This window comes from Schistocerca serialis, chromosome 7 (assembly GCF_023864345.2).
Source record: "Schistocerca serialis cubense isolate TAMUIC-IGC-003099 chromosome 7, iqSchSeri2.2, whole genome shotgun sequence".
NCBI lineage: Eukaryota > Metazoa > Arthropoda > Insecta > Orthoptera > Acrididae > Schistocerca > Schistocerca serialis.
In genome coordinates this window covers 346,308,948-347,462,380 of record NC_064644.1, presented here as the reverse complement: position 1 = coordinate 347,462,380, position 1,153,433 = coordinate 346,308,948, and the positions used below count along the sequence as shown (strand labels likewise).

General features: G+C 42.1%; 4 protein-coding genes and 3 non-coding genes across 7 annotated transcripts; 2 read left to right on the top strand and 5 right to left on the bottom strand.

Annotated features, from left to right (window-relative positions):
* Positions 1–256,006: 256,006 nt before the first annotated feature.
* On the top strand, positions 256,007–675,592 carry LOC126412292 (tryptophan 2,3-dioxygenase). Its single transcript, XM_050081805.1, has 9 exons — positions 256,007–256,124; positions 425,481–425,653; positions 437,213–437,280; positions 508,418–508,489; positions 586,543–586,680; positions 600,278–600,499; positions 610,088–610,337; positions 660,205–660,298; positions 673,499–675,592. The coding sequence occupies exons 1-9, from the start codon at positions 256,096–256,098 to the stop codon at positions 673,695–673,697; spliced, it is 1,245 nt and encodes a 414-aa protein (XP_049937762.1). The 5' UTR covers positions 256,007–256,095; the 3' UTR covers positions 673,698–675,592.
* Positions 675,593–682,954: 7,362 nt separating this feature from the next.
* Positions 682,955–776,285, bottom strand: LOC126412323 (cathepsin O-like). Its single transcript, XM_050081844.1, has 7 exons — positions 776,044–776,285; positions 740,166–740,401; positions 723,216–723,351; positions 708,233–708,381; positions 694,012–694,056; positions 683,715–683,983; positions 682,955–683,540 (listed from the first exon to the last, which is right to left on the bottom strand). Exons 1-7 carry the CDS (start codon positions 776,233–776,235, stop codon positions 683,503–683,505), a joined length of 1,065 nt encoding a protein of 354 aa, XP_049937801.1. The 5' UTR covers positions 776,236–776,285; the 3' UTR covers positions 682,955–683,502.
* A 53,855-nt stretch (positions 776,286–830,140) lies between these two features.
* Positions 830,141–877,793, bottom strand: LOC126412619 (peroxisomal membrane protein PEX16). Its single transcript, XM_050082289.1, has 6 exons — positions 877,565–877,793; positions 877,246–877,486; positions 851,939–852,123; positions 832,279–832,397; positions 831,289–831,392; positions 830,141–830,771 (listed from the first exon to the last, which is right to left on the bottom strand). Exons 1-6 carry the CDS (start codon positions 877,686–877,688, stop codon positions 830,522–830,524), a joined length of 1,023 nt encoding a protein of 340 aa, XP_049938246.1. The 5' UTR covers positions 877,689–877,793; the 3' UTR covers positions 830,141–830,521.
* Positions 877,794–982,454: 104,661 nt separating this feature from the next.
* LOC126412173 (patatin-like phospholipase domain-containing protein 2) lies at positions 982,455–1,014,058 on the bottom strand. The gene is made up of 12 exons (XM_050081654.1): positions 1,013,811–1,014,058; positions 995,238–995,350; positions 994,592–994,711; positions 993,464–993,652; positions 993,263–993,346; positions 992,952–993,128; positions 992,690–992,865; positions 990,137–990,291; positions 989,973–990,054; positions 986,656–986,812; positions 986,387–986,543; positions 982,455–983,458 (listed from the first exon to the last, which is right to left on the bottom strand). Exons 1-12 carry the CDS (start codon positions 1,013,986–1,013,988, stop codon positions 983,205–983,207), a joined length of 1,842 nt encoding a protein of 613 aa, XP_049937611.1. The 5' UTR covers positions 1,013,989–1,014,058; the 3' UTR covers positions 982,455–983,204.
* Positions 1,014,059–1,032,611: 18,553 nt separating this feature from the next.
* On the bottom strand, positions 1,032,612–1,032,686 carry Trnas-uga (transfer RNA serine (anticodon UGA)). Its single transcript has one exon. It is a non-coding gene; the product is annotated as a tRNA-Ser (tRNA).
* A 254-nt stretch (positions 1,032,687–1,032,940) lies between these two features.
* Positions 1,032,941–1,033,015, top strand: Trnas-uga (transfer RNA serine (anticodon UGA)). The gene has a single exon. It is a non-coding gene; the product is annotated as a tRNA-Ser (tRNA).
* Positions 1,033,016–1,069,205: 36,190 nt separating this feature from the next.
* Trnas-cga (transfer RNA serine (anticodon CGA)) lies at positions 1,069,206–1,069,280 on the bottom strand. Its single transcript has one exon. It is a non-coding gene; the product is annotated as a tRNA-Ser (tRNA).
* Positions 1,069,281–1,153,433: the final 84,153 nt, after the last annotated feature.

Below are 1,153,433 nucleotides of genomic sequence, written 5' to 3'. Positions count from 1 at the left end.
TGCGTCGTCAGTTTCATACTTGCGTTTCGTGGCTGCCAGCGGTATGAGTCATTACCTATTGTCTCTTTGTTGGCGCGCGTCGTTATTGGGATTTGGAGACCTAACTTCTACAAATTCACCTTTTCGAGAGGGCCCCGCTCTGTTTGAATCCCGCCAGTTCTGATGCAATTCAGGTCTGTCGTTACGATCACATCGTCTGTCGTCATGTCGGTAGTTCCTGTAGTTTCTTTCTTGTCGGTTAAGTGGTGGAGAATTTCTCCCTGAATCGTAACTGCGCGCTGGACCGTTGCGTCTAAAGTTATTCTGTCTCCCTTGATAATGATTATTTTGGTTCCCAAATTGTCTGTTTCTCTGATTGTCTCTGTGATAGTCACTACCGCGGAGAGGTGATCTTTCCCTGTAATTATTACTACTCTGCCAACGGTTGTCATACGGGTGGTGTCTGTTATGGTCACGATATGTGTTGTGAGAATAGCCTTGTCGTGTCCAGTTATTATTTCTTTCATCGCGGAATTGTGACAGATGTGACCTGTAATTGTTGTGCTCCTGTTTCCGCGTTCCCCGATTGTCAGTGTCAATTTCCAGTTCTTGTAACAGTCCCTGAAAAGCCTCAATGTCTTCTTTGCAACGTCCTGCTAAAATAATATGTCGTAAATGTTCAGGTAATTTGATTAAGCAAATGCGGATGAGTTCTGAGGGGCTGTATGGGTTTGACAGGTACTGATTCTTGTGCAACATGTCTTCAAAATATTTCACAAGACTGGAGAATTCAGATTGTTCGAAATGTTTCATCATTATGATGCCATGTTTTACTCGGTCTTGTGTGGCTTGAGACCAATATGCTGAGAGGAAGGCATGGTAAAATACTCCTTCACTGTGGCAATCGTGAATGACCGATCGCATTCTTACAGCTGGTTCATTCTCTAAGTAGCCACACATAAACTCTAATCTGTGTTCTAACGACCAGTTGGGAGGAAAACAATGAGAGAATTGATGGAGCCATGCTTGTGGATGAATGTCGTTGCCAGAATTCTTAAATGTTTTGTATTTACGTGTAGTAATGATCAGCTTATAGTCAAAATCATCATGTCGGCGAGTCGCATATTGGTCATTGTTACGTCGTGTCGCCAGTTCCATCTCAAAATCCATTGCGCATTGCCAATTTATTTCATAATTTCCAAAGTGTCCTGTGTTATTATTTTGTGGTTGTTCCGTATTTCTATGTCCCTCTTCCCGTACTGGAGCGCGAGTGTCCTCTGATATATGTAATTCTTGTATTACCTACGTCAACTGATCTTGTACTTCCCGGATTTCTCTTTTGTACAGTGTATTGATTTTGATTTTAATTTTGTTTGAATTTTCTAATTTGTTTGTACTCTTCTGTGTCAGTGAAGGCTACAGGTCTTGTGTCATTCAGATCATTATCTACCTTTGTAGATATGTTAGTGACCTGATCCGAAAGTTCGGCTACTTTCTCCGATAGTGAACGCATTTCCTCAGTGTGTTTTTCTGAACCAAGTTTCAGAGTGTCCATTTGTGTTGAAATCGAATCTACTGTGTCCTTCAAGATTTCCTGAGTTTTTGCAAGTTGCGTAACCAAATCGGTAGATGCAACTGAGTCAATTTTAGCCCACAAGGTCTCATGATTTTCATGAACAATGGTTTGCAGTTCTTTTATGGCTGCTTCGTGATTCTGTAATGCATTTTCATGCTGCGAAAAAATATGTTGAAAATGCTCACAAATTTGTGTTTTTACGTCATTACAGACTTTTTGACATTTCGATTCAATGTTATGTAACTCAGTAGTTAAATCTTCACGTGTTTGTTCAAGTGTGATGTCTAACTTTTGAAGATTTTGTTCCATTGTGTCTAACTTTTTAAGATTTTGTTCCACTGTGTCTAACTTTTTGAGATTTTGTTCCACTGTGTCTAACTTTTTGAGATTTTGTTCCACTGTGTCTAACTTTTTGAGATTTTGTTCCACTGTGTCTAACTGTTGCTGTGTTTGTCTCTGGTGTTGTTCCATTGTGTCTAACTTTTGAAGATTTTGTTCCATTGTGTCTAATTTTTGTAGCCTTTGTCCCATTTGTTACATTAACTGTAATAACAATGGACTGGTGTCTGAAACATGTTCCTCAGTGCTTTTCGGCAGTGAAGTTGCACCGGCAACATTCACATTTTGACAAGCAGAAAATGTTTCTTGACTCATTTGAGAAAACGCTGAGAACCCAAAACCTGAGTCTACAGTATTTGCAATATTGTGTTCTGTCATTCCCGATTCCTGAGGCGAGTTGTTGCCGACCGATCGATCGATAATGCTTCCCTGTTCACTACCTGTTTCACTGTCTACACCATTATTTGACGCCCGCTCCATTTCCCTATGCACAGTTACCAAATTACTACTTTGAATGTCTGTTAATTCATTACACAGCGGTGCTGGTAAGCTACACTCGTCATCACTATTATTTCTCAGTTTACTATGGAGCCTAGTGTTACGTTTTTCACACGCCATTATTGTCACAATATTTCACACGATAACACAGAAAAGCACAATTTGAAGAGCAACAATAAGAGAACACATTAACATAGCACTGAAAATAATATCTCGTTAATTGCAAGCGCAGCTGCGAAATACTTGGTGCAAATCTACATGCATGCCACAACTGTTTTACTGTACAACAATGAAAGACTGCAACTACAAAAGAGATTCTCTCTACAACTATGAGCTAGCAATAAACAATAGCTACACTAATTACACAAACTACAAGAAAAAAATCAGCAGATTCCAGTGAGGTATCCTGGCAGGGTCGCCATATGAAACACAATCTGACTTTGAAAAATCCCTACAAAAAAAATGGCCCTGACTAACATTAACCTATGTGTTTCGGAAATCGGTTACCTCGCAAAAATCTTGGTTACTCGAACTACTGCAATACAGCAAGCGCCACTACTACCAGCTAAATAAAAGATTCAAACTATGGAAGGCACTAACTACTGATAGGGATAGTTAGCAAATGAAAGATATTAATAGAGAACAAACAATGTATTTACCTTAATATCATATATATATATATATATATATATATATATATATATATATATATATATATATATATATATATATAGCAGTTCATGACAAATATCAAAACTCCGCCATCTCTCTCCCTACATCCACCACTGCTGGCGGCTCACCTCCAACTGCGCAACGCTATGCGCTGTTCACATCCTGCTGCCGCTGCCCAACACTACAATGGCAGACAACAATGCAAACTAGCCACAGACTGCACACAGCACAGCCAGTGATTTTCAGCGCTATGTAACGTTGCCAATAAGAAAACATAAACAGCCTACTTACAGTTTTCACTATGAAACTATCATCCGATAAAATAGAAAGGCAAGATATATTATGTGCTGTGTTGGTAGAGATCAGACTATAGCCCCGATTCAGTCAGTAAGCAAATTATGTGAGGTGTGTAAAAACTGAATAGTTGTTGTATACAGATTTTGTATTACGCTAGGATATAAACGCTGTATATTACGTAAAGTCATGTCATCGAGTAATCATGGAATAATTATCGTAAGAGCATCACGAAACATTAGATTCAGTGTAAATGATAGAATCGCTGGCACAGGGCTGTTGAGCTTCAGGTCATGTCAGATGATTCTGAAGTGATCGGTTATAAACCATGTATGATATTAAAGTGTAGACAGTAAATTTAATTTGTAGTGTATGTGGATAAGTATCAGCATGACTGAAATACTGGAGAATACCAAAATGGTGGAATCTTCATGGGGCTTTTGTATGTCTGCAGCTAAATGAAGTAGCATATAGTAATTTTAATTAGTAGTCCCTGTCATTTTATGTTAGAAACAGATTTAGTTTCAAATTTGTTTTTTATGATTTTTTGGTGTCTAATGTTGGAGTAACTGTGGAAGAATCATGATTGCTTTGCTATTGTTCATACAGAGAGAGTTTAGTCATTGTTTTTCCACTAACATTTGTGTTCGTAGTAAAATAAGGAAATTAGTTGTGGTAGTTATGAACGGGCCTTTACCAAAAGTTCAGGAAATTTTGCTTCTATTTCAGTGTTAGCGGAAATCTTTTAAAATTAAAAACGTTACGTCATTTGAGACAGTCATATGGGCTACCTTCTTTCATAAAACATCCACACATGATAGCCGATGTGGATGTGGATGTGGATGTGGGTGTGGATGTGCAGTGTGCCCACCTGGCACTGAGTGATCGTGTGGGTAACAGAGAGCTGTTATTCGAGGTATTTGCCATGTGATATAATGGAAGATGTAAAACCTATGTGTAGGGATCTTAGCGACACAAAATTATTAGAGAAGTGTTTACACGATAGGATTTAAAACCCAAAAGAGAATTTCAACAATACTATATTGATATTGGTACTAGAAACTTTTTTGGTTAAATACTTTGAAAATAGGTTTGCTGGATGCTCTCCTATGTTTCAGTGATAGTGCAGAGCCAACATAAAAGGTTATGTAACTGACTGGAGTGTCTTATGGACTATGTATGCGAAAAGGTGCAATTGTCTTTTTTGCAGGAGATTCATCAAAGCAGAGAAATAAGTGTTTGGAAGCACAAAAAAGTGGGAATAAGGATAAGAATTCCGTAAAAGGAAAGGACGAAGAACAGCATCAGAAATAATATGAACCTAGTATGTATTAGTGTTATGCAGATTAGATATGGAACTTGAATTTCCCAATTGTTCACTTTTCGAAGTTCTGACAGAAGTTGGGTAAAAACTATAAAAGGTAGACGTACTTAACACTTTGCCGTCCGCACAGCTCTTACAAATTTATTCGCTTGGCGCCGGCAGCGCTAATTCGGATTACTTGGCTCGTCGCCGACCGTTCTTGACATTATCGGGAGATAATAAATTGTCACGTTTTACTAATCTCATCGTTAGTTCTCATAAGTTCTCAACCCTGTTCCCCTGCTTTCATGAAATTTCGAAGATATACTTACGTAAATAAATAGCTGGCCGTTGTGGCCGTGCGGTTCTAGGCGCTTGAGTCCGGAACCGTGCTGCTGCTACGGTCCCAGGTTCGAATCCTGCCTCGGTCATGGATGTGTGTGCTGTTCTTAGGTTAGTTAGGTTTAAGTAGTTCTAAGTATAGGGGACTGATGACCTCAGATGTTATGTCCCATAGTGCTCAAAGCCATTTGAACCGTTTGAACGTAAATAAATACAAAAATTGTTTGTTTAGTATATTTGTTTATTTGCATTGTCTTTGGTACTTGGTATTTCTCTTTCATATGATATGCAGCAAAACAGTCTCCGCGACGTAACGCAACTCCACAAGACTTGCACATTAACTTTGTCGTTCCTTTCTTTTGTTTTTGAAACATAAATGGCAGTTTATTCGTTTCCGTTAATTCGTTTCGGAAATACGTAGGCCTGTTAGTTGGTATTGCTTTATGTGACAGGAAAGTCTGTCAACCGGATCATGATGAGACGTACGCGATGTAGTGGCGACCTCCAAGTTTTGGTCCGCGCATTCGTCGTAAATAATCGTATCGTCTCTTTCGCCTGCCATGATGAAAGGGCACAAGTACTTATAAAAACAAAAAAAACTTGATGACATGTGTAACTTACTGATACCTAAACAAAACTCCAACAGAATGCAAAAGATACTAAAGTGCTGTCGCTGGCCATGCGCTATACTATGCTCACGACACCACCGTGGTGTCGCCGGACGGCACAGTGTTAATTAAACAGAAGACCAATCTTATGACTTAAATTCGAAAATTGAGGATTTTTAAAAGAAAAACTATGAGTTAATTACTAAAATTTTTGATAAGCATCATTCAGTTTTTCTGAAACATAATGTATAACAGAATTTCCTTTAAAGATAGTAGCGGTAGGATAGTATCTTCCAGAAAAAAATCAAGCTTCTACTTTGTCTTTATTTCGCAAAATGTGTACCTACGCCGTATTTACATAGTTATCGTGCTTTATTTTACTTGCAACGCAAAATACAATTCAGAGGAAACTGCGTGACTAAAAGTTATGGTTCATACAACAAACTGTTCCCAACAAATTTGTTAAGAGACGGTAAGCATTACATACGCTTAGAACTCTTATTCTTTGAGCTGCAGTGTTCCGAAAGGAGAAATTTTTCAAGATTTCTTCTCTTGTTCACGTAACAGTCCTCTTAACCCCTACACTATCTCGCCTCCTCCCCCCCCTTCCCCCCCCCCCCCCACCCACTGTGTCTCAGCAGCAGAATGATTTACTGTACATGTTAAATTGTCTTAAAAAAGGTCTACCAGCCGAGCTCAGAACAGAGTAGGGTAGCACTGGGCTGATGTGCCAGTTTGTATGTGTACAAGGCGTACCGCCAATGCGGCATACCTGAATGTGGTAGACGGAAATGCAAGCGTTGGTGTGCAACTTAACAAGGTACTGTGAGGTAACGGTACATAACTTAATCAGCCAATCGCCACTACAAAATCGAACGTAGATAGAAAGAACTGAACTCAGCGACCCAGATTAATTATTGAACTACTACAGTGAGGCAAAGAGCTCTGACAGGTCCGAGAAACGAGGGAAAACGTGCTGATACACCTAGAACCGCCGCATCACAGGCGCGGGATTGGCCTTTTCAATAACGAAGCTTTCGAAGTTCAAGAACACATCCTGTCATACTGCCATTCTGTCAGTGTCACTATGTCGCTAGAACCAGAAAGAACGACAGTCTGTTGAGTTTAAGTGAAACCACGACAAGCTGGTTGATGATGGAGCCTTTTACCTGCTCGCTGACTTCAACACCAAGATGCAGCCAACATGATGGATACAACAGTCGGGGGTCTGTTGTTGCTGGTTACGAGGTTATCGCGGATGAGAAGATTAGTGTGGAGCCACGAATCATCACGGATTATCTGAAAGCTGTTATCTTCACACCGACCAGGCATGGCACACCATCACAGTTTCCCGACCGACTCGTGAGCATCTGCAGCTGTCTTTATCGATCCTTGCTGGATGACTAGGGCGTAGTCTTCACGACAGCCGACAACCTGGGCCACAGCCAGCAGCCTCCGCCAGAGTGCGCGGCCCGCTGTCTTCGAGAGCGTTGATATGGTAGCCGCATTGTGTCATCAAAGAGCATCTGGGCGGGCAGCGCCTTCCTCGCCCCTACACCATTGCCAGCACAGCAGGCAGCCATGGCACTCACCTGCAGGAGAGAAATCATGACTAGCTTATGAGATGTCAGCACTTCTTCACGATACACGCAGTTACGCCCAGCGACCGACTGCAGCTCTGAAGACAGAACTCTGTACACACTGCACGATAAATAAATTTTATTACAGTTTCCACTGTGTGACTGAAGCCTCTGGGTACCATCTGGACCATTCACATTCACTCTACAGTCAACCTTCTGTCAACAACACGACTCCAGCTCCCCAGACTGCTACAGTACATCATCACGTAACTTAAAAGACCGTTTAACCATTTAACTGTTTAAACATTATCCGTTTACCGTTTTCCATTTAACCATTTACCATTTCCCATTTAACTATTTACTGTTTACTGTTTACACATTGACATCCAGCTGGAGAAACACCTGCCCCAGTAGCTGGCGCCCCCAGTAGCAAACACCTTGTAGCAAGAGTTAGTAAATAATAGAAACTTTCCAGAGCGAGTGTGATGTATAAAAATCCTGGAAAATATCAATTTCAAAGACAGTAGTTTCCACTCTGTGACTGCGATTTAGCCTTATCAGCAGAACGTAGCAAACGTATTCTGCTGCATAATACGAGTCAAGTTAATACCCTAACACGTTGTAGTTGACATAAATATTAAGAATGAAACCAAGGTAGAGACGAAATATAAAGGTACAAAATTACATAATGTGTGTGTGTGTGTGTGTGTGTGTTTGTGTGTGTGTGTGTGTGTGCTTGAGTGTGTGTGTGCCTGTGTGTGTGTGTGTGTGCCTGTGTGTGTGTGTGTGTGTGTGTGTGTGTGTGTGTGTGAGAGTGAGTGTGTGTGTGTGCGTGAGTGTGTGTGTGCGTGAGTGAGTGTGTGTTTGCGTGAGTTTGTGTGTGCGTGCGTGAGTGTGTGTGTGCGTGAGTGTGTGTGTGCGTGAGTGTGTGTGTGCGTGAGTGTGTGTGTGTGTGTGTGTGCATGAGTGTGTGTGTGTGTGTGAAGAGAGTACAGTATTGGCGGGCACGCAATTCAGACGCAAATATGGGGTGTTAGGGGTATTAGTACAGATGTTGTGATTACACTAGACAACAGATTTAAACTGTTTTCTACATCTGATTTACAAATGGGTGCTTTTACCTAATTTTGTGGTTGAGAATTCGCTAGTAAAATCAGTTTTTCTCTTTCACGTCACGTTTTCTACATACACAGGACAACTAAAAACAGTATGGACCGTTGCTCGATCGACAGGTCTCTAGTGGAACATTTTTGTCTTAGGAAGACGTGGTGTCGGCCGCTGTGGCCGAGCGGTTCTAGGCGCTTCAGTCCGAAACCGCGCTGCTGCTACTGTCGCAGGTTCGAATCCTGTCTCGGGCATGGATTTGTGTGATGTCATTAAGTTAGTTAGGTTTAATTACTTCTAAGTTCTCGGGGACTAATGACCTCAGAAGTTAGGTCCCATAGTGCTCAGAGCCATTTGGACCATTTGAAGGCGTGGTTCGCACGGGGTCAGAGATGAGGTGCTCGTTATGGTGGGGCCTCTTAATCTCACCAGGAAGGTGGAACAGTTCGCTCGGGGTGAGGGGCGCAGTTGGAACCTGGTGGTGAGGCAGTTAACAGTTGCCGGTTTTGAGCGTAGCAGGAAGAGACACTCAGGTGGCTTCCTGGATTGCGAACCACTTTTTCCCTGGTTACTGCCGGCTGCAAACCTTTGGTCGTGTCGGACGCGTACCGAGAGAAGGAGCGTGTTGTGTGCTTCAGCGACCGACCGAACCTGGAGGTGGACGGCGGACCGCCGTTGTGTTGAAGTTGTGTGTCGGCTCCTAGCTTTCCTTCCTGGATCGTTGTACGGATATGTCTGGTGAGCTTCCAGTTTGGTTTATCGGATACGAGTGAGTCGAGCGTCGGCCTAACAATAGATATAATTGCTATTCTCTGTATCAGTATTGTGACTGTCTAGTACGGTAGGTTTTTGGTCATTTCTAGAGATTCACGTCCAGTTCCATATCATATTTTTGGTTATTGATCCCGTTTCTGCCTCTAGGCAGGAAAGTTATGTGTGCACTCCTATGAAACAACTGAAATTGTTTCTTTGTTTAATGCTCCAATCTGAGTGTTATTTGCCAAGGTCGGTCGCAACATCCTATTTGGCTGTTGTAAGGCGTCGGATTTTTGGCGGCGCGCATTGATATATTAAGTGGGTCATTTCATATGCCATGTCCTGCATGTTCTATTACTAGATTAGCACAATTTCATCTGTTGTCTTATTGTGTGTTTATACCAGCAAGTTTGACTGTGGCTTTCTTTATTGTTTGCAAATGTGGGGCCCCTTAATCTTAATTATTAAGTCTTTATCATTGAGTATTTTGCATTTGTTTCTACTACCTTAGACGTGGTTGTAATGTTATTCCAAAGTCTATGTTCTATCTTCTGCTACTCAGGGATTCGTTTGGCAACCGAACGCTTTAGGTTGGGGTTTAGCGTTCCGCTCTGCGTGGCAGTTACTTCTTTACCTTTCACCCACGTGGCGCGAATTTGGTACAATTTGTGGTGAGCAGTTGAACTCAGCGCCCTGTAACTATACTAGGAAATGTGTTTAGATTTTGGCCGCCTTACAAGTTTCATTGATTTGACTCCGTTTAACTGCCTGAAAAAATTTACTTATTTTTCTTGTACTGGAATTTCGACTGTTGCGGGGGGGCGTAGGTCTGTATTAGAGACCCGGACCAATTCCTATACTAAATTCTGTATTTCTCTGTTAGTTGGGTTACCATTTTTGTTTCTTCTGGATCGACTTGAGTGAAATCTGCAGCTTGATAGAGCAGGCGCAACTTACGATAGCGGAGCCAAGGCCGCCCTCGATCGAAAGGCCAGCTGGGTGCAGGTAGTCCTGCACCACTACGCCTTGCCAAGACAGGGTTGTGCAGAGCATCCATGTATTTATTTGTGTCTTAATCATTGCGCGCCTACTACCGCTCTCCGTTTAATTTTTCCTTCTTTCTAGCTGATGTAAATTGTTGAAGTGTTAACTGGCTAATTTGCCAAACAGTAATTACTAGATTTATCTATTTAAATGTGTTTATGCAGGTGTGGTTCGGCCAGCTGAATGGCTACTAATCTAACTCCTTGTATGCACTGTTGGTTTTTGATCTGGCCAAACACTAGGAGAATCAAGACCTGTTAATTTCATGAAGGTTCTCACTGACTGTTTGTGCCGTCCAGGACGCAGTATTTAACATCAGTTTTGTCTCGTTATTTCTCTTGTGTGCTTTCGCACCTCCGCTCTCTGACGGCATAGAAATTTTCTTGCATTATACCTATATTCTGGATTGTAAATCTTAAAGTTTCATTGCGAGAAAGAATTTTTCTTTCTTTCTATTGTACTGCTACAGTGTTTATTATTTTTTTAATCTGTTTGTTGTTAATCTGGTACAGTTTTATGATTGTAACTTACTCTGTTTCTTGGTATACAGTACCACTAGAGGTCTTTTTCCAATACATGTTTAATAAATCAATATTAGTGTGTTCTGTTAAAGTAAAGTTCAATCACCCTTTGGCTCTATCCTTTTTACCACAGACAGCGTGACGCAGGTACTACGTTCCACGGTACTGGCGAACATTGACAGAATTAAAACAAACAAGAAGTACGTATTAAGAAATTTAGAAGTCAACATTATTTGTGTGTATGGACATGACGCCAACATAAGGTCTAAATTAGTTCACAACATATTTTGAAATTTAACGCTCTTTGGTATTCAAAAAATACAACGGTGTTCTTATTTTGGCTGCCATTTCATCAGTCTCGCTAACAAGACCGTAGCAGTAGCCGCCGCTAATTATCTAAGGGCTCCAGTGACTCTGATAATGGTGTTCCATCGTATGGACGTCTTGGTGGAAACCTTGACCCTGCTCACCGGTGGAAAAGTAAAAAAGTGAATTTTTAGCGGCATTCCACACCCCCACGTTCTCGCAGCTCTCGAACAGACAGGTACCATCTCTTTTGTTGCCCGAAATGTCCTTCACAAGTGCTTTGAAAGAAGACCAGCAGCTAATTCGATATTTTTGGGTTAGGTATCAAAGGTTGGGTTCATCAATTTTCTGATTTATGACCCTGCAAGTATACCTTCTTTCAGGTTTGCTACGTTCAGCTTAGGAAACTTTTCTGACAAATGAAGGCCTGACAGTAAAAAACCCTTAAAAACTAAAAAATTTTACGTGCTAGAACATTTTGAAAGGTAGATTCAGATTCTACACACCAAAATAAATGCTGATTAATACCACTTCCCAGATGAATAATGGCTGTCGAGTAATGTTATTCGTAACTTGGCATGTATCCACTTCAATGTATTGGTTGCTTTTTCTCTGTCTAAAATTCTTCCCACTAACGCACCACATAAATTACTACCTAAGGCTTTCTGCACAGTCATAATTGCACCTCAAAATGGACTACACCTGTCAGAATAGACTAACAATTTTGAGTCCACAAAATTGTTAAGGCTTTCGTGGCCACTTTGTTGACAAACTGGCTATCGGCTTCTGTCTCGGGTTCTTCGGCCGTCCTTCATCTATTGATTTTACTGACCTTTCGCCAGCACGCGTGGCTGGAATTGTTAAAGCTTCACCCTCCATTGTCGGTGGTGAACTGTAGCCGAGCTCGCGGCTGCCGTCTATATGTTCCTGGCGCACAGTCATAATTGCACCTCAAAATGGACTACACCTGTCAGAATAGACTAACAATTTTGAGTCCACAAAATTGTTAAGGCTTTCGTGGCCACTTTGTTGACAAACTGGCTATCGGCTTCTGTCTCGGGTTCTTCGGCCGTCCTTCATCTATTGATTTTACTGACCTTTCGCCAGCACGAGTGGCTGGAATTGTTAAAGCTTCACCCTCCATTGTCGGTGGTGAACTGTAGCCGAGCTCGCGGCTGCCGTCTATATGTTCCTGGCGCACCAACGTCCAAGGGCTTCTCCGCGGTCATTTCCGGTGCGATTCTCGTCTTTGAGAGTCCACACATTTGATCATCTGATCTGCTGACCATGGGAAAATAACCTTTAATGGCTTACGTGTGCCATGTGTAGTTGGAGGTGCCAGCCAACTCAAGAACTTACTACTCGTAATAGCTATAATTATTAGTCTACAGGTGAAGTGACTCGTGGTCTAAAGGGCAGTCGGCCTTCGGCACTGTAGCGTCTCGGACGTCCCTAGTGAACCGGTCGCGCCCCGTTCAGCGCGAGCTTTGTTTACATCCGTGAGGCTTCATAGCGGTGCATTGATTACTATAGATCACGATGGCTCTTTCTTACAGGAAGGCAACTATCAAGTTCACGTTCGACGCACAATAAACAAGACCAAAAACCGACGAAATCGAACGTTCCATGCGCGAAGTGGTGAAACTAGATCCACGGGAGCTGATAGGAGTTCACCTATCAATAGTGGTCAGCGCCGTGTACGTAAAACTCACAGACGAGGTAGCTTGCGACAGACTCATTCGTCGATCCACCGACGGTTACCGTTTTTGCTTCGCCGACCAGAACATGGGTTTGGTTTCTGTTGATCATGCCGGCCTCGGAGCGAGAACGGTACGCGTCTTCGAACTTCCTTTCGAAGTTCCTGCGGACATGGTTATCGCAGCATTTCGCCCCTATGGGACGGTCCTTAATCGTGCTTCGGGTAAATGGACTAGCTTCGAGACGTATCCCGTACTCAACGGAGTGCGCCAAATAAGAACTGAACTCCAGAAGCACATACCATCTCATGTGACAACAGGTGGCCGTCAAGCCATCGTCATATACGATGGTCAACCTAAAACATGCTCTGGGCGTGGGAAGGAAGGCCATGTCTGAAATGACTGTCTTCAGCGACGTCTCTTACAGCTACCTCGGAGCACCCAGCAGCCGCCACAGCAGACATTGCTGCCTGTTACGTACGTTGAAGCGCTACAGAGCGACGTGGGCGACGCGCGTGAGAAGCCGTTGCCCATAGAGCCTGTGAGTATCCCCCCCGATCCCACGTCACTGGCTGCACAAATGACCTTGTAACTCCATCAGCCAGGTGTCCCACAACAGCTGCCGAGCTACAGTCCTACTTCGCTCCAGTCGAACCGTAGACGGCTGATTCCTAGATGCGTAACTTCCCAGCAGTGCACAATCGATAAGATGTGACGCGTCTACCGTATTAGTACAGTTAACATCAGTTATGGAAGCGGATCCGCAAGAGGATCACACTGAACAGCATCCCTCAGCAGACTTGGAAGCTCCGCCACGAAAACAGCGGTCGAAGAAGCGAGAAAGAAGCGGCTGTCCAGAGAAGACGAGCACCACAATCGAGGCGATGAACAAGACAGTGGGAACGATCATGATTCGTTTTCACCGACTGGCCAGGACGACGTCACACCCACAGCTACGGAGCGCGGAGAAGCCGCCACATGAAAGAGACGCGATGGATAAAGTTATGCAACAGGATGACGATCCACATGCAGATGAATGTCCGTTAACAGCGAGAGCCTTCACCAACGCGTTAGGAGATTAGGCACAAGAAATGGAACAATCTAATGAGATGCAGGAGGTCGACGTTGAGTTGTTGGCTCCCACCGACAACGATTCGGGAGGGAACCTTGTCCATGGTGGCCAAGTTTGTGATAATTGTAGTCAGTTTTTAACATCTTCTTATTGTAGTAGCGGAACTTAGATGAAGTTGTTTTCTTGTTTCAATAATTGTAAAATTTTACCATGAGTGAGAAGTGTGGGCTTTGCCGTAGGTTCGTGAGTAGTGGATTGCGGTGTGAGACTTGTTCGAAGTATTTTCACTGGGGGGAATGCAGTGGGGAAGCCAGTGGGCATTCTGGTGAGATCCTCTTCTGGAACTGCTGGTTATGTAGCAAGATTAAGTTGATAGAGGAGCAGGAGCGTAAGATCTGTGCCCTTCAGGTGCAGTTGAAAAACGCACAGGAGGAGCTAGATAGGATGAGGAGGGAGAAGGGGGTTGGGGAATGGGAGCTGGCTGTTGGCAAGAGATCTGCTAGGAGAAGGAGATTTTCAGATAGTTTTACTATTGGTGTTTGTAATAGATATGACCAGCTGTCAGAGTCTAGTGGAGAGGAATCTCTAGTAGCTGTAGATGTAGGAAGTATGCAGCAGACCTCAGCAGTTACGGTGGCTAGGACAGCTGCAAAGTCTAAGAGAAAGAAGAAGGTTCTGCTGTTAGGTAGTTCTCATGGTAGAGGTGTAGGCCAGCAGTTGCAGGAAGTTTTGGGGAGTGAGTACCAGGTCACCAGCATTGTGAAGCCTAATGCAGGATTGGCTCAGGTGACTTTTAACATAGGGGGGTTATGTAGGGATTTTACTAAAGAGGATCAGGTAGTGATTGTGGGTGGGGCTGGTAATAGTATTGATTGGGATGGGGAGTATGACATAGATGGTGACCTGGAAAAGATAGCCACTCAGACTGGCAACACGAATGTGCATTTCGTGGAACTGTTTCAGCGTCACGATCGGCCTCATCTTAATACAGCCGTCAGGCGTAATAACATGAGACTTGGGGGGTGCGCTGATGACAGAAGGCATGAGTCACATTTCAGTGGTGTCGGTGGAGTCTATCAGTAGGACGGGTTTCACTAGACATGGCCTGCACCTCAACAGGTATGGGAAGGGGAGGTTGGCAAAACTTATAGGTGACAGCATAGGTGGGGGTGGTGGGATCACTCATGGGAAAATTCCGGTAGTTGTGGGTGTTAGAGCTGTACCTTTTTTAGATTGAAGTCAGCTGATAGGTATTCCTGCTTAAGGGAAGTCTCTCTAACAAAGAAACCACTTTCTACAAAGCTTGGGTATCCGATTAATGAGGGAATTAGTATATTTCATCAAAATATACAAGGTATTAGAGATAAAGTTAGTGAACTGCTTATAGATGTTGACTCTGAAATTATTGGTATATCTGAACACTTCTTAAATAAGGAGATAATTCAGAGGCTTCCTTTACCAGGATACAGGTTGGCTGGCAGCTTTTCTAGGAGCTCTTTGCGGTGCGGGGGAGTAGCCATGTATGTGAAAAACGGTATCCCATTTGAATCAATTGATGTTTCAAAGTACTGCACTGAAAAGGTGTTTGAATGTTGTGCAGGTGTGGTTAAATTTAGTGGAGCTAAACTTCTTACTGTTGTTGTTTATAGATCCCCAGACTCCGATTTCACAACATTTTTGCTAAAGCTAGAGGAGGTTCTTGGTTCACTTTATAGGAAATACAAAAAGTTAGTTATATGTGGCGACTTCAATATTAATTGTATAAGTGATTGTGCAAGGAAAAGGATGCTGGTAGACCTCCTTAATTCATATAATCTTATGCAAACCGTATTCTTTCCAACGAGAGTGCAAGGGAACAGTAGAACAACCATAGACAATATTTTTGTTCATTCGTCATTATTAGAAGGGCATTCTGTTAGCAAAAAGGTGAATGGCCTTTCAGATCATGATGCACAAATTTTAAGTCTAAAAGATTTTTGTGCTGCAACACATGTTAAATATAGTTACCAACTTTTTAGGAAAGCTGATCCAGTTGCTGTACAGACTTTTGTAAACCTTATCAAGGAACAAGAGTGGCAAGATGTTTATAGTGCTGATACAGTAGACGATAAATATAATGGTTTCCTCAAGACTTTTCTCGTGCTCTTTGAAAGTTGCTTTCCGTTAGAACGTTCAAAACAGGGTACTAGCACAAACAGGCAGCCTGGGTGGCTGACTAAAGGGATAAGAATATCTTGTAGAACAAAGTGGCAATTATATCAAAACGTTAGAATCGGTCAAAATCTAAATGCAGCAGCCCATTACAAACAGTATTGTAAGGTGCTTAAAAAAGTTATTAGGAAGGCAAAAAGTATGTGGTATGCAGATAGAATAGCTAAGTCTCAGGATAAAATTAAAACCATATGGTCAGTCGTAAAGGAAGTGGCTGGTCTGCAGAGACAGGTCGAGAATATAGAATAAGTGCGTAGTGGGAATGTCCGTGTTACTGATAAGTCGCATATATGTACAGTACTTAATAATCACTTTCTGAATATAGCAGGTGAACTAAATAGAAACCTAGTCCCAACAGGGAATCATATAGCGCTCTTAGAAAAAAGTGTTCCGAGACTGTTACCTGAAATGCTCCTCCATGATACTGACAAGAGGGAGATTGAGTTAATAATTAAATCACTAAAGACCAAGAACTCTCATGGATATGACGGGGTATCTAGCAGAATACTGAAGTATTGTTCCACGTATGTTAGCTCAGTACGTAGCCATATCTGTAACTTTTCCTTTAGGAGTGGTCGGTTTCCTGACCGATTAAAGTACTCGGTAGTGAAGCCACTTTATAAAAAGGGAGACAGGTATAATGTTGACAATTATAGACCTATTTCTATGCCATCGGTGTTTGCTAAAGTTATCGAGAGGGTTGTATATACAAGGTTACTGCAGCATTTAAATTCACATAATTTGCTGTCAAATGTACAGTTTGGTTTTAGAAATGGCTTAACAACTGAAAATGCTATAGTCTCTTTTCTCTGTGAGGTTTTGGACGGATTAAATAAAAGGTTGCGAACGTTAGGTGTTTTCTTTGATTTAACGAAGGCTTTTGACTGTGTTGACCACAAAATATTACTGCAGAAGTTGGAACATTATGGAGTAGGGGGAGTAGCTTACAATTGGTTCGCCTCCTACTTTAAGAACAGAAAGCAGAAGGTAATCCTCCGCAATATTGAGAGTGGTAATGATGTTCAGTCCCAATGGGGCACTGTTAAATGGGGCGTTCCCCAAGGGTCGGTGCTGGGGCCACTGCTGTTTCTTATTTATGTAAATGATATGCCTTCTAGTATTACAGGTGATTCAAAAATATTTCTGTTTGCTGATGACACCACCTTGGTAGTGAAGGATCTTGTGTGTAATATTGAAACATTACCAAATAATGTAGTTCATGATATAAGTTCGTGTCTTGTGGAAAATAATTTGATGCTAAATCACAGTAAGACTCAGTTTTTACAGTTTCTAACCCACAATTCAACAAGAACTGACATTTTAATCAGGCAGAATGGGCATGTTATAAGCGAGACGGACCAGTTCAAGTTCCTAGGCGTACGGATAGATCGTAAGCTGTTGTGGAAAGCCCATGTTCAGGATCTTGTTCAGAAACTAAATGCCGCTTTATTTACCATTCGAACAGTATCTGAAATAAGTGACATTTCAACACGAAAAGTAATATACTTCGTATATTTTCATACGCTTATGTCATATGGTATTATTTTTTGGGGTAATTCTTCTGATTCAAAAAGGGTATTTTTGGCTCAAAAACTGGCTGTTCGAGCTATGTATGGTGTAAGTTCGAAAACCTCTTGTCGTCCCCTATTCAATAGTCTGGGAATTTTGACATTGCCCTCACAGTATGTATTTTCTTTAATGTCGTTTGTTGTTAGCAATATTAGCTTATTCCCAAGAGTTAGCAGCTTTCACTCAGTTAATACTAGGCAGAAATCAAATCTGCATGTGGAATGCACTTCCTTGACTCTTGTGCAGAAAGGAGTGCAGTATTCTGCTGCATCCATTTTCAATAAGCTACCACAAGAACTCAAAAATCTTAGCAGTAGCCCAAACACTTTTAAGTCTAAACTGAAGCGTTTCCTCATGGCTCACTCCTTCTATTCTGTCGAGGAGCTCCTGGAAGAGCTAAAAAATTAAGCAAATTCCAGTGTTATATTCTTGATTTTCTTTATTTAAACTAACGACTTGTCGCCTGAATATGTTCCTTATAATTTCATTTTTCTGTTTCTACAATCGTGTTATAATTTCATGTATTGACTCGTTCCATGACCATGGAGACTTCTCCTAAATGTGGTCCCACGGAACAATGAATAAGTAAATAAATAAATAAAAATGAGACCGCGTCGTGTGGTCCCGGTCCAGGAAGAATGCTCCGTAGGCGGCCGATTTCTAGGTGCGTAACTTCCCAGCAGCGCACAACTTATAAGATGTGACCCGTCTACCGTGTTGGTACAGTTAATATCAATGGTATTCGCACCCAAGTAAAAATCCAAATGCTACAAGATATGCTGCGGGTAGTTTTTCTGGAGGCGATACGAAGCGATGCCCCAGTTGAGTGTTATGGTTATGACGTCTATCGTTAAATAGGTTACGACGGTAGCAGTGGCATAGCCGTACTATTACGAGAGAACTAATGGCGGAAGATGTGGAATACTTACCATCGACTTGTGGTGATGCCCTGACTGTACAGGATGTCCTCTTAATGAATGTTTACGCACCATCTGGCTCGACGAAGAGACAATGACGAACGATCTTTTACATAGACGAAGTGTCACCGTCGAGGACGTCAGGAGAATTGTATTGTCAGTGGCGACTGCATTACACGGACTCCGACGACTCGTTGAAGGCGTCCAACTACTGACCGCGTCGTTCCAATGCCGCGCATACGGCGACGACGTCGTTCTTTTGGTCAAGTCAGGAGACGAAATCCAGGCGGCGCTGGAATGGCTTCAGCAGTATGGATCGGTGGCAGGAAGTATCATAAAACTATGAAAGACCCGATGTATGGAAGTGGGCAGAGGGCTGCTACTAGTGACAGCAGTGCCCATCACCAGGGTCCCCGCTCTCCAGTGTTTTGGAATGGTATTCCATAGAAACCTAAGACGTACAACGGCGGATAATTATCGACGGCTACTGCGATGGATTCGCGCGTTAGTACGGCAACAAAGACTGCGCGCCACAGATCTAGCGCGCACGTTATGTCAACGTCTGTTTGGCACCAAAAATAAGTTACTTGGCACACATGCCTTTGCCCACCACGATCGCGTCAAGACTACAGTCGGCCTTCGGTTATTACGTAAGTCTTGAACTCCTCTTCAGAATCCGCTACGATACCTTGACGCTGCCACCGAGAGAGGGAGGCATCGGACTCGTAAACGTGAGGAATAGGACGCGTGCACTATTTCTTAGTACGATGCAACGCTATTGGAGAACCGAGAACGTCACGTTAATGGGCGCTGTGATCAACGAAGTGACTCCCCAATGATGGCCACATCGTGGCATCGCTCACTTATCTTCGGGACTCACAGTTACGTTCAGGGACGTTGCCGGAGACCAGGTTGCCCACAGTGAAAGAATTATATCGAAGCTTCCTTCAGCAACAACCTCACAATGTGGCCGAACAGAAGTACTCGACGATACAGTGGCAGAGAATATGGAGAGCGGTCCATCTTCCCTCTCTCCCTACAGAGGTGCGTGCATTGTGGTATGTAGTGGTGAACGGCAAATTCCCGAACCGTCAACGACTGCGCTCTGTTCACCTGGTTGGCACGCCGATATGCCCCCACTGCGCGGTCGTCGACACTGAAGAGCCCCGTTTGGTACGTTGCGCGGCAATCGACTGTTGGCTTCTAACGAGGAAAATTCTGGCCCTTTTAATGCGTACGGCGCACACAGCAATCAAAACTGACGACCCTGGACAAAGTATACGCGTACTTTCCCACCGCCAGGACAAACGCCGTATACTGGATAAACGGGATGGCGACACGTTTTCTCTATCGGACCGATGACAAGAACGCCATAGACTTCTGGTACATACTGCAAGAGCAATATGAGATCTTGCGGCGATACGTGAAATATACAAGATGTTTTTCCAGTTACTTGAGTTCGTAATTCACGGACCCTCCGACTAGTTGGTGTATCCCGGGTATGAGCAGTAAAATGAGAAGATAGCTCAACTTTCAGGAAATAACGTTCATGCCTGATGCATTCAAGGGACCATATATCGTTTTTAAGTTAGCGAGAAGCCGACCTGAATACACGAAAAAAAAGGCTGATGCAAGGTCCCGTTTTCATTTCTTTTCTTTTTTTAGTAAACTCCTTAAATCTAGACTGCGATAGGAGCCGTTTATACCTTTGGATGTGTTGAATGGCTCCTTTAGATTCTGTATGTTGCGTTTAGCGCCTATAAAAGGCAAAAAAAAAAAAAAAAAAAATCAATATCCACAAAAAGCAACGCAAATAAAAATTTAAAAAAATTACAAAAATTATAAAAAAGGGGTCGCATCTTTGTTTAGCAATTAAAACGTCATCGGCCCCGAGTTCGAAACCCGCCACTGCTTAAATTTTGATTGTTAATCAGCATTGGCGACCGACAACTTCCGACATAAGAAGTCATCCTCATTCTGCCAATGGCATTGTCAAAGAAGACGGAAGAGTGGACAGGGGTTCAGGGCGCTCCCTCGTCCTTGGGGGTGGGAAACTGTCCCAAAAGGCTGAAGAATCAGCAGTGACCAACGGCATCAGGATACAGAAGACAATGGAAATTGAGGATACAGAGGAAATGGAAACCACTGCATTAAGGACGCAACGTGTATTCACAGAATATGTGGCCTGTAACTGAAAAAGTGTCATGATGATCTCTCAATTGGCAAAAGATTCCGTAATAGTCCCCCATTCGAATCTCCGGGAGGGGACTGCCAAGGAGGTGGTGACCATGAGAGAAAGCATCTATAACCAACGAAACGATAACGTTCTACGGGCAGTCACAGGAGTCGGAAAGAACAGCATTGGTACAAAGAAGGTAACTGCGAAGAAACCATGGGCAACAGAAGAAATACTTCAATTGATCGATGAAAGAAGAAAGAACGGAAATATTCAGGGAAATTCCGGAAAACAGATATACAAGTCGCTGTGGAATGAAATAAATCGGAAGTGCAGGGAAGGTAAGACGAAATGATTGCATGAAAAACGTAAAGAAACTCTAAAAGAAATGAATGTCGGAAGGACTGACTCTGCATATAGGAAAGTCAAAACAATGATCCGTGAATTTAAAAGAAAGGGTGGTAACATTATGAGTGCAAGGGCAATTCTACTGTTAAATGCAGAGGAGAGAGCGTATAGGTGGAAAGACCACACTGAAGGTCTCTAAGAGGGGGAAGATTTGTCTGATTCGATAGAAGAAGAAACAGGAGTCGATTTAGAAGAGATAGGGAATCCAGTTTTAGAATCAGAATTTAAGAGAGCTTTGGAGGACTTAAGATCGAATAAGCTGAAGGTATAGATAACATTTCATCATAATTTCTAAAATGATTGGAGAAATGGCAACAAAACGACTATTAACGTTGGTGTGTAGAATGTATGAGTCTGACGACATACCACTGACTTTCGGAAAAATATCATCCACAAAATTCCGCAGACTGCAAGACCCAAAGCCGGCTGGGTGCCTGACGGTTCTAGGCGCTACAATCTGGAACTGCGCGACCGCTACACTCGCAAGTTCGAATCCTGCCTCGGGCGTGGATGTGTGTGATGTCCTTAGGTTAGTTAGGTTTAAGTAGTTCTAAGTTATAGGGGACTGATGACCTCAGAAGTTAAGTTCCATAGTGCTCAGAGCCATTTGAACCATATGCTAGACCCGACAGGTGCGAAAATTATCGCACAATTAGCTTAACAGCTCATGCATCCAAGTTGCTTACAGGAATAAAATTCAGAAGAATGGAAAAGAAAATTGAAGATGTGCTAGGTGATAATCAGTTTGGCTTTAGGAAAAGTAAAGGCACCAGAGAGACAATTCTGACGTTGCGGTTGATAATGGAAACAAGATTAACGAAAAATCATGCCACGTTCATAGGATTGTTTGACCTGGGAAAAACATTCGACAGTGTGAAGTGGTGCAAGATGTTTGAAATTCTGAGAAAAATAGGGATAACTATATGGAGAGACGGGAAATATATAATATGTACAAGAGCTAGAGGAAATAATAAGAGTGGACGACCAGGAACGAAGTGCTTCGATTAGAAAGGGTGTGAGACAGGGATACAATCTTTCCCTCCTACTGTTCAATCTGTACATCGAAGAAGCAATGATGGAAATAAAAGAAAGATTCAGGAGTGGAATTAAAATTCAAGAGGAAAGGATATCGGTCATACGATTCGCTGATTACATTGCTATCCTGGGTGAAAGTGAAGTAGGATTCCATGATCTGCTGAATGGAATTAACAGTCTAATGAGTACAGAATATGGAATGAGAGTAAATTGAAGAAAGACGAAAGTAATGAGAAGCAGCAGAAATGAGAACAGCGAGAAACTTAATATCAGGATTGATGGTCACGAAGCAGATGAAGTTAAGGAATTCTGCTACCTAGGCAGCAAAATAACTAATGAGGAACGAAGCAAGGAGGTCATCAAAAGCAGACTAGCACTAGCAAAAAGGGCATTTCTGACCAAGAGAAGTCTGCTAGTATCAAACAAGGAATTCCTAAGAATGTACGTCTGGAGTATAGCATTGTATGGTAGTGAAACATGGACTGTGGGAAAACTGGAACAGAAGAGAATCGAAACATTTGAGATAGGAGTACTGATGAGACGAGGAGTGAGCGGGTTCTGCGCAGAATCGGAGAGGAAAGGAATATGTGGAAAACACTGACAAGGAGAAGGGACGGGATGATAGGACACCTGTTAAGACATCAGGGAATGACTTCCATGGTACTAGAGAAAGCCGTAGAGAATAAAAACTGTAGAGGAATACAGAGATAGGAATACATCCAGCAAATAATGAAGGATGTATGTTGCAAGTGCTACTCTGGAATGAAAATGTTGGCACAGGATAGGAATGCGTGGGCAGAATCAAACCAGCCTGGAGACTGATGAATCAAAAAACAAAAACAAAAACAAAAAATTGATGACTGAAGTGCAGGACACTGTCTTTAGTCATCAGTAGACACATCTGCACTTGTACCCCTAACACCCTGTCTGTTCGAAAATGAAGCCATTTTACGTAACTGACCTTGTCATGTGTGAAGCTTACATAATTTTTTCCGCACCTTTTTGAATCTGATGCCATTTTTACGCTACATTTTGTTTGGCTGGAGAGGGGAGTGCGGAGAGGGAGGGAAGCGGGGAATGGGGAGTGGAGAGGGAGAGGGGTTGCGTTTTTCACGTGATGACATCATTGATAATCAGGGGGTGGCGGGGGGCGTGGCTTCGTCGCAAAATGTAAACAAAGTGGTGCAGAACAGATAATGTAAACAAGTTGATAGTATGTAGGTTATACTAACGCCATGTAATAATGTGCAAAAACAGAGATACCATACCTGTTTTCTTTTGATTCGGAGATGCATTCAGTTTTGCATTTTACGGCCTTATCTATACGCCGCGTGTACTTTACGGTGTTTGGCAGAGGGTATTTATGGTTTATCAACGTTTCTTCCCTTACGTGTTCCATTTGGAACAGTGCTTGTGAAGAACGACTGTCGATAAAGTTCCGTATGAGCGCTGACTTTTCTGATCTTCTGGTTCTGGCCATTTCGCGAGACATATATGGGAGTGGGTAATGCGCTTCCCAACTCCTGTTGGAATATACGGTTTCGGAATATCAGCAATAAGTAATTGCTCCTGCCGCTGGAGTCTGTCGAGCATCTTCATACAGCTCTTGTGCTTCCTAAACGATCCTTTAAGAAACGTGCTGTTCATCGTTGGACCTTCTCTAGCCCTTCTATGAATCAATTTTGGTAAGGATCCCAGACATAAAAAATAGTCAAGAATCGTGTGTACAAGTGCTTCGTAAGCCACCTCTGTCGTGGATGAATTACGTTTCTTCAAGATTGTCTCAAAGAATCACAGTCTTGCAACTGCTTTTCCTACAATTAGTTTTGTATGGCCATTTTAGTTTAGGTCACTCAGGACAGATACTCCTAGATGTTTTACGGCAGTTACGGCTTAAACTGATTTTTCGCCAACAATATAAACGACCAGTAAGTGATCTGTTCACATATTTAGGAGGAAAAGCTTACATTTATTGACGTTAGAGATGTATTGCCAGTCAGTGCACAATCCTTCATTCCTGTGCAGGGTTTTTTGTATTTTGTTACAGTCTTACAGGGTTGCAACTTTCCTGAGCAAAGCATGTGCTAACATCCTCATGGAGCTTCCGACGTCATCCTGCAGAGCAGTTATGTATAGGATGCTTATAATTAAACTTTCGCTACTTGACAGGACCTCCATGAAAAACATGTGATCGTAGCACAATCAGACTTTGTGGAAAATTTGTAAGAACATGAGGAAAAAAAAGGATAAACTATTGAAAGAAACACATTTTAATTTCCACGTGAGAGGGTTGAAATCTGGTGGTTGCGCAGTTTAGAACGATCGGCCCGTAATTCGATTGCCCCTGGGAGAGGTCGACGGCCAATCGGCCCATAAATTGCAATGGCTGAGAATGCTGGACGCAATGTGCGATCTACAAGCAGTGGCCGGCCGCTGTGACCGAGCGGCTCTAGGCCCTTCAGACTGGAACCGCGCGAATGCTGTGGTCGCAGGTTCGAATCCTTCATCGGGCTCGGATGTGTGTGATGCCCTTAGGTTTGTTAGGTTTAAGTAGTTCTAAGTGTTAGGGGACTGATGACCTCAGATGTTAAGTCCCATAGTGCTCAGAGCCATTTGAACCAATTTTCAAGCAGTGCGCGAGCTGTGTCACTGCAGTTAAACATTCCATGCCTCACCATTCGAAAAGGGCTGCTAATAATTGGGAAACAGTATCAGTACAAGCTTCACATTACTAACCAACTTTTGCCACGTAAAGCAGATATTCGAGTAAACTTAGCTCTTGCGTTTCTTGCAAGAGTAAAGTTGGTTTTGCTACTACTAATGAAGTGGCGAAGCAGACTTCACACTCACTGGGACAGTGAAGACTCATAATTGTCGGATTTGGGGACTGTCATCACCAACAAACGTTCATGAAGTTCCCCTGCATAGCGAACGCGTCACTGTCTGGTGTGGCTTCATGAGTGGTCCATTTTTCTTTCAGGAATTCGGACCCCAAGGACCAAGGCCATGCAGCGTGAACGGCACACTTTATCGTGATCTGCTTCCACAACACGTAATCCCTGCTGTACGGGAGAGAGGTACTTTGGACCCAGCTATTTTGAGGCACCATGGAACTCCACCTCGCACTTCTCGTGAGGTCACTCGGCTACTCCGAAACACATTTGGAGAAATCCGAATCATTGTTCGAGCGTTCCGAACTGCGAAACCACGAGGACTGCCGGATTTGAATCCTCACATATGGAAATTAAAATATTTCTGTCATTGCTTTATTCGTTATTTCTCTTCCGCATCTCCTTACAAACGTTTCGAGGGCTGCCGGATTTGAATCCTCGCATATGGAAATTAAAATATTTCTGTCATTGCTTTATTCGTTATTTCTCTTCCGCATCTCCTTGCAAACGTTTCGAGGACTGCCGGATTTGAATCCTCGCATATGGAAATTAAAATATTTCTGTCATTGCTTTATTCGTTATTTCTCTTCCGCATCTCCTTACAAACGTTTCGAGGACTGCCGGATTTGAATCCTCGCATATGGAAATTAAATTATTTCTGTCATTGCTTTATTCGTTATTTCTCTTCCGCATCTCCTTACAAACGTTTCGAGGACTGCCGGATTTGAATCCTCGCAAATGGAAATTAAAATATTGCTGTCATTGCTTTATTCGTTATTTCTCTTCCGCATCTCCTTGCAAACGTTTCCACAACGTTTCATTGTACCACGATCACTCGTTTTTCGTGGGAAACCTCTCAAGTAGTGAAAATTTGATATTCACACCAGTGGGGTATTACTGGAATTGTTGTTACAGCTGTTGAATTTGTGCTGTTAAATGAGTTGAGTAAAAAAAAGCTAAATAAAGTCATATGGCATGAATGGCTGGGAGACCCCGAAGGGCAGATTCAGTCGCCTAATTCGAAAGGTTTTTCCTGTCTTCCGCGCCCGCAAGCAGATTTCTCTCTCGAAGTATGAGAGCTGTGTGTAGAGGTGTATCCGATAGCTGTAGGTGACTGTAATGGGTGAGTTTGTAGTGTAGTGTTATGTACGTGTTGGAGATGATGAGAGAAGAGGATGGTGAAACCTGTTCCGACACGTAGCCTCCTCCTGTGAAAGAGTACCAATGGGGGCCGCCGAATTTAATTTCCACATTCGATGGGTTGATCGCTATCAACAATGTCATACGCCCTCACTTCATGAGACATGAGCAGAGGTTTGGAACTGAATCCTGGACACTGGCGCAATAACTGGACGTCAGTATTTTACGCCAACACCCCTCCTATTGAAATGGCTCTAAGCACTATGGGACTTAACATCTGATGTCATCAGTCCCCTAAACTTAGAACTACTTACAACTAACTAACCTAAGGACACACATCCATTAACGAGGCAGAATTCGAACCTGCGACTGTAGCAGCAGCGCGGTTCCGGACTAAAGGGCCTAGAACCGTTTGGCCTCAGCGGCCGGCTAACACCCCTCCTGTCCCCTCTGCCATAAAGGCAGACCTCAGTTGCGCACATTGAGTACGTTTCCCCAATTCTACTTACGCGTAGTTCGATTCGTCACTGAAGACGACACGATCCAGAATATCTTCATCGTCATGCAGCAACATTTCGTTTGCAAGGTTGGCACGTAACCTTAGTCTGTAGGCTTTAGAACTTGTAAGAACTGAAAACGATAAGAACGTAATTTAAGTGTCTCGTTATAAATTTCCAAACGTACTCACTGGAATTGCTAATCTTCGACTAGCCTTCCGAAGGGGTTTGTTGGGTCTCTGCGTGAAAGACTCTCACTCGTTCAACGTGTTCTTCAGTTACTCTTGATTATTACATACACTTCCCTTTGCGCAAGGATACACAATCAAAACAGTTTGAGTTGCTTTTTCATTTGACGTACAATTTATAGTTGTATGTTGAATATAATAAATGCTACAAAGCAATGAAACCCGTATATCCATTTTGAAACACCCTGAAGAATCAGAGTCAGCTCCGTATCACAACGTTTCTGTCTACAGAATCCATGTTGAGTCTGATAGAGAACATTTTAATTCTTCAAGAACGTCGTAATTCGTGAGCATGAAATATGTTCAGCAGTTGTACGACACATTGAAGTTAGTGATACAAGCATATAATTGTGTTCGGTTTGTAAATAAAAACAGTCTTTTCCTTGCTGCAATGTACTTTATTTGTTCCAGACGTGTTTCACCTTTTTCTTTAAGGCATCTTCAGTAGAATCTAGAATGATACAGTTTTGTTTTGATATGCAGTAATTGCAAATTATAGAACACTTCACGTCTTGTTTTTTTATGTAAATATGTGATTACTCAGTTATTTAAGTTTTAGTCTGGAATCTGCTATTCCTCTCATCTGGTCACATGCTGGAGATCGCAAAATAATTTAATTTACGGAACATAAGCACATTTTCGCTTTACGAACTTTTTTCATCACAATTTTCATTTTCTTTGCGCTAACTGCTATGGAGTACTGTTAGTATACTGCCACCAGTTGTAGATATTTTAGCGATACTGTGATTTACAGTCGTAACTACTGTGTGTTCACTGTAAGTGTCTTCTTGTTTGGTTTGTTTACGTACCTGTTGCCAACCTAACAAAGTATATGCTGAAAACTAGCGTCTGCTCATTTTCTTGCCACCAAGTATAAGTATTATAGGAGCTGAAAAGTTTGTGGGACTAAAGTTGCATGGGGAAAAGGAGACGATAATATGGCGTTCGTTTTTTGTTGCTAGGTGGGGTGGCTTCCGAGATATGAAGGTATGCTTTTTTTTTTTTTAATGGGATGCTATTGTTTGGTACTAATTTTCTGATAGCGGCTATCGAGACGAATCCAATGATATGTGACAGGGAGCTCAACAGTAAGATCAACGAAGGTCAAAAAGGAGGCATGAACGCCCATTTACAGGAAGTGTTCGAAGTGATAACCATTGGTATCAATGCAGTGCTGCAATCTTGTTATCGTGGATTGAGTGGTATTCCTTATCACATCGGCTCTTATCGAAGCACATGCTCTGACAATTATCTCTCGCATGTCTTCAGTTGTAGTTGGAACGTCTTTATAAACAATGTCTTTTACAAATCCCCACAAGATAAAATCCAGAGGCGTCAAGTCTGGCGAACGAGCCGGCCACCACACATCTCCTCCATGTCCAATCCAACGATTTGGGAATTGCCTCTGCAACTCATTTCTAGCCATCAGCGAAAAATGAGCCAGACATCCATCCTGTTGATACCACATTTTGTTTGTTGTTCCAAAAGGTATTTCTTCCAATGACATGATGTTTCTTGCAGGAATGTCGTGTACTTCCTGCCATTAAGATTTCCTTCGATGAAATAGGGGCCTATGATTTTGTCCTCCAGAATCCCACACCATACATTCACCAATCATGGTTTTCGGTGTGCAGCTTGCCGCAGCCAACATGGATTTTCAGTTGGCCAATAATGCATGTTATGCAAATTAACATTTCCATGGTTCGTGAATGTAGCCTCCTCAGTAAATAAAATCAACTTAATAAATGTGTCATTCCTCTGAATCTGAAATTGAACCCATCGGCAGAATTCAATGCACGCATACAATCCGTACAAGTTAATACGTGGTGGAGACTGATATTGTGAGGATGATATTTATGGTGATGCAGAACACGAACAACACTACTATGGCTCATGCCAGGTTCCATTGCGATTTGACGCGAATTAACACAAGGATCTCGAACCACAGTGGCAAGAGTACCAATTTCTGTTTCCTCGTTAGTAACTTTCCTTTGCCGGATATGTTTCCGATGCGTTAAAGATCCAGTTGTTCTCAGTTTATCATACACATATTTAAATGTACGACGTGTAGGGTGAGAACGATGAGCATATCTTTCAGCGTATAAGTTTCTAGCTCTGAATTTCGTTGGCACTCTCTGTAAATGAGTAGCATATCGACTTGTTCTTCGAAGGAATACATCATTCACATTCCCTTGATTCGACTATACTAGTCTTACCGTTCTCATTAGTATTGTATTGCGAAACCGTCGAATGGTCTTTACATGTCAATGGCACGTTAGATGGATACGCCGTATTCGGCGAATATTTACCATTTGCACCATATACGAGAGAGCATGTGCATGTGCTTCGATAAGTGCCGAAGTGATAAGGAATATCACTCAATCCATGATAAGAAGATTGCAGCAGTGCATTGATACCAATGGTCATCACTTCGAACACCTTCTGTAAATGGACGTTCATGCCACCTTTTTGACCTTCGTTGACCTTACTCTTGACCTTACTGTTAGACATCGTTGGATTCGTCTCGATAACCGCTATCAGAAAGTAAGTAGCAAACTATAGCATCCTTTTAAAAAAAAAAAAAAAACAAAGGTGACTCTCATAACTCTGACGCGACCCCACCTAGCAACAAAAAACTAACGTCATATTATGGCCCCCGTTGTCCCATGGAACGTTTGTCCCACAAACTTTTCAGTTACTATCATACTTTAGGAGTTATTCTAGGTGCCAATAGCCATTGACTCACCCTGTATATATATATATACTTATTTTAGAGTGTGTGGGTGTGTGTGTGTTTATTCTCTTGAATGTGAATGTAATGGCTATCAGAGAGTGGTTTATAGTTTTGACGTTCAGCTGATTTGAGTTGTGGTTTAAATGCTTTTTGGAGGGGTTAATGGACGAGCGAGTGGAATGATCTTGTTGTTGCTGGTGTGGTCTTCAGTTCAGAGACTGGTTTGATGCAGCTCTCCATGCTACTCTACCCTGTGCCAGCTTCTTCATCTCCCAGTACCTACTGCAACCTACATCTACATCTACATCTACATCTACATTGATACTCCGCAAGCCACCCAACGGTGTGTGGCGGAGGGCACTTTACGTGCCACTGTCATTACCTCCCTTTCCTGTTCCAGTCGCGTATGGTTCGCGGGAAGAACGACTGTCTGAAAGCCTCCGTGCGCGCTCTAATCTCTCTAATTTTACATTCGTGATCTCCTCGGGAGGTATAAGTAGGGGGAAGCAATATATTCGATACCTCATCCAGAAACGCACCCTCTCGAAACCTGGCGAGCTAGCTACACCGCGATGCAGAGCGCCTCTCTTGCAGAGTCTGCCACTTGAGTTTGTTAAACATCTCCGTAACGCTATCACGGTTACCAAATAACCCTGTGACGAAACGCGCCGCTCTTCTTTGGATCTTTTCTATCTCCTCTGTCAACCCGATCTGGTACGGATCCCACACTGATGAGCAATACTCAAGTATAGGCCGAACGAGTGCTTTGTAAGCCACCTCCTTTGTTGATGGACTACATTTTCTAAGGACTCTCCCAATGAATCTCAATCTGGTACAAGTATAGGCCGAACGAGTGCTTTGTAAGCCACCTCCTTTGTTGATGGACTACATTTTCTAAGGACTCTCCCAATGAATCTCAATCTGGTACCCGCCTTACCAACAATTAATTTTATATGATCATTCCACTTCAAATCGTTCCGCACGCGTACTCCCAGATATTTTACAGAAGTAACTGCTACCAGTGTTTGTTCCGCTATCATATAATCATACAATAAAGGATCCTTCTGTCTATGTATTCGCAATACATTACATTTGTCTATGTTAAGGATCAGTTGCCACTCCCTGCACCAAGTGCCTATCCGCTGCAGATCTTCCTGCATTTCGCTACAATTTTCTAATGCTGCAACTTCTCTGTATACTACAGCATCATCCGCGAAAAGCCGCATGGAACTTCCGACACTATCTACTAAGTCATTTATATATATTGTGAAAAGCAATGGTCCCATAACACTCCCCTGTGGCACGCCAGAGGTTACTTTAACGTCTGTAGACGTCTCTCCATTGATAACAACATGCTGTGTTCTGTTTGCTAAAAACTCTTCAATCCAGCCACACAGCTGGTCTGATATTCCGTAGGCTCTTACTTTGTTTACCAGGCGACAGTGCGGAACTGAACATCCTTCTGAATCTGCTTAGTGTATTCATCTCTTGGTCTCCCTCTACGATTTTTACCCTCCAGTACTAAAGTGGTGATACCTTGATGCCTCAGAACACGTCCTACCAACAGATCCTTCTTCTAGTCAACTTGTGTCACGAATTTCTCTTCTCCCCAATTCTGTTAGTTATGTGATCTACCCATCTAATCTTCAGCATTCTTCTGTAGCACCACATTTTGAAAGCTTCTATTTTTACTATGATAATAATCCTCTGTTGGATTGTTACTCTGTTATTTTATCTGTTAATGTAGACAGTGAGTTGCTTGTCACATGTACTTAATCATTCAGCAGGGTTTCCTTTTCTGGTTTGGTATCTCATATGTGGTAATTTTCTTGCAGGTTTAGCAGGTGTTTCGTTTTTTTTTTTTTTTTTTTTTTTTTTTGTTGATCCTACCTATTTTCAAGTCTTCTTTTCTAGAGGTTGGATTGTGAGTGTGCTCTCTAAGGTTTCCTGCAATTTGGTGTGGTTTGTCTCATACTTCCATGCCCTCCCGTGTTGTTTGTATCTGACAACTATCATTCTGCGTGTCTGTCCTAGGCATCTGCCATCATAAGCGTTAAACTGTCATTGATATACATCTGTTTTCTGATACATGTCTAAAGTTTTCTCTTACATTTTCCTGTTTATTCGGTGTTGTTGTTACGGTACTGAATGTTTGCGTTTGTGTTTGATTCTGTTGTGTTGTTGTCTGTGGTTATGGTGTATGTGGTCACGTGCATGTTTTCGACGGCCGTTTTTGGAAACGGGAATTCCATGTTGTTTTTTTCCAATCGCTTATTGCACGTCGTAGCTCCACCGTCCTACGATAAACTACAACTAAAAGGGTAATAAATTCTTTCTCACAACCTCTGAAGAAACTCGCAGATGTTTTCTCCGGTCTTAAGGCTTTCTACTATAGAGCGATATTACTTGATTTTTAGTTTCGTCTCATGATCTATCGTATCGGCGTTCACTCGATTAGCTCTTCCATGGTAAAACAGTCCCGGAAAACTGAATTCGGTATTTGGGCGTTTTCTCTGTAATCTTCCGTTTTGCTATCGCTATGTTCACTGAACGACTAACTTGCTTAGTGTCAGATCGACTGGCATGATTTTAGTTTCGAATTAATTGAAGGCTTTTCGCACTGCTCTCTTTACGCTCACTTTGGCTTCGTTCAGTATTTGTCTACTAGACAAATACATGTGTGAACTAGATAAACACATTCGAGACGACGTTCCAAGTGGCACTCCATGTGGAGTCTCGAAAGGGTTAACTATGCAGTAAGTACATGAAAGCAATAATATTTGATACACGAATGGCGTAAACGTCGAAATATACGAAGCAGTTTAAATATGTTACGGCAGCTGACATCTGTAGGCAGCGTGTAGAAACCACGACATCAGCCCGTAACGGATGGCATGGTGCGCGAAACACAAGAAACTTCAGGATCCGTACGCAATGTTTTAAACTTTGATAGCCTTTGATTTTGTAGCAACTTTGTAACGCGATTACTGGACCACAGCCTAAGGGACATAGTAGTTGTGATTATTCTCTTGAGTTTCCCAGTCGATATTTATTACAGTTAAGATTATACATACAAGTATTAGATTATTTGTAAATCTCAGCTATTGAAAAAAAAAAAGAAAAATTGTGTTAAAAGTAAAGGCAAAAACTAAAATTAACTGACAGCTGCTGCTTCAGAAGGTATTACTACCTGATTTCCTTCTGAGGCATGTGTAAGAGATGAGGCAACGAATGAAAGAATGAGCAGACCATATCTGTGTGCGATACGTAGTGTAAAAACTGGGAAATAAACGAACCTGGTCTGCTGTGACGGTATGTTTATTGTCCAGTACGTCTGTTACGTTGTTATGAGGGACTGTTGTTCCTTCGGTCGTTCTTGCGTAGTTTGACAGGGACTCAGAATCATGACTTCTTGAAAAATCTATATTTCAATGCTGATGGAGAAGAAATCAAGCATGGCAAGGCCGCGTTATTGAAGACATGTCAGCAGAAATAAATCCACCTACAGTGGTACCATTCATAACGAGAAGCTGACAGTTCACAGTCGCTGCCTTCCTTTTTTGTACTGTACATAGGTACGTCTGTCTAGGCACTGGAGGAAATAAGTCTGGAATATAGCTTGACACATTCCTTATCTGATATTTACATCATCCTGTTATTCAGAAGGCGTTGAACTGGCATGGCTCCAACAGCATTGTTGACGGGACATGACACGAGCATTAATAATCAGTACTGTGAGCGATTACTTATAGTCTTCCTGCTGAGCAACGCAAGCAATGTCTTCGTCGGTAAAAACCTCGGAATTTATTGTTGACTTGTGTTTTTTTTGTCCTCAGCGGTAAATTCCATCCACGCAGCAACAGTGTCTTTCTTCACCACTGAAGGGATAGCACTAGGTAAATTCGGACTACGCAACACAAACCGAGGGAGGTGACACAGTTGTGAATGTCACGATAGTTCCTTTGAAAGTATAGTGCTTATTTTCTTCCCCATCCTTAACCAGCCCGCGCTTGTTCTGCATCTCTAATGACCTAGTTAAGAGTTAGTCTTTTTGCCTTCCTTGCTCCACAAGAAAGCGATAGCGTTTGGGAGCCGTCCTGATACACGAATGGTTAACCGGCTCCTACAGTCACAGAGATTTATATAGGTGGCCTGCTAGGGCGTACAAACAGTCTCATGATGGTTGTATGTACTTGGAATCATTGTGAGACAAATCGGAGCAATTAGGATGTGCGCTGTCTAGGTGAAGAGGCAAGTCGCGTGATGAATATTGTTAGCGAAGTGACAGATGCACAGTTCGTGTATCATCCGGCACTAAGAGACGATGACAGGCTATCAGGTGCCTCGTATCATCTCATGTAAATATCTTGCACCCAAGAACACCTCATACTTGATTGGCCTTTGGCGTTTGCACAGTCCCGATGCTACAGTGTATGAGGTTTTGCGCGACTAATCTGCTCCTTGTTTTCAGGGTATTTAGTATATGCCAGCGAGTGTTAAATCACCGCTATTTTTCACAGTGACTGTGTTCTAGCGCTCGCATGACCACTATGCCCTGTAACATGCGGTGCACAGAGGTACAAGTGTTGCAAGCTGGTGCATGTACCTAATTGCGAAAATGTGCTTCTTTACTACGTTATTGTTGCCCAACCTGTAAATAATATGCGATCTGCTGCCCCGTTGCCGTCTATACGCTCTCAAATTTGCCCACACCCCCAGTGAAAAAATCCGAAGCCGTACACGTCCCTCCGGGAAAGTAGTGATGACCTTTTATTTTAATGCAAGTGCCCGCAGCTCGTTCAGTTTGTGGAACACAGCGCCCAATTAAGACACAGCGGTACTCAAAAACCGAAACGCGCCATCACGTCCAAACGCCCAGGAAGTCGGAGGAGAGCATCATTGTGTTGCAGGATACTGTCCGGACACATGTTTCCAAGATTGTTTCAGTGACGCTGCAGAAGTTTTGCTGGGAAGCCCTTACACATCCTCCAGAGTTGCCATCTCTCCTCAAGCGATTTTATTTTATTTTATTTATTTATTTATTTTTTTGAGCTCTGAAGAAAAACATTCGTGGACGTTGATTTGCTTCGGACTAAGAGTTGTACGCCTCGGTAGCCACAACCATGGCTCCATAGGCAACCGAAAATATTTTCCCATAAAAGCATTGAGCGTCTTGCCTCACAGCTACAGAGACTGCTTTTGAAATAATAAACAGTGTACTTTCTTTTTCCCAGCTGTCTCGTTTTCATTCGACAACCCCTTCTATAGTAAAACGTGAGTATGCAATACACATACGGGGCATCTCAAGGGGAATGGTAAATATTGAAACAAATGACTGGAACGACCATTTGAAGCAAAAACCTCGATTGTAGGCATACTCACTATTCTGAATGGTTTCCGAGGTAGAATACACTAATGTAAATTATTATTTATTCTGTGCATTGTTCAATACATTGTCAGGTATGCAGATGTACCCGCATAGATCTGGTAGTTAACTTTACACCATGAATTTTACAAAGTGACAGTTGAAAAATTCGTATTTCTAATAAATTAACCTCTAAGCTTTATCGACACGTTACATTACTGCTGTGGTGAAGTTCACAACAAAAGTTCAAATACACTATAGTCAATTTCAGTGCATTAGTGAACTCTTGGGAGAACATGTTGTGACAAGCCTCTCTGGGTGCCTCTTCACGTTCCCTAATGACGCCACCAAGCAGTTCATCTCGCGAATTCCCCTTTTGTTTGTACACCTCAGACTTCATCGAACCACATAAACAAAAATGTAATGGGGCAGGGTCTGGCGAAAATGGTGGCTAGTTGACTGTACTACCACGAGTAATCCAGCGATTAGGGTAAGTGCGAGTGAGACGTTGCCTCACACTCCTGGTAAAATGTGGAGGGTTCTCGTCATGCTGCAAGTACAATGCAGTCCGCGTGGCCAAAGGAACGTCCTCAGCGTTTTCAACAAATGAGTTTTCTAACAAATGCAAGTAATTCTGACATGTTATTCACTCTTTTAAATTGACTGGATCTATCAACATGTACATTAAATGTGTCTTGTCGCGGAAACCATTCGAATAGTACGTATGTCCATAAAAGATTTTCTGCTTCAAACGAACGTTCCTCTTATATCCCTGAATACTGAGGATTCCTCCTGGAATACCCTGTATATTGCGGATAATGAATGAGAAACAGGAGGAGGATGAAAGAGAACAACAATATAAATAGCTTAAGGGATACAGCTGCAGTATGTGACACAGGGAACAGTTTAATGAATGACGGCAACTAAACGATTTTCAGGATTTTCGAATTACCATAATCAGTAACCACGAACGTGTAAATTTTCTCGGATTTCAAAGCATATAATTTTTTAGTCAAAACGAGATTTCGAAGATTTTTGCCGCCTTCATCGTCGTGTGCATGTAAGATTTAACTCAAGATGACGAGGCTTCAATATCGAGAAAATTTGACTAATTTATTTAGTCGCCGATAACTCGGAAGCCTGTTTATATGAATGAATCATTGCGTTTGTTATGACGTGAACCTGTAAATGTGAGGTTCTATTGCATATTTTCTTGTACGATGTTGATACTGTAAACAAACGGACAAGCGTTGTAGCTGGGGTGGGGGGGGGGGGGGGGGGTAGGAGCCTCTTTTATGCTCTGCAAACGAGGGAGAATATTTACTCCGTGTTGTTCGAAAGACAAAACTGGAAGTCGTTTACACCCAGCGAGGCAGATAAATCATTCCAACAAGCACACGCGCGGCTAGAAAATAAATCCAGTACTGGAATTTACAGCCCACGAGTAGCAACGGAAAACAACTTGCTTATATAAAAGACAAAACAAACGACTGGCACTAGACGACACGTGTATAACTGTGTTATCTACTGTAGTGACTTCACTACTGCACAAGTAAATGAATAGAAGAAATCGCATTTTGTCATTGAAGAGTGATGGACAGACTGTTGACGTCCTTCTCAGCGAGTTGAGATCACACCGTTAAGACATTCGACTCTGCTATTACTGTAGGATTAACGAGGTCTTTTTTTAATAACTACTAGAATTGCTAGAAACAGAAAGTTATTTGTTTTCGAAGCTGTGGCTCCCTATAAGAATTAGTTGTGGCTCTACGTCATGTTGCTGATGAAGATTCAGGTGCAAGCTTGCTACTTGTTGCGAATTTCCCGACCAGGGATTTGCCAGATAATATCAATGTGGTTGCGAAGATCTAATGTAGCAGTCACACACTCGATCTTAAACCGCATTTCATTATTTAAGAACAAAATTTTTGATATCGGATGAACATGTCACATTCAGTTCCTGTTGGTGAAAAAACAGAAAATGTAGTAAACAGCGATGTTGATGTTTGTAGCAGTAAGGATGGAAGCAACAAAGTTAACTACCTGATGATTTCTGAATTTGTAGGTATACTTGTAAGTATGGAAGAAAAGAGAGAATGGATGCAGTACGCATTGTTGCCAAATTTATTCAAGCTGTTGAAAAAAATGGTTCAAATGGCTCTGAGCACTATGGGACTCAACTGCTGAGGTCATCAGTCCCCTAGAACTTAGAACTAGTTAAACCTAACTAACCTAAGGACATCACACATATCCATGCCCGAGGCAGGATTCGAACCTGCGACCGTAGCGGTCTCGCGGTTCCAGACTGCAGCGCCAGAACCGAGCGGCCACTTCGGCCGGCCAAGCTGTTGAACTCTGCCCTCAATACCAAATGTGGCAACATTGCCTTTTTCATATCAAATTAGATAAATTGACCTATTAATTACGCCCTCCCCATCCCACATTATAATATTGGGAAATTAAAAATCGTTGGGAAATTCAAAACCGGCAGGAAATACAAATTTTCGTGTTAAGTCCGAACTTTTGCAGTAAATTCAAAAGATGACTGCATTGCACTGCAGCGTACTTAATGATAATAACAATATATTAATTATTTATGGAAATTCAATATTTTGGATGTAGGGTACTCTATTTCATTATCTTCCATTACTGGCACAGTCTCACCACTATCTCACAATCCAAGACGGCTGACCCAGAAAATTGATGCAGTCTAACTCCCCTTCTCCTGTTACTAGAAAATTAAAAAATTGGTGGCAAATTCAAAAATCAGTTAGAAAATTCAAATTTTTTTCTCTGGCTGTGAAGCATGGGAGATGAAGAGGGCTAGTTGCCACTGATCGAGCGCTAGAGAGTAGCTCTAGCCAGTTTCGTCAATAACGGCTGTATGTAGAGAGGATATTTTCGTTGTTAGCCTAGTGCAAGAGAGTTGTTCCATCCAGAGTAGCCAGCAGCCCTATGTGGGAAGTATGGGTATTAATAATAATTACTGTTATCACTCAAGTGCAAGGGAATAGCTGCTGGGAGGGACATAAGGATGGATAATAATACAAGGAGAGCGATCTATTGTCCCACACTTCTACGAATTTACGAGTCGCAAAGTCGCATACTAGCCAACAGAAACGTGTGAAATACATTGTACGATATTTTTTACGAGTGTAGTGATCATTATCTTACACGAAGAAGTCATCTCAAGGCGAAAACTGGGCAGTCACCTCCAATGTAGTCCAGCTCCGTCTACCGAGTATATTGTGTACCGAAAGAGACGGCCGGCCAGTGTGTTTCTTTGCGCCTGGCTGGTCGCGACAGGCAAAGCTGTGGCTTCTGGCTTCTGGCCACCTTGGTGGCGTTGGCTGAACCGTCGTTACCATTCCTGCCGCTGGCTCGCTAAGTCCAAGCACTCTGCGGGGCAAGCAGGTGTGTCTTGGACGTAGAGTTCATTTGCGATTCCGCCCCCGGCATAGGCTCTCACTTTAAAAAATCGACTTTGACCAATTCGAGACAGAGGTGGTGGTGTTCATTCACCTCGAATTTTTCACGCGATATGTAAATTTCTCTGTTTTATCCACAGACAGAAGAAACTGGAGCATACACGCGTTTTCAGATCACTAAAGTATCTACGATAAAGATCGAAGCAGACGAAATGAATTAAAATTTGTACTCCGACGGGGACTCGAACGCGGACGTTCTTACTTGCTAGGCAAAAGTCCGAACCATTACACCACAGCAGTACGATGGCCAAAGTTGCTCAAGAACTACCAGAGCTGAGTGCCTCCCCAACACAAACTTCAATTCATTTTTCCCTTACATATTTTCACAACTGTCAGGGCTCTGCGATATTCGCAAACACCCCAGCACTGAACGCAATGGGACGTCCTTGTACCATTGGTGATCTTAAAGATCTCTTAATTAATAACTTGATAGCACTCTTGATTATTCTACTGCGGTGGTGTAATGGTTAGCTTTTCCTGGCCAACAACTAAGAAGACCCGGGTTCGAGTCCCGGCCGCAGTACAAATTTTAATTCACTTCGTCTGCTTCGATCATTACCCTAGATAATAAAAAGAGACTTAAATGTCTCAGGGAAACATTTAATGATAAGCACTGAAGTGTCGTTACTTGTTGATTATTAGTGTCAAAATCCTGTAAAACTGTGTGCGAAGGCTATATTTCCTCTTAGGTATTCTCTCATCCAGTAAAGAAAACAGTTCATATCAGCTTAATATGTGCTACGTCCTGCATTACAGCACTAGAATAATAAACTCATTGTTGGACCTCACTGGATGTCTCCTCACTTTCTAATTCTCTTAGGGTAGTCAACTGGCTCGTCAGCTACGAACTCTCTTGAGGTAGCACACTGCGACACGTCATTGATATCAAATTGATTGACCAATTAATGAAATTGCTCATTAGAGTCTCTCTGCATGGTGAGTAATTTTTTCCTGCAGTCGGATTACACTCGGCAGGTAAATGAAGTAGGAATCCCTGGAGGGGTGGTGATGATGTTTTCGAGATTCACTATTGAGAAAATATGTGGTTCAAATGGCTCTGAACACTATGGGACTCAACTTCTGAGGTCATTAGTCCCCTAGAACTTAGAACTAGTTAAACCTAACTAACCTAAGGACATCACACACATCCGTGCCCGAGGCAGGATTCGAACCTGCGGCTAGAAAATATATAGCACTGACGTTTGGCCATTATTCATTTCACGTAAGGACCACGAAGATAAGACACGAGAAAGATAGTCTTTTTTGTTTATTTATTTGCAAGTGGACTAGGAAAGAAAATGCCTAGTAGTGGTACAGGGTACGCTCCACCATGAACCGTACGATGCCTTAAGAAGTATGCATTAGGAACTATGTTCAGATTTTGGTCGCCGCACGATTTTCATTGATTCGACTCCGTTCAATCGTTGAATAATTATTTAGTTGTTTTGCTTGTTGCTAGAGATTTAACCGTTCTGCGGGAGTGTTCGCTCTCCAATAGAGGTATAGCCCAATTCCAGTACTAAATTCTGTATTACTCTGTTAAATAGGCTGCCATTTGTGTTTCTTTTGGGTCGACTTGAGTGAAATCTGCCTGCTTGATAGAGCGGAAAGCGGAACCAAGTCCACCCTCGACCGAAGGCCAGCTGGGTGCAGGTGTCGCTGCACCACCTAATTTTTCTGAGCCCCCTATGACTCGCCAGGACAGGGTTGTATAGAACGACAATGTATTTGTGTCTCAATCACTGGCGTGCCTAATGCAGCTCTCCTTTCAATTTTGTTGTCTCTAGCTCATGTCATTTGTTGAAATGTTAACTGGCTAATTTGTCAATTGAGTAATTACCAGATTTATTTACCTGAATGTGTTCATGCGAGAACGCATGGTTCAGCCAACTGAATGGTTACTAATATTAGTCCTTGTATGCACCGTTGTTTGTTGAACTGGCCAAACACAAATGGATATAAGAGCTATTAATTTCATGAAGGTTCTCATTTACTATCTGTACCATTCAGGGCCAAATATCTAACATCAGTTTTGTCTGGTTATTTCTTTGCTTGCCTTGCGCCCCTCTGCTATACGGCTTTATAGTAATTTTCGAATGTGGTGCTTATTTGCGGAGTATACTTCTGGTTTGGATTGTAAGCTTAGTTCCTGTCGAGAAAGAACTTTTTAGCTCTTATTTTACTGCTAAAGATTTTATGACTGTATTTAATATCTTTGTTATTAATCAATTTGGTGCAGTTCTATGATTGTCAATTACTCTGTTTCCTAACAGTCAGTACCTCTGAAGATGTTTTCCAATAGATGTTTAATAACTCAGACTTAATGTGTTCTGTTCAACAAAGATAAAATTCACAACCTGACTGATGTTCGATGTCCCTTTGGTTCAGTCCTTGCTACCACTGGCAGCCAGAGGCAGGTACTGCCTACCATGCATATAGATGTAGTTGTAAATTTAGTCTACCTATTAATACGCTGCTCCATCCATTTATAAACTCACATAACTAACTGAAGAACTTTCTCTTATTTATTGAGAAAACAAAGGAGAAATTTCTGCTGCTGTCTGTCTCTCAGTAAAAACCTTCGTATTAGCCACTAGTTTTCTCATTGCAGTCACTTCGTGAAACATACACTATCTGATCAAAAGTATCCGTACACCTGGCTGGAAATGACAAGTTCGTGGCGCACACCTTCGGTGATGCCGGAATTCAATATGGTGTTGCCCCACCCTTAGCCTTGGTGACAACTTCCACTCTCGCAGGCATGCGTGGAAGGTTTCTTGGGGAATGGCAGCTCTTTCTTCACAGAGTGCTGCACTGGGGAGAGGTATCTATGTCCGTCGGTGAGGCCTGGCACGAGTCGGCGTTCCGAAATATCCCAAAGGTGTTCTATAGGATTCAGGTCAGGACTCTGCAGGCCAGCACATTACAGGGACATTATTGTCGTGTGACCACTCCGCCACAGGCCGTGCATTATGAACAGGTACTCGATCATGTTGAAAGATGGAGTCGCCATCCCCGAATTGCTCTTCAACAGTGGGAAGCAAGAAGGGCCGGCCGAAGTGGCCGTGCGGTTAAAGGCGCTGCAGTCTGGAACCGCAGGACCGCTACGGTCGCAGGTTCGAATCCTGCTTCGGGCATGGATGTTTGTGATGTCCTTAGGTTAGTTAGGTTTAACTAGTTCTAAGTTCTAGGGGACTAATGACCTCAACAGTTTAGTCCCATAGTGCTCAGAGCCATTTGAACCATTTTTGAAGCAAGAAGGTGCTTAAAACATCAATGTAGGCCTGTGCTCTGATAGTGCCACGCAAAACAATCAGGGGTGCAACCCCCTCCACGAAAAACACGACCACCACACCCTAACACCACGGCCTCCGAATTTGGCACTACACACGCTGGGAGATGACGTTCACCGGGCGTTCGCCATACCCACACTCTGCCATCGCCACATTTTGTAACGTGATTCGTCGCTCCACACAAAATTATTCCGCTGTTCAGTCGTCTAATGTTTACGCTCCTAACACCAAGCGAGATGTCATTTGGCATTTACCGGCGTGATGTGTGGCTTATGAGCAGCCGCTCGACCATGAAATCCATTTTGGAGTTCCTGTGTGATGGTCTGGATAGATGTCTGCCTATGACACATTACGACCCTCTTCAACTGTCGGCGGTCTCCGTCAGTCAGCAGACGAGGTTGGCTTGTACGCCTTTGTGCTGTACGTGTCCCTTCACGTTTCCATTTCACTATCACATCGGAAACAGCGATGTTTAGGAGTGTGGAAATCTCGCGTAGAGGCGTATGACACAAGTGACACCCAGTCACCTGACCACGTTCGAAGTCCGTGAGTTCCGCGGAGAGCCCCATTCTGCTCTCTCACGATGTCTAATGACTACTGAGGTACTGGAGTACGTGACAGTAGGTGGCAGCACAATGCACCTAATATTAAAAGCTTATGTTTTTGGCGGTGTCCTAATACTTTTGATCACATAGCGTATGTAAGAAAGAGTAATATGTTTCCACACAACACTTAGGAGAAGCGGTACAGAACTAACCTCTCAAGTTCTATTTTTCCAAAGTACCGCTTACCGTTCATATTCTCACGAATCTTCTAATCTTTGGTATATAGCATTTGAATCCACGTGATTTTGACGAGTAAGAGATGTCCCACGTCAAGTCACACACACCTGCTAATTCTAATTCTCTCGAAATCGCACAACGTTCCGACAGCACTGTTCCATTAGTAATAAGGCTGTCTAGTCCCCCAACTGTTACTCACTAGGTAGAGTGCTATCAACGAGAAAAATAGCACACCACAATTTTTTTCTTCAGCCATATCAGGTAGCCTTATTGTCGTCTTTCTGTAAACCGTTAATTTTCTCACTACAGTCACTTCACGAGGCGTATGTGGGAGGTAGTAATATGTTTTCTCACAACGATTCGAAGAAGCGGCAAAGGATGGTCTATCAGCCTTCCTTTCGTCAGAATATCGCTTAACCTCCCCCCCCCCCCCCCCCCCCGGTCATATTCACACGAATCTACCAGTCTCCTATATATAGCGATGTATACACTCAGTCAAGTCGCAGATCCCTGCTAGTTCTCTCGAAGTCGCATCACGTTGGAACAGCACTGTTCTATTAAATATAAGGCTGTCTAGCCCTCTGCCCGTCAGTGGCTAAGTAGAGAGCTATCACAACGAGGAAAAAGTAGCACGCCAGCGTTCAGGCAGTAATTCACTACCAGGCGGATGCTCGCGTCCAGACATTTTTTTCGACTGGTACTGCTTCTAGTGATTTGTAGGCAATGACATAATAGAACAGTAGCATGTCTCTTCGGCCATTTAAGATTCAATAGTTACATTTATCTACGTTCAGCTCCAACTCCCACCAATCCTCAGTTGTCTGCAAATCGCTGTAGCTTACTGGTGTCGCAATCTTGCTGCAGACAGGAGTCTACGTCTAAGTACGTATTCTACAAACCACTGCAGAGTGAGTCCTATGTCGTAACAGTATAGTTGATTTCATCGTTCCTTTTCCAGTCACATGCATAAAGATCGTGTAAAAATAAATGGCTCTATGCTTCTCTAAATACCCTAGCCTCCTCTATGGTCGTTACGCCAGATATAGACTTTTTATTGTCATGGAAACCTTACTGCTGCACCTTTGCTGTACGAGGACTGCACAAAGAAAACCTGATAAGATATAGACTTTTTATTGTCATGGAAACCTTACTGCTGCACCTTTGCTGTACGAGGACTGCACAAAGAAAACCTGATACATCTGCAATTCGTCGATATCGAATGTTTGTATGTAAATACCATGCCCTTGTACATGTTCTAATCTCCTTTATCGTATTCCAATGATCATAATACACGATGGCATAATGGTGTCAGAGTCTACGTTGACTGTATAGTGTTCCATGAGAAATATCACCAGTTTTTCAATTGGGATATACCTCCATAATAGGTTTCTAACAATATCACAGAACTACCAACAAGCACACTATCTACTGTATCAGTTAGATTGATGTAACAGCCTCGCAACTTCGCGCTCAATTCAGAGCTACTGCAAGAGTAGGGAAAAATTCTGGGTTCAATCATAGCTTTGTTCATATTTCCCCACGCGCTCTTCGGGAGTGGACCGACCATGATACCGTATTCCGTCTAGAGCAGAGTTTATCCAACGGTAGTACACATGTGAGAAGTGTAGGTATTTATATAGAAGCAAACTCAGTAACTACACGCTATGCATTCTTCTTCAGTTCTCTCCTGATTTTTTCTGCAAGGCATGTTACTGCGGTTAACGCTTCCGATGACAGTGTACGGGATATGTAGCCCTATTAATGTGCAGCAGATTTAGTCACGTTCAGGTCAAGTACAAGCCCCGCCACAGATTTTCCCGCCTGGTTGTAGACTACTAAATCCGGTGCAAACATCCTACACAAGAGTGTAATTCGGAAAGTAAGTTCCGTTTCTATGTTTCTCTGCAGCACTGTTACGATCGCAGTTCCGCTCATGCACAGCAGTCTCTGATTCAGTCACAACGAAATGATGCCATTTCGAGCTCGCTCTCTGTTGATTCAAATGGCTCTGAGCACTATGGGACGTCTGAGGTCATCAGTCCCCTAGACTTAGAACTGCTTAAACCAGGGTTCGAGTGGTGATGCAGAACCCACAAAGCTATGGACAAGACACGATGCAAGCTGGAGGTGGCTCCATAACTGTGTGTGCTGTTTTCCCATGGTATGGACTGGGTCTTCTGTTCAAACTGAAGCGATCATTGATTGGAAATGGTTTTGTTCGACTACTTGGAGGCCATTTGTAGCCATTTGTGGACATCTACATCTACATTTATACTCTGCAAGCCACCCAACGGTAGGTGGCGGAGGGAACTTTACGTGCCACTGTCATTACCTCCCTTTCCTGTTCCAGTCGCGTATGGTTCGCGGGAAGAACCACTGCCGGAAAGCCTCCGTGCGCGCTCGAATCTCTCTAATTTTACATTCGTGATCTCCTTGGGGGGTATAAGTAGGGGGAAGCAATATATTCGATACCTCATCCAGAAACGCACCCTCTCGAAACCTAGACAGCAAGCTACACCGCGATACAGAGCGCCTCTCTTGCACAGTCTGCCACTTGAGTTTGCTAAACATCTCCGTAACGCTATCACGTAACGCTATCACGCTCTTCTTTGGATCTTCTCTATCTCCTCCGTCAACCCGACCTGGTACGGATCCCACACTGATGAGCAATACTCAAGTATAGGTCGAACGAGTGTTTTGTAAGCCACCTCCTTTGTTGATGGACTACATTTTCTAAGGACTCTCCCAGTGAATCTCAACCTGGCACCCGCCTTATATGATCATTCCACTTCAAATCGTTCCGCACGCATACTCCCAGATATTTTACAGAAGTAACTGCTACCAGTGTTTGTTCCGCTATCATATAATCATACAATAAAGGATCCTTCTTTCTATGTATTCGCAATACATTACATTTGTCTATGTTAAGGGTCAGTTGCCACTCCCTTCACCAAGTGCCTATCCGCTGCAGACCTACCTGCATTTCGCCGCAATTTTCTAATGCTGCAACTTCTCTGTATACTACAGTATCATCCGCGAAAAGCCGAATGGAACTTCCGACACTATCTACTAGGTTATTTATATATATTGTGAAAAGCAATGGTCCCATAACACTCCCCTGTGGCACGCCAGAGGTTACTTTAACGTCTGTAGACGTCCCTCCATTGAGAACAACATGCTGTGTTCTGTTTGCTAAAAACTCTTCAATCCAGCCACACAGCTGGTCTGATATTCCATAGGCTCTTATTTTGTTTATCAGGCGACGGTGCGGAACTGTAGCGAACGCCTTCCGGAAGTCAAGGAAAATGGCATCTACCTGGGCTCCTGTATCTAATATTTTCTGGGTCTCATAAACAAATAAAGCGAGTTGGGTCTCACACGATCGCTGTTTCTGGAATCCATGTTGATTCCTACAGAGTAGATTCTGGGTTTCTCGAAATGACATGATATGCGAGCAAAAAACATGTTCTAAAATTCTACAACAGATCGATGTCAGAGATATAGGTCTATAGTTTTGCGCACCTGCTCGACGACCCTTCTTGAATACTGGGACTACCTGAGCTCTTTTCCAATCATTTGGAACCTTCCGTTCCTCTAGAGACTTGTGGTACACGGTTGTTAGAAGGGGGGCAAGTTCTTTCGCGTACTCTATGTAGAATCGAATTGGTATCCCGTCAGGTCCAGTGGACTTTCCTCTGTTGAGTGATTTCAGTTGCTTTTCTATTCCTTGGACACTTATTTCGATGTCAGCCATTTTTTCGTTCGTGCGAGGATTTAGTGAAGGAACTTCAGTGCGGTCTTCCTCTGTGAAACACCTTTGGAAAAGGGTGTTTAGTATTTCAGCTTTACGCGTGTCATCCTCTGTTTCAATGCCATCATCATCCCAGAGTGTCTGGATATACTGTTTCGAGCCACTTACTGATTTAACATAAGACCAGAATTTCCTAGGATTTCCTGTCAAGTCGTTACATAGAATTGTACTTTCGAATCCACTGAACGCTTCACGCATAGCCCTCCTTACGCTAACTTTGACATCGTTTAGCTTCTGTTTGTCTGAGAGGTTTTGGCTGCGTTTAAACTTGCAGTGAAGCTCTCTTTGCTTTCGCAGTAGTTTTCTGGCTTTGTTGTTGAACCACGGTGGGTTTTTCCTGTCCCTCACAGTTTTATTCGGCACGTACCTGTCTAAAACGCATTTTACGGTTACCTTGAACTTTTTCCGTAAACACTCAACATTGTCAGTGTCGGATCATAAATTTTCGTTTTGATCTGTTAGGTAGTCTTCATGTTCCCAAACAACAAAGGGTTTTTACGGATGACAATGTGTCATGTCACTGGGCCACAGTTGTTCGCTATTCGTTTGGAGAACATTTTGGTCAGTTCGAATGGACGATTTTGCAACCCAGATCGCCCGACACGAATCCCATCGAACATTTATGGGACATAATCGAGAAGCCAGATGGCGCACAAAATCCTGCACTGGCAACAATTCCGCAATTACCGACGGCTAGAAAGGCGGCGTGGCTCAGTATTTCTGCAGGGAACTTCTAGCGACTTGTTGAGTCGTTGCCATGTCGAGCTGCTTCACTACGCCGGACAGAGCGACGTCCGACACGATATTAGTAGGTAACCAGTGTATAACGGTTCTGAACAGTGCCAGATGCCAGGTAATCTGTGTGAGGGCGACAGAGACCCCATGTAGCTATGTGAGACAGCGTTATGAACATTTGGCAGAGTTTGAAAGGGGCCTCATTGTGGGTCTTCATTTTGACAGCTGATCGAATCGTACAATATCCAGATTTTTGGGTTATTCTGATGTGGCAGTGGCTTCATGTTGGACTGCATGAAAACGCAAGGGCAGGCACAGTCGTCGTCACGATTCCGTTTAGTCACATCTGATCACCACAGGGGAGGATGACTGTGTTGTGAACCAAGCACATCGTAGCCCCTTCACATCTACGCTTGTCATCGGAGAACAAGTAATGGATTCCCTGCAACATTCTGTGTTGTACCACACTGGATTAGAGAGTTACTGTCCCATAAGAAAGCAGGCGTTAACAATACAACGCAAAAGGCTGCTTTTGTAGCAGTGCCGAACATGAAGCATGAACGCTGATGAATGACGTACCATTGAGTTCACTAATTAACTGTGGCTCTGGACTACACCGAATGATCATCGTCGACGACCTGGAGAGAGTTTATATTCTTCCAGTGTTTTGAAGCACAGTGGTGTTACTACTGGAGGGGGGGGGGGCATCGTGATTGACTTCAGGTCTCGCTTGGTTGTGATTGTGGAAACAGTGGCAGCACAACGGCACGTCACAGACAACCTGCACTCTCTTCTATTACCAATATCGTCATGGCGTTTTCCATCAGAACAATGCTCGTCTATGGTCTGTCTGTGTGATGTTGAGGTACTCGTGTGGCCACCAAGATCTTCAGATCTGTACCTGATAGAACATGTTTGGGATCAACTCGGGTGTCAACTACGTCCCGGAACCAGTACCCAGGATATTAAGAATCTGTTTCAACAATGTTGTGTGCCATATTGTCTCACGAAGGATAGAAGACTTTATGAAACCCTTCCCAACAAAATAAGTGCATTCATGATGGAAAGAGCAGTCGCAACGTCATATTGGTAAGTGTACTTATACTGTGAAGTTCTTTGCAAATTTGGCTCGATTTTGTAATCCCTGGAACAACATTACATACTCACTCAACATACGAATTTTCACTTCGTTCCTTCGTAGGCAGTGTAGAACATCATTGCACTTCACTGAAAATATTGAATAAGAAACAAATAAGGTAGTTTGCCGAAGTTTCTAGTTTTATTAACAAACTTTCATTATCAACTAAATTCTTTTGGGTATTAGGCAGCGTAGTCCTTCGAAACTTCGCAGGGGCTAAGAAACGGAAATCGACACTTTAACTGAGATACTACGGTCCTCCGAACAATCTTTCTTCCCGCTTACCATACTGAATCCAGCGAAGGAAACAAACCATGTACCCATCGAGCGTCACAAGGCTTACGGAGTGCAGATGTAAATGCATCTTATAAATCGAACGTCGGCAGGGCACAACACACCGACTGTACATAGTTTTCGCTGTTTATTCTAGGACTCACACTTTTGTCAAAGTATGTCACTCAAAGAAAAGTCATAGTCATACACATTGAAACTTAAAAGAAAATCTTGGTCTGAAGATGAAAACATAAGACTTCTAAATGCGTCATAATAACAAATTATTGTAAAAGCACAGAGACGTCTTTCAGATACCTCTCATATCTTTGTACTTTTCTAAACTCTTCATTGGTTCTTACCACTTGCAAAATGTTTGCGAACTAACCAACCTCACAAAGAAAGCAATGTGCCAATGTTTTTTATTTTTTTTTATTTTGCATGTTTGATAAATGTTAATCTGGGTCCGCATTCCTCGCTTCGTTCCTAATCCAACTAAGGCGACAATCCAATCTGAAAAAAACCCACAAAGAGATAGATTAATATGAGGAATATGAAAAGATGCTGGTGTCTGCCACACTACTTGCATTTTGACCGAAATATCCGCCTGCTGTGATCAAAAGCCAGTTAAGATTTGTTTTTACCAGTAGTTTCAATGTGAACAAGGCAGAATCAATTGCAGCGACCCTCGAAATTAACACCTTTTAATAGAATCTAGACAGACCATTTGATATTATCCTTAACAGTTCAAGGAACAAGCAAGTGAAATCTTATTTCAATAATAGTTTTCCGTTCGTGTGAGAAAGTGTTAAGGTGGTCGAGTTTCGCACATGTGCCACGTTACCTTTCTGGCAGGACAGTTTTCCTTGTTTTCCGCAGATAATGCGGAGCCTTCCAGTGTTACATTCAAAGGAACAGCTGTCCAGGACAGTCGCTTTACAACCCCTACACCGATTCGTTTTGACCCGTTCCCAGAGGAATGCACCAGGGAGAACATTCCAGTAATTAACGGTGGAGACATGCCTCTTGCAGATACGATGGCTCCAGCCCCAAAAAGACAGTTCAGAAACTGATGACCATGTACGCCCCGAGGTACAGTATAAAATCGACAGCACGCTAATTTAGCAGGAAATTACGACCCCAGAAGATGTACCGACGCCAAAAGTGTTTGCCAAGAGTGTTTACCAAAACTGTGGAAAGAGTTAAGATGCTTTTGCAAAATATTCAGGATAGTAGGGGGATAAACTAGCATTTTTATGTGTCTCATAGGCTAACACCAATGCTATAGTGACCTCCATTATGTGACTTAGGTCTCTCTCAGGCTGATACGACGAGAGGAGGGGATTCGCACGGAAATTTTTTCTTTTCTGATAAGTCCTGGTTGGTTGACACCAGTTTTGCCGCAATTAATTTTGTCGAGATGCCACATTTAGAGCCGGCCGAAGTGGCCGTGCGGTTCTAGGCGCTGCAGTCTGGAACCGCGAGACCGCTGCGGTCACAGGTTCGAATTCTGCCTCGGGCATGGATGTGTGTGCTGTCTTTACGTTAGTTAGGTTTAAGTAGTTCTAAGTTCTAGGGGACTAACGACCTGAGAAGTTGAGTCCCATAGTGCTCAGAGCCACTTGAACCATTTTTGAACCACATTTAGAGAAACGAAATAGTCAGACAATACTCGTTTCCAGAGGGAGCACGAGAACATTAGGTTTCGTAGAGCATCACGGAGAACATTATGTTCTGGAGAGCGGCAGAGTGAAGACTCTGGTCTGAGATGGCGGGAGAGCAATAGTTCTTCTTCGAGATCCGCTTCAGCAGAATGGTGAGTATTCTCACTGCGGTCTTATGATCTGAGATAAGCATTGTGTGTTGTTTAGGAACCTTGCGGCCAAGTTAGTGTGGTTTCACAGCCGTAGTCATGATTTTTAATTTTTCAATTACATTCTTTCACGTTTCAGGACACATCGTTTGTTAGAGTGAATTGTGAGTTACTACTGACTTGCTCATTAACTGACCTGGTGCATGTATTAATTGTGATGCACGTCTAACCTCGCCTTCATGCCATTATCTCAATACCATTATTGCTGTCACATCAGTTAAAACCTCAGTCGCGATCTCTGGAAGTAACGATTCTTTTACACTGCATTTCTCAGTACCTCGCCCACCCACTACATATGGACTACTTGTAAATGAGGCGGTTTAATACTTAATGTATTTATATTTTTTAAATTAAACCCTTCGTCATGTTTAGCTTTTCCCATGTGTGTAGTTCTTTGTACAATAAATGTGAGGTAATCAAATTCTTCTTGATATCATTTCGGTATTTGGTTCAAAATGGTTCAAATGGCTCTGAGCACTATGGGACTTAACTGCTGTGGTCATCAGTCTCCTAGAACTTAGAACTACTTAAACCTAACTAACCTAAAGACATCACAAACATCCATGCCCGAGGCAGGATTCGAACCTGCGACCGTAGCGGTCTTGCGGTTCCAGACTGCAGCGCCTTTAACCGCACGGCCACTTCGGCCGGCTTTCGGTATTTGATTTCATGTCATTTTTACATACTGACCAAGGCGATCAGCCATACATACATGCGCACGACGTTGTTTCTATGACAATTCTGTGATTCAAATCTTTTTTTAAATAACAGACAGCTGCAGATTAGCGTATAGGGCATAGGATATATTACTTTATTTTGTGTTAATTATTGATGCTGAGGCATCTCCGACCCTTGTATTGGCTCATTAGTGGAATGAAACGGCAACAGGACACTTAGTACCCCCGCACATATTCAAAAATAGTCGACACCTTTCATTTAGCTCACCCTACAAGGATACATAGTACCCCAAATAGATATCTTTCAATTACTTCACCCTGCCAGGAAGGTATCCACGTACATGTTAATAATAGACTTCTTTTATTTAGTTCACACTGCCAGGATATCCACACAGCAGTAGTGGGTCAGTGGGCAAGCTAGCCAACCTCGACCTCAAGAGGCCATTCTGGCTCAGGCAATTGTGCTTATTATATGTCGCTGACATCGGCATCAGTGCTTTCTTATTGGCACTGACATAGTGGTGTCATATTACTGCTGACACAATTGCATATGTCATAAACAAGACACTTATCAACGATAGGGAAGGCAGGCCCAGCTTATGCGGTTCAGAGGCAATTCTAATGGCTCAAATAGCTCTATGCACTATGGGACTTAACATCTGAGGTCATCAGTCCCCTAGATGTAGAACTACTTAGACCTAACTAACCTAAGTACATCACACACATCCATGCCCGAGGTAGGATTCGAACCTGCGACCGTAGCAGCAGCGTGGTTCCGGACTGAAGCGTCTAGAACCGCTCGGCCACAGCGGCCTGCAGAGGCAGTTGTGTTTATTATATTTCACTGACATCAGCAATTATGTTGACACATGTCTAGGCCATGTAGCGGGAGGGGGAGAATCCTCTGCACCCCAACCCCTCATACTGAGCTCATCTACACATCTGGCCATGCGCACCATGATCATGACAACAGCATCAGCACTTCCTTACCTTCAATGTCTTGACGTCTTGTTCTCAGACAACAGTGCTTGTTATATTTTCCTGACACTAGCACCAGCGCTTTCTCATCGTCATGGCGACTCCCGCCTCACACCTACCTCAAGAGTCCCCACTACCCCCGACCACCCATGCTCAGACTCTAATATTTAGCCAACACTGGACAGCGGGGAAGTTCACACTTTTGTGTGTATCTAATACAGTTATGGAGTAGTTTCTGCATTTACACTTTTGTGGACACTTTTCTGCGCACGCCACTATGTTCGTGCTTTCATACATGCATGTGCAACCCAAAACTCGCTCTGAATCCAACTTTCCCTTGCCTCCATCCAGAGCACCCCCCTCCCCGCCCCCGCCCCCCCCCCCCCCACCCCAGCAGCCAATTGCATGGAATTTCAGCTGAACACTTTTAGTTTTATTGCTGTATGTACGTTGAGAATGAAGGGATTCCCACTACTAGAAGTAGCATTATGCTCTCCATTTTAGCTCAGAGCTGAGTTATTTGCTATGACAAATTAATTTATTACTGTTCAAAATTATCCAAACCATCTGACAACATCGCATGTCTCACGATGACGTAGCATAAGTGTCTCACATGTGTCTCACACACACACACAAACTGGCGTAAAGTCACATCAATGTTCATAATTGCACGGTGCTTGGGTATTTGTTATAACAAACTAAATTATTGGCCTGAATGACATCACATCTTATGATGTATAATGGGGAGTATATTCCAATCCGCCATTCACATGGAAAGGATGATCAATAACTTCATAGCATAGTTTGCAAAATATTAGTCGAGAGGCACGAAATCTGGAAATTTATAATATTGGTAATATGGGAGAACTTCAGACTTGGAGATTGGTAAACTACACTACTGCCATTAAAAAACGCAGATGATAAACAGGTATTCATTGGACTAATACATTATACTAGAACTGACATGCGATTACATTTTCACGCAATTTGGGTGCATAGATCCTCAGAAATTAGTACCCAGAACAACCACCTCTAGCAGTACTAACGGCCTTGATACGCCTGGGCATTGAGTCAAACAGAGCTTGGATGGCGTGTACAAGTACTGCTGCCCATAAAGCTTCAACACGATACCACAGTTCATCAAGAGTAGTGACTGGTGTATTGTGACGAGCCAGTTGCTCGGTCACCAGACGTTTTCAATTAGTGAGAGATCTGGCCAGGGCAGCAGTCGAACATTTTCTGTATCCAGAAAGGCCCGTACAGGATCTGCAACATGTGGTCGTGCATTATCCTACTGAAATGTAGGGTTTCGCAGGGATTGAATGAAGGGTAGAGGCACGGGTCGTAACACATCTGAAATGTGGCGTCCACTGTTCAAAGTGCCGTCAATGCGAACAAGAAGTGACCGAGACGTGTAACCAATGGTATCCCATACCACCACGTCGGGTGATACGCCAGTATGGCGATACCGAATACACGCTTCCAATGTGCGTTCACCGCGATGTCGTCAAACACGGATGCGACCATCATGATGCTGTAAACAGAACCTGTGTTCATCCGAAAAAATGAGTTTTGCCATTAGTGCACCATGGTTCGTCGTTGAGTACACCATCGCAGGCGCTCCTGCGTCAAGGGCAACCGCAGCCATGCTGCTGCAAACGTCGTCGAACTGTTCGTGCAGATGCTTGGTGTCTTGCAAACGACCCCATCTGTTGACTCAGGGATCGAGACATGGCTGCACGATCCATTACCGCCATGCGGATAAGATGCCTGTCATCTCGACTGCTAGTGATGCGAGGCCGTTGGGATCCAGCACGGCGTTCCGTATTACCCTCCCGAACCCACCGATTCCATATTCTGCTAACAGTCATTGGATCTCGACCAACGCGAGCAGCAATGTCGCCATAGGATAAACCGCAATCGCGATAGGCTACAATCCGACCTTTATCAAAGTCGGAAACGTGATGGTACGCATTTCTCCTCCTTACACGAGGCATCACAACAACGTTCACCAGGCAACGCCGGACAACTGGTGTGTGTGTATGAGAAATCGTTTGGAAACTTTCCTCATGTCAGCACGTTGTAGGTGTCGTCACCGGCGCCAACCTTGTGTGAATGCTCTGAAAAGCTAATCATTTGCATATCACAGCATCTTCTTCCTGTCGGTTAAATTTCGCGCCTGTAGCATGTCATCTTCGTGGTGTAGCAATTTTAATGGCCAGTAGTGTAGCTGTAAGTCGGTAACTGGTGTCGACCATGTGATGTGTCATTGAACATTTCAGCCTTATCCTATTGACACATTCATTCTCCATACACACACCATTCATACGTTCCACGTATGTATATTCGACAGTATAAAAGAAAAGAAAGATGTCATAGCATAGTCTGTGTAACAAATTGCTGGTCAAGTGGTGCCAGATATGAAAACAAAATCGTAAAATTGACGATTTGGTAGTTTACTGAATCAGAAATTGGTAAAATTACTAGAAAAAGAGCAAAAAATGCTGATGGCCTAGGTAAAAGAATGTATTGACTAATGTGTAAATACATCCATTACCAGGAAACTTAAAATCTTATTACAACATCATAAACATAGACCAAGTAGAACATTGCATCAGTGCCTATAAACCCCCTTCCCCATCCCATCTACGCTGATTTTAAAAGCTTATAGAAGACAGCTGTTTCGCAAAATACTGTGCTACAGTGCAATGACTGTAGATAAAAACGGTTCAAATGGGACTAAACATCTGAGGTCGTCAGTCCCCTTGACTTAAAACTAAGTAAACCTAACTAACCTAAGGACATCACACACACATCCATGCCGGATGCAGGATTAGAACCGGCGACCGTAGCAGCCGCATAGTTCCGGACTGAAGCGCCTAGAACCGCTCGGCTACCAGCGCCGGCGTCAGTAGATAAACCATTGTTATTTCCCCTACATTCTATCCAGACCATATATACATCCTACATATAACGTACATACACCCTACACGTAAGTTACATAAGCTGCACATATACCATCCATACATGGCACATATGCTCTAGTAAGTTACTTCAACAGTATAAAAAAATGACGCCATAGCTTAGTCCGCGAAACCTTAGTCGGGTTGAACTAAATCTGATAATTGATAAAGTTGGTAAATTGGTAGGATGCCAAATACGGAAACAGGTAAAACAATGCAAATATACCAGCCAAAAAGTAAATAAATAAAAATTCAGTACTTTTTGCAGATCGAAACCATCAGAATAATCTATATGTTGCTCACGTCAATAGTTGTAGGGCCCTACTGCTCTTATGTAAATAGCGATCCATTCTAGGTCTATTCTCTGTGGTTGAGAGGAGGGAAGAAGCTATAAGAAATCCATTCTAGGGATTCATCGAAAATGACGTAAGCATTTCTACATGTCACCCTTGTTAAGCGTGACCAGCTGTAAACACGTGGTGCAATAGGTCAAAATGGAAGCGTAAAAATTAGTTGAGAGTGTGAAGATAACACATCTCCTTCTGAGTAACTGCATGACTGCCTTCACTATCAAGAAAAAACAAACGGTGTACTACCCACCATGAGTCAACAGATTTTCTGTAAACACGACCGATGCCCGTCTTCTTGCATCCACAAACAGAAAAAAAAAAATAGTTCACTCACTCAGATTCACTTAGTTCCAGCATAACGCAACGTATTGAGGACACAGCGTTACCAGCCCTACACATGTTAGTGGTACGTTATATAAAAGAGCCTGCAACCGTTATTTTAGACATTGCCTCCTTAGTTGAGTGGTCAGCACAACAGAATGACATGTAAGAGACCTGGGTTCGCCAGGTCAGAGATTTTCTCTGCTCAGGGAATGGGCGTTGTGTTGTCTTCACCATCATGTCATCCTCACTGACAAGTCGCTGAAGTGGTGTCACCTAAAAAGGCTTTCACCAGGTGACCAGGCTCCCCTGAGGTGGGGCTCCTGACCTAGCCACAAGCATTATCATCATCATCATCATCAGAGGTTACTATCAATCAAGAACCATATGTCTATTACAAGTCCAGAACGTGACTTACGTTGAAGCAGGTATTTTAATGTACGTACACTATCATATCCCCATGTCAGGCCACCAATACACATTATGACTGGCAGCCTACAGAAAATATGAGAGTGAGACCGTCAGCTTTTGATAGTTAACACAGTGCAAATAACAGTGTAAAACGCATAACAAGAGAGAATTGTTTAAATATGTGCCAGAAAGAATTTTATAACCCAGTCCTGTGAAGCAATGGCATGAGATTGAGCCCTCCACCCATACACATAGCACGCATGCATGCTCGTTGGGAGCCAGCCAGCCAGCCAGCTCTGAGCAGATACGAAATGTAGCTGGGAAAGTAGCCTTCAACTCTGCGGCAATATCACTGTCCCAACAATCACTTTTAAATTTGCCAGGCGTATTCTAAACTACTCCGAGAATTTCAAAGGCAGCTTCATGGATTGCTTTCACAATTGTCTGACACCCTACTTCCACTGTTGTATCTTCAGTCTGATGTAGCTTCTCACTTAATCAAAACTTGTGTAGGAAGGCAAGTGAAGCATGCTGCAGCAGACCTAACTTATACTGTGGTTCTCCAGTTTCTCTCCATCCTCGTTATAATTGTTTTGGCACCTACAAAATTTTTGGAAGGGGAACCAAAGTGCGCACTGAAGGAGGAAACGGTCAGATCCACATTCTGCTTCCCTGTAGACTCTGCGGTCCTCCATCTTTATACGATTACTTGCTTTCCCTACAGCATAATCAATTACAGACTGTAACTTCCTTGTGGGCTGTGTCCACGGATATTTATGGACTTTTTTGTACTGAAAAACGTCATTCCATATATTAAGACTGTATTGACCACACACATCTACCAACCTCTCCTTTCCATCCAAAATATACCCCGAAAATTTGCCTACAAATCCACTAGCCCATTAAATTTTCCCAAAAAAGTACATCTCCCGCCTATTGCGAGAGCCGTCTAGGATATGCTACTGATGCTGAGAAGAATAATTTCTTTAATGTTTTGACAAATCACCTAGAAAATGAAATCAATTTGATAATTCCAACCACAGATTCGAGTTGCCTTCAAAAATTTGATCTCATGGATAATACACTCCTGGAAATGGAAAAAAGAACACATTGACACCGGTGTGTCAGACCCACCATACTTGCTCCGGACACTGCGAGAGGGCTGTACAAGCAATGATCACACGCACGGCACAGCAGACACACCAGGAACCGCGGTGTTGGCCGTCGAATGGCGCTAGCTGCGCAGCATTTGTGCACCGCCGCCGTCAGTGTCAGCCAGTTTGCCGTGGCATACGGAGCTCCATCGCAGTCTTTAACACTGGTAGCATGCCGCGACAGCGTGGACGTGAACCGTATGTGCAGTTGACGGACTTTGAGCGAGGGCGTATAGTGGGCATGCGGGAGGCCGGGTGGACGTACCGCCGAATTGCTCAACACGTGGGGCGTGAGGTCTCCACAGTACATCGATGTTGTCGCCAGTGGTCGGCAGAAGGTGCACGTGCCCGTCGACCTGGGACCGGACCGCAGCGACGCACGGATGCACGCCAAGACCGTAGGATCCTACGCAGTGCCGTAGGGGACCGCACCGCCACTTCCCAGCAAATTAGGGACACTGTTGCTCCTGGGGTATCGGCGAGGACCTTTCGCAACCGTCTCCATGAAGCTGGGCTACGGTCCCGCACACCGTTAGGCCGTCTTCCGCTCACGCCCCAACATCGTGCAGCCCGCCTCCAGTGGTGTCGCGACAGGCGTGAATGGAGGGACGAATGGAGACGTGTCGTCTTCAGCGATGAGAGTCGCTTCTGCCTTGGTGCCAATGATGGTCGTATGCGTGTTTGGCGCCGTGCAGGTGAGCGCCACAATCAGGACTGCATACGACCGAGGCACACAGGGCCAACACCCGGCATCATGGTGTGGGGAGCGATCTCCTACACTGGCCGTACACCACTGGTGATCGTCGAGGGGACACTGAATAGTGCACGGTACATCCAAACCGTCATCGAACCCATCGTTCTACCATTTCTAGACCGGCAAGGGAACTTGCTGTTACAACAGGACAATGCACGTCCGCATGTATCCCGTGCCACCCAACGTGCTCTAGAAGGTGTAAGTCAACTACCTTGGCCAGCAAGATCTCCGGATCTGTCCCCCATTGAGCATGTTTGGGACTGGATGAAGCGTCGTCTCACGCGGTCTGCACGTCCAGCACGAACGCTGGTCCAACTGAGGCGCCAGGTGGAAATGGCATGGCTAGCCGTTCCACAGGACTACATCCAGCATCTCTACGATCGTCTCCATGGGAGAATAGCAGCCTGCATTGCTGCGAAAGGTGGATATACACTGTACTAGTGCCGACATTGTGCATGCTCTGTTGCCTGTGTCTATGTGCCTGTGGTTCTGTCAGTGTGATCATGTGATGTATCTGACCCCAGGAGTGTGTCAATAAAGTTTCCCCTTCCTGGAACAATGAATTCACGGTGTTCTTATTTCAATTTCCAGGAGTGTAGTACCGTTATTGTTCTATACACACAGTAATGACTTGGTGGACAGGGTGCGCAGCAATCTGCGGTTGTTTGCTGATGATGCTGTGGCATATGGTAAGTTGTCGAACTTGAATGACTGTAGGAAGATAAAAGCCGACTCACACAAAATTTCTAATTGGTGTTATGAATGGCAGCTAGCTCTAAAAGTGGAAAAATGTAAGTTAATGCGGATGAGTAGGAAGACCAAATCTCTAATGTTCCAACACAGTAACACTAGTGTAGTGCTTGACACAGTCACGCCGTTTAAATATCTGGGTTTAACGTTGCAAATCGATATGAAATAGAACAACGTAGGTGCGCTCTGCTAGGTTGGCACTACGACACCGCCCTCTAGCCGGCGCTGTGCAGCTCTACGAGGGCTGCTCCAGATTCTGCCCATTTGTTCGCGGCTGACGACCAACCAACATTGTTTCATCTTCGTAGTGGGCGAGCCACGACAGATTTCCTTTTAGCTTCGATACGTCCGACTTCGCATCTATGCGCTTATCTTTACCAAAAGTTACGTATATGTCATTGACTAATATTCTCTATTAAAGGTACTTTTACGTTAAAAGCAGTACAGAGATTTTTACCTCAGCTGCTCCTACTCGCTTCCTACATTCGGCCTGCCCCTCAGTTTACAGGAGCAGACCCACGCGCCGCATTCCAGGCGGGATACAAAAGAACGAGCATGTGTTAGGGAAGGAGAATGGTCGACTTCGGTTTACTGGGAGAATTTTAGGAAAGTGTGGTTCACCTGTTAGGGAGACCACGTATAGGACGCTAGTGCGACCTATTCTTGAGTACTGCTCGAGTGTTTAGCATCAGTACCAGGTCGGATTAGAGGAAGACATCGAAGCAGTTCAGAGGTGGGTTTCTAGATTTGTTACCTGTATATTCGAACAACACGTAAGTGTTACGGAGATGCTTCGGGAACTCAAATGGGAATACCTGGAGGGAACGCGACGTTCTTTTCGATAAATACCATTGAGAAAATTTAGAGCACCTGCATTTATGGCTGGCTGCCGAACGATTCTATGCCTCCAGCATACGCTGCGCATGAGGACCGAGAAGATAAGATACGAGAAATGAGGGCTCATGCGGAGGCATATGAAGAGTCACTTTTCCCTTGCTCTATTTGCGAATGGAACAGGGGAGGGAATACCTAGTAGTGGTACATGGTACCCTCCGCCACGCACCGTACGGTTCCTTGCGGAGTATCTATGTAGATGTAGATGTAGAAATTAAAAGTAAGTGTGGCAACATTAAAGGTGCAATGGGGATTCAACTGTTAAAAGCAGAGAAGAGAACAGGTAAGTGGGCCGGCCGGAGTGGCCGTGCGGTTCTAGGCGCTACAGTCTGGAGCCGAGCGACCGCTCCAGTCGCAGGTTCGAATCCTGGCTCGGGCATGGATGTGTGTGATGTCCTTAGGTTAGTTAGGTGTAATTAGTTCTAAGTTCTAGGCGACTGATGACCTCAGAAGTTAAGTCGCATAGTGCTCTGAGCCATTTGAGCCATTTGAACCAGGTAAGTGGAAAGATTTCATTGAAGGCTTCTATGAGGGCGAACATTTATATGATGACGTGATAGAAGAAGAAAAAGGAGTCGGTGTAGAAGAAATAGGGCATCCAATATTAGAATCAGAATATACAGGGTGTTTCAAAAATGACCGGTATATTTGAAACGGCAATAAAAACTAAACGAGCAGCGATAGAAATACACCGTTTGTTGCAATATGCTTGGGACAACAGTACATTTTCAGGCAGACAAACTTTCGAAATTACAGTAGTTACAATTTTCAACAACAGATGGCGCTGCGGTCTGGGAAACTTTATAGTACGATATTTTCCACATATCCACCATGCGTAGCAATAATATGGCGTAGTCTCTGAATGAAATTACCCGAAACCTTTGACAACGTGTCTGGGGGAATGGCTTCACATGCAGATGAGATGTACTGCTTCAGCTGTTCAATTGTTTCTGGATTCTGGCGGTACACCTGGTCTTTCAAGTGTCCCCACAGAAAGAAGTCACAGGGGTTCATGTCTGGCGAATAGGGAGGGCAATCCACGCCGCCTCCTGTATGTTTCGGATAGCCCAAAGCAATCACACGATCATCGAAATACTCATTCAGGAAATTAAAGACGTCGGCCGTGCGATGTGGCCGGGCACCATCTTGCATAAACCAAGAGGTGTTCGCAGTGTCATCTAAGGCAGTTTGTACCACCACAAATTCACGAAGAATGTCTAGATAGCGTGATGCAGTAATCGTTTCGGATCTGAAAAATGGGCCAATGATTCCTTTGGAAGAAATGGCGGCCCAGATCAGTACTTTTTGAGGATGCAGGGACGATGGGATTGCAACATGGGGCTTTTCGGTTCCCCATATGCGCCAGTTCTGTTTATCGACGAAGCCGTCCAGGTAAAAATAAGCTTCGTCAGTAAACCAAATGCTGCCCACATGCATGTCGCCGTCATCAATCCTGTGCACTATATTTTTAGCGAATGTCTCTCGTGCAGCAATGGTAGCGGCGCTGAGGGGTTGCCGCGTTTGAATTTTGTATGGATAGAGGTGTAAACTCTGGCACATAAGACGATACGTGGACGTTGGCGTCATTTGGACCGCAGCTGCAACAGGGCGAACGGAAACCCGAGGCCGCTGTTGGATCACCTGCTGCACTAGCTGCGCGTTGTCCTCTGTGGTTGCCGTACGCGGTCGCCCTACCTTTCCAGCACGTTCATCCGTCACGTTCCCAGTCCGTTGAAATTTTTCAAACAGATCCTTTATTGTATCGCTTTTCGGTTCTTTGGTTACATTAAACCTCCGTTGAAAACTTCGTCTTGTTGCAACAACACTGTGTGCTAGGCGGTGGAATTCCAACACTAGAAAAATCCTCTGTTCTAAGGAATAAACCATGTTGTCTACAGCACACTTGCACGTTGTGAACAGCACACGCTTACAGCAGAAAGACGACGTACAGAATGGCGCACCCACAGACTGCGTTGTCTTCTATATCTTTCACATCACTTGCAGCGCCATCTGTTGTTGAAAATTGTAACTACTGTAATTTCGAAAGTTTGTCCGCCTGAAAATGTACTGTTGTCCCAAGCATATTGCAACAAACGGTGTATTTCTATCGCTGCTCGTTTAGTTTTTATTGCCGTTTCAAATATACCGGTCATTTTTGAAACACCCTGTATAAGAGCACACAATTCCCAAGATTGCCGGAGACGACAAGTCCGAGAAATTTCGCTCAGCTAGCTTGACAGCTCATACATCCAAGTTGCTGACAAGAATAATGTACAGACCGTGCCGCGAATCGATTAGTTGCGTCCGACTCGCAAGCAGACTGATCTTTGGCCAGAGAGGGCGCGGGTACTGTACTGTTGTACTCTTTCTCTCTGTGTGTCTCTCTCTCTCGTGTGTCAGGACTCTGATACGTTGCATGGGTTGTGTGGGCCGTTTCGGGAAGTCCTGAATTTGTCGCTGTGCTAGGCCTTCGGATACGCGGGGCGTGTCTTGGCGGGAGATGTAAAACAGCGAGTTAACACGGAGCCGGGAGACGACAGCTGGCATCAGGCAAACGTTTGCTGGCCGAGGAGCGCATTTTGCTGTTGCCTTCTAGCTCCAGGTACTATAGAACCAATAAATTATACCCACAAGGAGCCTTCCCGCGAGCCTTCATTTAAAAAACCGGGTGGGCAGCTGACTTAACGTTACGCTAGAGTTCAGTTCTCATGTGACACTTCCTAGCGTGGTTTTCACGCAATCCTCCTCGAGCGTCTCCGTCTATGTGCGAGCTTGCTACTGTTTGATGTTTGGAAAGTGAGCTTTTCTGACGGCAAGCCCTTATTATTGCGACTGGATCCTGTCGTCGCGTTTTCCCGTGAGGGAAATCCTCCTAGTGTGTTTATTCTATATTTCTGGACTGTTTTCTTTCGTTGTATCTATGTTATTAACGTTTTGCTATTTTATAAATTTAAAGTTTCTTATTCGATGTATTAGCACCAGCGGGAGCTGTTTTCTCATTATTAAATAATCTGTTGCTCGTTTCGTCTGTGAGAAGCGTTCTGTCGGCCATGAATCAGTAACTACACTTTGTCACATGTTTTGGATACTCTCATAGCTGTTGAATTCTTGCTCAAGAATGGGTGTGTCGAAGTGTACACATTGTGTTAATATGCGTATAAGCTTTTCTTTCTGAACTGTAGAGAGAAAAATAAATGGCTTGGCTTAACCTGAGGTCAGAGTATTGCTGCAGTGTTGTTATACGTATCTGCTCTTTGTTTTAAAATTTGTGCTTTGTGTGTTTCACAAGCCGCTAATTTGGGAGTCTAGGCCACACTTTTGTGAGGCGTGCTGATCCCCGCTGATGCCAGGACCAATCTTACTATTCGGGAGGACGACAGTTCAGTCCCGCGTTCGGCCATCCCGATTTAAGTTTTCCGTGATTTCCCTAAATCGCTCCAGGCAAATGCCAGGATAGTTCCTTTGAAAGGCAACGGCCGACTTCTTCCACATCCTTGCCTAATCCAATGAGACCGATAACCTCGCTGTTTGGTCTCCTCCTCCCAAACAACCCATCCCTCTATCTGCAGACCATCTCATTCCAAACATGTCTGAGCCGGCAGACCTCGATATTCCCCACGATACTGTTCTGTAGAAGAACTGCCATCGGTTCCTGCCAAATCAGTGGGCAGAGTTTGAGTGTATATAAACTCAACTCCCCCTTCACCCCCTCCACACATACACATTTTCATCCTTATTCTGCAGTTACGGTACCTCAGTGTTCAGGCTTTTACTAAGCATCAAGAACATATTGTAGCAGAACTGCTACTAGACAGCGCCATTTAGGAGAGATAACACAAGTTCGTCGCTAGCTGATTCAAAGCATCTAATGGGAGATGACCCTTAATCATAGCAAGCTAGCCAGATGTGTCGCTGCTCACATACAACGCTTCCTCTCCTACGGCCCCCTACAAATCAGCGTGCTTATACACACATTGTATCAGAAGTCCCCATAGGATTCAAAGCAAGTGTGTGGTTGAATTAATCGTGTCTGCTAAACCTCTGGGAAAGACTTGATTCCAAGGCGCAGACAGCACCATCAGACAGCATTTCTGCTACAAAGCGTCACACTATAGATCAGAAAGCCATGGTACTGGTCAATCAATCAGGATTTTGTACATGAAATCTACCGTTTCTTTCAACCTCAATCTAATATCCAAGCTAGCACTGCAGTGACTCCTCTCATAGGATCACAACAGGCCAATACCTCCAGAGGGGAGTGTAACAGAGATGCTTTGAGAACTTAAATGTTCAAGGATGTACATCTGAAACTGCCAGAAGATGCTCTAGGACACTTCAGTTTGTGTCTAAAGAAGCAAACTCACTCGCCAGATGCAGACTTATGCATTTTTAAAACGAATATTTTACCCACAAAAATGAATTTAATGTTGTTAACAGAGAATATAATACCAACATCAATGAATTATCATCCAACATTAAGGAAAACATGCTATTTGCTAAGAAATAATCACGTATATCTACAAAATGACTGTACAATTCTCACTCAAGCCCCAGGCAGAGGATTTATCGAACCATTTTCACACTAGTTCACGACCATTCCACACTGAAACAGCGTGCAGGATCGAAACGAACACTTAAATCTCACCATGTGAGGTCTGATTTTCTTATGACGGTAATTTCTCCCTATGTAGGTGGCTGTCAACAAAATATTTTCTCATTGAGGTTAAAGCCGACGGTTGAAATTCTTTACAGAACATGTCACTTTCCGAGAAAGCACGCCTCACAGGAAATCTGTTTTCCATCCAGTTGTTTTGTTATGTGTGTAGTAGGGCAGGAACACAATCTCTCTTTTCTCTCTCTCTCTCTCTTTGTGTGTGTGTGTGTGTGTGTGTGTGTGTGTGTGTGTGTGTGTATGTGTGAGTGTGTGTGTGTTTTACAAACACACACACAAACGATAACTACAGGCAAATGGCCGGAGAAACATGTGCAGAATAGACAGAACCACACCAAACTATATGTTTCACTTTGTCTATAGGACATCCAACATACACTATGTGATCAAAAGTATCTGGACAGCACACGAAAACATACGTTTTTCATATTAAGTGCATTGTGCTGCCGCGTACTACCAGGTACTCCACATCAACGACCTTAGTAGTCATTAGACATCGTCAGAGGGCAGAAAGGGGCACTCTGCTGAACTCACGGACTTCGAACATGGCCAGGTGATTGTCACTTGTGTCATAAGTCTGTACGCGAGATTTTCACACTCCTAAACATCCTTAGGTCCACTGCTTCCGATGTGACAGTGAAGTGGAAACGTGAAAGTACACATACAGCACAAAAGCGTACAGGCCGACCTCGTCTGTTGACTGACGGAGGCCGCCGACAATTGAAGAGGGTCATAATGTGTAATTGGCAGACATCTAACCAGACCATCACACAGGAATTCAAAAGAACAAGTACTATGACAGGCGGGAGGTGAGAAAAGTTGGATTTCATGGCCGAGCGGCTGCTCATAAGCCACACATTACGCCGGTAAATGCCAAACGACGCCTCGCTTGGCGTAGGAGCGTAAACATTGGACGACTGAACAATGGAAAAACGTTGTGCGGAGTGACGAATCACGGTACCCAATGTGGTGATCCGATGGCAGGGTGTGGGTATGGCGAATTCACGGTGAACGTCATCTGCCAGCGTATGTAGTGCCAACAGTAAAATTCGGAGGCGGTGGTGTTATGGTGCGCTCGTGTTTTTCATGGAAGGGGCTTGCACCCCTTGTTGTTTTGCCTGACACAATCACAGCACAGGTCTATATTGATGTTTTAAGCACCTTCTTTCTTCCCACTGTTGAAGAGCAGTTCGGAAATCTTTCAACACGATCGAGCACCAGTTCATAATGCACGGCCTGTGGCAGAGTGGTCACACGACAATAACATCCCTGTAATGGACTGGCCTGCACAGAGTCCTGACCTGAATTCTACAGAAGACCTTTGCGATGTTTTGGAACGCCAACTTCGTGCCAGGCCTCATCGACCTACGTCGATACCTCTCCTCAGCGCAGCACTCTCTGAAGATCGGGCTGCCATTCCCCAAGAAACCTTCCACCACCTGACTGAACGCATGCCTGCGAGAGTGGAAGCTGTCATCAAGGCTAAGGGTGGGCCAACACCATTTTGAATTCCAGCATTATCGATTGAGGGTGCCACGAACTTTTAAGTCATTTTCAGCCAGGTGTCCGGATACTTTCGATCACAAAGTGTATTTAGAGGATTTATTATGATGCTATGTTCAGGGTGCGAATGTGCTGATGATTTAACGCCACCCAAAAGTCCTTAGGTCCCTATATCAAAGTAAAAATCCATAGCGCAGCAATTCATTGGTCTGTAGGACACACTCCGAAAACTTCAATCATCTGTCGCTTTTCAGCGTATTAGAAGCAGCGTGAAAGTCTTGTGCTTACAAATATTCTAAACAGTTCCAGACATGACAGAGTTGCCCGTTTGATTTGCACTGCCAATGTCCTACATATCAGTATACATAAAAAATCTTTCTCTCTCTCTGTGCCACACACAATAACTGTCAAGGACAGTGCAAACTCCCCAGTAGAATCTCACCATTCCCCGACAAATTCAGAATCGACGCAGTTACAAAATGTAACTATCCGATTTTCATCCAAACTGACTGTAAGCATATGTACCACAGACACCCATCCTGCAGGAAGGCGGCACACAATTCGTTATACTGGACTGCAAATGTACCATATTACAATGTATATGATCGACAGGCATAGACATCAAAAACTTCCACAAGACTTATAAACCATTTCTGATGAACATGGGTGTGAATATTTTAACGACAAGCTAGTGTTGGAAGTCTTTTTACTATCCGTGTGTAAGGTTATCGTTAGGTAGTTTCTTATTTTATGACTGAACACAGGTGTGTAAGTTGTAATGACATTGTTTAACACTGCAATTTTTTCACGGAAATATACGATTTTACACAGTGTACAATGTGACAATGTTAAGACAGTTGTCAAAATGACGCATCTCGGCCTCTGAAAGTGAACTAATCCTAAACACAACAGTATTAAATTATAACTCCCAGAAATTTAAATAATCGTAAACCCAACAGTATTACATTTTAATTAGAAGTTTCTTTACAAAATTATTCTTACGATTACGTTACGATGTTGGCCAGTACTACGATAAATCATCTGATCCAGTTGAAAGTTCGGTACTACTTTTAGGATGGCAATCAAGTCCACGTAGGATGCTTAGTTTTGTGACAAGTCGAGCAAAATATTATCGAAGGTCGCTCGAGTTTACAGTGGGCGCAAGCTGGTGAACCAACAAGTTTACACGTCTGCATGCGGTATTTACCTTAGCTGCTATGAGTTGTCATCTGCCTGGCTCCTCTCGCCCTCTGAAATTCCTATAAAACTAATTAAACCTTCGCTGAATTTTCCAGCAGAAACTCTCCCTATGTTTCTCGATATGTGAGAAAACATGAACTCATCCCTAGTCTCAGACGATGGCGATATACACGCATATTATAATGCCCTCTCAGTTCTAGCAAGAACCATTAACTAACTGGCTGGTTCATTTCTCCACAGTTGGAACTCAACGGCGCTATAGCTAATTTCTAGTTGGAGGTCAGCTGCTGTGAACGCAGCGTTCACATAAATTTATCCTCTGTGTCATACAGAGCGTTATGTTCTACTTTCTGCACTTGACGCCAGATTAAAGAAGAGCCCCCAAATATTTCGCTCTCGATTTTTCTCGTAGCCGAAATTTCTCCCCACCTGGGTTCTTTCGTTCTAAACATCACGGCTTTTTTCGACCAATCGGAGCATTCTTCTTATTTTGTGAAAACTCTCTCTACCAATCGCAAGGGTCCTACCATTTAACTGCGTCTAAATCTCAGCACTTTGCTCCTTCCCGGTGCGTTCCCGCCAATCCGACGATTTGTGCCCACTCCCGACACCTAAAAAGTTACATGTGTTTATCACATGTGTACCACTTGTAGTTCAAGTGATCAAATGCGTCACTGGTTTTATGCGTATCCCTTTGGCACTCCGACATGCAGCTTTCTTAAGCTTCTCTCTGTCCTACTTCTGGTGGCCCCATTACTCTCCCTCGGGGTGTGGCCTCTGCGCCTGCCCACACTGGCTTCCACACAAAATGTTTCCTCTCGCTGCCCAGAATAATGCACGCCATTCAGCACAAGAGTCAAGGAAGTATGATCCTAATGCAGATTGGATTTATGCCTAGAAGTGACTGCGGGAAAGCTGCTAATTCTCGGGAACAAGCTGGTATTGTCAACAAGAAACGACAGTGAAGAATATATATATTGAGAGGACAGTGTTAAACGACCCGCACTAATGAACAGGGGTCGACAAGGGGTTCACAAAGTTACACTACTTGTTACCCGAACCGCCTGTTTCTGAGCCCAAAACACCGATAGATAATGAGAAGAGTTACCCCAAAATATAATACCATACATCATAAGCGAATGAAAATAAGCACAGTAGGTTATTTTCCTTGTCGAGCTATCACTTTCTTCAGATACTGTTATAATAATAAAAATGAAAGTCTTTGAACATGATCCTGAATATGGGTTTTCCACGACAGTTTGCTATCTATCTGAACACCTAGAAATTGGAGCTGTTCAGTCTCACTAATCATATGCCCATTCTGCGTAATTAAAACGTCAGGTTTGGTTGAATTATCTGTTAGAAACTGTAAAAACTGAGTCTTGCTGTGATTTAGCGTGAGTTTATTTTCTACAAGTCATGAACTTACGTTTTCAACTTCACTATCTGAAACAGTGTCAATGTTGCACACAACATCCTTTATTATCAAGCTAGTGTCATCAGCAAACAGAAACAGTTTAGAAACACCTTTAACACTAGAAGGCATATCATTTATATAAATAAGGAACAGTGACCCCAGCACTGATCCCTAGGGCACCCACTACCCCCATTTAACCATGCCCTAATCGGACCCCACGTCATAGCCATTCTAAGCACTGTGGACAATGACCTTTTGCTGTTTATTCGTAAAGTAAGAGGTGAACCAACTGTGACCTAGTCCCCATATTCCATAATAGTCAAACGTCTGAAAAGATATATTGTGATTGACATAATGATACGCTTTAGTTAAATCAAATAAGATGCCTATCTTTCTAAACCTTTTGTTTAATCCATCCAGTACCTCACAGAGGAAAGAGAATATAGAACTTTCAGTTGTTAAACCACTTCTGCAACCAGACTGTACGTTTGACAGCAAATTATGTAAAATGAAGTGATTAATTATCCTTATATACACAGCCTTTTCAATAACTTTAGCAAACATTTATGGCGTAGAAATAGATCTAAAACTGTCCTTTCTCTCTTTTTATAAAACGGCATTACTACTCAGTACTTTAATCGTTCAGGAAGCTGACCATGCCTAAAGGAAAAATTACTAATAGGGTCAAGTACAGCGCAAACATGTGCAGCACAGTACTTTAGTATTCTGCTAAATCAGTGGTTCCCAATGTGAGGGTAATTGCTCCCTGAGAGGTAAAATGAAATTTTCTGAGGAGTAAAAACTAAACGATTCGATCATGTTTCAGTCACAAAAGTAAACTATTTTCAAAGATCATTTCCATTACCACTGTTTTAATGACGTGAATACTGATTACATAAGTTATCAATAATTACTTTTTCTCAATTAGCAGCATTAATGGGTTGGAGGTTACAGGTTCCTCACATAATCCACCCACTACACACATTTTTTGTGCTTTGTCCCGTACATCGCTGATGATAAAGATGAGACATAAACATGACATGCTAAACATCTCAAGAAGTTGTAGGTAGTATCCCGCAGCAGTCCAGAAATTGCTTCATTATTAAATGTATTAATTGACAGCACAACACAACAGTAACTGCATAAGAGCTACTATCGTGCTTTACACAGGATTATTATTATTATTATTATTATTACTATTACTGTTAGTGGCTGTGGTCAGACACAAAGCTTTAACAGCCTGAAATCGTACAATTTCTGCCAGTCCAGAGGTAAGGAGTGCAGCAATCAATGATTTATGAACAGTAAATATAGTGCTCACATTTTAACTTGCTTGATTTTAAATGAGGTTGCAGTATGCAGGTGAAGCAAGTGCTGCAATGGAGAGGAGTAATGCAGGGGAATTATGTTTTGTAGCAAGTGTCTACCATCACAGCGAATAATTAGCTTTCTTATCTGAGAAGTACTTATGACTAGCACTTGCTAAGTACCACGAATTCCTTCATCATTCATTCTAACACTCCACACCTTCCCTCCCCCCACCCCCACCCCCTCACCCAAACACACACATTCTCCCAAACAATATATCATTTATCTTTCATAATTTTAAAAACAAAAGTGTTCCAAGGAAAGTCTTTCATTCTATAGTTTAGTCAGGTGCTAAGGTTGGTGATAATGTGAGGGAGAGGGAGTGGGCGGGGGTACTAGCTAATGTCTGATTCCACTCAGGGGTAATGGTCTAAGAAAGACTGGGAACCACTCTGGTAGATACACCACCATATCCATGAGAGTACTTCGGCTTTTAGTGATTTTATTGTTGACCTAGTCTCACCCTTGTCAGTATCACAGGGGAGTATTTCAGATTTCAGTCTCAGAAAGGCATTTTCGAAGAGAGTTATATGATTCCCTGTAAAAACTACGTTTTTATTTAATTCACCAGCTATGTCCAGAAAGTGACTGTTAAATACTGTACATATATCTGACTTATCAGCAACAGAAACATTGTTACTAGGTACTGACTTTATATCCTCGACCTTGTGCTGCTGACGAGACACTTCCTTCACGACTGACCAAATGGTGTTAATTTTATCCTGTGAATTAGCTATTCTACTTATGTACCACATACTCTTTGTCTTCCTAATAAAATTTTTAAGCATCTTACAGTACTGTTTGTAATGGGCTATTGTAGCTCGATTGTGACTGCTTCTAACATTTTGATATAATTCCCGCTTCATTCTACATGACATCCTTATCCCACTAGTCAGCCACCCAGGCTGCCTATTACTGCTAGTACCCTGTTTAGAGCGTTCTAATGGAAAGCAACTTTCAATGAGCGAAAGAAATGTGTTAAGGAAAACATTATATTTGTCATGTATATTATCAGCACTATAAACATCCTGTCACTCTTGTTCATTAACAAGGTTTAAAAAACGCTGTATTGCAGTTTGATTAGTTTATCTACATTGTTTGAGATTATACATAACATTTGCTTGAGTAAAAAACCTCTTAGTGATAAAATTTTTGCATAATGGTCTGAAAGGTCATTCACCCTTTTACTAACGGAATGACCATCTAGTAATGGATAATAAATAAAAATATTATCTATGGTTGTGCTAATGTTGCCCTGCATCCTGCTTGGATAAAATATAGTCTGCATCAGACCATAGGAATTTAGGAAATCGTCTAACATCCTTTTTCTAGCACAACCACATACAAAATTAATATTGAAGTCACCATGTACAATTAATTTTTGGTACTTCCTATAAACTGAACCGCAAACACTCTCTAGCTTGAGCAGACATGCTCTGATGTCAGAGTTAGAGGACCTATAAATGATAACTAGAAGTCTTCACTAAATTCGACTGCTCTGTGCAACATTCAAATAGCTGTTCAGTGAAGTGATTTCATACATCTATGGACTCAAATGGAATACTATTTTTCACGTTCATGGCCACTCCCCCATTCCACGAAGAACTCCTTGAAAAACAGCCAGCTAATCTGTGTACTGGTAAATGAAGGCTTTGAATTTTCACAGTATTTAAGTGGTGCTCTGATATACCAATACTGTCAGAGTTAACATCTATAAGTAGTTCATATCTGTAATACCTCTTATATTTTGATGAAATATGCTAATTCCTTCACTGTCTGGTTCCTGACCTTCTTTGAATGTGGGTCCTCTGTTAGGAAGACTTCCCTTAAGCAGGGATACCTATCAGCTGACTTGCAGGTCCAATACCAACCATTGCAGGAATTATCCCATGAGTGATCTCATCACCGGCCACTACAGTGTCGCCTATTAGCTTTGCCAGCCTCCTCTTCCCATACTTATGCCCCCTGCAGGTCTGGGGGTTAGAATAGGCCTGAGGTAGCCCTGTCTAAGAGGCGACTAAAAGGAGTCTCACACTTTTCGGCCCTGGAAGCTGAGTTACACCGTGGTCTAGGGGTAGCGTCTTTGATTCATAATCAAAACTCTTCGGTCCCAGGTTCGATCCTCGCCACTGCCTACATTTTGATAAATAATCTGCATTGGCGGCCGAAGACTTCCGGCATAAGAAGTCAGCCTCATTCTGCCAACGGCCTTGTCAAAGAGGAAGGAGGAGTGGATAGAGGTTCGGGGCACTCTCTTGTCCTAGGGGTGGGAAATTGCCCCTGAAGGCGGAAGAATCAGCAATGATCAACGTCATGAGGATGCAGAAGGCAATGGAAACCACTGCATTAAAGACACGTAACGTGTATCCACAGGACATATGGCCTGTAATTGAAGAAGTGTCATGATGATCTCTCCATTGGCAAAAGATTCCGGAATAGTCCCCCATTCGGATCTGCGGGAGGGGACTGCCAAGGGGGAGGTTACCATGAGAAAAAGATCGAATAATCAACGAAAGGATAACGTTCTACGAGTGGGGGCGTGGAATGTCAGAAGCTTGAACATGGTAGGGAAACTAGAAAATCTGAAATGGGAAATGCAAAGGCTCAATCTAGATATAGTAGGGGTCAGTGAAGTGAAGTGGAAGGAAGACAAGGATTTCTGGTCAGATGAGTATCGGGTAATATCAACAGCAGCAGAAAATGGTATAACAGGTGTAGGATTCGTCATGAATAGGAAGGTAGGGCAGAGGGTGTGTTCCTGTGAACAGTTCAGTGACAGGGTTGTTCTAATCAGAATCGACAGCAGACCAACACCGACAACGATAGTTCAAGTATACATGCCGACGTCGCAAGTTGAAGATGAACAGATAGAGAAAGTGTATGAGGATGTTGAAAGGGTAAAGCAGTATGTAAAGGGGGACGAAAATCTAATAGTCATGGGCGACTGGAATGCAGTTGTAGGGGAAGGAGTAGAAGAAAAGGTTACAGGAGAATATGGGCTTGGGACAAGAAATGAAAGAGGAGAAAGACTAATAGAGTTCTGTAACAAGTTTCAGCTAGTAATAGCGAATACCCTGTTCAAGAATCACAAGAGGAGGAGGTATACTTGGAAAAGGCCGGGAGATACGGGAAGATTTCAATTAGATTACATCATGGTCAGACAGAGATTCCGCAATCAGATACCGGATTGTAAGGCGTACCCAGGAGCAGATATAGACTCAGATCACAATATAGTAGCGATGAAGAGTAGGCTGAAGTTCAAGACATTAGTCAGGAAGAATCAATACGCACAAAAGTGGGATACGGAAGTACCAAGGAATGACGAGATATGTTTGAAGTTCTCTAACGCTATAGATACAGCAATAAGGAATAGCGCAGTAGGCAGTACAGTTGAAGAGGAATGGACATCTCTAAAAAGGGCCATCACAGAAGTTGGGAAGGAAAACGTAGGTACAAAGAAGGTAGCTACGAAGAAACCATGGGTAACAGAAGAAATACTTCAGTTAATTGATGAAAGGAGGAAGTACAAACATGTTCCGGGAAAATCAGGAATACAGAAATACAAGTCGCTGAGGAATGAAATAAATAGGCAGTGCAGGGAATCTAAGACGAAATGGCTGCAGGAGAAATGTGAAGACATCGAAAAAGATATGATTGTCAGAAGGACAAACTCAGCATACAGGAAAGTCAAAACAACCTTTGGTGACATTAAAAGCAACGGTGGTCACATTAAGAGTGCAACGGGAATTCCACTGTTAAATGCAGAGGAGAGAGCAGATAGGTGGAAAGAATACATTGAAAGCCTCTATGAGGGTGAAGATTTGTCTGATGTGATAGAAGAAGAAACAGGAGTCGATTTAGAAGAGATAGGGGATCCAGTATTAGAATCGGAATTTAAAAGAGCTTTGGAGGACTTACGGTCAAATAAGGCAGAAGGGATAGATAACATTCCATCAGAATTTCTAAAATCATTGGGGGAAGTGGCAACAAAACGACTATTCACGTTGGTGTGTAGAATATATGAGTCTGGCGACATACCATCTGACTTTCGGAAAAGCATCATCCACGCAATTCCGAAGACGACAAGAGCTGATAAGTGCGAGAATTATCGCACAATCAGCTTAACAGTTCAGGCATCGAAGCTGCTTACAAGAATAATATACAGAAGAATGGAAAAGAAAATTGAGAATGCGTTAGGTGACGATCAGTTTGGCTTTAGGAAAAGTAAAGGGACGAGAGAGGCAATTCTGACTTTACGGCTAATAATGGAAGCAATGCTAAAGAAAAATCAAGACACTTTCATAGGATTTGTCAACCTGGAAAAAGCGTTCGACAATATAAAATGGTGCAAGCTGTTCGAGATTCTGGAAAAAGTAGGGGTAAGCTATAGGGAGAGACGGGTCATATACAATATATACAACAACCAAGAGGGAATAATAAGAGTGGACGATCAAGAACGAAGTGCTCGTAGCCTTTCGCCCCTACTCTTCAATCTGTACATCGAGGAAGCAATGATGGAAATAAAAGAAAGGTTAAGGAGTGGAATTAAAATACAAGGTGAAAGGATATCAATGATACGATTCGCTGATGCCATTGCTATCCTGAGTGAAAGTGAAGAAGAATTAAATGATCTGCTGAACGGAATGAACAGTCTAATGAGTACGCAGTATGGTTTGAGAGTAAATCGGAGAAAGACGAAGGTAATGAGAAGTGGTAGAAATGAGAACACCGAGAAACTTAACATCAGGATTGATGGTCACGAAGTCAATGAAGTTAAGGAATTCAGCTACCTAGGCAGTAAAATAACCAATGACGGACGGTACAAGGAGGACATCAAAAGCAGACTGGCTATGGCAAAAAAGGCATTCCTGGCCAAGAGAAGTCTACTAATATCAAATACCGGCCGTAATTTGAGGAAGAAATTTCTGAGGATGTACGTCTGGAGTACAGCACTGTATGGTAGTGAAACATGGACTGTGGGAAAACCGGAACAGAAGAGAATCGAAGCATTTGAGATGTGGTGCTATAGACGAATGTTGAAAATTAGGTGGACTGATAAGGTAAGGAATGAGGAGGTTCTACGCAGAATCGGAGAGGAAAGGAATATGTGGAAAGCACTGATAAGGAGAAGGGACAGGATGATAGGACATCTGCTAAGACATGAGGGAATGACTTCCATGGTACTAGAGGGAGCTGTAGAGGGCAAAAACTGTAGAGGAAGACAGAGATTGGAATACGTCAAGCAAATAATTGAGGACGTAGGTTGCAAGTGCTACTATGAGATGAAGAGGTTAGCACAGGAAAGGAATTCGTGGCGGGCCGCATCAAACCATTCAGAAGACTGATGACCAAAAAAAAAAAAAGTTGAGGTCCCATTTTATGATTTGACCTGCCACTTTCCAAATTCTACAGAAGTGCGGGCCATATGGGGAAGGGCGCCTTACGTGGTGCATGGGTTATCCATAGTGCCCTTAGATTTGATCTTCTGAACCTCTTGTCATGGCTTTGCATCTCCACCTGCAATTCAACTGCTTGAGTGAGGACACTTTCTGGGGTATAACATCTTCTTCCGTTGTCTCCTGTCTTCTTTCGTCCCCATAACAATATTGGATTTCTCTGCATCCAGTATCCTGCACAGTAGCCAGTCCATTGTGGTGGGGTCGTCATGTACCCATTTGGTGGTTGCCCCTTCACAACAAAGGGGTTGCGCTGCTAATGCCTGAGCTGTAAACTCCCCACGTATGTCAAGGAGTAGATGCCTGTCTTCCTCGGGCATCGGGACTCCCAGCAACGGCCATCATGCCAGGTGGCCTTTGCTGTGGCTGGGTGGCGCCGGTGGGGAGAGCCCCTGATCGGAGTGGGAGGCATTAGGGCGGATGATCCACAATGATGCAGACTAAGTCATCTCTTGCCATACGGCGCCAGCAGTCTCTAAGAAGGGCAAGATCGAGTACAGTACTGACAGATATGACCCTAAATCGTTTCCCTCCCTCGCTACACCATGGGAGAAACGTAGGGCTATAGAACGAAGAGAGCCATATTTGCTGTGGTATTTAGTCTTTAGCAGAATGGAAAGGGGCTCCTTTCTACCTAAGAATCCTCAGCTTTTTGTTGAACATCTTGAGGATAAGTTTGGGGAAGTGACAACGCAGTCCAAGATGAGAAGCGGTGCAGTATTGATTCAGAGAGCATCCCCAACCCAATCCTGGGCGTTATTTTCTTGTGGCCAGCTGAGTGTGATTCCTGTTTCCATCACTCCCCATAAAAGCCTCAGCATGGTCCAGGGGATTATTTTCCATCGCGACCTCCTTTTGCAGTCTGATGAGGAGCTTTGTGCCAATCTAGAATGGTGGGGTGTTCATTTCATCTGGCGCGTTTACAGGAGACAAAGACAACAGGGTTGCTACCAGTGCCTTCATCTTTGCCTTTGAGGGTGATTCGTTGCCTGAAAAGTTCAGGGTGATGATGTACCACTGTGACGTTAAACCCTACGTCCCTCCCCCTATGCAGTGCTTTAAGTGCTGGAAATTCGGACACAAGTCTTCTTGCTGCACTTCCAGCGCCACAAGTCAAGACTGCAGGGGTCCACTGCATCCAAATAATCTACATCTACATCTACATCCATACTCCGCAAGCCACCTGACGGTGTGTGGCGGAGGGTACCTTGAGTACCTCTGTCGGTTCTCCCTTCTATTCCAGCCTCGTATTGTTCGTGGAAAGAAGGATTGTCGGTATGCCTCTGTGTGGGCTCTAATCTCTCTGATTTTATCCTCATGGTCTCTTCGCGAGATATATGTAGGAGGGAGCAATATACTGCTTGACTCATCGGTGAAGGTATGTTGTCGAAACTTCAACAAAAGCCCGTACCAAGTTACTGAGCGTCTCTCCTGCAGAGTCTTCCACTGGAGTTTATCTATCATCTCCGTACCGCTTTCGCCATTACTAAATGATCCTATAACGAAGTGCACTGCTCTCCGTTGGATCTTCTCTATCTATTCTATCAACCCTATCTGGTACGGATCCCACACTGCTGAGCAGTATTCAAGCAGTGGGCGAACAAGCCTACTGTAACCTACTTCCTTTGTTTTCGGATTGCATTTCCTTAGGGTTCTTCCAATGAATCTCAGTCTGGCATCTGCTTTACCGACGATCAACTTTATATGATCATTCCATTTTAAATCACTTCTAATGCGTACTCTCAGATAATTTATGGCATTAACTGTTTCCAGTTGCTGACCTGCTATATTGTAGCTAAATGATAAGGGATCTATCTTTCTATGTATTCGCAGCACATTACACTTGTCTACATTGAGATTCAATTGCCATTCCCTGCACCACGCGTCAATTCGCTGCAGATCCTCCTGCATTTCAGTACAATTTTCCATTGTTATAACCTCTCGATATACCACAGCATCATCCGCAAAAAGCCTCAGTGAACTTCCGAAGTCATCCACAAGGTCATTTCTGTATATTGTGAATAGCAACGGTCCCACGACACTCCCCTGCGGCACACCAGAAATCACTCTTACTTCGGAAGACTTCTCTCCATTGAGAATGACATGCTGCGTTCTGTTATTTAGGAACTCTTCAATCCAATCACACAATTGATCTGATAGTCCATATGCTCTTACTTTGATCACTAAACGACTGTGGGGAACTGTATCGAATGCCTTGCGTAAGTCAAGAAACACGGCATCTACCTGGGAACCCGTGTCTATGGCCCTCTGAGTCTCGTGGACGAATAGCGCGAGCTGGATTTCACACGACCGTCTTTTTCGAAACCCATGGTGATTCGTACAGAGTAGATTTCTAGTCTCCAGAAAAGTCATTATACTCGAACATAATACGTGTTCCAAAATTCTACAACTGATCGACGTTAGAGATATAGGTCTATAGGTCTGCACATCTGATCGACGTCCCTTCTTGAAAACGGGGATGACCTGTGCCCTTTTTCAATCTTTTGGAACGCTACGCTCTTCTAGAGACCTACGGTACACCGCTGCAAAAGGGGGGCAAGTTCCTTCGCGTGCTCTGTGTAAAATCGAACTGGTATCCCATCAGGTCCAGCGGCCTTTCCTCTTTTGATCGATTTTAATTGTTTCTCCATCCCTCTGTCGTCTATTTCGATATGTACGATTTTGTCATCTGTGCGACAATCTAGAGAAGGAACTACAGTGCAGTCTTCCTCTGTGAAACAGCTTTGGAAAAAGACATTAAGTATTTCTCCCCCCACTTGTATCAACTGTGGAGAGTAGCACTCACTCTGCCCAGCAGACTGGAGTACAAGACACTGGACCAGCTGACTTACCAAGAGGCTAAAAGTAAATTTGAAACAGTACACCCCATTTGGTTGACATCCACATATGCTGCAGCTGTCACAAGTACCAGTTGTACCACATTCTGTGCTACCAACAGTGGGCCCTCCAGACCTCCAGAATACATCTGCCACCTTGGTGGTAGGGAAAAAATCTCCTTCCATGGCTCCCAAAGTACCTACTTTAGGAGCGAAGCCTCCCAAATGCAGGAGACATCAGTCCCCTCCCCTCAGCTGGAGAAGCAACAGCCTCCTCTGGCTCCTCCCATGCGGAACGTGTCCCTTGGCATCCTCTCTCCCAAGGTCTCCACTAAAGCCACAGCAGACACTCACCACCAGCTGAGGAGAGAGGGCAAGCAAACAAAATAGTCTACTAACAAAAATAATCCACTGGTGGCCCCAACACCACCACTCCCTACCAATTCTGCATCTGCAGATGAGTTGGAGATCTCAGTACCCCCTGAGAACCTGGATTTCGCTGATGCCTCATCCACAATAGGAATGGATACAAATACTAAGTCGGTGGCAGCAGGTGATCCTGAAGTTTAACCTGCCTCCTTGCATGCTTCATGACTTCCCAGCCTCACGATAATGTCATCCTCCAGAGGAACTGCTGCGGTTTTTTCCACCACCTGCTTGAGCTACAGCAACTGTTAAGCTTTACACCTGCTTTCTGCATTGCCCTCCAGGAAACCTGGTTCCTGGCAATGCGGACTCCTGCCCTTTATGGCTACAGGGGATACTACAAGAACCGTAGCGACTACAATAGAGTGTTAGGTGGAGTTTGTGTCTATGTCCTCAACTCAGTTTGCAGTGGACCTGTGCCCATTCAGTCCCCCCTGTTACTTTCAGGATAAGGATGACGCAGGAGATAACTGTCTGCAACGTATATCTTCCTCCAGATGGTGCCGTACCCCTGAATGCATTGGCTGCACTAATTCATCAACTCCCTAAACCTTTCCTAATTTTGGGAGATTTTAATGTCCATAACTGCTTGTGGGGTGGCATCGTGCTTACTGGCCAAGGTAGAGATGTCGAAACTTTCCTGTCTCAACTCAGCCTCTGCCTCTTAAATACTGGGGCCCCTACACATTTCAATGTGGCTCATGGCACTTACTCGGCCATGATTTATCCCTCTGGAGCCCAAGACTTCTCCCATCTCTCCGCTGGAGAGCCCACAAGACTTGTGTAGTAGTGTACACTTTCCCATCTTCCCGTCACTCTCACAGCGCCATTCTCCAGGACGTCTATCAAGATGGGCTTTAAACAAGGCAGACTGGGAAGCTTTCACCTCTGCTGTCACGGTTTAATCTCCCCCCACATGGTACCATCGATGTGGTAGTTGAGCGGATCACTAGAACAATCGTTTCTGCGGCAGAAAACACGATCCCTTGTTCTTTAGGGTGCTCCTGGCGAAAGTCAGTCCCTTGGTGGTCGCCAGAAGTCGCTGAGACCATTAAAGAGCGTCGGTGAGCTCTACAGCGACATAAACGCACCCTTCCCTAGAGCATCTCATAGCTTTTAAACGGCTCCGTGTCCGCTTTCGCCAGCTTATAAAAATACGGAAACATGAATGTTGGGAGAGGTACGTCTGGACCATTTGGTGCCATACGTCACCTTCCCAAGTCTGGACGAAGATCAGACGTGTTTGTGGGTACCAGAGCCTGAAAGGTGTCATTGGCATTAACATCAAAGGAATGTTATCTATAAACACAAATGCAATTGCCTAGCACTTTGCTGAGCACTGTGCTCGAGCCTCCATTTTGGAGAATTATCCCCCTGCATTTCGCACCCTCAAACGGCGGATGGAAAGAAAAGCCCTCTCGTTCACTGAGCGTCACAGTGCACCCTATAGTGCTCCATTTACAGAGTGGGAGCTCCTCAGCGTCCCTGCACATTGTCCCAACACAGCTCCTGGGTCAGATCGGATCCACAGTCAGATGATCAAACATCTGTCGTCATCTTCAGCTGGAGCTGGTGCAATGGCGTCTTTCCATTGCAATGGCGAGAGAGCATCATCATTACAGTGCTCAAACCTGGCAAATATCCACTTGATGTGGATAGCTATCGGCCCATCAGCCTCACCAACGTTCTTCGTAAGCTGCTAGAATGTATGGTAAGTCGGCAGTTGTGTTGGGTCCTGGAGTCACGTGGCCTACTGGCTCCACGTCAGGGCGGTCCGCCGGGGTCGCTCTACCATTGATAAGCTAGTTTCCCTCGAGTCTGCCATCTGAATACCCTTCTCCAGACGCCAACACCTGGTTGCTTTCTTTTTTTTTTTTTTTTTTTTTTTCGAAAGTTTACGACATGACCTAGTGACATAATATCCTTGCCACATTATATGAGAGGTGTCTCTGGGGCGAGCTTCCGATTTTCATCCAAAATTTCCTATCGATTCGTACTTTCCGTGTCCAACTTGGTGCCTCCCATAGTTCCCCCCATATCCAAGAGAATGGGGTCCCGCAGGGCTCCGTATTGTATCTCTACTTTTAGTGGCCATTAAGGGTCTAGCGGCAGCGGTCGGGCCGTCGGTCGCACCTTCTTTGTATGCAGACTACTTCTGCGTTTCATACTGCTCCTCCAGTACTGTTGTTGCTGAGCGGCGCCTACAGTGAGCCTTCCAGCAGGTGCGGTCATGGGCTCCAGCCAACGGCTTCCAGTTTGCGGTTCGCGTTCGATGTCTTCTGTCTGAATTGGAATCCTTGCCCTTGCCACCTATCCTCGAGGACCATTCACGTACACCTCCGTGCTGTATACCTAGGCCGAAGCTTCGCCTCGACCTTTCCTAAGGACTCAGTTAACCCCGCAGCTCTCCGCTGTCACTTCCTCTCGATTGTTGACATGTACTGGGACCATGAAGTAGTTTATTACACCGACAGCTCGATGACTGATGGTCACATTGGCTTCGAGTATGTTCATGGAGGGCATATTGAACAGCACTCCTTGCCAGATGGCTGCAGTGATTTCACTGCAGAGCTGGCGGCCATTTCTTGTGCTCTTGAACACATCTGCTCATGCCCTGACAAGTCGTTTCTTCTCTGAACTTACTCTTTGAGCAGCCTACAAGCTATCGACCAGTGCTACCCACGCCATCCTTTGGTAGCGACCATCCAAGAGTCCATCTATGCTCTGGAATGGTCCAGTCGTTCCGTGATGTTTTCGTGGACCCCAGGCCACGTGGGAATCCCAGGAAATGAACTTGCCGACAGGCGGGCCAAAAAGGCTACACTGAAACCGCTTCTGGAGATCGGCATCCCCGTAACTGACCTTTGATCGTTACTACTCCGCAAGGTTTTTCACCTTTGGGAGACGGAATAACATAATCTCAGTACGCACAACAAACTGCCTGCCATTAAGCAGACTACGAATAAGCAGACTACGAATGTGTGGAAGTCCTCCAGGTGAGATTTTCACAGGGATCTTGTGGTTCTCTGCAGTTCCGCACTGGCCATATGTGGTTAACACATGGCTACCTCCTCTGTCGCGAGGACCCACTTCGGTGTCACTGTGGCTCACATATGACTGTCGTCCACATCTTATTGGACTGCCCACTTTCAGCCCCTCTGCGGCGGACTTTTAACCTTCCCAGCACGCTGCTTTCGGTGCTGGACGACAATGCCTCAATAGCAGATTTAGTTTTACGTTTTATTCATGAGGGAGGTTTTTACCGTATCATATAAGGCTGGGCATTTAGCCTTCTCTCCGAGGTCACCACCCTCCCTCCATTTTGACTCTGTCGTACTTTCTTTGCATTTGTTTGTCTTGGTGATCGTCTTTTCCCTACGTGTGTTCATCTCGCCTTGTCTTTTTGGGGTGGACATTTTAATGTGTTGCAGAGTGGGTGGCTCATCCTCGTTTGTTATTGTGATCAGCCAGCCAGACCATCTGTTTTATGGCCCCAACACCATCACTCCCTACCAATTCTGCATCTGCAGATGAGTTGGAGATCTCAGTATCCCCTGAGAACCTGGATTTCTCTGATGCCTCATCCACAATAGGAATGGATACAAATACTAAGTCGGTGGCAGCAGGTGATCCCCATTTTTTGTTCATTCCATTCATTTTCGTTTCAGGTGTGGTTACCCATTCCTTTTCCAACTTTTACTTTCTCAAACGTACTTTGGGCGTTTTTGTACCTTGAGCCTGCTTGCGTCAGGAAAAAGGGACTGATGACCCTGCAGTTTGCTCCCTTTATACCCCAAACCAACCAACCAACCAACCTATACCTACTGAGGTGCACCCAATCTACTGATAGACGCAACTAGCACTACTGCAGTGTGAGCCACGCCCTCCGCCCTCCGCCCTCAGTACCTCCTCATGCCCCCTGTTAACACGCCTAAGAGCAGCATTATGATGAGGCTGATCATGACGCTGAAACAGATGCATGAAGTACACACTTGTGCCACCAGTTTGAGTAGCTATCTCTTCCCGATCGCCACCTACATCATACTTCCCATCCCTATCCCTATTAAGACTATTCCCAGCCCCTCCCAAAATAATTACCTAGTTCTCTTTCGTGAAATTTCCACATGACTCCCTTATGTCAACAGTCACCTGAGCCAATCATGCACTAGGCTTCACAACGCTAGCGACATGGTACTCACTTCCCAACATTTTCTGCAACTGCTCGCATGCACCTCTGCCATGTGAACTACCTAGCAGCAGAACCTTTCTCTTTCTATTTGGAACTGCAGCTGTCTAATGGTCCTTACCTACTGAGGTATGATGCATGTTTCTTACACCTACATCTATGTTTAGGTAAAACTACCGTAAATTACAGGTGTAGACATGTCATCCAACAGCGTTCCAGATGCATTCAGGTCAAACGAATTCTGTAGTTAAGACACCGAAACAACACTCAGTTACAAGGGTGCTTGTGCAGGAAAGAGCATTATACTAGTTCTTAAAATCGTATGATCAGTGTGGCCCCATGGCTAGAGCATGTGAACTACATTCCGTCTATAGATACAAATAGTAGGTCCCAGGGTGAATTCAGTAAGAGATTGCAATATCTCGTAATTCATAACCTTAGATTCTCATCCAGCTGTATCATACTGTCCACACACTTGTTGATGGATGATGGTATTATTCTTAAACTAACACTAATTTCTTGCTTTAGGTACGTCATGGTATGATGGAAATTTGATATTGGTGTAGACGGGAGTTTCAATTAGCATGAGCGCTTATACTGTCTAAATCAGAAGCACACACTATGCTAGGAGTATGGAACGGGCAGGCGCCACGTCATCAGTTTGAAATGCGGCAGACATTTGTCAGTATCCTCATTTTATAACAGAACAACAGCTATGGCAAAGTCAATCAACACATTATGAAAGCTCTCGTCAACTTCTTCAGTGATGACTGTCCCCTATCAATCTTACTTGTGGCCCCCATGCAAGTTCACACTGCAATGTGATGAGAACACACACAGTCTCTCTAGATGCATGCATGCTATGTTGTTATTACTTACGAGGAAGTCAGTACTCTTTACAGGTATACAGCAGCTAAGAACCTGTAACAGTTCAGTCTGGTGGTGATATAATAGACGGTTAAGAAGAAACATACGATTTATGCATGATGGAGCTCCAGACGGAAGGAGTTTGAAACATTTTACTTTAATCACTTACAGAACATTTGTTCTATCAATTCTGGAGTTTTTTCCAGTGTTTGGATGAATACTAAGAAGGTATGATAACATACACTGAATACAGAGACGTGGTAATAGGATCTTAACAGTTCAAAACAATCCCATTTGAAAGTGTAAGAGATAAATGATAGTACAACTGGAGAACATAAATACGTGGCTAAGTCTGTATGGTTCTGCAGTTAAACACGCTGTAATGTTAGAGCTGCACGATTCCTGACATCTTAGTCATGTGGAATGCAATGCCGTTAATATTCCAATGTAGGCAACATATATCCAGCGCCTTACATACATTCACCCTGCAAGTTTATTTCATACAGAATCGCACATGCTATGGTAACAAATTTTAACATAATGTTTATTTTGGCTGGAGCCACAGTCATACCAGTCTGAAGCCTTCTAGCACATAAATAAGTTTTTGTACTTGAAAATGACCTTCAGTCGAAATATGAACTTTACAACAATAAAATAGAAATATCACAGTCAAATGGCGGCAATGTCATCCAAAAAAACTTTAAGGTGATAAAAATACTACCTTCTACACAATGAAAACATCGATTCTTCATGACACAAACACTGTATAGGCTTCCAGAGTTGTATGGGGGCCGTAGTTTATGAAGCTCAAGTCTGATTATATTTCGGAAATTATGGTATGTTCCCATCAGTCCCATAAAATGATAGTCAGCAACGGAGAAATTCATGTAATGAAACTACATCTTATTAGGAAATAGACAAATGCAAGGCAACAGCGTCTGACATGCGAAATTACACTGCATGCTGCACTAACTTTTTGATGTAGAGCTAAAGAGAACACTAGATGAACTGTGTCTTGCACACATTACTGTCAAGTAAACGTATACGTAGAGCTTGCAGTACCCTACAACCTCCTGTCACAGACTTGGAATCGCTACAGTTATGAAACTGAAGACACGGTTAATGTCCAAGACGTGACAGGGAATTGGTGCAGTTCGTATCAGCCCACGTGCATCTTTGATCATCTAGAGGAGGGTACCGAAATAGGTTTTCCAGTGATTTTATGGACGTGATTCATTACACAACACGCTTATGTTGGAAGTCATCTGCTAGCTGCAGTAGAGATAAGTTTGCTGTTAACGACTGCAGGCAGATCACGCTCCATGTAATCATTTCTTGTTACAATATAGGTGTCTTCCTAAAGTTACCATACTGCAAAACAAAGTTAACAGCCTAGCATTACAGCCACTGTAATGTCCATATGGCTTTCAATGCTGCAGAATGCGAGTAGCTGGAATGTGGATAGCTGAGAAGCATGACTGCTATCACGTCCTACCTATACAAAAGTGAGTTACTTGTGTTCTCTAAGAAATCTATCTTCATATTGAAAAAGGTTACAGTCCTATTACGTTGTATAGAAGACGAATCAAGAGCCATTGTGATGTTCCAGACAGTGGTAGCATCACAACGCTTATTCTGCCGTACGTGTTATAATCCACAGGGGTATTAGATGATTCCTTAGCGAATTTTACCCAATACACTTACTGTTATCACATTGCTGTCCCAACAGAGGTGAAATTGTTTCCACAATGACGTTGTCTCTGACAGAGATGAACTTTGCGACTTTATATCACATAGTCAGCAGTTAAATGGCACATACACACTTCCTCAGTTACATGACAGACAAATCCTTCTTTGATTTTTTTATCCATGACACGCCACTTGATAATAGATTTTTACGGTTCTTTGATAGGCATTTAAATTCTTTATGCTGAAAAGCACACTATTTCCAGTGTGATCTATGCTATTATCGTCAGTAAGAAGACTATGTTCTTTAACAATAAACGTAAACCAAAGCTTCTATCAGCTGAAACCATATTCCCACAAAGATGTTTAGAGCAGTTGTGAGCTGGTGAACCATGGAAGACGTCATCATCAGCACATTTGAACCTGGAGCATAGTACCATAAGAAATCATACAGAGTGTTTCAAAAATGACCGGTATATTTGAAACGGCAATAAAAACTAAACAAGCAGCGATAGAAATACACCGTTTGTTGCAATATGCTTGGGGCAACAGTACATTTTCAGGCAGACAAACTTTCGAAATTACAGTAGTTACAATTTTCAACAACAGATGGAGCTGCAAGTGATGTGAAAGATATAGAAGACAACGCAGTCTGTGGGTGCGCCATTCTGTACGTCGTCTTTCTGCTGTAAGCGTGTGCTGTTCACAACGTGCAAGTGTGCTGTAGACAACATGGTTTATTCCTTAGAACAGAGGATTTTTCTGGTGTTGGAATTCCACCGCCTAGAACACAGTGTTGTTGCAACAAGACGAAGTTTTCAACGGAGGTTTAATGTAACCAAAGGACCGAAAAGCGATACAATAAAGGACCTGTTTGAAAAATTTCAACGGACTGAGAACGTGATGGATGAACGTGCTGCAAAGGTAGGGCGACCGCGTACGGCAACCACAGAGGGCAACGCGCAGCTAGTGCAGCAGGTGATCCAACAGCGGCCTCGGGTTTCCGTTCGCCGTGTTGCAGCTGCGGTCCAAATGACGCCAATGTCATGTACAAGGTACAACACTATTACTTTTGGTGTGCTTCTGTCTGCTCTGCATACGTTTCTCTGGTCATTTGCTTGAAAGTTATTTTTGTGCGTGTGTGTGTGTGTGTGTGTGTGTGTGTGTGTGTGTGGTGGTGGGGGGTACAAAATCCTATGACTGACTGACCAATAACATGGCTTTCCGATCTATAGTGTGACACTTTATGGCAGAAATGTGATCTAGTGGCACTGTCTGCAACTTGGAATGACGTCTTTCCCGGTCATTTGACAGACTTGATCAATTCAGTTGCATTGGATCCCATGGAAAGTGCTGATGTTATGGTGTGCAAGCACATTGATTTGCAGGAGGCCGTTTCAGACACAGGGCTGTGTATGTGAATGCATGGTAGATCCAACAGGCTTATTGTAGTTAAGCACAGGCCTTACCATGCATGAATCACAAATTTCTCTATGCAAGGGTGTCATCTCCTGTTTGATGCTTCTAGGCAGTTAACAAGTATGTTGTATCTCTCCCGGTAGCAGTTCTGTTATATTACATTCTTGATGCTTAGTAAAATCCTGGACACTGAGGCACTGTAACTGCAGACTAGAGCAGAATGAGGAACAATATGTGGTGGGGGTGGGATGGTTGGGTTTATATATACCCAAGCTCTTCCCACTAATTTGACATAAACCGATGGCAATGCTTCTACAGGACGGGATCCTGGGGAAACCGAGGTCAGCAGGCTCAGACAGATTTGGGATGTGTTGGTCTGCAAACAGGTATTTTGCTATTGTTCACAGGAGAAGAGCTTCCTTCGGCCTTCCCAGATATGTTTCGAAAACATATCTTTAAGACCACACCTAGAACGTTTAGTTCTGGGAAATATGCTTCATGATTTGCAGTTGATCTTCATGTGAAGACAGGAAGCGCTTTGTTCATTGTCGGTGCTTCAGGTGGTCAGCAGCACTTGAGAGTGCACCTGTCCTTCCAGGAATCATTTTGTTCATTATCAGTGAAACATACAGGTTTAGGTAGTCAGTGAGATATGTCTAAGAAAATTATGAGCTACCTGCAAAAACCTTCCTGGAGGTACAGACTGCGGTTATGCAGACCAGCAAAGCAGGTTGCTAGGGTGGCCCAGTGGTCAGTGCAGAACAAAGCAAGTTGCCGCCATTGCATGTCTCCAGAGAACTATGACACTCAGCGAGGACTGCAGCTCGCTGTTGGGTCAACTCACACCGAAACAATAGATGGCCTGTGCATGGCTCCCCAAAGTTCAATCAGTCACACCCATCTGTTGAGGGGGCGGGGGGGTGGGTGGGTGAGGTACAGATGACTGCCACTAGAAGGCTTGGGTGTGAAGAGTGGCACACGATCTAAAGCCGTAGTTCACCATGCTACCATGTGGAGATGTGGAGTGCCTGCGGCAGTTCCAAGACAGTACATGGAGCACCTGCACAATTAGGTTAATGACGCCAGAAGTCAGCAGATGGTCTGGCTACGTGCTCCGCATTGCTGCCTCCCATAGAAGGTATGAGTCTGCCATGATATATTCATGCATTTATAGCAGCTGTACAATTATTTATTCGAAATTTTGGCTTCTTGTTGTAGGTCGATATTATTTATGAAATTTTTCGAAATTTTGACACAATATTTACTGCAAAATTTTCCAAAGCTTGCAATGCAATGTGTATTGAATCTTTATATGCTCAGTAGCTGTGGGTTTAGATTTTTATGAGTCTTTAACTGATAAAGATTGATGATATGTAGCAGTGTAATTATGTAATTAGGGTGGAGGGGAGACTGCTTTTCCCTGCACTCTACGGTGGTTGTACAGCAAACTTGACTAGTCAGTCTCCACACACCAAAATCAACACACAAGAAAATTTTAGGAAGCACTTTGCAACAGGATAACTTCTCCACATCCTAAACAATGATGAAATAAAGATATCATTCCATACAAACAGCTCAGCACTGACTGGGCATTTCCCACCAGTTCCCAGATGGGGGACAGCAGGTGAGGGGAATATGGTGGAGGGGAGTTGATGGTGGTCAGGGAGGGGAGGTGAGAGAGTAGGGTGGATTTCCCACAGTGAATTTCCCAGTGGGGAGGGGGAGGGGAATGAATTTAAATAATTAGTTACTCAATTTGATATGAGATGTACTTGTTCACTTTTTGCCCCACTACTTGTATATGTACATTAACGTTTTGCTGCGTTACAAAATTAATGTTTCTCATTGGATGCCTTACCACCTAGTGCTGAAATTTAAGTGTTCCTTCCTAGTGCTCATGTGGGAATTGTTTATTGATTGTTAAATAACCTTTTATTTGCTTTCTATGCGAGAAGTATTCAGTTAGTCATGAACCAGTAACTGCACATTCTGTCATATGTTTTGGTTACTCTAATAGTTGTTGAGTTCCTACTCCAGAGTGGGAGTGTCGATTGACGTGTGGACATTGTATTTAGTATACACACTGGCTTTTAATTCTGATCTGTAGAGAGAAAAATAAATGGCTTGGCTTAGCCTGTGGGACACTGACGTCAGAGTATTGCTGCAGTATTATTATATGTATCTGCTCTTTGTTTCAAAATTTGTACTTTGTGTGTTTTAGAAGCCACTAATTTGGGAATCTAGGCCAGACATTTGTGAGGCGTGCTGGCCCCCAATGACGTCAGGACCAATCTTATTTACACCCCTCGGCTGCGGAATCGATCTGAGGTTTCAGTAACTGATTTTGGGAAATATATTAAGCTTCCTTAATATGTTTGGCGTTTATTGTTTAATACAGGGTAAAGTACATTCTGCTCTGTTGAAACTTGGCTGCTTGCATTGCTGTTTGAAAGGCAATATGAGCCTACATTTTTTATTGTGCTGCAATTTTCCCATTTAATACATCACAATTGATTTACAGATTAGCCATAGTCAGTTTAAAATTTAAAATTTAACTGATCAATATTAAACTAGACTTTGTTTCTTGGTATTTAAATATTCACTATTCAGTTTTAAGTTTAACTGGCTGTTCTCGTAACGTTAAAGAAAATTACTCTGTTGGTTCTAGTCTGCGTTTGTTGTAAAGTTTAATTTTGTTATTAATAAATGCTGTTCAGTCTTCTAGTCTGTAAAATGACTCAATTCCCCACTCGTAAAGTCCTTCCGCGTCCCGTCCTATTCTACAAGCGCGCTGGCATCATGCACGATACAGGGATAAGCTGCAGGGAAAGACAGGTAACGTACACTACTTACAAGAACAAAGAGGGAGCGCTGAGAGTGGAAGACCAAGAGCGGAGTGCTTGGATTAAAAAGGATGTAATACATGGATGTGGTCTTTCACCCATATTGCTTAATCCATGCACTGAAGAAGCAATGAAAGAAATAAATGGAAGATTCAAGAATGGAATTAAAATTCCGGTTGAAAGGATATCAATTATAAGATTCATTGATGACATTGCTATCCTCAGTGAAAATGAAAAAAGATTGGAGGATCTGTTGAATGGAATGAATAGCTTTATGAGCTATATGGGCTGCGTATAAATCGAAGAAAGACGAAAGTAATGAGAAGTAGCAGAAATGAGAACATCGAGAAACTTAACATCAGAATTGGGGATCACGAAGCAGACGAAGAAATATTGCTATGTATATAGCAAAATAGCCCATGATGGACGGAGCAAGGACATAAAGAACAGACTATCACTGGCAGAAAGTGCATTCCTGGTCAAGAGAAGTACACTAGCGCCAAACATAGGCCTTAATTTGATGAAGAAATTTCTGAGAATGTACGTTTCGAGCACAACACTGTGTGCTACTGAAACATGAACTATGGGAAAACCTTAGCAGACAAGAATCAAAAAATTTGAGATGTGGTGCTACAGAAGAAAGTTGAAAATTAGGTGGACTGATAAGGCATGAATGAGGGGGATCTCTGGAGCATCGTCGAGGAAAAGAGTATATGGAAAACAGAAGAAGGGACATTACAGAATAGCTCCCATGGCACTAGAGGGAGCTGTAGATCGTAAAAACTGCAGGGGAAGGCAGAGAGTGGAATACATCCAGCAAACAGCTGAGGACGTAGGTTGAAAGTGTTGCTCTGAGAAGAAGAGGCTGGCACTAGAGAGGAATTCGTGGCAGTCAGCATCAACCCAGTCAGAAGACTGACGACTCAAAAAAACCTTGACGTGGTAGTGACGTCTTCCTGCTCCTAGCCTCAGTTAAGCACCGCCAGAGCTCTCCAATGTGGTGCTGGTGATTGTTGTTAACAAATTAATTTTATTATTATAGAAATAACTCGTCGATGTCTGTACGGCGTAGTGAGAAGACGATTAGTAGCAGACTTTAAAAGAAAAGGGTGTGTATATTAACGTTAGGTACTTCGATAATGCAGTGTATGTATGTGTCTGATGTAATGGTCAATTAAGCAGAATGGTGGACATAAGGATGTTGGTCCTCTTGGCGAACTGCGTGTGACAATGTGTCAAAATCGCTGTGGACAGACAGTGCGACTGGAGTTATTGTGGAGAACAATGCTTTTCCTGCTTTCCAATTACACGTCAGTACCTCTGCAGAGTAGTGATAAGAAATTAGCAGAAGACTTTAAAAAATTTCTGTAAATAATAACGTAACGTACTTCGATAGTGCAATGTGTGCATGTGTCTGAAGTAATAGTAAATTCAGCAACCACATACTTGCAGTCTTTCCTTTAAATTTTTTATAAAGAGGTTGTATTGACTGACAGGCAGACACACGGCGCCATGCTCCTGATAATGTAATTACAGGAAACTTCAGTGTATGTACCGAGCATGATGAGCTGTGGTTAAGCGCTAATGAGCCTTGCAGTGTGATATTCAGCACTCAGGGTACGCTAACACAACAGTCACAGCTCCAGCTCTTCACAGTTCACGCAGTCACTTAGATGTTCTTTACACAATCGTGTATAGATAAGGAAACAGTATTAGCGTTGACAACATACATAGAGAAGGGCTTCGAAGACCTGAAGAAAACAATGGCCGTGTTTATTGACCTAACATCAGCATATGATACCGTGTGGCGGAAAGGCATGCTTCTTAAGTTCTTAAGAATAATTTCATGTAAAAGAATTGCACAACTACTCAATAACATGCTGTCCAACAGGAAATTCCAAGTTCACCTAAAAGGTCAAGTAAGCAAGGTATACAATTTAAATGACGGACTACCACAAGGATCAGTATTGGCCCCCCTACTTTTCAATTTATACACTCCTGGAAATGGAAAAAAGAACACATTGACACCGGTGTGTCAGATCCACCATACTTGCTCCGGACACTGCGAGAGGGCTGTACAAGCAATGATCACACGCACGGCACAGCGGACACACCAGGAACCGCGGTGTTGGCCGTCGAATGGCGCTAGCCGCGCAGCATTTGTGCACCACCGCCGTCAGTGTCAGCCAGTTTGCCGTGGCATACGGAGCTCCATCGCAGTCTTTAACACTGGTAGCATGCCGCGACAGCGTGGACGTGAACCGTATGTGCAGTTGGCGGACTTTGAGCGAGGGCGTATAGTGGGCATGCGGGAGGCCGGGTGGACGTACCGCCGAATTGCTCAACACGTGGGGCGTGAGGTCTCCACAGTACATCGATGTTATCGCCAGTGGTCGGCGGAAGGTGCACGTGCCCGTCGACCTGGGACCGGACTGCAGCGACGCACGGATGCACGCCAAGACCGTAGGATCCTGCGCAGTGCCGTAGGGGACCGCACCGCCACTTCCCAGCAAATTAGGGACACTGTTGCTCCTGGGGTATCGGCGAGGACCTTTCGCAACCGTCTCCATGAAGCTGGGCTACGGTCCCGCACACCGTTAGGCCGTCTTCCGCTCACGCCCCAACATCGTGCAGCCCGCCTCCAGTGGTGTCGCGACAGGCGTGAATGGAGGGACGAATGGAGACGTGTCGTCTTCAGCGATGAGAGTCGCTTCTGCCTTGGTGCCAATGATGGTCGTATGCGTGTTTGGCGCCGTGCAGGTGAGCGCCACAATCAGGACTGCATACGACCGAGGCACACAGGGCCAACACCCGGCATCATGGTGTGGGGAGCGATATCCTACACTGGCCGTACACCACTGGTGATCGTCGAGGGGACACTGAATAGTGCACAGTACATCCAAACCGTCATCGAACCCATCGTCCTACCATTCCTAGACCGGCAAGGGAACTTGCTGTTCCAACAGGACAATGCACGTCCGCATGTATCCCGTGCCACCCAACGTGCTCTAGAAGGTGTAAGTCAACTACCCTGGCCAGCAAGATCTCCGGATCTGTCCCCCATTGAGTATGTTTGGGACTGGATGAAGCGTCGTCTCACGCGGTCTGCACGTCCAGCACGAACGCTGGTCCAACTGAGGCGCCAGGTGGAAATGGCATGGCAAGCCGTTCCACAGGACTACATCCAGCATCTCTACGATCGTCTCCATGGGAGAATAGCAGCCTGCATTGCTGCGAAAGGTGGATATACACTGTACTAGTGCCGACATTGTGCATGCTCTGTTGCCTGTGTCTATGTGCCTGTGGTTCTGTCATTGTGATCATGTGATGTATCTGACCCCAGGAATGTGTCAATAAAGTTTCCCCTTCCTGGGACAATGAATTCACGGTGTTCTTATTTCAATTTCCAGGAGTGTATGTCGCTGACTTGCCAGAAACGAAAGCAAGAACATTTATCTATGCTGATGACATAGCCTTGGTGACGCAGGCTAACGATTTTACAACTTCAGAAATGACCCTCACTCAGGATCTGCGAATTCTAGATGAATTTTTTAATGGATGGCGACTCAAAGTAAACAGAAATAAAACTGAATCCTCCACCTTCCATCTGAGTAATAGGCATGCTCGCTATAAACCGCAAACTTCCTTTAGAAATCAGTTGCTGTTATATAACCCATTCCCAAAACATCTCGGCGTGACCTTGGATCGTTCGCTAACATATAGAAAACACCTAACTGAAACAGATTTAAAAATGAGAACCAGAAACAATATATTACACAAACTCTCCGGAACAAGCTGGGGAGCTAAGGCATCAGTACTCAAAGGAACTGCCCTCTCACTTGTATACTCTGTTGGGGAATACTGCAGCCCAGTATGGCTGAACAGCGCTCATACAGCCATGGTAGACACGCAACTGAATGTCGCCATGAGAAGCGTATCCGGGACAATAAAATCCACAACCACAGAATGGCTACCTGTTCTGTCTAATATTGCACCACCGAAGTTACGACGTCAAGCAGCGTTGAAAAGGGAATGGGAGAAATGCTCCAAGAATCCCGAGTTACCGGTACACCAGGGCTGTGATGCCACTCAAAGGCAACGTCTTAAGTCCAGGAAACCCTCCTGGAGACTTGGAAAAAGGCTTACTTCTGAAGGATTCCAAACAGAAACAGCACGGCGAGAAGAATGGTTCGCAGCCAATCCCGATTCTGCAGGTCTCATTGCCGATCCTACACGAGTCCCTCCTGGATTCCACCTACCTAGGAGGTGTTGGACCACCCTAAATCGCATAGGCACGAAGTACGGAAGATGCCAGGACTTGAAGCATAAGTGGGAAATCGCTGAAAGTGCCAAGTGTGACTGCGGACACCAATGACAAACAATAGCCGGCCGCGGTGGTCTAGCGGTTCTAGGCGCTCAGTCCGGAACCGCGCGACTGCTACGGTCGCAGGTTCGAATCCTGCCTCGGGCGTGGATGTGTGTGATGTCCTTAGGTTAGTTAGGTTTAAGTAGTTCTAAGTTCTAGGGGACTGATGGCCACAGATGTTAAGTCCCATAGTGCTCAGAGCCATTTGAACCATTTTGACAAACAATACGCCACATAGTCACGGAGTGTCCTCTACGGAAATATGCTGGAACTCTGACCAGCATGCATGAGGTCTCTGAGGAAGCAATTTCCTGGCTGGATACTTTAGATATTAACCTATAGTTTTAATTACAACTTGAAGCTCTGTTTGTCAGTATTACTGTTTATGAAAACCACATTTTCTCTTTTACATGTAACTCATCCCAGTGTTTTTATCCATATGTATATTATTTATTTATCGATCTAATCTAAGACTTTTATTACCATAAATGTATGTAATCTATTTCATTTGTAATATATGCATATTGTGTTACCAGTAACATCATTGCTGTTCAATTCAAGTAATGTATCCTTGATGCCAAACGAAATAAAAAAAAGCGGTGAATCATAATCTGCTATATAAAATTTGCTTCTTACAGTGAAGAGAGAAATCATGGGCTAGCGGTATGCACATATACAGATGGCGGTAGTATCGCGTACACAAGGTATAAAAAAAAATGTGATTTGGTGGAACCGTCATTTGCACTCAGGTAATTCACGTGAAAAGCTTTCCGACGTGATTATGGCCGCACGACGGGAATTAACAGACTTTGAATGCGGAATGGAAGCTGGAGCTACACGCATGGGACATTCCATTTCGGAAATCCTTAAGGAATTCAATATTCCGAGATTCACAGTGTCAAGAGCGTGTCGAGAATAACGAATTTCACTTATCTCGCACAACAGACAACGCATTGGCCGACGGCCTTCGCCGAGAGTTTGCCAAGAGTTGTCAATGCTAACAGACAAGCAACACTGTGTGAAATAATCGTAGAAATAAATGTTGGACGTACGACGAACGTAGCCATCAGGACAGTGCAGCTTATTGTGGGGTTAATGGGCTATGACAGCGGACGACCGACGCGAGTGCCTTTGCCAACAGCACGACACCGTCTGCAGCGCCTCTCCTGAACTCGTGACCATATTGGTTGGACCCTAGACGACTGGAAAACCGTGGCCTGGTCAGGTGAGTCCCGATATTAGTTGGTAAGAACTGATGGTAGGGTTAGAGTGTGGTTCAGACCACATGGACCCAAGTTGTCAACAAGGTACTGTGCAAACTGGATGTAGCTTCATAATGGTTTGGGTTCCGTTTACACGGAGTGGACTGGGTCCTCTCGTCATATCGAACCGATTATTGACTGGGAAAATGGTTATTTTTGGCCACGTGGAGACCATCTGCAGTCACTGATGGACTTCGTGTTGCCAGACAACGTTGAAATTTTTATGGACGACAATGCGCCATGTCACCTGGCCACAATTGTTCGTGATTGATTTGAAGAGCGTTTTGGAGAGTTCGAGTTAATGATTTGCCTGCTCAGATCACCCAACACGAATCCCATGGAAATTTGATGGGACATGATCGAGAGGTACGTTTGTGCATAAAATTATACGGCAACACTTTCGCAGTTATGGTCAGCTATACGAGTTGCCGCACTTCCGGGCAAAAGGATTCTGTCACCTTCGTGTAAGTTTTTAATTAGAAGTTGAGATGTGTATGTAATGAGAATGGGACGGGAAGAAGCCGTTGTATGTAGTAGAATGGGAAGCACCCTCTGCCACGCAATTAAAAATTGATTCGCAAACTATGGATGTTGATGTAGATATGTACGTGTTCCTAAGCCAAACACCAAATAATTTTTGCTATACCACACAAGTACGGACGTCATTTACGATAATTTTATCACTCTGAATTTACAGAATGCTAATGTTCTCTCATATGTCTAAAGAGCAGAGTAAAGCTGCCAATGCTACAAAAGAAGATCAACCGTTATCATTCCTGACAATGGAGGCATTGTGAGTGTTTTCTCCAATCTTTTTAATAGAATAAATGAAACACACGAGTTAGCCGTCTAGTTGCTCGATGCTACGCAGAATTACCGGTGCTATTAGCGCCAAATTCCAGCGTGTGAAAGTGCAGGTGCAGACAGGGTATAGTTTTGGAAACGGTGAAAAGCACACCACTATTGAAATTCCATGTTGTAAGTGCAACGAGGTGTGCTGAAAGTACGCATTCGGCTGCATGTATTGAGAACACATAGAATGAAGGATACTTTATTGCATGATTATACGATAGCGGAACAAACACTGGTAGCAGTTACTTATGTAAAATATCTGGGAGTATGTGTACGGAACGATTTGAAGTGAAATGATCATATAAAATTAATTGTTGGTAAGGCGGGTGCCAGGTTGAGATTCATTGGGAGAGTCCTTAGAAAATGTAGTCCATCAACAAAGGAGGTGGCTTACAAAACACTCGTTCGACCTATACTTGAGTATTACTCATCAGTGTGGGATCCGTACCAGGTCGGGTTGACGGAGGAGATAGAGAAGATCCAAAGAAGAGCTGCGCGTTTCGTCACAGGGTTATTTGGTAAGCGTGATAGCGTTACGGAGATGTTTTAGCAAACTCAAGTGGCAGACTCTACAAGAAAGGCGCTCTGCATCGCGGTGTAGCTTGCTGTCCAGGTTTCGAGAGGGTGTGCTTCTGGATGAGGTATCGAATATACTGCTTCCCTCTACTTAAACCTCCCGAGGAGATCACGAATGTGAAATTAGAGAGATTCGAGCGCGCACGGAGGCTTTCCCGGGAACCATACGCGACTGGAACAGGAAAGGGAGGTAACGACAGTGGCACGTAAAGTGCCCTCCGCCACACACCGCTGGGTGGCTTGCGGTGTATAAATGTAGATGTAGATGTAGATGTAGAAACATATATTCGCGATGGTCTAAATAAAACTTGACTTTCTCGATGCAGATAGATTAGCGAGGGCCTCAAGTTCTTACTTTGAATATTTACTTGCAGTGAGCGTCAAATAATGGGATGCGTAGTTTCCATGCATACAGTGAGGCTCTGAGACCGGCCTGAACAAAAGTCAGTACTATCACTGTTCAAATACACGTCCCTGCTTGAATCTGCACTCTCCCTCTCAATTTCTCTCGCCCATCCTGACGTGTAGCTGCCCAGAATAGACCGAGTTTCACGAGTTGGAAGAGTTCGTCTACAAGTGGAGCACCCTTTCCTTCACCAGGACAATGCTAGATCACGCTCGAGCACTACATCTGCAACAGTTCGACACCTTGGGTTCACTGTCATCAATCGTCCTTCATACAGTCCCGACTTGGCTCCATCGGATTTTCAACTGACCTTAAATGTTGCCGGCCGCTGTGGGCGAGCGGTTCTAGGCGCTTCAGTCCGGAACCGCGCTGCTGCTACGGTCGCAGGTTCGAATCCTGCCTCGGGCATGGATGTGTGTCCTTAGGTTAGTTAGGTTTAAGTAGTTCTGAGTTCTAGGGGACTGATGACCTCAGATGTTAAGTCCCATAGTGCTCAGAGAATTTGAACCATTTTTTTTCTTTCGTCAACCAACTAACGTCAAGTATGTAGTTAAATTGTTTCTCTGCGTAGGTGTTCGTTGCCATAGAATATCAGGCTGCATACAGACAGACGGTAGACGCATGCTCGTACTTACAGGTCACTGATTGCGGATCATCTATATCTCAAACGCTGCAAATGGACGGGTTCTGCTTTACTGGAGCAATGATGTAGTGCGTTCTGTAAATGCTGGTCTGTTATTTGAACTGGATAACTAATGCAATATGATGTTCTGCTGCCTGCCACCTTTCCTTCTCAGACAGGAAGTTATGCTCACCTGCTGATCTGCGGCCCATGGACTGCAAAACTGTCGGACTACTTCTCTCGGCAGGTGATTCTTAGCCTAACTGATAGCTTCATATAATGACAAAGGGACAGTGGGAAAGTTACAGACTATGATAGTAAGTGCGGTAACAATTGGCAGGCCGGCCGCGGTGGTCTAGCGGTTCTAGGCGCTCAGTCCGGAGCCGCGCGACTGCTACGGTCGCAGGTTCGAATCCTGCCTCGGGCATGGATGTGTGTGATGTCATTAGGTTAGTTAGGTTTAAATAGTTCTAAGTCTAGGGGACTGATGACTTCAGATATTAAGTCCCATACTGCTCAGAGCCATTTGAACCATTTGAAACTTAAATGTTTTCCTAGCAATTGAATGCATTTGTGTCCCTACGCCATGGTCACCGGCGAAGTGAAATTTCTGTATTCTTAAACAGTACTTAAATGTAACACGTTTTCCACTGTCAAGAAAATCTATGGCATAGTAACTGATGATTCCAATTATTTCAACTTTGGATTATAGCAGTTACTGTATTATTTTAAATTTGGAAACGACTACAATATCATCACAACTCCAGCCTTAGACTAGCTTCATTCCTGGCAGTGACTTTTCTGACCCCACGGAAACGGCAACACACTAAGTTTATTCCTTCCCATGTCCTCATTACTCACAGCCACAGTGCGTCATGTGATATCACTGAACAAGCGATACAGTGCTAGCACTTGCCACACGCTGCTGTAAGTTTGTGATATGCGCAGGAGTGAAATGTCGTATCAAAGGGAGAAATTTGGGACAAACTAAAACACTTAACAATGATAAATTATTTATGATATTCGAGACTGGAGCTGCAGTGCGTTTCTTGAACGATTGTGAGAAAGCATTAAACTCAGTAGCTACGACTAATGTATGCGGTGTCTGTTAGAAAAATACAGCATACAGGGAAAATAAACAACTTGCTAGGAAGTGTAATTATCGCAGATCACTCATCCAGGACAATTCTATCCACTTACGACTGCAAATATAAAAAAAAATCTAATAAGCGCAGAGTCGGTTGAGGGCGCCATTTATATTTCATAATTACTTCACGAGACCTGTTACACCGTACTCTAAAACACCGAGAAAAAATGGTCTTGTTCAAGTCTGTAATCACGTAATTTGGATCCTTACAACTAATTACAGTAGATACCTAATATCAGTTCTGAGTTCTGCTACATAAATTATGGTTCAAATGGCTCTGAGCACTATGCGACTTAACTTCTGAGGTCATCAGTCGCCTAGAACTTAGAACTAATTAAACCTAACTAACCTAAGGACATCACACACATCTATGCCCGAGGCAGGATTCGAACCTGCGACCGGAGCGGTCGCTCGGCTCCAGACTGTAGCGCCTAGAACCGCACGGCCACTCCGACCGGCCATAAATTATGGATCGTGCAATTTACTTGTAGATGTCTAGAGAGAAGTAACTGCTGAACGACACTAATGGGCAAGGTCTCTATCGTCTTATTGATCTCGAATTAGAATAATACTTTTTTAAAGGCAGTCTGCCTTTTCTTTGTCTACTGTTTATAAAACAAGAAAAGGAGTAACCAGTTTACTGCGATATCTTTCTGCGTCCTTCGAAATGATTCTTCCATTGGCAGAAATCTATTATATAAGATCAGTAAAACAAAAAGGTCATTCTGTTGTCTGTGCAAGAAGTCTCTACTTCTGTCCTGCTCTAGGTAATTCCAAGTATGTAACGGTTCTCGAGAGCATCGATAAAAGTTTTCTGTGAAAGCAAAAATTTAAATATCGAATGGTATTGTATCTCGGAGGTCACCTAGGGATTCAACAGGCTAATTTTGGAAGTTTTCTTTATTTTGCTCGTTGGGAATCTCTCTTTTACAATAAGTACTGTATCTTAACTGTAGCTGTCTAGCGTAGGTGGTCGACGAGTGGGTGGGATGTTGTTCATGAGAATTAAAACGAAACAGCAGGGTGTGACATCTGGTGTCAACTCAGATTACACTTCTCGATTATCAGAAAGAGGATGTAATGTTACTCGTAGTTGTACACAATTAGATGAGAAGTGACTGTTTTATGAAGAAAGTACAGCAGAAAAAGACAATTTGCTTCTTAAGTTATTAATATTGGTACTTCAGATTTGAATATAATGCGAATGGAACAGGAAGACAATGTTACAGGTAGTACAATCGGAAGTACCTTCTGCCATACAGTTAAGAACGTGGTTTGCAAATTATGGATGTGGGTGTAGAATTTTGTGTATTCCTAAGCCGACCACAAAAGGACAGTTATTAAACCACACAAATGCCGACATAATTTACGATACTTTTATCGCTCTGTATTTACAGAATACTAATGTTCTCCGTTATAATGCATTACCGCTAAAACTATTCCTTTGAAAGAAGGAGATCTTCCTTGTACACAGGGATACTTAAGTGGGGAGGCTTTCAGAGGTTTAGCTAAGAAAGTATTGGCAACCTGAGATTCTACACCCGCTGCTTCTGGAATGTTTCACGACACCCTTTATTATTTTAGTAATATATTTTTTGGCTGGCCACAGATTATGGAGTCAGTTTGCACCATATTTTGTTTTAGTGGCGGATCCCAGACTTTAGGGTACCCAAATTGAGCACTCACTCTCTATGTGTATCAGAAGATAGGAGTCGTCCTTGTTGGTCTAGTATGAGATCAGGCACAATGGGTCTCCATTTAGGCACAAAGTTAGTTGGAGTTAAATTGTGGGGGTTTACCAGTGAGCTCAAATTGTGGCTGGAGAAATTATTCACGTTGTTGCCAAGAAAAGTGTGAAGGTTCCCAACCCGTTTGAACGGAATTGGAGGAAGCACAAAACTTTAAAACGCGTGTGGCTAGAGGAGTATCAGGGACTTTCATTTAAAACGGATCATTCAGTGGCGGAATCATCACTAGTACTGCCACCCCCTCACTACAAGACGTACTGTGTCACATTTTAGTATTTAGTCGAGTATTTGGTGGCAAAGCTAGGTCATCAAGAACTTTCTCCCGCCACTTTTACCTTTCCGCGCCAATACAACGATGAACACTTCTAATAGCTGTTTTCGATCCAGCTATCGCTAGGTCGAAGGATGCCACCCCTCCCCTCCCACTCCCGGATGCTATATTCCTTGACTTCCGGAAAGCGTTTGCCTCGGTGCCCCACTGCAGACTCCTAACTAAGGTACGAGCATGTGGGATTGATTTCCAAGTATGTGAGTGGCTCGAAGACTTCTTAAGTAATAGAACCCAGTACGTTGTCTTCGATAGTGAGCGTTCATCGGAGGTGGGGGTATCATCTGGAGTGCCCCAGGGAAGTGTGGTAGGTCCGCTGTTGTTTTCTGTCTACATAAATGATCTTATGGATAGGGTGGATAGCAATGTCCGGCTGTTTGCTGATGATGCTGTGGTGTACGGGAAGGTGTCGTCGTTGAGTGACTGTAGGAGGATACAAGATGACTTGGACAGGATTTGTGATTGGTGTAAAGAATGGCACCTAACTCTAAATATAGGTAAACGTAAATTAATGCAGATGAATAGGAAAAAGAATCCTGTAATGTTTGAATACTCCATTAGTAGTGTAGCGCTTGACATAGTCACGTCGATTAAATATTTGGGCGTAACGTTGCAGAGCGATATGAAGTGGGACAAGCATGTAATGGCAGTTGTGGGGAAGGCGGATAGTCGTCTTCGGTTCATTGGTAGAATTTTGGGAAGATGTGGTTCATCTGTAAAGGAGACCGCTTATAAAACACTAATACGACCTATTCTTGAGTACTGCTCTAGCGTTTGGAATCCCTATCAGGTCGGATTGAGGTAGGACATAGAGGTAATTCAGAGGCGGGTTGCTAGATTTGTTACTGGTAGGTTTGATCATCACGCGAGTGTTACGGAAATGCTTCAGGAACTCGGGTGGGAGTCTCTAGAGGAAAGGAGGCGTTCTTTTCGTGAATCGCTATTGAGGATATTTAGTGAACCAGCATTTGAGGCTGACTGCAGTACAATTTTACTGCCGCCAACTTACATTTCGCGTAAAGACCACAAATATAAGATAAGAGAGATTAGGGCTTGAACAGAGGCATATAGGTAGTCATTTTTGGGAGTGGAACAGGGAGAGAAGATGCTAGTTGTGGTACGAGGTACCCTCCGCCATGCACCGTATGGTGGATTGCGCAGTATGTATGTAGATGTAGATTTCATCACCTGCTTGTCGCCTCCGTCTCTGCCCTCATTCAACGATGTATCAACCTACAAATACGACGTCTGCGAACATCTACTCGCAACTGTACTCCACTCCCCCCCACCACTACTCCTTTACCCCCAACTTACGGTCCTCTCCTACTCGACCCTCCTCTCCCTCCTTCCCCACTACTCGAATGACTCCATTCGCCTTTGCATTCCCAGACTTAATTTATCCTCATCTGCAGATGTCAACACTCCAGTGTGCACTGATACTCCACTACCAACGCAGCTGCCATGACACCAACACCCCCACTGCCATTGTCAGAACTGCACCAGTCAGCAGCGACATCAATTCCTGCTGCTGCCCCATTGCATAAACTTTTCTTTACAGTAAAAAACACCGGGATTACTGTTAAGATTTGGTACTTATGATTTAAGACAAAATTGGTCAGATACATCACATAAAAATTGGTGATCCTAAAATCCATAAAATAAGAGACTAGACACATTGCAAGTGGTAGCGGATATGAAACTTCACAGTTACTAATATAATTTTGAAGTATTCACGTAAATTCTTTTTATAAAACCTCGTTTACACGCTTGTCTATACAAAATGTCAGGGTGGCAAACTCCCATCAGGTGTCAAAGGTATTGCGTCCGTAAGCCATTTTACAATCTGTCGTTTGTACATAAAATGGACTGGAAATTATCTAAAAATCTTTTATTTTTTAAATCGGTTTGATCATTAAGTAGGTCACTAGTACGATGTTTAATACAGTTGTAAATCTCTATGTTTATGTCGATGATATACTAATCACTAACGGATTGCGGAAGTAGCACAATGTGCTGCTGGGGGACGTACTGAGCGGGCTAAGGGAATATGGGGTGACTGACAACACTACAAAATCCTACTTCAGAAGCTGCTGAGTAAATTTCTTAGGGCACCTCATATCTGCAGAATGCATCAGTCCCTAACTTGAAACGATGGACGCAGTTGCGAAATATGCGATACCAACCAACAGGAAGCTGTTGACAGGATTTCTTGGAGTAGTGAATGTCTACAAAAAAATTCACATACATAACTACCTTACATCTCTGTGAACTAATGGGAAAAAAAGCATCACGGGTGCGGGACGGTTGTGTAGATCGCGAGTTCAACACTCCAAAGTCAGCACTTGTAATGTCATCCATTCTGTCGCACGCTGAATTATCCCAAGACTTTTATAAGGCCTCAGACTGTGCAAAATCTGTTTTGGGAGTTATGAGTTTCCAATAATATGAGCAGAATGGATAAAAGATACATAAAACGATCGCATATTGGTGCTGAGTGTCATCCAAAGCCGAAAAGAAATACTCCATACCGAGTTGGAAGCACTGGCAGTTGTATGATACTTCAGGAAATTAAGATATTTCTCGTTTGGTTGGAAGACGAGGGTCTACATGGACCACAAAGCCTTGGGGTACCTACTAAATGTGACACTGACACAGCAATGAATGTCACAGTGGGTCACTTCCCTTCAGGAGCACGATTTTGCAACTGATTCCACGACCAGTCCAATCAACGTCATGACAGATGCCCTATCTCGTTCACCGATCATTATAACAGAAAACGCAGTAAATTAACTAGAGGGAGATCATTTTTCATTGTTTTATCTGCAAAAAGTTTCATTCGAGAACTTTATAACTTTGACCATGCAGAACATTTGGAGTGAGCGGGATAAACATACCAATTCACTCAAATTGAAAGGGAAATGGAAGGACCATACGGAAATTAATGAGCAATACCTACTGAGAAAAGGAATTCTTTTCCGCAGAACGGAATTGTACGGTTCATTGTGGATTGTGTGTGTACCAAAAGAAGTTGTGATCAAATTAATATGGTATACGCACCTGAGCTATGCTCACTTTGGGACTCGAAAACATGGTAAGATGGGTCTGGAGGGTGCTGACCATTTACAAAATGTTCCAGAAGGATAAGACTACAACTTTGGCAACGCAAGCTCTTGCTTTATCCTGTTATCCCATAAAAATTGTGACAAACAGCAACCACTGATTTAATGGGTTCATTACCGACCACACAGCGAGGTTCGACTACATAATGGTTGTAGTTGAACTCACATCGAAGGTGGCCACTCTGATGCCGCTTCGAAGAACTACCGGTTTGACCATTAGCAGTTTTCTCTGGAAAGACTTCCTAGCTGAGGTAGGACTGGTGGACGGTATGGACTGTATGGACCAAAGCACAGATCTGAGATATGGAAAAAGGCTTGAACCCTTTCTAAGTTTGTGGTCGATATTTTAACCACACCACGTAAGGTTAAAAATATCTGTAATATGATGCCCCTAAATAACCCTACCGCATTCATATACAGCATGGCAAGTCTGTGGCCAACGAATCAACTACAATTAACTTATATCGTTTTGTCAACAAATGGTAGCACTCATTCTGCTTTATGGTTGATAAAGTAACCATAAAGAAGTCTCCGCCTTCAATGCAAGCAATGCGTAGTAATTTTGCTGGTTAATCTTTACATTTGGAAAAATTTTGACAATTTATTATGATTTTACGGTGTGATATAGATATATTGACAATAATCTTCCTCAAGTTTCACTTAATCTAGTTGAAATAGCTGTGAAATGAACTTTTTTGCCTCATGTGTGCAGGAAGACCTACATAATCTCAATTTTCCTTGAGTTTACGTAATATTTCAGTTGTAAACAAATATTACAGCACACATTATATTTGGCTACTATCGTATGTCAGTATGTGTTTAATACTTTCATCAAACAGCTTCTAAAATGTAGCATTGTGCTCAGATGTTATAGGAAGTTTTACAGAAGCTGACTCCTACGTTAGTACAAGAAGGTCGACTTTTTGTGAGGGGTGAGCTGGATAGAGCACGGGAAACCGAAGGAGAAGTTTTCAGTGGACGGACTGCGTCGAAGTTTGCTGGTAAGTCTTTACATTTACAAAATGAAATCGATTTATTACGAGACTGTAGTGTAATATACATTCGCTAATGACAATCTGCCTCCAGTTTCACTGCACCTAGTGCAAATCACTGTGAAACGTGACCTTTTTCTCGTGTCGGCAGATACACCAACATAATGTTAATTTCCCACGAATTTAAGATAATATTTCAGTTACAAACAAATACATCTGCACAAGTTATTTTGTGTTATTATGCTATCTCATTACCGACTTGACATTTTAGCAAATAGTTTCAAAATTATAGTATTGCTGTTAGTAAATAGTTCGAATCTGCATTTTGGCTTCTATATCGTATTTACACATACTTGTACGAAAATTACAGCGTCTTAACATAAACAATAGTTTTTACAATTTAGGTCACAAAACCTCGGGGAAAACCAGGCTTGAGCACTTCTGAGAAAGAACAGCTTCACTTGGGAGATGTGTTTGACAACATCGGCTCCAGTTCTGAGCATGAAGGAGACACAAATGAAGAGAATGTTCTAGGAGGAACTTAAAGAAGATGAAGTTCACTCAAACAGTGATGAAGTATTAAAATATATTTCTAATTCAGAATTGGATTCTAAAATTTCTAATATGTCCGTCCATATCAGCTAAGGTTTTCTGAACAGAGAATGAACTAATATTTCCGTGAGTTTGCATTCCCTTCTAGGTGAGGAAGGACGAAAATGCACCAAAAGTAAGTGTAAATGTACGAGGTGTGGCTAGAAAAAACCGGACTAGTACTGGTGAAACAATGAAACGAATGCAATAAAGCTGAAAGTCACGTGGCCTGTCACGTGACTCTCGCTCCGCCTACTGCTTGAGTTTCATCTGCCTCCTGCACTCAGTCTGCCCGTGGCGTCTGTTTTAAGTAGTTGACGTTTTGTCTGTGCGTCGGAAAATGTTGAGTGTACAGAAAGAACAGCGTGTTAACATCAAATTTTGTTTCAAACTAGGAAAATCTGCAAGTGAAACGTTTGTAATGTTACAACAAGTGTACGGCGATGTTTGTTTATCGCGAACACAAGTGTTTGAGTGGTTTAAATGATTTAAAGATGGCCGCGAAGACACCAGTGATGACACTCGCACTGGCAGACCATTGTCAGCAAAAACTGATGCAAACATTGAAAAAATCGGTAAACTTGTTCGACAAGATCGCCGTTTAACAATCAGAGCAGTGTCTGAGTTAACAGGAGTTGACAAGGAAAGTGTTAGGCAGATTCTTCATGAAAGTTTCAACATGAACAAAGTGTGTTCAAAAATGGTTCCAAAGTGTCTCACAATTGAGCAGAAGGAACGCCGAAGAATGATTTGTTCTGACATCCTGGAAAACATTGAAAGTGATCCCACCTTCTTACAAAATGTTATTACTTGCGATGAATCGTGGTTTTTTACTTACGATCCCGAAACTAAACGCCAATCGATGCATTGGAAAACTGCTGGTTCTCCACGACAAAAAAAAGCACGAATGTCAAAATCGAAATTCAAGGCAATGATGATTGTTTTTTTTTTTTTGACATCAAAGGGATTGTGCACATTGATTGGGTACCAGAGGGACAAACAGTGAATCAGCATTACTACATTAGCGTCCTGGCTACCCTACGTGAGCGAGTACGGAGAAAACGGAATGATTTGTGGAGAAAAAAGTCATGGACCCTTCACCAAGACAATGCCCCAGCTCACAGTGCGTTGTCAGTGAAGACGTTTTTGGCAAAACACATTCCCATCTTAGATCATCCACCCTACTCACCTGATTTGGCCCCCTGTGACTATTTTCTTTTCCCTAAAGTCAAGTCAGCTTTGAAAGGAACTAGATTTGCGACTGTTGAAGCAGTAAAAGAAAAAGCGACGGAAGTAACGTATGGACTTACCGAAAATGATCTGCAGTATTGCTATGAACAGTGGAAAATTCGTATGGAGCGGTGTAGAGACCGAGGAGGAGAGTACATTGAAGGAGATAACATGAAATTGTAAATAATTGTAAATAAATGTTTTTTCCAGCATCAGTCCGGTTTTTTTCTAGCCGCACCTCGTACTTTAGGAAGAGATTAGCTTTCTTAGGAGAAGAGAAACTTCTTAGTCAAGAACTCAATAAAATACTGTATTGTGGATGAACATCATCAGATCTCCGTGCAGGCTGTTATAAACATATTGTGCCAGATGCAATAACCTGTACGAAGATCTGTTTATGGTAACATAGTTTTATCGAAACCGGTCATCCACAATATAATGTTTCATTGCGATCTTGGCTAAGAAGTTTTTCTTATGCTAAGAAAGCAAATACAGATCGCCCCTTCGTACTCAGTATGAGTAAACTTAAAGATATTAGCTTTCTCGTTGGGAATGCTAAACCTCTGTCACATCTAAAATTTATAAATTTCTGACAATGAGCGAACTCGGAATTTCTGTTCAAAACCGAAAATGGGATCAACACACAGCCCAAAAATAGTAATTAGTAGGTCAAAATTTCAGAAAATGGATGCAGTTCAGGAATTCGACTGTACATATGTTTACAGCAGGTACATCAGGAATTTATGCAATTTTTAATGCACAAAGGACATCTAAACGTAGTACGTTCTCATGCACTACTTGTAATGTAGCTTTGAGCAAACAACGCTTTGTACCCTTCCACCTCCAGAAAAAATATCCTTTATGATTTATGATTTTATGTGTTACATTCTGTATTTATTTTTATGCATGTATATAAAATAACAAAAGATAACAACAAATAAATTTCTGGTTTCTTCTGTTAACTGCTATTTTAACAAGAGACCCCATATTCACAATCAGGTTAAATTACCAACCAAAAACATAGTACTTCCAGAGAATGGATTGTTGTCGATATTTTGCCAAGTATAAGAATTTATAGGAATTACTACCACAAGTTTTTTTTAAAATCTTTGTATGATAAGTAAAGTATTAAATTACATTTCGAAGCTCTCTTTTAAAAAGAAAGTTTTGCCCTATAAAAGGTTAAAAAGGCACAATGTAAAGCCAGTCTTTATCTCATATTATCATCCCAGTTCGATTTCCTCAGCAAGGATGATGCTTTGTTGCCACCTATAACTGATCTAAAAACAAAAATCCACCTGTCTTTGTGGACATGCTTCCAAGGATGTGTGAACAGCGTATAGCCACTGTGAGAGAGGTAATACAGAACATTCGGCTCACGGATAAAACGTTAAAAAGGCACAATGTAAAGCCAGTCTTTATCTCATATTATCATCCCAGTTCGATTTCCTCAGCGTGGATGATACTTTGTTTTCACCTTTAACTGATCGAAAAACAAAAATCCACCATTCTTAGTGGATATGCTTCCAAGGATGTGTGAACTGCGTAGGGCCACTGTGAGAGAGGTAATACAGAACATTCGGCTCACGGATAAAAGGTTAAAAAGGCACAATGTAAAGCCAGTCTTTATCTCATATTATCATCCTATTTCGATTTCCTCAGCAAGGGTGGTGCTTTGTTGCGACCTATAACTGATCTAAAAAGAAAAATCCATCTGTCTTAGTGGACATGCTTCCAAGGATGTGTGAACAGCGTAGAGCCACTGTGAGAGAGGTAATACAGAACATTCGGCTCACGGATAAAACGTTAAAAAGGCACAATGTAAAGCCAGTCTTTATCTCATATTATCATCCCAGTTCGATTTCCTCAGCGTGGATGATACTTTGTTTTCACCTTTAACTGATCGAAAAACAAAAATCCACCATTCTTAGTGGATATGCTTCCAAGGATGTGTGAACTGCGTAGGGCCACTGTGAGAGAGGTAATACAGAACATTCGGCTCACGGATAAAAGGTTAAAAAGGCACAATGTAAAGCCAGTCTTTATCTCATATTATCATCCTATTTCGATTTCCTCAGCAAGGGTGGTGCTTTGTTGCGACCTATAACTGATCTAAAAAGAAAAATCCATCTGTCTTAGTGGACATGCTTCCAAGGATGTAAGAACAGCGTAGAGCCACTGTGAGAGAGGTAATACAGAACATTCGGCTCACGGATAAAACGTTAAAAAGGCACAATGTAAAGCCAGTCTTTATCTCATATTATCATCCTATTTCGATTTCCTCAGCAAGGGTGGTGCTTTGTTGCGACCTATAACTGATCTAAAAAGAAAAATCCATCTGTCTTAGTGGACATGCTTCCAAGGATGTGTGAACTGCGTAGGGCCACTGTGAGAGAGGTAATACAGAACATTCTGCTCACGGATAAAAGGTTCAAAAGGCACAATGTAAAGCCAGTCTTCATCTCATATTATCATCCCAGTTCGATTTCCTCAGCAAGGATGATGCTTTGTTGCCACCTATAACTGATCTAAAAACAAAAATCCACCTGTCTTAGTGGACATGCTTCCAAGGATGTGTGAACAGCGTAGAGCCACTGTGAGAGAGGTAATACAGAACATTCGGCTCACGGATAAAACGTTAAAAAGGCACAATGTAAAGCCAGTCTTTATCTCATATTATCATCCCAGTTCGATTTCCTCAACGAGGATGATACTTTGTTTTCACCTATAACTGATCGAAAAACAAAAATCCACCATTCTTAGTGGACATGCTTTCAAGGATGTGTGAACTGCGTAGGGCCACTGTGAGAGAGGTAATACAGAACATTCGGCTCACGGATAAAAGGTTAAAAAGGCACAATGTAAAGCCAGTCTTTATCTCATATTATAATCCCAGTTCGATTTCCTCAGCGAGGATGATACTTTGTTTTCACCTATAACTGATCTAAAAACAAAAATCCACCTGTCTTAGTGGACATGCTTCCAAGGATGTGTGAACAGCATAGAGCCACTGTGGGAGAGTATGATGTATCATGCAGCGTAACTTGCTGTGACAGTGCGAGAGAGAGAGACAAAGATGTTGTTTATTACTCTGTGGCGGTCAGCGCTCACATAATTATTCTTAGGATATAGTTTTTGTTTGTTCTTGTTAAGAGTAATTTTAGGTGAGGGGAGCCATTCTTGTGATGTAAAAAATCGACACCATTGCGAGTTTTTGATTCACATTGTAAAATATAAGTGCATATGGAAGGAAATCACTTAATAGAATAATAAAATATTGTTCATTTCAAAAAGGTACGTCTTATTATACACTCAGCGATATACTGCTATTTTGATTTACTAATAAACACCAGCTGAGAACAGTTCCGACGGGAGCGTTCAGTTCTAGTGAAATAGTTCGATGTTTTCTTCGGAGAAGAAGTCACTTCATGGATCATTCAAATCCACAATAGTAACTGGACATTTCTCAGAACTGAAAGCAATCTGATTGCTATGCAACAGAGCCCCGAAGAATATTTCTTCGTACTTTGGTTACCACTTACAGCTCAACACGGTATCTGCAGAATCTGGAGCAGATTTCTACAACAGCGGAAGAGTGTAATCGCTATCAGTTTCACACACCGCCCTGTGTACGCTGTATGTATTTACCCACAACAGTGAACATACAGTTACTCACACACATGGAAAGAGAATACTAGGTGGTGTGGGGAACCATTTCAGTATAAAGGCCCTGTAAATCTAAATAGTAATTAGCCTAGTAATAAAAAGGGAGATTTTATAGATGTCTACCGTTAGACAGGACACGATCCTGATACAACGCTCATGGTGAACATGAAATATAACCATGTTAGTAATTTAGTAATTAATGTTTCATCGTGTGTATATATGTCTAGTTTTATAGAGTAACTACATTATGGTCCTTTGTATGTTTCATACTAACTGAACGTGCGGGAGTATCTTGTGAAGAGAACGAGTACGCCGTCCCAGCAGCCGAGCAGAAACTTCAAAAAGGCCAGAACATTTGAATTACTAGCTTTCTGGAGCATTTATGCATTTAGTGACCTTTCATCTATTAATTTTCTAAGTATAAATAGTATTGCTATATTACTTTTACTAGAATTCCAGTATTTCAGTAGATATAGTAAGACAATATTTTATGTGTTATCTATGTACTGTGTTTGTGTCACATTGTAAAGTGTACATTAACAGCATTAGGACATTAACGTTTTTTGCGTGTGTAAAAATTCAATAGTCACTTTTGTAGGACTTATTTAGAGGAGAAACTGTCAATTGCTCATTTACATGGTGATAACTAGATCTATGTTCAAAGCCAGTAAGCAAGCACGCATCACAATGCCACAAAATGAATTAAATAGTGTGAATGCATCGTCAACTAGTGCCACAGAATTTAATACCGCCGTAGTTAGCGATATGTCGATTACGGCTGAGCAACCAGCAATAATTAATGCGCTCACGCCGTCGACACAAACGGTTGCTAGTTCCGACGTTCATATGTCGAAAGAAGTCCAGAGAAATATGCAACAACCAACAAACAACATGAATTTCATCTCTGACACAGACGCGTGCGAAAACGAAATGACTGTACCGAAAATTGTGTCGGTACAATCCTCATTAAGCCCAGTGCAATCGCCAATTGCTGAGAATACCGATTTGTTATCCCAGCTGATGTCAAGTTTGACTGTCATAACACAAGGGATTAAGGCATTGGAAACATCGCAATCTAATCTTGCAACGGCACAATCCACGTTTGCAAACGACATGAATCGTAGATTCCAGGCATTGGAAACTACGCAGTCCACTTTTGCAAATGACATTAATCGTAGATTCCAAGTATTGGAGAGTGCGCAATTTAATTTGGTTCAGGAGCAATCTAATAAACTAAAAGAAATAAATGATAAGATTACTGAAAAATTCCAGAGTTTGTAAACAAAGCAGAGTCACTTGATTGCCAGTCAGGCACAACTCATAGTTACACAAGAACAACAGTATCAGGAATTAACAAACAAATACAAAGACATCTTATGTCGTCAAGATACACTAAATCATCAAGTGCAAGAATTTATTCATGTACAGAACAATATTGCGCAAGACGTGAATACAATTAAGCACGACAACGAGCAAGCTGTCATTGAGCTTACTCGGAGGATAGACACTCTCAGTCTGGAATGCGAGAAACACATAGAGAAACTTTTCAATGAACATAAGATCGCATTCTCTAAGGACATTGAAGATTGGGCGAAAGAGCAAACCGAGACAGTGCGAAATTATGTTGACAAAACCTTGAAAGAAACGGTTTCTAACGTGCAAGTTAACAACGAAGCTGCACAAGAACAACTTAAAGCAGAAGTTAAAGAGATTAAGGAGAATATAGGAGATGAATTTCCTGCTTGGAAAGCAAAGATAGAAAATACATTAAAAGCATGCCAGAAAGGTCTAGTTAATACTAGAGGGGCACATACTACTTGCAGTTTATCAAAAGCAGATATTATTCCTGATGAAACCAGTGAAACCGAATCCATGCAACAATATCCATGTATTGGTGCATATTTACGTAATCAACCAGAAACAAATTATCGAGATTATCATTCGCCGCGAAGTAGCCACCAGAATACACCTGTGACTATGAATGAAGAAAAAATGCTTAAATATCGTCAATTCCAGATATTTATTCGCGAAAGGAAGTCGATCAATCCCGTGGTATCTATCAAGCAATTTAAAGGGATATTGCCGCGAATGTGGACTGAGCAACAAAAAATTATGTACGTTGCAGGATTCATACATGGAGATGGATCGATGTGGGCGTCAGAAGCATCCGATTGGTGTCAAGATTATGACCAATTTGAACGCGCTTTCTTGCACAAATACTGGAATAAGGGAGTACAAGAAAGACTACGTAAGGAAGTTTTTGACCCACAACCTTTTTCTTTCAAAAATGGATCTTTAAGAAAGTATTTCGAGAAGTATATAAATAAAAGCAAATACTGGAATGAACCAATCCTGACGCAGGATATCATTCGAATATTAAAGGGCAAACTTCCACTTGAAGTTAAGGAAAAACTTCTACATGTGCCTGAACAACATGTGGAAGATTTTCTAGCCACATTGGATTCAATAGCCATTCTGTTCGAAGAACAACGTGTGCGCTATAACCAACCAAGTTACCAACCTAACAAATACAATAGTAACAACAAACAGTATGGAAACAAACCCTTTGCACACAATTCACCAAACCCACAGGTGAATTATTTCCAGAAAAACGTGAAATTTGGTAACGAAAATCCCGACCAGTGTAATCTTGACCAACAATGTGAACAAACATATAAACGGAAATGGAGGAAGAATAATAAGGAGAGGAAAGGATACTATCAAGAAGGGAATTATCAGCAAAAACGCCGATATCAGCAACCAACCCAAGAATATCACAACCAACCACAAACTTCAGGTTGGGTACCAAATGATAATGCAAATTAATGGAGAAATCAACCACCAATAATAACCGACGTAACGGAGCAGACATCTACTAATAATGGACAATCGTCAAACTAAACTCGACTGTCAGAAGCCCCGACGGTGCAGTCGAGGAACTTTTCAGGGGCGAAAATTCAAGCGTCATTTTCTTTCGGTACAATGATGGCAAAATATTAATAGAAGAACTTCAGCAGGATATGATGCCTTGTCAAGAGGAACATATCACTGAACCTGTTGCGAAAATTCAGGCGGCAATTGAAGGCATTACTGTGCAAGTTACTTTAGATACAGGAGCAGCAGTAAATGTCGTTTCTGAGAAAGAATACTTCAGAAAGCAAATCCACCGATTTTTCCTGTTCAATGTTGTAGAATTGTAGGTCCTACTGGTCATAAGTCTTCTCAGGTTAAAGTGCAGACTCAACTCCAGTTAGATATAGGAAATGTAGCTGTAAATTGCACGTTCCTTGTAATAGAAAAATTGGTTGAGGACTGTATCCTGGGTATAGATGAATTTAGAGAGAGAAATTGGCATATCGATTTTTCTCTAGGCCGTGCCAGTTTTACAATAATGGATCAGAAACATCAAGTGAATCTTCTGAGGGAATATAGTACCCATGGAAAGCATTGTCAGGGACGAAAGCTGCAAATAAAGTGGATACATAGCAAACCTGTACGGTATTACCAAATTAATTACTTGCAACCAGTTTTAAACCCTGAAGATATGGTATATGAAAAGGTACAAGAACCTGAATATTTGCAACAACACCAAAGAAAGCAATTATATGATCTTCTACAGGAATATCATGAAGTCTTTCAAGAAAGACCTGGTGTAATCAAGGGATACACATGCCATTTAGATGTGATACCACATCAAGTTTTCTGCCGTAATTTTTATCCAGTACCGTGGCACCAACGAAAGGCAGTTGATGCGGAAATCCACCAGATGCTTGAATGTGATCTGATCGAACCTTCGACGAGTCCATACTGTAGTCCGCTTCATGTTGTCTCGAAAAAGGGAGGAAAAGTTCGTCTCGTGCTAGACGCACGGCAGATAAATAAGATTATCGTGCCCATGCGAACTCACCCGGAAAATATCGATGAGCTAATTCAAAAGTTCGAGGGGATGAAATACTTAACAAATATTGATTTGAGAAGTTCATTTTGGCAGGTGGCTCTAGACGAACCATCAAAAAAGTACACCGCATTTGTACATGCAGGTAGAAGCTATCAATTTAAGGTTTTACCTTTCGGGCTAAACGTGAGCTCAGGAGTTTTTATAAATGCTCTAGATTATGCATTGGGACCTGCACTTCGAAGCAATTTAACTTTATTTGTGGACGACATGCTCATAGCTACGACCACATGGGAGGAGCACGTTGATTTATTGAGAAGAGTGTTAGAATGTTTCAAGGAAGCAGGCATAACCGCAAATCTGCAAAAGTCCCATTTTGCTCGAGATAAAATCAAATTTTTGGGTCATCTTATAAATGGAAAAGGCATCTTACCGGACTCCGAGAAACTAAAGGCAATCAAAAACTTTGCAGTTCCAACAACAAAAAGACAGTTAAAGGGCTTCCTCGGAGTTGTCTCTTTTTTCAGGCGTTTCATTCACGACCACTCTATTAATGCAGAACCGTTGTACAGCTTGTTGCGCAAAAATACTCCGTGGGTGTGGACGCAACAATGTCAGAATGCATTTGAAGCAATAAAACATGCCTTAGTCAATTCACAAATATTATATCATCCAGATATGAGCCAAGAATTCGGTTTAATGGCAGATGCTTCGGAAATTGGAATAGGTTCATGCCTCTTCCAAGTAAAGATGATAGATAGAAAATCAACTTTCTGTGCAATAGCTTTTGCTAGCCGACTCTTAACTGCTTGTGAAAGAACATTTACGACTACCGAAAGGGAAGCATTAAAACATCCCTTAGTCAATTCACAAATATTATATCATCCAGATATGAGCCAAGAATTCGGTTTAATGGCAGATGCTTCGGAAATTGGAATAGGTTCATGCCTCTTCCAAGTAAAGATGATAGATAGAAAATCAACTTTCTGTCCAATAGCTTTTGCTAGCCGACTTTTAACTGCTTGTGAAAGAACATATACGACTACCGAAAGGGAAGCATTACCATTTAAGAAATTTTACTATTACTTATATGGAGCGAAGACAACAGTATACTGTGACCACAAAGCGTTAAGTTTTTTGCAAATGTGTAAATTATTACATCCAGGATTAGCAAGATGGACGCTCTCACTCCAAGAGTTTCAATTTGAAATTAAATACCTAAGCGGACAGGATAATTTCATTGCTGATGCACTGTCTAGAATGCCAGATGGACATTTGTCAACTATCAACATCACGGACAATCCGTCCGAATTTAATGTTCTTATAATGACTGATGGAATATATAGGAAACATTTTCTTGACATGTGTAAGAACATGGAAAAACTTCAGAATGAAGATCCTCGTTGGCATTCAATAAAGGAAACTTTAGCAAAGCCTGGAAACGATGATCTGAAGAGACTGTACAAAGTTGAGGACGACGTCTTATTTTTCAAAGGGCATATTGATTCAGATAATTGGAAGGTGTGTATTCCCAAGAAGAATGAGAATGACTTAATTTTGCACACGCACATCACTTGGGGACATTTTGGAGTATTAAAGTGTGCTCGGAAGATTCAAGCATATTGCTACTTCCCAAACATTCGCAGGAAAGTGCACAGACAGTTAAGGAAATGTAAAATTTGTCAGCTTGCCAAACCAGGAAATTTTCGTGTGAAAGATTTCCTACATCCTATTATACCCACTAAACCGCTGTCAATCATTTCGGTCGACGTCCTTGGTCCTCTACCATCATCAAGGGGAGGATGCAAATATACTGTAGCTTTTCTTGATATATTCACTAAGTATGTCAAACTTTATCCATTAAAATCACCTACTGCTGCATCCATAGCCAAGAAGCTGGTCAAGGATTATATAGTCAAGGTAGGCAAACCAGAGGCTATTCTTTCTGACAATGGGTCAATGTTCACTGGATTTCGTTAGAGGCAAACATTAGCCAGTTGTCATATAAAACAAATTCTAACATCAGTGTACCACCCATCGGCGAATCCCATGGAACGAATTTTTCGTGAATTAAACCGGCTCATGAGAACATATTTCCACAACCAGCAACCCAAATGGATCGATTATCTTCACGATTTTCAGGAAATTGTAAATAATATGCCACATACTACGACAGAATACACCCCATACGAACTGATGGTTGGAAAACAGGAACAGAATGACTCGATTCGACCAATTCCTAAAGTAGCTATTAACAAAATAGACCTACAAAATAAAGTACGACAATCCTTACTTAATATAATGGACAAGGCAAGAAAAAGGAAAATATATTTTGACAATCGACTTGGAAAAATAAAAACATATAAAGTGAAAGACCAAGTTTTAGTAAAAACTCATCCTAAGGCTTCACTTATACAGAGGAAGAACACAAAATGGCAATTATTGTATCAAGGACCATTTGTGATTACCAACATACCCCATCCAGGAGCTTGTGTTTTGAAGGATGTGAAGAATGGAAAGGTGAAAGGAATGTATCCTCATCACTTGTTAAAGCAATTTCATGATGACTGAAGATTCTGAAGATTGAAAATACTATTCTTATCAAATAATATTGATTAGAGAATTTTCATTAAACCTATGAATCATACTTAGGATAGTTTCTTTCTCTTTGCAATTTAGTAGTTAGTTTTTCTTTTCAGGCATAATGTACGAGAGATATGCAGACATTATGTATTTGTTTTCCACTGTAAAGATAAGTTTTCTTTTCAGTATGCAGAGAATTTAGCTATAGTATGAATGATTATTTTAAAATTTTTTTATTTAGTTGATAGTAACTTCAATCAGGTTTCACAATGCATAATGACCATGGGTTAGTGACTCAAATGAATCTGGTATATGGCAAGATATTTTTTCTTATGACAATTTAACAATCTCAATGTATGTCTGTATTTGCTTTTTTACTCGCTGAGCTGAAGTCATGCTGTTCGGAAGGGGTAACCCGTTCTCAGGTTTAAAAGAACGCCTATTACTTTGTTTCAATCTTTTGTGATGAACATTGTCTTTAGAATTGTACTATTGTTGTAACATACCTGTGTATGTAAATTATGTTATATCAATTGTTGCTCGCGAAGTTACCAACTGAGTGAATGCCTTTCAGTTATAAGCACATCAAAAAGTGTTAAAGTCCATCTGAAAGATGACGAGCATAAGTTGACACGGCAGCACCAGTTTGATTTGTGTATAGTGCATTCTAGGGTTGTTGATAGAAATAAAAAACACCTTACGACTTCCAAATATTTCGAATTCAGGACAGAGAATTAGAAAGAACTATAGATTAGATTCTATTTCAGCTCAGCATAGATCAAACACCTTTTCCATGGAACTCTTATTTTCATGTTAACCATATGCGGAAACCCATAATACCCACGAGGAGACGGTGAAATGGAAATAGAATTCAATCAGTTACCCGGAGATCACTGATAGAAGGGAATCGTAGATGGACATAAAACCAATGCGTCGACGGTTCACCTCAAGACACAGAAGGTTAACAGTGTTGTGTTTCTTTTGTGAACAGTGTTTAAACTCATTCAAAAAAATCCATATTGTAAATTTTTTTATTTTCCATTGTAATTCAATTAATTATCTTTGCAAATGAGAAATACGAGGATGGTAAATCTACCCCGAGGTTTTCCTTGGTTTTCCTTTGTGGGGCTTGGCCGAATGGCTAGATTATCCGTTTGAGACATCCCAAGGCGAGTGACAGAAGCTTTGAGTGATGATGAAAAAGGTTTCTGATCACATCTCATGCCATCCTCGACAAATGAATAAAAGCAAGCATGTAAGCTATGCATAAAAGCTGCATCAGGAATTCAGCACAGGTTTTGTCAGCAGAATATGCACCCAAATCAATAATTTACGTTTAGATAGTCATTCACTAATACCAAAATATCATAAGAAATACAGAATACTCTAGTGGACTTTAATACACCATCATAAACAATCACCGATATAGTGTTGTGTGAACGCTCGAGTTTGTTTTTGCCCAAAAACGTTCGTCCACAAGAGGGGCATATATGATGTATCATGCAGCGTAACTTCCTGTGACAGTGCGAGAGAGAGACAAAGATGTTGTTTACTACTCTGTGGCGGTCAGCGCTCACATAATTATTCTTAGGATATAGTTTTTGTTTGTTCTTGTTAAGAGTAATTTTAGGTGAGGGGAGCCATTCTTGTGATGTAAAAAATCGACACCATTGCGAGTTTTTGATTCACATTGTAAAATATAAGTGCATATGGAAGGAAATCAGTAAATAGAACAATAAAATATTGTTCATTTCAAGAAGGTACGTCTTATTATACACCCAGCGATATACTGCTATTGTGATTTACTAATAAACACCAGCTGAGAACAGTTCCGACGGGAGCGTTCAGTTCTAGTGAAATAGTTCGATGTTTTCTTCGGAAAAGAAGTCACTTCATGGATCATTCAAATCCACAATAGTAACTGGATAATTCTCAGAACTGAAAACAATCTGATTGCTATGCAACAGAGCCCCGAAGAGTATTTCTCCGTACCTTGGTTACCACTTTCAGCTCAACACGGTATCTGCAGAATCTGGAGCAGATTTCTACAACAGCATAAGAGTGTAATCGCTATCAGTTTCACACGCCGCCCTGTGTACACTGTATGTATGTATGTATTTACCCACAACAGTGAAAATACAGTTACTCACACACATAGAAAGACAATACTAGGTGGTGCGGGGAACCATATAAAGGCCCTGTAGATCTAAATAGTAACTAGCCTAGTAATAAAAAGGAGTCTTTATAAGAGGTAATACAGAACATTCGGCTCACGGATAAAAGGCTAAAAAGGCACAATGTAAGGCCAGTCTCTATCTCATATTATCATCCCAGTTCGATTTCCTCAGCAAGGATGATACTTTGTTGATACCTATAACTGATCTAAAAACAAAAATCCACCTGTCTTAGTGGACATGCTTCCAATAATGTGTGAACTGCGTAGAGCCACTGTGAGAGAGGTAATACAGAACATTCGGCTCACGGATAAAACGTTAAAAAGGCACAATGTAAAGCCAGCCTTTATCTCATATTATCATCACAGTTCGATTTCCTCAGCAAGGATGATGCTTTGTTGTCACCTATAACTGATCTAAAAACAAAAATCCACCTGTCTTAGTGGACATGCTTCCAAGCATGTGTGAACAGCATAGAGCCACTGAGAGAGAGGTAATACAGAACATTCGGCACACGGATAAAAGGTTAAAAAGTCACAATGTAAAGCCAGCCTTTATCTCATATTATCATCCCAGTTCGATTTCCTCAGCAAGGATGATGCTTTGTTGTCACCTATAACTGATCTAAAAACAAAAATCCACCTGTCTTTGTGGAAATGCTTCCAAGGATGTGTGAACAGCGTAAAGCCACTGTGAGAGAGGTATTACAGAAAATTTGGTTCACGGATAAAAGGTTAAAGAGGCACAATGTAAAGCCAGTCTTTATTTCATATTATCATCCCAGTTCGATTTCCTCAGCAAGGGTGATGATTTGTTGTCACCTATAACTGATCTAAAGACAAAAATCCACTATGTCTTAGTGTACATGCCTCCAAGCGTGTGTGAACAGCGTAGAGCCACTGTGAGAGAGGTCATACGGAACATTCGGCTCACGGATGAAAGGTTAAAAAGGCTCAATGAACCCAGTCTTTATCTCATATTATCATCCCAGTTCGATTTGCTCAGCAAGTATGATGCTTTGTTGTCACCTATAACTGATCTAAAAACAAGAGTCCACTCAGTCTTAGTGGACATGCTTCCAAGCGTGTGTTAACAGCGTAGAGCCACTGTGAGAGAGGTAATACAGAACACTCGGCTCACGGATAAAAGGTTGAAAAGGTACAATGTAAAGCCAGTCTCTGTCTCATAATATCATCCCAGTTCGATTTCCTCAGCAAGGACGATGCTTTGTTACCACCTATAACTGATCTAAAAACAAAAATCCACCTGTCTTTGTGGACATGCTTCCAAGCATGTGTGAACAGCGTAGAGCCACTGTGAGAGAGGTAATACAGAACATTCGGCTCACGGATAAAAGGTTAAAAAGGCACAATGTAAAGCCAGTCTTTACCTCATATTACCATCCCAGTTTGATTTCCCCGGCAAGAATGATGCTTTGTTGCCACCTATAACTGATCTAAAAACAAAAGTGCACCTGTCATAGTGGACATCCTCCAAGGATGTGTGAACAGCGTAGAGCCACTGTGAGAGAGGTAATACAGAACATTCGGCTCATGGATAAAACGTTAAAAAGGTACAATGTAAAGCCAGTCTTTATCTCATATTATCATCCCAGTTCGACTTCCTCAGCAAGGAGGATGCTTTGTTGTCACCTACAACTGATCTGAAAACAAAAATCCACCTGTCTTAGTGGACATGCTTCCAAGCATGTGTGAACAGCGTAGAGCCACTGTTGGATTGGTAATACAGAACATTCGGCTCATGGATAAAAGATTAAAAAAATCACAATGTAAAGCCAGTCTCTATCTCATATTATCATCCCAGTTCGATTTCCTCAGCAAGGATGATGCTTTGTTACCACCTATAACTGATCTAAAACAAAAATCCACCTGTCTTAGTGGACATGCTTCCAAGCATGTGTGAACAGCGTAGAGCCACTGTGAGAGAGGTAATACAGCACATTCGGCTCACGGATAAAAGGTTAAAGAGGCACAATGTAAAGCCAGTCTTTACGTCATATTACCATCCCAGTTTGATTTCCCCGGCAAGAATGATGCTTTGTTACCACCTATAACTGATCTAAAAACAAAAGTGCACCTGTCATAGTGGACATCCTCCAAGGATGTGTGAACAGCGTAGAGCCACTGTGAGAGAGGTAATACAGAACATTCGGCTCACGGATAAAACGTTAAAAAGGTACAATGTAAAGCCAGTCTTTATCTCATATTATCATCCCAGTTCGACTTCCTCAGCAAGGAGGATGCTTTGTGGTCACCTATAACTGATCTAAAAACAAAAATCCACCTGTCTTAGTGGACATGCTTCCAAGCATGTGTGAACAGCGTAGAGCCACTGTGAGAGAGGTAATACAGAACATTCGGCTCACGGATAAAAGGTTAAAGAGGCACAATGTAAAGCCAGTCTTTACCTCATATTACCATCCCAGTTTGATTTCCCCGGCAAGAATGATGCTTTGTTGCCACCTATAACTGATCTAAAAACAAAAGTGCACCTGTCATAGTGGACATCCTCCAAGGATGTGTGAACAGCGTAGAGCCACTGTGAGAGAGGTAATACAGAACATTCGGCTCACGGATAAAACGTTAAAAAGGTACAATGTAAAGCCAGTCTTTATCTCATATTATCATCCCAGTTCGACTTCCTCAGCAAGGAGGATGCTTTGTTGTCACCTATAACTGATCTAAAAACAAAAATCCACCTGTCTTAGTGGACATGCTTCCAAGCATGTGTGAACAGCGTAGAGCCACTGTTGGATTGGTAATACAGAACATTCGGCTCATGGATAAAAGATTAAAAAAATCACAATGGAAAGACAGTCTTTATCTCATATTATCATCCCAGTTAGATTTCCTCAGCAAGGACGATGCTTTGTTACCACCTATAACTGATCTAAAAACAAAAATCCACCTTTCTTTGTGGACATGTTTCCAAGGATGTATGAACAGCGTAGAGCCACTGTGAGAGAGGTAATACAGAACATTCGGCTCACGGATAAAAGGTTGAAAAGGTACAATGTAAAGCCAGTCTCTATCTCATATTAACATCCCAGTTCGATTTCCTCAGCAAGGATGATGCTTTGTTGTCACCTATAACTGATCTAAAACAAAAATCCACCTGTCTTAGTGAACATGCTTCCAAGCATGTGTGAACAGCGTAGAGCCACTGTGAGAGAGGTAATACACAACATTCGGCTCACGGATAAAAGGTTAAAAAGGCACCATGTAAAGCCAGCCTTTACCTCATATTACCATTCCAGTTTGATTTCCCCAGCGAGAATGATGCTCTGTTGCCACCTATAACTGATCTAAAAACAAAAATGCACCTGTCTTCGTGGACATGCTCCAAGGATGTGTGAACAGCGTAGAGCCACTGTGAAAGAGGTAATACAGAACATTCGGCTCACGGATAAAACGTTAAAAAGGTACAATGTAAAGCCAGTCTTTATCTCATATTATCATCCCAGTTCGACTTCCTCAGCAAGGAGGATGCTTTGTTGTCACCTATAAATGATCTAAAAACAAAAATCCACCTGGCTTAGTGGACATGCTTCCAAGGATGTGTGAACAGCGTAAAGCCACTGTGAGAGAGGTATTACAGAAAATTTGGTTCACGGATAAAAGGTTAAAAAGGCACAATGTAAAGCCAGTCTCTATCTCATATTATCATCCCAGTTCGATTTCCTCAGCAAGGATGATGCTTTGTTGTCACCTATAACTGATCTAAAACAAAAATCCACCTGTCTTAGTGGACATGCTTCCAAGCATGTGTTAACAGCGTAGAGCCACTGTTGGATTGGTAATACAGAACATTCGGTTCATGGATAAAAGATTAAAAAAATCACAATGTAAAGCCAGTCTTTATCTCATATTATCATCCCAGTTAGATTTCCTCAGCAAGGACGATGCTTTGTTACCTCCTATAACTGATCTAAAAACAAAAATCCACCTTTCTTTGTGGACATGTTTCCAAGGATGTGTGAACAGCGTAGAGCCACTGTGAGAGAGGTAATACAGAACATTCGGCTCACGGATAAAATGTTGAAAAGGTACAATGTAAAACCAGTCTCTATCTCATATTATCATCCCAGTTCGATTTCCTCAGCAAGGATGATGCTTTGTTGTCACCTATAACTGATCTAAAACAAAAATCCACCTGTCTTAGTGGACATGCTTCCAAGCATGTGTGAACAGCGTAGAGCCACTGTTGGATTGGTAATACAGAACATTCGGCTCATGGATAAAAGATTAAAAAAATCACAATGTAAAGCCAGTCTTTATCTCATATTATCATCCCAGTTAGATTTCCTCAGCAAGGATGATGCTTTGTTACCACCTATAACTGATCTAAAAACAAAAATCCACCTGTCTTTGTGGACATGCTTCCAAGCATGTGTGAACAGCGTAGAGCCACTGTGAGAGAGGTAATACAGAACATTCGGCTCACGGATAAAAGGTTAAAAAGGCACAATGTAAAGCCAGTCTTTACCTCATATTACCATCCCAGTTTGATTTCCCCGGCAAGAATGATGCTTTGTTGCCACCTATAACTGATCTAAAAACAAAAGTGCACCTGTCATAGTGGACATCCTCCAAGGATGTGTGAACAGCGTAGAGCCACTGTGAGAGAGGTAATACAGAACATTCGGCTCACGGATAAAACGTTAAAAAGGTACAATGTAAAGCCAGTCTTTATCTCATATTATCATCCCAGTTCGACTTCCTCAGCAAGGAGGATGCTTTGTGGTCACCTATAACTGATCTAAAAACAAAAATCCACCTGTCTTAGTGGACATGCTTCCAAGCATGTGTGAACAGCGTAGAGCCACTGTGAGAGAGGTAATACAGAACATTCGGCTCACGGATAAAAGGTTAAAGAGGCACAATGTAAAGCCAGTCTTTACCTCATATTACCATCCCAGTTTGATTTCCCCGGCAAGAATGATGCTTTGTTGCCACCTATAACTGATCTAAAAACAAAAGTGCACCTGTCATAGTGGACATCCTCCAAGGATGTGTGAACAGCGTAGAGCCACTGTGAGAGAGGTAATACAGAACATTCGGCTCACGGATAAAACGTTAAAAAGGTACAATGTAAAGCCAGTCTTTATCTCATATTATCATCCCAGTTCGACTTCCTCAGCAAGGAGGATGCTTTGTTGTCACCTATAACTGATCTAAAAACAAAAATCCACCTGTCTTAGTGGACATGCTTCCAAGCATGTGTGAACAGCGTAGAGCCACTGTTGGATTGGTAATACAGAACATTCGGCTCATGGATAAAAGATTAAAAAAATTACAATGGAAAGACAGTCTTTATCTCATATTATCATCCCAGTTAGATTTCCTCAGCAAGGACGATGCTTTGTTACCACCTATAACTGATCTAAAAACAAAAATCCACCTTTCTTTGTGGACATGTTTCCAAGGATGTATGAACAGCGTAGAGCCACTGTGAGAGAGGTAATACAGAACATTCGGCTCACGGATAAAAGGTTGAAAAGGTACAATGTAAAGCCAGTCTCTATCTCATATTAACATCCCAGTTCGATTTCCTCAGCAAGGATGATGCTTTGTTGTCACCTATAACTGATCTAAAACAAAAATCCACCTGTCTTAGTGAACATGCTTCCAAGCATGTGTGAACAGCGTAGAGCCACTGTGAGAGAGGTAATACACAACATTCGGCTCACGGATAAAAGGTTAAAAAGGCACCATGTAAAGCCAGCCTTTACCTCATATTACCATCCCAGTTTGATTTCCCCAGCGAGAATGATGCTCTGTTGCCACCTATAACTGATCTAAAAACAAAAATGCACCTGTCTTCATGGACATGCTCCAAGGATGTGTGAACAGCGTAGAGCCACTGTGAAAGAGGTAATACAGAACATTCGGCTCACGGATAAAACGTTAAAAAGGTACAATGTAAAGCCAGTCTTTATCTCATATTATCATCCCAGTTCGACTTCCTCAGCAAGGAGGATGCTTTGTTGTCACCTATAAATGAACTAAAAACAAAAATCCACCTGTCTTAGTGGACATGCTTCCAAGGATGTGTGAACAGCGTAAAGCCACTGTGAGAGAGGTATTACAGAAAATTTGGTTCACGGATAAAAGGTTAAAAAGGCACAATGTAAAGCCAGTCTTTATCTCATATTATTATCCCAGTGCGATTGCCTCAGCAAGGGTGATACTTTGTTGTCACCTATAACTGATCTAAAAACAAAAATCCACTCAGTCTTAGTGGACATGCTTCCAAGCGTGTGTTAACAGCGTAGAGCCACTGTGAGAGAGGTAATGCAGAACATTAGGCTCACCGATGAAAGGTTAAAAAGGCACAATGAAAAGCCAGACTTTATCTCATATTATCATCCCAGTTCGATTTGCTCAGGAAGGATGATGCTTTGTTGTCACCTATAATTGATCTAAAAACAAAAATCCACCTTTCTTTGTGGACATGTTTCCAAGGATGTGTGAACAGCGTAGAGCTACTGTGAGAGAGGTAATACAGAACATTCGGCTCACGGATAAAAGGTTGAAAAGGTACAATGTAAAGCCAGTCTCTATCTCATATTAACATCCCAGTTCGATTTCCTCAGCAAGGATGATGCTTTGTTGTCACCTATAACTGATCTAAAACAAAAATCCACCTGTCTTAGTGAACATGCTTCCAAGCATGTGTGAACAGCGTAGAGCCACTGTGAGAGAGGTAATACACAACATTCGGCTCACGGATAAAAGGTTAAAAAGGCACAATGTAAAGCCAGCCTTTACCTCATATTACCATCCCAGTTTGATTTCCCCAGCGAGAATGATGCTCTGTTGCCACCTATAACTGATCTAAAAACAAAAATGCACCTGTCTTCGTGGACATGCTCCAAGGATGTGTGAACAGCGTAGAGCCACTGTGAAAGAGGTAATACAGAACGTTCGGCTCACGGATAAAACGTTAAAAAGGTACAATGTAAAGCCAGTCTTTATCTCATATTATCATCCCAGTTCGACTTCCTCAGCAAGGAGGATTATTTGTTGTCACCTATAAATGATCTAAAAACAAAAATCCACCTGTCTTAGTGGACATGCTTCCAAGGATGTGTGAACAGCGTAAAGCCACTGTGAGAGAGGTATTACAGAAAATTTGGTTCATGGATAAAAGGTTAAAAAGGCACAATGTAAAGCCAGTCTTTATCTCATATTATTATCCCAGTGCGATTGCCTCAGCAAGGGTGATACTTTGTTGTCACCTATAACTGATCTAAAAACAAAAATCCACTCAGTCTTAGTGGACATGCTTCCAAGCGTGTGTTAACAGCTTAGAGCCACTGTGAGAGAGGTAATACAGAACATTAGGCTCACCGATGAAAGGTTAAAAAGGCACAATGAAAAGCCAGTCTTTATCTCATATTATCATCCCAGTTCGATTTGCTCAGGAAGGATGATGCTTTGTTGTCACCTATAATTGATCTAAAAACAAAAACCCACCTGTCTTAGTGGACATGCTTCCAAGGATGTGTGAACGGCGTAGAGCCACTGTGAGAGAGGTAATACAGAACATTCGGCTCACGGATGAAAGGTTAAAAAGGCACAATGTAAAGCCAGTCTTTATCTCATATTATCATCCCAGTTCGATTTCCTCAGCAAGGATGATGCTTTGTTACCACCTATAACTGATCTAAAAGCAAAAATCCACCTGCCTTAGTGGACATGCTTCGAAGCATGTGCGAACAGCGTAGAGCCACTGTTGGATTGGTAATACAGAACATTCGGATCATGGATAAAAGATTAAAAAAATCATAATGTAAAGCCAGTCTTTATCTCATATTATCATCCCAGTTCGATTTCCTCAGCAAGGATGATGCTTTGCTGTCACCTATAACTGATCTAAAAACAGAAATCCACCTGTCTTAGTGGACATGCTTCCAAGGATGTGTGAACAGCATAGAGCCACTGTGAGAGAGGTAATACAGAACATTCGGCTCGCGGATGAATGGTTAAAAAGGCACAATGTAAAGCCAGTCTTTATCTCATATTATCATCCCAGTTAGATTTCCTCAGCAAGGACGATGCTTTGTTACCACCTATAACTGATCCAAAAACAAAAATCCACCTTTCTTTGTGGACATGTTTCCAAGGATATGTGAACAGCGTAGAGCCACTGTGAGAGAGGTAATACAGAACATTCGGCTCACGGATAAAAGGTTGAAAAGGTACAATGTAAAGCCAGTCTCTATCTCATATTAACATCCCAGTTCGATTTCCTCAGCAAGGATGATGCTTTGTTGTCACCTATAACTGATCTAAAACAAAAATCCACCTGTCTTAGTGAACATGCTTCCAAGCATGTGTGAACAGCGTAGAGCCACTGTGAGAGAGGTAATACACAACATTCGGCTCACGGATAAAAGGTTAAAAAGGCACAATGTAAAGCCAGCCTTTACCTCATATTACCATCCCAGTTTGATTTCCCCAGCGAGAATGATGCTCTGTTGCCACCTATAACTGATCTAAAAACAAAAATGCACCTGTCTTCGTGGACATGCTCCAAGGATGTGTGAACAGCGTAGAGCCACTGTGAAAGAGGTAATACAGAACATTCGGCTCACGGATAAAACGTTAAAAAGGTACAATGTAAAGCCAGTCTTTATCTCATATTATCATCCCAGTTCGACTTCCTCAGCAAGGAGGATGCTTTGTTGTCACCTATAAATGATCTAAAAACAAAAATCCACCTGTCTTAGTGGACATGCTTCCAAGGATGTGTGAACAGCGTAAAGCCACTGTGAGAGAGGTATTACAGAAAATTTGGTTCACGGATAAAAGTTTAAAAAGGCACAATGTAAAGCCAGTCTTTATCTCATATTATTATCCCAGTGCGATTGCCTCAGCAAGGGTGATACTTTGTTGTCACCTATAACTGATCTAAAAACAAAAATCCACACAGTCTTAGTGGACATGCTTCCAAGCGTGTGTTAACAGCGTAGAGCCACTGTGAGAGAGGTAATACAGAACATTAGGCTCACCGATGAAAGGTTAAAAAGGCACAATGAAAAGCCAGTCTTTATCTCATATTATCATCCCAGTTCGATTTGCTCAGGAAGGATGATGCTCTGTTGCCACCTATAACTGATCTAAAAACAAAAATGCACCTGTCTTCGTGGACATGCTCCAAGGATGTGTGAACAGCGTAGAGCCACTGTGAAAGAGGTAATACAGAACATTCGGCTCACGGATAAAACGTTAAAAAGGTACAATGTAAAGCCAGTCTTTATCTCGTATTATCATCCCAGTTCGACTTCCTCAGCAAGGAGGATTATTTGTTGTCACCTATAAATGATCTAAAAACAAAAATCCACCTGTCTTAGTGGACATGCTTCCAAGGATGTGTGAACAGCGTAAAGCCACTGTGAGAGAGGTATTACAGAAAATTTGGTTCACGGATAAAAGGTTAAAAAGGCACAATGTAAAGCCAGTCTTTATCTCATATTATTATCCCAGTGCGATTGCCTCAGCAAGGGTGATACTTTGTTGTCACCTATAACTGATCTAAAAACAAAAATCCACTCAGTCTTAGTGGACATGCTTCCAAGCGTGTGTTAACAGCGTAGAGCCACTGTGAGAGAGGTAATACAGAACATTAGGCTCACCGATGAAAGGTTAAAAAGGCACAATGAAAAGCCAGTCTTTATCTCATATTATCATCCCAGTTCGATTTGCTCAGGAAGGATGATGCTTTGTTGTCACCTATAATTGATCTAAAAACAAAAACCCACCTGTCTTAGTGGACATGCTTCCAAGGATGTGTGAACGGCGTAGAGCCACTGTGAGAGAGGTAATACAGAACATTCGGCTCACGGATGAAAGGTTAAAAAGGCACAATGTAAAGCCAGTCTTTATCTCATATTATCATCCCAGTTCGATTTCCTCAGCAAGGATGATGCTTTGTTACCACCTATAACTGATCTAAAAGCAAAAATCCACCTGCCTTAGTGGACATGCTTCGAAGCATGTGCGAACAGCGTAGAGCCACTGTTGGATTGGTAATACAGAACATTCGGATCATGGATAAGAGATTAAAAAAATCACAATGTAAAGCCAGTCTTTATCTCATATTATCATCCCAGTTCGATTTCCTCAGCAAGGATGATGCTTTGCTGTCACCTATAACTGATCTAAAAACAGAAATCCACCTGTCTTAGTGGACATGCTTCCAAGGATGTGTGAACAGCGTAGAGCCACTGTGAGAGAGGTAATACAGAACATTCGGCTCGCGGATGAATGGTTAAAAAGGCACAATGTAAAGGCAGTCTTTATCACATATTATCATCCCAGTTAGATTTCCTCAGCAAGGACGATGCTTTGTTACCACCTATAACTGATCTAAAAACAAAAATCCACCTGTCTTTGTGGACATGCTTCCAAGCATGTGTGAACAGCGTAGAGCCACTGTTGGATTGGTAATATAGAACATTCGGCTCATCTATAAAAGATTAAAAAAATCACAATGTAAAGCCAGTCTTTATCTCATATTATCATCCCAGTTCGATTTCTCAGCAAGGAGGATGCTTTGTTGTCACCTATAAATGATCTAAAAACAGAAATCCACCTGTCTTAGTGGACATGCTTCCAAGGATGTGTGAACAGCGTAGAGCCACTGTGAGAGAGGTAATACAGAACATTCGGCTCACGGATAAAACGTTAAAAAGGTACAATGTAAAGCCAGTCTTTATCTCATATTATCATCCCAGTTCGACTTCCTCAGCAAGGAGGATGCTTTGTTGTCACCTATAACTGATCTAAAAACAAAAATCCACCTGTCTTAGTGGACATGCTTCCAAAGATGTGTGAACAGCGTAGAGCCACTGTGAGAGAGGTAATATAGAACATTCGGCTCACGGATAAAAGGTTAAAAAGGCACAATGTAAAGCCAGTCTTTACCTCATATTACCATCCCAGTTTGATTTCCCCAGCAAGAATGATGCTCTGTTGCCACCTATAACTGATCTAAAAACAAAAATGCACCTGTCTTAGTGTACATGCTCCAAGGATGTGTGAACAGCGTAGAGCCACTGTGAGAGAGGTAATACAGAACATTCGGCTCACGGATAAAACGTTAAAAAGGTACAATGTAAAGCCAGTCTTTATCTCATATTATCATCCCAGTTCGATTTCCTCAGCAAGGAGGATGCTTTGTTGTCACCTATAACTGATCTAAAAACAAAAATCCACCTGTCTTAGTGGACATGCTTCCAAGCATGTGTGAACAGCGTAGAGCCACTGTTGGATTGGTAATATAGAACATTCGGCTCATCTATAAAAGATTAAAAAAATCACAATGTAAAGCCAGTGTTTATCTCATATTATCATCCCAGTTCGATTTCTCAGCAAGGATGATGCTTTGTTGTCACCTATAAGTGATCTAAAAACAAAAATCCACCTGGCTTAGTGGACATGCTTCCAAGCATGTGTGAACTGCATAGAGCCACTGAGAGAGAGGTAATACAGAACATTCGGCTCACAGATAAAAGGTTAAAAAGTCACAATGGAAGGCCAGCCTTTATCTCGTATTATCATCCCAGTTCGATTTCCTCAGCAAGGATGATGCTTTGTTGTCACCTATAACTGATCTAAAAACAAAAATCCACCTGTCTTAGTGGACATGCTTCCAAGGATGTGTGAACAGCGTAAAGCCACTGTGAGAGAGGTATTACAGAGAATTTGGTTCACGGATAAAAGGTTAAAAAGGCACAATGTAAAGCCAGTCTTTATCTCATATTATTATCCCAGTGCGATTGCCTCAGCAAGGGTGATACTTTGTTGTCACCTATAACTGATCTAAAAACAAGAGTCCACTCAGTCTTAGTGGACATGCTTCCAAGCGTGTGTTAACAGCGTAGAGCCACTGTGAGAGAGGTAATACAGAACATTCGGCTCACGGATGAAAGGTTAAAAAGGCACAATGAAAAGCCAGTCTTTATCTCATATTATCATCCCATTTCGGTTTCCTCAGCAAGGATGTTGCTTTGTTACCACCTATAACTGATCTAAAAACAAAAATCCACCTGTCTTAGTGGACATGCTTCCAAGCATGTGTGAACAGCGTAGAGCCACTGTGAGAGAGGTAATACAGAACATTCGGCTCACAGATGAAAGGTTAAAAAGGCACAATGTAAAGCCAGTCTTTATCTCATATTATCATCCCATTTCGATTTCCTCAGCAAGGATGTTGCTTTGTTACCACCTATAACTGATCTAAAAACAAAAATCCACTCAGTCTTAGTGGACATGCTTCCAAGCATGTGTGAACAGCGTAGAGCCACTGTGAGAGAGGTAATACAGAACATTCGGCTCACGGATGAAAGGTTAAAAAGGCACAATGTAAAGCCAGTCTTTATCTCATAGTATCATCCCATTTCGATTTCCTCAGCAAGGATGTTGCTTTGTTACCACCTATAACTGATCTAAAAACAAAAATCCACCTGTCTTAGTGGACATGCTTCCAAGTATGTGTGAACAGCGTAGAGGCAGTGTGAGAGAGGTAATACAGAACATTCGGCTCACGGATTAAAAAATGCGAGTCACCGAAAGACGAGAAGGCGTATGTGTGGGAATTCATAGTCAGGCAAAAGGTGTTGATCAAATCCTACTGTTTGTCTTACAAACAAACAAAAATGTACAAAGGAATGTGCATGCAAACGCTGTCTAAAGTAAATCAATAAAGACAGGAAGTCGCTAGGAGTTAACCACATGAGCCACCGCAAGCCACTTGTAGAATCAGTTGAGATGCTTAACGGGTATGTGGCGTGCAGAGACTGAAAATACTATGTATAGATTCTCAGTAAGTTAGAGATAGGATTAAGTGATAAAATTTGGGTGCTATTCACTACGTGAGAGTTTGAAAGAAGAGGCAAGACCTGTGACGAACCATAAATGGGTAAGGCGAGGATTATCTTGCTTGTGAATGTTTAATCGCATATCGAATTGTTTCTTTTGTTCAATGCCAAGGAATACAGGACATAGATAGCACGAAATTCGCTTTAGAATCTATCTGGTGCACACAAATGCAGTATTTTAGACTGATGTCAGACCACTGGAAAGCGGGAGACTGCTTAGTGCCTCAATAATCTTTAGATGACAATATATTGGCACCAAATCCAGTTGAAAAATAACGGTACCCAAGGTGCAGGGTACTCTTAAAAGGTGCGAATTATGACATAATTGTCACGGAACAAGTTATGTGAAGGTCCTGTGTTATGGTAGACTGGTTTTGGAACAGCACTTGAAAAGGGGAACACGAAACAATTTTGCGTGTTGTATTTGGCCTCACCAGCAAGTGACTTGCTATTGTGTTGTGCTCTCATGGCAGTGTGTCTCACCGCTGTTTTATGGTCTCTTTTGGAAGGGACGAGAGACGTTATGGGGTGACGTGCAAAGACATACAAACGCACTACTATATCATGGCTGTATTGTGGATAAAGATGTGATTTTATTCTGTCGGCATTGGAAATGACGGGGGACTTTGTGGGGTGGCTGGCTCGGCATGAAGACGTACAAGCGCACCGTTAAATTACAGATGAAAATGTGACTACAGGAAAGGACGTTAAGTGGAAATTATGCTGTTGACACTTAGGAGATTATTGAAGTGAGAGCGATTATGTTCTCACAATCGATGAGCGGAAGTAATTTCTGAGTAGATGTAAAACCTGAGTACATGAAGTAGATGTAATGTATATTGTGACAACTTCAGTCATGTTAATGTGCAGTAACTGTAAAACAGTGTGTTGAGATATTTCTGCTAAAATGATTATATTTTCTAGACACCACCTTTTAAATAAAATTAAGTCGTTTTGATTACCAAAAGGAAATCATTGTGGACAAATAGACGTGACAGAAACAACGTCATAGACAAGGATAATATTATTAAAAATGTATCGTAAGGACAAGACTGAACAGAAAAATAATGAGGAAGATATTAAAGAGGCAGATTAAAGAACGGTACTTATTAAACTACACTACAATTTCTTGTTGTTCTGTGTCGTTATGTTGATCTTATGAACTTTTCAAGGACGAAAAGCAGAAAGGGGTGCCCACAAATATACCTTTTATATACTATGCATTGCCACGTATTTGGTCCTGTTAACAGATGCTGTCATCACAATATCCACAGTCAATGGAGAAGTCGTGACATCGGTCAACCTAGAGAGTACGTTCAACGGCAGTCAACCTTCGGTAATAAATGTCCATACTGCGAGAACTAACTCTACTTCAGGTCGGAATATGCTGTTGCCAATCCTAAATACAACGCACAGGTGATGGACATTATAATAAGGTAAGTACTGACAGGGATACTGCATGTGAGGTGTAGGGATTATATGAAAATATACGTGCCTAATCAACGTGTTTTCCTTTACTTTTTGTAAATCTTCATGTACAGTTTTGTATTGTATTGTATGTTAACCGGGGGCCTAGAAACGACGGAGAGGCTCCGTCCCCGCCGCAGCCGCAGTGGTCCACAATCCCACGATGACTACCGCAAACCACATCACCCCTCCGTTGCCCCACAACAAACCACTCTTTCATGGTTATTGTGTGGTGTGGCCTCCGGTGGACCCCCCCCCCCCCCCCACCCCACCCCAGGGAATGTCTCACACCAGACGAGTGTAACCCCTATGTTTGCGAGTTAGAGTAATGGTGGTGTACGCGTACGTGGAGTACTTGTTTGTGCAGCAATCGCCGACATAGTGTAGTTGAGGCGGAAGAAGGGGAACCAGCCTGCATTCGCCGAGGTAGATGGAAATCCTCCTAAAATCATTCACAGACTAGCTGGCTCGCCAAATCTTAACACAAGTCCGCCAGGGACCAGGCATTCCTTCCCAATCTGGAACGATGTGCGTTAGACCGCACGGCTAACTAGGCGGTCTCATGTAGAGTAAATAGGGATTAAGCTAATGATGAGGTCCCATACTCCTTGACAGAGTGTAGAGGAATGATGCAGGAGACCCGCACCGCCGTACTAGGCAAGGTCCTAGTGGAGGTGATTTGCCATTGCCTTCCTCCGACCATAATGGGGATGAATGATGATGATGTAGACGACACAACAGCACACAGTCATCTCAAGGCAGGTGAAAATCCCTGACCCCACTGGGAATCGAACCTAGGACCCCTTGCTCAGGAAGGGAGAATGCTACCTCGAGACCACGAGCTGCGGACTGATAAAGCTAAGGATAGTATCAATTTACCTCATCAAAATATCAGGGGGGATAAAAAATAAAGTAGATGAGCTGTTAGTGTGTTTAGATGATCTCAAAAAGAACAATGAGATTGACATACTTTGTCTATCAGAACACCATGTAACTGTGGAGATGGAAAATTTCAGTATAAATGGGTATAATTTAGTATCTCACACTTGCAGATCTAACATGGATAAAGGAGGAGTTGCCATTTACACAAAACAATGGTATATGTACAAAATTGTAGAAGTAACAAAATTTTCTGTCGATCAGCACTTTGAAGTTTGTGCATGTGAACTACAGCTAGATAATGTAGTGTTGACATTAGCAACAGTGTGCAGGACCCCATTAGGAGATGGAAATGAGTGTTTGGCGTCATTGGCCGGGAGGCCCCTAACGGGGCAGGTCCAGCCGCCTTGGGCCAGATCTTATTACATTCGACGCCACATTGAGCGAGCTGCGCACCGGATGGGAATGAAGTGATGATGAAGACAACACCCAGTCCCTGAGCGGATATAATCCCCGACCCAGCCGGAAATCTTGAGAGCTATTCATAAAACAGCTTGACTCTCTATTATGCTGTCTGTCAGACGAAAAGGAGGAGTTATTAATGTGTGGTGATTTCAATGTAAACTTTCTAAGAAAGTCTGATAGGACAAGTGAACTAGAAGTGTTATTAATGACATACAACTTAGAATGAATGGTCAGATTCCCTACACATATAGCTCAAGAGAGGAGCACTCTGATAGATAACGTATTAGCGCAGCAAGAGGATGTAAAACTAACACATGCTTTACCTCTGATAAATGGATTATCAGACAATGATGCACAACTGATTACTTCCAAAACTTAGCAGGCTGCACAGTTCAGAAACCATTAAGTAAAAGTTTAAGGCTGGTCAACCTGGTATCTACAAAGCACTTCAGAGAAAGTTTGAGAAACGTTAATTGGGGAGACATATACAATGAGCTAAATGACAATGGTAAATGCAACATATTTCTGGATAAGCATCCCTTTTTGAACGCTGCTGCCCCAGAAAAAATTACTAAATGTAACACCGTACAGTTTTCAAAGAAACCTTGGATCACTACAGATATTAAAGTGTCTTAAGAAAGGAAGAGAAAATTGTATGAGGCAGCAAGAATTAGTAAAGACCCAGAAGTAATTTTACACTGTAAAAATTATTGTAACATACTCAGACAAGCTGTCAGAAAATCGGAAAATATGTATTTAGAGATGAAATTAACAACTTGGCCAACAAAATCAAATCAGTATGGAATGTTGTTAGAAGATAGACAGGAAAAGTAACCACTGGGGTAGGTAGTTTCACTATTAAAGGAAATTAGACCATATTAATAAACAGTAAACAAGTAGCTAATGTATTTAACAACATTTCTTAAGTGTAGGTTAAAAAATTGGTGAGAATAGTAAAAAAAAAAGTGCTAAGCAGCACATCGAAGAGTCAGTTTTAAGAAATACTAGTCACATTAATTTTCATTTGACAATCTCTTGTGAAATAAGGAAAATCATTAAATCTTTGAAAAATAAATGTTCTGTTGCAGTAGATGACATCTCTAACAAGACATTAAAACAATGTGGAGCAGTTGCAGCTGATGATCTGAGTCATATCCATCATGCATCACTAATTCAAGGTATTTTACCAGACAGGTTAAATATGCCACTGTCAAGCTTCTCTACAAAAACGGGGACACCACAGATGTCAATAATTACTGGCCAGTATCCTTGTTCACAGCATTATCAAAAACTGCCGAGAAAGTAATGTACTCAAGAGCGATTAGCCATCTCAGCAGTACTGGGATACTTAGTAAATCATAGTTTGGATTTCAAAAATGCTGTTCCACTGAGGCAGCAATATACAATTTCACAGCTGCGTAATAGAGTCTTTAAAAAATAAAATGTCACCAATAGAAATTTTCTGTGATTTATCTGAAGCATTTGATTGTGTGAACCATGGCATTATGTTACAGAAATTACAATTCTATGGTATAAATGGAACAGCATAAGATTGGCTTAAGTCATACCAACAGAACAGGAAGCAAAAAGTTTCTTTATATGATTTAAGTGATTTAAGGAAGTTTCCCATTTCTGGGGTGAAAGTCCATTAGGTGTTTGACAGGGTTCAATCATGGATCCCCTTCTGCTCTTGATATATGTAAATGACCTCCCTTCTTATCTGAAACAAGAAGGTGAACTGACACTGTTTGCTGATGATACAAGTATCATTATTAATCCAGTAAAAGAAACTTCAACAGAAAATGATATAAATAATATCTTTGGAAAAGTTATTGACTGGTTCACTGCAAGTAGGCTTGTTCTGAAGTTTGAAAAAACACAGTACATTCAATTTTCTACTGCAAGGAGTACAGTTCCTTCAGTAAATATAACACATCAACAGAAGTCAGTAGCCAGGGTACAGCATAGTAAGTTTTAGGGTGTACATATAGATGAAAATCTTAATAAATCAGAAAATTCATATTTTGGATCTCCTAAAGTGACTAGGTTCATCTACTGTAGCAAACATAATAAATGCTAATTTTGAGGATATAGAAATTAGCAAGCTAACATACTTTGCATACTTTGACTCTCTGATGTCATATGGAATAATATTTTGGGTTAACTCAACACTTAGGCAAAAAGTATTCACTGCTGAAAAGAAAGTGATAAGAATAATGTGTGGTGCTCATAGTCGCAGATCTTGTAGGCATCTCTTTAAAAGGTTAGGAATTCTTAGAACAGCCTCACAGTACATTCACTCAGCAATGAAATTTTTTCTCAACAACATGGACCAGTTTAAAAACAACAGTGACTTTCATGATTATAATACCAGAAGAAAGGACTTACACTATACTCTACTTAACCAATTTTGGCACAGAGAGGAGTAAAATATGCTGCTGTAAAATTTTCCAATAAATTGCCAGATGAAATAAAATATCTGACAGAAAGCAGGAACAGTTTTAAAAATAAATTGAAATTATATCTCCCTGACAACTCCTTCTATACTTGCTTAAATAGGAATACATATATCTATAAGTATAATACACGCATTTTGTGCCATTTAAGGGAATGGGGTAGGTAATAAAAAATTTAACCTTTTTTTTTAAAAAAATACACTTAATTTATGTGAGCATTTCTTATGCACTTCACACATTCCACATCATAGCGGTTACCCTGAGACTGATCAATGGAAGTTACTAACTAATGCAAACAGGTTGTTATAGCACATTAGGCGATGTTGAGGAATCAGAACATTTTAAGTGTTTTTATACATGCTACCACGTTGTGGCTATTCATTATGTTAAGATTTTGTAAATAATTTGCTTTGTTAAACTTAAATATAAGTGAGAGTCCTGAGTAACTTTTGTAATATTGAGCAGCAGTTCGTTGCTATGTAGATAAATCTTTAAGGACCTCACTGTTACTTGGACATTAAACTTTGTAAATTCAGTCAGGAGAATGTTGTAGGGGCTCAAATTTTATTTCATTCCGTATGCATGTATCTTTGTCTTGTTTTTTTAAGGGTTTTGTTGATCTCTAAAATTTCACATTTTATTGAGTCTAGATGGAGGATGATGGTGCTTATGGCCATCACAGGCATGTGATCCATCGCTGGGACATGCACGAATACGCAAACAGAATGGAGTGCAGTGAGCCGAGCAGCAACGGTGAATGGCGACAGGGCAGCCATTGAGGGTGAAAGTGAAGACCAGAGTGTGCTGCAGGCTGCTCCCACATGTCGACAGGCGGCACGGTACCACTCGCTGATCCCCTGAGGATTACAAACGGGGCTTCTGACCGACGTGTAGCCGTTAACAGCACGCAACCTTCGTGGGTTAACACGATCTGGGCTTGTTGAGACGCCAGGAAAGTGGGTGGAAACTGCAATTAAAAATCCGTCTCAACACCTGTATCGAAGTACCTAGACAGGAAAACGTTATTTGTACTACTAAGCGTAATTAGTAAACGAATCACAGCTAGGCTGGTCATACTTGTGTGAAGAATAGGACAGCTCTCGTCTTCTTCATAGAGATTGTTAGGTGGAGTGACATCACAGTCACTATCTGTACCCTCTATTCTTAGCTAGCACCTCTTCCGAGAGATCATTAGCTGTACAGAGAGTGACATCATAGTCACTGTTGTTAGCTAGCACCAAATCCAGAGAACAGCAGCCACACACAATAGCTCACGTTCTGAAAATAATCTGATCACACAGCAAACAAACCGGCCATATGATAATTGCCCATTTATCCCTAACAAACGCAGAAAAATTGTAGATGCACCAAAGTCATACCAGACTGTCATCCACCTTAACACTATGTGCAGTCCCAACATGGACACACATATGAATTGTTCCGGAAAGTACAAAGATGGTAACTGAGATCGTTGGAAGCCCATTATGCCGACTGACCTGCATACCCTGAGGGCTATGATACAAACTCTGAGGGTCACTGTACAAGCTGAGGGTCCTTGTTGAGTTGCCAGCGAGATGACGGTCCATGAATCGTTCTTCCCAGATTCCTCCTCATTTGAACTATTCAGTTGCGTCTCCGACTACAAACTACTTCCAGAAAAGTGAGTGGAATGTGTAAGTGGCTTAGTGGCTTTCATGTAGAGTGAAAAAATTTATGACATGTCCTTTATCGAACATAATAAATTCATCACTAAAGTGAATACTTTATGTTGTGTGAGCCAGCTCATAAAAGACAAATCAGCTCACAAATCAGATTCATGTACCAATATCATAACGTGTTCTTTAGCCCAGACTGCCATAAATAATTCGATTTCATGTCACCTGATACACTAATTATTTTAGAACCTATTATTATGTTTGGTTTCTGTATATGATAATTATGTATGTTATTTCTTGTTCACAGAATGTTTCAGCAGTCTTTTATGTTGTTTATATTTATCCATTTACAGATTATTTTTTCACTAATATTCAGCTACTCTTTTGTTTAAGTAAACGTAAAAGGTAGTAAAAATTTAATTGTTGCTTCCAATTTTCATTTAATGTCATCTGTCGAAGTTCATAATTTTAAATGTACATGCAGTTTGCCACAGCAGCTAATGTTTTTAACTAAATTTAGCGTACATGGAATATTTACATATTGTACATCATATACGGGCCCTCGACATATACACACAGTTACGGAAATGTTGTATTTTGTCCACTCACATAACAGAAAAAAGGAAACTTTCAGACACTACTACACTGCAATTTTTGAATGAAATTTAGGTAATGTATAGTAACAAATGCCTTGTTTGAATGTAAGATGGCGAATCTGCTTGCTTTGCCTTTTAAGATGAGTCACTAACTAAATAGCTTGATAGTCGACCACTCTGGAAGCATTTTTCTCTCCAGATTACATTATGTCCTCTTACAGTTCACAGTGACACATATTACACAGAATTTATGCTTACATATAACGTTATTGTGTTACATTATTGTGCCGGCCGCGGTGGTCTCGCGGTTCTAGGCGCGCAGTCCGGAACCGTGCGACTGCTACGGTCGCAGGTTCGAATCCTGCCTCGGGCATGGATGTGTGTGATGTCCTTAGGTTAGTTAGGTTTAAGTAGTTCTAAGTTCTAGGGGACTGATGACCACAGCAGTTGAGTCCCATAGTGCTCAGAGCCATTTGAACCATTTTTTACATTATTGTAGACATGATATTCCTCTATATTGCCCTTGTCAAAATAAGTTATGGTTCGGGACCATTGAATGAAGACCCTACATGCACCTTAAGTCTGAATATGGGAGCGGCTATCTGCTCATTATACATTGTACTGTTTCTTTTAACTTTTATTTTACTGAAGTGAGTTATTTTACCTCTAATTATGTATGGTCAAGTCTGAGAATAATAATTTATACATCTAAGCAGCCGACTAATGTAATGTAAATAATAACCATTGAGGCAGCAACCCACAGGAGAATGGGTGAATGAGTGTGGATAGATACACTGATCAGCCAGGGCATTATGACACCCTACTTAATAGCTGGTATGTCCACCTTTTGCAAGGATAACAACGGCGACACGTTTGGCATGGAAGCAATGAGGTCGCTGGTGGGTCGGTGGTGGAAGTTGGCACCGCATCTGCACACACACAAGTCACCAAGTCCCGTAAATTCCAGGGAGGGAGGCGACACATTGAATCACATCCCAGATGTATTCGATCAAGGTCAGATCTGGCAAGTTGAGGGCCCAGGACATCAAGTGGAACTCGTCACTGTGTACCACGAACCACTCCATCACACTCTTAGCCTTGTGACACGTCGCATTATCTTGTTGAAAAGTGCCGCTGCCACCGGGAAACATGATCACCATGAAGGAGTGTATGATACGTCTTGGCTATGGTGGTGCCTTGCACGAGCTCCAGTCAATCAATGGATGCCCAAGTGAATATTTCCCAGAGCATAATAGAGCAGCCCCAGCTTGTCTCCTCCCCACAGTACAGGCGTCAAGGAGCTGTTCCCCTGAAAGACGACGGATTCGTGTCCTCCCGTCGGCATGATGAAGAAGGTATCGGAACTCATCAGACCAAGCAAAGCTCTGCCATTGTGCCAACATCCGGAGGCGATGGTCACGTGCCCATCTCAGTCGTAGTTTCCGATGTCGTAGTGTTAACATTGGCACATGCATGGGTCGTCGGCTGCAAAGGCCCATTGTTATGTGTGTTCGGTGCACTGTGTGTTCAGACACTCGTGTACTCTGCCCAGCAGTAAATTATGACGTTACTTCCTCTACAGTTTGTCGCCTGTCCTGTTTTAGCAGTCTACCCAGCCTATGACGTCCGTCATCTGTAATCATGGTTGACCGTCCAACCTCAAGACGTATGGACGTAGTTTGACCTAGGTTCCGCCACGTGTTGAAGACACTTACCACAGCACTCCTCGAACACCCGACAACTCGTGCATTTTCGGAAATGCTCGTGCCAAGCCTTCAGATCATCACAATCTGTCCTCGGTCAAACTCGGATAGACCATATGCCTTCCCCAGTCTACAGGGTGTTACAAAAAGGTACGGCCAAACTTTCAGGAAACATTCCTCACACACAAATAAAGAAAATATTTTATGTGGACATGAGTCCGGAAACGCTTACTTTCCATGTTAGAGCTCATTTTATTACTTCTCTTCAAATCACATTAATCATGGAATGGAAACACACAGCAACAGAACGTACCAGCGTGACTTCAAACACTTTGTTACAGGAAATGTTCAAAATGTCCTCCGTTAGCGAGGATACATGCATCTACCCTCGGTCGCATGGAATCCCTGATGCGCTGATGTAGCCCTGGAGAATGGCGTATTGTATCACAGCCGTCCACAATACGAGCACGAAGAGTCTCTACATTTGGTACCGGGGTTGCGTAGACAAGAGCTTTCAAATGCCCCCATAAATGAAAGTCAAGAGGGTTGAGGTCAGGAGAGCGCGGAGGCCAAGGAATTGGCCCGCCTCTACCAATCCATCGGTAACCGAATCTGTTGTTGAGAAGCGTACGAACACTTCGACTGAAATGGGCAGGAGCTCCATCGTGCATGAACCACATGTTGTGTCGTACTTGTAAAGGCACATGTTCTAGCAGCAGAGGTAGAGTATCCCGTATGAAATCATGGCGGTGAATCGAGGAAGTACAGTACATACTGACGAAACTAAAATGAGCTCTAACATGGAATGTTGTGTGTGAGGAATGTTTCCTGAAAGTTTGGCCGTACCTTTTTGTAACACCCTGTATACATGGACAGCACGCTGACTGATACTACTTGCATTGATTGTCTGTCTGACTACAGTCATTCCTCGCCAGGTGACGCTGCTTTCGCCTGGACGGTTTTATATCGATAGCTGGTCAATGGTCAAAATGATCTGGCTGCTCAGTGCACACTGGCCCTCGGCTGTCCTCCGGCTCTCGATTATTGGTAGTAGATTTGTCGTGATAAGTAAATGAAGTTTCTGATGTTTGGATCATTTTGTACTGCATGTGATATCACCATGAGAGTCAGCCCATGCTAGTACGAAATTGCCTAATTTTTTTTCTGGAGGGGGGGGGGGGGGGGAATATTAGGTCGCAAGATTTTGCACCCCACAGTGCTTTTGACCTACACGGTCACATGTACTTAGATTGTTTTTTGATATCATTTGACAGGAATGGTGCCATTTTATTATGAAAATAGAATAAAACTGACCTCATGAAGTACACCTTGTTACTAAATATTGGGCATCACTTCTATGTTGGGTGATCGGATTTAACGTTGCGTGGCCGTGTCGCACTAAGTGGAGAGAAGCGACACTGGTTTCTCAGTCGCTGTGCAGTCAGGAGTCAGAGCAACAGGGAGCACAGTAGGGTCAGGGCCCTCAAACGCCGCTTCTGAGGAGGAACGCTACCCCAGTGACCTCTAGGGGCACGCAGTGGCATAGCGCTGTTGAGGGTGGGCGGTCGCCGTTCCAAGTCACACTGAAGGCGCCAAGTTTCACAAGGATACGACCGTAAAGAAATGCGAGGACTGGAGCCACACAATGACTGGCGGTGGTCAGGTAACGCCAAGTTGGCGGGACTGAGAATCATTTAAACATTGTAGAACCAGCCTGGAATGTAATAGTAGATAGCGAAAGGTTAGCTTAAAACGTACCGTTGTTTGACCTTCGCACAGAGGCCCATATGGACGGCATAGTAATAGGCTTCCCGAGCATAGAGAAGCAACTGTAAGAGTTGAAAACATATAAGTCGCCACTCCGGGAGCAGCCCCAGTTCTGTTTTACAGAGAGTACTCTACGGCACTACCCGCTTACTTAGCTTATTTTTATCTCGAATCTCTGGCCAGGCCAAAGACCCAAGTGACTGGAGATAAGCGCAAGTGACTCCTGTGTGTAAGAAGGGTAAAAGAACTGACCTACAACATTACAAACCAATATCCTTAACCGGTTTGCTGCAGAAATCTTGAACATATTCTCAGTTCAAATATCATGAATTTCCTTGAGACCGAAAAGTGTTCGTCCACAAATCAGCATGGATTTAGGAAGCATCGCTTGCGCAAATCTCAGCTTGACCTTTCTCAAATGATATCCTGCGAGGCATGGATGAATGGCAGCAGGCTTACAGATGAATGGTAGATAGCTCTAAATATAGAAAAACGTAAGCTAACGCACATAAGTAGGAAAAACAGTCCCGTAATGTTCGAATACTGTATTAGTAATGTACTGCTTAACACAGTCATGTCGATAACATATCTAAGCGTAACGTTGCAAAATGATTTGAAATAGAACGAGCATATCAGGACTATAGTAGGGAAGAGGATAGGTCGACTTTGGTTTATTGAGAGAATTTTAGGAATGCGTGGATAATCTGTAAAGGAGACCGTGGATTGTTCAGTATTGCTCGAATGTCTGGGTTCCACAATGGGTCGCATTAAAGGAAGATATCGAAGCATTTCAGAAGTGGTCTGCTATATCTGTTACTGGTAGTTCACACAAGTATTACGGAAATTCTTTGGGATCTCAAATGGGAATCCCTGGAAGGAAGGTGACGTTCTTCTCGAGGAATAGTGTTGAGAAAAGTCAGAGAACTAGCATTTGAAGCTGACTGATTCTACTGCTGCCAGTGTACTTTTACTGTAGGGAGCACAAAGATAGGATAAGAAAAAGAAGGTCTCGTATGAAGGCATATATACGTTACCGGCCAAACCAGACTTTAGGATGAACTAGCTTCACCTAGGTCAAACTCGTTCATCCTGTTACCGATAGGATAAAACAGTTTAGCCTGAGTCGAATCGGTTTATCCTAGTTAGAATTTACATGCTTTAGGGTAAATTGGTACGTCCTAGTCCGAACTAATTTCGCTTAGTTTGTATCTTCCATAAGCTTTTTAAGGTAAACTGAATGAAGGAATAGAAATAAAATAGTCAATATGATTCATTAAAGTTATTTATCAACTAATCAGTAATTTCACCTTTTATCACTAGATCAACTTACGTATATCCATCCACAGAAATCACCTTATCTGCAATTTACTTATTTGCTTATTTTTGTAAGGTTTTATTTGGTGGCACTTAGAATTACAGAGTACTTTGTTTTTCTTACAATTGCATTTTTTGTTGTACAATTTTCCATGCAACTGGATTTCACGAAGTCTTGCCCTGATCCAGCAGAATGTTTTGTAGCTGCATTCCTTAAAGATATTTCAATATCCTGGTTAATATCTCCCACATCTAAAAACTTCTGAATGCAGATGTCGAAATCAGCTCTAAAAAATAAAAAAGAACTTAAAACAAATATTTTTTAATATTTTATTACAAAAAATTATGGAAAATTTTAATGAAATTATACCTGTAATAATGGTTTTGAAGTACGCCATGTTTGGCGCCAAATTTATAGAGGCCCTCATCAATCTTTTGACGTATTAATCCAATTATGTTTCGAAGGTCACCTCTGCATTTATCTACGTCTGGTTACGTTGTCTTCAATGTGAGCTGGTGGATGGGATTTGTCAGAGGAAGCTTTCATTCTTTTAGCTTGTTTTTTTTTTGTTTTTTTGTTGTTTTTTTTTTAAATTTTCTGTCGCAATTATTCTAATATTTTGAATGTCTTTTGTGTCAATTTTCACAATGTTATCACCATCACTGTCTTCATACAGTTCAGTATTGCTGTCATCTTCGATTGCCTTCTTTAGGTAATCTTCATCCTGACTATCATTTATGATTCTTGAGTCAACGAGGAAGTGGAAAGTCCTACTCTAGGTTCGATTCCGAATAATGCTTTGTAAGGTGATTGTTTTATGCCAGAGTGGTAAGCTCGATTTTTCATAAATTGGACGTACCTTAGTCCTTCCGACCACTTCGTCGAATTGTTGTCCTTTAACTAAAAACCTATCATATTTTCAATGTCTTGGTTGGCTCGTTCAACAGAACACTGACTTTGACTGTGCCTTGGTTTTCCATGCACAATTTTCAGTTCTGACCAAAGATTTGCGAGTTCACTTATAACATTATTGACAAATTCACTGCCATTATCAGCTTGAAGAATGTGCGGCGTCCCTACAGTTAGGAATACGTCATTCAAATGATAGGCCACTTCTTCAGCCCTCTTTGATGTTAACACACGAAGGAGAACAAATTTTGTGAGATGGTCTTGGTAAACTAGAATGAATTTTAAATTCCCGTCTGGTTGTGTTCGGGAATGAATCAAATCATCACCAATTTTCAAAACAGCAAATCGTTTCAGACTTCTTTTTTGTAGTGATGTTCGTATGTCCAACTGCGTCTTCTACTTGTTTAACCTATTCGTCTACTGATAACACATTATAATGAGAAGACATTTGTTTTCACTCTACAGAATTTCCTCCAGAAACTTTTCTCTCCACAGCTTTTGATTGGCTTGTCTACTACGCGAAGGCTCATCTAGGTTCAAACGCCTCACAATAATTGTACTAGGATTATAATAAAATCTTTTAAACGCATCAGTAACTTAACACTCGCACTTGTCGATGCAAAATGCTGCTCAAAACACAGAAAAGTGCGAGCGAAGAGCGGTTGAGAGTCGCGAGGGGCGAGTCAGAGATGATTCGGGGATTCCCCTTTCATACAGGCAGCGACATGCGTTCCGACTAAGCAAAATTAGTTCAGACTAGGACGTACCAGTTTATCCTAAAGCATGTAAATTCTAACTAGGATAAACTGATTCGACCTAGGCTAAACTGTTATATCCTATCGGTAACAAGATGAACGAGTTTGACGTAGACGAAACTAGTTCATCCTAAAATCGGGTTTGGTCGGTAACATATACACTTGTTTTCCCCCTCGCTCTATTTGCGAATGGAACAGGGGAGGAACTGACTAGTAGTGGTGCAAATTACCCACCGCTATGCACCATACGATGGCTTGCGGAATAGGTATGTAGATGTAAACATTAATTCATTAGGTGTCCACCTTGTAGAGGTGTAAAGCAAATTATTAACTGTTTCTTCAATCACATGTAACTAGCTTATCCATTTAGATTGTTAGGTGGAACAGCACGTTCTAATACAAGGGACAGAATGGTAGTTACGGCAGCAGATGAAATTTGGTAGAACAGTTAGGTGGCATTTGCATCTTCTTCAAATACTTTGGCGTATTTTAGCAAAATACTAGTCAAGCTTGTGCCCTGCTCTTGATTTAACGATGCAGACTGCTCTGTTTTTCTACAATCTGCTCCCGTATCTCAGTCCTTAGTACTAAATACCAGCAGCTGTAAATTTGCACAAGTGGTCTCGCTGCTTATCATACTGACCTTCAGGCTCCGGCAATATTTACCATACCTACATCGGACTTTAACAACTCTATCTCTACCCTGCTTCCATTGATAACTGATTTTGTGACAGTTTTGTCAAATCAGATAACATTCCCATATTAATTAATGACATAGCTTCTACATTTTGCCTAAGTATGACGGTTTGAACCTGTCAATGAGTATTCATGTGACCTGGATTCCTCCACTGCAAATCCCACTTCGACGATATTAATCACACATGGTTCCATGTCATTCTCACGAGAGATCGAATTTTTTACCATAGCCTACAATTAATACCAGCCTCTTAATTAAATTATTTTGCTGACAATCTGAATATTATTGGTAGTATCGTTCTATGATCTAAATGACGCAAAAATATCACTTTTTCAAAACCATGTAATTGTTTCCCATTGCGTCGCATAAGTTTGAAATTTGGCTCAAAGGTGCCGACAACCTTCTTCTGTAACGATGCACAAGCGTGGCGCCCTCCGATGTCACCCTCGATCTCGGCGACGCTGCAAACTGTCGATAGATGCGAAAAAAGGCCATAGCTCAGAAGTCCATTTATGTCTACGGTGGGTTGCTGATATCACATTGGCACCAAATTTCAGCACCACCGGGGACGTGTCACACGATCGGAAAGTCGGCTTATCTCCGTATTACCCACATTTCACTCTTTCTATGGACGCCTCTGCAATGGAGATCAGAACCGCGACACTAATCGTTGAAGCCACGCTGTTTTATTATGGGCGGCCGATGAAAACATATCATACACACCGCCACTGAGAATTATGCCACCTCAAGACGTAGCACACGAATCAACCTAAGAAGATGCTGGGATCCAACCCTATTGAATGTGATCTGACCACTTTGGAGTGTTGTGCGACCGGTAGTGTTTGCTCTGGTATAGGGGAGTGATGGACTAGCGATCCTTCAAAACCATTCGAAGAAATTTGAGCGTGATGTGAACCTGTAAAGAAAGTTTATTCTTTTTGAGCTTTCCTGCTCCGCGGCCCGCTGTAGCGTTATCGGAGGAGGGGTGCAACATTGACATTGGATGTGAACAAAACGGCAACCCTGTGAGTGGCTCCTACGCACATTTGTTGAGAACGTTACAAATGTACCTGTCAGAGACTTTGACACCGATTCAGCTGAGTGATGCCTCACTGCTGCTGTAGCGCCTGAGGACAGGCAACCCTTTGACAACATGTAGCTGGAAAGGGCGGCTAATTCCATTGTACAAATGTTAGTTTTATCAATCAGCTTTCACACTATCAACTTACTTTAAAAATAAAGTAAGGGAAAAAATAATTTTACTTTCTCAGTACATGTTTGGTTTACTTGTGCCTGTACCATTTGAAAATCCCTTGTTTACCACCAGCGTTACGCGTACCAGCTGTGTTGAACAACATTACATTGACGCTAGCTGGAAGGAACTGTTTCACGCCTTTACATAATTTGCCCTGATCTGACATTTGAGTAAAAATTACAAGCGTATTACTGCTAGTTGTACTGTTATGGACATTACTGTAGACCTTGGTATATTGAAGATCGATATAGCTTGCGATTGTTATTATCTCTGATTTTCGCGCTGCTTTCTTACACGATCTGTCATCTCTTGTTTACTTGCTACTGCCATAATTTTGATTTGTACCCGAAAACTATTGTCTTACGAGACAGTTTCGAGAACATACCTTCACCAAGGAATCAAGCAGTATATTGCTCCTTCCTACGTATATCTCGCGAAGAGACCATGAGGATAAAATCAGAGAGATTAGAGTCCACACAGAGGCATACCGACAATCTTTCTTTCCACGAACAATACGAGACTTGAATAGAAGGGAGAACCGACAGACATACTCAAGGTACCCTCCGCCACACACCGTCAGGTGGCTTGCGGAGTATGGATGTAGATGTAGACCACTAAGAAGATCATAAAATTCTGACAGTACCTAGAGAGACATGATGCTGTTGTGGTCTTCAGTCCAGAGACTCTCCATGCTACTCTATCCTGTGCAAGCTTCTTCATCTCCCAATACCTATTGCAACCTACATCCTTCTGAATCTGCTTAGTGTATTCATCTCTTTGTCTCCCTCTTCCATTTTTACTCTCCACGCTGCTCTGCAATACTAAATTGGTGATCCATTGATGCCTCAGAACATGTCCTACCAACCGATACCTTCTTCTAGTCAAGTTGTGCCACAAACTTCTCTTCTCCCCAATGCTATTCAATACCTCCTCATTACTTACGTGATCCACCCATCTGATCGTCAGCATTCTTCTGTAGCACCACATTTCGAAAGCTTCTATTCCCTTCTTGTCTAACTATTTATCGTTCATGTTTCACTTTCATACATGGCTACATTCCATACAAATACTTTCAGAAACGACTTCCTGACACTTAAATCTATACGCGATGTTAACAAATTTCTCTCCTTTAGAAACGCTTTCCTTGCCATTGCCAGTCTAGATTTTATATCCTCTCTACTTCGACCATCATCAGTTACTTTGATCCACAAACAGCAATCCTCGTCTACTACTTTAAGTGTCTCATTTCCTAATCTAATTCCCTCAGCATCACCCGATTTAATTCGACTACATTCCATTATCCTCGTTTTGCTTTTGTTGGTGTTCATCTTACTTCCTCCTTTCGAGACACTGTCCATTACGTTCAACTGCTCTTCCAGGCCCTTTGCTCTCTCTGGCAGAATTACGATCTCATCGGCAAACGTCAAATTTTTATTTCTTCTCCATGGATTTTAATTCCTACTTCGAATTTTAGAGAGACATGTCGACGTAAAAACTAAATATTCTGAAACGAAAGCGGCCTCACCAAAGATCGAATATTACTCGATACGTCACCACGATCGGAGAATTCTCATCTGAGACACTGCTCTCCGAATCTGACTCTACAAGTCGTGTTTGCAGGGCAGAGGACACTCTGTCAATCGTTGTACGGTTGGAAAGCCAAGTAGACGATCTTTTGTTACAGGAGGATTACAATAGCGATGCAAATCTGCGTGAGAATTATATTTATGGATCGAAGCGCGGCATGCCAAATTGTACTGGCGGTACAGGAGCGTCTGAAGGTATTGAAGTCGTGTAATCCCTGTTATCTTTGCCTCAAGAAAGGCCATACTTTTAAAAATTGCATGAAGAAAGCCAAAAATTTCTGCTCGTTCTGTAAAGGCAACCATCGCAAATCTATTTGTAACCGTGTACCATTAAGTTTTCCAGAGCGCAAACGAGCTCTAGTTCAGTGGGAAATGTACAGGATGACTGGAATTAAACTTTCGCTACATGGGTGAGTGTAGTCGGAAAACTATTTACCGTATGGTTTCCCAGATTTATAGGAACGGTGTACAGACGGTCCGCTGCCGGATTTGTGTTATCAGTAATGCTAGTGTAGTGACTTTAGCTCAGGCGCCGGTACTGGTACGGCGATATAAGGTTGAAACATGAGCATCAGTGTGCATTACATTTGCAGACAGTCAACATGGGTTCAGTCAACGTGAGCAGAACTATATTCATATAGGAGTTTAATCAAGACAACAGGAACATTGTCCCCGCTTTTCGGCGCATCAAAGGAATACGGAGAGTTCCTCTTTCCCCAATTGTGAAATTGTATCGTATCCGTATGAACTTCACATTACTCTTGGATACCGAAAGCGGCCTCCTAAGCCACGTTTTAACCTAGAATGTAAACATGTTACGCAACTAACAAATGTGATCCTCCTTATGTGGAATTAAAAATGTATTCCTTTCAATGGTTTATTGGTTATTTATTTTCCGCATGTCCGTACAAATGTTTCCACAAAGTTCCAATGTTCTACGATCACTTATTTTTCACGGGGGTTCTCTCGAGTAACGAAAGTTTAATCATAATTAGCCTCTAAGTAAACACATAAAGTCTCAGCTTCACGCACCTGCAGACAGCACGTGTTTATATAACAGGATTCACAGGTGAGGAAAAACTTACAAGTTGTAATCTGGTCGCTGGCAGCCAGTCAAACTGTGTTAACAGATCTTTGATTGCTAGTCTGAATTTACAAGTGATTGACTCTCAGGCCACGACGTTCGCTGCATCTGAGTCCACTGTTGCTGCATCTGAATCAGGCAGACTCGTCCTTCTAAATTTAAGAAATATATGGAACAACGAGCACATTAATATTAACTCCTTTCAGTGTTCGTATTCCTTCAGCAGACACCCGTCTTTACCACTAGACGTCACAATCATGCATATGCATGTAATCTATCACTGGCAGATCCTATTGACAAACATACAGACGTTCTCATTAATCTAGTTATAAGGCCTTACCAATACTGGTAAATTCTTCGTGATACATCGACAGTATGGATATATGCCTGCCTACATTTTTGCAGCACCAGTTGCCTAGGGGTAGCGTCTTTGACTAGTACTCAAAACGTCCTCGACCCTGCGTTAGAACCTCGCCACTCTTCGATTTTTCAATAAAAATCATCAGCAATGGCGGCCGAAGACTTCCGTCTGCCAACGTCCTTTTCGAAGTGGGCTTAGGAGCGGCAAAAGATTCGGGATACTCTCTTGCCCTTGAGATGGGAAATTGCCCTAAAAGGCGAAAAAATCAGCAATGATCAAAGGGATAAGGACGCACAAGGCAACGGAAACCACTGCATCAAAGACTAACAATGTGTACCACAGGACATGAGACCAGGCAACTGAAAAACTGCCATGACGATCTCCCCATTGGCAAAAGATTCCAGAATAGGCCCCCATTCGGATCTCCTGAAGGAGAATGTCAAGGGGGAGGTGACTGTCAGAAAAGTATTGAATAACAAAGGATAACGTTCTACGAGTCGGGGCCTGGAATGTTACAAGCTTGAATAGTAGGGAAGCTAGAAAATCCGGAAACGGAAATGCAAAGGCTCAGTCTACATATAGTGGGGGTCAGTGAAGTGAAATGGGAAGAAGCCAGGGATTTCTGGTCGGTTGAGTATAGGTTAATATCAACAGCGCAGAAAATGGTATAACAGGAACAGGATTCGTCATGGACAGGAAGGTAGTGCAGAGAGTGAGATACCGTGAACAGTTCAGTGATAGGGTTGTTCTCATCGGAATCGACAGAAAACCAGCACCGACAGCTATAGTTCAGGTGTACATGCCGACGTCGCAAGCTGAAGAAGAGGCAGGGGAAGTATACGTGGATACTAAACGGGTAGTTCAGATGAAAAACCCAATAGTTGTGGGGGCCAGGGATGAGGCTGTAGGGAAGGAGAAGAAGAAGTGGTTCCGGGAGAATATGGCTTGACAGTAGGAATGAGAGAGGAGAAAGACTGGTTGAGTTCTGCAATTCATTTCTGTTAGTAATAGCGAATACTCTCTTCAAGAATCACAAAGGGAATATGTATACTTGGAAACGGCCGGAAGATACCAGTCAGCTTACATCATGATGAGGCAGAGCTTGCGAAATCGGATATTGGATTGTAAGGCGTACCCAGGACCAGATGCAGATGGCGAAGAGTAGGCTGAAGTTTAAGAGAGTAGTCAGGAAGAATTAAACCCAAAGAAATGGGATGTGGAAGTAACGAGGAATGAACAGAAACGCTTGAAGTTCACTGAAGCTATAGATGTATGTATGTATGTATATTAACCGGGGACCTAGAAACGATGGAGAGGCTCCGTCCCCGCCGCAGTCGCAGTGGTCGACAACCCCACGACGACTACCGCAGTCCACTTCACCCCTCGGCACCGCCCCCCCTCCCCCCCACACCGAACCCAGGGTTATTGTGCGATTCGGTCCCAGGTGGACCCTCCAGGGAACGTTTCACACCAGACGAGTGTAACCTCTATGTTTGCGTGGTAGAGTAATGGTGGTGTACGCGTACGTGGAGAACTTGTTTGCGCAGCAATCGCCAACATAGTGTAGCTGAGGCGTAATAAGGGGAACCAGTCTGCATTCACCGAGGCAGATGGAAAACCGCCTAAAAACCATCCACAGACTGGCCGGCTCACCGGACCTCGACACAAATCCGCCGGGCTGATTCGTGCCGGGTGACCAGGCGCTCCTTCCCACTCCGGAAAGCCTTGCCTTAGACCGCTCGGATAACCGGGCGGGCTCAGGCTATATATACTGCAATAAGGAATAGCTCGTTGGCAGTTCAGGTGGAGAGGATTGGACGCCTGTAAATACGGCAGCACGGAAGTTGGAAAGAAAATCATAGGTACAAAGAAGGTAACTGCGAATAAACCATGGATAAGAGAAGAAATACTTCGATTGGTCGTCGAAAGAATGAAGTACAGAAATGTTCAGGGAAATTCACAAAAACACAAAGACAAGTCACTTAAAAATGAAATAAACAGGAAGTGCAGGGAAGCTAAGGCAAAACGGTTACACGAAAAATGTGTAGAAATCTAAAAATAAATGATTGTCGGAAGGACTGACTCAGCATACAAACAAGTCAAAACAACCTTCGATGAAATTAAAAGCAAGGGTGGCAACATTAAGAGTGCAATGGGAATTCCACTGTTAAATGCACAAGAGAGAGCGGATAGGTGGAAAGAATACCTCGAAGGCTTCTATGAGCTGGAAAACTTGTGTGATGACGTGATGGAAGAAACAGAAATCGAAAGAGAAGAGAGAGGGGATCCAATACTAAATTCGGAACTTAAAAGAGTTGTGAAATATTTGATATCAAGTTAGGCAGAAGAGAGAGGTAATATTGCATCAGAATTTCTAAAAATTACTGGGGGTAGTGCCAACAAAAAAATATGCTCACGTTGGTGTGTAGACTATATGAGACTGAAACTTCCTGGTAGATTAAAACTGTGTGCTCGACCGAGACTCGAACTCGGGATCTTTGCCTTTCGCGGGCAAGTGCTCTACCATCTGAGCTACCGAAGCACGACTCACGCCCGGTCTCACAGCTGTACTTCTGCCAGTATCTCGTCTCCTACCTTCCAAAGCTATGAGACCGGGCGTGAGTCGTGCTTCGTTAGCTCAGATGGTAGAGCACTTGCCCGCGAAAGGCAAAGGTCCCGAGTTCGAGTCTCGGTCGGGCACACAGTTTTAATCTGCCAGGAAGTTTCATATCTGCGCACGCTCCGCTGCAGAGTGAAAATCTCATTCTGGATATATGAGACTGGTTATATACCATCAAACTTCAGGAGAAACATCATCCTAACAATTCGGAAGATAACAAGAGCCGACAATGTGAGTACGGTCGCACAATCAGTTTAACAGTTCATGCATCCAATTTGTTGACACGAGTAATATATAGAAGAATGAGAGAGAAAATTGGTGATCTGTCAGATGATGATCACTTTGGCTTTAGGAACGGTAAAGGCACCAAAATGTAGTTCTGACGTTGCGGTTGATAATGGAAGCAAGGCTGAAGAAAAATCGAAACACGTTTATTGGATCTGTCGACCTGAAAAAAGCATCCGACTTTGTAGAATGGTTAAAGATGTTCGAAATTCCGATAAAAATAGGGATAAGCTGGAGGGAAACATACAAATTGTACAAGAACCAAGTGAGAAGAATAAAGCTGCAACATCATGATCGAAGAAGTAATGATGGAAATAAAAGAAAGGTTCAAGAGTGGAATTAGAATTCAAGGTGATTGGATATCAATAACAACAAGATTCACTAATGACATTGCTATCTTCAGTGAAAGTGAAGAAGAACTATAGGATGTGTTGAATGGAACGAACAGTTTAATGAATACAAAACATAGACTGAGAGTAAAACGAAGAAAAACGGAAGTAATGAGTGAGCCGGATCGCTGATCGCCATCAACAACTGGCTAGTTTATCTTTCCTATTTACGGCTAGTGATCTTTGTCAGCCGGCCAGTGTGGCCGAACGGTTCTCGTCGCTTCAGTCTGGAGCCGCGCGACCGCTACGGTCGCAGGTTCGAATCCTGCCTCGGGCAGAATGGGCGGAGCAAAGAGAACAAAAAAGCAGACTAGCCCTGGCTAAAATGGCACTCGTTGCCAAGAGATGTCTACTAGTATCAAACACAGAATTTGGCGAAGAAATTTCGAGAATGTACGTTTGGAGCACAGCGTTTGATGGCAATTGGACTGTGGGAAAACCGGAACAGAAGAGAATCGAAGTATTTGAGATGTGGTGCTACAGAAGAGTGTTAAAAATTAAGTGGACAGACAAGAAGTGAGATTCTCCTCAGAATCGCCGAGGAAAGGAAAATTGACAAGAAGGGACAGGGTGGTAGAAACGCGTTAAGACATCAAGGAATAACTTCTATGGTACTAGACGGAGCTGTGGAGCTGTAGAGGGTAAAAAAACTGTAGAGGAGTGCAGAGATTGGAATATATCCAGACTAACAAAAAAGTTTGAATATCCTCAAAGCGAAGTTTGGTTGGATACTCATTGAAATCCGACTAGGCGTTTCTGCTATCGACACCACTGTTAATCTTAAGCTTCTACTATCCTCTGGGTTTAGTGTCACCAGTATCCGTCATGGTAAAAATTTGGCTCAAGACTCTTGGCTACTAGGATCGAGTTGAAATCCTGTCTCCTCAGCTTCCCTCGAAAGGCATATGTGACTATCGTCCCTTCCGCACTTCTCTAATGTATCTGCACCCACGTGGATCCCAACTTCCGAGTACAGAGATTTGGACGTTCACGGTATTTGCGACGCTTCTGACAGAGTCTATTGTGCCGTCTGGTACGTCACTTGTGAGAAAAAGGGGAATATTTATGCGCGACTGATGTGCCCATCAAGAGAATAACCTGTAGTCTCGTATTGCTAGCTACATTGTTGGGATGCGGACTTCTGCGTTATTACTGCAACATAACAAACTGTGACAATGGGACTGCTACGCTTTGTACTGATTGCTTCTTATCTCAAAGCAGTATCACCTATAACTTCATTGCTCAACATGTGGCTTGTTGGGGAGGCTGGAAGGAGAGAATGGTTGGTCCAGTAAAACGTTGCCTTCGTAAAATTCTCGGGTGAACGTGTCTGTACGAAGAGACTTCAAAACATTCTTATAAGCCGCGCGGAATGGCCGCGCGGTTTGAAGCGCCATGTCACGGATTGCGCAACCCCTCCCGCCGGAGGTTCGAGTCCTCCCTCGGCCGTGGGTGTGTGTGTTGTTCTTAGCATAAGATAGTTTAAGCAGTTTGGTCCCTTAGGAATTCACACACATCTGAACATTTGAACAGTCATAAACATCTCAACTCAATTGTAGACGTGGCTCCCGGGCATGTGACAAAGTGAATACACCGGCACAATTCCTGGTAGGAGGAAGACTTACTAAAGTTGCCATTTCAGAAAGCTATAGAAAGAGAATCATTGTTCAGAATGACGTCAAATTTGAACAGTATATTATTGATGCAGGGGAAAATGTAATGGCAGAAAAAAAATTAACGAAAATTTTAGCAATAGATGGTGCTGTATGCGTCAGTATACGCACACCAACAGACGAGGGGCACGCGGCTGTTCCTCAGTTTGAGTCCGGGACGCCGAACGTGACTGCTCGAAGGATCGCGCGCTGCTGGTAAAACTTTTTTTCGAGAAAGGTGACAGTGCACCATCTGCTCTGCAGAATATCTGGACACTCAAGGGTACGAAAAAAGGCATTGGTCCGATGTTTGCTAAGTGTCTGGAGAAAATGGTTAAAAAATTCAAAAAGTCAGGTTCTTTTGGCAGGGGAGGAAATAAGTTAACCAACGTCTGTCGAACATGTGGCCACAGCATTACAAGAGGGTCGAGCGGTGGTGTGGAAACACTCAGTGCACGGGGAAACAACCAGAGCGATGGACATGCCGGCAACAACGGTGCATAAAATCATGGTCGGGAATTGCTACCTGTCGACCTGCCAGTAAGACAAACGTTCGCTCTGTAATTTTTTTTTTTTTTTTTTTTTTTTTTTTTTTTTTTTTTGGCCGGCCATGGTGGCCAAGCGGTTCTAGGCGCTTCAGTCCGGAACTGCGCAACTGCTACGGTCGCGGGTTCGAATCCTGCCTCGGGCATGGATGTGTGTGATGTCCTTAGGTTAGTTAGGTTTAAGTAATTCTAAGTTCTTGGGGACTGATGACCTCAGATGTTAAGTCCCATAGCGCTCAGGGCCATTTGAACCATTTTTGTAATTTTTTGCTCACATAACAGCGGTCAATGAATGGTCATGAATCGTTCTGTGGACAGACGAAGACTATTTCCGTCTCCAACACTTCATTCGCGCAAATATGATTATGTGATGCGGGTTGACGGCGTCCTTCATCATACGGCCGTATTTTCTCGAGGAGATGAGTCCTACGGGTCCTATTAACTGTAGCGTCACTGGTAGGCGCTATGAGAGTCTTGCGCAGCAACGTCATTCCAACCCTTTCACAGCGTGGATGCGTGGATAGGATCAGTTTTATGCGAGATGGTGCTCCTCTACACATTGCACAGCCATTGAAGCCTCATAATAATTAATAACAGGTTTTTCCTATCCGATGTGTGTTACGACATTCCCTTTCGGTGGGCTTACCTAATTAACAGTGCTGCAGAGGCATTTCGGAAATGCTAGAATTATCAACCATCATTTCTCTATAGCCTGATCACCTGATTTTAATGCTTATGACTTTTCGCTGTGGTATTAAATGAAAGATGTCTTCACTCCTCCAATTACGAACGTAAAACTGAATTGAAGGCACGCATTGCGCAACGCATTCTGAACGTGACCTCCGAGACACTTCGAACTGTTGTGAAACATGCTGTTTCTCGATTACAACTTGGGGCACAAAACGGTGGAAAACACGTTGAACATGTCTTGCACCAGTCTCACGATAGTTATAAATCGATGTCATTTTTGCTTTTTATGCGGTTTCCGGCACCAGGTCAATTAAAAAGCGATGGCATTTTGCGTTTTGTGCTGTTTTTGGCCTCATAACAATTAAAAACAGGTTTTTCCTATCCGATGTGGTACGACATTCCCTTTCCGTGGGCTTACCTAATTAACAGTGCCGCAATTGTTGACTGCCGAACTAATGCAGTGATGTACATTGAACAGTACGGATAGCATAATGTGCAGCTCAAACCATAGCCGATGTATTGCATTCATCCGTCGTTTCTAGCCGACCCCGTCGTTTACGTTAAGACGCCCACAGCCTGACGTCATTCTGAGCAGAAGTTCTCTTTGCACAGAGTTTCGAAACTGGAACTTTAATTGTGAACACAGTGTGGTTTAGCGAGTGGATAAGAGCCCTCAGTCAGCTTAGTAAAATAATTCAAGCTCCAGCAGAAACTAACAGAACACTTCTGGAACCGTTGGAGCAAGGACTACTTAGGGCGACTCAGGTGCCATCGTCAAGTTCAGAACGTCTGTAGAAGCCGGAAGATCAAAATCGGCGATATCATCGTTATTCAAGAAGACTCTTATGGCGACATATGTGGAAAAGTGCGAGGGTAAAGAAGTTACCGATTGTCCGAGACGGAGTTAATCGACTTATTTGCACTGCTCCGAAGCTAAGAGAGATAACCAGGCAAAACTAAATGGATGTATCGTTGTAGTTTGTCCAGGGTGAGGAGGATGTCGCGGTAAATTAAGTAGAAATATGTTTTATAATACACTCCTGGAAATGGAAAAAAGAACACATTGACACCGGTGTGTCAGACCCACCATACTTACTCCGGACACTGCGAGAGGGCTGTACAAGCAATGATCACACGCACGGCACAGCGGACACACCAGGAACCGCGGTGTTGGCCGCCGAATGGCGCTAGCTGCGCAGCATTTGTGCACCGCCGCCGTCAGTGTCAGCCAGTTTGCCGTGGCATACGGAGCTCCATCGCAGCCTTTACACTGGTAGCATGCCGCGACAGCGTGGACGTGAACCGTACGTGCAGTTGACGGACTTTGAGCGAGGGCGTGTAGTGGGCATGCGGGAGGCCGGGTGGACGTACCGCCGAATTGCTCAACACGTGGGGCGTGAGGTCTCCACAGTACATCGATGTTGTCGCCAGTGGTCGGCGGAAGGTGCACGTGCCCGTCGACCTGGGACCGGACCGCAGCGACGCACGGATGCACGCCAAGACCGTAGGATCCTACGCAGTGCCGTAGGGGACCGCACCGCCACTTCCCAGCAAATTAGGGACACTGTTGCTCCTGGGGTATCGGTGAGGACCATTCGCAACCGTCTCCATGAAGCTGGGCTACGGTCCCGCACACCGTTAGGCCGTCTTCCGCTCACGCCCCAACATCGTGCAGCCCGCCTCCAGTGGTGTCGCGACAGGCGTGAATGGAGGGACGAATGGAGACGTGTCGTCTTTAACGATTAGAGTCGCTTCTGCCTTGGTGCCAATGATGGTCGTATGCGTGTTTGGCGCCGTGCAGGTGAGCGCCACAATGAGGACTGCATACGACCGAGGCACACAGGGCCAACAGCCGGCATCATGGTGTGGGGAGCGATCTCCTACACAGGCCGTACACCACTGGTGATCGTCGAGGGGACACTGAATAGTGCACGGTACATCCAAACCGTCATCGAACCCATCGTTCTACCATTCCTAGACCGGCAAGGGAACTTGCTGTTCCAACAGGACAATGCACGTCCGCATGTATCCCGTGCCACCCAACGTGCTCTAGAAGGTGTAAGTCAACTACCCTGGCCAGCAAGATCTCCGGATCTGTCCCCCATTGAGCATGTTTGGGACTGGATGAAGCGTCGTCTCACGCGGTCTGCACGTCCAGCACGAACGCTGGTCCAACTGAGGCGCCAGGTGGAAATGGCATGGCAAGCCGTTCCACAGGACTACATCCAGCATCTCTACGATCGTCTCCATGGGAGAATAGCAGCCTGCATTGCTGCGAAAGGTGGATATACACTGTACTAGTGCCGGCATTGTGCATGCTCTGTTGCCTGTGTCTATGTGCCTGTGGTTCTGTCAGTGTGATCATGTGATGTATCTGACCCCAGGAATGTGTCAATAAAGTTTCCCCTTCCTGGGACAATGAATTCACGGTGTTCTTATTTCAATTTCCAGGAGTGTATCTCCTTGGAACAAATAAATGATGTTGCTGTTGTCGTTGTTGTTGTGAAGGCGAGCGACGCGTCTTGCTTCTTTAACTTTGAGCTACCCCGATTAAGTGTAACGCGAGACCGTTGCCTGGTAAGCGCCGCCACCAGAAGCGCCGGGTCGCCCCATTGAGAGCAGTTGTAAGGTTTCCGCGGGTCCGGGATCTGAGAGGGCTCGACGCTGTGCAGCTTACGCCCCAGCTTTGTTTAGATTCATCCTCGTAGGTTAGACTCCGTAGTAGAAAGACAGTTACAACAAGTCATACAATGATGATGATGATGATGATGATTGGTTTGTGGGGCTCTCAACTGCGCAGTCATCAGCACTCGCAAGTCATACGAGACTTCCTGCACCTTGAACTTGCAAATGTGGTGGTTAGTTCATGTATTTCGCTGAAGTAGAAGGGCATATAACTCAGAAAAGTACAAATAGCAGAAAATTAAGAAAGAAAACGACGAAAATAAGAAATAAAAAGCAGTTGTAGGCGTCGACCTCAGGTGCATCCCGTGTTCGTTGAGTTCAGTAAGTCATTTCATGCCTTTCCGTAGAGCCGTTTAGAAAAAAATAATAAATAAAACACGAAATTACCGGGCAAAGAAGAAGACTTGTCACTGGATTCAAGACGTCCTTGCAAATAGAACTGAAAACGAGGTTCTTAAGGGGAAAAAAATAAATATGTGTAAAGGTAAGTTCAGCAGCACCCCAAGGAAGTGTGTCAGGACCATTAGTGATTGCAAAATACGTAAAATCCTTTTTTTTTTTTACTGTAGAAATTATTTCACTGCTGCAATTTCGGCCTTTGGGCCATTTACATGTGGTAGTATTGTAACGTGGGTTTTTGCTTATTCTAGAATTGAGAACAACTGTGTAAGGTGAAATGACACGTTTAATGTCGCAATTTTTCTCACAAAATTACACGCTTTTACACAGTTTTCAACTCGACAACATAAAAACAGCGCAATGGATAACGAACGCATCTTGTCAACATCAAAAAGTGAAATAATTTCGCCGGCCGGATTGGCCGTGCGGTTCTAGGCGCTACAGCCTGGAACCGAGCGACCGCTACGGTCGCAGGTTCGAATCCTGCCTCGGGCGTGGATGTGTGTGATGTCCTTAGGTTTGTTGGGTTTAATTAGTTCTAAGTTCTAGGCGACTGATGACCTCAGAAGTTAAGTCGCATAGTGCTCAGAGCCATTTTTTTGAAATAATTTCATGCACAACATTGTTAAATATTAACTCTCTGAAAGAATATTAATCCTAAAAACAATATTATCAAAGTTTAATTGGAAGTTTCTTTACAAAGTTGCTCCTACACATACGTTATGATGTCAGTCAGTACTACGAAAATCGTCCGATTCTGGTTCAAAGTTCGGTACTATTTAGGATGACAATCAAGTCGACGGTGGATGGTTAGTTATGTGACAAATTTGAGCGCAAGATTACCCAACGCCGCTCGAGTTTATAGTGGACGCAAGCTGGTGAACCAACAAAGTTTACGCCTCTTTACGCGGTCTTTGCCGGCCGCGGTGTCGTGCGGTTCTAGGCGCTCCAGTCCGGAGCCGCGCTGCTGCTACGGTCGCAGGTTCGAATCCTGCCTCGGGCATGGATGTGTGTGATGTCCTTAGGTTAGTTAGGTTTAATTAGTTCTAAGTTCTAGGAGACTGATGACCACAGCAGTTGAGTCCCATAGTGCTCAGAGCCATTTGAACCATTTGAACCATATGCGGTCTTTACCTTAAGCTGCGACGCGCTGGCGACTGCAAGGCCGCTCTCTCCCACTGAAATTCCTATAAAATTAATCTGGCCTTTGCTGTACTTTCCAGCAGAAACTTTCCCTATGTTTCTCGACAATGGAGTCTTATTATGTGGCGATATACACGTGCATGGTTGGAGCGGTGTGCATATTATAGTGCTCTCTCAGTTCTCACAAGAACAATTAACTACTTTGTCTGGTTTGTTTCACCACAGTTGGAGCTAAACGTTGCTAAAGCTAATTTCTAGCTGGAATGCAGCCTCTGTGAATGCAGTGTTCACACAACTTTCTTCTCTTCATCGTACAGAGCGTTAAGTGCTCCGTTCTGCACCTGACGCCAGTTTAGAGAAGAGTCCTCGAAAATTTCTCTTTTGTCCTACTCATGACAGAACTGCCACCCCCCACTTGGGTTCATTCGTTTTTCACATCATGCCACTTTTCGACCAAAAGGAGCGTTCCTCTTACTTTGTAGAAAGTCTCTCTACAAATCGCAATGTCCCTTCTATCAAACTGCGTCGAAACTTCCGTATTTTTCTCCTTCCCAGTGCGTTTACTCCAATCAGACGTTTCGTGCCCGTTCTAGACGCCTAAAGTACATTGACCTTTCCATGTGTCACACTCACTTGACTAAATGCGTCACTAGCTCTTGTTCGTATCCCGTTGGAATTCCGAAACACAGCTTTCTAAACCTTTTTCTCCATCCTTTGTGCAGATGTGCCACTACACACGATTCTCTGGCCCGAATCACCTGACCCAGGGTCGCTGACCTTCCTCCTGCCACCCCTTTAAGTGGTTTCCGTCGTAACGGCCGGAGTGCGCCTTTGCTGTGCCATTGTACAGCTGGCTTTTCAAAACTAAAAGGGACTCGCATTGCCTGTTCGACCTTCTGCTCAAAGACATGCATTATATAGGAATGGTGCATTAATTACCGTCGACTGTCTGTCATCCCTTTTTGCATTCCATACTTATAGACAAACGTTCTCATAACCACCAAATTACGTTAGGTATCTTCACCTTCTCATTGCGATGTATAAAGGTCTCATGTAAGGTGCGAATCTGACCATTTATTCTGCCACCTTACAGTAAAAGATTTTGCTTAAGCGCATGTCAGACTTTAAAACCTAGTGGATAATGTCAGAAACCCCATGAGGTTGTTCACAGATAATGCGATGTTCTATAAGTACGTAGAAACACTAGAAGACAATAGCGAATCACGGCAAGACCTGCAGAGGACACCAGATTGTTGCTAGGACTGGTAGTTGACCCTGAAAGAAATCCACTATCCAGTCCCATTAAACTGAAACCTCTGAGGAGCCTGAATAACATCGTTTCGCAGCGCAGATGTGCAGGAAGAGAGATAGATTATGGAATGTACCGATAGGGCCGTGGAGCAATACCGACTCCAGTTCAGTGACCAGCTATGTTAGATTTCTCGGTTGAGGATCTGTGACGCTAACAACCTGATCGAGATGGTTCCACAGATCCTCTATTGGGTTTAAATACGGGGAGTTTGGTGGCCAAGGGAGTACAGTAAAGTCATCCTTGTGTTCTCCGAACCAAACACGTACTCTGCGAGCTGTGTGACACATTGCATTGTCCTGCTGGTAGAGGCCATCGTGTCGAGGGGAAAACAAACAGCATGTATGGGTGGAAATGACTCCCAAGGACAGATGTATACTTACGTTGCTTCACTCTGCCTTCCAGAATGAGGAGGTCACGCAGGGACTGCTACTCTGACCTGAACCCTTCCGACGATTGCTGAAGGGTGTTTGCTTTCAGTTCGACGGAGCATGAAACGTCCATTCCGTGGACGTGCAGTTGTGGTACTGGCGTACGAATTAAGATTTCGTCGCGCATGAATCAGGCGTCTGGTGTGGGTGCCCATACACAGAAAGTTCGCTGCATGGTAGATGAAGAGGCACTGTTGGTAGCCTCTTGGTTCATCTAGGCGGTCAGTTGCTGAACAATTGCACGTCTATTTACCCACACACTTCACTGCAGCCGTTGTTCACCCCCGTCACCTGTTGCCTCGGCACCGGTTTACGGTAGTACCATTTTGCCATACACGGTATACTTCAACTATAGTGACAGGCGAACAGTATACAAACTTAGCCCTTTCAAACCTGCTTCCATCCTTGAAACGAAAGTGAAAGATATTGTTCTTATGGACGTCAGATAAAAAGCTCCGTTTCCGCAATCCGGCAACGATTGCACTTTATTCAGCGCCTCTCCGACACGCTCTATATACCATCCATTGCTAGTGCTGCCATCTGGTGACTGTGAGTGGTTATTGAATGTTTCGTCGAACATAGCCGGTGGTCACATTAATGTGAATGGACCGTGTAAATGCAACGTACTGTGCATAAAAAGCAAAGAAATCCACTACTGCATGGTTTCGCTATTAGCGACAAATCAGTGGAAAGAGTAAATAGTGTAAAATACCCAGGAGTAACCTACTCAGAGCGACCTCAAGCGGAATGTCGACATAAAACAAACAGTAGGAGAAGCAGGTGCCAAGCTGAGATTCACAGCAAGAATCTTTGGAAATGTAACTCACTAACAGAAGAAGTGGCTTGCAAAACACTTGTTCGGCCGATTCTTTAGTATCGCTCATCAGTCTGGGACCCTTACGACGTAGGATTAATAGAACAGATAGACAAGATCCATCGAAGAGCGGTGTCTTTCGTGACGGGATCGTGTAGTCGGCGCAAGTGTGTTGATGAAATGTTCAACAAACTCTAGCGGCAGACGATACAAGAGATCCTTGTGAATAACAGGAGGCTTGCTATTGAAATTTTGAGAGACTTCGCTCAGGAAAGAGTCGGGCAACGTATTAATTTCTTCCACATTCGTCTCGCGAAATGGTAACAACGAAAAAATCCGAGAAATTAGAGTTTATGTGGTGGTTTACAGAACGTAAGTTTTCCTACGTGAATGAACAGAGAAAGACACGGGTGGTGGGGGGGGGGGGGGGGATGGGGGAAGGGGGCTCTTGACATAGTAGTCGAAGGAGTACCCTCTATCGCATGCTACAAGGTGCCTTACGGAGTGTACTTGTAGAGGTAGAGTCTATGATTTGCTCTTTGAGGATTAGCAGCAGCAGCAGCTACAAACAATAACTTTGATTCCTAGATAATCTACATTGGTTATGGAGTCTTAGGGGCGACTTACGCATTAAATATTTAAAAAAAATGAAGTTGTGAGTGGGAGAAGGGGGAAAAAGGATTTACACCTTGAAGAATTCATGGTACCCCAAAGTTTTGATGCAGACGATACAGTATCCTAGACAGTGAACTATGAAATGAGAAACTTATTGGTTGGAACACGTATTTAGTTCTTTGTTGGCTTAAGTAACACACTATAGCTGCAACTTAAGTTCGTAGTGGCGGCCGCCAGCTTCAATTGTGCACTGTCTGTCACCTTTCGCTTTGTGATTTTGTTTCAGCTCTGTCACAATTACGCGATACTTACATGTGTAAGCTTGGTACATTTTCCTGGGAATGGCAAGTAGCCTATTGTGTTTTTGCCAGAACGGCTAGGTATTTCCGTAAGATCAGAAGGCTTTTCAAGGCGTGTCAATAGCTGAGAACGAGAGCCCTCTGGGTGGCCACCAATTTTTTCCGGAATCAGCCCTGCTTCCCTAAATGATCATTGTAGAAAGATGCCGGCGCTAATCCGGTTGGCATAGGCATGGATACCGCTACACGCCACAAATCTTCCCCAGAAGTTACCTGAGCGTGAAATTGGCCCCTCTATCAGAGTATCACAGGGGACGCTGCCTCCCGAAACTTCCCCGAAGTGAGATAGTTCATTGCTTCCCTCCAAAAGTTACGGAATACCCATGCAAAATGACGCCCCACCACCAGGCCAATGGAAAGAGATTGTTCAAAAGAACAACTACCTCACGATTCGTAAACATGTTTTTTGCAAGGTTTGAGGGTGAGTTTTCTGTTTTACCCAGCTTTTACCCAATAAAAGGCACATTTTAGTTAGATTGGCAGCAACATTTAAGATTCCCCTGAAGTGTAGCTTGGGTATGGTGAAAGTTGTGGTGAGAACTTTTCTGAAGAGAAAGGATTCGCTTCCCGGCTCTTATATAGTCCCGACCAGTACGTTCTCTTGCTGCACTTGAAGAATGTAAGTTTCACTAAGGCAGTAGCACAATTCGTCTTCTGAGCAGCTCATATTTATCTCGTATAGTTATCCATCTTCCCTGCTCAGTTATCAAATGGTTCAAATGGCTCTGAGCACTATGGGACTTAACATCAGTGGTCATCTGTCCCCTAGAACTTAGAACTACTTAAACCTAACTAACCTAAGGACATCACACACATCCATGCCCGAGGCAGGATTCGAACCTGCGACCGTAGCGGTCACGCAGTTCCAGACTGAAGCGCCTTTATCCGCACGGTCACACCGGCCGGCCGCTCAGTTATCTAAGTTGAACATTTATCTCGTTAATCTTGCTTTTGTGAACTGTCCAAATGTGTAAGTCTTGTAAATTTCGCTTCCTGCAGTCTATCAATTATAGTAAGTGGGTCCCACAGAGCTTAGGATCTTTTTGTTTTAGTGTACAACAATTTTCGGAACATTGCTATGTACTATTCTTTCTCAGTTACTCAGCTGATTAGCTTAAATAAGTTTTGTAACCTAACTTTGACCTACATTTTGAGGTTCCATACGTCCTACAACTACTCTATAGCTAGACGATCTTCGTATCATAGATGTAACCAGCTGCATTTCTGGGATGTTTGCATCATTGTGACGAGTTTGTTGTGTGTAGTGGCCAAGCACTATTCTTAAAAATCTGTAGAGGTGTTAAGGAGCATCGAACTCTTACAGGTTTTTATTGCAGGGGTAGTTGGTGCACAAGGTATTCAGCCTTATTTCCACCTCATGCATAGGTTGTATTTGTGACTACTCTTGTTTGTGTCATGCGTTCAACGTAAACATTAAAACGTCTGGTAACTTTCTCATTACATGCAATAAAACACAATCTACTTACAGAACAGGTCTCTGACAAAGCGACATCACGTACTGGCTCTCTCCGACTTTTTCATACTTACGGTATTTGAAGATGAGTGTCCTGACATTTCCTAAAGAATTACCATGCAGTTATCAAAAAATCTCGAAAAATCATCTTTGAAGGATAAGAATTTCCATGATCTGTTAACCACAAAACATTTCTAGTTCAATAACGCTCTAGTCGGTAGCTGAGTGCATAGCGTAGAGACTTTGTAATCGCCAGGTCGCTCTACCTATTCTCATTAATAGCAACTTTTTTTTTGCTTTATCGAAAGTCCATATTTACTAACAAATCGAATTGTTAAGAAATATCGAATCATAATTTTTTAATAAAAATAAGATATTTTAGTTTTTAATTTCTAGATGTAAGAAAACAAGTTAAAATTTCATACAACATAAGAAATACCTTTTCGTTAAATTAAAGAAAAATACACTGCTGGCCATTAAAATTGCTACACCACGAAGAAATTTAACCGACAGGAAGAAGATGCTGTGTTTTGCAAATGATTAGCTTTTCACAGCATTCACACAAGGTTGGCGCCGGTGGCGACACCTACAACGTGCTGACATGAGGAAAGTTTGCAACCGATTTCTCATACACAAACAGCAGTTGACCGGCGTTGCCTGGTGATACGTTGTTGTGATGCCTCGTGTAAGGAGGAGAAATGCGTACCATCACGTTTCCGACTTCGATAAAGGTCGAATTGTAGCCTATCGCGATAGCGGTTTATCGTATCGCACATTGCTGCTCGCGTTGGTTGGGATCCAATGATTGTTAGCAGAATATGGAATCGGTGGGTTCAGGAGGGTAATACGGAGCGCCGTGCTGGATGCCAACGGCCTCGTATCACTAGCAGTCGAGATGACAGGCATCTTATCCGCATGGCTGTAACGGATCGTGCAGCCACGTCTCGATCCCTGAGTCAACAGTGGGGATGTTTGCAAGACGACAACCGTCTTCGCGAACAGTTCGACGACGTTTGCAGCAGCATGGACTACAGCTCGGAGACCATGGCTGCGGTTACCCTTGACGCTGCATTACAGACAGGAGCGCCTGCGATGGTGTACTAAACGGCGAACCTGGGTGCACGAATGGCAAAACTTCATTTTTTCGGATGAATCCAGGTTCTGTTTACAGCATCATGATGGTCGCATCCGTGTTTGGCGACGTCGCGCTGAACGCACATTGGAAGCGTGTATTCGTCATCGCCAAACTGGCGTATCACCCGGCGCGATGGTATGGGGTGCCATTGGTTACAAGTCTCGGTCACCACTTGTTCGCATTGAGGGCACTTTCAACGGTGGACGTTACATTTCAGATGAGTTATGACCTGTGGCTCTACCCTTCATTCGATCCCTGCGAAACCCTACATTTCAGCAGGACAATGGACGACCGCATGTTGCAGGTCCTGTACGGCCCTTTCTGAATACAGAAAATGTTCGACTGCTGCCCCGGCCAGCACATTCTCCAGATCTCTCACCAACTGAAAAGGTCTGGTCAATGGTGGCTCGCCACAATACGCCAGTCACTACTCTTGATCAACTGTGATATCGTGTTGAAGCTGCATGGGTAGCTGTACCTGTGCACGCCATCCAAGCTCTGTTTGACTCAATGCCCAGGCGTATCAACGCCGTTATTACGGCCAGAGGTGGTTGTTCTGGGTACTGATTTCTCAGGATCTATGCACCCAAATTGCGCGAAAATGTAACCACATGTTAGTTCTAGTATAATATATTTGTCCAATGAAAACCCGTTTATCATCTGCATTTCTTCTTGGTGTAGCAATTTTAATGTCCAGTAGTGTATATGCATCAGTAATATTGTTCAGTCCTCATCTTGAGTTTTGTGGTTCCTGGCTGGATAAGGAGAGGGTGGTATGATTGGTGGATGGCCGCTTTCCTCTCACCACAACGCAAAATGCACGCGTGGTTACAACACACTATAACAGGAACCAGTTGACAACTAACAGCAATCTAATAACATGTACTAATTCTTGAACCTTGTCCCTGTCCATTTAAGTATTTACAAATACAATTACATCCCCCCCCCCCCCGGACCATGCCATTGGTGGGGAGGCTTGCGTGCCTCAGCGATGTAGATAGCCTTACCGTAGATGCAACCAGCAACCACAACGGAGGAGTATCTGTTGAGAGACCAGTCAAAGGTCTGCTTTCTCAAGACGGGCAGCAGCCTTCTCAGTAGTAACAGGGGCAACAGTCTGGACGATTCACTGATCTGGCCTTGTAGCATCAACCAAAACGGCCTTGCTGTTCTGGTACTACGAACGATTGACAGCATGGGGAAACTACAGCCATAATTTTTCCCGAGGACATGCAGATTTAGTGTATGGTTAAATGATGATGGTTTCCTCTTGTGTAAAATGTTCCGGAGGTAAAATAGTCCCCCATTCGGATCTCCGGGCGGGGACTACTTAGGACGATGTTGTTATCAGGAGAAAAGAAACTGGCGTTGTACGGATCGGAGCGTGGACTGTCAGATCCCTTAATCGCGCAGTTAGGTTGGAAAATTTAAAATGGAAAATGTACAGGTTAAAGTTAGATACAGTGGAAATTACTGAAGTTCGGTGGCAGGAGGAACAGGACTTCTGGTCAGGTGAGTACAGAGTGGTAAATACAGAATAAAATTTGGGTAATGCAGGAGTAGGTTTAATAATGAATAAAAGTTAGCATAGTGAACATGTTATTGCAGCCAAGATAGACACGAAGGTCATGCCTACCACAGTTGTACAAGTTTATTTGCCAACTAGCACCGCACATGAAGAGACTGAAGAAATGTATGATGAGATAAAAGAAATTATTCAAATAGTTAAGGGAGGCGAAAACTTAAGTCATGGGGGGCTGAAATTTGATAGTAGGAAAAGGAAGAGAAAGGAAAGTAATAGGTGAATGTGGAATGGGGGTAACGAATGAAAGAGGAAACCGCTAGGCGGAGACCATTCCGCCTAATTTCGTGATTTCAGCGGAAAAGAGTCGTCGGATTACAGTGAATGTCTCTGCGCGGATGGTTGAAAATAAAATCTACAACACGACATAAGAATTAATTCAACCCTGCAGTTTTGTTGTGATGAAATTTTTTCACCGTACAGACAGGATTTGCAAGTTTAGTAGCGGGAACCCGTGATATAAAATTACTGTAATGTGCTGTTGTGGACTCCCAGTGAGTGCAACAGTGGTTTGACAGAGACACGTTTAATAGCGACTACATTCTTGCCACACGTGTGGTAAGTCCGTCGGCGAAGCAGGCGGCCATCGTCCTCAGCGCCGCCGGCGTTGCGTGGCAGTTGCTGCTTCAGTACCACTTGTTCAGAGAAAGCAGCAGGATAGTACCACAGATCTTACGAATACAATGCAGTGTGGAACCAACATCGAGCAAAGATCTTTACAGCAGAGTGGGGCAGAGGACGACAACCATTCACGGTCTGAAGGTTGTTCTAGCGCTCCTGATGATCTTGTAGATGTCGTCACAGAATTGTACAGGAAAAAATCCAGCAAAACTACTTCCAAACAAGTCAGTGAGTGATCTTAAACATAATCTGTTTGAATGGGCTTTGTTTCAAGCGAAACTTATGGGTAGACTTGAGAAGCTGCGTGATGGACTCTCAAAAACTACCACTCGGGTGTTATAAGCCATTTTAAGCAATTAGAAAAAGTAAATTATGATTTAAAGAATGAGTTAACAATGAGACGCTCTCTTTTACAACAATAGTCACATCGCAAAAGCCGCTGTCCAGAACCGCCGTTAAAATCCAACAGGCGCTCAAACAAACACTATTCATTAGATACGTTGGCAAAGATGTCAGAGAGATAAACACGATTAACATATGATATAATGAACTGCACGATGGACAAAATGAGATTTAAAATTATTATGACAGCTAACAGCTGCGCTTTCGTTGAAACAGAAGATGAATAAAACTGCAAGAAATTACACGAAAAGGCAAAAAATATCAAGTACGAGCTTCCAAAAAAGTGCAGACCCCCGTCAGTATAATTTGGTTGCCAACAGACAGCAATAATGAAGACCTTATAGAGTTTTTTGCGGGGAGCGGGGGGGAGGGGGGGGGGGGCATTAGTCTTCTGACTGGTTTGACGCGGGCCGCTGCGAATTCCTCTCCTGTGTCAACCTCTTGCAACGTACGTGCTCAAATATTTGCTGGATGTATTCCAATCTCTGTCTTCCTCTACAGGTTTTGCCCTCTTCAGCTCCCTCTGGTATCATGAAAGTCATTCACTGACGTCTTAACAGATGTCATACCATTCTGCCCCTTCTCCTTGTCAGTGTTTTCCACATATTCCTTTCCTCTCCGATTCTACGCAGAACCTCCTCATCCTTACCTTATCAGTCCACCTAATTTTCAACATTCGCTTATAGCACCACATCTCAGATGCTTCGAATAACTTCTGTTCCGGTTTTCCCACAATTCATGTTTCACTACCATATAATGCTGTTCTCCAGACGTGCATTCTCAGGTATTTCTTTCTCAAATGAGGGCCTATGTTTGATACTAGTAGACTTTTCATAGCCGAAATGCCCTTTTCACCAGGGCTAGTCTGCTTTTGATGTCCTCCTTGCTCCATCCGTCATTGGTTATTTTGCAGCCTATATTAGCAGAATTCCTTAACTTCATCTACTTTGTGATCATCAGTCCTGATAAGTTTTTCGCTGTTCTCCTTTCTGCGACTTCTCATTACTCTCGTCTTTTTTCGATTTACTCTCAATCCACATTCTGTACTCATTGGATTGTTCATTCCATACTGGATATCGTAATTCTTCTTCACTTTCACTCAGGTTAGCAATGTCACCAGCGAATCGTGTCATTGATATCCTTTCACCTTGAATTTTAATTCCACTCCTGAACCTTTCTTTTATTTCCATCATTGCTTCTTTGATGTACAGATTAAACAGTTTTAATCCGAGCACATTGTTCTTATTCGTCTACTATTACTATTCCCTATTAGATATTACCGGTTTCCCTTTATAGTTTACCCCTATTTTTCTCAGAATTTCGAACTTGTTGCACTATTTACATCGTCGAGCGCTTTTTATCGATCGACAAATCCTATGAACGTGTCTTGATTTTTCTTTAGTCTTGCTTCCGTTATCAGCCGAAACGTCAGAACTGCCTCTCTGGTGCCTTTACCTTTCCTGAAGCCAAACTGATCGTCATCTAACACATCCTCAATTTTCTTTTCCATTCTGCTGTATATTATTCTTGTAAGGAACTTGGATGCATGAGCTTTTAAGCTGATTGTGCTGTAATTCTCGCACTTGTCAGCCCTTGCAGTCTTCGTAAATGTGCGGAAGATGTTTTTCCGAAAGTCGGACGGTGTACTGCCAGACTCACACATTCTACACACCAATGTGAATAATCGCTTTGTTGCCATTTTCCCTAATGATTTTAGAAAGCCGGCCGGAGTGGCCGTGCGGTTCTAGGCGCTACAGTCTGGAACCGCGAGACCGCTACGGTCGCAGGTTCGAATCCTGCCTCGGGCATGGATGTGTGTGATGTCCTTAGGTTAGTTAGGTTTAAGTAGTTCTAAGTTCTAGGGGACTGATGACCTCCGAAGTTGAGTCCTATACTGCTCAGAGCCATTTGAACCATTTGATTTTAGAAATTCTGATGGAATGTTATTGACCCCTTCCGCCTTATTTGATCGCTTAAATTGTGATTCTAATACTGGACCCCCATTTCTTCTAAATCGACTGCTGTTTCTTCTTCTATCATATCAGACAAATCTTCCTTCTCACAGAGTCCTTCAGTTCCCTCTTTCCACCTACCCTCTCACTCCTCTGCATTTGACAGTGGAATTCCCGTTGCACTCTTAATGTTACCACCCTTGGTTTTAATTTCACCGCAGGTTGCTTTGAGTTTACTGTATGCTGCGTCAGTGCTTCCGACTATATGTCTTTTTTCGATTTCTTCGCATTTTTCATGCAGTCATTTCGTCTTAGCTTCCCTGAACTTCATTTCATTCCTCAGCCACCTGCATTTCTGTATTCCTGAATTTCCCTGAACATTTCTGTATTTCCTTCTTTCATCAATCAACTGAAGTACTTCTTCTGCTACCCATGATTTCTTCGCAGTTAACTTCTTTGTACCTATGCTTTTCTTTCCAACTTCTGTGATTGCCCTTTTTAGAGATGTCCATTCCCCTTCAACTATGCGGCCTACTGATCTATTCCTTCCTGCTTAATCTATAGCCTTAGAGAACTTCAAGCATGTCTGAATCTATAGCCTTAGAGAACTTCAGTCTCGTCATCTGTTGATACTTCTGTATCCAACTTATTTGCGTATTGATTGTTCCTGACTTATCTCTTCAACTTCAGCCTACTCTTCATCACTACTACATTGTGATCTGAGTCTATATCTGCTCCTGGGTACGCATTACAGTGCAGTATCTGAAATCTTCCCATACACGCGGTCTTTTCCAAGTACACCTCCACCTCTTTTGATTCTTGAACAAAATATTCGCTATTACTATCTAAAATTTATTACATAACTCAATTACTCTTTCTCCTCTCTCATTCCTTGTTCCAAGCCCGTATTCTCCTATAACATTTTCTTCTACTTCTTCCCCTACAACTGCATTCCAGTCCCCCATGACTATCAGATTTTCATCTCCCTTTGCGTACTGTATTACCCTTTCAATATATTCATATACTTTGTCTATCTCTTCATCTTCAGCTTGTGACGTCTCTATGCATACCTGATTCATCATTGTTGGTGTTGGTTTGCTGTCGACTCTAATAGGTAGAGCCCTACCACTGAACTGTTGACAGTAACACACTTTCTATCCTACCTTCCTGTCCACAATAACGCCTACTCCCTTTTTACCATTTTCTGCTGCTGTTGATGTTACCCTATACTCAGCCGACCAGAAATCCCTGTATTCTTCCCATTTCACGTCACTGACCCCCACTCTATGTAGACTGAGCCTCTGCATTTCCATTTTCAGATTTTCTAGCTTCCCTACTATTCAAGCTTCTGAATTTCCATGCCCCGACTCGTTGAACGTTATCCTTTCGTTAGTTATTCCATATTTTTCGGACGGTCACCTCTCCCTTGACAGTCCCTTCCAGGAGATGCGAATGTGGGACTATTCCGGAATCTTTTACCAATGGAAAGATTTTCATGACACTTTTTCAATTACAGGCCACATGTTCTGTGGATATACATTATATGCCTTTTATGCAGTGGTTTCCATTGCCTTCTGCATTCTCATGCCGTTGATCATTGCTGATTCTTCCCTCTTTAGAGGCAATTTCCCACCCCTAGGACAGGAAAGTGCCATGAACCTCAGTCCGCTCCTCCGCCCTCTTTCACAAGGCCATACGAGGGTGACTTCTAATGCCAGAAGTGTTCGGCCGCTAATTGCTGATTATTAATAAAAATTTAAGTGATAGGGAGTGGTGGGGGCAAAGTGAGCAGGGGTCGCAAACAGAGGCCTGACCACCAAGTTCCGTTCCCACCCTCCAGAAACCAAGGAATGTATAGGGAACGCGGAATAGAGGTACAATGAAAATCACTTATTTATTTATTTATTTTTGTTCTTTTTGTATTTTAATTCATCTATTTTTGCCATTAATACTACCGGGAATATCAGGAAACCGGCGTCACGCGAGGAGGAGGGCGCAGCAAGACGTCTAAGTAATTGAGACCATCAACGTTTAGTTTTTCCGAGAAGAACATTCCAATTACTGGTGAATATATCGGTTCTAAGTGTAGAAGAGGCGGGGATCAACTCTTCATGACAGGAATACACGAGCTCTGGGGTGGGCTAAGGAAGACACTGCAGAGGAAATTGGAGTAAAATTGTCTGTATTTTGTATGGCGGGCAACTACACAATGGCGTTCATTAACGAACTGCCAAAAGTCAAGGATACCTTTCTCGCCATCAGCAAACAAGTAGTGTACTGCTTGTCCACAAACCCACCTCACAGAGGTCCTCTTTGCTTGCGGGAAGTATCCTGCGTCGGAAAGGTGAGCAATTGATTGGATATCTGATGAGGAGTCCTACGGGTAATTAGGGACAACGTCTGCGCACCAAGAAGCAGACATCTCTCTCTGGTGGCCGTCTGTATACATAACATCGCAATCGACATAACGGGGTGTCTGCGAAGTGAATCCCGGGAAGGCGTGACCAGCATACTTGCTTCCCATTGACAGTAAGGCACCATGCAGACTGGACGTCACTGTTAAGATGAGGAGCACACACCGATCGCCAAACGGCACGCCAGTCGATGTGAGGCAACTTCTCCAACCACATTTGGTGACCTGTGCTTATGAAAGAAACCACAGATCGCCTTCGTGGATGTCAATTTCGCCGGCAGTATCACAGTACAGACGTAGCTCAGTTCAAGGAAAAAGTGGCGGAAGTAAAAGTAGGGCGGCGGGACTTCCGAAAACTGGATAGGTGCTGAAAGAGAGTGTGGTGCAAGGGCCTCCAGCAATAGGCTGGTAAGACACGTAAGACTAAGGCACCACACTGTCATGTGAGAACCAATGAAAAGGGCTACCGCTCTGTCAGGCACATGATAAGAGACCGCGGGAGGTGAGGGTTTCGTACCTTATCTTGAAAAAGCCGTAGTAAACAAAAGAACCCCTCCGGCTAGCATGCGACTGGCCATGGATGGCGGAATAAGGAGTGTCTGTGCCACAAGGGGGGATATGTGACGCCAAATATACATTTACGTATTCTGTGCGTTGCAGAAGATCGAGTGCTCGTAAACGGTGATCTAAGAAACTAGCTCGCAGTTGGTAAAGTAGACATCGGCAGTTAAGGGCAATTGTTCGCTGCAGATCACTTGCGAAATCGAGTCCTAAGCTTCGGAGAGTATAAGCTACACGCAAAGGAACAGCACTGTCCGCAGGAAGTCCCGCACCTATGGCCGTGGCGCCCGATTTGCGGACGTTAAGGCAGCTACCACAAGCTCCGCCGCAGTGGTAACCCATGTCAGTGACTCCCTGACCTCAGCACTGCTACGAAGAACGATGACGAGATCATCTGCATATGCTGTGCAGCTGAATACATGATCACCGAGTGACATCCCAGAGAGGCGTTGACGAAGGTCGCATAGCAACAGCTCCATGGCGAATGCATACAACAATGCAGAGAGCGGGCAGCCTTGAAGCACTGATCGGCGGATCGAGATGGGGGTAGTAAGACGGCCATTGTAGAGTGGACGAGACGTAGCTCCACGATGGGGGCACATTACCACGTAGACGGTAGTGTCAGGGTAACCCATACTGCTTAGCACCCCTTCCATGAAGTCGTGATCGAATCGATCGAACGCCTGGCTGAACTCAAGAGCTGCCAAAAGCCCAGGCATTCGACGAGCGTGAGCAAGAGCGATTATTTAACGATAGCAGCAGAGGGCAGTGCGGATGTTATTGGTACCTACGAAAGAAGTTTGATCGGGGGAAACCACGTACCGAGCTGTCCGTTTAAGCCGCGCAGCCAACAGCTGGGTAAATATCAATGTATCGCTGTTGAGTAATGTCAAGGGAGGTAATCGAATATCCGTGAGGTACACCGAGACTTGTGGATGGGAATGAGCAAACCATGAAGAAACAGTCTGGAATCGGCACGAAAAGTGACATAAGGTCCTGACAAATTTCAGTCCACACTGGCGCCAGAAGGGGACGAAATTTCCGATAAAACTCCAGTGGGAGGCCATTAGGGCCAGGCTAGCTGCTCGTAGAACCCACCTGGATAGCATCATGGACTTCTCCTCCGTGAAGTTAGCAATCAGATCCATCGTCGCATACACGGGAACCGAGCCAAAGGAGAGTGGGGAGACCGCCGTAATGCTGTTGGCAGGGCGGTGACGTTGTTCAGAGTACAGTGTAACACAGTGAGCATAGAGAGGAGACCCGATATCAGGTTAGGTATTCAGCCCATCACTAGTCGTAAGAACATTAATCAAATTCCTCCAACGGTGGCGCCATTCTGCTATGACATGATACATAGATGGACGCTCTTGCACTAACCCATCATGTGTGCGCGCCCTGACCACAGCTCCTTCAAGGCGGCGGCGAGCGAGAGACGTGAGCAGTGCCTTGACACGATTCGCCATTTCCTGGCGCTCTAGTTAATACGTCATCATAGTATATTCCCGGAGAATGATGGAACAGAATTCCTGAGTCCGTCGCTGCCACTCCGCAACCTCCCTTCCATAACCAATCAAGGCCTTGCGGACAGCAGACTTTGCACAGAGCACCCACCCACCACGACAGGGCAGACTGATAGGCATCACGGCGTCAACGACAAGTTGCCCACATGGTCTCGATGAACTGCCGGCAGTCGGGTGAAGCAAGGTGGATCGTGTTCAGTTTCCACGGTCCACGGCCGCGTCACACAATTTGGAGGCAGAGATTGATGGCGCAGATATAAGCTTGATGAACAGAGAACGCTGTTGGCCAGGCTTCATCAGCCTGCACCCCACTGACAATATCGCAGGAGATGTAAACACGATCGAGTCGGCTGGAAGAATGGCTTGTGAAATGCGTAAACCCCAGACGATCACCATGAACATAATCCCAAAATCACTAGGCTGATGTGTTGGAGAATCGTCGCTAGGGCCGCTCACGGAGATTGGCGTGGTAGTTGGTCTTTGGGTGCCTGGGTGCAAGGGTCTCTCAAGATCAATGCATCCTGTAGACCAAGGAAAAGAGGTGTGACAGTTTCTGAGAAGAAGGTGGAGCGTTCACGGTGGCGACCCAAACCAGATGGCGCATAGGCATTGACGATCCTGACGCCACTAAACCTGAGAGCCATACCTCTGGCATCAGCTGGGATAGGCAACTGTATCAGCGAGGATACCGTCACGTTAGAGGATCCCCACCCCACTACCAGTAGGGCAAGCATGAGAGACATGTGCTGTGAAACCATGAGGACCACAAAAGTTGCAACATGCACCTCCTGAAAGCACGTTTACTTCCACAGAGCCGGCCACTGTGGCCGAGCGGTTCTAGGCGCTTCAGTCCGGAACAGCGCTGCTGCTATGGTTGCAGGATCGAATCCTGCCTTCGGCGTGGATGTGTGTGATGACCTTAGGTTAGTTAGGTTAAAGTAGTTCTAAGTCTACGGGACTGATGACCTCAGATGTTAAGTCCCATAGTGCTTAGAGCCATTTGAACCATTTAGAGCCAACATCCACAGCATACAGCACGTCGTGGGGTAAAGCCAGTTTGTGGCATACGTGAATAGTGTTGACCTTGACTGTGGCTATGCGATAAGTTTGGAAAGCTGCTGTCGCCAGGAGGACAGAGATAGCATCTGACAGTCTGCTGCAGGAAGGCTTTGGCATTGAGGGTATTATCAGGTTGAAACTTCCTGTTTACTGGACCGAGAGTCGAACTCGGGACCTTTGCCTTTCACAGACAAGTGCTCTTCCATCTGAGCTACCCAAGCATGACTCACGCCCCATCTTCATAGCTCTGCTTCTGCTGTTACCTCATCTCCTACCATCCAAATTCACAGAAGCTCTCCTGCAAACCTTGCAGAACTAATACTCTTGGAATAAACGATATTGCAGAAACATGGCTTAGCCACAGCCTGGGGGATTTTCCAGAATGAGATATTATCAGGTTTCTGGAAGGTTAGAGGATGGTTTACTATCTGGATATCTCTAGATTCCTGGTAGGCATTCCAGCTGGCATAGGAGTAGCCATGGACAACTTTTGGATGGAGATGGGCCACCTGAGGGTGGGGTAGTGTGTAGGATACAGTGAGATGACAGGTAGCTGGTCACTTCCAGTTGGGTCAAGGACTTCTGCAGTGAGGCGTCCAAGGAGATTGGGAGATGCTAGGATGACATCTGTGGTGATGTTGCTTTCAGGACAGGTGTACTGTAGGATGGGGATAGTGTTACCTTGGAGAAAGTCTGTAAACTAACACTATTGCTGGAGCTCCTCAGGGATCTACTATTGATGTTGAGGTCAGTGATAATAGTATAGAGGGAAAAGGTGTGGTCAATGTAGGTGAGAAAATCATAGGGGACATGGTTGTTATGTTGGAGGAAGACAGTAGCACACGTAACTGTTAATGTTTTGAGTAACGAGTGTGGCTGAGCAGTGATGTTTTTGTGATGACCAGTTACAGCTCCACCTCTAGCAAGGGGTACAATGGAGTACATAGGGAGAAATTCAGATGGGTGTGACATGGTTGGAGAAATGTTTCATTAAGTGAAAGAATCGACGGTTTGTTGGGACAGGCTGTTCATGAAAAGGGGCTTGCTCGTGGGTAGGGAGCTTATGTTGTGATGTAGGTTGCTGCATTGTTGTAGTACCATGGTGGGAGCTTAGGGAGTTGCATGGGTGAGGGGTGGAGAGGTTTCAACGAGGGTACTGAGGCAGATGAAAACAAAGTAGACTTGGTTTGAGGAGTAGATGGCCTGTGTGTTGAGGTAGAAATCAGGTAAGAAAAATTTGTTGTAGCGAATGCTGTCACTGGATGGTTGGATATTTTGGAGGCCTTTGGTGATGAATCTCACATACCTTCGGCTGTGAGGTTTGAGCGGAGTGAATTATTGGGATGGATAGGATGATCAGTAAGACAGATGGGTATTGTTAATTTTGGTTTGACAAGTGGGTGTTTAACCTTGCACCTGATGGAGCAGGTAGGGTGCGCATAACTGTAGGTGTTGCAAATGGGGGAAGAAATGAGACTGGGACAGTGTTTGATGAAATAGGCGCCTTCACAGTGAGGACAGGTTGGGGCTATTTTACGATTAGTAGTAAGATGGTCATTACAAACAAGGCATTTTTGGCAACAGTAGGATTGGGGGGGGGGGGGGGAGAGCCGATTTAGATTATTCGACTTTATGCCAGCGGTTCTAAATCAGGGGTCCCTCTGTGAGGAGGTGATCGATGGAGGGAGCAGACTCTGTGAAAACTCGCATGAGGTAGGTTGGACCTGAGTCACTGTAGATACTGCTGGCTGTACACATGCCTAAAGTGAGAATGGAATTGAGTTATTGAGTTTGGAAACCACTTCCTCCACCTTGATCTCAGGGCCAATCTTTGTTATTGTAGTGAAGATGGGGCGATGGTGAGGAGGATGGGGTTGGATGTAGAAGTGGTGCTGAAGGGAGTGAGGGAGACATGAGGGTCAAAGGTTACATGTGTGATTTTCAGAAGGAGGTGAGAGTAAAAGTTGAATTCACGGATTTGAAGAAGACAGAATCTTTACTGGGGATGAGGTGAGTAATCGGAATATACAGCAGCATGATACACTTCGTTTTAATGGATGACTGCAGTGTACAGCGCTTCTGTGTAATTTTGCAGTGCAATACTATTTTTGATAGTGCGTCCTTTTCTCGCTACATCTTATAAGCACAGTCATTTGCGTTTTGAGATTTATTTGAGCAGGAAAGATTATGTACATTTTATTAAAAAGACTGTTTCTCTTGAAGTGTGTGAACTGACGTGCACCAACGACATGTAGCGAGCCAGAATGCAGGCACATCACTCATCGCTACATGGCAGTATACCTCATATCTTTGAAGTGCCAACATATATGACACATTGAATTTTTAAATTTTTGACGAAACTTGTATGCCTAATAATTTTATGGTTCCATCAAAATGAGTAATGAAACGAATTGTGTAATATACTGCATTTACTCACTTACAGAAATGTTGTACTTGCTTATAGTAATTACTGATTCTGTATGTTGTGGATCCCCTCCTTCGAAGGCAACAGATTCCAGAGCCTGGGCTACCCTCAGGGTGAAATCTACGTTTTCGAAGGGCTTGTTGCTGTTGCGTTTGCTGTCCATGTGTCCATCTGTCTCTCTGCCTGTCTGTCTGCCTGCCTGTGTGTTTCGTCTGCTGGCTGCTGTCGTCCGTCTGCCATCGCCGCCGCCCACCGTCCGTCCACCGCCGTCCATCGTCGCTGCTGTCCGTCCGTCGCCGTCCGTCCGCCACCAACCACCGTCCATCGTCGCGGCCGCCGCCTGCTGTCCTCCCGTCGCCGTCCATCCGACACTGTCCATCGCCACCGTCTATCGTCTCCACTGCCTGCTGTCCATCCATGGCCGTTCATCCACCAAGAGCCTTCCCACCTGCCAATCCTGTCCCCACCCTCACATACACCTCCATTGCTGCCTCTGCTGCCACCCCTCAGGTGGTTAGCTTCCCCTTCCTCAGCCCCCCCCTTCATCATGTGTCCCCCACATACATCATGTCACCGTAGGCCACCATCGCCACCACTGAACCAGCTGCTTCTCTCGGCACCTCCACCACGCCACTAGGATCTGCCACCTGCCACCTGCCACCTCCCTCTCCGCCCCATCCCTCGCCCCTCCTCCCAGCCTACAGTCTCCAAAAAACCTACAAACCGCGTCATTGCCGACTCTGCTCCCTCCACATCCCACAAAAAGTCACTACCTCCTCCCATCATCACCATGGACACCACCCCTCCTCCAGCCCCCCCTACCCCAGCCCCCACCCTCCACACCTTTGTCCCGTCAACTCCATACCCTAAGTTCCTTGACGCCCATACCCTCACCACGGACATACAAAAGTATCTACCTGGTGCTCCCCACAGGGACTCAGTCCTTAACAAGTCACTCTCCCCCTCCTTTCACACATACCTCCTCTGTAATCTCCCACGTGTTATGTTTGGCCCCCATGTGTCCCTGACACCCTTCCCCTCCTCTTCCTAGCCCCATCAGCCCCAGCCTCCCCATCACTCCTCAACCTACACCGCCATGATTACCAAGTTCAGCCTGGTGATCATGGCAGATGAAGTGTTGGCGGAACTGAACTCCCACCTGGAATGGAAATCCGCTCTGACCACCATATCCACTATGCCTCCAGTCTCGCCTACCGCATGTGGGTCTTTTTGGAGTCCACCCACTCCACTGACCATCTCCTCACCCAGGATGCACTGATTTACTACTGTCACCACCCTGGTGAATCCTCCAAATCCCCTCCCCAATCCTACCACTGCCAGCGATGCCTCATTCACAACAACCACCTGACCCCAAACTGCAAAAACCCCCCACCTGTCCCCCATTGCAAGGCCTCTCATTTTCTTGAACACTGCCCCAACCTCGCTGCTTCCTGTAACACCTGCAATGGCCCCCATCCCACCTACTCCCACAAGTGTAAACCTAAGTCCCCTCCTGCCACCCTCAAGCTTTCAGTCCCTGTCTGTCCCATTGATTCCCCCATCCACCCCAACAATTCCCTCCGTCTACCCCCCCCCCCCCCCCCCGATGGTCGAGGCCATCATCCAGCAGTTTCTCACCATTGTCCTGCAAAACATTCACCCTTTTCAGCGTCCCCACACCTTCCAACAAATCTCCCTTGCTGCCCCCTCTGTCTTTCACCTGAACACCTTTGCCACTTACTCCCACAAAATCTCCCTTGCTCCCCACTCTGTCTTTCACCTGAACATCTTTGCCACTTACTCCCACAACCAAGTCCATTTCACCTTCACCCACCTCGACACCCTAATTTAAGCCTCTTCCCTTTCCTCTCTTTCCCCCCTCTCTTCCCATCATGGTGCGGCATGAGTGTCACATCCTCTTCCAGAACATCCGCTCCTTCTGCACCAACAAATACCTACTCACGAACACCCTCTACCATCACCAGGTCGACACCTTCCTATTGAACAAAACCTTTCTCCAGCCACACCATTCTATCTGCACCTCTCCCTATATCCTCCATCACACTGATGCTCCTTGTCCTCGAGCCCAGGGTGGAGTCACGATTGGCCACCTTAAGCATATCCCCGTCTGGCCACAACCCCTCTTCAATCATCCCACTGAACACCTCCTCCTCAGTGTCTTCTTCCCCTCCCTCACCATTATCTGTGCCACCATCTATGTTCACTCCACTGCTCCTCTTTCTTATGACTTCATCTCCCACATTGGCCACACCTTCTCCACCTATGTGATTGCTGATGACATCAACATCCATAGCTGCTCCCCTGCTGCCCTGTGGCGGTGGCATAAGTTCCTCTCCACGATCCAAGGTGACCTTGTTCCCCTGCTCCAGCACACCCATCCCCCAAAGCGACACCACCCCTGATGTTGTCATTGCCTCTGCCAACCTCCTTGGGCATATCGCCATTGATATCCTTGACCCCACAGGTAGCGACCACCTCCCTGTCCTTCTCACCATAAAGTCTGCTCACCACCCCCCACCAGCTCCCCACCCTGCACCCCGTCCAGAGGTCATCCATGACTACCAACTGGATGCCTACTGGGAATCCATTGCCACCCAGGTCGACAGCCACCCTCTTACCTACCACCATCCAGATGACATCATCCACGCCTTGTCCTTCCTTCAGAAGGTAATTACTGATACCATGGAGGCCCATGTTCCTACTAAAACCCTCCATCCCCACCGTCCCACTCTCCCTCCATGGGCCATCCTCGTCCTCCACGAATCCTGCCGCCTCTATCGCTCCTTCCTGCGCACTCATGACAGGGATACACTCCAAAGCCACCAGCAAATACAGCGACATGTACAGAACCTTATTACCACAAAGAAATGCCCCGACTGTCATCAGACCTGTACATAACTCAACACCACCCTCCTTATCAACTCCTCCAAGTACTAGTCCACCTTCCATCGCCTTACTGGTTCCCATTCTGCACCCCATTACCCCCTTCTCTGTAACGACCGCCCCCTTCTTGGCAACCTCAATAAGGCCAACCACTTCACTTCCAACCTTTCTGAGGTCTTCTCCATCCCTGATGATCCCCACTTTGATTATCCTCTATTGCACAGCGTCATGGAACACGCTGATACCTCAGTCACTCTACTTGCTCCCAGTCTCCAGTACTTGGGGCAGTTGTCGCCCTCTGACATCAACACTCCAATCACAGCACAAGACATTCAACTTATCCTCCAGTCCAAATGCAACACGGCCCCTGGTCACAACTGTGTCACCTACCACTACCTTAAGGAAAACCCCTTCTCCTTCCTGACTGTCCTTGCCCATCTCTATAATGTCTTCCTCTCTACTGGCTTCGACCCTGACCTGTGGAAGACATCCAGCATCCACTTATTCCTCAAACCCAACAAACCCCCTTCCATTGCCTCTTCCTATTGTCCCATCTGCCTCACCTCCATCTTCAATAAAGTCTTCAAATGCATCCTCTCCTGTTGTATCCATCAGCACCTTAATCAACAGCACCTCCTCCCCCTTACCCAGTTTGGCTTCCGGTCCTCCTTCTCTGCTGAAGACCAACTCCTTAACGTCATTCACCTTCTCTCCCTCCGGCTTAACTCCTGTTGCTCTGCCATTTTTGTTTCCCTCAACCTCCAAAATGCATATGACTGTGTATGGAATCCCAGTCTTCTCTTGGACTCCAGACCTACGCCCTACCTATCAATTTTGTCTGTCTGGTCGCTTCCTTCCTCTGACACTGTCCTTCCTATGTCACCATCCACAACACCAACTCCCGCATCTTCTATTCCACTGCTGGCATCCCCCAGGGCTCCATCCTCTCTCCTCTCCTCTATCTCCTGTACACCATTGATATACCTAGGCCATCCCCAACTGTCCACTTTCTCCAATATGCTGATGACACCACCTTCCTTGCTCTCTATCCTACTCTTTAACAGTCCCATCACACCCTCAAAACCCACCTTGATCAGTTCACCACTCAGTGTAACCAGTGGTTCCTTCATCTTAACCCCTCCAAAACCGAGGCAATCATCATAGGCCACACCACCTGCTCCTTCTGTCACTGTGACTTCTACCTCACCGTTTATGGTTATCCCATCCAGCTCACCCCCACCCTGAGATACCTTGACCTCACCCTCGACCGTCACCTCACCTTGACCCCTCACCTCCTGACCATCCAGCAAAAAGCCCATTCCCACCTTCATGAAACTCCTGTCTGGCTGGACATGGGGATTACATCCTCCCCCCCTTCTCCACATCTACAAATCCCTCATCCATCCAATCCTCTGTTATGCCAGTGTTGCCTGATCTCTGCACCCACCCACTATTACAAGGCCCTCCAAATCCCCGAACGCCATGTGCTCTGCCTTGCTTCCGTATCCGCCTTCCTTCCCCCACACAGCACCTGTACGACCTCATCCCCTTTCCCCACCTCCTCCTTTTCATCCAATATCTCTGCATCCTTTACACTGTCTGCAGGCTTGATCCCCCCACCCCCTGGTTTCCTCCTTCCTCTCCACTCCCCCCCCCCTCCCCGCCTGTTGCCGCGCCTCTATCGCTGTATCCCTCCCTCTCCCTTTCAATAAAGAAAAAAACTGTATTTTGTATAGTTTGGAAACACTGTATGGTGATTAGTGACTGTTGACAGGAATTAACAACTTCATTAATAAATGTTTGTGATCCATGAGTGAATTTAGACTAAAGTAAATTATATGGTGTAGGGAAACAGTTGGTATTGAAAATGGCTTCCACTCTTCTCAGAATGAATAAATATAGTTCCCATACATTTTTAAGGGAATCTTATACCATTCCTAATGCAAAATAGTGGCTAGTTTAAATAACGATGATGGAGATGGATAGCGATCATGCGTCTTTCTCACCAAAATAGACCACAAACAATCAATAACATTGAAATGTGGTAAGTTGGTTCAAAAGGCTCTGAGCACTATGGGACTTAACATCTTAGGTCATCAGTCCCCTAGAACTTAGAACTACTTAACCCTAACTAACCGAAGGACATCATACACATCCATGCCCGAGGCAGGATTCGAACCTGCGACCGTAGCAGTCCCACAGTTCCGGGCTGCAGCGCCTAGAACCGCACGGCCACCGCGGCCGGCAAATGTGGTAAGTGTGATGGCCAAGCTAGATGTAACATTTTATCTTCGTGCTCACAAAACCAGTGCAGGACGATGCGAGTTGTGCAAACAGTGGTCCTGTCGTCTTGGAACACAGCATCACCACTGGGGAACAAACATTGAACCAATGAAGGACCCGATCAGCCACAATGGTCACGCAATCCTTGGTGGTAATGCAGCCTTGCGGAATAAGCATGGGGCTTATGGAATACCACGATATGACTGCCCAAATCGCCACCGAGCACCCATCATGTTTTAATTTTGAAACGTCAACTCGGCTAGGTGTTGGAAACAGTGTGAACAATCACCTTCTTCCACTGCTCCATAGTCCATGTTTTGTGGCTTTGGCACCATCTTTTCCGTTTACGGGCATTTTCGTCACTGATGAGTGGTTTTAGAATTTCAGCACGTCCTGCAGTCTCTGTTCATGGAGGTCCGTTCGTGTTGCTTTGGTGCTGACGGCATCCGCGAGTACGACAATCAGTTCGGTAGTGACTTTTGCAAAAGTTGTCTAATTTTTCGCCACAATCCTCTTCAATGGCCGTGTGACAAGATCACTCAACACACGCTTTAGCCTGTATTGTGTGTAGCAGATGATGTTGTTCCAGTTTCCGCGCCTGTAATATAAATCGGCGATAAAGTGCCTCTTGAAACACCAAACACTTCAGTTTCATTGGTTACGGAAGCACCCACCGTACGAACACCAACAATTTGCCGACGTACGAATTTGCTTAACTTCGACATAATGCGCTCACAACCACATTGTTCTGACACTTGTAACATATTGAGAACAATACACAGGTATCGTTCTGTTATAAACAGGAATAAAATAATAAATGCACTCACAACCATACAGTACTCTGTTCTAACACTTGCAATGCATTCAGAACACTGGACAGGTATCGTTCTATTATAAATGGGAATAACACAATAAATATATCACCGTTCTACGGTTTATTGACACACCACTGATATAGACAATTCTGTTACCAAACGCCAAGTTGTAGATGAACGCTTTGTGGAAAGTTATATAAATTGATGGTGGTTATACCAATGTCCAGGAAGTGCAAGTGAAATGCAGAATTCCGGCGGAAATCACTAGTCCGTTGACATACTAGGCCTAGTGAACGTTTAAGTCCAAGTTCCAGTATGGCATTCGCATGCTATTATAGTCCATAGCGCAGCCGAATCAACATCGAACAGCACGTATACCGCAGCGTAGCAATTCCGAGTCGTGGAGTAGAAACATAGCACGATGAGAACTGGCTTGTAGACGTCAGGAGCGGCGTCGAGTAAGTTAATGGAGCCGGCGGCTGGGGTCCTGTACATTTTGGCCGGCCAATCGCTGATTGTTACGGGTGGCCAATCGCTGTGTTTTGAAGCGCGCAGAGGGCCGCGCACGGAGAAATGAAACCAACGATGCATTTCTGGCCGCGAGCAATGGAGCGCGCCGCTGCTCGGTGCAGAGATTTAATAGTGGTGGATACCACACGTTCGTGGTCAAATAAAACAGCGCAACGTTCAGGCTTGGCTATCATTTGCATTCATGTTCAAGCTTGTCTCTCTCGCGGTGCTTCCAAATTTTTGTCCAATCCCCGCATACTGCTTGATGACAGACATTAGACTGATGTCACCCTTTTAGATGCGTATAAGGTCCGAAGTATAGGAATATTAGGCCTTCCAAGACCCAGGCGATCATTGTAGGCAAAACCACCCCTTCCTTCCGTCTCCTCGACTTCTATCTCACCATTTATGGCCGCCCTATCGCTCTCACCCCCACCTTTAAGTACCTTGGCGTCACCCTTGACCGTCGCCCCCATCTCCGGACAATCCAAGCCAAGACACGCTCACGACTCCATCTCCTCAAGCTCCTTTCTGGCCGCACATGGGGTCTGGACCTCTCCAGCATCCTCCACACCTATAAATCCCTTATCCGCCCTATCCTCTGCTACGCTCATCTCGCCTGGATCTCTGCCCCTCCTACCTTTTACAAATCCGTTCAAATCCTAGAACTCCACGTGCTCTGCCTCCCCTATCGCATCCGTCTCCCCTCCCCCACGCAGATCCTCTATGACCTTCTTCCGTTCCCGCACCTCCTTCTTTTCCTCAAACGGATGCAGATCCTCTACACCTCCTGCAAACTTGATCCCCCTCACCCACTTGTCTCTCCCATCCTCTCACACCCCCGACCGCTGCCACACCTTCATTCCCACATCCCACCTGCTCTCCATCTCTCCACTCTCCATGCCCTTGGCCAAGGTGGCTTCCACCAACTCCCCCTCTCTGATGATGCCGTCATCCCCTCCATCAACCCCTCCTACCAACTTTGATCCTCCTCTACCGCACCCTGTGTCTTCTCCCGAGGGCATCCTCTCTCCCTTCTCTCCCTCCTCCCTTCCTCCCTCCCTCCTCCCCCGATCTTCCCCTACCCCCTACCTTCTTTCCTCCCCCTCCCATCTCCTCTGCCACTGGCATCTACACACTCCCCTCTCCCTCCTCCCCCCTTTTTTCCCCTTTTGGCAGGTTCCCGGACTCTCACACATATAGTGAACTTCCGCCCACCGGAGATCATCGTCTAGTGTTTGTGTGTGTCGTCGTGTTCGTGTTCAAGTGTTCCAGTGTTACTCGTTTGTGCTCCAACGTTCGCGTGTGCCATCTGTCATCTCTGTGCGTGTCCACGTGTCTGAACATTTTTATTTTGGACTCTGCGCCCGTGAACGGCTCCGTGTGTTTTAATTTTGTGTGTCTACGCTTGTATATCTACCCTGTCTGTTCTGCGATTGTCTACTTTTGTACCATTAGTTTATCTGTGGCCGAAGAGCGGCGTAATATGCCACACCTGTATCAGGTGTGAAATTAACAATAAAGAAAAAAAAGGAATATTAGGGAAAAGTTGACAGAAGCACGTGACGTGCTGTTCGGTCGTGATATTCCATCTGCACATAGGACGTTACTAAAGGTTGTGACGATTTCTGTACACTCAACGTATTTGTCTTGGAAATTTTACAAATGGTTTCTTTTTTTTGTGTTGGTACACAAGTCTTCGGACATTGCATGACGAAGTCTGTTTACATCTGTACCACCTCATTGGTGCTTTATGAATCACCATTAAGTGCGTAGCATACTGTGTTTTCTGTCATGGATGGAACATGGGAAAAAACTTCTCTGTATGCAATCTGTGATTACTGTGTTTTTATCGTCACTGTCTCTGTGAATGCGATGTGTAATCTTCTTAGACCTATTTCCTCCAAAAAGTGTAGTCTTTTTGGATATATACTAGGCGTCTTTACCCAAGGCCTTGTCAGGTGACATGTTTCAGCATTTTTGATGAAACCATCTCATAATCATGCTTGTGAGATACCTTTGTTTGTATATGAACTTCGACCCCAAACTTAGGCATCACTCCACTAAATGATGTGCGAATTCCTAGTACTCATTCGCTTTTCAAGATGCATTGAAATTTCCACCCTCTGTTGCTATTTACTACGTCTTCAACTGAGCTTCTGCGACTGTTTTGCGTCGCATCTCCACCCTACATTAGTCAGTGGCATCTGTACACCATGCTTTTTCTTATCAGCTGTGACACACTAATCATTTGATGAAAGATATACTCAGGTTTTGACAAAGACAGATTTACATTTCTCCACGCGTTTCGTTGTAATATGCCACAAGACTCTTATTTAATTATAAGCTCTCTTAACCCAATCACAAAATATCTGACGGAATGACCACGGTTCTTTTAATTCTAATACTTTATGCAGTTGATGCGCAGGGAACTTCAGACAACGTTTGTTCGTCACCCTGAGGCTGATAACATGTCTTCAACTACACCTTTCAGGACGGATGTTAAGTGCCTTGCGCAGGGGAGAAAGGGGGGAGGGATGCACTTGCTATCACGTTAGCTATGACCCTGAGATGGAACTCACCTGACAACAACTCGCTATGCGTATCTTGCGAATACATACAAGGATGGTCGTCCGCAGAAATTTTTCCAAGGCGTGAGCAAGATTCTAAAATTTTCATTTTTTAAGTTAGTTGATTATATTAGAGACATGTCACGCCGTAAGAACCGCATTTTATAGGTGAGACAAATACCTTTTTATATTACAGAGAATTGATAACTATCCAGTCAGTCATACATATTATAAAAATAGATGTACATGTGTGTGTATGTATGTATGTATGTATGTATGTGTGTGTGTGTGTGTGTGTGTGTGTGTCTGTTCTACATTACCTCCTAAAGCATAGGATCGATCTCAAGTAAACTTGGTGCACATATCACTTACTGTCTGCAAAGAATCGCTGTGGCAATTAGGATCACCTACCTATCAGATGGATGAGGGTGGAAAAGCAGTATAGCCAACAACTCGCGTATACCCATACTCTGATTAAGCAGTTTTTGAGAATGAGAGCACTTAGAGACTTCTAACGAATTTAGCGTATAATTTCAAGCCTTTAAGAACCTTTTTTGGGTTGACGACCCCCGCAGTCTTACTGCGTGAACAGCGAAATTGTAGAAAGCTATAAAGTTTTTTCTTTCATCAAATTGGAACGATTTTAAACAAATTTGGTACACATATTAATTACAATCTGGAAAGAAATACTGTGGGGATAAGAACAACCCGCCTCGTATCGGGGTGGACGTGGTAACGTGAAGACAGAAGGGGGAAGAGCAGATGGCCTGAGAGAGGGCAAGCGGGAAGTGGACAGAGGGAGGGGAGAGGAGGAGATGGACAGAGACAGAAGAAGGAAGAGATAGACAGAGAGAGCGGCAAGAGAAGATAAACAAAGATGGAGGAGGTAACGCGCAGAGAGTCAGAAGGGAGATGAAAGCTTGACAGAGAGATTGGGGAGAAGACAGACAGTGAAGGCTGAAGGCGCGGACGCCTATGAGTACAAACATTGTACATGTGAACGAAAGCTTTAATCCACGCAAAAAAAAAAAAAAAAAAAAAAATAATGATTCTATCAATTTAGGCCCATAAATCTGTCCCAGTTTTTTTCTCTTAGTAAAGGGCAGAAAGTCTGAGTCTTATGGCGCTATTTGACTACTGATTGCTTAGAAACTCTTGTAATAAGACACAATCATTTGATGGCGAATGACGTAGTGCACTGTCTCTGTAGAATACGTGGTATTTTAGTAATTCCTGGTAAGTAATGTGAACCTGAGCTCCACCGCCAAAATACCGTAAGTTATTTAAGAGTGTGTGCTAGTATTTTGACAAAGGAACCTGTGGTCTTCGTTGGTTCGTTATAGAGTAGCTGCGTTTCGTTTCATTTCATATCCCATTATATTTGAAACTGTACTGCATTGACAATATCTGTAACTGCGTTTCGTTTCACTTCACATCCCATTACATTTGAAACTGTACTGCACTAACAATATCTGTACAACAGTGCAAATGTCGGAAGTATGTGCCGTGTTTCTTGTCTGGAATACATTAGTGCAATTTCTGTATTTGACAGCGTCTGTAAAGTTCGTTGTAACGTTCCTCCACACATTAACGCACGTTCAAAAGGAACAGACACTGCCGACTATTTACACTGAGGTGACAAAAGTCATGGGATACCTCCTAACGACGTGTCGGACCTCACTTTCCCCGGGGTAGTGCACCAACTCGATGCAGCATAACTCATCATGTCTTTTGAAGTTGGTTCAAATGGCTGTGAGCACTATGGGACTTAACGTCTGAGGTCATCAGTCCCCTAGAAATTAGAACTACTTAAACCTAACTAACCTAAGGACATCACACACACCCATGCCCGAGGCAGGGTTCGAACCTACGACTGTAGCGGTCACGCGGTTCCAGACTGTAGCGCCTAGAACCTTTAGGCCACCCCGGCCGGCTCTTTTGAAGTCCTCTGTAGAAATATTAAGCCATACTGCCCCTGTAGCTGTCCCTAACTGCGAAATTGTTGCCGGTGCAGGATTTTGTACACGAACTGACCTCTTGATTTGTCCATAAATGTTCAATGGGATTTATGTCGGGTGATCTGGGTGACCAAATCATGCGCTTCTTCAATCCAATCGCGACGAATTGTGGCTCGATGACATGACAACATTGTTTGGGAACCTAAAGTCCATGAAGCCCAACATAATCATTTCCAATCAATGATCGGTTCAGTTGGACCAGACGACCCATTCCATTCCGTGTAAACACAGCCCACGCCATTGTTAAGCCACCATCTGCTTGCATAGTGCCTTGTTGACAACCTGAGCCCATGGCATCGTGGGGTCTGCTCCACATTCGAGCCCTACCATCTACAAACTAAAATCTGGACTCATCTGACCAGGACACGGTTTTCCAGTCATCTAGGGTCCAACCGATACAGTCACGTTCTTTCGGCCTGGCTGTGCGTAATGTGAAGCCTTTCTTCGCCATGGTACCAACAGGGGGAGGATGGCGGGCTCTTGATTTCAGTCACCTTATACTCTAGGGTAAAATCACTGTTGCTAATTTGATAGCTGGCTGAGTGGACCTGGGGCTGTCCTGGAAGGACTGAAACGATGGAAAGTCCCCACTCCTATTCGAGATTAACCCGCAGTTTCCAGGGCAGGAGTATAGCAATCTGGCAGCTAGACCATCACGGCCACATATTACTGGGTATTATACAAGGGGCATTCAATAAACAATGCAATGCATGTTGTTTCTGGCCAGTTAAAAAAATGTGGCACTTGTTGTGGGACGTCGTGGAACATTCCTGCTTCAGCCCCTACAGTTTTATTAAGTTCAGATAGGTGTTGGCGCTGTACGCAGCCTTCAAAATTGCGTCTGTAATGGAGGCGCGTTACAAGCAGAGCTGTCATTGAGCTTCTTTCGGCGGAAAAACAGAGCGTAGCAAATGTTAATAGGCGCTTGCAGAACATCAATGGAAACCTGGCAGTGAACACAAGCTATGTGAGTAGCTGGGCGAGGCGTCTGTCATCATCCGAACAAGGTCGCGCAAACCTGTCTGATCTCCGGCGTGCCAGCCGGCTGCACACAGCTATGACTCCTGCAATGTTGTCATTCTTTGACAGTCACCTGTAACCTTGTCAAGGTGGTTCAAATGGCTCTGAGCACAATGGGACACAACATCTGAGGTCATCAGTCCCCTAGACTTAGAACTAGTTAAACCTAACATAAGGACAGCACACACATCCATTCCCGGGGCAGGATTCGAACCTGCGACCGTAGCAGCAGCGCCGTTCCGGACTGAAGTGCCCAGAACCGCTCGGCCACAGCGGCCGGCTTCTTGTCAAGAGATTTCAGTAGTTTGCTCATGTGATCCTTTGTCCGCTATGAATGTAATCTGTTAATGCGGTATCGATAGCATTATCGTCAGCCGCACTCAGCAAGCCGACCGCCGCCCACAGCTGTGAGAGAGACGGCACTTCTAATTCTCTCACCAGTGCTTCGCCGGGCAGTTATCATTCTTCCATTGTTTGCTGTTGCAAGCGCCACGCCTATACGACAGCAGAGGATGCTTAATTCACATAACCTCACTGCACGAACTCTGATTGGGCATTGGGTGGCGCAACCTCTTAAGCAACCACAATTCAGGGCACTTCCAGATCCGGTGCATCTATTGACTTGTCAAAAACGGTGTGGAAAACTGCAGTGAAGGCAATACAGTGAATGTGGCACGAAAATACTGAACACTACTAATATTCAGAGAATTATATAGGCGTGTCAGTATTCAAGATTATTTGGCTCTGTCAATAATGTTACTACTACTTCTATATAAATGTAATGCAGAAGATTTTTCCACCATATGCTAATATTCTTTTAGATTCATATTTATATTAGATCACTGTTTACGATGCATAATCAGATTATTATTCATTCCATTGATTGATACTGGCTAGCAGCACGTACTAAAGATTTCTGTAATACTGCATGTCTGGAAGTTAACTAAAGCTAAGCACTGACAAAGGGTGACCGGGTCACGTGTTCCTCAGAAGCTGCTATCGGCTAAATAGGGGCTGGGAAGAGACTCGTCGTGTTCTGCGCTGAGAGAGAGCAGACTGTGGAGGTGGCAGTTTACAACCGTGGAGGCAGCAGAACCCCTGTAGTGTGGACAGAGCGGGCAGGAGGTTGATCTCTGTTCAGATAGAAAAAATTTCTGAACAATGTATCAGGAGAAAGAGCGTCAGGAATGAAAGAAGGTGGAAAGGCATTTTTTAAAGCAAAGGAATGTGTATGACCGCAAACGAGAGTCATGAGCTGACCTCCAAGGAATCTCCTCGCAGAATACGGTGAGGGACATTTCCCGCGAAAAAGCAGAGATGCCTTACTTATTGACAGAGTATTAAGGATGTAGGAGGGGAAATGGAAAATCCAGAAAATCTTCTGAAAAATATATGAGCTTCAGCGGATAGGCTGGTATCTTCATCACCCATTTAGTGGGAGGTAAATTTTTTTGTAATGGCCACCGGGATTCATCGCTTGGGTGCAAACATATATGCCGTGTGTCCTGGTGGGAGTGAGGTAACGCGTGGAGAGGTAGACTTGCCTCCAGGGACCGATCCAGCGTACTTGCCTGTTGGGGTCAATCAGTTCCCTCGATCCACAGACTTTCCTGGCGAAAGCTACAAAGGAGAATCTGGCGGTTAGACTTCGAGAAGTGTTGCTTTCGAAACATGGTGTGCATGAAGTAGTTTTTCTATGACAGAGTTATTCTGTTTACTTGTGTGACGATTCTTTCTCCCTCTCTCTCTTTCTCTCTCTCTCTCTCTCTCTCTCTCTCTCTCTCTCTCTCTCTCTCTCTCTCTCTCTGGAGTTCGATACACAATAAAGTGCTTCATTATGGGAGAATACTTAAGTCGAATTTCTGTTCCTGATTAATGAGCAAACAGAAGTCTTGACTCATGTTCTGTTGAAAGATGCACATATATAGGTGTACTGGACATTCATTTTCGGATGGTATCAGAATGAGTGGAAATTTCGTGTTATGGAAGCGAAGCAGTTGCGTGTGACATCTGTGGAATCGTCGACTTCCAGCAGTGACAGAGGCGTCTCTGGACTTGTATACCTTTGGGTCAGTTGTAGAGCAAAAGCAGTAGAGTGTTGGACATGGAGTAAACTGGCAGAACTTTTAGAGTTGTGCATATTGGAGGAAGATTTTGCTAATGAAAATTGTTAGGAATGATTAATCTGATGGAAGGACTTAGACTCAGTATTAATGGAACAGAGAGAATGAATTTGCATTATGGATATGTTTTTAAGGTAATAATTTTTGCTAGCACATACTGATTACGTAGCGATTTTTGCAACAGAACAGTCCATCTCCTCACCTCAGTTTACCTTATTTTAGGGCATTTCAGTGTAATGTATTTCAATGTAAAAGCATTGCCTTGTAACACTTTTGTAAAGAAAGTCAAGTTTTCAGTTTTCTGTGAGTTTTATGTTCTTATGAAACATAAGATTAAAATACAGCATTGTCTTTATAACGAACCAATAACTTTTTTCATTTCAAGTAATAAATCTTTTCTAGTATGAGAAAATTATCTCAATCTTTCTCCTAGTAGTTTAGTTTTATTTTAGCACATTATAGCTGTCGCGATTTCTTCATGCAGTGCTGTTGCTGCTGATTATGCCGTAATTTTTCAGGTGAGGTTCTTTTCATGTTTTGTCGTTTCTTTCGTTTCTCATACCACGTTTCCATTGTGCAAATTCTAAGCAATTTCTTTGTCATTCATATATTTTATGGCCCAGTGAACAGTGTATTTTTGATGGCACTGCTATGTAATTCCAGTGTTTCGATTTTTTCCAGCAGTGTGCAGTTCGACTTTAGTATTCGTTTCTAAGCAACAGTTTCGATCTAATTTTCTGCACAGTGAATGCCAGTTAGATTTGTCTTCATGTAAATATGTGCACTGAGACACATTGTTTGCAAAGACTTTCAATAAACTGTAATTTCAGTTCAACCTTTTTATAAAAGAGGACAGAACATTCCGTTTAGAGTAAAGAGCAGCCAAACATATTTATGCTCATGAATGAATGGGCAATCGAGTCAGAGCAAATAAGTTTCACTTTTCTACTGCTGCTTTGGATTATCCATTGGCACTTTTGAAAAGCAGAGACTTTCTTTTCTTTCTTTTGCTACAGCACACAACACAGCGCAAGGTTTATATACTAATAATTTCATGTTTCTTTCCTTAGAGCTACTTTTGTGTAACTGTTACATGTGGGATTTTCTATGTTTTCATGTACTTGGTGTGTGACAAATCTTCTTTATCCATGAAAGATATTCAGTACGTATGATGAAGTTTCATTACGTGTATAAATTTGTCTATAGAACTGCATTATTTTAGAAACTTATTCTGAATGATAAAAAAGTTATAATTTTAACATTTTTGGTAACAGTTATCAATCTCATTTTGTTACAACAATGAATAACAGACAAATTCAGCACACTGACAAACAGCAACAGAACCTGACGCAACACAGTGACAGCATGTCATTTAACTCATTTAATAATGAACAGTTACCATTTAACACTAATACAGTAACCAACATGGAATGTAATCTGATTACACAAGTACAGGGAGATGTACTTATATCTGATATATGAACAATTGTTGCAAAGAGACAAAAACCACTAGGAGACAAATTGCCAATATGTAACACACAAACTGGACCACATACAGATAATTAGTTGAATCACATACTCGGGCTTTGCATCATTTGTTTCTGGTAGATCTGACTCTATCACTATGACAAATAATACGAATTCCGATCAAAACATAACATTGATTCAACTATGCTCAAGAATGACAAATTTGTCCACCAAGAATGATCGAGATTCTGATGATATAGTGACCATTCTCTTGATGGAGACAGCTGAATAATAATATTTGAAAAATTTCAAGGAAATCAGTTATAAGCCAATAAACAACAAAAGAATAACATTGCAACTCTATAGCTACAACTTCCACATATTGAAAAAAATTTGAAAAATAGTAACCATACACATGAGTTTCTACCTACTAACATAAGTCTACACTATGAAAACCCAGACAATAGTAGTAACTTGTGGCATTTGGGAGATTAGTAGTATAATTATACCGATTCTGGCTCAAAGAAAATTTCGATTAAAAATTCCAGGGTAGAAACCAAAATTCTAATTTTCAGTGTCTCCCAACCAAATTATATATAATACAATCAAAACAAAAAATTAACAATAAAGTTCAGTAACTTAAAAAATTGAGAAAATTATAGTGAAATAAATTTTTAATTTAATTAAAAACAATACATATATTTTGAAAACTTTCTTCAAATTTAATAACATAAGTCGATCTCTATTATTTTATCATGATAAGTAAATTGTAATCCTACAATACTACCTTATTTACCACGATTTGTAAGGATTTTAGTATAATGATCTGGTACGGTAATTTGTATTCATTATCTAATAGTAATATAATTTTATCTCCAAATTTAGATGGTAAAATTTCAGCTTTTGAAATGATATAGGATTTGTGTCTTTTAAGTCTGATAATTCAGTGAGCACTTGCGAACAACCATTACTAGAATTGTTAAGTTCAGTTAACAGAATTTCAATGCTGACATTCATACACATTTTCATTTATGTAGAAAAAATATAACAAATCAAAAATTAAAATGTTTTTCAAACATTTCGAAAACTTTTTAATTTCTAAAATCTATACTTCTCTGTTTTTGTCTTTTCTAGTTTTACAAAAATATTTCAAATGGAAATGAAACATTAAGTTAACAGATGTTTAATTTTTTTCTAATTTTTTATTCATTTATCTAGTTAGAAATTTTCAGTAAGCATTATGTGTAGTGAATCATACATTAAAATCAGTTTACCATACATAATAACATATGCAACTCTATCATTTGGAATATTTTCTTTAAAGAATGTACATAATTACATTGGTGTTTCTTGAGTAGCTAGAACATTTATTCTTCAGGATGTATTAATTACATCAACATGATAATTTTGAATAAAACTGAAAGGACTTACATTTAAATCATTATTTAATTGGGATATTCTCTTAAAATAACTAATGGAATTGTCAGCCTTTAAGACATTGTTTGGAGGGAAACATTTACTTCTTCCAATTTAACATAAACATTTTGTAATATAACATGTTCGAATAATGAAGAATTATTTACTGATTATTTTTTAGATTAGTTTGGAAATCAACAAACATAAAGTAAAACATCTCAGATTTAGTAATATCTAATTCAAAAATTCTTTTTCCTTGTAATTCAGCATATTCAATTGTTTGGGGTTCAAAGTAAGATACAGAATTTTTGGATTGTTTACACTGTCTTGTTGTAGATTAAGGTAATATTCTGATTCATATTCAACAACAGGAACACGAATTTCCATCCTTTGTGCAATAATTTTACCTTATTTTGGAAGTATATAATTACCATTTTCAGTTGTTCAATGAAGAATAGAATCTTCTTGATCTTTTCTAGAACTTAAAGTAAAAATTACAGTTAAATCTTCTTCCCACATTATTTCTTTGAAATCTTTAAAAATTCCACCAAATAATTATAATGGATAAAGGACTTCATTTTGTTTAGTTTTAATTTTATCATTGATTATCCTTTCATGTCTAATTCATTTCATAGTGATGAAGTTAATTGAATAAGAGTTGAAGAAGAAACTGAAGGATTGTCGATTGTATGTAAAATATTATTTCCATTTTAATTTTAATATCATCAATTTTCAAACATAATTATCAATTAGTTTAACATTTGATTTACCATCATATGCAGAAAAATCAGTTCTATCTGTGTGAGTAAGATCAGAAGTCATTTAAAGTTGGAACAATCAGGATGAACCCAACATCACCAATATTAATATTAATTTCTGGTAGCTTCTTAGGAGGATTTAAATATTTTTTTTGTTTCCTCATTTACAGGAAATGAGTAAAATCCATAACTTTCTATTTGGTTCATGACTTATTAAGAGAAAAATTATTAATTCACTTTTAAAACAACAGTTACAAAAGCAGTGTCAAATTGGAATATTTGTAGGATGATTTGGTTCATAAATTACTCAACCACCAAATTCAGCATTTGGTTTAAATGAAGGAATACTATTAGTTTCTCTATGGAAATCATTGTCACATTTAACAAATATCCCATCAGACAAACCAAAATTTACATTAATTATTTCAAATAGAATAATTATAGCAACATCTTTAGCAACAGTTGTAATATTTTCGTTTATATAGATACAAACATTTCTTTTAAAATTCTATCTCCTTTTATTTGGATGGTTGAATTTTTTGAATGAATAAATTTTTCTGAATTTTTCAAATTACATTGACCAATAGGAATTCCTATTGCTTCTCCATCACAGTAAAGTTTGTTATTTTTCAGTGTAAAATTTGGAATTACAAAAGTTCAGATAGAAGCAACTAGTGAGACACCTTTGTAAACTTCTCTTATTGGAACAGATGAATTGCCACTAAATTGAAATAATCTATTAATTTATGTTAGTAAAAATTATTTAAATAAATGATGGATTGGGAACCAAAACTAAAAAATCATGAAAAGAAATTAAAGATAAACATCGGAAACATTTACAGAATTCTATTCGATGTGTGATTATAGGATCAAGTAGTTGTGGAAAAACAACATCAATGATGTACGATTATATTTCATTAATTGGATGGATAAACTGACTAAAATTAATCATTTGTAATTTATTCTAAAAGTATAGATCAACCAAAATATCAAGAAATTATAAATTGACACGAAAAAATTGAAGATAAAATTGATGAACCAATTTGTACTTTCACTGAAAACAATAACGAAATAATTCCATTAGATGAAAGTGAATTTAATTCTGTTATTTTTGATGATATCATTCTTGAAAATCAAGATATTGTTACAGATTATTTTACCAGAGGAAGAAGTAAAAGACTAGATTGTTTTTATTTGAGTCAAACTAATTCAAAAAAATTAAAGATAATTTTGATTTTATTAATATTTGTAGATAAGATGATTTAAATTATACTTATCACGAATTTGTTGGTGGAGATTTAATGTTTGAGGATCTTCAAGAAATATGATATAAATTTCGGGATGAAGATAAATTTGGTTTTACTGCAACATATATGACAAGAAGGATTAATGAAGGTAAATACAGAGAAAAAATTAAGCATTTTTTAAAAATTCGACATAAAAGTTAAATGTAAATGTAAATTGTATATATTGAATGTAAATGTGGATATAAATGTTAAACATAAATATTGAATATAAGCCATAAATATAATATTTTGAATTTAAATAATAAACATTAACATTAAATGAAAAATAAAGTAAGGACATCGCATTTTTTTCCTTAATAAATATGACCAAGAAAATACTAAAAGAGCCAAACAAAATAAAAGAGTAAATGAACAATTGAAAGAAGAGTTTAAGAAATGGAAAAAACAGCCAAAAACAGAATATGAAAAATTTATAAAAGGTCAACCAATTATCCATACAATGCAAAAAGTTAACCTGGGAATTCAATTTTTAGGTGAAAATGTTTTAAACTCAACTGAAACAAAACAGAAGTTGAAAAACAAATGGTTCCTTATAACCAACACTGTTACAAAGAATTTAATGATATTCAGTTAATTAATCAATATGATAGTGATAATTCATTATGAATAAAACTACAAAAAAACAAAAAGGAAAGAAGACGTTTTTAAAAAATAAATGTAAGTGAAAGAAGAATTTGTCAACCATAGTGATGACAATAGTTTTGGATTAGACCTGTTCCACAATTTACAAATGTTAGAAAATTACCAGCAGAATTCAATGGTGGTAAATTAAAAATTGGTGAAAAAGAATATGAAACAACATATGGATTAATGAAACTTTTGACTAAGAGAACAAACAATTATAGATGATTTCGGTATAGAATTCGATTATCTTGATTCATAATATTAAGCTAGAAATTTATTTGACTCGAATGCTGTATATAATAAATGTAATCCAGATAAAATGAAACCAAATAAAGCAAAAAAAAAATATACTAATTTTAAAAATAATTTTTAAAGAATATGTGCCTACTTTTTCAGAAAGAAATCTTTGAAAGTCACTTGAAAATGTGAAGGTTTAGTATAAAAATTTTCAAGAAACCAAACGAATGTGTTTTGATAAATGATTTTCATCAAACAGTTGATATATTAGCAGTTATTCACACAGAAGAATTAGTTGGAAATAAAAATTATCATAACAAAAACGATGGAATAATGCAAATGTTAATTAATAAATTCAATGATTTCATTATTAATGAACCAAAGGAAGATCCTTATTAAATCAGATTTTTGCATAATTTACAACACATATTTTGGAAAAGCCGATAATATGGAAAAGCATTTGTTAATGCTTTAATTTACAAAGTACTGGATATAATTATTGTAGTCCTGGAACAAAATGAGAACAATGATTTTCTATAGGTGATAAAGGAATTAATCCACGTCCAAAAAATAAAAGAGAAAAACTGGAGGATATTTGGTTGTTACATTAGCTATTTAGGTTGTGAAAATGATTATTGAATATTTAACGAACAAAAAAGATACAAAACATAAAGGTGGATTTTTACCACTATTATTAGCTGCATTACCATATTTAGCAAATGTTTGTTCACTTGCTGGTGGTTCTGCAGCAATTGTGAATGCTTTTATAAATATGAAAAAGATAATAAATGATTAGATTAGCAAAAAAGACATAATTTACCAAAGGAAATTAAAGAAAAAGAGGTAAAAGAATTTCTATGAAATAATAGAAAAATTAATAATCCTTTATCTACTTTTGACATAGAACAATTATTTGAACAATCAAAAATTAAATATTTTTGTTGTATTTTTATGAATGATAAATTACCTAATGAGCAAAAAAAATAGAATGTTGAAAATTTAAATTATCTACTTGTGACATAACGGTATTCATTGCATTGCTTATTTTAAAAAAATACACGAAATTTGTTTTTGATTCATCTGGAGGAAATATATCAAAAAACCAGTTAACTATCTGGTAGAAAATAATTTATACTGTAATATCGAAAGATCACAAAACTTTGATGAAAGAACTTGTGTACATTTGTCTATGTTTGTTTAAAACTAATATAAATGAATTAAAAGATTAATGGTATTTTAAATAACCTAAATGTATATTTTTGAAAATAGACTTACTAATTGTGTAGAAAAAATTTAAACTCTCAATAATAGAACCAATAATTAATAATAAAATCAAAATATGAAGATTTTCAATTAAAAATCAAAGATATTCAATCAACAGTAGATTCAAAAATTAACAAGAATAAATAAAACCGTCATTACAGACATTTGAATCAAAAATCAAAGATTTTTAGTCATCAATAGATCCAAAAATAATGTAAATAAACAATTTCAGAAGCAACTAAATGTCATAATTAAAGCAACTATTCTCAAAGGCCTAATAATTGTGAATGTAAATAATCCAATAGATCCAAAGATGCAGTTACAAACGTTATTTAAAGTATGAGATATCAAATCTTGTTACAATACCTGAATACACAAGTATTCTAACATAACTGAATAATTATATTAATAAACACGAACTAAATAAATACTTGACAAAAAAGGAAAAAATTAAAAAAGTTGTTTCAGATATTGATTCAACTACATACTTAAATGATTTAAATAACTTGGTTATAAAGTACTTGAAAAGTAAATAATTCAATTTACTTTTATGACTGCATGTGAACAGAAACACACCATTTCAATTAATTTAATAAGATTTTATTCTCATAAAGTTATTGTTGGCGCTGAAATCATAAACAAAGTTTTAACATTTAATGGTTTTGGTCTTGGAAGAGTGTTCAGGGCAAACTTTATAAAACAACTCCTGAAGTACTTGGAATCAAAATATCCAGAAAACAAATTTTCTAACTGTTTACATTAAAAGATTCTGTTAAAACTTGTTACAATTGAGGTCCTTTTATTTGGTGAAATAATTAAATTATTTTTCATTCTATATAAATAAATGATCATAATCAGATTTATTGTATGAGTGTAAAACGTTTACTAATATGCACTCTCCTCACAGATTGACAACTAAAAATTGTAAAAATAGAATTGAAGGTTTTGTGTAGTGTGTAGAAGTAAAAACAATAAATTCGTTAAAAAATTTATATAGACAATTGATTAAATATTCGTTCACAAATTATTAACAAATTTCATAAGTCAATTAGAAAATTTTAAAGGAAATAACGTAATTTCGTTCGATTCTTAATCTATGGCAAGCTCATATAGTCAAAATTGATTCAGGTAACATAAAAGGAAATTCGAAACTAAATAAAAGATATAAATAATTCTTAACTGTTGTAAATGTTTCTTCAAAATTTAAACAACTCCTGTTAAAGAAGAAACAGTTAAAAATATAGTCGATTCTTTCGAAAAAATATTGAATTCGAACAAATCAAATAATTTGGAAACATATAATGGTAAGGAATTTGTAATAAGGAATTTCTAGAATTAATGAAGAATTTCAACATTAATCATTATTCAATATTTAGTGAATTTAAAGCAACTGTTTCTGAACAATTTAATAGAACATTGAAAGAAAGATGAAGAAGAAATTTGCTCCTCAAGGATGTTATAAATGGGTTGACTTAGTTTCAAAACTAGTTAATTAATACAATAACATAAAACTTTCAACAATAAATGTGCAAACAACAAATTTAAACAAATAAACTGAAAAGAAATGTTTGTGCAACAAGTTTGTTAAATACCAAACCTAAATATAAATTGGTAATCAATTAAGAATAATTAAACTTAAAGGAAGTTTAGAAAAAGATATGTTCCCAGTTGGTCAACAAAAATTTTCGAAGTTGAAGATGTTAGTCATTCTAGTCCAATCACATAAAATTGAAAGATTTAAACAGTGAACTAATAAAAGGAAATTTTTATGTACAATAATTACTGAAATCGTAATTTCCAGCTGTTTCACTTGTAGAATAAGTTTTAAATAGAAAAGATAATATGGTATATGTTATGTAGTTTGGATCTAATAATTTATATATGCTAGTTGCGTAAATAAAACCAATGTAATATTTTTAAAATCAAATTGAAAAAAATTACATATGGCAATGAAGTTAGTAATTAAAACATCATTCTTATTGTTTCATTAAAGAAGATGGAGTTAATTTTGACATTCAAATAAAAATTAACAAAAACGTATTTGTCTCAACATCATACAATGATTTTAAATTTGAAGTAATGGAATCAAATCGTTTTCAAGAAGTTTGTTTATTAGATGTTCATAAAAACCTTCATAAATTGAAATTTGATTATGAAAAATGTACTTGGAAATTTTGTTTTATATACTAAGAAACATTTGCTAGTATATTTATTTCATAACAGAGTTGTTCTCATGAAAAACCATCCAAACTACTGAAATAATTTCGAATGCAAGCAATTCTTAAATTTTTCTTTTATTCCCTGATATAAATTTACTGTATTTTGTACATAATTAATTCTTAAAGATTCTTCACAATTTAGTTGTCTATTTCTGATATCTAATCGATTGTGTGGACTTTTAAATTCTGTTTGGATAACATATTATTCATAATTAAAATTTTTGAATCTTAAAATATCAAAAGTTGGCTTACATTTCAATCACTTTATTCAGGAACAGTAAATAATACATATTATATAATAATATAATAATATAATAATATATATAATAATATAATTTACTTACTCCTTCTGGTGCCAATTGTAAAGCTTTATATAAACCTTGGAATTTCTTTGAGTAGTCAAATTAATCTTCAAAAAAATATCAATACAGATAACATATGACATTTTAAGTGTTTTTTCAGCATAAACATTCTGGTTCTAGCCAACTGTAATTTTTAAAAAGGTAAATTCAGACATTACCCAACAATAAAAATTATTTGCATCAATATGCTATATAACAGAAGAATTATGCTATATTGGGTAACAGAAGAAATATTGAATTTAATTGATGAAAGGAGAAAATATAAAAATGCAGTAAATGAAGCAGGCAAAAAGGAGTACAAACGTCTCAAAAATGAGATCAACAGGAAGTGCAAAATGGCTAAGCAGCGATGGCTAGAGGACAAATGTAAGGATGTAGAGGCTTATCTCACTAGGGGTAAGATAGGTACTGCCTACAGGAAAATTAAAGAGACCTTTGGAGATAAGAGAACCACTTGTATGAACATCAAGAGCTCAGATGGAAACCCAGTTCTAAGCAAAGAAGGGAAAGCAGAAAGGTGGAAGGAGTATATAGAGGGTCTATACAAGGGCGATGCACTTGAGGACAATATTATGGAAATGGAAGAGGATGTAGATGAAGATGAAATGGGAGATAACATACTGCGTGAAGAGTTTGACAGAGCACTGAAAGACCTGAGTCGAAACAAGGCCCCCAGAGTAGACAACATTCCATTGGAACTACTGACGGCCTTGGGAGAGCCAGTCCTGACAAAACTCTACCATCTGGTGAGCAAGATGTATGAGACAGGCGAAATACCTTCAGACTTCAAGAAGAATATAATAATTCCAATCCCAAAGAAAGCAGGTGTTGACAGATGTGAAAATTACCGAACAATCAGTTTAATAAGTCACAGCTGCAAAATACTAACTCGAATTCTTTACAGACGAATGGAAAAACTAGTAGAAGCCGACCTTGGGGAAGATCAGTTTGGATTCCGTAGAAATACAGGAACACGTGAGGCAATACCGACCTTACGACTTATCTTAGAAGAAAGATTAAGGAAAGGCAAACCTACGTTTCTAGCATTTGTAGACTTAGTGAAAGCTTTTGACAATGTTGACTGGAATACTCTCTTTCAAATTCTAAAGGTGGCAGGGGTAAAATACAGGGAGCGAAAGGCTATTTACAATTTGTACAGAAACCATATGGCAGTTATAAGAGTCGAGGGACAAGAAAGGGAAGCAGTGGTTGGGAAGGGAGTAAGATAGGGTTGTAGCCTCTCCCTGATGTTATTCAATCTTTATATTGAGCAAGCAGTAAAGGAAACAAAGGAAAAATTCGGAGTAGGTATTAAAATCCAAGGAGAAAAATAAAAATGTTGAGGTTCGCCGATGACATTGTAATTCTGTCAGAGACAGCAAAGGACTTGGAAGAGCAGTTGAACGGAATGGATGGTGTCTTGAAGGGAGGATATAAGATGAACATCAACAAAAGCAAAACGAGGATAATGGAATGTAGTCGAAGTCGGGTGATGTTGAGGGTATTAGATTAGGAAATGAGACACTTAAAGTAGTAAAGGAGTTTTGCTATTTGGGGAGCAAAATAACTGATGGTGGTCGAAGTAGAGAGGATATAAAATGTAGACTGGCAATGGCAAGGAAAGCGTTTCTGAAGAAGAGAAATTTGTTAACATCGAGTATAGATTTAAGTGTCAGTAAGTCATTTCTGAAAGTATTTGTATGGAGTGTAGCCATGTATGGAAGTGAAACATGGATGGTAAATAGTTTGGACAAGAAGAGAATAGAAGCTTTCGAAATGTGGTGCTACAGAAGAATGCTGAAAATTAGATGGGTACATCACATAACTAATGAGGAAGTATTGAATAGGATTGGGGAGAAGAGAAGTTTGTGGCACAACTTGACCAGAAGAAGGGATCGGTTGGTAGGACATGTTCTGAGACATCAAGGGATCACCAATTTAGTATTGGAAGGCAGCGTGGAGGGTAAAAATCGTAGGGGGAGACCAAGAGATGAATACACTAAGCAGATTCAGAAGGATGTAGGTTGCAGCAGGTACTGGGAGATCAAGAAGCTTGCACAGGATAGAGTAGCATGGAGAGCTGCATCAAACCAGTCTCAGGACTGAAGACCACAACAACAACAACAACAATGCTATATAATCTGATGGTTTTGTTGGTTCAAATTTTCGTATATTTGTTACGTGATTTAGCATATCAGTTTAATAAGTTGAGAAATTCTACCTCAAAATCCTGGCCCCAGAAATTAAAATCATACCATAATCATGAAATAAATGTAAATCAACATTTGTCCTTCTTAAAATAGAATATCAAAATAAATGTGATGCAATAAAATACCAAGATCGATCAAGTTTATAAGACTTAATTCATGTATCTCTAATATTTTCAAAAATATCTGCTAAAAAAACATCAGATTTATTATTTAACTTTATATATTCATCACAAATTATAATATTGTATTTATTTCCAACTGTTAATTAATCTACATATATAATGTGAAATATTAGCATCTCAAATTGAAAGAAGATTAATATTTTTGTTTTTATTCTGTGTATGGTAAACAGAATATACCATAGTTCTTCTACTTCATTGCTTTGTTTTGCATCAACATCAATTGAAATATTGTATCAATTTTCAAATTTTGTAATATCTGTTAACTCAACATGAAAATTAAGGTTCTGTTTTCAAAAATATCATCAAATTGTAAACCGATATTTTTATATAACTATTAACACTTTCTGAATTTTTCTCTACAGGATATAATGCAGATTTTATAGTCCACAAAAACATTTTTGACCTGTGCTTTTCACATTAACTATAGCTTTTTATCTTTAATTTCTTTTGGAAAATCGATATAAGGAGAACAAAAAATGTGATTGTCTTTATTGATATTAAATTCTTAACTATATATATAAAATAAAGAACAACCACATATTTTCCTTTCCATTTCTCTCATTTCAGTTAATAGTTTATACATTGATTTTTGATAATAAACTTCTGAATCAGTTGATCTTAATAAAGCTTGATTAGCTGTTTTAAATTTAAATTCCTGTTTTTAAACTTGTCTTCTAAAATAATAATGAAATTTTTATTAACTTTAATTGCTCTTCTTAGCATTAAAATATTCCTTAGATTGGCGATTATTTCTTCTTTAATTTGATTAAAATATTGTTGTGGTTAACAATATTATCATTATTATTAATTACATAACACATTATTCTTCATATGAAAGCTGAACCTTTTCTTTAAATTCGTTTTGGTGATTTGAAATTATCTTCATCATCTAGAAAACTGAGACCTGGTAAATTTTTCTAATAAATTTTTTTGCTCAAGTTCTACTTAGCTAATAGGTAATATGAGTTCTGCAAAAAAGATTAGAATTTTTTTTAAAATTTGCATTCTACAGATATTACAGAGATCACTTAAAGATTTTTTACTCATTATCGTTATCATTATTGAATTTACCTTCAGCTTGTTTGATAAGATCAATTAATTGACTTTCTTTAAATCTAGAATACTATTTACTTTTTCGTTTTACAGATTTGATAAAGTTCTTATAAAGATTTTTTATTCAATTCATTATTGTTATCATTGTTATTAATATTTCCAACAGGATTTACAGTAAGATTGATTAATTTTTCTTTATTAAGTTTGGAATTATTCTTCAAATTTTCCATTTCAGGAACTGATCAAAGTTCTTTTATATTTTCATATTTCAATTCTTCCTCCTTCATCTATTTGTTCATTTCTTTCTGATTGAGATAATCAATAAATTCCAACAGGTCTTGTCTAGCTATATTTAAATAACCAATTGCTGTACAATAATTTTCTAAACCTCTTTAATTCAATCCATACTTTGTTTTACTATAATTTTCTAAGATTTAACTATTTCAGGTCTGTTTTTTATTTTATTTTTATTGTATTCATATAGGATGCAATTTTATTTTTATTTTTATGAAAACGTTTACAGTTAAAATGTACCTTTGAGATTTTAGGTTTGTAATATTGTAATAGTTTTCTGCAGAAATTTTTACACCTTCCCTGGCCAAAAACAGTATATTCAATAGCAACTATATACATCGTTCAGTTGAATTCTAACAAAGTAAAAAAAATAATTTTCTATCTTTCTCAAAACTGATCTTTATCATCATTGAAAGCAATGAATTGACAAATTGTTTTAAAGTTGTTGTTTCACTTTGGAACAGTTTCCAACCACCCATAATTTCGAGATATACATTTGAAAGCAATTTTGCATTTTCGTTTAAACACTATTCTTGAAACCTCCATGATCTCATATTGTTTAAAACAAATTAGACTCCTAAATAAGAAGCAAAATAGGGCCTAAAATTTAATAAATCTATGTAAATAGTACATACTACTCCACTGGTTACATTTGACACCACTCATTAAAGCAGTAGTACAGACTCGAATTTACTTGATAGTAACTTGAGACATACATACTTCCACTTTCAATGATCTCCAGTGGTGTGATCACTATAAAAAATGAAATGTCTTGCACAATTTCGATGCCAACTGTTGCTTTCAAGCTTGTAAATGCACTACATTCGTAGAAGTACCTCAGTTACCACTAGATGTCTCTCTCTTAAAGTACTATTGGTAGTTTCACATGAAAGGCACAGGTACATAAAAAAGTTGATAAGGGCAGAAACCACTGATATTCAAAGGATTACCAGATATGCAGGACAAGAGGATAAGTGGGCCAAGTTCTACAGCAGTGAAACTTGACCTACTGAGAGGTTCTGAAAGTTTGTTGAGAGTACCTGTGTTCGCTGTAGGATCAACAACCTTGGAATGTGTACAATAATATAGTGCAAAATCTACCTAGTAGTTTGTAGATCTAATACAGGACAAGACCTGATTGAAATCTGGTTTCGCAGGACAGAGCGAATCAGTTTATAGTTGTGGAAAGGGGCCAAAATCAGTTACTGTCAGTTGCAAAAAACTTTGTTTTCCTAAAACACTTAATCACAACGCTGAAGGCCTGAACACAGGTTATTAAAAGTGCCTTAAGGAATACACATGGCTGATGTCCTTAGTTACAGAATTTTACATAAAAACTGAGCTGAAGGCTGATAGAAGAAGGGTGATAGAAGAACTGAGGGTTTAAGACCTAGATAACAAGAATTTCAGATAGAGAAGAAAATTTTAAAAGGTTTTAAACGAGTGACTTTTCAAATTACATTATATATATTTCATGTAAAGTTCGGTTGAAGGCCACATACTGAATAAAGAACAACTCAAGGCTTAAGGTCTGGATAATAATAAGAATATCCAATGGGCAAAATCCCCTTATTTAAAAAATTGTTTAAGCCAGAATCTTCAAAGTTTTAATTTACGATGGCTGAAGGGCTTATCTTACCATTAAAACAAACTAAATTAATAGACGGCTGAAGGCCTTGCACAGTACTTGAGACTAAAAGGAAAACACAATCTAAAAGAACAGAACAGTGGTGCTCAGAAGTGCTGCAAGTGTCGGCCTTCTGAGGTACCTCTAACATAAGTTTAGGTGAGACAGGCAGCCAAGCATAATACTAAATAATCGGATAGCAATCCGACCCAGGGACGGCTGAAGGACCGACCAACAAGCTAATCGATTTCCTTCAGCCCAACTGACAGCACGACAACCGAAAAATCAGTGAGGACGAAGATACCACAGCACTACATCTTGAAAATTGGCGTCTAAATAAAGTCAAGACACAATTACCACTCAAATATATCAACAACACCAAAGGCTGTCGAACTACACGCCGTGCCGGACAACATCAACACGGCGAGGAAAAACACACTGCTGGAATACTACGCTAACGACCAGGGCAGGTAATTGGAACGTTAACGGCCACAAGGCAGAAGACACTGCTGGTGCACTTCTCGAATAAGTATCAACCAATTCAGTAGTTAAACACAATACAGGAAGATGGCTGTAAAATTCGCTGACTCCAACACACTATACATTGCTGCTTGTGGGAATGGCCCAGAAAGCAACAACCAGCAATGAACGAAGAGAAGTCACAGCAGTTGAGGTTTCATAACAGGTTAACTGATCACTCAACTTCGGTGTCCAGGTTCGGTAGGCGACGAACTTTGTAGTTCTTGCAGCTAGTGCCTCACAAATCCGACCCCGCGTGCACGCCGCAAGTGGCCCCGGCCTGACCTCTCGCCATGGAGACTTCCTTGCTGCTCTGTCCCAACCAACCGACTGCCACACACACTACGCTTGGAAATATAGCGTTTACACCAAAGATGGTACAGCAGTTCTAGTATCGATAAGCGCTGCTGCTGCCACAGATGAAGGCAAGTCAGTAACTTGTTATGACAGTACCTCAGGGAGAAATAAGACGCCACTCGTTTGTGACAAATGCCAAAGAACAAGGCATCAACGTGAGCCGACCAAGGCTCACCGATATACGCAATACTGACACCCAGAAACCTCCGGTCATGCCAATTTCATATGTATGTTCGATCACTAATAAGAATATCGTGTATGATGAAATAGTTTACAGGAATGCAGCAAGTTGGTGTCTTAGACGACCGCCAATGTTTCGTCTGGTGCCACCCTGTCACTTTCAATGCAAAACGGCAGCAAAGAAAGCGCTGTCCAAAGGAATTTAAAATCTCGGTCTTCAGTGGAGCATTGGAAAGATAACACACACTCACTCTGTAAACAATTGCATCATCACTGAACCAATGATGGCCGACGTCGTGAGATACCCATACTGCAGATTAATAACGAATGGGTGAGGTTGCACTAATTCTTGTTTCTCTGTTCTTTGACAAGGAAGAGAGCAAGATTCCACACAAAATTTAAACAGAAACCTCCATCTCTATTTATAAGGTTTTGTCGAGAGTCCTACACTTTGAAACTTTCTAGCTGTCACTTATGGTATGAAACTCTGCACTTTGAAATTTCTCATTGTGAAACAGCATGCTGTGAATTACACATACGGAACTCATACACTGGAACTTGTAATGTGAAACTGCAATGATTTCCTTGATTTAATAGTTAGTGATTCTGTCTTTCTTAACTATCATCTCTGTAATTCGTTAATGTGAAACTTACCTTTGAACAGTAATGAGTTGTGTGGAATTTCGCATCTCAAACCTTTGTTGTTAACAGTTACTGATACTGTTTGGAAAGAATGTAGAAGTCGGTACAGGTTTTATGGCAGCAGAATGCCTTAGCTGACTGTACGACATCGCGTGGAGCGTCTCTCCTGGGCTCGTGACCAAATCGGTTGGACCCTAGACGAGGAGGAGGAGGAGGAGGAGAAGGAGATTAGTGCTTAACGTCCCGTCGACATCGAGGTCATTAGTGACGGAGCACAAACTCGGATCAGGGAGCGGTGGAGAAGGAAAGGGGTTGTCCCCTTTCAAAGGAAGCGTCCTGGCACTTGCGTTAAGCCATTTAGGGAAATCACGGAAAAACCTAAATCAGGACAGGCGGACGCATGTTTGAACCATCGTCCTCCTGAAGGTCCTAGACGAATTGAAAACCGTGGGTCAGATGAGTCTCGATTTAAGTCGGTAAGAGACGACAGTAGGTTACAAGTGTGGCGCAGATACCACAAAACCTTGGACCCAAGTAGTCAACGAGGCATTGTGCAAGCTGGTGGTGGCGCCATTATAGTATGAGCGGTTCAAAATTAGCTCTGAGCACTACGGGACTTAACTTCTGAGGTCATCAGTCCCCTAGAACATAGAACTACTTAAACCTAACTAACCTAAGGACATCACACACATCCATGCCCAAGGCAGGATTCGAACCTGCGACCATAGTGGTAGCGCGGTTTCAGACTGTAGCGCCTAGAATCATTCGGCCACTCCGGTCGGCGTATGAGCTGTGTTTGCATGTAATGGGCTGAGTCCTCTGGTCCAACTGAACCTATCATTTACTGGAAATGGTCATGTTCGGTAACCTGGAGAACATTTGCAACCATTTATGGACTTCATGTACCCAAACAATGATGGAATTTTTATGAATGACAATGGGCCAGGACACATGGCCACCATTGTTCGCGATTGGCTTGAAGAACATTATGGGCAGTTCAAGCGAATGATATGATCATCAATCGAACATTTATGGGACATAATTGGGATGTCAGTTCGTTCACAATATCTTCCAGCAGCAACACATTTGCAATTATGGACGGCAATAGAGACAGCGTTGCTCAATATTTCTGCAGAGAACTTCCAACGCCTTATTGAGTCCACGCCACATCGAGTTGTTGCAGTATGTCGGGCAAAAGGATGTCCTACACTATATGAGGAAGTATCCCATGATTTTTGTCACCTCAGTGTAGATCTATCGATAAATAGAGACAGATAATTATATTGTAGCTATTCTGCATCTTCTTTGTAATAGTGTCATTATCTGACGTAAACTATGCTGCAGGCCCAAATGAACAAAAAGCTATTGTGTTTTAGAATCCCTGTGTAGACATTATATGCAATCCCTACCAACATTAAGCATGTGACTTTCTACATGTGGTTGCATTATCGCATAAACTTTCAATCTCAAGCTTTGCAACCACGCGGGATTAGCCGAGCGGTCTAGGACGCTGCAGTCATGGACTGTGCGGCTGGTCCCGGCGGAGGTTCGAGTCCTCCCTCGGGCATGGGTGTGTGTGTTTGTCCTTAGGATAATTTAGGTTAAGTAGTGTGTAAGCTTAGGGACTGATGACCTTAACAGTTAAGTCCCATAAGATTTCACACATTTTCTTTTCAGTCTTTGGATTTATAATGCAAAACATTTACACAACTTTTGAAGTCAAAAATGCCGGCCGCAGTGGCCGTGCGGTTAAAGGCGCTGCAGTGTGGAACCGCAAGACCGCTACGGTCGCAGGTTCGAATCCTGCCTCGGGCATGGATGTTTGTGATGTCCTTAGGTTAGTTAGGTTTAACTAGTTCTAAGTTCTAGGGGACTAATGACCTTAGCAGTTGAGTCCCATAGTGCTCAGAGCCATTTGAACCATTTTTTTGAAGTCAATAGTATCGGTATGTGTGTTAACCAGATTAGTATTTCACTGAATATACACTCCATGCTCATAAATTAAGGATAACTGTAGATTGTGGTGCCACACAACGTGGCACTGCACAAAACTGGCGCTAATAGCATAGGAACATAGGGAACACTGACAACACAGATCTGTAAGTCCACGGTATTGGTGATAAGTTGAGAAAACCGTCCCGAAACACATGTGCTACAAAACGCCACTGTTTCCTGCGCATGTACCCCGACATATGATTACCAAGCACAAGTATACAGGCCACACAACGGGTTGGCATACTCTGGATCTGGTGGTTGAGCAGCTGCTGGGATATAGCCTTCCATTCTTGCACCAGTGCCTGTCGGATCTCCTGAAGTGTCCTAGGTGTTTGAAGACGTGCACCAATGCGTCGGCCGAGAGCATCCCAAACGTGATCGATGGGTTTTAGGTCTAGAGAACAGGCAGACCACTCCATTCGCCTGATATCTTCTGTTTCAAGGTACTCCTCCACGATGGCAGTTCGGTGGGGGCTGGACATACTGATGCAAAAGGAAGTCCCGATACACGTGAACTGTTACAGTTTCTCTGTCAAAGACATGCAGGGGTGTATGCCAATCATAATCCCACCCCACACCATCAAACTACGACCTCCATATAGGTCCCTTTCAAGGACATTAAAGGGTTGGTATCTGGTTCCTAGTTCACGCCAGATGAAAACCCGGCGAGAATCACTGTTCAGACTATACCTGGACTCGTCCGTGAACATAACCTGGGACCACTGTTCCAATGACCATATATTGTGTTCTTGACACCAGGCTTTACGGGCTCTCTTGTGACCAGGGGTCAGTGGAATGCACCTTGCAGGTCTCCAGGCGAATAAGCCATGTCTGTTCAGTCGTCTGTAGACTGTGTGTCTGGAGACAACTGTTCCAATGGCTGTGGTAAGGTCCCGAGCAAGGCTACCTGCAGTACTCCGTGTCCGTCTGCGGGCACTAATGGTGAGATATCGGTCCTCTTGTGATGTTGTACACTGTGGACGTCCAGTACTGTAGCGCCTGGACACGTTTCCTGTCTGCTGGAATCGTTGCCATAATCTTGAGATCATACTTTGTGGCACACGGAGGCCCCGTGCTACGACCTGCTGTGTTTGACCAGCCTCCAGTCGCCCTAGTATTCTACCCCTCATAACATCATCAATATGTGTTCTTTGAGCCATTTTCAACACACAGTCACCATTAGCATGTCTGAGAACGTGTGCACACTTACTCGCTGCACCGTACTCTGACGTGCACCAACACGCCTTTGCGTAAGTGGACTGCTGACAGTGCCACCGTGCGACGACCGCAGGTCAAATGCACCGTACGGTCATACCCCGAGGTGATTTAAACCCGCAAACCGCCTACAAGAGCGTTGTACCATCATGTACCAGCATTATCCTTAATTTATGAGCATCAGTGTAATATGACGTGCAAAAAGAATAAACAGCTACTGCTCCCTAATGCACTAAACAATGTCTGAACGTGACGCTAAAGGATCAATTTAACGTTTCAAAACCAGGAACCGACTAACGCAATGACAATGGAGTTCCTTTCTCACTACCTGTATTACGACGCGTAGGTGAATATACAGATGAGTCCACATCTATTGACAGTGTTTGTGGTACCTACTGGATGCCCCAAAGCATACGATAAGGCCTATACAAGCTGGATCCACGTTCCACGATTGTGACAGCAGAGCTGATTGCCGTTTTGGAAGCCCTGATATTCGCACAGACGACCACAGGAGACACAGCAGACGTAATCTCGGGTAGTACGTCAGCCCTACAGCTGATTAGAAACCATCATCACAGCCATACCAACACACAGTTTCTGCAGTTATCGACGTTGCGTTTCGGATGTAGAGAAATTATCGCAACATCGTGATGGTATGAATGAAAAAGCCTCCGTGGGGTACCTGGACATGAACAAGTAGATGTTCTGCAAAGGAAGCATCGCTACACGGAGCTATTAAATACGACAAGCTCCCTCTCACAGATATGATACCCACGCTCAGAAAGCGTTTGTCACCGGACTAACAAGACGATTGGTCGAGGACAGTGAAAAGTGCAAGACAGTCACGACCCACTAATTCATTCCACGATTCCAAAACAACCACTATATAATAAAGCACAAACATCGAGGAGTTTCACGACAGCTATAACATGACTGAAATTTGATCACTGGAAGTTCAACAAACACCTCTATTCACTCAGCCTTGGTGCCACCGCACTGTGTGTTTGCGGAAAGAAATAAGATCGAAACCATGTATTCCCACAATGTCCACGGAAAAAGTAGTACATGAACGACTCTACAAGCAGTCGTTGGGCACTTGGTCATCAGTTCCCAAGCAGCCTCCAAACCTTGTTAGCCTCCAACGATGTAACAACGTATAAAACACAGTAAGTGTTCGTTAACAGTGCCAATATCTAGATATAGCGCCCTGCGCTGCTAATCTAATGCTCTTGGTAATTAGAACGTCAGGAGAAGACTAAAGCGATATTAACTATTCTCACATGTGCTATTCAGCAGGATGCGGAATGCTCAGCTTGTAAATGTATATCACTATGTTCCTCCTATATCAATATATCTGAATACTATCAATACGTATGACTATTATAACCTAATCTAGTTATTGTATAGTATTCCCATGTTCTGATTAGATGGTGCTTATAGACGTGCACAAATATTCAATTACACTACTGGCCATTAAAATACTACACCACGAAGATGACGTGCTACAGACGCGAAATTTAACCGACAGAAAGAAGATGCTGTCATACGAAAATGATTAACTTTTCGGAGCATTCACACAAGGTTGGCGCCGGTGGCGACACCTACAACTTGCTGAGATGAGGAAAGTTTCCAACCGATTTCTCATACATAAACAGCAGTTGACTGGCGCTGCCTGGTGAAGCGTTGTTGTGATGCCTCGTGTAAGGAGGAGAAATGCGTACCATCATGTTTCCTACTTTGATAAAGGTCGGATTGTAGCCTATCGCGATTGCGGTTTATCGTATCGCGACATTGCTGCTCGCGTTGGTCGAGATCCAATTACTGTTAGCAGAAAATGGAATCGGTGGGTTCAGGATGGTAATACGGAACGCCGTGCTGGATTCCAACGGCCTCGTATCTCTTCTAGCAGTCGAGATGACAGGGATATTATCCGCATGGCTGTAACGGATCGTGCAGCCACGTCTCGATCCCTCAGTCAACAGATGGGGACGTATGCAAGACAACAACCATCTGCACGAACAGTTCGACGAAGTTTTCAGCAGCATGGACTATCAACTCCGAGACCATGGCTGCGGTTACCCTTGACGGTGCATCACAGACAGGAGCGCCTGCGAAGGTGTACTCAACGACAAACCTGGGTGCACGAATGGCAAAACGTCATTTTTTCGGATGAATCCAGGTTGTGGTTACAGCATCATGATGGTCGCATCCGTGTTTGGCGACATCGCGGTGAACACCCTGGGTGCCATTGGTTACACGTCTCGGTCACCTCTTGTTCGCATTGACGGCACTTTGAACAGTAGAATTTACATTTAAGATGTGTTACGACCCGTGGCTCTATCCTTCATTCGATCCCTGTGAAAACCTACATTTTGCAGGATAATGCACGACCGCAGGTTGCAGGTCCTGTACGGGCCTTTCTGGATACAGAAAATGTTCGACTGCTGCCCTGGCCAGCACATTCTCCAGATCTCTCACCAACTGAAAACGCCTGGTCAATGGTGGCCGAGCAACTGGGTCGTCACAATACGCCAGTCACTATTCTTGATGAACTGTAGTATCGTGTTGAAGCTGCATGGACAGCTGTACCTGTACATGCCACCCAAGCTCTGCTTGACTCAATGCCCTCTCGTATCAAGGCCGTTATTACGCCCAGAGGTGGTTGTTCTGGGTACTGATTTCTCAGGATCTATGCACCCAAACTGCGTGAAAATTTAATCACATATCAGTTCTAGTATAATATATTTGTCCAATGAATACCTGTTTATCATCTGCATTTCTTCTTGGTGTAGCAATTTTAATAGCCAGTAGTGTATCTATCAGCGGATTTTGAACCAATTTTTATATGACATACAAAAGAATATTACATTGTTAATTTAGAGCCATAGTGATTAATATTCATTGAATTTAGAATGTCCCAAAAGTGTACCAACGGCGTTATTTATTTTCCTTTCCTTAATATCCTTCACCATTTACATATTACAGTAGTAGACAATCTCCCACGGAATAGGAGGAGTTATCAATGAGAAACGTTTTCAGCTTAATGTCAAATTTTGCTTTGCTGTGTGTCAAGCATTTTATATCAAAGGGGAAATGATCAAAACATTTGGTTTCAGCATTGTGAACACCTTAATGTAGCATAATGAATGTCATTTTTCTTCCAGTAATGTAATTATATACTTTGTTGTTCCTGTTGAATTGCAGTGGATTATTTACAACAAACTTGGATGGAATAATAAAACATGATGGAATAACTGTATTTTGAAACGGGTAGATTGCTATTTATATGCCGAGCACAAGGCAGGCACGACGAAAAGTGTGTTCACATAAATTTTCTGCCAACGCCTTTTTCAGAAAGGAAGCACACCACACGTACATATTCATACACTCATACACACGTAACTCACGCACATTTTACCGCTGTCTACGGATGTTCTAGCTAGAAATTGAACAATGAATAATAATTATAGGCGAGAGGAATTTAGGATATCAGATGCTGCCCCAATAATAAACGCGGTTACGCAGCCATGTGTTGTACGGGGACGAGACCGTTGATACATTGTGGCTCGGATGTCGGAGCGATTGTGACTTGGAAGGCAGTGAAAAACACAGGAAAGGAGAGAAAGGACAGACACTGATTAAAGTGAGACACGCCTAAAGTTCATATTTACAAAAGTTCATGTGTACAAAAGAAAATATTGTTTGAATTGCTCCTTTAAACTTTAAATTACGATCGGATCGATTAGTACACCGTAAACAACGCAAGCTGGCATTTTTTATGAAGCAGCTGGGTCTTCACACAATCAAAGCGGCCAACATGAAACTGCGCATAGGCACGTCATAGTGATGTCACGGGGAAGTATTACCACCATGAACCTAGTGTTTTGGGCTGGTTAAGGTGGTGGACATCGGCTTCAAGTTTGTGACGTAATGATACATTCTTTTTTTACATCCATGGTTGAATCAAGGGAAATCAAGACGACCAATTATGAGCCAGATGTTGTTAGACAATGAGAATGTCGTTCTTCATTTCTTTCGCTTCGTAAAAGAGCTTAGCTTGTATTTTGTTTGTCGTAGGAATTTAAAATTTCAGTTTTCATATTAGTAATATGCGGAGTGACCAAAACCTAAAAAATGATGACATGTTAGGAGTTAGTAGCCAAATGTACCGGAGAACCAACAAGCTAAATGCGAGCAGCCGTAATACATTTTTCGACAGCCGTGAAGTGTTGCTGTGTCACCGGCTTTCTCGAAGCATGACAATGTGTGACATTCCATGTATAGTTTTACATAAATATTACGGCTCTGCCAAGCAATGCAATTACAGTATGCTGCAACACGATGAGCTGAAAGAAATCACACTGCTAGTAGTGCTATATAAATAAATCTTGCACAGTTCAATGCAAGAGTGTTAAGCGCCAGCAAATCTCATAACACTCGAACCTCGCAGAGCTGAAATGTGACTCCAAACAGTGTTATTTTAGACACTTCTGAATATCAAAAGAGATATGGAGGCTCAATGTCGATTAATTTGAAATCTTTTTTATCTCATTTCAAAATTAATTAATTGGATGAGACAAACTGAGCAAACGTACGTTATTAATCTTGTTTACGAACAAACGCAATGACTTTAAATACCGAACATAAATTTTTTACCGACATTAAGATTTACGTGATTAGTTTAAAAGAAAAGTGGGTAAACAATTATATGATTCTTTTCAGAGTCCATGCATTTAATGGCACTCTTGAAATAACGTTGTCTCAACCGTCAAAAAAGGCAAGTTGCAAAAAATTTACAACCTAAAACTGAAAATATTCCTTAAACACGACACTTCGTATTCTGCAAGAGTGCACTCGAGTGCATAGCGTGATATTACATAAAAGGCAAGTCCCAACTGACTGACTCACTTGTCGACTCATCATAGGCCAGCCCAAACCGCTAAGGATAGAAACTTGAAATTTGGAGAGGGTGTTGATTTTGCACTGTAGGTATTGTTTAAGACGAGATTTTTCTAAATTCCATCCCTAAGGTGATAAAATAGGGTCTGAAAGATTTTTTGACAATATTTCGGCAGTAAGACAATTTTAAAACTAGACGTACGAAAATTGGTAGTTGGTTTCTCAGTCAGAAATAAAGAAATACGTGTTTCAAAATTTTTTGCAGATTTAACCCTATGGGCGTGAAATATTGGGTGAAAGCTGTTTTGCAAATATATCTTTATGAAAGAACTACAAAAGTATTTATAAAGCTACATCTATGAAAATTGGTATTTGACTTCTCAGTTCATCATCATCAGTTCTCTGCTATATTAGCAGGTCCTATGTCTCTCCATTTTCTGCGGTCCATTGCTTCCTTCTTAAGGCTGGTGTATGTTGTTCCGTCCATCACGTCATCCAGTATCTGAAATCTCTTCCTTCCTCGCTTTATTTTTCCTTCTACATAACCTTCTAAAGCTGTTTCTTTCAGTCCGCCATTCTTTCTTAATATATACCCAATGCAATTTCTTTTTCTTGGTTTTATTACATCTAGTAACTGTCTTTTCTCTCCCACTCTTCTCAGTACCTCTTCATTTCTTACTCTGTACATCAAACTTATTCTTTCCATCCACCGCCATGTCCACACCTCAAGAGCCTCCAGCCTTTCTCTGTCTTTCTTCCTCAAAGTCCATGTTTCAGCGCCATACAGAAGAACACTACATACAAAACATTTTATGAGTCTTTTCCTCAGTTCTCTGTCCAGACTACTGCAGAAAATTCTCTTTTCCTTATGAAATGCCTCTCTTGTCATTCAATGGTGTTCACTAAATCCTGTAATTCTTTTTCCCCTGTGGCTAGAAGGACCACGTCATCAGCAAATCTCAATTTATACTCCTTTGTCATCTAATGAGCATTGGCCAATCATATTTTCCAAGCAGAGGTTGAAAAGGGTAGGTTATAGACAGCATCCTTGTGTTACTCCTTTTCCTAGTCCGATCCAGTTTATACTTTCTCCTCTCACACTAACTGAGGCTTTTTGATTCACCTATAATGAGTTTGCAAGTCTTCTGGTTTTCCAGTCCACTCTCTTTTCCCTCATTATAGTCGCCAGCTTGTCCCAAGCCACATTTTCAAATGCCTTTTCTAGATCGATGAAGCACATATAGATGTCTCTTCCATTTTCAAAAAACCTTTCTCGCAAGATTCGTAGGAGCCCTATTGCATCTCTGGTGCTCGTATTCCGTCTGAAGCCAAACTGCTCCTCGCCAGGATTCTGCTCCATTACTTTTTCACGTCTCCTCGCAGTTTCAAAAGTAAAAAATACGAGTTTCCGTGATTTTGGAAACTCAGCACCTGAGAAGGTAGTCTTTAAGCCAAATTTATGAAAATTTTATTTTGGATCTTCGGTGGTGAATATTTTTGGAAATTCAACCCCTATGTGTGTGAAATAAGCCATGAAAGTTTTTACAGAAATATTTCATTATGCAAGCTTTGTTCAAGCTAAATGTATAAAAATTTGTATTTGGCTTCTCTGTTTCAAATTAAAAAATACGCATTTCACTATTTTTGGAAATTCATTCTCTACGGGGGTGAAATAGGGGTGAAACATTCTATGAAGGAATTTTCCTGTGAAGGAATTTTCAAAGCTAACTCTTTGAAAACTGGTATTTAGCTTCTCGGTTAGAAATGAAAAAAATGCATTTCACTGTTTTTGGAAATTCAATCCCTAAAGAGATGAAGTAGGGGTATATATATATATATATATGTATATATATATATATATATATATATATATATATGTATATATATATATATATATATATATATATATCATGGAATAAAGTTTCTATATAAATATCTCCACAAAATCGCAAAAGGCATGATTAATAAACCCTCGGACTCCGGCTATTAGAATCGCTTTTTAATCAGAAGTATGTTCGAAAATGACCATGCTTCCATAGCCTTAACTAGCGTGAAAAGTTTAGAAAGTGTCGCAGTTTGTGAATAACATAGAAATTCGATTAAAGGAAAAGAAATATATGCAGGCCATCTGTCCGGCATCAACCAGTTTTCAGAGCCTATAATGATTTCTGTTCCAATGCTTTCTATGACAATACCCCACTCGGATCTCCAGGCGGGGATGACTCAGAAAGATGTCATCATCAAGAAAAACAAAACTGATGTTCTACGGATTGGAGAGGAGAATGTTAGATCCCTTAACATGGAAGGTAGGTTAGACAATTTAAAAAGAGGCATGGATAGGTTGAAGTTAGATATAGTGGTAGTTAGTGAAGTTCTGTGGCAGGAGGAACAGAGCTTTTGGTCAGGTGAATGAAGAGTTATAAATACAGAATCAAATAGGGGTAATGCAAGAGTGCGTTTATTAATGAATAAGACAACAGGAATCTGGGTTAGCTACAATGAACAGCATAGTGAAGGCATTATTGTAGGCAAGATAGACACGAAGACTACGCCTACTGGAGTAGTACAAGTTTATATGCCAACTAACTCCGCCGATGAGCAAGAGATTGAAGAAATGTATGATGAGGCAACAGAAATTTTTCTGATAGTTAAAGGAGAAGAAAATTTAATTGTGACGGGGGCTGGAATTTAATAGCAGGAAAAGGAAGACAGGGAAAAACAGTATATGAATATGGATTTGGAGAAAGGAATGAAAGAAGAAGTTGCCTGGTAGAATTTTACACAGAGCTTAATTTAATCATCGATGACACTTGGTTTAAGAATCATAAAAGAAGCTCGTATATGTGGAAGAGACCTGTAGACAGCAGAACTTTTCAAATTGATTATATAATGGTAAGAAAGACATTTAGGAACCAGACATTAAATTGCAGTATATTCCTAGGGGCAGATGTGGACTCCGACAACAATTTTTTGGTTGTGAACTGTAGATTAAAACTAAAGAAATTGGAAAAGGCAATAAATTAAGAAGATGGGAACTGGATAAGTTGAAAGAAGTTTTTGGGAGCCTCAAAGGTAGCATTAGGCAAAGGTTGACTAGAACAGGGCAAAGGAATATAGTAGGGGAGGAATGGGTAGTTTCAAGAGACGAAATAGTAAAGCAAGCAGAGGAACAAATAGGTAAAAAGACAAGGCCTAGTTAAAATACTTGGATAACACAAAAGATACTGAATGTAATTGATGAAAGGAGAAAAAATATAGCAAAAGAAGCAAGCGAAAGGGAATACAGACGTTTAAAAAATGAGATTGACAGGAACTGCAAGATGGCTAAACAGGAAAGGCTAGAGGAAAAACTTAAGGATTTAGAAACATATTTCAAGTGGATAACGCCAACAGGAAAATTAAAGAGGCTTTTGGGGAAAATAGAAGCGGCTGTATGAATATCAAGAGCTCAGATGGAAGACCAATCATAACTAAAGAGGGGAAAGTTGAAAGTTGGAAGGAGTATATAGAGGGTCTATACAAGTGAGATAAACTTAAGGTAAATTTATAGGAAAGGATGTGGACGTAGATGAAGATGGAGATATGATCCTACGAGAAGGATTTGACAGACCTCTGAAAGATCTAAGTCGAAACAAGCCCCGCGGGTATACGATATTCCGTCAGAACTACTGATAGCCTTCGGAGACCCAGCCATGACAAAACTCTTCCATCTGATGGGCAAGATGTACGAGACAGGCGAAATACCCTCAGACTTCAAGAAGAACGCTTCAATTACAATTACAAAGAAAGCAGTTGCTGGCAAGTGTGAAAACTATAGAACTATCAGTTTAATAAGTCATTATTGCAAAATACTAAAACGAATTCTTTACAGAAGAATGGAAAAACTGGTAGAAGCTGACCTCTGGGAAAATGAGTTTGGATTCCGGATAAACGTAGGAACACACGAGGCAATACTGACCCTACGACTGAACTTAGAAAATAGGTTAAAGACAGTCAAATCTACGTTTATAACATCCGCAGACTTACAGAAAGCTTTTGACAATGCTGACTGGAATACTCCCTTTGAAATTCTGAAGGTAGCAGTGGTAAAATACAGGGAGGGAAAGCTTATTTACAGCTTGTACAGAAACCAGATGGCAGTTATAAGAGCCGAGGTGCATAAAAGGGAAGCAGTGGTTGAGAAGGGAGTGAGACAGGGTTGTAGCCTATCCCCGATGGTATTCAATCTGTTCCCTGAATTAGCAGAAAAGGATATATAAGAAAAATTTGGAGGAGCAATTAAAGTCAGGGAAGAGAAATAAAAACTTTGAGGTTTGCACATGACATTGTAATTCTATCAGAGACAGCAATTGAAGGGAATGTTTGAAAGGAGGACACAAGATGAACATCAATGAAAGTAAAACTTGTGTAATGGAATGCGGTCGAATTAAATCAGGTAATCTAAGGGAACTAGATTAGGAAACGAGACACTTAAAGCAGAAGGTGAGTTTTGCTATTTGGGCAGTAAAATAACTGATGACGGCCGAAGTAGAGAGGATATAAATGTATACTGGCAATGGCAAGAAAAGCCTTTCTGAAGAAGAGAAGTTACTTTATATCGAATATAGATCTAAGTGTTAGGAAACCTTTTCTGAAAGTATTTGTCTGGAGTGTAGCCATGTATGGTAGTGAAACATGGACGATGTACAGTCTGGACAAAAAGAGAGTAGACGCTTTCGCAATGTGGGGCTACAGAAGAATGTTGGAGATTAGATGGATAGATCATGTAACTAACGAGGAGGTACCGAATAGAACTTGGGAGACAGACTTGACCAAGAGAAGGAATCGGTTGATAGGACACATTCTGAGACGTCAAGGGATCACCAGTTTAGTATTGTGGGGGGTAAAAATCGTAGAGGGAGACCAAGAGATGAATACAGTAAGTAGATTCAGAAGGATGTAGTTATTCGGAGATGAAGAGGCTCGAAAAAGATAGAGTAGCAGGGACATCTGCATTAAACCAGTCTTCGGACTGAAGACCACAACAACAACACTGGCGTAAAAAATCTCCCAGTCCATTCTACGAAGCCTCTGTCACTCGTGTAACCGCCTCCTGTATCTATTAGATTCTTGATCTATTAAACGGATGCCAATAACTCTCCGCCATATGACATAAGTCGAGGTATCTACAGCCTCTGATTCGTGCCAAAAATGCACAGTCGCTATTGTCAACGATGCTACAGATGGTGAGTCCTGCCTTCATTTTTTAAGTGAGACTGACGCAATTTACCACCTCAGAAACCATTTGAAAGGAGATAATCTTTTCTGATTCAGGGTGACAGAAGTCTTTCTTGCCAACAACAGCTACCACGTTCAGCTGACTGTGACCTCTACTCTTCATGGCATGTGGAACGATCCGTTCCTTATGTGGAACGAATTGTCTAGGTATTCACACAGAGTTCCCTGGATTTGTTGCCTTCTCTGGCAGCCATATACCAAAGGAGCCCAATCAGGCGCCTAACATTGCGCTCCCAGCCACGAAAAGTCTCACCCTCTGTGAATTCTCGGACTTGGCAAACCGAAAATCATCCGCTGAAACAAAGCAGACGACTGCAGATGGTTCGGGATCATTATCAAAAAATGGTTCAAATGGCTCTGAACACTATGGAACTTAACTGCTGAGGTCATCAGTCACCTAGAACTTAGAACTACTTAAACCTAACTAACCTAAGGACATCACACACATCCATGCCCAAGGCAGGATTCGAACCTGCGACCGTAGCGGTCGCTCGGTTCCAAACTATAGCGCCTAGAACCGCTCGGCCACTCCGGCTGGCGATCATTATCAGCTGCAGGTAGTACGTGATACGTATCATTCAGACTGGGGAGGACTTTCTACCGGTTTCTGGGAAAGTCTTTCGCTGCCTGTGATACCATGAAAGCAACTCCTACACAACCCCATGTGAGGGGTTAACCTGACTGTGGAGCAGTAACCGGGTCGACCACAGCGGTGAACCGATTGTGGGACACATAGGACGTGCTGGACTTGCCTTGGATCCCCACGTCTGGCCCCACGAAGAGACGCAAGTTGGCAAGCTATCTCCTGTTGCGTGAGCTACGCAGTCACTGCATGGAGTCGTGTGCAGAGGTATTCCAAGTATGTCAGCATGCGAGCACAGCATTTACAGTCCCTGTGATTATTAAGCAATTTTGCGTCAACTGTCCTAAAAACGGCGTAAATTTTAACCGTAGAATTAACACACCCGAGTCTATGCGTACTAAATTCATAAACTCACAAGAAAACTACGGAAGCACACAAATTAATCTCAATAATCCATACATACATACTTACTAGCCGATAATGTCATAAATAATACACATACAGCAGGAGCCGGGGACCCCTTAGGGAACCTTATTAGTTACCGGGCGACTATCAAGGACGTTACGCTGATAACCAAAATCCTAGACTATTGCAGCTCGCGTCAGTGGTCGCTGTTGAGTTTACTGGCATATTCATCATCCAGCATCGACCTACCTGCCCAGTGGCGATCCAAACTATCATGTCACGCTGTTCTTCAGAATGTCACTGACGGTGGGTACTCCCAGCTATGGCGTTCCATTTCATTTCTTCTGACATGTACTAAACTGCTACAATAGCCGAGACTCAAGACAGACTCTCCTACAAAGACGAATTCTTGTCAGTACTCACATTGTGGCTAGATCATTCGTTTTTATGGTTCCGCACCTCAATCGGTAAAAACAGAAACCTTACAGGATCACTTCGTTGTCATCTGTCTGCTTGTCTGTCTGTTTGTCTGTCTGCCCGACTGTTAAGACCCTTTTTCCTCTGGAAAGGGCACAGGCATCAAGCTGAAGTTTGTGTCATACAATACGGCCTATGGTCCCCTGATACGTAAAAAATTTAACGTTATAAGTCAAAGCAATAAAAAGATACTGCCTTTTTTTGATAGTCTTACACTCATTCATCAAAACCTGAGGGGTACTTCCCGTTGACCTACAATCACGAAATTTGACAAGAAGCAAGACTTCGCAGTAAAAGTAAGGGAAAAAATCAGAAAAATGTTAATTTGTAACTATATCACATAAAAGACCTTTTTTGCGCCTCTGATCACTATGGGACTTAACATCTGAGGTCATTAGTCCCCTAGAACTTAGAACTACTTAAACCTAGCTAGCCTAAGGACATCACACACATCCATGCCCCCGGCAGGATTCGAACCTGCGACCGTAGCGGTCGCGCGGTTCCAGACTGAAGCGCCTAGAACCGCTCGGCCACACTGGCCGGCACCTTTTTTCCGCTTATAAACTTACGTTACGTTTGTAATCTGTCAGAGATCTCAGAAAGTACTGTAGGTATTTTGATCTGGTTTTCAGTAAAAGGTGGAGTGAGTCACGAGGAAGCTTTTTGTGTATAATTTACAAATATTTCTTACCAAATGGCTGAGCTGCGATGAAGTGAAGTCTTGTGCCTATGTGAAAACGATCCCTTTTCGACCTGGCGACGAGAGGCGTAAGGACGCCCGACTTCCGCACCACGCCGGCTCATTCTACTTACAAACATTCCCTGACAGTTTATCTATGCAGTATCTGTACTGTTTCAGAGCAAAGCAATACTCGTAACTGATGCACAAATGGACTTTATCTGTTTGGAATAAGGTTACAATACCCCATAAAATATCCGATGAAGTGTTCAACAGAACAATTCGACCCTATGGCCCGGCCTTACCGTTTTCTTCTCTGGAGACTTTCCGCCAGATATTATCAGTAATCGCAAAAGGGACAAGAACAGATGAATTCAAAGCATCTGCAACTGCCAGCTATGTCACAATATTAATATAACTCCAAAATTAATAAAATCGGTAACAGGGAAAATTCGTCGGCAAGATTCTCGATTCTTGGTATGGATTAACTATCTACGTCAATAATTAAGTTTGCATGCAACCTTCGGAAGGCGTCCTACGAGCACTTTATATGTAAATCGAGGGTGGAAAAGGGAAGAAAGGAAAGGACTGGTGTCAGCTGCACTGGGACATTACGCGGAATTAGTGGCGACGAGTGAAAATGTGTACCGGACGGGGAGTCGAACCCGAGGTTTCCTGTTTACTAGGCATGTGCGTTAATAACTGCCGCAGCCGGGACACAGCGTTATTGTAACTGCACGGACTATCTCGTGGCGTCTTACGGTCGATCCACACTCACATAGAGCGCCACCTATTCACAGTCCCTGTCCATTTCCTCCATGTTCGCTCTCTGAGATTCCAGCAGGAGGTCGGAAGTATTTGTGCATTTTCACTGAAGATGGTGCCCAGATAGGCCTATCAGATTGTATAAACGTGTGGTGTCTGTTCCATCGGACATGCACGAATACGTCCGATCTCCTCCTGGAATCTGAGAGAGCGAACGTGGAGGAGATGGACAGGGACTGCGAATAGGTGGCACCCGATGGGAATGTGGATCGGTCATGAAGCGTGCCGAGATAGTCCGCGCAGTTGCGATAACGGTGTGTCCTGGATTGTGCATGCAGGAGACCTCCGGTTCGAATCCCGTCCCGCGCAGATTTTTCATTCGTCGCCGCTGATTCCGAGTAATGTCCCACGGCAGCTGTCTGCATTGATCCGCTCCCTTACCTTTCCTTTCTTCCCCTTTCCACCTTCAATTTACATATAATGTATAACAACTGCAGATTCTACGTGGAGTCTGCTCTTTCGGAGATATCCGAAAAGGCAAACACCACGCATTCATATGATCTACTAGCATATGTCCAGTATTTTTATATATTGCACATTTTGTTTTGGGGCTGTGGATCTGCACAGCCGAGTAGTCGCGAACAGTTTAATGCGCAGCACGTTCCGGCGAAATGTAAGGGCAGAGAGAGACGCAACTATAGTTATGCTCCAACTTTGGAGCTCTACAGCTCACCAGGGCCACCTAAATGCGATGTCTGTCACTTTTGTGACAGTTCACTACCAGGTATACGATACATCTGTGCCTCTTCTACTCAAATTTATACACAAGCGTACCTATGTTACCATTACGCTCTTTTCTATCTACAGTTTCTCCAAATTTCAACCACACTGCATTTTAACACAGTACTAATATCGTAAGTTTTGACTGCAACCCAATTACGAGTATGTCCATTTTTGTGATTGTACTAAACACTTGAAAATTGCTACACAGACGAAACCACGTAATAGTAAAGACCACAGTGCTGTTGGAGTGGTCTTCAATACAAAGACTGGACTGATGCACCTCTCCAGGCTAGTCCGTCCTGTGAAAGCCTCTTGATTTCTGAATGGCTGCCGAGACCACATCCATTTGGACTCTCTTACTGCAGTCTCGATGCCCAGTTTGTATCTCCCAACAGTCCCCTCCACTACGACACTGACAATTTCTTGATACATCAGGACGTGTCCTATAAACTGACGCGTTCTTTTAATCGAGTTGTACCATGAATTTCCTTTCTCGCCAGTACGATTCAGTACATCCTCATTATTTGTTCACCCTACTCGTCTAATCTTCAGTATACTTCTGTGGCACCGCGTTTCAATAGCTTCTTTACACTTCTTGTCTGGATTGTTTTTCTTCCTCATTTCATTTCCGTACGAGGCTACCATCCAGAGAAATATTTTTCGGGAAAGATAAAGGATATTATAATCCAACTAACGACAGCAAGTGAGATAGACAATTATCATTCCGACCATTCATTGATACTAGCCATTAGAGCCTTTTCGAATTCTGTAAATAAGCCATTACTCATTCATTGTCTTCTTTTGCAGACAACGCAAAGATTGTTTTTCTTAGTATTTTCATTCACTGTCAGAAATGAATGTAAGTGCTTGTCGGAAACTCCCGTCCTGAGCTGTGATTGGAGGAGCAACGTAATCGTAAGGAAGTTAGTAAAGACACTCAACAGGGTTAGTAGGAATCAGAGTGATTGTAAACCGCCGACTCTTATTTTCCTGTTGGGGTAATATTGCAACAAGGATAAATTCGTAAGTCTTCAGCAAAATATGGGTGTATTTTTCACACTGCCACCATTCCAGCACAGATTTTTTCCTTCTGTAAACCGCCAGCAGACAAAAACTTTCAGCCAACAAAGTGAGTAACGCAATATTGTGTGTAAGGAAGCTCCTTATGGCCGAGGGTTCTAGGCGCTTCAGTCCGGAAACGCGCCGCTCCTATGGTCGCAGGTTTGAATCCTGCCTCGGGCATGGATGTGTGTGCTGTCCTTCGATTAGTTAGGTTTAAGTAGTTCTAAGTCTAGGGGACTGATGACCTCAGATGTTAAGTCCCATAGTTCTCAGAGCCATTTGAACCATTTGAAGCTCGATATAAGAAATAATCGTTGATGTGCCTCGCTGGCAAAGCTAGGATCTGCTGAGAAGTGTGGATAGTAGGTAGCGACGTAACAACTGAAATTTTGACGTCATGGGCCACTTTTTATCTAAGAGGTGTGTGCACGATCCGTTCAGTAACTCTGACACCACAAAGCAAAATCAGTCGAGCTATTCTTCCTATGTATATCGAGATTAAACGGTTCACTGCGGATGCCTAAACAAACAAAAATATAGCGCCAGAAGCGATGTTTGATATCACGCTACGAAATTTCCAGTCAGTGCTGCAGAGTATCTAAGTTTCATAGGTTGAGAGAACTCCGAGACCCCAAGAAGCAGGCCTGTTAGCAAAACCGGTGACTGAGAATTTTGAAATATTGATGGCCACTATTCGGAACACTCACGGTAGCGTCCCAGAACTCATGCCTCTACTAGAAAGCAGTCGTCGCCTCATCATTTGAGGAAGTGAGAATTGGAGTATAAAAATTTTCGTCATTGCGTGGACTGCGAATTTACGGACCCGCTGCTAGGATCATAACAAGCTGACGAAGCCCATACTACAGTGAGAGATGCACGCTGAACTTACACTCTCACGAAACCTTGTTTGATAAATTTGTGGAAGCAGCATATAAGCAAAACCTGTGTAATATTTTTGCTGCCACCATCGTGCATCTCTTGTAATAATCACTAGAGCAAGATAAGACAAATTAGGGCACATACAGAGTAGATAGTAAATTTGCCATGGTTGAGTACATGAATGGGACAGGACTGCAAAATGTTAATATTGGTACGATTTATACTCCATAATGCAATGTTCAGTTGCTTCGCAGCATGCATGTAGAAATAAAACAAAAATTCAAATGCTTCCTTTAAATTTTTATTTGTTTATGGTCGCTGCAGAAAAATTTAGTCACTTGATGTTCAGCAACTCAACTTTATTTACGCGCTTCTGGTAAACTCATCTTCAGTGTATCAAAGGATGTGGAGCTTCACACACACAGTATGAACACATGTGAACCGCCGTTCTCTAAAAGTTGGTTACTTGTACATGACGCCACACCGTGTGTATGAAGTCCCTTACCTCCTTTGATACTGTTAAGAGGAGTTTACTCTAAATGCGTAAATGAAGTTGAGATGCTGAACGTCAAGTGACTATTACTCCAAGAATCAAAACAGCAGTGCATAAACAAAAAGAAATTCAAATTTATAAAGCTGTCGCATGCCTCTTATATCACACCTCAAATTTTAATTTGTGGGGGTAGTTTAAAAGACTGATGACAGGCAAAGAGAAAATAAAATGTGAATCATAAATGATACGTACAGTTGACAGTGGAATACGTTTATACTGCTAACAGAAATATTCAGAAATTAACGTAACTCTCTCATGGCAGTTGTGTTATTATGCCTCATGGGATCAGATCACGTTCGAGATTTACTATCTTATTCCTACATTACGAAAATAGTAAAGCAAAAAGTATTAAACCAGTTAGTCAAGGGAGAACTGCGAGGGTATATACGTTTTTGGCAGAAGTGATAAACAGTGACTAACATCCTAGTTAAAAGACGAACTGACAACATTTATATCAAATTCTACAAACGTAGAACGCGAACACATTATAAATCGCTCCGACGTGTAAAGTGAAGTAATACGCTAATGATCGACCTTGCATTAATGGTACTGTGAGGAACCAGTCTTTTTCCCTCGCATTTCTGCTTTTGCTTACAATGTCACGAATGTTGCTGAAGACATTTCTGTGCTAAGCAGCTATGGTCGTCAGACAGAATTTTAAATGAAGAACCTTTATATATCACGTTTCGTTGACTTTTGGTCATTTGCAATAAATAGCCTGTAATAAGACTAGTCAATCGCATAAATACAGCTTATTTAATCAAAACTGGACATATTCGTTACAAGAAAGTTATCCACGATCCTTATTTATACGCTGGCCGCCGGTGGCCCAGCGGTTCTAGGCGCTTCAGTCTGGAACGCTTCGGTCGCAGGTTCGAATCCTGTCTCGGGCATGAATGTGTGTGATGTCCTTACGTTAGTTAGGTTTAAGTAGATCTAAGTTCTAGGGGACTGATGACCTGAGATGTTAAGTCCCATAGTGCTGAGAGCCATTTGAACCTTATTTATACAAAGTAGGTTTCTTTTCCTGTCTGTTGATCGCTGTTTTTTATTTCAAAATTACCAGTTTCCGGCATTGTCGTCACCCTCTTCATAAATTTTAAACAACAAAATAAATTACAATTAGGTTCTAATCCTGTGTAAACATAGCTTAAAATTTTGTTATCTAATTGTAATACAAAAGTTATGTAACATAACATACGTCATAGTTACAGAGTAACCTGTCGTAATGGAACTATCAGTTGATTGTCATATACTAAAACCAGCTCTCATGCTGTCGCTATTTATTATGATTTTAAAAGGAATCTGATTGACAGAAACACCTGCAGCGTTAAAGAGTGTCTTCTATTCATACTAACCGGTTTAAAATACTGTACTGAAATAATTAACATATAAAAACGTTTCCAAGTATTATACAACAGAAACAGGTATGGAAGTTTGACGAACCACCATATTATAAAAGAGTGATTCGAAACAGAACGAAACTCTCCACACCAATCAGAGGAGAACTAAACCATATGCTTTAGATTATAAAGACAAACTTTACGAAATATGGAAAGATGTGCAGGAGAAGAGCGTCAGAGTAGAGTACTGTTTCTGTTGTGGAACTACTCCAGACTGGTTATGAAAACTGTCTACACCCCATCTGTCTATCAATCGACTACGAGCCTCCTAAAGTCCATCGCAACGCAGTCTGTAGTCTGACACATTATTTGACAGCACCATCCCGCACCGAGCGAGGTGGCGCAGTGGTTAGCACACTGGAATCGCTTTCGGGAGGGCGACGATTCAATCCCGCGTCCGGCCATCCTGATTTCCCTAAATCGCTTCAGGCAAATCCCGGGATGGTTCCTTTGAATGGGCACGGCCGACTTCCTTCCCCATCCTTCCCTAACCTGGTGAGACCGATGACCTCGCAGTTTGGTCTCTTCCCCCAAATCAACCCAACCCAACCATCATCCCGCGAATGGTAACAGACGCGAATTGCTCTCAACAGACTGCATGACTGGTGTCCCCAGCAGTCATCAGCAACACACACTGTTGGACCATCGTCCATTTTGAGTGGACATTCTGTAAATAATAGTGTTTTCAGTGAGTTACAGTTTAGCAAATCACCAATATATAGAGATAAAGCAGATAATGTTTTAAAAGCAAGCCACTGTGATCTGGGCAGGAGACCTTACATGCCAGGAATGGCAATAAATTATGAATTGTTTAAAACTCGCTGCAACTTACAAATTGCAGGTATTGAAATATTAAAGGCAAGTGGCCACAAACACAGCAGAAAGCATGAGATACCAGGAATGGCAGTAAATAAGGTTTTAAGGCTTACTGCTAAAATACTAATACCAAATTAGAATTTTAAGGCAAATAACCACAATCACGGCTGTAGGCCTTACATGTCAGGAACGGCAATAATATAAAAAAAATTTAGAAATCTGCTGTAAAACAGCAAACACAATAGCAAAGGCTCATTAAAAAACAAGCAACTCATCACCAAACGTGTGAAATAAGATGATGGTAAACTCTGTAACACAACCCTTAACGTCCACTGAACACTACACTGCTAGATTTATTCCAGGAGGTGATCATAACTATTAACTAGACATATATAACCTTTAATGTAGGCATTACAAAGTACTGCAATAAATAATACAATAATAAAACACAATGACCAGTACATAAGTTCCTTAAAGGGTACTGAGGCAGATTATACCCGCAGAAGGCGTGGGCTGAAGGAGCGTTAAACTGAACTACTGGCCATCAGACTTACTTTTAGAACACACATGTCTTACAAGAACCATGGGGCCACAGACGGTGCTCCAGGAATCGACATCTGAGAAGGTCCGGCAACGAACACTTTCGCGACCTATGAGATAGGCAGCAAAGAGTTGCATTCACTTCACAAGATGGTAACTCAGACTAATGGCAGTCTAACGAATGACTAATGATACTCTTGCTGAAGATACCTGACGTCCGATAACCAAAATGCAACGATGGAACAACATGCCAAAGCCGGAACCCGCGGCCTGCACTACGCCCCCAGAATATTGTGTTTAGAGCGCCTGGAACGAGAAAGGGTTTAATACCACGAGAGTAGAAGAATCACCAACCGGCCTACAATCAAGAAAGCTGTCAAAACTACACGCCTTACCGGACAGCAGCGGCAAGGCGAGGAAACATACACTGCCGTTACATACACTAACCCCCATGGCAGGTAACTGGGGCGTTAGCGGCCACCAGCCAAGAAAAATTACCGCTGGTTGAACTTAATAAATTGTAGCAACTTGAACTCAGTAAATAGAAATAAGAAATCAAGGAAAATTAACCAGATCCGCCTTCCCCAAGCACTCCACTCGCTGCTCGTCGCCTCGGCGACACTGCGAGCAGCAACACGAACCCAAGTCACTGGAGAATCGCGAGATATCACAATGGTGGAGGTTTCTCTACTTGGATTGAAATGCACTCATCTTAAAGCTTGCTGGATCTGGTTTGCGACGAGGTCGTTCACCGTCATGACAACAGCCCTTCCATTCGGCAGTCAATGCATGCCGCCAGAGGTCCTGGCGTTTTCTGGCACTGCGAGGACCTGGCTCCTCCTGAGTCCCCAACCGAACTGGCCCACTCACACGACCCGGAAAAACAACCACGCCGCCCCAAAGATAGGGCAATAGTTACTACATATCGATAAACGCCGCTGCTGCCACTAGGGGACAGGCAACGCTTGCGAAACCGAATGGCGCCAGTCAACTCGAGAAGAAGATAAACAGCCACAACCATGCCAACTGAACGATACCGTGTGGCCTCCAACAGCGGGCGGAAACCTACAAACAGCACCAACGCAAGCCGCAGCACGGCTCACGGCTGCACCGGAAAAACATTGTTCTCGCTTTAATAGTAGTCCAGTCAAATTGCAGAAATACCTTGCAAAAGGTGGGGTAGAAGAGTTTATTTTTTCAACTCGTTCATATGGTTGGAAATATTTAAAAACCGAGTTTTGCCAACAAAATTTCGCTTGGGAAAACTTTCTGCAGTCAAAAAACTTGGAAAATTTCGGCCTTTTTTCCGTTTTTCCAAAATATCTCAGTTTCATTTGCTCCTATCGCTTTAACGTCTACTTTCTTTTTTAAAGACCACAAAATTCTCTACAAATTTGATTCTTGCCATTTTTTTCTACTCCGAATGTCTAAGGCGCTACAGCGCCTCAAAAAATACCAATTTTTCAAATTTTGAGCATAGTGGCAAGATACCTTATTTTTGAACACTATTTTTTAGTTTCTGTTTGTGTAGTATAAATACATCATACATCATGTTATACGCTGGAATTTACCACCTCACTTTCAAGTATTCAATTTCTCTGTATGCAATATGAGGATTGCTGGGCACCCAACTATTGTGATTCTTACGACCTCAGCCCTGGTATTTGTAAAACTATAAATATCAAAATAAATCATTAAGAGACATAGACACACACACACACACACAGAGAGAGAGAGAGAGAGATACACACGCACACAAAATAAATTGTCTCAGGAAACTGAACTATTATTAGCTGCAATAGGCAACCTAATTAGGTAGGTAATTATTCTTGTGTATAAAAGCCACAAAGTTGACATTAAAAATAAGTAGCTTTATTACAATTAAAATGCATTGTCAGTTACTAAAAAATGTTGACAGTTCTGGGTGTGTAATAATTGTAACATCGCACATTAGCGCACTTGAGACAGATATGAGCATCACTTCCAACGTTTTGATGGGCCAGGTTCCTCAGTGTCACCAGAAATACCTTGGGTTACGGATTCAGGGTCTGTACCTAGAGTTGGTCCCAGATTGACCTCTTCTTTAAAGAGCGAGCCAGCCTCAGCAAGTTCATTGATTTCGTCAGCGGTTTCCTCAACATCCTCCATAACATCTTCTTCACAGTCTTCATATAAAAATTTTTGCACGTTTTCACAGTTGACCCCAATACATTTCTTGCAAATTGAAGAACATTTCAAACCCGCTTTTTTGCAGGAGCACGTTCCGCCACAGTTCAGCTTGCATGAGCATGAAACAATGTGAAGAAGTGCTTCAGGTGCTGGATCTTGGCCCATTATGACGGGAATTGGACCGTGGTCACTGTGATTCCAGCCCCATTTCTCAGGAGGTTTCCAGTTTCCCATCCAACTTTGGACTTGTTGGTAAGTCCGCAACGAATGATGTTGTGCAGCATCTAGTGTAGGTGGCGACCGTGCAAGATTCAGTTTGCTTGTGGCAGACTTGGCAAATAGCTGGTACCGCAAATGGTCTAGTGTGGGGGAACTGCTGATACCCCCACTATACAATGCGATAGTAACCTGTTTTGTTGCTGTTATTATTTCTTCACGGGTAGCATGTAGTTTATTGAACGCGCAAAGTAATGAGGTTAGGTGTTCATTTTTCGCAACAATATTGCAGCACTTAATTTTTCCTTGACCAAAAAAAGCGGATGGTTGTATCACATCCGCTAAAGGCGTGAGTGAACAGAATATATTCACTGTCAAACTTGTAAGATGCAGTGGAAAACCACTTGTCTTCTGCATTTCCTCTTCCTGGCTTTAAGAAAAATAAGTTTTCAATGCCTTGCCCCAAACCGGTCATGAGTACAAGCAGGTCAACATCTTCTCCTACAATGACAACACTTACAAAATCTTTGGTTCTTGAAATGACAGATGTTACAATCATAACGACAGCATCTTCTTGTGGCTGGTGCACTTCAACGCTACACTCCAGAAATTCCTTTTTAAGAAGTGTGATCAAACGCATCTTGTTTCGTTCGTTGTACAAGAACTTGTCCTGAGGGACTTGGTTCACCATCTCTGATTCAACCACAACGTCAACCGAGGAATGTTTTTGGGACCTACGAATCCTCTCAGCACTCTTTGTGCTACATTTGTCTCCCTCACATGGATACCCATCAAATACAATAGCAAATTAAGATCCAAATTGACTTTGCAGGTAAGAAACATAGCTTTGGGCTATTGACTTGAAGCAAACAAAAATGGTTCAGATGGCTCTGAGCACTATGGGACTTAACATCTGAGGTCATCAGTCCCCTAGAACTTAGAACTACTTAAACCTAACTAACCTAAGGACATCACACACATCCTTGCCCGAGGCAGGATTCGAACCTGCGACCGTAGCAGTCGCGCGGTTCCGGACTGAGCGCCTAGAACCGCTAGACCAACGCGGCCGGCTTGAAGCAAACATTTCGAGTCCAAGTCACTTTGTGGATAAGGTACCCTCCATCAAAATTTAGTTTGGCATATGACAGTCTTAACTGCTTGGTTAAAAAGTCATCAGAATTCCCTTTTGCACATAAGAAGCATTTCTCTTTGAACTTCAACTGACCTTTTTCCTGCGACCGACGTAGCACGCCTGTTGGTTCCTGAGAATGTCGAAGTCTAGCTGCTATCATTCTCTCATTAATGTACTTCTTGTAGCATGCTTCATGCACCATCACTTCACTGAGCGTTTTCAAAAAACGGGTGTGAGCAGACTCCCTGCATTTAGCACTACAATCGATAAGTGTGCTCAGTCCTTTCTTTTTCACATTGCATCCACCACTCACCACCGTTTTTTCGCAAATGAAACACAAATTCATGTCAGACATTCTCATTTTCAGCACCACAACATATACTGAATGGAATCGACTCCAAACTGTAGGACCCTTATTGTTGTGTGCTAATAGCTGTCAGCGCGCTGTGAACAATCACCAGAGATAATCGCCTTCCGCCCGCCAAAGGATAAATACGCTTTTGTCCGCTAAAGAACAATTCCTACATACTTTTTCTTTTAACTGATCATTAATGTCAATCAACTGTAGAAAATGTACGGCACCTGCATGCAATCGTATTACATATTGTAACACAAATAAACTTCACGCAATCCGACGTGAATGTGTTCGTAGTTACTGAATATGATGCTGTTTGTCCTGGCCCTGCAGCAGAGTGAGATGGTAAATTCCAATGAATAACATGATGAGTAATATGTTTATACTACACAAATAGAAACTGAAATAACAGTGTTCAAAAATTAGGTAATTTGCCACTTTGCTCGAAATGTGAAAGATTGGTATTTTTTGACGCGCTGTAGCGCCTAAGATATTGGGAGTAGAGAAAAATGGTAAAAATCAAATTTGTAGAGAGTTTTGTACTCTTTAAAAAAGAAAATAGACGTCAAAGCGATAGGATTAAATGAAACTGAGATATTTTGAAAAAACTGAAAAAAGTCCGAAATTTTCGAAGTTTTTTGACTGCAGAAAGTTTTCCCAATAGAAATTTTGTTGGCAAAACTTGGTTTTCTAACCTTTCAAACAATATGAACGAGTTAAAAAAATAAAATCTTCTACCCCACCTTTTGCAAGGTACAGGCTTTTTTTCTGACTGTTTCACTGGACTATAGTCCCTTCACACTGTTTCGGATTGCAACGTGTCCCACCCAAGCCAAGTGAAAATACGTGCAAATTTAATCTCTGGAGTTAAAATGATTCATCTCCCACAAGACGTTTCAGCTTAAGGTATCAAACTGATCCTCCCAATGGATCGAACATTCGCATATGGTATCTACAGTTTGTAAACACAGGATTTGTGTGTGTGAAATCTTATGGCACTTAACTGCTAAGGTCATCAGTCCCTAAGCTTACACACAACTTAACCTAAATTATCCTAAGGACAAAGACACACACCCATGCCCGAGGGAGGACTGGAATCTCCGCCGGGACCAGCCGCACTGTCCATGACTGCAGCGCTTAGACCGCTCGGCTAATCCCGCGCGGCAAACAAGAATTTGTATGTAAAGCAAAGAGTACTGGCCTCCCTCTGTTCCCACGAATATGTCGGATAAATTAAAACCTGTTTCCATCATAATTACACAAAACTAGGTCTCCATGCCACTCGGGAGTTACAACCGCCTGCAACAAAAAAATGGTTCAAATGGCTCTGAGCACTATGGGACTCAACTGCTGTGTCATAAGTCCCCTAGAACTTAGAACTACTTAAACCTAACTAACCTAAGGACATCGCACACATCCATGCCCGAGGCAGGATTCGAACCTGCGACCGTAGCGGTCGTGCGGTTCCAGACTGTAGCGCCTTTAACCGCTCGGCCACTCCGGCCGGCCTGCCTGCAACAGTTTAGCTTGATTTGAATCATCGGCTGATTATGAAGCCATACAAGTTACAGCTGTTACAGGGTCTACATCATGATGACGAACGCAAACGTGTGGCATTTTCTGACGAGCTTCAGAATGCTATTGATAATAATAACACTTTCGCACAACGCATCGTGTTCGGTGATGAAGCAACTTTCCACCTTAAGGGAAAGTAATCAAACACAGTGTTCGAATTTGGGGCCTACAAAACCCACTTGCAGCCTTTGAATATATACGAGACTCACCCAAGGTCAATGTGTTCTCTGTGATATTCCACTCATTTGCTTACGACGCATGGTCAGCAGTATCTTGCCATGTTAAAAAACCGGTTGTTTCCAAGGCTGAACAAGGACAGCTTCCTTTTTCAACAAGATGGGGCATCCTCTCACTGGAGTCACCAAGTGTGTAAATATCTGAATGTATCTCTACCGAGCCGTTCGATTGGTCGCCAAACAGCCAGCGACTTAACGCTTCTCAGCTGGCCTCTAGGGTCACCGGATTTGGCACTGTGACTTCTCCTTGTGGGATTTCATTGCCCATACTCCTACTGACTGTTTCCTCCTCGCTGGAATCATTTCCATATTCGTTATTTTTAGTAGCATAGGCGACACTCAACTCCACGGCCACATCTTGCTGATGTGGAAGGCTCCAGTCAGCCAGTGAAGTAACCATATATAATGTCGTCCAATTACATCGGCTGCCTCCACAAAATATGAGCCCAAACAAGTCTAATACGACGTCTTACTTATTGAATACTTGTGTCCTGTGAAGAATATTATGATAATATTGGCTACTTCATCCTCTTGGCAAGGTCCTGCTGGAGCTGCAGATGATTTTCCGGTTTGTAACTGAATCACGTGATTTAATGCGATGAAGTCATTCGTGTGTGTGATGACGAAATGATGGGATACAGAGGGTGAAAGAACTCGGTGCCTGCACATAGCATGTTCCGCCTGAACAGAAGTAAGGTAACACTAAAGGGATTTCGAACTCAATGTCGGCATCAAACTGTAGAGTGTGTTGGTTGTGTGAAGAGCTGCGGCTGAGTCTGAATTGATACAAATTACCGAAAGATGGAAGAAACGCCTTCGGAGATTTGACAAGTATCATTGTCCCCTAGTAGAACACTCGCCTGTTAATCTTCTGTCTCAGGCGTGGGACTTCGTTTCTTACAGCAGGTGTTTGGTCGCCTAGTAAAGAGCAGTTTAACAAAAAAGAACAGTACGGTAGCTACAGGCCAATGAAAATCAGCATAGTCTGGCAGTGTATCTATTCAGAAACGGACACATAAATGAGAGGTAGCTTTGTCACAAGTTTCCTCACGTGATACAATAAAGCAGCCGCCAGACAAGCAATGGCCTTGCTATAGAAGAATTCAAAAGACCAAAGGTTCACACACGCAGTAACGTGTTCAGAATAAAGATCAGTGCCTAGAGAGTGCGAAGAAGTTAATTAACATTAATGAAAGCAGCTAGCCTTGGGTCAAGGAAGCGGGAACAGTTTAACGGGGGCTTATCACGCTACATGTTCAGCGCTGATATCTCGCGCTCCAAACGTAAACGCAGCACAGACGTAACCATCGTAGTTACGGCGTGCTTCGTAATTCTAAACATCAGCATCACATTTAATTTGAAAGTGTGAAAACTAATAATATCTTTCGCTCGACTATGGAGAGAATCATTTTCGCGTCTATGTTTCACTCAATGAAAGTATAAAGACGAAAATTAATGCTGTGCCGTTGTAAAACTTTAATTATATAAACGAAGCAAAGCTGTATCCCAAGGTATGTTTTACTTTATGCATGTTGTTGTTGTTGTTGTTGTGGTCTTCAGTCCTGAGACTGGTTTGATGCAGCTCTCCATGCTACTCTATCCTGTGCAAGCTTCTTCATCTCCCAGGACCTACTGCAACCTACATCCTTCTGAATCTGTTTAGCGTATTCATCTCTTGGTCTCCCTCTACGATTTTTACCCTCCACGCTGCCCTCCCATACTAAATTTGTGATCCCTTGATGCCTCAGAACATGTCCTACCAACCGATCCCTTCTTCTAGTTAAGTTGTGCCACAAACGTCTCTTCTCCCCAATCCTATTCAATACCTCCTCATTAGTTATATGATCTACCCATCTAACCTTCAGCATTCTTCTGTAGCACCACATTTCGAAAGCTTCTATTCTCTTCTTGTGTAAACAAGTTATCGTCCATGTTTCACTTCCATACAGGGCTACGCTCCATACAAATACTTTCAGAAACGTCTTCCTGACACTTAAATCAATACTCGATGTTAACAAATTTCTCTTCTTCAGAAACGCTTTCCTTGCCATTGCCAGTCTACATTTTATATACTCTCTACTTCGACCATCATCAGTTATTCTGCTCCCTAAATAGCAAAACTCCTTTACTACTTTAAGTGTCTCATTTCCTAACCTAATTCCCTCAGCATCACCCGACTTAATTCGACTACATTCCATTATCCTCATTTTGCTTTTGTTGATGTTCATCTTATACCCTCCTTTCATGACACTCTCCATTCCGTTCAACTGCTCTTCCAAGTCCTTTGCTGTCTCTGACAGAATTACAATGTCATCGGCGAACCTCAAAGTTTTTGTTTCTTCTCCATGGATTTTAATACCTACTCCGAATTTTTCTTTTGTTTCCTTCACTGCTTGCTCCATATACAGATTGAATAACATCGGGGATAGGCTACAACCCTGTCTCACTCCCTTCTCAACCACTGCTTCCCTTTCATGCCCCTCGACTCTTATAACTGCCATCTGGTTTCTGTACAAATTGTAAATAGCCTTTCGCTCCCTGTATTTTACCCCTGCCACCTTCAGAATTTGAAAGAGAGTATTCCAGTCAGCATTGTCAAAAGCTTTCTCTAAGTCTACAAATGCTAGAAACGTAGGTTTGCCTTTCCTTAATCTAGCTTCTAAGATAAGTCGTAGGGTCAGTATTGCCTCACGTTTTCCAATATTTCTACGGAATCCAAACTGATCTTCCCCGAGGTCAGCTTCTACCAGCTTATGCATAAAGAACTGAATATCAGAGGTTTCAGATTATCGTGGTTTTTTTTTCGCTATGCAGTTGTCCTGAAACGACTGCACTCATTTGGATGTCACTAACTAGTTATCCAACAGCGAAAAGGGGAACTACAGCGTAACGTGGAATCCTGGCAACGTCTCGTTTCTGATGAATCTCCACATTATTGGGAAATGAGTGGTAGGTTAAAAGACGGAGTAAGAGAAAGTGACCTATCTAGGATTCTGTCCCACAACCAATCGTTTCCTAGACAGACGTTCTACCGCCAGACCGGCACACTAGATGCGAGATTTTTTATGCTCCCTACTATCCCAAGGCACTACGCTCTATCCAGTTACGGCAGTTGTTCGCTAAGTGGCACTGGCGTCGTTTGCACAAATTTAATTTGTCATAACTCAGAAAATTTGTACGAAATATTTGTAAATTATAAACAAAAATCTTCCTCGTGAATTAGTATATCTGTTAGTCAAAACCGTATAAAAATGCTACAGTAGCTCCTGAGATTAGCCTACATATAAGACGGACGCGCGCAGGCGACTTCAATTTATTTATATAGAGAACAGAAAAATGATACGACGTGCGACAACAAAGTAATGAGACTGATTTTCTTTGCAAGATGTGGCAACCCTGCAGGCTTGCTTAGGCACAATGTCTTTGACCTTGGTCTATAAGCTGCTTCTAGTCCAAGTCTCACATGGATGAAACTGCTCAGTCGTGCGTTGTACTGTAAAGTTAACACGTGTTTGTGTCTCTCGTCAAGGAAATGGAACCACATAATATTGTGCAACGGTATGCCATTTCTTTTTGCGTTAAATTGGGTGAAAACGCGACGACGACTTACGGTAAGCTTCAGAAGGCTTTTAGAGAGGAGGTTATGTCAAGAGCTCAAGTTTTTCATTGGCATAAAATTTTTAGTGAAGGCAGAACGAATGTTGAAGATGAAAACCGCAGTGGACGACCATCAACCTTACGGACGAATGTCAGCTTGGCCAGGGTGCGTGAACTCGTACGATCTGATCGAAGATTATCCGTGAAAATGATTGCAGAAGAACTGAACATCAATCGAGAAACGGTTCGTCTAATAATAACTGAAGAGCTTGGTGTGAGAAAGATTTGTGCAAAAATTGTCCCCAAAAATCTCACACCACAACAGCGAGAAACACGGAAAAATGTGGCAGCCGATCTGTTAGAGCAAACTGAAATCAATCCAGAATTGTTGAGCCGTGTTATCACTGGTGATGAAAGTTGGTTTTTTCAATACGATTCAGAGACAAAACAACAAAGTTCGCAATGGTGCTCAAAGGAATCACCCAGACCAAAAAAAAGCTCGCATGTCAAAGTCAAAAGTGTGATGCATGCTTGTGTGCTTCTTTGATTCCAAGGGAATTGTTCATAAAGAGCGTGTGCCTCCTGGACAAACAGTTAACCAATATTACTACAAAGAAATTTTAGAAAGACTTCGTAAAAGAGTTCTTCGTGTCCGTGCCAATATTGCTGATAATCGGATTCTGCATCACGATAATGCGCCATCCCATACTGCTCTGTCAGTACAGCAATTTTTAACCTCGAAACAATTTTCAGTACTACCACAGCCACCTTATTCACCAGACATCGCTCCGTGCGACTTTTTTCTATTTGCAAGAGTCAAAACGGCGGTCAAGGCACACCATTTTCAAACAACACAAGATGTCCAAGAAGCTGTGACGAAGGTCTTGGAGGGTATTACAGAAGATGAGTTCCAGAAGTGTTACCATCAAAGGCAGAAGCGCTGGAAAAAGTGTGTGCAATCAGAAGGGAACTACTTTGAAGGAGACAACACTAAACTTGACTAAAACGGTAAGCAACATTGTTTTTAACATCAGTCTCATTACATTATTGTCGCACCTCGTATACTAGCACTGGCGAAGTTTTCTGTAAAGGAATCGAGGTTCGGATTATTATCTTAACAGACTGATCACATAAAACATAGCCACAAGTGAATACACAGTGACTGTAGGATCGTACCGATCGGAGAACAGAAAATAGCACGCAGCTACCCTGTTCCTCTGATCGTGATGAACCCGCAGGATTTTCACTAAGTGTCGCTAAAGGCCTAACTTCGATTCGTCCTAACCAGCCGTTGCCGCCGGATTATCTCACCACAGTCGTTGTGAAGGAACGCGAGCTGTGTACGGTGGAGGTGGCTCCCTCTGCTACTCATCAGACAACGCGCAGGCTCCCTCTAAGAGCAGAAGTTCCGCTTGACACTGCATCCCCTTCTGGAGGTCTGAAGCCTCTAATGTTAACCCTGGATGTGTGTACCGCCTCGCGTCTCTTCCCAGAGTCCCTTTTGTCTGCGTCTCCTGTAACTCCACAAAAATAGCCCTCCAAACCTGGCCAACGAGGAAACTGTTACGCCACTGTCTGTTCTCCCATAAAAAACTTGTGTAAAAAGTACTTCAGTCAGCCAGCTTTGCACCGACACCTTTCCTCGCACATTCTGTGTCGCTTCCCTATGCCACTTCCTATAGTCCGCCAGCCAGCGGATTTCCTCCGTGCAAATTTTTCAGAACGTCTGTTCTTAGTATGCCACTCTAGTATTTTTCAAGAACGCCCAATGAGAACATCCTCTGTCCTGTAGTGGAAGAATTCCTCATGCCACCGAGATTGGCACCTAGTTGAGAGACAAAGCACTAAACAAATCGTCTACAAGAAATTAGCAACGCCAGAAGGCAATATTGATTTGCAGAACGACCTGCAGAGGATTGATTATCGGTGCAAGGCATGTCAGGTGACTCTGAACGTAAATAAATAGAAAATATAGCGCATATATAGGAAAAGAAATCCACTACTGCGCAAATACGCTATTGATGACGAATTACTGGAATCAGTATCTACCATAATACATCTAGGATAAACTATCCAGAGCCACCTTAAGACGAGTGACCACATAAATCAAATAGTAGGAAAAGCAGGTGCCAGACAGATTTATACGAGGGCTTTTAAGGAAACGCAATTCACCCACGAGAGAAGTGGCATACAAGGCGTTTGTTTAACCAATTCTTGAATACTGTTCATATATCTGGGATCCATACCAGCTAGGAATGATCGAAGAGATGGAGGAGATCCGACAAAGAGCGGCGCGATTCGTCACGGGATCGTTAAGTTGGCGCGAGAGCGTTGCAGAGATGCACAACAAACTACAGTTGCAGACGTAACAAGAGAAGTGTTGTGCATCACGGAGAAGTTTAATATTGAAATTTCAAATGAGAACTTTCTGGGATGAGTCTGACAACACATTACTTCCTCCCACATACATATCGCGAAGTAGCCACGACGAGAATATTCGAGAAATTGGAGCTAACGCAGAGGCTTACCGGAGACCTTCCTTTCCACGCGCTATTCACGAGTGTAACATAGAATGGGGATTAGTTAGTGGTGCCTGAAGTACCCTGCGCCATACACCGTTAGGGGCCTCGCGGAGTACGATGTAGATGTAAATGTGGTTGTCAGTCCCTGTCCTCTAGAAAGTATCTTTGCCGTGATCTCGGTCCGCAGCCGTACGCTTCACAAGCGAAATTTACTATTCCACATGCAAAATCTTTCCGTCAGAATGCTGGCCGTTGTGGCCGAGCTGTTCTAAGCGCTTCAGTCCGTAACCGCGCTGTTGCTATGGTCGCAGGTTCGAATCCTGCCTCGGGCATGGATGTGTGTGATGTCCATAGGTTAGTTAGGTTTAAGTAGTTTTAAGTCTAGGGGCTTGATGACCTCAGATGTTAAGTCCCATAGTGCTTACAGCCATCTGAACTTTTTTTTCAGTCAGAATAAAAATGTTTAATAAACATGAAAATATAGTTTGAACCTTACAGTCACTGTTATCATTACCGTAATTAACAACAGGCATAAATCCATTGTTAGAGACATGACAGTAACTGTCATTAATGAAATTCACGGTATAAAATGAGACGAGTCAGACCGGGAACGGACTGAGGCCTCTCAGTGTTTGCTGGAGGTGGACCGTACCTCAGGTCAGCAGGACTAAAAAGCAGTGATGAAGGAGCAAAGCAGGTAGTAGAAACATGTGGATTCACAAGCGCTGAAGAAGGTGAAGTCCGAACCATCATCTGGCAAAGTATGTTGGGTGTTTTTTGAGTCTGTAATTGCGTGGTGCTTACAGATTATGCGCCCCTTAGGGCTGACTGTTCTAGGAGCGTACTACCAAAATCTCCTGACGAGTTCACAGGAGGCTGAAAAAACAAACCACCACAGAAATCTGACCAAGGAAAAATTTTTGCTCTTCTACAACACTCAACCACTTTGGGTACAGGAGATAATCACACATGCTGAAGCTTTCGAGTATAAAATTTTTCCTCAAATAGCACCCAGTGAGTTCTTCGTTTTCCTCAGATGAACTAGCGGTTGCATCACAAGCAAGGCGTGAGGTGATTCTCGAAAAGGAATGTTTCCCTAACAGTCAAGGTGTAAACTTCTAAACTCAAGATCTCGGCCAAGTTGTCCATTTTTGGGAAAAATGTGTCTTGTTGAGGGGTGAATATGTAGAGAATGACTGAAATTATCACCAAGTTTCAAGGATGAAGTCAGGTTTTTCGGTGTTATTTTGAAAGGTGTACATATCAGGAGAATGGTTATGAAAGATGCACATGTCATGAAATGACAGTTTGCTTAGTACATTTGATAGTTCATTAGGAATTTTTACCATTATGAGCGTCTTTGAATGACTGAACACGAGGGTGACAAGTATTCTGTAGCTCCCCGAGGTTGTAGTATTGTTGAGCAGAGCTCGGGTGAGCAAGGGATTCAGTGGCAACTTTCGGCCAGAGAGGGAGAGAGATTGTCAAGTAGTGACAGAATGAGGAGTTTGGATGGTGGGCGTGCCGCACAGAAAATGGAATTTTATCTGAGATGATGCCTGATGTGTAATTGAGGATTAAAGATAAAGGGTAATTTGAGATGGCCAGCTGCTGTGGCCGAGCGGATCTAGGCGCTTCAGTCCGGAACCACGCGACTGCTTCGGTTGCAGGTTCTAATCCTGCCTCGGGCATGGATGTGTGTGATGTCCTTAGGTTAGTTAGGTTTAAGTAGTTCTAAGTTCTAGGGGACTGATGACCTCAGATGTTAAGTCCCATAGAGCTCAGAGCCATTTGAACCATTTGATTTGAGATGATTTTATTAAAGAGACGACACTTTTGGAGAAAGGTAATATACATTTAGTTTATTTTGCTGCAGTTGCTATCCAAGTAATTATTGTAGTTAAAGATTTTATTGTGTTTTATAATATCTGTGTTGGTATCCAGGGTGAGTTACGTCGTATGCTTTGTATACTAATTTGTTTGTTCCTGCCATCGCTAGTTGAAAGTACATTTCAAGATAGAGAAAAGACGTACCACGATGGCGCTTTACAAATTGGTCACAATTTTATATTCATACAAGTATCAACAGAAAATGCAAAATTGTAAACTTTGGCTCCGATGGAAGAATGTGCAACGCCGCAGTGAAATTTCACCGTGCAGCTGGCAAGGATACCAAACAGGCGACATGTAGCTACCAGAGCACAAAGTTTTTGCGAATTTCAGTCCGCGTACTCAAGTGGAAAGCAACTATGCCTCGCAGACAGGCGCGTAAACAGTATACGCAGAAGCCAGTAGTCGAGGGACGACCTATAGTTGGGCTCAAAGAATCCGGTTGGAGTAATCAGCGAATGACTCGACATTTGAATAGAAGTGATGCCCCTATTCGACGATGTTGTCAGGAAATGGGTGAACCATGGCCGAACACAGCGTCAAGAAGGAAGCGATCGACCCAGAGAGACGACAGGAAGAGAGGACCGAGCAACTGTTAGAGGGGCAGTCAGAGCCCAGGGTTCATCTTTATCATCGATCCGACGTGCTACTGGTACTTCAGTGAACCACTAGGAGCAGAAACAGGAGACTTACAGTAAGGGGGCTTTACGTACATCTCTCTTTGCGCCGACTACCACTGACCTCCGTACGTAAACAATATCGTTTACAGTGGTGTCAGGCGCATCCGACCTGGAATCTCGGTGATTGGAGTAGAATTGTGTACAGTGGTGACTCCCGCTTCGAATTAAGCCCGTCGACCAGCGAAGACGTGTCTGAAGACACACCAAATAGTGGTGGGATACCAACCTGACTGTCGCCAGCCATACATCCAGACAACTAGGAGTTATTATCTGGGGTGCTATTTAACCTCATAGCAAACCTCTTTGGTTCTCATCCGCAGCACCCTTACAGCACAGCGGTACGTCGAAGATATTCTACGCCACATTTTGTTGTACTTCATGGCTTACACTTCAGCACGGTAATGCCCACCTTTTTGTCTTCGTGCTTACGAAATCCTACTGTGTCCAGCAAGGTCGCCAGGTCTCTCCCCAATAGAGAACTTGTCGGGCATTATCGGAGGGCCCTCCTACCAGCTCGGGATTTCGACAATCTAAGGGGCCAATTGGACAGAATATGGCACGTACATCCAACAATTCTGTCCATCGGATCTACGCCGAATAACGGGTTGTATAACGGCCAGAGGCGGACTAAGACGTTCCTGACTTGCTCAATTTGCAAAGCTCTTTCTCTTGAACGAATCACCGAATTTTTCTGAAATTACGGTCATTTGCTTGTCTCTGCACGTATGTCATATCCATCCGGATAATTCTTTCGTGAGCGTCAGTCTTTGTCTTATAGTATATTTCGTTTAAAAAGACAAAGAGTAAAATTTTACGTAAATATTGTATATAAAAGTAATTTTATAATGATGTGAAAATGCTAGGAGAAGGTTATCGTTCACGATGATTGGAGTAATTTTTGTTTCATTGAAAGGATTGGATATACAGTTGAGCCCCGGTAATTTGAGCTAATTGCGGCTGAGGCTACCTCGAATTACGAAAAACTCGGATAATATTAGAAATATCACTAAATCAATGGGTATATGTAAATAAATATTTAATGAGCACAATACTGAATAAAAAATAAATAAAGATAATAAAGTACACAACTGTGTTATTTGTACACTACTGCCCATTAAAATTGTTACACCAAGAAGAAATGCAGATGATAAATGGGTATTCATTTGACAAATATATTATACTAGAACTGACATATGATTACATTTTCACGCAATTTGGGTGCATAGATCTTGAGAAATCAGTACCCAGAACAACCACCTCTGGCGGTAATAACGGCCTTGATACTGCTGGAAATTGAGTCAAACAGAGCTTGGTGGCATGTACAGGTACAGCTACTCATGCAGGTTCAACACGATACCACAGTTCATCAAGAGTAGTGACTGGCTATTGTGACGAGCCAGTTGCTCGGCCACCATTGACCGGACGTTTTCAATTAGGGACAGATCTGGAGAATGTGCTGGCCAGGGCAGCAGTCAAACATTTTCTGTATCCAGAAAGGCCCGCACAGGACCTGCAACATGCGGTCGTGCATTATCCTGCTGAAATGTAGGGCTTCGCAGGGATTGAATGAAGGGTACAGCCACGGGTCGTAACACACCTGAAATGTAACGTCCACTATTCAAAGTGCCGTTAGTGCGAACAAGAGGTGACCGAGACGTGTAACCAGTGGCACCCCATACCATCACGCCGGGTGACACGCCAGTATGGCGATGACGAATACACGCTTCCAATATGCGTTCACCGCGATGTCGCCAAACACGGATGCGATCATCATGATGCTGTAAGCAGAACCTGGATTCATCCGAAAAAATGACGTTATGCCATTCGTGCACTAAGGTTCCTCGTTGAGTACATCATCGCAGGCGCTCCTGTCTGTGATGCAGCGTCAAGGGTAACCGCAGCCGTCGTCTCCGAGCTGATAGTCCATGCTGCTGCAAACGTCGTCGAACTGTTCGTGCAGATGGTTGTTGTCTTGCAAACGTCCCCATCTGTTGACTCAGGGATCGAGACGTGGCTTCACGATCCGTTACAGCCATGCGGGTAAGATGCCTGTCATCTCGACTGAAGTGATACGAGGCCGTTGCGATCCAGCACGACGTTCCGTATTACCCTCCTGAACCCACCGATTCCATATTCTAACAGTCATGGATCTCGACCAACTCGAGCAGCAATGTCGCGATACCATAAACCGCAATCGCGATAGGCTACAATCCGACCTTTATCAAAGTCGGAAACGTGATGGTACGCATTTCTCCTCCTTGTACGAGGCATCACAACAACGTTTCACCAGGCAACGCCGGTCAACTGCTGTTTGTGTATGAGAAATCGGTTGGAAACTTTCCTCATGTCAGCACGTTGTAGGTGTCGCCACGGGCGCGAACCTTGTGTGAATGCTCTGAAAAGCTAATCATTTGCATATCACAGCATCTTCTTCCTGTCGGTTAAATGTCGCGTCTGTAGCACGTCATCTTCGTGGTGTTGCAATTTTAATGGCCAGTAGCGTATATAAATGGGCACAAAGTTCCAAGTTGCGGAAATATAAGTTACATCTTCAAGAAATTATCCGTAGTCCTTTGTTTTAAAATAAGATCTCGTTTTTTAGCAGCAATGTCGCGCTATTTTCTTAGATGCATGGTTTCAGTTGGAGTAGCTTCCGCTTGCTGCTCGATATAACGCAATGCTATATCTAGCGCTGCCAAGTCCTAGGTATGAGTCATCACTGGCACAATTCCTTCAGCTATTTCCTCGTCCTCACTGTCTTCAGCGGGATCAACCAACCATTTCAACAACTTCAACAGTTCAAACTGTTCATCCATTCTGAAGTATCACTCGCATTCGCATTTTCACATCCAGCAAGCTTTACCATTAGTTCTGTCAACGGCAGGTCATCTGCCTCTGTACTGTAGGTAAACGTTTCATTCCGTAAAATGTGGTTCCGAGACGTTTTTAGTGTCTCCGCCTTTATTTCAGACCATGCTTAACTATCCAGTAAACTACGTCTTTTATCTTACTTTTTTTTTAGAAATTTTTTGTTTGTTTCTTCACATTCTGTTGGTTGTAGATGCGTCTAAAGCAAATGACGTCAATACCCGTTTTCCAAGCATTGTAAAACGTCTTGGTTTGTAGGGTGTACTAAATTTGTCACGTTAGCGGGTAAGAACAGTGCGCGAATACCGGCACATTGTAATTGTTCCTCATCAGGATGTGAATTAGTGGGGTCAAGCATTAAGATTTGGAAGGCAAGCACTTTTAGTTGTATTTTGATCTCTGGAACAAAATCTTCGAAACACTATTTCGTAAAAATATTTTTGTCCATCCAGGCAAATTTTTGGTGGACATACGTAACAGAGAGTGCACAAAACAGTGATATTTTTTAAAGCTCGAGGCTTAGCAGACTTCTCTGTTGCTGGCAGATTCAGTTTATGGTCTCTTCCTGCATTCGATTCAGCATGACTGCTAACCTCTCTTTACTTTTTTTTGTGGTGCTTGGCAGTCTTTTCTTCTTTTGAAGATAGAGTTTTAGTGCGAAGCATTTTATAATTTATCCTTGTTTCATCAGTTATATGGCTGAGCAGGAGTACGATCTTCTTCTTGTATAATTTTTCTTAATTTCTCACAAAATTATGTAACGCTTTAAGAATCCATAGAAAGTTTTTCACCCAAATTTCAAGCTGCCATGCGCCGTATCGCTTCTTCCATTTATCCAACCGTCCTGACCCTGTGTTATAATCGACCTGTCCTTCCTTTAACTCATTTTAAAAAATACGCTTTTTCTTGCAGAATAGGCCATGAAACTGGATTTCCTTTTTGTCTTTGTTGAGTAAACCAAACGAACAAAGCTTTACTCGTTTTTTTCGTACTCAGATTCTTCAAATGAGGAAATAGAACATTTGTTTGATGAAAACCTCTCAAATTTGTCTCTGTTTCTACGCCAATATCGTCTCCATACTCGGCAGCAAGTTTTTCGTAATGTTTCTCCTTTGTGTAGTCTTGTCAAAGCCTCCAGTTTCACATTCAAAAACATATTTTGTCCCACTCCTACCACTCACTGTTTGGCTTTTCAGATTGTCTCCTAACAGTAGAGGGTCTACAACACTGTCTTGGGGAACGCCAGAAACCCCTTCTATTTCACTGGATGACTTTCCGTCAACTACTATGAACTGTGACCTCTCTGACAGGAAATCACGAATCCAGTCAAATAACTAAGACGATATTCCATAAGCACGCAATTTCACTACAAGCCACTTGTGTGGTACATTGTCAAAAGCCTTTTTGAAATCTAGAAATATGGAATAAATTTGAAATTCCTTGTCAATAGCACTCAACGCTTCGTGTGTGTAAAGAGATAGTTGTGTTTCACAAGAACGATGTTTTCTAAACCCGTGTTGACTGTGTGTTCTCTTAGAGGTAACTCATAATGTTCGAACACAATATATGTTCTAAAATCTTGCTGCACATCAGCGTTAACGATATGGGCCTGTAATTTACCAGTCTTTGGGTACGGATAAAATTTTTAAGAATGGAGGTATTGCATCAGCATACTCTGAAACGAAACTAATTGGTATACAGTCTGGACCAGACGACATCAACGATTCAGGTGATAGAGAGTGGAAATCCGTCTAAAGGCAGTCGGCGCTGTGCTGTGTTAAGACTGTATGTGCCTTTACTACAGACAGGAAACAGGCAACGTTAGTAACAATGAGTGTTGTGCATATAAAACAAGATTGTGACAGCGCCTTGTGTAAAACAAGTATCGTGTGATGAAAAAGAAAAAGTTCGGACCATACAAGGAAATAAGACTGTATAATCTGTACATCACCAAATAAGCTGAATCGTTCAAGTACAGTGATAATTTCGTCAGATTCGGCGCACGATGTGGACAGAACGGAAAATATGGACAAAGTATAAAATTATCTGAGCCATCGAAACTGTTACTTTTGCACTAAGCAAGAGAACAAACTGGAATGACCCTCAACTTGTTGCTGATTTACAGTTGTCAGTAACTGTCAGATGTGTACGACAAATTTTATCAAATCACAAATATTTTGCATTCAAGAACAGACTGCAGAAACCTGCTCTAACACCCAAACATAATCAGGCTAGACTGGAGTTTGCTAAGAAACATATGTCATGGACTTCAGAATGTAATAAAGAGGCCTTCAGTGATGAGAAAAAGCTTAATTTAGATGGTCCGGACGAATTTCAATGTTGTTGACATGATATGAGAATAGAGAAGCAGTTAGGAATGAGCAGAAATTTTCATGGTGAAAGTTTTGTGATTTGGGCGCCACCTGCGCTAAAGGTACATCACGCATTGCTTGGCCGGACCTAGAATGAACTCAGACATGTACACATAGATGCTAGAGACAGAACTGAGTAGAATGTATGAGGACCTAGAGGACGGAAGTCTAATGTTTCAATAAGTCATCTGTGCATGTTTCTGTTACAACCAAAAGTGGTTTGAAGATAAAGATATCGATGTCTTACCCTGGCCTGCACGTAGTCTGGATTTGAACCCCGTGGAAAACCTTTGTGGAATACATGCAAGACGTGTTTATCACAACTGAAGGCAATGTGAGGCTGTTTGTGAGTTGAAAAGAGCGACACGAGAAGACTGGGTAAAAATTTCATTACAAGCATTACAGACCCTAGTAAAATCAATGGCGAAGAGAATTTTGAGGTAATTACGAAGAAACGAGTTTAGCCAGTTAGTTCGAGCCTGTACACCGTGGAGTTCCGGCGTGTCACCGAGGCAGAGCCGCAGACTTAGCCTCCAGCACAGAGACAGGCAGCACATAGCAACCTTATAGTGAACACAGCGGACTTCTACTTCAACAGCATTGAGGCTACGTGGACTATACAGAAGAGAGCTTGTACCACAGCACATGGAAACTTAATGTTAAGTAGCTCTTTTTCTATGCATAAAGAACCCAGTTATTAATTGCGTGCAATTTCAGTTACAGAACGAGGATACCGGTCACTGACCAACATCTTCTCCTAGCTTCCCAAGGTACAGCTCTACAGAGACGACGAGACGAAATAAAAGCGGTTACAGAGAATACAACATTATATTTATTTACTACTTTCATGATGAACTCGATATATGAAGGCTTCGGACACTGTAAAATTGCTTTCGTAGGAACCCTGCCTTTATATTGACATCCGGTACTGTAGTTGCTCCACTTTCATTCTGTTACAGTAGTGGAATCTTGTGTAGAAAGTTTTGTGGTGTCGCCCGAAGAGGGAAGTGCTAAAGCAAGGTTGGTGCCTCGCAACGCTACTGCAAGGTAAGACAGTCGCTGCAAGCCGCATCAACGAATAAGCGACACCGGCATAGCCATGCCCACAAACGTTTCGCTACGCCGCCGCCACATCCGATCGTCTGCTTACGAGAGAGCACAGGATCTCTCTGCCCAGCCCTCGATCATCGAGTAAGACGACAGCACCTTCTTCTAATAGGTTCAGCTACGCGACCAATGTATTATGCTGAACTCAACCAGAGTGTTATTGTTAAATATACTGTGAGAGACTTGTAATTTGTATCACGTGATACGCGTATGTTCAGAGGCAGTTGTAAATACTCATAACATTCCTGTGTCAATGGTTTGTACAATGTTAAGTAATTCTTCTTATGTATGTTCTCATAAAATGAACTAATATTTTATGTGTTCTAGTATCTTATCTTAAAAATAGATTAAGGAAAGGCAAACCTACGTTTCTAGCATTTGTAGACTTAGAGAAAGCTTTTGACAACGTTGACTGAGATACACTCTTTCAAATTCTGAAGGTGGCAGGGATAAAATACAGGGAATGAAAGGCTATTTACAATTTGTACAGAAACCAGATGGCAGTTATAAGAGTCGAGGGGCATGAAAGGGAAGCAGTGGTTGAGAAGGGAGTGAGACAGGGTTGTAGCTTATCCCCGATGTTAATCAGTCTGTATATTGAGTAAGCAGTAAAGGAAAAAAAAAGGAATTAAAATCCCTGGAGGAGAAATTAAAACTTTGAGGTTCACCGATGACATTGTAATTCTGTCAGAGGCAGCAAAGAACCTGGAAAAGCAGCTGAACAGAATGGACAGTGTCTTGAAAGGAGGGTATAAGATGAACATCAACAAACGCAAAACGAGGATAATGGAATGTAGTCGAATTAAATCGGGTGATGCTGAGGGAATTAGATTAGTAAATGAGACGCTTAAAGTAGTAAAAGAGTTTTGCTATTTGAGGAGCAAATTAACTGATGATGGTCGAAATAGAGAGTATATAAAATGTAGACTGGCAATGGCAAGGAAAGCGTTTCTGAAGAAGAGAAATTTGTTAACATCGAGTACAGATTTAAGTTGGTTCAAATGGCTCTGAGCACCATGCCACTTAACTTCTGAGGTCATCAGTCCCCTAGAACTTAGAACTAATTAAACCTAACTAAACTAAGGACATCACACACATCCATGCCCGAGGCAGGACTCGAACCTGCGACCGCAGCGGTCACGCGGTTCCAGACTGAAGCACCCAGAACCGCACGGCCACACCGGCCGGCAAAGATTTAAGTGTCAGAAAGTTGTTTCTGAAAGTATTTGTGCGGTGTGTAGCCTTGTATGGAGGTGAAACGTGGACGATAAATAGTTTAGACAAGAAGAGAATAGAAGCTTTCGAAATGTGCTGCTACAGAAGAACGCTGAAGATTTGATGGGTAGATCACATTACTAATGAGGAGGTACTGAATAGAATTGGAGAGAAGAGAAATTTGTGGCACAACTTAACTAGAAGAAGGGATTGGTTGATAGGGCATATTCTGAGACATCAAGGGATCACCAATTTAGTATTGGAGGGCAGCGTGGAGGGTAAAAATTGTAGAGGGAGACCAAGAGATGAATACACTAAACAGATTCAGAAGGATGTAGGTTGTAGTAGGTCCTGGTAGATGAAGAAGCTTGCACAGGATAGAGTAGCATGGAGAGCTGCATCAAACCAGTCTCTGGACTGAAGACCACAACAACAACAACAACATTCTAGTATCTAAAAACCCCATCGTTGTACCGACGAGTGTATTTCTATCCGGCACAATTTCCATGCAGATTAAAATCTTATGGCTCTCCCTTGGTACCTTTGTCCATTTCTTACACTCGCCTGGTTTATAACTCTTTTCTTTGACACTTCAGTGTCGCTCTCGGTGTGCGCTCGAAAGTTTCACAACGCTGTTGGCACCTAGTAAGTTAATATCTGTGTCCAGTTGATTGTTTGTACTTGTAACGTCGGAAACATCGGTCGGCGAGGTCATCGCCGGTGATTTGTGAGCTGTCTCCGCGTTCGAGAACAGTGAATGCAATCTGGCGTCACGTAACGAGCGGAGGGTCGTGGGTGCGAGAATACGCTCGTGTCTGGAAGCGGGCCGCGGCCAACAGGTCGTCCACGCGAGCCGCGGCGCGTGTGGAGTGGATGGTGACGTAGCGCGCTCCCGCCAGCGGATCTGCACCGCGCGCCCGCAAGCCGTTTCAGTCGTTCGCCGACGACCGTCTGGGCAGCACCGCGAACATGAGCGCCTCCTGTGTCTATGCCAACGGGTGAGTCCGCCGCGCTGCCATCCCTAACAGTGCTCGCGAAAACACTCGCGCTACAGCGCAAGGCACTTCTTTAGCGGGGGGAAATAACACTTCAATGTCTTACTACCCAAAAACTTCGCGACACAAACTCAGCACACGCTTTCCTGCTTTTTCGGTATTTTGTCAGAATCGGGTATTGAACACGGGTTATTTTGCGTGTGGCTACCAGTGATTTGTACGTTGAAGAGAAATTGAATGTCAAACACCGAACTTTATAGTAACTAACGTGCACTTTAACTTTCAAAAGAAACGCTTACCGGCATTAAATCAACATCTCCAAACAATAAAGACGTCTGCGGTTCGTTCTGTAGCGACAACAAGGCTGTATCAAGCTCTTATGTAACAACACTTGTTGTGAGACCTGTTCTGTTTATTTACACTTATTTGTTTTGTTGTGCTTATAGGATGCCAAGTAGATACAATGACAGATTTTATTGTTATACCATCAAATTATTCATCTTAATATACTTGAAAGAACGTTCATTTACTATACAAGAACAACATTTATGTGATTTTTCATTTATTCCACGTGGAACGGTTTCCCATGTTGCAAAAGAAATTAAAAAACCAACGTAGAAGTACTCTTGGAGAAAATCTGTCAGGGATTGCGAATATTCTGGAAAATTGCGTAAGAGGAAAGTTTTCATCAGCATATTAATCAGCATTTCGTTGAACGCTTGTGTTATGTAAGAAACTCCGTAGTGCAGGCATCGCGGAAAGCCAGAGCAGCCTTCGCAATTTGGATTAAGCTCCAAGCGATCGTATTTAAATAAGTAGAGGAAGCGAGCAAACACCATACGATTTCTAAACTTTTCCTAGATGCAGGGAAAGAGTACCTTTCAGATCTTAACTGTATCCTTTGAAGTTACAAGTAAAATTGTGACCACGTTAAAATGGTAAAATATAGAAAATTATGGATTTATTGGAACTGCTTGATGCGTTTCTAAACCTGAAGTATTACTCGGATATTTTACTTACGTTAACTGTTACATAAAATGGTTGCTTCTGACCTTTCTTGATTGTATTAAACTGCGTTGTTACAGCAAGGAGTTGAGACCTTGTTTCGGTGTATGGGTCACCGTAAATTGATACTGTACTTTATTGCAGAAGTCTTAGGCTTATGTTTGAAGATGACAAGAACCGAAACATGTTACATGGAATAGCATAACAAAAAGAAAAAATCCTTAAGCAATTTAGGCTGCAATTTCCGAAAAGCCCCATTCTGCTCGATAGCTCGCACAAGGAATTTATTTCCGGTATTAATAATTCTTAATATTGCTGAAATTGCGTCTAGACGTCTTTTTCCAAATGCTCCCTCCCGGTTCTTGCAACAGTCACAAATATTTGAAACCCATATAATTTACAGGAGTGTTAAACTCAGTTGGTAATTTACTTTGACTTCAACGACAAGATAAAAAGTGCTACTACTGTGGACATTGTAAAAAACATAAACACTCCCAAGTGCAAAAACGAATACACGTCGAAGAGTAACTGCCGAATCCACAGCGAATGGTACCTGCTACATATTTCGGCTGTTGTCTGCTCACTGCCGTGCGGCGACCATCGAGGAAGCGCAATGCTTAAAACACATTTGGGAAAGTCGCGTTTTAAATTCCAGTCTGCCACTACGGAATAAAATTTCCTCTGATTTACTACGTCATTTCAGGCGAATACCAGGGTAGTTTCTCGAACAAGGCTACCGCTGTTTACCTCTTTCACTTTTGACCATCTGCGCTGGTGCTGCTCCTGATGACGACTTTAACGTAATCTGTAACCACACCTTCTTTAAACTCTGCAAAGACAATGTGAATAGCATACTACTTCCATAAGAGGTATACCCAGATTTGTCATCTGAGTCTTCGAAAAATTACAGATACGTCTCCTCTTTTCTTTTTTAATTTAAGATGCCAGTTTCTGAGATTGAGCTACTAAAACATGACGCGATAGTGTCAGATGGACGTAGCGAATGTAAAGCTGAAGCACAGCAGGTGATGAATGTTACAATGCGCTCTTTTGCTTGCATCCACCCACACGACGAGTGAAAAAGATGAGGAGATGTGGAAAATTTTGTATTTGGCAGCTTTCAGGTAAAAATGTATTCGGTTTTCGTAAAATAACAGACGTAAATTACGTCTTTGATGGAGTAGGCGTCCTTCTATATTCGCGTCAAAAGCATCAGATGTCGCTGCTAAAAGTGAATAGATGCCTTTTTTCACGTGTAATCTATATCATCACTAATTTTAGTTTTGTAGTCTGTAGGTTTATTCTGATAAACTACGATTGCTCATGCATGAACTGATTCGGTTGGTAAGGGTGTCACAAAGCCGTTGTAGCCTCTCCCGAGACAAACTGGACCACGACTGTTGTAAGTGGTCCTTGATATCCTGGATATGGCACTGGGAAGATTGCCGTCTGGACTGCTCCACAAATGTTTTATCGGGGCTAGATATGGGGATCTTACTGGTCACGGCAATACCTCAGCATTTCAAAGACATTTCGTAGAGACACGCACCACGTGTGAGCGAGCATAATTCTGTTGCAGAATGGCATCACGAGAGTGACGCATGCGAGGTAGCACGTGGGGGCCAGGCTGTCCGTGACGTTCCTTCGTGGCGTCCCTGACCTGCAGTCATAACCGATGGCTTCCCATACCATGGCACCAGGAGTAACACTGTTTGCCTCTCCAATACGTTGGAAGAATATGATATCTCCCCACTTCTCTACCATGCTCACCGCCGGTGTCTCGTCGCTGAACACACTGAGATGCCATTCATCCCGATCACAACTCCATTCTAAACAAGGCCGTTTGTTTTGCGGTGTTAACGGCAGCCTACGCGTGGGACCGTAATTTCCTAGTCCGGCTGCTGGCAATATTATACATTGGTGCATGGTGACACAGAATTTGCGCGGTGTCCATTACAGGTTCTCGGATGCAGCCGCAGATGTGAAAGCGCTACGATGCACTTGACGCACAATACAACGATTCTCCCTTGTGGGCGTCAGACGTGGTCGACCGCAAATCTGACGTTGAGTATTCCTGCCCTCACGTCCCCAAGCAGACCAAATGGCTCAAATGGCTCTAAGCACTATGGGACTTAATTTCTTAGGTCATCAGTCCCCTATAACTTAGAACTACTTAAACCTCACTAACCTAAGAACATCACACACATCCATGTCCGAGGCAGGATTCGAACCTGCGACCGTAGCGGTCGCACGGTTCCAGACTGTAGCACCTAGAACCTCTCGGCCACAACGGCCAGCAAGCAGACCAACATAGGGCAACTGTCACAAGTTTGGATATTGCGTGATTCGACCAGCTGTCCGCACGGAGACCCACAATGAGCTCCTTTTCAAACTGTGTCAAGCACCGATAAATCTGTCTCACACGAGTACACGGCACCTCCATGTCCCCTAGATTGGTCACTCAACACCTGACGCTGTTCGCGCTATCCTACCTGGGCTGTTAGCAACACTAAATACGAACACCACTAGTGCACCATAGTGGCCGTTCTACCTATCACAGAAAATTGTAACTCTAATCATTTACATATACTCCGATAGTGGGTGAGTGTGCAAAGCTTACTAACATTCGGCATATTTTTCGATGCTTCACTTTCCTTTGTCAGACAGTTCATATTGAAGCTGACAGAAAAACGTGGAGATCAATCAGTGTGTAGAAGTCACTGAGCAAGACACATGAAGCACAATTCTGTCTTCATTCTACCATCACACAGCGACAATACTCAGTTGCTCTTGGAAATACTGATCACTTTATCACCGCCGCTGATAAACCGATTTGAAAATAACATCGCTAAAAATTAATATGATGTTATTATATTGATTGCGTACGTAAAAGTCAAATGGTTCAAATGGCTCTGAGCACTATGGGACTTAACATCTATGGTCATCAGTCCCCTAGAACTTAGAACTACTTAAACCTAACTAACCTAAGGACATCACACAACACCCAGCCATCACGAAGCAGAGAAAATCCCTGACCCCGCCGGGAATCGAACCCGGGAATCCGGGCGTGGGAAGCGAGAACGCTACCGTACGACCACGAGATGCGGGCAAAAGTCACTATAAGCAATATTTTCTATGTAATGAAACCAGAACTAGCGTTTTCCGTTTTCATTAAACGTCGAATCAAACAAATTATGCTTGTGCAGTTACGGAGACGTAGATATACGCTGAATGCACGTATTTACAGCAAGAAATGGAACCAATTTTACTATCACAAAGGTTACATCTTTTTGGACCACGAGTAAAGAAATGTTCGTACTTCTGTTATGGCTATCAGATTTTCCAGTACCTATCATTTTACGAATGCACAAAATTGAGGAACACTTCAAAATAAATGAAATAGGATTTAAAGTGAATTAACGTTTAATTAAATTATCGTTACTTTATTTCTTGCGACTGCTTGTATGTGTTCTTCGGATTTACCTGGCTTGAAGACATTCTATCAGAGAAAGATTTCAAACTCACTGACGTCGGCAGGCGTTTATTTATTTACGTATTTTTGGCTTTGGGCTGCATAGCAAACATTAGCTACAAAAATGTCATCTTAACGTAATTGTGATTTTCACAGTAGCACAGCAATATGAGTCTAACGTACAAATGTAAGTTCTTAATGTAAAATAAAAACACTAAGAGACGAACGCCATACAGTCAGCAGTAGGTACAACAATACAATGTAATTTTTAAAATATAACAATGATAAGACCATGAAATACAAAAGTAAGTTTGTGATATACACTAGAAACACAAAATCACAACCCAGGTTGCGATCCCAGTCGATTTAATACGAGAATGATATCCAGAGCAACTTATAATAGAAAGCTGGTCAATAGTGTCATTTATAAAAACAGGTTCTCAATGCAAAGTAAAGACACAAACAGACGTCCCAGCTTCCCAACAGGGCTGGTTCCGGGGTGGACAAGATCCACATTTATAGGTCGAAGCTGAATACCGGTGTATTTTAAACACTTCGCGAACAAATGATACAGATGTCAAAGAGGTGATATAAGCAGTTACATTTGGGGGGAGGAGGTAACACCCCCCCCCTCCAAAAAAAAACAATTTCTTGTACAGGACAGCTTGTGCGTCCGAGTAGTTGGCACGCGCCAGTATGACGTGGTTCACATCCACCGCCGCCGTTGGGTCTTGATTACAGCGGCCAGAAGCAATGATTTTCAGTTGGTATAGGTGGGTTGTGGTGACGCCCGTGTCCCAGCCTCATGCGATGAGAGAGGTCACATAACGTTTACTAAGCTCCACCGAAATGAACCATGGCTGAGAAGAGACGTTCGATTGTAAGGCTGCCCCTGCACTGCTTGGATACCTGTCGTTCACAATTCTCGTCGTGTTGAAACCCGTATGAGGGATCGGTGTCCCTCCATAATGCTCCTCTTACCGAGGCGGCCAACAGCTTCATCGTGGAGAATGCCCTGATGCCCTTTTATCCAAAGTAAGCGGACGTCTATGCCCAATGGTCGCACGTCTGTTATGGCCTCCAAGACATTTCTACAGACGTTTACTACACGTCAAGTTACACCAGCTGTTGAGGCAGCGATAGCAAATCTCCATCACAACGGCCTGGAATCGAATATCTATCTGTCAACAAATTCAAAATGATCGTCGTATGTAAGGTGTAGGTCTTCTATTTTACAGGGACACAATTAATCCTCGAGCTACGCGCTTAAGAGAGGTTATGTTAAACTTTTAATTATCACCTCGAAAGAGAAAGTTGCCCAATTAATCTTCAGATGTCCAGAGTGCAGGTACTCATTGATATCCTAGTGCTGCAGTACCGCAGCACGTTGCTAGAGCAGTCAAAAGAAAAATTGCACAGCCCATTGATAAAATGGAGGTGGGCTCCGACATTTTGTTATGGTCCCTCTAGTGACGTGCTACGGTACTATGGCGCTGGGATTTCACTGCGAATCAGGACATCAGACATGTACCTTCAAACAAGCAGAACATTAATTACGTAATTTTGTATTTTCGAGGTGATAACTGAAACTTCATGGATTACCCATCGCACTTTTAAATCTTTTCTGTTTTGATAAACCTAGCCGTTCCCAAACAATTGTCTGGTACACTGGAGTACACCATTTTTTTTCATATTCCGATAGGTTTAAGGTGTATTAACGTAATACTAACACTGCAGTAAAAGAAGAAGGGTCGTTCTATGTTAGATCGACTAATTTCGGAACATTTTCCTGCTCGATCCTCAAGGATTTCGACGAAATTTTATTTGAATATTCACAGATGTCCCCGATAAACAATGGTAAAGTTTAAAGTTCGTCGAAAGAATAGTGGTCGAGACATAGTTGCCTGTTTGTCTCCATGCTCGACTTTGGGCACAGCGAGCGTGATTTTTCGCATCTTTGAACTGATCTCGGGCAATATTTCATTGAAGGAAATGAAATTTGACCATCTTGTACAACTGTAAGTGGTCTCTCAAGAATATTAATGAAAAGAATTTTACGAGCAACATTCAGCCAGAAAATTTTAGATAAAGTTTCCAGAAAAATTTCTAAGTTTGCCTTCTTACATCTCAGGTACTAAAGGTATCACGAACATCAAACTTGGCATTTAGTAACATAACAGTACAAGGTTGTCAAATATAAAGTTTCATTTATTTAGCACTTTCCAGTACTGAATAAAATAAGTGCGAAGTTGGAGATTCTGTAAAAACGTAAAAAATGACCTATTTTCGACCTGATTTTGCAAAAAACCATGTTCTATAATACTCACCAAGCTGGGCTCACTAGAAAGACCATGGCGTTAACCGCCTAAGAAAGGTTACTAGCTTATTAAACGACGATTAACAATGTTAGATAATTTGAATCAAAGTTGAGTGCGAAAACAGTGGCATGAAAAAATGTAAACATTGGATTCTTGTACCTCGTACAGTAAACGCATACTGAACATAAAATTTAATAAGCAATAGCTCGGTGGCACAAGGATATGGAATACAAAATTTCATTCATCATCTATTTTTCAATATTCTTCAAATTTTTCGAGAAGATGACGATTTCTCTGAGAAGGTGAAAACAGTGTAAGCCTATATTCGACACTTCTTTTACAAGTACCATTTACTATTAAAGCTTCAAAACGAGTCTCATTCGAAAAGTACTGCATGGTGTCAAGCAAGTGAACATATCTCGGCCAATATTGCTTCGACGATCGTTAAACTTTTCCAGTGTTCATCGAGGACATGTGCGGGTGGTGATAGAAAATTTCGTGGAAGTCTGTGATGGTTAAGTGAGTTGATATGGAATGATCCAAAAGCAAAATTTTTGCAGTTTGTTGCAAGTGTAGGTAGAATTTCTGTAATGTGCAACAACATTCCCTCTCAGACAAACAACAAGGCAGATTTAAGGGAAAGTGGGTCGCGGTTACTGACCCATCTGTCGTTTCTGTTTATATCCAACAAACATCTGCCTGGGATCTATCCGACTGGTTGACTAGCTTGAGCCTTTCTTTTTCCACACAAGAAAATTGTTGCAAAGTAACTTTTGCGCCAGCTCATTTCGATTCCTCATTTGCAAGAATACCTTTATCAAAATTTACGATTGAATCACATCAGAGTCATTATGTATTTCCCCAGCGAATCAGAGCTCATTCCTCTGGTGAAGATACGGGTCCTCTAGGACTTTTTACATTTTACTTTGCTTGGATTCAGGCAGAGCCTGTTTCACCAGATACAATTACTGCACATAATAACACAGACAGGACATTGGTCCGATTCCATTATAAAATACGAAAGCAGTCACAATAAAAGCCACGACATTTTATCATAATATTCAGTTTTAGACATACTTAATTAATCATTATAGATATCCTCAAATTTTGAAGTTCCCTTTTACAAAATCGAATGAAATGGCAGGTACATTTGGCAATGGATCTATTCCTAGCGCTTCTACAACCACCTCCTTGCTCTCCATGAGAAATGACCACAAAAGCATTTTACCCAATATTCAATACAACATTCTATCATCACAAACGTAATACAAATGAAAAGATAAGTAAACGGTTTATTATTTCAAAGATGATCACCACAATAGTTAATACATTTATCCCACTGTGAGAGGAGACGGTCAGTGTCTTCATGGACAATGTTTGTAGTTGCCTGCGGAACCATCACTGTACCGAGGTGTGCTCCTCTTCGTCCAAAGCAAATCGACGACCACGAATGTCTTTCTTTTGGGCTGCCAATTGCATGGGGAGGTATCGGGGCTGTAAGGAGGACGTGTAAGGGCTTCACAGCGAAATTTCTGCTACATAGTCGAAACAACCTTGGCAACATGTGGGCGGGTCCAAACCAGGTGCAATTATTATTCCGAAGGCAACCGCAAACATTTCTCCATGAAGGCATACAGTGGGGGAAATATATTAACAGTTATGGTGATTACGCCGGCCGCGGTGGCCTAGCGGTTCTAGGCGCTCAGTCCGGAACCGCGCGACTGCTACGGTCGCAGGTTCGAATCTTGCCTCGGGCATGGATGTGTGTGATGTCCTTAGGTTAGTTAGGTTTAAGTAGTTCTAAGTTCTTGGGGACTGATGACCACAGATGTTAAGTCCCATAGTGCTCAGAGCCATTTTTTTATGGTGATTACATTTGAAATAAATAACAAACATGTTAGTTGTTTTTTTCCATCTGTCTTGTTTTCATTTGACTGCCCCTTGTGTTACTAAGCCGGTCGCAGTGGCCGAGCGGTTCTAGGCGCTTCAGTCTGGAACCGCGCGATCGCTACGGTCACAGGTTCGAATCCTGCCTCGGGCATGGATGTGTGTGATGTCCTTAGATTAGTTAGGTTTAAGTAGTTCTAAGTTCTAGGGGACTGATGACCTCAGATGTTAAGTCCCATAGTGCTAAGAGCCATTTTGTGTTCTTAATCTTGGATAGGGCAAAATAGTTGATGAGGAAATAAAATAGTTCCACTAATAGCCAACTTCTACAAGTACAATTTGTTTGGCAACATTTGGGCGGGTCCAACCCAGGTCCAATTATTATTCCGTAGGCAGCCGCAAACATTTGTCCATGAAGGCATACAGTGACGGAAATATATTAACAGTTATGGTGTACCTTTGAAATAACAAACAGGTTGTGGCTTTTTTCCATCAGCCTTCATTTGACTTCCCCTTGTGTTATTAATCTTGGATAGGGCAAAATAGTTGATGAGGAAATAAAAGAGTTCCACTAATAGCCACCGTCCAAAAGTACAATCTGTTAGAGGCACGAATTAGTGGTAACCGTGACTGCGGAGGTTAATATCTCTATTGCAGCCAGCAACTCCAGTGTCAAGTCTTTTAGAAAATCTCAGTATAATCCTCGTTGTGTTGAAGTCAGGTGGAAAGTAGCAGTCAGCAAGTCTTAACCTACAGATCAGGGGTCCAGCTTTAGTTTTCCAGGCTGACAGCCTGTACCTACTCAAGATGCTATATGTCGATCGAAGTCCGATTATTCTGGACGGAAGGAGTTCAAAAGATGATTGTCAAATGTTTATACTTTTTATTTTTATCCGTGTATTGTCAGGAGATTGAGAAGTAGCGGCTCCGGCCTCCTAAACTGACATACGGCCGGGAGAGCGGTGTGCTGACCACATGGCCCTCCATATCCGCAACCAGTGACGCCTGTGAGCTTAGGACGACACGGCGGCCGGTCAGTACCGTTGGGTCTTCACAGCCTGTTCGGGTGGAGTTTAGTTTTTTAATGTGAGGAGCAATGGTCCCAGACATCCATTAATAATTCCGTAAAGCTGCCTGTAATGTACGAGCTGATCCATTTCTAACACTACTTGTGTATTCTACCATCTTGTAAGAAACGACCGTAGCAGATTCTCGGAATACCGGAGGATCTGTGTCGCTTATTATTAAATTTAAGAAATAGTATGAATTGATAACATACTATTTGTTAAATATTTGTCGTAAAAAGAGTCACAGTTTGAGCTTTCAATTCTATAAATAAGCATTTTCCCCGTACTATAACATATTCTAAGTAAACATATGTTTTCGATGGATAACAGAGTACGAACTTTGGAGGCCGAATGAAACAAAACAAACGAAGCCTGAGGCTCTGCATTACAGTTGGATTCTGTGATCTCGTTTAGCGTGACCCGCCTGGGACATGTTTTCAGTGTGGCGAGACACCGGACTTAAAATACGACTCACGCATGAAAAGTCAGTATACGGCTCGCTGTGTAGGCGAAGCTCAAATATAAAATGCGATGTAGTCACAGAGCTTCATTAGTAACTGGCAAGGCTCGCAGCGAAGGTGAAGCTGCGATTGTCCTTCGCAAACGACACATGTCGCGCCACACGGCTCCAGCCTTCGTTAACGTAACAGACCGGTCTTGGACGTCACAGCTTTTAGGTTACATACTGACCTCGGCCGCAAATTTATGTTCACTCTCAGATGCTAATATCTTATTTCGCCTACCACTCCCACAGCCTTGCAAATATTCATACCAGTTACATGAAAGGACGCTAGAGCTATCAACAGCATCTATTCGTTTCGAAGTGTTTACATTTGAAAGAAGCTTTTGTTCTCCTGTGTTTCGTCATCCCATTGTCGATAGTAAAACGTCTAAAATTTTGGTCACATTTTTCGAAGTGAAACACAAAGCAAACAGGTGCAGTTAAATTTAACACTCTAGAGGGTTTATCATGCTCTTTGTGAGACTAAAGGGAGGCTGATACGCTCAGCCTCCGTTCTATGTTAGATTTGTAATATTACCTGTAAAGGTTTTCCTTTGGCCATACTCAAACCTTCTAAGTCTACACAATGCGAGTGGCATAACGATAACACTCAGTAACTTCTGCGAATGGAACAACAGAAAACCTTGAATCATAAATATAACTTTTGATGTTATATGACCGGACTGTTAAACAACAGGCCGTACTCACTACTCCAAAAGATGACTGTATCACCCGTATGAGAAGCAAACAGGAACACGCACCGAATTTGATTTGGAAGTCTATGTGCTTCAATTTTTAGTAGCCTTTTTAACAGTATCACTAAATCGAGGAGAATATTGTACAAAGAGGAAACTCTGGAGAAAATACATTCTGGAAAAAGAAAGAACATTAGGTAAAGTTAACCCAACAAAACGGACGAGAGTGCTGAGTCTCGTAGTGACTGGTCCAGAACTTTGAACAGCTTGAAGACGTATCTTGAAGCGGCTCAAACAATACTGTGGTAGCCTATTAATGTCTAGCAATGAGATCCTAGACTCGAGCAACTTTGCGGGAAGTTCTGTTTATTGATATCGCTTGTGTATTATTATATAATTTTCTAGGAAAAGAAAGTAGGAATTCGTAGCATAAAAGCAACAAGAGGAAATAATACACGTTTTTCATCCACCAGCACGTTGCAAACGCCTCTTCAAGGAGTCAAATATACCAAACCCCTTTTTCAGAACTTGTATATATTCGATAATGAATTCATCGTCATCCTAAACCATCCTTAAAGATTTTAAAAGAACAGTGATGTTGACAGGTACAGGCCAAGGATCAAAGACAACCTTGATTAGCTAACATTATAGCTGTCAGTGGCTCCAAATTGGTATTCAGCGTACTGCAGCAAAAATAACATAAAATATCAAACACGGAGAAAAAAACGATTAAAATAACCAGTGGTATATAGAGGTGCAAACACAACGCTGGGGTAGCTGTGGAGAAGCCAGACAAACGTGTGATTCCTGAAGAGGGGCAGCTGCTTTTCCAGTAGCTACAGGGACAACAGTCTGTATGATTGACTGATTTTGCCTTGTAACATCAAGCAAAACGGCCATCCTGTGTTGGTACAGCGAGCGGCTGAAAGCAAGGGGAAACTGTTGTGGACTGGCAAGACAGCCAATCCACAGTGACGGGTAACCGAAAGGCACGCGCTTAAACTCACGCAGGCTGGCGTGAGGTCTGAAACAGGATACGTAATGAATGCTATAAAGAAAAGTACGTAGCTGCTGGAATACTTAACTTTAATCCACAATTGGTGAACAGTGGTCTTGTTGATACAATATATGCGTCAATAGATACATAGCAAAGGATAATTGGCGCCTTGCTAGGTCGTAGCAATTGACTTAGCTGAAGGCTATGCTAACTATCGTCCCGGCAAATGAGAGCGTAATTCTCAGTGAACCTTTCCTAGCAACGTCGGCTGTACAACTGGGGCGAGTGCCAGGACGTCTCTCTAGACCTGCCGTGTGGCGGCGCTCGGTCTGCAATCACAGATAGTGGCGACACGCGGGTCCGTCGTACTAGCGGACCGCGGCCGATTTAAAAGGCTACCACCTAGCAAGTTTGGCGGTGACACCACAGAAACTACAGCCGTAATTTTCCCCGAGGGCAGGCACCTTTACTGTACAGTTAAATAATGATTGCATCCTCTTGCATAAAATATTCTGGAGGTAATTTAGTCCCTTATTCTGATCTCCTGGTGAGACAACTCAAGAAGATGTCGTCATAAGTAAAACAAAACTGACAGTCTACGGGTCGGAGCGTGGAATGTTAGGTCCCTTAATCGGGCGAGTAGGTTAGAAAATTTGAAAAGGCAAGTGGATAGGATGAAGTTAGATGTGGAGATTAGTGAAGTTCGGTGGCATGATAAGCAGGCTTCTCATCTGGTGAGAACAAGGTTATAAATACAAAGTCAAATAGCGGTAACAGATCTAATAATAGGTCTAATAATGAATGAAGAAAATAGAAATGCGAGTAAGCTACTATAAACAACGTAGAGAACGCATTGTCGTAGCCAACATAGACACGAAACCAACACGTGCCACAGTAGTACAAGCTTATATGCCAACAAGCTCGGCAGATAGTCAAGTGATCGCAAAAATATCTGTCGAGATAAAAGAGATTATTCAGATAGATAAAAGAGAGGACAATTTAGTTCTGACGGAGGATTGGAATTCGACAGTACTAAAAAGAAGATAATGAGAAATAGTAGATGAATATGGACTGGGGACAAGGAATGAAAGAGGAAGTCGCCTAGTACAATTCTGCACAGAGCGTAATTTAATAATTGCTAACACTTGGTTTAAGAATCACGAAAAAGGTTTTAGACGTGGAAGAAACGTGTGGACACAGGAAGACTTCAAGTTGATTATGTAATGGTAGGAGAGAGATTTCGGAACCATGTTTCAATTTGTAAGTCATTTACATGGGCGGATATGAACACTGACCACTATTTATCGTTATGAACTGCATAAAACTGGAGGAACTGTAAAAAGGCAGGAATTAAGGAGATGGGACCTGGGTGTGTTGAAAGAACCAGGAGACATGGGATTTAACTGCTGAAAGGAGAATATATAAGAATTCAGCAAATGAAGCAGGCGACAGGGAACAGAAACGTCTAAAAAATGGGACTGACAGGAAGTGCAAAATTGCTAGGCAGGAATGGCCATAGAACAAATGTATAGATGTGGAAGCATATACAACTAGAGGAAAGATAGATACCGTCTGTACGAAACTAAAAGAAAATAGAAAAGCAGCTGTGTGAATATCAAGAACTCAGATGGAAAACCGGTACTAATCAAAGAAGGGAAATTTGTAAGGTGGAAGGAGTATAAAGATGAGCTCTACAAGGGATACAGAAAGAGAAGGGAACGTAGATGAAAATGAGAGATAAAATGCAATACTATGAGAAGAATCTGACAGAGCACTGAAAGACCTAAATCAAAACAAGACCCTGGAGTAGATGACATGCCGTCAGAACTACTGGTACCTCTGGGAGAGTCAGTCATGAGAATACTATTCCACCTGGTACGCAAGACGTACGAGACAGGCAAAATATCCTCAAATTTCAATCTACGCAAGATGTATGAGACAGGATAAATATTCTCAGACTTCAATAAGGATGTAATAATTCCAGTTCCAAAGAAAGTAGGTACTGACAGGTGTAATTTACCAAACTAAATGTAATAAGTCATGGTTGCCATACTCTGGCGCGAATTACTTACGGGATAATGGAAAAACTGGTAGAAACAGACGTCGGGGAAGACTGGTTTGGGTTCCGGAGAAATGCAAGTACACTTGAGGCAATATTGGTCCTATGACTTGTAACAGATGATAAGTTAAAGAAAGGCAAATCTACATTTATCGCATTTGTAGACTTAGAGAAAGCCTTTGACAGTGTCGGCTGGAATACACTCTTTAAAATTCTGAAGGTAGTAAGCTTCAAATACAGAGCGAAAGGTTATTTACAGGTTGTAAGGAAATTGGAGACCAGTTACAAGAGTCGAGGAAAGCACTGTTTAAGAAGGGAGTGAGACGGGGCTGTAGCGTATACCCGATGTCATCTATCTGTACATTTGAGCAAGCGGCAAAAAAAAATTAAAAATTGAAGAACAAATTAAATTTGAGGGAGCAAAAATAAAAAATTTGATTTTGCCGATGACACTGTAATTCTGTCAGCGACAGCAAAGGACTTGGAAGTGGAACTAAAGGGAATGTCTTGAAAGGAGGATATAAGATGAACATCAACAACTAGGATAATGGAATGTAGTCAAATTAAATCAGGTGATGCTGGTGGTATTAGATTAGGAAAGGAGACTCCAGAGGTAGGAGGTGAGTTTTGCTATTTGGGCCCTAAAATAAGTGCTGGTGACCGAAGCAGAGAGGATATAAAATGTGTATTGGCAATGGCAAGAAAAGTATTTTTGAAGAAGAGAAATTTGTTAACATCGAATATGGACTTAAGTGTCAGAAAGTCTTTTCTGAAGTTTTGTCGGGAGTGTAGCCTTGTATGGAAGTGATAGATGGATGATAAACATGTCAGACAGTAATAGAATAAAAGCTTTTGAACTATTGTGCTACATAACAATGCTGAAGATTAGATGAGTAGAACTTGTAACCAAAAAGGAAGTGCCGAAAAGCACTGAGGATAAAAGAAATTTGTGGAATAGCTAGACTAAAAAAGAAGGGACCTGTTGATAGGACGCATTCTGAGACATCAAGTGATGACGACCACTTTAGCACTGGAGGGAAGTGTGGAAGGTTAAAAGCGTAGCGGGAGACCAAGAGATGAATACAGTGAGCAGATTCAAGCATCTAGGTTGCAGTAGTTATTTAGAGATGATGAGGGTTGCACAGGATAGAGTAGCATGGAGAGCTGCATCAAACCAGTCTTTGGACTGAAGATCATCACAACAACAACATATGATACAGAAGCGACAGATGTTTAGTCTTGTTGTTAAATTCAAACAAATGTTGTCGGTAATGCAAGTAATGTCAAAAACTGGCATGTAGTACGATGCTTTTTAATAATCAATAAATGTCCGAAATTTAGCGATATATACCAAAAAGGAACATTTAAAATGATTCTTTGTACATTATTTCGATAGAAATAGTATCATTCAACCATAAAATATAAAATTAACTAACTAATTTTCTAAACCGCGCGACTGCTACGGTCTCAGGTTCGAATCCTGTCTCGGGCATGGATGTGTGTGATGTCCTTAGGTTAGTTAGGTTTAAGTAGTTCTAAGTTCTAGGGGACTGATGACCTCAGATGTTAAGTCCCATAGTGCTCAGAGCCATTTTTAATTTTCTAATTCTGGCATCTTAGTCATTTTCCCAAAACGTTCTTCGAGCTTCGTCCTGCTATCCTGCTCCACCTTGAGGTCCCCACTCCATTCCTTCCGCCCCATCTTCTCCCATCTCCCCCTCTCTCTATCTTAACTTCCCCTCTGGTCTCTCCTCTCTCTGTCTTATCCTCCCCTTCACTCTCTCTCTCTCTCTCTCTTTTTCACGGACGCATTGTTCGGCTTCTTTGACGGTACCCTCCGCTCCGACTAATCCGCCTAACGACTCACGCCACACACTAGGTCTAGGTCGAACTCCCAGCCTGTAGTGAGTGCCAGACAGCCGAACCGGATACGTTCGACCGTCGCTGTAGACTCTTAGGATTCAATGAGTCCTGCAGGCCCAAAACATGTTCCTTTACGCTTTTCAATGTTGACTTTGTCCGCTTAGCGTCATACATTTCTGCCGACTCCCTGGTAGCGAATGGAATCCACATCGAAGCTAGCTATCTAAGTATTCGTCGAATTGATACCTTCATTAGACGAAGAAATCAGATAAACAGCTGCTTCAATCATAATGGCATAAATCTATATGAGTTTGCGAAAATAAGAAATTTTCTTAGGCTAAACAAGCATTTGGAGATTTGAAAAGAAAGCAGCCAGTCAGGAGCACATACGGGTATTTATAACATTTACTCTTTTGGCATCTATGTTAAGAAAGTTTTTTCCAGTTTTCTCAAAATGTTATATTGTTTCTGGAACTTATGTCTCAGCAATGCTGGCAGTAACGTACTGTGCCGCCGAAGTGGCCGTGAGGTTCTAGGCGCTGCAGTCTGGAACCGCGAGACCGCTACGGTCGCAGGTTCGAATCCTGCCTCGGGCATGGATGTGTGTGATGTCCATGGGTTAGTTAGCTTTAAGTAGTTCTAAATTCTAGGGGACTAATGACCTCAGAAGTTGAGTCCCATAGTGCTCAGAGCCATTTTTAGCAACGTACTTTCAATATGCGTTGGTTACGAGAATCTATTATGGGACCTCTGAAGTTTTCTTGTCATGATTGGTACACAGTCCAATCACATGTTCGACGTCAACGTGCAGTAATCACTCAGATAAGGTAGGTGGCAGCACTAGCAGTGGAGGGTATATAAAACATGTCGTGGATGTGGAAAACAGTGCAGTCGTTGTCATAATAAGGAGACGTAGCAGTTTATCTGATGTCCTAAAGGGTATGGTCATTGGCTTTCGGGCTTAGGGCAGAAGCATTCCCGCAACGGCAAAGCTAGTAAACTGTAAAAGCAATATGTTGCTAACCTAAAACGGTGCCGAGGAGACAATTGTGCACCACGTGGCATAGATGACAGGGGTGAACGACGGCTGCTCTGCAGTGTATGAGGGAATATACGTGCAAATGTTGAGCAACGGACCACCCATATAAACCAAGGGACTATCAACAGTATCTCCTCAACGATCGTTCAGCGAACGTTGTTGCGTATGGGACTCCACAGCAGGCACCTGGTTCATGCATCTATACTGGATGATGTTCATCGGCGACGAAAGATGGAATTTGAACACCAATACCGCGACTGGACGACCATTGAGTGGCGACAGGCGGCCTTTTCATGGGAATCAAGTTTTATGCTCCGTCGAACAGATGGCCGTTGGCCTGTGTCCTACAACAGTTGTCGGAAGTGTCCAGGCATGATGAGGGAGCGTTATGGTTTGGGTAATGTTTTCGTGGCATTCCCTGGATGATTTCGTCATTCTAGAAGGCACAATAGATCTAGTATGCATATACAGGGTGTTACAAAAAGGTACGGCCAAACTTTCAGGAAACATTCCCCACACACAAATAAAGTAAAGATGTTATGTGGACATGTGTCCGGAAACGTTTAATTTCCATGTTAGAGCTCATTTTACTTATGTCAGTATGTACTGTACTTCCTCGATTCACCGCCAGTTGGCACAATTGAAGGAAGGTAATGTTGACATCGGTGCTTGTGTTGACATGCGACTCATTGCTCTACAGTACTAGCATCAAGCACATCAGTACGTAGCATCAACAGGTTAGTGTTCATCACGAACGTGGTTTTGCAGTCAGTGCAATGTTTACAAATGCGGAGTTGGCAGATGCCCATTTGATGTATGGATTAGCACGGGGCAATAGCCGTGGCGCAGTACGTTTGTATCGAGACAGATTTCCAGAACGAAGGTATCCCGACAGGAAGACGTTCGAAGCAATTGATCGGCGTCTTAGGGAGCACGGAACATTCCAGCCTAAGACTCGCGACTGGGGAAGACATAGAACGACGAGGACACCTGCAATGGACGAGGCAATTCTTCGTGCAGTTGACGATAACCCTAGTGTCAGTGTCAGAGATGTTGCTGCTGTACAAGGTAACGTTGACCACGTCACTGTATGGAGAGTGCTACGGGAGAACCAGTTGTTTCCGTACCATGTGCCCCTCTTCTTGCAGCGGTGTACCGTAGGTCTCTAGAAGAGCGTAGCGTTCCAAAGGATTGGAAAAGGGCACAGGTCATCCTCGTTTTCAAGAAGGGACGTCGAGCAGATGTGCAGAACTATAGACCTATATCTCTAACGTCGATCAGTTGTAGAATATTGGAACACGTATTGTGTTCGAGTATAATGACTTTTCTGGATACTTGAAATCTACTCTGTAGGAATCAGCATGGGTTTCGAAAAAGACGGTCATGTGAAACCCAGCTCGCGCTATTCGTCCACAAGACTCAGGGGGCCATAGACATGGGTTCACAGGTAGATGCCGTGTTTCTTGACTTCCGCAAGGCGTTCGATACAGTTCCCCACAGTCGTTTAATGAACAAAGTAAGAGCATATGGACTATCAGACCAATTCTGTGATTGGATTGAGGAGTTCCTAGATAACAGGACGCAGCATGTCATTCTCAATGGAGAGAAGTCTTCCGAAGTAAGAGTGATTCCAGGTGTGCCGCAGGGGAGTGTCATAGGACCGTTGCTATTCACAATATACATAAATGACCTTGTAGATGACATCGGAAGTTCACTGAGGCTTTTTGCGGATGATGCTGTGGTGTATCGAGAGGTTGTAACAATGGAAAATTGTACTGAAATGCAGGAGGATCTGCAGCGAATTGACGCATGGTGCAGGGAATGGCAATTGAATCTCAATGTAGACAAGTGTAATGTGCTGCAAATGCACAGAAAGATAGATCCTTTATCATTTAGCTACAAAATAGCAGGTCAGCAACTGGAAGCAGTTAATACCATAAATTATCTGGGAGTACGCATTAGGAGTGATTTAAAATGGAATGATCATATAATGTTGATCGTCGGTAAAGCAGATGCAAGACTGAGATTCATTGGAAGAATCCTAAGCAAATGCAATCCGAAAACAAAGGAAGTAGGTTACAGTACGCTTGTTCCCCACTGCTTGAATACTGCTCAGCAGTGTGGGATCCGTACCAGATAGGGTTGATAGAAGATACAGAGAAGATCCAACGGAGAGCAGCGTGCTTCGTTACAGGTTCATTTAGTAATCGCGAAAGCGTTACGGAGATGATAGATAAACTCCAGTGGAAGACTCTGCAGGAGAGACGCTCAGTAGCTCGGTACGGGCTTTTGTCAAAGTTTCGAGAACATACCTTCACCGAAGAGTCAAGCAGTATATTGCTCCCTCCTACGTATATCTCGCGAAGAGACCATGAGGATAAAATCAGAGAGATTAGAGCCCACACAGAGGCATACCGACAATCCTTCTTTCCACGAACAATACGAGACTGGAATAGAAGGGAGAACCGATAGAGGTACTCAAGGTACCCTCCGCCACACACCGTCAGGTGGCTTGCGGAGTATGGATGTAGATGTAGATGTAGATGTACAGGGTGTGCAGGCACTATCAGCAGCTGATTGGCCTCCAAGGGTACACTTCTGCGAATGGTTCATCCAACAATGTGTCAATCCTCAATTCAGTGCAAATGTTCTCTTTACGGATGAGGCTTCATTCCAACGTGATGAAATTGTAAATTTTCACAATCAACATGTGTGGGCTGACGAGAATCCGCACGCAATTGTGCAATCACGTCATCAACACAGATTTTCTGTGAACGTTTGGGCAGGCATTGTTGGTGATGTCTTGATTGGACACCATGTTCTTCCACCTACGCTCAATGGAGCACGTTATCATGATTTCATACGGGATACTCTACGTGTGCTGCTAGAACATGTGCCTTTACAAGTACGACACAACATGTGGTTCATGCACGATGGAGCTCCTGCACATTTCAGTCGAAGTGTTCGTACGCTTCTCAACAACAGATTCGGTGACCGATGGATTGGTAGAGGCGGGCCAATTTCCATGGCCTCCACGCTCTCCTGACCTCAACCCTCTTGACTTTCATTTATGGGGGCATTTGACAGCTCTTGTCTACGCAACCCCGGTACCAGATGTAGAGACTCTTCGTGCTCGTATTGTGGACGGCTGTGATACAATACGCCATCAGCGCATCAGGGATTCCATGCGACGGAGGGTGGATGCATGTATCCTCGCTAACGGAGGACATTTTGAACATTTCCTGTAACATAGTGTTTGAAGTCACGCTGGTACGTTCTGTTGCTGTGTGTTTCCATTCCATGATTAATGTGATTTGAAGAGAAGTAATAAAATGAGCTCTAACATGGAAAGTAAGCGTTTCCGGACACATGTCCACATAACATATTTTCCTTCTTTGTGTGTGAGGAATGTTTCCTGAAATTTTGGCCGTACCTTTTTGTAACACCCTGTATATTTGGGGACCATGCCCACTCGTACGTGTAGAGTGTGTTCTCCTTGGCATTATGGAATCTACAGGACAATGTACCATGTTACAAAGCTCACAGTGTACGTGTGTTGTTCTAGGAGCACCTGAATGAGTTTATCGTACTCCCCTGGCCGCAAGCTCCCCGAATTCCCAATCGAGAATCTGCGGGACCAGCTCGATCGGGCTGTCCGCGCCATGGATGCTCAACTGAGACACGTAGCGAAGCTGGCCACCGCACTGGAGTCGGCGTGCCCCCACATCCTCGTCGCTACCTTCCAGTACCTCACTGACTGTCTTCCTGCACGTCTCGTAGCGGTTATTAGCATTCTGGCAGGTGGTCACGTCGTGTGCCTGGACGGTGCAGTTAGTACATTTTCGTTTGACGATTTATTTTGACATAAAATTTCAACGACTGATCCAGTCTTCTTCTGTAGGCGTGCTAAAGTGTTCTCTCAGCCTCTCCTGGGACTAAAGAGAAGCAGGTAGAGGACATCCGATAAAGATTTACTGAGATATGGTACAGCTATCTACAGGGAGTGGACAAAAATATGGAAACATCGACACATTACCAAGCCTCATACGGTGTAGGAAAACGGTTGGAACTCAAAACGGCTTCCAGTCGTCTCAGGTTCTGTACAGTTTTCAAAGGAATGTTATACCATTCTTCCTGTAAAGCAGTGGCACTTTCAGGTAACAATAAAGGAATAAACGAAGTTTGTAACAAGAACCTTCAACATCGCAGTGCATCAGCAATCGTTGGTTAATATATTAAAAAACTAAAAACCCGCCACTATTGCGAAAAAAGCACCTAGTGTTAAGTGTTAACCCAGATTTCGGCGTAGATAACTACACCTTCTTCAGAACAACAATAAAACCCACAAGTGCTCTAAGAAGACCTTTGTTAAAGATTAAAAGAACACCATACCTATATATTTATAAAACGAAAAAGAAAAGGAAAACACAAACAGTACATATGTACAAAGTCAGAACCACTACTTAACTTAATGGTGTACGCTCCACCTCACACCGGCCTATGTTCGATGGGCCATGACCCGCCATAAACTGCAGCTACAAACGGTCCCTCACTTACAAGCCTGACCCGCTATCTATGCACATGCTCAAGACAAGGGAAGTTACTTGAATGCGCATGCACATACGAATACGAGAAAGTTTATACATGGGTCGGGGCTAAATAGCCCGTATATTCCCAACCGTGGATCAACGTATATCAAAAAATGAAATGGATAGAACAAGAGACGAGCTAAATAGGAGATGAAACCTAATAATAACCGCACACGGTTGCTTATGCTAGTAAAGAAGCTTATATATGAAGCTACCTATGACAACAGGAGGAACTCTTAAAAACTATACCTGAAGCCAGTGGGTAGCCTAGGGGGGGGGGGGGGGGGGGCTGAGGGGACGTAATCTAAAGACGTCGTGGTAACAAATATATAGGGATAAAAGGTGAGGCACTTGTGGGTTTTATTGTTGTTCTGAAGAAAATGTAGTTATCTACTCCGAAACCTGGGTTAACACTTAACACTAGGTGCTTTTTTCACAATCGAGGCGGGTTTTTAGTCTTTTAATAGAAGTTTGTAACGGTTACGCACTCTTCTCTCCAAAGTAGACCACAGTATCTCAATAATAGTGAGATCTAGTGACTGGTGGCCAGAGGAGATGTGACAATTAATTCTTCTGCTCACAAAACCAGTTCTTGACGATGCGAGCCGTATGAACAGGGGCCCCGTCATCTTGAAACAAACTTTGTACCTCTGGATGGCCCTGATCAACCAAAATATTTACATAATCCTTTGCATTAACGCGGCCTTCGCGACTAACCATGGGGCCTACGGCCTGGCCAAATCGTCGAACCCCCGCCATGTTCCACTCTTGTAACGTCAACTGCGCCAGAGGCTGGAATGTGACACAAGACTTTCTTCCATTTCTCCATAGACCAGGTTTTATGGTACAACGTTTTCCTCTTGCGCGCATTTGCATCTCTGATGAATGGTGTTGAAATTCCAGCCCGACCTGCAATTCCCTACTTAAGGAGCTCCCTTTGTGTTGTTTTGGTGCCAATGAGGTTCGCGAGTGCGACATTCAGTTCTACAGTAGCTTTTGCAGCTGTCATATTCTCTTTTTTGTCTCAGTGGTCTATAATAATCATCTGTCTCTCTCAACACAATTTTGTTCCCGTTGTGACCTACTGGGTGACGCTTTTTCCGCTTTCCCTGTATGGATGTGAATCTTCGTTATAGTTCCTCTTGAAGCTCCAAACACTTAAGCTTGATTACGGTATACCCAATATACGACCATCAACAATTTGCCCAAACTCACTTAGCTGTGACCTAATGCACTCGTAACTACACAGAATACTGTTTTGAGCGCGACTGAAACTTGCGAAGTTTCAGTCAAACATAACAGCGCAACGTGCAGGCTTGGCCAGTATCTGCGTGTATATTCAAGCATGCATTTCTTGCGGTGTTTCCATATTTTTGTCGAACCTCTGTAAAACTACATCAATATTCCACAAATCACTGTGAAATGCATGATCGAGGTTACTTACCACTATAAAATACGTTAGTACTTCTTCCCGCCGGCCTGAGTGACCGAGCGGTTCTAGGCACTACAGTCTGGAACCGCGCGACCGCTACGGTCGCAGGTTCGAATCCTGCCTCGGGCATGGATGTGTGTGATGTCCTTAGGTTAGTTAGGTTTAAGTAGTTCTAAGTTCTAGGGGACTGATGACTTTAAAAGTTAAGTCCCATAGTGCTCAGAGCCATTTGAGCCATTTTTGAAGCTCTTCCCGACGCTATGGTGTACGGAACGCGAGAAGAATGACAGCTCACACAACACTGTATCCGCTAGTATTACTCTAATCTTGTAAGTATGCTCCTGTGGGATAGTTAGCATCTAGGACTTATTGTCTACCAAATCAGGTTTTTTAACATTACCTCCTACATCTTCACATTCAAACATGTGACCATTCGTGCTGGTGTCCTTCTTTATATATTTTCAGTAGTTTAATTACGTGTGGCAGGTGTACAGGGCTGCAAGAGTCATGTGTCTGAATCTCACATTCCACCAAAAGGAATAAATCTGGCTACAGGTCCGTACAAGCCCAGCCCCATACGCAACCAGTGTTTTGAGGCTGATGAGATATCGCCTTCCATCCGCCCATAGGTCATGGTGGTGTGTCGAGCATATAGGCAGTCAAACACCATTATTCCACCAGACTGAGCGCTGAACTATCGAGATAGGTGTCTTTAACCTCCTGAGATAAGACGAGGCCTTTTACGCCTACGAAATTCCTCAGCTCCCGTGTTCCTGTAAGAGCGCTATAAGTCATACAGGGCCTATATGCAAAAGCGGAGCTTTTCCTCTCCACTTGGTACAGCAGTGGGAAGGAGGTGATATTCCGCTTGGGTGTTAAGGCATATGGGAATTGTAGGGCAACAGAATGGAGGATGGGTCAAGAGATAGCAAAGGTTTAAATACCAAACCTTTCCGCAGTGTCCATTGAAGTGAGAGCAGGTGACGCTGTTGATGGTGAACCGTCCTTCGGATGGGGACGTTAAGCTTGACAGCTTCCTTGGTGCTATTCGCGAGGAGTAGGCTACATGCTGACACCGGGTTTTACCATCTCCCTTCTCTCATCATCATCAGCAGTAGCATCGCCAACGCCGCCACCACACAACGCAAACATTACACTCCACACACACACACACACACACACACACACACACACACTCACTAAACACAGACACACAATACATACGAGCAGTTACAAATATTGTAATGGATCACGTTGTAAATAAATAAAGAAAAGAAAAAAATCACCTACTGCGTCTCAGTGAAACGTCTACTTATTTGCAGGGTCTTCATGATCTCATTGTGAAGACAGTTTGATACATAAAAGGGAAGAGGATTATCGTTCTTACAATGGATGGGTCAACAGCAGCATTAATCTCCTTGAGCCGGCCGAAGTGGCCGTGCGGTTAAAGGCGCTGCAGTCTGGAACCGCAAGACCGCTACGGACGCAGGTTCGAATCCTGCCTCGGGCATGGATGTTTGTGATGTCCTTAGGTTAGTTAGGTTTAACTAGTTCTAAGTTATAGGGGACTAATGACCTCAGCAGTTGAGTCCCATAGTGCTCAGAGCCATTAATCTCCTTGAAAGAAATATTTTTTCGTGCATGAAGACGTTTTGTATGTGAAACAGACCATTTAATTTGCAGTTAGCTAACACATCGAGAAATATCACACAAAAATGCAAGCTTCAGTTTGTCAGCATGTTATGAACCACGTAGTGGGTGGAATACATAATACTTCAGATGTAACGTGCATGTGTTTTTTCTCGTAATCGATGTCTTCGATGTTTTTCGGGTAAAATGTGTTTTAAGTGAACCGATAAGGGCGAGAAGAATGGTGAACCTTACGTTTCCTGGATGACGCTCGAAAATGAAAAAAACTAATTCAATGCTGAATTGCAAATGGAAATATGAGAAAAAGGTATCAGAGACAAAAACAGCTCTAAAACCTAAACATTTTTGTGTAGAAAAAGTTGTATATTGCTCCGTTTCGTGTGGTATCATCGAAATAATCTTTCTGGAACCGACTAATTGAGCATCGCTTAAGGAAAGCAAAAGTAAGTATAGAGGGTTACATATATACTTTTCAATGTGGATTCAAAGGTTTTCTTGGACTTAACTTCCAAAATAGTTATAAAAAGTTTACACTGTCATCAAGCCATGCTGACCAACATACACATTCTTTCAATGAGGGGTACACGAAAGAACAAGACAAAACAAGACTCTTTATTTTCACAGTTCCTAATCAAAAACCTTGTAGATCCCTGATCTTCTTTAAATCCGTCATTTTTGCTCGGCCTCCCAGATATTCCAGCCCATACTTAACTCCTATTATAAGAAAACAATAAGTAAAACTCAACAAACATTGAATTAAATTGTCTTCGTAAAGGAGACTGTGGTATAGGGATGTAGACATGTGACATATGGAAGACTGGGTCGGTGTGGGAGGCGTCGCGGATAGCGTAATGGTTTCGGTGACGGCTTGTGATAAGTGGGAAATCGAGGTTCGAGTATCAGTCCGCTACAAATACTCATATATCGCCAATAGATTGAACGTTTATACCTAACACAGCTGAGGCCAAGCTACTAGCTTTCAGCGAATTTATTTAGAATTATTTATCATCACCATCATCATCACCATCATCGTCACCTTCGCGTTGTTCTGAGTTTTCAGAGACGTCTATCTCATTATCGTCATCACTGGAGAATTTAAATTCACTAGATGGGTTTTCAGAATCAGAAGACTGCTCCAAAAATTCACTTTTCTCCTCATCTGATAGTCCCCTTCTTTATAACATTTTCACTTCGTAGAACAGACGTATGTTATGAAACAATGCACCAAAATAAACCTGTGAGTATCACAAGGAGAACTGTTGAACATTGAAAGAACAACAACAGCAAACGACGTAACTGACACTGCACAGACTGACATCCGGTTGTCCATAAGCCGCTTCTAACACCACTGGCCTCTTAGGCCCGTACGGGAGGAAACGTGAACCAACACTTCCACACAAAGTTATAAGTAAAGTTTTACGATTATTATCCAAAAATTATGACTAACAAGACAAATTAGAAAAAGTCCTAAAACTTCATTAAAATAAAATATGTAGTCGCTAATAGAGTAGATAATAAAAATTACAGACAGGATCTCTGAGGCCCGTTGGTAGCTGAAGTGTTAACATGGAAGCCAAACCACGTGTCTCCGAGGCCCGATAGTAGTTAAAGGGTTAACGTGGAATCCGAACCACGTCTCGTTTCTGCCAAATCTTAGCATCATTGAGAGATGATGACTCGATTAATGGGGGTGTGTCTATAACTGGTCAAAAATGTTGATTTTTTTTGCCATCAGATAGTTATTTCTGTAGCACGTTAGAAATCCCCAATTTCAGAGTTTAATTCGGGCTACAGATAAGGTAAAAGCCATCCTGTTTCAGACAATTCGCTGTGACATCCACCCTCCCCCCCCCCCTTTTCTACACGACACTGTCCTTAATTGCTATTGTTTATTGGTTCCTGTCATCAGAAAAGACATGTAGAGTACATAACAGCGGTTCCCTACCTGATGGGTACAATGAAATTTTCTGAGGGGTAAAACCTAAAGGTTCAATTCTGTTTGTCACAAAACTAAATTATTTTCAAATGATTATTACTATTATCACAATTTTGTAAGACTCTAATACTGATTATATGAATTATCAATAATTACGTTTTCTCAATTAGAACCTTAAACGCGTTGGAGGTTACAGGTTCCCCATACAGTTCACCCACTACATACATATGTTTTGCTTTATCCCGTACCTCGCTGACGATAAAAGTGCGACATATATGTAACGAATGTTAAACATCTCAAGAAAATGCCTTCTCCAAGTTGTAGAGAGTACCTGCAGTAGTCCATAAATTGCCTCATTCCTCGCTTCAAACCAGATAAATAAATTGGCATTACGACTCAGCGCTAACTACGTAAGGGCTACTACAGTTCTGTACACAATATTATTATTATTATTATTATTATTGGTCATCAGTCTACTGACTGGTTTGATGCGGCCCGCCACGAATTCCTTTCCTGTGCTAACCTCTTCATCTCAGAGTAGCACTTGCAACCTACGTCCTCAATTATTTGCTTGACGTATTCCAATCTCTGTCTTCCTCTACAGTTTTTGCCCTCTACAGCTCCCTCTAGTACCATGGAAGTCATTCCCTCATGTCTTAGCAGATGTCCTATCATCCTGTCCCTTCTCCTTATCAGTGTTTTTCACATATTAATTTCCTCTCCGATTCTGCGCAGAACCTCCTCATTCCTTACCTTACCTGTCCACCTAAGTTTCAACATTCGTCTATAGCACCATATCTCAAATGCTTCGATTCTCTTCTGTTCCGGTTTTCCCACAGTTCATGTTTCACTGCCATACAATGCTGTACTCCAGACGTACATCCTCAGAAATTTCTTCCTCAAATTAAGGCCAGTATTTGATATTAGTAGACTTCTCTTGGCCAGAAATGCCTTTTTTGCCATAGCGAGTCTGCTTTTGATGTTCTCCTTGCTCCGTCCGTCATTGGTTATTTTACTGCCTAGGTAGCAGAATTCCTTAACTCCATTGACTTCGTGACCATCAATCCTGATGTTAAGTTCCTCGCTGTTCTCATTTCTACTACTTCTCATTACCTTCGTCTTTCTCCGATTTACTCTCAAACCATACTGTGTACTCATTAGACTGTTCATTCCGTTCAGCAGATCATTTAATTCTTCTTCACTTTCACTCAGGATAGCAATGTCATCAGCGAATCGTATCATTGATATCCTTTCACCTTGTATTTTAATTCCACTCCTTAACCTTTCTTTTATTTCCATCATTGCTTCCTCGATGTACAGATTGAAGAGTAGGTTCGAAAGGCTACAGCCTTGCCTTACACCCTTCTTAATACGAGCACTTCGTTCTTGATCGTCCACTATCATTATTCCCTCTTGGTTGTTGTACATATTGTATATGACCCGTCTCTCCCTATAGCTTACCCCTACTTTTTTCAGAATCTCGAACAGCTTGCACCATTTTATACTGTCGAACGCTTTTTCCAGGTCGAGAAATCCTATGAAAGTGTCTTGATTTTTCTTTAGCCTTGCTTCCATTATTAGCCGTAACGTCAGAATTGCCTCTCTCGTCCCTTTACTTTTCCTAAAGCCAAACTGATCGTCACCTAGCGCATTCTCAATTTTCTTTTCCATTCTTCTGTATATTATTCTTGTAAGCAGCTTCGATGCATGAACTGTTAAGCTGATTGTCCGATGATTCTCGCACTTATCTGCTCCTGCCGTCTTCGGAATTGTGTGGATGATGCTTTTCCGAAAGTCAGATGGTATATCGCCAGACTCATATATTCTACACACCAACGTGAATAGTCGTTTTGTTGCCACTTCCCCCAATGATTTTAGAAATTCTGATGGAATGTTATCTATCCCTTCTGCCTTATTTGACCGTAAGTCCTCCAAAGCTCTTTTAAATTCCGATTCTAATACTGGATCCCCTATCTCTTCTAAATCGACTCCTGTTTCTTCTTCTATCACATCAGACAAATCTTCACCCTCATAGAGGCTTTCAATGTATTCTTTCCACCTATCTGCTCTCTCCTCTGCATTTAACAGTGGAATTCCCGTTGCACTCTTAATGTTACCACCGTTGCTTTTAATGTCACCAAAGGTTGTTTTGACTTTCCTGTATGCTGAGTCTGTCCTTCCGACAATCATATCTTTTTCGATGTCTTCACATTTTTCCTGCAGCCATTTCGTCTTAGCTTCCCTGCAATTCCTATTTATTACATTCCTCAGCGACTTGTACTTCTGTATTCCTGATTTTCCCGAACATGTTTGTACTTCCTCCTTTCATCAATCAACTGAAGTATTTCTTCTGTTACCCATGGTTTCTTCGCAGCTACCTTCTTTGTACCTATGTTTTCCTTCCCAACTTCTGTGATGGCCCTTTTTAGAGATGTCCATTCCTCTTCAACTGTACTGCTTACTGCGCTATTCCTTATTGCTGTATCTATAGCCTAGAGAACTTCAAACGTATCTCGTCATTCCTTAGTACTTCCGTATCCCACTTTTTTGCGTATTGATTCTTCCTGACCAATGTCTTGAACTCAAGCCTACTCTTCATCACTACTATATTGTGATCTGAGTCTATATCTGCTCCTGGGTACACCTTACAATCCAGTTTCTGATTTCGGAATCTCTGTCTGACTATGATGTAATCTAATTGAAATCTTCCCGTATCTCCCGGCCTTTTCCAAGTATACCTCCTCCTCTTGTGATTCTTGAACAGGGTATTCGCTATTACTAGCTGAAACTTTATTAGTCTTTCTCCTCTTTCATTTCTTGTCCCAAGCCCATATTCTCCTGTAACCTTTTCTTCTACTCCTTCCCCTACAACTGCATTCCAGTCGCCCACGACTATTAGATTTTCGTCCCCCTTTACATACTGCATTACCCTTTCAATATCCTCATACACTTTCTCTATCTGTTCATCTTCAGCTTGCGACGTAGGCATGTATACCTGAACTATCGTTGTCGGTGTTGGTCTGCTGTCGATTCTGATTAGAACAACCCGGTCACTGAACTGTTCACAATAGCACACCCTCTGCCCTACCTTCCTATTCATAACGAATCCTACACCTGTTATACCATTTTCTGCTGCTGTTGATATTACCCGATACTCATCTGACCAGAGATCCTTGTCTTCCTTCCACTTCACTTCACCGACCCCTACTATATCTAGATTGAGCCTTTGCATTTCCCTTTTCAGATTTTCTAGTTTCCCTACCACGTTCAAGCTTCTGACATTCCACGCCCCGACTCGTAGAACGTTATCCTTTCGTAGATTATTCAATCTTTTTCTCATAGTAACCTCCCCCTTATTATTAAAGTGGTTAAACACAAAGCATTAACAGTCTTCCAGACTGCAAGTTCAGAAGTAAAGAGTGCAGCAATCAAGTGAGTTACACATCTGAACTTATGTCTTACTGCACTCAGGGGTAATGTCTAAGGAAGCTTGGGAACCACTTCTACTGAGGGACGTGAGCCCATTCATGGTGCGATTAATTTCGATTTATTAAAGAAATGCACACTTCGTAGGACACAGCATCCAAAGCTTTAATAACCTCTTTTGGAAGATATGCCCAAAGTCAACATTTTCTTATATACCATTGCCAAAATTTCTTCAGATGACGCTTCTCTGGTGTTCAGTGGTGCCAATACTGGAATAATCAGGACCCTTACAAGACTAGGATTTCATGCAGGTTACATCACTGAAAACATATTGAAGAAAAATTAATGGTAAGCATATTCCTAGCTCTGGAATGTCGGTGACAGACATTGCCCAAAGGACACCAAACAGACCGTCTGTATGGCTCTGGCCAACATTAAGATACTTGAAGATCGTAAAAAAACAGTCTCGATCGCACAGTCAAATGGTTCAAATGGCTCTGAGCACTATGGGACTCAACTTCTGAGGTCATCAGTCCCCTATAACTTAGAACTACTTAAACCTAACCAACCTAAGGACATCACACACATCCATGCCCGAGGCAGGATTCGAACCTGCGACCGTAGCGGTCGCCCGGTTCCAGACTGAAGAGCCTAGGACCGCTCAGCCAACCCGGCTGGCGCACGGTCACTTATGAAAATTATGACCGGTTTCGGCTTCTAGTAGTAGGCCATCTTCATATAATGCATCGTCCAACAGACTATGATTACGCTTGGAACAGCTGTGATGGCCTTAGTCGCAAACCTGGGCTGCTGGAGCTTATATGTACCCCTGTATTTTCCTGTAGATTACCCCTTAGTTGGAATATGAACCCCGTATCGGTTCTGAAAAATCTTCACATCACTAAGAGAAGAAGACTAGGTTAAAGGTAGACCAAAGAAATCCATGGTCCGATTGGGATTCGATCACGAGACGGTTGGGTTTCCAGGCACGCGCTTTACTACTTATAATGAGGGAAAAGAGTGAAACTTGGTGCCGGTATATGACCTACACCTCTCGAATGGCATCAAGGAACCGGCGAGCTTTTTTTATCGCTTTTTTTCTTTTTTTATTAATCTCATTTTGTTCGTTTCGTTCGTTGCATCTGCTCGGGGCGGACGTCGTAAGACACCCATTTAAGTTCGTCGTTGATCGGTTTACTCAGTTTTTTTATTACAGAAGGCATCTAACCCTCTCACCGAACACGCTGAGCTACCGTGCCGGCAGCTTAAAGGCCCCATCCTACGGACGAGCAGAGAATGTCGCATGAGTGCATAGCTTTGATCACTGAAGCGTTCTGGTCCTGCCGTGCTAGTCGAGAGGGACAGCAAATATGTTTCTCCGACGGTTGCAGCAGTCCAGATATGACATTTCTGAGTCGCTCTCGGTCAGAGACCCATAAACCATTACCATGACGACTTGATTTTGTTTACGCTGGCTTCCAGCAGAGGCGGATAAACGTCTACGCGTGGTAGAATGCCAGCACGTAGACCAGCCGACCAATCGCAGTCGGCGTCCTCCACCATGTGGCCTCCTACGCCGGTTACAAGTCAGACCTTGCGGAACCTGCTGTGCGGTGTTCGCGAAGGAGTCTGATGGGAGGGGGGGGGGGGGGGGGTCGGGGACTCCCGCCTTGTTATTGCCGACTTCTCGCTGACGTTCATCAGGTACGCCCCGACTTGTTATCGATCTATTGGCTCGGGTCCCACTGTACGTTCCTGCTTGTGCGGAATAAACTCGAGAGAGCACAAATAAAGACATTAAATCTACAGCCAATCCAGAGAAATATCATGGGGCTGTGAAAGGAGTGGCGCACGCTGCTCTCCGAACTACCTTATATCGGATTATACCGCGTGCACAGCCTCTGAATGATTCCTCCCTCTTCCACTCCTCTTCCCTCACCCCCCCCCCCCCCGACACACACACACACACACACACACACACACACACACACACACATAAACAAACACACCATCTGCAAAATTTCTTCGAAATAACGATTTCACACAGTAAAGGTCTCAAGTATGATTGTCCGGAAAACTGCAGTCCCGAAATGCTACCACATTAAAAAGAAACTGCAGCGTTGGATGCCTTGAACTGCTGTAATTTATAGGTCCAAAGCAAATATGTAGCATTTTAATTTCGCTCATCTTAATCGATATTTTTGGTAAGCCTGCAGCCTTGTCATTCATATAATGAAAAACTGTACGCGTTACATATTTTTTCACACTTAGTGCAACGCGCTTAGAGAATTTATTCTCATTTCAATTGCATTTGTTTACAAAAATATTTGTTATGGCTGCATGTGTGATTTTATGCCTCTCGTACATTGCCGTCATACTGCAATCAGATAATCTGACAAATGAATTCTGAAATGTTTTTATATGCTAGTGTTATGGCCTGGAAGAGCAGCTGAACGGAATGGACAGTGTCTTGAAAGGAGGGTATAAGATGAACATCGACAAAAGCAAAATGAGAATAATGGAATGTAGTCGAATTAAATCGGGTGATGCTGCGGGAATTAGATTAGGATGGCTGGTTCAAATGGCTCTGGGCACTATGGGACTCAACTGCTGTGGTCATCAGTCCCCTAGAACTTAGAACTACTTAAACCTAACTAACCTAAGGACATCACACACATCCATGCCCGAGGCAGGATTCGAACCTGCGACCGTAGCAGTCGCACGGTTCCGGACTGCGCGCCTAGAACCGCGAGACCACCGCGGCCGGCTTTAGATTAGGAAATGAGACGCTTAAAGTAGTAAAGGAGTTTTGCTATTTGGGGAGCAAAATAACTGATGATGGTCGAAGTAGAGAGGATATAAAATGTAGACTGGCAATGGCAAGGAAAGCGTTTCTGAAGAAGAGAAATTTGTTAACATCGAGTATAGATTTAAGTGTCGGGAAGTCGTTTCTGAAAGTATTTGTATGGAGTGTAGCCTTGTACGGAAGTGAAACGTGGATGATAAACAGATTAGACAAGAAGAGAATAGAAGCTTTCGAAATGTGGTGCTACGGAAGAATGCTGAAGATTAGATGGGTAGATCACATAACTAATGAGGAGGTATTGAATAGAATTGAAGAGAAGAGAAATTTGTGGCACAACTTGACTAGAAGAAGGGATCGGTTGATTGGGCATATTCTGAGACATCAAGGTATCACCAATTTACTATTGGAGGGCAGTGTGGAAGATAAAAATGGCAGAGGGAGACCAAGAGGTGAATACACTAAACAGATTCAGAAGCATGTAGGTTGCAGTAGGTCCTGGGAGATGAAGCTTGCACAGGGTAGAGTAGCATGGAGAGCTGCGTCAAACCAGTCTCTGGACTGAAGACCACAACAACAACATGCTAATGTTAGCGACAATATTTTTCTTTTTTTACTTACACCTATTGTGTCTCCTCCAATTCAAAGAATATCACACAGACACAAATCATCACTTACACTGCTTGTTGCTTTAATCACAACGTCCTGCAGAGATATTACTACAATATGGTTTCGCAAAGAGTTTGTACACAGAGGTGTTACATTTTCTGTGAATTAATTATGAAGCGGAAACGATGACACTGAGACAAGATATTTAATATAAGACACATGGGGCCGCAAATGTCGTGAAATATCCCAAAAATGGATGACAAATGTTCAGTATATGACGTCTACGCATATTATTATAAAATACGACCGAGAAGCGCAGACCACAAATACTTGAGTCGGACCGCGGGCTGCAATTTGACTACCACTGCTTTAGAAGGAAAAATGATATAACGAAAATTTTTTACTAGCGCCACAACTTGGTCCATGTAAATGACCGAAACTGTTAGTAACTTAATAAACTTTTTAACAGCAGCTGATGGTGTAACCTCTCACATATGTCATTTATGATAAATAAAAGAACTGTCGATTTTAAGTGTGTTACACTAGTTTTCACTCTTCACTTTCTCTGTCTCTTGCTGCACGTTTCGAAGTGCTGTCATATAAGATTCGTGCATACTGATCGGTTTCCACGAAACTACTGAGCGAGGTGGCGCTATGGTAAGATGCTGAACTCCCATTCGGAAGGACGACGGCTCAAATCCCCTTCAGTCCACCCAGACTTAGATTTCTCCATGGTTTCCCGATATCGCTAAAGGCAAATGCTGAGATGGTTCATTTCAAGAGAATACGGCCAGATTCTTGCTTTCCCTTCCCATCCTGTCTTCCTTTTCTACGAAAGTAATACTCATTATTTTCTTTCCTAGCCCATTCGCGCTTCAGAAGTTTTATATCACTTTAGCCAATCTTAGAACCACTACTTCTTTACACTGGAAGGTCTGACAAGAGGTTTTTCGTTGTAATAGTCAACTCACATTATAAATTCATATCAACAGCATTATCATCACATATTCTGTTTCGCGTTTAAAAATTGAGTTCATAGTTTTAGGACATGGATAAATATGCAGGAACGCCCTGATGTAACAATCAAAGACGGTTAAAATTTATTTTTAGAGTCAATAATTCAGTCGCTATAAACGGAACCCTTGTAGGATCACTTGCTCTTTGTCTGTCCGCTCGACTGACTAATTCTTGAAAACCCTTCCCCTCAGAAACGTGAAGACGTATCACGTTGAAATTTATTCTTCGTACTAAGGTCTCTGGTCTATTGGCAGTGTAAAAATCTGAATCTTCTACGTCAATGCAGTCAAAAGATACGGCTATTTATGTCACATATTTTGAGACTGGCAAGCACACTCATTAGAATCTACGTGTTACTTCCCATTGTCGTAGTATCATGAAATTTGACAGGAAATATGGTTTCACAGTACAGCAAAGCAAAAATCAAAAAATGTTTATTTTTAAATCACAAAAAAATTCTTTGTCATTTGTTATTAGGCTTTTGACTTAAATTTAAACATTCTCCCAAGTCTTGGAATACCCCAACACCTATGTCAAGATCCTCGATTCCAGGGATCTATGAATTGTCTACTTACATAATCAAATTTTTACAGAACCCTCCCCTCTGTGGGTGAGTGCTACTCGCACTTGGCCAATTTGTTTGATAATTTTCTAACGTTTTTAGTTCCCGATAACACAGGTAACTAGTTTTGTTAGTTTGTGGCACTTTCCTGCAGGCTGTCTTGCACTTTAACAAAGTTTTTCTCTGACGTTTGGATCGGTTTCGGATAGTCTCCAATTGTCTCTTTGTCGGTTACGTTGCCTCGCAATGCCGAAAACCCTTCTCGGGCCAGTTTCTCATTTGGAACCGTGTGCATGGAACAGCAACCAGTACTGACTCTAGGCACTTTCCAGAGTAAATAGCTTACAAAGGAAGAATTTTGTTTTTCGCCAGGCGTTTCTCGAGTGTTTTCCTGCTGCAAATACGGCAACGGACGCCCACTGACACTTTTTTTTCTCCAAATATTGATGGATATTAGCTTAAGATGCCCAACTCCGGAGCTAAGCGGCCAGGTTGTTTGACTGCCGTGCAGAGGGCTAACGTTCTTGAACGAGAAGTAGTGGCTCCAAGGTTAGGAGATCTCACAACCACTACGTGACCTCGGTGCTCCATTCAGACGACGCAGTTGGCGGAGGATGACACGGCGTGTGGGCAGCATCACGCAATCCCGGAATTCCACAGCGTAAGGTAGCTATGAGGCTGGCGATCGTAGCGAAAAAGTCGCCCATACAACTGGTGATAATCGTAAGACGTCCCTAGAGGAACATACGTTGGAAAAGTGCGAATTATTATTGTACTGAGAATGACCTTGCAACTTGCGAAGAAGCTGGGAAAATATCTACAGTAAAGATGGTGGAAAAGGAAAAATCGTTCCAACAAAACAGTAAGGCATGTACGGGGGCGAAATGGAAACCACAGTGAAAGTCAAACCTTTCAGCTACTTCACTACATAGTCGTAGCGTTGTACCAACATTCCAACACCCTCGTCGTCGAAGGCAGCTGTCTGCGCTTTCCAAACATTCGCTACGCTGGCCTGCAGCTTGATGACTGTGCCAAAATGTTATCTTCATAGCCAGTGGTTCATCTGAGCAGAAATGAAACTCAGAGGATTCCAAATCCGAACTGTATCATGGGTGATCAAACATTTCCCATAACGCCACAGGGGCGTCTTCATTACACTGCAGTGTGCGGCCGAGAACTGTCATGAAGAAGGAAATGCACGATAGTTACGCTATGCAGGATGCATGAAATCAGGCGAAATCTCTCAGCAGGTACTCGTACTTGGCGGGAGACTTAGAGTTGCGCTTTGCCAAAACTATAGTTCGTTAGTTTTTGTGCAGTACATAAATAACGTAGTAAATGGTAGGAAAACCGGTGGTGTTGGTGGCATTGGTGGGGAAAGAGACATAAATGAATGTGTAGGAGGGAAACTGGGAGCTGACGACTTATGTTTGTTTTTCGTTAGTTTGTTTGTTTATTTTGCATATAATTAGTACTGTGCATCATTCTGTGTTAGTCCACTCTGTATTTTATGTCCTTATAAAATATAACTTACATCTTACAAATAACAAAAATTAATTGATCACGTAAATTATGCACTTTCTTGTAATCAAATAAATTACTTTTGATGCAAGTACAGTTTACATACAAAAACGGTTCGTTAATTTCAGAAAATTGTGTTTTCTGACGCTGTATGATAAATATGTACTGTTGTTTTTTCTTTATTTTTACTACGACATACATCTTTTTCAGGCCGGCCGAAGTGGCCGTGCGGTTAAAGGCGCTGCAGTCTGGAACCGCAAGACCGCTACGGTCGCAGGTTCGAATCCTGCCTCGGGCATGGATGTTTGTGATGTCCTTAGGTTAGTTAGGTTTAACTAGTTCTAAGTTCTAGGGGACTAATGACCTCAGCAGTTGAGTCCCATAGTGCTCAGAGCCATTTGAACCATTTGAACCATCTTTTTCACATTACAGGTCAACAATTTTGGAACAAATCATAAATTAAACATTGGCAGTTACAATTCTGCTTTAAATATTGTTTATTTTTAAGTGAGAGATAGGAGAATAACCATGTAGAACAAAAAGAGTACATAAGTTATGTGGTCTTTATGTATCCTCACTCAGTTTATAGATGAGTCACAGCTTCCAACATCTAGGGGAATCTGGCAAGACACCAATGACATACGCAAACAAAGGGATCGAAATGAGGTAATGCCCGACAGGTATGCAACACACCTAACCTACAAGCAACATGGTTACGATCTTGATTAAGACTACTAGGACAACAACTGAAATCTAAGATTACTTATGATAGTCTGTGGTAGCCTACAGTAGTTTCACAACTCCAGGGGAAACAGTATTTTCTAGGCAGTTTTACATGCTCACTGTGAGCTCAGAACTGAAAAGAGCGACGTTACGCATCGACGGGCATACTACACATGCTATCCAAAACATCTAAGCAAAATTTCGTCGGATTTTCACTGTGGTTTGCATTTCGGGACCTATCGGACCTTAATAAACGAATAGCCCTCGTAAAATTATTTGCTGGAAAAGCCTTTACCGGTTCACTTACGTAAATATTGCAGTGCTTCTTTATTGGTGCTCATTTGGCAACTTTCCTCGAAGTATGAAAGCTGTGCGTTATATAAGTTGGTTCCGTATACGAATGCATTTAGTGCTGTGTTTGGGCCAGTTCTCCCACACAGACTACTCCGTTCCAATGGTCTCAAGGGACTCCTGGAACCTCACGTCACCATTCAGCCACTGAACCACGATCAACAGCTTACAATGCTTATGTTTATTGTGCATATTTCGAGATGTGCTGCCAATGGTAATATCATTGGAGAGGAGACACAGCAATGAGACAAACCACTAAGACCACCTCCTTAACAGTGTGGTTGATCCACATTTGCAGCGCAGTAAATCAGTGATTCTGAGTAGAATGGATTGGAAAAGTGCTTGCTATGTTTCCTGGCGTACGTGGCACCAGATATTTACGCACAGGTCACGCAATTTCCGTAAATTACGAAACGGTGGTTTGTGGGAGCTGAGCGGTGGCCTGGGAGTATCCTATATGCGTTTCGTGCGGTGCGGTTAAACATCAGAGGAATTTGACGGCCAAGACTTCAGTGTGAGTTCAAAAATCCCGCTCCTCATACCACTGTAACACGACTGGCCTTGTGACTCGAACAGCTATCCTGCTGGAGAACGCCGTCGCCGTCAGCGAAGATGTCAAGCATGAAGCGATGAAGGTGGTCCACAGTAATGACAACGTAGTCTGCGACTGCAATGCTGCATTCGATTACCACCACTGGTCCATTGGGAACCTACATCAGTGTCACCTGTAGCATAATACTGATCAATAGGTCTGAATCTGTGGCGCGGTACATGCTGGGAGCATCTATTCGCCTGGATGACGACGTATCCAGACACGACCACTGACCAATGCAACATGTGTTGTCCTACCACGCCACCAATTTCCATTGATCCACGATCCAGTTTCGGCGATCGCGTGCCAGCTGCAGCTATAATTGGTGACGTTGTTGGATCAGCATGAGGACACGTAGGATTCATCTGTCTGGGAGCCCCGTGTTCAGCAATGTACGCTGAGCAGTGTGCTCCGAAACATTTGTCCCTCTTCCAGCACTGTACTTTGTCAGCAGATCTGTCACAGATGCCACCTATAAAGCTTTACAGGGATGAAAAGCCTCCGACCTCCGCGGACTGCGAGGAGGTGGGCGTCCAACACCTAGCCGGCCACTCGTGGTTTCGTCTTCATTCAACAACTTTCCATAGATGTTCATGATAGTGGCACGCAAACAGCAGACCAGCTTCGCTGTTTCCGAGATCCTCGTTGCCAGACGCCGGGCCATAACAATTCGCCCTTTGTAGAAGTCGCTTTTGTCGCTAAAATGATTCCCCGGCTCCGCTTATATATCACGAGGCCGCGACGCCCTAAGGCGGCGTTTAGTCTAGCATGGGCAGTAGTCGTAATGTTATTGCTTATCAGCGTGTGTTACTCTGGAAAGTGAATATACACTAAGATCCACACTGGCCTACCCAGACTGGGAACAATGTGATCTGTAATGCAAACGATTAAAATGTATCATAACTTTTTGCATTGATTTCAAGGGAAATTTTACTGTCCGTATGTAGCTAATATTTTTAATTGACGCCATTTCTAACCTTTGGCAAGAGATTAAGGCAGGTAATAACGATGAAATCTTCCCTGGCTTCAAACGATCAAAAACGCTTGAAAATGACGCTTCGTCCTCGAAACTAGTAGTGACCAGTTAAATATCCTTGATGGATCAACAGAGACCGAAATAAATAAATCGTGTAGCTGTGTGGCATAACCCGCCGGGGTAGCCGTGCATGTTAAAGCGCCGCTTCCTGTATGGTGAAGTGCGCCAGGTCCGGAATCGGATTAATGACCCGGAACGGTGTGCCCTCAAGCCTGGATGTGGTCGTTTCCACGTATCACTAGGTGAATACGAGGCTGTTCCCCAAGTCCCGCCTCTGTTACCCCGATTCACAAGCATTTAGAAACTTTCGCTTACTTTCACATGAATAACACTAAATACACACAGTTTGCCGCACGTATTCCGTGCTAAGGGATAACAGGGTGGAGTCCGGAAGGGCATTGGCCCATCCTTTAAAATAACCATGCCAAATTCGTTAGTGACCATGCCGATTCTGAGCCGATGCAGGACAAAGGCAGAAGAAAGAGAAGAATAAGGTGATGGTTGAGACATATTTTTACGAAAAAAGTAATTTTACATATGACAAACTGTTATATTTCCACTTCAGTATATGGTGACATGTTTTAGGGACAAAGGATAATATTAATTTAACATCTGACAAACTATTACATTTCCACTTCAGTTCGTTATACAAAAACTCTCATAAAACAATCCTGCTTCAATTGCATAAGAAACAGTACAATCTAACCCTCACAATTCTCGAACACCACCAAGAACATGTCATTTCCCTTCGGAATACATCGACCAAGTGGTAGAATTAGCCCAGTTCCAAAGGCCTTTCTCCCTAGACCTCAACAAGATGCTTAAACTTGACAATCAGGAAATATTATCGCCACTACCACCACCATCACCACCACCACCACCACCACCACCACGACCACTACCCAGTCTTGTCTTACCATTATTTAACTGTAGCGGATGGGTTGTGGAATTACCGCTACTGGCTGATGGGAGCCGTATTGTTTTTTGTCAGGACGAACTCGACTCCTGTGTAGAGCGTTCTTGGTTCGTATGATGGCGGGGACGACAGAAGAAAGCTGTAGCTGGCTGCAGAGAAGTGAAATAGTTCTTGGTTGTTCCATCTGATGTCGACAATTATATGGGTGTGCCCTCATCTTCTGTGCAGGTTGACCTTGTCCTATAACACACTCTAAGAAAAAAAAAGGCACACCACTATGGGATTATACATATGGTACGGAAATCCGTACATGTGAAGGCATTCCTGGCCAAGAGGAAACTGCTGGTATCAAACACAGACTTTAATTTGGGGAACAAATTCCTGAGAACGTACGTTTGGTGTTGCATTGTGAATTGTGGGGAAACTGATACAGAAGGGAATCGAATCATTTGGAATGTGATGCAACAGAAGAATGCTGAAAATTAGGTAGCCTGATTAAATAAGGAATGAGGCGATTCTCCGCAGAATCTGTTAACGAAGGAAAGTATGAAAAACACTGACAAGAAGAAGAGACACGTTGACAGGACATGTGTTAAGGCTTCAGAGAATAATCTCCATGGTAGTAGAGGGAACTGTAGATAAAGACAGACTTGAATACATCCAACAAATAACTGAAGACATTGGGTACAAGTGCTACTCTGAGATGAAGATGTAAGGAGAGGAGAGGAATTCGTGGCGGGCCTCATCAAACCGAAAAACTGATGATTAAAAAATGTTAAATTTATATATGTTACTGTTTTAGAACTTTGATTTTAGACGACAACCTTCACAAGGGAGTAGAGCTCTAAGTGGACGCCACATATTATATCTACTAGGTGTTTCTGTGCTGCAAACCATTTTCTCTTCACTGAAGGAAAATTTATTGCAATGTTCACTGGAATACACGCTCTGAAATTTTGAATGTAGCATGGATAAAACAGTGGGATTGAAAAACTAGCAACAACTTGTACGTAAATCAGATTGCAGCTATTGAAGGAATTAAAGTTCAAGAAGCTAAGGTTTTCCGATGACGTTATAACTCTACATAGACGGTAAAGGACTTGGAAGATCAGTTGAATAGGATGAACATTGTTATGAAAAAATATAAGGTGAACCCGATAAAATAATACAAGAGAACAGAGCGTAATCGTAATATGTCAGGGAATGCTGATGGCATTAGATTATGAAATGAGACACCGAAAGTAGTAGATGAGCTTTGATATTTGGCCACTAAAATAGCAGATGATGGCCTAAGTAAAGAGGATATAAAATGCAGACTGGCTGTAAAGAGAAAAATGTTTGGAGTAACAGGAAGTACTTAACGTCGGATTTACTGAGTGGTTATAATTAAGCTGACAGTGTTCCAAGTGCTGCACTGTAGGCTGTATACTTCGCAGGAGTCCAAGGTCGTAGATATGTTCATTAATCGGTCCGCTCTTGGAATATGCTGAACAATAAAAGTTCCACTTTCTGCCACCAGGTGAAAATATGGCACTGTAAGCAGTCAGAATGTGAATTGTTTCCTGTTTTGACGCCAGTATGCTTTTCGTCACCTGGCGACATGTGTTGACTTCTTTTGTGAAGTGACTTTTGATGTGAAGAGTTAATAAGGTTGAAGTTTTCCGTACGAAGCACAACGGCTATAGAAGAATGATGGTGCAACACTGGTAAAGTCGTTTTATCGGAATGACAGAAGTAGCAGAGCTGTTCTGCGGGAATATTGCCGACAAAAGTAGCTACGAAGAGGCCCCATCTCAGTAAATGGGCTAAAGAATGTCATCAAGAAATTTGAAGAAACAGGTGAATTAGGTGGTGCAGCAGAATGAGAGAGAGAGGTGGGGGGAGGGGGGAGGGAGAGGGAGAGAGAAGCAGCCCATTCCCAAGGTATTCGTTAGCGCCGACCGTGCAGCACGTATCTCAGATTCTGCAACCAGTGCTGGAATTGTGTCACGGGAATTGTCGCACCCCTGGTCAACAGTTCAAAATATTTTGCAGCGCATTTTACTCTGCTATTCCTGCAAGATTCAGAATGTTTATCATTCGGATCTCCAAGGTGGGCTACAACGCCATAACTTTGACACGCATGGAAATGGACGACATCTGACCGGGGAATATTCGTCGGACAGACGAGGCACAGGAACATCCACTGCAATCAGCTTACGTGACTGTGTGGTGTTGTTTCACAAGCTCCTTCATTCTCGGTCCATCTTGCTTCGATGAGATTACACCTTTTAAGTTTACAGTGACATATGGACATTATAAGGCCTCCCTCGTGTAACACGTGGTTCCAGATTTTCGAGAACGAAGTTGTGTCCACACCACTATTTTCATGCAAGATGTCGCTGGCCAGGTGAAAGATTTGCTTCGAGAATCCGCATCATCTGAAGGCGATTTCAAGATGTGTGATCTTCCAGACACCCGACCTACATCCATGTGACCTCTGATAGGGGAGTCATCTGAAGGATCTTCTGCATCAGGGATTATCCTGACTCTTTCTGAGCTGAAGGCTAGCATACAATGACATATCACTCTGACTGCATCGGATATGCTGCCGTGTTACGGATGGAGCATGTTACTGAGTCTAGAGACCATACTGAACACATTATAACTGGTGACCATATCATAATATACCAGAATCGCCGTTATCATGTGTGTGATCGTTCCTCGCTTTTTCCTGCTCCAACAGCCGCGCGGGGTAGCCGCGTGGTCTAAGGCCGCCTTGTCACGGTCCGCGCTGCTCCCCCTGTCAGACGTTAGAGTCCTACCTCGGGCATGAGTGTGTGTGTTGGCCTTAGCGTAAGTTAGTTTAGGTTAGATTAAATAGTGCACAAGCTTAGGGACGATGACCTCAGCATTTTGGTCCCATAAGAATTTACCACAAATTTCCAATTTCCTGCACCAACGCAATAATCTGACTGCTTACAGCGCCATTTACTCACCTGGTAGCAGAAAGTGGAACTATTATTTTTCAGTATACAACGAAAGGGCGCCGATTAATGAACATAACCTACGATGTTTCAGCGTCTTGGGACGTAAGAGGATTAGCCCACACTGCAGCACTCGGAATAGTGTCAGTTTAATTATAATCACCCGTTATAGGCAAAAGCTAGAAAATATTTTGCGAATGCACTTGCTTGGAGTATTGTCTTAACTGAAAGTAAAACGTTCGGTAAAAATTTTGCAATGTAGTAGGAAGGAAGAATATTTAAGATTAGATGAGTAGATCTAGTAACTAAAGCAGAGATACTGAATCGAATTTCACAGAAAAGAGGTTTATGGTAGAACTTGAATAAAAGAGATGGTAGGTTGATAGGACGTATCCCGAGGTTTCGAGGAATAGTTAATTTAGTTGTAGAGAGAAATGTGGGAGATAAATGGTTCAAATGGCTCTGAGCACTATGCGACTTAACTTCTGAGGTCATCAGTCGCCTAGAACTTAGAACTAATTAAACCTAACTAACCTAAGGACATCACACACATCCATGCCCGAGGCAGGATTCGAACCTGCGACCGTAGCGGTCACGCGGTTCCAGACTGAAGCGCCTTTAACCGCACGGCCACACCGGCCGGCTGTGGGAGATAAAAATTGTAAACTGGAGCCTAGGACGGATTACAGCATGCAGGTTCAAGTGCATGTAGACTGCAGTAATTACGCAAGAGATGAAGAGACTTGCATAGAATACAAAAAAACAGGTGACTAAAATGAGGCAGCTACAACCGGCGTTCGGGTCGACTCACGTGACGTCCCTTGTTTGCTACTTTGGAGATGCCATTTTGGATTTCATTGTTTCCGTATTATAACTTGTGTGTTATGGCAACATGCTGTTTGAAGGCAACGGTGCAACGTTGCACATGTCACTGTTGATACGATATGTTACAATTAAGTATCAGTTAACGACACATAGGCGACAAAAGACTTTAGGAGAACCGAATTTAACTGATAATAATGACTGGAATTGTATGTGTTTCCCGTGGTCTTGAGGTTTTCGTGTTTGTATCTGATTCTGGTTTTTTTCTTATTCATGTAACAGAAGCATGTTCTGCAAAATTCGATGTTATTTACATACATGTGCGCATTCTCCGGAATAAGTTTCTTCGACTTTGTGACTTTAGTCTCATTAACGAACGAGACATGAAATTCCTGTGAGTTAAACGACCAGCAGAGACAGTTGCATTCTCGTTTATCACAAATATTTGGCCGTTTTTTTCCGAATATGTCGCGATTTCCGTGGGTGTGGTTATTCAGAGTACAGCTTAAATTGCTGCAAGTGAAACGAGAAACAATGTCATTTATATTCTATCTTTCTTGTCACAACATTTAGCTGCGATCGAATCGTTAACAGCGCTTGCAGAAATTCAGCCAGACAGCCACCCGAACATCCGCTGTAGCTTCCCCATATTAGTCACTCGTGGATATACATTGCTGATCAGAATTATCGAGACAGCTCTATGTAATACGGAATAGACCCCTAGGTGTCACGAAAGGCGGATGCGCCAGTATAGAAGGAGGTGGAGAGTATCGCGCTGTTAGTAGAAAAAGACTATGTCGTGTCCTGACATAGGTGGGAGAGGCAGAAAAGGAGTTACTGGTCAGTCTGCGCTCCCGAGCGGTACAGAGCAGAAGGCACAAGGACAGTTCACAGCGAAGGTATTTGATTGTTTTCTTCTATCTGAGCCAACACTGGTGCTGGCATTTACTAAAAATGCAGATGGTGACACTTGGTAGGAACTCGTTGTGGAGACTCTTGGACAAACAGGGTTTTGAAATAGTTGTTTATTCCAGACAGGACTAATTAATACACTGGAGGCTAGTTCTAGGGTTGGAAAAAGCATGAATAACACTGTACAACAGAACCCAGTGTAGAAGTCCCAGGAGTGGATGCCAACCACAGTAGCAAACACTAGCAGCATCTTAAGGCAACAACTTAGTTGCAAAACAAAACATACTGAATGTGACACTGTTCACTGAGACACTCCAAGTGAGAGAGCAGACTTACGCGGAGCTGGACCGAGGCTGGAGTCGACGGACGCGGATTCGGAGTCCAGATCGTCTGACTGAGAACTCCGCCAAAATGTAGAATCTAGGGGTTTTAAAAAGTCGCGTGGGGGCACTGTTTTTCCCACTTAAAACCACCCAGCCAATCCCGCAGGTCTCTTGCAGGCGCCTGCCAATCACGGTTTAGTTAGGTCCCCTCTACTGTTCCTAAGTCCGTATTTGGTATCAACATTGTTCAGCTGAAAGCTAAACGTTAACTGCTCTGCCAAATAAGGCTTGCATCATTATTGTTGTACGTCATTTAGCCCCGCCCCTCATGCTCCCCGGATTAGGGACTGCTAGGTCAACAGTTTGTTGGCGTTTTCGCTCTCTTTCTAACCCTTGTGAGCCTACTGACGTTGCTGTTCTCAGGGCTGGTATCAAGCTGGCTTTATACGCTAAATCGTACCTGTTGGTTACAAAGTTCTACGGTGGTAACCTACCACAGCGTCTAGACGACTTATGAAGTTACATGTTAATTCCTTGAAGAGTAACTAACCCCTTGGGACCGAGTCTGGGGGCGACTGCATTTTCGCAAGGCTCTCCTCTTACGGTTTGCTTCATGTAACAATATCTCTCCTAGTTTCGTCTGCCCTCAGCATCGTCTCTGCTTCCACACCTTGGAGCGCTTGTCCTCCTTTCTCAGCTTCACGACAGCACTACAGTAGCATGGAATAATCAATATATTACAACTAGCAGCAGAATGAATCACTCAACAGAATTCTATTGACTTCAAACGCGTGCTAGTTGCTGGATAACCAGTGAGTAAGAAATCCATCACGGACATTTCAACCCTTGCCCATGTCGGCAGTTGGTTAAGTGCTTGTAAAGTGGAAACACGAAGGAAAGGCCTCAGCTAAACCAGTACTAGGCAAACCTCAAATATTGACGGACAGGGACCGTCGATCATTGCAAAGGGTGGCTGTAAAAAACTTTTGAAATCAGCAGCAGGAATCACTCTTTAGTTCCCAAGTGCTACCAGAAGTCAAGCTAGACCAATACCTGTTCTTAGGAACTTAGAAACTATGGGGTACAATGGCTGAGAAGCTTCTCATAAGCCACACATTCCTGTGGTCAGTGATAAGGAACGTTTGTGATGGTGAAAAGAGCGGCACCATTGGCAGTGGATAGACTGATGCATCATGTGTTGTCCTGTAGCAATCCAATTGACAGGTTTGGGTTTGGCGAATGTCTCCAGAACGTTACCTGCTGTCATATGTAGTGTTAACAGTGAAGTACGGAGGAGGTATTGCCACTGTTTGGAGCCTTTTTTCGTGGTTAGGGTGTGGTCCCCCTTTTTTCACTTATGAAAACGCTAATTGCGGAAGGGTATGAACAAGTTGTACAATATTCTGCACTACGTACAGTAGATGAACAGTTCGGAGACGGTGATTGCTTGTATCAGCATGATAATGCACGCAGTCGTAAAGCAGCATCTGCGAGGCAATGGTCTGTGGACAATGACTTTCCTGAAATGGATTGGCATACCCAGAGTCCCGACCTGAACCCAATGGAACACCTTTGGAATGAGTTACAACGTCGACTCCACTCCAGACCCCAGCATCCAATATCAGAATCTTCTCTGCTTTCGGTTCTTGAAGAAGAATTGGTTTCCATTGCTCTACACATATTCAGACACCTCACTGAAATTCTCTCCGGCAGAGGTGAAGCCATGATAAAGGCCAACCCCATATTAATATACAGTAATACGTGTTCAGATACTTTTCAATGGATAGTGTATTAGCACGGACAACTGCATCAAACCCGTCTTCGGACTGAAGCCCATTACAACATTATTAACTGTATTACTGTAAATTGGTTTAAATACTCTATCTATAACCGCTGCTAATAAAGAAGGCAACTGTGCGGTGCAGAGGGAGGTTTTGCATCTCTTAGATGCTAAAAGTGAGCTCTTTTCACACGATAGGCGTACAAACATTTAACAGCTGCTTCGAGCACTGAAGTACATCTGAACCGTACTGCAGTCGTTGGAACAAAATATTATTCGTATTTCTCATCCGGGTACATAATTAAAAGCGCCACATGCCGTCATCTCACGAAACACGACATAGAGATTTCAGAATTCAAACTGGTCAAGGGCGCAGAGTGTGATAAGCAGGTCACAGGCACACCGTGTGCTGACCGTGGCCTGTACATCAGCATATCTCCTTTGTCACCTTTGCCTCTACTCCTTAAAGTAACAATCCGATTGTCATTACTCTACACAGCAAAGGATTATCGGCACGGATCATTACAAATAATGACAGCGTACTTTTATCTGAGAACGTCAATAGGAAGGGTCCGAGATGCCTCACAATTTCATTGATATTGAATGTGACAGACAAAAGGTAAACACTTCTCTGCAATGTCCATTGTGTTGTGTTCCGACTTATTTTTCCATGTCAAGTAAATTGTTACGAAACATATTTATTTCGTCTTCTAGCACATAAATTCAGTGGTACAACTAACGGTGGACGAAAAGGAACTACTGTTCTTTTTCCACCAGGCCCACCACAAGAGAATACAAATATCACGGACGACCTAAGCCTGTGAGGTTGTGTATCGGCCGCAGACCGCATTTTCCACGCATAATCACCCTGGGAGCCGGATCACACAGTTTTATTAATATTGAGTTTCACCAGGAACAGATTTCACTTTTGGCGGCGTTGCCAGAGTTGAGAAGCAGTCAAGAGCATAACACAGCATCGCTTTTAAGAGAGCTGGCCCGCAGGTAGTAGTCTGCCAGATCCATATCTCTCGTGGATAATAGCTATTTTATGGTCGTCAGTTTGTCCCAAGTTGCACGTCCACGACTTCATTTGATTTTTGAGATGATATTGAGGACTGACAAACAAACAAAAACATTGTCTCAATTTTTTTTGTTGTCACTCAGCGCAAAACAAAAACACATTGCTTCACTTCAATATCGTAGTCGTCACTGTTACCACGATACTACTTACCAAAACTCGACGGTGTCCAGTGAGATCTGAAGCCGTCACTCCACATTTCCGTCACTCACTAAAAAATTTGTCAGAAGCGAGCAGGACTCGCGCTGAGGTATACAGATAGTTACAAAAGAAATATTTTTTTGGTGTGATATAATTAAAAATTAGCCGTTTCCTTTTTTTTTCTTTACTTTTAGTTTACGTCTTGCCAAATTTCATGAGTCTACATCAACTGCAGAAGTACCCTATAGGTTTTAATCAGTGAATTTGCGAGTGTCAAAATATGTGACGTCAATGGTCTCATCTTTGGACTGCACTGACTTACAAACTTCAATTTTTCACACAGCCAAATGTCCATAGACCTCAATATTTCACATACGTTTCACCTTCATGCATCTATCCACTCCTGCGAAAAATTAGTCTTAACAGTCGGAGGATCATACAGAGAGTCGGATAACATTTTCATGTGACATAATTACAAATTAACAACTTCGGATTTTGCACTTCGCTTGTACTATGAAACCTTTCTTCTTAGAAAATTTTATGATTCAATACCAGCGGGAAGTAGCCTATAAGTTTTGAAGACTGAGTAACCGAGCATTAAAATATATAAAATAATTAGCTGTATGTTTTTATTGCATTGACTTAGAAACTAACGTTTATTGATCCGCAAAGAGACCGTAGATCTTAGTATGTGTCACAAATTTCAACATGAGAATTTCCTGAGAAAACGTATTCTTAACAGACAGACGAAACGACAGAGAATCAGGTAAGGAATGACAAGAAAACTTTTCATTCGGGCGATATAATTACAAATTAACGATATTCGGATTTTTTTGCCTTTGGTTGTTCTATGAAACAATGTTTTTTTTCCATTTCCATGATTCTAGGCCAACGGGAAGGTTTTGATGAGTGAGTTTACGAATATGAAAATATGTGACAAATAACCGAAATATAGACCTAGAAGCTACAGTTTTTAAAACTGCCAGGTGACCGTAGGCCTTAGATTTGACATAAATTCAACCTGATACATCTACCCGTTCCTGAGAAAAAGGGTCTTAACAGCTGGCCAGGCACACTGACAACATAGTGATCCTGTAACGGTTCCATTTTTACCTATTGAGGTACGGAAACCCAAAGTACCCGCTTTCACTTGAGCAGCATTTTTTTACGTGGCTTGTGACGTCATTATTATTACGTCAACCAAACGCTACTTAAGAATAATATTACAGACTCTTTTATAAATCAAATTATTTCTGCAGTTTCAAATGACACTTACGGCTAATTTCATTATGATTCAATGAATTAAAACAAAATTCGGGGACATCCACATACTGCCGGTTTTATTCACATGCAGTTCATGTTTATAGTATATTGAGCGAATCGGCCTGGAATGGAAATGGACATCGATGTTAATGTAGTGACATACTCATGGAAAGGGCGTCGGGGTGTGAATCGTAGTTCAGGGCAAGGTTCTGAGAACGGGGGTTGCTACTGCGTTCCTCCGAACTGTTATGAAGTGCGTATCTGTGTCGTGTGGGCAACTGCTATGAGTGTAAGCGATTGCAGTCTTTCTCGGCGTGTTCCACTGATAAGTTCTGCTTGGGTGATCAGGCGATTGGTGGCGTCGTCTTGTCGCAAAGTTTCCTCTGATCACCCGAGAAGCATTCATCAACTGCTGTGAGTTTTGTGGACTGGCAAGACAGCCAATCCACTAGGAGGAAGCCGAAAGGCACGCGTTTAAGCTCACGCAGGCTGGCGTGAGGTCTGGAACAGGACAAGGGAATTATACTAACAAAAAACGTACGTAGCTGCTGGAATACTTAACTTTCATCCATAATTGGTGAACACCGCTCTTGACGGTACATGTTTTACAGCATCAATCGTAACTGGTAATGGCGCCTTGCTAGGTCGTAGCAAATGACGTAGCTGGAGGCTATGCTAACTATCGTCTCGGCAAATGAGAGCGTAATTTGTCAGTGAACCATCGCTAACAAAATCGGCTGTACAACTGGGGCGAGTGCTAGGAAGTCTCTCTAGACCTGCCGTGTGGCGGCGCTCGGTCTGCAATCACTGACAGTGGCGACACGCGGGTCCGACGTATACTGACGGACCGCGGCCGATTTAAAGGCTACCATCTAGCAAGTGTGGTGTCTGGCGGTGACACCACAGTGAGTGTTTGTGCAGTGTATTGTTGGGTTTGTTTTGCAACTAACGGAAGGGAGACTGTGAAAGCCGGTGCCGGCATGTAGCCTGCTCCTCTCGAATGGCACCAAGCGAGTCACAGAGCATATCGCCCCAATCCGACGGACGGATCACCATCAACAGTGTACATGCGCACTCTTCGTGAGACACAGTGAATATTTTTGGAATTTAAACCAAGTCATTAGCGCGAATATTGGCGATCAGGAACTTCACGTCCCCACCACTCCCCCCTTAACCATCCAGATACTGGCAGTGAAAATTTTCCACCATCGGAATACAAACCGGCTTACATCAGAGTCGAGCGCTGCCGCACAGGCATACATAAGCTGGTGCTACAAACATGCAAAAATGAAAAGTACCTCAAAAATGTCAAAATACCAATTAAACTATCGAAATATTGCATTTGATACACAGACTGCTAATCGGGACTCGGATTTTTCCAAGAGTTATTGATGCATTTGTATCGTACCGATATTTAAATTAACTAACATTAACTTAAACATCATGTTTTCTTTGTAACAAATTACGTGTATCGACGTATTTCGACATCGACTCATTGATTGTGATAAGTGCTTCAGAACTCCTTTTTAGAGAAAGTGTCAAAAGCAGGTTAAGTAGTGATCTGATATCAGGTTTTTTAGGATCAGTTGATGAAAGTTATGCCCATAGTCTGCGTCACTGGGAAATGGAGGTAGCTCTGACTTCCAAGAACTTCCTTAAGGTAGTTTCTAAAATGGAATCCGAATGCGAAAACTTGTTTACACGAAGAAATTTGATAAAGCAGATACGACGGTTCTTCAATAAATAGTGCCTTTAATACACAGAGGCTGCACGAGAACACAACACATTACCATGCCTAATACGTTGTATGAAACCTCTTACAGTGACCTCAGAATGCATAAAAACAGGTGCTGCATGGTTTTCAAGAAAATCTTATACCACTCTTCCTGCAAAAGAGAAGTAAGTTCAGGTAGTGATTATGAAGATGGACAACGATCACGGACCCTTTCCTCCAAAGTAGGCCATAATGGCTTAATAATATTGAGATCTGTTGACTGTGGTGGTCATGGGAGACGCAACAACTCGACCTCGTGCTCACAGAACCAGTTCTGAGTGACGTCATCTGCGCGAACACCGGCCCTGTCCTCTTGGAACCCAACATCAGGGACAAATATTGCACCATGGGATGGACCTAGCCAGCCTAAGTGTTCACAGAATCAAATGGTTCAAATGGCTCTGAGCACTATGCGACTTAACTTCTGAGGTCATCAGTCGCCTAGAACATAGAACTAATTAAACCTAACTAACCTAAGGACATCACACACATCCATGCCCGGGGCAGGTATCGAACCTGCGACCGTAGCGGTCGCTCGGTTCCAGACTGTAGCGCCTAGAACCGCACGGCCACTCCGGCCGGCCTGTTCACAGAATCCTTAGCAGTAGTGCGACCTCGCAGAGTAATCATGGGGCCCACGGAATACCACAATATCGCTTCCCAAATCATCATCGAACCTCCGCCGTGTTTCACTCTTGGGGCGTAAGAGCGGCCAGAAGTTTGAAACAGTGCGATATTAGACTCATCCGGTTAAATGACTTTCTTCCTCTGTCCATAGTCCAGGTTTTATAACTTCGGCACCCTGTTGCCTTGCTACGGGCATTTGCACCGCTGATGAGTGGTTTTGGAATTCCAGCTCGCCCTGCAGTCCCCAGCCAATGTTTTGGTGCTGACAGGGTTTATACACTACTGGCCATTAAAATTGCTACACCAAGAAGAAATGCAGATGATAAACGGGTATTCATTCGGCAAATATATTATACTAGAACTGACATGTGATTACATTTTCACGTAATTTGGGTGCATAGATCCTGAGAAATCAGTACCCAGAACAATTACCTCTGGCCGTAGTAACGGCCTTGATACGCCTGGGCATTGAGTCAAACAGAGCTTGGATGGCGTGTACAGGTACAGCTGCCCATGCAGCTTCAACGATACCACAGTTCATCAAGAGAAGTGACTGGCGTATTGCGCGAGCCAGTTGCTCGGCCACCATTGACCAGACGTTTTCAATGGGTGAGAGATCTGGAGAATGTACTGGCCAGGCAGCATTAGAACATTTTCTGTATCCAGAAAGGCCCGTACAGGACCTGCAACATGCGGTCGTGCATTATCCTGCTGAAATGTAGGGTTTCGCAGGAATCGAATGAAGGGTAGAGCCACGGGTCGTAACACATCTGAAATGTAACGTCCACTGTTCAAAGTGCCGTCAATGCGAACACGAGTTGATCGAGACGTGTAAGCAATGGCATCCCATACCATCGCGCCGGGTGATACGCCAGTATGGCGATGACGAAGACACGCTTCCAATGTGCGTTCACCGCGATGTCGCCAAACACGGATGCGACCATCATGATGCTGACGTGGCTGCACGATCCGATACAGCCATGCGGATAAGATGCCTGTCATCTCGACTGTTAGTGATACGAGGCCGTTGGGATGCAGCTCGGCGTTCCGTATTACCCTCCTGAACCCACCGATTCCATATTCTGCTAACAGTCATTAGATCTCGACCAACGCGAGCAGCAATGTCGCGATACGATAAACCACAATCGCGATAGGCTACAATCCGACCTTTATCAAAGTCGGAAACGTGATGGTACGCATTTCTCCTCCTTACACGAGGCATCACAATAACGTTTCACCAGGCAACGCCGGTCAACTGCTGTTTGTTTATGAGAAATCGGTTGGAAACTTTCCTCATGTCATCATGTTGTAGGTGTCGCCACCGGCGCCGACCTTGAGTGAATGCTCTGAAAAGCTAATCGTTTGCATATCACAGCATCTTCATCCTGTCGGTTAAATTTCGCGTCTGCAGCACGTTATGTTCGTGGTGTAGCAATTTTAACGGCCAGTAGTGTAGTTCTCCAGTGACCTTTACAACTGTTGTCTTGTTTTTGTCAGAATCCTCTTCAATGGCCTTCTGTAGCGACGATTCAACACATATTTTCGATTGCGCTGTCATTTAGCGGATGATGTTTTTCCACTTTCCCTGTACGCAGTAAAAAATTTCACGGTGCCTGTTGAGACACCAAACACTTCGGCTCTCATGGTTACAGAAGCGCTCACCATACGAGCACCAACAATTTTCCCATGTTTGAATTCACTTAGCTTCGACATAATTCATTTGCAACTGCGCAGGTACCGTCCTTAGTCAAATACATCAGCGCAAAATGCAGGCTTGAGGCTTGAATAGTATTGCATTTATGTTTAAGCACGTATTTCCAGCTCTCTCTCCATATTTCTGTCCATCCCATATATGCAGGATAACGCCCTTACAGTAGCTTCGAGTTTCATATTTCTTCTGTACATGTGAGAATTTTCGAACAATTCCAACAGATGTCAGAGTCGTAGTGAATCATCAAAATGGGAGCCTACACAAGACACGTCGTAAGCAATGTACTATGGTTGAATTATTGATTACGTAGAAAAAGAAACACTGGTGTACATCCATAAACGTTTGTGTGCAGTGTATGGTAATGATGCAGTTGGTAAGAGTACTGTTGGGCGGTGAACAGAGACAGCTAAGCGTCTGGAATTGGAAGAAACATTGAGGTCGTCCTGTCACAACCATCGCTCCCGGCGTGGTGAGTTGCGCAGATGCCATTATTCATCCAGAGTGGCATTATGGCTATCGGTGTGTAAGCAATGATTGAGATTCTTATATATTCAAAGGTGAGCTCAGGCTGGGTCTAACGAATGCACACAACAGACCACAAGATTCAAAGAATTTATATTGTTGGAACAGTCTGAGGTCAATGGCGTCGCCTTTCTGTGACGGATCTTTACAGGTCACGAAACCTGGATGCATCATTTTGAGCCGGAAGGGAAAAGGTACTCATTTGTGCGGCACCACCAGCAATCACCAAAAAAAGAGGAAATTCAAGGCACCTTCCTCTGCTGGCAAAGTCATGGTGACAGTTTTTTGGCAAAGTGATGGTAACATTCACGTGGATGTGTTGCGAAAATAGTTGACCATTACATGAGAAGCATACGTGAAGACGCGACAATCTCAAGAACCATTTTCGACGTGTTCGGTCTTACAAGAATAAAAAAAAAATCGTGCTGCAGCACGGGCCCACACCCAAGTCCCTCGAGTTGGGAATGTGGCATGGCCTGAGTGACCCTACAGCCCAGACGTCGTGCAATCTGACATCCATCTGTTTGAGCCGCTTAAGGATTCTCTATGTGGGGCAAACTTTGAAGATGATGTGACGTAATTCATGCTGTGGAAACACGGCTACGGGCACAGTACAAGAGCTTTGACCAACAGTGAGCATATGCTCTTACATAACACTGGCGTAAGGCCATACGACGTGAAGGAGATCATTCAGGAAAATAGTACATCCGAAAGAAACGCTGATGGGTATTTTCACTAAATTCGACCGAATAAGAAAAAAAATGTTCTGAGAAAAAAAAAATCTGGTGTATCAGAAACTGAACGACCCTCATATAAGTAAAAAGACTGATTAGAAAGTAGAAGGGAAATTTAAAGCATTTTTATGTTTTAGCCGAAGTGTCTTTATGTTACATAAGAACCAACTTTTATTATGCGAATATTAAGGCTGAGATATTTAGAGTCTTCCATCACAAGCAGTCGATCAGGTTTGATCGAGTTTCCGAAGTCGGTCTTTAATTTACAAAAAGAGCACGGAATTTGGTAGTGTTACACTACTCTGCGAAACGTAAGGACGAGTTAGATAAAGTAACGTAACATATTTTGGTGAAAACGAGTGAAAGTGGGGGAGCATTTTGCCAAAGATCTTCCAGTCGTGCGCAGAAAGTTGGACGCCATATGGTGTGAGGTCAACATGACAATAGTGTCAAATTGGGCTGGCGCTGCAACACGAGGCAGTTGAAGGAAGGGGAAAAGACTATATTTGGAGGACTACACACTGGGAACAGTCATCGTAAAACTGGAAGAAGGACGAAGTGTGACGAGTGTAGTCCAGAAGCTTGGTATTGCTCACAGCATTGTTTCACGTGCGTGGAAAGCGTTCCGAACAATAAGCATTGCTGCCCAAAGGACGGAAGGTGGTCGACCACGGTCAACTACAGCAGTAGGTGATCGCAAAAGGCAACAAGGGAACCACATCAAAAGCGGGTGGAACTGCAGCCACATTTAACAGGACTGCACGCACGCAACCCCGCACCCCACAGCGGTGCTGTTACTGCATTGGGATGTCCTCTTTGTCCGAAATTGTGTTCCGCTGGCAGCACCACTTGCGATGCGAGCCTCATCGATGACTCAGGTCACGTGCTGTCCTCTAATGAGAGCAGATACAGTCTGAGCAATGACTCTACATGTGCGCTCATATGGTGACACGTGGGAACACGTAATGCACCCAGGAATATTGTCGAGCATGATCGTTTTGATGGACCAGGTGTTATGGTGTGGCCTATTGACCTTCAAACCTTTCTACGTGGTACAGTCACCGGCCAACATTATTGTGTGTACTCCTTCCCCATATGCGTCTTTTCAGGGGTGCATTGCGCCTTGACTTCATATTTATAGATGAAAATGCACGATGGCTTCGAACAGGGCAGTTGGAGGAGCTCTTGCAACGAGACAATATTCGGTGAATGGGCTGTCCTGCCCGTTCCTCCCGCTTAAATCCCGTCGAGCTCGTGTGGGATGCAGTGGGGAGATATATTACAGCACGTCCACAAGCACCAGCGAGACCATCCAGCGGCTGTTAAGCGCGCTGGTGGAAAATGGAACTTCATCACACGAGAACTCCTTACCAACTTTGTGGCTAGCATGGTAGTACGTTGCAGAGCATGCACTGCTGCCCGTGGTGATCTCTCGCCCTCTTAAGCCCATCTCCTGCCATCTGCAATGTTCAGGGGACCATCATAAATCGCCTTGCAATTATTGCCTGTGTCCTTTCTGTTCGTCTAGTTGCGTATTTCTTTGTTAGCAGTTCTTTCTATACATCACACTGGTGCATAAGTTCGTAGCGTTTTTCCATAACAGTAATACATAACAGAGACTTTACTCAACAGTAGTATATTCTCCTTCATTATTTACAACGGTCTGTCAACGCCAGGGTAATTTTTCGACTCCGCACTTATAAAAATCACGTGGTTTTAAGGCGAGGAACTCGTCGTGCCATGTTCGTAGCGCATTTTCATTCGCAAAGGAAATTCCTTGAAGGTTGTTCGATATAGAGCTGAAAATGTGAAAAACTGATGGCACAACATCCGGTACATAAGGTGGGGCGGAATAACGTCGCAGCCCAACTCCTGCATAATGTTTTTTGACAATCTAGCACAGTGGTTCCCAAACTTTCTCAGACCATTACCCCTGAGTGCAGATAGACATTAGCTAGTACCCCCCTCCTGCCGTCCGTTGCCACCCCCCCCCCCCCTCCCACCACCACCGCATTATCATCAAGTTTAGCACCTACCTAAACTGTAGAACGAAAGACTTTTCTTGGAACACTTAGTTTTAAAATGATGAGAGATAAATGACATTTAGTTTGTGTGTGTGCGTGTGTGTGTGTGTGTGTGTGTGTGTGTGTGTGTGTGTGTGTGTGTGTTTGTGTTAGAATGAATGACTAAGGAATTCGAGGTACATTGCTAGTGCTACCCACAACTCCTTCTCAGATAAGAAAGCTGACTACCCACAGTGAGAGTAGACACTTGTTACAAAACGCATTTTCCCTGCATGACTCCTCTCCATTGCGGCAGTTGCTTGACCTGCACGTTGCAGCCCCATTTAAAATCAACCAAGTTAAAATTTGTGCACTATACTTACTGTTCGCAAATCGCTTGATTGCTGCACTCCTTACTTCTGAACCGCCAGAAATTGGAAGACTTAAAGCTATTAATGCTTTGTGGCTGACAAAGCCACTAATAGTAATAATAATAATACTACTGTGTACAGCAGTATAGTAGTAGCCCTTATGTAGTTAATGCTGTGTACTGCTGTCAAGTAATTCATTTTTCGAAGCAAGTAATGAAGCAATTTCTGGATTACTACAGAAACTATCCACAAGTTGGAGAAGAAATTTTTTCGAGATATTTAACATTTGCCACGTACATGTCTCACTTTTATCATCAGCGATGTATAGAACAATGCACTGCATATGTGTGTAGTGCGTGAACTACGTGAGGAACCTGTAACCTCCACGGCATTAAAGCTACTAATTGAGAAAAGTAGTTATTGATAAATTATGTAATCAGTATTACAATCTTTCAAAATTGTGATAATAGTGCTGATCCTCCGGAAATAATTTAGTATCGTGACTGAAACAGAATCGAATTGTTGAGTTTTTACCCCTCAGAAAATTTCATTTTACCCCTCAGGGATTACCCCCACGTTGGGAACCACTGGTCTAGCAGAATACGGGCGGGAGTTACCGTGGGGCAGCGTCTCTTCACGCAGTCTTCCTGGTCGTTGTTCTAGGTTTGCGTTTGCAAGACGCCTCAGTTGTTGACAGAAAATATCAGCAGTGATGTTAGCATGTCGGGGAAGCAATTCACCGTTGCTGTTCCATCGGAAGCACAACATTATCTTTTGCAGATGGGCGCACTTCTGTGTACTCGGAGTTGTGGCTTTGTTAGGGCTCTGTCACTGCTTTCTTTTCCTTATGTTAGAAGAAACCCTTTCTTGTCACCGGTAAAGATACAGAATAGGAATGTTTGGTGTTGTTCACGAGCGAGACGGCTGACGAGCAAGCAGAATGGCACATACCGCCGCCCTTTGATTTTTGTGGGTTTGACGTAGAACATGCGGTACCCGTATACCCGATTTTTGGACCTTCTCCGTTGCCCGCAAATGTGGCACGATGATGGAATATCACTGTTCATTACGTGTGCTAGTTCTCGAGTATACTGTGTGGATCATTGTGGATGTATGCGTTTAAACAATCTTCATCAAACTCCGAAGGCCTTATAGAACGTGGAGAGTCACTAATGCCAAAACAGTCCTCCTTAAAATGATAAAACCGTTTTCTTTCAGTGTTCTATCCAATGGCATTATCCTCATACACGGTGCAAATATTTCTGGCTGTCTCCGCTGCTGTCACACCTCTATTGAACTGAAACAGAACAATATGTCAGAAACGTTCCGATTTCTCCACTTTGCACTCCATTTTCTAGTGTCCACAACTTCACTCTATCTCCAAATGACAAAATGACAATATGTAAACTCGTATAGCAACAGTAACTACAAATAAAAAATGGCAGTCGATGAATAAACCCACAGCAATCGGGATACCAACATGCAAAACAAAAACGCTTTGAACTTATGCACCAACCTAATATGATAAAAGTTTCATAGAACTATGTTAATTGACAGTGACACAGAAAAGTAAAGTTGCTTTTGTCTTCAAATTTTGCACGCCAGTTTATACTACACCTGGACGCCAGGCATACCGTACATGACATACACACTGAGTGCTTCTGAACTCGCTGTATGAACTTCAAAATTATCTCTTGGAGATGAAAATGCGGTGTTATAAAATTGTCAGCAGTCCACGATCAGTAAAATTTGCTAGCAATAACATTTGAAGGTATTCACGCGAGGAGTGATTCCAGATTCGAGATCCAGTCTTTTAATCATCTCATAGCAGAACACGCCACCTGCATTATAAGCGGGAGCGCCATGCGTCATTGGCAGCCACTGCTAACTCGTTCCTGCTCTCTGATTGGCGCTCCCCGTCTCGACCCAGCATCGCAGCGCGGTTGTTCCTGGTTCCGTAACCTGCCTTTCTCCACAAGGCCAACGGCTTGCCCGACGATACAGTAAAGCCAAGCCCCCATCTCAGACAGAAACGACGCCGTCACGACGTGTTTACACAGAGCGACAAACATTTTTACTTAGGTGTACAGTTCTCACGTGTAATAACTGTCATCTCCGACGGCTTTTTTTGTCCACGGTCCGATCGGTCGCAGAATGGAAATCACAGTGAAAATCAAAAACGATTCATTTGCAACATTTAGCTACTAGTTCCACCTACTTTCCTACATAGTCGACACTCCGACTTAGATATTATTCGTATTAGTGTACGAACTTTCAAATACCCTCCTCGTAGAAGGCAGCCGCCTGTGCTCTCCGCCAATTCTCTACGCTGTTCTGCAGATCGTTGTCCGTGTCAAAGTGCTGTCCCTACTGCCAGTAGTTCATGTGAGGAAAGAGACGGGAGCCATGTTCGGGCTGTGTGGTGGGTGACACTACACTTCCCATCTAAAACACTGTAGGGATATCTTTCTTCGTGCAGCAGTGTGCGGCCAAGCATTGTCATGAAGAAGGACAACGCTTGATAACAAAATTGCTCTTCGATTGTTCTGAATTACCCTTGCAGAAGATTTTCTCGAATCGCCACTCGCTGATCAAATGGTTCAAATGTCTCTGAGCACTATGGGACTTAACTTCTGAGGTCATCAGTCCCCTAGAACTTAGAATTACTTAAACCTAACTACCCTAAGGACATCACACACATCCATGACCGAGGCAGGATTCGAACCTGCGACCGTAGCGGTCGCGCGGTTCCAGACTGTAGCGCCTAGAACCGCTCGGCCACCCCGGCCGGCGCTCGCAGATCAAGATCATCGGTTGACACTAGCTTCCTTTCCTGTACGCGTGCATCATGGATACGTAGTACAATATTGTAGTGCCTGTTATTCCGAACTACGATGGAACAGGCACTGTGGAGACTGCAGCCCTCATGAAATACATGAAATGTATAAGTAATTGAGAATATGAACAACCGTCAGCTGTATAATGGAATAAGGACAATGAAAATTTGGGGCTGTAACAGAGCTCTAATAGGGTTTCCCGCTAATTGCGAGCGGCGCTTTACCATTAGGCTATCCGAATCACGGCCCAACCCAAACTTCCCTACGTCGTCAATCATGTTTCTATTGGCTGCACTCGTACATTCGTTATGTGTATTCCTATACAGGGGAGATAATTTAATTGAATTTCGCTTGCCCTGTTTTGGCGGATAAATACGATGTTGCAGTGCATACGTTGTTCAGAATTAGAATGCAATGTTCCTTCAGACATGCGTGCATGTAGTTCTCGCATTAGACTAATGGTTGACGACAATTGGAGGTTTGGGTCTGGCCGTGAGTCAAGCTCGGGCAACCTAATGACAGTGTCGCCTTTCGCGTCGAGCGAGCAGGTCGTAGTTAACTTCCGCCTGTGCCGCAGCGCCGCTTGTGTCAAAGCTACTCAGTCTTGTTAGAGTATCGGCCGGAGTCACATCGTAGCTGTGTAGCAGAGTTTGTTGTCGTTTCCTTTTGGCGGCGGTGTTTTCTGCCCGCGCCATGGTGTCTGTCGAGTCTCGTAAGTCTGTTCCTCGTCGAGCTACCGTTCGTTTCAGTTTTGACAAGAGAACGCGTCGTGTTCAACCTGGCTCTATAGAAACTCACGATTGGTTGGCTGTTATCCGTTCAAATGGTTCTGAGCACTATGGGACTTAACTTCTGAGGTCATTAGTCCCCTAGAACTTAGAACTACTTAAACCTAACTAACCTAAGGACACCACACACATCCATGCCCGAGGCAGGATTCGAACCTGCGACCGTAGGGGTCGCGCGGTTCCAGACTTTAGCGCCGAGAACCGCTCGGCCACCACGACCGGCGCTGTTATCCGTGTTACACCTGATCAGGTAGATACTGCGTACTTTGATTCTGATTTGTATGCCTTCTTTGTGAAGGTTCATGATCCCGTTCAAGTAGAACGGCTTCTCTCTCGGGTTGGTTCTAAAGTGTTGTTTACACATCGAGATGGTTCCGTTAGTCGAGTCCTCCTTGAAAATACGGCTCTCGAGTATACACCGGTTAGAATTTATAACCTTCCTCCTGAAGTGGACGATTCATTTCTTAAAACAGCGTTGCTTCCGTTTGGAGTAATACGGCATATCCGATGGGAACGCTGGTCAGCACAACATCGCTTCCAGTGTTATAATGGTATCCTGACTGTGGACACGTGCGTTATAAAGAATATTACTTCCCACTTAACTGTTTGTGGTTACCGAATCCATGTTACGTATGCAGGGCAAGAAGGAACTTGTTTTCTCGGAAACGAAAGCGGTCATCTCAGATCTGATTGCCCTCGCCGTACTACTGTTCAGACGCCGTCTTATCAACATTAGCAGAAATGGTGACATCGCAGTCAGCTGTCAGTCAATCTACAGCTTTAAGCGAAGTAGGGGCAACATTCCCCCTACTCCTCGCGAATTTCCACCGTTACCGGCGCGTCCCAGTGCGGCCTCTGTCCATGACGGGACGACGGCTCCTGCAGCGCAAGTCAAAAGCCGGCGGATTGAGGACGGTACAGATTTCGAAGACGCCCACTCCAGTCTCGTTCTTCTCATACGGCGTTGACAGAGGGTGCACCTTCCGGCAATAATGAGTTGTGTATTGACGTCACTTGTGATTCCAGTATTACCAGAGATGATGCAGCTGCTTCTGTTGATGTTGAAATGTGGTTCCCGCAGAGACGTTGCCTCCTGGCCAGTCTTTACAGTGTACCAGTGAAATACCACCCCTCCTCCACGTTGAGACGGTGGAGCAACAGAATTCTACGGGTTCTCTTCCTGATGATCGGGAGATCCCATCCGACATCGGCACTGCATTACCTGTCTCTTCTGTACCTGATGTTGCTGTTAGTCGTTCTGAGTTGTGCTCTCCGATTTCCGATGAGTGAAGTGGCGATGGCTCCTCTATAAAATCGGAGCTTGACGTGCCCCCAACCCTTCCACATCAAGAGTGTGTGTTTTCACGGAGTGGTGTGAAACAGCGTTTTCGACCTGCACGTGCAGCGACGCGTCATAAAAAGAACCACGAGGATTCCTCAGCTTCCGGTGGGGAGGATTACAATTATACCTTATTTTTCCCGCCTCCGGACGTTGAGGAGAGAAGAACGTGATGAGTGTTTTTTCCTTAGTGTTGCTTCATTGACCTTACATGTGCTAACGGATGCAGGCATATACATTTATAACCCTCAATGTTAATAGGATTGTTTCCCAATTACGGCTTGTTGCGTTACGCCAGTGTATTTATGATTCCCAAGCTGATATCGTGTGTTTACAAGAGGTATTATTTGACGTGTTTTGTCTTCCTGGATACTCTATGTCTATGTCGCGCCTGAAAATTCTACCGGTATAGCTTTGCTTTGTCGAGACGGAATCCCGCTGACGGACTTCGAAATGCTAGGTGATGGTCGCGGTACAGGCTGTAGTTTTTATGACCTCACCTTAATTTTCCTTTACACTCCGTCTGGATCCGGTCGTTCATCCGATCGCGTGCGGTTTTATAAGGAAGAAGTTGTTTGTTTACTCCCACGGAACGCGCGCAAGGATTTGTTGGGGGGCGATTTTAACTGCGTCTTACGTCGTGTAGATCAGATCCCCAACTATACATTTTATCGTGAACTTAATGATATGGTAACGTCCTTGCATCTCCAAGATGCTTTGGTTTGCAGATATCATACATTGGTGCGGTTTACGTCTTTTATAGCTACTTCAAGTAGTCGATTGGACCGCTTTTATTTATCTACCCCCAAATGTAGTCAGCTTCTATCGATTGATGTAATTCCTGCCAGTTTCACTGATCACTGTGCTGTTTAAATGACCTTTAACCAGGTCCCGTAGCGGGTCCATATTTCGCGCCCTTTATGGAAGCTAAACACTCTGCATCTCACGGACCCCTTTCTAGAAGGCACCATCGCAGTCGTATGGTAGTGGACAACCCAGTCCCAGGCGCATTATTCCTCGCTTCTAGAATGGTGGGTTACCTTAGCTAAACCCCGAATTCGAAATACACTCAAGCATTTTAGCGTTGAAAAAGCGGCTGAAATAAGGCGACTAGGGAAGTTTACTATGCTGCCCTTCGCGATCTTTACGATAATGGTCGCGATGCGCCCTTGAGAGTCGTCGACGTCCACCGTCCGAAGGCAAAACATCTACAACTCTAACGTAAGCAAATGGATGGTGTCCGGTTGCGTTCCCAGCCGCATTCAGTCGTACAGGATGAGCTGACCTCTCTCTATCATCTTCTCCGGCTTCACAAGCGATCTCAAAGGACGTGTCTTTCTACCAATCGTTCTCTGGATGGGCGTGAGTGGTCCTCCCAATCTGATATCATGCGTAAATTTTACCAGTACTTTTGCGAACTTTATACTGAAGCGGATTCAGACGGTCCATCGTCTGCTGATTTTACCTCCCTCCTTGACAGTGTTGTTACGCCAGCTCTCCAGTAAGAGTTTTTCTCTGTGTTCCATCACGATGATATACTTGATATTGTGGCTCGTTCTCCCTCCCACAAATCGCCTGGCTTCGATGGTCTTACCAAAGAATTTTATATTCGATTTTCGCCCCTGATAGGAGATACGATAACGTCTATGGTGAATGACGTATTCCACGGAGGCCTTCTCCCGCACAGCTTTAAAGTTGCTAAAATTGTCTTGAGCCCCAAAAAGCCTGGACGTTTGCTTCTGGATCAGGTCCGCCCCATAACCCTCTTCAACTATGATAATAAAATAGTGGAGCGGGCGTAAATAGCCGACTATCGGTATTGTTGACTACCATCAGCGCGAGCCATCAAAGTTGTCTTCCGGATCGTACTCTCCTGACTCCCGTTGCTGCATGTCGTGATCGAATTTCGATTGCTTCCACCATTCCCATGCCAAGCGCTTTGCTTTTTATTGATTTTCACCAAGCGTTCGACCGCGTTAATCATGGATTCCTTTCGCGGGTATTGACGACCGTTGGTTTTAATGATGCTGTACGACGGCTGTTTAACTCTCTAATTACTGGTATTCCGGCGTCCATTAACATAAATGGCCGTCTTACTTCTCCCCCACTGCGGTGTGTCAGGGCGTCCTTCAAGGGAGTCCATTATCTATATCGCTCTACGTGCCGTTTCTGGAACCCTTATTGCGATCTATAGCTGCTCGTTTGGGTGGCTGGTCGCTGTTGGGAGAAAGGTTAACGTTCATGCATATGCTGATGACGTTATGGTTCTTCTCCGTACCCATGATGATATACCACTGCTTAAGAAAGTTTTGGATGCCTATTGTCGTCTTACGGGAGCGCGGGTTAATGACGAGAAATGTCGCTTACTCAGTTTGCGAGAATTTGACGCTGTTAAAATTCCATGGGCTTTGAAGGTCACCCGATATCGATCGTTAGGTGTTATAATTGACAGATGTCCTCTAAAGACGGCTACGATAAAATGGAAGTCTGTCACGGATAAGATTCAGCGAGCCATCACTGAACACGAGCGTCGCTCCCTCTCACGTCTTCATAAGGTCCGGGCCATGGAAACGTATGAGTTAATTAAGGATTATTTTATTGCACAAATCTTTCCATTTCCTGCGATGATGTGCCGCAAGTTGCAAAGTTAAACTGGCAGCTTTATCTGGTGCAACTCTATATTTCGCGTGCGTTATGGGGTCATGGCGCGCCCCCGTCTGCCCGGGCCTCCTTGGCATTCGGGTTAAGGCTTCTGCCTTATTCATCCGTCGCACCGTTTTAACATGTCTCCGCGCCCCCCATTCTCTCCCAGCTCGCCTTCATGACTGTATCCGACCGGCGAATTTAACACCTTCAGTGGATATTGGTAGGATTAGTTACAAACTACGGCACGTTAAGGAATTTTTCTTGAAGTCAGTTATTTAGGAGTAAATATCCTTTCCCAAGCGAATCTCTCCCTAAAAATGCTATTAAGCCGCTGTCCAATTCCTCATAGTATTCCCTCTGTGGAAGTTCTGTCGCCAGAAACGAACTGGAGGATTGTTTGGTCTAACGTTAGCCTCAGGATTTTCCCGATGGAAGTGGCGTCCTCGTGGTACCAAGTTGTTCACGATATTGTACCTACCAACATGTGACTTTTTCGTATTGGTCTCAATGTGACGGATCGTTGCAATCGTTGCCATGAAATTAATACATTATATCATCGGTTGATCTCCTGCGTTCATGGCCATTGGGGCTGGCTTCGCCGACAACTGGCTTTTCTCCTCAGGACGTCTGAGGCGGCTATTTCGGGGGAGATTCTCGTGCGTCCCGATTCAACCTTCTTTCCCCGATCGCAGAACAATGCTATCATGTGGCTTGTTGGACATTATGTCCACTACGTGATGGTGAGTACATATGACGCAGATCCGTGTGCCTTTTCCTAATATATGGCCACAGCCCATTGGACGTGGCTCAGGATGCCACGTTATCGTGAGTTTTTTTCTAATATGCTGTATCTTGTTTTTCATCGACAACGAGTTGGATGAGTTGAAATCCCCCTTTTTTTTTGTACACTCTTGTTTGGATTTTAAGTTTTCCACGATGTAGAAGTGAAGGAGGAAAGAATGTGTGGCCACGTTAAAATTAACGCCATATTCCCTCACATAACTTTTCTGATTTAACCCTTTTGTTTTTGTCGAAATGACTTCTTTTGTTTTATTTTAGTTGACTACCTTAAATAAGTGTTTTGGAGGGAAAAAAAGCGGTGGCGTCTTTGATTATTAAAAAAAAAAAAATTGTCCTAGTACCCGGGTCCGAAACGTGCCCCTGCTTAAATTTTGATTTTAAAAAAAAAATAGTAAGGCGACCGCTCGCGATAAGTGAGAATTCCGGGTTCGAGTCCCGATCAGGCAAAAATTTTCATTGAAAAAAAAAAAAGGTATGGTGGTAGAGCACCTACCCGCGAAAGGAAAAGATCCCGAGTAAAAAAAGAAAAAAAGTGGTTGGCGTTCGGGTCCCGTGGTCACTGGAGCCCTGGATCAGGTCCGGTTCGTCAGTTTTTTTTTCCAGCACAGTCATATTCTTTACTATTTGTATTGCAATTGACATGATGGGAAGGGTGCGTGTAGTCGGATGAACTTTTATTGGATTTGCAATGTTATTTGGCAGTCTGCAGATCTTTGTTGTCACAAGTAATAGTATTTTAAAAAAAGGTATGGCAACCTCTTGCGATAAGCGGGAAATCCGTGTTCGAATCCTGGTACTGCACAAATTGTCATTGTCGTCATTCCATTTTGCAACTGATGGCAGTCCACAGTCTTAATTGCGAATATATTTCATACATTATGGATGTCTGTAACTCCTGCTTCAAAGTTCCTGCAGCATTGGCGCAGTTTGCTGTTATGCACGACAGTTGCGTCACATAGGCTGCATTAAGTCAGGCAGAACCCTCTGGCATGAAGAAATCGAAGGACAGCATGTACTTCACACTACTTAGCAGGAGATTTTATTGTTCTAGGCACTTTTACATGCTCACTTTGCGCGCAGAACTAAGAAGTGCAATGTGACGCAATATGCGGGCATACTTGAGACAGTGCACATCTGTGCAAAGCTTCATGGGATTTTCGCTGTGGTTTTAATTTCGCGGCCGAACGCGCCTTGGAAAAAAAAGAGAAACGTGTACACGGTGGCCAAATTTGGAAAAATTAAACGACTATCCAAGATGACAATGTATTCGATAGGAGGAAAATCAAAGAGAATAATTATTTAAATAAATCTGGGTTGTTAATATACCACGTTTTTAAACACGACTAAAAAGTACAAAATAGTTTCTCATAGTCCATACAGATTCCTAATCCCTCACAGACGGTCCTGAACATTTGTGATTGTGAATTTGTAATAGCTATGAAAATACTTGCAAGATTTAAAACGAAAGACATAGGGTGCATGCCACAGATAATAGTAGGGAAGTGAACTCATGCATAAACTATTAAATAATGTAATACTGAGGAAGTGAACTATTCACGCTCAGTTATGTATTGGTGCCTCGCGTTTTTCGCTTCAAATTTTACAAGCATTTTCATAGTTTTAAAAAGTCACAATCACAATTTTCAGGAGTATCTACGTGGAGTAAAGAATTCGTACGGGACTAGGAGAAATTATCTTTACTTTTTAGTTCGATTTACAAACGTGATATATTAAAAATACATTTTTATTTAAATTATTATTTTTCTGATTTTTAGTTTCGTGTGCGTTAAATTTTTGAGTCGATATTCGTTAGACGAGATTAGAGCAGAGAGATGTAAATTTCAGGTTTACTTCAATTTCTCTTCACCTCACTCCAACGTATATATCGCGAAAATATCTGAAAGGTAAAGGAGAGCATCAATCATTCATTCCGCGAACCATTTGCGACTAGAGCAGGAAAAGGAGAAAACAGCAGTGGTACACAGACTACACTCCACCACACAACACAAGAAGGCCAGATAATACTGCTTCGCCATCCAGTTCTTCGCTATGTTTAGAATTTTAAGTCTGTAGCTCATAGGGAAGTTATATTAAAACCAACTGCAAAATATGTATAGGACAGACAGACAGATGAAAAGCAATATCCGTCTCTTTATACCCCCCCCCCCCCCCAGCCCCTCCCTCTCTGCTCAGCCGTGCATGTCCGCTCGTACACTGTTCGGAACGCATACTGATATGATCCACACAACACGTCGGTCCTTGAGATCAGCCATGGCGAAACTTTTTCTCGCTCACCTCCACCCCTACCAAACACGCCAACAAGAAAGCGAGTTAATATGGTGTTGTCATCCATTTTTGAGCTAGGCTTAAAAATTCAAGTCTGTCGATCATCGGAGAGTTAGTTTAAAATCAACTTCAAAAATTATAACGAACAGACAAACAGACAGGAAAGCGGCCTGATAAAAACGTGGTAATAAACACGTCAAGAACGACAATAATGCCATACTGAATGTGAAACAACGTATTTACAGCAGAAAAATTTCCACACAGTAAGAAAACATGATCGGTGTTTAAGGCAGCGGCCAAAAATTCGTGTTACATCACCTTCGGATTGTACAGAGACAGCCCTCAGGTATGTGTGGCATATCACGAGGATGTGAACTGGCCACCACTGTAGAATTGTGGTACAAAAACAGCATGCACAGTGGGACCTCGATTTTCTCTGAGTCCATCAACTTAATTCCGACGTGTCTCGTCGGTAGCTGTACCATGTCGTCCACCCCGAGCTCTCTGTCTGTCACGTAGCTGTTAATATCACCGTTTCCTTCATTGCGAGCACTACAACCCAATGGTTACATTACTGATGTCAGTACAATCGGCACCACGCACAGCTTCCATTCTTCTATGAATTTCAATTGGGGACACGTTTTTTGCTGCAAGAAGCTCGATTACAGCTCGCTGTTTCTCACACGCCAACATAGTTAATTTAAACACCACTATACTGAACGCTACAATTCGGAGCCCTCTAGCGGCAGAGGGTTGCAACTTGCTTCAGCGAAACGGGAAAGTTGTCCGAGCAATATGCATGATACGCAATACCTCAACCGATAAACTGCAAACAAAATAAAAAAATTCGGAGGCGTCATTTTTCAGCAGCCCTCGTATACATACAATGTCCTTTTCAACGATGCAGGATCACAACTTGGAAATGGTATTAAATTTAATAAAACGTCTAGTTTCATCAGTATTCATACGATCTGTGTAGCCTGCTGTATATTAAAAGTAAAAAATTCTTTTCTCGTGAGAACCTAATTGAGAAAGCAAGGGTGGCATGTAATCTGGTGCTGGATCGCCCAATATAACAAGCTCTATGAACACAAGTTCTACGAACAAGGATGTTAGCTTGATAGTGGCCACAGAATACACACCATGAAGTTTAATTTTTACTTCATTTTTCCCGCAACGCTATCTATGTGATCGTTCCAACAGAACTTAATCGTAATTATAATTCCCAAGTATTTAGTTTAATTCACAGCCTTTATATTTGTGTGACTTAAAGCATAACCGAAATTCAGCGCGTTCCTTTCAGTATTCATGTAGTTGACTTCACATTTTACATTATTTAGAATCAATTGAGACTTTTCGCACCATACAGATATCTTGTCCAAATCATTTTTCAATTGATTTTGATCTTCTGATGACGAGAAGGTGAATGACAGCATCATTTGTAAACAATCTAAGAGGGCTACTGAGATTGTCTCTTAAATCACTTATATAGTTTGTATTCTTTGTGGAAAAGCAGACATCATTTCTGTTTTGCTCGATGACTTTTCATCTGCAGCTACGAACTGTGATCTTTCCGACAGGTAATTACGAATCCAGTCGCACAACTGAGACGATACTCTATAGGCACGCAACTTGATTGTAAGCTGCTTCTATGAACGTTGTCAAAAGCCTTCTGGAAGTCTAGAAATGTAGACTCAATCTGAGAGGCCCTGTCGATAGCACTCAATACTTCGTATGAATAAACAGTAACGATATTTTCTGAATCTGTGTTGACAATTCATCAATAAGTAGTTTTCTTCGAAGTAATTCATGAAGTTAGAATATAGAATATGTTACACAGTACTACTACGAACCGATGTTAGTGATATGGGTTTATAATTCATCGGATTACTCCTGCTTCCTTTCTTGAGTATTGTTGTAACCTGTGCAACTTTTCCGTCTTTAGGTATGGACATTTCGCCGAGCAAAACTACGCTTACTCAGAATAGAGGTCATTAATGAAATATCTTGACACACAAACCTCATTACATACGTCCTTCAGGGTCGGCTTAAGGTCACGCGGGGCCAGTAGCACTGTTGAACTGCTGGGCCCGTTTCCAGCAACATATTCTGATGCCTTTCTTTAAACGAACTGAAATGTTCCATTAGTTGCTTGGCACGTCCGACTAAGTGAATACCGAGTTGTTACCTGCCTTAATTACACGGGATAACACACAACATACAGGATTGGGAGCACAAAAATTCCGTCGCGGTGAAGGAGGGGTGGGGGGGGGGGGGCGACATCGCCAAATCTAGATTAACACGCCAACCCCATGAGGACAAAGGACTGAAGCCAGGAGGAAGAAGAAGAATGAAGAAGAGGAAACATTCCTTTCGTTCACGCCTCTGGCGTTCCGCAGCGTTGGCGAAACCACCAGCGGCAACTATCATAAGCCACGTGCTCTTGGCGTGTGCGACAGAATTAAAGTATCTCTTTTCTGAAACCCTATAACTGTCAAACGTTGCGATGTAGAATTTTCTCCTCTGTAATGTTGCAAAGCCTTTCACTTCGCCCTCGGTCGTCTCGGCGTCGCTTCAAACAGGAACGTGTCGATACATGCCAAAAAAAGGCCGGAGTTCAGAAGTACACGTCACGTGTAGTGTGAGTTAATGTTGTCACATTGCCACTAAATTTCGTGAAAATTCTGCCCAACACCACTGTGGAAGTGTCAACCAATGGAAGGTCGTCACACTCTTTTACATTTCACCCCTTCTTTTAACGCTTCCGCGATGGTGGCCAGAACCGCGATACCCAGTGCTCAAATCATGCGGTTTTCTTATGAGTGCCCTAGGAAAATATTTCAGACAGACCGCCGCTCAGAATCTGCACGAAAGCCTCCTCACGAGGGGGCATAAAGGGCATCAATGAAACCACTCCTTTCCTTGGGGCGCTGCCGTCCGGTGTGGCCGAGCGGTTCTAGGCGCTTCAATCTGGACACGCGCGACCACTACGGTCGCAGGTTCGAATCCTGCCTCGGGCATGGATGTGTGTTACGTCCTTAGGTTAGTTAGGTTTAAGTAGTTCTAAGTTCTAGGGGACTGATGACCTCAGATGTTAAGTCTCATAGTGCTCAGAGCCATTTGAACCATTCTTTCCTTGGGGCGCTGATTCCCACAGATTTCGCGGTTGAAAACGACAGTTCGCAGTTTTATAAGCAACAAGACGACGTTTGTGACCGCTTCTCTGAGCACATTGTGGAGCTGTAACCTCATGGAACGGTGATCACATCTGTTTGGAGGGCAATTTTCACTCTTGTATTCCATGTGGAACTTCTAGTGACCGTTCAAAACCAATCGACGAAATCTGAACATTATCCAAAGCAGTAAAAGGCGGTTATGCTGTTTCAGCCGTCATATTTTGTGTTCGCCTGTGGCGTGACCACAGGGGGTGTGACATTGACACATGCTTGAATAAAACGGCAAACGCTCCCTCTAGTGCCCGCGATTTTGCGAAACCCTCGGTGGTACCTGCCAAATTTTAAAGATGAACCTGTGCAGAGACAACCTACCAAGTGGTCCTAGCCGCCTGCAAGCATGCAACCCCGTAACACCCCTCCGTTTCCAGCTGCCTGCCTGCAGGCGCCCATGACTACTTTGCAGTTTCATTTGTAAAATTCTCAAAAAGGGTGGACGTGTCACAGAGACGCTTTTGCCGGACGCGTTGGTCTTAGAGGGTTTCTTTCCCGTTTTATTCACGCATGTGTCAATGTCGCATCTTATTTGACCACGCCACAAGGAGGGCTGAAAAACCACAACACCCTTTGCTGTTTGGCACCACGCTCAAATTTCGTCGAATGGTTTTGAACAGTCACCTGACTCCATCCTGTAAACGATAGCAAACATTGTGATCGAGCCCAAAACCTTTGCGATCTCGTTTAATAGGGATGCAGCCTCACAGCGTTCTTGGGGAAGGGTTGGAACGCCTGAGGTGTCAGCAGTGTCAAAGGTTGCGAAGAACGTCTTCCTGTTGCTCATCCCGCACCTGCGAACTGTCGCTTTCGACCGCGAAGCGTTTGGGAATCAACGCTCCAGGGAAAGGAATGATTTCAGTTACGCTCTTTATGCCACTCCCTGAGGGCTTTTCTGTCTGATGTCTGCCTCGGCCACTCTTTTTTTTTTTTTTTTTTTCACCTACTGTGATGCCTCTACCTATTGAGACGGTGCACTTTCGGCAACATGCAGAATGACTCAACCAAAATGCAGGCTCGCTTCCGTGAACTCAGTTTCGGATTTTCACACAATCCCGTACCGCAAGAAGTAACGTGGCTAATCCCAAAGCGATCACGTTCTCCCAACTACGGGAACACCGTCTCCTCGCCAGATGGCACGCGACGTCTACAGACCATGAGGACTGCCGGTCGATTCCTCGATTTTGTGAGTTGCAAACCGCTCCAAGAAGTTATTTAACATTTGGTCCTTCCAGCCAATCAGGACCAGGAATAGAATATAGGCAGTGTCATTGGCCGTTTCCTGCTCCCACCTCTAGCGCTTCTAAATGGTCTAGTCATATTAATGCTGGCCTCTGTGAAAAGCCTGAATAACCTCCATTTGCAGCGCGGACCGCTTAGAGAGGTGTAGGAAGAGAGCCAGTGAGGTTTTGAGAGATACCGAGAATGATATGAAGCCATGTCGACTCGTGCCATCGCCAACTGCACTAGGTTTCTCCGTTGAGGATTCATGGCGGGAAAAACCTGATCGAGTTGGCCCAACAGATTACTGCGTTTACATCCGGTGTGTCTGGTGGCCAGGGGAGTTCGGTAAATTTATCCTGACGCTCTTCCAGCCACTCATGTTCTGCGACCTGTGTTACACGTTGCCTTGTCGTATCATCACGCCGAGGAAAAATAAACTGTGCATAGGAGTAGAAATGGTACCTGAGGATAGACGCACCATGTATAGATCCACTGTGTCCTCATGAGCGACGAATCCCCCAGGGAATATCCTCCAGCCTGGACCTTTCCGACGATTGTTCCAGAGAGTTTGCTTTCAGGCGTTTCATGTCGTACATGCCAACGGCCGTCTGTCCGATTGAGGATAAAAAGGTGAGTCATCTGAAACGGTCACCTGTCGCCACCCAGTGGACTTCCAGTTGCGGCACTGACATTCAAATTGCAGTTTCCGTCACCGATCAACAGCAGTCACCATGGGCGCAGAAACCAGGCGCCTGCTCCGGAGGCCCATACGTATCAACGTTCGCTGAACGCTCGTTGTGGAGACACAGTTGGTAGTCCCCTCGCTCATCCAGGTATTCAGCTGCTCAACAATTGCACATCAATTCGCCCGTAGACATCTCCAAAGCAGTTGTTAACCCACGGCCCGTGGTGCACCACAGTTACCTCGGCGCCGGTTTTGGATACCGCCACTTGGCCGTGCACGATATGCGTCAACCTTGGCAGCAAGCTAACATGTTACAAATTCAGCGCTTTCGGAAATGCTTCCATGCTCGGCCAAAAACCCTATGATCATGCTCTTTTGGACGTCAACTAAATCACTTTGTTTCCACAGTGTTTTCTGCATTCCTGTAACACGCTTCATATACACTCCACTGCTAATGCAGCCACCTGCTGCCTTTGAGTGGTTACTGCACGTTGGGGTTGAGCAAAGGCTGTGGTCACATTAACGTGAGTGGACCGCGAATAAGCTGCTGCTTCCTGCCAGAACTCAAGTTACCGTAATTAATGTTGGAAAACACTGGCCGTCATGAGGAAAACACTCCACCTTGTACCGCCGACCCTCTGTGACCAGTCCACCACCTATTCCGGGGAGGTTAATGAAAGATCTGACCATCGACTCCAGGCTGGAGAAAGCCTCTTTCCTCCAGAAACCGACCCTGACATTCACAGGAAGAACACACAGGCTCGGTCAGCAAACGGTATTTTACGGTACTATTTTACTTCCGTAAAAAATGTGAAGGTGCATTTAACAAAATTTTATTTCACTTATCTAGGACCGACAGACACTGCGTACAAGATTTGGTTCGTAGGAGCTCCGCAACTGAGAGGCATGATAATTATTTTAGAGAGATGCGCTTCCTTTGTACTAATATTTATTCAAACCACGATCGGTTTCGGAATTTTAATGTCCCATCTTCAAGAAAATGTAACATACAAAGGAGAGGAGGGAAGAAATATGCAACGTATTTATAAAAAACCAACAGAGCAGACGGCCGAAACGAGGCGACTCACTTATTGTATTTCGTAACACAATTGTGTCGGGCCAGTCAGCGCATATCGGAGGAACTAGATAAAAGGAGATGGCCCAATAATCAAACTGACCGAAAAATGTAACGTCCGGACAGGTGGGACAAAGTAAACAGAACCCGAGAAAAAACGCAGTACTCACACTGTCCGACGACGGGAAGTGTGAGTATTGTGTTTGTTCTAGGCTTCTGTTTACTTTCAGGAGCGCTTTCTACCGTGACTTCTTTTTTATGAACGTCTATGCGCGACTGTCTCGAACAACGCAGCTGGAGAAACTCTTGGGACGGCAGGACGTACGGCGAATGGACCGGCCTGCCCGCTCACCAGGCTTCAGTCAAATCGAGCTGCGTTGGGATGCATTGGGAAGGCGTAATGAAGCACGTCCGCATGCATCAATGTCCATCCAGCAGTTCCCAACCTCTCTGATAAAGGAATGGAACGCTCTTCCACAACAACTCTTTACCAACGTTGTGGCCAGCATGGGAGCCTGTTCCGGAGCGTGCACTGCCGTCTGTGGCGATCACACACACACACACACGCAATTAAGAATCAAGTACCGCCTTCTGCAATGTGCAGTGGACTATCATAAATCGCGTTGACTTCCCTGTAATCACTGTCTCTCATAAAAGTGCCATATCTGTTCGTCTTGTACTGTATTTCTTTCAGTTACCTTCTGTACTATACTACAGTATGACCCAAGATTCATCGACTATGTTGCTTGGCATGCGAAAGTTACTTTCGTCCATCAGATATGTCACTCATGTGTTTTGTGTCTCATCCCAATAAAAAAAGTTATTAACATGTTGAGCTCGGTATGCAGTAACATACACTACTGGCCATTAAAATTGCTACACCACGAAGATGACTTGCTACAGACGCGAAATTTAACCGACAGGAAGAAGATGCTGTGATATGCAAATGATTAGCTTTTCAGAGCATTCACACAAGGTTGGAGCCGGTGACGACACCTACAAACTGCTGACATGGGGAAAGTTTCCAACCGATTTCTCATACACAAACAGCAGCTGACCGGAGTGGCCTGGTGAAACGTTGTTGTGATGCCTCGTCTAAAGAGGGGAAACGCGTACCATCACGTTTCCGACTTTGATAAAGGTCGGATTGTAGCCTATCGCGATTGCGGTTTATCGTATCGCGACATTGCTGCTCGCGTTGGTCGAGATCCAATGACTGTTAGCAGAATATGGAATCGGTGGGTTCAGGAGGGTAATACGGAACGCCGTGCTGGATTCCAACGGCCTCGTATCACTAGCAGTCGAGATGACAGGCATCTTATCCGCATGGCTGTAACGGATCGTGCAGCCACGTCTCGATCCCTGAGTCAACAATGGGGACGTTTGCAAGACACCAACCATCTGCACGAACAGTTCGACGACGTTTGCAGCAGCATGGACTAACAGGTCGGAGACCATGGGCCCGCATCTCGTGGTCGTGCGGTAGCGTTCTCGCTTCCCACGCCCGGGTTCCCGGGTTCGATTCCCGGCGGGGTCAGGGATTTTCTCTGCCTCGTGATGGCTGGGTGTTGTGTGCTGTCCTTAGGTTAGTTAGGTTTAATTAGTTCTAAGTTCTAGGCGACTGATGACCTCAGCAGTTGAGTCGCATAGTGCTCAGAGCCATTTGAACCATTTTTTGGAGACCATGGCTGCGGTTACCCTTGACGCTGCATCGGAGACAGGAGCTCCTGCGATGGTGTACTCAACGACGAACCCGGGTGCACGAATGGCAAAACGTCATTTTTTCGGGTGAATCCAGGTTCTGTTTCCAGCATCAGCATGGTCGCATCCGTGTTTGGCGACATCGCGGTGAATGCATATTGGAAGCGTGTATTCGTCATCACCGTACTGGCGAATCACCCGGCGTCATGGTATGGGGTGCCATTGGTTACACGTCTCGGTCACCTCTTGTTCACACTGACGGTACTTTGAACAGTGGACGTTACATTTCTGATGTGTTACGACCCGTGGCTGTACCCTTCATTCAATCCCTGCGAAACCCTACATTTCAGCAGGATAATGCACGAGCGCATGTTGAGATCCTGTACGGGCCTTTCTGGATACAGAAAATGTTCGACTGCTGCCCTGGCCAGCACATTCTCCAGATCTCTCACCAATTTAAAACGTCTGGTCAATGGTGGCCGAGCAACTGGCTCGTCACAATACGCCAGTCACTACTCTTGATGAACTGTGGTATCGTGTTGAAGCTGCATGGGCAGCTGTACCTGTACACTCCATCCAAGATCTGTTTCACTCAATGCCCAGGCGTATCAAGGCCGTTATTATGGCCAGAGGTGGTTGTTCTTGGTACTGATTTCTCTGGATCTATGCACCCAAACTGCGTGAAAATGTAATCACATGTGAGTTCTAGTATAATATATTTGTCCAATGAATACCCGTTTATCATCTGCATTTCTTCTTGGTGTAGCAATTTTAATGGCCAGTAGTGTATAATGACTGTCAGATAGTGAAGGGGTATTCAAGTGATTACCCACACTGATCTAAGCACTGGTAGGCTGAATAATCGGTTCTGTCTTAGTTACATCCTCCACAAACTCGAAGAGCAAAAGACAAATCTTTTACAGAACACTGATACGTGGACATATTTCAAGATTCTTCCATCCACCTGTATATTTAACCATAACGCATACTGTTCAGACAAAACATACACAGAGGGAAATTTATACAAACAATGGTCATATCGCGAATGTTCCGCAGTATATGCACAAGACACAGCATGTCCTCGTTAATGATGAAGAGACCAAAAATTTTCGCTCACGTTATTTGTAGCTGGAATAGCGTTGCCTAAAACTTTATTCAGCTTGCCTTATACGCTGAAGACATCTCTACCTTAAATGTTTGAACTAATAACTAGTCACGTCGTGTATGCACTGAAAGAAGCTAAGTAACCAAGGTGTTCTTAGTCATGTTGTTGGTAATCACTGTCCCAGGTTTCTACCATCAATAGAGTTACCGACGAACAGAACTGACAGGTGCTGACTTGTACAGACTCTAGAAATATCGGAGGTACGTAACAGCACGAGGCCTGTAGGATGTGCCGCATTTTCTACATTGATAAACCTTCATTGACTCAAACTGATGTGTAGTTCACGCAGTAACTAGTGGATACTGTGTACTCTCCATAAAGGTGCCGAATGTTTCTCCTTGTCCTGCCTGTGAAATCAGCGAGACAGTAAACATACTCCCGGACTTCGCTTATTGTTGCATTGTAAGCCAAAGCCAGGCACATAACCAAGCGATTGTTCCAGGACACAACGCAGGAAACTCAAGTAGCTGCTCTGGACGAAGTCTACGGAAGGTGGTTTGCTGATGTTTTCCTCCTACTTGTTATAAGGCATAAGAATTATGTACTTGACTGCGTAGATCACTCTGATGAGTTTTTGCACGGTGCAGTGTTTGTGTTGTTGTGGATGAGTATGGACGAATGGATGAGATGAATGAACCCCAGTAGCACACAACAGTGGGGCCATCGAAAATAATGTCATCCACTGGCGAACCCGCCAGCGTTTTCCGCCCTACATGTTCATAGTTGATTTCTTCGAGATCAATTTTTTTTCTTGCTGCCTTTAGACGACTGAATCTTCACATCCCCATACTTGATCAATAAGAGACTTGTTCAACTGAAAGAAATGGGTTTCGCCTATTTTTATGGTGAAATTCTCGTAATAATTCAGCAATTTTTACCGTCCTTCACAACTACAAAACCATATCTGACTCAGCTTTACCTTTCTAGCTTTTCCTGGATACCTCCTCCACCCAAAAATTAGGACTCCATGCAAGAAATTTGAATGCTAAATTCTTTGTCTCGCATTCCGCATCCATATACTCTCACCCACACCAATCATTTACCATATAATTACTCCTCAAATTACTACAACACCAAATCATAAATGTTCCGTAAACCTGATCAGCAAAGTCCAATGTGTCCCAAGTCTCCAGTCGTCACTCAAAATGACCTGCTACTGCAACTTTATCCGCGCATACCTCCCTCTACACCTCTTTCAAGTTTGGTCACAATCACAGAAAATGATTACCGCCGTTTCCGGTTTCGACCATACGATGGTCATCTTCATATCACCTCTTCTTACCCTTCAGACACTCTGTCCCAACGCAACTTTAAAGTTAACCTTACTACTTAAGAGACGCCGCGCGGGATTGGCCGAGCGGTCTTAGGCGCTGCAGTCATGGACTGTGCGGCTGATCCCGGCGGAGATTCGAGTCCTCTCTCGGGCATGGGTGTGTGTGTTTGTCCTTAGGATAATTTAGGTTAAGTAGTGTGTAAGCTTAAGGACTGATGACCTTAGCAGTTAAGTCCCATAAGATTTCACACACATTTGAACATTTGAACTTAAGAGATCCTAGCAAACAGAACACAGAATGTCGTTCCGCACGGAAAGAAGTCTTCAGACGTAGAAGTTCAAATGGCTCTGAGCACTATGGGACTTAACATCTATGGTCATCAGTCCCATAGAACTTAGAACTACTTAAACCTAACTAACCTAAAGACATCACACAACACCCAGCCATCACGAGGCAGAGAAAATCCCTGACCCCGCCGGGAATCGAACCCGGGAACCCGGGCGTGGGAAGCGAGAACGCTACCGCACGACCACGAGATGCGGGCGACGTAGAAGTAGCTTCGGGCGTGCCTCATGGATCATTACTTTTCACAACATATATAAATGACATAGTAGATAATCCCGAAAGTTCCATAAGGCTTTTCGCGGATGATACTGTTGTATTCAGAGAAGTCACGACTAGAGGATCGACGATTCGGGCAGGGAGTGGCAATTGATTCTCAACATAAACAAGTGTAACATATTGCGAATACATTGACAGAACGACCCTGTATTGTACGATTACACAATAATTGCAGAAAAATCAATGGAAGCAGTTACTTCCATAAAATATCTAGAAGTGTGTGTACGGAGCGATTTGAAATGGAACAACAACATAAAATTAATCGCGAGTAAGGCAGATGTCAGACTGAGATTCATTGGAAGTATACTAAGGAAAAGTAGTTCATCAACAGTCGTTCGACCAATACCTGAATACTGTTCGTCAATATGGGATCCGTACCAGGACTGACAGAAGAAATAGAGAGGATCCAAAGAAGAGCGGCGCGTTTCGTTACAGGTTCATTTAGTAATCGCGAAAGCGTCACACAGGTGATCAACCAGCTCCTGTCGCAGACGCTGCAAGAGAGGCGATCCACAGCACGTTGTTGTTTATTGTTGAAGTTCCGAGAGCGCACATTCCTAGAGGAGTCAACCAATGTATTGCTTCCTCCTACGTATATCTCGCGAAAAGGTCATGAAGACAAAATTAGCGATATTAGAACCCACACGAGGATTAACGGCAACAGTTCTTCCCGTGAACTATTCGTGATTGAAATAGGAAAGCGCGGAAGTGATAGTGATGCACAAAGTACCCTGCGCCACACACCGCTAGGTGGCTTTCGGAGTGCAGATGTAGATGAAGCAGTAGCTGAAGCTATGGTAATATCTTTTATATCACGACGTGGCCCCATAATCATAAAAAAGGAACTTCTGTTTCTATTAAAGCAGTCATACTTAAATCTTTTCATATATCGTCCAACCCTCTTGTCACATGTGTTGGGCAGTGACAATCTGGTTACTGGCGTAAAAAGGCCAATGACGATGGAGAGAGCAGCTTTTGTTTCTCTTCGGTTGGAATTGTTTTTAATTTTTTTCCATTCAATAACTCCTGTGCTCGGTCATTCAAAAATTTTGCCACTGCAACTCACACAATGTCATAATTTCATATACTGTATTATGCAATGTTGAAACTTTCTACATGCAATTCTTCTATTGTAACTACATGAACGTGGTGCAAAGACTACGTTTTACTTAGGAACGTGTTGCTTTTAAATTCCGATTACAATTCCCCTCTCGTATTCTGATCTTTTAAACAAGAGCGCATTTGTGAAGATAACTTTTGGTGAGTGTAACATCAATATTAATCTAAACTGCATCTGACTATTTGTAAATGAAATTGAATATCAAGGACATTCATCAATAATACGCATAATGGCTTCCTCAGCAAACAATCACACACAATGGCTAACAGTTAGGGGTTAAAAATATTCCCTGTCAGAAAAACTTATCTTTCGCCTTTAAACGAACATTTTGCAGATGGAAACTGTTTCTCATTTCTTCTCAGAAGTTCGTTCAGGCCCTCCAACTGTTTCTTACCTTGCGACAGATGACTCGGCTCTACTCTGCCTCCACACTGCAAAAATTTGAAAAGTTGAACTGAGTTTTCTTGAACTGCGCTACAAACTGCCTTATTTTATTTTACTTTCGTAAATTAAACTTTTTTTCTTTTTCTGAGAATATGATTTACTGCCCACGCAGTAGTGCAAGGCGTGACAGTACACATTTTACCTAATCTCTCTTTCACTTAATTTGGAAGGATAAGCTTCACGAAATATTTATAAATGGCAAAAGGTAGTATTTGAAAATTATATACAGTCCTTTTAATGATACAAAACCGACTCCAACTAAAATGAACAATCTTTTCTTAGCATTGTCATACAATCATAAAAGTTACTTTCACACACAATATTTAAATTACGTTATTATTGCGTTTTTAAATTAAATACCTTTATCTAATGATGATACGAGGAAACTAATTAGTATACTGAACATATCACTCATAATTCACCCTGGATACCAACACGTAGATATTATCAAATGCAATGAAATCATTACAATATAATAATTACTCGGCTAGCGCATGCAGCAAAATAAAATCAATGCAAATTACCTTTTTCAGGAAGTGCCGCTTGTCCATAAAAATTATCCCACATCAACCTTTATCATTTGGCCTCAATGACAGGTCAGGGAGCGCCTCAACTAAAATTTCATTCTCAGTGCGGTTCGTTCGGCATCCAGGATCCTCACTAGGCCGTGATACAACACTACCTCTCCCTCTCTGGTCGACAGCTGCCACCCAGTCCCTCGGTCGCCCGAGATTTACTCAGTAATACTACAACCTTTTGTAGCTAAAGAATGCGTATCAGTCATGTGTTCAGACACGCAAAGATGCTCATAGTGGCAAATGTTCCAAATAAACTGTCAAATGTACCAAACAATCTATCATTTCTCCGGATGCATATAATCTTCCACAGTCATTTCTCCTAATATGTACACTTTTCGATGTGATCCTACAAAACGAAACTGTATCTGCCACTTGAAGTATTAGTTTTGTGTTTGTACCAAGCCTTCTAAAATAATTACCAGCAGACGTGTGCGTCCTTGGAAAGTAACTGGTTAACGACACTACAATAGTGCATGAGAAGTACCTTAACAGACAAAGCATTGTTGTAATGCATCACTAAGAATTAAGAGGATCCCTTCAGCAAGAAATAGATCCAAACAGAAATGAGCCGAATGATACAGAGGTTTGAACACAATTTCAGCAAGCTTCCTCGTTATATTTTCCCATCTAAGGCTAGGAGTGTCGAGAAGAGAATACCATGCGGTTTTATTTGCTGGGGTGCGGGAAGCCCGGTAAGCGTTGTATTGCAGGCAGGTGCTCCGAAAGAGACAGTGGCCGCACTTCCAAATCGTGGAGGCTTTCCCAGAGAGATTTCCCCCAAAGAGCTCACTGACAGAGAGGTTCCTCGCCCACCTGTCATTAGATGATGGAAATACGTATGTGGCCCCAAATCGTCATTGCAAATTTTTATTAGCGTATGGCTAGGTCCCACCGTCGGGCAGACCGTTCGCCGGGAGCCGGTCTTTCAATTTGACGCCACTTCGGCGACCTGCAGTCGATGAGGATGATAGGATGATGATGAGCACAGCACAACTCCCAGTCCCTGGGCGGAGAAAATTCCCCGACGTAGCTGGGAATCGAACCCGGGCCTAGAGGATTGACAATCCGTCACGCTGACGATTCAGCTACCAGGGGCGGACGTCATTGGAAATAAAATGGCAATGATTCCGTCAGTCGGTAGATGATGGTTGAAGGTATCGCTTTAGCAAGCAGAAATCTACTAATACCAGTACTGCTGACCCGTGTTTTTATCACAACCGAGGGGGAATCTTCCTACACGTCGGTCAGGGGCCTGAAGACGGTGTGGTAAGTCAGCGGAACTGGTAGCCAAATAAAATAATTTTGGAAACTGGACGGCTGAAAGGTGTTTAATTGGTTGTTCACTTACCTCTTGCTTCCTCTCTGTCAATTTCTGTCGCCAAATATATTATTTCTTGATAATATTGGTACCATCAATGGAACTATAGGGTTCCACAGACCTTTTAAAGTCTCAAATATCTATGATGTAAATATGCAGACGGAAGCGAAAAATGAAAATTTGTACCAAGGTTGGGATTTGAACCCTGGTCTCCTGCCCACCAGGCAGACGTGATAATCACTACGCCACCCTGCCACAGAGGCCCACCACTGCAGGCCTTCTCCTCAATCCAACTTTCCATCCACTCCCCGAAACTCGAGCAGCATTGCAGAGGCTCTCCAACTGTATTGGAGCAGCAGCTCAGCATCAAACGTAAGAGGGGATCCTGCCTGAAACCCAGGCATAGGTACTTTAATCAGTGGAACTATGTGCTTCCAGAGACATTTTCAAGTCTCGAATATCTATGATGTATGTATGCAGACTGAAGCGACGAATGAAAATTTGCACCAGGGCCGGTCTCCTGCTTCGTTGGTGCTACAAAACAAATCAGCTGTCCGAACAGCTCAGTTCGAGTTATTCCATAAAGATGCATTCAGAAATAACCGAGCCTCAGGCTGTTCACACATGTTCACATGTGTGTGAAATCTTATGGGACTTAACTGATAAGGTCATCAGTCCCTAAGCTTACACACTACTTAATCTAAATTATCCTAAGACAAACACACACACTCATGCCCGAGGGAGGACTCGAACCTCCGCCGGGACCAGCCGCACAATCCACGACTGCAGCGTCTGGACCGCTCGGTTAATCCCGCGCGGCTCAGGCTGTAAAATAACTTTCAAAAGGAATTGTAATGCCATTACCTAAAGAAGAACTTGTGGTCTCTATAAGCGCGCTGAGGCCCCAAACTCAAGGGTCAGAGCGTGACACTAAAGATTTAAGAAAGTATGGATGTCACTGGTCAATGAAAAATGATGTAACGCCACGCCGTGTTACTGATACCACTGTCCAACAAGTGGATGCTTTCATTAATGAAGACCGGTGATTTTAGGTGGCAACCATTTCTTCAGAAATCGGATTGAGCGCCGGAACTGCAACAGACATGCAGTACGCTTGTGTCATTCATCAACGATTTTCCGGTGAAAGGAAACGCACTACACCGCTTTGCTCTTCTTTTGAAGCCGCCATTTCTCTGTTTTTAGCGCTACTGACTGCAGTGGGCGGTCTACGCGTGAACGTGCTCGCTTTTTTTCACGTAGGAGTGCGCCATTACGGTCCCTACAGCGCATTTCTTTTTACAGCCACCAACTCGCTTCTTTTGAATGGCCCTTATATACGAATAATGATCTCTTTCGTTGATGCAGCTAGACTTATTCATTTAAAAATAAGATTCTTAGTTTCCTTTGCGCAATGCAACTCACATGGCAATTAGAGTCAAGGTTAATTTTTCCTCTTGTCTAGTACTGCTCTGTAAGAATTCTACGGTTCTAGGCGCTGCAGTCCGGAACCGCGCGGCTGCTACGGTCCCAGGTTTGAATCATGACTCGGGCATGGATGTGTGTAATGTCCTTAGGTCAGTTAGGTTTAAGTAGTTCAAAGTCTAGGGGACTGATGACCTCAGATGTTAAGTCCCATAGTGCGTAGAGCCATTTGAACCACTAAGAATTCTGCTTTATTATTGCTTGTTCGACTATCTCATGTGAACCAACAGCACTGCTGCAGTTTTAATGCACCCCTCTCCGAAACCCGCTAAAGCTACGCTTTCTTAACTGCGAGAATATGTCGCAGCGTGCTGCGGAATACGTCTGCGTCTTCCGCTGTGCGATGCAGGTCGCAGGGAGCTGCGAGAAAGATTTCTTTAGCTGCGCAGCGGTGCGCGTCAGAACCTAAAAAATTAATTTTTTTTTTAGAATATGGCAACTGCACCTTATAGAGTGATACGAGATCTACCTCCTGATACCTTATTTTTAACTCAATGAAAATTTTGTGCTATTGAAATAGATAAATATTTAAGATTTTAAGAAAAGTTCATTTTTCTTGCTACTCGACATTTATCACGCAATATCTCCTAAACTAAGTGTCGTACCACAACATAACTTTATACTTGCCTTCAGTAGTACATGCCGATAACGCCTGCAAAAGTTCTGGTCAATAGAGTCGGTAATAGGAAAGTAATAAATTAAAATGTAGCGTCTGACGTGGAACTTTCACCAAACTAACATCCAAAGTGCAGTAAGCGACCACCTTTTCCTCGTTACATTTTTTTTTTTTTTTTGGGGGGGGGGGGGTGAAAGCGAGAAAAAGTTTCTGAAACCTTTGAAATAATTGTTACAGTTTGTTGGAAGTCAGTGGGTGCTATAGTTTCTCCTAGACGAGGGCAGTTGCGTGCGGTCCATTGGCGCAACGCTATTTCCTGCGCGCTGCGAGGAGCATTCTGCTAGCCCCGCGGCGATGCAACGTAACATTAGCAGCGGACACAGTGGAGGCCAAACATGGAGCGCGGTGCTCGAGCTGAAAAACTGTTAATTCTGGCACTCCGAAAGCATGTGAACGTTAGGAAAGAGGACAAGGACTGTATGTTATTGGAAAGAGTACTCAGGAAGAACATTTGTCTCACTGCTTTTTCGTAGAAAAAGAGTGCGTCCTTTCCTCGTGCTCTTACTCGTTTCCAAATGCTGTTGCTATAAACCTGAAGTTTACGAAAGTTATACATTGTGACAGTGCTGAGTTAAGCGACAGTTCGATAACTTCTCCCGTGTTTCGAAACACGCTTCTTGTTATATAAACAACAACAAGGACGTTGATATAGGACGTTTCGCGACCGCTGAAGTTGTTCTTTTTCCTCTGAACACAAAACTTTATTTCTCACATTGATAAGCAGAGTCGTCCTTTCAATTAAGTTGTGAAAACTAAAAGCTGCGCAGCTGAGTCACGTTATTTTCTAGAGTACGTTCAACTCCCTAATACCTGGGAATGCAGAGTGCAGTTAGCTCTCGAAGGCTAGTCTTATGTTACGATATATATATATATATATATATATATATATATATTGTTCCATGTTACTCTATCTCTCACTAGGGGAATGGAAGTAAAGAAAAGGATGCTAACTTCAATTAACTTCGTATTTGTTGGTTAACCTCTGATCTTACCTAAAGTTCTTTGCATGGAAAAATTCAATTATATTAAAGGACATAAGACTTTTGGAAAAAACTTGCGTAACACCCTTTTCTTCTTGAGACTAGTACACTGAATGTTGAGAAACTCCTCTAACTTAAATTCACTACTCTCTCGCTGCAGATCGACTGTAATGTCGATGTGCCATGACAGCGTCTAATGAAAACCGCATAGTAGGTCTGTAAGTAGGGTTCGTTAACTGCTTTTGATAAAAACAATAGTCTTCCTCCAAATATGCTTGACCGTGCGTGCTGGTTCCAGGTACCAATCCAGTTTACATTACCCGGACAATTTGTTGGACGCCATAGTACTTCTTATTAAGAAGTGCGGGTTTCAATGAAAATAGTCACGAACACGAACCTTTTATATCCATACCTATTATAAAAGTGCACGTACGTGCGGAGGGTGAATCACCTAAAACTTGCTCCGCAGTAATACGTAAATGGAAAGTGCTAGTGATGTGCGGTTTTCACACAATGAATTGGTAATTGGGGGCTCGTAATGTTAGCCAATAAACAGATTGTAATAACACTTAGAAAGTGTATTTTTGTGCCAACATACGCTTTTTTCAATTAAATGATGCCTATTGTCATTAACACCTAAAAGTATGGTAAATTAGTGTGATTACATATTCCTTGAGTGCACTGCGACTTACTAGTCCGCTGCGACTTAAAAGTCAGTTACTGTGGGACATTCCAAGCAGTAGGTCGTGAGTGAATGATGGGATTTACCAATGCAGAAAATGCCGACATGCTCATGATGTGTGGAGACGTATGAAGAATGAAGTTGTACTGTGTATGCGCCAAGGACTCCCAACAGCCGCCAACTACGTCAGCAATTACTTATCAACTTCTTCAACGAGTTACGTAAAATGGTAGTGTAACACCTAGACACGTAACAGAAGGAAGCAAGTGACGACAGAATAGAGGGATATTAATGTTCTTGCTGCTGTTGCAGTTTATCCGTACATTAGCTCTCGCGCAATCGTACGAGGAAGTGGCATGGGTCAGGCAACTGTCCTTCGCCTTATCCACCGACATACGTTAAATCCCTATCACATCTCACTCCATCAAGAGCTGCGTGCAAACAATAATGAGAAACACGTTAACTTCTGTACACGAGAATTAAGACGGGATAGATTGACTGATTGATTGATATGGGGGGAGGGGACCAAACAGCGAGATCTTCGGCCCCATCGGATTAGGTAAGGAAGGGGAAGGAAGTCGGCCGTGCCCTTACAAAGGAACCATCCCGGCATTAGCCTGATGCGATTTAGGAAAATCACGGAAAACCTAAACGAGGATGGCCGGACGCAGGTTTGAATCGTCGCCCTCCCGAATACGAGTCCAGCTTGTTAACCACAGCGCCACCTCCCTCGTGAAACAGAATACTCCAGATGTATCGTGTATATTGTTTAATGACGACACCGAATTCCTTAATCGTCCGCCCCTGGTAGTTGTGTGGTCAGCGCGAGGGAATGTCATACCTAACGGCCCGGGTTCGATTCCCGGCTGGGTCGGAGATTTTCTCCACTCAGGGATTGGGGGTTGTGTTGTCCTTATCATCATCATTTCATCCCCATCGACACGCAAGTCGCCGAAGTGGCGTCAACTGGAAAGACTTGCACCAGGCGAACGGGCTACGCGACGGGAGGCCCCAGCCACATGGCATTTCCATTTATTAATCATGGCTAGGTAAACTACCGAAATACGCACCATTTGTCTGTTGATAATCATCGTTGTTTTCGTCAGGTGGGACGTCAGCATCCATGGAATGTAAATGTGTAGTGCAGGATTGCTCATAGGCCCGTTTCTCATAGACGGAACACTGCACGCTCTCAAGTATCGCGGCCTCCTAACAGACCTTCCACGGATGCTAGCAGACGTTCCTTTCCACATTAGGAGGAAGCTGTGGTACCAATATGATGGTTGTCCAGCCTGCAGTGCGCGAAGTACTACGGCATGTCTTAACAAATTGTTTCCAAATCGTTGGACTGGACGCAGAGGACCTGTACCTAGGGCCTACGGGATACCCAGAGTTGACGCCTGTAGACTTTCGTCTGTGGAGAAAGCTGAAAGATGCTGTCTAGAAGGACATACCAACTACATCCGATGATAAACAACGACGTGTTTCCGCAGCCTTCTCGGACATCTCCGCTGGAATGCTAACACGTGTGCAGCACCCAACTAGAAGCGCGTATTGCCGCTGCCGGTGGCCATTTTGAACACAACCCGTGACAGTCAGCTGTCTCGTTACTGGTCAGAATCCATACTACTAGTGTATGCACTTGTGTTGGTCTTTAGTGTCTGCTACCGCAAATATTGTACAAGTGTCCGTGTGGGAAAATTTTAAAATGCGATACCTCGTAAACGACTAGAACTAGAATCCTGCAACAAATACCACTGACATTCTAATTTACCCTACTTTTAGTTTGTTAATGTCAATAAGCGTTGTTTCATTGTAAGGTTCTCCCACGTTGTCTACTATTGTGAATAATTCACCTTGACTGTGCTGAGACAAAGGTGAATAGTCTCAGTGTAAGTGTAGTGAATAAAATCCTTTACTCTGTGTTTTTAGTTTTATCTGTGGTCGACCTGGTGGTCAGTCTGTTGTGCAGCGCTGTACATTACGCGAGCAGTTGAGTTATTCCGAGAAAGACGTCCGTATCTATGTATCTGGGAGAAACCATCTGGAATATTTTATTATGGAGAGGAAAACGGATATATAATATATTCTTTCTTTGTTTTGATGAAGATTTTGGAGAAATTGTAAAGATATGTGTGTAATTTTTGTAATGGGATAATTTTGTAATTGTTAGAGGCTTCTTATGTTGCTGTCTTTTTCTCAATACTCAGAGTATGATTTCTCAAAAACTATTTTCTTAAAGTAAATCCAGCCTCCATAATTCATAGTAAAATTTTGAATTTTTAACGTGTGTACATTGCACCTTTAGCCACACGAGCCGGCAGAATTTAGAATAGATAATTTGTCTTCAACTGCTGCATCTGCTGATTTGCATTTGCTTTCGATAAAGCCAGTATTACAGACACAAATAAAACGGCTTGCTGAACATTTATTTCTGGGCTGATCTCACCTTGCATTCTTGTGCAGACATTGTGTAGTCAGGATTGTCAGCTGTCGAGCTAGGAAGTACATTAATTTTAGGTGAACAGTGTTGGTAATTTCAAAAAATTGTCTTCTTCCGAGCACGAGCAGTGTAGTAATTTATTTTTGTGGATATTTTTAGTATAACTTTGCACATCATACACCGTGATCAAAAGTATCCGGACACCTGGCTGAAAATGGCTTACAAGTTCGTGGCGCCCTCCATCGGTAATGCTGGAATTCAATATGATGTTGGCCCACCCTAAGCCTTGATGACAGCTTCCACTCTCGCAGGCATACGTTCAGTCACGTGTTGGAAGGTTCCATGGGGAATGGCAGCCCGATCTTCACGGAGTGGTGCACTGAGGAGAGGTATCGACGTCGGTCGGTGAGTCCTGGCACGACGTCGGCGTTCCAAAACATCACAAAGGTCTTCTGTAGGATTCAGGTCAGGACTTTGTGCAGACCAGTCCATTACAGGGATGTTATTGTCGTGTAACCACTCCGCCGCAAACCGTGCATTATGAACAGGTACTCGATCGTGTTGAAATATGCAATCGTCATCCCCAAAGTACTCTTCAACAGTGGGAAGCAAGAAAGTGCTCAAAACGTCAATGTAGGTCTGTCCTGTGATAGTGCCACCCAAGAAAACAAGGGGTGCAAGCCCCCTCCATTAAAAACACGACCACACTATAACATCACCGCCTCCACATTTTACTGTTGGCACTACACACGGTGGTAGATGACGTTGAGCGAGCATTCGTCATACCCACACCCTGCCATCGGATCGCCACATTGTGTACCGTGAGTCATTACTCGACACAACGTTTTTCCACTTTTCAGTAGTCCAATGCTTACGTTCCTTACACCAAGCGAGGCGTCGTTTTTGGCATTTATCAGCGTGATGTGTTGCTTATGAGCAGTCGCTCGAGCATGAAATCCAAGTTTTCTCACCTCCTGCATAACTGTCATAGTACTTGCAGTGGATCCTGATGCAGCTTGGAATTCCTGTGTGATGGTCTGGATAGATGTCTGCCTGTTACACATTACGACCCTCTTCAACTGTCGGCGGTCTCTGTCAGTCAATAGACGAGGTCGGCCTGTACGCTTTTGTGCTGTACGTGCCCCTTCACGTTTCCACTTCACTATCACATCGGAAGCAGTGGACCTAGGGATGTTTAGGAGTGTGGAAACCTCGCGTACAGTCGTATGACACAAGTGACACCCCATCACCTGACCATGTCCGAAGACCATGAGTTCCGCGGGGCGCCCCATTGTACTCTCTCGCGATGTCTAAAGACTACTGTGGTCGCTGATATGGAGTACCTGGCAGCAGGTGGCAGCAAAATACACCTAATATGAAAAACGTATGTTTTTAGGGGTGTCCGGATACTTTTGATCACATAGTGTATGACGCATCGTTCATAACGTTCGCCGATACTGTGTTTTAGTTATACAGTATTCACTGAGCACACCATTAGTCTCTTTTGGCATCTAATTAGAGTCGTTTTCTTTATTTCTAATTTTGGATATGATGAATTTAAAGTTATATTTCACGACACTCTTCACATGTGAAACACAGGGCCAACCAACAGGCAGTTTTGCTCAGCAACTGAATACGTTATCTGCATGTTACATAAGGAGAAAGTTTCCGAAATCAATGCATTCAGTTTTCTCTTAGACAATATTTTATAAAAAGCTTACATCATTTTAAAAAAGTGAATGTTTGCACAAAATGTACACATTCTAAGTATTATTACAATCCGTTGACTGGCTAAAAATGTGAGCCCCTGACTACCAAACCATTCTTTCAAAGCCGCACATCAAAAGCACTTTCCATTTCTGCAATATTTGCGGTGCAAGTTTTAGGTGATTCACCCTGTATATGTATGAATGTATTATTGTATGTATGTCCCGCATCTGCTTCTAAACCACTGTAACGATTTCAACGAAAATGATACGGTGCGCATATCGCTTGTTGCCTGGGAATTATCGCTGTGTGATAAGAACCATGTACCTATAGAAGGGTTGGATATGAATAAAACAGCATTTCGCACGACTCGCTAATGCCCATACTTCAGTCATACGGTATTAGATAGTGAAAGCACTTACAACAAACTTCACACATAATTTCGAACCTTTACTAACCTTTTTCTCGCTACCGACTCCCACAAAATGATGAAAGGAAAGGAAAGGAAATTTCTCGCTTAATAAATTTTCGTTGTTCATGCGCTAACCTTTTGACTATAAAGTTCATTTCAAAAACATTAACGTATGCTTATTTTAATCACTGTCTTAGAAATAAGAATATGAAAAGAATATTTTGCGGCCTTTCGTTTTCCTAGGGGTTGGGAGGCGGTGGGGGAGGTAGGACATACAGAATTATTCGTAAGTACCTGGAAGGTTTCATAAGTTGACAGCGCAGAAACTATAAGACGTACTGAAAAAAGACATATGTCAGTGGTCAGAGTATCTCTCGAAGTTTGTAACTCACACTACAGACTCTCAATACGGGCTTCGTTTATGATGTGGCAAGCGTCAATTCGTGGATGTAAGTCGTTGGGTGATGTTTCCGGGAAGGCACGCAGGCTTTGCGAATCTAGTAGTTGGGTTGTCTTTACGTAGGCGCCAACTAATTTGATATGACAAACCGTGACGAGGGTTAACAATGAAATTTGAGGACAGGTGTAGTCTGTAATTATAAAAATATTGCTGACCATTAGTACACCAGTGGGACACTGATACATAGCAATAATAAGCAACAAATTCCAATTGGTTCTGGAATAACATATAGTGGGACACTTGCATGCCGTTGGTAGTCAAAGGGTTAAAAATGCCTTATGAAGCATGACGCAGGAGAGCTTCTGTAAAGTTTGGAAGGTAGGAGACGAGGTACTGGCGGAAGTAAAGCTGTGAGGACGGGGCGTGAGTCGTGCTTGGGTTGCTCAGACGGACGCCGGCACGGTAGCTCAGAGTGTTCGGTCAGAGAGCTGGTTGGCCTCTGTAATAAAAAAACCGAGTGAAAGGATCAACAACGAACTTGAACGGATGTCATGCGACGTCCGCAATGACCAAACACAACGATCAACAGCGAACAAAATGAAAAAAAAAAAGATGGTAGAGCGCTTGCCCGCGAAAGGCAAAGGTCCCGAGTTTGAGTCTCGGTCCGGCACACAGTTTTAATCTACCAGGAAGTTTCGTATCAGTGAACACTCCGCTGCAGAGTGAAAAATCTCATTCTCATGACATTTTAATTTAATACTTCTTTACTACTAAATTCGTTCCTGTCGTATTTTGCAGACAGTATTCGCGTATACCACTGAATGTCCCAGCAAATTTATGTCATTGTAAGTCACATTGTTCAGGAGATAAGACGTCATAAACACTGAGAAGCGCGAAAAACTGCCTCATAGTGCATGACGTATTAATTTATTACTTCTTTACTACTAACTCCATTCACCATGTATTTCGTAGTCATTAGCCGCATGTACCACTGGATGTACCCTCAAATTTATATTATTGTTCAGCACATAGTTCAGGAGATACGACATCATAAACATTCAGCTGCGTGAAAATGAAACTGTAGGGCGAAATTCGCTAGAGATACATGTAAAAAAATGAAATGATCGTATGGCAGTGTTGGCCGGGAGGCCCCATGCGGGGAAGTTCGGCCGCCGTATTGCAAGTCCTTTTTAGTTGACGCCACTTCGGCGACTTGCGAGTCAATGATGATGAAGAACACACAACATCCAGTCATCACGTGGCAGAGAAAATCCCTGACCCCTCCGGGAATCGAACCCGGGACCCGTGAAATATGTGCAGAAATACGTGTCAAATATGTTAAATACACTGCTGGAAAAAAATTAGTACACCTGGAAAGAAGACGTCGATTTTGATCCTATAACGGCATATGCCGCCTGAGGGATAATAGATGCAATCTGTGTCTACCCTATAACAGAGAATGCTCACAGTCAGAAGGCTCAACGTGGTGTAAATGTGTGGAGCAAACGGGAAACCATGCCACGGAGACGCGCTCGTACTTCCTATAGCAAACGAAGCGAGCTTGGAAGTGAACAAAATGTAGCCTTCCGAGTGGCGGAACGGTCATTTTGGAGAAGTGCCACACGTTGGACGTGCCGCGTCAGATGTGCAACGATCCTGCTATCAGTGACCATGTGAACATTCTCACACCCATAGCCGAAATTCTGGACGTCCACGCAGCATAGGTGACCTCCAGGATCGTCGTACTGTGAGAACAGCAGTGGCAGATCGTCCAGCTACCGCAGCACAGATAAGATGGCCTGTGAGCCCAGACATATCAACACGAACTGTTGCGAATCGGTTATTAGCAGTGGGATTACAGGCACGCACAGCTCTAGTCCACCTTCCACTCACGCCACAGCATCGACGTACATCGGTCGACTGTCGCCGTCAAAGTATTACTTGGAAGATGGAATGACGTGCCGCGGTCTTCAGTGATGAAAGCAGGTTCTGCATGCACGCAATTGATGGTCGGATTCGTGCACGGCGTAGAGTTGGTGAGCACTGTCTCGTAGAGTGCATGTGTCCAACACGCACTGGCCCACCACCAGGCCCTTGGCCTTAGGTGCCTCTGGAGGGGACGCTAAACAGTGCTCGATACATGTAGAATGTTGTTAGACCCATTCTTTTGCCATTCTTGCAACAGGAAGGTGATGCGTCGTTCCAACAGGATAAGTTCGCTCGCAAACTGCTCATGAAGCTCAACGTGCTCTGCAACATGTGCAGTGATCTCCAGGCCAGCATCATCTCTGGACTTGCCTCCAGTCGACCACGTGTGCAGTATGTTGGGACAAGAAGTGACTCTGCGACTCGTCAAGCAGCAACTCTTACAGAACTACTTCAAGAGGTCGAACAGGTCGGCATAACGTGTCCCAGGACACTCTTCGCCATCTGTGCAATCGACTGGATCCCAGAGTCAACGCCTGCATTGCCGCCCTTGGAGGCTACACCACGTACTAATAAAGGTGTTTCAACTTGGTACCTCAGAGCTGCTTGTGATATTTATCTGTAAATGTAGTCATTTCGTGTATTCTTTATACATTGTTGCAACAATAAATCCTGATTGAATTTAATACCTCTAAAAGGGTATACTAATTTTTTTCCAGCCATGTATATGTGAAATATATCAGGCATGTGTCTACACAAGCAAAGACACAGTTATAAAGCTCATCCTACACCCCTTGAATGATTTCAACCAAAGTTGGTACATACATTAGTTACAATCTGGAAAGAAATACTGTGGGGTTCCAAGCACCAGCCCCCTGTTGGGGTGAGGTTTGATAACATGGAGAGAGAAAGGAGGAGGAGGAAATGGACAGAGAGAGATGGGAGAGGAAGATATGGACAGCAAAACGAAAGAGGAGGAGATGGGCAGATACAGGTGGAGGTAGAGAGATACGCAGAAAAAGGAAGGGGAGCATATGAATGGACAGAGGAGCAGGAAGTGGACAGAAAAAGGGGAGTAGAGGAGACAGGGGGAGGAGGAATGAACAAAGGAAGGGGAGATGAAAATAGGGGAGAGAGGGAGAAGGAAGAGATGGACATAGAGAGACAGAGGAGGAGGCGGTGGACAAAGAGAGGGGGGGAGATATAGGAGAAGGAGAAGGTGGACAGAGGGGAACAAGAAGATGGAGAGAGGGGAGTGTATCAGATTGACAGACTGGGGAGGAGGACGCGGACAGAGAGTCTAGGTGGAGAAGATGGAGAGAGTGGGGTGCAGAAGGGAGATGGAAGAACGGGGTGGAGGAGATGGACATAGCGAGGGGACAGGAGGAGATAGAAAAGGCGTCTAAGGGGTTGCCTAACTCTCAGGCACTAGAGCGGCCACCAGGCTGAAATGGTACCCAAGTTTCTAAAGACACAGTTGTAACATGCTCAACGAAGATGCGTGGGTGACACCGAGAGTGTTTCGCAACTAGGGTGTCTTAGAGGGACCCTTCACTGTTTTACTCACGCACATGTTAACCTTGCACTCTCGCGTGATCACGCCACATGAGGGCGGAAAACAGGAAGGCCGAAAGAAACGTAAGTACCGTGTAGTGTTTAGGATCAGCTTCAAAAATCGTTGAATGGTTTTGAACGGACCGTAATAGTGCCATCTTGTATACCAGAGCAAAAATTGCGGTTGCGCTGCAATCCATGGAGGTGTGGTCACGTCCAGTTAGAATACAGTCCAACAGTGTCCTTAAAGAAGAGCTGAAACGTCCGAAGGTGCCAGCAGTGTCGAACTTTGTCAAAAACGTCTTCCTGTTGCCCATTGCGCACTGCGAACTGTCGTTTTCGACCGCGAAACATTTGGGAATCAACGCCTGAAGGAAAGGGGTGGTTTCACTTACACCCTGCAGTCCACCCCCTGAGGCCTTTTGGGTGGATTCTGAGCGGCGATGTGTCTGAAATGTTTTCCTCGGACACCTATAAGAAAAACCGCATGATTTCAACGCTGGGTGTCACGGACTTCCATCGCGGAGACGGTAAAAGAAGTGGCGAAATGTAGGTAAGAAGGGCCTTCTCATCTTGTGACACGTCCCCGGTGGCATTGGCAAGAAATATGGTGAAATTTGGTGCCAATGTGATGTTTTTAACCCACTTTACAGCTCACATGAACTTCTGGAGCTGCGGCATTATTTTCGCATGTCTGGACACCTTGCTGTTTGAAGCGTCCCTGTGCTCGCGAGTGAGGTCGTGTGGTGGCACGCTTTTGCACCATTATAGAGGAAGATCGTAGTCACCTTCGAGCCAAATCTCAAACTGATGCGTCGCAGTGGGAGCCAGTTATGGGTTTTAGAAAAGAGATCCTTTAGTTTAGTTGCGCAATGTAAAACCCAGATAGCCATGCAGCCGGAACAAACACAGGTGGGAGCCGACGGAACACTGAACGCATGGGGGTAAGGAGCCGACCGGATAGCCCAGCGCGCGCAGACTGGGTAATTGGGAATTTGTGGTAAGATCTTATGGGACCAAACTGCTGAGGTCATCGACCCCTAAGCCTACCCACTACTTAATCTAACTTAAACTAACTTACGCTATGGACAACACACACGCCCCTGCTCGAGGGAGGACTCGAACCTCCGACGGGGCGCCACAGACCGCGCACTACACCGCGCATACTGGGTAATAGGCGACACCACGCGAGCGTATCAAAAACAGTGAGTGCTACGATATAACGGGACAGAGAAAGTTGGGTAGCGTCCTTACATAGCTGACTAATACAATAATGGCAAAATACGTCGTAGCAGTTATTGCTTCTGACACGCTCGTGTGGTGTCGCCTATTACCCAGTCTCCGCGCTAGCCTATCCGGTCGGCTCCTTCCACCTTCGCGCCCATTGTTCCGTTGGGTCTCACCTGCGTTTGTTCCGGCTACGTGCCGATCTGTGTTTCACGTCCTGGTAAGTTTTCAATTTCTTTTGGTCAATCTGTGTCTCTATATCTACTTACCCTCCCCAACCTGCCTTTATTGGCTATTAATGTTCTATTTTTATATTTTGTGTTTCTTTTTTTATTGTGGTTGTTATCTGATATGTTTTTTCTGCCCGTGTACCACCGTATGCTACTGCTGCACGAGTCTATTCCGCATTACGCTGCTATCCTAACGATGAGTTTATCTAGTTGTGTTTCCGTCTGATTATTTACCTTCATTTTAATGCCACAATTTCAAACTTTGAATTTTGGACCACATGAGTTCTTTAGGTTTAAACTACAGGATCCCTTACAATTTGAGGTGGTCGACCACATTGATCTGCCCATTTTATTACCTTACTACCGTTCTTTCCATGCACGTTTTATTTTGATTTGCTTGAGAATGTTGGATGCCAACGACCTTGCCTCAGTAGTAACATCGGTTCCCGTCAGTTAAGAGCTGTCGGGCTCCCTAGCACTTGGATGGGTGACCTTCCGGTCTGCCGAGCGCTGTTGCCAAGCGGGGTGCATTCAGCCCTTGATAGGAAAACTCAGGAGCGACTTGATTGAGAAGCAGCGGCTCAGGTCTTGTAAACTGACATACGGCCGAAGTTCGGACGGTGTTTAGTTTGAGAATGTTGAATCGTCCATTTAATCCCAGTCTGGATTTTATATGAACTGACTGTATTTTAACTGTTATTTACTACACCATTTTTTGTCTTGTTTATTGCATTTTCCCCAATTTTAGGGCTCCGTAACTCACCCGGTAAAAACGGAATACTTGTAGGAACACTTTGTTGTCCGTCTGTCTATCTGTTCGACTGCTGAGACCCCACTTTCTCAGAAAGGGCTCGGTGTGTCAAGTTGAAATTTATGGCACATACTAGGATCTCCGGTCTCTTGTTGGTGCAAAAAAATTAAGCTTCTAAGTTCATGTATTCAAAAGATACAGCCATTTATGTTACCTATTTTGATACTCGCAAAGACACTCAGCAAAACCTTTAAGGTAGTTTTCCTCGACCTAGAATCATGAAATTCGGCCAGAAGCAAGATTTCATAGCAGAAGTAAGTGAAAATTCCCAAAATTGTTAATTTGTAATTTAAACACACGAAAAAAAGTTTTTGTCATTTGTTATCCGACTGTCTGTGTGTCCATCCGTTAAGAAAAAAAATTGGTTCAAATGGTTCTGAGCACTATGCGACTTAACTTCTGAGGTCATCAGTCGCCTAGAACTTAGAACTAATTAAACCTAACTAACCTAAGGGCATCACACACATCCATGCCCGAGGCAGGATTCGAACCTGCGACCGTAGCAGCAGCGCGGTTCCAGACTGAAGCGCCTTTAACCGCACGGCCACACCGGCCGGCTCCATCCGTTAAGACCCCCTTTTCTCAGGAATGGGTAGACGCACCAAGTAGAAATTTATTTTACACACAAAGGTCTACCGTGCATTTAAGCTTCTACGTCAAGTCCTAGGGCATCTCTTTTGGGACAATTTTGATACTCGCAAACTCATTCACCAAAAATTATGGGATACATCCTGTTGATTTAGAATCATCAAATTTGGCAAGACGCCATGTTTCACGGTACAATTAACGGCAAAAATTCTAAAACTCTTAAATTTTAATTATAGCACTTAAAAACACCTTTTCGTCATTAGAACAGTCATTGTATTCATTATACATCAAATGCTTACTATGAAAGTATTACTGTATGTGTACATATAGTGTAAGTTATCGTCGTGTTTGGTAAATAATTAAAAATATTTTATTAAACTTTCTCTCTTTACATGTAGGCCTGTACGCTGAAATTCCCTGCTCGCTTCTTGTTGTGTGTCTGGGCTAGTCTCAGATTCCCGGACTGGGTTAACTACAGATACTAATGAGCCAAAATATTATGACCACCGGCTTATAAACTTGTTTGTCCGTCACTGGAACAAAATACATAACTGATTCTGCGTATCACGGACCCGAGAGTTTTCTGGTAGGTTGGTAGAGATATGTCGCATTAGATGTCTACGCACATGTCACGTAATTCGCGTAAATAGCGGATCACCGATTTACGTGCACGGTGACGGAGCCCAATAGCGTCACAGATGGGTTCCATAGGATTTGAATCAGGCGAATTGATCACCGTCAATGTGAGTTTACTATAATCCTCATCAAACCACTATAGCACGGTTCTGGCTGCGAGATACGGACAATTAAACTGCTGAAAATACACATCAGCTGTCAGTGTGTCTTCGATTACTACGACAGATCTCATGCAAGGGCCGGAGAATGTCTCCTACAGTAGAATACTGCTCCCTCCAGTCTGCGTCAGTGGCGAGTTGCACGATTCGAGCGGCCGTTCACTTGGGTGACGGCGTTTGTGGAGACGGCCGTCGACCTAGTATAGCAAAAATGTGATTCACCCCAAGAGCCGACGCGGTTCCATTGATCGACGGTCGAATCCCGACGGTCCTGCGCCCACTCCAGTCGTAATTGGCGATGTCATTGGTTCAACGTGTGAACGCATAAGGGTGATCTGCTGCGGAGCTCCATGTTCAGCAATGTCTTAGGAGTTATTGTGAAGACAGGGAGGTCTGGCTATCGGCATCTAGCGGCTAAGTCAGCAAGAAAATAACCAAAGGATGTCCTTAGGGCTCTGTCCTAGGGCATCTCTTTTGGGACATTAATATGGAACCACTTCTGGAAGACCTAAAGAGCAGTGACGATTTGCTAGAGGTCATAGCCTACGCTGACGACCTCATCCTGCTGGTTGGCGGTCGAAGCCGCGAGGACTTATAAAAAAATGGTTCAAGTGGCTCTGAGCACTATGGGACTTAACTTCTGAGGTCATCAGTCCCATAGAACTTAGAACTACTTAAATCTAACTAACCTAAGGACATCACACACATCCATGCCCGAGGCAGGATTCGAACCAGCGACCGTAGCGGTCGCTCGGTTCCTGACTGTAGCGCCTAGAACTGCTCTGCCACCCCGGCCGGCGAGGACTTAGAACCCAAAGTAGAGAGAGCTATAACTATTTTGTCCACATGGTGCCGCAAAGCAAAAATGACAATCGCGCCTCGTAAGTCTACATACTTGTTAGTAAAAGGTCAACTTGTTAGAAATCCAACCGTAAGAATTAACGGCTCACCAGTTCTTCGGCGCCGTGAGACCCGTTATCTAGGTGTAGCCATCGACGAGGGGTGGAACTATACGTCACACATTGATACCGTATCACAAATATCCCTGGTAATGCTAAATAACCTTATCGGACTTGGTCACAAACGTTTCCATCTCCCACCTGACCTAATCAAACTATACCACAACAGCATCCTAACATCAATAGTAGGATTCGGATCGGGGGTCTGGGCACAAAGGCTCACGAGGGTTATGCCTGCCATGGCCGTACGAAGGGTGCAGCGAAATATGCTCCTGCGTTCAGTAGGAGCATGCAGAACAACTCCTGGGGGGGGGGGGGGGGGGGGGGCGCTCCTAGTACCAATGGGGATCTCTCCACTGGACATCAAAATTAGGGAACAGGCTGCCTGGTATTGGGTGAAGAAGGAGAGAAGCGATAAAATAATGGAAATAATGGGGGTTTATTTTCCGGACAAGCTTGGAATAAAAGGAAGAGGGATAGAACTATGGCAGGATCAATGGTATAATGAGGAAACGGGGCGTAGAATTATGAGCTGCTGCCGAACATAGAGAAACTTTTAAAACTCACATATTTCAAAACAACCAGAGGACTGCTGCACTTCCTTACTGGACATGGGCCCTACCCGACGTACTTATGTCGGTTTGGGAAGCGGGCTGCACCAACGTGAGACTGTGGTGCTGCGCAGGGCACTCCAGACCATGTGGTGTATGAGTGACCCCTCTTAGACGATGTTGCAAATCAGCTTAGACAACAACTCCCTAAAAACGACACGCACCACCTGCTCAGGCAAGCCGGCCGGAGTGGCTGAGCGGTTCTAGGCGCTACAGTCAGGAACCGCGCGACCGCTGCGGTCGCAGGTTTGAATCCTGCCTCGGGCATGGATGTGTGTGTTGTCCTTAGGTTAGTTAGGTTTAAGTAGTTCTAAGTTCTATGGGACTGATGACCTCAGAAGTTAAGTCCCATAGTACTCAGAGCCACTCGAACCATTTTGCTCAGGTAAGAAGACAGATTCAACGTCCTAAACAAACTTTCGGATGAGATCTCTAGAAAAGTCCTTAGGGAATTTTTGAGGAACAACTAGTAAATCATCACACGGACTTAGATTCCGCGCATCTTCCTCGTTCCGCCGGAACCTGAACTTGGCCAGCCGCTTCACGACTGGGATCCGCCTTGCCTTGGATTAGGGGGGAGGGTGTTCACCACCGCTGATTACGACACGCGCCAATTATGACGATAGATATTAGAAATAGGTTAGTTGTAGAAAGGATAAACTAAATTAGCTTAGTACTGCAGCGAAACTACGTCTTTGGCCAGCCCAGTGCGAGGGGCACGCCCACTGGGGTTAGCTCGGTGGACAAGGCCAACAATAACTAGGTTTATAGATTACTGGCACACCTGTAACGCTGCAAGTAGTGTAGTTAGTAGGATAAAGGTAGCTGTAATTTAATAATAATAAAGTTCAGAAAGCGATAAAGAAACAACAACCAGCACTTAGCCATATGTAGAAATAGAGTAACAGCAGATTAGAGTTCCCTGTAGTGGTGAAGGAATAAAAGTATTTACCTGTAGCGTAGAAATAATAGCTGCAGAAATTTAAAATATAAAATTACGACCCACTAATGTACTTAGATAGTGGGTTAATATGGATAATTATAATAATTTGAATAAAGAATGTACTACTAACGGTGTGCCCCGAAACACTTACGCGTGCATCAGCAGTGTGCGCTTTCGGCAGATATGTCACAAGTCACCATCTATCCCACAATACAGAGCAGACAAGCCTCCGAACCCCACGTTCTGTTACGGATCATGGACGTCAAACCGTTTACCACCTGATGGTAGTTTCACTGTCCTCCTCTTTTTCTGTAGAGTCTCACGACAGTAGCACGTGAACATTCGACCAGCTTTGCCGTTGTCGAGATTCTCGTTCACTGGCTCTCGGCAATAACAATCTGACCCTTGTAAAAGTCGTTCATCCCAATAGATTTCCCCATTTGAAGCCCATATCTTCGCTCTGCTCCGATTACATACTTTCATTGCCGCGTCACGTGCCGGCAACGCCACAAGGCGACATCCAACTTCGCAGTCGGCAGTGGTCATAATGTTTTGGCTTATCAGTGGATAAACATAATTTAGTTTGTACGGAACCCTCCGAGCGCAAGTCCTACACGCACTTAGTTTTTTGTACATAAGGATGCGGCTACAAGCTGCGAAACCGGTCCTTGTAATAAAGAATCTTTTAACAGCTGTTGCGCTTCTTTGTTCATGAAAACAGCAACAGTACTGTGTTCTTGGAGGGTATCGACACACTGAAGGAATACGGAGAGGACCTCTTTCCTCATCGGAGTGAAGAACATGATTCGGAAGTTCGAATTAGCTGGCGATTTGGAAATTGCTTCTAGGGTAGCTAACTGCCAACTGCACCACGAAATGGAGAAGTTACCGTTGACGTCGCTAACAATGCTGGACGCAATTTGCGATCTTCAAGTAGCGCACGTGCTGTGTCACGATGGCTGAACATTCCATGGTCCACCTTTCGAAACGTGCTGCGAACAATTGTGAAATACTATTTCTAGTGCGGTTCCAGACTGTCAGGTTTGCAGATGGTAGTCACATTGAGTGACGTTTGTAGCCCGGAACGTAAACGTGGTATGCAATTAATAAATGTTACTCTCTCCTGTGGAAATTAAAATACATTTCTTTCAATGGTTTATTAGTTACGTCTCCTCCGCATGTCTTTACAGATGCTTCCACAAAGTTTCATGGCCCTAAGATCATTCGATCGTTTTTGACAGGGTCCGCCTGAAGCAGCGAAAGTTTAATTATAATCAACCTGTACCTTTGTCAAAAGCCGGCCGGTGTGGCCGAGCGGTTCTAGGCGCTTCAGTCTGGAACCGCGCGACCGCTACGGTCGCAGGTTCGAATCCTGCCTCGGGCATGGATGTGTGTGATGTCCTTAGGTTAGTTATGTTTAAGTAGTTCTAAGTTCTAGGGTACTGATGACTTCAGATGTTAAGTCCCATAGTGCTCAGAGCCATTTGAACCATTTCTTTCTTTTTTTTTTTTTTTTTCAAAAACCAATTTCAGAATTGAAGTAGTTACGTTTATATACAAAAGAGAAGAAATGTTTCACATGCACTCAGCAGATGGCTGATTCATAAAATAATCGCTGCGTGTGAAGGACGTAATGTTCTGCAAAACTACTTCAGCCCCCTTTGCAGAATGAGACCTTGGACGATACAGAACTTACTCAACGACTCGGCTTCGATATGTTGTACCAAATGTCTGAGAATTTCCCATATGGAAGGTTTCCCGCATCTGTCTAGATTCAGTCTCCTTTTTTTACATTTATGTCGAGAAATCTCAGTCGTGTGTAACCAGTCCCCACCATCGCTCTCATCGTTGCAATTAACCTGTTCTGTTATGGCGGACGGCAAATTCCCATTCAGCATCACGTGAGATGTATCACTGAGACAGATACTTTCAATTTCTTCCACAGCGAAATGAAGGGGCGTTTGTCTCGTAACGTTCAAGAGCCAAAACGATGTGCGTGAGACTCGGCTGAAGACGATTTTAGCGTCCCTCTCACAGCGCTGCGGAAAACGGAACTGGTTTCACAGCCGTCGCAAATCGCCGGATTTGGCTACCTGTCACTTCTAGGCAGAAGAGATGAATGAGAAACCGCTCAATATGCGAAGCAATTTTTATGGAAAGAAGCACTCGACGTAACCGATGACACGTGGTCAGTTGATTCGAACCAGTGTCTAGTACGTAAACCTAGAAAGAAACTGGTTCTAGTTACTTTTAGATCCACTTTCGCGTACACCCTTGACACTTAAAAACACCTCATAATAATGCAATACCAGATCAGCTACACACATACATTCCAGAACAGAAATCCGGGATCGTGACTTGTCCACAGTGCTAATTGTCTAAATAGACAGATACTTATTTACGACACGCTTCTATCACTATAGTGTTTTTGCACTGCTATCCACTGACGGTTCACATAGCCGTGAGCTATCCACATCTGCAAAATGTCACGCTTCTTACAGTCGATAAACTCTCGTGTTATGTAAGCCACGCTAGTAAATTTGAAAATGTACATCGGTGTTTTTTGTGTTCTCTATTTCCTGATAATCAGAGCTGATTTAGGATCTCTGCTTTCCACCTGCTAATGTCCTACATAAATCCTTTTGGATTATTCACCTTATCTTCGTACGCACACCTTGTTACTGACGTCAAAGAGGAGCGGCCAGTGAGTTTACTACCGGCGATCGGCGAGGTGCAGTACAAGGGCGAATTTCTCGGCGACCACTTGTTGCTGGTCCCGGCAAGTGCCAATGTCCGCAGAGCCAGTTGACCTTGATGCGCTTATATAACGCGTTTCCCCTGTCAGTGCGCATTCTTGACGCACAGCTACAACTTCCAGACATGAAATCCTGTTAGCCATAGTTGGGAGGCCGGGCGGGATGGAGTGTGCCAGACACTAACCCTGTACTGGTAACAGAGTAAGGCAGGGAAAATTAGCCCGAGCGTGAACTTCGAGATATCTGCGTGGAAATTGCGAAGTGTCCATTAACGAACGCTATGGATGTCACACAAATATTTGACCACCGACGTCTTTATCCGGCACTCCATAGACAATCGGACCATTTGGAGCACAAATCTTGGCAGCGTATACCTACAATAGCTACATGTGCAACCTTTCTAATTGAGCCGGCCGGAGTGGCCGAGCAGTTCTAGACGCTACAGTCTGGATCCGCGCAACCGCTACGGTCGCAGATTCGAATCCTTTCTCGGACATGGATGTGTGTGGTGTCCCTAGGTTAGTTAGGTTTAAGTAGTTGTAAGTTCTAGGGGACTGATGACCTCAGAAGTTAAGTCCCATAGTGCTCGGAGCCACTTGAACCATTTTTTTCTAATTGACATCCATGGGGCCGTCACTTCAAACAGCTCGAAGGTTAGCCAGACTCGCCTATCGCAGGTCAAAATTTTGAGTAATAGGTATCTGAATGCTCGAAAGGCCACCAGTTTCCGCATTACTTGCTATGTTCATTTACTTATTTAACCTGTTCTGCTAAGGTCCATCAAACCCTCTTTTCATCGGCCCAGGTTTTCAAACATACAAAACCTTTTTACATGACAGGTACCTAAGAAATAACAATTTCATTATGGCAAAAAGTAACAATGTAACTAAACAATACCGACTCTGAAGTAATAAAGTTAACACTGCTGTTGCCTCTAGTATTGACAATAGTAATAATAACAATGAAAATAAGAACTATAATGATTGTGGCACTTTTAAAAAGAATTCATGGACGTAAAAAATAGATATTTTCCGATATAGCGAATTCTGGGGAAGAAATTTAAAGAGAATGCACCAGCTAAGAATTTGGAAAATGAGGAGGACTTAGTTGGAAAACAGGATGTACAAGGGTAACGCGTGCGTACAGGAACAATCGCAATCCACGTTGTTGCTTTATAGATATTACACTGAAGTGGCAAAGAAACTGGTTTAGGCATTCGTATTCAAATACAGAGATATGTAAACAGGCAGAATAAGGCGTTGCGGTCGTCCACGCGTATATAAGGCAACAAATGTCTGGCGCAGTTATTAGATCGGTACTGCTACTACAGTGGCAGGTTATCTAGATTTAGATGAGTTTGAACGTGTTGTTATAATCGGCGCACGAGAGATGGGACACAGCATCTCCGAAGTAGCGATGAAGTGGGGATTTTCCCGTACGACCATTTCACGAGTACGTGGATATCAGGTATCCGGTAAAACATGAAAATTTCGACATCGCTGCAGCCGGAGAAAGATCCTGCAAGAACGTGCCCAACGACGACTGAAGAGAATCGTTCAGTGTGACAGAAATGCAATCCTTCCGCAAATTGCTGCAGGTTACAGTGCTGGGCGATCAACAAGTGTCAGCGTGCGAACCATTCAACGAAACATCATCGATGTGGGCTTTCGGAATCCAGGACAAACTCGTATACCCTTGATGACTGCACGACAAAGCTTTACGCCTCGCCTGGGCCCGTCAACCCCGACACTGGACTGTCGGTGACTGGGAACATGTTGCCTGGTTGGACGAGTCTCGTTTCAAATTGTATCGAGCGGATGGACTTTTACAGGTATGAGACAACATCACGAATCCATGACCCTGCATGTTAGCATGGGACTGTTTTTGCTGGTGGAGCCTCTATAATGGTGTAGGGCGCGTGCAGTTGGCGTGACGTGGGACCGCAGATACGTCTAGATACGATTCTGACAGGAGACAGTACGTAAGCATCCTGTCTGATCACCTGCGTCCATTCATGTCCATCGTGGATGCTGACGAACTTGGGCAATTCTAACAGGACAATGCAACACCCCATATGTCCAGAATTGCTGAAAAGTGGCTCCAGGAACACTCTTCTTGGTTTAAACACTTCCACTGGCCACCAAACTCCCCAGACATGAACAGTATGGAGCATATCTGGGATGCCTTGCAACGTGCTGTTCAGAAGAGATCTCCACCTCCTCGTACTCGTACGGATTTATGGACAGCCCTGCAGGATTCATGGTGGCAATCCCCTCCAGCAATAATTCATACACTAGTCGAGTCCATGTCACGTCGTATTGCGGTACTTCTGCGTGCTCGCGGGGGCCCTACAGATATTAGGCAGGTGTACCAGTTTCTTTGGCTCTTCAGTGTATGTCGTCAACCGTCTTTGAAGCCGGAGATGTTATTCGGTTCTCTAATATAACGCGGGCGGTTATTCCAGAGTCGGGTTTCTGCTACGGAGGGCGACTTCGTGAAAGTGCCTGAAAGATGGAGTGCTTCAGAAAGGATTTTCCTCTTATGGAAATGAGTGTTTCTGCCATATTGTTCAGACAAGAATGTTAAGGTCGAGGAGAGAGATGGGGGACAGTGTACGTTGATAAGACAGTAGAGAAGACAAGGGGTGTGGAAATATCTACACTTGTCTGCAGTCAGGATAGCTGTGCATATGATGGTGAAATGTGGTCGAAGAGTTGAACGTCGCAGATGTAACGAACACAGACATTCATAACCAGTTCCAGACGCCGTGAGCTTTTCTGAGAAAGGCCTTGCAGGATAACATCGCTGTAGTCGATACCTGGAAGTATAACTGTTTCAGAAGTTACTTTTTGAGGTCAAGAAAAAAGATCTTTTTATAATTTTGTAGGGCATGGAGAGATGCTGATGCTATCTTGCACGTTTTAGTTACGTGCTCATTCCAATTTAGATATTCATCTATTATTACTCCTAGATTCTTTGCTGAAGGAGAGAAATTGATATTTGTCCCATTTAGAATTAAAGATGGTATAGATTCCCGATATTTTTGGGTAATGAGCCTAGAATGACCAACCAGTTCCATTTGTGTTTTGGAGAGACTGGGCTTTACATTCACTAAATAACTGAATGATTTGCAACAGTTGACCATACTTGTTCGCTGAATGAGGGAATGGCCTCCAGCTTCTGGGTCCCCGGGTATAATCAGCAAAGGGTAGGAAGGTGTTGAGTATTTAGTCGTGTTCGTTCACTCAATGTCGCACTAGCCAGCAACTTCCGTGATACCAGCTATACTCACTGACTAACAGGCGATCTTCAGCACTTATTCTTATTATTCTTATTCATTCGCTGAGTGCGGGAATGACTAACAACTTTCACATCACCTGCTTTGTTCACTGAATAATACGGTAAAACCAAGGCCAGATTTTACGGAAGGTGTATCCTTTCACATCGTTGTATGGGACTCTGAGCCTGACGCAAGACGATTGACGTCGCAATAGTCGGTAAAAGTCTTACCCTGAACGTTTAGAAATGCCTTTTCATGTTAACCGAAACGTTCCTTTACAGCTGTTGACCTTGCACATAAGAATAACCATGACTCATCTTTTGCAACAAAATTTATTTCTGTTTTTAACTTGCAGAATGTCGTTAATTTTTCTAATCATCCGTTGTAATAGGAGGTGACTTCAACTTGCCAGTTACAGTTTAGGAGAGTGATGCTGTCAAAACTGCTGCCAGAGACAAGATGACATTATTCTGAATGCCTTATCGGAAAATTACTTCTAGCAGATAATTAGAGATCCCACTCGATAGACTAACGTCTTAGATATCCTAGCCACTAATAGACCTGGGCATGGATGTATGTGATGTCCTTAGGTTACTTAGGTTTAAATAGTTCTAAGTTCTAGGGGACTGATGACCTCAGAAGTTAAGTCCCATAGTGTTCATAGCCATTTGAACTAATAGACCTGAACTTGCCGAATCAGTTAACGTGGAGGAAGCTGTAAGTGATCATAAGGTTGTGATAGCAAGTATGGTTACGTCTATTATAAGGAACGTTAAGAAAGGTAGGAAAATATTTTTGCGTGGCAAGAGTGACAGAAAAGTAAGTCAGCATCAAATATTCAGAGCTGGGAACGAAGATAAGGGGCACAAATGGAAAGAAAAATCCAAAGCGTCCAGCAATATTCATTTGACAAGTATGTTCCGAGCAAGGTTTTAAAGGAAGGGAAAGCCCTACCGTGGTTTCATAGCCGTGTTAGAAAACTGCTACGTTAACAAAGAAGTCGAAACCTGCCTGACAAACGAAAGCTGAACGAAGCAAAAATGAGCATAAGGAGAGCAATGACAGAAGCGTTCGATGACTTCAAAAGAAAAATTTTGTCAAACGACCTGAGTAAAAACTCGAAGAGGTTTTGGTATTACGTAAAATCAGTAAACGGGTCGAAAGCATCTGTTCATTCACTCAGTAACCATACTAGCATCGAAACGGAAGGTAAGAGAAAGGAGTCCGAAACACTGAACTCGGTCTTCCGAAATTGTTTCACCTCGGAAGATCCTAACGCGGCATCTCCTGTCAATCATCGTATGAATGCCGAAATGACAGATACTGACGTAACCGATCGCGGAATAGAAAAACAACTCTTATTGCTTGGTAGTGGAAACGCATCAGGAAAAGATGAGATACCTATAATATTCTATATATATTATCAGAAAGAACTTGCTCCCCATCCATCAGCTGTTTACCTTAGAACACTGGAGTAAAGAAGTGTACCCAGCGGCTGCAAAAAAGCGCAGGTTATCCCTGTTCACAAGAAAAGTCGTAGGACAGATGCACATAATTATAGGCCTATGTCGTTGACTCACTCTGTTGTGGAATTGTGAAACATGTTTTATGCTCTAGAATTGTGACTTTTCTGGAGATCGAAAATCTCCTCCATAAAAATCAACATGGATTCCACAAGCAGAGGTCTTCCGCAACTCAGCTCGCCTTGTTCCTAAATGAGATCCACAGCGCTGTAGACAACGGCACTTTGGTTGATTCAAGACTACTTTGCAGACAGAACTCAACAAGTCGCTCTCAACGGAAAAAATCGACAGATGTTACGGTAATTTCAGTAGTACCCCAAGGAAGTGTCATAAGACTGTTACTGATTACAATGTGTAGAAATAATCTATTAGGAAGCGAAAGAAGCTAAGACTGCTCACAGATAATGCGGCTGTCCATAAGAAAGTACCAATGTCAGAAGACAGAATGACCTGTAGAGGATTGATGAATGGTGCAGGTTCTGACAGTTGACCCTGAACTAAAATAAATACAACATACTGCACATGCATAGGGAACGAAATCCACTATTCTACAACTACACTCTTGACGAAAAATGGCAAGGAACAGCATCTGCCGTAAAATGTCTAGGAGTAACAATCCAGAGCTACCTTAAATGGAACGACCGCATAGAACAAACAGCAGGAAAAGCAGGTGCCAGAGTGAGATTAATAGGAAGAATCTTATCGAAATGTAACACACCCACGAAGGAAGTGGCTTACAACGCACTTTTCCAGCCGAATCTTGAGTATTGTTCATCCATCTGCCACCATCACCAGCTAGGACTGGTGAGAGAGATAGATAAGATCCAAAGAAGAGCGACACTTTTCGTCACGGGTTCGTTTAGTGTGCACGAGACTTACAGAAGTCGTCAAAATAGTGGCAGACGCTACAAGAGAGGCGCCGAGCATCACGGAGAGTTTTACTATTGAAATTACGAGTGAGCACTTTCCGGGAAGAGCCGGACAACCTATTACTTACCCCTCCCCCCTCTCGAATTTCGTGAAATGACCGCGACGAGAAAATTCGAGGAATTAGAGCTAATACATAAGCTTTCCGCCAATAAATCTTCCCACGGGATGGGTGGATCAGTTAGGGGTGCCGGAAGTACCCACCGTCACAAAAGGTGTGTATGTACAGACAAACAAATGAATACAATTTCAGAAAAATTGGCTGATTTATTCAAGAGAAAACTTCACGAATTGGGCAAGACAGTAACGCATTGGTCCATCTGCGACCCTTAATCAAGCAGTTATTCGGCTTGGCATTGATTGACAGAGTTGTTGGATGTGGTCCTGAGGAATATCGTGCCAAATTATGGCCATTTGACACAAGAGAACAACAAAACACCGAGCTAGATGGATGTCGCTGCCCACAGTGCTACAGTACTTCTCAATTGGGACAGATCCGGCGACTTGCTGGCCAAGGTAGTGTTTGTCCAGCACGAAGACAAGCAGTAGGAACTGTTGCCGCGTGCGGGCGAGCATTATCTTGCTGAAATGCAAGCCTAGGATAGCTTGCCATGAAGCGCAACAAAAGAGGGTGTACAATATCGTCGACGTACCTATGTGCTGAAAGGCTGCCGCGGATGACAATCAAAGGGATCCTGCTATGAAAAGGAATGGCACCCCAGACCACTTGTTGTCGGACCATCTGAAGGGTGACACTCAGCTTTGATATCCCACCGCTGTCTGGGGCTGCTACAGATACTTCTTAGTTGCCTCAGTTCGAAGCAGAGCTCATCACTGAAGACAATTCTACTCCAATCAGTGAGGTTCCAGGCCAAAGACGAGTGTAGAACATCCCGGACGCGGTGGACTGTCTTAAGTTTGTTCTTAGAGGTCAGAATTATACGCAGTGAACAAAACCAGCGTGATTAAATTTCGGCCGCAGGTTTATGACCACTGTTTTCTCGGACATATCGCACATCAAGCGGTTGTGGGTAGCTTAAGACACGAGTGTAAACTCAGGGCTACAAAACGCGTCGTCTCCCGCAGTGCAGTCGATGATCACTTAAAATCAGTTGTGGACAGAGCATCCGGCGTTGCCGCCGTACCTGATGGCAGCCACTTCCAACATCGCTTCGCGTTACACGAATTGCACGTCAGCACTTGTTAAGTGATCTTCCTGTTTGCGTGTCGCCTTTAACTGAGCGGCAGCCGATGTGGCAACACTGTAGCGGCATGTGGCAGACGTCAACCGTTAAGTAGGTATAGGACTACATTATGCAATCTGGTCGGTTTGTTTTTGAGTCGTCAGTCTTCTGACTGCTTTTGATGCTTCCCACCACGAACTCCTCTTCTGTGCCAATCCCTTTATCTCAGAGAACCACTTGTAACCTACGTCCCCAATTATTTGCTGGATTTATTCCAATCTCTATCAGAAAACCACTTGTAACCTACGTCCCCAATTAGTTGCTGTATGTATTCCAATATCTGTCTTTCTCTACAGGTTTTACCCTCTACAGCTCCCTCTAGTACCAACGAAGGTATTCCATGATGTTTCAACAGGCGCCCTACCATCCTGTCCCCCCTCCCCCACTTTTCAGTCTTTTCCACGTATTCCTTGAGTCCCAGATTCTTCCTCATTCCTTACCTTATAAGTCCACCTAATTTTCAACATTCTTCTGTAGCACCAAATCTCAAATGCTTCGATTCTTTTCTTTTCTGGTTTTCCTACAGTCCATCTTTCACTGCCATACAAAGCTGCTTTCCAAACGTACTTTCTCAGAAATTTCTTCCTCAAATTAAGGCCTATGTTTGACACTTGTACACACCTCTTGGCTAGTAATACTTTTTTGCCAGTACTAAACTGTTTTATGGTTTCTCTGGTCCGTCTGTCATGGGTTATTTTGCTGCCTGGGTAGCAGAATTCCTTAACTTCACCACCAATTCTGATTAGTTTCTTGCTGTTCTCATTTCTGCTACTTCTCATTATTTTCGCCTTTCTTCGATTTACTTTCAATCTGTATTCTGTGTTCATTTTACTCTCAATCTGTATTCTGCGCTCGTTAGATTGTTCATTTCATTCAGAAAATCCTGTAATTCCTCTTCACTTTCACTGGGGATAGCATCATTATCAGCGAATCTTATCGTTGGTATCCTTTCACCTTGAATTTTGTTCCACTGTTGAACGTATCTTTTATTTCTGTCATTGCTACTTCCATGTATAGAATGAACAGTAGGGGTGAAAGACTACTTCCCTGTCTTACCCTCTTTTCAATCCGAGCACTTCGTTCTTGGTCTTCCGTTCTTATTTTTCCCTCTTAGCTCCTGTGCATATTGTACATTACCTGTCTTTCCCTATAGCTTAACCCTATTTTTCTCATAATTTCGAACACCTTGCACCATTTGACATTGTCGAACGCTATTTCCAGGTCGACGAATCCTACAAAGTGTCTTGATTTATTTTCTTTAGACTTGTTTTCATTATTAACTGCAACGTCAGAGTTGCGTCTCTCGTGCCTTTACCTTTCCCAAAGCCAAACTGATCGTCATCTAGCGCATCCTCAGCTTTCTTTTCCGTTCTTCTGTATATTATTCTTGTCAGCCATTTGAATGCATGAGCTGTTAAGCTGGTTGTGCGATACTTACCGCACATGTCGTTTCTTGCAATCTCCAGAATTGTGTGGATGATTTTTTTCTGAAAGTCGGATGGTATATTGCCAGACTCATACACTCTACACACCAACGTGAATAGTAGTCTTGTTGCCACTTCCCCCAGTGATTTCAGGAATTCTGCCTTAGTCCACCCAGAGCTCTTTTAAATACTGATTTTAATACTGGGTCCCCAATATCTTCTATATCGACTTCTGTTTCTTCTTCTATCACGTCATCACACAAATCTTCCCGCTCGTAGAGGCCTTCAGTGTACTCTTTCCACCTGTCCTCTCTCTCCTCTGCATTTAACAATGGAATTTAGATTGCACTCTTAATGTTACCAATCTTGCTTTAATTTCACTGAAGGTTGTTTTGAGTTTTCTATGTGCTGACTTAGTCTTTCAGATCATGGTTCTTTTCCGATATCTACAAAGCGTTTCTTTTTCGATTTCTACAAACTTTTGACTCAGCCATTTCGCCTTAGCTTCCCTGCACTTCCTGTTTATTTCATTCCTAAGTTACTTGTATTTCTGTATTCCTGAATTACAATCTATTATCTGATTTCCGAATCTTTGCTTGACCACTCCGGCCTTTACCAAGTCTACACCCTTCTTTTGTGATGAGAGTATTCGCTATTACTAGTTGAAATTTACTGCAGAATTCTATTAGACTTTCACCTCTCTCGTTCCTAGCACCAAGCCCATATTCCCTCGTAACGCTTTCTTCTAGTCCTTCCCCTACAACCGTATTCCAATCCCCCATGACTATTAAATTTTCTATCAGGTCACTGATTTTAGAATCGCGTGATGGACTGCGCACTACAAACCGCCATAGGGAGTGTCAGGCATTTTGTAGTGGTTTTATTGTTGTGAGACATGAGGTTTTGTTTTGTGCAGCGTTTGTAAATATTAACAGTTCTGAGTGTTTAGGTTGTGTATAATATATTACAGCTATTTGGAGAATACTGTTAATTCTTCAGTCAGGCAGTTATATAGTGAGTAAAATTTCATACATTTTAAGAGTAGTTACATAACTTATGGACGGCTACGCTATGTTTCGTAGGTCGTGCATCATCTTGTACCTTGAAACGGAAGAAGATCATCTACGATGGAACACGTGATATTTGCAAATGAACTAAGTTTAACGTCTTACTAATTTTCCTTGTCAAAGAAACTGGAAATTTGTGTTAGCTCCCAACAACTTCAATTTCAAACTATTTTTCACTTGTTACTGGATTTAATAATACTTCTTGTTAGTCTGATTTCGCTTGCTAATTACTGATGTGTGGTAGAATAATAATGTTACATACAGACTATTAAATACAGTTCTGACAAGACTTTTCTCGATTGCAACAGTTTTAAATTTGAATAGAATGTTTTTTCCTTGGTACATGACCACGTTGTGTCTTGAAACATTTGAAAGAAAAAAAAGAACTTACTTCTACAGAGTAATGTTTGTAATTTCAGGAAAAAAAACTGCAGCACATATAAAGAGAATAGAGTAAAAATATATTAAGCTTCTAGTACATGGTGTCAAATGACAATCAGTTTGGCCTTAGTAAAGGTAAAGGTACCTGACAGGCTATTTCAATCTGCGTTCACCCTGTCATCGGATCGCCACATTGTGTACCGTTATTCGTCACTCCACACATCTTTTTTCTAATGTTCAATCGTCCAATGTTTGCGCTCCTTGTACAAAGCGAGGCATCGTTTGGCATTTACCGGCGTGATGTGTGGCTTGTGAGCAGCCGCTCGACCATGATATCCAAGTTTTCTCACCTCCTACCTAACTGTCATAGTGCTTGTAGTGGATCCTGATGCAGTTAGGAATTCCTGTGTGATGGTCTGGATAGATGTCTGCCTATTACACTTTACGATCCTCTTCAACTGTCGGCGGTCTCTGTCAGTCAACAGATAAGGTCGGCCTGCACGCTTTTATGCTGTATGTGTGCCTTCACGTTACCACTTTACTATCACATCGGAAACAGTTGACCTAGGGATGTTTAGGAGTGTGGAAATCTCGCGTACAGACTTATGACACAAGTGACACTCAATCACCTGACCACGTTCGAAGTCCGTGAGTTCCGCGGGGCTCCCCATTCTACTCTCTCACTATGTCTAATGACTACTGAGATCGCTGATATGGAGTACCTAGCACTAAGTGGCAGCACAATGTACCTAATATGAAAAACGTATGTTTTTGGGGGTGTCCGGATACTTTTGATCATACAGTGTAGCTGCAACACCAGCCACCAGTATCACCCTTGCTATTCTCAAGTGCAAATCCAAACTCCATCTCCAAAAGCCTGAATTCGTAGACCCCATATGCACAGTTGATAAACCACTCCACACAAATAATTCACTCCGTCCTCCACTTCACTCCGTCCTCCACTCGCAATTGAATAAATAATCTACTTCGTAACTTTGTTATTGTTTTTCTTATTGTTGTCTTCAGTCCGAAAGCCGATTTGTTGCAGCTCTACATGCTACTCTATCTTGTGCAAGCCTCTTCATCTTCGAATAACTACTGTAACTTACATCGTTTTGAACCTGCGTACTATATTCATCTCTTGATTTCACCCTACACTTTTTGCCCGTCCCCCTCCTCCTTCGCAAACTTCCTTCCATTGCTAAATTGTTGATCCCTTGATGTTTCAGAATGTGTTCACGTGTCCTAACAACTGATCTCTTTTTTTTTTTTTTTTTTTTTTTTTGTTATGCAACAAGTTTATTTTTTCTCCAATTCTATTCAGTACCTCCTCATGGGTTACGTGATCTACCTTTCTAATCTTCAGCACTCTTCTATAGTACCACATCTCAAAAGCTTTTATCTTTTTCCTACCTGAACTGTTTGTCGTCCACGTTTCATATCCATACAAGGCCACACTTCAGACATACAGCTTCAGAAAAGATTTTCTAAAACTTAAATCTATATTCAATACTAAGTATCTTCCCTTCTTCAGCAACGCTTTTCTTACCATTGCCAGTTTTAGTTTACATCCTTTCTACTTCGGCAATAATCAGTTGTTTTGCTGTTCTAATAGCAAAACTCATTCACTATTTTTAGTGTCTCGTTTCCTAATCTAGAACCCTCAGCATCGCCTGATTTAATTCGACGATATTTCTTTACCTTAGTTTTGCTTTTATTGACGTTCGTCTTGTATCCTCCTTCCAAGGCACTGTGCATTCCGTTCAAATGTCTTCGAAGTCCTTTGCTGTTTTCAACAACATCGACGTCATCGGAAAACCACAAAGTTTTTATTTCTACTCCCTGAACTTTAATTCCTTCTGCGAATTTTTCTTAATTTGTTTTACTGCATGCTTCTATATCTTTACATTTGTCCTCTCCCCATTCCAGTTTAGCCATTTTGCATTTACTGTCAATCTCATCTTTTAGACGTTTGCATTCACTTTCGTCCGATTGTTTTGTTGCATTTTTATATTTTCTCTTTTCACAGTTAAATCCAATATCTCCTGTGATATCCAAGGATTTCATCTTTCAAAGCTTCCTATTCGTCTTTTACTGTAGTCCTTTTCCAGTCTGTCGTTGCCTAATGCTCCCTCTGAAACTCTCAACAACCTCTGGTTCTTTCAACTTTTCCAGGTTCCATCTGCTTAATATCCTACTTTTTTACAATTTCTTCAGTTTTAATCCACAGTTCACAACCAACAGATTGTGGACACAGTGCACAAGCGTCACTGGATATTTATTGTAGTTTAAAAACTGGCTCTGAAATAGTCTCTATCTTACTGTTATATAATCAGTCTGAAACCTTCCAGTGTTTCAATGTCTCTTCCTCATACACAACTTTCTTTCATGAGTCTTAAACCAAGTCTCAGGCATGATCAAATTACATTGCATGCAGAATTCTACTGCGATGATTACTTTTTCAGTCCTATCCCACAATTCATATTCACCCTCTATATTTCGTTCTCTTCCTCTTATCTCATCACACATTATGTCCATCTCTTAATTAACTGGGGAGCCAGTTGGCATATAAACTTGTAGTACTGTGGTAGGTGTTGACTTCGTATCTATCTTTGCTATGATAATACTTTTACTCCCTGCTATTCATAATAGCTTACCCGCATTCCTCTTTTCTTATTCATTATTAGACCCACTCCTGTATTACCTATATTTAACTTTGTATTCATAACCCAGTAATCACCTGACCAGAAGGCCTGTTCATCCTCCCACCGGACTTCACTAATCCCCCCATATCTCAATTCAACCCATCCGTTTCCCTTTTTTAAAATATTCTAACCTACCTGTCCGATCAAAGAACCTAACATTGCACACTCCGATCTAGGTTGCCATCTTTGTTTTTCCTTATGACGACATTCTCCTGAGTAGTCCCCGTCCAGAGATCCGAAAGGGGACCTGATTTACTTCTGGAATATTTCACCCCAAGAGTTTGTCATCATCATCATCATCATCATCATCGTCGTCGTCATTTAACCATACAGTAGAGCTGCGTGGCCTCGGACAAAGTGACGGCTGTAGCTTCCCCTTGCTTTCAGCCATTCGTAGTTCTAGCACAGCTAGGCCATATTGGTTGACATTACAAGGCCAGGTCCGTCAATCATACAGACTGTTGCCTTCAACTATTGAAAAGGCTGCTGTCCCTCTTTGTAGCCTTAATACTCCAAAATTTCTATCCTTGCTTCCTACACCAAATAACTCTCGACACACCACCACCTTCCATCTCTGTGTATACGTCACATATCCCCAAATCGAAGCCCCTTTCATCTTTGATTGGCTCGAAACACTCGTTTAAACCAAACCCACAACAACCTCCGTATCTTACTAAAAATAGCTTGGAAGACATATTACATCCTATACAAAAATATCCATTTCCTCCACTCCAGTAAACATTTTCTCACTCATACTCGCCGACAACACCAAATCCATGCCCTTCTTCTAAACGAAACCTTCTTCCAACCTCACTATTCCATGCAAATATCTCCTTATCGAACTGATAAACCAATCCCAATCCTATTGCATGTGTATTTATACCACTGCTAAATAATTCAGCTGAGTGCCTCATCCTCATCATCTTTCTCCAAAAGCTCACATTAACCTTTGGGACTGTTTACATTGGCCCTAAGAATCCCATCCCTTGGTTTTTTAACACATGTAGACCACATATACAATAACTGCCGAAATTAACCAGTTCTGCTGCACGACTGCAAAAGAGAGCGGTGGCGTCAATTTATCAACATCCTCTGTGGCCACGAAATGCACATTCCTGCCCACACCCAGCCTGACACACATACTGTACCTGATGTCGTTATTGCCTAGCCCAACCTCCATAGGCGCGCCATAGTAGAGGTCGTAGATCCATCTGGAAGTGATCACCTACTTGTCTTTCCCCAGGTCTCATATCATGCACCAAATGTAGATAAACCCACTCATAATCATCCACCCCAACAAGTCCAGGATTATTCTTGTGCAGACTGGAATACGTACAGTACTAAAATCCGTAGTGTAGTCGAAAGTCGTGACTCCAACCTTCCAAATCTTGAAGATGTCTAGTATGTGGCAGATTTCCTTCATCACAACATCTCAGACCCAATTTTCAATCATATCCCACCACGAACAACCTACTATGACCTTCCTACTGCCGCTCTACGTGCTCTCACCCTGATCAAAAATCCCGTCACGTCTACAGAGAATTCCTTGGTCTCATGACTGGGACATGCTCACCCGCCACTGAAGTCTCCAATACATGTACGTAGTTACATACAAGCTAAACGGCGTCGGTCCTGGCACACGACTTATAGTAATCGAAATGAAACACCCGTAAACTCTACAAAGTATTGGGAAGCATTCCACAGGCTATCTGGAAACAATCGCAACAGTCACATATCCCGTATTACAACCGACCTCTTCCTAACGACTTCATCAAAGCTAACCACTCACATCCTGCCTGGAAGACACATTCATCATCACACACATCCCAACTTCGATTACTTGATGGATCCCTATGTATATGAACATATGAAGGTAGCTCTCCCACCACTCAAACCAAACTTCAAGTTCTTACTCAGTACTCCATAAACAGGATTAAACGCTCCAATTACAGCTGGACGAATTACTCAAACACTCGACAAAAAGAGAAACACTTCACCTGCTTACGATGTCATGACCTACTGCCACCTCAAAGAATGTCCGATAATCTATCACGAAACCCTTGCCATTCTTTACAATATCATCCTCTAGACAGGAAAGTCATAACAAGCAGTGGAAAACATCCAGGGACTTCCTCGTCCAGAAACTTGATAAACCATCCTCATAGTTCTCATCCCATCTACTTATCAGTCTCACATCAGTTTTCTGCAAAATCCTTGAAACCATCCCCAACCAACAAATTCGTCAGCACCTTGCAATACACTTAACCATTCCTAACACCCATCTTGGCTTTCGTCCCAACTATTCAATCGATGACCAACTTCTTTACCTTTCCCAATTTACCTCTCATCAATTAAATAAATCGAAATCCGCCATAAATGTCTCCCTTATCTCTCCTTTTGAGTGGATATGGCATTCTGGATTGCTCTTCAAGCTACAAACCTATACACTCCGTTAAATATGTCTGCCTTACAGTATCCTTCCTTCATTATCTTCCTACATGCGTAACAATCAACCACACCTGTTCCCACATATTTCACTCCACTGCAATTGTGCCTCAAGGCTCTATCCTTTCACCCCTGCTTTGTATCCTCTTCACCGCATACATTCCCAAACCACTACCCCCACTACGCTTCCTACAACATGCTGACGCCACCAACAACCTAGCCACACACCACACCCTCTAAATCTCCACCTCCTCCCTCCATCGCCACTTGAGTCTCCTGGTCGAGGTGTGTAAGACATGCAAACTACAAGTAAATCCATAGAACAGCCAAGCTACCATCTTTGGTCGCACCACTCGGCGATTCCATCGCCCAGATCTCCACCTTTGCTTAGCAACAAACCCATCCCACTGAGTAAAACAGTAAAGCGTTCAGGACTAGCCCTCAGCTAGTTACATCCAGCCGACTATAACTATTAACAACCCATGGCTGGGGTTTACATCCTTCCACCATTATCTTCACCAAAAAATCCCTCACATACTCCATCCTCACCTACACCAATATTGCATGGATCTCTGCCCCTCCTAATTCTAAAAGTCCCTTGAAATCCAGCAAATACAAGCATTCCACCTCAAGTTCCGTGTCTGTCTATCTTCCCAACTCGAATTCAATACCAGCTTATCCACTATCCAAACCCTCTTCTCTTCCTAAAGCACTTTCTGATCCAATACATTAATCGCAAATTGCAGTCACAAAACCCAATATCTCACCCACTGATCACCAATCTAGATGCCCTGCCTGCACTCCTACATTCATATTCCACCTTCAATTATCTGCATGCCCTATCCACCGTCTCCTGCCAGAATTAGAACCAACTCCCATTCCCCAATGATGAAATTTGTCCCGAGATACACTCTGTTTAATCCTATTCCCAAAGCTCTATCTTACACATAATTCCATTTCACCCCTCGCTGTTCCTCCACTTTCTTGACTTTTAGTCGTTACCAGCAGTTCTACAGGGTCCCACAATCACACTCATCGTTCCATCTTTGTACGACCAGTTTCATTTTCATAGGTCTAGAAAGAACATCTGATTATGGACAATGGAAACAGATATTCATTATAAAATTGCATTTTATTTTTTCTAAATGTTTATTAATTTCAGACAATACATAGGTAATAGCAACTAATAAAACTTAGATTCCTCAAAACAACCACTCTTCGCTTTAGTCACTGCTATGCATGGTCATGGCATGCCAGGGTTTCAGACTGAATTAGTCTCCACTCCTGCTCCAGCACCTCCCACAAGTGTGTTCCACTCATGATTCCCCATTTTCTGATCCTCTTGTCCAATTCATCCCATTTAGCTCTACTGGGTTTCAATCAGGGAACTGGGGAGGCCATTCCATGTTTATTAAAATTTTTCTAAACCTCTAGAGATCTCACGTTGATCAGACGCAAGTGGGATGTATGTTTCGGGTCGTTGTCTTGCTGCAAGACAAACCCTTTCCCAACCAGACACAAACCAGATGTCTTGAAATGTCTGTGGAGAATGGCACAATAATCCTTTTGTTTCATTTTTCCATCTACTTTCATGAAATCTCTGACTTTATTCCCTCCAAAAGATCCCATACCATTACAGCAATCCTTCCATGCTTCACAGTTGGAATTATGCATTGGGGATGCAATCGTTCAAGGGGTAAACAGCATATGGATTGATCGCATTTACTTCCAGATATTTCAGACTTGTATTCATCAGTGAATAAGACTCTTGTCCAGTCCCTGCTGTCCAATGTTGGTGTGCCACAGCCCACTGAAGTCTGTTTTCCTTGTTAACAGGGCACTTGCTATTTGTTGGAAGCTATTGCCTTGATGGCGCAAAGTGATTGTAGTTACACGTGAATCATAAGGAATCTGGCACTTTGGGGCATTCTGAGTTACTTTCACTGTCTGTATTATCTTCTTTTGCGGAGTGTAACTGTAAACAATGTACCTCTACACAGTCAAGCCTTCTGCTGGCGCCACCTGGACATGTAAACTCAGTTTATATAAAACCTGCCAATACCAATATATTTACCAAAATATGTTTGTACATACACAATAATTATCTGTATATTACTGTGTCATTATTAACTTTTATTTGAGCAATTATTGTGTCATCTAACCAATAACTCACGTAGATCCCTCCCATCTGGCTCCATTGTAATACGCAGCATGGTGTTTCCAAACTTATGGAGGGCAGTGTATGACCAGAATGGTCATAACAACACGGCATCATTCACGTTATCATCAGTGGCTATATTTTAACTGTTATATAAAATCGTCAGTTAGGTTTTAAAACCTTCAATATTTTTCATCAATGTGGTTTTTTTTTAAGATTTTCATTTATTATTGTTGTTGTTATGGTCTTCAGTCCAGAGACTGGTTTGATGCAGCTCTCCATGCCACTTTATCCTGTGGAAACTTCGTCATCTTCCAGTACCTTCTGCAACCTACATCCTTCTGAATCTGCTTAGTGTATTCATCTCTTGGTCTGCCTCTACGCTTTTTACCCTCCAAGCTGCCATCCAATACTAAATTGGTGATCCCTTGATGCCTCAGAACATGTCCTACCAACCGATCCCTTCTTCCAGTAAAATTGTGACACAAACTTCTCTTCTCCCCAATTCTATTCAATAGCTCCTCATTAGTAAAGTGGTCTACCCATCTAATCTTCAGCGTTCTTCTGTAGCACCACATTTCAAAAGCTTCTATTCTCTTTTTGTCTAAAATATTTATCGTCCATGTTTCACTTCCATACATGGCTACACTCCACACAAACACTTTTAGAAACGACTTCCTGACATTTAAATCTATACTCGATGTTAACAAATTTCTCTTCTTCAGAAATGCTTTCCTTGCCACTGCCAATCTGCATTTTATATACTCTCTACTTCGACCATCATCAGTTATTTTGCTCCCCAAATAGCAAAATTCATCTACTACTTTAAGAGTCTCATTTCCTAATCTAATTCCCTCAGCATCACCCGCTTTAATTCGACTACATTCCATTATCCTCGTTTTCTTTTGTTGATGTTCATCTTATATCCTCCTTTCAAGACTCTGTCCTTTCCGTTCAACTGCTGTTCCAGGTCTTGTGCTGTGTCGGACAGAATACAACGTCATCGGCGAACCTCAAAGATTTCATTTCTTCTCCGTGGATTTTAATTCCTACTTCGAATTTTTCTTTTGTTTCTTTTACTGCTTGCTCAATATACATGTTGAATAACATCGAGGATAGGCTACAACCCTGTCTCACTCACTTCTCAACCACGGCTTCCCTTTCATGCCTCTCGATTCTTATAACTGCCACCTGTTTCTGTACAAACTGTAAATAGCCTTTCGCTCCCTGTATGTTACCCCCGCCACCTTCAGAATTTGAAAGAGAGCATTCCAGTCAACATTGTTAAAAGCTTTCTCTAAGTCTACGTAAGCTGTCGGCTTCTGCCATTTTTTCCATACGTCTGTAAAGAATTCATGTTAGTATTTTGCAGCCGAGACTTATTAAACTGATAGTTGGGTAATTTTCACATCTGTCAACACCTACTTTCTTTGGGATTGGAATTATTATATTCTTCTTGAAGTCTGAGGGTATTTCGCCTGTCTTATATATCTTGCTCACCAGATGGTAGAGTTTTGACAGGGCTGGCCCTCCCAAGGCTCTCAGTAGTTCTAATGGAATGTTGCCTACTCCCGGGGCCTTGTTTCGACTTAGGTCTTTCAGTGCTCTGTCAAACCCTTCATGTAGTATCATATCTCCATTTCATCTTCATCTACATGTTAAACTTCCTGGCAGATTAAAACTGTGTGCCAGACCGAGACTCGACCTCGGGACCTTTGCCTTTCGCGGGCAAGTGCTCTACCAACTGAACTACCCACGCACGACTCATGCCCCGTCCTCACAGCTTTACTTCTGCCAGTACCTCGTCTCCTACCTTCCAAACTTTACAGAAGCTCTACTGCGAACCTGGCAGAACTAGCACTCCTGAAAGAAAGGATATTGCGGAGGCATGGCTTAGCCACAGCCTGGGGGATGTTTCTAGAATGAAATTTTCACTCTACAGCGGAGTGTGCGCTGATATGAAACTGGTAGAGCACTCGCCCGCGAAAGGCAAAGGTCCCGAGTTCGAGTCTCGGTCCGGCACACAGTTTTAATCTGCCAGGAAGTTTCATATCAGCGCACACTCCGCTGGAGAGTGAAAATTTCATTCTAGAAACATCTACATGTTCTTCCATTGTCCTCAAGTACATCGCCCTTGTACGTAAAAATCGTAAATATTGTCTGCTAAAGTGTTTTCAACAAATCATCATTTATTGTACTCTGTTTTACGTATTTTAAGCATGTCTTAAGTATTTGTGGCAGAAGAGCGGGCTTTTATCCGCTGCCAGCTCGGCCCCTTGTCGGGACTAAAATAACATGTAGTGGCAGTGACAGGACCTGCAGCTTCCACACAGCCCAGTCCCACCGACTGCAGCGCCAGTTCAGCACGAGCTACGACCACCTCATGGTCACCCGACTCCAACGCCAGTGCGGAGCACGCTGCATTGTCTGTGTGAACTTTTCCCCTCATTTCCCCTCACACCTATTAAACATTAGCTCTATACCCAAAAACTGTTCTTATCAGCTTAATATCTGACGTCCTGCATCCCGAGTCATTTAGGAAGTCGGCAGAAGTTCGTGAGATAAGCGATAACATATAGCCAGGAAATGCAGCGGAGTGGTGGCCGGGGGGGGGGGGGGGGGGGGGCCTCCGTATGTAGGTGGGCGTGAACAAAATAATTTCGCTTATGGACGAGAACTTTGGATATTGAAATTTCGTGGAAATATCTCGTTGCAACGGAAAACGCATTTGTTTTTATGATCGCCATCCCAACTCGCGTATCATACCCATGACACTCATCCCCTACTTCGCGATTATACAAAACGTCCTAACGTTCTTTGAACTTCTTTTACGTCCTCTGTCAACACAATACGGTAATAATCCCATAGCGCACAGCAGTATTCTAGCAAAGGATGCTCATGCGTGGTGTAGACAGTCTCTGTGATAGACCTGTTGTATCTTCTAACTATTCTGTCAATAAAATGGAATCTTCGGTTTGCTTTCCCACAACATTATTTATGTAATCGTTCCAATCGGAGTTATTTTTTTTTTTTTATAAAATGGCTCTGAGCACTATGGGACTTAACTTCTGAGGTCACCAGTCCCCTAGAACTTAGAACTACTTAAACCTAACTAACCTAAGGACATCACACACATCCATGCCCGAGGCAGGATTCGAACCTGCGACCGTAGCGGTCACGCGGTTCCAGACTGTAGCGCCTAGAACCGCTCGGCCACTCCGGCCGGCTAGTAACAATGTGGACGGCCTTAAAATGTTCGTTACTTAGGGTCAAACGCCGCTGTTCGCATCATACAGATATCTCGTCTAAATCATTTTGCAATTGGTTTTGATCTTCTGATGATTTCAGTGGACGGTAAATGACAGCATCATCTGCAAAAAATGTAAGAGGGCTGTCCAGACTGTCTTCCAAATTGTTTATATAGATCAGGAACCGCAGAGGGCCTATAAAACTGCCAAGAAACTTTATCCAGGTGGCTAACTCACCATCGAAAACATCAGGCCAGTATTGTGCGCGTTTGGATGTCACGTTTTGAGAGAGGATCTCTAAAGAAAAACAGATCATCGTTCTGTTTTACGCGACTGCTTTACGTCAATTACTGCGAACTCTGATCTTTCCGACAGGAAATCACGAATCCAGCGCCACAACCGAGACGATACTCCGTACGCACGCAATATTACTAGGAGTCGCTTGTGAGGAGCGGTGTCAAAAGCCTTCTGGAAACATTAGAAATATGGAATCAATCTGAGATCTCGTCGGTAACACTCATTACTTCTCGAGAATAAAGAGCTAGTTCTATTTCAAGAGAGTCTGTGCTGGCTGTGTGTCAATATTTATGGCTTGGTTCAAATGGCTCTGAGCACTATGGGACTTAACATCTAAGGTCATCAGTCCCCTAGAACTTAGAACTACTTAAACCTAACTAACCCAAGGACATCACACATATCCATGCCCGAGGCAGGATTCGAACCTGCGACCGTAGCGGTCGCTCGGTTTCAGACTGAAGCGCCTAGAACCGCTTGGCCACTCCGACCGGCGTCAACGTTTATCTCGAGATGATTCATGATGTTACAAAACAGTAAATGTTCAAAAATCCTACTGCCAAACGACATCAGTGATACTGGTCTATAATTCGTCGGATTACTCTTACTTCCTTTTTAATGTATTGGTGCGACATATGCAACTTTCCCGTCTTTAAGTACGGATCTTTCTTCGAACGAGCCTTTGTATATGATTGCTAAGTATGGAGCTATTATATCAGTATACTCTGAAACAAATCTAACTGGTATATAATCAGGACTGGAGGACTTGCCTTTATTAAGTGACCTGAGCTCCTTTGCTACACTAGGATATCTAGTTCTGAGTTACTCATACCGGCAGCAGATTTTGATTCGAATTCTGGAATATTTACTTCGTCTTCTTTGGTGAAGGAGTTTCCGGTAAACTAAGTTTAGTAGCTCTGCTTTAGTGTCACTGTCGTCAGTGACGTCACGATAGTTATCGTGCAGTGAAGGTACTGATTGTGTCTTGCCGGGTGGCCGAGCGGTTCTAGGCGTTACAGTATGGAACCGCGCGACCGCTACGGTCGCAGGTTCGAATCCTGCCTCGGGCATAGGCGTGTGTGATGTCCTTAGGTTAGTTAGGTTTAAGTAGTTCTAAGTTCTAGAGGTCTGATGACCTGAGAAGTGAAGTCCCATAGTGCTCAGAGCCATTTTTTGTGTCTTGCCACTGGTGTACTCGACATACGACTAGACTCTCTTTGGATTTTCTGCCAGCTTTCGAGACAGAGTTTCGTTTTCGCAACTACTAAAAGCATCTCGCATTGAAATTGCGTGCTTGTGTGTGAGCATTTACCTGACGGTGAGTGTAAAGGAATAACAAACGTCTCTCTTCTTAGCCGGCCGTCTCCGTAACTGATGGTAGTGTGTGTTCGGGTATATGGGAGAAATTACTATACGAGTGAAGAAAGGTTCGATGTGACGGTATTTTATGAATCGGAGTTAGCAAAGAAGTTTGTCAACCTCAACGGCGAACAGCTAAGCATAGAAACCTTATCCAGATGGCTAATTCACCATCGAAAACATCATGCAAGTATTGTGCGCGTTTGGTTATAACTTTTTGAGAGAGGTTGCCCAAAGAAAAAGATTGTGTACATGTATCTCGCAAATAACATTATTCAGAGAAGTAGAAGAAAAGGTCCTGAATGTGGCCAATCATTTGAAAGAGCTCTAAGAAAAGCTTTGAAAAACTGTCATTACTACAATTTGATGAAGACACACGGAACACAATTACAGGTTATTGAAGATATGGGAAGACAGAAATGTTTACCACGAAACTGTAATTAATGATTTTCGGAACGTATTCGAAAAAAGGAGCCGTCTATCTCCACCGTTATCTGCTGCTTCTCAGTCGCAGACAAAGCGGCAGCCTATTGCTTATGAGCCAACATCTGTAATCCCCTCATGGATGGAAAAATAAATCGTGTTAACTGTTTTATCATAACACAAGATAGTTCAGCTTGATTCGGCATTATTAAGAAATTAATGTGTTTGTATCTTAACACAAGGGCGCAAACTGTCAAAGATCATGTTATATTGTTGACAGAATTGTGATTAAATTTGGCGGTATCAATCATTTGTAATTAGTAATTGTTTAAATATTATGAAGATCCTATTTAAATTGTGTAATTTTAGTTATTGAATTGTAATGCACCAACGTATTCCAAGCTTAGTTCCTTTTTTGCATAACCATTTATCATATTACTCAGGTTTAAAAAGACTTCTTCTGAAAGTGGTGCTTAAAAACTATATTTTAGTCGCCACAGGCTTCATTGTGCATAAAGTAATTTGACCATGACTTCGAGTGGCTTGTCATGTATTTAATCAATAATATTCCTGCTATGTAAGATGTGAAGCTTCGCACAAATGGCAAATATCTTTTTGTACATGTTAAGTCTTCCAGAGTGAAACATTTACAACAGTTTCTTTGAAATAAACAATTATGCTTACGTAAAATAAAAAAATGGTGAGCGCAGCTGACTGACATATGGAGGACCTGAGTTCGATTCTCAATACTGTCAGGAATTTTTTTCTTGGTGGGAGAACTGGTACGGTTTGAACTATGCCAAGTTAAGGCCAACGGAGGAGCTACTCGGACGATTATTAGTGGTTCCAAAGTCAAGAAACCCGACAACAACCGAGGGAGGGGTATGCTGACCACGTACTCTCCATACCACATCCAGTGACACCACTAACAGCGGCTGGTACGGCGGTCGGTCTGGTGTGATTCGTCCGTCTACTGCCAGAACGCGGAACTTTATTTTTATGCTATCTCTTCTTAGCCAACCGCAAAACTGTGTTCCTCTGGGGTGGCAGTGAGCTCCGCTGTAATAACAGAGTGTTGCAGAGGAGATGTGTGCTTTCATCGTAATATAGGCTGCCATCAGAAGCACGCAAACCCTTACGGGCACTAGTGCAGAGCAGGAAAATGAGCTACGTCCGTAATAGTATGATAATAGCACAAGCATTATCCTGGCAACCGGAAGATTCTCTGCCCGTTCTCTGATATACGTGATGCAGATGCACTTTCTCAACTTCAGAATTGATGAGCGAATGGCGCTTTGGCCACGTCTAATAGGTATATTACTCCCAGCTTCTGCTGTGTTCGCCACATACTTATGTAAGACACCGGCTTTTCCTGTTACCCAGACACGTTCGCCTCTGTAGTGTTGGTGATTTTATTTTGTTTTCAATGCTCTGCAATGTGTGTGGTTTTCTGGCTCTGCGCGTAAATGGAAAACCGTGGTCTGAAGGCATGAAGTTCAGTCCCTCCATATCTGATAACACAAGAGAACTTCTCAAACCAAGATCACTAATAAACGTTTTATTGGGTGACTGGTTTCGACAGCATTATGCTGTCATAATTGGATCTTACACTTTAAAATATGTCCTAGAATTTCTTCACAGTTGATAGATGTTCCAGGTAGTAACCCGACTATATTTAATATTCCATGCTGTTCATAATCATTCCGCAACGCACTACAGGTTAGGATAGTTTATGAATGAGAAGAAGACGAGAGGTTACCAGTCCACTATGACTAAATCTTGTGACGCATTGTCGTGATCAAGAAAACTCTTATGTGGATACCATCTTAACTTTACAGCGCAACGATAAAATCTTTTGCTGAATAGATGAGTGACATTTGCATTTTACCTAACATCTGGCTTCTATGTCCACACATTAAAATTATTATCTTCCCATTTCTACATTAACAGATACAACAAACCTCCAACAAATATGAATGCCGTGTTGCGGCATCTCTCAGTCAGTTACACAGAATGCTATAGTTTGATACTATCGCTACAGACTAAAAAGTCATTGGTTTCGCTATTGTCCATGTACACTACTGGCCATTAAAATAGCTACACCAAGAAGAAATGCTGATGATAAACGGCTATTCATTGGACAAATATATTATACTAGAAGTGACATGTGATTACATTACTGAGAAATCAGTACCCAGAACAACCACCTCTGGCCGTAATAACGCCCTTGATACGCCTGGGCATTGAGTCAAACAGAGCTTGGATGGCGTGTACAGGTACAGCTTCCCATGCAGCTTCAACACGATACCACACTTCATCAAGACTAGTGACTGGCGTATTGTGACGAGCCAGTTGCTCGGCCACCATTGACCAGACGTATTCAATTGGTGAGATACCTGGAGAAAGTGCTGGCCCAGGCAGCAGTCGAACATTTTCTGTATCCAAAAAAGCCCGTACAGGACCTGCAACATGCGGTCGTGCATTATCCTGCTGAAATGTAGGGTTTCGCAGGAATCGAATGAAGGGTAGAACCAAGGGTCGTAACACATCTGAAATGTAACGTCCACTGTTCAAAGTGCCGTCAATCCGAACAAGAGGTGACCGAGACGTGTAACCAATGGCACCCCATACCATCAGGCCGAGTGATACGCCAGTATGGCGATGACAAATACACGCTTCCAACGTGCGTTCACCGCGATGTCGCCAAACACGGATGCGACCATCATGAAAACAGAACCTGGATTCATCCGTAAAACTGACGTTTTGCCGTTCTTGCACCCAGGTTTGTCGTTGAGTAGACCATCGTAGGCGCTTCTGTCTGTGATGCAGCGTCAAGGGTAACCGCAGCCATGGTCTCCGAGCTGCAAACGTCGTCGAACTGTTCGTGCAGATGGTTGTTGTCTTGCAAATGTCCCCATCTGTTGACTTAGGGATCAAGATGTGGCTGCACGATCCGTTACAGCCATGCGTATAAGATGCCTGTCATCTCGACTGCTAGTGATACGAGGCCGTTGGGATCCAGCACGGCGTTCCGTATTACTCTCCTGAACCCATCGATTCCATATTCTGCTAACAGTTATTGGATCTAGACCAACGCGAGCAACAATGTCGCGATACGATAAATCGCAATCGCGATAGGCTACAATCCGACCTTTAACAAAGTCGGAAACGTGATGGTACGCATTTCTCCTCCTTACACGAGGCACCACAACAACGTTTCACCAGGCAACGTAGGTCGACTGCTGTTTGTGTATGAGAAATCGGTTGGAAACTTTCCTCATGTCAGCACGTTGTAGGTGTCGCCACCGGCGCCAACCTTGTGTGAATGCTCTGAAAAGCTAATCATTTGCATATCACAGCATCTTCTTCCTGTCGGTTAAATTTCGCGTCTGTAGCACGTCATCTTCGTGGTGTAGCAATTTTAATAGCCAGTAGTGTATATATGTAGACTGAAGAGGCGAATGAATATTTCTACAAAGGCCGGGATTCGAACCTAGGTCTACTGCTCGCTAAGCAAATGAGCCAATCACTATGCCACCCGGGCACAGTGACTTTGCACCCCTCCCTCCTCAGTCCAAGTTGCCATTCCCATCCCAGCCCACTTGATATTCCCCCTAAATTCTAACACCTATGGTAGTCTGTGCAGCTATGCAAAGCTACTGTGCCAGGGTTTACGTTGTACACAAATTATAGTACCTTTCTAAACTTTTCACACTAATTAAAGCCATAGAAATATAGTCCTTTCCGAATGTACTTCTGACAGAAGTGATTCTGGTAGTGGCAGAAGTGAAATCCAATTTTTATAGATTTACCTTTAAAGTTTTTTTGATCTACTGAAATATTTTCTTAATAATTTTCATCCGCTATTTCACACTTTTAAATGTTGAATTTCTGAAGGCAGTGAAACACGAAAGTTTTTTAATTTCTAACAGTGTTCATGGCTTTAGCTTTGAAAATACCTTCATAATGAAATAATTTCATAAAACTTTTCATCTCTTAAGGTAGTTGAATTTCCAAAACCATCGAAACATGTATTCTTTAATTTCTAGGCGAGAAGCGAAATACCAATTCTCATAGGTGTAGTTTTAAAAATGCTTCAGCAGTTCCACAACAATAATTTATTTCCAAAAACCTTTCACCATTTCTTTTCCCCCCTTAGGGGTTGAATTTCCAAAAATGCTGAAACAATTATTTTTATTTCTGATTAAGAGAGCAAATACCAGTTTTCCTATTTCTGGCTTCAAAACTGCCTAAATAGCGGTATCTTTTCAAAATGCCTTTCATCCCCTAGGAGTGGAGTTTCGAACAATCCCTTCTTAAACGATGCCTACAGGATAAGATTCACACCCTCGCCAGATTTCAAGTGCACTGAGCACTATGGGACTTAACATCTGAGGTCATCAGTCCCCTAGAACTTAGAACTACTTAAACCTAACTAACCTAAGGATATCACACACATCCATGCCCGAGGCAGGATTCGAACCTGCGACCGTAGCGGTCGCTTGGTTCCAGACTGAAGCGCCTAGAACCGCAAGTTTATATCCTAAGCGGTTTGGGCTGGGCGATGATCAGTCAGTGGATCAGCCTGGGCCTATTTTACCCCCTTAGAGGTTGAACTTCCAAAACAGCGAAATGGGTGTATTTATTTCTAACGGAGAAGCCAAATTTAAATCTTCATCTTAAAAACGCTTTCATAATGAAATATTTTCATAAAATACTTCATCCCCTGTTTCATGCCGACAGGGGTTGAATTCGTAAAAACACTGAAACGCGTATTTTTTATTTGTAACCGAGAAGTGAAATACCAATTTTTATACTTAAGTAGTTCTTTAATATGGGTTTATTTAAAAACTTTCACCCACTATTTCTCCCCCATAAGGAATAAAATTTCTAAAAATGCTGAAACACGTGTTTCTTTTTTTCTGACCAGGAAACCAAATACCAAATTTCGTAGCTCAAGCTTCAAAATTGCATTATTCCCGACTTTTTGAAAAAATAAACATTCATTCCCTGTTTCACCACATTGGGAATGGAATTTCGAAAAATCCTGCAGTATAAGATCAACACCTTCTGCAAATTTCATGTTTCTGTCCTTAGTGGTTTTGGCTGGCTGATGATGAGGCACTGAGTAAGTCAGCCGGGACATTGCCTTTTATGTAGAGAGACAGACGTCTTGCGATACTCGTAAGCATTTCTCTGCATGTCCAGTGCGGAACCAGTGTTGCTCCCCATGGGCCAAGGAAAGTGCACATGCTTGTAGACCTGATCTCAGACGGAAGCAGCACAAAGGATCATCTCTCAGACAAGCAATGACTGCCGATCCTACAGTACCCTCAGCGCAGAGCTAAGGATCAGTTCAAATGGCTCTGAGCACTATGGGGACTTAACTTCTGAGGTCATCAGTCCCATAGAACTTAGAACTACTTAAACCTAACTAACCTAAGGACATCAAACACATCCATGCCAGAGGCACGATTCGAACCTGCGACCGTAGCGGTCGCGCGGTTCCAGACTGTAGCGCCTAGATCCGCGCGGCCACTCCCGCCGGCGCTAAGGATCAGTATTGTACCCCGTATGTCATGTAGGTCCACCAGGATCCATCTACTTGAAAGCCGAGCTGTTAGAAAGGACACTGTTTACAAGACTTGGTACTACATCTCATTACTGAGCAGCTCGCCTTGGTGTCCGAGAAGGCCGTTTTGCAAGTGCAGCGTTAACCAAGACAGCCGTTCACGGAACAGTCGTGGGATGACGTATCACTGGACGCCTTCTGAACAGTCTCGTGAACAGGTGCTAGGAGCGTGTAAGACTGTCTCTCAAGATGACACACGACCCTTTATGGCAAAAGCCGTAATCTGGCATCGAAATAAATTGAATGGCGACAAGTGAAAACCCATGTAGTGCCGGTACTCGAACCCCGATTTCCCGCCTTACGCGAGCAGTTGCCTTAATCCCTTCTGCTATTCGAGTATGCTTCCTACCTTACCCAAATTCCCAACACATCGCACGCTACTTACTTAGTGTCCCCGGTCCATTATCCTCACTGCACGCAGCCTCACGCTGATTCCCGCAAAAGGCCAGACGAAGAGTGGAACTGCACACTGAATGACCATTTATTGCCATCAAGGCCCTTATATTTATAAATGGATGATAAATTCAAGGCGAGCGTTCACCTAAAATGGGAAATCTGGGTTCGAGTACCGGCAAGTCACGGATTTCCACTTATCGCCATTGAATTTATTTCGATGCCCGATGACGGCTTATGTCGGCATTTCAATTTCGTCATCCTTTACGAGCGTTTCAGTAGATGACTAGAGAACTCCATTGTGGCTAGACGAGGCTCCAACCACTGTCCGAGACTCTGTCGATTAACGTGTAACCACGTGGTAATTTGTACACATATCCTGACCAACGTATACAATAGGAGGAGATATCCCAAATTTCCGAAATTCATTGATTACAAGTATTACACCTAGGTCAGATCTCATTTTGCATCTCCACTTTCAAAGTAGTCCTCTTGGGAGCGAACACACCTCGAAACCGGAAAGCTCTGGAGCTTCACAAATAGCAAAAGACAAGTGGATTTGATGAAATACTTATTTGCGTTGTTGGGACCTCGTAAGACATACGGAACCACTTAATTAGAAAATAAACGTACGTAAACAGCATGCTGCAAAATGCTGATTTGCAACTAGTGTGTTACAATATTAAGGCTGGAACATTTTTTTTCTTCCCTCTGTTTTCAGTTTTTATGTTGCGTATATTGCAAATAAACTGATATAATGCTCTGTATATAGTATTTATTAATATTTTCATTACAGGCACGAAAAACAAGAGCAAAGGATAATATGTGATACGTGTCCAGAAAGGAATTTAAGGCCTTTACGAGAACTTCGTATATAAAAATAAATCTGTTTATTATTTTACAGTTGACAGTTTCGACGTGCTGGGGTGATATCGCAAAGGGCTATTACTCGTGTGCAGCTGCAGGGACAGTTCGAAGATCAAAATGGAACTAACGGAATATGAAATCATGGACGCTTTAATTACTAGCCCTTCTCGGAAAGTTATTTGCATAATCCACGTTGACGTTGTAATTATTTTTTGGAAACTGTTTGTAATCCCAAATTTTCTTTTTCCTTTCCTTTTCATGCCTTTTATAACGATATTAAAATATACAATATGTTGAGCATTATTTCGGTCTATTTGCATTGCAAATAAAGTAAAAACTGATAACAAAAACGTTTCCACATAGGGACGGAGCCCACAACTCTCGGATTACCGTTTTGAAATCTTTCAGCTGAGGCAACGGATGACTTAGCGGAAAGATGCCTGGGAACGATGTAACGTAAATGGCTGATGCCTCACCCGATCGGCGCCGTAAATACAACTGGATTCGCATATTGCGAATAAGCATCCATGTCAGCTGTTTGCGGCACATGAAAATCTGTGGCGCTTCGGCACTCGAACCCGGGTTTCCCTCTTATTGGTAGCCGTTATCCTTGCCACTTCGGCTATCCGAGAACGCCTCCGCGACCGATTCAAACTTCATCTCACGTTGTCCATATTCCCAATGCTCGCACTTTGTGATTCCCGCTCAGGTAGCAAGAAATAACTTTTATTTTCGTCACGTTCATCCCATCGAGGCATTTATATCACTAACTGTTGCAATGTCCATGTTTATGCATTGCCTGTACCTTACATTAGAATGTCAATAGATACACATGTCTGAAGGACATTGTAATGTAAGGAAAAGGGCAATGTATAATCACAGACATCGTAACAACAAATAAATTCTATTTTTTCGAAGCGTTTGGTCACCCGAAGCTACTGTCACTCTCATTTCTGGCCAAGCGCTGCAATAACGCAAATCTGGACGAAAGCGGTTATCACGAGTGAGGCGGCCTCTTGCAAGGAGTCGGGTTACTTTAACAGTGTAATAAGCATAAAGTCCGGTTCCGAGACCCTGGTCACAAGCTGGTTGCGTTCAGCTCACGAACCACTTCCCTTCTAGCCTTGAGTAACGTGTCATGCAGGCTGGTGCTTGCATTATTTCTTATTCCAGCTTAAAATAGTTATAGCACTAGCAAAGCAACGAATTAACATATCTCTACTCAGCTCTCCCACATTAATCTACAGAGAAAGGTACTGCATCCTTCCGGCAATAAAACTGTTTAGTGTGTGACTTTTTACCCATTGGTTGCATAATTTATTAAAGCTGGTCACATTGCAATGTAACAATGACAGAACGCTTCCTGTAAAACCCAAGTAGAAGGCAGAAATTACTAGAGCCTGACGGAGAATATAAGGTCACCATCAGCAGCAACTTGTCATCGCTGCCTGCACAAAGGCTGTTTCCAGGTTTCTCCGTACGTAACGATCTTTAGTGTTGAGTATTCCAGTCCCTCTTCGATTGTTTTTTCATTCTGCCAATCCATCTTCATTGTGTCGATACCTTTAACGAAGGTCGCAGGTTCGAATCCATCCTCCGGCATGGATGTGTGTGACATCCTTAGATAAGTTAGGTTTAAGTAGTTCTAAGTCTAGGGAACTGATGACCTCAGATATTAAGTCCCATAGTGCTTAGAGCCATTTCAACGACAAAAAAAAAAAAAGAAAAAAAAAAAAAGAAAAAAGAGAGAGAGAGAGAGAGTTTTCTTAGTCAATTTTCTTGAATCCAGGTTGCTGCCATATCAGTTTCACAATAGATCCTATTATATCAACAATTCCTTTCTTATTACGTGTTTGCTTTTCTTTCCATTCTGACATTATTTCTAACATGTGTCTTTCCTTGCACCCTTGGGAGACTTTACTCTTTTTGCTAGTTCACACAGTTAAGATCCGTACCTTACTTCCGTGTTCTAGAACTGTCAGTGTCATCATAAGTCATTTTCATAAGTTCTTTAAGACCCAAGGAACGTGAAGCACGGCCATAATGTGCGCAGTAAAAGCCGGCCGCGGTGGTCTCGCGGTTCTAGGCGCTCAGTCCGGAACCGCGCGACTGCTACGGTCGCAGGTTCGAATCCTGCCTCGGGCATGGATGTGTGTGATGTCCTTAGGTTAGTTAGGTTTAAGTAGTTCTAAGTTCTAGGGGACTGATGACCTCAGATGTTAAGTCCCATAGTGCTTAGAGCCATTTGAACCATTTGGTGTCTTGGGCTTTTCAACCGTGAGGTTTGCGACATATAACGGCAGCGTAGTGGTTCAAATGGTTCAAATGGCTCTGAGCACTATGGGACTTAACTTCTGAGGTCATCAGTCCCCTAGAACTTAGAACTACTTGAACCTAAGTAACCTAAGGACATCACACACATCCATGCCCGAGGTAGGATTCGAACCTGCGACTGTAGCGGTCGCGGGGTTCCAGACTGCAGCGCCTAGAACCGCTCGGCCACCCAAGTCGGCCGTCAGCGTAGTGTTTCCGGCCACAAATATTTATATCTGGGTTTTGCAGCCGTCTAAGGAAGTGGCAAAAGTGGGAAACTCTGCCGACTATTTTGTAATAAGAACATCTAGGCTCAGGATTGGTTACGCACATAGGACATGGACACGTTTAAACATTTTTTTTAATTATTACCTTTTTATTATTTTATTTTTACTTTATTTTCCTTCTACAACATTACTGCAATAAAGGATTGAACTACATGTCTTATTTTATGAATTTTGAGTTCACACTTAATTTTTAGTAAGAAAACCAGAGGTCTACCCCTGAGCGTTATATAGTGTATAACGGACATAAATGCAGATTTTTTATATGTGGTTCCTTAATATGTTCACACATTAGTGTCGTGATTGTGCTTTCTCTGCGTCGAACAGCATTCCCACGAACACGACACATATTTTACCATCTGATGTTTTCTGCACGTCCATAACTGTATCAGTAAGTGGCCTACGCCGTAGGTTTAGACTAACCGTTTTGCTTCCATGTGCTCACAATTCAACTCTTGACCTATGGCCCAGGAGAAAATAACTATTAATGGCTTGCTCTCGCCACATGAACTTGGAGGTACTAACTAACCTACAAACATATAACTTTTAATAGCTACATTTATTAGTCTGCAAATGGCGTAAATAAATGTAATGTTGTTCAGTACACCGCCCTCAGTCACCAACAGAAATATCTGTATTTATACCCGTTGTACCCTGTATTTGGTTAAAAACAAAAATAATTTTTTTATACCAGATAAATCATGGTTATTTTTACCTACAATATAAACAGCATTACAGCACAAGTTAAAATTTTAGACAGCAAATAGAGCACTTCTAAACGTTCAGAGTAAGACTTTTCCCGACTCTTGCGACGTCTTGTGCTTTTAACCTTTTATCAAGATTTCGTCTTTTTTGAGGAGGCTAGTCAATGGAATTTTTTTTTTAAATTTCGAATATAGCATTTACTGCTTCCTCCTTCAGCTTACCTATCACAAAGTATACGTTAGTTTGTTTTTTATTTACTAAGTAGTTTAGTTTCCTATGCCAAACTTCGACAATATTCGTGGCCCTGTTGCCCAGGTTAAAAGCATTTCACATTTCAAATGGTATACAAAGATTTTCCATCCATTTATTGACCACATATTCTGCGGATTTTATGACTTTTTCTCCACTGGACATTTTCTCCTTTACTAGCATCCACGATTCATCAACACTGTTTGCTGAAAGATGTGCCACTGCAACACACCTGCAGCAAAACAATCAGATTTCTTCTCTATCTCTATAGGCCTCAGTTGACCCCAGTTATCTTCCACGGACATTTCTTGAAATGACAAATGCAACCGGGAAGGGATGTTTCGGGGAAACTGTTTTCATTGCTTTAATTGTAACCATTTCAAAGTCTATCGCTGCAGTTTTCAGTTTACCACCCAGGCACGTTATTTTTCAGTCCAGAAAAAAGTCTTTGATGTGTATTTTGACTTTTGTCTGGGAGAAAAGCCAATAAAACTGGAAACAGGTTCGTTTCTTCTAATGTACTTCCGATGTCAACATGTGTGGTGTAGCTGCTTGAATTGCTATGAACAATAGTCGAATGCCGCGCCCGTAAAAACAGTTCCATGTTCATTCCGAATTTTCTTCGCTCCTTTACAAGCGAATATCGAGAGTCTTTTGTTAGCAACAGACTCATCGTCAGTTTTCAAAAAATTGGCCAGGCAAACTTAATTATATGTATACAGTTTACACATTCCTGAAATCGAGCATTTCGAAGATTTTAGCCTCTTATCGACAGTGATACTAATAAAATATCGGTTCCAGGGATTGTAAGGTCATCGAGAATGTTTTAATTTCAAGTTCGAAGTCGCATAACAAATGACAAAAGAAAAATTTTGTGTGTGATATAGTTACAAAGAAATCGAATTCTTTTACTTTGACTGTAGTGTGAAACCTTGCTTCTTACCAAATTTCATGATTCTAGACCTATTGCACCGTATAGGTTTTAATGAGTGAGTTTGTGTGTATCAATGTGACATAAATGGCCACGTCTTTTTTTATTGCTTTGACGTTTACAGTACCGCCAAGGAATAAGGGAGAACAGACCTTAGTATGTGATAAATTTCAACAATTTCACGTTGATACATGAGCCCGTTTCTGAGAAAAGGGGACTTAACACATGGGTTGAAAGACAGACAGTCTGGTAATAAATGACAAAAAAAATGTTTTTGGCTTGATATAATTATAAATGTTCTGAATGTTTCCTTTGGTTCTAGTGTAAACCTTGCTTGTTGCCAAATTTCATGATTCTAGACCTATTGCACTGTAAAGGTTTTGATGAGTGAGTGGTGAGTATCTATGTACGTGACATAAATCGCCGCGTCTTTTTTGGCTGCGTTGAGTTAGACGCAAACGTTTATTGTACCGCCAAGGAATAAGGGAGAATAGACCTTAGTATGTGATAAATTTCAACTTGGTACGCTGTGCCTGTTCCTGAGAAAGAAAGGCAGACAGAGAGACGAATAACGAAGTGACACTACAAGGGTTCCGTTTTTACCGATTGAGATTCGAAACCTTAAGAACTACTACTTACAGTTAATTTCAAAAGGTCTTCTCTCAATTGAATCTACCAACTAGTGCCCGGGTTTTGGATCGTCTCAATAGCTCTCCTTCTTGCTTTACGGGATAGTCTTAGCGTTCTCATAATTTGGCATACTTGCGACGAAATTTAGATCTTTGCCTTTCAGGCCTCGAAACTTCTCTTTTAATATTTGGTAAACAGGTACTGTCTTTCCTTCGTGGACTCTTTTTCTGCAGTTATGCATTATTTTCTTAATCCGCACATCTGCTTAGTCAGGTGAACAAGTACGTCGCTTTTCAGCCCCCATTCTACCATTCGCGATTTCTAAACAGCGTCGGCACTTACTCTATTGGGAATTAACGCACAACCAGTTAGTATACACCTGCCTTATATAGCGTGGAGTCCCCGCGAGCACGCAGAGATGCCGTAACACGAAGTAGTGCTGGACGGAATTAACACCACGAATCCTGCAAGGCTCTCCATAAATCCGTAAGAGTAAGAGGGTATGGAGATCTCTTCTGAGTTGCAAGGGATCCCAGGTATGCTCAGTAATGTTCATTTCTGGGGAGTTTGGTGGCCAGCGGAAATGTTTAAACTCAGAAGAGTGTTCCTGGAATAACTCTGTAGCAATTAGGGACGTGTAGGTGTCACATTGTCCTGTTGCAATTGCCCAAGTCCATCGTAATGCTCAATGGACATGAATGGATGCAGGTGATCAGACAAGATACTTACGTACGTGTCACCTGTCAGAGTCGTATCTAGTCGTATCAGGGGTCCCATATCACTCCACCCGCTCACACCCCACACCATTACAGATCCTCCATCAGCTTGAGCAGCCCCCAATGACACGCACTGTCCATGGATTCATGAGGTTGTCTCCATACCGCAACCGCTCGATACAATTTGAAACGAGACTCGTCCGACCAGGCAACATGTTTCCAGTCATCAACAGTGCAATGTCGGTGTTGACGGTCCCAGGCGAAACTTAAAGCTTTGTGTCGTGCAGCCATCAAAGGTAAATGAGTGGGCCTTCGGCTCCGAAAGCCCATATCGCTGATGTTTCGTTGAATGGTTCGCACGCTGACACTTGTTGGTCCAGCATTGAAATCTGCAGCAATTTGCGAAGAGTTTCACTTCTGTCACACTGCAAGGTTCTCTTCAGACGTCGTTGGTCCCGTTGCTGCAGGATCTCTTTTCGGACGCAGCGATGTCAGAGGTTTGATGTTTTAGCGGATTCCTGGTATTCACGGTACACTCATGAAATCGTCGTACGGGAAAATCCCCACTTCATCGCTACCTCGAAGGTGCTGTGTCCCACCGCTCGTGCGAAGACTATAACTCCACGTTCAATCCCACTTAAACCTTGATAACCTACCACTGTAGCAGCAGCAACCGATCGTGCAACTGCGCTAGACACGTGTTGTCTCATATAGACGTCGCCGACCGCAGCGCCGTCTTCTGCATGTTTACATAACTCAGTATTTGAATACGCATGCCTATACCAGTTTCTTTGACGCTTCAGTGTATTTTCTGGCCGGCCGTGGTGGCCGAGCGGTTCTAGGCGCTTCAGTCCGGAACCGCGCGACTGCTGCGGTCGCAGGTTCGAATCCTGCCTGGAGCATGGATGTGTGTGATGTCCTTAGGTTAGTTAGGTTTAAGTAGTTCTAAGTTCTAGGGGACTGACGACCTCAGATGTTAAGTCCCATAGTGCTCAGAGCCATCTGTATTTTCTGTGCAGCAGTAACCATACTCGAAGACACGCCTCCCTTCCGTTCTTTTAATTATTTCCATTACTTGCTGTGTATGGAACTCAAGTAGCTTAGGCCTACACTACTATACGGAAACGAAGACTTTCGGCGAGGACACTGCCTGACTGCCGGCGACAGAACATCCGCTGCTGGTCGACGACTGCGTAAATCAGCTCTGGGGAAGGCTCCGGTCGGAAAACCGACGGGCCAAAACTGCTTGGTCGGAAATTTCAAAGTACCTGCGGCACCTACAAAACATTCGAAAATGCCACGGTCGGAAAGTACAGGTAGACACACTGGCCAAGCTTCTCACTGCTGTGCTGTGCTTCAATCCGCTCTCAGGTTAAGTCAAGAGACAGCCGGGCTCGTAAACTCACAAGAGTACGCTGCATCTACCCTCCGTGCTCCACGGCCGTAAACACGAGAGTGCTGCCATACGTTCCAAATCTTCAGTTCGCTTTGTTGGCTAACGTTTGTTCTTCATTACTGTTATTGTTGCTTCCTGGCATTCGACTTCCCATAACATCTTCTCTAATTCTTTAGTTTACATTTTTCTATATTTGTTCTCTCTCTTTGACAGTACTGAATTCTCGTTTTTGTCTACTTCACTCAACAGGAATGATTCAGGTATTGTCCGCTCCTGGTAGCTGAGTGGTGAGCGCGACGGTTCGCGTTCGATTCCCGGCTGTGTCGGAGTTTTTTCTCCGCTCGGAGACTGGGTGTTGTGTTGTCCTTATCATCATCATTTCATCCCCATCGACACACACATCGCCTAAGTGGCGTCACCTCGAAAGACTTGCACCAGGCGAACGGTCTACCCGACGGGAGGCCCTAGCCACACGGCATTTTCATTTCCATTGAGGTATTCCAGCATCTGTGTGTTACCTATCCCTTTAATTTCCATATTGTCTTTTATAATGATATTCAGCTAGCTCATACGCAATTTTTAACTCTAAATTCGCTCCTTCTACTATAAAATCTCCTTTTCCTCTCCTCTCTCTCTCTCTCTATATAAAGTCTCCTTCTATATCAAGTCGCCTTCTCGCATCCGTCTCTGTGTGCAGGCGAATCTCAGGAATTGCTGTAGGAATATTGATCTGGTTTTCACTCATAGATACACTGATTCACGAAGAAACTTTCTGGTACGTAATTTATAAATATTTCCTACAAATTGTGAGAATTATGATGAATTAAAGTTAAGCTGTGAAAACGATGCCTCTGCCACCTAGCGATGGCGCCCCGCAACTCGAGAGAGCAGCAGTGCCTTGGCACAGCGAAAGTGTGACATAACGATGGTAGGCAATGAAAACCTTGTAACTCAATTTTGCTAAATTGTACAGTTGAAGCGAAAACGGTTTGTTAAAAAATATATAAATTGATACAGAGTGACTTTAATTTACCCTCGATATGTTGGCAAAAATACATGTTTCATTCCGGAAGTATGCACAAAACATCTTCCGAAATTGTGCTAAACGCATTCTCTGAAAATTATTTCCAGCATGTGCCCACGCGAATAGTAAACAGTTGTGAAAACACACCTGACCTCTTAGCAACAAATAATCCTGAGTTAACAACGAGCATCAAAACGGAGCTACTGATTAGTGAACACAACGATGTCGTAGCGAGATTGAATATTGCATCCCCCAAATCCTACAAAAATGAAACGAAAAATATACATATTCAAAAAAGCAGATAAAAATTCACTTAACGTCCTCCTGAGAGACAATCTCCAATTCTTCCAAATTAACAATATATGTATAGATATGTATAGATGTTGCTTGAATTCAAAGAAATAATATCGGTAGCAATCGAGAGATTTGTACCAAATAAATTAACAAACGACGGAGGTGATCCTCCTTGGCGCTCAAAACGGGTCAGAACACTGTTGCAGAAACAACGAAAAAAACGTGCCAATTTCAAACAGACGGAAAATCTTCAAGATTGGTGATTTTTTACAGAAACTCGAAATTTTGCGCGGATTCTTATAATAGTTTCCACAACGAAACTTTGTCTCGAAACCTGGCAGAAAATCCAAAGAGATTCTGGTCGTACGTGAAGTATGCTAGCGGCAAGACACGATCAATGCCTTCTCTGCGCGATAGCAATGGAGATACTATCGAAGACAGTGCTGCGAAAGCAGAGTTACAAAACACAGCGTTCCGAAATGCCTTCACAAAAGAAGACGAAGTAAATATTTCAGAATTCGAATGAAGAACAGCAGCCAACATGAGTAACGTAGAAGTAGATATCCTCCGAGTAGTGAAGCAACTTATATCACTTAATAAAAGCAAGTCTTCTGGTCCAGACTGTATGCCAATTAGGTTCCTTTCAGAGTATGATGATGCAATAGCTCCATACTTAACAATCATATACAACCGTTCGCTGGACGAAAGATCCGTACCCAAAGACTGGAAATTTGCACAGGTCACACCAATATTCAAGAAAGGTAGTAGGAGTAATCCACTAAATTACAGGTCCATATCATTAACGTCGATATGCAGCAGGATTTTGGAACATATATTGTGTTCGAACATTATGAATTATCTCGAAGAAAACGGTTTACTGACATAGAGCCAACACGGATTTATAAAACATCGTGCTTCTGAAACACACTCGCACGAAGTGTTGAGCTCTATTTACATGGGATTTCAAATGGACTTCGTATTTCTGAATTTAGAGGAGGCTTTTGACACTGCACCACACAAGCGGCTTGTAGTGAAATTGTGTGTTTACGGAATATCGTCTCAGTTATGTGTCTGGATTCGTGATTTCCTGTCAGAGAGGTCACAGTTCGTAGTAACTGACGGAAAGTCATCGAGTAAAACAGAAGAACAGAAGTAATTTCTGGCGTTCCTCAAGGTAGTGTTATAGGCCCTTTGTTGTTCCTTATCTGTATAAACGATTTGGGAGATAATCTGAGCAGCCGTCTTAGGCTGTTTGCGGATGACGCTGTCGTTTATCGACTAATAAAGTCATCAGAAGATCAAAACAAATTGCATAACGATTTAGAAAAGATATCTGTATGGTGCGAAAATTGGCAATTGACCCTCAATAACGAAAAGTGTGAGGTCATCCACATGGCTGCTAAAAGGAATCCGTTAAACTTCGGTTGCACCATAAATCAGTCAAATCTAAAGTCCGTAAATTCAACTAAATACCTTGGCATTACAATTACGAACAATATAAATTGGAAGGAACACATAGAAAATGTTGTGGGGAAGGCCAACCAAAGACTGTGTTTTATTGGCAGGACACTTAGAAAATGTAACAGATCTACTAAGGAGGCTGCCTACACTACGCTTGTCCGTCCTCTTGTACAATACTGCTGCACGGTGAGGGATCCTTACCAGATAGGATTGACGGAGTACATCGAAAAAGTTCAAAGAAGGGCAGCACGTTTTATATTATCGCAAAATAGGGCAGAGAATGTCACTGACATAATGCAGGATTTGGGATGGACATAATTAAAACAAAGGCTTATTTCGTTGCGAAGGAATCTTCTCACGAAATTCCAGTCACCAACTTTCTCCTCCGAATGCGAAAATCTTTTGTTGACGTCAACCTACATAGGGAGAAACGATCACTATGATAAAATAAGGGGAATCAGAGCTCGTACGGAAAGATATAGGTGTTCGTTCTTTCCGCGCGCTATACGAGATTGGAATAATAGAGAATTGTGAAGGTGGTTCTATGAACCCTCTGCCAGGCACTTACATGTGATTTGCAGAGTATCCATATAGATGTAGATGTATATAATATTGCTACATCTGTAACTAAATAGTAGAAGCGTAGCTAATGACAGATTAGAGAAATTCATGCACTTTCAAATATCTCTTTGATAAAGGATATGCTAGTTACTGGAATTAAGGGTTTTCACAGACAGGTGGAGTTACGAGGTTTTCATTGTCTACCATCGATAATTCGCTCTTTATGTGATAGTCTAATGGTAGAGCATTTGGCTGGAAACTGATAGACTGTAGGTCCTAATCCCAGCTGGGTAATTTTTTTCTCTCTACGCCCTAACCTAGCGCTCACCTCTCGATAACGGGGAGATTCGATAGAAACAGGACGTGGATCGGATTCCATATTATACTGTTGCTACCCTTTCCCGGTTGCATAACTGCTTAGGAACGTACAAGCCATCTAAGACAGTGCAGTCGTTTCAGAACAAATGCTTAGAGAAAAAACATGTGCGTCCAAAACTTTTTTTTTTTTTAATTATTCGTGCATGGAATAAATCAGGGCATTGGATGCAGCTTTACTTCGTGGATATAAAGTAAGTTTCGCAGCAGCGCAACAGATGACTTACCTTTCAGCTTTCTGCTTTCCTTGAGCAAACATACATGTGAATATGTTTCTCCGTGTCCTGAGGCGAAATATATCATTTGTTTGGACACTTTAAAATTATACAGAAGACTGGCGAGGAAGAGATTTAGGCCTTTCAAATATCATAGAGATGTGGCCACAATCTTCTTGCATAGGATTCTGGAATTTCTTGCGAATGAATACCTGAGACTTAGCAATACTTCTACAGATGGCTGAGGGACTCATTTCGAAATATGACGACAGTCTCAGACTGGCAGTTTGTGCTTCCCTGAGATTACCAGTTGCTATTCACACTCTTAATGCATTGCAGTTTATTCGAACAATGGGCAGTGAGTTACTCAACTTCGAAGTATCGTAGCAAATATGACCAACAACGAAGAGATAACTACCTCATCATCAGACTGTGATGCGAGACAATTTGAAATAATCAAATATTTTTAACCAATAGTTTACATGCAATCGTTCAAGAACACCTACATAGCGAAAAAACATGTGTACCCAAAATATGATGTTTTATGTTTAATGCTTCAAGTAAAACGTTTTCCAAAAATGTACTTGAGTTACTTTGCTTCGTTTACATACATGCGTTCTTTCAGCAGCGTAGCAGGTGAATCAACCTTCAGTTTTCTGCTTTTCTTGTATAAAACCGATATGTGAACACGATTCTTTCCGTACTACAGCGAAGATGTCTGCCATAAAGTGTCCAAGACAAAGAATTGCATCAATGAGTCTCAACAATGCATCACTGCGCGTACTAAGCTTCACAAGAAGTGTGCTATAACACGAGCTAAACATGTACGTCATGCGTGTTTCTTTCTTATTTTTTCTTTTATTTGTACCACCTTAGCCAGCCTCGAACACATATTGAATCACTCCCACACACATACACCCATGATTCGCGTACAATATTTACATAGGATGTAAATATATTGCTTATATCAAGACGTGGTCCCATCACTTCCATGAAATTTCATTCAAAACGCCAGTCCAATGTGGAGCGCATAACATTCATGCCTCCAGACAACTTACCTGGTATGTGCTGCTTATATAGCGTGAGTTATATAAAAGTGAAGATATACGCTTACTTAAAGTTGTTCTCTGAATTTTAATCGTGGCCCCCAAACGAAATACGCTAGCTAATCAAGACGTCTGGACGTGGATACTTAATGCTACCCGTGCGAAGCCGGACCTGGTAGTTACTACCTTATAATTTTATCTGCCACTTTTTTATGTTAGTACTTTAAACATACATCTCTCTTGGCTGTCGTTTTCAAACCACTGCACCCTTTTTTTTTTAGTTGGGTCAACAACTTTCTGCATTCATCTCTGTTTTCCGCGATTTTCTTTTTAGACATTTCTGGTACACTGGCTGCCCTCCTGCTTTAACATGTTTTTCCGTGGCGTCATTACATATCTGTACTTCGTTTACTTTCTTCGAACTCTACACCCAGTAGATTTTTAATTGATAATTTTGACATTCTTCCACTTTTATTTTATGTGCTAATTCCCCCTTATTTCGTTGTAGTGGCCATATATCATCATCATAAAACTTTCTTTCAATAATAGATTTTCTAGTTACTTGAAAAATTATTTGTTATGTACTGGTAACACCACCATGTGATGCTCTTCACATGTATTCGCTCTTATTTTCGTAAATGTACAGCCTGCCTTTTAACTCAAAAAAGACTCCAAGAATGCAGTCAGCCCTAGCCACAAGTTATTGAGTATATTCCTTTATTTCATACGTATATTGTAATGACGCACTGAAAGACCGTTAACTCCCTCTTATAGATGTATCTTGTCGTGGATGAGTTAAATACAGTTTTTTTCTAAATGAACTTCGATTTATTCACCATTCAGTGCAGCATTTAGTGCCGTTATCGAAAATTCGTACAGCATTGTATGCTCTCAAACCCAACACGTATTCCTCGTAATATCCGAGTAGGATTAGGAGGCAAGTGTTCACTCTCTCCAGCCAAATCGACCGATCCAAAAATAATCGAGTATAAGTACTGCGTAATTCACACTCCAGTCAAACCACTCCTCAAAAGAAGAGGCGTCGACTCATGCATTGTCGACCTTGGAGAAGAAATTCATGTTACTATGTTCATAGCACGATGTGTTGATCGTGTAACCCACAAAATCCTTATTCTTAGAGTGGATCCGCATAAAACTTATTGATCAAAGGCACAAGCTAACGCAGTCATTTTTCTTAACGGTACGAAGTAAGTAGCTCGACAGATAAGCTTCAGCCGTAACAGGAAGGTCTGCACACCACCCTTAGGCGTTGCAGGTGGTCGGCACCTCTCTATTGCTAGGTTAACGCTGAAAATTGAGATGACTATGCGTCGTATGGTAGAAACACCTGTAATGGTCTCAGACAGTTGAATAAATCTTTGGGAAAAGAGAAATCCCAAGGAACCAACACTAAAGTTCAGTAGTCAAGTATTTTCTGTCTTTGAGCATAAGCAACTATACAAGAAGAAGGAAGGTGGTGCAGAGGGATTTCACAAAAAATTCTAGTCCTACGAGACAAATAGTACTGGCAACGCTAAATGAGAAGAGGTGAGACACGAAAATGTGAAGTTTGACATTACTGGTCGGAAATCGACCATCACAGCTTCAGCGCATCTATGACTAATACCGAGAGACCGATCCGTTCAAAAAAAAATGTTTTGTAGGCTAGGATCTCCACGTTAACACTGGCGATTGTTTTCAAGGATCGAGACAATTCGTCAGGTGACCTCTGTAGGTAATAACATCACAACATGTCATCGGACCATACCAGTATCTTTAATCTGTAAGGTGTCAGGCAAATCCAATACCTTCCATGAAAACCCTGACATGATAAGCAAATCCAGTAGTATGTCACATAGCTCCGAATAAATCGTGACATTAAATTATCCAAAGTAATACGAGTAACGAGTGAGCAAATGGAATACCACAGACTAACACAAGAATGCCTAAATGCATGTCATACCTTCCCATCGTGAGACAGACGCAGTTCCGAGGGGAGAAACGAGAACAGAAGCCGAGAGCAGAACCGTGTTAAGCTGAAGGCCCTACGATAAGGGACGGACACCCACCGTGCCAGCTAACCGCTAGGACCACCCCCCAGCTCATGTTAAAAGCTAGAGCCCTCCAGAAGAACAGAATAGATCTTACGATAACACTAAAAGGACCACACCAGCTGCAAGTTTTAGCGTGAGACTTTTTCGCGTCTCTGTTACGTTGCAAACTTTAAAAACATTGCCCCACCATGAAAAGTATAACGTTTCTCATTGGATAGACAGAATTTTTGTAGGCAGAGCTTAAGGTTAACATTGAGACCCTGATTGGTCAGATGAAAACACAGACAGATAGTTTTTTTAAACCAACTTCGGTAAATTGTAGTAAGGAGAAGTTAGGAGAGAGTTGCTTCCGAGACGGCGAGGTGAGCAGAGGGGTGCTGCCCGCTGCCCCCTGACGAACACCGACAAGGTAATGAACGCACGCGATGCCGCATAACAGCGCATAAAGCTTCACTCAGAACTGCAGAAGTCTCATCTGTTACACCCCCTTTTTGCGTAATACTAGTGTCGATCGTCATGGTGTTCACATTTGCCACTTGAAGTAAAAATCTGAAACGTGATGATTTTCTGTTATATAGTTATTGAGAAGCCACATCAGCCACTGTAATTTACGACAAATTAGATAAGTAATTAAAGGTAATTGAAGGTCACTGTAGACCATTTTGATAGTTTCCTCTTTTGTGAAACTTAATTTAAACCTATATTATAGATGTGATATGGCATAGGTCATCCTTCAATCCATTGTAGAACTTGGAAACCCATTCAGGGAGTATTCGTTCACATTTTTGTTGAACGCAGTTGGTTTTTACCATCCTGTATTAAAACATTTCCTTTTATCAATAGTGCAATTTATAAACAATGTTTTGTGAGTAGAATAAAATTTCCAATGGTAAACTTAACTGCTTTTTCGACGTTATTTTACCAGCTAACTAAAAATAGGAAAGCCTTGAAACTCTTCCACTAAATTTAGTTAGTATTAAGATTCTTTTACAGGGAGTGCAGTGGAGCTGACGCTTAAATCATTAAGTATTTGGTTATATCATCGCTAGTCTCACTGAACTCTTCTGAACTCTACACGTCATGTGTAGTCTGGCGTCTCCTTACCAGCAACAGGTCCCAGGTTCAAACTAGTCAATTCCCTAATAAACACGCTCAGAGCGTCGTTGCGCGAAAGTGGTAGGGAGACACGATATAGAACAGACACCACGCAGAATGTTAGAAATCCATTATTGATCCGTCTTTCATTATCTTGGCACCAGGTTGCTTACGTTCCGTTTGTGCAGCTCGCGACGAATTATGGATGCAGCGACAGGTTGCATGAGACGATGGTCGACTTCTGACGTTACAAGTGCTGTATATGCCAACAGGACGTCAAGATCTTCTGCATTTCAAACATCTTACCTTCTTTACTTGAAGTTGTATCTAGCACCAGTTTTCTTCACATTTCGATAATCGGTATGTACAACACTGTCAGTCTTGTTGGAATCTCTGTAATTAGCTGCGATCTACCCCCGCTGAAAGTCACACAAGAACGAATACGTGTTGGCGAACAGTTCCCGCGGCTATGTCCAGGGTCAAGCCAGAGCCCATTTCACGGTACCTCTCGGAATGAATAAAAGTGACAATATCAACTGTGACCTCCCGTCGAATGAAGACACTAAGCGCCGCGCTCGCCTTGGCTTAACACTCCCACTAGTCTGTCATTGTCACTATAAGTATTTTCTTTAGCGAAATATGAGTGCTGTATTCATATTATGTGTGTTCACTGCTGATTATTAGACATGTTCAGTGTAGATGGAAAACTAGACCAGTGTGTTCTTATTTGGATGTATCACTGGTCTGTCATAAAGATCTAATTTTTTAATAACTGTGTTGGGGCTGGAAGTGACCTCCAACAGTGATGGAGGATATGACTACACAAATATATCAGGATAAAGTACCATCTCCTTCATCTGGACGTGGGTTAAGACTGCTGGTGGTGATCGGAATCGAGCGGTAGACAGCTAGTAAGATATCCGTGAATGAAGTAGACTGTTATTCATATTAGGTACAGAGGTGTGGTTCCGAGTGGATCCATTGGTCCTGAATAGACGTATCGAACTGCAGAAACTCAGAGAGCTGCCTTCATCAGGACCTGCTTGGCAACGGCATGGGTTGACAGTGTGTCCCTCTGCTATCAGTAAGACAGCAGCGATTGACAGGACCAGACGGCACTGCCGTTAAATGCCAGCCACGTCCAGGCTGCATGCCTACCTCAGGCCGTGGAATACAGCACAAAGAAGGATGGTACTCAAACCATAGCACCCAACACAACCGACGTTGAAGGCGGGTGCCCAGCCTGTGCTTTCGTCAGCGATAAGGTGGTCCACTGGGATCAGCGTGCAGTGACTCAGTAACCAGGCAGCTACCAGTCCGGAGTTGAGCACGCGTCCCACCGGGGACGTGGACGTCCTCAGGAGGTAGTCATCAAAGAGGTAACTCGGCGGTGTGAAGAAGCCAGGTAGCCCGCATACAGTCTTCTGCTACGGTGTATGCCCGTCGCTTCTGGAACCTAAGTCCAGAGTAGACGACTGGTTCCCTCACTCTGTACTGAGGGAGATCTTCGTCTCTAAGTTAGAGGCTGGCGGTGGCGGCGTAGCTCGGCATCACGTACACACCCAGACACTGTCTGAGACATCTGGCCACACAGAGAGAGAGAGGGCCTGATTCGAGTAGTATTTACATGAGGATACCTCCTAATATCGTGTCGGAACTCCTTTCGCCCGGCCTAATGCAGCAACTCGGCGTAGCATAGCCGCAACAAGTCGTTGGAAGTCCCCTGCAGAAATATTGAGCCATTTTTCCTCTGTATCTGTCTATAATTGTGAAAGTGTTACCTTTCCAGCACGAACTGATCTCTCCATTTGTTCCATACATGTTCAGTGGGGTTCACGTCGGGCAGTCTTGGTGGACAAATTATTCGTGCGAATTGCCCAGGATGTTCTTCATACTAATCGCGAACAATTGCGGTTCAATGACAGGGTGCAATATCATCCTTACAAATTCCATCGTTGCTTGGTTACATGAAGTCCACGAATTGCAAATGGTCTCCAAGTAGCCGAACACAATTTCCAATCTATGATCGGTTGAGTTGGGCAAGAATATCTAGTACATTCCATGTAAACACAGCCCACACCATTATGGAGCCGCTGCCAGCTTGCATAGTACCTAGTTGACGACTTGGCTCCATGGCTTCGCGGGGTCAGCGCCACACTCGGATCCTAACATCAGCTCTTACCGACTGAAATCGGGATTCATCTGACCAGGCCACGGTTTCCCAGTCGTCTAGGGTCCAACCGATATGGTTACGAACCCAGGAGAGGCGTTGCAGACGATGTCATGCCCGTCGGTCGTCTGCTGCCATAGCCCATGAACGCCAAATTTCGCCGTACTGTCCTAACGGATACGTTCGTCGTACTCCCCACATTGATTTCTGCGGTTATTTCACGCAGTGTTGCTTGTCTGTTAGCACTAACAACTCCACGCAATAGCCGCTGCTCTCGGCCGTTAAGTGATGGTCCTCGGGCACTGCCTTGTCATTGGTGATAGGTAATACCTGGAATCTGGTATTCTCGGCACAATCTTGACATTAGCCAGCGGAAATGTTTAAACTGAGAAGAGTGTTCCTCTGTAGCAATCCTGGACGTGTGGAGTGTCGAATTGTTGTATCGCAGTTGCCGAAGTCCGTCAAAAAACACAATGTACATGAATGGATGCAGGTAATCAGGCAGGATATTCAATTCCCTAACAATCTCATGGGCCTAGCTGCAACTACTGTTCAGCGTTCAGAGTACGTAAAGTCCCGTCGTGTGGCCATAATGACGTCGGCAACGTTTTCGCATGCTTGACCTGAGAACATATGACAGCTCCGTCAATGCAGTACACTTTTATACCTTGTCTACGCGATACTACCGGCATCTGGGTAGATGCATATTGTTATCCTACGACTTTTCTCACCTCATTGTATGTAAACCAGGCTGGCTACTTTTGCTCTCGCCAGCACTGCAGCTCGGAAAACAAAACGAGTTAGGGCGTATGTTCGTCTCCGTGAAACAATAGTGACTTCACTTGTCATGCTTTTCTATTTTCATCAGCTTTTCTGAATGCCCTGTCGTATATGAAAGGTGCCTCAACTCCGCTTTTCAGAAGCAGTGGCGAGTGTTTTCTGCAGCGTCGGCGTACTGAATAGGTGCTCTTGCACTCTGAGTATGTCTTCTTATTTCATAGTGCATAGTCACCATAATGACTGCACCTCGATCTCTATGAAGTCCTTTTGCTGCACTGGCGCTAGGCACTTCAGTGTTCGAGACTAGGTTGTGGCGTAAGAGATGCACGCAGAGTAACGGTGAGACGCACGTACAATAGTTGAGGATTTTATAATTATGTTACTGAGAAGCCTCAGACGAGTTACGAAATAAACCAAGACAAATTATATAACAAATCTTAGTCCGGCTGAACATCCTACGGCAACCATAAATTGTAAATTATTAATGAGAAGGTTAATTAATGATGGCAGTAAACTTCAGTGACGAGAGCTACAGATGACATGCTGTGTTATGAAACACATCATTGTAAGAGGTCGGTGACAAGTTAGCAAGAAAAGCAAAGGGTATTGAAGCATACCTCCAAAATCACCCAGCGCCAGTCACTGCTTCTTACGTCTGGTGCTACCCTTCGTTCCCGATTGTCACTATCGTGGTTGTGTGGTAGTACCAGTTGCGATTGTGTGGATATGAGTGTTTCAAGTGGTCGCCATCACATTGTGGTGGTCAACACGACGTCTACTCAATCTTTTGCATCACTGTATTTTTAAACGACAGAAATTCAAAATGTTCTGTAATGTTCACTTGCTTTTACGAATATCCTCAAAAGATAACGTAAGCTTTCGAATGCTCTAGAATATTCCAGAATGTTCTGAAATACAATTTGGGAACGACACACCGCAAGATCCTTAATCCGACAAAATCATCTTAACCGATGAACTGTGCAACGTAAGAAAGACACAGGACAACTCATCGAAAAGTGTCCCTCATAGAAAGAAACTGCGGAAACATAATATTGTTGCGTGGGCGAACATTTGGCAACAAAAAATGAGGTCCCCTTCAACAAAAGAAAAAAAATCAACGGATGCACAGTATGGTAGGAGGGGAAGAAATTTTATCCAAATATACTGATATAACCAAAAACCAAGGCGAAAGAATTAACTTGCCAAACGAATTTCTAAATTCGGCAAATATTCCCGATATGCCCTCGCAAATAAGTTTCTAAACAACATCGTAGCAGTGGAAACAATGACCAGAAAAGTAAAAGGCAAGTCCAGTATTCATATCACGAATTGCATTCATTTCAGATAACGTATTATTATCGTTAGAAAGTCTCCAATTTCCGTTAAGATTATGTCACGGCATGACTATAATTCTAGTGTTACGGAGTGAATTTGAAAGAGTAGTCTTTCTTATACAATCCACTGAATGTATCATGTTCGCGTATTGGTCAATCTCGTAACTTCTTTTTGTAAATACCGTTATACCACATGATAATGGCCGGGCGGCCGAAATTGTGATAAACCAAATGCATACTACAATGTCTTTTAAAAAATTTTACGTGGCCATCAACCCCCACCACGAGAAGTTAATAACAAAACTTATTCGTATTTGTACCCGTATTGTATCAAATGTAGTTTATAGCAATATATTTTGATTTAGTTTGATTCTCCACAAATGACAGCTGATCCTAAAGCGCAGCTCGAAGCGCATTAGCTTGCAAGACAGGGAGCTGAGCCAGTTCCTGATCGAATCCACGCGACAGGGTTTTCCACTCTCGTTTAGCTAAATGCTTGGCTGTGCCCTAATTTCTGCCTTTGAGTGTACAACACACAAACAGTTAAAATACGATAACACACAGAACGAAGTTGGCACGATTTACAGACAGATGGCGCATAACATTTCTCTTCCTTAGGTTACGCTGACGACTGTGCAGTCAGGTAGTGCTTCTGGTCAAAAATTTAAATCAATATACGGGATGTTACCCTAAGAGCGTGCAAAACTTTAACGGGATATAGAGGGTGCTCCACTGAACAATTTCAGGTAGTGAACCCGGGTCGGAGAAGCCACCTTAAGGAGATGATAGGAATAAAACCATGTTACTGTGTGCTTTTTATTTGCATTATTTATAGTTAACTGCAAATACCATTACTGCATGATGAACGAACCATTCGTACTGTATCTTCCAAAATGTGCTGAAACTGACGGACATAAGCCTCAATGCGAGCATGACCCCGGCAAACAAGATTCTGAGGCACCCTGACAAATATCCCTGGTCTGTTACGAATCACATCATAGACGGCTACAATTCTGACAACTAAATCCATCTGCGTATCCACTAGGGTCTCATACACAAGTGGCTTTACATATCCCCATAAGAAATAATCAAGGGGATTCAGGTCAGATGGCCTCGCAGGCCATGGAATAGGACTTCCCCTTCTAATCCAGCCACCAGGAAATACAGCACTGAGAAGGTTGCGGACATCAACACTGAGTGAGGCGGTGCACCGATACGTTGTATCCACGAACAGACAACGGCACGTTCTCCAACAACTCCGGTAGAACTCTTTGCACGAACTTCGAGTACAGGTGGCCTTGCAGACGGCCATGGAGATATGGTCCAATGAGATTGTCACCCACAATGTGGCCCAGATATTCACAGCAAAACGTGCTTGATGGTGTGACTCTACTACAGCGTGAGGGTTTTGCTCATCCCACACATGGCTTTCGAAATACCATCACGATCAAATGAGGCCTCGTCAGGAAACAGCACGATCTGGAGGAAATCCGGTCGACCAGTCCATTGTTGGAACAACCACTGACACAATGCGACTCTCGGTGCAGAGTCAGTCATAAACATTGCATGGAATCGTTGTGGGTGTAATTGTTGCTCCTGGAGTACTCGCCACACACTAGTACTCGTACGTGCAGCGCCTATTTCACGTACAATACGACGAGTACTTGTAGTGAGGCCTGCTGCAACACCTTCTAGCAACTCCTCTTGAAAATCGGATGAGCGAGTGCTCCTCATGTTCCCGGGTTCTATTCCCGGCGGGGTCAGGGATTTTCTCTGCCTCGTGATGGCTGGGTGTTGTGTGCTGTCCTTAGGTTAGTTAGGTTTAAGTAGTTCTAAGTTCTAGGGGACTGATGACCATAGATGTTAGGTCCCATAGTGCTCAGTGCCATTTGAACCATTTTTTTTGCTCCTCATGTTGCCAGGTTCCTCGTTTCTTCTTTGCTGTGACCAGTCTCCCGCATTCGTCGCTCGAGAGAAATAAACGCTTGTCGTGACGAATGATGCTTGTTAGGAAGTCGTTCCCTGTACAGCCTTTCAGCATTGCAACGTACCTCCCATACACAAGGTGCATGTCAGCGAGTTCTGCGAAACTGTACCGGCACTTCTCTGTCGTATTCTACTGTACGTCTCTGAATACCACTGAGTAATGAATGGGTCTGTCGTTGATTCATGGGACGTTCTGTCATAGAAAAATGTAAATACGATGCAACAGAGTCACCTTATACACAAGTAAAGTAAACAAAACCTGCATCATGAATTCCTAGTTTATTTAATCGTATGGCTATGGCCCCCCATCGGGCAAACCGTTCGCTGGGTGCCGGCCTTTCAATGTGACGCCACTTCGGCGACCTGCAGTTGATGAGGATGATAGGATGATGATGAGGACAGAACACCCAGTTCCTGGGCGGAGAAAATTCCCTGACCCAACCGCGAATCGAACCCGGGTCCAGAGGATTGACAATCCGTCACGCTGACAATTCAGCCACCGGGGGCGGACATGACTTCCTAGTAATCAGGCTCCTCGTCCTTGTTTCCTTGCAGGAAATAAAGAATTTACATGTAAATAAACAGCACAGTACGCGTAAACAACACATGTTAGTTGTAAATAATCTGGAAAACAGTAATGCTAAGACAAAGTTCACTTCCATATCTCGTTAAGCTGGCTTGTCCAATCCCAGGCTCCCTACCTCAAACTGTTCAGTGGATCATTCTCTATGTCCTGTTACAGTTTTGTACGCTCTTACGGAAACATTCCGTATATAATAAAAGTAGGTGTGGTATTTCTGTGCGTGCTGCCAAAACTTTCTAACCGAATTTTGCATCCCCATTGGTGTTACAGAGTGTGGTAACCCTCCACCCTCCGTCAATATAGAAGGTTTTGTTTTAGAACTGATGAAAATGTGGCTGTCTAAAGAGGAAATTTGTTCACGGATACCTATAACTGTAAGCTTGGTTTGTCCGTGCATGCCGCTACAGCTCCCCACGCAGGCTACATAGGACGCTAGGCCTCCATCCCCCATCCATGAAAAATGTTTGGAATTGCAGGCGTTGGGTTGGAAGATATGGGTAACGGACATGTTTTGGGAAGACGGTGAAGTAGTTTGGAACCCAGTGCCTAACTGGCCGAGACTGTGATGTTTCAGAATGTTGTAAATTGTTCCAAAATGTTATAGAATATTCCAGAAGTTTCGAGAATGTTCTAGATCTCCGAGGAAATCCGGTATCAGTGAGAGGTGCATTACTTACACATTCTGGACATTTTCGGCAAACGCTTCCAGTTATCCCAAAATAAACCCCAGGGGATGAAATCAATGCATGTCTGATGAAACCCTTTTTTTGTCTTGAGTGAGAAATATACAAAAAAAGAACAAATACGAAAGTTCAAATCTCCAGTGATGAATATGTGGAACATTTTGTCGAAAAATTCTTGTAAATTAGTGAAGGCAAACATTTTATTGCGTATATATTTCGTCAAATTGGACTTACAAATGATTTATGTAACGTTGTCAACGGTTCAAATGAATTTGTACTCAAAGTTTTTCCGAAAATTGTTCAAAATTACTCAAGCCGGTTATTTGAAAGAGAGCAGTAAGAAGTGAAGTAGTTGACGACATTAATTTAAAAATTCCAAACAAGAAATGCTCGTGACAAGTTATCAAGATAAAGCAAAAACAACATTTATTCCAAGGATTCTTCTCGTATCTACCGAAATACCATTTCAGTTTAAAAGATTGCAATTTCCAGTAGGATTAGCATTTAGTGTCACTATAAATAAGGCACGAAGAGAAATGTTGTGGTATTAATTTGAAAGGTTTATGATTTTCTCACTGTTAGTCATATATAGCTTGCTCTATGGATGCAAAACCCAAAGAACTGGTGTATCTACTCACCAAATAACAAGATGAAAAATTTAATTCAAAAGCAAGTACTGTAATAGAATAAGTTAATTAAATATGAAATAACAGTGAGGACAAAGCAAAATTTTCTTTCACTAAGTTAAATCCAGTGGTATTTACAGTATGATGACTTAGTACGGCTTTACAACTTCTGTATTTAAATTTTGATTCTTTTAGCACATAACACCCAGCTTCAATCTCAGGTTTTTGTATCATTTGCTACCCTTGGTTCTCCTGTTGTGTAGTACAGTGATTTTGCGGTAATAGCTGCTACGTTCCTGGGGATGTGAGTGTTTGAAGTAGTCGCTACAACATTGTGCTGGCCACCGCGACATTCTTCGTCTCTTTCGCACCAACGTATGTTCGAAAAAGTTCGAGATTTATCAATTTTGTCCAGTTTCTCGAATATATTTGACTCTTAACACACGTCTTCAGATGGTCTAAAATATTCTCGAATGATCAAGATTTCAGAATATTCTACAAAATCCCTGAATTTTTGTAACGTTCTCGAATGTTTTGGAACGTTCTCGGTGATATACAAAGATGAAATTGGCGGATTACTTTATTTCAAATTAGTGTAGTCTTGAATACTTTAGTGGATTTAAGAATACTGGACAATATTAAACGTAGCATACTACACCTTTACGACTTTTTGAATGTTCATTTTTACTTTGTTGTCGAGTGTTCTCGAGTGCTCTGGAACGTTCGCAGAAAACAAACTAAAATAAGAACCGTACGAAGCAAGTCTTCTTCGGCTAGTAATAAAATGAAATTTGGCAAATCCGGAAAAAGCCTATTAGACGACATAACTGCTAAGGAAAAAGAGGACAAAAAAGGCGCTGTCGCACAAACGAGATTATTAATTGCACTTTTTTCGAATTCTGGAAAACTTGTCAATAAAATGACCTTGTCCTTGAGAGTGTTGCAATTGTTTTTTTCTGCACAGTAGCTAGGCTTTCTAATACAGACAGCAGACGAGGATGACGTAAACACAGACGCTACGGGCCAGGGTACGCGACGAAGGTCAGAGCGCGGCCAGGTTTCGGTTAGCGGACCCTGAACTGTCCCTCCCTCCTCCTTTCCCCCTCACCTTGCTAGTGGATCGACTTACTAGAGCAGGAGGGCACTCTTTCCGCACGTGTGGGCTGGAATTAAGAGCCTCAGAAACAGATCCGCGCCGCGCACGTTGTTTGCGGGAGTGCTGCATGACCGCTGCAGACTCGCAGAATGCAGAGGACCTTGAAGGACAGTACGCCGTGGAGGGGAGCGCCGCTATTGTGCGTCTGACGCTCTCCAGCTACGAGTGGGCACTGTCTGTCGCCGTGGCGTTGTCGATGGTGGAGGGGATTTCATGCTTTGATCCAAGGGTAGGCACTTCAGTCGCGTCCCAACGCGGAGATATCCAATCCCGGTAGCAACTAGCTTGTTCCAATGGGATTTTCCATAATAAATCTATTCGTTGTAATGAATATGTTGCAAAAACTAAAATATTTGTTCCTGAAATTCAATTGTAATAATTATAGACGTTACGACAGAAGCGACATACGAAAATTTGCACCGGACTGGGTCCCTGACCCGGATCTATCGCCTATCTTGAGCGGTCGCCTTACCACTTAGGCTGTCCGAGCACATCTCGTGATTCCCGCGCAGGTTTTCGTATCAGGAGAACGAGTCGTCATTTTCATCACAGGCCTGTCTTTGCTTTATATATATATTTATATTTCATACCGAACTACAGTTTCAGAGGGCCGGCTGGGGTGGCCGAGCGGTTCCAGGCGCTATTGTCTGGAACCGCGTGACCGCTACGGTCGCAGGTTCGAATCTTGCCTCGGGCATGGATGTGTGTGATGTCCTTAGGTTAGTTAGGTTTAAGTAGTTTTAAGTTCTAGGGGACTGATGACCTCAGAAGTTAAGTCCCATAGTGCTCAGAGCCATTTGAACAATTTTTTACAGTTTAGAAGAAATAGGTAGGTGTGAGACATATGGATGTTTGGGTCGATCCGGGTAGCGTGCTTGAATAGCCTAAGTAGTGAGGCGACCGTGCGCGATAAGTGGGAAATCCGGGTTCGAGTCACGATTCACCACAAATTTTCGTACGTCGCTTTGGGCACTACATCTTTGTCTGTTACAGTTGAGTTTAAGTACATTTCAATATTTGAGACAGAAGTTTCTCATCAAACATATATAAGGCGAAGACAGATCTCTGACATAATGACAATGACAGTCTATAACTAGTCGTTGTATTGATTCTGAAATCTGCATGGATATCAAGAAACGTGCGTGTAAATGAATTAATAACCAATGAAAAGAAACAGATAGGTGTGTTATACATACATCAAAAAAGTTTTGCATCACCCTGGTTCCCAGAACTCCTGAAGATAATCATTGACTGTGGATATTGTATCACAGACACAGTCCCTTTGACTGTCCAGGGATTTCACTAAATCCGCCCAAAGATGTAAACAACCATACAAGAGCAGCTCCAATTAGACGGAGGGGGTCCGACAGCATATCAGTTCCAGTCATTCCACCAGGAAAGAGGTACACGGCTTGTGTTGTCTGTACTTCAACCATGCCTAGACGGTCAATACCGCGGTTCGTTCGCGTCCGCATTGTTACTTTGTCCCAGGAATGGCTCTCAATAAGGGAAGTGTCCAGGCGTCTCGGTGTGAACCAAAGCGATGTTGTTCGGACATAAGAAGGAGATACAGACAGACAGGAACTGTCGATGACAAGCCTCGCTCAGGCCGCCCAAGGGCTACTACTGCAGTGGATGACCGCTACCTACGGATTATGGCTCGGAGGAACACTGACAGCAACGCCACCATGTTGAATAATGCTTTTCGTGCAGTCACAGGACGTCGAGTTACTACTCAAACTGTGCGCAATAGGCTGCATGATGCGCAACTTCACTCCCGACGTCCATAGCAAGGTCCATCTTTTCAGCCACGGTGCCATGCAGCGCGGTACAGATGGTCCCAACAACATGCCGAATGGACCGCTCAGGATTGGCGTCACGTTCTTTTCGCCAATGAATGTCGCATATGCCGTCAACCAGACAATCGTCGGAGACGTGTTTAGAGGCAACCCGGTGAGGCTGAACGCCTTACACACACTGTCCAGCGAGTGCAGCAAGGTGGAGGTTCCCTGCTGTTTTGCGGTAGCATTATGTGGGGCCTACGTACGCCGCTGGTAGTCATGGAAGGCGCCGTAACGACTGTACAATACGTGAATGCCATCCTCCGACCGATAGTGCAACTATATCGGCAGCAAATTGGCGAGGCCTTCGTCTTCATGGACGACAATTTGCGCCCCCATCGTGCACATCTTGTGAATTGTATTGTAACTGGGGACCTAGAAACAACGGAGAGGCTCCGTCCCCGCTTCAGCCACAGTGGTCCACAACCCCACGACGACTGCCGCAGTCCACTTCACCCCTCCGCCGCCCCACACCAAACCCAGGGCTATTCTGCGGTTCGGCCCCGGGAGGACCCCCCAGGGAACGTCTCACACCAGACGAGTGCAACCCCTATGTTTGCGTGGTAGAGTAATGGAGGTGTACGCGTACATGGAGAACTTGTTTGCGCCGACATAGTGTAACTGAGGCGGAATAAGGGGAACCAGCCCGCATTCGTCGAGGCAGATGGAAAACCGCCTAAAAAACATCCACAGACTGGCCGGTTCACCAGACCTCGACACAAATCCGCCGAGCGGATTAGTGCCGGGGACCAGGTGCTCCTTCCCGCCCGGAAAGCCGTGCGTTAGGCCGCACGGCCAACTGGGCGGGCATCTCGTGAATGACTTCCTTGAGGATAACGACATCGCTCGACTAGGGTGGTCAGCATGTTCTCCAGACATGAACCCTATCGAACATCCCTGGGATAGATTTAAAAGGTCTGTTTATGGACGACGTGACCCACCAACCACTCTGAAGGATCTACGCCGAATCGCCACTGAGGAGTGGGACAATCTTGACCAACAGTGCCTTGATGAACTTTTGGATAGTATGCCACGGCGAATATAGGCAAGCACCAATGCAAGAGGACTTGCTACTGGGTATTAGAGATACCGGTGTGTACAGCAATCTGGACCACCACCTCTGAAGGTCTCGCTGTATGGTGGTACAACATGCAATGTTTGATTTTCATGAGCAATAAAAAGGACGAAAATAATGTTTATGTTGATCTCTGTTCCAATTTTCTGTGCAGGTTCCGGAACTCTCGGAAACGAGCTGATGTAAAACTTTTTTTGATGTGTGTATATGGTAGTTTGGATTGGTTGAGGGTGCAAGCTCGCGATAAGCGAAACGCATTTTAGTACTGCAGCGAACTGTCTTCGTTGAGATCTTTATTTTTTTGGCATGTCTTATTCCCTCCTTTTAGACAGGAGGGCGGGCTCACAAAGAGGTCTTTTCGAAGGGTCTTAGCAGCCACTCACTTTCGTATCTTCAGTATTTGTGAGAGATGATGTTAGCTGTTTGTGAAGGGGGGTGGAGCAGTTTGGGGGGGGGGGGGGGGGGGGGGTGGAGCAGTTTCTGATGTCTCCCAATTGAGAACTGCTACATAGCGCTCTGAGCGCAGCGGTGACTGAGGCTGATAGTGAGTGGCGTGGGATTTGCGGGAGATGGGGGGTGGGGAGAGGAACTGAAAGGCTGCAACCGAGCGCTGCTAGAGCGATGCAGTCGCGCTGTTACACGCCAAGCAATTTGCTAGCAGTACCAGCTGGGTTAGATTTACGTTCTGGTTTAGTACTATAATGTCTACACACATGTCCAAAAAAAGAAAAGATGGAGTAGCATATCATTCAAGGCGAAATGCGCATCTCTCTACTTTTCGTATCGTTTGAAGGCCATGCAAAGTGCTTAATATGCCATCGCACTACAATGAGCTAGAAAAACACTCATTCCAATTTCATTAAAACGTTTACTACTAACTAACAAACGTTAATGAATACTGGCTGAACAGAAGGCAGCCTTAAGGAGAAAAACAAAAGATAAATAAAGCAGAGAAAAAATCTTTTAAGGTCGACATCACTAGTTGTTTGAATTCATTTAGTCTCTTAACGCAAGAGGAGACTCATTTGGTGACGGATTTGGCGGACAAGATTGATGCTTTCAAACAAAAATTAAATCTACGTAAAAATCAACTTCAAGTTCATGACTTAGAGCATGTCTTGGAACTCAAAGTGAGACAGACTACTTTTCAGTAACTGAAACATTTCAACATTAGTTCTCAAAGAGATTCCAAGCTTTTGCACAACTGAAAATTGGTTTCGATTTATTCGTCGGACCGTTCTCGCTTTTGGCTGCTGATGTATCTCATTACTTCCAACTCGAGCTGATAGGCGTGTAGCGCCTGATTCAAGTGCAACTTAGCTGCGACTGGTTTCTCCAATCCAGGACTTTACAAGAACCTTATAACACGTTACTCCAAGAGCAACGTTCTTGACGACACAGACAAGCTGCTAAAGTTATTTCAGTATTTGGTTCAAAAGTGTGTACTAACCTTTTTTGTGTTCTGAAGTCCTGCCAACGAACGGGTTTTACACAATTTTGGTAAACATTTTTGGAAAGCAGTGATCAATTAACAGTTATATTTTGACTAAAGTTCAGTCTTGATCACATCATGTATGTTTTAATGATATAGGCAACCGGTTTCGGTTCTTTCTACAAAACCATCATCAGACCCATGGCTCCCTTAGGATGGTAGGCGGAGCTCTCCTCGCAGTCCAGTTGACTGCGTAGCAGCAAGGAGAGCTCCGCCTACCATCCTAAGGGAGCCATGGGTCTGATGATGGTTTTGTAGAAAGAACCGAAACCGGTTACCTATATCATTAAAACATACATGATGTGATCAAGACTGAACTTTAGTCAAAATAGAACGGGTTTTAAATATTTTAACTTGTGTAACAGCAAGATTTTGACCGTATCACGAACCCTACGAACCCTAGTTCAGGATTTATTACACATTCCAAAATCTAAATGTGTGTGAATTGTTAATTGCCTGTATGTAAAGCTTTTTGTTTGATAAAAAGAGTGTGTAGCTCTTATCGTGGTGTTAACATTTAACATATTTACTTAGTTAACTAACAAATTTATTGATTTGGAAGATAATAAAAAGGTGGAAGAAAACACCAGTGAAAACATGAGAATATGCTGCAGTAGTCGCCTCTTAGAAGTAGTACGACTCTGATGCAAACAAGTATTCGTGAGTTTACCACTTGTGTGGCCTTCATCATGTAGCCTTCTCACCCACACACCTTCTGGGAATAGCGCAGTAATAGAGAAGCCAGATCCCTTCGCAGATTCGCTTGCTCTCCTGTACGCCAGATCTGATCTATGCAGTCCGATGTTGATTCCCTCGTCACTACTTCTGATCAGCAGGAATATAATACCTTAACCGGTGCGGATGTGTCTGAATGACCAATACATCATGAGTAGCTATAGTTATCGAGTAGAGAGGGAAAAGATCCATGTACCAAATATATGACGATTCGCTATCCACTTACATTAATATGAACACCTGTCAGAAGCCTAAATAACCACCTTCCCCAGGCTATCCGTGCACGATTGCCGTACCAACCCAAACCTCCATTATGTCGCACTGTCTACATCCTTGTATCGCAGTCCACTAAATTCACCCGGGTTCGAGTTCCCGTCTGTAAAGCTTGTCCACATTTTAATATAAGGTTATGCCTCTTAATGAGAAGATAATGAAAACATTTAAAACTATTAATTTCGGTCACTGTTGCATGAAATAGTGAAAATCAAATTTCTGCCTCCCTGTATAGCCCAGGTTTATCGAAGCAGTTTAAATCACTTAATAACGGCCAGACCTCCGGTTCAGATTGTATACCAGTTAGATTTCTTTCAGAGTATGCTGATACAATAGCGCCATACTTAGTAACCATATACAACCACTCACTGGCCGAAATATCGGCACCCAAATTTGGAAAGTTGCACAAGTCATAGCAGTACCCAAGTAAGGAAACAGGATCCATCTGCTGAATTACAGACCCCTACAGCTAATGCCGATTTTCAGTAGGATTTTGGAACATGTAATGTGTTCGAAGATTATGAATTACCTCGAGAAAAAAAAACCGGTTTATTGACAAACAGCCAACATGGATTCTGAAAATATCGTTTTACGAAACACAACTGCATCTTTAATCTCACGGAGTAATGAGTGCTACCGACAGGGGATATCAAATTGATTCCATGTTTTTAGATTTCCAGAAGGGTTTTGACGCCGCCCCTCGAAAGCGACTTCTAATCAAGTTGTGTGCCTACGCACTATAGTCTCCGTAGTGCGACTGGATTCCGTGATATCTTGTCAGAAACTGATTGAAAATCATCGTGTAAAATAGAATTAATATCTGGCGTTCTCCAAGGAAGTGCTATAGGCCCTCTTTTGTTCCTGATCCAAATAAACGATTTAGGGGACAGTTTGAGCAGCTCTTTAAGGTTGTTTGCAGATGATGCTGTCATTTACCTTCTTCTAAAGTCATCACGGGATCAAAACCAATAGCAAAATGGTTTAGACAAGATATCCGTATAATGCGAAAAATGGCATTGACTCTAAATAACGTAAAGTGTGAAGTCAACCACATGTGTACTAAAAGGAATCCGATAAATTTCGACTACACGATAAATCTCACAAATCTAAAGACTGTATATTCAACTAAATGATTAGGGATTACGGTTACGAAAAACTTAAACTGGAATGATCACATAGATAATGCAGTGGGGAAAGCAAACCGAAGACTGGTATTTACTCGCAGAACACTTAGAAAATGCAACAAGTCTACAAAGAGACTACCTACATTAGGCTTTTTACTGGAGTATTCCTGAGCGGTGTGGGATCTTCTCATGAAATTTCAGTCAGCAGCTTCCTCCTCAATTTGAAAATATTTTGTTGGCGCCCACCTTCAATAGGGAGAAATCATAATCATAAAACCAGAGTAATAAGAGTTCAAGCGGATAGATTGTATGTTGGTTTTTCCCGCGCGCTGTTCGAGAGTGGAACAGTAGAGAAATAGCTTGAAGGCAGTTCGATGAACCCTCTGCCAGGCACTTAACTGTGAATTGCAGAGTAATCATGTAAATAGGCATGTAGATAGAAGCCGCTAGATAGTCAGCCTGCAACTCGTTGCGTGGTCCATGCCCCAGGATAGTTGCTTACAAGTGGGACAGTACGAACTTCCCCTCACCGATTCCATTCGTATTAGAGTGTTCAGGGTACGGCTGGGATTACAACACTGGTAAACAGAAAGACACAATTCTCAACCGTTTCTGAGAAAATCGAGTTTGAAAATTGTAGGCGTTCTAATGCTGTGCGCTTTGTAGGGCCGCTAGTGTTCACGCAGTCCGAGCGAGTAAGCGCTTAGTCCCGTAAGAGCTAGGTCTATCGATCGAATCTCGCTGCAGGTATTACTTCTTTTTGTAACTTTCAAATGCTAGAGCACAGCAATCAGTCGGTCTTTTGTTGCAGGTTTTATTTGGCAAGTCTAGATTTCAGCTATTGCCTAGCCATTATCAATGCACCACTTCATAGTGTCAATGCATATTCTAGTACTTCAGTTCCCTGTTGCTCGGGCAGCTGTCACAATTCTTCCAAGACTACTGTATATATATATACATAAACAGCGATTGTATTATCATTATACAGTAGTCTTGAAAGAACTGTCACAGAAGCCAGAACAACAGGGAACTTACGTACTAGAATATGCAGTGACACTATGAAATGGTGCTTTGATAATGGCTAGGCAATAGCCGAAATCTACATTTGCCGAATAAAACCTGCAAGAAAAGGACGACTGACTGCTGTCCTCTATCATTTGATAGTCATACAACAGTTTTTGAGTGCACCCACGTTCCTAATGGAAGGTAACCTGATTCTTTTTGTGAGTTGCCTGCACCAATACTAGTGACAGGCTTCGTTACTGTGTGACGATCGAGAACCGTTTATGATTCTAAAGCAAGTTTATTTTGCAAGAGACATTGAAAAATCTAAGGACACGCTAAAACTGGGCGTTGATTACATCAGTATGTCGCGATAACTATTGTTCTCTATGTTTCTGCGATCAGTCTTATCTTGATTCGTGCAATGCTGCGTATGTTACACATTATACTTGTCACAAATGTAGATACATTAATATAAATAAAATGACAACAGTGACTTGATTGAAAATTCTCGTTTGTCCTTTCCATGCTCCTTAAGAAAAATAAACTGTCCCCCTTTCTCCATGTTAAAGATTAGGAATACAGTTAGCGAGTTATTAATTATTTGTACTTTGCACTATCGCAATAAATCTGTTGTTGGAAATACATGGGAATGACAAGAAAATGAGATTCTGCCCAGAGACCTTGTGCTTATGCAACAAGACGCTTACTTGCTCAGCGGCGGACTCCGTTAACTCTAGCGACGCTACAAAGCATACAGCATGAGTACGCTTATAAGGTTCGCTCCTGGTTTTTTTTTTCCATAAACGGTTGAGAGTTGAGTCTTCCTGTTCACATATGTTAAAGTCTTAGTCGTGTTCTACACATACTTTCAACACAAATCAAATCGATGAGGAGAAGCTCGTACGGTTCCCTTAATAGTAATATACAGCGTGTATCAAAAAGAATCATCCGATTTCTGAAACTGATAAACATACGCAATGAATTTTTTTTTATGAACGCGAAACTCAAAAAAAAAAAAAAAAAAAAATTACATACCTTTTCATAGGTGTTTAATATTCACCTCTAGAGACGCACGGCATACGTCAATTCAAATTGTTCTCACACTGCAGCGAGCATGTCGTAAGTTACAGCTTCCAAAGCTGCTGTTATAAGATGTCTCAGTGCATTCACTATTGTTGGTAATTAAGGCACATAAACGGAGTCGTTTATAAACCCGCACTTGAAATAATCACATACAGTCAGGTCCGGTGACCCTGGAGGCCAGTAATGTAGAGCTGAAACATTTGGTCCAGTACGACCGATCCATCGTTTCGTAATCCTTTGATTTAAAAATTCCCGCACTTCCAGAATTTTCCTGTTGGTAAATGAAGTCGTTCGAATCAGTCTCAAGCTGTGGGATAAGAAAGTTCTCAAGCATATCGAGATATGTGCTTCATGTAACAGCGTTCTCGGCAAAGAAAAAGGGACCACACATATTTTCCCGTGAAACTACACAAAATTTTGGAGAGTCCCTCTCATGTTGTCCGACTTCATGTGGTTGTTCGATAGCACGTATTCTCACATTATGACGGTTCACCTTTCCACTTAAATGGAATGTTGCATCGTCACTAAACACTAAGAGTGGAAGGAAACTGTCATCCTCCACCTTGCCAACAACGAAATTACAGAGCTCCACACGTTGTTGTTTGTCACCTTCACGAAGAGCTTGCAGTAGCTGAACTTTGTATGGTTTCACGTGTAAACGTCGACGCAACCCATGCCAGACGGGCATCGGGAACACGCTGACTGTCGAGCTGCATGGCGAACGGATTTCTGCGGACTCCTTGTGAAACTAAGGCGATGCGTTCGACATCTGTGTCAGACACTCGGGGAGGACCCGGCGAATTATCTTTATGCAAACAACATTTTTCTCGCAACTGTTCATGACATCGTCAAATGCTTTATACTCTATGAAGATCCACACCATACCTAGTACGAAAGTCATGCTGAACCGTTATTACTGATCCCCATTTGCGCAAAATGTAGTACACAAAACTATTTCTGTTGTCCCGATACCATTTTTACTAGAACTGAAATGGGCGCACACTGCTGCTACCTAGCAGGAACCATATAAAACTCGAAAGTTTGCTGTTTCCAACAGTACAATATTCACACACATATCTCAAATAACATAACAGTTATGATTTTTTTAAATCGGATGATTCTTTTTTATACATCCTGTACATAGCATTTAAAAATGTTTTCCTTGATAATTTATACGTAGAAGAATTACGGAATTCAGTATGTAACTCACAAGAAACCGGCAGTGGTACATACGTTTTCCTTTTTTGCTGTTTTTTTTCCAAACGATAATATTATTCTATAGATCGTTAATCTTACAATGTCCTTTTATTTGTTCTTAGTGACATTTTAGGTCGTTAAGTCATTATCAGACAGGATAAACGGAGGTAATTTTTTTTTAAATAATTCGAGTAAACAGGTTCCCTCCTGACAGATCTTTGTGAAAACTACACAACTGTGTCACGATAGAATTTGTTTATTTATAATTCATGTAAGCGATATACAACTCTACACCATGCTTGCTAACTATTAATTTTTAAAAAACATTACTCTTGTTTCTAGTATTCATTTTACACTACTGGCCATTAAAATTGCTACACCAAGAAGAAATGCACATAATAAACGGGTATTCATAGGACAAATATATTATACTAGGAGTGACATCTGAGCACATTTTCACGCAATTTGGGTGCATAGATTCTGAGAAATCAGTACCCACAACAACCACCTCTGGCCGTAATAACGGCCTTGATACGCCTGGCCATTGAGTCAAACAGAGCTTGGATGGCGTGTACAGGTACAGCTGCCCATGCAGCTTCAACACGATACCACAGGTCATGAATCAGGTGACGAGCCAGTTGCTCGGCCACCATTGACCAGACGTTTTCAGTTGGTGAGAGATCTGGAGAATGTGCTGGCCAGGGCAGCAGTCGAACATTTTCTGTATCCAGAAAGGCCCGTACAGGACCTGCAACATGCGGTCGTGTATTATTCTCCTGAAATGTAGGGTTTCGCAGGGATCGAATGAAGGGTAGAGCCACGGTTCGTAACACATCTGAAATGTAACGTCCACTGTTCAAAGTGCCGTCAATGCGAACAAGAGGTGACCGAGACGTGTAAGCAATGGCACCCCATAACATAACGCCAGGTGATAAGCCAGTATGGCGATGATGAATACACGCTTCCAATGTGCGTTCACCGCGATGTCGCCAAACACGGATGCGACCATCATGATGCTGTAAACAGAACCCGGATTCATCCGAAAAAATGACGTTTTGCCATTCGTGCACACAAGTACGTCGTTGAGTACACCATCGCAGGCGCTTCTGTCTGTGATGCAGCGTCAAGGGTAACCGCAACCATGATCTCCAAGCTGATATTCCATGCTGCTGCAAACGTCGTCGAACTGTTCGTGGAAATGGTTGTTGTCTTGCAAACGACCCCATCTGTTCACTCAGGGATCGAGACGTGGCTGCACGATCCAATACAGCCATGCGGATAAGATGCCTGTCATCTCGACTGCTAGTGATGTGAGGCGGTTGGGATCCAGCACGGCGTTCCGTATTACCCTCGTCAACCCACCGATTCCATATTCTGCTAACAGTCATTGGATCTCGATCAACGCGAGCAGCAATGTTGCGATACGATTAACCGCAATCGCGATAGGCTACAATCCGACCTTTATCAAAGTCGGAAAAGTGATGGTACACATTTCTCCTCCTTACACGAGGCATCACAACAACGTTTCACCAGGCAACGCCGGTCAACTGCTGTTTGTGTATGAGAAACCAGTTGGAAACTTTCCTCATGTCAGCACGTTGTAGGTGTCGTCACCGGCGCCAACCTTGTGTGAATGCTCTGAAAAGCTAATCATTTGCATATGACAGCATCTTCTTCCTGTCGGTTAAATTTCGCGTCTGTAGCGCGTCATCTTCGTGGTGCAGCAATTTTACTGGCCAGTAGTGTAGTTGTTGTATAGCGGATTATCAAAATCAAATGGCTCTGAGCACTATGGGACTCAACTGCTGAGGTCATTAGTCCCCTAGAACTTAGAACTAGTTAAACCTAACTAACCTAAGGACATCACAAACATCCATGCCCGAGGCAGGATTCGAACCTGCGACCGTAGCGGTCTTGCGGTTCCAGACTGCAGCGCCTTTAACCGCACGGCCACTTCGGTCGGCAGCGGATTATCGATGTAAACTGTCAAGAACAATAAAGAGTTAGACACAAGACCAGCTAATAGCGGGATTTTACTGGGTTGCTCTAGTGACGGCCTGATTATTTATTGCAGTGACCGCGTGTGCTTTCAGGATGGATGGGGGTGGCGGCAGCGGGCAGGAGGGTCTGGTGCTGGACTCCCAGGCCGGCATGCTGTACGGCGAGTACCTGCAGCTGGACAAGGTGCTTAACGCCCAGCGGCCTCTCAGCGAGCAGAATGGCGTCGTCGTGCACGACGAACACCTCTTCATCGTCACCCACCAAGGTAGGGCTGTGCTGCTGCCTCATAGGCACAACTCTGCCGCATGGGTGCATTGGAAGCGGCAATATGATGCACGCATGTGTGTTAGTGTTTGTGTGTGTGTGTGTGTGTGTGTGTGTGTGTGTGTGTGCGCGCGCGTGCGCTTAGCTAAGCTTCAGTATCTGATCAATTACGTCAGCGAGCTTTGGAGGAGATTGGACAATCTTGCTTTCCTGTCCTGGACCAGATACTGGTTGTTGTTCCCTTGCCACGACCTATTATGGCTTGTCAAAAGTGTGTGCCTTATGCTTCGGAAGCGGAAATCCCCTCCACACGGATTATGCTTTCTAAGGCCGGTATCTTTTGATGTAGTGTAAAAAGAAACAATTGTCAAATGTTGCCTTTCGTCAAATTTATTTGACCAAATCTAGCGCCTCGCCTTACTTTTGATCAAAGAAACAGATCGTCTTCTGTTTACTCGCACAAGCGGCTGGCATGTATTTTGTAATATGAGCTGATACAGAATGTTTTTCCTTCTTTTAGACAGCAAAACGAGAGTCTATTCTCATCTTCAAAGCGAATTACAGTAGTATGCACTGACAAATTTGTATGAGAAGTCAAAACCAGGAAAAATGGAAAGCAAAGTTCATTGGAGAGGGATTTAAAGAACTATTGTTTGTCTAGGACAGAAAATTAGCACAATGCTATTCACTGATGATGTAGAAGTGGTAGCTGCAGCTGAATATTGCAACAAACGTAATGGAATATGTGCTACCTGTAGGTTAAGATAGGCGCATAAGGAAGAAAGCGTTACAGGCAGCCATGATAAAGTACTACATGTTGTAGCCGGGAAAGATAAATGTGATGGATACACGCGAGGCATAGAAGTAAGGACAAGATCAAAAGGTCTTTTATCAGAATAAAATGCAATTAACGTCCAAGAAAGTAAAAGTTAGGCCTAGTTTTGAACATATTAAAATGAGTCTGAAATCCGTAAATAAATTCGCGAAACAAACTACAAAGAGCGTAAAGAATCACGAAGTACTTAGCAAGCACATAGATGTACTACTAATCAGTTCCGTTTGAACTTAAACACATCAGGTCGTAAGTCATTTCTCATGTTAAAGGCTTTTTGATGATACATTTACAACTCAGTTAATGTGAAGTGTATTCTTTAAATTGTACTAGCTGACAAGCCCGGCATAGCCCGAGTATCCATTTTGCCAGTCTTCTATTAGGAATGAGAACAAAAAAGAGAACTGTGTTTGTTGCGTAATAATGAAAAAATTTTATTTCTGTGTATTGATAAAAACAGCTCTGACGTGATGAAATAGTCATACAAAGAAATATGCATAATGTACAGAGGTATTACTTGTAATGGTGACATAAAGTACGCAGGAATAATGCAGCCATACTACAAATCACACCTGCTGTATTGATCTTTAGTGACCAGTACAGCAATTGTGCAGCACCAATTTGCATGAAAATGCTATGAGACGGACTGGCCATTTAGATGCACTTTAATAACTTTTCTTATGTCTTGACCACACTTTCTTTTATTTCCAAAAACACCTTAATCGTTTCGACATTCCGTCATTTTCAAATGGTACAAAATACAATACAAAACTGATATAAAAAGATATGAAAATATGTTACATTTCACCATTGGTATGAGACATAGTACGACGACTGCTCTATAGCTTTCTAGCTTAGCAGTGTTATGTTAATCATATAAAATTGTTCAAGAGATACATTGTATCACGTCAACATTCTCAGTCACACGATGAGTGCAAATAGCTACCAAGGTAAAGTTTTGGAAAACAAGAGGACTAAACTGCTAGGTGGTACTGGAATACATAGTACATGCTGCATTTTGTTTTGTTAACAACCACAATTTCCATCATTATATCATGTGAAATAATGTAATCAGTAAACATGGAAATCACTTTACAATGTTTTACAAAAAGGTATTTCTTTACAGAACAATGGTTAACAAATCTTTTGAGTGGTCTAAATTAATACATTGGATGAATGCGTTGATTGTTGCTGGGGCAAGCTGTTTATTAACAAACAATTTACAGCAAACAAATTACTAGCATCAGTAGTAGTTCATAAACATCACTTTTATAAGAATTTACAAAGTCTAGAAATACCAGCTGAGGCATGTGGCATACACTTATGAGGAACAGCTGACGTTGCTATTTCCACCAATGGGAACAAATGCCCCTGGTACAAAGCCCTTATAGTTCTGCAGCCATCCTGGGGCCTCATTAGAGGCGATTCATTACAGCTCACTTACTGATCTGCATGTAAATTTTCTGTCACCAACCAGATCACCATTCACAACAGGACATTCTTGAGTTGTAGTTTCGTAAGGAATGTGGACATCACAGAACAGCCTGATTCATGCAATTTACTCACATGTCGGTAAAAACACTGTCATTTCTAGGTTTCTCAGTGAGCTATAATTCAAGTGGTGGCTACTTTATAATTAGAGACTATGAAGTATGAAATAACACAGGACTAGCAGTGATATATATTTTTAAACACACAATCGTTACTATAATAATAAAAGCAGTCATGATTCCATATTCTGCGTTTTCAAATTACAAACTGTCACGCACGAGGGCATTACACTCATTTCAGACATTTTATATCACTCCTCATCAGTTTTTTGTAACATCCGGAGTAGATGAAAAACTACAAACTATATGCATCAAGACTTTAACCAGTCCTTGTAATAGAAACTCCTAACATTTCCCTATAATATTTTACTGTGTCTCACTCTTCAAATACGTCCAAAAACGCCTGTACAGGTGCAAGGCCCTAACCCACAAACTATCAATCACAAGAGAGGGCTCCTGTGTTGTTCTTTCATAAGCAGTGTGATACATCATGTTTCAGCTGTAACACATCCAAGCAGTGTATGGCTACGGCTTTGTACACTGCCATACATTTTGTTTTTCTACCATGATTTCGAGGTCTGTGTCAGGTTCCAAAGTGACATTAACATATTTTTATCCATTAGTTCTCACAGAAAGCTGGAAATCACATGGTGTAAACTATGCTGCTCCCACAGCACACACTACAGTAGAAATAAAACACAGAGGCAATGTTTCTGATTGACAAAAATGTAGAATACATCAAACTGAAAGGGTTTGCGGCGTTGTGGGGCATTTAAAACAGCTGTCTGAAGATGATGACCTATGCAGTTAATATCATCTCCCACACTGATGAGGCAGCAGATGTCTTGGTGTTCCATTTCAAAGAGACCAAGAGAATTGTTTCCTCATTTTGCAGTACGTTGCGGATGGATCCCATGACCCATGGTAGGCCTGAGCTAGTGTTCCAATGTGGATCCACCCCTCATTATATCTGTAATGGTGCCTATAGTTGGATCCACAATGCCTTACATGCGGGACATGGTTCGAAAGTGGATCCACCAAACATTATATCTGGAATGGTTTCTAGAGTAAGATCCGCAATACGATACATCTGGGACAAGGTTTGGAGGTGGACCCACCAGCGAGAGGACAGCGTCAGGTTTGAGAGAGCCATCCATGACACTCGCATAGATATAGACATACAGAAAGACAGACAGAAAGTAGAGCAAATGTACTGCATCTGTAGAATATATGGTTGTGAGTGACTGGGTGCATTTGAGTACAGTGTTATACAATGCCATCTGACTGATGTTTTATTCTATCTTGAACAGGATAATACTCACAAAGGACCATCTCCCTCCATCCAACAGACATGTAGTTCACAAAATAGGGAATTGAGATGATCATGATCCGTCATCGTGGATATTTAAGAGTATAAAAGGAGTTGTGATAGGTGCAGCAGGATGTCTTCAAACGTTGTTATACTGGATAATTTAGACAATATTGTCACAAAATCCTGGTAATATAACTTGCATTGGAGATGTTATGCTCTTAGTAGGAGGAATTTAAATGTGCTTACATCCCCTAAACAACAATAAGTGGTTGAAATCGAGACTTCGCAATTGGTAATATGTGTGCATAGTTTCTATATGTATGCGTGTCGAGTTGACAGTGGTGGATGGTTGCAGTCCAAATGCATAACTTGCTAACTGTTCGTCTATAAATTACGCTGCAAGGAGACACACTCTATAGGTAAGAAGAAGGGAAAATCTTACGGTCCAGGATGCTAAGTGCAGTCAGCACACACCAATTAACGAATAAATTGTTACTAGGATAAAAAAATCCCGAAATCTACAGTTATGTCTTGATATAGCATAAACAAAAGTAGCAAAACTTATCTGGTGGGCAATAAGAGCATATCCTTATGGGAAAAATATAAGAGCAGCATCAGAAATCAATCCCGTACAGATGTCAACTCCCTGTTTCAGATCTCTACACAGTAGAATGGAAGGCAAATGAACACATACAACTTTCCAGACTTTGAGTTTCCATCAAGTGCATCGCTACATGGGTCTGCAGTCAAGTTCTCTGACGTCTTGTAGCAGTACATGGAATTGTTTCCAGGCTTCAAGTTTCAAATCTGCACCACTTTTTGACACTCATCTAGGTATGAAGCGAGTTAAACTATACTTTTCATGATCGTCCTACCCAAAATGCATGCATGTAGACCATAGGGAAGAGGGGAATTCTTAGTTTTATTATTATGCTGAAGCAAAAGTCACGCAAATTTCCTCGTATCACATCAAACAACGTATAGGTATGCCAGCAAGCATAACACCAGTTGTATGACATCGTCAATTTTTGTGCTGCATTGCGATTTTAGGTGCTTCTTGTGTAGCACCATGCATATAGTTGTGTAATTATATAATTTGGACCGATCTTTAATTCAGTTTCCCAACCAAAATAAATAAAATACACTAAAATAACCTTCCTCTCCTGCATCTGGACAGTTTTCATGTGTTGGGGGATGCACTTAGGCTTTTTGTCCAAAAGGACCAGGATTTGAGTCCCAGAAAGGGCACTGTCATTTTGAATTTCCCGCAATTTCTGTAGGAGGTGGTGGGGGTGGGACATCGGCACAGCCCTGGGACAAAGAAATTATCACCATTTTTGAAATGCCCATTATTCTTTGAATTTCCCTCCAAAATTCGAATTTCCCACTAAAATTCGAAATTTCCGCCAACAGACGTTAGTCGAGTCCATGCCGCATCGTGTTGCGGCACTTCTGCTTACTCGTGGGGGCCCTACACGATATTAGGCGGGTGTACCAATTTCTTTGGCTCTTCAGCGTAAAAAGCTAATGACGTCTAGGATGATAAACCGGCAGTTCAAAATGACTATAGGTAAGGCTATGATTAGGCCACTGGATACATATAGATGTGAAACATGGGCGCTATCCAGCACTGATGAACAACGTCTCAGAATATTTGAACGAAGAATGCTAAGGAAAATTTATGAAGGGATTCGAAATACAGACGGTACCTGGAGAGCAAGAACCAATTATGAGTTGGTTCGTCTCATACAGGGAGCTGATATTATAAGGCTAATTGAAAGATTAGCCTGACTGGGGCACTTGCTTAAGATGCGTTTACACCTGTGCACCTTGCGATTGGTTCAAAAATGGCTCTGAGCACTATGGGACTAACTTCTGAGGTCATCAGTCCCCTAGAACTTAGAACTACTTAAACCTAACTAACAGAAGGACATCACACACACCCATGCCTGAGGCAGGATTCGAACCTGCGACCGTATCGGTCGCGCGGTTCCAGACTGTAGCGCCTACCACCGCTCGGCCACCGCGGCGGCCTTTGCGATTGGTCGCCATTCTACTGTGCTTGGCCAACATGCAAGCAGAATCACGCTTGTCGGTTACATGCATCTTCTTCAACATGTGCGTGCGAATGAGTTCATTCACACCTGTCGGAGAGCATTTAAATGGCAGTGTAGTTGCACTGCATAAAATTTGGTTTCATGTCTCACATTTCTTAACAACATAGATCACAAACAAAACAAATTTTCAATACTATTTAATTATTTTTGGATCGCTGAAGACGTAAAAGTTACATTATCTGGTACAGACTGTTAACATACGGACGGACGCAGACCATTTCTCATAGTTTAACTGTCGGGTTGCGACGTATTCGTGACTTGTTTAGTTTCATAATCGATAAAAGAGCTTTCTGCCAAATATGTCGATCGGAATATTGCACTCTTTTGTAACAGCACTATGGAGACGTGAAAACTCTTCTTGAGGAAAGTAATGTAGACACTCTGGGCAGTTTTGACTTAAAAGGATTTGTCATTGAACTAGGAATTACCTTGCAGGTCAATCAATTATTTCTGCACATGTAATGGGACGCTTTCAACTGAAATGGCAAACTGAAATTCTTTCAGGCCCACAATGTTTTCTTCAGACGTCGCGTTTTATTCAACAGCAGTGAGCTTAAGGAAGTGGACTGTGTTTTTGTCACAATGTGTCCTTTCCATAACGCGAATTGCTTTTTAGATGCGTCTCCATCAAATCGGAAAAAAGTTGTTTTTGCTCATCTTGCGATACCTCACTGTGAGCAGTGTGCAAGTCAGATCCACTTAGAATGCGAGGACTGCAGTCCATTCCAGATGTTCTAGTCTCCCTTCCTGCACTTATTTTTCGTTCATAAATTCAACAATAGTGTGTTTTAAATCAAAAAATCGTTCCAGGCATTCCCCTTGACTTACCTAACGTACTTGGTAGTGATATATAAAGTCTCCATACTCTTCGTTCAGTTCCATCGAGAACTGTTGCAGCTGACAGCTTAATAATGCGTGTAACTTAAGAAATTTTGCTGTTCATACGACCAGTTTCTTCACGCGCTGCATGCTTGGAAATTTAGCACCAAGTGCTAATTGACGTATTGAACAATGAATCCCATCTGCCGATCGTTGTGATTTTCTGCTCTTTGATTGTCAACCAAATCTTTAAATTCTTTCTGCTCTGTTTTGCAACGTCGTTTCATAAAAAATATGCAGGACCCGTCGCTTATGCGACTGTATAAATATTCAGAATTCTCATCCCTCTTCTGCCATTTACATTCATTTTTAAAGGCTTGTGACGACATATCGGTAGACTGCCCCTTTTTTGTGCAAACATCCACTGAACCTGTGAACGTCCTTCATACCACCAACAAATAGCGAAGTTTAAACAGCGCTGATACCACGATTCTGCCGAACTGAAGAGAGTTGTGCCGACCGAAAAACGCCGCACCGCAATACTAAATCGAATGTAGCGCTGTACTGGGTACTTCGAAGAAGGACTGAACAAAGCCGAGACACGCCGAGAGGGAGCAACAAGCCCGGCGCGTGAGAAGCACTAGCCGGCCCTGCCCTAAAGCAAACTGCGCCCGACGTACCGTATCACAACCGTTCGGCCAGCTCACGCTTGTAAATGCCAGCCCACTCGACCACGGCCTTCTCGGGCGGTGTTCCCAGGTTCCTTGTTGATATTTCTCTTTCGGGCGACTTCACCGTCCTCTCTACACTTTCGGTAGCTGGTCTCTCACCCGGCGCTTCGCAGTGGCACTCGTGTCCCGGCGCGACTACCAGAAGAGGCTCCGAGAAGTCGCTCAGCAGCGGTTTATGAATAGCTGCGGCTCAGTGACAGCCTACGACTGCACAGTTCTTTAATAGAATTGCAAGCACTGTATAAGCTCCCAACTACACTCCTGGAAATGGAAAAAAGAACACATTGACACCGGTGTGTCAGACCCACCATACTTGCTCCCGACACTGCGAGAGGGCTGTACAAGCAACGATCACACGCACGGCACAGCGGACACACCAGGAACCGCGGTGTTGGCCGTCGAATGGCGCTAGCTACGCAGCATTTGTGCACCGCCGCCGTCAGTGTCAGCCAGTTTGCCGTGGCAGACGGAGCTCCATCGCAGTCTTTAACACTGGTAGCATGCCGCGACAGCGTGGACGTGAACCGTATGTGCAGTTGACGGACTTTGAGCGAGGGCGTATAGTGGGCATGCGGGAGGCCGGGTGGACGTACCGCCGAATTGCTCAACACGTGGGGCGTGAGGTCTCCACAGTACATCGATGTTGTCGCCAGTGGTCGGCGGAAGGTGCACGTGCCCGTCGACCTGGGACCGGACCGCAGCGACGCACGGATGCACGCCAAGACCGTAGGATCCTACGCAGTGCCGTAGGGGACCGCACCGCCACTTCCCAGCAAATTAGGGACACTGTTGCTCCTGGGGTATCGGCGAGGACCATTCGCAACCGTCTCCATGAAGCTGGGCTACGGTCCCGCACACCGTTAGGCCGTCTTCCGCTCACGCCCCAACATCGTGCAGCCCGCCTCCAGTGGTGTCGCGACAGGCGTGAATGGAGGGACGAATGGAGACGTGTCGTCTTCAGCGATGAGAGTCGCTTCTGCCTTGGTGCCAATGATGGTCGTATGCGTGTTTGGCGCCGTGCAGGTGAGCGCCACAATCAGGACTGCATACGACCGAGGCACACAGGGCCAACACCCGGCATCATGGTGTGGGGAGCGATCTCCTACACTGGCCGTACACCACTGGTGATCGTCGAGGGGACACTGAATAGTGCACGGTACATCCAAACCGTCATCGTACCCATCGTTCTACCATTCCTAGACCGGCAAGGGAACTTGCTGTTCCAACAGGACAATGCACGTCCGCATGTATCCCGTGCCACCCAACGTGCTCTAGAAGGTGTAAGTCAACTACCCTGGCCAGCAAGATCTCCGGATCTGTCCCCCATTGAGCATGTTTGGGACTGGATGAAGCGTCGTCTCACGCGGTCTGCACGTCCAGCACGAACGCTGGTCCAACTGAGGCACCAGGTGGAAATGGCATGGCAAGCCATTCCACAGGACTACATCCAGCATCTCTACGATCGTCTCCATGGGAGAATAGGAGCCTGCATTGCTGCGAAAGGTGGATATACACTGTACTAGTGCCGACATTGTGCATGCTCTGTTGCCTGTGTCTATGTGCCTGTGGTTCTGTCAGTGTGATCATGTGATGTATCTGACCCCAGGAATGTGTCAATAAAGTTTCCCCTTCCAGGGACAATGAATTCACGGTGTTCTTATTTCAATTTCCAGGAATGTATATGTTTCTGTATGAAATACAGTCAAAATTTACCTCCCACTCCATAAAAATTCTACGTGTTACCAAACCCATGTACCTACAAAGGAGCACCTGGTCCCCGGCACGAATCCGCCCTGCGGACTTGAGTCGAGGTCCGGTGAGCCGGCCAGCCTGTGGATGGTTTTTTGGTTTTTAGGCGGTTCTCCATCTGCCTCGGCGAATGCGGGCTGGTTCCCCTTATTCCGCCTCAGTTACACTGTGTCGGCGATTGCTGCGCAAACAAGTTCTACACGTACGCGTACAGCACCATTACTCTACCACGCAAACATAGGGGTTACACTCATCTGGTGTGAGACGTTCCCTGCGGGGTCCACCGGGGGCCGAACCGCACAATAACCCTGGGTTCGGTGTGGGGCGGCGGAGGGATGAAGTGGACTGCGGTAGTCGTAATGGGGTTGTGGACCACTGCGGCTGCGGCGGGGACGAAGCCTCTCCGTCGTTTCTAGGTCCCCGGTCAACAGACAATACAATACAATGTACCTACAAATTGTTATCCAACTTAAATTCGTTTGCTAAACTTTAACTAAACAGAACCTAATTTGAACTGAACTGTAACTAGTCTGAGTGCAGCTTGTCTTTATATCAAATCGCAGCTGAAGTAAACAATTATCCGGCCCTAATCAAGAAGTCCACATCCCTCACGTCTTGACAATATTGTTGCAGATTTCTCGAAGGCACAATATCAAACAGCATGCATCCAGCGGCAAAGTTAGATTTATATTTTTAAATAAAATTTCCAAACAATATTGAAACTGTTGCATACCGTATGGTGCAATGTGTTAGTGCTTAATGATAAACCTTCTTTAAACAGTGGGATGGGGAGTGTAACTATTCCTATGAAATGATATTCCGAGACAACGGTTTTAGAATGAAGTACGTATTCAAAAAGACAGAGTAAAATTTCGCCTGATCTTCACACATAATACTGGCCTGAACAGTACTATGCTTAAGAAAGTGGACAATAATTTGAAACGCGTACAGAGATAACCGAAAATTTCTATAAAAACCAAACAGCTTAATCACTTGATATCTTGACGTATGTCTCAGGGAAGTGGTTCAAATGGCTCTGAGCACTATAGAACTTAACATCTGAGGTCATCAGTCCCGTAGACTTAGAACTACTTAAACCTAACTAACCTAAGGACATCACACACATCCATGTCCATGGCAGGATTCAAACCTGCGACCGTAGCAGCAGCGCGGTTCCGGCTGAAGCGCCCAGGGAAGTGGGGTGGTCTTTCTCTCAGCTCTGAGCAAGTTAACGTTATTCAAAATTTATATTCTTTTCGCCTTCCAGTACAAACATCATATTCATCCTTCCTGTCCTTCGCAATAAATCTTTCTTCATATAGCAGATAGAATCAAAAGCCTACACAGATTACTGAATACCACACTTCAACTAAGAATGTATCAGACTGCGCAGAGGCGAAGAGTGTGCCACAACAAGATCCAAGATCGCTTATCAGTAACATAACTTGCTTCCTCTCTGACGTGCACATCGAAAACCTACAAAAATCAAAATGACTTGCCTATCTTACAACTATTAGAACGACTGGAGCTGCAGATTCATGAAATTTGGCCTTTCACCGAAAATAACCAAATTCACAACGATGACAATTGATAGTGATGTTGCAAAAAATATCCTTGATCATAAATGTTTTTGAAATGGATTCATGTACTGTGCCGTTACAGTACCAACACAGGCACGGTCACCATCAATGGCATGAAATATTTGTTTCCCAGACTTTCATACGAGGGAGCGTAGCAGAAATGTTCGAAACACAAAATAAATTATAACTGTTTAACAAATTCCACAAAGAAAACTCGGGATGTGGAAGCTCAATTATTGCTACAGGTATTCTATTTATACGCGATACAAATAAAAATAAACTGAAGGTAGAAGAATATATGCGAAACATGACTGCATTTGCGATTTTTAAAACATCTACATCTGAAGCTTGTAGAGGTCATTGAAACTTCGACTAAAATTCATTATTGGTGATGAGAACCATACGTGGTGTCAAGAGCTCAGAAACTGGTGCGGGAAAGACTTACGCAATAAGTAGTATTCTGTCGACTATACAAACGGTTTTCCTGTGGATTATATGGTAAATGAAACTAAATAATACCGAAGACAATGTTGTCATTGCTTTCCGAGCTTGCCGTCCTTACTGGTGTTTTCAGATTACCCGCGTTCTGTGATCATTTCTTTCGAAACAATTAGCTTAAAAAAATTTTACAAAGCGAAAATGTGAACCTGTCTTCAGTCTTTGACACATTATCCGTTCAAAATTCCTTCATGCAGATTGAGAGATTGTCGTTCAAACAACACGAAACATAACAAAAGCAGATAATGCAGAAAGTACACTACTAATCGTGATGTGTGTGTTGTCTCGTTTGTCCAGTTGTTGTCCTCGTGTTCTCTGTGTGTGTATGTATTCCGATTATTACTCTCTGAAGTATTTCTATCTTTGTTTCAGCTTACGAGCTATGGTTCAAGCAGATTATATACGAGCTGGATTCTGTCAGAGCGAAATTCAACACAGAAGTAAGTGGCTTATTTGAAACGCAGGATTAATATCCATATACTTGTGACATTGTGGTTGACTTATTTCCGAACGACTTTATTTTAGACACTCAGTCTAGAAAATACATGCCTTCGAAACACCTTTGTTTTCTGAATAATGGCGAAAGTAACGTGTCTACACATGCGCCTAACACTTGCAAAAGAACTGTGAATTTTTTTCCAGCAACTATCGTGTTTAGAATTACAACTTTAATTCTACTACTACTACGCAAAATGACGAAAAACAAAGTTGAAGAAGAGGGTTCTTTTACTAGAAATAATTTGCTTGTGATTTCAGCACCAAAAAGAACCACAAAGAGTAACTCAATAGTACGACACTTTCTGATGGCAACTACTCTTCGTTCCGAAATAGACTCTTAATGATGTTTTACGTTGTCATTCGCAACTAATTTCAGGACGCCGATAGTGGAGGCTGTTTTGTAGCATTTTAGCAATGGAAAAATTGGAAATGAGTGTTTGGCGTCATTGGCCGGGAGGCCCCTTACAGGGCAGATCCGGCCGCTTAGGTGCAGGTCTTACTGCATTCGACGCCAGATTGGGCGACCTGCACGCCGCATGGGGATGAAATGATAATGAAGACAACACAACACCCACTCCCTGCTCGGAGAAAAGCCCAGATCCAGCCGGGAATCGAACCCGGGCATCTTAGGACGGCAGTCCGTCACGCTGACCATTCAGCTTTTTTTTTTAATGCAGTAATCTTTATTGAACAAACTAACAGTACATATATACACAATGCAACAGTTCTTCAAGGTACAATTTAAACATACACAAATGATTGTTAGTTCTTACAAAAATATTAGAAAAACATTAAACACAGCAAAATATTTTTTGTCTTTTTTTGTCAATGCATGAGAACGTGGATAAAGGTGTTGCATCATGTGACGGGTAGGCATGGTACACCCCAACTTTGAGAGGGGGGGGGGGCTCATGGAAGACGCTGCGGAGATAACCAGCATAAGTTTGTCGGTAAGATGGTTTTCGGGTGAGGGTGCTATGTGTGGTCACAACTTTGTACCAGAAGTGGAGGACTATATGCAGACCACTCTGAAAGATGTATTCAAAAGACTCTCCTCGAAACCAGATGAGTGTGTGGTACTTAGCAAGAGGGTAGTGAAATGTCTGGGGCAACAACAAGAAATCTGGGGTTACCGTCGTTGGCGGGGCACGGAGGTGAAAGCCCACGATTCGTTGGATGAGGAGCCAAACGTTTCGTTTCAGGGGGCACGTAAGACGGTGCTCGTCGGTGTCTTCGAGCTGACAGTCAGGGCAAAGTGGGGAGATGGCCAGTCCTATGCGATAAAGCCGACTATTGGTCGGGAATTTGTCATAGACTAAAACATACCAGAGTGCAGGTACAGACGACGGTAAAAAGGGTGCATGCACACACCCCCAAACCGTGCGCCAGTTAATGTCAGGGTGCTGTAGCACCATGGGGTCGCAAGGGTTGGACAGCATAAACAAACGATAATAGTCTTTTGTACGGGGAGGACGGGTGACTGGAAGATTGGCCCGAACGTAGCTGAGTTCTATGAAACAATTAGCGGCATGGTACAATAATGAAGAAATAGGTCCCACATTGATCGGTGGATCGAGAGAAGCTGGTCGGAGGATATCTAAGAGACTGCGAGTTAAGGACGGGACCGCTATCGGGGCGGACATTTTAACAATACGATAGCATTTAGTAAGGTTACTACAGTTTGGGTGAAGTGTTAAAAGTGCATCAAACATTGTCATCGGATGCTGTTATAGCCCCCGCTTAAGGAGCGGTAGTGGCGGAAAATTCTAAAGGAAACTTGGAGAAGCTTTAGCGTAAATTTCCTTGTCAGGTTATAATACTGAAGGAAATTTCTCTGCCGGCCGCGGTGGTCTAGCGGTTCTAGGCGCTCAGTCCGGAACCGCGCGACTGCTATCGTCGCAGGTTCGAATCCTGCCTCGGGCATGGATGTGTGTGATGTCCTTAGGTTAGTTAGGTTTAAGTAGTTCTAAGTTCTAGGGGACTGACGACCACAGATGTTAAGTCCCATAGTGGTCAGAGCCATTTGAACCATTTTTGAAATTTCTCTCGAGTTATTAAGGCAGGAAGTGGAGTGTAGCTGTCATGTGAAACTGTTCTAAATGCCGTACCCAAAAAATATCTTAAGCAGCTAATCAGCGAATTGACTAGTGAAAGTAAGATTTTAGATCTCCTGGTCATCAACAGGCTCGAACTTTTCGACTGAGTGTATTTCATGGAATCAGTGATCACAAGGCCGTTACATCATAACTCAATACGACTGTATATAGGGATGAAAATAATTGTAGGAAGATATACCTGCTTATCGAGAGCGACAAGAGCAAATCATTAATTGTCAACATGAAATATCTTGTTGCAAGACCGAAAACATCGATAGACATACTTCAAGAGCATTCTATAGTACGCCTTAAACATATATGCGCCGAGCAAAAGTTGTGAGGGACGAAAAGACACGCTGTGATTCGATAGCCATTTTACAAAGTTCCTGCGAAAGCAAAGAGAACTTCACTGTAGATTTAAATGTGGCCAAAGCCTCACAGAAAAACAAAACCTGAGCGAAGCAAAAATCAGCACATGGAAAGCCACGCGTGAAGCGTTCAACGAATTCGAAAGAAAACTTCTAACGACTTGATAAAAATCCTAGGAAATTTTTCTCTTACATTAAATTAGTAAACTGATCGAATCTGTCTATCCAGACATTCTGTGACGACACAGGCATCGAAACGAAGGCTGACGGAGAGAATCTCAAAGTCGTGCTTCGCTGAGGAAGATCGTACTGTGGTTCCTCCTTTAAATCGGTGCACTAACTTGAGAATGATAGATATCGAAGTAAGTGATCGTGGGATGCAAAAGCAAAAAACTGCCCAACACAGGAAAGGTACTAGACCTGACGATATACCCGATTCTGCTAAGAGTACGCGAAAGAACTTCCTCCTCTTCTAGCAGCTGTGTACCGTAGATCGCTGGAGGAGCGAAGCGTTCCTGGTGATGGGAATAAAGCATACGTCATTCCCATTTTCAAAAAAAATGGTTCAAATGGCTCTGAGCACTATGGGACTTAACATCTTAGGTCATCAGTCCCCTAGAACTTAGAACTACTTAAACCTAACTAACCTAAGGACATCACACAACACCCAGCCATCACGAGGCAGAGAAAATCCCTGACCCCGCCGGGAATCGAACCCGGGAACCCGGGCGTGGGAAGCGAGAACGCTACCGCACGACCACGAGATGCGGGCTCCCCCATTTTCAAGCAGGGTCGTCGAAGAGATGCACGTGTGGTGTCACCGCCAGACACCACACTTGCTAGGTGGTAGTTTTAAATCGGCCGCGGTCCATTAGTACACGTCGGACCCGCGTGTCGCCACTGTGTGATCGCAGACCGAGCGCCACCACAAGGCAGGTCTCGAGATACGGACGAGCACTCGCCCCAGTTGTACGACGACTTTGCTAGCGACTACACGGACGAAGCCTTTCTCTCATTTGCCGAGAGACAGTTAGAATAGCCTTCAGCTAAGTTCATGGCTACGACCTAGCAAGGCGCTATTAGTAACATTGCATGTATCTAAAGAGTCTCACTTGTATCGCCACAATCTCCAGATGTACCAAAAGGATGGATTAAAGTTAAGTATTCCAGAAGCTACGTACTTTTCTTTATAGCATTCATTACGTATCCTGTTTCAGACCTCACGCACCCTGCTTTGGCTTAGCGCGTGCCTTTAGGCTTCCTCTCATTGTGTCTAGGCTGTCTTGTCTAGACACAACAGCACGAAACTGTATTTCTGGTGTCGGTCCGTTTTTGGAACATGTTTATGCTTGCGTACTACGACTTTTGCGGAGACAGAAAATGGAGTCAGCATAGGTTCCGAAAATAACGGTCGATCTTTTCGTCCACACGACCCATAGATCAGTAGATACCTGCGCACCAGTTGATGATGTGTTCCTTGACTTCCAGAAGATGTTCGATACAATTCGGCACTGCTGCCTAATCAACAAAATTCGAGAACATCAGACTAGCTGTGAAGACGGAGTGAAGAGTTTCTAGGAAACAGAACACAATATGTCATTCTCAACGGAGATAAATCTTCATTCCTAAAAGTAACTTCCAGCGTACCCCAAAAGAATGTTATAGGAGAAGTACTTTTCACAATACAGCAGTAGTAAATAACCCATTGAGTTCCACGAGGCTTTTCTCGGGTGACGTTGTTATACACAGAGAAGTTGCAACGCTAGTAACGAAATACACGAAGACCTGCAGAGGAGCGGAACTTTTTCCTGGGATCAGCGGTTGACCCTCAACAAAAATAAATGTAACTTATTGTGCATAAATAGCAGAATGACGCATTACTGTACGATCACACGATTTCAGAATAATCACTGGAATCAGACACCTCCACAAAATACATACATGTATGTATAAGGAGTGATTTAAAGTGGAACGACCGCATAAAATTAATCATAGATAAGGAAGATGCTAGACTTTTTATCTTTGGAAGGATTCTCAGGAGGTGCAGTTCATCCACAAAGGAGATAGCTTGCAAAAACCTTTGTTCGACCTATTCTTGAATATTGTTCGTCAGTCTGGGATCCGGACGAGATAGGACTGATAGAGACTATAGAGAACATTCAAAGTAGAACGGCGCGTTTCATTACAGATCTATTTAGTAAGTGCGTCGTCACGGAGATTCTCACCCAACTCCGGTGGCAAACGCTACAAGAGGTTCTTTCTGAATCAAGGCGTGGTTTCCTATTATATTTCCGAGACCGTAGTTCCTAGAAGAGTCATCAGATAAACAGAAATGACAAAAGTCATGGGATACCTCGGTAATATCGGGTCGGTTTTCCTCTTCCCGGAGTAGTGAAGCAGCTCGACGTGGCATGATCTCAACATGTCTTTTGAAGTCCCCTGCAGAAATATTGAGTCTTGCTGCCTCTACAGCCGTCCGAAATTGCAAAAGTGTTGCCGCTGCAGGACATTGTGCGTGAACTAACCTCTCGATTATGTCCCATAAATGTTCGATGGAATTCTTGTCGACCGATCTCTGTGGCCAAATGATTCGTTCGAATTGTCCAGAATGTTCTTCAAACCAACTGCGAACAATTGTGGCCAGGTGATTTAATATCGTTGTTTAGGAATACGACGCCCATAAATGGCTGAAGATTGTCTCCAGGTAACACAGCACAGCTCTTTGCAGTCAGTGATCGGTTCAGTTGGACCAGAGGACCCAGTCCCCATGTAAACACAACCCACGTCATTGTGGATCCATCACCAGCTTGCACAACGCCTTGTGGACAATTTCTGTCCATGGCTTCGTGGAGTCTGCGCCGTACTCGAATCCTACACTAATGGCCATTAAAATTGCTACAACACGAAGATGACGCGAAATTTAACCGACAGGAAGAAGATGCAGTGATATGCAAATGATTAGCATTTCAGAGCATTCACACAACGTGCTGACATGAGGAACGTTTCCAACCGATTTCTCATACACAAACAGCAGTTGACCAGCGTTGCCTGGTGGAACGTTGTTGTGATGCCTCGTGTAAGGAGGAGAAATGCGTACCATCACGTTTCCGACTTTGATAAAGGTCGGATTGTATCCTATCGCGATTGCGGTTTATCGTATCGCGACATTGCTGCTCGCGTTGGTCGAGAATCAATGACTGTTAGCAGAATATGGAATCGGTGGGTTCAGGAGCGTAATACGGAACGCCGTGCTGGATCCCAACGGCCTCGTATCACTAGCAGTCGAGGGGACAGGCATCTTATCCGCATGCCTGTAACGGATTGTGCAGCCACGTCTCGATCCCTGAGTGAACAGATGGGGACGTTTGCAAGACAACAACCATCTGCACGAACAGTTCGACGACTTTTGCAGCAGCATGGACTATCAGCTCGGAGACCGTGTCTGCGGTTACCATTGACGCTGCATCACAGGCAGGGGCGCCTGCGATGGTGTACTCAACGACGAAATTGGGTGCACGAATGGAAAACGTCATTTTCTCGGATGAATCCAGGTTCTGTTTACAGCATCATGATGGTCGCATCCGTATTTGGCGACATCGCGGTTAATGCACATTGGAAGCGTGTATTCGTCATCGCCATACTGGCATATCACCCGGCGTGATGGTATGGGGTGCCATTGGTTACACGTGTCGTCCACCTCTTGTTCGCATTGACGGCACTTTGAACAGTGGACGTTACATTTCAGATGTGTTACGACCCGTGGCTCTACCCTTCATTCGATCCCTGAGAAACCCTACATTTAAGCAGGATAATGCACGACTGCATGTTGCAGGTCCTGTACGGGCCTTTCTGGATACAGAAAATGTTCGACTGCTGCCCTGGCTAGCACATTCTCCAGATCTCTCACCAACTGAAAACGTCTGGTCAATGGTGGCCGAGCAACTGGCTCGTCACAATACGCCAGTCACTACTCTTGATGAACTGTGGTATCGTGTTGAAGCTGCGTGGGCAGCTGTACCTGTACACGCCATCCAAGCTCTGTTTGACTCAATGCCCAAGCGCATCAAGGCCGTTATTACGGTCAGAGGTGGTTGTTCTGGGTACTGATTTCTCAGGATCTATGCACCCAAATCGCGTGAAAATGTAATCACATGTCAGTTCTAGTATAATATATTTGTCCAATGGATACATGTTTATCATCTGCATTTCTTCTTGGTGTAGCAATTTTAATTGCCAGTAGTGTATCATCAGCTCTTACCAGTGAAAATCTGGACTCATCAGACTAGGCCACGGTTTTCCAGTCGTGTGGGGTCCAACTGATACGGTCACGAGTCCACGAGAGGCGCTGGAGGCGATGTCGTGCTGTTAGCAAAAGCACTCGCGTCGGTCATCTGCTGGCACAGCCTATTGACGCCAAATTTCACAGTACTGTCCTGACGGTTGTGTTCGTCGTTCTGCGCTTGTTTCATGCTGTGTTGCTTACAACTCTATGCAAACACCGCTTCTCTGGGTCATTAAGTGAAGGCCGTCGGTCACTGCGTTGTTCGTGGTCAGAAGTACCGCCTGAAATTTGGTTATCTTGGCACACTCTTGACACTATGGATCTCGGAATACTGAATTCCTTAACGATTTCTGAACTAGTATGTTCTGTGCGTCTAGCTCCAACTACCATTCCGGATTCAGAGTCTAGTAATTCTAGTCGAGCGGCCATAATCACGTGGGACACTTTTTACATGATACACTTCAGTACAATTGACAGCTCCGCCAATACACAGCTCTTTTATACCTTTCGTATGCGATATTACTGTCCTCTGTATATTTTCATATCGCTAACCCATGACTTTTGTCACGTTGGTGTTTATTGCATCTTCTCACGAGTATCTCGCGAAAAGAACATGAATGTAAAATCAGAGACAACCGAGCTCCCACGGATGCCTGCCAACAATCGCTCTTCCCGCGTAACTTTCGCGACTGGAATACGAAAGGCGGAAGTAGCAGTGGTACGTAAATTACCATTCACCACCCACTGTAAGGTGGCTTGCGATGTGTAGATAATTGTGTCCGTGATTTCTTTTGCGTTGACTACATGCCCAGATTTTCTTAGAGATAAATATTCTTATGCACCATGGACCTTGACAAGGTGGTGTTGCTTGCGCATGTCCAAGATACGTGCTGCCATACCGTACGTGCAACGACTTCGAAAGAGTATTGGTGGAAAGGTCAGACAAACATCTAGTTTCTCAAAAGGGGTAACTGCCTTTTCAGTTATTGCAGGGTCAATAATCTGGATGATTCACTGATCTGGCCTAGTAAAACTAGTCAATATTGCATCCCAATGCTGGTACTGCGAACTTTCCGGCGGCGGGGGGGTGGGGGGGGGGGGGAGGGGAGGCATGCAGCTTTACTAATTATGTGGGCACTTTCTTGGATAAAATGTTGTGTTGGTAAAATAGTCGTCATCCCCCCCCCCCCCCCCCCCCCCGGATCTCCTAAAACTTGTCAAGAGCATGTCTTCATCAAGATGAATAATAATTCTATGGGTCAGAGGTGGAATGTTAGATCGCTTAATCTGGTAGGTAGATTAGAGAATTTAAAAAGCGAAATGGATGTGATGAAGTTGGATAGAGTTGGAAGTAGTGAAGTGAGGTGCCAGGATGAACTGTACTTCTGGTCAGGTGACTACAGGATTATAAATATAAAATAAAAGATGGGTAATGCATGAGTAGGCCCTACAATGAACTAGAAAATAGGCACGCGATTAGCTACTATGGGCAGTATATCGAAGACAAACACATAGCTCATTTAGACACGAAGCCAACACCCACCACAGTAGTACTAGTTTATATGCCAACTAGCTCCACAGTGATGAAGTGATTCAAAGAATGTTGTTGTTATTGTTGTTGTTGTTTTTGTTGTGGCCTTCAGTCCTGAGACTGGTTTGATGCAGCTCTCCATGCTACTCTATCCTGTGCAAGCTTCTTCATCTCCCAGTACCTACTGCAACCTACATCCTTCTGAATCTGCTTAGTGTATTCATATCTTGGTCTCCTTCTACGACTTTTACCCTCCACGCTGCCCTCCAATACTAAATTGGTGATCCCTTGATGCCTCAGAACATTTCCTACCAACCGATACCTTCTTCTAGTCAAAGAATGTATATGAGATGTATATGAGATAAAAGAATGTGTATGAGATGAAATAAATTATTCAGATAGTTAAGGGAGATGAAAATTCAATCGTGATGGGGAACTGGAATTCGATAGCAGGAACAAAAAGAGAAGAGAAAGTAGAACGAGAACATCGACTGGGGAAAAAGAATGAAATTGGAAGTCACCTGGTAGAATTTTGCGCAGAGTATAATATAATAATCGCTAATACTTGGTTTGAAAATGAAGAAGGAAAGTTGTATGCGTGGATAATACCTGTAGACACTGAAAAGTTTCAATTAGATTACCTAATTGTGAAATAGATATTTAGAAGTCAGATTTTAAACTGCACACTATTTCCAGTGGGCAGATGTGGGGTAAGGAACTCAACAGAAGCCAAATGGGTAGCCTTGAGAGATGAAATAGTGGAAGCAATAAATAATCAAAAAGACAGAAAAACACTACACATTCAATGCGCAATCGTATTTCACATCAAAATAATTCACATTCAGACTGTGAAACTAATTTTTGGAATGAAAACCCAGCAGTGCATATTTGCTTTGTCAGGCGCAGTTTCAGTAATGTCCCACAAAACCAACAACTACTGCGGCAAGAAACGAGGACGTGGTGTTAGGCGACTGACACAAATTATGCAGTAGACTACTTTCTTAAACCCTCCCTTGAGAATACGCGGCAGTGTGATGCTAAATAAAATTTCGCAGAACCGTTCTGATCCCAGTTTCCTGCTACTGCCGGTTCACACTTAAATGCTACTGTGTGACACTGTACATGGGATTTGCGTTTCTGAGCGAATCCGTCAACTCATCAGCTCTCTTTCCCTGTAGTACTGCCAATGTGAGTAGCATCCGATCAGCTGTTTACGCGAGCCTCATTGCTTTCGAGTAAACGAACAACATGTACTTAAACTCGCGGAAACTGAGTCCAGTAAAAGTTTGCGGACAGCATGATCCGCAGTTCCGCTTACGACCAGCAGTTACATTTATTTTTCTGCTCTTCTTTGGAGAAAGCGAGAGGAAATACTGAAGTCACTGACAAGGGAACCTCCCCATCGCACCCCCCTCAGATTTAGAGTTGGCACATTGGATAGGCCTTGAAAACCTGAACACAGATCAATCGAGAAAACAGGAAGAAGTTGTGTGGAACTATGAAAAAAATAAGCAACCGAATTTCCCTCATTCTTTCAGCATTTCTCTGTTAGCAAAAAGGCTCACCATCTCTGTACAGTAAGATGTACACTCCTGGAAATTGAAATAAGAACACCGTGAATTCATTGTCCCAGGAAGGGGAAACTTTATTGACACATTCCTGGGGTCAGATACATCACATGATCACACTGACAGAACCACAGGCACATAGACACAGGCAACAGAGCATGCACAATGTCGGCACTAGTACAGTGTATATCCACCTTTCGCAGCAATGCAGGCTGCTATTCTCCCATGGAGACGATCGTAGAGATGCTGGATGTAGTCCTGTGGAACGGCTTGCCATGCCATTTCCACCTGGCGCCTCAGTTGGACCAGCGTTCGTGCTGGACGTGCAGACCGCGTGAGACGACGCTTCATCCAGTCCCAAACATGCTCAATGGGGGACAGATCCGGAGATCTTGCTGGCCAGGGTAGTTGACTTACACCTTCTAGAGCACGTTGGGTGGCACGGGATACATGCGGACGTGCATTGTCCTGTTGGAACAGCAAGTTCCCTTGCCGGTCTAGGAATGGTAGAACGATGGGTTTGATGACGGTTTGGATGTACCGTGCACTATTCAGTGTCCCCTCGACGATCACCAGTGGTGTACGGCCAGTGTAGGAGATCGCTCCCCACACCATGATGCCGCGTGTTGTCCCTGTGTGCCTCGGTCGTATGCACTCCTGAATGTGGCGCTCACCTGCACGGCGCCAAACACGCATACGACCATCATTGGCACCAAGGCAGAAGCGACTCTCATCGCTGAAGACGACGCGTCTCCATTCGTCCCTCCATTCACGCCTGTCGCGACACCACTGGAGGCGGGCTCCACGATGTTGGGGCGTGAGCGGAAGACGGCCTAACGGTGTGCGGGACCGTAGCCCAGCTTCATGGAGACGGTTGCGAATGGTCCTCGCCGATACCCCAGGAGCAACAGTGTCCCTAATTTGCTGGGAAGTGGCGGTGCGGTCCCCTACGGCACTGCGTAGGATCCTACGGTCTTGGCGTGCATCCGTGCGTCGCTGCGGTCCGGTCCCAGGTCGACGGGCACGTGCACCTTCCGCCGACCACTGGCGACAACATCGATGTACTGTGGAGACCTCACGCCCCACGTGTTGAGCAATTCGGCGGTACGTCCACCCGGCCTCCCGCATGCCCACTATACGCCCTCGCTCAAAGTCCGTCAACTGCACATACGGTTCACGTCCACGCTGTCGCGGCATGCTGCCAGTGTTAAAGACTGCGATGGAGCTCCGTATGCCACGGCAAACTGGCTGACACTGTCGGCGGCGGTGCACAAATGCTGCGCAGCTAGCGCCATTCGACGGCCAACACCGCGGTTCCTGGTGTGTCCGCTGTGCCGTGCGTGTGATCATTGCTTGTACAGCCCTCTCGCAGTGTCCGGAGCAAGTATGGTGGGTCTGACACACCGGTGTCAATGTGTTCTTTTTTCCATTTCCAGGAGTGTATATTGAACAAACAGTCAAGAAGTTTACAAAAAGCTGAGTGCAAGGATAAAGGTTTCCAAGTTATCTAGCTGTTCTGGTCCACATTAACAAGATTAGAAAGCAATGAGCTTTAAGTATGAACGAAACGAAGTGGGGAGTGGTGAACAATAGACGAAAGGAGATTCTGCTTAACATCAAGCAACAAAAAGGAACTAAAGTCAAAGAGAAGAATTTCTTCTCTCAAGGCAGCAACATTTCATAATAATTTCATATTTGAGAGATCAAAAACAGATGAAGACCATGTTTTGCATTACTGATACACCATCAGTGAACATCAATTAGTATGGAGTGTGTCTACCCTTCGCTTTTACGACAGCTTCAACTTTCCTGGGGTCACTTTCAATGAGGTACCTGAGTCTCTGTGGAGGAATGGCAGTCTATTATCCCTCAGGAGCCGAAAACAGTGGAGACAGTGGTGTCGGACGCTCGATCTGGTTGGAATTCCACGTTCTAACTCCTCCCAAAGATATTTTATTAGGTCTCAAGACACGTCTTTAGCCTAGAATCTCACTGACTCTTGTAAAATTGTCTTGAGCGAGAGATCTGCTTCGAGTTCAGCCATAATGACTGGCGAAGCCGTGTCTGGAGACTTCCTGGGGTGCCATTTCAGCGCAGCGGTACATGTACGATATTCTACGCCTTATTTTGTTGCTCTTCATGGCAAGCCTTAGGGGCTTACATTTCAGCAAGATAACGCCCGTTCGCACACGTCGAGAGTTAGCGCCCGTTCGCACACGTCGAGAGTTTTTGCCGCTTGTTTCCATCCTGGCCGAACTCTACTTTGGCCAGCAATGTCGCGGGATCTCTTCCCAATTGAAAACGTCTGAAGAATTATGGCCAGGACCACCAACCAGCTCGGGATTCTGGCAATTTAAGGCGCCAATTGGACAGAATTTGGCACTATATCCCTCAGGAGGTCATTTAACAACTCTATCAATCAATGCTAAGCAGAATAACTGCTTGTGCAAGGGCCAGAGGCGGACCAACGCGTTTCTAACTCGCTCAATTTGTGATGCTCTTTCTTTTTTTTCTGAAACAGAAATCATTTGTTTCCCTGTACCTATAAATCACGTCTAACAATTTCCGTCCAATTTGGATACTTCCTTCGTGATGCGTATTTTTCTTTGTGTTAGTAGATTATTGCCCACAAACCATTACCTTACAGATGCTGCTTTATGACACGGGGCGTTTTCATTCTAACACAATCGTCGTCTCCGAACTCCGCAGTACACAGTGTTGCGAAGTACGTTCATGTTGTTATGACCCAAGGAAATGGGGTGCTTTGTGTGCAGGAGGCCGAGAAAGGAGTGCGAGAGAGTCGTCCAGAATATGCCCAGAGGTGTTAACGACAGCAGTATCTGTAATTACATCTATTTACCAGGATTAGTTTACACAATTATGAAGTGACTCGATGTGTAGGACGGCGGTGGGACATAAGCACAAGATACGATGAAGAGCTTGTACACCACGTCAGCAAGTTGTGACGTCGAAGTCACAGGTCAGTGAACTGTTGCTGTGTGTTGACGTGCAGGCGACCGCGTGGAGACAGGCAGGCGCCGCTAGCTACGAACAATTCTGCTGCACGTTACGGTCCATATCTCATTGCTCTTGTAGACACCCGTTCGTGTGCGTAGGTGAGGATAGCCGATTTTGTGATCCAGGATGTCAGTTTTCGTGAAGGCTAGGGTCTGGTCATCCACTGTGGATCTACCAAGACTGCAGCAGCAGATTGTTCACGAGTCGGCCAGCGGGCTAACGTGCCACGCCTGGATGATGTGGAGTCGACAGCTTGCATATAATCCATGATTGACACTCTCTGGAGGAGGTTTGACATCACACCAGTCTTCACCTGATCCGCCGTGTCCCAGTAGACAGCAACGTGGCATCAGGTTGATTGCTTCTCGGCGTTGTAGTCAGCAAGTGGGTAGCAGGCAGACAACCATTGGTCAGCTTCTGGTTTCACTGAAACTCACTGACCGTCACTCTCTCTCTCTGGTTCTAGCGACACAGTCAGAATGGCGGGACTACTGCATATGTCACTAAGCTTTGAAAGTCTCGTTATTTGAAGAGCAGAGCCTGTGCCTATGACGCAGTGGCTCTGAGTGCACGATCGAATTCACCCTTGTTTCTCGGTCTCGTCAGTGCTCCTAGCCTCTCTGTGGTAATTCAGTAATTATTCTGGATCGCCGAGCTCGGATCGTTCTGCAACGTTCGACTATTGGCTTGACGCCCTGGTGCTGAAGCTATAGTGTTGCTTCACACTGCTCTATTACATGGTACTGTAGCGTTTATGCTTCTGCTTCCCTCGCCTCGGACGTAGTGCCGCAAGACTTACCTGGTGCCCTGCCGCCCGCCTTGCTGAAATTCCCATTGGCATGGTCTCCTCGGCTCTGAGTTCACCAGGTAGAACTTCAAAACATTTAAGCTCATACAATGAAATTGTTTCACGGTGTAACAATATCTTCTGCATTTAGCATTTTCTTAAGCCCCATAAAAGGACCACACACAACCACGAAAAATACCGTAACACCATCTCTTCTGTACTTCAATTTTGGCAGTACATATAATGGCATTCGGCAAACTGCCTTCGCCTTTGCACTATAATGGGAGCTTTTTAACAGACAGTTCTCCGCTATATTTATGTGGAGTAGCACAACGAGAAAGTGAGACAGGTCCGTGTCACCTATCGTGAAGTGATGATGACTGGTTCACGCTTTGAGCACAGACTGTTCCCAAATAAATTTGTAATCCATGACGGGCGATGAAAAAGGTGCCGTTCGAACGTCACACTAAACCCTTGCCTGCATGCCGCGGAGTCGCGCTGGGTTGCATACACGCGGCAGCAAGCCCTCAAACGGAAACGTTTTGATCAGCCTTTATAAATTAAATATAATCGTAATACGACGGATGTACGACACCCCTGAAGTACATCCAGCTGTTAGCACCCAAAATACCAGTATTCATTGCGCGTTATTCTGTATGACAGTGTCAAAATTCTAGCGTCAACTTCATCACTCTGGGAGTTGTTGATATAAAAAGCAGTGAAAATTCGATTGTTGAAGGATTTAATTACTAGGGACAGTGGTTTCAGCCTGGAAAAAGCATGGAACCCTGCATTTTCTTTGACCATTTCGCAAAGACAATGCGTCAATATGCCAGCATGGACCAAGCACATAGCCAAAGATTCAGTTTACACGCAGTTATTTGGCGTCTAACAATATCTCTGGACCTTGTGTATTCTCTGGCTATCGTGTTTAAAGTGACAGATGTGAGTCACTGGAAAATGGACGAAAAGTATAAGGCCGAAATATCTGTTGAAAAAATAGATTTTCTACGGCTGCACACTCGAAATCTAATTGATTAACCAGTTTGTTAAATGATTATGTCGCAACCTACTGATTCTCACAGACTGACACGATAAGATCGCACTGTAGGTCGCTGATGTGGAATGACCATCTCGCAGGCAAAATTCAATTCGGTTTCCATCTGAGATATATGACTTGCTATGTAGGCTACCTTTTCTTCTTGCTTTTTACGTGTATATGCTGCCGTCTATAGAAAATTTAATTACTGGAATACATTGTACTAACAGTTTCTGAGTGCGAACCCCGTTTAAAACGTGAAGTGGAGAGTCTCCATGCGCCACGTTGCGTGAGCTCTATGCGCATTTTCTTTGATACATAGCAAGCGGTTTTATATTTATCGTTGAATATACGTCAAAGTGCTATCCTTTCATGGCAACTAGCTCTCTCAAAAATACCGTTAGACCATATGCACTGAAGACCAAAGACACTGGTACACCTGCCTAATATCGTGTAGGGGCCCGCGAGCACGCAGAAAAGCCGCGACACGACATGGCATGGACTCGACTAATGTCTGAAGTAGAGCTGGAGGGAATTAACACCATGAATCCTGCAGGGTTGTCCATAAATCTGTAAGAGTATGAGAGGGTGGAGATCTCTTCTGAACAGCACGTTGCAAGGCATCCCAAATATCATCAATAATGTTCATGTCTGGGGAATTTGGTGGATAGCGGAAGTGTTTAACCTCAAAAGAGTGTTTCTGGAGCCACTCTGTAGCAATTCTGGACGTGTGGGGTGTCGCATTGTCCTGCTGGAATTCCCCAAGTCCATCGGATCACTGCAGGTGATCAGACAGGATGCTTACGTACATGTCACCTGTCAGAGTCATATCTAGACGTATCAAAGGTCCCATATCACTCCGACTCCAAACGCCTCACACCATTACAGAGCCTCCACCAACTTGAACAGTCCCCAGCTGACATGCAGGGTCCATGGCTTCATGAGGTTGTCTCTATATTCGTACACGTCCATCCGCTCGACACAATTTGAAACGAGACTCGTGTGGCCAGGTAACATGTTTCCAGTCATCAACAGTCCAATGTCAATATTGACGGGACCAGGCGAAACGTAAAGCTTTGTGATGTGCAGTTGTCAAGGGTACACGAGTGAGCCTTCGGCTCCCACACTGACATTTGTTGATGGCCCAGCACTGAAATCTGCAGCAATTTGCGGAAGGGTTGTACTTCTTTCGCGCTGAACGATTCTCTTCTGTCGTCGTTGGTCCCGTTCTTGCAGGATCCTTTTCAGGCAGCAGCGATGTCGGAGATCTGACGTTATACCGGATTACTGATATTCACGGTACACTCGTGAAATATTCGTACAGAAAAATCCCCCTTCATCGCTACCTCGGAGATGCTGCGTCCCATCGTTCGTGCGCCGACTATAACACTACGTTCAAACTCACTTAAATATATGCGATGCGAGAGGCGTTCAATTAATCCGAAAGTAAAGTTCTATGTACTGACTTGGCAGAAAATCCTAAGAAATTTTGCTCTTATGTCAAAGCGGTAGGTGGATCAAAAAAAAATGTCCAGACATTCTGTGACCAAAATGGTACTGAAACAGAGGATGACAGACTAAAGGCCGAAATACTAAATGTCTTTTTCCAAAGCTGTTTCACAGAGGAAGACTGCACTGTAGTTCCTTCTCTAGATTGTCGCACAGATGACAAAATGGTAGACATCGAAATAGACGACAGAGGGATAGAGAAACAATTAACATCGCTCAAAAGAGAAAAGGCCGCTGGACCTGATGGGATACTAGTTCGATTTTACACAGAGTACGCGAAAGAACTTGGCCCCCTTCTTGCTGCGGTGTACCGTAGGTCTCTAGAAAAGCGTAGCGTTCCAAAGGATTGGAAAAGGGCACAAGTCATCCCCGTTTTCAAGAAGGGACGTCGAACAGATGTGCAGAACTATAGACCTATATATCTAACGTCTACCAGTTGTAGAATTTTGGAACACATATTATGTTCGAGTATAATGACTTTTCTGGAGACTAGATATCTACTCTGTAGGAATCAGCAGGGGTTTCGAAAAAGACGGTCGTATGAAACCCGTCTCGCGCTATTCGTCCACGAGACTCAGAGGGCCATAGACACGGGTTCACAGGTAGCTGCCGTGTTTCTTGACTTCCGCAAGGCGTTCGATACAGTTCCCCGCAGTCGTTTAATGAACAAAGTAAGAGCATATGGACTATCAGACCAATTGTGTGATTGGATTGAAGAGTTCCTAGATAACAGAACGCAGCATGTTATTCTCAATGGAGAGAAGTCTTCAGAAGTAAGAGTGGTTTCAGTTGTGCCTCAGGGGAGTGTCGTAGGACCGTTGCTTTCACAATATACATAAATGAGCTTGTGGATGATATCGGAAGTTCACTGAGGCTTTTTGCAGATGATGCTGTGGTGTATCGAGAGGTTGTAACTGTAGTGGACTGGCAAGAGCGCCAATCCACTATGAGAGGAAGCCGAAAGGCACGCGTTTAAGCTCACGCAGGCTGGCGTGAGGTCCGAAAATTGACAAGGAATTGAGACTAGCAAAAAAGGTACGTAGCTTCTGGAATGCTTAACTTTAATCCATAATTGGTGGACACCGGTCTGACGGTACATGCATCACAAGATAAATAGCAAATGATAATGGCGCTTTGCTAGGTCGTAGCAAATAACGTAGCTGAAGGCTATGCTAACTATCGTCTCGCCAAATGAGAGCGTAATTTGTCAGTGAACTATCGCTAGCAAAGTCGGCTGTACAACTGGGGCGAGTGCTAGGAAGTCTCTCTAGACCTGCCGTGTGGCGGCGCTCGGTCTGCAATCACTGATAGTGGCGACACGCGGGTCCGACGTATACTAACGGACCGCGGCCGATTTAAAGGCTACCACCTAGCAAGTGTGATGTCTGGCGGTGACACCACATTCCTCCCCCGCAAATCGGCGGACGATTGTGGCATAAGGCTTCCGCCCGCCGTGGGGAGGACCCCATGTGGACGTATGCGACGAGGTGGGGAGCCTAACAACAGGCGATGCTGTGCCACCCGCACCCTGCCATTCGGTCCGAGGGGAGCTAGGAAACGCCTGAAAACCAGCTCCAGAGGTCACGCCAACATGCGGTGTATGCGCCCGTAGAGAGACAGGAGGGGCCGAAGGGTCGACCTCCATCGGGCCGGGGCACCCGACGGGCGAAGACGACATATGGTCCGGAGCGGGCAAGAGTTCCATGTCGGAGGACAACTGGTCACAGGAAGCGATCGGCGGCGCGTGACCCAGGGAGGCGCCCGGCGGGTGCAGCGACGCGTCCACTGCGGGCGTCGCCGGCGGGAGAACAGGCGGCGGCGGCGGCGGCGGTGGCAGCGGTAGCGCGTTGCCGTGGGGCCAAATGGAAGGCAGCGTCGGTAACACCTGGGGCTGAGGCGAGCCAGTAGATGGGTCCCCAGGGCGCTGACCGGACGGCACCGTCGCTGAAAGCAGACTGGGAGCGGCAGAACCCAGGCGACGACAGAGGCGCAGCTGATTGAGATGCCGACGCACCTCACCAGAGGCCCCCAAAACCAGATACATAGCGCAGCCGAGGCAGCGAACAATGCGCCCTTCGAGCCAACGCCGTGAACCTCGATAGTTGCGGTAGTAGACAACGTCGCCTGGGGCAAAAGCAGGTGTCTGCCGCTGCACAGGAACCTGATGCGGCGGATGTAGCAAAGACATCAAGGTTCGATGAGAGCGACCGTGGAGCAACTCAGCCAGCGAGCGACCATCTCGGGGCTGAGAGCGATACGAGGACAGAAAGGGCAATAACGCGTCCTCCCGAGAATGCGACTCTTTCAACTACCACATCTGTAACTTGAAAGTCCGGACCAATCGTTCAGTGGCACCGTTTGACTGAGGCGAAAACGGCGCGGACGTCAGATGTTGAAAACCATTGGCCTTGCAGAATGACTGAAATTCTGCGGACATGAATTGTGGGCCATTGTCGGAAACAATAGTCTGTGGAAGACCTTCAATGCAAAAGATAGCGGATAACGCTTGGATGGTGGCAGATGACGTCGTGGAAGACATCTGGACAACAAAAGGAAAATTACTGAATGAATCGACCAGAACCAACCATCGAGCATTCCAGAATGGACCATCAAAATCGATGTGTAAGCGTTGCCAAGGGGAAGTGGCTTTTGGCCATGCAAAGAATTTCCGCGGTGGTGCGGATTGTTGTTCGGCACACGCCATGCAAGAAGAGCACATATTCGGAATCGCGGCATCGATTCCGAACCAAGTACAGTGCTGACGAGCAAGTTGTTTCGTTCTCACTATACCCCAATGTCCTTGGTGGAGAAGCCGTAAGACAGAGGACTGTAACGAACGTGGGACCACGACCCTGGACTGATCATTATCAGAACGCAACAGCAAAACACAACGTCGTACAGAAAGTCTCTCCTTGTGAGCAAAAAATCGGCGAACCAACGGATCCCCGATCCGTGACTTTGGCAAAGGGCCATTGAGTAGCATCGAAACGCAGAACGGTAGCAAGGACAGGGTCGGCAGCTGTGGCTGTAGCTACACGACGAAAATCAATCGGATACGATTCGACCACGTCATCGGTTTCCGAATCAATGAACATGCAAGCAAGTTCGGAAGAATCGAATGCTCTGTCCTCAGCAACAGGCAAACGGGACAACGCATCGGCGTTTCCGTGCTTAGCAGTGGACCGATACAAGATATCGTAGCGGTACTGCGAGAGGAAAATAGACCAGCGAATGAATTTCTGCGCTGTACGTGGAGGTACAGGCTTGGTCGGATGAAAAAGCGATGTCAAAGGTTTGTGGTCTGTGATGATGGTAAAGTGACGACCACACAAGAAATCATGAAACTTTGTAACACCAAATACGAGAGCCAATGCTTCTTTCTCGATCTGTGAATAATTTCTTTGTGCAGACGAGAGCAATTTGGATGCAAAGGCAATAGGGCGATCGTGCGAACCATCTTTGTGAGCAAGCACAGCACCGATCCCGAAATCCGATGCAGCCACCATCAACAAAAGGGGCTTCCGGGGATCGAATGGCGTAAGGCAAGTATTGGAAAGCAACGCCGATTTCAACTGGCGAAAGGCGCGTTCGCATTCCGTCGTCCAGACGAACGGAACACCTTTACGGCGTAAGCGATGAAGCGGAGCTGAAATGGAAGAGGCGTGGCGCACATAGCGATAATAATAATTGATTTTTCCCAGCTCACTCTGTAGCTGCTGCAAATTCTGCGGCCAAGGCAAGTCTTGTATGGCACGGAGGTGCTCTGGACTGTCATGTATGCCTTGGGCATTGAGTACATGGTCCAGGTAGGGTAAGTCCCGAGCAAAAAACACACATTTGTCCTTCCGCAAGCAAAGACCATTTTGTCGCAAGACCTGAAATAATGTTCTGAGATTGGCTAAATGTTCTTCTTCCATCTTTCCGGAGATCACAATGTCGTCCATATAGTTTGCTGCAGTAGGGACCGACGCACAAACAGTTTGTAGATATTGCTGAAACAATGCAGGGGCGGATGCACACCCGAATGACAGTCGTTGGAATCGGTACAAACCAAGATGCGTGTTAACCACCAAGACGCGCTGGGATTCCACCAAGACGCGCTGGGATTCTTCGTCCACTGGTATTTGCAAGCACGCATCTGCTAGGTCCAACTTCGAAAAATATTTACCCGGGCACAGTTTGTCAAAAAGATCTTCCGGGCGGGGTAAAGGAAAAGTTGCAGTCACTAGTTGTGGATTCACTGTTGCCTTGAAGTCCACACAAAGTCTCAATTTTCCGGAAGGTTTTTGCAAAATTACTAAGGGTGATGCCCAGAGAGAAGCCTGCACATGTTCAATTACACCTTGTGATTCCAAATCGTGTAATGATCTCGCGACCTCATTACGCAATGCATGGGGAACATTGCGCACTCTGAAAAATTTCGGTTGCGCATTTACTTTCAGTTCCAAATGTGCTTTATAGTTCTTAGTGCAACCGAGGCCCGGTGCAAAAATGTCTGCAAATTCTTCACATAGACGAGAAACCTTGGCTGAAGGCACAGTCTGGTTCACTGATAGGACCTGATTTACTATAGACAAGTTAAACAACTGAAATAAATCGAAACCAAACAAGTTCACTGCAGAAGAAAAACGAAGGACGTAAAATGACACAAGTTTTGTTTGTCCCTTGTATGTTGCAAGAAGGCTGTACTGTCCTAACACAGGGAGTCCGTGACCTGAATATGTAGTTAGCTTAACATTTGCGGCACGCAACAGAGGTGTGCCCAGCTGTTTGTACGTGTCGTGATTGATCAATGAAACTGCAGCTCCGGTATCGAGCTGGAATGGTATCACTTTGCCGTTAATGTCCAAGTCCACAAAAAGTTTATTGTCCTGCTGACTACAAGAGCGACTGTCTCGTGCAACGTGAACTGACACTGGTACAGAATCACTTGCGACTTGACGCGATTTCCGGCGATGTCGACGCACACTACTTGTGGGACAAACACATTCACTGTGAGAGAGAATAGCACTGGGCGGAGTGGAATAAACTACATGAATTTCCATGGGCGAAGTGTCGCGAGCCTGAATATCCTTGGTTCGATTCCGATTCCGGCGCGAAGCAAAGGGCCGTGAACGGTTTTGAGCTTCCGATCGGAGCTTTTTCTGGCAAACACTTTGAACATGTCCTTTTTTATTACAGGAAAAGCACATAGCCTGGCGTGACGGGCAATTCTCACGCGAATGTCTAGTAGCACACCGCGGGCATGATTTCACTGCATTTGCTTGCTGGCACGGTACACATGGCTGAGAGCCAGGTGGCTTTGGCGCGGCTGGGCGCGAGGACTGTTTACTGTTCCATGCAGCTCGCCCGGCGGGCCGGTTAACCTGACACAGGGGAGGCGAAGTTTCAAATGATTCCTGAGCAAAGTCAAGTGTGTCCTGCCGATCCAATATGTCCATCACTTGTTAAAGGGAGGGATTGACTAGTTTCAAAATCCGTTCCCGTATACGAACATCAGAAACGTTCTGTGCAATTGCATCACGTACCATAGTATCTGAATAAGGGAGTCCACATTCGTACTCAAAAGCACAATCCCTAGTAAGGCCTTGCAAGGTTGCAACGCACTCCCGATTAGTCTGACCTGCCGTACGTTTTGTACGAAAGAAGGTATACCTTTTTGCAACGACATTGACTGATTCTTTGAAATATGCATCTAATGCAGACAAAATTTCGTGGTAGGAGAGAGTTGCTACATCGCGTCGGGGAAATAATTTGACTATCACACGGTACGTGTGGACGCCGATGGACGAAAGGAGAAAAGGCTGCCGCTCATTACCTTGAATTCTGTAGGCGGCGAGATCGAATCCAAATTGGCGTGACCACTACGTTCAGCTTTCCAGTGCCGCATCAAAAGGACGAAAAGGTGGTGCAACAGCGTGTTGTGGCTGCGGGAGCGGTGGAGCGGCGGCCGCCGCATCGTTTTGTATCGCACGTTGACCCTGGACGAGCTGTCCAAGGGCATCCAGTAAGGCCTTCGTCTGCTGATTCTGCAAGCGATAAAATTCGGACAGTACATCTGGAGATTGTGGCGAAGCCATGACACAAGTAAATCAGGGCAATATCAATACGAACGCCGGGTCCTCGTCGTCAAATGTAGTGGGCTGGCAAGAGCGCCAATCCACTATGAGAGGAAGCCGAAAGGAACGCATTTAAGCTCACGCAGGCTGGCGTGAGGTCTGGAAAATGACAAGGAATTAAGACTAGCAAAAAAGGTACGTAGCTTCTGGAATACTTAACTTTAATCCATAATTGGTGAACACCGGTCTGACGGTACATGCATCACAAGATAAATAGCAAATGATAATGGCGCCTTGCTAGGTCGTAGCAAATGTAGCTGAAGGCTATGCTAACTATCGTCTCGGCAAATGAGAGCGTAATTTGTCAGTGAACCATCGCTAGCAAAGTCGGCTGTACAACTGGGGCGAGTGCTAGGAAGTCTCTCTAGACCTGCCGTGTGGCGGCGCTCGGTCTGCAATCACTGATAGTGGCGACACGCGGGTCCGACGTATACTAACGGACCGCGGCCGATTTAAAGGCTACCACCTAGCAAGTGTGGTGTCTGGCGGTGACACCACAGTAACAATGGAAAATTGTACTAAAATGCAGGAGGATCTGCAGCGAATGACGCATGGTACAGGGAATAGCAATTCAATCTCACTGTAGACAAGTGTAATGTGTTGCGAATACATAGAAAGATAGATCCCTTATCATTTAGCTACAAAAAAGCAGGTCAGCAACTGGAAGCAGTTAATTCCATAAATTATCTGGGAGTACGCATTACGAGTGCTTTAAAATGGAATGATCATATAAAGTTGATCGTCGGTAAAGCAGATGCCAGACTGAGATTCATTGGAAGAATCCTGAAATGCAATCCGAAAACAAAGGAAGTAGTTTACAGTACGCTTGTTCGCCCACTGCTTGAATACTGCTCAGCAGTGTGGGATCCATACCAGATAGGGTTGACAGAAGAGATAGAGACGATCCAACGGAGAGCAGCGCGCTTCGTTACAGGATCATTTAGTAATCGCGAAAGCGTTACGGAGATGATAGATAAACTCCAGTGGAAGAGTCTGCAGGAGACACGCTCAGTAGCTCGGTACGGGCTTTTGTTAAAGTTTCGAGAACATACCTTCACCGAAGAGTCAAGCAGTATATTGCTCCCTCCTACGTATATCTTACGAAGAGACCATGAGGATAAAATCAGAGATATTAGAGCCCACACAGAAGCATACCGACAATCCTTCTTTCCACGAACAATATGAGACTGGAATAGAAGGTAGAACCGATAGAGGTACTCAGGGTACCCTCCGCCACACACCGTCAGGTGGCTTGCGGAATATAGATGTAGATGTAGAATCTTGATAACCTGTCATTGTAGCAGCGGTAGCCGATCTAACAGCCGCGCCAGACACTTGACGTCTTATATAGGAGTTGCCAAACGCAGCGCCGTATTCTGCCTGTTTACAATTCTCTGTATTTGAATACGCATACCTATACCAGTTTCATGGGAGCTTGAGTGTACTTCCGTATTTATTTGTCCTAGAATATTAGGGAATACACCACCTGACAACTTCGGACTGTCGCAGTTCTCTGTGACAGGTAGAACGGCAACTGATGTGCGTTAGTGTTGCTCGTGTTTAGTATTGTTACCACGTCTGTAGGGCGTGAACGGCGTCAGATTTTAAGCGATCACTGTGAAGAACACGGAAGCATACTCTACGGAGACATCATTATCAGCACCTGACAGAGTTTGTAAGAGGTCTTATTGTGGGTCTCCATTTGACCGTTTGGTCGAATCGTGCTATATCCAGATTTGTGGGGCATTCGGATGTGATAGTAGCCCTATACTGGACGTCATGGGAACGTGAGAGCAAGCATGGTCGATGTCAAGGTTCCAATTGACCACGTCTGCTAATTACAAGCAAGGATCACCGTATTGTGAATCATGTTCATCGTACCCCTTCACGTCTGCGTCTGTCATCCTAAAACAGATATGGACTTGCTTCAACATATCGTGTCATCCCACAGCGTTGATCAGAGGTTAGCAGCCGCCGGACTAGAGAAATGCCGTCCCATGCGTAGGCTGCGGTTCACACAACAACACAAACAGCTGTGTCTGGAGTGGTGCCTAAGTGGGAAGTATAAACTGCTGATGAATGGCGTCGCCTTGTGTTCAGCAACGAATCGCGATTCTGCGCGACCCCGGATAACCGTCGTCGCCCGAGTATAGCGGCGACCTGGGCAGAGGCCCTATTTTTCGAATGGTTTGGAAATGCGCAGCGACATGGGGACGGATATGACTTCAGGTCACGGCTGGCAGTGATTGAGGGAACTCTGATGGCACAACACTACGTCTCAGGCATTCTACGTCCTCATTTGTTACCTCTCAAGCGACAGTATTGTGACGCCATTTTTCAACATGACAATGCTCGTCCACATGTGGCATATGTCTCGATGAACTGTCTGTGTGATCCTGACGTACCCCTATGGCCAGCAAGATCCCCAAACGGAGATCCGAACTGTAAAATAATTTGGGTGAAGGTCACGCTTAAAGCAGGCTCAGACATGGTAATTGGATGTCTCTATAGGCCCCCTGGCTCAGCAGCTGTTGTGGCTGAGCACCTGAAAGATAATTTGGAAAATATTTCGTGTAGATTTCCCCACCATGTTATAGTTCTGGGTGGAGATTTTAATTTGCCGGATATAGACTGGGAGACTCAAATGTTCATAACGGGTGGCAGCGACAAAGAATCCAGCGATATTTTATTAAATACTTTATCTGAAAACTACCTTGAGTAGTTAAGCAGAGAACCGACTCGTGGCGATAACATATTAGACCTTCTGGTGACAAACAGACCCGAACTATTTGAAACAGTTAACGCAGAACAGGGAATCAGCGATCATAAAGCGGTTACTGCATCGATGATTTCAGCCGTAAATAGAAATATTAAAAAAGGTAGGAAGATTTTTTCTGTTTAGCAAAAGTGACAAAAAGCTGATTTCAGAGTACCTGACGGCTCAACACACAAGTTTTGTCTCAAGTACAGGTAGTGTTGAGGATCAGTTGAAAACCATCGTACAATATGCGTTAGATGAGTATGTGCCACCAAGATCGTAAGAGATGGAAAAGAGCCACCGTGGTACAACAACCGAGTTACAAAACTGCTGCGGAAGCAAAGGGAACTTCACAGCAAACATAAACATAGCCAAAGCCTTGCAGACAAACGAAAATTACGCGAAGCGAAATGTAGTGTGAGGAGGGCTATGCGAGAGGCGTTCAATGAATTCGAAAGTAAAGTTCTATGTACTGACTTGGCAGAAAATCCTAAGAAATTTTGCTCTTATTTCAAAGCGGTAGGTGGACCAAAACAAAACGTCCAGACACTCTGTGACCAAAGTGGTACTGAAACAGAGGATGACAGACTAAAGGCCGAAATACTAAATGTCTTTTTCCAAAGCTGTTTCACTGAGGAAGACTGCACTGTAGTTCCTTCTCTAGATTGTCGCACAGATGACAAAATGGTAGACATCGAAATAGACGACAGAGGGATAGAGAAACAATTAACATCGCTCAAAAGAGAAAAGGCCGCTGGACCTGATGGGATACCAGTTCGATTTTACACAGAGTACGCGAAAGAACTTGCCCCCCTTCTTGATGCGGTGTACCGTAGGTCTCTAGAAGAGCGTAGCGTTCCAAAGGATTGGAAAAGGGCACAGGTCATCCCCGTTTTCAAGAAGGGACGTCGAATGGATGTGCAGAACTATAGACCTATATCTCTAATGTCTATCAGTTGTAGAATTTTGGAACACATATTATGATCGAGTATAATGACTTTTCTGGAGACTAGAAATCTACTCTGTAGGAATCAGCAGGGGTTTCGAAAAAGACGGTCGTGTGAAACCCGTCTCGCGCTATTCGTTCACGAGACTCAGAGGGCCATAGACACAGGTTCACAGGTAGATGCCAAGTTTCTTGACTTCCGCAAGGCGTTCGATACAGTTCCCCATAGTCGTTTGATGATCAAAGTAAGAGCATATGGACTATCAGACCAAGTGTGTGATTGGATTGAAGAGTTCCTAGATAACAGAACGCAGCATGTCATTCTCAATGGAGAGAAGTCTTCCGAAGTAAGAGTGATTTCAGGTGTGCCTCAGGGAAGTGTCGTAGGACCGTTGCTTTCACAATTTACATAAATGACCTTGTGGATGACATCGGAAGTTCACTGAGGCTTTTTGCGGATGATGCTGTGGTATATCGAGAGATTGTAACAATGGAAAATTGTACTGTAATGCAGGAGGATCTGCAGCGAATTGACGCATGGTGCAGGGAATGGCAATTCAATCTCAATGTAGACAAGTGTAATGTGCTGTGAATACATAGAAAGAAAGATACCTTATCATTTAGCTACAATATAGCAGATCAGAAACTGGAAGCAGTTAATGCCATAAATTATCTGGGAGTACGCATTAGGAGTGATTTAAAATGGAATGATCATATAAAGTTGATCGTCGTTAAAGCAGATGCCAGACTGAGATTCATTGGAAGAATCCTAAGGAAATGCAATCCGAAAACAAACGAAGTAGGTTACAGTACGCTTGTTCGCCCGCTGCTTGAATACTGCTCAGCAGTGTGGGATCCGTACCAGATAGGGTTGATAGAAGAGACAGAGAAGATCCTACGGAGAGCAGCGCGCTTCGTTACAGGATCATTTAGTAATCGCGAAAGCGTTACGGAGATGATAGATAAAGTCCAGTGGACGACTGCAGGAGAGACGCTCAGTAGCTCGCTACGTGCTTTTGTTAAAGTTTCGAGAACATACCTTCACCGAAGAGTCAAGCGGTATATTGCTCCCTCCTACGTATATGTCGCGAAGAGACCATGAGGGTAAAATCAGAGATATTAGAGCCCACACAGAAGCATACCGACAATCCTTCTTTCCACGAACAATACGAGACTGGAATAGAAGGGAGAACCGATAGAGATACTCAAGGTACCCTCCGCCACACACCGTCAGGTGGCTTGCGGAGTATGGATGTAGATGTAGATGTAGAACCTGATAGACATGTGTGGCACAAGCTCGGATGTCAGCTCTGTCCTTGTGCCAGTGTCCACAATATCAAGGACTAGTTACAACAGCTCTGAGCTAGTTTGCCTCGGGACAATATAAAATGGTTTTACTACACACTTCCCAAGCGAATCACTGTATGCAGTGCAGACCAAAGCGGTTGCAATGTTATACTGATAAGTGAACTCATACTGCCAAGCTCTATGTAAATTTGCTTCGATTTTGTAAACAAGGAAATGACATCACACACCCTTTGAAGGCGTGAAGTTTCGTTTCGTTCCTCCTCCCCTTCTGGATGCGTCACTGTTTTGGTCGGTCATTGTAATAAAGAAACAGTTCGTACAAAAAGTAGCAGTTGTTGAGTGACAGACGATGGCCGCTTTAACGCAGTGACAGGATCTACCACTGATTCAGCGACTCACTAGTCCATTGGCGAGGGACGTTTGACGTTGCGGCCAGTTGTTGCAACTGTTCCCGGGCTCCTTCACTACCTATTTTTCACGTGGCTCAACTGCAAAGGGGTTGGCTGTGAACGGTTGCATTTGCGCCCCTACTATTGAGTCGTTTAGTGGCTAGTTTTTGAACAGCAGTGAATTGAACTATACACGTTCAGACTGAAATTTATTTATTCAAACGAAACACTTTAACCTTGTGGCCATGCATTTCCAAGTTCACAAATAAATACGACCTGTATAAATTATAATAATCGGTGCAATTCGTACACTGTTTATTGTCTCGCACCTAGACACTTTCACGTCGTTCCTTCACATACATTGGCGTCCATGCTTACACTCGCGGCACTTTGCCGCCAACTTACCACCACAACGGACAACAACCAAAGACCCGATTTTCCCGCTCATATCCACAGTCCTGAGTCGGGTCACGTGACACCACATTAGTCAAAATAATCCCTAAACATGGCCACAACTCGTTTACAATTTTTATAAAATTTAAATAATTAAACCTAAGTACATTATATAATTTCACACACATTTACCACCACAATTTTATAATTCACTGCAAATAAAAGAAAAACAAAACACTATGCAACAGAACTACAACGCTCATCAAAACACAGAACAAGTATTTTCCGGTCTATTTTGCCCAACATATTGTTCCTGCTGCTGTGCTTTAAATTTAAATCACGAACTACTTGAAAGAGCTCCGTATTATCTCCTGTTACCTTACACTGTGGATAGCTGGGCCCTACCGCTGCGTAAAAGGGGCCTATGCTGTCGTTAAACAATTACGTTCCGTTATGAAAGAAACTCCAGAAATACTGTCCAAATTTAATCCTCATACCATTGGTAAGACGAGCGAAAGAAGTGTTAGTGTTAATAGCGTTGAGAAACAGCTGAAATAGTTAAAACTGAACAAACCTCCAGGCTCGATGGAATTCCTAACAGATTCTATACCGAATTTGTGGCTGAGTTAGCCCTGCTTTCAGACACGGTGTGCTGCACATCCCTCGAAGGAAAAACCGTGCTCAGTGGCTGGAAGACAGCACAGGTCACACCTGTCCAAAAGAATGGGAACGAAAGTGATCCACGAAACTCCCGTCCAGTATCCTCGGCATTCATTTATTGTCGAATCTTAGAACATTTCTAATCTCAACTCTAATGAGTTATCTCGAACAGAATGGCCTCCAAGCCAACCAGAATGGATTCCGAAAACGTCAATCACATGATCAAGGCAGTCAGGTAGATGCAGCATTAACGCATTTCCGAAAAGCATTTGACTCAATAGCATACATACGCATTCTGTCAATAGCACGATGTAATGGTGTTTAAAGCGAATTTTATACTGGATTGAGGATTTTTTAGTAAGGATGATGCAGCATATTACCGTGGATGGAGAGTCATCGACAGATGTGGAAGTATCTTCGGATGTGTGAAGAGAGTTGGAACTCTTGCTGTTCATGTTATACAGAGCGCTTACAATTAAACTTTCGCTACTTGAGAGGACCCATAATAAAAACGAGTGATTGTAGGACAATGAAACTTTGTGGAAACATTTGTATGGACAAGCGGAAGAGAAAACGAATAAAGCATTGAAACGAACCCATTTAAAATTCCGCATGAGAAGGATTTACGTTCCAGATTACAAACGTTGCTAAGTGTGACGGCCATCTGCATTCACAACGGCCTGAGACCGCACTAAAGGCACCACTTCACAACTGTTCGCAACACTTCTCGGACGGTGGACTATGGAATGTTCAGCTGTTCAGACTTAGCTCGTGCCCTGCTTGAAGATAACGCATTCCGTCCACCAATCTCATCCATGACAACAGTAACTTCTTCAACTACTTGCAGCGCAATTGGCCTTCGCCCTCTCCCAAGAGCAATTCCCAAATCGCCAGTTAATTCGAACTTGTGAATCACTTTCTTCAATCCCGGTGCGGAAGAGGACCTCTCCGTATCCCTTTAATCCGTAGATGCTAGCAAAGAGAAGCATCATTGTTGCTGTTGTTTTGATGACACAGCTTTAAGAGTGAAATCCTACTCTCCTTGTCCAGACCCATGTTGCCTGTCTGAACCTGTAATGCACAATGACTGTGTTTCAACCCTACGCCGCTGTACCACCACCAGCGCCTGACGGCAAGTCATGAAAGAACGCCACTAATTACGAAAATCCCGCAGCACACAGTCTGAACATTATTGCTATAAGTTTGAGTACCCATACAGTAAACTGATTTCCTTCTACACTCCCTGAAGTAACGAACATTTAATTATTACCATCCTGTACGTTAATGACCTTGCAGATAATATTGTTAGCAACCTCAGATTGTTGCACATGATGCAATGCTGTGAATGAAATGCTGTCTGAAAAATGCTGCACAAATATCACATCTTCGTAAGATTTAAAAGTGTGCAAAGTTTGGCAACTTGATATATAAATGAAATCTGGTTTCGCAGGATAGAGCGGATCAGATTATGGTTGTGGAGGGGGCCGTAATCAGTTACTGTCAGTTGCACAAAACACACGAACTTTTATTTTCCTAAGAACCACTTAATTACACATTGCCTTGAAAGGATCACAATAAAACAATATGGCTGAAGGCCTAGTAAAGAAAACTTGATAGCCCCCCCCTCGAAAAAAAACTCGACTCCTTCCGCTCAGGCCATAAAGGCCCAAAAGTACCGACTGGCCGCCGTGTCATCTTCAGCCCACAGGCGTCACTGGTGCGGATATGGAGGGGCATGTGGTCAGCACACCACTCTCGCGCCTGTATGTCAGTTTCCGAGACTGGGGCCCCTACTTCTCAATCAAGTAGCTCCTCAGTTGGCTCACAAGGGCTGAGTGCACCCCGCTTGCCAACAGCGCTCGGCAGACCGGATGGTCCACCCACCCAATTGCTAGCCCAGCCCGACAGCGCTTAACTTCAGTGATCTGACGGCAACCGGTGTTACCACTGCGGCAAGGCCGTTGGCTGAAGGCCCAAAACCACACCAAAAACAAGAACGACTGAAGGCCTGAACACAAGTTGTAAAATATTGCTTTAAAGAATAAATGTGGCTGAAGGCCTTAATTAAAAAATATTTCACGTAAATACTCGGCTGAAGGCCACACACTGGACATTGAACAACTCAGGGCTTAAGAATCTCAGAACAAACTTTCAAAATTTTGTTTTTAAACAAATCAATATTCAAATTTTAGTTTAAGTCGGCTGAAGGCCTTATCTTAGAATAAAACAAACTAAATTAATAAACGGCTGAAGGCCTCGCACAGTATTTCTGACTAAAATGAAAATCACGCTCAAACACTAACAGAAGAGTGTTGTTCAGAAGTGTCCAAGGGTCGGCCTGAGGAGGTAGCTCTAGCGTAAGGTGAGGTGAGGTGAGACAGGCAGCGAAGAGTATGGTTAAATAATCAGATGGCAACCCGACGGCTGAAGGACCGGCGTAAGGACGGCTGAAGGACGGCTGAAGGATGGCTGAAGGACGGCTGGAGGACGGCTGGAGGACGGCTGAAGGACCGACCAACGACCTAATCAATTCCCTTTCACCCAACCAAGCATTACAATGGAAAGTATCAGCTGAGGACGAAGGTTCCAGCAGACTACGTCTTCAAAACTGGCGTCTAGAAACAGCCATGGCCTAGAAACAGCCAAGGCACAATAACCACTCTAAGAAAAAAATATGAACAAACAACTAAAAGGTTCTCGAGCTACACGCCGTGCCGGACAGCATCATCACGGCGAGGAAAACACACTGATGGAAAACTACGCTAACGACCAGGGCAGGTAACTGGGGCGTTAACGGCCACAAAGCAGAAAATACCGTTGGTGCTCTGCATTGATAAGTAACAACCAATTTAATAGTTAAAGACCATACAGGAAGACGGCTGCAAAATTTTGCCGACTCCAACACATCACACCTTGCTAATAGCCAGAACGAAGAGATGTCACAGCAGTTGAGGTTTCATAACAGGTTAACTGATCACTCAACTTCAGTGTCCAGGTTCGGTGGACAACGACCTTTGTAGCTCCCGCAGCTAGGACCTCACAATCCGAATGTGCATGCAGGCCGCCAGAGGTCCCAGCCTGACCCCGCGCCGCGGAGACTTCCTTGCTGCTCTGTCCCAACTGTCAGACTGCCACACACACCACCACACCGAAATATAGTGGTTACACCAAAGATGGTACAGGAGTACTAGTATCGATAAGTGCTGCTCTGCTACTGACGGAGGCAAGTCAGCAACTCGTTATGGTAGTAACTCAGGGAGAAATAGGACACCACTCGATCGTGTCAAACTCGCCAAAGAACTAACAGCATCAACGCGAGCCGGCCACGGCTAAGAAAACTTGTGTACTACACAAAAAAAAAATCGTGTTATCTTATGGCAACAATATCAATGAGTCTCAATTGTAATTGGTCCTCTCACACAAATAGTTGATCGTAACAATAGAATGGAACGATCACATAGGGTCAGTAGTAGGTAAAGCACGTGACAGATTTCGGTTAATTTGTTGAATATTAGGATAACGCAAGCAGTCTACAAAGGAGATTGCTTATAAAAACTCGTGCTATCTACCTTAGAATATTGCTTAAGATTATAGGTCCCCTATCATATAGTACTGACAGAGGATATTGAACGTATACAGAGAAGGGCGGCATGATTGGTCACTGGTTTATTTGACCCATGGGCAAGCATCACAGAGATGCTAAAAGAATTGAATAGGCAAACTTTAGAAGACAGACGCAAACTATCCCATGACAGCTTGCTTATTGTTGTGACTGAAAATTCGCAATTTTTCACACACACAACTTTTACTTATGTAAGTTTACACGGTTAATGACTGAACAATAAAAGAAAAGTAACAATAACGATGCCAGTAAAAGTATCCTAACTGAGGCAAACAAAAGTTCACTTCTAATTTTCCTCAAAGGTTCGTGGTAACACACACACACACACACACACACACACACACACACACACACACACACACACACACACACACTAGTAAAAGTCCAATTCAGAGATGAAGACGTAATCTTCAGTGATCGAAGTCCACGAGGTCAGTAGCTGGCGTGAACTGATCTTCAGGGCTGGTTCTAGCCCCTAAATAGCTGTCTCAAGCCAATCAGGTTTTCGCATAGTGATACTTCCTGCAGGCTGTGGCTCGAGCTCCCCCTGCAGAAAGTAATGCTCGGAATGTCTGTTTCCATTATCTCGTATGTAAATAGCTGGTGTTTACCACGGTGCTTTTGGTACGCCTTGGACATAGACAACCCCATCCTCTGTGCTGTAATATGGGTTGCCAGTCCTCAGGGGCTACGTTGGCCCCGGCATAACACCCTTCCCCCCATGGAAAAGCTGTTGCAGCATGGGCGACCACAGGGGAGAGAGTACCAATATAGCCCAGTGCTGTAGGCTGATCTGCAGCTAAGTGCTCCTGAAGGAGGCGGTGAAACCTGGCCACCGGAGAGTAGGGCACCGCCTTCCGTGTGAGGCGGCTGGAAAGCCGAAGTAGTTGTGGTTGTGAGCCGATGTCGGGCTGGGCAAGTGGCATGGGGAAGTCTACGTCATCCAACCAAGGCAGCGCCGAAGAGGGGCTGGGAAGTGGGTTCAGGGGAAGGTCCCGGAGCTGCCCTGGGTCCGGAGTATGCAGCGGCGTTGGGCTAGCAGCCAGTGTCTGCTGGCTATCTCTGAGAAGATCATCCACCAACTGAGGAAAGGGCATCAACATAGGCCCCAAGGAAGGGGCAGGCGATGGGAGAGAGAGAGGAGACGGCGTTTGCGGCTGCGGCTCCTAAAGGAAACAAGGATGCAGTTGGTTGCAGTGACACGAAACCACCCTGACATCCAGGCATACGTTGAACAGTTGTTGACCGTGGGGACAGATAACGACCCCCAGAAGCCAGCCGGGCCAGGGCCCAAAACTGCGAGCCCACACCTTGGAGCCAGATGAATATTGGGAAGCGCCAGGTAGGGTGCAAGGTCCAACCTGCGGCAGGAGGAGATGGAGTAGGGTCCAAGGCTGGCGCCCTTGAAGGAGTTTGGCTGGACTCTTGTCACCCACTGGCGTGACCCTGTAGGTACTGAGAAATAACATAAGAGCTTCTTCTGGAGAACGGTTCTCTGTAAACTTCTCCATCTGAGTTTCTAAAGTGCAAACAAGGCGCTCTACCTCTCCATTGGATTGGGGATGAAAAGGAGGGGTAAAGACGTGGTGGATACCATTATTGTGGCAGAATTTGGCGAACTCTTGACTGCGAAATTGCAGGCCACTGTCAGATACCAAGGTGACGGGAAGGCCTTCAATGGAAAATATTTTTGACAGGGCTATAATGGTATTCTCAGTGGTGATAGAGGAGCATTGGATAATCAAAGGGAAGTTCGAGTAGGCATCCGTGAAGAGTAACCAGTAAGCGCCGAGGAAGGATCCCGCGAAATCCACATGGATGCATTCCCATAGGAGGGAAGTGGCCAACCAGGATTGGAAGGACCATCACAGTGTTGGAAGGGCCTGAGTACACTGCTGACAACCCCAGACCATGTTCTCCACGTCCACTGTCATGCCTACCCAGAAGACATGGCGATGTATGAGGGTTTCGTCTGAGCCATACCTCAGAGACTTTGATGTAAGACGTGGAGAATCTGGGACCACAGGGAAGTTTGTACGATGACCCTTGGATTGGCATCATTTTCCGCATGGAGGAGCACCCCGTTGATGGCCACCAGTTGATGGCAGATGGAGAAGAAGAACGTGAGGTCAGCCTGGGCACGAGGTGGAGGAAGCATCGGCCAGCCACGGATAACTGAGCGGTGCACCAGTTGCAGGAGCAGATCTGCGGTTGTCGCTGAGGCCACCCTCTCAGCTGTGATTGGGAATGCAGCTAACGCATCCTGTATGTCGTTGACCTGAAAAATTAGGTGGTCCGATGAATCGAATGCCGGAGGGGAGCCAAAACAATGCATCAGCGTTGGCATGCAGGAAGGTGGGCCGGAAATGTATGGTGTACCTAAAACATGAAAGGAATAGGGCCCATCTCTGCAGGCGGTGGGAAATCTTCGTGGGTAACTGGGCTGACGGGGAAAATAAGGACATGAGGGGCTTATGGTCAGTGATTAAGTGAAAAGATGTACCATAGAGGTATGGAAGGAATTTGGTACAGGCAAACATGATGGCTAGAACTCCCTTCTCAATTTGGGAATATTTGCATTGAGCATCTGTAAGGGATTTAGATATGTACGCCACCGGGGATTCCAATCCATCTGGTAGATGGTGCGAAAGGACAGCCCCAACACCATAGTCTGATGTGTCCATTGCCAAGAGGAGAGGAAGAGAGGGGTTATGTGGCATGAGACGCTCTGCAGAGTGGAACCTCCACTTTAAGGTTTGGAAAGCCGATTCACAAGCTGTGGAACAATGAAAAGGTACATTCTTTCGGCGTAGGTGATGGAGGGGCGCCGTAATGTGGGCGGCAGAGGGAATGAACTTTTGATAGTAAGCAATTTTACCCACGAAAGACCGCAATTGGTGGACATCACGAGTACGAGGAACGGCCGCTATAGAGGCGATGTGGGAGGAGGTAGGTGATATGCCATCGTGGGAAATGATGTAACCCAGGTAGGAGATAGCAGCTTGAAAAAAAGGAGCATTTACCAAGGTTGCATTTTAGGCCCGCAGTCTGCAGGTGCAGGAACAATTGTCACAGATGACGGAGATGTTCATCCGTGGCATGGCTGAAGATGACAATGTCGTCGAGGTAGTTGATACAACCTAGAACAAGAGCTGTTCCAAGTAACACTGAAAGATGGCCGGTACACTAGCGATGCCATACGTGAGGCGGTTCAACCGGAACAGCCCATACGGTGTGTTGACGACAGCTAAGTGAGTAGAAGGCTCAGTGAAAGGTATTTGGAGGTAGGCCTCGGCAAGACAGATCTCTGAAAAAAAGTGCCCCCCTCCGAGCTTGGAGAACAGGTCCTCGGGACACGGGAGGGATAGCCTTCAACCTGTAGCTGAGGGTTAAGCGTAGCTTTGAAGTCGCCACAAACTCAAAGACGCCCATCTGTTCTCTTGAGTACGACCAAGGGTGTCCCCCACGAATTGTAACGGACCAAAGTGACGACTCCTACCATGGTGAGATGATCCATTTCTTGTTGAAGAGGCTGCAGGAGGGCGTGAGAAACCTGCTGGGCTGGAAGTATGTCTGGCGCACAGATGGTTTCAGCTGGAGCAACACATGGAAATCTTGAGCGCAGTTGATGCCCAGCGAGAAGAGGTCCTGGAATTCAATGCACAAGGTATCGACTGCCAGAGATGTGGGAAGACACCAGATGCCTGGAAGGAATCCAACCCGAAGAGATTTGCAGTGGCCACATTGTTGACCACAAGGAAGGTAACTTCCTGACGAATCGATTTATACAGGACAGAAGCCATCAACTGACCCAAGAGGGCGATTGCTTGCTTATTATAAGTAAGGAGGCGCCGAGGTTGAACCCCAGGGGTGGGCATCCCAATCTTTGCATACAAGGAATAGTTGATCAGTGAGACTGCTGCTCCGGTATCCACCTACATCTGCAGTGACCGCCCGTTGACCTGAACGTCGATCATCAGCTTGGTTCAAATGGTTCAAATGGCTCTGAGCACTATGGGACTCAACTGCTGAGGTCATTAGTCCCCTAGAACTTAGAACGAGTTAAACCTAACTAACCTAAGGACATCACAAACATCCATGCCCGAGGCAGGATTCGAACCTGCGACCGTAGCGGTCTTGCGGTTCCAGACTGCAGCGCCTTTAACCGCACGGCCACTTCGGCCGGCATCAGCTTGGAAAATCCCGAAGACTGCCCGTAGACATATCTATGGGTATAGGCCCCCGACGGTCATTAGCCAGATGAGGAGGGGGCTGCTTTATTTATTTCGAGTCAAAAACATTACAACAATATTTACAATATATACAATATAACAAATCAGGTCAAATCATAAAAGAACAAACTAAACGGTATTAGCCCAAAATTGTGCAACGGCAGCAGCATTGTCTGAAACATCAACAAGCTCTTGTGTGGAACATGATACAGGACATGGGGCTGCTGAGATCGGCAGACCGAACTGACATGTCCATTATGGGTACACACTGCACAGTACGCCCACCTGTCGGGGCAGTCTTTCTGTGCATGGTTCTTAAAGCATTCCGGGCAGGACGGCAGCCGGTGGGGCTGGCGGCGCTGGCGAGTGTGCTGGGGCCTCCGATCACCAACGGTCTGCACCGGACCCGTGGAGCTTTCCGAGGGCGCGAAGTCCTGGACAGGGCGGCTGACCTGTCAATGCTGTGCAGAACAGGATGGTCGATGCCAGTCATCGGAACAGACAGCAGCAACATCTTCGAACTCCGACAGTGTTGTGATGGGCTCCAAGGCATCGTGCTCGCGGAGGGCTGGGATTCCAAACGCTTGTCGGCCACCACAGAGACTTCGTGCTTGAATGCTAGATCAATGGTCTGGTCCAGAGTAGGATCTTCGAGTCTGAGGGCGCCGTACCAGAAAGCCGCATCAGGGGCGGCCTGGATGAAATTTTCTTGGACCATCTCATCTGTGTAGGAATCTTTGGAGACTCGTGTGTTGAAGTGACGTTTCCGGCTAAGACCTTGCAGTTCCGCTGCCCACTGGCGATAGGATTCGACAGCCTTCTTGAGACACTGGTAAAATTCGACACGGGCAGCGAACATGTTGAACCGTTGTCAGTAGTAAGCTGCGAGAACCTCAAAAACCTGGGAGACAGTCAAAGAATCTGGAGGTCGAGGTTGGAGTTTCGTCAAGACAACAAACACTTTGGACTAGTTCCAGGACAAAAAGTAGGAACGAGGAGCAGCATCTTGGACAACCTGGTGGATTTGAAAATGCTGCTGGTGCTGCTTCTCGTATGTTTCCCAGCCTTCAGCATCCTCGTTGAAAGTGAGAAATGGCGGGGGCGGCGGAACCGGGCGGTTTTGCAAGAGTTCCGTAAATAAACGTTACTGTGTACCCTGAGATTTCTTGCAAAACTGTTGAAAACCGTGTAGTTAGTCATGCACACTTTGGACCAGCTGCTGGAGTACACCTTCCGCCATGAGGAAGACACACGCAGGCACCAACTCGTCGCCACTTGTGTTATGACTAAAAATTCGCAATTTTTCACAAACACAACTTTTATTTGTGTAAATTTACACGGTTGATGGCTGAACAACAAAAGAAAGGTAACAATAACGATGCCAGTAAAAGTCTCGTAATTGAGGCAAACGAAAGTTCACTTCTAATTTTCCACAAAGGTACGTGGTAACACACACACACATACACACACACATTCAGAGACGAAGACATAATCTTCAGCAGTCGAGGTCCACAAGGTCAGCATCTGGAGTCAACTGAACTTCAGGGCTGGTTCTAGTCACTAAATAGCAGTCTCCAGCCAATCAGGTTTTGGCACAGTGATACTTCCTGCACGCCGTGGTTCGAGCTCCCCCTGCAGGAAGTAGTGCTCGGAGTGTGTTTCCATTATATTGTATGTAAATAGCTGGTGTTTACCGTTGTGCATTTCGTACGCCTTGGACATAGACAACCCCATCCTCTATGGTATAATATGGGTTGCCGGACATCAGGGGCTACCGTGGCTCCAGTTTCGAGAACCAATTTTAAGTAACGAATCAAGGAAGAAGGTACAGCCCTCTACTATCGCATAAGCAGAGGTCATGAAAACAAGATCAGACTACTTATAACGCGTACAGAAGCTTTGAATCAAAACATTCTTTCCAGGCTCCATACGTCAGTCGATCAGGAGAAAGCGCTAATAAATGGTACAATGAGAAGTAAGTCTGAAATTGACTTCGCAGTAGTTTACAGAGTATAGACGTAGTTGTAGACATACCAATGAGCTGCTGGAAATGTCAGAGGCCCAAAGTGGAAAATAGATGATTCTTATCTATCCCACAAGCTGTCAACCAATAAAACCTAATGTGGTCAACATGGCGAGTTCCTTAGTAAGCAAATGACAGTCAAGCATTCAAACGACAATATATCGAGTGGTTATAATTAAACTGACTGTTCCGCGAGCCGCAGCAAGGGCTGTATACATCGCAGGACGCTGTAACTTCGTAGATATGTTCATTAATCGGTGTGCTGGTAGAACATGCCGAAAAAATAGCAGTTTCATTTTATGCTCCTGTAAGCAATCAGAATGCGGTGTGGTTTGAGAAAAAGGGTAGGAACTATAAAACACTTGATAACGATGGTTCTGGCACGTTTATTAGGGTATGGCCACAAGCTACAGCTTGTGTTCAGTGTGGTTTCCTGACAAGCAACATTCTACATCCAGCGTAATATGAGCGATATGTCACCGTATGTTATCCGTCAGGTCAGGAAGAGTCAGGATACATCCCTGATAGACCTATCTTTGAGATATCGTCACAACCAGAAGTCACGTGGATTTAGGTTGGGGAATCTGGAAGGCTACACATGTAGAAATTGCCTAGAAATGCTGCGGTCGTTACCGAAGGTTTCTCGAAGCAAATCTTTCTCCTAGCAAGTGACGTCTGGTGTCGCCCCATCTTGCTTGAAAATATTGGTGTACACACAGTTGCGTTCTTGCAAAGCTGGAATCACGTGTTATACAAGGAGGTCCTTACAAAGTGCAGCTGTCAATATACACCTAATACGCCCACGAGGTGTTACCGCCTAGAGAGAAAAAAATGAAAAAAAGACTGAGAATAAAGGAGCTTGTGAAACCACACCACACAGACATGTAAGCTGAGTGCAGAGTGTAGTATACTGTTCACTCGTCTAACATAGGGTGCCTAGGAAGCTGTTTTCTCGGATCGCTGGTCAACAATTCAAGAAAATCGTATTAATGGAGTTTATTACAGCAAATGACAATATTTCAATTTGTATATTCACAAAGAGGTGTCGCAAGCAAATGTCGACATGCAAATAAACAATGTCCTTTGGTATATACAATTTCAATGCAAGCAAAATAACACAGTTCATAAGTCACTGCTGTGGCATTTGTAGGACGGCTCGTCATCCACTGCGGCCGCGGTTATGTGGCGCAGCGCTTATATTCTCTTCGTGCAGATGCCGCTCCTGTCCAAGTGTCGTCCTAATCAGCGTACTATTGGCTAACCTCGTCTCACAGCTCTCTCTGCTGTAACGTTCCAGGTCGGCGCTTAACGTTACGCCGGAACACAGAGCATGTTCCTGCGCAACATGTGGTGGAGTAGAGTGCCGATGCGACAGTTCTGTCCACTCACGGCACCGTGCAGGGCAAAATGTGCCTCGTCAGTCCAAAGAATATTCACCGGCCACGTTTCAACCGTTTCCGCATGCCACGAAACGAAGGGCCTTGTGGCCTATATTCGGGCTTCATCTGGTGCACTTGCTGATTTTTGTATGGATACCAGTGTAAACTGCGCCACATAATCCTTTGAACTATTGACTAGGGGGGAGGCAATACCCATGACCCAGCTCGAGCACAGGCTGCAGAATTTGAGGCAAGTGCTGCACGGTCGGTTATGCAGTAGCTACATCTACTTCAACAACAATGGCCAAGGGAATGGGCCGCCTCCCTCTCCATGTTGCACCACTAATTCACCTGTTTCTTCAGATTTCTTGATCATATTCCTTAGCCGATTTATATCAGAGAGGTCACAGCTCGTAGTAATCGTCGGAAAGTTATCGAGTGAAACAAAAGCGATTTCGGGCGTTCCTCAAGGTAGTGTCTTAAGCCCTCTGCTGTTCCCTTATCTGTATAAACGAGACAATATGAGCAGCCGCCTTAAATTGTTAGTAGATAACGCTGTCGTTTATCGTCTAGTAAACTCATCCGAAGTTCAAAAGGTATCTAATGGCGCGAAAATTGGCAAGTGACCCTAAATAATGAAAAGTGCGAGGTCATCCACATGAGTGTTAAAACTTCGGTTGCACGATGAATCAGTCTAATTTAAAGGACGTAAATTCAATTAAATACTTAGGAATTGCAATTATGAACAATTTAAATTGGAAAAAACACATAGAAAATGTTGTGGCGAAGGCAAACCAAATACTGCGTTTTATTGACAGAACACATAGACAATGTAACAGATCTACTAAAGAGACGGCATACACCACGCTTGTCCGTCCTCTTTCGGAGTACTGCTGCGAAATCTGAGATATTTACCATATAGGATTTACGGAGTACATCGAGAATGTTCAAAGAAGAGCAGCACGTTTTGTATTATCGAAAAATAGGGGACAGAGTGTCACGGACATTATACAGGATTTGGGATGGACACCATTAAAACAAAGGTGCTTATCGTTGCCGCAGAATCTTCTCACGAAATTTGAATCACCAACTTTCTCCTCCGAATGCGAAAATATTTTAGTGGCACGATCATCACATCACAATAAAATAACGGAAATTAGAGCTCTCACGGAAACATACAGGAATTCGTTCCTTCGCCGCCCTGTTCGAAAGTGGAATAATAGAGAATTAATGTAAAGGTGGTTCGATGAACCCTCTGCCAGGCACTTAAGTGTGACTTGCAGAGTATCCATGTAGACGTAGATGTAGACTCATATTGGGCCTCTTCGCAGCTGTTTCTGTCGGCGATACTCCCGCAATACAGCGCTCCTATTACTGCCGGACTGATATAACTTTATCACCAGAGAGCGAACTTTCTTCTCAATAGCCATTGGGTTTCACACGGAAAACTTCAACCTTCTTAATCCTTTACACGAACAGTTACTTCAAAAAAGAAATCAACATGCATTGCCAAGTGACAAAGAGCGTACTGACTTCAAAACAGGAAATATTTCATATTCTAATTGCTTCTAGCGCCATATTGTCACCTCGTGGCAGAAAGTGAAACTTTTAATTTTTCAGCACACTCCGCGAGAGCACCGATTAATGAACATACCTTCAATGTTTCAACGTCCTGCAATGTATACAGCCCGCATTGCACCACTCGGAACACTGTCAGTTTAATTATCACCACCTAGGTGCACTATGCCAGAAAATTGTAGTTACTGCAAGGAAGGTATTTTACCCCACCAGTCCGAGAAACTGATGTGGATTCTGCAGCCAGCATAGATTCTCCACATCTATCGATTTGCACGATTAGTATTCGTTCAAATGGTTCAAATGGCTCTGATCACTATGGGACTTAACAGCTGAGGTCATCAGTCCCCTAGAACTTAGAACTACTTAAACCTAACTAACCTAAGGACATCACACACATCCATGCCCAAGGCAGGATTCGAACCTGCGACCGTAGCGGTCACGCGGTTCCAGACTGAAGCGCCTAGAACCGCACGGCCACACCGGCCAGCTAATTAGTATTCGTCATATCCCTACCACCCACCAGGACTGTAACAGGCGAGCGAAATTGCCATCTCTCTAAATATCTGGCCACCACGCTAGTAAGTTCAGAGTCTGCCGTTTATAAAGCTGAACAGTTCCCTCCATTACTGTCTAGTGATAACAACTCTGCTTGTGCATTTGTATTTTGCGTCGGATATTACTGGAGTGTTTATGACAGCCCGCAACAATCTGGGAATTCTCACACTTTCTTTGAAAGTTCGAGATACGGAGTTGGTTGCAGCCCCGCTACTGGCTCATATGTCGTTCGCTAAGCACAATGTTTTGGTGTATCTGCACAAAAGAAGGTGCTATTCATAAGGTTGAAGGCACTTTGCAAAATTCAGGGTAATGAGAAGGGAGACAAGTAGCAAAACAAGCAACTTGTGAAGGGAAAGGCATAATTATCCCTGCATTCGATTTTACGTAAAATTTAAAACAAAAACTCAAAGTGAAATGGTCAGACACACACTCTAGAAAAAATGACAGCACTATTGAAACATGTAAGCACGTATCCGTCGACATCAGTGTTAGGGGTACAGGTGGTATCGTGGGCCCCTGCTAATAATTCGGGCCTCCTCAATAACTAGTAAACATAACAGCACATTCTGGTGGTGACTGTACTAATAAAGTACTAGATCTTATTTACACCAGTAAAGTGCAATGATCGAGTAGCTATACGAGCAGGCAGTGACGTTTTCCTGTTTTCACCACCGCCCAAAATTTTAGACATTATTTTTAGATATTATTATTATTACAGCTATTCCTATAAAAATACTCATTATGATACTTACATCGTATTGTGCATGTATCAAGCGTTATGTTCCAGTGTTAATATTTCGTTTTATACTTTACGTTTTTTTCCCAAAATAGGTGGTGTTGGTATTATGGGCCTTCTTCTTGCTGTTAATATAAGCCCCCAACATCAAAGGCCGCAAATTATAATCACTACAGTACTTCTGTACAGATTTGTGTTGCAGAAGTTTTGTAAAAAGTTAACGCCAAGGAGAAAATAAAAAACTTGGAATAAACGAGACGTGATAAAAGCACTGAAGGCGCTATCGAGCAAAGAATGGGCCTTAAATGCAGCAAAATATGGGGACGGTCTTCAAGAAACTGTTCTACACTATACAATCTTATAACAATATTTGACTTAATATAGCTGTCTTTCTTGTAATTTTTTCTTAAATTTTTAGAATGTATCACATAGAGGACATATTACAAACACAATTTCTTCTTTGCCCGTAGTGTAAGGTTCCATGAAACAAAATATTTCTTTCTGTTATGCATAATACTTCAAAAATTGTACGATAAACAAGTGAAAAACATGTCACAATATATGCTCAGCACGTTTTAAGTAGATAGAAAAGGAACTGTGACAGCAAGGACGAGGAAAGAAAATGGGGGCCTATTACACCATCTCTTTCTATTCCAGGCAACTAAATGTTCGACAACCTACAATTTAAGGTCCAAACTTTTCATCGTGGATGTTATAAGAAACTTTTATTCACAATAGGCGGCGTACTAGGTACGCCAAATTACTCCTGTGCCGACAAATTTAATATAAATAACGTCAAATATGGGTGTAAAAAATTGACAACCGATTTCACAAAATTCATTAGAACATTTGTGAACTTGAATTTTGAAATACCATCTTGCCTGAGGAAACTGTTCCCTTTCAGAATCATGAACCTGTACGCAGAAATATACAATCGTTTAAGTAATATTGCAGTTAACGTAATATGGAGAACGTCTATGTGCCGGCCGGAGTGGCCGTGCGGTTCTGGGCGCTACAGTCTGGAGCCGAGCGACCGCTAGGGTCGCAGGTTCGAACCCTGCCTCGGGCATGGATGTGTGTGATGTCCTTACGTTAGTTAGGTTTAATTAGTTCTAAGTTCTAGGCGACTGATGACCTCAGAAGTTAAGTCGCATAGTGCTCAGGGCCATTTTTTCGTCTATGTGTTATTAAATAATAATGAATGTAATCTGACTGAAAGCTAAAACAAAATGACGTATGATGTTGCTTAACACACACAGTTCAACCTTAGGAAGCGCACATTCGCGCGCGCGCGCGCGCGTATGCATGCGTGTGTGTGTGTGGGGGGGGGGGGGGGGGGGGAGTGGGTTGGGAGCTCTTAGAAGTATTAACAGTAACTGTTGTAAACAAGTGCCTGTAAGAACTTGTTTTCTCATGATTAACAAAGACAGTACAAAAACGTTTGTAGTAGATGCTACAAAAAATCGAACTTTGGAGACGGAACTAGTATTTTACCCTCAACGTAAACAAATGAACGTATTGCGCATAAACTTTCGAAAATACCACATATCTGTTATTTGCATAGAGATGATTCAAACAAGAGCAGCTTTTTCGTACTGGGTTTGTTCAGTAAGCCTGACAGCGTAACGAAAATACTCATCAAATACCAGTTCCTAATGTTTCTCACGTGCATCACACAGATCGTGCTTTCCGAAAGAGTTTCTCAAAATATTAATTCCTACCACAAAAATCTCGCGAAATTACCACGGCGCTAAGGTCAGACTAATTCGATCTGATGCGGCGTCGCCGATAGTCATTATTTCTTCGCAACGCGCTGCATTCGCAATCTGGACAGGAAATAAAGGAAATGATAATGGTGTATGAAGTACCTGCCGCGACGCACCGTACTGTGGCTTGCGAAGTATGCTGTATGTAGATGTAGCGGAAGGTGTAATTGCACATGTAGACGTAACCGAAGGTCTAATTGCACATGTTATTCGTGTTTTTGTCGTTTTGCTGCCGGTTTACCCAACTGCAGCCCACCTATTGTTATAACACTAAGCCGAGAGCGGCTGACTCGCGTAATCACTCGGGTCTATTATCCTATTAAGTATAATCGACTCCCACCAGCCCCGGAAGACACACGGAGGAAACAAACTCCAGAGGCGGAAGAGAGCAGTTGACTGCTTTACCAGTAACTTGATGATACGGCCATCCTGTCAACAGAGGCCGCCAGACCGTTTACTAGAGAAATTATTGAAAATGTTGACCACATCGCCCAACTGAAAGCGTGACGGACCTTTCAAAATTTATAGTGAAATTGCATAAAACAACGCATTGTCAGCTTCACGAAACAGTTATGCCCGACAGCCGTTGCAGCAAGAATAAGTTACAGCTCTAAAGACAAGAAAATTAATAAAATGACTCTCATGGTTTTCATCCAGTGATGTCACTTGGCGCAATTTGTATGGTAACTCGCGCATTCGACAGAAAGAACTTGCTTTACAAAGAAAATTAGCGTGAATAATAAGTCGCACTGTCACATAGAACTCTAAAAAGAAGTATTTTTCTCAAACGTCTGGAACGGAAACAAGAATCCCTGGAAATCACGCAATATATTTTTGTCCAAATTTTGATTGCCCAACAGAGTGTGAAATGGACGAATGAAGTATAAAATTTACCAGCATGGGGTCTAGTTCTACAAAAAAAAATAGTTGTTTGTAAGTAACCAGAGGAATAAGGAAAAATTTAATTAGTGATTTGAGCTATCTACATATCCTGTGGAATAGTCCATGTCTTTAAGGCCTAGCTATTTTGCACTTAACAAGTTACATTGGCGTGATATTCAATTATCAAAAAGCTTGAAAATGAAAAATTAAAAAAGTCAAATGTTTTGTAAAATGATTTTACTAAAAGCAGGGAATAAAACATTTCACGCACATTTCAATGATGCTCGAAATAATGTGTAGCAAATGCGGTGCCGACTGAGTATTTAAGTTTAATGTTTAACTCAAAACTTTAAAGAGCACTAGAGAATATTTGTCTGTGGATTAGGCTGACCATACAGTCTGTAAATGAAGCTTTGAGATACTATTGCTATGCGAAGTCAAACATTGAACTTTAAATTCTCAGTCGGCACCTTCTTTCCTGTGCGTGATTTCGAGCATCATTCAAAGGCATGTCAAATATTTCTCTAATTTGTTTTATTTTGTTTTTAGATCACTTCACAAAACGTTTCACCATGCATTTTTTAAATTTTTTTAAAATTCTGTTTACAAGCACTGGTTGCGTCACAACTCAACTTATAAACTCTCACTCTGATCAGAGTTGTTTGCTGATTTTTGATATGAAGTACCCTTGGTAACCGGAGGATAATTAACGAGGTTTGTAGTACCAATTACTGTTATGACTGACCTGCATCTACACACCGGAGTAAATGAGCACAACGTGAAATGTGTGTCGCATCTTCGGAGGAAACGTTTCCACTGTGACCTGGTACACTCTGTTCACAACATGTATTCACCTCCAGATTTGATTTGTGACAATGACATGATCCTTTAATGTGTACTTAATTAAACTGAGAAAAGTTACACAACAATAATGCAACAACCCCGTTACTCTGCGGTACAGTACAGAACAGTAAAGAAATGTTAGAAATGTCTCTTTATTGGCACATGCACAAAATATTTCGTACCAGCCATCTTAAGATCTTCAATAGCTAAATAAAATAGTTGTATAATCGTTTTGGTGTCTCAAGACGAAACATCGAAACATCCTTAATATTTTACAAATAAATCAGATATGCAAGGAAGTCATGCCACTTTGAGAAAAAGCGGCACAGTTTAATGTTAAAAGCAAGAAACCAAGATGGAAAATATTTGAAAGATAAGAACATCTTACATTCGTAGAATCACTGGCGCATTCTAGTGGCTACAGCGTAAATTCTTCAAGGTTTGCGGAGTTCAAAACAACGATGTCCTAAGACAACCGCTTGGAAAATCTTCAATGCAAAGTAGAAAAAGAAAGGAAAAAGAAGAGAAAAAAATGGAGACGGACCGTATACGTATTTTTTGCTGTAAACTGAAAGACGTAAGCTGTACTCATTACACCAATGTTCGAAACTAAACATTTACAGTGAGATACAGTTTTCATCTACGTCACACTATGATTAAAATCTTTAAAAAATTATGCGATTTGGTTACTTACGACACCAGAAGAAACGATACTAAAATTCCCCCCCCCCCTTCCAAATCGTAATTACCTTTCCTACCTAGCATGCATACTAAGTATTAAAGATGACAGTTACTGATGTGTGTTCTATTCACTCTAAATATATAGCAAACGCTACTTCAATATTTTATTCAAAATAGAAAAAAAATTTTAATGTAACATAACGATACCTTCGCAGAATTGTGAGAAATATCTCGTGGAAATCTATCGCAAACGTTAAAACGAAAACAGCGTAATGTATGGCTAAGATAAGAAATGCACGTTAATTTATCCTTTACGTAAGGAAGGAGATAAAACTGATGTCAAGAACTACAGAGCAATGTCACTGTCACCAGTTACATACAAATCCTTTCTAAGCTCTACGTAATACGCTAGAAAAGCAGGTAGACGACAAATCGGGGAGTGTCAAGGTGGACTTCGAAAGCGTAGGTCATGTGTGGAGCAAACCCGGAGTCTAAGCTCATAATCCAAGACAGAATAGCAACATGAGGGCCTTATGTCACTGTGTTTGTGGACTTTAAAAAATAGTATGACTCAGTTAACATAACACCTCTGTCTCAAGTATTAGAGAATTTTGGTGTGGATGACAAAACAAGATACATACCGTAATTCATCAAGTACTAATAAACACGTACGGTATGGGGTGGCGAGGTTTAGCTTGCTAGACCTAAGGCAGCTCGTGCGACACACCATGATTCTAGCAGACCGAGAGCACAGATCTTGTGCGTCGAAGAAAATGATTCAAATGGCTCTGAACACTATAGAACTTAACATCTGAAGTCATCAGTCCCCTAGAACTTAGAACTACGTAAACCTAACTAACCTATGGACATCACCCACATCCATGCCCGAGGCAGGATTCGAACCTGCGACCGTAGCAGTCGTGCGGTTCCGGACTGAAGCGCCTAGAACCGCTCGGCCTCAGCGGCCGGCCACTCCTGATTTGGTTGTGTTTTTAAGTGGACCATGGTGCCAGATAATTATTGTGGAAAATTGGTCTTTTTTCATAATAAATATTGGAAAGAAAACCCACGTATTCAACTCAGTCCTTCCATTTACCTGTCAGTCCAGAGTGTTGTCACGATCCATGGACCTCCAGGTTACGGGCCTGTCACGCTTCCCACATCAGTGTCGGCTTTCTATATGTGAACTGGTGTTAGACATTGGGATGATCTGTACCCTAATTTGTTCGATTGTATTCTTGAGTAGCTGGTCGAAGAAAGGAAGAACAAGAACTCACAAAATATGGAGTGAACAATCAAATGCAACTAGGCTATAGAAACAAAAATCTTTTACAAGTCAGTGTTTGCCTTTTGTCGACGTTCTTGCAGTAATGTCTGGAGACATTGCAATGGCAATAAGAAAAACCCACATTACGGAAAAATGGAAATAAAAAACAGACCTTCAAAAATATCACGTAAAACAAGCTATGTTACAAATATAACTGATGGTCTAAAATTCTTGACCACAGGTTACTGAAAAATTGAAGGAATCAGTAAATTCAAATATCTTGGTAAGGTAATAAGAAAGAAAGGTCGTGACGGGGTGACTAACAAACTCAGAGAAAGGAAGATGGAGCCGGCCGGAGTGGCCGTGAGGTTCTAGGCGCTACAGTCTGGAGCCGAGCGACCGCTACGCTCGCAGGTTCGAATCCTGCATCGGACATGGATGTGTTTGATGTCCTTAGGTTAGTTAGGTTTAAGTAGTTCTAAGTTCTAGGGGACTGATGACCTCAGAAGTTAAGTCCCATAGTGCTCAGAGCCATTTGAACCATTTTTTAATTAAAACCAGAAAGCTTATACGCAGCCGAATTCCTGGATTCGACAAAAAATAAGACAGGAGAAACGGAAAACAAGGAAAATAGAGGAAGATACTAAGAAAAATACTGGGGAAATAAAACACAATGATAAATACAGGACAGCAGTATATACAAAAAATTTGAAAAACTAAATGTAACGATGAAAAAACGTAACATAATGTTTTAGGGCCATCTTATTCCTATCAATGAAGATAGGTTACGTAACAGAATTGTTGAACATGTCAAGGACAAGAAATCCAAGAAATCAGAAGTGGCCTGAGAGAAAAGAAGGTTGCAGAATATGGAATTCTGAACAGAGATACATTCCGAAAGAAGGTTTTATATTCCCATCTCCAGAGAAAACCATAATAGCAAGTTGGAGCAAAGTGAAGTTCGTAAACCGCAGCACTCTGATCGAATAAAAAATTATTGGAAAAACAAGAAGTTAAATCAGAAATAGTTCTTTATTTGATACATTGGAGGCTGAAATGAAGTGAGAAAAAACAATATCTTCATAGTATTGGCTTCCGAATCGGTAGACAATGTTGTCAACCGCTCTCCAATTAAGAAGTCGCTTGTTAGCAGTGCATCAGCATCAACGTGCACGATTGGGCACTAGGTGAGGGCAGCTTCCATTTCCACCAGTTTCTTAATGTTTCCTCGTCTGCTAGTGACTTTCCCCAAAACTTCTCTCAGGCGGCATTTCGTTATTCCTACCATATGCTCCCGCCAGTGTCCCCCCCAAGACCGTTCGTGGTGCAATGAACTTTAGCGAGACTCGTTGGTGAGCTAAGTGTTGGTCAAATATGTATGTCCTCGAGAAACTGAAAGAGGTCTTTAAGCTCCGCCGGCCATGTAATCCAAACAGCGGCGGTTTGAAGACGGCGTGGAGTGAGACAACTGCAAGTCAGTCTCGCCACGTGACATGAGGTCCCTCTCCAATTTTCTTGATATTTCTATGTTTTGAAGTTCAGCGCTCTGACAGAAAGCAGTACGACACACTTAGAAAATCTTCAAAAACCGCTTTTGGAGATCTGGAGGTTTTCGACAAATTAAAATGTCGTGAATTTTCATCAGACCCACAGATAGTTGAATGAGTTGTGTACAAGTCTTGGAATCGCAAGGTCATTGATTCTACTCTCACTAGTAGTAACAATTTTTATTCCTTTTATTTTAATTCTGTATTTATTATCAAATGGAAATTTTAATTAACAAATACTGAATCGCAATTTTCAAAAAAGTGACATTTTTGACGTGAAAATGTCTATACGCTCATTACAGTAGCAATCGGCCGAACTTTCTTGAGTAAAAAAATGTCGTCAGATACAACTAAGAGACTAATAATGCGTAAACAATGGTTTAGTCCAAAGCGGATGGATCATACTGTATGCGTTTGTCGTACAGTATTTGTTTTATCTATGACGTCATCGTAGCAGTGTAGGCGCATCAAAATGGCTCTGAGCACTATGGGATTTAACATCTGAGGTCATCAGTCCCCTCGAAATTAGAACTACTGAAACCTTACTAACCTACGGATATCACACACATCCATGCCCGAGGCAGGATTCGAACCCGCGACCGGAGCGGTCACGCGGTTCCAGACTGAAGCGCCTAGAACCACTCGGCGTAGGCACATCCGCGTAAATGTTACGAATTAACTTTATGTAAAGTTGTAAATTGGTGTGGCACGGAAATACGTTTAACTACGACACTGATCCGGGTGTCATTGTCATAAGCTTGCGAAATACTATTGGGACTCCAAGCGGGACAATAATAGCATTCACTGGAATATAAGTGAAAATCAGCATTGAACTGAAAATTGCTAAATAACTTAAGATGTCGCCTCACATGACTCGTAAAAAGACACTATTCAGCGAAAAGCTTACTTCCAAAGAATTCCATAAAGTTTAAAAACTCTAGTGCTCTAGTGACGAGTAAATTCGAGAGTTACCACAGCAAGTAAGTAGCCAAAGGGGTGGGTAAGGGATCCGGGTACCCCTACCAACTAAATGAAATTACACACGACCTAGTTACTGTGTAGTCAGACTGAAAGATATAAGGGGTGATAGTAAAGTTCCCGTTTGAGGGCGTTACTGCAGCGTGTATGCAACGTAGTGCGACACCGGCACGGTTATACAGACTGGTCCATTGATCGTGGCCGGGCCAAATATCTCACGAAATAAGCGTCAAACAAAAAAACTACGAAGAACGAAACTCGTCTAGCTTGAAGGGGGAAACCAGATGACGCTATGGTTGGCCCGCTAGATGGCGCTGCCATAGGCAAACGGATATCAACTGCGTTTTTTTAAGTAGGAACCCCCATTTTTATTACATATTCGTGTAGTACGTAAAGAAATATGTATGTTTTAGTTGGACCACTTTTTTCGCTTTGCGATAGAGGGCGCTGTAATAGTCACAAACATATGGCTCACAATTTTAGACGAACAGTTGGTAACAGGTAGGTTTTTTAAATTAAAATACAGAACGTAGGTACGTTTGAACATTTTACGAGGCCTGTTCAGAAAGTAAGCTCCGATTGATTGCCAAATTGAAACCACAGTGAACATCAGAAATGTTTTACTTGTAACAATTAGCTACACCTTTCAGCTACTTCTTTACGTAGTCGCCGTTCTGACTTAGACTTTTGTCATAGCGTTGTACCAACTTTTCAATAGCCTCATCATAGAAGGCAGCCGCCAGTGCTTTCCGCCAATTCTCCACGCTGGCCTACACCTCGTTGTCTGTGTAAAAATGTTGTTTTCAAAGACAGCGGTTCATGTGACCAGAGATGAAACTCAGGGGGAGACAATTGCGGACTGTATTGTGGGTAATCTAACATTTCCATTTGAAAACGATGCAGGAGCATCTTCATTGCCCCTGCAGAATGCGGCTGAGAATTGTCGTGAAGACGAAACAGCACGACAGTTATGTAATGTTAGCTGCATAGCTTCAGGCGAAATTTCTCACCAGGCCCTCGTACTTGGCGGCAGATACTATTTTCTACACATCTTTACGCACTCACTGCGAGCTCAGAAATGAGAAGAGCGACGTGATGCTAACTGGAGTTATACTAGAGACACTACCCAACACATCTGTGCAAAGCTTTATCGGATTTACATAGTCGTTTCCATTTCGCGACCGATCGGAGCTTACTTTCTGAACGCCCCTCATATTTCGGTTGTTCCAATGTGACACATGTACCTTTGTGAACTTATCATTTCTGAGAACGGATGCTGTTACAGCGTGGTTACCTGTAGATACCACATTAATGCAGTAAATACTCAAAATTATATCCGTCAACCTCAATGCATTTGGCAATATGTGTAACGACATTCCTCTCAACAACGAGTAGTTCTCCTTCCGTAATGTTCACACACGCATTGACAATGCGCTGACGCATGTTGTCAGGCGTTCTCGGTGGATCACGATAGCAAATATTCTTCAACTTTCCTCACAGAAAGAAATCCGGGGACGTCAGATCCGGTGAACGTGCGGGCCATGGTATGAAGCTTCGGCGACCAATCCACCTGTCATAAAATATGCTATTCAATACCGCTTCAGCCGCACGCGAGCTATGTGCCGGACATCCATCATCTTGGAACTACATCGCCACTCTGTCATGCAGTGAAACATCTTGTAGTAACATCGGTAGAACATTACGTAGGAAATCAGAATACATTGCACCATTTAGATTGCCATCGATAAAATGGGGGCCAATTATCCTTCCTCCCATAATGCCGCACCATACATTAACCCGCCAAGGTCGCTGATGTTCCACTTGTCGCAGCCATCGTGGATTTTCCGTTGCCCAATAGAGCATATTATGCTGTTGGAGAATGACGCTTCGTCGCTAAATATAACGCGTGCAAAAAATCTGTCATCGTCCCGTAATTTCTCTTGTGCCCAGTGGCAGAACTGTTCACGACGTTCAAAGTCGTCGCCATGCAATTCCTGGTGCATAGAAATATGGTACGGGTGCAATACATATTGATGTAGCATTCTCAACACCGACGTTTTTGAGATTCCCGATTCTCGCGCAATTTGTCTGCTACTGATGTGCGGATTAGCCACGACAGCAGCTAAAACACATACTTGGGCATCATCATTTGTTGTAGGTCGTGACTGACGTTTCACATGTGGCTGAACACTTCCTGTTTCATTAAATAGCGTAACTACCCGGCGAACGGTCCGGACACTTGGATGATGTCGTCCAGGATACGGAGCAGCACACACAGCACACGCCCGTTGGGCATTTTGATCACAATAGCCATACATCAACACGATATCGACCTTTTCCGCAATTGGTAAACGGTCCATTTTAACACTGGTAATGTATCACGAAGGAAATACCGTCCGCATTGGCGGAATGTTACGTGATATCACGTACTTACACGTTTGTGACTATTACAGTGCCATCTATCACAAAGCGAAAAAAGTGGTCCAACTAAAACATTCATATTTGTTTACGTACTACACGAATATGTAATAAAAAATGGGGGCTCCTACTTAAAAAAACGCAGTTGATATCCGTTTGACCTATGGCAGCGCCATCTAGCGGGCCAACCATAGCGTCATCTGGTTTCCCCCTTCAAGCTAGACGAGTTTCGTTCTTTGTAGTTTTTTCGTTTGATGTTTATTTCGTGAGATATTTGGCCTGGTCACCATCAGTGGACCATCCTGTATAAGGACGACATGAAGGCAAGGGATTAGTGCGGCATTCGTGACGTGTCTTTCAGACGTGTGTGCGTTAAACGCGGAAACGTGAACTATGATGACGTTATTACCAAATGCGTCCAAACACGACAAAAGTGTTGTTATTCCTTTCTTGACCGCCAAAGGGCAAACACCGGTTGACACCCATCGGAGAATGAAGAATGTGTATGGGGCAGCATGTCTGTTGAAAACCTCCGTTGTGAAATGCTGGGACAAGGGGTGCTGCTACTTCATGAAAACGCAAGTCCCCAAGTCGCAAATGTCGTAATGTAAGAGCTGCACCAACTTCAGTTGGAGACACTGGAGCACCTGCCCTGCAGTCCTGATCTCGCGCGATGTGATTAGCACGCCTGTGGCCTCTTAAAAAAGGCCTTGAATAATCGACGATTCCTGTTGGACTTGGCCGTGCAACAGGCAGTTACAGACTTCTTCACGCAGCAGGACTAAATGTTTTACAAACGGGTATTTCCAACCTCGTGCGTCGGTGAGATGATTGCATCAATGCCCACGACGATTTTGCCTGATTAGCATACTGATTCCGGATTGTACGACCTTCGAATGGAAACCTTTTGATCGCTCCTTATATTCTGATTTTCAGTCATACGTCGAAAACGGGATACGCACTGTCCGTAGTGAACATTGCTGTCGATAACTATAAACCGTCGCCTGTATCAGCCATCGCCTGTACCTATACTTTTATTAGGAGACTGAGCTCTGTTTTGTTAGCAAAGAATATTAATTCGTTTGGCAAAGGAGTGAAGCTATCATATCGCCAAATATAGAAATAAAATGGTTCAAATGGCTCTGAGCACTATGGGACTTAACATCTATGGTCATCAGTCCCCTAGAACTTAGAACTACCTAAACCTAACTAACCTAAGGACAACACACAACACCCAGCCATCACGAGGCAGAGAAAATCCCTGACCCCGCCGGGAATCGAACCCGGGAACCTGGGCGCGGGAAGCGAGAACGCTACCGCACGACCACGAGATGCGGGCTCAAATATAGAAATATTTAATTATGCATCTGGGTATTTCTTATGTATGCGCTGTTGAGAACATATGTTATAATTTCTTAAGAAAAGCTTTATTGCTTAATTCTATAGGCCAAGTACTATCTGTATGAAGGCTTCCCAAAAGCCAATTACATACATAGATTTAATTAATAAATAAACGTGTTTTCATAATAGAATGAAAAACATGAGTCCATTTAAGATGCTCTATAACAAATCGGAACTCCCCACCCCCCACCCACACCCATGGACAAAATTCTGGCCATTTCCTTGACAGCAGCGACAAAAAGGGAACGAAAAAATGGCGCAAAGCAATTACATAGCTGACCCATCGGACATACAGCGCACAGCCTGTTACACAAGCTTCCAAACTTTGGGTGGGTATGGCAGACTGTAAGAAGGGTCATAAGCTATTGTGAACAAATTACAGAGGACAAAATCTCTATATCTTTTTACAAAACTGTACTCCTAAATAATTAATAATAGATTAGTCCCTGTTACCGATGCACAATTTCAGATTCCCAACGTGGCTTCAGAAAGTGAAAGTCATGTTCAAAAGTTTGTCAAAGTCAATAAAATTCTTCTGAGTTTAGGACCTCATCGTCAACTATAAAATTCCGACGTTTCGGTGACTATTGCAAGACGCCTTGCTCAGGGTGTATTGCTAAGTGCTGAATTTCTTATATACTATGGAGGAGTGCTGTTATTGGATAGGAGAGTGAGGAGGAAAGGTATTAGGAGTTTTTTGTTGGTCTTTGCACTGCGTGTTGTCATTGGCGGAAATAGGCGTTTTCCACTAGAGTTTCCTTTAGTGCTTGCCATGAGTGTAAATCAGAGAATACGCTACCGGCCATTAAAGTTGCTACACCGAGAATAAATGCAGTTGATAAATGGGTATTCATTGGACAAATATACTATACTAAAACTGACATGTGGTTACATTTTCACGTAATTTGGGTGCATAGATCCTGATAAATCAGTACCCAGAACAACCACCTCTGACCGTAATAACGGCCTTGATACGCCTAGGCATTGAGACAAACAGAGCTTGGATGGCATGTACAAGTACAGCTGTCCATGAAGCTTCAACACGATACCACAGTTCTTCAAGAGTAGTGACTGGCGTATTGCGATGAGCCAGTTGCTCGGCCACCATTGACCAGTCGTTTTCAGTTGGTGAGAGATCTGGAGAATGTGCTGGCCAGGGCAGCAGTCGAACATTTTCTGTATCCAGAAAGGCCCGTACAGGACCTGCAACATGCGGTCGTGCATTATCCTGCTAAACGTAGGGTTTCGCAGGGATCGAGTGAAGGGTGGCGCCACGGGTCGTAACACATCTGAAATGTAACGTCCACTGTTCAAAGTGCCGTCAGTGCGAACAAGAGGTGACCGAGACGTGTAATCAGTGGCACCCCGTACCATCACGCCTGGTGATACGCCAGAACGGCAATGGCGAATACACGCTTCCAATGTGCGCTCACCTCAATGTCGGCAAACACGGATGCGACCATCATGATGCTTTAAACAGAACCTGGATTCATCCGAAAAAAATGACGTTTTGCCATTCGTGCACCTAGGTTCGTCGTTGAGTACACCATCGCAGGCGCTCCTGTCTGTGATGCAGCGTCAAGGGTAACCGCATCCACGGTCTCCGAGCTGATAGTCCATGCTGCTGCAAACGTCGTCGAACTGTTCGTGCAGATGGTTGTTGTCTTGCAAGCGTCCCCATCTGCTGACTCAGGGATCGAGACGTGGCTGCACGATCCGTTACAGCCATGCAGATAATATGCCTGTCATCTCGACTGCTAGTGATACGAGGCCGTTGGGATCCAGCACGGCGTTCCGTATTACCCTCCTGAACCCACCGATTCCACATTCTGCTAACAGTCATTGGATCTCGACCAACACGAGCAGCAATGTCGCGATACGATAAACCGCAATCGCGATAGGCTACAATCCGACCTTAATCAAAGTCGGAAACGTGATGGTACGCATTTCTCCTCCTTACACGAGGCATCACAACAACGTTTCACCAGACAACGTCGGTCAACTGCTGTTTGTGTATGAGAAATCGGTTGGAAACCTTCCTCATGTCAGCACGTTGTAGGTGTTGCCACTGGCGCCCACCTTGTGTGAATGCTCTGAAAAGCTAATCATTTGCGTATCATTGCATCTTCTTCCTGTCGGTTAAATTTCGCGTCTGTAGCACGTCATCTTCGTGGTGTACCAATTTTAGTGGCCAGTAGTGTATGAAACAGCGGCGGCTGCAGCGTAGCGTTGTTTACTAACTGCCTAGTATCGACTAGGGCGCGCCAGCATTATGTGTGCCGTCCACCGCTGTGGCCTGCCGCGCGCATGTTGATTTGCGAGAGCTGTCCTTGTGAAAAGGTGTCCCTGCTGGCGGCCAAGACGCTGGGAGTCGGTACACGTCTCCTCCGTTCATGTCGTCGGGTCGCTTGGCTATTTCTATAGCCTCTCTGATCTTCCTCCTCAAACTAAACGGCTGTATCGCCAGTACGGGGGCCTCTGGAAATTCGATCTTCATCCTAGTGCTGATGCAGGCAGTTAGTAAACAGCGCTACGCTGCAGTCGCCGCTCAATTTCCTATTCGCCGATTTCCACTAATGGCAAGCAATAAACGAAAGTCTAGTGGAAATCGTCTATGGCAACACGCAATGCAAACACCAATAAAAGAACATCTAATACCCTTCCTCCTCACCCTCATATCCAGTGACAGCACTCCACCATAGTATATAACCAAATTAGCGCCCATTCAGCTGTTAGCAATAAATCCTGAGGAAAGCGTCTTGAAATAGTCATCGAATTTTATAGCTACAATGCGATCCCAAACGCAGAAGAATTTTATTGACTGTGAAAATGGCCGTGGGAGCCTACGTTTACATTCAAAAGTTTGTATTTCTGTATTTTTAAACTTACATAAATAGCCGAAAAGAAGAAAGTTTAATTTATTCATTTAGTATGTGTTCACAGACTACGAGAAGACATTTGACTGGGAGAAGTGAAATATATTCTAGGCAGCACCAGAAAATGTAGGAATCCCGTTGCACATAATATCCACTGTTCAATGGCTGTAGATAAAGATTCGTCTTCTGAAGCGTGAATCAATCTCACCAAACATTACCCAAGGTGTCATTCAAGGTTGACCACATTCACCCACACTTTTAATACTGTGTTGACGTGGTTATGATAAAAATGACTTAAACCAGTAAACGAAATTTCTATTAGTAACAACGTTAATTTTATAAGTTGGCTATTCAGAGGGCCAAGCCTAGACACCCATATGTTGTCAGGATGGCTGAGGCGAACCTGTGAAGTGTCTTCGACGCTATTATAACGGTGCCGGAGTTTAATCATATTATTCACTACGTTTACAACTCTTTACTTTCCACATCAGCCTCGACTGACGTCTCGTTCAGCTACTCGTAGGATTCCTACTGACGACCGGTCGGTCAGCACAATTTCTGCACGCCCAGGCTGCCCTGTTAGCAGTCTCGGTGTCATACCAGCTTATATCTGGCAGGCTGTGGTCGTTGCCAAAGCGTGAATATTTCGTTTCGCACTGGTTATTTTAGAGTATTCTATCTCTCCGAAGTCTACGGCTGTCCCTGATGACCCATCGGCGATGTACCAGGTGTCGGTAGTCGTGTCGTCGTTTGATCGCCTCCATACTGGTCTGGTAGGTCTTACCACCCGGGGGCGCTTGGGTGATGAATAAGAACGAGGACCCCGAGAAGTCAGAGAGAGAGAGAGACCAGCGCTTGGAGGCGTGGTGTTGACAGAGGAAGAAAGTGAATCTCTCCATCAGCACATGGTACACAGCGAGCATCGTGAAGATCACCTTAGTGTAGGCCAGCATCTAGAGAACACCTTCGGCTAGTTCATGGGAGATGCTGGAACATCTAGAATATAAAACTTCCTGGCAGATTAAAACTGTGTGCCGGACCGAGACTCGAACTCGGGACCTTTGCCTTTCGCGGGCAGTTGCTCTACCGACTGAGCTACCCAAGCACGACTCACGCCCCATCCTCACAGCTTTAATTCCGCCAGTACCTCGTCTCCTACCTTCCAAACTTCACAGAAGCTCCCCTGCGAACCTTTCAGAACTAGCACTCCTGGAAGAAAGCATATTGCGGAGACATGGCTTAGCCACAGCCTGGGGGATGTTTCTGGAGTGAAATTTTCACTCTACAGCGGAGTGTGCGCTGATATGAAACTTCCTGGCAGATTAAAACTGTGTGCCGGACCGAGACTCGAACTCGGGACCTTTGCCTTTCAAGGGCAGTTGCTCCACCGACTGAGCTACCCAAGCACGATTCACGCCTCATTGATGCCAGACTTCTTATCTTTGGAAGGATTCTCAGGAGGTGTAGTCCATCCACAAAGGAGATAGCTTGCAAAAACCTTTGTTCGACCTATTCTTGAATATTGTTCGTCCGTTTGAGATCCGGACGAGATAGGACAGATAGAGACTATAGAGACTGGATTGGTGAGTTCCTGATAGAAAGATCACAGTTCGTAGTACCTGACGGAAAATCATCGACTAAACAAAAGTAATAGTTGGCCTTCTCTCTCAGCTTTGATTTTCTGTCTCCGTCCTCTCTCTGTTGAGTGTGTACTCGGCGCTTGGCAGCTGGTAACGGTGTTGGTTGCGTCTAGGTCCGACCCACTTGTGACATTACTGTAACCAAGAGTTATAGGCCCTCTGCTATTCCTGGTCTACATAAAAGACATAGGAGACAATCTGGGCAACCCTCTTAGATTGTTTGCAGTTGATACTGTCAGTTATTGTCTTGTAAAGACATCAGAAGATCACAACGGTAGAGAAATAGCTTGAAGATGGTTCGTTGAAACCTATGCCAGTCACTTAATTGTGAATTACAGAGTAATCATGTAAATAGATGTAGATGTTCTAATCACGGAACCGAGTGCTATTACTGTGAATGTCGTCGATCCCAACGATCAACTCAAAAACTTAGAGCTGGAAAACTGAGGTATTTAAAGGGACTAGGGTGGGGATTTTATGTGAAGTTCGGTTCGTCATGACCGAATGTGTCCCGCTTTTTCTCTACCGTCGGCGATCCTCGTTCTGCTACCTTCAATTAACAACCCATAACAGCCTATTAACTACTGCATCAGGTCTGGCGTAGGACGTATTACTTGTTTTTCTTGTGTCACGTCTTACGCGCTAACGAACAGATCTTTCTGTCTCAGCTTTGGTTTTCTGTCTCCGTCACCTTTCTGCTGAGTTTGTATTCGGCGCTTGGCAGTTGGAAGCGGTGTTGGAATTGGCGTCTAGGTCTGACCCACTTGTGACATTACTGGTTCGTTTCCTCTTCAGACTCTGTCTTAACTGTGCTTCACATTGCCTATAGCAATGCAGACGATTTTTTAACAAAAAAATTCTAATTCCTTTCCCTTACTATTCTGCGCCACGATGGCTGTTTGATGACGATGACGTTATAGTACGCAATTCCGAAAATGAAATCAAAAGTCATAGCAATTCGAGTATTAGAACCAATGTGAGTAAAATTTGTGATTACTCGACAAATAAGTGAATTTAAATATCTGAGGTCAATTATATACAAAGTATACAAAATGAGACTATGCTGAAGTGAAGCTTCAAAAATTTAGGCATTCCCGTGGTACAATGCGACGAATACTAGAACGTATCGCTCGAAGGAAACCCCCACCCAAACAATACAAAATTGTGGCTCCCCCTTTATTATTGCACGAATGCGAAGGCTGGACTTCTGACCAAATAAGAAAAACTTAATCGTGTGAAATGATGTTCCTCCGATATGTAGCTACATGACAAGAAGAATATTGAAATTACACAGTGATTAAGTATGGACTCGCTCACTTGTGTAAAAAAAAATACACAATAAAGTGGAGACATCATGTTCTGCGTACAGAAGACCGGACCCACGAAAATTCCTCTGCAGTATAATCCCAGAGGAAAACAAACTATTAACTATCCTTTGCCCATTTCTGAGGCGCAACAGGCCAATAGGTCAAATTCTTGATGCCTATGATGATGATCATCATCGTCATTATCATGCCTGTCGCCTTCCGAGTTGCCTTTTTGTGGATGTTGATATATTCTTGACATTTTATGACTTCAGCGTCATACTACGGTTCGGAAGAAAATTCCTGGATTGCGGGGTCAAAAGCTCGCAAAAGAACCCAACGGATCTTTTAGTCTCGTCATAGACTGTTTCTGAACTGCTTTCGTCTGTTGATGTAATAAATGTAGATACTAAGATCCTTTCATTCTTCCGCATACTTTGTAATTTTTGCAGTCGCATCTTTGTCAGTAATTACAACTTTAACTACTATAGGGCGCGAGTAATCACGTAATGCTGTAATATAAGCAGTCAACACAAGCAGCTTCTAGAATTAAAGCGGCCCCTAGACTGTCAATATTATTGTACGTATACGATAGGGTTGAAGTTTGTATATTGTACAATATATTGACAGATCTACTGAGATTAGATTTTTACTGGGCGAACTGGTTCGAGTTCATTTTTTCCGGGTAATATTACGTATCTTTGTCAGCTCAGTCCCGTATGCCAAACTGTTTATTTTTGTGTGCAGTTTTGGTGACGACGGCTCTTTTGCTGCGTGCTGCTGTTGGAAATTCTTTCCCGTTGGTTGCAGCCAATCGGGTGATGGTATACAGCAGCCAATGAGAATCGCTGAATCTAATAACTTGTTAGGGTGGAAGATTGATTACTTTTGTTTTCGACATGGATTGTGTGAGACTGATGGTCACTTATCTGGCTATTACGGATTACAAAGTTTACCACTGGTTTTCGTATGTATTCCTTGCATTGTTATTGTTGTTGTTGTTGTTGTGGTCTTCAGTCCAGAGACTGATTTGATGCAACTCTCCATGCTACTCTATCCTGTGCAAGCTTCTTCACCTCTAAGTAACTACTGCACCCTACACCTTTCTCAATCTGTTTAGTGTATTAATCTCTTGGTCTCCCTCTACGACTTTTACCCTCCACGCTGCCCTCCAGTACTAAATTTCTGATCCCTTGATGCCTCAGAACATGTCCTACCAACCGATCCCTTTTTCTAGTCAAGTTGTGCCACAAATTCCTCTTCTCCCCAATTCTATTCAGTACCTCGTCATTAGTTACCTGATCTACCCATCTAATCTTCAGCATTCTTCTGTAGCACCACATTTCGAAAGCTTCTATTCTCCTCTTGTCTAAAATACTTGTCCATGTTTCACATCCATACATCGCTACACTTCATACAAATACTTTTAGAACAGACTTCCCGGCGTTTTAATCTATACTAGATGTTAACAAATTTCTCTTCTTCAGAAACGCTTTTCTTACCATTCCCAGTCTACATTTTATGTCATCTCTGCTTCGGCCATCATCAGTTATTTTGCTCGCCAAATAGCAAAACTCACCTATTACTTTAAGTGTCTCATTTCCTAATCAAACTCCCATGCGAGGTAGCCTTGCGCGGTCCCCCCCCCCCCCCCCCCCCCCTATGTCCCATAAGACCTAAACACAAATTTCCTATTTTTCTAATCTAATTCCCTCAGCATCACCTGTTTTCCGTTCAACTGCTCTTTCAGGTCTTTTGCTGTCTCTGACAGAATTACATTGTCATCGGCAAACCTCAAAGTTTATAATTCTTCTCCATGGATTATAATTCATACTCCAGATTTTTCTGTTGTTTCCTTCACCGCTTGCTCAGTATACAGATTCAATAACATCGGAGATTGGCTCCAACCCTGTCCCACTCCCTTCCCAACCACTGCTTCCCTTTCATTCCACTCTACTCTCATAACTGCCATCTGGTTTCTGTACAAATTATAAATAGCCTTTCGCTCCCTGTATTTGACCCCTACCACCTTCAAAATTTGAAAGAGAGTATTCCAGTCAACGCTGTCAAAAGCTTTCTCTAAGTCCACCAATGTTAGAAACGTAGGTTTGCCTTTCCTTAATCTATCCTCTAAGATATGTCGTAGCGTTAGCATTGTCTCACGTGTTCCAACCTTTCTACGGAATACGAACTGATCTTCCCCAATGTCGACTTCTACCAGTTTTTTCATTCTTCTGTAAAGAATTCGTGTCAGTGTTTTGCAGCCGTGATTTATTAAACTGATAGTTCCATAATTTTCACACCTGTCAACGCCTGCTTTCTTTCGGATTGGAATTATTATATTCTTCTTGAAATTTGATGATATTTCGCCAATCACATACATCTCGCTCACCACATGGAAGAGTTTTGTCGGGGCTGGCTCTCCCAGGGCTATCAATAGTTCTAATGGAATATTGTCTGCTCCCGGGGCCTTACTTCGACTCAGGTCTTTCAGTGCTCTGTGAAATTCTTCACGCAGTATCATATCTCCCATTTCATCTTCACCTACGTCCTCTTCCATTTCCATAATATTGCTCTCAAGTACATCGCCCTTGTATAGGCCCTCTATATACTCCTTCCACCTTTCTGCTTTCCCTTCTTTGCTTAGAACTGGTTTTCCATCTGAGCTCTTGATATTCATAGAAGTGGTTCACTTCTATCGAAGAGTCTCTTTAGTTTTCCTGTAGACAGTGTCTATCTTACCCCTCGTGACAGAAGCCTCTACATCCTTACATTTGTTCTCTAGCCATCCCCGCTTAGCCATTTTGCGTTTCCTGTCGATCTCATTTTTGAGACGTTTGTATTCCTTTTTGCCTACTTCATTTACTGCATTTTTATATTATCTCTTCTGTTAGCCAATGATTTCTACTAATCCGCGTCTTTTTACCTATTTGATCCCCTGCTGATTTCACTATTTCATCTCTCAAAGCTACCCATTCTTCTTCTACTGTATTTCTTTCCCCTGTTCCTGTCAACCGTTCCCTGATGCTCTCTCTGATACTCTCTACAACTTCTGGTTCTTTCAGTTTATCCAGGTCCCGTCTCCTTAAATTCCCACCTTTTTGCAGTTTCTTCAGTTTTAATCTACTGTTCATAACCAATAGATTATGGTCAGAGTCCACATCTGCCCCTGGAAATATCTTACAATTTAAAAACTGGTTCGTAAATCTCTGTCTTACCATTATATAGGGTGGAGAAAAATTGTGTCACGAAATTTTAACTCTGGATAGCTGATGCCAGTAGGATCAAAATTACTAATGTTGTGTAGGTCGACAACGTACAATTTTTTAACTACAGAAACTTGGTGCCACGCACTCCGGTTGGTCTCTGACGTGACCTATTCGACACGTGTGAGTATCACGTTGGGACAGTGACGGGGCAGGGGACGTTTGTTTGTGTGATGCAACAACCATAGTGCTGCCCGTCATCCAACGAACGGCAACAGGGCAATCCCACGGCCAATCAGAGCGCGTGGCGCCAAGTTTCCGTAGTTTAAAAATGGTGCGTTGTCGACTTACACAACGCTAGTCATTTTGGTTCCTACTGACATCAGCTATCCAGGGTTAAAATTGTATGACATAATTTTTCTCCACCCGGTAAAATGTATCTGAAACCTTTCAGTGTCTCCTGGTCTCTTCCACGTATACAACCATCTTTCATGATTCTTAAACCAAGTGTTAGTTATGATTAAATTATGCTCTGTGCAAAATTCTACCAGGCGGCTTCCTCTTTCATTCCTTACCCCCATTCCATATTCACCTACTACTTTTCGTTTTCTTCCTTTTGCTACTATCGAATTCCAGTTCCCCATGACTATTAAATTTTCGTCTCCCCTCACTATCTGAGTAATTTCTTTTATCTTATCATACATTTCTTCAAGCCCTTTGCCATCTGCGGAGGTAGTTAGCATATAAACTTTTACTACTGTGGTAGGCGGGGGCTTCGTGTCTATCTTCGCTACAATAATGCGTTCACTATGCTGTTCGTAGTAGCTGACCCGCACTCCTATTTTTTTTATTCATTATTAAACCTACTCCTGCATTGCCCCTATTTTATTTTGTATTTATAACCCTGTATTCACCTGACTAGAAGTCCTGTTCCTCCTGCCACCGAACTTCACTAATTCCCACTATATCTAACTTTAACCTATCCCTTTCCCTTTTCAATTTTTTTAACCCGCCTGCCCGATTAAGGGATCTGACATTCCACGCTCAGATTCGCAGAACGCCAATTTTCTTTCTCCTGATAACGACGTCCTCCTGAGTAGTCCCCACCCGGAGATCCGAATGGGGGAGTATTTTACCTCCAGAATATTTTACCCAAGAGGACGCCATTATCATTTAACCATACAGTAAAGCTACACGCCCTCTGGAAAAATTACGGCTGCAGTATCCCCTTGCTTTCAGCCGTTCGCAGTACCAGCACACCAAGGCCGTTTTGGTTAATGTTACAAGGCCAGATCAGTCAATCATCCAGACTGTTGCCTCTGCAACTACTGAAAAGGCTGCTGCCCCTCTTCAGGAACCACACGTTTGTCTGGCCTCTCAACAGACACCCCTCTGCCGTGGGTGCGCCTATAGTACGGCTACCTTATCGCCGAGGCAGCCAAGCCTCCCCACCAACGGCAAGGTCCATGGTTCCCGGGGGAGGGTCTTCTACTTTATGTTCCTCGAAATATGACAGGCTTTCTTGGACTGTTCGAAACCGTTTTTTTTTATGGGACATTTTCGAAATGTCCCGATTTAGTCCAATCAGTGATGGATAATTGGGGGAGAAGAATTGTGTAGTCGTAAATTCTTGCACAATGCTGGGAGGGAGTCCCATGAACAACATACTAAAAACTCTGAACGGTGAAGTGTGAGTCTTGGGGACGGGGCGGGAGGGGAATTGTTTAAAGGTCACTTTTTTTTATTTTACTCGAATAACCCCGAAACTGCGGCTTCTAGCGACAATATTTCCCAGTAGAAAATTAAACTAAATTAAAGTTCCTGAAAAGGCCATATTAATTTTTTCTAGGACTAATAGTTTCCACAATGCACAGGCTAGAAAATTGCAGATTATTAAAAATATTTTTTAAATGTATAAAATTAATGTTCATCGTTAAATGAAGTGGGTTAAAAACAAGTATTAAATATGTGAACCACGTCTAAGTGCAGCAGTGCCATATTAAGGTAGGTTACTGGATTCTTTCATGTACTTCTGCACTTACTGCTGCATAGGTCTGCAAACGGAAGATCCAGCAGGTGATTCCCTACTCTACATACACAACTATGTTGCAAGAAAAAACTACAGGGTTTTTCACCAAGTTGTGCCTACCCTCCAGAATGTGTCTTATGCATCATTGGCTACGTGTCCGGGGGAAGGGGAGAGGGCACGTTTGTAGAGAGGGCTGCACTGAGTTGATACACTTACCACACATCCACAGTATATCTTACAAGATGGGTGTGAATATATTCGATGGAATGGGACTGATCATGTTAAAATTTAGAAGAACCATCTGCTGTAGCCCATTACCTGACCTATACTGAAATATCTGAAGTTCTATGGCACCTACGTGACCTATTTCTGTTATAGAGGGATGTAATTTAAGCCTCTGGGTCTTTTCAGATGTTGGAAGAACTGAGACTGGGGCATGCATTAGATATCCCTCATGCTGTGAAAAGTATTCCAGTCAGTGACAAATATCGCCATTTTCGAACACATGTCGATAGCATGTTACACTTGGGACAGGCTCGCCGGTGCGGTAGACATTTGACAGCTCCAGCTGTTAAGCTTTTTTACATAATAATTCACTTAACAACCCACAAATAAGTGCTCAGTCAACTGAAAATAATTCCACTAAATAAACACGAGCTCAGTAAAGTTATCTTGTCTAGTCAGAAAAGAGAACTGGAGGGCAAATGCCGGGGAGGTGTAGTCTGTCTGTAAATTGAAAAGCGAGCAGCGCTCATCGTGGGAGAAGTTGCATTTCCAAGAGACCACTACAGTTGCTGTACAGGCTGATTCAGACTAAATATCTCTTCTAGCAGTGTAGGACAGTGTGCAGAGATTCACGTAAGTTCTGACCACACGCATTACCTGCGTTAGTGTTATTAGTAACTCATATCTGCATTCCATGTTGTGTTAACGCATTTTGTACAACATAAACACTCCCCGGACATGTGTGCGCATTGCGTCGCCAGTAACTCATAAGGCGCGCCGTGGAGGACCCGTATAACTTTGTGAAGCATTCTGTTGTTGTTTCTTGTTACGTAGTGGGGTAGACTGAGTAAGGAATTACTTGCTCCACCTCCAGTTTGCAAGCCTGTGAGAGGGAAACGCATGAAAGTAACCCAGCGACTCTTCCCACACATGTGCCCCCCCCCCTGCTCCACCCTATCATATCCCTGGAAATTTGTGGTATGGTAAGTATCTATGGGACCAAACTTCTGAGGTCATCGGTCCCTAGAATTACACACTACTTAATCTAACTTAAACTAACTCATGCTAAGGACAACACGCACACTCATGCCCGAGGGAGGACTCGAACCTCCGACGGGGAGAGCCGCGCGAACCAACCACGGCGAGGCGCCCTAGACCACCATGGAACACAATTTATCCCTTAATACGACTCCACTGCACTTATGTGTGATACACACATTAATTGTGTTAACTCGCTTCGTTTAAAGATTAATATTAATTTTATAGCGTTAGAACAATATTTTTTAATATCTTGCGATTTTTGCATCACCTGAAAGTGGGAACTGTTAATCCCAGAGAAAAAAAAGATACGATATTTTTCGTAGGGAACTTAAATTACTTTAAATTTGTATAGGGAAACAGTTTCGCTAGAAGCCGCGTTTTTCGAGTTATTTGAGAAAAAAATAAAAAAGTTACCTTCAAATCCATCCTTATCCCAACGCTCACACCCCACCAGTCAGGATTTTTAATATGTTGTTCTTGACACTCGGTCCTACCAATGTGCAAAAATTTGTAACAACACGATCTTTCCCCTAATAAATATTTTTTTTATCTTTGTTGATATGTTGTAGTTACGCAAGAACCTAAGTGTACAAATGGTTCAAATGGCTCTGAGCACTATGGGACTTAACTTCTGAGGTCATCAGTCCCCTAGGACTTAGAACTACTTAAACCTAACTAACCTAAGGACATCACACACATCCATGCCCTAGGCAGGATTCGAACCTGCGACCGTAGCGGTCGCGCGACTCCAGACTGTAGCGCCTAGAACCACTCGGCCACTCTCGCCGGCTCCTAAGTGTACAGTTTAGATTCACAATATATTCCATTACTCCGCCACGTAATTTCATACACTCCAACTGATGATGCCGTTTATCGAAAACTGTTTTCTCATCAGTTTCACCACCTTGTCTAAACGTCCGACTCATCGTGTTCACTTCCCTACATCCCATTAATATTGACCGTACAAACAGTTACCAACAGCAGCACACAGCGCAAATGCCGCCGACATCATAAGTGTATTTCTACCTGAATTAGCTTCGAACGCACGTTGATTTTAGAATTATTGGAAGTATATGGATGTTCGCAAGCCGTATTGTACGTAAAATCAAACGAGGAACAATCGCGCAAACTAAGCTGACAATCAGCGCGGTGGCTGATGGAAGAGATTTTCCATTTACAGTCGCTACCATCAGCCACCGCGCTGAGTGTCAGCTTAGTTTGCGCGAATAACATAGTAACCTTCAGAGGAAATGCGAGCAGTACGATCAGTTGTTGTCCAAGTATAGAGGAATTTATCCGGAAGAAGGTACACTTCAATTAGGAAAGAAGTTAAATTCATTGCGGACAAATTGTAGGAAGGCGGACTCGAACCTCCGCCTGGATCAGCCGCACAGTCCATGGCTGCAGCGCCCTAGACCGCTCGGCTAATCCCACGGTCTCACAAGTGACCGTCCTTTGAACACCTGCAAAATTACGTCAGCCAAGTGAGTGTCCTTTAAACATCTGCAAAATTACGTCAACCAGTCCTCATTTAGTAGCAGATTTTCATGCGTCAGTTTTCTTCTCTTCTCATACCTCTCCTGCACTCATCTAAGTTTCGTCTTTTCTCCGCGAACGCAAAGGCAGCCCAGACTCCAAACAACAACTGGCCTCCATATCCGCCATGTTTGCAACTCTTGAATTTTGATGCGAAGTTTGCGTAATATCAGTGTACTGCCTGGAGCCAACCCTCAATATACTGAACAGTATTCTTGCCCACTATAATTGTTGGTCTAGGGGCCGCTACGCGACGCACAAAAGCGACTAAAGATAGAAACATTTGGATCAAACGAATGAAGGCGCGGCATTGCTGCCTGTTGTATTGTATTGTATTGTATTGTATTGTATTGTATGTTAACCGGGGACCTAGAACCGACGGAGAGGCTCCCTGTTACTTGTGCCCTTACCTCAGTTCAAGCATGTCAAACGCGAAAATCATCCTTCATCTTCCAGCTGCGTCTTCAGTGTATTATGTCTCTGATTCCTGTTTTTTGACGCCATATTACACATGGTACTGTGTCGTGGATTAGCACATAATGCACCATTTACATCGTAACTCCATATTACAACCAAAGATACTTGCTTAGGGCAAAAATATAACGATTCAGAGTCCAGAGATTAACCACATATTATCTATTTACAACCCTCTACTATGGCCGTGCTTGAACACGACTCGAAATGTTCGAACAGTTTATGTCAACTTTCGGGAATCTCGGGTTCTATTCGATCTTTTGATAATACTGTCACAACGACCTGTCTTAGCGTTTATACCGCACTATGGATTTTAACAATAAAAATAACTGTGAAACACGGACCGAAATATCTTCTACAACACAGATCACGCGTAACAACGGCAACTAATAAATAAATAAATAAATGATTGCAATAACAGTCTGTGTAATTCTCGAGCTTTCGCTCGTCCCGCGATCTAGTGAGGTCTGATGGAACTATCTTCAAGACGGGTCATTCCACTGTATTTACTCCCACGATAAAAACTACCATCACTTTATTACGATACAGTTCGTTTATACGACATTTAATTCCTGATTAGTCGTCTTAATTATTTCATCTGAATGCTGTCGTCTTGTTTTCAAACTGATTAAAATTTCGTGAAGGTTTCAATCTGTAATTCAAATATGTGAGCAGGGATTGAACTGCTCATTTGCAACCTACTTAGTAAATCATTAAAGCCTCTCATAATCAACTAATGTTATATTGGGTTCCGTCAAGCAATTTTTTTGGAGGAAAATATTTTCGTCTTTGTCTGTTGCCTTAACTTAAAAGGTACAAATGTTTATATATCCATGCACACTGTATAAGAACTCGTATTGTAAATTTGTTCAAATAGAATAGGAGTTTGCGAAGTGATAGGATTTAATACTGTTTCATCCACTGTTTCACGAAATTGTGAAATTTATGCAGAGCCATAGCTTACTGATGTGGCTAGTTCGTAGTTTCTTGCGTATACCTTGCACTTGAGCCGCCCAAGTCAAATGTCACGAGATTGTTGGAACAAGGTCAATACTGTATCGAACGCTAAAGTCTATCGGGGAATCTCGAGCTCGTTCGAACGCGAGTATTCAGCCTTATCCTCAACAGTTACGAATCTCTCCAAAATGACACAGTAATCCTGAAAAAAAAATCCCATTTCATTTGTATCTAGTTACCATGAAATTTTACTATGTTAGTAAAATGAAACCGTATCGCTTAAAGAGCGTCGATGCGAAGACTCCTAGGCAGTTTTCCTGACTGTTGTGCACATGGTGTAGTCCTATTAGAGACAGCATGAGGTTTTTCACTCGCATGCACGATGCTCTGTGTTTTGGGTTACACTTCAATACCTAACACTGTAAGAATTAAAACAGGCATCCCAGGCAAATTCATTCTGTACAGAGAAGGACCCCCTGGAAGTGTAGTCCACGCACGGACGAGGTGGCTTACAAAGCTCTTATTAGACCAATACTTGAAGATCGCTCATCAATACGTGATCCGTACCAGGAAGGAAATCAATAAATTCTAGAGAACAGCAGCGCTTGCGATTACAGTTTTATCATCGGCGACAGGTAGGTCGCGTAACCGGAGGCGAAGCCGCCACACGACATAGGAGAGGGAGAGAGAGTGAGTGTAGTCTCATTCCTTGACACAATTTCCCAAATGACAGGTATTTTGACGGCTAGACTGCTGCCCTGAAATCCTACTTATTGTGGTATTTTACTGTCACCTGCTGCGACAGCAATTTCTAGAGCTGAGAATTACTGCCACACAAACGTTCATCTCGGTGTTTATTTCAGCAACGAACATAAAACCCTGTTGATTAAACACCAAATGTGGGTAGGTTACTACATTCCACAGAAATCAGCATTATGATTATCAAGAGAGTGTTTATACGAAAATTCATCTCTAAGTTATCCAGTTGTTAGTTCAGCAAATAATTTTATTATCTTGTGTCACATTTTGTATCACTGCGCGAATTCTTACGTCTGTTTGTTGTATAATCTTCTGCACAGTGCATTTATGACTTTTCTCTCCTTTTTCAGGACTTGGTGCTTGACGAAACGCAGTCTTTAGAAATTCTAAAGCGAATGAGTCGGATTGTCCTCATTCTAAAGGTATGAATACTCATTCTTCTGTATGATTCGAGAAAGTAATTTATTACTTACAATAATTATTCACGCTATTAGCCACATAGATTTTCCTATTCCACATCCATGCATATTCATACTGAAGTCATTGTTGAAGCAATTACGTAGCATGCTCAGTAATGTCACATATTTTATGTTCAAAAATCAACATGGAATCCGCAAACAGATGTTTGCGAAACTGTTCCTCCGTGAGACATACAGCGCTGTAGACAGATTGAGGCCATGTTCCTTGACTTCAGAAACGCATTTGACACTTTCTCCCGCACTGCCGTTTAATGGAAAGAAATATGAGCTTATCGATTATAGGAGCAGATTTGCGACTAGATTCAAGACAGGCAAACAGAACTCAACTCGTCGCTCTTAACGGAACAAAATCGACAGATGGGAAGGTAATTTCCAAAGTACCCCATGGAAGTGTGACAGGGTCGTCACTGGTTACAATGTATATAAATGATCCAGTAGAAAGCGTCGAAGGCTTCTTAAGACTTATTGCCGATGATACAGTTGTCTGTAAGGAAGTAGCAACAACAGAAGCCAGCATCGATTTACAAAACGACCTGCAGAAGATTGATGAATGGTGCAGGCTTTGGCAGTTGACCCTAAACGTAAATAAATGTAACATATTGCGCTTGCATAGGAAAAAGAAATCAACTAAAGTACAACTTCACTGTTGATGGCAGATAGCTTGTAACAGTGTGCAGCGTAAAATATCTTGGAGTAACCATTCAGAGCAATCAAAGTGGAGTGAGCACGTAAAACAAACAGCAGGGAAAGCAGATGCCATGCTGAGATTCATAGGAACAATCTTAACGAAACGTAACTCATCCACGAAGGAAGAGGCTTACAAGCATTAAACGTTATCGTAGCGAGTTCCTTAGTGAATTTCTATTCCATTTGTTGTGAATTGTCATCGCTGATGGTGGCTGTTGTAACCTGTAGTGACCACGACCGGAACGGTCGCGGGGTGGCCGAGAAAGCGCGGCGGGACCGAACGGAGAGCGACCCGCGAACAAACAAACGAACGGAAAGGACCGACATGAAACAACGACGGACGATGGAGAGAGACCTTACGAAGACAACACGCAAGAAGCAACGGAGTGACAAAGACAACCAAACGAATCCAAAACGTCCACTACTAATGAAAACAAAGAACGATAAACACACGATGTGTCAAGACTCACGCAACGATTAGACTCGCTGGCTGAGCTTTCTTTTTCCTTTATTGTTATTTTAACACCTTTACAGAAGGTGGGCTTGCAGCAGCATCCTACGCCGCTCTTCAGCCACAGGTTTGACAATGAAAAAATATAAAGAAGACACGGAAAAGTCTGAACAAAGTGGCGGGCAAAAATCAGTAGACACAGAAAACAAAAAAACAAGAAGCCGTTCACACTCGACGAAAAACACACTAAAAACTGTCGGCACGGCGCACAAACACTGACGACTTCGACGGCACAGGTAAACGTAGGAGCGTGACGGCGAAGAACACTAAACACAAACACGATGGCACACACACGAGAAACTGATGGCGATGATCTCCGGCGCGCGAATGTCCACGTAACTTGTACGAGTCCGGGGACCTGCCAAGAGGTGAAGAAGGGGGTGGGGGAGTGAGAGGGGAGAGCAAAGATGCCAATGGCAGAGGAGATGGTAGGAGGAATGGAGGTATGGGGGTAGGGGAAGCCCGGAGGAGAAGTGGGGAGGAGGTAGGGAAGGGGGAGAGAAGGGAGAGAGGGTGCCCATAGGAAAAAACACAGGAAGAGGGAGGGAGGATCAAATTTGGTAGAAGGGGTAGATGGAGGGGAGGAGGGCATCATCAGGGAAGGGTAGCTGGCGGAAGCCACCTTGGGAGAGGGTATGGAGAGTGGAGAGATGAAGAGCAGGTGGGATGTGGGAATACAGGTGCGGCAGCGGATGGGGGCGGGAGAGGATGGGGAGACCAGCAGGTGAGGAGGATCGAGTTTACAGGAGGTGTAGAGGATCCGCATCCTTTCGAGGAATAGGAGGAGGTGGGGGAACGAAATAAGGTCATACAGGATCCGCGTGGGGGAGGGGAGACGGATGTGATAGGCGAGGCGAAGAGCATGGCGTTCTAGGATCTGAAGGGATTTGTAAAAGGTAGCCGGCCGGAGTGGCCATGCGGTTCTAGGCGCTACAGTCTGGAACCGAGCGACCGCTACGGTCGCAGGTTCGAATCCTGCCTCAGGCATGGATGTGTGTGATGTCCTTAGGGTAGTTAGGTTTAATTAGTTCTAAGTTCTAGACGAATGATGACCTCAGAAGTTAAGTCGCATAGTGCTCAGAGCCATTTGAACCATTTTTTGTAAAAAGTAGGGGGAGTGGAGATCCAGGCATGGTGGGTGTAGCAAAGGATAGGGCGAATGAGGGATTTATAGATATGGAGGATGGTGGAGGGATCCAGACCCCACGTACGGCCAGAAAGGAGCTTGAGGAGACAGAGTCGGCAGCGTGCCTAGGTTTGGATTGTCCGGAGGTGGGGGTTCAGGAGAGGCGACGGTCGAGGGTGACGCCAAGGTAATTAAGGGTGGGGGTGAGGGCGATAGGACAGCCACAGATGGTGATGTAGAAATCGAGGAGGCAGAAGGAAGGGTTGGTTTTGCCTACAATGATCGCTTGGGTTTTGGAAGGATTGACCTTAAGCAACCACTGGTTGCACCAAGCGGTGAACCAGTCAAGATGGGATTGGAGAAGGTGTTGGGAGCGCTGCAGGGTGGGGGCAAGGGCAAGGAAGGCAGTGTCATCGGAGTACAGGAGAAGGTGGATGGGGGGGGTGAAGGCAGCGGCATGTCCGCCGTATCCAAAAGGTACAGAAGAGGAGAGAGGACAGAACCTTGGGGCACACCGACAGAGGGGAGAAAGGTGTAGGAATCTGTGGTATGGATGGTGATGTAGGAAGGATGTTGGGAAAGAAAGGAGCCGATCAGACAGACGTAGTTAATAGGAAGGGCGAAGGTTTGGAGTTTGAAGAGGTGAGCGGAATGCCACATGTGATCATAGGCTCGTTCAAGGTCAAGGGAGAGGAAGATGGTGGAGCGACGGGAATTGAGCTGTTCGGAGAGGAGATGAGTGAGGTGAAGGAGAAGATCAGAAGAGAAGGATGGCCAGAAGCCACACTGGACAACGGGAAGAAGGCAGTGCTGGCGGAGATGCTGGTGGATGCGGTGGGCTAGGATGGATTCCAGGACCTTGCTGAAGACTGAGATAAGGCTGATGGGATGGTAGGAGGAGACAGCGGACGGCGGTTTACCGGGCTTAAGGAACATCAGGATACGGGAGGTTTTCCACAGGTTGGGGTAGTAGCCGTGGACAGGACTACATTATAAAGCCTGGCCAGGGTGGAAAGGAAGAGGCAGGAGCTTCACGAAGGTGGCGATAGGTGACACAATCGTGACCAGGAATGGTGTTGCGTTTTGTGCAGAGTGTGGCGATGAGATACTGTGTAGTGATAGGAGCATTTAGTTTGGGGTGTGCAATGCTGTCCAAGTACTGGAAACCAGGTGCAAGGGGATGGACAGAGGTGTACGTTCGATCGCAGACATCCAGGAAGAGGGAGTAATCGATCTGGGGATCGTCGGGGATGGTAAAGACATCGGAGAGGTAAGAGGTAAAGTGATTGGCCTTACCAAGGTTGTCAGGGAAGGGTTGATTATCATGAAGGAGAGGATAGTAGGGGGGTATTTAGATCCGGTAAGGTGGTGGAAAGCTGACCAGAACTTGGACGAGTTTATAGGAAGTGTGGCATTTAAATGGGTGCATGTCTGTCGCCAGTCCCATCATTTCTTAGCCGTGAGCAAGTTTCGGATGTGTCGCTGGAGTTGCCAGTGGCGTCGTAGTGTGTCCAGGTCACGCGTGTGGAGGAAGGCACGGTAGAGACGGCGGGATTTACGGAGGAGGAGGACAGCCTGTGGAGGTGAGGTAGGACAGTGAGGGTGGATCGCGACGAGGTCTGCTGGAGAAAGGAGGCGGCATGGGTAACATCATCAGGGTGGTGGTAGGTGAAGGGGTGGCCATCGACCTGGGTAGATAGGGTATCCCAGTAGGCATTCCAGTCAGCACGGGAATAATCATGGATGTACTTTGGGGGAGGTTCATTACGGGGGTCAGTGTGGGGGCGACGACCGTCTGAAATGGTGAGGGCAGGGAGATGATCACTACCAATGGGGTCCAGGACATCCACCGTTATGCGGCCAAGGAGGTTAGGGGAGGAGAGGATGACATCAGGAGTGGAGTTGGATTAGGGGTGGGTGTGCTGGGGAATGGGGACAAGGTCGCCATGGAGGGAGGAGAGGAACCGATGCCACCACCGTAACTGGGTGGTGGAACGACTATGGATGTTGAGGTCGGCGGCAATCACATAGGAGGAGAAGGTATGGTCAATGTGGGAGAGAAAGTCAAACGGAATAGGGGCGTTAGGGCAGACATAGATGGTGGTGCAGGTGATGGTAAGGCCAGGGAAGAAGAGACTAAGGATCAGATGTTCAGTGGGGTCAGGAAGTAGAGGTTGGAGCCGAACTGGGATCTGGCGGTGGTGACCAATGGCAACTCCGCCATGCGCTATCAGGAAGGGATTATCGGAGCGGTGAAGGAGGTAGGGCGAGGTATGTATGGTGTGGTCGGGCTGAAGAAAGGTTTCATTGAGGAGGAAGGCAACCACATGGTGGGTGGTGAGGGTGTGCATGAAGAGGTTCTTGTTGGTGGGAAGGGAACAGATGTTGTTGAACAGGATATGGTGCTGTCGCGCATGACAGGGATTCAGACGAGGGAGTCGAGACGGGAGAAGGTAAAATGGGCCTGGTTGTGGGAGTAGGTGGTATACATTTTGAGGTGGAAGACGGAACGGGTGACGAGGGATATCTCCTGGAGGGTGTGAGGACGCTGGAAAGGGTGAACATTTTGGAGGATGATGGTGAGGAACCTGATGATATCCTCAGTGGGGGGGGGGGGGACGAAGGGAATTGCCAGGAGGGGTGGGGGCGTCCAGAGGGCGGACAGGGATGGTGAGTTCAGGAGTGGTGGGAGGGGGTCGGGCTTTACATTTTTGGGAGTACGTGGGATGTGGGAGATTACAGGTACTACAGGAGGGAGGGGACTGAAGAGGAAATGCGCTTGCTTACAGTGAGGGCAGGTGGGGGCCTCGCGGCACTCAGATGTTGTATGTGCATTATAATGCAGACACCTCTGGCAGCGGAGGGACTGAGGAGGGGAACGGGAGGGGTCGACTTTGTATCGTCGGTTGAAGAGGAGGGCACCCTCCTTCAGGAGACGGTCTATGGAGGGGGCGTGTCTGGAAAAGAGCCGCATAAGGCGGGTGGGGCCGGCGGAGCTGGCTGAGCGAGAGACAGGCGCTTAAATACTCTATCGGGGGCTCCGCTATTGCCCGCTGGAACCACGTGTTCCACTGTGGCGCCCTCACACTAAATACGGGCCAGGAGGCGCGTGCCGCCAGACCTAGCGAGAGACATAATTTGCAGGACATACACATTCTTCAAGAGGAAAGAATGCTTATTCGTGTACTGCAACTGTCGCTTGGAATCGTTAGCGCCGTGCAGTGTCTTACATTCAGGAAATATCGCGATAACTACGAACATTAACTAAATGATGGGCACAACATCATGAACCTGACATATAAGTAAAGCAAAAATGCATTTTTTTACCGAATACTTCCTGTAAAATCATTTGAGAAAAGCCGGCCGGAGTGGCCGAGCGGTTCTAGGCGCTTCAGTCAGGAACCGCGCGACCGCCACGGTCGCAGGTTCGAATCCTGCCTCGGGCATGGATGTGTGTGATGTCCTTAGGTTAGTTAGGTTTAAGTAGTTCTAAGTTCTAGGGGACTGATGACCTCAGAAGTTAAGTCCCATAGTGCTCAGAGCCATTTGAGCCATTTGAGAAAAATCCGTGCCTCGACATGTGTAAACCGTCATCGTTCGTGGATCGGACTGTGCGCAAGTGGGAGGAATGGAATGAAAACATTCCTGCCAGTTGGTTGCAGGTTTACTTGTCAAATGGTTCAAATGGCTCTGATCACTATGGGACTTAACAGCTGAGGTCATCAGTCCCTTAGAACTTAGAACTACTTAAACCTAACAACCTAAGGACATCACACACATCCATGCCTGAGGCAGGATTCGGACCTGCGACCGTAGCGGTCGCGCGGTTCCAGACTGAAGTGCCTACAACCGCTCGGCCATACCGACCGGCTGGTTTACTTGTCGGTTGGGTTATTATTCATTTATTTTTTTTAGAGTGAAAGCAGTCAGCGGAAACAGTCGAATCGAATGATTCGACACCGTTGTACCTCTGAAATATTCATTCTTTCTTTTCCAGTGAAAACAGTCAGTAATTTTTGTGTCAGTTGAACCATGTATTCATTCTTCTCACTGAAACTGCTCTTTAGTGTTTTAGCTGACCGAGCTAACCATTCATTCTACAGAGTGAAACCAGCTTGCAATACTTAATTTATCTGAACTAAAGCAGTGGTCGTTACACTGGCAGAGGCTGGTCCTAAGTGAAGTATCTCAGGGGTATACCAAAGTTAACAAAAGCAGTATACATGATCATTTAATTTTGAACTGAATGGAGTAATTTTTCTATTCATCATTGAAAACTCATTCATATGCTGTTTTGGATTAAATTGTTCAAATGGTTCAAATGGCTCTGAATACTATGGGACTTAACATCTGAGGTCATCAGTCCCCTAGAACTTAGAACTACTTAAACCTATCTAACCTAAGGACATCACACACATCCACGCCCCAGGCCGGATTCGAACTTGGACCGTAGCAGTCGCGCGGTTCCGGACTGAAGCGCCTAGAACCCCTGAGCCACCACTGCCGGCATTAAATTGTTCCAGACACCATTAACGCATAACTAATCAACCTGGGGTTGGCCTGCCATCACTTCAGTTGCCGACCCCAGACAAAAACTTTGAAGACCCCGGACGTGTGGGTCAAATCGGATTACTTTCCCGGCCACAAACAGTCTGTAGACAATAAGTTGTCCGATGGGCACGATGTTCCGCGGTGGGCGGGAAAAAGATGGGAGGAATGTTTCCTCGCTTGCGTTTCAGTGCAGTGGGCGCGCGCCTTCTACCGATCAGCAGTTATAAATTACACATGAGAGTAAAAAGGAACTGTGAAAGCGCATTATAGAGACGTTCATATTCAGACGTAGTACTAACCTGCAGCAAGGAAAATGAGCGTCCCTAGTCTTACACACTACTTAATCTAACTTAAACTAACTTACGCCAAGGACAACACACACACCACACACACCCATGCCCGAGGGAGGACTCGAACCTCCAACGGGAGGAGCCGCGTGAACCGTGACAAGGCGCCCAAGACCGCACGGCTACCCCGCTCGGATTATGAGTAGAAGGCAAATGACATTTAAGACATTCAGTTATCTGGCGGGCGGGGCGATGTCGGAGTCTATGCTATCGCCCGTTGTCGGCGGCTTCTCATTGTCTCAATGAAGAAGTATGGAAAATACAGGATGTTCGAAAATTTTCTTTGCGACTTTGATCACATGTATTTCAGAAATTGGGATGGTAGAAAAGAGCGGCTTACGACATAATGTTCATATACACCTAAGGTTCTAGTAGCCGCTTAACACAGTTCAATGTGTTACGCTGATCATATTTTCTAGAGCTATTATTCGGAACACATTAAAAATTTTGATAATACAAAAAAAGTCTGAATCTAACGTTAAAAATGCAAACTATCACTTTAATTTTTTTCAAAAAGTACAATAATTTAAATTCTGTTAACACCTTCAAACATGAAGGATTGTGAGCAGGCATACAGTACTTACCAGTGCTGTAAATTTTCTTCGCCATGTCTGTATTCTTCAACAGCTTTATGAAAACATTCAACTCAAGTTTCATAATAGTTCACTCTAGTCACTAACATTGCTTTCGTAGTTTCTACAACAAACTGCGTTTTGTCACTGCTCCATACATTAGTCATTTGGGAAAATGCCCTTTCAGTTACAGCAACCCAATACATGTGAAATGAACATACAATTTGGAATAAATCGTTTCGTAATTATTAAATCCGGAACAAATAGGTGTCCCGAATACTTTTGAAACAATTCGAGGCTGAGCTAGAAAAATTGTGACTATCACGAAAAAGGGGGGACGGAGGGGCGGATGGTCATCTTAAATACGAGCACCGTTTGTATCACACAAGTTATCTAAGCGATATTTTAGTTCCATTTCCGGCCAAGGACGTCCTCATAAAAGTGCGCTATTGCTGCTCAAATGCGAGCTCACAGCTCGTGCAAGTACCGCCAGAAGAAAAAAAAATGCAGTGGTGTTCGGCAGGACATGGGTGCCGGACCTGGTCTGTACAAATCATTCCACACACCGTGCCAGCTCCTAGAGGGTGGTCAGTCAATAACTAACATGGGAAACATAAAAAAAACAGCTTTAGAAGTGTGTGAACATTATGCTGCAAACCGGACCTTTCTACCTATTCCTATTTCTAAAACATACGTGATCAAAGTTGTAAAGATAATTTTGGAACATAGTGCATACGTATAGGAGAGCGGCTAAGCGTACAGCCGTTGCATTTTTAAGAGACTAAAACGAAGAAACTATCTATAGTTAAGTCCTCCTCTAATGAATTTTATCTAATGTTTATTACAATCTATTTCCAATCAATCTAACTTCCACAGGCACGAAAGAAGGTCCAGGTTTACCCCTGAAAATCCCTCCAGCACGCCTCTGTACACACTCAAAATTAGGACCAAACCGGGGAAATCCGGGCGTACTGCAGCCGTAGCTAAGTTTGCAAAGGTGAGCGCACTGATTTCCTTAAGGGTATAAGAACAAGAAAGGAACCTTGCCTCGTTTTAATGACACTTTGCATTCCGTTTTATAGGCAGTATGTGATGATGTCCACAAACACAAAATCATTTTAATATTCAGCCATTTATTTATGTGGACGGTAAATCTTTTGTACAGAAAAATACGTCACCAGCTACCACGTTTTCAGTTTTACAGGTAGTGTCATAACCATTAAAAATTCACAAGCACAAATTTTCAGGACTATCTGTAAGGCTTTGAGAATATGTATGGTGCTAGAAGAGACTATTTAATACTTATTAGTCTGTTTTAAAAACGCGTTATATTAAAAAGTTTTTCTATTTAAATAGTTATTTTCTGCTTTTTAGTCTTGTGTGTGTGAAATTTTTCAGTTGATTTCAAATATTTTGGTGAGATTACAGCAGGACATGTGGTAAACTTCAGGTTTATTTCAGTTTCTCTTCAAATGGGTCAACCAGTATATTGCTTTCTCATAGGCATATCTTGCGAGAAGACCGCGATTGGAAAAATTAGAGAGAATCAAGAAGCTTAGTAGCAATTGTTCTTAAGTGGGGAATATTCGCGACTGGGACAAGAAAACAGGGAAATAGAAGTGGTACATCAAGTACCTACTGTCCATCACGTACGAGGGAAGAAAGCGAGTTAATATTGCATTGCCATCCAGTTGTGAGCTAAGTTGAAAGTTTCAAGTCTATTGATTATCGGGAAGTTAGTTTAAAATTAGTTGCAAAATTTATACCGAACGGGCAGACAGACCGAAAAACAAAGTGCCCTCCGCCACACACCAGACTCTAAAGCGATTTAATATTACAGTATCATCCAGTTCTGAGCTGTGCTGAAAGTTTGAAATCTCTAGCTCATCGGGAAATTAGTTTAAAATCAACTGCAAAATTTGTACCGAAAAAAACACACAAGAAACCGACCTAATGAAAAAGTGTTAAATATGGAATATTCATTTATATATACACAAATTTACAGTGCAGCACCAATTATTAAACTTTTAAAACCAACCAAAATTTGATATTTAATGCCACAAGTACGAAAATTCGTACATTTTGAATGTACCTTATTTTTTTTAAAAATGGTTCAAATGGCTCTGAGCACTATGGGACTTAACTTCTGAGGTCATCAGTCCCCTAGAACTTAGCACTACTTAAACCTAACTAACCTAAGGACATCACACACATCCATGCCCGAGGCAGGATTCGAACCTGCGACCGTAACGGTCGCGCGGTTCCAGACTGTAGCGCCTAGAACCGCTCGGCCACCCCGGCCAGCTCCTTATTTTTAGAAATATACTTTTTATTCACAACTCTTTGAAGTAAAATACATAATTTGTCTCTAAAAAAGTGATCAACCGTAGTCATGGTTCATGTATAATCGAAAACGCTGAAAAAGTATGTAAATAAAATCACTCAAACCCAGTGAGTGAGAAAACCATCATATAACACCCGAAAACGACGGAGACTTGTTTCTGTCGGTTGTCTCACACTGAATGAAACCAGAAGATATTCATGTAGCTGACATGACCGCGTAGACTAGTTTCATTTGGTTGTTTCATTCTACTGAAGAAACCACCTGAACGAAAAAACAATCGACTTACCAATCGATTTTTTAAAAAAGTCGATTGTTCCATCATTAATTGCAGGTTGCCTATCTAACGGCCTGTAGACACAACAAAATATTTTCACTATTTCATATATTTTCTGCCCGAATTTAAAAATTTAAAATGCTGTCATAATCCACTCACTAAGAGAGACAATCTTGCGTTGAAGTGGTAACAATGTAAGTCAAGTATTGCCTGAAAATGAGTGCACTTAGCGACCTCCAACAAACTTTACACATTATTTCAAAGCTTTGCGGTTTTTTATCTCTTTGATACCCACGCAAAATGATGAAAGTAAAAAGGTTTAAAGCTTACTGCCACATTTACGATGTTCATCTAGGAAAACTTCAGCATCAGATTTTATGTTTTAACTTATAACGTCTTTACTATTAATTGTATTCGCAACACATTCGCAGGAAGAATCCACATATACCACTGAACGTACCTACACAGTTCAGGAGATATGAGTCATAAGCATTTACACACGTGAAAAACTAGCGTTTGCGTAAAATAGAGCTCAAATTACCGCAGGCTATACTCATTCAATGTTTGGTTATGAGAGCACTTAGCGATTTGCAACAAAACTCAAACATAATTTCAAATCGTTTCTGAACTTTGTCTTCCTTACCTGCGTAACGTCAAATAGTCAAGGTATTAACTCAGACTTTTAAGCTGTTTTATACATGGGAGTTTGATTTTTTAAAGGGTTGGTGGCGGCGTAGTTACTGATTTCCTACTAAGTACTAATTAAAGTAAACTTTGGTACGTAATCCCACTATTCCACATTGATATTGGTAAATACTGTTTTCTTACGTAGTATGATCTATATCGTTCATCGACTGGCCCGCCTCATGTGTACCAAACCGCATCCAAAACGTCGCATAATATCTCAAACATAAACTGTTCAGTGGGTTATTACGACGAATTTCAGCCACTGGTTCATTCACAGAAAGGACAATGGTTCGCACAGACCACATGCCGTATATGGAGTATAGCGTGTTGCAAATGTTTTCCGATAAATCTCATGTTACAAGATTACCATGCCAGATAACATACTGTTAAAGGCTTCTAAAAATATGTGCTGCTGATCGGTATATTAGGTTCGTTTTAGTATAAGTGTGTGGACAGGAATAATGGGTGACAGACTCATGGGACACCACACGTAGCCGGATTATTTAATAACGAATGGAACACTCAACGGCCACTCAGTTCACATGCATTAACCTTTTGGATTTATCAGTATGAGGACATATAAAGCCATTGCTGAACGCCGCATCCATCATCAACGTGCATACGCTACAAAAGCTCTTGTCCCGTGCATATATTCACAAACGAAGACAGCAAGGTGTGTTCGTACGAGTGACTGAGAAGGAGGGCTGAAGGATATGTAACAACTGTTCTTAACTACGTGGAGAATCTCCTCTGTGCCAACACGCAGATGGTTAACACAGGATACAATGGCATTCATTTCAACAAATTTTTGTTCTGGGAATACGTTTATCGTCCGTTTCTTTTGGTGGTGCCCAGTACTGTCCCTTAAACAATATTTAATACTTTGCCTTACTACCTTGTGTCTGGAATAGTTGCTGGGAATGTAAAGGAATCGCTAATCTGAGTCCATGTTCAATGTTTGAAACGAACAGCGGTCTGGTTAGTATGATGGCGAATTCATGAGCCTCGTATTTGCTTATTATCGAAGCTAAAAGATTACATTTCAATGTCACGGAGCCACATCTTATCCCCTCGTAGTCATCTCTTTGTAAACTTTAGAACTGTTTGCTCCGTACATGGATATGTTGCGCATATATGGACAGCAACTAATCAGTGTGTTGTGGTATCCATGTGACTGCGATCTGCAGCTTTTGGGAACGACGTTGATAATAATTTAGTATTTTGCGGAATAAGCTGATAATAATTTAGTATATTGTGAAATAAGCTGATTGTAAAAAACTAGGGTGTTTTGGAAATCAGCCTTATGCAAACACAATTAGTTTATTTTATATTTCCCAGTCATGTTTCTACGCCAATCTGTCATCTTCTGTGGGTTAAATTTTTCTGTAAAGTACAATATCACATTTGTAATAATTTAACTACTGTACGCCTAAGAAATACAATATCTGCAATTTGCTTCGTTTTGTTTGGACACTCACCTTAAAATTACATCGCTAATTGAACTGTATTATTGTACATCGATTTTAGTGCTCGTTTTCGTCTGCAAACTAGCCATGAAGAAAATTATTGCGTATTTGTGGAGAGCTGTTTCGAGGTTAGAGGTTATGTACGTTTCTGTACTTACATTTTCCGTCCTGTTTCGTGTCCCTGATTGGTGTTTCAATGAGCTACTATTTAGTGCATTGCTTTCACTCAGTTCTTCAAAAATTTCCGCTCACTACTTCACCTCACATGCACTTACACAAATAGCACTGATAATAATTTAGTATAATCTATTTTAAAGATGTGAGGTAAAGGGTGTAGTGTTTTAACAGTAGCAGTTCGTAGCATGCAACCGTATCCCTATGCCAAATACAGCTAAACAACGCGTTTCAAGAAACAATGCTCTCATCATCAATTTGTAAAACTTAGCCCACGACGCGAAAGCGCTAAAATACCTGCCCCAACACCAACGCCTCGATTGTGCTGATAGACTCATGAGCTAGGTTTCAGAATCTGATGATGACAGCGTTGTCTCCTGAAACGTGTAGTTTGGCAGGACTAAATTACAGTTGAATGCTGCCAGTAATTACTGCTGAGCTGATAGCCTGGTGCTCGTAATGTTTTAGAGGATGACTCACATGCTTTAACAGTGATTTTGTTTGAGAAGAAGTCGAAGTTAAATGGTCTTTCGTATTAGAAGATGGTATGGGATAACAAGGAAAGTCATTTTTAATTACATTTTGTCATTTGAGCGACAAGAGAAAGAGTGAAAATGTGTCAGTAGGTCATACGCGGAAGTAGCTTCAAACAAACAGCCAATGGGACAGTGCGATTCATATCTGGGTGAGTAGGTCAGGAACTATGGAAGGGGAGCGGCAGCTCACGTCTTGCATCAGCTGATCGCAACTACGGTGCTAAGAGGAAATATCGATATGTGTGACCACTCAGTGACGAAGAAGGAAAAGAAAGGAAATGGAGCTCCTAGTTGAACCAGAAAGCAGTCGCTCGCGGAATCCTGATGGTATTCCAAACCCGCCATTAGCGATGATAAGCTAAATGCGATGTAATCGTCTTGAAAAGTGGCGATGAAAACAGATGCGGCGCAACTGTTCTGCTTGGAGGTAACCACTTGCCGAAATTCTGCAGGACCTGCCTTGCACAGTAAGTACGGGTGGCCGAGTGTTTTCTCCCTGGTGAATGTCGACGAATACGTGGCTGGACGTAAACATACGAGTAATCACAACACTGTGACTTGCCCACTGATCATCTGCAAATCAGCGATTGTACTTAACTGCGTTTCTGCTGTAGTGCAGGTACTGCACGTCAAAATAGCGTAGCACAGTATGTCTCGAAATGACGTTCGTTCGCGGTGTAATCGGCTCAATGAACGAATGCAATATTACATAGCAACTGGGGGACGCTACCACGATACGTAAAATAGATTAGATTAGATATACGGTTCGTTCTGTTGACCCTTACTGAGTAGATCCTTGAGGATATGGTACACGATAGTTAGGCGAAACTAAGTAATACATATTATAAGAAGAACTGATACGCAAATGTTTCCTCTACAAAAGCTAAATTAAGTGGTACCGAAGCATTTGGAAATGTTATAACTTTCCAAATTATTCATTAATATGTTAATTGTAAAAAGTATAAGTCATAGGCTATCATAGCCTATTGCAAATAAAGCATTGTCAAAGCAGCAGGTTTCAAGGCTTATCTACATACGCAACATTTTATATAGGCCCTGCAGACCACGCGTTGTTTCCACAAACTGCCTCCACTTGTGTATGTATTGTGCTCGGTTAGTCCTCAGGGCTCGCAGGTCCTTCGCCAAGTCGTCCATCCAGCGCTGCCTTGGTCATCCTATGGGGCGTCTGGTGTTTGGTTTCCCCTCAAATGCTTTCTTCACCTGCATCTCTTCTGGCATGTCGACTTCACGGCCAGCCCACTGGATTCTTTTGCTCTTCAGCTTCTGTAGTATTATTGGTTGTTGCATCAAGAGATAGATTTCATCATTCTTCCTTCTCGATTCTTCTTTAATATCGAGCATATGGACTATCAGACCAGTTGTGTGATTGGATTGAAGAATTCCAGATAACAGAACGCATCATGTCATTCTCAATGGAGAGAAGTCTTCCGGAGTAAGAGTGATTTCAGGTGTGCCGCAGGGGAGTGTCGTAGGACCGTTGCTATTTACAAAATATACATAAATGACCTTGTGTATAACATCGGAGGTTCACTGAGGCTTTTTGCGGATAATGCTGTAGTATATATCGAGAGGTTGTAACAATGGAAAATTGTACTGAAATGCAGGAGGATCTGTAACGAATTGACGCATGGTGCAGGAAATGGCAATTGAATCTCAATGTAGACAAGTGTAATGTGCTGCGAATACATAGAAAGAAAGATCCTTTATCATTTAGCTACAATATAGCAGACCAGCAACTGGAAGCAGTTAATTCCACAAATTATCTGGGAGTAGGCATTAGGAGTGATTTAAAATGGAATGATCATATAAAGTTGATCGTCGGTAAAGTAGATGCCAGACTGAGTTTCATTGGAAGAATCCTAAGGAAATGCAATCCGAAAACAAAGGAAGTAGGTTACAGTACACTTGTTCGCCCACTGCTTGAATATTGCTCACCAGTGTGGGATCCATACCATATAGGGTTGATAGAGGAGATAGAGAAGGTCCAACGGAGAGCAGCGCGCTTCGTTACAGAATCATTTAGTAATTGCGAAAGCGTTACGGAGATGATAGATAAACTCCAGTGGATGTCTCTGCAGGAGAGACGCTCAGTAGCTCGGTACGGGTTTTTGTTGAAGTTTCGGGAACATACCTTCACCAAGGAGACAAGCAGTATATTGCTTCCTCCTAAGTATATCTCGCGAAGAGACCATGAGGATAAACTCAGAGCGATTAGAGACCCACAGAGGCATACCGACAATCTTTCTTTCCACGAACAATACGAGACTGGAATAGAAGGGAGAACCGATAGAGGTACTCAAAGTACACTCCGCCACACACCGTCAGGTGGCTTGCGAAGTATGGATGTAGATGTACATGGAGATATCGTCCTCATTACTCTCCTTTCAATTATTAATAGTTTTTCCGTTTATCGTTTAGTCATGTTCCAGGTTTATGAACTGTACTTGACGGCTAGGCATATCGTATATCGTATCATATATTCTCATCTCATTATTCGCTGATATTGGTTCTGAGCTGAGCGTCTCCCTTAGGGAATACATGCACTTCATTCCCGCTGTTGTTTTTTTTTCCGTTGATATCCATTCCATTGATGTCCATTTCTATGGTATTGCTCCCGGTATACGAAGGTCCCAAGCAGTTGAAGTGGTGTAATCTCCTGAACCCCGTGCTATCTACCTCATAAGATTCTTGCTGCTCTTGCCTTCTTCCTAACTGCGTGAACTCTGTTTGTCTTGATTCATCTTTAGTCCAACATTCTGTGTGCAGTTGTCCATTTTCTAGTGCATTTCTTTCAGCTCATGGTTTGATTCACGCAGCAGTACTATATCATATGCGTATGCGAAACAATTCAAATTGCCATCCATCTGTACTCCAGCCCATTCATGTTTTCTATTTTCCCTTATTGCTTTCTCTGAGACGACGTTGAACAGAACTCAAGGCAGAGAATTTCCCTGTCTGAGATCTGTCTTAAACTCGAACGTTCCTGTCGTGAGCCCTCGGAAACGCACTGCTGTCCTTGACCCGTCCATACAAGTCTGCACCATTCTCACTAGCTTCTCTGGGATTATGAAGTCAAGCAGAGCATTGTGTAGGCTATATCGGTGTATGCTTTCATATGCAAAAACCGGCGAACAGACTATAGATTTCATATTCCCAGCGTTTTTCAAACAGTTATCTTAGGACTGAAATGTGATCTTCTGTCTATGGGTTTGATCGAAAGCAAGCTTAGTGTTCCTGTGAATTCTCTGTGAATGTTTGTAATTTTCTGCAGATAATGATAAACATTACCTTGCAGGTTCCATTCTTCTGACAATTACTCAATCTTCCGTATCATCTGAATGAGTTTATATATGTCTGAATGCAAGCTCTCACCTTCCTCTCTGATTAATTTTTCCGTTATTCTGTCCTCCTGTTGGGCCTTGCTGTTTCTCACTCTTTTGATTGCAATCTTCACATCTTCTTCAATCATTTCCCATTTTTCTTCATCTTTCCTTTCCTTCGTTGTGTCTGCAGGTAGCATTTCATCAGGGTCTGGACAATTCAAGTGATTTGAGAAGTAGTCTCTCCATCTTTCTACAATTCTTCCCTTGTCATTTATGAAGTCGCCGTTCTTATCCCTAATGAAAATGGTTAGGCTCTGAAATCCACGATTCCGATTTTTTATGCTTTTGAAAAAGTGTCTTGAATACAATATCACCGATCTGAACCGGTTCCGAAGTCGGGTATTTTGTACAAGGCATATTATGTGATGTAATTAATAACAAACACATCAACTGAGCTGTTGGTTTTAAAGTTTCACTAGCTATGACAAATTTAAGGAAAAAGCTACACACAACCCATAGCTGGTAAACGGAAAATCTAAAATTATTCAAAGCACAAAGGAATTAAAGATAGAGCTGTCAGTGGACTTTTTTTTATGCCAGCAGAGTTAGTTGAAAATTTCTGCTGGACTGAGTTTCGAACCCGGCACAAATTTTCAACTTGCTCCATTGATATAAATCAGTGCCCACTGGTAGCTATTGTCTTTTTTTCTTTTTTGGACTAGTAATAAATAAATTGAAGGCCGCTGTAACCGTGGCCGAAACTTTGGTATTCTCCAGAATTAGTTTTACACAATATGACGCGGAACCATACCCAGAAAACTTTTATGTCGACTGACTGGGCGCGGAAGCCTACGCAGTTATAAATGGTTTTAATTGGCTGACCCATTGTCGGTTATTAATCTCGCCGCGAACCGAATTAAAGAACTCTGCACGTGTAGCCAACCTCATCAAACTGAAGAACCATACAAGATTATTTTTTTCGGTAAGACATGCGGCTAAAAAAGAACTCGAAGATCAAATAACCAGCTCATCGTCTCTTAATATTCTAGGAGGAAAAGGACTCTATGTGCATGTTAAGATTCTTTGCTGTTTTTTTTTCTGTAGCAGAGTAGGTATATGTTACTCTCTAATATTTTTCCCGCATTAAATTAAAATATGTTTTACAGAACGCTAGTGAACTGTGGGGAAGCAAGGGAAGGGAGTATGCCAGAAGAGAACATCATTTTTCATGGGTGATAAGATCCGCCACAGTTGTAAAAGTTTTTAATTCCTAAAAGAAAAGCACAAACTGCTTTCGGGAACTGCGTCCCTTCTTCAGGTGCCTCTGAAAAGAGTACATAACAGTCGAATAACAGAGGGTCAATTAGATTAAAGTAGTGCATCCCCGGCCTAGGCCTGTCGGAAAGCATCTCACAGATCCCAAACACAGATACGCATAAAGTTAGATAGACCTCTTTGAAACGCAGTGCTACATGCGCACCTATAAGGCCCATGCCAAGCACACAGCAAAGCTGAAATGCCGACTGGAGAAGCCATGCAGCCGTAACGTAAGCGAGTACACTCCTCGTGCCAACTATAGTACGTTGGAGTTCATTGTATTTCAGCATAATAAAAGAATTTTAGAAAAAAGAATCCACAAAATGATCATGCTATGATCGGTACAGACCAACAAATAACCTCTGTTATGCGACTTTTATGGACCCACATTTTATATACACCTGAAGATGGGACACAGTTCCCGAAATCGGGTTGTGTTTTCCTTTCAGAAAATTAAAAAAAATATCATTGACGATGAATGTCAACAGTTGTGGATGTCCCGTCAAGAGACACCTATCATTTGTTGCTGGAGGTTGCGTCTCTTGTTGTCCGTGAGAGTATAAGGTTTCAACAAACCGGTGCTCCACCCCACTTTGATATTAATCTCTGTGACCACCTGAACAACAGATAGCCTTATCGCTGGATTGGTAGAGAAGGCCCTGCCTGCCCAATAGTCAGTTTGAGGACATTAATATTTGTGTAATTATGACGCGGAAGGTCCGAAATGCCCTGGATGCTGTCGCAGGGAGATGAGTGGTGGAACTGGACTAATACCCAAGTGCATCACGCAATGCTAGCGCTCTGTGACTCCTAGCGAGCGTCTACGAATCAGAAGTGCTACACGGAGTTCAAATACGACAAACCATTTTGTTCAAAAATGTTCAAATGTGTGTGAAATCTTATGGGACTTAACTGCTAAGGTCATCAGTCCCTAAGCTTACACACTACTTAACCTAAATTATCCTAAGGATAAACATACACACCCATGCCCGAGGGAGGACTCTAACCTCCGCCGGGACCAGCCGCACAGTCCATGACTCGCTCGGCTAATCCCGCGCGGCAAACCATTTTGTGTAGATACAACTGAAACTCAAATCGCCTCAGCGAACAGGTTAGTAATAATTGTACAGTTACCATATTTAGTGCTACAGATTGCGTTCCTGCATTCAACAGTGGAACTGTGGACTGTTGCAGCAGGCTTTTGGCATCGTCGTCAATGAAGGGCCCAGAAGTAAGCAATACCAAATACTCCGCCTTCTCGCACCTTCGCTTAAGTAATAATACCAACTTGAGATCGAATTTGTACTTCTTAAAGCAAACACTGATGACCAAGGGCTACGACGACGTTTTCTTATACAGGGCCTTCAAACGAAGTTTTTTAAGGGTGCAAACAAGGACAACGAGGAACCTCTTTCTCACCTTGCAAAATTACCATGCATTACTATAGAAACCGACAGCGTAAGTAAAATCCTTCGGAAAAATTGTGTAAAGTCTACATTTTTCAGGCAGCAAAAAATAAAGAAGTTTTTCCGACCTACAACACAGGTGCTTAATCGCCTAAACACGGCTGGAGCCCATAAAGTGACGTGTGTTTTTGGAAAAGTATATAAAGGCGGAGCTGACAGCAAAAATTTAAAGAAACACATTAAATGACACGAAAGTCATCTCACCATTCATAATCATTCCATTCATCTTACTAACCCACTATAACATCTTGGAATAACCATCAACCGCAAAGTAAGACGGCGCCCCAGTCTGCTAACCAACTAACCAAAAAGTCCACAGTGGACTAATATTCTTAAAACTATTAAGAGGCCAGTACAATAGGGAATGCACCTTTGCACAATCCAACAAAAACTTTATCCGACGCATCCTCACCTCTGGCGACCTTGTCTGGATCTCTGCAGCTCCAAAGTTTTATCTCTCCGCTCATGTCCTTGAACCCCACACACTCCGCCTCGTCTGCAGAATCCGTTTTCACTGTCCAACACATATCATCTACACAGGACGCTCTATTTCCTACAACATTTTCGCAAATCCTATAAATCCTCACCGATACTGGGCTGCTGCCTCACCTATGCTGAAACATACCCTCTCCCTCCACCTCCACACCCTCCATATTCTATCCCATGTGAGCTTTAACACGCTCCCTCGTCCTGACCCAGAAATGCGTCACAAGCTGTAGCTCTAGTCCCACACTCCTCCTTAGACCAAAGCTTGTAGCTCTACCAGCCTCCTCAAGCACCCTAGCTCTCTCCGGTTCTGGCCTCTTTTTATACATCCCACTTCCCAGTTAAACATCATCCCCTTCCTTCCCGCCCTTCCCTCTCACTCCACTCCCAGACAAAACCAGCCATTTATTCTGTATTGCCCGTCATCCCTCCATCCTTCCTACCCACGCGGCACCTATTGAGAGATGACCACGAGGCACTTACCAGATATGTCATCATCATCATCATCATCATCATCATCACCACCACCACCATCACCTTCATCAACGTCATCATGAACATCATCGCAGTCGTTGTCATTTTAGCTTCAGCCACACCACGCCATTGGTATTTTATAACAAATCATCAGCAGGGATTATTTTTATTGTGTTTAAAGCTATCATTGTAATCAACTGTACAAAAACATTCTATGTACACTACCTGTTAAAAAAGTGAAGCATCCAAAAGTCGGGGAAGCAACGAAATGAAATTTCACGGTCGGGTAGGGTATATGATATTATTTCGGTGATTACGAAATCTATTCTAATTTACAAAGGACTTGGCATTATGAGCGCAATTACCAGTATGGTGTTGAACCACTTCTGGCATGGATGTACGAATGCATGATAAAGCCGTTATAGCTTCTCCTGCTCCGTCACCCGTGGTGTAGAGGTAGCGTCTTTGATTAGAAATCAAAACGTGTTGGGTTTCGCTTTCGAACCCAGAGACCACTTAAATTTTAACTAAAAATCATCTGCAATGGCGGTGGAAGACTTTCGGCATAAGAAGTCACCCTCATTCTGCCAACGACCTTGTCAAAGAGGAGCAGAAAGAGGTTCAGGGTACTCCTTTGCCCTTAGGGCGGGAAACTGCTCCTAAGGGCGGAAGCATCAGCAATGGTCAACCGCATGAGCACGCAGGAGGCAATGGAAACCATTGCATTGAAGACACGTAATGTTTATCTACAAGAGATGTGACATGTAATTCAAAAAATGTGATGATGATGTCTCCATTGGCAAAAGATTCCAGAATAGTCCCCTATTCAGATCTCCGGGAGCAAACTGCTAAGGGGGAGGTGATCATGAGAAAAAGATTGAATAACCAACGAAAGAAGAACGTTCTATGAGTCGGGGTATGGAATGTCAGAAGTCTAAATGTGACAAGGAAGTAGGAAAATTTGAAAAGCGAATTGCTAAGACTCAAACTAGATACACTGTGGGTGAATGAAGTGAAATGGAAATAAGACAAGGACTTCTGGTCAGATTGATAAAGAATAATATCAATAGCACCAGAAAATGGAATAATGGGATTAGAACGTTATTTTTTCGTTGGTTATTCATTTTCTCATAATCACCTCCCCCTTGGCAGTCTGCTCCCGGAGATCTGGATAGAGGACTATTCCGGAATCTCATAAGAATCGACAGCAAACCAACACCGACAACGATATTTCATGTATACATGCCAACGTTGCAAGCTGAAGATGAAAACACAGAGAAAGTACACGAGGATATTGATCGGGTAGTCAAGTAACTAAAGGGAGATGAAAATCTAATACTCATGGGGACTGAAATGTCGTTTAGGGGAGTAAGTAGAAGAATGGGTTACCGAAGAATATGGGCTTGATACTAGGAATGAGAGAGGAGAAAGACTAATTGAGTTCTGCAATAATCTTCAGCTGGCAACAGCGAATACCCTGTTCAAGAGTCGCCAGAGGAGCATATATACAGGGTGTCCAGAAAAGGACTCCCTGATTTCAAAATTAAATATCTCGAAAACAAAGATCGATAGAGGAATGCAGTAAACGCTATATTTATTGTGAAAGCTGTAAGAAGTTTATACAGCAGTTTGAAATAATAGTTACAAAAGCTGCTAACAGATGGCGCTGTAATCTCCATACGTAATGCCTAGTATAAATAGTGATCCGAAGCCCAGAGCGATCAGTTCCACTAATGAAACGTGAAAGGAGATTAGCGTACCGAAGGAAGAAATTAAAACCATGTACTCCATTGAACAACGCGTTTTTCTGGTGCTAGAGTACCACAGGTTAGAAGAAAGTCCTACGGCAACAAGGCGAAGTTTTCAAGCACGATTTTTCCAAAAGGACCCGATGCGAAAACCATTCGTACGCTGTTCGCAAAATTTCAACGAACAGGCTGCGTAACATGATCTAGTGAGGCATGTTGGCCCGAAGCAAACCGCAGTTACGCCTGAAAATATCGCCACAGTTTCTGGAATTATTCAGCGAAATCAAATGTCATCCGTCCGTAAAATTGCATCTGAGACTGGTTTGAACGTTCCAGCACACAGAAAATACTGAGAAAGAGCCTACACATGTTTCCATTCAAAATTCAAACGCACGAGGCCATACCCGTACGAACTGTGCAACAAAGGGTTGCCTTTGCTAATCAGATGCTCACAATGATTTATAGTGAAGGATTTGATGTTGGCTGCATCTGGTGTACAGATGAAGCACACTTCCATCTGAATGGATACGTGAATAAGAAGAACTGGCGATTTTGGGGTTCCGAAAAGCCATATTGGTGTGAAGCGAAACCCCTGTATTCTCCTAAAGTTACTGTGTGGGCTGCAGTATGCAGCAGAGGCATTATTGGCCCTTTTTGCATTCGAGAAACGGTCACTGGTGCACGCTACGTTGCAATTTTGGAACAATTTGTCGCCACACAGCAAGCGTTAGAGGATCGACCAGGTACTGAATGGTTTATGCAAGATGGAGCCAGACCACATCGGACCGAACAAGTGTTTCGCTTTCTTGAGGAATACTTCGGGAATCGAGTCATTGCTTTGGAATATCCCAAATTTACTGGTGCAGGCATGGATTGGCCTCCATATTCGCCGGATTTGACTCCCTGTGACTTTTTTTTGTGGTGCACAGTGAAAGACATGGTCTACCCGAAGCATCCCGCCACGCTGGACGAGCTTGAATCGGCGATCTCTGTGGCATGTGAATCCATTTCGGTTGAGACACTACGAAATGTGATGGCGAATTTCATTCTTCGTTTGCGCCACCTCTGTAGTGCCAATGGTGAACATTTTGAAAACATTGTGATGCGATTGTTTGCAAAGATTGTTTTCATACGATTATTTCACTTATGTATGCTGATATGAGCTGTACAGCGTACAGCGCCATCTGTTAGCAGCTTTTGTAACTATTATTTCAAACTGCTGTATAAACTTCTTACAGCTTTCACAATAAACATACCGTTTACTGCATTCCTCTATCGATCTTTGTTTTCGAGATATTTAATTTTGAAATCAGGGAGCCCTTTTCTAGACACCCTGTACTTGGAAAAAGCCGTGAGGTACGGGAAGATTTCAGTTCGATCACTTCAGGGTGAGGTAGAGATTCCGAAATCAGATGCTGGAGTGTAAGGCGTGCCCAGGAGCAGATAGAGGCTCAGACCACAACTTAGTAGTGATGAAAAGCAGGCTGAAGTTTAAGAGACTAGACAAAAAGAATCAATCCTCAAATAAGTGGGGCATGGAGGTACTACCAAATGAAGAGATACACTTGAAGTTCTCTAATGCTACAGAAACTGTGATAATGAATAGCTCACTAGATAGTTCAGTTGAAGAGGAATGGTCATCTCCAAAAAGAGCAATCGCGGAAGTTGGAAAGAAAAACATACATACAAAGAAGGTAAATGCGAAGCAGCTACGGTAACACAAGAAATACTTGAGTTGATAGATGAAATAAGGAAGTACAAAACTGTTCAGGGAAAGTTGGAATACATGAATCCAAGTAACTTAGGAACGAAATTAAAACGAAGTGCAGGGAAACTAAGATGGCTGCATGAAAGATATGAAGAAATCGAAAAAGAAATGTTTGTCGATAGAACTGTCTCAGCATACAGGAAATTTAAGACAACCTTTGGCTAAATTAAAAGCAAGAATGATAACAGTAAGAAACTGGACATCAGGACTGGTGATCAAGAAGCAGATGAAGTTAAGGAGTTCTGCTACCCAGGCAGCTAAATAACCCATGACGGACGAAGCAAGCAAAAGATAAAAAGCAGACTTGCACTGTCAAAGAGAACATTCTTGGCCAAGAGAAATGTACTAGCATCAACCACAGGCCTTAACTTGAGGAGGATATTTCAGAGAATGCACGTTTGAAGCACAGCATTGTATCGTAGTGAAACATGGACTGAGGAGAAACTGGGACTAAAGAGTATCGAGGCATATGAGATGTGGTGATACGGAAGAATGTTGAAAATTAGATGAGCTAGTAAAATAAGGCATGAGAAGGCTATCCGCAGAATCTACTAGAAAATAAATACAAGGAAAACACTGACAAGAAAAAGGGAGAGGATGATAGGATATCTGTTAAGACATCTATAGGAACATGTAGAGGGTAAAACGATAGAAGAAGACAGAGATTGGAATACATACAGCAAATTATTGAGGACATATGTTGTAGATGGTACTCTGAAATAAAACGGCTGGCACAGGAGAGGAATTCGTGGCGGGATGCATGAAACCAAGCAGAAGACTGGTGACTCAAAAAAAAAGTCTTTCCTGAGGCGATCCGGACCACATCTGTTGTAAATGGTCCTTGATATCCCGGATGATATTGACCATCTTTGGTCGGAATTTAAAGGTATTGTCCACCACGTGCTAGAGAAGTATGTGCCTAGCAAAAATATAGGTGAGGGAAAGGATCCACCTTGATACAACAAACATATTAGGAAGTTGCTGAGAAAGCAGAGAATTTTGCACAGTCGTTTTAAACGTAGTCACTGTCCCGCTGACAAACAGAAATTATGCGAAATAAAAGCAGCTGTCAAAAGGTCAATGACAGATTCTGTTAACGAATTTGAAAGCAATATTTTATCTGCAGATTCTAATAATAACCCCAAAATATATTGGTCGTACGTGAAATCTATGAACGCTACAAATAATTCAATGCCTTCTCTTGCTGACAGTGTGGATAATGTAACAGATGATGATAAACAGAAGGCCGAAATTCTAAACCTATCCTTCAAAAACTCGTTTACGGTAGAGGACTGCAGTGCCATTCCCCCTTTCATTTATCGAACAAACGAAAGGATGGCTGACATAGTGTTTAGTGTATCTGGGTTTGTAAAACAGTTAAGATCCTCAGTCGCCAGGACGGCATCTGGCCCAGACGGTATCCCTGTAAGATTACATGTTGACTGTACTACAAATGTAGCACCATTCTTATCCATCTTCTATCAGAGATCATTGGAACAGCGGAAAGCTCCACTGGACTGGAAGAAGGCCCAGGTCATAGCAATCTATAAAAAGGGGGGGAAATCGGATGCACATATTTACCGGCCAATTTCACTGACGCAGATATGTTGTAGATTCATGGAACATACTTTGTGTTCAGACATAATGACCTTTCTAGACTCTGAGAAGCTCATCTGGAGAAACCAGCACAGCTTTAGGAAACAGCGGTCATGCGAGACACAGCTGGCCCTCTTTGTGCATGATATACAACAAGCTCTAGATACCGTCTCCCAGGTTGATGCCAATTTCTCGTCTTTGGAAAGGCATTCGACTCAGTTCCGCACTGTCGCTTGCTCCAAAAGGTGTGCGCTTACAGTCTATCCGATGACATATGCGGTTGGATAGCTAACAGACAGGGAGCAGTATGTCGTCCGGAATGGGGTGACTTCAACAGCAACAAGCGTAACTTAAGGTGTGCCCCAGAGCAGCGTAATAGGTCAGCTGCTTTTTACGGTTTACGTAAACGATCTGGTTGATGGTATTGACAGCGGCATTAGACTGTTTGCCGATGATGCTGTAGTCTACAGGAAAGTAGTATCACGCGAAAGTTGTGAACCAATCAATGAGGATTTGCAGAAAATAAATGCGTGATGTAATGGCTGGCAGTTGTCTCTCAATATTAGTAAGTGTAACCTACTGCGTATAACAATGCGCAAAACCCCATTGATGTATGAGTACAAAATAAATGCCCAGTCTTTGGAAGCGGTAACATCCGTCAAGTATCTGGGTGTGATTATTCGAAATGATCCCAAATGGAATGATCAGATTACACAAGTAACGGGCAAGGCGAACTCTAGACTGCGGTTTATTGGTAGAATCCTGAAGCTATGCAGTCCTTCAACAAAGGAAATTGCTTACAATACGTTAGTTCGTCCAGTCTTAGAGTACTAATCGTCTGTATGAGACCCTTACCAGTTGGGTCTGATTCAAGAGATTGAGAAGGTCCAAAGAAGAGCGTCGAGATTCGTGACTGGTACATGTAGCCATCGCGAGAGCGTTACAAATCTCATAGAAAGTTTGAAGTGGTATACACTTGCAGATTGACGAAGCGCTAAACGGAAGCGGCTGCTCACTAAATTCCGAAATCTGATCTTCGCCGGGGATGTAGAGCATATATTATAATTACCCCCAACTTTCAAATCGCACAATGATCACCATTCAACGATAAGGGAAATTAGAGCTCGTACTGAGGCATTGAGATAGTCTCTTTTCCCTCGCGCGATCCGCGAGTGGAACTGAGGAGGGGGGGGGGGGGGGGTTGGGGGGGATATGACTTTGGTTCAAATGGCTCTGAGCACTATGCGACTTAACTTCTGAGGTCATCAGTTGCCTAGAACTTAGAACTAATTAAACCTAACTAACCTAAGGACATCACACACATCCATGTCCGAGACAGGATTCGAAAGAACCGCACGGCCACTCCGGCCGGCGGAGAGTATCTCACCATCACGCAAACTGTTCATAGAAACACGTGCCATGAGTGGACGAGCATTGTCCTGTTGAGAAACGGCACCCTTGTACTACCACATGAGAGGTAACACTTAGGGACACAGGATGTCCGAGACGTACCATTGTGCCATCAGAGTTCACTCAGTCACTACCAGCTGTGGTTTGTATCCACACCCATTGGCCCCTCACACCATGACGCCAGGAATAACACTGCTGCACCTTTCCAAAGCACTGGACGAATGGGACTTTTCCCCAGTTCGCCCACACTCGCTGACGATGGTCATCCAGGATAGTGCAGAACCGCGATTCATCACTGAATGCAATGCCACGCCGTTCATCAGCAGTCCATGCTACCTAGTCAGGCACCACTCCAGAGACAGTCGTTTGTTTTGTTGTGTTAACAGCTGCCTACGTATGGGACGGCAATTCTCTAGTATGGCGGCTGCTAATCTCAGACCAGTACTGTGGGATGACACGATATGTTGAAGGGAGTCCATTATTTGTTTCCGGATGGAAAGGGATGTTGAGGAAGTACAGTGTGCTTGGTGCATGATGCGGCTATTCTCGTTCCTGGTGGTCAGGCGTGGTCGACCGGAACCTCGACACGATTTTGCTTGCCCTCATGTTCCCATACAGCCCAACATAGGTCCACTGTCACATCCTAAGGCCCCACAAATCTGGGTACTGCACGATTCGACCAGCCAATCAAATGGAGACCCACAATGAGCCCCTTTTGAGCACTGTAAGATGCCGATAATGAAGTCTCACACGAGTACGCGTCATCTCCTTGTCCTTCACAGAATCACTCAACATCTGACGCTCTTAACGTCTCGCTGATGAACGTTCTCCTTCTCACGGAGGATTGCAACTCTAATTATTTTCATACCTATCGCTGGTGTGTAGCTGTACGAAGTTACGTTGACATATACCAATCCTTCAGGGTCCTTCACCTTTTATGTCAGGGGTATATCTTAACATCATTTGGTTTAAGAGCGACAACATCGCTGCTTCTAGTCGGCTTCCCCATTTAGGGCTAATTAAATGATCTATAAAGAAAAAAATTGTTTTAGGTGGTAATCAGCTACCCATGAATACTAAAAAACTCCTGGGGAATATCCAAGCAGAGGGTAGAAATTTTGAGTTTTGGAGAAGTTGTGGACTAATCATGCAGCAGATTCTGCCTTCAATGAAGCCAGTAATATTCAAAATTCAGGCTTTGCAATGATCGGACACATAACAGTTCCGAAAGCTTCTGGCTTGTAACGATTCAAAAATATTGAAACTACAGGCCTAATTGGAAAGCATGTACAGTACGAGAAAATTCTGAGTTCCTCGAGCTAGATCGGGAGAGCGTCTTCCTTAAGCCACCAACTACTGTCAGCCGCTGATCGTTGGCCGGGTGACGTGCAGTTTCCGCCCATGGAGTGTGCGATCCATGGCGTCAACGTCGTGTACCATCACAGATACAGGGTGTAATAAAATTGTATCCTCGCATGAGGAAAAAATATGTTATATAGACAGTGGTTCGAAAAAACTTTATTCCCTAGTTAGAGCACAATTTCTACAGCTCTTCAATCATTAATCATCTACTTTGAAACGAAGCTTCATCCGTGCAAAGAACATTTGCACTAAAATGTAGGGTGACACTAATCATTCGCAGAACCTTACGGTGCAGGAAAGTCATTATGTAACAGATTTTGATCTTCTGATGACTTTAATAACCGAAAAATGACACATCATGTGCAAACAATCTAAGATTGCTACTCAAATAGTCTTCTAAATCGTTTACACAGATTAGGAAGAGCAGAGGGTCTATAACACTTCCTTGGGGACACCAGATACCACTTTTACTTGCCGCGCGGGGTAGCCGTGCGGCCTTAGGCGTCTTGTCACGGTTCGCGCGGCTCCCCCCCGTCGGAGGTTCGAGTCGTCCCTTGGACATGGGTGTGTGTATTGTCCTTAGCATAAGTTATATTAAGTAGTGCGTAAGCCTAGGGACCGATGACCTTAGCAGTTTGTTCCCATTGTCCTTACCACAAATTTCATTTTTGTTTTACTCGATGACTTCCTGTCAGATACTACTAACAGTGTCCTTTCCGACAGCAAATCACGAATCCAGTGTCACGACTGAGATGATACTCCATAGGTACGCAACTTGGTTACAAGCCACTTGTGAGAAACTGTGTGGAAAGCCTTCTGGAAGTCTAGACATATGGAATCGATCTGAGATCCCCTGTCAATAGCACTCATTGCTTCTCGAGGATAAAAAGCTAGTTGTGTTTCACAAGAACGATATTTTCTGAATCTGTGCTGACTGTGTGTCAACAGATTGTTTACGTAGAGGCAATTCATAAAGTTTGAACACAGTATAATGTTCCAGAACCCTGCTGCATATCGACATAGGTGATGTGAGTCTATAATTCATCGGATTACTCGTACTTCATTTTTTGAGTATTGGTGTGACCTGTGCAAATTTCCGGCCTTCAGATATGGAATTCTTGTCGATCGAGCGGTTGCATATGATTGTTAAGTGTGGAGCTATTATATCCGCATACTCAGAATGGAATGTAACTGGTATACAATCTGCAGTGGGGAGTCTGCCTTTATGTACTGATTTAAGATGCTTTGCTGCATAAAGGATATCAGCTGGGGAATAAAGCCAAAGTGATACCACTCTGCATTGTTGCCAAATTTATTGAAGATAGTGGCTCTTCCTGCATGGTTCCTGCACCTCTTCTCTGTGGGGCCAGATGTGGCAACATCACATTGTTGATGTCACCACCTGCACTCCACCCCCATTCCCAAATCCTCTCCCTTCACCCACTTCCACCCCACCCCTCCTCCACTTCCCCTCCCCACCCCCACTTGTAAATTGGTGGCAAAAAGACTCATACTGTACCGAGTTGCTGGAGAGAAAGGAATAAGGTACTGTTATGGGAACTACGTTCTTTTTTATGTGTGTACTATTTTGCTGAAAGAATTTCCAGAAATTGTGGTGGGGAAATCGAATTGGCAATTCCATTACAGCCTTGTCTGCTTGAACTTCAAATTAACACTACTGCTTGAAATCAGTGGGACAATAGAAAAAAGCTCTTGTGAAGAAACGTATCTAATGGCACAAAGCGGGCAGAATTTCGAGCAACATATTGTTTGAAACTTCCTGCAGATTAAAACTGTGTGCCGGACCGAGACTCGAACTCGGGACCTTTGCCTTTCGCGGGCAGGTGCTCTACTAGCTGAGCTACCCAAGGACGACTGACGCCCCGTCCTCACAGCTTCACTTCCGCCAGTACCTCGTATCCTACTTTCCAAACTGGCGGAAGTGAAGCTGTGAGAAGGGGCTGTGAGTCGTGCTTGGGTAGCTCAGTTGGTAGAGCACTTGCCCGCGAAAGGCAAAGATCCCCACTTCGAGTCTCAGTCCGGCACACAGTTTTAATCTGACAGGAAGTTTCACATCAGCGCACACTCCGCTGCAGAGTGAAGAACTCATTCTGAATATATTGTTTATTTATTTAAACATTAATTTAATAAATTAATTAATTAAATTGCTAGGAAACGTGTTAAACTTATGAGATCTTGGTGTTGGACAGAGAGCAGTGTAAAAGTATATTACCTGTAAAAATACAGCTAAGGACTGCTTCTATAGCCTCCATCATGAAGAATGGAAGGAGATGATAATGGATGAATATGGCGAGAATACTTTTCACCAGATAATGGTCATGCAGCAGGATGGACTGAGGATGCATATTGCAACTCATAGGGACTATTTCCTCTGCTGGATCTGTTCTTGCTTTTTGAAATGGCCAGTCAATCCACAATGCAAGAGACAACTTCGTCCTATTCCACTACCCCCTACATAATGAACCAGATCTCCTCGCCTTGGTGTATGGGGCTCGACTGAGGACGCTGAAAACGGGTTTTGTTCTCCTTTCCGATCGCATGTGTGTATATATTCACTTTGCTGTGCACCCTAGTCGACAGTGCCACTCGAAATTGGCAGGAAACTGACCTACGACCGTTACCGGAAGAATTGCATTCTGCTGATCTATAAGTATATAGCTGCAGCGGAACTTGTACACAGCTACATGATAAGAAGGGGTAGGACAGCAAACTATCACTGAAGTGTAGGGAGAATAGCCTCCTACCGATTTACAAATGAAATAGCTGCTGAGGAATTTGTACACTCAAATACATACAGGACAAGAAGGGACAGGACAGCAAACTATCACTGAACTGTAGGAACAGATGCCTCCTATCAATCTACAAGTGTGTAGCTGCTAAGGAACTTGTGCACATACATACATTCATAATAAGAAGGGATATGGCAGCAAACTATCCCTGAAATGTGGGAAAGTCAATATATACAACCACAACTAATGGAAAATGCTTCACTGCTCTAATTACACATCGAAACTGTCATGAAAAAACCACCACTAGTAAACAATGGGCCATAATGCAATAAACACACTGGTAATTTGGAAAAATCATTGTAATAAAACTATCACAAAAATCGAGCTCAAAAGATCTCACTAGCAGACAGTGCTGGCAGTTGCATGTGTGTCCACCTCGATGAGCGGATACAGACTAAGCTACTTAATCAGTCTTACTTTGCCTTCTACCCCACTCCTCCTTACCTCACCTCTGCGTAGCTAGGAGACTGGTTTTCCAGGCTTGTTCTAACTTGACACTCATGGTACATTAGGAGATCCACCTGCTGGCTGTGATATACTGTTTCCAATCTGCAGAAATCAGACACAGATGGACGAAAGAGTCAAGAACAGGACGCTACCTGCAAGCTGTCAAACGTATTTCTCGGGAAGACTTCCCCCCCTGTAACAATAGCGAAAACCTGACTATTCGCCATGGCCGAAGACCTGAATGGTCAACAGCGTTACCTCTTCCCTAACCCACTTCCCCTCCCCACCACCACTTCCCCCTCCTCTCGCCCATATCTCCTCCCCTCCCCCACTTGGGAATTGGCGGAAAGAAGACTCAATACTGGTTTTCCAGGCCCATTCAGTCCTGTCGCTGATGGTACAGAAAGAGCTCCGTCCACTGCAGGTGCTCTGCTTTGGTCGGGATCAGGCTGACAATGATATTCTGTTTCTAGTCTAAAGCTGAATCTTCCAGAAGATAGTGCTCCTATTTCCCCAGGGATGTTCTAACATTCAGCTGATGTCAAACAAAGAGGTCCATCTGCTGGCAAACTCTGTTTTGGTCAGTGTCGAATTGACAACAACATACCGTTTCAGGTCTGCTGAAATCAACCGTATTTTTAGGAAATGTCAGTCCCTGGAAGATAGCGAAATACTTAACTTTTCGTCGTGGATGGAGCAAAGACAAATCCCTAGGAGAAGCCTAGCCAAAAGCATGCTATAGCCTTTGGTTAGTTCTCGCAACGGGAAAAGGCAGCTCTGGGGATGCACTCGCCAGAAGGACTGGCATAGTGACCAGTGGCCATTGAGGTCCTTGGGGAAAGTCGCTATTCAATACAGCGGCGCCAGCCACCCCCTCCCGTAGCCTGCAAGCTCTTCTAGCTTCCGAGCACTCAAAACTAGTGTCTGAGGAAATCTTGTAAATAAATTGTTATGCATGTCGCTGTTACGTACATCTCAGATGTATAAATATCAGTAGAGTACAGCAGCGCCCGCATCTCGTGGTCGTGCGGTGGCGTTCTCGCTTCCCACGCCCGGGTTCCCGGGTTGGATTCCCGGCGGGGTCAGGGATTTTCTCTGCCTCGTGATGGGTGGGTGTTGTGTGATGTCCTTAGGTTAGTTAGGTTTAAGTAGTTCTAAGTTCTAGGGGACTGATGACCATAGATGTTAAGTCCCATAGTGCTCAGAGCCATTGAGAACAGCAGCTTTCACGCTATCTATTCACATGTCAGAAAAAAACGAAGTCATTTTTACACCCAGTAGCAAGCTACTATTCGCATCACATCCCCCCTTGTTATTTCGTAACATCCAACTGAGTAAAACCGCGAACTCGCCATACGATACTGTTGTCGGTGGCAGATAAGCTAACTCAAGATGTCAGAGTTCTGTAACAATCATTTATGTCGTACTTACCTAATTTTTACGTATTGTCCATTAATTTTCGCAATTTTACCAGGTTTTCCGTAATTTCAATGCATTTTACCCAATTACTTCAGCTCCAAACCACTGCTGTCGACAACTTGTCACGCCCACAAAACTTCTCATTTTGTCGATCTCGTGATTGCTATCAGCCAATTACATTGTAGCATGGTTCTGAATTTCTGTATCATTGCTGTACCAACCCCTCCATTACTTTGCGAGTGCTATATATATATCTGGGCATATCGTGAATCCTGTTACAAGGCCTACATCACATGACATAAATACTGTTTTTTAGTGTGAAAAATAGCCAGCAGCAGAGAGGACTTCGAAAAACTATGTTCCTTAGCCAAAACACACTGTAAATTCAGCAAAATGTTATTTCGATTGGCCATCTCTCCGTATGTAGGATAAATTTGGAGATTGAAAGCTCTCGCCAATACCTTTGACATTACCACGTCAACAAACGAATCGTATCCACAGCAGTACTTGTCGGCTATTTCGAGACGAGCTGCCCTTTATTGAATATATTGGCTAAGGAGCATGAGCAAAACTGTAGATTATCTCTGTCTATCCATCTTGAAACACTTCTTCTGTCTTTAACCAACCCTCCATGCAACAATGTCTCCTATTTAATTTGGAATAGACCAGGAATAGGAGGGCAATATACCTGCTACATTCAATGTCTCATAAGGAACAGAACGAGCTGAGTTCCATATAATTAATATACTTTAATATGTTGCTTTTGGAAAGAGCATTACACGTGTTCCAAACTTCCACAACTGACAGACGCTAGTGATACAGATGGTGTTCTCATTCCGACACCATAACAGCGAAGACTGTTCTGTAACAATCTTACGTCACCCACATCAGTACATGCGATCTGTTTAGATGCGTACGTGTTGAAAAGGTTGTCACTCCTTATTGATGTACAATAGATACGTGCCTGAAACATTGCGACTATTGTGGTCATAGGACAGTCTGTCAAGCAGAAAAAGAAAAGTATGATTTATGCATGACAGAGCACCAGGCAGAAGGAGTTTGGAACATTTTATGTAAATCACTTGTGCTATCAGCTGTGGAGTATTGTCTGGTGTTTGGAGTCCATACCCCCTTATTGGAAAGATAGAAATGGTTGTAGAACATAAACACACACTCCTAAGTCTACACAGTTCTGTACTTAAACATGCTTTAATATTAAATCAGTGTAGTTTCTGATATATTAGTCGTGGAATGCGCTCTTTTTTATACCCCAGTGCAGGAAATATATCTCCAACACCTAACGTACATTCACCCTGCAAGTTTGCTACCCCACTCACTATGGTGACAAACTTTAAGATGACAAAACAGCTACCTTCTCCAACAAAGAAAACAAAAGCATAGATTCTTTGTCATACATGCACTGTATAGTTTTCCAGAGGTGTATAGCGCCCACTGTTCACTTATGATTATGGTTCGGAAATTATGCTATGCTCGCATCATACCTATAAAATTATAATCAGGAACAGAAAACACATGAAACCGCGACATCTTATGAGTAAAAAGACAAATGTATAGCAGCGGTGTTTAATAGGTTAAATTAACACGCCATGCTGCACTAACTCCATGAACAGAGCGCAGTCTCTTCCACCCACAACAGTTGTGAAGCAAATGTGTACAAAGGGTTTGCAGTACAGTACAAACCCATGCACTGGCTTAGAATCACTGCAGGTATGAAACTGAAGACTCGATTTTTGTCCAAGACATAGCAGGGAAATGGATTACTTTGTATATATCTTCGTTCAACTAGTGGAGGGTGCTGAAATAAGTTTTCCATCAGTTTGGTGGACACGATTCCTCACATTTGCGTTGGAAGTCCTCTGCTGACTGTGGCAAGGAGAGGTTTTCTGTTGATAATCGCAGGTAAGTAGCGCTCCAAGTCAGAGCGACAACAAGCAACTGTATATGAGTCATCATTGCAGTCGTGAAACTCAAGACTTGATGCATGTCAAAGATGTGGCAGAGAAACGGTGCATATATCTTCATTCATATAAGGGAACATGCTAAAATATGTTTTCCATTAGTTTGGCAAACATAGTTCATCACACATACGTTGGATCTCCTCTGCTGGAATTGGTGTGGGGAAGTTTGCTGTTAACGATCCAGGCAGGTAGCGCTCTAAGTCACAACCAGAACAAACAATTGTATATGAGTCAAATACAGGTTATACCTCACAACTGATATTGCCCAAGAGAACAATTGAAAAAAATGAGTAAATGTGCGATAAATGACCTACCACTACATCTCCCTCTCTCTAGAATGCATCATCAAAAATGTTCAAATGTATGTGAAATCTTAAGGGACTTCACTGCTAAGGTCATCAGTCCCTAAGCTTACACACTATTTAACCTAAATTATCCTAAGGACAAACACACATACCCATGCCCGAGGGAGGACTCGAACCTCCACCGGGACAAGCAGCACAGTCCATGACTGCAGCGCCTCGGACCGCTCGGCTAATCCCGTGCGGCAAATGCATCATCAGTCTACCTTGTTACAAACCCTCTCAGCCGATTACTCCGTCTACTTGCTATCATCCTTTATGCAGATCCGTATCAATTCAGAAGCAGATGGTTCTCTTTTCTAGGAAAGCATCCAAGGGAGCAGTTAACTTGCATGTACTCCTATTACCTCTGTAGGCATACTGTAGAATGTTGTTGAAAACCATGCAGCAGCTGTTCTGTAAGGTATTTGTTAGCTAACACCACGTGGTTGTGGTTGGCAGGGAGTACAGAGAAGCACATTGTAAATACTATTTGTTAGGATTTAGCACACTGAAACAGTCTTACATGAGGTGAAACGCGTGATCGATTCTGTATTAGTATACTGCAAACCCCTAAGCTAGTAGTACAACGCCCTTTAGCTAAGGAGGACATATAGTTTAATGTAGTTATGTGTCTGGACACTACAAAAATCTGTAAGGTGTTTGCTGATAAGTTTGGAGTCCCATCTGGGCATATGATCAGTCGTATATAAATTTATTACGCTACACTTGGTGGTAACATACGTTAAACAGTCTACTCCAGCCATCTTAGCACTGTCCACGATAAGTAACTGCTTCCTCCTCCCCAGTGCTTCCACGCCGACTTTTTCTCGTATTCCTCTTGGTGTCACATACTCGTTCCCATGCACAAGATTTTCCCTGCACCATGCACCAAGCAGACATGTAAGTACTCTCTCAATCTCCCTCAATTTTCCCACATTTTGTCGTAATTTCGATCAATTTTTGTAATTTTGTCGATTTATGTCTTTTTTCCGCAATTTTTGGATGTTTATATACCCATATTATTAACATAACCAGGTATGGCTTGATTTTATACGAGTAATATTTGTCAAATGGTTCAAATGGCTCTGAGCACTATGGGACTTAACTTCTATGGTCTGCAGTCCCCTAGAACTTAGAATTACTTAAACCTAACTAACCAAAGGACACCACACACATCCATGCCCGAGGCAGGATTCGAACCTGCGACCGTAGCGGTCACACGGTTCCAGACTGTAGCGCCTAGAACCGCACGGCCACTCCGGCCGGCTAATATTTGTCAACCTTCTAAAAACTCCTGAGAATTTCCCTCTTTCTGATGATCTACGTGCATACAATTCGGATGGGACAAGCATGAAAGTAATCGAACTAGATAACTGAAAGTATAGTAACCTCGCCCGCCCGGATAGCCATGCGGTCATGAGCGCCTGGTCCCCGGCACGAATCTGCCCAGCGGACTTGTGTCGAGATCCCGTGAGTCGGCCAGTCTGTGGATGGTTTTTAGGCGGTTTCCATCTGCCTCGGCGAATGCGAGCTGGTTCCCCTTATTCCGCCTCAGCTACACTATGTCAGCAACTGCTGCACAAACAAGTTCTCCACGCACGCGTACACCACCATTACCCCACCATGCAAACATAGGGGTTCCACTCATCTGGTGCGAGACGTTCCCTGTGGGGGTCCACCGGGGGCCGAACTGCACAATAACCATGAAAGAGGGGTTCGGTGTGGGACGGCGGTTGGGTGAAGTGGATTGTGGTAGTCGTCGTGGGGTTGTGGACCACGGCGGCTGCGGCGGGGATGGAGCCTCTCCGTCGTTTCTAGGTCCCTGGTTAACATACAATACAATACAACAGTAACCTCGTTTTGTAGCTACATGTGACTTTACAAGTGCAGCACGTGTTGGATCCAGCAACCGGTAACATTTTTTTTTTGGGGTGGATCCATTCACGCAAAGGCCGGAGTAGCGGTTTTCGTGGATACATCTCCATAATAATTCCCTGATAACGTTTAGTATGGATCCACGCCACAATATAGTCTGTAAGTTAGATTATCCTACGTCAAATTCGACGCTACCACCACAGGCGACGCATTCGATGCTGTTGAAGTGAGGGAGAGTGGCGCGGGGCCCCCACCTGAGACCCCAGCATATGAAATAGAGTAAATCTGCGACTTTATCCTACGAATGCGAATATACTTTGTGACTCCCATCCACTTAGGGAGAAATGGCCAATCGTAATAACATCTTACAGAATTTATAATTTGGTTTGCCTAAGGAACATATTTTTTGCACCTCCCACACTACAAAACAGTATTTTTGTCGTGTGATGCAGGCCGTGTAACATGATTTATGATATGCTCAGATGTTTACAGCAATCGCAAAGTAATGAGGAGGTGGTATAGCAATGATACAGAAATTGAGAACCACGATGCAATGTCATTGGCTGATAGCATCACGAGATCGACACGACGATTTGCTTGTTTTGTTGGCATGACAAGTCTTCGAAAGCATTGGTTTGAAGCTCAAGTAATTGGGTAAAATGAGTCGAAATTATGAAAAAACCTGATAAAATTGCGACAATGACGGCAAATACGTAAAATTGAGGAAAATACGACGAAAATGTTTGTTATAGAGCTCCAGTCCCAGAGAAAGCAGGTGCTGACAGATGTGAAAATTACCGAACTATCAGCTTAATAAGTCACGGCTGCAAAATACTAACGGGAATTCCTTACAGACAAATGGGAAAATTGGTAGAAGCCGACCTCGGGGAAGATCACTTTGGATTCCGTAGAAATATTGGAACGCGTGAGGCAATACTGGCCCGACGACTTATCTTAGAAGCTAGATTAAGAAAAGGCAAACCTACGTTTCTAGCATTTGTAGACTTAGAGAAAGCTTTTGACAATGTTGACTGGAATACTCTCTTTCAAATTCTGAAGGTGGCATGGGTAAAAATACAGGGAGCGAAAGGCTATTTAAAATTTGTACAGAATCCAGATGACAGCTATAAGAGTCGAGGGACATGAAAGGGAAGTAGTGGTTGGGGAAGGGAGTGAGACAGGGCTGTAGCCTATCCCCGATGTTATTCAATCTGTGTATGGAGCAAGCACTAAAGGAAACAAAAGAAAAATTCGGAGTAGGTATTAAAAGCCATGGAGAAGAAATAAAAACTTTGAGGTTCGCCGATGACATTGTAATTCTGTCAGAGACAGCAAAGGATGTGGAAGAGCAGTTGAACGCAATGGATAGTGTCTTGAAAGGAGGATATAAGATGAACATCAACAAAAGCACAACGAGGATAATGGAATGTAGTCGAGTTAACTCGGGTGATGCTGAGGGAATTAGATTAGGAAATGAGACACTTAAAGTAGTAAAGGAGTTTTGCTATTTGGGGAGCAAAATAACTAGTGATGGTCGAAGTAGAGAGGATATAAAACGCAGACTGGCAGTGGCAAGGAAAACATTTCTGAAGAACACAACGACCTTGTGTCATTAATCCCTGTATCCGTCACAATGCCCCCTTCCTGCTCTGGTTATTTGTTGCTACGGGGTCGAGCAACTTTTCTCCACCATTTACACTTCTGCATTTTGTGAGAGGCTGACGTAAATCGACAGTGGAAATACCGCGGTGCAGAAGCGATAGGTCGGAAGAGCCACGGTTCCTGTGGCACCCGCAGTAGGCTCGAAACGGTACGGGAGAGACGTCTTCGTAGCCGTTCTCGGCGCGCTGCACAGTGTGTGACCGCCCCGCGCATTTTGGACATGGCGAATGTGGGCGGTTACGTAACGGGAGGCTACGCAGCGGCGGCGGACCGGTCGAAGGCTCGAGTGACGAGACGCGTGGAAGCCGCAGTGGGCCGGTGAACGACCTCTGAGCAGCAAGGCCGGCCCGGCCGCCTCGCCCCTGCCCGCCACCACGCCCGCTACCCGCCGCCTCACGTCCCACCCGTCTACCTCTGGCGTCCGTCTGCTAACGGCTGTACGACCTTTCCCTGTGGTGCGATACGAATGCCGGACATTTGCCACACCGGACGTTTGCCACACTTGCCCCTTCGCCAGGTAGCTTGAGTAGCGATCCCTCAGGTAAGGGACGCCCTTCCTCGTGCTTCTTCTGTCCGCTTTCAAACCGCCGTCTCCACATCTTACTCGAAACGACCAGTACGTAAGGGACCTTCTTCTTCGTCATCTTGGCGAAATACAGAGCTTCTTCTCCGAAATCGAAATATTTATAACTTTTGGGAAACGAAAGCAATACCGACGATTATGTCAGTATGTAATTAGTTCTGCCAAGTATAAATATAGATTTCTCTGTCTGTACAGTAGCTTCCTTTCACGCTTACTGATTGCGATAGAAACAGTCCACTGGCATGGGAGCAACAAGAAAGGAAAGATGTAACGAGAATGCGAATGTACGCTAACCATTTCTTTTTGATCACTACATTTGTACCTGCTTTAATTACTACAACTGCATACCCAAAAGACAATAGGGAAAGAATAAATGGGTTTGTGAATGTTTGAAAAGAAGAACGACATACTCCATATTAATATACTCTCTAAAAACATTAGTTAATAAAGTGCAGCGGGACAATGTTCAAAACATAACTGAAAACACGTTCACTAAATAGAGATAAGAACATCTATGATTGAAATGTCATCTAAAGTCGACGTACAATTTTAAAATGTTAGAAATAAGGAAATGAAGTAATACAGAATGCTACGCTTGTAACGTACGTTGTTGTTCTACATTGTTTAGCTCTGGTATTTACAGGGTCACAGAGAAAGCATCTTAGGTTCTGGAGGGAAAAGCCGTAATTGTAATTATCTGCACCACAACAGAAACAAGGACAACTTAAGGAAAAATAATGTAAGCTCACAATCGACTTTGAAGCAGATAGTTCCTGTGACTTAGTATGGGCAGAGGTTATATTCGACAACCGGAATGAATTAATAACTGGCTTCTTTTACCGACCCCCTGTCTCAGATGAAACAGTTGCTGAACAGTGCAAGGAAAACTTGAGTCTCATCACCCTACTCATACAATTATAGTTGGCAGTTACTTCAATCTACGTTCCGCATGTTCACAAAAATACATTTTCATACCATATTGTAAATAGAAAACAACTTCCGTAATTGTTCTAAATGCTTTTTTAAAATTATTTTTAACAGTTAGTTGAGACCATTCAAATTGTAAATGGTTACGAAAACACACTTGACCTCTTAGCCATAAATAATCCTGAGCATCACGACAGATACAGGGATTAGTGAACACGCATTCGTAGCGAGGCTCACTTCCGTAACAAAGAAATTCACCAAAACTAAACGCGAAATATATCTATTTATAAGAGCAGCTAAAAATTCGGGTGACGTCTTTCTAAGAGATAGTCTCCAATCCTTCCAAACTATGTAAATGAAGACCATATGTCGCTTTAAGTTCAAAGAAATAGTATCAACAGCACTCGAGATATTCATACCAAATAAATTAATAAGAGACGGAACTGATCCCCCATGCTACACAAAACACGACAGAAAGCTGTTGCAGGAGCACCGCGAAAGGCACGTATAATTTAGACGAACGCAAAATCTCCAAGATTGGTGAAGTTTCGCTGAGGCTCGAAATTTGGTGCGGTTTTCAATGCGAGATGCATTTAATAGTTTCCACAACGAAACTCGCTCTATAAATGTGGCGGAAAATCCAAAGAGATACTGGCCCCATGTTAAGTAAACCAGCGGACAGGCTCAGTAAGTACCTTTACTGCGCGACAGCGACGGTAATGTTACTGATGACAGTGCCACTAAAGTCTTCACCAAAGAAGACGAAGCAAATATTCCAGAATTCGAAATGAGAACAGCTGCAAACATAATTTAGAAGTAGATATCCCTGGTGTTGCAAAGCAACTGAAATTACACTGTCAGTAATAGAGGAAATGATCAAATATCTTTTCAAAAAGTCTGTAATGTATAAGAAAAGTAGGTCTAATACAATTGTTTCTGATGTTTTTTAGTAACAATGAATTTTCAGTAGTAAGCTCCTTGCTTTTAATGACCTGTTTAAAGATAATCAACAATTTAGTAAGAAATTTTAATTTTTAAAGGGCTATATCTAAATGTACTTAAGTAGATTTACATCTACTATAAATGTTTGCAGCTAAATTAAAATAAAAAGCACTTGAGGTGCCAAAATTGTCAACCTTAGGATCATATCAGTTTTGGGATGTCAATTTTAGGTGCAATTCGAAGGTTCACTTCCCATTTTCTTTTACAAAAGCGTATTCTATCAGTTTAACAAACCATGATATTTTAGATGATAGTTGCGATTCTGAAGCTTCAGAAAATTATTTTAGAACTCACAATTATTTAATAGTATGGCCGTAATAATGGAAGGTAGAAAAAAGTTATCTTAACGGGACAACAATAGGGATACTTTCGTGAGGCTTGAAACACTTTTTAATTTTTACGTTTAAGGGTGATTCGCATAACAATTTGCACAGGCTTTGGACCTTGAAAACGGAAAATGACCATCTACCATTCTGGCGGGTGTAAAATCAGCCTAAACACGCTGAACTAATGTACACTCTGTTTACAATTACAACTTAATATTAGCTCCTATAATGATGCTTCAATGTTTTAATAATTTTATCTCAGTAATCTGCGAGAACTCAGTGGTCTTCACAGTTTTTTAATACATTATTTTTAACGTATTTTAGTCCAGTTTCTGAATATGGGCAATGGCTTTCAAGCAAGGCCTAATGTTGCCAGTCTCTTCATAATTCTTTACGATTCTCTCTATCCGGTCGTCCAGCTTCAAGTACTTCTTCTTCCTCTTCTTACCTTCAAGGTTCATTTCCAATTTCATGTACACACAGTTCGTGAGCTCTGCTTCCTTTTTCAAGCACTTCACCAAATAGTTGATTATAGGGTGAGGGGTTCCAATAACACTATTTATTTTGTTGTGCCACCCTTCAACAGCATTCGTCGTTCGGTGCCTTTTTCCGTAACAGTCCCACATTTCTATTGCGATATCCTCATTCTCTAGCCAGTTATCCACAAAGTAGTCAAAAAATTGAGAGAACCTTCCGTTATCAGGAGCTTCTGCATGAATCTCAATCCATCCATTGCTTACGTCCTCCGGTTTTACAACTGCCAGCTCTGCACACATGCTGACGTGAAGTCTTAAATCCTCGTTCTAGCGGTACTCCTCAGTTACACCGAGAACTCGAATTCTTCTCCATAAACTCTTCTTCATATGGAAATAGAATCCATGTATTTCAGTTGTGGGAAAATCTTGACGAATGGCCAGTATCGCAGCTGCCTCAAAGTCCACCTTTACTTGTTTAGGACTCCACTCTGAGACTGCCTGTTTTATTAGACAAAACAGACGAACATATGTGTCTTTCTTCTTATTAGGGAGCAGTGCAAATACGGTAGAAAGAATGTTTGTTTCTTTAATATGGCCTCCTAAGTCTACGTGTATGGTGTAGATCTTTGCAAAGTGCTTGCTGCATCCCTTAAATGTTCCATCCATAAAAAAAAACAGGAACATGTTTTTAAACTTTCTTTTCCTCTGCTTCCACTAAAAATCATTATTCTCACCTCTAATCTATCGTCTTCCAGAAGAAAACTACTGCAATCTCCCATTTTTAATAGATCTTCATGAAGATCGATTTCATAAGAGTTCTTAGGCTCGTGTTGTTTCCCCCGCTCTTGACTCCATCGACGACGCATGGTTCTCTTCATAGATTCTGAATTAGGCATCACTGTAACAAAGTCATAAACTTTACTATATAGATTTCCCATTTCATCCGCGTACATCTCCGATAACTGTGTAGTTTCTTCTCCAGACCTTCTCTTCGCCATTTCCACTTGCTTTCTCACTTTCAGAGCCGCATCGTCAGGTGGTCCACAAAGATGTTCTAATACATTCAGCACTTCTCCATTCCTCGAAAGCAGCTTTCCCTTGTAATGATCCGCTTTTCGGCGTAAGCACATCCAAGTAACAACACCTTCTTTAGATTCCCACTGTGTAAGATACGCGTAACCTTTGCAATGATCTGAAGGCCTGCCGTTGTTCATTGTAATAACTTCCATACTGACCGTCACGTTAGGAACTTCGAAAGCAAACTGGACAGGCAGGTGAGGAGAAGGAGGAGGAGGGGGGGGGGGGGGGGGGGGGGGAGACAAGGCACCGAACCACCGAACCCTTCGGAGCAGGTAAAACCGTGGCAAACGTCCGGCGTGGCAAATGTCCAGACACCGTGCGATACATCGGTGTGCGGACATTTGCGACGGCACACATTTGCCATGCCGGACGTTTGCCACGATTTTATCTGCTCCGAAGGGTTGGGTCCCTTGTCTCCCCCTCCTCCTCCTCATCGCTGTCATGCAGTAAAGGTACTTACTGAGCCTCTCCGCTGGTTTACTTAACATAGGACCAGAATCTCTTTGGATTTTCCGCAATACTTTCGTTGTGTAAACTATTAAATGCATCTCGCATTGAAATCCGCACCAAATTTCGAGCCTCAGTATAACTTCGCCAGTCTTGCAGATTTTGCCTTTTTCGGTGCTGCTGCAGCAGCTTTCTGTCGTATTTTGTGTACCATAGGGGATCAGTTCCGTCTCTTATTAATTTATTTGGTATGAATCTCTCGAGTGCTGTTGATACTATTTCTTTGAACTTAAGCCACATATGGTCTTCACTTACATAGTTTGGAAGGATTGGAGACTGTCTCTTGGAAAGACGTCAACCGAATTTTTAGCTGATTTTATAAATAAATATATTTCGCGTTTAGTTTTGGTGAATATCTTTGTCACTGAATTGAGCCTCGCTAGACTGTGTGTTCACTAATCCCTGTATCCGTCGTGATGCTCGCGATTATTTATGGTTAAGAGGTCAAGTGTGTTTTCGTAACCATTTACAATTTCAATGGTCTAATGAAGTAATTGTTCAAAATAATTTTAAAAAAGCATTTAGAACAATTACGGAAGTTGTTTTCTGTTTACAATGGGGTCTGAACATGTATTTTTGACAACATACAGAAGGTAGCTTGAAGTCACTGCCAACTATAATTGTGTGAGTAGTGTACCTTTTTGTGATGAGACGAAAGTTTTCTTTGAACTGTTCAGCAACTGTTTCATGTGAGGCCGGGGCTTCGTAAAAGGAGCCAGTTATTAATTTATTCCGGTTGTCGAATATAACCTCTGCCGATACTAAGTCACAGGAACTATCTGCTTCAATGTTGCTTGTGAGCTGAAATACAAAAATGGTTCAAATGGCTCTGAGCACTATGGGACTTAACACCTATGGTCATCAGTCCCCTAGAACTTAGAACTACTTAAACGCAACTAATCTAAGGACATCACACAACACCAAGACATCACGAGGCAGAGAAATCTGAAATACAGATTACATTATTTTTCCTTAAGTAGTGCTTCTTGTTTCTGTTGTAGTGCAGATCATTACAATTACGGCTTTTCCCTCCAAAACCTAGGGTGCTTTCTCTGTGACCCTGTAAATACCACAGTTAAACAATGTAGAACAACAACGTACGTTACAAGCATAGCGTTCTGTGTTACTTCATTTCCTTATTTCCAACATTTTAAAATTGTACGTCGACTTTAGATGACATGACAATCATAGATGTTCTTATCTCTATTTGGTGAACGTATTTTCAGTCATATTTTGAACATTGTTCCGCTACACTTTATGAACTAATGTTTCGCCACAAGGGATATAGGATTTTAGAGAGTAAATTAATATCGAGTACGTCGTTCTTCTTTTCAAACATTCACATTTCCATTTCTTCTTTCCTTATTGTCTTTTGACCATGCAGTTGTAGTAATTAAACTGCGCACAAATGCAGTGACGAAAAAGAAATGATTAGCGTACATTCGAAGTCTCTGTACATCGTCCCTTTCTTGTTGCTCCCCTGCCGATGGACTGTTTCCATCGCAATCAGTAAGCGTGACAGGAAGCTACCGTACAGACAGAGGGATCTATATTTATACTTGCCAGAGCTAATTACATAGCCGGCCGGTGTGGCCGTGCGGTTAAAGGCGCTTCAGTCTGGAACCGCGTGACCGCTCCGGTCGCAGGTTCGAATCCTGCCTCGGGCATGGATGTGTGTGATGTCCTTAGGTTAGTTAGCTTTAAGTAGTTCTAAGTTCTAGGGGACTGATGACCACAGATGTTAAGTCCCATAGTGCTCAGAGCCATGTGAACCATGCCATGCTAATTACATACTGACATAATCGTCGGTATTGCTTTCGTTTCCAAAAAGTTATAAATATTTCGATTTCGGAAAAGAAGCTCTGTATTTCGCCAAGAAGTCGAAGAAGAAGGTCCCTTACGCACTGGTTGCAGCGAGTAAGATGTGGAGACGGCGGTTTGAAAGCGGACAGAAGAAGCACGAGGAAGGGCGTCCCTTACCTAAGGGATCGCTACCTGGCGAAGGGGCAAGCGTGGCAAATGTCCGGCGTGGCAAATGTCTGGCATTCGATACATCTGTAGCGCCTTTGGCTGGCCTTTGGATTTCTCCCTCGGGTCCACAGCAGAGGACACGCTACACCGTCCTGATGCCTGACGCAGGCCGCCTTCGCAACTATACCTGCACCAGAAAAACAAATTGGCAGGCAGTAAAGAGCGGTTGAGCGTGGAATGGGGCGACGCTATCTCTTCACCGTTACTCGCACGTGCAGCGTGGCCGTTGCTGCAGCAGCAGTTGAGCATACTGTACACGCACTGGTTACATTTAGCGACTTCCCTGTACCAGTCTCGATCGCACATTTGACTCGCTTATTTCTAAAAGGTGATAATTCACGATCGATAATTTACACAGGAGGGGAAAAAAAACATTCCACACCCTTGTTTATTAATTTAACTCTATCGTGAGCCGTGGGAAACATGCTTCCCACTACAATGAACTCGCTCCTAGTCCCGTGGGATTCACAGTTCCCACCTCTGTACGGTGTTACCACCTAGTGAACAGTATAGGGTACTACTTCCAATCGGAAGTTCCCGCCGTTTTTGCTGTACCTTCGCGCAGAGGCATTGTATAGCTGAGTGTTGCTCTGTAGAGAAGCCTTTCAGTGATGTTTGCGTGACATTTTGTGATTTTTTTCCTCAAAACTATAGTATAAGGTAAATACTTTTGATTTACCCAAATTTATGAAGGAGCACTTAAAATTGGAACGAGGAGAATTCCAGTTTGAAACAAAAGGAGCCATTTCTGCAGTAAAATGGATGGATAACCATCCAGTCACTTTCCTATCCTCAATTCATGACCCATGACAAACAGCCACAGTGAAAAGGAAAAACAAGAATGGTACTAGTACAGAGATTTCTTGTCCTGAAGTTGTGGCAGAATACAGCAAAATAATGGGTGGTGTCGATAAGTTTGATCAATTACGAGAAAGATATACTGTTGGCAGACGTTCTGTAAAATGGAGGCACGGAATATTTTATTTCCTGGTGGACGTTGCTGCAGTGAACAGTTTTATCCTGTGGTAAATAAGTGAAAGAGAAAGTGGACAGCATGATCAGCTCACATACAGGATCCATCTAGCCAGACAATTGATTGCTGGCTTCTCATCCCAAAAAAGGCGTGGACAAAAACCTGTCTTTCTGGCAAAAAGGGGTAAAGTACCTGAAGATTTTCGTCATGTGGCTGCAGGGGAGCATCAACCCATTTTAGGAGAAACCTACTGGACGTGCCTTCATTGTAGTACCAAAGCTGCAGAAAAGAGCACTCGCTGTGTTTGTACATATTGTCAAATACCACTTTGCATAGACCCATGTTTCAGAAAATGTCATGGCAAGTAATTGTGAACAATCATTGTGACAAGAGAATAAAATTTATCAAATAAATATGACACAAATTGAAAAAGTTGTTTTTGTCATTTAACTCTAAGGAAGGGCAGTGGGAAGAATACTTCCCACCTTGTTGTGTAACCTCACTTTCACAGTTGGAGCAAATTTGATATTTTGTATGATAAATATACCTATCTGTTAACTACTATCTGATCTCCATTCATTAAAAAAACTGCTCAATAATTTTGCCCACGAAAGGGTTAAAGGCGAATTTCTTTTTTCTGTTGTGTGAAACAATCATTTTTCGGAATGTGTAAGGCTAATATTACCTGGTTTGAAAAAAATTGTAGCTGCTCAGGTGATTTTTATCAGATGCAGTTATCCCAGTTGAATAAGTCAGCCCTACTACCCTGGTAGGCTCTTAATTCACAGTCCTGTATTGTTTGATTAGGTGCCCCACAGTCACAGCTAGGGCTGGGAAGCTTTTCCCACTTGTGTACATTGTGTGCACATAGTCCATGTCCTGTTCGGATTCTGTTTAGGCTTTTCCATAGCTGTCGTGGAAGTTCAAAGCCCTTAGGTTTCTCTGATGGACAGATAAGTTCATGGTTGTCAGGAGAGGCACTATCATTCCAGCTCTCGTGCCATTTAGTATCCATGCTGAAGTTGGCAGCTGACAGTTGTTGGGCCAGTCTTAAAAGGGGATTTCTTGAGCGGAGTCGTGTTCTTTCCAAAGTTGGGACGTCTTCATGGATAGGAAGTAGTGGGGTATATTGAAGCAGGTTTTCAAAAACAAAACAAAATAAAAATTGCGGTAGCTTTCATAGACCTAACAGCTGCCAATGACACTGTATGGAAGGAAGGACTTCTACACAAACTGATAAAAGTAATCTCCTGCTGTATGACACTGAGATTTATCAACAACATGCTTTCGGATAGATACTTCCAGGTGATACAGTGTAATGACATAAGCAAACAAAGGAAGCTGAACAATGGACTGCCTCAACGATCAGTTTTAGCACCAATGCTCTCTAATCTTTACATCTCTGACCTGCCTGAAACCATCTCAAGGAAGTTCAGCTATGCTGATGATATGGCCCTAGCTATCCAAAGCAAGCAGTTTGAAGACACTGAAAACATCCTCACAACTGACCTCAACAAAATGCATGAGTGATTCACCAAATGGAGGCTAATACCAAATCCCACCAAGACTGAAGTCAGCTGTTTTCATTTGAACAACAGAATGACGGGATCTGAACTGAAGGTTCATATTAATAACAGTCAACTTCGATATCAGCCATATCCAAAGTACCTGGGGGTCACTCTAGATAGGACATTATCCTTCAAAAGACACCTGGAAAATGTATCCAATAAAATAAGCTCACAGAACAGCCTCATTCAGAGGCTCTGCAGCACTAACTGGGGAGCAGCAGCAGACACACTACGACCTCTGCACTCGCCTTAGTGTACTCTGCAGCCGAGTACTGTGCACCAGAGTGGTTAACCAGCAAGCATGTAAACAAGGTGGACACCCAGCTCAACGCTGCTATGAGAACCATAACTGGATGCATAAAGACTACCCCACTATATTGGTATCCAACATTTAGTCATATAGCTCCACCCTCCCTGCGAAGACAGGAAGCTCTGATGAAGGAAATTACACGAAAAGAAAACTTACATTAGTTTGGTGTATAAGTTCGTAGAATTTTTGTTTTACATGTTGGTATTCTGGATATTAAGCGTTTATTTATCGATCGTCATTTTTTGTTTGTAGTTCACTGTTGCTATTTGAGTTTACATATTGTCATTACGTCATTTGGAGATAGTGGAGCTGTGCACGCCACAAAATGAAGTGCCAAGTGGAGAAATCGGAATACTTCCGACATACTCCTCTGTTTGAGTTCAGTAGAGGGCAGCCAGAGGGCAGCCAGAAACATTTGCGCTGGGTATGGGGATAACATCATTGGACAGAACACGGGAAGAAAATGGTTTTCTCGTTTTAAAGAGGTTCGGTTTGATATTAGTGACTTCGCGTTCATGAAGACCTCCGGGGTTTCATGGAGATCTTTTAAATGTCTTAGCCCACAATGATACCCGTTAGTGTAGTCGAGAACTGGCAAAAGTCATGAACTGTAATCATTCGACCATCATGCAGCATTTGCATGCAGTGGGGAAGGTTCAAAAGTAGGGTGTATGGATACTGCATGCTCTAAGCCAAAATCACGAAAATCAGCGGGTGACCATATGTAAACCTCTGTTTGTTGTCACCAATCGACTCGGGAATAATAACAACCATTGCTATTCTATATCGTTGCTGGTAACAAGAAATGGTGCCTTTATGCTTACATAAAGAAAAGAAAGGAATAGGTGGGCCCACACAAAACAGCAACCCCCCCTTGCAAAGATGTGTGCGTCCACTAAATATAGTGTTGTACACTATGTGGTACGTTTTTCATGTTACGTACATTGTGCTGCCACCTGCTGCCAGGTACTCCGTGTCAGCGACCTCAGTAGTCATTAGACATCGTGAGAGAGCAGAATGAGGCGCTCCGCGGGACTCACGGACTTCGACCGTGGTCGGGTGATTCGGTCTCACTCGTGTCATACGTCTGTACGCGAGATTTCCACACTCGCAAACATTCCTAGGTCCACTTCTTCCGATGTGATAGTGAAGTGGAAACGTGAAGGGATACGTACAGCACAAAACCGTACAGGCCGACCTCGTCTGTTGACTGACAGAGACCGCCGACAGTTGAAGAGGGTCGTAAAGTGTAATAGGCAGACATCTATCCAGACGATCACATAGGAACTCCTAACTGCATCAGGGTCCACTGCAAGTACTATGACAGTTAGGCGGCAGGTGAGAAAACTTGGATTTCATGGTAGAGCGGCTGCTAATAAGCCTCACATCACGCCGGTAAATGCCAAACGATGCCTCGCTTGGTGTAAGGAGCGTAAACATTGGACGATTGAACCGTGGAAAAACGTTGTGTGGAGTGATTAATCGCGGTACACAATGTGGCGATCCGATGCCAGGGTGTGGGTATGGCGAATGCCCTGGTGAACGTCATCTGCCAGTGTGTGTAGTGCCAACAGTAAAATTCGGAGGCTGTGGTGTTATGGTGTGGTCGTGTTTTTCATGGAAGGGGCTTGCATCCCTTGTTGTTTTGCGTGGCACTGTCACAGAACAGGCCTACATTGATGTTTTAAGCACCTTCTTGCTTTCCACTGCTGAAGAGCAATAGAGCAATTCAGGCATGGAGATTGCATCTTTCAACACGATCGAGCACCTGTTCATAATGTACGACTTTAGCATCCCTTTAAGGGAATCGCCTGCACAAAGTCCTCACCTGAATCCTATAGAACACCTTTGGGATGTTTTGTAACGCCGACTTCGTGCCAGGCCTCACTGACCGACATCGATACCTCTTCTCAGTGCTGCACTCCATGAAGAATGGGCTGCCGTTCCTCAAGAAACCTTCCAGCACCTGGCTGAACGTAAGCCTGCAAGAGTGGAAGCTGTCATCAAGGCTAACGGTGGGCCAACACCATACTGAATTCCAGCATTACCAAGGGAGGGAGCCACGAACTTATAAGTCATTTTCAGCTAGTCGTCCGGATACTTTTGATCACATAGTGTTCATCTGGTGAAACAGCGACGGCGCACTACGAATTGCCTCCCTAGGTGTAACGATCACTGCTGACATTTATTGTCAATAACTGAGACGTCCTGTAGGCACAGTCAAAGAACAACGACCAGGAAAAAAAAAAAAAAACTATTCTATAGAACAATGTTCAAGGAACATCCTTACCTTCAAGGAACGTCCTTTCCGCACGAAAATATCCTCCGAACACGGCTCGACAAGTCCTTCGCCCAAAAACCCATGTGATTTCTACAGTAGCGAAATCGAAAAGTTATCGCAGCGCTGACAGACCGTTGTAAATATTGAAAGAAAATATATTATCAGTGACTACAGTTTCTGCTAAGTGTATCTGTTGCGTTTATTAAAATTATGCAAGAACGCTACGAACTTAAGCACCGATCCAATATTTAATGAATGGTAGTATTTCTAGTGCAATAAATGTAATGTGAAGTATGTATGTCTGTCTGAAGTGTAGTATTACACAGAAAACTTGCCGTCAATGTTCATGATATCAAATACTTTTAAATGATAAGCAAATGATTTAATATATCTCAATGCTTTTGAACTTAAACCACTGAATATGTTTAACATTATCTTTATAACTCTAAGAGCTCATATAAGTGCCCTAAGTTCATAGAAAAATGAATACAAAATATTTTACAAATGATGACCGATCACTTGTTCACGAAACTGTATTAAGTTTATACAAAAATGAATACGAAACATGTTACAAAGAATTATTGGTTCTAATCACTGTTCAGTCATTTCTTTCCTCTTTCGTTGAAGCCAATATGTGTAGTTGATTATGAACGCTTGATGCTGCCGATTGTAACTCACTTCAGTACTTTTTCAATATCATTTTCGTTTTCTTGTTTATGGGAAACTTCCCATCACATGCTTCTGTCTAGGAAGCCTAATGCTCTTGTTCGGAAAGTATCTCCTGGCTTTCACTAACGTGATTGTATGGATTTCGAGTCCTCCTGTATAGAGCTTAGCAACTACGTTCCTTTCCTTTTCTGAACTGTACTCATAGTACAGAAACTAATTGGGAACAAATGATACTTTTGTCCTGTTTTCAAGTGCCTCTTCCAATTGCTTCAGCTAAAATAACGACCTTTTTGTATAAAGGGATCCATCACATTTTACGATTCACTAATTCGCGTGTTTTTGCTGCATAAACTTCAAAGCGATCAAAGCGGATGGATTATGCGATAAGTGACATATATTGATATGGTCGCAATTCGTAACTTCCTTTTCACGATCTCTAAATCGTGGTGAGATAGTAGACAAGAGTGCCCTCCAACGGCGAAATAGTGGCAGATTTTGTCGATTCTGTAGATTCTGTCAAATCTGTCATCGTCTGTTAATAACAATAACATTCTTATAACAGTATGATTGCGATTCTGAGCTGTGCGCGCATTGCTGAAGACTTAGAGATCTCCAGGCTAGCTGTATAGAAAGGCACACACTTCATTGGGACCTTTCTTGCCTTCACCATCGTTACAATAGTTAAACGTACCTCCATCTTTTTTCATGTAGTGTATCTCAAAAACCCATAGTATACTAAAAAGTAATGAAGTTTAGCTTTCCTTCGTTTTCTTTTTTTTTTTCTTTGTTAAATTGAAACTTCAAACTCAGAGATGCTCATCTTAATATTATGAGTCCAGGCCTGCCACAAATTTATTGCTAAAACGTGACAGCTCCTGGAGTCGTCTCCTATCAGAAAGATTGTTGCTGATTTAAATCTGGTATCTGCAAGCAGTAAGGCAATGGACCTACCACTTCAATTCCAGTCGATGCATCTTTGTCTCAAGAAACTGAAACCGACAAAATTTTCATTGCCAATTTTTGAGGAGTTGTCCCCTTACAGTGAAAAGCGACTCACTTGGTACCGATACCAATAATTAAAACTGTATCGATACCATCATAATATCTGATATCGCCAGCATCGAAAGGAAATGACTGCTTGAGCTGTTTGAGCTGTTCTTGGACAGAAATTGGTTTATTTAGAATACAGTGCGAAATATGGATGTTAACCTATGTTTCATGAACAAAATAATGTCTCAAATAGTTGTGTTCACTAAATGCACTTGGCGTCAAACAGGTAAATAGGTGGTAGGTAAAGAACCTTTCGCAACCGAAAGTACATCTACATCTACATCCATACTCCTCAAGCAACCTGACGGTGTGTGGCGGAGGGTACCTTGAGTACCTCTGTCGGTTCTCCCTTCTATTCCAGTCTCGTATTGTTCGTGGAAAGAAAGATTGTCGGTATCCCTCTGTGTGGGCTCTAATCTCTCTGATTTTATCCTCATGGTCTCTTCGCGAGATAAACGTAGGAGGGAGCAATATATTGCTTGAATCCTCGGTGAAGGTATATTCTCGAAACTTCAACAAAAGCCCGTACCGAGCTACTGAGCGTCTCTCCTGGAGAGTCTTCCACTGGAGTTTATCTATCATCTCCGTAACGCTTTCGCGATTACTAAATGATACTGTAACGAAGCGCGCTGCTCTCCGTTGGATCTTCTCTATCTCTTCTATCAACCCTATCTGGTACGGATCCCACACTGGTGAGCAATATCCAAGCAGTGGGCGAACAAGTGTACTGTAACCTACTTCCTTTGTTTTCGGATTGCATTTTCTTAGGATTCTTCCAATGAATCTCAGTCTGGCATCTGCTTTACCGACGATCAACTTTATATGATCATTCCATTTCAAATCACTCCTAATCCCTACTCCCAGAAAATTATTGAATCAACTGCTTCCAGTTGCTGACCTGCTATATTGTAGCTAAATGATAAAGGATCTTTCTTTCTATGTATTCGCAGCACATTACACTTGTCTATATTGAGATTCAGTTGCCATTCCCTGCACCATGCGTCAATTCGTTGCAGATCCTCCTGCATTTCAGTACAATTTTCCATTGTTACAACCTCTCGATATACCCCAGCATCATCCGCAAAAGGCCTCAGTGAACTTCCGATGTCATCCACAAGGTCATTTATGTATATTGTGAATAGCAGAGGTCCTACGACACTCCCCTGCGGCACACCTGAAATCACTCTACTTCGGAAGACTTCTCTCCATTGAGAATGACATGCTGCGTTCTGTCATCTAGGAACTCTTCAATCCAATCACACAGTTGGTATGATAGTCCATATGCTCTTACTTTGTTCATTAAATGACTGTGGTGAACTGCATCGAACGCCTTGCGGAAGTCAAGAAACACGGCATCCACCTGGGAACACGGGTCTATGGCCCTCTGAGTCTCGTGGACGAATAGAGCGAGCTGGGTTTCACACGATCGTCTTTTTCGAAACCCATGCTGATTCCTACAGATTAGATTTCTAGTCTCCAAAGAAGTCATTATACTCGAACATAATACGTGTTCCAAAATTCTACAAATGAGCGACATTAGCGATTCAGGTCTATAGTTCTGCACACCTGTTCGACGTCCCTTGTTGAAAACGGGGATTACCTGTGCCCCTTTCCAATCCTTTGGAACGCTACGCTCTTCTAGAGACCTACGGTACACCGCTGCAACAAGGGGGGCAAGTTCCTTCGCGTACTCTGTGTAAAATCGAACTGGTATCCCATCAGGTCCAGCGGCCTTTCCTCTTTAGAGCGATTTGAATTGTTTTTCTATCCCTCTGTCATCTATTTCGTCATCTACCATTTTGTCATCTGTGCGACAATATAGAGAAGGAACTACAGTGCAATCTTCCTCTGTGAAACAGCTTTGGAAATTGGTTTATGCTGTTGCTGTTATGAGGTGGATCGCTTGCACGCAGCAATTACACGGCTTCCTCACAGGTTCAAATAAGGTTAGGCTACAGCTAAACAAAAATGTCTCTCAACATAGGTTAGCACATTGATCACAACTTTAGTATGAAGTTCATGTGTGCCATTAGCTCATTTGCACTGATCTAGCTTTAATTCTGGTCTAGTCCTGAATCCATTTACCGAAAACTACCATCAGTTATCGAATATCCAGTTTAGCCCTTCTTGGCGGCGACTGCAGACGCGGTCCTGATGCAGTGCAGAGATGCTATTGTTACACCAGGTGCTGTCGCTAATATTGTGGATGATACTTGCCGAGAGGAACCGTGTGTGTATCCGCGTTTGGCAGTTACATGTCGACTTGGGAACTTTTTGAGTCACGTAAGGTGGTTGCATAAAACAGTCCTTGCCGTGTGTTGCCGTCCCTGGACCGTAACCTTAACTCAGTGCTGTCTGGCTTGCAGACAGCTCGGCCATTGCCTTCGTGAACTCAAGGACGTAGCAAAGCTTTGCTGACGTCACGCTTTGAGTCGGCAATGAGACGGCAGATTCGAAAGCAAACGTAAATGAAATTCAACTCGTATGGTTTTACAAGATTTGGTACGGAGGAGATCCGTAACCGATAGGCATGATAATTAATTTAGAGAGACCCGCTTCAGTTCTTCAGTTGTACAAATGGTTTTCCTGTCGTGCGACTGCCCGACGGCTGGACTATCTTCGCCATCATGCAATGATTGGAACTCTTGCACTGACTGGACCGACCTCATGTTATCTATTACCAAATATTAAAATTCCATACACCTGAAGATGGGATTTTAAAATTTCGCAACCGGTCGTGGTTCGAATAAATATTAGTACAACTGTAGCGGATCTCTCTAAATTAATTATCGTGTAATTGTATTTTCTGATATAAAGTGTAAAACTAACGACGTTCACACGGTTTTATATTCGCAGTATTTTAAAATACTTTTGAATGATTGGAAATTAACAACACAGACATATTATGACAGACACTACACAACGCTCTGTTTGTCATATATAGGATACATGCATTCTACACCGTAATTAGTGTTCGCGTTAGTATACGATTTAATATTGCATGCATATACATACACATGTGCATACATTAAAAATAAATGGTAAAATGCACATGGCAAATTATGGTACACAATTTACAGAACAGTAAGTAGGGCGTCAGGTAAAAGACGAATAACTCAAACACGCAGTTTTCAGGAGAGGCTGATAAGCAAATAGCTTACTAACAGGGTTCAGTACATCTCGATAATACATGTACTCCCCTGATTCCTTATAAGGCGTTGGGCAACGAATGTTTTGGGTTGCGTTTTAACATAAATAAAATTCAAAAGACACATGACATGTACAGAGATGTAACCGCCGTGAACTAACATAAAGTAAACGCAAATTAAATTCCATTAGTAAGCTACAGTAAACATTTGAACCTTATCTTCGGACTTCTGGGTGTGTGCAGTGAAAAACAACCGGAGAGAACAAATACGTAGGTAAATTTGGGAATAAACATGGAAGATCATCACTTTGAAAATACAGAATCTTACGAAGATTACTAGCACAGAACATAAAAAAGGATAAGGTTATTTTCAATACCAATATCCTTGCTTGTCGTAGCCTATAAAACATTCTGTAGGCTATTAATAATTATTTACCAACAGGTCGAGTTGCTCTGATTTCCCAAATAATTTAATTTTTAGGAAAATGTAGGATGAAAAACTCGTGTACTCTTTGTAACTACCATACCTTCCCTCGAAGCCTTTTTTTATTCACATCTTCCTGTTTCCTTCATCAGAAGGAAAAGAAAAATCTGGCACATATTCCCCTTTATATCAATTAGATTTGCAGCCAGGGACAAAACAGCTTCAAGGCACTATACCAGCAGAAAAGAACACGAAACTTTATAGGAAGACACGCTCGTTTGTACAACTCACATACTCACTGAAGCAGCTGATTGTGTTCCCGCCAGTTCTTCACTAAGGCCTTAATTTACCACGATGGCAGTGGCTCTGCACTCTTCCGTCTATGACTATCTCTCCTAACTCTGGAGGACACAGCAAAGATCAATACTCGAACTACTTTTCCATAGTAGTGGTTAGATACTAAATATTCTTCTTCTTTTTCCTGGTGCTGTCCCCTCTCTTCAAGGGGTCGGCACCTTAATCAGGATTTAGTAATGTTCATCGAAAGGGGTGGCCGGATGCTCTTCTATTGTCAATCGAATGCAGATGTGGTCACAGTGAAATATTTATTACATTAAGTCAGCAACTTTGCTTCCGCCGTTTTGCGACAGATGGCAGTAGTGGCAAGTGGTGGGTAGGTGGTAGGTCGTTTCATGCAATAATCTTAGCATCAGTAAACGTAAAGCCATCGATTTGTGATTACATCATGAAGTTATTCTCGACTGAATTTGTCAACTTACGAGCCAAATTATCGTCATTTGCGGGAAGTTTTAATTTTCTGCTTTAATCTGCCGTTGAGGCTTATTAAGTTCTGGGTAAGTGAGGTATCTATTAGTGAAAGAACGTGCACAGAATGGTTTCAAAGCTTCAGCAACGGTGATTTTGACGTCGAAGACCGGCATGCCGGTGGAAGAGAGAAGGTTTTCGAAACTACTGAAAACGACGAAAACAATCACGGCAGATCGTAGCAAAAGCAGCTGATGCGTCTGAGTCGCGCACTATAGCGATAGACATGAAAAGGTGATCGTGCAGCATGAAAATGTTCGAGGCTAAATCGCAAAACCCGTCAAAACATAACTGGAAACGTTTAAATGGGAAGCCCTACCCCATCCGCCGTATTCTCCAGTTATTACTCCCTCCGACTACCAACTTTTTCTGGCAATGCCGCACATCTTGGCTGACCGGCACTACCGGTCGTATGAACAAGTGCAAAATTGTACGGACTCATGGATCTCCTCAAATGACGTCCAGTTATTCCGCCGAGGGATCCGTACGCTGCCTGAAAGGTGGGGGAACATAGTAGGCAGCGATGGCCTATACTCTGAATTGTAAATTTTTTGTAAGTTTTTTTACAATAAATCCTCGAACTTCCAGAAAAAATGGCAGAAGCAAGTTGCAGACCTAATAGTATTCTTATAGACGTCAAAAAAACCGTTTTCCATACAAATAAATAATAGGTAATTTGATTTCTTTGTAAAACCAATTTTTTAATTTGATTAGCATTAATTTTTTCGATGTTCTATTATTATTAGAAACATACACTGATGAAAAACATTATGACCACTGCCCACCGTGACGATGGGTGCCACCTGGCGGCGTTGCGAGCACATGACGCAGTAACAAAAGTATGTATGCGGAGCTGACATGGACGGATGATCTCCCTAGCGAAGATATGGGCTGCAAATCAACTGAGAGAAGCGACTTTGACAAAAGGCATATTATTACGCAGAGCATGTGAACGAGTGTCGCGAAAACTGCGAAGCTGGTCGAATGTTCACATACTACTGCCGTGAGCATCTATGGAAAGAGGTAGAATGACAGTGAAACTATCACTAGGCGCTAAATAGTTGGACGTCCACAACTCTTCACAGAACAAGGGTTCAAAATGGCTCTGAGCACTATGGGACTTAACAGCTGAGGTCATCAGTCCCCTAGAACTTAGAACTACTTAAACCTTACTAACCTAAGGACATCACACACAACCATACCCGAGGCAGGATTCGAACCTGCGACCGTAGCGGTCGCCCGGTTCCAGATTGAAGCGCCAGAACGAGGGGTTCGGAGGCTTGTCTGCCCTGTGAAGTAGCATCTCTGCCGAAAGAGCAAAATGCTGGTGCACGCAAAAGTGTTTCGGAGCACACCGTTCATCGTAGATTGTTGAACATGGAGTTCCGCAGCGGACCATCCGTATGTGGTCACGCGTCGAGCCAACGTCATCGTGAATTACGATTGCAGTGAGCACGGGATCATCTGTATTCGAGCGTCGATCAATGGAAACGTGTCGGCTCTTCGGGTGAATCACATTTTTGCTACACTATGACGATATTGATCTCCACAAACGCCGTTATCAAAACTTGCAGCACGCAACGGACGCAGACTGGTGGGTGCAGTGCTACACTATGAGAGACATTCTCCTGCGCTTGCATGGGACCTGTGGTAGTAGCCTAAGACTTGCTGACAATTACGAACCACCTGCATTCCTTCATGCTTGATGTCTTCCCTGACTGCGATGTCATCTTTCACTAGTACAACTGTCCTTGTCTCGGAGCCGGAACCGCGCTACAATGATTTGAGGAGTATTATAATGCACTCACGTTGATATCCCGGCGACTACACTACTGGCCATTAAAATTGTTACACCAAGAAGAAATGCAGATGATAAACGGGTATTCATTGGACAAATACATTATACGAGAACTGACATGTGATTACATTTTCACGCAACATGGGTACATAGATCCTGAGAAATCAGTACCCAGAACAACCACCTCTGGCCGTAATAACGGCCTTGATACCCCTGGGCATTGAGTCAAACAGAGCTTGGATGGCGTGTACATGTACAGCTGCTAATGCAGCTTCAAGACGACAACACAGTTCATCAAGAACAGTGACTGGCGTATTGTGACGAGCCAGTTGCTCGGCCACCATTGACCAGACGTTTTCAGTTGGTGGGATACATGGAGAATGTGCTGGCCAGGGCAGCAGATGAACATTTTCTGTATCCTGAAAAGCCCGCAAAGTCCTGCAACATGCGGTCGTGCATTATCCTGCTGAAATGTAGGGTTTCGCAGGGATCGAAAGAAGGGTAGAGCCACGGGTCGTAACACATCTTAAATGTAACGTCCACTGTTCAAAGTGCTGTCAATGCGAACAAGAGGTGACCGAGATGTGTAACCATTGGTACCCCATACCATCACGCCGGCTGATACGCCAGTATGGCGATGACGAATACGCGCTTCCAATGTGCGTTCACCGCGATGTCGCCAAACACGGATGCGACCATCATGATGCTGTAAACAGAACCTGGATTCATCCGAAAAAATGACGTTTTGCCATTCGTGCACCTAGGTTCGTCGTTGAGTACACCATCGCAGGCGCTCCTGTCTGTGATGCAGCGGCAAGGGTAAGCGCAGCCATGGTCATCGAGCTGATAGCCCATGCTGCTGCAAACGACGTCGAACTGTTCGTGCAGATGGTTGTTGTCTTGCAAACACCCCCATTTGTTGACTCAGGGATCGAGACGTGGCTGCACGATCCGTTACAGTCATGCGGATAAGATGCCTGTCATCTCGACTGCTAGTGATACGAGGCCGTTCTGATCCAGCACGGCGTTCCGTATTACCCTTCTGAACCCACTGATTTAATATTCTGCTAACAGTCACTGGATCTCGACCAACGCGAACAGCAATGTCGCGATACGATAAACCGCAATCGCGATAGGCTACAATCCGACCTTCATCAAAGTCGGAAACGGGATGGTACGCATTTCTCCTCCTTACACGAGGCGTCACAACAACGTTTCACCAAGCAACGCTGGTCAACTGCTGTTTGTGTATGAGAAATCGGTTGGAAACTTTCCTCATGTCAGCACGTTGTAGGTGTCGCCACCGGTGCCGACCTTGTGTGAATGCTCTGAAAAGCTAATCATTTGCATATCACAGTATCTTCTTCCTGTCGGTTAAATTTCGCGTCTGTAGCACGTCATCTTCGTGGTGTAGCAATTTTAATGGCCAGTAGTGCAAATTCGCCTGATGTAAATACTATGGAACCCACCTGGGTCGCTATCGGGCGCCATCGCCACGTACGCAAATCGGCCTGTGCGTAGATTCTAGTGACACATACCTCTACAAACCTACCAACAAACTGTCGAATTCCTGATACGCAAGATCACTGTATACCGTTCCAAAGACGCACAAACAAGCTATTAAGCACCTGTTCACAATGTTTTGGCTCATCAGAGTTGGGAACCTTTGCATTGGATGCAGTATGTCATGGATAGTACACAAAATTTTCATCTAGATATATGGCACGGCGTCTTTAAAAGGCGATGAGTTACCGATCTTCGCCAGGTGGCCATTTTGAACCGGTTCTAGTGACCTTATACGACAACCCGGTTAAGGAGGTGAGCAACATATTGCCTCCTACCTCCAAACTGCCCAGGAAAATTTATTAAAAACTCGAAGTACTTGCAAATGTAGTGACGGAAAAACGCAAGACGCCTAATCGGCCTCATCCGATGCCCGTTTCAGGAACTTCGGTCCAGAAGACGCCTGAGATGCTGCGGACTAGTTCCAGGAAGGTTGAAGGTTGACCAGCAGTACCGTCAGTTACTATAACGACGAGTGAAGCGTGGGTAGTAAGCGTGTACGCGGCTTTTGTCGGCGGACGCTGGTGACGCAGCTGTAGACGACGTAGTGCCGCTGTAGTAGCGGCCGTGAAACGTAATCCCGGCGGGCGGCGCGTGACACATTCTTGCGGTTTCTGTATCGGATGGAGGTGGGCGCCTAACGTTATGCAACCTCCCCTTCCCCCACAAACTCCGATTGTGTAATTCCGGGCCCCTGACGCCACGAACCACTCCGTTCACTTCCCACGATGAAGAATACTCCGGCCGTAAGCTTTCACTCTTTCGCGAAGTGGTACACGCGATTAATGTGCTTACCCGCACGGCTTATGAACACACGTAAACACGCCCAAGAAGTGGCTGTAACCGGATGACATCTGTACCGTAACCAGAACAGATGTGTTTACGTAGCCTACGGAGACATGGAGGTAGTCTGGTGGTCGCCTAATCGTCGGGACATTTTCGGTAGATCGCGGTAACTCTCATGTTGGCTAACCTGGATTGCACCACTGTGCTCACTCGTTAGACCACGCTCACGATAACAACTGCTTGTTTCTCCGACCCAATTGCCAGTCAGGAATACTACACTGTCTATTCATAGGCGTGAGTCTATGCACGTTATCCACGTTATGTTTTTTGTGTGTACATCCGACTTTTACTAACGTGAAAAAACTTTTCGCTTTCATTCAGAATGGAAACGGATCACTTCTTTACCCAGGTAAAGGACAAATACAGGGTATTCGGAAATTCCCTTTACAAACTTCTGGCCCAGGCGGTATCCCCGTAAGATTAGATGTTGACTATGTGTTGTGTACATAGTTCCGCGTAGTCAGCGCGTACACAACTTTCCCACTAGAGCGCGCCCCACTAAGCACAACAGCGCAGGCGCAGCGCTCGTCCGTCTCCGCACTACGAGATGGCGCTATCTTAGAGACGGACCAAATTCTGCTTCCGCCGATCCGCGTATTAATATGTAACGCAGCCAATGAGATTGCTGCTAACGTAGAACCTTTTCTCGTCGCGATCACACTCGCGCAGTCGTACCTGAACGCGCGAGGTATTATAACGAGTGTACAGACCCCCGATTAGTCAGTCTGCATCAGTCTGTAGTCAAGTTTCAGTCTGTGCCTAACAAGATTACCATATTCCTGTACATAGCCGTGACGAGAAATGTATACACACTTTGTCAAGTATCAGAAATTTGTGAGAATAAGATTAACGTACCAAGACCAAAGGAACTTCAGACTGTCCATTGTAAATAGCATCCAGAATCAAGTTAAGTAAGGTTTATGATTTTTATTATTCAAATAAATGTGTGTGAAAATTAATCAAGTTCTGTTTAAAGATGGTCACCGTCAATCTGCTACTCTAAGCGTGCAAGTGGCATTTTTATCGTCTGACCTAACGGCAGAAGATAAACACGCCACGATAAGACCACGAGACATATTGCTGACACTCGTCTACTTCGTTACAGCGACAAGTCAAATAATCTGATGGCGTCTGTACCGAAGGTCTTACAGTATGCACACCACATTATGCTACAAATATAGCACCATTCTTATCCATCGTTTATCGGAGATCATTGGAACAGCGGAAAGTTCCACGGGACTGGAAGAAGGCCCAGGTCATAGCAATCTACAAGAAGGGTGGAAAATCAGATGCACATAATTACCTGCCAATTTCACTGACATCGATTTGTTGTAGAGTCATGGAACATATTTTGTGTTCATACATAATGACCTTTCTAGACTCTGAGAAGCTCATCTGCGGAAACCAGCACGGTTTTAGGAAACAGCGGTCGTGCGAGACATAGCTGGCCCTCTTTGTGCATAATATACAACAGGCTCTAGATACTGGCTCTCAGGTTGACGCCGTATTCCTCGACTTTCGAAAGGCGTTCGACTCAGTTCTGCACTGTCGCTTGCTCCAAAAAGTGCGCGCTTACCGACTATCCGATGACGCATGCGGTTGGATAAAAAGTTTTCTAACAGACAGAGAGCAGTATGTCGTCCTGAATGGGATGACTTCAACAGAAACAAGCGTAACTTCAGGTGTAATAGGTCCGCTGCTTTTTACGATTTACGTAAACGATCTGGTTGGTGGTATTGACAGCGGCATTAGACTGTTTGCCGATGATGCAGTAGAGTACAGGAAAGTTGTGAACAAATCAATGATGATTTGCAGAAAATAAATGCGTGGTGTAATGACTGGCAGTTATCTCTCAATATTAGTAAGTGTAACCTACTGCGTATAACAAGGCGAAAATCATCATTGATGTACGAATACAAAATAAATGCCCAGTGTTTGAAAGCGGTAACCTCCGTCAAGTATCTGGGTGTGACTATTCGAAATGATCTCAAATGGAATGATCGGATTAACAAATAACGGGCAAGGCGAACTCTAGATTGTGGTTTATTGGTAGAATCCCGAAGCGATGCACTTCAGCAAAGGAAATTGCTTACTATACGTTAGTTCGTCCAGTCTTAGAGTATTGATCGTCTGTAGTTGGGTCTGATTCAAGAGATTGAGAAGGTCCAAAGAAGAACGTCAAGATTCGTGACTGATACATTCAGCCATCGCGAGAGCGTTACAAATCTCATAGAAAGTTTGAAGAGGGACACACATGCAGATAGACGACGCGCTAAACGGAAGGGGCTTCTCACTAATTTGCGAAATCCGATCTTCGCTGAGGATGTTCAAAATGGGTCAAATGGCTCTGAGCACTATGGGACTCAACTGCTGTGGTCATAAGTCCCCTAGAACTTAGAACTACTTAAACCTAACTAACCTAAGGACATCACACACATCCATGCCCAAGGCAGGATTCGAACCTGCGACCGTAGCGGTCGTGCGGTTCCAGACTGTAGCGCCTTTAACCGCTCGGCCACTCCGGCCGGCTGAGGATGTAGAGCATATATTATTACCACCAACTCTCAGATCGCGCAATGATCACCATTCAAAGATAAGAGAAATTAGGCGTTCGTTTTCCCCATGCGCGATCCGCGACTGGAACAGGAAGTGGGAAATATGAATTTGGCGCGAAATGTGCCTTCCGCCACACACCACTTGGTGGCCAGCGGAGTATATATGTAGATGTAGAACTTGTAAAGCGGAATGAGTGCATAATAATCTAAGTAGGAACCCTTGTCCAGAAATGTACCGCTCCCATTCTATGACGGTTTCAATTCATATTTGTAAAGCGTCCACATCTACTGAGGGAAAGAGGCAAGTCCCAGAGTTGCTAGTTATGGTATGCAGTAGGATAAGCAGGATGATGTATATTACAACGGTCGCTTGATGTCACACAACGTCGTATGCAAAGCTGGATTTATGAGACTCCTATAGAGACAGAGGAAAATCTAACGGCACGAGTTCTGGCCGCTGCACGAGAAACTGAAGAGACGCCAGGTGGCATGGTGAGTGTGTACCAGAACATGCTTCCCAGGTACAATGTCTGTAACAACACACTGAGTGACTGTTTAATGCATCGGTGCTTTTCTGTACGTATAATGTGCTGGGTTCTTTTTTTGTTTCGGAATAATGTAAACACGTAATGTTCAAGTGTTGTTACAAACAAATGTACCTAAGTGATAAGTGAATGTTTCGTTATGCTTCCTTTCGAATTTGTTAACTAATAACTGTACTGAATCACCCCTAATTCAGTTCCTCAAACAGAAGTGGATGAGTTAAACATCTCAATTGAACTGAAACAGCAGTAGAACGGAAATGGTACGTTTCTGGACATGGGTTCCTATAAAAAATATTATGGGCTCGATCCGTTCTACAAGTCCTAGAAGTTCGTGACGGAAATTTCCGAACACCCTGTACGTGTGTTTACCGTTCTATTCATGTGAATCAGTTGGGAGGAAAGGGAACGTCGAAACACACTTCAAAACCTTTCACTCAGGGACTGAAAGGGATTTTCGCTGGATTCTCAACTAAGGAAAGAAAAGGTAAGACAGCTAAAATCCAAAACTTAATATTCAACAACCAACTTTTTTTCAAACCATTAGGCAAGGACAAAGCAGTAACTGATATGCCATTCCGGGTTTCATTTATTATTGCACAGAATTTGCCGATTTATTATTTGGAAGTCTTAAAAAAACGTTTCATCTACATCTACATGGATATTCTACAAATCACATTTAAGTGCCTGGCAGAGGGTTCATCGAACCACCTTCACGATTCTCTATTATTCCAATCTCGTACAGCGCGCGGAAAGGACGAACACCTATACCTTTCCGTGCGAACTCTGATTCCTCTTACTTTATCATGGTGATCGTTTCTCCCTATGCAGGTCGGTGTCAATAAAATATTTTCGCATTCGAAGGAGAAAATTGATGATTGGAATTTCGTGAGAGGATTCCACCGCAACGAAAAATGCCTTTGTTTTAATAACGTCCACCCCAAATCCTGTATCATTTCAATGACACTCTCTCCCCTATATCGTAACAGTACAAAACGTGCTGCCCTTCTTTGAACTTTTTCGATGTACTCCGTCAATCCTGTCTGGTAAGGATCCCCCATCGTGCAGCAGTATTCTAAAAGAGGACGGACAAGCGTAGTGTAGGCAGTCTCCTTAAAGTCTCCTACCAATAAAACACAGTCTTCGGTTAGCCTTCCCCACAAGATTTTCTTTGTGTTCCTTCCAATTTAACTTGTTCGTAATTGTATTTCCTAGGTATTTAGTTGAGTTTAGGGCCTTTAGATTTGACTGATTTATCGTGTAACCGAAGTTTACCGGATTCCTTTTACCACTCATGTGGATAACCTCACGCTTTTCGTTATTTAGGGTCAACTGCCAATTTTCATACCATACAGATATCTTTTCTCAATCGTTTTTAACTTTGTTTTGATCTTCTGATGACTTTATTAGTCGATAAACGACAGCGTCATTTGCAAACAACCTAAAACGGCTGCTCAGATTGTCTCCCTTATTCGTTTATATAGATAAGGAACAGCAAAAGGCCTATAACACTGCCTCGGGGAACGCCAGAAATCACTTCTGTTTTACTCGATGACTTTCCGTCAGTTACTACGAACTGTGACCTCTCTCACAGAAAATCACAAATCCAGTCACATAACAGAGATGATATTACATAAGCACGCAACTCCACTATAAGCCGATTGTGTGGTACAGTGTCAAAAGCCTTCCGTAAATCCAGAAATAAGGAATCAATCTGAAATCCCTTCTCAAGAGCACTCGACACTTCATGCAGATAAAGAGGTAGATGTGTTTCACAAGAGCGATGTTTTCTAAATTCATGTAGACTGTGCCAATAGGCCGTTTTCTTCGAGGTAGTTCATAATGTTCGGACACAATACATGTTCCAAAATCCCGCTGCATATCGACATTAATGATATGGGCCTGTAATTTAGTGTATTACTCCTATGACTTCTCTTGAATATTGGTGTGACCTGTGCAACTTTTCAGTCTTTGGTTACGGATATTTCGTCGAGCGAACGGTTGTATATGATTGTTAAGTATGGAGGTTTTGCATCAGTATACTCTGAAAGGAACGTAATTGGTATGCAGTCTGGACCAGAAGACTTGCTTTATTAAGTTATTTAAGTTGCTTCACTACTCCGAGGATATTTACTTCTACGTTACTCATGTTGGCAACTGTTTTTGATTCGAATTCTGGAATTTTTACTTCGTCTTCTGTTGTGAAGGCATTTTGGAAGGCTGTGTTTAGTAACTCTGCTTTGGCAGCACTGTCTTCGATAGTATCTCCATTGCTATCGCGCAGAGAAGGCATTGATTGTGTCTTGTCGCAAGCATACTTCATATACGACCAGAATCTCTTTGGATTGTCTGCCAGGTTTCGAGGCAAAGTTTCGTTGTGGAAACTATTATAAGCATCTTGCATTGAAGTCCGCCATAAATTTCGAAATTCTGTAAAAGATTTACAATCTGGGGGATTTTGCGTGTGTTTAAATTTGGCTTGTTTGTTTCGCTGTTTCTGCAACAATGTTCTGATGCGTTTTGTGTACCAAGGAGGATCAGCTCCGTCGTATGTTAATTTATTTGGTATAAATCTCTCAACTGCTGCAGATACTATTTCTTTGAATTCAAGGCACATCTGGTCTACACTTATATTGTTAATTTGAAAGGAGTGGAGGTTGTCTCTCAGGAAGGCGTCAACTAAATTTTTATCTGCTTTTTTGAATAGATATATTTTTCGTTTATTTTTGGACGATTTGGGAGATACAATATTCAGTCTCGCTACGACAACCCTGTGTTCACTAATCCCTGTATCCGTTTTTATGCTCGTTATTAACTGAGGATTATTTGTTACCAAGAGGTCAAGTGTGTTTCCACAACCGTTACTATTCGCGTGGGCTGATAAACTAACTGCTCGAAATAATTTTCAGACAATGCGTTTAGAACAATTTCAGATTATGTTTTATGCGTACCTCCGGAATTGAACATGTATTTTCGCCAACACATCGAGGGTAAATTAAAGTCACTACCAACTATAATCGTATGAGTCGGGTACGTGTTTGAAATCAACCTTTCATGAATTGTGTCATCTCAATTGGGAGGTCGGTAAAAGGACATAATTATTATTTTATTCCGTTGACCAACAATGACTTCTGCCCATACTAACTCACAGGAACTATCTACTTCAATTTTGCGACAAGATAAATTACTTGTGAGGTAGCCGCGCGGAATTAGCCGTGCGGTCTAGGGCGCTCCAGTCATGGACTATGCGGCTGGTCCCGGCGGAGGTTCAAGTCCTCCCTCGGGCATGGCTGTGTGTGTTTGTCCTTTGCATAATTTAGGTTAAGTAGTGTGTAAGCTTGGGGACTGATGACCTTAGCAGTTAAGTCCCATAAGATTTCACACACACACACACACACACACACACACACACACACACACACACACACACATACTTGTGAGGTAACGCGAGTTGTGGCGCCCTGAAAATATTCAAAGTTCGGAGTTGGTTTGGCCGCACGGGCCGCTCGGCAAGCCGGGGTTCGTCAGCAACCGCATAGTGCCGAACATTAGCCAGAGCAAGAGGGGTAGCCCCAGTGCGTGGTCCAGGTCAACCGCATGGCTGAGAAGTCCATGTTGACACTGTGTCAAGGACTGTGCATTGTGTCGATGAAGGAGATTTGTGTGCCGGGAGTGCCAAAGATGGCGGACTTCGTGAAACCATAATGACAGACATTTCACAATTCATGTAGAAATTAATAATAGCCAGAGGAATCATGATACCTTAAAAAGAAACATGTACATTACCATTATTTACAGGAAGATTCTGATGGTGTAATCAGATTTTCAATATCTTTGTTAGTTTAACTGACTGCAAATTACACAAGTAACACCCAGCAACGAATTTCCAAAATCTGAACGGTTCATCCGATTTTGTCGATCGACGCGTCTTTAGAAATTTATTAGTGTAAACCTAAATTGGTACGAATTATGGGCATATAACTAGAATAGTGCATGAATTATTGGAGGTCAAAGTGGCCGATTACTATTGACCTCAGTTACACGAAAAAACGGTAGCAACATGCTTATAAATATATTTATTCGTCTATGTGTTTGTTTATATCCGATATATATATTATTTATGAAGAAATTGGTCAAATATTTACTGTGTTTTAGAAAGCACAGAGACATTAGGCTACTGGCCTACTTTTGTTTCTGTTCCTTTGATATATGTTTATTTGATTTCTTTATGTATTTGATAATGTGTGTTAGAGCGTGTTTATGGTCCAGACATAGGGATATTATATTAGTTTCAAGTTATTTAAATGTAAATCCAGTATTTCGTATGTGTTTCAGTATGTTTGTGAGTGTGCATTGGCTCGGAGACATGGCAGGAGCCCTCTAGCCAATCACAGCGCTCGTTACTATGCTAGACGACTACGGAAGTCAATGGGGAGACTGTATGGGTGGGGGAGGAGCATTGGGTCACAGAGGACACGGGGGAGTGGTAGACGGGAAGGCGCAACGGACAGCCGCAGAGCTGGAGAGTGGTGAGCACTTTGCGCATGGTCGCGGGAGATAGAAATATTTCACATCTACATCTACATCCACATTTATACTCCGCAAGCCACCTGACGGTGTGTGCCGACTTGTGCACTTGTGAGATTTCTATGGCTTCTGCAGTGAAGACATAGTATGCATTCAGAAGTGAAAATCTTGCGAGCTATGTTGTTGTTTATAACTAATTATGAGAAGTAGAAATCTATTGTTTCTGTGTTATTCAACTTATATTGTATTTAATTGCTGGACCATCGACACCAATAAGCGTTTTGCAGAAATAAACGGCATTCTTAAAAGTACTTCTGCTATCGTACTCATCATTTAAAGTCGTTAAGACAGTACCTGCAGATTTTATTTAATTGCAATCTTTCATTTATAAATTTCTATGTTACATTCAAAATTCGCAATTGCTGAGTGATAGGAACCTTCGACAATTTAATTCATGTGTGTATTCAGTTTGTATACTGTAGACTCAGCACTATTTGGCATGTAATGCGGCAACTACGTATCCCACCCCCTAGACAACGAAATCAGCCATAACTTTATATATTTCAACTCTGAGTATGAAGGTATGTAGTTGGGGGTCACATTTTTATTTGAAAGCCCTCATACTTGTAACAGCGACAAACACGCCACTGCCAACGGTGCTTAGCTTATCCTCTCGAAAACGCATTAGGATCTTCACAAAAATTTCGGCTGAGCTTCTCTCTCTTTTAGCCGGCTTTCAGCGCCTATAACGATTTGAGCCTCAGTGTTTCCTATTAGCGCTTGGAGCACAGCCACGACAATTTACAACTGTTATACCAATGGTTCCTGTATCTACGTTCTTCCTGTGTTCTGCCGCTCCCTTTGTGACTAAAGCCGTTTTTGGTGTTTTCCCGAGACCCTCTAACCTAAAAAAAAAACGCCCAGTCCACGCCACACAGCCCCTGCTACCCGTATAGTCGCCTCCTACATATAGTGGACTCCTGACCTATTCAGCGAAACCCGAAACCCAACCACTCTTTGGCGCAAGTCGAGAAATCTGCAGCCTACACGGTCGCAGAACCGTCTGGGCCTCTGATTCAGAGCATCCTGTCGGCTATGCTGCAAATGGTCAGCTCTGCTTTGATCTCGCAAACAACAGTGGCAGCCTTTACAACTTCTGTTAGCTGTTCGAAACCAGAGAGAATCTCTTCTGATCCAAAGTGACACACATCATTGGTACCATTGTGAGTTGGATAGGGATCCTGTGCTCTTCATGGAATCCAGGAGGACCTGTTGCAGGTCTGGAATGACTCCACCCAGTACGTAGACAGAGTGCACACTGGCTTCCTTCCCCTTCTAGGCAGCCATGCCACTAAAGGGCCCCATGATGCGCCTAACGTTGGAGCTCCCAACTATCAATAGTCCCAGCCTCTGTGATTGTCCAGATTTCGCAGGCTGAGAGGTTTCCTCTGTAACAGGACAGGTGACGGATCTGGCTCAGCGACAGTATCAGCCACTTACAACACCTGGAACACCAGGAAGGCCTTACGTGTGGCCCCTTGAGAAGTCTTTCGCCACCTGCTATGCCCCCAAGCGACCTCCCACTCGATCGCCAGTGAGAGGGCAACCTCAGTGTGGGCAGTAATGGCTGGCTACCAGTGGGGACCAATCGGAGCACTCGGATGTGCTGGGCGTCCATTGGATCCCCACTGCCAGCCCAGAACAGTGGTGCCCATCCACTGCAGCCTCAAGCTGTGTAACCAAAGCCATCACAGCCTGGAGCTGAGAGCGAAGTGTCACCAACTCGGCTCCCATCAGTACAGAACAATCATAGTCCCTATCCACACTAAAGACTGTGGAAAACTAAACCACCCAGATAAATGGACTATCGGCACATGCTGCGGAACTCTACTGTAGATATTGACGGAAATGCAGGAACTGTGTCTAATAAATTGGATTAATACGCAGAGATTCAAACTTGTAATATATGACAAAATTGCAAACGAAAACGTGAGAATTCTGGCTATTCTATATTAAATTAACATCCAGAAACTTAAGAAACTAAACTATTAAATCAAACAGATGATATTATAACATTTGCTCCTGGTTATAATGTCTGCTATTAAATCAGTACAGCTTTCTGCAAATATAATAAACGGGAGGTTTGAGGTTATCAGTTGTGACATTACTTCGATTGCTGCAGCTGTTTTCCCCTATAATTTAACGTATCGGCAGATATAGTTGATAAAGCTAAGTTGGCAGTCTTTGCAAGAATGGCTTTTGATAATTTCGAAAAAAGAGAGGAGCCGGTAAGGATTATACCACGCACAGGACACACCGCAGGAAAGGACATATTTTTAGCATTTAAAGATGTTCAAAATGGTTCAAATGGCCCTGAGCACTATGGGACTTAACTTCTGAGGTCATCAGTCCCCTAGAACTTAGAACTACTTAAACCTAAGTAACCTAAGGACATCACACACATCCATGCCCGAGGCAGGATTCCAACCTGCGACCATAGCGGTCGCGCGGTTCGAGACTGTAGCGCCTAGAACCGCTCGGCCACCCCGGCCGGCTTTAAAGATGTTATCAGCTCTGAAAATACTCATATAAAAAATCCTGCAACTGATGAAGCTCCTGCGATGAAAAGCGAGAGGAGGGATTCACAGCCTTGTGTCGTAAAGACGACAGCGTTCCGGATTTTCTGTCTTATCCCTGTGTAAAGCACCAGCAGTCACTCTGTGGAAGGATTTTTAATATGAACAGCATAAGGAAAACAGTCATTAAAGTGGTGAACAAAGTTAGATCCAAGCAATTCAGAGACATTTGTTCAGAGCACTGACTGATGAAGTAAACTCCAGTGTGGTGATCTCCAGTCTCTCACGTAAATTCGTGGCTTAGCAGAGGCAGAGTTTTACAACGTTTTCAAGAGTTGCTTGCTGCCTTAGTAGAATTTTTGAAAGAAAGAGATTAATCTTCCGTGAAACAGAAGATAAGGTTTTGCTTTTCTCTCAAGCATCACCAAAAAGTTAAATAACCATAACTCGGAGCAGAAAAATTTCAGGTGTTGCTTCATTCTCAAAAAAGCTTGAACTGTAGGAAGAAAATCTCATCCAATATGAAGATGAACATTGCCTGTTTGAAACAAAGTCTTGACAAGCAAGGTACTTCTACGCCACTGTACAACAGGATTAACATTGAACATCTTTCAGATTTGAGAAGGTAATTCAATACACGCTTCCAAGATTTCAGATGCATTTATGTTGTTGCACAGTTTGCCAAATTGTTTTTTATGGTGATTGATGCTGAAGAATTCTCCACTTTTGTCACGGTTCGTTTTGATTTTTAAAGAAGACAGTACTGCCATGGTGTTGAAACTGATTGATTTTTAAAATGATTTATCTTTAAAAGCGCTTTCTTGAAGCTCTGAGAATATTTGGTCTCTTGTTCTATGGAAAAATGTCTGTTATGGTTCAAGTTGTTCTTAGAAGTGTAGATAATGTACAGCTTATAAATTTTATTTTTACGCTATGACATTAATAAAAAAACTAGTACAGAAACGGACCGACAGATGAACACTTGTACAACTGTATTCTAATGGCAGCCGCTACCTGCTCTCCCAACATAAAAAAGTGCCATCCTTCTCGTTAAAGTTTATAAGTGATAAAAAATTACGTTCTTACATTTGTAAATAATTACTAGCAACATTTCAGTTTATTTCTTATTTACAACTGAATTTCAATTTATTTTTCTAATATAAAATTTAATTGAAATTCATTTCATACATATTAGAAATTTAACTGTCAACAAAATTCTTCAGGGTGTGTGACAGCATGCCAATACGCAAAATTCTCCGACGTTTCAGCCGCTGTTGCAAAGGGCCTTTTGCTAACTGCCGAATGAGGAAAACTTGTTTATTATTTAGCAGTGCAAGAAGCTGCTTTCGCAATCTGATAGGATATTGAGGATGAGGAGGATGGCTATTGTAGTCCTTTACTGGCTTTTGTTTTATTTCTTGTTATTGGTCGCAATTGACATCCTTGACTGGTGTTTGCTTTATTTCGTAACATTGGTGGAAATAGGCGAACGATAAACGAGCGGCAGTTATGACGCAGCGCTGTTCACTTGCTGCCTAGTGGCGGCTGAGGTGTGCCAGTACTCTGTGACCTGCGGCCATTGTGGTCTCCTGCGGGACTGCGTGTGTTAATTTGCGAGAGTAGGCAAAACACCCTGAGGAAGGCAATTTGCAATAATGGATTTTACTTAATGACTATGCTGTCACTTTCCAATAAGAATTTTATTGTCAATGATAACGGCCGTAAAAGCCTACGCTTACATCTAGAACTGTAAATTTAAACTGAGGTGACAAAGCCGTGCGATGGCGGTATGCACATAAACAGATGGCAGTAGTTTCGTGTACACGAGATATAAAAGGGCAGTGCATTGCGAAACTGTCATTTGTATTCAGGTGAGGTACGTGAACAGGTGTCCGACGTGATTATGGCCGCACGACGCGAATTAAGACTTTGAATGCGGAATGGTAGTTGGAGCTAGACGCGTGGGATATTTCATTTTTGAGATCGTTAGGGAACTCAATATTCCGCGAAGCATAGTGTCAAGAGTATGCCGAGGATACCAAATTTCAGGCATTACCTCTCAACACAGACAACTCAGAAATCAACGTGGGACGTACGACAAAAGTATTTGTTAAGACAGTGCGACATAATTTCACGTTAATAGGCTATGGTAGCATACGACCGAAGCGAGTGTTTTCCAACAACACGACATCGCCCGTGATGCCTCTCGTCAGCTCGTGACCACATTGGTTGCACTCTAGACGACTAGAAAAATATGACCTGGTCAGATGAGTCCCGATTTTTAGTTGGTAAAAGTTGATGGTAGTGCTCGATTGTGGCGCAGAGCCCACGAAACCATGGACCCAAGTTATCATTAAGGTACTGTGCAAGCTGGTAGTTGCTCCATAATGGTGTGGGCTGTGTTCAGATGGAATGGACTGGGTTCTCCGGTCCAACTGAACTGATTCTTGACTGTAAATGGTTATGTTCGGATGCTTGGAGACCGTTTGCAGCCATTCATGGACTTCATGTTCCCGAACAGTGATGTAATTTATATGAATTATAATCCGCCATGTCACTGGGCCACAATTGTCCATGATTGGTTTGAAGAACATTCTGGACAATTCGAGTAAATGGTTTGGTCACCCTGAATCCCCTCCCCCCCCACCCCCCCCCCCCCCAACTGAATCCATCAAACATTTATTGGACGTAATTGGGAGGTCAGTTTGTGAACAAAATCGTGCATCGCCAACAATTTCGCAATTATGAACGGCTATAGAGGTAGCTCGGCTCAATATTTCTGTGGGGACTTCAAAAATGACTCTGAGCACTATGGGACTTAACATCTGATGTCATCATTCCCCGTGGGGACTTCTTCACCGATTTTCTGCGCTACGCCAGGCAAGAGATGGTCCGACACGAAATTAGTAGATATCCTATGACTTTTGTGTCAATGTATAGGTAGTAAACAAATGTAAGTTTTATTTTAAAATGTTCTTACATCTGCCCTAGTTTCTTTTACTCGCCACAGTAGGATTTAAAGACGGTACAGTAGCTTAAAAGCTTCATATATTTGGTGACAACTAATGTAGTCGATTCAAATGCTCCTCGTGGAAGAAATGACTGCTACCACTCTGTGATCGGGAAATGTAGTGGTACGAGATGAGTACCGTTTTCTGATCACCATGTTAAAAATCTCAATTGTTTCATTGCTCATCCCCCCGAAATGCCTGATAGTTCGGAGGAATAACACACTATACTCATCCGTTGTCAGGGAGCTTCAAGTTCACACCTCCGTCCGTGCTCCAAGTGTTTCTTAACAGGAGCAAACTACATTCCGGCGTTCCAGCCTAACTCTTACGTCATCATCTGTATTTCATTTACTATTATTTTGCTGAAGGGGGGCGGGCGTACGAAGTGCCAGATTGGGGAGGTTGCCTTCTTCTCCCACCACAAAATAGAAAAATAATTATCTTCACAAACCAAACTCTCCTCCTGTCTGCTACACAGATAGATGTATTAGCTCTGTATCAGTTTGAGATTTTACGACAGTCCTGGCTTGTTTCAAACTGTCTCGCCGTACTCCGCTATTCCCCTTGCTACATAATCAGGTAGCGCACTAAACTCACGTTGCTTTATCTACGTGCAGGACACAAGCTGACGCTCCACCGCCTGTATTTAGCTTCTCCTGTAACATTTTGTGAAAATGTCGCAGTGTGCCCTTCAATAAGGCCACGGATAAGCTCCTGTCTTGTCCATTTCCAATAATATTTTAGTTTTGGTTCCTTTCTTGCTTCTTTCCTCCACAAGAGTAATGATGAAGCGAGCACTGAGCTCAAAACATCATAACTCGCAGGTCATCACTTTCAACTTCATCAGATACTCTTTCTTTGAAATGTTACTGAAGTAGGAACGAATAACGTATGGGTGGTATGGGATGACTCAAAACGAGATGAATCTAATATCTTCAGTGTCATAGGTTAACACATATTGAACTGTGTGTTTAGGGACAACATTCGCAATGTTGTCATTGTTAGCAACAGAACTCTGCCATTATACAAGTATACAGGATCATATTCAATACAACATTACATTCAACAATGAAACCAGTTCGGCTGAGCTATATTAAACAATGTTTTGACCCGAGTGTATCTCTTGTCATTTTGCAGCAGGACAAGTGATTTGTATGCTCAGTCGTAAGGTGAAAGTTTGTGGTTCACCCCGTAGTATATTCTAAGACAAAAAAGAAAAACGACGCACCACGAGGGAATTATCTGAATGGGGAGAAAGTCGGTAAATGTGATGTACTTGTACAGACAAACTAGTACTTACAATTACAGAAAATTTGGATGTTTCATTCAAGAGAAAGAGCTTCACAAATTGAGCTTGCCAATTAAGCGTTGGTCCACCTCTGGGCTTATGAGAGCAGTTATTCGGCTTGGTACTGACTGACAGAGTTGTTGGATGTACTCTAACGGATATCGTGCCAAGTTATGTCCAGTTGGTGCGTTATAACCCAAAAACCCGAGCTGGTTGGAGGCCCTGCCCGTAATGCTCTAACTACTCTCAACATGCAACCTTGCTGGCCAAGGTAGGGTTTCGTAAGCACGAAGACAAGCGGTAGAAACTCTCGCCGTGTGCGGGTGGACATTATCTTGCTGAAATATAATCTCAGGTTGGCTTGCCATTTAGGGCGTAGAATGTCGTCGACGTACCGCTGTTCAGTGACGTTGGCGCGGATGACAACCAAAGGGGTCCTGCTGTGAAAGAAACGGCACCCCAAACAAATTACTCCTAGTTGTTGGGCCGAATGGTGGGCGAAAGTCAGGTTGGTTCGGTGCGTCTCTAGGCATGTCTTCAGCCTGGAATCTCATTGACTAGAGTAGAATTGTCTTCGGTGATGAGTCCCACTTCGATCTGAGCTCCGAACACCAACGAACAGCTGTCTGGAGACGCCCAGGACAGTGGGGGGATACCAATCTGTATTCAAATATGTGGATGGGACACTGGGACAAGAGGTGTATAGAAGAGCCATGTATACTGAAAGAAGAACGTTTATTCTAACAATGAGATGGATAACTCTCTGCACTATGGAAGGAATCAGGATCAACGAGGAACAATGACTGGCCTACTAGTGAGTCTTTCTTTCGTCAATACTAAGATTACAGACCGCACTGGGAAAGTGTTGGGCGAGTATGAAGTTGGAACTATTTTCAGATCGACCAGGAGGATTAAAGGCTATTTAAGAATGGCAAAAGATATACGACGTTCTTTGGCTACCCATATATAAAATTTCTTGAGGACTTGTGGACTAGTAGTATATATTGGTACCACGAAAAGAAGTGTTAACACTTGTTTAGTTAAACATTAGAAGACACGGATAAATGGGCAATAGCGGAACATGTATACCAAGTGGGTAATCATGAAATGAAATTCAGTGAGACAAGTGTCATACCGAAAACATCACTCTGTCTTGCACACATGTATATAGAGGCTATTGAGATTTATAAACACCGTAATAATTCTAACAGAAAAGTATAAAGTGTCAAATTAGATAAAATATGGATGTCGACTCTGCACCGTCAGAATGACGATCGATCACTTTCAGTAGTGAATGTTGGCACTACCAGAGATAATCTCGTAGCCGACGTCACTTGGTGGGCTGTGGTAACCCCTATACTGCCTATTCAGTTGGCGCTCCCTCGAGTTCTGATTGTAGTTTGCCGCTTCACTTCTGAGGATGTCTCCCGTAGCCGGAGACGAAACGTTAGCGGAAAGTTTTACACATTGACCACGGCGTGTCAGCCCGGAACTTTTTAAGTAGAGTTAACACCGGTTGTGAAATCCTACACTGTTTGAACAACTTGGAACTTCGATTTGGTCCGTCACTCATGCTCCAACTACAAAACTGGTAGCACATCGTCTTTCATTATTAAAGGTAAACTGAACGTAGGATAGCAACGACTATTTCTGGCATATTAGTATGGCTCTAGGTAATAGACTATTATTCCGACAACAACATTTTTCTATGGTATTTTATTCAAAATTAATTGTTATTAGCATTATGGATGCTAGAATCAAGAGCATATAAGTCATTAATAGTTATTCGCCGCATGATTCGAAAAAGTCTGCAGCTATACTTCACAGGGTCTCTACCACCATCCCCACCAAGGCTTCCTCCCCAAGTCTGAAGCAACGGCAGAACCTGCTGTCATTTCACTTATAGGGTGCAAACAGTTTTACATTCCCACCATACGTGAGCTTATGTATTTTCTAGCGAAAACATAATCGCGCCACTGCGAGAAAATAACTGCACGTTGCAAAAAAGGAGGATTGTGGCCCATCCAACAGTGACATCATAAACGATTATGGAATCGGCATAAAACTAAGTCTGGGATTGAACCAAGTAGCCACTGCCGCAAAACACTGTATCCAATGAACTGTATCCAGTCAGTATGAAGTTCTGTCTTCTTCGAAAAGGTCTGGAATGTACGAGAGACATCCGACAATTAACTCAGCAGACGGCTAGGAGGAAAAAATCAATTTATTCAGTACCCTTGAAACCTAGGATACGTTTACTCATGTGAATTAGAATAAATAAATTTGAGAGACAGTACATTATACTTCTTATGCTTCATTTGGTTGCAGCTTCTTGTGGACCAGGTGATGATTCTGGAGACAATGACGCCTCTGGATTTCATGGAATTCCGTAATTACCTGTCACCTGCCTCCGGCTTCCAGAGCTTGCAGTTCAGACTTCTGGAGAATAAACTTGGCGTCAAACAGGTCGGTACATTTGGAATTGTATTTTAGTCAACAAATTTATAAAATTTATGGAACCAGTGTTCGTCAATGCAGGTATTTTCGTTTAAAAATTCATTTCTGTGCATAAAAATCGATCTACGACTTGTAACTGACCATTATTCATCAATAGCGAACTCTTATCGAACTACACACTCAACTTTAGTCTAACTGCAGAGAATAGACAAAAAGATGTGTTTGTTTCTGTGCCCTCTGCTAAATAAATTGACAAATAAATGTCAATCATATAGTTGTAGGCAGTGTTTGTGTATCACAGTTTATATAAACGAGTTAACGATTCTATTTTTGTGCACAATTTTTTTTCTGTTCTGTGACTCAGTTATGTATGACGTTGTAACCTAAGAATCCTGTGCTTCCCCACCGACTGGACCGATGTGTTTGTGATGTGCAGAGAAACATTCTCACTCACAACTACCTCCACCCATCTTCCTAAATTCTAATATTAACACAAACACAGGGTTACAGTCAACTTTGACTGGATTAAAGAATATGGCTTAGGTTATTTAAAAAGTGAGGTCAGAGAAGTGCACTGAGTTCAGACAATGTTTCATAGCCCACGTGTAAATGTAAAATCGTGTCGTAATAGTGTCTCTGTCGTTGCCCCATGCCCAAGAAGATTTTCAGCATAATCTGATGGGTGCGCGGCAGAAAGTAGTCATAATGTTCTCCCGCAGACTCACCTAATGCAGAAAACCGCTTTGAAATTTGCTCCAGTTTCACATGTTGAGGCGATTTTATTATTCCGATAAACCAGTATTCGTCTTAAATGAAGAAGTACTTGATTCGTGTATTTGTTACTTCGCTTATTATGCGCTCGCACAGGAAACTAGTGCAGTATGTGACCTTCTCCTGTGATCCTGAAAATCACAGCAAGGCCAAAGACATAGGCTGTTGAAAGAGCTGTTCTTCTACTGTGTACCACACATATGAATTCAGGAAAGTGATACACTTGTGAGGAAACTTCAGACAACAATATGGTCCATATTGTGGAGCAACATTCTATCCACATTCATTCTGTGGCCTGTTTGTGATAGCACATTTATTTTCTTTGGGAATTAAGCTGTAAACTAATATAAAAATATTCATGCCTCTCAATTTTCTGTGTGTCCCCGAATCGAGAGTGAGATGAAAATTGCTCAACATCGTGCCCTCTTCAAGGGAGTAATTTTGGGCCAGATTAATTTTTCGGCAACGCTTTTCAAACTGTAATTATTGGTGGTCATCAAGATGGCAGTGAGCGTTAGAGAAGTTTCTAGGTTCGAAGAAGAATGCCAGGAGCATAGGGATACATTCCTTGGAGGTAGTTGGCGGTTACGAGCAACCAGGTAATGCCAACCTAACATACCTGGAGGGTTCCCTCAGAACTCGCTGGCAAGACAGACATAAGCTTTTTGTAGGCACGGTCGTTTAGGGACAGGATTTGTGATTGGTGTAAAGAATGGCAGCTAACTCTAAATATACATAAATGTAAATTAATGCAGATGAATAGGAAAAAGAATCCTGTAATGTTTGAATACTCCATTAGTAGTGTAGCGCTTGACACAGTCACGTCGATTAAATATTTGGGCGTAACATTGCAGAGCGACATGAAGTGGGACAAGCATGTAATGGCAGTTGTGGGGAAGGCGGATTGTCGTCTTCGGTTCATTGGTAGAATTTTGGGAAGATGTGGTTCATCTGTAAAGGAGACCGCTTATAAAACACTAATACGACCTATTCTAGAGTACTACTCGAGCGTTTGGGATCCCTATCAGGTCGGATTGAGGGAGGACATAGAAGCAATTCAGAGGTGTGCTGCTAGATTTGTTATTGATAGGTTTGATCATCATCCGAGTGTTACGGAAATGCTTCAGGAACTCGGGTGGGAGTCTCTAGAGGAAAGGAGGTGTTCTTTTCGTGAATCGCTACTGAGGAAATTTAGAGAACCAGCATTTGAGGCTGACTGCAGTACAATTTTACTGCCGCCAACTTACATTTCGCGGAAAGACCACAAAGATAAGATAAGAGAGATTAGGGGTCGTGCAGAGGTATATAGGCAGTCATTTTTCCCTCGTTCTGTTTGAGAGTGGAACAGGGAGAGAAGATGCTAGTTGTGGTACGAGGTACCCTCCGCCACGCACCGTATGGTGGATTGCGGAGTGAAATAGAAAATAATGCCTACCCTGATACAGTCCGCTGTTTTCTTGGCAGGGCTGCGTTTTTAAATAGGATTCACCAGATTTACTTAGCCTCATTTTTGTCGGTGTTCTAGCGTTGTCATGTAGCGTCCATGTCCATCACAGAGTGAGACGTCATGAACAACCGCCAGCCGCGACTGGCACAATATGGCGAGATGTCATGGCCTACAGGCTAGGTAACACCTGTCATGCTCCAATTTTGCTCCTCGTTGCTAGCATTACTCTCTCTTATACGGCAGGGTCGGCCACAGCATGCCACACTGCAAGCGAGCTCAATGTGTGGACTGCGAGGTGGCTCGTCCTCCCTCGGCTTTGCTTGGTACTTCTCAGAAATACTCGATACTGTGTGTGGTGTCTATTCTTTCTGAGACATCTGAAAGAACAGACACCGCACATTCATATAAATTATCGGCCTCAATGGGCAATTCATCCACCTTCTCCAGTGAGGATTCAAAAGTACGTCCGACCTACTGCGGGAATCTCAGAGTAGCGAACATTGAGGCAATGGACAGGGATTGCGGATAGGTGGTCTTCGGTGGGAATGTGGATCGGCCGCTGAGATAGTCCGCGCAGATGGCACACTGGTTAACGCACCTGCCCAGTAAGCAGGAGATCCCAGGTTCGAATCTCGATCCGGTACACATTTTCGCTCATCGCCACTGATTACGCGTAACATTCCGCTGCAGCTGACACCTGTGATCCCCCTTTAATTTACATGCAATTTCATTTAGCATTGCTAGGCGCCATTTTTCAGTCGGCGCGACTTTTTTGAGTTCGGCAGAATCGCGGTGTCAGCGCTGTATACCCCTCACTATTTGTCCATGGTATAAAAGAAGTTCATAGGTCCAGTGGCTGTTCGCACAAAAAGAGGTAGCCTAGCTATCTATCGTCATATCCTTTAAAAGGGAAAGAGATTCTGGTCGTACATAAAGCACACCAGTGGCAAGACACAATCAATACCTTCACTGCGCGATACAACGGTGAGGTCACTGATGACAACAACGGTGACGTCACTGATGACAGTGCCACTAAAGCAGAGTTATTAAACACGGATTTCAGAAACTCCTTCACCAAAGAAGACAAAGTAAATATTCCTGAATTCCAATCAAGAACAACTGCCAAGATGAGAAACATAGAAGTAGATACCCTCGGTGTAACAAAGCAGCTTAAATCACTTAATAAAGGGAAGGTCTCCGGTCCAGATTGTATACCAGTCAGGTTCCTCTCAGAGTATGCTGATAAAATAGCTCCATATTTAGCAATTATATACAACCACTCGCTCACAAAAAGATACGTACCTAAAGACTGGAAAATTACTCAAGTCACACCAATACCCAAAAAGGGAAGTAGGAGTAATCCGCTGCATTACAGGCCTATACCACTAACGTCGATTTGCAGTAGGGTTTTAGAACATATACTGTACTCGAACACTATGAAGTACCTCGAAGAAAACGATTTATTGACATATAGTCAGCACGGATTCAGAAAATATCGTTCCTGTGAAACACAACTAGCTCTTTATACTCATGAAGTAATAAGTGCTATCGACAGGGGATGTCAAATTGATTCCATAGTTTTAGATTTCCAGAAGGCTTTCGACACAGTTCCTCACAAGCGTCTTCTAATCAAACTGCTTGCCTACGGAGTATCGCCTCAGTTGTGCGACTGGATTCGTGATTTCCTGTCAGAAAGGTCACAGTTCGTAGTAATAGACGGAAAGTCATCGAGTAAAACAGAAGTAATATCCGGCGTTCCCCAAGGAAGTGTTACAGGCCCTCTATTGTTCCTGATCTATATTACCGACATAGGAGACAATCTGAGTAGCAGTCTTAGATTGTTTGCAGATGATGCTGTCATTTACCATCTTGTAAAGTCATCAGATGATCAAAACGAATTGCAAAATTATTTAGATAAGATATCCGTAGGTGCGAAAAGTGGCAATTGACCCTGAATAAAGAAAAGTGCGAAGTTATTCACATAAGTACTAAAAGAAATCAGATAAATTTCGATTACGCAGTAAGTCACACAAATCTGACGGCTGTAAATTCAACTAAATACATGGGGATTACAGTTACAAATAACCTAAATTGGAACGATCGCATAGATAATATTGTGGGTAGAGCAAACCAAAGACTGCGATTCATTGGCAGAACACTTAGAAGGTGCAACAGGTCTACCTACGAGACTGCTTACACTACGCTTGTCCGCCCTATTCTGGAGTACTGCTGTGCGGTGTGGGATCCGCATCAGGTGCGACTGACGGATGACATCGAAAAAGTACAAAGAAGGGCAGCTCGTTTTGTATCATCGCGAAATAGGGGAGATAGTGTCACACACATGATACGTGAACTGGACTGGCAATCATTTTTCGTTACGACGGGATCTTCTCATGAAATTTCAATTACCAGTCTTCTCCTCCGATTGCGAAAACATTGTTGGCAGCCACCTACATGGGGAGAAATGATCATCACTTGCAGACATGGAGCACATTATAAAATTAGTGGTATGATTAATAAATTTTTTAAGTCTCACGCTTTATAACACTGTCAGTTTCAACAATTTTCGATGGAACTGGACAAAGAGCATGGAGACTTTATATATTACTACGACGAACCGTTGGTGAAGTTAAGGGACATGCCTGGAATGGGTTTTTTGTTTGCTGAAAGAAAAAGAAGAGCAGAAACGTAATTTAGAACACACAGGTTGAACTACAGAGCTCACATTTTAAGTGCACTTGACTGCACACTGCCTACAGTAAGATACTGCAAGGTGAGAAAGAAACAACATATTTATGATATGATGGGAATGCATTTAAAAAGAAAATCGCGTTGTGGAAGGAACAAATTCCTACACAAAATACCGTCCATTTCCCTAAGCTCACTGGAGTCAAACAAATCGTGAGTCATTGCGGCCTTGAAAGAATTGCAAGGATAATTTCCTGACCGTTTTGAGGACACTGCCAATCTTAGTCTGCTTTCCAGTTGTTTTCAGACTGTTTGCCGTTTCAATTAAAAATGGCCTTGTGCAGGTGCAGATGGAACTGATCGGTCTGCGTTGTAATTCTCATTTAAAAGACAATGTTTTTTCTTAGAAACTGTCCAGGAGGTCTATATTGTTTTCCTCCGGAAGAGTTTCCACGTCTTCATAATGAGGTTCCAAACCAGATAAAACATTTCTATCAATATATGTGTGTGAAAGGCTTTTCCTGATTATGAACCTAAGCAAGCCGCGAATATGGGGCAACCTGGGTGCAAAAACCTTTGAAGTTATCTGTGTCTGACCGTACGTCGAAAGTATGAACAATATAAAAATTATATCATGTATTCATTGTGACAAAAATAACTAAATAATACTGAAAATTTGTTTCGTTTGTGATCTATGTTTTTTTTAAATACGAAATATGAAACCAAACCATATGCTGTGTGACTGCATTACCATTTAAAATCGGTGCATTTATTGTACGCGCCCTTCCCCTACACCCACTCAGGCAGTGTGATGGGGTGGTGTGGAAGTGTGCAGTCAGGCTGAGTGCTACAGAACTCATGCCAGAGCACGACTTGCATGCTGAATTCATTGCCGTGCCTGGTGTACACTTAACTTTTTCGTCTTCTGGATTCCTGATTGATAGAACTGAACTGAGTTACAGCAAGTGAATCTTTGCAGAAGCACTTACAGTTAAAAGTGTTAATGCTTCGATACTGATTCTATCACTGAACGTACAACTTACCCGGCCCCAACAACAGTGTGTGAAGCGTATCGCTACTGCGGATGATTAACTTTTACAGTCGTTTTCTACCCAGAGCTGCTGAAGCGCAGGTGCCAGGTTCCACGTCTGTAACTTGGATGAATGACTTGCAGACAGCATATGAAACCTGTCACACAAGCCACAAGCTAGCTATCCTCCTTGCACATCTGACCTTTGACGCCCACTAACGATTTTATCAGATGCCTCATCCCACACTGTTCGTGCTGTGCTGCAACATAATATACACTCATGCTGAAACAACGCTCTGGTCGACGGTTTGCGGGTTTCAATCACCTCGGGGTATGACCATGCGGTGCATTTGACCGGCTGTCGTCGCACGGTGGCGCTGACAGCAGTCCACATACGCAGACGTGTGTGTTGGTGCATGTCAGAGTACGGTGCAGCGAGTAAGTGTGCAGACGTTTTCAGACGTGCTAATGGTGACTGTGTGTTGCATGTGGCTCAGAGAACACACATTGATGACATTATGAGGGGTAGAATACCAGGGCGACTGGAGGCTGGTCAAACACAGCATGTCGTAGCACGGGCCCTCCGTGTTCCACTGTGATATCAAGATTATGACAACGACTCCAGCAGACATGAAACGTGTCCAGGCGCTACAGTACGCGATGTCCACAGTGTACAACACCACAAGAATACGGATATCTCACCATCAGTGCCCGCTGACGGCCACGGAGTACTGCAGGTAGCCTTGCTCGGGACCTTACCGCAGCCACTGGAACAATTGTCTCCAGACACACAGTCTACAGACGACTGAACAGACATGGTTTATTCGCCCGGAGACGTTCAAGGTGCATTCCCCTGAAACCTGGCCACAGGAGAGCCCGTAAAGCCTGGTGTCAAGAACACAGTAAATGCTCATTGGAAACAGTGGTCCCAGGTATGTTCACGGACGATCTAGGTATAGTCTGAACAGTGATTCTCTTTGTTTTCATCTGGCGTGAAGCAAAAACCAGATACTAACCCCTTAATGTCCTTGAAAGGTACCTGTATCGAGGTCGTGGTTTGATGGTGTGGGGTGGGATTATGACTGGTGCACGGACACCCCTGCGTGTCTTTGACAGAGGTCAGGTGTATTGGGACGTCTTTTTGCACCAGTGCGTCCGCCTTTTCAGGGGTACAGTGGGTCCCACCTTCCACCTCATGGATGATAACGCACGGCCACACCGAGCTGCCATCGTGGAGGAGTACCTTGAAACAGAATATATCAGGCGAATGGAGGGGCCTGCCTGTTCTGCAAATCTAAGCCCCATCGAGCTCTCGGTCGACGTATCGCTGCACGTCTTCAAACCCCTAGGACACTACAGGAGCTCCGACAGGCACTGGTATAAGAATGGGAGGCTATACCCCAGCAACTGCTAGACCTCCTGATCCAGAGTATGCCAACCTGTTGTGCGGCCTGTGCACGTGTGCATGGTGATCATATCCCATACTGATGTCGGGGTACATGCGCAGGAAACAGTGGCGTTGTGTAGCACATGTGTTTCGGGGCGGTTTTCTCTACTTACCACAAATACTGTGGACTTATAGATCTGTGTCTTGTGTGTTCCCTATGTGCCTACGCTATTGGCGCCAGTTTTGTGCAGTGCTACATTGTGTGGCACCACATTCTGCAATTATCCTTAATTTATGAAAATGAGTAGGTAGTGATAGCCTTTGGGTTTCTTCTACAGGAAGATTACAGAGAAGCAGCGCTTTTGAGCAGTACTTTACGCAGAATTGTTAGCAGCCTATGAAGCAGTTTTATACTTCAGATTCATGCTGGGAGGACATGCATTCATTATCCAGGGTGTTACAAAAAGGTACCGCCAAACTTTCAGGAAACATTTCTCACACACAAAGAAAGAAAATATGTTATGTGGACATGTGTCCGGGAACGCTTACTTTCCATGTTAGAGCTCATTTTATTACTTCTCTTCAAATCACATTAATCATGGCATGGAAACACACAGTAACAGAACGTACCAGCGTGACTTCAAACACTTTGTTACAGGAAATGTTCAAAATGTCCTCCGTTAGCGAGGATACATGCATTCACCCTCCGTCGCATGGAATCCCTGATGCGCTGATGCAGCCCTGAAGAATGGCGTACTGTATCACAGCCGTCCACAATACGAGCACGAAGAGTTCTCTACATTTGGTACCGGGGTTGCGTAGACAAGAGCTTTCAAATGCCCCCATAAATGAAAGTCAAGAGGGTTGAGGTCAGGAGAGCGTGGAGGCTATGGAATTGGTCCGCCTCTACCAATCCATTGGTCCCCGAATCTGTTGTTGAGAAGCGTACGAACACTTCGACGGAAATGTGCAGGAGCTCCATCGTGCATGAACCACATGTTGTGTCGTACTTGTAAAAGCACATGTTCTAGCAGCACAGGTAGAGTATCCCGTATGAACTCATGATAACGTGCCCCATTGAGCGTAGATGGAAGAACATACTGACGAAACTAAAATGAGCTCTAACATGGAAATTAAGCGTTTCCGGACACATGTCCACATAACATCTTTTCTTTATTTGTCTGTATGGAATGTTTCCTGAAAGTTTGGCTGTACCTTTTTGTAACACCCTGTATACATAGACCATCGGTCAGTGACTTTGTCGTTTTTGCAGCCGCGAAATAACAATCTCCCAATGCAAATCAATCAACTGAATTTTATTTTTATTAGACATTAGGCATGTAAGTGGTTAGAAAAATGTCACTACTGACGCCTTGTCTGGAATGGAGAGTATTACCGCACCTGTGAATTTCACCGAGCTGTCGGCAGCACAAAATTACGATGAGGAGTTAAGAGATCTGCTGAAAAGCCAGATGGCTCTGCACTTGTGTCACGTATCACTGTCAGGCACTGAGGAGCTGATGTACTGTGATGAGTCAGCAGGAAGACAGAAACGATGCATAACTGCTCTTCTATGATGACATGGCTTCGATTCCTTCCATAAACTCAGCCATCTATGGATCTCTGCTATGAGGACACCAGTAATGCAATGTTTTGGAGGAGGAGGAGATTAGTGTTTAACGTCCCGTCGACAACGAGGTCATTAGAGACGGAGCACAAGCTCGGGTGAGGGAAGGATGGGGAAGGAAATCGGCCGTGCCCTTTCAAAGGAACCATCCCGGCATTTGCCTGGAGCGATTTAGGGAAATCACGGAAAACCTAAATCAGGATGGCCGGAGACGGGATTGAACCGTCGTCCTCCCGAATGCGAGTCCAGTGTGCTAACCACTGCGCCACCTCGCTCGGTCAATGTTTTGTGAGACCCCTTATACGGAAGGACTATTGTACATGGTCTCACACCTGCATGTCCTGCCAGAAATCCAAAGTAAATAGGCACTTGCAAGCTTCGCTCGGAAGTTTTGATATCCCAGAGGCACGATTGTCACACATAGATCTGGACCTGGTAGGACCACTACCACTCGCATGTAACGACCGGTACTGCCTCACAGCGATCGACAGATACATCAGGTGGCTGGAGGTACTCCCACAAACCACTGAGAATATTGCGTGCTCATTCATCTGTGGTTGGGTTTCACGTTTTGGCTGTCCCTAACAAGTAGAAATCTTTCTTACAATAGCCCAGCTGTATGGGATACACTTGTCAAGGACTTCGCCGTAATCAGACAGCCGCATGTGGCACTGTGGAGCACTTACACCATTCCTTGAAGGCTGCTGTAATGTGCCACACGACAGATTTGTGGACTGACGTAGTTCCAGTAGTGCTATTAGGGTTGTGCAGCGCATTAAAAGATGATCTGCAGGCCTCCCAAGCAGAGTTGATGTATGCCGAAACACAATGTCCACTAGGAGAGTTTTTCAAACGATAGCCCAGTCTCCTGCTCTCTATTTAAGATTTCCTCACGGAACTCCAGAAGCAGATACAGGCCATGCTACTGAGTGGAATTATATGGCAAGGATAACAGACTACCTTTGCTTTCAAAGACCTAGCAATGAAGAAGCACGTTTTCCTCCTACATGGCCACTGTGCCCCATATATTATCTACCATGCAACCACAATATTGGTTGCTAATGTCAACAGGAAGCGGGACTGGAGGTAACCGATGGTGACCACAGTATGAAGCTACGGAGTGTAGTTGAACTGTTTCGTCGACGAGTAACTCAAAATAGTGTTGCAGTGCTAGTGGTGTTGATACAAAGCAAAGCAATGGCAACGTTAAAATAAGCATATATTGCATTATATCTACAGTTGCCGAAGTTGATATTTCGTCACAAAGGAACCCAAGGAATTTCGCAGAGTGAGAAAGAAGTGGTGGATGAAATGTTGTTGTTGTTGTTGTTGTCTTCAGTCCTGAGACTGATTTGATGCAGCTCTCCATGCTACTCTATCCTGTGCAAGCTTCTTCATCACCCAGTACTTACTGCAACCTACATCCTTCTGAATCTGCTTAGTGTATTCATCTCTTGGTCTCCATCTGCGATTTTTATCCTCCACGCTCCCCTCCAATGCTAAATTTGTGATCCCTTGATGCCTCAGAACATGTCCTACCAACCGGTTTCTTCTTCTAGTCAAGTTGTGCCACAAACTTCTCTTCTCCCCAATCCTATTCAATACTTCCTCATTAGTTATGTGATCTACCCATCTAATCTTCAGCATTCTTCTGTAGCACCACATTTCGAAAGCTTCAATTCTCTTCTTGTACAAATTATTTATTGTCCAAGTTTCACTTCCATACATGGCTACACTCCTTAAAAATGCTTTCAGAAAAGACATCCTGACACTTAAATCAATACTCGATGTTAACAAATTTCTCTTCTTCAGAAACGCTTTCCTTGCCATTACCAGTCTCCATTTTATATGCTCTCTACCTCGACCATCATCAGTTATTTTGCTCCCCAAATAGCAAAACTCCTTTACTAATTTAAGTGTCTCATTTCCTAACCTAATTCCCGCAGCATCACCCGACTTAATTCGACTACATTCCATTACCCTCGTTTTGCCTTTGTTGGTGTTCATCTTATATCCTCCTTTCAAGACACTGTCCATTCCGTTAAAACTGCTCTTCCAAGTCCTTTGCTGTCTCTGACAGAATTACAATGTCATCGGCGAACCTCTAAGTTTTTATTTCTTCTCCATGGATTTTAATACCGACTCCGAACTTTTCTTTTGTTTCCTTTACTGCTTCCTCAATATACATATTGAATAGCAACGGGGAGAGGCTACAACCCTGTCTCACTCCCTTCACAACCACTGCTTCCCCTTCATGTCCCTCGACTCTTATAACTGCCATCTGGTTTCTGTACAAATTGTAAATAGCCCTTCGTTCCCTGTATTTTACCCCTGCCACCTTTAAAATTTGAAAGAGAGTATTCCAATCAACATTGTCAAAAGCTTTCTCTAAGTCTACAAATGCTAGAAACGTAGGTTTGCCTTTCCTTGATCTTTCTTCTAAGATAAGTCGTAGGGTCAGTGTTGCCTCACGTGTTCCAACATTTCTACGGAATCCAAACTGATCTTCCCCGAGGTCAGCTTCTACCAGTTTTTCCATTCGTCTGTAAAGAATTAGCGTTACTATTTTGCAGCTGTGACTTATTAAACTGATAGTTCGGTAATTTTCACATCTGTCAACGCCTGCTTTCTTTGGGATTGGAATTATTATATTCTTCTTGAAGTCTGATGGAATAGCGCCTGTCTCATACATCTTGCTCACCAGATGGTAGAGTATTGTCAGGACTGGCTCTCCAAGGCTTTCAGTAGTTCTAATGGAATGTTGTCTACTCCCGGGGCCTTGTTTCGACTTAGGTCTTTCAGTGCTCTGTCAAACTCTTCACGCAGCATCATATCTCCCATTTCATCTTCATCTACCTCCTCTTCCATTTCCATAATATTGCCCTCAAGAACGTCGCCCTTGTATAGACCCTCTGTATACTCCTTTCACGTTTCTGCTTTCCTTTCTTTGCTTAAAACTGGGTTTCCATCTGAGCTCTTGGTATTCATGCAAGTGGTTCTCTTTAATTTTCCTGTAGGCATTATCTATCTTACTCCTCATGAGATAAGCCTCTACATCCTTACATTTGTCCTCTAGCCATCCCTGCTTAGCCATTTTGCACTTCCTGTCGATCTTATTTTTGAGACGTATGAATTCCTTTTTGCCTGTTTCACTTACTGCATTTTTGTATTTTCTCCTTTCATCAATTAAATTCAGTATCTCCTCTGTTACCCAAGGATTTCTACTAGCCCTCGTCTTTTTACCTACTTGATCCTCTGCTGCGTTCACTATTTCATTCCTCAAAGCTACCCATTCTTCTTCTACTGTATTTCTTTCCCCCATTCCTGTCAATTGTTCCCTTATGCTCTGCCAGAAACTCTGTACAACCTCTGGTACTTTCAGTGGGGAAAAGGAGCATAAGATAACAACAAATATGGTATGACCACTGCTTTTGGCCGATAGATGGTTAAAATAACTTGCTTTTGCCTGATTTCTGGTCTGCATATAAAAATCTTACACCCCTACAGCAAACTATAGATCCTGCAAAGTGTGTGACACGGAAGTTCATACCATCTTGAACCACTGGACAAATTCAGCCTCTGGATGTGTTTTTTCCGTTCTTAGAATAACATATTATCGCACTATCTCCAGCTAAGACACTTAAAGTAGTAAAGGAGTTTTGCTATTAGGGGAGCAAAATAACTGATGATGGTCGAAATAGAGAGGATATAAAATGTAGACTAGCAATGACAAGAAAAGCGTTTCTGAAGAAGAGAAATTTGTTAACATCGAGTATAGATTTAAGTATCAGGAAGTCGTTTCTGAAAGTATTTGTATGGAGTGTAGCCATGTATGGAAGTGAAACGTGGACGATAAATAGTTTAGACAAAAAGAGAATAGAAGCTTTCGAAATGTGGTGCTACAGAAGAATGCTGAAGATTAGGTGGGTACTTCACATAACTAATGAGGAGGTATTGAATAGAATTGGGGAGAAGAGAAATTTGTGGCACAACTTGACTAGAAGAAGGGATCGCTTGGTAGGACATATTCTGAGGCATCAAGGGATCACCAATTTAGTATTGGAGGGCAGTGCGGAGGATAAAAATCGTAGAGGGAGACCAAGAGATGAATACACTAAACAGATTCAGAAGGATGTAGGTTACAGTAGGTACTGGGAGATGAAGAAGCTTGCACAAGATAGAGTAGCACGGAGAGCTGCATCAAACCAGTCTCTGGACTGAAGACCACAACAACAACAACAACAACAACAACAATATCCAGCTAAGCCTTACAGGGTAACCAGTTTCACGATAAGCTCCACGACAGACTGTTTCTCATTCGGTTGCATGCTATCACGTTCCATCAGTTCCTTTCTCCCCGTTACACAAATATGATTCTATATGCATTCTTTAAGAGTGAACACATTGCTGAACGTCCTGCATTGTTTGTAACTTCCAAGGAGTTCGCCTTCGATCTTAATGGTGTGAACTTTTGCGATCACTGTGGTGCGCCATTTTTCATGGTGCTAGTTAATGGTTTGTTCTGATCATTTCTTGACTGTCGACGATGTCCATTTTGTGAAGTGTAATACATGCACCCCATAGAGGGTTGATCTCTGCACATAAAGTCGCTCCTTACGCTAGAGATATCAATGGCAATCAATGGCTATGTTGCAGGAACACAGAGTGAAATACAACCAGAAGTACTCCAGGGTGTTCGGACACGACCCAGAAGCCATCAAGGCCATCGAGAAGTCAGAGAAGGAACCCTCACTTGCGCAGCTGGTCCAGCGCTGGCTGGAACGCACTCCCGGTCTGGAGGCAGAGGGCTTCAACTTCTGGGGAAAGTACAGGAGAACCGTCGAGATACTACTGGAGCAGCAGCGGAAAGCAGCAGAGGTAATACTGATAGAAGATCGCAATCCTCACATTGATCCTTAATTCGTCTCGGTACGGAGGGTAAATACACCGAACGACATGCATGCAGTAACTAGCTGACAGTATTTTAGCCTGACGGAAAGATGTCTGAAGAATTATCGGAATCTGCCAAAAGCAATCCAAAAGGTAGTACAGCTCGTTTACGTCTATGTCAATTAGTTTAACTCGACCAAAAAATCAGTCACCTCAAAAGTCTTAACACCAATAACGTATAACTCGACCTCTAAGCTTGATAACGGCCTCAATTCAGCTAAGTGTCGAGTCCACAAGGTTCTTCAGGTATCCAGCTCAAGTCACATACTGATGATTAGATACCATAGAGCTACGAAACTACATAGATGTCGATTGGTCCATTTCACCTTATGTTCCGCATAGTTACAGTCATTTTCTATGTCATTAAGATTCGATTATTTAGCTAGTCAGTTGATGTAGCCTACTGTATAATAGAGGCCTGATTTTCTTTAAGCCAGGGTCGGATGCCTGTAGCCCGTTGAACACAGCTGTTATCATCTTAAAAGACGGGAGTGCCTACAGCACATTCATTATGAGGATTCAGAAGATACGGAAACATTTGATTATCAAGACTGTTGAAAATAAACATCCTACAGTATTATATGGTATTGTATGAGAACCGGGGGCCTAGAAACAACAGAGAGGCTCCGTCTCCGCCGCAGCCGCACTGGTCCACAACCCCACTACGACTAACGCAGTCCACTTCACACCTCCGCCGCCCCACACCGAAACCAGCGTTATTGTGCGGTTCGGGAACGTCTCACACCAGACGATTGTAACCCCTATGTTTGCGTGGTAGAATAATGGTGGTGTACGCATACGAGGATAACTTGTTTCACCGACATAGTGTAGCTGAGTCGGAATAAGAGGAACCAGCCCGCATTCGCCGTGGCAGATGGAAAACCGCCTGAAAACCATCCACACACTGGCCGGCTCACCGGACCTCGACTCAAGTCCGCCGGGCGGATTCGTGCCTGGGACCAGGTGCTCCTTACCGCCCGGAAAACCGTGCGTTAGACCGCACGGCTAACCGGGCGGGCCAACATCCTACAGCACTTCATACTCAAGCTAAACTGAATGAGTGGGGCCACGTCAGGACACGAAAAGTACCACTGCAACCTTACAGAACCACCTCTAGCCTGAACTACACTCTCGCTCACACTGTGGGCTAAACACATCAATGAGCCATTGGTGCACTTGACACTTTGCGTCATTGAAAAGAGACAAACTCGCAACTCGTCGGATCAAAGTATATTTGTCCATTCAACTACTGCCAAGTGTCTGTGTTGTTTGGCCTACTGATAACGTGTAGCTTTACGTGCCGCCACGAGTAATGGTCTTTGGCGAGGTACCCGACTCCAAGTGTCCATCGCACACAGTTCCCTTCAAATTGTTCGCTCAGAAACTGGTCAGATGGACCGGCGTTAACAGACAGCAAATATTCCTGTTGAGTCTCATTGGCAAGGCGTGTCACTCATCTCCAGATCCTGTCGGTTAGGGGCTTTTTACTTCTCTTCTTATTATGCTGTTTCACATAACTGAGAGCTGTGCATCACTCTTTGTAGAAATGTTGGAAAGTTCGCGCTGAAAAATATTTTTGACGATGTTGAGTGGAATGCACTCTTTGAAAATCTAAACTTTTTGTTGTTGTGGTATTCAGTCCGCAGACTGGTTTGATGCAGCTCTCCACGCTACTCTATCCTGTGCAAGCCTCTTTAAGTCTGTATAACTACTGCAACATACATTCTTCTGAATCTGTTTACTGTACCGAGCGAGGTGGCGCAGTGGTTAGCACACTGGACTCGCATTCGGGAGGACGACGGTTCAATCCCGTCTCCGGCCATCCTGATTTAGGTTTTCCGTGATTTCCCTAAATCGTTTCAGGCAAATGCCGGGATGGTTCCTTTGAAAGGGCACGGCCGATTTCCTTCCCAATCCTTCCCTAACCCGAGCTTGCGCTCCGTCTCTAATGACCTCGTTGTCGACGGGACGTTAAACACTAACCACCACCACCACCATCTGTTTACTGTATTCACTTCTTGGTCTCCCTCTACGATTTTTACCCTCCACACTCCCTCCAATACTAATTTGGCGATCCCTTGTGTGTCCTATCAACTGATCCCTTCTTTTGGTCAAGTTGTGCCACAAATTTCTTTTCTTCACAGTTCTGTTCAGTACTTCCTCATTAGTTACATGATCGATTCATCTAATCTTCAGCATTCTGTTCCCAGAACTCCTGAAGATAGATGTTGACTGTGGATATTGCATGACAGACAAAGTCCCGTTGACTGTTCAGAGATGTCAGTAAACCTGCCCAAAGATGTAAACAACCATGCATGAGCAGCGCCTATTAGACGGACGGGGTCCGACAGTCGATTAGTTCCAGTCATTCCACCAGGAAGGAGGTAGACGGCTCGTGTTGACTGTAGTTCAACCATGCCTGGACGGTCAAAACCGCGGTTCGTTTTGCGTCCGCATTGCTACTTTGTACCAGAAAGGGCTCTCAACAAGGGAAACGTCCAGGCGTTCCGGAGTGAACCAAAGCGATGTTGTTCGGACATGGAGAAGATACAGATGGACAGGAACTGTCGGTGACAAGCCTCGCTCAGACCACCCAAGGGCTACTACTGCAGTGGATGACCGCTACCTGTGGATTATGGCTCGGAAGAGCCCCGACAACAACGCCACCATGCTGAATAATGCTTTTCGTGCAGCCACAGGACGTCATGTTACGGCTCAAACTGTGCGCAATAAGCTGCATGATGCGCAATTTCACTCCCGACGTCCGTGGCGAGGTCCATCTTTGCAACCACGACACTATGCAGCGCGGTACAGATGGGCCAACAACAAACCGAATGGACCACCCAGGATTGGCATCACACCGATGAGTGTCGCATATGCCTTCAACCGCGCAGTCGTCGGAGACGTGTTTTGAGGCAACCCGGTCAGGCTGAACGCCTTAGACACACTGTCCAGTGAGAGCAGCAAGGTGGAGGTCCCTGCTGTTTTGGGGTGGCATAATGTGCGGCCGACGTACGCCGCTGGTGGTCATGGAAGGCGTCGTAACGGCTATACGATACGTGAATGCCATCCTCCGACCGATAGTGCAACCACATCGGCAGCATATTGGCGAGGCATTCGTCTTCATGGACGACAATTCGCGCCCCCATCGTGCACATCTTGTGAACGACTTCCTTCAGGATAACGACATCGCTCCATTAGAGCGGCCAGCATGTTCTCCAGACATGAACCCTATCTAACATGCCTGGGATAGATTGAAAAGGGCTGTTTATGGACGACGTGACACACCAACCACTCTGAGGGATCCACGCCGAATCGCCGTTGAGGAGTAGGACAATATGGACCCACAGTGCCTTGATGAACTTGTGGATAGTATGCCACGGCGAATATAGGCATGCATCAATGCAAGAGGACATGCAACTGGGTATTAGAGGTACCGATGTATGCACATCTGAAGGTCTCGCTGTATGGTGGTACAACATGCAATGTGTGGTTTTCACGAGCAATAAAAAGGGCGAAAATGATGTTTATGTTGATCTCTATTCCAATTTTCTGTTCCGGAACTCTCGGAAACGAGCTGATGCAAAACTATTTTTGATGTATGTATATTCGATGGTAGCAAATTTCTCTTCTTGCGCCGTCTACATTTTATATCCTCTCTGCTTCGGCCATCATCAGTTATTTTGCTGTCCAGATACCAAAACCCATCTACTACTTTAAGGTTTCGTTTCCTACTCTAATTTCCTTAGCATCACCTCATTTAATTCGACTACATTCCATTATCCTTGCTTTGCTTTTTTTGATGTTCGTCTTATATCCTCCTTTCAAGACACTGCCCATTCCGTTCAACTGCTCTTCCAAGTACTTTGCTGTCCCTGACAGAATTACAATGTCATCGGCAAATCTCAAGGTTTTTCTTTCTTCCCATGAACTTTAATTCCATTCCAAATTTTCCATTGGTTTCCTTTGCTACTTGTTCAATGCACAGATTGAATAACATCGGGGATAGGCTACAACCCTGTCTCACTCTCTTTTCAGCCACTGCTTCCCTTTCATGCCCTTCGACTCATAACTGCCATCTGGTTTCGGTACAAGTTGTAAATAACCTTTCACTGCATGTATTTTACCTCTTCTACCTTCAGAGTTTCAACGTTGTCACAAGCTTTCTCTAAGTCTACAAATCAGTGTGCGATTTGCAGGTGGGGATGGGGGGGGGGGGGGGATTTCCCCCCCTCTGCATCAGACCATCCCCTTCTCTGGTTTTAGTTTATGCATCTCAACCTGGGATGTTTATTTCCCAAGCACAAGACGACGCACGCCACATTTCCGTAGCATGCCACAATGTTGCAAGACGTCGCCCCAGCGAAACGAGGCTTTAGAGCCAGGTCTGTATTGTATGGTGGATGTGATGTGTTACGTACGAAACTAAAACCTGCAATCAGATCCAAACGTCGTGGAAAACTCTGAAGAGGTGTGATCCTGCAACAAGATAACGCTCGCTCACATTCTCCCAAACGGACAGCTGACGCAATACAGGAGTTGAGATTCGAGTTTCTGGAACATCCACCATACAGTCCAGACCTGGTTCCAAGCGATTTTCACATGTTTGGACCCTTAACGGAAGCACTACAGGGAAGAAGATTTGAAAGTGATGAAGACGTCATGCGGTTCAAAATTGGTTACAGATGCTACCGATAAACGTATTTTCTGATGAAATAAAAAAACTCGTAAAACGTCGGGAAAACTGCATTTAAGTCCAGGGAGGTTACGTAGAAAAATAACGCATGTTTCAGTTTTCTATATTCAGAATAAGTACAGCTTTTCACAAATGTGCCTTTACTTTTTGAATACCCCTCGTATACATGTATGTAGATGATTTTGTAAATAAGCTTTAACTATAATTATACTAACCCCGTAAGACATCCCCCCCACTGGTAAAAGCACAAATCGCACATTGCTACAAATGCTATAAATGTGGGTTTGAATGCTATAAACGTAGGTTTGCTTTCCTTAGCCTTAGTCGTAGGGTCAGTATTGCCTCGCTTGTTCCACATTTCTCCGGAATGCAAAATGATCTCCGCTGATGTCGGCTTCTACCAGTTCTTCCATTCTTCTGTACATAATTCGTGTTAGTACTCGTATTTTGCAACCAAGTCTTATTAATCTAATAGTTCGGTTATTTTCACACCTGTCAGCACCTGCTTTCATTGAAATTGGAATTACGAGTAAAAAAATGGTTCAAATGGCTCTGAGCACTATGGGACTTAACATCTGTGGTCATCAGTCCCCTAGAACTTAGAACTACTTAAACCTAACTAACCTAAGGACATCACACACATCCATGCCCGAGGCAGGATTCTAACCTGCGACCGTAGCGGTCACGCGGTTCCAGACTGAAGCACCTAGAACCGCACGGCAACACCGGCCGTCAATTACGAGTACACACGTACTTTAAAATGTGAGTTGTTCATTACTCCTTTCTGGTTATTAGTACCTTATTGTAGAATACTGTTGGCTCGGAAGTAAACCAGTTCGTATCCTGCTATGGAACATTTTCTGTGCCAATATTTAGCCCACAAGGGGAGGAGAGATGGGGGCGTAAAGTTCCTGATCACGTCTTAACGACAGTGTCCTGGATTAAATTCAAAACCCCTCTGCTGTGAGGTCATATGACACTGTTGATGATGATCGACCGTCGGCTTTGGACATCAAGCATGGAGGCGCCCTTGGTGCTATTCGAGAGGAGTAGGTTATAAACCAGCTCTGGGTTTCACCGTCTCTCTACCCTTTACCTACAACAGATTCAACCCTGTGCCGTAAAAGCACTCATCACTGTCATCCATAAGACACAGACACACACTTGGCACTTCGTAACAGATCGAAGGGGGACGGTGGCAAACTTCCACTGGGACTTTTTTTATTAGCGGCTGTGCAGGATTCCTGGATCTGCTCCCCTACCCTCATTCCCTGAGTAAGGGACTGCTTTGACCTGACATAGAATGCTGAATTTAGGCTCCTCTAGTATTTTTGTAGTTTTGACCCTAAAGAATTTCAACTAAAAGCTGACAAGAACGACTGGCGAACCAGGCATCCTGCTGTGGAATACTTCTCACCGCCGGTAACGAAAGTGTTTCGATCTGATTTCATGGCATTTCCTGTGTATAGGTACCGTTATCCATATCCTTACCAATTGACAGACATTTCAGCGCCATCCCGGTGGTTGTGGCTTAAAGAGTTGCAATCATGCCGTGTAGTAGGGGATTTCCTGTATTTAAGGGTTAAAAACATTATACTGTTTGGTCCTTGTACAGTTGGCTAAAATCTTGTAGCCTATTTAATACTATTCCGCTAATTTTTGTTTTTCGTGTAACTCAGTTGTCGAAATCGTATCAATGTGAAACATCCCCTTAGAAATTTATAGACTACTGTGCTGAAAAACCTCTACGTTATTTGATTTTCAAACAGCTGAGCAAAACTGAACGTGCTCAGACATTTCTTTCTTTCCTTATTCTGAACAACACTAAACTGACACACAATATTTTTAGCGCAACGCAATCTCACTTTCAATAATCCCTACAAAAGAATGGCCCTGACTAACAATACGACAAGACAAAGACAAACTCCCGTGCAGAAGAAGGTACGAACCCTCACTAGCAATAATAATCTCAGAAACAGGTATACACTCCTGGAAATGGAAAAAAGAACACATTGACACCGGTGTGTCAGACCCACCATACTTGCTCCGGACACTGCGAGAGGGCTGTACAAGCAGTGATCACACGCACGGCACAGCGGACACACCAGGAACCGCGGTGTTGGCCGTCGAATGGCGCTAGCTGCGCAGCATTTGTGCACCACCGCCGGCAGTGTCAGCCAGTTTGCCGTGGCATACGGAGCTCCATCGCAGTCTTTAACACTGGTAGCATGCCGCGACAGCGTGGACGTGAACCGTATGTGCAGTTGACGGACTTTGAGCGAGGGCGTATAGTGGGCATGCGGGAGGCCGCGTGGACGTACCGCCGAATTGCTCAACACGTGGGGCGTGAGGTCTCCACAGTACATCGATGTTGTCGCCAGTGGTCGGCGGAAGGTGCACGTGCCCGTCGACCTGGGACCGGACCGCAGCGACGCACGGATGCACGCCAAGACCGTAGGATCCTACGCAGTGCCGTAGGGGACCGCACCACCACTTCCCAGCAAATTAGGGACACTGTTGCTCCTGGGGTATCGGCGAGGACCATTCGCAACCGTCTCCATGAAGCTGGGCTACGGTCCCGCACACCGTTAGGCCGTCTTCCGCTCACGCCCCAACATCGTGCAGCCCGCCTCCAGTGGTGTCGCGACAGGCATGAATGGAGGGACGAATGGAGACGTGTCGTCTTCAGCGATGAGAGTCGCTTCTGCCTTGGTGCCAATGATGGTCGTATGCGTGTTTGGCGCCGTGCAGGTGAGCGCCACAATCAGGACTGCATACGACCGAGGCACACAGGGCCAACACCCGGCATCATGGTGTGGGGAGCGATCTCCTACACTGGCCGTACACCACTGGTGATCGTCGAGGGGACACTGAATAGTGCACGGTACATCCAAACCGTCATCGAACCCATCGTTCTAACATTCCTAGACCGGCAAGGGAACTTGCTGTTCCAACAGGACAATGCACGTCCGCATGTATCCCGCGCCACCCAACGTGCTCTAGAAGGTGTAAGTCAACTACCCTGGCCAGCAAGATCTCCGGATCTGTCCCCCATTGAGCATGTTTGGGACTGGATGAAGCGTCGTCTCACGCGGTCTGCACGTCCAGCACGAACGCTGGTCCAACTGAGGCGCCAGGTGGAAATGGCATGGCAAGCCGTTCCACAGGACTACATCCAGCATCTCTACGATCGTCTCCATGGGAGAATAGCAGCCTGCATTGCTGAGAAAGGTGGATATACATTGTACTAGTGCCGACATTGTGCATGCTCTGTTGCCTGTGTCTATGTGCCTGTGGTTCTGTCAGTGTGATCATGTGATGTATCTGACCCCAGGAATGTGTCAATAAAGTTTCCCCTTCCTGGGACAATGAATTCACGGTGTTCTTATTTCAATTTCCAGGAGTGTAGTACGGTAAGCCAAGATTTCACAAGTTTCAAAGGATTCCAAACCGGCTCTCCCTGCATTGTTACAAGCAACGAAAGCAACTGTTATCCATCCGTTACCCAAACTGGAAGAAGAAGGAACTTTCATTAAAGAAAAATTTTACTTCGCACCACAAAATAAAGTAGGTCCATGAATGAGAACAAATTGAGTAGTTTTACCTACTCCCCTTACTTCGTTCTTTTTACCGTTACCAGAAGATGTCGAAGCACCAAGAGTGCCGTCCACATTGACAAGTGATTTGTAAACCAGCATTCGCCGGCGACGACGTAAACAACACTTACCTCGCAAAAATCTTCGTTACTCGAACTACTGCAATACAGCGAGCGCCAATACTGCCAGCTAAATAAAGATTCTAAACTACTGAAGGCACTAACTACTGAAATATATATCGTCCGCTCTCAAAATTCTGCCATCTCTCTCCCCACATTCACCACTGCTGGCGGCTCACCTCCAACTGCGCAACGCTACGCGCTGTTCACATCCAACTGCTCAACACTACTAATAGCAAATATTCCAACAATGCAAATCAGCCACAGACTGCACACAGCACAGTCAGTGATTTTCATACAGAGCGCTACGTGGCCTTACCAACATAAAAACCTAAACAGCCTACTTACAACTGTTAGGCTTCTATGTCGATGATCAGTATATTTAAGTATAAATTTGTTTTATTACATATTTGTCCGAATCACGGTATAGTACATCACATTACTTCTGTATTATTAGACAACGCATTTAAGTTTAACTTATTTAAACTGTAGTCTGTCAGTTGTCAAAGTAACTTAAATAGTGTTGTCTATTTATCACTAAACAATACCTTGAAGTTGAAATGATGCGACAGCAACGAACGTTGTTTTATTTACACGAGCCAATACTTTCTGTAAAATCGTTTGACAAAGATTGCAGGGCGTGCTCCTCGATTCTATCATCGTTGTCCAGCCGAAAGGTGGAAAACACTTATCGGTCTCCCCTGCCGAACAAACGAATGAACTAGCCCAGCGCTTTGGACGAAAACAGGTCACTGCGCATGGGGTGCCCCCTCTATGTGCCACCGCACTAGTATAAATATCGCAGCATCCTCATATCTCGACACTCCGCCAGAAGATGACGAGTGTGACACTTGTCGAAACGTCGCGGTGTTCTAACACTGCCATCTGGTTTGAAACCCTAGAGCTTTTCACCAACAGCTTACACCGAGAGAACCTACATTCATATTAGAATTCATGTTTTCTTAAATGACTTCATGTGAGCACCTACGTAGTTTCCTAGCGTGTCTAATTACTAAGAAGTCTACGAGAAATTAAATTCTAATCTTCCCCCTTTCGTTTTCTAGAACTGTCACTTTTACAATGCTTGTATGTTTAACCATTGCAGGAAGAAGAAGTTGACGTCATCCGGAACCAGCGCCTCCTCGATTACGAACGGCGAAAAGATGTGTTCGAGTCAATCTTCGACCCTGCTATGCATGCTGCCCTAGTCGCACGGGGAGAAAGGCGATTCTCCCACAAAGCCCTACAAGGCGCCATCATGATTACCTTCTACAGAGACGAGCCACGCTTCAGTCAACCTCATCAGCTGCTTATGCTCCTCATGGACATCGATTCCCTCATCACCAAATGGAGATGTGAGAATTACGTCGAGAAACATATTCATTCTAGCAGAAATACTTCTTTTAACTTTAAAAATTCTTATCTTTGAAACCTGAGCCACGTCAAGAATCTGTGCCAGTCTAAATACGCGTACCAGTTGCTGTAAGATTTATAGTACTTTGCACTTAAGACTATATTACAAAAAGGGTACTTTACGAAAGATATGATCGTCTTATATGCATTCCATTGCGAAGGTGAAGCAGATAATGGTGATGCTATTTTTTTAGCAGGAAAGGTTAAGTGACACAGCGTCAACAACAAGATCACTCCACCAACATGGGATACTGAACCAGCAATACATCACGTTATTAAGAGAAATCAGGACTTAACCGCTTACAAGCATTGAAATAAATCGGTGGTGAACGTTGAAAATTTGTGATGGACCAGGACTCGAACTCGCGAGGTTGCGCTTCTCTAGAACGATTGCCTAAACCATCTCGGCCATACCGACACGCTTCCTGTACTACTCAAATTATCAACCTGTCACGCGCAAGTAGCGCCCCCATCCATCAACCCCACTGCTCGTAGCAGACATGATGCATCCGCACTGAAAGTATCTAGAGCCGTCCTCACTGATATCCACATACAGGATGAATCACCTAAAACTTGCACCGCCAATATTGCGGAAATGGAAACTGCAGTCTATTTGCGGTTTTCACAGATGGGATTGTCAGCCACTCAACAGATTGTAATAATACTCAGTAAGTATATTTTTGGTGCAAACATACACTTTTTTAATAGGACAATGCCTACTGACATTAACAAACTACAAATAGGGTGAATTAGAAATAAGTGGTGGTTATTGCAGGATTCTAGTAGGAGTCGTTTACGAGATATTGTATTTTGAAAAGTTTCCTCACAGACATTTGTTCGTGCCGTTCAACCTGCGTAGTTACTGGGTACGATGTTCTTATGTTTGCTTACAATGTGCTTGTGTGCACTGCGACTTGCTAGTCAGTTGGTGTGTGACAGTCCAAGCAGTAGGTCGTGAGTGGACGATGGGATTTACCAATGCAGAAAACGTCGACATGTTCATGTTGATTGGCTAGCAATACAAGCCCCTGAATACCAATCCATTCTGTGAAAACCGCACATCAACAGCAGTTTGCATTTCAGCAACATTTGCGATCCAAGTTTTAGTCGATTCAATCTATATCTGATACGGTGCATACGCACTGAAAGTATCTAGAGTCATTTTATGCATATGTTAAAAGCGAGGATCTAGAAACTTCCCGTGCGGATGCCACCACATCTTCGAACCACTGCGGTACTTAGCAAATCCTACGAGTCCTGGACTATTGGAGAGGGCGCTACTTGCGCGTGACAGGTTGAGAATTTAGGTCGGACGGGATGCGTGTCCAGATGGCCGAGACGGTTAGGGCAACTCTTCTAGAGAAGTGGAACATTTGAGTTCGAGTCCCGCTCCGACACAAATTTCCATCTTTCACAACTGATTTATTTCAATGCCTACAGTCGGATGAAGTCCTGACTTCTCGTAATAACGTATTCTAGATGGCCGCTGTACCACCAGTGGTGTCTGCTTTGTCGACACGTCCGATAGCAATACATCAGGACGATGATGTAAATTTCTGCCTTTGTCCAGAATTCCACATAATGACCTTTCTGTTTTATGCTCATATCATTACATCATCAACACTCTGCGCCTTGCACTGCCTAATTTTCCATTTGCCTTAGAACAACCTGATGGAGTTTTGTGGAAATATTCCACCCTTAGTTTCGTTTGTTGTTTCGTTTTGATGTGGAACATACGTGGTATCATCGGTTAAAACTTTTTGTGTGAGGCTGAACGAGTTTTGAAGTAGATGTGACTAACCTGTTTTTAAAATTTCGTTTAGTATAATTTTGCGGCTTTAGCTCTCTGAGTAAATGATCAAATTAAAGCACAGCAGTCATACTAACTCTGAGCAACGAATTTATACGTCCAGTTTCCTTATTGCATTTTCTATGAAATTTAAACGCCGTTTTTGAACAGTAACTGATTTCTGAAAACTGTGTCCATAATGGAGTAAATATTCTACGTCATCAAGAGTAACTGTAGAAATAGCTACCTACAAGAATTCTAGTAGTAGGCACCTCATGTTACCATTCTGTGTTCCTTTCTTGATTGAATCAAAAATGGCTCTGAGCACTATGGGACTCAACTGCTGAAGTCATTAGTCCCCTAGAACTTAGAACTAGTTAAACCTAACTAGCCTAAGGACATCACAAACATCCATGCCCGAGGCAGGATTCGAACCTGCGACCGTAGCGGTCTTCCGGTTCCAGACTGCAGCGCCTTTAACCGCACGGCCACTTCGGCCGGCTCTTGATTGAATCATCTATAAAATACCATGCTATGAAACGTTTAGGAATGAAGACAGGCAATCTGAGATAATTTCTTGATATTTCCATCTCTATAAACAGAGTAAGATGGTGCATTGGTAAGATATTGCTTTCGGGAAGACGGTGGTTCAGTTCCCTGTCTGGCCATCCGAATTTAGGTTTTCCGTGGTTTCTTTAAACGGCTTATGGCATATCCGGAATGGTTTTTTTGAAAATGATACAGCGGATTTCCTTCCTAATCCCTCCCTAATCCGAGCTTGTGCTCCGTCCCTAATGAACTTGTCGTCGACGGGATGTCCTAATTTTTACCTCCCAGCTCTACGAGGCCTCTCTAAGGCAGAAATTGAAAATTTAAATGCTTCAGAAGATCGATCATATGGTATGTGACGTCCAGTAACATGAACCCACGCCACTTGTGCTTAATTTGTCCAGTCTTCGTGAACTGTTCGAATATTTTGTGTTGTACATCTTCCAAAGAACGGATAATCTCCAAAACCCAGGAATGAAATAGAAACGAATAGTCCAGTTAAACTATATTTCCGAATGCTACTTGACACTATACTACAGTATCGAGTTTAGCAACACTACAGTCATACAAAAAAACCTATGAAATTATGCGTCTGACTAGAAGACTGTTAGCGTGCCGATACGGTCAAAGTATACCGTGCATCCAAAACCAGCACCGTGCCAACTGTGGTGCACCACGGGTCATAGATAAATGGGGTGAACAATGGCTACGGATATGTGCTTGGGTTAATAGACGTACAACTTTTGAGAAGCTAACAGCCGAGATGAACCAAGGGGCTACCAACAGTGTATCGTCAATGTCGGTTCAGCAAACGTTGCTGCGTGTGGGCCGCTGCAGCAGCCGCCTGGTTCATGCACCCATCCTGATTGCTGCTCATTGACGACGAAGGCTGGAATTCGCACGCCGTTACAGCAGCTGGACGTCCACTGAGTGGCGACAGGTGGCTTTTTCAAATGAATCAAGTTTCATCCTCCGTCGACTTAAAACATCTGAAAGCGAACACCCTGCAACAATCGTCGGAAGGATCCAGGCTGTAAGAAGGAGCCTTATGGTCTGGGAAATGCTGTTGTGGCATACCCTTGGGGTTCTCGTCATTCTGGAAGCACAATGGATCAACACAAGAATGTATCCATGTCCGTCCCTAAATGTACACTACTGGCCATTAAAATTGCTACACCACGAAGATGACGTGCTGCAGACGCGAAATTTAACCGACAGGAAGAAGATGCTGTGATATGCAAATGATTAGCTTTTCAGAGCATTCACAGAAGGTTGGCGCCGGTGGCGACACCTACAACGTGCTGACATGAGGAAAGTTTCCAACCGATTTCTCATACACAAACAGCAGTTGACCGGCGTTGCCTGGTGGAACGTTGTTGTGATGCCTCGTGTAAGGATGAGAAATGCGTACCATCACGTTTCCGACTTTGATAAAGGTCGGATTGTGGCCTATCGCGATTGCGGTTTATCGCATCGTGACATTGTTGCTCGCATTGGTCTAGAGCCAATGACTGTTACCAGAATATGGAATCGGTGGGTTCAGGAGGGTAATACGGAACGCCGTGCTGGATCCCAACGGCCTGTAACCTCCCACTCACTTATCGACCTTAATGACAGTGAAAAATTAAACCGCGTGTACCTAATGGAAATTTGGGAAAAGCAATCACCACCGAAGTTAATCTGTCGGTGAAGAGGGAGGAAAGGGTTACATCTAAATGAAAGGAAAAATGCCAATGAAACTGGTGGAAATTAATTTTGAAGAGGGGTAAAGTTAATAAAGAAAGTAAATGTGCGGTCGTTACGTTAACTAGCGGTAATTAGATATTTGAGATTTGGGGGAAATTACGGTCGCCATTCCTAAGGACAATTACTATAGTAACTGAAAAAGAAAGGTTATTACACATATAATTAGTACTAGAAGCGTGGCAACTGAAGGTTGACACGTGTAGTGTGAAAACTGAAAGTTTGTCAGAAGTAATAAGTTTCACTACACTCCGACTTAATTTAGCAAAAGAATTAATAAACCCGGAAAATTGAAAGTTAATTTAGTGACTGAAGTTAATAGTGAGCTTTCTTTCTGAAGCACATCGAAATTCAGTAAAATACGGTTAGTCTTGGACTACCTCAACAATCATTTCAAAAGCTACTTGAATCTACGCAATTTAGAAACAAGAGATTTAACTTTGATCTTGAATTAAATGATTCTGAACAATTAACAACAGTAAAATTTAGTACGTACCAAGCTGAGCTGCAGTCACAGGTAAGCCAAAATACGGTAACAAAACTCGCACTCTTAATTTGTGCTTGTGTAATCTAAATATTGTAGCCAGCTATGAATACCTTAACTGAACTTTGAAATTAAAGCAGTGAAATCGAATGATGCTGGCGTTTGAATTTCAACGACACTCGGGTTCATTCCGGAAAAGGAAGGGACCCTGCTTGGTAATGCAATTGGGACAATGAGCAACAAAGGTTCATGCTACGTTGCTGTAATTTTGTGATTTGAACAGTTTGAAAAGCTGAGGTCTGCCATACAGTTCTAAAACTTTACGTGCTTCCAGTCTTCCTTGTTGGTTGATTGAAGGTTTGAAGCCGTCGATCGAGGAGGTGGCGACAGTCACTCATTGTCGGCCGTCGCTGTTACAGAAGCTGGATGTTGGCGCGCCTTCTTCTCGACACGGTCACCAGGTGAAACGGGCTCTTGATGTGCGCCAGCTAATGCTTCCCGTCCGCGACACCGCGTCAGAAACTATCATAGCAAGTCGAGCGCAATTACATGCTGCCCAACCCGAAAGCGCGGCAACTCGCGGGAGCGTCACACAACACACCTGCTCCACTGCACTACTCCAGACAGACCCTCTCTGCCCGCGCTCCATGCGGCAGAGTTAACACTACCAAAGATCCTAAACACTTTGGTTCTCCACATGACCTATCGATGTATTCGTTCGATAGCATAGTTTTCCCTAGGCCAGACCCAGCATATAAATACAAATAATATTCACAAAACAAACCAATTATACATCGACATAAATGCATATATATACAAATAGTAAAACAATTACAATATACAAAGACACAGAAATGTTATATCTTCAGGTAACAAAATAAGGAAAAATCTATAGTACAATAGATGAGAATAGGAGGATATTCATTTCCGGCGTTGCAGGCCTCGTATCACTAGCAGTCGAGATGATAGGCATCTTATCCTCATGGCTGTAACGGATCGTGCAGCCACGTCTCGACCCCTGAGTCAAGACAACAACCATCTGCACGAACAGTTCGACGACGTTTGCAGCAGCATGGACCATCAGCTCGGAGACCGTGGCTGCGGTTACCATTGACGCTGCATCACAGACAGGGGCACCTGCGATGGTGTACTCAACGACGAAACTGGGTGCACGAATGGCAAAACGTCTTTTTTTTCGGATGAATCCAGGTTCTGTTTACAGCATCATGATGGTCGCATCCGTATTTGGCGACATCGTGGTTAACGCACATTCGAAGCGTGTATTCGTCATCGCCATACTGGCATATCATCCGGCGTGATTGTATGGGGTGCCATTGGTTACGCGTCTCGGTCACCTCTTGTTCGCACTGACGGCACTTTGAACAGTGGACGTTACATTTAAGATGTGTTACGACCCGTGGCTCTACTCTTCATTCGATTCCTGAGAAACCCTACATTTCAGCAGGATAATGCACGACCGCATGTTGCAGGACTTTACCGGCTTTTCTGGATACAGAAAATGTTCGACTGCTGCCTTGGCCAGCACATTCTCCAGATCTCTCACCAATTGAAAACGTCTGGTCAATGGTGGCCGAGCAACTGGCTCGTCACAATACGCCAGTCACTGTTCTTGATGAACTGTGTTGTCGTCTTGAAGCTGCGTGGGCAGCTGTACCTGTACACGCCATCCAAGCTCTGTTTGACTCAATGCCCATGCGTATCAAGGCCGTTATTAAGGCCAGAGGTGGTTGTTCTGGGTAATGATTTCTCAGCATCTATGCACCTATACTGCGTGAAAATGTAATCACATGTCAGTTCTAGTATAATATATTTGTCCAATGAATATCCGTTTATCATCTGCATTTGTTCTTGGTGTAGCAATTTTAATGGCGAGTAGTGTAGTTTGTTTTTCCTCGGCACAATGGCATCTACCAGCAGCACAATGCAACGTGTCACACAACTCTCAGTGTACGTACATGGTTTGAAGAACACCAGGATGAGTTTACCGTATCCCCCCAGCCAATAAACTCCCCGAATTTAAACTCAATGGGGAATCTGTAGGACCATCTTGATAGGGCTGTTCACGCCGTGAACCCTCAATCGAGAAGCTTGTCGCTGTTGGCTGTCGGCACAGATCCACATCTCTGTCGGTACCTTCTAGAACTTCACGAACACTCTTCCTGCATCTCCCACAATAGTCTGCATTCCAAAAGTCTGCTTTTGACAGATGGTCACATTAACTATAATGGACAGCATGTAAACTGCTTATCAGGACTAGAGAACATAACGTTCAGATCTTTTGCTGACAATGATACTGTCTATAAGAAAGTAAGAATAGCAGATAATAAATTAGTCACCCTTCGAAGACATCATGCTAACGCCATATATCACCACTTCTCGCTTGGACAATTGCCTCAAAGAAAGAGAGTAGCCACGTTTCTTCAGGAATATCATCTGAATCAACTTGTCGATGATTAGATCAAACATAACTACCAAACTGCTTGGATGCTATTTGACATCCACCCACTGCCCAAACAGTCCCAGAGTTTTTGTTTGGCATTAAGAGAGGATTGGTTAGACTGTCAGATGAGATTCAACAGCATGCCTGGATGATGATCCTACCTGGAACGTATGCATGTAGCCACATGAATATGACTATTGTCATCTTGGAAGACTGGAGAGTCCACAGCATACTCACCATGAAGATGTAGCAGAAAGGGCAGCACCTGGTCACCTAGAATGATGAATCAAACGTCCTGAGTCCTGTTCACTGAAACTTGAATGAATAGGCCCAAGTCATGATGCGGAAAACACGCCTGAAACACACGGAATCAGTATTTATTGTATACTTAGTCCTGCAGCACGAAACATGTCGTAATATGCCATTTTAAATCGAATCTCCCAAGTTAGCTGCTAATAGTGTTATTACGTAGGTTGGTGGCAACACTGCTGTGGAGACACTATGCAATGGAATCTACTATTGTCGCTGATGGTTCAAATGGGTCTACGCACTATAGAACTTAACATCTGAGGTCATCAGTCCCCTAGACCTAGAACTACTTAAACCTAACTAACCTAAGGACATCACACACAACCGTGCCCGAGGCAGGATTCGAACCTGCGACCGCAACAGCAGCGCGGTTCCGGACTGAAGCGCCTAGAACCGCTCGGCTACAGTGGCCTGCTTGTCGCTCATAGCACATGTTCACATACCTACCTTACCTCCGAGCAAATGGACTCGTCCGTCCCACGTCACCGGCGTGCGCACAATCGAGGGAAACACAGTCACTTGAGAGCGAGCGGTCTAACGTAACGGTGTCTCTATGTTTTCGAAACGGGAACAACGAAGTTGGATCAAGACTGAATGTGCCAGAGATCGTACAGCACGACAGTGTCATCAAGGTCTTCAAGAGGGGTGAGGGGAATCGGCATTGCCGTACAGAACAGTGGCACGTTGGGTAAAAGCCTTCAACGAAGGTCGGCAAACTGTGGCAGACATGCATTGGGCAGGTCGTACTAGCGTCTCTAGAAGAAGTAGTGCATGCTGTTGCCGCGGTAGTGGACATTGATCGATGCCATACTATTCGTGAGCTCGCTCACGAAACCGGATTAGCGCACACGACTGCGCTTCGCATCCTGAACGAACGCCTGGGCATGCGAAAAACTGCATCACGATGGGTTCCGCATGACTTGACGGAAATGCAGAAATGGATTCGTTACGACGCTGCTCAGACGCAATTGGAGCGCTATGAGCGCGAAGGAGAGGCTTTCTTACGCCATATCGTAACACTGGATGAGAGTTGGGCCACATCGTACGAGCCAAAACTGAGACACCAATCCAACGAACGGCGTTATTATGGGTCGCCGCGAAAGTCGAAAGTGCGTCAGACCCCAGTATGGTGAAAGTTATGGTGATTATCGTGTGCGACTGTGATGGTGTTGTCCTAACACATTACGTTACTCCACGGCAGACCGTCAATGCACAGTATTACTGTTCGTTTTTGGAGCATCACCTGCGACCAGCTTTGCGAAAGAAGCGGCGACACTTTCTGCGCAATCCACCCAACATTTTGCACGACAATATGTGGGCGCATACAGCGCAAGTTGTGGCTGCTCTGTCCGGTCGATGGGACTGGAAAGTATTGAACCATCCACCATACTCCCCGGACTTCAGTCCTTGTGACTTTGATTTGATTCCGAAGATGAAGGAACCACTTCGTGGTATTCGCTTCAGAACTGTTCCAGAGATTCGACAGGCAGTAGACCGCTCAATTCGCACCATCAACAGAACTGGTTCTGCTAACGGTATGCCTAAGTCTTCCACATCGCTGGCACCGGGTTCCCCACAACACTGGTGACTACTTTGAACGACAGTAACAGGTACAAACATGTAATTCTTTTGTATCGGTTGTGGATAAATAGTTGCCACTATTTACGTTCCAACCCTAGTATATTCCCTACAATAGGACTACTCCGTCAGTACACCTGCGAAAATTACAGCTGGTAAATTTAACTTACTTTTGCGATATTTGTATATGGCGTTAATTCTACACGTGTACCTACGTCTATCTGGGCCACACATACATATCGTATCATTGATGAATCCTTATGTAAATTGCCGCTGTTTTTATAATGGTAAAATAAAGTCATGTAGTTATTTGACAGGTGGTTAATAGTTCTGAACGATCTTGTATGTTTACAAAATGGTTATAGCTAGTCAATGGTTTTGTTTGAATTAAAGGTAGTTTAGTTATTTGAGCAATCTTAGGTTGTTTATATTTTTATCCTTTGACATGTTCCAGAATTGGAACATGCAAAATTACCCGCATGAACGGAAAGACTTCAGCCGTAAATATTATCTAGAAAATTTTATTGACATTCTGATACATGAGAAGGGGTAAAAACTAAACAACCAAAGTTTTCATAAACAACTAAATTATCTGTAACGCAAGCAAAACTGCCGACTATAGCTATAGAGTAGAAATAACCAGTTAACCACTTTGCAAAACAAACAGCATCTTTGTGAACTGTCAACTAGCTACCATATTACTATGTGACTTTATTTTACCATCATAAAAACAGCGACAACTGACAAAAGATTCCAACAGTGATACAATATGTATGTCTCGCCCACCTAGACGTAAGTGTACATGTACAATGTATTCCTTATACACTGAATTTTTCCCGAGGGCATGCAGCTTTACTGTATGATTAAATGATGATGGCGTCCTCTTGGGTAAAATATTCCGGAGGTAAAATAATCCCCCATTCGGATCTCCGGGCGGGGACTACTCAAGAGGACGTCGTTACCAGGAGAAAGAAAACTGGCATTCTACGGATCGGAGCGTGGAATGTCAGATCCCTTAATCGGGCAGGTAGGTCAGAAAATTTAAAAAGAGAAATGGATAGGTTAAAGTTAGATATAGTGGAAATTAGTGAAGTTCGGTGGCAGGATGAACAAGACTTTTGGTCACGTGAATACAGGGTTATAAATACAAAATCAAATAGGGGTAATGCAGGAGTAGCTTTAATAATGAATAGGAAAATAGGAGGGCGGGTAAGCTACTACAAACAGCATAGTGAACGCATTATTGTGGCCAAGATAGACACGAAGCCCACGCCTACTACAGTAGTACAAGTTTATATGCCAACTAGCTCTGCAGATGATGAAGAAATTGATGAAATATATGATGAGATAAAAGAAATTATTCAGGTAGTGAAGGGAGACGAAAATTTAATAATCATGGGTGACTGGAATTCGACAGTAGGAAAAGGAAGAGAAGGAAACGTAGTAGGTGAATATGGATTGGGGCTAAGAAATGAAAGAGGAAGCTGCCTGGTAGAATTTTGCGCAAAGCATAACTTAATCATACCTAACACTTGGTTCAAGAATCATGAAAGAAAGTTGTATACATGGAAGAACCCTGGAGATACTAGACGGTTTCAGATAGGTTATATAATGGTAAGACAGAGATTTAGGAACCAGGTTTTAAATTGTAAGACATTTCCAGGGGAAGATTTGGACTCTGACCACAATCTATTGGTTATGAACTATAGATTAAAACTGAAGAAACTGCAAAAAGGTGAGAATTTAAGGAGATGGGACCTGGATAGACTGACTAAACCAGAGGTTGTACAGAGTTTCAGGGAGAGCATAAGGAAACAATTGACAGCAATGGGGGAAAGAAGTGCAGAAGAAGAAGAGTGGGTAGCTCTGAGGGATGAAGTAGTGAAGGCACCAGAGGATCAAGTAGGTAAAAAGACGAGGGCTAGTAGAAATCTTTGGGTAACAGAAAAAATATTGAATTTAATTGATGAAAGGAGAAAATATAAAAAAATGCAGTAAATGAAGCAGGCAAAAAGGAATACAAACGTCTCAAAAATGAGATCGACAGGAAGTGCAAAATGGCTGAGCAGGGATGGCTAGAGGACAAATGTAAGGCTGTAGAGGCTTATCTCACTAGGGGTAAGATAGATACTGCCTATAGGAAAATTAAAGAGACTTTTGGAGAAAAGATGAAATGGAACATATGATACTGCGCGACGAGTTTGACAGAGAACTGAAAGACCTAAGTCGAAACAAGGCCCCGGGAGTAGACAACATTCCATTAGAACTACTGAAAGCCTTGGGAGAACCAGCCCTGACAAAACTCTACCATCTGGTGAGCAAGATGTATGAGACAGGCGCTATTCCATCAGACTTCAAGAAGAATATAATAATTCCAATCCCAAAGAAAGCAGGAGTTGACAGATGTGAAAATTACCCAACTATCAGTTTAATAAGTCACAGCTGCAAAATACTAACACGAATTCCTTACAGACGAATGGAAAAACTGAGAGAAGCCGACCTTGGGGAACATCACTTTGGATTCCGTAGAAATGTTGGAACACGTAAGGCAATACTGACCCTACAACTTATCTTAGAAGGAAGATTAAGGAAAGGCAAACCTACGTTTCTAGCATTTGTAGACTTAGAGAAAGCTTTTGACAACGTTCACTGGAATGTTCTCTTTCAAATTCTGAAGGTGGCAGGGGTAAAATACAGGGAACGAAAGGCTATTTACAATTTGTACAGAAACCAGATGGCAGTTATAAGAGTCGAGGGACATGAAAGGGAAGCAGTGGTTGGGAAGGGAGTGAGACAGGGCTGTAGCCTCTCCCCGATGCTATTCGATGTGTATATTGAGCAAGCAGTAAAGGAAACAAAAGAAAAGTTCGGAGTAGGTATTAAAATCCATAGAGAAGAAATATAAACTTTTAGGTTCGCCGATGACATTGTAATTCTGTCAGAGACAGCAAAGGACTTGGAAGAGCAGTTGAACGGAATGGACAGTGTGTTGAAAGGAGGATATAAGATGAACATCAACAAAGGCAAAACGAGGATAATGGAATGTAGTCGAATTAAGTCGGGTGAAGCTGAGGGAATTAGATTAGGAAATGAGACACTTAAAGTAGTAAAGGAGTTTTGCTAATTGGGGAGCAAAATAACTGATGATGGTCGAAGTAGAGAGGATATAAAATGTAGACTGGCAATGACCAGGAAAGCGTTTCTGAAGAAGAGAAATTTGTTAACATCGAGTATTGATTTAAGTGGCAGAAAGTCGGTTCTGAAGGTTTTTGTCTGGAGTGTAGCCATGTACGGAAGTGAAACATGGACGATAAATAGTTTAGACAAGAAGAGAATAGAAGCTTTCGAAATGTAGTGTTACAGAAGAATGCTGAAGATTAGATGGGTAGATCACATAACTAATGAGGAGGTATTGAATAGAATTGGGGAGAAGAGAAGTTTGTGGCTCAACTTGACTATAAGAAGGGACCGGTTGGTAGGACATGTTCTGAGGCATCAATGGATCTCCAATTTAGTACTGGAGGGCAGGGTGGAGGTTAAAAATCGTAGAGGGAGACCAAGAGATGAATACACTAAGCAGATTCAGAAGGAGGTAGGCTGCAGTAGGTACTGGGAGATGAAAAAGCTTGCACAGGATAGAGTAGCATGGAGAGCTGCATCAAACCAGTCTCAGGAATGAAGACTACAACAACAACAACAACATACATTGAAGAGCCAAAGAAACTAGCACATCTGCCTAACATCATGTAGGGGCCCCGCGAGTACGCAGAAGTACCGCAACGCGACGTGGCATGGACTCGACTAACGTCTGAAGTAGTGCTGGAGTGAACTGACGCCTTGAATCCTGCAGGGCTATCCATGAATACGTTAGGGTACGAGGGGGTGGGTACCTATTCTGAACTGCAAGTTGCAAGGCATCACAGATACGCTCAATAGGGTTCACGTCTGGAGAGTTTGGTGGCCAGCGAAAGTGTGTAAACTCAGAAGAATGTTTCTCGAGCCAATCTGTAGCAATTCTGGACGTCGGGGATGTCGCATTGTCCTGCTGCAATTGCCCAGGTCCGTCGGAATTCACAATGGACGTGAATGGATGCAGGTGATCAGACAGGATGCTTACGTGCGTGTCACGCGTCAGAGTCGTATCTAGACGCATCGAGGGTCCCACATCACTCCAGCTGCACACGTCCCACACCATTGCAAAACGTCCACTAGTTTGAACAGTTCCCTACTGACATGCAGGGTCCATGGATTCATGAGGTTGTCTCCATACCCGTACACGTCGATCCGCTCGATACAATTTGAAACGAGACTCGCCCTACCAGACATGTTTCCAGTCATCAACAGTCCAATGTGAGTGTTGACGGGCTAGGCGAGGCGTAAAGCTTTGTGTCGTGCAGTCATCAAGGTTACATGAGCGTGCCTTACGCTCTGCAAGCCCACATCGATGACGTTTCGTTGAATGGTTCGCACGTTGACACTTTTTGATGGCCCAGCATTAAATCTGCAGCAATTTACGGAAGGGTTGTACATCCGACACGTTGAACGATACTCTTCAGTCGTCGTTGGTCCCGTTCTTGCAGGATCTTTTTCCGACCGCAGCGATGTCGGAGATGCGATGTTTTACCGGATTGCTTATATTCACGGTACACTCGAGAAATGGTCTTACGGGAAAATCCCACTTTATCGCTACCTCGACGATGCTGTGTCCCATCGCTCGTGCGCCGAGTATAACACCACGTTCAGACTCACTTAAATCTTGATAACCTGCCATTGTAGCAGCAGTAACCAATCTAAAAACTGCGCCAGACACGTGTTGTCTTATACAGGCGTTGCCAACCGCAGCGCCGTATTCTGCCTGTTTACAATTCTCTGTATTTGAATACCAGTTTCTTTGGCGCTTCAGTGTACAAATATCGCGAAAGTAAATGAAAGTTACCAACTGTAATATTCGCAGATGTACTTGTCTGTGGCAATGCTGTCGAAGTACAATGGAACTATTAGCAGCTAACTTCCAAGATTCAATTTAAAATAACGGTATCACCTCCAGCCCGAACTACACCTTGTAGAGAATGCGCGTTAAATGCGCCATCACCACAATCGTGACTAGCCGCATTGCATCACTCGAAAATAGACAGAATTAAGATTCTTTGGCCCACCGTACATACCTTCACTCAGCTCTGTCCATTGTGTGTGTTGTTTGGGCAATTTGAAGACGTGCAAGTTAATGAGCCGCTGTAAGGTACGAGACTCCAAATGTCCATTGCATTCAGTTCTCTTTGAAATGTTCGCTCGGGAACTAGGTGAAATGAACCTGCATTCGCGGTCAGAAACAATCCTTGTCGAGTTTGAAACCATTTCACTGACAAGTGGTGACAATTGTCTCTCATCCCTGTTGGTTAGAATCATTTTACGACCATCGTACTTCTGCCGCATGACTGCGAGCTGTACACCATGCATCAACAAATCAGGTAACTTCATTCATGGTGTGGTCATGGGCACGTCCAAAGATGAAAGCTCCTTGCTGCCATTCTGTCACGCCACCACGTCAGTCCATCTTACTGCACCGATTACATACAATAGGCTGGCTCATACACGGGACTTCAGTGTCATTCCTTACGTCAGTGATAGAGAGTCACACGACCGCTTGGTACCAGTTCTACGCAGTCTACAACGCTTCAAACGACCAGTGCCCTTTTATGGGGAGGGGGGGGGGGACTAATACCGTGTGTTTCAATATTAACATCGATGTTTTAAGGCATCGTAGCATCATTATATCCAACTTACAGTAATAAATAACACGTCAAATGAAAGAGCAACTCAAACAGTTTTGTTTGTGTAACTGTGGGCATGTACTGTTAGCGGTAGTAGCAAAGATGGCGACTGTTGAACGGAAAGCTTTTTGTGTTCTACAGTTTGCAAGGACTGAATCTGTTGTTACAGAGCAACGAGTATTCCACATAAGTTCCAATGTAATCCTCCAAGTGGTGATAACATCCGTAGATGGTATCATTAATTTGAAGACACCAGCCGTCTTTGCAAAGAGAAGAGTACGAGACAACCAAGAGTGACTGAGAAACATGTTGAACGAGTGCAGCAGTTCCAGTGACATCTGTGTGAAGACTTTTAAGGAGATGTTTACTACTAAATCCCCATCGTTTGCAATTTTTACAAGCCCTAAGGCAGACAGACTACTGTTTACGTACCATCTTTGCAGGCGAAATGGTTCAAATGGCTCTGAGCACTATGGCACTTAACTTCTGAGGTCATCAGTCCCCTAGAACTTAGAACTACTTAAACCTAACTAACCTGAGGACATCACACACATCCATGCCCGAGGCAGGATTCGAACCTGCGACCGTAGCGGTCGCGCGGTTCCAGACTGAAGCGCCTAGAACCGCTCGGCCACACTGGCCGGCGCAGACGAAATGTTCACCAACTTTGTCTCCATATGGAACCGTTGCGCACAGCGATTGTATATTATTGTAAGGAAGGATAGGAATACAGCCATCAGTCGCAAATCACATTTTTAAAATTATTCTTGCACATCCAAATTTCATCTATAAATAGCATTTGGTGAGCTATAATCCAACATACTCCCAGCAGTACATGTCACCATATGTCTTTATTGGCGCACACCAATAAAGTCTTTCCAGGTGTACTAACTCTTACATTAACGCTTAGTACGTCCGCCTCCGCAGCTAAGTGGTCAGCATGTCCCTATCATGCCGGGTACACAGGCTCAGTTCCCGGTATTGCCAGGACTCTTTCCTTGGCGGGATGACTGGAGTGGTGTCTTCTCAGCCACCTCTTGTCCATTGAGGAGCTGCTAGAATGAGTAGTAGTGGCTGCATGGTCTGGAAAGCTGACAACGACCGGGAGAGCAATGTGCTTACCCTCCATACCGCATCAAATGAAACCGTATAGCAGAGGATGCAACAGTGGCTGGTCAGCATTGCGCAGTCATTTGGACCCGATCATGTAGTTAGTTACCCTAGTTGGTACACTGCTTTAGCATACCTTAAAAAAAAAGTTCATCACTGATTTTCATAATTACTGTGTTTATGCAATGTCTATAAGCTACTTTCCAACGCCCTTCACAGAAACAAGCATCTCTGGAGGACACTGTAATGTTGCACACAGACTCAGTTTAAACAAAGTTATTGTGAAAATCAATGGCATATATGCCTCGACAGATTAAAATGACGATACTAAAAAGTTACCTCTCCCTGTGTGGAAATCACAAAGTGCGACCATAGGGGACGACATGGCACATCGAAGTTTGTGTCGGTTTGGGAGGCGTGCATGGATAGATGAAATGGTTAAGAAGACTGCTCACGGTAACCGAGAGATCCGGATTCGTATCGTGTTCCATCACAAATTTCTCATTTGTCAGTAATAAAATGTACAGCTGATTTCAAAACTTATTTGCAATTTGTGAATCCATTTCATAACAATAATTTACATGATATAAAGTCCTAAGTGTGAACTCACCAATACTAGTACTTCACTTAGCACTATGATTGTGAGCTTGTAAGTGACAGGAGTGATGTTTCTTTCAGTCGCTTCCACCTGCGGCCAAGAGAGTCAGTGCTTTTTTACTTTTTTCCTGTACCTTTCTGTCTTGCCTTACTTTGTGATTTGCTGATCGTGCCTGTAGACGGTGTATGTTACGGCAGAATTATACTAGTTCAGTTTAGGGCCAGAGACAGTTATTGCTTATCCACGATAACTTGACGATTTTCCTGGTGCTGCCACAAGCAGAGTAAACTGGCGCTAGTTTAAAGATAAATGTATATCTCCGAGCGCCGCCAATGTTAAATTGCCCCTAGACGCGAGGTATTACAGGACACATTGTTAACGGCAACTGTGCCACCACGGTGGCAAGCAGCCGATAGTGCCCTCCGCTCACAGCTCCTCTCCACTGGCGGTATAAAAGCGAGGGCAACACGCACCTGCTACCATAACCCACAAGTCAAGATATGGGCAAGCAGTACACGTCCTGGTACTGTCTTTGACTCGATTCGGAAGACACCATAACCATTTCGACATGTTTATCACAAGGACGTCGTCCTTATCATTAAGTATCAGATAATGACACATCATCCTTGGCGGGATGACTGGAGTGGTGTCTTCTCAGCCACCTCTTGTCCATTGAGGAGCTGCTAGAATGAGTAGTAGTGGCTGCATGGTCTGGAAAGCTGACAACGACCGGGAGAGCAATGTGCTTACCCTCCATACCGCATCAAATGAAACCGTATAGCAGAGGATACAAACTTCAAGAGACACTATGATAACAGACACAAAAGGCGAAAACCTGATGACGTTTGTGTAGCATAATATTAACACATTCTAAGACTTTCTTATGTACGTAACACAACTTGTTGTTGTTGTTGTTGTTGTTGTGCTCTTCAGTCCTGAGACTGGTTTGATACAGCTCTCCATGCTACTCTATCCTGTGCAAACTTCTTCATCTCACAGTACCTACTGCAACCTACATCCTTCTGAATCTGTTTAGTGTATTCATCTCTTGGTCGCCCTCTACAATTTTTACCCTCCACGCTGCCCTCCAATGCTAAATTTGTGATCCCTTGATGCACAGGACATGTCCTACCAACCTGTCTCTTCTGCTTGTAAAGTTGTGCCACAAACTCCTCTTCTCCCCAATTCTATTCAATACCTCCTCATTAGTTATGTGATCTACCCATCTAATCTTCAGCATTCTTCTGTAGCACCACATTTCGAAAGCTTCTATTCTCTTCATGTCCAAACTGGTTATCGTCCATGTTTCACTTCCATACATGGCTACACTCCATACAAATACTTTGAGAAACGACTACCTGACACTTAAATCTATACTCGATGTTAACAAATTTCCCTTCTTCAGAAACGCTTTCCTTGTCATTGCCAGTCTACATTTTATATCCTCTCTACTTCGACCATCATCAGTTATTTTGCTCCCCAAATAGCAAAACTCCTTTACTACTTTAAGTGTCTCATTTCCTAGTCTAATTCCCTCAGCATCACCCGACTTAATTCGACTACATTCCATTATCCTCGTTTAGCTTTTGTTGATGTTCATCTTATACCCTCCTTTCAAGATACTGTCCATTGCGTTCAACTATCCTTCCAAGTCCTTTGCTGTCTCTGACAGAATTACAATGTCATTGGCGAACCTCAAATTTTTTATTTCTTCTCCATGAATTTTAATACCTACTCCGAATTTTTCTTTTGTTTCCTTTAGTGCTTGCTCAATATACAAATTGAATAACATCGGGGAGAGGCTACAACCGTGTCCCACTCCCTTCCCAACCACTGCTTCCCTTTCATGCCCCCTCTACTCTTGTAACTGCCATCTGGTTTCTGTACAAATTGTAAATAGCCTTTCGCTCCCTGTATTTTACCCCTGCCACCTTTCGAATTTGAAACAGAGTATTCCAGTCAACATTGTCAAAAGCTTTCTCTAAGTCTACAAAAGCTAGAAACGTAGGTTTGCCTTTCCTTACTCTTTCTTCTAAGATAAGTCGTAAGGTCAATGTTGCCTCACGTGTTCCAATATTTCTGCGGAATCCAAACTGATCTTCCCCGAGGTCGGTTTCTACCAGTTTTTCCATTCGTCTGTACAGAATTCGCGTTAGTATTTTGCAGCTGTGACTTATTAAACTGATAATTCGGTAATTTTCACATCTGTCAACACCTACTTTTTTTGGGATTGGAATTATTATATTCTTCTTGAAATCTGAGGGTATTTCGCCTGTCTCATACATCTTGCTCACCAGATGGTAGAGTTTTGTCAGGACTGGCTCTCCCAATGCCGTCCTGCAATATAAGTTATTACATTTCCGTCTGATGAGAATATGTGGTGATTTTAGAGTGTGTGGTTAGCCAGGAACCTAAGAGCACAGCTCAAATTTCCGCAAGTGAAACGAAGAGCAATAACATTCACATTCTTCATTGTCACGGATATCTGGCTGTTAATTGTCTAGCATACACAAAGAACATGAAGAGACAAATACTTCACACGTTACAACGGATGCCAGTTGGTACATTTTTGCCACTAACAAAATGTCCTTTAGACTCTAGCATGTCCAGTTTTTTTATAATAGCATGTATGACCAGCCTCTTTATCTGGTTCAAATGCTCTCTTGAGGTGGCCAGGTCGCAAGCGCACCCATGTGGGTCATAGAGTGAGTATGCGTCCCCTGCATTTGAAGCAAATTGAATTCCAGTCTGCCATTTTTTCTGTAGTAACGGGTGTCGTCTGCTTTGTCATGCCCCCTTGAAATTGTCTTTAACCAATTTCAAACAGCTCATGCTAGGTTTATTTTTTTCTCAAAAAACCGTAAACAGCTGCAGCTAGTGTGGAAACTGGCAGCAACAAGGAAAGATTTGGTGGCAATATTAATAAACTTTTCAGCGCAGAGTAAATTGCTAGACGACTCAAAACACGTTCATCCATCCACAATAACTTTTGTTGCTCGCAAACTGAACATAAATCTGACCAACTACCGAGAACTGGTTTAAGGGACAAGTGGCCCATCCACCACTTGGATCATAAAGCTGAGAGGGACACTGGAGACGCCGCAACTGTCATATTTCTGTATAGGACGTATCATAATTAATAGTGGTTGCTTGCTGCACCAAGCTGAGAGGGTCCCCAGGAGAATCATTTGTGTTCAGTGCGCATCAAAATTAGTTGTGAAAATTGACATTGGTGAAAGTATGCGAGGGGTCAGGGGAGAGGCATCAAACGATAAGTTGCTTTTGTGGAAATTGCAAGCAGCACCTGAAGTTTATATAATTCAAGGCACGTTGAGCTCAATTAATGGGAATGGTGACTGACACAGAAATTCTGTATTTTTTTCTGTTTTAAGCGCACCAGAACCTCAAAAACCAGCCCACTACCAATGAAAATATTTTAAGGGAAGCGTGGGTAAAAGTGTCTTGCCGTGTGCCTGGCTCTTACCTTGTGTGCTGCAGTTGGTGACTGTGTAATGAATGTTGGGTATGAACACAACAAATCGTGAGTCAGTAATTGGGTTTCAATCAGAATCCTCATTTGTAATAACCCTACGGTCCCTATATAAAGTTAGCTGTTATTTTATTCTATCATGTTAAAATTTAACCACATGGTCAGAATTTACAAAATTATATCTCGGACTACGCTATGCATCAGTCTATTATGTTGTTGTGGTCTTCAGTCCTGAGACTGGTTTGATGCAGCTCTCCATGCTACTCTATCCTGTGCAAGCTTCTTCATCTCCCAGTACCTACTGCAACCTACATCCTTCTGAATCTGCTTAGTGTATTCATCTCTTGGTCTCCCTCTACGATTTTTACCCTCCACGCTGCACTCCAATACTAAGTTGGTGATCCCTTGATGCCTCAGAACATGTCCTACCAACCGATCCCTTCTTCTGGTCAAATTGTGCCACAAACTTCTCTTCTCCCCAATCCTATTCAATACTTCCTCATTAGTTATGTGATCTACCCATCTAATCTTCAGCATTCTTCTGTAGCACCACATTTCGAAAGCTTCTATTCTCTTCTTGTCCAAACTAATTATCGTCCATGTTTCACTTCCATACATGGCTACACTCCATACAAATACTTTCAGAAACGACTTCCTGACACTTAAATCAATACTGGATGTTAACAAATTTCTCTTCTTCAGAAACGCTTTCCTTGCCATTGCCAGTCTACATTTTATATCCTCTCTACTTCGACCATCATCAGTTATTTTGCTCCCCAAATAGCAAAACTCCTTTACTACTTTAAGTGTCTCATTTCCTAGTCTAATTCCCTCAGCATCACCCGACTTAATTCGACTACATTCCATTATCCTCGTTTAGCTTTTGTTGATGTTCATCTTATACCCTCCTTTCAAGATACTGTCCATTGCGTTCAACTATCCTTCCAAGTCCTTTGCTGTCTCTGACAGAATTACAATGTCATTGGCGAACCTCAAATTTTTTATTTCTTCTCCATGAATTTTAATACCTACTCCGAATTTTTCTTTTGTTTCCTTTAGTGCTTGCTCAATATACAAATTGAATAACATCGGGGAGAGGCTACAACCGTGTCCCACTCCCTTCCCAACCACTGCTTCCCTTTCATGCCCCCTCTACTCTTGTAACTGCCATCTGGTTTCTGTACAAATTGTAAATAGCCTTTCGCTCCCTGTATTTTACCCCTGCCACCTTTCGAATTTGAAACAGAGTATTCCAGTCAACATTGTCAAAAGCTTTCTCTAAGTCTACAAAAGCTAGAAACGTAGGTTTGCCTTTCCTTACTCTTTCTTCTAAGATAAGTCGTAAGGTCAATGTTGCCTCACGTGTTCCAATATTTCTGCGGAATCCAAACTGATCTTCCCCGAGGTCGGTTTCTACCAGTTTTTCCATTCGTCTGTACAGAATTCGCGTTAGTATTTTGCAGCTGTGACTTATTAAACTGATAATTCGGTAATTTTCACATCTGTCAACACCTACTTTTTTTGGGATTGGAATTATTATATTCTTCTTGAAATCTGAGGGTATTTCGCCTGTCTCATACATCTTGCTCACCAGATGGTAGAGTTTTGTCAGGACTGGCTCTCCCAATGCCGTCCTGCAATATAAGTTATTACATTTCCGTCTGATGAGAATATGTGGTGATTTTAGAGTGTGTGGTTAGCCAGGAACCTAAGAGCACAGCTCAAATTTCCGCAAGTGAAACGAAGAGCAATAACATTCACATTCTTCATTGTCACGGATATCTGGCTGTTAATTGTCTAGCATACACAAAGAACATGAAGAGACAAATACTTCACACGTTACAACGGATGCCAGTTGGTACATTTTTGCCACTAACAAAATGTCCTTTAGACTCTAGCATGTCCAGTTTTTTTATAATAGCATGTATGACCAGCCTCTTTATCTGGTTCAAATGCTCTCTTGAGGTGGCCAGGTCGCAAGCGCACCCATGTGGGTCATAGAGTGAGTATGCGTCCCCTGCATTTGAAGCAAATTGAATTCCAGTCTGCCATTTTTTCTGTAGTAACGGGTGTCGTCTGCTTTGTCATGCCCCCTTGAAATTGTCTTTAACCAATTTCAAACAGCTCATGCTAGGTTTATTTTTTTCTCAAAAAACCGTAAACAGCTGCAGCTAGTGTGGAAACTGGCAGCAACAAGGAAAGATTTGGTGGCAATATTAATAAACTTTTCAGCGCAGAGTAAATTGCTAGACGACTCAAAACACGTTCATCCATCCACAATAACTTTTGTTGCTCGCAAACTGAACATAAATCTGACCAACTACCGAGAACTGGTTTAAGGGACAAGTGGCCCATCCACCACTTGGATCATAAAGCTGAGAGGGACACTGGAGACGCCGCAACTGTCATATTTCTGTATAGGACGTATCATAATTAATAGTGGTTGCTTGCTGCACCAAGCTGAGAGGGTCCCCAGGAGAATCATTTGTGTTCAGTGCGCATCAAAATTAGTTGTGAAAATTGACATTGGTGAAAGTATGCGAGGGGTCAGGGGAGAGGCATCAAACGATAAGTTGCTTTTGTGGAAATTGCAAGCAGCACCTGAAGTTTATATAATTCAAGGCACGTTGAGCTCAATTAATGGGAATGGTGACTGACACAGAAATTCTGTATTTTTTTCTGTTTTAAGCGCACCAGAACCTCAAAAACCAGCCCACTACCAATGAAAATATTTTAAGGGAAGCGTGGGTAAAAGTGTCTTGCCGTGTGCCTGGCTCTTACCTTGTGTGCTGCAGTTGGTGACTGTGTAATGAATGTTGGGTATGAACACAACAAATCGTGAGTCAGTAATTGGGTTTCAATCAGAATCCTCATTTGTAATAACCCTACGGTCCCTATATAAAGTTAGCTGTTATTTTATTCTATCATGTTAAAATTTAACCACATGGTCAGAATTTACAAAATTATATCTCGGACTACGCTATGCATCAGTCTATTATGTTGTTGTGGTCTTCAGTCCTGAGACTGGTTTGATGCAGCTCTCCATGCTACTCTATCCTGTGCAAGCTTCTTCATCTCCCAGTACCTACTGCAACCTACATCCTTCTGAATCTGCTTAGTGTATTCATCTCTTGGTCTCCCTCTACGATTTTTACCCTCCACGCTGCACTCCAATACTAAGTTGGTGATCCCTTGATGCCTCAGAACATGTCCTACCAACCGATCCCTTCTTCTGGTCAAATTGTGCCACAAACTTCTCTTCTCCCCAATCCTATTCAATACTTCCTCATTAGTTATGTGATCTACCCATCTAATCTTCAGCATTCTTCTGTAGCACCACATTTCGAAAGCTTCTATTCTCTTCTTGTCCAAACTAATTATCGTCCATGTTTCACTTCCATACATGGCTACACTCCATACAAATACTTTCAGAAACGACTTCCTGACACTTAAATCAATACTGGATGTTAACAAATTTCTCTTCTTCAGAAACGCTTTCCTTGCCATTGCCAGTCTACATTTTATATCCTCTCTACTTCGACCATCATCAGTTATTTTGCTCCCCAAATAGCAAAACTCCTTTACTACTTTAAGTGTCTCATTTCCTAGTCTAATTCCCTCAGCATCACCCGACTTAATTCGACTACATTCCATTATCCTCGTTTAGCTTTTGTTGATGTTCATCTTATACCCTCCTTTCAAGATACTGTCCATTGCGTTCAACTATCCTTCCAAGTCCTTTGCTGTCTCTGACAGAATTACAATGTCATTGGCGAACCTCAAATTTTTTATTTCTTCTCCATGAATTTTAATACCTACTCCGAATTTTTCTTTTGTTTCCTTTAGTGCTTGCTCAATATACAAATTGAATAACATCGGGGAGAGGCTACAACCGTGTCCCACTCCCTTCCCAACCACTGCTTCCCTTTCATGCCCCCTCTACTCTTGTAACTGCCATCTGGTTTCTGTACAAATTGTAAATAGCCTTTCGCTCCCTGTATTTTACCCCTGCCACCTTTCGAATTTGAAACAGAGTATTCCAGTCAACATTGTCAAAAGCTTTCTCTAAGTCTACAAAAGCTAGAAACGTAGGTTTGCCTTTCCTTACTCTTTCTTCTAAGATAAGTCGTAAGGTCAATGTTGCCTCACGTGTTCCAATATTTCTGCGGAATCCAAACTGATCTTCCCCGAGGTCGGTTTCTACCAGTTTTTCCATTCGTCTGTACAGAATTCGCGTTAGTATTTTGCAGCTGTGACTTATTAAACTGATAATTCGGTAATTTTCACATCTGTCAACACCTACTTTTTTTGGGATTGGAATTATTATATTCTTCTTGAAATCTGAGGGTATTTCGCCTGTCTCATACATCTTGCTCACCAGATGGTAGAGTTTTGTCAGGACTGGCTCTCCCAATGCCGTCCTGCAATATAAGTTATTACATTTCCGTCTGATGAGAATATGTGGTGATTTTAGAGTGTGTGGTTAGCCAGGAACCTAAGAGCACAGCTCAAATTTCCGCAAGTGAAACGAAGAGCAATAACATTCACATTCTTCATTGTCACGGATATCTGGCTGTTAATTGTCTAGCATACACAAAGAACATGAAGAGACAAATACTTCACACGTTACAACGGATGCCAGTTGGTACATTTTTGCCACTAACAAAATGTCCTTTAGACTCTAGCATGTCCAGTTTTTTTATAATAGCATGTATGACCAGCCTCTTTATCTGGTTCAAATGCTCTCTTGAGGTGGCCAGGTCGCAAGCGCACCCATGTGGGTCATAGAGTGAGTATGCGTCCCCTGCATTTGAAGCAAATTGAATTCCAGTCTGCCATTTTTTCTGTAGTAACGGGTGTCGTCTGCTTTGTCATGCCCCCTTGAAATTGTCTTTAACCAATTTCAAACAGCTCATGCTAGGTTTATTTTTTTCTCAAAAAACCGTAAACAGCTGCAGCTAGTGTGGAAACTGGCAGCAACAAGGAAAGATTTGGTGGCAATATTAATAAACTTTTCAGCGCAGAGTAAATTGCTAGACGACTCAAAACACGTTCATCCATCCACAATAACTTTTGTTGCTCGCAAACTGAACATAAATCTGACCAACTACCGAGAACTGGTTTAAGGGACAAGTGGCCCATCCACCACTTGGATCATAAAGCTGAGAGGGACACTGGAGACGCCGCAACTGTCATATTTCTGTATAGGACGTATCATAATTAATAGTGGTTGCTTGCTGCACCAAGCTGAGAGGGTCCCCAGGAGAATCATTTGTGTTCAGTGCGCATCAAAATTAGTTGTGAAAATTGACATTGGTGAAAGTATGCGAGGGGTCAGGGGAGAGGCATCAAACGATAAGTTGCTTTTGTGGAAATTGCAAGCAGCACCTGAAGTTTATATAATTCAAGGCACGTTGAGCTCAATTAATGGGAATGGTGACTGACACAGAAATTCTGTATTTTTTTCTGTTTTAAGCGCACCAGAACCTCAAAAACCAGCCCACTACCAATGAAAATATTTTAAGGGAAGCGTGGGTAAAAGTGTCTTGCCGTGTGCCTGGCTCTTACCTTGTGTGCTGCAGTTGGTGACTGTGTAATGAATGTTGGGTATGAACACAACAAATCGTGAGTCAGTAATTGGGTTTCAATCAGAATCCTCATTTGTAATAACCCTACGGTCCCTATATAAAGTTAGCTGTTATTTTATTCTATCATGTTAAAATTTAACCACATGGTCAGAATTTACAAAATTATATCTCGGACTACGCTATGCATCAGTCTATTATGTTGTTGTGGTCTTCAGTCCTGAGACTGGTTTGATGCAGCTCTCCATGCTACTCTATCCTGTGCAAGCTTCTTCATCTCCCAGTACCTACTGCAACCTACATCCTTCTGAATCTGCTTAGTGTATTCATCTCTTGGTCTCCCTCTACGATTTTTACCCTCCACGCTGCACTCCAATACTAAGTTGGTGATCCCTTGATGCCTCAGAACATGTCCTACCAACCGATCCCTTCTTCTGGTCAAATTGTGCCACAAACTTCTCTTCTCCCCAATCCTATTCAATACTTCCTCATTAGTTATGTGATCTACCCATCTAATCTTCAGCATTCTTCTGTAGCACCACATTTCGAAAGCTTCTATTCTCTTCTTGTCCAAACTAATTATCGTCCATGTTTCACTTCCATACATGGCTACACTCCATACAAATACTTTCAGAAACGACTTCCTGACACTTAAATCAATACTGGATGTTAACAAATTTCTCTTCTTCAGAAACGCTTTCCTTGCCATTGCCAGTCTACATTTTATATCCTCTCTACTTCGACCATCATCAGTTATTTTGCTCCCCAAATAGCAAAACTCCTTTACTACTTTAAGTGTCTCATTTCCTAGTCTAATTCCCTCAGCATCACCCGACTTAATTCGACTACATTCCATTATCCTCGTTTAGCTTTTGTTGATGTTCATCTTATACCCTCCTTTCAAGATACTGTCCATTGCGTTCAACTATCCTTCCAAGTCCTTTGCTGTCTCTGACAGAATTACAATGTCATTGGCGAACCTCAAATTTTTTATTTCTTCTCCATGAATTTTAATACCTACTCCGAATTTTTCTTTTGTTTCCTTTAGTGCTTGCTCAATATACAAATTGAATAACATCGGGGAGAGGCTACAACCGTGTCCCACTCCCTTCCCAACCACTGCTTCCCTTTCATGCCCCCTCTACTCTTGTAACTGCCATCTGGTTTCTGTACAAATTGTAAATAGCCTTTCGCTCCCTGTATTTTACCCCTGCCACCTTTCGAATTTGAAACAGAGTATTCCAGTCAACATTGTCAAAAGCTTTCTCTAAGTCTACAAAAGCTAGAAACGTAGGTTTGCCTTTCCTTACTCTTTCTTCTAAGATAAGTCGTAAGGTCAATGTTGCCTCACGTGTTCCAATATTTCTGCGGAATCCAAACTGATCTTCCCCGAGGTCGGTTTCTACCAGTTTTTCCATTCGTCTGTACAGAATTCGCGTTAGTATTTTGCAGCTGTGACTTATTAAACTGATAATTCGGTAATTTTCACATCTGTCAACACCTACTTTTTTTGGGATTGGAATTATTATATTCTTCTTGAAATCTGAGGGTATTTCGCCTGTCTCATACATCTTGCTCACCAGATGGTAGAGTTTTGTCAGGACTGGCTCTCCCAATGCCGTCCTGCAATATAAGTTATTACATTTCCGTCTGATGAGAATATGTGGTGATTTTAGAGTGTGTGGTTAGCCAGGAACCTAAGAGCACAGCTCAAATTTCCGCAAGTGAAACGAAGAGCAATAACATTCACATTCTTCATTGTCACGGATATCTGGCTGTTAATTGTCTAGCATACACAAAGAACATGAAGAGACAAATACTTCACACGTTACAACGGATGCCAGTTGGTACATTTTTGCCACTAACAAAATGTCCTTTAGACTCTAGCATGTCCAGTTTTTTTATAATAGCATGTATGACCAGCCTCTTTATCTGGTTCAAATGCTCTCTTGAGGTGGCCAGGTCGCAAGCGCACCCATGTGGGTCATAGAGTGAGTATGCGTCCCCTGCATTTGAAGCAAATTGAATTCCAGTCTGCCATTTTTTCTGTAGTAACGGGTGTCGTCTGCTTTGTCATGCCCCCTTGAAATTGTCTTTAACCAATTTCAAACAGCTCATGCTAGGTTTATTTTTTTCTCAAAAAACCGTAAACAGCTGCAGCTAGTGTGGAAACTGGCAGCAACAAGGAAAGATTTGGTGGCAATATTAATAAACTTTTCAGCGCAGAGTAAATTGCTAGACGACTCAAAACACGTTCATCCATCCACAATAACTTTTGTTGCTCGCAAACTGAACATAAATCTGACCAACTACCGAGAACTGGTTTAAGGGACAAGTGGCCCATCCACCACTTGGATCATAAAGCTGAGAGGGACACTGGAGACGCCGCAACTGTCATATTTCTGTATAGGACGTATCATAATTAATAGTGGTTGCTTGCTGCACCAAGCTGAGAGGGTCCCCAGGAGAATCATTTGTGTTCAGTGCGCATCAAAATTAGTTGTGAAAATTGACATTGGTGAAAGTATGCGAGGGGTCAGGGGAGAGGCATCAAACGATAAGTTGCTTTTGTGGAAATTGCAAGCAGCACCTGAAGTTTATATAATTCAAGGCACGTTGAGCTCAATTAATGGGAATGGTGACTGACACAGAAATTCTGTATTTTTTTCTGTTTTAAGCGCACCAGAACCTCAAAAACCAGCCCACTACCAATGAAAATATTTTAAGGGAAGCGTGGGTAAAAGTGTCTTGCCGTGTGCCTGGCTCTTACCTTGTGTGCTGCAGTTGGTGACTGTGTAATGAATGTTGGGTATGAACACAACAAATCGTGAGTCAGTAATTGGGTTTCAATCAGAATCCTCATTTGTAATAACCCTACGGTCCCTATATAAAGTTAGCTGTTATTTTATTCTATCATGTTAAAATTTAACCACATGGTCAGAATTTACAAAATTATATCTCGGACTACGCTATGCATCAGTCTAGTATGTTGTTGTGGTCTTCAGTCCTGAGACTGGTTTGATGCAGCTCTCCATGCTACTCTATCCTGTGCAAGCTTCTTCATCTCCCAGTACCTACTGCAACCTACATCCTTCTGAATCTGCTTAGTGTATTCATCTCTTGGTCTCCCTCTACGATTTTTACCCTCCACGCTGCACTCCAATACTAAGTTGGTGATCCCTTGATGCCTCAGAACATGTCCTACCAACCGATCCCTTCTTCTGGTCAAATTGTGCCACAAACTTCTCTTCTCCCCAATCCTATTCAATACTTCCTCATTAGTTATGTGATCTACCCATCTAATCTTCAGCATTCTTCTGTAGCACCACATTTCGAAAGCTTCTATTCTCTTCTTGTCCAAACTAATTATCGTCCATGTTTCACTTCCATACATGGCTACACTCCATACAAATACTTTCAGAAACGACTTCCTGACACTTAAATCAATACTGGATGTTAACAAATTTCTCTTCTTCAGAAACGCTTTCCTTGCCATTGCCAGCCTACATTTTATATCCTCTCTACTTCGACCATCATCAGTTATTTTGCTCCCCAAATAGCAAAACTCCTTTACTACGTTAAGTGTCTCATTTCCTAATCTAATTCCCTCAGCATCACCCGACTTAATTAGACTACATTCCATTATCCTTGTTTTGCTTTTGTTGATGTTCATCTTATATCCTCCTTTCAAGACACTGTCCATTCCATTCAACTGCTCTTCCAAGTCCTTTGCTGTCTCTGACAGAATTACAATGTCATCGGCGAACCTCAAAGTTTTTATTTCTTCTCCATGAATTTTAATACCTACTCCGAATTTTTCTTTTGTTTCCTTTAGTGCTTGCTCAATATACAAATTGAATAACATCGGGGAGAGGCTACAACCGTGTCCCACTCCCTTCCCAACCACTGCTTCCCTTTCATGCCCCCTCTACTCTTGTAACTGCCATCTGGTTTCTGTACAAATTGTAAATAGCCTTTCGCTCCCTGTATTTTACCCCTGCCACCTTTAGAATTTGAAAGAGAGTATTCCAGTCAACATTGTCAAAAGCTTTCTCTAAGTCTACAAATGCTAGAAACGTAGGTTTGCCTTTCCTTAATCTTTCTTCTAAGATAAGTCGTAAAGTCAGTATTGCCTCACGTGTTCCAGTGTTTCTACGGAATCCAAACTGATCTTCCCCGAGGTTGGCTTCTACTAGTTTTTCCATTCGTCTGTAAAGAATTCGTGTTAGTATTTTGCAGCTGTGACTTATTAAACTGATAGTTCGGTAATTTTCACATCTGTCAACACCTGCTTTCTTTGGGATTGGAATTATTATATTCATCTTGAAGTCTGAGGGTATTTCGCCTGTCTCATACATCTCACTCATCAGATGGTAGAGTTTTGTCAGGACTGGCTCTCCCACGGCCGTCAGTAGTTCCAATGGAATATTGTCTACTCCGGGGGCCTTGTTTCGACTCAGGTCTTTCAGTGCTTTGTCAAACTCTTCACGCAGTATCATATCTCCCATTTCATCTTCATCTATATCCTCTTCCATTTCCATAATATTGTCCTCAAGTACATCGCCCTTGTATAGACCCTCTATATACTCCTTCCACCCTTCTGCTTTCCCTTCTTTGCTTAGAACTGGGTTTCCATCTGAGCTCTTGATATTCATACAAGTCGTTCTCTTATCTCCAAAGGTCTCTTTAATTTTCCTGTAGGCGGTATCTATCTTACCTCTAGTGAGATAGGCCTCTACATCCTTACATTTGTCCTCTAGCCATCCCTGCTTAGCCATTTTGCACTTCCTGTCGATCTCATTTTTGAGACGTTTGTATTCCTTTTTGCCTGTTTCACTTACTGCATTTTTATATTTTCTCCTTTCATCAATTAAATTCAATATTTCTTCTGTTACCCAAGGATTTCTACTAGCCCTCGTCTTTTTACCTACGTGGTCCTCTGCTGCCTTCACTACTTCATCCCTCAAAGCTACCCATTCTTCTTCTACTGTATTTATTTCCCCCATTCCTGTCAATTGCTCCCTTATGCTCTCCCTGAATCTCTGTACAACCTCTGGTTCTTTTAGTTTATCCAGGTCCCATCTCCTTAAATTCCCACCTTTTTGCAGTTTCTTCAGTTTCAATCTACAGGTCATAACCAATAGATTGTGGTCAGAGTCCACATCTGCCCCTGGAAATGTCTTACAATTTAAAACCTGGTTCCTAAATCTCTGTCTTACCATTATATAATCTATCTGATACCTTTTAGTATCTCCAGGGTTCTTCCATGTATACAACCTTCTTTCATGATTCTTAAACCAAGTGTTAGTTATGATTATGTTGTGCTCTGTGCAAAATTCTACCAGGCGGCTTCCTCTTTCATTTCTGTCCCCCAATCCGTATTCACCTACTATGTTTCCTTCTCTCCCTTTTCCTACACTCGAATTCCAGTCACCCATGACTATTAAATTTTCGTCTCCCTTCACAATCTGAATAATTTCTTTTATTTCATCATACATTTCTTCAATTTCTTCGTCATCTGCAGAGCTAGTTGGCATATAAACTTGTACTACTGTAGTAGGTGTGGGCTTCGTATCTATCTTGGCCACAATAATGCGTTCACTATGCTGTTTGTAGTAGCTTACTCGCATTCCTATTTTCCTATTCATTATTAAACCTACTCCTGCATTACCCCTATTTGATTTTGTGTTTATAACCCTGTAGTCACCTGACCAGAAGTCTTGTTCCTCCTGCCACCGAACTTCACTAATTCCCACTATATCTAACTTCAACCTATCCATTTCCCTTTTTAAATTTTCTAACCTACCTGCCCGATTAAGGGATCTGACATTCCACGCTCCGATCCGTAGAACGCCAGTTTTCTTTCTCCTGATAACGACATCCTCTTGAGTAGTCCCCGCCCAGAGATCCGAATGGGGGACTATTTTACCTCTGGAATATTTTACCCAAGAGGACGCCATCATCATGTAATCATACAGTAAAGCTGCATGCCCTCGGGAAAAATTACGGCTGTAGTTTCCCCTTGCTTTCAGCCGTTCGCAGTACCAGCACAGCAAGGCCGTTTTGGGTATTGTTACAAGGCCAGATCAGTCAATCATCCAGACTGTTGCCCTTGCAACTACTGAAAAGGCTGCTGCCCCTCTTCAAGAACCACACGTTTGTCTGGCCTCTCAACAGATACCCCTCCGTTGTGGTTGCACCTACGGTACGGCTATCTGTATCGCTGAGGCACGCAAGCCTCCCCACCAACGGCAAGGTCCATGGTTCATGGGGGGGGCAGTCTATTATAGCAATCGTATTCTTGTGTTGACATTAATTGCTTTCACCAACTAAAATCTAAATTCCCACATTCCCACCTAACCTAGGCCTCGTGCTTCACTACATGTTAGTTTGTCAGCACATCAAGTTTTCTTACATTCACATTTGTTGGTTTTGCCAATTCACAATCAAATTGTCACATACCAACCTAACCTTAGCCTCTGGCTTTGTTACAGATCAGTCCATCTAGTTTTCTTCCTGCTCTTCCTATCAAAAACAAATGTAATCAATTCACATGTTGCACCAAAAGAAACCATTACATTCATTGATACTCACTGACCACTTACAACCATCTCATGATCCATCATGTTCACTTCCCATCATTCATCACTCAGTTACCAACTGTAGCACACAATGGAAGAAACAGGTGCACTGTAACTGCAGTTAGTCAGTTTCTTCCCCAAATTCAGCTTCTGTAAAAAGATGGTCACTGTTTACAAATAAGGAACTTCTCAACAATTACAGTGAGGTGTTTTCGGGTGACATGATTTCAAAAATTTTTATAAGTAGCCACGTGCTTAGTAGAATAAAAGAGTCGGAGGAAATTTCCTTATCTGCTGAGAATGTTGTGATACTTTACCACGAGCTCAAAGTTCCAAAAGCTGCTTCTACAGATCCATTAAATTTTCACTATTTAACATATGAGAAATTGAATTACATACTCTTTTTTTCAAACCAATGACTAAAGTTTCTAACTGTACTATTGTTCTTTTGTGTTAAACATGGAGTTGCTTTGTATGCTTCTCCAGTAGCAAATTCTCTCTTTGTATTCTGTCTTATTGTGTTTTCAGCTTTTCTGGACTTGAAAAAGAATATCTGTGGTCATCGTAGAGAGATGTAGTAGGCATCGAAACAATGATTATCCAACATAAGATTAGAATAATAATTTTACTGCATAAAAAATATAAATTGTTGACATCAGTACAATAATATGATGGAGTAAAATTAAATTTTAGGCTTAATAAGTGCTGCTGATACCTCACTAATAGCACTGTCTTGCAAATTGGTGAAAGCTCACTTTCTGGGTAGTAGTTGTAAGATTTTATTTTTATTTCTAAATATATTGAAAAAGTAAAGAGTGTTGGTACTATATTGCCTATGACAAAAAGTGTTGCTGGTCATTTGCTTGACACATGTATTTCTCTTCGTTATGAGTTGAGCTGAGGTAATCCGCATAGTTGGAAACCAGTTTTGTTTCTCATTTGCAATCCATCTTTTTGATACTGTATCTCCTTGTATTCTAAAGGAAACCTGTCTTTACTGAGAAACAAAGTGATTTTCTGAATTTATCTTAAGCACAAATACAATACTGTCATTGACTCTTTAATAATGTTAAAAATGTATTATGTATTTTAGTCATACTTGTAATATGAAATATTTGTTGTTTTATCAGGTGGTAGATCACCATTTATAAGCAGGCAGACACACTTATAATGTAGGTGACACGGTTATGATTAATAACTCTTTATTCCGATCAAGTACAATACAGCATGAATACACAGCATAATCTTCTAAACTAGGTCATTCCATCTTCATCTCGTAGATATCGCACTCTGTGGCTGAGGTTCCTCAGTCAGCAATACCAGTAATGTCACCAAAGTGATCACCAAAGTCATTTTGATTTGTGTACTGAAGACTCTGCAGGCATGTTTAATTTATATTTTTTCACACAAACCTTCCAAAAAAGTTACGTATTTCACTAATAACAGAACAGCTAAAACTTAGTACACAAGCTGCAGACTGGCTTCTCGTAATGAAAAACATGGCATCCAAGTTGGCATTGGTTGCTGCAAGCAGGGCTGTAACTAGCGTCTGAGCCTTTCTATGAAATTTTAAATAGTTGGGGCTAGCCCTAAAGGGTGCAACTGAAAAGTTTCCTTGTAAAACACGGTTCCAATTTTCTAAAACTTCATAGTAATTTTAAACTTTCATGTTATTTCCCCAAAATAGCCCAAGAAACTTGTAAATTGATTATATATATATATATAAAAAAACACTTTTAGTAAAATGATCATTCTTCATCTAACCTCTAACCACCTCCCCCCCCCCCCCCCCCTACTGGATTCCCCTTGGATCTGCCATTGAATCTGCACTGAGTTAGTTGAAGTGTGCTGCAACAACTCATCATTGTATGAGACACTAGATAGGCGACACAGATGCTTCCAGCGTCATCAAACAAGTCTGAATGATGAAGAACAAAGTGGCAAATCATCTCAAACTGGAATTACAAGACAAATGCTCTAAGACTGGGATATAGTAATCGAGGTGATGGAAAAAGTGAAAATCAGTCATGCATCAGTTTTCAACATCTAGCATGAAATTGTGAACATGACTTCCTTAGCTGCATAATCACCATGGATGAGTGCTGAGACAAAGGAAAAAAGTAAGTAGTGGATAGATGGAATCACCACTGCTGAAAAGGTGAGACCAAAACATCATCACATAAGATGATACTAGAGTGTCATTGAGAAATGCTGTGCTGTGGTGCTGGTGCTAACAGCTCATGCTCATAAGCAACAAACCACCACAGGGGCTTACTAACGAAATCTTCCGAGGAGGTTATCAGAGAGCGCAATGACAAAACGTCATGAGTAGCTGCCATAGGGTGTGTTTTTACCCATGGCAACACCCCAGCACACAGTCACACATGCATCTCCTGTGCAGTACCAAATGCATCCTCCCTCCCCTCCTTTTTGAATGCTTTTGACCTGGCACATAGTGATTTCTTCTGGTTTCCTCAGGTGAAAACGCAGGCATTTTTATAATGATGATGAGGTAGCTTTCAAGGTGGAACATCTCTTGAAGAGCCAAAATGCACTTTTCTACGACCAAAGTCTCCAACGAGTCACCCAATATTAGATAAGAATGTTTTGCATTGATGAGTAAATATGTAGAGAAGAAACATCACTATCACCAAGTTTAATGATCACCACTTGATTATTTCAAGTTGATAATTGAAATGGTTTTAAAAAATATGATAATTTTTCTGTTTTTAACTGATGTTTCATCAGGGGTTGTCTGCAACTGTAGGTTATACACTACATGATCAAAAGGATCCGGACACCCCCCAGAAACAAATGTTTTTTCATATTAGTGCATTGTGCTGCCACCTACTGCCACGTACTCCATATCAGCAACCTCAGTAGTCTTTAGACATCATGAGAGAGCAGAATGGAGCACTCCGCAGAACTCACAGACTTCGAATATGGTCAGGTGATTGGGTGTCACTTGTGTCATATGTCTGTATGCTAGATTTCTGCTAAGTCCACTGTTTCTGATGTGATAGTGAAGTGGAATCATGAAGGGACACATACAGCACAAAAGCGTACAGGCTGACCTCGTCTGTTGACTGACAGAGACCGCCGACAGTTGAAGAGGGTCATAATGTTTAATAGGCAGATGTCTATCCAGACCATCACACAGGAATTCCAAATTTCATCAGGATCCACTGCAAGTGCTGTGACAGTTAGGCGGGAGGTGAGAAAATTTGGATTTCATGGTCAAACGGTTGTTTGTAAACCACACATCACACCAGTAAATGCAAATGATGCCTCACTTGGTGTAAGGAGCATAAACATTGCACGATTGAACAGTGGAGAAAGGCTGTGTGGAGTGATGAATCACAGTACACAATGTGACCATCTGATGGCAGGGTTTGGGTATGGTGAATACCCGGTGAATGTCATCTGCCAGCGTGTGTAGTCCCAACAGTAAAATTTGGAGGCAGTGTTGTTATGGTGTGGTCATGTTTTTCATGAAGGGGGCTTGCACCCCTTGTTGTTTTGTGTGACACGATCACAGCACAAGCCTACATTGATGTTTTAAGTACCTTCTTGCTTCCCACTGTTGAAGAGCAATTTAGGGGTGGCAATTGCATCTTTCAACATGATCGAGCACCTGTTCATAATGCACGGCCTGTGGCGGAGTGATTACATGACAATAACATCCATGTGAGGGATTAGCCTGCACAGAATCCTCACCTGAATCCTATAGAACACCTTTGGGATATTTTGGAACACCGACTTCGTGCCAGACCTCACCAACCAACATCTATGCCTCTCCTCACTGCAGCACTCCATGAAGAATGGGCTACCATTCCCCAAGAAACCTTCCAGCACCTGATTGAATGTATACCTGAGAGAGTGGAAGCTGTCATCAAGGCTAAGGGTTGGTCAACACCATATTGAATTCCAGCATTACCAATGGGGGGTGCCACGACTTTTAAGTCACTTACAGCCAGGTGTCTGGATACTTTTGATCACATAGTGTATGTTAGGTATATTTTTGCTAGGAAGACACAATCAACAGTCACAGTATTATATTTCCCCATCCAATGCATTGTCACTTTCTGGCACATGTCCTATCAACAGCTTTGGATGAAGGCGTGGCCTGCATAGCACATTCCAGACTTGATGAAAGTGTTGCTGTCTAGTAAGTCACCTTTAATGAAGTGAGAGGGAGAATGTCTCCTAAAACACTCAGCACAGGTGATTTTGAAATGGAGAGGAGAAGTTGTTGGCTTCATAGGAAGTGAATAAGGATGCAAACACTTAAGGATTCAATTTAAGAACAACTTATTTCCCAATAGTTCAACTTTGAATAGAGAGGTGTCTTTGCAAATCAGTGAATACACCCTACTACTCTATATGTTAGTACTTTCTAGTAACTCACAGTTCCTGGCCTCTACAGATGAGTGATCTGCTTGCAACTCATTCCAACATCACACAGTCATATGCTTTAATGACAATGGAAGACAAGGGCGAGATAGTGCCTGCACTCTTTAGACTCTAATACACAAAAAATCTCAACTACTACCCATTGGTACTACGAGAGACATACTCAACAGATCTTGTTATTTATCAATAGGTAGAAAACTTAAGATAATAACTATTGCTGGATATTTACCAGAAACTCAATTCTCCTCCCTCAAATGTGTAAAGACTTCTCATAGTTTTTTCATAATCGAAGTGTCACTCTGTAGTGACTGCCCCAGTGATTTGGCTGCTGTTTTACTCCTAGCTGCATTCTTGTGATCACTATCTTTGTCCTCTGCACTCTCATAGGGATGTCTATCCTGAAGGTGTTCCTAAACATTTTTCCAGGAGGTTATCAAACATTCTGGCTGTATGCTAGCATCTGTTAGTCACCTTGGTGCCCAAGGATGTTGTCTTGGCCAAGCCATTACAGCATCAGCGTGTCTTCAACAGGTCAACGTCATATGGAGCACTGGCTCATTTCCTGATGTCCAGCTGACACCACACCTTGTGCACTGTCTTAAATACACGGTGGTTACAATTAAACTTTCAGTACTTGTGAGGGCCTATGGGAGGCTATCATTTTTTAATTAAATGCCATGTTTCTGTTCCAGGCTACAAATGTTGCTCAGTGTAATGACCATCTCCTTCATAACAGCCTGGAAGTTTGTATGATCACAATTTCACAACTATTCACAGCACTTTTCAAATGGTGGGCCAAGGAATGTTCAGCAGTCGTGACACAGCTTATGCACTGTTTCAGGATCACACATTGTGTCCAGCATTCTCAGCCAAGGCAACACTAACTACTTCTTCAATCTGTGGTGCAACTGGCCATTGGCCTCTCCCAGGAGCAGTTTCCAAACCAACAGTTAATTCGAACTTCCAAATCATGTTCTTGAAACCCAGTACGAAAAGAGGACCTCTTTGTATTCCTTTAATGCATTGATACTCATGGAGAGCAGCAGGACTATTTTTGTTCTTTTGATAAGACATCTTTACCCATAAAGTGCTGCTCATCTTATCCAGACCCATGATGACTGTTAGCAGCTGTAATGCACAGTGATGTTTGAATTTCAACCCTAAATCACCATATCTTTACTGGTGCCTAATGACAAGTTGTGATACTAACACTACTAACAAAGCAAATCTTGCAGTTCATGGTCTGAAATTCATTCCCAAAAAGTTTAGTAGCCATATGATTAATATTTTTCCCTCCACATTGGCTCAAAAAGTAATAGTTTAATAATAATGGCCCTGTATTACTCTTAGTAAAATTTCCCTCCTTTCCTTGCAACCATCCCAGTTCTTGAATGAAATTTTCATTCTGCAGTGGAGTTTGGAAGGTAGGAGGTGAGGTACTGGCAGAATTAAAGCTGTGAGGATGGGGCATGAGTTGTGCTTGGGTAGCTCAGTTGGCAGAGCGCTTGCCTGTGAAAGGCAAAGGTGCCAAGTTCGAGTCTCGGTCCGGCACACAGTTTTAATCTGCCAGGAAGTTTCATCCCAGTTCTTATTTAACCAAATTTGGTAGCTATGACACTTCCCCACCTAAAATAATTCATAAGCACTTACACAGTGTCCCATTAATTCCCTTAAATCTATAAATACATTTGTTTTTACTTGATATTTCGTATAACCTAGTTACATGATATCCATATTTCTTTTCTACCTTCTATTCCTTAAGTACACTTTATCTTCCAGACAAGTTGCAGGAGAGCCCAGCAGAGGAAGAAATATTAGTGTAATGAACTACAGGGGAAACCACCAAAACTACAGCATCATCAACACAAAGAGTTCAGGCAAGCGACAACAGCAATAGTTTTATGACTCTCTGTATAACGTTATATTAACATACAATGACTTCAGCTACTAGCTCAGCTGTTAGAGGCATCAATGCAAATGATGCTCTTGTATTAGGAAATAAGTCATTTAGTGGGGCTATGACCAGATCTAAGGAGTGCACCGAGAAGGAAATGTGGTGTTCGAAGTAGTCCAAACAGTGCACCGAGAAGGAAATGTGGTGTTCGAAGTAGTCCAAACAGTTTATTTCAATACACCAAGTCTAAAATTATGGAAGGAGCTAGGGAAAAATTGACTATTTTGGATGTAGCTAATAATGGGGATCAAATGCAGGTAATCTTGGGAAAAAAATTATTCAGAAAGGGCACCACAGACTATTACATCTATATGATATTTTAAGCCAGGTGACGCCAAGGGGAGGGGGGTGAGGGGGGGGGCAAATCAAATAGATGAATAACCAAAATCATTCAAATATCCAATCCCTAGAGTGTCCAACAATAAGGGGTATTAGAACTGGTATGTGCACTAGAATGGGCTTCCTTCATACAGAGCACAGTAAGTAGCAGAATTCAGACAATTGTATGAAGCCATAATGCACAAAGTAGCTTAGTTGATGCAGTGGAATTAACGTTGCAAGAGGAAAGCACATTATTGTCCATGAATGAAAAGGATCAATTCCTAAGAGCAGCTCATAACATTCAAAGTAACATGGGAGGAAGATGTTATAATTGTGGACAGATGAGTCACATGGCTAGAGACTGTGGGAAGTCAAAGAGGATTACAAAGGTAAGATGGATAGCAATACCCACAAAGAAGGAAGAAGTACACAGCTTCCAGAATTTTTGTTGTTACAGCAACAGACAAGTGGACACTGTTGTTGAATGTAAAAGAATACATAAAGTGCAGGCATCAAGCACAGAATTGTAAGACAGCTGGGTGTTACAGGTGCAACTGATATGGTCACATTAGACTCCAATGCAACGAGAAATTAGTGGCCATATCCACAAGTAAAAAGGAAAACTAAGTGTGTGGAACATGAAGCAGTCACATCTTACCACAAAAAGAATAAAATTATGGTGGCATATTGCTATGAATTGGAAGCCAGTTATGGCTATAATAGATATCAGGGCACATAGAAGCCTTATAAAGGAAGAGAGGCTCACAAAGGACAGTAATTAGCAGGGAAGATAGCCATAGACTGAAGGGTGTGACACAAGGTACAGTTTCTATGTTGGGAATCACGGAACTGCAATTGCTAATAACAGAGAAGGTTTCAGCAAAGTAAAAGTTCTATATTATAGTGAGAGGATCGAATATTCCTTGTTATGATGTAGTAGAAAACTACTTTCTGAGAAAGCAAAAGTTTGTGATTAATTATTGTGAGAAGGTGATCAGAATACAGGGTTGAAGTATTCTGCTGCTAACAGTGCCAGAGATGGAAGCAGCACCACAAGTTTTTAGGAAATACATGGGTCGGGTAGCAACCATGGTTAATGGAAAACAAATTAACAGGCAACCTGAAAAAGTGATATGTAATGAAAGAAGGCTTGATTTTAGAAGGTCCGCAAATCAGACTGCAAAAGAAATGGCAATGAATGGAAATAGCAGATGGCAAAAAGGATCTACGAATAAGAGGGTATGTCCCACACAAAATAGAATGGTGAAGGAAAAAGTAAAATATGCAAATCAAAGGCAAGTCATGAGATGAAAAGTAATGAGTTACGTTTACGGCAAAATAGAATGACACCAGAAAGTCATATGAGAAGAAGTCCTACGGAAGAAAAAATCTTAAGGATACATGTAGAAACAGGATTGAATCCCTGTAATAAAAAAGAAGTTATTAGTTCCAGACAGGAAGTAATATCAGGCCTGTATATTGCTGAGTTTAGGTACAATTACAGTGAGGGAAATGTACTCTCAATGTATTGTATACAAGTGAGCTGAGTGAAAGTATCACACAAACTGATAGAGAAAGTGACATCAATATGGACAGTACATGAGGTAACAAATGTCTGGATACACACAGAAATCACATCTCTGTGATTAGAGAAACAATCCAAACTGATCATTTGAATAAAGAGGAGCAATATGAATTGCAGAAACTTCATAGTGCCACTGCGATTTACTTTACCTAAAAGATGACAAATTATCATACCCTGAAACGTTATGGCATGCACTCCCAATTTTTGCAGAACACAAAGAAAAGGTTGTGAATGTACATCCTTCCAGGATATCACAAGTGCAAAAGGACTATTACAGGAACAAACTAAGAAAATGGTTAATGAGGATATAATTGTTGAAAGTCAGAGTCCATGGAATCCACCTCTACTGCTAGTACTGAGAAAATGAGATGCCAATGGAATAGTGGAGTATAGGTTCATAACAGAATATAGAAAGTTGAATGATATTTCAGTGGGGGAAGTCTTTCAAATCTGCTACATAAGTGGGATGTTGGACCAACTAGAGAAAGCCAAGTATTTCTCCATTTTGATTTGGACTGTCAGATTATAAAGGAACCAGCAGACAGAGAAAAGACAGCTTTCAGTGCAAATTACCAGCACTATGAGTACAAAACGATGCTCACAGAGCTAAAGAATTCACCAAGTACATTTCGGAGACAGATGAATGTTGCTTTGCCAGGATTGCAAGGGGCCAAGTGTTTCTTGTATTTGGGTGACCAGATTTGCTACAGAAGTTTATTAAAGGAACATAAAGAGAAGCTACAGGAAATCCTGGATAGATTAAGAACATGCAGGCCTAAGTCACAACCTGGTTAAGTGCAAATTCTCAAGAAAGAAGGAAATATTTTTAGGGCATAAGTGAAGAACTTTCCAGTTCTGAAATCCATCAAGGAATTAAAAAGGAATTTAGGGCTTGCTGGATACTACTGTCAATTTATATCAAAGTTAAGTAAAACTGCAAATCTATTACATAAATTGCTGAAGGCCAAAGTGCCACATGAAGCAGCTTTCGAGGAAATTAAAGAGAGATTGTTAGATCCTCCCATACTGAGCTACCCAGATTTTGATTAACTATTTATAATGACTACTGTTGCCAGCAGAGAAGCACTGGGAGCAGTTTTGTCACAAAGGAAGATAGGTGCAGATTTGCCAGTCACCTATGCTTCATAGTCATTGAATATTACTCAAAAGAAACTAATCTGCAACTGAGAGAATGCTTAGCAATTGTATGGGCCACAAAGCAGTTTAGGTCATATATCTATGGAAGAAGTTTTATGACAACAACATATCACAAGCCACTGACATGGATTTTCATTGTCAGAGATCTATTGTCAAAGTTACTAAAATGGAAGTTGAAATTAGAATAATATTCTTATGACATTGTGTATAAACCCAGAAATCTCAATGCAAATATGGAAGCACTAAGTCAGATACGGTATGCTTATGTAGAGAATATAAATTAAAATATGTGACACATAAGTGTGGTTAGGTAAAATGAGGAACAGGGAGAAGAAAATGAGGTACTTAGCACAGAGGAAAAGGCCAAAATCATTAAGGAAATGCACGATTAAGTTCACACAGAGCAAGACAAAAATGCCTCTGTTAATTACAGACATGATGACAAGAATATTCAATAAATGTAAGATGGACGTTGTAGGTCCATTAGACAACAACTGGCAATTGACACAGCCTGACATTCCAAGATGACCTGAGCAAGTTCACAGTAGCAGTACCAAACAAGAGACAGGAAGCCAAAACATTAGTGCAGAAATATGTAGCAGAAATTGTGTTGAGGTATGAAATCCAGCCAGTGCTCTTGTCTGACTATGGACTGAATTTTTTAAGTGAAGTGTTCCAGACGGTATGTAAACTAATAAGGATCCAGAAGATCCAGATGTCAGCATTTCACCCACAGGCAAATAGGGCACACAGTATGCTGGTGGAATATTTATGACACTTCATTAGAGAGGACCACAGTAATTGCGATTTGTGGGTACCACATAGTATTTTGTATTTAAAACAACACCTCATTGTAGTATTGACTTAATATTTAGAAGAAAAGTAAACATTCCAGGAGTCTTAAATAAAGAGGAAAAAACTGTTGGATATAATTATGATGATTGTATATATATTGTTTGCCAACTAGAATGCAAGAAGCCCACAGAGTAGCACAAGAAAGGGTAACAGAAGTGAATGAAATCAGTGATGTTCACTATGAAAAGATGGAGAATCTAAGAATATTTAGGACAGGGGATATGATTCTTTTGAATAATGAGACCTTAAGGAGGGGTCATCATATGAAGCTAAATGCATAATTATGAGGACCATATAAAGTGTCTGCAGTAAACCTACCCAATGTGACACTTCGTGAAGATGCATTGAAACAAGCAGATAAATGTAAATGCAATGAGACTGATGGTAATATAGCCAGATGAGAACAAACCAAAGACCTAGTTCAGCAATTAACCAAACACAGCTCCAGGTCCAGGACGGCAATTTTCAATTTTGTAGGAAAATTCAGTAATGTTGATTCAGAGCTCTGGATGTAGCGGATACTTAATTTTATACAACATTGTCTGGGCTGAATCACATGGTATACTATATAGTAACTAAAGCACAAATATTAAAAAATGATATGAACAAGTTGGAACAATTCATTCTACACTCACTACAGACAACGGATGCAGGACTAAAGAAAATAGCCACTTTCGTCACCATCAATGAACAGATGATACAGTTAGCATCACTATTTACAGAATAAAGCACTGAGTATGGGGTGTTAATAAGTGCAATCATGCACGCACAAAAAGAGATCCTAGCACCACATATCATGAATCCAACACAGCAAGTAAAATATTTAAGGTCAACTCAAAATAATCTTAGAAATATATTACTCCTCTTACCCTTATCAGAAGCATGTGGTTATGTGCTTCTAAAAATAACAGAGTTAGATGTCTTTGTATTAGATAATGTATTAGGGTATGACATCGGTATTCCATGGTAGAAAACAAAGAGTTCAGTTTATATACAATGTTGACGTTGCAACAAGAGATGATAAAGGGAAATACATTTATGTACATCCAGAGAAAGAATATTTCATATCAGATACTTCTAAGATGATTTATGTTAAACTCTAGCCAGATCAATTAGAATGCAAAGAGACTATTATGGGAACAAAGAGATGTAAACAAATCTTTGTAATGTTTCCCATATCTGACCAGAATGAGTGTGAAGTGCTATTATTGCAAAGCAGGGCATTCCAAAGAATTGTGCCTGAAAGTTAATTACCTTAGAAAAAGGTTTGTGGACATATCTTAAATAATGAATGGTTATACATAAGCCCGAAGGGAAAAAGTTTGACCATTTTGTGTGAAGGGCAGGCTTCTATGGATACTCACTTACAAGACATGGTATTGTTAACATTCCATACAAACTGCAAAGGTGTACAGAATAATGCAGACCAATGTGGCTAGAAAGGACATTGGCCCCAGTTTTGCAATGGAAATCAATAGTTGTGAAGAACTGGACAGGAGGTTAAACATATTGGAGGTACCATAATAATTACCATTAAGACATTTAGTGGCTAGGTTAGACGATCTACAGGATTGAAGGATATGGAGCAGCTAATAGATAAACAGCAAAGAGAAATGGACTGTGAGAGAAGGGTCCAACACTATTCTAAACCTTTATCTTGTATAGCTTAAACTTAACTACAGTCATAGTTATAGGATGCTGTTGCTCGTATTGCCCATGTTGTAGATCCATATATAAGTTTTTTTATAGGCTGTTTTGGTGGTAAAATTGTTGCCAGTCAGCATGTGTTAAAACTACTCTACTTAACACAACTGAGTCTACTCAGCTGAGAAGGGCAGGGGACATTGTCATCTATGAGAGACATCCTCATGAAGAAGAAGATAAAGTGTACTTAAAGAATAGAAGGTAGAAAAGAAATATGGATATTACATAACTATATTACAAGAAAAATCATGTAAAACAAATGTATTTGTGAATTTAAAGGAATTGATGTTACATTGTATAAGTGCATTTGAAATATTTTAGGTGGGAATGTGTCACGGCTATCAAATTTAATTTATGTAAGAAGTGGCACGCCTTGCTAGGAAAGGAGACAAACTTTATTAAGAGTAATATTCAAGACAATGCACAAGACGTAGTTTCTGGACATTGGAAAGTGGGCCAATGCCCCATATGAATTCAGACTTGTTGACAACCTGTTGAAGAAGTGCCACTGCTGTAATGGTCAGGCGAGGACAGTACACTTGACACCCAGGTGACCTGCAGATGTTGGCATACAGCCAGAAATTCACCAAGTTTCTGGTGGGCTCTCAGGATGGCTTCTGCTTTTTTTGACCTGTTCCACAGGCCTGGTCATTGATCTACTTGCTGTACACAGTTTGAGGGGCTGATGACAATATTATTCCTACTTCTCCTCCCATATTCTGTCACCTGATTCCTCATTTTGGAATGGCTCTACATAACACATCCCACACACCCGCACCACAAATATTATGTCAAGTCCCAGCACACATCCTGTCACCAGCTTTGGATGAAAGAGTGGCCCACGTGGTGCAAACAGGACACTGACAACAATGTTTTAGATTTTCAAATTGTCTTTAGCAGAGTGAGAGGCGGAAAGTCTCCTAGAATACTTATGGTTCAAATGGCTCTGAGCACTGCGGGATTTACCATCTGATGCCATCAGTCCCCTAGAACTTAGAACTACTTAAGCCTAACCAACCTAAGGACATCACACACATCCATGCCCGAGGCAGGATTCAAACTTGCAATGGTAGCAGTTAGAATACTTAAGCACAGGTGATTTTGGAATGGAGGGGAAAAGTTGTTGCCTTCATAGAAACTGAATAAAGGTGCACACACTTAAGGATTCAGTTTCAAAACAATTTACTTCCCACTAGTTATTCAGAGAGATGTCTCTGCAAATCAATCACTACACCCTAGCACTCTATACATTAGTCCTTTCCAGCAGCTCCCAGTTCCTGAGTTCATCTGTTCGCTATCAGAGATGAGCAGTCTGCTTGCGACTCATACACAATCAAATACTTTAACCATAATGTGATACAAGTGCAAAATAACACTTATTCTTCTTTATACTCTTACACACAGAAGATATTAACTATTAATATTAACTATTAGTCACTGTGACTATATGCAATCATTCCCAACAGGAGATAAGGGCTAGACAGTGCTTGTTCCTCTTTATATTCTGACACACAGAAAGTATCAACTATTATTCATTTCTACTACTAAGGACAACTTCTGCAGGGCTTGTTCTTTCCTAACAGGCAGAAAATGCAATACATTAATTGTTACTGGATGCTTATGAAAAACTTAGTTGTCCTCCCTCAAATGTGTACAGACTTTTTACAATTTTTACTGCATCAGCATCAAAGTGTCTCTCTTTAGTGACAGCTGCTGATCACTTGGCTATTGCACTGCTCCTAGCTGCTTCCTGGTAATCACTCTCTTGGCCTCTCTTCACTGGCCATTTATATAACAGTTTTTCAGGGGACTTTGTGTGGGTATCTCCCATAGGAATATTTTCCCTGACTTCTCTGCAGGTCTTCCTTAAGCTTCTTCCAGAACCTTCCAAAAGGTTCTCAAACATCCTGACTGTATGCCAGCATCTGCTAGTCATCTTGGTGCTTCATGGTGTTGTCCTTGCCCAGCCATCACAGCATCACCTCTTCCTCTGTAGGTTGTGACCAAGTCTGACTTCATACAGAGTACTGTCATATTTTCTGATATCTGCCTGCCACCATGCCTTGTCCATTGTCTTGCTATTATTCTTAATACAGCTTTCCTCCTTTCCTCACAGCCATGCCACTTCTTACATTAATAAAATTTGATAGCCATGACAGCATCTCAGAGTTATAGTTCCATTTTCAAGGATTACATTGACATTTTCTATGTTACTTTTGCTTCAGTTTATCACTTTCACTTTACAATGAAATGTTTATCTTCTGCAACAGTGCAAAACTTCCACAATGGCAAAAGAAGATAGCACTTCACAGGTACTGCTAACCGGTATTACACCAAAACAAAACACTTATATTTATATCAGACAACACCAAACTCGTCTCTTTTATGAAACACCACCTCCTACTAGCTAATGGTTCCTCAATCTGGTACACAGCCTCTACCTACTGATCACATACACCAGGGACAGCTATGGCGTGCCAAACCACATGCAAGCCAGATGCGCAGGCTGAGATTCAGCATGTCTCAGCTTTGCTCAGCCCTTCCTCGATGTACCTAGTACAGTGCGACATTTCATTTAGTATTGCGGTTTGATATCATTCAGTGAGCACTTCTCTTCAGTTCACCAGAATCATGGTGTCACCGCAGTTAATTCTTCACTATTTGTTCATGGTAAGAAGGATGGTAACAGGTTCATTAGCAGTTTCACAAAAGAGGCAGTCTAGTGACCTATTGTCACAAGTCACATAAAGACTTAATGACAAAAGACAGGGCTGGGAATTCTTGATGTCTATTACACAGTCACATAACTGACAGGTACTGCAAATTTGCTTTGAAATTACATCACAGTGCCGTGAGAAAGAATTTAAAGATTTAGTTGACAATGAAACAGCAAAAAACTGCAACAACTGACAGATGGGATTCAGTGTTCCACTGACACTTAAAGCTCACTATTGTTGAATCTATGGAGGTAAAAGGAGTGCAGGATTGAAAATTAGAATTGTCAGAAAGGCTTACGCATCTCATGTTTTTAGTGGACTAGGCTGCACACTGCCCACAAAATAGCATTACAAGGTGAGAAACAACTTATTACTGGTTTAAAGTGGGTGCATTCAAAAATCAAATTGCATTGTAGAAGGTACAGATTGTGATAAACACAGTCCAATCGCCTAAGCTCACAGGCATTAAAGAAAATGGGAAGTTTGAAGAGTTCATTGTCACCTTCAAAGAACTATAAGGATAGTTTTTAAATGTTTTGAGGACACTGCCAATCTTACTTCTGTTTTTGAACTATTTTCAAAACTGTTTGCCATTTGAGTTGAAAGTGCTCATGTGCATGTGCAAGATGTAACTGACTGACCTGCAGTGTATTTTAAAAATAAATCCTTTTATATTAAAATTGTCCCAAATGTCTACATTGTCTTCCTCAGGTAGATTTTTCAAGTCTCCATAATGAGATTGCAAAATTGCTACAATATTTTGATCAACATGTGTGTGAGAAAGGTCTTTTTCCGATTATGAAACTAAATACACCGTCGTTATGGCAACCTAAGTGCGAAAATCTGGGAAATAGTCTGTGTCTGTCCATATGCTGGCAGTCTGGACCAGATAAAAATTATATTATGTCTTCAGTCTTAATTATTTAATTAAATAATACTGAAAATTTGTTTCATTTGTGATCTGTGTTGTGGCAGTGAGAGATGTATGTAGCCAGCCTGAGTACTATGACATATGAGCCAGGGCATAGCTTGTGAGCTGAATTCTTTGCAACTCCTAACATATAGGGAACAGAAAATCACTGGTTAGAGTATCATGGCTGTACACAGATATTCTTCTAAACTTTCTGTGCTGGCAAATAAATTTACAATCTCAGAGGATCACTAACTCCTGAAATCATAAATGTGAAACACTTCTAAACATCACCTCTGTCGCAGATGGTCCAATGTTTTGCCTCCTGCACCCAGGAGGGCTGCCAGCCGGCACCAAGGTTCTGGAAGCAAACAACATTCAGACCTTTCAGCTAATGAGCCTGGGAAGTACAAGGATGTTCTCATTAGTCATCTTATTTACCTGGTAACAGCCTTCTTGTGATAACAGTTGCCTCCAGCTAAGACTTCTTGCCAGTTAATTTCCAACTTAAGTGGTGCTGGAAAGTCTCTAGCACAACATTTAACTCCCCATGTGAATCTTTCCTGTAGTTCACTCACTTTAGGAAGATTAGTGAAACTTATCCCATCATATCCAGCCAGCAGACCAAGAAAAACCTGCTGACGGGGTCCAAGTATGCCTGATGTGGGCTCTTATGTTACAAACAAGTAATATCACATTTCCATGGCATGGCTATATGCCAGGACAGTCTCAGAAGCACCCTGCCTCAATTAAAATTGAAATCTCATAACAATTATTGCCCCTCTGAACCCTCATCTCAATATATTTCACAAGGGCTTCAGTTTTCAAAACATACTCGCCATAATGTACACAATTTGTGATGATAACTTTGTTTTGACTGCATCATACTGCAAAGCATGAGTGTGGCACTCTATAGTCCTTTTCCATTGCTAAAATAGTGCCATTACCTCCAAGCACCAAAAATATTTCTCTTGCTAAAATATTTAGCTAAGCAAGCAGTTTTCTAACAATATGGTCCTCAAAGATTTCTTGTTAGTAGTCCGATGAAATGAAAATGTATTGCTTTATATGTAGACTGCACTGTGGGTATCCATAGTCTAACCAGATGCACACACGTGAGATGCAGGACTTTTTTGAATGTCTAAGAGCTTCTTACATAGAGCCTGATCCAGGTGAGCTCCTTGATCTCTACCTTTGGTAATTGTAAATCAATTTGATTTGTTAGTCATCGTATAATATGGTCAAGGGTTAAACTGTTTGTTGTGAACTAGTTGTAAGCTTGTTCCATTAATCTCTTGGGTGGTGAGGGTGTATTTGGGCTCTTCATCAGTATACTAATTTCATTACCAAACCTCACAGTTTTTATGAGTTCTCCCAATATCCTTTGTAAATCATTTCTGTAAGTCAAGAACAGAAGGAGACCAAGGACTGTTTTCTCACTCTGAACTTACTTTCATTCCTGCATTCCTGTCATACAGTTTGTTAATGTGACTTTCTGCTTTCTGTTGTTCTATTGTTAAGGTATGACTCCATCCATGCAAGGTGAATGCCTTTAAAGCCAACCATTTTATTTTCCTCTGAAGAAGTTGAATGCCTTGTTAAGACCACAAAATAAAATCAACATTAGTTTTTCTTTTCCTACCAGAAATGAGTTCTTATAATGCTTTCTCAGTAGAGAAACCTTTATGGAAGCCTGAGCAGTTGTTAAAATGTTATTCTTAGACAAGTGGTTCAATATTCTGTTGTAAGCTACCTTCACAAAACTTTATAACAACATGGGAAGGAGGGAGATGAGTCTGCAATTAAGAGTTCAACTGAATACCTTCACTTTTATAAATAGATGTTATTGTGACATACTTTAAGGAAACTCTTGACTCACTGGCTGTTTACAAATTCAGTATTACAACATCACAGTTAAAAACATTTGTCAGTGACCCGATGGTTTTTGTAATCTCTGCAACAGATGATGGCAAAACATGTTCGATGGAGGAGTAATCATGAAACTAATGATTTTTCACCCTTATAGTTACATGAATTCTGTTTCACTTAAATATTGAAAACCTGTTCCTTCTTGTGACAATTTATCCATAGTTTTCTGCCATTATATCACAACTCTCCCGCTAATGACAATACTTCATTCTCAGATAACCATGTCATAATGGTGCAACGGATGATTGGATCTGCACAGCTTGGTACAGGTGGTTCCTCAGGTTATCAGTATCTCCGATCTACTCTCAGGTGAGTAAAATACTTAAGGCTGAATTTTGTTACAGAATTTTTGTGGCTACTGAGAGAAATTTAGAATGAAATGAAAGCTACACAATTAAATTGTCAGTAATAAGAAAACATGGATGTATAATTTTGAGAAAAATGAGATGTTGAGTGCCATTAAACTGACAAAAGTATATGTGGTGGGATGAGTGGAAGATTGGAGGGAGAAATAGTAAACATATGAAATAATAAATTTAATTATAAATAAACATGGAAACTAAACATTCATTAATAAATACACTGATATAACATTTAAATCTACAACATAAGAAACTGAAATGTAAATAAAGTGAAAGTGTTATAACCTTTAATCACCAATAATTGCGTGGATATTCAAACACACTCACTTAGAAACAATAGCTCGTTACATGATAACAACTCAGTATCTCTTATTCGACTGCCATGCCGTGACATGCGGCCGGCGCCGTTCGTAGCTAGGTGGCGCTCCCGCGTTCAGCCGAGTTTGCCCGTACTGTCGTGGCGGCACTGTTAAATGTCGTGGCACTGTCACAACACTTTTCCCCCCTTGAAAAAAAAAACACTCACTTCCTTGGAGACATGGACAGTGCGGAGACATCCATGGCCTCTTGTGAGGCCCCGAGAAGATCCCGCGGAGAGACACGAGAGTATGGTCGAAAATGTCCAGGACGGAAGCTTGTGCGTGGAACATGCCTCCTGGACAAGATGATGGGTGAAAACTCCGGAGCAGCATCCATAGGTGTCGTGGACCTGGGGGTGTGCTCCAGGGAGATGGGTCCCAGAGAAGGCGGCGTCGCGACTGGGGCCGGTTCCAGCGTACTCGGAAGCGGTAGCGACGTTGGCTGCATCAACATGTACGGTAGATCGGCAGCAGCGACAGGACTGGCTTCTCGGGCTGGTGGAGGCGTGGCCACCACTCGTGGGCGCATCTGGTCATAATGGCGCGAAGAGCCTTGGCCACCCCTGGAATCCATTTAGGGCGAGATCCATACCCTCATGCCCACACATCGGTGCCCACTGAGTATTTTCCCGCACTAGGGGACACAGGCCTGACAGGGTGAAGCAGGTGCAGTAGAGTGCGCGGTTGGCGGCCATGCAAGAGTTCAGCAGGGCTGCGATCACCCAGAGGCGTGAAGCGATAAGAACTCAGAAATTGCAGCAGAGCGTCATCTGTGGAAAAATCACTAAGGAATTTTTTCATCTGGCTTTTGAAAGTGCGGACAAGGCGCTCAACCTCCCTGTTCGATTGCGGATGGAAGGGCAGTGCTGTAACATGATGAATCCCTTGTCCAGTACAAAAATCATGGAAGGCCTGCGAAGAGAACTGAGGGCCATTGTCCGTGACAATCGTGGATGGAAGACCTTCTAGCGCAAAGATTTTGGACAAAGCCAGCGTCGTCGCCGCAGTAGTGGGCGACGAACATCAAACAACAAACAGAAACTTCAAGAAGGCGTCAATCAACAGTAGCCAATAAGTACCGAGGAAGGGGCCGGCAAAGTCAGTGTGCACCCATCCCCATGGCTGCGCCAGATCAGGCCACGGAGAGGGCATTGTATGAGGTGCAGCCAGTTGTTGAGCACACTGACAACACGCAGCAACCATTTGGGCGATGTCCGAATCAATACCGGGCCAATAAACATGCCTGTGGGCCAGGGACTTAGTCCAAGAAATACCCCAATGGCCTTCATGCAACAGTTTGGGAACATCTTTGCGAAGAGAGGCTGGCACCATGACCCGTGGAGATGCGCCATCCGTGGCCAGAAGAACAACACCATCAGGAACAGACAGACGAAGGCGCAAGGCATGGTAGTTGCGAAGGGGATCCGATGCCCGGCCCTTGGTCCTGTCCGGCCAACCCCGTTGAACAAAACCGATCACCTGACGCAGGACCAGGTCCCACGCAGTAGCTGACGCGACCTGCGAACCTGTAAGTGGAAAACCCTCAAACCGCACGACATTCTTCCTCGTCAATGTGGAAACAGAGTAGTTCATCACGATTGAAAACTGGGTCAGGGTCCATCGGCAATCGCGACAATGCATCAGCGTTGGCTTGCTGGGCTGTGGGGCAATAGTGAATCTCATAGTGAAAACGAGACAAGTATAAGGCCCAATGTTGCAGGCGGTGAGCTGCCTTATCCGGAAGCGATGCCAATGGGCTGAACAGAGAGACCAGCGGCTTGTGGTCGGTGATGAGGTGAAACTTAGAACCATACAAAAAAACGCTGAACTTTTTTAGAGCATAAATGATAGCGAGCGCCTCCTTTTTGATTTGAGAGTAACGCCGTTGTGCATTGTTGAGGGTCTTGGAAGCATAGGTGATGGGTCGTTCTGACCCATCCTCATATCAATGGGCGAGAACAGCCCCTAGGCCATACTGTGACGCGTCAGTCGCCAGAACCAAGTGCTGACCCGGACAGAATGTGGCAAGACAAGGCACCGACTGCAAATGAGCCTTCAGGCGGACAAAAGCCTGCTCACACTCGTCGGACCAACAGAAAGGGACGTTTTTGCGTAACAGCTGATGCAGAGATGAGCTACCGCCGCTGCAGATGGAATGAATTTGTGATAATAAGCAATCTTGCCTAGAAATGCCTGAAGTTCTTTGACCGTAGACGGCCGGGGTAGAGCGTTAATGGCTGCAATGTGCTGACGTAGAGGACGTATACCCTTACGGGACAAGCGGAAACCAAGATACATAATGGAGGGTTGGAAGAACTGTGACTTGTCCAGATTGCACCTCAACCCAGCCGAATGTAAAACCCAAAAAGAGTGAACGGAAATTGCGAAGGTGCTCCTCAGTGGAGGCCCCCGTGACAACAATGTCATCCAGATAGTTTATGCAGCCGGGAATGGAAGCCGTAAGCTGTTCCAAAAACCGCTGAAAAATGGCCGGCGCACTAGCGATGCCAAAGGGTAACCGCTGGTACTGATAAAACCCACAAGGAGTGCTGATGACGAGAAATTCCTTGGAAGAAGCATCCAACAGCAACTGATGGTACGCCTCCGATAAGTCAAGTTTGGAAAAGAACTGGCCCCCAGCGAGCTTGGTAAATAACTCCTCAGGACGGGGAAGAGGATAAGTGTCAATGAGGCTCTGAGCGTTGACAGTGGCTTTAAAATCACCATACAATCGCCGACTCCCGTTTCGTTTAGAAACCACCACGATTGGCGATGCCCATTCACTGGAGGTAACAGGAAGGAGAATCCCTGAAGCTGTTAACCTGTCTATCTCAGCCTTGACAGGTGCACGCAACGCCACCGGAATAGGGCGTGCCCGGAAAAACTTAGGGCGAGCTGTAGGTTTAAGAGTAATGTGGGCTTCAAAATCCTTGGCACGACCCAGACCAACAGAGAACACGGACGAAAATTCAGAACACAATCCATCCAGCTGTTGATACGGAATATCCTCAGATATGAGGTGCATATCATCATCAATGGAGAACCCGAACAACTGGAGAGCATCATAACCGAACAGGTTTTCAGTGCCCGCATGATCCACCACATAAAACGTGAGGGGCCTAACAACAGACTTGTAGGCAGTGGAAGCATCAAACTGGCCAATGATAGGAATTTTCTGTTTATTATAAGTTGTCAGATTTCGCGTGACTGGAGACAAGGGAGGGGATCCCAACTCCAAATAAGTGCGAGAATTAATGAGAGTTACTGCAGAGCAAGTGTCCACTTGCATGCGAATGTCTTTATCCAGAACACGAACAGTAACAAACAACTTATTTGTTTGAGAAAGCACGCAGTTAACATCCATGTCCGATGCCTCGTCCTCGTCGACAGGAACTTTAGGGGACTGACACACAGAAGCAATGTGGCCTTTTTTCCTACATTAATTACACGTGGCCCAACGTTTTGGACACGCGGCCCTGTCATGCTGTACGAAACAACGTGGACAAGAAGGAAGTGCGGAACGAACCTGCTTCTGTGGTTGCTGTTTTCGCTGCGAGCGTTGCAGCCCAACGCGACGTTGTTTACGCGAGTGAACCGCCACCACATCTTCATTCTCCTGTGAAACAGGCAAATTGTCTGTGTCGAAAGTTGACTGTACAGCGCCTACATCACACCACACGTCTATTTGCACGCCAGCAGCGTGAGACACTTCAAAGGATTGAGCGATGCTTAGAACTTCCGACAATGACGGGTTTGGCAGTTGTAGGGCACGTCGCCGAACTTCTTTATCAGGAGCAAACCGTAGAATAGCATCCCTAACCATTGAATCAGCATAAGACTCATGATGAGTGTCCGTGACAAACTGACATTTCCTACTCAGACCATGTAGTTCCGCCACCCAAGACTGGTAAGATTGATGGGGCTGTTTACGACACTGGTAGAACGCCACGCGGGCGGCAACAATGGTGTTTTTTCGGTAATAGTTAGACAATAAATCACACATTTCTTGGAAGGACAGAGAGGCAGGTTCCCGCAGAGGGGCTAACTGATATAGCAGCTCATAGATCCATGGGGAAATCCAAGATAGAAATAATGACTTACACATAGGAGCGTCGACAACACCGAAAGCCAAGAAGTGTTGCCGCAAACGCTTCTCATAATCCTTCCAGTCTTCAACGGCCTCGTCGTAAGGAGGGAATGGAGGCAGAGAAGAGGAAGACAGACGATGAGTAAGCGACGTCGACAACGCCTGAATAGCAGCCGTCAGCTGTGTTTGTTGTTCAATGAGCGCTTGCATAAGCTGTTCCATGTCTGCCCCGTCATGAACACACAAATCCACAATGCAGTGAAAATATCCCATCCTCGTCGCCAAAAAGTGTTATAACCTTTAATCACCAATAATTGCGTGGATATTCAAACACACTCACTTAGAAACAATAGCTCGTTACATGACAACCACTCAGTATCTCTTATTCGACTGCCGTGCCGTGACATGCGGCCGGCGCCGTTCGTAGCTAGGTGGCGCTCCCGCGCTCAGCCGAGTTGCGGAGCGCCTCTATCGCCGTTTGCGCGTACTGTCGTGGCGGCACTGTTAAATGTCGAGGCACTGTCACAACAGAAAGTACCAATGAAAAAATCACTAACAGTAAATATAAGTATTACAGTCAAAACTGCTAGAGCAAAAGTCACACGAACATGCAACAATTATAGATGAAAGGATTTTGTTCCTTGATAACTACAGAGCTGTACCACAAGTGATAGAAAGAAGGGGTAAATGAGACAGTGTGTCAAGCGTGTGAGTGGCCTTGATCAGATGAGAGAGAGAAAGGTACAATGCAGGTACAATGAAACAGTTCATTCAAACCCATACTACAGACTAGTTAAGAACCTGCTATTTCTGATTTTACCTGTGTCTGTTACTAATTCGTAAGTAATGATAAAGGAGAGGAGAATCATGAGAAAGGGTACCTTCTGCAGTTATCTTCTAGAGCTTCAACCAAAGAATTTTGTAAATACTTTGAGTAACTAACATGCTGTGAACTGACAGTTTCTACACAACATTCATTGATACATTTATTTACAATTATCAAATGCAGCTTTTGTTGTCCAACGTATGATGTGCATATACCTTATGATTATCAGGAAAGCCTTCTCAACACAGAGTTTAGATTAAGGACAAACAAAACCAAGACAAGTGTAATGAAGAAATCAACATAGTTATATAAAAAAACAGAAAACATTATACTATCTGAGAAACAAGCCTGCAAATGATGGCTATGGCTGAAGGGAAGGAGGTGCCACATAGTGCCATTAAGGGAGATGTTTTTGAAATAAACTACTGTAACAGGGCAGTTTACGGAAATGAAACATTTGCCATGGGAAAATAGGAGCATTTGAAATGCCATGCTACAGAAGTTTATGATAAATAAACAAGACAGAAAAAAATTTAATGAAGAGATACCAAAAGAAAAGAATCATAGGACGAAAGCTGTTGGAAGCTCCTAACTGTACAAGGTTCACATTAGTGCAATTTAAAAAAAAACGGGATTATTGTCATGGGACTGAAGTACTATGAAGAGACAACTAGTGTTGTTAGTGTTGTGAAGTTAAGCGTCCTAAAAACATGAGATCATATTTCCTGAACAAGATGATGTAAAGTTACAACCAAAATTCAGCTTAATCACGACAGTTAACATACAGCACTATTCAGGATGCCTAATATAAAGGCTCTGAAGCTGTAGAAATATATAAAAGCTAAAGTACAACCGTAAAATATGTAAAATAAAATGATTAAAAGAGTGTGCGGTGACATCTGGTTGGCAAGCCATGTGGGATACTCCCATTCCTGAGAAAGATCTAGTCTGAAAGAGTGCTTGTTGGTGGCTGACAGGCTGTAATTATCTCTAAATATATTACATGAATGACCTCAGTGCGTATTTCGAAAAGCCTTGCTGGACAGTGATATCTTCACCACCTGGATATCTTCACCTCCTGGAAATTCATCCATGAGATCATTGTGAAGAAGGCTGATGTTATCATCCATGAAGTGGAAGTCAAGAGCAGCTGCAGCTTTGAAAAATGTTAACTATGTTGTTATATCTCTCTATATCCAGAATGAATTTTCACTCTGCAGCGCAATGTGCACTGCTAGGAAACTTCCTGGGATATTAAAACTGTGTACTGGACTGGAACTCAAACTTGGAACCTTTTGCAGGCAAATTCTCTACCAGCTGATCTATCCCAGCATTAGTCACAACCCATCCTCATGCCTTTATTTCCATCAGTACTTCATCTCTTACAGTCAAAACTTCATACAAGTTCTCTTATGCGACTGCAGGACTAGCACTCCTGGAAGAAAGGGTGTTTTTAGAGACACGGCTAAGCCACAACCTGCAGGATTGTTTCCAGAATTACTTTTCACCCTGCAGCAGAGTGTTTACTGACACGAAACATATGCAAGAGAACTTCTGTGAAGTTTGGAAGGTAGGAGATGAGATACCGGTGGAAGTAAAGCTGTGACGGCAGGTCATGAGTCACGCTTGGGTAGCTCAGTTGGACACACAGTCAGTCGTCTTTCGGCACGCTAGCGGCACGGATGTCTTTTTTAAGTCCTCGCCGCGCAGCTCGCTCGCGGAGTTGTTTACGTGATTCTGCCGTCTTAGTGCGCTATATTTTGTTCGACAGAAAATGGCTTATGCCCACAGAAAATAGACGCTGAAGATTAGCTTTGCACCTGAATATGCCCGAGTCATGGTCAAGTAGCTCAGTTATAGAGAATTTTTCCACAAAAGGCTAAGGGTTCCAGGTTCGAGTCCCGCTCCAGCACACAGTTTTAATCTATCGGGAAGTTTCACCTCTCTGCATATAAACAGTATTCCTCCAGCCACAATGAAAATGTGAAACTTCTTACACCAATCCAACAAGATGCAATCCTACACCAAGACCTCGCCACCACCATACTCATCCCATTACTCATCACAACCCTAAAAACGTATGGCATGACTAAGACAATGTAAGCAAAGTAGTCTGCCTGACACATGAAACACAATTTTCTGTTCTTAGACGTAGAATGCCACAGCATGCCATAAATTATTTTCCAGATAGTTTAATATCTTCACCCCATTTTACTCGAAAGTCAACATATACAGAATTCTTCAATTTAGTATTCATCACCATTTGGAAACTGCAATCAAAGTATTATTGCAAATTTTAAAAGTGTTGAAAGTGTCAGATGGATAATCTTAGCAGAACTCTGCATTTAACTGATATAAAGAATGATTTTCATATATTGTCAGCTCAGTAAAGTCACTTGAATATGTTATTTGAGAAAAAAGCTCTTTTATCACCTATGCCATAGTTATCATGTTCACAGGAATGAAATGAGAAGTTTAGTATTAGATGTGACCAATAATTTCCCTGATACCTCATGGCAATTAATTCAGATTTTGACCTGACTTTCTCCTTGGTGAGACTGAAAATCTCAGAAGGGTGTTTGAAGGTCAGATTCAATAATAATTACCAACAAACTACTACAACAACATCTGACACCAATATGTGTAATTAGTTGACAATATGGAGGGTATTTGTCAAATGAAGCTTTGGCATTAGTCATTTCAGTCTTTAATTTTAACAACTGAATCATTTCTGAAAGTACCTAATTCCCTACATGTGTCATGTTTAACATGGACACCATACCATGCTACTACTTGACAACAATTTTTACATTGGAAAAAAAAGTTGCAGGTTCACATTTCCAAAGAAAATAAGAGACATCAATAGCTTCCAAAATTGCTATGAATATACTAATTGAAAATATAATGATCTGCTGCTTTAATTTGTCTGAAAAATGACTACCACAGTTTAGAGTCTCAAATGATCACAAAAATCAATACACAGTCTCTGTCATCGTCGATATAGTGTGTACACATCATAATGACATCACGCATGACTTACAACCAGACTCACCTGCAGGAAGAAAGCTGTTGCATCAGGGCTTACAACGTAAATTTCGTGACAATCATCTGCTATGGTAAAAATGCCATGCAGAAGTTACAAAGTTTTATAAAAGCTCATTGAATAAAGACATTCATGCTCATATGTGGTACTTATTTGCAGTAATGAATATGAAATTAAATTGAACACGCCTACCCTTCAATCACACAGACTGGCAGTCGTGAGAAGTGACGTGACACCTATAGAACTCTTTCAACATCTTCTGAATAGAATAAGGGCAGCTAAGCTCAGTAAAATGCAGTAAATGAAGTAAATGAAGCAGGCAAAAAGGAATACAAACGTCTCAAAAACGAGATCGACAGGAAGTGCAAAATGGCTAAGCAGGGATGGCTAGAGGACAAATGTAAGGATGTAGAGGCTTATCTCACTAGGGGTAAGATACATACTGCCTACAGGAAAATTAAAGAGACCTTTGGAGATAAGAGAACCACTTGTATGAACATCAAGAGTTCAGATGGAAACCCAGTTCTAAGCAAAGAAGGGAAAGCAGAAAGGTAGAAGGAGTATATAGAGCATCTATACAAGGGCGATGTACTTGAGGACAATATTATGGAAATGAAAGAGGATGTAGATGAAGATGAAATGGGAGATACGATACTGCGTGAAGAGTTTGACAGAGCACTGAAAGACCTGAGTCGAAACAAGGCCCCGGGAGTAGACAACATTCCATTAGAACTACTGACAGCCTTGGGAGAGCCAGGTATGACAAAACTCTACCATCTGGTGAGCAAGATGTATGAAACAGGCGAAATACCCTCAGACTTCAAGAAGAATATAATGATACCAATCCAAAAGAAAGCAGGTGTTGACAGATGTGAAAATTACTGAACAATCAGTTTAATAAGCCACAGCTGCAAAATACTAACACGAATTCTTTACAGACGAATGGAAAAACTAGTAGAAGCCGACCTCGGGGAAGATCAGTTTGGATTCCGTAGAAATACTGGAACACGTGAGGCAATACTGACCTTACGACTTATCTTAGAAGAAAGATTAAGGAAAGGCAAACCTACGTTTCTAGCATTTGTAGACTTAGAGAAAGCTTTTGACAATGTTGATTGGAATACTCTCTTTCAAATTCTAAAGGTGGCAGGGGTAAAATACAGGGAGCGAAAGGCTATTTACAATTTGTACAGAAACCAGATGGCAGTTATAAGAGTCGAGGGACATGAAAGGGAAGCAGTGGTTGGGAAGGGAGTAAGACAGGGTTGTAGCCTCTCCCCGGTGTTATTCAATCTCTATATTGAGCAAGCAGTAAAGGAAACAAAAGAAAAATTCGGAGTAGGTATTAAAATCCATGGAAGAGAAATAAAAACTTTGAGGTTCGCCGATGACATTGTAATTCTGTCAGAGACAGCAAAGGACTTGGAAGAGCAGTTGAACGGAATGGACAGTGTCTTGAAGGGAGGATATAAGATGAACATCAACAAAAGCAAAACGAGGATAATGGAATGTAGTCGAATTAAGTCGGGTGATGTTGAGGGTATTAGATTAGGAAATGAGACACTTAAAATAGTAAAGGAGTTTTGCTATTTGGGGAGCAAAATAACTGATGATGGTCGAAGTAGAGAGGATATAAAATGTAGACTGGCAATGGCAAGGAAAGCGTTTCTGAAGAAGAGAAATTTGTTAACTTCGAGTATAGATTTAAGTGTCAGGAAGTCATTTCTGAAAGTATTTGTATGGAGTGTAGCCATGTATGGAAGTGAAACATGGACGGTAAATAGTTTGGACAAGAAGAGAATAGAAGCTTTCGAAATGTGGTGCTACAGAAGAATGCTGAAGATTAGATGGGTAGATCACATAACTAATGAGGAAGTATTGAATAGGATTGGGGAGAAGAGAAGCTTGTGGCACAACTTGACCAGTAGAAGGGATCGGTTGGTAGGACATGTTCTGAGGCATCAAGGGATCACCAATTTAGTACTGGAGGGCAGTGTGGAGGGTAAAAATCGTAGGGGGACACCAAGAGATGAATACACTAAGCAGATTCAGAAGGAGGTAGGTTGCAGTAGGTACTGGGAGATGAAGAAGCTTGCACAGGATAGAGTAGCATGGAGAGCTGCATGAAACCAGTCTCAGGACTGAAGACCACAACAACAACAACAACCAGCTCACTAAAAGTTCTACAGAGTACAGATTGTACATTTGTCATGCATTGGTCCCAAAAGCAATATGCACATTTTCTTGGACATTTAAAACAAATTCTTTTCCCACCTTGAGAAAATATAAACACTACCTTACTGCAATCACAGTTTTTTTATGGAAATTCACTTCATTAAATTTATGCAAAATAATCAAGTTATTACAATGACTGAAATGAGACAATCAAGAATCAGAATGTAAGACCAAATTAAGCAAATAAAAATAAGAACCTCAATCACTTTCATACAGACTGGAAAAAAAAAAAAAAAAAAAGAATAGCACTCTATAAGTATTCAACATGCGACCTTTAGTTCACAAGTCTAGAGCCTTAACCATTGTGGTGCATAGCTGCTGGGTAAACTAGTATAATTTTTAATGGTTTAGTGTCTCAAGAGAAATTATTTTCGCCACATTTTCACAAACAAGGTTCCACCAGGGTGGACAGCTGCACAGTGTGTGAAACCTGGCACCCAATCCTACACCACTGTATGGGTGGTTTCAAAAGGTCAGTCCCACCCCTGGTGTCTCAGTGGCAAAGAAATCTTTACTATATTTGGAAGTAACTGAGTCACAATGCTAACATTTTAATCAGACCAAACAGTGACAGTTCATACCTACATGCTGTATATGGTGCACAAACAACCTACTTTTTTTAAAACTTCTGCTGTTATTAATCTGTAGTATTGTACCATTAGCCCACAGCAACAGGCAAGGAAACAACGACAGAAAAGAAACACAGGAATTGCAAAATGACACCACATTACATATAGTTCAGCAACAAGAAAGCAACCTTCACTCTAAACAACTTATATCAAAAGTACTGTATGAAAAGTAAATGCACTGTAGAAGCAATGAACAACTGTAATAGCACATTTATAAAAATAAATAATGGTATCCATCAATTACTTACTTATCTGTGAGCAACAGAACCAGATTCTAATTGATTGGATTATACTGACTAGCTCGGTTAACATTAGGAAATTCCGCTGCAAGTTTTGCAAAGAACCTATGGTGAGGCCAACACTCACTTTTAGGAATGAGCAAAAATTGTTGCTGTAGATATGGAGATGACCATCTTTCGACTGGATGGTAAGCAGAATGTAACTCACATCTAACTTGACAGTTTTTTTTACACCCAGACATGGGGCCCCATAACATCTGCTAACTCTGCTACATGGCTAATCCGACACTACTCAGGATACCATGCCTTGGATCCAAGTACAATCTATGTCCAAGACTTGTGTGCAGAGGTTCAGTGATCGTGGATCAGGATAACACGATAATGTGTTTAGAATTGCCTGGAGTCCACAGCAAGATGCACTACCATCATAACTGCAGCAAAAGAGGTTGCTACACCACTATGTAAGAGTCTTCACTTCAATTGCTCATGAGTATTTGGGAGTCATTACTTTAAGTCTGATGCACTCAAACAACATAATGAGTAAAGAACTAGTGTGCAAGGTAGGAACGTGATGTAAACCTTACTGTAAAACGTGTGAGTTCTTTATTGAAACTTCCTGGACGATTAAAACTGCAAGGTCAGGATTCAAAACCAACAACATATTATGTTCGTTATTAGTGTCAATTGATCTATTACAACAATGGACCTGTGTTTAACTTTTTACACCTTCCTTCTTCATCTTATGTGAAGGTGAAGTGGTGACATCTAAACATACACCCAACGGTAGAACAATTGCCAAATTCAATGTAAACCATTACCCACCATGTTTTGTACCTCTTTAACGTACTCACCATAATAAACCACATGGTTGTCTTGGGGAAAATGACTACAGGTGTATTATAGATCTTGATCATGCTTAGAAAAGAATGTTAGTTGTTTCAAGAATTGTAATTTCATTACTATAAAAAATGACGAATTTAAACTGTTGCATATCACCATTCATCCTTGTACCCTTAAGAGTTGTGAAACAAGGAAAGTTATTCATTAACAGAAATGATACATTAAATAACATGCAAATGTATTAAGATTCCAAATGAAACAGTTTTATAAGCTTTGTTAGCAATGGCTATAAACAATGGGACCTGAATTAAATTCTCATAACAGGAACAGTACAATTTTGGCCAACAGTGAAGAAAAGGACAGAAAAAATAGTATTAACTTCTGCATTAAATTATGAAAAGATACAAAATCTCTGCACAGATCATAATTTGGTGATTACTTGAAGAACATGATAATGATTACAAAATGTCTGCTTTTAATACCTAATTAATAACTTTTTCAGTGCTGAAGTGTGACACACATTGACAGTTATGCAGAGGAATGTATCTGTCCCTCTATTAATTTACCATAGCTATTTGAAAAAGTGAAGAAAATAGTTATAGAGCTAATAACAATAAATATAATTTATCTCAGTCCCAGACTAAAATTATATGTTTTCACTGCAACAGTTCCAAACAAAGAACAATTTTAAAATCTATGCCAATGATTAAGAGATTGCAGATAATGAACTTTCCAAGTATTATAAATTACTACTAATTAAATGGTAAAAGGGCACATGAGCAGTTTCTAAATATCTTACGTAAAAGAGATGAACATTATCTTTTTGCTAAAATAATTACAATGTTGTGTTTCCTTTTTAAGGATTATCCTCTTTCTGTTCTCTCAACAGTGATCGCTACAAGGTCTTCCTGGATCTATTCAATCTGTCTACATTTCTTATACCTCGAGCCTATATACCACCACTTACAAGACACATGAAAAGCAAGTTATCCGTTTCCTTAGAACGCCAGCAGCATGAAAAAGAAGATTATATTGATGGTGAAGATTTGAATATATTCAATAAACAATTTGCAGAAGCTTCTTTATGATTACCATTTGTAATACAATTTCCTGTATAACCAAAATATATTTATGGTGTTCATGATGTATGAAGTGTCACAACTGCACAAAATAGCATTTCCACCAGGCTAACTTACAGATACAGCCTATTTTGTTCTGAAAATGGTGTTCATTTTTTAAATGATAAAATTCTTCTTGACTTTATCACTTCAAGAAAATATAAGAAAAAAAATGTTTTATTGTGTAACTGAAGAAATATCCAAGAGTGAGTTTCAAATGCTATAAGGGTAATACTGTATTTGTGTGTACCTGCATCACTTTGTTAAAGAATAGATTAGCTCTTCTAAGTTTCCTATGTTATTAGAGTCACTGTGTTTCATATTTTGTAAATTATGTTTTGCTCTCTTAAGCACTAGAGTACATTTCACAATTATTATCAATTTTAAGATTCTACCAGAATATTACTTTATTATGTTTTTGTACCAATTAGGAGATGAGAAGTAAACAGAGATAAACATTACACACTGGACAACATTTTAATAGCCATGTGAGTAGTAAACTCAGTTATCTGAATACACGACACTGATAATTTTCCCAGTTACCAAGTTACTTAGATAGTAAATACACCAACGAAGTTGAAAATCAGAAGATTTTATATGCTGAAGAATAACTACATCCCAAAGACTTTTCAGTTTCCTAAACTAAAAGTACGTTCCACAGTGTCGTCCACTATAATGTAATATACAGCACATGTGATATGCAGCTGTTGGAAACATTTTATTGTAATACGTATAGAAGGAACTGTAAATGATAAATGGGTATACTTTGAAAGTAAACACAAAGACGTATTAACTAATCAACATTTTATATCAAAAACACAAAACAAAAGAAGTGAACTTATACATATTTCATAGTTGCAACTACGCATTAATGTTCCAGACACAGAAAGAGTATGCTCCAAGTTAAATAACTTTTGTTCTACAGTTAGACAATGGTTACTAGCAAGAACAACATACATACTTAATATTATTTTGCTTTTTCAAAATGCCCAACTTGCTTATAAACATCTCAACATAACAAAAATTTGGTAACTTCTCTTCATGGACTATAAAAAAAATGTTGTAATGCACTCTCATCGGCAGTGTGTGTAAGATTATTGCAAATTTGATATTTTCTGTGTAGTGTTATGTAATCTACAGAATTGGAATGCTGTATATTTACAGTGACAATTCCTGATCTTTTGTGGGAAATGTCACCACATTCTTGTCAAAGTTTGAATTTAATGTTTGTTTTATGGCTAACTGCGTTTAATGCAGAGAATTTAACACTGTCATTTTCTGTTTGAAGTAAATGCAGTTTTACTTACACATGTTATAGAAATAAGAACTTTATTATTTCATATCTCAAAAGAATTGTGTTCAATTAGTTTAGTTATTTTTTCATAGTAAAACAAATAAGTATTTCCTCCGAAAAATCAAAGTGGAATAAGAACACTAAACTGTAACTGTACGATATGTTCCTCAAGTTATTAGTCATGAGGATCACACACTCACATTGTACACACTGTTTTTAATTTTTGATGAATGTTTTCTCTGCTTTGAAAATGCTACAAACAAATCAAAGAACAAAAAAAAAATGTTTAAAAACATTCTAAGTCGGTATTATGATAAACAGGTGAAAGAGGTCTTGCATATTTTTTTGTTTTGTTTTGTTTTTATATTTTTTGTGGTCTGCATACAGTCAGCTGTAAATATTATGTAATTAGTCATAATTACACAATAAGAGCTGAAACACAAAACAAAGAATTTTTTCTATTTATCAAACATGACCTGAATGTATACCGTCTCCTTCAGTAGCCAAGATAGTCCAAAAAAATTTTATTTGTATGTTTGGGTCCTCAAACAGTGAATGGAAAAAAGATATCCTTGTGAACTTTGGAACTGTCACATCATCTTCTGTTGTGTTGGTAATTATTAATGAAGTAGACAGAGTTCAGTACAATATATACAAAACAAACATTTAATGCAAAATACAGCTTCATTTTATATCTTTACAGCAACTGATAGAATAAGGTACTGTTACAAAGATGACACCTTTGTCCTGAAAGGTAATCTAGTACTGTTTCTGCAGTAGAGCACATTAAATTATTTCAACAGTGAAAACTCACTGCCAGCTCTTCAGACCTTGTTGGTAGCCAGAACATAATGGACGGGAACATGACCTAACAGGACAGTGGTACTCTATACTAGACATGGAAGTTAAAACAAATGGGACTCTTTAACACACTTTTTACAGTAGTGTATTGGCTAGCAAGAAATATGAAGTTCAAACAATGGAAAACCCAGGATAGAATAATGACAAAATTATGAAAAGGATAGATTGCTACTCACCATATAGCACAGATAAGTCACAGATAGGCACAACACAGAGAGTGTCAAACAAGTAAGCTTTCAGATAAAAAGGCCTTCATACGAATATCTCTCTATCTCTCTCTCTCTCTCTCTCTCTCTCTCTCTCTCTCTCTCTCTCACACACACACACACACACACACACACACACGACCACTGTCTCTGGCTGCTGAGGCTGGACTGCGAGCAGCAGAGCACGATGGGAGAAGCAGTCTGGGTGGTGGGGATAAGGAGGAGGCTGGGGAAGGGAGGGGGACAGATAACAGGGTAGCATGGGGTACAATAAAATGCTGCTTGTGAGAGCATACAGGGATGAGGTGGAGAGAGGTTAGGGCAGCTAGGTGCAGTCGTGAGATAAGACGAAGTTCGATTTGGAGGGGGGGGGGGGGGCAAGCTGAATAGGAGAAAAGTAAAGCAATTGTGGGTGCACTTGTGAAACAGAAGGCTATGTAGAGGGAACAGGGAAGAGGATAGGTGGGTGAAGGACAATGACTGACTAATATTGAGGCCAGGAGGGCTGTGGGGACCTAGGATATGTAGCAGGGAGAGTTCCCACCTGTGAAATCAGTCATGTGATCAACAAGGTAAACTTCAACCACTGTGCTTCACTCTATGCACGCATGACAACCAACAAGCTGTCTTCCCACACGGATAGTCACAGACAAACTGTGGTCAAGAAACAGCTGGACCACCCTGTTGCTGAGCACACTACGCAACATGAGATTCTTCATTTTAATAACTGCTTCACCACCTGTACCATCTGGATGATTTCTACCAACACCAGCTCTTCTGAACTGTGCTGCTGGGAACTCTCCCAGCAATACATCCTATGTTCCCGTAACCCTCCTGGCCTCAACCTTCATTAATTATTGTGATACACTCACCTATTCCGTTTCCTGTTCCCACCCCAGCATGCACAGCTTTCTATTCCACTAGCCGACCAATCGGACCAACAATCTTTTTACTTCTCTCCTATTCCATGCCCCCCCCCCCTTCCCCAGGCCTCCTGACTGTAGCTGGCTGCCCTACCCTCTTTCCACCTCATCCCAGTATGCTATCACAAGCAGCACTTTACCTTCCCCCACTCCTACCTCACTGTCCTTCCAGCCCCCCCCCCCCCCCCCCCCCCAGCCTCCTCCTTACCCCCACCAACTGGACTGCTTCTCTCATCACACGCTGCTGCTCGGAGACTGGCTTCAGCAGCCTGAGACTGTGGTTGTCTGTGTATGTTGTCTAATTCAGAAGAAGCCTTTTTGACCAAAAGCTTACTTTGTTTACCATCTTTTTGTTGTTCCTGTCTGTAATTCGACACTTCCGCTATATGGTGAGTAATAGTCTATCTTCTCATAAGCTTAAGTTGGGTTGTCATCTTATTTTTCTGTACAAAACAGCAGCCTTCTAGATGACCTTTAACTTAAGCAGGATATATCAGCAAAAACAATGCCCTACATCACAACAAGTAATGTATGAATAAGGGCACAGCAAAAAACTTGAGTCCTCAAACAGAAAAAATTATTGTTGCAGGATACACAATCAAATGGAACTGTTATATCTACCACTTCACAACTGCCCAAAAAAATTTATATACCTTTCTATATTCATATCCTTCCCTCAGACTACAACTGTCCTACATGAAGCATTCTGCATCACTGATTTTCCAATATCTGATAGCATGCATCTAAGGAAGTCACAGATTTTGCATTAACTTTGATCTAAAATTTTATTTTGTAAATGATTGTTTATAATTTACATATTTCATATTTTACAAAATATGACAGCTGATACAGACTGTTAATGTTAGACAATAAATAAATAATTTCACATGTACAAACTATTATATTATGAAACGTACAAAATATTAACACATATTGATAAAAGTTACAGGAAACATCGTTCCACAAAATTCAATACTAAATTATCAAAAAATGGTCCTTTCAGGAGTAGGATACAGCTAATTAACAAAAGTAAGTACTTTATGCAACAATAACATTGACATGGTTTAGTTTCACACCCATAAAAAATACTAAAAATATTTTGCCATCTTTCACATTTAAACACGTCCTAATATGCCTTATTGATGTTTATGTTGTTTTCCTGAGAAGTATCACAGAACTGGTAAATTACTAGTTACCTTCCATTGCTCTTTGGTGTTTTGCACACAAAGAAGCACTGTCTAGTAACAAAAAGGAAATGACATTCTCATTCCACAATATATTTGTTTTGGAAAACTGTTTAACACAATTAAAGCCTCACAAACGAAGTCATCAGCATTTTTCTGAAATTAAATTTCTTTACCAGTAGCAGGTGAAAGAGTAATTCATCAAACCATATTATTGCTTAAATTCACTTTTGATAATGCAACTCACTCACACTCAATCTCTGTTTTGTAGATCACAGTGCAACTGAAAAAGCCGGAAAGTAAAGTACTAGATCTGTTATAAACTGGCTTTGGCTATAAGCTATACTAGTATCAGCAATAAAGGACTTTAGCATACATATGTAAACAATTGTTGTAAATTGACATAATTAGCAGAAAAAATAATTCTCACAAATCTTCATATTCTGTTCATAGTAGTGTCAGAAGATTGATGGTCATTACCACAATGTTGTTCTTAACTTACTTTTTCACTAACTGAGAGAAATTTCCTCTCTGAATGTGGCATCTCATCAACACAAACAAAAACAAAAGATAAACACTCTCCCCAGGCAGCCTAAATGCTGTACTTTTGTCTCTGCTAAAATTGTCTCATACTGTAACATTTTTAATTCCTGACACACATATATTAAGCCCAAACATGTAAGGCACAGAAAGAGCAGCGAAGGAAATGCTAGTCACAAAATGCACACCATCAAATTTTCTCTTACTTTTTCCAAAAATAGAGGAAATTTAAATCCACACTTTAACAGAGGTTGTCAGAACAGCAATAACCTTCAGTAAAAAAAAAATTCAGCCAGTTCTGAAATAGGTGGTTAAAAAACAAATAAAAATGCAAAAAAATAATCGAACAGATGGATAGGCTTACAGCCCTTATGGTCTATTCAATATAATGTGTTCTTCAATCCTCGTAAAATAATGGAGTCTTTTCAAGAATACTTATTTTTCATGTCACATACAAAGTTTTCAGAAAAGTTCTGCAGTCATGTATCAGCCAAAATTCCAATCTCATATGTATTAACAAATGATATTGAAATTAAAATGTTATGCAACATGAATTTCTCTAATTTCGGCCAGATGAAGTCATCAAAAACGTGACACACAGTATGATGAGAGACACTCATCAAAAATGCTGTACATTTTCAGTGAGCTCTTCCGCCTGAAAAATAAAATGTTATACTAGCTCATCACTGGGGAAGGCAGAGAAAGTGACGTTTCGTTTTGTGAAAAAAATCCATTTCAAAATATGTTTCATGATGGAGGTACAGTTCTCACTAAAACCACTTTTTCCACAAAAAATTTCGGGAATGTTTAACAGTATTTTTTTGAAAGTCATGAGCATTTGTTGATTAGAATTTCTACTATATGTAAAGCATTTTGCAAATCAAACAGCAGAGAGAAAAGGGAAAGAGAAGTGGGGATGGGGTGGGAGTGTTGGCACTTCATTACATTGGTTTTGGGTTCCAGTTGATCACTAAAGTCAAAGAAAGAAGTTGAAACTTTGTGCCAAATAAAACAAATGGCCCCAGAACAATGCTTGCTGAGAAAGTGGAGATTTACTATCTTTATTATTGATTACTGTCCACTGCCTTCCCCTCTTACCTTGTGGAAGATAGCACTTTTAGTACCGTGTATTTCGCATATGGCACAAGTAGGTACTATGTTTGGGAATGGGCAATATGCATGAAGAAATAAGGGATGAGTGTGGGGCGGGGGGACAGAGGACAGGCTTCAATCGTCACCATTCATCAAATTTTGGCATGTCGATTCTTTGCTCTAGCAAAACTAGACCAGTTAAGAACAGCCATGGAGAGAGGCCCAAGAAAACTGTTGCGAAACACAGCACTTCAGACTGGCATCTCAGCATTTGCTCAAAAGCAGTTCACAAACTTGAACTGATGCTTTTCACAAACTTGAACTAAAGCTTTAGAAAGAAACGGTACTGCTTTGACTGATTCAGATATCCCTGCTTGACATTAGCAATGCAACTGGCTACTGTAGTCTGTGCATGATGGAGAAGCTGATCCTGAAATAATCTCTTTCTCTGATGAAGCATTTATTGGGGTGAGTGAATTCACGAACATCGACATCCTCAACCCAATGTAACATTTTTCCAGAGACCTTTGGTTATTTCATGGAGGACAGTACATGACTAAACAACATCAAGGATCTATGACAATATTACCAGCTGTTTTTATGATAGGAACTATTCTTTATACGCATCCTGCCAAGTCTGAGAAATGGGTAGTATGTAGAAAAGAAATCTGAGCCTGGTCCCTCCCTTCCCCCCCCCCCCTCCTATTACCTAGTATAGGTTCCCACACAATACCAGAAAGAGAGCCTGCATTATACCCGAAACAACCCTGTCTTTTGACGCTACTGCCAGCTCAGTTAAAAAATATTTCAGTATCGATGCTCTTCACCCAAATGCACATATCTTACTTTTATTATTCTGTAGACTTCACAACAACACAAACACTCATTTCTTTACCATTCTGGAGTGATTAGAGAGCAGATTTAGTTTAGTGACAAAAATTAAGAATATTAAAGAAGCTTAAGTAGCATATGGAGATAATGAAAAATGGGTGATACTTAAGAAGTGATTTCTGCTTTTCACTACAAAAGATGTGATATGTTGCAAACCTGGAACACTATACACACTCACAGAAAGAAAACATCTGGAGAAAGAAAGAGAAAGAGAGAGAGAGAGAGAGAGAGAGAGAGAGAGAGAGAGAGAGAGAGAGAGAGACTGCAAGCTAGGTCTAAGTGCAAGACACTTTAAGACAACATCTACTCCTTCATTTTAATGACAGTAGAGAAAAACAATGTGCTTCAATTTTTACAGTTATGAATGACATTTCTTTCACAAAAATTATACAAGCACACATTATAACTCTTTACTAAACTGACCATGCTGTGCCATTTCTGAATCTTTCATGTTCACAAGCTAATTTTATCAGACCAGAATTGATTTAACAAAACAAATGAAACTGAGATGTTAAAATGTATGGCATTTTACATGTAAAGATGGATGAAAAAATTCAACAGGCTGTGATGTATCAACTCTCCTGTTAAATAAATTCCATAAAAATGGCTGGATAAGTCATTTTGTAGGTTGGAAGAAAGCAAGGCACCCTGCTTTCAGGAGGACCATGCTTAGTACAGCACTGCAGTCTTGAACCACCAACCTTCTGATTGAGGACAACTTTACATTAATCTCTCCCCCAGTTACAGGATGACTCTGAACATATTCTAATTGTTGTTTCCATGCAAGATCAATCAAGACGTTGAACAAAATGTACAATATTTACCTGACCCTTTTATTTTCTGAAAGATGCACTGTGTTCCACATATGGAGATTCACTAACATATACTTTCTATTATCTTGTACATGAATTCACACACTTCCATTTCCTTAAAACTCTTGTGTGACTCCATCAATTTTGGAATTTGTACATGACTCAAAGGAAAGACTGATAATGCCACAACACAATTGTCAAAAGCACCAATTTTGGTTGAGAAGCCAAGTATCACAACTTAATACTAAAAAAGTGTCCCACAGTCAGAAGCATAACAATAATGTTCATTCAGCAATCAAAACACCTGCTACTGACAACAAATGGCCTTAAACCAACTATACCTAAAGCACATTATTTAATCTGTACAAATATAACCTTGTTCTGAAACAAGCAAACTCACTTGTTTGCAATATATTGCTGAGAGGGGACATCATAAATTTTTATTTACACTCTCCTGGTGACACTGAGTTACATAAACTTGTGTCAGGTAGACACTCCGTTCCACGTTTATGAGGAAGGTTTTATATTACATCAAATCTTACACTATCAGACACACAAGAAACACATCAGCCATTATTATGAATGTCATATTGTTTTACTAATATTGTTTTATTTTGCATTCCAGTAAGCTGGGATTGAATGGCTTGACAGACAACAGATAAAAAAATACTTATTTCCCACTACCCTGCTTCATAAAAATGACTGGTTTATTTGCACTGTTTCTTCTTCGATATTATAAACAAGTTCTTAGAGTGAATGGTAGATCTCTAAGTAACAACAAATAAACTGAAATGAATTTGAAATATTATAAAAAGATTATTTACAAACTGTATCCATAAAAAACAAAAACTCTAGCAATAATAACAACTAATAAAGTTTTCTAATCCACAAACAGATTAAACTTCACTTAATGCCTCACACAAGCTGTTCTCATTGCCATTCCACTGTCTAAAAATGGTACACAAAAAGGTATCAAATGATGCCAAAGTTTCAGTTTTATGAAATCACATTTCCTTAACTTCGGCTAAAAACTAAGTGGATTACGGACAACCCGGCGATGCTGCATAGATCATTGTTTCCAAATGTTAGAAACATTATATGCACAATCTACAAGCTGAAGTTATATGACTCTTGTACACAAGTAACAGTCTTCTTTCAACACATTTTACAGTCTGAAAATATGCAGCACATTATTTTAAAATATCTGCTAATATAACATGTAGAAATGTTTTTATTTAGATGCTATAAAATTTAAAAAATACTAGATATTTAAAATATTCCTTTTATATGGCACTTTGGGCAGCACATTACCCCCGTTATATCAGAACTATCTGATTATCCATTTAGTGTTAATCAAAACAATTAACACATTCAGGATTCTCCGCACTTGACTCCCAAGATCAAGTTTTGCAAAAAAAAAAAAAAAAAAAAAAAAAAAAACACCTTATAAAATAGATTGAATACTTTTCCATGTGTTTGCACACGAAAATCTGAATCACATGAGAAGCCAAGTAAAAAATTCTGTGCTGGATGTTGCTAACTACACTTTTCTTTCAAAATGTATGCTAAAAAATTAAAATATTATCATCAGCAGTGGACAGATTATTCATTACACATTCACCCAGTCATGGTAACACTGGCACCACAAAAAGGTCATACAGCCTTATTCTATGGAATAAAAGATGCCCTAGGTTTTAAATGTTATACGTAAAAGTACTGGATGGATTGCATGCTGCCCATGTGTTCTGTGTAGGGCACTTTTACAGTAAGATAAAAGTTAAATGCTCTGCTCATAAAACAAACAAAACAGAATCCTCATTTTTCTACACTATGCTATTGTCTCCTACTGTAAAATCGTCTAAAATATAGTATCTTACAGCTCACATTTACTCTAGAAATCTAAAAAATTCCTTTTTTTTTTTACTTTTATGACATGGAAGAGAACAATGTGAAGTGTATCTCAGAAGGACGTTCATAATACATCTAGTGATGAAACTTCCGTTGCTAATCCTGAAAAAATGAAAAATGTATTTAGTGCAATGTGCTAAGCTAAATTTATATGTATCTAAAGATACACAGAATATCTATTCTGTCCAATAGTCAGGTACAAAATGACAATACAAAAACCAAAAACTTTTCTTTGAAGGGTAACAATTTAATGTTATATGGATATAAATTACTCACCACAAAGATTTTCACCAATAGCAATATACAAATATCCTTTATCACCAAATTCTGGCCCCCAAGAATTCCGAAGAATATAATGTGGCACAGCAGAAGATTTATCATATCCCACTATCTGCACTGCATGGTTTATGTGTACAGGACTGCCATCACAGTGAAACTGAATAATTCCACCTAAATAATTCTGCCAATTTAGGGCATTAATTGCAACAATAAGAGGCCCATGATTCGCTAGCATTAATAGAATTTCTTCTTCATTTCCAACTAAGCTGAAACAGATAAACAGATTATAAACATGACGTCATTATTATGCAAGGAATCAAACCCCACCCCCATCCCCCGCACCCATACACTTTTATATTTTATTTTGTGATCAAGTGCTCTTCCTGACACTAGAGTCATTAGTTAACCTAAGGGAGGGAAGCTCTGCAATTTGTCAGTGAAATGCGTAAACTTCATTCTATGTGTTATTGTATTTTAACTGCTTGTGTATTATATTTTCTGATGTGGAAATTGGGAATCAGCACACACTGCCTACATTGCCTAAATGAATGGAAAACCACCTAAAAGTGACACTCAGATATGCTAGTATAACAAATCAACAGCCATTAATCATCCACATGGATCTGATCCTACTCTGCTAACCACTCTATCTCACAAGATAAGGTGCTGTGACTTAAGCTATATGAGCAAGTTGTCTTGCTGCAGGGCTCATTTTTATAAAATCATATCTCAAGAGAAGTACTACTTCATTAACTAAATGGCTCAAATGTATGCTGACACTTCCCTTCCACTATCTGTGGAAACACCTATCTCTGAGAATTGCAGCTTAATTACCTGTTTCTGGACATTTAACACCAAGTTTTTTGACTTATCAAATGTCAGTTCATAGTACAGTAATTACAATGTAACCACATATGTATGCAAGTTCCATTAAACATTACAGAAAACTTGCAAACTCCATACAATTATTTGAAAGTATATATTGAAGTGTAATATTTTGTTAGCTAGCTTTGTGTTCCATGGATCATTTTTATGATTTATCAGAATGATGTCAGCTGAATCATTTTACATTCAGATAGAAACACGGCTATGTCACAACCACTACCAAGCTCTTAATTAGTAGTAACCAACTCGTACCTACCACCACTTACATATGACATAAATATAAATTTGAAGATAATTGGCAAAGCCATTCTTGTCAAATATTGCTAGCGATGTGACTGACAGTAGAAGAATGGAACATTACAAGATGGCAGTCATCAAAATCTAGTCCATTGTTCACATATTCCAGAAACTTATTCCATTTTCTCACTCCATATCTCCTTTTTCCCTTAAATTGCACACAGGGAAACTTTTCTCCCATGTTTCTAATTACTCCTTCTTAGCTTATTTACATTATGCTGCAATGTTGTCACTGCTCTTCCTTGGACCCTGTGCTCCCTGAAATTTTGAACCAATTCTTCCAAGTTCCTCCCTCATCAAACTAACTATTTCAATAAATCAATTACTTGTCTCTTAAGTAATTATTTTGCTCTGCATTTTAGCTGTCTGCCATCCAAGATGGGCTTTTCTGCAGGATATGAGTGTATTTCTTCATCTACATCTACACTCTGGAAATCACCGTGAGGTGCATGGCAGAGGGTATGTCCCACTGTACCAGTTATTAGGATTTCTTCCAGTTCCATTCACATATGGAGTGCAGGAAGAACAACAGATTGAATGCCTCTGTATGTGCAGAAATTATTCTGATCTTATCCTCAAGATCCCTATGTGAGTGATACATAGGGGGTTTTAGTATATTCCTAGTGTAATCATTTAAAACCGATTCTTGAAACTTCATTAATAGACTTTCTCGGGATAATTTATGTCTATCTTCAAGAGTCTTCCAGTTCAGTTTTTTTTCAGTATCTCTGTGGCACTCTCCTATGAATTAAACAAACCAGTGACCATTCGTGCTGCCCTTCTGTGTATACATTAAATATCCCCCATTAGTTCTGTTTGGTACAGGTCCCACACACTTGATCAATATTCTAGAATCAGTCAAAAAGTGATTTGTAAGCAGTCTCCTTTATAGACTGATTGCACTTCCCCAATATTCTACCAATTAACCGAAGTCTACAACCTGCTTTAACCACAACTGAGGCTATGTAATCATTCCATACCATATCCCTATGAAATGTTACATCTAGGTATTGGCTGGTTGGTTGGATTAAAAGAGGGGTAAAGGGACCAAACTACGAGGTCATCAGTCCCTTGTTCCGAATAAAACAATGCCACAAGTGTAAGAATAAAACAAACGAGACTGACAACTCAAAACGGAATGAAAGGAAAAATCACAAGAACGATGAAGGGCAATAAACATGTAAATGGACAAAATGGGTCAAGAAAACCATATAAATGCAAGAAACGGGATGAAGAAGCACTACAAGCACTAGGATGGAGGACACCAAGGGACAAAGGACATGTGCTAAAACTTAGATCAAATGATAAAACCCACCCTCACGAATAAAACGTAAAACTAAATCAGCCGATGAGCCGTTGTCAGATAAAATTAGCGACAACAAGTCTGATAATCCAAGATTTCGTCGCTGGGCAGTCAAATTGGGACAGTGAACCAGAATATGGGCCACTGTCAACCGGAAACCACACCGACACTCAGGCGGGTCTTCACGGCACAAGAGGTAACTGCGGGGTTGCCCAAGAGTGGCAAATGCAGAGCCTGCAGAGGACAACTGATTTCATCTGAGAGGCAAGCACAGAAGACTTCCACACATTCGTAGTCCCATTAATGACAGTTTGTTGTGTATACTGTTATGCCATTCCGTCTCCCAAAGCCAAAAAACCCTACGGCATAAGTCAGAACACATGTCAGGTTCATAGGTGCCAATCTCCAGAAGCAGTTCCCACATAGCCTGTTTGGCCAGCCTGTCAGCAAGTTCATTGCCTGGGATGCCGATGTGTCCTGGGCTCCGCATAAACACCACTGAATGACAGGACCAGTCCAGGGCATAGATGGACTACTGGATGGACGCTACAAAAGTATGGCGAGGGTAGCACTGGTAGATAGCTTGTAGGCTGGTCAAGGAGACAGTACACAGAAGAAATGATTCCCCAGGATATGAACGGATATACTGAAGTGCACGAGAGATGGCCAACAGCTCCGCAGTGAATACACTGCAGCCATTGGGCAAGGAATGCTGCTCAAAATGGCCTCTGTGGATGTAGGCGAAGCCACCATGACCATCACCCATCGAGCCGTCAGTGTAAACCACTTCACAGGCCCGGAACATATCAAGAATCAAGAGGAAATGACAGCGGAGAGCAGCAGGAGTAACTGAGTCCTTAGGGTCATGTGAAAGGTCCAGATGAATCTGCAGCCTAGATGTATGTGGATGGACCTGAATGGGAGGTGGTAAAGGCAAAGACTCCAGTTCGGACAGAAGGCATTGCATGTGAACTGCAATCTTTAACCCTGACCCGGGCCGCCAATGCGGGAGATGAACTGCTGTGGGTGGAAAAAGGAGACGGTAGTTCAGATGATCAGGAGAACTATGAATGTGTGTCATACGCTTTGCGTAGATCAAAAAAGATGGCAACAAGGTGTTGGCATCTAGAAAAGGCTGTTCGGGTGGCAGACTCCAGGGACACAAGATTATCAGTGGTAGTGCAACCCTGGCGGAAGCTGCCCTGACGTGGAGCCAGTAGGCCACATGACTCCAGGACCCAACCTAACTGCCAACACACCATACAATCCTGCAGCTTACAAACAACATTGGTGAGGCTGACAGAACAGTTTTTGCTGGGTTTGAGCACTGGAACGATGGTGCTCTCCCAACATTGCAATGGAAAGACACCATTGCACCACATCCGGTTGAAGACAACAAAGAGATGGCGCTTTTAGTCAGACCTGAGATGTTCAATCATCTGACTGTGGATCCGGTCTGGCCCAGGAGCTGTCGGGACAATGTGCAAGTGCGCTGAGGAGCTCCCACTCTGTAAATGGGGCGTTACAGGGTTCACTGTGGCGTGTAGTGAACAAGAGGACTTTCCTTTCCATCCACTGTCTATGGCTGTGAAAGGTTGGGGGGTAGTTCTCTGACACAGAGGCTCAAGCATAGTGATCAGTGAAGTGCTCGGCAATTGTGTTTGCATCGGTACATATCCTGCCATTGATGGTAATGCCAGGGACACCTGTAGGGGTCTGGTATCCAAAAAGATGTTTGATCTTTGTCCAGATTTGGGAAGGTGATGTATGGGACCCAATGGTCAACACCTACCTCTCCCAACACAACTGTTTCCATTGTTTTATAAGCTGGCGTACATGGCATGGAGCCACTTAAAGGCTATCAGATGCTCTAGGAAAGGGTGTCAGTTATGTCCTATACAGCTCGTCGACACTCTGTAATTGCCTCAGTGACTTCCGGCAACCACAAAGGGCCTGTCTTCCATCAGGAGCACCCTAAAGAGTGAGGGATCGAGTTTTCTGCCACAGAAACGACTGTGGTAGTCATCTGCTCAACCATCACATCAATGTTACCATGTGGGGCGGAGTCAATGGTGACATCAGAGGCGAAAGTTTCCCAGTCCGGCTTGTTTAAAGCCCATCTGGCAGGCATCCGTGGGCCTGACGGTAGGGCAGTGACAGGAAGATGGGAAGTGGTCACTACCACACAGGTCGACATGCACTCTCCAGTGGACAGATGGGATAAGTCCTGGGCTGCAAATTGATAAATCAATCACTGAGTAACTACCTCGAGTCACAATTAAATGTGTGGTGACCCCAGTATTTAAGTGGCAGAGGTCGAACTGAGACAGTAAAATTTCACCTTTTCCTCGGCCAGTAAGCACAGTGTCACCCCACAAGGGATTACGGGCGTTAAAATATCCCTAAAGTACTAAAGGTTTAGGGAGTTGATCAATCAGTGCAGCTAATACATTCAGGGGTATTGCACCACCTGGAGTAAGATATACGTTGCAGGCGGTTATTTCCTGCATCATCCATATGCTGACAGACACAGCTTCAAGAGGGGTTTGAAGGGGTACAGGTTCACTACACATTGACTTTAGGACATAAATGCAAACTCCACCTGACACACTATTATAGTCACTAAGGTTCCTGTAATATCCCTTATAGCCACGGAGAGCAGAGATCCGCGTTGCCGTGAACAAGGTTTCCTGAAGGGCAATGCAGAAAGCGGGTGTAAAGCTTAACAGTTGCCGTAGCTCAGCCAGGCGGTGGAAAAAACTGCTGCAATTCTGCTGGAGGATGACATCATCATAAGACTGGGAAGCCATTCAATGAGGCAGTTTACGCCTCAGGGTCACCTGCTGCCACCGACTCTTTGCCTGAGCAGTCTATGTCCATTGTGTCTGAGGGTCCCGCAAGATCCTGGCCCTCAGCAGATGCCAGAATCTCCACCCCATCCTCAGACGCAGAGCTTTTAGGTAGTGGTGGTGTGGGTACCACTGCAAGTTCCTTGTTCTTGGGGGTCTTCTTTTTCGATTTCTCGCACTTTTCCTTGGGTTTCCTTGGCTGGGAGGACTTCACTGAATCAGTCTCCAGGACTGAGGATGAGTGTGAAGCCCTACGACCACCTGCTTTTGGGCTCTTCAGCCGCTGGCAGTTGTCATCTTTCCCACTAGCAGAAACCTGGGAAGGGAGTGACCCAAGGGCCCCTATCTAGTGAGAGGAGCCGAAGAAGACTTGTGCTTCTCTGACTCAGAAGTGGGGACAAATCAACGATGGTTGGGGGAGGGGGGGGGTTGTTGCTCCCATAGTAGGTGGTGTGGGAGCAACAGGGAGGGAAGCGCCTCCCACCATCAGGTGCCCCAGGTGTAGTCTCCCGGTTATGAGAGGTGACAGGAATTCGAGGAACTGATTGGGCGAGAACTGTTCTCGTAGCGGCAGCCACAGGATGTAGGCGCTCAAATTTCCTCTTAGCCTCAGTGTAGGTCAGTCGGTCAAGGGTCTTATATTACATGATTTTCCTCTCTTTCTGTAAAATCCTGCAGTCTGGCGAGCAAGGTGAATGATGCTCTCTGCAGTTGACACAGATGGGAGGCGGGGTGCATGGAGTACGGGGATGTAATGGATGTCCACAATCTCGACAGGTGGAGCTGGAAGTACAGCAGGAAGACATATGGCTGAACTTATAGCACTTAAAGCTCCGCATCAGGGGAGGGATATATGGCTTGACATCACAGCGGTGGACCATCACCTTGACCTTCTCGGGTGATATGTCACCCTTGAAGGCCAAGATGAAGGCACTGGTGGCAACCTGGTTATCCCTCAGACCCTGAAGGACGCACCGGTGAAATGAGCACCTCGTCACTCTAAATTGGCGCACAGCTCATCATCAGACTGCAAAAGAAGGTCCCTGTGGAATATAATACCCTGGACCATATTTAAGCTCTCACGAGATGCAATGCTAACAGAAACATCTCCCAACCTGCCACAAGCGAGTAATGCCCGTGACTGGGCAGAGGATGCCGTTTCTATCAAAACTGACCCAGAGCGCATTTTGGACAAGCCCTCCACCTCCCCAAACTTGTCCTCCAAATGCTCCACAAAAAACTGAGGCTTCATGGACATGAAAGATTCCACATCAACTCTCGTACATACCAGGTACCGGGGCGAATAAGCTTCACTGCCATCCTTAGCCTGGCGTTCCTCTAATAGTGTGGCCAGGGAGGAGAATGACTTGGGGTAATATTTCTTAGCATTGAAGTTAGACTTTGCCCAATTAGAGACTGCTGGCAGCAGACCACCAGCAAGAGATGATGTACTACACTTCATGATGTGTCATCCACCCTGATGCCACCCACTCCGACCAGGGGCCCTCCCTACGGGTGCCACCCAGCCACAGCAAAGGCCACCTGGCAGAATGGCCATTGCTGCGAGTCCCGTTCCACCAGGGTAACGGGCATCTACTCCTTGGCATACACAGGTAGTTAGTGGCACGGGCATCAGCAGAGAGATTCCTGTATTATCAGTGAGCTACAACCAACAGTGTAAATGGTGGCCCCACCACAACGGACTGGTTATCGTGCTGGATAAGAGGTACAAAGAAGTCGATGGTCATCGTCGGCACAGAAAGTGAAGCTGCATAGTGCATGGTGGAAAACGTACCCAGGAAAGTGTCCTTGCCCAAGAGATGGAGAATGGGTGGGACTGCAATGCAACAACAAGAAAGTGGGCTAAATATCTCAATGCACAATGGACACAATGCACCATGTAAGGCACCCTTCGCCAATTGGCTCACTCTTCGGAAAAATTTTGAAAAATGGAGGTCAAACCCTACAGGGGACCATCACAAAGGCCAAAACGTGTGAGACTCCTGTTAGTCACCTCTTACAATAGGCAGGACAACCTTGGGCCTATTCTAACCCCCGGACCCACAGGGGGGTCTAGGTATTTGTATAAGTTTGACGATTCCAACAGTGACTCATTGATATTACAGCTATAGGATAATATGTTTTTGCATTTTGTGAAGTGCAAAATTTCACATTTCTGAACATTTAGAGGAAGTTGCCAATTTCAGCAGCATGATGAAATCTTATCAAAATATGACTGAATATTTATGCAGCTTCTTTCAGGTAGTACTTCATTATAGGTAACTGCATCATCTGCAAAAAGCCCGATTTTACTATTAATATTGACTGCAAGGTCATTAATATACAAAATGAACAGCAAGGGTCCCAACACATTTCCCTGGGGCACACCCACAGTTACTTCTCAACTGCTGATGACACTCCATCCCAGATAACATGCTGTGTCCTCCCTACCAAAAAGTCCTCAATCCACTCACAAATTTTACCTGATTTCCCATATGATCATACTTTTGACAATAAGCATAGGTCTTGTACTGAGTCAAATGCTTTTCAGAAATCAGGAAACTGGATCAACCTGGTTGCCCTGATCCAAAGTTTTCAGTATGTCATGTGAGAGAAGTGCAAGTTGTGTTTCAAATGATCGATGTTTTTGAAATCCATGCTGGTTGACACTGAAGAGGTCATTCTGTTCAAGACATCTCATTATGTTTGAGCTCAGAACATATTCTAAGATTCTACAACAACAAATCAATGTCAAGGATATTGGACAGTAGTTTTGTGGATCACTTCTACTACTCTTCTTGTAGACGGACACAACCCATGCCTTTTTCCAAGAACTGGGCACATTTTTTTTGTTTGAGCGATCTACAATAGATTATAGTTAGAAGAGGAGCTAACTCAGCTGCAAATTCAGTATAGAATCTGACTGGGACTTCATTGGGCACTGGAGCTTTGTTCAATTTTAACTATTTCAACTGTTTCTCAACACCACTGACACTAATACTTCTTTCATTCATCCTTTCAGTGGTACAAGGATTAAATTGGGGCAATTATCCTAGGTTTTCTTTTGTAAAGGAACATTTGAAAATGGAGTTAAGCATTTCAGCTTTTGCTTTGCTACCCTTAATTTCAGTTCCTATCTCATTCACTAGGGACTGGACACCAACTTTAGTGCCACTAACAGCCTTTACATATGACCAGAATTTCTTTGGATTTTGTGAAATGTCATTTGCAATATTCTGCTATGGTAGTCAGCCAAATGGGTTTCATTAAGCATCTCTCTGTCTATAGCCCTATGCTTTGTTTTGCACCTATTATTCATTAATCTGTTTCTTCAGAAGTTTCTTTACAGTGACTGTATGCCATGGAGGTTCCCTCCCATTATGAAGTGTTCCACTGGATACATATCTATCCAGACCATGGTCAACTATTCTTTTAAACTTGAGCCAGAGCTCCTTTACATGCTCCTGCCTTATGCTGAAAGTTTCAAGTTCCTCATTGAGATACAACACTACCGATTTTTTATATAGCTTACTGAACATGTATATCTTTCTGCTTGTTTTAGTTGTTCTTTGTGCTTTGGTAATCATTGTTGCCACGAACACATCTTGGTCACTGATACCAGTTTCGCTGTGGACATCCCCAAAGGCTTCAGGTCTATTTGTTGCCATCAGATCCAAAATATTTCCATCATGAGTGGGGTTCCTAACTATCTGTTCTAGGTAATTTTCAGACTAGGTATTTAGTAATGTTTCACAGGATGTCTTATGGCACCCACCACTAACAAAACTGTAATTTTCCAAATTAATTGTTGGATGATTAAGGTCTGCACCAATGATTACAGTATGATTGGGGAACTTATGTACAAGTGAACTGAGGTTTTCTCTAAAGTTTTTGGTTACATCAGGAGATGAGTCTAGTGGGTGACAGAAGGATCCATGATACTGAGTCTTTTCCAAACAATCTCACACACAGCTTCACTTTCTATCTCTGAGAATTTGAGTTTCTTGTCTGCTGTGACAAATAAACCACCTCCATTGCCCATTTGCTTCTCCTTTTCATATACATTCAAATTTTCCCCAAAGATCTCACTGCTATCAGTTCCAGGTTTCAACCTGATATCTGTACATAGTATTATGTGTCTTTACTGCTTTTCATGAATGCTTCAAACTCTAGCACTTTGTTGCAAATGCTTTGGCAGAGTTACCATTAGGATTTTAATACTCTCACCTGTGGAAGGCATTTCTTTCAATTTTACACTGATACTTGTGCATTTCCTACTGCTATCATTATATGGATTGGATGGAGAATTGCCTGATGTAAAAAAACCCTTGGGTGCACCTCACACAGTCAGCTAACTGAATAGCAGCCTCTGATGTGTAGTACACACCTGACCTATTTAGGGGGAGCCTATTTCTGACCTTGCTGTCTTTCCTGTACAGTTTAACCAATACAGAGTTCTGTGGTACCAACCAGGTGAGTTGTCAAAATTTTGCTCTGTTTTGACAAGTTACTCAGGCAAGAAAAACAAGAACTTTATATTAAAACTGTGTATTTCCTGTCTGGGTTCTAGCTAAACGTAAGGTGTTGTTGGAAATGTACTACTAATTACAGACACTTTTGACTTATGACACCACCCCTGTCTCTTCTTGCATGTTTCTTTCCCAAAGCTTCTGCTTGCATCTGTGACATATCCATTTGCTCAGCATTCTTGACAAACACATCTCATGGCTTTCAAAATCATAATGAATTGATAACTGGCTTGCACATCTAACTTAAAGCCTCCATCTTAGTTTATTACATAATTTCTCATTGTAATACCACAACAATTTGGCAGACAAGTTATGTAGATAATGATAATGATAACAACAACAACAACAACAACAACAACAATAATAATAATAATAATAAATTGTTGTCCTGATAAGTTGGTTATTATATAACAGGAGAAAATTGTACTTACTAGTCACATGTAAAATTTGGGGCAATATGGACACCATTACCAGACCTGTAAAGTGAAGAATGGTGCATAATTCTACATATAATGCTCAAATTCTGCTAGTCATATTACTATAATATCAGCATGTTTCAAAACAAACCAACCCCCCCCCCCCCACACACACACACAATGAACCTTTGAATCATGCACTAACACATTGTTCAATCATTTTCATGCAGACATTCAACTAAAAATATGATCACTGTCATAGCTTAAGAGAGTCTAAAACAGAGAACTGCTAACTGAATATAAATTTACAATACAAAGGCACAATATTTACATAGCTGATGTACTCTATGCACATTAAACATTCTTCTAGAGTTTTGTTAACAATACTGACAAACAAAAATAAGCCTTGTATTCATTTTATAGTTAGATTATCTGTAACATTCACAAGCAGATAAATCTGAAGCAATCTTTTCATAATCGAATACAGCACAACATTGTTAATATGTAGCATGTACATATCATACAAAAAAAGTAACACATAACTCTACTGATAATTATATGTAAAGAAATTTCTTTCATTTGGGGGCTATATCAAATAATCTAACCAGTGAAATTAGTACATTTCACTTTCAAAGTGAGGAGAAGACATATGATGCTGACTTCCAAGTATCCAGCCTGCTCCCATCAACTGCTGGTACTGCTTCAACAAGATGAAAGATTGAAGCAGAACAGGATAATAGCAATGAAGTTTATTAGTTAGCTCCTCTATCTGATGTTCCTGCTAGTTAACATGGCATAGTTCCTGACACACAGACATATAGTATATCTTCCCCATCACTGTAGGAGAAGAAAGCATCACTGTAGGAGAAGAAAGACTTCCCAATGTCTGGACTACAGTATCTCATGGTTACTGAATGAAAATAGTCTTTAAAACTGAGGGAAGAGAAGAAGAAAAAATAGCTCCACAACTGAATGAACTTATCTCATGCAGTTCCTCGAATCATTCACAGTTTTGTAGTGGCATAATTATTTCCCCAAAATACAAAGTACACTATTTTCATACCTTCTAAGCACCATATATAATTTGAATTACTTTGGGAAAAAAGGAAAATTTTTGTACAGTGTTTGACAATGTTCATCTCCTGTATCAAACTCAATCAAGTCAACCTCCATGAAGGAAGGAAGAACAAAGTTTAGAGGTACACTGACATTATTAGAGTGATTTAAGAAAACTACAGATATTTTAAATGTGCTTGGCTGGACAAGGATTTGAGCTTCACTTCTCCTGAGAGATAGGTCAATGATTTGACCATTTCACAGTCTCCAGGTTGCTTCTAAAGCAATTCTCATAAGAATTTCAAACAAAGTGCACTTCATGATTGTTGAAGTGAAGTGAAGTTCAATAAGATTTTTCTGAACCATATGAAAAACAGCAATAAATAACCCACTAGTTAATAATTCCATGTAATTCACTTTATTTTGCAATATGGCACTTAGGGGATTCACATTACAGAAGAAATATAGTGCCAAAGTATTTTTATAAATTTCTGTTGGGAAAGTAGGGTCAAGTGTTTCGCACAGCCCTTGGGCTAGGGAGCATTTGTATCCAAAAAGAAGGATCATCTTACTGTAACTATCCTGCAGTAAAGGGTCAAAGTTTGAATATTACACTTTCTCCAGCTTAGGCAAGTGGAGCAATTCAGTTGGTTCTTTTTGCATTGATGTGGTCTACAGTGCACCTTAAGAAGGTTATGTAGTCAAATGGCTGAAATCTTTCTAATATAGTTCTAAGATCCTGATCTTTAACAACCTTGAAACTTTCCTTGATATCTGTAGCCGTTTCCGAGGTACAGCCATTCAAAGTTACCCTACCTGTACACATAAAATACACATGTAAAATCTGGTGCAAGGTGAAAATGTAGTTCATAAAGCAACGTAGCACGTAGAAATGTGTTTCTTCAGTATCATCAGAAGGGTTGCCTGCTGCTGCTAAGCAACCTTCCTGCTCAAGGCATGGTTCTACTATCTCCTTCATTTTAACTATGGTAGTACATGGTTTAGCATGCTCTTGGTTTAAAACTTGACATGAATGATGGGGAGTGACTCTAAGGCAGTTACCTTTGCACTATGAATCTGAGGATGCATATTCAATTGACACAAAATCTGTCATGACTTAATGGAAAGTATATTACAGTCAGTTCAAATCATTTCACTTAAAATGTGGAAATTTGGCTGCAGTTGCTCACAGTTTAAAACAACATGATCACAACTCATTAGGACAGTTTGTGTCGTCATACTCATTGGTAATGTGTGCTGTATCGCTGACTTGTATTAAATAAATAGAGGGCTGTTCATTAGCTGTTAGTGTTCTGAAAAAGGTTGCAATAAATTTTCCACATACCAATCAGAAATAATAGTTGGTTGGTTGACTTGGGGAAGGGGACCCACAGCAAGATCATCAGTCCCATCAGATTAGGGAAGGATGGGGAAGGAAATTCGCCGTGCCCTTTCAAAGGAACCATCCCAGCATTTGCCTGAAGCAATTTAGGGAAATCATGGAAAACCTAAATCAGGAAGGCAGGATGTGGGTTTGAACTGTCGTCCTACTGAATGTAAGTCCAGTGTGCTAACCACTGCACCACCTCACTTGAGAGTAATAGTTTGGTGGAAAAATATCTGTACAATAATCCATGTTTCACTAATTGCTAACTATACTCATGTTTTCACGTCATGTAGACACTCTTGATGTAACTCTTGAGGATTTTCAGAAATGAAATATTATTGATCTAAAAGTTTGCATACACTACAAATGCACATGTTTTACCAAAAGGTAAAAAAAGAGATTTTTAGTATCTACCTCTCCATTATGCACAGGTCGTGATAACCAGCTGCAGTATTATTATCAAGCAAGAGAGCATTTACCTCAAATGTGAAACACCCTGTGTTTATTATGAATATTAAAATTTTTTATGATAGTCTGCCAACTATTCATGAACTATGTATCTTGTTGCTTTAGGTACTGCACATAATATGCTGATCAGCTTCACTGCATGGTGATTTTGGGTCATCACACTTGGGATTGGTTGAATGAAGCTTCAATCCCAATCATCAGATTATGTATTACTGATGAGAGACAGTATTTAGTCAGATCTTGATAAAATTTGAAAGTGGTGTAAAGAATGGCAGCTTGCTTTAAACGTTCATAAATGTAAAATTCTGAATTTTACAAAATGAAAAACTTGCAGTTACACTATCAATGAGTCACAATTAGAATGAGTCAACTCATACAAATGCCAAGATATAACAATTTGTTGTGATACAAAACTGAACAATCACAGAGTTCATAGTAGGCAGAAATTTAAAAATATGTTTAATGCTGTTGAACTAATAAGCATGTTGCTTTAAACCATTTAAAACACTCTAAGAAAGGTGGGAATGGTTCTTTTCATCCCTGCTGTCATGTAACCTGCTATAGCATACAGCTGCATGCATTGCATATGCAGCAGGGGCTATTCATACTGGAATGAATGGACTGAGTCTGGAAACACACAAAAATTAGGGTCTCAGGTCACAGGTCTGTATAAAGCCAGACAATGCTGACAAGCCTCATTCGACATTATGCCAAACTATCTTACACAATCAAATCAGAAAGTTTAGTTTGCGGAATGCGTACTCAATCAAAGGTGCGGAATCTCTTCGATGTAAGTCAAGTTGACGGTAAGACAGGGGCAACATGTAAATATTGTAAAATTAAATTTCATAGTGCCCTGGCATCATGATTAAAAGGACATCTTATCAGATGTGATATTTGCCCAAACATCATTAGACGGATAAACACTGAAGTATTACATTACACTATTGTCAGTGCCTTCTGGTTCTTCTCACTGTAAACAACTTACGACAGATTAACCACAATATTCTTCATCCAGGCATAAGGATACGTATCAAGCAAGTAATGGTGATACTGGCCAAATTGTTACTAGGGCTATATATGCTTTGGCTGCTCCACTACCTATGCTGAATTCCAGATATCAGTGGGATATGAAAGTGGTGACATTCGACAATGTTTTCTTATAATGTATTTTCTGTACCGAATATTTCAAGTATAGTTTACCCACAAGTTGAAGTTATGTGTCAAATCCTACTGTATTTCTATGTTTTGGACTATGGACTGTATCTAAGGCATAAAATACCTGATGCACCATTTTTGATGTGTTATTTTTCTTTATGCACACTGAAATTGGCAATCTAACCAATTGTACTAATTATACTTGCTATTAGACAGTTTAAAACCAAGGTTAAAATATTTTATCGAACATACCTTACTAGTTTTAAACATTGTCGCAGCTCTAGTAGTATATTACGCAGGTGACAGACTTCATTACCAGAATACTAGGAAAATATACTTCTTTGGTAGGTTTCTATGACAATACAGTCACTTTACAAGAGAGAGATTGCCTACACGATACTTGTGTGACACATCCTACAATGTTGCTCAAGAGTGTGGGACCCACACAAAATGGAAGTAATAGGGAATACAGAATGTGTACAAAGACAGGCAGCACAACTGGTCACAAGTTTTTTTGAACCGTCGAGGTGCTTGAACATAGACACAAAATGTCCTGAACAAGGCTAGTTACAAGTTTCTTGAAACAGCTCTAAGTGAGGCATACATGACTATACTACGACCCCATGTACTGGTCCCATAGGGATCGCAAAGATGTGATTAACTAATTACAGTGTGCACAGAATTAGGTCACTTGACATGGAGGATATTAATACCTTTCCTGAACTAAAACACACACACACACACACACACACACACACACACACACACACACAAAATCCTATTTCCTATTTGATCAACTTAACCCATTGTCATACAATTTTTTTATCAGGGGGTATACGAAGACAAGGAAAAAAAATTCCCAGATATCTCTGTTAAAAAAAAAAACTTTTTCCCGGGTGAAAATACACTTTTTCCAAAAACTTATCAATCCTTTGTTGAATGGTTAATGTTTTATACACTGGCGTAGAACTTCCCAGTACTTTAGGGCGGGGGGGGGGGGGGGGGGGGGGGGGGAGAGAAGTTTATGGAAAGACCTTTGATGTGCAGCAACATATACACTGCATATTTTTGTATTACGAAAGTATCAATTGGAATTGCACCAAACACAGCATGTTAGTTTCCGGAGTGTTGAAACCGAGATTGCTATGTCCTTTTGTAAGCCAATCATATCTCATGCCACGTCATCTTGCCGGAGGATGACAGCAGATATTCAGAGCATAGGACACTTGTTTAGTCAGCCAACAGCAGAAACACTGTTACGTAGCGCGAACACACAAAGAGGAAAAAGTTAACGGTTTACATTAATATACATACTGTAGCAACAAAAAAAGCTAAGCTTTCACATATAATGTGGATCTCTAAGATTACTAACCTATGAGAAGCTAAGCTTTCGAATGTAATATTGATCTTTTTTGCGTGTGTTATACTATAAGATATATCACACAAAAGTGCCAGTAAATTTAAAATAATGACACAAATGTTCAGTCTTTTGTGCTCGAAATTCTTCTAAATGGCTGGTCCTCAAAGTGTTCAGTTTTAAACGAGACTCAAACGCTCTGTGATTTAAGAAATTCATCCCACTTTCTCACACGTAACATAATTCATCTTGCTCAAAAGGAAATTTACTTTGAAAGTAATGCCTTTCAAAACATCATTCACAATACTATCCTGAGACTGTTAGAAATAGATTCGTTTTAGCAGTTGCCAGAGAGTGCCAGAAAAGAGGCACTATTGTGCGTGCGTAGTTGCAGTGATGTAGGAAGCCCGCGTGTTCATATGAATAAAGCATTAACAGATCTTACATTACACCATAAAAGAAACAGGACATCAGAGGATACTCCAAGAGCATTGGAATTTCGTAAACAATACTAAAATGCATAATTCGGCTAGAAGTGCACATCGGTTTGCCCAGATTCACAATGAAGTAGGTCCCATCTGATATAAAGCTTTTCAGTGTGGTTTTTGGGATGTATATTTTCTTGGAGTACCAGTACTGCACTATCTCATGTTTGGTTCTATATTATGGCATAATGCCATACGTGACAGAAGATGATAATGTGCACTTGAAATTCAGCGAACAATTGGAACTAGCCAATACTGTGGAATGAAACACTTCGTTTCAAATAAATTTATTGCCTCAGCAGAAAAGATTAACAAAGCCAAATTTCTTTAGCAACCTGACAAAAATAACTTCATTGTTTTGCAAGGCAATTACTGGTTGACTGCTCAAGACTTGGAAATAAAATCAGAAAATTGAAATTAAGAATATATTTTTGCCTTCTGCACTTATGTGAATTATTTTAATTCACTTGACAGCTGCCAGCCACAGAAAGCAGTTTTGTTTTCATTTGACATGGGAGCTGTAAATGAAGAGAAGCAGCGAAATCACTTAATGCAAACACGGGTCAGGTGGAGACTAAGCCCCTTCTCACTACAACCCATAAAACTCTGCGCATGCACAAATCTGGCAGCTAGGGTGTGCGAGAAAAAATTTTCACATTATCATCTGCCTACTTGCTGCTACTGCCGATACAGCTACACTTTAAGTAACCGGAGGCAGGAGGTGGTACTGCTCATACGCATAAGCCTGCTGGCAACTGTTCAAATGAATCTAATGTAAACAGCTGTGAAGTCACACTCATAGAAAGCAGTTTATTGTTACGAAGTCTTCACCCTAATGCCTCTGACATATTTTTCTGTTTGCAGACACTTGCGCGTACACAGTGTTTTGTTGTTGTAAATGGCGCATTTCCTTTGCAACTAAAGTTTTATTTTCTTTCTCTCTCGTTTGTGTAGCAGTATTATTCTCGAGTAGCAAGATACAGTAACATTTTTTGCTCGAGTATCAATTCTTGCCAGTCAAAATTACAAAACTTTAACAGAAAAGTAAAACAAAGAAAAATTCCCGGGTTTTCTCCCGGATGAAAAAATTCCCTGGTTTCTTCTGGATTTCCCAGTTGTCCCATGTTGTATACACCCTGTTTATTGACGTTGTGACACAGTAGTACACATATTTTTCAGCCGTTTTCCTGTCAGCCTCTGTAGCTCATACGCCAACTTCCTCAGAAGAACCATCATGTGAACTCCAATTTTCGATGATGCGATTCAGAACATGGAGAAACAAGAGACAACCTGATCTTTGAAAAACATGCATGACCAAATGACGAGCATCACTTTCTGGTCTAGACTTGGGTTTCTTCTAAAATGTCAAGGAACCTGCAATTAATTTTAGTTTGTTTTATTACTTTTAAATGTCAGTCGAAAATTATGTACTACTGTAGAACGTTATGACCAATAAATTGAACATGTTACTGCGTACTATGCTAGGGGGCATGGGTTCGATTCCCGGGAGGGGACTGGGTGTTGTGTGTCCATCATCATTTTCATCTTCATTGACACACAAGTCGTCGAAGTGGCATCAACTGAAAAGACTTGCAATAAGGCAGTTGAACCCCAAAGGGGATATCCCAGCCAATAAATGCCATACAATCATTTTATTTCATTTTAGAGCATTTGTGGAGCAACATACTATAAGCTATATTAGAGCCATCTAGCAGTCTATTTATTGTGTTTCTCTATTACACTATGAAATATAATCATACATAGTCTGTCCGAGTGTGATAAAGCTTAAAACTCTTATCTTCACACTCAAAGCAGGATTCTCCACAGTGTCTTCTGTTGTAACAGACCTTACAACTTGTAGATGGTGCTGCATCTCTGTCTGATCGAGGTATTGGGTGGGTAAATGTCCCCAGTATATTCCTTGTTGTATTAATGGATTTGTTTCTTGGCTTAAGCGTCTAAATCCTGTAATCAGGAAGTCTAAACATTTTTCAAAATTTGTTCTGTCAGGTTGAGACAAAAATCTGTGAACCACATTCTTCTTTACTGGTGTTCATCATATAGTGTACTACACTTGCACTGAGAATTGCCATGTCTAACATATAAAAATATATTTTTTTATATCCCTTCACATATCTTTTCACAAGAGGATACGATGCTAAGGTCGTGTGCATCAACTCCGTCCATTCCTCGGTTACAATCAATGATGCAATTAGATTTCAGCTTAGTCTTCCCTTTTTATGTTAACTTTATTCATTGATGCAAAAGTCAGTTTGCCTTTTTTCAGCACAGTTCTTTAACTCTGATGGCATGTACTTTCTGTTTGGTTGCATATGCCTTCCTCTCCAACAGCCTTAGAAAGAAGGTGTGAGAACTATACCAATTATCCATGTATATTGTTGTCCGTTCATCCGGTAAAGTCTCACACAAATCCAAAACAACTTCCTCACTGGCCAGGCTGCTGAATACTTTTTCTGCCTCAAGACCTGTAGAAATTTTGAAACTGTAACAGTATCGAATTTCAAATGGGCAATATTTATATATTTTTGAACTAAATATTGCCATCTTTGAAGGGTTGTATTGTACATATGACAATCTGCCCCTGAACTTCATCAGGCTCTCATCAATACAAAAATTTTTCCAGGCTTGTACACCCTCTGAAATCTGTCAATAAGAAGATATTACTCTTCTTCTTGAAAGATCTGCTGGTCTGACCTTTCTCATTTTGTCACGCTACGTATCTGCAGAATAAGTAGCAAAATGAAGATACTTTGAGATGGCTTCGAATCTCCTAAAAGGCATGGTTTTACCGACAATAGAGGTCGGCACTATTTTCTCTTCACCCAGTTATCTTCTACAGATCATTTCTGTCTTTTGGACATAAGTAGGCAGAGTGCAAAGTGGGCCTTCATCTCTTCTACTGTCACAGGAAACCAATGTGCTTTGCCAATTGTTGTTCTTTGCTCTGCATGTTTCAGCTGCAAATAAATTTATTTCCTTGACCACTGACTCCCAGAACTATGGCGTCAAAAAACTGTAGAGCTACAAGCAGTTCTGAAAGGTTTTGGCCTAGGGATCTGCAAATAACAATGTCTACCTCGCCTTCATTGGTGCTCTTGGTAATGTAATTGTTTCTCAATTGTCGAGGGAAAAATCATCTTTGTCAGCACAACCACTGTTGTCACTCACTTCTGATTCTGTGCTTTCACTTACTTCTGATTCTGTGTTTTCATTGTTTTCAGGATCTATTTCTCCATCAATCTCTCACAAATCATTTCTTCAAGAAATCAAGATATTCTTTCAGCTTGGATTTCATACGGATCAGGCCAAGAGGCACTACTGAATGTATAAAAAAAAGTGTCAACTTTGCACTGTAATATTTCGCTGCAATTGAACATTTCTAGCAGATTTAAAGGTGCTATCTTTTAACAAGCAGCCTGAACTAAAAATATAGCTGACAGTAATGCAGTACATGCCTAAGCACTGCACAACAAGGTGACTGCACAGTGGCAGCTGTACCTGTCTCTGTACATACAATGATGGGTAAATCCATCATTGTACACTAATAGGTTAATCGCAATCAATCACACCCTATTAAAACAGTAAACATAGTACCTGTTCCGAAATCTGCTAAATCCATGGACAGTGCAGAATAACAATGGCTAAAGTAAGGCATCACGGAAGTGTGATGCAGTGATCACTTAAAAAGGAGGATCAGCCAGTCACCATGGCATTAAAATCTCCTTACCATATTAGGATGCAGATCAGACATCTTACAAAAGCCCACTCCCAAGCACAATCATATTGAAATCTGCACATTATAGGCACTGCACACTGATAGGTCTTCTTGTTGAAACAGATTGTGCCTTGTTTACACAAGTGTGAATGCCCAGAAGGACTCGATCTTGGTGTCACTAGGCCACAGCTAACTGCACGACTTCCTGTCACTCTTCTTACCAGCAATTCTATTCAAATAGCAAGCAAAACGCATGAAGGGAATCACACAATGAATCACTGGATTTGCAGTGCATACTACCTGGGTTACTGTATCCTGGAATACTTACGTGCCTCTGTGCCAGCAGCAGGGCACCTCATTATTCAAACTTTGAAACCTTAGAACATAGTCATTGATATTTGTGATTTTTTTATCTACTGCATACATGCACTGTATAGCTTGAATCGCATGCAGAAAACTGGAGCAGATGAGGAAGTACTCAAACATGCCATTTCCCTCCCAACTGCACAAAAAAACCTATAAATTCCGTTAGCAAAACAAAGCTTGGGGATATCTTAACGAAAACACATAGCAGCACAGAAAGTCACCTTGTAAGGAGTACAGCTGTCTTTGACGTTAAGACTTAGCGATATTGTCCTCTTTGCCTATGGCTGGCTTCTGGAATTTTCACAGCTGAGTGTGTCTTTTCTCTGGAGGGAGCATTTTCTTGTATTTAACATCAACAATCCCCCAGTGGTACTGGTCATATGGGAAGTCAGTGTGCACAGAGTCGTCGTCGGGCTTAAGTATAGAGCGGCTGAGGTATACCAGACAAACAGCATGAAGAATCTGCTAAGAGTTGAAAGTGTTATATTGGTTTGTAGGAAAAAAGTGTTTGAGTAATTCAGTTATTTTGAGGAAAGGCACAAGGGGCTAGTTGGAAGAATTATGGCTGAAAGAGTAGTGCATTTGTTAATCAGTAACTCCGTGATCAGGTCATATTATGATTAACATAAGAAAGGCTTATCGGCAGTTTACCTGTCTGATTAATGTGGAAACACAATATGGCATTGGTTATATCAGTATGAATGTGAAACAAGCTTAACTATTAACACAAGACTGGATGAGTTTAGGCATTGTTAGTGTAAGTGGATTATGTGCTGAAACGGCAATAAAAACAAGTAATTTGACTTATACTGTTATCATCTTGAAGTGGCATTTTCCGTCCTTTAATTAACAAACTAACATCTGCAAAGTATAGGAGACATTTGTGCACATGGTCAGCGTTATTTTGTGACTTATCACATTCTCTCAGTAAAGCCACCACACAAGTCCAGTAGCCACAAAAACATATGTTACCAAACCAGAGACACAGGGGCAGACATATTAAACTTATCTCTGCGACAAGACACATTTAATATTTTATCATTGTAACATTACAGCCATATTACAACCTGCTTAAATGCACTGGTGAACACAGGTATATAACTGCAACACTCTTAAAATGTTATAAAAAGTTAAGGGAAAAACTTGTGCAGGACCACATTCTTTGTTCTAGTTCAGTAAATTTAAAGTAACTCTAGACCTCCTCAGCAAACAGCAAGCAATCTCAGTTCTTCCAAATGTGCTGAACTCTAAGTGCCATTCAAGTATGGTTGTCATTCCATCAAACATGTTTACCTACAGCTACACTTTTTTAAATGTGAATATTTTAGCCACATAGAAGCTGAAGGTTCCAGGCAGCTAACTGTTGGATGCTTCTAGCAAACTTAGCCCACTGCTTCTGTTGATAGGTTCTCTTTGAGCTTGAACAAAGCTACTCTATACATCTTGAATTGTAATTGCTAGATTATAATTAATAACAAAGTTCGTGAAATCTTTGTGGTTGTAGGGGGCAAGGTTCATCAATAGTGTTGGTATTAACCCCCTTACCAAAACATTCCTAGACAACAAACTGAAAAGATTGCTCCAGCAACCACAGAGGAAGTAGGGTGGAACTAACTGCAGATTGTGGCATTTGTTGGAATAAATTATGCCTGTCATCTGGGCTCCAAGAACATACTTTGATCACTCCAGCAACAGGTAGAGAAGGCTGAGAAGATTAGCCTCTCACAGAGCTTCAACGCTGTTCACAATTTGTAGCATTGTCTCTGGAACTGATCAATCTCCCTTTGCTTTTGAATTGAGTGAAAGGGTTGAATGAGAGAATTTGAAGGTGCTGTGACAAGCTAGACTGCAACTTCCTACTTTTGGGTCACATAACTGGAGGGTCTTCCTAAACGGATCAGAGATGAACTACCCAAAAGCTAGGTAAATAACTGTACATGAAGTGCACGAAGATCCAAATAACTGGCTCCCCTTCCCCCTGCATGCCACAGACAAGACAATTAAGATATTAGTGAATCTCTGCCAAGACATTCACAACAAACTGCCAAGGTTTGAAGCAGTCCTGATACACAGTAGAGCTCACAGAATACTAGGCACAGAAAGCTCCGGTGAATCTATGTCTATATCAAAAGGGTAGGCTAATGGGAAATGGTAGTGATGTATCTGTCCCAATAGACAAGAAACTTAAAACCACCAAGATAGAAATTGAAGCAGTGTGTGACATTATTTGGGAAAGACTTAGTTGAAGGGTGTGCATAAACTTAAAATTATGTCCTTTTATCAATTACCAGTTTCACCCCCAGATATAGGCAAAAACATCAGCTCGATAGCACATATTTAAGCTATCCTTCTCTCTTCCCTAAGGAAGGAACTATTAGCTCTGTAAGCTAGAATAGTGCTTGTACTTTTATGAGTGTTTGTTAGCAATACTGAAATTTTGCATCCTGAAGGTAAGTATTTGCCATCAATTCAGTCTCTCAGTTTTAGTTTTCTCAAGTGAATCAAAAAGTAATTTGTGTATAGTGGCAAGCTGATCTCTCAAATAAACAATCTATCAACCAGGAAACCTGAGAACACCCTAAAATCTCCTGCATATCAAATTACATGGAAGGTCATATACCACGCATAACCTCAAATTTTATTCCACATTTGTCTCATTGTTGCTCAAAATAGCTGACAGATCAGCTGGAAAACCAGTTGCTGCCCTCTCATGATAGAAAATAAATTCAATTAAAATACAGCATACTGAAACTTCTACATCACAAGCTTGACACAATGGTTGGTCCTCTTCCTACACAAGGAACACATGCATCAGTGAACTATGTCCAATCCTGACACAAATACGCAACACTTCATCATGCCTCTGTGGTTAGAAGGAATTGCACAATGGGGCTGGATGGTTAAGTTCGGTGACAAAATCTTTTTGTCTGACACTACCACCTCCCATAACCACATGGCCCAGTATTTCGTCAGCGAGTTCACTGCATATAGGAGGTATTCACAAAATCCCACTGTAGACATCATGGAGGTGTCCTTTGCTGCTGCATCTGCTAATTTATCTCCAAATTCTTACATGCCCTGGTACCCAGGGAAAAGTTACCTTCTTCCTTACATGAACTAAGTAAGGAGAGTATTCTGGACAACGTGAATGGATATGCACACTGGATAACTTTAATTGGACTCATGGAGTCTGAGCAGATGAACTTTGTAGCTCTAATGTGTCTCACCTGTGCTAATGTGTTGAAGATGTAATGTATCTCTGCATTGGAGATAGTGAATTCACTCCAGAAGTGAAAGACTGGGACTTAACATTCTATCATCAACTGAGCGAGAGCTGATATCATGCAAATCAAGATTTCAATCTCTATAAATATTTTGATCTCAATGTTATTTTTTGAACAAGTACCCCTATTTAAAAAAGAAAGAAAGAAAGAGTTGTTGGAGCTTCAGAATCACAGAGGTGGTAGCACACAGTGCAGAGAATGTGCCAACATAACTGTTGAATTGGGAGGATGGCTATGTTGTTGGCAAGTCTTCCAGACTCCTGAATGTTAAACAACATCACACACAGAATAAATGAATGAATAAATGTAACACACACGATAAACAAAGGTATAGCTTTTCCCTTTATGTTCAAATGTCTTATTGACAGCAAACTTTGAAGACGATGTGAAGCTCAAAATAATTCATGTACTAAAACATATATGTTCATTTATGCTCATGGAAACCAAAAACTTAAAGGGGTTATACTTTGCATTAAGTGCAAAAATAAATAAAAACTGGCATTTAACCTCAATGTGGATGCCTGGAAGGAGATTTGAAACCCAGTTTTCCAACACAAAGGTCCAATGTCTTATCCACACCACCACTTCTCTTGAAGCTGTTGTAACAGTATATTTGCCTCCAGCTGAGTTTTTAGTGTGGTTTGTTTCCTACAGTGCCAGGCTACATATGACTTCAATGAATTACCCTTTCAGAATCCCTTTTATGTCTCAATTAAATTTGTCTGTCATGGGAACTACCGTATATACTGTAAACTTTCACACAATGAGCAGTAATCTTCTTTTGTGGTAGCTAAAATACTCCAATAAATGTTACACAAAAAGTTCATCAGTGATCATAATGATTTTCAGTAACAAAGGTTCAGGGATAACATGTACTAAAAACTCTTCCAAACAGAAAAACTACATGTCAGTATCTTTAATATTTCTTGAGAAACATACCCTTTTAATTTACATGTCTGTGTCTCCAGAGTTAATGGATACTGTTTTTCTAACGCAATAGAAATATTTTTTGCAACAATCCATTCAAGAAGACTACATGTATCACCACCAGCACACCCTATGTTCCCATTCTGAGCACAATCAATCATCTGAAACATGTTGAAAAAAATAATATAACCTTGAAAATAAATTTTGCAAAAGTTTAAAAACAAATAGTCATTAAAATATAAATATGATATTTCAAAAACATAAAAAAATAACATATCTACTTCAACAGAAAAAATGAGAAGTTAATCAACCAACTACACTAAAATTCTCACATCTACACAAAATTTTAAAATGGGGAGGAATAAAAGGTCAGCAGTGTCTTCTGGCTTGCATCTAAAATCAACAACATATTTACAAATGTGACAAAAATTCCAGGCTTCTGTTTGTACAGAGAGAAAATATTGTTGTAAGCATGTTTGGCAAAAACAGTGAATACAAAGAATTTAGAAATATGTTAAGTGTTGCTCTGTACAAGAATGTGATGGCATGGTCATACACCAGGGTACGTTTTGTTGAAGGTCATTTGGCTCGTTATGGAAGCGTGTATGATTTTCAAGGCAACTGTACAATTGAATCACAAAGCTATGCATCTCTGTTACCATTGTCAGTTCACTGTAGATATATACAACACGTCTGATGCTCTAATACATAAACTCCTCTAATAACAAACTCTTCTGCAGACTCATCAAGAATGTTTGATACATTAAAAAAAATTGATTTCACTTTTTATTCACAATGTCCAGAAACTTTAGCCAATGGCAGTCAAATCAGTGTTTGGGGAATTTACTTGTATAGTGTAATGTGAAATTACTGTTTAATAATGTATTACGCTAGAGCATATTTAATCAAAATTGAGGCTGGACAAACAATTTCTTGTCAGGTAAGCACTATTATGCAATTACAGAAGGAGTATCATAAGACCTGTTTTATTTATTTAATGTATGGTGTATGACAGCACATGAGTTAGTTGTATACTAATGGTCTAAAACACAAACATTAAGTGTGCATACAAAAGAAAGTCCTACAAAAAGAGAAAAAGGATGGATATAAAAATACATAAAATTTATAAAACCACAAAATACACAGAACCATAACTGAAGCCAGATGTTCATACTACAGGAATATTCGACCACCTTTTCAGTTGCACACAGGGATTTGGAGTGTTCACCACTGAAAGCTGTTAATGGGCACTCTTCGGTTAAAAGTTTTACCTCCACTATAACACTCTGGAGAAATTATTTTTTTCCTCTCTATATAACAAGTTAAAATATTTACCAGTGTCTGTTCATATTATATTTAGGGTAAAAAAGATTTTGCAAGGCTCACTGAATCTCGGTGATGTGGTGGTGATGCAAGGCACATTAAGAAAAGCAGGTGGTTCCTGTTTGATTTGCACCTCTTTCCAGCGAATAATTAGGCTGAATCCATTTTCATCCCACATTGTTGCATTCTTTAGAGTATCAGAGTGAACAGAAAATCAGCTGTGCCTGTATTAAAGTACTGCTGCTGCTCTTAATGTGTATGAATAACTTAGTGAATGATGTCAAAAGCTCTCTACAATTGTTTACAGGTTATGCTTTCACTTACAGAAAAAAGTGTGTTGATACATTCTGCGTGAGTTGTACAAATTCAGAACTTAGTAATACAGGGTTGTTATAAGTAAACTTTCATTACTTGAAGGGTCCCCATGAACAACTTGTGATCTTAGGAAAATGAGACTTTGCTGAAAAATTGTAATGACATGCAGAAAAGAAATAATTAATAAATCACTGAAAGAAATACATCTGAATTTCCATCCAAGAGGGTAACATTTGATAACTGAGTACCACATTTATGTTCCAGGTTACAGTCATTGCTCAGTGTGACTACCATCTGCATCCACAATGGCAAGGAACTATACTAGAGACTGCAAGACAATTGTTCACAGCATTTTTTGAATGGCGGATCACACAAAGTTCAGTTGTCCTGACACAGCTTACGCACTGCTTGCAGATTGCACATTGCATCCATCATTCTCAGGTGTGGCAACAGTAACTTCTTCGACAATCTGTTGAGCAATTGGCCATTTGTCTCTCCCAGGAGCAATTCCCACATCACCAGTTAATCAAACTTCACATTCTTTAGCCATATATTCCTTTAATGTGTCTATACTCATAAAAAGCAGCAGCACTATTGCTCTTGTTTTGAAAAAAGAGCTTTACAAGTAAAACCCTTCTCATTTGATTCTCTGCAAGTGCAATGCACACTGATGCTTGTGTTTAAACCCTGCATCATTGTTCCAGTATCGACACCTAACAGCAAGTCATGACACACACACACACACACACACACACACACACACACACACACACACACACACACACACAACATAAATCCTGCAGCATGCAGTCTGAACATCATTCCTATAAAGCTGAGTATCCAAACAATAAATAGTTTTCCATCTATACTGGCTCAAGTAGCTGAAGTTTAACTTTAACCACCCTGTATATTAAGAAAAAATGGAAAATCCAGAATGGAATGTAACAATATTATGAAAAGGAAAGTTGCCACTCACCGTATAAGAGAGGTGATGAAGCACAACAAAAATACTGTCACAAATAAAGCTTTCGGCCAGTAAGGCCTTCGTCAAAAATAGACGAGACACACACACACACACACACACACACACACACACACTCACTCACTCACTCACGCGTGAAAACACAACTCACACACAACTGCAGTGTCAAGCAATCGAGACCAACCTGCAAGCAGCAGCTCCAGTGCATGATGGGAGTGGCGACTGGGTGGGGGTAAGGAGGAGGCTGGGGCAGGGAGGGGGAGGGATATTAGGGTAGGGGTGGTGGACAACGAAGTGCTCCAGGTTAGACAGAGGCCAGTGGAGAGGTGGGGAGCAGAGGGGGCAGGGTAGCAGAAATGGAGGGCAGTGAAAAGACTGAGTGTGATGGTTGAATGAGTGCTGTGTAGTGCTGGAATGGAACCAGAGAAGGGGCTGGATGGGAGAGGGCAATGACTAACAAAGGTTGAGGTCAGGAGGGTTGCGGGAACATAGGATATAATGCAGAGAAAGTTCCCACCTGTGCAATTCAGAAAAGCTGGTGCTGGTGTGAAGAATCCATATGGTACGGACTGTGAAGCAGTCACTGAAATGTAGGATTCATGGTTGGCAGCATGCTCAGCAACTGGGTGGTCCACTTTTTTCTTGGCCACAGTTTGTTGGTAGCCATTCATGAAGGCAGGTTGTCATGCCCACATAGAATGCAGCACAGTGGTTGCAGCGTAGCTTGTAGATCACATGACTGGCTTCACACATAGCCCTGCATTTTATGGGATGCGTGAGGTTTGTGACCGGACTGGAGTAGGCATTGGTGGTGGTGGTGGTGGTGGTGGTGGTGGTCGTGGGAGGATGTATGAGACAGGTATTACATCTAGGTCTATTACAGGGGTATGAGCCATGAGGTAAGGGGTTGGGAGCAGGTATTACCTACAAACAAATCCAGGATATGGTTATGGGCACCCGCATGGCACCATCCTATGCCAACCCATTCATGGCCATCTAGAGGAATCCTTCCTAAAAACCCAGAATCCTAAACCCCTCACCTGGTTCAGATTCACTGATGACATCTTTGCGATATGGATCGAGGGTGAGGACACCCGACCACATTCCTCCATAACCTTAACAACTTCTGCCCATTTGCTTCACCTGGTCCTACTCACCACAACAAGTCACCTTCCTAGATGTTGACCTCCAGCTCAAAGATGTCTACATCAGTACCTCCATCCATATCAAACCTACTAACCACCAGCAATACCTCCACTTCAACAGCAGCCTCCCGTTCCATACCAAGAAATTCCTTCCATAAAGCCTAGCCACCCATGGTCGTCGCATCTGCAGTGGTGAGTGGTCCCTCTCAAAATATACAGAGGGTCTCGCTGAAGCCTTCACAGACCTTAATTATCCTCCCAAGCTTGTACAAAAACAAATCTCCCGTGCCTTGTCTTTCCAGTGTCCCACCACTTCCCAAAGTCCCACTGCCCGGCCACAGAGGAGCATTCCCCTCGTAACTAAGAACCAACCAGGACTGGAGCAATTGAGTTACATTCTCAATCATGGTTTTGAGTTCCTCTCGTCGTGCTCTGAAATCAGTAATGTCCCGTCCACTATACTTCCCACCCCTCCTACACTAACTGAAGCACTGTTTTGGCAGTTCTACTAACCACACCACAGAAACATTTTAAAGTTTTAACCACTGGATAAGTAAGATTGCCACGTGATTGACATTTCATCCTGCAAAAGCCATATGTCACTTTCTGACTGCAAAACATCACAGAAATTAACAATTACATCATGACGCCCATATACCATACAGGTATGTATGCCCTGGCTTTCCTGTATACATAGGAGAGCATGTACTGCCCGAGGGTTGTTCAGTGGGTTGCCGATGCAAGTTCTTCTCGTAATGTGGGAACAGTTCATTGTTCTGTTGCAAGAAGAGTGCACTCACCAGATCTCTCATTCTTATAATGATTTAGACAACTACAAAGAGTGTCCATTGTGGTGCATACAAAGAGAGAAATGGTGAATAACAATCTGCTAGAACTGGAAATGTTGGATATTGTGTACAGAGATCTAGGATCAGAAATAGAAGAAACAGACAATGAAGAGTTGTGCTTTCAAGATGACTCACATTTATTTCCAAGTGAAAGAAAACTTGGCAGACACATGGACATCAGAATGAAACTATTGTCTTTCCACAAAGCATAAGATGACTAGCATTGAAATTCTACTGAGAATCATGGGAGGAACAGTAGCAGAAATCATAAAGCTAGACTGTCATTAATTACAATAGAAAAAAAACTGGTGTTGACAGAGTGCATCAATTCTCCATCCATTAGTCGAAAGAATGAAGAGGAAGGACAAATTATCTGTCCTCTTATGTATTACGTCAACAGTCAACAGTTTTATTTTATAAAAAGAAAAGACTGGGAGGAACATTTGCCCACTAGACTACCTAAACACAGGAGGGAAGAAACTGGATGATAAGGGAGGAGATTTTATCAGCAACAAGCAATTTCAGCCACAAAAATTGGCAGTAGTATTCCACATCATTTTCCAGAGAAGACTCTACCCTACTGCAAACACAAACTACTTGCTAGTAAAAATTTTGTTCAGACAGAAGGTAATTTGAAAAGGAAGGTCATCAAATGGTTGTGCTAGCACTCAAACAATGACTTTTGTGCCTCACTGTGTTTTAAGCACCACCATACCGAAACGCATTAGACTTTAACCACAGAAAATATGCTCACTTTCAGATACATAGTTTCCAACATTCCTGTACTGTTTTTCACTGACACCCACATTTACATCTACACTCTGTGACCCAATGTGAAGTGCACAGCCGACGTTACATCCCACTGTACCAGTTACTAGGGCTTTTTCCCATGTCATTCACATATGGAGTGCAGGAAGAATGTCTTTGTACATGCTGTAATTAATCTAATCTTGTATTCACGATCCCTATGATAGCGAGTGGTATGTAGTGGGTTGTAGTATATACCTAGAATCTTAATTTAAAGCCAGTTCTTGAAACGTTGTTAGTAAATTTTCTCAAGATACATTTAAACTATCTCCAAGAGCCTGCCTGTTCCGTTCTTTTAACATCTCCGAGACTCTGTCCCGCAAGTCAAACAAACTTGTGATCATTTGTGCTGTCCTCCTCTGTATAGGTTCAGTCTCACCAGCTAGTACTATTTGGTATAGGATGATGTGAATGCAGACAAAACAATAATTTCACCACTCAAAGGAAGGAGCACATAAAACATTCTCATGTGTTTTTCCTGAAGATATAAACCATTTATATTTTATACATTAAAATAAACTCAATGCTGTAACACACTTAGGTTTCACTTTTAGAGAGTGCAGCAACTGTTTCGTATCATATTTCTGTATTTTGCAACCTAATTAAAAACCAACCCTCAATCATGTTAGTTCACAGTCATGTGAGTAAATGGCAGTGCCAAGAATGTTCAGTCTCTGAAGGGCTGTTTTAGTGTTCCCAAATGAAATGCCAATTCAAAGTCTTCAGTGTGTCATCAAAAGGACTTAGGCAACTGTTTCAATAGGGTAAAGATGTCATGGTGAGAGTAAATGATGGTGATGTATGGGATCTTTGTTTCAATGTAATTAAAATATTTTCTGAAAACAATGCTCCAAAGCCTATAAGGATCACAAAAATTTCATTATGAACAACTCAAAAGATGAACTGGCTCTGATACCATGCGACAGTAAATATAAAAAGTTTATGTGTCTGTATAGGATATTCAGAACAAAATCAAAGTATTCTAGTGATTGGATGTCTGTGGTGATTGGATGTCTGTCTACACTAAATAATACAGAAACTAATAAAGGCTCATTATATCCATTGGGGTGAAAGCCTTTCTTGTGTGTGTGTGTGTGTGTGTGTGTGTGTGTGTGTGTGTGTGTGTGTGTGTGTGTGCGCGCGCGCGCGCGCGCGCGCGCGCGGGTGAGTTCATTTTCAAGTCTGGCCATCTTAGGCTGCACTGACAGTGCCTGATCTTAATAATAAACACCAAAGTGGCAACACATGTTTTATAAATGTTTGCAGAATGGATGTCACAATTGAAACTTGCCTCTAACCAAGCCAAAATCAAACACTATTGATACTGACTTGGTAAGAGGTACATGTGGATTGTGGCACTCATTCTGCAAACATTAATAATGCATGTGTTGCCACTTTTCAGGCACTGTCAGTGCAACCTCAGTAAGCCAAGCTTCAAAATGAACCTTACAGTTTGAAACTAGTTGCCTAATATAAATACTGCAACTGATGACAGACTCGTTAATAAATGCTTTAAGTATCTGTATTTGATGCTGAGAGATTTCCTGTGTGGATAATGCAATATCTGCAAGATGGAGCCCATAGAAAAGGATAGTGTTTCACTCTCATCAAAAATGGAAAAAGCGAACAGTTCATTGTGTAAAGAACATAAAAAGAAAGAGATAAAAGGAGCCCTATATGTTAAGTGCAACCACTGGTTGCACAAAAAATGTGCAAAAATAAACTTAAAATACAGCACTGGTGATTTTTTATGGGCTTGTCCAAACTTGGAAAAGCAGTGAATACAAAAAGTGAAATTATCAAGATACTGCTAAGTGATGTCAAGGTACTAAAAAATGAAATCTCAATTTTAAAGTAAGGAAATGATAAATTATTACAAGAAAGAGTTCCGTGTGTCCAAAAGCTGTAAAACAGAAACAATACAACATTGCATTATAGCTCCATGTAAAGAAAATAATACGTTAGTAAGAGAAAAACAGTCCAGTGAGTGTGAAAGCCTGGTAACAGAAACAAAACAATACCATGAGAACTTGCATGCATGTATTAGCAGTACTAATGATCAAAACTTTAGGTCTAATATACTAGATGTGCCCAATGAATCACTGACACACATTAATAAGCCAAAATTCAGTATATAAATATAATGGGAAGTAGGTAACACACACTAAAAAGAAAGGTAGTCACTAAAGTGTACAAAGAAATGAAAATAAATTTCCATTGATAGGCGATTCGTTAACTGAAAAATGTCATCATCCCAGGATGCAAAATAGATGTGCAACCTGAAATTAAAATATAACAGCTTAACAAGCATTATAAAAATGTGGAAACTCAAAACAGACTACTGCAGAAAATTAACTTGAGCATAAATAGTGGTGTATACTATTACATTTTGGGACAAAGTTGATAAAAAGTAACAATGAAGAAGAAATCACCAATGAGACAAGAAACTTGATTCGCTCAGTGAGAAGTGTCCATGCAGGTTCCTGGCTCATAACCAGTGGAATAATTATAATAAGATCCGTAAGTGATAAATATACCTGCAAAATAAACTGTGTCACAAAATAACAATGTGATAGGTTTGGAGCAGTGTTCACAGATCCAAATAAATTCTGAAATGGAAACTGCCTAGGAAAGGACGATCTGCATCTAAATAGAATGGTGTCTCTAACGTTAAGCAGGATGTTTACAGATGTTTGCAAAATAATAATAATAAAAAAAGAAACTAAAATGGCCTGATGAGAGTGAAAAACTGGATAAACCAGCAAAAAAAATCCAAAAATAAGTGTCATCCAAAAAAAATGATGAAGAGTAGAATATAGATCTAAAAATTGATTTTTTAAGCATCAAAGAATTGAAAAATAAGGAACTGGTATTGAATGGCTTTTCATCAGAGAATAAATTTGACCTCTCAAATTTAACTGAACACTGGCCACCGAAGACGAACTTCCAGTTTGTAACAATATTATGAGAAGGAAAATTGCCACTCACTATATAGTGGAGATGCTGAGCAGCAGATAGGCACAACAAAAAGACTCAATATCTCTGCTATATGGTGAGTGGCAACTTTCCTTCTCATAATATTGTTACATTCCATCCTGGATCTTCCAGTTTGTAAGTTAGAAAACTGTATAATCCATTAAATTTTGGGCATGCAGCCGCGCAAAAAAACAAAAAGCGCGGCTGCATGCCCGAAATTTAATGGATTATTCATTACGCCACAAGAAGTTGAAAATGCACATAGAAAACTGTAGTTTATTAAACAGTTATTGCAGAAGAGTTCGAAATAGTGATGTAGCTATCTATATTAGCAGACCAGTTGATGGTTAAGTTATGTCTAGATTATCTGAGTGAAGAATTGAATTCTGAAGCTACTGGTATTGTTATGAGCAGTATGAAGCTCATAGTCTTATCACTTCTCCCAGTGATGTTTATAGTCTATTCTTAGAAAAAAATGGACATCCTTCTATACGTGGTCACTGCGAACAGGTTTACCAACTATGACATCATAATAGGTTGTGATCTTAATTCTGATTTTGACATGCCAGCTGATACGCGCAATGTTAGTGATCTGAAAAACCTATTATGACTGTTATGACTGTTCAATCTACAGTGTGTCAACTATAGACCCACTATAGAACTAGCACACTTAGACAATGTATTTGCTAATTACAAGTGTGCCCAAGATCAATGTGATGTAACAATGTTCCCCTTTTCTGACCACAAATTAGTGTCATTAAGATATGTTAATAGGATCAAGCTCGGTCAATCTCAGTGGTGCCTTGGGCAGCTAAAAAATGGTGATCACTAGGTCAATGAGCAGTGGAAAACTTGGAAAGTTCAGGAAATCCCTTGCAGACAGAGATTAAATCTCCCAAAGAAATTATGGTAATCATTGCCTATCAAACAATGAGACAGTTAAGGTGAAGTTTGAATATTTGTTAACTCATTTCTGCAAACATTTAATGATAGTATTCCAATTAGAAGACGTAAAGTACCAGACAGAGGCTGTAAAAAGGTGTCAAGAAAGAAAAATTCTTGGTACACTAAAACACATCATGTAATGAAGATGTCAAATACACACAATAATACTAAGTCTGAAAATGCAATATTCTTGTATGTATGACAAAGAAACAATTATAAAAAAGCCGTTATTGAAGCAAAAAGTCACACAATGCCTAGTGCATTGCGAGTTCTAACAATAAATGCAGAGCTGTTTGGAATCTCGAACAGTGTTGCCAAGGAATCACATATGGTCATAATCAATCTCTCTCCACTAGAGTTTATTGATTATTTTATTAATTATGTGAAGAAAGTAAGCAAAAGCATCAGTAAACCCAATACAAGTCCTTCAGAATTCTTAGAAAAAATCATCATGGAGCAACATACAGTGAAATTCTTAATCCTAGTTCACACGACGACACTAAGTTGCACACAACTGCACTACCGGCCACTGCGCACGGGCACCGCACGTTTGCGCAACTAAGCACTTTTGGCGTGTTCCAACTTTGGCGACACTAGCTGCACTAGTTTTGAGGTTATGTGTGTGTGTAGAGTGAAGACAAACTGAACTATGCAGTGAGGAAAGGAGAATAATGTTCGCTTTTTGGATTCTATGCTTTGCATAAGTGTTTGTGGGATTTCAGTGATGCTGATTCCAAAAATAAGCAATATATTGTGGGTCCTGAGACCTTCATGTGCAATCAGAATACAGAAAGTTTGACAATATCTGAGCGGCAGGGTAAAATTTATTGAATTAGAAGCAGATATACAACTGAATTAATAAAAATACAAGCAAATATAATTCTAGCTGTGGAAATGGTCTCATCTACAAGACTAAAATCCCATTGTTCGAGTTGGCAGACTTTTTTTTAAGGCATCTGTTGACATGGGAGAAGACTACACAAATCAAGAAGCTGCATTCTTGATTCAATATTCATCTATTTAAAATGTCACAGCAATGCCCCCATTCACACGTTTGAATTTTGAAATATTGCCACTGCACAGATCTATCTTTAAGACAGTAGTTTGCAAACCATTCTCTTCTTAATGTGGCCTGTTCTAATAATTACTGCTGTTAATGTTAATAATTACTATTGTTAATGTTAATAATTATTGGTGTTAATGAAAAAGTGTCATCACCAACTAAATCCGCATCTTATAGCAAGGCGAGTGTTCTCGATTGTAATGCACGCAATGTGATATGTAATTTCAGTTTTGGCGAAGTACTTCATGCATTACAGTATCTTTATTCCTTATCGCAAAATTAACTCTATTTAGAAGAAACTTTAACAGTTTTGGAGACATTCTAAGATAATTAAAAGATGTTCTTGTGTGAACATTATCTCAGCTGTTTAACTAAACTAATTTCATATGATTTCATGTCCGATGTATTATATTTCAGGCTGAAATGTATAAAAAGAAATTAATGTGTTACAATCGATATGTACTAACAGTTAAAATTACTCTTCTCTTAGAAATATTTGAAACTATGAAGTATCTTAGCAACAGATAGTACTTCATCAATTATTTAGTCTTCTGGAAATCATATGTATATGAATATAATAGAGGGAAACATTCCACGTGGGAAAAATATATCTAAAAACAAAGATGATGTGACTTACCAAACGAAAGAGCTGGCAGGTCGATACACACACAAACAAACACAAACACACACAAAATTCAAGCTTTTGCAACAAACGGTTGCTTCATCAGGAAAGAGGGAAGGAGAGGGAAAGACGAAAGGATGTGGGTTTTAAGGGAGAGGGTAAGGAGTCATTCCAATCCCGGGAGTGGAAAGACTTACCTTAGGGGGGAAAAAGGACAGGTATACACTTGCACACACACACACATATGTTATTCTTTTGTACATCTTATGCCTCTTGAAACTTTCAGAGAAAAGAGTACTTTAATGGCGATGTGTGGAAAGGTAAGATTACAAGTGGGGGCGCATCCTGGATCTGTTGACTGTTCAAAGTTTTGTCTATTGCAGAAGAAGAAGAAGAAGAAGAAGAAGAAGAAGAAAAGATTTGTATCATTTGCAGTTTATATATTAATGAAGTCCCAATCACGCGACACAAGAAGACCCAAGGACTGCCCAACAAAGTCGTATCAACAGTAATGAGATACTATCAACAATGATGGACCAGATCAATTGAAAGAGGACTTTACAACTATGACGACGGACATCAATAAGAAAAAAAAATAAGTACAAACCATTTGTGAAATTAATTTTTTTCGGTGGACTTGTGTGATTGCTAGGAAAATGGATAGAGACGAGGGTAGCAGTGATGAAGTGAAAGCTGTAGGACCCAACCAGAACATGTTTGAACCAGGTGAAAGTGTAGTCAGCAAAGAAACAGTGAAAACCGATGTTTTGCAGTTGATTTTAGCAAAATTAGAGGAAATGAAGACGGATAACTATAACAAATTTAGTGCAGTTAATGATAAGTTAAATTAAAGAAAAACAGATAATAGCAAATTTCGTGCAGTTAATGATCAGTTAACCAAAGAATTTACTTCACTACAAGGACAATAAAATGAGCTGAAAACTGGAACCAATGGTAAAATGGACAGTTTACAATACCAAATGGGGCAACTTAGTAATCAGGTTTCGGAGCTAAAAAATGGGTTGTCAGATGGATTAAAAAGTGTGAACGAAAAAGTTGATGTCTTAGAAAATAAATTTATTGTTTTGGAAACCAAGTTAGTTGCCCAATCTGCAAATCAGGAGAACAATGTTAATGACTTCAAAGTTCAACAGGTCATAGAGGAAAAAATGGAAGAGAGCTTTAGTAGTTTGTATCAAAAAATTTTAAACGTTGAGAACAATATACTAACTAATGTAAATGTTTTGGATCAAAGAATTTTGGTAGTTCAGGAAAACTGCATTCACAACAATCTGTATTCAAATAATGGTATTGCATGGCCCAACATTCCAATCAGACGATTTACATACAGTAGATTTTCTTTTTCTGCACCACTGTAGAGACAGTTTTGTGTCAGGCATGGGTGACTATCAAAAAATTTAATTTGTTAAAATATGTCTTGAAGGCGAAGCTCTGTCTTGGATAAATCCAAATTTAAGTCAGTGGGTTACATATCAAAGTTTCAAAAAAAGTTTTTAAATAAACTTTGGTCAGGAGCTGAACAAGGGAGAATTGAAAGTGAATTTCTGAATGGTCCTAATTAAAGGAATAGAGACAGTGCTCTGAAAGAATTTTGTAAGAATCAGCTTAAGAAGTTAACACACCTTGACACAGCATTTGACGAAATGACATTGATTGATGCACTAAAAAGAAGATTATCAGAGGGATTGCAGTGGGATTTAGTACATGGAGCTGACAATTGCCTTAAACAATTTTTACGGTATACTGACAGGCTGAATAGGGCAGTAGAAAAAAGCCTGTACCGTAACCATTGAAATTATAGGGATCACAATGGTGGTAATTACAGAAACACAGACAGTGATAACTTCTATCAGGGTTGAAATGGTAATAGACAGGAATTTTGAACATCAGCAGAATGGGAACAATCAGAATAACTATGTGCAATACAATAGGAAAACCAATCATAGAGGTAACTATTTGGGAAACAGCAGTACGCCTCAATGTAGGTCCACAGTTTTGGGGTGAGGAAATAGAAGTATAGGACCCCCAATTTACACTCTCAATTAGACAATAATAACAGTATTAATAATGTGGCACAGGTATCTGAAATTGAACAGAAGGAATACCAGATTTCTCATTTATGTTTTGATCAAAAGTTTTAGAATAATATGTTTACTTATAGTGATGTAGGTACTAATCACAAACCAGAATATGAGAGTAATGAGAATTTTGATGTAGTATGTACTGATGGTTTCTTCTCTTGGTCAGAAAACAGTGTTATTGATGTATGTAAAACAGGTGATGACTGTATTGGATCTGAATTAGGTGGTATTTTTTAAGTAGATGTGAATGAGACCTGTGAATGAAAAGTCTGAGAGTGGTAGCTTATTGCAAATGAATGTAAGCAAGGAGTTTGACTTTGATAGTGATGAGACTTGTGTTGTTAATGATGTTGATGAAGTAATTTTTGAAGAATATGATGATGATGATGAATATGAAGTATTTGTGGAGTTTAAGAATATGAAATTTCAGAGTTATTTGTGAATACAAGTAAGGTAAGTGATGTTTGTGATAGTCACGGAATACCAGTCCAATAAAAGCAGTTTTTCATTAATGTCATGCAGAGTTATGATCAAAAAAGTAAAGGTGAGTTATCTGTAAGCCTAGAGAATAAAGGTGAAAACTTTTTGAAATCTGTTTGGGACCAGATTGATGATAACATAGATAAATGTGTGTTCTGGAATAGGTTAGTTGCGGTTAATCAAAATTTGTATCCAACTTAGTGGAATGAAGTAACAGAAGATCTAAGTAGGAAATGTAATTGTGACAGTAACATATTTTGTATTCCTTCTGTAATAAGTGATGTTAGTTGGCTTTGGCTCTGAGCACTATGGGACTTAACTTCTGAGGTCATCAATCCCCTAATGTTAGTTGTGCTATGGAATCCATTCATTGTGTTCAATCTTAGCTGACAACATGAGTAACCAAAGTAATGCTATGATACCAGTAAAGGTAATAAAACTCTGCAAAAACAGTGTAGATATAGCATTTGACAAAACTGAAAGTGATCTTTTACATGAGGTGTCTAATAACAGAGACAATGATTCAGGTTTTGGATGTCCTTACATTAAGATTAAGATTGATCAGTGGGAAGGGAAGTGTTCGACTGATGCAGGTAGCCCAATTTGTGGTATATCTGAACAATTTAGAGACAAAATCAGTATAGTAAGAATTTTGTGGAAATGCCCATTGTAGGTTTAAAGATAAGAGGAGCTACAGGTAAGCAAAGCAAACTGGTAAAATCTCAGGAACTTTTAACATTTAGTATAGAAGGCAAAAGCTTTGAACACAGATGCTTAGTTATCCCTAGTCTGGAAGAAAATATAATTCTCAATATGGATTGGATAGTGTAAGATGAGGCTTGTTTTGGATGGAATGCTAAAGAATTGTTTATTTTTGAACCTAAAAGTAATACTTACGTGGAAAGTAATTTCTGTATTTTAAAATGTGGGAAAAGTTTTAACTCTTTGCAAAACATTGTGAACCAAGGTGAGTACCAGGTGTTTGATGATGATATGGAGTTTGATGAGACTGAGGATCAGGATTTTGAAATTGTAGTAGATTCTAAAGTAAGGGAAGCTATGACTCTTAGTGACATACAAAAGGAACAACTTAAGAACTTGTAATTGGAATTTAGAAATGTGTTTATTGAAAAACCAGGGAAAGTGAAAGGCTATCCGTGCATAGTTTACCTTAGATATCATCAACCTTTCTTTCTCAAGCCATATAATATACCATTTTCAAAAAGGAAAGATGTAGAGAAAGAAATTCAGAAAATGGAAACATGGGGTGTAATTCAGAGAAGCAGGAGTGCTTACAATAATCCTTTAGTTGTTATAAATAAGATAATTATAAATATATACTATTATTATATATATAATGATATAATAGATATTATACATGCTGTACCTCTTGAACACTTAATTCTTCAAGAACTCCTGTTTTCAATGCGTACATTGCTTCTGCAGTTTCAACTGTGCTAAAGGCCCAGCAAGCACCACATGTCTTTTGATTTCTGATTTTCCCAATAACATTTTTCTCACGCCTGGAAAGAGATGAAAAGGTTGTGATGGTATGGAACAGAACAAACAGATGCTGCAATAGTTGAAGAAATAAAAGCATTCTCAGAAATGAATTAAATTTAGTTTATACAGTATACCTGTACAGAAACAAAGAAGTGAATCAAACAACATATTAATGAGGCAATATTACAACCCTAATATAATTTTTCAGCCTTTGAATTTTTGTACAATAATATGGACAAGTCACTTTCTAATGGTGTGTACAGCCTGGCACACAGGACACGAATATTCATATTCAAATATATATATATACACACACACACACACACACACACACACACACACACTTGCAGTAGTTCTTAAGAGAGAACATTTGTTCAGTAATTCAACACCTCCCCCTCCCCCCCCCCCCCCCTCCTAACACACGGTGCATAGAAAATACTTGAACATAATTTTATCGAAACTACAACCACATTTGAAAGAAATCATTGATGATGCACAAGCTTGTTTTAGGAGCAACAGATCAACGGTAGATGATAAAATTTTCACTTTACAGATCCTACTTGAGAAGACATTTGAATATACTCAGACTGCACACATGCTTTTGACGGACTATAAGAAAGCATCTGATAGCATTAACAGTAACTACCTATTGGTGAGTATGAAAAATTTCGAATCCGAGGCAAACCAACGCTGGAAGTAAAAAAGTGCATTCAAAACTAAAATTTCAGAGTTAAAAAACAAAATCTTTGTCACCATCGCTTTTCAACCTCATTATCGAGTAAATCATCACAAAAATAAAATTATCTCAACTTGCAACAAAACTACAGCACAGTTTCAACATACACACATACACAGATGACAACATAATCTTAGGAGAAAATGAGCACTAAATTAATTTGTTCACCACAATATTGAATACAACAGCTTACTTAGAATGGGATTAAAAATTAGTACCAGTAAAACCAAATATTCTGCCTCATGGCAAACTAAAGCAGATCATACCTTAAAAATTGGTGCAGAGGGAATGAAAGAGTGACTCAAGTCACTTACCTTGGAACCTTGTTAACTACAGACAACAATGTAAAAGAAAAAGAAAGAAATAGCAGAATCTAAAAAGCCAACACATGTTATTTCACATTACTGGACATAATAAAAAGCAAAATTATTTCAGAAATGGAAAGTTTTGCACACATAAAACTCTTATAATACCTATTCTGGCATACACTTATGAGACATGGACATTAACAAAATCAGAAGCAGCAAAATGAGAAGCTTTGAAATGAAAATTTTGTATGTGACCTATACTGAGAACCAGAAATTAAAGCCGGGAGACTTAAATTAAAGCTAGGAGACTTAAATTAAACCTAGAAGACTTAAATTAAAGCTAGAAGATTTCACTGGATTGGGCATGCACTTTGAGCTACAGAAGAAACATAAATCTGTCAAGTATGTACAGAACATCCTCAAGAAAGATGAGCTGTTGGAAAACAAAGAGTGCACTACTTCAAGAACATGAGAGAAGATATAGAAATCATATGTGCTGAACTGAAAAATTAAATATCAAGATAAAATTACCTAGCAAAGCATTGCGACATCAGCACTGAAGAGCTTTCATACTTTGTGCAGTTTAATAATATTAATCTAACCATACTCGTAAAAACTTTGTGCAAGAATATTGATCACTGTTACAGCCCCTCACTATATGATAATTCTGCTTTTAACCTTCGTTCTTTTATTTCCAAAGCCCACCCACACTGTCTTATTTTCACAACAAACTTCCTGCTATTTGCTATCACACACATCTTTTACTGTAGATTTCCTTCTTTGTGTCCTTTAATATTAAAATACTGACTCTGTTGCTGACAAGTGGTATGGTACATAATTCACAAAAATAAAGAACAAAGAACATGATACAAAGTCATGAGATACGCAAAAACTAAACCGCCTGTATCCTGCAAAGTGATTTCTATTTTCAAGATCTATTACCTTCTATCACCAGCCGGACAAATGAAACAAAGCATCTAGAAGCAATTCCAATCAGAACCTATCTGTATAATCTCCTAAACAGAAAACTATGATTGATGAGATCAAATGCTTTAGATAAGTCTAGAACAGCCCACAGTTTAATTAATATCTTTCTAGTTGATTAAAGACTTGCTTCATGAAATCACAGATTTTTGTTTCAGTAGACTATATTAAACACACACACACACACACACACACACACACACACACACAAAAGCAAGCACACCTTATGCACACATGACTGGTATATCTCCAGCCACTCCAGCATCTGTATTCTGGCTAGAGCGGCCAAAGATAACGTTCGTTTGTGTATGTGTGTGTTCTCCTTTCTGAGTAAGGTTTTGGCCTAAAGCTCAATGTGTAACAATCCTTTTATTGTGCCTCTCTGCAAATCAATTTCATCCCTATGGTGAGAAGCGAATCTACCCTTTTCATGTTATTGTTCAATTCCCACCTGGACTTTTCATTATATAATGCACGTACAGTGACAATTTAAAATCTTTGTCAGAACCAGACTCAAACTTGTATTTTTTGCTTAATTTGAGCAACTACCTTAACCATTAAGCCATCTGAGTACATATCTACACTCATGCTCATAAATTAAGGATAGTTGCAGAATTGTTTTTTTTTTTTTTTTTTTGTTTTGTTTTGGTTTTTAGGGCGCAAAACTGCTATGGTCATTAGCGCCCGGTCAGTGACTTAGGAAACAGTAAAAAACCGAAAATGGAAACCAGCAGCAATGGGAACGAAACTCAAAAAATTGGAGAACCTAAAAGCAGAAGGAAGGCTTTAACATCCACTACAGAAAGGGGTTGGTTGTCCCCAAAAAAAGCTTCAAATGACTGACGTCATTTCACTGGCACTAATAAACTCAAGAACGCGATTGGCCGAGCACGTGTCATCTGCTACAATTGACGATATATCAGGCGACAGCTGTAGACGGGCGCGTAACGGAGTAAAATAGGGGCACTCCATTAAAAGGTGTCTTACCGTCCACAGCTGAGAGCAGTGGGGACAGAGTGGGGGAGGATCGCCGCTTAAAAGATGTCGATGGCTAAAAAGACAGTGCCCTATCTGGAGTCTAGTTAAAATTACCTCCTCCCAACGACGCGTTCGGGAGGAAGAGGTCCAAGCACAAGGAAGAGCTTTCACGTCCCGCAATTTATTATGGGGAAGTGTCGACCAATGTGCGTGCCGTAAAAGAACAACACGACAACATAAAATGCTCCGTAGATCGGCGAAGGGAATCGATTGAATAGCTGGCCGAAGAAGAGAGACTGCAGCCTTGGCCGCTATATTGGCCGCCTCATTTCCACAGATACCAACGTGTCCCGGGAGCCAGAGGAACGCCACTGAGACGCCCCCCAGGTGGAGCAAGCGCAGACAGTCCCGAATCCGGTGGACCAGAGGGTGGACAGGGTAAAGAGCTTGGAGACTGAGGAGAGAGCTGAGAGAATCTGAACAGATAACATACTGTATCCGCTGATGGCCCGGATGTAGTGGACAGCCTGGAGAACAGCGTAAAGCTCCGCAGTATAAACTGAACACTGGTCGGGAAGCCAAAATTGATTTGGGGTGTCACCAACAATATAGGCACTCCCTACAACAAACGATGTTCTTGAGCCATCAGTGTAAATAAATGTGGCTTCCTTCATTTGTGCACATAGAGCAGAAAATGCCCGACGATAAACAAGTGAAGGGGTACCATCCTTGGGAAACTGACAAAGGTCATGGAGCAGGCAGATCCGGGGACAGAGCCAAGGCGGTGCTGTACCCCAAGTTGTCAAGAAGGTTTTAGGAAAGCGGAAGGAAAGAGAATGGAGCAGTTGACGGAAGCGGACTCCCGGTGGTAGTAGGGAGGAGGGGCGGCCTGCATACCCTACATCAAAGGAGGCGTCGAAAAAAATGTCATGGACTGGATTAGCAGGCATGGAAGACAGAAGGCTAGCATAACGACTCAGAAGGACTGCTCGCCGATTGGACAGCGGAGGTTCAGCAGTCTCAGCGTAAAGGCTTTCCACAGGGCTGGTGTAAAAAGCTCCAGACACTAAACGTAATCCACGGTGGTGGATAGAGTCGAGACGCAGAAGAATAGACGGCCGAGCAGAGGAGTAGACTATGCTTCCATAGTCCAATTTCGAGCGCACTAAGGCACGACAGAGGCAGAGAAGGACCACTCGGTCCGCTCCCCAGGAGGTACCATTCAGGATACGGAGGATGTTGAGGGATCGCAGACAGCGAGCCGAAAGATAGGAAACGTGGGAGGACCAGCACAGTTTTCTGTCAAACATAAGACCCAAGAATTTAGCGACGTCCGAAAACGGAAGGTTGACAGGTCCTAGATGTAAGGAGGGTGGAAGAAACTCCTTACGTCGCCAAAAATTAACACAAACGGTCTTACTGGGAGAAAAACGGAAGCCGGTTTCAATGCTCCAAGAGTGGAGGCGATCGAGACATCCTTGAAGACGTCGTTCAAGAAGGCTGGTCCGTTGAGAGCTGTAGTAGATCGCAAAATCATCCACAAAGAGGGAGCCCAAGACATCAGGAAGGAGACAATCCATAATTGGATTTATGGCAATGGCAAACAGTACAACACTCAGCATGGAGCCCTGGGGTATCCCGTTTTCTTGGGAGAAAATACGGGAGAGAGTAGTGTTCGCCCACACTCTAAATGTGCGCTCTGCCATAAATTCGCGAAGAAAAAGGGGTAGCCGACCTCGAAAGCCCCAAGAGAACAGTTTGCGGAGGATGCCTGTCCTCCAACAGGTATCGTATGCTCTCTCCAGATCAAAAAATATTGCTACTGTTTGGCGTTTCCAGAGAAAATTGTTCATGATATAAGTGGAGAGAGCAACAAGATGGTCAACTGCAGAACGATGCTTTTGGAATCCGCATTGGGCAGGTGTTAAAAGACTGCGGGACTCCAGCCACCAAGCTAAACGGCAATTCACCATACGCTCCAAAACCTTACATACACTACTCGTCAGAGAAATGGGGCGATAGCTAGAGGGGAGATGTTTGTCCTTTCCAGGTTTCGGAACAGGAACGACGATAGCTTCCTGCCATCGTCTGGGAAAAGTACTGTCGGTCCAAATTCGATTATAAAGGCGAAGGAGGTAACGCAGACTATGGGTTGATAAATGCAGCAACATTTGGACGTGGATACCATCCGGTCCTGGGGCGGAGGAGCGAGAAGAAGAGAGTGCATGTTGGAGTTCCCGCATGGAGAAAAATAGTATTGTAGCTTTCGCGATTTTGAGAGGAGAAAGCAAGACGTCGGACTTCCGCTGAACGTTTCTTCGGGAGAAACGCTGGCGGGTAATTTGAAGAGCTCGAAATCTCAGCAAAGTGCTGACCCAATGAGTTAGAAATTGCGACAGGGTCCAATAATGTATCATGCGCGACAGTGAGTCCAGAGACCGGGGAGAAACTAGGCGTGCGTGAGAACTGTCGAAGCCGACTCCAAACTTCCGAGGAGGAAGTGAAGGTGTTAAATGAGCTAATAAGGAATTTCCAGCTTGCCTTCTTGCTATCGCGGATGACGCGACGGCATCGCGCACGGAACTGCTTATAGCGGATACAGCTGGCCAAAGTAGGATGGTGGCGGAAAACGCGAAGAGCACGTCGCCGCGCACGTATTGTGTCACGGCACGTCTCGTTCCACCAAGGAACTGGGGGGCGCCGGGGCAATTCGGAGGTGCGTGGTATTGAACGTTCCGCAGCTGTAAGAATAACGTCGGTAATATGTGTGACCTCATCGTCAACGCTGGGAAAGTGACGGTCATCGAATGTCGCTAGAGACGAAAAAAGAGTCCAATCGGCTTGGGCAAACTTCCAGTGTCGCGGGCGCATATATGGCAGCTGAGGCTGCAGTCAAAGGACACATGGAAAGTGGTCACTCGAGTGTGTATCATCAAGGACGAACCATTCGAAGCGCCGAGCTAGCGGAACAGTACCGACCGAAAGGTCCAAATGAGAGAAATTTGTCGTGGAGGCAGACAAAAATGTAGGGACCCCAGTGTTGAGGCTAACTAGATCTGCTTGGTGGAAGACGTCTAGCAATAGTGAGCCACGTGGACAAGGATGTGGAGATCCCCAAAGCGGGTGGTGGGCATTGAAGTCCCCAACCAGCAAATAGGGGGGTGGAAGCTGACCAAGAAGATGAAGGAGATCAACTCATGCCATTGGTGTAGACGATGTAATGTATACAGTACAAAGAGAAAAGGTATATCCAGAAAGGGAAAGACGGACAGCGACAGCTTGGAAGGAAGTGCGTAAGTGGATTGGGTGATAATGGAGAGTATCATGGAGAAGAATCATGAGTCCTCCATGGGCTGGAGTGCCTTCAACAGAGGGGAGATCAAATCGGACGGACTGAAAATGGTGGAGAACAAAGCGGTCATGGGGACGCAGCTTTGTTTCCTGAAGACAGAAGATGACCGGCGAGTAGGATCGTAAGAGGATCGACAATTCATCCCCATTGGCTCAAATGCCGCGGATATTCCAGTGGATAATGGACATAGGGTGAACAGAAAATGGAGGAATGTGACCAAGGTTGCCGTCAACTCAACGACTGCTCAGAGCTTGCGACCGACAGCATGGAACGGCATTCAGCTGAACGCAGAAGATCCTGATCCATAGGTTGTTCAGGAGCAGCTCCTGCCACCAGCGATCAGCCGATTGATCGGCCGCCAGCAGTGCGCCTCGGCGACACAGAAGACGGCCGAGGGCGATTTCCGCCAGGTGGTGCTGTAGATGGGACACGCCTTGGTGGAGAAGGAGATGAACTGGGTTTCTTAGTAGCCTTCTTGGAAATATGATGTTTAGATAAAGGAGGAACCGATGGTTGTGAAGTTGGGGTACGTAAAAAATCTTCACGAGTATGCTCTTTTTTCGAAATCTTGGTGTCTGACTTTTGGGCTCGAGATTTAGCAGAACCCGATGAAGGGTGAGCCATAGAGTGGGCAGGCAAAAGTGGTGAGGTTGAACGGGCGACCTTTGCGCTGGCCGATCTGACGACCGTGGCACTAAAGGTGAGGTCGCAAGTCTGCGTGGCCGCCTCCTTTGTTGGCCGAGGAGAAGCAAGGACAGTGCTGTATTTTCCTGTCTGAGGCACGGTGGGTTGTCGACTGGCGAATAATTTCCGAGCAGCAAAGGTCGACACCTTTTCCCTCACTCTGATTTCCTAGATGAGCTTTTCGTCTTTAAAAACGGGGCAATCTTGAGAGGAAGCAGCGTGGTCACCCATACAGTTGATGCAGCGAGGGGATGGAGGTGGACAAGCACCCTCATGAGCATCCTTGCCACACGTAACACATTTGGCCGGATTGGAACAGGACTGGCTGGTGTGATTGAACCGTTGACACCGATAGCAACGCATAGGGTTTGGGACATAAGGGCGAACAGAAATTATATCATAGCCTGCTTTGATTTTGGATGGGAGTTGAACTTTGTCAAATGTCAAGAAGACAGTGCGGGTTGGAATGATGTTCGTGTCAACCCTTTTCATAACTCTATGAACAGCCGTTACGCCCTGGTCAGACAGGTAGTGCTGAATTTCTTCGTCAGACAATCCATCGAGGGAGCGTGTATAAACGACTCCACGCGAGGAATTTGCGGGGCACTTCAACCCGGACAGGGAAGGTGAGGAGCAGTGAAGTACGCAGCAATTTTTGTGCCTTGAGGGCACTGACTGTTTCTAACAACAAGGTGCCATTCCGTAATCTGGAACAAGACTTTACAGGACCTGCAATTGCGTCGACACCTTTCTGAATAATGAAAGGGTTAACCGTGGAGAAGTCATGACCTTCGTCAGACCGAGAAACAACAAGGAACTGTGGCAACGATGGAAGAACTGTCTGTGGCTGAGACTCAGTGAACTTACGCTTGTGAGCAGACATAGTGGAAGGTGCGGAAACCATTGCGGAAGAATCCCCCATGATTACCGGCATCTCCGATGGCGCGCTCCTCCCTTGTGGGGGCCCTCTCTGAGGGCACTCCCGCCTTAGGTGATTGTTCACACTTCAGGTCACACCTCCCGACAAACGGACGGAGGGACCAATCGGCACTTTCGGAAGGTATCAGCTCAGGTAATCACCCCTCCCTGGGCCTGGCCGTTACCAGGGGGTACGTACGCGTCCTACCTGTCTACCTGGGGCGGGGAATTATGCGTTACCCCATCACCAGCTACGCAGAAAAATGAGTGGGTCGGCCTTCAGACACGCACAGGGAGAAAGAAAGATAAAGGGAAAAACAAAGAAAGGGAAAGGAAAGAAGAGAGGTCTCAAACGCCGCAGCGGAGAAAAGGGGAAAGAGAAGAGGTAAGGAAAAAAGAAGGATGAAGACATACAAGCAGAGAAGGTGAAGAATGCGTTACATTTACGAGCGTCCGTCTCCGGACGTAGGCACAAACCATACTCCCAGAGGGGGAGAAAGGGAAGGAAAGAGCCAGAGGTGAGGGGAGGGGGGGCGAAGACGGGGAATAGGGAAGGATGCGGAAAAGGAAGGTATGCAGCCCGGAAAGGAAGGAGGGCCACATTAGCTCGGGGTCCCGTGCTCGCTACACGCGTATCCACAAAAGAGTTGTGGACCCCCTGGGGGGTAGTTGCAGAATGTGGTGCCACACAACGTGGCACTACACAAAACTGGCACTAATAGCATAGGCACATAGGGAACACACATGACATAGATCTGTAAGTCCACAGTATTGGTGATAAGTTGAGAAAACCATCTCGAAACACATGTGCTACAAAACACCACTGTTTCCTGTGCATATACACTGACATCAATATGGGATATGATAACCATGCACACGTACACAGGCCGCACAATGGATTGGCATACTCTGGATCAGGTGGTCGAGCAGCTGCTGGGGTATAGCCTCCCATTCTTGCACCAGTGCCTGTCGAAGCTCCAGAAGTGTCCTAGGGATTTGAAGACGTGCAGCGATACGTCAACTGGGAGCATCCCAGATGTGCTCGATGGGGTTTAGGTCTGGAGAACAGACAGGCCACTCGATTCGCCTGATATCTTCTGTTTGAAGGTACTCCTCCACGATGGCAGCTCGGTGGGGCCGTGCATTATCATCCATCAGGAGGAAGGTGGGACCCACTGCACCTCTGAAAAGGTGGACATACTGGTGCAAAATGACGTCCCGGTACACCTGATCTGTTACAGTTCCTTTGTCAAAGACACGCAGGGGTGTACGTGCACCAATCGTAATCCAGCCCCACACCATCAAACCACGACCTTTATAGAGGTCCCTTTCAAGGACATTAAGGAGTTGGTGTCTGGTTCCTGGTTCACGCCAGATGAAAACCCGGTGAGAATCACTCTTCAGACTATACCTGGATCGTCTGTGAACATAACCTGGGACCACTGTTCCAATGACCATGTTCTTGACACCAGGCTTTACGGGCTCTCCTGTGACCAGGGGTCAGTGGAATGCACCTTGCAGGTCTCCAGGCAAATAAACTACGTCTGTTCAGTCATCTGTAGACTGAGTGTCTGGAGAAAACTGTTCCAGTGGCTGTGCATACGGCCCTGGGAAAGGCTACCTGCAATACTCTGTGGCCGTCTGCGGGCACTGATGGTGAGATATCGGTCTTCTGGTGGTGTTGTACATTGTAGATGTCCCATACTGTAGCACCTGGACACGTTTTCTGTCTGCTGGAATCATTGCCATAATATTGAGATCACGCTTTGTGGCACACAGAGGGCCTGTGCTACAACCTGCTTGTGTTTGACCAGCCTCCAGTCGCCCTAGTATTCTACCCCTCATAATGTCATCAATATGTGTTCTCTGAGCCATTTTCAACACACAGTCACCATTAGCACGTCTGAAAATGTCTGCACCCTTACTCACTGCACGGTACTCTGACATGCACCAACACACTTCTGCATCTGTGGACTACTGCCAGCACCACCGTGCGACGACCGCAGGTCAAATGCACCGCACGGTCATACCCCGAGGTGATTTAAACCCCAGAGCATTGTTTCACCATGTATCAGCATTATCCTTAATTGCTGAGCATGTGTGTAGCTGCCCCCATTCAAACTTTTGTTGCAACTATTTCCACCTCTGATTCTCGACTGCAACTACCAGATATTCTCCCATGTGATACGTGGGAATAGCACGTCACTGATTTAATGTCTACTGGTCCATTCATTTCATTGTGTTTAATTCATGTCATTGCTTTATCTTTACCTTGTAGCAAGGTAAATTACACATTCAAACATTCAGCCATTGTCGTGAGACAAAAAGCCCTTAAGATCTGCCTCATAATGTTTGGTCACAGTCAACACCAACTTATAGCTACTTCCTACAAATTATGACTCTTACATACCTTGAGAAGAATGTAAAAGATCTGTGCATTGCACTTTTGGAAGCAACTTTGTGGTTTAGTTGAACCAGTTATCCTCTAACTTCAGTTACAAACAACAATACAAACCCTAGCCAGTAATGTGGAGCATGAACAATGTGGAGAATGGAACACCTGGAATGGGACATGAATCAGTGGTGTTTGGGTCTCTTTAAATTGACACCTAATGAACATGACAGAAGTTTTTGGAGGTTTTCAAGTACCAATGCTTGCTTCAGGTATGCCAATCCATAGGTTCCGCAGGGATAGGAATCAGTTCTGAGCTGGTGTCACATGAGGATGATAGACACATCTCATCACTTTTGAGGGAAATTTGAGAATTGTGCAGAACCAGGACTGGACCCTCCAACCTGCTGTACAACCCTACAGTCAAATTTCTGTGACACATTCATCTTTCAAGACCATAAAGCACAAGGACACTGTGCCCAACTAATTAACACCTCATAGAGAAGGAAGGTATCAACTGAATGGAATTGCCTGTGTAGTATCTGCTGCTATGAACCCTACTGAGCATGCTTGGGACCAACTGAACCCATGTTCAGTTGGTCCCAAGCATGCTAAGTAGGGCTTAATCACAGGAACTGTTCCCACACACCCGATGATCTCAAGAGGGCTGCAATCTAAGGATCTGACAGGTATGAATACTGACGTGTGTGTATCACCCTGTGAACTGCATGCCAAAGAGAATACAAACATGCTAAAATGCTCAGATTGGACACAGTACTGAATATTACCCAGCAGCAGATTCTGATTTCACAGATATGGAAATATTTGCAGTACCAAACACCTTTATTTTGGTCATTGCTTTATCTTTAGCTTTTGCAGTAAAATTAATATTTTTGAGCTTATTCATTTCTTGCTTCCCTTGAATCTAAGCCTATGCATGGAAAGATATCCCAATGGTGCAATTTTTTTGAAATTAACTCAATATGAATTCACAAAAACTGGAAGGGTAGTTAAGGAGAGGATGACATCTGCAGTAAGCATACCGCGATGGTCTTAATTTCCTCACTGTCATGCAGGCATGTTATCTGTATTTCAGGTACTTCTACAACAAGAAACGTCAACAACCATGTCACACCTCTAAGCTGATCTGTAGATGGGCACGATAGTTGCAAAAATCTTTACATGTTCTGCAAATTTCACATAAAATATTTTGATTGTTTACTTTTTCCAACTTATGTCCAAATTTTCATTTCTCGCCATCAACTTGTTTTTTGTTATCCATCTTTCCTCCTAGGTCAGGACGAGGAACTGCATAACTAGCTTGCTATATTTTGTCAAAAAAATAATAAACTCATACGACACAGTTTGTAGATATATCCTAATTGTCTTTTTATGTTCCAATAATGTTGTTACAGAGCAAAACTTCTGAACTGCATTCTTGTGTTGATCTTTACAATATATAAGACAGTACCAAAAATTCCCTGAACAGTCCTGAGCATAGTTTGCATTTTTCTCTCAAGAGATGTTTTGTAAAACTCGCTGCAAGTACAGTACTGTCTCTGGTGTTGCCCAAGAAGGTTTTGTCTGTCCCATGATAATTTTTTTTACTACAGATATTTTGCTCTCCTCATTTTTTACAATGGCAGGTGTAACTGAACTATGCACAACACTGAAATTTTGCTTCCTGCTTGGGAGGAACAACGCAGAAACTGCTGTGATGTTGACAACAGCTTACAAAGACAACGATAAAGGAAAAATTCCAGGGTACAAGAAGTTTTCTTGTTTTAAAAAAGGTGATATATATCAAAAGAAAAGCTCCAAACTGATGCTTTTTTTCCTTGCAAAAATCATTACTGGTGTCAGTTATGGTGCTATGGTTATGACCACGAAACCAAACAATCCGAAGGAAGATATTGTCATCTCGCATAAAAACAGCTCTTCAAATGAATTCAAACATCCAGATGTTGCTCATTTGTTTAGTGCAGGGTTAATGCAGGCAGACTTCCTTCCACCAAGTCATAGTGTTGCTCAAGCTCTGTACGGGAGGATCTAAGGATATTGTGTAATAGTCTGTATTGTAAAAAAGGCCTGACTTGTGGCTATTTTTCCACCAAGACATTGCTTCTGCATGTAAAAGGGAAGTTTGGAAAGTAATCTCCATTTGGCTGTAAATAAGAAACTTGCAAAGCAAAAAAAAAAATTATGAGATACATCTTCAACCTAGGCTTTTTGCTATTTCTCAACGATCATTATTTGTCATTTCATTTTACTAATTTACAAATTCTGCGGCCCTAGGCATACAGACAGTCTTCCACAGCATTTTCATGTCCCTCATTGTCACATAAAGTGCTGTGATGCAAGCCACTTCTTCATGTGAGCGAAGAGAGACGTCACTTGGCATCGAGTCTGGGCTGTAGGGGGGATGATACACATAGTCCCATTTGAATTGCTTCAAAATGTCTAGAGTTTTCTGGGCACAAGAGAAGGCCTACCATTTCTCTCTTCATCATGAATATTTATTCTACCAGTTTTAAGATACCACACTCATTGTCGCACAATACCTTCACTTATAACATTCCCAAACCACCCTCATGCATACATTTCAGTGCCAGTTTTTTGGCCAAAAATTGGCATGACTTTTCAGTCCCACTTTTGCCAGCTGACCATGCTCTGTGCAATTTCTTCTTGTTTTCACATGTGTGTTGGGACATGAAAGGATGCCGATTTGGTGACAAAGTCAAGATAAATATGAGATAGGAGCTGTCAACCATACTGCAAATGCGTATAAAAACAGAGTCCCAAACATAACATAAACATATGGTGTCACAAAGGAAAATAGAAAATATCATAACAGAAACTGAACACATCATAAAGCAACAAGAAAAACTAAACACACCTGGATACAATGCAAGTCTAGCAAGAGAACTAGTTTCTGAGGAAATAAGAAACATAATCAAAGAGAATAAAACCACCATAAAAGAAAATACAAGGACTGCTGAAGAAAAAACCTACAGAAAACTACAAAAACAAATTAACACAAGAAAATGCCATTATCACAAAATCCGACAAGGGTAATTCGATTGTGGCCTTAAACAAACAGGAATACACTGACAAAACATTAGAATTCATCCAAAGCAACAAGGTCACAGAATTAAGAAGTGATCCAACAAACCAATACCAAAGTAAATTACAGAAAACCCTGAGAAACATAGAAACAATTTTCACATAAACACAGATTAAAAGAATAATACAGAAAAATCCCAAGGCCCCCACCCTAAAATCATTGCCTAAAGATACAAACCTGAAATACCGAAATGTCCATTGATAAACTTTACCAAAGCACCAACACACTACTTAGCCAAACATATACACACTCTACTACAGACAATATACAAATACACTGAAAACAGAAGTCTAAAGAACTCAAGTGACTTAATAGAAAAAATAAGAAATGAAAGCATACCAAACACAGCAACATTAATTTCATTTGATATAATTTCCATGTACACACACAGCCCAACAGAAGTAACCATTAACATCATAGAAAGAAACCTCCAACTACAAGGAAACATACCCACAAGAAACATACAAGAAATATCAGCCACACTCAGGCTCATCACAGAGCACAACTACTTCACACTCAAAAACAAATTTTACTCTCAACAAGATGGACTACCCATGGGATCCCCAATCTGTGGACGCCTAGCTGACATTTTCTTCAATCAGATAGAAAAACAAATCTTTGACAAAATAGTAATACCAAAACAGTAAAATAATACATTGGTACAGATGCGTAGATGACATAATTTGCTTAAGAGGTGAACCACAGCCTCGCATAAAAGAACTTCATGACAACAAAGTCCATCCACCCACAAATAAAGTTCACCATTGGATCACAAACAGATGGAAAACTTAATTTCTTAGATCTCGCCATACATAAGAGACACAACATACATGAATTTACAATCTACAGGAAACTAACAATCACCAGCACCATTACTCATAACCAATCCTATCACCTCATAACTCACAAAGAAGCCAGCTTCACATATTTACAACACAGATTGAACAAAACACCCATGAACAAAAATGATTACACACCAGAACTGAACACAATAAAACAAATTGCACAGGAGAATGCATATGATCCAAAGAGAGTAGATAAAATAACACACACGCGCACACACACAAACGCCAAACACACTTCAAACTTGCGCTTCTCACCCAGACAAACACACCACGAAACAAATGAATACTACACAGCAACAACAACGCTTAATGGTGGCGAAAACTCTACCCATGTTTTGAAAATTCACAGAAAGTGCATTGTCAAATGACCACAGGTCACAAAAATCAATGTCTTCACCTCGTCAAAAGATATGAGAAAACACTACGACATCAAAGCCATAAGTTACACAAAAAAAAACAATAAATGCTCATTCCTGTTTGTAAATGCATAACGAACAGGAAAATAGAAATTATGTTTTGCTGTGTGCAGATGACAAGTTGTAGATTGTGTAGCAGACTAGCTACCAACATAAATACCCAATAGCTTCATGTAAGGTATGTAAACTAATGCATACATCCACTCTTTTGCCAATTAAGATCTAACTAGAACTTTAGACATAATGTAATACCTCACCTGTGAACTGTAAACAAATGACGTATAATATTTTACAACAATTATTCATTCACAATCATAAATATTTAGTACCAAAAGTTCCACTAAATGTTAATTTATAACAATAATTTTACACTAAGAAAATAAAATAACCCACTGAAGATAGCACAAAAAGTGCTGAAACATGTCTGGGTAAAATGAAACTGAAAAGGTGTCTTGCATAAGGTTGAATTCCTCGCCCTATTTTCAGAGCAAGCACGGAAATAAGAAGAACTGTAATACCACAAGATGATTATGTGTATAAAAACATCAACAACAATGGAGCCTCCAATGAGACAAATGTATCATGTATAAATGAGAGTAGCTACTCATCTTTCAAAAAACTTTCTTTTGTTCTATGTCCTAGTAGTATCACATTCCATTTTTAAACCTATATTTAATAGTATTCATTATGATTTTTAAATGTTTAAGTAATATGTTTCATAGTATTTTAATTGTGAAGTCATTAACACAATAGTCTACCTAAACCAGACTTCTTCAAATACTCATTACTGATGCCTCCCTCGGAGATAGTTCTGAAACTGCGGATGAGCCACACTCATATCAACTGTGAGCAGCATTTGGAGCTAAGGTTATTTCTACGCACTTAGGCAATAATTTTAAATTAAAAACAAATTCAAACTCTAAATTACAATGGGATTTTTGTGAGTGTTTTAAGCATATACATAATGGAAATTAATGAATAATATGAAAAAAATATTGAAGGTTTAACAATTCACACTAATTTTCTACTTACAGTAAGATGATATGAAAGCATATTTGTGTTGTGACCTATATTGATGCAAGCCAACATGATCCTGTTATGCAACTTAACAATGCTACTATCAGAGAAGGGACTTCATTGGCAGACCCAAATGAACTCTTTGCACTGCTATATTACTGAAATCACTTTCAATAATGGCTGCCAACCTCTCCTGAAAACACGGAACAAAGTTAAATGGTCGCATCTTTTACACAACTGATCACAGCCATGCAACAATCCAAATGCATATTTATGAATTCCACTGACTATTGGCTTGGAACCATAAAAAGCTAACAATCTCCATTTAACCTCCATCTGGTCCTTTTCAACATCCTCTGAAGTCTCAGCAATGAAAAAGCCTTTAGATAAATGTTCAAAGCTAAGATTGTCAGATGGACACACCAAAAACAAACACTCAAGTTTCCACTGAAAAAATTCCCACTTCAATAAATCTCATCAAATCTACTTCTTTCAGCAATTCCTTCTCTAGCTAACTATTAGCTCTCTTAACTATGACAAAGCTCCACCAAAATATATAAGTTATGATACATTCCTGTACAATTGACTTTGAAGTTCACGACTGCTGTTTTGCTATTACTGCAGCAAAAGCTACCAAGGTAAAATCATGTGCACCTCCATGTGACAACTTGTCTACATTCTGTTGGGTATACCTTCTTTCTTCTTTGAAGATCAGACAGAAAATGGCAAATTTCATCGGTTCAGAGAAACTCCCAAAACGGATTAACGATTTCGGGATTTTGGCAAATCAGGCACCGTTGCTGCAGAATGCTCGAGTTTATCACCCATGGGCACTCTTATTGGTTGAGAAATTCAATCTTTCCTGGACGAGTGATTATATCAATATTTATGTAAACATTTTTGTGTTTTTGAGGTATCAATACATACATACCTATGTCATCATTGTTCAATAGAAGCCCCAACCCTCAAGTTAAAAAAAAGTCAGATTCAAGAAGTCACAGAATTTGCGAATCCTTTTTGATGTTTCAACTAAATATAGCTTATCTGTACATATACAGTAAAAAAGAAATGTTATTTTACCAGTCAACACGTTCTGGTAGAGATACAGGCTTTATTGCTCTCTCCTTACGCTCATGAGAATGATGTGTCCTATTCCTCCAATGATTGCATTTCATCAAGTGACTTTGAAGGCCAACATACAGATGATGATGCAAAAATTCATCAGGTGACATGTCAGAAAATTTTGTTAGTCCATAATGAGCACTGGCTTCTGATTTCCTCTCACTGTTCAACTTCTGAATCATTTCCAAGGATTCCTGAAACAAAAGTAAATAAAAGACAAATAATTAGTGGTGTTTTCACACAATGGTTAAAGAAGTGACAATTAACTGCTTTCTCTGAAACAGATGTCACTGCACATACTGAAGTAAAGAGGGTGGAGAAGTGGTAAACTGTTATGTGGACAGTAAAATAAGTAATGGTGGAGGGAATGAAGAGGAACTTTGGCTCTCATTTAGAAAAGTAGTTGACTAAGCATTGGACAGATACGTATGTAGTAGAACAGTTAATAATGGGAGGGGTGCTCCACAATCTAAAGCCACTGTAAAGAAACTGCAAAAGGAAAAGTGACTGTTGTACAACAGGCATAAAACAAAGCATAAAGTTAACTAAAGATAAATACTGAAAAACACTCATTTGGCTGTCAGATTGATTGATTAATTAATTGGGAGGGTTTATGGGACCAAACGGCGAGGTCATCAGTCCTGCGATTCCGAGGTTACTCACAGAAGAAAGAGGGTCTGCTAAAAGTGGACAGGTCCAGTCAAGGGAGTCAAATTATAAAATAATGAAGTTAAAAAACACACAGTAAAAGGCTTGAAAGATGAGAACAAATCTAAAAACTGGAAAAAAGGGGCAGTCTTTCCATGGGGGATTCGTCATGGGGTCCCAGACCGAGAAGATATGAACAGAGGTCCCAACAACAACCAACCTGCCTCTGCTCCAGGAGTAAAGTAAAACCTTATATCTGGAAATAAAAACCACTTTCACAGAGTAAACTGAGGACCAGTTCAACCATCTGTGCATTGTCTGCTAATATTAAAATTAAGGAATCAGGAAGACTATACTTAGCACAAAGGGCCAAAAGAACAGGACATTCCACCAATGTGGTATACTGACAATGTGGCTCTGCAACCACATTGTGGGGCTGGTTCAAAATGCAGGAGAAAAGAATGGGTTGAGCCTGGTATCACCAATGCATAGACGGCATAAAATAGTGGACTCCTTCTGAGAGCAGCAGAAGGAAGAGTGCCAAATTGCAGTAGACTCCTTGATTGTCCAGAGTTTATTACTATGAGCAGTAGCACACCACATGACATACCACTTTTGGACAAAGAGAGATCTGACGTAGATCCACAAATCCGCAGCTGAAGTCATGAAAGGGAAAGGGGGGAGGGGGGAAGGGGGGCAGTATCTGCTTCTCGAGCCAATGGTCAGCCAGCTCATTCCCTGGGATGCCCATATGACTTGGGACCCAGATGAAGACAACTAAGCAGGTGGCATGGCCAAGGGCAGAGAGGAGGTCATGGATAGCAGAGACCAAAGGGTGACAAGAGTAGCATCAGTCGACAGCCTGCAGGCTCCTCATTGAGTCCAAAAAAAATTAAAACAATGAGGAGGGAGGCCTGAGAAACAAATTGGAGGGCTGTGCTGTGAACACACTACATGATCTTGGCAATAATGGTGTTCTAAGCAAGTAAGAGACGTGAAAGCATATCCCACCTTATCGATTGTCTTAGAAACATCAGTGAAGAAGATGGTAGCACCCTGGAACTCTGTGAGAATGGCACATAGAAGGTGCCAGGAAAACGTAGGGGCAACAGAGACCTCAAGACCCTGGAACAGGTCAGTCCTAATCCGTGGTCTAGGCACCGTCCAACAGGGGTATGGGAGGAAATACATGGGGTGCATTCCATTGAGAGGAGATGGAGATCCCAACAGAGGCAAGTGAGACGCATGCCAACCGGCAATCCCACCCATGGGCAGTTGTCAGGAGGGAGACATCCCTCATTTGCAAAGAGGACAGTGTACACAGTAAGGTCAGGGAATTAACAAATGGCGATTGCATAAGAAACCAGGAGTTGGCACCATCGTATTTGTAGAGGGGGAGTCCTCACTTCTGTGAGCAGACTGTCAACAGAACTAGTGCAAAAGGCACCAATAGCCAGATGCATCCCACAATAGTGAACAGGGTCAAGTAGTTGATAGAGTTGAGAAGCCACTTAGCCATAAACCTGACAACCATAATCTATTCTGGATAAGACCGGAGCACAGTAAAGATGGAGAAGACTGGTATAGTCTGCATCCCAAGATGTGAAGGCCAGGAGGCGGATAGCATTAAGCTTCTGCATGCATGTAGTCTTTATGTGGCAATTATGTGGCAGCCATGTCAGCTTTTCATCAAAAACAATGCCCAAGAAATGGCACTGTGCTACAACATTGAGGAGCTGATCACCTAAATAAAGTTCTGGATCGGGGTGTACTGTGAGTCGACGACAAAAATGTATAGCCTGCGTTTTGGAGGGAGAAAACTGGAAGCCATGGAAGAGGTCCCATGCAGAAGCCTGTCAGATTCTGCTTAGGAGCCAGTGCTCTGCAGATTCTACCAAATGGTAGCCACACCAGATTCAAAAATCATCAATGTACAACGCCGGGGTAACCAGAGGCCCAACAGAGGTCACAAGCCCATTTGTGGCAATGAGGAAGAGTGTGACACTTAGCACAGATAAATATTATGATGATTCTACAACTATGACAGTCCAGTAAGAAGTCTTTGGTGTTACAAACCAAAATGTTTTGGACATAGCACTGATATAATCCACACAGGCAGCTCATGGAGTCACTACAAAGCAAAAAGTTCTTCATTTTGAGTTTTGATGTATTCTAAGGCTCAATAAAGACTACCATACCACCTTCGCTAAATTTGGGTGTTATAAAATTGAAGCACACCACGGTAGCCTTTTGTGAGGCAAGCAGTTTAGCACAGAGGTGCCTGATATGTATCTCACAAGTAAGCCTGTTTGTAAACTTCGAGGTGGCAATGTTAAGCCACACAATTGTGGTGGCATCACAGAAAGACTGGAACAGCAGACTGACCTGTTCTATATTTCTTCATCATTGGGACACTGATGTGTTGATCTGTACATGCCTGATAGCAGAGTAATGCCAAAATAAGTGTGCTACTAATCACTATAAATACCATGTGATTCTACAACAGTTACGTGCAGTCTGGCAGCACCCTCCACAACATCAGTCCATGTCGGCTTCCAGCACACTATGTGCTAGCCAGCAGCCATATCGGTCTGGCAGTCAGCTCCACCAGACTACCTCACAACTAACTCCACCAACATAGACTTGGGTGGCAATGGGGAGTCATCCCTCAGTGGCCACAGCAGCACTGAACTTCTGCCTTTGAGTGCAGTGGTTCCCAACCAGGGCAGTACAGTCATCATCCCTCCATGCTGAGGCAAGCTCCTTACCTAGTAACCATGACCACCTACTACAATTCAGTGGACATACGCATAACTTACACTGCTCACGCTTAGTGCTAACCCAGATACACAATGCCGAGTAAAGTTAACAGTGTCAGCAAAGCTGGATACAGGTATTAATCAGCCATCAGACAGCAGTGGCTTTCTGACACCACCTGTGGACCACATGCCTGCAGAGAGCATATCCAGGGGCAGCACAAAATTTTGACAGTGTAATCCAAAACGAAAAAAATATGTTTTATCTGGCACCAAAGTTTTCCTAGCCACCCCTGACCAGCACTCCCACCTCACCAACTCACCACTCCACTACCTCTGCACTGTTGGTTGGTTGGTTGCTTTGTTTAAAAGAGGGTGGGGGGTGATGGGGGGAGGGGGGGGGGGACAAAACTGCTAGGTCATTGGTCATCGGTCCCTCATTCCAATTAAAATAATTCCACAAGGGTGAGAGTAAAATAATAAAGACATGCAAAACACAGCTGGAAGAAAGGAGAAAGTCACAAGAATGACAGAAGGGCAACAAACACTAAAATGGACAAAATCCAATGCAAGAAACATGTAGAAGAGATCAGAACAAGAGAGCAGATTGCCTTGGCTGGCTGACCATGAAAACAAAAAGGAGAAGCCAGCCATTCTGCAACACATTAAAACGTCCACCATTAAAGACTAGGGTGGAGGACACAGCAGGACAAAGGACATGCGCTAAAACTTAGACCAAATGATAAAACCAACCCTCACGAATAAAACGTAAAACTAAAGCTGCTGTTGAGGCACTGTCGCCCAACACTGAAGGTAGGGTGCTGGGAAACTCCACAGAGCAGCTAAAAGTGGGCAGTCTGGCATGGGGCAGACAACCATCATTTGTGAGCCACAGTGACACTGAGGTGGGTCCTTGCGATGGAGGAGGTAGCCGTGCATTCACCACATATAGCCAATGCAGAGCCGGCAGAGGACAACTGATTCCCTGTGAGAGAACCGCATGGAAGACTCCCACACATTCGTAGTCTCCTTAATGACACGCAGTTTGTTGTGTGTACTGTTACGCCATTCCGTCTCCCAAAGCCGAAAAACCCTGCGGAGTAAAACAGAATGCAGGACAGTTTCAGAGCAGCCCAACTCCGGAAGCAGTTTCCCCATAGCCTGTTTGGCCAGCTGGTCGGCAAGTTCATTGCCCGGGATTCTGACGTGTCCTGGGGTCCACACAAACACTGCTGAACGACAGGACCATTCACAGGCACAGATGGACTCCTGAATGGACGCTACCAAAGTATGGCGAGAGCAGCACTGGTTGATAGCTTGTAGGCTGGTCAAGGAATCAGTACACAGGAGAAATTACTCACCAGGGCATGAGAGGATGTGCTCAAGAGCACAAGATATGGTTGCCAGCTCTGCAGTGAAAACACTGCAGCCATCTGGCAAGGAGTACTGTTCAGTATGTCCTTGATGAACATATACAAAGCCTACGTGACCATCAGCCATCGAGCCATCTGTCTAAATCACTTCATTGCCCTGGTACATGTTGAGAATCGAGAGGAAGTGATAGCGGAGAGCTGCAGGGTTAACGGACTCGTGAGGGTCATGTGAAAGGTCCAGAAGAATCTGCGGCCTAGGTATACACCATGGAGGTGTACGTGAATGGAGAGGTGGTAACGGGAAGCACTCCAGTTCAGACAGAAGGGACCAGACAAGAACTTCAATCGTAAGCCCTGACCTGGGCCGCTGATGCTGGAGATGAACCGCCGTGTTTGGGAAAAGGAGACAGTCATTCGGATACGCTGGAGAACTGTGAACATGTGCAGCATAACTGGCGAGCAGTTGTGCATGCCTAACCTTGAATGGAGGTATTCCAGCCTCCACAAGGACACTGGTCACCGGACTCTTTCTGAAAGCTCCTGTCGGAAGGCGAACACCACAGTGGTGCACTGGGTCTAGTAAATTCAATGCTGAGGGCGCCACCAAACCGTAAAACAGACCCCCATAGACAAGGCAGGATAGAACAAGGGCTCTATAGAGCTGCAGCAGCATAGAGTGATCTGCACCCCAGTTAGTGTTGCTCAGGCAGTGGAGGGCACTGAGGTGCTGCCAGCATTTCTTTTTAAGCTGACGAAGGTGAGGTGCCCAAGTCAATCAGCTATCGAAAACCAGTCCTAAGAACCAATATGTCTCCACTACAGAGAGTGGATCGTCATTAAGGTACAGTTCTGGTTCTGGATGAATGGTGTGACACCGACAGAAATGCATGACACATGACTTCATGGCTGAAAACTGGAAGCTGTGGGCTAGAGCCCATGGCTACGCCTTGTGAATGGCTCCCTGTAGTGCCGCTCAGCAAAACCAGTACTGAAGGAGCAGTACGAAATGTAGAAGCCATCCGCATACAGAGAAGGTGAGACCGACAGCCCTACAGCTGCTGCTAAACCATTAATAGCCACTAAAAATAGAGACACACTCAATACCGAGTCCTGCAGAATGCCATTCATGTGAATACGGTGTGAACTATCAGAGGCACCGACTTGGTCACAGAAAGTACAGAGTGACAGGAAGTTTTGGATAAAAATTGGGAACGGGTCTCTAAGACCCCACTCATAAAATGTGGCAAGGATACAATGTCGCCATGTCGTGTTATATACTTTACGTAAGCCAAAAAAGATGGCAACCAGATGGCGTCTGGAAAAGGCTGTTCTCATGGGAGACTCAAGAGACACAAGATATCAGTGGAAGAGCGACCCTGGCGGAAGCTGTCCTGACATGGAGCCATTAGGCCACGTGACTCCATGACCCAACCCAACTGCTGACACACCCTAGCAGCTTACGAAGAAAGTTGGTGAGGCTGAAGGGCCAGTAGCTATCCATATCAAGTGGGTTTTGACAGGGTTTGAGGACTGGAATGATGATGCTCTCCTGACATTGCGATGGATAGATGCCACCGCATCAGATCTGTTTGAAGATGGTGAGGAGATGGAGCTTGTAGTCAGATGAGAGATGTTTAATCATCTGAATGTGGATCTGATCCGGCCCAGAAGCTGTGTCAGGACAATGTGCAAGGGCAATGTGCAAGGGCACTAAGGAGCTCCCACTCTGTAAATGGGGTGTTCTAGGGTTCACTGCGGAGTGTAGGGAACAAGAGAACTTTCCTTTACATCTGTTGTTTGAGGGTGCAAAAGGCTGGGGGGGTAGTTCTGCGATGCAGAGGCTCGAGCATAGTGCTCCGCAAAGTGCTCGGCAATCGTGTTTGCCTCGGTAGATAACACGCCATTTATGTTAATACCAGGGATACCCTTTGGGGTCTGGTACCCTAAAAGATGTCTGATCTACGTCCAGACTTGCAAAGGTGACGTATTGCTCCCAATGGTCGACACATACCTCTGGAACTCTTCTGTTCCCATTGTTTTATAAGCTGGCAAATGCAGGCAAGGAGCCGCTTCAAGACCATTAGGTACTCTAGGGAAGGGTGCCGCTTATGTCGCTGTAGAGCTTGCTGACGCTCTTTAATTGCCTCAGTGACTTCAGGTGACCACCAAGGGACTGTCTTCCACCGGGGGCACCCTAAAGAACGAGGGATCGCGTTTTCCACCACAGAAACAATTGTTGTTGTGACCTGCTCAATGACATCATCAATGCCACCATGTGGGGGAGATTCAGCAGTGACAGCAGAGGTGAAGATTTCCCAGTTTGCCTTGTTTAAAGTCCATCTGGGTAGGTGTCCATGGGCACTATGCCAGGGGAGTGACAGGAAGATGGGGAAGTGGTCACTACTACGCAGGTCGTCATGTGCTCTCCAGTGGATAGATGGGAGAAGGCCAGGGCTGCAATCCGAGAGTTCAATGGACGAATATGTGCCATGTGCCACACTGAAATGTGTGGGGGCACCTGTATTTAAGAGGCAGACATCGAGTTGTGACAGTAAATTTTCGACCTCCCTACCTTGGCCAGCAAGCCTGGTTCCACCCCACAAGGGGTTATGCGTGTTAAAATCTCCCACAAGTACGAAAGGTTGGTTGGTTGGTTTGTGGGATTGAAGGGACCAGACTACTAGGGCCATCAGTCCCTTTTTCCACAAACTTGAAACACCCACAAAGAATAATAACAAACAATGGAGATGACAAGAGAAGACACAGGACAAGAAAGACACAGAGACCAGAAAAAAGGAATTAAACTCACATTGAGTGTGACAGTCGTTGGCCAACCACAGAAACGAAAAAGGAAAGCCAACCACCAAGAAACGCACTAAAAACCCCAGTCGTAGGCCAAAGGCCAGACTCAACACAAAAAAAAGGACAAACACTTAGATCAAGCGATAAAAACCCCCTGCAAGGATAAAATTCAAAACTAAATCTGCCATCGCAACATCATCTGATAAAAGTGCAGGAAGCATATCGGGCAACGCAAACGCCTGCCTGAGCAGAGTTAAAAGCGGGCAGTCCAACAACATGTGGACCACCATCAAAGCTGATCCGCAGTGGCATAAAGGTGGGTCCTCGCAGCGCAATAAATAGCTGTGTGTTATCCAGGTGTGGCCAATGCACAGCCGGCAGATGACAACAGAGTCCTTGCGAGAGACCCGCAAGGAGGAGCGCCACAAACCGGTAGTTTGTTGGCTGAAGGTAGGGTTCGCCAATCTTCACCCCAGGTGCAAAGTACCTTCTGCCACAAAACTGACCTGAGGTCACTCTCCAAAAGGCCAATCTCCAAGACTGGTGCACCAACAGCCTGTTCGGCCAGCGTGTCAACACGTTCATTTCCCAGAATGCCGACATGACCTGGGATCCACACAAAGACCACAGAGCGGCCGTAACGGACTCCTGGATAGCCATCAACAGACGAGAGCGAGGGAAACACTGGTCGATAGCTCGTAAACCTCTCAGGGAGTCACTACAGATAACGAAGGATTCACCTGAGCAGGAGCGGATATACTCTAGGGCACGAGAGATGGTGACCAGCTCGGCAGTGAAAAACACTGCAGCCAGCCAGCAATGAGTGTTGTGCATAAGAACAATGATCCCCTAGAGTAAGAGCATAACCGACACGACCAGCAACCATCGAACCGTCAGTATAGACAACGTCAGAGCCTTGAAACATGGCAAGGATTGAAAGAAAGCGGCAGCAAAGGGCCTCAGGAGGGACTGAGTCCTTCGGGCCCTGTGCCAAATCGAGCCGAAGGCATGGGCGAGGCACACACCACGAGGGTATACGCAGAGGGGCCCAGAAAAGAGGTGGAAGAGGGAAAACCTCAAGCCCAGAGAGAAGAACTCTGACGCAAACCGCGATCTTACACTCTGACCAGGGCCACCGTTCCGGAAGATGGACGACCAACTGAAGGAACAGGAGACTATAATTGGGATGCCCGGGCAAGCTACAAATGTGTGTAGCATAAGCGGTCAGTAATTGTTGGCGCCGGAACCGCAATGGAGGGATGCCTGCCTCAACAAGTATGCTGTTGACAGGGCTTGTCCAGAAAGCTCTAGTGGTGAGTTGGATCCCACTGTGAAGCATGGGGTCAAGCAACTGCAATGCGGAAGGTGATGCCAGACCATAAGCCAGGCTCCCATAATCTAGACGGGACCGAATTAACGCCTGGTACAGCCGTAGAAGGGTAGACCAATCGGCACCCCAGCTGGTGTAAGCAACAAAGAGCGTTAAGATGCCGCCAGCATGTCTGTTTAAACTGCCGAATATGAGGGAGCCAAGTCAATCGGGTATCAAAAACCAATCCCAAAAACCAATGCGTCTCCTCCACGGCAAGAGGTTCGCCGTCAAGATAAAGCTGTGGCTCAGTGTGAACAGTGCGTCACTGGCAGAAATGCATGACGCAGGTCTTGGCAACTGAAAACTGGAAGCCATGCGCTACAGCCCAAGACTGCGCCTTGTGGATAGCGCCCTGCAGCTGCCGTTCAGCAGATGCAATGCACGTGGAGCTAAAGTATAGGCATAAGTCATCAGCATACAAGAAAGCTGAGACAGACATTCCCACTGCCACAGCGAGCCCATTAATTGCAATCAAAAAGAGGCAGACACTTAAGACAGATCCTTGCGGTACCCCATTCTCCTGAAATCGGGAGGAACTATGGGAGGCCGCAACTTGCACGCGGAAGAAACGAAGCGACAGAAAATTTTGTATGAAAATCGGGAGCGGACCCCAAAGACCCCAACCATGAAGCGTAGAGAGGATGTGATGTCGCCATGTCGTATCGTATGCCTTCCGCATGTCAAAAAAGACAGCGATCAGATGCTGATGGCAGGCAAAGGCCGTACGGATAGCAGACTCCAGGCACACCATATTATCGGTGGCAGAGCGGCCCTTATGTAACCCACCCTGAGACTGAGCCAGAAGGCCCTGAGACTCAAGTAGCCAACTCCACCTCCGGCTCACCATGCATTCGAGCAACTTGCAAAGAACGTTGGTGAGGCTACTGGGGTGGTAGCTGTTCACCTGCAGTGGGTTCTTGCCAGGTTTCAACACTGGGATTACAATGCTTTCCCGCCATTGCAACAGGAACTCACCCTCAACCCAGATACGGTTGAAAAGGTCTAGGAGGCGTCACTGGCAGTCCACCAAGAGGTGTTTGAGCATCTGACAGTGGATGCGATCTGACCCGGGAGCCGTATCAGGGCAAGCGGCTAGGGCACTTTGGAATTCCCACTCACTGAACGGAGTATTGTACAATTCAGGGTGGCACGTGTGTAATGAAAGGCTCCAACGTTACAACCGCTCTTTCAGGGAGCATAAAACCAGTGGGTAATTTGCAGAAGCGGAACTCTGAGCAGCCCCTGGCAGTTTTCAGCTTTGCCACTGGTAGGAACCTGGGAAGGGAGTGACCCAAGGGATCCCTTCCTGGCGAGAGGAGCTGAAGACGACTTACGCTTCTCTGGCTGAGAAGTGGGGACTGACCATCCCAGATGGTTGGAGGGGGAGGGTGTTGCTCCTGAAGTAGATTGTGCACGCACAACACAGAGGGAAGCGCCCCACATCAGCAAGGGGGCAGCCTCAGTGCAGGTCAATCGGTCCAGGGCCCTGTATTCCATTATTTTCTTTCTTCCTGGAGAATCCTGCAGTCTGGCAAGCAAGGCAAATGGTGCTTTCCGCAGTTGACACAGGTGGGAGACAGGGCACAGGTAGTATTGGGATGTGAAGGACATCCACAATCCTAACTGGTGATGCTGGAAGTACTGCAGGAAGATATATGGCCGAACTTTCAGGAAAGCACCACATCGGTGAAAGGATATATGGCTTTGCATCACAGCAGTAGACCATCACCTTCACCTTCTCGGGTAATGTGTCAACCTCTAAGGCCAAGATGAAGGCAACGGTGGCAAACTGATTATTCCTCAGACCCCAGCGGACGCACTGAACAAAATGGACACCTTTTCACTCTAAGTTGGCGCGCAGCTCGTCATCGGACTGTAAAAGAAGGTCCCTGTGGAAGATAATGCCCTGGACCATATTTAAGCTTTTATGGGGTGTGATAGCAACAGAAACATCCCTCATCTTACAAGTGAGTAATGCCCGTGACTGGGCAGAGGATGCTGTTTTATCAAGAATGACCCAGATCGCATTTTTGACAAGCCCTCCACTTACCTAAACTCGTACTACAAATGCTCTATGAAGAACTGAGGCTTCGTAGACACAAAAGATTCCCCATCAGCTCTTGTGCAGACTAGATACCGGGGCGAATACGTCTCGCTGTCATTCATAGCCTTTCGTTCCTCCCATGGTGTGGCCAAGGAGGGGAACGATTTGGGGTCATACATGTTTGCTTTAAAGTGAGCCCTCGAACGCTTAGAGACTGCTGGCGGTTGGGCACCAGCAAGAGAAGATGTGCCTTGCTTCATTGCGTGTCATCCACCCTGATGCCACCTACTCCAACCAAGGACCCTCCCCACGGGCGCCACCCAGCCACAGTAAGGGCCACCTGGCAGAATGGCCATTGCCGGGAGTCCCATTGCCCCAGGGAGATAGGCATCTACTCGGCATACGTGGGGAGTTAATGGCGCAGGCATCAGTAGAGCGATCCCTGTGTTGTCAGGGGGCTACAACCAACAGGGTACATGGCCCTACCACAACGGACTGGCTACCGTGCTCGATATTAGGTGGCAAGTGGTCCATGGTTGTCATCAGCGCAAAAAGCGACACTGCAGAGTGCATGGTGGAAATCACACCCAGGAATATATCCTCACCGAAGAGATGGAGATTGAGCAGGACTGCAATGCGATGATGAATAAGCTGGCTAAAGGTCTTAATGCATGATGGACACAATGCAACAAGTAAGGCGCCCTTCCCCAATTGGCTCGCTCTTCGGAATAATTTTGAAATATGGTGGTCAAACCCAAGAGGGGACCATCACATAAGGGCTGAAACATTTGAGACTCCTTTTAGTTGCCTCTTACGGCAGGCAGGAATACCGCGGGCCAATTCTTACCCCTGAACCCGCAGGGGGTAGTAGGAAAGGTTCAGGGAGTTAATCAATCAGTGGAGCCAATACGTTCATGGGTACTGAACTATCTGGAGGAAGATATACATCCAGAGCACACTAACCTCCCGTCAACCAGGACTCAAATTTTAAATCCCATTGTTACACTGGTGTTGGTGTCAGCAAGGATGGTGGGTTAATCTCCAGCCAGAACTTGGTGAACCAAAAGGGGCACAACACAACTTCACAGAGTGGTGGTTCTTCTGAGCAGAGGAGGAAACTGAGTGTTAGTGGGCAACATTTTATGCGCAGTTTTCTGAACAGCACTTGACTTCCTTTGGTGTGATTGGCATGAACTCTGCCACACCAGTGTAGTTGATTTGAGCAATTTGTGTGACTTCCAGTCATTCAGATTCCCACTGATGCATGATCCATCTGCCAAACGAGATGACAGCTTGTATGGGAATGGCACATCCACACACAGCATGCTTCTTTGGCTGCTTTGTTGGCCTTGGCATTTCCCTGTATCCTGATATGTTCAGTAGCAAACACAAGGCCATATTCTTGCCTCAGTGTCGGATCCACTGTAAGATATTGTGGACAGTCTGAATCAGTCTGTCTACTGGATACATGCAGTGGACCACATTTAGCTTACTGAGTGGATCAGAAGAGATGATAAACTTTGCAGAGTGATGTCTCGGTGTACTTGGATAATCCTATCAGGGAAAACAGATGAACAACTGAGTGTATTCACCTGCTGGGAACAACGATAAAGCCATAGAATGTACTCAAAATTGAAGAAAACAGATTTGTAAGAATGTAACCTGGAGTACAAGTTTTCTTGTACTGCATCAAGCTTAAAATCACTTTGGGCCACCGAAGACATCAAGGCAACAATTGGTCCCACCCCCGCCCTTGTATACGGAAGTCTGATAAACCAGATCCGCGAGACATTCAGTAACACATATCCCAAACAGCGTGGTCATATGGAGGCTGATTCCTGAACAGCCGCTCAAAGTTGAGGTCGTTACCCACACTAAATGATAGTAACTGAGGCAATGCTACGATTCTCAGGGTCTGTCGGGCCAGAAGGAGATGTCGCCAAATCAAGAGTAGTATTTCACCAGTCGACTCCTTCACAGAGACTCTGGACTGGACCGGTCCAATAGGCTCCAGTCGATATCTGAATGTCCTCAGGGTTGACAGTATCTTACATCTTGAAATAGGAAGTACGAGCTAATCCATTAATGACACTGCTGTAATCTAATCGTGATCTGACAAATCCATACATAAAATAATAAGAGAGGGTGAGTGCATGTGTGCGCGCACACCTTCGTGTGTTTTGATGTTTTCCATATCTCCTCCTCAACTGCTGGACCGATTTCAACCACACTTGGTACACATATCCCTTATTGTCAGGCAACAATCTTCGTGGGGTTAAACCACCTACCTATTACAGATCAGGAAATATAACATCATAAACAATAACATGCATGAAAAAATGCTGCATCATGCTTAAGTTTTAAATTTATTACTTACTGGCAGTCCCTAACAGTCAGTCTTTCCTTCTCATCCCGTATGGTAAGTCTCCCCTGACCTGCAGTTTCGGGTGACTTTCCCAAAATCTACCCCTATTCCTAAACCTCTCCAGTCCCTTTCCTTCACACTTCTTCCTTCCCCTTCAACCCTTCTACCTGAGGAAGGAGCCACTGGCTCCGAAAGCTTGCCAATCACAACAGTCTGTTATGTGTGTGTGTTCTGCTGCCGCTTGGTGAGTAGATTTTTTATCCATCCAATTAAATAAATTTATCAATAATGGATTGTTTTCATTGTTATAGAGCTTATTGTCTGTCACTTCCAGCCACTCGTCCTTCCACTGACGCAAGACTCTGGGTTTCAATAGTGAGGCTATAGCATGCAGGAGGACGACATACTGAAATAGCTGAGGATCATGACATGTCTCCTTGGCTGCTAGACCTGCCCCTTCAATCCCTGCAATACCTAGGTGCCCTGGTACCCACCAGAAAGACACCTTCTTTCCCAGTCATTCTAGTTGGAGGTGGGCATCTTGGATACTCTAGAATACTTTATCTGCTGGGTGCAAAAGTCGTAGAGAGTGAACACCACTCAGAGAATTGGATCAGACAAGAAATTCAGCACTGGAAGAATGTCCCATCTGCTCCAGTGCCTGCAAGATATGATTAATTCTGCATCAAAGACAGTAAATGTTTGAGGCAGTCAGACCTTGAGGATGCAATCCCAGAAAACAACAGAGCAACCAATGGAGTCCCCAGGTTTAGACCCATTCTTAAAGACAGCTACATAGTTGTGCTGCTCATATAAAATACCAGAAAATATCGCATTAAAAACAGAAGCAAGAGTGGAATCTCTCCTTTACTGCACTAAATCTAAAGTGACTCTGGTTCTCTGTAGTAACCAAGGTGGCAGACAGTTAAAACCCTGGATTAGGGTTTGGACTTGCTCCACTGCAAGTGACTCCAGCAATGCCGCACTAGGATCCCAAATGGCCTTGTTTGTGGACAAAGGGAGAAAATACATTCCAGAGGGGGACGAGAAACAGTATGGTATGCGAGTGAATTCAGAGCTGCGAGGGAACTTACAAGACTATGCACGATGAGGAGTTGCGGTCAAATTGTAAGTGGTGACTAACCAGCCTCAGCACAGAGACTGGGTATGAGGCTGGTCCTATAAGCACCCATGGCCGCCAGCCAAACCCCTCATGGTGGACAATGTCAATTACCTTCCAATAAGAAGGCCTCGCCAATCCAAACACCATGCACCGGTAGTGTAGCCATGAATGTACAAAAGCCCTATAAAACTGGAGCGGATGCACCCTGTCTGCTCCCCAACACCTGTGGCAAAGGCACTTCAAAAAGTTCAGTGCCTCCAGGGTTCTAGCCTTCAGGCCTCTCAAGTGTGGCAATCATGACAATTTGGAGTAAAAAACGAGGCCCAGAAACTTCACCAAGTCACTAAACATAGAATGGTGTTCCTCATATGCAAAGCAGGTAAATTAAAAGTATGACGAGAATGAATAAAATGAAAACACACACACACACACACACACACACACACACACACACTCACACTTATCTGCAGAAAACTGAAAACCTGTCTTTGCAGCCCAATCTAAACTCCACACTGTAAGTTGCAACTGGCGGCTCACTGTAGCAACACTGGAGGAGGAACAGAAAACAGCAAAATCGTCCACACATAAGGAGTACTGTACAGGACTCCCTACCGCAAACATAATACTGTTTATGGCTATGGGAAAGAGGGTAACACTCACAACACTGCCCTGAGTCTGGTACCACGCACCACAGGTTTTGAATTCGTGCCAGACGGCATGGATGTTGAAGACCCCTAGAGGTCTCTGCACAGTCGCGTCGTAAGCCGGGGCGGTAAGTGCCTCCTGGCCCACATTTAATGTGAGGGCGCCAAGGTGGAACACGTGGTCCCAGCAGCCAATGGCGACTTCCCCGATCATGTATTTAAGTGCCTGTCTCTTGCTCTGCCAGTCAGTCTAATCATTGCATGCATCGACATCTCGCCTCAGACAGCATATTTACGTTACTTTTTTCCATGTACGAGTGGACGTGGTTGATTCGTGTGGTTTCCTTGTGACTCCATTGTTTCTTGCTTATTGTTGGTTGTCCTTAGTTGTTGTGTCCATCCTCTCCCGTTTGTGTTGTTGTTCGCAGGCCACTCCATGTGTCCCTCCGCACTTTCCCTCACGGCAACACCACGACTGTTCCGGTTGTGGTTACAGCATTTTTGGTGATGAGGTAAATGGTGGTCATCGTTCGCACGGAGGCGAAGTTGGTCTGTCTGCTGGAGCAACAGCAACAGCTCATGCAGCAGCAGCGGCTCCATTTAGACACCTTACAGCAGTCACTGTGATTGCTTATGGATAGAGTTGATGCTAGGGACTCACTGCCACAACAGCTTCCGAGTCCTCGGAGGTTAGATGCTTTCCCACGTCCACCATCGTTCCCTCCATTTAATGGCGCTAAATAAGACTGGGAAACGTACTTACATTGACTGAAACAAAATTTCATGGCTTTTCAGGTCACGGATGAATCCTTGCAGCGGTTGTTGTTTTTGTCTTGGGCCTCCCCAGACACGTTCTTTCTTCTCCGCAAGTTGGCACCATTGTCCGATCCCGTGGCTCTCTCTTTCCAGGAGATATGCCTTTTGTGGTGGTTCAGCTGGCTCCCGATCCTGAGGTCCGCACTGTGGCATTGAAGCTTGATAACCCCTCCTTAGAAGAGATCCTCCGCATTGCCCACTTCTTTGAAATTGCTCAGGCAGCCAATGAGTGTCTTGTGGTGGCGATCGATACATCCTGACGGGTTCCACCCTCATGATGTCACTGTGACCCAGCCAACAGTGGCCAGCGCCATCAGGACGACACTCTGTTTGACGTCTCTATGGCGTCGACGTCTCCGGTCGCCCCTTATCGCTGAGCGCACGGCACCCTTCCCTCTTATCCCCATGCATCTTGAGCTGATTATCCCCATCACAGGAAAACTTGCATGCTGTGTCACAAGAAGGGCCACATCCAATCGGTTTGTCGTAGTCAAGTCCGTGCGGAAGTTTTTCCTCATACTCAGCCTTTTCACTGAGGATGTCAGTTTTTAGGTCGACATGGGGCCACTGTCTCCCTGATTAATATGGCGACATATGCCCGCCTGTGCCCTCCCGAGTTGACACCTCCCTCTCGGCGTTTGCTTGCCTACGGAGAGGGTTCCATTCCCCATCGTGGGCAGTTCGTTGTCCAGGTGACGTACAAACATGTTCCTTACCCTATTTGTCGTGTACCATCCGTTGGCTTCGAATATTTTTTGACTGGATGCGTTTCAACTGTTTGGCTTTTCCATTTCCGATGAAGTTAAGGTCGTTTCCAAGGCTGTTCCTTTTCAGGACTTGGACGATCTGTGCTCTGCTATCACATCGTTGTTTGCAATGGATCTCGGATGTGCTTCCGATTTTCAGGCGCACATCATGGCCGGTGCTCAAGCAGGATCTTTATCGGCTCCCGGCCGCTGGCATTCTGGAGCCTGTGACATACAGTGCCTGGGCAACACCACTGGTGGTCATACAGAAACCCAGTGGGTCCCTTCGGCTGTGTGGGGACTTCAATGATACTGTCAATGCTCAGTCCCTTGTCGACACTTACCCTATTCCCCAACAGGAAGACCTTCTTGCCAAGCATGCCGGGGGCGAGTACTTTTCTATGATCAACCTGGCTGAGGCATACCGCCAGTTACCCTCGGATGCCGAGTCCCAGAACATCATGGTTATTAACGCACCATTCAGGTTATACGAGTATGCACCTTTCGGGTTATACAAGTACAAGTGCCTTCCCTTTGGTGTCTCTTCGGCGCCGGCCATTTTCCAGCGGTTCCTGGAGCAGCGTATACAACCTATCCCCACCTGTGTGAATTATCTGGATGACACCTCCTTCACTGGGCGTTCCCACCAGGAACATTTGCAAAACCTCAGCACCTTATTTCACGCTCTGCAATCTGCAGGCTTACACTGTCAGCTGGACAAGTGTTGTTTTTTCAACTGGAAGTGGAATACCTAGGCCACTGTCTTAGCAAGGATGGCATTTGCCCTTTTTGAGTCGCAATGTCGTGGCCACTGAGGAGGCCCTTCCTCGTCCCAAGGACTTATCTGAACTCCAGGTGTTCTGGGGCAAGGTTATATATTACTTATAGTTCTTGCCCTAGGCTGCCTCCATTGCTCAACCCTCAATCACTTTCATCGCAAAGGGGTACCTTTTGATTGGACTCTTGCCTGTGACCAGGCTTTTCTCTATTTAAAGGTGATGATGAAGTCCACCCCTCGTCTTACTCCCTTCTCTCCAGACCACCCCTTAGTTGTGGCAGCTGCTGCGTCGGCATACGGCATTGAGGCCATCCTCGCACATCGTGATGCCGTGGCTCCTAACAGCCCATCCCTTATACCTCTAAGACCTTGACCCCAGCACAACGGAACTACTCCCAGATTGAAAAGGAGGCCCTGGCAATTGTGTTCGCCATCCCAATATTTCACACCTATCTCTTTGGGGCAAAGTTCACTCCCCTGATGGACCATAAACCATTGGTTACACTTTTCGGACCCCACTCTCACCTTCCTGAGCGGACGGCTCAACATCTACAGTGCTGGGTGTTATTTTTACGAAATTATGCTTACACCATCTGGTATAAGCCCAACGCCCACCATGCTAACGTGGACACTTTGTCACGTCTCCCAGCAGGCCCCCATCCTGCCTCTGACCAACAGGAGGTCCTCTGCTTTCACACTGATTCCACCTGCCGGGATGCGCTGGACAGTCTGACTCTTATGGCTGCTCACATTGCCGAGGCAACCTGCCACAAACCTGTCTAGCGGCACCTTCTCCATTACGTAGTCCATGGGTGGCCCTCCTATGTTACTCGTCGGATGCAGTCTGATTTCAGCCCCTGGTGTCACCTGTCTCACAGGCTCTCCGTGGTCGATGATGTCCTCCTGTAGGCCACAGAGTCTGATGCCCATCAGGTGGTCATCCCTCCAAATTTGCGGCTTCGGGTGCTCAGTTTGTTACACCGCGGGATCTGGGGTATGTCCCTTGCGAAAGTATTGGCTCGCAGTCATGTGTATTGGCCCGGCATCGATGGCGATATTGACCGTCAGATCCGTGGGTGCACTGTGTGTGCGCATCACCAGGCAAGCCGCCACCCCCCCCCCCCCCTCAGTCTTTTGCACCCTGGCCTGTGCCTCGCCGGCCCTGGGATCACATCCATGTCGATTTTACGGGCCCGTTTTTGGGGTGCATGTGGTTACTTATCGTTGATGCCTACTCCAAATAAACATATGTCTTCCGCATGGCATCCACCACAATGGAGGCTACACTCACGGCCCTGGTTCTCGCCATTGAAGGCCTGCCTCACACTTTGGTCTCAGATAATGGCTCCCAATTCAAGGTGTCCTCCTTCCACGACTTCTGTCAGGCCAATGGTATCAAACATATCCGTAGCCCGCCTTTCCACCCTTCATCCAATAATGCGGCAGAGAGGCTTGTCTGCACATTTAAACAGCAGTTGACGAAGGCGGTCGACACATCTCCAATCACGTCGACCCTCACCCTGTTTTTGAGCACTACACCGCAGACCCTGCTCCATTTGCTGATACCATCCCCCTCCTGCCCCCACTCCCAGCCCTCTCAGCGTTACACCCTCGGCGTGGCCATGTGGACCCGCAAGAATGGGCACAAGGCGGGTTGGACGCCCGCCGCGGTCATCACGTGTGATGTCGGTGCAGACATTGACAGGGTTGGAGTACCACCATCATAATCAGCTCCACCTGAAGTGCTCCCACGGGACTCGGGCCGCCGCCTCCTTTACCCCTACCTCCTTCAGGTACGGATGTGGTCCTCGAGTCGCCACCACTGCCCTCCAGTTGCCGTCTCCCCTGTGGGCATGCCGCCGGCCCTCCCTGCCCCTGGGTGGATCGGCGGCTCCCTCTGCCGCCCTGGGCTTAGGGTCAGCCATTATGGATACCTTGGGTGTCCCTTTCTCCCTGCCAACGGCGATTGATGAGCCCTGCTCTTCTTCCCACTGCCGCCCACCTTGGCACCATCCGAGACGTTTCCGCCACTACACGCAAGTTTCAGGGGGGAGGGATCTGGACCGCACGCCGTGGGTTTTGAATCTGTGCCAGACGGCATGGACGTCGAAGAACCCTGGAGGTCTCTGCACCATAAGCCGTAGCGGCAAGCACCTCCTGGCCCACGTTTAATGTGAGGGTGCCACAGTGGAACACGTGGTCCCAGTGGCCAATGGTGGTGTCCCCGTTCACATATTTAAGTGCCTGCCTCTCGTTCTGCTAGTAGGTCTAGTTGTTGCGTGCGTCTATCGACATCTTGCCTCAGACTGCATATTTACATTACTTTGTTCCGTGTACGACTGGACATGGTTGATTCATGTGATTTTCTTGTGACTCCGTTGTTTCTTGCTTGTTGTTCGTAAGGTCTCATTTGGTTGTCCTTTGCTGTTGTGTCCATCCTCTCCCATTTGTGTTGTTGTTCACGAGCCACTCCGGGGGTCACACCACACTTTCCCTCACAGCAACTCTGTGACCGGAACAGTCATGGTTACGACACTGAGGGACACCATTCTCCTGCTAAAAAGAGTGTGCCACAAATTTGGGCCCTAAAAAGCTGCTGAGGCAGGAAAGATCATGTGAAGATGGGGAGGTGACCACGAAAGCCCCATTGATGCAGCCATGTGAGAATAGAGTGTCTCAAATAGTATCGTACGCCTTACTGATATCGAAGAATACACCAATGAAGTGATGTTTACGTAGCAGAGCCTGCTGAATAGATACCTCTAGCATGGTCAGGTTGTCAACAGTGGACCAAAATCTCCAGAATCATCATTGAGAACAGCTAAGGAGTTTCCCAGTCTCTAACAACCAGACCAGACGATGGTTAACCATTCCCTCCAGGGTTTTTCCTACACGGCTTGTTAAGGCAATATTCATATAACTATTGGGACTCGTGTGGTCCTATCACGGTTTGAGAAGAGGTATCAAAATTGCCTATTTCCACAAGTTGGGGAAGTGACCTGACTGCCATATCAAATTAAAACATTCAAGGATGATTTCCTTTGACACTGCTGGCAAATTTTGAAGCATGCAGTACCAGATTTGATCATGACTAGGTGTAGTATCGCGATTCTCAGACAGTGCCAATTCCAGCTCCCACATGGAGAAACTGCAGTCATAAGACTTAGAATTGTGGGATCTGAAGTCCAGCTTTCCCCCTCTACAGTCACATGGTAGCACCAAAATGCTGTATCCTGATTGGCATTGGTAGTAGTTTTGATAAAATGCTCTGCCAGAGTCTGAGCAATATCTCCGGGCATTGTTTGGAGACACTCCTGTTTCAGCAATGCTGCTATCGGTAAACAACTGTGTTTTCCAGAAATCCTTCCCATATTTCTGCAGAACAAGTGGAACGAGTGATAGAGTCTAGGAACACTTGCTCTCCATCATTACTCGTAGAGACTTGGCTCTTGCTGCTCTAAAGGGTAGGAGGTTGTCTGCTATCGGGCAGCATTTAAACCGTTTAAGAGCTGTGCATCTGTCCTGGATTGCTGAATGGCACTCATCTGTCCACCAAGGAGCAAGTCACCTCCTAAGATTACCTGAGGACTTTGAGATTGATAGGTCAGTGGCAAGATAAATCAATCGTGTGATGTGATCCACCCATTCCTGAACATTGTCGTGGTGTTCAAACACAGCCAACTGGCTGAACAGCATCCAGTTAACCTTGCTGAAATCCGTTTTCGTGGCTTCTCTTCAGGGAACACTCCATCCAATAGATGAATGTGGAGTGGGAAATGATCACTAAAATGAAGGTCATCAGTGACTTCCCACTGAACAGAGTCAGGGTCTGTAAAGGCTGAGAGTAGAAAGACAGGTTGATGGCTGAGAATGACCCTGTAGCAGCACAGAAATGAGTGTGGGTACCCGTGCTGAGGATACATAGCTCGTGAGATGTCATGGGGCTCTCCAAAACCTGAAGGCAAGTAGAAGTTGAGCCCCACAAGACTTGGTGGGCATCGAAGTCTCCTGGTATGAAAAAAAGTCACGGGAGTTGTTCTACAAGCACTAAGGCAACCTCAGAGTCCACTACATCTTGCGGAGGTAGATACAGTGAACAAACAGTGATCAACCGACACACATGAACTTCAACAGCAACTGCTAACAAGTCAGTATCCAGGGGGAGAGCAGAGGGGTGATAAACATTATTGACAAACACAACCCCTCCCTTGGCTCTGCCCCCAGTCAGGTCATCCTTTTGGTGAAGAGTATAGTCCCATAAGCACAGAAGTGTCAGTAGCTTTAAAATGTGTTTCTTGTAAACACAGGTCTATATGTGTCCTGAACCCATCAGTGTTCCACCATATTACAGGAGCCATCTATCATTGGGATTGTACTTTCATCCTGTCTTTCTCAGCAGGGAGGGTAGCCTGTAATGGGTGGAGGCTCAGTCTTGGTGCAAGATGACTGCCCCAGTCAAACATCAAGGTCCATTAGCTCTACCAAAGAGTCAAGAGAGATGTCATGTAGAATGATGTCCACATCATCTGACTATTTACTTCCCAACTCAGTCATTGGTGCATGCTTATCCATTGATTTGTTGCTCTGGGTAGGATTCGGAGCCACAACTGCAGCAGCAGTATGGCAGCACTGAATTTTGGGGGAGCAGGTAGATCAGCAACATTATTGACCACAGACTTATCAGTTGTTTTGGGAGGAAGTACTAGCTGTGAAGTAACTGAAGCAACACAAGTACAATGATAAACACAGGCATTAGTGCTAACACTAGCTATTTCTGTTTGTGTATCAGCATCATTTTTCGGTACTGGCTGTTTAACAACTGAAGCAAAAAAGGTAGCAAACATCAAGGGCTCCATGGTCTTATTAATTTTCTAGGCCTTACCATAGGATATCCGTCTTGTGGTTTTGATCTCCTGTATCTTCTGTTCTTCAAGGAAAACACAGCATTAACTGCCCCAGACAGAGTGAGCCCCAGAGCAAATCACACACTTCTAGGAGACAGAACATCCAAAGCATTTGTGGGCCACCTTACCACATCTGCCACAAGTGGGTTCTCCCTTACATCCAAGAAAGCTGTGCCAAAAGAACTGGCAATTAAAACAGCACATTGGGTTGAGAACACTCAATTAAGCAAAGAAAACCTGCCTTAACACATTCCAGGGTTTTGTGCTATTAAAAGTGAGAATGAACACGTCACATTTCATTATATTGCTTTCTTCCCTTTTCATAATATTCTGCACTGCTACAATCCCTTCTTGGGCCCATTCAATTTTTAGGTCTCTGCACCTTTACTGTAGTTTAATGTGGTGTGGAGCTCAGTCTGCAGAAAGCCGAAACCCTAGGGAATACACCATTGAGACAGCTCCACACCACATTAAACTACAGTAAAGGTGTTGTGACATGCAGAGACCTGGATGTTGAATGGCCCCAAGAAGGGATTGTAGCAGTGCAGAATATTATAAAAAGGGCAGAAACCAATACAATGAAATGCGACTAGTTTATTCTCACATTTAATAGCACAAAACTCCTGGAATGTGTTCAGGTGGGTTTTCTTTGCTTAATTGTGTGGTTCTTTGCCCTCAACCTAATGTGCTGTTTTAAATGCCAGGCATTGGGCACAGCTTTCTTGGATGTAAGGGAGAACCTACTTGTGGCAAATGTGGTAAGGTGGCCCACAAATGACTTGGATGTTCTATCTCCTATAAGTGTTATTTGCTCTGGGGCTCACTCTGTCTGGGGCAGTTAATGCTGTGTTTTCCTTGAAGAACGGAAGATACAGGAGATTAAAACCACAAGACGGATATCCTATGGTGAGGCCTAGAAGATACATGCGACCATGGAGCCCTTTATGTTTGCTAACTTTTTTGCTTCAGTTGTTAAACAGCCAGTACAGAAAGATGATGCTGCTACACAAACAGAAATAGCTAGTGTTAGCACTAACGTCTGTGTTTGTCATTGTACTTGTGTTGCTGCAGTTACTTCATAGCTTGCACTTCCTCGCAAAACAACTGACAGGTCTGTGGTCACTAATGTTGCTGAGCTCCCTGCTCCCCCAAAATGCAGTCTGGTCCTCCATCTAGTGCTGCCATACTGCTGCTGCAGTTGTGGCTCCGAAGCCTACCCAGAGCAAAAAACTTGAACCCTGACGCATACTGAGTTTGTGCTCCTTACTAGATTATGGATATTGAAGTCTCCCAGTAGGAGTAATGGGCAGAGTTGGTGAGAGCCTCAGCATCTATCACTTCCTGTGATGATAAATACAGAGCACACATAGTGATCCTTTGAGCCATTTAACTTCAGTGGCAACTTCCTGCATGTCAATAACCAAGGATAGAGCAAAGGAGTGGTGTGTTATTGACAGACACAGTTACCCCTCCACTGGCCCTTTCCCCAGTCAGTTTGTCCTTGCAGTACGGTTTACGGCCCCTTAGCACAAGGGCAGCAGTAGGTTTAAAATTTGTTTACTGGAAACATAAGCACAGGGGACGTTTCTGCTGTAGGAGTTTCAGTTCCTCCACATACATCAAAAACCCACTGATCTTCCTCAGTAGTATGGGAGCCATTTACTGGTGAGGTTTTTCTTTCACATTATCTATCCACTGTGGTGGGAATCCTGCAAAGGGGGCTCGGGGGAGGGGGGGGGGGGGGGTGAGGGTAGACAGTTGTCCTGAGCAGCTTTTGTGTTCCACGTATCTGAAGCAACATCATTAGATACAGTGAAGTCTGTGTGGTCTGGCAGTTCACAACCTGTCTTCTTCTGCAGTTGATGATTCCCATTTAGTTTGCCACAGATGTCTTCATAGGAACAACTGTGGCAATGGTAGGTCAGTGATGGTCTGTTTGCTATAGCCTGTATTTTGAGGAAGTGGAAGCTCCCCATGACAACACCAATGGTGTTTCTGATGCTCTGGGAGGAGCTATGGGCTTCCAACACACCTTCACAACTGTACTGATAAACGTAGGTAGTAGTGTGACATTAGCAACATCCATTTGTCAAGAGGAACTGGCTGCTGGAATAGGCTTTTTACACACTGAAGCAAAAGTAGTAGTGGAAGTGGGATGCTGCATGGCGTTTTCAATATTTTTGGTCTCATAAGGGATATGCATCAATGTTTTGAATCCCTGCATCTTCCTTTCTTCAATGTTGACACTGAAGTCTCTACAATGGACAGAGCGATACCCAGAGCAATTAACACACTTCAGAGGAAATGAAAAAATGATACCTTCCTGTGTAGCTTTCCCACATCTGCCACAAATGGCTCCTCCCTTACACACCAGAGTGGCGTGTCCAAAGTGCCGGCATTTAGAACAGCACACTGGATTGGGGACATGAGGCTGCACATTTAAGTGAAGGAAACCTGTCTTGATATGTTCTGCAAGTGTTGTGCTACTGATTGTAAGGATAGGGGAATCTTTCTACCATTTAGCCATCTACCAGTTTCACTGAATTTTACACATACATGATGCCTCCTTGAGCCTATTCATCTTTCAGTTCATCTTTGTGAATATCTGAAAAAATATGGGTAAAAACATAGAAGTGATGCTGGCTAAATGCCACTTATGTCAAAAATACGAGCCAGTTCTGCCACAACAATGTCTGTTATGGCCATTGGCATCAGAACCTTAGTCATGTTTATACATCAATTTTGCAGGACCATTTTTACCAAGCTACTAGCTCATCATCATTGATGCATTTTCAAAATTTCGATTTGTGATTCAAATGTGATCGATTACCTCTGAATAGAATTCAGGCTTTGTCAAGGGTGTTCTCCATTGATAGAGCGTTGGAATCCATTTTCACGGATTAACGGCACTCATTTTTCATCTCAAGACTTCCAATTTTTTTGTGGAAGAAATGGCATTTCACACTTTAAATTAAAACTTTAATATTTCATCTTGACGCCAACTGACCGATGTATAGATTTGTATGGACTTTCAGGTCATGTGTGACAAAGCTCATTCAGCAGTACAATAAGGACAATGCTTTATTGATTTTTGTCTCTCAGTATAGGGCCACTCCACATAATGCAAAATCTCCAACTGAAAAACATCATCTGAGACTGTATCATACTTTAATGCCAACTTTAAAACCACTCGTGCATCCATAAACCGAGCATCAACAACAGTCCAGATAAAAATTTTTAAACTAAATGATCTAGTACTTGGTTATAATAGAGGGAAACATTCCACGTAGGAAATATATATCTAAAAACAAAGATGATGTGACTTACCAAATGAAAGTGCTGGCAGGTCGACAGACACACAAACAAACACAAACATACACACAAAAAATTCAAGCTTTCGCAACAAACTGTTGCCTCATCAGGAAAGAGGGAAGGAGAGGGGAAGACGAAAGGAAGTGGGTTTTAGAGGAGAGGGTAAGGAGTCATTCCAATCCCGGGAGCGGAAAGACTTACCTGTCCTTTTTTCCCCCTAAGGTAAGTCTTTCCGCTCCCGGGATTGGAATGACTCCTTACCCTCTCCTCTAAAACCCACTTCCTTTCGTCTTCCCCTCTCCTTCCCTCTTTCCTGATGAGGCAACAGTTTGTTGCGAAAGCTTGAATTTTTTGTGTGTATGTTTGTGTTTGTTTGTGTGTCTGTCGACCTGCCAGCACTTTCATTTGGTAAGTCACATCATCTTTGTTTTTAGATATATATGATCTAGTACTTGTTGTGACTTGCCGATCATTCAAAGTGCCGCTGCGCAATTACGCGCCTCCTCTACATGCGGCGCTGTCTGCCAGCCATGTTGCAGCCGCTCCACCTAAGCGGCCAGCCAGGCAGTGGCCGCTAGACTTGGACTTAGTGTTCATTTGAATGTTACCTTGTTCACATGTCTTGCTTGTCAAATTGCTCAGTGACTTATGTGTGTTGTGTCATTTTGAAATATGTGTGTTCAACTTGACGTTATAATAATTGGCGACGAGGATGGGATTTTTACTTTTCATCGTTGACCCACATGTTTCCATGGCTACTGTCGAGCAACTGTTGCAAGGTCTCATCGAACAGCAAACGCTTCTAACATCGGCGATTCGCCTTTTCTTCGCGGCATCAAATGCTGGGCATTTCTCGGCGTTGTCCATACCTCCTCTTCCTCCTTATGACGAGATGGTGGAAGACTGGTCTGATTACGAAAAACGTCTTTGACATCACTTCTTGGCATTTCATGTCACGGATGAACAAACATTTAAGTCTCTGTTCCTTTCATGGATTTCACCTCAAATGCATCGGTTGTTGCAATTGGCTCCTTTGAAAGATCCTGCGACTTTGTCCTTTGCTGAAATGAGCTCACTTCTGTCTGTCTATTTTCAAAACGAAACGCATGTGGTAGCCTCTTGTGTTGCCTTTTAACATTGACAAAAACAACCGCATCAATCCTATCACGCTTGGGCTGTTGAACTTAATGGCCTCAGTCGTAAGTGTCAATTTGTTACTGACGTTCACAAAGAATCCTATGCCGATTCCATGGTATGGGATGCTATTATCCGGTCGGCGCACGACAAAGAAGTTCGGCAACGTGCCCTTCAGTTGGCAAATCCGACTCTAGATGAAGTCCTAGCCATCATGCAGTCTTTTGAAATTTCTCGCTGCGCTGGGGTGCAAGCAGAGGCATGGGGTGACGTCGGGGAAATACAACCTCTGTGCACTGTTGACGACGCGTGCGGTGCATCCCTGCTGGCCGACGTATGCTCCCACGCGCAGCATCGGCCTAAACATAAACAACCCTCTAAGAAACTGCAGCAAAACCCCCGGCAACTTCCTTCATGTCCACGGTGTTTTACGAAACATTCAGTCCCAAACGTTGGGCCGTGTGTCACAATTGCAAAAAGAAGGGTCATGTGTCCACCGTTTGCAAATCCGACCACATACATGATGTTCATGACCGTGACGCTGATTCTGCTTCTGTGTTGTCTGTCAATTGCACTTCTTCCCTTTCAGGGAAGTTATTCCTCACTGTCCAAATCCTTGGTCCGGATGTTCGCATGCAGGTGGATACCGGTTCTGCTGCCACTATAATTAATTCTCAGACGTACCTTCAGTTGGGTTCTCCACTCCTATCACCTGTCACTCGGCAATTACGGACATACAATAAACAGAAGATTTCTCTCTTGGGACAATTTAAAGCTGAGGTATCTTACAAATCCGTCGTTCGCAATATTCCCATATTTGTGGTCGACCAGAGTAACACAGAGAATCTTTTTGGTTTTGATGCGTTTCGCGTTTTTGGGTTCTCCATAGACGACTGTCAATATCGTCTCTGATGCTATTCCTTATGCTCAATTGAATTCCTTGTCGACGACATTTTCGTCCCTTTTCGCTCCTGGGTTGGGCCGTGCAAATGACTTTGAAGCTCATATCACGCTCAAACCCACTGCTCGGCCTAAGTTTTTTCGGGCTCGGTCCATTCCTGTGGCCCTTCATGATCAGGTCAAATGGGAGCTGGATCATCTCACTGCTTCAGGGGTCTTGCTTCCTGTCACTTCCAGTGAGTGGTCCTCTCCTGTCGTTGTCATTGCTAAGACCAATGGTGATATTCATCTCTGTGGCAATTTTAAAGCCACTGTAAATGCGCAATGCCTCATCGACACTTACCCTATGCCCCGACCTGAAGAATTGTTCACTAATCTCGCGGGAGGCCAGTATTTTTCTAAAATTGACCTGTCAGAAGCTTATCATCAACTTCCTCTCGATGCTGCTTCCCGGCAGTTTCTGGTCCTTAACACGCCTTTCAGCCTCTATCAATACCAACAATTGCCATTCGGGGTTGCCAGCGCCCCTGCTCCCTTTCAGCGATTCTTGGAACAATTATTACTCCCTGTCCCTGGGTGTATAAATTACATGGACGACATTGTTGTCACTGGCTCCACCACTGAATAACATCTTCAAAACCTCTGCACACTTTTTCATGTCTTACAGACTGCCGGTCTTAAGTGTAATCTTCAGAAATAACAGATTTTTCAGGCAACTATCACATACTTGGGGTTTCAACTCTCTCACGATGGTATTCGTCCGCTTCAGCAAACTGTCGCTGCGATCGATGCCCTTCCTCGCCCTACATCTGTTGAGGAACTGCAGGTCTTCTTGGGGAAAATAGCATACTATCACAAGTTTTTACTGTCTGCTGCATCGGTGGCTCAGCCGTTGCATCACCTGTTGCATAAAAACGTGCCTTTTCACTGGTCTGCGTCATGAGATGCGGCTTTCCAGCAATTGAAGACTATGCTGAAACAGGCCCCGTGCCTTGCTACTTATCGACCTGGCCAACATCTTGTTCTTGCCACGGACGCCTCTCAATACGGGGTCGGTGCAGTCCTTGCGCACCGTTTTTCGGAGGGCTCTGAACAACCCACTGCTTATGCCTCTAAAACACTCACGGATGCCCAACAAAAGTATTCTCAAATCGAAAAAGAAGCTTTGGCCATTATTTATGCTCTTCATGAGTTTGGTGTTTTGCTCTATGGATCCAAATTTCATCTTGTTACAGATCACAAACCACATGTTTCCTTGTTTCATACATCATCATCACTTCCTGACAAGGCTGCACACCGCCTCCAGCGTTAAGCTCGTTACTTGTCTCATTTCAATTATGAGATTCATTTCTGGCCGATGGCTCAACATGCGAATGCTGATGCACTGTCTTGCCTTCCCATGGGTCCTAATCTGGCATTCAATAGGGACGAACTTTTGTGTTTCCATCTGGATGTTGCCGAGCAGCAGGTTGTGGATGGACTCCCCATCACCGGGGACCGGCTGGCGGCTGCTACGGGTTCTGATCCTACCCTCTCCCGGGTTTTACGCTGTATTCAGAAGGGTTGGCCAGATCGTCCGTCTGCTAAGACTTCTGACCCATTGTGGAACTACTACCCTTTGCGCTACTGCCTCTCGGCTAGGGATGGTGTTATCCTCCTTTCCACCGACAATGCTTCGCCGTGTGTTGTGGTACTTGCGTCTTTGCGTGCTTCGGTCTTACGCCTCCTTCACCAAGGGCACTGGGGTGTCTCTCGCACAAAATCTCTGGTGCGCCATCATGTGTACTGGCCCGGCATCAACTCTCAAATAGCACATATGGTCGCTGCCTGCAGCCCTTGTGCGTCACAGGCTGCCGCCCCGAAGTCATCTTTGTCACCGTGGCCTTTGCGTGAGACGCCCTGGAAGCGCATTCATGCTGACTTCGCGGGACCTTTTTCAGGTACTTATTGGCTCCTCGTAATTGACGCCTACTCTAACTTTCCTTTCATTGTCCGTTGCACATCGCCTACCACCGCGGTAACCACAAGTGCTCTCGCCCACATTTTTTCTTTGGGAGGCCTTCCCTCTACTCTTGTTACTGATAATGGTCTGCAATTTGCCTCCTCCGAATTTGTGGATTTTTGTGCTCATCACGGCGTTATGCATGTCACGGCCCCTCCGTTCCATCCACAATCAAACGGTGAGGCTGAACGACTGGTCCGCACATTTAAGGCTCAGATGTGGAAACTTCTGACTTCTTCTGCTGCTGATGATGTGCTTCTCCAGTTTCTGGCTTCTTACCGTTTCACCCCCATGGGCGACCACAGCCCGGCTGAGCTCTTACGTGGCCGACAGTCTCGCATGCTACTTCATCTTCTGCGGCCTTCCACCTCACGGCCGCGGGTGCCTTCGCTTGGCTGGTTCACCGCCGACGACCTCGTCTGGGTACGGGAATATGGCAGGCGGCCAAAATGGAGTCCGGGCCACATCTTACGACACCGTGGCCGATGCCTGTATGAAATCCAGACAGACACGGGTGTTGCAGTGCGTCATTTGGACCAGCTTCAGCCTCGTGTGCCGGCAACGACTGTTCCGAATGCCGCTACACCACCTTCAGCTCTACCTGATGCTCGGGATCTTGGCATCTCTCATTACTCACAACGCAGCCCTCTCACCATCATCTTGGTGCCAGTACAAGAACGGACACCACCAGGAGACGTGCCCATGCAGGAACCAGATGACCATCATCTGTTGGAACCAATCTACTTGCCTCCTCCTCCTACGGACGCCGACACATCGCCCATGTCTCCTGTTATATCAACTGGACTTGCTGCAATGGGCAGATGGTGCACGGGGCCCCAGCAGATTCGGCCCCTACGTCTCCTGTTATCTCGACCTGTTATCATCAGGGGCACTTCCGTCCGTACGGGAAGCCTCCTCCTCGAGACTTTACGGCCAGTCAAACAATCTCTATGGACGATAGCAATCTCCAGGCCACCTCCATCAAGACCAGTGCAAAAATTTCAAAGGAGGGAAAAGTGTTGTGACTCGCCAATCATTCAAAGTGCCGCCACGCAATTACGCACATCCTCTACATGCGGCGCTGTCTGCCAGCCATGTAGCAGCCACGCCACCTAAGCGACCAGCCAGGCAGCGGCTGCTAGACTTGGACTCAGTGTTCATTCGAATGTTACCTTGTTCACATGTCTTGCTTGTCAACTTGCTCAGTGACTTATATGTGTTGTGTCGTTTTGAAATATATGTGATCAACTTGATGTTATAATAGTACTCTTTACAACGTATAAGTATAGAAAGAAGTCTTGGGTACCAAGCAGTCTTACAGCGGCCGTACATTATAATTTTTAGTACTGAAACTCATCATAGTGTTGTAAATTGCCATAAAAACTAGAAAAGACTAAAAACAAATACACATACAGAGAGAAAGAGAGAGAGAGAGAGAGAGAGGGGGGGGGGGTAGAATTCTTAGCCTGTTCTCCTTTTCAGGTTCATAAGTTTTAAATGCATCCAGCCACCTGGGGGCCTACAGATTCTGCCAGCAGCTGCCTGGCTTCATCTCTGGCAGCAGCATCCAGCTGGAGCCAACTGATAATGACCAGATGAATGTTGATATCACCTGTATCCCAATGATGAGCCAATGTATATTGACATGGCATATCACTTGTCCAACCACCCCCTCACCAAGGTTTCTGGTGTGGTTTTCCATGGTGCCACAGGAAACTGCCAAGGGGAACAATGTATACAGCCACCATATCAGCAGTTGGCAAGCAATGAAGCATGAAGTCAATGGCACAATTTTCATCACCTTGAACCTCCCCCCACGAGAAGTACTCTGTGTACACAGTCTCTCACTATACACTGCAAAACCCACAGTGAGTGCCACCATCCAGGCACTCTCCATGCCTGACACCATTCAGCTATGATATGTTGCCATATAGATAGTGTTCATATACTGGAGTCTACTTATGCTTCCCCCAAGCAACCTTCCAACCATGCACTCCACTAATCTACAGTAATGTCAGTTGCCACAGACAGCACAGGCACCAGGAACTGCTTCCTGCTCTTCCGAACAAGATTGATGATGCAAGATTATTCTGGAAGTCACGGATAAATGGAGATGTACTGCCAGAAATTGTCAGTTCCGGATCATACAGCTGCAGAAACCATTCCAGCCTACAGTTATAGCCCACCAAAGTGTATCAGTTGTCCCTGTTATAGCTAGCCATTATAAATGAGTGATCATCGGACTGTAAATGCTCAGTGTCACATGATATTATTCTTCAGAGACAGAAATTAAAACTGTTAAATACAGCAGTCCAGGCTAAATTTCTACAGGTTACATAGTTCTCTTTCAATGTGTTAGGTTAGATTAGCATATAGGACTGACTACGGAATAAGGCATCATTCATTACCCAAAGCAGAGCATTTCATTTTTGGTAGATTGTTGTAATAAATGTTTATTACTTGTTTCATTTTGTGTTGCCCATATTACCTGTCTGTTATATGCATATATCGCCCTGTAATCATGTCCGCTGCTATTGTGCAAGCCAGCTAACTTTTACATCAACTAGTTTCCGTACTAAGGTGTCCATTTCCTGCTGCCTTTTATCGAGGACATCAAGCTTGCGTTGGTGAAACACCATTTTTCCCATTCATCAGGCACAGAAGAAGGCCACTGCAGCCTTAACTCAAACACCAGTCTTATTCACAAAGTGCCAGTTATTTTAGGTTGAAACATAATGTGGCTCTAAACCTAGAAATGCTTAACATTAAAGTTAAGTTTCACAGTTTTCAAGATTGGTTTTTCATACAGCTTTGATGTCGCTTTAGACTTTTTTTAACATTACCTTCTGCTACTAACACATATTTAGTTCAAGACTTAAAATTCTCACTGCATTTTCCTCTGCATCCATGAGCTTTCCCCCATTTTTATTTTTTCTTTTTTGTGCTATCTGTTTGGTAGCACTTTAATATTTGCAGACTCCTAGGCCCATATAGAGACTGAGACACGATACGTGTTTTTCTGCCAACTTCAGTCAGTGACAGCTGTGTATAAAATATGATTGCAGATTGGACTGCTGAGGACAGGAGTAAATGAAACTGCATCACTGATGTTTGCATTGCCTTAGATGCATCAACTGTGTGGGTATGAAATTCATTTTGTAAAATTTAAACATTTATTCCAGGCTGAAGGTTTATTTAGCAGTTTACAGATAAGATAGATGTATGTGCGCTGACATCAAAAGCTGGTTCAATATTTTTTTTTGGGTAGGTTTAGTTCACAAAAAATTCCAGTTAATACATATGAACTTCCACAGATAATTTCCATTGTAAATCAGAAACAGAAATGTCACATAGAACCAACTATATAAAGAACCCAGCCACATTACATATGAATGTAGAGCGACTCACCCACAGCATTAGCATTAATTATGCAAGTGATTCATAGAATACGAAATTAACTAATATGACCTAAAATGTAATTGGACTTGACCCACAAGCAGTAAATAGCTAATCCTCTTCACAGATAAATCACAACTTTCTCTAGAATGGATCCTCTTTCGATGGTGATATGAAGAGGATGAAGATCATTTCATTATCTTAGCAGCATTATTGAATTGTATCAAAATGGATATCACTTTGAGCATTACACAGTGCTATAGGAGAATGAGGTTATACAACACAACAAGTGCAAATATTTCTAAAGTTCATTAATTCTGTTGAAGAAGGTAGATACATGCTCTACTAACCAATTGTACTTAAGTTTCTGGGCAGGGAGTGTCACCAAGAGGTTTTGCATAAGAAATACATGGTTTTCCACTGTTCAGGACAGAGAAATGACATTTAATGACATTATATTAAGTGTAAATAAATGAGAACAACAAATAAAATAAGGAAAGACATCTATTTGCTACCAGCTGACTTCAGCTTTTCCTAGCTATATCTCTGTTAATAAAGGTGGAGTATTATTTTACTGAAGGAGCTGTGCTACATAGTTATATTATGAGCATGGAAACACATAGAAATCCAAGGAAGACAACCTCTCTGTCATAGCTGATTGACATGGTACTTACTCATGTAACAGCACTCGCCTACAATTTGCTCTTGGGAAATACGGAAGCGTCCGATCCCACCCATCTGCTTTGACCCATGACGTCACGAATATGGCGGAAACAAAAACAAACACACACACTTTCCATAAGAAGCCTAATGACACTAACGGGACAAGCGCAGGAAATGGGGTGTTTTGGGTGGGGGGCAAACTAAATATAAACAAATTTAGACGCCTTGCGTAGCTACAACGTGTAAGTGAAGACAGCCATGCATGAATACCCACCCACCTCCCCAGGGGCCGTAACCCCTGCAACCCATAGAAGATAAAGATGCTTCAGTAGCTGATTAGTGTTTTTTGTCTTTTTTAAAAAAAATCTCACGGGATAGAACAAACAGATCAGAAAGATAAATATAATAAACTAAAACAGAAATTCGAGGAAACATAATTAAAATAAGTAATAAGTGTTTTTAAATTTAAAAAAAAATCTCACGAGATAGAACGAACAGATCAGAAAAGTAAATAAAATAAGATAAAACGGAACTGGAGACAGCCACACTCAAACCAAACTCCGCGCCGTCATGACGTCACACACGACAACACCTTTACGTCACGGGTCAAAGCCGACGCGTTGGATCGGATGCTTCTGTCGACCCTGCTTTTGAATTATTTCTCTTTTGCCAATGTTAGGTGTTGACTCTGCTAACTATCAATAAACACTGGCAAGTGGTTTCTTTTAGGCCCTACTTACTTTTATTTGTACATCATTCTCCATGTTTAGTTGTACAGTGTTAGTGGCTTTCATCACATTCAATTTTACATCAACATCTCACATATGACTTTAAAAATCTATATGAAAATGGTGCACCTATTACTTCATGAGTATAAAACTCTATTTCATTCATTCAATAGCTCTGATGTTCTATCATACTCTACTGCCACATTTCTCTTCAGTTATTCCTTTCACTTTTACTGTTGAAAACTTAAGATGTTTTCCATTCTAGCCCCATAACACCAGCAGTCAGCTGTCAAGAGCTACTGTACTGTTGTGACTGAAGTTTTCTCACTGACACGCCAGCACAACAAACTTGTGCTACAGTGGTAAAATTTACCTTTATCCTATAGGCCCTACCTAGTTACACTGCTCTTGTTTTGAAACTGGCACAGATGATTACAAATTATCAGACATCAGGTGCACTATTAAGTTGCTTTCCTCAGAAGCAGGTAGTAGGCAAATCTATGTTGAACCTATGCTGAATACTTGTGGAAAACTGACACTGTGACCCCTTCCCTTTCTAAAATGATTGTGGTGCAATTATATGACAGCAAACAATGTTCAACTAAGTAAAATGCCAAAAAAGGATTTTTTTCTCTCAAAAATTGCAAGAAATAACAACAATTGGTGCTGGAAATACATAGAAGATTTTAAGCATATCTCTTTAACTTGTGTTTTATGATGATGTCAGTGCTGTACAACAGCAATTACTTCGTGGAGTTTCGAATGTACAAATTCACTATCGTACATTCAATGTGAAAAATTTCATCATTTTACAAAATTTGCCCGTTCATTAATACAGCAAATTCTCCACAAATTATTTTCTTGCAATAACAGAGTTCGTATTAATTGTTGCGTATAGTATTAAGTATTGTCAACGGGAAGCTGTCGATTAATGTATCAATACCAACACTATGCTACCATTCACATACTAAAACGAACACGATTTTGTAGTGTGTATATTACGTAATACTCTTGTTAGTGTAGTTAACTTTTTTCAGGCAGCCAGTGACAAAACCAACAACATGTAGTACAAAAAAGGTAGCTAAGTGTCATTTCAAAGGTCACTTACAACGTGAAAAAGAAAAATATATATATATATATTTCGCGTAGACATATTAGTACTATGCATGTTACATAAGCGACAACAAACTGCTAATATTACAAGGTACCGAAAAGAGTAAACTTGAGTAGGAATTAAAGTTCTTCGAGATGTTATATAAAGAGACGAGATGTAAATGTTTCACTACTAATTGTAGCAAATGCAGAACGATAAAAATTGATCAAAACCTACCTGGAACTGACGCAGTCTCAGCGCGTACTCCGTTTCATTATTCTCATAGGTCTTATTAAAGCGCTTTACGTAATCCTTAAATAGTGCCTGAGTAGCAGTGTCTATCGGCTTATCTACTCTAATTGGAATGCCTACAAAACATAAACACACCACAGCAACTGTCATAAAAACTGTTTTCCATTCTACAGCCATAACACCACCAGTCACCTGTCAAGACCTAATACAGAACTGAAGTTCGCTCATTGACACACGCGCGCGCACTGAGCAGCTGATAGTTGCTGGCAATCGATCATCGCGTAGCACCTACTCGAAGTGCTACAGATGAGAGTAGATTAAATGTAGGTAGTTTTCGTTCCACACTGAGCTGCTTTTGTTAATTCGTGGGCTTTTGTAACTATACATCATCAAACAGAAAAATCATTTTACAATACTTATTTACGTTGCTCAAAGGCGACTTCGGTGCTACCACTCAAGTGGCGGCCACGTAGCATCACTTTCGTTGCATGTGGAATCCCGACTGAGGCAAACGTGCAACAAAAGATATAGCAAGTGGTGCCGTGTGCTTCTGTTGAAATTAAGTGACACTTATTTTTATGACTGACAATATATGATTGAGCCAAGAATCCAATAAGAAGAAGAGAAGGTATAAATGTTGGGTTTGGAAGTGAATTTTATGCAGGAATATCACAGTGGCATCAAAGAAACTTCTAATGGAAGTAGTACTCGTAAATGAAGACCCATTCGTGAATTGCTTCAAAAAAATAAAAACTCACTTCGAGTGCTTCTAGAGCTGTGACTCGAGAGCTATTAAAAAATTCGATGTTCATAATAGAGAGAGACGTCTGGCTCGAGTGAAACTAGACATTTCGTTATTTGACATCTAGCGATTGTCTTTTCGACATTTACACTACATTCTCAAAAGTTCTCCTTCTTTAGTGATGTGTGGATGAATGACATTTATGATGCGCTAAAGACTCATTTAAAAGGTGATATTTTTTTCTTTGCTCTGAAATCTTTTAAATAAGACGAAATATCACACCCACGAGAATCATCTCATTTTTCAGTCCATGGAACGAAAACTGAATATAGTCTAATCTTCAAAACTGCACAGTTTTTGTTAATGACTACTTATTCGAGTCCTTTGGTAGTGTACATCTACATATATACATACATACTCCGCAAGCCACCATATGGTGCATGGCGGAGGGTACCCTGTACCATTACTTGTCATTTCCCCTCCTGTTGTACTCGCAAATAGAGCGATGGAAAAATGGCTGTCTGTACGCCTCCATGTGAGCCCTAATTTCACTTATCTTTGTGGTCCTTACGCGATGTATGTTGGCGGCAGTATAAATGTTCGGCATTTAGCTTCCAATGCCCTTGCTCTAATTTTTCTCAATAGCGTTTCTCGAAAAGAATGTCATCTTCCCTCTGGGTATTCCCATTTGAGTTTCTGAAGCATCTCCGTAACATGTACATGTTGTTCAAACCTACCAGTAACAAATCTAGTAGCCTGCCCCTGAACTGCTTCAATGTCTTCCTTCAATCTGACCTGGTACGGGTCTCAAACACTCGAGCAGTACATAAGAATAGGTCGCACCAGTGTCCTGTATGCGGTAATCTTTACAGGTGAACCACTTTTCCCTAAAATCTCCCAATAAACCGAAGTTGAGCCTATGCCTTCACACCACAGCTTTCACATGCTCATTCCCCCTCATATTGCGTTGCAACGTTACACCCAGATATTTAAACGACTTCACTATGTTAAGCAGAACACTAGTAATACTGTATCCAAACATTACAGGTTTGTTCTTCCTACTCATCCACATTAACTTACATTTTTCCACAGTTAAGGCTATCTGCCATTCAGCACACCAACTGGAAATTTTTAAGTTGTCTTCCATCTTCCTACAGTCACTCAACTTTGACACCTTACCATACACCGTGGCATCATCAGCAAACAACTGCAGATTCCTGCCCACCCTGTCTGCCAAATCATTTATGTATATAGAACAACAGCGATCCTATCACACTTCCCTGGGGCACTTCTGACAATATCCTTGTCTCTGATGAACACTTGTCGTCGAGGACAGCTTAGTGGGTTGTATTGTTTAAGAAGTCTTTGAGCCACTCACTCATCTGTGAACTTATTCCGTTCGCTCGTACCTTTGTTAACAGACTGCAAGGGGGCATCATGTCAAATACTTTCCGGAAATTTAGAATTATGGAATCTGTCTGTTGCCCTTCATCCATAGTCTCAGTATATCGTGAGGAAAAGGGCAAGATGAGTTTTTCATGAGCGATGCTTTCTAAAACCATGCTGGTGCGTGGAATAAGACAGGTAAGAGATTCACGATAAATGCAGGCTAGGTAAGGGGCCAATGCTGTTGAGTACTCCTTGTAAAATCGAACAGGGATTCCATTTTGACCTGTTGATGTATTTGCTTTCAAATCTTTAAGTTGCTTCTCTACGTCAGGTATTCTTATCTCTACGTCGTCATTCGGGAATCTGTCCGATGGTCAGATGACAGTATGTTTGCACGGTTCTCCTGTGTGAACAATTTCTTTAACATGAAATTTAAAACTTCAGCTTTTGCTTTGCTAACTTCAACTGACACGCCAGACTGGCCAACTAGGGACTGAATGGAAGCCTTAGACCCGCTTCGCAATTTTAAATACGACCAGAATTTTCTCAGGTTCTCTGCCAGATCCTTTACTAAGCTGTGATGGTGGTAGTTGTTGTATGCTTCGAGCATAGGTCTTGCCACAGATGCTGAATCGCTACTAATATTTGCGTGTCGTAATTTGTGCATCCCATTTTGAACCTAGAGTGCAACAGCTTCTGCTTTCTCAGCATCCGTTGAATTTCATTATTAAACTATGGTGTGTCTTTTCATTCCTTTGCCATGTATGTAAAATAAACACACGGCAAAATTAGGGACACAAAAAACCAAAATATTATGCTGAAGCTTCAAAATTAAGTCGAACGACACTAATTGGTGGTGAGGGAAAAAAAGTGGCGGCACAAAGTTTAAGCAATTGTAAGTTTTGTGACATGGACAAAAGTGGTGTCACACAAGTGGCGCCACAGGAATCCTGGTGTCGCAAGTAGCACCACTTTTTGCATGTGGAAACCCCGTTTTGCTGCACTGAATTTGTACATAAGTCACATTGCATGTATACTCTGATTACTTGATATTGTTGATAACACATACACAACAGTTTGTTCTGCTAAGAAAATCGTCAGAGGAGTAGGAGTCAACATAAATATAGGGCTCCTCTTACAATGAACTTTATCAGTAATTAAACCTTTTTATGGCTGCCAGAAGGTTGCTGAAAATGTCTGTCCCTGAATCATGGGTATATCTCTGGATCCAAGTAAGTGATTTTAAATCTTTCTGAAGATTATTCTTATTTCGATTACTGAATCCATGAACTGAGATTTTGATTTCAACAAGAGATATATTATTAATGCTAATTTTACTAAAGAATAAATACACTGGGAAGCAGTAGTTAGTATCCTCAATTCCTTAAATTGGTCTCTTCTCCTACATAAAATGGCATAAGAGAGGATCTTCCTGTTGCTTAGATGCCAACTCTGCTCAGTGAATGGAGTCTAAACAGGTACAGCTTTGGGATAGGCAATCTGTGACAAGGATTTTTTTTCTGCTATATAATGCACACCAGTCATGAACTGTGCAGTGTACTCAGCCTGCCTGCACTGTCATGGTGAGTTGAGGTCTGTGTGTTACTGAAAGATAGCTGTTAGCCATACTCTGGATGATATCTGGGAGTCTCAAGAGGAAGCTACAAATTCAAACAAACATATGCTTATGAAGGTGGTTTCCTTACTCAGTCCACAACATTGCACCCCAATGAGGAGGCTGACACTTCTGCTCAACTGTCAGCACCTGTAGAGAACATCAAAGCAATACCTGCAGAACAGGAGCTGCCCATACCAGCACCAGCCATCTTCACAAGAATTCACAGACAAATCAAATTGCCGGCCGAAGTGGCCGTGCGGTTAAAGGCGCTGCAGTCTGGAACCACAAGACCCCTACGGTCGCAGGTTCGAATCCTGCCTCGGGCATGGATGTTTGTGATGCCCTTAGGTTAGTTAGGTTTAACTAGTTCTAAGTTCTAGGGGACTAATAACCTCAGCAGTTGAGTCCCATAGTGCTCAGAGCCATTTGAACAAATCAAATTCAAATTTTCCCATAAGCTGGGGAAACCTAGCTAAAAAAAAAAAAAAAAAAAAAAAAAAAAAAAAAAAAAAAAAAAAAAAAAGGGAACAGAGAAGATCTGATGGGGCAGCATCATGTACTAACTTCACCTCAATGAGTGAATTAAGTTATCGCTGACTATAAAATGGAATTGTGGCTTCCATTGGCATTGGTTACACTGTTCTATTTCCTATTGTTTCTGAAACAAGAGTGAATGGATGTTATCAGTTACTAACTAAGCAGTTATTCATTAGAAAATTATCTGTCTTACCACAATTCCCCCAGCCTAAAATATTGGTATGCTGACAAGCAGATGGAAGAATCTGACAGTTTTAAAATCTCAGGATTAAAGCTTGATGTAAATTCATCTGGGATGAACATATCACAGAACTTCTGACAAGTTTAAGCGAATCTCTGTTATGAAGTGTCTCCCTTCAACAAATGGTCCGAAATGCTTCACAACAAAGTAAGTAGCAAGAAACTCATAGCCAATAGCACTCCGCTTTAGCTGCTGCAGCATTAAGTAATAAGAAAAGAATGCATGCGGCTGCCATTTGCGATTCAGTTTTTCTTGAAGAGCAGCACCCACTGCTGTCTGGTTTACATCAACAATAATCATCAATGGAGTGCCCAATTGTGGGTGTCCCAATGATGTTGCCTGTGACAGATGTTTCTTTAGTTCATGGAAAGCTGTTTTGGCTCTGAACTCCACAGTATTTTATGATTACCTGTTGCATATTTGCCAGTGAATAGTACTGTGCATGGCACCAGGGTAGCAGCTAGGTTGGTAATAATCCAGAATACCTAGGAATCTGCAGAGACCCTTGTAAAGTGAGGGAAAGGGCATGGATCGTACTGCTTCCACCCACTCAGGCAATGGTGACAGACCTACAGTGAAGACCAGTCCCAGGAATTTAACCTCGCACTTTGTTTCCTTAATAATTATACCATACTCTTGCAAACAGTGAAAAATTTGCTGCTGGTCCCACATGTTGCTTTATTGAAGTGGAGATTACTAGAATATTATCCATATAGCAAAAAATGAATTTTAATTCGTGATGTAACTCATGCACAAATTGTTGCCAAGTTTGGATAGTGCTTCCAAGGCCAGATGGAAAAACAGTACTGAAGTGAGCCAAATGGTGTGATCCTGCTGTTTTTTGGAATCAGGTTGAATCGTGGGGGAAAGACTTGGCACATTCTGTAACATTGAATATTCTGGCACTGCTAATGGTTCTGTTGAAATCGATCATATTGGGATGAGAATAGTGATTCTGAATCATGCAGGCATTAAATGCCATACAGTCTCCAAATACTCTCCACAAATTATCTTTTTTTATGGACCACGTGGATTAGGGATGCCCAAGAATTATCAGATCTGGTCACAATACCTGGTTTCAGAAATGAGTCAGTCTCTGTCTGTGCCATGAGAACCTCCTCCGGAGGCAGCCAATGCAGACAGGCAGTGACAAGTTGACCTGTCTGTGGTATCGACAGCAACGATTCCACAGCGTAGGTGCAAGTTCATAAGTTGGCACTATGAGACACCGACGACAGCACCGTCTAGCCAGTGCGGTGGAGCTCTACCAGCGTCGCTTTGGATTCAACCCATTTGATTCCAAGGAGACGACCTAGCAACATTATTTCTTATACACAAAGTTAAGTAAAGGTGATTTTAGTTCACACTGCAGTGCCGAGAGTTCTTCCTCACCTGCTTCTCCTAGCTTCCAACCTTTCGGCCAACATTTCAGTTTTCGGGAGCAGACCCATGCACTGTCTTCCAGGTGGGATATCAAAAGCTGGTGATGAGGGTTTCCCTTTCCTCTCTTATCATTTCCTTTTTTGCTCGGTACTGCTTCAGCTTTTTGTGATATCCCCGTGAGACTGTGTCAGTGTATACTGCTTCCCCCAGTCGCTACAAGACTTTCGTTTGTGGAAACCATGGCTTTGCCACAGGAACAGGCTTTGCTGTCCGATCTTGTACGTTTTCAGGCTCAGCAAATGACACAGCTGCTTTCTGCCATAAATGGACTGGTCACACTACAAACTGCAGCTACTTTGGCGCCTCCAACGCCACTGCCTGTACCAACAGCGCCGCCACTTCATGCCTTAAATCCTGACGTTGAACGCTGGCCAGAATACATCACCCAGCTTGAGGCACACTTCGCAGCATACAACATACCAGGTACAGGGCGGCCTGCTTTTTTCATTGCCAATGCAGGTGTTGTGTTGTACCGTGTGCTCATGAAATTGTTTACCACCACCTGCCCATAAACTAAAACTTATGACAAAGTGATTGACACTTCAAACTCCCACTTCCGTGATAGTGTAAATGTGTTAGCTGCTCACTACAAATTCTTTTGTCTCCGGCGTGGCCCTACTCAGTCCAATAAATCTTGGTTAGTATACCTTCAGGGACTAACATCTGATTGTGACTTTAATTGCTCGTGTGGATGCTCATATGCAGATATAATGATTAGAGACGCTATTGCGCAGAATGTGGCAGATCACCGCATCTGCGAGCAAATCCTCAAATTTAAAAACCCATCTTTGCAGGAAGTAGTGGACTTGTTAGACAGACAAGATACATTAGACATGGCTACTTCCAGGTGTGTGTATTGTTAGCGCGGCACAACACATGCCCTCCCACCCGACGCCAGCACGGCATGCCAAGGCACGCCGCTCACGCGCACATAAACACGTTTCAAGCCAGGCACCTACTCAGAACTGAAGTCATGTCCGAACTGCTTTCATGCCCACCCATGGGACAGTTGTCCATCCCGTCAAGCACAGCGTTATTTTTGTAATAAGGAAGGACATGTGCAAGCTGTGTGCAGTAAGAGAAACTCTAATTCACAATCTGTCTCCCATTCGCATGATTCGCATGGGCGTCCCAGCAATGGCAACCACCATGATCATGATTCACATCAGCCTATGGATTATAATGCCATTTATTCAAAGCCTTCTGCTTCACGTTCGTCAACAGCTCGTCGTTTGCATCAAGCTTTGCCAGACACTTTATAATGAATTCTACTCTGCTTTTGTCGCTAACTTGGTGTAATGTTTTGTCTGTACAGAAGTGTATCTGTCGCCTTTATCGCTCTTTCCCTCTCACACATAAATCGGTACAATAAAGTCAGGGCTTCGTGTTTTCTAGTTAGGCTGATCCGTGAAAAGACAGAGAAACAATTATGATAATGGAGGATTCTCTCACTCTCTCTCTCTCTCTCTCTCTCTCTCTCTCTCTCTCTCTCTCTGTGTCCTTTATCTGTGTACAGTTCAAATATATTATTTACGTGAAATCAGCCTAGTAGAATCTCTGGTGGAGCCCTTCGTCTTAATATTCAGCGGCTGGCTTGCTAGAAAAGATCTTTACATTTGTTATTCTTATTAAGCGCTGCATTCAGTTGGGAAAATCGATCGTTTGAACAATTCGTTCAGTTTACGACAGATCTAAAATTTCAGATGTGGACGAAGCCTTTTTGGACGATTTCAAAAAAACTCAGAGATTGCAGGCTCTCTTCGTCACAGCTGAAGCTTCCCAATTAATTACAGGGCCCAGACAATCATCAATGGTTCAGACAGAGAACTCATTCGTCATTCACTCTAGAATAAAATGGTCACAAACCTTATTTCTGAGGAAAATTGTATATTGAATCAATTTCCGTACATGTTCTGTTTTCTGTTGGTTCCAAGTCTCATGTAATTTTCTTTTACAGGTTTTTCTTTCTCTTAATCTATCACGCTAGCAGCACAAACTTTCCTAGCTCGCTTTAGCGCGCAGAAGAGTAAATAAATCTCCTTTAGCAATCCGACAATCTTCCAACCGATACTTCCGAAGCTGTTCCTCTCTCTCTCTATAATAACCATGGAGCATACATTTCTGTACCTCTGTTGTTCCAAAGAATAAACGTACTAGAAAAATACCTTTGCGTCGACGAGCTGTCGGCGCATATATTAATAGAAAATCTGATCAGATACTTTTCAAACGTAAATACATGTGGATGATTTGGTTGACCATTATTAATTATTGCGTGGTAGAGGGTAATTTTCCGTGGGGAGATTACAATGCCCCTCGCAGCGAGCGAAGTTTGTGAGCTCAATTTTGATTCACCGAACACACTTTGCGAGCTATCTATTAGCGTGGATAACCCGGAAGTGATGATTGTCAGTCCTCCGACTGAAAAAGAATATTATATTTGAGACAGACGAAGAAAAGAAATGTTGAAGACAGAAGAAATGAAGAGACCGGTACCGCGGCTGTATTGCTTTTACGTGCATCTAGGTGTTATATTTGCTGTGCACAACCAAGGAAGATGATCTTTCATGAACTGATGTCAGGGTCTACCCATTCGGGAACTTTCTTAAGCAGGGAAACCTTGGAAAACCTCTTAAGCCTAGACCCCCAGCCTACGGTACATAGAAGATAGGAAAGCCTATAGAAGAAAAAAAAAATATAATTTTGAAATAGATCTCTAAAGGAAAGACAGGGATCAATTTGTATCACGATTTGGAGAAGAGTGCTTTGTGCCTCTAGCAAAAAACACGTTTTACAATAAATAACGTGAATTCTCGTTTTACAATCTTGCTCCTGGTACAATATCTTGCGGTGCTAAACTCCCCCGGGTCTTGCATGTCCCCGACGTCCACATTTGTAGTCGGTCTTCTACGCGGCCCCCTCTGTAGTTGATCTTCTACGCGGCCCACAATGGGAAGAGTAGAAGGAACAGGGATACTCGAATTCACATGCAACATTCATTCCAAAAGAATTAGCAATGACCAAAAGGAAAACTCTTCCTGTAAGAGAACTGATTAGGTTGCACTGTCCAAGATTCTCCTTTTTGAAAGCAAAATCCTTATGGCTTCATGGATCCTTTTTGTTATGACGTACTTCAAGGAATTCAACCATTAACTAATGATGTTGCCAAAAGTATCATCCGATTTACTCCCTTTTGAATACTCCTTTTGACTTTGCCTCCCCACTTGTGCTTATAAGTCCAAAAGTTCTAACACATTTTCTATCACTGAATTATTCTTCGTAATTTAAAGGATTCATGTAACTTACTATAGATTTTGGATTCAGATCATCGAATAATGGAAAGTGTAGTTCATTTTATACCAAGACATCATCCATATTTCCTTGATAAGTCATATAATTTAGCTATACTCAAAACTTTTTATTCTAAATACATATATTTCTTCGCTTGAGTGCTGAAATGTAAAAGTTATTAGCACTGAGGAATGCGGATTCGCTTCTTTCAATTACTCTCTGATTCATACGGTGTTCATCCATGCTCATATATGGAAATGGATTTTTCACACAAAATTCCCAAACGAACACGAACCATTAAATTACTACTGAATCTATGAATATTACTTTCTTTAATCATTCATTAATAAATTAAAAACTCTTAACTTCTAATTATAACACCTATTCCTTTTAGAGTTCAACATGAATCAGTTTATCCTCGCGTTTGGTGCGAGTCTCTTACAAAGCATATCTGTATCGTCTATATCGATTTTAATTCTCGCGCCGACGTCAACTGTTTTGCGCGGGAAATTATCTTTGCGGCGTTAACCGTCACTCACGATTCACTACCACAACACATCCCTTCACACGTTTACACATGTAAGCGTTCACATGAGATTATATATGAATATTCACTCGGAACCTCTTTTGATTATTCCGCGTCATTTGCGGGAAACATTTCATTCTTCTTGAAGGTCAGTTAGATCCTTAATCATTCTTGATGACATTAGCAATGCTAAAGTTCTATGTTCACCCAAACCACAGGTGAAGCCTATATCCACTATCTTCTTTACAACACTCGATAATAATAGTTAGTCACTATTTCTATACTCTATGTCACTGATTAACTATTTCAATTTAAAGGTCTCTATCACTACACACACAGTTTATTGTTATGTTTTTTACGAGCGTTCATTTTGCTTTTGGCACGACCAACAATGGGGAGCAGTATGGGCTTGTAGAGGGTTCGATCAAACCCCATTTCAACATGCGATCTATTTCTTTTTGAACTTGAGCCTTTAACCTCCAGGGAACAGGATAGAAAGTTCTACAATACGTTTCGTGTGGCTTAACGTAGAGATGGCATATGTATCCCTTAATAACTCCTGCCCTTTCGTCAAACACGTTTTCATACACTAATAATAATTCTTTGAGCTGCTTCTTCTGCTCTTCAATAATGCAGTCGGATTCATTTAACTTCTCATACACTAATTGACCGAAGTCTCCTTTGACTTGGAACTCATTATTTACGTGCTGTTTAGAATTTTGTGCAGTCCTGATTACTTGCACACTGATCCCAATATTATATTTTCTGGTAAGGCTTTCCTTTTTCAACAAGTCCAACTCAATTTCTTGTTTATTTACATTTAACCAAATTTTTCCTGTTTTAAAATCTATTCTGCATCCGTATTGACGTAGGCTGTCGACTCCTATAATGCAGTCTACCACCAAATTTTTTTACAACAAGGAATGTGCTTAATATTGCTACATTTCCGACTTCTACACTAAGTAGTGACTGCACTTTTACATTAGCCGATCTAGCCCCAACGGCGCCTATTATTCTGCAATTTTGAACTGGAAAAATTGGCACTCGTCTTATATTTCCGATCTTGTTGAATAGAGCCTCCGAAATGACATTCGTGGTTGCAGCTGTGTCCAAAACCGCCACTATATGTACGGTCTCCAAAATGACTTGCGCTTCGGCTACTGCCACCTGTTCCTTATCCTCATCTTGGAGTTCTAAGTCCTCGGTCAATTCATCTGCCAGTAATCGTCCATCATTATACGTTAGCATGGGTACACATATCCTGTTGCCCCTCAACCAATTGTTGACCGCTCCTCCGGGGCACGAGTGGGTCCTTACAAGTTTGTTGGATTTTGATTCGCCTGGTGGTTGACATCGTCCGTCACTTCGGTAATTACCGGTTGATTCGTAGATGTCCGTCCCCACTGATGTTGGTTATTTGAATCTATTCCCCCCGGTTGATTCCACTTTCTATTACTGTTATTGTTCCAGGCTTGCAGTCTGAAATTCCTTTCGTTCCCCCATACGGGATTGTATCGTTTCCCATTCCTGTTGTTCCTTGGATAGCCCCTCGCAAGACTATTGCCGGTATTATTATTGAGATTTTGAGGGGTTTCTCCACTATTTATCGATCTCTGTGCGTTCCCTTGCCTACCATTTGGCGGAGGTTCTATCTCCCTATATTGGAATCTGTTGTTACGGGCTTTCTGGTTGCTCTCTTCTATAATGTCTATATGATCTAACGTCGTGAGGAACGACTCCAAGTCTTTATCGTTCCCGTAAATTAATTGATTCCGGATGTTAGTTGGTAATCTTGCCTTAAGTATGTTTATTATGTCTGGCAAAGGCATAGGTCTGTCCCAATATCTAGTTTTGTTTATATATTTTTCAAAATACTTCCTAAGGCTTCCTTTTGAAAAAGAGAAAGGCTCTGGGTAGAGCACCTCCTGCCTTAGGCGTTCCTGTACCCCTTCTGACCAGAATTTTGCTAAAAACGCTTTCTCAAAATCGTCATATGTCGAGCAAACAGAAGTCATGTCCGAGGCCCAGATCGCCCCCGAACCTTGTATATACCCAGTCACGAAACTGATTTTCTGCCACTCCGACCAATTTCTGGGTAGCACTCCTCTAAAACTTCGGATAAAAACAATCGGATGGACCCCCCTTTTGTCAGTGTTAAAAATCTGGAATTGCCGATGCTTTATCATTTTTTCTTCGGCATGGCAAAGGCTTTCGTAATCTCCGTCAGATAAAACTTCACGGGAACAACTAGCTCGTGGCAATTTAATATTCGAGTTACTCACACAAGTCGGTATCGTGTGCGAATGTGCAGTAACTGGCTCTACAGACGCTGCCAACTTCTGCTGCTGGCCGGTATTCATTTGTTCTGAGCCTTGTGAAACGCGTATCGACTCTTCTATCGTTTGTTTCCAATGCTCGAAATCAGCACCTAACTGCTGCCGCACTTCCTCAAGTCCTTTCGCAAACAAATTCTCTTCCTGTTTGCCGCATAGACTCTGGAATGCTGCTTTAACATTTTGCTCAACGTTTTCACACATTAGCCTTTTGTTTTCTAATGTGATTTCGGATAATTTACCCGTTAACACATTAATTTGGTGGTCTATAACGTCTTGACGTTCGGTCAGATGTTCAACACTTTCCTTTAGGTTCGTCTGCGTACGTACCAATTCAGGAAGTTGCGCAATTGCACATGACATGGCATCTTGCTTTTGTACTAATTGCGGAACCATTTCCACCTGTTCCCGTACGGTATCTATCTTAATAGCCACATACTCCATTTCTACACGTACGCGTTGAGTAGATTCCTCACATTGAGCTTTAACCAATTCTATTTGTGCAGTTAATTTTCGTTCCGTCTCTTCGGCCTGATCTTTAAGTTCCTTTGTCTTCGCATCTATCCGCTGCTCTAATTCGGAAAAACTGTCATGTAACTGCTGCTTAATCTCAGCTTTCAGATTTTCCTGCCCCTCAGTAACTGAGGCTAATTTCGCGTTCAAATCATTTTGCCCCTCAGTAACTGAGGCTAACTTCGCATTAATGTCGGTTTTCATATTATTCATGCTCTCGGTTATCATCTGCATCTGTCTCATGATAATTACTAATGGATCTAATCCATGTTGCATACTTGCTGTTACATCTCCAGCCGTGTCTACCGGGCGTTCTATTGCACTATCTGTAGCGATCGGTTCTACAACACTTCTTACTACATCACTATTATCCGTGCTCACAGCTGAGGGCTGTTGCGTGTTGCTCTGCTCTGCTTGACTCATCTTAAACATTGCCCCAGTTAAAACCATATAAATGTTCTACAGTCAATATGTATATATCTCCCTTCACACAAGAATACTTCTGTGGCTACTTTCTTATAGTACTTATACAGGTAAATGCAACTAGGGCAGGTCGATCAAACTACGTCTGGCATGATCACAATTAGTAAAACTAGGGCAGGTCGATCAAACTACGTCTGGCATGAACACAATTAGTAAGTGTTCAAATCTACGTCTACTTTCTAAATACTGGCAATCTTTAATAAAAGATTATATATCTGGCCTTTTATCTGCTTTTTTTTTTTATTTTCCTTAAATGGACTTGTAGTCCGGGGTGATATATTACTATACAGCATCACCGCTTTATTGCGGTCTGGCTGTGTTTTGCGCCCAGCGTGCTGCTTTTATTTGTTGATCCACTTAATTTGCCTGCGAGTATTTCTTCTCTTTTCCAAGTTAAGTTGTCTCGTCGTAGTTCACATGAAACAGAGAACAAAATTATTTTAACAACGTTCAAAAACGTGTCCTGTCACGGATTGGCCATTATAATGAATTCTACTCTGCTTTTGTAAATGATGAAAGTCTATGTGAATGCAGCTTGCCGCTAACTTGGTGTAATGTTTTGTCTGTACAGAAGTGTATCTGTCGCCTTTATCGCTCTTTCCCTCTCACACATAAATCGGTACAATAAAGTCAGGGCTTCGTGTTTTCTAGTTAGGCTGATCCGTGAAAAGACAGAGAAACAATTATGCTAATGGAGGATTCTCTCACACTCTCTCTCTCTCTCTCTCTCTCTCTCTCTCTCTCTCTCTCTGTCCTTTATCTGTGTACAGTTCAAATATATTATTTACGTGAAATCAGCCTAGTAGAATCTCTGGTGGAGCCCTTCGTCTTAATATTCAGCGGCTGGCTTGCTAGAAAAGATCTTTACATTTGTTATTCTTATTAAGCGCTGCATTCAGTTGGGAAAATCGATCGTTTGAACAATTCGTTCAGTTTACGACAGATCTAAAATTTCAGATGTGGACGAAGCCTTTTTGGACGATTTCAAAAAAACTCAGAGATTGCAGGCTCTCTTCGTCACAGCTGAAACTTCCCAATTAATTACAGGGCCCAGACAATCATCAATGGTTCAGACAGAGAACTCATTCGTCATTCACTCTAGAATAAAATGGTCACAAACCTTATTTCTGAGGAAAATTGTATATTGAATCAATTTCCGTACATGTTCCGTTTTCTGTTGTTTCCAAGTCTCATGTAATTTTCTTTTACAGGTTTTTCTTTCTCTTAATCTATCACGCTAGCAGCACAAACTTTCCTAGCTCGCTTTAGCGCGAAGAAGAGCAAATAAATCTCCTTTAGCAATCCGACAATCTTCCAACCGATACTTCCGAAGCTGTTCCTCTCTCTCTCTATAATAACCATGGAGCATACATTTCTGTACCTCTGTTGTTCCAAAGAATAAACGTACTAGAAAAATACCTTTGCGTCGACGAGCTGTCGGCGCATATATTAATAGAAAATCTGATCAGATACTTTTCAAACGTAAATACATGTGGATGATTTGGTTGACCATTATTAATTATTGCGTGGTAGAGGGTAATTTTCCGTGGGGAGATTACAACTTCCTCTCGCATTCAGCGTGATGTGAGGAAACTTTTTGTGACTTTGCACATTTGTGGACGTTCTGTTCGCATGCAGCTGGACACTGGTGCGTCAGTTTCTTTACTGAACAAATTAACATATGAATTGCTTGGTTCACCCCCACTTCGTCGTGTGCGTCACAGTAACGGCAACCGCCATGATCATGATTCACATCAGCCTATTATGCCATTTATTCAAAGCCTTCTGCTTCACATGCGTCAACAGCTCGTCGTTTGCATCAAGCTTTGCCAGACACTTCCTCTCGGATTCAGCGTGATGTGAGGAAACTTTTTGTGACTTTGCACATTTGTGGACGTTCTGTTCGCATGCAGCTGGACACTGGTGTGTCAGTTTCTTTACTGAACAAATCAACATATGAATTGCTTGGTTCACTCCCACTTCGTCGTTCGCTTTCCACGCTGACTGCATTTAGGATAGGAAATCTCAGTGCTCGGCATGTGTAGTTTGCTAGCCATGTATGGTACAATGCCCCATACAGTGTCCTTCCATGTGCTCCGCTCTAGTGATGCTACGAACATTTTTGGCATGGACTCATTTGAACTTATTGGCCTCGCAAGCCGGCCGAAGTGGCCGCGCGGTTCTGGCGCTGCAGTCTGGAACCGCGAGACCGCTACGGTCGCAGGTTCGAATCCTGCCTCGGGCATGGATGTGTGTGATGTCCTTAGGTTAGTTAGGTTTAAGTAGTTCTAAGTTCTAGGGGACTAATGACCTCAGCAGTTGAGTCCCATAGTGCTCAGAGCCATTTGAACCATTTGGCCTCGCAATTCAGGACTTTGCATCAACCCCAGTGACCATGCAGACAGTGTTGCTGCACTATGAAATGATTTTGCTGAAATATTTTCTGATGGCCTTGGTTGCGCCACAGACTTTGCAGCACATGTTGTAGTTAAAGACATTGCCATGCCTATTTTGTGTCGCGCATGCCCAGTACCGCACGCGCTGCGCGGCGCCGTAGCTGATGAACTTACGCATTTGCAAGACAGTGGTGTAATCCAACCTGTTTCTGCTTCGCCATGGGCTTCGCCTACAGTGTGTGTGAAGAAACCAAACGGTCGTCTCAGTATTTGTGCTGACTTTAAGTCTACAGTAAATCCCCAGACAGTGGTAGCTACATTTCCCTTGGTGCAGGAAAATTCTTTTCCACGATTGACTTGCGGGACGCATACTTTCAGATTCCGCTCGACAAACAGTCGCAGCGCTATTTTGTGATCAATACCCAAATTATATATTATATTCGGTTTATACCAAATGAAGTGCAGATTGCTGCGCCTTTGCATGCCCTTTGGCATAAGAATGTTCCTTTTGTTTGGTCTTCAGAATGTGACACTGCTTTCCACAAGCTCAAGTCTGCTTTGTTGAGTGACCACTGTTTGAGTCCTTTCGATCACTCCAAACCAGTTGTTTTGGCTGTCGATGCATCTTCCCACGGCATCGGAGCGGTTCTCTTGCACCGCATTAATTATGTCGATCGCCCGATCGCTTTTGCGTCTAAGTTGCTCAATTCTGCCCAGCAGAGCTATTCTCAAATCGAGAAAGAAGCTTTAGCTATTGTCTATGGAGTGACTAAGTTTCATGGTTTTTTGTATGGTCGCAAGTTCTATTCGGTAACCGACCATAAGCCTTTGACATCGTTGTTTCACCCGTCAAAGCCAGTACAGGCCCGTACCGCACAAAAGTTGCAACGTTGGCCTTTGTTTTTGTCTAATTACATTTACGAAATCTTGTTTTGGCCTACGGCCCAGCATGGCAATGCTGATGCTTTATCTCATCTGCCTATCAGTGCTGGCGAAGTGTTAGATTCTACCGAACTGTCCTGCATGTTTATTGATTCACAAGATAAGGAATTAGCTGATGGTTTTCCAGTGGATTTTTGGCGCACTGCTGCCGCGACAGCTGCCGATGCTTCTTTCCAGATTCTTTTGCAGTATCTTCATACTCAATGGCCTTCATCTGCTACGCTGATTCGTGATCCGCTTGTTCGACATTGCTTTGTGTAACGTCACAACTTGTCTGTACACCACGGTGTTATCTTGTTACGAATGGACAATGATCAGTCTCGTGTGGTTGTACCTCGTTCATTGCAGTCGGAAATCCTCCCATTGCTGCACACTGGTCATTGGGGTATAGTGCAGATGAAGCGATTAGTGCGTCGTCACAGCACTTGGGTCAGAATTGATAAACAAATTGAGAATTTGCTTGCTAATTGTCACTCTTCAGCGGAGCATCAATCTGCTCCCTGCCAGCACTTTTTTGCATGGCCAACTCTTACTGCGCCTTGGCAGCATGTTCATATTGATTTTGTGGGTCCTTTCTGGGACACCCGCTGGTTGATAGTCACTGATGCATACAGCAACTTTCCTTTTGTTGTACCTATGTCTTCTACTACATCTGCCAGTACTATTCGGGCTTTGACAACTATTTTTTGTATTGAGGGCCTTCCTGAAGTTATTGTCTCCGACAATGGCCCCCAATTCATATCCTCAGAGTTTGAAGCGTTCTGTGCTGTTAATGGCATTTGCCATCTGACCTCAGCACCATTCCACCCCCGGTCAAACGGCGAGACCGAATGCTTTGTGCGCACATTTAAGTTGCAGATGAGCAAATTGCGCACCACGCACTCTCACGAGCACGCGTTCTGAACTTTCCTTGATTCATATCGCTCTCAGCCACGTGGCACCCATTCCCCAGCGGAATTGCTACATGGCCGCACCCATTGCTCACTCCTATAGCTATTGCACCCGCCGCTGTGCGCTCCCGCTGCTTTGCCTCGTTCTGACTTGGCGCCGCATGTTCTGGTGTTCTATCATGTTCTCTCTGGCAGGCAATGCTGGAAGCAGGGGGGTATTCTTTGCCAGCTTGGCCGCGCCTTATTTGTCATTCCTGGTCCCTCCAGCACTGTCAAGCGACACGGGAACCAGATCTGTTTGTGCTGTCCTCGTTTTTCTGCCACTGGTTGTTTTCCAGCAGAATTGGAAGCTTCGCGGCTTCTGCCGCCTCAGCCCATCGATGGCGCCTCTGCCGATTGCGTCTCCATGGGCGCGCCTGCCATTGTTGCAGCTGCCGGACCGGTTACATGCACCGGACGGGCACCTCTCACCACCACCACGGCCCCACCACTGGCCATTATCGTGGCTGCCGCCGTGTTCCTCCATGGTGCCGGAACTGATAGATGCTGAGGCTGCTGTCACGCCGCCGCCACCATCGCCCATGGAGGTCGTTGCTCTGCCTCCTAGTCCGAGCATACCCAGTGGAGGTGTGCACCCTGGGCAGGTTTTCCACGGGGCGTTTTCCTCGCCCCCTCGTGAGCAATTTGGGGCCTTGGGTGGACAGCATGCCCCGGCAGTTCCACTGTCCGCCCCCTCAGCTGCGCCGCCCCTGGGTCCCTCCACCCACCGTCGGAAGCCATACTCAACAACGGTGGGTCGTTTCAGGGGGGAGGGATGTGGTATCAATAACAATGACGCCACGGCGTAGGTACAAGTTCATAAGTTGGCACTACGAGACACCAATGACAGCACCCTCTAGCCGGCGCTGTGGAGATCTACGAGGGTCACTCCGGATTCAGCCCATTTGATTCCGAGGAGACAACCTAGCAACATTGTTTCTAATTAACAGTGGGCGAACCACTACTTGTACACAAAGTTAAGTAAAGGTGATTTTAGTTCACACTGCAGCGCTGAGAGTTCTACCTCACCTGCTCCTCCTATCTTCCTGCCTTTCAGCCAACCTTTCAGTTTTCAGGAGCAGACACACACGCCGCCTTCCAGGCAGAATACAAAACTGTCATCATGTGGGTATAATGTTGGTTAGCATGTGTACTTTTCCTGTTGGTTCTGATGGGGTGGTGAGTACTGGAAAATCCTAAAGCAGGTTATGAAAAAATACTTCATCTGACAGTGATGTGATAGTGTCTGTAGTACACGAATCATTCTGACTCACTGAGTTCTTCTCGTGTGATACAAGTGTGCACTCTACCACTCTACACTGTTGCAGGTGTGAAATCATAGATGACACTGCAGAGGAACTGAACATGTCCATGCAGGAAGCCACAGGCACATCGCATTGCACTTGACCCAATGTGGAAGATGCAGCAGGCAGTATATTTTCCGCAGTTATTGGCACCAATCGACAGTTCACTGGGGCAACCATGAGACAAAAGTTACGTAGAAAGTTTACAGTGATTACAGGGCCAGGCACACCTGCAACTTTGGTTCCATGTTGGGTGGAACTTGGAATCCAGGTGCATGTTAACTGCAGTCATGAACTCTTCACCTGATGTATGGTTATACATAAAAAGTCAGCGTGATTGGTTGACTTCAGAATGTGTGATGTTGGCCAGTGACATAATCTTCCATAATCATGAATGTTCCAGGGCCACTGTCTTAGCTGTTGTTGAATTTTGCTTATGTGGAAATTCCACCTATGCTGTTTGTGATGACGTTTGCATTTTTTTTTTATTGCAGCCTTGATAACAATGTGAACCACTTCCTTCAACACAGTTGATACAAAGTTTCTTCTGTCCAGATGTGAAAGCACTATATTAAATTTATAAATGTTATTGAACACCCTGTGCTGCTGAAATATACATTCAGCTTGCATGAACTGGGAAACTGGTCATATTGGCCAGAACACGAGAAGCTTAAAATTTTTGTGTTGAGTATATGTACCCACACCTTGCAAGTTCGATTCTGCAGTGAATGAATAACTTAATGTACCCTATTCTACATCCATTCACAAAACTGCAACATTTTTGCAGGGTCATCCAATTTAGGTTCTTGTGCTACAGTTAGTTTATAGGACTGCAACTTTAACAACTTCGTAGCTATTTGAACAGAGTCACAGGAAAGTACCATTTGCAGAGAAATGATCTTCTAGGAGACCATTCCAGAGCATGTTCATTGCTACCCAGGGTTTCTTCTGTGAGTACTGTACGTGATTTTCTATGTTTTCTGTCAAGAACACTTCCCGTTTCACAAAATTTATTAACCAGTCAATGAATCGAGCTCTGATTAGGAACTTGAACATCAGGAATTCTCTACACACTCTCACACAAATCATATATGAACACATGGAATACTTATATTTTCCCATTTCACTTGAAGCACTTTACCTTAATACACTGTATTGCATCACCTAACTAACAGATACTACTTGCCCAAGTTTTCAACTCATACAGAATGCTTGTAGGGGAAGGGGAAATATACAGAGTGATTTCAAGTGAACTTCCGCTGTTTGAGATGTCCTCATTACAAATGAGTTACTGCAAGTCAATGAAACTTTGTGGAAACATTCATGCGTTCTTTTTGTGCCAACCTGTATAAGTCGCCATCACAATTTCCACAGAGCTAGAGGCACATGTGACAGAACCACTGCTCAGAACTACACAACGAGGTGAAATACTTGGCAAGGGAGTTTTCACCCAGGCCTCAGATTATTAAAGACAACCAAGGGAACATCATAAGAGATGCAAAAGGCATCACCAAAGTACAGAGAGAATATGGCATCAAGCTGTTCACTGAAGCTCACAGCCAATGTCAAGATACCAGAACACAACAGACAATGAATTAGTGATCCTTAGAGAAGATGTGGAACATGCACTGAAAATGTTGTGGAATCAGAGGGTACCAGGCCAGGATGGAATTACTGCCGAAATCCTAAGAAAATGGGTAACTTGGATGTGGACATCTTGCATAGGCTACATCAGAGGATCTGGGTGTCTGGAAATCGGCCAGACCTACGCTACCACTCCATTTTCATACCACTGTTCAAGAAAAGTTCTCCACTTAATTGTGTGAACTATCAAGTGACAGCCCACATCTCCCAAGCCAGTAAAATCTTGCTCACTATATTAAACGCGAGGCTGAACACCTTCTTACTTCTGCAAATATCAGATGAACAAAACAGGATTGCTCCAGGCAAGAGGGCAAGAAAACCCAAGAGCAGATCCTAAATATCTGACAGTTCATAGGGAAGGCAAGGGAATATAATATCAAGATATTCATGTGCATGACAGTGAGCAGTTTATGATGGAGGTTCTTGAAGAATGGTATAATGACATCTTTGTAAGTGGCAGAAAAATTAACAATCTCAGGTATGGAGGTGACACTCTGATAACTGCAACAGACAACATCAACTTGAAACCATCATAGGAAGGTTGGCTGAACAAAACAGAGAACATAGTCTTTAAATCAACAACACATAAAGTTTTAGTCTTCAGTTATTTATTTTAAAGTTTATTTGTGTTAATATTTTTTGTAGAAGTAACTTGTTACTGGATTTTCATTAATCTTAGGCTTTTCCTGTGTTATTGACCCAAGTGGTCTGTCATACATGAGTGTGCTTACTTTGTTCATACAAGTCTCAGTAGTGTGTTTACATTTCGTGGCGTGCAGTTGCAGCTGTAGTGGTTATAAAGCTAAGTACTGACAAAGTTGTTTGTGCTCTGTTATACAGTTATTAAACTCAATGGTGTTTCATGCTGTTTGTGGCAAAAAACAATTTAATAAACTTTTGGAAATATTTCCTCATTGAGTTTATTAGAGTTTTCTGTGTGTTGGAGTCATTTGGTAAATTTCTTGCAGTTGTTTTGAGCTGACATTTCTTATTGTTTCTAGTGAAATATTTCAGTAAAATTTTCATTCACTGTTTTTAACTTCATTGAGTATTCCAGTGACCACTTGAATTTTTGGTTTTAGCTTCTAAATTTTGTGAAGTTTTGTTGTATTGGTATTAGTTGTGGTTTAGTAGTATTAATAGAAGTTGTTGCTTGTTAGCAGAGAGAGAATTTCGAGACCACTATTGTTAGTTTTATAAATAGTTGTACTGGTGTAACTGAACTTAAGTAACGTAGACATTTAGTTTTCTTCAGTAACTGTAAAATTTTACCATGAGTGAGAAGTATGGGCTCTGTTGTAGGTTTGTGAGTAGTGGGTCGCAGTGTGGGATTTGTTCAAAGTATTTACACTTGGGGGGAGGGGGGGGGGGTAATGCAGTGGGGAAGCCAGTGGGCATTCCAGCAAGATCCTCTCCTGGGAATACAAAATCTGTAGCAGAAATAAGTTAACAGAGGAGCAGGAGCGTAAGATCTGCGCCCTTCAGGTGCAGTTACAATATGCAAAGGGGGATCTAGATAGATTGAGGGGGTTGAAGGGTACTGGGGAATGAGAACTGGCAGTTGGCAAGAAGGCAGCTAGGAGGAGGAGGTATTCAGACAGTTTTACTTTGCATATATGCAATAGATTTGACCAAGTGTCAGAATTGAGTGGATAGGAGCCTCTTGTAGCTTTGGGTGTAGGAAACATGGAGCAGTCCTCAGCAGTTAGGAGGTCTAACTCAGTTGCAAAGTCTAACAGAAAGAAGAAGGTTCTGCAGCTTGGTGGTTTGCATGATAGAGATGTGGGCCAGCAGCTGCAGGAAGTATTGAGGAGTGAGTACCAGGTCACCAGCATTGTGAAGCCTAGTGCAGGGTTGGCTCAGGTGACTGACAGCACAGGGAAGTTATGTAGGAATTTTTTGAAGGAGGACCAAGTGGTGATAGTGGTGGAGCGGGGAATAGTCTTGATAGGGATGGGGAATATGATGTAGTTGGTGACCTGGTAAAGATAGCTGCTCAAACTGGTAGCACTAATGTGCATTTCATGCAACTGTTTCAGATTCATGATTGACCTCATCTTAATGCAGCTGTTAGGCATGTTAACATGGGGATGGAGAGGGCACTGATGGCAGAGGGCATGGGTAACATTGCAGTGGAGCCACAGTTGAGTCTATCAGTAGATCGGGTTTCACTAGGCATGGCCTGCACGTCAATAGTTTGGAAAGGAGAGGCTGGCAAAGCTTACAGGTGGCGGTGGGATCACTTATGGAAAAATTCCTGTAATAGTTGGTGTTAGAGCAGCCCCATTTTTTAGATTGAAGTAAGCTGATAGATATACCTGCTTAAAGGAAGTCCCTCTAACTAAGGAATCACTTTCAGAGGACACCATGTTTCCAATTAGAGAACGGATTAGCATACTTCATCAAAGTATAAGAGGTTTTAGAGATAAAGTTAATGAACTGCTTATAGATGTTGACTCTGAAATTATTGGTATATCGGAGCACCACTTAAATACTTTGACAATTCAGAGGCTTCCTTTACCAGGGTACAGATTAACTGGCTGTTTTTCAAGGAGTTCCTTGAGGAGTTGGGGAGTGGCCATGTACCTAAAAAACAGTATTCCATTTGAGTCCATAGATGTATTACAGCACTGAACTGAACAGATACTTGAATGTTGAGCAGGCGCAGTTGAATTTAGTAAAACTAAACTTCTAATTGCTGTTGTCTATAGGTCTCCTAAATCTGACTTCAGAGCATTTCTGCTCATGCTAGAGAGGGTTCTTGATTCACTTTATACGAAGTACATGAAATAAGTTACATGTGGTGACTTCAAAATTAATTTTGTATATGACAGTGCGAAAAAAAGGATTTGGTTGATCTCCTAAATCCATATGATCTGATGCAGACTGTTTTTTCCAACTAGGGTTCAGGGGAACAGTAGCACAGCCATACACAATATTTTTATTCATTCTTCGCTACTAGATGGGAATTCAGTTAAGAAAAGGGTTCTAGTATGATAAAAAAAAATTATTATTACTATTAAATATATTTCAATTCTTTCAATTTAGATCGGTATTTCATACTAGAATGTCGTGTTCCCAGTTTGGCACAGCTTTGCCACAGGACACACGAAAGCGGTCGAAGACGTCCGTCTTCTGGTCGGCTCCTGATCGTTGTCAGAAGGAGGCTAGTTTCTGATTACGCAAAGACTTCTATTATTTGGAAAAGAACAACCCGGATTTCTTTACGTAATCAGTATGAATTTTATAATTACCTAAGGGACCTTTAACAATGAACAGTAAGAAAAAATGCATTTGCAAATGAAATCATTCATAAATGGGGCAGCTATGAGTTGTATAGATGACAAGGAGCGGCCTTCTGTCTACGACCAGGATGCCGCAGTATTCTCTGCTGTAGTAAAGGCTGTTTGACATTTACAAAAATAATATGGCATGGAGGATAAAAAAATATAAAGGAAGAAGAACAGAATAAGAAGTCTGGTAAACACTAAATATATTCAAACAATTCTCACTACCAAATTAGGGCTTATTTATAAACAATACAACTTACATAATTACTTTTCTAACAGTATGGTGCGATCAGATTTCAGCCTGTCCTGTGCTGTTTCCCATGTTCGCGTTTTCTGTCACAAATTACAGTCACTTTTCTCCTTCGTTGAAGACAATTCTTGCACTGTCCAACACCCCCGATAACAATAGCTTGCCGAGTTACAATTTCGAACATAAATTACTTGAATGTTATTAATTAATGATGTTGTCTGCACGCTGGCAAGACCGCTCACTCTTTTAGCTTAAAGTCGACCTTCTCCACGCTTTCACACCACAAGCAGAAGTACATTAAAATCTGAAGATCTACAAACGTTTTCTACCGTCGTCTTTTATTTAGATCGAAGCGGAACGACAGTTCAGCTTCTGTTAAGGGGATACGGAATCACCTATCCCCGCAATGTTAATATATGCCTACTATAGGGAACATTTTCTCACAAACTACTGGAGACAGAGAGGTAAAAATTTTACTGTATGTGCATTCATATGTGACAACAATACTGAAACAACAGTTTATTGTCAAAGTATTTTCTTACAGAGATATTGTACATTTATTTTTAAGTAAATTTTTTCCATCGCTTTTTACTAGACTATCACCCCTAAGTCTTTTGTAAATCAAGTAATTAAAAAATCGTTGTTTCAGTATGTAATAGGGATCTATGTCACTACGTCATAAAAATTTCAGACTTCTAGGTTGACCAGTACCTGAGATAATGTTCCTAGATGAAGTAAAAAGTAAACTTACGGGAAACGGAGAAAGAAGATTAAAACATTCCTGATCCGTAGCTAATACCCCCTTCACAGTCTTCATAATCATCTTCAAGTCTTCTTTTGGCACCCCTCTGCACCTGTCTTGCTTTTTTCACTAATGTCTTGATTATATTATCAGCATGCCTTAGTCTGTGCTGATCTAAAAAGAACATAGCACGTACCGTACGGGAACCAACACACATACCCAACTTTTGAAGGACCTGGCATTTAGTTATATTTCCAAGATTGAAGGTTGCCACAGCATCATACACACCAAAATGTAGTGTATTAATTCCGACAAACACTGTTTTTGGGAGACGATGCCATATCACACTATTCAAGCACTCGTTGGGGTTCTGCGTTTTTCCGTGAAGACATTTCATCAGAAGACTTCTGTCAGCCAGATCTCTGAAAATGGGCTTTATTTCTGCCATGATGGCTGATGGTAGACTGTGGTGGTGAATGTATTTCTCTCCTGTTGTTAGTCCCCTATTGTATTTACACCAGCTGTTTTCACCTTTGGGGCACAAACCATGTTGTGGATGCTCATCCGTGGATGTGGTGTGGAAATATAAAGCCCATATAGCTCTCCTCATTTCTTCAAGATTGCCTGTATTTTGCCTGATTGCAAGGCCATAGCAGTTCTGAATGTGGTCTATTATGGAATCAGTCAATCTTCCTCTGCCATCCAAGGTTTTCCCATCATCTAGTTTTTTCCCTTTCATAACTGATTTTAACCTTCTCAGCCTGGCACCCATTCTCTTCTGCACATGTCCTATACATTCAAGTTTGCTTATATTTACACTGTTCCCATATGGTTTGCTTTCCAAAACTTCTTTGAATGCTTTAGAGTCACCATCTCCCAGATATTTGACATAGCGAACATTATACCACTGTGAAGAGCGATGAAAAATTTTCTTCACCCCAGCAACCTCCATGCCACCACTACTACCATAATAATTAGCAATACAGTCATCACTGTGTTCATTTTTCAGCCTGCCTGTGCACCTACAGTATTTAGACATTATTGCAACATCAATAACCTTGCCAGTATCAACACTAGTTGCTGTTACAACACCATTGTTGGAGGTGTGGCCCCTTTTCTGCCACGTGCCATCAAACGCCACTGTGAGGTCACGACTGCCGTCATTTTCTTCCACTGCTTCTTCCACAGCAACCTGCATTGACTTCTGTGCTACATCTTCAACTGCAGATCCTAGTACATAATTGTAAGCTTCAAACTTTGAAGGTGCACTTGGAAGATTTAGAACACCACATAGCATATCACCAGCTGCTTTGCCCTTACCAATTGCTCGCAATCCATAAACTAACATAATATTTACACTATAAAGTTCAGTTTTCTTGTATCCATTATTTACAGTTACTGAAACCGAACTTGGAAACTTACAGCTGTATTTACAAACACTGCATATTAAATTAAACTGGGCAGCCAGGCCAACATGGGATTCTACTTTCAGAGAAACGTTTCTATGACATTTTTTGCAGCACAAACTGTTTTCAAGAGCTTCACACAATATATTCGTATCAATGAGTTCAAAAACTTCATTCCCTCTATCAAGTAAATTATATTTCTCTTCCAAATCTCTTAGTTTTTTATGAGAAGCACTGTTTTCATTTGGTGTAAGTTCGTTCGGCAAATCAGTAATAAGTGGATTCACATTTTCCAACAGTGATGATGATGAACTGCTTTGCTTTGCTAATGAATCATTATTTCTTTTCTTTTGCCAGTTCACACGCTTTTTAAATACTTTTGCTTTAGCTCTAGGCATTTTCACTGCGAAAAATGAAGCACTAAATACGAAATAACTCAACAACAACTACTTTCTTATATCACACTGTTTACAAAACAGTCCCGCCACAAAGTCAAAGAGTAACTTGAGGAAACCAGAGAGAAACATTTTCGGGCAACTAGTGTATAAATAGTCGCTGGAAACCGGGATATTTGAATTCATGTCACTTTAAAGGTACTGCCAAAAAGTTCATGGTCAGCCACGAGAGACGTGTATAACTAAAGCGCAATACCCGATCTCACAAATATATAAAAATAAAATAGTTATAATTGTAGTAGAGCTATGTATGATACGTCATTTTAAAGAGGAAACATGGCAGAATATAATACGCCAATAAAAAAAATTCGATTTTTTAACCCAAAATCCGATTCCGTATCCCCTTAAAATGTTTCTTTGACTGCGCAATCGATGTATTAGCGTCCGCGCTAGATGCGCATCTTTACAGTTACGTAAATTATACAAAACAAATGTCTTTCAAAGAATACTCAAAGCTTTCGTAGTACGGAAATACCAATAATATTACATCGCTTCCCGCGTGAGGAGTAATGAGTCTGAAAGATCGTTACGACTCACGCGCAGTCGTAATATTATTGGATTCACGTACTTAGTGAATGAAGTATTTAAGGATGTCTCCTTGTAGGGAGCAAAACAGACATAACATAAGGCACATAGAATTATATGCGTTTCATACTAAGTCGTCAAAGCTACTCACAGTTGCTTGATCATTAACAAACTTGGTTGTGGCATGATGTCATCATAAGTGTTCAAGGATTTAACATAGGTTCTCAAGAATTACTCTCATTCAGTCAATTGAAACATTGAAATACTAACATAGATACAAGTACAAATTAAATACACATACAGATACAAAATACATAAATATTGACAATAAGAAAAAAAATCTATTACAGTATTGGTGCATTTCCGCCAATTGTGAACAGAACATAAAACTTTTATCAGTCTTTCTCGTAGCGACGTCACTCTTCACTTTGTAGTTGGGAGTATTTCCCATGAACTCGGGTGATTTTCACAGGGGAATTCTTTCATCACCTGTCACTTTTCACTGCACTAAAACTGGGGATCACCTTTTCACATTCTGGTGGAAAAACACTGGGAATTTCACTATGTGAAGGGGAAGTGATATTTCTTGACTCGACGATCCACCGGGTCATGTCGGGAATCAGGAAAGTTGATGACTGATTCAATGACGAATGAGTCAGTTTTGTGGCTGTCTTAATCTCATTCCAATTCATGTTTCAGCACATGAAAATACAGAAAAAAAATCTGTATTAGGACTTGCTCATTAACTAGCATCTTAATCTAAGGGAATATAGAGTAAGAATTTAAGACAATAAAAATTACTACATAGACTATGTACATATACATTATATATTATTCATATTTTGTGTCTAGGTTTTATGTTCTTTCGTTAGCAAATATTAGCAAAACACGTTTCATCTGGTACAGGTCTTTCTTAAGCAATGTATTTAGCAATATTGCCGTAGCAATTTTTATAGTTAAGGAAAAGTCATCATTAGTGTCCTTTAAATGTAAATATAGTAAAATCGTGCGTAGTTTATCAACGTTTTATTATTTTTATGTCCATTTTCATCTCAAATCTGGAGCACGCTTGCGCCCGTTATGGAGAGGAATGCTTATTGTTGAGTACGGGCCGGCGAGCAGTCATTGAATGTTGCCACAGTGCTTCACAGTCACGTGGTAACGAACTGGCGGTTTAACAGCGTTGGCAGTCCGCGTCCTGCACGAGGCAGATAGTTCTGTGGCTGCCAACCTTTCTTTTAACTTGTGCATTTTGTTGAATCGTGGGTACTGGAGCAGCTCGTCAAGGCGACATGGTCAACCTGGACGGTAAATTGACTGCACCAGCGACGGAGAACAGTCATCGATGAAAATGACTACTGTCTCCTATTGCAGTAAGTACAATAGCTTGTCTATCCTTTGACTGATAGTCACTGTATCGTCGTTGCAACGTGAGAATACTTGTAATGCTACTTCACACGCGGCACATCACTCGTGTCCATAAGTTTATTACAGTTCTGATTCACACAAGAGATAACTAGTTTCTCGTGCCCATACATGTGTCAAATTACTATTTTACACACGTGTCCATCATTTTGTCACAGAGTCACACGCAGCAATCCATACGTGTCCATATAGGTCTCTCTATACCACAGAGTAGCACAGGTAATGCTAAAATTACTTATCATGAAAGGATCATTTACAAAATATACATAGTTTTTTTTTAATTACTGTCCAAGACCTAACGAAAAACGTGTTTGCTATTCTGAATGGTGCTTCTGAAGCACGTTAGATTTTATATATATATTTTAAATCTGATTCTTTTCCTTTTCTTATTGTTCTATAACAGTCCCTTTTTTTTCATTTATTCGGTTACATCAATAATCAGTAAATATACCCACTTTGGCGTGCCGAACAGTTCACGTTCAAAACTTCATCTAGCAGAAATCGGGAAAATTATTCATATTTCCTGGGATGCTTTTGCTCACAGCAAATCAGATTTACATCACGTTCCGATAAGTAACCGCAGATACGCATTAACCAACGAGCCACGATCGTCAATACACACAATATACACACGTCAAGTCTTTTGAACCAATTTCCAAATTTCTTCCCCTACCGGGTAGGGTAGAAAGGTAAGAACGCTAAAGAAGAAAACTACAATAGGATAGTGCAAGGAAATGAAAGATACGAAGATAGATAATAGGTGAAATAATCAGTTGAGCAAATTCATTCTTCGGCTCCACCGTTTTTAATGTCATCCACGTGGCATAACTTGACTTCAGTATCAAAATTTCGCACAAATCCGTTTCCAAAGCATCTTCAAAAATATCTCAACATCACGGCATGCGGACATAGCAGAAGAATATAAGCAGATTATCTCAGTCCTCAACTAGGTGTCTTAATATCGAAGGTTTCTGTATAATACTCGTGACATAGGAATAGTCTCTCTAAGTTTCTCCAATACAGGACCTAATTCTTATTATAAATGCAAATTTCTTAATTGGTTGACTCATAGTAACAAATAAATTAAGGTTGCTCTCCAGTTGCGAGTACCATTATTCATTTCTTTGTACATTAACTATATGTTGCTGCTTATACTCGGTGTAATCTACAGATTACAATGTATCAGTTTTGCATCGTACATGGTTCTAGCGACTTAAAATATCAATCCTTTGAAGGCTTAACTTAGGTTAATACTTCACGTATACGGACATTCTGGTCTGAATGAGGCATTTAAAGAAAACCTTTACTACTTGGTAAAAAGGAGATTTGCCATAACTTAAAACTAAAGCAGCAGGTGGCACTTTGGCACATCCCTTACTCAATCCAACGACTGCAGTCTTCTCGTGCTCAAGAAACTTAAAACTACCTTAAAACTAAAGCAAATCTTATTTTCCAAATACGTAGAGTACCTTCTTCAATCACTTCATATCTTTCAAGCTCCATCATTACTTCATGACCACTTCACTCAAATGATTACGTCACCTGCAGAATACATGTACATGCTTTTGATTCACTTACTTTCTAAACAGATCACACTCTTGTTTCAAGTTGCAGCTTAACATAATAAATGATTTTTTTTTAATGTTTTTCATGGTACTTCTTCAGGTCTACATGGTGGTAAAGTCCTTTTATTCGTCCACTAACTGGATCTGCCAACACGTAACAACCAATATGTGGCTTCCTGACTATAACAAACGGTCCTTCGTATAAGTGTTGCCACTTACGATTTGTACGTAAGATGAGAGATGGTTTGAAGTGTGTCCTCAGAAGAACACGCTCGTTCAGGCGATACGACAGAACTTTATTGACATGCTTGTCAAGTGCCTTTTTTCTTAAATTGGCATGAGTTGTGAGAGAGATCAGGGCTTGTCTTAACTTATTATCTAGGTTGACTTCTGGACCTTCTATCTTGGGAATGGGATCAGTCCATTCATTGCTTTCCCTTTGCCTTGAGATTAATTCTGAAGGTGTGAAACCGGTCAAAGTGTGCTTTTAGTTTTCCGTATATTCATTAGGTTGAATTTCGCTCACAACTACTTTTGAAGTACCGGGCGGTACGCTCGGTACGAAGTTTGCTTCCGTATTCCACCTAAGTTGCGACCTATTTGCCGGAATTTCAGTCGAGATGGTGTGTGTTGGCTGGTTTTCTTGGGCAAAATAGATGCGAGAATTTTGAGGTTCATGATTTTGACTTTGATAGTTAGTAAAAGGTGGAGGACTATTCCTAAACTTTGGAGCATACCGTTGTTTGTATTGCTTGGAAGGATCTGGAGCATTTCTCCCTTGAGAACAGTGCTGGAATCTAGGCTGGTTACCATACTGCTGTTTACTGTTGGTGTTAATCCAACGTCCCTTTCCATTGAAATTATTATTATTTTGGCGATCGTTATTGTAGTGATAGCGATCATTGTAATTAACTGTTGAATTACCGTATTGCTGTTGTGTTGTCTGGTATATGGGGTGGTACCTGTTTTGATCCTGGAATTTATGTTTCTGCTTCCCGCTACCGCGATAGTAGTTGTTATTATCGCACGGAACGTCGTGTTCTTTACTGTTGTTGGGTTGGTATGACATACCTGAGTCTGCGCCTACTCCGTGCGGCTGTGTAGTGTGCAGGCCAAGATTACAATTACTCCGCGCACTAGCACGCACGTCTTCTTGAATCATGTCAAGGTTGTCAAGTACTGACAGAAAAGCCTCCGTGTCGTCGTCACTGACATTTACTAACTTCTCCCTGATTGATACCGGTAGCTTTGACTTAAGAATCATAATTACGTCCTTCGGGGAAATGGGCGTGTCCCAATACTGTATTTTTCGCAGGTATTTCTCGAAGTACCTACGGAGACCAGTACTTCTCGTATTAAATGGTTCAGCATTATATACCTCCTTTCTAAGGCGTTGTTGTATGCCTGAACTCCAGAATTTGTTCAGAAATTGCTTTTCGAAGTCAGCGTAATTATTACATCTGTCAATTACTTCTGTTCCCCAGACAGAACCCTCTCCTTGAATGTAACCTACTATAAAGCGCATACGTTGCTTGTCATCCCAGCTCTCAGGAAAAACACCATTAAATGACTTCAGAAAAACCATTGGGTGGATGTTGCGTTTCTCTGGCAGAAAAGGCTGGAATACGCGGTGCTTGAGAACGCTTTCTTCTTTCATGAGCTCGACAAGAGTTACTTGATCATTCTGGTTGCGTACTAAAGGATTCTTACTACTGTGTCCATGTACAAGTGGAGAGAATTCTACACGAGACACGGGATTATTATTGTATTCATGTTCTGAAGAAAGCAAGTGTGAATGCTCACTTCTATTGTCATTAGGAAAATCATTGACTTGTCGTTTCAACTGCTCGATTTCCTCAGTGAGGTGTCGTTTCCACTCGGGAAGATCTCGGTGAAAAACTCTACGAATCTCTCCTAATTCAGTGAGAATCGTATCTCCTGATGTACCTGGAGCAGCTAAAACTTCAACTGTGGCTGACTTAACGGCTTCTTTTAAGTCGTGTTGAACCTTGTTTGCTATGTACTGTCCCTTAGTCTCGACCCATTCTACAAATTCTTTTCCTATCGTGGAACGTACGTTGGCTGCAGCATCATTCACCCTCTTTTCAATGTTTATTTCGGATAGCGCCTGTGTCAGGTCATTGACCTGGATTTGCAGAGTGACGACATTGTCTGCAAGCTTGTTTACTTTAGCTCCGACCTCAGCGGACTTTTTTGAAACTTCTGTTGTAACTGCCTGGCAACTTTCGATTTGTACTTTGATGTCTTTGTGCACGTTACCTACTGTGCTCTCACATGCATCTACCTTCTGCAGAATACCTTCTATCCTTTCATTAACTTTAGTACTTAATTCCGAAATATATTCCACCGTGACTGTCCTAATTCTTGCCTCTTAAGTTGGCATCAATATTATCTAACCTACTTTTCATTGTACCAATCATGGTATTCAGGTCAAACCATTTTCGCTCTGTCTCCAGTTCCTTTTCCCTTTCTTTTTGTTCCCTTTCTTGTCTATCTCGTTGTTTTTGTAATTTATAAGCATCCCTTTCCCGTTTCTCCTGTTCTCTACCTTGGAAAAAAATTCTCATCATTTCAACCATCGAATTTTCTCCCACTTGCTGTGACGATGATTGCTGTGACGATACGTCACGCACACCATCATCGTCTACCGTTGTCTCCATTCGCGATTCGGGTCTGCCTGTTCCCATTCGCGAACGTAGTGGGTATGACTTGACAACTGTGTCATCACCGTCATCCAGACTGTTTGTCGGCTTTCCTTTGTCATCTGCCATGTTTATTTTCAAGTTTGTGACGTAACTGCTCAAAGAAATATTTCGCGGTACGCTGATCGTCAACTCTCAGATGCGCGCGCTGATAGTCAAACGTCACACCGCTTTAGGTGACAATTGCAGAGCTATACCGGGTAGAAGACAAGATGGCACCTAACTTTGAAAATAAGTGACAAACACCTACTAGACACTGAATCCTGCTATTATGGCATCCATCTTGTGTTCTTAACCGTAGCAACAATGAAGATGCTCATAATACTAACAAATAAACTTTGCATGAAGAGATGATCAGAAATGAATTCTAACTACGTAAATAAGCAACTCTGCAAGGAAATAACAGCGATAGGATAAAATGAAGCAGTAAGGAAAGAAATTCCGGAAATCAGTTATATTATCCGTCTTCTGGTCGGCTCCTGATCGTTGTCAGAAGGAGGCTAGTTTCTGATTACGCAAAGACTTCTATTATTTGGAAAAGAACAACCCGGATTTCTTTACGTAATCAGTATGAATTTTATAATTACCTAAGGGACCTTTAACAATGAACAGTAAGAAAAAATGCATTTGCAAATGAAATCATTCATAAATGGGGCAGCTACGAGTTGTATAGATGACAAGGAGCGGCCTTCTGTCTACGACCAGGATGCCGCAGTATTCTCTGCTGTAGTAAAGGCTGTTTGACATTTACAAAAATAATATGGCATGGAGGATAAAAAAATATAAAGGAAAAAGAACAGAATAAGAAGTCTGGTAAACACTAAATATATTCAAACAATTCTCACTACCAAATTAGGGCTTATTTATAAACAATACAACTTACATAATTACTTTTCTAACAGTATGGTGCGATCAGATTTCAGCCTGTCCTGTGCTGTTTCCCATGTTCGCGTTTTCTGTCACAAATTACAGTCACTTTTCTCCTTCGTTGAAGACAATTCTTGCACTGTCCAACACCCCCGATAACAATAGCTTGCCGAGTTACAATTTCGAACATAAATTACTTGAATGTTATTAATTAATGATGTTGTCTGCACGCTGGCAAGACCGCTCACTCTTTTAGCTTAAAGTCGACCTTCTCCACGCTTTCACACCACAAGCAGAAGTACATTAAAATCTGAAGATCTACAAACGTTTTCTACCGTCGTCTTTTATTTAGATCGAAGCGGAACGACAGTTCAGCTTCTGTTAAAATGTTTCTTTGACTGCGCAATCGATGTATTAGCGTCCGCGCTAGATGCGCATCTTTACAGTTACGTAAATTATACAAAACAAATGTCTTTCAAAGAATACTCAAAGCTTTCGTAGTACGGAAATACCAATAATATTACATCGTGAATGGCCTTTCAGACCATGATGCACTAATTGTAACTCTAAAAGGCTTTTGTACTCAAACAAATGTCACATATAACTACGAACTATGTAGGAAAGCTAATCCAAAAGCTATACTGAGTTTTTTGAACCTCATCAAGGAACAAGAGTGGCTGTATGTTTATAGTGCCAATAACATAGATGACAAATACACACATCAAAAAAAGCTTTGCATCATGCCGGTTCCCAGAAATCCTGAAGACAGATGTTGACTGTGGATACAGTATCACAGACACAGTCCCTTTGATTGTTCAGAGATGTCACTAAACACATCCAAAGATGTAAACAACCATGCATGAGCAGCACCTATTAGATGGCAGGGGTCTGACATCCATTCAGTTCCAGTCATTCCACCAGGAAGGAGGTACACAGCTCATGTTGTCTGTAGCTCAACCATACCTAGAAGGTCAATACCGCAGTTTATCATGTGCGCATTGTTACTTTGTGCCAGGGAGGGCTCTCAGCAAAGGAAGTGTCCGGGCATCTCAGAGTGAACCAAAGTGATGTTGTTCTGACATGGAGGAGATACAGAGAGACAGAAACTGTCAATGACATGTCTCGCTCAGGCTGCCCAAGGACTACTACTGCATTGGATGACCACTACCTACAGATTATGGCTCGAGGAAACCCTGACAGCAATGCCACCATGTTGAACAATGCTTTTTGTGCAGCCACAGGAGGTCATGTTATGACTCAAACTGTGCACAACAAGCTGCACGATGTGCAACTTCACTCCTGACATCCATGGTGAGGTCCATCTTTGCAACCACAACACCATTCAGCATGGCACAGATGGTCCCAGCAACATGCTGAATGGACTGCTCAATATTGGGATGATGTTCTCTCCACCGATGAGTGTCACATATGCCTTCAACCAGATGATCATCGGAGATGTGTTTGGATGCAATCCAGTGAGGCTGAACACTTTAGACACACTGTCCAGCGAGTGCAGCAAGGTGGAGGTTCCCTGCTGTTTTGGGGTGGCATTATGTGGGGCCGATGTACACCGCTGGTGGTCATGGAAGACGCAGCAATGGCTGCACGATATGTGAATGCCATCCTCTGACTGATAGTGCAACTATACTGGCAGCACAATGGCGAGGCAGTCATCTACATGGATGGCAATTCACGTCCCCATCTTTTACATCTTGTGAATGACTTCCTTCAGCATAATGACACTGCTTGACTAGAGTGGCCAGCATGTTCTCCAGACATGAACCATATCGAACATGCCTGGGATAGATTGAAAAGGGCTGTTTATGGACGATGTGACCCACCAGCCACTCTGAGGGATCTACGCCAAATCACCGTTGAGGAGTGGGACAATCTGGACTAACAGTGCCAGGATGAACTTTTGGATAGTATACCACGACGAATACAGGCATGCATCAATGCAAAAGGACGTGCTACTGGGCATTCCACCAGGAAGGAGGTACACGGCTTGTGTAGTCTGTAGCTCAACCGTGCCTAGACAGTCAATACCGCAGTTCGATTGCGTGCGCATTGTTACTTTGTGCCAGGAAGGGCTCTCAACAAGGGAAGTGTCCAGGCATCTCAGGCATCAAGCTGCGGTACTGACTGTCTAGGCATGGTTGAGCTACAGACAACACGAGCCATGTACCTTCTTCCTGGTGGAATGACTGGAACTGGGTGGCCGTCAGGCCCCCTCCGTCTAATAGGTGCTGCTCATGCATGGATTTACATTTGTCCACACGACAGGCTCAGCTTTTAGCTTTGTGATTAAAAGGATTGTATTTTCTTCTTTGTGATAAAAAGACTGCTTAACATCTGTTTCGTTTGTTGCTGACTCAAAGTATCACAGAAAATTGAGAAGGAAATATTTTTAAGTACATTCTTTACTTTTCTTTAATCTTATGTTATTCATGCCTTTGATTCCTTTGTGTAAGGACAGATTTTTTTGCTGTTTGCATTTGGAAGACTTGTGGGAATATGTCTTTTGCAATATACATACAACTACCTAGGATGCTATCACCAGCTACAGGAAACACCATTACATGAAAAATGAGGCCAATACAGATATTCTGAAATTAGATTCGGATTCAGGGGCAGATTATATTCCAGAAATAGCAGATTATATTCCAGAAATAGTGCATATTGTTCTGACATGTGAAAAAATTTTTGACCAGTGTTCTTTATTTTGCCATAAATGAAGAAATCTAGTCTAGTAAAATTTTAGCCCACTTTTACGTACAGTTTACAAATGATATACATTACAGGATCCAAAAGTTCAAATCGGCCCATGCACTATTGTGATAATACCGAAAAGAAACATTAACTGCCATGTGTCATTGATGGACCCCTATGGCTATTAAATGGCAAGTTGCACCTATAACTGGACAAATTAGTCAAATCACAGGCCAAAAGAAGCTCTCAAATAGCCATTCTTTTTACCATTCACACCACCAATACAACCAATCCTAGTAAAGCATTGTGGTGCTCAAACCAATAGTCAGATTGAGAACAGCTTCACTACTAACTGCAGAACAGGTCAGTTTGGACATGAGTTCTGATTACTCACAAAGTGTGTTCCAAGATTCTTGAGCTACCCTGTGTTAGCCACAGAGACATGTCTTAAAATACACCTCAGAACCTTTTGTTCTCGCAACTGTATTTTTTCGACTCCAAATATGCTACTTATTACTTTCCTTCTTGGAGAAAGAAACTGAATACAGTACATAACAACAGGATGTTGGTTGTTATGAAAACTACTCACTGCAAGTCTGCAACCCTTTCATCATGATGATCTGTTTCTGCATGACACGTACAGTAGACTGAATCCCCATTAAGCTCTGTGAAGTTCACAAGATAGCTCTCAAATAGCCATTCTCTCTACTATTAGCATTTCAACTGATTATGTGTCATCCCCCAAGTCTTTTAAAATAGCTGGCACACTCATTATTTTGTGTGTGTAGTTTTTCATATTGTGGACTGTATCTGCTCCTACAATTTTGTCTCTACAGTTCTTTCGATTTACACATTAACATGACATAGTGTGTGTGTCTCATTAACCTCCCCTTACTTCTCACAGGACTTTCCACAGTATGTTTTACTCATCTATTCTTTCTACTACTACTACTTTGTACTTTCTCTGCCAAGTTAATTTTCAGACTACATTGCAATGGTTTCTGTTCCTTCTTCTGGAGGATTCCCACAATTTACATTTTACTCCCTTATAATCTTGTGCCCAGAATTAACACTTTTACATTCGTTCTTATCAATTGTATCATAGCAGAGCCTCGTGTGCAGCACTGTGTGCCTGGTCCAGTTGTGTAATATCCCTCATCATGCACATGGTTGCCAATGTGTTAACTAATCTTTCTTCCTCAAATCTGCTGATATGTTAACATTTTACACATTATTGCTCTTTTTTTCAATTTCTTCTTTCCTGTTCCTTTTGCCTTTTCCCATTTTTCTGTGGGGTCAGCAGTTTTATATTAATTTTAGCAGTTTAGTAGCATTTGGTAGCTGAACCCCTTGCTGATGCCACCACTGCCCCCAGGCAAGAATCTGTGTACTCAACCTGTCTGTGTCTAGTCTAGCACCCATGTCTAAGTGTAATAACATTTCATAAGTATTGGTATAGTGTGCATCTGAGGTGGGACATGGGTACCAGCCTAGTATTTGCCTAGCTGGATGTGGCAAACCACCAATCACGTCCATGTTGGACAGTAGTCCAGTTCTTGTCTTTATCCATGAGGCAGATTCAGTCTGGAGCCGAGTTGCCTCCTGTATCCTGGAAGCATGTGCTATAGTGCTCTCCACTATCCATGTTGATTATTCTGTTTTTTCCTGTTTTACCTTCTTCATTCATACAGTATGCCTATAAAGTTCTCCTCTTATAATACTATTTTGTATTTGATCTGAAGGTAAATCCACAACAGCCAGGAGGCGATGTGCTGACCACAGGCACCACCATATTCGTATCTGGTGGTGCCTCTAGGCTGAGGATGACACAGTAGTTGGTCAGTACCACTGGGCCTTCCGAGACCTGTTAGGACAAAGTTTAGTTTTAGTTTAGCAAATATTCATAGGTGATAGGTGGTGTCAAAGAATACTTTAATGAATTGCAGTCCTACATGCAAAAAAATTCAGGAAACTTAAGAGGAAAAGATTTTATTAACTTGAGTATCAGGCATTACAAGTGAGAAAAAAACAGCAAAGGCTCCCTCGTTACTCGAGAAGATTGGTATGAAGTTGCTGGAGATAAAGAAGAATTTTCTTACAGCAAGTGACATATAATTTAAAGCTTCAAACTGCAGAACCCTGAAGGCTTACACCAGCTATTAGCAACTTTGGCAAACATTCATCATTCATCTGCATTATATAAGATTTACAGTTTTTATGCTAATATAAGATATGGAAGTTTAAGTTATAAACATTGAGTACCTGCCACATTTCTTCATTTTTTTCCTGCCCCTCTGTCACCCCACAGTTAAGTGAATAAATCACATTTCAGAGGAAGGAACACTACTTTTGTCATCACTAACTGTGATCTAAGCTTATGTCTAACAGAAAACTGCAAATATCACCATAGCCTTGCAGAACTTCAAAATTGTTTCCCATCCTTTTATGTTTCTTAGCATTTTACTTATCTTTATATTAACGTTCTGTTAATTTTTTTCAATTTTTCGATATATAGTTCTTCCAAGAGGTGAGAATGTGCAACCAAAAAAAGTAAATTGACTGACCTGTTTAAGGGCTTTATTAATAATGAACAATGTTCAGCAGATGTGAACTGATCCTCCAGGTGTCATTGATTCTGTTTTACGCACCCAAATTTCAAAATTTTCCTGTTTCAGTAATTTATTCAGTTCAAACAAAGCTTGTTGTAGTATACCTCCAGAATTTGAAACTATCACCTGTTCATTGGCAAACAAGAGTGGCAAGACAAATCTGTCACTATTAATTACACCATTGTCAGAACCTAGCTGTAACAGTTTTCCCTTCAATGGCATTGCCAGTGTATAAACATTGCCAGCAAAGTAATCAGCTGACCACTGCACTTTAAACTGTAAATTCCAGAATTTCTGATGAAGCTCTTGTAAAATTCAGGAGCAAAACAAGTCAGTAAAATGTACCATGTGTGATTTGTGGCTGTCTTTAAAAACTTGTTTTCAGCAGTTGCCTGCTCTCACTGTAATAATTCTGGTTTGCATTGTCAATGACATTCAGCAGATGCTTGTTGAAGTCATGAGACTCCTCTGGCTTTCTTCCCAAGGAACATGAACCCCTATTACTGTAATGCAACCTCTGTCAATCTTGAGGCTACAACTGATGATTTTTTCATTAATCATATTTAATATTTAATGTGCTTGCTCGAAGTCTTGTTACTGAACAGAGCTACTCGGGTGCTACTTGGTAGTTTTGTAGTCCTCTACTTTGTGTTAAGGTATAAGCTCAACACTCTTGCTATCTTTGAATTTCTTGTTAATTTTCATTATTAAGAAAACATCATTTTGTTTTGTTTCTAATTCTCTGTTAATCTGCCTTAAGAAATAACGTGATTATTTACTAAATTGAATAGACAATGGTAAAGAGGTACTGACTTATTGTGATATGCCCAGTGTTACAGATAAAGGGTATTTAACATGTTATTATCACGAGCTCTGGAAAATGAAACTTTTTTGTTCTAGCTGCATAATTTCAGCAACCAATAATTGGGAGAATTTTATTATCAGTAGTGTTGCAAGAGGCAACAGTTGGGAGGGCAGAAGTAGAGATGGTTCTGTGTCAGGAGGTACTCTCCTAGTTTGTTACTCGCCAGTTTTCCTTGGAAGGAAGGTGGTGACCTGTTGTCACCAGCGGGCGCAATGAAATAAGATTCAGTATTAGTCATTGATTAGTGTCTGACATCAGTTGCTGATTATCATCAAGGAATCCCATTGTAAGTGGCCTTCAGTCCACTCAAGGTAGCCAACACTGCATGTGCCACTCCTTGCGGGCTGCTGCTATCGGGGTTGCTGCCAACAGTGGCTCTGGCAATGCCCATACCACAATGCTGCAGCCGTAATGTAGGTGGCGCATGTTTTGGATTTACACACACCAATTTGGGAGCTGCTCTGTTGTCTCCTGGTCATGGCCATTCTTCTTCATCTGTCGAACCATGATGACAGTCATCGTGTGGCTGTGTAGTAAGTGACTCTTGGTCTACTGTTCAGGTTGGCCCTGGTTATTCTGACGAAGTATCAGGAATGCTTGTGTCCTGAACTAGGATGATAAGAGGTGACCCCTGGGTTCACCCACCTGCGACTACGGCAGGTAGTACTTCTGAACTCCGTGACTGGTGATTATGGTGAGATAGCCATTTCTCCCAGTAGTGGCTGTCATTATTCAGTAGCCTGAAGGTAATCTACAACAGACTTGCGGCAGGCATCACTTTGCTGTAATCAGGAAATTGAGTGTGAACATTATGTATAACATCAATCTGTCTGACTGACTCCCTTTCGAACAAAATGCTGGGATGTTTAAGGAGTGATATAGCGGTGAATGTTTACCATACTTCACTTGTCATGACCACATAGGTGTTGCTTTTATAAAGGTTCAGCAGTTCTCACTTTGCTGTGCTTGCATCACAAGTTTGTCATAGAATAGGACTGGTTTGTAAAAGGTCTTGACATTTATTGTTGCATTAGCAGTAGTGTTTCTTTCATTACTTAAAGAATGTGACATGATCCCTTCTAGCTGCTCTGTCTACTTCATTTCTGCTGAGGTCCACTGTCTGGCATACCAGAAATGCCTATGTTGTGTTTTCCCCTAATCCACTCTCAGTGGGGAAATGTTATGCATCGCTCCTGCCACATGTCGACACTGCTGTAATATAAGAGAGAGAGCTTCACTCTGGGACTTAGAAAATTTTAACCATTGGCTGCCTTGTACAGGGTTGGCATGCAACATACCACTCTGCTAAAAAAAAAAAAAAAAAAAAAAAAAAAAAAAAGTCCTAAATTTTAGGAAAAACAAAATCTTATCCTATTTTTGCAAATGTCTCAACATTTGATTGACACCAATTTGCCCATTTTCTGCAGCAATTAATATGTCTACGCCTTTTAGTACTGTAGTACCTAGTGTGTAATTTAGGAAGGAAATATTCTTAATAGGTAAAATAATGAAGGGATTTTCTGGCCAATACCATGTTGGTTGTACACTAATACTTATTGTAGTACTGGTGATAGCTGTTGGTAGATGAAAGACTACGCCTGCTATATCACATTCTGTTCCATTGATTAATATACCACTAAGCTGCAATTCTACTCTTGCCATTCCTGTGAGAGTTTTTTTTTTTTCCTTTCTTTTTAACAGTTCTCTATTACCATTTGTGGTTTGTACACAGAATAAATACAATGATTTCCAACTTGCTGAAAATGTGTTCATGGTTTATAAATATCTTCTTACACCTTGGTCCATTCATATTCTTCAAAACTGGTTGTACTTCACACAACCGGTTATTCTTTTGAACTATTTGTGCAGGACAAATAGTAATAAATTGATTAATACATTTACCAAGATATTCTTCTGGTAGAACTAAGTGCATTTCCTGTTGTTTGGATACAAGTAACACATCATTAACCAAGAATTGAATCCATCAGTCAATAAGACTTCATCCAGTTGAATCCCATGACTCGCACAACATTCAGATTGGGACTTCAAGCTAGTTATTGGGAACTGTTAACTATGGAAGCAAGATAGTAAAATGCTATGCTGCTCTCATTTCTAGAAATAACATGCTGCAAACCTGCAGGAAATTCCTTTTCTGGTTGCAGAAATCCTTGCAGATATCTTTTTGGTGTTAACAGCTTAGTGGTTAATTGTTTACGCATAGCATGATGGACAGTTTCTTGAATCATTTCCAATTCTATTCTAGTGTCACAAACTGTCTGCTAGCTCTCTCATAAGCCTGGCTATCCTTCATTCGCTGCCTAAATGTTTTCAGATCATTCTGTATTATACCTAAGTCTTTAATCACGGAAATCATTGTATCATTAGCATATTGCTGTAATTCAATTGTTATTTAATGCATCATTTTAGTTATATTTAATAATCCTTGATCCACACGAGGAATTTGTGTTGTATGCCAATCAACTATTTGTTTCTGTATGTCTCACTACTTCTCGCATCATTCAGCCATCCTCTCTTCCTCCGTACTAGAGAATATGGGTTGTACCAATTACTTGCTGCAATTCCTCTCTCAGTTAAAACTTAAGTTGATAATATTCCATTATCATATTGCCCATTTTGCTTCCTTTAGCACTTCTATGTACATATATTGCAACTTTCTCTCTTTGTTCCTAACCTCTCAGATGTTGAATGCCAGTCTCAATGATCATCTGTGGTTTGCGAGTACTACATCCATTTTGCAAGGGCTGGTTAATGACACTTCCTTCTGCTCTGTAAATGAGCAAGATCGTAACATTCCCTAACTTTAAGTGCCACCCTTGACATCACCTAGAGGAAACAATTTACGTGCACTTTCCCCCTCCTTAGAAAAAGTGGGAATACAACAAAAAAATAACTATATTTCTAGATACACTACTTGAATCAATGAAAACGAAGAAAAAATCCTACTATTACCCATGTATATCTACAGCTTTGACTATGTATGCCTTCACCTCAACCCATATGCAGGTATTTTTTTACTCGTTTGCTTCTTATTTCCAGTACATTGCAATTCACTGGCACTTTCAGAAAGGAATCTATGGCTCCTTGAAAATGCTTGATTCTATTAATATGAACTACTGACATTCATCCTGGTAATTGTAACTTTACATTTACAGGCAGCTTTATCTTAACCGCCTCGTAAGACTTTGTTAAAAAAAATTTTGTCTTACTCTTTGGAATGTAAGGGTTTGCAAGTGATACCCATTATTGTGGTAAACTCCTCCTGCTTAACGTCATATACTCTTGACATTCTAGTGCCTTTTTGTCGGCCTGTTCTACCATTCACCAGACTTCCTTTCCAGTTTTTAGAAATACCCTGATGTTTTCATTTTCTTTTCCCAAATTTGGCTGAGTCACATAAAATGGAGATGGCATTTTGCATACACATACATAATCATAAAGTGATAACCCTTTACCTGTATGAGTTATTGAATTGTAGGCACTAACCACAAAATCTAAATATACATTGGTATTGAGAATTTGCATATTGGCTTAGCATATTTTGTACAGTCCTATGAACTCTTTGTGTGCAACTATTTCCTATAGGTGGACTGGAATTGTCCGTCATTTCTTAACTTTCAATATGTGACATTACTGTTTAATAAGATAGGATATGAAATTTGTCCCTTGGCCCATAATAATCCTTTGTGGTACCTTGAATTTAAATATCCACTGATTTAACATAGCGTAAGGTATTGTGCTCGCTTTCTGATCCGGTATTGCTACCATTACTAAATACCTTGAGAAGTTATTGATAATTCTTAATCCATACTTGTTACCCGATTGACTCCTGTGAAATGGCCCCAAAATATTGAATCCTATCAACTGAAAATGGTATTCGGACAATGGTAGTCTTTGTAATTGTATCCTTTGAAGGCATAAATCAGCATGTTGTGCACATGGAACACAGTTCTTGACAGTATTGCAAATCAGCATGTCTTGTTCTCCATCACGACCTTTCTGCTCCTCTTCTGTCTGTTGTTCTGTTATCCCCATGACCTGATACATGATCATGTGCTTGCTATAACACTCCTGTCTGCAAAGTTGCTGGAACTACAACATGTGGTTCACACTTTGTTGATCTACACAGTATCCCATCTTGTGTGACAAACTATTGAATGCAATTCACCTGGCACTCTTATCACTTGCTTGCACTCTCTTCAGATCTTTGAGATCAATCAAAGAGACTTGCAGTGCCCCAGTCTTCCTTCCAAGTGTGTCAAAATTTGTGTGTTTAACACTTGGTTTGTTGTTTACATTGTATTGAATCTCACTTAAGTTCCAAAGCCCACCTCATTAGATAATTTGAGGGATCTTTTAGCTCTAGAGGCCATTTTAATCCTGCACAATCAACAATCATTTCGAACTTTCGTCTGTATAGATAACATCAAAAACAAGAAACACTATGTTAATGCCAACATCTCCTTTTCAGTGGTACAATAATTTTGCTTGGCCTTACTAGGCTAATGAGATGCACACATTACTGGGTGTTCTTTCCCATCAATAATTTGCCCCAAAAATTGCTCCTACAGCTGTACCACTTGCATCACGCAAAAAAATAATTATTTTGTGAAATCTGGAAAAATCAAAACTGGATCCAAAGTTAATGTATATCTTAAATTTTGAAACACTGTCCATTCTCAGGTGTACAGCTAAATTTAATACCTTTTCGCAATCATTTTGTTAGTGGTTTGACCACTTCGGCAAACCCTTTCTGGAACATTCTGTAGTAATTTACTAAGCCAAGGAAAATTCATAATTATATAACTCTTTGAGGGAACAAAAAGTCATGTGCAGCTGATGTAAGGTGCCAGTCTGTTCTTACTCCTTCTTGGCCATTTATATGCCCCAGATAGTTTACTTGTGATTGTGCAAAGTGACACTTATATATCGTATTGATAATTCGAGCCTTTTCCAACCTCTCAAATATCATCTTCAAAGGCTGAGCATGGTCTTCTAGACTTTTTGCAAACATAATTATATCTTCTAAATAGACCATGCATTTGTTTGGTTTCAGACCTCTGCGGACTCCATTTAATAAACACTGAAACATAGCTGGTGTGTTTTTCATCCCAAAAGGATCCAACAATATTGGTTGTGAGCCAAAGATGTGATATATGCTGTTTTAGGTCCATCCTCTGCGTGTACATCAGTTTGGTGATATCCACTTCTTAAATCTGGAATTGAAAATAATTTGCACTGATCTAAATTATCTAATGTGTCAGTAATGTTAGGGATTAGGTACACATCTGTTAGCATTTTTCCATTTGAGAATCTATAGTTGCAACAAAAGTGATATTTCTTTCTTCCATCCGATGACTTTTTTGGTACAATTACTATGTTCGCTGACCATGTACTATCATTATGTTCTACAATCGTGCCTGATAACAGCTAATTGCTCTACTGAAAGTTGAACATGCTCAGGTAACCAATACTGTCTTCTAAATACTAGCAGATGACTGCCTGTTGGTATTCTATGCTGCGTGACTGGTGTAGCAGGTAACACTTCTTGTGGATTGAACAAATCCTTGTATCATGTTAACACTGATTTCATTAACGATTTGTCTTCATCCTTAAGATACTTTACTTTTCCTCGCAATGCAGAAATTTTGATAGTTCAATCTGTTCTATCTTGTACCCTAGAATCCTCAATATATTCCTCTTCAGTAACCACTAACATGGCTATCAATAATCACTCTGGAAGACTAACTTTATCTTTCCCAAAATTATCCAGATTTATTGGCATCATAAACTGACCCTTAACATCCCTTATACACGTTATACATGCATCAAAAAAAGTTTTTCATCACCTCAGTTCTGGAATCTGTACAGAAAATTGGAATAGAGATCAACATAAACATAATTTCCGTCCTTTTTATTGCTCATGAAAACCACACGTTGCATGTTGTACCACCATACAGCGTGACCTTCAGATGTGGTGGTCCAGACTGCTGTACACACCAGTACCTCTAACACCCAGTAGCACATCCTCTTGCATTGATGCATGCCTGTATTCGTCGTGGCATACTATGCACAAGTTCATCAAGGCACTGTTGGTCCAGGTTGTCACACTCCTCAATGGCGATTCGGCATAGATCCCTCAGGCTTATTTCACATCAAGCCGGCATATTTGCCGGGCCAGAAGAACAGTGCATTGGGTCCATCCACTCAATATGAGAAGAAACAAAGTGGATGCATTCTTTTTTCTTTTTGAGGAATTAAGGGGAGATGAAGATAAATTTTTTAATTGTTTTTGGATGACTTTACTAACTTTTGACAATCTACATGCATGAACGAAGAGTTCCATTCAAAGCTGCAGTAAATCCTTCCAAGAATGTATCCAGTACATACAAATGTTGGCAGTTACAATCAGGTGAGTGGGAATGAAAACAATAGCTAAAATTTAAAAAAAAATGATATCTTAAAGGATGTACTTTTTCACCTTAAAAAATTAAAACATTGATTAAACATTAAGCAACCCAATACTAAATTTTCAGATACTTATGAAGCGTGGGGATCCGGAAGATGTTCCTGAAAATTGTTCCACTGCTTGTTCGCAATACTGTGTGTCGGTAGTGGGTGGTTGACTATTTACTGCAACATTTGCAGATTCTTGTTCCTGATAGAGAGGAAAACTTGAGGTTATGGCAAAGAGAGAGAGATTCTACTATATTCAAAGATTGTTCTTTGTGGAAATCACTGATGGAAAAAACTGGTAATTCCTGAAGACAGGTGCCTTTGTAGTACAGTAAGACAAAAGGTACGTTATTTTTTAATTGGTGGTGAAGTGTTTGGACTGCATTAACACCTTCTACAGCCGTACTCTGGACACCAATTAACAGTTGATAAAAGAGAGTTGAATTATCGCATGTCAAAAGCCCAGAGGTATGTAGAATGTTCATTTGGGATACTGACTAATAAATGGAGGATTTTCCACAGAGCTATAAATAAAAACCCGATTTTGCTCTTGACATTGTCAAGGTGTGTGTTGTTGTGCACAATACCATTCTTTAAAAAAGAAGGCTACAACCTGAAGGATACTCTGTCCATAACTGGACTTCAAAGTATAACAAGAAGTGAATGTGTACATGGTGGAATTTCTGCCAGTACAGTACAAAAAATGTTGACGGATTATTTTATGACACCCGAGGGATCTGTCAAATGGCAATTATCAAAAATTTAATGTGCCACTGATGTAAAAAATTCTTTTGTATTTAATGTAAAAAATAAAGATTTGTACTTACTTTAGTTGTCTCTGTCTTTGTCACACATCTGCTCAAAGCTTCCGTTCAGTTCTTTGCAAACTTCGATCAATGCATTACTCGTTAGTATTCTGTCCTTATAAGTACCTAAAGTCTTGTCCCACAAAACTGGTCATTCCTGAACTAATATTATAAAGATTTTGATGTCAATTTCCACCTTGACACAGTAGACTAGAAATGTCCAGAACAGATTGAACCACCAACAAAGAAAAACACAACTGGCCGGCACACAATACTTGTCAGGTAGATGTGTAGCACTCTACTGTTCTGCATGCCCCATCATCTGTGCTGGTATTTCTGCATGCCACCGGCATCCCACAGCCTTGGCCCAGCTGTCTGCTGTCATTTAGCCGTCCACATAGTCTGTCGGCCTGGTGTGAAACATACCGTAAGCGTCTCACCCTCGGTGCTGAGTGCCAAGTAGATGTGAAATAAGGCTCAGAGCAGTTGGTGGGTCATGTTGTCCATAAACAGCCCTTTTCAATCTATCCCAGACATGTTCGATAGGGTTAATGTCTGGAGAACATGCTGGCCACTAGTCGACCGATGTCATTATCCTGAAGGAAGTCATTCACAAGATGTGCAAGATGGGGACGCGAATTGTCATCGATAAAGAAGAATGCCTCGCCAATATGGTTGCGCTATTGGTCGAAGGATGGCATTCATGTATCGTACAGCTGTTACAGCACCTTCCATGACCACCAGCGGCGTAAGTTGCACCCACATAATGCCACCCCAAAACAGCAGTGAACTTCCACCTCGCTGGACAGTGTGTCTAAGGCGTTCAACCTGACCATGTTGCCTCCAGACAATTGTCTGCTTGAAGGCATACGTGACACTCATTAGTGAGGAGAACATGATGCTAATCCTGAGCGGTCCATTTGGCATGTTGCTGGGCCCACCTGTACCGCACTGCATGGTATTATGGTTGCTAAGATGGAACTCGCCATGGACGTTTGGAGTGAAGTTGCAGCTTATTGCGCACAGTACGAATTGTAACTTGAAGTCCTGTGGCTGCACAAAAAGCATTATCAAACATGGTGGCATTGCTGTCAGGGTTCCTCCGAGCCATAATCCGTAGGTAGCGGTCATCCACTGCATTACTAGCCCTTGGGCGGCCCGAGCGAAGCATGTCATCGACAGTTCATGTCTCTCTGTATCTCCTCCATGTCCTAACAACATAGCTCTGGTTCATTCCGAGATGCCTGGACACTTCCCTTGTTGAGAGCCCTTCCTGGCACAAAGTAAAAATGCGGACACAATCGAACCACGGTATTGACCGTCTAGGCATGGTTGAGCTACAGACAACATGAGCTGTGTACCTCCTTCGTGGTGGAATGACTGGAACTAATCGGCTGTTGGATCCCCACCATGTAATAGGTGCTGCTCATGCATGGTTGTTTACATCTTTGGGTGGGTTTAATGACATCCCTGAACAGGCAAAGGGACTGTGTCTGTAATACAATATCCACAATCAACCTTTGTCTTCAGGAGTTCTGGGAACCGGGGTGATGCAAAACTTTTTTTGATGTGCATATATACAGCTACATACAAAACAATATTGCTCGTCCAACATGCTACTACTTGCTAGTGGTTCTACATAACAGACTGTATCCAGTGGGAAGTTAATATCTACTGCTATCCAGCCTAGTTTTCCTGTACCTGCTGGATCTCTGCCATGCAAAACAAAATTTAAATGCACTTGTACACAGTGGAAATAATTTACCATGAAGTTCAACCATACATTGCCAATAACTGATTTTAGCACAATGCCTAACCAGAAAGTCTAACCCAAGTTTCACAGTGACAATTTGTCCCCCAGTTGGCAACACTTCCATTTGCTCCTTGTGTTTCCTATCACAAGCCCAAGCTGTGTTGTTCCAAGTGAATCAACTGCACTGTCACCTATTGTGCACAAACTATACCTTCAATCTTGTAATCTGCTCTTATCCTTGGGGTTCAGACTGGCAACCAGCACGTGTCCCTGTATCTACTAAAAATTCATACGGTTTCCCTTTCAAGCAAGCCACCAATGATCTGTCTCTGCATGCTTTTTAATACACTTCTATTTAATAGGAACTCTTTTTGACTGAAGGAAGATTCCCATTATCATTTGTCAACTTCTTTTTCCCATTATGGTTAACCTTTTTCTTTGGTCTACATTCCTGTGCCTTATGATCAATCCATTGACAATTAACACGTCACAGTTGGTGACAGTGTTCTTTTAAATGACCCTTTCTTCCACAGCCGTAACATTCTTTGTCTGACACAAACATTTTCTGATCATTCCGAGACTTACAAGGGACATAGCTTGGCTCTAACAGGAATTTGTATTTAAACATTTGTACACAGACACACCTCACATTTCTAGCCATGGCATTCGATTTTATTGCTCTTAGTTCGTACAGTGCTTGAAGTTGGTGAGGATGGATTAACACACCAGTCAATCAGTTACCTCAGCAAGCAGCCGACTTGTTTAGTGTATTTGAGTCAGTATTGTCATAATGTACAGCAAAAATGAATGAAACCATTAATGTCTGGAATGTTTTAAATATTGTAGCATCAAGGTTGAGAAGACAATGTAGGACAGGACGATGATACTTTTACAATGTTTTTGATCATTCAGAATATGAATATTCACTTCATGCTTACACTGGATGGGATAGTAGATGAAATAAACAACTTTATAGATGATAATGCCATTAACAGTGTTCACGATTGTAGTTCTAATGGCAATGGCAAAAACAGTTCTCAAAGAACAGCTAACAGTTCTGGTGACTATGAACCTTCACTGGAAAAGAAAGCCAATAGTGTTAGTATTTTAACAAAATTTTCAAACAACATCTTTAACATATTTATAACGATTTTCATACACCTCCACGTAAAGCTGCGACCTACATCTCGTTATTTAAGGGACACCCATATATAAAAAGCACTGCAAACATCTAAGTAACATTTGATTACGAGACGAAAAAAGACGTAATGAACATTCATTTCAAGGAAGCAAGGCAATCAAAGAACTGGAGATGAAACAACACATTCTATTCCAATTTGACTTAGCAAAAACTGAAGGAAAATGAGTCCATTATTGGCACCTGAAATTCTGGGCAATGCAAGAAGAGAAATTGGGTACAAAAAGCTTAAATATTCTGCAGCTTTCGTAGCACATCTCAAGAAAGAACATAGGATGTGCTGTGGACATATCCCTGCTTTCATGGCAGCCAGAGATGTACAGGAAGACCAAGATATTTGCTATTCTGGAGCCTGTTTTGTTGAAGAAGTAAATCACAAAACTGTAAGTTTCCATATACAGCCACACGGTAGTTGGAATACTGATCAAAGTGTCTTTAATTATGAACAAACTTCTGGTATGACACTATTTCTAGAAAGGTGAGAAAATCAACAGTTGCCTTGGCCCAGTCTGCACACAATGCAACTCATGGCTATACAATGGATGCTGGACTTTCAATGACTGGACATCTAACAAAAATCTGTATATTTGTCTTCTGGAAAAAGCTTTTGGCCCAAAAGTCAAAAAAGCTGTTCAATATAATCTTCCACCAAACATACATTTAAGGCTAGCATGAGTGAGAAAATGTCAAAAGATCATTCAAAATCCTTTTTCATAAATGTTTTTAATGATAACTGTTGCAAATAACCAGAAGTGTATACTGCTTTGTGATTCTTTGAGTGCTTCCTATGACATAATGATTAATTTGCAGGCAAAGATGCTGAATGCACTATCACTCTGGCAAAAACAAAATATGTACAGCACTTGGATGTGTATTTCTTCTGGCAGTATAAAATATATATACAAGAAGGATAACAGACTCTGTATGGACTCTCCACAATGACTTCTACACTAAAGTAGGAAATAGAATTTTCATAATAAAAATGCATCATCTTATTTGTAATCAGCTATCTGCTCTGGTACATCACCCTATGCTTCAACATTCCTAGCAAGCAGCTCGGTACAATATTCCTGCACATGTTGCTGAATTCAAGAATGTCATTCAAGTGACATTTGATTTTGCAGCTCAAGACTGTGGCTCTGAGGACTGTCCAGGTACTGTTTTTGCCAAATGTGCCTACTGCGATTCTGCAATTTATTTCATGTGTTCTGTTGAAGAACCTCATGTAATTTCTAAAAACTAATAGTGAGCAAACTAAAGTAATACAGTCGAATGCTTTCACCATCCTAATCACAGTGGTATGTCAAGCTTCTAAACACAATTATAACACCAAATTCCTGTTTGAGCCGAGATACTTCCCTTGTTGGTAGCACCATCTGTCTCTTGCAGATAAGTGGCTACACAAAGTGCTGCTCCTATGTCTTATGGATTTCCCATTCTCACTCTGCTAGAAAATTCTGGAGAAATCCCCCTTAGTAACACATCTGGTGCCCTATCCTCAGCATCCCTCAATAAAATTTCATCAGCATCTGGTCAGTTTGTCAGCTCATAAGTCTGGATGTTCAACTTGCTTACCCCGTCTGAAAACTTTATGCAGTCTCATTTGGCACTTGTCTCAGATTACTTAACTTTTCTTGAAACAAACGAACACTATTTTGTTTTCTGTACCATTGCTTTAAGCCATTTGCCAATTCTGTAAATAAGGTTACCTTACTCAAAACCTCGTGGTATGAGATGCATGTTTTAGCCTCACCCATAAGCTCAATTTGGCAATCTGTAATGATGTCTCTTCAGACTAGTTGCACAAGCTGACTGCCCGAAACATGTCCCAAAAAAAAAAAAAAGGAAGGAAGGAAGAAATAATTTAATCTGTTCCATCAGAGCTGATACCGTGTCCACTGTAGTAGTTGCTCATGTTTGTGCCATATTTGTGCAATTTCCTTTTCTATCTCAGACAGCTTTATACACCACACACAATATACACTATCATGAATACCTAAAATTACTTACTACTTCATCTATCTAAAAACAAAGATGATGTGACTTACCAAACGAAAGCGCTGGCAGGTCGATAGACACACAAACAAACACAAACATTACTACTTCATCTTATTGACATCCAATAACACTTAACACAATCCTCTTTTGCGTGAGTATACTTCCAACAAGAGGAACATATCACAGGAATAAACTTATCACAGAGTTCACTGTGGCCAGAAATTTTAAAATTTTAATATCTATAGGTACTAAATACACTTCATTATGATGCCCCTGAAACTCAGATACATCTATGGGTTCACTGGGCTTTGCGAAAGTAACTTTTAACTCATGTGTCCTATTCTGGACATGATCACAACCAAAACATTACTTGTATGAGCAACGAAGAGTTTTAGTGACACACTCCGCAATTGTTATTACTGCTGCGGCTCCAGTATGAAACACTTCCCAAGACATATCGAGTTATAAGCATCAGAAGCACGACCAATTCTGGACACCAGATTCAAAATAGCGAACTGTTGCACGGGCAGAAGCGGTGATGGTTCTGTAACAGGAGGCACTCTCCCAGTTTGCTCCTTGCTGGTTTTCCTCAGAAGGATGGAGGTGACTTCTCGCTAACGGCAGGCCCAGTGGAATAAGATTCAGTATTAGTTATCTATTCCCATAAGTTACAATCAATGTCTTGACTCACTGCTGACATTGGCTGGCAATACCCATCGAGGAATTGCGTTGTAGGCGGCCTTCGAACTTCTCAAGGTAGCTGATGCCGCCATATCCCAACGCCCCTGCAGTGAGGGAAGGTGGCATATGTTTTGGACTTACACACACCAATCTAGTAAGTTCCTCTGACCCTGCCCGCTCAACGCTGTTCTTCATCTATCAAACAATGATGACTCTTGTCATGTAGCCATGTAGTATAACTATCTTGGCCTGCTGTTCATGTAGGCACTGGTCAGTCTGCCGAATTATCAGGAATGCTGGTGTCCTGAACTGGGATGATAGTGAAGACCCCTGGGTCCATCCATCTGCTAGTGGCAGGCAGTGGTGTTGAACTCTTGTGACTGGTGTTTATGGTGAGGTACCAGTCTCTCCTAGTAGTGCCTGTCGTTGCTCAGTTGCATGTGGAAATCTACAACAGAGTTGTGCCAGAAGTTGTGTTACTGTAATCAGGGAATCGAGTGCAATCATTACGAGTGCCAACAGTCCATCTGATTGACTGCCTTTCAAGCTAAAATTCTGGGGTATTTATAAAGTGAATTAACGGCGAATATTTAGCCGATATCAACTGTCATGAGTGCACAGGTCTTTGTATTACAAAGGTATCAATGGTGTTTGCCTAATGAGTTTGTTGTAGTATAGGACTGGTTCATAAAATCTCTTGGCATGCATTGTTGTGTTGGCAGTAACATTTCTTTTATTGCATGACATAGGTGACATGATCCTGTCTAACTGTTCTGCCTACTGCATTTCCACTGAGATCTGCTGTCTGGCTTGCCAGAACCACCGATGCTACGTTTTCCCCTGACCCACTCTCGGTGATTAAATGTTATTCTTTGCTCCTGCCTTGTGTTGACACCACAATAATGTAAGTGAGGTAGTTTTGCTCTGGGACATAGAATATTTTAACCATTTGCTGCCTTGTACACGGTTGGCATGCCACAGTGTTAACTTTTTTGTAGATCTTGCATTTCTTTGCATCAAACAGTCATCATTTTGATTAACCCAAGTCTGTCAAAAATAAGGAAATCTCAAGAAGCCTCTACAAAGTAATAGGTTGGTCTTATACTCGAGGTTGTCATGTACATATGGAACATTGTTCTTCAAAATGCAGTATCATATTCATAATCATGAAAGATTTAGTAGCTATATATGAACAGTTTTTGAGGTTAAATTCTAAAGGAGCTTTAAATAAGGCACCATGGTTTGAAATATGTATTAGCACGAGTGGTGGACTGGCAGAAAGATCTTAAGTCTACTGCTCAACAATATTACATATTAATATAGAAAGTTGTGCAAAATTGTTGGCTACATGTTACACACATTTTTAGTCAAGAATTCAGTTTTCATTAGTGTTTTTTTTCTTTTAGAACTGTGTAGTTCTTACAGTTTTATTTATTCCTTATTACAAATTTGGACTACAAAATAAAAATGGTCAAGCATGACAGTAGAAAAAGAACTATGCTCAACAAATAAATTTCTGGGGTTTATATTTATCACAGTCGAGCAATTTAAGTAGTAATGGTCTTTAAACTAGTAACAGTCTATATAGTTACTTTAGATCTTTCTACTGAATTGTTGCTAAATATATTTCTAGTATAAAAGATAGTATAAAACAAATAACTTTTTGCAGTGCGATGTACATTCACAATCACTCACTGGCTTATTAGTAAGAGCCCATAATACCCCGTAACAATAACCACCACATACAGTCTGAAATAATCACACAAAATAAGATCACACCACAAGAAACACCACCTATGAGGACCACACATAGAAATATGTATCCTGCCAAACAGGAAGGTACTGTGCAAGAGGTCTGCACAAGATGCCTGTCAGGGGAACTGTCTCTGACATTGCATGCAGGAAAGATTGTATACGATCCCGGCTATGAGCCTCATAAAAAGGTGAGCGTAATATGTACAGGACGAGAGCAAAGGCACGGCGTGACACCTCCATGCGCTGCTGTCTTGTAAGTTTGTGCACTGTCTTCCTGTAGGCACACAAGCTGCAAAAAGAAATTGTATTTTGAAAGAGATGTACAAATCTACAACAAATAATTGGTGTTGAAATGTAACTATCTTTTACATCTTTGATTCACCACCTTTCCTCTTGTGCAAATAGTTCTGCCAGCAGTTGCATAGATCAGAATAATGTATCTTTCACCATTTGATTTTGGAAAATTTTACCATAATATTTCTTGTATGAGCTTTAGGAAATCTGTTACACCTGTTGCATTGTGATGTGATAAGTGTGCAAGAAGACAAATCCTTTAATTTGACCCTCTAATCAATCAGTCCACCTTCCTTATGGTGATAATGAATTAACTGCACTAACAAGACAACAGTTTACAGATTAAAATCCCTATGTGCTTCTAGCTGCCCATGAGGACAAACAGTGTGAGGAGGTGGTGAAATGAATACTTAGACTGATGCTATCTATGTGACTAAATCTAATTTGGTAACTCAGATGGTTGATTTTATTAAAACTTATACGAGTATCAACAATAGGTAGCATTGTCTTACCTGACAACATCAACAAGCAGTGAAATGAGCCATGGTTTCCAGGATTTGGGCCCATGGCGCCACATTGCGTAAAGGTGCATCAGAGGCTTAACAATATACAAAACCTGTTCAAAAAGGAGAAACAATGAATGTGTAATATTGGTAAAACCAGTAACCAGTAATAGCTGAACAAGAAACTCCATAACATTCATGTGCAATTAGGTAACTTATTAGTATCATGTCAGGGGCTTATTTTGGGAATTTATATAGTGTGTAGGAGCACCACACACAAAGGTATATAAATGGCTATGGGCCAAACAAATTATTTAGAAAGAGTAGCACTTTATTCAACACTATATGCAATTAGTCTGTAGCTAAGTCTCAGGAAATATCAATGAAACAAGATATTTCTGCAGTGACTCTTTACTGATAGTACAAAAGCAACACAATGATGGTGAGGCTCTCTTGTGCTACAACCTGTCACTTACCAAAAGAAAAGAAGTACGTGGTAACTAAGGGTTAAAATATTAGGAATGCACTCAAATTGTAAACAAATCTGCATGAAGGGCTTATGTAGATCTAAGGGGATACATGTTACGGGTTAAACTAGTTTCCAACAGCAATAAATCAGTAAACATTGAAGCATCTGCAAATATGACAATATGGCAGTATGAAGTCTCGTTATCTTACAGAGGGTGCTATAATATGAATTAGATGTTTAATATCTGTGCAGGATCCACACTGGTCAGCACAAACATTGACTTAAATGAAAGTTACTCATGTCCCACCCATCACTGGCATCTCATCTTAACACCACTTTAAAAACACACATAATTTGTGACACAGTTGACCTACATTGTTCACACATTTTTTGGCATAAAATGTTGCTGATTTATATTTGTAAATTTTCTGTTGCATACTGTTCCATAGCCCATACTGTTAAATGAAAAAAAAGCTGACTACAATGACTTGCATTTTTATCTAGAATACAACATTATACTCAGTTCTTACCTCCGCTATCACTGTCTCCTTCTTCAGAACTTCTCTAATACTGTGGCTATTCTGTTCATATATCCCATTCTCTGGCACTGATTTAAGTGGCTTCCAGTCTCTCAAATGAATTGGAGGAGCTGCAAGTTAAATTATAATTAATTACTTTTTCAAAATTTTACAATGTTATTAATTAAAAGCACAAATAGTAAATATGCACATCAACAAATGTATTGCATCACCTCAGTATGTCATGCTGGTATGTTGCTATTGTGACTGTTACTGCACCAATCAGAAGGTACCATTATGCTGATTATAGTGGTGGATCATAGGTAAAACCAATGGGAGCACTGCTCCACAAAATTTTTAGCCTTTGTTTTAAAATTGTGTAAAAGCAACGAAACACATATAAAAAGAAAATTTATTCAGGAACCTGATAAAATCCAGAAAGAACAGTCAAATATTTTTACTTACTTTAACCTAAATTGATACAGTTCAAGCTTGATCTGCTCACTTAAAAAGAAAATCCATTCTTTTTGTTTAAATTTGCACAGAAAGATCAATAATTTTCTTCCTGATCTCTGGAAGACATTGAGAAAATTTTTCTCCACTGAACGCACTGCATGAGCATATAATCTTTTCGTCTTAGTGCTTTCCAGTGTTGATAAGCAGCATTCTCTGCCTCTGTGTAGTTATGCGAGCTGTCAAGAGGAGTTTAATCAGTTTCATAATTTCACTCAGAACAATGTCTACATTTTTTTCCAAGATAAAATGTAGCAGCTCAGTTAATTTCCAATATTCATGAATATCAGATGTGCAGTACACTTTAAGTTCAGTTTCAAACTTTTCTTTGTCAATCACAGGATATGCTTCAGCTGTCAGCATTATTTCTCATGTATGATGTTCACTCTTAAAATTTGGGAGCATTTCTTGTTGGACAATTTAGAAGCCGGTAAGAGTTTAGTAGAAGAACATCTGTCCATTATATCAACACACACATACACTTCCTTAGTTTTGATCATGAAAGTCTTTGCGTGATTCTCATAATACTTTGAGTTTCTTAATTCTAAAATAATAGTTCTGAATACTGTTATATATTCACTGGCTTTAAACACACTAATTTTTTGACATTGTATCTGGTTGCAAATCATTTTAAAATGAGGCATCATCTTATGAACAAACTCTAAACAAAACTTGAAATTACCATCATTCAGGTAGCTTAAAATTCCTATTACTTCTGCAATGGTTTGATCTGCATTTCACGTCACTAAATTCCAGTAAGCCTGTTTTTTAAAGGCTGCAAATTTTCATGAAATTGACTTACAGTTCGCACTTTGAAGTTGCACCTTCTAGAAGATGCAATATTGCAGTACCTGTGTTATTATGATTACGATGCAAAGTTCCTTTGGACGTACATGGTGGATGTGGAATGCTGACATCCTAATGATTTTTGAGAATTGATACTCATTACGATGATCTTGGAAAGAATATTGCAACAGCCAGAACTTTCAGAAAAAAATATTCTACTGTTTCATTAATCTCTCATTATTAAATTAAATAGTTGTGCATAACAGTGAATGAAATGTGCATTGCTATACGTTACTTTGGTTTTTGCTCTAACTCCTGCCTTTTTGCCTTGTCAGTTTTTTTACCGTTTCCTTGAAGAATTATCTCCTATTATTGTAAAACATGTTTTGATATGCCATTGCAGTTTGACTTTCTGGAATAATGAATCCTCAAAAATGTTCAAATATTTCTCCATTCAATTTGGTATACCTGTATAGTGTAGAACAAGAACTATTTGTGTGTGTTCCATAACATATTTTGTGTCATCAGCCATGAGAGCTACAAAGAGAGCTTTTCCTTAATTTTTGCCCTTATCTCCTATGTACCAGGCAGTCAAGTATCTCATTTAGAATCATCTTAGAAACACCTTTGAGCCTTGCACTTGTTTCTAAGCAATTCAAATGGCTCTGAGCACTATGGGACTCAACTGCTGAGGTCATTAGTCCCCTAGAACTTAGAACTAGTTAAACCTAACTAACCTAAGGACATCACAAACATCCATGCCCGAGGCAGGATTCGAACCTGCGACCGGAGCGGTCTTGCGGTTCCAGACTGCAGCGCCTTTAACCGCACGGCCACTTCGGCCGGCTTCTAAGCAATTCTTCAACTATGAACATAATTGTGATGCACAAATTACTAATAAGTTTTACTCTAAATACAGCTAGATTTATTGAAGTGTCTTTTCATCTTGTCCATGTAAGGGCGTATCTACAAAAGAAAATTTGGTGTACTATTTTGGACAAAATTTCATGTTCTTTTTGAACTTTATATTATTCTCATTGAAGGTCAGTATGTAGCACTAAGTTTCTCCTTAATACTAGCAGTTCCTAAAAGTGACAGTGAAACTACAACCTGCTTCTTTGACTTCTCATGATTTTCAGGTTTTTCTTTCATTTTGTTTATATGTTTAAAACCACATTTTGTCCACATTACATAACCTCCAAACAAAAAGTGTTTTTTTTCCTCCATCACAGCTGCAAAGCAATCTTTTACATTTGTACCATTCAGAATTACCTGTAAAGTTATGAATATATTTTTTATTGTTGCCAATGCCTGGCTGTGATATGAGAATATCAGGTTTCGAACGACCTCTTTTCGTAATCAACTTTCTCATGCAAAGGCAGCTGTGAAAACATTATCTGTCTAAATTCAGTTACAGGTGTAGAACTTATCTCCTGGGGGTGCAAGGCAATTGTTCAGGTTATATGTAAAATAAAAAAAATGAATCAAATAGAATAGCTGGAAGCAGGATAATAGTCTAATTCTACACTTCATATCTTTCAAGAAAATGGTACATGGTTAAGTGCAACACACATAGAGTAAAAAGTTGTCTACCATCAACATGTTAGGGTTGGTCCTGTAGAACAGTGCACGTTCACATGTAGCTCCCTGTGTGTCCATGTGCATGACAGTCAAACACCACATTGCTGTAACTGTGATGCACAAAGTTGCTATCGCTAAGTCAAATGTGAAGGTACAGAAACTTACAGCTTCTGCACCTGGTTCATGGCATCAGAGGTGGATGCGTACCCTCCCGGTTGTTTTCCAGGGGACATTTCTGCCTGAGCGAAGGCCGGATGGCGGGATACAACAGGAAGCTTGACGTCCCCTCTGTCACTTTGGGGGAGAGGAATGTTCTTCATAACCACAAGCGCAGGAACGAAGGTGAAGAACACAAGAGCAGAGAAGGCTGTGAGATGACATCAGCCAATAGTTCGCTGACTAGGATCACACTACTACAAGAGCAGTCTCTGCAAGAAGAGAATATAAGCACTGCTCCTGCCAGCCTCAGCCGCAACGTACTAGACCAGCACTAGGAGAGCATTATGATAAGTTATTAGTGATCCATATCTGTTGCTTGTATGGACATTGTTGTTGTGGTCTTCAGTCCTGAGACTGGTTTGATGCAACTCTCCATGCTACCCTATCCTGTGCAAGCTTCTTCATCTCCCAGTACTTACTGCATCCTACGTCCTTTTGAATCTGCTTAGTGTATTCATCTCTTGGTCTCCCTCTACGATTTTTACCCTCCACACTGCAGTATGGACATAGTATATAGAGAAAGACACTGACTGTTTGCCTGTCGCCATCGCTTGGGATGCGTCCTTGTAATACAAAGTTAAGTACTGTCTATCTTCTTTATGGTAATAAAAATTACTGATGTGATTTGCTTGACTTGCTGTATAGCATTCCAAGAACACAGCATCCTTTAAGCGCCCTATATGAGATGAATGGTCAGTAACGCACAACAGCGATAGATCAAATCCAGAGTAATGTCCTTAGGAAGCAAATGAAGTCCAAGATGAACATGAGCCACCACATGAAGCCAAGGTGGTGAAGGGTTCACACCCATTAGAAATGTGGCAGGTAGCGTGAAGTTAAGCTGCCAGAGCAGTACCCAAAAGTGAACTCTGGACGGTAACACAGAAGAAGGGCATGCCCCATACTGTCACTCAAGGGAGTTATCAAAAAAGAGGGCATAGGATGGGTGCCAGGGCGTGGCAGATGAACAGTATACATAACCGTTGCAAAGGACACCACACCGGTATGACAATGGTAGTTTGGCAGCTTCTAGAGACTCTCAACCAGGCTAGTGTAAAAGGCACCAGTGTCCAAATGGATTCCACAATGGTGGATTGTGTTAAGACAATCCCAGATGGAAGGATGTGCAGAGGAGTACACGAAGCATCCATAATTTATTTTCAAACAGACAAGGGATTCGCACAAACAGAGGAGGATGGTCTTATACGCTCCCCAGGAAGTACTACTTAGGACACATAGGACATTGGGAGACCACATACAGTGTGCAGCCAGGTAAGACATGGGAGGACCAAGGAAGTTTCCTATCAAGGATGAACCCCAGGAATTTCGTAGTTTCAGCAAATGGAAAAGCACCAGGCCCAAGACGTAAAGATGGTGGAAGAAACCCATTGCGCAGCCAGAAATTCATGCAAATAGTTTTGTCAGTGGAAAAGCAAAATCCATTGTTGATGCTCCAAGAGCAAAGATAATTGAGACTTCGCTGAAGGAGCCGCTTAACGAGACAAGTTTGTGGAGGACTGCAATAGATACAAAGTTGTCGGTGAAAAGAGAGCTGATAGGAAAGAGGACGACACTCAAGACAGAGCCTTGAGGCATCCTGTTCTCATGGATAAAGGTGTCCAACAAGCCCGAATCCACAAATACCTCGAAAACTCAGCCTTAAAAATTCTTGAAGGAAATGGGGCAGGCAGTCTCTGAAACCCCATACATATAGAGTACGGAAGATATCAGTCCTCCAGCAGGTGTCATAGGCTTTCTCCAATCAAACAATCATGGCCTCAGTCTGGTATTTCCGCAGAAAATCATTCAAGACATGGGTTGACAAAGTGATGAGATGATCAACTGCAGAATGGCATAATCGAAATCCACATTATACAGTGGTTAGTAGAAAGCGAGACTTAAGCCACCATACCACCTGGCCATAAATCACACGTTCCATCACCTTGCAAACACTGTTGGTGAGAGAAATGTGGTGGTAGCTAGAAGGAAGGTGTATATCCTGGCAGGGCTTAGGTACGGGTAGGACAATGGCTTCATACCAGCATCAGGGAAACGTGCCATCTGCCCAACTGCAACTGTTTGTTTTGTTTTGTTTTAAGGTGCAAAAACAACTAGGGTCATACGTGCCCATGTCAAAACTGTGAAACTGAAGACAAAGAGAGGAGTTAAAAATGACTATACATCAATCTCAATCGACAGAAGATAAGATAGTTAAAAACAGGGATGTGGAGAAAGGGCTACAATATATGCTACACAGAAATGGAAGTCCAGAACTAAAAATTAAATGGCCTTCGCCATATTGTGACGACAGATAAAAAGTATAACAAAGTCAACAGCCCACGTGTCGTTTGCTAAAACAGCCGATAACTCAGACAGTAAACCTAAATGGGAATGTAAACCGTTTAAAAAAAAAAAAAAAGGGGGGGGGGGGGGGGGCATTCTGTCAAGAGATGGCGAACAGTTAAAAGTTGGGCTCAATGTGCACAAAGAGGTGGGGGAGCATCACTTAACAAATGGCGATGGCTAAAAAGGCAGTGCCCAATAAACAACCTAGTTAAAATGACTTTCTTGCGGAGAGAGGGCCGAGAGGAGGTCTTCCTAGCCACTGGGAGAGGCTTAATAAACCAAAGCTTATTCTCATGAAGGGAGCGCCAGAGGCAATGCCAAAGTGACACCAACTCCTGACAGATGGCAACACAGAGATCATCGGAGCGAATGGAAGAACTAGTGGGCTGAGGTAGGAGGACTGCAGCAGCCTCGTTTCCTGTCAGATCGACATGACTAGGAAACCACATAAACATCACAGTGGCATCATCAAGAGTGAGCAAGTGACAATTTTCCTGGGCTCGTTGCACTAAGGAATGGATGGTGTACAGTGCTGAGAGGCTTTGAAGGGTGCTGAGAGAGTGTGAGCTGATGACACAATTGAAAAGCCTGTGTTGCCATATGTACTTTGTGGCCTGATACATGGCAAAGAGCTCTGCTGTAAATACTGAGCAGTGGGGCGGAAGCCGATACTGAGAATCGTCTGTGCCAATGACAAAGGCACACCCGACACCACGGTCAGTCTGAGAGCCATCAGTGTACACAAAGGTACTATCGTGAAGTTGCCTGAAAAGGTCGTGAAATTGAAGGAGATAGAGTGAGGCTGGAGTAGTGTCCTTAGGAAGCGAATGAAGGCCAAGGTGAAGACAGATCGCAAAATGAAGCCAATGTGGGGAAGTATAACACTCACCAGGAAAGTTGGAGGAAGTGTGAAGTTGGTAACAAAGAAGAGGAACACACCTTATACTGGTGATCAAAGGAGTCATCAAAGAAAGAGGCATAGGATGGGCAGCCACGCATGGCAGACAAATGGCATGCATACCTCCTGAGGAGAAAGTCACGGCGGCAGTTTCTGCATACAGACTCTCAACCGGGCTGGTGTAAAAGGTGCCAGTGGCCAAGTGGATGCCACGATGGTGGATAGTATTGAGATTCCGAAGAGGGACAGACTTGTAGATGCATAAACAAAGCACACATAGTCTAGTTTCGAATGGACAAAAGGACCAGTGCAAATGGGGGAGGGTAGTTTGATCTGCACCCCAAGAAGTACCATTTAGGACAAGTAGGGCATTGAAGGACTGCATACAGTGGGCTGCCACACGACACATGGGAGGACCAAGAGTGTTTCCTATCGAGCAGGAGCCCCAGGAATTTTGTAGTTTCAATAAACAGAAGAGCAATAAGCCCAAGATATAAAGATGGTGGGAGAAACCAATTGTGCCACCAGAAATTAACGCAAACGGTTCTGTCACTGGAAAAATGCAAGACATTATCGATGCTCCAGGAGTAAAGATGATCAACATATCACTGAAGACACCACTCAATGAGACATATCCGTGGAAAAATTGCCCACATAAAAGGCAGCCAGAGATGCCTGATGGGAGACAGGTCATTATAGGGTTAATGGCAATATCAAAGAGGACGATGCTCAGGACTGCCCTGAGGCACACTGTTTTCCCGGGTAAAGGTGTCCAATAAGGCAAAACCCACACGTACCTCGAAAACTCAATCTTTTGAAAGTTCCTCAAGGAACCGAGGCCGGCAGCCATGGAAGCCACATGTGTAGAGTGTACGGAGGACACTAGTGCTCCAGCAGGTGTGTCAGGTTTTTCTTCAAATCGAAAAACATGGCCACAGTCTGGGATGTCCACAGAAAACCATTCATGACATGGGTGGACAAAGCGATGAGATGGCCAACTGCAGAACAGCGCACTCTAAATCCACGCTGGAAGATGTCAGTCCTTACCAGGCGTAGGTATGGGTACGGCAGTGGCTTCACACCAGCGTCTGGGAAACATGCCGTCTCCCCAGATGTGGTTCTATGTATTAAGCAGGAAGTGCTTGTCCACAGGAGAACGGTGTTGCAACATCTGAGTGTTAACAGCGTCTGCTGCTGGGGCAGAGGATCAGAATGAAGTGAGAGCATGATCTAGATCCCTCCACAGTAAGACGGCATTGTGGCACTCACGATTCTGTGAAGACAAGGGTATCGCCAGAGCCTCCTCCACTCATTTCTGATGGAGGAAGGAAAGGTGATTGTAAGAAGAGCTCAAAATTTCCACAAAACAGCAGCCCAAGGTGTTGGAGATAGCAATAGGGCACATAATGACATTGTCTGCTACTGTCAGGACAGGAATTGGGGAATGGATCTTGGTCCGAGAGAGCTATCGGAGGTTGTCCCAAACGATGGAAGAGAGAGTGGAACAGTTAAAAGAACTAGTGAATGAAATCCAGCTAGCTCTTTTGCTATCCTGAAGAGCGCAATGACACTGTGCATGCACCTGTTTATAAAGAATGCAGTTTGCCATTGTAGGATGGAGGTTAAAAATGCAGAGAGCACATCTCCACGTGCGAATTTTGTCACGGCATGCCTCAGTCCACCAAGGGATGGGGACACAGCATGGTAAAGAGGAAGTGCAAGGAATGGAACGTTCTGAGGTGGTAAGGATAACATTTGTAAGCTATTCCATCTGGTCATCACAACTGGGGAAATCTTGCTTGTCGAAGGTCACCAGGAAGAAGTAAAGCCTCCAGTTGGCCTTAGTAAGCTGCCATTTGGGTGTGCACGCAGGTGGGGCAGGAGACAGCAAACAGATAGCACATGGGACATAGTCGCTCCAGTAGGTGTCAGAAAGAACGGATCCCTCAGAAGGATAGGTCCAAATGGGAATAAGTGTGTGTGGAGTCTGAAAGGAACATGGGTGCTCCTGTGTTAAGACAGAAGAGATTAAGGTGATTAAGAAGGTCAGCCAAGAGGGCACCTCTCTGACAGGCTCTGTGAGAATCCCTACATTAAAACCACATAACAGCAGAAATGGGTGAGGTAGCTGCGCAATAAGCTGGAAGAAGTCTGCCCTGGTGACATCGAATGATGGAGGGACATAAACGGTACAAAGGGAAAAAGTCAAGTGAGGAAGGAAAAGGTGAACTGCAACACCTTGAAGATGGGTAGTCAGGAAGATAGGCTGACTATGAACACCATCCCCTATGAGCAACACGACTCCCCCATGAGATGGAATGACAACATTGGGCAGAAGGTCAAAATGAACCGGGAAGAAATGCTAAAGCTCAAAGCGGTCATGACAACATAATTTTGTTTCCTGAAGGCAGAGTACAAGCGCACACTGTGATTCTACAAGCAACTGTAAATCCTCTTTGTGGGACCAAAAGCTACAAACTTTTCATTGGAGGAGAGTCTTGACGAGGAAAAAATGAAGGGGTGTCACGTCAGTGGCTGCTGATTACCAGCCTACAAAGACTCGCTTCTACATGTTAGTGAGGCACGAGGATCCTGCTCCACGAGGTCTACAGAAGCATCAGCTTTCGTCTGCTGTCGGCCTGCAGAGGCCACCACAGAAAAATGGTTGGTGTTGCTCACCAAAGACATGGATGCTGGCGGGGCAAGGGTATCTACATCTACATCTACATTTATACTCCGCAAGCCACCCAATGGTGTGTGGCGGAGGGCACTTTACGTGCCACTGTCATTACCTCCCTTTCCTATTCCAGTCGCGTATGGTTCGCGGGAAGAACGACTGTCTGAAAGCCTCCGTGCGCGCACTAATCTCTCTAATTTTACATTCGTGATCTCCTTGGGAGGTATAAGTAGGGGGAAGCAATATATTCAATACCTCATCCAGAAACGCACCCTCTCGAAACCTGGCGAGCAAGCTACACCGCGATGCAGAGCGCCTCTCTTGCAGAGTCTGCCACTTGAGTTTATCACGGTTACCAAATAACCCTGTGACGAAACGCGCCGCTCTTCTTTGGATCTTCTCTATCTCCTCCGTCAAACCGATCTGGTACGGATCCCACACTGATGAGCAATACTCAAGTATAGGTCGAACGAGTGTTTTGTAAGCCACCTCCTTTGTTGATGGACTACATTTTCTAAGCACTCTCCCAATGAATCTCAACCTGGTACCCGCCTTACCAACAATTAATTTTATATGATCATTCCACTTCAAATCGTTCCGCACGCATACTCCCAGATATTTTACAGAAGTAACTGCTACCAGTGTTTGTTTCGCTATCATATAATCATACAATAAAGGATCCTTCTTTCTATGTATTCGCAATACATTACATTTGTCTATGTTAAGGTACAGTTGCCACTCCCTGCACCAAGTGCCTATCTGCTGCAGATCTTCCTGCATTTCGCTACAATTTTCTAATGCTGCAACTTCTCTGTATACTACAGCATCATCCGCGAAAAGCCGCATGGAACTTCCGACACTATCTACTAGGTCATTTATATATATTGTGAAAAGCAATGGTCCCATAACACTCCCCTGTGGCACGCCAGAGGTTACTTTAACGTCTGTAGACGTCTCTCCATTGATAACAACATGCTGTGTTCTGTTTGCTAAAAACTCTTCAATCCAGCCACACAGCTGGTCTGATATTCTGTAGGCTCTTAATTTGTTTATCAGGCGACAGTGCGGAACTGTATCGAACGCCTTCCGGAAGTCAAGAAAAATAGCATCTACCTGGGAGCCTGTATCTAATATTTTCTGGGTCTCATGAACAAATAAAGCGAGTTGGGTCTCACACGATCGCTGTTTCCGGAATCCATGTTGATTCCTACATAGTAGATTCTGGGTTTCCAAAAACGACATGATACTCGAGCAAAAAACATGTTCTAAAATTCTACAACATATTGACGTCAGAGATATAGGTCTATAGTTTTGCGCATCTGCTCGACGACCCTTCTTGAAGACTGGGACTACCTGTGCTCTTTTCCAATCATTTGGAACCCTCCGTTCCTCTAGAGACTTGCGGTACACGGCAGTTAGAAGGGGGGGCATGTTCTTTCGCGTACTCTGTGTAGAATCGAATTGGTATCCCGTCAGGTCCAGTGGACTTTCCTCTATTGAGTGATTCCAGTTGCTTTTCCATTCCTTGGACACTTATTTCGATGTCAGCCATTTTTTCGTTTGTGCGAGGATTTAGAGAAGGAACTGCAGTGCGGTCTTCCTCTGTGAAACAGCTTTGGAAAAAGGTGTTTAGTATTTCAGCTTTATGCGTGTCATCCTCTGTTTCAATGCCATCATCATCCCGGAGTGTCTGGATATGGTGTTTCGAGCCACTTACTGATTTAACGTAAGACCAGAACTTCCGAGGATTTTCTGTCAAGTCGGTACATAGAAATTTACTTTCGAATTCACTGAATGCTTCACGCATAGCCCTCCTTACGGTAACTTTGACATCGTTTAGCTTCTGTTTGTCTGAGAGGTTTTGGCTGCGTTTAAACTTGGAGTGAAGCTCTCTTTGCTTTCGCAGTAGTTTCCTAACTTTGTTGTTGCACCACGGTGAGTTTTTCCCATCCCTCACAGTTTTACTCGGCACGTACCTGTCTAAAACGCATTTTACGATTGCCTTGAACTTTTTCCATAAACTCAACATTGTCAGTGTCGGAACAGAAATTTTCGTTTTGATCTGTTAGGTAGTCTGAAATCTGCCTTCTATTACTCTTGCTAAACAGATAAACCTTCCTCCCTTTTTTTTATATTCCTATTAACTTCCATATTCAGGGATGCTGCAACGGCCTTATGATCACTGATTCCCTGTTCTGCACTTAAAGAGTCGAAAAGTTCGGGTCTGTTTGTTATCAGTAGGTCTAAGATGTTATCTCCACGAGTCGGTTCTCTGTTTAATTGCTCGAGGTAATTTTCGGATAGTGCACTCAGTATAATGTCACTCGATGCTCTGTCCCTACCACCCGTCCTAAACATCTGAGTGTCCCAGTCTATATCTGGTAAACTGAAATCTCCACCTAAGACTATAACATGCTGAGAAAATTTATGTGAAATGTATTCCAAATTTTCTCTCAGTTGTTCTGCCACTAATGCTGCTGAGTCGGGAGGTCGGTAAAAGGAGCCAATTATTAACCTAGCTCGGTTGTTGAGTGTAACCTCCACCCATAATAATTCACAGGAACTATCCACTTCTACTTCACTACAGGATAAACTACTGCTAACAGCAACGAACACTCCACCACCGGTTGCATGCAATCTATCCTTTCTAAACACCATCTGTATCTTTGTAAAAATTTCGGCAGAATTTATCTCTGGCTTAAGCCAGTTTTCTGTACCTATAACGATTTCAGCTTTGGTGCTTTCTATCAGCGCTTGAAGTTCTGGTACTTTACCAACGCAGCTTCGACAGTTGACAATTACAATACCGATTGCTGCTTGGTCCCCGTATGTCCTGACTGTGCCCTGCACCTGTTGAGGCTGTTGCCCTTTCTGTACTTGCCCTAGGCCATCTAACCTAAAAAACCGCCCAGCCCACGCCACACAACCCCTGCTACCCGTGTAGCCGCTTGTTGCGTGTAGTGGACTCCTGACCTATCCAGCGGAACCCAAAACCCCACCACCCTATGGCGCAAGTCGAGGAATCTGCAGCCCACACGGTCGCAGAACCGTCTCAGCCTCTGATTCAGACCCTCCACTCGGCTCTGTACCAAAGGTCCGCAGTCAGTCCTGTCGACGATGCTGCAGATGGTGAGCTCTGCTTTCATCCCACTAGCGAGACTGGCAGTCTTCACCAAATCAGGTAGCCGCCGGAAGCCAGAGAGGATTTCCTCCGATCCATAGCGACACACATCATTGGTGCCAACATGAGTGACCACCTGCAGATGGGTGCACCCTGTACCCTTCATGGCATCCGGAAGGACCCTTTCCACATCTGGAATGACTCCCCCCGGTGTATCACGTGGCAACACCATTGAAGAGGATCTTCGTGTCGGCAAAAAAGATCATTTGCCTTTGTTGGACTACTTCGAGCCTTACTGGTTAGCAGAGGAAGACTCAGGTGTTGGTTGGCTGGAGGAACATAGTAAGTCTTCACAGGAGTATTCTGTCTGTCCTTTCCAGCCTGATGGTCATGTAGCTGGTGACTTCGCCCCGTGAGGCTGGAGTTTGATGGCTTGTTGCACAGCTGCATGAGGGGACGGAGATATTATCATGACACTGGGCAATTTTACAACCTCGGAGCTGAATCTGAGGTTGCATGTCTGTCCGGCCATATCCTTCATGGAGCGAGAGGTAGCAATAACAGTACTTTAGGTGCCAGATGGTAGAACGCAGGGTTTCTGACTAGCCAACAACTTGTGAGCAACCAGATAAGGCACTTTTTCCTTGCAACCGGGTAAGGCACTTTTTCCTTCATCCGAATCTCCTGGGCAGCCTGCTCATCGAGATACACGGGACAATCGTGGGAGCAGGTGGCATGGTCGCCATTGCAGTTGATGGAGTGCAGAGAAGGAGGTGTACAATCACGCTCATGATCATCCCTGCTACAGGTTGAACATTTGGCTGGGTGTCAACAGGACTCTCGAGTATGATTGTAATGATGACACTGATAGCAGCGCGTAGGGTTCGGAATATACAGTCTAATTGTGATAACTTCATAACCTGCTTTGATCTTTGGTGGAAGAACCACTATCAGAAGTGAGGAGAGTGCATGTAGGCACTAAGGAGGCATTAACTGTTTTCATCACTTGATTGTCGGCAATGACACCCTGATCAAAGAGGTACGTTTGGATTTCTGCCTCTGTCAGACCATTGAGCAGCCTAGTGTAAATAGCACCTAGGGAAGAATTCAGCATTCATTGGGCCTCAACACAGAAGAGCTGTGGAGGAGCGAAGCTGCAAGCAGGTGTTGTGCTTGAGAATCAGAAGTAGTCTCCAAAAGCAAAGTACCATTGTGTAAACGAGAGCAGGATTTGACAGCAATTGCATCAACACCTTTCTGAATAATAAATGGATTTACCATTTCAAAGGACTAACCGGATTCAGTGCAGGAAACCACAAGGAAACTTGGTGCAGATGAGAGAGTCTTTGAATTGTTAGCCTAATTTCGTTTACATTTCATAGCCATTGACTATAAAGATGATTAGCTCATTGCGAGAAAATCCTCCATGACTGCCAGTGTTTCCAATGACATGCTCCTTCCAACTGGGTGCCCTTCAGAAGGTGATTGTTCACACCTCCCGAACACCTGACAGAGGGGCCAATAAGCAATTTGGGAAGGTAGCAGCTCACGCGATCACCCCTCCCTGGGCCTGGCCTGTACCAGGGTGTACATGTGAACCCTACCTGTCGATCCATGGCTGGGTATTATGTGTTCCCCAGTCATTTGTTACGAGTTAGATGTGTGGGCCGGCCTTCAGGAGTGCACAGGGAGGAAGAAGAAGGAACCTCAGATGCCAAAGCAAAGAAAGGATGGGGGGAAGGTGAAGAAAGAAAGAAAAATGGATGAAAACAGGATAAAAAAAAACAGTGGTGGGACTGTACTTATGTCAGCCGCTGAAAATGTGGAACACATTCCAAAAAACACCCCAGACATGTTCCCCAAGGGAACAGACATGCAGCACGGAAGGGAAAGGATGCTGCAAAGGCTGGGGCCCCATGGTAGCAAAGCACGAACACACCAAAGAGCTGCGGGCCCCCTGGGGATAATTGCGATTGTACATATGAACAAAGAAGTGCTTGCCTGCAAGAGAAAGATGCTGCAAAATCTGAATGTGAACACTGTCTGGCCCTGGGGCAGAGGATCAGTATGAAGTGACAGCATGGTCTAGCTCCCTCATAGTAAAGGCATCATTGTGGCATTCACGATTCGGGGAGGAGAAGGGTATCACCCGGGCCCCATCCACTTGTTTCTGAGGGAGGAAGGCTCAAAATCTCCAAAAAAAAGTGGCCCAATGTGTTGAAGATAGCAATAGGGTCCACAAATACACCATCTACCATGGTCAGGCTGGAAATCGGGGAATGGACCCGGGTCCTAGAGAGCCAATGGAGGTTGCCACATATGACAAAAGAGGGAGTGAAACTGTTAATAGAACCAGTAAATGAAATCCAACTAGCTTCTTTGCTATGCCAACAATTGCGGCTGACACTGGGCACACAACTGCTTATAACAAATACGGTTCCCCATTGTAGGATGACAGTTAAAAACGTATCCACACGCACTTGGTGTGTCGTGGCATGCCTCAGTCCACCAGGGGACCAGAAAACAGCAGGGTAAAGATGAAGTGTGAGGCATGGAACATTATGCGGTGGTAAGGATAATGTCTTTAAGGAACTCTACCCGGTCACCACAACTTGGGAAATGGTGCTCATCGAAGGTTGCCAGGGACGAGTAAAGCCTCCTATCAGCCTTAGAAAGCTGCCCATTGGGTTTACAAGCAGGTGGGGTAGGAGTCAACAAACGGATAGCACAAGGGAAATTGTCACTCAAGTACATGTCAGAGAGAACGGACCACTTGAGGTAATGGGCAAGTTGAGCAGTGCAAAATGAGTGAAGTGTATGTGGAGCCTGAATGGGATGTGGGTGCTCCAGTGTTAAGACAGATGAGGTGGAGTTGATTGAGAAGGTCAGTCAAGAGGGAACCTGTCGGACATGTTCTCAAAGAGTCCCAATGGGGTTGGTGAGCATTAAAAGTCAGAGAGCAACAAAAGGGATTGATGGAGCTGACCAATAAGCTGAGGTAAGTCTGCCCTGGTGACAGCGATGATGGAGAGATGTAGATGACACAAAGAGAAAAGGTGAAATGTGGAAGGAAAATCCAGACTGTAAGAGCTTGTAGTTGGTTGTTCAATGACATGGTTTGGCCACAGATGTCATCGTGGAAGAGCATATGACTACCCCACAAGAGTGAATGCTGTTCTCAAGAGGAAGGTCAGAGCAGACCAGAAGGAGATGTGGGAGATCAAAGCAATCACGAGCACACAATTTTGTTTCTTGGAGGCAGAAAACAACTGGACGCTGCAATTACAAGAGCAGCCGTAATTCCTCCTTGTTAGATCTAATGCTGCGAACATTCCATCGGAGAGGAGTCATCATGGGAAAGGGGAGGAGGGAACAAACTGAGGGTAGTCACCTTGGTGGCTACCAACTGCCAGCCTTCGAAGAGTCACTGCTATAGGGTGAAAAGACTGGAGGATCTTCCATGAAATCTACAGAAGCGTCGGCATTCTCCCCAAGTGGGCCTGTGGATTCCAGGGTAGAAAAATGGTCAGCAGTGCAAACCAGTGAAACAGAGGTCAGCTGAGTGAGGGTATCATGTGGTGACACTGTTGAAGAGGTGTCCGAAGGAAGGTAAAGACCTGGAGGAAGCAAGCTGGGATATTTTTACTTTCCCTCTTGTTTTGAAATCTGCCTCCTTAAATTCGTTTTTTTTTTTCCCCATTTTTGTCTAACTACTATTAACACAGGTGAGTATAATCTGCATCTTCATAAAAGAGAAAGGTTGGCCCTCAGTTTTAAAGAATATAATGCCAGATCTAATTCTGTGCTTAGTTTTAGGTATGTAATAGATCTGCTAATTTATTTTGACTATTACCAGTTAGTATCTTTTGTTAGAGGGTGAAGTCAGTAATGATTTCTTAACTTAAATTCTATTATTGACTTATAAACAAATATTAATTCTGTACTAATTATAAACATTTGGAGGAACCACTAATAGTATTCTTAAAAGATATATTTGACTATTTGAAAACATGTTAGCAAAGCCAGCCATTAATTAATCCTAAAGCAATTAACAGTTTGTGTAACTATATATGTTAATTTCATGATTTAAACAAATAATTCATCCTAACTGTCGTAGTAGAAGAAACTTAAAAAGAACCAATTTTTTATGTATTCAGTTAACTTAATGAGTAAAGTTTTAATTGTAATTTCTGTAAATTACACATTGAACAATGTGAAGTTTTAGTACCTATTATTGTGACGATATATAAGGAACCAATTTTTGGTCCCGAGACAGTCAGTCCATGGCCGAGTTTCAGACGAGAAACCTGTATTGGTTAGAACAACAATGATGCTTCAACTTAACTGTGAAATAAGTGTTACACATTTAGTCCATGTGTTAAAACAATTACAGTGTGTGTCCCATTCAAACCTGATTATTCTGAAAGAACTATGAATTATATGCTTATGTTTTTTACTGCTCACAGATATTCAACAGTAAACTATTGTAGCAGTATGTAGATGTTCGCCTCCAAACTATTAATGAGGCTTATTGAAAGTTAAACAATAGTGCACTGGCCATATTAAATGTGTATATGGAGGGGGGGGAAATGAAAGTAAACAACTGTGAAACACAACTGTGCACCTGTCGGCTACATCATTTACAGTAGACCGTACTGCACTTCCACCCCCTACTTTTTTTTTAGCCAGTACATCGACACCAATGACAACAGAAGAAGAAATAAAGTAGGCGGACCATAACAGACCCTTTGTCTTTGTTTGATATCTTAGCGCCTTTACGGTTGGCAGACGAAGACTCAGACATTTATTGGCTGGAGGGATGTAAAAAAATTTTCGCAGGCGTATTCCTTTTATCCTTTCCGGCCTGCCGGTTGAGTAGTAGGTGATTTCTTCACCACCAGGGGTGAAGATTTGGTGGCTTGTTGCTCAGCTGTAGGAGGAGGTGGGTATGCTATTGTGACACTGAGCGATTTCACAACTGCACTACTGAATTGGAGGTTGCAAGTTTGCGTGACCATGTCTTTCATGGAGCGAGGTGTAGCAAGAACAGCACTACATGTGCTGAATGGTAAAACGCAGGGCTTTCAACTTGCATGTGACAGGGTATGGTACTTTTTCTTTCAACCCAATCTCTTGGACGGCCCACTTATCGAGATATACATGGCATTCACAGAATAAGGGGGCATCGTCACCATTACAACTGAAATCAGGTTTGGAATGTACAATCTGACTGTGATGACTTCACAGCCTGCCTTAATCTTCAATGGAAGCACTACTCAATCAAATGTGAGAAAATGAGAGAATGTAGGCACTAGGTTTGTATCAACCACTTTCAGTACCCAATGGACTGCAGTGGTGCCCTGACCAGAGAGATAAGTTTGGATTTCTATCTCAGTCAGACCATCAAGCAGCCAAGTGTAACTACCACCACGTGAAGAATTCAGCGTACAATACACCTTGACACAAACAGGATAGTCACGGAGGAGCAAAGCTGTAAGCAACTGTTGGGCTTGAAAATCACAACTGGTCTCCAAAAGCAGAGTCCCATTATGTATGTTAGAGCAGGATTTTACTGGGCCTGCAACTGCATCAACACCTATCTCAATAACAAACAGATTGACTGTAGCAAAGGTCTTACCTTCCTCAGCACGTGATACCATGAGGAACTGAGGAGCAGCTGGGAGAATCTTTGAATCTTTAGCCTCATTCCATTTAATGTAGACTGACATGGTGATTGGCTCCTCATTGTCAAAAAATCCCTCATGACTGGTAGCATCTCCAATGGCGCACTCCTTCGAACTGAGGACACCCTCAGATGGGGGCTCACCTGCCTTAGGTGATTGTTCGCACCTCAGATCACACCTCCTGAACTTCAGCCAAGAGGAAACAATTGGCAATTTATGAAGGTAATAGCACAGGCAATCATCCCTCTCTGTGCCTGGCAATTACCAGGGGGTATGTGTGAACCCTACCTGTCAACCTGGGGCTGCAAATTCAAGAGCACACAGGAAGGAAGAGGAAATAAAGAGAAGCCTCAAAAGCCAAAGTGGAGGAAGGGGAGGAGATGGAGAATGAAGAAAGAAAGAAAGAAAGAAAGAAAGAAAAATAGATGAGGGAGTGTCCCGATGCTGGGGGATTGAAACTTCAGAATGTATTCCCAAAACTATCAAGACATGTTCCCCACCTGGAAGGGGTAACAGAACAGCAGGAGGATAACATAGAGCACGGAAAGGGAAGAGGTACTGCAAAGGCTGGGGCCCTGTGGTAGCCAAGCACAAACTCATCAAAGAGTACTGAGCCCCTTGGGGGCGGGGGGGGGGGGGGGGGGGCAGAGATCGTCAGTATTTTGGTGGCAATTTAATCTTAGAGGATGATAACCCGCATGATTGTCATGCTGTTCTTGTGAACACGTTTCTTCAGCATGCTGGGATGACCAAAATGGATAGACCTGCATGTTCTCCTGACATGAATCCAACCGAACATGTGTGAGATCAATTGAAATGAGCTATTTTGGATGTCGAAAATGACCATGTACTTCGCATGACTTACAGAGAATCAGTGAGTGGGATAATTTGGACCAGAGTTGGCTTTATGATCTTATCAATGGAATGCCACAATGGATTCAAACATGCATTTGAGCGAGGGGATGTTCCACCATGTGCTCAGAGCCAGTTTTTGTTTTCCGTGCCATGAATTTTGAAATAAAGAGGGTGATGCAAAACTTTTGTTGATCCACACTTTTTACTACATGAAAACTTTTGTAAATTAATTTCTGAGTAATAACATATATTGCAACTAATAACAGACAAAATACAGTAACAGCTGAAAACATATAAAATGATCTGCAGCAATGGCCACAGGATGTGTGTCAGTCTGTCCTTGTGTTTGATATTTGGTTCTTTACCATGGTTGGTTTGAAGAGGAATTATAAACCACAAAATGTGAAAAAGAGTGATTTAACAGTTTATCAAGCCCAAGGACTTACCTTGAACTATTAAAGGTAAATATACATAGTTTGCTGTAATGTAATCTACTCCCAAGAATGCATGCAGTGGAACTTAAATTTTGCAAGTGCACTGAACCATAAGCACCTAAAAACATTATTAATTTTTGGCATTCAGAATCCATGGCTTCATGATTATCAGTATTTTGGTGGTACTTGACAAACCACAATTTGTTCTTGATTTACTTTAATTCAATTGTACAGGAAATAACTGCCACATTCTCACTAACATTGTATTCACCAAACTACCTGAAGATTCAGAAGCTGGAACTAATTGGGTACACTGCTTTTCAATAATGCAAAGTGAATTTAATAAATACAATGCCATTAAAAAACTCAGTTGCAGTTAAATGCATATAGGTAAAGTTTCAACGTTAACTTAAGTGCTAAAGAACTAAATGTATAAGGATTCTATTTTTTAAATTATATCTGTCACTGAATGCGTGTGAAAAGACACCACAACAACATACAGATACAGAACACACTGAACACTGTATTGTTTGAATTTGCAATTTAATAAAAGCTTACCGCCCTGAACCTTCCTTATAAGCCTCCCTGACCTTTTCAGAGCAAAAGACATTGACTCCAGTTTCCACTTTTCTTCTTTCCTAATTTTCTCCTCTTCAATGGTTTTACGTCTTACAGGAGGAACTGGTGGATTTTGTATCACATGTTCTTTATAATTAAAGAGGAGATGCAGTTTAGCAGCACATCTGTAATGTATTCAGCACTGAATTAGAATTTACAAAATGTCTGTATGGGTAAAATGCAAGCATCCTCAAGTCTTTTATGGTAGTTGTCACATGAAAACACTCTCTCTCTCAGCTTTAAGAAAAGGTTATGTAAATCTGAAAGGTATCAGTTCCCCTCCAAAAGAACACAACAGACATCAGTATCAATAAGAAACTGTTAGTAAAACAATTCAATATCTGAGAAGAATAAATTTTTGGTTATGATGGAGATGTCAGTGATTGTTGTCTATTGTCTGACACAATCACATAACTTCAACAATAAATTACTGGTTTCAACCAACGCCATCCATCTTCAGATAATAAGAGGAAGCAATGTGAGTGTACTGCTTTCTTTTATGATCTGAAGATGGTTGAAAAGTAATTTTATGAGACTGCACCAGCACCAGCCAATAAAACACTTTCATCATCATCATAATCATCTATTGCATTAATGCCTAGAGCACAAAAACCAAGAGACATAATCACATTACAAAAGGAGAAAAAACAGCACTCCTTCCAAAAATTACAAAACACCATATTACCCCAAAAAAAAATCCAATTAAAAAAGGAGGTCGGTCAGTCACAACATAGGAGATGTCCACTGCAGATGGTAGTCCATCATTGCTGTCCTTCAGCTTAATCTTCCACTGCTGTTGGCCCCACTTCTTTAAGAATTGTTAATAGTCGATCCTTTCTTTGCATTCTTGGATGTTCTCATGGCTGAGAATGGAGGACTCGATATGGGACTTACCTATAAGCTCGAAGGGCTTGGCCAATTCACTGTAGCCTCTTGTGCTGTAACATTCTGCCACTGTAAGAGTCAGAAAAACTTGCACCATGGCGTACCAATCAACTCTGACACCATATGAGTATCAGAGACACAGCACACAGGAAATATAAACGGCACCCAACCTCTGACAATCATCTCGCCTACAAACACTACACAACTGAGTTAGCCAGTCATTGAGAAATGCAAGATTTAGGTACACCCATCCATTAACTGAGGACCTTCACAGGCCTTCTGTTTTGTGGAAAAATCCACAAGGGCTAGGAATAGGAAATTCTCAATCTGCAGCTGAACCTCTTGTTTCAGTCGAGAAACTAAATGAGTATTTCACCATGCCTACATCTCTACTTACCAACACACAAGGATGCAAACCTTTGAATCCCTTGAAGTACCTGTGGTTGGTACAACTAAAAATTTTTTCTGCAGCCGGTAAGCCTTAACACAGTCATGAAGTCAATTATGCAAATTCATTCTGCAGCTGCAGGACTCGACAATATTACATGATCAATTTCCTCATCGACCCATTACTCTCAATAATAACATTTTTAAAACCATTCTGGCCTGGAAAAAGGGACACATTAAACTTCTAACCAAACACTAATCTGCCAAGAACCTTCTGATTACAGGCTGATCTGTATTCTACCAGCATTATCTAAGGTTGTAGAATACATAGTTCATGGTCTGCTTGAGCAATAAATAAATAAATAATAAATGTGTGACTTTCAAAACTGCTGGTACATGTCCTCTTTCATTCTTCATTCCCATTTATCTTCCGCTTCCATGATACTGCAGAGGAGCCCATAGATCTTTCGAAGTCCCCTACCTCTCAAAGGCACAGGTAGCTTCTTCAGTTGTTGCTGATGATGTCACTGTTTCACAAACACACAAAAGTACTGGCTACACTAGTGTCATGAAAGCTGAATCTTATTCTTGTGATATCAGATGTAACTTGAATAAATTGTTCACACTAAAGAACATGCAATTGGTGTTTATTATTTGTTGACGCACTTCTTTCGTCACTTACTTTATTAGTCAGCATGGAACCCAGGTTTTGAATTCCTGAACTCATTCGCAGATATGCTCACTGATAACAACGGAAGGAAGGAGAGCTGAATGGCACGGTACACTACGATATTTGGTTTTATCATTATTCGTCACCAGTCCAATTTTCTTTGCACTATGGACATATCGGGAAGTATCTGTGCATACTTGCTTCACAATGTCACCAAGAACCATGACATCATCGGCAAATTCCAGGACTGTGTGTGCTCCCGACATCTCCATTTCTCTGATCTGACCTGATCAGTGTCACAGCTTACTTTTCCAATGCCAAGTAGAACAGTATTGGCGCCAATGGATCTCTCTGTCTCAATCCATTTTGGATACTGCATGATGGTGATATTTGTTTGCCAAACCATACCAAACAAGTTGATTGAGAGTAGCAAGCGGCAATTAACTGGATATGTTTTGATGCGATATGAAATTCCTCTAATATTTTACACAACATGGAGTGGTCAATACTGTTGCAAATTTGTTGAAAATCAATGAAGATAAGATGTAATTTTTGATCGAACTCGCAAAACTTCTCTATCAGCTGCCGCAAGGTAAATATGTGGTCAAGAGTTGCCCATCCATGGACAAAGTCTCATTGATAGTGGCCTACAATTTCTTCAGCCTATGGCTTCATGCTGTTTAGTAGTAGTGTTGTAAAGACCACTTAAAAAGAAAAGAAAAAAGCATCCATATCCACTAAAAGTGCAATAGACTTTGAAACAGTCCCACATCGTGTACTAAACAAATATGTTTTGAGCTCTTCGTTGTTTCTAATATACATGGTCTTCAACTAGCACAAGCACAAGGTGAAAATATTTTTTTGACTGATAAAAGCATAGGAATGGAAATCAGCATTAACACCCTTATGGAGAAATTGCCTAATTACATGAAACTTCCTGACAGATTAAAACTGTGTGCCGGACTGAGACTCGAACTCGGGACCTTTGCCTTTTGCGGGCAAGTGCTCTACTAACTGAGCTACCCAATCACAACTCACGACCCGTCCTCACAGCTTCAATTCTGCCAGTACCTCGTCTCCTACCTTCCAAACTTCACAGAAGCTCTTCTGCGAACCTTGCGAAACTAGCACTCCTGGAAGAAAGAATACTGTTCGAAAATCTCAGGTTCTTCCAGGCAGATGGATTATCATTAAATTTTGGCAAAACTTGCAGGACTCCATAACTTCTAACTATAATGTAAACAAAAAAGGAAAATAAAAAAAATAATGCTTTCAGATTTTAAGACTAAAAAATAACTGTTCCAAACATGTTTTGCACCAACTGCATTTCTATGCAAGTGTGTGGGCATGGAAGGACAAATAACTTACACTATCCACCGTTCAGCCATAATGTGGCACAGAAAGGAAATATTTGACCAGTTACCCAGTGATGTGAAGAACATAAAAGATTAAATTAACTTCAAACAAAAACTGGAATCATATCTGCTTGACAAATCATTCTGCAGTGTAGAACAATTCCTAAACATGTAATAGTATAAAGATAGACAGATAGAGAGAGAGAGAGAGAGAGAGAGAGAGAGAGAGATAGATAGATTCCACATAATACTGGGAGCTCACAATCATGACCTACGAAAAATGCAAATAACTTACCAGAACACTACCCATCTTTTCCCAAAATCTCCCAAATGCCTTCCCATACATCTGTTGGTTTAGCAGATCGGTTGATATAATTCAGGAACTTTTGCAAAAAACTGTTTTTGCTCTCCTTAATTATATGATGGTATTTTGCCCTTGTTACCCAGAAGGCTGCAAGTTTCTCATTAGACAGCCTGCACTTTAACCTCCACAGAGCCATATGCCTGTCCCTGACAACAGAACAGCACTCACTATTCCACCAAAGGATGAACTATCTTTGCAGCTGGCCGTAAGACTTTAGCTTGGATGCATAAACAATCTGCTGGAATCTGGTAGTAATGTTGTATATCTATTCCTGGATATTGCTTATATGTTCAAAGACAACCAGCAGGAGGTATAACGTCCAATTTGCCTTAATGAGCACCCATCCTGGTGGCTTTCTTCTGGGCACTGCTGTCTTGTAGATGTATCCACATCAGGAATTGCTTACTGGAGTGCATATCATCAAGTACATCCTGCTAAGCAATTTGTGACGAGTATAACACTAGATCAGTGCTGTCCCATGCTCAGAAGGCATTTATCTTCTATCAACAAAACGTTCTTGATACATAGCTCAGCTCTGAGAACAGATGCTTGTGGAACCCCACAACTAATGATGTGTGCTGAAATGTCCACAGTATGGGAGTGGGGTGAGGGGTCATCAGTCCTCTGTCTGGTTTGATGTGGCCCACCACAAATACCTCTCCTGTGCCAATCTGGTCATCTCAGAGCAACACTTGCATCCAACACATTCAATTATTTCTTGGATTTATTCCAATCTCTGTCTTTCCCTACAGATTTACCCTCTGCAGCTCACTCTAGTACCATGGAAATTATTCTCGGATACCTTAGCACATGTCCCCTCTTCTTGTCAATGTTATTCATGTTTTTCTCATCTTGCCAATTCTATGGAAAACATCCCCATTTCTGAACTTTTCAGACCACCTAATTTTCAACATCCTTCTGTAGCACCATATCTCAAACATTCTGATTTTCTTCTTTGTGGTTTTCCCATAATTCCTGATTCACTTCCATATAATGCGCTGCTCCAAACTTATAGTCTCACAAATTTCTTCCTCAAATTAATGCAGATGTTTGATACCAACAGACATTTCTTGGCAAGGAATGTCCTCTTTGCCTATGAAAATCTGCTATTTATGTCTTCCTTGTTTCATCTGTCATATATTATTTGGCTTACAAGGTAGTATAGTTGCTTCACTTCGTGATAATCAATTTTTATGTTAAGTCTCTCACTAATCTCATTTCTGCTACTCCTCATTACTCCTGCCTGTCTTCAGCTTACTTTCAATCCTTACTCTGTACTCAGTACACAGTATGTCTTGTAATTCTTCCTCACTTCCACTCAGGATAGCAATCTTATCATTGATATCCTTTCACCCTGAATTTTTATCACACTCCTAAAGCTTCCTTTTATTTCTGTGATTGCTTCTTGGATGTTTATATTGAACAGTAAGGTCAAGAGACTGGATTCTTATCTTACACCCTTTTAATCTGGGTACTTTGTTCATGGTCTTTCCTTCTTATTGTTCCCTCTCAGTTTAGGCACACACTGAACATTAACCACATTTTCCTATAGCTTGCTCCTAGCTTTCTAATAATTCCAAACATTTTGCACCATGAACTATTGAATACTTTTTCCAAGATGACAAATTCCATGAAAATGACTATTCTTCTTTATAATCTGCAACAGCATTTATGGTTTCTGGGTTGGGGAGGCGCAGTAGACAGCAACACAGCTAGCCAAGCGCTCAGTCTGCTTTTGTATTTCATACTGTATAAACTTCCATCATATCCGAGCGTTCTATCAAGTTTACGTCTGACTGATTTCTGTGGTATTCTGTGTGTTCTGTAACTTTTCTCATAATGGCTAAACAGCTACAGCATGCCAAGTGTTTCACAAAACGGCAAGGGACCTTATTTGTATAACGTACTCATTCTTCAAATATGAAGTAGGTTCAGGCAAGCTGGTCTGTGATGTTGCCAGATGCAGGAACGTAATGTGGTTGCTGTCTATGCACTGTCAGTCAAATTCACAATGCAGCATTCATTGTGAGCTGTGTTGTCACTGACTATAGTCTTGATACCGTTATCAAGAGCAAAATCAGAACAGCCTCTGGTACCTTTGCCTTTCCTTAAGTCAAAGTGATAGTTGCCTAACAGATCATCTGTTTCTTTTTCATTCTTCTGTACATTATTGTCGTTAGTAACTTAGATTCATGAACTGTTACATTGATTGTGCAGCAGTACTCTCATTCATCTGTTCTTGCTATCTTCAGAAATGTGTGGATGATATTTTTCTGAAAGTCTGATGGCAAGTCTCCAGACTCAGATTCCACAAACCAACTTGAATAGTTATTTGATTTCTGATTTCCCTATGAAGGAATGTTGTCTAGGCCTTCTGCCTTATTTGATGGCAAGTCTTCCACAATTCTGTTAAACTCTGGCTAATACTGGACCTAGGTCTTCATATCAACTCCCATTTCTTCTTCTATAGCTTCATCAGACAGTTCCTCCCCCAAGTAGAGGCCATCAATGTACTCTTTCCACCTATCTGGTCTTACCTCTGCATTTAACAGCAGAACTCCTCTTGCATTCTTGAAGCTGATGCCTTTGCTTTCAATTTTGCCACAGGCTGTTTCAACTTTTCTGTATGCTGAATCTATCCATTCAATGATCTTTCTTTTCCAATTTCTTCACATTTTCCCTGCAGCCATTTTCCTTAGTTTCCCAGCACTTTCTATTTACTTCATTCCTAACTGACTTATACTGTTGTTTCTTTTCTTTTCCTGGACATTTTTACACTTTCTTCTTTCATCGATCAGTTTAAGTATTTCTTCTGTTAACAAAGGTTTCTTCACAGTTGCCTTCCCTGTATGCCTACCGATGTTTTTCTGTCCAAATCCTGTGATTGTCCTATTTTACAGATGCTCACACCTCTTCGACTGAACTGCTTACTGTGGTATTCATTACAGCAGTATCAATAGCTGCAGAAAACTTCAAATGCAGCTCATCATTCCTCAGTACTACTTTATCACATTTTCCATAATGTCTATTCTGAACAATTCTCTTATACTTCATCTCCTCTTCATCATTACTAAGTTGTGATCAGAGTTCATATCTGCTCCTTACATCTCATACAAACAATGGAAAATCCAGGATGGCAAACATCAATATTATGAAAAGGATAGACTGTTACTCACCATATACAGGAGATGTTGAGTTGCAGACAGGCACAATGAAAAGACTGCTATACATTTGAGCTTTAGACCACAAAACCTCCTCCTGAAGCAGACACACAGACACACACACACACACACACACACACACACACACACACACACACACACACACACACACACACAAATATCACTGTCTCTAGCCTCAGCAGCTGCATTTTGCCAATTTCTGTAAGAGTTCAAGTGTGGTCTAAATCAGCACTGAAGGGATCATTGGCCAGCCTTGCCTTACATGCCACAACTAATGAAGATAATGGACAGGTGCACTATGTCAGTAGTGTGTGGGAAAGCTGACAATTTGGATCTGACGGGAGGCATACTTGGGTAGTTGGCGCAGTTGTGATGACTACTGTGTCAAGATGGCTTAGTGGTCAGAGCATGCGTCTAGTTTGGAGGAAGCTGGGTTAGAATCCTGGCCCAGCACAAATTCTCAACTTTACCCGCTGATATAAATCAGTGCCCACTAGCAGCTGAATGTCATTAATTCCTTTGTGTTTTGATTCATAATAGCTGCAGATTCAAAATTGTGCATATCTGAAACGACAGAAACCACATATAATTAAAAAAGTACTGACTGCACAAAAGAGAGGCAAGAATAAAGTGTAGTGTTCACCCCTTCCGACACCACATAGATACCTCTTCAAGGAGCTAGACATTTCAACTGTGCCATCACAATTGAAATATGCACTAATGAAGTTTGTCTCAAACAATCCATCACAACTTGATTGATTGACTGACAGAGGGGGTTATGGGAATAAATGGCACAGTCATCAATCCGGTGATTCAAAAGTTACTTGTGTAAGATACACGGACTGCCAAAAATGGTCAGATTCAGTCAGGATTAAACTATAAAATGAGGAAACAAAAAACACGCACAGCAGAAGGCATGAAATGGTAAGCGAAATCTAAAAACTGGAAAAACAGAGGGATATAAGAGCACTCATTGCACAGCGGAGTGGTCATGGGTCTCAGACTTAGAAAACGCGAAGAGAAGCCGCAACCACAACCACCCCGCCCCTGCTCCAGGAGTAAAGCAAAACCTTATAACTGAAAACAAAAACCACTTTCATGTAGCAAACTGAGGACTAGTTCACCCATCTGTGAATCATCTACTAACATTAAAGATAAGGAATCTGGAAGGCTCTATGGAGTATGGAGGGCCAAAAGAAGGGGACATTCCACCAATATACGGGATACCATCAGTCTCATTCTACAGCCACATTGTTGGGGTGGCTCGTTATCCAAGAGAAAATAATGAGTGGGCCTCCTACGACTGATGCGTAGACTATATAAGATACTGGACTCCTTCCGAAAAGAGCAGAAGGAAGAGTGCCAAATTGCAGTAGTCACCTCGATTGCGCGGAATTTATTATTGAGAACAGTAATGCAGCACATGTCACTTCACTTTTAGGCAAAGAGAGATTTCATGTGTATCCTCATATCTGCACCTGGCATCATGAAAGGGAATAAGTGGTTAAGTACCTGCCTCTCTAGCCAAACAGTCATCCAGTTCATTCCCGGGGATACACATATGACTTGTGATCCAGGGAAAGACAACAGAGCAGGCAGCACAGCCAAGGAGAGGGAGAAAGTCATGGATAGCAGAGACCTAAGAGTGAGAAGAGTAGCATCGGTCTATAGCCTGCAAGATGCTCACTGAATCGGAACATGTTAAAACACTGTGGAGGGAGGCCTGAGAAACAAAATGGAGGGTCCTAATAATGGCAAACAGCTTCACTGTGAACACACTAAGAGGGACGTTAGAAAAGTCCGTGCAAAAATAAAAACTACTTACGTGTTTGTGATAAACCTTTTTATTTTTCAACATAGTCTTCTTTTAGACTTTTACTCTTTGTTCAATGCTGTTCTAATTTGTTGATCCCTTCTGAATAATAGGAATTTTCCAAGTCTGCAAAAAATAGCTATTAGTTGCTGCAATGACCTCCTCGTTTGAATAAAATCTTTGTCCCGCCAGCCATTTCTTCAAATTGGGGAACAAATGAACATATAGTAGTCTGAGGGAGCCAAGTCTGGGGAATAGGGGGATGTGAAATGAGTTGGAATCCTATTTCCATTAATTTTGCGACCCAACTGCTGAGGTGTATGCTGGTGCACTGTCGTGATGGAAAAGGACTTTGTGGTCCAATCGCCGACATTTTTCTTGCAGCTCAGTTTTCAAATGGTCCAATAACGATGAATAATATTCACCTGTAATAGTTTTACCCTTTTCGAGGTAGTCAATGAGGATTATCCCTTGCAAATCCCAAAAGATAGTTGCCATAACCTTTCCGGCCGAAGGAATGGTCTTTGCCTTTTTTGGTGCAGATTCTCCCTTGGTAACCCATTGTTTAGATTGTTGTTTGGTCTCAGGAGTGTAGTAATGTATCCATATTTCACCCACAGTAATGAAACGATGCTGAAAGTCCTGCAAATTCTTCCTGAAAAGCTACAAACCATTCTTGCAACATTTCACACGATTCCGTTTCTGGTCAAGTGTGGGCAATTGTGAAACCCATCTTGCTGATAGCTTTCTCATGTCCAAATGTTTGTGCAAAATATTATGTACCCGTCCATTTGAGATGCCCACACCACTAGCAATCTCACGCACCTTAATTCTTCTGTCATCCATCACCATATCATGGATTTTATCAATGATTTCTGGAGTCATAACCTCCACAGGGAGTCCAGAACGTTCAGCATCACTTCTGCCCATATGGCCACTCGCATAATTTTGAAACCACTTATAAACTGTTCTAATCGAAGGTGTAGAGTCACCGGAATGTTTATCAAGCTTCTCTTTAGTCTCCTGAGGCGTTTTGCCTTTCATAAAGTAATGTTTAATCACTACACGAAATTCTTTTTTGCCCATTTTTTGACAATCACACAACTTCCTTGATTTACACGAATGCCAAACACAAAGAAATAGACCAATACGGCTGAAACTTGGTGTGCATTCTTTCAAAAGATGCTACTAACTAAATGTGACCTCAATACGTGCCAGTGGTGCCATCTCTCAGACTTTGCACCTACTTTTCAAATGCCCCTCTACATGATCCCAATAGTAAATGGTGTTCCATGCCAGTAGGACATAAAACTGTATCCTGCCTTATCTACTGTTTTAGAACCATCAGTGTAGAAGATGGTAGCACCCTGAAACTCTTCCCAGATGGAATGTACAAGACACCTGAATATAATAGGGATGACAGAAACCTTAGGACCTGGGAATAGGTCGGTCCTAATCTATGGTCGAGGCACCATCCGGGGGGGTGGGGGGGGGGGGGCAGGAGGAAATACATGGAGGACTTTCCAGTGAGTGGAGACGGAGATCCCAACAGAGGGAAGTGAGGTGCATTCTAAGTGGCAATTCCACCCAAGGGCAGGTATCGGGACAGAGTCATCCGTCATTTGCAAAGAGGACAGGGTACACGGGATGGTTAGGGAATCACTCAATAGTGAATGCGTAAGAAACCAAGAGTTGGCTCCGTCATATTTGTAGAGGGGGAATCCCCACTACCGCAAGGAGACTCAACGGGACTAGTGCGAAAGGCACTGATAGCCATGTGCACCCCATAATGATGAACATGGTCAAGTAGTTTCAGAGTGGAAGAAGCTGACAACAATAATATAGTCTGGACAAAACCAGAGTGTGGTAAAGAGAGAGAAGAGCAGCACAGACTGCACACCAAGATGTGTGGGCCAGAGATCAGAGAGCATTAAGTGTCTGCATGAAGGTAGTCTTCAGGTGGTGAATATGGGCAACCACATAAGCTTTTTATCAAAAATAAGGGCCAAGAAATGGGACTGCTGCTTGCCTAAATAACGTTCTGGTTCGGGGTGTACTGTGGGTCGATGGCAAAAATGCGCAGCATGTGTTTTGGAGGGAGAAAACTGGACGCCATGGGGCAAGGGCCCACACAGAGGCCTGTTGGTGGGCGCCATTGAGTTGGCACTCAGCAGATGCTACCAAATGGGAGCACACCAGGTGCATAAATCATTTACATACAACACTGGGGTAACCAGGGGACCAACAGAGGTTATAAGCCCATTGATGGTGATGAGGAAGAATGTGAGACCTCACACCCTGTGGGATATCGTTTTCCTGGATCTGAGGGATGCTGAGTGAAATGCCAACTCAAACTCTGAAGAGCCAGTGGGATACAAATTCACGGATAAAAGTTGGAAGGGAGCCATGAAAGCCCCAATCATGGAGGGCAACTAAAATGTGACAACGTCAAGCGGTGTTGTATGCATCATAGGTCGAAGAAGGCTACAACAAGGTGTCAGCAGTTGGTAATAGCCTGTCAGATTGCTGTTTCCAATCCGAGTAAATGGTCAGCTGTACAGCATCCTTCCCAGAAGCCACATTGATATGGGCATAAAATGCCCGAGAATCAAGTACCCGACATAATCCAAAGCTAACCAACCTCTTGAGCAGTTTACACAGTATGTGTGTCAAGCTAATCTTGCAGTAGCTGTCAAGAGACATTAGGTTCTTCCTGGGCTTAAGGATAAGGATAACACTATGCTGTCTCGCCATTGTGAGGGAAAGACATCTGAGAGCCAAATGCAGTTGAAGATCCTGAGTAGATGATGCCTCTGGGTGATGTCCAAGTGTTGGATCATCTGGTTGTGGATGGAATCCGGGACTGGGGTCATGTCATGTCATGTCACGCAAAGAGGTACAAGACTGCAAGAAAACCCATTCAGTGAAAGGTTCATTATAGGATTCAGCTTGTTGGCGATCATCAAGGAAGTGCATTGCTTGAAGAGCAAGACAGAATGCAGAATAAGAGGAAACAAGTTGTATTTCTGGTAAGTGATGGTAATATACATTGCAATTCCACTGAATTTTCATGTACTGAGAGTCCAGGTTAGACATAAAGAAGCCGAGGGGAGGTCATGTCACCAGGTCAGTGGTTTTAACTGACGAGGATGGCGTGACCTCCACAAATAAGACATCAGACTCATGAGAGTTAACACTTGCACTACAGACCATAAGGTTGATGGGTAAAAAGGATCCTTGTGTAGTACTAAAGTGGAGGCCCATGACTCAGCACAAAAAGGTCAAGATTTAAAAAATATCTGTTCTAATGCACTATCACAGTCAGTGGTCTCGAAGTTGCCTCTTAATGGGTTATGTGCATTAAAATCACGCACTAAAGGAAAATAGGGTGAAAACTGGGAGATCAAACTGATGATCTCACAATATGTCACCTGTCCCTTGTGGGAGGTAGACATTAAGTGTTTCAGTTCAGCTAGGTAGGGAAAACAGCCACTACAGTTTCACTGCACTACATCTGCTAGTGTGTTCACTGGCAATCACAGTTTCATTTGGGTTATCATCATCAGCTGGTTCTCATCTACTTGGAAGTTTTTGGTAGTAATGAAGCAGAATCCAGGGCACTCAGAGCTGCCAGAATGCCTTCACCTTTTGTTTCTTTGTATCCTCCTCCTCCTCCTCATTAGATTTTGATTTGGTACAAGGAATACCTAGAAACAAGTCTGGTACAGATATACATATGAAGTAGCTTGCTGTAATCTAGACAGGGAATAGACAACTGTATTTATTCCTGGAGTCCTGATATGATAACAGATCAAATACCTTCAACTATTGAATCTCATATGCCCAGAGGAGAGAGACTTTTCTCAAACTGGTGCAAGCAGTTGTAAATAGGGGCATTCCTTTGTAGGGGTCATCTGCATTCTCCACACATATTCATACAACTAGATGTCATATGGCCACTTTTCATACACTTGAAGCACATAGGTAAACAATAATCTTAACTTTATCTGGCAGCAAGTCATTCTCAAACACCAAAATAAAAGCTCCAGTATCTTATCCGTTATCTTTAGGCTTTTTTGGGCCCAACAGATGAAATGGACACCATACCATTCTAAATTAAAGAATTTCTCATCCATTTGAAAATAAGTTTTCACCACTGACTGTACTTGGGTTCCTGCGATGAGTAATTGTGACACGGATGTTGCCAAATTTGTCACAGTTTAACAATGCCTGAGATTTAGTGAGTACGACTGGTTTAATCATAACAGCACTATTCCTTGTTTTGTTTATTGCAGTAACCTTGCCTTACTTGTCATTGATTTCCTCCCTAAAACATAATGGCTTAGTCTTTAAGAAGGATTCACCATCAGCCTTGGTACAGATCATAAAGTAAAGCACACATTTCCCCACTTCTTTGACAAACTGGCTTTCATCTTAGCTTGTATTTGATGAGGGAGATGTTTCAGGTCAGTAAGGTAAAGGTAGTGACAATAGTCATTATAATTCCAATGGATTATGTTTGCATGTGTATTCAATGGCAGTGTATGTGGATCACTCTAATGAGATTTCTAGGCCATCCATCCAACAGCATAATTCAGCTTGATTCTCTTTATTGCAATTGGCCCACCATGGGGCCAACCACTCGGATCCACCTAAGCAATGCCCCCGTTATGTAGGTCATTGCCCAGAGCCCCTGTGTCTCAAATAAGGGAGACAGCACTCTTTAGTATTAACAGGGAGGAAACACAGCATGCCTCAACAGCATGTTCAGTGCATGGTCATTGGGGTACGAATGTACCTGACTAACCCTTACATGGGCTGGCTAACATGCTGGGTAATGGGTGACTTTCCATATTATGTCCCTGCACTACTGAAAAAAAAAAAAAAAAAAAAAAAAATGAAAATAAAGTAGGTCAAATATGAGAACAGGGGCCATTTGTAAGTAAACTGGAAAGGGGTGTGGATTTAATTAAAAAGTAAAATGCAGGAACTGAAAGTAAAGACCACACATATAGCTGAGTTAACATATAATAAGGCATGCATTCATAGTTAATTTTAAGACAGGGAGACAATCATGAAACAGCACTGCGGCACAGGAAAAGAAGAAATGACACAATGGCTTTGTGCCCCATACTTGTCACATACATATTCACAGAATAGTTGAAAGCACCTTGGGGGGGGGGGGGGGGGGGGGGTGACAGGAGGGGGTATTCAGATGCTAACTGCACAGTTGTGGATACCATGAGGACACAGCTAAAACTATAAATTACAATATCCCTCCTCCCCTTCTATTTTTTGTAACTGATTTATCATTCATGTGCATAATAAACACCTAAAAACTCAGATTTCTACATTATATATTACAGTTTTCTGTATCTACTTTGTACATTATTGATTCTTGAAGAAAAGAGTGTTAACACTGTGAGGACTGTGCAGTCAGTGTGTAGTTCAACTAGAAGAACTGTGCTTTATCATAGCTTTTCTGAATTTTGTCTAGCAGTTTCCACTGCATAGCACTTAAGTCAGTTTATCGCATTGGAAAGAAGTAGTTTCCTTTCCATGACCATTTATTTTATGTGAAAATTAAAACATAGTGTTTGCTTCTCAGTTTTGGTTATTGATAACTGATAACTTGATACCAGTGTCCGAGTTTAATGTGTACACCACCGAAGATGATCACTATGTGATCGAAAATTGATTCCGCTATTAATAAAACATCAATATTACAACCAACACTGACATTCCTTTTTAATTTTAAATTAAAACATGTTTTCGCAGCAACAATTTTTTAATCTTTTGTTTCCTAAATGCACACAGAATTAGAAATTGTTAGTATTAAAAATAAAACTGTTTGAAAACTTAGTATGAAAAATTTGAATACATTTTGGAAAACAAAGTCTTGTGTCACATTCTTCACAACAGTACCTGCTATCTTTTCTTGCTACTTTCCCAGATTTTGCCTTGCTTTGTTCTGTGCAAAGCTTATGTCTCCTCTGAGGGCATTTTGTTGTTTCTGTAGTTGGAATCAATTTACAATATTTTTCACTGAGATGGTTTACAAGTGAACTATTTTGAGTGGAAGTTTATTCAACCAGGCTTTCCTTTTTCATGAAAGCTGATGCCAATTCATTGACAAAATTAACAAGATGTTTGCTAGTATGCCTCAACTTGTTATGTAAAATGTATAAATTTTCAATCATCATCATGAAAATGTGTCAAAAAAAGTTTCTTCCAATGCTGTATTTGATTACTATCAAAAGTGTAGCAGCCCATTAGCTGGTAGCTATGGTCTACACCAGCCTTGTTTTCATTATAATCCAATATATCTATCATTCCCAATTTTGTACTGACACTGATTAGATACATCACTTCGTGTTTTGTCATCAGAAGAAGTTCATTTCTAGTGCCTCCCCATTTTACAAAGAGCAAATGGTCTTGTCTGCAAAATAAAAGTTACCTTCCTTTTCAGCTTCTGGGTAATTAGATTTTTAGCTAGCACTTTTCTGATTTTCAGTACTGTACTCTAAGGTCATTTTGAAAATAAATACAAAGCATGTAGCAGACAACAATCCAACCCATTTGCACTGTGACCTTGTGAGGTGCAATGCATCTGAACCAGGTGAGGGGTTTGGGATTCTAATTGGTCACGATGGATCCCTCTAGAAGGCACATGAATAGGTTGGCATCTGTCACTGCCCACAATCCCAAACCCCTCACCTGATTCAGATTTATTGATGACATCTGTGTGATCTGGAATGAGGGTGAGAACACACTATCCAGATTCCTCCAAAACACTGTCTCCCCCATTCATTTCATCTTGTCCTCCTCAACCCAACAAGCCACCTACCTCAATGTCGACCTCCATCTCAAAGGTGTCTACATCAGTGCTTCCATCCATATCAAATCTATCAAGCCAGCAGCAATACCTCCACTTCAAAAGCTGCCACCCATTGCATACCAAGCAGTCCCTTCCAATCAACCTAGCCATCTGTGGCCATTGCATCAGCAGTGACGAACAGTTCCTCTCAAAAGGTACTGATGGTCTCACCGAGGCCTGCACAGACCATAACTACCTTCTGAATCTTGTAGAGAAACAAGATATCCTGTGCCTTATCTCTCCAGTCGCTCACCACCTCCCAAAGTCCCACCGTCCAGCCACAGAAAAGTATTCCCCTCTTGACTCAGAACCACCCAGGACTGGAGCAACTGAATCTCACTCTCTGGCAGGATTCTGAATACCTCTTACCAAGCCCTGAAATGAGGAATGTCCTACCCACAATCCCAAAGTGGTATTGCACCACCCACCAAACCTACACAATATCCTCATCCATTCCTATACAACCCCTGCTTCCAACCCCTTGCCTCATGGCTCATATCCCTGTAGTACACTTAGATGCAAGAGCTGTCCCATGCATCCTCCCACCACCACCATCACCTACTCCAGTCTGATCATAAGCATCACCTATCCCATCAGATGCAAGGCTACCTGTGAAACCAGTCATGTGATCTACAAGATAAGTTGTAACTATTGTGCTTCATTCTACGTGGGCATGACAACCAACAAGCTGTCTGCATGAATATCCACTGACAAACAGTAGCCTACAAACAGTTGGACCACCCACTTGCTGAGCACACTGTGCAGCACAATGTTCGTGATTGTAATGACTGCCTCACCACTTGTCTACATCTACATCTACACAATTACTCTGCAATTCACATTTAAGTGCTTGGCAGAGGGTTCATCGAACCACAATCATACTATCTCTCTACCATTCCACTCCCGAACAGCGCGCGGGGAAAACTAACACCTAAACCTTTCTGTTCGAGCTCTGATTTCTCTTATTTTATTTTGATGATCATTCCTACCTATGTAGGTTGGGCTCAACAAAATATTTTCGCATTCAGAAGAGAAAGTTGGTGACCGAAATTTTGTAAATAGATCCCGCCGCGGCGAAAAATGTATTTGCTTTAATGACTTCCATCCCAACTCCCGTATCATATCTCTCCACTATTACGTGACAATACAAAATGAGCTGCCCTTTTTTGCACCCTTTCGATGTCCTCCATCAATCCCACCTGGTAAGGATCCCACACTGTGCAGCAATATTCTAACAGAGGACGAACGAGTATAGTGTAAGCTGTCTCTTTAGTAGACTTGTTGCATCTTCTAAGTGTCCTGCCAATGAAATGCAACTTTTGGCTCGCCTTCCCCACAATATTATCTATGTGATCTTTCCAACTGAAGTTGTTCATAATTTTAACACCCAGGTACTTAGTTGAATTGACAGTCTTGAGAATTTTACTATTTATCGAGTAATCGAATTCCAACGGTTTTCTTTTGGAACTCATGTGGATCACCTCACACTTTTCGTTATTTAGTGTCAACTGCCACCTGCCACACCATACAGCAATTTTTTCTACATCGCTTTGCAACTGATACTGGTCTTCGGATGACCTTACTAGACGGTAAATTACCGCATCATCTGCGAACAACCTAAGAGAACTGCTCAGATTGTCACCCAGGTCATTTATATAGATCAGGAACAGCAGAGGTCCCAGGACGCTTCCCTGGGGAACACCTGATATCACTTCAATTTTACTCGATGATTTGCCATCTATTACTACGAACTGCGACCTTCCTGACAGGAAATCACGAATCCAGTCGCACAACTGAGACGATACCCCATAGGCCCACAGCTTGATTAGAAGTCGCCTGTGAGGAATGGTGTCAAAAGCTTTCTGGAAATCTAGAAATACGGAGTCAACTTGAGATCCCATGTCGATAGCGGCCATTACTTTGTGCGAATAAAGAGCTAGCTGCGTTGCACAAGAACGATGTTTTCTGAAACCATGCTGATTACGTATCTATAGATCGTTCCCTTCGAGGTGATTCATAATGTTTGAATACAGTATATGCTCTAAAACCCTACTGCAAACCGACGTCAATGATATAGGTCTGTAGTTCGATGGATTACTCCTACTACCCTTCTTAAACACTGGTGCGACCTGCGCAATTTTCCAGTCTGTAGGTACAGATCTACCGGTGAGCGAGCGGTTGTATATGATTGCTAAGTAGGAAGCTATTGTATCAGCGTAATCTGAAAGGAACCTAATCGGTATACAATCTGGACCTGAAAACTTGCCCGTATCAAGTGATTTGAGTTGCTTCGCAACTCCTAAGGTATCTACTTCTAAGAAACTCATGCCAGCAGCTGTTCGTGTTTCAAATTCTGGAATATTCCATTCGTCTTCCCTGGTGAAGGAATTTCGGAAAACTGCGTTCAACAACTCCACTTTAGCGGCACAGCCGTCGGTAACAGTACCATCAGCACTGCGCAGCGAAGGTATTGACTGCATCTTGCCGCTTGTGTACTTTACATACGACTAGAATTTCTTCGGATTTTCTACCAAATTTCGAGACAATGTATCGTTGTGGAACCTATTAAAGGCATCTCGCATTGAAGTCCGTGCCAAATTTCGTGCTTCTGTAAATTTAGCCAATCTTCAGGATTTCGCGTTCTTCTGAACTTCACATCCTTTTTCCGTTGCCTCTGCAACAGTGTTTGGACCTGTTTTGTGTACCATGGGGGATCAGTTCCATCTCTTACCAATTTATGAGGTATGAATCTCTCAATTGCTGTTGCTACTATATCTTTGAATTTGAGCCACATCTCGTTTACATTTGGATAGTCAGTTCGGAAGGAATGGAGATCGTCTCTTAGGAAGGCTTCTAGTGACACTTTATCCGCTTTTTTAAATAAAATTATTGTGTGTTTGTTTCTGGTGGATTTGGAAGAAACGGTATTGAGCCTAGCTACAACGACCTTGTGATCACTAATCCTTGTATCAGTCAAGATACTCTCTATTAGCTCTGGATTGTTTGTGGCTAAGAGGTCAAGTGTGTTTTCGCAACCATTTACAATTCGCGTGGGTTCGTGGACTAACTGCTCGAAATAGTTTTCGGAGAAAGCATTTAGGACAATCTCGGAAGATGTTTTCTGCCTACCACCGGTTTTGAACAATTATTTTTGCCAACATATTGAGGGAAGGTTGAAGTCCCTACCAACTTTAACCGTATTAGTGGGGTATTTATTTGTTATGAGACTCAAATTTTCTCTGAACTGTTCAGCAACTATATCATTGGAGTCTGTGGGTCGGTAGAAGGAGCCAATTATTAACTTAGTTCGGCTGTTAAGTATAACCTCCACCCACACCAATTCGCACGGAGTATCTACTTCGACTTCACTACAAGATAAACCACTACTGACAGACACAAACACTCCACCACCAATTCTGCCTAATCTATCTTTCCTGAACAACGTCTGAGACTTTGCAAAAATTTCAGCAGAACTTATTTCAGGCTTTAGCCAGCTTTCTGTACCTATAATGATTTCAGCTTCTGTGCTTTCTATTAGTGCTTGAAGCTCAGGGACTTTCCCAGCACAACTACAACAATTTACAACTACAATTCCGACTGTTACTTGATCCAAGCACGTCCTGTATTTGCCATGCACCCTTTGAGATTGCAGCCCACCCCGTACTTTCCCGAGGCCTTCTAACCTAAAAAACCGCCCAGTCCACGCCACACAGCCTCCGCTACCCGTGTAGCCGCCAGCTGAGTGTAGTGAACTCCTGACCTTTTCAGCGGAACCCGAAACCCCACCACCCTATGGCGCAAGTCAAGGAATCTGCAGCCAACACGGTTGCAAAACTGTCTGAGCCCCTGATTCAGACCCTCCACCCGGCTCTGCACCAAAGGTCCGCAGTCGGTTCTGTCAATGATGCTGCAGATGGTGAGCTCTGCCTTCATCTCGTAAGCAAGACCGGCGGCCTTCACCAAATCAGATAGCCGCTGGAATCCAGAGAGAATTTCCTCAGATCCAAAGCGACACATGTCGTTAGTGCCGACATGTGCCACCACCTGCAGATGGCTGCACCCTGTGCTCTTCATGTCATCCGGAAGGACGCTTTCCACATCAGGAATGACTCCACCCAGAATGCACATGGAGTGCACACTGGATTTCTTCCCCTCCTTAGCCGCCATATCCCTAAGGGGGCCCATTACACGCCTAACATTGGAGCTCGCAACTACCAATAAGCCCACCCTCTGCGATTGCCCAGACCTTGAAGGCTGAGAATCATCCTCTGAAACAGGGCAGGCAGCTGCATCTGACTCAGCCAGAGACAGTACCTGAAACCTGTTTGTCAGATGTACCATGGAGGCTTTCTGATCAGCCTCCGGGGACATCTTTCGCTGCCTGACACACCTTGGAACGACCTCCCAATCAACCACAGGCGAGGGCTCAGCCCCACTGCGGGCAGCAACCGGGACAACCACAGCAGCAGACCGATCTGGGGATAGATGGGACAAGGTTGACATCCCCGTGATACCCAAGTCCGGCTCCCCACAGTGGTGCCCACTGGCAACAGCCTCAAGCTGCGCGACCGAAGTCAGCGCCGCCTGCAGCTGTGAGCGAAGGGATGCCAACTCAGCCCTCATCCAAATACAGCAATCACAGTCCCTGTCCATTCTAATCGATGTTGAACCACAGTTACTGAAACACGAGTCCGTGCCTAGATAACGCAAGGGAAACACGTGAAGAATGTATGAACTAATCTGTACAAATGCCTAACGACTGCGCTACAATCTGCCTGAATTTACGATTACAGTAACTAAAACTCGAAATTACACCTCCTATACGAAACTCACATGCAATTTAAGCAAGAATCTATGAAGTAAACACAGAAAAGAAGCTATATACGTATCTTTCTGCGCTGTCGATGTGCACCAACTGGGAGCTCAGACCATCTGGATCCCTCCTACCAGCACCAGCTTTTCTCTATTGTATAGGCAGTGCGGGTTTCAACAGTCATCCTCCCTCATGGGAACCCAGTGTGCTAACCATTCAGTCATTGTCCTTCATCAACCTATCCCCTTCCCTGTTGCCATTCTACAGCCTTCTATTCCACAAGCACATGCACAGTTTTTTCTTCTCTCCTTTTCTCTTCCCCCCTGTCCTCTCCCCCCCCCCCCCCCTGCCTAACCTCTTAACTGCACCTAGCTGCCCTACCCTCTCTCCACCGCATCCCTGTATGCTCCCACAAACAGCACTTTACCATCCCCCACCAGTACCCTGCTCCTCCTTCCCCACCCTCCTCCTTTACCCCCAGATTGCTCCACAGATTGCTTCTCCCATCATGCACAGTTTCTCAAAGTCTGGCCCCAGCAGCCAGAGACAATGTTCATGTGTGTGCGACTGCATTTGCGTAAATATGTGTGTGTGTGTGGGGGGGGGGGGGGGGGGGAGGGGGGGGGCGCGCATTAGTAATCATCTTCTTATACCTGTCTGTGACGCTACTTCTCCACTATGTGGTGAGTAGCTTTTTCATAATATTGTCATTATTCCATCCCGGATTTTTTTATTGTATTATTAAAAGTATTAGCCATGGAGTCGGTCATGATTCAAACACGAAGAGATTTTTAAGATGAGAATGAATGTAACAAACTTCAAGAATAAACAGAGATATGTCTTATTCTAGTATGACTCCGCTGTCACAAGAGACCTGCGTAACTTTTTTGGTTAATCCTTCAAAAAGTCATTTCCTAATTTCTGTCGTGTACCCGTGGTCTTGGGGTACCGCCTTTGATTCGTAAGCAAAACGTCATCGGGCCCAGGTTCGAATCCCACCACTGCTTAAATTTTGATTAATAATCAGCATTGGCGGCCGAAGACTTCCAGCATAAGAAGTCACCTTCATTCTGCCGACAGCAGCCTCGTCAAAGAGGGCAGGGGAGCGGACACAAGGTTCAGGGCACTCTTGTCCTAGGGGTGGGAAACTGCCCCTGAAGGCAGAAGAATCAACAAAGATCAACGGCATGAGGACGCAGAAGGCAATGGAAACCACTGCATTAAAGACACATAACATGTATCCACAGGACATGTGGCCTGTAACTGAAGAAGTGTCATGATGATCTCTCCCTCAGCAAAATATTCCGGAATAGTCCCAGATTTGGATCTCCGGGAGGGGACTGACAAGGGGGAGATAACCATGAGAAAAAGATTATACAATCAACAAAATAATAACATTCTACAAGTTGGGGTGTGGAATATCAGAAGCTTGAACACAGTAGGGTAATTAGAAAATCTGAAAAGTGAAATGCAAAGGCTCGATCCAGATATAGTAGGGGCCAGTGAAGTGAAGTGAAATGGAAAGAAGACAAGGATTTCTGTCAGATGAGTATAGAGTGATATAAACAGTGGTAGAAAATGGTAAACGGAAGTAGGATTTGCTGTGAATAGGAAGGTAGGGCAGAGAGTGTGTTACTGTGAACAGTTCAGTGATAGTGTTATTCTTATCAGAACGACAGCAAACCAATGCTGACAATGATAGTTCAGGTATACATGCCGATATCGCAAGCTGAAGACGAAGAGATAGAGAAAGAGTATGAGGATACTGAAAGTGTAATACAGTATGCAATGGGAGATAAAAATCTAATACTCATAAGGGACTCGAATGGAGTTGTAGGGGAAGGGATAGAAGAAAAGGTTACAGGAGAATATGGGCTTGGGACAAGGGACGAGAGAGGAGAAAGATTGAGTTCTATAATAAACTTCAGCTAATAATAGCGAATACTCTGTTCAGGAATCAAAAGAGGAGGAGGTATACTTGGAAAAGGCTGGGTGATACGCAAAGATTTCAGCTAGATTACATCATGGTCAGACAGAGATTCCGTAATCAGATACTGGATTGTAAGGTGTACCGAGGAGCAGATATAGACTCAGATCATAACATAGTAGTGATGAGGAGTAGACTGAAGTTTAAGATATCAGTTAGGAAGAATCAATACGCAAAGAAGTGAGATACAGAAGTACTAAGGGATCACGAGATACACTAAGTTCTCTAGGGCTGTAGATACAACAATAGGCATTAAAGCAAGGGTGATAGCATTAAGTGTGCAACGGGAATTCCACTGTTCAATGTAGACAAGAGAGTGGATAGGTGGAAAGATGATACTTAAAGCCTCTATGAGGGGAAAGATTTGTCTGCTGTTATAGAAGAAGAAACTCCAAGTTGCTGACAAGAATAATATACAGAAGAATGAAAAGAAAATTGAGGGTGCACTAGATGACGATCAGTTTGGCTTTATGAAAGGTAAAGGCATGAGAGAGGCAATTCTGACGTTGCTGTTAATAATGGAAGGAAGGCTAAAGAAAATTCAAAACACATTCATAGGATCTGTCAACCTGGGAAAAGTGTTTGACAATGTAAAATGGTGCCAGATATTCGAAATTCTGAGAAAAGTAGGGGTATGCTACAGGGAGAGACGGGTAATATACAATATGTACAAGAACCAAGAGGGAATAATAAGAGTTGATGACCAAAACCGCTCGTATTAAAAAGGGTGTAAACAAGGATGTAGTCTTTTGTCCTTTCTGTTCAATTCATACATTGAGCAAGCAATGATGGAAATAAAAGAAAGGGTCAAGAGTGGAATTAAAATTCAAGGTGAAAGGATATCAATGATAAGATTCGCTGATGACATTGCTATCCCGAGTGAAAGTGAAAAAGAATTACACGATATGCTGAATGGAATGAACAGTCTAATGAGTATGGAGTATGGATGGAGAGTAAATCGAAGAAAGATGAAGGCAATGAGAAGTAGTAGAAATGAGAACAGTGAGAAACTTAATGTCACGATCGATGGTCACGAAGTAGATGAAGTAAAGGAATTCTGCTACCTAGGCAGTAAAATAACGAGTGAAGGACGGAGCAAGGAGGACATCAAAAGCAGACTAGCAATGCCAAAAAGGGCATCCCTGGCCAAGAGAAGTCTACTAATATCAAATATTGGCCTTAATTTGGGGAAGACATTTCTGAGAATGTACATCTGGAGTACATCATTGTATGGTAGTGGAACATGGAATGTGGGAAAACCGGAAAAGAAGAGAATTGAAGCATTTGAGATATGGTACTATGGACGAATGTTGAAAATTAGATGGACTGATAAGGTAAGGAATGAGGAGGTTCTGTGCAGAATCGGAGAGAAACGGAATATCTGGAAAACACTGATAAGGAGAAGGGACAGGATGATAGGACATCTGTTAAGACTGAGGAAATGACTTCCATGGTACTAAGAGGAGGGAGCTGTAGAAGGCGAAAACAGTGGAGGAAGACAGAGATGGAATACATCCAACAAATAATAGAGGACGTAGGTTGCAAGTGCTACTCTGAGGTGAAGAGATTAGTACAGGAAAGGAATTCGTGGTGGGCCGCATCGAACCAGTCAGAAGACTAATGACCCCCCCCCCCCCCCCAAAAAAAAAGTCCTAAAAATAACTTCTAGTAATCAATGGAAACCACGGCAAATCTAAATCTAAACAAATATTTCTGTTGTCCAGTGTCTTAATCACTATCACTTCACTTGATAAGGAAGTTAGGCACCATTATAATCTTTGACACTGTCAGATGTCATGCCAAGTAAGCATATACAAGGGAATTGGGGGGGGGGGGGGGGCACGGTGGCCAGAACAGAGGGGGGGGATAGGAAGAGAGTCTTTCAGGGCTAATGTCAAGAATATGGGGAAGAACAAGAATAATAGAATAATTTCTTCAACATATAGAAATTATGGCACTATATCGTTACACCAGTGGGGGCATGCCTTCAGATGTGCGTTCTATGTACATACAGTTTCCATTTATGTTTTTGACATGACAGATGGTGCACAACAGAAATGGACCTATCATCAAACTCCAGTGGCAAACACTACAAGAGAACTGCTGTTCACCATGGAGGATCCTAAAAATATATTTCCTAGTAAGAGTTGGGTAACACATTATATCTTCGCACATACATCTCGCAAAATGAAACAGATGCTGGAGCATTTCCTGCGCTTATCGAGAGTAGTTTTCACAAAACAATATTTGTCAATGGGCAAAAAAATGGTATAGTGGTACCAGAAGTTGCTTCACCACAAAACAGAAGGTGACTTGCAGCACATAGAATTTCAGGAAATAAAATACGTAACAAAGATTAACTTCTCTTTGTTACCAGAAGCGTTTGTTCCTCGAGGGGCGGTGGGAAGCCTGGCTGCTGAAGCAATTATGTTGGTGAGACCTACTGCATTAAAACATTTTCAGAAATACCTGTTTTGTGTAGAGGCGTTGGTTGCTGGTGTATGTATGAATAACTTTAACAACTTGTTTCTTTAGGACTGTCGCGAATGACATTGTGAACTACAATAGTTGCATACGATAGTGTTTAATAACTTCTTACCTCACTAGAATGAGTCATTGCATGAAGTAGGTACAGGAGAAGTAATTTAAAGGTAACTAAAACAGACAAAACACATGATTCACTGTGGATGTGATAAATTAATTTTCTGTTAGTGAGGAGAGCAGTCAGTACGTGCAGCAGGAATATCACAAAGAGACACTTTTAACAATAACTGCCACCCTTTCATTGCATTTGTTTATGACTGAAAGTGAATATTGCAAAGCAATGTTGTTATATTGTTCAAATGTAGATTACCTTAAACTCATTGTTTCATTTTTTATGAATTTTTGTTGGCAATTGTCAACATTTACTTACTTTATAAGCTGCAGAATGACAGCCACTGTCCATTTTCCTCTTGATCCCCAACGGCGTCTTGCCGCTACTTCAATAAAAACCTCTGAATATTCTATGACTGTCAGCCATATCTTCAACCTGTCTGCAGGTCCCCCTTTAATCTTACATGTCGAATTATGAATGATACGGTCATTGAAAAGCACCAGTAAGTTCGACACAGAGTATATCAGTTCAGAAAGTACACTGGAGTGGCTGATTCTGCCTGAAAATGAAAATTATGTTATGTAAATACATGCTACATGATACAGTCAAATGGAAATCACAAAAACCAAATACACACCTGCTACAAAATACGAAACCCATTTGACAGTCGATTCAACATCACCTGCGACTTGTGGATTGTTGCAAACCCATTGCCTGTACGACTCGTACAGTTCTGAGAACTGACGGGCGATTGTCGTCATAACTGACACTACCAAATCATATATATACACAAGCCTTCGCAGTCTTTCTTCCTTCTACGTCCTCAAACCAATCCACTTTACCACTCATCTTTGTTTACTAAGCCAGCCCAAAGATAATGAATATTGCTGCCACTGGGTCACGGCCGCCTCTGTTGACGACACATTCAACTTTCATGATAAAGTGCTTTTTACGAGTACAGTACATAAAGTTTTGACAAAGTGGAAACCACAAATAGTACTGGTACATTAAAAGAAATTATAAACATTTCTCACACTCACAACTTTTACAAAATTCATATTTAATATGCCCTGTCAACAAACCAGCTGGCAAACAATGCAGTTAACTAGTAAACACACTATAAACATAATGATTGAAGCGATTTTGACAGTAGAAATAAGAAATAAATGGTAGTAATGAGATAAATAACGAAAGGTCAAAATTATCTACACTTCAATTATTTCATATCCCCGAAAATATCGCTCCACACAAAGCACTGTACTTTAGGAAAATACTTATTATATAAGTTGCAGAACAAGCTGTGCCAAAACATCAACTGTACTGTGTAACAACGCAAGATTATTGGATTTCCTATGTCAGCTACAGTTTGTGGTATTGTAGCTGTTCACTATTCTCCGAAATAACTGGATTAATAGATTCGTATCGAACTGAAAAACCAAATCTTTATTATTACTCGGAAAAACACTAAATCACAGTCTAACGTAAGAGTCGCGACACTCCGTCTCGTTTTTGTCGCCCACAGCGACAGCAGGGCTCCAAGTGGCCAGAAGGCGACATTTCTGAATACGATAGATGATGAGTGCGAATACTAACGTTTATAATAATTTACAACGTAGTTTTTACAACAGGGAGTGTATGATGCTATATAACAATCGACACCCCATTTGTCCTTGTTTAGTTTCCTAAGGCCTCTTGGAGGTACGAAACGATACATTACAGGACAATTTATTTATTTATTTATTTATTTATTTATTCTTTGCCCATGGACTCCAGCTGAAAATCCAGCTGAGAGTATTGGGTGTGTCATACAATAGCCTATTAACATCAAACTTGATTTCAATATATATATAAATGAAACAAATGATTAAACAGAAATAGTCCATAATCATACAAAGGTTTTACATGTTTCACATTATATGTACACACAAATCAAAAAAAACATACAGAAATGATAATTTTTACAGGTACATTTCAGTAATGATATGTTTAAACACATCTTAGTATTCACTCAAACTGTATATACATTTCTCTGTGAGATATAGTTTCAAATGATTTTTAAAACATTTTAGATCTGTTTCTTTTTTAATGATTTTGGGGAGTTTATTAAAAAACCTTTTGCCTGCTTCTTCTGGGGCAGTCATAGACAGTTTTAGATTTCTGTTTATCATGTAGTAATTTTCATTTCCTCTTGTACCGTGTTTGTGTACATCTTTATTTAGGAGGTGTTTATCACTTGACCTTACCACCATTATGCTTTGGTATATATACAGTGAATATACTGTCATAATATTATAGTGTACAAAAGCTTGCCTACAGGTCTGTCTTGGTGGTATTTTTGCAATGCATCTCACTGCCCTTTTCTGAATTGTGAATATTCTTTTTAGGTAGCCAGCTTGTGCATTTCCCCATATATGAACCGAATAAGACAAATGTGGGAAGACAAGTCCATAATACATTGATCTGAGGACTTTATCATCCACAGTCTTAGCTGTTTTATGCATGATGAAGATCTGTTTGTTTATCTTTTTACACAGTGCATCTATGTGCTCCCCCCATGCCAAATGTTTGTCTATTATAGTTCCTAGAAAATTTGTGCTGGTTACTTCTTTAATAGTGTTTCCATTTATACTAACATTTATATTATAATTTTCACTATGCTTGGTCTGAAATACTACATTCATTGTTTTAGACTGATTCATAAACAGGTTGTTTTGTGTTAAATATTTATTTGCATTTTCAATAGTCAGGAGTGCTTCCTTCTCAAGCTCCTCCTTTGTGTCAGCTGTGCAAATGATTGTTGTGTCATCAGCATACATTATAAGTTTCTGATTTATATAGTTAGAGAAGTCATTTACGTAGAGTATAAATAGTATTGGCCCAAGCACAGACCCTTGCGGCACACCGTGTTTAACTGTTTGTAATTCTGATATGTAGTTTGTTATGTTTCCCCCACTAGTATGTCTGATTTCTGTGCATTGTTTCCTATTTGTAATGTATGATTTAAGTATGTCATAGCATTTTCCTCTAATTCCATACTGATATAATTTCATCATTAATTTTGAGTGGTTCACACAATCAAATGCCTTAGATAGATCCATAAAAATCCCACAAGTCTTTTGTTGCCTGTCAAGTAAATTAAGAATGTGCTCAATTATATCTGTTGATGCTGTTTTTGTTGACTTCCCTTCTCTGAAACCATGTTGTGATGAATGCAGTATACTGTACTTTGTTATAAAACTTACAATTCTATTCTTTATTATCATTTCATAGATTTTAGCAAATGTTGAGATCAATGATATTGGCCTGTAATTTCCTAATTCATCCCTGTTCCCTTTCTTAAATATTGGCTTCACTTTACTTACTTTCAGTGAATCTGGAAATATACCTTCTTCTATCGCTGCATTCAGCATGTGTGTCAATGGTTTTAATATACATTCTCTGCATTCCTTTATGAGATGTGATGTGACACCATCCAAGCCAGAAGAATGTTTAATTTTAAGTTGTTTTATTAGGTTTGACACTTCTGCATCTGTTGTAGGTATGAAAACCATAGTATGATTTGTATGTGGGGGGTTTAACAATTTACTTACTGCATTTGTTTTATTTTGACTTATTAATTCGTCTGCTACAGTAATATAATATCTGTTAAAAGTATTGGCTACTTCTAGAGGGTTTGCGTTGCTTTTCCCACTCATCAGTGGGCAGATGTCCTCTGCCCGATTTGTTACTTTTCCTCTCTCTCCATTAATGAACGACCATAAACCTTTTGAGTAGTTCTTTCCCTTATCTATAGACATCCTGATGAATGATGCTTTAGTTTCTCTGATAAAACTACAGTACTCTTTCTTTTTTATTTTATACAGTGTGTTGTAGGCCTCATTATTTTTTTGTTTGGAGAGGTCATAATACACTCTCAGATTATTTCTGGCATGGATTACTTCTCCAGTCACCCAGCTTTTCTTTTTTTGTTGCTGTTTGACAAGCCTTTTACTAACAGGACATGTAACATCATAATAATAATTGAATAAAGAATAAAACTGGTTCCATTTGGTGTTTGCATCTTTAGCTGCATATATTGTTTCCCAGTTTTCTGCCTCTAACATCTTTTTTAGCAGATTTATGTTATGTGGGTAGTTCTGTCTTCTCATTTCCCATATCTTCTGCACTGAATCACTAGTCTTTATATTTATGTCTATCATGATTGCAAAATGGTCTGCTAATGTGGAGTTTATTACCTGTGTGTCACAATAGCATGTAGGAATATTTGTTATTACATGATCAATAATAGTTTCACTATGCTTTGTTACTCTGGTTGGTTTATCTATTTTTATTTTTAGATTGTATATGCACAATAAGTCCAGTAGGGTCTTAGTATTGTCTGTATTTTTACTCGTGTCTATGTTCAGATCTCCTATAATGATCAAATAAGCATATGTTTTTGAGAGGTGTTGGATTATATCTTCCAGCTGTTCAAAGAAGGTTTTAATTATACCATTTGGTGATCGATACAAACCTAATACACAACATAAATTCCCAGCAATTCTAGTTTCCAGTGCTGTAGCTTCAAAGCTCAATTCTATAGCATATTTTGTTATATTTATGGCTTTAGTTGATTTATAGTTAGAAAAAATAGCAACCCCACCACCTTTATAGGAAGTTCTGCAAAAACTGGCTACTTTCACATAATTCTTCAAGTTGTACATTCCTATGTGATTTTCTTTTAGCCCATGTTCTGTAACTACTAGAATGTTTGGCCTATACTCCTGTAATATTACCTCTAGTTCCTCTGTTTTATTGTTTATGTATTGAACATTTTGGTGAAGTATTCTAACAGTTGGCTTTAAATGTAATAGTTCCCCTTCCTGTAATATACTAAGCACTTCACTTGCTCCCTTTGCTTCTGGTACTATGCAGTGATTTTTTTCAGTTTGTGTCATTAAACCTGGAACGTATCTTTGTCCGGTGTTTATATTCCTCTCACTATTGTCACACTGGTATTTAAAATGGACAGTTTTACTTACATCTTTTTCCATGTTCTCTTTCTGCTTACTCGGTACCATAAAAAATTTTCACTTAGTGTAGCAGATCTCCTAGTTCTCAGGCATCTGTCTTGATTGGAAGCTGCTTCTGCTGTTGATCTCCCAGGCCTCAGGCACCTCTTCTGTGTGGTTGCTGTTGCTGGTGGCTCCTGTGCTCGCCGACTTGGTGACTGCCCTTCTTTGTTAGCTGCTGCAGCTAATGACCTTCGTATGTTTTCCTCACATGCATTTTCATTGCCTTGAGGTAGTATTATGGGGTCTGCTGTTCTGGATGCTGCTGCTGATGACGACAGCTCTGCTGATGATTGTGGTGATTCTGCTGCTATTGGTTTATCAGACACTGCTGCTGAGAACATCTGAGCCTTTGCTGCTGGTGTTTGTTGTAGCTCTACTGCAGATAATGATGGTTCCACTGTTACAGACAACTCTTGTTTTGGCGGAATTGGGATTGGAGACACTTCCATTACAGATGACTCATTAATAAATTTAAGTATTTCGGCACTAATAATCTTTTTCCCTTTTACGTTCATGTGGAGACCATGTCTTGTGAAGTGCTCTCTGTGAACACTGTTTATCTCTACAAAAGTCGTATTCTGGAAACCTCGACATATTTTCTCAAATAGCCTGTTTGCTGTAACAATCTCGATGTTTACGCACGAGTTTTCCATCAGATCGTGCCTCCTGGGGATACCAACAATGTAGAAATGCACTTGAGGCATCCTTTTGATTGTTTCCTTTAGGATTCTCGTTGCACGCCAAGTTTCATTACAGTAAACATCATTTGCGCCTCCTATTATGATGCAGCTGTTACCCGTCGTTAATATGTTGTCACTGTTTTTCAGAATTTCGCGTAATGGCGCGCCTGGTTTGATGATGCCTGTTACATTAAGGTCTGGGTGATTTCTTCTCATAATTTCCGTAACTCCTCTCCCATGACTATCTGCAAAAATATATGTCTGTTGCTTGTATCCTTGCTTATGCATAACGTGGTTGTTTACTTTTTTTTCCTTACGAATATTTACCATGTGTTTTTCTCCGTTTAATCCACTTGTATATTTTTGTGTGGATAGTTTGTTCATATTTTTATCCATAGATGCACTATTAACACTTTCTTTTTTTGCGTTTAATTCACTTGTGTATTTTAGATTGATCAGTTCGTTCATATTTCTAGTTACAGTCGTACTGTTTACACTTTGTACATTTGGTTGTGCATACCTACGAATTTTATGGCTAGCATTAATGAGATCTTGTTGCCTTGACGATTCAGACAGTTCCCGTATGGTTAGTACCAAATTTTCCATTGTTTTTATATATTTTTTTATAATGTCAAGTTCTTTTTGAAGTTCGTCATGCACGCTATCTTCTATTCCCGCGTAGCACTTTTCACTCGCGATCTCGCGGCCGTTACACTCTATGTCACATTTACACTGTATTTGTAAATCTTCTTGAGCATAACAGCGTGAATGGCACCATTTATGTTTAAACACGCATATTCTAACTCCATTTAGCACTGTTTCGTCACAAACAACACACTTGATTGAAATTAAGTCCTCAAAAACTGCAGAGCGGTTTAAAGTTACGTGTACACTTGCCGCCACGATTCTCTGGTAATGTACAGGCAGTTGCTGAATAATATCGTTTTCCTTTAACCCTTTCAGACCTGGTGGTCACAATTGTGTACATAAAGTTTGTTCACTAATGTTTCGCTGACAAGAAATGTCAGGTGCATCCAAACCCACTTTTCACATTTGTGTACGTTTCTTTTAGCCATTCTCCAGCAGCTGCTGCTCTCTTGTGAGCAGTCTGTGAACCACATAGCAAAATATACTCTCTGGTGTTGTCTCTCTGTGGGAAGTCATTACTCGTTGACTTTATTGCTATAATAGTCACATTGTGGGTTTTGTTTATGAATGTTTTGTGTGATTTCCTTCTTTTGGAAACATTAGACATTCTTTCAGTGGAATTTTCAGCAATTTTATTCAGTTCATATTTGTGTTATGTACCAGGTAAGACTAATGTACACATTTGTGTACAACAGGTCCTTAATGGTGTAAAATAGAAAAAATAACCTAAAATGTGTGTCAGCTATATTTGCATGGCTATGGTAGTTACGTATGGGAATTTTTCAATTAATTTCAGTATCAGCAGCAAGAAAGGAGAATAACTGACCTGTACATATGATTTTATTTTATATTGCTGGCTTTTGACTTACAAATATGGATAAGAAATATCTTTCTGTGGAGAAAGATTGGGACTTGATTATGGTGGCGTTTCTGACATTAGTTTGAGAGGAGATGAGGATGACAGTGTACCACTTATTGAAAGGCAGGCTCTACAAATAGTAAGACGTGTTGGAGCAAATAAAGTGGGTGTGAATGATGTGTGTAGAGACACCATATCTGAAGATGAAGATGATGGAGAGGTAGTGGATGATGAAATGAACTTTTTATGCAATGAAAACAACCCAGAATTGAATAACCTGTATGACAACATGATGGTGACACCTAAAGAATCCATAAAATGGAAACACGAGCCTCTAAGTACCATTGCAGAAACATACAAAGCTCCAAATTTCGAAGAATCTCTCTTGTGTTCTCCAATGCAATACTTCAAAAGATATATACCAGATGATTTGTTCACTAGCATGGCAGCACATGCTCATATTTATGCATTACAACAAGGCAAAATCTCATTCAAGCAGACAACTCCTCAAGCATAAGAGATGCTATTTGGTTTGCATATATTGACTGGCACCTTGAAATTTCCCAGATTATGAATGTATTGGGATACAAGCCTGAAGGTAAATGTATTTTGGGAAAACATGTCACGAGACAGATTTTTAGAATTACGAACAAATTTACACTTGGTGAACAATCTGGAAAAGCCACCTGAAAATAAGTATAAATTTTACAAAGTCAGCCCAATTTACTCAGCCGTTCGAAAATGCTGCAGTGAACTTCCTATAGAAGAGAATGGTGGTGTCAGTGAACGAATTATTCCTTTCACTGGGAAGTTTTCTGCAAAGCAGTGTGTCAAGGGGAAACCAAGTCTATGGGGAATCAAAGTCTTCATGTGAAAAGAGTGGAATAGTGCATGATTTCCTTTTGTATCAAGGTATCAATGCAGCAGGTACTGTCCATCAAAACAGATCTAGAAAGAACTTGCCTTTTTCAGATGATAAAACAATAATGAAACAAACCAGAGGTTAGTGGGAAGAATTCACTAGTGTTGATGACATTACCATGTGTAAATGGTTAGACTATAGGCCAGTTGTATTGTGTTGAAACTTTGTTGGTAAAGGCTCAGTGGATAAAGTTGAGTGTTGGGACAAGAAACACCATAAATATTTGACAGCAGAAATACCTGAAATAGTGAGAAGATATAATCATGCAATGGATGGTGTGGAACCATTTGATCAATTGACAAGCTACTACAGAGTTTTCATCAGATCTCGAAAATTTGCTTTCCGTATGATTTTTCATGCTGTTGACTTTGCCATCGTGCAAAGTTGGTTGGCATACAAGATGCAGACAACCTGTCTATCCAAAAGAAGAAGCGAATGGACCTTCTTTCCTTTCATATCAGGGTAGCAGATGGATTGATACTGTGCCAGAGGAAAGTGACTGAAAAGAAGAGGGCGCGTCTGATGAAGAACTGGCTTCAGACATCAGAGTAATACCAAGAAGAAGAGGAGAATTATGAGCAGCTACAGAGATACAGTTTGATTCCATTGATCATTTGCCTTTGCATGATGTAGGAGCTCCAATTCGCTGCAAATTTCCAAAATGTACAGGGCGTTCTAGAATTCAGTGCAGAAATGTGAAGTACATTTATGTCTCCAAAAGGACAGAAATTTTTTTTTGCAGTTTCATGCGAAACTTTAAAATCAGTGTTTTGACCATTGTTGTTTAAATAAGAACTGTAATTTGGAATTATTTTTATTGTCTCTTCTGTTTTAAAGGGAAATAAAGAGTGGCATACTTGATCCATAGTGCTAATTTCCGTAATGTAAGACATGGAGCTCGAGACCTGATGAACACAATTGTGTACATTAAATATCTAGAAAACTAGAGATCAGGTGAAATTTTTGCTTAGAAAAATGTTGTCAGGATAGTCACCTGAATGTAAAAATATTGTCAGATATTTTTTAATAAGTAAATAAAAAATCAGGTCTGAAAGGGTTAATAACAGAAGATTGCTGATAAGCACCAGAACACCAGACCTTTTGCAGAAACATGTCTTATACCTACGTAACGAAGCAAAGTTTTATCCATCACTCTTTCAGTCAAATCAGTGAATGCAGAGTGTAGGAAACCTGCATGGAATGTAATACCTACGTTATTTAACTGATCAAATAAGCCACCACAACTGTTTCTTAGGGAAGACAATACAAATGTGATAAGCAATCATCAAAGCAATAAAACTGTTCCCCAACACAGAAGAAACCAATTGCACAACTGTGGCTAAATCTGAGCTGCAAACTGCAAGAATCTTCAACACATCCGCATTCGAAGTGAAAGTAATTATTTTTACAAAATGATTCGTGTATTAGAAAGACGAGTGTAGCACTAGAATGGGCGAATCATTAGACTACACATAATTTTTTTTCCAAGTGTCAAGGAATGTGGCTATGATAATAAAACAGACATCAACAGAAATATACGCTTCTCATGCATGAAATATGTGTTTATAGTCTCTCGTTTTCAGGAGAATAAGCTTCAAATATACGCATACTGGGAAGTATTTCTTCATGAATAAGTAATTGCAGCTTATGTCATTGATCAGTGTGATTGGGCTGTTTTTACACGTATTTCACGGTAATTCATGTCTCTTAGTAATTCACTGACACCTGAAACGCAAAAATATGACAGCAATTTCATTATTTAAGGAGAAAATAACTAAAAACAAGCATTATCCTTACAATACATGTGAGGTCTGCTTTCTCACCACTTGGAGCGCTAGTGCTGCTCCAGCTGTCAAACGGTAACAACTTTTATACCAGAGAGGGACGTGACTGCGTGTATTAGACTGTGACTAAACTGTGACTATCAGTAAATTACTAAGAGTAAACAACGGCGTTGAACCTCTCAGCTCTCTCTGGACTACCGTCACTCTAATACAGAGCTTAACAACTGGCCGGTTTTGAGCGCGAGTACTCGCGTCTGCTCAGGCACGTGCTCGCGAGCAGGTGCAAGGTCGCGGAGTAGGGAGGGAGGGGAAATGCGCGCGCACGTTTGAATAGGGTCGCAGCGTGCCTATTGAATTCGCGCCGACTGTGTAACGTTTAAAGTACTACTATCAGCTCTAACAGTCACTTCGCTGGTTAAGAATCGTGTCAAGTCGCCGTTGTGTAACCCCAACCACGCTTTCGCAGTTCAACCCCCATTGGGAGGAATTGTATCTGTTTACAGAAAAAGATGGTGTTGCAAAATGTTTATGTCACAAAACGCTGAATTCTTTTAGGAAATTTAATTTGCAGCGACATTATATGTCGTACCACGCGAAAGACTACGGAAGTGGAAAATGTGATGAACCAGATCGTGCACAGGAAGTTATTAAACTTAAAAGAAAGCTATCCGAAGAAGATCTGGACGACGAAGAAAAATCAACTGAGGCAGCTCTCAGAGTGAGTTACAAAATTGCTTTGCTTTTAGCAAAATCCCTGCGCCCCTTCACTATGGTGATTTAATAAAAGTATGTTTGGTAGTTGCAGCGGAACATTTGAGTCCATCTCAAGTTGAACGGTTTCGGATTGTGCCATTATCTAACATGACCATTATGCGTCGTATACAGGACATCGCAGACGACGTCCAGAGCCAGCTTGCAAATATCTGTAAAGATTTTATGGCGTATTGTCTAGCTCTGGACGAAAGTGTTGATATCACTGGAACAGCGCAGCTTGCCATATTTATTAGAGGTGTTAATAGAGATCTTCAGGTGAGGGAGGAGCTCCTCGATGTAGTAGCCATGAAGAACACTACAACTGGAGGCGATATTTTAAGTAGTGTTGAAAATATAGGATTGTAGTGGACTTCTTTAGTTTCAGTGTCTACAGACGGTGCACCAGCGATGACGGGGAAAAAGTCAGGTTTCGTTGAGCTGTTGAAGGAGAAAATGCAAAAACTGACCGTGCCAAATGAAATAAGGGGCGTTCACTTTGTGATCCACCAGGACAACTTATGTGCAAAGAGTATCACTCTAAAAAATGTGATATAAGGAAGCATGGGCTACAACACAGGCAATTTAAAAGCTTTCTTGAGCATGGAAGCCAGTATGGTAGCCTGCCTTATTACAGCGAGGTCCGCTGGCTTAGTCGTGGCGAATTATTAAATCGATTTTTTTGCGTATTAGATGGGATAAATATGTTCATGGAAATAAATAACGTGTGTTCCTGAATTGAAAGAGCCTTCATGGAAATGTGATCTCGCGTTCTTAGCAGATTCAACTAGCCATCTGAATGCTTTGAACATTTCACTACAAGGTAAAGATCTGCTAATTACTCATTTCATAGATCGAACACGAGCTTTTAAAATGAAATTGACGCTTTGGGTGAGTCAACTGGAAACAGGAAATCTAGCTCATTTTCCTAAATTATCATCCGTGCAAGATGTTCACAAAGACTGTGAACGTTATTCACATAGTTTAGTTGCCCTTAAGGAAGAATTTGATCAATGCGTTCAAGATCTGACAGCACTAGACAGTGATTTTGATCTGTTCTCCTCTCCATAATCAGCGAATATTGAAGAGATTCGTCCTGAGCTGCAACTAGAAATTATTGACCTCCAGTGTGACAGAGAATACAGAGACAAATTTCAGAACAAGAAAAACATTTTGGAATTCTACAGACACTTCCCTCAGGATAGATTTCCTCGTTTGCACAAATTGGCGGCTACAATAATATCAATGTTTGGTTCCACGTATGTTTGTGAACAACTGTTCTCTGCAATGAAATGTAACAAGACGCGCCTGAGAAACGCATTGTCTGATCGAAATTTAAACTGCACGCTGCACCTACAATGCACAAGAACAATTACTCTGAACATAGACGCAATTGTAAAGAGCAAAAAGTACAAGATAACCGAGAATCCCACACTTCAGTGACATCTTTTATTGTGTAACAGTTCACAAATTAATACGAATGTAGAGGCATACACTAAGCTAATAAAATTATGTGGCACATGTACATTCTCCTTTATTTGTTTCATTTGTCGCAGTAATAATTCGTGAGTGATATCCCTGCAGGTGGCCGCAGATTTACATTGACTGGCGACAGCTGTTGTGTGCCCCACGTCACTCTCCCCACTCTCTGCTCCGGTCCAGTTGTGGGGGTAGCGTGCTTGCGCTGCTCCGTGCTCGTGCCTTGCTGCTCACAGCTTGCTCCGCGAGCACGTATGTTGTGAAGCCCTGCTCTAATACGTCACCACAGTAGTCCCTCCCCCCCCTTTTTTTGAATGTGGGCCTGCAGGTACCATTCTGTGGCGACTCTCTGGAGAATGTGTCTTCTGTTTCTTCTCTTCCGACCATAAAAATCTTCTTCTGGAACCCTGGTGCACCTGGAACCTCTAGACACATGAGATAAATTCGACGTCCAGAGCATTTCTCTGTGCTGTCCTGTTGTTGATCGAGGTGTCTCACTATGTATCACAGCCGGTGCCTATGGCCTTTTTTGTTGTTCCTATGATTGCGGTTGATTGGCTGCTGAGGCATCTGGAGTGTAGGTGCGCCGAGATACGTCTTTTCTTCCTGCCTGCCTTCTACATTCTGCTTGGACTGTATGCTCAACTGGCACTCATCCCCTTCTTTCTGACACGCACGTGAACTACTTTTCCTCTCATTCGTAAAGACCACTGAATTGTCAACTGATAATGTCTCTCCTCATTGTCGATTGTTTGTGGTTCTGACAGTTGTAGATTGCACTGTGCCCTACTCCTATGCCACATAGGCTGGTTTTAGTGTCTCTATAGATCTGTCATGGCCTTCCCTTCTTTCTCTATGACAAAAGTATGTGTCTCATGCTTCAAGACTAGATATGGTCCCACATATGGTGGGCATAATGGTGATTTGACTGCATCTACTCGTAACCACACATGTGAATGCTTATGAAGGTCTTTATTAATATATACAGGTTTTATAATATAACGCAGAGGAGCCTGTGGGCGAAGTTTTTGCATTGAACGTTGTAATCTTTGTGAGAATTCTTGTTGCATAGTAGCTGAAGGTATTGTACTTTGTTCTGTTAAATCAGCAGGAATTCGAATCTGTTGGCCAAGAACCAGTTGACTTGGTGCTAGGTCAATATCTGTTTTAAGAGCTGTTCATAACCCAAGCAGCACTACCGAAAAAGCTTTGGTCCATGTCTCTTGGTGACACATGAGTGCAGCTTTAAGAGTTCTATGGACTCTTTCTACTGAGCCATGGCTGGCAGTACGATAGCTTGTAGTCTGCAAATGGGAAATTCCACATAATCTCATAAGCTCTGAAAAAAGTTCACTCTCAATCTGACATCCCCGTTTGGTTTACACCATGGTTGGGACTCCAGATCTGGTGATCCATACACTGAAAAAGTTCCTAGCCACCGTCTCTGCCGAGATGTCAGTAATCAGTACAGATTCTGGCCAATGCATAGAGCGGTCAGTCATTGTAAGTAAGTACCTATATCCTTCTGACAAGGGTAATGGTCCCACAATGTCTACATATATATGGGTAAATCTCGTTGCTGAAGTACTAATATGCCAATTCGTGTAAAAAAATGCCATCTGACCTCACATTGTTGACACTGTAAACATTCTCCTGCCAGCTGTCGACAATCCTTGCACGTGTTTGGCCAAGCAAAATGCTGAATAACTGTGTGTGCCAATGCGCGAGTTCCTGGATATGAAAGGTCGTGAACCATGTGAAATATCCTCTTACGGTATTGTTCAGGATTGTAGAGGCGGATCTGACCGCGAACTGTGTCGCAGCAAAATGTCGTTTGCGCGGCCAGTACATAAATTTCTTTCAATTCATTGCTCGAATTTTTGTCTTCCTTTAATCTCCACAGTTGTTTATCCACTTTTTGTGCCAAAGCAATAGTTAGTCATGAAATTCCTTGAATCGCAGTACACGCTCTTGCTAGACAGTCTGCCACAGCGTTGTTATAACCACTGACGTGATGAACGTCCCTTATAAATTGTCCTATGAGTTCCAAATGTCTGATGCGACACGGGGAACTCTCTTGGTGGATCTTCTCAAAGGCATTGACTAGTGGGCGGTGGTCTGTATAAACAGGAAGGTTCTTGCTTCTAAATCTGTATGGAAATATTTTACTGTTTCGCACATTGGCAATAACCTCCTATAGACAGAGTTTGAGCTGGTGTGAGCTTTCTTGAAAAGAATGCCAATGGCTGCCATATCTCTGGCACCTGCTGCTGTGTTGTTGCACTAGTGATGCTCTGGATTGCTTCAACCATTAGATCCAGCTCTGCAGGTAATGTAGTCCAAAATTTTGGCACACATAATGTTGTAGTTGTACTGCCAGTTTCTGTAATGGAATCGCTCATTTGTGCCAAAGATGACTGTACGCTCTTATCTTCCTGTTGCTCTTCCATCTTGTGCTACACTGCTCTTTATTTGTGATTTGCACTGTATTCTCTTTTCGTTTGGGGTCACCAATGTAGGCACTCACTATTCTCTGAAATAACTAGATTAATAGTTTCGTGTCAAACCCAAAAACGAATTCTTTAGTATTACTCTGATAAATACTGAACTATGACAACCAATAAAATACAAAGAATAAACAACGGTGGTGAACTTCTCAGCCGTCTCTGCTATCGTCTATCGACTACTGTCAGAGAAATATGTCGCCACAATATCATCCTCAGGTTAACAAAACCTGTGATCTTATCTCTTTTTTCGGCAATATTTTTTCTAATCGCATTTATAAGGTACAGGATTCATGTCTGTTGGAACATCATGTTATACCTCAATGTTTACAAAAATTATGTACTTTTACAATTTATTAGGCAACCTTATGGAACGTCATTTGGGCAATACCTTTCAATGTAAAGGTTTTTGGTTATTATCCTACAGATTTTACCTTGTACAGAGTGATTTTTCCACCATGTACAAACTCTAGGGACTGGTCGATGAGAGGATATCGAACAAAAAAGGTCTAATGAATTTATGTCTGGAAATGCATCGTTTCCGTGCTAGAAACATTTATTCAACCATACATTGTTACAGAAACAGCGATCTAATATGCACTGTACCATGCAGCCACAGTCACGGCTACTCCAGTATCTCCACATCTGGAATGGGCTCTTCATACATGGTAATTTTGAGATGGTCCCATAACCAGAATTCGCATGGTTGAGATCAGGTGAATGAGCAGGCCATGCAACTGGACCACCTCCTCTGATCCATCAACCAGGGAAGACACGATTGAGATGCGTCAGTACGTTAATGGTGAAGTGGAGTGGAGCACCATCATGTAACAGCTTCATTACCCTTCAAACCACCAATGGCACTTCTTCCAACAGGGGAGTCACAGCCACCCACAAGAAACGCCCATACTTCCGGCCTGTTAGGCAAAGTGGAAAGAAGACTGGTCCCAAAATACAGTCGCCAATTATTCTGGTCCACACATTCCAGCTGCATCAATATTGATGATTCGCTGTCACCATACCAAGGGGGTTCTTCGCACTGTCCCACATATGACATAGGAAAGTTGAAGATACCACTCACTCCTGTTGTAGAAAGTAAGCCCTGCACACACTATAAGTGATAAGAGTAGTAACAACTGTCATGGAGAATGTTTCACACAGTCGTCTGGCTTACCCTGTACTGGCAAGCTAACTGCCTGGTACTGACGCGAGAACCGCCTTCCACAGTGTTAATCATATTTTCCTTCAAGTCTGGTGTCTGAACTTTTTGGGTGCGTCCATCATGATTTGCTGCTTCCTGAAACGACCCTATCTCAGACAAATGGTGGAATACTGTTGCAGTCATTGAATGCAGTGATTGTTGTCAGCGGGGTAGGTTTCCTCATACAACCTTGCTGGCCACTGCCCATTGCTATTTGTCTTTCCATAACTAATCATCATGTTCGCAAGCTCTCGATTCGGACACGAAACCATAGTGTACAGTGCTGCATCACATCCATTACAAGGTGAGTCAGAAAGAGAAGTGAACTGGACACAAAATTAGCAATTACTATGGCAGGAGACGGCGCTAGGGCATGATGTATGAGGAACAGTACCACCATCTAGGAGGAAACCATGCATACTGTAACTATGGCTGCATGGTACAGTGTGTATCAGCCCACAGTCTCTGTAACAAAGTGTGATTGAGTAAATGCTCTCGAACATGGAAACCATGCAATTCCAGACATAAGTTCATTAGATCTTTTTTGTTCCATATTCTCTTATCGATCAGTTCGTATAGTTTGTACATGGTGAGAAAAATCACCATGTATGATTTACAACAAATATCACTTTTATACGATTATTTTCCAACATTAATTTATATGATGTAAAACAAAACTTTATTGTTCACTGAACAAAGAGTCATTTTTATATTCCAAAGTCATAGTTCACTTCTTCAAAAATAACTTACTTTGATGTAAAACCTAAATACAAACAAACAAGTTTTAAAAACTATTGAATTTATTTTCCTAACTATACCAATATCTTTCGTTTCTAGTATGTTCCTGAGAATTTTTTCCATCATGATAAATATAATTTCATTTAAACTTGTCTCTATTTTTAATAGCAGAAATTGTACCAGTTATCTGTTTGATTAACACAAGCTTCTAGAAATCTCTGGTAGTAACATTGTTCGCGCAAACGTACAATTCAGTTTGATACTTCAGTTCAGACACTTCATGTGAGCACTCAGTCTGTACTGTGCAAATAGGCTGCTATGAAAAATTGTGCAAGTAAATTTTTTCGTCTTGTGTTAAAACTGTCTCTTTTTAAAATGGCTTTCCTGTGGTGTGGTCTACAATGCTTGTTAAAAAGCCTTGTGGTGAGGAAACACCAAAATAAAATTAAAAGTCAACATTGTACAGTATTTCAGTCTTACTGAACTAAAACAAACAGACGATGTGTATTTTAATCCAGATTTTTGTTGGACACCAACCCCTAGACGCTGATGCCATAAGCAAGATAAATATCTGTACGATCTCTTCTCTTGGAACAGCTAAATACACATTCCAAACAGTAATGTTCACTACAGATGCGAGAATGAAATATGAGACTTTTTGAATGTGATGACTACAATTTCAATCTCAATGTGCTCTCATGTAATATTTACCGGTTGTTGTTGTTGTGATCTTCAGCCCTGAGACTGGTTTGATGCAGCTCTCCATGCTACTCTATCTTGTGCAAGCTTCTTCATCTCCCAATACTTACTGCAACCTATATCCTTCTGAATCTGCTTAGTGTATTCATCTCTTGGTCTCCCTCTACGATTTTAACCCTCCACGCTGCCCTCCAATGCTATATTTGTGATCCCTTCACGCGTCAGAACATGGCCTACCAACCGGTCCCTTCTTCTTGTCAAGTTGTGCCACAAACTCCTCTTCTCCCCAATTCTGTTCAATACCTCCTCATTAGTTATGTGATCTACCCATCTAATCTTCAGCATTCTTTTGTAGCACCACAGTTCGAAAGCTTCTATTCTCTTCTTGTCCACACTATTTATCGTCCATGTTTCACTTCCATACATGGCTACACTCCATACAAATACTTTCAGAAACGACTTCCTGACACTTAAATCTATACTCGATGTTAACAAATTTCTATTCTTCATAAACGCTTTCCTTGCCATTGCCAGTCTATATTTTATATCCTCTCTACTTCGACCATCATCAGTTATTTTGCTCCCCAAATAGCAAAACTCCTTTACTACTTTAAGTGTCTCATTTCCTAATCTAATTCCATCAGCATCACCCGACTTAATTCGACTACATTCCATTATCCTCGTTTTGCTTTTGTTTATGTTCATCTTATATCCTCCTTTCAAGACACTGTCCATTCCGTTCAACTGCTCTTCCAAGTCCTTTGCTGTCTCTGACAGAATTACAATGTCATCGGTGAACCTCAAAGTTTTTATTTCTTCTCCATGGATTTTAATACCTACTCTGCATTTTTCTTTTGTTTCCTTCACTGTTTGCTCAATATACAGAATGAGCATCGGGGAGAGGCTACGACCCTGTCTCACTCCCTTCCCAACCGCTGCTTTCCTTTCATGCCCCTCGACTCTTGTAACTGCCATCTGGTTTCTGTACAAATTGTAAATAGCCTTTCGCTCCCTGTATTTTACCCCTGCCACCTGCAGAATTTGAAAGAGAGCATTCCAGTCAATATTGTCAAAAGCTTTCTCTACGTCTACAAATGCTAGAAACGTAGGTTTGCCCTTCCTTAATCTTTATTCTTAGGTAAGTTGTAGAGACAGTATTGCCTTGCATGTTCCAACATTTCTATGGAATCCAAACTGATCTTCCCCGAGGTTGGCTTCTACCAGTTTTTCAATTCGTCTGTAAAGAATTCGCGTTAGTATTTTGCAGCTGTGACTTATTAAACTGATAGTTTGGTAATTTTCACATCTGTCAACACCTGCTTTCTTTGCGATTGGAATTATTATATTATTCTTGAAGTTGGAGGGTATTTCGCCTGTCTCATACATCTTGCTCATCAGATGGTAGAGTTTTGTCAGGACTGGCTTTCCCAAGGCCGTCAGTAGTTCTAATGGAATGTTGTCTACTCCCAGGGCCTTGTTTCGACTCAGGTCTTTCAGTGCTCTGTCAAACTCTTCACGCAGTATCGTATCTCTCATTTCGTCTTCATCTACATCCTCTTCCATATCCATAATTTTGTCCTCAAGTACATCGCCCTTGTATAGACCCTCTATATACTGCTTCCACCTTTCTGCTTTTCCTTCTTTGCTTAGAACTGGGTTTCCATCAGAGCTCTTAATATTCATACAAGTGGTTGTCTTTTCTCCAAAGGTCTCTTTAATTTTCCTGTAGGCAGTATCTATCTTACCCCTAGTGAGATAAGCCTCTACAGCCATCCATGCTTAGCCATTTTGAACTTCCTGTCGATCTCATTTTTGAGACGTTTGTATTCCTTTTTGACTGCTTCATTTACTGCATTTTTATATTTTCTCCTTTCATCAATTAAATTCAATATTTCTTCTGTTATCCAAGGATTTCTGCTAGCCCTAGTCTTTTTACTTACTTGATCCTCTGCTGCCTTCACTACTTCATCCCTCAGAGCTACCCATTCTTCTTCTACTGTATTTCTTTCCCCCATTCGTGACAATTGTTCCCTTATGCTCTCCCTGAAACTCTGTACAACCTCTGGTTCTTTCAGTTTATCCAGGTCCCATCTCCTTAAATTCCCACCTTTTTACAGTTTCTTCAGTTTTAATCTACAGGTCATGACCAATACATTGTGGTCAGAGTCCACATCTGCCCCTGGAAATGTCTTACAATTTAAAAGCTGGTTCCTAAATCTCTGTCTTACCATTATATAATCTATCTGATACCTTCTAGTATCTCCAGGATTCTTCCATATACACAACCTTCTTCTATGATTCTTCAACCAAAAATTCTACCAGTGCAAAATTCTACCAGACACCTTCCTCTTTCATTTCTTAACCCCAATCCATATTCACCTACTATGTTTCCTTCTCTCCCTTTTCCTACTCTCGAATTCCAGTCACCCATGACTATTAAATTTTCGTCTCCCGTCACTATGTGAATAATTTCTTTTATCTCATCATACATTTCATCAATTTCTTCATCATCTGCAGAGATACTTGGTATATAAACTTGTACTACTGTAGTAGGCGTGGGCTTCAGGTTTATCTTGGCCACAATAATGCGTTCACTATGCTGTTTGTAGTAGCTTACCCACAATCCTATTTTTTATTCATTATTAAACCTACTCCTGCACTACCCCTATTTGATTTTGTATTTATAACACTGTATTCACCTGACCAAAGGCCTTGTTCCTCCTGCCGCCAACATTCATTAATTCCCACTATACCTAACTTTAACCTATCCATTTCCCTTTTTAAATTTTCTAACCTACCTGCCCGATTAAGGGATCTGACATTCCACACTCTGACCTGTAGAACGCCAGTTTTCTTTCTCCTGATAACGATGTCCTTTTGAGTAGTCCCCACCCGGAGATCTGAATGGGGGACTATTCTACCTCTGGAATATTTTACCCAAGAGGACGCCATCATCATTTAACCATACAGTAAAGCTGCATGCCCTCGGGAAAAATTATGGCTGTAGTTTCCCCTTGCTTTGAGCCGTTCGCAGTACCAGCACAGCAAAGCCGTTTTGGTTAGTGTTACAGGCCAGATCAGTCAATCATCCAGACTGTTGCCTCTGCAACTACTGAAAAGGCTGCTGCCCCTCTTCAGGAACCACATGTTTGGCTGGCCTCTCAACAGATACCCCTCCGTTGTGGTTGCACCTACAGTACGGCCATCTGTATCGCTGAGGCACACAAGCCTCCCCACCAACGGCAAGGTCAATGGTTCATGGGGGGGACATTTACCTATTATTCAGAAAAAAGCCCCTGATGATGATAAAACATTAGCAAAACATGTATTGGTAAATAAAATTTTTAAAAAATGTGGTGCGTTAAAGACGCAGTCTCAAAGAGCATTCTTATTGTTTGTAACTCCCTCTCATATGAAAGGTAAATTGTTGTAATTTTACTGAGATGTAGTGATTCATGAGATGAGTAATTATTTCACCCTGAACCCAGTTATTGTTATTGTATTGAACTGAAAATTTCTTTTCAGAGACAAAAAGTAACTTCGATTAACTGCTTTTATTATTATTATTGTTATTATTATTCATTTAATTACTAATTTGGTTTAATTATTATTACTGATTCAAGCAATTAGTTCTTTAGTATTCAGTCTCTTTAAGAAAAGAGTATAGGTGTTAGAAATGGATAAATAACTAAACAGAGCTCACTAGACAATGTTTACGTTCCGGGGATTGTGCATGGTAGACTAGAGATCTGCTGCTGCATGCTGACTGTAAGCTGTATTCGATGTCTTTGCCAATCGTAGAACTGTGTGCCGAATCTGTGGGAATCTTAGTCTACATTAACTATGGTTCAATTTTCTTTCCTATGGAAGCTTGTACGTCGAGGTGGATCCGTTTAAAAGTCTTTAAATTAATGACTGTATACAGTTTGCAGGTTCGAGCTTCCACAGTTCAAAGAAATGTCTCATAGGCATGCATAAATATTTGAAAATGTGAAACCATAAGATGGAGAATAATTTATGTAATAAACACCTTGTTTATACTGCAGAGAAACTGGTTTATTGGCTTATTACTCTGGCACAAAGTCAGAAAATGCCTTGCAATTAAAGATGGCGGTCGCTCAACAATGACTTCTCTCTTAAGCCATAATAAATTCGTCCACACTCATTAAGATCAGAAGCTAGACTATATCTTTCCACAATAGTTAACATCGAATCAAGGCTCTCTTAGTTCAAGGAATAGAGAGAGCGTCAGCGATAATGCTGCTTTCTAACAATCAGTTGCGCGCAAGTACTCTTCAAATAATATCTTGTTCGAGCATGTATCTTTTACTCTCGTATGACACGAATCGCTACATGTTAAAGAAAACACAGGCATAAAAAATTTGCTCTCATTAAAGAAAATCACTTGAAGATGAATGAACCAACAGAGTAGACAACAGGCTGTCTCTCCAACAGAAATACTAATCTGGCGATTCTTATACAGGAAAACAATGCCTGAAAGATTTAAATCAAGGCTAGTATCGGCATCCAAGTCAGTATTTGTAGCAAAATAAGATTTTTCTGCCTCAGTTTGACCCAAGATCAGGACCAGTTTAAGGCTCAAATAACATAAGCCGCCACTGGGGGCACCAAGCTGAAAGAATCACCACAAGTGACACAACTGCAAGGTTTCTATACACTATATGTCTCAATTAGCAGCAGACACTTTGGGTGCCAAGCTGAGAGGGGCACTCAAGTGCAAAGTTTGTATATAACGTGTGTCACATTTAGTAGCGAAAATTGACAACAGTGAAACCGTACGAGAAAAAAGAAGGGGAGGGGGACACCAGATGATAAGCTATTTGAGTGAGAAAATGTTCTTGAATTGGCTGTGTCTGTCAGAGAGATTAAATTTCTCACTATTTCGAAGCCTTGTAGCTATAGAACCACAAAGATTCCGAAATCTGACCACTGTTCTCTAATATACACACCGCTAAAGTTCGTAGATCGCCTCTTGCAACTTCAGCTGATAATCTCCACAACAGCAAAACAAAAATGCCGTTCAACATCGGTATGTCAAAAGGCACACAAAGACTCATTCAATTTGACATCCAAGCAAATGGGGTTTATTTGCTTCAGTTAAACCTTTCCAAGTACACTCTGCTCAGTAATCGCTACTTCTTGTCATCTAATGGCTTCACACTTTCATATAAAAGACCTTTTTCTATCAAGTAGATGCACAGTCACTAAAAGTCACTCTCGCCTTGAAGACCATAAAAGTTAATACTTATCAGACCTATGGACAGGAATGCCCTACAGATTCTTCTAGACCTTCCATATATGAAAAGTAGCTGTGTTCATCATGAAATAACACTAGTTCGAGAATTCTGTTAAACACTTTCGAAGAACCACTCCACCCTCCACGACCCACGACTTGCCACCTCAAATCCGTAAGGGTTACTGGTCGACTCCACGATTTCGTGAGTTCCCAACAACTTCACGAAATTATTCAACACTGCAGGCTCTTCGGCCAGTCAGAGTCAACAGACACATTCAAATAATTTAATTAGCCATTTACTACTAGCACTAATCACTCCACTGCAGAATGCTGCTTCTGCCAGGCTTCTCAAATGTTTATTTCCAACCAGTGCTTGGAAACACCAACCATCCTGGGGCCACTCGCTCTTCAGTTGGCTAGATAGGACTCCAAGACAACCTATTTAGGAGGTTTAGGTAAGCACCAGCCCATCATCACCACACTGGAGAAAACCTGCTTTCACATCTATCGCAAGCTAGTTTTATAAAAAATAAAAGCCACTGGAAATTGCTTACAGGCACTCTCAGAAAACGATATGTTATGAGATGCATTAACAGATGTAGATAGCAGCTGTCACAGTCGACAAAAATGTAATCTAAAGACGATGACAGAAAAATGTTGTTAAACCAGTATTAATGTGCTTTTGTTACATCATCAGGTGCCAAAGCCATAGTAAACAGTAAACAAATAATTGATCTGCAAGGAATATAGGTTTCTGCTATCGTTAAAATCAACAAAAAAAAGCTTTCAACTGTAGAACAGGTTCACTTGCTGGCACTGTCAGTGTCCTGGAGAACTTGGCATAACTGATAATGCTATGTGCTCTTCACTCATAATGTCATAAGTCATTCATGTAGATAAAAAAGTAGATCCAGTGGTTTTTTTTAGAAATTTTTTTTCAGTGCCGCACTGATGTCTACGTTTATACGAGATATTCAACCAGGTTTGCAATTGGATCCTAGAGTTATCATAGAGAGAGAAATAAACTCCTGGAAATGGAAAAAAGAACACATTGACACCGGTGTGTCAGACCCACCATACTTGCTCCGGACACTGCGAGAGGGCTGTACAAGCAATGATCACACGCACGGCACAGCGGACACACCAGGAACCGCGGTGTTGGCCGTCGAATGGCACTAGCTGCGCAGCATTTGTGCACCGCCGCCGTCAGTGTCAGCCAGTTTGCCGTGGCATACGGAGCTCCATCGCAGTCTTTAACACTGGTAGCGTGCCGCGACAGCGTGGACGTGAACCGTATGTGCAGTTGACGGACTTTAAGCGAGGGCGTATAGTGGGCATGCGGGAGGCCGGGTGGACGTACCGCCGAATTGCTCAACACGTGGGGTGTGAGGTCTCCACAGTACATCGATGTTGTCGCCAGTGGTCGGCGGAAGGTGCACGTGCCTGTCGACCTGGGACCGGACCGCAGCGACGCACGGATGCACGCCAAGACCGTAGGATCCTACGCAGTGCCGCAGGGGACCGCACCGCCACTTCCCAGCAAATTAGGGACACTGTTGCTCCTGGGGTATCGGCGAGGACCATTCGCAACGGTCTCCATGAAGCTGGGCTACGGTCCCGCACACCGTTAGGCCGTCTTCCGCTCACGCCCCAACATCGTGCAGCCCGCCTCCAGTGGTGTCGCGACAGGCGTGAATGGAGGGACGAATGGAGACGTGTCGTCTTCAGCGATGAGAGTCGCTTCTGCCTTGGTGCCAATGATGGTCGTATGCGTGCTTGGCGCCGTGCAGGTGAGCGCCACAATCAGGACTGCATACGACCGAGGCACACAGGGCCAACACCCGGCATCATGGTGTGGGGAGCGATCTCCTACACTGGCCATACACCACTGGTGATCGTCGAGGGGACACTGAATAGTGCACGGTACATCCAAACCGTCATCGAACCCATCGTTCTACCATTCCTAGACCGGCAAGGGAACTTGCTGTTCCAACAGGACAATGCACGTCCGCATGTATCCCGTGCCACCCAACGTGCTCTAGAAGGTGTAAGTCAACTACCCTGGCCAGCAAGATCTCCGGATCTGTCCCCCATTGAGCATGTTTGGGACTGGATGAAGCGTCGTCTCACGCGGTCTGCATGTCCAGCACGAACGCTGGTCCAACTGAGGCGCCAGGTGGAAATGGCATGGCAAGCCGTTCCACAGGACTACATCCAGCATCTCTACGATCGTCTCCATGGGAGAATAGCAGCCTGCATTGCTGCGAAAGGTGGATATACACTGTACTAGTGCCGACATTGTGCATGCTCTGTTGCCTGTGTCTATGTGCCTGTGGTTCTGTCAGTGTGATCATGTGATGTATCTGACCCCAGGAATGTGTCAATAAAGTTTCCCCTTCCTGGGACAATGAATTCACGGTGTTCTTATTTCAATTTCCAGGAGTGTATTTAGCTGATCTGAAAGTTCAACTACACTCCTGGAAATTGAAATAAGAACACCGTGAATTCATTGTCCCAGGAAGGGGAAACTTTATTGACACATTCCTGGGGTCAGATACATCACATGATCACACTGACAGAACCACAGGCACATAGACACAGGCAACAGAGCATGCACAATGTCGGCACTAGTACAGTGTATATCCACCTTTCGCAGCAATGCAGGCTGCTATTCTCCCATGGAGACGATCGTAGAGATGCTGGATGTAGTCCTGTGGAACGGCTTGCCATGCCATTTCCACCTGGCGCCTCAGTTGGACCAGCGTTCGTGCTGGACATGCAGACCGCGTGAGACGACGCTTCATCCAGTCCCAAACATGCTCAATGGGGGACAGATCCGGAGATCTTGCTGGCCAGGGTAGTTGACGTACACCTTCTAGAGGACGTTGGGTGGCACGGGATACATGCGGACGTGCATTGTCCTGTTGGAACAGCAAGTTCCCTTGCCGGTCTAGGAGTGGTAGAACGATGGGTTCGATGACGGTTTGGATGTACCGTGCACTATTCAGTGTCCCCTCGACGATCACCAGTGGTGTACGGCCAGTGTAGGAGATCGCTCCCCACACCATGATGCCGGGTGTTGGCCCTGTGTGCCTCGGTCGTGTGCAGTCCTGATTGTGGCGCTCACCTGCACGGCGCCAAACACGCATACGACCATCATTGGCACCAAGGCAGAAGCGACTCTCATCGCTGAAGACGACACTTCTCCATTCGTCCCTCCATTCACGCCTGTCGCGAAACCACTGGAGGCAGGCTGCACGATGTTGGGGCGTGAGCGGAAGACGGCCTAACGGTGTGTGGGACCGTAGTCCAGCTTCATGGAGACCGTTGCGAATGGTCCTCGCCGATACCCCAGGAGCAACAGTGTCCCTAATTTGCTGGGAAGTGGCGGTGCGGTCCCCTACGGCACTGCGTAGGATCCTACGGTCTTGGCGTGCATCCGTGCGTCGCTACGGTCCAGTCCCAGGTCGACGGGCACGTGCACCTTCCGCCGACCGCTGGCGACAACATCGATGTACTGTGGAGACCTCACACCCCACGTGTTGAGCAATTCGGCGGTACGTCCACCCGGCCTCCCGCATGCCCACTATACGCCCTCGCTCAATGCCCGTCAACTGCACATACGGTTCACGTCCACGCTGTCGCGGCATGCTACCAGTGTTAAAGACTGCGATGGAGCTCCGTATGCCACGGCAAACTGGCTGACACTGACGGCGGCGGTGCACAAATGCTGCGCAGCTAGCGCCATTCGACGGCCAACACCGCGGTTCCTGGTGTGTCCGCTGTGCCGTGCGTGTGATCATTGCTTGTACAGCCCTCTCGCAGTGTCCGGAGCAAGTATGGTGGGTCTGACACACCGGTGTCAATGTGTTCTTTTTTCCATTTCCAGGAGTGTAATTTATCTACGAACGTAGATGATAATCTGAATGACACAAAACTGGTAGTCTTTAATGACACAGAAGAGTGCGAACAAATTAGAAAATTCAAACAAAATCAAAATCAAATCAATACACAGTACAAAAGAGAAATCCGGGAAGTACAAGATCAGCTGACACAGGTAATATAAGAATTACGTATTTCAGAGGACACTCGCGCCCCGATATGGGAAGAGGGACATAGAAATACGGAACAGCCACAAAATAATAACACAGGGCATTCTGGAAGTTATGAAAGAAATTGGCAATGTGCACCGAATTTTGAGATGGAACCGCCGACACGACCTAACAATGACCGATATGCGACTCGCTGACATGATGATTTTGACTATAAGCTGTTCATGACTACACGTGAATTCAAAACGTTTAAGAATTCTGGCAACGACATTCATCCACAAGCGTGGCTCCATCAATTCTCTCATTGTTTTCCTCCCAACTGGTCATTAGAGCACAGATTAGAATTTATGTGTGGCTATTTAGAGAATGAACCAGCTGTAAGAATGCGATCGATCATTCACGATTGTCACAGTGAAGGAGAATTTTACCATGCCTTCCTCTCAGCATATTGATCTCAAACTACACAAGACGGAGTAAAACATAGCATCATACTGATGAAACAGTTCGAACAATCTGAATTTTCCAGTCTTGTGAAATATTTTGAAGACACGTTGCACAAGAATCAGTACCTGTCAAACCCATACAGCCCCTCAGAACTCATCCGCATTTGCTTAATCAAATTGCCTGAACATTTATGACATATTATTTTGGCAGGACGTTGCAAAGACGACATTGAAGCTTTTCAGGGACTCTTACAAGAATTAGAAATTGACACTGACAATCGCGGAATGCGAAGACAGGAACACAACAATTACAGGTCACATCCGTCGCAATTCCGCGATGAAAGAAATAATAACTGGACGCGACAAGGCTATTCTCACAACACAAATCGTGACCAAAACAGACACCACTCGTATGACAACCGTTGGCAGAGTAGTAATAATTACAGGGAAAGATCACCTCTCCGCGGTAATGACTATCACAGAGACAATCAGAGAAACAGACAATATGGGAACCAAAATAATTATTATCAAGGGAGACAGAATAACTTTAGACGCAACAGTCCAGCGCGCTGTTACGATTCAGGGAGAAATTCTACACCATGTGACCGACAAGAAAGAAACTATGGAATCTACCGACATGACGACAGACGATACGATCGTAACGACAGACTTGAATTGCATCAGAACTGGCGGAATTCAAACAGAGCAGGGCCCTCTCGGCAAGGTGAATTTGTAGAAGTTAGGTCTCCTAATCCCAATAACGACGCGCGCCAATAAAGAGGCAGACAATGACTCGCACCGCAGGCAGCCGCATGCGCCGGCTGGCTCAGAGAAAAATAACATAGACGCTAACCTTGAGAAAAATTCCAGTATTCTTTACCGACGTATACCGCATGATAATTGCATTCAAGTTGAAACTCTGAGTACTATGAAGAGTAAAAGGTTTACACCACATTTCACATGTAAAACCGTTTATTGAAAGATAATCTGATTTTAACTTCGTCTTTGCCATAAAACTCTTCACTTCACATTTCTAGTATGCATTGTCAGACTTAGAAACTGTTACCATGCAACAATGTTTGAAGTTAAATATCCAATCAAGAACCAAAAGAACTTATTTAAACAGAAATTACGAATGCATTGTTATAGTGAACAGACGTCACAGTGTTATTGTGTGTGTACATTCTTGCTTGTTAGTTGCACGATTACGTAATGACTATAAGCCTTACATACTTAGAGCATTTACCAGTACTGCTAATGAGATTTTAATGCAACATTTTGGTTCACTTGAAATTTGGTGTATCATGAGGTAAGCACATTGGCTTCTGCAGAACTTAGCTTTCGGAGGATGATAACTACGACACTTTCACAGAATTATCTTACAGCAAGACGCACATTTAGCGCTACAGGACACGCATTTCAGTGATTAATTTTGTACTTAAGCCATTTATTTGTCAAGATTTTTGAATTACAAAGAAAGTTTTCCATGATACATTTCATTCCACTGCTGTAATCTGTAACACCTGAAGGTATAATTACATTAATCCTCAGGGGGGTACAAGCCTACTTTGTGTACCATGTGTCTGGCAAGCACAAGGAGCCCTAGCTAATATGGTATTTGCTTATACAGCTTTACACATCGGTACCATATTTCTCTAACACACAAATTACACAGCTATCTGATCATTTAACTGAGAGATAAACATTTTTTTTTACTACATCAGTGACAAATGTTTACGCAATTACACAGTTGGGTAACTTCACACTTATGAAATTGTCTTTTGTCTGTACTTTGTGAACTGTTCATATTTTTTCGGAACCATTGTGGTACTATGAGAGCTTTGAATGATGTATTTGGTAAGGGAGCATGATTGTAAAGTACGTTTGAGGTAGATGACACTATTGAAATGAGCAGAGAATTTTTTTTAGGTTTTGACATTATTGCAGGAAGCTACGACGATTTTGAGAATTGACTGAGGTGTTATGATGTTATTATTACGATGACTATGTGTATTATGCTGTTGCGGTATGTTTATGATCAGTAAGCTGATGCTATATGAGTTATTTGATTATGCTACGTATCTGATATGATGAAATATTGAAGAAGTGTCGACGAATAAGGTAAGGAATAATGAGTAGTGGTAAGGGACTCTGTTTTGTGAAAAAGGTTGTTGGAAACCAAGAATCGTACTTTAAGAGTTATGAAATGCATGTAAATGCGTGAATGTATTACAATTCCAACGAAAATTTTTTGGACACTGTTATATCAATAGGATTTTGTTTCTACAGATTTGTAACGCAAATTCTTGCCCTGTGAAATATTTTTATATGAGACTGCCACTGTAGCGGAAACTGTTGTCGTAAATATTTCCGTAAGAAAGTTAAGTGACCACCTGCACGTAATGCGTCGTGGGCACCCAGCTGTGTCAGACGCCTGGAGAAAAAGCCATTAGTGTGTGCCTTTTCAGAGGCACAGGTAGAAAAAAAAAAGGGAGGCCATTTTCCTCGCTATTGACATTCCTTTGTAGAAAGCACCGCAAATACGACACGCTCATTACTTGGAAAAATACTTACATCTGCACACCTGATTATGACAAGCGTCTTTCTCGAGAATTGAGAGAATTTTTACTGCCTTATGAAATGCCATATGGCTAATGAATGATGTTTCATGCCATCCTTTGTACATATTTGCTCATTTTCTTTAATATTTAGTTTCTAGCTGCACTGCAGCATTGGTTAAAATAAAATTTAATAATTGTACTAATATAGTTATTTTATGCCTACAGATCCAGTCAATAAGAAATTTATGATCTACTTCCAAGAAAACGAGGGCACATAAATAGACATTTCCCTTCACAGGAATTGCATAAATAATTTCTTTACGATTTGGTAACTTATCTGCTAGTGTAAGTTCTTGTGATGCATCACTCTAGTGTTAAGATGTGACATAGGTATTAGACATGGCCATTTTTAGTGTAATACTTTTACTGCTTGAGCTATGTCATGTTTAGATATAAGTTTTTGCATTTGCTGCTGCTGTTTGCCAGGCATAGTGCTACTAAATTTCACTTTACATTACTCTGTTAAGCCTGTTTTACTACTGATTTATTTTTCTTGTTTGCTGCTCATTGCCTTACATTAGTTGTAATTACTGTAGCTTGCTTTGCCATTTGAATATTTTGTCATTGCTGTTTGTGTTAATTGTTTTGCGCTGCTGCATTGCCTCGTCCCTTAGTTTAGCATCTGAGCTCAGTAGATTTAAGTTAGCTTAAGAGGGGGTAGACTATATAAGAAACTAGCTATGATGGATTGGAAGAAATACATTGAGAAGCTATAAGAAAATGGTTTGGCCAAAAAAGTAGTGTACAGTGGAGAAAAACTATTTTTGAAAGAGGATGTGAACAGAATACAGAAAGCATGCTTGGATAGGATTTTTTTCTTTGGCTGGAGCAAATGTTGAAATAAGAGGGACGATCTATGGAATGAAGTTTTGGGTTGGACTGCAGTACCAAATGTTACGCTGAAAAAAACCCTGTCCTTTCCTTTTGTGTTATCCCCCTATGTGTTTGTGTACCCTTGTGTATTTGTTTTCTTCCTGTCTCTGTGTACTGTTTCATAGAATTTTTTTTCTCTTCTAATACTAAGCTACATTCACTATGATGAGGAATACTGTTATCCTCAAATATAATTTGCATTAATAATACGTTATTTACTTTGTAAAGATGTTTAGACATTATTTATCTGTTCTGTTTTGTTGCTCATGTGTGAAGTTGATGTTTCAAAAGTTATTCTGATCTTTTATATAGGTACTTATAATTCCTGTAACACTGATGTATATGTTATTTCGATTCTTTTGTAAAGCCTGTATTACTACAAATGTTATCTGTATTATTATGTTTTTAATGATGTTTTCTGTATCTTTGTAATTGTATTCTTATGTTATAAAACTGTAATTGACACCAGTTCATCAAATTAAGTAACTTGTAAGTTCCATTTCACTGCACACGTTTCTGTTGGTCATAGTATATGGACAATATGTGAGAAGTAGGGACTGTTAGTGTTTACACATGTGTTAATAATTCAGCAAGGGACTGGATAACAGCATTGCTGGTTAAGGACAATTCCAAAAACTTTGTGAGTGCACAAGTGGTGGTTATGGACTTGCTATATTATCTGCAAGACTCTTCGATGGTGATTGTACACCTGCACAGTCAAATAGATGGCTGCTGGCCATCTCTACAAGGACTGCAGTGGGTCTGCATCTTTGATGACCCACTAATACCATTATTTCTACAAGGACTACAGTGGGTCTACACCTTTGCTGACTCACCAGTACCATTATTTCTACAAGGACTGCAGTGGGTCTGCACCTCTGGTGGCCCACCGATACCACAATCTCTACCAGGACTACAGTGGGTCTGCACCTCTGGTGGCCCACCAATACCGTAATCTCTACCAGGAATACAGTGGGTTTGCTCTGTGACGACCTACCTACCAATCTTCTTCAAAACATCGAATGACTCTGCTGTGGGTTTGCTCTGTTGTGACACATTACCTGTATGCATGTCGAGAGTCAGCACTGTCTTTCCGTTGGAAGGACAACACTACTTCTTCAAGACTGCATGGAAATCCACTACTCCCGTGTGCATTTTCTTTTATTGTTCAGACTTTGAGAAAAACACTGAAATTTTACTGTGATGAATGATCAGGACTGTCTTTATGGACTGTGAGAAAATTTTAGCTTTTGACCAACATTGTATTAATAAGTGTGTGCATTTGATATTTTTCTTACTGTAATTATGAAAATTTTTTTCAAATATGTATTGGCCAGTGCCCAAAACAATTTGTAAAATTTTTTGGGGGGAGCGTGGGGGCTATGTAAGTAGGCTGTTTAGGTTTTCTTATTGGTAACGCCACGTAGCGCTCTGTATGAAAATCACTGGCTGTGCTGTGTGCAGTCTGTGGCTAGTTTGCATTGTTTGTCTGCCATTGTAGTGTTGGGCAGCGGCAGCTGGATGTGAACAGCGCGTAACGTTGCGCAGTTGGAGGTGAGCCGCCAGCAGTGGTGGCTGTGGGGAGAGAAATGGCGGAGTTTTGAAATTTGTAAGACTGGATGTCAATTATGACTATTAAGGTAAATACAGTGTTTGTTCTCTATTAAAATCTTTCATTTGCTAACTATGCCTATCAGTAGTTAGTGCCTTCCATAGTTTGAATCTTTTATTTAGCTGGCAGTAGTGGCGCTCGCTGTATTGCAGTAGTTCCAGTAACTAAGATTTTTGTGAGGTAAGTGATTTGTGAAAGGTATAGCTTAATGTTAGTCAGGGCCATTCTTTCGTAGGGATTTTTTGAAAGTCAGATTGCGTTGCACTAAAAATATTGTGTGTCAGTAAATTTTCAAAAGGGGACGTTTCATATGTCGACCCTTAGCCGAGGATACCTCACTGGAATCTTCTGATTTTTTCTTGTAGTTTGTGTAATTAGTGTAGATTTTGTTTATTGCTAGCGCGTAATTGTAGAGAGAATCTCCTTTGTAGCTGCAGTCTTTCATTGTTGTACAGTTAAACAGGTGTGGCACGCATGTAAATTTGCACCAAGTTTCAGTGTGCAAACTATCTTCTGGAGGAAAATATGATTATCTTATAACCTCAAAACCAAATCCACCCTGCTGTACCAAGATCTCAAGAGAAAAGTTCCAAACTCATGAAATAAGATAACAGTATTACATTTCAATCAGAGCTTTCACCAGGGGACTCAGAATAATAGCACCTGAATTCAATTGTTCATAGATGGCTTACCATTCCATAACGCAAATATATATACAAAGAATTGCCTACTTCCGCTGTATTATCAGCTTGTCAGACTATGCTTAGCAGGTTCAAAGTACTTCTTTCCAGGCACAAATCATAGATCATCACTATTATTACAATTCCCTATTAAGTAGAGTGACAGTAAAGGATAAATTAACAAATGTTCAGGGTACTTGAAGTGTATGAAACAGTGGTGAAAGTTAAAGTAAGAAAATACACTGCAACAGTTGGAGCACTGCATAAGCTTACCAAAGAACAGTGAACTCCATAGCAAACTATTGTTTGTATACTTTGATGTTTGATACATGATGAGGATCTTGTGATTTATGTGTGTAAGGTTTCAAGTTCTACAGTATTTGCATGTACATTTCGCTGTATGCAAAAAGGATCTTCATACACGAAGAAAGACTTGCTACTTAAAGACTTTCCTTTATGAGGTAAACGATGAGATTTAAGCAATACATTCTGAGCAACCTATAAGCTTTTGATGTTCGCTCATGTATTCTATAGCTTCTTCTATTCTCTGCAGCTTTCTTGATGTTCTTCAATGCTAAATTGATTACTTCACTGCACCTTAAACTTCTTTAAAATGGGGATACTATTGATTGTTTTATGGATCTATACAATCTAGTGGTTGTTTATTCTTCAGTACGCAGAAGTGGAGGTAAAATTGTAGAATCATTTGGTAATTTCGAAAATCTGACAAGTGTAAATCCCAGTTTCTCTTTTGACACTAGCAATACAATCTGCAAATCTACCTAATTCTTTCATAAAGAGTTCTGAAATTACAAGATGGCATAAAACGTGATATAAATATTGGATTAATTTTTCTACATCTCAGAGTTTTTTAGCCACGTACTCGAACGAAATTGTGGGCCATTATCAGAAATTACTTTGTCAATATGACCTACTTCTTTCAAAAAATTCTTTAGGAATGCTGTAGAAACAAATTTTGCAGTTGCTTTCTCTAAATGTGTGAATGACACAAAAACAAATGAATGACCATGTTTAGATCTCATAACTGGACTGCAAATGTCTACAGCAACTAATTCTCTTAGTTTCATGGGAATGACTAGAAATAGTGGTGTTCTGTGTGTAACAGTAAGTGGTTTTGCATTATGGCACAGTTTCATTTTTCCAAGAGAATACAATTTCACTATTCCAAATTATTGAATTACCATGTATCCCATAATTACCGAAAACATTTCTTAGCACCAAAGTGTGTCTAACTGAGATGTGTACCAAATGAGTTTGTTGACGAGTTCATCTGGGTTGAACAATACCCAAATAGGATTGTCAGAACATCTACATATCTACATCTGAATAAAATGTTGTTAAGTACAAGGTAAAACTGTCTTATCATAGTATTTGATTTGTGTTGCCATTTCTCCCTAATGTATTTCCAGAATGGCTTTTTGTCCTGTTCATGACCAATAACATATAACAGAGGTAAAAATAGGTTTTCAAAAGTTACCTTGAAAGGTGGCTACACTGAGTCAAAGCGCCAAAGATTATTATTCCACCGCCTCCACTGGGCGCAGTAGTAGTTCAGACGATGTCAAGAACAGTTGTTGTGTTGGGCGAGAGAGTAGACGATCTAAGTGTTGACTGGAATGTTGTACTGTTTGGTTGGTGTAACGTATAGATGGAAGAAGATGCAATTGTTAGAATATATTTGAGAAAGGAGATGGGCTTTTGGTTTATGATGCTGGTGTAATGGAATATTTTCGTCAATATATAAAGAGGTAAAAAGGTAATACAGTTTTCTTTAATAACAATCCCTCTTGCTCACAGATGCAGTTGACAAAGCATCTGGCTCATGTTCATTTGTTAGACTTGTAATTCTGGTTTCTATGTGCAATTATAGTAGTCCTGTTTTCGCAATTAGTTCATTGTAAATGGTGTTTAAAATATTTTGTCATATTGGGAAAGAACTGAGCCGGATACATGTACTTGGAGTCACACTACCACATACACAACAGTTACACTTGTGCTTTGTTGTTTCGTAGCTTTTATAGTTGCAGGGGACTTAATTAATCAATTGTGTTAATGGAAATTCCTTGTCATTCTTTATTTTTATTTTATGCAGTCAGATTGCATGCTAATACTAGTCAGGGCCAACCGGTTACGAGACTTCGTAACCGGTCACACAGCTAATAAAATTATTGCATTTATTCATTAATATTTTTAATTAAGCCACCTTGCATCTGGCGACCGCTGCTTTGGATCATCCCTTGGAATTCTTTTGATAGTAAAAATAGTAGACAGTGGTATTGTTGTAGTAATATGTAGTTTAGTAATTGTAGTCTATATTTAATGTGTAGATTTTGTAATTGAACATTTCTAGCTGTCTTGTCATTCATCTAATGGTATTTTTGTAGAATTTAATTTTTGATGTGTCATATGCAGTTTGACAATTTTGTGCAATTGTGAAGGTTTTAATTGATGGTTAATCGAGTTTGTCGGGAAGCATTTCGTGTGAATGGTATTATTGGTGATACAGTGTTATATTGTGTGGAATTTTCATATAGTGAAGAGTTTTGTAATTTTTGTAAATGATTATGCGATCGTTGAAAAAGGCAAGAATGATCGATAGTCAGAATAACGAAATTTTTAACATGGTGAACTCGCCAACACAGGAGAACAGCATGGTGAATAATGAAGTAGAAAACAATTTAATAAGCTGGAAAAATAGTCCGGAACCAGTACAAATTTTTCACAATCGGAAAATTTTCAGAATTCGAGATTAACGATAGAAGATTCTGCAATAGTATTGAACACAGATAGCTTTATTGCTATGACAAAGGAAGTTAGTTTTATGGGAAATGTTATGGGCGAAAAGAATTTCGAACCAGTTAATATGGAGCAGTTGATGAGTGCGATATTAGATTTGGGATCACGAATAGTAATAATTAAAACTGATATGGGAACAATGGAAGCACAGTTAGGATCTGAATTTAAAACAGAAATGGGAACAATGGCAATACGGTTAGACTCACAAATAGGGACACGTTTTGAAAACATGAAAAATGAATTAAGGAAACAAATTAGAGAAGAAGTACAACCGATTTTGAACACTCACAATAACAGATTAACTTGAATAGAAATTAGACAAAAGAAACAGGATAGAGAACAGGAACAAAGAGATCGCATGATAGTAGAAAAATTTTCAGAGTTAAATTTACAACATGCACACGATAAGGAAGAAATATTTAAAAGAATCGATAAATCCGTACCAAATGACAGAATAAATAACCTAACACAACAATATGAACAGTTAACTACTAAATGTGTCAATACTGAAACCTGAGTCGCGACACTTACAGAAGACGTATATAAACAGAAAGAACAAATAGGTGACTTAACGGAAAAAAGTTGAGGAGATTTCAGATAAATTGACAAGTCTCAGTTTAAATGGGGACAGAGATTCAGATGATACAGCTCCATTGCCGTTTGTATAAACAGAAGCATACCAGAATATAAATAAACATGTTGAAAATCAGGGAAAATTTAATGAACGCGTTAAAAGGGAATTTGAGGCTTTACGAAAGCAAGTTAAACAAACTGAAAGCAAAATCGTTGGAAAAGATAGTTGAAGAAATTTAGAATCACCAATAGCAGGGGGTTTTGAAGAAAATAATTATTTCATTTACGAGATGCAACAAGAGAGCGCCAGGCGCGCGAACTTGACAATGATCGACATTCGGACTGGGACAGACGCAGTAGGTCTTTGCCGCCACGAGGCGATAACTTTGACTATAAACACTTTGTAACTGTTCGTAAATTCAGGATCTTTCACAATTCGAATAATGACATACATCCATTTTCATGGTTAGATCAATTTATGTACGCACTTCCGCCAAATTGGCCACTAAGTCACAAACTGGAATTTATATGCGGATATTTAGAAAACGAACTGGTGACGCGCATGCGCGCACTTATTAGAGGTTGTAATAATTTAAATGATTTTCATCATGCATTTCTATCAGCATATTGGTCCGAAAACACGCAAGACAGAGTCAGACATATTCTTATTATGTAGCGTAATTTTAAACAGTCTGAGACATGATTCAAAAGAATCAATTCCTTTCCAACCCTTATTAATTCGTATTTGCTTAACTAAGCTGCCGCAATCGATAAGACACATTGCTTTAGCCGGGAGATGTACAGACGACATTGAAGCTTTTAAGACTTTGCTACAAGAACTTGAGTATGGCAACGACGATGGAACTTCTTGTAATTTTTTCAGTAATGGTAATCACACTAGATTTTCAGAGAAAAGGGATAATGATCGGAACGGACGTTATAACGGTAATTTTGGAAATGACAGACGAAACAGACAGGACAATAGATACCAGCCTTATGACAATAACAGATGTTCTAACAGAAATTACACAGACAATTATAATAACAGAAATTCTTTCTGGAATGATCAATCATACGGAAACAGTAATCACTATCATCGAGACAGAAGTTAGTCGTACAATAATAGAAATTCTTACTACAAAAATAACTAGGGTAGTAGACCTACCAATAATTTCAGAAGTGACAGTCGAAATTACACAAGAAGTAGTCATGCAGATAGCCATGAAAACAGAAATTTTGTTAACAGACCCAACCAAAAATTTACATCTAACAGACAGGAAGGACCTAATTGGCATCCTCCACATGACAGAAATTCAGAGTGACAAGCGCAAATCGTAGAAATTGTTCCGCGAAGTGACGCGAATAATCAAAGACGTGTCGCAAACAATCGACAACGACTTGTAGCTTCGGCTTCTGGCAGCAATACAGACGGTTCAGAAGGTAATGGCACTACGACTTTACACTACGTATGCTTGGAAGACATGAGAGATATGTTGCTAGACCTTAAGGAAAATAATGTAGACGCATTTTTACATCCTGTTATTGATGTATGTGTGAGTAAGAATAAGTTCACTGCGTTTTTAGATTCTGGGAGCTCATTGAATGTTATTAGTGAATCAGTTTTTCGTATATGTGTAAGAACTATTGCTTGTCCTGTGTTACCTGTTTCTAAAACCACAATTCGAGGAGCTATTTCTGGAAAAAGTGTGGAAGTCAAACAACAGACCAACTTAAATTTCATTTCTCAAGAACATGAATTTTCTGCTGATTTCGTTATTGTTCCATTACTCAGTACACAAATTATATTAGGTATGGAGTTTCTTAACACATATAAAGCAATTTTAAACTATAAGGAAGGAAGTGTGAACTTGACTGTTGCCAGAATGCCGAGATGTTTGAAATTTTTTGAGTGTGTAATGAAAACTTAATCAGACACAAATTGTTTAAGGTTTCTTACTTCTGATGTTTCCACTAGATATTATGACGACGATGTGTTCATTCATGACAACGACAATAGATACAGAGACGCGATGGATGATATGATTAATAGTGAAGAATTAATTAATGAAAAGGTTAACAAAGCTGAAGTGACAGATGACGTTGCAAGAGAAGAATTACACCAAATTTTGACTTCACATGCTACAGTATTTAGTCATCACACAGGAACTATACAAGGCTTACAATATTTATTTAAAGTTAAAAAACACACACCATTTTGGGGAAAAACGTACGCTATTCCTTTGGCTTATAGAGAAAAGGTTAAGAATGAACTTCAATCCATGTCAGATCAAGGCATTACTGAGCCAGCAGTCAGTCCTTATACCAGCCCATTACATGTCGTTCTTAAAAAGGGTGGGCCAATTCGTTTGGTTCTGGATTCCAGACAGATAAATAATACCATTCCTGAAACTGACCGTCCACAAAATTTAGATGAACTTCCTCAATATTTCCATGGAATTAAAGTTTTATCCACAATTGATCTCTGTGTAAATTTTTGGCAAATTGAACTCCACCCTAATTGTAGAAAATACACTGCTTTTTTAGCCTTTGGTAACTGTTTTGGTAATTTCTGTAATTACCATTTGATCTTACTGTATCTTCAGCAGCATTCATTCGTGGTTTAAATGAAATTTTACCTGTTTATCTTCGTAACAATATTACTTCATATGTTGACGATAGTCTTATTGCTAAACGTTATTGGAGTGAGCATAACAGAATTTTGGATTCATTATTATGTATTTTGGCAAGTGTTGGCATTACTGCAAACTTGGAAAAACCTGAATTCAGTCGTTCACAGGTGAAATTTCTTGGTTATATTATTTGAAAAGAAGGTATTCTTCCTGATCCAGGGAACCTAGACGCTATTCGTAATTGTGCTGTTTCTACTACTAAACGAGATGTTCGTAGTTTCCTTGGTGTCCATAATTTTCTTAGACGCTTTGCTATATTGGACAATCTGGCCACACCTCTTTTATGTGAACTTTCTGTAAAGAATTCTAATTGGTGTTGGGATGAGGAAGCTCAATTAGAATTTGAACAGCTTCGTGATGCTTTAGTTGCTACTCCACTTCTTTCACACCCAGATTTATCTACAGATTTTTGTTTAGCAATGGACTCATCATACAAAGGCGTCGGTGCACACCTATTTCAAGAGATAGAAGAAAACGGCGTTGTAGTACAGAAAACTATTGCATTTGGAAGTCGTGTTGTCTCTAAATCAGAAAAAGTTATTCGATTACAGAACTTGAAGTTTTGGCTGTTGTTTGGGCTTTCACAAAATTTCACATCTTTTTGTATGGCAGACATACTAAGGTTTACACCGATCATCGAGCTCTGGAATTTCTTATGTGAACAAAATTAACACATAGAAGATTATCACGATGGGCACTGTATCTACAGGAATTTGATTTTAGAATTGTTTACATCCAGGGTTCTTCTAATATTGTTGCTGATGCTTTATCACATGAACCTGTGGGTATGAAACAAAATGCTGAGGAGGACTGCAAAGAAAACAATTATTGTTTGATGTATATTCAAGGTGTTTCGCTTGTAAATTTCATTTCGTCTTTGCTCCAGGACATCGCTAAGGAGCAAAACAAGGATCCAATCTGGAAGGACATTAAGGAGAAGTGGAGGAGAAAAGAAAGCGTAGTGATTAGACAGCATTATTTAGTCCATAATGATATTCTTTTTAAGCGAAAATCGGTTGACAACTCTGTCTGGTTAGTTTGCATTCCTGAAGAGTGGGTTAATAAATTGATTTGGTATACACATTTCAGCTACGCACACTTTGGTCCCAGAAAATGCTTTCATAAATTACGAGAAAATGGCTACTTCACTTATATGGGAAAACGTATTCGATTTGTTCTTGCAAAATCCAAATTATGTCAAAAGGCGAAGCCGCCAATTATTTCACACAGACCACCATTGTTTCCTATCATTCCAGCGAGATTAAAGGAGATGGCAGCAGTCGATTTGTTCGGTCCAGTGGTTCGTTCTACTAATGGTTTTGCGTACATTATGGTAGTAGTGGAATTGACATCAAAATATGTGTGTTTTACATCTTTACGCAGAGCAACAGCTCGTTCACTATCTAATGCCTTCATCAAACATTTTCTTAAAGAAGTGGGTCATGTTGATAAAGTTATATCAGATAATGGCTCACAGTTTCGCTCTAAAATTTGGTTTCATACTCTACGGTGTTGTCAGATTAAACCAATTTTCATTTCACGTTTTCACCCTCAATCTAACGCGTCAGAGAGGTGGATGAAGGAAATTAATAAATTGTGTCGTTTTTATTGTCATCATAATCACAGAATGTGGGATCAGTATCTTCATATTTTTCAAAACATTCTGAATGAACTCCATAATGATTCAACTTCTTTACCACCTATATTGATATTAAAAAATACAGCACTGACAAATCGTATTTCTGAAATCGTTCCTTTTCCACCTACACGGAAACTGCGGCATTCTGAAGTTGTCAACCTGGCTCTACAAAATATTGCATCTGCAGCTGCTAGAAGAGAGAAATTATCTAAACGTCCTGGTCGTTTAAAAACTTTGTCAGTTGGTCAAAAGGTGTTAATTAAGTTTCATCGTTTGTCTCACAAAGGAAAAGGCTTGTGTCGCAAATTTTTTCTGCTTTATAGCGGTCCATATACAGTTCGCAAAATTATTCATGATAACACTGTTGAAGTAGAAACTCTTAAATCACCGCGCTCTGAGGGAATACATCATATATCGAACGTTAAAATGTTTGTCGTATGACATACTTTTGAGAAAACTAACAGTTACACGTAAACATGCAGAGAACACAGGGATACCGCGCCGTGTTCTAGCGGCAGCACATATACAAAGCGACAATAAGTCCGCGCGCCGCACAAGGGAACCATTGACCACAAACAATAACTTCCTACGTCACGCCTACCTCTAGCTGATCGAGCGACTTGATAACTTATCATGTTATTAATGTTCAGTTTTTCCAGGATACAGTTGTATAAAATCTTTAAGAACTACAGGTAAATTCTCTGCGTGTCCGACATTAAGAAGACTTGCTATTGAGAAAATTTCAGGAAGAATGTAATTTCGAGGAAGAAAGTAATAATCTAAAAAGGTAACTATTAATTGAGTTTGTTTTTCAGGTTACATATTTTTATGTAGGTACGTACTTTATACGTAATTTGCTGCTCAGGATTACGGGATTTATACCTTGTGTTAAGTTTTAAGCTCTATGAATTTACTTGTGAAGCGACATGCTTGCGTACATTTGCTGATTTTGACAGTGTTTTATTAATGAACAGGGTTGTTACTTGTGTACATTATGCATCGCTTGGCTGCTATGCTTATTCACAGATGTCATATTTTTCATTATGTGCCTGTTGTGCCTATTTATTCAAATTATTTATGTCACCTGATTAGTTGTGCTGATATGGCTATGTATGTAAATTATACTTTGCGATTTATCTGCTTGCGCCTTCATGTTTACGTATTAAGATTTCGTATGAACATTTATTTGCATAGACTGATGACCACAGATGTTAAGTCCCATAGTGCTCAGAGCCATTTATTTGCTTATTCTGATATGATACTAATGACTAATTTATTATGTAAGATATATGCTTGCTGCTTTGCATATGGATTGCATATTTACACATTTTTGTTTTGTTGTCGTAACTACTCTTTAATGTAGTATATAGAAATGCTTATATACTGTGTACGAACATAGAGTTTAGGTTACACTATGATATTAATTATAGGTTGTTCGCTTGGCAGAGTCTCATTGTAGGGATTGTGCTGCATCCACTTGTTGACATTCTATTCTCTACTGGTATATTTACTCACTATTACATGTTTTGCTTACACTCAATGCTTTACATTTTAAGATAAAAAAAATTAACTGCTGTAATTCTACGAACTACATGGGTACTTAAACTACATTGAAGTCACATGAACTGGAGGTTTTATAGAAGCTGTATAAATTCATTATTATAGAAAGGAAGCTGATGACATGAAATATCAACACTAGCTTTAGACTATTGACATTTATTACACTGCATTCTTCGTGAACAATTGAAACAACAAGTGACACTTGACGCAAAGAAGTACTCGACATGTTTGCTTCTGTTTTGCCATGATTCTTGAAGTAGTGTACACACTGTGAAATATTACGATTTATTCATACAAATATGATCATTAACACTGTATACTCACATCTATTTACTAAAGTTATTCAAACTGAAGGCTGTTAGAGGTCGTGTATGCATTTCTTTTATTTTATGATAGACAAGATAACCAAAATATATTTTATAATGAGTATAATGAGTAGAAGATTTGGCTCAGGTGGATTACACAGAGGTTGTGTGTGGACACTGTGTCTTCGGATTGTATGGGATGATGAATTGAAGTTTTCCCTAGGATTTTATCTGTACTTGTTCGAGGAGACTGACTAGAGGAAAGAGTTGTTCAAAATGGTTCAAATGGCTCTGAGCACTACGGGACTCAACTGCTAAGGTCATTAGTCCCCTAGAACTTAGAACTAGTTAAACCTAACTAACCTAAGGACATCACAAACATCCATGCCCGAGGCAGGATTCGAACCTGCGACCGTAGCGGTCTTGCGGGTCCAGACTGCAACGCCTTTAACCGCACGGCCACTTCGGCCGGCGAAAGAGTTGTTATGGAAGTGAAATGATATTGGTGATAAGGTTTATATGTATCGACGTATTGAAGAGGTATTATTGAAGTATTGGGATTGTGGATGCTGATGATTATTGGAGTTTTGGAGGATAAGAGCTAAGGTAAGTGAGGGGCATATATTTTTTTTGTTGTTGGTTTATATAGAACAAGAAGGATGAAGATGGCAGACTCGAACACTCCAGTGGAAGGAAGATTGTCTACACACACACATTGTTAAATTAAGAAGCAGTATATATATTTTGGGGGGGGGGGGAGGAGAAAGAAGTATTTGCACATGTTGGCAAACTGACAACTGTTCAACAACAGTATATTTTGATGTGGCTTGGCAAACATTGGTCTTGACATGATGACTATGACGTTGACTAACTACTATTGAGTATTATACACTGCTACCACTACTAATCTTGATACACATGTTACATATCGAATTTTGACAGAATTGCATTTACATAGTTAACACTATTCAATTACACAATAGTACTTCGTATGAGGATGAAAGATGAGTGAGTGTGTTTTGTGTGTTTTCCTTTCCTAATCTCAAATAATTGGTACCAACCTACCTCCTAACTATTATTTTACTTATTTGTTGTGGCTTGCATAAATATATAGGTTTACTGATATTTGTTTATTTGTAATAATTAATATGATAATTATCTGATATCATTTGTGCATTTATTATAGTTTGTATGTTTAATGTAAGACCATCGATAATAACTTTGTAAAAGCAATTGTGTGTGCATTCAAACTGTTGTTTATGCTTACACCTATTATAATTGTTGGGTGCCACTTGGAAATGTTTAATTTTTGCTGACGAAATGTGATGAACTGTTCAATTTCTGCTGATGAACTGTGATGGGCTGTTTAATTTCTGTTGATGAAATGTGATGAACTGTTTGATTTCTGCTGATGAAATGTGATGAACTGTTTAATTTCTGCTGATGAAATGTGATGGACTGTTTAATTTCTGGTGGTGAAATGTGATTGACTGTTTAATTTCTGCTGATTAAATGTGACGAACTGTTTAATTTCTGCTGATGAAATGTGATGAACTGTTTAATTTCTGCTGATGAAATGTGACAAACTGTTTAATCTCTGCTGATGAAATGTGATGGACTGTTTAATTACTACTGGTGAATTTTATGGGACTGCTGTCTGCGCCTGCTCGCCATTGCTGGGTGCCATTGTTGGAACTGCTACTATTCATGTGATGTCACTCATCCCTGCCTGCACCTGCTCGCCATTGCTGGGTGCCACTGTTGGAACTGCTACTACTGAGATGATGTAACTTGTTGCTGTCTGCACCTGTTCAACATCGCTGGGTACCACTGTTGGAACTGCTCAACCACCGACGACATGTCACTCATTCCTGCCTGCACCTGCTCGCCATTGCTGGGTGCCACTGTTGGAGGTGTTCAAATACTGCTGATGAAATGTTATGGGACTGCTAATTGCACCTGTTGACCATTGCTGGATGCTGCTATTGGAAATGTTAACTGCTCTGAGGACTGCTACTTGTTTATTGAACTATTGCAAAGATTTTATATGAATATTTGTGTAAACTGATTTATTTACTGTTTATCAAATATTATGAGACTCTTATCTGCATCTATTCGTCATTGCTGGTGCCTTTGATTGAACTGTTTAACTAGTCTGAGAAGTGATACTTGCATAAACTATTATGTAAAATCATATTTATGTAAGCATTTATATTCTTTATGTATTTTTATATATTAGGTTATTGAAGGGTCAGGCAAAGCCAAAATTTATTTAGTCAGGTGATATTTACTTATTAATATCATCTTTTATTTTTGTCTGTTTTTTTTGGACGAATTTAGTGGTATTTTCACCACCAATGCTGGCAAAAATACCACCAAATTCTAGCCTGTGGAGGAGGGGCATATGAAAGTGGCTACACTGAGTCACAGCGCCAGAGATTGCGCCAAAAATTATTATTCCGCCGCCTCCACTGGGCGCAGTTGTAGCTCAGACGATGTCGAGAGCAGTCATTGTTGTGTTGGGCGAGAGAGTAGACGATCTGAGTGTTGACTGAAATGTTGTACTGTTCTTTTAGTGTAATGTATAGATGGAAGAAGATGCAATTGTCAGAATATATTTGAGAAAGGAGATGGGCTTTTGATTTATAATGGTGTAATGGAATATTTTCATCAATATAAAATGAGGTAAAAAGATATTACAGTTTTCTTTAATAACAATCCCTCTTGCTCACAGGTACAGTCATCAAAGCATCTGGCTTATGTTCATTTATTAGACTTGTAATTCTGGTTTCTATGCGCAATTATAGTATTTCTTGGTTCTCAATTAGCTAACTGTAAATGGTGTTTAAAATATTTTGTCATATTGAGAAAGAACTGAGCCATATACATGTATGTGGAGTCACACTACCACACACAGAACAGTTAAACTTGTGCTTTGTTGTTTCGTAGCTTTTATAGTTGCAGGGGACTTAATTAATCAATTGTGTTAATGGAAATTCCTTGTCATTCTTTATTTTTATTTTATGTAGTGAGATTGCGTGCTAATACTAGTAAGGGCCAATCGGTTACGAGACTTCGTAACCGGTCAAACAGCTAGTAAAATTATTGCATTTATTCCTTAATATTTCTTTTTAATTAAGCCCCCTTGCAACCTTATGCAAATATAACGAACCAAAATTATTTTCTTTGTTATTTCCTCATTACTCTGGACTAAAGCAACAGGTGCTCTTGCAAGTGCATCAGCAATAACGTTTTCTGAACTGGAATGTAAATCACAGTGAAACTGAATTCCTGAAGGAACAAAGCCCAGTGTCTTAAATGGTCGTGGTTTAGTTTAGCTCTCTTAAGAAAATGAAGTGTCCAATGTTTAGTATATATCTTAATTTGTATACCTTATGGAAAGTAATGATATTTATCAAATGCCCAAACTATGGGTAATGTTTCAAGCCCAGTGACAGAACAGTTACATTTGTCTTTGGTTAAGAACCAGCTGGCAAGAGCTATACTTTCCTGTATAAGAATTTCGTTTTCCACAACTTCTTGAAAGGAGTGTACACCAAGACCAGATTTTTAGAAATCTGTCAAAAGGCAAAAATCAAGAGATAAATTGAGATGTGATAATGTGGATGCATTAAGTAGTGCAGTTTTCAGACCATCATTATCGGTATAGAGGACATTATCCCAGTCTCAACCTGTATTCTTACCTGTGAGTTGACATAGTCTAGGGGTAGACAAGTTCTCTAAGCTGATGAAACATCGATAAAAATCCAAAAGCCCAAAGAATCCTCTAAGTTGCCATTTGTTTGTAGATATAGGCATTTCTTCAATTACTTTCAATTTTTCAGGAATGGGTGAGATACCTTTTGTAGAGGCAATGTGACCAAGAAATTTAGTTTTCGTGTTACCACATTCTGATTTTTCTAAATTGACTGTAATGCCTTGCTCAAGAATTGTCTGTAACATTTCATTGAGTACTCTGTCCACTAATTTCAGCACTCAAAATATCGTCAACAAAGGTGGTGATCCAGACTTCCAAATGCTTTGGTAAGATAGTATTTAGACCTTGGATAAATGAAGCTGATGAAATACTGAGTCCAAATGGTAATTTTCGGAACTGAACAGAGAAAGGCTGTATATTTCCTATACACAGGACGTAATACAATTTGCCAAAAACAATTTCGTAAATCTAGAGAAGACATTTTCTTTACATCATGAAATTTCTGTAATAATTCGTCTAGTGTTTGTGGTCGATCTATTTCTGGTTGTATTATAGTGTTGATCTGTCTGGAATCGAGAACAAGTCTAATAGAATCATTCTTCTTTTTAACAATGTGTAACAGGCTGTTGTATAAACTCACAGCATGCTCAATTATTCCCTGATCTAGTATCGATTTTATCTCCTGTTTAACTTTTTCTCTATATGTCAATGTAATCATGTAAGATGGCCAAAAAAATAATTATGTTCCTTAAATTTGATTTCATAAAGAAAATTTCGTATAGTTCCTGTCTTGTGGGGAAAAAATTCAGAATGTGATTTTAAAATTTCGAATAATACACGTGTGTCTGCATCAGAATCTACTTCATCTCTGAGTACTTTCTATTTAATTGGTTGTTCCATGCTAATAGATTGTTCAACTTTACAATGAAATGCTGTTATGTCGTTCATGCAATGCTCAGACAAATTCACTGAGTGTTGTGCCTTGAGCAAAAAGAAAAAACACAAACAGTTCACATCTTCATCATCATTTGTCAACCATCCTTGAAATTCAAGCATTAATGATACATGATGTACTTATTACTTCAGTATCGCAAAAATTTAGCATCACTTTATATTCCCACAGAAACTCTACACCCAAAATTGCTTCTGTTCACGAAAGAGGAACTGTCACAAAATTCGCAGAAAACTTGTGCCCCTAACTCATGAGAACTAACAATTTTGAACAAGTACATCTACACTCCTTCCTTGAATCACTCCTTTTAATTTAGTTCTTAATAGTGGCATAGTTGGACAAATAGATGATTGAACACATTAACCAGGCTACCAGAATCAAGTACAGTAGAAAGTGAAATGTTTCCTATGGAAATTTTTTACAATTGGACGTACGAGTGTGTTTTCACAGTTGTCACTAATTTGTAACAGTCTGTCTCAAATGTCATCAAAAACTGCAAAATTAATGTGGCTCGTATGTAGATTGTCAGCAGCTGCAAACAATTCGTTTGCAGGAATGGCTGCTACAGCGTTGATCACATAGGATGGCGCTCCTGTGCATAGAGGCAGAGTAATAGGGAAGTTTGGAGGGGTGTGGTCTATGCATGCATGGCGACAGAGACTGCTGGAATGTGTTGCTGCAGGCAATAATCAGGTTATTTGCCTTCAGTACATCGAATTATACATTCAAATCAATGAGCGAATATACATTTTAAAACGGATATCAATCGGTCTTCCACAGGAGAGAAATTTTACTACACATCACTGAGGTTGTGTCCACTGCTCTACAGCAATCTGTGTAACATCAGAACAGCTGACACAGCTATGTGAAGACGTCAAGTACTATTTTTCTCAAAATGACGATTGTGTAACGACAAGATCATCGAAAATAATTGCAATAATTGCCAATTATTGCGATTTGGACTATATTATAAGTAAAAATGTGATACACAACAAAATAAACATCAAACCGAAACTGAAATCATTGTATTTGTCTGACAACTGCTTCTACTCCATATAATTTTTTAAATGTGTATAATGTGCTTCTGTGGGAGTGTTTCACTGCAGTTCAATGTAAAAAACGATGCATGAAAAAGAATTACTGTAAGCAATTACTAGTGCAAAAAAGTATTATAAAAGCTATCAGTAACATATTTTTCGGTGTCAACAGACTTTATCAGTTTAAACTGATTCATTCGACATTACAGTGGAAGAACACATTCATTATTCATAGAACAAGCAAACAATTAACCATCTTCCGTCAATAACTCGAGACTGATAACGTCGAAAACCACCGATTTCCCGACAGGTAACCTTTCCTTTCATTTTAAAGCATTTTCCAATTCGTAACTTGAAAATGAGAGGGGTTTATTTGTCGAAATATTAGAGTTTTTGACGAATTTGTTCGGCTTATAATCAATTCTACTTTTGTAAATGATGAAAGTCTATGTGAATGCAGCTTGCCGCTAACTTGGTGTAATGTTTTGTCTGTACAGAAGTGTATCTGTCGCCTTTATCGCTCTTTCACCCTCACACATAAATCGGTACAATAAAGTCAGGGCTTCGTGTTTTCTTATTAGGCTGATCCGTGAAAAGACAGACAAACAATTATGCTAATGGAGGAATCTGAGTAATTTCTCGAATTTCATTCGCTCTCTCTCTCTCTCTCTCTCTCTACCTCTGTCCTTTATCTGTGTACAGTTTAAATATATTATTTACGTGAAATCAGCCTAGTAGAATCTCTGGTGGAGCCCTTCGTCTTAATGTTCAGCGGCTGGCTTGCTGGAAAAGATCTTTACATTTGTTATTATTATTAAGCGCTGCATTCAGTTGGGAAAATCGATCGTTTTGAACAATTCGTTCAGTTTACGACAGATCTAAAATTTCAGATGTGGACGAAGCCTTTTTGGACGATTTATAAAAACTCAGAGATTGCAGGCTCTCTTCGTCACAGCTGAAACTTCCCAATTAATTACAGGGCCAAGACAATCATCAGTGATTCAGACAGAGAACTCATTCGTCATTCACTCTAGAATAAAATGGTCACAAACCTTATTTCTGAGGAAAATTGTATATTGAATCCATTTCCGTACATGTTCCGTTTTCTGTTGGTTCCAAGTCTCATGTAATTTTCTTTTACAGGTTTTTCTTTTTCTCTTTATCTATCACGCTAGCGGCACAAACTTTCCTAGCTCGCTTTAGCGCGAAGAAGAGTAAATAAATCTCCTTTAGCACTCCGACAATCTTCCAACCGATACTTCCGAAGCTGTTCCTCTCTCTCACTATAATAACCATGGAGCATACATTTCTGTACCTCTGTTGTTCCAAAGAATAAACGTACTAGAAAAATACCTTGGCGTCGACGAGCTGTCGGTGCATATATTACTAGAAAATCTGATCAGATACTTTTCAAACGTAAATACATGTGGATGATTTGGTTGACCATTATTAATTATTGCGTGGTAGAGGGTAATTTTCCGTGGGGAGATTACAATGCCCCTCGCAGCGAGCGAAGTTTGTGAGCTCAATTTTGATTCACCGAACACACTTCGCGAGCTATCTATTAGCGTGGATAACCCGGAAGTGATGATTGTCAGTCCTCCGACTGAAAAAGAACATTATATTTGAGACAGACGAAGAAAAGAAATGTTGAAGACAGAAGAAATGAAGAGACAGGTACCGCGGCTGTATCGCTTTTACGTGCATCTAGGTGTTATATTTGCTGTGCACAACCAAGGAAGATGATCTTTCATGAACTGATGTCTGGGTCTACCCATTCGGGAACTTTCTTAAGCAGGGAAACCTTGGAAAACCTCTTAAGCCTAGACCCCCAGCCTACGGTACATAGAAGATAGGAAAGCCTATAGAAGAAAAAAATATATAATTTTGAAATGGATCTCTAAAGGAAAGACAGGGATCAATTTGTATCACGATTTGGAGAAGAGTGGTTTGTGCCTCTAGCAAAAAAAAACGTTTTACAATAAATAACGTAAATTCTCGTTTTACAATCTTGTTTCTAGTACAATATCTTGCGGTGCTAAACTCCCCCGGGTCTTGCATGTCCCCGACGTCCACATTTGTAGTTGGTCTTCTACGCGGCCGCCTCTGTAGTTGATCTTCTACGCGGCCCACAATGGGAAGAGTAGAAGGAACAGGGATACTCGAATTCACATGCAACATTCATTCCAAAAGAATTAGCAATGACCAAAAGGAAAACTCTTCCTGTAAGAGAACTGATTAGGTTGCACCGTCCAAGATTCTCCTTTTTGAAAGCAAAATCCTTATGGCTTCATGGATCCTTTTTGTTACGACGTACTTCAAGGAATTCAACCATTAACTAATGATGCTGCCAAAAGCATCATCCGATTTACTCCCTTTTGAATACTTCTTTTGACTTTGCCTCACCACTTGTGCTTATAAGTCCAAAAGTTCTAACACATTTTCTATCACTGATTTGTTCTTCGTAATTTAAAGGATTCATGTAACTTACTATAGATTTTGGATTCAAATGATCGAATAATGGAAAGTGTAGTTCATTTTATACCAAGACATCATCCATATTTCCTTGATAAGCCATATAATTTAGCTATACTCAAAACTTTTTATTCTAAATACATATATTTCTTTGCTTGAGTGCTGAAATGTAAAAGTTATTAGCATTACTCTCTGATTCATACGGTGTTCATCCATGCTCATATATGGAAATGGATTTTTCACACAAAATTCCCAAACGAACACAAACCATTAAATTACTACTGAATCTATGAATATTACTTTCTTTAATCATTCATTAATAAATTAAAAACTCTTAACTTCTAATTATAACACCTATTCCTTTTAGAGTTCAACATGAATCAGTTTATCCTCGCGTTTGGTGCGAGTCTCTTACAAAGCATATCTGTATCGTCTATATCGATTTTAATTCTCGCGCCGACGTCAACTGTTTTGCGCGGGAAATTATCTTTGCGGCGTTAACCGTCACTCACGATTCGCTACCACAACACATCCCTTCACACGTTTACACATGTAAGCGTTCACATGAGATTATATATGAATATTCACTCGGAACCTCTTTTGATTATTCCGCGTCATTTGCGGGAAACATTTCATTCTTCTTGAAGGTCCGTTAGATCCTTAATCATTCTTGATGACATTAGCAATGCTAAAGTTCTATGTTCACCCAAACCACAGGTGAATCCTATCTCCACTATCTTCTTTACAACACTCGATAATAATAGTTAGTCACTATTTCTATACTCTATGTCACTGATTAACTATTTCAATTTAAAGGTTTCCATCACTACACACACATTTTATTGTTATGTTTTTTACGAGCGTTCATTTCTGTCACTCGGAACACCATTCCTCCCTATCTTCTAATCTTCATTATACTTTTTTAAGTCGTTATGAGAAAATAACCCTTTTATTTTGTTCGATCCCGGGTATGCTAACAGATAAGCCCCCGGATTCGGAATTTGTAGGATAATGTATGGTCCAGTATATAGTAACTCCCATTTCTTTATACTTTTCTTTATTACGGATTATTTGGTATGTCGTTTAACTAGTACCTTCTCTCCGACATGGTATGTCTGTACCCTTTTGATTAATTTGTCATATCGTTGTTTTCTTTGATCAGCCTTTTTCGTCATATTTATGATAGCTTGTCTTATTTTTTCTTCCCAGGGCATCTCAGTTTCCTGAGTTTTGGGGATATGGTCAGTCCAGAAGTTTTCCTCTTTTGCTCCGAACATCAATTCACAAGGTGTATATCCAGTTGAGGAGTGGGGCATGTTATTGTATATCTGCTCAAACTCTTCCACATAATTTGCCCACGCAGTTTGCTTATTATGGCAATACGTCCTCATAAATCGATTGAATTCTCTAAAAATCCTCTCAACCAAATTGCCTTGTGGGTGGTAAAATGATGTTAGTATATGTTTCACACCGACTTGAGACAAAGTGTGCTTCCATCGGAGTCCCGTGAATATTTTAGCATTGTCTGTCATGATCGCCTTAGGTGTACCAACATGTGGAAGATAATCCCTTATCAATCTTAATACAATTACTTTGGCTGTAGCCGCCTTTATCGGGTACAGCTTTACGTATTTCGTACACACATCGAGAAATGCCAACACATATTTAACACCACCTCTTGAAGTAGGTAACGGTCCACACAGATCGCACGAAATTAATTCTTTTGGTTCTTGTACTAATATAGAGCATAATGGATGCTTAGTCCCTTTTGAATCCGGCTTTGGTTTTTGACAGATTATACACCTCTTCAAGACCTCATGCACTCTGCGCTTTATGTTGGGAAAATAACAGTACCCACTAATTTTGTCTGCACATTTTGTCGCACCGAAATGTCCCCAGGTTAAATGAGTGAACCATACAAGTTTCTCTATTTGCGCCTCAGGTATACAAACACACCAACGGACTTTGTTTGGCCTTCCACAGCGGAAAAATGATACGCCATTTACCAGCTTGTAATACTTTGCCATCTGATCCGAAGGTTGCTGTTGTAACCTTTGAATGACACTTCTCCATTTAGCATCCTTTTTCTGTAACTGGGCCATATGCACACACAAATTGACGTAGTACGTCTTAAATGGATTTTCCTGCAGCAGCAATACAGGGAATTCTGAGGAATTATTTACTTCAATCTCTTTTGTTAAACCCTGCGGTGACCTTGATAGAGCATCAGCAATAATGTTTTGCTGCCCTGAGACATGTACGATCTTAAACTGGTATTGTTGCAGAGCGAGCGTCCATCTAGCCAGCCTGGGGTGTAACAGTTTACACGTTTGTAAAAACGTTAATGATTGGTGATCGCAATATACGATAGTCTTCGACCCATATAAATAATAATGAAATTTTTTAAATCCCCAGACGACCGCAAGAGCCTCTAATTCTGTCGTCGTGTACGTTCGTTCACAGTTGGACAAAACACGACTAGCAAACGCAATAGGACAAAAGGTAAGCTGTCCATTCATCTTGCGTACTTGGAAAAGGCACACTCCAAGACCCACATTTGACGAATCTGTTGACAAGTAGAATTCCTCTTGAATGTCCGGATGGTACAAAAGCGGTGCATTTACTAATTGCTTCTTTATCTCTTCGAATGCTTCTTGACACTCTAATGTCCAGAGCCAGGGGACATCCTTCTTCAGCAAACTATTTAGAGCTGCTGCATTCATGGCCTGATTCGTTATAAATCTTCTAAAAAATGAGGCAAGACCCATAAACCCTTTTAATTGCCTCCTATTTCTTGGTGTTGGAAACTTACTAATCGCAATTAGCTTCTCCTTGATTGGTAAAATTCCCTTTGCGTCAATTATATGCCCCAGGAACTTGATTCTGTTTAGTGCAAAATGTGATTTCTGTAGGTTAGCAGTTATTCCCATGGTTTTGAACACGTCCAACACCCGACTCAGTAAGGTAATATGCTCCTCCCAGGTCTTCGATGCAATAAGCATATCATCAACAAATACTGTGATCCTGCTTCTTAGCTCTGGGCCTAGTGCATAATCTAGAGCTGCTATAAAGATTCCAGCACTAATGTTGAGTCCGAAAGGAACTATAGTAAATTGGTAGCTTCTTCCAGCATAAATGAAAGCTGTATATTTCCTTGATAACTCATCCAGCTTGACCTGCCAATACGAACTCCGCAAATCGATGCTCGTCAAATATTTGACATCCTGGAACCGTTGTATCAATTCGTCTATGTTTTCCGGATGTGTTCTCACTGGAATTATGATTTTATTTATTTCCCTGGCATCGAGTACCAGTCTCACAGTTCCATTTGCTTTTGGCACGACCAACAATGGGGAGCAGTATGGGCTTGTAGAGGGTTCGATCAAACCCCATTTCAACATGCGATCTATTTCTTTTTGAACTTGAGCCTTTAACCTCCAGGGAATAGGATAGAAAGTTCTACAATACGTTTCGTGTGGCTTAACGTAGAGATGGCATATGTATCCCTTAATAACTCCTGGCCTTTCGTCAAACACGTTTTCATACACTAATAATAATTCTTTGAGCTGCTTCTTCTGATCTTCAATAATGCAGTCGGATTCATTTAACTTCTCATACACTAATTGACCGAAATCTCCTTTGACTTGGAACTCATTATTTACGTGCTGTTTAGAATTTTTTGCAGTCCTAATTACTTGCACACTGATCCCACTATTATATTTTCTGGTAAGGCTTTCCTTTTTCAACAAGTCCAACTCAATTTCTTGTTTATTTACATTTAACCAAATTTTTCCTGTCTTAAAATCTATTCTGCATCCGTATTGACGTAGGCTGTCGACTCCTATAATGCAATCTACCACCAAATTTTTTTCAACAAGGAATGTGCTTAATATTGCTACATTTCCGACTTCTACACTAAGTAGTGACTGCACTTTTACATTAGCCGATCTAGCCCCAACGGCGCCTATTATTCTGCAATTTTGAACTGGAAAAATTGGTACTCGTCTTATATTTCTGATCTTGTTGAATAGAGCCTCCGAAATAACATTTGTGGGTGCAGCTGTGTCTAAAACCGCCACTATAGGTACAGTCTCCAAAATGACTTGCACTTCGGCTACTGCCACGTGTTCCTTATCCTCATCTTGGAGTTCTAAGTCCTCGGTCAATTCATCTGCCAGTAATCGTCCATCATTATACGTTAGCATGGGTACACATATCCTGTTGCCCCTCAACCAATTGTTGACCGCTCCTCCGGGGCACGAGTGGGTCCTTACAAGTTTGTTGGATTTTGATTCGCCTGGTGGTTGACATCGTCCGTCACTTCGGTAATTACCGGTTGATTCGTAGATGTCCGTCCCCACTGATGTTGGTTATTTGAGTTTATTCACCCCGGTTGATTCCACTTTCTATTACTGTTATTGTTCCAGGCTTGCGGTCCGAAATTCCTTTCGTTTCCCCATACGGGATTGTATCGTTTCCCATTCCTGTTGTTCCTTGGATAGCTCCTCGCAAGACTATTGCCGGTATTATTATTGAGATTTTGAGGGGTTTCTCCACTATTTATCGATCTCTGTGCGTTCCCTTGCCTACCATTTGGCGGAGGTTCTATCTCCCTATATTGGAATCTGTTGTTACGGGCTTTCTGGTTGCTCTCTTCTATAATGTCTATATGATCTAACGTCGTGAGGAACGACTCCAAGTCTTTATCGTTCCCGTAAATTAATTGATTCCGGATGTTAGTTGGTAATCTTGCCTTAAGTGTGTTTATTATGTCTGGCAAAGGCATAGGTCTGTCCCAATATCTAGTTTTGTTTATATATTTTTCAAAATACTTCCTAAGGCTTCCTTTTGAGAAAGAGAATGGCTCTGGGTAGAGCACCTCCTGCCTTAGGCGTTCCTGTACCCCTTCTGACCAGAATTTTGCTAAAAACGCTTTCTCAATATCGTCATATGTCGAGCAAACAGAAGTCATGTCCGAGGCCCAGATCGCCCCCGAACCTTGTATATACCCAGTCACGAAACTGATTTTCTGCCATTTCGACCAATTTCTGGGTAACACTCCTCTAAAACTTCGGATAAAAACAATCGGATGGACCCCCCTTTTGTCAGTGTTAAAAATCTGGAATTGCCGATGCTTTATCATTTTTTCTTCGGCATGGCAAAGGCTTTCGTAATCTCCGTCAGATAAAACTTCACGGGAACAACTAGCTCGTGGCAATTTAATATTCCAGTTACTCACACAAGTCGGTATCGTGTGCGAATGTGCAGTAACTGGCTCTACAGACGCTGCCAACTTCTGCTGCTGGCTGGTATTCATTTGTTCTGAGCCTTGTTGTGAAACGCGTATCGACTCTTCTATCGTTTGTTTCCAATGCTCGAAATCAGCACCTAACTGCTGTCGCACTTCCTCAAGTCCTTTCGCAAACAAATTCTCTTCCTGTTTGCCGCGTAGACTCTGGAATGCTGCTTTAACATTTTGCTCCACGTTTTCACACATTAGCCTTTTATTTTCTAATGTGATTTCGGATAATTTACCCGTTAATACATTAATTTGGTGGTCTATAACGTCTTGACGTTCGGTCAGATGTTCAACACTTTCCTTTAGGTTCGTCTGTGTACGTGCCAATTCAGGAAGTTGCGCAATTGCACATGACATGGCATCTTGCTTTTGTACTAATTGCGGAACCATTTCCACCTGTTCCCGTACGTTATCTATCTTAATAGCCACATACTCCTTCATTTCTACACGTACGCGTTGAGTAGATTCCTCACATTGAGCTTTAACCAATTCTATTTGTGCAGTTAATTTTCGTTCCGTCTCTTCGGCCTGATCTTTAAGTTCCTTTGTCTTCGCCTCTATCCGCTGCTCTAATTCGGAAAAACTGTCGTGTAACTGCTGCTTAATCTCAGCTTTCAGATTTTCCTGCCCCTCCGTAACTGAGGCTAATTTCGCGTTCCAATCATTTTGGCCCTCAGTAACTGAGGCTAACTTCGAATTCAAATCATTTTGCCCCTCGGTAACTGAGGCTAACTTCGCATTAATGTCAATTTTCAGATTTTCTTGCCCTTCAGTAACTGAGGCTAATTTCGCGTTAATGTCGGTTTTCATATTATTCATACTCTCGGTTATCATTTGCATCTGTCTCATGATAATTACTAATGGATCTAATCCATGTTGCATACCTGCTGTTACATCTCCAGCCGTGTCTACAGGGCGTTCTATTGCGCTATCTGTAGCGATCGGTTCTACAACACTTCTTACTACATCATTATCATCAGTGCTAACAGCTGAAGGCTGTTGCGTGTTGCTCTGCTCTGCTTGACTCATCTTAAACATTGCCCTAGTTAAAACCATATAAATGTCCTACAGTCAATATGTATATATCTCTCCCTTCACACAAGAATACTTCTGTGTTTACTTTCTTATAGTACTTATACAGGCAAATGCAACTAGGGCAGGTCAATCAAAACTACATCTGGCATGAACACAATTAGTAAATGTTCAAATCTACGTCTACTTCCTCAATAATAGCAAGCTTTAATAAAAAATTGTAGATCTGGCCCTTCACACAAGAATACTTCTGTGTTTACTTTCTTATAGTACTTATACAGGCAAATGCAACTAGGGCAGGTCAATCAAAACTACATCTGGCATGAACACAATTAGTAAATATTCAAATCTACGTCTACTTCCTCAATACTAGCAAGCTTTAATAAAAAATCCTTCGCCCAGCGTGCTGCTTTTATTTGTATATCCACTTTATATGACTGCGAGTATTTCTTCTCTTTTCCAAGTTGAGTTGTCTCGTCGTAGTTCACATGAAACAGAGAACAAAATTATTTTAACAACGTCCAAAAACGTGTCCTGTCACGGATTGGCCATTATAATCAATTCTACTTTTGTAAATGATGAAAGTCTATGTGAATGCAGCTTGCCGCTAACTTGGTGTAACGTTTTGTCTGTACAGAAGTGTATCTGTCGCCTTTATCGCTCTTTCACCCTCACACATAAATCGGTACAATAAAGTCAGGGCTTCGTGTTTTCTTATTAGGCTGATCCGTGAAAAGACAGACAAACAATTATGCTAATGGAGGAATCTGAGTAATTTCTCGAATTTCATTCGCTCTCTCTCTCTCTCTCTCTCTACCTCTGTCCTTTATCTGTGTACAGTTTAAATATATTATTTACGTGAAATCAGCCTAGTAGAATCTCTGGTGGAGCCCTTCGTCTTAATGTTCAGCGGCTGGCTTGCTGGAAAAGATCTTTACATTTGTTATTATTATTAAGCGCTGCATTCAGTTGGGAAAATCGATCGTTTTGAACAATTCGTTCAGTTTACGACAGATCTAAAATTTCAGATGTGGACGAAGCCTTTTTGGACGATTTATAAAAACTCAGAGATTGCAGGCTCTCTTCGTCACAGCTGAAACTTCCCAATTAATTACAGGGCCAAGACAATCATCAGTGATTCAGACAGAGAACTCATTCGTCATTCACTCTAGAATAAAATGGTCACAAACCTTATTTCTGAGGAAAATTGTATATTGAATCCATTTCCGTACATGTTCCGTTTTCTGTTGGTTCCAAGTCTCATGTAATTTTCTTTTACAGGTTTTTCTTTTTCTCTTTATCTATCACGCTAGCGGCACAAACTTTCCTAGCTCGCTTTAGCGCGAAGAAGAGTAAATAAATCTCCTTTAGCACTCCGACAATCTTCCAACCGATACTTCCGAAGCTGTTCCTCTCTCTCACTATAATAACCATGGAGCATACATTTCTGTACCTCTGTTGTTCCAAAGAATAAACGTACTAGAAAAATACCTTGGCGTCGACGAGCTGTCGGTGCATATATTACTAGAAAATCTGATCAGATACTTTTCAAACGTAAATACATGTGGATGATTTGGTTGACCATTATTAATTATTGCGTGGTAGAGGGTAATTTTCCGTGGGGAGATTACAGGCTGCCTTCTTGCTAGTAATTAGAGCCAATATGCTGAACATTGTAGTATGAATACTTCACGGACTACATATTCCTACACAATAAAAGCTAGGAAGTCCTTATGTATACTACGTATGCAATTGATATGTTGACAAAAACGTTTTTAAACCATGAGTCTTTAAAACCAAGAAAGATTAGTGCTTTAATTTGGTTCATAGCCTACATCATAATACTGTCTGCTGTGCAAGTTCATATCTGAACCATGTGACTGTAAAATTAGGATGGCAGGTTCACGTCTTTTATCCATCTTTATCTACCTGTCGAAGTCTTCTTTCTGAACCTTTTCAGTGTCCCACACACAATGTGGCCACCATGAAGGGGATGCTGTCTATTGCACCACGCACAAGAGTTTCAGTGTCTGTTAGCTTAAATGTTTTGTTCTTTTCCCCACATACTGCCAACTGTGCACAAATTAATACTATCAGATAATACTGATAGTGGTATGTGGGTAACAGAAAAACTTTTTGATCACATTCACATGTAAGAAAATCAAATTTGTACATTCTGTCACGAGGCTTTTATAAATTAACAAGCTGCAGGAGTAAGTAGAAGACTGGCTTATGTTGTCTGCAATATTTTTGTTTTTCAAGCAGAGCACAATATCCTCTTCCCTTGTGCTCATACTTGGTCTTTTCTCTGTGATAACTAAGTGATAACTGGCATGGTAATTACAATGACCATCTTCGAAGCAAGGTATGGCAAGAATTGTTCAGTGAACCACTTCTTGAAAGTGACAGCATTCAAGTGTTCATTTCCAAATGATAGTCACTGTTGTTTATTTTACATCTAAATACTAGTTTACTCTCACAAACCATATCAGAAGAAGAGCTAGTACACAGAATAAGTATCCAAGAGCCTTTTCCTATTGGAACTTTAAAACAGCCAGTACCATCATTCATTTTCCAGCAGGTATTCATGGAATTTTTCTGATTAACCAATGTTTCACCAAAATATTACGCTGTAGAACCAACTCCTCCTCTTGTATCGTGCATCTTTATAAGAGACGTGGCTCATGCTGCTTCTGTGTCACTTCTTCAAAGTAAAAACTCTCTTCTTAACATTTTCGAAACCAATGTCTTTTAAAGTTCTTAGCGTTGATGAAGCACTACCTATGAAGCCAATTTTGGCAATCGTAATTGTAATACGATATTTTGATGTCTGGTATCTCCTTCTTATATATATTTCAAACATGGGGCGCTTTAATATATCGTTGTCAAAACCATATATTTGTATTATAGATATCTTGCGATTTCGGTGCTTCCCAGGCGACGGAAACAAATTTTTCTGATTTTCTGCAGCTACAACACTTTTGTTTACTGTTCTCTGTACATTTCTCTTGCTGACACGTACTTCTGCAGTTCGTTCTTGAGTCTTCTACGTGTCAAAAATAGAAGTCTCGCTTTCAGATTCACATTTGAAAATACTGTAAATGCATGACATAAACCTCCACGTCTGCTTGTGAACCGTCTATATCTACAACTACATGATTATGCTGCAATTCACAATTAAGTGCCTGGCAGAGGGTTCATCGAACTAGCTTCAAGCTGTTTCTCTACTGTTCTACTCACGAACAGCACAGGGGAAATACGAACACTTTAATATTCCGTGTGAGCTCTAATTTCTCTTATTTTATTGTGATGATCATTCCTCCTTATGTAGATGGGCGCCAACAAAGTATTTTCGCACTTTGAGGAGAAAGTTGGCGACTGAAATTTCATGAGAAGATCCTGCAAAAACGAAAAACTTCTTTGTTTTGATGATTGGCGTATCATATACATGGTAGTCTCTCCCCATTTCGCGATAATACAAAACTAGCTACCTTTCTTTGAACTTTTTCGATCAGTTCTATCTGCTGTGGATCTGACACCAAACACCACAGAAGATGGCAGAATAGTATGGTGTAGGTAGTCTCTTTAGTAGACCTTTTGCATTTTCTAAGGGTTCTACCAATAAATCTTAGTCTTTGATTTGCTTTCCACACAACATTATCCTTGTGCTCGTTGCATTTGAAGTTATTCATAATTGTAATCCCTAAGTATTTTGTTGAATTTACAGCCTTTTGATTTGTGTATTTTATACGGTAAACAGAAATTTAGCAGATTCCTTTTAGTACTCGTGTGGATGACTTCAGACTTATTTAGAGTCAATTGCCAATTTTATCTCAATACAGATAGCTTGTCTTAATCCTTTTGTAATTTATTTTAATAGTCTGATGAGTTTATAAGACAGTAAATCACAGCATCACCTGTAAACAGTCTAAGAGGGCTCCTAAACTGTTTATTAAATCAGGAACAGCAGAAGGCCTTCAAGACTTCCTTCCATCCGCCAACTATCATTTCTGTTTTACACGATGATTTTCCGTCGACTACTATATACTGTGACCTTCCTGACAGGAAATCACGAACCCAGTTGCACACCTAAGACAATTCTCCATAGGCACGTAATTTAATTAAAGTTGCTTGTGATGAACTGCGTTTGGAAATCACACTAAAACGTTTATAGATACATATTCACAGCTATACTGCTACAAGACAGTAACATCGACATCTGAAAGAATAATTTGGTCCCTCTGTGAATGAAACTGCATTGTCGCGAAATATGGCAATAGCGCAGCATACAGGAGAGAGATTCTCACAGTCTAGTTTCTAACTTGCGGCTAGCCGCTCAGAGAGAGAATGAATTTCATTGGCTGCTAACAGTTAATGGTGGGGGATGCGCAAAACGGCTGAAAATAGGGTCGTCTTCCTACGTTCCACGAACTTTAGTCGTTGTTGTGGCGGTTAGTTTTGTCTGGAGTTGTGTGGGTTGGACAGCCTGATTTCTACAGTTGTACCATGCCCATTTCGATTTATTCTGTCATTACCAGTGCGTCTGAAATAATCTACATTGCCATAATGTCTATGTTCACGCGATCCACAATCTCTGTCCCCGTACTGATAAATCCGAGGATCACACGAATCATTTCTCGAGTGTCTGTAATCTGTATCATAGGGCTGATGTCTCATATCATGCCTGTTTTCGTCACATCTCTCATCATGTCGTGCACGCAAATTCCATCTACGTTTTCGGTTACGCCGCTGACGGTAATTTTCCCAGTAGTAATTATTATTGTTCCTTTGTGTGTGATCATTATTGTCAAATTAAAGTTTTTTGCAAAAGAGCTTAAAGGCTTCCAAGTTATCCTTACAACGTCCTGCCAAAACTATGTGGCTTAATATGATAGGTAATTTAGCCAAACAAAGGCGGATTAATTCCGATGGACTGTAGGAGTTAGTTAAATATCTGTTCATGCACATCATGTTTTCAAAGTATTGCTCAGGAATTGAGAAATTCGATTGTCTATAACTCTGCATCCCAGTAATGTTACGTTTCACTCGATCTTGAGCTGTTTCAGGCCAGTAAGCAGACAAATACGCGTGATAAAAATCACCATATGTGTGACATTCAAGTGCTATCGATTTCATTCTTGTAGCAGATTCTCATTCGAGATAGCTGCAAATGAATTCAAGTGGCCAATTGGACATGTTGGTGGCAAAGAATAGTCAAATTGCTGTAATCACTCCATTGGGTGCATTTCATTGCTGGCATTGATTAAAATTTTAAATTTCCTTACTGTGAAAAAGATTTTATAATCAAAACTATCGTTTTCCAAAAGGATGAGTTTTCTCTCATACTGTAACTTGCATTCCAGCTTCTGTATCCTACAAACATATTACATAGTCGAGAGAAGTGATCAGCATTTCTAACATTGGGGCATTCATTGTGATACCCAACATGATAATTATTGAACCTACTGGTATCGTCATCGCAACCAATCCATTCTTTGATATTGGCAAGTTCTTCCTATCTTTCTCTCGCCATGTTTATTTTGCTGATTTATCGTTATCTACCCTTCCTTAAAACATTGCAGGGATTAAATTCTTTGGTATCAGTATGGAATCGGTTGAGAATCGTTTGACCTTTTATCTGAATCATTGTTCGTTTGTGTCACTCTCTTGGATAATTCTTTGACTCATTTTGCAACAGCCATTACTGATTTTGTATTTTTGAAACTTCAGTGTTAGCCTGTAATTGTATTGACTCGAAAGTTTGAGCTAACTCCTCTATTTGCAATTCTTGTGATGTCTATGCTCTCAACTCAACAACATCAATAGACTGTACAAGTCAAATCTGGACTCAATATTACTAATATTGGACCTGCGTTCCTCGCACACCAGAATTTCCAAGTGTTCTGACATTTCATCGAATTTACCATTTAAATTATCATTAAACTCATCCCTAGATTTTTTGATCTCTCTGCGAAGTTTGTAATCAGATGTTTTAGTCTCATTATTAAATTCTCTAATTTCATCATTGGATTTTCTAATTTAATTACTGTATTTTCTAATCTCATCAAGTCAGGCTATTGTTAGTTGTTTAACAATATTACTGAGAGAGAGAAGACAAAATAATTTTGCTCTGTAGGAGTAGAAACCATACCTGAGTCTCTCATAACATAATCGAATTATATCATGGTATTTTGATCTCCTGAGTTGCGCGTAGTTACCTGAAGTTAATCACACATGATTAGCAAATAATAGACTACACTGTGACTATTCACAGCATTGTTCGGAAGTTCCCTGACTTCATCATCCTGAGAAGAATTTTCTACAGCATGTCTCAAATTTTCTGAAAGTTTGTTTTCAGCTATTTCAACAGTCTTCTCCATTCCTACCTGCTGTAGTTTTCATTGTCGTTGTAGCAAAATGATACAAAGATGCAAGACAAATATCTTAGCACAACATTGTTAACTTCACTGTTAGAAAATAAATAAACAAATTCTCAACTGGAAAACTGCAGAAATAAAACAATTAATGTGAATCAGGGTGCAAACAACAAACATGCTATGCATCAACTACTATTGCATAAAATTTTGCAAAGGCAGTAGCAAGGAGAGTCATTTGTAACTGCAACATCATCCAACGAAACGAAATCTTGGCATGGTCGCCAGGAAAAAATTGTTATTTCGATTTTTTGTAATTATTATTGTTCTCGTGAAGGATGTACACAAATTTGTCAAGCTCCATCTCTGACAATATTAATATTCTGATTGAGCATAAAATAAAACAGAAATTTATTACTCTTACTACAAATCATAAAAAAATCAAATTCCCTTATATCTGACTGTGATTATGAAAATATTCTCTAACATCTCCTAACATTATTGAATGTTAATAATGCTCCTTCATGCAACAGACAACTTACCTCGTCTTGCTGCTGGAACTGTGTGAATCTCCTGCATCGAGCAACATGCAACAATAATTCAAAAGAAATACTGTGATCCATGCAGAGTGGAATGCATGGTCATAACTACTTCCTGTGTTTTTTATTTTTATGATCAGAAGCGGTTTGGTCAAGATACCTTAAGCAGTGTAAAAAATGACAGGAAAAAATAAAAACTTTTAGTTAACTGTATTCAGAAAATTGACAGTTTAAACCCTGACAAACTTTACACACACCTTTCCTTTTTTCTTTTGCTTTATTAGCAGCAACATTAATTACACCACAATGTCTATAATCAGTTATCACATACCTGGACACAACAAAGATATGAATATTAGTCTCAATGTCTGCATGCATAAATCTGATAAAACTCCTCCTGTGCACAAGAAAGCAACAACGATGTGCAGTAAAAAAGCAAATTACCAAAAATCTTCAATTAATACCAAAGTCTCCTCCAGCACTACTAGCACTGTCCTGGTAAGCTTCGACCTTATCTGTTGTGCAGCTTCTCTCCAGTGCAAGCTGTGTCCTACTACTACTAACAATTGTCTGCTTGCTACCACTAGCGATATCTCAGACTCAGAGTTTGTGTATGCACACCACAGCAGAATCAGTGGCCAACTTTCCAAAGAATTGTTAACAGTCAACTTTCAATATATATAAATGGGACGTGTGTCTGTATATTTCACTTTGCAGCCAAAACTACTCACTACAGACCAGTGACGTTTATGTATGGAAGTAGCCTTAAGTTTCGCATTGTGCACTGCGGTGCTATAGTCTTGGTGGGTGGAAGTGGCTGGTTGTGGGTGGAAAACAGTGTGATTTTAATGCAATTAAGACTTGGTACTACCAACTCAAATTGCATCTGTAAACCCTGCCTGGAGTTTCTAGTCAGCTATAATGAGATCTTCAGCGCATGGTAAACTTTTAACACTATGGGAGATGATTATATGGGACAAATGTACAACAGCCTACAAAAAAAGTCTTGAAGCACTCAATGCATCATTATAAAATCTTCGCAAAAACAACAGATTAATGGGAGAAGTTTTATTGCTACTACCAAGAGACTCTTGGCAAACATCAATGGTAATTCCACCATCAACACCGGCACATGAAATAAATGCAAGTTTAAAGAGCTTAATATTTCGGGATAAGGTTGAAAAGTTTTCTTTAAAAGAATATATGCATGCAATATTGACAGGAGATCCAAAAGCTCCCATTTTTGCCGAAAATTTATTGAAAATTGGAAATGGTACTTACCCCCTTGATTCATACTCTGGCAAGCTTATTTTAACAAAAGAATTATGCAATGTGGTAGATGCCAAGGAGCAAGTAATTGAATAGGTGTATCCATCGACAGAAATGGATTGCCTAAATAAAGACTGGTTCTTTAAGTGAACAGTTTTAATGCCAGGGAATGATGTAGTGCAACAAATAAATCAGCAAATACAGAAGATGTTTCCAAGAGCAGTAACAATTTATAAATCGATAGATACAATAATGGATCAAGAAGAAATTGTCAACTTTCCAACCTAATTTTTAAACTAATTAAATCCAACTGCTATGCATCTGCATGCACTGAAAATGAAAATGGGATAGGCAGTAATACTGTTATGAAATATTAACTCACCCAAATTATGTAATGACACCAGATTTTGTGTCAGACAATTACTTCATAATATTGCTGAAGCAATAATTTTAATGGATAAACAAAAAGGAAAGTCAGTGTTCACACCAAGAATCCCATTGATCTCCACTCTTCTTTTAAAGAAATTTCCTTTTAAATTAGCTTATGGTATGACAATCATTAAGGCTCAGGGCCAAACATTCCACTACTGTGGAGTTAATTTGAAAGAGCACTGTTTCTCACATGGTCAGCTCTACATTTCATTTCCACATGTCCGACAAGCTGAAAATATGTACGTGTATGCACCATGCAACCAAACATCAAATACAGTATTTAAGAATATAATTTAATGTAAAGACTTTATATGTAAGATATTTGTCTGAATAAAGAAAAACGAAACGAAAAAGTCTTTCACTGCAGTTTTTTTGTCCATTACTACATTTATAAAACTACTGACAGAAAATTAAAACCCCAGCGAAGTGGCTTATTATCAGCTAGTACTATATAATTATGGACATTTCAGATATTGAGATTCTATATAGAGACGGGTAACATTTGGATGCATCATTTCTTATTATGAATACATAGTAATGTTAACATTTCTTTCGAAAAAAACTCTTCAGTATTAGGGAGTCACGATTTTAGTACTACAATGTAGAATTGGAAGGCAGTAGCAGCCTTTTTTTTCAGTGTGGACGTTCTTCCCCAGGGCTAAAAAGACATCACCTCGCAGAATGCTATAAAGGCATGTCCGAGGCCAGAATCATCTTCATACAGATATGTCCTTCTGTCTCCAGATATCAGAAAGGCGTGGCCAGGGCTGCAGGTGGGCTGGGTGCGATAGCAGCTGTCTGCTACTGGATGCTATCCATTAATATGTAGCGCTGTTGTGAGCTACTCTGTGTGTCTCTGAAAAGAAGGGGGATAACACATCGAATACCAGAAAGATAATCTATAAGTGTCAGGTGTCACCCAGTCTCTGGTAACTATACAATATTCACCACTTCTGCAATAAGAGTAACGGAAGGCAGACATTGAGAATAACAGACAACACCTTATAGCACATTACCGTTCTTGCTCTTACATGAGGTATAACATGGTCTCCTCACAAACAATCAATATTCAAATGTGATTTTTGTGTAAGGAACCCATTGTGTAATCTTCTCTTACATACAGGATGAATCATTTAAAACTTATACCATAAATATGGGAGAAATGGAAAGTGATCCTAGTGCGTAGTTCTCGTAGAATGGATTGGTGGTCAGGAGTTCGTGTTGTTAGCCAATAAACAGATTATAACAATATTTAGAACGTGCATATTTTTGTGCAAACATATGCTTATTTAAATGAAAGAATGTCTATTGACATTAACAGTCGAAAAGCAGGGTAATTTTTTTTTTTTTTTTTTTGCAGCATTCTACTGCGAGTCCTTTACGAGATATCGTATATTGTATTTTAAAAAGTGTCCACACCAGCAGTTGTACAATATCTGTGGTAGCACACACTAAAGAACAACACAAGTGCATACATTAATTATGTGGATTCTGATCAGTAATGAGACAACTGACCATCACAGGTTGTGTTCGAAATGATCACCAGCAGTGGCAATAGACACCTCCAATTTGGTATGAAAGGACTGCTGTACGCATTTTAGCATTTCAGTGGATATGTTCGAGCAGGCTGCAGTAATACATCATTGCATATAATTGGATGTAGCTGGTATGTCTTTGTGGACAGTGTCTTTCAGCTTTTCCCACAGCAAAAAGTCTACTGGCGTCAAATTCAGGGACTGGGCCGGCCAAGGTACAGGTCCTCTGCATTCAGTCAAACGACTTGGAAATAATTCGTGAAGACATGCTGGAGTACTTCGTGTACTAAGGGCTGGACAGTCATCGTGTTGGTACCATAGATTCCTCCTCACCTGCAGAAGGACGTCTTCTAGCATTCGTGGAGATAGCCTGTTGGAGGCTGTGATGCTTATGTGTGTTCAGTGTTCTGTCTATGAAATATGGGCCTGTGAGCTGACGGTTCACAATCCCACACCACATGTTTACACTTCATGAACGCTGACATTCCACCTGACGAAGCCAATGGGGACTGTCAACAGACCAATGTTTTGGAGGTTTACCTGGCCACAACAGACAAAGGAAGGTTCGTCACTAAACAAGTTACGTGATACATCTGGAGTATCATGCCTTAACGCCTAAGCTAGCACGACTCTCATACTCGTTGCTGTGCAGCTCTTGATGGTGAGAGATGTGATAGGGCTAGAACCTACGTCGATGGAGAATGCGTAGGATAATTGATTGACTCATGTCACTCCCTCTTATAATTGCACAGGAGCAAACGTGCGGATCGACCGCAACAGCAGCAAGAACATTCATTTCCTCCTCTTCTGTTGTCACTTGGTTCCCTCTGTTATGTTGGCTAGCCAGGCGTAGTAGCCGAGCGGTTCTAGGCGCTTCAGTCCAGAACCGCGCTGCTTCAATAGTCGCAGGCTCAAATCCTGCCTCGGGCATGGATGTGTGTGACGTTCTTAGGTTAGTTAGGTTTAAGTAGTTCTAAGTCTAGGGGACTGATGACCTTTAGATGTTAAGTCCCATAATGCTTAAGACCATTTGAACCATTTTTTGTTACATTGGCTGGATGTTACCCTACCACTTTCATGTAACTGGCTAAAGAGGTTGATAAATAATTGCTGAGATAGTTGAAGTCTGCTGGGATATCCTGCCACATCCACAATACAAGAACGAACTACAGTCTTCCTACACTCTCTATACACATGAGCATGTTGACTTTTTCTTCGCTGGTAAATTCCATTGTGTACTCATGGCCTACTGCTTGGGAACTGACTAGAAGGTCGCAAGGCACTTTAAGAGCACACAAACGAACTGTAAACAAACATAATAATATTGTACCTTGCAAGTACACAGGTTGAATAGCACAGACAAGTGCCAGTGTGGAAACTTTCCAAAATACGGTATCTTGGAAGGGACTCGCACTAGTACCCTGTAACAAACACCAATGACATTCTAATTCACCCTACTTTTAGTGTTTTAATATCAATAGGCATTTACCCATTTAGAAAAGTGTATGTTTGCACAAAAAATACACTTTCTAAGTATTATTATAATCTATTGATTCGCTAACAATACGAGGCTCTGACTGTCGATACAATCTGTAAAAACCGCACATCAATAGCACTTTCTATTTCCACAATATTTGAGATTAGAGTTTTAGGTGATTCATCCTGTATAGAACATAGATGGCACGAGCCCTGCCTTCTTTGTGCAACTGCACGTAAATGCTAATCTTTTTCATGCTCAATCACATCACTTTGATACTGGTTGCATGCCACCATAATGGTGTTGTAGGTTTAATGGCCAACAGTGTATAATGAGTTACCTTTCAACAAGATAATGCAAGCCTGTGTGTTGCCCACTGTGTGCTGACATATCTCAATACAGAGGCTGTTCGACTGTTGCCTGACCAGAATGTTCTCCAGGTCTCATATACACTGAAAACATCTATTTATGAGTTGGTTGACAGGCATGACGCCATTCGCCAACCACTGAGATTTATGGGCTCTGATTTAGAATTGAAGCAGCATGTAACAGTTTACTCATATCTGTTATCCATCCAAACTCAGTGAGATTGGAGCAATAGTATCTGCCAAAAGAGGCATTTCTGTGTACTGAATTCTGTACCTTGTATAGCTCCATAGCACCTAAAAATGTGATCATGTTTAATTTTATTCGTTTATTTATTTGTTTCCATGGTACTATCCGAGCCAAAGATACTATGCCATTGAGTGAATCAGTATGTCGTTTATTGAATGCTGGTTATGAAATTTTTGAATAAAATAATTAAAGAATTAATAAAATACGAGAAAAGTTGTTAGATCATATGTTAATAAATAATACTATATGGGGTAAAACTCTCAAATACTGTGAGGGACTACTGTATTCAAGAAGACTGTTACAGTTTCTTCAGTAAAAATCCCATAACGCAAAGGGATGGCACACTTACATTCTGAGACATCTGAACACTGGCCTACACATAGATCGGCCACAGTGTGCAAAACGGTACACTTGTACTATGTACTGCAAGTGTGTGATCTGAGACTCGACCAATCTCGGGATTACTTTATAGCCTCAGCTTTACTTGGTCCTTCTCAGAAGCGCTCGGTACAGCACGACTTTTCATTTAACAATGTGTTGATACATTTTCCTGTTGGCGCAACTTTCTTCAGTTCAGTAGGTTTCTGGTGTCAGTGCTGCTTATCCTTCGCTGTTTATCCTTCATGGTATGTAGGAAGTTCACAGGAATAGTAGCTATTTGCACCAAAAGAGACAATCTATCGATCAATTATCACAAGTGTATGGAAGGAATGGGAATCACAGAAGAGAAGGATGAGAATCTTCAACACCTATTATGAAGTCACGTAAACGACGTGTACCGAAAATCTGCTGTAGAACGTTACAACTCCATGCAGAAGGAATTTAAAGAGTTGGATGCTGATAACAGAGCGAAAAATTTGAGGCAACAAACACACAATGAAACTGATACTACAATTAATAAATTTTCTGAAGGCAGACCCATACCATTTATTGCACTGTCGGTTCCAACAGTTTTGATGAAAGTGAACAAAGAATATGGAGACTATATATTACTGAAAAGTGTGTTGACTAAGTTGAGGGCATGCCTACAACAATTCTTATATTTAAAACCCTCCATCGCTGAATTTCTGAAGGAAAAAGGAGTTCAGGAACGAAAATTAGAACTTCCAAAGTAGTTTGCATATCTCCATTTTAAGAAGACTTGACTGCACGCTGTCCATGGGAAGTGGTTCCAAGGTGAGAAAGAACTTATTTTTCATTTTATGGGAATACATTCAAGAAGAAAATCGCGTTTTGAAAGGAATGGATTCTGACAAAAAACACTATCCATTTCCATAGATTCACTGTGATCAATTATCACAAGTGTATGGAAGGAATGGGAATCACAGAAGAGAAGGATGAGAATCTTCAACACCTATTATGAAGTCACGTAAATGATGTGGCATTATAGAAAAAGCCAATTTTGAAAAATTGATTGATTACAAGGATAGTTTTCTAGACATTTTAGAACATGCCAATCTTTAGGTCTCTTTTTGAGACCATATGTCATTTTAGTTGAAAGCGCATCTGTGCATTTGCAGATGAAACCAATCGATTTGCAGTGAAATTCCCATTTAAAAGACAAATTCTCTTACATCAAAACAGTCCAGGCATTCAACATTGTTTTCCTCATTAAAAGTTTCCACGTCTCCATATCAACATCGTAAATGTGATGCAATATTCCAACCAACAAATGTGTATGAAACGCTTTTTTGACAATGAAACTAAATAAGTCATGATTATGTGGAAACCTGATTGAGGAAATTTGGCAAAATTGTTTTAATCTGTCCATATGCCGATAAACTGAACCAAATAAAAATTATATTATCTCATCAGTGCTCCAAAAATATTGAAATAATACTGAAAATTTGTTTCGCTGTGATTTATGTTGTTTAGAAATCTGATACCAAGCAGCATGCTCTATGTGCAAGTTCCTTGGGCAACTGCATTGCCATTTAAATGCGACACTTTTACAGTTTTCCCTACTTTTCCCAATTCTTGTTCAGTCAGTGCAATAGTGGGGGAAGTCTGCAGCCAGGCGACATGGCTTACTTAAGTGTGCTAGAGCACTGCACATTTGCAGGATTCTTGATCATTCCTGGCCTACACAAAGTTTGTGAAATGTCACTGCAGAGCAATCTGTCCCCCTCTAGTGGAATATTCTTCATCAGTGTACAGGCTCCCCCAAAATATAACACCGTATGAGACAATGGAGTGACAGTAAGCAAAACAAACAAGCCTTTGAAATTCTGTATTAGAGAAAACCGTTGATAGCAGCCCTCAGTATCTGCACAAGGTCTTGAACATAATTCTTCCAAGAAAGCTTTCCATCAACCCTATGTCCTAAGACTTTAAAATGGTCGACTTCATATACTAATAAATTTGGGGCAGCAAAATTTCGCTTTTACAAGAGTTCAGTGCCAGAATCTGTATGTTGAAGTTTTGTTTCAATTACATGTTTTTGTTAAATCAAAGAAAATATGCACTGTCCTCAACCTATCATTTAGCCCTGCTAGTGCCCCATGCACAAAAGATGAAACTAATTTTCTGTGGATACTCCTTTCCTGAAGCCAAACTGTGAGTCTAACAATGAACTGCGTGTATTGTCTTGAATTGCCTAATGATCTCTTTTACTCTTTTTTTAAAGTGGTTTCACAAACGAGTATTTCAGTCTATTAAGAAATTGACCACACCTGAAAGGCACATTGCTGCAGATAGGATTATATGCATCATAAAAACCTTAAAATATCCACGCAAATACACATGCAAAATGCAAGAGAAGTGTCGAAATATAGAAGATCAAATAATAAAAAAAACGTGGTAGTTGTTGTGTGCATTATATTTCAAAGTCGAACCTGTGCATATCAGTTTTGAGGAAGAGCGCCGGCCACTGGAAAAATCGGTACATTTAGGACGACGATATCATTTCCTGAATACATTCTGGTAAAGGTTAGAAAGGGGGCCTTATTGGGATTATTTTCTAAAAATGTGCAAAATGGGGACGCATAATGTGTCTCAAGAATATTTCCTTCTTTGTTGTTGTCGACAACAAGGGCATGCGATGAGAGTGAGTCGCAGCGAAACAATCGATATGTACAGGACCAACTTCGAGATATACCGCAAGCAGAGGGGCACGCTCAAAAATTCCGTAATATTTTATTTAAAAAACAACATAAAATCATGAATTATTTGAACAGCATTAACTTTTAATTAATACTATTTGACCAAAGTATCATTTACAATTTATTTAAAAATTTTCTACTATTGTAAACATAAACGACCAAGTACTGTTCAAAATGTTTGGTAGTAAGATCGTGTCTTCGATCACTCAAAACATTTTTATAAGGAGAAGAGAACTGTCCTACATCAACTGAGTAATGGGCCAGTATTTGAATTTGGGTGGTATGTTGGCACTTATTGTTTCCGGTAAAAGTTCACCCATCCCATTAACAAACCTATCAATTTGGCACAAGGGTTCAAAGCCTCAGTTATTGTTTAAAATGTTTGCAAACTTTTCCTTAAGTTTTCGTGGGAATAACTAGGGCAATGAGGCGTTCACTACAATAATTTTATTCATTAACTGAATAGATTCATTCAAAGCCATACCTTGAGTTTAAAATGTTTTAATTCTTGCAGGTATGTGGTAAAAATGAGTGATAATCACAGCAATGTCTTTTTTAATACCGGAATCATTAAAAGATTCCTCGCACTGGCAAACTGCCATAGCCTGTGTACTATCGTGTCATTTATTTGTCCTCTAATGGCCCTGAAATGTTCGTTGCAAAACAACACAGCTCCAACACATGTACCCCAACGACTTATCACTGGTTCGGGAGTTAAGGCACATTAGGTAGTTTTTCTTTGTAGGTCTCGATGAGAGCAGGAGCCTTTAAAAACACTTTCTTTATGTATGAAATCAGTTTATTTACATTCACAAACGTGGACTGTACTTCTCCAGCAAGGCAATGTACTTCATAAGAAAAGCACATCACATGAATCAAATTGGGACGAAATACTCAGGGGGCTTTTCATGCTTTGATCATATAGGGAGCAGCATCTGAAATAAACACAAACACCCTTTCATCTGCAAAAAATTTTGGAAATATTTTTCTAATACCCTCATTTACAAATCTGGCATTCGTGGAATGATTTACTTTTTCAAGTTCTTCGCAGGCCACTAAATAGGAAGAAGAAGGCTCTTCTTTTAAAGCACCAGTAATTAAATTTGCAGTGTAACAGCCACAAGTATCTGTAGTTTCGTCAAATGGTTCAAATGGCTCTGAGCACTATGGGACTTCTAAGTTCATCAGTCCCCTAGAACTTAGAACTACTTAAACCTAACCAACCTAAGGACATCACACACATCCATGCCCAAGGCAGGGTTCGAACCTGCGACCGTAGCGGTCCCGCGGTTCAAGACTGTAGCGCCTAGAACCGCACGGCCACTCTGGCCAGCTGTAGTTTCCTCAACTGAAATTCAGATAATGCAGTCCTTGAGTTCACTGCGTATTTCTTTCAGAACATTTACGTAAACTGTCGGTATGTAATTTTTAGGCAATGTTGATTCATCTGGTATATCTTGAATTAAGCAATATTTGTGCTGGAAGTCTGTGAGGATAGGGTTTGTAACTTTACGAAGAGGAATATTGCTTGCAATGAATGCTTCACATAGATCCGTGTTTAATCGACATTTATAGTTACCTTTGGAAAATCCCTGCTACTGCAACTTGCTGTTGTCAGTAGCTGTCCTCGTGGTCCTTTCTTCTGCATTTCTGCGATATAAAGACTTATCTTGACATTCTGGCCTATTTGAAACTTTTTTTTTTGCACAAAACGTTTTTCTCGCAAACTCGACAGTATAAAACAATTCCATCATATGTAAATGTTCCATGATGATCAGCTGTACACGAAACGACGTTTTTTTTTTCGGGTGGCATGGCCCACACACTACACGTCATAAACACAAGTAAATAGAAAGCTAAACTGAAACAATGGACATGCAACTAAAAGCTTGTTTAGTTTAATTTAATTGTTGCCGACGCATACTATATGATAGCGAAGGGGATTAACCACGGGCGCAGGAGCATTGACTCTGTCTGCCTGTTCCTGTTCTTCTTCTGTAATGATTTCGCTAGGCAGTGACCTCTCGGTTAGCGATTGCATGCAGTTCTAGGTCGCGGTCAATCTGTGAGACATCAAAACTAGATCGAGCTAGGGACTGCCCTCTAAATTTTTAAAATATTGTAAACATAGAGCATAAACATTAATCGTCACTAGTTTTTAGTCAAAATATGCAATAATTGGTGAAAAGGAGTCAAATATGCAAATGCATATAATCCGGTCTCTACACATTACACAAGTACAGAACTAATGTATGATGCACTGATCTTCACAATCCTACCAGTAATTTTACCATACTCGTTGCAGACTTCAATTTTTAATGATGTAGTATATGATTCAGTTTCATATTTGCTTGTATCCTGTAGCTACATGTGATGTAGTTGTCTCTGAGCACCAACTTTCAAGACTTCTGCAACAACTTATAATTTATGAAGCGGGCGTACAAGTTCTCAGCCATCTGTTTCATTTGCTGATAATATAAATGCATTGATCACTAGATTTAGCATAGAAGTTTCCCATTCACAATAGGGATTTTTAGAACGAGTTTTTCACTCTGCACTGATATGAAACTTCCTGGCAGATTAAAACTGTATGCTGGACCGAGACTCGAACTCAGGACTTTCGCCTTTCACGGGCAAGTGCTCTACAGACTGAGCTACCCACAAACGACTCACAACCTGTCCTCACAGCGTCAATTCTGCCAGTACCTCGTCTCCTCTGCAATGTTCACAGAAGAGCTTCTTTGAAATTTGGAAGATAGGAGACAAGGTACTGGCATAACTGAAGCAGTTAGGACGTGTTATGAGTCTTGTTTGGGTACCTCAGTCGGTAGAGCACTTGCCCACGAAAGGCAAAGATCCCAAGCTCGAGTCTCGGTCTTGCTCACAGTTTTAATCTGTCAAGAAGTTACAGGAACTTTTGTGTCATGAATTTCAGAATGGCTCAACAAAGACAATGGAACTGTAATTACTAAAGAAAGAAAGCTGTTCATCTCATTTTCTGTGCCCTTATTTCATTCCAAAAAAAATATTTGTTCACTTAAGATTAAGAGACAAAACTACCAAGAATGTGAATTTCTATCGACGTTTTCGCCTAAGACTCCCTATTGGGGTGGAATGGGATACAGAAGTAGGCATCTTGTGACAGAAACTCTGAACAGATATCATAATTTGAGAATATTAAAATCTTCAATGAATGAATGAAGTGTAATTCAGGCATATTGCATACAGTTGTATTAACTGCTTCACTACAGAATCATTTTCTAAGTCAATAAAGAGGATGAGTATTTTTTTGTGGCCTTAAGGAAGAAGCCACCCATATTAGCTGAGTATGATATTCTAAATGTTCCTCGTTTATTTGCCTTTGAAATAATTTTATTCAATATGAAAACTGGTAAATTAATGCAAATAGACATATCTAATCAGTGTGGGGCACCTAACTTTTTCACTTCAAATTACTTTTGATCTGTTAATGATAGTCTTAATCTGTGTTCACTTAGACAAAAAGTGACGAAGGACTCATAAAACATGTTGTCGTGACTTCATTAATAACACAGATATAAGCATAAATGTTTTTATTTTTTTAAGTAGGCTTACGTAATTTTTGCCAATATAATAGCAGATTCTGATGAAACGAATAGCTCTAATAAGAAATCGTGGAGTAAAAGTACATTGAATATAATGATTCTTGTATTTATGTTTCAGCCATTGCCTGCAAGTTTACACCACTCTCCAAGCATACTTGTGTTCACAGGTTAAGACGAATGTCGTGCTTGTGGAGCAGACTTTACAAAGATTTAAATATGTTTTGTATCATAGAAAATGTTATCTTGCTGGAAAAGTTTTTCAGTCAGCATTAAGAAAATTAACTGTTTTACCTTCCACAATCTTCAACAAATGGTCATATATTCATGATAATACCAGATGCTCACAAAGGAATCTTTGTTAATGGCAAAATTATCAGAATTTCCGGATTCTATGTGTTTCACACTTTCTAATCACATGCAGACTGAGAAAAAATTATGCATTAAAACAATGCATGAAATAAATGAAACTAGAAACTGTGAATGAAAACCAATGAAAACATCATTATCAGCTAACAAAATATATATCTCTTTGGTGATGACAATTTCTTTTGGTGACTTTTTATAGAGTATTCTCAATGTGAGAACCATTTGCATCAGGACAATTTTGTATATGCTGCATCACTGATTAACTCGCTGTTGTCAACATATATGGCACATATGGGATAATCGCTTTACACACAACAGTATTTTGTTTTTCCAAGTCATCCACAGTTGTTGGAATCTCCTCGTAGACCACAAGACTTAGATACCCTGGAGGAAGAAGTGGAATGACATCAGGTGAGGCGATCTCACTGGATGTATCTGAATAGGATTGTCACTTCTCACCCATCAGTTTGGAAATAAGTGGCGGTCTTGTTACAAGGGGTGGATCCAGCTCCAGGATTCATTTCTGGAAGGGGTCCCAATTTGTTATTGGCTGTCCCTACCCATACTCCCTAATGCAGGGTAGCGCAGAACGAATGCTTGGATTTGAGTTGCATATTAGAAGTGGAGGGTAGTAGTCAGTCACCCCACAGCACTGGTACTCTGTCGCTTAGAGCATCTCATTTCAGTAACAATGATGCAGTGTGCAATTCACCATCGTTTTTTCCTTGTTGAGCATTATTTAGAAAATAATGAATCCATTACCACCGTTCAATGGCTTATCTGATTACCTTTCAGTGTTGAGCGTAATGGTTTGATACCTGATCGCAACACAGTACATCGTTGGGTTAACGTTTTTCGCACAACTGGATCATCTATGAAGAAAAAATCGACTGGTCGCCCATTACGGCGCAAACTCCAGCAAATGTCGACAAAGTAAGAGCGTCTGTTGTTCAAAGTCCTCGTTGTTCCACTAGGTGGCGTTCTCAAAGTTTTGGCATGTCTTGTCTCTCGCTACAGCGCATTCTGAACTGTGAGTTACAATAACATTTCATCCTTATAAAATTATGAACGTACAGAAGCGTCACAAACGTGATTTTGGCGAACAGAGACTGTTTTCTGAAAAAGTGCTTGATGTTGTTGCTGCTGGTAAAGTTTTGTTAACGATGAGTGGTGAAGCTCACTTTCACTTACACAGTTTTTCAAATAAGCGAAACTGTCACTATTGGGTAGCAGACAATCCGAAAGAAGTGCATCATAAACCACTGTACAGTGATAAACTGACCATGTGGAGTGGAGTTTCCAAAGTGGGGATCACTGGGCCCTAGCTTTTTAGAAGAAGGTGACGCAAATGTAACAGTAAATTCAGAACGTTGTGTTGCAATGCTACACAGTTTTATGAGGCCATATATTGTACCTGTGGTCTAGGGGTAGCGTCTTTGATTCATAATCAAAACGTCTTCGGTCCTGGGTTCGATCCCCGCCACTGCCTAAATTTTGATAAATAATCAGCATTGGCGGCCGAAGACTTCCGGCATAAGACGTCAGCCTCATTCTGCCAACGGCCTTGTCAAAGAGGGCGGAGGAGCGGATAGAGGTTCAGGGCACTCTCTTGTCCTAGGGGTGGGAAATTACACCTAAAGGCGGAAGAATCAGCAATGATCAACGACATGAGGATGCAGAAGGCAATGGAAACCACTGCATTAAAGACACGTAACGTGTATCCACAGGACATGTGGCTTGTAATTGAAGAAGTGTCATCATGATCTCTTCATTGGCAAAAGATTCCGGAATAGTCCCCCATTCGGATCTCCGGGAGGGGACTGCCAAGGGAGAGGTTACCATGAGAAAAAGATTGAATCATCAACGAAAGGATAACGTTCTACGAGACAGGGCGTGGAATGTCAGAAGCTTGAACGTGGTAGGAAAACTAGAAAATCTGAAAAGGGAAATGCAAAGGCTCAATCTAGATATAGTAGGGGTCAGTGAAGTGAAGTGGAAGGAAGACAAGGATTTCTGGTCAGATGAGTATCGGGTAATATCAACAGCAGCAGAAAATGGTATAACAGGTGTAGGATTCGTTATGAATAGGAAGGTAGGACAGAGGGTGTGTTACTGTGAACAGTTCAGTGACCGGGTTGTTCTAATCAGAATCGACAGCAGACCAACACCGATAACGATAGTTCAGGTATACATGCCGGCGTCGCAAGCTGAAGATGAACAGATAGAGAAAGTGTATGAGGATATTGAAAGGGTAATGCTGTATGTAAAGGGGGACGAAAATCTAATAGTCATGGGCGACTGGAATGCAGTGGTAGGGGAAGGAGTAGAAGAAAAGGTTACATGAGAATATGGGCTTGGGACAAGGAATGAAAGAGGAGAAAGACTAATTGAGCTCTGTAACAAGTTTCAGCTAGTAATAGGGAATACCCTGTTCAAGAATCACAAGAGGAGGAGGTATACTTGGAAAAGGCCGGAAGATACGGGAAGATTTCAATTAGATTACATCATGGTCAGACAGAGATTCCGAAATCAGACACTGGATTGTAAGGCATACCAAGGAGCAGATATAGACTCAGATCACAATATAGTAGTGATGAAGAGTAGGCTGAAGTTCAAGACATTAGTCAGGAAGAATCAATACGCAAAGAAGTGGGATACGGAAGTACTAAGGAATGATGAGATACGTTTGAAGTTCTCTAACGCTATAGATACATCAATAAGGAATAGCGCAACAGGCAGTACAGTTGAAGAGGAATGGACATCTCTAAAAAGGGCCATCACAGAAGTTGGGAAGGAAAACATAGGTACAAAGAAGGTAGCTGTGAAGAAACCATGGGTAACAAAGAAATACTTCAGCTGATGGATGAAAGGAGGAAGTACAAACATGTTCCAGGAAAATCAGGAATACAGAAATACAAGTCGCTGAGGAATGAAATAAATAGGCAGTGCAGGGAAGCTAAGGCGAAATGGCTGCAGGAAAAATGTGAAGACATCGAAAAAGATATGATTGTCGGAAGGACAGACTCAGCATACAGGAAAGTCAAAACAACCTTTGGTGACATTAAAAAAAGCAACGGTGGTAACATTAAGAGTGCAATGGGAATTCCACTGTTAAATGCAGAGGAGAGAGCAGATAGGTGGAAAGAATACATTGAAAGCCTCTATGAGGGTGAAGATTTGTCTGATGTGATAGAAGAAGAAACAGGAGTCGATTTAGAAGAGATAGGGGATCCAGTATTAGAATCGGAATTTAAAAGAGCTTTGGAGGACTTACGGTCAAATAAGGTAGAAGGGATAGATAACATTCCATCAGAATTTCTAAAATCATTGGGGGAAGTGGCAACAAAAAGACTATTCACGTTGGTGTGTAGAATATATGAGTCTGGCGATATACCATCTGACTTTCGGAAAAGCATCATCCACACAATTCCGAAGACGACAAGAGCTGACAAGTGCGAGAATTATCGCACAACCAGCTTGACAGCTCATGCATCGAAGCTGCTTACAAGAATAATATACAGAAGAATGGAAAAGAAAATTGAGAATGCGCTAGGTGACGATCAGTTTGGCTTTAGGAAAAGTAAAGGGACAAGAGAGGCAATTCTGACGTTACAGCTAATAATGGAAGCAAGGCTAAAGAAAAATCAAGACACTTTCATAGGATTTGTCGACCTGGAAAAAGCGTTCAACAATATAAAATGATGCAAGCTGTTCGAGATTCTGAAAAAGTAGGGGTAAGCTATAGGGAGAGACAGGTCATATACAACATGTACAACAACCAAGAGGGAATAATAAGAGTGGATGATCAAGAACGAAGTGCTCGCATTAAGAAGGGTGTAAGACAAGGCTGTAGCCCTTCGCCCCTACTCTTCAATCTGTACATCGAAGGAGCAATGATGGAAATAAAAGAAAGGTTCAGGAGTGGAATTGAAATACAAGGTGAAAGGATATCAATGATACGATTCGCTGATGACATTGCTATCCTGAGTGAAAGTGAAGAAGAATTAAATGATCTGCTGAACGGAATGAACAGTCTAATGAGTACACAGTATGGTTTGTGAGTAAATCGGAGAAAGACGAAGGTAATGAGAAGTAGTAGAAATGAGAACAGCGAGAAACTTAACATCAGGACTGATGGTCACGAAGTCAATGAAGTTAAGGAATTCTGCTACCTAGGTAGTAAAATAACCAATGACGGACAGAGCAAGGAGGACATCAAAAGCAGACTCGATATGGCAAAAAAAGACATTTCTGGCCAAGAGAAGTCTACTAATATCAAATACCGGCCTTAATTTGAGGATGAAATTTCTGAGGATGTATGTCTGGAGTACAGCATTGTATGGTAGTGAAACATGGACTGTGGGAAAACCGGAATGGAAGAGAATCGAAGCATTTGAGATGTGGTGCTATAGACAAATGTTGAAAATTAGGTGAACTGATAAGGTAAGGAATGAGGAGGTTCTACGCAGAATTGGAGAGGAAAGGAATATGTGGAAAACACTGATAAGGAGAAGGGATAGGATGATAGGACATCTGCTAAGACATGAGGGAATGACTTCTATTGTACTAGAGGGAGCTGTAGAGGGCAAAAACTGTAGAGGAAGACAGAGATTGGAATACGTCAAGCAAATAATTGAGGATGTAGGTTGCAAGTGCTACTCTGAGATGAAGAGGTTAGCACAGGAAAGGAATTCGTGGTGGGCCGCATCAAACCAGTCAGTAGACTGATGACAAAAAAAAAAGAATAAGTGAGGCTTTAGGATCAACATGGCAGAAATGTGGTTCCAAAAAGATGGAGCCACAGCCCACATGACTAATGCATTGATGGCAGTTGTTCCAGAAATTTTTCCTAAGTTTCTGATCTCACATTTCGGCGATCTCCACTGGCATGCATTCTCAGCAGATCTGTCGGTTTACAATTCTTTCTTATGGGATCATTTGAAATGCAAAGTTTATTGCTGCAAACATTCATTCAATGACCTTTTTAAAAGAAGGTGACGCAAATGTAACAGTAAATTCTGAATGTTGTGTCCGAAGATTGAAATACCCAAAGAAGATGTTTCACAGGACGCATAGAGAAAAGTTATGCAGAACATTAAAGAAAGACTTTTCATGTGTGTGCATGAAGAAGGATGCCATCTGTCCAACATTACCTTGAAAAAAATAAATTCAGTTCTTAAATTCGGTTACTTGCAGACCATATGTGTGTAAATACATTTTATGTGATCAACATAAATCTAATTGTAATTTGAAATTCATGCATTCAACAAAAACCAAAGTTTCATTAGACATCCAGTGTTGTCTCTTTACCATGGTATTCATCCTAGGGACCTTGCTTACTGCATTATGATCCAGTTTCCTATCCTCATCCAAGCTATGTTACAATTTCTCTCTAGGTTGGTGATCCAGTGCTTTGGAGTGCTTCTTGGAAGATAATTAGTTCAGGGACAGTCAGTCTTTTCGTCTATATTGTAGCCTACGGGTTACTGAGATTAATTTTAAGGTAGGCCCACAGCAGACTGTGATGAGATCCATATCTGGCAGTAGGTTTTGTTTTGACATTGTGGAAAGAGGTTCTCTTATCTCTTATGAACAAAGATGTAGTTAGTTTGGTACCTGTGAAATCCATTTGGGGATGTCCACATAAAGAGAGCGTGTATATCATGCTTAAACATGGTATTCTTTATGGAGAAGTTGTCGTCAGTTGCAAACTGTAGCAGTTGGTTGCCTTTCTCGTTGCAAGGCCGTTTTATCCCACAGCCTTTCGCTAGTGGCTGTCCATAAAAATTGTTTCGACTTTCTCTTGGAAATCTCGCAATATGACAACAATTCCTCTTGGTTGTAGGGCTGTAATGGTATCTTCTATATTTGCATCGAAGTCTCCAATTTCTTGGTTGTCTGCAACAGTGGTGGCTACATACTCCTGGATAACATGTAATTTATATGGTTTGGTGATGAGGGTGAGAATCAATATTCTCTCATTGAGGATCTATATGTGTCAACATATTATGCTGTACGCTCACTGACAGAAAATGCAACGCCATTCTGAGCTGTAACGTCTGCACCAGCAATGTATATGACTTCATCATCTGTTTCAGACTGTCCGCAGCCTTTCAAGTGAGTTTCTGACAAGCTATAGATGTCAATTTGATACTTCTTTTAATTGATTCACACAGTGGCCTATTAATAGTGGGTCATCACTCGTATCTCTTTTATTGTCTTCTGTATGTTTGTCACTGCATTCTTCACTCACTGTCACACCCTCAGACGGCATTGATGTTGGAATTTGTTCCCTGTGAAATACTGGCCTTGTAGCAGAACGTAAATTAAAATATTGCATGGTTTTCCTCGTTTGCTAGGTGATTACATCTACATTTGTCAGACAAAAATAACTGTCTAATGTGGGATACAATGGTTCCCTCCAAATCATTGGAACAACAAGTGACATGTGATGTGACCGTTTTATGCAGGTTGTCAGGAGTGTGGTATATGAGCAGCATATGAGTGCATCCAATTTTTGTCCAGGTCACCAACCTTACACCTGAAATAAAGTTTATGGCATTTCTTTGCAATAGGATTAAATTTCCAGCTTGTGATCAATGAGCTACCTATCCACAGAAATAACAAAAAGATACAAGGCACATCTTCTTCTGGTTTGACAGAAACCACAAACCTTCATGAAGGTATGAAGATAGAAGAACAGACAGACACTTCCAACAATTCGTCAACCTAATGCTGTGGTGTAAGTGGCAACAAATACAATGTGTTTCTCCTCATTCAGTGAAGATTCATCGATGGTCTATCAAATAATCTTCATTTCCTGGAGGTAGATACCTGAACGAAAGATCATGTTTGCTACTTCCCTGTACATAATCAAATTATTTTTCAACATTTAAATCTTCAATATTTTAAATTAAGCCACAGAGGAATAACCAGTAAGCAGTGTTTTCACGAATTTTAAGAAACAGGGTGTAAGTGTAAAAAAAACTGAACATGATTCTCAAAATCTGATTTATTTTTCAAATGAGTGACCACAACAGAAAAAGGATTGCCATTCACATTTTTGTAACAAACATACTGTTGGCAAGTATCATGGCAAACAACCATGAAATGTATGTCATGCTAACCACAGCTGGTGAAGGTAATACAATTGCAAGACACACTTGTTCAGCCATTTCCTTTACTGCCACAAGTACTCCACCCCTCCCAGTGATCACAGAAAGTAAGTCTGATTTGGATTTATATTGCGCTATTATATAAGAGAATTAAAACAGAACAGGCCTGTAATTTTTTACCGGTGGGTAATCAGATATAATTCAGAACTGACTTCCAATCTCAAAATGTCACAGTTTACAGATTATTGATGTGTCCATATTCAATGACAAGAAACCTATAACTGTCATCCTGTCTGTTGCAAAAACTACTACATACATGGTTTACTTTAATATGCTGAGGACTGGCAGTTATAAGTATGTAGAATTGTAACTTTTCGACACTGACATAATTTGAATGTAATTTATTGTATCTGTCTGGGATCAGTGGAGGATATATATGGGGGTCGTGCGGGGAGCGCTCTCTCCGCCCCCCTTGTGGGGCCACCCGCATTGTTACCCGCGCCGCCCCCGCCAGCCAGCCCGTTACCACGACGTAGTTGTACTTTCGTATGTAGCACGCGCGTCCGCATCATCGTATTTTATACGTTTCTGTCTGGCACATAGATAGCTAACACATACCTACGAGAAAAGTCGCAGCCACTCTAGTGATCTCGAAACGTTATTCTGTCTGGTATTTGTTCGAGATCTGACTATCCTACTTTGCTTGTCTACCTGCATCTGTCGCTACAGTAGAAGCAAGTTTTTCAACATTGCGGCGTACAAAGACATGGCTGAGGTCGACAATGAAGTAGGATCGACTTAATGGCTTAGCTCTGTGGAACAACTGTAATGTTTTTATGTCATAAGAAGGCTTGTATATGTGTATAATCAGTTTAAATAAAACTTTATGAAACTTTGCATGTGACTTGATTATATTATTACTGTAAAAGCAAATGTAGCTCAAGAGATCTTTAGCGCCCCCTCCTTGAGGTTTTTCTGTATCCGTCACTGCCTGGGATCCATCTCCAAGCAACACAGGCGTGTACTGAAAGCTACCATCATCACTGAAGATACAGGAAAACAGTCGGACGACAGCAAAAGCACAGTTCATTGTTTCAACCGCATCTCCTGCACCACCATGATAACACGTGACGCTAGCTTCATCACTAGTGGTACAAGAGTTGTTGCAACTAGCGCTGCCATCGTGGGCATCGATTCATTCTAGCAAGTCACGTGCCCACTGTTTCCCATGGCAGTATTATTCTGTCGGGTAGCTATAAGAACGCCAACTGGTTGATCAAAGCTAGTTTGCATCGGGATTCACTTCAAGCCTATAGTCCGATTTACGAACAATGGCGGTTCGCGCAGGTCAAGACATAGAAAAGGTCTACACTGCTGCAGGTTCCAAGCGACAGTTGCAGTACACACATATACAAGCTTTGATTTTTATGAAAGTGTACCTCCGGTAAATTATGCCTCTCACATGCTTGTGCAGTATTTGCCGCTTACCACCACCGTCAGCCATGACAACTCAAAACAAATGAAAAAAAATTACTTAATAATTCGCTACAATCACATTTTTGCTCACATTGGCTACAACCTTCACAGCACAGCGCTCAGAACACTACTGAACGCTCATTGGCTGTTGGAGTATGCTTGATGTAGGGGCACAGAACAAGCCTAAATTCGACAGCCATCATTTGTGCCTCCAACTATAGTGCCAATCATGTCCTGTAGATCCCTCAATTGGAGCGCCTTTTGCCTAAATGCAGTCATCCACTCTTAGCCACATCCAAGTGTTAACTCTATGGCTCATACAAGTTCTCCATGCTGGTCCCAAAGTCAACTGTACCTACAGCCCATCAGAGTGCAACTCTTACAACTCACCATCAATCCTGGATTATGCCGGTCACATCTGCAGACCATCAGATGGAGTTCATCTCTTCACAACATTTACAGTAGCTGTGCTATCTCTGAGTGGCTACAAGATTATGCCTCACTGAGACCTTTATCCTGGACTGTCCTCGATCTCTACCACTTTCCATCAGTACAGGTGCACCGATGTTGCCTTTATAAGAACTCTCCCAGTGTAATGCCAGTGACTATCAGTGTATTGGAACCAAGTAGTGTGAACCCACATCTGAGTAACTATTTTATTGTATTCAGTTTACAAGTGTGAATAAAGTTGGTTATTTTTTGCTATGAGAGGCACATTAGTTGGCATGACTATCTCAACCACAGCACAAAATAATTATTAGGTTCAAGTCTTATCTGGGCAATAATGATACATATTTATCAAAATGGAAGAAAAATAATTAATCAAAGTTGACATCATTGCCCATTTTATCCATTATGCAAATGATGCTGTTATACAGTTCATCTGTGTTTGTCTCCATGAAATGCTGCCCTGACTGGATTAACATTTTGAACATCCTATGTTAAGTTTGTTCTGTCACAACCTAGCAAATCTAGATTTAGTTTAACAAGAGGTCGAGCAGTTTCTGAAGCACACATAAAATATTAGTGAACTTAAGTAAAACCCATTAATCTATAATACTTAACTTGGATCCAGTTCATGTCCACTTGAATCATAATCTATATTTATCACTGTTATTGAAAACAAGAATACTTTTATACATGAATAATACTGAATTACAGTCACATCTCAATGTGTCTTTAATTTTAGACTCTGGTACACAGTTCTGACTAATAATACAAGCTCTGCTAGATCTTAGCTTTGTTGATGCTGCTGTCTTAAGTGTCAATCACAGTGGGGCTGAGTGGTGGTGCACTGTCACATAAGTAGTCTTCCAGCAGTGGCAGCATATGAAACATCTTGAGGGTGTGTCTTTGCCAGCATCTGGCAGCGACTGTTTTTAGCCTGTGGTGTCTTCATGAGGATTTCACTCTCTGGATGACACCACACTAGTAACAATATATCCCTTCATGATGGAAACTACCTCAAGCAAGTCGATGGGGTTCCAGTGTGATCGCCTTTATCATGTATCATGGCAAATTTCTACACAGAGGATTTGAATAAATCACACTGAATAAAAGTGCCACATCCACGTAAGCATTTTTTCAGATAATAATTGATAAATTCTTTGGGAGGGGGAAGGGGGAGACGAGTGAGGGAGAGTGCTTCTTGGTAGAAATTAGTAACTACAGTGACTAGGCAATGTGGGAGGGATTTCTCTTCATGAATTCCTTCACCAGCTAAATAAGATTTATAAAAACTTCAGATTCACCATGAAGGATGAGAAGAACAACTGCCTCATATTTGTTGATGTCTACATGCAAATAAAACCAGTTAACATTCTGTTGGTTGGTTGTTTTTGGGGAAGGAGACCAGACAGCGAGGTCATCGGTCTCATCAGATTAGGGAAGGACGGGGAAGGAAGTCGGCCGTGCCCTTTGAAAGGAACCATCCCGGCATTTGCCTGGAGCGATGTAGGGAAATCATGGAAAACCTAAATCAGGATGGCCGGACGCGGGATTGATCCGTCGTCCTCCCGAATGCGAGTCCAGTGTCTAACCACTGCGCCACCTCGCTTGGTTAACATTCTGTAGGTACAGTAATACTGACATATTTTATCTAGAACATAAAAATGTTAAATGTTGGGAAAATATGTTGTAATAGTCAAGCTCAATGAAGGCCAGCTTAATTTCAGAAGATATTCTAGGTATATGAAATTACTGCATTTGTGAGGTCATGCTGCATTTGGCTTTTTTCTGGACACAATCTTAAATGGTAATTATGTTATTTTATGCTTATATCATGCTTTTCTTAGTCATCAATTTCAGCATAAAAAAGGAAATGAAAATCAAATAACAATTTGAAAGCCCACTACAATGCTCCATTTCAGTCATGGGAGGCCTGTGTTGTCACTGGCCAGCACACTACCGCTGCTGTTGTGAAGCTTATTCATTGTTTTTTTGTTTTGCGGACAGGCACAACAAAAAGACTGTTACACATATAGCTTTTCGATAAAGTGTTCACCAAAAAAGTAACACATGTTATTAATTTGTGGTGATTTCAGTGTTAACTTTCTAAGCAATTGTGATAGGAAAAGTGAGCTAGAAGTGTTGTTAACAACATATAACATAGAATCAATAATCAATTCCCCTATATGTATAGCTCAGGATAGTAGTACTCTAATGGATAATGTATTTCTACAGCAAGAGGATGTAAAACAAACACATGCTTTCCCTGTGTCAGTCTGATCATGACGCACAACTGATTAACTTACAAACCCTAACAGGGTGTACACTTCAGAAACCATTAAGTAAAAGTGTGAGGGTGCTCAACCCGGTATCTATAGATCACTTCAGCAAAAGTTTAGGAAATGAAAACTGGGAAGATGTATATAATGCGTCAAATGCTAATGATAAATGCAGCATATTTCTTGATAAATTTATATCCCTTTTTGAACATTGCATTCCAAAGAAAATTACGAAATGTAACACTACAAATTTTTCAAAGAAACCTTGGATTACTACAAGTATTAAAATGTCTTTAGAAAGAAAAAGAAAACTGTACATGAGAGGGCAAGAACTAGTAAAGATCCAGAAGTAGTTTTACACTATAAAAATTATTGCAACATACTGAGAAAAGTTGTAAGGAAATCAAGAAATATGTATGTTAGAGAAGAAATTAACAACTCCAGCAATAAAATCAAATCAATATGGAATGTTGTTAAAAGGGAGACAGGAAAAGTAACCACTGGGGTAGGTAGTATTACTGTTAAAGAGAATGAGACCATCTTACCAAACAGTACACAGGTAGTCAGTATATTTAACAATTACTTCTTTAAGTGTTGGAGAAAAAATTGGTGAGAACAGTAAAATGAAAAAGCCAGGCAGCACATGGAAGAGACAGTTTTGAAAACTTTTGATCAGATTAAGTTTCATCTAACAACCTCTTGTGAAATAAGGAAAATTATTAAATCTTTGAAAAATAAATGTTCTGTTGGAGTAGATGACATCTCTAACAAGTTATTAAAACAATGTGGAGCAATTACAGCTGATGTTTTGAGTCACATATGTAATGCATCACTGACTCAGGATATTTTTCCAGACAGGTTAAAATATGCCATTGTCAGGCCTCTCTGCGAAAAGGGGGAAACTACAGATGTCAATAATTACTGGCCAGTATCCTTGCTTACAGCATTTTCAAAAATATTTGAGAAAGTAATGAACTCAAGAGTGGTTAGCCATCTCAACAGCAATGGGATGCTTAGTAAATCACAGTTTGGATTTCAGAAATGCTGTTCCACTGAGACAGCAATATCCAATTTCACTGTCCACATAATAGAGTCTTTAAATAGTAAAATGTCACCAGTAGGAATATTCTGTGACTTATCCAAAGCATTTGATTGTGTGAACCATGACATTATGTTAGAGAAATTACAATTCTATGGTGTAGATGGAACAGCATATTAGTGGTTTAAGTCATATCTATAGAACAGTAAGCAAAAAGTTTCTTTATATGCTTCAAGTGATTCAAAGCAGTTTGCTACTTCATCTAACTGTAACCTTATCATAACATTGGACAATAACAGAATGTTTTCAATCACGTGACCAAATCTTGAAACCCAATGAATTTAAAGTTATAAAAATAACAGATATATTGTGAGAATATTAACTGAAATGCTATCTGAATATTATAATGATTCAGAATGACAACAGTTGGAACCAGCAATAAGAGGAAAATATAGATTACTACTTGCCATAAAGATGACACATTAAGTTGCAGACAGGCACAACAAAAGGACACTTATACATTATGTTTCAGCCACAGTCTTCATCAGAAAAGGAAACTTACACAAGTTCATGCATACAAGCAAGCACAACTCATGCACACAAGACCACCATCTCTGGCAGCTCAGACAAGTCCAAGCTGCGTCTGCAACTTCATGTGTCATCTTTATGGTAGGTAGCAACATACCTTTCCCTTACATTCCTGATATTCGAGCCTGGTGTTTCCATTGTTTGATTTTAACAATTTGAAGTGTATATTAAACATAGGAAAATAACCTATTACTTACTGTATATCAGATAAACTGGTCACAATCCAAAGATTTGTTTCAACACCACCGTGCTTAATGAGGCCCGACCCTGTTGGAGGTAGTAGTATGCCCCTTACTCTGAAATTTGAACCATCTTACCAGGCGGTTATGGAGGGACCTTTTTTTAATGTGGACTCTGAACCACTGTTGAAATTGAAGATAATGCATGTAAAACATATTACAAATTAGTTTTTTGGTTATGTAATGCTCCTGCGTGAACATAAGTTTCATTTTTGCAAAAATAAATGCTATCCTCTGTCAAACAATTGCCATTAATTAAAATTAGACTGGGCAAACTTCAGAAAAGGTGGTGGTGGGGATCAACTGTCCCTGTAGTTTTGGTCCAGAACTATTACTCTCCTTGCCCTTGCAGCAAAAAAAATACTAATAGTGTGATGTCTTCCACATGAGACTTTAAACAACTCCTTTAAATTTATATTACACAGCTGTATAGGGTTTTGACTCAACTTTATATCTAGGGATTACAATTTCAAACAACGTATATTGGAACAATCACAGAAATGTTGCGAGAAAGGCAAACTGCAGACTGTGTCTTATTGGTAGAACACTTAGGACATTTAGTAGAGAGATTGCCTACATGATGCTCATCTAGTCTCTTTAGAGTATAGCTGCTATTTATAGTAACCTTACCACATAGACTGGTGGAGGACATCAAGAAAATTTAAAGAAGGGCAGCTTATTTTGTATTATTACAGAACAGGAGACAGGTATGGTAAGTGAGCTGGGGTGGCAATCATTACAGCAAAGGCATTTTTTGTTGATGTGAGATCATATCATGAAATTACAATCACCAATTTCCACTTCAGAATGCCAAAATTTTTTTTGACTTAGAGAAGAGTGACCACTGTGATGAAAGAAGAGAAATTGGAGTGCACGCAGAAATATTTAGGCGTTCACTTTTTTTTTTAGAGTGGAACCATAGAGAAGTAGTCAGAAAGTAGTTCTGTGAACTCTCTGCCACATACCCAAGTATGAACTGTACTCTAATCATGTGGATGTATATGGCAGTCATGAGACAACACCAGAATAATTATGCATGGGGCAAAAGGGCTTTTTTGTTCAGCTCCTAATTGCACCACCTCCACTGCCACCTACACCACCACCTTCACTGTTAACAAATTACTCCAACAAATTGTGCCAACATTACCTTTCAAATTTTTTATTAAATTTTTGTAAATAAGTTTCATTACTCTAAGTATTTATGCTTAAAATTATTTTGTATCAAAAGTTGTTACAGTGCAGAAGCATTGTAACGAATATGTATGAAAAGTCGCTCACAGAATTTCGGTTTGGAGGGGGGGGGGTGTGTCTTAGTGCTTGGTTTTGTTTTGAACTGCGAACATAGGGAAAAAACATTCGGTATAGCCTGGCCCAGCGGCCACCTGTATATGCATTCGAACATACATATTACAATGGCTATGTTACAGTATATTAAGTAAGGTTTGAACAACGAACTAGGCTGATGCACAGGCAAATTATGCAAATAGATTAATTCCTTTTGCAAAAGATTTTAGTTCGGCTGAAATTAATGCTCAGCTCTTAGGCCATTTATACGTGCACCGTTTGGATTTTAAATACAAGTCACCCACATTTGGAATTTACATGCAAAAAGTTACCCTTAAATAACACCGAACTGGGGCGAGACTGATGGTTCAGATCTGATCCAACGGTGTATCAGATCTTGATCTATAAGCTTTAACCTTTAAAAATCTCCTTCGTTTGGATTTTACGTGCCAGCACCATATTTTTTGGAGGTATTTGAAGACTGCCACTCCTACGCTTTAAACATATAAAGCCTAGTTTACACGACGACATTGGGTTCTGCCACCCGTTGGGTGGAATGATTTGCACGCAAATGGTTTCACATTTGACTGTAGACGCGACAAAACCAGTATATGCTCCAGTTTCGTCGTTTTGTGGTTTCCTGAGTCGTGTCTGAAACGAAAGCGTATTGCGTGGAATCGCTGCATAAGAAAAGGAAAAAAAAATAAGAAACGTGTTTTCGACTCGTGACTCGATGAAGGAAAGACGTCATCTCGATTGCTCAGCATCCTTGCTGAAATAATTTGTAATGGAAGACCCGAGAAGTTTTTTTAATTATCTTAGATTGTCACCAGAACTGTTAACATGTCTTCTAAATAGAGTTAAGTATGCGATAAGGAATAAAGATATTGTAATGCATGAAGCACTTCGCCAGAACTAAAATTACACATCACATTGCATGCATTACAATGGAGAACACTCGGCATGCTATACGACGCAGTTTTAGTTGGTAATGACGCTATTTCATTAACACCAATAATTATTAACAGTATTAATTATTAACATTAACAGCAGTAATCATTCGAACAGGCTGCATTAAGAAGAGAATGGTTTGCAAACTACTGTCTGAAAGATAGATATGTACTGTGGCAATATTTCAAAATTCAAACATATGTGAATGGGGAGTACTGCTGCGACGTTTTAAATAAATGAATATTGAATAAAGAATGTAGCTTCTTGATCTGTGTAGCTTTCCTTCTTGTCAACATTACTCCTTAAAAATGTCAGCCATTTCGAACGATGGGATCTTAGTCCTGTAGACAAAAGCATTTCTACAGCTAGAATTACATTTGCTTATATTTTTCTTAATTCAGTTGTATATGTGCTTCGAATTCAATAAAGTTTGCCCTGCGGCTCAGATATTGTCAAAATATATATGTTCTGATCGCATGTGATGGTCTCAGAAGCAGTAATATGTTGTTTATTTTTGTAATCAGCATCACTGGAATCCTACAAACATCTATGCAAAGCATAGATATCCAAAAAGCGAACACTGTTCTCCGTCCCCACTTCACATTTCAGTTTGCCTACATGCTACAAACACATATAACCTCGAAACCCACGCAGCTAGTGTCGCCAAAGTTGGAACACGACGAAACTATTTAGTTTCACCGACGAGTTGCGCAAACGTGCGGCGCGCATGCGCAGTGGCCGGTAGTGCAGTTGCGTGCAACCTAGTGACGTCATGTAAACTATGCTAGCTTAGCGCAAAGCTAGGTAAATAAAGTAATTTTTTTTTCTTATCCAATAATCTTTATTCGTTGTCAACGTACGAAATTTTGAAGCCGACCTAAATGCAGCACTTAAAATTTAGTTCTTACGTAAATTGAATGCACAGAAACGGTTTAAAGCGAAACACGTAAATAGAGAATGCATTCTTACGATAAAATTGAAAAACTAGCTTTCAAAAATCTAGCTTCATTCGGATGTTACATGTAAAAAACGTTTTTTGTGAGTTTTTTGCTATGTGTGTCATTTCTATGTTTCAGATTTTGTAAGAACATAGACATGTAATTAATGGTCGTACCGTTATTTTGGGAAAGCTTTACCCGTGCCAGGAAATAGCGGTCTAAGGATACACATAAAGTGCAACGTCAATGCAGTTTTATACGAGTCGCGCGCGCTGAAATAGTTTAAAGTGATACAGATGATGATAAAACACATTTCTATTTTAGTTACAAGAAGCATCTGCAAAAATCTTCCATCGTTCGGGTTTTACGAGTGATAAAAATCAAGCTTTTCCTCATTAAACTAGAAATGCATTGCACTTTAAGCACTGCATTTGGATATAATTAAAAAAACTGTTTATCAGAATCCGAATTTTTACCATCCCATAACATACAAAGTCAAATCACAGATCTGATGTTCTGGGAACTCGTCAATATTGCATTTACATTACAATTACAATTTGTATATACAGTATTACAGAAACAATATATCAACATTCTACTTTACATGTATTACAAAGTAATATATAACAACAGCGTTTATGTAGTGAACATATTTTTACAATCATTTATTTGGCACAAAACTGCTAAGCTTAATTTAGAGGTGATGTTTTCTTGTTCAGACTTTCACATCATCATTCATAAATTCTTCTCTGGAGTAATACCATTTCTCTGCTAATAACTTGTGCAGCTTTGCTTTCAGTTGCTCTAGCGCCATGCTGTTTATTTGTTTCTTTTTTAGCATGTTGTAGATTTTCATATCCATGTATTCAAGGGTTTGTGCATATAACTTGAACCTGTGAGTGGGAAGCATGAAGTTTGTCTTATCCCTAGTACTGTATTGATGATTAAAATTGTTCTCTGCGTATAATGTAGTGTTATTGTACACAAAAATAACCAGTTAATAGATGTACAAACAGGGGGCACTTTATATTTTTAGATTTCTTGACATTGGGTGACAAGATTCTTCTGGTCTTTTTTTTTTTTACACATATTTCTAGCAATTGAGTTTTGTGATTTTAATATTCTGATTATTTTGCTTGTATTACCCCAAAAGATAATGCCATACCTTATAACAGCTTCAAAATAACTGTGATAAACTACTTTTCTTATCTCCATACTAGTTGAATATGACGAAATCTTCATAGCAAAGGTCAGGCTGTTTAACTTAATTACTAAGTGAAGACCAGGATAAATTTGTTTCTGCAGATAATATGAATTTCATTTATCTTAGAGATTTTAGTTTTAATGTGTAGTAAATGTATTTTTCCAATATTCAATTTTAACCCATTTAGTTGGAACCAGTTTTCTAAACTGGACAGAAGATATGTGACAGTTGAGGGAGTTTGTTCTGAGTGATTGCTTTCTATGAGGGCAGACGTATCATCATCAAATAAAACTGAGTGTGAATTTATGTTTAGTGGCAAGCCATTTATGTAAAGTAAGAATAAAATTGGACCCAGAATTGAGCCTTGTGGAACGCCTTGTGGAATAATCATCCATTCAGAGAAGAAATTTCCTTCCTTGATGATGTAACTTCTCTATGTTTTCTCTTTGTGAGATATGACCTGAACCACTTTTAAAACACGACCTCCAATTCCGTACTTTTCCATTTTATAGAGGATCAATTGATGGTTTACACAAATAAATGCTTTTGTGAGGTCACAGAACAATCCTGTAACTTTGCTAGACTTGTCTAAGACAGAACAAATTTTTTTCGCAAACACATTTATTGGCGCTATAGTGTTTTTGACTTTCTGAAAGCCGTATTGATTATCTGGCAGTATGTTTGATTTTTCTATAATTTTTTGGATTTGCATTTCTTCCACTTTTTCAAATATTTTTGAGAAAATTGGGAGAATAGAGATTGGGTGGTAGTTTCCCATATCTTCTCTTGAGCCTTTTTTGAACAAAGGTTTTACCTCTGCATGCTTCAGGGCATCTGGAAAGTGGCCTTCTTTGAGTGATTTATTGATAATTGAGCAAAGGGAGTGAGCTATTATCCTGGCAGCTGATTTAACTACTTTGGTAGGTATGTCATCCCACCCTGCGGAATTTTTGTTTTTTAGCTGTAGTATAGTGTTCTCTACATCTTTGGCTGATTTTTTAAAAATTTGTTAATGAGTTCTATTGCCTGTCCGACCTAATTGTACGTTTTCAGCATAACCATCTACATCTGCAGCTGATTTCCATACATTTATAAAAATATTGTTAAAAGATTCTGAAATCAGAGCAGGATTTGTTGTAGTTTTATTTCACACCTTAATTTTGGAGACAACTTTGCTATTAGTTCTCGTCCCCAGTTCTGATTTTACAACAGACCAGACTGCCTTTGATTTGTTTTCATGAGCCAAGATGTATTGATTATTTACCATTTCTTTTGCAGCTTTCACTACCCTTTTCAATAAGCCTTTATACCGTTTGACATAATTTATGAAAACAGGGTCTTTGTTGTATTTCATCTCCTTGTGCAGGTGTCTTTTCTTCCAACTGGATATTTTTATTCCAGCAGTGATCCAATTTAGCTTATTTGACACATTTGTGTGGAATACTCTAAGTGGAAATATCTCATTAAATACATGTAAGAAACTTTGTAGAAACCTGTTAAATTGTATAGAGATTGGAGTATCATCTTCAACTTGCCACTCCACCTCTTCTAATTTAGAGTAGAACTGCTTTAAATTTTCAGCAGTAAAATATCTTTTGCTATAAGTATTTTTAGTGCTTGGTTCATTTGCATGAACAGAGCAGAGTGGTCTGAAAGTCCTAATTCCACACATAACTTCTTTGTATCATCAAGTTAATAATTTGTTAAAATGTTATCAGTACAGCTTCCTGTATTTTCGTTTTCTCTTGCGATTTCCATGAAGTTTACCTTGAAACCAAATCTTTGGATTAAGTCCATAAACTTAATTGAGTTGTTGTTAATTTATTACAATTGATCATCATTTCACTGTTTATACATTAAAGATTTTATTCACCAGTGGCTCAAAATCAATGAAAAATCTTTGGATGTGAAAGAATGCAAGCGCAAGCCTGTGTGCGAAGTATGCTGTTATGTATGGGGCAGCCTTCGACCATAGATAATAGTAGACTGGCCTTGCTGTGCAGAAGCTATGGGGCTAGTGCTTCGACCATAGATATAGTGTGGCTCCAACATAAACCACGTGACTGTTGGCAAAACGTGGCGGGATTTCAAATCAGCGGTCTGCCATCCTATGTTTGTATTGGATTTTCCCCACATTTCTCAATTGACTGCCAAACGCTTCCAACAAAAACTACTTTTTTATTTGTGAAAAATTATGCCAGAACTACTTTTGACCTGGATTTGTTCAAAGTACCATTTATAAAATCTAACAAATACATCGAACGCCACTCTGGTGGGCAGCGGGATGAAATTACTATAAACTATGAATTATAGTAAACTGTCGTTAAAGTTCTTTTAAACAGTAAGAGTGGGCTCGTGTCAAAACTTTAAACATTGTACTCGCCATGTTTCGAGCTCTAGTCACTTATAAAAGAAAATGGGCTATGGGAATTATGTCACCTATAGGTGTCAAAATTGTTTACTTTAGGAGCAGGCACATTTTAGAGTATCAATTTTAGGTGCACTTCAAAGGTTCAGTTCCCACTATTTTTACAAAAGTTTAAACTATCAGTTTAAAAAAATGATATTTTAGATGAAAGGTGAGACTTTGCAGTTTCAGAAAATAATTTTGGAGCCTAGGTTTAAAAATGACAGACACTGTAAATACAAATTATAGATATACATTGTATATAACAACTAACCTATCAAAACACTTCTCCACGAAGTGCTTCGAGCAAAGGCGCAGATGTGCAAATGGCTTAAAGTTTTTCTGTTTCAGGGCCTGTATCCAAAGCTGCCTTCGGTTTTCATTCTTACGGAACCTATGAGTAGGAACGAGAAACGATTATACTTACTCCTGTAACCGAATTATCGCAAAAAAAAAAAAAAAAAATGGCTCGGAGCACTATGGGACTTAACATCTATGGTCATCAGTCCCCTAGAACTTAGAACTACTTAAACCTAACTAACCTATGGACAGCAAACAACACCCAGCCATCACGAGGCAGAGAAAATCCCTGACCCCGCCGGGAATCGAACCCGGGCGTAGGAAGCGAGAACGCTACCGCACGACCACGAGATGCGGGCCGGAATTATCACAGATACTTTCCAAAATGTACTATGAGTCTGACTTTACAGGCATCACCTTCAACACTTTAATTTACGTGATACTCTATTTCAAGTGTAAAAAACATATAAAAGTCACTTCAGCAGATTTCAATAAACGCATCGGCACTATCATAGAAACACTTACACGTGAAATGTAATGCCATTTCCCCGAAAAAACGCTGAGTACAGCCATAAGCGCAACACGAAACAACCATGTGTTGCCAACATTCACGTGACTTCAGCCCAGAGATGTTGGAGCCACGAAAATGACGTCAGGGCCAGTCTATTATATTTATGGTAGAAGGGGGCAGCCTTTATCGAGCATTTAAGCTTGATGGATGACCACACAGAACATTGAACTAACCCGAAAATTCCTACAAAATAATTATCAGAAAAAGGTTATACTGTATATTCCTCATTAACTATTATTCTGTCTTGCTAGTTTCGGACAAAACAAGTTAGAGTTCGTCAATTTTCGTACAGGATTGAAAATTTGACAGTATTTTTGTCGTGCATATATTGCTTCAAAGTTATTCTGCTTATTTCAGCCAATTATTCTCATGTTTAATTTGGATTGGTTTTTCCAACATTTCACGCCAAAATTATGCACATGGGTTTTTATAGTAGCGGTTTCTTAATATTTAATTTTTGCATAATTTTTATAAACAATGATAAGAATTTTGAGATACGAAATAATAACAAGATGTATGCTTTTCAGCAGTCTATTATTTGTTGCGTGAATCAATCAGCTTGAGATATACTAAGCTTTTAAGTAAGTTTACCTATATTAATAGTATCATAAGTGGAAATACGGAAGCGTCCGATCCCGCCCGTCTGCTTTGACCCCATGACGTCAGAAATATGGCGGAAACAAAAACAAACACACACACTTTCCACAAGAAGCCTAATGACACTAACGGGACAAGCGCGGGAAATGGGGTGTTTTGGGTGGGGGGCAAACTAAATATAAACAAATTTAGACGCCTTGCGTAACTACAACGTGTAAGTGAAGACAGCCACGCATGAATACCCACCCACCTCCCCAGGGGTCGTAACCCCTGCAACCCATAGAAGATAAAGATGCTTCAGTAGCTGATTAGTGTTTTTTGTTTTTTTTTTTTAAAAAAAATCTCACGGGATAGAACGAACAGATCAGAAAGATAAATATAATAAACTAAAACAGAAATTGGAGGAAACAGATAATTAAAATAAGTAATAAGTGTTTTTAAATTTAAAAAAAAAATCTCACGAGATAGAACGAACAGATCAGAAAAGTAAATAAAATAAGATAAAACAGAACTGGAGACAGCCACACTCAAACCAAACTCCGCGCCGCCATGACGTCACACACGACAGCACCCTTACGTCACGGGTCAAAGCCGACGCTTGGGATCGGACGCTTCTGTCCACCCTCATAAGTTTATGTATTTAATGCAAACTATTTACATACATTATTATAAAGCATCACAAAGTTTTCAATATTTCGTTTCATTATCATGTTCATTTTTACTGTGACTTTGTGCATTGTTTTGAGCATTTATTGTTATTTTTCGTGTGTTTGCGTGTACAGCCACATACGTATGTGAACAATATGTATTTAACTTTAAGGCAAAAATATGGGAAAAATTAAATAGATTAAATAAAACAAATCAATAAAAATTAAAAATAAAACAAAATAGGCCGTCGGGTGGGGGGGGGTGAGGGGGCATGCCACCCTGACGTGCCGGTGAGGTTTGTGTTCTCTGAAGTTATACTAAGATAGGTTCAAACATACGAGGCAGGAAACTGTAGAGGAGCCACACTAATGCTGCCCAAAGCCAGCAACATGGTTTGAAAGACAGTGAAACAGCCGATACCAGATCAGTCATTGCCCAAACAACAAAAATCCACATTGGTTGTCACGCAATAACGGTGTAGCAGTGTAATGACAAAATTATGGTAGAGTGACATTTGGGAACCAGAATGGAAAATGCTGCTAACATAGCAAAAAAAGAGAAAAGGCAAGTATACCCTGGGCAGAGTTAGGTATGTAAAAGAACTGAACTAGCTTATCAACCTATCTGGAAGCTTCAAAAACATTTAAATCAAAACATCTTGGCACACTTGCTCTTTTTTATGAGTTAAGAAATTTACAGGATAAAGTCCGTGATACTGTGCCGAAAATCCAGAAGATTTGCTAGTCATAGTAAACAATCGTAATATCATATGGCTGAAAAATACACATAATAACTTATACGTTTTACTGGGTGTGGATTCATTCTGGAGGTGGAGGGCTGACCAATTTTTTGATTCCTGGGTGGGGCCTTTCTTTGTGCTATGAGAGGAGCATTTTTCATTGTGGTAAAATTATGAGATGGATTTGGTGATCATGAGTTACCTTCAGGAGAAAAATCAGTTCAACCAATACATACATAAAAGTACATAAACTGCTCTTATTTTTGAAACTGATAGTTCCTCTCTTGCGAAGAAGATAAGGAAACATTGGGGAAGGTTAGAAAGGAAGGGCAGATCACTCAGACTCCAGACATTGAGTATGAAGGAGGCTTAATTACAAAGAGGGACTGGGTAAAATGAATTGGAATGTTCTATGTTAAAAGAGTGCATATATAAGTGTGCATGCTAAAATTTTTGGTGAGATTTGAGGCAGCCAGTTCCCCTGTCAAGAGTTGTTTCAAAAAATGGTTCAAATGGCTCTGAGCACTATGGGACGCAACTGCTGTGGTCATAAGTCCCCTAGAACTTAGAACTACTTAAACCTAACTAACCTAAGGACATCACACACATCCATGCCCGAGGCAGGATTCGAACCTGCGACCGTAGTGGTCGTGTGGTTCCAGACTGGAGCGCCTTTAACCGCTCGGCCACTCCGGCCGGCAAGAGTTGTTTAAAGAAGAACATAGTCACTTTTCGTATGCTCTGACTGGAACATTTTTCTGTTGGTATACTGTACAGTATTTATTATCATGTAGCCAAGTGTAGTTTTTGTGTATGTGACCGCACTGATAAACAAGTTTTTAAATATAAGTGTACACATATTATATTTAATAAATACAAGACCTAATTGCTGGCCATTACTTACCCCTCAGGAGGTGAAATGTTAAGTGCTGCTGAAAGACACACACAGAAGATAAAGTGATGACATTATTTTAGAAAGCTGTAAGTTTCTTTCTTGGGGAAAAGAGGATAAAGTGCATAAGGTCAGAAGGGAAGGCAGGTCACTCGGACCCCAGGATGAGAGGGGCCCTTGTGTAGCAAGGACAAGGTATATAACCATTAAAGGCAGGGTAACATATGAAATTATAGCCTGATTAAAATTACTTGATAGTTGATGTCTGTCACTTGCTGCTGCAGTGTTGCCACATCGGCTGACAGCTATGGCTCAATTACAGGTAACACATTAAACATGGCGGATAACTTCACAAATTCTGTTAATATGTGACTTGGAGCAATGTTGAAAGTGGCAGCCCCTGAAGTATGATGGAAATGTGAGATGCTCTGTTGACAGCTAATTTTAAGTGACCAATGAATCAACTGCAGCAGATGACACATATTGTAGCACCGAATTTAAACTCGTGTCCTAACCTAACCACAACCTTGTGATGTGCAGTGTATCTAAGCAAACGGTGATCAGCAAACTGCAGTAGAACTAAAATTACAATTGCTTTGTTCTCGGTGATTAAAGGTAACCACTGCGAGCAAACTCAAGACAGAAAAATTTCTGTTTCAGCGCTAAAGAATGGACTGTAATTTCTCGCTATCATTCATTGGTTACCTGAAACCATCCTTACACTGCCTACATGAACTGCTGCTTTGCCAAGTGATGAGCAGTCCTGTTTGGCACATGATTGTAGGTTATAGATGATACAGGCAGATTCCAAATGATTAAAGAATGATAGGAAGAAGAAGAATAAGGGCAAATAAAAAGTCAATACAATAATGAAAATGGCACAGCAAAGTATTGCAAATTAGAAAAAAATACATTTAAATCAATTAATTACATAAAAATAGTAATGAAAGTCTTTTGATTAGATTTTGAAATAGAAAAACGTCACTGTCCTGCACAAGTTTGGATCCTACGACTTTCTGCACGAAAAGTTAATACACAAACCATTACACACTGGCAATACCATACTGAGAGTTGTCATATAAATATGACTCATATTCCAGCAGCAACGATGAATTGCAGCCTTCAAAAATTTGATTTCATACAATCTCATGTGGAATTTTTCTAATGTAAGCCAATCTCTGTGATTATAATAACTGTGTAAGTGACACTGAAACGCGTCTTGTGCAGAAGGATCCGGGAATGTTGGTTAGCGCTGTGTAGGAAACGTGCACATCACTAGCATCGTTTTTTTTTTTCTTGTGTGTGTGTGTGTGTGTGTGTGTGTGTGTGTGTGTGTGTGTGTGTGTTTTTCTATGGCTAATGTATGGTGAGATATAAAATTAAAGCGCCAGATCAAGGATTCGGGATCCAAACACAAGAAAGAAATCCGAATAAGACGAACTGACAAATTGTTGTGGCAGTTTCGCAAGAGTGAACGTTTCATATGTGACACTGAGTACTCTGATTGGAATGAACTAGATCCATCCCATGAAAAATCACTCAAGAGACCTGACCATATGCTGTATCACAGGAGCTATTTGGGTGCCACTGAGCAGTAATAGATTACCTGAACTTTGGAGATGGGAACATAGTTTCCAACCTATCCTCTCAATCTTTCTGCCATCTTCCCTTCTGTTTTTTAATAGCATTATTCCCTCTACTTTCCTTTTTTCTGCCTTCTTCTGATCCATCTTAACTTCATACTGTTCTTTCTATTATCTCTTACTAATGTCACCATTGACCTCCTATTCCCTATGACAGATTCTCCAACTTTGCCTCTCCCCCATCCCACCCCCTTCCTCTAACAGATGGACCCCTCACTGTGGAGTCTTGATATTTCCTGTGTCCCCTCCACTCCTCATTTTCCAATGTAAGCCAAACAAATCATGTTTCCTGGCTGAAGTAGGAACATTTTGTTCTGTAAACTGGGAATGCCGTATTCATTTACAAATACGCCTATTGGTATTATTGAGAATTGCACATTCTAAAGGTAAGTACTGACTAATCAGAGAGAGAGAGAGAGAGAGAGAGAGAGAGAGAGAGAGAGTGTGTGTGTAAATATGGTTTGTAATTTTTTAAGAAATACCTACATTGACATTAGATGTTCCATTAAAAACCTGTTAAAGTATGTAGTTGCTCAATTCATGCAAAGCACAACTATGAACACAAATAGTTTCATGAACTAGTAAGTGCAGTTGTGTCCAGCTTTAGGTTTCTGCAACACTAATCAACTATTGCAAACTATCTCTTTTCATACCTTTTTTGATCTGTTACTACAGCTTTGTTCACCACACACTCACCTATGTAAGTTACATTCAGATTTCAAATACAAGGATTGTCCAGGGTAGTGACTATGTTAACAAAATAATGACAGAATACTGTTGTTTTGGCAGTAATAAGAAGCAACAATTTTATGAATGTACTTGGTGCCATTGCTAGAAACACTGTGAAACTTAAGGTCAATAGTAGGAGGCAAAAATACCTGGATGCAGCAGTAGCTTCTTGGTATATGTGCTGCATGTTTATTTGCTGGCAGGGTAGTTCTTGCGTCTACATTGTGCCACCTAGATTCACTTTCCTTACTGTCCGTTCCACTGTAAGTGTCCTTATAAATAGTTGAATCTTAGCTACAAATTACTGCTGTGATTATCATCCACTTTTCATGCAAAATGTGGTCAATAGATGTTGATGCAGTACCAAGTGGGTGTTACTGGTCATCACACAACTGCAATGAGATCAAAGGAGAGCTTTGTACAGTTCAATTATTGTTTGTTGTGGTCTTCAGTCCTGAGACTGGTTTGATGCAGCTCTCTATGCTACTCTATCCTGTGCAAGCCTCTTCATCTCCCAGTACCTGCTGCAGCCTGCATCCTTCTGAATTTGCTTAGTGTATTCATTTCTTGGTCTCCCTCTACGATTTTTACCCTCTATGCTGCCCTCCAGTACTAAATTGGTGATCCCTTGATGCCTCAAAACATGTCCTTCCAACCGATCCCTTCTTCTAGTCAAGGTGTGCCACAAATTCCTCTTCTCCCTAATTCTATTCAATACCTCCTCATTAGTTATGTGATCTACCCATCTAATCTTCAGCATTCTTCTGTAGCACCACATTTCGAAAGCTTCTATTCTCTTCTTGTCCAAACTATTTATCGTCAATGTTTCACTTCCATACATGGCTACACTCCATTCAAATACTTTCAGAAACGACTTCCTGACACTTAAATCAATACTCGATATTAACAAATTTCTCTTCTTCAGAAACACTTGCCTGGCCATTGCCAGTCTACATTTTATATCCTCTCTACTTCGACCATCATCAGTTATTTTGCTCCCCAAACAGCAAAACTCCTTTACTACTTTAAGTGTCTCATTTCCTAATCTGATTCCCTCAGCATCACGCGATTTAATTCGACTACATTCCATTATCCTTGTTTTGCTTTTGTTGATGTTCATCTTATACCCTCCTTTCAAGACACTGTCCATTCCGTTCAACTGCTCTTCCAAGTCCTTTGCTGTCGCTGACGGAATTACAATGTCATCGGCAAACCACAAAGTTTTTATTTCTTCTCCATGGATTTTAATACCTACTCCGAACTTTTCTTTTGTTTCCTTCACTGCTTGCTCAATATACAGATTGAATTACATCAGGGAGAGGCTACAACTCTGTCCCACTCCCTTCCCAACCACTGCTTTCCTTTCATGCCCCCTCTACTCTTGTAACTGCCATCTGGTTTCTGTACAAATTGTAAATAGCCTTTCGCTCCCTGTATTTTACCCCTGCCATCTTCAGAATTTGAAAGAGAGTATTCTAGTCAACATTGTCAAAAGCTTTCTCTAAGTCTCCAAATGCTAGAAACGTAGATTTGCCTTTCCTTAATCTTTCGTCTAAGATAAGTCGTAGGGTCAGTATTGCCTCACGTGTTCCAACATTTCTACGGAATCCAAACTGATCTTCCCCGAGGTCGGCTTCTACCAGTTTTTCCATTTGTCTGTAAAGAATTCGTGTTAGTATTTTGCAGCTGTGACTTATTGAACTGATAGTTCGGTTAGGTGAGTCTAAATTCCTCCTTTGTTGTTTTAGCAACAGGACTATTGTCCATACTGTTATGATGTACAGATTATTTCATTGTCTAACATTTCATGCTACTTGCTGAATTGTGGCAGTTCTTTCAATAAAACTAATTGCTTACATTGGTACAACTACATCCTTAATCTGAAAACCACTGTGAGGTGCATGGCAGTGTTTACTTCCCAGTTTTATGGGTGTTTACTTCCCATTTTTATGGCATACAGGGGTTCCTTTTCATTCTGCTATTGTGCTGTTAAGCATCCACATGGCCAATAAACTCAGGTGGCACCAATGTATGGGTAAGCCAACCAAAAAGCTCAGTTCTGTCTGCCTTGCACGTACAGATATCTCAGTGTGTTGACATGCAGATGGGATGGCTAGACTACTGTCCTGTGGTATAATCTTCTGGAGCAATGTAGCTAAGGTTAGAAAAGTACAATTCTGCAAATGTGTTCAGTAAGAGAATTTTGTGAAGTTCACAACTGACTGTCATGCAAAAGCCTCTTCAGGAACCTAGGGATTCTTACATCTTTTTTCTTTTCCAATACACATTCCCTAACTGTTATATATGTCTAATAACAAGAGTGAATTTAGGTGAACTACAGAATTTGTAACCACAATGCTAGAAGTAAAAGAAATAGCAATATAACTGTGCATCCCTACTTCAGAATAGAGTCTATTTTATTTTTATTCTGGTACAAAAGGTTACTGGCAGACACGAAATTCCAGTATATTCAAAAACAAAGCAAAAGAAAACCTGATAACCTCTCTTGCAATTTTTTAGACGATCGAGGCTTAGTGATCTACTACTACTACTACTACTACTACTACTAATAATAATAATAATAATAATAATAATACACAGCTGTAATAAAAGCACCTGAAAAATGGCTATGGTGACATGATATTTAAATACAAGGTAATTCTCTCAGATGTCTATATGAGTAGTTTAGCACTAACCATAATCTGTTGTTAATGTACATTTCAAAAGAAGCCTGCAGTGGCTGCTTCTGCCTGTTACTGGCTAACTAGACTCACATCCTACCTTCATAATGGTAATTATGAAACACCGTGTATGACTGAATTAATGGATGCAATTAAATCTAATATAGAATTTATCCTCTTTCCCTTGTCCTTTCCTTTAGCTAGCAATAAAGTAACTTATTGCCCATGGAAAATAAAATAACTATTATTTTGCTTGTAGTTCATCTAGGTTTTAAGTTGCTACTCATGTCTCGGCTCAATTTCTATGCAAGTTAAGGTATTTTTGAGTATGTAAGTGTACTTGTTCATAAATGTCACTACAATTCTGTGTTGCGTAAATATTCTGGTCAGAATCCAGTAACCATTAACAGATTGTTTTTGACAATATAACCGAAGCATTCAGGTTCTTTATCAGAACTCTCAGGTTCTTTGTCAATGGGAGTTAAGGGGCCCAAGAGTAATTAATTGTGCAAACCTTTTATCAAAGATGATGGTTTAATTACAAAACAAGGCATATATTTACATTATAATACATATATACAGTTATCACAGTTCATTGGTTATGAATAATAATAATAAAAATAATAATAATATGAAGAAGAATGTCCACAATTATGTCATTATAATAAAATTTACATTGAAAACATTTTTCTAGGTGTTTTAACATTGAGACATTCATAAAAGCAGATTCTAGGCAAAATTAATTTACATTTCTACGGTATTGGGAGGATTTGATTTCTATTTACAAACATTTTTACAAAATTCGCATGTTAATGATAACTTTATTTATAAATAAATAAATTAAATAATAAATAACTCTTCCACTTACTAAGTACGCTTTTACAATGTTCTTAAAACTTGCTTTCTCTGTCTTTTTTGAAGGACTGTACATTTCACAACAGAGAAAGGTCACTTGATAGTTACAGTTACAGTTACAGTTACCAGTTACATGACAATTTAGTACTGCTGATTTAGGAGTCTAATTAATGAATAACTGTTCAACTGACTTATTGGTAAGAACACTGGCATGTAAATATCAGGTCCTTGCAGCAAGGTTTATTGTCATTATGCAATGACTCCACTGAACAGTTTAATATTTAAAAACACACTGTTTTTAATAGAAATTCTACTTTGAATTGGCAGAATATCTTCACAGTGTAATTCACAACAGTACATTTTGAGTGTTGTGCAGCACATCAGTCATTTTACGTAATTTGTGGACTCATTTAATCTGTCAACACCAAATAAGATGGTTTCCTTGTCAATAGTCTCTCAGTTTCTGGTGTCTGTTGCTCTGACTCTGGTAATGACTGTTCACCATTGTCTGGTGATGTGTCGGCATAGAATGAGCCATTACTGTGCATACCGTTCCACTCACTTTCTGGATCCGAAAACACATTGGCCGATTCTGCAGCAATATGGTCAGCATCATCCAGTGATAAATCAGAAATACTAGCCATGCTGTTGTTATAGGGAGAGTCTGTGAAAGAAAATTAATGGAACTGAGTTGTGATAAAAGAATAAAGTAGTATACACAAAACAATACACTATTTTTCATACAAGAGGTTGAGCATAAATAATGATAATACTATCTCATTTATTACGTTAAACCTACTGGGTAGGTCTCTTAAATATAAGATGGAAAGAGCGATGTGTACGGCGCTATTAAATACAGTTGCAGGGAAATGAAGGAAATACCAAAACAGCAGCATAATAATAAATGTGGTTAGTCACACAGGACTACTAGTATTCCACAAATACCAAGGGTTGAGGCCTGAAGACTATTGAACCCTATAGTCTCATGACAACCATATACCCAGCTATAGTCTGGGAGAAGAGTCTTTGGTACTGACAGCTCAGTAGCGCCATTCTGTTGCTTAGTGACCACAGGTAGCCACCCAACAACGGACTGCACTTGAGCAGGTAGCACAAGCCATGTTGACGCTCTGCAAACCCGACACGCATGTGTCACGAGCATACCAGCAAGTGTGATGTGCAACCAGTGCTGTTGTTTTGTTGCGTGTGTTAATAGTTCAGTTCATGGTTTATTTCATTTTTGATGTTGTTAGTATTTATTTGCTTCTGTTTCTTTTTAAACAATATTAAGTGCAACAAATAGTGCCAGCCCAACATGTGAGTGAAATGGACGAAGTAAAGTGTACTAGACAGGCAAGCCCGCAAATTGGTGTGTTCGGTGAGAACTGACTTTGAAAAAGGAAAGGAAAATGGTAACCACTTATTTCCTGATGCTCAGGTTGTTATGAGGGCTGCAGCAGCATTGAAAATAAGCAAGAACACTGCTGTAACAACAGGGAAAGAACAGTACAGTATAGAGTGTGGTAAGAGTGGCACAAGGCTGTACACACCAGAAAGAAGGAGCTGAGGAAGGAGCAAGTGACAGCTTTGAAGATTACAAGGAAGACACTATGTTCATCATAAATATGGATATTATAAGAGAAGGGAACATCCCACTATCTAAATTACTTGCATCATTTCAGAAAAATGATCTTTTAAACAAAGCAAATTTTCATTACGTACAGTGCTGAAAGACATAGGCTTCAGCTATCCAGTGTTTAACACACAGAATATATTGATGGAAAGAACACATGTAGAACCATTATGGTGCAGATTTCTGCACAGAATCATGGGTGTGAGATTCTAAAATGTAGTATGGGTAGAAGAAACGCGGGTTAATACCAGCCATTCATTATGAGTGATGGAACACCCAAGGCGAACATGGCAGTGCCTGTTGGAAAAGGAGGGCGAATTATTCTTTTACATGCAGGCGTATTGGACAGTTTTGTGCCAAACTGCTTGTTAATGTTTCATTCAGAAAAGAGATGTGATTACCATGAAGTCCGCGGCTCATGGTCTTGCAGTAGCATTCTCGCTTCCCGCACACGGGGTCCCAGGTTCAATTCCCGGCAGGGTCAGGGATTTTCTCTGCCCTGAGATGACTGGGTGTTGTGTGTCTTTCATCATCATTTCATTCTCATTCACTTGCAAGTTGCCGTAGTGGCGTTATGATGGGTAATGCCCCTTATCAATTCCATTTTTCATGATAGGACACCAACTTTGACAATGAAAAAAGAAGATATTATTCAGCGGCTGAAATCATGGAAAGTGGATCTCAGAGAAGTTTTGAAGAAGGCACAATTACTCAAAATTGTGGCACAAAATAAACCACGATTCCTGACATACGTAATTGATGTGATCGCTAAAAGGCACAGGCATGAAATTGGTCACGTACAAGTGTTATCACAGAGGCAGCCAAAAATGAAGGCATAGAAAATTCAGTTACAGAACTGGAGGGAGCAGTGATAGTTCGAGCAGTACTGAAGATGACTATTTTAAATCAATTATGAGAGTAATGAGAATTGTGTTTTTCGATTAGCACAACTACAACAAACTAAAGAATGTGAGGAGTGAGCAGGCCATCGACTTATCACCATATTGTACCATCTTCAGAATATACTGCTAAATTTTCAGCCACTCGTTCTAGAAGTAATTAATATTGCTAATATTTAACAATGGAAATAAAAACTGTGCATGGACAATGAAGTGAGAAAATAGTTTTCATTTATATTGTGAAATTTGACATAACTTCATGATATTTCAGCATATTAGATACTAAATAGCTCTTTTCAATTTTTCAAGACAATATATTACAAGTAGCAACTATAAATAAATTCGCACGTACAAATATGACCTGCATGTTGTCAATGGTTTTGTTTCTGCTGCTACAGAACACATACAAAGAGAGACTGGGGCAGAATGCTATAAGTCATGTTCGGCTACATTGCTGTCTGTCCGCCTGAAGTTTCAATACCAATCACTCGACTCACATATAACAATATGCGAACCATTCACTATTTTGTGCCTTACCAATTCAGATGACTATCACAAGTGGCGGATATTTAGTGTCTCAAAAACCACCTTTTGTTGTTTTGTTCTGAGTAATGACTAATGTTATTTTAACATTTCCATATTTACTAAATTTGTCTTCAAATGACTGAGTATGGTAATTAAATTATTTTCTGACCGATTTTGAACTTTAAGGTACAGAATGAGTTCCTCCCACATAAAAGACTCTGTAATGTGTTCCTTGGTGAACTGATTTGAGATTTGTGGTAAGGCACATGTATTTCTGTCATAACTTAAACTTACAATACAGCCTCAATAATATAGCATGATGCTGCTGTTCATAACTTCTCCTCACCATTTCCTTCAACCCATACTACAAATTGCTTGTTTAAAAGATCAATGTTCGTTTAAAAAAGTTTGTTAGCGTGACTTCATCCAGTAATCACCATTTGTGTAACTTCATTGAAAACTAAAGTGCAAAGTGAAAGTTTTTATTTCTAACAGTTCCAACAAAGTACAGAAACAAAAAAGATTATTTACTTACATGGCCCATTAAGAGTAAGCTGAGATGGCCATGTACTTGAGGTAGGGTCATCAAAGTCTTCATCAAATTGCAGGTAAGTGTTGTTCTCTTGCTCTTCAGGTGACAGTGCTCCAGGTAAATCAACATCAGTCACATCATATATTTCAGTCATTGTTACCTGAACAAACAGAACCCAGATAAAATGTCCAGCACTACTGTACAACTGAATTACACTTTTAAGTTCTTAGGATAAAACATTTTTATTATAATAGGGGTAGCAGTGAACTTACCCTGTTATTTTTGTCTTGGTAATAAAATCCTATAACTGTTTCATGCTCTGATGTCACTCTAAGTATCTGCTCGAAAGTGTCATCATCAAGTGGCATCTCACTCATAGCCGAACTACATCTCCTTTGTTCTATAGCTCTGACTATATTCTTTCGTTCCCTGAAAGAAAAATTCATCAATCTTTTGTGAAATATGATTAATAATGACTGAAAAGCAGATCTATCAACGGTTACTTTAAAAGTTTCTTATTTGTACTCAGTGTTTAAGTGAGGTCACTGGGAGAATGAAACGTTCATTGTTATACACGCACAAAGAGCAGAGCAGTAATCTTTGGCATGAAAGAGTGGTTGTAACATTTTAGATCCAAAGTCAATATAATGTAGAGAAACTAACAGAGATCAGATAATTGTGCAACACCAGAACTAAGATAATAATTTGTAAACTATGTGGATTTTACATTTATTGGTGGTGTTTGAGGCTTTCTGATGAAAGTGCTTTCTGTCATAGTTGTCAGATTCTGTAATATGCAAAAACACTAAGTGAAGTGATGAGACTGCAGAACCAATTTGCTTCCACTCTTGAGTTGCAGCATGAGTGAATCATGCCAAGTATCCACAATGTGACTACGAAGAGAATTTCTTTGAGTACACTCCCAGCACTCGTACCGTCCTGCCTGACTTTACAAGCAACTGTAATTTAGAAATACTGTGGAGTTTTTGCAACCACAGTCTTGAGACAATATGCGAGAATTATAACAATAGTCTGACTATTCCTGTAATATTGGTCTACTTTCGCTGCCTGGTCTGGCGTAAGTTTTCAGTTATCACATTATATGAATGAAAAATATGGTATCTGTGGTAGTAAACTGATTTGAATGTTCCCATGAATTATTTAGTTGTCACTAGAAAGAAATGTTTTGCACAACTCTACATGACTTGCCACTATTAGGACAAGAACTGTTCCCACGTAAATACTCATAACTTTATCCATAGGCTGTTTGTTTTGTTCAATAAAGTAGCATATCTTATCCTTTTAGACAAGAAGTCACTTCGGACATTTGCAACCACCTTTAGCACTGAGTGGACTTCCATTTGCCTAGGTCATCAACATAATATTTATTTTCATCTTATTAAGCATTTTGGGATAACTATCATATCTATCACAACCATATACAGCACCCTGTTGCCTCCTACTCAGGTGGCACTCCATTCTTCCACGTATGCTACTCTGGCAAGTTTTGCAGGAGAACTTTTGTGAAGTATGGAAGGTGGGAGATGTACTAGTGGAAGTAAAGCTGTGAGGATGGGTCCTTAGTTGCGCAAGAATAGCTCAATTGGTAGAGCATTTGCCTGAAAAAGGCATAGCTCCCGAGTTCGACTTCCAGTGTGGCACACAGTTTTCATCTGTCAGGTAGTTTCAAAAATTGTATTATTGTACCACTACTGCAAGTACTACCATATCACACTGGATAATGAAGAATAGAAACAGAGTACCTCAGTGAGGTGACGTAAAACACTGCCTCCTACCAGTGGTGATAGGATCGACGAGCCCAACTGCTACATGTGCAGCAAGATACATGACGACGTGTGTGATCCACTTTTAGTGATTTCCCAACATTTGTGACCCCATGTGTCTTACATTGCATTACTTATCTCAACATCATCTGCATCACTTCAGGGGTATTTAAATGTTACTAAGAATCACCCTATATAATACAGTGAAGATGACAGGATCCATCTGAATTTTTATTTTCAAGTTTTACGTATTAACTATAGCAGCAACAAAACATAACAGACTGTATATCCCTTAAATCCAGTAACCATAAACTCACCACTTACAAGAAAAAGATACAGCCAAAAATGAAGAAATGGGCAAACATTCATAACCAAAATGTAGCATACAAACATATTGTATTATGAAGTGGACTTGCTACATCAAATCAGTATAACATTCTGAGTGTTACATTATCGTCCATTGTCAAGTATCAGGGAAACAAATGAATGTCAAAGAGGTGATACAAACCCACAGATTTAAATGATTGTCTTCCTGTCTACAATCAGTGATTACATCAGTGCCAATGATGTATACGTCATCTACAGTATCACTGTTCCTATCAGAATGTAAAATTCAGAATCTACTCCACTGAAGCCCCACTTGCATGGAATAAATAAATTTAACTATGTTCAGCCAATAATATTTTACTAGATTGCTGTATCTGATGAGCCACTAGCCCCCTAGCATTGAGTAGAGTGCTGAGAAATGGTTTTACTGGACTATTCTATTAGACTACTGCCACATTCATATGGTACCACAAATCTCGAACTCCGAGGTCATGACTATCCTTCATAAGATGCAGTATGTCCAATTTTATTTGTTACTGAAAATGGTTTTAATCCCCCATCTAAGATTTGCGTACTTTTACTCAGTATTGCTACACAGAAAAAAGAAACATTATGTGGTGATCATTTTGTGCTGATATGTGAGACAGATATCTTCAAGAAAACACTGAACTGGTCCTAGGTGCTCAATAGCAATTCACATTTTTGAAGCAACAACAAGGAATAAACTAAACAACTATCACATTATAGGTCAAATGCATCTATTTCAAAAGTTATGAGAACTTGCAACAATATTGCTATACCATTTGAAAAAAGCAACTATTGACTGAAGTGATGGAAGATAATGTAATGTCATGTCAAACTCTGCAATAATTTTTCCTTCTGTGCTAGTCGCCATGGTAAAAAATAAATCTGTGACAGTTCAATTGTTGATGTGAACTGGAAGTTATCCAAAAATGAATGATATGTGACCTTTCTGGTACTATTAAATTTTCATCTCAGTGGTCTTGGATTTTCACTCTATGTGACAATTTGCTGTCACAGTTACTTCTGCCATTTGTTGATTTGCATGCTAGGTAGGTAGACTTGTAGGTAGGACTATACAAACTGCTATTAAAAGTGGTTCTATGTGTAACAAAAATAAACTGCAAAAATTTTATTAAAATCCTTCAATCTCTCTCAGCAGCTAAAATTTTTATTGCTCATTTCTTTCAGTGTATACTTTGTGGGTAAATAAAATTCTGAGTAAATTTTTACATTTCGTATTGGAGCATCCCCTAGCAAGGGAAAGGGCTGCTATATCTCCTACTTCACATCCACCCTAAAATTAACATAACCTATACTACTCATATGATCAATAAAATGCAGTACTGACTTTCTGCCATAATAGTAAATTAAAGAGGAATCATCCACATAATGATAAAAAATTATAGGTGGAAGGGAGTGGTAACGTTACAATTCCATTAAAAGTGTAGACATACCTGCTTGCCATATTCAGTGTGAAGTTTAAATTCATTTTTGACTTCAAGGGAGCATCAACTCCAGTGTCAATGTCATATTTAGCTGAAATATGAAATTAAATTGTTACAATCTGCATATGTTTATAAGCTATTTCCAATTAATTATTTTCAGTAGCAATACTTACAGCCTCCAAAGTTTGTGATTGCAAGTTGGCAGTTTATTGATGCTGCTAATTTTTGTGTTTTACTAATGTTTTCAAAGAGTTCTGACACCTGCTGAATCATAAATTTGCTGATATTCCATAAGTTATTACCAATGTGTGGTGCTGCAGCCACGAACCTGAGACGATAAAACCAGAAGTTTGGAAACTAATAATAATAATATTACAAGCTATTATTAATGAACATGCCTTTTACTGACATTGTTTTTAATTGTCACAAGTGGTAGAAACAGATTTTAGTAATATTTTCTAATGTTATACACAAATTTTTCTGAAATTCTCAAATTAGTGCATGAACATCTGAATTCATGTTCTTCACTTGCATCAAAATAGGAATAGTGGCCATTTGGGATCTTTTTGACTGGAATGTTTGACTTTGGAACTACTTCATTTTTTCCCTGCAACGATCTTTTCGCATATTCACCTTTTGGCTCTATTTAACCTTTCAATAAATGACCACTTCTGTCAAGAGCAACATCGCTTTCAGGCCTCTAATTTAAGGTGTTTCTCAAATTTTTCTTTTCCCACCTTATTCAATAACCACAAAATCTGCTGAGTATTTATTTTGACCTATCGTGGACATTCATAGCTACGCGACTCATACTTGAAAACACTACAGGTAGAACTGACAAGGTATTCTGGGTAGGAGTGGCACCAAAAATAACTGTTTGCAGATTAAGGTAAGCCTTTATGAGAGAGCGAATCAGTCTTCGCTTTCTGACTGCACTGTAGTGCAGAGTGCACACATTATTAACAGGCAGTTGGCCGTATGTGTGAGCAAATGAGAGTTATCAAAATCACAAAAGAAAACAACGAGAAACGCAAAATGCAAAGCATTAGGTAACAGCTATGCGCAACTGCTTGCTTACGTAGATAATATTGCAAAGAGGGTAGTTTAGGCCCTACTTGTATTCAATGCAACCACAGTTCCAAACATCCACCACATAAAACTACCATGTTAAACTGACTGCATTACACCAACTTTTGAACTTTAGCCGGCAGTCAAACATATCAATTTCTTTTTTCTAAGCTGCTAGGTCCCGTGATTGAGTTCTATGTTGCATCACACCAAATTATCATGCCCAGAATTGATGTGACAGCAGGTCCTTTAGTGCACTGATACGGTGTTGCATTTGTGCACTTTTTATTTTGAAAACACTTCTTACGCATATTATCTTTAGAAATTGGGCTTCAATAGATGATTTGCAATTCCAGTAAATGAAAACTGAGTACTTTTTCAATATTTATATATGGAAAAAAGCTATTTCTGACCATCTCTAATAAAACTGTTCAACTGGATACAATTTGCTCAGAAATTCAATTTATTGTATAATTTTTGCATTTTGAGCCAGGATTTGCATGAATTTTTCAGTTCCCTACTTATGAGACAAGACTGGTTCTTAAATCATATCAACATTACAATTGTGAAATAACCTCAATACACACACAAACATTTTCTTTTTAAGTTTGATCTAGTTTTGGCACTATCTTTTTTAAGAAATAATATTAACAGCAGAAGTTAATTTAATACAAAAAGAATATACAAAAAAATTCATACTTTAGACCCAACACCAGTTGAAACAACATCAACAAAATCTAAGTACTACGAAGAAGAAAATTTTCATGATTTGGAAAGCTGTGGTACCATCATAGTGATGCCCCAGATAAGATTACAAAGGTTTTTTGAGCCACAAATATTTTTAGATTGTGAAATAGGGAAAATTAGAGGATGCCTGATTTGGTGAATAGATTGGGTACTAGCATACATAGTCCACATAAGACTTCAGAATTTTAAGTGCTGAACTACATTGATCTTAAACAGATTCTCACAATGAAAGCTTGGTCACAATGTGACATTTTCCAACACATTTTTTTGTAAGCATATATAACATTCCACGAAGGAACTATGGAGCAAAACAATAGGTGATCAAAACTTGGCCAAAATACTATACCGGGTAACAGGCAAACCTCCATCTTCAACATCAAAATGAACAATGAGGACTAAGTTTAATGCCTGGATTGAATTTTCAACACCATAACAGAAGCACACCTCACATAAATAAGTTGGACAAAATGTTACAAAATGCTTGGAGACATTTCACACGAAGCCCATGTCACTTAGGAAGCATCACAGGTAGGCAGATTTGTAATCACAGAAGCTGACAAAACACATTGACAATGTCATGTTTTGTAGCTGTTGCATAAGTACACTGAACTGCTTACCTGTCAGCTTCCACTAGTGAGTGGGCATGTGACGGAATTACACCATTATAGCCACATACATGCAATTCTGGCTGAATGATTGCGTTTCCAACTACACACATTTGATGGGAACGCTTCTCCAATTTGTTGCCGATCACACTAATTTCAAAAATTATGTTTTCATACATATGTAACTTTGAAGAGGAAATAAAGAGAATTGCTTGTTATTTGTGAGACTTAAAGTGTATTACATCCTAACAGGATGTTGTAAGCTTAATAGGTTGAACATAACTACAACACAAGATGTTGACTCACTTTGTGAATGTGGCATACATGATGTCGACTGGCAGTACATATGGCAAACTCAATATTGATAACAGCTTCATTCCTTTGTATTGGAAAATCCAGTTAGTGAAACCATTATTAGTTGAAGCTATAGCATCTTGAAAAATTGAGACAACAGCTTCTGGTAACTTAGCAATTTTTGCAGCCTGTAACAAAAAAAATAATTGTAACAACAAATTCAGAACAAAACAATGTGAGTACAGCTTAAAAATTTCCAGGTACATTTACCTACCCTTTGGTGTGCAATGCACTCTTCACAATTTGATTCTGACTCTGTGCTGAAATTGAGAGGATCTTTAATCTCATATGACGCATGGATAGTTAAACAGCGGTTACAGTTTATCATATTTCTTCTAGCCAAGAATGCCATTGCATCATCAAATCCTTGATGGCACATTTTTGCTAAAGTCTGCAAATGAATTATACAACAAAATAGAATACGGAACAAATAACTATTATACTGTTGAAGAAGCTGCATTCATTTTGCATGGAAGAGTTTTACTGTATTTCATAGGAGCAAACACATTTTACTTCAAAACTCACCTCAGGTTTAGGAGGGAAAAGAATCCTTGTAAATCTATATACGTTTTGACGTGAAAGTTCAATACTGGTGTTGGCAAGGTTTATCTACGAAAAGAGAAATGTCTCGGTAAGACAGCTATTAACTTACATGTTAATTTAAATAATTTCATATCTTTTATGGTGAAATATTAGTAAAATAGAGCTGTGATTGTAAATACTCACATGGAAAAGCTGTGACGAAGTATCACGTGGACATATGTCAGATTCGCCACAGAAAGGGCTAACAGTAACTGTGTCCTCATCTAAAGTTGGAAGATTGTCACTAAAACCACCATCCATGTACCGAATACCGTGGAACCTAGGTGGTAGAAGCCCAGAGAAGACTGGAACAAAACTGCTTGCTAGTAGAGCCTGCAAATGACAATAATAATACCATAATAAACAAGGTCAAAAGCAGTAACAGAATGCTTATGTAACTGAGCCACACCCGTAAGCCCATAAGGATCTGTTGACTGTGTAGGCATAGCACTATGTCAAGGTAAATGTATACTTAGTAACAACTTTAGCAAATCCATTTTCACAGCCAGCAGTTCCTTCACATCAAGTATTTCAAATGTTCTCTACTTTTGTAGAGTATTTTTCCAGTATCACAGTGCCTCATTTGCCTCCTTGACTGATATACTACTGTAGACCTCACCCTCATGCTGCCTTCTTTGTCACATTGTCAATATATTATTACTGCACTTAAGATGACTATTGCACATATTTTTTTACAACATTTTCATGCAAATAAAAGCTGTTAGTCTGTATAATACACACAATAACTCTAAAAGTTATTGGGGATATCTTTTGTAAGGCTACAGTGAAGGAAATTATGCAGCAGCCTATCTCACAATATAACAGACTGAGTAAATTCAATCCAATGAAACAGAAATAAGCATATCACTTGGTTTCAGTGAATATTAACTTTAAACCACAGTCAGAAAAAATTGTGATAGATACTCAATGGTCTTTATTGGGGAACAGAAGGGCCACTGATTATTCTGAGATCTGATTATAAGCCTCACTGGAACACACCTGTGAAATATTTGCTCAGAATATTGTGACAGGAGCTAGTACATACATTTTGAAATTATGATAAAATGTCACTGCTAATCTTGGTAAAATATGGGCTTTACATTTGAAGTCTACATTTAAAAAGTGTAAAACTGGCTGTATTTTAAACAAAATTATACTTAGTACAACATGTTTTCATTTGTATATCTCCCCAAAAAGAAACTGTCTGTATTGTCTGCTTAGGTCCAAGGTTAATCACAATCACAAGCATTAAATTTTTATCAGAGGGCTTACCTGCATTAAATCTTCCTTGCTGTTGAACTGCGACACAATTACATTTTTCCTATCATATACCCTTGTCAGTGATATATGCAATTTTCCATTCACTCTTAGGTGAGCATCTTCAGGGAGTACCTGTAAACACAGAAATTAAACTGTTCACTTCATGTGAGGCAAATCCATAAAATAATTATTACTGTAGCTATTAATGAAAGGGTGCAGGGAAAAAAATCTATTCTTATGACAGTCACAAAAAATTAAAAATTACAAAAACAACAGAGCATTAAGCAAGGTACACTGCAATACGAATACCTGAGATGTAGTTAAGATACAATAGTTCTCTCTTACTCATATAATACATAGCACCCACACAAAGGAAGCTGAAATTTAACATCGCTGATATATTACATAAAAGCGGTGAGTGAATTAAGTGCACTGAAGGTTTTCTATTTGAATTAGGCTATGGGAGAAAGAGCAAGGTAATAGTGTTGTCAAATAAGGGAGTTCCTTAGGGCAAATTATTATGGGGCAAAGGACACAACTAAACACAAAATCATGGAGAACATTCATTTGTGGTTTCAGAGATTTTGCTATTTCACTGTTAGACAGACAGCTCAACAAATTCTAAAAAGCTAGTGTTATATTTAAAATTATTGCTAACCTTATCGAGGCCTTCAAGCAAAAGATTCTGGACATTAAAGGATGGGTTAAATGGTCCAAGTGTCTTCTTTCTAGCTTCTTGTACAACACGTAAAACATCTGTTGTGATTTCACCTGCAAAACACAATGTCATGCTGCAACTGACTAGTTGTATGTAACTACTTAAACTAATTATAAAAGTTAGCAGAATGTTCCAAATACATCTTCAAAAAATGAAAAACTACTAAACACTGCAGCAAGTTTCATGAGATAACAGTGCAGCTCAAAGTGGAAAATAATTTTCAAAATAGGAAAAACGAAATATTAAGTTCTTTTAAATGGAATATTTCTGCAGAGTCTAGACTAGCACATCTTCAATAACATTAAAATTCCCTCAGCATCTACATGCTGAAGGTCAGAATGCCAGACACTAACATCACTATAGCACATTCCCCCATTTATAAAGAAATTTAAGTGTATAAATAAAGGAACAACTCATGTGATTGTGTTATGTGGTATTTTCTTTTCTTTCCTATTGTACTGGATAATGATCACTGGTGCTGAGATCATTCTATGCTTCAGTGTCTAAATTAATCAATTTGCTAAATCAAATTTCCAAATATTTTCACCACACTCTAGTAATTATTTATACCCCACAGAAACCTCTGTTAACTTTCATAATCTTTCCCTATAGAGGTTCTTCATACAGGAGTACACCTGAAAAGTTTCGATAAACTCCTGTGAAATAATTTTTCCATGTATTACAGAAGATGCATGCTATTATAGAAAGTGTTTTACCTACAGGGAGCACTTGGAGAAACAAATACAAACTGGCTTCTTCCATCCAGCTGTGATACATATTTTTGGTGTTCAGTGGCCTGCCAGATTACTGTTTCCTGTGAATACCATGAAAAAGAAACTTCCTGGCGGATTAAAACTGTGTGCCGGACCGAGACTTGGACTAAGGACCTTTGCCTTTCACGGGCAAGTGCTCTACCATCTGAGCTACCCACGGACGACTCACTACCTGCCTTCACAGCTTCAGTTCCACCAGTACCTTCTTCCAGGAGCACTGGTTCTTCGAGGTCTGCAGGAGAGCTTCTGTGAAGTTTGGAAGGTAGAAGACTAGGTGCTGGCGGAATGAGAGCAGTGAGAATGGGTCGTGGGTCGTGTGTCGTGCTTGGGTGCCTCACATGGTAGAGCACTGGCGCACGGAAGGCAAAGGTCCAAAGTTCGAGTCTCAGTCTCGCACACAGTTTTAATCTGCCAGGAAGTTTCATATGAGCACACACTCCACTGCAGAGTGAAAATTTCTTTCCGGGATCATGAAAAAGGTATATTAAATCATTTTAGGTGACTATGCTCACTGGACTGCATAGGCATTGTTTCTAACCAATCACGTCTTCAAAAGTGCACTAGAAGTATCCAGGTTTGATTTGATGAATGCAAGAACAAAATGACTATTCCTAGATTGCACTTAACACTGGATTACAATATTACATTGTCGTCCTTTCCAGGGAGAAAAAGGCTGTTGAGAGCCTGTTAGTGTCCTTTATACAGGGTACCCGTTCCTGGTGGCAAAGGGGAGGGTGGGGGGGGGGGGGAGGGGGAGGCGTGTACGACCTCCCCACTCTAGTTCTCAGGGACAAGAAAAAATAAAGTGTAGTCAGATAGTTTTCTTTCAAGAAAATGATTTAAAAGTCGATACTATGCAGGTTTTTAACATGTTCGGAACTGGGCCTTTTTTTTACGGGATACTTACAAGTCGCTATTCGTCTTCCGAAATAATAAAAATACTCCATTCCCCCGGTCTAGAAGCCCCTACCCTCTCTCTCCTACAAACTACCGTAAGGGCGCCTTTGCCTTCAGTATTTCTCACTGAATTTGAACAGCTTTGTTGTAAGGAATACTATATATACATGGACATGTCGTGTGGCTAGGGCCTCCCGTCGGGTAGACCGTTCGCCTGGTGCAGGTCTTTCGATTTGACGCCACTTCGGCGACCTGCGCGTCGATGGGGATGAAATGATGATGATTAGGACAACACAACACCCAGTCCCTGAGCGGAGAAAATTTCCGACCCAGCCGGGAATCGAACCCGGGCCCTTAGGATTGACAGTCTGTCACGCTGACCACTCAGCTACCAGGGCGGACAGGAATACTATAAAACATCATTGGGCACCGATCACGATTTAAATAACTAAATCTTTTGCAGTAGGAATCTGCTCTCAATGCCAAATATTGTTCGCGCGCCATAGTAAATTGGTGGGTATTTGTGCAGTTTCGTCCAGCCCATGAAACTTATTTCGTGACGAAGTCTTGTGTTTCCGCGATTTGCGCACTGTCCGTCATTTTCAACATCTCTCCTGACACTTTCGCTCTGACCTCAAAATCTATGGGCCGCAGGGTCACAGCTGATAATCGTAAGGCTGTCGACCCCAAATGACTGGAAATGTGCGTCTGCCCTCGTGTCGGATATTTTCATTACCTCATTTATACCCGTGGCCGCTGTCTAGCTTCCACCTTTCTCCTTCATTCAGTGGTTTCTGCGTAGCACCTCGCTAAATAGTGATCTGAACGAACTGAGAATGTCCCCCTTCGACACAGTTTTCTTTTGTCGCCAGCGAGACTGAGAAGTACCTATTTTCTGATTTATCACGTGTTACTCAGCCAAAAAAGAGAAAAACAAAAATCAAAAACTTCTTCGCAGTTTCATTTTTATTTCATTCTTAATAACTGGAAGGAAATCATATAAAATAGATCGGATTGATAAAACAGAAAATTGGTGGACTGCCGCAAAAAGGATAAGAATATGGGTTAATGCTTCAAGTGCTGGGACCAAATTCCAATATACAGACATCAAAAACTAATTTCCCACGGAAAGTGACACTACCGGCAGAGGTATTCAATTTTGAATATGAAAGCTCTACATGAAAAGGGAAAATCGACTGGGGAAGAATGGCTGACTGATTAAGTGACATGATATACCATGCAAATATAAACGACACAAATTTAGCTAGATAGAATAGAGGACCGTACAAAACGTACAACCGAAAAAGACTGCCGTCAGATCTCTGAAGTAGTGAAAAGAAAGAAGCTGAACACAGTGTTGATTTTGAAATAATTACTTTTCCACTGCGAAGTGCGCAGAGATCAATTAAATGTTCTGACATACGGCCATGTTTTTTTTCCTCCTGGAAATCTTTTAACACCTTTGAAATTCAATTTGAATACCAGTAAATGAAATAATGGTGTCACTGAGTCCTGCTCACATGGGTGTGAAGAAGAAAAGTTTGCGAAGTACTTCTTTTTAATACTTCAAGCAGATACGCCAAAGAGTATAAGAAATAGCAAATAAAAACTTCTTCCGCTTATCATAAAAACTGTAATTATCAATTATCGCTGAAGTAACATATGTTCTCTCGTTTATAGGATTTTTAGTTTCTCACAAATGTTTTTGGAGCGCATCAAACATTTCTAAATCTTCCGTTACTTATGGGCGGCTAACAATCCCATTTTTTTCACATTCTGTTGGGTGTGTTCAGTTTTCTACTCGTGTACATAATTTATCCCACTTGATGTCGATACTTCTAGCTTATGATGATCGGGAAGCATAAATATTTTCGAGACTGGCGATATGTTAGTCGTTGCACCAATATTCGTCGCGAGCACAATCCACGATGCAGGGGTGATATCACCATTACATTACTCGAGCGCACGCGAGAACATCACGTGCTAGAAAAAGAAGGAAATGAACCTATTGCGCACGAGTGGGGGGACGGTAAATGCGGATGTATGGGTCATCAGCAGAAGGTACCGAGAGTTTCGTGCTCAAAGGCAGAGCAAGCTGCACTCGCAGCGTTCGAAGTCTACAGGTTGTGTTACAAGTAGAAGATGAATATTGCTTTATATCTCGTATCCAGAGCCGAAGCTCTCTCGGTGAACAGTCCACAACCTACACACCTATGGCTGTGAACTGCTGAGTACAGATGCTGATAGAACTGTGATTTGCATAATCACAATGAAAGCTACAAAAACAATTGTCATTTAGCTCGACTCTGCCTCTTTGTGCAGAGTAGACTGCAATTACATAATCTGGTACTGCAGTCTTCAACAAGCTCTCTTCTAACGTAAGCAATAAATTGGGAACCTCTACCAACTTAAAAGAAAAGTAAAATCATACCTCATCAGCCACTTTTTGAGCAAAATATATTATCTACAATTAAAGATTGAAAAATCCTGCAAGCTGCATGTCAAGTGGCTACGTTCAAAGCGTATTGCAAATTGGCCTCTGTTATAAATTTCAGTTACTACTTTCTTTGGAAAACCCCTATGTATTCACGTAAGTACTAAGCTTCCGTACCAGCAGGAGACAAATATATACGACATTAACATAACTGGGAAAGAAGCAGCTTTTTCCAGAGTTCCGGCTTTCCTGTTATTTTACTACTTCATATTTAGCTGTTTTAGACCCGAATAGCATTAAGCAGTTTGGTGATAGTTTATTGTGAATATTGCGTACACTTCACTTTCTAACAGTGATTCTCTTTTGTTAGTAAATCCCTCCACACGTTCCGCATCACTGAAGGTGCTCCTGTTTGACGGAATCAAAGAAACACACGACTGATTGGCGAATGGAGGAATGGGTCATCTCTTATAGTTAGGAAACAAAAAAACTTAGACATCATTTTGGATGTATAATACACGGTACGCCCAATCTAAGCTCTGGTTTCGATAAATGCTAGCCAATCAATTAATTAGAATAATCAAGTTCTACTGGTTATTCAGTCTTCTTATTAAACTGTAGTGGTGTGACTAACGTCAATATCTTGCTTTATTTGGTTCCAACCAAAGCGCCTGAAAACGTTAGCTCGAAGTTGTTTTGTTAAAAAGCATCTGCGCACTCAACGCGGCAACAGCTTCAAAGTAAGCTGTGTTTTCCTTTTTAATAAAATATTTTTATTTTTCTATGAGAATCTCCTGTAAATCAGACCAGTATATCACACCTGAATTGAGGTCGTACACTACAATCTCACACTACATGCAACATACTAGTGTGTTATCGAAGCAGCGTCACGGTTACGCCTTAAAGCTGGTCGACAATGATGTCGCCGAGACAAGGGTAAAGAAAACTGCAGTGACTTTGTGAAAGCAAACATTTCAGTATTCATTTTAAAGTGATTTAGAGAAGCCCACCGCAAATACGAATCGGGGTGGTCGGGCGGAAAGACGAGTTTTATGGCTTCAGCACTGCGCAATTTCTCCCGAAATCGCAAGTGTTCCCTATCATGTTTGACGGCTGCACATGTACGTACAATTCCTCTACCTGAAAAAACAGTACAAATTTTTAGCGTGCGCGAATTATTATGAAGACTACAGATGTAAGAGTTTTGCGATGCGATAACTATGACTTCTGATGTTATTGGCTGAACTGCTACTCACACCTAGGGACCCCCAAACTTTACTTTAACAGCTATAATTCGACTTGCATTCTGAATTGAAAAAGCTGTAGGACAATCGAAACATCAGCTGCTGACCTATAGCTGTTATGAACGAATCCACGAGAATGGTAAACGAGGCCATCGAATCGCTGCGCAAACACACATGCTAGGGTTATCGATTGACATGTTGGTTTGTCTCCAAAAATAGCTGGACACTGACAGACCAGCAGGTCGCGAGCGTTGTTCGCCGTCTGCTGCGCAGAACGTCAATACCACGTGTACGCTTGTTTGTGACCCAACGTATATCTGTTCAGTGGTCCGGTGAGTTATTCAGTATACGGCAAGTGGCTGATACCACTATCTTAACGCTTCAACTGCTAACTACTGAAATGAACAACGCCAACATCATATTCGACCAAGTGCGTTGTGCCGAAACTTTGAAGATGTTGTAGCCAACATTTGAGTAAGTGGTGATAACAGAAAAATGAATAACGCCACTCTGAGAACAGCCCCACGGGAATCCACGCGTTTTATCCTCGTTGTTTCACACTTTCGGAGATCAACTTCTATCGTCTTTGTTTATGCGAAAGCGTTTACAAGAACCTCACTTGCTGCAGTTCCCGTGTTAAGAGTCGATAAGGGGAGGAGTGAATAAAATAATCTTTAGGCGACAAAGAAAAGGGCAACTTAACACTTACGGCAGAATACCAGAATACTTATTAAGTAGAATTCCTTTAATAGCAATCCTACAGACAAATGAGACTGCATCTGGAGCAACGAGACGACACTGCAAAGGTGTAATTTCGATTTCGCTTTACTGCGCCGCACAGCGAGATAACTCGCTTCGAAACCAAGATAGAATAGGAAAAAAAAAAAGTCCGCGTTCTGACTTGAGTTCAGTGAAATCTTGTGTAGCTTATACTGGCGCAGACTTGCCCGATCTGCCGTGTCGTTGCTGTCTCAAGTCTATATGATACGTGTTGTGACAGTCGTCGGTAAAAAGTGAGTCGGACAACGACGTATTTTTTCAGATACTGTTTGTGTGGCCTGTTTAGCTAATATAAGACAGCGATCCTGCTCAGTTGTCAGGATAAAATACGACGGGCAGCACACCGAAAGGTTTTGTTTATGTCATTTTCAACCGGTGTAATGACATATCACCTTAAAACTAAACTATCGATACTATCCGAAATCGTTGGCTACAAAATTTTCTCTGCGTTGTCTCACTTTTGTAAATGGCTTTCGTACTACATTAACAGAACAGTTGGCGAGTTCGCATGTGTTAGCGAGTTCGAATGTATTACCATGCACATATTTGCACTTTTTGGTGGGCGGTGATTTTTCTCGCGTGCGGCAGTGCCACTCGGTAAAAATGTGTTCCCTCATTACTGCAACTATCTCAAACTATTATGTGCACAAAAATGTCACTACTAGGTTTTTCTATAAAATTCGTGGGGAGCTATTCGGAATTGTGATCATTTTTTTCGCAAATTGCCAATTTTTTTTTTTTACAAGATTAAAATTCCTGCGAGTAATATTGTCTCTGTTTCCCGAAATGCTGAAGAACTATTCATATTTTGAACAGAGAACTCTAGAACTAAATATATCTACCAAGAACTGAAAAAAACGTGAATTTCGCTCACAATATTCTGCAATAATGCCCGATGCCGACATAGATGGACGGATATCCCATAATGAAAGCAGCTTCGTTGCCGATTTGTCGGCTATCTGGATATGCGCAGTAAGCTCGGAATAAGGATACACGGCATTACCGAGAAGATTTTACACGAAAATACTCCAATGTGAAAACGATGGATGTATTATTCCATCGGCCTCTGACATCTTAGGATCCATCCACTCGAGAGTCCAGCAAATAACAACTGAAGAAAACATGCTACCTGAGGTAAAATATGTCGCGATTGCTACGGTCGCAGCTTCGAATCCTGCCTCGGGCATGGTTGTGTGTGATGTCCTTAGGTTAGTTAGGTTTAAGTAGTTCTGAGTTCTAGGGGACTAATGACCTCAGATGTTAAATCCCATAGTGCTCAGAGCCATTTGGACCATTTTGTAAAATATGTGCTTTTCGGGCTCCCTCCCGGTGCACAACCCAATAGCGTCCTTTCTGAAGACAATAATGACACGCGACAAATGTGACTATGATCTCGACTCAAAAATATAAAATATCGGATAAAACTTTTCAATACGGCAGTTTAGACTTCTGGGTCGTTATCAGAGAGCTCACAATACTTGAGGTTAAAGTTTTACACGAATACGCCAAATATGTAATTGTTGATCCACCATACTGAATTCGCCGTTTTGAATTTTTCTTAGTTCCGACATCGGATTCCTAAACAGCGACCGAAATAACCCAACTATAACAGTTTTGTAGGATTTTATATCCATTTTCCATTAAGTACATGTCCTTAAGCGAGTTAGCCAACAGTGCGCCACTAGGAAAAGGCTGATATTTCATAAAGCATTAATATTTCGTCGTAGTTTTCCTGGTGCGCTGGTGTCAGGTGCTAAATTCGAACTCTAAATCTGCAGACACCACAAAGTATTTGCCCTATCGTGCAACGTTTGCATGCCAGCGAGGTGAAATAGCGATATACCATTGCATTCCTCTTTTCAAGATCTATGAAATGCAATTGAAATACACACGTGACTCCATCAACGGAAAACCATAGCTGCAAAATATTCGTGTCTTTCTGCACCGTTTGTGGCCTATTAGCGTTGACCTCTTAAAGTGGGAAGTCCATTACGTATTCCATGTGTGTTCGGCGAGTTCTGTGGTTAGGTGCACTATCGAAAGATACGCACATCGAAAAATTGTTTTGTACGTAGCTGTATATACGCTCATCAAAAAAAGTTTTGCATCACCCCGGTTCCCAGAACTCCTGAAGACAGATGTTGACTGTGGATATTTATCACAGACAGTCCCTTTGACTGTTGAGAGATTTCACTAAACCCGCCCAAAGATGTAAACAACTATACATGACCAGTGCCTATTAGACGGACAGCCGATCAGTTCCAGCTATTCCATCAGGAAGGAGGTACTATACAGCTCGTGTTGTCTGTAGTTCAACCACGCCTAGACGGTCAATATCAAGGTTCGATCGCGTACGCATTGTTACTTTGTGCCAGGAAGGGCTGTCAACAAGGGAAGTGTCCAGGCGTCTGAGTGAACAAAAGCGATGTTGTTCGGACATGGAGGAGACACAGAGACAGGAATTGTCGATGACATGCCTAGCTCAGGCCGCTACCTACGCATTATGGCTCGGAGGAACCCTGACAGCAACACCACCATGTTGAATAATGCTTTTCGTGCAGCCACATGGCGTCGTGTTACAACGACTCAAAATGTGCGCAACAGGCGGCATGATGCGCAACTTCACTCTCGACGTTCATGGCGAGGTCCATCTTTGCAACCACGACACCATGCAGCGCGGTGCAGTTGGGCCCCAACAACATGCCGAATGGACCGCTCTAAATTGGCATCAAGTTCTCTTCACCGATGAGTGTCGCATATGCCTTTAACTATACAATCGTCGGAGACGTGGTTGGAGGCAACCCGGTCAGGCTGAAAGCCTTAGACACATTGTCCAGCGAGTGCAGCATGGTGGAGGTTCCCTAATATTTTTAGGTGGCATTATGTGGGGCCGGCGTACGCCGCTGGTGGTCATGGAAGGCGCCGTAACGGCTGTATGATACGTGAATGCCATCCTCCGACCGACAGTGCAACCATATCGGCAGCATATTGGCGAGGCGTTCGTCTTCATGGACAACAATTCGCGCCCCCATCGTGCACGTCTTGTGAATGACTTCCTTCAGGATAACGATATCGCTCGACTAGAGTGGCCAGCGTGTTCTCCAGAAATGATCCCTAACGAACATGCCTGGTATAGATGGAAAAGGGCAGTTTATGGACGACGTGACCCACCTACCACTGAGGGATCTACGCCGAATCGCCGTTGAGGAGTGGTACAATCTGGACCAAAAATGCCTTGATGAACTTGTGGATACTATACCACGACGAATACAGGCATGCATCGATGCAAGAGGACGTGCTACTGGGTATTAGAGATACCGGTGTGTACAGCAATCTGGACCACCACCTCTGAAGGTATCGCTGTGTGGTGGTACAACATGCAATGTGTGGTTTTCATGACCTATAAACAGGGCAGAAATGATGTTTATGTTGAGCTCTACTCCATTTTTCTGTACAGGTTCCGTCACTCTCGGAACCGAGATGTGTGTATAAGCATCGCTTGGGAGGGGGGGGGGGGGGGGGAGGGGAGTGCAACAACAACAGATGAAGTCTTGACAAGTGTCTACCGACTCATAGTAGCGTAGGTCCTTGGACACTTAGTACAAACTCGGTATTTGAATAAGAATGAGGAAGAAAATAGGCCGTATCCTTTTCCAAGGTAACATTCCAGCATTCACATGTCCATCTCCTTTCCTCTCCTCGTTCAATTCAGGCGGTCTTTCTTCTCGATGGGACGTTAATTTTCCTTTAAAATTTTGTCGCCCTGTTCAGTAATTCTGTTCGTTAGTTTGCCCCTGTTGGCACCAGTATTGACAAAATGTAAGAAGCTTAGCCGTTTACTAGCCCTCTTGGCTTTCATTATCTATGTTACACTTCGCGTGCTTACTGGCTAATTTACACAACAAGTTGAACATCTAGTTATACTCAGTGGGAAGTACAGTTCCAATTGTGACTGGTTTCATTAACAGGCTCTACTGTTTTTCATCACACGTGGCTCTTCAATATGTATGTGGGATTTCCTTGTTTCAGCTACTGACCTGCTAGCTGTACATTTGAGCTTACGCAATGGCTAGTCGCATACATCGTGTTTCACAAAACCCCAGCTAAGAACGTTTTATTACTTTAATAATTCTCTAATTTATGCACGAAGTTTAGTAGGCCTATCTAGCTGCATTCTAGACATTTGCTTTCGTTGTTCGATTTTTACTATAAGTTGCTAAATTATTTTTCCAGTCAAAACAGTGCTAATGGTACATTCAGATAATTATAATGTCCAGCCAAAGGCGCGTACAGTTGTTGCTATGACTTTAGGAGCTTTTGCTATCGAATGTTTATTATGCGTACGATTTTTTGAAAGGAATCGCTGCATGAAACACCCCTGAATTATTTCGTACGTTTTTCGTCTGGATCATTTATCATAAAATGAAAACAGACGGACAAAATGATTTATTGTATTTTCCGTCTTTCAGTACGACGGAGGTAGACGAGCTTGTTCCTAACGAAGCCTTGAATCTGAAACTAAAAAATTTCTCTAAACTTGCTACTTAAAAGATACATCTGTAACGGTGCTGCAGTCTTGTTAGAGTCTTGGTATAAAGTAAAATTTCATCGAGTTACTTAGCGACGATCAAAAAGCACAAAACTTGCGAGGAAAAACAAAGTTGTGTCCTGATACTGTGGAAACTAATTAAGTTTAAGAATGCTCCCTAAATTTTACCTAATTGTTTACAGAGAAAGACTGTTACGGACAGACCTTTGCCTGTTGTGGTGGCGGTTCTGCACTCGAACGTCTACTGGAAAAACAAGTCAGGAAGAAAGGTTCATGTTTAGTCGACGATTAAGTCATAAGGAACAAGGCGAAAGCGTGGACTGGGGAACTAATGCGGCCAAAGTCTACTGTTCTCTGCTGTCTTAAGTAATGACTCAGCCTTGTTCTTTGCTGCCTTTGAACACAAAGTTTTTGCATTTTGTTAGAAAACCACCGAGACAGAGAATAGCAAAGTTTTTCCAGAAGGAAAGTGGCGCGTCAATTGCGCTACGCAGTGGGTTGGCGCAGATGGGACGCCCGGAGAGCTTCCTGCTATGCAACAGAGGGTAACCTTGGCCGCGGCTACTGGTTACTCTGCACTCCCATGATGTCACGGTGAATAATACTCCAGTAGCTCTCTCCGAGAGTGATACTGCAATGCTTGGCCTAAATGTTATTCGACAGTAATATAATTTCACCTTCGTTCCTTCGATATTTTCTGTAGTCAATGATAGTATCGGGCAAAGATACCTAGAACATTATCATAACGTAATAGAATTATCGTAATCGGCATATGGACAGCTCGCACGCGCACGCACGTTGTTGTTAGTCTCCAAATAGGTTGATATTGAAATTTCGCTGTTTATTACAATATTATAGTTTCATTTAAACCGTAGTAACCAAAGAAAGGAGCTGTTGACAGATGTGAAAATTACCGAACTATCAGTTTAATAAGTCACAGCTGCAAAATACTAACGCGAATTCTTTACAGACGAATGGAAAAACTGGCAGAAGCCGGCCTCGGGGAAGATCAGTTTGGATTCCGTAGAAATATTGGAACACGTAAGGCAGTACTGACCCTACGACTTATCTTAGAAGAAAGATTAAAGAAAGGCAAACCTACGTTTCTAGCATTTGCAGCCTTAGAGAAAGCTTTTGACAATGTTGACTGGAATACTCTTTGTCAAATTCTAAAGGTGGCAGGGGTAAAATACAGGGAGCGAAAGACTATTTACAATTTGTACAGAAACCAGATGGCAGTTAGAGTCGAGGGGCATGAAAGGGAAGCAGTGGTTGGGAAGGGAGTGAGACAGGGTTGTAGCCTCTACCCGATGTTATTCAATCTGTATATTGAGCAAGCAGTAAAGGAAACAAAAGAAAAAATCGGAGTAGGTATTAAAATCCATGGAGAAGAAATAAAAACTTTGAGGTTCGCCGATGACATTGTAATTCTGTCAGCAACAGCAAAGGACTTGGAAGAGCAGTTGAACGGAATGGACAGTATCTTTAAAGGAGGATATAAGATGAACATCAACAAAACCAAAACGAGGATAATGGAATGTAGTCGAATTAAGTCGGGTGATGCTGAGGGAATTAGATTAGGAAATGAGACACTTAAAGTAGTAATGGAGTTTTGTTATTTGGGGAGCAAAATAACTGATGATGGCCCAAGTAGAGAGGATATAACATGTAGACTGGCAATGTCAAGGAAAGCGTTTCTGAAGAAGAGAAATTTGTTAACATCGAGTATAGATTTAAGAGTCAGGAAGTCGTTTCTGAAAGTATTCGTATGGAGTGTGGCCATGTATGGAAGTGAAACATGGACGATAAATAGTTTGGACAAGAAGAGAATAGAAGCTTTCGAAATGTGGTGCTACAGAAGAATGCTGAAGATTATATGGGTAGATCACATAACTAATGAGGAGGTATCTAATAAAATTGGGGAGAAGAGGAGTTTGTGGCACAACCTGACAAGAAGAAGGGAACGGTTGGTAGGACATGTTCTGAGGCATCAAGGGATCACAAATTTAGCATTGGAGGGCAGCGTGGAGGGTAAAAATCGTAGAGGGAGACCAAGAGATGAATACACTAAGCAGATTCAGAAGGATGTAGGGTGCAGTAAGTACTGGGAGATGAAGCTTGCACAGGATAGAGTAGCATGGAGAGGTGCATCAAACCAGTCTCTGGACTGAAAACAACAACAACAACAACAACAACATGATTTATTGACAGTAGTTGCCGATACTGCTTTCAGTCAGATTAGTCTATATTTTTGTATACTATTTACGACATGTGCCAACGGCCTTGCAGCAGTGGTACCACGGATTCGCGTCAGATCACCGAAGTTAAGCGCTGTTGGACTTGGATTGTACTTGTGCGGATCAAGATCCGCCTCTGCCGAGTGCTGTTGGCAAGCGGGGTGCACTCAGCCCTTATGTGGCCAGTTGAGAAGCTGCTTGATTAAGGAGTAGCGACACCGGCCACGAAAACTGACAACGGCCAGGAGAGCGGTGTGCTGACCACATGACCCTCTGTATCCGCAACTGGTGACTGCTGGGGTCTAAGAATGACACGGCGGCCGGTCGGTTCCGTTTGGCCTTCAAGACTTGTTCTGACGGTGTTTGTCTTTTATTGTTTGCGCAGTAATATTCCCTATTAACTGCTGTAGGAGAGAATACCTGGGCTATATTCCTCTGTGGCACAATAGCAAGAAGAGTTGTTCAACTGTTAGGCTTACACGGCTTCCGTGGAACTACATCAACGACACAATGTGAGTTGATAGAAAGGTGCGCCAGAACCTGCCCGTTTTCGGCACATAAAACAACACGCGTCGTCTGTTAGCCATCACTCAATCACTTGCGACATTAATCAACTGTCACAGCATAACCTACAGATGAAATTGCTTAGCTAATAGTGGATTTGCACTAGGTTCTGCACTGTAATTCCTGATAGTACGAAACTACGTTATTTCAGAATGTCAACAGACTATATATGCGATTCGTGAAAAATATGTTTTATACAGAGGGGTCCAAAAAAATGTATCCACTGTTTAAAAAGTACATAACTTGTAAACTGACGGAGTTGTCTCATTTTTGGTGAAAGTGTAGCTTAAAATCAAACTTAAAGATATCACTGTAGGGGTTCGAAATGGCCACCATTAACATCTACACACAAACGATGCCGCCGAACTCCCGCACGAACTGCTGACTGCAACGTGTTCAGTGGATTATTTGCACACGGATGTACGATGGATACTCGAAGTTCATCCAATGTGCGTGGCTTTTGTCAATAAACGACGACCTTTAGTGTTCCCCACAGGTAATAGTCAGGAGGAGTTAGGTCCAGGGAACATGGCGGATACTCCACAGCACCTCTACGGCTTATCCATCTTCCTGGTAGATTTTCATCGAGATACCCCCTAACACGATTTTGGTAGTGGGCCGGAGCACCATCTTGTTGAAGGTTAAACTCTTACGTCTCCATACAAGTCTCGGATGGCAGGTAAAATGCATGTCCGAAGCTTCTGAAGCTCATAGATTGTAAGCCTTGCGCCAGCCATGCTTACTCGAGTAACCAGGTGCAACTAACAACAAAATACTGACTATCTGGCGACTGTCATCTGACAAAACAACGCAATACAATGCTTGTGTGGCGATTGCCGGAACTACAAACTATTACACTACCAAAAATGAGACAACTCAGTCAATTAGTTTGCCAGTTATGGACTTTTAAACAGTGGATACAGTTTTTGGACCCCTCTGTATATTAATGGTTTGTGTCTAATATTTCGATGAAGACCCCGCCCAGGTCGACGTGTGTACCACACCGCAGTAGTTAAAACAGCTAGTCTGAAGGCCGGACAAATACAATCATAATTGATTATTTTATGCTGTTAAAATTCTCGAAATAGTTAGGTAAAATGTACACAAACGTCAATTTTACAATTTGTAAGTGCTCGACTAAACCGGTGGCGTACCAAGGGCAGGCAATCAAGACCAAACACGGCCAAATGTGGGAAACGATTCGTGCAGTCGCAGATTTTTGTACACTGGCACGATGAACAACATACTACAAATCTTGGCCTGTGGAGACAGAGTGGGAATCGGGGTGCGTTTGGTCACTTCAGTACGTTTTTTCTTGAACTACGCCGCCCTTTGTGGCTGAGCGGTTCTAGGCGCTACAGTCTGGAACGGCGCGACCGCCACGGTCGCAGGTTCGAATCCTGCCTCGGGCATGGATGTGTGTGATGTCCTTAGGTTAGTTAGGTTTAAGTAGTTCTACGTTCTAGGGGACTGATGACCGCAGAAGTTAAGTCCCATAGTGCTCAGAGCCATTTGAACAATTTTTTTCTTGAACTACGGTCTCTAGTCAAAACTTATCCCAATACAAAGTGTAATTAAATTTCCTACAAAAGGTCCTGTTCAGCGAGAGAATATTAAAACCCCGCGCGTGGATTTTGGAGGCCGGCTACCACTGCACGTTGCATAAAACGATATCAGTAGGGGCAGCCGAATCATCGTGTATATAATTTCATTTTTCAAGGCATAAACCAAATTTCACGAAGGATCCCACTCATAACCCTTCGGGCGATCGAGAACTAAAAAGTTACACCGCCCAAGGCGTGGGTTTTAAGTAATGGCTTCATGTGCGAAACGGCGAATGTAGGTGCAAGAGTCAACTCATTAATCAATCTTATTTATTAATGTCTCAACTTGCACAGTTATGGAAGGAACGAAAATTATGGTTTAACGTATCGTAGACGAGTTACATGATGCACAAAAACAGGTTGGGGAAGGAGTACAGCCTGGTCTTATTCGAAGGTACCATGTCAGTATTTGCCTAAAGTGACTTATGTAAGCCTAAATTTAGATGGATGGACGGGAATTTGAAACAGGTTCCCTCGAATGCGAGTTCATTATTTTAACCATTGCACAAACTTTCGCTGTGTCAGAATGACTAAGGCTGTTACAAACCTACGCTACTGCTGATTTTGACCATATTTTAACTTCCTTTGCAGCTACCGACAGACGCCTACTATTACTACAGTATTAACTAATGCGATGGTGTAAATCTTACCCGAAAATGTATTAATTAGGCACATACTCCTTTGTACCTCATCTGCAACTGTTCCGTCGATTGTACCTTGCTTGGTGGAAGAGATGTAGGGTGAGCTTTGTGAAAGAATATCAGTAACTAGGTTTTGAACTGTGTTTTTGTTTTAAGCTTAGTTATTTCCACCTCCTTCGTAAGTTAAACAGATAGCTTCCGTTATTGGTTGCGCAACACTTGATAATCCAGAATCCAGTTCATCGACATGGATGCTTTTATTTGGTAAAGTTTTGCTGAGCCGGTTACGTGATCTTATACCGACGGGGTAAGGAGTGATCTTGAGATGACACCACGCCGGTCGCGTGATACTGAACTCACGGCGCACGCGCTCTTGCTGCGAAGTTTTAAGATGCTCTGTCAAGTGCGCCTGACATTGAAAACTTGTGACCTACATGGCGGAACGACAGTTACACTTGGTCTGGCCGAGAGAAATGACGTCACCGCATCAGGCGGCAGTATCGTAACATCAGCTGAGCAGCTGAAGCAGCAGCGGGCGACGCGCAAGCAAGATAGCAACTCAAACAACTACCCGTGCAACTACTGATCTAGAACACAGTAAGTAAATGCCATTTCGAATTAATTAAATGTGTTTACATTACTTACAGTATACAATGTAATGGGTGATAGAAAAAAAACAACTCTGAGTACACAGTGCCCTAATTAGTGATCTCACTCGTAAATTTAATCATAAATTTATAGTGAACTGTGTTCTCTCAATGAAGCCATATTAAAACATGCAGAATAATATTCGTCTGCCTATTTCTGTTTCATTCCTCTTAACAATGCACCACTAACGTAAAAGGTTGTGCGAGGAAAGCCAATGCGTTTTATCTTCCTTGGTATTTTTGAAATTTTAATGTACGAACGTTGAGAGCATCTGCAGAAATACTGAATCACGTCACAGATTCATAATCCTTAATAAATGTGGGCTGTACTTGTTCCAGTAGAAGATTTAAAGATGAAAGTTGCCGACCCGCAGCTATTGGAACTCGCATCACAGACCTAATACAAAGAGGTAACTTCTCATAATTCAATGACCGGGCCCTAACAGTATTGACCATGATTCTTTGTTTCACTCAAATCTTAGTACGATAAGCAATTTCAGTCTGACATAGATCAGTACAGGCTCCACCGTAGAGCCGTTAAGTTCCATACCAGTATAAGAAGTTGACATAAATTTTTAGTAAATTGTGGTAATTCACTCTTTTAATACTTTTCTGAAGCATCTGTTAGAGACAACACTGACAGAATACATTTGATGTCGATAAACATTTTTTACCATCCGGATTTAAAAGTATTAGTGGTCAAAATTGGAGATGACGGGAGCACACGGCGTAACCACATTGCCGGCTAAGAAGGATTTGGTGGTATCGCAAAATTCCTTGATCGCTTATCAAATGTGTCCGATTTTAGCAGAATACTTTGAAACGCTGCAAATCTGTTCTAGGCAATTACCACTGCAGAAATGATTATCTGAATGCACGCTAAACTAGACTTTCAGCCATAACCCATTTAATGATTATTTTATGTACTGAACTGCAGTCCAAATAAAGCTACGAGTAGCAGCTCTTCGTGAACAAGAAGTTAATAAATTCCATATAAATAATAATCAATTCCCCACATATTTTTAAATTAAGACATTAACTGAAATGTTATACCTAGAAATCTCAGAGTTAAATTTTTGTTGTGTTCTATAGTATCTCCCCAAGGCAGGAATACAGGAAATACATCTTTCATTATCGCCAATTTCAGTCTTTCGCTATTAAAGTTTCCCAAATTTAAGACTTCTTCTCAAGGGTTCTTCCTTTCAGTAATGGTGCCGTAACACTTTTCTGTCTAAGCTTATTTGAATTTATCGATTGTAAGTTTCTACACCACCTTTCGTATAGGTTGCGTGCGAGCAAACCTTTTAATCGTGGCTGCACAGGCGACCTAAAATTTGTTAGGTAGGCCTTGTCTTTTTTTCCATTCAAATTTACTCAGTTTTCCTGCAAATACAACTCTGACAATTCTCGTGGTATGCCCTGTTAGTAATAGATAGTACTCGTTTGTTTTAAAATACCATTGAAATATAACTGTCATTGGGGAAACAGTCACGTTAGCCATGAACAATAAATGTTAGCAGTTGCAATCTTACACGAAAACCAAACTGAGGAGCTCTCTCGAATCAGCGCGTTCATTTCACTCAACAGAGTTTATGCATTACGCTCTCGTGAAACAGTAAAATAATAGCGAACAGGTTAACAGCAATCTCCTGTTTTCCCTAGCTGCAATTGTTTGCGGAGAAAATTATTTTTTCTTAGACTCCCCATTGTGAATTTATCACCTATCTACGATGCTGTCTTTATTTCGCTTCCTACAATCTTTTCTTTCTGAACGGCACCATAGGCCTATGAGACAGTGATTATACAGCCTACTGTAAACAAAGTTGCACTGATAAATATGACACCGTTGGTTATTGTTCGTTGTGTTGAATTAACTGACAAGTTTTCTGGTAAAATCTTAGTGTAAAACCAAGTAACTGTCATGAAGCACTAACGAAATTGCGCGCAAGGTTCATTGCATAACAAACAAATTTCGCAGCTAGGTACGCAAGACAGCAAACAGTTTCAAAATCCTATATTATTTATGTTTGATGATCCACTGTTGCTCTGCAATGATTCAAATTTTCAGATTAAACTGTAAACTGATGTATATTGTCATCGTCATATACTATTTTATGTGGAAATAAAGCAAGCTGTTACTCACCAATTGGCAACTCGCAGAGGAGCGCACAGGCAGCGATGGCTCCAGCAGACGCTCCAGAAATCTTGTTCAACAGCACGTGAGGTACGAACTTCTTAAAACACACGGCGACTCCGATATGATATATTCCAAGGAAGCCGCAGCCAGCAAACGACAAGTTCATTTTCGAAGCCGAAGCCATGGTGCTGCTAAACACGAAGACTCTGTGCGTCTTGTTTGCTGTCTACCCAGGGAGTTGTGTATTATGCCAGCTGCCTGCTTGCACGGGACTACCGTCTCTTACGCGCGTACTACTGATTTTGTCGCTTCCGTCACAAAGGAGCGCAGACTGCTGTGGTGCGAGGGGAAAAAGGAAAGGCGCGTCAGCGTGACGTAGCGTGTCTTCATTGGTCGACGCGCAGTGGTGTGGTCAAGGCTCCGCCTTCTGTTATCGTGATGTACAGAACGTTGCCAGCAGAGGTCGTGGCTGTGCGCTCTTGTAGCTACTTGGTTGTGTGTGGAGCAGTTGCCTTGCTGTAGTGTGTCTGTCCAGCAATAACAAAATAGTTCTGCTTTGGGCGTTCATGTTACGTTCTCCTATCTATGAAGCATACGTTCTCGTAAGATTAATAGGACGTTGCCGTGCATGGGGTTTCTTGTAACAATGCGAGTTGACGCGCTCACTGGGCTGTCACTACGTGAGGGACAATGACGAGTTGTGTTTGCAGATCAAGTGATAGCTGCAAGTGCGAGATAACGCTGATGTTGAGGTATCTGTCAAGTGATGAGTGCTCAACTTCTCAAGGTCAAAGCGAAACCAGTAAAGGCTACGTGAAACCTCAACTTCAAGATACAGTGTGCGATAGAAAAAGTGTCGTTCGTTGGCCTATGGATGCTTTTCATGTATATCTGGCAATGATATTCGTCGTCGGACAATAGACCGGAATCACTTCAAATATTATGCTTCGTACTAACTCAGCCTGAATTAATTTCTAGTAAGACATTCAAACACATAAATGAGCGATTGTTTGAATGCGAAAAGTTTTTCCATTCACTCTGTTTTTCAGTTTATCTCTTCCTATGTTTATTTGAAAACTGACTGATTATAACGTTACTTCTTACAGATGACATAATCGTATCTGGGGTGAATGTCACCCATGGTGAATACCTACATATAGACACACCATAGATATTATGTGGTTTAAGAATACAATCACTATTTACATTGACATCTCGAACCTTTCGTGAAGTTGAATATACTGAAATCTACATTTGCAAATGCACTTCGAACGCCACTGTACAGTTCCTTGAGGGCGGGGGATACTTGCAGCTATTAATCAGTTCCTCCAATGTTCCTTTCGAATACAAAAGGAGAAAACAATTCGTTTTCTATTTTGAAATGTAGGTCCGCATTTCGCGCAGTGCCTCATTCTGCTGTGTGCCTGTGGAGAGCGAGGTTGAAAAGCCAGGCAAACTATCATGGGAGGGGTTCTATGCCAAAAGGCAAACTTTAGCGATTATTAGTCGCAATAATCTGATGTACTCGTATGAGCTGCACATTCCAATAAGACTACTTAAGCATAAATCTTTTGCGAAATAAACGCCGGTAGTGACGTCTGGTAAATGAAGCGATTGCGATCACGGAGGAAAATTCCCAAAAGCCGGGGAAAAGCACAAATGCGAGTCAGATCAGCGTTCTTATAAATTAGGATCTCGATCTTCAGCTTTATCGTACTCGAAGACGCTCCAAAAAGACATGGAAGACGTCTGCTGTGAGACAAGGACTGATTTCGTCATTATCGCTGCACAGCTTTGTAAAATATGGCAATAATCTTAATGAAAGAAACAAAGTTATATAGAGCCAACGTTTTTCATGACGGCTGGATAAAGCTTCGAAACCTGCTTTTCCAGAAATAGAGTCCATATCTTAACGATTGAATATTTCACTCTGCCTACCATCACAAATGAACATCCATCCAATTTAGCTCGAATACCTCACAGACTGAATGATCTTCAATGTTCAGGTTGCTGGAAGAAAGGAAGATTGAGCATCTCGGCGACCATTAGATCACTATAAAATGTATCAGTTCAGATGGCTAAGACTGATTAGGAATTGGTCGTTGCATTATTTCATAGTAACTCTTTAGTTCTCTGTATACAACAGGGGAATCGCAGCTTAAAGGGAGATCATTCAGTTCAAGATCATTGCTTCTCAAGTAATTTTGGTACAGGATTTTCATTCGTTACACAGTTATCACAGTTTTCTAGCTATGTTTGTCTGCAACTGCACCAAACTGCAGATTTAACATTGTCGAACGAGACTAGAAATACTGAGACTTATAAATCACTTTATCTTGTTTTGTTTTCGCGCTGTTTACGGGGAAGTTGTGCCGATTCCTTGTGCGGCGGCGATTTCAGTGCTGCTCTGCAGTCATTTCCGAAACCGTGTCTCAGTCTTTTCTCTCTCTTCCTCGACAGTCCTTTTCGAACTGGAACAAAGACCGATCCAACACCGTGACGCTCGGATTTCCAGCATGATATACTGGTGTATGGAAAAATTGGTAGAAGCCGACCTCGGGGAAGATCAGTTCCGTAGAAATATTCGAACATGTGAGGCAATACTGACCCTACGACTTATCTTAGAAGAAAGATTAAGGAAAGGCAAACCTACGTTTCTAGCATTTGCAGACTTAGAGAAAGCTTTTGACAATGTTGACTGGAATACTCTTTGTCAAATTCTAAAGGTGGCAGGGGTAAAATACAGGGAGCGAAAGGCTATTTACAATTTGTACAGAAACCAGATGGCAGTTATAAGAGTCGAGTGGCATGAAAGGGAAGCAATGGTTGGGAAGGGAGTAAGACAGGGTTGTAGCCTCTCCCCGATGTTATTCAATCTGTATATTGAGCAAGTAGTAAAGGAAACAAAAGAAAAATTCTGAGTAGGAATTAAAATCCATGGAGAAGTAATAAAAACTTTAAGGTTCGCCGATGACATTGTAATTCTGTCAGAGACAGCAAAGGACTTGGAAGAGCAGTTGAACAGAATGGACAGTATCTTTAAAGGAGGATATAAGATGAACATCAACAAAAGCAAAACGAGGATAATGGAATGGAGTCGAATAAATCGGGTGATGCTGAGGGAATTAATTAGGAAATGAGACGCTTAAAGTAGTAAATGAGTTTTGCTATTTGGGGAGCAAAATAAATGATGATGGTCGAAGTAGAGAGGATATAAAACGGTGACTGGCAATGTCAAGGAAAGCGTTTTTGAAGAAGAGAAATTTGTTAACAGCGAGTATAGATTTAAGTGTCAGGAAGTCGTTTCTGAAAGTATTTGTATGGAGTGTAGCCATGTATGGAAGTGAAACATGGACGATAAATAGTTTGGACAAGAAGAGAATAGAAGCTTTCGAAATGTGGTGCTACAGAAGAATGCTGAAGATTAGATGGGTAGATCACATAACTTATGAGGAGGTATTGAATAGAATTGGGGAGAAGAGGAGTTTGTGGCACAACCTGACAAGAAGAAGGGAACGGTTGGTAGGACATGTTCTGAGGCATCAAGGGATCACAAATTTAGCATTGGAGGGTAAAAATCGTAGAGGGAGACCAAGAGATGAATACACTAAGCAGATTCAGAAGGATGTAGGTTGCAGTAGGTACTGGGAGATGAAGCAGCTTGCACAGGATAGGGTAGCATGGAGAGCTGCATCAAACCTGTCTCAGGACTGAAGACCTCAACAACAACAACATACTGGTGTGCAAAACTTGAGGACGAAAGTAACTTTAGCATAATGTCACTGCCTAGTAATATAGCTCGATAAAACGTGGACCATACATAGAAAGAACTGCTATAGTATAGTGCAGAAGGTAACTAAAAAAATACCCGATAAGACGAACTGAAATATACTTTTATACACAGGCAACAACTTGTAATGAAGTCACCGCTATTAATGATGGTCGCCTGAACATCACAAAATACGGGACATGGGCCTTAGTGTGTGTGATCATCACGGACTGAAATGCATCTTCTGCAACGTGCTCCCTTGCTGGCCGCATCTTCGTTAGGATGTTCTTGTGGTAGGGCGTTCCACTCATCCACCAGCGCAGTTGACAACTGCGCGAAGAAGTGCTGCAATACGTCCTACTAACACCGCTCCCACAAGCTTGATGAGATTTAAGACGGGGAAACGGACATGCCAATCCATTTGGCGAATATCCTCTCGTCCCAAAAGCTCTATCACCTGCGCTGATCGATGCGGTCGCACATTGCCACCCGTAAAAATGAAGTCAGGGCCGTATGCATCCCTGAAAATATGCGTGTGGGGCAGGAGTACTGTGTCACAGCGACGTTGACGAGTAAGCGTACCGTGGTCAAAGATTTGGAGGCTAGTACGCCCATGCAACATTAGGTCTATGTCTCCGCACACCATAACACTAACACCACCAAAGCGATAATGTGCGACAGTGGTCCTGTATGCATTACGTATTGCCACCTTTCACCATATGAGGGTACGTCCTGAATCACTACTCAGACTGAATCTGCTCCCATCCGCTCCATCTGTAACACTTCGCCTTTCTTTCAGTTTCCCGATGATTCTTCCCCGAGTGAAATCATCCAAATGCCTCCGAGCTATGTTGTAACGAAGAACACCACCTCAGTGCTCTGTGAACTACAAAATTGTTGAGGCTTTCGTGGCCACTTGTTGACAAACTGCCTATTGGTTTCTGTCTCGGGTTCTTCGGCCGACGTTCATCTAATGATTTTTCTGACGTTTCGCCAGCACGAGTGGCTGGCATTGTCAAAGCTTCACCCTCCATTGCCGGTGGTGAACTGGGAGCAGCTCCAGTTCACCACCGGCAATGGAGGGTGAAGCTTTGACAATGCCAGCCACTCGTGCTGGCGAAACGTCAGAAAAATCATTAGATGAACGTCGGCCGAAGAACCCGAGACAGAAGCCAATAGGCGGCTCTGTGAACTGCTCGCTAATTGACACACAGTCTTTTTCCGTTCCTTCCACTGACTCGTGTTGTGGGGTGCTATAGTTTCGTTGACCTCACAGCTTGCTAATTTTAACATCAGCTTTACACGTCAGAGCTACTGTAGTAGGTTGTGAAGAATACGACCGTGTAGGTGTGTACAACTAGACTCAAGGTTTAGGTCCAAATTCATCAGTCGGAAAACGAAAATAACTTTCCCAGAACTAGAAGAAAGGAAAAATAAGAATAATTTCAAGTTTCCAACGATGTCCAAACTGGGAACTGTGGCTATCTTAACCCTATGAGATGTATAATAGTGCCACATGTTGTCATAGAACTGTGAATTCTGCAGTCCAGTCTTCATGGATCCACAACAATATGAGAGATTGGAGGAAAGAGGAAAGCTTTGGTTCAGTCATAGGCTGTTAGAAGGTCATTATGCCCGTCAGTCTGAGAATAGTATATCGGTCCTAGGCTGCACGTCACCTAGCCACTCCAAAAAAAAAAAAAAAAAAAAAAAAAAAAAACGCATCATTCAAAACGCATTTTGTTCAACTTTACTGTGCCGATCAACATTTTAAAAAAAAAGAAACGGTGCCGTGAAAACAATGAGGCAAATAAATTAATGTGATCAGATGTGGAGGTTTGTAAACAAGCAGTGATGTAGATAGCATCAAAGTTGCATAATAGTTTCTTAAAGTTTCTTCCCTGTTTCTCCACTTCGAAAAGTATTCATGTGGCACCTATAGGTGATAGCTTTCGTTGATATTCAACAGGAGTTTTCTTCCTCTTTTTTAGTTGTTAGAATGCTTCGGCTAGCGCGTTCCTTTTTTTCTCTTTCTTTTTTTTAACGTTTCGTCGACAACGGGGTCATTAGGGACGGAGCACAAACTCGGGTTAGGGAAGGACGGAGGAGGAAGTCGGCTGTGGCTTTTCGAAGGAACCATGCCAGCATTTGTCTTAAACGATTCAGGGAAATCATGGAAAACCTAAATCAGAATGGCCGGACGCGGGTTTGAACCGTCGTCCTCCCGAATGCGAGTCCAGTGTGCTAACCACTGCGCTATCTCGTTCGGTGTGCTTCGACTATAAAATCTCATCTGTCATTGGTGTCTCACGCTCAGGCGAAAGAGAAGACCTGCTTTAGACCTCCTGTTTAATAACTTGATACTTAATTTGTACCCATCTTTATTTCAATCTACCTGAAGCACATTAAATGGGATGAATAGCCAGCCGGGCGTTGATGGTGGTGGAAGTAATTTTCACGTCACGATTTAGTTGGCTACAGGAGATGTGCGCAAAATACCATTCTTGATCTCCAAACTGTCCGCAAGTGACTCCTTAAATTCCACATGCGAATGCAATGGAGGGCACAAGAACCCATAATTGTGAAGCATTCGGCGAATAGGGACGTTGAACTCGGCTACACCGCCGATGTTCTTTTGGAGTAGCAGACTAAGTGCTTTTCTTTCCATTCTTTTCTAAAATTTATACATGACAACCCTAAAATTTTCTATTAAGTTCAATGATCTGGTACTCAAAGTCGATCCTAGCCCGATGGTTTTTGAGGTGTACTTTTACTATTTTCTAGTCACGCGGCAGAGTGATACGGAACGCATGCCTGGGGCATCCCAAGTTAGAGCACTGAACGTGTGTTTGGGGCATGCCGAGTAAGAGCCCGGGGTTTCCGTAAAACACGTCAGGCGAACGCCAAGATGATTTCTTCAAAACGACCGTGAACAGATTTATCGCATCATCCTTGTCCAATCCAGTCTTAGTACTCTGCCTCTAACGACTACGACGTGGACGGGACATTGAAACCAACCATTTATCCTGTTTATAAGAACTGGTCGAATGAACGGGCTGAAATATGCTTATGCCGCTTTGATATAACGTAGTGACACGCCTAGGGATGCGGATGTAGCGTTGTCACCTCCCCCTAAAAATTCACAGCTGTGCCCTCAGGAGACAAGGTGATGTTCACAGCCTTTTTCAACGCCCGAGGTCCGATTATCATCGAATTTCTGGAGCACAGATAAACCGTTAACAGTGACGTGTACTGTGAGACACTCCGTAGCCTACGGAAGTCAATCAAGAGCAAACGGCCTGGTCTGCTCGTGGAGGGAGTGATCCTGCTACACATAACGCACGTCCACACGTCTCTAAGGTCACACAAAGCGTAACGGCCAAATACAAGTCGGAGTAGCCTGAGCATCCGCCCTACAGATCGAACAATATGTCGCCCTGAGACCTCCATGTGTTTGGTTCGCTAAAACAGTTTCTCAGAAGGAAGTATTTAAACTCGGACGACAAACTGAAGGACACAGTGCAGGACTGGCTCCTTTCACAGCCACAGAAATCCTGGGAACAGGGACTCCTTTAATTTGTGAAACAGTGGGATAGTGGAACTTAGGCTTCTAGTGATTGCTTTTGAATAAAGACTTCAGTTACACCCACAGTGCTGTTTTGCACATTTTCTTTTGAACATCCCTCATACGAGCTTTCACCAATCATACAGTGAAATTAAACGTTTGGCACTTACAGAGTAACAATTATTCAACTATATGTGATAAAATCGTAATATATTCTGAACGGTTTGCGTTAGGACGTCCAAACTGCACGGTTGGCCGCGGGGCGTGATGGGAATTAGTATGCATTGATTTAGCGACGAAGCCCACTTTCATTTGGATGGAGTCATCAACAAGAAAAATTGGCGCATTTAGGGGACTGAAAATTCGCATTTCTCGATCGAGAAGTCTCTTCAGCCTCAACTGGTGACTGTTTGGTGTGCATTGTCCAGTCACGGAATAATCGGTGCGGTATTTCTTGATGGCACGCTGGCTACGGAACGTTTCGTGAAGGTTTTGGAAGAGGACTTCATCCTCATTATCGAAATTTACTCTGATTTCGACAACATGTGGTTCATGCAAGACGAAGCTCTACCCCATCGAAGTATGAGAGTGTTTGATGTCCTGGAGGAGCACTTTGGGAACCGCATTTTGGCATCGAGATATCCAGAGGCCACTTACATTGGCCTCGATTGGCCGCCAGATTCTCCGGATGTCAACACATGCGACTCCTTTTTGTGGGGCTATATTAAAGGCAAGGTGTACAGCAAAAACCCCAAAACCATTGCTGAGCTGAAAACAGCCATTCAGGGGGTCATCGATAGCATCGATGTTCCGACACTTCAGCAGGGCATGCAGAATTTCGCTATTCGTTTGCGCCACATCTTTGCCAACGATGGCAGGCATATCGAGAATGTCATAGCCCAAATCCGAACATCTATAGTGATATTCACATGTCGAATAAAGTCTGTGCACGCCGTAGTTTGTAACTAATTTTCGTTTTTTTCATATACTTCAATAATTGTTACCATGTATTTACACGTACAGAAAGGTAGTGGTAAGCCTCCATCGCTCTAAAGAGTACCTGGGGGCACTACACAGTATTTAATACGCACGATTAATAATCTAGCTATGCTCTGTTACACGCCACTTTTTTCTAGACACTTGCTTCGGCGATGTTAATCGATGCTGTCACTGCCAAAAATTATCGACATGGCGCAACTAGTTTGACGTCCGAGGCTTTGAGGTTGTTGCTTTCTGTAAGACAATCAAGTTTAATAGCTCTACATTGCGTGATTTGTGTTTTGGGCACAACTGCCAGTTTTGCTCTTCACGCAGTTCTTATCTTGCTCTGTTTGTACGCGCTGCTAGTGAAATCTTGAAGGACAGAATTTCAAAATCGCCCCCTCTGCAAACACACTGAACCGTTAACTTTACACAGCACATACGTAGATAGTGTGTGCAAATGTTGCGTTATTTACAATGGAAATTTGGTTGTTAAGTCTCCCGAAACTGATGAGACTAGTGAATGGTAAATTTATTGAATGATGTTTGATATGACCCACGTTCCACGTAATTAAGAAACATTTCGTTCCCAGAGTACTCAAACATAACAGAGGCACTTTAATGTATTGTATATCATTCACAAAACGGGTCATATTGCTTGCAGCAAATATATGGTCACAGTATATGCTGATTTTGACCCATAGTTCAGTTAAGAGGGAAGTGTTTTCTTATTCTAGCTTAGCGCCCGTTGCTTCGCTCGCTTAGACTGTATGGGCCGCAGATATTTTATATTTTTATTTAATAGAAGTGTATATTGTTCACAAACTGCAACACCTTCTAAGCTTTTCACACTAATTAAGGCCTTATAAACATGGTCTTTTCCGAATGTACTTCTGACCACAAAGCGATTCTGGTAGTTCGAGTCCAAAGTTTATGTTAATCATGCCTTTTGGGTTCTTGGAATATTTCCTTAGCGATTTTTATTCCCTAACAAATATTTATTTACATCTAACCGAGAAGTGAAATACCAACTTTATAGACGTAGCTTAAAATTTTTTTTTAATGTAACGAAACATTTAAAAAAAAATTTCATCCCCTATTCCACTCCCTTAGAAGCTGAATTTCCAGAAACGCTGAAACACGTGTTTTTTTTATTTCTAATCGAGAAGTCAAATACCAATCGTCATAGTGTAGCCTTAAAAATCCTTCCGTAACTATTTATTTTCAAAAGAACTTTTACCCATCATTTTACCCCCTCAGTGGTTGAATTTCCAAAAATGCTGAAACGCGTATTTTTTATTCTCTGACTGAGAAACCAAATACCAGTTTTCGTAGTTCTAGCTTCAAAATTCCCTAAATAACGGCATACTTATAAAAAGTCTTCCGTCCCCTATTTCACCCCCGCCATGAGTGGAAATTCGGACAATTCCTTCTTAAATGATGCCTGCAGTATAAGATCCACACCCTCACCAAACCTCAAGTTTCTGTCCCTAGCGGTTTGGGTTTGGCATGATGAGTTAGTCAGTCAGAACATTGCCTTTATATTCAGAAATGATAGGCAAGCAATGAACGACGTCGAAGATCACAAATTCTTTCGATTAGAAATCAATGCAAAACTCTTCCGGAAACTCTAGATCGCAGGTTGAACCTAAGTGAGCGCCGAAGGTTAGTACGAACAATTAGTGAAACTGATAAATAGAAACAGGCAAACTTTAGGATGACATGTGCTGTCACAAATCGTTATCAGTGTAATAAATAATATAAAATGCGTAATGCAAACCTGACTCGCACTTGCTCTACCATATCTTTGCGATTCTTCGCGGGGATAGACGTACACAATTCGTGAACTGTTTTCGGGGAATTTTTTGCAGTTTTCTGCTCCAAGGCCGGCTACAGATGCTCGATAATTTTCAATTTGGGTGACTGGAGGTATCAGATAAGGAGTAACGATTCATCTAGATGATCGTCAGATCATATCTAACGCCAATCCTTTGACAAAGGGGGATATTGTCATCACAGACGATGTCGTAACAGGAAAGTGGAGAGGGGAGGAAAGGTCTGTGCTAATGATGTGCTTGGCTACGTAAAATATCCGCACACTGTTTGGCCTTAATTTGTCTTTCGAGATTAACAACGAAAAAACCGTGAAACATTCGCCCACACTACGCCACAAGCCCCGCCATTTTTAACAACAGAGAGTACTCTGGTACACAGCCTCATTTGGGTGTCCGTCATCGATGAATCAGATCAAGTAGTCGGAAAAAAATACGGAGGAATTATCGTACTTCGCGAGCCATTTAGATTGCTGCATCTACGCTCTTATGAAAATCACTTCAGAGTGCGTGGCAGACTGTGAAGTGAATTAAAAGCTGTTCCTGTTGTCATTCACAGATGGCGCTTAGGAAGAATGACTGCTCATAAAACTACGAGTTCTTGTTCGTCAAGTTTACCTGTACTATCACCAAAGCGGTCATACGCTAGAGGAATGAAGTGCACATTACTCCCGGGACACTGCTCCAAGGGATTTTCTAAGTAGACGTTCGTGAGACTTTAGATATTAGACATGGTTTCTTGAGCGTGGACCAGTTGTCTTCCAGCACAACTGAAGCTTCCGCTAGCCTAACAGGCCTACAAATATTTACGTATCCTTTCCTGTACGTGTTTTGATGGCTTTGTGATATGCTAGGGTTTCGCAGTTCCTGTTATAGACTTCTAGGGGTTATGGAGGGGACTTAGTAGAGGAAGTTTTGATAAGGAACCCTTGGCTGGGGATGTACCGCTCGAATGTAAAGTGCATTTGATGGTCGGATCACTTTGAAGTCTCCCTCTTCACGGTACGCATACGGTGGAGACAATGAGCTCCAACATGTGTGCGCTACAGGAGTCCATGACATGGGCTGTCACGAGTACTCGTCGTCGGGTTCTCCTCTACCTGACCTGACGACGGATGTCCCCTTCAAACTAGAGAGTGCGCCGTGTCCCTGGAGCACCACAGTCAATCCTCCTAGCTGCGAACGTGCCAGTTTCTCGCAACCGTTGTTGCAATCGGTCGAAAATGGTAATTACGGCATAATTACAACAGGGACTGATGACGGCTCCCTCTTCTAAATTTGTGTTCGTACCGTGAAGAGGGGGATTTGAAAGTGATCCGATCTTAAAACTTATTTTAAATCTAAACGGTACACATATTCCTTATCAAAACTTGATCTATTTAGTCAGTTATACAACCCTCAGGAATTTTGAAATACGCTGAATATTTTTAACATTTAATTACAGGTTGTATGGACACATAATAAACAGCTTCTTCAGCAAACATGATGTGATTTCTCAATATTTCACCAAGAAATCGTAGCGCAACATTTGCCGTAGTCACGACAGGACTGATGTGATCTTTCCGTTTCAAATCCTCACAAATTGCTATTCCCAAATACATTTTACGAAAACATTTACCTCAGTTGATTCATTAATGGTATGGTTGAAGGTTACTGTAGACAGACATTACTTATCTTTGTTTAGGACTAAGTGTTAGTCTTTATGAAAGGACAATCTCTTGCCAACATCTTGTTTGAACTACTAAATTCTTTGACGCATAGCTCTCTCCCATAGATAAACACATTACGTGGGATAAAGGCCTGTAAATAACAAAAGTAAGGCACTATCATAGTGCAAAGGGGACGCATTAAATTATTTCTGTCTCTGTGGATGACTCTCGAAGTAACGAGTGCTATCGGCAGGGGACCTGAAGTTCATTGCATACTTCAGGATTTTCGGAAGGCTTTGGACACCATTCCTCATACGCAGCTTCTAATAAAATGCGTACCTTGGGGAGTATCGTTCCCAGAAAGGTCAAAGTTCTTAGTAACTTATGGAAAGCATCTAGTGAAACCGAAGTAATAGCTGAGGTTCGCCAAGGAAGTGTTAGAGGCCCTTTTCTGTTCTTAATCTACAAAAACGATTTAAGAGAGAAACTGAGCAGCCCTTTTAGATTGTTCGCTGATGAGGCTGTTGTTTGCCGTCTAGTAAAGTCATCAAAAGATCAGAACGAACTGAAAAATGATTTATGTATTTAAGGTGCGAAAACTGGCAATTGACCCTAAACCAGCGGTGTACAGTCTTGCTAGTACCGCCGGGCCGCAATCCCTTCACTTCAGGGTGGCATAGATACACATATAACGAGGTGACTGATGAAGTTCACTGACGCAAGTTACGAACTGTGGAATACACGAACCGCTGAAGACTGTATGACAGCATTCCCTGTGGGTCCAACTGCAGCCCTTGTTGCTGCGACTGCACTCTTGTGCAATTTCAAACATACCTTGCCGTGAGAAAAGTTATCTTTCAGGTCTAGGTTCCCCCTGTCCCAATTCTGGGTAGGCTGGCGTGGCTCAAAAGAACTAAAAGTGTTTGATCTCTCCTTTCCGGGAGGAAAATAAAGATGAGTTAGAAAGATCGGACAATTACACTACTGGCCATTGAAATTGCTACACCAAGAAGAAATGCAGATGATATACGGGTATTCATTGGACAAATATATCATACTAGAACTGACATGTGATTACATTTTCACGCAATTTGGGTGCATAGATCCTGAGAAATCAGTACCCAGAACAACCACCTCTGGCTGTAATAACGGCCTTGATACGCCTGGGCATTGAGTCAAACAGAGCTTGGATGGCGTGTACAGGTACAGCTGCCCATGTAGCTTCAATGTACAGGTGCAGCTGCCCATGTAGCTTCAACACGATACCACAGTTCATCAAGAGTAGTGACTGGCATATTGTGACGAGCCAGTTGCTCGGCCACCATTGATCAGACGTTTTCAGTTGGTGAGAGATCTGGAGAATGTGCTGGCCAGGGCAGCAGTCGAACATTTTCTGTATCCAGAAAGGCACGTACAGGACCTGCAACATGCGGTCGTGCATTATCCTGCTGAAATGTAGGGTTTCGCAGGAATCGAATGAAGGATAGAGCCACGGGTCGTAACACATCTGAAATGTAACGTCCACTGTTCAAAGTGCCGTCAATGCGAACAAGAGGTGACCGAGACGTGTAACCGATGGTACCCCATACCATCACGCCGGGTGATACGCCAGTATGGCGATGACGAATACACGCTTCCAATGTGCGTTCTGCACGATGTCGTCAAGCACGGATGCGACCATCATGATGCTGTAAATAGAACCTGGATTCATCCGAAAAAATGACGTTTTGGCATTGGTGCACCCAGGTTCGTCGTTGAATACACCATCGCAGACGCTCCTGTCTGTGATGCAGCGTCAAGGGTAACAGCAGTCATGGTCTCCGAGCTGATAGTCCTTGCTGCTGCAAACGTCGTCGAACTGTTCGTGCAGATGGTTGTTGTCTTGCAAACGTCCCCATCTGTTGACTCAGGGACCGAGAGGTGGCTGCACGATCCGTTACAGCCATGCGGATAAGATGCCTGTCATCTCGACTGCTAGTGATACAAGGCCGTTGGGATCCAGCACGGCGTTCTGCATTACCCTCTTGAACCCACCGATTCCCTATTCTGCTAACAGTCTACATCTACATCTACATTGATACTCCGCAAGCCACCCAACGGTGTGTGGCGGAGGGCACTTTACGTGCCACTGTCATTACCTCCCTTTCCTGTTCCAGTCGCGTATGGTTCGCGGGAAGAACGACTGTCTGAAAGCCTCCGTGCGCGCTCTAATCTCTCTAATTTTACATTCGTGATCTCCTCGGGAGGTATAAGTAGGGGGAAGCAATATATTCGATACCTCATCCAGAAACGCACCCTCTCGAAACCTGGCGAGCAAGCTACACCGCGATGCAGAGCGTCTCTCTTGCGGAGTCTGCCACTTGAGTTTATTAAACATCTCCGTAACACTATCACGGTTACCAAATAACCCTGTGACGAAACGCGCCGCTCTTCTTTGGATCTTCTCTATCTCCTCCGTCAGACCGATCTGGTACGGATCCCACACTGATGAGCAATACTCAAATATAGGTCGAACGAGTGTTTTGTAAGCCACCTCCTTTGTTGATGGACTACATTTTCTAAGCACTCTCCCAATGAATCTCAACCTGGTAACCGCCTTACCAACAATTAATTTTATATGATCATTCCACTTCAAATCGTTCCGCACGCATACTCCCAGATATTTTACAGAAGTAACTGCTACCAGTGTTTGTTCCGCTATCATATAATCATACAATAAAGGATCCTTCTTTCTATGTATTCGCAATACATTACATTTGTCTATGTTAAGGGTCAGTTGCCACTCCCTGCACCAAGTGCCTATCCGCTGCAGATCTTCCTGCATTTCGCTACAATTTTCTAATGCTGCAACTTCTCTGTATACTACAGCATCATCCGCGAAAAGCCGCATGGAACTTCCGACACTATCTACTAGGTCATTTATATATATTGTGAAACCAATGGTCCCATAACACTCCCCTGTGGCACGCCAGAGGTTACTTTAACGTCTGTAGACGTCTCTCCATTGATAACAACATGCTGTGTTCTGTTTGCTAAAAACTCTTCAATCCAGCCACACAGCTGGTCTGATATTCCGTAGGCTCTTACTTTGTTTATCAGGCGACAGTGCGGAACTGTATCGAACGCCTTCCGGAAGTCAAGAAAAATAGCATCTACCTGGGAGCCTGTATCTAATATTTTCTGGGTCTCATGAACAAATAAGGCGAGTTGGGTCTCACACGATCGCTGTTACCGGAATCCATGTTGATTCCTACATAGTAGTTTCTGGGTTTCCAGAAATGACATGATACGCGAGCAAAAAACATGTTCTAAAATTCTACAAGAGATCGACGTAAGAGATATAGGTCTATAGTTTTGCGCATCTGCTCGACGACCCTTCTTGAAGACTGGGACTATCTGTGCTCTTTTCCAATCATTTGGAACCTTCCGTTCCTCTAGAGACTTGCGGTACACGGCTGTTAGAAGGGGGGCAGTCATTGGATCTCGACCAATGCGAGCAGCAATGTCGCGATACGATAAACTACAATCGCGATATGCTACAATCCGACTTTTATCAAAGTCGGAAACGTGATGGTACGCATTTCTCCTTCTTACACGAGGTATCACAACAACGTTTCACCAGGCAACGCCGGTCAACTGCTGTTTGTGTATGAGAAATCAGTTGGAAACTTTCGTCGTGTCAGTACGTTGTAGGTGTCGCCAACGGCGCCAACCTTGTGTGAATGCTTTGGAAAGCTAATCATTTGCATATCACAGCATCTTCTCCCTGTCAGTTAAATTTCGCGTCTGTAGCACGTCATCTTCGTGGTGTAGCAATTTTAATGGCCAGTAGTGTACGATGGCTAGATATCTGTCCTGGGAATTCGAAGACTTTCGGATATGTATTAATTTTGAGTTTAAGTCTAAATTTTTTTGTGTGATTTCGTATTCGCTAGTACAACGTTTCATTTATTTTGTTAATTTTGTAGTTATATTAACATGCTCTGGTAATTGGCAAATGTAGATGCTTTGAATTCATTTGACCTCGTCCCTTTTGCGATTACTGATAAGAGTTGATGGAAGTTTCCAGAGAAAACAAACACACAGCTGGCCACAGGGCTACTGTTGTTACACATATGTTGAATTGTACTGTTTGGGTTTTGTTTTGCTATAGGGCGCAAAAAACAACTGGGGTCATACGCACCCAAGTCAAACCTATAGAACACAAACACAGAGAGGAGTTAAACGACATACGTCAGTCCCAATGGACAGAATAGGAGACAGCTAAAAACAGGCCCATGGAAAAAGGACTAAAAAAACACCATGCAGAACTGGAGGTCCAAAACTAAAAATTAAATGGCCTTCGCCATATTGCTTCGGCGGATAAAAAGTAAAATTCGGTCGACAGCCCGCGCGTCATTCGCTAAAACGGCTGATAAATCAGACGGCAAACCCAAGCTGGAACATAAGTTGTTAAAAAAATGGCATTCCAGCAGGAAGTGGTGGACAGTTAAAATTTGGTCCATGAACCATGGACCTTGCCGTTGGCGGGGAGGCTTGCGTGCCTCAGCGATACAGATAGCCGTACCGTAGGTGCGACCACAACGGAGGGGTATCTGTTGAGAGGCCAGACAAACGTGTGGTTCCTGAAGACGGGCAGCAGCCTTTTCAGTAGTTGCAAGGGCAACAGTCTGGATGATTGACTGATATCGCCTTGTAACAATAACCAAAACGGCCTTGCTGTGCTGGTACTGCGAACGGCTGAAAGCAAGGGGAAACTACAGCCGTAATTTTTCCCGAGGGCATGCAGCTTTACTGTATGATTAAATGATGATGGCGTCGTCTTGGGTAAAATATTCCGGAGGTAAAATAGTCGCCCATTGGGATCTCCGGGCGGGGACTACTCAAGAGGATGTCGTTATCAGGAGAAAGAAAACTGGCGTTCTACGGATCGGAGCGTGGAAAGTCAGATCCCTTAATCGGGCAGGTAGGTTAGAAAATTTAAAAAGGGAAATGGATAGGTTGAAATTAGATATAGTGGGAATTAGTGAAGTTCGGTGGCAGGAGGAACAAGACTTCTGGTCAGGTGACTACAGGGTTATAAACACAAAATCAAAAAAGGGGTAATGCAGGAGTAGGTTTAATAATGAATAGGAAAATAGGAATGCGGGTAAGCTACTACAAACAGCATAGTGAACGCATTATTGTGGCCAAGATAGATACGAAGCCCACACCTACTACAGTAGTACAAGTTTATATGCCAACTAGCTCTGCAGATGACGAAGAAATTGAAGAAATGTATGATGAAATAAAAGAAATTATTCAGATTGTGAAGGGAGACGAAAATTTAATAGTCATGGGTGACTGGAATTCGAGTGTAGGAAAAGAGAGAGAAGGAAACATAGTAGGTGAATATGGATTGGGGCTAAGAAATGAAAAAGGAAGCCGCCTGGTAGAATTTTGCACAGAGCACAACATAATCATAACTAACACTTGGTTTAAGAATCATGAAAGAAGGTTGTATACATTTAAGAACCCTGGAGATACTAAAAGGTCTCAGATAGATTATATAATTGTAAGACAGAGATTTAGGAACCAGGTTTTAAATTGTAAGACATTTCCAGGGGCAGATGTGGACTCTGACCACAATCTATTGGTTATGACCTGTAGATTAAAACTGAAGAAACTGCAAAAAGGTGGGAATTTAAGGAGATGGGACCTGAATAAACTGAAAGAACCAGAGGTTGTACAGAGTTTCAGGGAGAGCATAAGGGAACAATTGACAGGAATGGGGGAAAGAAATACAGTAGAAGAAGAATGGGTAGCTTTGAGGGACGAAGTAGCGAAGGCAGCAGAGGATCAAGTAGGTAAAAAGACGAGGGCTAGTAGAAATCCTTGGGTAACAGAAGAAATATTGAATTTAATTGATGAAAAGAGAAAATACAAAAACGCAGTAAATGAAGCAGGCAAAAAGGAATACAAACGTCTCAAAAGTGAGATCGACAGGAAGTGCAAAATGGCTAAGCAGGGATGGCTAGAGGACAAATGTAAGGATGTAGAGGCCTATCTCACTAGGGGTAAGATAGATACTGCCTACAGGAAAATTAGAGAGACCTTTGGAGATAAGAGAACGACTTGTATGAATATCAAGAGCTCAGATGGAAACCCAGTTCTAAGCAAAGAAGGGAAAGCAGAAAGGTGGAAGGAGTATATAGAGGGTCTATACAAGGGCGATGTACTTGAGGACAATATTATGGAATTGGAAGAGGATGTAGATGAAGATGAAATGGGAGATATGATACTGCGTGAAGAGTTTGACAGAGCACTGAAAGACCTGAGTCGAAACAAGGCCCCCGGAGTAGACAACATTCCATTAGAACTACTCATGGCCTTGGGAGAGCCAGTCCTGACAAAACTCTACCATCTGGTGAGCAAGATGTATGAAACAGGCGAAATACCCTCAGACTTCAAGAAAAATATAATAATTCCAATCCCAAAGAAAGCAGGTGTTGACAGATGTGAAAATTACCGAACTATCAGTTTAATAAGTCACAGCTGCAAAACACTAACACGAATTCTTTACAGACGAATGGAAAAACTAGTAGAAGCCAACCTCGGGGAAGATCAGTTTGGATTCCGTAGAAACACTGGAACACGTGAGGCAATACTGACAATTAAGACTTATCTTAGAAGAAAGATTAAGGAAAGGCAAACCTACGTTTCTAGCATTTGTAGACTTAGAGAAAGCTTTTGACAATGTTGACTGGAATACTCTCTTTCAAATTCTAAAGGTGGCAGGGGTAAACTACAGATAGAGAAAGGCTATTTACAATTTGTACAGAAACCAGATGGCAGTTATAAGAGTCGAGGGACATGAAAGGGAAGCAGTGGTTGGGAAGGGAGTAAGACAGGGTTGTAGCCTCTCCCCGATGTTGTTCAATCTGTATATTGAGCAAGCAGTAAAGGAAACAAAAGAAAAATTCGGAGTAGGTATTAAAATTCATGGAGAAGAAATAAAAACTTTGAGACTGTGTGCCCGACCGAGACTCGAACTCGGGACCTTTGCCTTTCACGGGCAAGTGCTCTACCAACTGAGCTACCGAAGCACGACTCACGTCCGGTACTCACAGCTTTACTTCTGCCAGTACCTCGTCTCCTACCTTCCAAACTTTACAGAAGCTCTCCTGCGAACCTAGCAGAACTCCGGAAAGAAAGGATATAGCGGAGACACAGCCTGGGGGATGTTTCCAGAATGAGATATTCACTCTGCAGCGGAGTGTGCGCTGATGTGAAACTTCCTGGCAGATTAAAACTGACGAGGTACTGGCAGAAGTAAAGCTGTGAGTACCGGACGTGAGTCGTGCTTCGGTAGCTCAGTTGGTAGAGCACTTGCCCGTGAAAGGCAAAGGTCCCGAGTTCGAGTCTCGGTCGGGCACACAGTTTTAATCTGCCAGGAAGTTTCACATCAACGCACACTCCGCTGCAGAGTGAATATCTCATTCTAAAAACTTTGAGGTTCGCCGATGACATTGTAATTCTGTCAGAGACAGCAAAGGACTTGGAAGAGCAGTTGATTGGAATGGACAGTGTCTTGAAAGGAGGATATAAGATGAACATCAACAAAAGCAAAACAAAGATAATGGAATGTAGTCTAATTAAGTCGGGTGATGCTGAGGGAATTAGATTAGGAAATGAGGCACTTAAAGTAGTAAAGGAGTTTTGCTATTTGGGGAGCAAAATAACTGATGATGGTCGAAGTAGAGAGGATATAAAATGTAGGCTGGCAATGGCAAGGAAAGTGTTTCTGAAGAAGAGAAATTTGTTAACATCCAGTATTGATTTAAGTGTCAGGAAGTCATTTCTGAAAGTAGTCGTATGGAAGTGAAACATGGACGATAAATAGTTTGGACAAGAAGAGAATAGAAGCTTTCGAAATGTGGTGCTACAGAAGAATGCTGAAGATTAGATGAGTAGATCACATAACTAATGAGGAAGTATTGAATAGGATTGGGGAGAAGAGAAGCTTGTGGCACAACTTGACCAGAAGAAGGGATCGGTTGGTAGTACATGTTCTGAGGCATCAAGGGATCACCAATTTAGTATTGGAGGGCAGCGTGGAGGGTAAAAATCGTAGAGGGAGACCAAGAGATGAATACACTAAGCAGATTCAGAAGGATGTAGGTTGCAGTAGGTACTGGGAGATGACAAAGCTTGCACAGGATAGAGTAGCATGGAGAGCTGCATCAAACCAGTCTCAGGACTGAAGACCACAACAACAACAACAACATGTACAAAGTGGTGCGGTAGTGCCACTTAGCAAATGACGATGGCTAAAAACGCAGTACCCAATACGCAGCCGAGTTAAAGTAATCTCGTCCCGGCGGGAGGGCCGAGAGGAGGTCGTCCAAGGCGCTGGGAGAGGCTTATTGAGCTGAAGCTTATTCACGTGAAGGGAGGATCATTGACGATGCCAAAGGGATACCACCTCCTGACAGACGGCAACGCAGAGATCATCGGAGGGAATATAGGCACTCGTGGGTTGAGGTACGAGGACTGCAGCCTTGGCAGCTGCGTCAGCAGCCTCGCTTCCTGGCAGATCGACATGCCAGGGACCCACAGAAACATGTCACTGGCTCCACGAAGAGTAAACAAGTGACCGTTTTCCTGGACCCTCTGCATTAAGGGATGAACAGTGTACAGCGCACATAGAGTTTGGAGGGCACTGATTGAGTCTGAACAGAGGACACAATTGGAAAGGCTGTGTCGCGGGATGTACTCTGTGGGCTGATACAAGGCGAAGAGCTCGGCTGTAAATACTGGAGAGTGTACCGAAAGCCAATATCGAAAGGCACAGGTGCCAATGACGAAGGCACACCCGAACCCATGGTCAGTCCGAGAGCCATCAGTGTAGACAAAGGTACTATCGCGAAGTCCCATGTGAAGGTCGTGAAACTGGAGGCGACAGACCGAGGTTGGAGTAGTGTCCTTAGGAAACGAATGAAGGCCAAGATGGTGAAGGGTTCACACCCACCGGGAAAGTTGCAGGTAGTGTGAAGTTGACCCGCTGTAGCAAGAGGCGAAAGCGGACTCCAAGAGGTAACAGAGAAGAGGGACTTGCCCCATACTGACAATCAGAGGAATCATCAAAGAAGGAGGCACACGAGGGATGGCCATGCATGGCAGACAAACGGCATGCATACCTGCTGAGGAGAAAGTCACGGCGGTAGGACCGCATCAGCATACAGACTCTCAACTGGGCTGGCGTAAAAGGCGCCAGTGGACGAATGGATGCCTTGATGGTGGATAGCGCTGAGACGGCGTAAGAGAGCTGGGCGCGCAGACGCATAAACAAAGCATCCATAGTGGAGTTTCGAATGGACAAGGAACCGGTACAAACGAAGGAGAGTGGTACAATCGCCCCGAGGAAGTACCATTGAGGACACGTAGGAGACTGAGTGACTGCGTACAGCGGGCTGCTAGGTAAGACACATGGGAGGACCAAGACAGTTTCCTATCGAGCATGAGCCCCAGAAATTTCGTAGTTTAAACGAACAGAAGGGCCAGAGCCCAAGATGTAGAGACGGTGAGAGAAACCATTTGCGCTGCCAGAAAATCATACAGACGGTTGAGTCAGGGAAAAAGCGAAAGCCATTGTCTATGCTCCAGGAGTAAAGACGATCAAGACAGCGTTGAAGACGCCGCCTAGTGAGACAGGTCCGTGGAGAACTGCAATATATAGCAAAATCGTCAACAAAAAGAGAGCCTGAGATGCTCGGCAGGAGACAGGTCATTGTAGGGTTAATGGCGATAGCAAAGACGACGACGCTCACATCTCATTCCAGACGAGTGTAACCCCAATGTTTGCGTGGTAGAGTAATTATGGTATTGGTTCAAATGGCTCTGAGCACTATGGGACTCAACATCTGAGGTCATCAGTCCCCTAGAACTTAGAACTACTTAAACCTAACTAACCTAAGGACATCACACGCATCCATGCCCGAGGCAGGATTCGAACTTGCGACCGTAGTGGTCGCGCGGTTCCAGACTGTAGCGCCTAGAATCGTTCGGCCACTCCGGCCGGCGATTATGGTGTACACGTACGTGGAGAAAGTGTTTGCGCAGCAATCGCCGACGTAGTGTAACTGAGGTGGAATAAGGGGAACCAGCCCGCATTCGCCGAGGCAGATGGAAAACCGCCTAAAAACCCACCACAGGCTGGCCGGCACACCGGACCTCGACACTAATCCGCTGGGCGGATTCGTGCCGGGGACTGGCACGCCTTCCCACTCGGGAAGCAGTGCGTTAGACCACAAAGTTTACATGCTCTCAGATAATTCTTATTGACATGCATACATGTCCCCAACGAAATGAGAACACTTTCCTCTTAATGTCAGATCACTCCCTCTCTCCTCCCGGACAGGCCATGAAGGCCCAACGATACTGACTGGCCGCTGTGTCATCCTCAGCTCATGGGCGTCACTGGATGCGGATATGGAGGGACATGCGATCAGCACACCGCTCTCCCAGCCGTATGCCTATTTTCGAGACCGGAGCCGCTACTTCTCAGTCAAGTACTCCTCCGTTTGGCTCAGAAGGGCCGAGTGCAACCCGCTCGCCAACAGCGCTCGGCAGACCGGATGGTCACCCATCCTTAACTTCGATGATCTGACGGGAACCACCACTGCAGCAAGTCCGTTGGCAGATCACTCCCTACCTTATGATACTGTTTGTTTTGCAGAGCCACATTGGAATGGCGACCAACATTGTTTAAATCAAGTAATTATCTTACTTCGAACACTATATAATCAATTGCAGTAACGAAATGACTGATATCTACTACTTTTCTACAATTTTCTATAGCAATTAAAGTGAATAACATGTGGCTAAATAGTGAAAGCAGGTTACACTAATGAACGCTACCTTCACCACTGGAGAGGACTTTATAACGTATCTTTTGATAGAAATGCAAAGATGAACGTTTGGACAAGAGTGAATAATACGAAAGGCACAGGATAATAATAATGTCAAGTGACATTCCTGCTTGTGGACTGCCACGAAACAGTTCCATTGAATGAATGGCGAAAACCGATTTCTTTTGGTTGTACTTATGAAGAAGCAAAGCCGTCTGAAAATTAACCTCTGTTACACTAGATATTACACCAATTTTTTATGAAGCTTCAATTATTCTATCTATAGAAAGAGTAACATTAGATTGTTTCCTGCTTCCTTTTCGGTCATCACAGCAATATGGCTGTAAGTGTACCTACTGTAACTTTTACTAATAATAATTAGAGTATTATATTTAAAACCTGTTTCATTTTTTAAAACGACAAACCTCATTTCCCTGTTGTAATCAATAAATGTAATTAACTTCTGGCCATTCAAATTAAGTTAGATGCAACTTGTTTTGTTACTTTATTATTGTAAAGTCGAACATGCATTTTACACAATAACGTACTTTCCTATGGGCATTAAATATATACATGGTCATTTGTCAAGAAACGTGCCGGTGACCAACAATGGATTTTACAGCCCAAAACTCAAGTTTGTCAGTCTTTCTCAGTCAATGAACACGATTCCTTCCAAAATAAAAATAATTAGTGTTCGTAACAATTTCCGTTGTAAATGAGAATTGTCACACATTCCCCTTTTTTACAGCCTTTGAAGTGGATCATTTTGTTTTAAATTTCGAACTTAAATAGGAAAAATTACTGAATTAATACGAAAGGAAACACATTAACGAAGAACGTGAAATTGCACAAAAACAAGGGAGATCCTCTCATTTAAAGCAGACAGTAGAAGAGAGACTACTTGAACAAAATGCACTGATGACAAAGATTGAAAAATCAATAGAAGACATAAATGGCACTTTGCAAGAACATAGGAAGTGCATTAACAATCACTACGTACACATTACAAAATTGCAAAGTACAATTGCATTACAGAATTAGTTCAAAATCAAAATCTGAATGAGAATCTGGTAGTACAATATATCAAACACGAAGAAAGGACGTCTTCCGATTCCTGAACGTAGTGTGAAACATGTTACTGAGCTCAGCGAACGCTTAGAGAAACTAACCAAAATGCAAGATCAGACACCTGGCCGGAAGCGTCGAGAATAGTATTTGTCTCATGCTCCTGCAGAACCGGTAGCATCTGCAGGTACTCCTGACTGTCAGAAGATACAGAAACGTGTTAAAAACGCAGAAAGGAAGGTACAACAAATGGAACCTAGGTTAGACAATCAGATACGGAATTACGTAGTGGGAGCAGTTCGAGAATTTCAAATGCAGCATTGAATCAAGGTCCTGACGAGGGTGCCCTTTGCAGAGAGACTTTTTTTAAGCACTACTGCTCGCAAGGTCATTGTAGCTAGACTGAACACCATAACATCCAAACCCATCAAAAAAAGGCAAAATATATCTATTTAAAAAAGCAGACATGTAAGTGAAAACCAGATGTGGCTTAAATTCAAAGAAATAGTTCTGGCGTCAAAGACAGATTTATACTGAATAAATTAATATAATATGGTACTGATCCCCTATGGTGCAAACAGGTCAGAACACCGTTGCAGAAGCAACGGGAAAAAAGCTTTCCAATTTAAAAGATCACAAAATCTCCAAGATTGGCAATTTTTTACTGTAGCTCGAAAATTAGCTAGGACTTCAGTGCGAGATACGAAACGTCCCCTTAGAAAAATTTATGAATTACTGTGCTGATAAACCTCTTACGTTATTTGATTTTCAAACAGCTGAGCGAAACTGAACGTATTCATTTTTCTCTTTACTTATTCTGATCATCACTAAACCGACATACAATATTTTTTGCGCAACGCAATCTGGCTTTCAATAATCCCCACAAAAGAATGGCCCTGACTAACAATAACCTATACCTTTCATGAATCACTTACCTCACAAAAATCTTCATTATTCGAACTACTGGTATACAGCGAGCGCCGCTACTGCCAGCTAAATAAAAGATTCTAGCTACTGAAGGCACTAACTACTGATAGGCATAGTTAGCAAATGAAAGATTTTGATAGTTAACAAACAATGTATTTACCTTAATAATGTTCCAAAGTCACCATATATATATATATATATATATATATATATATATATATATATATATATATATCAGTTCATGATATCCAATATTACAAATTTACTCTATCTGGCGGACACACGTCCAGATCGTCCGCTCTTAAAATTCTGCCAACTCTCTCCCCACTGCTGGTGGCTCACCTCCAACTGCGCAACGCTACGCGCTGTTAAAACAGCCGCCCAACACTACAATAGCAAATTCCAACAATCCAAACCAGCCACAGACTGCACACAGTACAGTCAGTGATTTTCATATAGAGCGCTACATGGCGTTACCAACATAAAAACCTAAACAGCCTACTTACAGGATGTTTCAAAAATGACCGGTATATTTGAAACGGCAATAAAAACTAAACGAGCAGCGATAGAAATACACCGTTTGTTGCAGTATGCTTGGGACAACAGTACATTTTCAGGCGGACAAACTATCGAAATTACAGTAGTTACAATTTTCAACAATAGATGGCGCTGCAAGTGATGTGAAAGATATAGTAGACAATGCAGTCTGTGGGTGCGCCATTCTGTACGTCGTCTTTCTGGTGTAAGCGTGTGCTGTTCACAACATGCAAGTGTGCTGTAGACAACATGGATTATTCCTTAGAACATAGGATTTTTCTGGTGTTGGAATTCCACCGCCTAGAACACAGTGTTGTTGCAACAAGATGAAGTTTTCAACGGAGGTTTAATGTAACCAAAGGACCGAAAAGCCATACAATAAAGGATCTGTTTGAAAAATTTAAACGGACTGGGAACGTGATGGATGAATGTGCTGGAAAGGTAGGACGACCGCGTACGGCAACCACAGAGGGCAACGCGCAGCTAGTGCAGCAGGTGATCCAACAGCGGCCTCGGGTTTCCGTTCGCCGTGTTGCAGCTGCGGTCCAAATGACGCCAACGTCCACATATCGTCTCATGCGCCAGAGTTTACACCTCTATCCATACAAAATTCAAACGCGGCAACCCCTCAGCGCCGCTACCATTGCTGCACGAGAGACATTCGCTAACGATATAGTGCACAGGATTGATGACGGCGATATGCATGTGGGCAGCATTTGGTTTACTGACGAAGCTTATTTTTACCTGGACGGCTTCGTCAATAAACAGAACTGGCCCATATGGGGAACCGAAAAGCCCCATGTTGCAGTCCCATCGTCCCTGCATCCTCAAAAAGTACTGGTCTGGGCCGCCATTTCTTCCAAAGGAATCATTGGCCCATTTTTCATATCCGAAACGATTACTGCATCACGCTATCTGGACCTTCTTCGTGAATTTGTGGCGGTACAAACTGCCTTAGACGACACTGCGAACACCTCGTGGTTTATGCAAGATGGTGCCCGGCCACATCGCACGGCCGACGTCTTTAATTTCCTGAATGAATATTTCGATGATCGTGTGATTGCTTTGGGCTATCCGAAACATACAGGAGGCGGCGTGGATTGGCCTCCCTATTCGCCAGACATGAACCCCTGTAACTTCTTTCTGTGGGGACGCTTGAAAGACCAGGTGTACCGCCAGAATCCAGAAACAATTGAACAGCTGAAGCAGTACATCTCATCTGCATGTGAAGCCATTCCGCCAGACACGTTGTCAAAGGTTTCGGGTAATTTCATTCAGAGACTACGCCATATTATTGCTACGCAAGATGGATATGTGGAAAATATCGTACTGTAGAGTTTCCCAGACCGCAGCGCCATCTGTTGTTGAAAATTGTAACTACTGTAATTTCGAAAGTTTGTCTGCCTGAAAATGCACTGTTGTCCCAAGCATATTGCAACAAACGGTGTATTTCTATCGCTGCTCGTTTAGTTTTTATTGCCGTTTCAAATATACCGGTCATTTTTGAAACACCCTGTACGTATCAATATGAGTAACTTAGAAGTAGATAACCCTAGTTCATCGAAGCAGTTTAAATCAGAGTATGTTGATACAATAGCTCCATATTTAGCAATCATATACGAACACTTGCTCGATGAAAGATCGGTACCCAAAGACTGGAAAGTTGCACAGGTCACACTAGTACTGAAGTAAGGAGAAGTCATCCAATGAATTATAGACAGTATCAATGACTTTGATTTGTAGTAGAAGCTTGGAACATATACTGTGTTCGATGTACTGTGAACTATCTTGAAGAAAACGATCTATTGAAACGTAATCAGCATGGACTGAGAAAATATCGTTCTTGTGTTGCACAACCGTGTCTTTATTCGAACAAAGTGATGAGTGCTATCGAAAGGGGTCTCAAATTGATCAGTCAGCGGCATCCCTTAACCAAATGAGGAGAAAAGGGAAGAAATTAAGTTGGACAGATATGAAACAAGCTGCTTCTGAAGGACTGAAAAAATGCATTGATGAACGTCCCAGTGTTGCCTGTGCTTGATTTTGAAAAACGCTTATATCTCAGGCTCATGCGTCCATGACCAGGATAGCGGCTATCATTTTGCAGGACGAGAATGGTGGACGAAGTAGGCCAGTAGCATACGCTTCTAGTGTATTGTCGAAATTAGAACTCGTTATTCAGTGGATTGAATCAGAAGCAATAGCAATATTATTCTGTATAGAACAGTTTGATCTCTCTCTGGAGCAGAAAAATTGGACGTTGGAAACTGACAAATCGGCACTGAGTTGGGAGTTGGCTCGCCCATAAAACCGGAAAATGCGCTCGATGGGCGATACTTTTGTCTGTTCTCAAATTTGAGGTCAAGCACATATGGGGCACGCTAAATGTTATTGCAGACAGTCTTTTATATGTTCCAGGAAGAATCCGAGGAAAATCAGGAAAAAAAGAATAGGAGAAAACTACAGAAAGTTGAAGTAACGGTGAATAATATATTAGTGAATCCACCAGAACTCTTTAAGGACCTGCGTCCACGCCAGGATAAGAATAGTGAATTAAGTGATATTAAAAAACTAGAAAATAAAGAAGATGTAAATGGATACTGTCTCAAAAACTGTATATTATGTTACCGACACAGATTCACAGTAAGAGAATGTTTGAGTATTCCATAGGTGGCCATTTACGCGTATACAAGACAAGGACGAAAATCTGGGATTATTTTACGTGGAAGGGAATAGATGTGGATATCTGAAGGCTAGTGAGACAAAGTGTGTAAATTGAGTAAAGTGAATAATGATAAACCACAGGGTTGATTGGCATCGATTAGGGAACAGTCTCCTATGGGTAGATTGTTTACAGGCTCTTTGGGCCGTCTTCCTAGATCGAAGTATGGAAATAATGATTTGTTTGTGGTAGTCGATGGGTTTTCAAGGTTTGTCTGGTAGATAAGTATAATGGCCTTGAGAAACATTCTTGCAAGCCGTGGGTTATCTAACACTCTGGTAACCGATAAGGCACTTGCATTCCGGTCAATCAATTTAAAACGTTTTATTTTAGTCACGTCATTAACCATGTAACCACCACTCCCTACTACCCTCAACTTTCCTTTGCGGAAAGAGTAAATAGTAATCTCAAGGTGGCTTTGATTGCGTACAACCAGAAAGATCACACGAGATGGGACCAATTCATTCCAAGTCTAAGTTACGCGTTTAATACTGCAGATCACGAGAGTCATAGGAACTTCCTGGCTAAGTTAATGTCGGCTCAAGCAACTAATGCGCCATTTTCTAATTTACAGAGGCTAGATGATTTCGTCCTAAGAAGAGTGATCCTACCAGTATCAAGGAAAACTGACATAAGGCAAAGGCGAACGTATCATCGGTGCATCATAAAGGGATAAAAAAGTTAAAGCAGGGAAGACGACCCACGAGTGTAAAAAATCGGAGATCATGTTCTGGGCGGTCAGTGAGGGAGCTGATAAGGTTATGAGTAATATGTTGCTCAAATTTATGTGAATTGTGAAACTGTATTAAAATGATGCTTGTATATACCTTTCTATTAATTTTAATAGTGATAGTTTTTATTATTAAAATTTAAGAGCTTATAATTAGCTTATTCTGTTACGTTTGACCGTCCCTAGCTTGAGATGTAAGGCTCTTCGGTTGAAGTACGGAGAGGTGGAGGATGAGTCGTACTACATTATCGATTGTGTGAGCTATAATTGAGCCATCATTTGGCTGTCATCAAAGACATGAACTATTTGGTGTATATATATAATCGCTGGACAGAGGAAGAGAGGACGACAGTCACAGAGTGAGATAGAGGCAAGTAGTGAGTAAGAAGTGAGGCTCTGGAAGTAGCTGTGGTCACCAACATAGAGAGTGCTGTAGACTGGCTGTCCCTCTGCACACTCAGGCAGAGGCCATGTATGGGCTTTGTGATGGGAGGCGAGGTGGCCAGCGTTGTGACAGGAGCCTTATCCTATGATAGCAACGCCAAAGGCCAAGATTACAGCGCATGGATTTGCAAAGCATCCACCATGAATGACGAACATTAGAGCTGGTGATCGCCTACATCGCGTGAGCAAACGGTATGTTAACCTTGAAAATCTTCAAAAGACCTTGTTAGGATTTAAAACAAGGATATCGAAGGCATGTCACACCAGTAGGAAGTGTTTATGTTCTAGAATCTAGAGCATAACTGAAGTTTTTACGAACGTTTTTTCGTATAATTGTAACATGTCTGTCAAAGTGTTAGTGCAGTCTTTCCAATGATAATGAAAACTGGTATTTAGATGAGCTGCTCCAAACTTTGGATCTTATTCACTAAAGCACTTCGTTTACGTTAAGACCAGAGAGAAATGATACTAGGACTGTTTGGAACCTGATTGCTCAAAAAGGGAAGGTGAATATTGAGAAGTCAGTTTAATTACTTTTATTGTGTGGATTAATGATAAAAGCAGAATAAATATGAAAGATTGTCTAGGGGCATAAGCCTTACGGAAAATTCTTTAATGTAGTAACAGTTTTTACCTTTCAGAAGGTTGTTAGATAATTTTAATGCGTTTTTAATTATGAAAAGATTTTTATATTTTTGAAGCTTGTTTAATATTTTTCCCATGCAGTCTACTTGGTCAAATGTTAGTGCACACTGAAAGGTATTAAATTAAATTCATTAGAAATTTTGAGCACTAACAATAATATGATAGAGCACAGTGCAACTGTTCAGTAATGTTATATTTGTGTTGTGCTACTTAGTCTCAAATAGTTTAAAAGTATTTCTTTTACAACTGATAACCATCCAGTACATTCCGCTTCCCAAAATCTGCCTCTCTTCTCGTATGAGTCGGGTAGTTGGAGTGAAGGCTTCAATGATGACATGGGAATGTGCACAAAAACTTTGAAAAGAATAACATTTGGGATAGGATATCGAGGGTGGAAGGAAGACATTACTGTAAGTAAAATAATTAAATAATTGTATCTGCCATTGTTGACCAAGGCAGTACCATCAATTCTTGTTTTATATGTTGAAAGCTGGAGACAAATAATAATTTACAGTTTAGGATGAATAACTGTGGGTTTGTTCTTTCATTGGATCGTTTTCCCAGAAAATGTCAGTTGGAGTGAGGCACTGAATCAGGTATTGGCATACTCCAGAAATCATCCATTCTAGTGCAGAAGGTGGGCCCCAACACACTTTTCATATAAAGACTGTGGAAGTCAGGACCCAAGTAGAGATATTGCATGTTGCAGATTATTTCACTAACATGTTCTTTTGTAGTTAGATTAGATTACACAAAAATTAAAATCATTTATGGGGCCATAAACTTTCATAGACAGTTCTTGTATGGTAGAACAAACTTTAAAAAGTGGTGCAATTAATTAGCTATACTACAAATACCAATTAACTATGCACAAGATAAGTGCAGTAACAGTATACCTGACTAACGATGCAAGAGTTCTATGACAATATGCTTCCTAGTTCCAGGTGGAAGAGCTGATGAAGAGCGTTGTCACAGCTTCCCACTTGGATATTTGGGAGGTTTTCGTCAGAGTATAGCTTAAGAGATGCTTGTCTAATCATCAAAACAGCTTTGAGCATATTTATGACAATACCAATCACTGCAGCCTCTTGCAAACACAGTTTCAGCAAATTGAAGATGGTAACGAAGTACTTAAGGTCGAATACGGGTGATGTGAGACTCAAATTACTTTCATTTTTTTAGAAAGTTCATATAATTTGTAACTTATTTACCACAAGGATATATTTAATCTTTTGTGTGCAACATTTTTCACCGGTATAGATGACTTAGATAATAATGCTTAATTTTTATTACATCTACTTAATTATGACATTTTGCTAACTCACTTACTAAAAATTGCAGTGAAGTCGGTTTATGAAAAGGCGGAGGGGGACAGAAGTAACAATTATGCTAGCAATGTAGGATCACCTCAGTATACCTTGCACAAGTGTTACCAATAATAAAATACAATTATACAATGCTACTAAGAAGCAGGATTGGTAGCTAATAGAGATTGGTGCTGATGTGAAGCAACAGAATACTGGTCGACTTCTGCTGATTACTCCACTCCCAACATCTCCTGCGAGCAGTAACAAGCTATACTGCCCCTGTAGAACGAGATCTGTCAGTATCCCAGTAATGCAGCATGTGGCCAAGGAGACAGGAGCACTCTGCCTATGACACAAGTTTCCTCTCATTTACCAACACATGTAAACTACGATGCATGCAATGCTTTCAGCTATCTGAGGATATTTGTAGATGAAGTTGTAGTATACAGGGTTATGTCATTAAAACTTGTTACAAAGTGTAAAGAAACTCTAAAATGTGAGTATTCGGCGTTAATTCTGTCAACTGATCTTAAACGTAAATGAATGTAACGCAATTTGCATTAGATTCAGAACATGGCATATGTGCCAGCGTTCCACAAGGGTCAGTCCATGAATCTTTACTGTATATGCAGTGTACGGTGGATACACCTAGTATGGCCCAACTCCAACTGGCCCTATAAGCCAACTTTGTGACACTGTACGCTGGCGGTGTAAACGCCATCCCTCTTCCACAGTATAAGTGCCATCCATCATCAGCACTGGATACAAAAAGCTATTGAGGACTTGACATACCACAGTGTTCCCTTTTCGTACCTACATTGCTTAACAAATTTTTATATTACATACCACATTTGCATCCAGTTATCATATATTCCTTGCTGATGTTACAACGATATATTACACTGACAACAACGTAACGAATATCCACGAGAAACTGTAAAAATGGTTTACAGAATGGCATGTCAAAATACACAAAAAGATTGAAGCACTCAGAAGGGAAGTAGGAAACGAAATGAAGATCCCTGAGTTGAGAGTTGTGATGCAGCTGCAGTGATTACAGACTTAAGTCAAATTTACAAATTACTTGACAGTACGACACAACAGTACGGCATTTCAACCCCTCTGGCCTAAATGCGTGTGATAATTCGGTTTGGAAGGCTGTCATAAATCCATTGTATCCTCACCTCAGGCAACAACTGTTGTAACTGTTTTATTTGCGTCAGCTAATTTTCATTTGTTTGAATGTATTTGCTTCAGTTAGAACTCAGCAAGTCTCTTTCGTTCAATGAAACACCACCATACAGCTAACAACTAACTCTGCAGTCTAATGTATGGGATCTGCCTACTGTGCACGTGAAAGCTCACTTAAAGGCAAAACTCGCTTACGAAACTGAGAAGTTCCACTCTTGTCATGGGAACACTCTTTTGATTCTTCTAGACTTTCCATACTGGAGACACATCGAAATAAGTGTCCAAGGAATAGAAAAGCAACTGGAATCACTCAATAGAGGAAAGTCCACTGGACCTGACGGGATACCAATTCGATTCTACACAGAGTACGCGAAAGAACTTGCCCCCCTTCTAACAGCCGTGTACCGCAAGTCTCTAGAGGAACGGAGGGTTCCAAGTGATTGGAAAAGAGCACAGATAGTCCCAGTCTTCAAGAAGGGTCGTCGAGCAGATGCGCAAAACTATAGACCTATATCTCTTACGTCGATCTCTTGTAGAATTTTAGAACACGTTTTTTGCTCGCGTATCATGTCATTTCTGGAAACCCAGAATCTACTATGTAGGAATCAACATGGATTCCGGAAACAGCGATCGTGTGAGACCCAACTCGCCTTATTTGTTCATGAGACCCAGAAAATATTAGATACAGGCTCCCAGGTAGATGCTATTTTTCTTGACTTCCGGAAGGCGTTCGATACAGTTCCGCACTGTCGCCTGATAAACAAAGTAAGAGCCTACGGAATATCAGACCAGCTGTGTGGCTGGATTGAAGAGTTTTTAGCAAACAGAACACAGCATGTTGTTATCAATGGAGAGACGTCTACCGACGTTAAAGTAACCTCTGGCGTGCCACAGGGGAGTGTTATGGGACCATTGCTTTTCACAATATATATAAATGACTTAGTAGATAGTGTCGGAAGTTCCATGCGGCTTTTCGCGGATGATGCTGTAGTATACAGAGAAGTTGCTGCATTAGAAAATTGTAGCGAAATACAGGAAGATCTGCAGCGGATAGGCACTTGGTGCAGGGAGTGGCAACTGACCCTTAACATAGACAAATGTAATGTATTGCGAATACATAGAAAGAAGGATCCCTTATTGTATGATTATATGATAGCGGAACAAACACTGGTAGCAGTTACTTCTGTAAAATATCTGGGAGTATGCGTACGGAACGATTTGAAGTGGAATGATCATATAAAACTAATTGTTGGTAAGGCGGGTACCAGGTTGAGATTCATTGGGAGAGTGCTTAGAAAATGAAGTCCATCAACAAAGGAGGTGGCTTACAAAACACTCGTTCGACCTATACTTGAGTATTGCTCATCAGTGTGGGATCCGTACCAGGTCGGGTTGACGGAGGAGATAGAGAAGATCCAAAGAAGAGCGGTGCGTTTAGTCACTGGGTTATTTGGTAACCGTGATAGCGTTACGGAGATGTTTAATAAACTCAAGTGGCAGACTCTGCAAGAGAGGCGCTCTGCATCGCGGTGTAGCTTGCTCGCCAGGTTTCGAGAGGGTGCGTTTCTGGATGAGGTATCGAATATATTGCTTCCCCCTACTTATACTTCCCGAGGAGATCACGAATGTAAAATTAGAGAGATTAGAGCGCGCACGGAGGCTTTCAGACAGTCGTTCTTCCCGCGAACCATACACGACTGGAACAGGAAAGGGAGGTAATGACAGTGGCACGTAAAGTGCCCTCCGCCACACACCGTTGGGTGGCTTGCGGAGTATCGATGTAGATGTAGATGTAGATAACTGGCTTGATCTCTTGTAATAACCAATTACTGACTTTACATAACTACCTCTGCCCCATAGGCCACACGACACCACCTACGCCCTCGAGAGCTGTCGGTTGAATCCTTGATTTCTTGAGCTCCAGACCGCTACAATATATTATTTAACATTCAGGTGTTTTGGCCTATCAGACTCAATAGCCGCACGCAGGCGATTTCATTAGCAATTCTCCGCTCGCGCCAATCACTCACCAGTGTCACTGCTGCCAAGGGTTTTCAAGTGTCTGTTTCGCAGCAGGAGATTGCAAACACTGGCCTTCCTTGTAAAATCATTCTCCCTGAGCCAGCTATTTAGGTCTCCTCCACTAACCATGTGGGAAAGACCGGAGCATCACCATCTTCTGGCATACACAAGAGACGTAGAAACGAGCAAACTGGCGCAGTCCCGAAATGACACGCTACACTACCACCTCCCATCAGGGCGTCATCTTTGATTTTCTTATTTGAGAGTTAATCAAGGATTGTCATTGGCCCATCTACCATCCCATCGCATGCCCCCCCCCCCCCCCCCCCGCCCCCACCTCCATTTCATTTCCAGGAAAGTCATAACTACATGTTCAACCACAGTCTGTTCCCTGATCGATATGTTTTCTCTCTCATCCGGAATTTCCTAAGATGCTTCCCTCTACTGCTCGTTAATCAACCCTCAGGTTTTGCTTGGGTTTTGCACTGAAGGCCAGTTTCTCACTGCCGTAAGTCAAAACTGCTATTTGACAATGACTATAAAGTTTCACCTTGGTTGTAAAAGCTCTATTTAGTTTACCAAAAAATATTCCATGTTTTTTCTTCTTTTAAAGGTGTTTTCATTAGGTCGCTTTCTTGTCTGTTTGGTAAAATTTTGCGATTGGTTTTAAACCACTTTCCCGATGAGATAGAGACATGAGACTTTCAACATAGCTTAAAACTCGATGATAATGCAATATTAAGTCGCTTTCGTGTATAGTGTTTGGCGGAGGGTATGTATGTATTAAACCGGGAACCTAGAAACGATGGAGAGTCTTCATCCCGCCATCGCCCTCAGTGGTTCACAACTCCACAACAGGCCACAGCAGTCTACCCACCCCACCACCGCCCCACACCGAACCCGGGCTATTGTGCGGTTCGGCCACCAGTAGACCCCCTCCCCCGGGAACGTCTCATACCAGACGAGTGTAAACCCAAATGTTTGCGTGGTAGAATAATTATGGAGCACACGTATGTGGAAACGGTGTTTGCACAGCAAATTGAGACGGAATAGGGTTCCCGGGTTCGATTCCCGGCGGGGTCAGGGATTTTCTCTGCCTCGTGATGGCTGGGTGTTGTGTGCTGTCCTTAGGTTAGTTAGGTTTATGTAGTTCTAAGTTCTAGGGGACTTATGACCACAGCAGTTGAGTCCCATAGTGCTCAGAGCCATTTTTTTTTAGACGGAATAAGGGGAACCAGCCTGTATTCGCCGAGGTAGATGGAAAACCGCCTTAAAAACCATCCACAGGCTGGCTGGCAAACCGGAACTCGACACTAATCTGCCGGGCAGATTCATGCCGGGGACCGGCACGCCTTCCCGCTCGGGAAGCAGCGCGTCAGACAGCGCGGCCAGCCGAGCGGGCGTGGCGGAGGGTACTTTGTGTATTACTGCTGTGTCCCTATATTCAAGTTCCAGTCGCTAAAGTTTCAGTAAGAACGTTCACGTAAAAATCTTTTTAATATAACACGTTTTTAAAATGGACTAAAAATATAAAATAATTTCTCCTAGCCCGAAACAGGTAGTCTTGAAAATTCGCACTTGTGAATTTTTAGAAGACAGTACTTGTGAAACTTAAAACAAAAACATGGGGCTTTTGTAACAGATAATAGTAAGGAGTGTAGAAAGCAGCTATCATTGAGAAAAATCACAAACAAATCATGCCGTTTGCAGTGGAATAAAATTGTTAGTGACTTAGGTGAAATATTCATGGATCCATTATCTATTGCATGCACCCCACGTTTTCAGTTTTAAATTCTGTAAGTATTGTCATAGTTATTAAAAATTCACAAGCACATGTTTTTAAGACTATGTATATGGGACTAGGAGAAACTGTTTTATACTCTTTAGTTCATTTTAAAAACGTGTTACATTACGAAGCTTTTTATTTATTTTCCTGTTATTCAGTTATTGATCTCCACTGTCCTAAATGCATCTTCTTGATTTGTTGGTTATACATTAATTTGCTCTTGTCGTAATTTTGTTTTAGGCCCACTTTGAAACTTCCACTACAGGTATGTAGTTTTTTATTAAAAATTCACAAGCACATGTTTTTAAGACTATGTATATGGGACTAGGAGAAACTGTTTTATACTCTTTAGTTCATTTTAAAAACGTGTTACATTACGAAGCTTTTTATTTATTTTCCTGTTATTCAGTTATTGATCTCCACTGTCCTAAATGCATCTTCTTGATTTGTTGGTTATACATTAATTTGCTCTTGTCGTAATTTTGTTTTAGGCCCACTTTGAAACTTCCACTACAGGTATGTAGTTCTCCGACTCATTGTTGAAATTTATTTGCATGAGATGCAAAATGTAGAGTGCCTTCAGCAAAACGAAATTGATTGATGTATGTTTTGGAGGTCAAGATATGACCCTTGGACTACTGACAATAGTTTTGATATTATCTGATGTTAGAGATTTAACACAGTGAGGTAAGTATTACAGTTAGGAACCGTGCACACGTCTTGGCGCAAGGTAACTCATTGCGTGAAATGCCCAGACTATTTTCATTCACTACTTGAGAATAAGAGCACTTAGCCACTGTCAACATACTTTACTCATAATTTCAAACTTTTTCTAAACTTGCATGTTAACTTCAAATATTTAACGAGGTAAAGCACGTATAATCATATGTCTGAAGCTATTTTATACATGGGAGTTCGATTCTTTAAAGTATCGGGGGTTTACTGGTTGTCTCCTAAATCGTTTACATAGGTCAAGAACAGCAGAAGGTCAACAATAATTCCTTCGAGAAGGCCAAAAATGTACCTTCTGTTTCACTAGATGACTTCCCGTTAATTAATATGAACAGTGACCTATCTAACAGGAAATCAAAAATCCAGCACACCGTTAAGATGCTAAGAAAAAACAGTAAGGCATTGTTGGCCGAGAGACCTCAAGGGATAGGTTCTATCACTGTATCGTCCAAGTTTCATTGAGCTATGCTACTTGATAGTGATACGTCACGCGAAAGGTAATTTCGTCCCTGTGTTTTGTAGACCAGTGTAAATTTCCAGAAGGATTTTGGTGGTGTTCCTCACAAGCGGATTCTAATCAATTTCGTCCCTATGAAGTAGCGTCATACTGGTGGAGGAATCGAACGCCCTGCCACAAAGACTCTTTACCAACCCTGTAGCCAGCATGGCAGCACATTGCAGAGCATGCAGGGCTGCTCGTGGTAATCAAACACCTTATAAAGACCCATGTTCGGCAGTTTCTAATATTCAGGAGTCCGTCGCGAATCGCGGTAACTTCAGTGTAATTGTCTTCGAATAAATGTGCCATTTCTGTTCGTCTCATTGCGCATTTCTTTCAGTTACCTTCTTTAGTATACTGTAGGAGTTCTGCTTGTGTATGGTTCGAGCCTCATCGAGCCATGTTACTTGGCAGTGACACATCAAGCGAAAGTTACTTTCGTCCTGAAGTTTTTCAACCAGTATACTACAAAAAAGTCAATGATGCGGGTCTAAAATTCAGCGGATTACCCGTGTTTCCATCCTTGTGTCTAGGTGTGAAATGTGCACCTTTCGAGTCTTTAGGTACCTATCTTTCGTTAAGTGAGAGGTTGTAAATGATTACTGAAAACCTAACTATTTAATCAGCATACTCAAAACCTAGCTATTTAATCATCATACTCCTTTTTGAGCCCTGAATTTGTCTCTGTCCTGAAGGCGTAACATTGACTTATACATTAGCCTGTATATTAATTTTTGCTGAAACTGTGTCCAAAATTTTCTCAAAGTCTACGAATCTCGTTGCTCCGTTTTGTAATTTGGATAAGCGCCATAGCAGTTTACCCACTTCTAAACCCAGCTTGTTCATTTGCCTGATTTAAAATTATCGTTTTTTCTATGCAAGTTGTGATAATTTTATTGAACGTCTAGGTAATTAAATAAAGTGGCGTACATTCCTAACGCAGGGTATGTCGCAATCATTCACCATTTCCGCTCCCCTGTTAGTGACGCCCCCTTATACTCTATGCAAGGATCTCCGATTTTAGTGTTCTGAAATCACAGAATGGAAAAACCAATGATACTCAAAATCAGTCTGTTTTGGAGTGGCGCTGGAGTACCTACATCGTTAAGGTAACAGTCCGAGATAATACGGAATGTATGTACAATTCCTGGTCTAGTACAAGTTTTTATCTGTCACGACTAATCCACAAATTGTCTGTGGGCTACGTCTCCATTAGTGTTCTGCTTTCTGATAAAGTATAAGGTTGGTTGTCAGTGTTGGCTTATCTACTCGGGACAAATGTGCGTCGTTTGGGGTAACACTGAGTCGCCATGGAACAGGAGTTGTCTGGACTACAGACCAGAGCTCGTTAAATGGGGTGTCTACTTGCACAAACTTTCTCCTATAATAAACTGTAGCCAGTCTACTAGAGATGACGCAATTTTCGCACGTAATCCACGGTTAACATAGTAATTCTACGACAGAATTTCTATATTTGATACAGGCCACAGATTAACTCTAGATCATTTTAAATTTTTCAAATGTTCTCTCTTTTACGTTCTTGAATTTGTCTTGTAACACAATCAAATCTTCGAAATAAGAAATGAAAGAATAGAGAAAATGAAAGGAAACACTGAAAACATAAATGTAGCCTTACTGGTTGGCTCAACAGCAAGCAAGTCTTGCACAGCTCCACGTTGGACTAATGAGTTCTTTGTCATTTGGATTTGGTAAGTATGACTACAATCGAACAGTAACTGCTCACAAAAGACCGCGGCAGGATTTCGTAAGCTAAAATCGAACAATAACTGCTCACAAAAGACCGCGGGAGGATTTCGTAAGCTTTCGCCTTGATAGATAACAGGCGTTTCATCGTTATACGCACACTCAACCACACACCGCTATTTGTCTTCCTTACTTTCAGATTCACGTTATTGTTACAGCTTAGAGTGCTGCGAATGATGTTTAACCGATATCAGTTTATTGAGGCCTGCTGTTCTCGAAAGATCAAGACATTTTAGTAGCTTATGAGCCTTGCTTTACATTATTTCCTGAACAATGCATTCATTTATATGAGGGACATTATGAAAGTCTTGAGAAACACTATGCCACAACTGTAACACCAACAATGCCTACAAAGCTACTGCGATATCGTCTTCTACAGATTGCGGACTATTTTAACGTTCTGCGACACAGCAGGCCATATTAACAACATGGGTGACGTCGATGTTTCGTTCCCACAGCTTACTTTCATTCATTTTTTTGTTAATAGGTGTGTGTATAGGAATTAGCTTACTTTAAATTGATCTAAACATGTAAATACTTTGACATGTCCTATATCCTTGTAAAAAGAGATCTACGGATGAATAAAGCTACTACTACTACTACTACTACTAAAGAGGAAACACCTGCTGCTGACGTGTATCTCATCTTCAGTGTACACATGGAGACGTGTGCGTGGTTGCCAGCAGCGTCAAGAGATGGGTAAAACATCTACAAATACATCTACATGATTACGCTGCATTTCATTATCAGGTGCCCGGTAGATAGTTTGTAGCACACTTTCAAGCTGTTTCTCCACCGTTCCACTCATAAACAACGCACAGGAAACACGAATCCTTTCCTGCAAGCTCTGATTACTTTTATTTTATTATTATGATCATTTCTCACTATGTAGGTGGGCGACAACAAAATATTTTCACATTCTGAGGAGAAAGTTGGTGATTGAACTTTCATGAGAAAGCCTGCCGCAATGGCAGACTACTATGCTTTAATGACTGCCACCCCAATTCGCATATCATATCCTCGGCACTCTCTCCCCTATTTAGCGATAAAACAAATCGAGCTGCCCTTATTTCAACAAATTTATCCTTCGTCAATCCTATCTGATGGGGGTCCCGTACGGCACCACAAAAACGCCATAAGAGGGCGGACAATCTTTGTGTAAGCAGTCCGTATAGTAGACCTGTTGGATTTCTCAATGTTTCTGACAATAAATCGCAATCGTTGGTTTGCATTGGCCATAGCATGATCTAAGTGATCGTTCCAAGTTAAGTTATTCGTAATTGTCGCCCCTAAGTATTTAGGTGAATTCACAGTTTTAGATCTGTGTGATCTGTCATATAACTGAAATTTAGTGGATTCCTTTTAGTATTTATGTGGATAACCTCACACGCTTTCTTATTTAGGGTCAATTGACACTTCTCGCATGATACAGATATCATGTGTAAATCATTTTGCAACTGATTTTGGTCACCTGACCTTACAAGACGGTAAATGACATCATCGTCTACTAATAATTTAAGAGTGCTGTCCAGATTGTCTTCTGACTTGTTTACGTATGTCAGGAACAGCAGAGGGTCTATAACACTTTCTTGGAGAACGTCAAATGTTACTTCTGTTTTACTCGAAGACTTTCCGTCAGTTACTAAGAACTGCCATCTTTTTGACAGTAAACCACGAATCCAGTCGCACAAACGATAGGATAATCCTTAGGCACGCAATATGATTAGAAGTCGCTTGTGAGGAACAGTGTCAGAAGCCTTCTGGAAATCTAGATACATATGAATCAATTTGACATCGCTATCGATAACACTCATTGGCTCGTGAGAATCAAGTACTAGCTGAGTCAATAAGTGTTTTATACTGTTTTTGTTGAGGATTATTTGATGGTAAGAGGTCAAATATGTTTTCGCAGTCATTTACACTTTGAGTGGGCTCCCGAACTGAATGTTCTAAATGCTTTGCTGAGAAAGCATCCAATACGATTTCGGATGACGTTTTAAGCCTACCATCGACTTTAAACATGTATTTTCACCAACGTATTGATGGCAGACAGAAGTCACCACCAACGATAATTGTGTGAGTGGGGTACCTACGTGAAATTAGACTCAAGATGGGAACACAAGCCAACACGAACCTCTTAGGGGTCGCCCATGAGTTTCCTATGCGGTACGCAAAAGGAAAGAATGGAGGACTGCATTAACGATGAAAAATAGACGTGTCACTGAGAATGAACTCGCAACAAAACTTAGAATAGGACATAGTGTGGCGCAGGAACTGATTCAGAGCTTGACTTAAATCAGTGTTTGTGCCCGCTGTGTCCTGAAGGTCATAAATGTTAACAGAAGATCCAAGTATATTAACTGTGTTGGTATTTCGAAATTTATTCGCTGATTCCGAATTCTTTGACATTCGCTGTATTGGAGATAGTTCAATCGTCCAATAGCGACATATGCATATCTATGCCGGATAGGGACTCGAAACCGGATAATATGTCACACTGCCTACATCCTTGTATCGTAGTCCACTAAATTCACCTTCCAATTCTCAAAAAATTACCTGGATTCCCCCAACTACGATGATGAGACAACGAGGAATACCAATGTTGTTACCGTCATCCTCCCGCCTGGGCTCGTAATGCTTACACGCATGTCTGAAAAAACGGGCAATGATATAGCTGATGTCACCGTATTCGCAATCAGCGAATAAATTTCGTTTTTTACACCTGTGAATCGTTAACTGTTCTGTTTTTTCCGACACGCAGTAACATTCTGTATGACTGCCGCAATCTCTGAGAGGAACATTCAGGCTTCTTCAGGTAATTGTACATTTCAATAGTTGCTGTGATGGGACAATGGAAGGCGCAGCCTGTATCATTTGCGAACGAATTTTGGTGTCAACTCTTACACACTGCCCAGTCATATTACTGCGGCCACCTGTCGAAAGTCTGAACAACCACCCTTTGCGGCTCAGACCACTGCGAGACATACAAGGAGAGTGTCAATGAGGTTCTGGAAGGTAGCGACAGGGATGTGGAGCCATGATGACGCCAGTGCCATTTACAACTGTACTAGGTTTCTCGTTTGAGGATCTATGGCGCGAAAAGCCCGTACGAGGTGGTCCCAAAGATTGTCAACTGGTTTTAAATCCGGGGACATAGGTGGCCAGGAAGTATGGTAAAGTTGTCCTGCGTCCCAGGTTGCATTCTCCTGCTGGTGAGCGCATGCCGTAGTGTCGAGGAAAAACAAAGTGCATGTACGGGAGGACGTTGTTCAAAGAATGGTTCAAATGGCTCTGAGCACTCTGAGACTTAACATCTGAGGTCATCAGTTCCCTAGAACTTAGAACTACTTAAACCTAACTAACGTAAGGGCATCACACACATCCATGCCCGAGGCAGGATTCGAACCTGCGACCGTAGCGGTCGCGCGGTTCCAGACTGTAGCGCCTAGAACCGCTCCGCCACTCCGGCCGGCAGAGGACGTTGTCCGTAAGAATAGATGCAAACTTCTGTCGATCCATTGGGCATTCCAGAATAGCGACATCACCTGGAGAATGCCACGTAAACATTCCATTGGACCATAACGCTCGCTCCTCTGGCCTGGACCAAAGGTTTCAGACGTTTCACACCGGACACGCCAACGGCCATCTGTCCGATGGAGCATAAAACGTGATTGGACGTCCAGTAGCGATATTTGCGGGCAAATTCTTGCCTTCGTCATCGATAAACAGTAGTCAGCTTATCTTCAGGAATCAGTCGCCTGCTGCGGAGGACCATACGTAGCAATATTTGCTGAACGGTGCTTGAAGAGACACTGTTGGTAGTCCCTTCGCTCATTTGGGCGGTCAGTTGCTCAGCAGTTGAATGTCTACACGTCTACACGTATCCACAGTCGTTCACTACTGTCATCTATTCATCTGTAGCCGGTGGATTACCACAGTTGCCTCGACGTCAGATTTCATCAGCCCCATTTTGCCACGCACGATGTACTTTAATAATGGCGGCACGCGAACAGATTCCCAACTTAGCTCTTTTGAAAGTGCTTGAGCACCTGGCCGGAAAGCCAATTATCATGCCCTTTGGACGTCAGATAAATCGCTCCATTTACGACAACGACTGCACTGTTTACCGAGCCCGCAAACGCACTTTTCATACCTTCCACCTCTACTGCTGCCACTTGCACCTGTGAGCGATTAATGCCGGCCTTTGTGGCCGAGCGATTCTCGGCGCGTCAGTCCGGAACTGCGCTGCTGCTGCGGTCGCAGGTTCGAATCCTGCCTCTGTCATGGATGTGTGTGATGTCCTTAGGTTAGGTTTAACTAGTTCTAAGTCTAGGGGACTGATGACCTCAGATCTTAAGTTCCATAGTGCTTAGAGCCATGTGTGTTAGCGATTACTGCACGAGACGTCGAACATTGGCGGTGGTTACAGTAATGTGACTGGCCAGTGTAGATGTGGATAAAGTCTCACCATAAGTCCTTCGAATCAAATCACACTTATAGCTGCAGAGACCTTCTTGATGGTTCGGAGAAGTCAATTTCACTGCCAAGCGAGACTGAAATAGTCTGTGACTGAGAAGAATGGATCAAGCTTAGCGTCAGTTGTACAGTGTTTCTGCTTAGGGTGATGGTAGGAATCTGCCTGCTAAATAATAACTTACATTTACTTTGAGCACTATCTATCGAGTACTAGCAAGTACCTCAGTCGTGCGGTAAAAATTTAGCTCTATCTTCATTTTTATCAATATCGTTGGATTACTAAACAGAGTATGTACAATTATTGCAAAAACAATGCTACTTTAAAGCAATATATCGTCTGTTAACATTATTCGACACTCTCAGACAAAAAAAGACACACCATGGAAGAAGTATCCGAAATGGGAGGAAATCGGTAGATATGATGTTCATATACAGACAAACAATTGAGTACAAATTCAAAAAACTGAATGATTTGTTCAAGAGAAAGAGCTCCACAAATTGAGAAAGTCAATAACGCGTTGGTTCACTTCTGGTCTTTATGCAAGCAGTTATTCGGCTTGGCATTGATTGATAGAGTTTTTGGATGTCCTCCGAAGGGATATACTGGTAGAGCTAAATTGTGTCCAATTGACGCACTAGATCATCATAATCCCGAGCTGGTTGGAGGGAGCTGCCCGTAATGCTCCAAACTTCGTCATTTGGGGAGAGAGAAGGCGACTTTGCTTGCCAAAATAGTTTTACAAGCACGAAGACAAGAAGTAGAAACTCTCGCCATATGTGGGCGGGGATTATCTTGCTGGAATGTAGGCCTTGGATGGGTTGCCATGAAGGGAAATAAAACGGAGTCCCGAATAATGTCGTCGACGTACTGCTGTGCTGTGAGTGCGCCTTGGATGAAATGGATCCCCAGACTAACACTTCTGGTTGTCATGCCGTATGGCTGGTGACAGGTTGGTACCCCATCACTGTCCAGGGCGTTTCTAGACACTTCTTCGAAGGTCAGCAGGGCTCAGTTCGAAACGGGACACCTCACCGGAAACAATTCTACTTCGTCAATGAGATTCCACGCCGAAGACATGTCTGGAGACTCCTCGAACAATGGTGGGATACCAACCTGACTGTGGCCCGCCATATGGTCCGTCCTACAGGGGTGATGGTCAGCCAACCAGGGATGATGGCCTGGGATGTCATTTCTTTTCATAGGAAGAGCCCTTTGGTTGTCATCTGCGGTACCCTTTCAACTCAGCGTTACGTCGACGATAGTCTACGCCCCATTGTCTTGTCCTTCATTGCAGGCTATCCCGGGCTTTTATTTCTGCAAGATATGCCTGCCTGCATATAGTAAGAGGTTTTACTGCTTATCTTCCTGCTTGCCGAACTCTGTTTTGGCTAGCAAGGTTGCCGGATCTCTCCCCAACTGAGAACGTTCGGAGCATTACGGGCAGCTTCCTCCAACAAGCTTGGGATTTTGGCAATCTAACGCTCCAGCTAGACAGAATTTGGCACGATATCCCTCAGGATGACATCCAACAACTCTTATCAGTTACTGCCAAGCCGAATAACTGCTTGCGTTAGGGCCAGAGGTGGACCAACGCATTATTGACTTCCTCAATTTATGAAGCTCTTTCTGTTCAATAAATCATCTAACATTTGTGAAATCGCAATCATTTGTCTGCTTGTACAAGCACATCACAAGTACTGATTTCCACGCCATTCGGATAATTCCTTAATGGTACGTCGCTTTTTTGTTTTAGAGCGTATTTTTTTCTGTGCCCACGCACATCAGAGGGACTATATGGACATTGTGTGAGTCGTATTTGCAGGTCGTCCCTGTTCTCGAACTTCTGCTTGTGGCCAATACGCACTGGATGAGTGTACCGTAGTATGACATGCAGTTTAGAAATTCAGTACGATTGCTCCATTTTACTGACTGTGATAGTGGACTTGTTTTAGGTGGTATCCTCACATCGTTGGGGTAGAGAAGCCATTTCAAGTAGATAGTTATGTATATCTTTATTTCTCTCTATCTCTCTCGTTTATATATCTGTGACGATATATTAGAGTATTTTTAGTTTTTGCAGCCCTAGTTTATTATCGTTCTTTTGCACTTCAGCAAATCACTAGGTAGTCCTTGAGCTCAACTTTCTCTCCTTTATCCTGCAGAGACACTACTGTAGGCCGGCCGGAGTGGCCGAGCGGTTCTAGGCCCTACAGTCTGGAACCGTGCGACCGCTGCGCTCGCAGGTTCGAATCCTGCCTCGGGCATGGATGTGTGTGATGTCCTTAGGTTAGTTAGGTTTAAGTAGTTCTAAGTTGTAGGGGACTGATGACTACAGCAGTTAAGTTCCATTTTTGAACCACACGGCATTTACATTAGGCGAACAGCACACAGCAAGCGTTTACTTTAGAACTGAAGTGACTGAGTGATACGGGAATGTATGTAATGTATTTGTTGTTGTTGTTGTGGTCTTCAGTCCAGAGACTGGTTTGATGCAGCTCTCCATGCTACCCTATCCTGTGCAAGCTTCTTCATCTCCCAGTATCTACTGCAACCTACATCCTTCTGAATCTGTTTAGTGTATTCTTCTCTTGGTCTACCTCTACGATTTTAACCCTCCACGCTGCCCTCCAATACTAAACTGGTGATCCCTTTATGCCTCAATATGTGTCCTACCAACCGATCCCTTCTTCTAGTCAAGTTGTGCCACAAACTCCTCGCCGCGCGTGATTAGCCGAGCGGTCTCAGGCGCTGCAGTCATGGACTGTGCGGCTGGTCTCAGCGGAGGTACGAGTCCTCCCTCGGGCATGTGTGTGTGTGTGTGTGTGTGTGTGTGTGTGTGTGTGTGTGTGTGTGTGTTTGTCCTTAGGATAATTTAGGCTAAGTAGTGTGTAAGCTTAGGGACTGATGACCTTAGCAGTTAAGTCCCAGTCCGCAGCTCGTGGTCGTGCCGTAGCGTTCTCGCTTCCCACGCCCGGATTCCCGGGTTCGATTCCCGGCGGGGTCAGGGATTTTCTCTGCCTCCTGATGACTGGGTGTTGTGTGGTGTCCTTAGGTTAGTTAGGTTTAAGTAGTTCTAAGTTCTAGGGGACTGATGACCATAGATGTAAAGGCCCATAGTGCTCAGAGCCATTTGTACCATTTGAACCAGTTAAGTCCCATAAGATTTCACACACATATGAACATTTTGAACAAATTTCTCTTCTCCCCAGTTCTGTTCAATACCTCCTCATTAGTTATGTTATCTATCCATCTAATCTTCAGCATCCTTCTGTAGCACCACATTTCGAATGCTTTTCTAATGCAGCAGGCCAAAAGACATTGCAGTGAGCGTCATTTCAATGATGATTGGTTATAAGAAACAACTTTTCGGGGTGACTTTCGAAACAAGATGAATATAGCGGATACTGTAAAACAATGAAACACAACTCAGTGACAGTGATAAAGCATCATGCCAATACCAAGATTCATATTGATAAGGTGCGGGATGTGTTACGAAACTCCACTGTTCAAAGGTACACTACTGGCCATTAAAATTGCTACACCAAGAAGAAATGCAGATGATAAACGGGTATTCATTGGACTAATATATTATACTAGACGTGACATGTGATTACATTTTCACGCAGTTTGGGGGCATAGATCCTGAGAAATCAGTACCCAGAACAGCCACCTCTGGACGTAATAACGGCCTTGGTACGCCTGGGCATTCGGTCAAACACAGCTTGGATGATGTGTACAGGTACAGCTGCCCATGCAGCTTCAAGAGTATTGACTGGCGTATTGTGACGAGCCAATTGCTCGGCCACCATTGACCAGACGTTCTCAATTGGTGAGAGATCTGGAGACTGTGCTGGCCAGGGCAGCAGTCGGGCATTTTCTGTATCCAGAAAGGCCCGTACAGTACCTGCAACATGCGGTGGTGCATTATCCTGCTGAAATATAGGGTTAGTAGGGATCGAATGAAGGGTAGAGCCACAAGTCGTAACACATCTGAAATGTAACGTCCACTGTTCGAAGTGCCATCAATGCGAACAAGAGGTGACCGAGACGTGTAACTAATGGCACCCCATACCATCACGCCGCGTGATACGCCAGTATGGCGATGACGAATACACGCTTCCAATGTGCGTTCACCGCGATGTCGGCAAACACGGATGCGACCATCATGATGCTGTAAACAGAACCTGGATTCATCGGAAAAAATGACGTCATTGGATTTCGACCAACGCGAGCAGCAATGTCGCCATACGATAAATCACAATCGCGATAGGCTACAATCCGACCTTTATCAAAGTCGGAAACGTGATGGTACGCATTTCTCCTCCTTACACGAGGCGTCACAACAACGTTTCACCAGGCAACGCCGGTCAACTTCTGTTTGTGTATGAGAAATCGGTTGGAAACTTTCCTCAAGTCAGCACGTTTTAGGTGTCGGCACCGGCGCCAATCTTGTGTGAATGCTCTGAAAAGCTAATCATTTGCATATCACAGCATCTTCTTCCTGTCGGTTAAATTTCGCATCTGTAGCACGTCATCTTCGTGGTGTAGCAGTTTTAATGGCCAGTAGTGTATTTCGTGCCAGCAGGAACTAGTCACGAAGAGGAAATGTCAGCAACGGAACTAAATTAACATAACATGGGGTGAAAAATCGTCACATTTACCTTTCACGAGACTGTAGAAATGGTCCCTTATCTCACTTTTTGTTGCAAGATTCGGCACTGCGATCCAAAATTCACTGTGGACGGACTAAAGTCGAAGTTATAGTAGAGAATATATTGGCTCCACATTCCCTGCAACAAATTCTGAAAAGACTTGGTACAACTCCGTTCTCGATGGCATGTGATGCTTAAAATAAAGGAAATATGAAATTATTTCCAGTACTTCAGCCAGTGAAGGGGAACGACTTCAGCAGTTACAGAGTTTTACGAAGACGCTGACGAAACATCAACTTCTATAGCCAAGAAGCTTAACGAGAAGACTTGTCTTTCAGGATTGCAACTAGTTGCGTATGGTGCGGACAAATATTCCGTAAGTTACGGGAAAAACCAATTTGTTTTTATGGAGTTGGAAAAAAATGTTTGGAAGCACCACATCTTATTGCATAACATTATCACATACATAAATTGCACACTACTGTAGTATGATGTTGAATCGTTAGTGGTTAAGATATTTGATGAGTTTTCTTCAAGCGCGAAGAAGGTGAGTGAGCTGAAGAACTTCTTTTGAGTTCCTGCAGTCAGAGTACTCCACACTACTGCAACATGTTCCTACAAGTTTTTATGACTTTCTTCTGCTGTAGATAGATTGTCCCAGAATTGGCCATTGTCTAAGTCCTGTTTTCTAAGCCAGGGTGAAGAAAATGCTGCCAAACGTATTTGGACATTTGTAGCCCATGAAAACGACAGTGAAGTGGACGATGAAGTAACACTCCTAGATCTTTATATTGATTTTGTCCACAGTTTTATGCATTTATTTAATACAACCATAAAACACGTGGAAAGTGATTGTATACAGATAACTGAAATATATTCTGCAATCCTGAAGCTGCGTACAGAAATTATTAATAACCAAAGAAATAATTTCTTCTGTTTCGAGATATTACAAGAACTGAAAAAATGTCCGCAATATGAACAAGCAAAGTTTGTCACAGAACCACAGAAATTCTACACTAGGATTCTGGAATATGTAGAAAAATGGTTTGACTTCAGTGAAGATTCAATTTTCAACTTAGCTCTCAGTTAAATCTTGAAGTACCCCTTAAAATGGAGAACGTGATGAAACTTATTGATTATTTCAAAAAATGGTGCAAATGGCTCTGAGCACTATGGGACTCAACTGCTGAGGTCATTAGTCCCCTAGAACTTAGAACTAGTTAAACCTAACTAACCTAAGGACATCACACACATCCATGCCCGAGGCAGGATTCGAACCTGCGACCGTAGCGGTCTCGCGGTTCCAGACTGCAGCGCCAGCACCGCGCGGCCACTTCGGCCGGCGATTATTTCAATATAATGTAAACGGTGATGAACTATCTTCTGAAATATTTGCATAGAATGACATGTTGCCATTCATTAAGAACTTACCAGGCTCAAACACTTCAAACAAATGGGTGACATTTTTCAAGAGATGCAGAGTATAAAATTTGTTGAAAGTTGTTCAACATGTGCTAGCAAAGCCACCATGAAACGCGTTTGTGGAACAGGTTTTCAGTGTGATGCTAAATATCTTGAGCAACGAAAGAAACAGACTGAAAGTGGAAATGGTGAAAGCCAAACTATTTGTGAATTTTAACTACCATACGAAATGTGCTGAACTCGCTAAATTGGTCAATCCTGACAACGGGAAAGAACTTCTTAAAGCTGTGAAGTCAGAAATAAAGTATGACTTCAAAATATAACTAGCAAAGAAACTAGAGGATCGCAGAAATGGCTAGATTCGCAATATTAACAGTGAGTATCTCGTTAAATAAATGTATGGTTCCTGTTGTAGCAACTATAGTGTATGTATTGCGGATTGTGTAATAATAATACCTTTTTGAGTTGTCCACTTTTGTATCCAGTAAGTTGGCAACCCTACCGTCATTTCATGCGATATATTTGAAAGCAAATTCCCAATTTTTCTATTCACAACGCCACACTCGAAACTTTAATAAACTCATACATTAAAACAAATTATAGTCTTAAATAACAAGCAAAAATGGGCCTAAAAGATAAAAAAAATTGTATCAAAACAACAACGACTCATGAGAGCGGTAGTAAAAACTCAAATTTTAGACATAAAAACTTCAGACAGGCCTACTTTCATTGTCAATGACCTCTTCAATAAGGGCACTAAAGAAAACCACGTCACTATCTTCTACAATGATGTAGCACAATCTCTGTGCCGACTGTTGCACTGCAGTCTGGAACCGCAAGACCGCTATGGTCGCAGGTTCGAATCCTGCCTCGGGCATGGATGTTTGTGATGTCCTTAGGTTGGTTAGGTTTAAGTAGTTCTAAGTTCTGGGGGACTTATGACCTCAGCAGTTGAGTCCCATAGTGCTCAGAGCCATTTGAACCATTTGAACCGACTGTTGCACTGAACGCCTTAAGTGAGTGCTACGATGCACTACACCGTTAGAAGTACCTCAGTGTACCACTAAATGTCTCTGTCTTGCAAGAGCGTGGGTAATTTCGTGCTAAAGACACTGGTACATCAAAACAAAATTAATAAAATGGTGGTTCAGGCAGAAACAACTGGTAGTCGAAGGGTTAATAGTGCCGTTTATCTACACAGATATCGCAGTTACCAGTTTCGAACTGATAGCTTCGGCTTCAGACGGCTATTCACATTTAGATGCACATTTGTTGATGTTCACATTAGATTTCGGCTGTTGTAAGTTCTATAGTACCACCATCCCATGGAACTTGTGTTTCAGGTGCTAACAGAGGAATATCAGGGAATCGATAAAAATTGGAGGAACACAGATCAGTTATTCAGGGAATTAACAAAAAATCTGACGAGCACAATAAGAGGATTCGGGAAATATTTAAGGAACACAATAAGATTATCTATAAGAAACTTGACGAGTAGGGCAAACTAAACGAGCTATTCACAGTGTTCAAGAATCCGGCGGAACCCATCAGCAAAGAAGCAAATGTGGGAAATCAGGGAAGTAAGGAGTGATTTCAGAAACAAGACAGGCTGTTTGATAAACGATCTTGATAAACTCGGTAGAAGCCGACCTCGGGGAAGATCAGTTTGGATTCCGTAGAAATGTGGGAACACGTGAGGCAATACTGACCCTACGACTTATCTTAAAAGATAGATTAAGGAAAGGCAAATCTACGTTTCTAGCGTTTGTAGACTTTAAGAAAGCTTTTGACAATGTTGACTGGAATACTCTCTTTCAAATTCTGAAGGTGGCAGGGGTCAAATACAGGGAGCGAAAGATGGCAGGTATTAGAGTCGAGCGGCATGAAAGGGAAGCTGTGGTTGGGAAGGGAGTGAAACAGGGTTGCAGCCCATCCCCGATGTTATTCAATCTGTATATTGAGTAAACAGTAAATGAAACAAAAGAAAAATTTGGAGTAGGATTTAAATCTATGGAGAAGAAATAAAAACTTTGAGGTTCGCCGATGACATTGTAAATCTGTCAGAGACAGCAAACGACCTGGAAGAGCAGTTGAACGGAATGGACAGTGTCTTGAAATGTGGATATAAGATGAACATCAACCAAAGCAAAACGAGGATAATGGAATGTAGTCCAATTAAGTCGGCCGATGCTGTGGGAATTAGATGAGGTAATGAGACATTTAAAGTAGTAGCTGAGTTTTGCTATTTGGGGAGCAAAATAACTGATGATGGTCGAAGTAGAGAGGATATAAAATGTAGACTGGCAATGGCAAGGAAAGCGTTTCTGAAGAAGAGAAATTTGTTAACATCGAGTATAGATTTAAGTGTCATGAAGTATTTTCTGAAAATATTTGTACGGAGTGTAGCCATGTATGGAAGTGAAACATGGGCGATAAATAGTTTGGACAAGAAGAGAATAGAGGCTTTCGAAATGTGGTGCTACAGAAGAATGCTGAAGATTAGATGGGTAGATCACATAACTAATGAGGAGGTATTGAATAGAATTGGGGAGAAGAGAAATTGGTGGCGCAACTTGACTAGAAGAAGGAATCGGTTGGTAGGACATCTTCTGAGGCATCAAGGGATCATCAATTTAGTATTGGAGGGCAGCGTCGAGGGTAAAAATCGTAGAGGGAGACAAAGAGATGAATAAACTAAGCAGATTCAGAAGGATGTGGTTTGCAGTGGGTACTGGGAGATGAAGAAACTTGCACAGGATAGTGGCTGGAGAGCTGCATCAAACCTGTCTCTGGACTGAAGACCACAACAACAACAACAACAACAACAACAAACTCGGTGCGGCATTTGATGAAGGCGATGAGCAGGCTTCAGGGGTGTAAGGAAGGACGCGTGAAATATGATGAGCAGGTTGCCAACATGCTAAATGGTCCAGCATCTACGACCACAAAAAGCCGTTACACCATGACACCGAGTCAGAAGAAAGTGACCGAGAGTAAAGCACAAGATCATTACAAAACAGCCGAGGAACATAGTAGACACGGTGAGAAACTGATCGAACAGAGAACATGCGGAGTAAATCCAAAACTGCGAGCACCTATAACTTTAAACATGGGTATAACAGGATACAACACAAAATTTCGAATAGACATGGTGGTTCTCTCGCATCTGTTATTTCTTTTAGTCTACATGATTGTATCTACGTTCTTTTCTCACCCGTGTAATTCAACTCATGGCATTCGTCATAACGGTGTAATTTGCTTACTTCGTACCACGTTGTTACTTGTCTGTACACTTTCCTACCTCGAACGTACTCCTTGTTGAACGCTGGTGTTCTTGTCCAAGGTGGGTGTCATCATCGTTATCCACATATTACTCTTCTTCTCGGTGTGATTAATCGGTGGTCATCCAGGGTCCATGGTTCTATGGCAGAAAAAAAGCTGCTGTTCCGCAACAAAAGAACCTACTCAAAGCGATCCCGCCACACACATCTAAGATGGACTTGTACCACTTTTTCCCAGAGAACTAAAACACGACAAACACAGTGCCTCCACAGCAGTTGTCAAAAAAATGAAATCTCTCACTTTCTTTTACACATCAGTACGGGCACAGTACTTTCTGCAGCCGGCATTTTTCTCATTACAGCCACAACGTACCTCTAAGTGAGCACCTTATGCTCTACTATCCCCCTTATTCATCAGCATTGTCTCCTGTAATTACTAAAGAATCCTATATGCTTCGCAGAGCACAGTGCCTCTGTAAGGTGCTCGTATCACGCAGCACCCTTCCCGATTTACACTCTCAGGATAGATCACTCTTGCTCCTTCCTGAGTGCAACGCTTTTGTAAGTCATCCACAATTTCGTTAATCTACAAGAACCATAATCATTTATCATCTGATCAGAAACCGTCTGTAGCATATTCACTGACGACACACGCTTGTTACTACAAAGAAACAAATAGTCGTTACTGTTGTTGAATGCAGAGGTAAACAAATACTTAGCCACCCTAATGCATGATGTAGAGATATTGACGTAACTACCCATCTAATTTCCATTACCCATTTACTCTGTGAAAAACTTGTGTTCGAAATATGGTGCACAACCCTAGACTTTTTGATCAGAGAGTCACTGACTCGGCAGCGTTTTGATACATCAGCCTTCACATCAGAAAAGATCTACAGTAAAGCTTGAAAAAGTTGTTACATAAAAACTGCTGTTTCTTTGATAAGTGGTGCACTTTCACTAACACCTCCTGTTCCACTAGCAGTTCGTTTTTGCACAATACTCGTGTTTAATAATGTTCAATTTTTCCTAGCTCACATATACATTTAACATTATTTTTCGCGCAATATTTCAGCAACGAGAGGTCAGTACCTGGGAAAAACCATTCCTTTTTGTGATGCAGTCAGCGCCTCACCTTACACTTCACATCGAATTAAGTTGTCCCTGAGCATACCATGTCCACAGCCTAGCGGCATTTTGAGGTGACCATGGCCACTTTTCAGTGAATAACGTCCATGTTTCTTTCGGAATTTCTTTGTATTTGAGTAACTACTCGTTTCCCAGTTTCTCCGTTATGTCGCTAAATAGGTCGAAAGTAGGAAGAAATTTACTTTGGCACTCCGTAGTGCTGAACATACATGGAACTTGCGTTTGATCATGTGGCTTCCCAGCCGTCATCCTCTTTCGAAGCACAGCCTGAAACATTGCAGTACTTTTCAGGTCTGCTACACCTCGCTTACAAATTCGGTTGCGCCACAGTAGCTCAGCTCAGTGTTGCATTGCTCGCTCGATCATATAAAATTTTAATTTAAGCATAGCTCTCGCTAGTTTGAACAACCCTGTCGGTGATTCTTTCGAAAATTTTGCTCACACTGTGCTCGTTCACGTCTGTTACCACTAACACACACTCATCTCCTAGCCGCTGCTCTTCCTGTGGTTTTCCGTAACTGTCTTTCCCGACCAGGTCTGAATGTATGCTATGGAGCTGCAGCTTCCTGTACTCGCAGATCTGGATTTGCTCTGCATGCTCACTGTTTGTTCAGTTTCTCGGCTGTTTTGTAATCCATCGGCAGTTCACTGAGTCCTCATTGCCATGTCTTTGAGGGTGAAAGGAGCCCGTATGACATCTGTTGCCAGGAGGGCTAACCTCAAATGTGCCAGTTTAGGCCTGTCGGAAACTTCCCTCTTGATGGGACATGCTCACCTAGTACGTATTGGTGATACACTACAAAACAGTTACACAGCTGCTCAGTACAAGCCATGGTCCACAGGGGTGACACTGGTAACCACAGACAGAGTGTACTGAGTATGTGGACGTGAACGCAAGATGAACCTACATATTGGAGGCAACACTCTAGATCTGAGGTGAGAGAGAGGCAGAGATGGCTGATGCTGCCGATGAACAAGATTGGCTCGCCCACAAGAGGTTAATGTACAGTGTTTATTGGCCTGAGACCAACATGTCCACTGTGAGAATACCCCAAGTACATTAGCGTTGCGAGATCAGTGTTGAGTCGAGTATTCCATACAGACAGGAGTATGCATTGGGCATCCTGAGCGAAAGGTTCTGCAGATTGTGTGTTGTGTGTGAGACACACTCATTCGATAACCACTTCTTTTTCATGATGCCTCATCTCTATTAACAATTGCATAATTAGTACTGTGAAATATGTACACCTTGAATTCATCGATTAACCAGCGTTATCATCTATAATGTTTTTGTTTCCAGAATGAGATTTTAACTCTGCAGCGGAGTGTGCGCTGATATGAAACTTCCTGGCAGATTAAAACTGTGTACCGGGCCGAGACTCGAACTCGGGACCTTTGCCTTTCGTGGGCAAGTGCTCTACCAACTGAGCTACCCGAGCACGACTCACGACCCGTCCTCACAGCTTCTGTAAAGTTTAGAAGGTTGGAGACGAGGTACTGGCAGAAGTAAAGCTGTGGGACGGGGCGTGAGTCGTACTAGGGTAGCTCAGTTGGTAGAGCACTTGCCCGCGAAAGGCAAAGGTCCCGAGTTAGAGTCTCTGTCCAGCACACAGTTTTAATCTGCCAGGAGTTTCAATGTTTTTGTTGTTTGTGTTATGGTTTGATTCCCAATTTCATTATGCACAAATTTTCATGTTATGTGCACCCATATAGATAACTTCCATCTATGTGTTTTTGGATTTCTCGTTTGTGCGTTCCAGTCTGAGTGTGTTTATTTGTTGACTACGCTTTTTGATCCAATGTCATGTCGTAGAGTCCAGTCTATACTGAAGTTATTTTCAATACAGAACTAGAATCATTAACATGTCTTTTCATGTTGAATTATTAATACAGTCAACCAGAAGTACTGATGATATTAATTAACTGGTCATTATATTGATATGCGAGGAGTATCTTGCGGTCTCTGTGGTCTCTTGTGGTCTCTGCCCATATTACTTGCATTTTTCAGTGTTTTGCTTCTCGGTTTTTGGAATTCAGTGGGAGATCATAAACTAAATAACCAGCACTACTATTTCACTGTCACTTCTTTTATAGTGATCCATTTATGTATTTTGGTCCATTTACTTAAATATTGATATTTTACAATTTCTTGTGTGTATGTGAACAGTGGCATGTGGCCAACAACTGTATATAGTGACAGAAGTTTTAATTGTTCAAGTGTTTAGTGAATTAATAAGACGTAGAAGTCAGACAGTGTTGATACTCTTACGGTATTTTCTTGTTATGCATTTCCTTGGATTTTTGTGAGTGGTTAGATTTCTCATGAATAGTATCTAATGATAGTAATCATTACTTTTGTTTTAGTGTTTGATGCGTTGTGCACCACAATTAGGCTATTCATGCTACTGAATACTTCATGGATGTACTTTGACCCATTTGTATAGTTGTGTACGCTAAATGAGGAACTAGGATCCCCTCCTCCATGTTGACAGTTTATGTAAGAAGCAATGCTTAGAAGGACAACCTTGGGTCATTTGTTTTCGTGAGGCACAGTGGAATGACACGGGTAAGGCGATCCATTTCATGACTTTCAGGCACAACAGGCGCCCTAGCATAATGGCAGTATTTATTCCACTCCCTTCTCTTCAGACCTGACTCACACTCTTGATGTTTTCAGTTGTTCTCCGATCACCTTAATGATAGCAGATTGTGGATATAAATGTTGTTGAGTTCCTGTATATGCCTGTATGCAAGTAAATTGAGTCCCCTCAACTCCGTTTGTCCTATTGTGTTTTACTTCCTGTAACTGAGCTACGTTCATTTATATTGTCTCGTATGTTTACTGATTATCGTAGTCTCTTTTCGATGGTAATTAGATGTGAATTCCCATTCTTGCATGCATGATAAATTCGTACTGTGTTCAATGTACCTTGCTTCTGCTGAAATGTACCCTATATTGCATAATATCATTTCACAATCATACCCATATGAACGCCCCAAAATGTTAATATGCTTGAGGCCTACATGTGTACCATGAATAGAGAAAAAGTCATGACTAGGGAACGATTAATGAACTTAAAATTAACGTGTCATCATGACTTCACTTTCTTTCTTCCCCATATGCCTGTCAAAGAATGAATAAAATAAGTAATGGTTATTACTGCGCAGAATAATAATATTTTCTTTAATTATTGGCTCAGTTCCATAGCACTTTTGCGCAGTGTGACCTAAATGGCCAAGTGAAAGACAGTTTTAACAGCTGCCGTCATTGTATCAGTAATATCTGTGGTCAACAGCTGTGCTCGCCACTTAAACTCAGGCTTTAGTTTGCACTGAACAATGGATTCTCCTCTCAGACAATGCCCATTGTTTTCTGTCTACTGGTTGTTCTGCAGTAAACTGAAAATCGATGAATAGCGGCAGGAGCACAGGCTCTTCACGTGCTCTGATACAACGACACCTGGAGGCTATGACAGGGATTTCACTTTACTCAAGTTGTGAGTAGAACTCGCATTTTTTTTCTAAACATTTACTTTAGTTGTAAGTAGAATTGGGATTTTTTTCCCTGAACACTGTAATGTAGGTTTTTGTCTTTTCTTTCCCAGGTATAATCGGACTCGATCCCGATAAAACGCGTGTTACTGTGATTGTCTCTAAAAGAAATATGATGAATCATGTAGTAAATTTCAATCACGTTTTTCCATGAACAAATTTTTTTCTTGTTTTGAAGATATGTAGACTGGTGCGTATCTAGTGGAAATGTTACAGCGCTTACAGAAAACTTGAGAGCTTGTAGTGCCTCGAGAATTTCGACGTAAATTCTAGAGACCCTCCGCTTTCCACCGACTCGAACACCCGATATTTTCCGTACGAGCGTGAGAAACGGGACTGTGTCTACTGCGCCGCGATTATGTGTGTGTGCGCAAGTCTGGCGTGTATCGGGCGGTTGATTGGCGCGGGCAGGTATCCGCAGCACTCGCCTCAGAAGTTACACGCCCGGCACAAGGAGCAAGCGGGCCGTACTCCGTGACGGTGTTACGTCAGTCGTTATTGTAAACAGTTGAATTGTGTGAAAAGAAAAGAAAATACACTTACTTTTACTTACTCACTTACTTTCGTGAGCTCCGGAGGGTGGACTAGCTAGAACTTTGAAAGATTTATAGTACTGCATTAATGGTAAAGAATATGTAATAGTATCTGACGCACCGGAAATGGTTGAACTTACGAAAACTGATTCCTGTATGTGAAAACTGTTATGTGTTGCGAAAATATAGTGGGGTTGAGTTCAAAGTATCGCGAGTGTACGGAGTTATTTTAAGAGTAGAGAAAATTCCTCGAAAACGGCATCTTATCTTCGGAGTAGAAGTGGGGCAGACCATGCAGCCGGCTATCCTGAAGAGAAGATCGGCAAAGCAACTTCGCGAAAGTTCAATAATCAAGGGGGAGTGTGAGTCTTGCACAACAACACCACACTGTTCCCTCTAATCACCGTAAACCGCCAGAAGCTTACTCCAAAAGTATTCGAGAACTCGCAGAACCTAAAAATGGAACGAATATACAAAGTTTCACATGCCATCTCCATAGTAGACGTCCACAACTGATCTGAAACTGTGATTTCGAAACTCCTACTAGTACAGCACCTCCTTCTTTCGCGAAATATCAAGTGCCTACAATAACTGTACCTAGTGACTCAAAAAACATTTTTGATCAAGTATGCATTATACACAGCCTCGCTTGAACACAAATAGTTTACTTTCAAAAACCCATAGCTAGCTGCGGTTCACAATTGCAATAATTAATGAAAATATTGAAATGAACAATTTTGGTATTATTTGTGATAGAACTAATCATATACTTCTGTCATCCAACGTCAATCATCATCACGCTTGGAAAAACACTAGTGACTTGCATACTGCTACAATTGCCCAAAAACCTTATGATACACACTTCAGATATTCCAAGAACTTTGATTGTCGATATACTGCAGTAAACAACATGTCCAGGACATAGTATTGATTTAAAATTAGGTAAATGATTGTGGGAGCTAGAATTTACATTAATTATACCTTAGTTAGCTAGTAATAATCGTACAAATTACATTTTTAAAATATCATCTGTAATAACGTTTGACAGACACAAGTTTTAATTCCTTCAAATAATGAAAGTAAATCAGATAAATACGGTGTAATTACAAAAAACAGACAATACATAACGAATACAAACCTAAAATAGAACTATGAGCGACAGCTGACAACATACTTAATACGTACGTCAAACAGCTATCCATAGTGGCGAAATAATACTGAGCATTTTATTGTTTGTTGTGTATTTTACTTGCGTGGTTTATGTCGTCATGGTTTCTCATGCCTACTGATAAAACGCTCGCGCGGCGCGAGTGCGCGCAAACACACACATACACACACAGACCTGAATGAGTTTTCATTGTCCACGATGCTTGGCCGGGTCTCTGCCGCAGCGCTGATATTTGCAAATCTTGGAAGGAAGGTTCGTCGACCTCGAGATCATTTTAGATAGAGCAGTAGCTCGACAGGGAAAGGAATGCCACTTCACCTGGAGATACTGCTGACAGATATGGAGTTTAACTGAAATCATTGGCGAAACGGCTGGTACTGTAATGTGTAGAGTCCCGATTTTTATGGAATTACTTGTTATTTTCCTTCATTCCTGCACGGGTAACAACTGTAAATGTTAGCGAATTATGTTGCCAGTGTTTATATTTTTCATTTTAACGTTACATATTTTTACATATTCCACTATAATTACATTTAGTACATATCGCTACTTTACGTTATGTACAACTACATATTATTGCTTTTTTATCCTTCCATCCTCTGCAGGCCATTCCCTACAAAATAAATTCCTAATACCATCTATTATATGAAGACAGTAAATTACCTCTAAAAATCAGTTTATAGTGCAATAAAACGTGGTTAATTGCACTTTTAAGTGAATTGCAAAGGTTATAATTCTACTTAATTTCTCGAAGGACTTGGTATGCAGCAGTGATGGGCGCGGGACAAACAAAATACCTGTGGCCCGAAGTTGCATTGTTAGGTGCGACAGGCATAAGATGTGCTTTGTGGTGCTGCACATTTTAGCGATTTTGATCGATGTGAACTCATGCAGCAGTGTTCTTCTTCGGCCCGCCGGTGTATAAGTGTGCCCTGAATCAGCTTGAAAAATCCGTGCAATACGCGCGTTTATTTATGTATAAAAGCCGACTTAGGAATTTTCCTTCGTGTGAGACCGCGTGTAGAAGATAGTGTGCGGATTTAAAGTTCTAGATTCGCATATTTTACTGTTCGCGTCGTCTCTGCGTAATCTGTCATTGACTGAATCAATACCCATTTGTATTGTGATACATCGTGAAATTTCGAACATTCACGATTGCCGCGATAAACTCGTACTGTCATCGTTAATTGTAGGATTAAACCTGACTCCGATCTTTTAAAATTTTTGAGGGCAGTAGGTCTATCCACGTTCAAAACAATCGTTCTGCAATTCATCGTCCAATAACGTAATAAATAGGTTATTCTGAGATTTTCGGACGCTTACAAAACTATATTTTAGTAAATTACCCGGACGAGTGTTTTGGATACGTAATTTACTTCGTAGCAAATCAGTGTTTGTGGTTCACACTTCTGCCAAGGACTACATCATCCCTGAACTACATTGTATATCAACTCAACTAAATGTGCGTTTTTGAGAATTTTCGGAAGCTCCCATTGTCCTTTGCATAATGTACGAGAAATTTGTAGGAAACCGGCGTTTGTGATTTAGTTACTGTAGCAGTTTTTCTAACATATTGTGTTCCATCTAGTTTTCCCATATAGAGGAATAGCCCTACACATTATATGCATTTATAGTAAATTAACTCTGTTTTCGAGTTTGCAAACAACTTATATGTTCAATATACTTATGTTCAATAAACTAGATAAAAAATCAGTAGCGTCATATCTCAATTAGAAACTTGAAACTTTCAGCACAGGGCAGGAGCATATAGAGGAATTCTGGCTCAAGTTGAAAGAATAGTTGACCATGCACTCTGTAGATATGTAACCAGTAGAACAGTGCATAATTGGAGGGAACATCCATGTATACAGTCACCGTAAAGAAACTTCTAAAGAAACTTCTAAAGAAACAGGTTATTGCGTAACATTTGTAGGGTTATAGTTAGAGAGATTCTGAATGAAACGCGTTTGGTTGTCAAGAGAGTAATCCGTGATGCCTTCAGTGACTATCGTAGCAGAATACTGTCAAGTGATCTTTCACAGAATCCAAAGAAATTCTGGTCGTATGTAAAGGCTGTTATTGAGCTAGACCCTCAGCTAAGTACAATCCATTGTAGACCCATCGAACAAAAAAAACCGTGCCCAGTTTTTCGAAAAAGGCACAGGCCACACCCATCTACAACAAGGGTAATAGAAGGGATCGACAAAACCACCGTCCAATATCCTTGATATCGATTTGTTGTAGAATCTTAGTACATATTCTGAGCTCAAATATAATGAGGTATCTTGAATAGAATGACCTCCTCAGTGCCACCCAGCATGGATTTCGAAGACATCGATCATGTGAAACCCAACTCGCACTTTCCGACATGACATACTAAGAGCTTTGAATCAAGGCAGTCAGGTAGATGCTGTATTTCTTGATTTCCGAAAGGCATTTGACTCATTACCTCAAGAAAGAGATGTCGTGCGGCTAGGGCCTCCTGTCGGGTAGACCGGTCGCCTGGCAATGTCTTTCGAGTTGACGCCACTTCGGCGACTTTCGCGTCGATCCCTACGCCTATTGTCAAAAGTACGATCATATGTTGTATCAGTTGAAATTTGTGACTGGATAGAGGACTTTTTGGTAGAGAGGACGTAACATGTTATCAGTCATCGTCAGATGTAGAAGTAACTTGGGGTGTGCCCAGGGAAGTGTGTTGGGACCCTTGCTGTTCATGTTGAATGCTAATGACGTTGCAGACAATATTAATAGTAAAATCAGGCTTTTTGCAGATGATGCAGTCATTTATAATGAAGTTATATCTGAAAAATGCTCCATAAATATTCAGTCAGATCTCAAAGTGGTGCAGAGATTGGCGATTTGCTCAGAAATGTAAAATTTTGCACTTCACAGAACGGAAAAAACGTAGTATCCTACGACTATAATATCAAAGAATCACTGTTGGAATTGGACAACTCAAAATAATACCTTGGTGTAGCATTTTGTAGGGATATGAATGGAATGATCACTTAGGTTCAGTCGTGGGTAAGGCAGGTAGTAGACTTACGTTTGTTGGTAGAATACTGGGGAAGTGCCATCAGTCTACAAAGGAGATTGCTTACAAATCAATCGTGCGACCGGTTCTAAAATATTGCTTAAGTTTGTGGGACCCCTTACCAAATAGGGCTAACAGGAGATATTGAATGTGTACAGAGAAGGGCAAGGGGAATGGTCACAAGTTTGTTTAATCCGCGGGATAGTGTCACAGAGATACTGAAGGAACTGAACTGGTAGACTCGTGAAGGTAGACGTAAACTATCCCGAGAAAGTCTATTAACAAAGATTCAAGAATCGGCTTTAAATGATTGTTCTAGAAATATACTACGATCCCCTACGTATCGCTCGCATAGGGATCGTGAAGATAAGAGTAGAATAATTACTGTACGCACAGAGGCATTCAATCATTCTTCGCACGCTCCATATCGGAATGGAGCAGCAAGAAATCTTAATAACTTCTGCTGTGCACCTCGGTGGTTTGCAGAGTATAGATGTAGAAGTTTTCCGACGTTAGCGTTTCTACTGATTCGGAGCTACGGAGCATCTGCCCAAAAAAAGTTCACCAAATAGTAATTATTAAAGAGTTCACGACTGTGTGTTCATGCAGCATCATGTTGCATCAATGTTATCATCTAAACTGCGTTAGGACGGAAGACGCTATCACTACTGATGGGACGTGCAGTAAGCAGATCGGGTGTTCTATGTAGTCCCAAATTCAGCAACATATGCTGTTCGCAGTGATACGCAAACAAAGTACAAAACAGAGCGACCGTCTAAGAAGCAAATGCAGACGCAATAGAAACTCCACAAATGAATTTTCCCATCATATGTGATCCGCTATGGGTGTTGCGAGCACTCAATGGTAAGAACTTCAAGTGCTTCACTATCGAGTGTTTCTGTGAAAATATTACGTGCAATAGGTTCGCCGGCTAGTGTGGCCGCGCGGTTCTAGGCGCTTCAGTCTGGAACCGCGTGACCGCTACGGTCGTAGGTTCGCATCCTGCCTCGGGCATGGATATGTCCTTAGGTTAGTTAGGTTTAAGTAGCTCTAAGTTCTAGGGGACTAATGACCACAGATGTTAAGTCCCATAGTGCTCAGAGCCATTTTTTTTGCAATAGTTTCCTGATGAATCGGCATTAAGGAAAAACTTCTCCGATTTTTGTGACGAGGAGGATCTGAAAAGTGTGCAGCACCGTGAAAGTAACCATCACATATAGACAGCTGTCGGCGAAACAACGGACGCATGCGGACGTTTCAGTTACGTACAGTTAAGTGCGAATTAAGATAACAATGTCATTCAGAAGTTGATTTTAGCTGAAGTTATGTTTTATGTTAAATAGAGCGTCACGATCCCCATCATATGCAACTGCATTCAGTCTTGCCGAAATTACTGTTCGCTTCTGATTAACAAGGCATGTAAGTACTCTGTTCTGGAAAATGTGGTCCCAGTGACCTCCTTGTCGGTACGAATGTGACAGCATGTGATATCTCATTTGTTCCAAAACGCCGCGCATAAATACGGGATTTATCCGGGGCTCATACCTCGGGTTCTATTGAAAGGTAGGGTCAAGTGTTTTGGATAGCCTTTGGGATAGGGACCATTTGAATACCGAACGAAAGGATTTTCTTAGTGTTACTATCCTACAGTACGGAGTCAGAGCATGAATATTACTATTTCTCATTGCTTGGGCAAATGGAGCACATCGGTTGGTTTGATTTACATATGAGCTGATCTACGGTGGTGCTTAACGGGCTTAAGGAGGCAAATATGCTCGTGTTCAAAAGACTCTGACTGAAAAGTGGGGCACCAGCAGCCTCGTTCTACTTTCCTCAGCACCTTTAAAAGTTTTCCGAAACATTTTGGCATTCCAATATATTCATGCTTTTCTATGCTGAGAGAGAAGAAGATGGTGGCAATCGGAAAGGGAAGCAAATGTAATAAATATTGGAAGATATTAGACAGTGTTTGTGGTACAGAAACAGCGAGGAGACAGTGGCAGTGTGAGAGAAAGAGAGCGACACAGTGGCAGTGAAATATAATGGACAGTGACAGAACAGTGCTAGGAAAAGAGTGAAGGAGACAACTGCCCGTGGAAGAGGAATAAAGAGAAGGAGAAAGTGGAAGCAGGTGAGAGCTGGTGATAGTGAGAGACAGAGTTTGTGACAATGAAACGCAGAAGAGAGAGACAGTGACAGTGAAAAGAGGCAGCAGCAGTGGGAATGAATGAATGAATGAAAGAAACAGTAGCATTAAGAGAGAGCATTAGGGAGACAATGAAAGTGGGAGAAGACAGTAGTAATAGGGCAGAACGAAGGAGACGATGGCTGAGCGCCAGGAGACAATGACATTTAAAGAGACACAAAGAGATAACAATAATGAGCTGGGCTGAATGAGTGAGTGAGAATGGGAGCTTAGGAGTGGATGGGTATGAGCCATTTACAGAGATGGTATAATGGGTGCGGGCGAGTTACATTTCAGGGAGCTTCTGGGAGCGACAGGTGAAATGCTTGTTAAAAATAGAGCGAAAAATTTTTAAAGGAGCTGGAAGAAGATAGAATGACACAGTCAGTGACCTCATTTTGTCTGTCTTTCGAACAGGACCACAGTAGCCTTTTTTGTGCTCCGATAGGAGCATTTTTCCGCTGGTTGTACTTTGCTGTAAAAGTTGCCATAAGATTACATTCTGTTCTCAGTGACTGTGTTAGTCTCAACTGAGAGATCATGGGTTTTTCGTATGTTTCCATAACGTGCTTGTTTGCAGCAAGTTTCCTGACTAAGTAGCCAATACGATTCCAATTGCGAAGTAGCTGCAGCAGTTACTTGCAGTGAACTTCTCTTTGCCCGTTATACTTAACTCACGAGCACTATTGATTCCCTGTTAGTGTTGGGAGTAACTGTCATTTGCCGCAAGCACAACTGCCAGAAGTGTCTCAGTAAAGTGCTACGACATCTTTCGATTACCAAGAGCTCAACTGTCTGCGATGCTTCCACAGCTGTTGAAAGGCTGCAGTGGAGTATTCAAGCAGCAAACACTATAACAAAGATGGTCCCACAAATGTTTAGCTGGGTAATGATACATCAACGTAATTACATACCTTGATTGTGCTCTCGCAGTGTCTGCTTTTACGACGGTGTGCAAGGTAGAAAACAGGTGCTTGACACGTTGTGCACAGAGAGAGGAATAGAACATCTTTTGTAATTGACAGGTGGCTCTCTGGCTCTGTTCATCACCACTCGAAGCAGCTGTTCACGCCCCTGGCAACAGGGTGTTCTCCAGTTAATGACACTGTTACTACTGACTCTCACTCAAAAAAACGATATGGGAGAAGTGTCGCTATCACACGTTAATGTAACGCTTGATATGCTTGCTTTGTTTCCCTTAACGAACGCTACTACGACTAAGGTCTCACGATAACTACAACAACATGAAAATCAACGAGAAATGTTTGAGTCATACTCTCGTTAGATCTGAGGAATGCAAGGATATTTAATTGGACAGGATCTGCTACGTCAAAAGATATAAGCACATTAAACAAAAAAAAATGTTAGTCCCAGTGTTATAACCTGACGAACTATAATTTTCGGTTATAATTGCGGGTTCTTTGGTTGCTCCGGGAGATGGCTGATTGGAACTACAACATATGAAACGTAAGTTCACTTTATGACAAGAATAATAAAACGATTTACTCAAAACAATTCATTCCCACTGGAGCACGTCGAAAATTTACACGCGTCTTTGAACAGTAAAGCATCACTTTATGCACACCATCATAAACTCTTCTCTTCAAGAACAACATTTACTTGAATAGCTCTGGTGTGCTAATTAGATAATGTTGGCTGCTTCAGTAGATGTCACGAACTGGACAGAGCGAATCCATGCTCGGCTTACATCGACCTCCGTGCCATGGCGCTGTGGTGCTGAGAAGAGAGTGCGTGTCTTCATGAGCGCCTCACATTGTCGTTGCGGATTGCAGCGAGACATCACTAATGTCTGTGCTATCAATGCACAGTGTCGTCTTTGGTGTGACACTACAATCTTTGGAAGACACCACATACAAGACACATAATGCTAATACTGTGTAACACCTCATCAAATTTTGATAACAGCTTCAATTCGTCAAGGAACAGTGCCTACAATTTTCTTCAGTTATACCATATGTAGTTACAGCTATTCATTGATGAATACGTGACACTGAGTTATCAAACTGCGGAGGTATTCCACATGCTGTTTCAAACAGTCCCAGATATTTTCTATCGGATTAAGGAGGATTGATTTAGCGGAACAGTCGAGGAGCGATAGGATGCCTGAGTGTTTTTCAGCTCTGTGGATATGGCTTCGTCTTCTTGTACGACGTAAGTGTCTACAGCATACTCAGTATAGACGAAAGTGTCATGAAACATCACAGAACCACTTCTGGCCTGAACTACTCTCCACGCACTGCAAGTTTAAGGCCTCATTTGGCTGTCCGTATGTACTCTCAGATCAGAAAAATTTATTATGATTCCAAAGGTCACGATGGATAGGGTACTGAAAAGAAATATTGTTCTCTTCAGACTTAGTTTGCTGCAATGCCAACAAGTGAATGCCCATAATGAGTATATAGATCAAATTAAAAAAAAAAACCGAAACAAAATACACGGTGACAGATGATGTCGATGGCTGGCAAAGTTATTATAGGGGCAGGGACTGAAGCTAAAACGATGCCTCCCTCATGGTAACACCAACAACGCTTTCTGACTATCTGTGAGGTATTGATTGAGATTGTGAATCGCTAGCTGAATGTCAGTACGACACAGGATTGCTAATAGGCCTGGGCTGCCGATATGCTCACCAGTGAAATGCCCAATGGGTGATATGAGGACTGGCCGTAGGTGCGCAGCTGCGAAGGCTGAGTCCGGCGCACCTTCGCGCCGAGATGCGCAGACAGTCACAGCTGACAAAAAACCAGGACGGTCCTCTGTGGCGGCTCTCCGCCAATTTTCCGAGCATACAGCATACCTGGGTCCAACTGCCCAGTCCATCCTCTACAGTCCATCATCCACCAAATGCCCTAAAAATCTCTCCTCGCCTCCCTCCCCGAAACCAAATCTACATGGAGTCGCCAAAAATTGTCCCCTCCAATGGCCAAGCTGCTTGCGGAAATTGCACCAATGGCATAATTATAACACCGCGCCATAATTTCTGCCTAGAAACGGCATAGCGGTATTATTCCAAAGAGAAAGTTTATTGCCAAAGTCTATGCTCTCCCCTGGTAAACTTGGCGTCAGAGAAACGCACGAGTGTTCCACGCCTGTGGCGGACAATACTCTCCTTCACAGAGCTCTCCGTCTATCTGTCGATCGCACAGCCGAGGTGGAAAATGCGCCTCTGGAATGCAGGCCGCTGGCCATTGTCCTGCTGAAGACTGGGCCGCCCTCGTGAGCCGACTTGATGGTGAGAGGCCACCACCTGCGCTAAGAAGCAAAACGGTCATGCTTTTGTAGAAGCCCAGATGCTTTCCTGGAAGAGCCTACAACTGTTTTCTTGACTTCTACCGCCTTGGCCATGTCTCCCTGCTGTCCTCACTGACACAGAAAATATCTAGTGCCACAAGTATTATTGCTAGTGGCAAACAACTCTTTCATTCCCTCCGTGTGGTCTTTTAAGGGAGTCACTAATATTGTGTCTGATAGTCTTAGAAGCAAATTAAACAATTACAAGGATGAACTAAACGACTGAGATGGAAATACTTGAATAAAAATGTAACTGTAGACTAACTACACTACTGGCCATAAAAATTACACCAAGAAGGAATGCAGATGATAAATGGGTATTCATTGGACAAATATATTATACTAGAACTGACATGTGATTATATTTTCACGCAATTTGGGTGCATACATCCTAAGAAATCAGTACCCAGAACAACCACCTCTGGCCGTAATAACGGCCCTGATACCCCTGGGCATTGAGTTAAACAGAGCTTGGATGGCGTGTACAGGTACAGCTGCCCATGCAGCTTCAACATGATACTACAGTTCATCAGGAGTAGTGACTGGCGTATTGTGACGAGCCAGTTGCTCGGCCACCATTGACCAGACGTTTTCAATTGGTGAGAGATCTGAAGAATGTGCTGGCCAGGGCAGCAGTCGAACATTTTCTGTATCCAGAAAGGCCCGTACAGCACCTGCAACATGTGGTCGTGCATTATCCTGCTGAAATGTAGGGTTTCGCAGGGACCGAATGAAGGGTAGAGCCACGGGTCGTAACACATCTGAAATGCAACGTCCACTGTTCAAAGTGTCGTCAATGCGAACAAGAGGTGACCGAGACGTGTAACCAATGGCAACCCAAACCATCTCGCCGGATACGCCAGTATGGCGATGACGAATACACGCTTCCAATGTGCGTTCACCGCGATGTCGCCAAACACGGATGCGACCATCATGATGCTGTAAAGAGAACCTGGATTCATCCGAAAAAAATGACGTTTTGCCATTCGTGCACCCAGGTTCGTCGTTGAGTACACCATCGCAGGCGCTCATGTCTGTGATGCAGCGTCAAGCGTAACTGCAGCCATGGTCTCCGAGCTGATAGTGCATGCTGCTGCAAACGTCGTCGAACTGTTCGTGCAGATTGTTGTAGTCTTGTAAACGTCCCCATCTGTTGACTGAGGGATCGAGACGTGGCTGCACGATCCGTTGCAGCCATGCGGATAAGATGCCTGTCATCTCGAGTGCTAGTGATACGAGGCCGTTGGGATCCAGCACGACGTTCTGTATTACCCTCATGAACCCACCGATTCCCTATTCTGCTAACAGTCATTGGATCTCGACCAGCGCGAGCAGCAACGTCGCGATACGATAAACCGCAATCGCGATAGGCTACAATCCGACCTTTAGCAAAGTCGGAAACGTGATGGTACGCATTTCTCCTGCTTATACGAGGCATCACAACAACGTTTCACCAGGCAACGCCGGTCAACTGCTGTTTGTGTATGAGAAATCGATAGGAAACTTTCCTCATGTCAGCACGTTGTTGGTGTCGCCACCGGCGCCAACCTTGTGTGAATGCTCCGAAAAGCTAATCACTTGCATATCACAGCATCTTCTTCCTGTCGGTTAAATTTCGCGTCTGTAGCACGTCACCTTCGTGGTGTAGAGAATTCATAAACAAGGAAAAAGTAAATGACTTGTCGCTAACATACAATTACTTCACAACTGCCTTGCAGCGTTTTCATGTACAAAACAATAATGGTAGACTCAGTTAGGCCCATGGCTGCCTTCCAAATACACTGAAATACGGTTACAGTACAATGTAATTTCTCATCGCCTTGCTGTGCTTCTTCACAACAACTATTCTCTGATGACTACTAATGCTCGTCAACTGAAATTATGACCCGTAGAAAGCACACAACACTTTATCCTCTGCTGCATATCGCCGAGACTCTCCACCGTCTTTCTTCCCTGCCTACGACCTGCCGTCTTCTTCTGGGCGCCTGAAGAAAGGCGCCGTCTGCGACCACAGTCCGACAATGTCCGCTTACAGCTGCTCACGCCACCTGTTGACAGTTGCACTCCACTGCTGCTGGCAGCTGCTTTCTGCTTTGCGGCACACTGCTTCCCCATTGTCTGTTTTCCTTGGTTGGCGTCAGTCAACTTGCAGCCCGCTCTAGCATCCTCAGCTAACAACTGCGGAATGAAACCTCACGGGCTGACAGGGCATGTGATGTTATTTCAGTGATTACAAAATCGGGTGAAATTTACAAAGAACTTAGCAGTTTGAGCCCCCTTATTAGTATGACGTTTCATCCTCGCTGGCTTCTAAGCATTCATTGATTCGGTTGGGAAGGGAGTGATGAAGCCGTTGTCCCCTCTCGTTAGGCGAGCTGGCCGGAACTGCTGTTATCTGGTTTTTGATATCCCGGATACTGGAGTTGACGTTCAAGCTGGTCCCATACATGTTTTTTCGGGGTTAGATCTGGGGATCTTGCTGGCAACAGCAGTGTGTCAACGTCGTGCAGCCAGTTAACAGTGACGCGTGTCACATGTAGTCGAGCACTTTCTTTCTTTCTTTCTTTTGCTACTGCCTTTATCCCGCATTGTGCGCAGGGTCAGCAGGGTTAAGTACGGAATTGACATTATTAATTTTTTAAGGGGTGGCCGCATGCCCTTCCTGCCGCCACCCCATACCCACCGGGACGGAATTAGTGTACCCCAGCTGTCTGCGTCTAGTGTAAATCGGGAAATAGCGTGAATGCGTGTCAAATGTCTGCGAGTCGTGTAATTGAGGCGAGACGTGGGGACCTAGTAGGATGTGGGAAACCGCCTAAAAACCACATCCGGGCTGGCTGGCACACCGGCCGTCGTCGTTAATCTGCCGGGCGGATTCGGTCCGGGGCCGGCGCGCCTACCCAAGTCCAGGAAGCAGCGCGTTAGCGCTTTCGGCTATCCTGGGGGGGGGGGGGGGGGGGGGGTATATGTAGTTGAGCCTTCTTCTGTTTAAATGGCACCGCGATACTGTTATAGGAGGGGTAACGCATGAGGACGCAGGATATCTGTGACTTATTGTTGTATGTTTCCTCAATCATTACCAGCCGTGAGCTGAAATTACACCCGATAGAAGGTAACACCTGAAGTTAGCGGCAACGTGTAGCTTTTTGCTAAACAAATTAAAGGACAGTAATTACATAACACGGGGTTACGAAACTTGTGGGTAGCTGTACACCAGAAGAGTCGATTGGTAAATGCCAGTCATTCATTACTAGCGACGGTTAAGTTTCTGTGCTAAGCTAAAGGAACACAACGACGCAAATATCCGCGAACCACAGCATCTCAGCAAGGTTGACTGGAACTACCAGATGAATGACCACATTTGCAAAACCGGCAACAGCAGGCTAGCCAATTTGCACAGTAAACACAAAGAAAACCGATGCAACCGTCACCCTGTGCGATGGATTTATGACCAACTGACCACTCATATGACAACTGTGGCATGTCACAGGTTCGATTCCCGGCGGGGTCAGGGATTTTCTCTGCCTCGTGATGACTGGGTGTTGTGTGATGTCCTTAGGTTAGTTAGGTTTAAGTAGTTCTAAGTTCTAGGGGACTGATGACCATAGATGTTAAGTCCCATAGTGCTCAGAGCCATTTTGAACCATGTCACAGGTACGCAGGCGCTGCAGCTGGTCCACGACACATCGTCGGTGCCCAGCCTGACCTGTACCTCTCATCGATTCGGACTGATACTCTTTACGACGAACCTAAGCTATGATACTGGTACCGAGCTTTGTAGGATACTTTTTTATCCCGCCTGGATAGGCGGCGCGTGGATCTGCTCCTGAAACTTTGAGGGTAGGCCGAATGTAGGAAGCTAGGAGGAGCAGGTAAGGTAGAACACGTACTTAACTTTGGCTGAGATGAGCACGTAGGTGCGAAGCTGTACATCAAGTTACAAAGTTACAAGTAGGGGCTCCACACTATGAAATTGAAACAATGTTGCTTGGTCGTCTGCTCGGCCTCAAATGGGTTGAATCTGGAGCGGCGCTCGTAGAGCTGCACAGCGCCGGCTAGAGGGCGCTGTCGTCGGTGTCGGTCTAGTGCCAACCTACGAACTTGCAAATACGCCATGGCATCGTAGCTATCGATACCACAGATACCAAATAACTCACGATACCCTTACTACTATATGATCTGTCTCAACAAGCAAGAAAACCCTCTACTGTTCTTACTACCCGTCCAGATTCTCCCAGAGGTGTTTTTCCCTTGGCGCTTGCCTTGCCACTTTTTTCCTCTCTGCCCTTAAAACCGCTACCTTCAATCGCTTTCGCCCACTTCTGTAACTCCGAAGAGCCCGACTCAGTAGGAAATTCTACTTAGATAAACGGCCAACATCACAGACCAGCATCCTGTGAAATCCTAGATTAAAACCAATAAAGACAGACGTGATAGTAGAGCTTTTGTGATGGTCCCTACGCCGCTGCGGGTATGGAGGAACTCCACCCTCTAAAAACTGCCAGAAGGGGCCGCTGTGCTAAATGAGAAAGGGACCTCACTGTAGCAGCTATAAATGGGTACTAGAGTACCACGAATCTCACAGAGAAGCACATCTTAAACGATGTTACCTGCAATAACTAATACGCCAGAGGGCCAAGATGTTCTCATGTTGGGCCAGGGGCTGAAAGTACATGACGTAAGAAGGGCTGGTAGAGCAGCTAACATAGGCCCTGCTAAGATTTGAAAAATCCGCGACGGTCTCGTAAGAAAGTCATAACGTTTATCGACTTATTCGGAAGCAAGGGTTACTTTTAGAAGTACATAACCTAGTAGCTAACAGTAATTTTCTGACAGAAGTACAAATGGAAAGCACTAAACTTATAAAACCCCATACTTCTATGTAAAAGGACATGACATATGCTTAAGGAAAATAAAATTCTTGTTCAAATGTGTGTGAGTTTCTAAGGGACCAAACTGCTGAGGTCATCGGTCCCTAGTCTTACACACTACTTAAACTAACTTATGCTAAGAACAACACACACACTTATTCCTGAGGGAGGACTCGAACCTCCGGCGGGAGAGGCCACGCAGTCCGTGACATGGCGCCTCAAACCGCTCGGCCACTCCGCGGGGCTAATGAAATTTTTCCCAGAATCTATAATGATAAACCTATATAGATGATAAATGACTGCCGAAATAAGAAACTTTTAATAATATGTCAGTCACTGGTCGAGTGACTCTAAAATAGAATACATTTGACGTTATTTAGCAATGCAAGTCAATAATGTATCCCTTACAGACGATTATAATTAACTTACATGTAAATAATATAACAGTGATACAGTCTAGCTGAATAATTATGTGCCTAGCCAGATGCCATCATTTATCACAAGTATTAAGGAGTAAGACTGACTGACAGCACAATGTGCCACTTGTTGTTGGTCACGAACTGTAACCATGTAGAAAGACACGTATATGGGAATGAGAATAGTTAAAGTACCAGAACGTAAAAGAATATTGCATTTAATAACATTTAAATATGAATGATGTCAGTAAGCTGAAATAAATGACAATGGTTGTACAAGAGCCAAAGTGGAAAACGGAATTGTCTTTCAACGAGAACGATGATTTAAGTATAGTCATAGAAACATACCGCAGAGCGTTCCAGATACTGACAAGGAAACCACCATTTGTAGGTCGTCACTGTGCTAGCCCGAACCATCTGTCGTGGAACTCTTGCGATAAAGGGGGTCTCCATTGTGACGTCTCTAATTTGTGCGTCACGTATCAGACGTTATGACCTACTGCTCCTCTGTTACGAAACTGTTGGTGGCGTGCCTGTTGTCCTTCTAATGCAAAAGGATTCCACAGTAAGAAAAACGAATTTTCGCTTTATATTAAGTGAGGGTTTTTGATGATTATTTTTATTTACACTTTTATTTTACCTGTAAACTTTTCGGATTTCATGTCCCACTTGGACGTAATTTGCTATCCTGACTCATATTTTATTTACGAATATCACTGAAGCGAATATTAACATATTAACTGCGACAGCTTTTATCAGTCCTATCAGTTCCATCACTGTGACACCAATAATGGATGACCTAATATCACTGTAATAATATTTTCTTAAAGTGACATGGCGTTTACGTATATCAACGTCCGTGATGGTTGAGGCTGTGTTAGGAAACGAATTAACACTATACCTGTAATGGATTGAGAACATGGTCAGATTATATCTTTACTTTGCCTTGGGCAAATACAACATCGGACAGTACATTTGTGCATAATAGAAAATTTATATTAAAAATTTAAATTTTGGAGGTATGTGTAACGCTGTCTTTGATATAGTTCGTTTAATCAGCCGGTCTTTGACATAGGCTGTTTACTTGATCAAGGCCACTACATTATCACTTTTAAACCAATTTCTACATACATAAACATGTGCTTCAATGTCTGCACCTCAACACAGATACTTGGCAAGAACCCACGCATCAGTGTGCATCTTCTCACGCCATCTTGAATCATATTTAATGTGGTCCTCTTTTTCTGGGGTAATTCAGAGCTAGGTACTCGCTCCGGTGGTTCACCAATAATCATGTTTAATTCCCAATCGTCTTGGTCAGAGAAAGTAAGATAAGGGAAAAGGAGAAATCAGTGCAAGAAAGCATAGGGAACGAGAATGATGACAGGAAATACAGGAAGAGATTAAGAAAGAACGCCAGCATATATGCACAACCAAACGGTTATAAGTGAAGTGGGTTTATATCCGCTTGTGACGGTGGGCCATAATCGGGCTTAAACGATACCGCTTCCTGCTGCCGCATCCGGTCTGCCTGAAAGCTTCTCAACTGCACAAAACGTTAAACACACACACACACACACACACACACACACACACACCAGTCGGAGTGAACTGAAAAGCTGCCTCATTACTCACTAAATTATGCAGGGTGATTCAGCTAAGCTGTCCACCTTAAATACACTACTGGCCATTAAAATTGCTACACTAAGAAGAAATGCAGATGATAAAAGGGTATTCATTGGACAAATATATTATACTAGAACTGACATGATTATATTTTCACGCAATTTGGCTGGATTGATCCTGAGAAATCAGTACCACCTCTTGCCGTAATGATGGCCTTGATGCACCTGGGCATTGAGTCAAACAGAGCTTGGATAGTGTGAACAGGTACAGCTGCCCATGCAGCTTCAACACGATACTACAGTTCATCAGGAGTAGTGACTGGCGTATTGTGATGAGCCAGTTGCTCGGCCACCATTGACCAGACGTTTTCAATTGGTGAGAGATCTGGTGAATGTGCTGGCCAGGGCAGAAGTCGAACATTTTCTCTATCCAGGAAGGCCCGTACAGAACCTGCAACATGCGGTCGTGCATTATCCTGCTGTAATGTAGGGTTTTGCGGGGATCGAATGGAGGGTAGAGCCATGGGTCGTAACACATCTGAAATGTAACGTCCACTGTTCAAAGTGTCGTCAATGCGAACAAGAGGTGACCGAGACGTGTAACCAATGGCACCCCGTACCATCACGCAGGGTGATACCCCAGTATGGCGATGACGAATACACGCTTCCAATGTGCGTTCACCGCGATGTCACCAAACACGGATGCGACCATCATGATGCTGTAAACAGAACCTGGATTCATCCGAAAAAATGACGTTTTGCCATTCGTGCACCCAGGTTCGTCGTTGAGTACACCATCGCAGGCGCTCCTGCCTGTGATGCAGGGTCAAGCGTAACTGCAGCCATGGTCTCCGAGCTGATAGTCCATGCTGCTGCAAACGTCGTCGAACTGTTCGTGCAGATTGTTGTTTTCTTGCAAACGACCCCATCTGTTGACTCAGGGATCGAGACGTGGCTGCACTATCCGTTACAGTCATGCGGATAAGTTGCCTGTCATCTCGAGTGCCAGTGATACGAGGCCTTTGGGATCCAGCACGGCGTTCCGTATTACCCTCCTGAACCCGCCGATTCCATATTCTGCTAACAGTCATTGGATCTCGACCAACACAAGCAGCAATGTCGCGATACGATAAACCGGAATCATGATAGGCTACAATCCGACCTTTATCAAAGTCGGAAACGTGATGGTACGCATTTCTCCTCCTTACACGAGGCATCACAAGAACGTTTCACCAGGCAACGCCGGTCAACTGCTGTTTGTGTATGAGATATCGGTTGGAAACTTTCCTCATGTCAGCACGTTGTAGGTGTCGCCACCAGCGCCAACCTTGTGTGAATGCTCTGAAAAGCTGATCATTTGCATATCACAGCATCTTCTTCCTGGCGGTTAAGTTTCGCGTCTGTAGCACGTCATCTTCGTGGTGTAGCAATTTTAATGGCCAGTAGTGTATTTCCGGAATAGTTTGCGTCCAGATGAATGTGAGAAAGACTTCAATAAACGATGTTTAACCTCTTTTCATAGCTTTATTAATGACAGAGTTATTGGTATCGTTTGGTACCTCAGTCGGTAAAAACGCAACCCTTACACCACACTTTGCTACCGTCTGCTAAGACCTTCTTTCTCAGGAACGGCTAGAGGTATCAAATTGAAATTTATGTTAAATACTGTGATCCACGGTCCGTTGGTGGTGTAAATAATTTAAGGGGACAAGTCCATGCGATCAAAACAAAAGGCCGTGTGTGACAGATATTTTGATATTCGCAAACTCACTCATCAGGACCTGTAGATGAACTATCTGTATACATAATTAAGTTTGTGCGGAACCCTCAGAGCGCGAGTCGTATTCGCACTTGTACGTATTTTTTTTATGGAAGTATAGAATAATTTCGGTTGCTGTGTTAGTTCTAAAGGAGACAAACTGAACGGCTTTTCACAGTTCAAAATCCGATTAGTAGTTTCGCAGTAATTTCGATACTTAGAACTTAGGATTTATCTGTTTTCAAAACGAACGCGACTGCCGTCTCGTGTGGAAGTTCATGATTCTATACCCAAATAAGAAAATAGGTTACGTCGGATGAGGAGGAAACAGAGTTGCACTACCACGATACCAACAGAATGAGGGCACAGAGGAAATGTTGCTTTCACCCTGTCTGTGTCGTTCATGTGGGTCGAGAAAAAATAAATGTCTTCCACAAATCGTGAGAAACCATAATATGACATTTCTTCCCGGAGAATGCAGATGTAATGCGAAGAGAATTGGTTCAAATGGCTCTGAGCACTATGGGACTCAACTAAAAAAAAAAAAAAAAAAATGGCTCTGAGCACTATGGGACATCTATGGTCATCAGTCCCCTAGAACTTAGAACTACTTAAACCTAACTAACCTAAGGACATCACACACATCCATGGCCGAGGCAGGATTCGAACCTGCGACAGCAGCGGTCGCGCGGTTCCAGAATGTAGCGCCTAGAACCGCTCGGCCACTTCGGCCGGCGCGAAGAGAATTGATGAGTTGTACGCGCAAACGATATCCCGACAGACGGTGTCTAACAAGAATGGTAACTCAGAGGTTGTGCAAAAAATTATTGGAAATGCACTGGAATACTATACAGGGCGAAGTAGCAACCCTACAACGAGCGGAGCGAACTAAATAGGTGTTCTGGGAACCGTTGCGCATAAACCCCATGTTAGCTGCAGAGACACCGCATGTGCCTCTGGAATATTTCACACCAGCTTTTTTAGTATTTTCATCTACATCTACATCTACATGATAACTCTGCGATTCCCAATAAGTGCCTGGCAGACAGTTCATTGAACGATCTTCAAGTTATTTCTCTAACGTTCCACTGCAGAACAGCACACGGGATAATCGAATAGGTAAATCCTTCCCTGTGAGCTCCGATTTATCTTATTTTATCACGATGAGCATTTCTCCCTATGTAGGTGGATGCCAAAAAAATATTTTCACACTATGAGAGACAGAGGTGACTGAAATTTCAAAAATGGTTCAAATGGCTCTGAGCACTATGGGACTCAACTGCTGTGGTCATGAACTTTTTCATTGTCCTTCGTCGATCTTATCTGATGCGGGTCCCACAACGCACGACAAATACCCCAGAAGAAGGCCGACAAGTGTAATGTAAGCAGTCCCTTTGGTAGACCTGTTGCATTTCCTAATTGTTCTGCCAGTAAATCGCAAGCTTTGGTTTGGTTTGCCAGCAACATGATCGATGTGATCGTTCTGAAGTTAAATAGTTCATATTTGTAATCCCTAATAATTACATGAATTCAGTGCCTTTAGCTTTGTAGGATTTATCGTATAACGGAAATTTAGGGGATTCCTTTTGGTACTTGTGTGTATAATGTCACACGTTGCCTTATTTAGAGTCAACTGACACATTTTGCACCATACAGATATCTTGCCTAAATCATTTCGCAACTGATTTTGATCATCTCACGTCTTTACAAGAAGATAAATGACAGCATCATCTGCAAGCAATCTAAGAACGCTTCCCAGATCGTCTTCTAAATTGTTTTTGTACGTCAGGAACACCAGAGTCTACAGCATTTCCTTGGGGAACGCCAAATATTACATCTGTTTCACTCGATGACTTTCCATCAATTACTACAAACTGCGATCTTCGTGACAGAAAATCACGAATAAAGCCGCATAAATGATAGGATAATCCATAGGCGCGCAATATGATTAGAAGCCACTTGTGAGGAACGGTGTCAAAAGCCTTCTGGAAATCTAAAAATATAGAATTAATTTGACATTCCCTGTCGATAGCACGCATTACTTCGTGAGAATAAAGAGCTAATTGTGTCTCACAAAAATGATATTTTATGCACCCATGTTGGCTACTTGTCAACATGATGTTCGAGCACAGTATATGTTGCAAAATCCTACTGGAAATCGACGTCAGTGATATGGTTCCATAATTCAGCGGATTACTTCTACTTCCTTCCTTGGGTATTGATGTGACCTGTGCAACTTTCCAGTGTTGAGGTACGTATATTTCGACGACGAACGAGCGGTTGTATATGATTTCTAAGTGTAAACTATTGTATCAGCATACTCTGAAAGGAATCTAACTGATATACAATCTGGACCGGAGGACTTGCCATTAAGTGATTGAAACTGATACGCTATACAGAGGATACGTACTTTTAAAGTACTCATGTTGGCAGTTGTTCTTGATTCGAATTTTGGAATATTTATTTCATCTTCTTTGGTGAAGAAATTTCGGAAAACCGTGTTTAGTAACGCGGCTTTAGCGGCACTGTCATAAGTAACATCATCATTGTTATCCCGCAGTGAAGGTAATTGACTGCATCTTTCTGCTAGTGTAGTTTACATATGATCAACCTCGTAGCGTTATCTTTCAGATTTCGAGACATAGTTTCGTTGTGGAAACTATTAAAAGCATCTCCCATTGAAGTTCGATCTAGATTTCGAGCTTCTGCAAGACTTCAGAAATCTTGGGCGTTTTGCGCTCTTTTAAATTTGACATGCTTTTCCCATTGCTTCTGCAACAGTGTTCTGACTGCTTTGTGTGCCATAGGCATCTGTCAACTGCCATCAACATTATGCCTTTTAAATTTAAACCACATCTTGTCTACGCTTATATAGTCGGATTGGAAGGAGTGGAACCTGTCTATTAGGAAGGTGTCAAGGGAATTTTAATTTGCTTTTTTAAATAGAAAATACATGGATTTCGATGTTACGGTATTCATTCTTGCTACAATGACCTTACGGTCACTAGTTCCTGTATCCGTCATCATTTGCTTTGTACTTTTTGTTGTAAAGAGCTCAAGTATGTTTTCGCAACCATTTCCGCTTCGAGTGGATTCCTAAACTAATAATTGAAAATAATGTTCTAAGAAAGCATTCCGTACAATTTCGGACGAAGTTTTATGCTTACCTCCGACTTCCAAGTATGAGGGTAGATTGAAGTCACAAGTGGGTCCCTTTTTGAAATGAGACCCAAGTTTTCTTTAAACTGTTCAGCAACTGTATTATTTGAGTTGCGGAGACGATAGAAGGAACCAGTTATTAATTTATTCCGATTTTCGAGTGTAATCTCTACCCATATTAACTCACAGGCACTATCTACTTCAATTTCACTACAAGGTAAACTACTACTGACAGAAATATATTCCCCACCACAAATTGTATTTAATCTATCCTTTCTGCACACGGTTAGATCCTTTGCAAAAATCTTGGCTGAACTTATTTCTGAATTTAGCCAGCTTTCCGTACGTATAACGATTTGAACTTCAAATGGTTCAAATAGCTCTGAGCACTATGGGACTCAACTGCTGAGGTCATTAGTCCCCTAGAACTTAGAACTAGTGAAACCTAACTAACCTAAGGACATCACAAACATCCATGCCCGAGGCAGGATTCGAACCTGCGACCGCAGCGGTCTTGCGGTTCCAGACTGCAGCGCCTTTAACCGCACGGCCACTTCGGCCGGCCGATTTGAACTTCAGTACTTTTTATAAGCTCTTGGAGCTCTGGTTCTTTTCCAACACGGCTCCGACAATTTACAACCAGAGTACCGACTGTTGCTGAGTCTACTTTATTGTGTTTGTCCTGCACCCTTTTTTAGACTGACGCCCTTTCTGTAGTTCCCCGAGACCCTCTGCTCAGCTCTGTACCAAAGCACCATAGTCTCTTCTATCGATAATGCTACAGATGATGAGCTCCGGCCTTATATCGCGTGCTAACAGCTTCCATTTGTGTTATGTGTCACCTCACCAACAGGGACTCGCTCGGTTCCGATGCGACGTCGGGACAACAGGTTGTTTGTTCTCTTTACCGATTAAGTTACATTTACAATTGATGGAAATCTAAATGAAGAATTATGCACTATTGGGCGGCTAACAAACTGCACGTGATGCGGGAGGTTGAATGTCAGAGGTGCTAGAGTGTGAACGTTTATTGAGGGATTATTGGTGAATACGTGAATGGTCCTTAACCGCAACGGATGACAGATCCGTCGTTTTTCTGACCAAAGTGATATCGGCTCTTCTAGAAGAAGCTCCACTTGAAATACGTAGGTGTACGTGGCTCCAGCACTGTGGGCACCTGGATCACTAGTCGCTTGTGGCTTGGAAAGCGCTCATCCAGCTCTTCCTTGCTTTGTGGGTACAATGTGAAGGCATTATCAATTGGCCCGCTCGTTCGCCTGAATTAACGCCACAGTGACATTTTTCTCTCCGGTAAACTCTGAGATTTAGTCTATGTACAAGCTCCAACGAACCAAGAGGATTTAAAACATAGCATTTTTGAAGCATGTGCAGTGATATCCAAGGAATGTCTTCAGTCTGTCCGGAAGGTCTTGCACCAGCGACTGCAAACGTCTATTACAGTAGACGTCAGCCATTTACGACACTCAACATAAAATTGGAATTTTAAAGAAGTGTTCAGGACCACATTCTTTTCTGATTTTCCTGTTTAAATGTGTATCTTGACATTAAGTTATTATTGAACAGCGTTTTTACCTGAACACCTGTTTTACAAATCCGTTCAGTTTTTGACGTGTACCTTTCTTTCAAGGCTCTGGCAAAAACAAGAGCAATGCTGTTACCAAAATTACATGGTGAGCCTTGGTTGCCACGTCCTTTACTTTACAGTCGGCGTGTCAGTCCAACCATTTCTCCACTATTCCGCTTTTGTGAGCAGACGCTATTAGCTCTGTTTAAGCTGGAGCGCCCCATCAGCCTGATGCGGCAGTTCCGTATGAAGACACCAAGTACCCCACGAGACAGCGTGTTCGTGTTCTAGGCAGATAAATCCTGAACTCTAAGTATTGTTTTGTCTCCGAAACTACTAGTGGAATTCTCGGACAGGAAAAGAAATCGGACGTGTCCTTTTGAAATGAACGTAGGAAAACTAAAGAAAGCAGAGATCTGGATGAACGGACTGGGTTTTGAAAATCACTCTTCCGAATGCAGTCCAGTGTCTAAACACTACACCACCTCGCTCTGAAAGCTAATCTGACAAATGTGCATACACTGACGGAAAAAAATTGCAACACCAAAAATTAATTTGATGTAGGTTAGTGAAATTTCGTGGATAAAATCTAGGTAACATATTTAAGTGCCGGAAAGCCTCCGTGCGCTCTCGAATCTCTCTAATTTTACATTCGTGATCTCCTCGGAAGGTATAAGTAGCGGGAAGCAATATATTCGATACCTCATCCAGAAACGCACCCTCTCGAAACCTGGACAGCAAGCTACACCGCGATGCAGAGCGCCTCTCTTGCAGAGTCTGCCACTTGAGTTTGCTAAACATCTGCGTAACGCTATCACGCTTACCAAATAACCCTGTGACGAAACGTTTCACTTTTCTTTGGATCTTCTCCATCTCCTCTGTCAACCCGACCTGGTACGGATCCCACACTGATGAGCAATACTCAAGTATAGGTCGAACGAGTGTTTTGTAAGCCACCTCCTTTGTTGAGGGACTACATTTTCTAAGGAATCTCCCAATGAATCTCAACCTGGCACCCGCCTTACCAACAATTAATTTTACATGATCATTCCACTTCAAATCGTTCCGTACGCATACTCCCAGATATTTTACAGAAGTAACTGCTACCAGTATTTGTTACACTATCATATAATCATACAATAAAGGATCCTTCCTTCTATGTGTTCGCAACCGTCAGAATGTTGAATGCAAGCGTGCAAACGTGCCTGAATTGTGTTGTGCAGGAGCCGGATATCAGTTTGAGATATGGAAGTTCACCGGCCGCTGTGGCCGAGCGTTTCTAGGCGCTTCAGTCCGGAACCGCGCGACTGCTGCGGTCGCAGGCATGAATCCTGCCTCGGGCATGCATGTGTTTGATGTCCTTAGGTTAGTTAGGTTTCAGTAGTTCTAAGTTCTAGGGGACTGATGACCTCAGATGTTAAGTCCCATAGTGCTCAGAGCCATTTGAACCATACGGAAGTTCATGCCTGTTGCACTTGATCGGTCAATACAAGGACAGTTAATGCTGTTTGTGGACAACGCTGGAGTTGTCATCCAATGATGTCTCATATGTACTCGATTGGAGACAGATACGATGATCGAGCAGACCAAAGCAACGTGTCGACATTCTGTAGATGATATTCGGTTACAACAGCGGTAAGCGGGAGAGCGTTATCCTGTTGGAAAACACCCCCTGAACTGCTGTTCGTGAATGACAAAAAAATGGTTCAAATGGGGGACTTAACATCTGAGGTCATCAGTCCCCTAGAACTTAGAACTACTTAAACCTAACTAATCTAAGGACATCACACACATCCATGCCCGAGGCAGGATTGGAACCTGTGACCGTAGCGGTCGCGCGGTTCCAGACTGAAGCGCCTAAAACCACTCGGCCACACCGGCCGGCCCATGAATGACATCACAGTAGGTTGAATCACCAGACTGACGTACAGTTTTGCAATTGGAGTGCGTGCCACCACGAGAGTGTTCTGCTGTCTTACGAAATCACATCCTAGACTATACTTCTAGGTGTAGGTCCATTGCATCTAGCACACAGACTGATTGGTTGCAGGCCCTCAACTGGCCCCCTTCTAGCCTACACTCGTCCATCACTGGCACTGAGGCAGAACCAGATTTCATCAGAAAACACAACAGGCACCCAACCTGCCCTCCAACGAGTTCTTGCTTGACTCCACTGAAGTCGCAAATTGTGGTTGTTGGGGTCAGTGGAATGCACGCTGCAGAGCATATGGCTCGGAGCTGTTCTTGAAGTAACCTATTTGTAACAGTTCGTTGTGTCACTGTGGTGGCATCTGTTGCTCAGATTGCTGCTGGAGATGCAGTACGATGCGACAGAGCCATATGCCGAACATGATGGCCTTACCTCTCGGCAGTGCCACGTGGCCGTCTGGAGCCTGGTCTTCTAGCAACTGTATTGTCGTGACCACTGCTGCCAGCAGTCATGTACATTGGCTACATTCCTGTCGAGTCTTTCTTCAGTATCACAGAAGAAACATCCAGCTTCTTGTAGTTGTATTAAACCACCCCGTTCAAAGTCAATGAAGTGTTGATAATCGTGTCTTTGTCACCTTAAATTCATTCTTGACTATCACGAACTCACCACGTCCAATATCAAGTGTAACTAACACTTAGGACCTATACAGCGTTTGCTTAAAATGAAACGTATTCTTATACCTAATCTTGAATATGAAGGGTAAACTATTATGTGGGTTATCTGTACAATTAATCACGAACGGTGGACTACTGCATCAATATAACTATCGCCCAAAAGGAATGCAGTAGGATGTACCCCAGATCAGACTTGGTTAAGGCATGGAGTGGAATTTTAGCAGTGAGAGCGTAAATATAAATTCTGGCAAAAGCATATTTATTTGATTCGGTAAATTTAGTTCTATACATGAGCATATGTAGTAAGTAATATGCTGTGCTGTTTGAGAGTTTCCCCGCGTAATAACTGCTGCATTGCTTCACGGACATCGCGTCGGATAACGTTGTGGAAGCCGCACAATATTTCAACGGGACAACTGTTCGTGCTGACCAGTGTGGCCGAGCGGTTCTAGTCGCTTCCGTCTGGAACCGCATGACCGCTACGGTCGCAGGTTCGAATCCTGCCTCGGGCATGGATGTGTGTGATGTCCTTAGGTTAGTTAGGTTTAAGTAGTTCTAAGTTCTAGGGGCTGATGACCTCAGAAGTTAAGTCCCATAGTGCTCAGAGCCATTTGAACCATTTTTGAACAACTGTTCGTCATCTTCAGGTGTTTACTAAAGTGTTGATGCAGTGGCTCGCCAACATATATATGCTGACTCGCTAGAAAAACGCAGGCGCCAAGCAGTGGGGCTACAAGGCTATCGTAGATGGACACAGATCACGGTGACATCCAGTGACCCTACTGTAGAAACGGGCCACAGTCTTCGCACCGGTGACGCGGGAGAAGTGCGGCCGCAAATTGCGACCCAGCGCGTGCGCGGGCAGAATGTTGGCGCCCAGTTTAAGTGTGTGGATCCACATTCTCCGTCTGTGTTGACTCGGATTCGTTCGTCTGCGGCTGATGACGCCTTAGTACCGCCAATGCTGGTTCCCATGCCTTGTTGAGTTGAAATCCCGTGTCTCCGTTAATCAGGTTGTTAAAAATGGTTCAAATGGCTCTGAGCACTATGGGACTCAACTGCTGAGGTCATTAGTCCCCTAGAACTTAGAACTAGTTAAACCTAACTAACCTAAGGACATCACAAACATCCATGCCCGAGGCAGGATTCGAACCTGCGACCGTAGCGGTCTTGCGGTTCCAGACTGCAGTGCCTTTAACCGCACGGCCAAATCAGGTTGTTACTTATATGTATATCGACTGCTTCTTTGATGATGGAGTTCCATTACGTGGAAGCGGACGAAAGGATGTTTGTCTCTTCGTAATTCATGCTGTGTCCAGTGTCAAGACAGTGTTCAGCCACAGCAGAGTTTTCTGGCTGACCCAATCTGGTGTGACGTCTATTTCCGCGCACTTATCCATAGTAATGCGACACGTCTGGCCAATGTATGATTCCCCGTACTGGCACGGAATTTTATGTATATCTGGTCTCCATAGACCTAGGTTGTCTTTAACGGAACCCAGCATAGTTTTCTCTTGCGTTGGAGGGCAGATTTTACCTCCTGGAAGGAAAACGCTGCCGTTCTTTTAATGCAAGATCTTACTTCGGCAAGATGACGGATTTACTGGATGACTCAGGTTATCGTCGTCTCCAGAAGGATCCAAATGATGCAGTGCAACCGCAAACATCCGCGCTCCTCAAATCCAGTCAGTTTCCTGAACATCTCAAAAAGATCTTAAGAGTACACGCCTTATCGTGAGCAATATAAGAGCCCCAACATATTACCTAGCAGAACATCTGGCTTCTCTTCTGAGCACTTTGATAGGGAAATGTGAACATCACATTCGAAACTCAGCAGATTTTACACAGCGACTGAAAGCTGACGTGTTGGTGAGTTTCGATGAGGTCTCTTTGTTCACACGAGTATCCATGGTGGATTCATTACCACTAATAAGAACTAAGTTGGAGGATGACATCTGACATGTACTAAGCATTTCTTACCTCGACTTACTTTTTATTTAATGAGCAATATTTTGAGGAAACTGACAGTGTTGCTATTGGTAGCTCTTTGTCTCCCATAGAAGCTAACCTTTTTATGTAAGACTTCGAGGAAAAGGCACTTCAGTCAACAGTGTTAGAACCTAAATGTTTCTGGAGATGTGAGGCCGACACCTTTGGCCACATGGATCAGCAACATTTCCTGTATTTCTGGAACACCTTAACTCCCTCTATCCGAGAAAATTGGAGACCTCCCGCTTTTAGATGTCTTGGTCCGCAGAAAAGAAGACAGCTCCTTCGGTCACAGTGTGTTTCGTAAATCAACTCACACTGATCTGTATCTATTAGCTACGAGTGCCATCACCCATCTCAACGCAGTTGCGTACTACGGACTCTCGTTCAAAGAGCTAGATTTATCTCAGATGCAGGGAGCTTATCAGCAGAGCTTAGCCATCTTCACTCTGTGTTTGTACAAAACGGGTACTGTGAAACAGATCCGTAGTGCAATTCAACCTGCACGCACTAAAGCTCAATAACAGCCAGAAGAAACTGAGAAATCCACGAGGATGGTTTTATTCCCCTATGTTGGTGGCGTGCCCATTAAGATTGGTATGCTGCTCAAGAAACATCAAATAAAATGTGCAAACTACGCTGGTTCCGTTAAAGACAACCTAAAACAGCGTTCAGCCACAGCAAACTTTTCTGGCTCACCCAGCCTGGTGTGACGGGCTATATTCAGCGCACCTGTCCTTAACAGTGCGTCACGTCTGGTCACGTATGATTTCCCACACTGGCACTGGATATATATGCTGTTTTGACACGGGACACAGCATGAACTACGCAGAGACAAAGATCCTTTCGTCCCCTTCCACGTACTGGGACTCCATCATTGAAGAACCAGTCGAAATACATATAAGTAACGACCTGATTAATAGAGACATGGGATTTCAACCCAACGAGGCATGGGAACCAGCACTGGCGGTACTAAGGCGTCATGGACCACTGAGGTGAGGGTCTGCAGGCGATGTCGTGCTGTTAGCAAAGACACTCTCGTCGGTCGTTTGCTGCTACACCCCATTAACGCCAAATTTCGACACACTGTCCTAACGGAAACGTTCGTCGAATGTCCCACGCTGAATCCTGCGATTACTTCACGCAGTGTTGCTTGTTTGTTAGCACTAACTATGCAAACGCCGCTTCTAGCGCGAGTTAAGTGATAGCTATCCGCCATTGCGAGAGGTAATGCCTGAAATTTGGTACGCTTGGCACACTCTTGACACTGTAGATCTCGGAATACGGAATTCTCTAACGATTTCCCAAACTGAATGTCCCACGCCTCTAGCTCCAACTACCATTCCGCATTGAAACGTTGTTAGATCCCGTCGTGCCTTTTTTTTTATAGATTAGATTAGATTTACTTTCATTCCAATTGAATCGTAGTGAAGAGGTCCTCCAGGATGTAGAACATGTCAGAAAAACAATAATACATGACAAATATTTACAACTAAAACAAATTAGCTAATGTACCTTCCACAGGTCCCAAGTGGAATGATCGTCATTTTTTTTTAAAGAACACTATATGAAAGGATCATTTTACAACACTCATTTACTAAGATCGCATTAATGGACTGAATTTAAAATTTAAAAAAAATGTGTTTTTTATTTATAAGTTAATAAACATAATAGAACTACTACAATACTTACTTACAATGAACACATTAGTGCACTGAAATGGTGCAAAAGTTAGATTGTACTTTACACACACACACACACACACACACACACACACACACACACACACACAAAATCAGTTGGATATACTGAGAAATTCATCAATGGAGTAGAAGGAGTTGGTCAGCAATAAATCCTTTAGGCTTCTCTTAAACTGAATTTCATTGGTTGTTAAGCTTTTTATAGCTGCTGGCAAGTAATTGAAAATGTGTGTTCCTGAATAATGCGCACCTTTTTGTACTACATTAAGTGACCTTAAATCCTTGTGAAGATTCTTCTTATTTCTACTACGAACTGAGCTTTTGGTTTGAAAAAATGATATATTTTTAATGACAAATTTCATTAAGGGATAAATATATTGGGTAGCAGTAGTTAGTATCCCTAGTCCCCTAAACAGGCCTCTGCACATTGTTCTTGAGTTCACACCACATATAACTGTTATTGCACGTTTTTGTGCCTGGAAAACTTTAGCTTCGCTTGATGAATTATCGCAAAAAATAATCCCATATGACACTATGGAGTGAAAGTAAGCATAGTATGCCAGCTTTTTCTTTTTTATATTCCCTATGTCTGACAGAATTCGTTTTGCAAAAAGAGATTTGTTTAGGCGCGTCAGCAGTTCTGTGGTGTGCTCCTCTCAGTTGAATTTATTATCAAGCTGTAATCTCAAGTATTTAACACAGTCCACTTCTTCAATCTGCTTGTCATCATATGTTAAGCATATACTCGTGGGGCACCCCTTACAAGTTCTGAACTGCATGTAGTGTGTTTTTTCAAAGTTTAGTGACAAATAAGTGGCCAGGAACCAGTGATTAATGTCCACAAATATTTTACTAGCCAAACTTTCTAAGACTACACTTGCTTTGCTATTTATTACAATGTTTGTATCATTGGCAAACAAAACCAACTTGGCATCTGCTAATGTTACTGATGAAAGGTCATTGATATACACAAGAAAAAGTAAGGGCCCTAAGATGGAACCTTGTGGGACCGCACATGTAATTAGTTCCCAATTGGATGATGCCTGATAGCTTAATACATGTCTCTCTTCTAATATCACCCTTTGTTTCCTGCCAGAGGTATAAGATTTCAACCGTTTTGCAGCATTCCCTGTTTCACCATAATATTCTAATTTACTTAAAAGGATATTGCGATTTACACAGTCAAATGCCTTTGACAGATCACAAAATATAGCAGCTTCCTGCAATTGTTTGTCTAATTAATTAAGTACAGTTTCACTGTAAGTGTAGATAGCCTTCTCAATATCAGAACCCTTTAGAAATCCAAACTGCGACTTTGACAGTATGTAATTTGTGGTAAGATGGTTATAGAGTCCATTGTACATTACGTTTCACAAGAGTCACCTGAGTACAAATGGTAGTTTTATATCTCGTGAACGCCCTATTACCCCCATCTTTATAATGTACATATCGCTATCCCACGACTTTTGTCATTTCAGTGCAGTTCCCAATTAACTTCCACGACTTCAAAGTTTTCTGCAGGCTGCGATGTTACCAAAGTTCCTATGGTTGTCAGTCAAATGCTCTCACATTCCTACTGGACGAAATATCCGCAAAACTTATTGCTGTAGCGTACTGTTCAAGGAGACGATGAGAAGGAAGAAGTTCTGCCTCGGATGACGAACACGATATAAGTCTCGAGAAACGTGGTGGAAACAAAAACGAATTCTGCCGCTCTGCATTCTGTTGGCTGAAGCCAGTTAAAACCCAGAATGCTCTAAGACAGTCTTGCGCTTTTTAGCTAATACTAGCAGAAATAGGCGGCAGTTTTTGAACGTATGTGATCAAAACAAGTGAATTGTGTTGAGCGCAGAGTACTTCTGCGATATATGAAAAGTGCGCGTTTTCAATGTCCGCCTTGCATCCCCCACTTTCCCGAACATAAAAATCCTCGGCTGATCGTCGATCTCCACTTTACGTTTTAATCCCTTACACTTCCACCAGAATCTCAACACTTCTGACACTTTAACACTTTTAACCCCTTCTTTCATATCTCTACCTCCGATAAAAGACGTGAGACTTCGCTGTCCTTAACTTTCGAAGCACAGGGTCGCGAACCCTTCACGCTGGGACAGCGACGGCGTTAGCCAGCTTGTATAGCAGAATGAATTTTTTACCCTGCAGTGGACTGTGCGGTGATATGAAACTTCCTGGCAGATTAAAACTGTGCACTGGACCGGGGTTCGAACGCTGGATCTATACCTACACCACCTGAGGTGAGGGGCGAAGGTATCGGGTTCGAGACCTGATCCAGCACACAGTTTTAATCTGTCAGCAAGTTTCAGCTCGTGCAGAGCTTGTCAGTCGACGGCTGCATACAGTGTCAACATCCATAGCAACAACACGTGGCCTACCATCTGAAGGCAGTCAGTCACTGTGCATAGAGCGAAACGATATTTGCCTCTTTAGTATTTCGAACTTCAGTATATTCCGGGTAGGTTTGTGGAAAGAGATCTTTCCATTCCCCATATATATCTTGTGATATTCTGAGAGTGCAGTGGTGTGGCTGGTGTTATTTTGATCGAAGATTCACAGACAGTGATACGCTGTCGTTTCTTAGAAAATGATCAACAATTACTCGGTAACTGTACAGTTAAATTATCAATGCCTGTGAATAGTTGACAGCACTTAGTGCTCCAATGGTATTAACGAGAACAGTGAACGTATGAATTTACATCCACCCTCCGCAAACGACTAAGGAATCTACGGCAAATGATACTTTCCACTATACCATATACTTTCTAAGGAAAAACAGCTAGACACCACGAAGTATCCAATAGACAGAAATCAGTAGATGTGATGTATGTGTAAAGACAAACAAATGATTCGTTTCGGAAAAAATTGAATGATTTATTCAAGATAAAGAGCTTCACAAAATGAGCAAGTCAATAACGTATTGGTCTATCTAATGCAAGCAGTGTTTAGGCTTAGCATTGATTGATGAAGTTGTTGGATGTCCTCCTGAAATAAAGTGACAAATTCTGTTCAATTGGTACCTTAGATCGTCAAAATCCCGAGCTAGTTGGAGTGTCCTGACCCATAATGCTCCAAACGTTTTCAATTCGGGATAGATCCAGCGACCTTCGTGGCGAAGACAGGGTTTGGTATGTACGAAGACAAGCAGTACAAACTCTCTACGTGTTCGGGCATCATTATCTTGCTGAAATGTAAGCTCAGGATGGCTTACCATGCAGGGCAACAAACCGGGAAAAATAGTCTTATTGCGACGAAAAGAACATGACCAATGAGTGACGAGTAGCAAAGAAATAAGTTGAAATGCCAGATTCGTGATCAGAGGGGCTATTGTCTGATTTCCGTCCAGACCGCCCTGCTTTAGTTTCACGGTGATAGTCTCAATTTTTTCAAACTTTCTTTTTTCTTTTATAAAAAAGTTCTCCTGTGTTATGAGTAATAGCTCTATCCTCAAATAAGCTGAAACGTGAAGTGTGTTATAAAGTAGTTCACTTGGATCACAACGAGACAAACTATAGAAAACCATATAAAAGGAGGAATATTCATCAATAGTGTGATCGAACTTATTGTCAATCGATTGGATACATTTTATTTCAGTTGGTGTAGATAAGAGCGACATGATAGAATAAATATTCTTCAAACTTTGAACGATGTGTTTGCAAATCATCTGGTGCCATTTCAGTTCTACGAAGACACTGCGATAAAGATTTGTTTTTCAGGCATGTTAAGGAGATACGGACTTAAATATGGGATAATATCGGTCGCTAGATTGCGTCCCTCTTACCTTGCACGTTATCTACAAGAACTGGACACACGTACGTAGTGTTTGTGTCTTACCTTTTCTTTTTATCAAAATGTCGGTCATTAAAATGAATAAACGAGACTCCATTGTCTTCGATTATCGAATGTAAATATACAGGAACATATTACGTCACTCGTTTTTGGATGCCTCTGACGTGTTTGACGTCACATCACTAGTAGATATAGTCGAGGAACATAGTTACACGATCATGTGAACTGGAAACTCACAAGCATGTTTTTTTTTTTGTCATTAGTCTACTGACTGGTTTGATGCGGCCCGCCACGAATTCCTTTCCTGTGCTAACCTCTTCATCTCAGAGTAGCACTTGCAACCTACGTCCTCAATTATTTGCTTGACGTATTCCAATCTCTGTCTTCCTCTACAGTTTTTGCCCTCTACAGCTCCCTCTAGTACCATGGAAGTCATTCCCTCATGTCTTAGCAGGTGTCCTATCATCCAGTCCCTTCTTCTTATCAGTGTTTTCCACATATTCCTTTCCTCTCCGATTCTGCGTAGAACCTCCTCATTCCTTACCTTATCAGTCCACCTAATTTTCAACATTCGTCTATAGCACCACATCTCAAATGCTTCGATTCTCTTCTGTTCCGGTTTTCCCACAGTCCATGTTTCACTACCATACAATGCTGTACTCCAGACGTACATCCTCAGAAATTTCTTAAATTAAGGCCGGTATTTGATTTTAGTAGACTTCTCTTGGCCAGAAATGCCTTTTTTGCCATAGCGAGTCTGCTTTTGATGTCCTCCTTGCTCCGTCCGTCATTGGTTATTTTACTGCCTAGGTAGCAGAATTCCTTAACTTCATTGACTTCGTGACCATCAATCCTGATGTTAAGTTTCTCGCTGTTCTCATTTCTACTACTTCTCTTTACCTTCGTCTTTCTCCGATTTATTCTCAAACCATACTGTGTACTCATTAGACTGTTCATTCCGTTCAGCAGATCATTTAATTCTTCTTCACTTTCACTCAGGATAGCAATGTCATCAGCGAATCGTATCATTGATATCCTTTCACCTTGTATTTTACGTGGGGTTACACTTCTTCATTTCTGCAATAGCATCTGAGCCTGGCGTAATGCCTTCAGTGTTATGAATTTGGGGCTCTTAACTGTGTGTTCATACGCTATTTACACTGAGCACGCTCAGTGAAAATTATCCTGTTTATTCGATAAATCATTGCGCGACTCTGATGTCACATTTTATAATGCTTTTTCGCCTAACGTCAAAGGTAACTATCAGTCTCAAAAGAGAACGAGAAGGAAAAGCATAGTTCGAAACTAAACCGACACTGCAATACAGAACTAATAGAAACTGGCGGAAAGGAAACTTTTGGAAAAGCAAGAGCGAATAATGTCTGGAAACACATGTGGGGACATAAATGATAAAGGCTCCTTGATCAGACGGACATGATCTCCTTATTAGATTCGTAGTTATCTGACACATACCTCACACTGTTATGCAATGCTGTGCCACGAACAAATTTTGTCCTGGTGATGAAGTTCTCTACGACTAAGAGATTTGCATCAGAGGCCAAAAAATCATGGAACACAAGTAACAGTCGTGGAAAACTTGCCTCCGAAAGAGTCGTTACGATTCGTTTGGGTTTTGTTACAGTACAGCCCTTGATTTGGATGGAGCTCTCTAGTCGAGGACAAGTTGCGTCAGTCTTAGCGACCTGCGTTGCCGCGAGGGATTTCCTCGTATGTCACGTATAAAGAGCCGACTACTAACGACTAATGCTTAACTAAAATGGTGTGGCGAATCTTGCGAGATCAATGTTTTCACTGTACTCTTTTGAGGGAAATTAACAATAGTGTTAACATACGTCGAATGAAAAGTAAAATTCAAAAATGAAAGAGGACGACCGCCGTAGTTAAAAGCATTTTAATTTTATTGCGTTAGCTAGTCCAGCATAGGCGACGACAGAAATTTGTAAGTCCATCCATCACAAAGAGCGAAAGCTATGCACAATTTTCTAAGAGCTGCTTTTGGTGGGCAGAGGTAAAGCTGTAACTATTAACCTGTGCTTCACGTTTTCCCAAATTGTCCTCTAATATAATATCGATGAAACAATATGGACGGAGTTCAATATAGTAATTTTTTTACATTAGTTAACTTTTTTGTCAGAAAATGGAATGTCAGAGTTAAAGAATACATGTAATGAAATGTTTGTCAGATAACCACTTGTGTATTTAAAAGGAGAACTTTTTTTAAAAAATTAATAGCTTCTGAAGATAGATAATTCATAGGTTACTGACTGTTACATGTTTCTCTGGAATTCAAATCCTAATTTTCAATTTTTGGGCATGGGAGGTTGATGAAGAAGGAAGGAGATGCGAAGAAGGAAGGTCTTTATACGCTGCCCTAAGCAGCAGGAGCAACTAGGTTTTCTGGGTTATGGAGCACATCACGTTGTAGGGTGTGAACTAAGGTTTCGGCTATTATTGAAAGAACCGGCCATCAATTTACATCACACTTCCCAAAACCGAGAAGTGTTTGTCGTAACGACCATGACGCGGTCATTAGAGAAGGGTCGCAAGTTCGTATTGGAAAAGGGTCAGAAAGGAAATCGGCTTTATCCTTTTCCAGTGGAAGCATGTCTGTATTCGCCTTACAGATTTTACAGTACCGACGCAAAAACTAAATCTGAACAGCCAGTCAGAGATTTGAACCCCAGTCCCCTGAGTGTGAGTCCCAGTGTTGTAATCACAGAGTCACCACGCTAGATTCGGATCGAGAAAGCTTTCAATTATTAGGTTGATTATACCGGGCAGGATTGTGTTACTGCAGTAAAACCCCGATGCACCATAGTCCTATAAACTACGCATTAGGTACAGCGCCGTGTAAAGATAGTATTACAATTTACATGTAGTATTTCTGTAATAGGCCCTATCATTTATCCCTACAACCTCCAAGTCCTGAAAACAATAACCGAAAGGGATGAGGGCAATTAAACTCATCCTTAGGTCTGGCTTATTATGTTTCAAGCAGCGGGAAAAATGAACCTACAGAACCTGCAGAAAATGTTGCATATAGTCGTATATTTTATATACCGTAATGAAGTACAGAATTTATTTGGAGTTACTGTCGTATTAGTGTATGGTTACCGTTTAAGTGAAATTTACCAAAGTATGTATTTGGTACGTTTTTTTAAAATGTTTTACGTCTAATAATCTTCAAATATAAATTTTTTAGAGTATAAAGTACGATATAAGACAGTATTAAATGTATTTTAAAGCTTTCCATTTTTGTTCTGTCATTCCCCACCTCATTCTCGATATACTGCATTTGTTCTACAACAAGGATTTTAAGCGTGTCTCCAGGCAACCGCATCACATCGTGCGTTACTGCGTATAGTAAAAAAGAACGACAAATGACCAGTGTTTTCTATATTATTGACATTTATGAGATCCAAACCCAAACATTACAAAAATTCGTGTATGTGTGTTTGTTTTTCATATCTCCTCCTAAACCACTCGAGCGATTTCAACAAAACGCCGTATATCGCTTACCGTTAGGCAACAATCGCCTTCGCGGTAAGAACCACCTACCTATCATAGTACAGGAGTTATGACGTCATAAAAATTGAGATGCGTGAAAAACTTTCGCGTCATGAATGACGTTTAAAATTATTTCTGCCCTTCTAATTCTATTCGCTACTGTTTCTATTCGAAACAGATTTTGCATTCAGTATCCCAATATGACGCTGAATGCACCTGAAAAAATTATATCGTTGTGTGACACGCAGATCAGGAGATATTACACCATAAACACTGAGATACGTGAATAACTGCCGGACCTTGCGTGACGTTTAAAATTATTATTTGTTTGCTACTAATTCTATTCGCAACATATTTGTCTCTAAGCCGGATGCAGTCATCCACCCTGTTCCAGAGGAAGCTTCTCGGCTCTGGGCATTCACAGAGGGTGGGTTTGCAGGTAGTTGGGAGCTCCAACGTTAGGCGCGTAATGGGGCTCCTTAGGAACATGGCTGCCAAGGAGGGGAAGGAAGACAGTGTGCACTCCGTGTGCATTCCGGGGGGAGTCATTCCGGATGTGGAAAGGGTGCTTCCGGATGCCATGAAGAGTACAGGGTGCAGCCAACTGCAGGTGGTGGCACATGTCGGTACCAATGACATGTGTCGCTGTGGATCGGAGCAGATTCCGTCAGGTTTCGGGCGGCTAGCGGAAAGGTAAAGACTGCCAGTCTTGCTTCCGAGATTAAAGCGGAGCTCACCATCTGCAGCATCGTCGATAGAACCGACTGTGGTCCTTTGGTACAGAGCCGAGTGGGGGGTCTGAATCAGAGGCTCAGGCGGTTCTGTGACTGTGTAGGCTGCAGATTCCTTGACGTGCGACATCGGGTGGTGGGTTTCCGGGTTCCGCTTAATAGGTCAGGAGTCCACTACACACAGGAGGCGGCTACACGAGTAGCGGGGGCTGTGTGGAAGGGACGCTGTGTGGAAGGGACGCTGTGTGGAAGGGACTGGGGTTTTTTCTAGGTTAGAGGGTCTCAGGGAACCACAGAAAGGGCGTCGATCTAAAAGGGGGCAGGTAAAACACAGTAAGGTAGTTGTAGTAACGATCGGTATTGTAGTAGTAAATTGTCGTAGCTGTGTTGGGAAAGAACCAGAACTCCAAGCCCTAATAGAAAGCACTGAAGCTCAAATAGTTATAGGAACGGAAATCTGGCTAAAATCGGAAATAAGTTCAGCCGAAATTTTTTTAAACGACCTATCAGTGTTCTGAAAGGATAGATTAAATACAGTTGGTGGAGGAGTATTTATTGCTGTCAGAAGTAGTTTGCCTTGTAGTGAAGTTGAAGTAGATAGTTCCTACGAAATATACCTGACAATCGGACTAAACTATTAACTGGATCTTTTTACCGCCCCTCCGACTCAGAAGACATAATTGCTGAACAGTTCAAAGAAATCTTGAGTCTCATTTCAAATAGGTATCCCACACATAGAATTAAAGTCGGTGGTGAATTCAACCTACCATCGATATGCTGGAAAAATTATACGTTTAAAGCCCGTGGCAAGCATAAAACATCATCCGAAATTGTACTGAACGCTTTCTCAGAAAATTATTTTGAACAATTACTTCATGAGCCCACTCGAAGCGTCAATGGTTGCGAAAGCATACTTGACCTCTTAGCATCAAATAATCCTGGACAATTAGTGTGTATCGTGACGAATACAGGCACTAGCGGCCACAAGGCAGTTGCTGTTAGACTGAATACCGTAACACCTACAACCATCAAAAAGAAACGCAAAATACATCTATTTAAAAAAGCTGAAAAATGCTCTTAACGCCTTTTTAAGAGACGGTCTTCACTCCTTGCGATCTGATCAAGTAAGCGTAGAAAAGTTGTGGAATGATTTCAAAGCGATAGTATCGACAGCAATTGAGAGATATATACCACATAAATTAATAAGTAATGGTACTGATCCCCTATGGTACACAAAACGGGTCAGATCACTGTTGCAGAAGCAGCGAAAAAAGAATGCCAAATTTAAAAGAATGCAAAATCCCCAAGACTGGCATGGTTTGCAGAAGTTCGAAATATAGCGCGTGCTTCAATGCGAGATGCTTTTAATAATTTCCACAACGAAATTCTGTCTCGAAATCTGGCAGAAAAACCAAAGAGATTCTGGTCATACATAAAGCACACCAGTGGCAATACGCAATCAATACCTTCATTGCGCGATAACAACGGTGAAGTCACTGATGACAGTGCCACTAAAGCAGAGTTATTAAACACGGTTTTCCAAAACTCCTTCACCAAAAGAAGACGAAGTAAATATTCCTGAATTCCAAGAAGTAGGGTGACGAAGTGGTCAGCACACTGAACTCGCATCTGGAAGGACGACAGTTCAAATCTCCGCCTAGCCATCCAGCTTTAGGCTTTCCATGATTTTCCTAAATTGCTCCAGGCAGATAGCGGGATGGTTCCTTATAAAAGGGCCACCGATTTTCTTCCCAATCGAAACAGAATCCAGAGCTATGGCCGAAATAGCGAAGAGCAATTTTTTCACGAAAAAAAAGTATAATGTTGTCTGAGTCATTTGGTGTAACTAGCAAAGGAATTGTTGCATTCAAGATATTGGTGTGATGTTAAGCTTTCACACGATTTTTATGGATCAGTTGGCAGTAGGCCTACATTAGTGCTAATACTACCTTACAGAAAAGAACAAAGTATCAGTTTTTTACATTGTCACGTAACCTACATCGCTTCTTTTTTACATCCTGCAATGCTTGTTACGGTGTGATATGGAGGTATTTAATTTTTCAGCACATTAAACAGATTTGTTGGATCTAGATAGCAACATACTGTTTCAATAGAAAGTATGTGTGTACAGAGGAAAATAATTCTGCGACACGTAGATACAATCGTAAACTTACTAGATTTATTGGCACTATCTTTTTTTCTCTGCAGAATTAACCTTTTGGCTCCTTTAATACTACCTTCGATGTTCAAATCTAGTGTTATTAACAATATATTCATCAGACACATAGTAACAATAAGTTTCCTTTAATTTACGTCTATGGTCACAAACTTTTTGTTAACAGATTACCGGTTTCGGTCTGTAATTACCATCATCAGATCTGTTTTATAAAAACAAAGTCCTAATGTACTGCAGCCATAGTGGCATCGTCAAATGTTAAATGCAAAATCAGCACCAGCATCGTCAAATATATCATATGCACGAGTCATGTTGTCAGTAGCACTACTGTTCAGAAACTGTCGCGTGATGACTACGAATTATTAAAAACCGAAGGTGGCGACTCGGCTTAGCATACACCAACTGTCATTTTATCAATTGTCTAATACAGACTGGGAAGAATTTTGGCTCCAATAACTTCTCAGATGGCGTGAAGGGGAAATAGCTCAACATCACATGCCGGGTTTTTAATGATGAAGATGTTAACGGACTTTGAGACTGCATCCACATAAAGATAGCATTCTTTTACAACTGATAGTTCCAACGGCTTCCTTCCATTATCTTGAGCGGATGTAAACATACTTCCCTTATGTGACGTTCAGCCGATAAAGACTGCTTAGCCCATTGAGTACCAGTCGTTGGCGCCTGAAACCAACGTTTCGTTAACTTAAGAAAAAGTACCATGCGTTTAGCATGAAACCACCGATGCTGATGCAACACAGAGACATCTAGTGGAACTCTGAGGTACTTCTGCGAATGTAGTCCATTGTAGAAGTTACAAATCAACAGTAGGCGCCGGCCGGTGTGGCCGAGCGGTTCTAGGCGCTTCAGTCTGGAAATCGCGCGACCGCTACGTCGCAGGTTCGAAACCTGCCTCGGGCATGGATGTGTGTGATGTCCTTAGGTTAGTTAGGTTTAAGTAGTTCTAAGTTCTAGGGGGCTGATGACCACCAGAATTTATTGTAACGTAAATCTGAGTTTGTACTACTGCTTTTATGAGTGTTTCTAAATGATACCACTGGGGCAATATGTAATTTTGATAGAAAATTTGCTAAGTTTTTGGCCCATTTTATTTAATTTTTAGAACTATAAATTGCTTTAGCCGTTATGAGTCCATTGAAGTTTCGAGATGTCGGTTTGTGTCTAGGGAACTTGCGAATTAGTTTTCAAACATATCAAATGAATTAATGGTGGGTGGTTAAAACTGTATGTTCAGGTGGTTCCAGAGTGAAACTAGGTCCTTGAAACGACTGAGGATTTACTTTTTATAATTTCTTGTTGTACTCGTTGCTTACTATAATAATAAAATTATATTTCCTTCCTTGTTATTGAGACTCAAAGGGCTGAGGAACTTTCGTAAAGGGTAAAACCCACTGCTGGGCAAACTGACTGTTTCATAGAATTAACCGACTAAAGGTATTAATTCACTAAACGAACATAGATCATCCCACAACAGCTTTTTTTAAATTTCTTTTTTGTACATCATTATTACTAACTGTTCCATCCAGTGACGTTTTTGTAAAATCAGGAATTAATACAGATATCAGGATAGTTTTCTTTTAAACTAATAACCAGTAAACCTTTGAAGCGCTTATCTTCACTATGTTAATAGCTGTTAACTTGTTTGAGACCAAAGATGAGAACTTTTCTTTAACAATGCCGTGGTAAATCTCTCCACCTCTGCTCCCTCCCCACGCTTGTCCAAAAAATCAACGTAGTTTCTAAATATCTGTCCTTAAGAAAAAGACTTATCCTTCCGTACAGCAGTTTACCATAAATTACGACCGAGCGAGGTGGCGCTGTGGTTAGCACACTAGACTCGCATTTCGGGAGGACGACGGTTCAATTCCGCGTCCGGCCATCCTGATTTAGGGTTTCCGTGATTTCCCTAAATCACTCTAGGCAAATGCCAGGATGGTTCCTCTGAAAGGGCACGGACAACTTCCTTCCCCATCCTTCCCTAATCCGATGAGACCGATGACCACGCTGTCTGGTCTCCTCCCCCAAACAACCAAACCAAAGCATCCTGATTTAGGTTTTCCTGGAGTTCCCTAAATCGCTTCAGGCAAATGACGGGATGGTTTCTTTGAAAGGGCACGGCCGATTTCCTTCCTTAATCCGATGAGACTGATGACCTCGCTGTTTGGTCTTGTCCCCCCAAATCAACCCTCATAAATTACGGAGAACAAAAACAAAATCACTATAACTCGGCCGGCCGCTGTGGCTGAGCGGTTCTAGGCGCTTCAGTCCGGAACCGCGCTGCTGCTACGGTCGCAGGTTCGAATCCTGCCTCGGGCACGGATGTATGTGAAGTCGTTAGGTTAGTTAGGTTTAAGTAGTTCTAAGTCTAGGGGACTGTTGACTTCAGGTGTAAAGTCCCATAGTGCTTAGAGCCATTTGAACCATTTGAACTATAACTCGTGAATACGGAAAGCGAATGACAGTAAATCTGACTTTGTTGCTAGCACAGTATTAATGTGCACAATTATCACATTTAATCCGGCAACATCTCTACAACACAAACAATTACAGATCATACAGAGTAACAAAAGTCAGCAAGTACAGGGTTATTCGTAAGTACCCCTGCGGTTTCAGAAGACTGCTGAGCGAAAACTACAAAGACGTACGGAAAAATGACACATATCAGTGCATATAGCATCCCTACAGGTTTCTATTCGTAATAAGCACTGTAATGGTTGAACGAAGATTTCATATTAAACACGAGATGGAAGATCGAAGAGACAACACAGTGTATTTAAATATTTTCAACATTTCGCGGCCCTGTCAGCAAATGTATAAATATTAATTTTAATTTTAATAATTAACAGCCTTAGTTGCACTGTTTACCTAGAAATCCGGATGCCATGAAGAGCACAGGGTGCAGCCCGCTGCAGGTGGTGGCACATCTCGGCACTAATGACGTGTGTCGCTTTGGATCTGAGGAAATTCTCTCTGGATTCCAGCGGCTATCTGATTTGGTGAAGGCTGCCGGTCTTGCTTACGAGATGAAGGCAGAGCTCACCATATGCAGCATCGTTGACAGAACCGATTGCGGACCTTTGGTGCAGAGCTGGGTGGAGGGTCTGAATCAGAGGCTCAGACGGTTTTGCGACCGTGTTGGCTGCAGATTACTTGACTTGCGCCATAGGGTGGTGGGGTTTCGGGTTCCGCTGAATATGTCAGGAGCTCACTACACTCAGCTGGGGGCTACACGTGTAGCGGAGGCTGTGTGTCGTGGACTGGGCGGTTTTTTAGGTTAGAAGGCCTCGTGAAAGTACGGGGTGGGCTGCAATCTCAAAGGGTGCATGGCAAATACAGGACGTGCTTGGATCAAGGAACAGTCGGAATTTTAGTTGTAAATTGTTGTCGTTGTGCTGGGAAAGTCTCTGAGCGTCAAGCGCTAATAGAAAGCACAGAAGCTGAAATCGTTATAGGTACAGAAAGCTGCCTAAAGCCTGAAATAAGTTCTGCAGAAATTTTCCCTCGATATGTTGGCAAAAATACTTGTTCAAAACCGGTGGTAGGCAGAAAACATCTTCCGAGATTGTCCTAAATTCTTTCTCCGAAAATTATTTCGAGCAGTTAGTCAACGAACCCACGCGAATTGTAAACGGTTGCGAAAACACACTTGACCTCTTAGCCACAAACAATCCAGAGCTAATAGAGAGCATCATGACTGATACAGGGATTAGTGATCACAAGGTCGTTGTAGCTAGGCTCAATACCGTTTCTTCCAAATCCACCAGAAACAAACGCAAAATAATTTTATTTAAAAAAGCAGATAAAGTGTCACAAGAAGCCTTCCTAAGAGACGATCTCCATTCCTTCCGAACTGACTATGAAAATGTAGAAAAGATGTGGCTCAAATTCAAAGATACAGTAGCAACAGCAATTGAGAGATTCGTACCTCATAAATTGGTAAGAGATGGAACTGATCCCCCATGGTACACAAAACAGGTCCGAACGCTGTTGCAGAGGCAACGGAAAAAGCATGCGAAGTTCAGAAGAACGCGAAATCCCAAAGATTGGCTAAAATTTACAGAAGCGCGAAATTTGGCACGGACTTCAATGCGAGATGCCTTTAATAGGTTCCACAACGAAACATTGTCTCGAAATTTGGTAGAAAATCCGAAGAAATTCTGGTCGTATGTAAAGTACACAAGCGGCAAGACGCAGTCAATACCTTTGCTGCGCAGTGCCGATGGTACTGTTACCGACGACTGTGCCGCTAAAGCGGAGTTTTTGAACGCAGTTTTCCGAAATTCCTTCACCAGGGAATATGAATGGCATATTCCAGAACTTGAAACACGAACAGCTGCTAGCATGAGTTTCTTAGAAGTAGATACCTTAGGGGTTGCGAAGCAACTCCAATCGCTTGATACGGGCAAGTCTTCAGGTCCAGATTGTATACCGATTAGGTTCCTTTCAGATTACGCTGATACAATAGCTCCCTACTTAGCAATCATATACAACCGCTCGCTCACCGATAGATCTGTACCTGCAGATTGGAAAATTGCGCAGGTCGCACCAGTGTTTAAGAAGGGTAGTAGGAGTAATCCATTGAACTACAGACATATATCATTGACGTCGGTTTGCAGTAGGGTTTTGGAGCATATACTGTATTCGAACTTTATGAATCACCTCGAAGGGAACGATCTATTGATACGTAATCAGCATGGTTTCAGAAAACATCGAACTTGTGCAACGCAGCTAGCTCTTTATTCGCACGAAGTAATGGCCGCTATCGACAGGGGATCTCAAGTTGATTCCGTATTTCTAGATTTCTGGAAAGCTTTTGACACTGTTCCTCACAAGCGACTTCTAATCAAGCTGCGGGCCTATGGGGTATCGTCTCAGTTGTGCGAATGGATTCGTGATTTCCTGTCAGGAAGGTCGCAGTTCGTAGTAATAGACGGCAAATCATCGAGTAAAACTGAAGTGATATCAGGTGTTCGCCAGGGAAGCGTCCTTGGACCTCTGCTGTTCCTGATCTATATAAATGACCTGGGTGACAATCTGAACAGTTCGCTTAGGTTGTTCGCAGATGATGCTGTAATTTACCGTCTAGTAAGATCATCCGAGGACCAGTATCAGTTGCAAAGCGATTTAGAAAAGATTGCTGTATGGTGTGGTAGGTGGCAGTTGACGCTAAATAACGAAAAGTGTGAGGTGATCCACATGAGTTCCAAAAGAAATCCGTTGGAATTCGATTACTCGATAAATAGTACAATTCTCGAGGCGGTCAATTCAACTAAGTACGTGGGTGTTGAAATTACGAACAACTTCAGTTGGAAAGACCACATTGATAATTTTGTTGGGAAGGCGAGCCAAAGGTTGCGTTTCATTGTCAGGACACTTAGAAGATGCAACAAGTCCACTAAAGAGACAGCTTACACTACACTCGTTCGTCCTCTGTTAGAATATTGCTGCGCGGTGTGGGATCCTTACCAGGTGGGATTGACGGAGGACATCGAAAGGGTGCAAAAAGGGCAGCTCGTTTTGTATTATCACGTAATAGGGGAGAGAGTGTGGCAGATATGATACGCGAGTTGGGATGGAAGTCATTAAAGCAAAAACGTTTTTCGTCGCGGCGAGATCTATTTACGAAATTTCAGTCACCAACTTTGTCTTTCGAATGCGAAAATATTTCGTTGAGCCCAACCTACATAGGTAGGAATGATCATCAAAATAAAATAAGAGAAATCAGAGCTCGAACAGAAAGGTTTAGGTGTTCGTTTTTCCCGCGCGCTGTTCGGGAGTGGAATGGTAGGGAGATAGTACGATTGTGGTTCGATGAACCCTCTGCCAAGCACTTAAATGTGAATTGCCGAGTAATCATGCAGATGTAGATGTAGCTTTCAGTCGGGATAACCCAGTCTTCTTCAGAATAACAGTAACTACCGATTGTCCATAGTGGACATCGTCAAGCTAAAACTGCAAATCCATAAATTGTCGTCAGACTGTAAAAATGGGGCCGAGGCAGTTCCAGATAAGTTTTACAGTCTGACGATGATTTTTGGATTTGTAGTTTTAGTTTGACGATGTCCACTATGGACAATCGGTAGTTACTGATATTCTGAAGAAGGTTGGGATATCCCGACTAAAACCTAGGTAAATTTCTAGGTAAACGGTGCAACTGAGGTTGTTAATTATTAAAATTAAAACAATATATGTTTAGTATAACACACCCTGCGAGGCTGGCTGTTTATGTGGTGTGAATAGCAGATCGCCAGAAGGGAGGTGGAGCTAATGCGGGAATCATTCGTCAGGATCTTGAAGGACGTTGAATCATTCGTCAGGATCTTGAAGAAACCGTCAAGTGCGGGCAGAAAACTGCAGACGCATACCACGTATACGTCTGCGTGTAAACCAGTATCGGCTGCAGTTGTTCTATGCGCCAGCTACTCGGGACAATGAGCTTCGTTATGTCTTCTGCAATGAATTAACAATGGCTATTGGAGGAAGACGATTTTTCTCAGAAGTTTAACTTTAGTGACGGGTGTGTTTGGTGCATAGGACATTTGCACGATATTGTGCAACACATTCGTGATTCGCCTGAAGTTAATATCTTTTGTGTCAAGACTTCTTTAAAAGTTTATGGACTATTTTTCTTTGCTGAGAAATCGTAACTGGCTTCGTGTACCCCCTCATTGCTAGCCTCGAAAGTGTTAGTGACTGTCACCTAGAACTGGAAAAACTCCTCCCCTCTTAATCATGGTCTCGGCCCTCTAACGCTGAAGGATGCTAGCGGCAAACTCTGGGACTCTTTCTTGTTTTTCTTCCTGTGTCTGACAACTTTCACACACACTACTTCAGATACGTTATTACAGCCAAGCTAAACTACCTGCGTGTATTTCTATAAAGGTCCCCACAGTCTGGCGGAAATGGAAATTTATAGAAATTTGTGGTACGTTCCCATGGGAACGAACTGCTGAGGTCATCGGTACCTAGGCTTACACACTATTTCATCTAACTTAAACTAACTTACGCTAAGGACAGCACACACACATACGTCCGAGGGAGGACTCGAACCTCCGACGGGTGGGGGGGGGGGGGGGGGGGAGGGGGGGGGAGCCGTGCGAACCGTGCAAGGTGCCCATGGACCGCACGGCTAGTCTGGTTGACTATACTTGTTGTCCTCCCAGCCGAGTGACAAAGTTCATCATGCCAAACCAAAAGGGAAAAATAGCTTTGGCTGTGGCGCTGATCAAGGCAATACAAAGAAACGTTTGTGGAAGAAACAATGGTTCAAGGTTAAATCTAAGTTTTTTTGTGTAAATATGTTACAAAACCTTCAAGATCAGCAGTCTGCTTACTATAAAAACTTTCCACGTACAGACTTTAACAGCTTTTATGAAATGCTATACTACAGTCAGAATTGCTTTAGGGTTGGCAGCTACGAAAGGGGGTGAGATGCGGCACACGCGAGAGGCACATTAAATCAATCACACGAGACCCGAAGTCGCAGCAGACACTGCGATTGCCAAACCTTCGTATCCATCAGTACAACTCCTGCTGCCTACACTATGCTTCAGCAGCTTGTTGTCACGTGGCATCGTTGGTTCCCGGCTGCGATTCTGTTTTCTTTTATTACGATTGCGCGAATAAGTACAAAAATTCAAATGGCTCTGAGCACTATGGGACTTAACATCTGTGGTCATCAGTCCCCCAGAACTTAGAACTACTTAAACCTAACTAACCTAAGGACATCACACACATCCATGCCCGAGGCAGGATTGGAACCTGCGACCGTAGCGGTCACGCGGTTCCAGACTGAAGCGCCTAGGACCGCAAGGCCACACCGGCCGGCGAATAAGTACAGTTGAGCCTGATTTATAAGTAACTCTGTTCTTCATAATTCTAATTATACGTAAAGTTTTATCGGTCCCGGCAAAATGTTATAGTATTAATATCCAAATACGAAAATTGAAGTACCGTTTTTAAATATTAATTGTAAAAGTAGGCCAATGTTGCTTATTTATACTGAAGCGCCAAAGACACTGCTATAGGCACGTGTATTCAAATATACTAATATGTAAACAGGCAGAATACGGCGCTGCGGTCGGCAATGCCTACGTAAGACAATACGTGTCTGGCGCAGTTGATAAATCGCCTACTGCTGCTACAACGGCAAGCTAACAAGATTGAAGTGAGTTTGAACGTGATGTTATAGTCGGCGACCGAACGATGAGACACAGCGTCTCCGAGGTAGCGATGAAGTGGGGATTTTCCCTTTACGACCATTTCACGAGTGTACCGTGAATATCCTCCCACCATGAACCATACACCTTGCCGTTGGTGGGAAGGCTTGCGTGCCTCAGCGATACAGATAGCCGTACCGTAGGTGCAACCACAACGGAGGGGTATCTGTTGAGAGGCCAGACAAACGTATGGTTCCTGAAGAGGGGCAGCAGCCTTTTCAGTAGTTGCAGGGGCAACAGTGTGGATGATTGACTGATCTGGCCCTGTAACACTAACCAAAACGGCCTTGCTGTGCTGGTACTGCGAACGGCTGAAAGCAAGGGGAAAATAAGCCCGTAATTTTTCCCGGGGGCATGCAGCTTTACTGTATGGATAAATGATGATGGCGTCCTCTTGGGTGAAATATTCCGGAGGTAAAATAGTCCCCCATTCGGATCTCCGGGCGGGGACTACTCAGGAGAATGTTGTTATCAGGAGAAAGAAAACTGGCGTTCTACGGATCGGAGCGTGGAATGTCAGAACCCTTAATCGGGCAGGTAGGTTAGAAAATTTAAAAAGGGAAATGGATAGGTTAAAGTTGGATATAGTGGGAATTAGTGAAGTTCGGTGGCAGTAGGAACAAGACTTTTGGTCAGGTGAATACAGGGTTATAAATACAAAATTAAATTGGGGTAACGCAGGAGTAGGTTTAATAATGACTAAAACAATAGAAATGCGGGTAAGTTACTACAGACAGCACAGCGAACGCATTGTTGTGTCCAAGATAGACGCGAGGCCCACGCCTACGACAGTAGCACAAGTCTATATGCCAACTAGCTCTGCAGATGACGAAGAAATTGAAGAAATGTATGATGAAATAAAAGAAATTATTCAGATAGTGGAGGGAGATGAAAATTTAATAGTCATGGGTGACTGGAATTCGATAGTAGGAAAAGGAAGAGAAGGAAACGTAGTAGGTGAATATGGATTGGGGGTAAGAAATGAAAGAGGAAGCCGACTCGTGGAATTTTCCACAGAGCAAAACTTAATCATAGCTAACACTTGGTTCAAGAATCATAAAAGAAGTTTGTATACCTGGAAGAATCCAGGAGATACTAAAAGGTATCAGATAGATTATATAATGGTAAGACAGAGATTTAGGAACCAGGTTTTAAATTGTAAGACATTTCCAGGGGCAGATTTGGACTCTGACCACAATCTATTGGTTATGAACTGCAGATTAAAACTGAAGTAACTGCAAAAAGCTGGGAATTTAAGGAGATGGGACCTGGATAAACTGACTAAACCAGAGGTTGTACAGAGTTTCAGGGAGAGCATATGGGAACAATTGACAAGAATGGGGGAAAGAAATACAGTAGAAGAAGAATGGGTAACTTTGAGGGATGAAGTAGTGAAGGCAGCAGAGGATCAAGTAGGTAAAGAGACGAGGGCTAGTAGAAATCCTTGGGTGACATAAGAAATATTGAATTTAATTGACAAAATGATAAAATACAAAAACGCAGTAAATGAAGCATGCAAAAAGGAATACAAACGTCTCAAACATGAGATCGACAGGAAGTGCAAAATGGCTAAGCAGGGATGGCTAGAGGACAAATGTAAGGATGTAGAGGCCTATCTCACTAGGAGTAAGATAGATACTGCCTACAGGAAAATTAAAGAGACCTTTGGAGAAAAGAGAGCCACTTGTATGAATATCAAGAGCTTTGATGGAAACCCGGTTCTAAGCAAAGAAGGGAAAGCAGAAAGGTGGAAGGCGTATATAGAGGGTCTATACAAGGGCGATGTACTTGAGGGCAATGCTATAATGATACTGCGTGAAGAGTTTGATAGAGCACTGAAAGACCTGAGTCGAAACAAGGCCCCCGGAGTAGACAACATTCCATTAGAACTACTGACAGCCTTGGGAGTGCCAGTCCTGACAAAACTCTACCATCTGGAGAGCAAGATGTATGAGACAGGCGAAATACCCTCAGACTTCAAGAAGAATATAATAATTCCAATCCCAAAGAAAGCAGGCATTGACACATGTGAAAATTACAGAACTATCAGTTTAATAAGTCACAGCTGCAAAATACTAACGCGAATTCTTTATAGACGAATGGAAAAACTGGTAGAAGCCGACCTCGGGGAAGATCATTTAGGATTCCGTAGAAATATGGGAACACGTGAGGCAATACTGACCCACCGACTTATTTTAGAAGCTACATTAAGAAAAGGCAAACCTACGTTTCTAGCATCTGCAGACTTAGAGAGGACATTTGATAATGTTGACTGGAATACTCTCTTTCAAATTCTGAAGGTGGCAGGGGTAAAATACAGGGAGGGGAACGCTATTTACAATTTGTACAGAAACCAGATGGCAGTTATAAGAATCGGGGGACATGAAGGGGAAGCAGTGGTTGGGAAGGGAGTGAGACAGGGTTGTAGCCTCTCTCCGATGTTATTCAATCTGTATATTGAGCAAGCAGTGAAGGAAACAAAAGAAAAAATTCGAAGAAGAATAAAAACTTCGAGGTTCGCCGATGACATTGTAATTCTGTCAGAGACAGCAAAGGACTTGGAAGAGCAGTTGAACAGAATGGACAGTGTCTTGAAAGGAGGATATAAGATGAACATCAACAAAAGCAAAACGAGGATAATGGAATGTAGTCGAAATGAGTCGGGTGATGCTGAGGGAATTAGATTAGGAAATGACAAAGTAGTAAAGGAGTTTTGCTATTTGGGATGCAAAATAACTGATGGTGGTCGAATTAGAGAGGATGTAAAATGTAGACTGGCAATGGCAAGGAAAGCGTTTCTGAAGAAGAGAAATTTATTAACATAGAGTATAGATTTAAGTGTCAGGAAGTCGTTTCTGAAAGTATTTGTATTTGGAGTGTAGCCATGTATGGAAGTGAAACATGGACGATAAATAGTTTGGACAAGAAGAGAATAGAAGCTTTCGAAATGTGGTGCTACAGAAGAATGCTGAAGATTAGGTGGGTAGATCACATAACTAATGAGGAGGTATTGAATAGAATTGGGGAGAATAGGAGTTTGTGGCACAACTTGATAAGAAGAAGGGGTCGGTTGGTAGGACGCGTTCTGAGGCATCAAGGGATCACCAATTTAGTATTGGAGGGCAGCGTGGAGGGCAAAAATCGTAGAGGGAGACCAAGAGATGAATAAACTAAGCACATTCAAAAGGATGTAGGCTGCAGTAGGTACTGGGAGATGAAGAAGCTTGCACAGGATAGAGTAGCATGGAGAGCTGCATCAAACCAGTCTCAGGACTGAAGACCACAACAACAACAACAACAACAACAACAACCGTGAATATCAGGAATCTGTGTATCAGGAATCTGAATATCAAGAATCCGATAAAAAATCAAATCTCCGACATCGCTGCGGCCGGAAAAAGATCCTGCAAGAATGGGACCAACGACGACGGAAGAGAATAGTTCAGCGTGACAGAAGTGTAAGCCTTCCGCAAACTGCTGCAGATTTCAGTCCTGGGCCACAAGTGTCAGCGTGCGAACCACTCAATGAAACATCATCGATAAGGAATTTCGGAGCCGAAGGCCCACTCTTGTACGCTTGATGACTGCACGACACAAAGTTTTACGCCTCGCCTGGGCCCGTCAGTACCGACATTGGACTGATGATGACCGGAAATATGTTACCTAGTCGGACGAGTCTCGTTTCAAATTGTACAAAAACGCTTTATACAAACAGTACTCGCTGCTGCTGGTGCTCTCGCTCTGGCTGTCACAAGACAACTGCTGATTCAAGTGACTAGTGGCTAACGGCCGCGAAACAAACAAAAGACGGTTTTAGGGCGCTTTCTGTTCTAATCGATCAAGATAACACTAAGAAATCTAACACGAAAACTACGTAAAGTTTTATCAAGAACTGTTAGTTACTATGCAGAGCAGATAAACACAAATAGAATCCCTTCCTTAGTGGATGGTCGTAAACAAAATGCAAAATAAACGCTTTATACAAACAATACTCGCTGCTGCTGGTGCTCTCGCTCTGGCTGTCACAAGACAACTGCTATTCAAGTGACTAGTGGCTAACGGCCGCGAAACAAACAAAATACGGTTTTAGGGCGCTTTCTGTTCTAAACGATCAAGAAAACACTAAGAAATCTAACACGAAAACTACGTATAGTTTTATCAAGAACTGTTAGTTATTATGCAGAGCAGATAAACACAAATAGAATCCCTTCCTTAGTGGAAGGTCGTAAACAAAATGCAAAATAAACGCTTTATACAAACAGTACTCGCTGCTGCTGGTGCTCTCGCTCTGGCTGTCACAAGACAACTGCTATTCAAGTGACTAGTGGCTAACGGCCGCGAAACAAACAAAAGACGGTTTTAGGGCGCTTTCTGTTCTAAACGATCAAGAAAACACTAAGAAATCTAACACGAAAACTACGTATAGTTTTATCAAGAACTGTTAGTTACTATGCAGAGCAGATAAACACAAATAGAATCCCTTCCTTAGTGGAAGGTCGTAAACAAAATGCAAAATAAACGCTTTATACAAACAGTACTCGCTGCTGCTGGTGCTCTCGCTCTGGCTGTCACAAGACAACGTTTCGTAAAGTTGCGTTCTAGCGACGTTCATGTTTAAATGCTGCAGATAGTTCATCTGCAGTAACACACGCATACCAGACAGCTACAATGCCGCAACTACTATGTCGTTGATGTTGTCAACAGTTGAAAACGAAACAACAAACGTTTCTTAGCGTCGTGTCTTCACTTACGTTGGTCTGAGAGAGTAAACGGAACTAACTTAGTGTTCGTTTGCCGCCGTCACCAGAAAATTTAGATTGTTCCTGATTGTCAGTATCTTCGTTTTGAGGAGCTATAACGTCCCTTTTTACAAGGAAACTATTTGTTTCAGGCTATGCCTCAAAGAACAACATTAACGGGTGAAAGACGAAATGCTAGAGTGACATAATTTTTGTATAGAGAAAGTAGCAGGAGTAATGCAGATGTCGATAACTATAATTATATTGTAGTTCTGAATGATACATTTAAATGTACACTGAACATAACTCCAAATAATTTTGAGAACTATAATTGCGGTTTGATGAATTTACAGCGCAGATTTTGTAGTGCCAGTCATTTTGCGTCTGATGTGACTTTGCGCGATACAACGGCATTCACAGTGTGTTGTCATAAGGGAAAAGTTAATTTTCTGCCATTAACACAAAATTTATTTTTCGCCGCAGTCTATCAAAGACTCCTTTCAAACGATCGAACAATTAAAGAGAGCAAACTGCCTGTTGGCTTCTATCTTGGGTTCAAAGAATGCTACAATTAAGCGTTGGCCACCGATCAGCTCTGCGGCTAAAATTTCAGACACCTTAAGGTACACTGCTTTCGCTGCCACAATTCAGCATTGGTAGCCGGACAGTGGGGCCGAGCGGTTCTAGGCGCTTCAGTCTGGAACCTTGCGACCGCTGCGGTCGCACGTTCGAATCCTGCCTCGGGCATGGATGTGTGTGATGTCCTTAGGTTAGTTAGGTTTAAGTAGTTCTAAGTTCTGGGGGACTGATGACGTCAGATGTTAAGTCCCATAGTGCTCAGAGCCATTTGTCAGCATTGGCCGAATTTCGAGCGCAGACGATATTAGTAATTTAAAAATGTCACAAATTCCAGTGAAATAAACTGAGTTTTGCGTAATTGTAAAGAACATTGTTGTTTGAAAAGAAGCTCTGTGATATTTTCAAATGGCTCGAAGCACTATGGGACTTAACATCTGAGGTCATCAGTCTCCTAGACTTAGAACTACCTAAACTTAACTAACCCAAGGACATCACCCACATCCATGCCCGAGGCAGGATTCAAACCTACGACCGCAGCAGCACCGCAGTTCCATGCTGAAGCGCCTAGAACCGCTCGGTCACAGCGGCCGGCTATGATATTTTCCGTAACTTCGTTGACGTATTGTGTACCGCGAGCGGGCAGCGCCATGGAGACAAGGGGCAAGGCCTCGGTTAACCAGAGCGGGCAGCATTGTTTTCAGTACGAGAATTTCTGACGTGGAAGCAACCGAGAGTTAAAAGTTGCAGGCCGACGTTTATTGTTGAACAGTGGTTCTATCATTCAGTCGGTGGAGAACAGAAAAAGCAGAAGTTACACGCTACATCAGAAAGTAAATTTCATACGAGAGGTGGAACTAATCCACACAAAACAAAATCTGAAATTGCTTGAGACTCAGAAATTGCCTATACCGTACTGTGAACAATCATTAGCAAAAGGTACAGTATTTTGAACGAGTTTTTAATATTGGATGCAACATCAGCAAAACGCTCCCATCAGCAAGAAGGGATATACGTATATTTGGAAAAGGCACTTTTCACGTGGTTCTAGCAAAAAAAAAAGGGCTGCAGCTCTACTGATCAGTGGAGACATGAGACATACTGAAAATCACTGCTGATTTCGAGACTTCATCAGGATGGTTACAAGGATTTAAAGATCGTCATATGACAGGGAGAACAGTTTTCGGAGAATCGAAAGCTATGGACGGCGTCACAGTGCAACACTGGATTGATGAGGTTCTGCGGAGTATATTGAAGGATTTTTTTGTTTTGGTCATCAGTCTACTGACTGGTTTGATGCGGCCCGCCACGAATTCCTTTCCTGTGCTAACCTCTTCATCTCAGAGTAGCACTTGCAACCTACGTCCTCAATTATTTGCTTGACGTATTCCAATCTCTGTCTTCCTCTACAGTTTTTGCCCTTTACAGCTCCCTCTAGTACCGTGGAAGTCATTCCCTCATGTCTTAGCAGATGTCCTATCATCCAGTCCCTTCTCCTTATCAGTGTTTTCCACATATTCCTTTCCTCTCCGATTCTGCGTAGAACCTCCTCATTCCTTACCTTATCAGTCCACCTAATTTTCAACATTTGTCTATAGCACCACATCTCAAATGCTTCGATTCTCTTCTGTCCCGGTTTTCCCACAGTCCATGTTTTCATTGAAGGATTATGAACCTCAAAACATCTACAGCTGTGACGACACCGGTCTATTCTATTTTTCAGTCTTCTTTCTAGTCAAACATTAGCTGAAAAGGGTGACTCATGCCGTTGAGAGAAGAAAAGTAAAATTCGCCTGACATTTCTTCTCGCCACAAAAGCGGATGGATCTGTCAAACTTCCCCCACTTGTGACAGGAAAAATCTAAGAATCTGAGGCGTTTCAAATGTGTAAAGATGAAATCTACAGAATACAAACCCAATAAAAATTCTTGAATGACAATAATTTCAGTGGACCAGAAGTTAAGAAAAAAACTGGACATTAGAATGGAACAGAAAAAAAAGGATTTTTGTTCTTACCGATCGATGTGCAGTACATCCACCCCAAGTAGTTTTGGAAAATCTTCGAGCGGAATTATTCCGTTCAAACTGTACCAGAGTTCGACAACCGCTCGATTTGAGCATTTTTGCGAATTTCAAAGTGCGTTATAGAATAAATAACTGATTCATCATCTGATAGAAGGATATGCTTTCCATTGACTTACAATGGAATTTATTTCGGCTGCCTGGCAGCTGGTGTCATCCTCCATAATCGACAACTGTTTCCGTAAAGCTGATGCCTTACTGGAAGAGCAGCCGCTGATGGTGACGACGGTGATGACTGTGAAGTCGCGTCTGGTAATGCGCTAGCTCCACTGGAGGGCGAAGTTTCCGACAGTTTTGTACATTTTGACGATAATCTCGCCGTGTGTGTGGAACTACAGCATGAGGAGATTATTGCTGATGTATGCCAATATGTCGGTGTTGATAAAGAAGGTGGACCAGCTTCAAGTGACAATGGTGGAGATGGAGATAACGACTTTAGTTCTGAAACATCTAAGCTGAGCGAAATGTTGAGTGCAATCGATGTGTGCTGACATTACACCAGCGCGAAAAGTTGTAGTAAGAAAGCTCTGAATTCATTAATAAGTTTGCAAAATGAGGTGTAAACATTTAATACACGGAAAGTGAAACAAGCCAAATTATTTGCTTTCTTTAAAGCAAGATCAAGTTCAAAATAAAGTATTTTCTCTTTAATACTGTATCTTGTTATTTGTATAGTGCAAAGAGTCAAATTACAGTACAGTATCTAATTTCTCTAATGCAGGACAGAATAATATTCTTTTCTTTTAATACTGTAGTCTATCTTCGTCGTCTGTAAAGTTTACACATGTAGCTCCATTGCAATTTTTTTCCAGTGAAAAGTACGATGTTTATTACTGTATCTATATCCGACTTCTAAGTCTTTTGAGTTGCAAGTAGTCTTTTCTCTTCCCCTTTACATATCTATGATTCAAAGTCAACTGTATTTCAGTTGATTTGCTTATTACTAAAAGGGGATAACTCTTCAAAAACTGAAAATACAATTTTTGTCGGACATAGATGCATCGACTGGAACTGAAACAGGACGCCGGCATTTGCTTGCCGCATACACAGAAAGAAATGAATTCTGCAACTGTTTGTAATAGGGGACAACTCTAGGAGTTGTCACGTTTGAGAAATAAAAGTTATCAGGCCTGGAGCCATGCTGAACAAATTGGTAATTTTTGTTGGAAACTTTGATTAGCTATTCCATAGATAATATTAAGTTTCAAATAATGAGCAAAAATGAGAAAGCGAAAGAAACATAACCTTGATTACTTTTTAGTACGCTATACTGTTATATTTTCTTATAATTTGCGCACAACAAAGGCTTTCATTGAGCTGTAATAAGGAATGTTTAGGTAACAAAGCGTACCCAATTCTAAACCTAATACGTTGTTTATTTTATAGGCATAAGAAATTCTAATTTATATCGAAGGAATGCATTGAACTAAGCTCGTCTCAATGGAGAAGAATTTGACAACTATAGAGGGAGGAAGATCATGTTCGTAGCACAGGTCCAAATTGCAGATATCAAACCGTATCATCCTTTCGTCTTTTATTTATGTAATGTGCTGTACTTTAAAATAACGTAAATGAATTTTTAAGTTTTATTTTCAGTTCACTCTCCTTTGCCTAAAATCACCTTCATTAAGACCTTTGAAGCTTTTGTATTTACATGATTGTCTTATATGTTGCAGATATCGATTGAAGTGTTTTGACAAAGGGAGAAATGAGGCCCGAGAGCAAATACTAGACCAAATGTCAAAGTTTTCGACCAAAAAAGCTAAAGATCTTTATTTTCAAAGGCACATCGTACTGAATCCGTAGAAAAACCCGAGGATTATCTTAGAGACTTAAGTCCACAAATTTCTCATTCACTGCTCTAATACTGGCAAATGTATCCAGTCATATAAACAGGATTTCATTTCAGTTCATGGCATAACAAAACGCAGAGTGCCTTTTGAGTGATGAATCTCACGAAGTTCAAGGCGGACTCCATATCTCACAATGAACCTTTCTCTCCTAAAATGTTTCCTTACTCTAGGAAAGAAATGAACTACTTTCATATGTCACTTAATGTGGGAACAATGCGCGAGATTATTTAATGAGGCGAAACGTAATCTCAAAGAGTCGGTGAAATACTCGTTATTTTTAATGAAAGTGGGTTGGATACGTGGAATATCTGGAAATACTGGAAGGTTTCAAATGCATTTTCGAAACCAGATTTTCAAGATAAAGATGGGGACTGACCATAATTTACTGATTATGAGCTGCAGGTTAAAACATAAAATAAAAAAGTTAGGAAACTGTTGAGATGGCACCTGAATAAAATGAAATGACCAAAATTTCTTGAGGGTCTCAGAGGGAGAATTAGGCAACGATTGACCGAAACACAGAGAAGGAATACATTACAAGATGAATAGAAAGATTTGAGACATGAAGTAGTGAAGGCGACAGAGGATCAGTGTGAGAATAACGTACAGAAGAAATCCTTGGATGACTTATGAGAGATGTAATTTAATAGGCAAAAGGGGAATATAGAAATATGTGGCAATTGCAGAAAGCGAAAGGGCTTACAGATGTCTGAAAATAAGACTGCCAGAAAGTGCAAACTGGCAAGAAAGGCCAGAGGAGAAACGCAGGGCTGTTGACGCATGCACTGAAAAGACAGATGCTGCTTATACGAATATTAAATTTAATAAAAAGAAACCTTTGGTGAAAAGAGAACAACTATGTGAATATCAGGAGCTCACACGAAAGGTCAAAGCCAAACAAAGAAGGCTGTAAAGTGGAAGGGACGTATGGAAGAGTGGTAGTGACTGGACAAACAAATCAGAACACAATGCTTGATTATGGTCAAATGTCTGAACATGCGAGGTAGTACTGATCCTACGACTTATCTTAGAGGATAAACTGAAGAAAGATAAACCTGCGTTTATAGCATAGATTTAGAGCAAGTTTTTCACAGTCTTCATTGGAATACACTCCTTGGACCTGTGAAGGCAGCAGGTATAAAACATAGTGACACAAGGTTATCCACAATGTGTCCGGAATCGAAACTGCACTTATGAATTGAAGGGCATGGAAGGAAAGCAGTAAGTGACAAGGCAGAAGTTGTAATGAATCTTGTCTCCGCAGGAGTATCGTACTTCATTTGAAATGTGAGATTCCGTGTAAATTTCGGCCTGACTCGAGTTACTTTTATACTTAAATACCCTTTGGGACACTTTTTGGCAAGTGATGCGTCGTGATTTGTGCATGTCGAACCGCTGCTGTTTGCCGCGCGAAGGTACGCGCCACCAATCACTGCGCCACTGAAGGTTATGCCAGGTGTGGTCCCTTCACCTACAAGAAATCTTGGCGAAGCGCTGCAGCAGACGTGCCATTTGCTGTGAAATTCTTATCACTACAAGAAAACAATCTGCGAAAAACTTTGATTCTTTAGCATGCTAAAGCCTTATATCTTCGCTGAATAAAAGGCTGAATTTATTTTCTTAATTCGTCATAATTACGCTGCTGCAGCGACATTAAGTGATCCATTACATAAAATTTTAAAAGTTTGTAGTGGGGAAAACGCATTTGCATATGACTCATTTTAGGTCATACATTACTTTGTATGAAATGTACCTGACATATCGAACTTTTTTTAAGGGCTGAGAACAGAACGAGATCTGTCTCCATTTTCGAAATACTGGTTTGTAAGTCTGGCGGTCGAATCGTATGTGGTGCGACCAGCTCTGTCCACGTACAACGTGAATCATATGTCGTATTTCACAAGTAGTTTAAGTTATCGAAAAGTTTGATCTTATTGCAAAAAAAAGGTGCGTATTTTGTCGTATGATTAATGATCCAATTTTTTCGTGTATCGATATGTGGAAGTAGCTACAACATTTTATACAGATGTAATCATGTATTTATTTAACAGCATTCAGTGTCCTGTCACAGAAGAATACCGTGAAACTGTACACATAAATATTTACAATGTTCTAAGTGGGCTACTGATCTTTAGTCGAAACCTGTTTGTTGTTAAGTCACAAGATGTAACCTCGAATTAACTACACTTTTCAATTATTTCTGCTTACATCGAGGCATTTTGTTTATTTACTTCCTTTGGAATGCTTTGTAGCTGCAGGTAATGAGTAGTCCCTCCACCGACACTACTGAAATGGTCTTTACATGGAGGTGTCTGATACACTACTTCAGTTTCTTGTATCCCGTTACGCGAAGCATCGTGTGTCACTGCCTGTATTCATCTTGGGAATTCACACGTCCTGTAGAACAATACAGCATGATATATCAGCGTTCCCACTGATCCCAGACTGATTAGCAGTTACATATTTCCATAACTAGCTTTATCGTGTCCACTTAAACTGTAGGAACACGATAGAAGATTTCCCACTTGATTGTCAAAACACCGAATATACTTTTTACTAACATGCATGCTCAAGACAGGTAATAATTAAAATTGATTTCATATGAAGTTAGCCCGCCATTTCATTGGCTTGCGTATGGTTGCATGATGTTTTTGAGCCTGCAAAAAATATATGTGACGGTGTTTGCAGAATACTGCACTACAACATTTTGGCATCGATGACTCTTACGTAGTTTGAAAACGGAGAGTGCATTCTAAATCATCGGAAACATATAGTTAGTTAGTTACGACAAGGGCAAACTTTATACTGTGTTCCTTACCATACTACAGTCCAAAAAAATAAAGTAATATAACAGCTATTTGTATTAAGTTCAGAAGTAATTTGCACCTTAGGTCTACAGTGTATTAATCAACATGTTTACATGGTCATTAACATCATAATTAATTTCTATTACAGACGAATGCTTAATTCTCCATGGGAGGGTCTCTAATGTGCAAATTTTATTTGTAAAATTTTATCGCAGCCTACCACAGGGATGTGTACAACGTACAACGTGACGTTACAAGTGATGTGTGCTACACATACACACACATATCAAACACGCAATCACTCCGGTGAACGAAAGCGATTGCTAGTGGGTTCTAGGCTGCGATAACCGGACAGACAATTCGTCTCACTATTTATTTGTTGTAGTCTTGAATATGAAAAGTCATTTGATGTATATTTCCACTCTAGTCTGTCCTCCGCAAGCCTCTTCATCTTTGTAAAACTGATGCTACTTCACCCATTTAAACCTTCTTATTGAAATCATCCTGGGTCTCACTCTACAAATTTTAACCGCCACACTTCCTTACATTGCCAAAGTGAAGATTTCTTGGTGCCTGGAGACATGTCCTATCAATCAATCCCTTCTTTTACGCACGCTGTGCCATAAATTCCTTTTCTCCCCAGTTCGATTCAAAATCTGTTCGTTACTTATATGAGTTACCCGTCTAATCTTCAGGATTCTTCTGTGACACCACATTTCCGAAGTTTCTAGTCTCTTCTTGACTCGGCTGTTTATTTTCCATATTTCATTTCCGCAAAAGACTACACTTCAGACAAATGCTTTCAGAAGAGACTTCCTAACACTTAAACTTACATTCGATGTCAACAAATTTATCTTCTCCAGAAACACGTTTCTTGCTATTGCCAATCTGCATTTAGGTTCTCTCTACTTTATAATGTCGCATATCCGTTACTATCATAGCATTTGTAGGTGTACAGGAACTAACTATTCTAATGTCGTCAATGTTTATCTAATTTCATAAAGGCAGAAACATTATATCAGCAGAAAAATGTTACTTAACTCGCTATGGCTGTCTCGTTGTCTAGGGTGTCGATTCCTGCTTATGCTTTCCAGTTAACAGATACAAGATTTTTTTGCTTCAGTAAAAGTTGCTGGAATATTGTTGCTTTTTGACAGTATCAGCATTTATTCATAGATTCTTGACACTTTCTACAACAGATCTTGTTAAGTAAATACCTTGTACAACATTTCAACACAACACAAAGAACATGATAATTAAATTGACTAATATCGCCAAGAAATGCAACTACATGGGGCATTTGGCGCCTAAAATTTCTATAAACATTACGTACATAGCTTCCACATTTTTCTAGAACAAATTGCAGTTCAAATCAACTTTATTATGACTGTCTTAACTGAAATTATTTTCGGGTATAATTTACATAACATTCTGTGGAAATAATTATTTATATGGGGACTTATGGGCCCAATAATTAATACTGAAGGTTGCAAATTTTGACAATATAAAAACTGTCAGCTTCCTGTCTTTGTATAATTGTCAATTGAATTATCAATAGTAAAATTAGGAAAATTAAAAATCAAAACAGTAATTTTGTTTACATGAAAACTGAAGTATAATAATATTAGTTTCACTGTGGAAATGGTGTTTCACTCATGTAAGTTAACAATTGCGGTCACTAAATTTCATTGTTCAAGATCAATGATGCTAAATAGATCGATATGAAAAATACAGTTGTTATCAGCAAAATAGTGTTTTGGTGCTCAAATATCTGCAAAATTATCTTCATATGTGCTGCTGCCGCTAACTTTTCCACGCAGCAGCACTTACTGGGAAACAGCCTTTAATTTTGTTCCAACTGGACGTCATGGAACAGAATGTCAGAGTTAAGATGTATGCACACTGGACGTCACGTCATGTGATCTCAACTCAACTAGTTTGTCCTCAAATGCTTTTTCGTGGGAACTGCTGATTTTTCAAGATGGTTGTCAACTGCTTTTATGCAGAACTTACAGCGTAAGTTCTTGTATTGGAGGAGGAAGAATAAAGTGCGGAACAATATAAAAGAAAATAGGTCTGTATTATGTTGTCATTATGTGGTTCAGAAAGGAAATTTCATACACTCTACAAGTACCTAGAGGAAGATGAATCGGCAATTTATTAATATTTTTCATTTATTACATCAACTTGGACCCTGAATAACAAGAAGGGGAACAGTTTTATCAACTGCCATCACACTCCCTGAAAAATTGGTGGTTTTTGTGTAAAGGTGTCTTTTCTTCAATCTCTTTTACTTCAATATTTCTAGGGTTCCTTTACAGTTTTTATTCAGCTGTTAATTACTCAAGTGCCTCACCTGTATTAACTAGTGAACCTTATAAATATTGGCTTCTCGTGCTTGCAAGAACTTTTTCATGTAAAATTCAAGGAGATAATTAACTATATATGACTGTGATTAGGTGTAGTAGGCATATGTCATATTCATTTTCACGTTTTCTTTGTAATTTTCAAATGCCTAGCCTGTAGTAAGATTAAATATCGAAACAATACAAATAATGAAATATTGGCCACTGGAACTAGCAAAAACTGTTCAAGATACAATCCAAAGAGTTAGTGAGTAATTTGTGAGATTAGCACCCTGTTAAGGTTGTTACATTATGCACACCGAATTAAGCTGGTGTCTGCACTGAAAAGTCAGTTATAATTTGCCATAATGAGCTCGTCACATTGTGTTTCACAATATAAATAATGGAAGCTCCGAATTATTTTGTTTGTAGTTCTATGATTCGGAACAAAATGAAGTTTGAAAAATGTATAGGGTGTCTACACAGAAATGCCCTATTTTTAGAGGCAGTATGAAAACAGTAAATCTTTCATTGTTTCAGGTCTGACTTGTCCATTGCGTGCAGAAGTACCCAAAGTTGCTGCCTAATTTTTATCAATGTTTGATAGGTTTTTATTGTTTCATTGATGTCCATTCAAGCGAAAGTGGCCTCAGTTCAGGAGGTACCACAAACTCTGCTTTGGTACGCAGAGTTTAAATCCATTGTTATGTTGCATATGCAGTTTCGTTCTGTCTAAAAGACAGTAGCATCTTATACAAAGAGGATAACAGAATAGCATAGTCATTTTCTGACACTGGCAGTATTCTGAAAGAGGATTTCAAGAGTCGGTGTGTCTGTGAAGAACAAGTTGAGAATATCCGCTAACGAAGTCGACGCAAATCAATTCCTTGGGATTCAGAGGAACTTCAGATGCCAATGCAACTATTTATAAGGTCCTCAAAAAGCGGTTGCGTCTGTATTATACAATTCGTAGACACCACGGGTCATAAAGCTGGATGCCAAGGAACGGCGATATGAAATTGCATGTGAAATGCGTAACCGAATCGACCACAATCCTGCTTTCTTGTCAAGAGTAATGTTTTCTGATGAGACCAAATTCGATGTCTCTGGGTTTGTGAATAAGCATAACGTTCGCATCGGTGGGAGGGGGGGGGGGGCGGGGGAGGGGGGCTCTGACAACCCACACAGTTCGGGGAAAAGGTGTGAGATAGCCCGAAAGTGATCATTTGGTGTGGCCTCATGTGCTACAAGATAATTGGATCGTTCTTCTTTGCTGAGGAGACTGTCACAAGAACGACATATCTAGACATTTTGGAGATTTTTGATTTTGCCCAGGTGGAAAACTTGAAACCAAACCCTTGATTTCAACAGGATAGTCCCCCACGTCATTGGTTGCTGATTATTCGGAAACCTCTGAATCAAACATTTCCAGGGACCTGGATTGGACGTGATGGATCCGTGACCTCACACCATTCAGTTTTTTTCTCTGAGGCTATGTGAAGGACAGGGGGTTCGCCACTGCAGTGCGGGACCTTCAAGACCTCCGTATGGTATGGTGTTGTATTTTTTTTAAACTTGACATACAAATTATTTTTGAGAAGGAAATCGATTTGTTTCATTTAATTTTGTGTTGCGAGAGAACTGAAAATGAAGCGTTTCACTGTAGACACCCTGAATTATGTGGTTCTGGAGGTGTATAAAGTAACATAGGTAGGCCTTAAACAATATCTAAAATCCACATTTAATAAAAGTGAAGATTATCATTGACTTGTAGCCTTCTAGTAACACGCAGTTTTATGTACAGTAACCTCACCCTTGTGGGTCTTATGGCCCACTTAAAATTTGAGGAGTTTTAAAACTGTTATTTTGGGTACATTTTAACTCATTTGTTAAAAGAGACGTTGGTTATCAGTAAACAAATAATCATAACTGTAAGTCTGAATTTTAAATTTGGTAAAATTGCGGTTTTTCAAAAGTCAACGTTTGGTCCATAACACCAACGTGTGTATACGATAGAGTCCACTTATTTTGTATTTCAGTAATTGATTATATTTACTCAGGATTTCAAAATGGAATAAAAATTATGTATTTACGAAGAAAGAGCAATGAAATCAGTTTAAGTATATAGCATTATTAATTTGTAATTATGGTAAATAAATCAAATTGTAATTTTCACAGGCGGAGCAAGCAAAAAGTTCATGATCTTCCTTCCACAAACCCACGCATTCCTCATGATCATACTTAGCACGCATTATGCACAGTCTTATGTCCTTGACCTTATCTTTCTTACAAACTGAGCAGTACCAATCTGTCTGGGTTGGTAGTTTTTTTCTGATTGGCCGTATTGACAGAATATTTCTTGTAAACAGTGGATGATAATCCCGTTAATATTTAGTTTACACAAAAATGACACTATTGTAGTAGACTCTACATAACTGAGTGATAAACTCTCAACGATTGAAACTATAAAATGTGGCTATTAGATAAGAAGGGCGTTGCTACGTACCCGGGTCAAAACTAACAACGAAGAATTCGGCTACGTTTTCCTCTAGTAAATGACAGATTACAGTGAAGCCCACAAAGTCTTCCACTCCGCCGACCGACCAAATCGATTCTCTGGAACTTCCTGCGGTGCATTTCGCCTCCTTGTACCGGAAGCTACACTTACTAAGCTCTCAACAAAAAATGGGCCATAACACCAACCGGGCCATAATACCATCAGGTTCCTTATGTTAACTTAACGAAGTTCATATGATCCAATATCCCATAACTGTCATGTTTTTACGACGTTTTGTAGGACCAGCATTGTACACCTTACTCAAACAACAAAGCGCAATATATGTTGTTTACAAGAAAAGTATTACGTCACAGCTGTAGTGTGACAAGTCTTCAAATTACAAATACTAGACAAACAGGGTAATTATAAAGTCCATGAATCATTGTATGAAATAAGGTAGGTAAATGGCTGAACAGAACGTAAAAAATGATGCAGTAGTTGAAAGACAAACTCTTCAGTATTTTTTTTTTAACGTGGAGCTGGCAAATTAGTTTCGATAATTGCCCAAAAGGGCGCTACCGATCGTGGCAAGCAGGCAGAGAAAGCATATTTTGTCCTAGAATTTGGTAATTGTGAATTGGCAGTGAGTGTACAAAGAGCTTTCCGTGGCAGATTATCAGAAGACCAATTTTGTGCGGGAATACCTGAATGAACGTTGCCACATCGCGAGATAAGCTGCACGGTGGCCGCTGACCTGCTGCTAGTTGATGCCTTGCGATTTTTTCTTGTAGGGTTATGTCAGGGATAAGCCCTACCACAGAACCTCGAAGACGTCTGACACCGCATCACAGCAGCTGTTCTTACTGACACGCTGAGTCGGGTATGGCCACAATTTCACTACCGTCCCGATTATTTGTGTACCGTGCGACGAAGGGTGAAAGAACATTTGTAGACATTGTTAAAAAAGCTTTGAATATTTGTCTTGTGCGTGCTGTATACTTGTTACGTTGTTCTTGGCAACTTATCTGAATCAATGTCTTGAAAAACTTCATGGAGTTTATAATTATCCTGTACGAATTATTTCCACTTACCAGCCAGGCTTTGATTCTATCCACAGTAACAGCTTTCACTTAGTCCCTGTATGTCCATCTTTTTAGAAATGGTTGCTTCCACTTAGAGATGCAGTCATATTAAAGAATTCTTTTGATTGCAAAAAAAAGTAAAAAAAAAATGGTTCTGAGCACTATGGGACTTAACTTCTGAGGTCATCAGTCCCCTAGAACTTAGAACTACTTAAATCTAACTAACCTAAGGACATCACACACATCCATGCCCGAGGCAGGATTCGAACCTGCGACCGTAGCGGTCGCGCAGTTCCAGACTGTAGCGCCTAGAGCCGCTCGGCCACCCCAGCCGGCAAAAAAGTCAGATTATAAATTTAGTAGAGGCGGATTTGTTACCGGTAGGTTCTATCAACATGCGGCTATTAAGGAAGTGCTCTGTGAACTCGAATGGGAATTCCTGCTCGAAAAAAGACGTTCTTTTCGCTAAAAACTATAGAGGGAGTCTAGATAACCAGTAGATTATACTGCCACCACTGTACATCATTTTTAAGGACCGCGAAGACACGATTAGAGAAACCAGAGCTTCCACGGAAACATACCGAGAATAGGAATTTTTAACATGTTGCAGCTCTGTCAGCAACTTTGACAAATTAATATGTCAAAAATCCGCCTCTGTTGCGAAATGTTACTGGTCTTTACCCAGGTTTTAGCTAGAGTAATCTAGCCTTCTTCAGAAGCATAAAATAAACTAGTACAGGCAAGAATAAGGCACGGTCAAACATAAAAACCTAAACTACCGTGGCACCGTGCCAAGCTACGTTACTTAGCTGAGGAACAGCCCCGGCCCCACTTCTTGGAAAACGGTCCGTTAGCCGCGGACGCTACGTTAGTTCTAACGTAGTAGTTTATTTAATGCTTCTAATGAAGGTTATATTACTCTAGCTGAAACCTGGGTAGAGACCAGTAACATTTCGCAACTGAGGCGGATTTTTTGACAAATACAGAGAATACTTTTTTCCCTAGCTTCATTTGCGGAGTAGGAACGGGAAAGGGAATGACTAGCAGTGGTACAAGGTACTCTCCGCCATGCACCGTATGTTGGGTTTCGGAGCATATGCACTGCCCAGCCACATAAATGTGACCATGTGTGAAAAGCCTGAATAACCACACTTTCAGCGCGGACTGCTGTGTGACGTGTAGGAAGAGAGTCAGTGATGTTCCGGAAGGTACCGACGGGGATATGGAGCCATACCGACTCCCGTGCCGTGATCATCAGCGCTACATCTACATCTACATGATTACTCTGCAATTCACATTTAAGTGCTTGGCAGAAGGTTCATCGAACCACAATCATACTATCTCCCTACCATTCCACTCCCGAACAGCGCGCGGGAAAAACGAACACCTAAACCTTTCTGTTCGAGCTCTGATTTCTCTTATTTTATTTTGATGATCATTCCTACCTATGTAGGTTGGGCTGAACAAAATATTTTCGCATTCCGAAGAGAAAGTTGGTGACTGAAATTTCGTAAATAGATCTCGCCGCGACGAAAAACGTTTTTGCTTTAATGACTTCCATCCCAACTCGCGTATCATATCTGCCACACTCTCTCCCCTATTACGTGATAATACAAAACGAGCTGCCCTTTTTTGCACCCTTTCGATGTCCTCCGTCAATCCCACCTGGTAAGGATCCCACACCGCGCAGCAATATTCTAACAGAGGACGAACGAGTGTAGTGTAAGCTGTCTCTTTAGTGGACTTGTTGCATCTTCTAAGTGTCCTGCCAATGAAACGCAACCTTTGGCTCGCCTTCCCAACAAAATTATCTATGTGGTCTTTCCAACTGAAGTTGTTCGTAATTTCAACACCCAGGTACTTAGTTGAATTGACCGCCTCGAGAATTGTACTATTTATCGAGTAATCGACTTCCAACGGATTTCTTTTGGAACTCATGTGGATCACCTCACACTTTTCGTTATTTAGCGTCAACTGCCACCTACCACACCATACAGCAATCTTTTCTAAATCGCTTTGCAACTGATACTGGTCTTCGGATGACCTTACTAGACGGTAAATTGCAGCATCATCTGCGAACAACCTAAGAGAACTGCTCAGATTGTCACCCAGGTCATTTATATAGATCAGGAACAGCAGAGGTCCCGGACGCTTCCCTGGCGAACACCTGATATCACTTCAGTTGTACTCGATGATTTTCCGTCTATTACTACGAACTGCGACTGCGAGGTTTCTCGTTTGAGTGACCATGGTGTGAACAGCCCGATTGATGTGGTCCCGTAGGTTCTGGACTGGGTTTAAGCGTGGGGAGTCTGATGGCGGGGGGAATCAGGCAAACTCATCCTGGTGTTCTTCGAACTAAGCACGCACACTGCGAACTGAGTGGCACGTTGCATTGCTCTGGTCGTAGATGCTATCGTGCCGAGGAAAATCAGACGGCGTGTAGGATCCGCAAGGATAGAGGCAGCTTGTGTTGATTCGTTGCACTGTGCCTTCTTGAACGAGATCATCCAGGGAATACCGCCAATACATTCTCCCGTTTATAACGCATGCAGGGTGTTTGCTTTCGGACGTTTCACGTCGTACACCCCAACGGCCATCTGTCCAATGGAGCATGAAATGTGATTCACCTGAAAAGGCAACCTGTCGCCACTCGATGGACGTCCATTTGCGGTAACCAGGTGCAAATTCCAGCATTCGTCGCCAATTAACAGCAGTCGACATGGGTGCATGAATCAGCCGTCTGCTGCGGAGGTCCATACGCAGCAACGTTCCCTGAACGGTGGTTGGGGAGACACTATTGGTAGCCCCTTGGCTCATCTGGGCGGTCAGTTGCTCAACAGTTGCACTTCTCTTCGCTCGTTCACATCTTCGCAGCTGTCGCTCATCCCTTTCATCTACGGTCCGTGATCCACCCCAGTTGCCTTGGTGCCGGTTATGGATAGCACCATTTTTCCATGCGCTGTTAAGTTTAGTCACGGCGCGGCGGCACGCGACGAATTTCTAAACGTAGATGTTTCGGAGATGCTTGCCCTCTTGGCCCGAAAGCCTATGAACGTGCTATTTTGGATGTCAGATAAATGGCTTCATTTCCGCATAATGACAACGACTGCACTGTCCTCAACATCCCTTGACACACTTTATATACTCCCCGCTGCTAGTGCTGCCACTTGCCGTTTATGAGTGGTTATTGCACGTTGTAGTCGAACATAGGTGGTGGTCTCATTGATGTTAGTGGGCAATGAACCAGAACAGATACGAGCGCATCTTGAAATGTCGCCGAATTTTTTATCCTGTTCTCAGCATCGGTTGACCTGTTACAAGTCACGCATATTACACGGTCGACTTTCCCGTTTCACTGACCCAAGTTGCAACCTTCTGCCGCTAGAAGACTCCGACCTGTACCATGTAACATGGCAGTGTGCAACGTAACTATGTCAATGGATGCCTCGAAAGGCCACTCTCGACGTGAAACACGGACGATTGGACATCTGTCAACAGTTTCTTTTGCGTTTTGGGTGTGAGAGTGATGGGTTCCTTAACAACAAAAATGGTTCAAATAGCTCTAAGTACTATTGGACTTAACATCTGAAATCACCAATCCCCTAGAACTTAGAGCTACTGTAACTAACCCAAGGACATCACACACATCCATGCCCGAGGCAGGATTCGAACCTGCGACCGTAGCAGCAGCGCGGCTCCGGACTGAAGCGCCTAGAACTGCTCGGCCACATCTTAACAACATTGTGAGGAGCGACGAAAGCTGGGTTCACCATTGTGACCCGGAAAACAAGGGAGTATCAATGGAGTTCCCCCACAAAGGATCACGCACGCCAGAAACGTTCAAGACCATACTATCATAGGCAAAGACATGCTCACAGTGTTCTCGGATGTTAAGGAGTGGTGCATTTCGAATTCATGCCTAAAGGCATCACCATAAACTCTGCAAGGTCCTGCGACACCGAAAAAAATGAAAGCACGAATCCGAAAAGTTCGCCCACACATGAAGCCTCTTCAGCACGGCAATGCCAGATCACATACGTGCGCTGCGACAACTACAACAACGCGACGGCTTTGGTTCACTGGCATCGATTATCTCTCATACAGTCCCCACTTCACACCATCCGATTTTCATCTGTTTCCAAAACTTAAAGAACAACTTCGACGACTTCATTTTGATAGTGATAAGCGTTGCAAGGAGAGGTGAGATTGTTGATACCGTCAACTAAGTCAAACATTCTATAGTGGTGCTATCAACAAACTCTCTCGTTCGGGGAAATGCATTCGTTGCCACGATGATCATGTTTAGAAATAAATATGTAGACATGAAGAATAAAGATTTAAAATCTTAATGTCATTTCTTTTATTTGAAAAGCTTTAAGAATTTTCGCGTAAGAAATTCGAAGGTATTACTCTTAGCACGCTCTCGTACAACCTTGAAAGACATATATTAACAACATAAACAACAACAAATTACGTCATGGTAATTCTGGTTTGAATAGCATTGAATAGCTTCTGGTATCCTCTATCTCTTCACTCTTTCCTGGCAACCCCTTGCCTATGTGGAGTGACGTTCTCTATAGTATCCGCCATATTCATAAATAAAATTTTGAATGGGTGCTTTGTTCCCTAACGAAACAGGTGTTTCTTTAAAGCAGAAGAATTGGCGGTCACGAAACCTTCTTCCGCTTTCTGACAATATTAGTCGGCGCTGCCAAGGACCTATCGGTGATGACTTTGTCGATTCTTCATCATCATCAAGACACGCACCTCTTCAAACGTTGTTCTATCTGTAGGTGATGACAATGATGTAATCTCTCTGTTTTTGAAGTAAGGTAATGGGAAAGCTACGATAATCTCATACTTCCACAGCTCTTTATCCATTGCTCGTTGGCCACGTTTTCGTTAATTAATTTTTCGATACTGGTCTTGGACAGCGTTTTTGATCTGAAATGAGAGCAAGGAATTGTAATGTGATTGATTGGCAGGCACACATACAAGGTTGGAGGGTGGAAACTTGAATAACAGTACGTTTCTCAGAACCAGTTAACAAACTTAAGATCTTTGTGAAACTGTTACTCGAGTAAAACATATGTTATCGTTGAAACAAACACAGACAAAAGAGCTTCAACATCAAGATGATAATTTAGATCATTTGATAATATCACTCAATCGGAGAAAGACAATTCAGCATCAGATGCTTTCGAAAATTGCACTTACCATAGTGGACGTTGTACGAGTATGTATTAGTTCATCCGCCACGACCTTGCCTCAGTGGTAACACCGTTTCCCGTCAGATCACCGAAGTTAAATGCTGTCAGACTTGGCTAGCACGTAGATGGGTCACTGTCCGGGTTTGCCGAGTGCTGCCAGCAAGCGGGGTGCACTCAGCCCTTGTGAGACCAATTGAGGAGCTATTTGATTGAGGAATAGCGGCACCGAAAACTGACAACGGTCGGGAGAGCAGTGGGCTGACCACATGCCCCTCCGTACCCTCATCTGGTGAGGCCTAAAGGCTGAGGATGAGATGGCAGCCGGTTGTTATCATTGGGGTTCAAGGCCTGTTTGGACTGTGTTTGTTTGTTTATTTGTATTAGTTCATCTACTCCTATCTCCTCTCTGTATCCATCTCCTCCTCATCCGTCCCGGCGGAGGTTCGAGTCCTCCCTCGGGCATGGGTGTGTGTGTTTCTCCTTAGGATAATTTAGGTAGGTTAAGTAGTGTGTAAGCTTAGGGACTGATGACCTTAGCAGTTAAGTCCCATAAGATTTCACACACATCCTCCTCCTCCCTCTGCTCATCTCCTTCTCTCCCCTCTCTCTGGTCACCTCTTCACCTCTTCCAATCCTACTCTGTGTCCATCTCCCCCTGCCCCTCTCTCTGCCTTCGGTCCATCTGCTCCTTTCCTTCTCTATCTCTTCCTCATCCCTTTCTATGTCCATTTTACCTTTCCTTCTTCTGTCCATCTCCTCTTCCCCCATGTATGTGTCCATCTCCTCCTTCCGCCTCTCTATCCATCTCTTCCTCACTCTTTCCAAGCTATCACCCCCCCCCCCCCCCCCCATAGCACGTTGCTGGTTCTTTACCTTAGCCTCCTTTCCCAGTATTTCTTTCCAAATATCAGTAATATGTGTATCAAGTTTGGCTGAAATCGATCCGGAGTGGCCGTGCGGTTCTAGGCGCTACAGTCTGTAACCGCGCGACCGCTACGGTCGCAGGTTCGAATCCTGCCTCGGGCATGGATGTGTGTGATGTCCTTAGGTTAGTTAGGTTGAAGTAGTTGTAAGTTCTAGGGGACTGATGACCACAGCAGTTAAGTCCCATAGTGCTCAGAGCCATTTGAACCATTTTTTGAAATCTATCCAGGAATTCAGAAGAGGTTTTTACGCTGGGCTTTTCCGGGATGTTTCACATGCATTTAACATATTTCTCACCTGTATCTCCAGCGAATTTCGCCCTGCAGTTCCATATTCACGCAGCTCGAAGTTTATGATGTAATATCTCCTGAACTACACGTCATACAGTGATATAATTTTGCAGGTGCAGTTAATACTACATGTGGACACTTTCTGCAAATTGTGTTGCGAATATTGTTAGCAGTAAAAAAAGTAGTAAATTAAAACTCGTTAAATGCTCTCTTTCTCAAATACAGGAAATTTGCTCATCGTAACCTACACTTCTTTTTCACCCCGATCTCCACCCCTTCGAGAGGTAAGTAGTTCTCACTCCCAAAATTTCTCTTTCCACACAGTAAGTGATATGTGCACCAAGTTTGGTTATAATCAGTCCGCCCGCCGGGGTGGCCGAGCGGTTCTAGGCGCTTCAGTCTGGAACCGCGCGACTGCTACGGTCGCAGGTTCGAATCCTGCCTCGGGCATGGGTGTGTGTGATATCCTTAGGTTAGTTAGGTTTAAGTAGTTCTAAGTTCTAGGGGACTGATGACCTCAGATGTTGAGTCCCATAGTGCTCAGAGCCATTTGAACCAATTTTTATAATCAGTCCAGTGGTTTAGGAAAAGATGTGGAACATACACACATACAGCCAATTTTATAATATGTATGGAAATAAAGCAAAGAGATAAAGTATTGCTAATTATGTACTGCAAGAAGTCATGTTTCAGAATAGCATCTATTAATAGCGCTACTTCAATTTCGCAGGTACCTTGCAACTGGTGATTCGTTGAACTTGTTCCATTCGATTCTGCTGAAAACGATATTATGAAAGAAATTTTTCAAACTATAATTTATGTCACGATGCCTCAGGCAACGCTTCCATCAACTATGAAGGACTGGAAGTAAATTTCGGAAAAATTCCCGCAAATATGAAATTTTCCAAAGTCGTTCGGTGGCAATGATGACAACCACCTGCAAATCGTCGCACCACCACAAAGTGCTTCACTATTCTATGACTACAGACTGGAATTTCCAATTGTGCTGCTTGTTCTGATGATGCACTATACAAACTTATTGCTATGGACATTGGATCGAATAGTGAAACAGAACTAGCTGAAGTCTTACTGTTTCGCCAACTCGCAACCAAACTGTCACCTTTCAGCCTAACAAAGGGATCAGGCTTCGCTACAGATCAGTCTTCCTCTACATGACCAAATTAATATAAATCCAAAACAAATAATGTCAGTGTCCTGCTTATAGATCATAGACTTCTCCAGAGCAATTCATGCTGACGTTGGTGAGGGAAAATTAACCATTTCATCCAGCTCACTCAAAGAAAGTGCACGTTGTAAGCAAATAAAACTAAATTCGGATCGCATATTCTGGCAGTTGAGAAATTATAAATCGAACGGTCGCAATCATGGATCGATTACATTTACTGTGTATTAAGCAAGTACATGCATTTAATATGTAAATCTTTCCCAGCAAATTAATTATGCGCAAAATTCTAAAACTACCACTTGTAATATTATTGGTATTTCCGTCCTATGAAAGCTTTGAGTACCCTTTGAAAGACATTTGTTTTGTATAATTTACATAACTGTAAAGATGCGCATCTAGCGCGGACGCTATACATCGATTGCGCAGTCAAAGAAACATTTTAACAGAAGCTGAACTGTCGTTCCGCTTCGATCTAAATAAAAGATGACAGTAAAAAACGTTTGTAGATCTTCAGATTTTAATGTGCTTCTGCTTGTTACGTATGTGAAAACGTAAAGGAGGTCGACTTTAAGTTAAAAAAGTGAGCGGTCTTGCTAGCGTGCAGACAACATTATTAATTAATAAAATTAAAGTAATTCATGTTCGAAACTGTAAATCAGCAAGTTATTGTTATCGGAGGTGTTGAACAGTGCAAGAATTGTCTTCAACGAAAGGAGAAAAGTAGTGACTATAATTTGTGGCAAAAAAAAAAAAAAACGTGAACCAAGGAGACAGCACAGGACAGGCTGAAATCTGATCGCATCATACTGTTAGAAAAGTAATTATGTAAGTTGTATTGTTTATAAATAAGCCCTAATTTGCTAGTGAGAATTGTTTGAATATATTTGGTGTTTGCCAGACTTCTTATTCTGTTTTTTTCCTTTATACTTTTTTATCCTCCGTGCCATATTATTTCTATAAATGTCAAACAGCCTTTACTACAGCAGAGAATACTGCGGCATCCTGGTCGTAGACAGAAGGCCGCTCCTTGTCTTCTATACAACTCATAGCTGCCCCATTTATTAATGATTTCATTTGCAAAAGCAATTTTTTTTACTATTCATTGTTAAAGGTCCCTTAGGTAATTATAAAATTCATACTGATTACGTAAAGAAATCCGGGTTGTTCTTTTCCAAATAATAGTAGTCTTTGCGTAATCAGAAACTAGCCTCCTTCTGACAACGATCAGGAGCCGACCAGAAGACGGACGTCTTCGACCGCTTTCGTGTGTCCTGTGGCAAAGCTGTGCCAAACTGGGAACACGGCATTCTAGTATGAAATACAGATTTAAATTGATAGAATTGAAATATATTTAACGTAATAATAATAATAATAATTTTTTTATCATACTAGATCTGGCGCCCGAACAGGGACCTGATAAAAAATTTTTAATCTGTTCTGTTATTGTTTCATGACATCATCCGGTGGACATCGGGAAGCCGTAAAGGAAGTACTGAACGAAACCGAAGAAGTATTAAAAAAAAAATTTCGAAAAATAACAGTAGTGCGCAAAACGACTGATGTAAGTACGGTTTTCATTACGCATAAAATCTCGCGTCTTGTATAAAAAAAACTGATTTCCGGAATTTCTTTCCTTATTGCTTCATTTTATCCTATCGCTGTTATTTCCTTGCAGATTTGCTTATTTACGTAGTTAGAATTCGTTTCTGATCATCTCTTCATGCAAAGTTTATTTGTTAGCATTATTAGCATCTTCATTGTTGCTACGGTTAAGAACACAAGATGGATGCCATAATAGCTGGATTAAGTGTCTAGTAGGTGTTTGTCACTTATTTTCAAAGTTAGGTGCCATCATGTCTTCTACCCGGTATAGCTCTGCAATTGTCACCTACCGCGGTGTGACGTTTGACTATCAGCGCGCGCATCTGAGAGTTGATGATCGGCGTGCCGCGAAATATTTCTTTGAGCAGTTACGTCACAAACTTGAAAATAAACATGGCAGATGACAAAGGAAAGCCGCCAAACAGTGTGGATGACGGTGATGACACTGTTGTCAAGTCATACCCACTACGTTCGCGAACGCGAACAGGCAGACCCGATTCGCGAATGGAGAGAACGGCAGACGATGATGGTGTGCGTGACGTATCGTCACAGCAATCATCGTCACAGCAAGCTGGAGAAAATTCGATGGTTGAAATGATGAGAATTTTTTTTCAAGAAAGAGAACGGGAGAAACTGGAAAGGGAAGCTTATAAATTACAAGAACAACGTGATAGAGAACAGGAGAAACGGGAAAGGGAAGCTTATAAATTACAAAAACAATGAGAGTAATTCTTGAGAACAAAAAAAAAAAAAAGAAAAAAAAAAAAAAAGGAATCCTTGAACACTTATGACGGCATCATGCCACAACCAAGTTTGTTAATGATCAAGCAACTGTCATTAGTTTTGACGACTTAGTGTGAAACGTATATAATTCTATGTGCCTTATGTTATGTTCGTTTTGCTCCCTACAAGGAGAGATCCTTAAATACTTCATTCACTAAGTACGTGAATCCAATAATATTACGACTGCGCGTGAGTCGTAACGATCTTTCAGACTCATTACCCCTCACGCGGGAAGCGATGTAATATTATTGGTATTTCCGTCCTATGAAAGCTTTGAGTACCCTTTGAAAGACATTTGTTTTGTATAATTTACATAACTGTAAAGATGCGCATCTAGCGCGGACGCTAATGCATCGATTGCGCAGTCAAAGAAACATTTTAACAGAAGCTGAACTGTCGTTCCGCTTCGATCTAAATAAAAGATGACAGTAAAAAACGTTTGTAGATCTTCAGATTTTAATGTGCTTCTGCTTGTTATGTGAAAACGTAAAGGAGGTCGACTTTAAGTTAAAAAAGTGAGCGGTCTTGCTAGCGTGCAGACAACATTATTAATTAATAAAATTAAAGTAATTCATGTTCGAAACTGTACATCAGCAAGTTATTGTTATCGGAGGTGTTGAACAGTGCAAGAATTGTCTTCAACGAAAGGAGAAAAGTAGTGACTATAATTTGTGGCAAAAAAAAAAAAAAAAAAAACGTGAACCAAGGAGACAGCACAGGACAGGCTGAAATCTGATCGCATCATACTGTTAGAAAAGTAATTATGTAAGTTGTATTGTTTATAAATAAGCCCTAATTTGCTAGTGAGAATTGTTTGAATATATTTGGTGTTTGCCAGACTTCTTATTCTGTTTTTTTCCTTTATACTTTTTTATCCTCCGTGCCATATTATTTCTATAAATGTCAAACAGCCTTTACTACAGCAGAGAATACTGCGGCATCCTGGTCGTAGACAGAAGGCCGCTCCTTGTCTTCTATACAACTCATAGCTGCCCCATTTATTAATGATTTCATTTGCAAAAGCAATTTTTTTTTACTATTCATTGTTAAAGGTCCCTTAGGTAATTATAAAATTCATACTGATTACGTAAAGAAATCCGGGTTGTTCTTTTCCAAATAATAGAAGTCTTTGCGTAATCAGAAACTAGCCTCCTTCTGACAACGATCAGGAGCCGACCAGAAGACGGATGTCTTCGACCGCTTTCGTGTGTCCTGTGGCAAAGCTGTGCCAAACTGGGAACACGGCATTCTAGTATGAAATACAGATTTAAATTGATAGAATTGAAATATATTTAACGTAATAATAATAATAATAATTTTTTTATCATACTAGACACTACGTTGTGGAAGATTAGGATTATCAGACACTGATATCAGAATGTTTATGTGATTATCATAAATAACAATTATTAAAAATCCCAGTATGACGTTGGCCATTAGAAAAAGCAGTTACCGTTCAAACTTTGTTCATGACCCACATGGTTGCGAAGGTAGACGCTTATCTAAGCAATGTACATGGAGAGGAACAGCTCTAGAATTAATACACTCGCCCCCCCCCACCCCCCCACCTCTCCATAATAGGAACTGTTTAGCGCAGTCTTCCAGTCAGGAAGACTATGATGATGATGATGATGATGATGATGATGATATCTGGTTTGTGGACCGCTCAACTGCGCGGTTATCAGCACCCGTACAACTTCTCATTCTTTACTCAGTCAGATCTCCCCACTTTCATGAATGGTGATGAAATGGTGAGAACAACACAAACACCCAGTCACCGAGCGGAGAAAATCCTCAACCCACCCGGGAAACGAACCCAGGACCACGTGATCCAAGAGAGCAACGCTAGCCACTAGACCGCGAGTTCCGGACGGAAGACTATTTTGTTTTGCCGTGGAAGCAAACTGGTCAGGCTATAAAACGGTCACTATGCTCCATGTCTTTTGTTGCTTGTTCGTTTCCCACAACGGGAGTCTACGTAATTCATATCAATCAACATCTATACGTAAATTAATTGTTTTTAAAAAATGTTGAAACAGATGTATTTCACTTTTTTTATTTCTGAGTTCATTAGGATCAATATGAGGAAGACCTTTAGGTTAAATGTGCAGTCATTCCTTGTTTCTCCTTCCGTGTTAGATCGCTGACAGTGCGAGAAAACTAAGAAACAAACGAGGTGGTAGGTGAATGGAGGAATATGCAGGGTGCCCCAAAATAATGTATAAGCTCTTTGAAACAGAATATCTCTTTAATTAAAGGAGACATAAGTACAATTTTTATAGGTAATACTTTAGAAGGCGGTGAAAAACATTAAAAAAATGGTTCAAATGGCTCTGAGCACTATGGGACTTAACTGCTATGGTCATCAGTCCCCTAGAACTCAGAACTACTTAAACCAAACTAACCTAAGGACATCACACACATCCACGCCCGAGGCAGGATTCGAACCTGCGACCGTAGCGGTCTCGCGGCTCCAGACTGTAGCGCCTAGAACCGCACGGCCACTCCGGCCGGCGAAAAACATTAAAATGCTTTCTTTTGTTTGAGGATTGTCAGCAAACATGGCGTTATCGTTTGTACAACGGAAATGGTGGGTGCTAAAATGTTACTGGAAAACAGAGGATGTGAGTGCGGTACGCCGACGTTGGAGAGTTGAATTTGGAACGCCACCACCGACAAGAGTAGCTACTGCAGTCATGGACTGTGCGGCTGGTCCCGGCGGAGGTTCGAGTCCTCCCTCGGGCATGGGTGTGTGTGTTTGTCCTTAGGATAATTTAGGTTAAGTAGTGTTGTTGTTGTTGTGGTCTTCAGTCCTGAGACTGGTTTGATGCAGCTCTCCATGCTACTCTATCCTGTGCAAGCTTCTTCATCTCCCAGTACCTACTGCAACCTACATCCTTCTGAATCTGCTTAGTGTATTGATCTCTTGGTCTCCCTCTGCGATTTTTACCCTCCACGCTGCCCTCCAATGCTAAATTTGTGATCCCTTGATGCCTCAAACCATGTCCTACCAACCGATTCCTTCTTCTAGTCAAGTTGTGCCACAAACTTCTCTTCTCCCCAATCCTATTCAATACCTCCACATTAGTTACGTGATCTACCAACCTTATCTTCAGCATTCTTCTGTAGCACCACATTTCGAAAGCTTCTATTCTCTTCTTGTCCAAACTGGTTACCGTCCATGTTTCACTTCCATACATGCCTACACTCCATACAAATACTTTCAGAAACGACTTCCTGACACTTAAATCTATACTCGATGTTAACAAATTTCTCTTCTTCAGAAACGATTTCCTTGCCATTGCCAGTCTACATTTTATATCCTCTCTACTTCGACCATCATCAGTTATTTTACTCCCTAAATAGCAAAACTCCTTTACTACTTTAAGTATCTCATTTCCTAATCTAATTCCCTCAGCATCACCCGATTTAATTTGACTACATTCCGTTATCCTCGTTTTGCTTTTGTAGTGTGTAAGCTTAAGGACTGATAACCTTAGCAGTTAAGTCCCATAGGATTCACACATCCTAAAAGTAGCTACTGCAAGAATCAGAGATAAGTTTGATGTCGAAGGAACGGTGCACCTACGAAGAAGGGACATAGCGGACGAAAGAGAAGTTCAACAGACAATGAGAGTGTTGATGCAGTAATCCAACCATTCACACGATCCCCGAAGTAATCTGTGAGGCAATGCTCTCGTGAGAGTGGGATCTGCAGAAGCAGTGTTCATAGAATATTGCGGTCTCAGAACTTCAAGCTTTACATTCCAAGACTTCTCCATGGTCTTAACGAGAATGATCCTGATAGGCGAAGCGAATTTTGTGAGTGGTATATTAACAGATGTGAAGAAGAGCAACGTTTCCAAGATCGAATTCTTTAGTCAGATGAAGCGACGTTTAAACTTGATGATACAATTAACTGCCATAATTCCGTGTGCTGGGCCAGGGAGAATCCAAACGTAACCGAGTAAAGAAATGTTAATCTACCAGTAGTAACAGGCTGGTGTGATCTGTGTTCTAGAGGGTTAATCGGGCCATACTTCTTTGACAACACTGTCGCGGTCGACTCATACTTGGAAATGTTGGAAATGTTGGAAATGATAACTCCTGGTCTTAGCGATGTATTTGTAAATGAAGATTATTACTTTCAACAGGATGGGGCGCCACCTCATTTTCACCTGGATGTAAGCACGTTTCTCAATCGTAAATTCCCTTGCCAGATGGATAGGATGAAGAGGGAGTGTGGAGTATCCCGCTCGATCTCCAGATTTAACTCCTCTAGGCTTCTTTCTGTGGGGTACTCTCAAGAACACAGTTTATGCTGCGAGACCACACACACTGGATGATTTTAGAGAGCAAACTGGGCAAGCCTGTGATACTATTCCGTTGGAAACAAAAAAGCCGACATGTCGCTCAGTCGTAAGTCGTCGTCGACGGTGTATTGCGATGGACGGACACCAATTTAACATTTACCACCTTAAGTCGGACTATGAGGCACCTAACACCACTAAAATTGTATTTCTAACTTCTTTCATTAAATAGATGTTCAGTTTCAAGGAGTGTATACGTTATTTTGGGACGCCCTGTAGATATCCAACAAGAGTAGGGGTGATCGCATTCTTCGTCGTTCTCTAAAGTATGCCGTTTTTAATAACCGGACTTACGTCATAATCGGCAGCGAACTGCGTCTCGAGCTATTTGTTTCGGTCTTACGCGTTTGTTCTGAGAAGAGGTCGCCTCTGGTCGAGAAAAGTAAGTGTATCCGAGCTCTGCTCCTTAGATAACGATGGAATTCGCTACAAGTCTGATACTGATTTGTGAGAGGCAAAGTACTGCTTGCTCACGTGTCTGTTTCCTCGACAAGCGTGGATGTCAGATGGTGAATTGTTGCATTCAACGCTTTTAGGAGTTCTTCCCATATCATTTCGCTTTTTTTAATATGCGAGGTATGACTACATATTTTAACGTATCTACAGCGGTATTTTGTGTCTTATTTTTTTTCTTAAGAAGTGACTTCGTTTCCTTGCATTTTCAGGTTCTGTTTGAAATTATTTATAGATATTTGTGTTGTGGGGGAGGATAATCGTTAAGCTTTGTGACCGAGAACCTTAAATAGTCTCTGGACTTTGCTGTAGTCGCATCCATTCCCTCTTGTTGCAGAAATTCTCGTCATTGAGCCTTGGCCGGCGAGGTATAGGGACGTCATGATCTTATATACGGGCCACAGAGAGCAAATTTCAAATATTTCTCTATGGAATTAGGGTGATTCTTAGACCTGTGGTCTTCCAGACATGCATCAATGACGTGCTGCGTGACACACAAAGATTAAAAGAATGCTATTTCCAGATGTAGCAGGTGTTGTTGTGAGAGAAGAAGAAAGAGGTAAGTTACCTGTTTTAACAAACAGTGCAGTGAGTTTCATCTGCACCTGGGATGCAGAAAACGGACTGTCCTTCTACGGTAACAAAACACAGTAGATGTAGTTTCTGATACAGACCTCTCATAAAAGTGAGATTTTTGTTATGACAAGATTACCCGGTAATAAGTGAAACAGCACATTTTAAATTTGTAGAATTCAAGAGAGGTGAGAAGCTGTTGCAGATATGTCACAGTTTGGGTGATGTACAGAGACTGAG

Bases quoted from the DNA above. Each gene is read 5' to 3' on its own strand.
- LOC126412292 (XM_050081805.1), top strand. From the start codon at position 256,096: ATGAGCGCCTCCTGTGTCTATGCCAACGG. The intron at 586,681-600,277 runs GTCGGTACATTT...GCTATGTTGCAG, and splicing joins ATAAACTTGGCGTCAAACAG to GAACACAGAGTGAAATACAA. The intron at 600,500-610,087 runs GTAATACTGATA...TAACCATTGCAG, and splicing joins AGCAGCGGAAAGCAGCAGAG to GAAGAAGAAGTTGACGTCAT.
- LOC126412323 (XM_050081844.1), bottom strand. From the start codon at position 776,235: ATGGCTGTAGAATGGAAAACAGTTTTTATGACAGTTGCTGTGGTGTGT. The intron at 723,352-740,165 runs GTAAAATAACAT...ATCTCTTTCCAG, and splicing joins CTACCAGAACGTGTTGACTG to GCGTGAGAAAAATGTTATTG. The intron at 694,057-708,232 runs GTATGTTTCTCA...TTCACTTTACAG, and splicing joins CAGACATGTAAATTAAAAGG to GTCTGGTAATGGTGTCCATA.
- LOC126412619 (XM_050082289.1), bottom strand. From the start codon at position 877,688: ATGACGACAATCGCCCGTCAGTTCTCAGAACTGTACGAGTCGTACAGG. The intron at 877,487-877,564 runs GTGTGTATTTGG...TTTCATTTTCAG, and splicing joins GGTTTCGTATTTTGTAGCAG to GCAGAATCAGCCACTCCAGT. The intron at 831,393-832,278 runs GTAAGAACTGAG...CTTTTTGAACAG, and splicing joins AGGAGACAGTGATAGCGGAG to GTTTTGTATATTGTTAAGCC.
- LOC126412173 (XM_050081654.1), bottom strand. From the start codon at position 1,013,988: ATGGCTTCGGCTTCGAAAATGAACTTGTCGTTTGCTGGCTGCGGCTTC. The intron at 986,544-986,655 runs GTAAGTTCACTG...CTGTTTGTTCAG, and splicing joins ACCAAGACAAAAATAACAGG to GTAACAATGACTGAAATATA. The intron at 983,459-986,386 runs GTAAGTAAATAA...TTTCTTTCACAG, and splicing joins GCTTACTCTTAATGGGCCAT to ACTCTCCCTATAACAACAGC.